General features: G+C 42.1%; 2 protein-coding genes, 2 long non-coding RNA genes and 1 pseudogene across 27 annotated transcripts; 2 read left to right on the top strand and 3 right to left on the bottom strand.

The window, feature by feature from the left end:
- Window positions 1-123,833: 123,833 nt before the first annotated feature.
- Window positions 123,834-180,480, bottom strand: RPRD1A (regulation of nuclear pre-mRNA domain containing 1A). 7 transcript variants are annotated; one of them, XM_061588653.1, is made up of 8 exons: window positions 180,074-180,157; window positions 178,383-178,484; window positions 165,375-165,504; window positions 163,836-163,942; window positions 163,048-163,142; window positions 161,218-161,344; window positions 160,946-161,121; window positions 123,834-128,471 (listed from the first exon to the last, which is right to left on the bottom strand). In XM_061588653.1, exons 2-8 carry the CDS (start codon window positions 178,441-178,443, stop codon window positions 128,322-128,324), a joined length of 846 nt encoding a protein of 281 aa, XP_061444637.1. In that variant the 5' UTR covers window positions 178,444-178,484; window positions 180,074-180,157; the 3' UTR covers window positions 123,834-128,321. The 7 variants fall into 7 exon arrangements, with proteins under 7 accessions (XP_061444637.1, XP_061444638.1, XP_061444636.1 ...); XM_061588654.1 differs by having other exon boundaries at window positions 178,383-178,481; XM_061588652.1 differs by lacking the exon at window positions 180,074-180,157 and adding an exon at window positions 179,693-180,030.
- A 22,038-nt stretch (window positions 180,481-202,518) lies between these two features.
- On the bottom strand, window positions 202,519-213,959 carry LOC133366027 (uncharacterized). The gene is made up of 3 exons (XR_009758342.1): window positions 213,859-213,959; window positions 203,175-203,301; window positions 202,519-202,940 (listed from the first exon to the last, which is right to left on the bottom strand). It is a non-coding gene; the product is annotated as an uncharacterized LOC133366027 (long non-coding RNA).
- Window positions 213,960-237,011: 23,052 nt separating this feature from the next.
- On the top strand, window positions 237,012-237,130 carry LOC133368097 (5S ribosomal RNA; annotated as a pseudogene).
- Window positions 237,131-239,880: 2,750 nt separating this feature from the next.
- Window positions 239,881-813,660, bottom strand: FHOD3 (formin homology 2 domain containing 3). 18 transcript variants are annotated; one of them, XM_061588106.1, is made up of 29 exons: window positions 812,856-813,660; window positions 754,087-754,193; window positions 743,024-743,088; window positions 550,951-551,018; window positions 525,783-525,888; window positions 480,627-480,721; window positions 463,568-463,679; window positions 443,804-443,898; window positions 423,960-424,103; window positions 418,534-418,766; window positions 409,632-409,730; window positions 406,117-406,476; window positions 395,761-395,838; window positions 390,720-390,845; window positions 371,853-371,987; window positions 369,145-369,195; window positions 361,968-362,179; window positions 353,846-354,142; window positions 343,664-344,556; window positions 315,028-315,186; window positions 312,694-312,876; window positions 308,278-308,397; window positions 301,890-302,051; window positions 283,089-283,279; window positions 279,969-280,161; window positions 263,410-263,433; window positions 259,696-259,867; window positions 251,355-251,516; window positions 239,881-245,489 (listed from the first exon to the last, which is right to left on the bottom strand). In XM_061588106.1, exons 1-29 carry the CDS (start codon window positions 813,024-813,026, stop codon window positions 245,407-245,409), a joined length of 4,896 nt encoding a protein of 1,631 aa, XP_061444090.1. In that variant the 5' UTR covers window positions 813,027-813,660; the 3' UTR covers window positions 239,881-245,406. The 18 variants fall into 18 exon arrangements, with proteins under 18 accessions (XP_061444090.1, XP_061444097.1, XP_061444091.1 ...); XM_061588113.1 differs by having other exon boundaries at window positions 353,987-354,142; XM_061588107.1 differs by having other exon boundaries at window positions 406,117-406,473.
- On the top strand, window positions 742,721-777,245 carry LOC133365822 (uncharacterized). The gene is made up of 3 exons (XR_009758323.1): window positions 742,721-742,836; window positions 757,742-757,818; window positions 777,161-777,245. It is a non-coding gene; the product is annotated as an uncharacterized LOC133365822 (long non-coding RNA).
- Window positions 813,661-1,153,433: the final 339,773 nt, after the last annotated feature.

The following is a 1,153,433-nucleotide window of genomic DNA, read 5'->3' as shown; positions in this document are numbered from 1 at the left end:
ATGGACTTTAGAAATAAAATCTATTGTTTGGAACTCAATGTTATCTCTGAAGAAATGAATGAAGATTCTAGAGATAAAGTTATCAATGGCATGGATAATCTTCTGGACTGGAATGATGTGATGGAGCCCAATATAGAGAAAATCTATGGAATTAACTGCAGCCATGTGACAATGGAAAAACTTTTAAGAGATGACCCAGTGTATTTTGAAAAAAAGAACAGAGATATGATTTTACAGCAGTATTTCAGCAACCTATTCAGAATGGATGGCAAGAAAATACTTGGGATAGAGGTAATTCCCATCAGACTCTTACTATATGACTATGGCTTTGACAGCAAGATTATTATGGAATACTGATAATGGAAGATTGGATATTGAAATTACTGGACTTAACAAGACTACTGAAGATGGAAGATGGAAAATGGAACTAATAGAGATAATAGAACAATGGCTACTGAAATTATTGAACCTAACAGATTCTGATGTGATGGATTAATTGAAATGTTTATTTTGACTATGGTTATGACAATAAGATTATCATAATTAGTAATGAGATGGATTAATCGATATGCTTATCTGGAAAAAAAAATTGATAGATATATTTCTTAAAGAATTGAAACCTCTCTTTGACTTTTTGTGGAAAGAATAAAGTAATGTTTATGAGATTTGATGATTAAGTAAGATAACTACTGGAGGAAAGTGATTTTATAATATGACTTAAGAGACAGGATTGTTATATATTATAGACTTATAACTGATTTGATCTTTGACAAATGGGAAGTCAATATTTTACTCTTTATTTTTTATTTTTGTTTTTTTTTTTCTTTTTTTTCTTTTTGTTTAACTATTTTTGATTTTGTTTTTTGTCTTTGAATGTTTTATGATTTTGTCTTGTATGTTTTATGAAAATCTGAATAAAAATTATTGAAAAAAAAAAAAAGAGAAAGTGGATAGAGAAAAGTTCTTCTCCCTCTCTCATAATACTAGAACTCGTGGACATTCCAAGAAGCTGAATGTTGGAAGATTCAGGACAGACAAAAGGAAGTACTTCTTTACTCAGCGCATAGTTAAACTATGGAATTTGCTCCCACAAGATGCAGTAATGGCCACCAGCTTGGATGGTTTTAAAAGAAGATTAGACAAATTCATGGAGGACAGGGCTATCAATGGCTACTAGCCATGATGGCTGTGCTCTGCCACCTTAGTCAGAGGCAGCATGCTTCTGAAAACCAGTTGCCGGAAGCCTCAGGAGGGGAGAGTGTTCTTGCACTCGGGTCCTGCTTGCGGGCTTCCCCCAGGCACCTGGTTGGCCACTGTGAGAACAGGATGCTGGACTAGATGGGCCACTGGCCTGATCCAGCAGGCTCTTCTTATGTTCTTATGTTCTTAAGGCTGGATGAGGGCAGAAAGGCTGCCTGGATGCTTATTAATTTTTGAACAGTAGGAGAGAGGCAGAGAGTGAATAGATGCAGCCAGCTGCCACCTCCATTTTATCATCCCAAAGTCCTATTATATGCACAGTATACCACAACCCTGTAGTGCAGGCTGACCGGCTACCCCCCTCCCATTTTATTGTTACCACAACTCCGTGTGATAAATCAATGAAATAAAATCTAAGACAGAAGTTGGAGAGGAATGTATATGAATATATGAATTAAGGGGAAACGTAACAAAAATTATACCTGCAAGTTTCCCCCCCCTCCTTCTCTGTGGTGCTGTGTGATTCTATCACCACCACTAGGCCAGCAGAGTAAGTCCCATTCCAGTCTGTGGAATTTACTTCAGAGTAGGCCTGCAGATAGGATTTCATCCAATCTGGCTTGACAGTCACCAAAGGAAAATGGACTGTGTTGGTGAAGGAAAACTCAAAGTTCAAATATCACAGCTTCAAATGCAGCTTGTTCACTCACATGCCTGGATATGAACCAGGATTAAGATTCAAGCTTGCACCAGATTATTCCCACCCTGAAATTTTGTGGCCCGCATGCATGGCAAGCATTGCCTATTGTCAAGGCAATCAGCCCGTGTCCAGCTTAGGCGACCCCTCTATGGTGCTGTGTGGGATGTACTGAACATAACAGAAGTTATGACCAAAAAAATCAAACCATCTTCTGCTTCAATCTTCACTGTCAGTCATAGACATGCCTGCCTGCCTGCCTGGATCATGTGACTTCACTTTTCTAAGCTGTCAGAGTTTGACAGCAACACTGGTGATTCATTGCTCGCTTGACTGCTTGGCAAATTCTTCAAAGGCGCTAAACTAGAAGGGCCACACTGCAGCAGGGAGGGACACTTAGTCACACACTCAAACAGTACACAGCATTCAATCACAAGGGGTGGGGGTGGGTAACGCTGTCAAACAATCTAATAGTTTTTCAGGGAAGTTTAAGGGGATAGACAGAGAAAGAGGTTGGATAATGTTCCTCTGGCAGCATTTTCCAATGCCATTAGAGTAGCCTAGGTAGGCACGCACCACCAGACACAGACTTCAGTCACTAATCCTACTTACCTGGGAGTAAGAAATTTACTTAAATTTAATGGAACTTACTTCAGAGTAGACATGACTTTGTTTGCAGATTAATACTGAGAAAGATGGATCTGAAACCTTTTTTGGGGGGAGATGGAGAATATGACAACATTTTCTTTGCTTTCTTCAACCTATCTTTAATGCTGGCTACCCAGATCTCACAGCAACCCTTTCCCTCCTGTTAATTTGACCAGCTTGACTTCCATACTAAAAGCAAGGGTTGTAAGGAAGGGGTACTCTCCCCAGCTGGCCAAAATTCAAACCACCTTCTGCTTCAGCCTTTACTGTCATTCACGGGTATGCCTGCCTGACTCGTGTGATAGTTTGACAGTTTTCTAAATTGAAAAAGTTTGACAGAAGCACTGGTGGTTCACAGCTCATTTGGCCACTTGCTGCATTCTCCAAAGGCACTACAACAGAAAGACCACACTGCAGCAAAGAGGGACACACGCACACAAACAGCACACAGCAGTCAGTCAAAAGGGGTGGGAGTTGTGCAGGCAAATAATCTGTAACATGGACCGTTTTGCAGGGAAATTTCAGGGATGTATGGAGAAAGAGGCTTGGGTGGCATTAGCTCCAGCAACTTTTGCGGATACCACAGAAGTAGCCTAGGCTAGCATGCACAACACACAAACAGTCTGTTTTCCTTTGGTGTCAAATTAGATTAGATGAAATCCACATGCCTACTCTGAAGTCAGTCCCACAGACTGGAATGGGACTTACTCCTATATCCTGCCGGGCAAGTGGTGATAGGATCACATAGAAGGGGGGAGGGGGAAAAGTTTGCAGCTGTAACATTTGTTACGTTTCCCCTTAATTCATGAATCCATATACATTCCTCTCCAACCTCTGTATTACCTTTTCTTTCATCGTTTAATAACGCACAGAGTTGGGATGTGTGTTTCAGCCATTGACTGTTTCACCTCCCCCGCACGTTGAGAGCTGGTCAGCCTACACTGCAGGCTCGTGGTGTACTGTGCATTAAATGAAATGCTGTGAAGATAAAATGGGGATGTGCTGGCACTGTCAGGCAACCAACTGCATCAAAGTGGAATGGGTATGGGACTTACTCCTACTGGGCAACTGGGGATAGTATCACACAGCTTCATAGAGAAGTGAGACAGTCTGAGAAGCTTGCAGCTGTAATTTTTGTCACTCTCTCTGCCTCTCTCTTACTGATGTTAACAATCGATCTGTAATCAATCAGCCCCCCTGCAGCAGCAGCCGCCACCCCCAGCCAGCTACGCAGCAAAGGCATTTTTGCTTACTTTTTTATTGTTATTACAGTCCATTTTCCTTTTGTGTTATGTCAGATTGGATGAAATCCTAGGAATGCCTACTCAGAAGTAAGTCTCACTGAGTACAGTGCACACTGACAAGGAAACATGCACAAGGAAACAACTGCACAAAGTCTTTCTAAGCACACTGGCAACCTTTTTTTTTGCAAAAGGGAAAATGCACTTTTGCAGTGCATGTCAACTACTGTAAATAGAAATCACACAAGCATCCCATGTAGAGCTTGAAAATGTAATAAAAATTATTTGAATACACACTTCTTACTAAAGAAAAAAGAAGTGATTGGTAGATATAATATAAAAATGAAATTAACAGATCAATTGCAACAATACTTTCTCCTTAAAAAATAAACCAAGGTACTCTCTCTCTCTCTCTCTCTCTCTCTCTCTCACACACACACACACACACACACACACACAGAGAGAGAGAGAGAGAGAGAGAATTTTTGGTTAGAATTTGTATTATTTTTATTTAGTATTCATGAAAATACAATATAATATAAAAATAATGAATGCATTTTATATATCAAAGCAATAAAATGTTAAATAAAATACCAATTACAAAGAAAAAAAATACTCTTTTTCATTTCTTTATACATCTTTACCAATCTTCACAAAACTCCCAGTAATGTGTAGAGATCTGGGTTCTCTTGTACCTTATTTGCTGAATACATTATAAATAGGCTCCATTTTTCAATAAAACTACTATCCATTTGTTGGCCCTCTTTGGTTACAATTTTTAAAATCAAAAACAAGATTGTTAATGTAAGGAATTTTTCAGGATACAACTGAAAAGAAAAAGGAACAGCACAAAAATTGTGTATACATACATGCAAATTTTTTATTAACAAAAAATTGACACACAGTATGTGATCATGATGGTCTCTATAAACTTAGTTAAATTCAGCAGTGGTTCAGTTTTCAAGTGTAAAAATCAAAAGTACTGCAAATAACTTCAAAAGAACAAGCATAGTTGAACTGGGGGTGATAGTTGACAATATTTGGTAACAGTAAGCCTAAGGCAAGAGACAAACTTAATGGGTAATTATCTGCCTAATTTAAATTTAAATAGGAAAACAAAGAGACCATCCTTAGAAAGAATGACAACAGCAGTAGAAATATCATTAACAACAACATCAATTTTCAAAAGGAAAAAAACCACACAGATCAGGAATAGCAAATAGCAAAAAAAAAAAAACAATTGGAAAAATAAAAATGGCTTACTGAAACCACCAGCAGTATGGCAAACTAAAAAAACAGACCAGGACCAAGAAGCAAACCCCATCCCTAAGCTGTTTGACAGGGAAATTATTCTTGATGTCTTCCTATTGCTCTTTGTTTTTTGTCGCAGGACTGGCAGGACCCACATGTCAGACTCCATTGCTTCCTATCCCTATCATCAGTTCTGTTATGCTGAAGTGGAACATTTTAATTGGTCCTTTTTCTGAGAACAAGGGAATCTAACCAAATACATCTGAAGAGTTTGTGGAGTTGCTACTATAATTAAGCACTCATCAAGAGCCAACAAATAAACTCTAAAAATAAACTGAATCCTTGAGTGCATCACTTTTTCTGTCAGAAAACAGTTTGAGGCTGTTTGAGAACCAGAAATGTTAGAATGTGAGGTGAAAGCTGCTCTTAAAATACTTGGAAGAAACAAATCACCAGGAACAGATGACATACCAATAGAGTTGCTACAAGCTACTGAGACTGAATCTGTCCAAATTTTGACAAAAAATTGTCAACAAATATGGAAAAATAAACAATGGCCCACAGACTGGAAGCGTTCAATATACACCCCAATTCCAAAGAAAGGGGATCCCAGGGAATGCAGTAATTATCGAACTATTGCCTTAATATCCCATGCAAGTAAAGTAATGCTCAAGATTCTACAACAAAAGGCTCCTACCATATATGGAGCAAGAAATGCCATATGTCCAAGCTGGATTTAGAAAGGGAAGAGGCACCAGAGATCATATCGCAAACATACATTGGATAATGGAACGGAGCAAGGAATTTCAGAAGAAAATCACCCTGTGCTTTACAGATTACAGCAAAGCCTTTGACTGTGTAGATCATGAAAAACTATGGAATGCTTTAAAAGAAATGGGGGTGCCACAGCATCTGATTGTCCTAAGGTGCAACCTCTGGACAAGAGGCTACTATAAGGACAGAATATGGAGAAACCGATTGGTTCCCCATCGGAAAGGGTGTGAGACGGGTGTATTTTATTTGTTTAATCTACATGCAGAACATATCATACGGAAAGCGGCATTGGACCAAGATGAAGAAGGTGTGAAAATTGGAGGGAGAAATATCAGTAATTTAAGATACGCAGACAATACCATGCTACTAGCAGAAACCAGTAATGATTTGAAATGAATGCTGATGAAAGTTAAACAGGAAAGCACAAAAGCAGGACTACAGCTGAACGTCAAGAAGATTAAAGTATTGACAACAAAAGATTTATGTAACTTTAAAGTTGACAATGAGGACATTGAACTTGTCAAGGATGATCAGTACCTCGGCACAGTCATTAACCAAACTGGAGACAAAAGTCAAGAAATCAGAAGAAGGCTAGGACTGGGGAGGGCAGCTGTGAGAGAACTAGGAAAGGTCCTCAAATGTAAAGATGTATCACTGAACGCTAAAGTTGGGATCATTCAGACCATGCAAACCATGCATACCATGGACTGCGAAAAGACAAATAATTGGGTGTTAGAACAAATTAAACCAGAACTATCACTAGAAGCTAAAATGTTGAAACTAAAGTTATCACACTTTGGACACATAATGAGAAGACATGATTCACTAGAAAAGACTGGGGAAAACAGAAGGGAGTAGAAAAAGAGGAAGGCCAAACAAGAGATGGATGGATTCCATAAAGGAAGCCACAGACCTGAACTTACAAGATCTGAACAGGGTGGTTCATGACAGATGCTCTTGGAGGTCACTGATTCATAGGGTCGCCATAAGTCGTAATCGACTTGAAGGCACATAACTTATAACAACAAAATATGCAAAAATGCACGATATGATGAGAAATGGCTTCCAAAAATGTGTACATTAGTCAATACTACGAACAAAAATGTGTTTATTAGGGCAAATTTGCAATAACATGCTTGGAAAATTTTCACGATGATATATATTTTTTAAAAAACATGCAAATTGCTACAGAAATGTTAATTTAAAATTGGAAAAAGATCTTCCCATCCCTACAAGGGATACATAAGCTGATGCAAATAAAAGTTGTAGAACAAATCGACTATTGCTACTTCTCCAGTTAATTCCAGTTGGGTATTGCAATTTTTGGTACATGCCAACCATGTATCAGTAAAGGGGGGGGAGGTTGCAGCATACAGCAAATCTCTGTGTAGACATGACTCTCTAGTCGATAGTCTTTATCATCTATATCACATCCAGAGACAGGTACCGTTTACCATAAACACCAGATTAAAGTTTAGAGATGAAATTTATCAGCACAGTGCCATTTTAGACAGGCAGGTCATTAATGTTTCTAAATTCTCCAAATGGTATAAGCTCTATAAATGTGACCATCATAGAGCTGCATACCTGACCCAGCCTTTAAATCTAAAACTTAGGCAAGAATTTACAGCGCTTCGTTTCCAAACTATGCCGAACGCTGTGCTGGATGGTCGTTACACACAGACCCCTTGGTCCCAGCGTCTTTGCATATGTGGTGTCTCAGAGGTTGAAGATCTGCCTCATTATCTACTGTTCTGCCCTTTATACTCCTGTCCCCGAGCTAAATACTTGAATTGTTTGTTGGCCCATTTGTGCCCGGACCAGATTCTCCAAACCATCTCTTATCTTATGTCTGATTTAGACATTTTCATAACATATAGGGTTGCCCTTTTTGCATTCATAGCACGAAAGCTACGTGCGAAATACATCTCCGATCATGCGATAAACTGTCAGGGGGATGCCCTATGGTAACAGTCTGTAAGTGTTAACAGGGTTTTAATCATTTAATAGTGGGCCTTTAGCTGGGAAGCACAATAGTCTGTTGTGACTTTCAGGTTTTAGTTGGTATGCATCCAACGAATGAATTTTAATTTAATTTTATCTGTAACTGGTGTACTGAAATGCTGCATGTGTTATCTGTTGTGCGATGGCCTATGGCTAAGCAATAAAGTTATACATACATACATGACTCTCTATAACCTTTCCTGGAAGCAGGTGGTTCTGAATCTCTGTTGCTTATTGAATGTACAGCAGGGACAGGGAATCCTGAGTTTCAAAAGCAGAAAAGCACTGTCTGAATGTAGTTTACTGCAGAAATTAATATCCAGGAGCGAACAGTATATAATCCAATGTGTGTTTACTGAGAAGTAAAAGCTCCACTTGCCCAGTAGGACTATTATGGACAGAACTGAAGCCTAAGGGGATATATCTCAAGACTGTAGCCAATGGGGGGGGGATGTGGAAAGTCCCAGGAATTCCTATTACTTCATGTCCAATCAGCTCACATCTTAGAAGAACTAGAATGAAACAAAAGCAGGGAAGAAAAGTATTTGCTGCTAGAAAGCAGAAAAAGACAATGAGCTTGCCTGTTTCTGTGCTGCTGCTGTTTTTGCTTCCCTCCCCTGGGTGCAGATGCTGCATGGCCCTCTCTCCTCTGAAGCAAGGGCCTCGCAAGCAGAGGGGGCAGTTGCGAGGGCGGCTGCTCTCTCCACCTCCCAGTCCTGTTCTTCCATGATGCTGCTGCACCGGCAGAGCTAAATGCTGCTTGCTCCCTCCCCCTCTTCCCCTCCCAACACTTGATGGGGTAGCTCTTGACAGTGGGAGAGAAGAAGCGGGCTTCCCCTTTAACCAGTTATGCTAGCATAGATCCATATCTTACCCCAACAATTTGCCCAGTAAAATATTTATCTGTTTTGTTATCATTATCGAGAGAAGCTATTGGCACTCCATATCCTCCAAACAATATTGTAACTTGATATCCTAGTTATTCTGATCAATTAATGCATTAACCAATCTGTCAACTGAACATTGTTTAATAAATTCAGAACCCCAAGCAAGTCAATACATGAAAATAGAAAACAGAAACCCCTTATATAGGAAAAAGTATAAATTACAGAACACAATAAGAAACAAAGAGTGTTGGTACCTGATCTATATATAACTTTTCAGCCTGATTTCCAATTTGGCTTGAGGTTCTCGATCATGGAGAAAGCTATAAACACAAAAGGAAGTGGCTGCCAGCTATCCTGGCATCTGATTGGAGCTGCTCAGCATTTTTAACTTTCAGTTTCTTCTCTGTTGAATTCCTCCACTTCTTTGGATGTCCTGCTGACAAGATGTGCCCCTCTGGCTGCAACACAAGACACGAGGGTTCAGAAAAGCTCCCATGTCCTGTGTTGTAGCCGGAGGTCTCACAAGAGTTCAGAGAGGTTGTCCATGAAGGTCTGCTAATCCTTTCTTGGGTAGTCAACTTCAGTGTTTGTCAATCTGCAAAGGGAGAGGAATGCAGACGTCAGTGGTTTGTGCCAACTGTACTGATAATACTCCATGCTGTGGCTTTTTGTTGACACCACTCTTGCAAAAAGAATCCAATCAGCTTCCAGTTTGTGCGGTTCCTATGATTACAAAGCTAGCATAGCATAGTGGCCAAGAGCATGAGGTTGTGCTATGATGCTATGGTTTGAATCTCTTCAGATGAGCCCCACTCCCCACTCTAGGATTGCAATATGGGGACAACAATACCAGCAGTCCTTATAAAACTTACTAAAATGCATGTGGCCTTGAACATTTGAAATGTACTTTAAGGATTGTAATAATATTCAAGTTGCCACATAATATTCAGTTGCGAAAAACACTTGTTCATGTAGATAGTCTACAGGTCTACTGATATGAGCAGGGTACTGGAACAACACATTCACATGAGATTGCCCCTTCTGTTCTGAGAAGTAGAATATCACAGCTTGCAATTTGCCAGTTCATGTAGGAGAAGCTGCAATCTGGCATGCATTCACTGTTCTGACATTACACTGATCATGCAAATACACCATTCATACAAGTGAATTCTGTGTAATATTGTCTGAGAAGTATAATTTGGATTTGCTTCTGTCTCTTAAAGCTGCTCCACCTTGGAGCTAAAACGAACACTGTTTTGTTTGTGGTGATACTCTCCACCTTGTTTGTAATTATCCAGATTTTAAGAAGTTTCAATTCAGACAGGCCTTTGCAGCATAAGAGTCACGAAACAACCTCCAAACAGGATAAGTGGTAGCAAGGGATGGATGCAAATTTTGGGAACATGTTGAATCCTTTCTATGGCCCATTCTATTGCAAAGGTTCTGGGCCAATAACATTTCTTTATCCCCCCTCTTCCCCACTTATTTTATGATGCTAGAGCCATTTATATATATAAATGTATATAAATTAAATAAATTTATGTATATAAATTAAATTAAATTAAATAAATAAAAATTTAGTTAACAGAAGGGGGACTGACACTCAAGAGAAAGGGGAGAGAGAGATTTGTCAAAGGCTTATGAATGAATGACTCAGCTGGGAATTGAACCAAATCAAGGTTTACAATCTTAATCTTATGTAGCCTATGTCATAGAATATAGATGATTCCCTGGCATTTCTGGATAATGCAGCATTGCTCAAGCAAACAAGCCATAGAATGCTGGCCTTGCCCCTGATTCCTGTAATGTGGTATATCTAATGTGAATGGCAGCTAGATACTTCTCTTTCAGCAAACTACTCAAGCCTTGAACTTCAAAGTGTATTCATAGTAACAGAAAAAGCTGAAAACATGGTTCAGTTCATGATTCAATTTTGAATCCATCCAAATATTCGCAGGAAATACCCCATCATTTCATCAATTCAGAAGGCAAACTAGTACGAACTCAACCATTCAGAGGTATTTGCAATTTCTTTGGATTCCATTTGTCTGCATTTCTTGCCTTTGTGGGCCTACAAGTCATTTCCAACAGAAGTGCTTTAGGATGCACTAAATGAAACTTGGGATGGCTTTAAAAGTAGATTAAACAAATTCATGGAGGAAAAGGCTACCAGCCATGATGGCTATGCTATGCCTCCATAGGCGGAGGCAGTATACTTCCAGTTGCTGAAAACTGCAGGAGGAGAGAGTGCTTTCACATTCAGATCCTGCTTGATGGTTTCCCATGGGCAACTGGCTGGCTCTTCTTATGTTCTTATGAAAAACCAATCCAGCGAGTACACTGCTGTACATTAAATAAAGACCACCAATCTGAAAGCCAGACAAGATAACTGCTCTTTCCCTGTCTCCCTTAAAACATGCCAATAGCAGGCATACTTCTGTTTGTCCCTGAAGTTTGACATATTATCTTAATGTGGTATCTTGGCTTGTTGATTTTTCTTCTCCAAATACACACAAAGAGCTGATAAACCAAGAGTACTTAATCACCATTTGGGTGAAGGTGACCTACTGAAATGTTTGTGCTGATAACTGGATATGTATGTTGAAAAGAATTCAACAAATTACATGTGCAATTTACTCAAACACATTAGGACAAAGGGCGGTATCATTCTTTTCAGTTGGTGGTTTTTGTTTCTTATCTACTTCAAATGACTTTCTTGGCTATTAGCTTTGTTCAGTTACAGTGCTATCTTGCATGGAATAAAGTCCACTACAAGCCCAGGGAGCTCATATTTGTAAATGGTTTTTTTTAAAAAAAATCTTGCAGATATTCTCCTCTGCTTAAGGCAATACCTTTTGCTAATGATGCGACCTGAACACTTGGAACAGTTGGGCTCAAAGGTTTTCAGGCCTCTGAGGCTTACACTCCCAGTCTTTTGAGGTGGAACCTGATTACTAAGGATAGGGCTTTTTGGATGAGGTGATGGAGCTTAGTGGCACTTAATGATTAAAAGAAAAAAAGATATGATGTAATTCCTTTTAACTGGACATCAGCACGGCGTTATTGCCTGCTCCCTAGCAGTTTTCAGAATAAATCCTCCCTCTTAAACAGAAAAAAGGAAAAGAAACGGAGACTGAAAGGGCATGTTGGTAAAGGAACTGAAATTTTAGAATGGGAAGAAAATTAGAGATGGGCACAATGGGAAGCAATGTGCTTCTTTGCTTCAGGCTGTTCACCCTGAGATTTTCTTCCTACCAGAAAGACCCTGAAATAGGTCAAACCCAGAGATCTGACAGCCCTGTAGGTTGATCTGCATAATAATTAACTGCAATCTAAGGATCCCAAAACCATTTCTCAAATCTTTCTATAGACATACTAATATAAATGATTCATCTGAAGAATAGCCCCTTCTCCCTGTAATTTTGTGATCTCAGCGGTCATAATAAAGCTGAGGAATATTGGTTTCATAATGATTTGTATAAAACCACAACAGCTGCTTCTGTCTTATGAATTCCCAGGTTGGATCTGTAGATGTGTTTAAGGAATAATCAATATACTAGAATCTTGCTTCCTTGAGTTATTTGGCTTCCCAAATCAAGTTGTCAATACAGCGCAATGGAGCAAAGTCATTCAAAGTTGAAAAATGAAAGTTTTATTTGTAAATGTCTGGAAAAAGACATGTCAAAATATCATTCAGAGTAATAGTTATGCTTAGTTTACTTAATACTGAGTGTCAAGGATTCTGAAGTTGAACTCAGGATCTCATTTCATGACTGAGGCTGGGACCCAGGGCCAAAGTGCATGTTGCATTAAACACTGTTGTAAAAAAAAAGTGTACTTAATACTGCCACCTTTATTTTGAAGGGCCCCAAACCAGCATCAGATTAATTGAGGGAAGCTGTATAGCTCAGATAATGTAAATAATTTTTACCCCGCTCGTCAGCCAAAAATGTTCCCAGAGCAGCTTACATACAATCATTTAAAAAAATCATTAAAAAATCATTTTTAAAAAAGAGAGAAGAAGCTTACTCACATGCAATAGAAAAAGGGGATGGGGAGAGCAAGGGAGAGCAAGGGAGAGAGCAGATTCACAGAGTAATCCAAACTCTAGGAATCTGCCACATTGTGTAGCTGTCAGCATCCACCTGGGAGAAAAACATTGCTCGGCAGGAGCTGAGAGGGGCTGTGGCTGGTGTCCAACCCAGCAGGGCCACAAACATATGTCCATGGTGTCCATAACAACAATGCCACCACTACCCAATCTTAACATGCCACCCACCTTGCAGTCAGGATGGGATTTGTTGGCTGGTGCTGCTCGAAAAGCATACCCTTGACCTAACTAGTGGTATCGGTTCAAGGGTTTTTTTTGTCCACTATCCACTGCTTTTACCAGTCTGGTTTTTTCTCCGAAAAATATCAATAAATGAAAGGAAAGCAGCCTTATCACATTCTTCTCCTCCTCTGCTGTGACTGAGGCTGGCCCATTTTCAGGTGAGCAAGCAGAGACCAGCTGTTTTCTTTTTGGAAAGGAAAGAAGGAAAGCAGCTTTCAGTGCCCCCCATTCCCCACATCTTCCTCAGCAATCCTAGAGTCCTTGATGTGGGTTAAACTCTCTAGGAGATTAGAAGGCAAGGCTAGAGGGTCTTGCACATGTTAAGGACTCTCTCTAGGGCTAGGCATGCCTTTTAATCTCTAATATAGGCTTCACTTACTTCCTCCCACTTGGATTATTCAAGTGGACCGGGGTGGCAGAGAGAGAAATAACCTTGTACTGCTGGGCTATGAGCAAAAGCAGTAAAAGAACAATATATTTCAGGGAAAATTGGAGGAGAAAAATCTGGTGATGGAGGAAAGTTGCTGAACTTCAGAGCAAACAGGATATCTCCACAAAGATGGAGAATATATGGACCAATTAAAAAAATCCATTGCTAAATCCGAATTCAGTGGAATTCTCACCCATCCCAATCTAGCAGCACATTCCACTCACATATTGATGGCTAATCGCACAGACAGAATGAATGCGTCCAAGTGCAACACCACAAACACAAGCATATGCATGATCCACCAGAACCCCAGGCACATGGAATTGCAGCCCTATTACACACCCCTGCACTTACTAGTGCCAAGGAACCGTGCCAACAGAAGACAGTAAGAAAGAAAGCTTAATTGCAAGCACAGCAGCAGGTGCACAGCCCACATAGGCACAGCAGCATACAGATGCATCAGACAGTTAAAACATCCCTCACGTAGTGAAACAGAGACACCCTCCATTTGTCAGGGATCACCATGATCTGTGGCAGGGACACCGCAGTCCCACCATGAGCATGGGCAGCCCCAGTATCTTGCCCCCGGGCAGTGATCACCCAGCAATTTGGATCAGCTTAAGGAGCAGGGATGGCAACTCTGACCATCAGTATCGCTGTGTTATGGTGAACGTTCCCGCTGTTCACAGGAGGTGATTGGCATGGCCCAGAGATAGCCATGAAGCCCCCACCGACTGCACAAGGTCACTATCGATTGGAGCTGCATCGCCACTTTCCAACACCACCTTACAGCATCACCAAGGTCAGGTTCAAGGCAGCAGCTGCCTCCTGCCACAAATGGCCAACCTCCACGTGACTGCCCTCCATCTGCACCCACAGAAGTGCCACAGCCTTCGGCAGCAGCTGCACAGGGCACATGATCTAGGGATGGATGGGGAGCTTCTCACCAACCTCCTGCTGTACTTCTTCCTCCATGCTGACCCGCATGACTTGCATCTCTCACTGATGGTCATGATCACCCAGCCCTGTACCCTCCTCACTGCTGCTGCTGTCACTGCCACTGCTGCTGCTTAAGAGGGTCCTACGTTGGCGACCCCTGCCTTTGACAGTCCTTTAGTACTTTTTCTGAATGGTGATGATAGGCTCTTACACACTCTAACTGCACATTTCTAAACCAGCACATTCCGCACACGTTCTGAATTAATTTACGGTAGTATTTAACCTGACAACTGTTCTAACGACATATTAGCACATTAACACCATCATAGGATTAGTCATTTGTCCTGCTCTTGTTCAGTCAATGTCCCTAATAATGGTTTTGAAATCAAAAATCTCATTAATCAATTTTCTTCTCTTTAATTACTTTACACAAATGAACATGGTGTCCTGAGCACAGAAGACAGAAGCATGGCAATATGAAGAAGGATGTCATTTTGTTTTCAGATGAAAAGCCTCTAACCCAATGTATTTGCTATGGTATAGATTTATGGTATAGAGTTTAGGACTTCTGCATTTATGGAGCTGACATATAAATAGCCATGCTGGTGTAATACTGCTGACTTTATGAATGCATATGATCGGTGAATTAGTTCACATGAATGTGAATGCTCTAGTCTAGGAGTTTTTTATAGAATATTGTTATATAAATATTGATAAATATATCACGCACATGACATTGCGTATTGGGAACAGATAAGCACCCAGATACAATGCTAATCTTTAAAGCAGCATTAATTTCTCAATAAGCATATACTTATACATTTAAAGCCATCAGAAAAATACAAATCTCAAACATCTGTCTCCTCCTTTGGTTACAATTCTAAACTATTTCTCTCTGTATCCAAGGTGGTAGATGTGTGATAGCTACCAGTCATTAGAGGCCATTAGGCAACCAGCTTCAGCTACCTCTACAAGCATGAACTGACCATCAATGATATTTGCTATCTGTTCACTTGCTGCAACAGCAGCCCTGTTAACATTGTTTATATAGCAGCCACCAACTCTGACCAAGTAGCAAAATTTTAGGTAATAGATGCTTATAACAACTATTTTCATTCTTAAAAAATTAAAGCAATAGGTTTCATTAAAGGATGCCATCCCTATGCAGTGCTACAGAAATGTATGAGTTGGCAAATATTCCACACATATCCCCAAAATTATTTGGGGACATTTGCCCCTACCATTTGCCCCTAACCTGTTGCAACAGGGCAAGGTAGAGGTAACTCTGTCAAAATTTCTCTTGCCCCCCTCTGCTCAGGGCTAGCACAGTAAAGTTCACCACCCTCCACTCCTCCTCCTCCCCCACTGCTCAGTGAGGTGGGGGGGCCTGAAGTAGAAAAACGGTTGTCTGCATCCATCTTGTGAGTTCATGGGAAAATGTGTATAGCTCAGTCTCTTGGCCAATATACTTGATCTTCGCTGGGAGTCATTCAATAGTAGGGTTGCCAGGTCAGAAGCATCCCAAACCCTGAGATTTTGGGGGCGGGTCCAAGTGACTTCATGGGGTGGGTCCAAGTGACATCACAGGGTGGGTCCAAGTGATGTCATTAAGTATGATACATTAAACATCAACCACAGTTGCGTGGTGCATACAATTCATACAAAAACATTTATCTGATTGGAAATTATGATAGAAATCTTAGCTAAAAGATGGAGCCTGGATAGAGAACATTTAATCTAGCCAATTTGCTTCTGGCAAAAAGGGTTCAAGTGCCCTCAGGCCAGGCCAGTCACCAGAAGGCCATTGTAGGAAGAAAGGAGCCTAGTGTTGTGGAGATGTTAGATGGGAGCATTCAGGAGTAAAGATGGATGCCCTTGAATGGCTGCAATTCTAAACCCACTTACTAAGGGACTAAGTCCCATAGAACTCAATAGGACTGACTTCTCAGTAAATATGGTTTGGATTGTGTTGTTGATAAAGCAAAGATATCCATATCCAAGTAGGGTTGGCAACCCTCTGCCTGGAATGCCCTGCCCCTACCTTTTAACATCCAAATTTCTTTACAGATTTGACCCTTCACTTGAGAAAGAGGTCTGAGTAATGAGTAAGAATCAAAGAATCATAATCATAGAATAGTAGAGTTGGATGGGGCCTATAAGGCCATCAAGTCCAACCCCCTGCTCAATGCAGGAATACAAATCAAAGCATTCCTGACAGATGGCTGTCCAGCTGCCTCTTGAATGCCTCCAGTGTCGGAGAGCCCACTACCTCTCTAGGTAATTGATTCCATTGTCGTATGGCTCTAACAGTTAGGAAGTTTTTCCTGATGTCCACTCGAAATCTGGTTTCCTGCAAATTGAGCCCATTATTAGGTGTCCTGCACTCTCGGACGGTCGAGAAGAGCTGCCGGCCCTCCTCTATGTGACAAACTTTCATGTACTTGAAGAGTGCTATCATATCTCCCCTCAGTCTTCTCTTCTCCTGGCTAAACATGCCAGTTCTTTCAGTCTCTCCTCATAAGGCTTTGTTTCCAGTCCTCTGATCATCCTTGTTGCCCTCCTCTGAACTTGTTCCAGTTTGTCTGCATCCTTCTTGAAGTGCGGAGACCAGAACTGGATGCAGTATTCAAGATGAGGCCTAACCAGCGCTGAATAGATGGGAACTAGTACTTAACGCAATTTGGAAACTATACTTCTGTTAATGCAGCCTAATATAGCACTTCCCTTTTTTGCAGCCACATCGCACTGTTGGCTCATATTCAGCTTGTGATCAACGACAATTCCAACATCCTTCTCACATGTATTGCTGAGCCAAGTATCCCCCATCTTATAACTGTGCATTTGGTTTCTTTTTCCTAAGTGTAGAACTTTGCATTTATCCCTGTTGAATTTCATTCTGTTGTTTTCTACAAGATGCTCTACCGTTTTCTGTCTTGCCTGTGGGCTGCTATAAACTCACTTTTATCAGGCAACCCAATTCCAGTGAATATAATTGACAGAGAGAAAGCACACATGATTTGGTCTGCCTTCATATGCAGCAGCTTGGGAACAACAATTGCAGCCACATTTCCAAATATGTGAATTCTCTTTTACCACTGTTGGGCAAGAAACAAACAACAAGGTGCATCATCAGTGGGTTTAAGAAGGTTGAGCGGAGCGCATGGAACCACTGTTGTTGCTTCTATGGATAAAAGGGAGTAAGGATAAAGGTAAATGAAATGCAAATAGCAAAACAAAAACAAAAGACAGTGACGATTTCTTAAATGCAATACCATACCAACCACAACAAGATTCCTACGAGTAAGGCAGAAAACTAACCATCTCACAACCAGTCAGGATTCCTAACCAAAAACCAAAAATATGAAAAATGAAAAAATATTTGTTTAAGCATGACTATCAAATATATTTATTATTTATACAACCTGTAAAGATCTTTATAGTGCAATCCTACGTTGATTTATTCAGAAGCAAGTCCCAATGTATTCAGTGGGGCTTACTCAAAGAGGGACAGAACTGCAACCTCAAGTGATAAGCAACTTCATTCACACAACCAAAATTCAGAATCATGCCACTTTAAATTGTTTTGCAACTGTTTATACTTGTTTTATGGTTATTGGATTTTAAAGGGATTTATTTTTTATTGTGAGCTGCCTTGGTTTCCAGACTGCAACCCTACCTCACAGGGTTGTTGGAAAAATTCCCATACACACACATACACTGGAGATATAAAAAGACATACACCCCATATAATAGTTTATTGCCAAACCAGTTGAGCATTGCAGAACATTAAAAAAAAATCAGTATTAGTTTCCTACATAATAAAAACTGATACAGTAGGGCCCCGCTTACTGGCGCTTCGCATTCCGGCGTTCCACTAATGCGGCAGCGGGAAATTCCCATTTTTAAAGCTGATTTTGTGGCATTTTGCGACATTTTGGTGTCATTTTTGCGTGACAGCCCCATTATAGTCTATGGGTTCTGCTTTACAGCGATTTCCGCTTTACGGCGGGGGCCTGGTCCCTAACCCGCCATATAAGTGGGGCCCTACTGTACCTAAGTAAGCTTTGCTTTAAAAATAGGATTGGAGGGGGAGAGAAAGATATACAACACAAGCACAATTCTTTCCTATGTTCACTCAAAAGTCCCATCAATTCACAGCACAATCCTAACGATGTCTTGTTGTTGTTATGTGCCTTCAAGTCAATTACGAATCAATCCATCTCTTGCTTGCCCTTCCTCTTTTTCTACTCCCTGCTGTTTTTCCCAGCATTATTGTCTTTTCTAGAGAATCATGTCTTCTCATTATGTGTCCAAAGTATGATAACGTCAGTTTCATCATTTTAGCTTCTAGTGACAGTTCTGGTTTAATTTGTTCTAACACCCAATTATTTGTCTTTTTCGCAGTCCATCGTATGCACAAAGCTCTCCTCCAGCACCACATTTCAAAGGAGTTGATTTTTCTCTTATCCGTCTTTTTCACTGTCCAACTTTCACATCCATACATAGAGATCGGGAATACTATGGTCTGAATGATCCTGACTTTGATATTCAGTGATACATCATTGCATTTGAGGACCTTTTCTAGTTCTCTCACAGCTGCCTTCCCCAGTCCTAGCCTTCTTCTGATTTCTTGACTATTGTCTCCATTTTGGTTAATGACTGTGCCAAGGTATTGATAATCCTTGATAAGTTCAATGTCCTCATTGTCAACTGTAAAGTTACATAAATCTTCTGTTGTCATTACTTTAGTCTTTTTGACGTTCAGCTGTAGTCCTGCTTTTGTGCTTTCCTCTTTAATTTTCATCAGCATTCATTTCAAATCATTACTGGTTTCTGGTAAGAGTATGGTATCATCTACATATCTTAAATTGATGTTTCTACCTCCAGTTTTCACACCTCCTTCATCTTGGTCCAATCCCTCTTTCCATATGATATGTTCTGCGTACAGATTTAACAAATAAGGTGATAAAATACACCCCTGACTCACACCTTTCCGATGGGGAACCAATCAGTTTCTCCATATTCTGTCCTTACAGTAGCCTCTTGTCCAGAGTATAGATTGCACATCGGGACAATCAGATGCTGTGGCACCCCCATTTCTTTTAAAACATTCCATAGTTTTTCATGATCTACACAGTCAAAGGCTTTGCTGTAATCTATAAAGCACAGGGTGATTTTCTTCTGAAATTCCTTGCTCCATTCCATTATCCAACGTATGTATGTGATATTGTCTCTGGTGCCTCTTCCCTTTCTAAATCCAGCTTGGACGTCTGGCATTTCTCGCTCCATATATGGTAAGAGCCTTTGTTGTAGAATCTTGAGCATTACTTTACTTGCATGGGATATTAAGGCAATAGTTCGATAATTACTGCATTCCCTGGGATCCCCTTTCTTTGGAAGTGGGATATATATTGAACTCTTCCAGTCTGTAGGCCATCGTTTAGTTTTCCATATTTCTTGATGGATTTTTGTCAAAATTTGGACAGATTCAGTCTCAGTACTTGTAGCAACTCTATTGGTATGCCATCTATTCCTGGTGATTTGTTTCTTCCAAGAATTTTAAGAGCAGCTTTCACCTCATATTCTAAAATGTCTGGTTCTTCATCATATGGTTCCTCCGTGAACGAATTTGTCATCCTTGCATCTCTTTTATAGAGTTCTTCAGTGTATTGTTTCCATCTTCCTTTTATTTCATCTCGGTCAGTCAGTGTGTTCCCCTGTTGATTATTCAACATCCCTACTCTTGATTTAAATTTCCCTTTCATTTCTCTAATCTTTTGGAATAGAGCTCTTGTTCTTCCCATTTTGTTGTCTTTTTCTATTTCTATACAATAACTATTGTAATAGTTTTCTTTGTCCCTACGTACTAGTCATTGTATAGTTGCATTTAGGGTTCTGACCGTGTTTCTATCTCCTTTTGCTTTTACTTTCCTTCTCTCTTTAACCATTTTAAGAGTTTCTTCAGTCAACCATTGAGGTCTTTCTCTCTTTTTAACAAGAGGTATTGTCTTTTTGCATTCTTCCCTGATAATGTCCCTGACTTCAGTGCATAGTTCTTCTGGTTCTCTGTCAACTAAAGCCTCAAACCTGTTCCTTATCTGATCTTTATATTCTTCTGGGATGTTATTTAAATTGTATTTTGGCATTATGAGTGCTTTGTTGTTCTCCTTTAACTTTACTCTGATTTTCGATACAATCAATTCATGATCTGTACTGCAGTCTGCTCCTGGTCTTGTTTTTGCAGAAAGTATGGAACTTCTCCATCTTCTGTTTCCAATTCTATAATCAATTTGATTCCTATATTGACCATCAGGTGATGACCACGTGTACAGTTGTCTTTTTGGTTGCTCAAAAAATGTGTTGGCAAGAAACAAATCATTGGCTTCACAGAATTCAATAAGTCTCCTGCTTCATTTCTGTCTCCTAAGCCCCATTTCCCCACAATTCCTAGTTCTTCTCTGTTCCCTACTTTTGCATTCCAGTCCCCCATGATTATCATCATATCTTGTTTTGGTGTGTGATCAATTTCCTCCTGTACTTCTGTGTAAAATCTCTCCAATTCTTCTTCTTCTGCGTTTGACGTTGGAGCGTAGACTTGGATGATCGTTATGTTAATAGGTTTCCCATTTAATCTCATTGATATCACTCGCTCAGACCTTGCGTTGTAGCTCCTAATTGCTGTTGCCACATCACTTCTCACTATTAAACAACCCCGTTTCTTCTTGATTTCTCATTTCCTGCATAAAATATTTTGTAGTTGCCTGATTGAAAATGTCCCATTCCTGTCCATTTTAATTCACTCACGCCAAGTATTGTAATGTTCATACGCTCCATTTCTTGCTTTATCATTTCTAACTTTCCCTGGTTCATGCTTCTCACATTCCATGTTCCTATTGTGTGCATTGTACAACTCCGGACTCTCCTTTTGCATCTGTGCGCATCAGCCTCTGGGCTTCCTTTCGGCTTTGACCCAGCTGCGTCATTAGTCACAGTGCTACTCGTACTTGTCCTTTGTTCTTCCCCAGTAGCTCGGTGAGTGCCTTCTGACCTGGGGGTCTCATCTTCCAGCACTATCTCGTGTTGCATTTTGGATACTCTGTTCATAGGGTTTTCATGGTAAGAGGTATTCAGAGGTGGTTTACCATTGGCTTCCTCTGAGTTTGGATGCATCTTAGTCTGGTGTCTCAGCTTTGACCATTCCGCCATGGTCTAGACTCCTGACGGCATTGCTCTCAGCTTCTTCAACACTCTCAAACCCCCTCACCACGTTAAGGTGTGCATCTACTCAAAAGGAAATCCTATTGAATTCTATGGGGTTTACTCTGGATATGTTTACTCTGGAAAAGCAAGCACTGAATTATTATTATTATTACTATTATTTATTGCATTTATATACAGGTCCATAGCTGAAGCTCTCTGGGCGGTTTACAGCAATTAAAAACATTAAAAACTAGTATACAAATTTATACCATTAAAACCCATAAAAACAGATAAGCAAGTTAAAAACACATGTTATTAAAATGCTGTTAAAATGTCTGATGGAAGAGGAAAGAGGATTAAAGCTTCAATCTGGGAAGTTTGCAAAACACTGCCCTCTTCAAACTTTAAACATATCTGACTCCTACACACAAGAGAGAAAAAGACTGAAAGCTTACTTATTCAATCTGTGAGATGTTCAGAAAAGCAGGGAAAAGCAAGTTTCTGAGCCTTGGGCCAGTCACTGCCTCTCAGCCTCAGAGGGAGGCAATGGTAAACCCCCTCTGAATACTGCTTACCATGAAAACACTATTCATAGGGTCTCCATAAGTCAGAATTGACTTGAAGGCAGACAATTCAATTTGATTCTACATTTTTGGCTCTATAATTCCTTGTCAATCACAACCCTGACTTCTTATTGACTAAAAACCTGAAAGGGCAGGGATTAGAGCAGAACTTAAAGCAACTAAGAAGTTTGGGGTGGGCTGACGTTTTAGTTTATATCTCTGGAACCAGACCTCCGAGAAACTTAATTTTTAAAAAAATGAAAGCTAAAAGTCCAGAGATTAAGGTGACTCACCTGGAGACCTGGAGGGGACCCCCAAAAACTGGAATCTCCGGCTGAAAAACTGAGATCTGTAACCCTAAGTCATGCCCATCGCACAAGAGCCAGGGAGGAGGTCCTGTTGTGAGTTCCTACTATGTCTGAAGCTTGACTGGAGAGTACTCGCTACAGGATCTTCTCTGTTGTGGCCCCTAGACTATGGAACACCCTCCCGTGAGGTAAGATCAGCCCCCTCTCTTCCTGTTTTTAGACAGCTGCTGAAGACCCATCTTTTTATGTCAGTATTTGGTTAATTTTCTACCCTTTATGCTTTGTATTTTAAAATTTATGTAATGCACCTTGGGATCCACATTCCAGGTGGGAGGCAGATAACAAAAATAAATTATTACTATTATTATCCCATGAAGTAACTGGTTTTGTAATGCTTGTTCAGTTATTTGTAATGGTCGTTGGATCAATAAATATATTTCACATTCACATTGTTCCTGCTCGGCTGCACCTTTGGCTGCTAGACTCTGTCCCACTCAGTCATGCAAAAGAATGCACCCCCCCATTTTCGTATGTGAAATGTTAGAAAGTATGTCTGTGTCTGACACGTTCTGGTGCAAGACATGGCTTAGAAACTTCTGGGAAGGCCTGGCTGGACCTATTCCAGATATCCAGTACTGGATATATTGCACTAAACAATCAAAACAGGTCTGTCGAAACTGCCCCATCTCTGAATAATCCAGTTAATTCCACATTTCAGCAGTAATTCTAATAAAAATGTTCCAGTGTCTTTAAACCAATAACTTCAAATCAGCTCACAGCAAATATTTACAGTGATTATTGTTTAAAAAACGTAATTAGCTCTGCTATGGAGGGAAGGAAGCACAGGGAAAAATGCAGCATAGTATGGTACTTTCTGTATCTAATGCCATGATTAAAACTTACTTTTAAATAGGAACCCTATATCTGATTTTGTTGAGAATAGATTTCAGGGATTTGTTATCAATTTTAAATTAATATTACCAGTTTCAGAATGTTCCTCCTCTAGACATTTGTGCCAGAATTGTTTATGCTGTTATTGTTCAATTTCATAAATGTGAATGACATGATCCAATCAAAGTTAACCAGGTCCTGCTTATTTCAATGAAACAATTAAGCAAGGTCTTATATCTTCTCCTTTGAAATGAGTAGAATAGAATTTAAATGTGCTTTGGTTTGGCAGGAACATGCCCCCAGACATTATTATAGGGGTGGGAGGTAGCACATTCAGACTCTTCATGCAAATTGTAATCCATATTTTTATTTGCCTTTGCATTGTTTTTCCAGATCAATTATAACAAAGACTGAATTTAATAAATTACTGTGAAAGATTTTGCAGGGGTGAGAATAGTTAAAAGTCCATGGTTCATTATAGTTCATACATCTCACAAAAAACAGCCAAGACTGACTAATAATCTTTTAAGGGTGGAGGGAAACCTCTAAAATATTAAGTTCAATTAATTTTTCAAAAACTGTCAGATGTCATTTGAGAAGTGTGTATATGTCTGTGTGTGCATGTGTGTGTACGTGCGTGATTCAAACTTGATCCTCCAGAGTCTGGCAGTTCAACCTGAATGTCAATAATAGATAATGTAACCTGTCAAATATGAAGGTTTTTTTATACCACAATCACATTTTATCATCACCATTTAAGCATTATCTTCCAAGAAATAACCACAGATGCTTTATTATCCTAAAGTAATTCTTAGGAGGGGAGCAGATTGCAAATGAAAATACTTTATTTCTTGTTTAAGACCCTACCGTTTCTAAAAATCCATCATCCTGTGTAGCTAAGTGTTGTTAAAAAAGTAAAATATGGAGACATGAGCACTGAGGTGGAAGTAATTTCAGTCTTCATAAACTGTACCTTACATTTTGTTCCTACTGTTTTCAACCAATGGATGGTGGACAGGGAAAGCTAAGCCAGATAAGATGTGTTTCTACATTAAAAAATCCCAATTGGGACAAGCATGGAGACAACAGATACTGGCGGATGAGACGTGGGAATAACAAACAACTCCCAACAAAGATAGATATTGTAAGAACATAAAACTGATGTCGAGGAGAGACAAGATGGGAGATATAGACTTAAAAATATCTCCAAACATTTGATATCATCTTTCTAAAAGAAACTTAGTTGTTAAATAGTCAGGATTCAAAATTTGGAAGCAGCCAACACAAAAGTTTAGTAGGTTTAGTTAGGCCCAAGGAGAACTGGCAATTTTGCTCTCACCTGGCCTTCATCGAATAGGCATAGAAGTGGATTGACTGTTGTCCATTCCCATTTAAGTACTGATTTTACAACATTGTATTGTAATTTTGGTCGCCTGGTCTGTGTTAAAACTTATTTCCTTCAGATACATTGGGTTCCTCTGAGGAAGCTCAATATAAACAGGACAATTTATTAATATACTATTAAAACTTCTGCATAGATATTAATTGCCACTACGAATATCTATGCAGAGATTGTGGTCCACATTTGTAAATTTTGTTTATGAGTGTTAACAGAAATTATGTTTAAAATGTTGATATTGTTACTGAATATTTTTATGTATTGATTATTTTTATGTGTTGATGTTATTGTTTACCTTGTATTTAGTGAGCTGCCTTGAGCACAATTACCTTTGTGAAGAGATGGCATTTATGGGGCTGCACACTGTTCAGGATTTAGGCTTTGGCCATTCCAGTCCAACGCCCGACTAATTAATATTATACAGCCAGCGTGGATTTTTCACATTCCTCAATGTTAAATTGAAAATATACCCCCATGCCATTCTGATGCTTCCCATAAGCTCATTTCAAAACAAAACTTTACAAATTTTGTAGTCCTGAACTCACAAATGCTTGCTTAACGACCCTTTAAATTTCCATGGCGATACACAAAACAGTCAGAGAGAACAGAGAGTGCAAAGTCTAAAAAGACAGGAAAAAACCCCAGAGCCCTTTTGGACTTTTTTTTTCAGAGCTCTCATAATCTGTTGAAATTCATTAAAAATAATCCATGTTCACAGAGTACCTGTAATCCTATTACAGTACTGACCTTGCCACATACGCTGACCTTCATCTTCTGCAGTTTAAAAGTTAAAAAACTGCCTGGCTGATTTTTAATTAATTTAAGAAATTTTGCATTGAACTGAATGATAGTGTCAGGCATGCTCAGTAAGAACCAACTGTCAGTGTTCTAAAAGCCAGACTCCCAGCTGCTGGGCTTGGCTATTCGGGGCCACACCCACACCAGACTTTGATTTCACTTGACACAATCATGGCTTCCCTCAAAGGATCCTGGGAAGTGTAGTTTGCAAAGGGTGCTGAGAGGAGACTCCTATTCCACTGAGAGAGCTCCAGTGGCCAGACTGGTTTAACAGTCAGCAGCTCTGATTGAAGGTCTGTGAGGGGAACAGGGAGTCTCCTAGCAACTCTCAGCACCCTTCACACAGCACAATGAGAGAAGCCATGACTGTCCAAAGGCCTGGTATGGATGTGGCTAGGGACAGCTTTAGTTTAAATTTGGGTGGCAGGCTACATGTGCCTGCTGTAGAATAAAAAGGTGGGGGAAATGCTGAAAAGCAATGATACTATTCACAATGTTTTCCTTTTGGAAAAGAAAGGGGATTCCCCTCTGTCCACCCACCCACTCACCCAATCTCCTCCCCCCTCCTCCTCCCCTCCCTGCCCCCCTGGGTCAGTGTTGGACTATGACCTGGGATACCAGGGTTTGAATCTCCACACAGCCATGAAGCTCACTGGGTGACCTTGGGCCAGTCATTACCTCTCAGCCTCAGAGGAAGGCAATGGTAAAACCACCTCTGAATAGCATTTCATATGGAAACCCTATTCATAGGGTTGCCATAAGTCAGGATCGACTTGAAGGCAGTCTATTTCCATTTTCAAACATGATTGCACAGAAATAAATCCCATTGAACTAAAAAATATGCAAATGATCAAACTCACCCTCCTTTCTCCTTCCTCCTATCCCCTCCCTCTTGTCCCTTCCCTCCCACTTCCTTTGCCCCTACCTCCCCATCCCCTTCCAATCCCCTTCTTCCCTCTCCTCCCCTCCTCTTCCTCCTCCCCATGGTCAGTTTTACCTATCTTAAGCATGATTGCATGGGAGTAATTAGCGTTGAACTCTATAAGCATGCAAATGATCAAACCTGCCCTCCCCTCCCCCTTCCTTTGCCCCCCTCCAATCTTCTCCTTCCCCCTCCCCTCCTCCTCCCCCATGGTCAGTTTTACCTATCCTAACCATGATTACATAGGAATAAATCCCATTGAACTCAATAAGCATGCAAATCATCAGACCTGCATTTCCCCTCCTTCCCCTCTCATCTCCCTTCTTTCTCCCCTCCCCTCTTCCTCCTTCCTCCTCCCCTGCCCACTCCAGCCCTCCCTCTCTCTCCCTGGTCAGTTTTACCTATCCTAAGCATGATTGCATGGGAGTAAATCCCACTGAACTCAATAAACATGCAAATAATCAAAACTGTCCTTCTCCTCCCCTCCCCCTGCTGCCTGCTTCCATCCCCCTCCTCCCCTCCCTCCTCCTCCTCCTCCCCTCCCCATCCCCCTGTGGTCAGTTTCGCCTATCCTAAGCATGATTGCAGGGGAGTAAATCCCACTGAACTCAATAAACATGCAAATGATCAATCCATTCTCAGCACACTTGCACAGGATCCCATTTCTTACTTCCCAGATTAAAAAGCAGATAAATTTACTAATAGGCAAAGAACCTTGCATTTTAAGAATGTACCTATAAGCCCATGGATATTTCTACCAAACCTTTAAAAGCAGGGAAATTGGGCAACTATAGTGGATGCACTGGGGAGCAGGAGACCTGACCTCCTCTCTGAGATATTGGACTGCCCTACAAATTTGTCAAAATGTAAACACAAATTGGGTTGGTCTTTCACAGTCAAATCCACTTGCTGTTTAGCTTGGAAGAATTTGGTAAGATGTGCCTCTGAGCATATAGTGAGTGGTGGCAACACCTGCAATCAGCCTATATTACAGAAACAAGCCATGTGCTGTGCTGATCTTGTTTTAGCAAGGAGGAAGCAACATTATTAAGACAGTTGATACAGTTCAGAGGATCACTATAAGTATGTCTGATTTACTTTGTAATTTTAGTGAAGTTTCCTATTTCTGTGAATATTTCTGTGAATATGTGAAATACAGCAACACTTTGCAAAATTTACACTAAAAAAACTGAAATGAGCTTATAGGACGCTTCAGAATGGGGGTATTTTCAATTTAACATTGTGGAATGCGAAAAATCCATGCTGGGTATAGTACACTCTTGTGGCTGTATAATTTGAGATTGTAAAAATTCCCCTACATCTAGCATTCAGTGGGCTCCTGCTGGGAGGAAGAGCGGGATATAAATCAAATAATACATAAATATATAGTTATAAAGGTATCAAACAGCACTTTACCCCAGCTTGCTCTGGATCTTCTGGATTTGACACTACACTACTGGGAAGTGATGATGGAAATATAAACCTTAAATCAAACTTCTATAAATTAGCTTGCAGATGGAACCCTACAAAGATAGTCAAATGTATAATAATAGCAGACAAGTGCTGGGCATGTGGTTTAGATGGTGCAATTTGAGTCATATACAATGGGAGTGTCTTAACGTGTGGAATTTCTAGGTTAAAAGAGTAAATGAAATCAAAATTATGACAGGATGTGATCTGCCTCTGGATTCTTTAACCATTCTCGTTGGATACATAACAGATATCATCCCTCCCAATGACAGAGAATTGGTTATACACCTAGTGTCCTCTGCTCGGGTGTCTATAAAAGGAAAAGGGCAATTCAGCCCTTTTAGGAATAGTTTGACTATAATATTCTTGTTATCTTTTAGCCACTCACCTTGTTTTTCTCTTTCACTTATCTTTCACTTATAAAGGTGAATCAACAGCTTTTATTTACTTACTTTATATGTAGTCTTCTATATAGTTTTGACTGAATGTATTTTGTTTTGGAAACCTTTTTGTATATTAAATCTCATAAAAGTAAATTGGAGTGTTGTTGTTTTTAAGCAGCCCCATTCATTGTGACCTTTCCTCATAGGGAAGTTGTCCCAGCCCCGTGATCACTTTGGCTGGCCGTTTCTGCAACTTTCCTACCTACACAATATCTTTTCTTAAGTGTGGTGCAGATAGTATTTTCAGGTGCAGCCACACCTTAGCCTTGCAGTATTGCATTACAATACTGGCAGTTTTATTTTCAATTCTTTCCCTAATGATCCCCAACATGGAATACGCCTTTTTTATAGCACTTGCACTTGGGTTGGTGTTTTCATTAAGCTGTCTACCACAACCTCAAGCAGGCCCAGCACCAGCAGGCAGCCATGTCAGGCATGAGACCAATGGCCCCTGGGGCTCAGAAGAGCCTCTGGGTCTCAGAAGGGCACCTGCTTAAAGCTATAGACTGGGGCTGAGAGGGTGGAGCGCCGCAATCCGTGCCAGCATTCGGTCATGGGGTATGAGTTGTAGCCTGATCTCTGCTGCCCCAGAGGGTAGGACTAGGTCTAATGGTTTTAAGTTGCAGGAGCGTAGATTCAGATTGGACATTAGAAGGAACTTCTTGACAGTAAGGGCGGTTCAGCAATGGAACCGACTGCCTAGGGAGGTGGTGGGATCCCCTTCGCTGGATGTCTTCAAGCAGAGGCTGGACAGCTATCTGCGGGAGATGCTCTAGCTGTGGATTTCCTGCTGTGAGCAGGGGGTTGGACTCGATGGCCTACAAGGTCCCTTCCAACTCTATGATTCTATGATTCTGATGCTGGTATGGATTGTGGGGCGGGAGGTTCACCTTCCCAGACAACATCCCCCATGCTGCCAGCTTGGGCTTAAATAGTCCTGGCTGCCCTGCATCGTGCATTGCCACATCACCATGTGCAAAGGCGTGCACATGCAGCGTGCTAGTGTGCTGATGTGATGGTACAGGAGGTGGAGTAGCCAGGCCTATTTGAGCCCACACTGGTTGGATTGGGGGGGGTGTTGGTGCCAGAGGGCCCCCTCATGCTTGGTGCCGGCCCTGACCCCAAGATCCCTTTCCTGGTCAGTCACTGTCAGCACTGACCCCAGCAGCATGTATGTGAAGTTGGGAGATTTTGTCCCAGTGTGCATCACTTTACACTTGCTTACATTCAGCCACATTTGCCATTTTAGACCCCATTTAGAGAGAATCTTTTAGGGTTCTTACCACGGACTCAGCTCATTTGAGCTGGGGATAGGAAGTGTGTTAATACCCCAAGAGTGTTGGATATTGGGCCAAGCAAATATTTATTATTTTAAGAACTTATACCCATTTTTATACCCAGAGAAACAAAAGCAGCTATCAAAACAAACAAGCCCAAGGCTGAAAATTAAAGAAATAAAAATAGGGAAAGCAGCAGCAAAAAGTACAGACAAAAATATCAGCAGATAATAAAAGCAGCCAAAAAGGCAAACTATGAAACAATCAAACCAGGAAACAGAATAGCATTGTTTCATGCGTTGAGGAATCTTCTAATCAGAATTGTGGCCCACATCTCCCTGAGCTGCTTAACTATGCCCACTACGCACTCACAGGTATGTCCACATTTTTATGTAGGAGAGAATGCAGGAGTGCAGCCTTAGCCCTGCTTCTGATGCTTTCTCATCCCCTTTGCATGCAGGGAAACTCTCTCTCTTCTCTTATCTCAAGATGATATCATATATGAAATGAACCAGGCGCTTTCTGCTGGTGCCTCATTGCACGGATCCCTCGTCTGCATGATTCTTCCCTTTCAGAAAGTGTGTGTGTGTGTGTGTGAGAGAGAGAGAGAGATGAGCAACATCTAGCTTGTATGAAAGGGAAGGGAGAGGCATGCTGAACCTCCACTAAGAAATTTCTCAGGAAAATGTCTGCAGTAGATTATCATTGCATGCCTTCATTTATTTTGCACATCTAATAATCTGTGTCCCATATCCTCACATTTAAATTACTTCTGATCTTTTACTGTTGTTGTTATATGCCGTATTTTAAATTTCCAGCACTGGAGGTAGATTTCTCCATTGTTATTTCTTTCCAGTACAAAAATGGTGAATATTGCAGCCAGAATTAAATGCAAGGGGGGGGGGGAAGAGAGAGAAATGCTTTCTCCAAACAACTGACAGAGATATGTGTAATAATAATATTATATTAATGTATAGTCCATTTGCAGTCTAATGTATGTGTGGGCCAGAATAGCTTTGCAATACATTTCTCCCTCTAGCTAAATTACTGTAACTTCAGACTGAATTAAAGATGGTGAGTGTCTCTACAAAACTGAAATGGACCCACTAACAAAACTTGGGAAATAAACACTCTTTCTGCTGCACAAAGAAAGGGGTTAGCATTTGTGAAATTGGTGCCAAGACCCATAACAATTTATGGGCAAGAAAAGCAAGACAAAGGGAAGACAAGTAATCAGTCATAAGTATTGGAGGCAATGAGTCATCACTAAAAGTCATTCAGGAGATGCTTGTTCCCATTCTCTCCATTATGGGGAGCTCCACGTCATGTGTCACAGACATTGCAACAGTTTTCCAATCATCCCACTGAGTGGTGGTCTCCAGGAACTCCTCTGATTCAATTTCTTCCTCCTCCCAAGGGATCTGAAGATTCAACAGATGCAGAACATGTACTTCTTTTTTCGAGGAGGCCTTGTATGACATTCCGTATATTTCTGTGATCAATGCAAACGGGAAGCTCCATTTATATTTTAGCCTGGCTTCTCTCATCAAATTGGTGGCAGGTTTAAATGCTTTCCCACATTTAAGTCCTGCAGAAACAGAATAGACTTTCCTTCATATCTACTTGACCCAGGGCCCTGAGCATTCTGACCAAAGACTCCTTCCCTGCATAGTTATTCAAAGCTATTATAATAACCAGCTGTGGTTCATTTTCCTGTGGGCGGGGTCCTAGACTGTTATGTGCCCCTCTTTGCACAAATTATCTCCACATCTGGAGTTAATTCTTCCCACCAGGAGATTAAGAAGTCACTAAGATCGGTTTTATCTGCCATTTCTTTCAAACTGCACACACAGATATTCCTTCGCTTCTCCTGATCATCAAGCAAGGTCTAGGGTCCCTGCAGCTGTTTTCTCTGTTTCCACCATTCTGACAGAGAGGTTGATAATCTTGTCTTCAAGAGCTTTGAAGCCTTCTTACCACTTCCTTACTAGATCTGCATGCAGACTTGTGACCTGCAATGCCACCACCTAGATGGGGTCTGTGACCAGAAAAGCCAAGTCTCCCTTAGCATTCTTCATGGGGTGAGCTGCCATCTATGATGACTGGGCCTCTGCCACACCTTTTTCTGTCCCATTGGTAACTGGCTTGAACAATCGAGTAAGGTCACATTCCCTGCCTACTTGCATGCCTGGGAACATAGCACACCTCCCTTTTAAAAACAGAGAAAACTATTATACCAAGGCTCAAATAAGTGCGAGAAACTATTTAAAATTGGGGGGAGCTTCAGATTTGCCCTGCTATTTCTTCAGTAATGTGCATATGCCCCCTTGACAGTCTTTCAAACAAACTGCAGTCTGTTTTGCCCAGTGTTCCCCTGGCACCTCTCTGAAAGCCTGCTTGCTACCCAAACACCCTTTGCGTTGATCACAGACTAGCAGTAGCCAGTTCTCTTACCACTGGCTGGCTGCAGAAATGTGGAAAGGAATGCATGCTCTGCCTCAGTGTGCTCCTGAGCAGAAAGCAATTCTAAAGCTTCCAGTCTTTCGCTATTTCATAGACATTGCCCACAAAGGCTTGCTGGCTTCTTTGTTAACTCTTTCCTCCCAGTCCCACAGGCATGCCAGGGATTTTTTTTCTGCAGCCCAAGCCTAAGACATATTTTGCTTACCCAAGTGGTGACAGATCAGACAGGTGAAGGTGTACTGGGCAGCTTACTTTGAAAGTTACCATTGGCTTGGAGAACCCTACCATCATGGCTTTAGCAACCCTAGCCTCTCACTGAGCATCAAAAGGGAAGCCAGCCAACATATTCCCATCGGATCATTCCATAAACCCAAATGTTTCCAGCAGTATTGCTGGCTTCAGTGCATCTCCATCTCTGATTTTTAAATCCAGCTGCACAAGATGTTGTTGAAATATGTGGTTCAACTCGAACTGGTGGGCTGGGACTCATGGGGTTAAAAAGGGTAGATAGAGAGGAGACCTCCTGATTGCTAGGCTACACCTATCCTTTGATCTCCTGCTGACTCTTCCTGTTAGACTGATATTCTCAGGATGTTGACCACATCTTCTAGCTTCTTTTCCGTTCTCTTGAGAGGGAGAGGAGACATCTTCTCTTTGTCTGTCTGTCTCCTCCCAGCATGAGGGCAAACACTAGGCTTAGTGTTTGCATCTCCAACTTAGCTAGTTAGCTAGATATAGAACTCTTACCTATCAAGTATGTACTTCCAGAATAAAGTAGTTTTTTTTCTTATTTTGAAGTTTAAAGTCTCAGTCTGACTAATTCCAGGGAAGATGTAATCTTTAGCAAAGATTCAAACACACAAAGCTCACTCAGATGCTCAAGTGCCTAATTTCGCTACTCTGCAACAGATGTTAGCTATGTTCCGCCCTTTTCTTCTCGAAAAAATTCTTCTCCAAAATTTGTGTTTTGATGCCGTTTCCCTCCAAGCCAGCTTCACTCCAACTTCAAAACTGTTTCATTGATCAACGTATTGCGACTCCGAGGTGTGTACAATGGGGACGCTTTTCTGTGGGTGGTCCTACATCTCTGACATTAGGGGGGGCATGCATTCCCACTTCCCTATTTGCAGATTGTTTTATTTCTACTCACCTCCACTACCTGCTTATTGCCCAGAAAAAAATGGCAGGGCAGCTGCTTAGCGATCCAGCTGCATTAAATTCTTAATATTGCAAGGTTGGATATAATGGGCTGCTCACTGTTAACAAACACAGAATTTGTTAGCTCCTGTGAAATCACCTGGTGACCCAATCTTGTACATATTTAACAAGATTTTTGGCTGGACACAAAAGGAAAAATAGTTTAGAAGAGAAGTATTCACAATAGGCTCCCTCAAATCTAAGTTGTGATGGGGGAGGGGAGCCAGATCAAGGAAATAAAAGTGGGGGGGGGAGAGTTTGGGTGTGCCAACTCATAGTGCAATTCTAATCATGTCTACTCAGAAGTAAATCCCACTCAGTTCAATGGGACTTCCTGCAAGGTAGGTGGGGTTAGTATAGGATTGGAGGCTCATTTGGAGGGAGAGGTAGGAAGAGGGAAAGACATGGAGGAGACGTAGTAAATAGAGAAAAGGGGGGACCCTAAGATCCAAAGTGGAGTTTGGGGGGTCATGTGGGCTGAGACAAATGAGATTGCCATCTTGAGGATAGGAAGGGAGAGAAGGGGAAATCTGAAGTCATGGTGCAATCTGTCTATTCTGAAATCAATTCCACTGTTCAATGGGATTTACTCCCGGGTAAGTAAGATTAGGAAACAATCTGAGAGAAAGGCACAGCACTTGAAGGGAGAGAAAGGACAGAGTGCATCTACTCCCAGTGCCTCCAACACCTGTATGATGACAACATCCTGGGCAGAGGCTGAGTGGGGAAATAAGCCAGGTAATGCACATTGGACAAAGACATCCCCACCCCCCTCTCCACCCACTGGTGAGTACACAGATTTATACGATACACATAAATCAATAAAGACGTGTTCAGTCATGTGCAGATTTGTTTGGAAACACAGTGAGATAAAACATTTTAAGCCAGTAGTGTGCACGTAGCCTCAGTAGATCACTTTGGAGCTACAAATGTGTGCTGCCTTCCCAAACATGGCTGCGCAAAAGAAGTATCTCCCTGCACAACATTCTGAATCATCTGATCTTTCCTGCAACCACCAGCCTCTCCTAGCACACCCAAACAGAACTGATGTCAGCACACACCACCACCCCAACATCCTTTCCCCTTTTGCTTATTGTGCAATCTGCATTCCCCATCCCGCCCCCAAGGTGGCTTCTGGCCCATTGCGTAATCTTATATGGCCCAAACATGACCTCCCACTGAGCAGCAGGAAGAAGGGGTGGGGCTCCAGGTAAGAAGTGGATAGGACCAGAGGTATTTCCCACTCTTTCTCTTCGAGTTCTCTTCTCCCTGCTGGGTAACCCTTCCTCAGCTGGTTAAAACTTCCCTCCCCTGTGTGTCCGATGATGACTGACCCCAATGGGAACCACTGAGAATGATGAAAATGGGGCTTGACTGCAGAAAAAATGTTAATTGTTAATCTTTATCTGGAGCCCCCCCTCCCCACTGCTGCTCTGCTGATCAGTGGGAGGGTATATTGTGGGACGTATAAGATTAGGCAATGGGATAGAAGTAGCCCGTGTGGGTGAGTGTGTGTGTGCAGATTGCACACTTCTGAACAAGAGATTTTTTTAAAAAGCATGTGTCTTGCAGCACTCCTTTCCCCAGCCTTGCTTTCCTAGGCCTGTTTTATTCCTCTTTTCCTAGGCTCCTCCCTGGGATCAAATGATGCTCAAATGATGGCAGCTAGAGGCCATTCTGGCCAACGTGATCCTCTGTGACAAGCAGACATTGTGAGAAGCTCTCATAATCTCGGCCACTGCCACTGTTGTACGGCTTTTGTTGGCAGGTCAAGACAAGACACGCCTTTTTGTCAAGGCATTTGGAGGGGTGGATGAGATGATATTTTAGTCAATTCTGCCCCTCTACTGTTTTGATATGCTGCTGCATTTATTTTTTGTAATATTGATTTTATTTTATATATTTAAATCTTTGTATGTAACCTGTCCTGGAATCCTCGAGTGAAAGGCTGGTAATAAGTACTGTAAATAAATAAAGTATTCCAAATGACTTTCTGTATATTATATGCTATGGAACTATTCATTTTACTGAAGCTTGTGCAAGAAAGCATGCCAATGGATTATGCCCTTGCTTTTCTATTGCTTATGTTGACTTTTACTTGGAACGTATATGACATCTCCTGGAAGACATAACATCCTTCTCTTTGTCCAGCTGACACTGTTCTCCCCAAGACGTCTTTGCAGGGCTGGTTTCTATGACTGTTTCTATGACTGTTTCTATGACCATCGGCCCTCAAGGAGGCGGTAATAAAGCCCATCTTAAAGAAGCCCTCCTTGGATCCCCAAGGTTTGAATAACTTCCGCCCAGTCTCCAATTCACCACTTTTGGGCAAGGTGATCGAACGCGTGGTGGCCAAACAGTTACAGACACACTTGGAGGAAGCGGATTATTTAGATCCATTCCAATCGGGCTTCAGGACTGGACATGGAACTGAGACAGCCTTGGTCGCCCTGGTGGATGATTTCAGGAGGGCGTTGGATAAGGGTGAATACTCATTCCTCGTCCTCCTGGATCTCTCTGCGGCTTTTGATACCGTCGACCACGGTATCCTTTTGGACCGCCTGGAGAGATTGGGAATTGGGGGCACTGTTTTACGGTGGTTCCGATCCTTTCTCTCTGACAGGCACCAACGAGTGGCATTGGGGGAGGAGGTTTCAGACCCTTGGCCTCTCGATTGTGGTGTGCCACAGGGCTCTATCCTCTCTCCCATGCTATTTAATATCTATGTAAAGCCGCTGGGGGCCATCATCAGGAGATTTGGGCTGCAGTGCCACCAATATGCGGATAACACTCAGCTCTATCTCTCATATAAGTCCTCACCGGAGTTGGCTGCGGAGACCATTTCCAAGTGCCTGGAGTCCGTAAGTGAATGGATGGGAGGCAACAGGCTGAAACTGAACCCCGACAAGACCGAGGTACTGCTTGTGGGAGACAAGAGAAGATTAGGAGATTTTGACCTGGTGCTGAATGGGGTTAGTTTGCCCCTGAAGGACCAGGTTCGCAGCCTCGGGGTCATTCCTGACTCCCAGCTGTCCATGGAGGCTCAGGTATCAGCAGTGAGCCGGGCAGCTTGGTATCAATTGGATCTGATACAGAGGCTGCGACCCTATCTTCCGGTTCATCTGTTCCCGCGGGTAGTGCATGCACTGGTCTCCTCTCGCTTAGTCTACTGTAATGCGCTCTACGTGGGGCTACCCTTGAAGACGGTCCGGAAATTACAGCTGGTACAGAATGCGGCGGCATGGTTGATTACGAACAGCCGCCGGCGGGATCACATCACCCCAGTACTTGAAGATCTACACTGGTTACCAGTTGTTTACCGAGCCCAATTCAAGGTGTTGGTATTAACCTTTAAAGCCCTACACGGTTTCGGTCCAGTGTATCTAAAGGAGCGCCTCCAGCATCACCAAGTATGCCGCCTGACAAGATCAGCCTCTCAAGACCTTCTCTCGGTCCCACCAGTTAAAACAGCTAGACTGGTGCGGACCAGAGAGAGGGCATTCTCGGTTGTGGCCCCCACCCTCTGGAACTCTCTGCCGTACTATCTACGCCATGTCCCTTCCTTGGTAGGTTTCCGCCAAGGACTAAAAACATGGCTATTTCAGCGGGCATATAGAATCCCTGGTTAATTTTAGTTTTATAGTGTACAGATGGGGGTAACTGAATATGTTATAATTGTATTTTTATGTATTTTATAAGTGTATTTTAAATTTAATTATGTACGCCGCCTAGAGTGGCTGTTCATTCAGCCAGATAGGCGGCCTAAAAATAAAATTTTATTATTATTATTATTATTATTATTATTATTATTATTATTATTATTATTATTATTATTATTATTATTATAAGGAACTCAACATTGCTTCCTTGCTAGAAACAGTATAAGTGGTCTATGAATGGTGTCTTGGGGCGTTCATTATTATTTTATGTACTTCTCTTACATCCTGAGCTTTCTTCAAAAGAGCACAGAGCAGTAAACAAGGAGTTAATCCACTTTACATTCACAACATTCTGACAGATTAATCATAGGGACTTGCTCAAGCCCACTCAGTGGATGAGTAGGAATTTGAACCTCTCCAGGTTCACACTTCCTCCATTCTGTTCTCTTACTTTTTGCTGTGCTTACAACAAAATCCTTCTCTCCTTTCAGTACTCATCTCAAGCAAAACAGTCACCTAAAGAAAGCCTAAAGCTGCAATGGTAAGCACAGGTGTTTCTGATCCTAATTTATGTATTCTCAGATGTACAGTTGCATAGGAAGCAGACCACAAAACTCAGTGGGACTAACTCAGTGGTAAACATGGGATTACCAATCCTATAGTTCTGATCAGCCGTTTGCCTGAACGTACGAGGGCTCAAAACACTATCCCTGGCACACAGGCTCATCTTCAGGCATTCAGCATTTATTTTTATTTATTTAATTTAATTTATATACCGCCCTAAGCCCAAGGGCTCTCTGGGCGGTGTACATAAAATAAAGCAATCAGGAATATATAAATACAATAAAACAATAGAATCAAACCAACAAAGGTAAACAAAAATAATCAAACAGTAGCAAAATACAACAATACATATAATAATACGCATTAAAATGCCTGGGAATATAAAAAGGTTTTCACCTGGCGCCGAAAAGATAGCAGCGTCGGCGCCAGGTGCACCTCATCGGGGAGACCATTCCATAGTTCGGGAGCCACAACCGAAAAGGCCCTATTTCTAGTCACCACCCTCCGAGCTTCTCGATGGGATGGTACTCGGAGGAGGGCCTTAGATGTTGAGCGCAGTGTATGGGTAGTTTCATATTGGGAGAGGCGCTCCACCAGGTATTGCGGTCCCATGCCGTGGGAAGCATGAAGGTCTGAAGCGGTTTTAAAGTACATTCTGTTGAACATGCTTAGAAATCCTGGTCAGACAGGGTTCCTAATTGGGGGAAGTTTCATGTGCTTGAAAGGGGCTTACTTTTGCTGCAAGTGTGAAAAGCAGCAGCGAGGAGGGAGGATTTGCACAGATGAAGTGGAGATAATAACCTTTAACCCTGCCTCCTCCTCCTTTTTTTTTTTTTTTTGGCAAGTGCCCCCAAGGTGCTTTCTCCCACTTCATCAGCAGACAACCCTGGCTAGGAGAAGTGGCTGGAAGGTAGGAATGAAAGGGTGACGCACTTCCTCCCTGCCACATTTCCCTTGCACATGCCTCATGATTTCCACTGCTTTACACATCAATAGGACACCATGGGTTTGAGAATGCAGCATTATTGTAATAGTTGCCAGTTGTAGCAACACCAGAAGTCCCTTTGTTCTATGTAGTGATGGAAAGATTTGTCCATTTCATTTCTCTCCATTTGCCATTTTTCCAGTCTTAAATCCAGTTTGCCACATTTCTGCAGCAATTCGCTATTTTTTTAAAAAAATAAAAATTCTCCAGCATTTTAGTGTGAATTTCTGCTAATGAACACTTTTTTGTAGGCAGTTTTGACCAATGTACTCATTTTTGCAAGCAATTTCTCCCAATATAATGCATTGTTGCATGTTATTGTCACTCATATATTCATTTTTATGCACACTTTCCTCTAATATATGCATTTTTGTAAACATTGCTTGGTGAACTTCATCGCTACATTCAAATGTGCAAATTTCAAAGGATGGCTGTGTTTTGGTTCTTACATTGTTTTGGAAAGTGCAAATGTTATAACTTTGGCTTGAAATGCGAAGTGAATTGAAATTCTCACCCATCCCTAGTTCTATGGGACATTGACTAGAATGTTTGTCCAGCCCAATCGTGAGCCACAATGAATCACATGGCTCAGGCAGCAGATCCAGAGGGTGGCAGATTGCATCCCATCTGCTGCTCATGGGAGTGCCTGCTGCCAATGCAACTATCTTGGTCATCCAGCTGGTTGCCTGCCTGTTGCAGTGACTGCTTTGCTGTGGATGCTTGAATTAGTTTAAACACAAATCCTGTAGACTGAGAAACACACACTAAATAGATTGTCCTGTGGATCCCAAGCCAGCGCAGCCCTGTTTTGTGGCTTTCCACAGGCTACCACCAGTGGGAATAGGGAGCTCTGCACTGGGGTGACATCAGCAGAAGCTGGCAAAGGTGTTGCGGGCTGGGCAGAGGAGGGAGACCTCTGACCCATTCACCCCCAGCCAGCATGGTCCATTGGGAGTCTGGATTGCATCCTAATCTTTTTGGACATAATAAAACAGTTAGCATGGCAAGTCCTGTCTTAAGCAATAAGGCAGCACCTGGCAATCCTTGAAGAAAATGAAGGAAACTCCTCAGCCCATCCTAATCTCAAGGTAGTTACTATGTGAGCATTCAAAAAACCTCAGTTCCCTTCAGTGTCTTAAATGTTTTTTTTATTCTTCTAAAACAAGCCATTACACAGGACAGTGTGAGGAAAGTGCTATTGAGAATGATCTTACCCTGATTAAACTGTAATGTGAGGCCATGGGGAACGATCTTAGTGAGAGAGCATCTGCTTTGCATGCAGAATGTCTCAGAATCGATCTCCGGCATCTCCAGGTAGAACTGGGAAAGATTCCCTGCCTGAACCCTGGAGAGCTGCTGGCAGTCAGTGTAGGCAATACTGAGTTAGTAGGACCAATGGTCTGTCTTGGTATAAAGCAACTTCCTATGTTCCCAAGTAACCACAAGTAGTGGCATGCTTTTTTTCAAAAACAAAACAAATGCTCTAATTCATTTCTCTTGAGAAACAATTGAAAATCCTTTTGTTCTGTTCTGTGTAGCTTGTGATTATAATAAAAGGGATTTCATTCTATTGCTTAGCAAACTAATAAAAATTGACAAACTCCTGGAACATTCTATATGGAGACAGAATCTTAAAGAGAGCTCTGAAAGTGACATGGTATGAAAGCTGCCCAATATGAAGCATAAAGCTATGGGAAGCTTTTTAATTGCATACCAAATGGAGACCCTTTGTCCATTCTAGAACCGATAACTTTGGGGAATAGTACAACACCTGACATTTCAAGGCATTTGGACAGAAAAATACACAAGTTATATGGATCAGAAGACAGGCTGGGTCTCCGGCATAGCTGTGCACAGCCCCCCCCAGTCCACCCGTGGCCCCAATCTGTGAGCCCTGGATTGGGCCAATCTGTCCTTTCCCAACCCAGGGGTCCTTCCCTGGATCCATCCCAAAACCAATTTGGGGGGTGGGGCAAAGGGTTTTTAAAACCCTGTTTTAACTTTAAATAAGGTTTGAAAATATGGTTGGGAGGGGGGAAGGATGAGACGCTGCAGGTGGGTGCAACTGGAACTGCAGGAGGAGTCAATCCTGTGGCATGCTGCTTCAGGGGGCAGGCAGAAGGGGAGACTTGGTGGGAAGAAGGAAAGGTCAGGATGGAAGGCACCTACCCACCCCTACCTTCTCCCGCTAAGATGCAGACAATGGGTAGATGCCTCCCTGTCCTCGTTTCTCCTTCTTCTTGCTACCACCTGCCTCTCCTTCCTGCCTTACGCCCTTCCCCCTGGCAACCCCAAATCACTCTGGGCCACCCAACCCGTAGCAACCTGGGACTGTCTCAACCTAACTCGACTATGGCCTGGATCCCTCCAAATAAGCCTGATTTGGGTCCGGCTTTAGGTCCCAGCCAAATCTGGTGCACACCTATAGTTGCCAGTGTAATCAATGTAGAAATAAAAACCAAAACCAAATTAGACAGTAAAAAAGGAAAAGAAGAATGAGACAGTAATGAATGGAAAACAAAATGGATGGGGCTAACATAAAGGAAACACATTTTTCAAGTGTACATCCTAACTACAAGTGGGACTAGCAACAAAATGTTGCGCTGTGTTCTCACCTTCTGTTCAGGGTTCCAGTCAGCCCCCATGCCTTTTTCCAGAATATTCCATTACATTATCTCTACTTTTCATAGAATCATAGAATAGTGGAGTTGGAAAGGGCCTATAAGGCCAGTCCCCTGCTCAACGCAGGAATCCAAGTTCAAGCATTCCCGACAGATGGCTGTCCAGCTGCCTCTTGAATGCCTCCAGTGTTGGAGAGCCCACCACCTCCCTAGGCAATTGGTTCCATTGTTTACCGCTCAAACAGTTAGGATGTTTTTCCTGATGTTCAGCCAACATTCTATAGCTACTGTGCACATTCAGTCTGCATTGGGCTGTTTTGGGGAAATCCCTCCCCCTGAGATATTTTTGAAAATATTTATTATATTTCTTCAAACCTCAGCGTTCCCTTGGGCCTGATGCTGCCTTCCTCGTGTGTCTCAGTGGGTCTGTTGATTCCAATCCTGTTGGCAGGGGAGGCTGGTGGTGTCCTGCCTGAACTCAAAGAACTCAGACTCAGATACAGCTGTCTTTTTTTCTTTTATTGTAGTAAGAGAAAGTTCCAGTCCAGTGCACTTCATGAATCTATCTACAGCTTACTCAGAACTCAGCATCTCTCTCGGTCTAACTAGGCATGACTTCGCTGCACTAAGACCTTGACTCAGCAACTACTCCCCCCCTCACTCAGCTTCAGTAAGGCGGGTCAGTCTCCCTGCTTGCATGTGCTGTCACTGTTGGGAGCACACACACCGGTGAAGACTCCGCCTCAACTGTGTCTGTTGAATATCCCACCACATTCATCTCCCGGTGCAAGGCGAAGGTGGAGCATCCATCACTGTCCCATCTTCGCCCCTCAGAGGGAGGAGGACTGCCTGTAGGCGACACAGGCACAGGGAGAGAGAAAGCATCAAGCTGGGAGACAACTGGCTGGTCAGGTTGACTCTTCACAGGGATATCTGCAGCTGCTGGGGTTGAACTGTCAAAGTCCAGAGCTGGGGCACCTTCTGAGTCCAACCCCCCTCTTGGCCCTTCACCAGCTCGACCATCCCACTCTAAGTCTTCCTTCTCTTCCACTTCATTCTCATCATTCCACCCTCCTCCAGCAGGGGTCAGGACAGGTGGCTCTGATGTCAGTATGGCAGTGAATCTGCTCCAGGTTTTAGTCTGAACTTTCAAAGAGCTGTCCAAGGTGTTGAACCTATTTTGGGAATAGACACGAAGCTCCCTGGGTGACCTTGGGCCAGTCACTGCCTCTCAGTCTCAGAGGAAGGCAATGGTAAACCACCTCTGAGTACCGCTTACCATGAAAACCCTATTCATAGGGTTGCCATAAGTCGGAATTGACTTGAAGGCAGTCCATTTCATTTTCAACTCCTATTTAGAATTTTTCAATTTCACAGTTTTAATTTTAGTTTTCTAATTATTGGATGTATGATGTAATGATATTCTTGCATATGTTTTGATTTGCTGCATTATGACCTGTGATTACAACATTACACTTACTTACACTGCCCCACTGACATTGGAGCCATCAGTCTCTGCTTCCTCTTGGCACACACACCTGAGTACACTCTTCAAGGGAATGACAGTATGGAAACAGATTAATGGAAAAGAAAAGACTCATATTTCAGCATATTGCAGTAATTTATCAGTTATACTGATGCTCCAAGGTGTCTCCCTGTCTCCCCAGCTGTTCCATCCTCCTCCTTCTCCACTGCACTCCTGACCACTCCATCCTTTCCCTATCACACTGCTATTTTTAAAAAAAGTGTGGTGCTGGAATCTACATAAGACAGATAGAGCTGGCTCCAGACATGACTGGACCTTTGGACACCAGCCTGCCCTGGGCCTATGGTGCCATAGTCCAACACCCCCCATACAGGCAGCACAGGACTAATAAGCCCACCCTCGCTCCCCACCTACCTCTCATGTCATGGAATGATGTGTGCACATAGCCTGCACTCTTGCCATCAACCAAGATGGTGACAGGGGCATCAGCCCTTTAGGGAACCCCCTCTGCCATTTTGGGTAATAGCAGGCATGTGCACAAAGCATGTATGGCATTCACACTGACAGTATAGGTAGGTGGGGTGGGCAGGCAGGCTTATTGAAGCCCACACTATCTGTATTGGGGGGGTACCTGGGAGCTCCCTGTCTGTGATCCTCAGCAGGGTCGGGTTGCAGGACTCGACCTTGCCATGGATCACGGAATGGGAGCGCCACCCTCATACCATAAGGAGGGGCCCTTCAGGTGCACCTCTGGGCTGCAGGGGCCCTCAGCCAGGGCCCAATCTGGCCACCCTCTGGCACCAGGCCTGAAGACAGAGGTATAGAATTGGAAGCCTCCCCAGGCACAGAGGTGACTAGCTATAGCACTGGGTTTATCTACACTGGTTCTTGCATCTTAATAGTACAATAATTACCAATCTGTGAGCCAGGACACACTAGTGTGTCACAGGACAGAAGACTGCCCATTGCATCTGTGCATGAGTCACTGCTGGCCTCTTTCCAATCAGGAAGCATACCCAAGCCAGCAAGTTATGTAGAACACAAAGAGTGGGCAATTCCAAGCTTTTCAGCTGTGAGAGTGCAGTTTGCCTTCAATTTTAATCCAGAAAAAGGTGTGCCTCAACTACCAACATTTCTACAGAGCTGCTGGAAGGGGCATCACAATCCATTTGGCCCTGTTAGAAACCAGAAATGTTACAAATGTCAACAAGACTTTTGACAGCACATATACATTGGCCAACCTCCATGTTTTCCTGCCTCTATTCTTCATTGTTGTTACTTTTTTCTTTATTTTATTTTGCTTAAGTAAAATCCATGTAAATGAATGTTCAGTCTGTCTCCACTCAAGGATACATAGTTTTATCAGAGGTTGCATGCTGTCAGATTTTGAAAGCGCCTATGGAAATAGATTTCCTTTTTGTAGGAGTCTATTTTTGTTGAAAAACTGCTGATACTTTGCTTCATACAAGGACATTTGTTTTGTCTACCTCTCATTCTGAAGGGGGAAAAAGCTTTTTGAAAAGTTAAAGAAACGCTATTCTGTGATTGGTGGGCCTTGGATGTTCCAGGGAATATAAAAGCAGAGTGTGCCAGATTGCTTCAAGAGTCCTGAAGTACAATGCTCATAAAGCATTTCACTTGAGGGCCAAGAAAAGTGAATCTTACAATTTGATTACTGCAAAGCATTTTATAGGAAAGTGAGAAATGACAATTCTGCTTATCCATAACAAAATGGTATGAAATTGTATACATTGTAGTGGTGCCTCCAGGAAAATAACCTGTAAAATTTCAGAAGAATGGGTGCTGGGGGGAGGGAGTTATGATAAATGAAAAAGCAGGTCAGGCTTATGTTCTGCTTAATTGGCACCAAAACCCACAGGAACACGTGCAAAGCTGATTTGACATGAATGGGGGGAAGGGGACACGTGGCACAAGAGCAGATGAACTTGAATGTCCACCATTTCCCAAGCAACCATCATAAGCAAATATAGCAAACAGGACAGAACTAACAAGAACAATGTAAAATATCCTTTTCACAAAACACTGTGACTAGAGAGCCCTGATAAATGGGAGGTATGGCGTTAGGAGGAGAACGTGCCAGGTAAGGGGAACTCGCCCCAGACAAGTTGTGTCTGTGCCTTGTTCCGGTTCTCCTCAAGGCCACAGAACTGCTGGTTCTTCTATCAGCCAGCCCTTAGATCTCCAGGTGCTGCTTTTGAACGCCAGGTCGGTATATAATAAAACCTCCCTTGTCTATGATTTAATTGTGGATGAGGGTGTCGACCTGGCATGTATAACCGAGACCTGGGTGGGTGAGCAGGGAGGAGTTGCCCTCTCTCAGCTTTGCCCACCTGGGTATTCGGTGCAGCACTATGGTAGATCTGAGGGCCGGGGAGGCGGGGTCGCTGTGGTCTATAGGAGTACTTTCTCGCTCACCAGGCATCCTGTCCAGATGGCGACTGGTCTAGAGTGCCTCCACCTTGTGCTGGGCCTAGGAGACAGACTGGGAATCCTGTTGGTGTACCGTCCACCTTGCTGCCCAACAGCTTCCCTAGCTGAGCTGACAGAGATGGTCTCGGGGGTGTTGTTGAGGTCCCCCAAACTTGTGGTGTTGGGGGACTTCAACGTTCATGTCGAGGCTATCTTATCTGGGGCGGCTCAGGACTTCATGGCCTCCATGACAACCATGGGGCTGTCTCAATTTGTTACTGGCCCAACGCATGTGTCGGGTCACACTCTTGATTTGATCTTCGCCACTGGTCATGGAGATGGTGATCTGGAGGTGGGGTGTTTTTCATCTACCCCATTGTCATGGACAGATCATTGCCTGCTGAGTTTTAGACTTACAACGACTCTTTCCCTCTGCAAGGGTGGAGGACCTATTAAGTTGGTCCGCTCCTGGAGACTCATGGATCCTACTGGTTTTCAGAGGGCTCTGGGAGTTTTTCCGGCTGATAGTACTGGCGCTCCTGTCGAGGCCTTGGTCGAACTGTGGAATACGGAGATGACCCGGGCTATTGACACGATCGCTCCCGCGCGCCCTCTTCGTTGCAGAGCTCATACAGCTCCGTGGTATACCCCGGAGCTGAGAGCGATGAAGCAAGAGAGAAGGAGGCTGGAGTGCAGATGGAGACGAACTCCAGACGGATGCAATTATGCTTTGGTAAGTGCCTCTACTAAGTTGTACATAAAAGCGGTAAGGGCGGTGAAGAAGTCTTACTTCGCTGCTTCTATTAGGACATCTCTTTGCTGCCCAGCAGAGCTTTTTAGGGTTGTAAGAGGACTCTTACATTCAGGTCCTCAAGATACCATTGAAACATCTGAAGCTCGCTGTAACGACATTGCAGGGCACTTCCAAAATAAAATCGCATGCATCCGTAGGGACCTAGACTCTGATGTTATGACAGTTGAATCCACTGAAGTGTCCAGAGCACGGCCTTGTCCTTCATTACTGGATGAGTTTCAGTTGGTGCAGCTTGAAGAAGTGGACAAGGTGCTTGGAATGGTGCGTGCGACCATGTCTGTGCTGGATCCTTGTCCATCTTGGCTAGTGAAGGCTAGTAGGACTGGTACCACCGGCTGGGCTAAGGAAGTGATAAATGCCTCCTTGAGTGAGGGAGTAGTCCCTAGTAGCCTCAAGGAGGCAGTAGTAAGACCTCTTTTAAAGAAACCTTCCTTAGACCCAGATGACCTGAACAACTATAGACCGGTGACGAATGTCCCCTTTTTGGGCAAGGTTCTAGAGCGGGTGGTTGCCGGTCAGCTCCAGGCGCTCTTGGATGAGACCGATTATCTGGATCCGTTTCAATCCGGTTTTAGGCCTGGTTTTGGCACTGAAACAGCCTTGGTCGCCCTGTACGATGACCTTTGTCGGGAGAGGGACAGAGGGAGTGTGACTCTGTTGATTCTCCTTGATCTCTCAGCGGCGTTTGATACCATCGACCATGGTATCCTTCTGGGGAGACTCGCGGAGTTGGGAGTTGGAGGCACTGCTTGGCAGTGGTTCTGCTCCTACTTGGCGGATCGTCACCAGAAGGTAGTACTTGGGGAACATTGCTCGACACCTTGGACTCTCCATTGTGGAGTCCCTCAGGGGTCAGTTTTGTCCCCCATGCTTTTTAACATCTACATGCAGCCTCTGGGTGCCGTCATCAGGAGTTTTGGAGTGCGTTGCCACCAGTACGCTGATGACACGCAGCTCTATTTCTCCTTTTCATCCTCTACAGGTGAGTCTGTGGATGTGCTGAACCACTGCCTGACCGCGATAATGGACTGGATGAGAGCTAATAAACTGAGACTCAATCCAGACAAGACCGAGACACTGTTGGTGAATGCCTTCCCTGTTCAGATGGTGGATGTTTACCCTGTTCTAGATGGGGTTACACTCCCCTTGAAGGAACAGGTTCGTAGTCTGGGGGTGCTTTTCGACTCTTCCTTGTCTCTTGAGGCGCAAGTGGCCTCGGTGGCAAGGAATGTGTTCTACCACCTTTGGTTGGTAGCCCAGCTATGCCCCTATCTGGACAGGGATGACCTCGCCTCAGTTGTTCATGCTCTGGTAACTTCTAGGTTGGATTACTGTAATGCGCTCTACGTTGGGCTGCCCCTGAAGACAGTTCGGAAACTTCAGCTAGTGCAAAATGCAGCAGCCAGACTGCTGACAAGGACCAGCCGGTCAGCACATATAACACCTGTTCTGGCCCATTTGCACTGGCTACCCATTTGTTTCCGAGCCAGATTCAAGATGCTGGTCATGACCTATAAAGCCTTACACGGCGTGGGACCGCAATATCTTGTGGAACGCCTCTCCCACTATGAACCTACCTGGTCACTTCGCTCAGCAGCTAAGGCCCTCCTCCGGGTACCAACACATCAGGAAGCCCGGAGGACACTTACACGATCTACGGCCTTTTCTGTAGTGGCCCCTGAATTGTGGAATAGCCTCCCCGAAGAAATACGCCTGGCGCCTACGCTGCTATCTTTTCGGCGCCAGGTTAAGACCTGGCTATGCTCCCAGGCATTTTAATGTGTTTACTTTTCTATTTCTGTGGTTTCTGTTTGTGTTTATTATTGTTCGGCTGTTTTTATTATGATATTTGTATTTTAATCTTTTTGTACACCGCCCAGAGAGCTATTCGCTATGGGCGGTTTAAAAATGGAACAAATAAAAATAAATAAATAAATAAAATAATTTCTTCTGATTATAAACTCCTCTTCCCCCATCTTCCCATCCTGGTATTTTGTGTATAAGGCAACCTTGGAGAGAAATGTTACAATTTTTTGCAGAAACACCACCGAATTTTTTTAAACAACTAAATCTTCAAAATGCCTCAAAGCGCTTTGAAAGTCGTTTCTTTGTTTTGCGGTGCTTCGGAGAAATCCCCCTTCAACTTGGCTAAGCTCCAAATCTGTCTGAAGAAGCCCTGCTTTGATTCTTGATTATAAACTTCTCCAAATCTTTTGCATAGAACTATTTTTCCCTGCTTGATGCATATAAGCTATAGAAATGAATTCAATTGGAATGATATTACCATTATACTTAATTTTTTAAATGGTATTTAAGGAATAATAAGATTTGCCAAGCAAGCAATTCCTAGGTAAATAATCTTACATCTCAGAATAATACAAAGCCACCCTTTGATTGGAAAAGTAGGAAGTTTCTTCTGCAGTATTTAATAAGCATATTGCATTTTCTTATTAAAGTTTCTTCTTGCTGCCTTTTTTCTGTGTTTAATAAAATATCGGTTTTGCCATTCCCAATCTTATTACAGATCATATTTTCAAATATTCACACCATGGGAGGTTTTCATGATTTTAACCATCTTTAATTGTTGAGTATTCATATATGTTGCCATGATTTATAAAAACCTTGTACTTGAAAACATGTTTCCTCTACTTCTTAAATCCTTTTTCTGTTTCTGTTTCAATCTCATTTAATACTGATTTCAAAGGGGAAGTATTTTGGTTTAGTAACTATTTATAATGATCCCATATCATTAGCCAGTTTGATACCAGAAAATAATTTTAAATTATTTATTTATTTATATTAAGAGATTTTTATTCTGCCTCCCAAAAACAGTATAGAGGCAATATAAAAGATCATAAATATAACACATTAATAAAACACACACAATGTAATAAAAATAAGCTGAAAATGAATAGGAATTAAATACAGTAGGGCTCCACCAGAGCTTGGAAGTAACTCATTATTTTTAACGAGTTACTTTTAATTCGTTCCAATTTAAATAACGAGTGGGTAATTCCATTAGATTTGGCAAGTAACGGAACGAATAGTAATTTCCCTACTTTTCAGCTTCAACTTTAACATTTCCACGTTAGGTTGGACGTTACTTGGGGGTGGGAACAAGGGGAAGTCAGCTCCTGGCTGTGATTGGTTAACACAAGACATGTGCCTCACACTGATTGGACCTCTGCGCAGACTGTCTCTTCCCTTGTGATCTGTGTTAGGAGGCACGAGGGAAGAGATGAATAGGCAGGGGGAGCCTGCTAGCGTCTGACTCTGAGAGGAAAAAATGGATGCTGGAGGAAAAAGCCAGGGCAAGGACAACAACGGAGGAGAAGGCTGCAGCAGAATGGTGAAGAGCTGTGGGGGTGAGTGATGATGATTTGTGTGTGTGTGTGCCCCGGTGTGTGTGTTTTCGGCTGGAGTCTCTGGTTTTTGGGGGGGGCTCCGGCTCTCTGGCTACCACCCCTTACTCTCTGGACTCTCCACTTCAATTTAAAAAAAAATAAGTTTCTAGGTGGTCTAATTCCCGAGATATACACCAAAACGTAACCCCCCGCACAACTTTTTTTTAAACAGATCATGCTCTAGCTACAACTCCCATCAGCCCAATCCAGCGGCCATGCTGGCTGGGGCTGATGGGAGCTGTAGTTTAAAGTAACTTTTCAAAGCTCTGGCTGCAACCCTGCCCTTTCATGATTGTGAGTAAAGTGCAGACTTGTGTTTGTGTTGTAAATCTCTCTCCCTCCAACCCTATTTTTAAAGAAATTAGGCAGGGTTTATCACAGTTTTTATTATGTAGGAAACTAATACTCATTTTTTTAAAAAATGAATGAAGTTTATTTATTTATTTTTATTATTTTATTTATATCCCACCCTTCCTCCCAGTAGGAGCCCAGGGCAGCAAACAAAAGCACTAAAAACACTTTAAAAATCATAAAAACAGACTTTAAAATATATTAAAACAAAACATCTTTAAAAACATTTTTAAAAGCTTTAAAAACATTTTTTTAAGAAAAAGTTTAAAAACATATTAAAAAGCAATTTCAACACAGACGCAGACTGGGATAAGCTCTCAACTTAAAGGACTTGTTAAAAGAACAAGTTCCTTATCACTTGAGGCTGCAGTTTTCCCTGGTTGAATAAGCCCCATTGAATACATTGGGACTTGCTTCCGAGTAAACAAACATAGGATTGCACTATAAATATCTTTACAGGTTATATAAATAAACATATTTGATAGTCATGCTTATATAAATATTTTCATAGAATCATAGAATAGTAGAGTTGGAAGGGGCCTATAAGGCCATCAACTCCAACCCCCTGCTCAATGCAGGAATCCAAATCAAAGCATTCCCGACAGATGGCTGGCTGTCCAGCTGCCTCTTGAATGCCTCCAGTGTCGGAGATCCCACTACCTCTCTAGTAATTAGTTCCATTGTTGTATGGCTCTAACAGTTAGGAAGCTTTTCCTGATGTCCAGTCGAAATCTGGCTTCTTGCAACTTGAGCCCATTATTCTGTGTCCTGCACTCTGGGATCATTGAGAAGAGATCCCAGCCCTCCTCTGTGTGGCAACCTTTCAAGTACTTGAAGAGTGCTATCATATCTCCCCTCAGTCTTCTCTTCTCCAGGTTAAATATGCCCAGTTCCTTCAGTCTCTCCTCATAGGGTGTTGTTTCCAGTCCCCTGATCATCATTGTTGCCCTCTTTTGAACCTGTTCCAGTTTGTCTGCATCCTTCTTGAAGTGCAGAGACCAGAACTGGACACAGCACTCAAGATGAGGCCTAACCAGTGCTGAATAGAGGGGAACTAATACTTCACATGATTTGGAAACTATACTTCTGTTAATGCAGCCTGATATAGCATTTGCCTTTTTTGCAGCCACATCACACTGTTGGCTCATATTCAGCTTGTGATCAACAACAATTCCAAGATCGTTCTTTCATGTCGTACTGCTGAGCCAAGTATCCCCCATCGTATAACTGTGCATTTGGTTTCTTTTTCCTAAGTGTAGAACTTTTACTTCCACCCAGTTTTGTCATGCTGTGTCCCTATAAGTATCCAATTGCATACTATGGTTGTACAATACTTCCTTTACATTTTAAGTATGCCTTGGGGTAGTCATGGTTCTCCATTGTTTTCATCCTGAGGGGCAGATAGGCTGAGAAATGGCGAGTAGCCCATGGTCACCCACTACACTTTATAGCTTATTTTCATTTTGAAAAATTAATTAAAACAATTTACATGCAGGCAAAATTTATTAAGCGGATTCACACAATATGTGTAAAGCACATCCAACTCGCATTTAAAGCGCATGACTTCCCCTAAAGAATTCTGGGAAGTGTCATTTCCCCCTCACAGTTATAGTTCTCACCACTCTTAACAAACTGCAGTTCCCATGATTCTGTGATGGGATTCATGTGCTTCAAATGGGTGTTGAATGTGCTTTAAAGGAATGGTGTGGATCTGCCCTAGGTATGATGTTCATTCAAGAGTGAATTGAAAAGAACAATTTTAAAAGATACTTCTTACTCTTACTCATTTTTCAGACCTCTTTCTGAAGTAAAGGGTCAAATCTGTAAAAACATTTGGAGCAGCCACATTAAAAGATAAGGGCAGGGTATTCCAGGCAGGGGGTTGCCAACCCTGCTTGGATATGGATGTCTTTGCAGAAGAACCCTAGTCAAGGTTTACCAACAGCACAGTCCAAACTATATCTACTTAGAAGTCAGTCCTGTTGAGTTCTATGGGGCTTAATCCCTTAGTAAGTGTGTTTAGAATTGCAGCCTTCAGGAGCCTCCATCTTTACTCCCCAAAGCTCCCATCTAACATCTCCACAACACTAGGCTCCTTTGTCTGTGCTGTGGCCTTCTGGTGACTGCCCTAGCCTGAAGGCACTTAACCCTTCTTGCTGAAAGCAAGTAGACTAGATAAAATGTTCCCTACCCAGGCTCATATATATAAATATAAACGGCATTTTGTCAAAAGTATTTTTGTCTACATTTTATACCTCATCCTTGGTTTTCCAAGCTTGGCATGGAATGCTTCTCATACAGAATTAATTTGAAATGCTGCATATTTATTATCATAATCATCATATTCAAAATAAAAAATATATGTACCGCCTTCAAGTTGATTCCAACTTATGGTGACCCTATGAATAGGGTTTTCATGAGGCTGAGAGGCAGTGACTGGCCCAAGGTCACTCAGTGAGCTTCATGGCTATGTGGGGATTTGAACCCTAGTCTCATTTTGTTCTCACAACAACCCTGTGAGATAGTAGGTTAGACTGGCCCAGGCAGGGTTATTTAGTGAGCAAAAATGATGCAAATAGGATCTCTTTTAATTGTGCTATCGACCTGCTTACTTCCACTCTGACTGGGGGATCTTGCAGCATGGGGAAGAGATGGGGGCCCATCACAGCTGAAGTTCACCCATATAGGAGCATTATCTCTTGTTTATTACAGAGACGCCTGTTGCAGGTTTTGCTGCTGAGAGCAGCAGTCAGTTAGTGCGGCCACTTGAGTCACAGCTTGTTGATCCTGAGGAGGCAAAACTAGAAAGTGAGGTTCAGAAAGGAGGCCCTGTGCACGAGGAGGAGGAGGGCATGAAGCAGTGCCAGTTGCCCACAGCCACATCTGCAGAACAGCAAGTACCATGGTTTGGCTTTGAGAAAGCTTGTACATTTGTGAGCCAGAGTGGGAAAAATGTTGTTGTACGATGCAATTACTGCCTTCCAAGGATCAAAAATCTGAGATCAGCTGTTTCCTCCTCATCCAATGTGAAGAAACATTTTGAGGTAAGCCTTTGTCATGCTGGTCCTCAAAGAGTGTCCATTGTCTATTTATGTTTAAATTGTGAAGTTCCTCTTCCATTTTTTCTTGGATTCATGCTTTGTTCTTCTTCCTCAGAGGGCACACCCTGAGAAGCTGAGAGCAATTGAAGAAGCAATAAAGGCAAGGAGATGTGGCCTTCCTGAACCAATGCATGACACCCCTCCTCCCAAAATGCTGAAGCAGCAGCAGACAACCCTTGAGAGGTGGGGATCTGGCAGGGATCTGCTTCTTCTGGCAGCCTGCGTACACCCTCGCTTCAAACTAGATTGGCTGGAATCGTGTCAGGCTGCCACCCATACCAACAAGTAAGAACATTAGGGAAGCCCTTTGGGTGGATTACTCCAAGGGAAATGTTGTCTCAAGGGAGGCATCAGAGGGCTTAAGGTGGTAGGCAGGGGCTGGGCCTTTTCTTCCTGGGGCTCCTCATCACAACCTTGGGTTGCTGCAGGTAATCCTTAAGGGTCTGCTGTGCTGCCCCATGAGTGTGGTGACTTGGTCACCTTCCTACCTTCCATGTCATCATCCACAGGCTCAGGCTGGACCCTGAACCAGGGGACATGACAAGCATCAGGAAATGAAGAGCAGATGATGGTTTCCTAACATATATGTGTTAACATATCCTCTCTCTTTCTTAGATACACAATGGAAGTCTTGTTGAAAGCTGAAATAAAGATGGGTGTACTTAATGAGGACAGTGATCAGTCTTCAGATAAAGACCAGGAAGGAGATGACTTAGAAGATGACTTCTTTAACTTTCTGCCCCAGGACAAGAAGTCAGCAGTGGACACTGCTGAGGAGGAACTGGTGAGGTACCTGAGGTCTCCCAGCAGGGAAGTGTCATCACTCCATGGCTTTCCACGTGTGCTGCGGTGTTTTTTGCAGCACAACACAGGCATGCCTTCAAGCGCCGCAGTAGAATGCCTGTTCAGTACTGGTGGCAACGTAATGACTGTAAAAAGACATTCCTTGTCTGACATGCTCTTTGAGCATCTTGTTCTTTTGAGACATAACAGAAACATATTATAAAAGCATTTCAAGTGTAAAATTTGATTTCAAGAGTTGGGGTATCTTCATTGCTTGGGGGGATGTGAGATTCTGTTATGCCATTATGTTAATCTTATGGATAATATTTTTTATTCTACTACCCCCTGTGTGTGTGTGTTTATTTTTAATATTGTTTTAGGCTTCTTAGATGTGCAGCAGCCAAGGCCAGCACCTTGTAGGAGTTTTTTAAAAAAAGTAACTGAAATGTAATTGTAGTGATTACTTTTGAGAAAAAGTAAAGTAATCAGTTGCTTTCAGAGCAATTGTAATTGTAACGGTAATTACTACTTTTTTGGGCCAAGTAATTGTAACTGTAATTTATTACTTTTTAAAAGTAATCTTCCAAGCTCTGGGCTCCGCTTATACGGTGGGTTAGGGACCAGATCCCCGCCGCAAAGCGGAAATCGCCGTAAAGCGGAACCCATTGACTATAATGGGTCACATTGCGCGAAAATGCCGCAAAATGCCGCAAGAGCGCAAAATCGGCTTTAAAATGGGGAATTTTCCCTAATTGAAAGCCACCGCATCAGCGGAACACCGGAAAGCGGGGCCCTACTGTAGATCAGATATTGGAACTAAGCACCAGAAAAGACCTGGGTACATAGATAACATTTCAGTGCTGGCAAGTGTCTCAGTTCAATGGGAAGGTAATTCCTCACGAGGAGCACCACAACAGAAAAGATTGGAGACAGCCAGAGAGCCTCCATTGGCTGCAGTACCACCAGTAGGGCCTCATCAGAAAGACAGAATGAGCTGTAGGGATGAAGGCACTCCTGTAGGTAACCTCCTTCCAAGCTGTTTAGTGCTTTTTAGGTCAAAACAAAACCTAGAACTGGCTTAGTAACTTAGTTCTAGGTTCACCCCTCCCCATAATATTTTATGAGACTCTAACAAGTCTCTCTCAAAATTAGAAATCCAAGAATTAGGGTGTGCTATCCACTCAGAAAGCCAATTACGTAATGAAGTTGATGACATAGTACAATATTATATTTCAGACTGATAAAGCTCCTCCATTTTTTCATTTTATAATATTATCACCTTGATTCTTGTTGTTTTTCCAAATAAATTTTAATATTAACTATCGCCGTTTACTAATTTGATGATTTGATCATGGTAGCTAATGAATGAGACATTTAATTTAGGTAATAAGGGCCTGGATTTGGTCAGAGCCTGGATGGGTAACAGCCTGGGAACCACATGGCAGCAGCTCGTTCAGTGGGTCAGGGCCACAGCAGGAATCTCCCAGCAGCATGTCCCACCTACCTTTCCCATCCCTGTGAATGCTGTGTGCACCGGTTGATGGCATGCATGCATGTGCAACACACACATCATTCACAGGGACGGGAGAGATAGGTGGAACGCATGGGCGGGCTTATTAGCCCCACACCACTGTATGGGAGGGGTTGGGCTACGGTGCCACGGGTGCGGGGCGGGCCTGGCACTGGCTCTGGTGGTGGATGGGTGGCTGCGGTCCCAGGTTGCCTGAGGGACCCACCAATGGTGAGCTTGCCAAGTTCCCACAGGTAGTCCCAGCACATGGGCTAGAACTCTGGGTATCAGCCAGCTGTCAGATTGCTTGATGACTGAATTCTTGCCTCATGCCATTCCAAACTTAGTGCATTATCAGCAATAAAGTTGTGGCTTTGTTAAACCCACAAAAGTCTCTTAGTTGTTCATTGCTCCTGTACCTGTGCCCTCGATGCACATGGGTACAAAAATTACAAATCAATTTTGTAATGTAATACAAAACATAATAGCCATTACATTTTTGCAAAACAACTTGTCCATCATCATCATCATCTTCTTCTTCAACATCACTCATTTGTTTAGATTCCTACAACAAAAATGTCTGAAGGCAACTTAACAATACCCAAACTACATTGCAGTACAAAATATATAGTTTTAAAAAAAACAGCACCCAAAATTATCATAGAGTTATTAGGATGGAGTTCTGAGAGCAACAGCAATTGCGTTTTCCAGGTGCCATCCTTTGTTCACAGTGTTCTAGAGGAGGGAGGCACGGAACCTCTTTGCAACATTCCTTCATGGGCAGTCTTCTGGGGGCCACATGTCAGATTCCAGGGGGTGCAGGCAGAGACAAAGTGCATAGAACAATGGATGCAACTCTTACCTGTGAATAGCGGGCTACATTCCAACAAAGCAAAAGTCACGTGTTTGTTTCTATCCATCTATCCATCCAGGCAAGCAAGAAGTATTATTGCAGTTTAAGAATACATTCCACAAGGCAATATCATTTGAGGAGAGCTTAGAACAGGGAAGGGTGCAGCCTGTAGAGAGGGTGTGTGTGGCCTCAGGACAAGCAGAGAGACCTGGATGGCACACTCACCCCAGACCCAAGTTTCCCCATCCCTGACGTACAGAATGATCTAGCTAACCATAAGCACTTTCCCCTGTGTCTTAAATGGGAGAGATTGAAGCAACTGTTTGTGTTGGGCTAGATTATACTCAGTTTTGACTGTGAAAGCAGGACTGGTTGGTTTGAACACAGTCACAAAAAATGGGAACGCTGAGCCTGTGAGTGGCCATTTTAACCTTCCTAACCTGTGTAACAGAGTTCTCAGAGCAGCCAACCTCAGGAAGATCAGTTCCACTGGATGAATGGCAGATGAGCTGGCATAACAAGAATTTCTTCAAAACTTTGACTGTGTCAGTCAAAGCCTAACAGGGATGATAGTTTCTCACTTCTGATTTTGTACTCTGAATTTTACAACATACTTTCTACAGCAATAGGGTAACTGTCAGTTTAGAGTGGGTGTAAACATATCAAGCTTTAACCTTAAATGTGTTAGTAGCAGCAGATTGTTAATTGCATCTAAATGGTGTACTAATGAAACTCCCACAATTCAAGAGAAGCTGGCGAAATTTGGAAAAGGTTTTGAAAACATTGGTCATGTTTCTTGTAAATTACTGTATCAGATATAATACAGAAATAAAGATAGGTGTTTTGCTGTGTATTGATGTTCTGGCGATTGTTTGAATTCTTATGAATTATAGATACTGGGCACATATGTTTGATACAATACATTAAAAAATTAAATACAAATACGGAGTGGGAACAGTTCATTAAGCAATTTTTCTGACATGCAGCCCACACAGACTGGCATGCAGAGCACTAGCGTATGATGAAGCAGGGAACTGCTTATGAGAAACTGGGCTCTTTCAGTAAAATGTCAGTCTTGAAGATGCATCTGCACTTTAAATAAATATTAACACAGCTACCTTTCTGTATCTAACCATAGCAGGGGTTTTTTTTTGTTTATTACAAAACATACATGGACAGAGCTCTTGAAATGTGAAGAGTTCATACATATTATGATCAGGTGGCAACCCATAGCTGTAACCTAAAATAAATTTGTCAGTCTTTAAGATACAACAGGATATTTCATTCTTTTTTTCCCCTGTAGCAGACCAAAAGCTACCCCCTGGTATGAATGTGCTCACTACTTGTATGCCCATACATTTAAGAGAACTATTTTCAGGAAAGGGAAACCTTATAATCATCATGTTCAAATCTTGCCCGTTCCACTAGGCAAGTTTTCACAGATAATTGTTTGGAACCGAATAGGTTAAAATTGTTATTAACTATCAGATGCAGAGCAGTCTCTTAAAAACAATCAAACGCTTCACTGCTATAAAGGGTACCAAAGATGCAGGGCAAAGCAGTTCTTACATCCCGAAAGATTTCAAGTATGAACAAGGACCCATATATTAATTGCATTAAGTAATAAATCTAAGTCTCTAAACAGGAAGCCTGGATCTAACGGAATATAATATGCAATGTTAATTTTTGTAATAAATCCTCAAACCTCACATTTCCTGCTCTTAGAATGGAAAACAAAGGAAAGGAAATAAAGACAAAGAAAGACAAAAATAGAAGGCAAAAAAAACTGGCAAAAAAACCCAGGGGGAAGTCCCAAAGAATAACATGCTTAATAATTTTATGTCAGGGGACAAGTTTGCTGAAATATTAAAGTAAAGTCAAGGATAATGCATAACTACAAAATTAAGCTATGCAAGCAGGGAATTTATAGCCTGGACTATGCAACCACCACTAAGCGCTATAACAGCTCTTACCAGTAATTTAATTTAGTGGTCTGCTTAACAAAGAAAGAAAATTCAAACAATGGTGTCCATGCATGCAGTGATTTAACTTATATTAATGAGGATTCAGTTAAGATGGAGCAAAATCTGTCCACACACTAAACATTGTTGATTCCATTGTCTAGGGCAAATTTTGCCCCCATTTCCAATGCATTTTAGATCACAGCCCCTTTACTTTGTCCTCTGAAACTTATTAGGGCTCATCATAGAGAGTCACACTGATTGCATCTTCCTAGTCCTGCCCTGAGTCAGAACTCTTTGGGCTCATCCAGACGACTGTAAAATGTGTGACATGATCGCTTTGTGTTTTCATTATTTTTCAGTCGTCCATATGACACCGCGCACTTTTGCACATTTTTGCGCGGTTAAATCCGCTCCTGCAATACCACAAATCATGCGTTTGCTTTTTTAAACTGGGAATCATCCGCTGTACCTTCAGGCACCCGGATGCAATACCACGGACTTTACAGCTGCGGGTGTTTGATGGGCGGTTCTTGGGCGGTTCCCCATATCCCTTCCCTCATTCTCAGCCAATCACGTATTTCCACTGTTGCGCATGTGCGCGAATGTCCGGGGAAAGCCCGGGGAAAAAGGAACCTATCAGAGCAATAGTGTGGTGTTGGGGGGCCCCCAGCAACTTCTACTGCACAGATGCAAAAAAGTGCATTTGCACAGAAGCAGCAACAGCGGTTAATTTTTAGCCAGTCTGCAAAGTGGGCAGCCACTCAGGGTGAGATCTGCAATTGTGGTTGTTTGTAAACTTTTTCAAGGGAGAAAATATTTATCTTTGCCTAACCTCCACCTCCCACCCCTCACCCCCGCATCAAATGCCCTTCTTGAACATATTGGCCTTTGCTTCCAGGCATCCAGAGTCAAGGGAGGGGGGGGGAGAAGAGAAATAGAGGCTTTCCTCTTGGATGACAGACACTCACCCACCCTTAGTCAATTTCCCTTTCCTGCCTGCAAGGCTACTCTCTTCCAGTCTTGTCAATTTCAACCACAGCCTGCAGATTCTCCGCAGCCCAGCTGAGCTGAAAAGCATACAATGGCTTTTGCAAAATATGCAAATACAAGCAAGAAACCCACAGGAATTATTGGCATGTAAGTGGTTTGCTAGAGCGTCTCAGCCACCCGCAACCATAGAGACTGGTGGTCTACCTTCCTAGACATGACACATCGTTACTTGCTGTTCTGGAGAAATAAGTGGAATTGCAATCACGTGTATCTCCAGAAACGTTAATATGCGCAAAGGTAGAAAAGCATACAGTCAGTTTTGCGAAATATTGCAAATACAAACAAACAAAAATACAGGAATTATAGGCATATAAGTGGTTTGCTTGTTTCTTTTATCAGAGGGAACACTGCAAAGCATGTGCTGGTCGCTTCAGCACAGATTGACACAGCAGCATGCGGGGCTGTTTGCCCACATTCCCTGCCCAAGCCAAGAGCGGCCACTAGGGTTGCCAGGTCTCCGGTTTTCTGCCGGAGTCTCCGGCAAAAATGGGCCGTCTCCGGCCTCCGGCCATATTTGGTGTGAAGAGGCTGATCTCCGGCTTTTGGACGTCCCCCTCAGGCATGCATGCGTGATTGACACGCATGGCTGCTGGGTGGGAGGAGCAGCCGCAATGGGCTTTTCTGGCTGCGGTTTGCATCACGGCCGATAGAGCAGTTTGGAATCTCATTTGGAAGCAGAAGGCTGCTGGGTGGCAGGAGCTGGAGCAGGTTGGACTGCATCTGATTGCAGAGAGAGAGAGAGAGAGAGAGAGGCCTGAGAGAGAGAGAGAGAGAGAGAGAGGCCTGAGAGGCCTGAGAGAGAGAGGCCTGAGAGAAGAGAGGCCTGAGAGAGAGAGAGAGAGAGGCCTGAGAGAAGAGAGGCCTGAGAGACAGAGAGAGAGAGAGAGAGAGAGAGAGGCCACAGAGAGAGAGAGAGAGAGGCCTGAGAGGCCAGAGAGAGAGAGAGGCGTGAGAGGACAGAGAGAGAGAGAGGCCTGAGAGAGAGAGAGAGAGAGAGAGAGAGAGGCCTGAGAGAGAGAGAGGCCTGAGAGATGGGGCTCAGCAGTCTCTGGCCATCACCACACCTTGGGGGAGGAAATTCCATCACACACACAAACACACACTCTCACACCCTGGGCCCCCCCTCTTCCTTTTCTGATTGTGGAAAGCTGGTGGTTCCATGTCTGCCACTGCTCCTTGGATTGTTGAAAACCAAATGTTTAAATAAGCAAAATGTATAGCAGGATGAGGTTGCCATGTGATTTTTCCAGCTGGGTTTGTGTGTGTATGGAACTTCAGCAGGTGAACAGGCCCGTCCCCTCATCTCTGTGACAATGAAAGTTCTACATCTTGAATTTCTGGCTGCCACCCAAAGAAAGCTGGCAGCCCCGGGAACAGGTGGGTGCAGAGTGGGTCTTAAAATAAAGAAAGAATCTTGCAGATGGAAGGCAGGGAAAACCAGGCCAGGTTCCCCAGGAACAATGTCTGTTTCCTAATCCCTGTCCCTGATAAATCACAGTTTCCATTTTAAGCATCACTTGTGTTGGAATTGTGGAAATGCAACTCGATTTGGGTGTTTCCACGTCTGGAGGGAGACAGAGAGGAGACCTCCAGGTTGCTAGGCTGTGCCTTTCCTTTGGTCATATGCTCATCTTCCTTCCTGAAAACTGATACCTCTTAGGAATGCTGACCACACCTTCCAACTCTCTCCTTCCTGCTTCTTCTCTGTCTCTTGAAGAGAAGAGATGTCTTTGCTTTGTCTCTCTCACCTGCAGCATGAGGGCAAAGGCCATGTCAGGTCCATGAACCTCCAATGCAGGTAGTTTACTAGAACTAGAATCCCTTTCCTATCTATTGTGTATTTCCTTCAATGAAGCAAGCTGTTCCTTATTTTACTGTCTGAATCCTCAGTTATTGCTGCAGCGTAAAAGTCTGCTACTTCATAGGGAAAGTCTCTCTCTCTCTCACACTCTCTCTCTCTCTCTCACACACACACACACACACACACACATCAGCGCTGGGTCTGCTCTTGATCCCAAACCTAACTCTGCTAACAAGTTTCTAGTCTTTTTTCAGCGTTGAGTTGCCTCCACTCAAGACTCTGGAAGTTAAACCTCTCAGTGTGCGTGCAAAGCCCCCCGCAGCAGAGTAGGAAGCCTCTTTTTGTCTGTCAAGAGCCATTGACCAGCAGCAGCCAAATCAACCTGAGACCCCAGCTGGCTTTGTCTGTGGGTCAGTGGCCTGAGGAGAAGATGCCTTGGGTCAGCTGCCAGCCTGCCCAATGTGCACTTTCAAAATTCTCAAGCAGAGACTGCCCAGTGCTGAACACCCTCCTGCCTGAGAAGAGCCTGTGGAGCAGGTGATATTGGGGGACCTGCAGGCCAGAGCCCGTCCCCCCCTTTTAAATCAAGGGAAGATGGCCGTAACTCAGTGGTAGAGAACATGGACAGTCGCTGCCAGTCGCTGTAGACAGTGCTGATGCTGAACCAGATGGACCAATGGCCTAACTCAGTATAAAACAGCTCCCTGTTTAAATCACCCTTCATTCAGAACCATAAGGACTAGAATCTTACTTTATTTTTAGGGAAACTGTTGCGCATGCAGAAGGGCCCAGGTTCAGTCCTCAGCGGCATCTCCAGGTAGGGCTGAGAGACACCCCTGCCTGAAGCCCTGAGAGCCGCTGCCAGTGCAGACAGCACTGGGCTAGAGAGCACCCATGGGTCTGCATCCAACATTCCTGGGTAAATGAAGCGGATCCTCGCATCTGGTCCAATCCTGCCTCAGGCCAGGGCTTGGAGTCTTAGTTTGCCTTGGCCACCCTGCTTCATCCGCCCGTGCTGGGAGCTGCACAGCAGGAGTTGGGCCCATCTGTTCTCCTGGTACCTTTCAGTAGTTTTCAGGTTCCCTTAAGGATATAAGAACATCTAGTTCCTCACCCCAACCGTAATAGGAAGCCTGCAAGCAGGACCCTTCAGGGAGGAAGGGCGGGATATCAGTTTAATAGATAAATAAAATAAATAAGTGCAACTGGCCTTCAGAGGCATATTGCCTCCAAATGTTAATGCAGCTTCAAATAGCATTTGCCTTTTTTGCAGCCACATCACACTGTTGGCTCATATTCAGTTTGTGATCAACAACAATCCCAAGATCCTTCTTGCATGTAGTATTGCTGAGCCAAGTATCCCCCATCTTAATAACTGCATTTGGTTTCTTTTTCCTAGGTGTAGAACTTTACACTTATCCCTGTTAAATTTCATTCTGCTGTTTTTAATTTTGTTTCTGTCTTCCAGGGAATTAGGTATTCCTCCCAATTTTGCATCATCTACAAGTTTGATAAGCATTCCCTGCCCCTCCTCATCCAAGTCATTAATAAAAATGTTGAAGAGCACTGGGTCCAAGACCAAGCCCTATAGTAGCCCGCTAGTTACCCCCCCCAGGTTGAGAAGAAACCATTGATTAGCACTCTGAATATGATTGTGTAGCCAACTGTGGATCCACCCAATAGCTGTTCCATCCAGTCCACATTCAGCTAGCTTGCTAATCAGAATATCATGTGGCATTTTGTCAAAAGCTTTGCTAAAGTTGAAATATATTGTGTCCACACCATTCCCACAGTCTATCAGGGAGGTTTGTTGTTGTTGTTATGTGCCTTCAAGTCGATTATAACTTATAGCGACCCTATGAATCAGTGACCTCCAAGAGCATCTGTCATGAACCACCCTGTTCACATCTTGTAAGTTCAGGTGTGTGGCTTCCTGTATGGAATCCATCCATCTCTTGTTTGGCCTTCCTCTTTTTCTACTCCCTTCTGTTTTCCCCAGTCTTTTCTAGTGAATCATGTCTTCTCATGATGTGTCCAAAGTGTGATAACTTTAGTTTCAACATTTTAGCTTCTAGTGATAGTTCTGGTTTAATTTGTTCTAACACCCAATTATTTGTCTGTTTTGCCTAGAATGCCCTCCCTTGTCCTTAACATGGCTGCAACCATATCTACTCAGAAGTAAGTCCTATTGAGTTCTATGGGGCTTAGTTCCTTAATAAGCATGTTTACAGTTGCTGCCTTCAGGGGCATCTATCTGTCTCTGCAACACTAAGCTCCTTTCTTCCAATAATGGCTGGCCTGAGGGCACGTAAACCCTTCTTGCCAGAAGCAAGTAAGCTAGATTAAATGTTCCCTAAAGGCGTTGAACTGTGACCTTGCAGACCAGGGTTCGAATCCCCACACAGCCATGAAGCTCCCTGGTTGACCTTGGGCCAGTCACTGCCTCTCAGACTCAGAGGAAGGCAATAGTAAACCACCTCTGTCTGAGTACTGCTTACCATGAAGACCCTATCTGAGATCAACTTGAAGGCAGTCCATTTCCATTTTGCATCACCCTAAGCTTGTGAGAAAGAATGACCTTGTCACTTCAGATGGACCTAGGAACACCCTATTTTAGGTAAGATTTCTATTTTAATCTCCAGAGAATTTTTTTTGAATGGTATGCTCCAAGCAACTGTGGTTGATACAATGTATCATGTTTAATGATATCACTAGGGCCCGCCCTGTGATGTCACTAGGGCCCGCCCCCTGACATCACTAGGGCCCGCCCCCTGACATCACTAGGGCCCGCCCCCATTTTCTCAGGTTTTGGGATGGTTCTGACCTGGCAACCCTAGTGGCCACCCATGGGGGGGGCTGTTTGCTTCCCTCAGGGGCAGTATTCCTGACGCCGAGCCACATAACGGTCCGGGGCTGAACTCTGCAGTGAATGAGCCCAAGGGTTACGGGGGGTTTCGCCCGGCAATTACATGCGCTGATCCCTTGCACTGCCCACAATCCCCCTGGATGGTCAGGGGCACCTGGAGACACCCCCCCAGCTGGTGCTGCTCCAGAGTGGTGAGTGACAAGGAACTCCATTACAGCCACTACTACCAAACCATCAGGAAATTCAAACTTTCGTGTTCGTACGTTCAAGCGCATGTGCCTTGTTGTGCTTTGTTGCAAAGGGGGAGAGGAGCATACATCATATTTTTGCGGACCAATTGGCTGATAGGGGGGAGTGTTACGGGCGGAGCTGGGAAAAAGCGAGAAGACGTACAGGGCCTCTCGCTGCGTGTGTGGGCGCAAAAAAGCGGGTTTTTTTTAATGGGAAAGAGCGAACAAACAGGCAAAGTGAGGACTGTCAGATGACGAACCGGATATGGAAAACGTGGATTATCCCGCTCTGTTTGGATGAGCCCAGAGTTGTGCTAGTGTATGAAAAAGCAATGGAACTCAGAAACTTGCTACTATATATTTAAACAAACTGTTCATCATTTTGATGAGTACCTAAGTGTACAGTGTATATCAAGGGAGAGCCTATAGATTAAGAGGGTCCAGGTGCACAAAGACTCATTCAACACTGATGTACCCTATCAGTGGAGACTGGTTCACCCCCTATCGAGGATAACGGACAGACTTTTCCTCCAGTGCAGTGTTACTCCCAAGTGCAATGCTGTTGTTGTTACCACCCCCATACGAGTGAATAGCAGCCATTCAGTTACATATGAGAAAGTTAAGGCACACACTTTGAAACATCATTGACGTGGAGGCTCATCCTGTCATCTGCCCTTAGAATTCAATGGCAGAGATTGAGAACTAAGTCAGCAAAGTTATCTGTCCAGCCATGTCTGTTGGACCAGACTATAGGGTTCTCCTGGCTTCCTGCTCTTCCCACCCTAGTGATCAATGGTGTCTTTTTCCATGGCCAATAGAACAGTTTTGCCTCAGCACACTATGGATTGGTGTTTTTTGTAAATGAACCTGTAATAAACAAAAGAGTTCTATTGAATTAAGTCAAACTAGTCCAGCATCCTGTTGCCACAGTGCCCAAAAAGTTGTATGTGAGAATCCCACAAGCAGGACATGACTGCAATAGCCCTCTGCTGCTGTTGCTCCCCAGTGACTGGTATTGAGAGGCATGATGCCTCTCATCCTGGAGGTACTTTCCTTTCCCTAGTCAGGGCAAATAAGATGCTGGCAATATCATCATCTATATATGACAACAACTGACCCTTCCTCCAGGCTTACATTCAATATATTCTTCAAGTGGGTTGGTTATGACAGGAGTGTTAGGCTGTGAACACACTAGTTGCTTACAGCAAAGTATTTCCATTAGTCACACCTGGAGGGGGAATTGGTTGATCTGCTGATCAGTTGCGAAATCTCTTCGAAGCTGAATTTTAAAAAATGTGCTCAAGCTGCCTTCACCAGGTGCGGGGTTTGACTAGTGTCATTTTCATTTTCAGAAGAGAGTGGTGGAGATGCACTGGAACCCACAGAACAGTTCATGTGTTTCTAGCCTTAGACTCTGTCCACCTCATCACTCATCACATCACTCAGATTGGAACCAGGTGATGATACTTACAGAGCTGAAAATGGTATGACAGAGACATTACCTGAAGTGTGCACACTCATTCCCTTATTGCCTCTGCTCTTTGGTTTTGAAGGGTTTTGTCACTAACCAATTAGAGTTCTTTGAGAATGTCAACAAGCATACAAATCGAGGTGATGCGGTGGACATAGTGTACTTGCACTTTCAAAAAGCTTTCAACAAGATATCTCATCAAAGACTCCTGAGTAAGCTTAGCAATCATGGAATAAGAAGAGGGGTCCTCTTGTGGATCAGGAACTGGATAGGAAACAGAAAGCAAAGAGTAGGGATAAATGGACAGTTCTCCCGATGGAGAGATGTAGAAAGTGGAGTCATCCAAGGATCAATATTAGGACCTGCGATTTTAAACTTGTTCATAAATGATCTAGAGTTAGGGGTGAGCAATAAGGTGGCCAAGTTTGCTGATGATACTAAATTGTTCAGGGTTGTTAAAACAAAAAGGGATTGTGAACAGCTCCAAAAGGACCTCTCCAAACTGAGTGAATGGGCAGTAAAAAGGAAAATTCAATTCAATGTAAGCAATTGTAAAGTTATGCATCATGGAGCAAAATAAATAAATTTCACATATATGCTCACGTGGTCTGAACTGGCAGTGACTCACCAGGAACAAGACCTTGGAGTTGTAGTGGAAAGCTCCATGAAGACGTCGACCCAGTGTGCGGCAGCTGTGGAAAAGGCAAATTCCATGCCAGGGACCATAAGGAAAGGGACTGAAAATAAAACTGCTGATATCATAATGCCATTGTATAAATCTATGGTGTGGCCACATTTGGAATACTATGTACAGTTCTGGTTGCCGCATCTCAAAAAGGATATTATAGAGTTGGAAAAGGTTCAGAAGAGGGCAACCAGACTGATCAAGGGGATGGAGCGACTCCCTTATGAGGAAAGGTTGCAGCATTTGGGGCTTTTTAGTTTACAGAAAAGACAAGTAACAGATGACACGACATAAGTGTATAAAATTATGCATGGCATGGAGAAAGTGGATAGAGGAAAGTTCTTCTCCCTCTGCCACAACACTAGAATTCATGGACATCCAATGAAGCTGAATGTTGGAAGATTCAGGACAGACAAAAGAAAACATTTCTTCACATAGTACATAGTTAAACTATAGAATTCATTCCCACAAGATGCAATGATGGCCACTAACTTGGAATGCTTTAAAAAGAGGATAAGAAAATTAGTGGAGGATAAGACTGGCTACTAGTTGGAGGCAGCATGCTTAAGAATGTCAATTGCTGGAAACTGCTTGTGGGCTTCCCATGGGCAACTGGTTGACCACTGTGAGAACAGGACGGGGGACCAGGTGGGCCATTGGCCTGATCAAGCAGGATCTTCTTATCGTTTTTCTGTTCTTATGTATGTGGGCCAGAGTGAGGCAGTTGCCTCAAGAGGCAGATGCTGAGGAGAGCAGTGGCAGCCCCCATCCCAGCCATTTCCCTATATTGGAGAGCAAGCTGTTTGTGCCACAGGTCTTTCATGCATCCCCCAAACAAGCCTGCTGTCCTCAGGACTGGAGGACACTACCCTCTGAGGTAAAATCCAACTGTCACATCAGTCAGTTTTTGTACATGGAATGTCCTTTGCCTCTGGCAGCAAAATGTCTTCGGCCAGCCTTTGGTTTTGTAGTGCCTAAAAACCTGCAAAACCTGTTTAGCCAGACCCTGTGGTAGGGCAAAGGAAATGTGTGTCTGTGAACTATCAGAAATGATTTCTTTATCATTCTCCCTTCACCTTGAAACCCTCTGCCTCCTTCTTCACTGAAATAGGTTCTCACCACTAGATTAGCTTCCAGTAAAGCCAAGTGCGATAAAAGCTTTAGCCACAAAACTAGTTTATTGTATACATCCCTGTTTTACACTACTGTTCTCAACTGCAATTTATTTATTAAGTGTTTATACACTTTTATCCCACTTTTATTCCAAGGATCTCAAGATGGTGTGCATGGTTCTCCACCCTCTTTGTTCTATTCTCACAACAACCCTGTGAGGTAGGTTAGGATGAAAGACTGTGACTGGCTCTAGATCATCCAGTAACCTTCATGGCTGCTGTCTTTTCTAAAGGGCTCCTTGCTAATGCATTGTTTTGCTTTTATTATAAATGCCATTAAAAGAAAGATACCAACACAGAAAACGTAGCACAAAAGTGAGTAGCGAAAATCCTAGTACCATTTTCAATAGCTCTCATAATTAGTGTTGAAAAATGCTAAATGCTTAACAGCAGGCAGCACTAAGGAGATGCTAATTAGCTACCAAGAAATGTGTAGAATAGCAGTTCTTATCTCCTTGGGATATCAAGCACTTAGCAGAATCTGCCCTACAGAAACATGTATTTGCAGAGTACAGGGATGGACAAGGTACAAGACAAGATAATATGGAACATGATGTACCATCTGGATAGACCAATGGTCTGACAGTATATCATGCTTTATATTATCTATGCTAGCCTTGTATGCTAGCCTTCTGCCTTGTCACTTTTAATAGGCGAGGCACAAAATCAGAATGATTGTTCTGAGCATGCATCCTGGTTAGAAGAAGACAAACTCAGAGCAGTGACTCATCAGGAAGAGAACAACTCAACTCCTCTGAGCACAGGTAATTTTGCTGTGTCGTTGCATCAGGAATGATTGAATGATACAATTATGCCTGATGCGGAACTGTGGCAAAATTGTGCCCCCGTCAATCATGTTGGTATTTGAACTTGAAATATAAAGTTGTATCATGAATACTTTCATTCCAGTATCTCAGTGTTCCACAGAGTTGTCACATTAAAAAGTAAGAAATGCCAAATGGATGAATTAAACCAAAGACCTCACTTTGCTTGGCAAATTACACATTTTTCCATTCTCCAGATGCAGAGGGCATTCCCTTCAAAATGTGGCAGATGCATTAGGAACAGTAATAAAAGTTTGCTTTCATTGTACATTAAACAAATTGGCCACGGTGTCGGAAGATACATTTTCAGACCTCTTTTCTGTGCTTCATTAGCACTGCCACTTTCTATTTTTTAGAGAAAGTTTGATGCCACAGTGACTGTCAATTGTTCATTTAGATTGTTCATTTTAAAAATATCTAAAGAGTTTTGATCCAAGAGAGTCAGTGACTAAGATGCATTCAATATTTATGCCCTTTGCCTCAGCTAAGGGCAGCAACTCAGTTACTATGCATGATTAGCCTAGGAATATCCTCACAGCTCATGCCACAAAAGAAGTAAGAGCTCTGGAAGTAAATTATGCACATGCAGTCAGAATTATCCCAACAATAGGCAGTCAGTGTGCTGTCAAAAGCATTCATTTGACACTCACAAAACAAGCCTTTCTGACTAATGCCATCTTCTTGACACTTCTGCTATATTAAAGGTCTATGGGTGCTCCCCTGCCCTTTACCTGGGGGCCGGTTTATCCCACCTACCCCATAGGAAGGAGGACAGGGAGTGGAGGTGTACCCAGCAGTTCAGGCAGGGGTCTTTTTATAAGGTGGTCCCATCTCACTTGCCTTCCTTTTCACCTCAGTGTGGTACCCATCAGCCAACCCACCCCTCAAAGAATACATGATTAGCCAGTAAGAGGCACAGTAGGAATTTTCTGAGTGCCTCTCAAGATTAGAGGAATACCTGTTTTTTCACATACACCATACTCTCTAATCTTTGATGTGGTGAGATTTTGGGCTGATTGGCATACTAACTAGCCCAATTCTAACTGGCAGGTAGTGTCACAGCATCTTCAGGTACCTGCTGTGGTGGTGGGCTGCTGCCTAATCTGCCCATTACTAGCTGGCTTGAGTGGTGGGAAGGGGAGCGACCTTTGGGCCCTGGAGATTTCATACTTCCAAACGTTGGACAGCAGTAGAGGCTTGGAGCAAGGAGGGCTCTTTCGGCTTGCCTTTTAGTGAGCAGGCAAAGAAGAACTACTCTCCTGATCTGGTGCTCAGAGCTGGGCTGTTGTCGTTCATTAGGGAGGCAGAAGAAATTGCACACTTCCATCTCCCCAGTTACGCATGCCTGCAGGGATTGAATTAGTCAATACTGCCTCATTGCAGATCCCCATATAATCAATAAAGTTGTGATTCTTAATCTGTATATGCTGTGTCACATCCTTCTACTAGGGACTAGCTTTAAGATCCAAGGATCACATGAAATTCAGTTGTTATCATGGAAAAAGACAAGGGCTTTCCCACACTTGTCCATTAAATGAATAAGGGACACTGAGTAAGACAGCCAAAAAGACAATATTGGATCAGCCGACCTCAAAACTTTGGGAGGTGTGTCTGTGTGAAGTTTGATGTTCTGACTAGCCTGAAAGTTCACATACAGCTATAGAAAGACTTAAGCTGAACTAGATTTAGCTAAAAGAGTTCTCTTAGCTACAACCAGTAAAGGAAGTGGAGGGTAGTGTAGTTTTGTGACTCTGGCAGCCCTAGCTAGCCAGGGAATAACTTTACTAGGGCACTTCATGAACAAAATGCAGACAACTCTGGCACAAAAATATTGTGTATGAGGGTTATTTGGGGTGTGTACAAAGATATTGTCATATCCAATAACATAGTAACTTTTAGAAAGAGATTCAGAGTCTGGCCAGTTCAGATGAACTTAGAAGCTACATGTAGTGGGGCAGCGTTATTGTGCCTACCTAATCTTCTGTCCAGGTACTCTCAGTGACCGCTAGCCACGATGGCTGTGTTCTGCCTCCATGGTCAGAAATAGTGCGCTTCTGAATACCAGTTGCTGGAAGCCATAGCAGGGGAGAGCCCTCTTGTGCTCTGGTCCTGCTTGCAATTTTCCCACAGGCATCTGGCTGGCCACTGTGAGAACAGAATGCTGCATTAGATGGTCCACTGGCTTGATTCAGCAGGCTTTTCTTATGTTCTTAGGTACACTGGATTGTCCACACATAAGGTTGTATTCAACTAAGTCCTTCTCGGAGTAGACCTATTGAAATTAATAAACCTAAGTTAGTCATGTCTTAACTTCACCACTGAGTAGGACTGGTACTGAATACCACCCATAGTCATCATGTTTACATAGGATCTGTGCACAAGATGTCTAGCGTACATAATCCCTATAAAATTATATATCTACACATGAATGCATGGCAAGCAACTTCTGGTCAAGTGGAGTGGGCATAATCCAGGCCATGATCATTTTCCAATTCAGTCAATGTTAACAATAAGATCTAATGCAAATACAACATGAAACCAATCAATACAGCATTTCATTTCTTCCTTCAACTTTTTTTTAATTCACTAATAGGCAAAAGTAATGCTGGGAAAAACAGAAGGGAGTAGAAAAAGAGGAAGACCAAACAAGAGACAGATTGATTCCATAAAGGAAGCCACAGACCTGAACTTACAAGATCTGAACAGGGTGGTTCACGACTGATGCTATTGGAGGTCACTGATTCATAGGGTCGCCATAAGTCATAATCAACTTGAAGGCACATAACAACAACAACAAATAGGAAAAAAAAAAACCAAAACCAATAAAAACATTATTAAAAAAAAAGAATGTACCTATAGCCCACAAATATTTCTATCAAACTTTAAAAAGCAGGGAAATTGGGCAGCTATAGTGAATGCACCAGGGGAGCAGGAGACCTGACCTCCTCTCTGAGATGTTGTACTGCCCTACAAATTTGTCAAAATGCAAACACCATCTGGGTTGGTCTTTCACAGTCCAATCCACTTCCTGTGTAGCTTGGAAGAATTTGGTAACAAGTGCCTCTGTGCAGCATATGGTGAGTGGTGGCAACACCTGCCATCTCCAAAGATGGAGAATAACATTTTTGTATGTTTGTTGGTGTTCTTCTTACTTTGCTTCTTTCCTATGTTACTACTGTTTCTATAGAGAATTTAACGTAGAAAATTATATTTCTCTCATTATTCATCCTAGAAATCTGTGTCAAATTAATCTTTATCAATTTCAAAGCCTTTTTATTGGTCAATGCCATATGATGGTGAAGATAGCCTTTTGTGTTTCAAACTGGAGGTTATGTTCTGTTTCTATTTTGGGTGCATTGACAGCTGAATCTGAAACGGCAGTCTGATGTAAAATCAGACTGATTACGTTACTGCTTAAGCAATGAATTTAGCTGTTGGAAAAAAATTAACTTGGCCTGCCCAAGATGCATATTTTCAGCCTGCTATGCTTAAACCACTCTACTTAAGAAAAGGTGGGCTTGGTCAATTAAAAGCACACATATAATTTTGCTAGATTTTGCTAATTTCACCTCCTGCTGTTTTATCTTGTGCAAACTGAGACAGTCCTCATGTCCACTGGAAACTATTCTGCAGAATAGTCAGTGCCATTATTCCACAATTGTTTTTGGAGTTTTTTTAGTGTTGCAAAGTGTTGATATACTTCACATATTCACAGAATCAGAAGCAAAAGAAAATGAATTGTATCAACTGTCTTAATATTGTTGCTTCCTCCCTGCTAAAACAAGATCAGCACAGCACATGTTTTGTTTGTGTTATTTGGGTTGATTGCAGATGTTGCCATGAACTCAATAAGCATGCAAATGATCAAACCTGCCATAAAAACAGAAGCAAAAGGGAACATAGGAAATGTCACTAAAATTGCTAAGTAAATCAAACATATTTAAAGTGAATATCTGAAATACATCACCTGTCTTTTGTTGCTCCCTCCCTGCTAAAACAAGATCAGCACAGCACGTGTCTTGTTTCTATTATTTGGGCTGGTTGCAGGTGTTGCCACCACTCACCATATGCTCAGAGGTACATGTTCCCAAATTCTTCCCAAGCTACACAGGAAGTGGATTGGACTGTGAAAAACCAACCTAAATTGTGTCTGCATTTTGACAAATTTGTAGGGCAGTACAATATCTCAGAGAGGAGGTCAGGTCTCCTGCTCCCCTGGTGCATTCACTAGAGCTGCCCAATTTCCCTGCTTTTTAAAGTTTCATAGAAATATCTGTTGGCTATAGCTACATTCTTAAACCGCAAGGGTTTTTTTGCCTATTAGTGAATTTCTCTGCTTTTTAATCCAGGAGGTAAGAAATGGGATCCTGTGCATGTTTGCTGTGAATGGATTGATCATTTGCATGCTTATTGAGTTCAGTGGGATTTACTCCCCTGCAATCATGCTTAGGATAGATGAAACTGACCACAGGGGAGGAGGAGGGGAGGAGGAGGAAGGGCAGAGTGGAGGAGGGGGATGGGGCAGGAGGGGAGGGGAGAAGGAGGGCAGGTTTGATCATTTGCATGCTTATTGAGTTCAGTGGGATTTATTCCCGTGCAATCATGCTTAGGATAGGTAAAACTGACCTTGGGGGAGAGGGAGGGCTGCAGTGGGCAGGAGAGGAGGAAGAAGGAAGAGGGGAGGGGAGGTAGAAGGGTGGGAGAAGGGAGAGGAGAAGTAGGGGAAAGGCAGGTCTAATCATTTGCATGCTTATTGAGTTCAATGGGATTTAATTCCATGCAATCATTATTAGGATAGGTAAAACTGACCATGGGGGAGAAGGAGGGAGAGGGGACAAGAAAGGGAAAGGGGGGGAGAAGGAAGCAGAAGGAGGAGATTGGAAGGGGAAGAGGGATGGGTGAATGAAGGGAGTAGGAAGGGGCAATAGGGAAGCGAGGGAGGGAGGAGGAGGGGAGGGCAAGTTTGATAATTTGCATGCCTATTTAGTTCAATGGGATTTACTCCAGTGCAATCATGCTTAAGATAGATAAAACTGATCATGGGGGGAGGGGAAGGAGGAGATGGAATAAGGTGATGGAAGGAGGGGAATGGAAGGGGATAGGGGAGGGGAGGAAGGAGCAAAGGAAGGAGGAGGGAAGGAGCATGGGGGAGGGGATAGAAGGGAGGAGGAGGGGAGGGCAGGTTTAATCATTTGCTTGCTTTTTGAGTTCAGTGGGATTTACTCCTGTGCAATCATGCTTAGGATAAGTGAAACTGACCTGGGGGAGGGGCAGGAACGGGAAGAGGAGGACGGGAAGGACTTTAGACAGCCATGGCTTCTCCCAAAGAATCCTGGGAAGTGTAGTTAGTGAAGGGTGCTGTGAGTTGCTAGGAGATGCTCTATTCCCCTCACAGAGCTACAATCAGAGCAGCTGACTCTTAAATCACTCTGGTCACTGGAACTCTGTCAGGGGAACAGGAGTCTCCTCTTAGCACCCTTCACAAACTACACTTCCCTGGATTCTCTGGGGGAAGCCACGACTGTCTCAAGTGAAATAAAGGTCTGGCCTGGTTGTGGACCCCTTATTAGCCAAGCCAAGCCAAGCAGCTGTGACTCTGGCTTTTAGAATGCTGACAGTTGGTTCTTACTGAGCATGCCCACGCTTATCATTTTCTTCAATGCTAAATTTCTTAAATTAATTAAAAATCAGCTACACATTTTTAACTTTTAAACTGCAGAAAATGAAGGTCAGAGTATGGGGCAAGGTCAGTATTAGGATTACAGGTACTCTGTGAACATGGCTGATTTTTAATGAACTTCAACAGGTTGTGAGAACTCTGACAGAAAGAAGTCCAAAAGGGCTCTGGTTTTTCTCTCTCTCTTTTTACACCTTGAACTCTTGATTCTCTCTGACTGTTTTGTGTATCGTCATGAAAATTGAGAGGGTTGTTAAGGAAGCGTTTCTGAGTTCAGGACTATAAGTTTTGTAAGGTTTTGTTTTGAAATGAGCTTATGGGAAGCATCAGAATGGCATGGGGGTATTTTCAATTTAACATTGCGGAATGTGAAAAATCCATGCTGGCTATAGTATACAGCCACTCTTGAGGCAGTATAATAAAAATATCCAACTTTAGCAAATCCAGTTAAGCAGGTTTTTAGTTTAATTATACTGAGATAAACAAAAGTTTGATCCTCTAAGCGTGACTAAGACAAAATATAACGAGTAGGAGGATGTAAGGAAAGAGGAAGAGGTAAGGTCTTTAGCATGACTTCAGGTCAATAAGGAGCATATGCACAATTTTGCTCTATATTCTCCTCAACAGAGTACACAGTCAACACATGGCTGATAATGCTAGAGTTTAACTAGAAGACACAAGCCCAAAGCTGGTAATGTGATCAGTTTCGACTGTACCAGAAACTTGTTTGGGGCTTGTTTCTCATTTGGAAAGAGTCTCCTCTTTCTTAAGACATGAGGTAAGAAACTTGCCATTTGTTGTTTCTAAGATACATTGATGTGTTCACAATTGCCCCATGGGCAGCAGGCAGTCTCCCGGCCTATAGCCTCTGCTTCTACGGGAGAGGCCGAGAGCAACTCAGACCAATCCCTTGTCAGATGGTGCAGCTGCTATCTGTACTGAGAAGCAGACTATGCCACTCTATCATCATCATCACAAAGTGCCAAAAAAAATTCTACGCACTGTAAAGGAAAAAAAATAAGGCAGCCCCTGCCTGCATGCTCACAATCTAATAGACACAATACAAAAGTAAAAAGGAATGGGGAAGGTTCCTCATGCAGTGAATTATGCTATCTCTCTCTTCCTGTAACAATGAAGGAGGTATAGATAGTGCTATACAACTCTTTTGTCTGAATCCCAAATTGGATCAGGCTGATTTGTAATTATTTGTGCTGAATCCAGATTGGGTCAAGGCAGCTACAAATAGCTACATAGTGGATCGGATGGAACCAAACTGATTTGTAACAATTTGGGCCAACCCAGAACTAAAAAAATAAAGCCAGACAGACTATCTCCAATGTGTTGTAATTATTACTTACAACACCTTATGAGGAGAATGTCAGGATGGGTAGAGGGGGAGAAGGAGAACAGGACTTTGCTCATTGAGAGTTTGTGTGTGAGAGAGAGAGAACCTTAAAAGCAGCTAGCATGAAGACCCCTGGAGTGTCCTATCTTAAATTTTGCAGAGTTATTTTCCTTTGTAGGGCCAACAATGTCTCCAAATGTCACGTATCTACGTGATAAAACATGAATGTTGTGGCCATTGTGGCTTCCCAATGCAAGTCAAAGGAATTTCCAAAGATTTGTTTTTTCTGGATCCAGATCTGGGGGTTGAGTTTTGCCAGATTGGTTCAGAACAGGGACAATCTGAATCACTGAATCAGACCACAAATAAGATTGGGGAAGGGTGTACAGCTGTCGGTACAGGGACCAGCTGGAAGCTCTCTTCAGAACTACTGAACTAGATCCATGAAAGCATGTGATTCTATTTACAATTCCATATTTTTTCTAGCAATTATATTTTTTAAAAAATTAGACAAAAAATTAATATGGATGTGTAGATTTAGTTGCACCTAAAACCAAGGTATCTTCTTTTAAAAAATAGCAAATCTGCATGTTCCTTTTAAATATGTACAGACAAGCATTTCACGACAGAATCTGTTTCACAACCACAAATAAACATGTGTTGATTAGGAAAACTATTGGAACTAAGGGCCATCATATTGGTTAACCTAAGGTACATTTAGAACGATTAAATTATGGAACTATGAGTTACACACAAATAATACAAACCTGATGGCTTTTACTAATGTGGGTTGGGAAGCAGCTGATTTGGAGCAGAGAAGTGAGAGTGGAAAGTGTCATCCCACCCCACCCCTTGGGCTCCAGGGGCATGTCTGCAAGGGTCAACACTTAAGAGGCGTTCATTCAGTTTGGATGATTCCTGAACTGAAGTGCACCAATCTGGAAAAAAATGGGGCTTGTCCAAAATGAAGCAGATGCTCTTCAGCCCAAACCAAATTGGGTTTTCTGAAGCTTCAGGACTGATTCAGGAAAAATGATACACTTTCCCCCAAGTCCTTCATATAAGAAAAATTCCAGGGAGGGGGGTAAGGGCAAAGAGGGTGGTGTAGTTTTGCAGCAAACAGCTCTAGCAGTCTAGGGAAATATTTTCACTAGCATTCCTTTTCTTACTCCAAATCACACTGCTTTAGGAGAAGGGATGCAGAAAGAACTTATCAGTTAACAGGGTGTCAGTTGAGCAGAAAACAAAAGCAAAGTCTTACACAGTATGTTTCTTTAATCCATTATAACTCCCTAGCCCCTGCATCCTTCTGAAATTTTGCTGACTACTTTTTGAGTATACTATGATGCATGCACCTCTATGGTGTATGCTGCTCTCACCCAAATCGTCCAAAAACCCCACAGGGTTTGAAGCAAATCCATTTCCCTCTCTGAAAAGATTAGTATCCCCTTGCACAAAATCCCCTGCACTAATCAGACTGAAATGTAGCAAGGGCAACATTGACTGCAATTCCATCCAATTCTGCAGTCCTCTTTTTTTAAAAAAAACAAAATGTAAATGCTGCTTGCAGAAAAAATCCCCCTACCTGTTTGTCTGAAATGTGGCAGGCCAAGGAGCTACTACCCCTTCAAATTTCATCCAGTTCAGTAAGCATAGGGATGGGGAACCTGTGGTTTGCCAGCTGTGGGTGGATTCCAACTTTCATCATCCCAGACAGCATGCCCAATCGTCAGGGTTGATGGGAATTGAAGCTGGAGGGACACATCCCTACTTTAGAAAATATATAAAGGAATAGCCATGTTTGTTGCCCCACTAGGGAGGCATATGAAGCACCAGCTTTCTGAAGCAAAGATCTGATTCAGTCGGAAATGGTAGTGGTTGAAGTTAAATCCGATTTCCAAAATACCCAAACAGGATACAAACCAAATCCTGTATTTGCAGTACACCTCTAGTAAACACATGTCTGAAACCCTGCAGAGAGAAAGCAGCTTCAGGAGATGTTGCAGCAAAAAAGCAACATAAAAGGAAATCGTTGTGTGCACCTCCCCCACCCACTGCTCTTCTCTAAATGCTTCCCCTCCCAACATGGATTTGTCCTAGTAAAAGTTGTCATTAGAGGGTTGTTTTACATATTTGCACATGGCATGTAATTTCACACATCTCAGTCTTGCTTGGAGCAATATTGCTGATCTTAATTATTATTTTTATTATCATATCCTTGTACATGGTGGCACTTTACAGAATCACATAAACAAAGAAAACCACTCTCTACACTAAGGAGTTTGCAACCTAAATTTCAACAAGGAAACATAGAGAGGGGAGAACAGGGGAAGTAAGAAACTATGATTTCATTACAATCCCATTGCAGTCTGATTCCACCATGGCATTGTTTTAAGACCTCACTATGAATGTGTCCTTGAGAGCATTTCTTTCATTCAGTTAAAGGTTTGACTCCTGCGCCTGGTGGAGAAGCAAAGGAAAACCGGGAAGGAAGCCACTGCTGGTTATTCACCTCCCAAGAGGCCTGACCCTCCTTTCCCACCTCCACGCCCAGACCACACGTACCTGGCGGTGAAGCCTGTGCCTGGATATGAACGGCTTCATCCTGCCTCCCCGTGAGTAACAGATATTCCTGCCCACCCTGCTTTTGCTCTGGAGGAGCCTTTATTTTCAAGAGTGGTTCTTGCATCCAAATGGCCTTACCAAAAACTCAAGCAAAGCTAAATTCTGGCACATTTAACAGTGGTTCAGGTGTGTTCAGTGGCACTTACTTTACATCATTCATCTTTGACAAGTTATGGAAAGAACAGGAACAACCGATGATGGCCAAAGTTTCACAGAGGCTTCTGAGCTTTCACAAGAATGTTCATGCACATTTACGTTCCACTCCCACCCCACCCCAGTGGTGCAGTCTGATTTGTCCCTGATTTTGAATGTTAATTGGTGCAGCCTCTTGGTATTGAATGATAAGCTTTGACTGTGGTTATTGTGCTGTCTGTTGAAGATGGATTATGGATTTTTTGCCCCACACAACTGTTGGTAACTTAACTGACTTATTTTCAAGGCACAGGAGAGAGAGAAAGAGAGAGGTGTCCAGAGATTGGACCAGCTGGGCTGTTTGTTGAAATTTGACTTGCCGAAATAACAACATGGATCATTTGTGTATTTATCTATTTAAGAGCAGGTGTGGTGAACTCCCAGTTTGGGACCATGATCAGGTTCCCCAAACAATTTTTGCCCTCCCCACCCAAGACCCAACCAATTTTGACAGCAGAAGCAAAAAGGAACAAAAATAAAGTAGGGCTAGGGCTAGGGTGGGTGGAGCCCTGATGGGGCTGCAAGTCACCTCCTCCCCAGTCATCGGATCAATTTGATGAGCTGGGGGGGGATTGCTAGGATGTCCTCATGCCATCCACTTTGCGGCATTTTTAAATTGACCTGTTGGTTAATGTTTTAATTATTGTTTTTGGTGTTAGATTAAATTGCTGAATGTGTTGATTGTATATTGTATATTGTATATTTTATTCTATGTAAGTCGCCTAGAGTGTCCGTTAAGTCGGACAGATAGGCGACTAACAAATAAAATTTTATTATTATTATTATTAAATATTAAAATGTGATAAAGTTTTCAAATACAGCATTCTGATCACATTGATGGAATTTTTCAGCTCCACTGCGCAATCAGGATTCTCAGTCACAGGAAGAAACCTGTGTGTGTATAGTAGGGTCCCCTATCAGGACATTATATGGGGGAAAATAGCTGTCCCCATGGACTCCCTGAGAGTGATGACATGCCATCATGTCTTCTCGCCCCCAGAAGAAATTGCAGCAAGATCGTCAACATCCTGTTGGCTAGCATCTGTAAAAGAAGACAGCAGCCCAAAGACCACCTCATAATGGAATCTGGTAGGAGTCTGAATTGCACATTAGTCCAGGAGATGTGGATCCGGTGAGCCCACTTTGGAATATGCAGACTTGCCAGAATCTTTTCTCATCCCCAGTAGGCACAGACGTGCTTTCCCACTCCATTCAATGTCAATCGCATGACGATGAATGCTCAGATAGGACTTGTAACTGCTTAAATCTAACAGATGATGGATGGATAGTATTACATTGTATAGATGTATACTATAGTCAACTGGCTTATTCTGGGTCAGACTGACAGTAATTCTTCAGAGTCCCAGAAAAGGGCCTTCTCGGCTCTCTTACTTGAGTTCCTTTAATGGAGATACCAGGGACTGAATATGGACTTTATGCATACAAACATCTCTGGTTGAAATCACTGAAATCCAGGAGCCCTTTTGGAAAGTTGGCCTAATAATAATGAGCAAGTGAAGCTGCCTTATACCAAGTCAGGCTACTGGAGCATCTTAGCCCAATATTATCTGACTGAGAGCACCTCTCAAGTGCCGTAGGCAGAGCAGGGTACTTTCTAAGATCCTTTTAAGAACATAAGTGGCATATCTAGTCCAGCATCCTGTTCACACAGTGGCCAAGCAGATGCCTGTGGGAAGCCTGCAAACAGGACCTTATTTTTATTTATTTATTTATTTATTTGACTTATTAGTTGCTTATCTGGCTGAATTGTCAGCCACTCTAAGCGACGTACAAAGCATAACATGCAAACATCAAAACATTAAGAGACTAACAATAAAAACTAACAATAACGGAAAAGCTAAAAAAACAGGAACAGCAAACCAAAAACATTCATCTTCCTGGTAAAGGACAGTCCCCAAACAAATGTCACTAAGAGCAGGGGTGGGGGGCAAAGCAGGTAGACAAGCATGCCCCTTGATGGTCCCAGCACAGTCTCATCCCTGCAGCAGCACCTCTCAGCCTGCAGCTCCTCCTGATAAGGCCCAGGCAGAGGGGTGGGGCAAGGCAGGTGGAAATGCTTGCCCCTTGATGGTCCCAGCACAGTCTCATCCCTGCAGCATCCCTTACCACATGAACACTCTCACCTCTTGCGGTTTCCTGCAACTAGTATTCAGAAGCATACTGCCTCTGACTATGGAGGCAGAGTGTAGCCACTGATAGCCCTTCTCCTGCATGAATTTCTCTAATCCTCTTTTAAAGCCATCCAAGTTGGGGGAGTAAATTCCATCATTTAACCTTTCCTCATAGGGAAGTCACTATATCCTCCTGATCATTTTGGTTGCCCTTTTCTAGTTCTACGATATCCTTTTTGAGGTGAGGCGACCTGTGTACATGTACATTTATATAACGGCATTATGATACAGGCAGTTTTATTTTCAATACCTTTCCTAACAATCCCTGGCATGAAATTTGCCTTTTTCGTAGCTGCCGCACATTGGGTCGACATCTTCATCATGCTGTCCACTATGACCACAAGGTCGTGTTCTTGGTCAGTCACCACCAGTTTAGCATATATGTGAAATTAAGATTTTTTTGCACCAATATGCATAACTTTACACTTGTTTACATTGAATTGCATTTGCCATTTTACAGCCCATTCACTCAGTTTGGAGAGGTCCTTTTGAAGTTTTTCACAATTCCTCTTTGTTTTAACAACGCTGAATAATTTAGTATTATCAACAAATCTGGCCACCTCACTTCTCACCCTTAACTCTAGATAATTTATGAACAAGTTAAAAAGTAGAGGTCAATACCGATCCTTGGAGGACTCCACTTTCTACATTCCTCCATTGTGAGAACTGTCCATTTAGTCCTACTCACTGCTTTCTGTTTCCTAGCCAGTTCCTGATCCACAAGAGGCCCTCTCCTCTTATTTCATGATTGCTACACTTAGTCAGGAATCTTTGGTGAGATACCTTGTTGAAAGAGCAAGAACTCTATGTCCACTGGATCATCTCTATCTATATGCTTGTTGTCCCTCTCAAAGAACTTTAATAGGCTAATGAGGCAGGACTTACCCTTGCAGAAGCATGCTGGTTCAGCTTCAGCAAGGCTTGTTCTTCTCAATTTCATTTTTCATCTCAAGATCTCCTTCAGCATTTTGATCAGGTGGATGGCAGAACACCCCAGTATTAAATTACTCTTGGGACCCAGTATCACCACCCACAACAATTCTGTTGAGGAGTCTGATTCTTTTGGGGCTTCTAGCTTGTGGGATTGAATGCACTCTTTCACATATAGAGTGACACCACCTCCAGTCCATCCTCCCCTGTCCTTCCAATATAGTTTATATCCAGGGATAACTGTGTCCCACTGGTTTTCTCCATTCCACCAGGTTTTAGTTATGCTCAGTATATGAGTGCTGTCCTCTAAGTCTAAGCACTCCAGTTCTCCCATCTTGGTTCGGAGACTTCCAGCATCAGCATTAGTGTATAAACACTTATATACAGTCTTTGGTAGTTTTGGTTTGGCTTGTGGTACTTTGGCCTCTCTGAGTTGCTATCCTATGCCCATGCAATCACAATGCAGAGTTCTAGGCCTACCTCATTTAAATGTTCATCATTTTTATGTCTTTACCTAAGGGGGGAGGTTTGTTTCAAACCAGACCCCCCCTCAGCTCCTATCAGCTTCTCCCCCCACCCAATCTCTGCCACCTTTGAGCACCAGCAGTCTGGTTCCATCCTGGTTCAAGTGGAACCCACCCCTTTTTACAGGCCTGGCTTGACCCAAAATGTTCCTCAGTGCCTAACAAATTCAGACCCCTCGTCCTGACACCATTGCTTCATCCATGCATTAAGACTATGAAGCTGTGCCTGTCTAGCTGGCCCTGCACATGGAACCAGTAGCATTTTAGAGAAAGCTACCTTGGAGACACTGGCTTTTAGCATCCTAGCTAGCAGCCTAAATTTTGCTTCCATGACCTCATGACTACATTTCCATATGTCTTTGGTGCCAACATGCACCACAACCACTGACTCCTCCCCAGCACTATCTACCAAGCTATCTGGATGACTCGCAACATCCACAACCTTCATGCCAGGCAGACAAATCACCTAGGGGTCTGCACGTCCACCACACACCCCACTATCTATGTTCCTATTTACTGAACTACCCACTACTAGAATCCCTCCATTCCCTGGGGAGGTATCCTCAGCATGAGGAATAGATATCAGGGACTGAAGCACTTTACATGTGCAACGCATGTGTAAGTTCTATGACAGAACTACTGATCTCCCCATATTGTTACTATGTACCTTAGAGTTATTCTGCTACTAATGCCTGTGCATCCTTTATAATTTTTGTTGTCTAGAAACAATTGCCAGTAGGAATTGGCCACAGCTTCCCTGCTAGAAAAAATAATGTAGTGTTGTACGTTCTTTTTTCAACCAGGAAGGCTGCAGCCAATTCCTACTGGCAATCAACTGGCAGGATAACTCTACCTATTAATCCTTTGGTGGCTATTGAATTCAGTGTTCCTGCTAGATCTCCAAGTATAAATTTGATTCCTACTTCTTCAGCTATCACTAATAGTCAAGCACTTAGAATAATGAACTAGAATTGGTCTCCTTCTTAGTTTCCATTTGCATAGAAGGTGGGAAACATCCTAAAAGAAGATTGCCTTTTTGTAAGCCCTGCCAACCTGCAAGCAACTGAACTTACATGGCTTTATTTAGACCATGTCACAACTCAGTGTTGTAGACGCTTAGATAGGAGGAGAGTCAAGAGCTGGGAATGAGAAACTGTGGGACAAACTACTAGTAAGGGTCAAACAGCAAGTCCAAACTGAAGGGCAAACTAGGTCCAGGAGGCAGGATTGAAAAGCAAGCCAGAAGTCAGGACTGATAAACAAGCACACAAAGCTCAGGAGGATCTAGGCAATACTTAACTGGAACAGGAAGCCTCTTATGCTCTAAGTTGTCCAAGAGTAAGGCTGGCATTAGAGGTGGGGGAGCTGGACAGTTGTCCAGGGTGCCAAACTGAGCCAGGCCTGTAGCCAGGGTGGGGCTGTGCTTTGCCCACATCCTTGGATTTTGGGGGGAAATTGTTTTCTTTTTGATTTGTGACTTGACAGACAATGGCAACCTCCATTTAAAGAATAGGACCAATTTCAGAATAGGCCCCCCTGAAAAATTCAGTGAATAAGGCAAGATGAGTGCACATCAAAAGCCTGTTCTGGAAGAGCCCCCCCCCCAAATCTGCTCACTCAAGACATTTCCTGAACGATTGTTGATTTTTTGTTATAAAAATCACCCTATTATTACTTAAGTGATCCTGAAAAAAACCCAGCCTGTATAGTAGCATGACCCTTGAAGAGTTAAACATGAGATCTTTGTGTTATGCACTAGAGTTAGACTCAACTCCTTGGCCTTTCCTTTGCTCTGCTTTTCATTTTAATTTTCAGTTGTGTTCTCTACTTAGTCAGCAGTAAAGAAGAATGTTTGTTTGCCTGCAGCAAGAAGTAAGAGTTTGTTTATTCTGCAGTTATTATAATGAGTAGAACAGGATTGGGTGCCTATTGCTAAAGGGTGAAATGAAGAGATGACTTAAAACTGATCAGAAAAAATAGTTATCCTTTACTGTTTTAAAGCACTCACTATATTCACAATTATAGTGGCTATTTTTTCTTCTTTTTCTTGATTATTTGAAGGCAAAAGATGAAAATAGCCCTAGAGGAATATTGCTGTGTACCTTACAGTTAGCAGCTGGCTGGCTGGACACCTAGGCTGTAACTCAGAGCTCATTTCTGATGTTCCCAATATGTGCAACTAGCATGAGGTCTTTTCAGGGTTTCTGGACAGAAAAAAATCAATCCAGAAAGCAGTAAAAAAAAACGAACTGCTTTCCATAGTTAGGTTCTAATTGCTTAGTTCATCTTTTGAATAGCAGCCAGTGAAAATGTTTTCCTTTGATTGTCCAACAGGAAGGAAAATCTAAACACTAAGAACAAGACTAGGACTCTCAAGGAGGAATTAAACACACCCGATGGTATTCTCCCTGTTTTTCCCTAAACTTGTAGAATGGACAAGTTTATTTTTCAGGTGGAACCTAAAACTGAGATCATAAAATCATAGAGGTGGAAGGGTCATATAAGGCCATCAAGTCCAAACCCTAATGCAGCATCAAAGCCAGGCTCAGGAGCTCTCTGTCTTTATCAAAGTAGTTCATGAAGAATCAGAACAGAAGGTGAAAGGGGACTGTAGCTATAGGCGGTCAAGCTTTTGAGTCTGGTATTGCTGGAGATCTCTAAACAAAAGGTGAGAGAATTCAACAGATTAAACTTCATTCATGTTAGTTTACACACTTCCTGGATGGAGGAGGAGTGATGGGGAAGGTCACTGCCTTTCCCTTCCCCTGGCCTAGCCCCCACATCCTCTCCATCAGTGAGGGGGGGATTTGTGGGTGCTATGCGTCTTTCTCTCCCATATGCCTCACCTAAAAATATATCTGCCCCACATAACAAGGAAGGCTGGCTACAGGACTGAGCTGAGTCCCTGAACCCTTTCCCCCCTGCAATATGGAGACAATGAACTGGTTTCGCTTTGGAATTTCTGTTAGCACGACTATTTTTAAAATGCTCCATACTAAATAAGAATCAAGTTTAAAAGAGAAAGAACTCTCATTTTTGCTGCTACCTTTGTAGGAGGGGGTTGTTGGGAGAAGGTGGAAACAGCAGTGTCCAATCCTGGCTGTATTAAAATCTTGGATTTCTCCATTTTCTCCCTGTGGCCACTAAAAAATAGTTTGAATCAGGAAATGAAGCATCCTGATAATGTTCTTATATATAAGGATGCCTCTTAAGAACATAAGAAGAGGCCAAAGGCCCATCTAGTCCAGTATCCTGTTCCCACAGTGGCCAACCAGATGCCCACGGGAAACCGCAACCAGAACGTGAGAACCACAGCAGTCTCCCCAACTACAATTCCCAGCAATTGGTATTCAGAGGCATATTTATTTATTATTTATTTATTTATTTATTATACTTGTATACCGCCCCATAGCCGAAGCTCTCTGGGCGGTTTACAGTAACTAAAAACAAATACAATTTAAAATACATCTTTTAAAAAACAATTTAAAACACAATTTTAAAATTCAAAACAATATAAAACACATGCTAAAATGCCTGGGAGAAGAGGAAAGTCTTGAACTGGCGCCGAAAAGACAACAGTGTTGGCGCCAGGCACACCTCATCAGAAAGATCATTCCATAATTTGGGGGCCACCACTGAGAAGGCCCTCTCCCTTGTTGCCATTCTCCGAGCTTCCCTCAGAGTAGGCACCCAGAGGAGGGCCTTTGATCTTGAGCGTGGTGTACGGGTGGGTTCGTATCGGGAGAGGCGTTCCATCAGGTATTGTGGTCCCAAGCCGTGTAAGGCTTTATAGGTCAAAACCAGCACCTTGAATTGAGCTCAGAAACATAAAGGGAGCCAGTGCAAGCGGGCCAGAATTGGTTTTATATTACATTCAGCGACCTTCCTCCAAGAGAAATGAGCAAAAGAGGACAGAGGAAGAAAGCAAAGAGAAATGCAGCAAAGGCCAACAGAAGAAGACACAAACGTAACTCCCCACATTCTGCTCTCCTCCTTACCCTCTTTGAGCTCCTTATCTTGCCTCTCATGCCAGCTGATGACGCCTCTTCACTGGCCACAGTCAGGCTGCCAACCATCCCTCGTCCCCAATTTTCTTTCCCACCTAACCCAGCATTCCATGACTGCTGAGCATGCTCAGTCCTCATTGGACTGAGGTTTCCCCAAGCATTTATGCATTTCTGCAAATCTTGGGGTTCCTCTTGTGTGCAGATGGTGCCATTTTGGCTACCCAAAGATTGACACTCACCTCTGAATTTCACAAATAGAGAAAGTGAAACAAGATATAAGCTTTAGATATTTCCCAAAGTACGTTGAACTGTTTTCTCATAATCAAGAAAGGGGGAGAAATTCAGCAGTTCATATTCTAATGCAAACCTACCTAATTTGCATTTTCTGAAACAAACTGCAGCTGTGTTTCGGAAGTTATGCTTCTCTGAATTTTGCAATGCAGTTCTCCAACCAAATAATGTGTACAAAAATGCATATATTGGGGAAGTGTGCATTAAAAGAATATATTAGTGACAACAGCATACAAAAGCTTTAAAAACACCTTACAATAATTTATGCATTAGGAGAAATTTGCACTAAAATTTTCAGAACAATTTTTGTTTAAAAAAAAGTTCACCAACTGATGTGGGAATGTGGACAACTGAACAGAAATGGTGAGACCCCAAAATTGACAAATTTGTCCATCCCTACTGAAAATACTATCAAGCGCTTCTGTGGGAATCCTGTTATCTCTCCTAGAATGGAGCTCTGCTTCTTAAGAACCAGCTGCAAATTCTCAGAGGAAAAGGAAGGGCATTCTGCATATGTTTAGAGGTAAATTTCTTAACTGCATATCACTGCAATACTCTGAAGATAGAACTTCGGCCTAGCAAAATGGGAGTCTGGGCTAGGAGTTGAGGAGTAAAATGTTGAGAAATGTAAAAAGAGAGAAGGTGGTAAAGAGCCTGTTGAAGAAGAGGAAGAAGTAAAAGTTGATGAAAGAAGAAGAGGCATAAAAGACAGGGATGCAGTTAGGATTAGAGACAAGGACAAGGCTAACGGCCTGACAACTTGGCACATACAACTGGAACCAGCTGCAAAGAACTAGACTGTGTTAAATGTGGCAGTAGCTGTTAACCAATAGAATGGGAAAGTTTTGTGCCATAGCCAAAAAGATTGGATTTGGAGAAGATTCAGTGAACCTGGATGCTGTCTAATACCCTTATTTCCTGAGGGGTGATCTTTTCTCCAAAAATCTTCACACCCTTTTTCGTTGCAGGCACCAGTAATACCACACTGCTAAGTTTTCATTAGCTTCAAGAGACTAGCAGGGACCCTTCATTCTTTAGTTCAGATTTAACTCACTCACAGAAAGCAAGCATTTTTACACTTGTATTTATCTGGCTAACTATTTTGTCCAGAAACTCCTCAAGAAGCTCTCGTCATTTTATTCACTGAAGAAATGCAGAACAATCCTATGGGATGGGCATATACAGCCTGAGATCCAATCCTTAGTATTTTGAAGAAAGGAATGGGTGTTCGGGTAGAAACATATTTCCTGACCCTCAGAAATACAGGCACTTTTAGTAAACAAATGCTCCATAGCTGCCTTCACAACTGCAAATTTATCTTTTCCTAGAACCCAGACTAATGTTACAGGCTTTATTTGATACAGTGATTAAAGCGTCCACAAGAGAATTATGATCTATAATATTGGGGAGGAATTTTTGATGCACTCAGGAAGGGTGACAAGACTGACAGTTCTGGAGATTGAAGATTAATAGGAACTCCAGCTGCTTTCTTCTTAATTCTTCATTTGCATTTTAAACACTAGATCCCACTTTTATTGTACTTGTTTCCCCTGAATAACTCTATTTTCTTTCCAGGTGGGCAGATGTCTAAAGCTAATTAGATGCTTGGAAGACTTGGACTTAGATCAGATTGGAACTGTGAGCCCTTGCCTGAATATGCATGTCAGAGAACAAAATTACCAAGGCAACAGGAATAGGAAAAATAGATTGAACTGCTCTGCTTATAAATCAATGTTCCAGAGTTTGCAGTTACGAAATGCACACCAAGTTCTCTTTTCACCCCATTCTCAGCAAGTTCACAAACCATCATGGCAACACACATATTCTAAGCAATACTTTGTGTAAAATTCTTTTTAAACCAAAACACTTAAAAAAGAACTTTAAAAAGAACTAGTTGAACAAATGCCACATCAAGGGCATCCTAACTATATGCATATCCTCAAATGTTGAGGTTCTGGCTCTGATAACCTGCCTTCCATTGGTACCAAACTGTCTTGCATTAGAGCTCAACATCCAAGACGATTGCAGCAGACAAGTTTCCTATGCAGTCTGAACCCAGGAAAATATGAACCCAGGAAATTACAATCTGAGAACAAGCCAGGATCTGAAGCCAGGTTTGATCCTGGCTTGTTCTGATTAACTATAGTTGTCAGATGTCAGGGGAACTGTGGTTTGTTTAAAATTAGAAGCTAACACTTCCAATCTCCTCCCCTGGAGTGCATGAGTCCAAACAGACAAACAAAGCAATACTTCAGCAAACTTCTTATGTGGGATCCATGGGGAATGGAAAGACAACAAAGCATCGGTGACAACTCCAAGTCTAGTAAGTGTCCTTAGGATTACAGCCACGACGGTGGCAAGTTAGGCCTGTGTGAGCACATCAGTGGAGCCAATCTGATGCTCCCATTGGTGTACCCATGCAGCCCCAACTTCACCATGACCTTAACCGCTCCCCTTCTTGGTAAGCAGCAGTGACACTGCTCCTGGGAGGCTATTGCTGTGGCTAAGCCACACTGGGAAACCTGCTTCTGGTCCCCATAGCACAGTTTGAGAATTCCTACTGCAGCCTCTACTATCATTTTCTCTTTAAGTATGCAAACTGGCTAAACATTAATAATGATGTAATCTTAGTTCTGTTACAGGTTTCCTGTCTGATCACTGTGACTAGATCTGTTTCTGTAGTTTTGTAATGCCTGATCAGGGTCTGGGTCATATGACAAATGAATGTTAATGTTTCATGGTGGCCAGCTGATATCAATTTACGGGAGCTAATTGAAAGAAAATGGGTTCTCCATACAGACACATCTCTGGAATGTGTGGCATAGGAAAGCCATCTGAGTTTAGGAAAGGTAACCTATCGCACCTACTCTAGCTAAAGGACAAGAGACAGAGAAGTGGTTTTGAGACAGAGGCAGAGAATAAGCTGAAGGCTGGATACATTGAGTGGTGCAGTTAGGTAATTTTAGAGTCTGGACTAAATAGTGTTATGAGCATGGGGGTTGGGATGGATGATTCCTGTGGGTCACCTTTCCAGCCTCCGATTTGGAATCCTGTGCCTTGGAATGAGGAACTCTCTGCTGGTCAAATGAATCTTTTGTTAACCAAATAGATTGGCCAGGTAAGATAATGGGCCAATCAGTTGCCTAGCAACAGAGAATGGGCCAGGAAGACCCCTTTTGTCATTTAAACTCTACAGGACAGCCTCCCCCCCCCACTCCTGGCAGCTAGCAGAAGTTGTGTGCTTGTAGTTTTTAGTGTGTGTCTAGAGAATTGCTGGGAACTGGAAGGCAGGGCAGAGAGAGACTAGCTCTCTGCGCCATGGTCTTTGGGATGCCTCCTGCAACCCTGATGGAAAAGCAGGATATTGGACTGCTGATGCATTGAACCCCCTCCATCCTTGAGCTCAGGTTGGAATGTGTGTAAATAAACAAACCATATTTCATAAAGATACCGGTCTCCGCTGACCTTCTTCCCCAAAGGAAACCAAACCCTGGATGGGCGCAGGGACCCCCAAAATCTCACCACTCGGAGATTGGGGGTGGTACGCAACGATAGTTTTATGGGGGCAGAGGGTCGTGTTAGGTGACAGTGAGTATTACTTCACTTACTTCAAAATACGGTAAGCCAGCACTGCTGTGTTTCATGTTCCTCTTGCTCATTCGGCTGAGTGGGACCTTAAACTTCCCCAAAGTCATGCCCTAGCAGCTACCCTAGATGCATCACTTGGTGGGGGGGGGGAGTACCTCGCTCTGGAGATATGATGTGAAGAAGCATATCTAATGCCCAGTAGGAGTGTTCATGCTACTTGCTTCCACATATGCTTTACTTGGAAATTTGCAAATATTACACTACCAAAATAACACCACCATATCCTCCAATTTTCTCACCTCCAAAAGCAACACAAAGGGAAGCGTGGAGCACCTGAATCTGAGCAAGAAGCTAACAACAAGTCTTAGAGGTCTTGGAATCATTTGCCATACTTTAATGGGAGTTTTTTTTCCTCTCAGCTGCCACCCTGTGTGGATAAAATTGTAGGAGGCGTCAGCTGTTGTAGTTTCTCAGGTATTGTACCACACTGAACAATAAACATAATAAACACATATTACAGAGCACTTACAAAGCAGAGCTTTTGCTTTGAAACTATTTTTGCAATCGGCTCAACTTAAGCTGTTTAATCGAGAGCTCTGTCACACGGCATAAGCAGGCTAACAGAATGCTTCCTGGGATGATAAAAATTGCTTTTGTGAGGAAACTATTTCAGCAGCATTGTTCTTTTATTGTAAGTAACTATATTTTATTCCAGGCATCTCATTTTCAAAAGGCATTAAAAATAATGTGTGTGGAAAAGATAGGCTTTGCCACTGCTTTCTGCAGGGAAATCTTGTTGGCAGCATTGAAGAAAAAATAATAATAATCCAACAGCAGAGTTTTCAATTATGAATTCAGAAAAGAATAATCATGAAAAACAAATTGAATAGGAGTTTGCCCTTCCCTCTCTCAGAGTTGTGCAACCTTCCTCCTCCTGCCAGATATGCAGCTGCTTTATTCTGCAGTAAAAAGACAAAACAGTAAGGAGAGTATGTATATATTGCAATGTTAGCCAGATGACGGCAATTTTCAACCTGCTGTTTTTTCTTCTGCAGTGATTTTCAAACTGTTCCAGAAAACCCTGCCTTGCTCACTGCTACTAATCTTTTCCTGCAATGTGCAGTTATAATACAGGGTGCTTCCACACTAAATGCTTACTCTGGCATTATCTTGGTTTATTAATTCACTTTTACAGGGCACATACATGATATTGTCATCAAATTGTTCTTCATCCGTGTTTTCCCCATGCTTCTTTTATCTTTTTTTAAACCACTGAAAATGGTGGAAGATTAAAAATAGCAGCACATTATCCGCAGATATAGAATTGCCTTAGCAAACTTCTTTTTTAAAGAGGTGTGGATTTTGATGTGTGCAGTGATATATTAAGCAGTCAAGCCTATCACTAAGCATCTACACTTCAGCACATCTTCACTATTACCATTTGGGTTACCATTTTATAAGAATGTTTTTCAATTGGTGTTACTACCTTTTCATCTATAGTTAAAAGTTAAAATGTGTGCGATAATGCTTAACACAGAATTTTAAAAGTTATTTAAAATACTGAAACTAGCTGTCTTCCTGCTTGGCACCACCTATAATTACTGACAAAATACTCCTAGTCTACCTGTTAAAAAATGTTATTGAAGCAATTGCACAACAGCATCTAAATAAAAAAGTGCTTTCACACCAATGTAAAAGTCAAGAATTGATCAAAAACGTGATTAACGATAATACATGTCTACTCAGTAGTAAGTCCCAGGGAAGTGTGTATAGAATTGCAGCCTAAATACGGTATGCTCACATGAATTGTCCCTTCCCCATCCACACAGCTGTTATGCCCTCTATTGGGGATGGAACATAATGGGATGTGTACACAGGCCCACGAAGTGTATCTTTCAGCAGGTAGCACCAGTCTAGAATAGGCTGGCCGTGTACCCTACTTTACAGAGGACAATTCTCTATTTGAAGGGCTATCAGGGGACAGTCCTTGATTTGGAGGAGTACTCTATTTGAAGGGCTTATCTAATCAAAATCTGGTTTAAAGATAAAGACGTTTGAGAAAGAGGAGTCGCAGCCATGAAACTGCGCTCCAGCTGTTAGCATCTGAATAGCAGACTGAACAGGCACACAGAGAATGACATCACCATCTTCTCTAGTATGGTGAGATGTATTATAAAGCCACGGGAATGGCTATATAATAGCCAGCATGGATTTTTTGCGTTCCGCCATTTTAAATTGAAAACACTGCCATGCCATTCTGCTACTTCCCATAAGCTCATTTCAAAATAAAATCTTATAAAACTTAGGCTGCTTTCACACTGCATTTTATTCTGTTATTCTGACCATTTCTTACCTGGTAATTTGCGCATTATATTTGATCTTTCACACGACGTACAAGCTAGCTCCAGAATTCTAGTGGAATGTAGTGGAAGATTAGCGCTAATTTCCATGATAAATGATACCAGAAATAATCCGTTGGCAAGGCTGGGAACCCGGAAGATTGCAGGAGTTCATTGCTAGCTGCAGCCGCTCATGTGACAGGCATCCCAGCATGCAGTGCATTCCCGCCCTTTAGTCATGCAGGTTTGGGGTTTTTTTTCCTGATGAACATTGTACCGGTATTCCTGCATCAGTGCAGATAGCAGCAGCATTTCCCACACATACCCCTGTCTTGATACAACTAAAACAATTTAAAAAGTCAGATCCTAAAGGGAGGAGGCTTTCATGGCAACGGGATGAGATCTTAGACCTCCTACACTGTGAGGAACAGTGTGCATGGGTGAGGGACGAAAACAAGCCGTGTGAGAGACCGTTGCGCAAAATGCCAGTATATCAGCTGAAAAAGCTGGTGTTCCTAAATGCAACAGGTACTGCAGTGTGAAAGGGATTTTAGGAATCAGGACCAAAGCACTACCTTTTTAATCTGTTAAACTAACGCAATCAGCCCCATGTGTGAAAGCACATGAAAACATTGGAGTCATTGATAGCACAGCTGTGGCCAGTAAAAATCAACTGTCAGTGTTCTAAAAGCTAGACTAACAGCTGTTTGGCTTGGCTAATCAGGGGGCCACACCCACTCCAGATATTTATTTCACTTTAAACAGTCATGGCTTCCCACAAAGGCCACATTCACACTGTACATTTATTCCACTATTATTCCACTTTAAACAGTCATGGTTTCCCCCAAAGAATCCTGGGAAGTGTAGTTTGTGAAGGGTGCTGAGAGTTGCTAGGAGACCCCTGTTCTCTTCACACAGCTACAATTCCCTAAGTTGTTTAACAGTCAGTCCTTTTTCCCAGAGAACTCTGGGAATTGCTGGCCTGTAAGGGGACTATGGCTTTCCTAACAACTCTCAGTATCCTTTACAAACTACACTTTCCAGAATTCTTTGGGGGAAACCATGACTGTTTAAAATGGAATAATAGTGGAATAAATGTACAGTGTGAATGTGGCCTCAGAATCCTGGGAAGTGTAGATCGTAAAGGGTGCTGAGAGGTGATTCCTATTACCCTGAGAGCTCCAGTGGCCAGAGTGATTTAACAGCCAGCCCGTTTCCAGAGAATTCTGGGAATTATAGCGCTGTGAGGGGAATAAGGTGTCTCCTATTCTCAGCACCCTTCACAAACTACATTTCCCAGGATTCTTTGGGGAAGCCATGACTGTTTAAAGTGGAATAAATGTGTCCAGGGACAGCTTTGGTTTAAATTTGGGTGGGAGACCACGTGTGTTTGCTGTAGAATAGAAAGGTGGGGGCAACCCCCAACAATAATAATACTGTTAACAGTGTTAACAGTGTTTTCATTTTGGAAAGGAAAGGAAAGGGGCTTTCCCTCTGCCGAGTGCCACCCACCCAATATCACTCCCTCCCCCTCTCCCCTCCACCTTCCATCCCCCTCCCTCTACCTGCCCCTCCCCCATGTCAGTAAATTCCATTGAACTCAATAAGCATGCAAATGATCAAACCTGCCCTCATAAAAACAGAAGCAAAAGGGAATATAGGAAATCTCACTAAAATCGCAAAGTAAATCAAACATATTTAGAGTGAATATCTGAAATACATCACCTGTCTAATATTGTTGATTCCTCCCTGCTAAAACAAGATCAGCACAGCACATTTCTTGTTTCTGTTATTTGGGCTGATTGCCACCACTCACCATATGCTCAGAGGCACATGTTACCAAATCCTTCCAAGCTACAAAAGAAGTGGATTGGACTGTGAAAGACCAACCCAAATTGTGTTTGCACTTTTACGAATTTGTAGGGGAGTACAATATCTCAGAGAGGAGGTCAGATCTCCTGCTCCCCTGGTGCATTCATTATAGCTGCCCAATTTCTCTGCTTTTTAAAGTTTGATGAAAATATCTGTTGGCTATAGGCATATTCTTAAATTGCAAGGGTTTGTTTTGCCTATTAGTGAATTTTCTGCTTTTTAATCTGATAGGTAAGAAGTGGGAACCTGTGCAAGTTTGCTGAGAATTGATTATTTGCATGCTTATTGAGTTCAATGGGATCTACTCCCCTGCAATCATGCTTAGGATAGGGCAGCGGTAGGGGAGGAGGATGGAGTGGAGTAAGGGCTGAGGGGAGGAGGAGGAGGGGAGCAGGCAGGAGGGGGAGGGGAGGAAGAGGGCAGGTTTGATCATTTACATGCTTATTGAGTTCAGTGGGATTTACTCCCATTCAATCATGCTTAGCATATGCAAAAGTGACGATGCGGGGGGAGGGGGGAGGGGGGAGGGGGGAGGGCTGGAGTGGGGAGGAGAGGAGGAAGAAGGAAGAGGGGAGGGGAGGAAGAAAGAAGAGGGGAGGGGAGGAAAATGGGAGGAGGAGGGGAGAGAAGACGGAGAGGAGGGGAAAGGCAGGTCTGATCATTTGCATGTTGCCCTGGGCTCCTGCTGAGAGGAAGGGCAGGAAATAAATAAATAAATAAATATTGAGCTCAATGGGATTTACTCCAATCATGGTTAGGATAGGTAAAAACTGGGGGGAGGGGAGGGGAGGAGGAGGAAAGGGGATTCCTGGATCATGAGCATGCCCATGTTGCATGGAACAAATCCATTTCTCTCTCTCTCTGTTCTGATTGAACTGGATGGGATTTAATTTTGAGTAGACATGAGTAGTATTGTACTATGAGCCAGCACACAGAATCTCTCCACCCCTTTTCTCCCTTCAGTGGGACTTATTTCAGAGTAGAAATGGTTAGGATTGGGATGTGAGCCCTCAAATGCTGTGCTTCCGGTTCCCAGTTTCCTTTTCTCCCTGCCTCCTCCTGCAATGCCTCCAGAATGACACTTCTCGCTCTTCTGAGCCCACAGGAGCCGCTTCAGACTCTTATCCTCCCCCCATCTCCGCTTTCTCTTTTTCTCTTCCTCTCTACTACTTCTCTCACCTCCTCCACACCTTTCCTCAAGCTGACGCTTCAGCTCTGAAGCTCCGTATGCTAGCCACTCCTGTGAACACACCTGCACACACGTGCCAATGATGGGAGCATGATAACAATATCATGGGTGGAACGGGGGTGGGTAATTAATGTCACTGGGGTAAGACGCTCTGCCTACTTGTGATATTCGCCCACCCACTAGTGAACACACAGAGTCACTATGATACTATACGAATCAAAAAGTAAAGATGTGTACAACTGTGTGCAGATTTGTTTCACAACGGAGCCAGACAAAACAGCCCCACTGCTTTTCAAGCCAGTAGTGTGCACATAGCCTAAGCTTGCTTGAAAGCCCTGCAATTTTTAAACACACGCACACAAACTTTCTGCTTTTCTAGATGGTATCTAGTGAAGGTTGATCCATGCATGCAGGAGAACAATGCACACAGCTGACCTGTTCCTACTCCCACAATTCATTTAAATCCCAGTTTTTAAAATAGATGTTTTGGGAAACAGTTAACAGATAACCACAATAAAACAATTAAAATCAATTGCATATCAAAGCACAGTAAAACACACCATCATTTAATCTTTTCAGATTGAAGTTTACTTTTGTTTAAAATTTGGATTGCCTTTACCACAGGTGACAGCAGTGGTGTAGTGCAGCAGGGGCAGGCAGAGACCAAACATCACCACTTATTTCACAGCAGGGATGGTGACAGCTTTTGGGGCACCGTTTCCAATCCTCAGCACGCTGAATAAATAAGCTTTTCTCAGAGATAAAACCCACCAAGTAAGCTACACAGAGGAGGAGGTAAATTACATTAGCATGCATGGCTAAGAATTAAACTGCCACCTTTATTTTGACAAAAATCCCAGATCCCCTTGTTATGACCAACCAGATAGTAAGCAACCTTTCAGGTCCACTAAAATTACAGTCAAGTGTTTTCATCAGGCTGGATGGTAAGCAAAAAAAAAAAAAAAGCTGGCTTGGAATTTAAACCATAATGCCGATATTGATCAAAAGTTCATTTTTGTTGTACACTTTCAGAAAAGACATGGGTGTGGGGACATGGTTGTGGAGTTGTCATAAAGAGCTATTATTATTAATTATCATCATCAAAATTTATATTCCACCTTTCCTTCGAAAAGGAGCCCAGGATGGCAAACAGCAAGTGATAAAACAATTAAAACATCTTTAAAACAATTCCATTACAGATGCAGACTGGGTAAGATCTCTGCTTAAAAGGCTTGAGGCTTGTTGGAAGAGGAAGTTCTTCAGCAGGCACTGGAAAGACAACAGAGACCGTGCCTGTCTAACATTTCACAGAATAGATTTCTAAAGGGTAGGTGACACAACACTAAAGGCCCAATTCCTGTATTGGGTGGAATGGACCTCTTGATAAGATGGTATCCACAGGAGGTCTTCAACCACAGAGCTCAGTGATTTACTGGGTATATAAGGGGTGAGGTAATCTTTCAGGTATCCTGGTCAGAAGCAACATAAGACTTTATATATCAAAACCAGCACCTTGAACTTCAGGATGTATTACTATACCGCTGTGTGACAGAATCCTCAAATTGCTTTCTCCAGCATTGGTCTCAGGAGCACTGTTTAAGAACAAACTGATTTAGTTTTTTTCCAGAGACCCTTGTCCTATATTTATTTATTTATTTATTTATTTATTTTATTAAATTTATTAGTCGCCCATCTGGCTGGTTATTCAGCCACTCTGAGCGACGTACAACATAAAAACATACAAATTACATTAGAGCATTAAAAAACTCAAACAATGATAATAAAACCTGTTTCATAATTCTTCTTGAAGTTTTTGTATGAAGTTATGTAAGTGACTTCCTTGGGAGTTTCAGTGTCTTTGGGATTTTCGGGGGGTTATATACTGTTTCTTGGGATTGTTCCACGCAGCAAGTTAATCAAGTGCAGCAATATGGAGTTGCATCTACCACATTGCTTTCTTCATGCTACTTCTGAGCACTGGCAAAGTTATTTGGATACAGAAAGACAGTGATCAAAGACCCATCAGTCCATGCGGTCAGTTATCCTGCCTCCTCCACTTAGTAACAGCCTTCCGCCGGCTCTCCACAGCAGCTGCATTACCGTCTCTTTAGGGAATAATTATTACTAGCCATTCCGCTCGCTCATTCATTCGCTTTTGTTGTGCCGGCCTGAGCACAGAGATAGGAAAATACGGTATCAAAGCCCGTTGTCCAGAGCTTCTTGGTTCCTTTCCCCCTTTCCCCTTGGGCGGAAGTGAGAGATGCCCAGAGAAAACAAGGGACAAAACCAAGGTTTAGCTACAATTGGGCTGTGGCGTGTCTACCCAGAAACAAAAGGGAGCAGCAGAAAATACTTTTTCACGAGCAAACAAACTGTGGAAAATGTGGAGATTTTCTTAATTAAAGTTTTTCTTTTTTTAAAAAAAAAGTTTTGTAAAAATGGCATGCCTGTATCAATTAGATTTCGTTCCTCAAGACGCTTCCATGCCAGCAGTGGAGCAATCACCCTGGGAGTGGGGTACCACTTTCATATCTCTGATATTAACTATCACAGCTAACAGTTTGCATCATACAGTCATCAGATATCTGTTCTATGCTCTGAATTTCTTTAATTGGTCATCTATCCTACAGAGCTGTAAAGAAAAAAACCCTGCATGAATTTAAATTATTTATTTATTTGTTAAATTTATAACCCACCCTTCCTCCCAGTAGGAGCCCAGGGCAGCAAACAAAATGCCAATACCTCTCATCTCTTGATCTCCTCATCAAGCAATTTAAATGACTACTCCCAGTCGATAAATCCCCACGACTGGTCTTTGGACTATCATTTACCAACTAACCCACTAAAGGAGGAAACGCACACCAAAAGCCTTGCTGAAGAACTGCAGGATGCAGGGTTTAACAATGACTTAACCCTGAGGGATGATGAGATCCCCTCTGAAATAGTAACTGTTGACGCCATTGACGAACCCCAGGAATACAAAAACCCCCTATCAGAGACTCAGCCCACAAACAAATCTTTAATTCATCAGAATGTCACAGGACTGAATCTGCCGTTGTTAGGCTGGGCTATGGCTGTTACAGACGAACTGAGACTGATGAAAACGTACATTACTGAAACAAATAATCTACTAACAACTCTAATCAAGCTTTTGAGGCAGCCTCAGACAGTGGATGTAAATCCCCCTGACTCTATTCCACATGCTTCAGCTACCCGAGAAGGCTCATTACGGAAGCCTGAACTGAAAGCTAACAACGTCAAGGCAATGCAATTGGATACCCGAAAAGTAAAAAAAAAACAAAGAAATCAAAGAATATAAAAAATTACAGATCTGCTGCCGCAAGGAAAATGAATTTTAAACCCCTATTCAAGCTACTAGATGCTCCAATAAAAATACAGCAAGCTCCCGTGCAAAATAACGAAATAAAAACGCCTCCAAGTGCCAGCCCTCAGCATCCGAACAAACCAAGCCTCTTGAACAGAGAACCCAAATCTAGTTGAGTCCTGTACAGAAACACCAAATAATAAACCCAGCGTCTCAGATGCCGACAAATCCTCGGGCTTATGCCATTTTCAGCCAAGACACTGTAACGCTTCAAATTGGAACCTTCAACTGTTAAGAGATAAATTAGCAGTAACTTTTTTATTCACGACATCGAGATACGGGCCCATCACTTCGTTAAGGCAATATTTTGAATCCAGCCTCAGATCTTATCTCCCCAGCATTTCAAACAGAACCTGCGTCAAACACATGACTCATTTTTATTCACACGCCTCTGAAAGGCGCATTATATTCACCTTCCAATCAACTGGCATCGCAGACCGGATATATAAAATCAGAGAGGACCTCTATACCCATGGCATCCGGATCCAACGATACTTTGTAAATAAGACCTCACCGTCCTCGCTTTTTAGCCACTCTCTCCAAACAAAAAATGAGAGATCTCGATCTCAAACTCTCCCTAGTAGGCAGGAAAACCATGAACACTTCAGCCCTTTTAGCGTTTCGTCTCAACGCCGACCTCAGTTTAATTGGCAAGAGGATCCCGCTCCTGAAGAGCTCCTACTCATGGAATCCTACTACCACCTTCCAAAATCAGAGCAGGAAGGAATTATCCAAAGATTGACTCACCTAATTCAAAATTTAACCAGAAGAAACCCTGAAATGAAAGGAGGCGATTTACCTCAAGGTCCTTCTCTAGATGCAGATAACCTTATTAAATCTCCCTATAGAATAGCAACGAACCAACCTTGCTCACAATTTTTGCTAACAAGCAACAATAATAAGCCCCCAAATAATATAAAAGGATGGGGGCCACCCAGATCTTATTACTATGACCCGATCCCAGGTGTAGCTAATCCAGCAACAAGCTCCACTTGGCTTGAGATGCGCCTATTGCACTCAGATGAATTGGGCTCTCCAACTGGTACTCGGGAGATCAAACCTAACTCCCCCCTTAAAACCACACGAGCCCCTAGAGTAATTTCTAACGTAAGTACACTCACTCCGGAAATAAACATTATCACCCCATATCCGTGACCACAGCTAAATGTAAAAATAAAAACAAACAGTCCATTTCCCAATTCTAACTGCCGAATGGGCTCTAATCCAACACATGTTTCGCCAAAGGACTCTCCTTCCCCTTTTTCTATAATATCATGGAACATAGCTGGCTGGAAAAACAGGACGCCAGACTTAGAGCTAATGCAGTTTTTACAAATATTTGACATTATCTATTTACAGGAAACATGGCTTACATCTGGGGAGAATATCGAACTTAAAGGCTATAAACCATGGTCGAAACCAGCCGCTAAAATAGCACATAAAGGTCGAGGAAGAGGCGGCTTGGCCTTTTTGGTTGCCTCGAACATCACCGCCCATATTATAGACCTTAAAGTAGAGACCCCCGATTCCGCTTTAACATTAGGCTTGAAGATACCCGGTTTCCCGCCTTTCATCTGCATAAATATATACATTCCACTGATAAACTCAACTTCATGTGAACCCCCCTGGCCATTACTGGAATCATTACTAGAAGTTCTCCAAAGTAAATTCCCATCCTATGAACTACTCCTAGGTGGTGATTTCAACGCTAGGATGGGACCATTCCACCCCCATAGCGATGCTATTTCTCATAAACCACTGACGGATATCCAATCTTCGACAGACCCGCCAGCGATCATACAATAAGCATGGTTTAGCCCTTCTCCAAACAATCCAAAAATTTGCACTGACCTGCCTGAACGGCTCCCCCTTGGACCTCTCCAAAGGGCCCTTTACTTATCTATCAGGGTCGGGGGCCAGCTCAGTAGACTATTTTCTAACCACCTTTTCCCTAATTAAAAGAATTAAAGAATTTAAAATCCTTGCGAGGCCAGAAAGCGACCACCTCCCTCTAAGGTTAATCCTCATACCCTCCATTGCCAACAGTACTTTTACCCCAGGGGTTTCAAAGAAAAATCTTCCACGCACCTTTAGACGTCTCAAATGGTCAACCAAGATAGGAACAAGAGCCCACTGCTTAATAACATCTAACCCATTTCCCCTTCTACGTCAACTAATTATAACAAAACCCCAGAATAATCTAAGGGAGTATGAATCTTTAATAGACCAGCTCAGCCCACGGATCACAGCCTTAATGGTGGCTTGGGTCCCAGCCCAATCCAGATCCTGGTTCGACAAAGAATGCAGACTCTCGAAGAAACAACTCACTAAGCAAATCAAAATATTTCGTTCTAATAATCACCCTGCTACTCTCCAAAACCTAATTGTACAAAGAAGATCCTATAAAACACTACTTAAAAACAAAAAACACTCCTATTACCAGGCAAACTGGAGGACCTTAGATAACGCAGCTCGAAAGGGAAACAAGGCAGTCTTCTGGCGATGTCTACAGGGGAAACTCGACCCAGAAAACAATACCCCGATGCCCCCTATAATTCAGGGGGCCTGGATAGCTCACTTCAGTTCAATCTTTGGCAGTTTCCATCCTACCAAAGCCGTAGACATCCCTGAAATATTGACTGACCTTCCGCTCTGGCCACCAGTTACCATCGAGGAAATTACAACGCTAATGTCCACCTTGAAAGCAGGGAAAGCCCCAGGGGAGGACATGCTACCACCTGATCTCTTCCTCCAAGATTCATCTTGGTGGGCCCCATTGTTTGCAGGTCTTTTCACTTACATAAATAAAACTGGCAATATTCCCCAGGGCTGGCTCACCAGTATCGTAGTCCCTATCTATAAAAAGGGCGACCCTACGAAACCAGCCAATTACCAGTCAATCAGCCTCCTGGATGTCTCATCCAAACTCTATGGCCATTTGCTATTAAATAAATTAAACGAGTGGGAATAATCTAACCTAATAATACACGAAGAGCAGGCAGGCTTCAGAGCCAATAGATGTACCATCGACCAGGCCTTTATTCTACACCATTTAATAAAAAAAACAAGAACCAAAGTGTGGCCATCTCTCTATATTGCATTTGTTGACTTTACTGTGGCCTTTGACACAGTCGATAGAGGGCTACTCTGGCAGAAATTGGCCCAAACAAACATTGACCTAAGGCTCCTCTGGTTGATTAGAGCCCTCCATCAATCTAATACGATCCAGGTTCGCCTGGACCAAAATGGCTCTCTATCACCTAAAATTCCTGTCCACAGAGGGGTGAAGCAAGGTTGTACACTTGCTCCCTTCTTGTTTAACTTTTTCATTAATGACTTGGTAACGGCACTATCATCGCCCACCTTCTTCCCCCCCTCCATAGGGACCAAAAAGATTTCAACCCTTCTTTACGCCGACGATGCGGCTCTTTGCTCCCTAACCAAAATCAGCCTTAAAAGAATGCTCTTAAAACTAGAGGAATATTGCCAATCCCAGAACCTAGCGATAAATCAATCTAAATCTAAAATCATGATATGCAGCAAATTTATGAACACCAAAAACAACTGGTCTTTAAACGGGGTCCCCATTGAACAAGTCTCTGACTTTAAATATCTCAGAATTCACCTGTCTAATAGGCTCTCTTGGGCTCCACAGCTAAAAGCAGCGACTTTAGCGGGTACCCAGATTCTGGGCCTAGCTAAAAGGGTTTTTTTCACCCATGGTGGCCAACTTATTCTCCCCATGCTCAAAATTCTCAAAACTAAAATACTCCCGAAGATCCTATATGGATCAGAGCTGTGGGGAACATCTGCTAGAACCACCTTAGAGCCAATTCAAAATCAATTCATGAAACATGTGCTAGGCCTTCCATCGGGGACTCCGACTCCCCACCTCAGAGCGGAGCTAGGCCTCCCCTCAATCGCAGCACGTATCGATCTAGCCCACATTCGCTACTGGCTTAGAATCCTCAAAATGGATGACTCTGCCTTGGTCAAACAGTGCTGGTATGAACAATTGCGATCTGGTGATTGGGCATCAGATTGCAGCACAATACTCTCTAAATATGAACTTTCCCAAGATAAACTGCTGGAATTAAACAAAGTTGTCCTCCGCAAATGGTTTTTTGACTGTGATGCTCACCAGGACCGGGCATCTATAATGACAGCTCCCTTTTCGCCCTGGTATCCCCATTTCAAACTCAACCACTCTCTGACAAACTACGTGAGCATGCTCGATAGAGCTAATATTAGAAGGGCTTTTACTGCCCTCCGTTTTCACGCCATGCCAACAGCTTACTTAGAAGGCCGTTATAGTGGCATACCACTCTATGCCTGCAAGGCCATAGAGGATTTAGCTCACTATTTACTTTATTGCCCACTCTATGAAAATCCTAGATGGAAGTTCTTATCGCCTTTTTTAGAGGTTTTAGTACCCTGTCCAGATAAGGAATTGGTCAGTATGCTTTTATGCGATAATTTTAACCAGAAATAGTGGGCTTATCTGCATGCCAATAAAAGCTTCAGTTGTTTAAATTTCTGCTTCTTTGGCTCCTGTTATAAAGAAAATGACACCATTAAATACACAGAGCTTGTGCTTCTGCATGTTTGACTGCTGCTACAGGAGCACAGGCAGGGGGAAATAGGCAACCCTTAAACATCCATGTGGAGCAGTTAGGGTTAATGCTGCCTGGCTCTTTAAGAGCATAGAAGCACAAGCAAGACAGTACAGACTCCCAATACTGTAAATTCTCACTGCCTCTGAGCTCTTAAAGAAACAGCACTTGGCAACCTTACACACCCAATGAGAAGAAATTTAAGCTAACTCAGTCCCAATGATCTTGCTATTTTGAAGCCATGGTCTTCACAGGCAGTGAGAGTGTATGCCTTGAGGATACTTCCTCCCACTATGCATTTTCCTCCAATTATCCTTTTACGTACTGGTTGGCTGAAGCTTATCCCCAAGTGTGCACACAGCAAAGCATCCTATCCCCATAAGAAATCCTCTACAGGTGAATTATGTGGTTTTTCTCCCTCTATAGTCGCCAAAAATATGAGCTGGGATGTCCCAGGATCAAATCTTGTTTCACACACAGCATCACTAGTGTTCTTGTTGTGTTGTTGGACTGCTTTCAAGTCAATCCCAACTTATGGCGACCCTACAAATAGGGTTTTCATGGTAAGCGGTTTTCAGAGGTGGCTTACCATTGCCTTCCTCTGAGGCTGAGGCAGTGACTGGCCCAAGGTCACCCAGTGAGCTTCATGGCTGTGTGGGGATTTGAACCCTGGGCTCCTAGGTCCTAGTCCAACACCTTAACCACTATGCCACACAGGCTCTCTAGTGTTCTTATACAACCCGTTATTCCTCAGTGCTCCTGCCATCTGCAATAACAATATTAATAATTGTCACCTATGCCAATAGGGTTGCTGTAAAAACATTTTTACATAATAATGTGCCATACATTATCTTGACTTTATTTTGCATGGCTGGTGAGAGTGGAAGGCCCAGTCTTCACAAATGTGCTCACCAGTGGGGAGTGCCATCCACCCTCTGGCAAGCAGGACACCTAGCACTGCACACATCCCTACCTCAGCTGTCTTGTTTCCACTCAGTTTGAGCTAGTAGGAAACAACAGAAGCCAATTCCAAGCAGCAAGAAAGACTCACACTGTTTCTTTCCTTCTCTATACCTGCATAAATGCCTCTCTCCAATGCCCTCTAAGCGTGCCAGAGGAGACCAGGAAGGGGATCACCAGTAACAGCTGACTAGTAAGTCAGGCCAACACTTGCGGACCCCTGTGGAAGATGCATTATCTGAAAGCTGAGAAGGAAACAATTTGCAGAAATTGCGGTTTTTCACCTAGGAAAGAGCCTTCCAAATATGGGTTTCTATGGGTTTGCCTATGGGAATGTCAATGCTTTCCCTCACAGTAAGGAAAACGATATGTATGTCAAGCAGTTAAAAAACTTTCAAACCCTTAACTATTACTATAGTTTTAGACCAAACTAGTTTCCATCCATCCAGGAAGTTCACAACATTTGAAGCAACCCTTTGTGCTTAAAGTTAATAATAGCCGGGGGGGGGAGGTGGGCCGTGGAGATTGATTGAGTGAGTGAGATGAATGCTTTATAGAGCTGCTACACATTGTATCTTTGGAGATTTTTCTCTGCTGACATCTACCTCTGTTTTCTTGTGGCTAAATGCCTATACCACAAGTTATCTACCTGAGTTCTTTGTGTTTGATTGTTTGGTCCATTGTGTTTTCCTTGCATTAATTGTACTTCTTGACATACTTTAATGAAACTCAATGAAAATAATGTTTATTCTAAAAGGATGAACAGTAGCTGCCAAATCACAGTCTTAAAAACTAAACTCTACCTTCCCTGTGTGTGCATTCAGTGTGTATATAGTTGTTGATTTATGTCTAAATGTGTATGTAATTTGACACACAGGAAGGGAGTGAGTGAGCTGCCAAACAAGATATAACATTATCTACTGCACTACTCAAGAAGATCAGCTGTGAGTCAGACTTTTGTAAGTCATTAAAATTTTCTTTTTGATACTTTCAAGATGACAGGGCTTAAATGTATGTGATTTTCTTAGAAGTTTGGGGAAGCATTTGGGGGCAGGGTTTACTTCAAATCTATTTCATTTCTGTTTACTATTGATAGCTGAACAAAAGGCCTTATAATAGAAGATAAAGAAATATAATTACGTGTACATTCTTCTATGAATTGTCTGAACAAGGTAGCTTGAGGGACCATAGATTTCAAGACTGATGACATTTTTAGTTTTCCCAAAGTGTTGATAGCCATTACATGACTTCAACATACAGGGCCAGCACCAGGCATGACTGGGCCTTTGGGCACCAGCCTGCCCTGGGCCTGCAGCTCATAGTCCAACACCCCCATACAGGCGGCATGGGGCTAATAAGCCCGCATGCATGCCCCATCTACCTCTCATGTTATGTGAATGACATGCATGCATAGCGTGCATGCCTGCCATCAATCAAGATGGCGGCGGGGGCCTCAGCCCCTTAGGGAAGTGCAGAGCACGGCATTCACACTGACAGGACAGGCAGGTGGGTTGTGCGGGTGGGCTTGTTGAAGCCCACACTATCTGTACTGGGAGCTCCTCTCCACAATCTAAGGGAGAGTTGGGTTGCAGGACTCAATGCTGCTGCGGATCACAGAACAGGAGCACCACCCTCTCACTCTAAGGAGGGGCTCCTCTGGGCTCCAGGAGCCCTTAGCCAGGGCCCAACTTGGCTGTCCTCTGGCACTGGCCCTGTCAACATATCCTTGTTAGTGTGGGACATGATACAAACAAACTAAAGCACTTTAAGAGCTACCATCCTCCACACGCTTCCCTGCGAGCACAGCTATAAAGACCAAGTAATTGCATACAAATATTAAGATATGACTCAATGAATCAGGAATGGGGAACCTGTGGCCCTCCGCAGATTGTGTTGGGACTACACACCCCTGACCATTGGCCTTACTGGCTTGGGTTGGATGGGCACTATAGTCCAACAACACCTGGAGGACCACAGGTTCTCCATTCTGTGGTAAATGCCCAGTCTTTCAAACTGAAATAAAGGAATGTTTGGTCTTACTCTCACTGCAATTGGGTCCCAAGGTACTGCACATGGATCTGAGTTATTTTCTTTCGTTAGTGACACACTTGGTAATAGCAGGGGGATGGAAGACATCTTCTGACTTCACCCTGGTCAACTGGTATCGAAAAATATGGTCCCTTGCTTTGTCGGAAAAATTAATGGGCTCGGTTTGCCAGGCCAGGGGTTCCCTAAAACTAGGCACGCTTGATGAAGTCTGGTTCCCTTTCTTCTCCTTCATTAATGAATCTGTTCTGGGCAGACGTCCTGCAGTAGCCCACAAGCAATTCTGGAGAGGCTTCCTTCATTAAATGTTATGTTGGTATTCTTTCTTTCTTTCTTTCTTTCTTTCTTTCTTTCTTTCATTATTATTATTGCTACTGTTGCCCTCTTCTCTCTTCCTCACGGTTGTACCTTGGACTTTGTAATAATGAGACCTCGCTCCTTTGTTATTGTTATAATAATAATAATAATAAAATTTTATTTATCAGACGCCCATCTGTCCGACTGAACGGACACTCTGGGCGACATACAATATAAAATACACTCAATATATACATAATCATCATCACAGTATTAATATCATAGCATCTCGTCTAACAGAACCATCCTACGCTAACATAGTATAAAACCTAACCCACCCCAGAGATCCCATAGGCCTGCCTGAAGAGCCAGGTCTTCAAGGCTCGGCGAAAAGTCAACCATTTAATTTAACCATACAGTGCTTTACCTGTGAAATTGTTCAGATATGTTCCTTGGGATAAAGGTCCATAATCTGTACTTTGTAGTCCGTATTCTGTTATTCTTATACAGTCTGGATACTTTTTCATATTCTTCATTAAAATGCCCCAGACATGGTATAACTGTCCTATGTTTACTGGTTGTCTTGGCTGGCTGTGGGGAACTGCCAACATCCCTTTCTTCTGCAGATATTTTCCTTGTTGTCATTTTTTCACTTGTCTCTCATGTTTGTATATTGCTCTTTTCATATTGTAAAACACTAATAAAATATATATATTTTAAAAAGAAATAAATGAAAGTTAAGCACTTGGGCTGCATTGCTATGAACTTCATTTCCCGATAATTCTCCACTTAGATTCATACCAACTGTCCCAAGCCCCCCTTTTTGTATTCTTCTGCATGCAAAGCAGATGCTCTACCAATGAATGATGCCCCTTCCCCTTTTGACGTTGAAATTGTTGTGATCCTTTCTCCAGTTTTTGTAAGTTGTTTTTAAAAGTATTAAGGGTGTATTTTAAATTGTTGGAACCCACCCTGGGACCTCAGGATGAAGGGTGGGTAATAAAACTACTACTACTACTACTACTACACCCCAGCTCTTCATTTTTTGTTGTTTAAGAAGTCTGTATTGCAGCCCTTTGGTTATCCTTGCTCCTTTCTGGCTTTTCTTTCTTCCTGGCACTTTTCTTCATTTGCAAGAACTTCTTCACATTGAAGGGTTAATAGGAATCTTCTATGATCTATGCTTCCAAAGCAGAAAAGTAGAATTCTCCCTACCTTCAGGAATACATTTATTCCAAAGTTTATAGCAGAAAGAAAGGAACTCTCTCAAAGTATAGTAATTGTAATCTATGGTGTCTTGTAAAAATCGGCAAGGGAAGACACTCAGCATCCTCAGTCTTTCAGAGAGGTCTACCAGCTAACATTAAACCATTCATAGCATTGGCAAATTTCTTAGTAAAGATCATGAATGAAAACCACCTGAACAGCTGACCACTCAGTCATAAGCAACACTTTCAGAACATTTCCTTCCTTGTCTCAGCTACCTATAGATCAGATATCACCTACCTTGCCAGTAAGCCCAGTTTAATCTCTTTTTGATCTCCTGTAAAAGCAAATAAATGGGTCTTCTCACCTCTGTCAGCTGAGCGCTCTTTGCTCTGTTCCATTCCCACCAATGCATTCTTGCATCTCTCAATCCTCCATGTCATTTGTGAAATATCCTACATAGGATACAAAATCTGGAGAGAAGACTCCTTTCTCTGTTGGTTATTTTCTTTTCTTGGTGGTCCAGCAAAGACAGATCCCCACTCCCTAAACTGAACAAGCTATCTTCACTACTCCTCTTTTTCATCCTGTGTTTTTTTTGTAAACATATAATCACTGCAAAATTCTTAAAATGTGTCTCATATGGTACAGTACATCTCTATTGCCCTCTACTGGCCATTAAGTACCTATGCAACATATGTTGATAGCAGCTACATACTGTACTAGTATTGCTATATTCTTGTGACCCTGGTTAAAATCAGTAATTATACATAGCAACCAAATGCTAACACAATTCATCCTGTCTTTTCTTTTTCCCACCCTGGATTATAAAACACTAGTTTATATTTACAGTTTATTGTCTAACCACAGTAAGCATACAATAATTAACCAAAGCAGATGGTAAAACAAGTCTGCTAATCTAATATGTTATTCCAGAAGAGACAGAATTTTTTTTTGCCTAGAAGCCATTTATATGATTTCTATTTGAGAATACCCAAAGCGATGTGCATCATTGAGCCAAATGAAAGCAATAATTTAAAACAGCTTAACCAAATCAGAAACAGCAACAATGAGCTTAAACTCCAAATAGGGAGAAGACAAAAAGAATGAAAAAGTTAGATCCTTCACCAGTAATTAACTATAATAACTTGGCGAAATAAGATTTTTCTAAACAGCAAGAAAACAGAGAAGAGACTAAGACAAGCAGGTTCCTTTTTGAAGATAATCCCAAAAGTTGTAATGCCACAACAGTAGCTATGTTGTGCTACCAGGTCACTCTGAGATGGTGTACTGATGCTTTTTTAGAGCCACCCCCCCTCCTGGGTCCTCTGTCTCAGGATTAATTCCTTTTCATGCTGATTAGCTCCAATTGTCTCTTCTTGTGAGAGGAAAGAGTCAGGAGGAGGCAAGGACAACACAGTGAGGGAGAGAGAAGGAAGACAGAGGAGAGAAAAGAGTGGACATCCAGGCTGTGGGGCTGCCCAGCTATTTACTTTCTTTAGGCAGAGGATCCCAAACTGTTGTCAATGCCTCCTTTGCCCCTCAGGTTTACTTTTTGTAAAAAAATTGTATTGGAGCTAGCTGGAGAGGGAGGCAGAGCATTACAGCCCCATTATTAGGGTTGCCAGGTTCAGGGCCTGAGACTGACCCTGTATCTTTAGGAGAAGAGAAAGTCAGCCAAGTGCAGGTGTTCTTGCAACACTATAATGGGAAAAACCACAAGGTGGAATTCTCCCTTCCCCCTCCAGAACTTTTAAAGATACAGAAGACCTCTTAGAGGTTGGGCCTGGCAACCAAGATGTCTTCTGTATCTTTCAAAGTTGTGCAGGGGAAGGGACAATTCCACCTTGTGGTTTTCCCCATTACAGGGTTGCAAGAACACTTGCACTTGGCTGACTTTCTTTTCTCCTAAAGATACAGGATCAGTCTCAGGTCATAAACCTGGCAACCCTAGGTGGACTTATGTTACCGTAGGTCTTTCTCCTGCTGATTTTAGGCTGGTAATGCAACATTCAGTGCAAGATCAGACACTGAAAGTGATTTAAGATTTACAGCAATTCTGTTCAGATAAGATTTAAATAGTTAAATATCAAGCACTGTATTTATTTGTTATGGTTATTTATTAATATTTCATAATAACTACAGCATTTTTTTCTTTTTGAGCAAAAAGGATTTGAAATCCCCATTCAGCCATGAAGCTCACTTGGTGCCCCTGGGTCAGTCATTATCTTTCAGCCTAATCTACCTCATAAACTTGTTGTGAAGATATAGAAGGAGGTATAAAAGAGGAGATAGTGCTTGTATCATAGGCATCAAATATTGCTTCTTTTAACCAAAGCGATGCCTCTTTATAAAGGAAATATTTCCCCCCCCTTACCCTTAGTACACTTCCAGGCTTCATCCAATCTGGCATGATTATTGTGTGTTTAGATGCATGCATAAATCCCAGTTGTATTCAAGTGTGTTTACTCCCAGGTTGATGCGCCCAAGGGGCCCTTCTCGCCATGAACTCTCCTCTGCCTCTTGCTCACAAGAAAACCTAAGCTATAATTCTGTACCCATTTACCTGGGAGTAGGCCCCATTAAACACAAAGAAACCTACTTCTGAGCAGGTCAGAGTTGTTAGAAGGCTCCTATTCTCCTGACAGAGCGCCAGTGGCCAGAGTGGTTTAACAGTCAGCCCCTCTTCTGCAGATTGTAGCTCTGGGCGGGAAATAGGGCATCACCTAGCAACTCTCAGCATCCTTCACAAACTACACTTTCCAAGATTCTTTGACAGAAACCATGACTGTCTAAAGTGAAATAAAGGCCTGGGGTGGATGTGGCCAGGGACAGCTTTGGTTTAAATTTGGGTGGGAGGCTACATGTGCCTGCTGTAGAATAAAAAGGTGGGGGAAACCCTGAAAAGCAATGATACTGTTCATAATGTTTTCCTTTTGGAAAGGAAAAGGGCATTCTCTCTGCTGAGTGCCCACCCACCCAATCTCCTCCCCTCCCCCTCCCTCCTCCCCCTCCCTCCCTATCCCTCCCTCAGATCATTTTCACCTATTCTAAGCATGATTGTACAGAAGTAAATCCCACTGAACTCAAAAAGTATGTAAATGATCAAACATGCTTTCCCCTCCTCCTCCTCCTCCTCCTCCCTATCCCCCCCTTTAGCCCCTTCCGTCCCCTTCCTTTACCCCCCCTCCCCCTCTCCTCCTTCCCTCTCTTGTCCCCTCCCCCTCCTCCATGGTCAGTTTTACCTATTCTAAGCATGATTGCATTGAGTAAATTCCATTGAATTCAATAAGCATGCAAATGATCAGGACTGCCTTTTCCTTCCCCCTTCTCCTCTCCTTCCCCCTCTTTGCAAAGTTTACACTAAAAAAACTCCAAAAACAATTGTGGAATAATGGCACTAAGTATTCTGCAGAATAGTCTTCAGTGAACATCAGGAGTGTCTCAGTTTGCACAAGATAAAACAGTGGAAGGTGAAATATTCTAGCAAATTTCTAGGTGCATTACTGTATATGCTTTTAATTAACCATGTCCACCCTTCCTTAAGTGGAATGATTTAAGCATAGCAGACTGAACACATGCATCCTGGGCAGGCCAAGTTTGTTTTTTTAACAGCTAGATTCATTGCTTAAGTTGCAACACATTGTAATCAGTCTGATTTTACATCAAACTGTAGTTTCAGATTCAACTGTTAATGTACCCGAAATAGAAATAGAGGATAACCTCCAGTTTGAAACACAACAGGCTGTCTTCAACATCATATGACACTGACCAATAAAAAGGCTTTGAAATTAATAAAAATAAATTTGACAGATTGCTATGATGCATGACAGAAATATAATTTTTTAGGTTAGATTTTCTGTAGAAACCGTAGTAACACAAGAAAGAAGCAAAGTAAGAACACCAACAAACATATAAAAAATGTAATTCTCCATCTTTGGAGATGCAGTCCTGATTGCAGGTGTTGCCTTCACTCACCGTATGCTCAGAGGCACATCTTACCAAATTCTTCTAAGCTACACAGGAAGTGGATTGGACTGTGAAAGACCAACCCAAATTGTGTTTGCATTTGACAAATTGGTAGGACAGTACAATATCTCAGAAAGGAGGTCAGGTCTCCTGCTCCCCTGCTGCATTCACTATAGCTGCCTAATTGCCCTGCTTTTTAACATAAGATAGAAATATCTGTTGGCTGTAGGTATGTTCTTAAACTGCAAGGGGTTTTTGTTTATCAGTGAATTCAAAGCTTTTGAAGGAGTACAAGAAATTGAGTGTTTTGGTAAGATTAAATATTAAGCAGCTGTCACATGCTTCCTCTGTCTCTCTAGAACCTTTTCTTAAAGAAGTGAAAGAAAGAGAGGTGATTTCAGAAAATAGTGCTGGTTGCTTTACTCTTATTGCCCTGAAGAATATTAATAAAAATCTTAAGCTCCAAGAAAAAATTATAGTTTTTAAAAAGTACACTTCTAGTTTCACTGCTAATTATAATACTACACAAAACAGAGAGAAAGAGAGATTGCAACTATCTTTATTATAGAGGGTGGAGGGCAGATACCCATGCCCAAGCTGGCTTTTTCAGGAAGGAGGTAAAGTACTGAGACAAACAATGGTAACAAGAGATGAAGTTTCAGGCCTTAGTGACAAATTAAAAACCAACAACTCACCAGGTCCAGAGAGTATCCACCCAGGACTTCTTAAAGAATTCAAATGTGAAACTGCTGATCTTTTAACAAAAAATCTGTAATTTGTCCCTAAGATCAGCCTCGGTGCCTGAGGACTGAAAAGTAACCAACCTAACACAAAGGGGAAGGCCCTTCCTCCTCCAAAAGATGTAAAGCAGCCTGCCTATTCACACAAGAAGACAAAACCTTTCCAGACTAGAGCTTCCTGCCCTGAAGGGGAGAACCAGGAAATGACAAGCAATTTAGTTTAAGGTCGGTTACAGGAAAATTGGTAGAAAGCATCATTAAAGATAAGACTTGCTAAACAAGTTCCAGCATGGTTTCTGTAAATGAACACCTTGTCTTATTAACCTTTTGGAGTTCTTTCAGAATGTCAATAAGCATGTGAATAGGGGAGATCCAGTAGACTTTGTGTAGCTGGACTTTTTGATATTCCTCATCAAAGATTCATAAACTTAGTCATGAGAGAAGACAAGTCCTGTTATGGATCAGTAACTGGTTAAAAGATAGGATGCAGAAAGTAGGAATACATGGACAGTTCTTACAGTGGGATCCCCTAACTACTGGCACAGGTGCTTTTTATCATGTTCATAAATGATCAGAAGCAGTACCGCCCCTAGGCACCGGGAAGCGGGGGAAGGGCTGCCTGTCCCCCAGCTTGCTAGCCCTCTGATCCCAAGCATGCTTACTCGGAAGCAAGCCCCGTTTCTGGCCAAGGAACTCGCTTCCCGGTAAGCATGCGGTGGGGCTCGCAGTCTGGCGGGTGGGGAGTACACACGGCGCACCGCCGTGCTGTCAAGGCCTGCGAGCCGACAGACTGGCCTCCTGGCACCTGTTTACTTAGAAGCAAGTACAACTTGAGCTCGAGGAGACACCCCCCGCCTAGTAAGCGGCTGAGAACCAGGAGGTGGCAGGGGCATGACTCCCAGGCACGCCGGTTTAGCCCCCAAGCAGTGGGATGGGACTTACTGACCTCCCCCCACATCTTGCATATAGCAAAGTCCCACCGAGCCCAAGGTGGGCTCTTTGAGGTCGTACTATTCCTTCCAGGTAGCTGGGAGTTGGGGGGGGTGCTTGGCAGAGGGAAACCCGAGGCTGTGTCCCGGGCTTACTCGGCTTGATTCTGTTCGGTCACTGAAGGCAGGGACAAGTCCCACGGAAAGGACAGACCCGCGAGGGACGGTCTGAAATCCAGGCTCAGTCACCTCCCCTCGGAGCTGGAGGCCACACGTTGCCCGCTCCAGACGGAGGATGGTGCCTACTTCTAGCCGGCACAACATGCTCCCCCCCCCATTCTGCCCAGATCCGGAGAGTGAAGAACTGCAGGTTGGCCCTGTCATCCAGACCCGACGGCTTGGCAGCTCGTTGATTGGAGCGGGCGGCGGCTGGAGAAGTCGAGGGACTCTTGGGGGGGGACGCTTGTCATAGGGATAATGGTAGTTTGGGTTTGATTTGTCCCAAGTCAAAAACGGTCTCAGCCTGCCAAATGGCCTCGCTTGACGAGAGGGGCGGGTTTGGCGCAGGGGTTCATTTCTATGGCTGGATCTCCCCAGATCATGCTATTAGTCCCGCTGGACGATGGTACATGACTTCCTGATCGTCTTCCATCTCCCCGTGGGTTTTTCTCCCCTCCCCTCAAACCAGCTAGTCAATGTCAATTAAATCTTTCCAGTAAATTGGGTGCCCCCCAAATTTATTCAACATCACACCACCACGTCGTTTCTTCACATCCCACATTGGAATAAGGGGGGGGGGGGGAGCTCTAGCAACCTTTTCCCTCCTTCGAGATTTCCGTTGATTCTATATGATCTTCAAACATTTTTAGACAGACAGAGATTTGTGCTCAGGGCGACAAACTATTCCACAAACATACTAGTTGTGAGCCCTTCGCATCGTTTAGGGAGGAGAGGCTCAAGTGAGAAGCTAAGGTTAAGGCCTCCGGATCCCCAGACCACTTAAGCCAGAATTCTATTAAAAATGTGTTTATATGATCTCCCTAAGAACATTTACTTGGAATTTGTATTATTTTAATTTTAATCCGAACGTAATTGCACGTCATTAAAGCAGCCAGACATTTACAGAAATGATTAAATTCTGTTATCCTCTATATTTAAAACAATGGTTCTGCACAAAGTGTTCCAATTGTTTACTTAGGAAGATAAAGATGGGAAAATATGCCTAGAAATAGACTGCCATATCTAGCAGATATCGACAAAGGGAAGACAGATGTCGAGAGACCAGTGGAGAAAAGAATATGGAACAGGTTGACTAGAGGCCTATTCCCTGAAGTGAAGGTAATCATATTTGTATTTAATAGGTTGTTAGCCTCATATGTAAATTAAATATTATAATTACATATATTCGTAAATAAAATCTCTCTCTCTCTCTCAATATATATATAATTTGCCCCGGGCCCCGCACATGCTAAAGGCGGGCCTGATCAGAAGCTATATGTGAGCGATGAGGTGGTCAAGTTTGCCAATGACACCACATTGTTTAGGGTGGCAAAAATAAAAAAGAGATTGAGAGGATGTTGCCAAAAGGATCTTGCCAAACTGGGTGAATGGACAGTAAAATGGCAAATATGGTTTAATATCAGGAAATATAAACTGATGCACATTGGAGTAAAAACTCCTAATTTCACATATATGCTAGTGGGATCTGAACTGGTAGTAAATGACAGGAAAAAGATCTTGGGGTCATGGGGATAGCTCAATGAAAATATTGACACAGTGTGCAGTAGTTGTAAAAAAGGTGACTTCCATATTAGGTATCATTAGGAAAGGGACTGGAAATAAAATTGCCAATATTATAATGCCGTTATATAAATCTATGGTGAAACTGCACTTGGAATACAGCAAGCAGTTCTGATCACTGCACCTCTAAAAGGATATTATAAAGCTGGAAAAAATGGAAATGGACTGCATTCAAGTCAATTCTGACTTATGGCGACCTATGAATGGGGTTTTCATGGTAAGTGGTATTCAAAAGTGGTTTACCATTGCCTTCCTCTGAGGCAGGAATCAGGATGCTGGACTAGATAGGCCTTCGGTCTGATCCAGCAGGGGTCTTCTGTTCTTAGCATTTTCTAGGAGGTAGGGATGCCCAGTGAAGAACAGAAGGTACAACACCAAACTCACAGCAAGCATTCTGAGACGTGTGAGAGATCAGTGGTAAAGGGCAATTTAAGGGGAAAGGAGGAGCAGAATTGAGTCTCACCCTGGAGAAATGTGAATATACTTTCTGCTTGCAGCAGTAATTTCATCTGGGAGAAGCAGCAGGGCCAAAATCTAGACCTTTCTCTCCACAGAGTAGCATTGCAGTGACTCAGCCAGAAGAGCAGACAGAAAGAACAAGTATATTTGGGCTCTTTAGGGTTGACCACATGATAAACCCCCATCTTCCTTCCCCACACCTCATACATATGATGGTCCCAGCCACATAATACAGTACCAAGGGGACCTCATGGGAATCTATAGTGAAATGGAAAAACATGGGGTTGGAATCCAAGAGATCCCAGGTTTGATCCCTAGTCTGCCAGGAAAGACAGTTGGGGAGATACAAACAGGCACCTGACTGTGTAATGGTTATTTGGAGTGAGTGACATACAGACCAACATTCTTACTCGTTTAACTATCTGATTTGTTCATGGCCCAGGATGCTTTTTATTTAGCCCAGCCCCCTTAATGCCATCTAGCTCCCATTCCCCCAATGTTCATCTTGTTATCAGTCTTCTCTCCCCTGTGTACTACGAACAGCCCATTTAAAAAAAATTATTTAAAATATTTCTAAATTTCCCCAGATGATCTAATTGAGCTTACAGATCTCAGGGAGTCCTTCATATAACTTGGTCCCGAGTTGTTCAGGACTTTATATGTTAGTAACAAGACCTTGAACATGGCCCAGTAGCTAACTGACAGCCAGTGAAGTTCCCTGTGACGTATGAGGCGAGAAGTGACTGAATGGGAGGTGATTCTGTTGTGGCAGTTAAAAGATAGAGAGACAGGTTTTACTGAACTATATCAGTCGTGGAAGGAATTCTGAAAACCTAACAGAAGAATGAGCAAAACCAGTAACAATAAAAAGGCTTGTGGCACCTTAAATAAAATCTAATTTTATTATGGCATATGTTTTTGTGGACTAGAGACCGCTTCATGAGAACAGTTGTCATCCTTTGCTCTTGCATGACCCCCTTGTGCCTAGCTCCCCATTAATATTCCCCTGATGTCTACATTTGGGGGAGACAATATAGTCACTTTAGCAGTACTCACCCATTCATTGTAGATTGCTGCATTGGAACATTCCCTGGTTTCTTCTGCTGTTTGTGTCCTGCTGCATGTGCAGTGTCCCGTCACTGAAGCCCCTGCTTGTGTGCCCATAGTCCTATGGATCTGTTTCCTTCCTTGGTCTTATGATGTACCATGATCGCAATCCTGCTTTCCATTGTAGGTGGGGTCAGGGGAAGGCACAGAGGGAGAAGTGGTGTTCAGTTGACCTTAACAGGGGTGTTTTAATCTATGCTGCTGCATAAGATTTGACTGACTAGGTGGGGCTAAGCTCTTAACAAGCACATGCTTCAGACTAATTTCTATACATCCCTACTACCTAATTTCCACATAATTCTGACATGTGGTGTGTAGCACCAGCAGTAGTTTCTCACTAGAGCAAGGCTATAAATATGTTGGCATAGTGGTGTGTTCACCAGGGGTTTAGGAGCAATGACACAATCTCTTCAGAATAAACTCAAAAGAGTATGAATATATACAGAAAGAAAGAGTGTCAATATATAGAAATTTGTTTTCTTTCAAATATTCAAGGTGCTTTTTATCTGGTTTGTTTCTGCACATAATGAGGCTTATAAATGTCACATCACATATCTATAATAATTGTTTGTCTTACATATAGTCTTTCATTGCAGAACTGCCACATCAGGAGCATTAACACTGGTCACATTCACACCACACATTTATTCCACTTTAAACAGTCATGGCTTCCCCCAGGGAATCCTGGGAAGTTAGGGTGCTGAGAGTTGATAGAAGATCTCCATTCTCCTCACAGAGTTATAATTCTGAGTGGCTTATCAATCAATTCCTCTTCCCAGAACTGGGAACTGCAGGTCTGTGAATAGGGGTCACCTAACAACTCTCAGCACCCTTCACAAACTACGCTTCCCAAATTCTTTGGGGGAAACCATGACTCCTTAAAATGGAATGATGGAATAAATGCACAGTGTGAACGTGGCCACTGTGTTCCTCCTTCGTGCCAAATTCCATTTCACCTGTTTGAAAAGGCTGCTTAGCCCTGAAAAAAATAAAAACAATCTAAGGGGACCTGAACAAACATCTTGTTTGGATTAACAGTCTTAAAATAAGGTACCATAAGTGTGTGATTAAGGACTGTATCAATAGTTTGTTCCAAAAATGTTATCTCACAAAGGGAAAGAACATCAATGGGTAAATATACTGTACATATATTGTGGTTCTGTGACAGACCAGTTCTTGAATTCTTCTCCACCACACGCACTGTATGATGGAATAGATCGGGGTGGGAAATCTTTTCCAGGTTGAGGGCTGAATTCCCTTTTGGGCAACCTCCTGAGGGCCACATGCCAATGGTGGGTGGGGCCAGGGGCAAAAGAGAGTGGAGCAATGAATGTAAATATTACTTCTGTACAATAGATTAGCTTCTACACATACTCACGCACCCTCTCTGCCCTCCATCCATAAAAGCACAAGGCATTATCAGAGTTCAAGGACACATTCCAGCTCGGCAAAAGCACTTGGGATATGAAACAGGGCCAGTGAGGGGTGTGACCTGGGGATAGGAGATGTAGCCTGGAGAGAGTTCCAAGGGCCAAACCAAGAGGCCTGGAGAGCCACATTTGGCCCCTGGGCCTGAGGTTCCCCATGCCTGGAACAGATGATGCAAACTAATTGCCCATATAATCATTCATTTGCAGATGGTCTGATCTACAATGGAGGCCATGCAGAAGAGGGGACTTGTGCTGCTTCTCTATTTCAGTGCCTCCCAACTAAATGTATGAAGCATGCCATTGCTTTAAAATGCAAACATTTCTAAGCAGATCTACCTTTCTTTGGTTTCATACTATTTTTTATTCTACCACTCTGAAAGAAGTTAACCCACTGTTTACTTTATCTAAAGAGCATAAGTAACCCAAATAGTCTTCTTCAAATTTGTTGATGGTCTGGGTTAAAAGTAACTCTCTCTGTGTGTAGGGGAGGATTGTAATTACACATATTTTAATGGAGAAGAAACTGTGTGTTTAAACTTTATTCTTTTCAATATGAAAACACGCTCTTAGAGGATGGATGTTACAAATTCAGTCAACAATGTCCAATAATGAATTATGCTTACATATAACAGCTGAATTTTTGCACACAAGTTAAAAGTGCTAATAGTTCTTAATATTCACATAAACACAGGTTCACTAGAACATTCATAATGAACAAAAGATGAAAACAGGCCAGGATCCAAAGAACTGTGAAACCAGTTCAATGAGCCGAAGAGGCCTTTAGACTTGTCTTTCTTAAAGAGTGTTCACTCCCCTCCCCCAGTGTATGGCAAACTGCTTTTGAAACCGAGGGAAGTTTTAGAATCAGATTTATTCTGATGTCAGAGGGACCAATTACTCAAAAGGAAAACATCAAACCCACTGCATGAGCTTAAATAGCTCTTTAAATTTCATCCAAGATCTAGACTTCCCCATTGTAATATAGCTAAGACTTAATGTGATTATTTAAACAATTCAGATAATTGATAACAGATTACTAAGCATTATTACACATATTTGGATTCACTCATAGAATGGTATAAATGGGTCAGTGTCATCAAATATATTTGCCAGCTGTAAGATGGTCTTCAGCATGTGTGTAATTTCTCTTCCACTGGGAACTGATGATTGAAAGATGAAAACTTTTAGTTATGATTTAAGCAGTCTTGCTACAAACATAAGAGTGAATTCAATTTGTAGGACTAACTCATTGTCCTCTTGAGGAATAAAGAGCCCTAAAGGCGACACACAAAATATTCCAGAATATGTTATGTGCATTGAATTAGAACAAGTACCAATTTTTTTAAAATATAAAGCTGAGTAAACAACATATGAGCATTCATACACTAAGACAGCCTTTCCCAACCTTTGGATCCCCAGATGTTGCTGGACTACAACTCCCATCAGCCTCAGCCAGCATGGCCAATGGTCAGGAATTATGGGAACTGTAGTGCAGCAACAACTGGGGACCCAAAGGTTGGGAAATGCTGCACTAAGATACATAAGCATTTTTGTGAGCTTATGTAGCCAAAACCATACCACTAATGCACAAGACAGAAATTCCAGCAGACTCACAAAATCCCAAGGAACACAAATATAATGAAACAAACTAAGGGCAGGAGAAAAAACCCCAAACAGCCTCACAATAACTCAATGACATGGAACTTTGAGACTTTGAACAGGGTGGGTGGGGGAAATAGAGAAGAAACACAGATATATGGTACTCTGTTGTCTGGATTGGCCACTTCCTGGATTTTTAAATGAGCCCAGAGATGGAAGAGAGTTCCACATAGACATCAATGGAAGTTAAAGAATTCAATGTAGATGGGACTGGGTACAAGTGGGTCCACCCCATCTCCCTCCAAAAAACTGTAATGGAGGGTGTGGGGAAAGGACTTACTATGCTAAGCACTGACTATCAAGGGGGGGGGAGAAAACTGTGTGGCGGGGGAACGAGGGATGCAGTGGAATGGCTGGAAGCCTGTACAGAAGTACTCAGCACGGTAACATTTTGTTCCAGTGTTCAATTTGTATTGATTTCCAAACAGGTGGAAAATTTTGTTTCCACTAATGTTTATTTATAAATGAGGTTTCTAAAAATGTGATGTGTGTGAAGTTATAATAAAATGAAAGTATTGACCAAGGTTTGTAAGTGGAAATGCTTATACCTGCAGTGTTAAATTTATTGGTGATTCTGTTCATTGTAAGTAGGTTAAGTTCAACACACTACTAAAGGTTTTGCAAAAATAAACTCATGGTCTGTTTCTAACTCTGCCTGCTGCACAGAAGTCATGGGTGTGTGATCACTGTAATGAGTTTTTGACCTTCAGGGAACAGGTTCATTCCACTGAGGCCAAGGTAGCTAACCTGGAGAACCTGAGTAAGTCAGAGCAGTTTGTGCATGAGGCCTTCAGGAATGTGATAGTGGTGCCCCATTCTCAAAGCAACAGCTTCTCTGCTGTTACGGAGAATGAGCTTTTGGTAGGAGAATGTCACTCTGAGGAACAGGGACGTGATCCTTTAGAAGGTACCCATTCCTTGAGGATGAACAAGTAACATATTGTGCTTAGGATACCCCTCCAGAGAGAAAGCAGAGGTTGTAATGGGCAATTTGATCATTAGGGATACAGAAAGCTAGGTTTGTGACATATGTACAGCCCACATTGTGGTTCACCTGCTTAGCGTGAAGGCTGCTCACCTAGATAGCCTAGTAGATACTTTCGGACAGAAGTCCATGGTCATGGTGCATGATGGACTGGAATCAAAGTTTAGGTTGCTAGGACTTGCTAGGAGGTTGAAAGCTAGGATTTGCAGAGTAGGTTTCCCTGAAATGCTACCTGTTCCACATGCAGAACCAGCTAGACAGGTAAAGCAGAGGAATCTCAATGCTTCAATGAGACAGCGATGTCAGAAAAAGGAGTCTGGATTTGTTAGGCAATGGAGAACATTCTGGGACACACTGGGCCTGTGCAGTGAACCAGAGTGGGACTAGACTGCTGGGACTTAACATAAAAAAGATGGCAGAGCATCTTTTAAACATGTTTCCTTGAGGGAAAGTTGATAGGAGCTGAAGAGTATCTGTTTTGGGATGACTCAGCTCTAAGGGATGAGGGTAAAAATGTTTATGATTGTTCAAATGGGGTAGGACAGAATTGGGCAATAAAAGTAATAGCAATACAAAGAGGTCAAAGTGCCATATGGAAAAAAATGTACATGTCAGGAACATTTAGAGAGACATCATGTATAGAAGTTTATAAGCTAATGATAGAAGTCTCTGAGCCAACTGAAATTGTTTGTTTTACAAGACAGCACAGATCTAAATAACAGAAATCTGGTGGAATGGAGAAAAGCAGTGGGACATGAATATTTTTATATAAAAACTCTATAGGATGGGCAAGGAAAAGCCTATTAGAAGTGGTGTTGCTCTGTATCCCCAAAATCCCCAAAAGGGCACAAAATCATTGTGGGTAGTGATACAACATCCCAAAAGTAATTTCGTATTGGATGCAATATTCTTCCCTGACTAACATGGCCAAGATGATCTTGAGATGGAGAATGAAATCAAGAAGGTATCAAAAGGAATAAGTGTTGTAGTAATGGGCAGCTTCAATGATCCTCACATTGACTGTGGAACTGACCAGAGGCATCAACCCTGGATTTAATCTGAAGTAGCACCAGGATCTGGTGTGAGATATTAAGTGTTGCTGAACTGACTAGGACTTGTGGTCACAATGTTATCACATCCACCATATATGTAAGAGGGCAACTGCCAGGGAAGTCCAACCTAGTCATATTTTACTTCAAAAGAGAAAACTTTTAAAAAATGAGGGGATTTGTAAAAAGGAGTTTGAAAGGGAAAGTTAAGAATGTCAATTCTCTCCCAAATGCTTTGGGGTTATTTAAAATAACATTTGCCTTATAGACAAATGAAAAATTAAAAAAAATATTCATTTTAAAAAATAAAAATGAGCAAATCACTGGATCTAGATAACATTCACCCTAAAATGTAAAACTTGTCCCTAAGATTGCTTTTCATACCTGAGGACTGGAAAGTGGCCAAAGTGGCACAAATTTTTGAAAAGGAATCTGGGAAAATCTAGGAAATGACAGGCCAGTTAGCTTAATGTCTGTTCCAGGAAAATTTTTGGAAAGCATTCTTAAAGACAGAATTACAAAATATAGAGAAAACATCTTGCTGAAGCAGAACCAGCATGTCTTCTGCAAAAGCAAGTCCTGTCACATTAACCTTTAGTGAGAGTGTCAACAAGCATATAGATAGAAGTTAACCAGTTGATATTCTGTACTTAAAACTTTCAAAGAGCTTTTGATAAGGTCCTTCACCCACAGAATCCTGAATAAGCTTAGCAATCATGGGTTAAGAAGACAAGTCCTCTAATGGATCAGTAATGAGTTGAAGAACAGGAAGCAGACAGTATAAATAAATAGACACTTCTCACAATGTAGGCATGTAAGTAGTGGGCTTCAGCTGGATCGATACTGGACTTTTTAACTTGTTCATAAATGATCTAGAGTCAGGTTTGCTGATAATACCAAATTGTCCAGGATGGTAAAAACAAAAAGGGATTGAGTGGAGCTCCAGTAGATCTCTCCAGACTGGGTGAATGGGCAGTAAAATGATAACAGCAGTTCAATGTAAGCAAGTGAAAATGATGCACGTTGGGGCAAAAAAAATCTTAACTTTACATATATGCTAATGGAGATCTGATCTGGTGGTATCTGACCAGGAAAGAGATCTTGGGGTCATAGTGGACAGCTCAATGAAAATGTTGATCCAGTGTGTGGCAGCTGTGAAAAAGGCAAATTCCATGTTTCATTAGGAAAGCAATTGAAAATAAAACTGCCACTATTATTAAGCCATTTTACAAATCTATGGTGCAACTACTGTTGGAATAGCATGCAGAGTTCTGGTCACTACACCTCAAAAACGATATTGTAGAGCTGTAAATGTGCAGAAAAGGGAAACCAAATTATGAAGGGCTGGAGCAACAAAACAATTTAACAACAATAACAACAAAAACATTTCAATTCAATTTTCTTACTTCTAACTGTAAAGTCATCACAATATAAAACAAGAGCCAATGAACATTGTAAACAAAATAACATGAGGAATAAAATAAATGCTACAACATTTGGGGCTTTTTAGTATAGAAAAAAAAACTGAGTAAGGGGGAGGGGAAATAACAGGGGTTTATAAATTTTGCTTGGTGTGGACAAAGTTGGTAAGAGTGAAGTTTTTCTACTTGAAAAACACTAGAACCTGAGATCTTTCAAGGAAGCTGAATGTTGGAACGTTCAGGACAAAAGGAAGTGCGTCTTCACACAACACATAGTTAAACCATGGACTTCACAACAAGATATGATGATGCTCACTAACTTGGGAGGCTTTCAAAGGGGATTAGACAAATGCATGGATAGGGCTCTTAATGGCTACTAGTCATGGCGGCTGTGTACTACCACCTCTAAATGCTAGCTGTTGGGGAACATGAGTGGGGAGAATGCTGTTGCCTTCATTTCTTACTTTGGGACTTTGCATAACCATTTGGTGACCACTGTGAGAACAGGATGCTGGACTAGATGGGCCTTTAAACTAACCCAACAGGGCTAATCGTATGTTCCTTTGCAACTCTAATGTAATAGTAACACTATTTTCCAGTGGAGTGATTGCTCATTGCATGGGCAGCTCCAGTGCACGCATGGAGTTCCCCTTCCCACAAGTGTTGTTTCACAGGTGCATTTTTAATGTGTTTCTTCTGCAGTCACAGTTCAAATTGAATTAAATGCATGTGTTTTAGAGTGCACTTGGAACTCTGAACAAGATTATTTCTAGATATAAATTCAACAGTTTTTATGGAGTAAAAAAAATGTTGAAACAATTGTTGATTTCACCTTAGTGTTGTTTCCTAATTGCATCCATCAATACAAACAATTATTCTCCCTTTCTCCTTTTTCTCTTTTTTGCTGAATAGCTTTTATGTGTGTATTGTTTTAGAGCAGGGCAATCAGATGTACTATATCTTTTCATTACTGTATACTTAAGACTGGATGATTGTTACAACAGATTAATACTTTTATGTTGCAATCCAAAGCATGCTGCATATGGAAGTAATTTATTTAAACATTCTGAATGTGGTAAAATTAGTAACTTTGTATGTCACTGAAACTCTGGTTTTACTTGGGGAATATTTACAGCTTCTGAGCCCTATTTTTCTCAAAATACGAATGGCTATGTTTAGAATATGAAATATAGTGATAATTTGGTTTCTACAGGCAATCTGAGAATGTTAGTTGAGTTGTAATGTAGAAAGAGATACAAGTTTTTCCTTGAAAAATTAATACTGGAGGAAAAACCTCAAATGAGCTACTTTAAATAGGTTAGCCATACACTAATCAAACTAAAATCCTGGGGAGTGGGGGAGAAGAGTGGGCATGGTCTACCAAAGTAAAAACTTCAAAATACCACTGAAATCAATGGGACTTAAAAATGGCTTGCCTTTGGCTGGACTGTATCTATTTTTTTAATTAGTGTCCACCTCCTCTTTACCTTGAGGAAGTATTTTCAACAAGTCGTATTTCAGTAAGGCATCAAATTTTTGAAACCTGGATCTCAAAGTTTGTTCTTGGCTTACCAATCCTGATCTGTTTAGAAGAAAGAAGTTATAAGCATTGATACGCATGTCATGGCAAACCAAGGTTAGTGTTTCATTGATCCTAAGAGTATGGACCAAAACAGAAATGATCACAGGGAGGTATGTGTGATGCCCCTGTTATATTTGCACAGTATTTATGGTAAGTGCGGGTTTTGTAGTGTAAATATGGTAAGTAGAGAGAGTTGGGAGAGGGGAGTATATGAGTTGGAATGTTGAAGAATTTGAGTTGTGATTGGCTGAGTGTCTGGGTGGTTGAAGGTATAAATGAGAGGATGACAGTTGGAGAGGGTTGGTTGGTTGTTGGTTCTGGGTTTTGAAGGGGTGGATTTGTGTTTAGGCAGGTAGTGAGGCAGGCTTTAGGACTAAGATATATAAAGAGAAAACTGTTATATGTAACCACACGCATGTTGACTGAATGTAAAGTAATCTTGTTTTTTCCTTGTGTTAATAAATAAATAGTTTTGTTTCAACAACACGCCTGATCCTTGGCTGGGATATTACAGACCAGAAGGGTGGGCAGAGCAAATACCAAAGCTGGGAACAGTATCAATGGTGGCAGCGGTGAAGGGATAGTGTAACAGCAGCAGGTATCCAAAGCAACCCAGGGCTGTAATCTTTAAAGGCAGAAAGATACAGGGGGGTTGTAGCCTGTAAGTGCACCCAGACACTAGGTAGTAATCTGAGGAGGAGACTAAGGCACAGTCTCGGGGCAGTATTGCCTTACAGAGTGTCAGGTGGTGCCACCTAGTAGTGGGATCATGACAGACCTGTGCTGGGGCCAGTGTGAGAGATCCATTACGAGACCAGACCCAGAGTAGGGGTCTGACAGTATGCTTTATGGATTTCCATGGTATGTGAATGCTGTCATAGGCTCCTAATAAAACAGATGCAAGTTGGAATGTAAACATTTTCCCCAAAGTTATCTACCAAGAGCAGACTATGAATCTATCTGTAGACCACCTTTTCAAACAGCTTATTTTCTACACGTTGGTAAAAGAAGGGTGCTTTTATTTGCCACAAAAATATTCACACATAGAAAAATTAATCATATAACCAAGTGTTTCAGCAATGCTCAGTGGCCTGGTTTGATGTAACACTACACCATGTATGTTAAATTAAGTGCACAAAACTTGGACTCATACTCACTCTCCTCCTATTTGATGCCATGCTCGAGATGGGAGGGGAGACTGGTAGGTTTTGCTACCATTTTCAACTAACTGCAGCTTCTTGTTATGTCCAAACAAAGAACTGTAGTTTACTGTTTAGTACGGTTTATTGAAACAAACAGGGAACATTACAAGTTGATTTACTACAGTTTCAATAACGGGGTTGTAACACTAATCTATGGCTCAACATTACATGCCAAAAACCTGATATATAAATAAAGCCAGGATATGCAAACCTATGTGGTATGAATTGAGTTTTCAAGTGTTCTTGGAAGAAAAGGAAATTATTTATATTCTGCTAAATCTGGATGTAATAACCACCCAATGTTTGGAATGGAATGAATTAGAAAAAGCAGAAATAAAATTATAGTTTAGACCTGTAGTATACCTGAACCACAAAACGATTTATCAATATGGAGAATTTTCAACTTTGAAATCCCCCTTTCCAGATGTTTTATTTGAAACATTGCCTGAGACTACTGAGCACCTTATATACTGTTGCATTCTTACATGTGTCTATCAGTATTTTAGGACTATGTTACTAAAATAAAATCAAAAACCTTCAAACTGTTAGGGACAAGCTGTTTAAAATACAAGTGAAAAGTATTTTTTTCTCATGGTTTGCATCTTCCATAAAATTAGAGCAAGACACAAAAGATTAAGCACTTTTATTTCTCACTTATTTCATTGGAAGAAGTGTAAGCATGTACTTCATTCAAAATTAATTGACCTTAGATGTTTCATGCTGAAACTGTGATGTACTAGAAGTGGATGCAACTGGGTTTTGCATTCAAGACTGACAATGAAATGGCTTATAACTAAAATTGCTATAATAAGGGAGATGTAGCAACAATAACAAACTGTGCCAGTATGTTTACATACTAACTCTATGAGGGTCTTGTCTGAGAAAGAGGAACTATATTTTCACATATTTAAGCAGCTATATTCAAAATAGTATGTTTGTTGTGAAACAATTTGTTTTGTCTGCCTATTACCATGCAACATTTTTCCAGCAGTGGAAATGTAATCCATGTCACTGGTCTATAGTTTAAGGGTGACAGTGAAGAGTTAAAAGTAGACCAGAGAGCAGGGCAGTGTCCCTTAAGCCCATTTCCTGACTTAAAATTCTAAGTCACAGAAAGGGGCGCTAACACCCACCAGTCACTTCAGTATCTGAAATTTTAACAGTCTATGAGTCCGAAGGGGTGGGCCGTTATTATCTGGGGTAAATTTTCAAAAATTTTCAGCCATGTTAGCGATTTGGTAATGAGTAGCTGTCACTGAAAAAAATACCTTAACATCATAACAACCAGTTTGGGGCTACAGGTATTACATGTTTTGCCCTATTTGGGTCCTGGGGGGCCACATTTACTGGAAAACATCCATAAAGTATTGAAAGTATAGATTTCAGTCTATAATTTTTGAGAGCATTACTGAAAAAGTGCACAATAGTAGATACCTTTTTCCTGCTGGGGGGGGGCATGTCTGAACCATTTTGTGGTCCTCCTTTTTTCTTTCTTTTTTTGATCTTTTAAGATGTGGCAGTCATTTTGTGTTATGCCATGCCCTGCATCAGCTATTTTGTGACTGGTACCCATGACAAATATAGCCCCAGATGGTAACCACCTGCCCATTTTTAGACTCCTGGCTCATAGACAATATGGGAAGTGGTCTGTGCAAGTAAATAGGTAAATATGCTGAGAGGCAGGGGGGACATCAGCATGTATTCATCTCTCCCATGGGTCGTCAAGTATAAATTTTCTCAGTGTTAATATTTTGAGCTGGGGAGTGAATTGTTAAGAATCTTCTAGCAACTAACATGGCAGCAATCCCCCTTGTTTACTTCACTGGGTGAGTTCCCCATTACAGAAAAGAGGATAGTTTAAAGCTCCACCTAATCAATATAGCACACACAGCAATATGTTCTTGTGCTTCAATCCTATGCACACTTAACTAGAAGTAAGCCCTACTGAATACAGTGGGGTTTACTTCTGAGCAGACATGTACAGGATTGAACTGTTAAGCTTTTCTTTTACTATTAAGCACAGTTAATTGAAAATAAATACAGATTCAGTCTGATATACCAGTTGCTTCCAGACTACCCCTACTGGCCTGTTTGTTTTCTAAGATGAGGTTTTTCGACTGAGACTGGTCTAGAAAAGTGTTATTGTGCAAATATATGGTCATTCAGTATTAAAAAATCAGCTTGCAAGAGAGGAGGAATGATTATTAGTAACATTCTATAACATTCAGTGTTCTAATTCACTTAAATAAGGTCATTTTTGGTCATTCAACATCTGCTTTTAATATGATTTGTATTCAAAGTTTTTTAAATGACATAATATTAAGACAATTGACTTTTTTGGAGAAGAAAACGATTACTGTCACATTTCAAACCAAGTTGCAGGAGTTATCTTTTGCAACCAAAAGATCAATTTCTGTATTTCTTCACTTGCTAAGCGCAGATTCTTATGCTAAGTTTAATTAACAGAACCATATCCAGTAAAGATCACGTAAGAAAAATAAAAATAGAAACAATTTTCTACTGGGTCTAATCAGAGTACAAAAGTTAATTGCAATAATCTCTCTTTTAAACATAATAACACAGATGCTGCCTCTTATAGTACCTGCTTCATCACTCTTTCAGTAAAATAGTAAACAAAGCAACATTTGACATTTCTTATAAATTAGAACACTTCAGTGCTACTCCCAACAAATATACAAAAATAATATCCATCAATCCGACCAATTCCTCTTTCCAGTGGAACATCTGAATGTCAATCATCATTATAGACATCTCCTGCAAACGGAAGATGCACCTGACTTCCTGTGACATTGGGGAGTCTTGAAAGGTCAGGAAGGGTCTGGATACGTGACTTGAGTTCTTTCCGTACCTGAGAGACTCTGGCTAACTTGCGCTTGTATTCCTGTAAGACATGAACAACTTTACAGAATCTCTTCCACACTCATTCCATTCACTACTAGTTCCTAGAGAGTTCTCAAAACATTGCCCCCCCTCAAGGCAGTGTGTTAAGACAAAAGTGGGAAGCTGGAGAATTATTACATGGCCTGTGTGCCGGCCCACAAAGCAAACTCTTTGGACTGCCTATCAAACCTTCCCCAGCTTCTCTTAGAAGTTTTAAGGTGCTCTCCTCCTCTCCTCAGGCAAGGCATTTTCCCTGTCTTTGCTTCATGGAGAGGAAACAACATTTTCAGGATAGGATGTTTTTTGATGCTATCTCTGTTATTTTTTAGGCTAGCCTTATCTTGTATGAAAAGTCAGAAATTACAAAGGTCATGGATACGATTGCTAATTTGTTTGCTGACCCTATTCCTATGTATTTAACATCAATTTGGCACACAGAAATTAAGCAGGTAAACTTTTCTTGCATGGACATCAAGTGAATATCACAATTCAAGATCTGATAAGAGATTCTCTTGGATAAACCTTTCTGGGGAGATAGCATTAGTAGGATAAAACAGACAAAAATAACTTCTTAATTTTAAGTATATGAGATTGAAAGAAACTATTAATGAATCTAAATACTGTATATCCCCACTGAAATCCATTCTGGAGGATGTGGATGAAGACCAGGGCTATAGATACATGAAGAAAGTTTATTTCATTTTCCTTCTCCTAATGATATGTATTGCATATCATATATTATTTATAGTCATACAGTCACTTACTAATATTAACACTACCCTAATGTTATGACTTTCTGAAGAAGGGTTTTGTATTATATGAGCAAATATGTGTATTTTATTTCGCTTCGTTGTTTTGCATATTGCAGTTCTGTGTTATAAATCAATCAATCAATCAATAAACAGCCTATTTCTGGTCTATGTCACTTTATTTATTTTATTTATTTTATTTTATTTAATTACATTTCTAGACCGCCCTATAGCAGAAAGCTCTCAGGGCGGTGTACAACAAATAAAATCACAATTAAAATATGAGCAAGTGTGAAAAATATAACATGATAAAAATCCGAAATAGAATTGCCATTGATGTGTATTTTCACATGTATTTTCACCCACAATTCCATTCTGGTTCTGTAAATTGGGGGGAGGGGGAACTCTCTTAGAAACTTATGTCTAAATGCATATTTTGATACATTTAAACTGCTGAGAACTGCATCACAACATTTAAGTTTGAAGTCTGGTGGCTACCTCTTTCTATAATATTTGTACTGGTCACTAGGGGGTGCAAGAGTCACACAGACAGACTTGAAAGCTGGCTCTTGCAGAAATCCTCCTCAGAGCCCAAATGGGGCACCTCGGAAGGAGAATAGGAGGCGCCACCATGACCTGCTGGGGGAATTCTCCCTGTTCTCCCACTTTCTCCTGGCACCAAGGAGGCTTCTTCTGGCAGGCGAAGGAAGGAAGGAAGGAAGGAAGGAAGGAAGGAAGGAAGGAAGGAAGGAAGGAAGGAAGGAAGGGCAGTGGGAGGAGAGATATCATTGTCCTTTAGGTGGGAAGCTTTGGATGGGAGACAGAGTAGTGTGGGGGTGGGGTGGAGATATTGACTCTTTTGTCATAGAAATTTTTTTGACATTGCAGTCATGGGAAAGGAAACTGAGGCATGGGAGAGAGATGTTGGGTTCTGGGGGAGGAAGCTGAGGCAGGGAGATGGGGTTTGGAGAGTGGAGTGAGCAGGGGAGCACCCCTTTGTAAAAAGGTAAAGGTGTCCCTGCACTTGTAGTGCAAGTCATTTCGGACTCAGAGTGATGTCTTGCGACGTTTACTAGGCAGACCGTATATATGGGGTGGGATTGCCAGTTCCTTCCCCGGCCTTTCTTTAACCCCCAGCGACCACAGATGGATGGAAGGCTGAGTGGACCTCGACCCCTTTTACCGGAGATTCGACTTCCTCCTTCCGTTGGAATCGAACTCTGGCCGTGAGCAGAGCTTCGGCTGTGTTACCACCGCTTACCACTCTGTGCCACGGAGGATCCTGCACCCCTTTGTACTAGCATATTAGTACAAGAAGTGTGGATCAGGTTACTTCATGTAGGAATTCACAAAGATGGAATTCCACAAGCATCTCCACTGAGAGTTCAAAGTTACTTTACAAGGAGCTATCAAAATGATTATGCCCATTTTAAAAGAGTGTAACTGATATATGCTAAACTGAAAATGGATTGGAAAAGCTCCTAAAATTATTTTCAGTGGAATCACATCCTGTATTTCCAACTTTCTGTTACACTTGTCTGACATGGATGGCTTGGCCAGATAGTTGGGGAAATGGAAAAAACTACTTTCAGATTTTGGAACTATAGATATTTCCTTCCTAACTGGGATCCAGGCAACTTAGTGGCTCATTGGCCACATCCAGCCTCCACCCTGATATTTTGTGCGCATACTGTACATGCACACATACTCCTCTTTCAACCCTTCCCAAGGCTGCAGAAATGACTACCTGAAACTCTGTCACTTTGCATTAAGCACCTACAAGGTCAGAAGCACTTTGTGCAAAAGGAGAACAATCATGCTAGCTTCTCCCTGCAGAAGCTAATTCTCTCTAGCAGCAGTGACATCATTAGTGTGTCTGTCTCCCAAACAACTTGACTGGGAGGATTTGACCTCACACTCAAGAATTGTGCCATTTACAATGTAAGTCAATGGAGCTTATTTCTGAACAGACATGTATAGTATTATACAGCAAGATACTAAACCCCACAAAATGCTTTTACAGATGGCCAGAAACTGTCCCATTTCAGAGGTCACTGATGCTGTGAAAATCAAAGTATATGCCAGAAAGCACTGCCATGATAACCTTCCCACAGTAGGAAAAAAGTTTACATTATGTCCATATTTGGAACTATTGTAAAACACATAAAAGCAATCGTAGTTCTGAAATTTCATTTTGGACCCAAAATAAAAAAAAATATAAAAATAAAATAGGGTAATATTAAATCAGTCAATATATGGTCATAATATGAAGTGGTATACATGAATTTCAGACAGACATGGTATGGGAAGGCTTGGGTTATACTTGCAACCAAAAACAGAAACTTCCAGCTTAACATAATGGCCCTAATATACTTTATGTCCCTGTATGGACAACAGTAGGCTCAACATCCACTTTTGCGGATGAGCATCTCTACACCAAATGTATAGCCAGATGACGGAAATCACAAGTTCTGGGAAAGAGGGTAACAGTCATTAGTTTCCTATTTTTGCACTTTGAAAGCTGAACTGTATACACAGACATTGAAATAACAAGCAATAGCTGTTGAACATGGGCTTTCTGTGCATTCTTCATAGCAGACACGTACGTGTCAGTTATCTTTGCTGGGTCGGGAGCAAAGATGTATTATTTAATTGGCTGACATCAGCCCTGCAGCTAGCCTTCCTTGTTAAGTGGACAGCCACATTTCTAGATAGGGTGTTTTTTTTGGAGGGGGATACATAGCACCAAGCAATTCCCCCCAAATGCACTACTGGAGAGGATGTGAGGGCCAGGCCAGGCCAGGGGAAGGCAGTGATCTTCCCTTCACTCCTCCTCCATGCAGACAGCATGTTAAGTTATATAACGGTCTATGCAAAGGTCAAGGTTATGGAAAATTTAGTATAAATACCTTGAATTAAATGACTGACATATTTTTTGTTTCATAAGAAAGAAGGATGTTAAGGATACAGTGAACAAAGGGATGCCAAAAGGCATTAACTCCTCGAGAGTCTCTCCTTCTAAGTCTTGTTCCTGACCTTTAGATTTTCCTTCCTGTTGGACAACCAAGGGAAACCCTTTTAACTGGTTGCAGTATAAAAGACTGGCTGAAAACTAATTGTGGAAAGCAATTGGAATTTTTTTAACTGGTTGCTACTTTGATTTTTTCTGCCCAGGAACCCTGAAAAGTCTCATGCTGAGCCGCACACCCTGGGAAAATTAGAAACCAGGCCCGACAGAGACTTCCGGGAAGGGTGATTCGCCTGTGCTGCCTCTGAGACAAGCTCTTGTCTCAGAAGAAGCTTTTTCAGCTTTAATCAGTCAGAATTTTTTTTTTTGACTGGTTAAGATTTTCTCCCGGTCATGGAGAAACGTGAGATTAACCACAAAGCCTGTTTTTGTTGGGAAGACTGGATTTCATTAATTTATGAGAGAAAGTTCAGCCAGCGAATGCTGGACGGACTTCCATCAAAGCTCTTGCTGATTAAGCGACATGTTTATCTTTTCTTCAAAGAAAAATGAACTAACAGGGAAGCATCCTTCTTTCCATTTTTTTTTTACTTGGTTTAAATTGTTGCACCAAAAAGAGATTTGTCAATGAATCAGCTATAAAGAACTGGGTGAGTTAAAAAATTTCTCTTTCACTCACGAAACTCAGGAGGAAAGAAATCGAAAAAAGCTTATCTTTGTTTTTATTGCAAAAAGCGGGCCTGGAAGTGCATTCTAAAGATATTAACGGAAGAGGGATTTTTATTTCGAGGAGGGAAAAAAATAAACAAATTTGATTTATGAACTTTGGAGTATTATGTCTGGAACTATTTTTTTTTTTTTGGTCTATTTTATTTTGACGAATCTGCTTACTCACGACGCCACTAACTGTTTGAAGCTGGGAACTAAACTTGTTTTGTTTTCCTGAATATATAAGAGATAAGACAGGCTGTATTGATGTCTGCAAGCCTGAAACATTAACCCAATTGTGGCTGAAATAATTTTTTGTTTTTGTGGTTTTAAGAATGACAACCAGGAAAGTGACTGAGACCATGGAAGAAATTATGTTTCAGAAAATAATGAGTGAGATTGAGATAATGAAACAAACCCTGAGACACGGCAGACAGGAGATGAAAATTGAACTTAGCAAAATGATGCAGGAGTTTAAAAAAATAGGGGATTCTGTGAAAGAGGATTTTGATGGGATTAGAGGTGAGAAAAGAAAAATTAAAGGGAAGATACAAGCCATGGAGACTGGAACAAATGAGGAATTGGAAAAAGATCTGGAGTTTACGGATGTTAGAAATAAAGTTTACTGTTTGGAATTCAACATTGTCTCTGAAGAAACTAATGAAGATATTAGTGATAAAGTTATCAACGTCTTGGATAATTTTCGACTGGAATGATGTGATGGAGCTTGACATAGAAAAAATCTATGGAATTAATTACAAATATGTGACAATGGAAAAACTCTTAAGAGATGAGCCAGTGCATTTTGTAAAAAAGAAGAGCAGAGAAGTGACTTTACAACAATATTTCAGCAACATATTTAGAATTGATGGCAAGGACATAATTGTGAAGGGGGAAATTCCCATCAGACTCTTGTTATATGACTATGGCTATGACAGCAAGATCATCATGAGATACTGATAATGGATGAGTGGATACTGAAACCACTGGATTTAACAGGACTATTGAAGATGGAAGATGGAATTAATATTGATAATGGAAGAATGGTTATGGAAATTATTGGACCTAATAGATTCGACGAGATGGATTAATCGATATGTTTATTTGGATTATGGCTATGACAACAAGATTATTATGGGATACTGATAATGGAAGAATGGCTACTGAAATTACTGGATTTAACAGGATTATTGAAGATGGAAGATGGAATTAATATAGATAATGGAGGAATGGCTATTGAAATTACTGGACCTAACAGATTTGAATCAGATGGATTAAGCTACATGTTTATTTGGAGAAAAATTGAAAGATATATCTCTCAAGGAATTGAAATCTCTTTTGGACTTTTTGTGGAAAGAATAAAGTAATGTTTATGAGATTTGATGATTAATTAAGATAACTACTGGAGGAAAGTGATTTTGTAATATAATTTTAGAGACAGGATAGTTATATATTGTAGACCTATGGTTGATCTGCGACAAATCGGAAGTCAACATTTTTTTTTGTATAATTGTTTTTGTTTTGTGTTGTTTTTTGTTTTTGAAAATTTGAATAAAAATTAATTAAAAAAAAAGAAAAGAAACCAGGCCCGACTTACAGCTGAAGTGGCCAGCCAGCCAGCCAGCTGAAGTATGCACAGCAGTATTTCTATTCTTCTAGGGCTATTTTCAGAGAGCCAGCGTGGTGTAGTGGTTAAGGTGTTGGACTACGACCTGGGAGACCAGGGTTCGAATCCCCACATAGCCATGAAGCTCACTGGATGACCTTGGGCCAATCACTGCCTCTCGGCCTCATGAAAACCCTATTCATAGGGTCGCCATAAGTCGGAATCGACTTGAGGGCAGTACATTTACATTTAGGGCTATTTTCATCCTTTGCCATCAAGTACACAAGAAAAGGAAGAAAAAATATCCATTATGATTGTGAGTATACTGAGTGTTTGAAGAGAATAAACAGTAACTTAGAATAGATATTTTTTTCAGATAAAATTATCTTGTTATCTCTTTATTTCAACCTACAGCAATAAGCACCCAATCCTAATCCATCATAATAATTGTAGAAACATCCTTCTATATTGCTGGATGGATGGAAAAACAGAACTAAAGTGAAAGTGAAAAGCAGAGCAAAGGAAAGTCCAAGGGGTGGAGTCTAACTCTAGCCCATAATACAAAGGTCTCATATTTAATTCTTCAAGGGTCATGCTACTACACAAGCTTTTTTTTTCCAGGATCACTTAACTAATTACAGGATGACTGTGATCATGAAAAATCCACCCTCAGTCTGGGAAGAATCTCAAGTGAGCAGACCTTTTGGGGCACTTCCAGATGAGACTTATTCACTTAATTTTTTAAAGGGTCCTATTCTTAAATGGCTCTGGTTCTTTAAAAGAAGTGGCATTCTTTACATGGAGGCTGTCATTGTCTGTCATGTCACAAATTAAAAAGACAAGAAATTGGAAGGGAGGATGATGCACCCATTTGACCTATCCTGGCTACAGGGCTGGTTCACATGATACAAAACATCATTTAGTACTACTACTGCTATTTGTTAGTACCACTTACAACTTAGAATCAAAGTTCCCAGTCAGGTCCCGAGAGGGCTCCTGCATGTTTAAGAATTGTTGTATTTTAGAGTCCTGGTTTGTTAGATTATTATTGCTTTTTGCATTGCTTGAACTGTATTTTAAAGGGCTTGGTGATGCAGGTCTGATTAATGGAATCTGTTTTACATCACGTTATATTTTTGGAATTGTGATTTTATAATACACTGCCTTGACAGCACTCTGTCCTAAGAGATAACCTAATCAATTTTAAAATTCCATCAGTTGCTTGTCTCTCCAAATACACCCTCCCTTCTGTGCAACTTTTAAAGAGGCAAGAGTTCTCTCAGGGCCTTGACCTGCCAAACACGTATCTTTTTCATGTTTCTATTTTAAAAGTTAGTGAAAGAATGGCCTGCTTTAGTAGAATGAGTCTTACAATTTTAAGTTCAAAAGCAGATTATTAACTATGTGGAATTCCAAATGAGCAATTTGGAATTTATGTTGTGATTTGGAACTACCTCATGCTGAAGCTTACTGAAGTGAAGCAGGTGCCTGAACAGGAGACCACTGAGATCCCCAGCTAAGCTGTTCCGACTTTCTTTTTTAAGTGAGAAGGATACAAATAAAAACAGTACTGATTTCATCTAGTATGAGAATATATCTATTCTGAAAATTGACATGAATATATAACACTGCCTTCTACTGAGTGAAACCATTGATCCAATGATGTCCATGTATGTTCTCGAGTTTCAAACAGACGACTTTCCCATCATGTTACACAAGACCCTTTTAACTGAAGATTAACAACTGAACCTGGGACCTTCCCTATGCAACGCATGTGCTCCACCACAGAGCTATGGCCTCTCCTCTAAATGTGACATTTTATACACATCTGTCTTTAAAAAACGAATTACTGAAATAAGTTTAGAATTATTTCAACATTATGTTGAGCAGTGTTATGGTTGTTCTGAATGAATTCTGGCCGATATTTACTAACTAGAGGAATGTAAAAGGAATCAGACTCCAGCTTAAAGCCTTATGCATTAGTCTCATATTAGATTTCAGTCTATAATCTATTTTATATCTGAACAATTTTGTATAACAATGAATAATCTCTCGAGTAAGTAGGCTGTACACTGCAGTTTAATCAGCTCTTCATACCTTTTTTATTTATACTAACTTTACAAGGATCTCACTATCTTTCTGCTTTGTTGGATGGTGTGTTAGTTGAGCATCTCCTTGGAAAATACTTGGCTTACAACTGGGCAACTATATAACTAGGCTTGCCAGAAGGTTGTTACTTGTGAGTGAAAAATTCTATTAACATATTCTCTCGCCCCATTTCTTTCTCTACCTCTTTGGCTGTGGGACCACATGGATATTTTACATGCTGCTTACAGCGTGTTATGCTTAGGAAACACGTACAATTGAACCTTTTTTTTGTTATACTGGCTTGCATTTCAACTATTAATTGCTCTCAAATATTTACTTTAAGTAGAAAAATTAAGAACAAACGATATAGTCAGCATGGATTTTTCGCATTCCGCAATGTTAAATTAAAAATAGCCCCCCATGCCATTCTGATGCTTCCCATAAGCTCATTTCAAAACAAAACCTTACAAAACATATAGTCCTGAACTCAGAAACGCTTGCTTAACAACCCTCTCAAGTTTCATGGCGACACACAAAACAGTCAGAGAGAATCGAGATGGTGTTGGTGAGCAAATCCTTTACAACAGCAGCTCAATGTTTCAGGACTAAAATTCTTGGAGTGGCAGTGCTACATTTTAAGGACAGATTATCTCCAGGTCTGTAAAGAACCTTGTTTTTTAAACAATGTTAATATTTTGTTGTTTGAATTTTTGTGCACTGTATTCTTTTCTGATGTGTATTTTGTATTTCTGTTTATTTTATTTTTTTGTGAGCCGCCTTGAGGGTCTTTCTGGCCAAAAGGTGGCATAGAAATAGAATAAATAAATAATAAATAAATCGAGAGTTCAAAGTGTAAAAAGAGAGAGAGAAAAACCAGACCCCTTTTGGACTTTTTTCTGTCACGGTTCTCATGAAATTAATTACAAATGAGCCATGTTCACAGAGTACCTTGTAATCCTATTACTGACCTTGCCCCATGCTCTGACCATCTTCTGCAGTTGAAAAGTTTAAAAAAATGCCCGGCTGATTTTTAATTGATTGAAGAAATTTAGTACTGAACTCGATAAACCTGGGAATGCTCAATAAGAACAAACTGTTAGTGTTCAAAAAGCCAGACTCCCAGCTGCTGGGCTTGGCTAATCAGGGGGCCACACCCACACCAGACCTTTATCCCACTTTAAACAGTCATGGCTTTCCCTAAAGAATCCTGGGAAGAGTAGTTTCCGAAGGGTGCTGAGAGGAGACTCCTGTTCCCCTGACAGAGCTCCAATGGCCAGAGTGGTTTAACAGTCAACCACTCTGACTGAAGCTCTGCGAGGGTAATAGGACATCTCCTAGCAACTCTCAGCACCCTTCACTAACTACACTTCCCAGGATTCTTTGGAAGGAGCCATGACTGTCCAAAGTGCAATGAAGGTCTGGTGTGTATGTGGCCAGGGACAGCTTTGGTTTAAATTTGGGTGGGAGGCTACATGTGCCTGCTGTAGAATAAAAAGCTGGGGGAAATGCTGAAAAAGAACGATACTGTTCATAATGTTTTTCTTTTGTAAAGGAAATGGGCTTCCCCTCTGCCCAGTGCCCACCCATCCAATCTCCTCCCCTCCCCCTCCCTTGCCTTCCTGCCCTTCTCCTCCCCTCCCTGCCCCTTCCCCAGGTCAATTTTACCTATACTAAGCATCACTGTACAGGCATAAATCCCATTGAACTCAAAAAGCAGGCAAATGATCAAATATGCCCTTCCCTCCTCCTCCTCCTCCTTTCCTCCCCTCCCTTCACCCATCCCTTCTGCCATCCCCTTCCAATCCCCTCCTTCCCCATCCTCTTCCTTCCTTCCCATGGGCAGTTATACCTATCCTAGAACTACAACCTGGGAGACCAGGGTTCAAATCCCCATATAGCCATGAAGCTCACTGGGTGAACTTGGGCCAATCACTGCCTCTCAGCCTCAGACGAAGGCAATGGTAAACCACTTCTGAATACTGCTTACCATGAAACCCCTACTCATAGGGTCGCCATAAGTCAGAATCAAAGGCAGTCCATTTTATTTTCAAGCATGATTGCCCAGGAGTAAATCCCACTGAACTCAATAAGCACTCAAATGATCAAACCTCCCCTCCCCTCCTCCCTCCCATCACCTCCCTTTTGCCCCTTCCCTCCCCCTTCCATTCCCCTCCCCCCTCCCCTTCCAAACCCCTCCTTCCCTCTCCCCCTCCTTCTGCTCCCCTCTCCCCCCTCCTCTTTGCCTCTACTCTCCCCTCCCTCCATGGTCAGTTTTACCTATTCTAGCAATGACTGCATGGGAGTAAATCCCACTGAACTCAATAAGCATGCAAATGATTGGACCTGCCTTTCCCCTCCTTCCCCTCTCCCTTCCTCCTCCTGTCTTCCTCCCCTCCCTTCTTCCTTCTTCCTCCTCCCCTGCCCACTCCAGCCCTCCCTCCCTCTTCTCCTCCTCCCCCTAGTCAGTTTTACATATGCTAAGCATGACTGCATGGGAGTAAATTCAATTGAACTCAATAAGCATGCAAATGATCAGACCTGCCTTTCCCCTCCTTCCCCTCTCCTCTCCCTTCCTCCTCCCTTCTTCCTTCTTCCCTGCGCACTCCAGGCCTCCTTCCCCATAGTCAGTTTTACCTATCCTAAGCATGATTGCACGGGAGTAAATCCCACTGAACTCAATAAGCATGCAAATGATCAAACCTGCCCTCCTCCTCTCCCTCCCGCCTGCTCCCATACCCCTCCTCCCCTCCCCATCCCCTCTGGTCACTTTCACCTATCCTAAGCATGATTGCAGTGGAATAAATCCCACTGAACTCAATAAGCATGCAAATGATCAATCCATTCTCAGCAGGCTTGCACAGGATCCCATTTCTTAGCTCCCGGATTAAAAAGCAGAGAAATTCACTAATAGGCAAAAAAAACTTGCTGTTTAAGTACGTACCCATAGCCAACAGATATTTCCATCAAACTTTAAAAAGCAGGGAAATTGGGCAGCTATAGTGAATGCACCAAGGGAGCAGGAGACCCGATCTCCTTTCTGAGATATTGTACCGCCCTACAAATTTGTCAAAATGCAAACACAATTTGGATTGGTCTTTCACAGTCCAATCCACTTCCTGTGTAGCTTGGAAGAATTTGGTAATGTGTGCCTCTGAGTATATGGTGAGTGATGGCAACACCTGCAATCAGCCCAAATAACAGAAACAAGACGTGCTGTGCTTATCTTCTTTTAGCAGGGAGGAAGCAACTATATTAAAGCAGTTGATATAGTTCAGATAGTCACTTTAAATATGTTTGATTTACTTTGTAATGTTAGTGACGTTTCCTACAGTAAATAATTTTCTTTTGCTTCTGTTTCTGGGAATATGCAAAGGACAGCAACACTTTGCTACACTAAAAAAAGCTCCAAAAACAATAATGGCACTGACTATTCTGCAGAATAGTTTCCAATGGACATGAGGAGTGTCTCAGTTTGCACAAGATGAAACAGTGGGAGGTGAAATATATTCTAGCAAAATTATAGGTGTGCTCTATGTTTTTAATTGACCATGCTCACCTTTTCTTAAGTGGAGTAGCTTAAGCATAGCAGGCTGAAAACATGCATCTTGGGCAGGCCAAATTTGTTTTTGCCAACAGCTAGAGTAATTGCTTAAGCAGTAACGTAATCAGTCTGATTTTACATCAGACTGCCATTTCAGATTCAACTGTTAATGCTCCCAGAATAGAAACAGAGCATAACCTCCAGTTTGAAACACAAAAGGCTGTCTTCACCATCATATGACATTAACCAATAAAAAGGCTTTGAAATTAATAAAAATAAATTTGACAACAGATTTCTAGGATAAAAATGAGAGAAATATAATTTTCTAGATTAGATTCTCTGTAGAAACAGTAGTAACACAGAAAAGAAGCAAAGTAAGAACTCCAACAACCATACAAAAAAGTAATTCTCCACCTCTGGAGATGACAGGTGGGGACAACCCCCCAAAATAATAATACTATTAACAGTGTTAACAGTGTTTTCCTTTTGGAAAGGGGCTTTCCCTCTGCCAAGTGCCACCCACCCAATATCTCTCCCTCCCTCCCCCTCTCCCTTCCCCCTTCCTTCCCCCTCCCATGTCAGTAAATTCCATTGAACTCAATAAGCATGCAAATGATCAAACCTGCCCTCATAAAAACAGAAGCAAAAGGGAACATAGGAAATGTCACTAAAATTGCCAAGTAAATCAAACATATTTAAACTGAATAGCATGTGTTTTAAATTGTTTTTATATTGTTTTAAATTTTAAAATTGTTTTTAAAATATGTGTTTTAAATTGTATATTTGTTTTAATGTTTTTGATTGCTGTAAACCGCCCAGAGAGCTTCGGCTATGGGGCGGTATACAAGTGCAATAAATAAATAAATACATCACCTGTCTTAATTTTGTTGCTTCCTCCCTGCTAAAACAAGATCAGCACAGCATAAGTCTTATTTCTGTTATTTGGGTTGATTGCATATGTTCAATCACCATATGTTCAGAGGCACATTACCAAATTCTTCCAAGCTACACAGGAAGTGGATTGGACTGTGAAAGACCAACCCAAATGGTGTTTGCATTTTGACCAATTTGTAGGAGAGTACAGTATCTCAGAGAGGAGGTCAGATCTCCTGCTCCCCTGGTGCATTCACTATAGCTGCCCAATTTCCCTGCTTTTTAAAGTTTGATAGAAATATCTATTGGCTATAGGTACATTCTTAAACTGCAAGGGTTTTTTTTGCCTATTACTGAATATCATTCTTCCGCTTATGACCCCCAATAACTGCTATGAATTGCTAACAGCATAATAGCATATGGGCAGGTGACCATGGATTTTATGAATAACCTGTACATTCTCAATATCCAAAGTAACAAAACAGAATAAAAAATACGTATAAAGCGAAGAAATACAATACAATAGTAACCCTAGCAGAATCTGTATTAGCAGCAAAGTGTTAAAAAATAAACCAGAGGAACAAGGAGTAAAGGGGGCCAAGTGGACATCCTGGGGGATAGTTCCAGAATCTTGTTGTGACAACAGAAACTGTTCAGTGCTCTGTACCCACCCAGGTAATCTCCAAGGGTGTGTGTGTGTGTGCGTGCGTGTATATATATATAGACCTAAAAGTGAGCAATTGTGTATGTGTGGAAGAGGTCCTTTACATATCCTGGTACCATGTCATTTAGAACATTAAAGGATAATATCAACACTTTGAATTGGTTCCAGGAGCAAACAGGAAGCCAGTAAAGTTGACAATATTTGTTTTAGTTGCACTGACAACAGGTTCCTGTTTAAACTTTCACAGCTACATATTCTTTCCAGCTGAAACTTCGGAACACTGTTCAAAGGCAGCCCACATAGTGGCCTGTTTCACACATAATGCTATACCATGATTAATTAAACTATGGCTTAGCGTTATGTGTGAAACAGCCCAGCAGCTTAACTATGATTCATTGACTATGGTTAAAGGTCCCTTTTCAATCAAGTTGGTAGTTGGTTTATAAAAGGTAAAGGTGTCCCCGCACTTGTAGTGCAAGTCGTTTCTGACTCTTAGGGTGACGTCTTGCAACGTTTACTAGGCAGACCGTATATATGGGGTGGGATTGCCAGTTCCTTCCCTGGCCTTTCTTTACCCCCCAGCATATGCCGGGTACTCAATAGTTGGTTTATAAAACTTAGTTAATATTAACCATAGCTTAGCATTATATGCAGACCCAGAGTCCTAAGGAACTGCCATCACTGAAAAGCTATAGAGCTGTAAGTGAAGACCAGTAAAAAATTCAAACTGCATGGACAACAGCAAGGAGAGCAACTATCATATAAGCTATGATTTAAGTCCTGCGTAGCCACCATGGTTCCCACTAAATGTTGCTAGACTCCATTTTCCATTATCCATGACCATTGGGCATGCTTGCTGGGGCTGATGGGAGTTGAACAACCCCTGGAGGACACCACACTGGCTACCCCTGGTGTTAGTGATCATCTGCCAGATGACTGAGCTTTAAGTATGGTTTGTCAACTATTATTAATTAATTAATTTTATATCTTGCCCCTCCTTCCACAAAGAGCCCAGGGCGACAAACAAGGGACAAAATACAAAGAAATCTTAAAACATCTTAAAAATAAAACATCTTAAAAAGATTTTTTTAAAAATATCTACAATTCCAACACAGATGAAGACTGTGGTAAGATCTCTACATAAATGGCTTGTTGAAAGAGGAAGGTATTCAGGAGGCACCAAAAAGGTAACAGAGATGGTGCCTGTCAAATATTTAAGAAGAATGAATTCCAAAGGGGCGGTGCCACAACTTCACTTCCTATGTTGTGTGGAACAGCCCTCCTGATAAGATGGTATCTGCAAGAGGCCCTCACCCACAGAGTGCAGTGATTGACTGGGCATATCAAGCGCTGACATCTTCCAAGTTAGCATTATGTACAAACAAGGCCAGCATGTGTTACAGTCATTCAACCTGGACACTACAAATGTTACAATCCTGGAAAAACCTGTTCCCTCCCCTTTGTCATCTTCTGAACCTTCAGATCTCTAGACAAAAGAATTGCTTGGCACAAATTCAAACCAACTGCTAACAATACAAGGAAGAAGAAGGCTGTTTGGCTAGTATATATTTGCAATCCTTTGTGTTTAGTAGTACATGACTGTGAGTTTCTTGGTGCACAATTCAAATTTGAAAACATGGGCTAGAGTTGCCAGCCAACCAGAAAAATCACAAAGCATGATCCATATGAGGAATGGGGACTCTCAGGTCCAGGGCCCAAATGCAGCCCCCCTGGCCTCTCTAATTGGCCCTCAGGACTCTCCTCAAGCCACATCTTTCACCATTTTCAGAAAATTGCAATGGGAGACTATACTTCAGCCCCACAGCAGTTATACTGTGGGGTATCATTAGGTTCCATTCTGTTCCCAATGTTATTTAATATCTGTATGAAGCCACAGGGAGTGCTCATTAGCAGATTTAGAGTGAGATGTCACCAGAATGCTGATGACACCAAGTTCTATTTCTCTTTTCATCTGTCATGAGACACTCTACAGGTTCTGGGCCAGTGCTGGACACAGTGGTGAATTGGATGAGGGTCTATAAGCTGAGACTGAATCCTGATAACATGGAGATACTGTAGACAGGCATTCCCAAGTCCAGAAAGTGGGCAGATTGCCTGTTCTGCACTGGATCACACTACCTCTAGTGGAGCCGGTGGAGCTCGGGGCTGCTCCTGGATCCCGCACTTCTGCCGGAGGCACACTTAGTTTTCATGCTGAGGAGAGCCTTCTGCCAACTTTGGTCAGTGCACAAACTATTACTGCTCTGGGACAGGGATAGTCTGGCCCCAGTGATCCATGCATTGGGTAACTTTTAGACTGGACTATTGCAACATGCCCTATATCTGATCTAGAAGATGCAGCTGATGCAGAATGTGTCAGCACAGCTGTTGTGTGGGACGGCATGTTGGGGACACATTGCACTACTATTGAAAGAACTGCATTGGCTGCCTATTTGCTACTAAGTCAGCTCCAAGGTGCTGGCATTGACATACAAAGCCCAAAACATCTTAGGACCCAGAAACTTAGCAGAGAACTTTCTCTCACATAGACCTGCCTGTACTTTTAAGATCTGTTGGGGATATCCATCTGGTGGTGCTGTACCAACCTGAAATTCAGAATGCAGTGACATGGGAGAGGGCACTCTCAGCACAAGCACCCTAATTATGGAATCTCCTTCTCTCCCATATAAGGCTGGTGCTTACTACTATGCTGTTTTGGGCCAGTTAAAGACCCACTTATTTATCCAGGCCTTTGGGTGATTTATTATCCAATATGCTGTGATGAAATTTTGCTGCTCTTATTTATTTTTTATTATGTTTGTTTTCTGCTTTATGATTAGAATCTGCTCTGGGATGCCTTTTTGGAAATGAAGAGCACGCTACATTTCAAAAACATTTTCTAGTAGGGCAGGGAAACCTATGGCAGTCCACATTGCTACGGACCAGGTCCCATCATCCCTGACCATTGGCCATGTGGGCTGGAACAAATGGGAGTTGAAAGCCAACAGCTGGAAACATTCCTGTTTTAGAGGCTAATTAGAACATTTAGAAGGCTTAAAGAAACACTAACACAACTAAATTATAGTGGCTCTCATCCAAGATTGTAATTACAGCAAATGAAGATAACCTCTCGCACTTTTAAAATCTTCAAGAAGCTCTGAGGCAGCGATAGACAAAATGGAACAGGATAATATATCAAATTATGCTGCATTAAAGAATCCAGCTTCTGAGCAAAACAGGTCATACTTTGTGTTCAAGCCAGCACTTTAATTTTTTTGTTGCAATGTTGTTTACTATTCTGGTTTGTTCTCGGAGGACCACTACTGATCACAGCAGCCTGAGAGGCTGCTTGAAAGGGTACTATATCTTGACTCAGCTAGGATTGAACAGACAGGATGAAAGAGTTTACTCATTCCTACATAGACCCACAGGGATAGACCTACAAGGGTGGGCATAAATGCATTTCTGACAACCACTGAAATCAGGAAGATGGCAAAGCCATCATCCTCGCCCAACAAAAATGCAGCTCTGGTTATGCTCTGATAAACTACCTCAAGGTATTGTGGCAGGAAGAGGCTCTGACTGGTTTACATGTGTGGGGTAAATTTTCTGGTACTGTTGTTAGCAAAAGGTCATGGCCTCACAAGCAAGGAGGGATGGCTTGGTAAAGAGAAGGCCAAAAGTTGAAGGTAGGAGGACATAAGCAGGAGTTTGTGCTACTGTACTGTTGTTGCTAAGACAACCCATGCAAGAAGGGCAGTAGCCCTCAGGGCAGGAAGCAAGAACAGTACTGACCAAAAATAAGAGCTGCCTACTGAGAACAGCCGCAACTTATTATTTTATTATTTTTTTAACATTTTATTAAATTTTTGGAACACAGCAAAAACAAAGATACGATTAACTTGCATTCATTATTAGTTTTTCTAGCAACTCATAATCCCTTCCCTGACAATGCTTCCTTTTCTTGTCACCTGACACATTTAGTACAGCACCAGAGTACAGAAGTGGATTTTTAATTCTATTTACTCTAAAAAGAGCCTTCAACATTCTATTTTTGTAGGGGTCTCAGAGCAGGTGAAAGTAGACCACAGACCCCCATTCATGTATCCCTGGAACACACAATGCCAAGTTTCACTCTGTAAGTACAATTTATTCAGAATGCAATGTATTTGCTTTGTGACAGAATTCAGAGCATTTTTTAAAGCAGGGATGGGGAACCTGTGTCCCTCCTTACGTTGTTGGACACCCAACTCCCATAATCTCAGTAAGCATGGTGAATGATCAGGGAATGATGAAAGCTATAGCCCAACATCTGGAAGGCCACAGGTTTCTCATCCTTGTTTTAAGGGCTAGGAGAGTAAATATCAGGGAAAGAAGGGTGACTTTAGTCAAGGACAAGGTTGCTAGCTGTCAGTCTAGAGATATCTGTCCCATTAAAATGTGTAAAACCCACTTTTCCATCATTGCACTTACATACTAGGAATTTATTATTATGGAGCTGCTAAAGCTACAGGGAGTACTACCAAGAAAACTGTTCATAATCTAACGAGACTTAGTAGAATGAGCTTGAAGAACAGGGTAATTATTTTAGTTGACAGTAGAGAATATCCTGGAATGCACAGAATGATCTACATACACATACCCTGGGAGGATACTATCCTTATTTGGTCCTCCACTCTAAACCAACTGGTCACACATCTTTCTCCCTAGGTAGGGGTGGGGAATCTTTGAACCTCAAGATGATGTTGGACTCCAACTCCTAAATTCCTGACCACTGGCTATGGGCATTGGAACATCTGGAAGGCCACAGCTTCTGCATCCCTGGCACATACAGCTAACCACAGACTGCTTTATGATTTTTTGCTTACAACTGAGAAAAACAGGAAGGCTTCCTGAAGGGTGCTAGACAAGTAAGCAAATTGTCTGATATAAAATGGATTCTGGCTCCCTGCTATGCTAGAGAAACATAACAGTAGCACTAATAATTTCTGTGGTCCTTTATAAATACTTGCATTCTTCATTTTCTTTGGGCCAGGGTGTATCCTAGCCTTTGGGGGGAAAAAGAAGAGATAAAGCATGGCTCGCTCACGCAGCCAGATATCCCATGTATAGCCATATAGGATGTAGCTGTAAAAAAAAGTTTTAGGCTGCATTAATAGAACCATAGGTTCCAGTTCATGAGAATAGTTCCACTTATTCTGCAGTAATCCAATCTCTTCTGAAGTACTGTGTCAAGTTCTGGGCACTGCAATCTAAGGAGGATACAGACAAATTGAATGGATTCAAAGGCAACGAAAGATGGTCAGACATGTATGAGGAAAGGTTAAAGGAAGTGGGCATGTTCAGCATAGAGAAGAGAGGACTGAGGGGGGATATAACAGAACCCTTCACATACATGCAGGCCTATCATACAAAAGAGGGCAAAGAGTTGTGCTATGCTGTCCCAAGGGACAGGACTAGCTCAACTGGGGATAAGAGTAGAAAAACATCTTAATAGTGAAGCAGTTTGACAATGGAAGACATAGGGATGTCATGGCTCTTCCTCAGTGGAGGTCTTCAAGCAGAAGCTGGACAGCCATGTTTGGGGGATGCTCTAGCTCTGGACCACTTGCATTGAGCAGGGGTTAGATTAGACAATCCACAATGATTAATTATTATTATTTATTGAATTTATTAGTCACCCATCTGGCTGGCTGTCCAGCCACTCTGGGCGACATACAAAATAGGCATACAATACCTAGACATTAAAAATCTAAAAACAATGAAGATAAAATCTAGCCAACCCCAAAAGCCTGCCTGAAGAGCCAGGTCTTCAAGGCCTGGCGGAAACTCATCATGGAAAGGGCATGGTGGAGATAATTTGGGAGGGAGTTCCTCAGGGTGGGGGCCACAACTGAAAAAGCCCTCTCTCTAGTCCTCACCAGTTTGGCTGTTTTGACTGATGGGATGGAGAGAAGGTCTTTTGAGGCTGATCTTGTTGGGCGGCATAGCTGATGTTGCTGGAGGCGCTCCTTTAGATAAACTGGGCCAAGACCGTATAGGGATTTAAAGGTCAAAAACCAACACCTTGAATTGGGCCCAGTAAGCAACTGGTAACCAGTGCAACTCTTTTAGCACTGGAGTGATATGATCTCACCGGCGGCTGCCTTTAATCAGGTGCGCCGCCGCGTTCTGTACCAGTTGCAGCTTCTGGACCGTTTTCAAGGGTAGCCCCACGTAGAGCGCGTTACAGTAGTCTAGGCAAGAAGAGACCAGGGCATGTACTACCAATGGGAGCAGATGATTGGGAAGGTAGGGGATAGAGTTGATACAGTGCTGCCCGGCTCACAGCCGAAACCTGAGCTTCCATGGACAGTTGGGAGTCAAAAATGACCCCCAGGCTACGGACCTGGTCTTTCAGGAGCAATTGTACCCCATTGAGCACCAGGTCAAAATCCCCTAACCTTCCCTTGTCTCCCACAAACAGTACCTCGGTTTTGTCAGGGTTCAGCTTCAGCTTATTCCTTCCCATCCAGCCACTCACCGATTCCAGGCACTTGGATAGGGTTTCTACAGCCAACCTCGGTGAAGATTTGAATGAGAGATAGAGCTGTGTGTCATCCGCATATTGGTGACACTGCAGCCCAAATCTCCTGATGATAGTACCCAGCGGCTTTATATAGATGTTGAACAGCATCGGGGAGAGGATGGAACCCTGTGGCACCCCACAAGTGAGAGGCCAAGGGTCCGAAACCTAATCCCCCAATGCTACTCTTTGGTGCCTATCAGAGAGGAAGGAATGGAACCACTGCAATACAGTGCCCCCTATGCCTAACCCCTCCAGGTGATCCAGAAGAATACTGTGGTCAATGGTATCAAAAGCCGCTGAGAGGTCTAGGAGGACGAGGAAGGTGCACTCACCCCTATCCAACACTCTCCTCATATCATCCACCAAGGCGACCAAGGCTGTTTCAGACCCATGTCCAGGCCTGAAACCCGACTGAAATGGATCCAGATAATCTGCTTCCTCCAATTGCGCTTGCAACTGCTTCGTCACCACCCGCTCAACCACCTTGCCCAAGAATGGTAAGTTTGAGATTGGGCGAAAGTTGTTCAAATCTTGGGGATCCAAGGAGGGCTTCTTTAGAATTGGTTTGATTACTGCCTCCTTGAGGGCTGATGGCATTATGCCCTCTTGTAAGGACGCATTTACCACTGCCTTGATCCCCTCGCCCAGTCTGTCATTGCAGTTCATAATGAGCCACGACGGGCAAGGGTCGAGTAAGCAAGTGGTTGGCCTTAAGGTTGAAAGCACCTTGTCCACTTCATCAGAAGGAAGAAGCTGGAACTGATCCCACACCACCGGAGAACCACTGGCCGACTTTGGCTCACTCACTGTATCCATAGCGTGCGGAATCGCACTCTTTAGACAATTGATTTTATCTGCAAAGTGCTTTGCAAACTCATCACAGGTCTTAGAATGTTCCGTAGGTTCCGAAGAGACTGGACCAACCAGGCTTTGGACCACTTGGAACAGCCTCCTGGGACAGCACTCTGCGGACGCAATAGAGGCAGCATTAATACCTCCTCCAATGCTCTACTTCTAGTTTCAATGAATCTGTTCTAACCTATATGCCACTAACTGCTTCAGAAAATATTGGGCTGGATCCAGATTTGGCCATACTTAGAATTAACCTACAGAAATCAATGGTATTTTCGTTATGCCAAACTTGTTCCACTGATTTCACTAAGTCTACTCCAAGTATGATTGTCAGGGTCTAACCCATTGCATTTTCTTGCACAAATCCAGATTCAAGGTTCTATCACACAGAGCAGATGAATAGGTTCAATTTTTGTCCCTACTATTTGAGATACAGTAATTTTGGAAAACTCCAAAGATGAAATGTTAAGAAGCTCTTGCACTACCTGGGAACATAATCCAAACCCTCTGCTTGTAAGTCCCTTTTCCACTATGCCATAATATCTGCTTGGTAATAAGAAGTGATAATTCAAGACTAGTCCTGCTCAGAGTTCATTTTCATTCATTCATTGGCGATCACTCGTGGCCGAGTAAGTTTGAAGTTAATGAACATGACTAACTTAGGTTCGTTAATTTCAGTGGGACTACTCCGATGAGGACATAGTTGAACACCACCCAAGGAAGCAACTTAATGAATTACTATGTGGCTCTCTGTACACACTCAGCAATGCAAGGGCCCTATCCAGAAGAGTTAGGGGCCCAAAACTTTCCAGAAGCAAGACTAGTAATTACTGGGCAAAACAGTGTTTCTCTACAACAGCTTTCTCTAGTTTGGTGTAATCCAAAACAGCAGGAAGGCAACTGCCATCAACTCCAGATGCATGGCCATAGTTGTAGTCCAAATCACCTGCAGGGCAGCAGCTTGGGGATGGCTGCTCTAAAAAATAGAATATTTGGTGGATATAGTCATAATTATAATTTAACACAATAATAAATGCTTAACCTTTCATTTCATATTTATAATACTGGCCCCACTGCAAAACAGAGTTTTAAGCATGATTCAAGCCAGTATTTCAATGGGTTTACTTAGTCCATCCATCTGCATGGTAGATTGTGAGTCATGTTTCCAACACTACACAGCTCTAATGTATTGTCATTTCCCATAGATTAACATGTAGTGGTAACAGAGAACAATCTACAACAACCAAGAATCTTTTGATGGTTGAAAGAAATGACATTGTACTTGGTGTAGTGGTTAGAGTGCTGGACCCAAAGTATGGGATCAATTGAGCAATTTTGGGCTAGTCACTCTCAGCCTAAACTACTGCATAAGGTTGTTGTGAGAATAAAGTAGGGGGCATTTCCGTGTTAAGATAGCTGTATACCTCATTTATAATTAGATGCTTCAGATATAGCCTTGCATAATGAAAACTATTTTGTGAAAACTCAAGACACAAGTGTATTATGCAGAATTTTATATTAACAAACAGTGAGAATCTACTGTAATATACCATGCCATATGTAACCAGGTACTAAAAATATCTATAATACCCAGTGTGATCAACTGCACTAAGATAAGCAGAATGCTGTGACCTGCACAAGTTAGGCAATTTCACATAATTTATATTGCACTTTTTTGTTCTGCATAATTTCCTCCAGTTCTGCAGATCATGCCATGAAATTAATAAACAACCCTCAGCTACCAGAAATCTTATCCAGCCATCTCTTCTCTTTTGCAATTTCAGCATGCATTGCCCATCCTTTAAAAAACATTTTCTACATGTTTACTCTGCTACCCATGCTGATCTTGGACTTTTATCAGAAGAGCATACTTAAATGAGAAGAATCTGCAAAGGGTCGCTGTGGTCTATTATTGGTCCACAGTACAACGAATTAAAATGTTTTGTGGAAAAAGTATAAAACTGTATGGCAGAATAGATTTAATTGCTCTAAAAATGATGGGATGTATTTAGCTTTCAGTACATTACACAAGAGTTTTAGTACTATCACATTAATACACACATTTTGGCAGCCTGTTTGCAAGTCCTATCAGATGGCCAGTTTGTGGTAGCTTCTACGTTTCTCTAAGATCGCAAGGTCCACTACAATGTCTGCTGGCCAGGGATCCAGATTCACTCAATCATGACAGTCCCCACCCGCTCTCTAGATCCTAGATCATCCCGGTCATGCTGACTGCAGAGGTACATCAAGCTGGTGAGGAAGACAGGAACTCATTGTTGTCATGCCCACCTTCAAAGACACTTGTAAAACCTCCAAGGCCCCCACCCTCTAAAGCCAGCAACTCCAAGAGGATGAGGAAGGGCAACAATCCCATCACACTCAGCTCTGGAGGTGTCAAGTTTACCTCCACAGACTGACATGACATCATAAAACTTGAATGGGCAAAGTTACCAAGACTAGCCAAAATCTGTGGGCCCCTGCATTTGGCATTATGGTAATTTTAATGTCAAGACAACTATTAGCCAGAGCACACTCTTTTCTGTTCCTTATTGGTCCATTTTCTATAAAAATATTCAGGGTTGTATGTAATGGGCTCATTGGTCCTCAGAGAAAGAAACGATTCTAGCAACATCCTATTATATGACACTCCCGTCATTATCTACATCACAAACTGTTTTAACAATCATTCCCTCTAACTAGAGAAGAGTGTTTACCTATCATTGTGTGTTCTATTTAGAAAGAAGAGAACACAGAAATATGTATCATAGGGTCAGAAATTGGGTATCAGCATGTTAACTTGCTGTATAAAGAGGTGCCAGCTAGAACTGACTACAGTAGGGCCCCGCTTTACAGTGCTTCGCTTTATGGCGCTTCACTAATGCGGCGGTCTCAATTAGATGCAATTAGACTAAAGCCCCACTCATACAGTGCTTGTTCCGCTTTTATGGCGGTTTTCGGGCGTCGCACACCATTCTATTCAATGAGTTCTGCTTTCCGGCGGTTTTCGCTTTTCAGTGGGGGTCTGGAACGTAACCCGTTGTATGAGTGGGGCCCTACTGTGCCAATCTGTACATGGCACTATACCCTGAGTTGCTTATACAGAAGAGTAAACCAGGCATGCAGCTTGCCACTCATCTATTACAGAGGACAAGAATTACAACTCCTGGTGAGCTCACAAATAGCAAACAAATGCAACACTATGGCAGTTCCACATCCAGGGCACACACACACTCCCCTCCATCTTGAAGAACTAGTAGCCCTTTCATACTGTACATGAAGCCATGTCATGTGTGCAACTGTCTCCATGCCACGAATCGCAACCAGAAGATGTAGCGATAACCACCAACTTTATAAGATTAGCCTTATTCTCCATGAATTTGTCTATCAATGGCTATCAGTCATGATGGCTATGTACTACGCATAGTATCAGAAATAATATGCCTCTGTATACATTGCTGGATATCATGAACAGGAGATGGCTACTGAGTTCTTATCCTGCCTATGGGATTTCCATAAGCATCTGGTTGGCCCTGTGAGAACAGAATGCTGGGCTAGATGAGCCTTTGGTCTGATCCAGCAAGGTGCTTATGTTCTAATGTTCATGGCAAGTTTTAGCATCTATAAAAAGGTAAAGGTGTCCCCGCACTTATAGTGCGAGTCGTTTCTGACTCTTAGGGTGACGTCTTGCGACGTTTACTAGGCAGACCGTATATATGGGGTGGGATTGCCAGTTCCTTCCCCAGCCTTTCTTTACCGCCCAGCGTATGCCGGGTACTCATTTTACCGACCACAGATGGATGGAAGGCTGAGTGGACCTCAACCCCTTTTACCGGAGATTCGACTTCCTCCTTCCGTTGGAATCAAACTCCGGCCGGACATAATACTCCACAAAAAGCATTCTCCATTCTGACTTAAGTATTATCAGCACTGTTACAGAGAGTGTTCCTAGTGGAGCACGACAGGGAGGGAAGTAGTGAAGGGGAAGTGTAGGTATCGATCTCTACCCTCTACTTCCCATAAACCCAGATCCTTCTACATCCAAGTGATGTAACAGAAATTTACAAGACCTAATCCACCTCAAACATAGTATACACAAAAATGCAACCTGACTTGCCATATGCTATAAAAATGAACAAATCCCTTCCTAGGGTTTGATTTGGTGTCTTAAGGGAACAATCTCATCAATGCCAGGTATGTAAAACTGAACCAAAAACCAAACCCTTTCTCCCCCCCCCAAAAAAGCCTAAATCATTATTTGGACCTATCTATTAAACCTGCTATAAAAATAACTTGCATTATTGGTTTGGGTTAAAGGGTTTTATTAAAAGTGTGGCAGTACACACAATGGCTTTAACCTGAAAGGTTTATTTTACTTCTATTCATATGTAATCTATTATTTTTTTTGTTTTTACATATTTTAAGTTTGATCCAACTTCTGTACTTGTTCCTTTCAACAGGATGAAAAGCAAAAGGCAGGCCTGCCATTTCAAGGGTTAAAGGTATAATTTACTGCAATTAAATAGAACAAATAAATGTTATACATTTAATATCAAATGTTATTTTTATTTCATACATGCTTCGTAGTATTTATGAGTTATGAACTGTTGTAAGTCACTATAACTGTTTCAACTTTATGTGGTTTTATTGTGTATAGATAATTGTTGTAAACTGCTTTGATATTTGTATGAAATCATGGTATGTAAGTATTTTAATAAATAAATAAATATTAGATTTCTTACCCACCCTCCAGCGTGAAGTCCTAGGGCAGGAAATTTACATTTTTACATTTACAACAATGTAAAAATACACTGGGTTGCACCCAATAAAATTTTATTCTGAGTAGACCCACTTAAATTAATGGACCTAATTTAGTCATGGCCATTAATTTAAATGGGTGTACTCTGAGTAGGTCTAACAACCCAATGTTAACATCAGTTTTAAAAATTTACAATCAGAACACAGCGGATGACTTAAAAAAGAAAAAGTCACTTGTTCCAACCTTCTAGTAGTTCACACTAACTTGTAGTATGAACCATATTTTTTCCTATATGAAATGGAACTGAACCATAAGGCGTAGTGAACCTGTGGTCAGCCTTTATGGGCCAGAATTCAAACAACAGGTCACAGATTAGGTGTGACTACATATAATCCCTGGAAGCCAAACAGTGACAGTTCCTACCACCCTACAAAGTGCAATAAATCCTTTGTTTGGGAGGAGCTGCAATCATCACTATATGAGCAAGCATGGAATGTTAACTAGTAAGAATCAACGAGTCTGAAGAGAGTAGTATCAAAAGATGTGTGTGAAGAAAGGCAGTTGAAGTCTGTCTAAATCACAGATTTGACAACAAGATGAACACAAAAAGAGGTGAATATTTACTTTTCTGAAACATTATACTTGGAGCTAACAAAAGTCAGATGAGTTTGCAAAGGGATTCATGATACAGAAATCCTACGAAGGGTTTTAAGCCTAAACATGCCCAAGGATACTGGATTAGAATGAAGGACTTTGGATAACAGTTTGACAATACACAGAATATTGAATATAATTAAGGCATTGTAATCGTGAGACAGGTTACTTTTAGCATCAATTTTTTAAAAAAGTTTCTTAGGTGGTACCCAAGTTAAGTTCTGGCTGAATGTTTGCAATCTAATGTCATTCTGCCTTTACAGAGTCAGGCAGTAACTTTAATTCCTAAAACAAAGGGAGATTAACTACCAAGTCCTATTCACCAATACTACTAAAAACTAAACTGCAACATACTTTCTATTCTTATTTACATAAGTTCATATTACATTAGGTTAATATGGACCAAGCAGGATTTGTATCGGGTGGAAAACTGAGTGACAAAGTTCAAAGGGTCAGAGACTCCTCAGCAATTAAAAGGAAAATAATTCTCCTCTTTATTGTTGAAAAGACATTTGATTGACTTGAATGGTAATATATTGCTTCGGAGATGGATTGTTTTGGAATAGGAGCCAACTTTTATGTAGTTTAACATTATAAATGCATACAACTTGCACTTTGATAAATACAAGCATTTTGGTAAATAGCTGTATCTATTTAGGCCACAATGCATGTTTAAAGGATGACACAGGCAGAGCTTTTTGTGTGCTGTGAATTCCACAACAGCAGAGAGAAAATGCAGGATGTAAGAGTAGGTGCACAATTCAGTTGAGAACATAAGCATTTTTAAAAATGTTCCCGTGCACCCTTACAACTGCACAGATATAGATGAAGGTACATGAACAACACCTACTGAGATCACAGGAAACAAATTGCTGAATGAAATGTTCCAGTGGTTTTTTAGGGGGTGGGGAATTCATTGCAGAACTGCAGAGGTGGGATAATGGAAATTAACTCAATTTATACAGTTTATACAAGTTACAATTTATACAATTTGCATTTTTGGGGGCATAGAATCTGGGATTGCTCAAGCAGAAAACTTTAATTTTTTAAGAGACAGCCCTAAGTAGAAAAATAAAAAAGGTGAGTGCAGTGCAAAATTAGTAATTTTTTTTAAAAAAGTATACAGTGACAACCTCAGGGAGTGAAAAATGTTGCCTTGCCTTAAATTCTAAAGATAGCTTCAGCACTGGAATCGGTTCCAAGCTTGAGAACAAATATATAAACACAGATCAAGACAAATGGGTACTCTTTATAAGAATAATCACTAGAAACAAACAATACTTAAAAGAAATGTGATCAGCAGCTTGCTAGTTTCAGCATTCGGACACTTAAGATTTAAGACTATATGACAAGGAACAGAATGGCAAAACAGAAAAAGCATGAGCAAGGAGTAAAACATAGAACTGAAGTTCTCACCAGCATTGCTAGCAATTTTTCTCCACAATACATCCAGATACTTAGAAGTCTCGCAAAAAGCACACACCACTCATGAAGTTCCCATGTCTGTGAAAGGGAGAATCAATGTCTCTTCATCCCTAGAGCTGAATGCCATTGTTCATTGCTGTGCTGCCAACTAGAGGATTATAGAGGGTGAAGATTGGCTACAAACTGCCACATTCAGAGCCATTTACCTATTCTTTGCCCAGCTAAACTCAATTACTTCCCCTGTATGAGGTTGTAACAAATAAGCACTGCTCCTTGCTTTGGCTAGCATTAAAACAACCTGTATGGCTAACTGTGCATGCCCAGTGGGGTTTTTGGCTCATTTCTTAAAACAGTAGGCTCCTATACCACATGGCAGATCACTATAAAAATAGTTTGATAAGACATGGGAAGAGACTAAAGTAACCCTCTAATCCCATTTTAAGTTTTTTTGTATCAAGATATGTTTTAAGTCACAACAATATGGAAAATAGAGGCTCTCACTAACCATTCTGTATCAGTCTACTAATTCTGTGGCCCATAAACTTCAGTAAGGCTTCTTTTTGCCAAAATTCATTGAAAGAACACATTTTAGGTTTTAAACTTTTTGTGTGTGTGTGCGGCCCGAGTCTCATTTATTTCAGTGATTCTACAGCCTCTGTCCCTAGAACATGCACTTACTGCAATTTTTCCATATCCCTACTCCACTTCCTATAGCCCATGACAAGATATTGGCAATAAGAATCCAAACTGGAGAGCCAAAAAAAGTAAGCATGCAAAAATGTTTATGAAGTTACATCATTTATCCTTGGCACAGAAGTTGGATTTTTATCAGCATGATCCAGCACTAATAGTCATGCACTCATACCATGACCAATGTATACTTATGTGTACCTATGTCTCTCTCTCACTCTGTACAGCCACTTCTCACAGGTCTCTTGCTCACCCCATGGAACTGACTGACGTGCAGCTATCTAGGACAGGTGGACTTAATTTTCAAATGGTTTCCACTGAGTTCTATAAAACAAAACAAAAAGGTGGCAAAACTTGATCCTTACCCCTGCCCCATTACTGAGATCACCAGACAGATTTAGTTTCCACCAATGAAAGTAATTCTGCTCCCACTCAGAGGGACCCCGTAAGGTCCCTCTGAATCCTTATCTATAGTTCCTGAAAGCAGCGCCTCCTGTGATATATAGGTCTCATCAGCAATCTGTAGTAGACCTAGCATTCTCACTGTGTCAGCGCCCCCTTTTCCTCCAGTGTAGCCATCAGAATGGAAAGCTTTGCTTGTTTTTAACCATAGTATTAGGGTCAAGCAGAACAGTTAGATCCCATTACAGCCATGGTGGTAGCAGCAAAACTTGGCCCACTACCCTGACATGTGTGGCCCAACCTCTAATGTGACCATACAAACGGCCCTACATACAGACAGAATTTTCCTCTCCACTCCATGGAAACCCTCTCATGTCCTGCTTGGTAGGCATGACATAATAGGCACTATAATCCTTTCTGTCAGGTTTAAGTGGTGTAAGAATTTGTTTGCTATTCACATGGAGTACGAACAATTTGACTCACTAATTTCAATGCTGTGTTTTGTCCACAATGAATTGCAACTCTGCAAATGATCCTAGCATCAGCTAGCTCACTCTTACCTCTCCAGGTACATGTACCACAATGCAGCAAAACTGGGAAACAGCAGTGTCAATTTGTGACATGCAACTGAGGGCTAGCATGGTGTAGTGGTTAATGTTGGACTAGGACCAGAGAGACTAAGATTTAAATCCCCACTGAGCCATGAAGCTCCCTGGGTGACCTTGGGCCAGACACTGTCTCTTGGCCTAAACTACCTCACAGGTTTATGAAGATAAAATGGGGAAGGGGCATGGAGAATTATGTATGCCACTTTGGGCTTCTTGGAGGAAATCTGGGATATAAATGTAATACATATAATTTGTATGACAATACCAGTGTGGTATAGTGGTTAGTGTGGACTGGGACCTGGGAGATCAGGGTTCAAATTTCCACTCGGCCATGAAGCTTACTGGGTGACCTTGGGCCAGTCACTGCCTCTCAGCCTCACCTAGCTCACAGAGCTGTGGTCAGGATAAAATCAGGAGGGGGAGAACCATGTTTGCATGCTGCCTTGAACTCTTTAGAGCAGTGGTTCCCAACCTGGGGGCCGCGAAGTAATCCAGAGGGGGCCATGAACAGTAAAGAAATGAATTATTTATTATTTTTTAAAGAAGTCTTCACTCCTTCTACACTGTCTGCTTTCCACTGCCGCTGCAGGTGACACCTCCCCCTTGCTCCAAATGAGAGGGGAGGCCTTTTGCTGAAGCGCCACAGCGTCTTTCAGGCGCACTAAGGGCAGGCATCTGCCTATAAAATACATGGCAGATGCCAAAGGAGGCTGAGGGTGGGGCTACCAGGAAGAAGAGGGGATTACTATCACTGATTCCTGTCTCCTTGAACTGCCACTACTGGCAACGCCCTTACTTAGAATGAGAGGAGAGAGCTTTTTGTGAAGCAAAAAGAAGCAAGCCTGCAAAGAAAGGCTGGGGGGAGGGGGTCACAAAAAATGTTCAGCTTATAAAGGGGGTCCCGTCCTCATAAAGGTTGGGAACCACTGCCTTAGAGCAAAAGTGAGATATAAATGCAATAAAGATAAGGGCAGCTGCTGCAAAAGGAAGGATACTTCTGTCTTATTTCTCCACACAATGCATACATCTGTTTATATCCCACCTTTCCTCCGTTATATAACTCAATGTGATGTGCATGCAGGTCCTTATGTGATCTGCCATTCAACCATTGACTAGACCCAGACCTACTAGCTTCAGCATGGTGGGTAATCAATTATGAATTCACTATCACAAGATGTCATGATTGGTTTAAAAAGAATTAGATAAATTCACAGAAGATAGCTTCATTAATGACTATTAAAAATGACAGCTAAATGGAACCACTTCGTTCAGATGCAGTGTACCTCTGAATATCAGGTGCTGGGGACAAACAAAGGAGGGATCAAGGTCCATGCCCTACTTGTGAGCTTTCCAAAAAGTAAATGTCTGCCCATTATTACCCGACTGCTGAACTAGATAAACTTATGCTTAGGGTTGTTCTTACGACTACAAATGAGCAGCTACCCCTAAAGTGACACAGTGGTTGTCAACAGAGATAAGTTCAGCACAAGGTGAACTTATCACCTCTACAGATCACATGAAATAGGTCTTGTTGCTTAGCAATAAGTGAACTCAATCATTCTTGCTAAAGGCTCTTGGTTCAAGATGCTTATTTTAATTCTAAACAGGTTAAACCTAAAAGGAATGCTTGAGGAGTAAGTTATTAAAACTCCACATTTCTAGAAAAGATAAACAGTGAATTAATGCTGAATTGGCAGCTATGTGGTTTGCTCTAGATATTCCATTTTGTTTAGCTGGTGTTTGCAACATATGGCTCATATGATCAAAATGTATCTGAAGCAGTTACAGGTATGTTCCTTCAAATTTCAAAAACATGAGACAAAGCAGGATTTTGATTCTGAATTTTATTTTTAGCAGGATGCATTACTAATGGAAGATGCCACCATTAGAAGATACGGTCCACGTTCCTCATCTGAAACAAAAGCTAGATATATGTTAAATAAATCCTACTACAAAATATAAGACAATACTTACCCACATGAAGGTTAGAGGAACCTTAATGAATAATGTTGGCTTTTGTCTACCATGTAAGAAATTAGTTCTGTTAAGTTTAAGGCACAATAAATTTTAGGAATTGTCATTATATACTTTGGATTTAATTTTAAGCTATTAAATCAAGTTAGAAGTTGTCAATTTAGAAGTGACTCTTATGAATAGCTTTTTGTTAAACTATCACTGTTATTTCTCTTAATTAAAAAAGAATATTTTTATAATGCTCTTTTAAACAAATTACTACCAAAACTTGCCCTCAGCATTTAATCACAGTGTGACATTTTGCCAGCAGGAAATATGCCACCACAATGAAGAATGATTCCCCCCACCCCTTCATTTTTTCAAGCTGGAAGACGTGAGGTTACAGACTGCACAGAAAAAAGGTTATAAACATGCCTTTTGTGTGCGTTTATGTTTGTTTTTAAAGCTTCTCCAATTTTCTAACTGAAAATCTGCAAAATGCAAGTGAAGGGTATTTTTACACAGAAGCATGCAGATAACCCAGCAATACAGCCTACCTTAAGTTAGGCAATATTCATAATCTCATACCATTACACTTTGCCACTCAAGAACACAGCTATCATCTAGGGCTGTCAGAATATTAACTAGAATAGTTATGTAATTCTGAGGAAAGGAAATTAAAATATTCCTCATTTTAGTAATCTGTTTCACTAGCTTATGAATATCATTTTAAGTCATATATGCATCCTGTAAGATTCACAAATGTGTATCCAGATTAATGGGTCTAGTCACCAAAAGCTTGCTTGTACTGACTCTAAGGACACTATGGGTTTGATCTAGACTAAGTGAGTTGAACTTAGATCCTATTGAAATAAATGGGACAAGTTAGTAATGACAAAAGTCTCACCGATTTCAGTGGGAACTACGTGCAACTAAGGTTGCAATTCTGGCCCACTTACCTGCAAGTAAGCCCAACTAGATTTAATAGGACTTACTTCTGAGTAGACATGGTTAGGATTACATGGTAAGGTATTCTGGGATCAAAGCCAGTAAGTGGGAAATGATGCACTAAATATATATGCCTAGAAGATGCCTGCTAGTTTCAAACTTATGTCCAAAGATTCATTTTTATAAAAAATAAACCTGTCCCCCAACCCAGACTGGTATATTATAATAGTATGCGCAAATACTTCACCATTAAACAGTGAATAAAATTTCAACTGAGGGAAACCTTCCTATTCACCTGCTGTAAAGAAAAAGATTGAGAAAGCAGATCTAGTATGTACCCCATAGAAAGAAAGTTTAAACATAGTCAAGCATTTTAATTAAGAAAAGCTAGAGAATAGGACTACCACAACAAAGTCACGCACTTCCAATGTTTGCTCTTTCTCTGAGAGGACTTCTTTTTGGCATCGCAGAAAGTCTGACAACATCCGAGTTAGCTGTTTTCTATCATCTATTTCAGCTGCCAACCTGCCATTGTAATCCGCCAGCAACATACATGCATCATCTACCATCGTGGAAAGCTGCTCTCCTGATTCTTTATCTGGAAAGGAAAAACAATATTCATAATTCAACAAATTATAAATAGTCTTGGCAAGCCCTAACTTTCTGTCACGAATTATGGCACAACTTCCCTTACCTGTTATTCTGTCAAGCAAGGACACATCTTGGACCTCTACAGGTAATGAGGCTATCCTCTGATGAACTGCTGCATCCCCAGAGGCTGCATTTTCCAATTCTTGTAATGCTCTTATGAGATCTGCAGTCTGGGGGGGGGGAGAGTATATTTTAAATACAATCAAGAATGCAAGAGTATTAGCGCACTAATTTTATTTTTTAAGACAATGGGGCCTGCATCAAAATGTTGCAGTATGGAGTGCTCTTGTTTCATGGTTTCAGCCAACAAGCCACTCCTCCTTCCTGGACACTCCATGCCATTCCTACATCACCAACAGGTTTTTCCCCCCGAGACAAAACATTCTATGGTTATTGAACATGCTTGTTTTTGGTGCCTTCCCCTTTAGGATTTCCCCCTAAAGTTTTTTTTATGTATTTCTGCAAATCGTTCAGTTCTCCTGAGCTGCTGATAACTCTCTCTTGAGTGGATGGTGTCCTTTTGCCTAATGGCACTCACATCCTGAACAATGGGAAAAAAGGAAATGATAACGATGAACCCTCCAGAACAAACCATTTCACTACAAAACACATTAAACAATTCCCTGTAACTATGTGCATTCTTGCTACTCTGAAAAGCCACTTTTCCTAGATCTACTCATCCACAGGAATCATAATTAATGAAGCACATGTTTAGACAAGAACCAGGATCCACAGATATTGACTTGAAAGTAAATCCCACTGGTTCACAATACATATCACCTCATCAGAATTTCAGCCCAAAGTAACTTACCACTTTTCATCATCTTCTCAGGTGATTTAAGCAACTGTATATTTTCAAAGTATGGATACCCACTAAACTGCTGCAAAGGCTTCATAGATTATTTCATATGCTTTTTGACTACAGAAACAAAGCATTTTTGCTATATACATTTATATGTTAAAAGCTGAAGTACTGATAAAGGCAGGCATTCATGCCAATTAGTATGGGTACAACAAAGTATTATGATCTAAATGTCTCCCCCATCCCCAAAGCCCAGACTCATTTGTAACAATGCACAAATTAGTCAGATGGGCAATATCAAAATAATAACAAAAGTTATTCAGTACCAGCCAGGATATTGAAGGAAAGCTTCATATTAAGGGAGCAAAGATTACTGGCCACTTCCATCCAGATTATAATGCACCCACGTGTGGCCATTTAAGACAGAGGTACATTTCTAAATCACCACTACCACCACAGCCAACTTTGACAGGTGGGCAGGATCAACCTGTGAATCATCTGATATCATGTCAGGTGACTGATACTTGACAAAATTTAAAGGATGCTGTAACCGCCAATCAGCAGTTACAGCAAGCCCATTTGAAGACCAACATTTTCCTCTCTGCAGAGGAACTGTTTGGATCCAAAGTGCTTCCTTGAAGAATTTGAAACCAAACCACTTCCCTCCAGTCCCCCATCTGCATAAGGGATTTCCCTATGAGGAACTCCCTAGTGTAGCTGATCCCAACAGGCACTCTGTCAGCACCGATCAGATGACTGCTGCTGACAGGGAGCCCTGTTTGCAAAGGAACTATCCCTTGAAGCTCCGTTCAAAGGAGCTCCCTTGAAAGTCTAAATTGTTCCTTTGCAGCTGCAGCTGTACCTGCCCCGCACTGATCTCATGGATGGGTGTGGTTTGTGGGAAACAGCCTTGAAGGCCAAACCTGGACTCGTGTCAGGCTAAATTAGGGCTGGGGTCCAAAGGTTTCCCACTCCTGCTTTAAGAAAAGAGAATCAAAAGTGTGCAGACAGTTGAACCAATACTAAGAAGCACCACTCAGCTAGGCTTGCACTTTTATAGACTATTACTACCTGTGGAGGATCACATGGAGAACTTTGTGTTGAGCAGTTATTGTCTTCAACATTTATCTGTTCATATGGGCGTTTTCTTGGGTTTTTATCACCATCTAGAAATTAGAGAGAATAAGTTTAGAGACCTAAAAATCAGATAGGAAGGCTGCAAAAAAGGCAAATGCTATATTCGGCTGCATTAACAGAAGTACAGTTTCCAAATCGTGTGAAGTATTAGTTCCCCTCTATTCAGCATTGGTTAGGCCTCATCTTGAATACTGCATCCTGTTCTGGTCTCTGCACTTCAAGAAGATTGCAGACAAACTGGAAAAGGTTCAGAGGAGGGCAACAAGGATGATCAGGGGCCTGGAAACAAAGCCCTATGAGGAGAGACTGAAAAAACTGGGCATGTTTAGCCTGGAGAAGAGAAGACTGAGGGGAGATATGATAGCACTCTTCAAGTACATGAAAGGTTGTCACACTGAGGAGGGCCGGGATGTCTTCTTGATCATCGCAGAGTGTAGGACATGGAATAATGGGCTCAAGTTGCAGGAAGCCAGATTTTGACTGGACATCAGGAAAAACTTCCTAACTGTTTGAGCCATACGACAATGGAACCAATTACCTAGAGAGGTAGTGGGCTCTCTGACACTGGAGGCATTCAAGAGGCAGCTGGACAGCCATCTGTCGGGAATGCTTTGATTTAGATTCCTGCATTGAGCAGGGGGTTGGACTTGATGGCCCCTTCCAACTCTACTATTCTATGAGAACCATAAAAACTGAAGTTGCATGAGCTGAAGTTTACTTACACAAAGCCTGTCTAAGCTGTTCCAATACATCATTTTCATAAACAGACCTTTCTTCCCAAATAGAGAGCACACGGCCAAGGTGCTTCTTACAACTTTCATCAGTTTCACTGCAGTGGGGAGAAAAAGCAAATACACCACTAATACAAATGGAGGTAAAGCAGATTTAACAGATGCTATAATTGAAACAGAACCCTGTATGAAATTTCAAGTCACCACACCCCAATAGATTGCTGCCTGAATGTTCAGCTAAGTAAAAAGTCTTCTTTTGCTTTAAAACACATTTCCCAGTTTCTTCCAATACAACAATCCTGCTTCAAATAGCTGACAACCTTTAGTATTAAAACCTATAGCACCTAACACCACTAGGGTTTTCTTTTTTGGGAGGGGCGTATTCTCATCAAAGTGTAAAGAAAAAAAATTATTCTCAAGATACTTTTTCTACTTAGCAACACTTCACAAGAAATTGAAAACTTCATACCTGCCTGAAATACAGAACTGAACAGTTTTCTGGATTACTTGCTACCAATGTACACATTTGTGGCCAAGATACTAGACCTATGTGAACAAAGTTTAAACTGAAAGGCCTGTATTAATGTGAGAGTATTCTCTTGATTTGCGTGGAAGCATTTATGCAATGGCTTTTCTACATGGTTAATTATAAACCTACAACCAGCCAATGCACTGTATGATATGCAATTCATACATGCTCAACTTACGCATACTTGATTCAGTTAATTTTGTTACAACTACTGATCAACACACACAAAAAGGCTCACCATAAAAACCCATTTGTATGTATTCAAATGGTTCACACCAGCAGGGACTCATTTGTGAGCCATGCCATCTAAATGCCCTTCTTCAATATTCTATTTAACTTACTGAGAGCAAACAGTATGACGTTGCTAGAAGCCTTTCCAAACTGAATTTTTTTCTACAAAAGCTTTTTGTTTTTGTGGATAATGTTCCACTTAGAAATACATTGTTTCATAAATGTAATTAGCAACACAATGAACAAACACAACACAAATCAGAATACTAGTCAAATCTAAAGTCAACTAATTTTTTTCAGGTGATGTTCCTGGGAAGCACATATGTTTAATTCACACTGATTTTCAGGTATGCTAAAAATTAGTAAATAGTTTTAAGTAGTTTCATTTTTCCCCTTGAAATCTAATAAAAGCTTAGTGTATGCTATCAAGATGTTATGCCTTAAAATATTTCCAAGTATTCCAAGAAAGTAATTTCTATGTTAAGCTGTCAATTTGTTTAAATATAACATTTAAACCACACTAAATACACTACACTGAATTTTTTCTTCTGAATCAAATATTTTAGTTCAATTACTTTTGGTTATTGGAACAATTGTCCAGGATCTTATACAAGACATAAAATTAAAATAATTATTTTTAGTTTTGTTTGCGAAACAAACAAGCTAGTATCACACCTCCATCAATTACAACAAATTTTCCAATCCAAAAACCGCAGTAAAATCCACTTAACATAATATTTCTTAATATACTGAGAAAAAGACTATTGTACCTGGAAACATGTTTAAAGGCCTCCACTATGACAGGTGCAAAATCTTTTGTAAATTCTGGTCCTTTTCTTTTGCTGTTCTGAATAACATCGTTGGCCAGATACAAAAATGTCAGCTTTCTGTTTGGTTTTGCTGAAAAAGAAGAAAAGTCTTATAAAAATCTGAAGCAATTGTCAATATTACATTAGTAATATTTTTCATTAGTAATATTTTTTCCAGTGTGTTATTTTTCCCTGGAAATTTTTCAGTTTCATAAGTTCATTAACAATGAATGGATGCCAACTGCAAATATACTATTACACAAGCTTGGCAATCTCAAATATTTTAGCTTTGTTTATGAAATTCAAGTAAAGTTAACATGCAAATTACCCTACGTTACATAGGATTTTTCCAATTCAAAATTTCCCAGAACACTGATCAGCTGAATTCATACCTGCCCGCCCTGCCCCCTCATACAAGACTGCAATTTCTACACATATACATTGTGAGATTTATAATTAAGTACAGATACCCCAATAAGGATTCCAAATCTAATGTTAGCTATAGGCGCTACAATGTGTGGCCTTTCTTCCATCACCAATAGATAATTTTTCCCCATCCTACTCCATGCTGTTACAAATAATCCGGCATGTAAAATTATGGCAAGCTTTCACACTCTAATTAACTGGAATCTTTTAAAAGCTTATCACTTCCAAATAAAAGGGCATTTATTTATTTTATTATATTTCTCTACCATCTTTCTGTTTCTTCTCTTTTTTTTAAGGGCACCCAATGTGGCTATGCTACTGTCAGGGGAAGGAGTTCCATAGCCTGAATGCTACTCCAGAGAATACCATCCCACATGCCATATCCAACCTCTGTTAGGAACATAATGTGCAGAAGGGCTAGCACCAATGAACTGGACAGGGTGAGCGCATTCTCCTGGTTATACTCTTGATGTTGGTTGGGCTGGACTTCTAAGCAGTGTTTAATACCATTAACTATTTTTTTTAGTTCCTAGTTACATATTACTTTCACCTAGTATACCAAGTTATACATACTATTTAGCAAAGAGCTATTTTAAAAACAATTATGAAATGGCAGATGTAAAAATAGGGACCAAAGTCATTCCATTCCTCATAAATATTTTCAAACAGCCCACATATCTTCAAAAATCACTCACTGAGCATCAAAAATCACTGAGCATCACTCAGGCTTTAGGAAAAGACCACAACTGAATCCTAAAGGCCTGCATTATGAAGGCCATGCACAGCTCCGTTGAAAGGGAGTTCTATAACCTGAGGGTCACCACCGAGAAGGCCCTGCCTCTTATACCTACAAAGCTTCCCTGATCTTACTGTAGGGCCACCAAAGCTCATCTTAACATAAGGGTCAATTCATATGGATGAAGGCAGTTCTTCAGATAACTTTTAGTCCCAAACAGTTTGGGGCTAGATTTACACCAGCACTTTTAAGTTGAGCCTGAAAATGCTCGAGCAGTCAGTGCAATTGCTGCAAAATTAAAGTTAGATGTTCCAATCCTCAACTTGATCCAGGTAGCCACATTTTGCACCAAATGAAGTATCTCAATAATCTTCAGAGGCAGTCCCATGGACAGAGTATTACAGCAGTCTAGTGTGGATATAACTTGTGCATGGCTGACCAGAACCAAATCTGACAGATCTAAGTAAAGTCAACTAGTTTATCAGACTAAACTGATAAAAGGTACTCCTAGCCCCCATGCCATCTGTGCCTCCACAGACAGTGCCAAGTGCAGGAGAACCCCCAACCTTCAAACTTGATTCTTCAGAAAGAGTACAACCCCATTCAAAACCAACTGCACACCTCCCCTCAGTTTAGTCGGCTCCCAGTAACTCCATTTTATCTCAATTATGTTTCAGCTTGTTCACCGTCATCCTGACTACTTGCAGAACCTGCTGAAGAGTTCCAAAGGTTCCTTGATTTTTTTAGATGGAAAGGGAAAGTTTAGCTACATGTCATCTGCATACTGGTGACAGCATGACCCAAACCATCAGACAACTTTCCCCAGCAGTTTCATATAGTTATCTAATGTTGTGCCTCCTAAGCCCAACCCAGCTAGGTGACCCACAAGAATACCATGGTTGATGGTACTGAAAGCTATCAAGACATCCAGAAGAAAAAACAGGGTTGCACTCCTTTCATCCATTGCCTAGCATAAGTTATTCATAGATGTTTCCATCCCGAAAGCAGGTCGGAATCCAGATTAAAGCAGATCCAGATTACTGGTTATCTCTTAAAAAAAAACACTGAAATTGAGAGGCCATCTCCAATAATTTACTCAGAAGATGGAATGCCAGAGACTGAACTATAATTAAAAAATTGGGTCTAAGCTCAATTCCTTTAGACAATAGCCTCATTATGGAGACTAGAGACCACAACCCTTCAAGGAGGCATTCACTACCTCTGAAGTCCTCGTTTTTAAATCTGGAAGTTTTAATGTTCACAATGGGCAGAGATCCAGAGAACAAACAGTAAGCCTCAAATCTCCAAGCAGCTTGTCCATATCCTCTGATTGTACAAGCTGTCAAGCATTACAACATCATCAGATGGTGTCTTGGTTACATCCATCTCTACTAAAAATACAATATCCACATTAGTGCAGATGCAAGCAAATTTATCTGCAAAATATAAAGCAAATTGTGAAGCAGATTTTCAAGGGTTCCTTCACTTCATTACCCAGATCTACATCAAGAGAGCTCCTAATCTAAATAATCTAAATAAATAATAGCTAGCAGTTAAAAACTGGGCAAATAGAAAAGTTGTAACCTGGTGCTGAAAAGAGAATAAAGCTTAAAGAAGTCTCCAGGGGAACAAAAGTGCTGAAGGCTGTGATTCAGTGTATGCTGACCTTTCGTTCTCTCTTTCTCTTAACAATCTTTTCAACGCAGAGAGCTTCAGGCCCAGGTACCAAATGTGGCCCTCCAGACACTTCTAGCCAGCTCTTGGGACTCTCACAAGGCCACACTCCCCCTCACTGGCTGTGCAAGCTGGACAAGAGCACTTGAAGAATATGTCCTTGAACTGTAATACCACTTCTGGTTTCCTTGGATGGAGGGTTGTGTGTAAGGATGTGGTTAACCACAAAGGAATATAGCCCTCAGATAAAAATAAATAAATAAATCCCTACCCTGCTTCTGAACAAACTCCTCCCTCTCAGTTAATCTTTCATCATCAGCTTTGCTTACTGAACAATCATTAGAGTACATCTGCAATGCCATCAGAGGGGTATGGACTTCAAATTCCTGGGTGTCTCAGGTTTTTGTTTTTTTACATAAACATTTCTACCTTCTGCTCCTAAAGCAGCCTTGTATTTAAGCACTAAAGTGAGTGGGCTGATAGAGGAGGGATGAGGCACCCTGTCTTGCTTTTGTGCCCAGCATCGCAACCAAGTGGACTATTGGGGGGGTAGAGGTAGATGCATCTTTTCATGCAGCTCTCTGTTTCTCCTGTACCAGCCCCAAACAAGCACGCCAAAAATATTTGCAGGCAAGCAAGCTTGAAACTGAGTATGAATTCAGTGTGTAGGAGGGGAAAGAGCACCCAAGACCACAGTACCCTGCCTATTTTAATTATTTATTTAGATTTATATTCCACCCTTCCTCTGAGTAGGAGCTCAGGGCAGCCTATGATTAGCAGAAGCAGAATGATAAAATCAGCAACTATATGCAAATTCATTTAATTTAAATATTTTATATAGCAGAATTCTGTTTCTCTTGGCATAAAGTTTTGATAACTCTTAATAATCCAAATTTCTACAACAAAGGCTCTTACCATATATGGAGCGAGAAATGCCAGATGTCCAAACTGGATTTAGAAAGGGAAGAGGTACCAGACATCATATCGCAAACATACGTTGGATAATGGAACGGACGAAGGAATTTCAGAAGGAAATCACCCTGTGCTTTATAGATTACTTTGACTGTGTAGATCATGAAAAACTATGGAATGCTTTAAAAGAAATGAGGGGTGTCACAGCATCTGATAGTCCTGATGCACAATATACTGTGGACAAGAGGCTACAGTAAGGACAGAATATGGAAAAACCAATTGGTTCCCAATCGGAAAGGGTGTGAGACAGGGGTGTATTTTATCACCCTATTTGTTTAATCTATATGCAGAACATATACGGAAAGTGGGATTGGACCAAGATGAAAGAGGTGTGAAAATTGGATGGAGGAATATCAATAATTTAAGATATGTAGATACCATACTACTAGAAGGAACAGGTAATATTTGAAACAAATGCTGATGAAAGTTAAAGAGGAAAGCACAAAAGCAGGACTGCAGCTGAACATCAAAAAGACTAAAGTAATGACAACCGAAGATTTATGTAACTTTAAAGTTGACAATGAGGACACTGAACTTGTTAAGGATTATTAATACCTTGGCACAGTCATTAACCAAAATGGAGACAATAGTCAAGAAATCAGAAGAAGGCTAGGACTAGGGAGGGCAGTTATGAGAGAACTAGAAAAGGTCCTCAAATGCAAAGATGTACCACTGAACACTAAAGTCATGATCATTCAGACCATGGCATTCCTGATCTCTATGTATGGATGTGAAAGCTGGACAGTGAAAATAGTGGGTAAGAGAAAAATCAACTCATTTGAAATGTGGTGTTGAAGGAGAGATTTGCACATACCATGGACTGCGAAAAAGACAAATATTTGGGTGTTAGAACAAATTAAACCAGAACTGTCACTTGAATCTAAAATGATGAAACTGAAGTTATCATACTTTCGACACATAATAAGACATGATTCCCTAGAAAAGACAATGCTGGGAAAAACAGAAGGGAGTAGAAAAAGAGGAAGACCAAACAAGAGATGGATTGACTCCAGGAAGCCACAGACCTGAAGTTACAAGATCTGAACAGGGTGGGTTATAACAGATGCTCTTGGAGGTTGCAGATTCATAGGGTCGCCATAAGCCGTAATTGACTTGAAGGCATATAACAGCAACAATAACAACCAAATGCAGAAGCCAGAAACTTGAAAGTAATAACTATTTATTAGATCAAGTATCTACCTCTTCATGGTAGTTGAAAAAAAAAATCTGAATATTTATCAACAATTTCTGGTAAAAAGTGGGGATCCAATGGTCATTGGTATACTCCCATTCCAGCCTAGTCATGATTTTAATTACCTAGACCATTTCCCCCCCACAGAAACAAAATTCTTTCTTTTCAGCTCTGGAACATGTCTTTGACTTGTGTGCTCCTCCTCCTCTCTCCTACTAGAAATCCCCTTCCCTCATCACCACTAACTATGCCTACCACTCAGTCTACACCAAGCTGAATGTTAGCCATAATTCCTCAGAGAGGGCCACCTACTTTGACCATTTAACTCCGGTTACGTTACCTATGCACTGAGACAATAAGCAAATACAAGAAAATGATGCAAAAGCCATAGTGTATCACCATCTAATTAGCTGTGTACCTTGAAAATTCTGCGAAGTTGATGCTTGAGGAACTAATACTACAAACAAGTACTTCAGTGCACAATTCATGATATACCTGCCACACAATGTAACATTATTTTCTGCCCTGTATTGCTCTAATCCGACATCATAGAACAGATTTGTTTTGACAGTTTAAGCCATCTTATTAGTCTTCACAAAAGAATATCAAATTGATTGTTCAGCTAATTATTATAGGTTTTCTGTCATAACAACACACTACCTTAATCACTCTAATTTCCTACTGAGTGGGGGTGGGACAACACTATCAGAACAACCAAATCTTAAATTATTTCTTCCGCATGTAGGAACTTATATGATCGTTACACAAAATTAGCATAATTTCCAAATGGGATGGGAATGTTATACATTTAATCAAATTAAATTCACAACTAACTTAAGTGTCACTGTTTTCAACGGGACTGCCCTAAGTATGACCTAAGAGTCTGGATCCAACCCATGTTGGAGTTACAGAAACAGAATTCTGATTCCTCAGACCAAACATCCCCCCCACCTATTTTTTAAAAATTAAAATATAACTATCATATAAAGATTTCTCTACATGGAGAGTCCAGCTAATTAATTAAAATTGTATGTAAGAAAAATCTCAAAGCAGATTTTAAAAATGCACAAACTATTAGTAAATGAAAATATTCTTATAGCAAATTCATTTTTAAAAATGAAATGTTCACTGAGAGCTAAAGACAAAGAGCCTTTCTATACTACAATTTGTATGGAGAGCACAGAGAGGCACAAATTCTTCCTTGATTAGGAACTGTACCTGGAAAATCCACTGAAACATCAATATATTTCTGCTTAATTACTATTTATGTTACTAATAGATAGCTGATGTCCTTCTGCCAAATACAAATTAGGAAACAAGGAAGAACTTCCTTTTGGACCTTCTGTTGAACTGTTCATGAACAATGAACAATGTAGTTAGGGGTGAGCAGTGAGGTAGCCAAGTTTGCTGAAAATACTAAATTGTTCAGGGTCATTTTTAAAAAAAGGGATTGTGAAGAGCTCCAAAAGGACCTCTCTAAAATGAGTGAATGGGTAGAAAAACAGCAAATATAATTCAGTGTAAGCAAGTGTAAACATATGCATATTGGAGCTCAAAATCTTAATTACACAAATACAGTAATAAAGAATCCTCCAGGGACAAAGCTCCAAGGCTTTTTAAAGGTGAAACTGACCAACTTTGCATTGCTATGGAGAGTTTCAAGCCTGTGCTTTTGCTTTAAGGTGAAACTGACCAGCATGTGTGTTTACTTTGCATTAAAAGCTGCCCCCACCACCTATGAGCGGGTGTAGGAACCTATCCCTATTGTTTTCATGTTATTCCTACCCTCTGGTACCAAGGTTTCCGTTAAAAAAGTAATGTCCAGGAATGCATCTACTTTGTTAACTGAGGTATTACTGTATGCTCATGTAGTCTGAACTGGTGGTGATGGACCATGTACGAGACCTTGAGGCTTTAGTGGATAGCTCGATGAAGATGTCAACCCAGTATGCAGCAACTGTGAAAACGGTGAATTCCATGCTAGGAATCATTAAGTAAGATAATGAAAATAAAACTGCTGATATCATCATACCATTGTATAAATGGTGCAGCTGCATTTGGAATAGTGTATAGTTCTGGTCACCTCACCTACAAAAGGATATTGTAGAGTTGGAAAGGGTTCAGAAAAGGGAAATCAAAATGATCAAGGGGAAGAAGTGCAAGGTTGCAGCACCCAGTGGGGCTTTTTAGTTTAGAGAAAAGGCAAGCAAGAGGTGACACAACAGAAGTGTATAAAATTATTCATGGCATGGAGAAAGTGGGTGCAGAAAAGCTTCCCCCCCCCACATAACACTAGAGTCATGGACATACAATGAAACTGTATGTTGGAAGATTCCAGACAGACAAAAGGAAGTACTTCTTCACACAGTGTGCAATTAAAACTATGGAATTCACTCCACAAGAGGCAGTGATGGCCACCAACTTGGATGGCTTTAAAAGATTAGACAAATTCACGGAGGAGAAGGTTATCGATGGCTACTAGCTATGATGGCTATGCTCTGCCTCCATAGTCAGAGACAGGATGCTTCTGAATACAATTGCTGGAAAAGGCAGGAGAGAGGTCTTGCACTCAGGTTCTGTTTGCAAGGCTTACCAGAGACATCTGATTGGCCACTATGTGAAAAGAATGCTGGACTAGACGAGCCAGTGGCCTGATCCAGCAGGCTCTTCTTATGCTGACAGACTGTGAAATGTTTCTTTATTCATCCACTCCAACTTGGAAGTTAACTTTTTACTGTGTGTGAAAACAGTCCTTTTTATACAGGCACATTAACCCAAACTGATGGATCTCAGGTGGCGGTAATAGGGCCTTTTAGGCCTTGCTTTGCCATAAAACTCAAGAAGAAGAAGAAGATGGATCTCTGCATGAAAACCTTGGGAGAGAAATGTTTAAGTTCTTGGAAACAGCGTAATTAGTATTATCCACATATTTTGATCATGTATTATAATTGTTTTTTTTAAAAATTATGCATAAGCAAAGAAAACCAAATACAAAAAAGAAGGGATATCAACCAAATATATATATATATATACAATTATATCCCATAGATGTATAATCAGAATCATGCATTCCCAATTTCCAAGGAGATAGGAGGCGGTTGCTGAAGAAGATTCACACTGGTAACATGTATAATAAAATTCCACCAAGTAGCATGAAAAACATCTGGAGTTTCAATTCCTTGTAGAGATCATGGGAATTATTAAATTTGTTTTCTAAAATGGCAATATTTCATATATTTCCATACCAAATTGCAATGTTGAAACTATGCAGTGTTCTCCATTTGGGGCAATAATATGTCTTATAGCAACCAGAAAAATGTTACAAGGTCCTTGGATTTAACTGGGGTTTTTTTCTGTTCAAATATAGACAATAAAAAGTTGTGGAGTACATTGCAAAGATCCCTAAATTATAAATTTCCTTACACAGCTCCTCCCAGAACTGCTTTACTTGAGGACAATCCCGCCAGAGGTGGTAGTAAGTGCGTCTACCACCACATCCACGCCAACATGTTGGTGCTATGTTAGCCATCATGTGATACTTGTATTGGAGTTCCATACTATCTATAGCTAATCTTTAATGTTTTTTCCCTTATGTAGGCTGATACTGACTTCACCGTTCTGGAACATGACAGATTTCTCCATGTCCTACCATGCTTTGTCAAATCAAAATGCTTGCTCCACAGATGTTGAAATGAACACTCTTAAAAATGTAAATATGCACACATTCCCTAAAAAGCAGAGCTCAGATATGAAGAAACTTTGCACAAGTAGTATCTGGTTTTTATAAGTGATGAAGCTGGGCATTAAAATTCATAGAGAAGTTTACCAACCTGGATCACATGCAACACAAAACCACACCATGGCTTAGCACAAATGAGCAAACATGTAGGTTCCCAGAGTGAAGACTGTGGCCACTGCGCTCCTCCCCAGCTCTACTGCTGCTGCTGTGCTACCTAGAACTAAGCCATGGATTTGCTTAGTGTTACATCTGAGTCCAAGTTCACTGATTGTCTTGCTTCAGACAACCTACAAGCTGTAACTAAGGTTTGCTCATGGTTTACTACTTGTGATTTGTCTGAGGGAGACAAACTGAGCCCAGGTTTGGACCTAACACTAAGCTGTGCATGGCTAAGCCCTGAGTACTGCAACAGCAGCAGGACCAAGGAGCACAATCGTTGATCCAGGAACCTTTATGTTTGGACTGTTATGATTTGGGTTAGCATTACATGCAAACTGGGTCATAGCCTGCTCAAAATGCAGAGGAAAAAAGACCAATACAAAGCAAGCAGTATTATAGCTGCTACATTATAGTAAAGCATGGAACTACAAGATGCTGAACATCTCAATTTGAAACTTTTATGAGATCAAAAGAAGATAGTAAGAAAAGGCTTTAATTATCTTACATTGACAGCTGAGTGTTTAAAACAGAAAATTATCAGACAAAAACTACTTCCAAAACCAGTAGTGGAATCCAAAACAAGAGGCGAAAGAACATTGCAAGAACAGCCTGTTGGATCAGGCCAATGGCACATGTAGCCCAGCATCCTGTTCTCACAGACACCTATGGGAAGCCCGCAAGCAGGATATGATCGCAATAACACCCCCCCTCTTTGCGCTTTCCATTTAGTTGCTGCCTCTGACAGCAGAGGCAAAGCACAAACATGATGGCTGGTATTATCCTCCATGTATTTGTCTAATCCTCTTTTAAAGTCATCTAAGTTGGGGGCCATCACTGCCTCCTGTGGGAGCAAATTCCATAGTTTAATTATGTGCTGTGTGAAGAAGCACTTTCTTTGGTCTGTCCTGAAACTTCCAACGTTCAGCTTCACTGGATGTTCTAGTACTGAGAAAGAGAGAAAGAAAGAAAAACTTTTCTGTATGTCCTTTCTCCATTCCATGCATACTTTTTTACACTTCTATCATGTCACCTCTTACCCACCTTTTCTCCAAAGCTGCAACTTTTCTTTATAGGGGAGTTGCTCCATCCCGTTGATCACTTTGGTTGCCCTTTTCTGAATCTTTTCCAACACTACAATATCTTTTGTGAGGTGATATGACCAGAAATGTACACAGTATTCCAAATGTGGTCGCACCAGATATTTGTATAATGGCAGTTTTATTTTCAGTTCCTTTCCTAATAATCCCTGCAACCATAGGTACTGAACAATAAGCACAAAAAAGGTCAAGGAAAGTACTGGGTGACATTCAGTGCTAGTCCTACTCAGAATACTCGTGAAGCTAACAGACATGACTAACTGGTTCATTCATTTCAATGAGTTTATTCTGAGTAGGATGTAGTTGAATACAACCCATCATTAATGTTATTCAACAGCTTTGTAAAAAACTGTAAACACTGAGCGAAAGAAAAAATGGCTGCAAACAATTATGAATTCAAATTTTAAATATACATGGACACCAATTATAACATTATCCAATGAACACAAATAAAAAAGGGAGGGGAGCTATCATGACTAAATAAATTGTCTTATTTTGCACTGAGGTATTTTTAAATGGAAATTTGAGCTACAGGAAGAAAGGCAGAAGCACAGTTCTATCTGTGAAAGATAAGGGCTGCATTCAGACATCATTGTTAGCTTTCCCCTAGGCTTGTACACTCCCCCCCCCCGGCATTGTCACAATGAGTTTGGAAGTTTTTTGCTTTGATTTTTTGTCCACTGCAGCTTGTTGTGTCATCTGAACCCAAAAAAACTGTGGTTAATCTTAATGATGGCTTTTTGAAGCAAAGAGCTTCAAACCATCATTTATGAAACTGCCCTGCTTCAACAAACCATTGTTAAGATTAAGCATGCTAAGTTGCGGACAACTGTAATCAGAAGCAAAAGCTTCTAAACTCCTCCTTTTGGCTGCACAGCTGGAGAACTGGGGATAGAAAAGGGATATGTACAAACCTTGCGGGAGACTAGGCTCATTTCTATCAGAATAAACCAGTTTACTGAGACATTAAAACACGGTCAACGTAAGGGGAATCTCTAAAGCAAACCTTTAAGAATACATTAGCGACAGAAAGCTTGTCAGACAGTAATCATGGGGATATATTTTGTCTTCAGAAATAAAGACATTAAGAAAAGGAGGACTGTTCTGCCCTGGTGAGAATCATGAACTACTGCAACCCACATTGAAAGTTCCACATCAGAAATAAATAGGTGATTGAGATTCAGGGCTAACTTGGAATAAACTAGACATTTTAAATTTGAACAATATTGGGTTAAGTCCAATCTAAGTTACGTGCACTTACTTCCAACTGAAATCAACAGTACTTAAGCGCAACTATGCTACGCTGGATCCAGATCGTCATCATTAGAATGCCAACGTTGGTGATTTAGACATTCTTGGCTCCCAATATTGAAAAACTTTCTGCACATCAGTTTTTGAAATTAATTAAAAATGATTGAAATTAAGTTGCCTTTCCCACAGGGCTGTGGAGTCGGAGTTGTGGAGTCAGAAGCAATTTTGGGTGGAGTCGGTAGAAATGTACCGACTCAGACTTCAAAATAAAAACTTTGTAGGAATTTAGGAAAGTTTTCTTGTTCAGAAATTTTAATCAAATAAATATATTTTATGTTCTGTCAATCTAGCCCGATGATTCATGTGGTGGTGATGAAATGCCTTGTGCTACCGTTTTACTACAGTAAATTTGTTATTACTAGTTAATATACAGTTGCCATTTATGAAGGAGTCAGACAGTAGAAAAATAGAGGAGTCGGAGTTGAAGGTTTGGCGTACCGACTCCACAGCCCTGCTTTCCCAAAGGCAATATACGAAGTAATAAATACAATTGTTCCAAGCAATCAAGTTAAAAAGGAGCAACTATATAAAATATGAGCAGAATACATGCACACAGGATGCCCAGAAATAAAAGTATCTTATTTCCAAATTGTACTTCCCATTGAAAAAAAACCAGTTGTGTCTACAGGAAACATTTTAAAATGCTAGCCACCTACTTTTGCTGTAACACGTACACATGTAGGACCCATCATTGCTACATCAAGATGGAAGTGACGCACAAATAGAAAAAAGGTACAACAACGAAACTACAACCAAAGAGGGAGAAGAACCAAAACCTGCAAATGGATGTTATTCCAAGAACATTTCTTCCTGTTTATCAGACTAGGAAGACATACTTATGAAAGCAAGGTCTGAAGCCACCCTTCCATCTATTTCTTTTTGGGGAAATATATAAAGCAGCTGTTGAGATAAATTAAGGTTCAGCAGACCAATTCTGACATTTCCAAATTATTTTTTAATATTGAGATTTGGCTACTAATTTTTTATGGGTTGTTTTAATTATATCACCACCATACTAGTACATTTGCTAGTTGTTTCCACTCACAATCTTAACAAAAACATTAACTCTAGTACACATCACAGCTGGTCGACACTTGAGCTATACTGGATGTTTTACCACTGGTTGGCTAGCATTAAATGTAATTCATCTACTGCCTGAAGATCCAGTTATACAGGAATACCCTGCTATACAGTAGGGCCCCACTTACCGGCGCTTTGCATTCCGGCGTTCCGCTAATGCGGCGGCTTTCAATTAGGGGAAATTCCCTGTTTTAAAGCAGTTTTTGCAGCATTTTCACACAATGCGCCCCATTATACTCAATGGGTTCCACTTTACGGCGGAAGTCCAGAACAGAACCTGCCGTATAAGCGGGGCCCGCCTGTATGGACCTTCACTTTACGGACACTCGTGAGTATGGACATATTTACAGTAGCACTATTCCCGTTTACGTACACTCGCTTCGTGGACACTTAACGGCATGACGCCACCGCCCGATCAGTTTCCAACCACAAACCTTTTCTTAAAATAAGGCCTACTGTGTTTTAGTTATAAATGCATTATTTACATCAGTTATGCCCGTATATGACGATTGCAGTGCAGTATATGCATCGATAAGTGAAAAAAGGTAGTGCTTCACTTTAAGTACATTTTCGGTTTACGTACTCGCTCTGGACCCATTGCGTACGTTAATGCGGGATATTCCTGTAGTTCTGATTCTGAGCATCTCAACGAACCAGAGTCAACAGTCGCCGCCCTGGGCTCCTACTGGGAGGAAGGGCGGGATATAAATCAAATAATTAACTAACAAACAAAAAGTCTCTCCAAGAATTCCTGGTACTTTGCAAAACAGGCAGCTATGGTTGTAATACATAATGGGGTGCACACCACCAAGAGGTGGCATACTATTCTGGCTAAGCGTGAGCAAGGAATTTCTACCTCAAACCTAATCTCATTTCACCCATAGTCACTGATCCACTAGCAAAACTGACAAGAGAAACCAAACTTTCCTCTCTCGCTTGGCGCTGGGGATCACCCCCACAGTTGCTCAGAGGGCCAAGCACAGTGTCAGAAAAATCCCCACCTATATCTCCAAGCTAGAGATCAAGGTTGGTGCTGGCTTTTTAGTCAGCCAAAGCATTCAGAACATTTTAGCTGCCCGCTATCTAAACAAGCTCCAGTCTCTCTCACTACCTCCAGAGGAGAATGTCAGGGCTGGCCATTTGGCAGGGAGGAGGCCTAGGTATTCAGAGCACCCCTAACACCCTGTGCCCAAATTAGTCCAGATCTCCCCAAATCTGGAATTGTAGATGAGAGCATGGGATGGTTTCTGATCTCCCACAGCGATGCACTGCAAAACCAGGGACTAAGGCTGCAATCCTATGTACACCTGTCTAGAATTGTCTTGGTTACCAAGACCAGTTAAAATTTGGGGACTCTGCAATACCTGTGTACCACCACAGTTGTATCACGTAATCAAAAATATGTAAAAACATTGATTTTTTGTATTCTAACTTGATGCACAGAAATTGAACTGAATTTTATCATGTTCCTCCTAATCCCCTCCCCATCATTATATGAAAATATTAGATTATTAAAGTGATATCAGAAAACTGTATCACCAGAACATGTCTCAACTGAGCCCAGAAATAATGACTTTTCCGTTTTACCCAGGGCTCACCAGCAAACTCTGCTCCAGCAAGAAGACACTCATGTTCCCCCATCATGTCCTGTTCCCACCTCCCTTTGACAGTTGTTAGGTATCACAGTTCCATATCCCCTTAACTTGTGGCGGATTATAAGGCTGTGACGCTATACAGTTACTTTAAAATAACTCGTATTGAAGTCGGCGGTGGTTACGTTGAGTAAACAGGAACAAGGTCTTAACATTAGCTTTAATTTAGGATTAAGGTGCACCCGGAGCCTCAATGTATTTGATCAGAAGCAAGTTCCAAAAGGTGTTCAACGTAGCTTACCCAGTGAAGTGACTGTTAAAAAACGATCCTGTCCTTACGCAGCCCTTCCCTAGCAGGCCTCCTCCGCGCCCTTCCTGCCCACCCCGCAGAAGGAAAGGTTACGGGATGCAGGCGCGCCGGGTAGCATGTCCACCATGCTCCCACAAGTATCTTCTCGGGCTCCTCTTGGTCGCGCGCCGCTTTGCCACACAGGCCGCGGCGGGCAGCCTACGAGGCAACCCACCCGCCGGACAAGCTGCGACAGCAGCGCTCGCCACGCTTCCTTCTCCCTCAGGCGAGAAAGCCAAGGCTACCCCGAGGGAGCGGGAGGGGAGCCGGCGGCGCTGCAGTAGCGCGATGTCGGCCGGCCAGCCCTCCTCTACCTGCCCACCCGCCCCTCACCTTTGCGCAGTTCGCGCTCCCAGACGGTGACGATGAGCGGCGAGTGCTTTCGGTGGTGGATAAGCCACAGGCTCAGGGTCTGGACGCTCTGCTGAGAATTACTCAGCTCCGACAGCTTCCGCTCGAGCGCCGACTCCGAGAACGCCGACATCGCCTTTCCGCTTTCTTCCCGGCTAGTTTGCCCACCTAACGAGGCTAAACCCGCTGCAAGGCCCCCCCCCACGCACGGAAACTCGCACCAAGCAAAATGGCGGCGGAGTAACCGCTACCTCCGCAACAACCGCAGGAGCACGCCCCTTTGCGTGACGTCACAAAGCGCGGACAGGACGGCTATTCTGAGGGGAGGGAGGTAAATCTCCTGCTCCGGAGCCCCCTGCCCTGGAGGAGGGGGCGTGGTCTGTTTCCTCAGCGGCGTGAGTCGATGCACCTGCAGGGGATGCAGATTTGAAATTAAAACTATGCATACAATTGTACCCCAAAAGAAGGGATTGTAAACATCAAAGTCATACTCAGAGTAGACCCATTAAAATAAATGGTCTTAAGTCCCTCCAGTTTAGAGGATCTACTCTAAGAACCCAAGAATTTTAAATCAATCCTTTGTTTAAATTTTCTTAATCCTTATGACAAAAATGAACAGGGAAAATTGCAAACAATAAAAAGTTGAACAAAAATCTGAAACAGTTAGAGATATGCCACCTGTTTGGAATGGTATAAAATTATTTCAAAGAAAATAAATTCCTAATAATGAAGGCAAGTCCTCATCTATGTGGTGTCTGTGGACTCAGTGCCTTCACTCATTGGGATACAAATATAAGTACTCACTAAAAGGCAAAAAAACCCCATGTGGTTTAAGTACGTACCTATAGCCAACAAATATTTCTATCAATCTTTAAAAAGCAGGGAAATTGGGCAGCTATAGTGAATACATCAGGGGAGCAGGAAACCTGACCTCCTCTCTGAGATATTGTACTGCCCTACAAACTGGTAAAAATGCAAAGACAAATTGGGTTGGTCTTTCACAGTCCAATCCACTTCCTGTATAGCCTCTGAGCATATGATGAGTGGTGGCAAATTTTGCAATGAACCCAAATAACAGAAACAAGGCATGTGCTGTGCTGACCTTGTTTTAGCAGGCAAGAAGCAACAATATTAAGACAGTTGATACAATTCAGGTAGTCACTTTAAATATGTTTGATTTACTTTGCAATTTTAGTGAGGTTTCATATAGTAAATCATTTTCAGAAGAGCAGAGGGGAGGAGAGGGATGGGGGTCAGGCAGGAGGGGGAAGAGGAGGGGGCAGGTCTGATCATTTACATGTTTATTGAGTTCATTGGGATTTACTCCTGTGCAATCATGTTTAGGATAGGTAAACCTAACCATGGGAGGGAGGGCTGGAGTGGACAGGGGAAGAGGGGAAGGGAGGAGGAAGGGAGAGGAGAGGGGAATGAAGGGAAAAACAGGTCTGATCATTTGCATGCTTATTGAGTTCAGTGGCATTTACTCTTGTGCAATTATGGTTAGGATAGGTAAAACTGACCATGGGGGAGGAGAGAGGAGAATTAAGGGAGGGGGAGGAGGGGAGGAGGAAAGAGAAGATTTGAAGGGGAGTGGGAGGGGCAAAGGAAGGGGGTTGGAAGGGGCAAAAGGGAAGTGATGTGAGGGAGGAGGATGGGAGGGCAGGTTTGATAATTTGCATGTTTATTGAGTTCAATGGGATTTACTCCAGTGCAATCATGCTTAGGATAGGTGAAACTGAACTGGGGGAGGGGCGGGGAGGGGAGGAAGAGGGCAGGGAGGAGGGGAGGAGGGAGGAGGGAGGAGGGAGGAGGGAGGAGGGGAGGGGGGAGGAGGGGAGGAGGAGGAGAGATTGGGTGGGTGGGCGCTGGGTAGAGGGGAAGCCCCTTTCTTTTCTAAATGGAAAACATTGTGAACAGTATTGTTTTTCAGCATTTCCCCCAGCTTTTTATTCTACACCACGCACATGTAGTCTCCCACCCAAATTTAAACCAAAGCTGTCACTGGCCACATCCATAGCAGACCTTAATTTCACTTTAGACAGTCATGGCTTCCCCCAAAGAATCCTGGGAAGTGTAGTTAGTAAAGGGTGCTGAGAGTTGCTAGGAGATGTCCTGTTCCCCTCCACAGCTTTAATCAGAGCAGCTAACTGCTGAACCACTCTGGCCATTGGAGCTCTGTCAGGGGAATAGGAGTCTCCTCTCAGCACCCTTCACAAACTACACTTCTCAGGATTCTTTGGGGAAAGCCATGAAGTGGAATAAAGGTCTGGTGTGGCTGTGACCCCGATTAGCCAAGCCAAGCAGCTGGGAGTGTGGCTTTTAGAACACTCACAGTTGGTTCTTACTGAGCCTGCCCGATGTTATAATAGAGTTCAATGTTAAATTTCTTAAATTATTTAAAAATCAGCCAGGCATTTTTTAAACTTTTAAACTGCAGAAGATGAAGTATGGGGCAAGATTAGTAAAAGGATTACAGGTACTCTGTGAACATGGCTCATTTGTAATTAATTTAATGATAACCGTGACAGAAAAAAGTCCAAAAGGGATCTGGTTTTTCTCTCTCTCTTTTTACAATTTGAACTCTCGATTCTCTCTGACTGTTTTGTGTATCGCCATGAAAACGTTAAGGTTTGTTAAGCAAGCATTTCTGAGTTCAGGACTATAAGTTTTGTAAGGTGTTGTTTTGAAATGAGTTTATGGGAAGGGAAGCATCAGAATAGCAGGCGGGATATTTTCAGTTTAACATTGAGGAATGTGAAAAATACACGCTGGGTACAGTATAGAGCCACCCTTGGGGCTGTATCATCAAGAAGGGGGAACAAAATTACAGTATAGCCGTACATGTCTACTTAAGTAAGCCTCGTTAAGTTCAATAGGACATTCCCAGGTAAGTGTGTACCTTACACTAATAGATTCTTGCCAGCTCAGTGTAGATGCAGATTACCATTCATTTGCCCTTGAGGTATAATAAAATTATCCTGACAAGAGATAATCCTGTTATCGATGGCCAAGTTATCCCCTAGTTCTATTGGTTAGGAGAGTTCACCTTGCAGGTGGTTTGATTGCAGGTGTGGTCTCTTTTTTTTAAAAAAAAGAGGAAGACAAAATTAATGGAGGATACCTTAACCATTTTTAGCCATGCTAGTTAAATAGACCCGAGCCTCTATGTTCAGAGCCAGTCTGTCTCTGATGACTAGATTACTGTAGACAAATATGGATGGAGTGTTGGTACAGATTAGTGGATTTTCCTCTTTCTCTTCCATTGTTTGGAATATTTTTGCTGCACCTTCTTCCATTCTGCCTGCTTTCCAGTTTGACTTTGAGAATTTCTAAAATAAATTTCAGAATTGGTGCATGGAGTTTGTATCTTTTCTCTTAGGAATTACAAACGCACGTCAGGTCATCTTGATTAACATCTTGCTATGTTCTACCTCCACTGCTAGAGGCAGTATGCCTTTGGAAACCAGTTGCTGTGAGAGAGTGCTAGTGCACTCAAGCCCTTCTTGCAGGCTTTCCATATACATCTTGTTGGCCACTGTGACAACAGAATGTTGGACTACATGAACCTTTGGTCTGGTACAGCAGACTCCTGTGAATGTTCTTAGCCATAGTATTTTACCATGTATTTTAAATTGACATGTGACTATATTGAAATCGATTTTAACTGGTTTTTTTATTGATTTTAGTGCTTTTATGTATTTTTAACTGTATTTCTATTGTGTTGTATTTGTAGTATTGTTGTTGTTGTTATGTGCCATTTGGAGTTGAAGGACAGGAAATGCACTGAAGCCTGTGGCTGAGGAAGTAGTTGGGCATCGCTGGCTTGCAGACCCCAGTTCATTTTCGGATGTAGCCCTCAGCGATGTGTCACTGGAGAACCTGCGTGTAGACTTGCCGGTAGGAAAAACAGAAAACAGCCCCGCCCCAGATACGGAGAAAAAGAATGTTGCAAGCAAATGATATCCTAACTTAATCTTAAACTACTTCCTAATCAAGATTGTTAAGCAAGAGTTGTGAACGAACACAATGGGAAAAAACTACAGTGCTAACTTAGTCCTAAGTATCTATTATGTACATATCCTTTATATTTAGATCAACTTAACTGAGAGCAGTGGTGTCCTGAGGATGAATTAGTGGCAATGCCCTGAAGACCAAACCGGGCATGCTGTGATGGACTGGCATACAGTAAGAGAACCAACGGTTCATTTTCCCTGGATACCAGTCCATCACGTGGGACATACCAAAGCCGTCCCAGCTGGGTGGGTTGGGGCGAGCCAACTAAGTCATGGCGACCTCTTGCTGCAGTACCCTTCTCCTGAAGGAAGCCTCAGCCGAGGCGTAGCTGTCTATTTTATAGTGTCTGATAAACATTGAGGGAGATGTCCAATTTGCTGCTCTGCAGATATCTCCCAGGGAGGCATTGGTTGCGAAGGCCACCGAGGTGGAGGCTGCTCTAGTGGAGTGAGCTGTTATGCCCTGTGGTGGTGTAAGGCCGCTGGTCTCATAGGCTGTTCAGATGCAAGTTCTTAGCCAACGTGCTAAGGTTGGAGTTGGGGGCCTTCTTACCCCGGGACTTGAGATGTATGGATATGAACATTGCTTCCGTGGTTCTCAAGTCTCTTGTTCTCTTTATGTACGTCCTGAGTGCCCTAGGAAGTGCAGCTCCTTCTCCCTCTGGTGTACTGGTCTAGGGCAGAAGGATGGTAAGACAAGTTCCTGCTCCCTATGGAAGTTTGTGTTGACCTTGGAGAAGAAGGAGGGGTCTGCCCGGAGGACTACTGAGTCCTCGTGAAAAATGCAGAGTTGATGTGCAATGGAAAGAGCTCCCAGCTCCAAAATACGCGTGGCCGAGGTGATGGTGACAAGGAACAGGACCTTGTAGGTCAAGAACTGAAGTGGAATGGTCTCTAATGGTTCAAAGGGCGGTCGCTGAAGGGCCTCTAGCACCTTCTCTAAGTCCCAAGATGGGAAACAGTGAATGATGGGTGGCTGTGAGGCTGCCACCCCCCTGAAGAAACGCTGGATCAGCTGGCTACTGCTGATTGGCTGACTTGAGGTGTTCGGGAGAAATGCTGAGATGGCTGATGCCTATCTCTGCATTGTAGCAACCTTCAGGCCTAGATGGAGGCCCCTGAGTAGGAACTCTAGGACCTGCAGAGCGCTGGCCTTAAACCAGGGGAATCCGGCCCACCAGCTGGCAAATTACTTCCAGGTAGATTGATAGACCCTTGTCGTGGAAGGTCTACAGGCAGACAGAATGACGTGAATGACTCCTGAGGAAAGGCCTGACTACCTCAGGGTTCTCTGCTCAAGTGCCGCACCATCAGGCTCAACCATTCCGGGTCTGGAAGTTGTTGGGCTAGCAGATCTGGTCTGTGGGGTAGTCTTCATGGATCCGACACTGACAGGGTGAGGAGCTCCAAGAACCACGGCCTCCATGGCCACCAGGGAGCGTTCAGTACCAGTTGGGCCCTCTCCTCCCTCACCTTCCGCAGGGTGCGTCCCAGAAGGGGCATTGGTGGGAAGGCATAAAGGAGACCTTTTGGCCAGTGTTGTGAGAGGGTGTCTACGGCTTCCGCTCCCGGTGACTAGTGTCTTGAGAAGAACTGAGGAAGCTGATGGTTCTGTTCTGTCGCGAAGAGGTCTACCTCTAGTCGGCTGTATCTCTGCTGTATCCTGGTGAAGATCTGTGGGTTTAAGGCCCATTCCCATGGGAGAACCTGCTGGTGATGAGCCAGTCTGCCGTGGTATTGGTCTCCCCGCTGAGGTGCTCTACTGTCAAAGATGAAAGGTTGCGGTCTGCCCATTTTTCCTTTGTTCCAGCGCCATTACCTGGGCTTCTGTGGGACCGTTCAGGCCTCCCCCCAGGCTATTTTCCCTTCTGCAGCCAAGTCACGCTTTTCCTCGGAGGGCGGCTGCGCAAACAGCCCCCCTCCCCCCGCATGGCTACTGCTATTTTTTCTCCTCCGTCAGCTGTTGGGCAGCTGGCTGCGCTCAGCTGTAGGGCAGCCGGCTGTGATCAGCTGTTGGGCGGTCGGCTGCCTTCGGCTGTAGGACTGCTGGCTGCAATCAGCTGTGGGGTGGTTGCCGGCGATCAGCTGTAGGGCGGTCTGGCTGCAGTCAGCTGGGGAGGCGGCAATACCATTTGGTGGAAAGATGGGATACAAACTTAACAAATAAATAAATGCATAAAAGTTGTGTGGGGGTGGTGCAAACTGTGGCAAACTGTTTGTCTACAAGATTTTCAACATTCTGGAATAAAACCTGGAAGATTGTCAGATCGCTGGAGCATTGGTGCCACTCTCCAAACAAGATCAGGTAATTTGAAACTTAAAAATCGAGGGGAAAATTTGTATAGGGAGAATGGCATAAGCACCTCTAACTTCTGATGTTGATCAGAGTCATCTGGCCAGCCAATGTTGGATTAGATGGCTCTTGCAAGCCAGTCTGTGTATTCTTAAAACAGCTGAAGTCCAGTCCTAGGGATGTTTATACAGAGGAAAGCCTTACTGTGTTCACTGGGACTTACTTCAAGGTAAGTGTGCATAACAATTCTCTGGCAGTGGAGGCTGTTCCACTAGGGCTACTGGGTCACCGTCTTCCCAATGAAAATGTAAAAGAAATCCAACCAAAATCTCAAAGCGCACAAAATTTAAAAGCCACACACTCTTTTCTGTGCCACAAACAATTTGCCCTTCTATTTGAAGTCAGAGAAGCTCTGCAAACATTTTTGTCAATCTACTGTTCTATGGCCAGTCAGCTCTCTGCACTACTCAGCCAATCCTAATCCAAAAGTATAGCTATGGGCATGGCAAAGAGATTGCTCCCAGACCTGCTGGCTTTTCAGCCCTCCTAGGAAGGCTCCCATTTAGGGTTGCCAGGTTCAGGGCCTGAGACTGATCCTGTATCTTTAGGAGTAGAGAAAGTCAGCCAAGCGCAGTTGTTTTTACAACACTGTAATGGGAAAAACCCAGAGCTTGGAAAAGTTACTTTTTTAAACTACAACTCCCATCAACCCCAGCCAGCGTGGCCACTGGATTGGGCTGATGGGAGTTGTAGTTCAAAAAAGTAACTCTTCCAAGCTCTGGAAAAACCACAAGGTGGAATTCTCCCTTTCCCCCGGCACAACTTTTAAAGATACAGAAGACCTCTTGGAGGCCGGGCCTGGCAACCAAGAGGTCTTCTGTATCTTTAAAAGTTGTGCAAAGGGAGAATTCCACCTTGTGGTTTTTCCCATTACAGTGTTGCAAGAGCACCTGCACTTGGCTGACTTTCTCTTCTCCTAAAGATACAGGATCAGTCTCAGGCCCTGAACCTGGCAACCCTACCTCCCACTCCATCTGTTGTTATACAGCCTACTCAGCACAGCCAGTATAGCAGATTAGGGAGGAGTCAGGATTGCTTCAAAAACAGCCTCATGTTGTAGTCTTAGCCTATATCAGAATCATACATTGGTTCTCAGCATGCTCAGAATTGTTTCCTTGAATGTCAGATCGCTTTATAGGTTAGGTTATAGAGAAGCAACAGTGAATGTCTCCTAATTTGAAGACCTTTTTGTTTGGTTTAGTATTTGTTTGTGACCTTGAGAAAGTGAGAAAGAGAGCGCACAAACAGGGAGTCTCTTTTTATAATAAATATCTTTTTTTACTTAATCATTTTGCATTTATTTTTGTGAATTGGGAAGAGAAATAGTGGATTATTTGTGTATGTGTTGCAATAAACTCTGTACAGTATTAACCATTTTCCTGCATTCTATCATTACAAGCTGCAGCAGCTGATGGGTGGAGCAGGGCAGGGCAGGCTGATCTGAGCCATATGCAATTCCAGAGTATTTCCAGAAAAGGTATGTGGATCTGTTTCCAACAAGTCTCTCTCCTAGGTTACTATCATGAATGAAGAGGAAAATGCAACATGCTATTATTAATTTTAGCTTGCCTTTTTGTGAGTTTTGTCAATGAATTTCTAAAATGAAAAATTTGGGACCTATGCCTGTATGGATGTGATTCCACTTCCCTCTCCAAACTTGGACAATATTATCCCTAATGTCAGACATTACAGAGCCTGATTATGATGTCTGTTTTTATGTACTCTGCACATGAGCAGACTCACAGTTTCAGGAGGGAGCCATGCGTTACAAATGTGTTCTGCTGTGCTTTGATGTGCCCCAGCTCAAATGAAACAATCACTGTTTGTCTGTTGGTTGGAGTACTTTGTTTCTTTTAATTGAGAGAAAAGTATGTTGGATAATGAAAACTTAAATGATTTTTTTGAGGGGTGGAAAACTGCATGCAACTGGAAGTAAGTGTTCCTCACATTTGAAAAGATTTTATATATTTGTTTAGTTTCAGGTGTAATCAATTCATGAATTTAAAAATGTATGTCATGTGTTATGGCTTAATTTCTAAATTAGAAGTATGCAGTCAATCTTGTCTGAAAATCATACTTGGCTCTCTCACATGGAACCTCTTCCCCTTTCTGTAGATTGGCAAAGAATAACTGGTTTTTCATTTTGTGAGCAGACAGTGGCACTTGTCACATGTGCAATGGCCCACTTTCCTAAATAAGTTCTGTACAAGTGCTATTGTGATGAAAACAGCAAGGTTAAAAGTTGCAGCCTACCAAGCTGCCATGGTTCTCTGGGCAATTCACAAAACAAAAAAATAACTGTAGGAGAAGAGAAAGTCAGCCAAGTGCAGATGTTCTTGCAACTCTGTAATAGGAAAAACCACTAGGTGGAATTCTCCCTTCCCCCTGCACAACTTTTAAAGATACAGAAGACCTCTTGGTTGCCAGGCCCGGCCTCCAAGAGGTCTTCTGTATCTTTAAAAGTTGGGGAGGGGGGAAGGAGAATTCTACCTTGTGTTTTTTCCTATTACAGTGTTGCAAGAACACCTGCACTCAGCTGACCTTCTCTTCTCCTAAAGATACAGGATCAGTCTCAGGCCATGGACCTGGCAACCCTACTACCACCTGATCGCAGGGAGGGAGTGCTCATCCTAAACCGGTGCCTAGAGGCTGTGAAGGGCTGGATGAGGGCTAACAAACTGAAACTTAATCCAAACAAGACGGAAGTACTGCTGGTCAAAGGAAAAACTGCACCAGGGACAGGGTTGCAACCTGTTCTGGATGGGGTTGCATTCCCCTTGAAGGTAGGGTTGCCATATTCCAGTTCCACAAATCCGGGCAGGTTAATTTGCGTATTATGCAAATTATTTGCATATTATGCAAATATTTGCATAATAATATTTGGATTGTCCAGTTGTTTTGTTTTTGTGCCTAGGAATTACCACCGAAAACTGGGGAAAGATGTGAGAAATCTTTTTTTTAAAAGCAACATTTTCAGCCTTAAATGCCTAGACTCTAGTTTCCAACACTATGGAGTATTTATTGATTGATTAAGAGAATTTATATCCTGCCCTTTTGCTGTTAAAAACAGAGCTCAGCACAGCTTACAAATACAATAAAAACAATAAAAATACACAATCAATATAAAAACATAATAAAAACACAAAATAGCAACAAACATAAAGTAAGTCAGGGCAGCAGCACGATTACATATACAATATATTTCAGAGATGTGGTGGGTGAGAAAAACAAGCCAAAATGTTAGGGAAAGGAGTCTTTCACACCACATGCTCAGTTCTAAATACTGTTGCAGCAAGTTTTACAAGTTCCTCCAGTATTCCACTGGTGCAGGCACTCAGACATTCAAAGTATCTGTATGTTTCTTAGGTTTTATAAAAGCAGAGCTTTGCTTAACTCAAAATTTCTCAACCATATCTACACAGGTTCCACCTCCATACTCAAAATGAAACTGGGCCTGGAAGTGTGCAACAACCCCACACATACCTTGCTAATTAGATTACCAATGCCAGGATGTCTGTCTTATCGACTACTCTCCTGCTCCCGTCCCCCCCCCCCACCGGGCATCATGAAAGACCCAGTCCTGGGCTCAGAAAGAAAATAAATATCTGGTCCTCTTCAAAGTACTCATAAGCCTCTTGTTTCAATTAAAATAATAATTATAAATACTTGCTCTTATCACTAATGGGAGTTAATTATCTTGCATATGCTGCTGTTGCTTCTATGGCTGTAACGGAGTGAGGTTAAAGATAAGTGAAATGCAAATAGGAAAAAACAACACAAAAGGCAGTAACACTTTCCTAAATGTAATACCATACCAACCACAACAAGATTCCTATGAGTAAGGCAAAAAACTAAGCATCTCACAACCAGTCAGGATTCCTAACTAAAAACCAAAAATATGATAAATGAAGAAATATGTATATAAGCATGACTATCAAATATATTTATTATTTACACAAACTGTAAAGATATTTATAGTGCAATCCTAAGTTTATTTATTCAGAAGCAAGTCCCAGCATATTCAGTGGGGCTTACTCAAACAGGGACAGAACTGCAACCTCAAGTGATAAGCAACTTCATTCACATAACCCAAAATTCTGAATCATGCCACTTTACGCTGTTTTGCAACTGTTTATACTTGTTTTATGGTTATTGGATTTTAAATGGCTTTATTTCTTGTTGTGAGCTGCCTTGGTTTCCAACCATACCTCACAGGGGTGTTGGAAAGACTCCATACACGCACACGCACACACTGCAGATGTATAAAATACATACAGCCCATATAATAGTTTATTGTCAAACCAGTTGGTCATTGCAGAAAAATCAGCATTAGTTTTAAAAAAATCAGTATTAGTTTCCTACAGAATAAAAAATGTAATACCTAAGTAAGCCCTGCCTACTTGCTTTAAAATAGGACTGGAGGCAGAAAGAGTTAGAACACAAACATAATTCTTTTTTACATTCACTCCAAAGTCCCATTGATTTTCAGCACATTCATAACCATGTCTACTCAAAGTAAGTCTATTGAATTAAATGGGATTTACTTGGGGCATATGGGATTAGCATTGCTTTTACAAAAAGCAAGTATTGGGAAGGTTTTCAAAACACTGCCCAAGCTCTGACTTCTGCACACAAGAGGAAAAAAACCTGAAATGTATATACTTACCCAATTTATGAGATTTTCAGATAAACAGGGGGTGAAACCACCATTTTGTTTTCTAGACACTGCCTGAGGTCAATGAAACTGAAACACAATCCCTGATTGGCTGCAATGCTGAACGGGCAGGGTTAAAGCTACAAAGTGCTATAGTACAGTACTGTTTAAAGAAAGATTTAACAGTCAAGGGGGGTGGCTGACGTTTTTATGTATATCTCGAGAACCGGACCACCTAGAAACTTTTTTTTAAAAAAAATTAAAGCTGAGAATCCGGGCCACGTAAGGGGCTAGCCGGGTGCCGGGTGGCATGCATAGAATCCGGGTAAAACCCGGCTATCCGGGCAATATGGCAACCCTACTTGAAGGAGCAGGTCCACAGTTTGGGAGTTCTTCTGGATCCTGCCCTGTTGCTTGAATATTGGGTGGCTGTGGTAGCCAGGAGTGCTTCTGGCCTACTCAAACTGGTCTACCAGCTGTATCCGTTCCTGGAGGCAGTTGACTTGGCCACAGTGACACATGCATTGGTGACATCGAGGGTTGATTATTGTAACGCACTCTATGTGGGGCTGCCTTTGAAAACAGTTCAGAAATTACAGTTGGTTCAAAATGCAGCAGCCAGAACGGCGCAGGGAGCATATCACCCCTGTGCTTTATCGACTCCACTGGCTCCCAATTTGCTTCCAAGCCCAATTCAAAGTGCTGGTACTGACCTTTAAAGACCTAAATGGCCTTGGACCAATGTACCTGAGGGACCGCTTACACCCATATGTACCTGCCGGGATTTAAGATCATCTGCCTCTGGTTTCCTCTGAGTGCATGGAGTGAAAGATGTTAGACTGACAGGCATGCAGGAGAGAGCTTTTTCAGCTGTGGCCCCCAAGCTCTGGAATACCCTACCCCAAAAAGTCCGCTCTGGTCCCTCCCTGATGGTTTTCCGGAGACTTCTGAAAACCATCTTGTTCCGGAGAGCCTTTGGGAGGGACTGAAGGTAGAGCCTGAGAATGATTTTATGCCTTCTGTGTTAAATTTTACACTTGTAGTCCCCTTTAGTACCACTCCCTGTATATGTGTGTGTGTGTGTCTATTGTATTTTATGTATTTTAATTTATTTTAATGTTTTGTGATTTTATTGTTTACAATTTTATTATGTACGTGTTTGATTTTATCCTGAGTGCCCTATTACAGGGTAGAAGGGTGGGACAGAAATGTTTTAAATAAATACATACATAAATATAACATATAAATTAAAACTCAGTTTAAAATAACAACAGTGGCACTCTAAGTTCCAGTGGGAAGGGGCTGTAGAGGCTACATCCATAACTGATGTTTTGTTTTAATATTTTTTCATGTCTGCCCTGAGCTTCTACTGGGAGGAAGGGGGGGTATAAATAAAATAAATAAATAAATAAATGATGTTTTAGAGTGTTTTGTTTGCTGCCCTCGGCTCTTACTGGGAGAAGGGGTGGATATAAATTTAATAAATAATAATAATTGGGAACGCCTACCCTCTGCAGTCAGGTGGATAAGGTTCATGGGGGGAGGGGGAAATGTCCAGGCAGTGTTCAACAGGCGGTAAGACAGTAGACATGTGATGGCTTTTTTCCTCCTCCTTTCCCTCCTGCTTGCCAGTTGAGATTGCTGTGCTTGGTACTGCAGCCTCGGTGTCTTCAGTTCCACTCATCATTTCAGCAGGTGATTTCAAGTTACAAGGCATTTTCATTTCAGCCACAAAATGTCTGTCGCCATTCATCTAAGAGCTTCAGTATAGGGTTTAGACAATCACTGATGCCTAAGATGCCTTGATACAGATCTTGGAATAACTGTACATTGCTCTGGTAGCACTCCAGATTGTGTGATATTGTGCTAGAGGAATTGCATATTGGGATTGGTAGTAAAAAAAGACATAAAGGTGCTGGGAGGAATAGAACAGGAAGGGGAGGAGTTTCACGGGAAGTGCTGGTGGTATGTTTGAAATAAAGAGGATTAAGTATTGGTCTCTGGCATCTCTCTTCAATTGCCTATGATACAGGAATACCCCCGCTATACGGACCTTCACATTACGGACACTCACAAGTATGGACATATTTACAGTAGCACCATTCCCCTGTTTACGTATGCTCGCTTCACAAGAACGGACACTTAATGGCATGACGCCACTGCCCGATCAGTTTCCAACTACAAACTTTTTCTTAAAATAAGGCCTACTGTGTTTATTTTAGTTATAAATATGTTATTTACATCAGTTATGCCTGTATATGACGATTGCAGTGCAGTATATGCATCGATAAGTGAAAAAAGGTAGTGCTTCACTTTAAGTACATTTTTGGTTTATGTACTCGCTCTGGACCCATTGCATGCGTTAATGCGGGGTATTCCTGTACAACAATTTGGCAACGAAGGTGGGATGGCGCTTTTGCCTTTGTCTCCTGTGATGTTCCTGATTTGTAATGTAAATATGGTAAGTGATGGTAAGACATATGGTAAGTGGAGTGAGTGAGGACGGGGAGTACATAGGCTGTAGAATGCTGGATGATTGGCTGAGCGTTTGGATAGCTGGGAGTATAATTAGAAGGATGACAGTTGGATGTGGTGGGTGTGATAGATGTTGGTTGGTGTTGTTGGTGTTTGGAGGTGGATGTTGGTGAAGAATATAAGGTGGCTGTTGAGAAAGTGAATTAGGAATTCTGAGGCAATATTTAGGAAGTAAAGTACATAAGAGAACCTATTTGAAACCATACACTTGTCAGCACAGTAAATAAGTAATCTTGTTATTTTTAGTGTTCAATAAATATTTCTTGGTTTACAAAAAGCCTGATTCTTCAGCTGGGATACACAATCCAGGGGGGATGGCAGAGTAACCAAGGCAGAACAGTAATTGTATCAAATGGTGGCAGCGGCAGAGGAAAAGATATTGTATCTAGTACCACAGAGAAACCCAGGGCTGTAAGCTTCAGTGCAAGAGGCTGCAGGGGGGGTTGGGAATTACCTATACCCATAGACACAAGGTATCGCGATAGCCTGGCAGAGACTAAGGCACAGTCTAAAGGTTATAAGGGATACAGAGTGTTGGGTAGTGAAGCCTAGCAGGGGGATCTTTTGAGATCTGTGCTCGTGCGGTGAAAGGTAAAAATAAACCTGACGTTCCTGACTAGGGGTGGCCAGAGGTAGGCTACACATCATAAGGTGGGCCTGACAGTGGTAAGACATCACTAGTGGTCACAGGCGGGGAAGGACGTCACATGTGGTGGCTGTAGCAGTGGGATATGAACAACAGAGAGTCCCTAAAAGTGGTGTGGCTGAAAGAAATAACAAACAAAGATTACTTGTGAGAGTGACTGGTAAAGAGTGTGTGGCAAAGAGTGAGTGAACTCCTAAAAACATGGCTGAATATATAAAAATGAAAAGAGAGGAGCTGGTGGAGAAGTGTATAAAGTTCAATTTACCTCACAAGGGTAAAGGGGTAGATGAATTGCGAGTAGCAGTAATAACATTCACATCAATCCAACACAAACAGCCTGTCAGGGAGGAATCCCCAGAACGGTACTCAAGCAATCCCGCTTATATAGAATAATTTAAGAGAGAAGTTAAGATGGGAACATGAGGGAAAAAATAAAGATAGAGAGATTGCAATGGAGAAATTGAGAATGGAGTTTGAGGAGAGGGAGAAGCAACGAGTATTGGATGCTGAGATACAAGTGGAAAAGTTAAAATTTGAAAGAGAGAAGTTTCATTCTGATGAAACAAGAAAAGACAGAAATGAAACAAAAATAAAGGTTACACCAAAAGATTTTGTGGTGTTTGAGCCAGGACAAGACCCACAAATTTACCTCAACACCTTCGAAAAAGCAGCTCAGATGTGGGAGCTACCGGAAGATAAATATATGCAATATTTATCGAATCTAATCACAGGGGAATTGGCAGAAGTATACCAATATTTCCCCTCAGACAGGCCAGTTACATATGCCGAATTTAAAGAGGCAGTATTTCAACGATTCAGAGTGGGACCTGATTACTTCAGAAAGTTATTTAGAAACTGCCAGATCCAGGCAGGGAGATCTTTTGTAGAATTGGGAGCAAAATTGGTGGACATATTTAGAAAGTGGATGGGGAGTGCAAAGGCTCAGTCAGTGGAAGAGGTGAAAAACCTCATGATACTGGACCAACTATACCATCAGTTACCACCAGACATAAGGCTCCTTGTTAAAGACCGTTCCCTTAAATCTGTTCAAGAGGCAGCAGAGTTGGCAGATCACTTTGCCTCAAATAGAACTGGCTGGGTGGGAAAATCTCAAGAGAGTTTAAACCCAGACCATATAATAATGGCAGAAAGGATGTGGTACCACAGTGATTGAGCCCTCCAATAAAATCTGAAGGGCACAGGACACCCCAGAGTGGGTCTGTGTACCCCAAAATGGAGGATAAATTGTGTTATAAATGTGGTAGGCCTGGACACCTGCGTTTTCAATGTGAAGTCGCCAACCCCATTGGTAATCCTGCTCAGGGAAGGGCAGTGAAAACAGAACCAAGGGAGTTTGAAACCAAGAAAGTTCAGTTCTGCCAGATAAACTGGACAAATGTACAGGACTTTGATTCGAGTCTGAGAGAAGAAGTGAGTGTGCAAGGGGCAAAATATTGGGCTTTGCTGGATACTGGTGCCGCTCAGACCTTACTGAGGCCAGATTTGGTAAAATCTGGGGAAATTTTACCTCAGGAAAAGGTGACAATCCAAGGAGTGAGGGGTGAACCAGAAAGCATTCCCATGGCCCTGATATAGTTAAAATGGAGAGGAAAGGAGGAGACCTGTAAAGTGGGTATTAATGCCCAGCAACAAGAACCAGTGATACTGGGAAGAGATGTTATGGGGGCACAAGGAAAAATATATGTTGTGACCTGAAACCAAATGAGCGAGGGAGCTGAAGCCATTTTAGCTGGCTCTGAGCAAAACAGGGTGGAATCTGTGGCTGAGCCTGAGGTCACCATAGCAACCCCTAGCAGGCCTGATGATAGAGAGACATTGTTTCAAATGGTCTCTACTGCTGAGGTACAACAGTTCAGAGAAGAGCTGGAGAAGGATGAAAGATTGAAACAAATGAAGGAACAAGTCCTTATACAAAGAATCCCCTTTACTGACAATCTGAGGGATCAAATAGTGTGTGAGAATGGGATACTGTACAGACTGTGGATGCCTGCTGACAGAGAGAATGGATGTGAACCAGTCAAACAGTTGTCAGTGCCAAGCAAATATAGATCTAGATTGCTGGATATGGCACATGACGTTCCTTGTTCAGGGCACCTTGGAATAAAAAAGATGAAGAAAAGGCTGACAACACATTGTTATTGGCCTAATATATCCAAGGATGTAAAACAATACTGTTCCTCCTGTCTTATCTGCCAGAAAGTGGGGAAAAGTGGGGTAAAATCAAAAGCACCCTTGAAGCCCCTTCCCATAATAGGACAGCCATTCTATCAAGTGGGCATAGCTTTGGTGGGTCCTTTCTCCAAACCTACGAGACATGGCAGAAAGTACATACTGGTAGTGGTTGATTATGCTACTAGATACCCAGATGCTGAAGCCCTAAGGTCAGTGGAAGCCCCTATTGTGGCAGAGGCTCTGCTAAAAATCTTCATGAGGTTAGTATTTCCTCATGAAGTATTAACTGATCAAGGCAGTGTCTTTATGGGTGAGGTGATGCAGTGTATGTGAAAGTGCTGTGGGTTAAAACACTTAAAAACTACCACATATCACCCAGCAACGAATCGGTTAACTGAGAGATTTAATTCTGTGTTGAAGGGCATGATCCGAAGTTATGTGCAGGATCACCCACAAGATTGGGATGAATGCTTGGGGTGTTACCTATTTGCATATAGGAAAGTCCCACAGGAATCAACTGGGTTCTCGCCTTTTGAGTTGATGTTTGCCAGGAAAGTGAGAGGACCGTTGGAGCTATTATGTAATTCATGGGAAGGTTTCCTAGAGGAATACAAAACATCAGTGGTGGATTACGTATTAGACTTTCGCAGTAAATTAGAAACAATGATGGAAACAGCACAAAAGAATCTAAGCCAAGCTCAGGAAAAACAGAGTTATTGGTACGATAGAACTGCGAGAGAACGTGTGTTTGAGGTGGGGGATATGGTCATGGCATTCATCCCCAGGAAGCATGATAAGTTGCAAGCCAGCTGGGAGGGACCCTATGTGATTAGGGAAAAACTTGACACCTTGACATATGCAATCACGGCTGACTACTTAAAAAAACATAAGGTGGTGCATGTGAATATGCTCAAACCATATCACATCAGGGATGTCAAAGTTTTACAGGTTACCTTGTTCCCTGAAGGAAGTGGTCCCGACTTACCAGACTTGGTACAGGAAAGCAAAGCTGAAGGAGGGGTAAATCAGTTGGAATGGTCGGAGGAAGTGGGGGAAGAAGTCAAGGAAGAAATTTTGAGAGTTTTAAAAAGATATGGGGATCTCTTCAGCAACAAACCTGGCAGAACCAGTGTAGCCAGACATACAATAGACACTGGAAATCATGCCCCCATCAGATCTGTTCCGTATCGTGTGAATGGGAAAGTATTGAATGAGATTAGAAAGGAAGTGGAAGACATGTTAGAACTAGGGGTGATCAGGGAGTCCATCAGTCCCTGGCCCTCAAGTATTGTCTTGGTTCCGAAAAAAGATGGGACAATCAGGTTCTGTATTGATTATCGATTGATCAACAGAATTACTGTCCCAGATGCGTATCCTATGCCTAGGGTAGATGCAATGCTAGAGATATTGGGAGCAGCAACCATTATCTCCACAATAAATCTGTGTAAAGAATTTTGGCAGATGGAATTAGAAGAGCAATCCAGAGCCAAAACTGTCTTCAGTACACCAGATGGGTTGTTTGAGTTCGTAACTCTACCCATGGGGCTCAGGAACTCACCAAGTTCTTTCCAAAGACTTATCAACACTGTGTTAAGAGGCATGTCAGATTTCGCGGTGGCTTACATAGATGACATAGCCATTTTCAGTAAGTCAGTGCCTGAACATGTACAACACCTGACAGCAGTGTTAGAGGCACTTAAAAAGGCAGGGCTAACCATAAAAGCCAAGAAATGCCAGTTCGGTTTGAATGAAGTGATTTATTTAGGACATAAGGTGGGGTGTGGAAAAATAACCCCCTTATGGAGCAAAGTTGAAGCAATACAATCTTGGCCCATTCCCTTAACTAAAAAGCAAGTAAGGGCATTTTTAGGTGTGGCTGGTTTCTATTGAAAATTTATAAAAGGTTTTTGGGAAATAGCAACCCCATTACATGATCTAACGAAGAAAAAGTGTGCTGAGCGTGTGTTGTGGACTGATGAATGTCAAAAGGCTTTTGACCTTTTAAAGCAAGCATTGTGCCAAGGGCCTGTATTAGTGGCATCAGATTTTGAACAACCTTTTATTGTGGCCATGGATGCATCGGACTTAGCGCTTGGAGTCGTCTTGATGCAGGAGAGGGAAGGCACCAGACATCCGGTGGCATATCTACATCGTAAGCTGACATCACGGGAGAACTATTCATTGGTACAGAAGGAATGCCTAGCGGTCGTGTGGGGACTGAGCAAGTTGCGCCCATACGTGTGGGGACAAAGATTCACAGTTGTAATGGATCTTTGCGCATTGCTGTGGTTAGAGACAATGAGGAACAATAACACCATGTTGCAGAGGTGGTCCTGGGCATTACAGGAATACCAGGTGGACTTTGTTTTTATAAAAGGCAAGAACAATGTATTGGCTGATGGACTTTCAAGGCAGGTGGCTGGGACAGCAGTCACATGACCCAGACGTGGGTATGAAAGGACACTTTACCCCTGAGGGACTCATTAATAATTAACATGGTGTATTAGTCCTGGATCAGCAAACATTGGTCACTTTTGAGATCAGGTCCTGGAAGTGATTTTTGGTTGTGTTAATTGTGCCCAGTCATTGTTTAATCTCTGCAGAAGAAGCTAGAGTTGCTCCAGGAGTTTTGCAGTCATGTTGGAGGAGGCCGCAGCCCTAGGAGTTTATTAACTACTTGTAGAGAGCTGAAGTCAGTTTCAGATGGACAGAAGCCACATTTTTTTCCTGTTGCCAATAATCAGCTCCCCACTTCATTCCCCCTCATCTCCCTTTTCTGACTTTTCTGTCAGTTTTGCTAAATCTGCTCTTCCATTGCAAACTTAGCTTCAAGATGAGGGAGCAAATGCTTTACACATCCATTTTGACTGATTGATTGGGTTTATTTATATGCCACCTTTCCACAGTGACCTATGCCCAAAGTGGCTTGCAACCAACACTCAAAATAAAAGCACTAGGATAGGGGAGATAAGTCAAGAATATAGCAATAAATTCAAATAAGACAAAAATAAACAATTTAGAAAACATAAAATGAATTCAATAATACAAAAGAAATAATCTAGACATAAGTACAAAGAAGAAAGCCAACTGAGCTACAGATTGCATCTTGTTGCACTCCAAGGAGCCTCAGCAGCTGGCTTATATCTACTTCAGAGAGAAGGGAGTCATCTCACCAGGCCAGATGACTTACAGCTGGCTCTCTCTTCTCTCCTCCACAGGAGACCAACAGCAGCAAAACGGAAATGCTTTCTAAGGCTTCAAGGACGACAGAGCCTGTGATAAACCTGGCCCACTTCTCAGACATCACTTCCTGGGGAAGAGGAGGAGGAGGCCATGTTGCAAGGCACTCTCACCCAACCACCCCCCCCTTATATTATTCTTGTCTAGCAAAGGAGAACTGAAGGGAACTCAAGTTTGGCCGAATCTGTCCCCGTAGTGCTCCCACACAGGCTAGTCGCAGCTTCAAGCCTCGCCGCGAGAGTTCTCTAAACATGTGGTTTCCCTCAGTGTGTAGCACTCTCCAGAAGGGCCACCAACAGGTTAAAGCAGGAACTTTTGGTGGCCAGACAAGTCAAGCCATGCTCCCTGAGAACCCTGGGAGGTCACATTTCTCAATCGCGGGGAACCTCCACGGATATACAAGACTCCCCACTGCAGAAGTTCACTGTAATCAGTGGCAGGCAGGAGTTGGGCTGGCAGGAGTTGTGAGTCCCCAGGAGTGGGGCTAAAACATATCCCCATAGCCCTGCTCTACCAGAGATCCCTCTTCCAGTTATAATGCCTGAAGAGGATTAACACAGGTGGGGAGGTTTGGGGGCATATGGGCCTGAATGAGAAGAATACTGAGTTACATCATAGTGTTCAGAAGGTTCCAAGGAAACCCACAACTGATGTTTTACATTTGGAATAAAGACAAAAATCTGGAACACTGTTTTAAGTGTAGTGTCATTGTAATTATGGACTGCAGAGGTCACTATTAGCATTATATAGAATTATAACTAATTTTAAAACAAAGTAAACTCATATGAGTATGCATGAAATGAAAAAAATAGTAATTTGTTCACAGGCTAGTTACTTCTTAGTGTTCCAGTCTTCTAGCTTGGAAGATATGGATGAGGTAATAATTTATCTGTGGAAACATCAGCAATTTTAGCAATATTTACTGTTTAAATAGCACTTTAGAGGATCTAAAAGGATCACTTCATACACATATCAGTAACAGCAGTCCTGTAAAAGATACAGCAGTATTAAAATCCTGCCTGTGGATCTGCATGTGCTTTCTATTTCAGCAGGCATTTAAGTACGTTTTTGATTTTTATGATTGATTTTAATTTTATCTACTGTGTTTTAGTAATCTTATTGTACACTGCTTAGTTTCTCAGGAAACTTGCACAGGATTCCATTTCTTACTTCCCAGATTAAAAAGCAGAGGAATTCACTAATAGACAAAAAAAACCCTTGCGGTTTAAGTATGTACCTATAGCCCACAGATATTTCTATCAAACTTAAAAAAAAGGGAAATTGGGTAGCTATAGTGAATGCACCAGAGCAAGAAACCTGATCTCTCTGAGATATTGTACTGCCCCACAAATTTGTAAAAGTGCAAACACAATTTGGGTTGGTCTTTCACAGTCCAATCCACTTCTTTTGTAGCTTGGAAGAATTTGGTAAGATGTGCCTCTGAGCATATGGTGAGTGGTGGCAATCAGCCAAAATTGTGCTGATCTTGTTTTAGCAGGGAGGAAGCAACTATATTGTGACAGTTGATACAATTCAGTTGATACAATTCATTTTCTTTTGCTTCTGTTTCTGTGAATATGCGAAGTATATCAACACTTTGCAACACTAAAAAACTCCAAAAACAATTGGGGAATGATGACATTGACCGTTCTGCAAAATAGTCTCCAGTGAACATGAAGAGCGTCTCAGTTTACACGAGATAAAACAGTGGGAAGTGAAATATATTCAAGCAAATTTCTAGGCATGCTCTATGTTTTTAATTGACCAAGCCCACCTTTCCTTAAGTGAAATTGTTTAAACATAGCAGGCTCAAAACATGCATCTTGGGCAGGCCAAGTTTGTTTTTTCCAACAGCTAGATTCATTGCTTTAGCAGTAACATATTGAAATCAGTCTGATTTTACATCAAACTGTAGTTTCAGATTCAACTGTTAATGCACCCAAAATAGAAATAGAACATAACCTCCAATTTGAAACACAAAAGGCTGTCTTCACCATCATATGACATTGACCAATAAAAAGGCTTTCGAATTAATAAAAATAAATTTGACACAGATTTCTAGAATGAATATTGAGAGAAATATAATTTTTAAGGTTAGATTCTCTGTAGAAACATTAGTAACACAGGAAAGAAGCAAAATAAGACCACCAACAAACATACAAAAATGTAATTCTCCATCTTTGGAAATGGCAGGTATTACTACCACTCACCATATGTTCAGAGGCACGTTAACAAATGCTTCCAAGCTACACAGCAAGTGGATTGTACTGTGAAAAACCAACCCAAATTGTGTTTGCATTTTTACAAATTTGTAGGGCAGTACAATATCACAGGCAGGAGGCCAGGTTTCTTGCTCCTCTGGTGCATTCACTATAGCTGCCCAATTTCTCTGCTTTTTAAAAGCTTGATAGAAATTTCTATTGGCTATAGGTACGTTCTTAAACTACAAGGGTTTTTTTTGCCTATTAGTGAATACAGTTAAGATTATGTTGTAAAAGTGCTTTAGGAAAGAACAGGCACCTTCACTGAGAGCACAACTCTCCTGTGTGTTAGAATTGCTCATGAATAAAACAAATTCATGAATAGTAATTTGTAAACCTTAGAACATTTATTCAGGAAATGCTCTTGGTATCTTACTTACTCGTGACTTTTGCCCTGTTAAGGATAAAAATCAAGTTACTGACAGTCAAAAGAGACTTCCCATCCTATATACTGCAAATAGCTCATGAAGGTCATTGGGGTATTTATTATGAATATGAAGTGGCGTCAGAAGAACCTGGCAAGATAATGAAGTATTGGTTGCCAGAAACTGCCCACAATGCTTGTTTAACAAATGATGGGCTCCAGAAGCCTTAGGCTGTTTCTATTCTCCTTGTCTCACAGGCATTCATTTCAGTGCCAGTACCTTTTCTTTTAACAAGAAACTTGGTTCATTCCAAATTAGCAGCATTTTATTTCCATTACCAAAGGACCTTGCTCTGAAAATAGCAGCTGCCATTTCTAAAACCCTGGAGCTTGCTAGGTACATTATAAACACATATACATTATGCAATTGTTCTCTATTAGATTGGCCTTTTACAATAGCACAATACTTAGATGCTGAGTGTGGTTAGGAAACATCTCCATCCTCACAGCTTAATTTTCTTCCATCATGATATAAAAGTAAAGTAGTATACCACCTGCAAGTTGGGTGGAATTGTTGTTGGTACACAGTTCTAAAAAAAAGAAAAAAGAGGGAGTTGGTCTTTTCCAATATTACTTGTGTCATGCAGAATTTCCATAAGTTGTAACTGTCACTGTGAGCACTGTTAACCGTATTTTCTGAGAAGTGGTTGCCACGTGTATGTCTTTTAGCCCCAGTAACACATTACATTTAGCTTAGTGAACATCAAAGTGGCAGGGAGAAAGTTTGGATACAAGATTTTAGGGGAGTGTGCCTCCCATTTTACCTCCTATTTGAAGACTGCTGCCAGGTTTTGGTCTTTAGGCTTTAAAACAGGATGCTCTGGAGTGGACTGTAAGTGATGGTCCTGCTTCACTTCTTGCTAGCATCTGTTATTATGGACTTGACTTTTTCTGGGACAAAGTAAACAAATTTGGGATGCAACTGAGGTATGGAACAAATTCTGTCCCAGACATAGGGGTCACTGGGATCTAGGGATGATATGCAAGGGAGAGTGTTGAGGGGTACATCCCTCTTCCAGATGAGCCATATTCTGTGGATGCCCAGCTTTCATTTAAAACACACACGCACACACAAACACAACTATTTATCTGTTATATAATGTAACATATGAGGCGAAATATGCAAGCACCATTCTGCTAATTTGTTTTGTGAGAAGCTCGCCTGCTCCCATCTTCATTGTTTGTAGTCAATGAAGTCATAGCAATGGCTGACATTTAGGAAACCAGATCTATTAAATTAGACGTAGAGAAACACATATTCATCGTAGATGGAATGCCTTGGCTTATTTTTAAGCCTTTTATGTTGGTCTTCCATGGTAAAGAAGCAGCGGAGGCTCGCCAACTAGAGCTACTGGGGCACAGCCCTCCCAATGAGAATGTCAAGCAATTTCTTAAACTTCCCCGTCTAAAAATCTCAAAGCTGCACATTCTTTCCTGTTCTGCACATATTTTATGATTTCTTGAATTTCCAGAGGCTTGTGAAGGCATTTCTGTCAATTTCCTGTTCTCTGACCAGTCAGCTTCACGTTCTCTGGCCAATCAGCTCTCTGCACTCTTCAGCCATTCCTAATCCAAAAGTGTAGCCATGGCAAAGAGAATCCTCCCAGGCCTGCCTGCTTGTCATCCCTACAAGAAGGCTCAAACTCCATCTGTTGTTAAAAGGTTTATCCAGTACAGTCAATATTAGGGAGGAGTCAGGCCTGCTTCAAGAACAGTCCTATGTGGTAGCCATAGCGTGGTTCTGATCATGCTCAGAGGTGTTTCCCTTTTTGAAGGCCAGCACTCTTCATAGGTAACTAAAGATGCAACAGGGAGTGTTTCATACTTTGAGGTTTTTTGTTTAGTTTATTTTTTGTTGTGTGGCCTTGAGAGAGAGAGTGCAAGTTGAAACAACCAAACAACAGGGAGTCTCTTTTGAGAACAAATAATCAATATTTAATTAAGCATTTTGCATTTATTTTTGTCAATTGGCAGGAGAAATAGTAGGTGGCTTGTGTATGTGTTGCAACAAACTCTGTATTAACTATTTCCCTGCATTCACTTATTAAAAGCTGGGTGGAATAGGGCAGGTTGATCTGAGTCACTTGCATTTCCAGAAAAGGTGTGTAAATATGCTTCCAACAAGTCCATCCCTTGGCTCAAGTACAGAATATCTTGAACGTAGAGGAATATGCATGGTGCTATTATTTCTTATTTGCTTCTTGTGAGTTTTGTTAGTGAATTTCTAAAATGAAACGAGTCGGCCCTATGCCTGTCTGAATATGACTCCACATCCTTCCCCAAACCTGGAAGATGTTCTCCCTAATTTCAGACATAACAGAGGCTGACTATGATTAGTCTGGTGTGATGTACTCTGCACATGAGCAGAGAAACATTCTGTTTCCTGACTCCTAACTGAGCAGAGCAGAGGGAGCTGTCTCAGTTGGTCCACAGATGAGGAGATATAAACAAGCCAGCTTTCAGAGAGCGAGTGAACAGAGCGAGCGAACAGGAAGAGCAAACAGGAGTTTGACAAAGGAGTTTGACAGGGGAGGTCAATGGGGAAGTCCCTAAAAATAAATTTCTAATTTTCCTTGTAAAGTGCATCGCATACCAGTGGGACTCACAAGTTTACCCTGAAGTAGGACAGGACAAAGCACAGGCCACTCCAAAACAACTAGTTAGAAAGAAACAAAAGGTAGAAGAGAGTATGAGCAGGAAGGATACTCCAGTGATTGTGACTTGCAAGGTGTGTGCCATGTTTGTTTTCTTGTCTGGGAACAACATGGTGTACACATGCAACAAGTGCAAACTTGTGGCACTGTTGGAAGAAAAAGTGAGAGGCCTGAAACAGTGGGTAGCCACACTGAGGACTATAAGAGAAGATGAAGAGTTCTTAGACAGAACACTGGAACAGCAGCAGCAAACAGAAGTGGAGGTGGAAAGAGCAACAGCATGTGGCAGCAGAAGAGGAGACTGCTTTGGAGAGGAACAATGAAGTGGAGGAAACCCCTTGGGAAAGGGTGACAGTTAGGAGCAGAAGAGCTAGAAGACACCCTTCACCAGTGGAACTATGAAACCACTTTCAACCACTCGAGGATGAGACTGGAGGACAGCCTGTGGTGGAAGAATTACAGGAGACCCCATGAGACAACAAGCAAGAGGCTGAAGCTCAATCAAGCAGGGGCAATGAAACCACAGCCCACAACAAGAAGAGTACTAGTAGCGGGTGACTCCCTACTGTGTGGGATCGAAACCCAAGTATGCTGAGAAGATCCATGGACTCGCCAGGTATGCTGTCTTCCAGGAGGACAGATTAGAGATGTGATGGAAGGGTTGCCATCACTCATCAAGCCCACCAACAGGTATTCCTTTCTCCTCATCCATGTGGGAACAAATGATACTGCCAAACGGAGCTATGAAGGAATTGCATCAGACTTTGAAGCTCTGGGAAGGAAACTCAAGGACTTTGGGGCCCAGATAGTTTTTCATCCATCCTTCCATTACTTAGAAGAGGAGTAGAAAGGGTAAGAAAAATACTCCGTGTGAATGAATGGCTACGAAGGTGTTGCCGCATGAGAGATTTGGATTCTGGGACCATGGGCTATGCTTCCTGGAAGATGGACTGCTGGCAAGTGATGGGTTGCATCTCACAAGGACTGGGAAGAATGTGTTTGGCCACAGCATGGAGAAGTTCATCAGGAGGGCTTTAAACTGAATCTTAAAGGGGAGGGAGATGTAAACTTGGTGGTAACGACTGATGAAGGCTTGTGCACAGTAACAGGAACAGAGAGATTGGCTCTAATGGGGCCCAGTAACAGTCCTCAGAAAAATGTAGTAAGGAAGCTAAGCCATAAATCACATGGTCTTCTATGTCTGTATACTAATGCACAGAGCATGGGAAACAAGCAGGACGAACTTGACTCTTAATACAGGAGGGCAATTATGACTTGATAGGTATAACAAACTTGGTGGGATGACTCCCATGACTGGAATACAGCAATTGAAGGATATAACTTGTTCAAAAAGAACAGAAGGAATAAAAAGGGAGGCAGAGTCGCGCTATATGTTAAAAATATATATCCCTGCACAGAAATACAGGAAGATGAGCTTGGTAGTTCCACCAAGAGTATCTGGATTAAAATTAATGGAGCAAGTAATAAAAGGAATGTGGTCCTTGGAGTCTACTACCGACCACCCAATCAAGGAGAAGACAAGAATGTAACTTTTGAAAAGCAAATTGCCAATGTTTTGAGGAGGCATGATGTAGTAGTAATGGGGGATTTCACACGGCCAATGTGGCTTCAGAAAAAGCTTAGAGATGACCTGAAAACAAAAAAGGACACATACAGGAAGTGGAAAGAAGGCCAGGCCACAAAGGAAGAGGCAGGTATTACAGAATTGCAGGGATAGTGTCAGGAAGGCTAAAGCTGAGACTGAGCTGAGGTTAGCGAGAGATGCTAAAAGCAACAAAAAAGCTTTCTTCAGGTATGTCCATAGAAAAAGACAGAGTAAAGAAATGGTGGCACAGCTACTCAATGAGGATGGCAAAATTATAACAGATGACAAAGAAAAGGCAGAAGTGCTCCATTCCTACTTTGGCTCAGTCTTCTCCGAAAAAGGGTTTATGACCCTCCCGGGAAACATGAAGTGGAAGGGGCAGGATTGGAGTTTGTGATTGATAGACAAATGGTCAAGGAATACCTAATCACTTTGAACGAGTTCAGATTGGCAGGGCCCGATAAACTGCATCCTAGAGTATTGAAGAAACTGGCTGAAGAACTCTCAGAACCGCTGTCTATTAACTTTGCAAAATCCTGGAGGACTGGTGAAGTGCCGGATGACTGGAGAGCTAATGTTGTCCCTATCTTCAAAAAGGGCAAAAAGGAGGAACCAGGGAACTACAGACTAGTCAGCCTAACACCAATCCCTGGAAAAACTCTGGAGCAGATTATGAAGCAGTCAGTCTGTAAGCATCTTGAAAACAATGCAGTGATTACTAGAAGCCAACATGGATTTATGAAGAACAAATCCTGACAAACTAATCTTATCTCATTTTTTGATCAGGTAACTTCCCTTGTAGACAGTGGGAATGCTGTGGACATAATATATCTCGACTTCAGCAAAGTTTTTGACAAAGTGCCCCATGATATTCTGATTAGCATCTAGCTAAATGTGGGTTGGATGGAACAACTATCAGGTGGATCCACAGGTGGATCCAGAATCATACTCAAAGAGTGCTTATCAATGGTTCCTTCTCAAACTGGGCGGAAGTAACAAGTGGGCTCGGTCCTAGGCCCAGTGCTCTTCAACATTTGTATTAATGACTTGGATGAGGAGGTGCAGAGCATGCTCATCAAATTTGCAGATGATACAAAATTGGGGAGCTAATACCGTGGAAGACAGAAACTAAATACAAAGGGATCTTGATAGGCTGGAGCATCGGGCTGAAAACAACAGCATGAAATTCAACAGGGATAAATGCAAAGTTCTACACTTAGGAAAAAGAAACCAAATGCACAGTTATAAGATGGGGGATACTTGGTTCAGCAATACAACATGTGAGAAGGATCTTGGAATTGTCCTTGATCACAAGCTAAGTATGAGCCAACAGCGCAGTGTGGCTGTAAAAAAGGCAAATGCTATATTAGGCTGCATTAACAGAAGTATAGTTTCCAAATCGTGTGAAGTATTAGTTCCCCTCTATTCAGCACTGGTTAGGCCTCATCTTGAACACTGCGTCCAGTTCTGGTCTCCGCACTTCAAGAAGGATGCAGACAAACTGAAACAGATTCAGAGGAGGGCAACAAGGATGATCAGGGGACTGGAAACAAAGCCCTATGAGGAGAGACTGAAAGAACTGGCATGTTTAGCCTGGAGAAGAGAAGACTGAGGGGAGATATGATAGCACTCTTCAAGTACATTAAAGTTTGTCACATAGAGGAGGGCCGGCAGCTCTTCTTGATCGTCCCAGAGTGCAGGACACAGAATAATGGGCTCAAGTTACAGGAAACCAGATTTCGACTGGACATCAGGAAAAACTTCCTAACCGTTAGAGCCATACGACAATGGAACCAATTACCTAGATTGGTCGTGGGCTCTCCGACACTGGAGGCCTTCAAGAGGCAGCTGGACAGCCATCTGTCGGGAATGCTTTGATTTGGATTCCTGCATTGAGCAGGGGGTTGGACTTGATGGCCTTATAGGCCCCTTCCAACTCTACTATTCCATGATTCTATGATTATGACTTCACTGTTTCAGAACGGAACCATACTTTGCAAATATGTTCTGCTATGTTTTGATATGCTCTGGCTCAAATGAAACAGTCATTGTTTGTATGTTGATTGGAACACTTTGTTTTTTTAATTAAGAGAAAAAGTATTTTAGACAACAAAAACCAAAAATTGATTGTTTGGGGGGGGGGTGGAAAACTGCATGCAATTGGAAGCAAGTGTTCCTCACATTTCAAACGTTTTTGTGTGTTTGTTAGTTTTAGGGGTAATCAATCCATGCATAAAAACACATGAGTTATGGTTTAATTTCTAAATAAGAAATGTGGAATCAATCTTGTCTGGAAATCACACTTGGCCCTCTTACATGGAAGCTCTTCCATTTTTCATAGATGTGTAGAGAATTGATATATTTTTAGTGAGGAGACAGTGGCACTTGTCACATGTGTAATGGCACACTTTCCTAAATTAGTTCTGTACAAGTCCTATTGTGATGAAAATAGCCAGGCTTAAAACTGAAGCCCTACGAAGTATACATGTTATAGCCACCACTGTAGAGAAGTGATTGCTGACCCACAGAAAACAATTCAGGCATCTAGGATTTTGGCGTAGTTGTGATTGGACAATAAGTAGTAGCAAAGAAGAGACTTCATGTTTTTTGTAATTCAGGCCTCATTTCATACAAAAAAAGCCCCCCCAGTTTGTAAACATCTTTAAAATTATCCTGCTGTTCTCATTATTATACTCGTATTGCTGGCTGTGGCAGAGAGTGCATGGATTACAAAAACACTGCAAAGGAACCTGGTGTTGTTAAACCCATTTTGGATGCCGGCAGCAGGGAAAATTATATACTAACCTTGTAGTGTAATCCGGTGGTGTGTATCCTGAAGTGGTTTCCTTTGCAGGGAATGCAGGGAGGGGGCATTGTGAAGTTGATTGTTGCAGTAGCATCACAATTAATTAAAGGATGGAAGGAGAGAAGGGAACCAGGGAAAAAACTGAGAGTTACGGTGACTGGTCTATCAATAGATAGAAAGGAGGCCTACCCATTGAAAAATAGCAGAGGAATAGACCGTAGTATATTTGTTTCTCAGAGGCCAGCCCTAATAAATACTGCGTTACCAGATGTACTAGAAGTGGTAGGTCAGTTCTGTGATGTTAGTTAAGTTTGTTTGTTTTGCCCTTTCTGGAAAAATTTTTGCCTATGCCCCTGGATCTAGGGTGGAGGAGACAGGTTCCAATGAAGGCCTGTTAGAGAGGCCATATGCCGTCCTCCCCATCCCCTGCCCCTGAGTATCACTCTCACTGATACTGGAATGATCAAGGATAGAAAGCAGAGTACTCAGATCCTCCTGCCACACCAATGGCTTGCTTTTCCACAGCTGCTGTCTTCATGTGCTTTTCTCTGCAGTTGCAGTATCAGAAACGACTCCAGCTAGGCATATACTTTGTTCTGCATACCTTATTCACACACCTCTTTTGCTTAAAAAGCAGTTGCCATATTTCTGCCTCCCTCTTTAAAGACTTGGAAGTAGAGTTATCATATGTAGATTGGCTGTTAGCTAATGCAGGAACTCATCTGTTGGAAACCCTCTGTGTATACAACTGACAAGCAATAAATGTGTGATTTGCTTGCATGGAAATATTCTCCCATATTATTGCAGGAATTTGGAGGATTGTGCCTATAAATCTAGAAAGTGTAATGTAAGAACCTTGCTTTTGTGCCATGGCATGATTTATTTGGAGACTATCACAAATGTACAATATATGGGTCCAACTGATAATCTAAAAAATATTATCTGTCTTGTCAAAATCATGCATGGGTTCCTGTAACGGGTGTATATCAACAGAAGCATGTGAATTATAGAGGTGGAAACTAGTCCATCACTTTAAAAACTGCAGTCAGAGATTTTGTGATTTGGTCTTGCAAAGTATAGCAGAGTGCTTGAATTTGTAACAGAAAGAATTTTATTCCAGGATTACAGCTTTGACTTTGAATACAACACACCAGCAGTTTTAGACAGACAGAAAAATAGTAAAGAAAAATATCTGAATGCCTGATGTAATGAAATGCAATATAAATTTAGATGCATACAACCATGGTTAACATCTGTAATTTTGTAAATGGAAAAAATTATTGAAATACAAATTTGTAATGTGACGTCTTAGAACTACATTTCCCAATAGGTGCTGCTGCAACCTGTACTTCTGACCCAGGGAGGGGGGGATTTAGGAACAGGGCAGACACAGACAGGAAAGAGACTGTAGCCGGAGAACAGATCTGTAGTGAAATACCAGTGGGGACTCAGTGGTGAAGGAGAAGTCATGCTAGCAGGTGGAACAAAGGGATTCTTGCTAGGCAAAATGACTGTCTGGGAAAGGCCATGAAAAGAAGGAAGGCATCACAAAGTGTTGAAGCTCTGCAGACTTACTGCAGAACAGTTAGACACAGAAGCCTGGCTGTTAACACTTTTGATCCAGTTCTTATGTGCTACCCCCTAGGTGGATGCAAGTTTCCTTGTTTACCTATCCCATAAAATTGACTTGTTGTTTGCTAGGTAAGTGTCAGTGTAACTGCTGGAACCACCAAGGTTAGTTTAAAGACTTACACTGAAGTGCCCTCAGTAGTTGCCTCTAGTCCTGATATACCTGCACACTGCTGATTTGTAAACTCGTCACAGGTGAAAATAAATTATTAAAATCACTTAGCTGAATTAAAAAAAACTTGACCAAATGAAGTTGCAAGAAAATACAAATTCTGATCAACAGAATTCAACAACATTATTATATTAGGTTTTGGTTTTTCCCCCCCTTCAAAGCTGGTTCTGTTAAGATGCTGATCAGTACATATTGAATAGAAATGTTTGCAACTGTCACAACTTTAGGGCTGGGAAAAGTCAAGAGTTCCAGAAAAACCAAGGATTGTTATGGTCAGTCACAAAATGTTGATTTGTAACTACAGCCCTGAAAAAGTGGGGTCATGGAATGTGACACTTGAGAGGAACTGATAAGAAAGAACATGCTACATTACTGGTATTTCACTGAAGCAGGAGGAGAATAGATACAGTTATTGTCATGCTTTAAAATGAAGATTTTGTTAATTGTCTAGTTTGGTAGTGAATATTTTGAAAGTGTTTTGCACTGGTCTTTGACGAGGGTTTTTAAAAGGAGGAAGAGATCGTAGAATAGCTGTTTTGAGATGTGGAAGGCAAGTTAGTTTCTGTTTCTCATGAAAGGACTCAATGATAGAACCACCCCTGAAAATGTTGTAACTCAAAATGTTGTGTTTTGTTCACATCTAAAGTCTCTTCCCTTTGGTGCGTTCCCTTCTTTGAGTTGTCAGGTATTAATAGTAATAATTGGAATTATTCTTAACTTCCAGGTTTTTGTCCATGATAAGTAGCAAACCTATTGACTGAGTTTGTTTATGGCCCGGTTTGCACGTTGTAGTTCAAATGCATGATTGTGTAGGCTCCCAGAAAGGAGACCCTAACTGCTTTGCCCCTCCCTGGTTGTTTGTTGCTGCATCATACTGAAGTAAGCCATGGCTTAGCATGTTGTTCAAACCCAGGTTTGTGGTTAACCTCTCCTAGACAGTGCTCAGTGTAGTGGAACAGCAAACTAGTCAGGGAGGAGATGCTCTATGTTGTATGCATTTGTGAGTCTGACCAAACTTCATCTTGTTCTGCCCATTTTCAAAGATATATGTTTGAGACAAAAAGAGCAGCTGGAGCCAGCAGGAATCAGGGTAAGTTGCTTTGGAAAAAATATTGGAAAATATTATTAATTTGTTAGTCATGCCTTCAAAATCAAAAGTGTTCTATATCATTAGGGATGTACTTTACGTGTTGGTGCCAGTTTGGGTGTTATTTTGCTAGACTGGCAAGCAGTTCCATTCCACATTCATTCTATTTCTGCTATTTTTTACCAGTTTGGGGTTTTCTCTCCCCCAAAATAACAATATTGTTATAGATTTTAAGACCCATGTTATAATTCTTTCTACTGATGGTCTCTTTGTTTTTGCATTTAAATGTAAATGAGGCAGGTAATTGTCCATCAAGTGTGCCTCTTGCTTCAGGCTTACTGTCTGTCTGAAGGCAGTCAACAAAATCCCTCCCCTCAATTAAACTATGCTTGTTTATTTGAATTTGTTTTGACTATGTGATGTAATTTTGAAAGCTGAAAACTGAACCACTGCTGATTTCAACCTCTTTCAACAACATTTAGCCTGTTTGAAGTTAACCAACCAAAAACTGATATTGCTGGATCCACCACAGTTATGATCACAGTTCCTTAAAAAAAAATCCTTAAAAAAAAAAGTTCCCCCATGTCTCTCTGGGTCATTTTTATCACAGCTGTGCTGACTGGCTTGACTGGTTTTAGCCTGCCTAAGGAAACTGAGGCAACAACACTTAGAACCTAAGCCATTTCATTATTTGGAGTTTCTCACTGTTTCTAAGTCAGGCTGTCTTGGATTGAGACACATGGCTCGTGTGTCATAACATAGCCACTCACACACACTGTCTTTTTAAAAGTGATTTTTCCTTGCTTTGCCATCTGTGGAAACTCCCACCAGTGAGTGATATAGACAAACTGCTCCATTTCATGTAAAAAAAATACAAACAATTCAAAGAATGACCTATAGTTTTCTACAGATGGTCTGGGTAGGGAGAAAAAGGTAATAATTGCCCACAATTAAAAAGCAACAAGCAGAAGGGCCTATTGATATCCAAACATTGAAGGAAACAAAAAGGACCATAGTGGAAGGAAGTTAGCTAGACTAGAGACTTTGAAAATGCATTTGGGGGTTTGTGTGACTTCATGGAATTGACAGTCCCTCTTTGGACAGCACACCTGGCCACATCAGCAAAGAAAAAAATGTTTTGTTAACACAAATAAGAAAAGGTATATCAGAGAGAGTTAAGAGATGATGTGATAGTCAGTTTTTCTCAGCTTGCTTTGGAAATGTCAACCTGAATGATGCTATGAATACATGACTTAAAGAAATAGAGACAAGTGGACTTGTGCTAATAATGTAAGCATTTTTTAAGCAGACCTATCTGGCAGACAGCGCTGACTGTAAAAGACTGCCGTGCTGTCCTTGTGAGTTAAAAAAAGAAATAAAGCTAAGACAATGAATGTTAATGGCTACCATCAATACCTTATTGACAGAAGTTAAAGGGAATATATATTTCAGTATTTTAGATCAATGTTGTCAATGATAACAATAAAGTAATACCTTAGTTAAGGAATCCTCCAGGATCAAAGCTTTTAAGGAAGCCTTTTTTAAGGTGAAGCTGACCAGCTTTGCTTTGCTATGGATAAACTTCCAAGCCTGTGCCTTTGCTTTAAGGTGAAACTGATAAGCCTGTGTCTTTGCTATGCTATGGATAAACTTTCACACCTGTGCTTTTTCGTTAATGTGAAACTGACCAACCTGTGTCTGCTTTGCATAAACTGATAAGCCTGTGCCTTTGCTTTGCTAGGGTGAAACTGACAAACCTGTGTGTTTGCTTTGCATTAAAGAGATCTCTTGCTTTCTTCCAGGGATGGGGAGGGAAGGATCCAATAAGACTCAGAGGAGGGGAGTGGGAGGGTGCTGGGTAGGCACCCTTTTAAGCCTCTGTTGAAGCCGCCCCCCACCATCTATCAGCTAGTGTAGGAACCTATCCTTAATATTTCCATGTTATTCCTACCTGTGGTACCAAAGTGTCTGTTAAAGAAGTAATGTCCATGAATGCATCTATTTTGTTAACTGAGGCTTTACTGTATCGTTATATATGATTTTTTTTAAAAAAAACTGGTGTTGGGGAAAGCTGCAGAAGGTTGCAGCGTACAACACTGGTCTGCAATTATAGCGAACGTGCAAACTATAAGGAAATCAGGTTCCAACATAGATTTTAGCTAAATTCTCTCCCATCCTTGTATATTACTACTATGTATCCCACTTTTCTGTGATACTCCAAGCAGCTGTGGGAGCTGTAGCCACTGGGCCTGCACATTGCCACTCTGCCAGAAGTAGATATGGCCAAGGTGGAGGAGAGAGGCATGTGTTGCTGACAAATAGATTGCATTGGGGAGGGAAAGGGTTATAGTTGTGAGAGGAAGAGAGAGAAAATAGTATGGCTGAGGCCTTTCCCTCCAGTCCTCCTGCAGAGAGCCCAACTTGAAGTATCATAATCATCACACTATGAGTAGCTCTCAGGGTTCCCAGTCTCAGTATGTCCAGCCAGGGGTCCTGTCATCCACACAGGGGCATAGAAGTAACACCTGAAGCAAAATGTTGTTGGATGGAGTGCTGCTGTTTCCCACTCCCACCCCTTCACTCCCCCCCCACTAAAGATTTGTTGTACTTATGCAAACATTGAGGTTCCCTGAACTCTCCCTCATGAAGAAACTGGATAGAGAAAAGCTTTCTCCTTTTCTCATAACAGTAGAACTTGTGGGACATCCAATAGAGTTGAATGTTGGAGGACAACAAGAACTTCTTACACAGTGCATCATTAAATTATGGAATTTGCTCCTATAGGAGGCAGTGATGGCCACCAATGTGGATGGCTTTAAAAGAAAATTAGACAAATTCATGGAGGATAAGGCTTTCAGTGGCTATGCTCTGCCTCCATGGTTGGAGGCAGTATGCTTCTGAATACAGTTGCTTGTAATTTCAGTAGGAGAGAGTGCACATGCTCAGGTCCTGCTTGTGGGCTTCGCATAGGCATCTGGTTGTCCACTGTGAAAATGGGATGCTGGACTAGATGGGCCACTGGTCCGATCCAGCAGGCTCTTCTTTCCCCCCCTTAAACCTGTTGATACATTCCTCTTGTGAGTAGATGGTGCTGTTTTGCCTGCATAAGAATCGGTCCTCAGAAAACTGACCAGCACGGAATGTCAGGAATTTGAGTGCAATCCAACTTGCGTTTATGCTGAGCTGAGGGGAGTTTAATGTGGAGGATCTCTAGCTGGGTCTCAGCTCAGCTGGGCTACATTAGTAAGTCCCTCAGCCCAGCTCAGCTAGCTCAGCCGAGACTGGCTTAAGTGAAGCCAATGTAAGTTCTGAAAAAGGGGTGTGTCAGGGGAGGGGCTGAGGGGAGGGGACTTAGGCCACATCTAACTTGTGTTTGGAGCGCTCCTGCAGGTTCCAATTCAGGCAAAAGATACACCAGGAAAAAGGTCGATCTAAGAAAATAAATACAATAGAAATCAATGGAGAGGGCTTATTCCTGGTAGGGGTATTTGGGAGAGCAGGCTTTTACTTTATGGTCCCTGTGCACAGCTCCTGGCTGAGTCAGCATTCAGCCAGCCCAGAGGGTCCTGAACGACAATTGGATGTGGTGGAACTTCACACCAGCTTCTCTTGCGCCAGCACCTCTTATGCCAGCTTCTCCTGAGTTGGACTGTTCTGCCCGTCTCTGCTAGGGATGGAATTTTGGTTCTGTCCATTTCTTTTTTCCAGTGTTAAATTCAGTTCTTCACATTTCTGTTACAATATGGCGGTTTTTAAAAAATCCTTATGAAAATTCTTCAGCATTTTAGTAAAAATTCCTCCTAATAAAAACATTTTTGTATCCAGTTTTGACTAATACAGACATATTTGCAAGCATTTTCTGATATACAGTAATTGATTTTTGTATGTTATTCTCACTAATATATTTATTTTTATGCACACTTTCCTCTTATACATGCATTTTTGTAAACATTGCTTGGTTGGAGAACTGCATCTCAAAATTCAGAAAAGTGTGACCTCCAAAGGATGGCTGTGTTTCAGGTCTCAGATTGTTTCAAAATGTGCAAATTTGATAGATTCATCTTTAAATCAAACTGGATTGAATGTCTCCCCATCCCAGGTCTGCAGCCTAACCATACTAGTCACCAGAAATTTCCACATATAATTCCGGTTATCCCCTTTAAAAACCTAAACAGCTTGGTACCAAAGTAGCTAAATACTTCTCATATTCATTTACCCATTGTCTGAGATATCCCTCAAGGCCCTTCTGTTGCCTTTTGAAGTATTGTTGCAAGAGGGCCTTTTCCTGAGTGGTATTAAGTATGTTGAATTCTCTGACCCAGAAGGTTGGCTGTTCCTTATCTTGTTGGTGGTCTGTAATAATTTGAAAACATTTCCTTTTTCCGTGAGCATTTCTCTTTCTACAGTTTAATTGTGTTCATTACTTCTGCCTCCCTTGGAATTTATCAACTTTTAAATGTTTTGCTGCTGCTTTTTGTATATTTATTGATACTTCTGTTTAGTAACTTATTGTTAAGATTCATGCTTGTTAGCTATTTTGGGCATCCCCATTTTGGAGGGGGAAAGGGGGATATAAATCCCCAAAACAATGAAAATGGTGGAGAAAATGACAGGTAGTCTTTGGACATATCTATCAGATTTTCTCATAAATCTAAGGCCACACATTGTCTAGTGAAGTTACCAGATAAAAAAATGAAAAAATAAAGGACACTCTGAAGACAAGTTGTCTAAAATGTGTATATCTGAGAAAAAAACAAAACCCCAGTAGCACCATGCTCCCAGGGCTGTGATATTGTAGAATGTAGAATAAGGACAACAAAAGTGGATTTTGCAAACTCTTCTGGTCACTAAGAAACTTTTTCTTCGAACCTGGAAGGATAAATACCCACTATCTATCACACAATGGTCTGAGGATTTCACTGCTCCGCCTACATTTGCACATATTTCATACAGACAACAACATTGTGTGGAGACCTACTTGGACATCTGGAGGGCTTATATTAACTTACATGTTTTACTTAAGATGGGTGTACTGATGGTTATTGTATCTGGTTTTTATTATCCATATATTTTCTTCTTATGTTAATGAACTTTTATTTTTAATTTTTATTGTTTTTTCTTTTGTTAAATTTGGAAATAAAAATTAATTAAAAGAAGAGAATGCTCATTAAAGTGGGAGCATTTGGTTTCTCTGTCTCCTTCATGTGTAAGAGGTGGCTTATTGGATTGCACCACAAATATGCTCAAAGTTCTTTCATGTTTCACAGGCAGTTATAATAGAGGGATGGAAAGCAGAGGAGCTAAAAAAAGACCTTAGTATTGTGAGCAGAGTATTCTTCGGGGGGGGGGCAGTTTGCCACCCTACCAGCAGAAAAGGTTCATGAAGGTCTTACCTGCTAAAGAGAAATTTGACAGAAGGTTGGCAATATTTGCATTGTATTAAATGGAAAAAATGCACACGACCCCCAGATTACCTGTCTGTACAGTGTGTCACTAGACTATTAATTTCTTGAAGTCTCTAGGCTCCAAGATCCATAGAATGCACATAAAGTACTATCAAAGAACAGTATGTTCTGTTTTGCTTTCCTCACTGGGCTACTCTTTTGTAAGTTTTTTCCTGTCTTATTGTTCTCACATGGAGATGTTGATCTTTTTCTGGGTGTTATAAGCCTTTCAGGCTTTATTTGTGAATGTTATTTTCCCAGGGATGTTTGCTCTAAAAACAGTGCTCCCAATCCAGAAAAATGCGTAAACCCCATCGATATCAATGCAATGATATCAGTGCAGTCCTACTACCCAACTGTACTGGCTAAGCTGGCTAGCACAGACCTCCCCCTTCACCCACTGAATGTGCAGGTGGGTGAAAGTGCAGCTGATCGGATCTCCACTGGTGGCAGTCAGCTGAAAGCCCCCAAACAGCGTATTTTGAAGAGGGGGAAGGAGCAAACTTGTCCAGGATCTATTGGGCAATGGGTGACAGCACTAGGACCCATGTGGAACTCACCACTGCCCCAGGCTGGGGTAACAATTTGTTCCCCCTCCCCCACTCCAGCTGTGTTATGCAGCAGAGCTGCAGTTGCTGTAGTGGTCCATCTAGGCCACAGCTGATGTTAAATTTGCTCCCTTTCCACCCCTTCCAAGTGTGGTTTGAGACACACATGCATACCCCACACCTAGCATATATGCATGTGAGACACACTCGTATGTGAGCACCAAACTGGGGGAGGTGTCTGATCCCACCAGTGCAAGAGAAAGAGGTGGGTCAGAGCAGGCATCAAAAATGGTTGGAAGTGGATTCTGATAAATAATCAGCAGCCTACTGCAGGATGCATTCAAGCAGCAGGTTGCATCCAATCTGCAGGCCATAGGTTTCCTAACCTAGGATTACTCAATGTTAATAACAGTGCCATATCTCAGGTATGAAAAAACTGGGAAATGCTGATATAGACCATTGAGGTGAGGAATTCAATCACCCTTGATTGCTAAATACAAAATGGAAGGTCAATTATGAAAAAGGTAGACTAGTAAAGAAAAAAAATATTTCACAGAAGGAAGCCTGGATCAATTCTTTCTCTCACATTTATTCTCCAAATCAGACCACCTGATGTTCTGACATCTGTGTTGGAAGAAGCAACCATTTCTCTTCCCGCTAAAAGTATATCAGTTTTTTACCATCTGCCAAGAAGCAGAGGTGAAGAAAGATAAGAAGGGGAGAAGAAGAGGCAGTTGAAGGGGATCAAGATATGATAAGGGAAGAACTTTAGGTTATCCTTGTTTTACGTGGATTTGGGAATCATAATGGATTTTGGCAAGAGCATGTGAATTGGTGGCTTTTAGTAACTGGCAAATTATACAGCCACAAGAGTGGCTGTGTAGTATAGCCACCATGGATATTTCACATTCCACCATGTTAAATTGAAAATAACCCCCATGCCATTCTGCTGCTTCCCATAAGCTCATTTCAAAGCAAAACCTTACAAAACTTATAGTCCTGAACTCAGAAACGCTTGCTTAACAATCTTCTAAGTTTTCATGGCAATACACAAAACACTCAGAGAGAATCAAGAGTTCAAAGTCTAAAACATGAGTAAAAAAATCCAGACTCGATTGGTTTTTTTTTCTCACAGTGGTCTCATAATTTCTTGAAATTAATTGAAAATCAGCTGTGTTCACAGAGTACCTGTAATCCTATTACTGATCTTGCCCCATACTCTGACCTTCATCTTTTGCAGTTTGAAAATTAAACAAAAATGCATGCGTGATTTTTAATTAATTTAAGAAAATTAATATTGGAGGCTATGATAGCATGGGCATGCTCAGTAAGAACCAACAGTCAGTGTTCTAAAAGCCAGACTAACAGCTGTTTGGCTTGCCTAATCAGGGGACCACACCCATGCCAGACATTTATTCCAGTTTGAACAGTCATCGTTTCTCCTAAAGAATCCTGGGAAGTGCAATTTGTGAAGGGTTTTGAGTTGCTAGGAAACTCCTATTCCCCTGACACAGCTCCAGTGGCCAGAGTAGTTTAACAGTCAGCCCCTCTTCCCAGAGAATTCTGGGGATTGTAGTTCTGTGCAGAGCTTTGAAAAGTTACTTTTTTGAACTACAACTCCCATCAGCCCAATCAGTGGCCATGCTCTGGTTCTGTGAGGGGAATAGGACATCTAACAACTTTCAGCTGTAAATGAGTAAATCCCGTTGAACTCAATAAGCATACAAATGGTCAATCTATTTTCAGCAAACTTGCACAGGATCCTGTTTCTTACTTCCCAGATTAAAAAGCAGATAAATTCACACATAGGCAAAAAAACCCTTGCGGTTTAAGAACATACATAAAGCCAACTGATATTTCTATCAAACTTTAAGGTATTGTACTGCCCTACAAATTTGCAAAAATGCAAACACAATTTGAGTTGGTCTTTCATAGTCCAATCCCCTTCCCATGTAGCTTGAAACAAATTGGTAAAATGTGCCTCTGAGCATATGGTGAGTGGTGGCAACACCTGCAATCGGCTGCATCTCCAAAGATGGAGAATTATATTTTTGTATGTTGTTTGTACTTCTTTCTTTGCTTTTTTCCTGTGTTACTGCTGTTTCTAGAGAATCTAACCTAGAAAAATTATACTTCTCTCATTATTTGTCCCCAAAATTTGTGTCAAATTTTATTTTTATTAATTTTGAAGCCTTTTTATTGGTCAATGCCATATGATGGTGAAAATAGACTTTTGTGTTTCAGACTGGAGGTTATGTTCTATTTCTATTTTGGATGTGTTAACAGTTGAATCTGAAACTGCAGCTTGATGTAAAATTAGACTGATTACAGTATGTTGCTACTTCAGGAATGACTCTAGCTGTTGGGAAAAACAAACTTGGCCTGCCCAAGATGCATGTGTTCAGCCTGCTATGCTTAAACTACTCTACTTAAAGAAGGGTAGTCATGGTCAATTAAAAACATAGAGCTCACCTAGAATTTTGCTAGAATATGTTCCGCCTCCCACTGTTTTATCTTGTGCAAACTGAGACATTCCTCATGTCCATTGGAGCCTATTCTGCAGAACAGTCAGTGCCACTATTCCACAATTGTTTTTGGAGCATTTTAGTGTAAATTATGCAAACTGTTGCTGTTCTTCACATATTCACAGAAACAGATGCAAAAGAAAAAATTTAACATAGGAAACTTCACTAAAATTGCAAAGTAAATCAAGCATATTTAAAGTGAATATCTGAACTACATCAATTGCCTTTAATTTTGTTGCTTCCTCTCTGCTAAAACAATTCAGCACAACACGGCACATGTCTTGTTTCTGTTATTTGGGCTGATTGCAGGTGTTGCAACCAAGAGGTCTTCTGTATCTTTAAAAGTTGTGCAGGGGGAAGGGAGAATTCCACCTTGTGTTTTTTCCCATTACAGTGTTGCAAGAACACCTGCACTTGGCTGACTTTCTCTTCTCCTAAAGATACAGGATCAGTCTCAGGCCCTGAACCTGGCAACCCTAGTGGTGAGGGCCACTAATTTAGGTAGTTTCTGCATTATGGTCCTCTGGTACAACTGAGTCATTGCTTTTCCACAATCAGCAGGAAGCAAAACTAAAATTAAAGATGCTGGCAAAACTCCCTGGGATTCAAGCATAGAAATAAGCGTCAAGCTCAACAAGTTCAACAAATAAACTCAACAAAGCTGAGCTATGCAGGGGCCTGAATTATTTTCTGGTGTGCTTGAAATTTGAACTGGAGAATTTCTGGGAGTATCATGTGGTGATGTCATGGACTCATGGTCACGTGTGGGTGTCCCGTCCAGAGCCGAAAGAATGAGGCCAGAGTGTGTGTGCAAGTAAATCTCGTTTTATTAGAGTAATGGATACATCAAAGGCATTGCGCTTCATAGGAAACCCTATGCTAACTCACTAGAGTCCCTAACTATACTCTAGACATGCTCTGCAGCGTGTGAAGGAAGTTGACTCAACGACCCCCCACTGGGAGCGGCAGGCTTATATAGGAAATGTTTTCGAACATAATCTCTGACTCCTTCATAATTCCTGTCTTTGCCCTGTCCATTTCTCGTGGCGACAGTAATGAGGAGACAGGGGACGCGCATCCAACAGCTCATCTGAAGACACCTGCTCCTGAGCAACGGGCTCGAGGTCAGGGGGCGGTGCCACACTGGAATCCTCCTGGGAACTGCTTGGTAAAGGAGGAGCTGGCACTGACTCTGAAGCTTCCCCCCACAAGTCCTCTGCATCAACTGGGGGTGGTGCGCTCGGCTCCTCGGAAAGGTCGTTATTTGTGGGAACTGGCTGGAGAGCAGGCTGCCCCCCTCCCGCACGATCCTGCTCAGACACAACAATCCCCAACTCTGCTTCTTCTGGCTGTGGAGGTGCCTGAAACTCATGCCTCCCCCTTTCCTGTCCCTTCTGAGTTGGCTGCAGCGCAACAGTGGGTTGGTTCAATCCATGCCTGACTGATGAGGGGGCATCAGGGGCAATAACATGCTGGTCTGGGGTTGGTGGGAATTGGCAATGTTTAGCTAGTAGGGTTGTTTCAGTCATGGCTTCTCCCAAAGAATCCTGGGAAATGTAGTTAGTGAAGGGTGCTGAGAGTTGCTAGGAGACACCCTGTTCCACTCACAGAGCTTCAATCAGAGTGGCTGTCTGTTAAGCTACTCTGGCCACTGGAGCTCTGTCAGTGGAATAGGAGTCTCTTCTCAGCACCCTTCACAAACTACACTTCCCAGGATTCTTTGGGGGAAGTATGCCTGTCTCAAGTGAAATAAAGGTCTGGTGTGTGTGTGGCCCCCTGATTAGCCAAGCCAAGCAGCTGTGAGTCTGGCTTTTAGAACATTGATGGTTGGTTCTTACTGAGCATGCCCAGCCTTATCATTGAGTTCAATGCTAATTTTCTTAATTTAATTAAAAATCAGCCATGCATTTTTTTAACGTTTAAACTGCAGAAGATGAAGGTCAGAGCATGGGGCAAGGTCAGTAATAGGATTACAGGACTCTGTGAACATGACTGATTTTTAATTAATTTCAGTAAATTATGAGAACTCTAACAGGTAAATGTCCAAAAGGGGTCTGGTTTCTCTCTCTCTCTCTTTACACTTTGAATTCTCAATTCTCTCTGACTGTTTTGTGTATTGCCATGAAAATTTACAGGGTTGTTAAGCAAGCGTTTCTGAGTTCAGGACTATATGTTTTGTAAGGTTTTGTTTTGAAATGAGCTTATGGGAAGCATCAGAGTGGCATTGGGGGATATTTTCAATTTAACATAGCGGAATGTAAAAAATCCATGCTGACCGTAGTATACAGCCACTCTTGTGGCTGTATAATAAAGGAATATAATGAGGAATTTTAGCAAGTGCAGCTTGTCATTGCAGGAGTAAGAAAAGCTGTGTCCCCCTCTCAGTTCTCTTCCTATTTAAGATACATTAAAAGGTTTTAAAAAAATGTTATTCTTCTAAATGGTAACCATTAAAAACAGACCGCTGTGTAAGAGAGCTATTTGATCCGCAACACATCGGTACCTTTGTCTTAACTGCTGTAATTTATCAGCCAGCAATGAAATAGCTAGTTGTTATGTGTTAGCTATCTTGTCCTGGAAAGAAGCCATCATCTTCTTGTCTAAACTTTTTTCTCACAACAGACCATGACAGCTACTGAAAGAAACTGAAAGAAAATGTCACCACACACAACTAATGTTCACACAGAACTTTTCCATGGGTTGCCCCATGTCCATCTCCAACTTCTCCTCTGCTTTCTTCTGGCAGTGTTTTCCCCATTATTTTTTCCACTGGATTCAGGCCCCTCTCTAACCCTCGCCACCTCCTCCCTCTGTCACACACAGCTTTCCCTCTTTTTCTTTTGTGTTTGAAGAAGATGCAGAAGCAAGAGTGGGCTGGAGCTGCCTTGGAAGAGGTGTCTCCATCTGCTTTCTCCAGAGCCATCTCAGCTTTGCATGGGGAGGGGCAGGAGGGATTTCCTCTCGGTTTTTTTTTCTGAAGAGGCAAGGGAAGGGTCAGTCTCCTCTCACCATAAAGCAAAGCAAACTGCTAGAGTAGTTCTGTCCTTGCTCCAGCAGCTCTCTTGGCTTCTGAGTTGGACAGGGAGAAAGCGTTAATGCATGTCCCTGACTACACAGTATATGCTAACATGCATCATCCCTGGAAATGCTTCCTAAGAGACATGGTGTGGGAATGTTGGAAAGGTGCTTTGTTCTTGCCAGGGCTCTTAAATAATAAAAGAGAGATGTGTGGCTGTATGCTCAAGGAATCTGGTTCAGAGTAAAGCATTTGCTACACCCAGAGTCCTTGTGCCTCGTGAGCACAATCCTAGTAGAACAAGACAAGTAGGCTAAACCACTTTGACTAGTCACATGCAGAGTAAATCTGGGGAGGATTCCAGGTTGCTCCACATTTTGGAGCAAACCCTCCCATTTCATCTCTGTCAGTCCCAGGCATGGTTCAGAATTTTGATCTGTGGATTAAGCCACATAATCAACATACTGAACCATACATGGGTTTGTGCTGTACTTAGGAGGTGGTGTGAGGACTGCCTCACCTCCTTAACATTAAACATTTTGAGCTGCTTAGAGCAGCTCTGTGGCCATGAGAGGAAAAATCCCTTTTAAAATACTTTGAGCAAGTGACTGTACATTCTTGGGAAATTGTGCTGAAAAAAGATGGCTGCCCTATGTACCTATGGGAGCATCCATCTTCCCCCCCCCGTCCAATATAGCCCTTTCCTCTTTTCAGTTGGCATTAATGGCTGAGAAGTATATGGTCAGCCAGCGTCCTAAATGCCCTGTGGCAATGAAGCTGCTCTAAGCAGCTGATAAATTTACAAAGTTAAAAGGAATAAATTTCCGTAACTTACAAAGTTAAAAGGAGACAGCCCACAGGCCATCTCATACATTCTTATTTTTTGTAAAAGTGGATGGATTTTTTAGGATCCCCCCCCCAAAAAAATCCTTCCATTAATGGGACAAAATGGAGGTGTGGGGGGGGATAAAATTAGCATGGGATGGAAATGTGGTGATCCATCCATCCCAAGTGCTATGGATATATTCAGAATGACAGCAAGGTGGAACACCTCAGTGACAAAATATACTTTTCTTCCTCTGCCTAGCAAGGCAATATAGTGGGCAAGGGGTTCACAGCTGTGTGAGGGTGGGAGCAGGAAGGAGGGGGCAGAGCTGATGAGGAGAGGTTCTGGGGCAGACAGGGAAGTACTATGGACTAGATCCAGCCCAAAAGCCAGCAGTCCCCCACCCCTATCTTAATGGGAAGCGGTGACATACTGCAAGTGAAAGTGAACTAACTGGCTGTCTCTGGATGAGTATTTTTCTGGAGCTCTTAAAAATGGAAATTGGCACTTAACGTGAATTTGCAGATTAGGTTGGAGGACATTCTGTAGGCAGGATGGTGCCTCCCTCTAGATGTGATAGGCAGAGTCTTTAGAGTCTTTCACCTCTTCCAGGGGGAGGAGTCGTCCCGCCCTCCAGATTGAACTCGCAGAGCAGAGAACAACTCCTCAACCCCAAACACTATATGCAGAGTGCACAAGAAAGGACAAAGCAAAAAGAAACAGAACAACGTAACAGGACAAAGACACAAATTAAACTTAATGTGCAGTATGTAAGATGCAGGCAGAAGCCCCTAATCCCCACATTCAAAGAATTCCAGAGGGTAACACATAGGAGACTGGGATGGGGAGAATGCCCTCCAACCTAACCTGCAAATGGAAATTCATGATAAGTGCCAATTTCCATTTTTCCTGGATTAGGTTGGAGGACATCCTGTAGACAGGATGTAGTAGAGCAGTGAGCCATACAGAGAGGATTTCCTCCGATCCCAACTATTAATGAACTACTCTCTGGAGAACTTTCCTGCCAAAAGCTGTGTCTGCTGATGAGAATTAATCTATCCTATAATGTTTGATGCATGTATGTGGAGATATCCAAGTAGACACCCTACAGATCTCCAAAATTGGGAAGCTCCTCTTGTAAGCAGCCGAAGTGGCTGCTCCTCTCAAGGAATGTGCTGTGACACCCCTGGGATGATCCTTGCCCAAGGCCCTATATGCTTGAATGATGGACTCTCTCAACCACTTAGAGATGGAAGACCTTGTGGCTTCTCAAAGGACCAGAAAAGGCCACAAACAAAGCTTCTGACTTTCTCAACTCCAGCTTCCTATCCAGATAAAAACGTACGGCCCATCTCACATCAAGTGAATGCCATCTGCGCTCCTGATGGCATGAAGGGTTAGGACAAAAAGGGATCACCTCCTGAGTCCTATAAAAAAATTGAGTTCAGTTTTGGAATAAAACCCAGATTAGGGTGCAGGACAACCTTATCCTGGTGGAAAATGCAGAGTTGGGGATCAACGGACAGAGCCGCCAGCTCAGAGACTCCATGTGGTGAAGTTATTGCCACTAGAAAAACTGTCTTAAATGTCAACAACTTAATGTCACAAACTGCTAGAGGTTTGAAGGGAGGGCCTGTTAAGGCGGACAAAACCCAATTTAAGTTCCAGGTTGGGAACCTGTGCACTACATGGGGAGCAATCATGTCACCCTTTAATGAATCTCTTATACAGGTGGTGGGAGGACAGAGACACCCCTTCCCTGCAAGAGAAAACACTACTGAGAGCAGCCACCTGTCTTTTTATTGTATTAACACTTAGACCCTTGTCAAACCTGGCCTGCAACTGAAGAAAATCCTTAACATCCTTCGAAAGAGGGTCTGCCCTCAACTAAGCACACCAGCTGAGAAAAGGCTTCCATGTGAAACTAAAAATTCTGTTGGTAGATGCTCTTCTAGATGCTAGAAGGATATCTAGGACAGAGCCTGTGAAGCCCAACTCCATCAGCCAGACCCTTTCAGACTCCAGGCTGTTAGATGGAAGAGATCTCACTGAGGATGAACCACTGTGCCCTGTATCAGAAGGTTGGGTAGGCATGGGAGATGCCAGGGCTCCTGAACTGAACCCAGTATGGAGCAATGAGGATGACTTTTGCATTGGTGTGTCAGCTCCACCTGATCACGCGCTGAAGAAGACTGAATGGGAAAAAGCATAAAGGAGCCCTCTGGGCCAGTCCATCTCGAGGGTATCGGTCCCGCTGGATAGAGGATGCGGGAGGCGAGAGAAGAACCTCTTCAACTGACAATTCAGCAGTGATGCAAACAGGTCCAACACTGGCATGCCCCATTTCACTGTGATCTGTTGAAATACCCAAGGGTTCAGTTGGCATTCTGCCTCCATGATGACAGTACGGCTGAGACAGTCTGCCATTACTTTGGAGACTCCCAGAAGATGTTCTGCTTTGATTGATGCTACGTTCTTCTCTGCCCACTTGAAAAGGTGTTGTGCTTTGGCACCCTTGGACCGAGTGCCACTCTGCTTGTTGATGTAAGATTTCACTGAGGATGTGGGCTCCCACGATTTCTGGACAGAAAGCAAGCAATGCCAGGTGGATGGCCTCCAAGACACTGATGTGCATCTTTGTTTCTCTCATGGACCACGTGCCTTGCTGTCTGGGTTTCCATGTGGGCTTCCCAACCTATGAGGCTGGCATCTGTTGTTATAACTTGGTGATGCGGTTGCTCCAGGTATGCCCCCGCAGAGAGGTATTACGGCACCATCAACCACCTGAGATCTTTCTTCAGAGAGGATGGGACCTCTAGCATCAACCATTTTTGCTGGGGTATGAGCATTTGATAAGGTAGTAGGAAATGTTGTAGGGTCCTTCAGTGAAACTGTGCCCACCTGATTAGGTCGTATGAGGACACCATCAGTCCTTCCATTTGTGTTAAGATTATCAAGTCCACCTGGTCTGACCTGAAAACCTGGGACACGTCATCTTCATGGATGCAACCCTGTCTGATGTGAGAAAGATCCAAAACCGGACCGTGTCCAGTAGAACTCCCTGGTGTGTCATCACCTGGGATGGATACAGCAAGCTCTTCTCTTGATTTATGACTAACCCTAGGTCCTGAAGACAATTCAGGGTGGCCCTTGTGTGTTCTGTGCAGTTGTACTCCAAGGGATCATGGACTAGAATGTTGTCAAGATAGGGATGGATTCAAATGCTTCTAGAGCGGAGATAAGCCACAACTGCTACCAGTACCCTGGTGAAAACCCTTGGTGCCAAGGAGAGACCAAAGGGCAATGCCAGTACTGGTAGTGTCTGCCGTTGTAACTGAATCAAAGAAATCTCCTGTGGCTCTGCTTGATGGGAATGTGGAGATATGCCTTGGAGAGATCTATCAATCCCCTTTCCTTAGTGCCTCAACAATGGAGCTTAACATCTCCATTTTGAAGAGTTTTCTCATGACCCATCTGTTGAGCCATTTGAGATCTAAGATGGCCTGAATATCACCATTCTTCTTGGGCACTAAGAAAAAAAATGGAATAGACCCCTGATCTCTGCATCAAGGCTGGAACTGGTTCTATGGCTCTTATCTCCAAGAGGTGTTGGATGGCCTGCAGAAAATCCTGGTGTTTCTCTGACCTCTGCAATTGGTGGGTTGGAACAAACAGATTGTGTGGGAGCCGTTTGAATTCCAAAGCATCTCCCTGTGACACTGTCTCCTAGACCCACCTGTCCGAGATGATACTTCCCCACCGATGTGGAAAGTGAAAAAGTCTGGCCCCCACTGGGATCTGCTCCCGTACCTGATGATAGTCACACCAGGTTTGGCTTCTTTCCACCCCTCTGGAACTTGCCTGAGAAGATGATTTGGGGGTTCCTGGAAGGCTGGCGAGCACCTTCCGTAGACTGTCCCCCCCATCGGGGCCTGTAGGATGAAAACCTGGGTCTGAAGAACTGCTTGGATGGACAAAAAAAAAGGTTTTGTTTCCCCTTCCTTTCCTCTTTTTTTGCCAATGGAAGTGCCTTCTTGTCCTTAGTTTCAATAAGATGAACTTCAAGGGACTCCCCAAAAAGCTTGCACCCTGAAAAGGGTAAACTCACTAGGTGGACCTGTGAGGATGCATCCACCTCCCACTGTCTTAACAAAATATTCCAGCATGCCACAGTGGTGGAAGCCATAGAATGCGCCCTATACTGAAAAGCATCAGCTGCCATGGCTGAGGCAAGAGCAATCTTCTTAAGGCCATCTTTGATTTCCTTGGAGAAATCACCTCTGGAACCCATTTCTTCTGTGCACATGAAGGCGGCCCATGAGGACACAGAGGCCATAGTAGCAGCCCTGGAAACCACTGCATCTGCCTCAAAGCTTCTTCAAAGGGCCCCCTCAACCCTTTTGTCACATGGATCCTTCAGTCCCCCCTCCCCTTCCAAGGGAATGATTGGAATGCCACGAGCAGGTCCATGACTGGGAAACACAACTGTTGCATGATCAGATCTGAGAGGGTATAATGTCTTTTAGTCAGCTTAGAAACCAGCATGGACTTACTGGGGTTGGCCCACTCAGCCTTCCAGGCGATGTCAAACTTTTGTGGGAAGGGAAGTCTGAGAGGGACTGATGCCACAGATGAAAAGCCTTCTTGGCCCCTGATACGCCAGACTGTGGGCTGGTGGTGATGGATGCCTCCTCTTCCTCAGTCAGCTGGAGAACCCAGTGTGTCTTGGCCATGAGTGGTTGAAAAAATTCAGATGAGAAGAGGCGGGGTTGAGATTGTACCACCTCCACTTCCTCATTTGAAAGCACACCTTCCTCATTGGTTGACTTGACTGGGTGAGAAACCATATTAAAGAGTTCCCCATTCAATAGAAACAAAAACCCTTTCCCCTGGGGTGTGAGAAGTATTGCTGACTGATACTGGGTTCTAATGACAGCCTTGATCTGGATGAGATGCCAGCATGACAGGTGATAAGAGACACCTGCAATGCCTCCTGTGGTGTTGGCTTTGGGCTATGTACAGCAACCAATGGAGAAGACACCAGAACTTCATCCATCCCTTGACTAGTGTGGGGCAGAGGTCCCATTCTAGCCTGCTTGGCTGTTAATTCCCCCCTAGAGGAGGGGGAAGACCGACTAGAAGATCTGGGATGAGGGAAACCTCCAGAACTGTCCATGCTACTGGATCTGTGTGTTTTCCCCTCCCCTGTCTCTTAGATCTATAACTTCCTTTGGAGTGATGTCCATGTTTCGACCTTTTCGTATGATGCCCCCCGGATGAACAGTATCCAACTTCCCCAGAAGGATTAAGGAATTATGTATCTCCTCTGAAATAAAGAATTTGATCCAGGAGAGCTGGGGGAAAAACCCACTCTGGGAAAAGAATGGACTGCTCACCCCCCCACACACACTGGTAACACTGGGAGAGGGCAACACGACCTGTCTCCGGCACCTGAGATTCTGCAGGGTTGTTTCATCTGAACCTGAGCCATCTCCCCCCCTGAGATGTAGAGATTGCTGAGGCAGCAGAAGATGCCATATTCAAACACTCTTCCCCCCCTCTCCTTTAACCTCTCCACACACAGAGGGGACGATCAGAAAAAAGGAGGGAAAAACTGCTATCAAAAAGTGTGCCCACTGTCAGCAGCTGAGGACACTGCAGTGCCTCTAGACCCCTGTCCTGCACTGAAAACACACCACCAGAGAGGGTGCTGAGGTAATTTTTTAGGCAATCCCACTCATAACTGTCGTGCCCGGGTTGGGACTCAAGAACAGAATCACTTGATGAAAGCAAATCAGTTTTTATTAGAGTAATTTCCAGACATAGGCTTCTCCGCCTCATGAACTCTTAACATGAACCAAAACCCGCGACATGGAAGAGAGTTGATAGAACAGAGTATCAAACATTCCCTGTCCCTTATCAAGGGGGCTTTCGGGCGTGAATTCTCTCGCTCCACCTCAAACTGCCCACATCTACGCCCCTTCCCTCCTCTTTTCTTTGGCGCCTCTTTAACTGTCTTCGGGTGCGGGGCGATGGGGGAGCAGCTACCTCCTCCCCTTCTGATTTGGAAAGGATGGTAGGGAGTGGGGGGGTTGGCCCAACACTTCAGGCGATTTCTCTCTACCCTTCTCTGCAGCCGAAAGGCCTTGGTCTCCCTCCTCCTCCCCCTCTGTCTGTAACTGCTTCACATTCCTAGGGGGGGAGTGCGTGAGAAATGAGTCTGTTGCCTGTTCAAGGTTTTCCCCCTCTATCTGGGAAGCCTCCTCCTCCCCTCCAGACGACTCAGCCCAACTGCCCCCCTCTCCTAGCTCATTCTCAGAAACATCAGAATCCCAACCATACATCCTGACAATAACAAAGGGTTGCAGGATCTCGTTACAGCGGAACCAATGGTTCAGAAGAAATGGCTTGCCCATGCATGCCACCACTTCAGACAGGCGGTCCCCCTCAGTGTAGATTGTGGGACCCGCCAAGCTCCTCCAAGGCATTTAAACTGGAGTGAGCAGGTGTCTAGGCCCAAGCTGTGCTTTGCACCAGAACAGAAAATGGCAGTCCCACTCGATAGTGATTGTGGGACCTGCCAAGCTCCACCGGATGCCTGGATATATGATATAGGGGCAATGGGATGCTTAGGACCATCCAGCACTAAACACCTGAACAAAATGGCAGTCCCACTTGAAGGTGATTGTGGGACCTGCCAAGACCCTGCTAGGTTTCTGTGAGACATAGAGAGGGGGAGAGCGCTGTTGCCTTCACTCACTATTAGCGGTCCTGCTGGATGTTAGTTCCCCACCGCTGCTATGTGGTTGCAGTAGCAAGGGAACCAGGCAAGGGAACCAGGCAAGGGAACCAGGGAAGGGAAACTTTTTTGGGGGGGGGGAATGGAGGAAAAACAAAGGAAAAAAGAGGTTACAATGAAGGGAACCCCCTCAACAGCAACAAACACTCAAATAAGGAAAAGAAGACAATAGAAATAATAATAATAATAATAATAATAATAATAATAATTATTATTATTATTTAGATTTATATCCCACCCTTTCTCCCAGTAGGAGCCCCGGAAATGGAAAAAACTGAACAAGAGATTAAGGCTTAGAAACTGGGAATTTTCTTCCGAAGAGAAAAGCCCCTACCACTGTCTAGCCGAGGCAGGGCAGGACTCCTCCCCCTGGAAGAGGCGGCGAAAGGCTCTAAAGACCCTGCCTATCACGTCCAGAGGAAGGTGGCATCTTGTCTACAGAATGTCCTCTAACCTAATCTGGCAAATATACTTTTTTAGGCTAAATCAGCTGAGAGTTTCTCAAGATCTTCTATACTAAAGGCACACATCAGCCTGTTTTAGAAAACATACATTTCTTGTACAGCTAGCTTTCATCCTACTCTCAGCAGAATTACCACCTGCACAATGAAATAATCTTTAAATACTAATGGCTGATCACTGTTCTTGGATTGTTTATTAATTTGGGTATGTTGTTTCTCATGAATTATTCTAAACACCCAAAAATTTATATTATAGATGAAGACACTCGTATTATCTAGAAATCACAGTGCAGCTGTCTTGCAAAAAAAATAAATAATACTAACTTTTTCTATGATGTTAGTAATTTTCTGCAATTTTATGTCAGGAAAAAGCAGTCAATATATAGGGTCTCTTTCTAACCATAATTTCCCTTTGCTACCCTATTGCCAAGATGACTGAAGTCCCTCTTTACAGATACGCAGGCAGGATCAACAAGGCCTAAGGGGACATGAGGGAGGCTTGATTTCTCCAAGAGCCAACTGGTTCATAATTTTGTTCAACAGCAATGTTTTGCTTTGATGTACTTTTGGGTGCTTTTTGTATGAAGTTTATTTGTTATCAAAACATTGCTTCATTTTAAGGAGGCCAATTTCAGATCTGAGGTGAGTTCATAGCATCAATTGAACGTTGTCTTCATGTGTGGAACCATAAGGGACACAGCATTGAGTTCACATCTTTCTTTCAGCTTGTGATCACCTGCTTTCAGCCCTATCTCTGCTAGGGCAGATTCCAGCATCCCAAACTTGTGAGCAGTTTGCAGACTTGGCAAGAAACAGAATAAATGTAGCAAAAGTAATGTTGGATGGACAGACAGCCTAGAGTCTGGACTTTAGAAATGACTTCTGAAATGACAGCAGAAACTCCTCTCCTTGTCCCTATGTTTAAAGCTCTGCTTAGCCTCACCTTTCACTTTTATCTTTCAAATCCTAATATATGTCTGCCTGTGACCTCCAACTGCAGCACTAAGCCATCCAATAGTCTCCTGCTCTGCTTATCTTTCGCTTGCTATCTCTTATGCTGGAACAACTCCTCTGAACACATATGTGGTGCCAGCTTTGTTTCTCCTTCAACTCAAAATAGCCCTTTTCCATGAAGCCTTTATCACCTTAGTCCACAACTATTTAGTATTCTTTTTATTTATTTGATCGATTTCCTGCCCTTTCTCCCAGTAGGAGCCCAAGGCTAAGCCCGAGTGCATGTGGCTGTGGCTGCTTCCATTAATTCCCTATTTACCTTCACATCTCCCTCTGTTGTCTTCCCCCATCTAAATTTAGTCTGTATGTTCATTGGGGTAGGTTCTTTCACAGTGTAGAATCTCTGCAGACAGATGGTAGCACCTTAACTTTTACAAGGCTGCTCGAGATGTTCATGCACATCATGTCCTTGCTTAGCATTTGATGACTTGAAGGAGAATTGTGTGAACTGCCTGTATTGGAAGTTGTTTGAAATGATCTGGGGTAATATGAAAATTCTATATCTAGTATGTGGTCTCTGGTTGCTCATTTCCACATGAAAGCCATCAAGCATGAAAGAATGAATGGGCTCTTTAATTTCCCACTACTACTGTTAAAATTGCTCTATGGCTTAGATTTGGAAGAGCTGTTTTTCAGTCTATTAGACTCTGTGAGGACATAGAGAATTGTAAAGGGAGATTCAGAAAGAAATCAAATAGCTTCTGCTGAGGGTATAAATACCCAAGGGATTTTGAGAGGCAAAAGGGACAGCAGGAGCGCTTGGGATGGTGGAGGTGAGCATTATGAAGAAATGCTTTTGAGAAGATGAGTTGTACTAAGAGCCTATACTGGGGTTCTGCTCTTGCCTAAATTCCCTAAACAGAAATCACATGTCAGTGGTCCTTGGAACACTCCAAAATGGTTTACCCTTAGATCAAGGATAAGGAACCTCTGGTCCTCCACATGTTGTTGGATTACAACTCCCATCATCCCTCACCATTGGTCAAGCTGGCAGCTGTATCTAGAGGGCCAGAGGGGCCCCATCTCTGTTTAGATATATCTCCATCCCTAGACAATGCTTCCTTCACATGTGTACAGTGAATTTAAAAAGTTAATGAGCAAAAGGGAAAATGCTAGAAAGGGAAGGAGAATCTGCATAATTTCAACTGCATTTTCAAGATACATAGTTACAAGAGGAGGGGCCATCTGCTCTTGTGCACAGCTGTTCAATCCATTGATCTGTAGACAGTTATTCTCTGGCTGGTGTCCATAGGCTTCCCTAAGACAAAAAAGAGCTCTGACTGGGTTTTCAAGTTAGTAAAATCTATGTATATGTTGTCAGTGCACATCTGGAATTTAGACCGGCTAATGGATCTGCTGTGAAAGAAGAGAAGGGAAAAGTGTCTAGCCAACCAACTCATATGTTAAAAAACATTACTACATTCTTGGCAGACAGCCTTTTATTCTCTTAACTTTGCACCAGTAATATTGGAATGCTCAAGCAGTCAGCTAGGAGCTTGGTGTATATCCCATTAGGCCTACTGGAATGCAGATTCCCTGCTGCCCCAAGGAATATTTAAATATTCAGCTACTGTTTTTGTTGGACAACAAATCATCTGGCAACTTATTGTATCTTCATCAGTCCAACCCACAGAGCAGGGCATACCCTTGATCTAGTTTTTGCTCCATGTAGGGAGGGTGGTGGTCTGGAAATTGACGGGATGGATATCACCCCATTGTCATGGTCAGACCACTTCCTGGTGAGGTTTAGTCTTGCAGCAACAATTCTCCCCTGTGGGGTGGGGGACCAGCTAGGACGGTCATTACCCAGAGACTGATGGAATCTGATAGAGGGCCCTCTCCAGTGCCATGGAGTCTGCTTTGCTCCTTGGTATATTGAGGAGCTGCAGTCGATGAAATGAACTGGGCGAGGGCTAGGGGGTAAGTGGTGGAGATTTTGCTCTACAGCTGACTGGGCACATATTCAGGTTCACAATCACAACTACCACATGGCGGTGGGGGCAGCAAAGAGATCCTACGTTACTGCCTTCATTGCATTCTTAAGAAGCCTCCCAGCTGAGTGGTTCCATGTGGTCTGGAGGTTGACCTCTGGAGCACATGGTGTCTAGCTGCAATGGCAGGCTAAACACTTTGAGGACAAAGTTATTTGGCTTCATGTGATTTAGATGCTGCTATTGTGGCAGTTCCAGCCAGGGTCTCCAATGTAACGTCAAACCTACTGTTGTGGTATTAATTCTAGTTAATGTGGCCTGATGATGTGGACAAGATGCTTGCAGTGATGCACCTGATCATCTGCTCATTAGATCCTTGTCCATCCTGGCTTATTAAAGCTAGCCAGAGTGGGGTGACTGAATGGGTCACAGGTGTAGTAAATGCATCTTTGCATGATGGTGTGATGCCCACAGCCCCTAAAGAGGTGGTGGTGTATCCACATCTTTAAAACCCCACACTTGACCCAATGGAGTGTAACAACTATAGACCAGTCACCAACACCCCTTTCTTGGCAAAGATGATGGAGAGGGTGATTGTAGAGCAATTGCATACATTCCTGGATGAGACTGATTATCTAGATCCATCACAAGCTGGATTCAGACCTGGTTTCAGAATGGAATCAGTCTCGGGTACCATGATGACCTTTATCATGAGAGACGGGGAGTGTGACCCTGTTGCTTCTACTTGATCTCTCAGCAGTGTTTGATACCATTGGCCATGGTATCCTCCTGGGCCAACTCAGTGGGATGGGTATCGGAGGGGCTGTATTAGGGTGGTTCTGCTCTTACCTTCAAGGCTGCAGCCACAGAATAACACTGGGCGAGTATTCCCTTGACCCCCTGGCACTTGTACTATGGGGTTCTGCAGGGTACTATTCTCTTCCCAGTGCTATTTAATGTCTATATGAAGCCATTGGGAGTGGTCATTAGGAGTTTTGGAGCAAGGTGTCAGCAGTATGCTGATGACACGCAGTGCTATTTCTCCATAACATCTGAATCAGCAGAAGATGTGAAAGCTCTGGATCAGTGTTTATGGGAAGACAGAGGCTCTTTGGGTAAGTGTCCAGGAGATAGGAAAGTTACCTGTTCTGGATGGGGTTGCAGATCCCTCTGAAGGACCAGGTCTGTGGCCTAGGGGTACTCCTGGCTTCATTTTGTCACTATAAGCTCAAATATCCTCTGTGGCTAGGAGTGCCTTTCATCAGCTGTGGCTGTTCCTGGACAGGGACAGCCTGACCTCTGTAGTAATGTGTTGGTAACTTCAAGGCTGGATTACTGCAATGTGCTGTATGTGGGGCTGCCCTTGGCCTTGGTTTGGAAACTCCAGCTGGTGCAAAATGTGGCAGCCAGATTGCGATGGGAGCACATGGCTGACAACATGTGATACCATTCTTAAAACATCCGCTACTGAACCAGATTCAAGGTCCTTGTATTAATTTACAAAGCCCTGAACAACTTAGGTCCAGGGCATCTTAGGGACCACCTGAACTCTTATATTTCAGCTCAATCACCGAGATAATCTGCAGGAGCGGCTCTGATCATCATTGAGCCTTCAGTGTCATCAGCCCAGTTCTCTGGAATGCTTTGCCAACAGAGGTTCAGCAGGAGCTTTGTTTTAACTTTGAAACACTTGCTGAAAACCTTTCTGTTCTGCTAGGTTTATGCAGGCAGGTTTATGACCTTTGTTTTGTTGTATTTTTAATATTTTTATTGTAATTTTTTTTACTTGTTGCAAACTGCTTTGATGTTTTTACCAAAATAGTGGTATACAAATATATTTATAAATAAGTAAAATAACATTCTTATTATATCGAAACACATTACCTTTGGTCCCTGGGCCAAATCTACTAACCTGAATCACTGTTGCCAATCCAGAGGCAAGGGTATATGGAGGGAATGGTGGTATGGCCCTAGTATTTGTTTTCAACCAACTCTGGAAAATAGTAATGCGTGCCTCATTTGAACCCCCTCACCCACTACTCAAAATAGCTCTCCAATAACACTAGGGGCTAACCAGGACACAATCTATGGCCATACTACCCTGAACACTCCCGAACTCATCTTATATTGTAAGCTAAACAGGGTCAGGCCTGGTTAGTACTTGGATGGGAGGCTGCCTGGGAATACTGGGTGCCGTAGGCTTAGAGGAAAGCAGACAATGGTAAACCACCTCTGAATACCTCTTACTATGAAAACCCTATGAATCACATGAGCAGTCACATCAAAACAGGAAATGGTTCCTGTTTCATACATTGTACAAGAAGAGAGAATCAGCAGAGGACAGGACATGCAAAAACATGTAAATGCCATATTAGAGACTGTGGAATAGCTGTGGGGAATTGGGAAACAAATGAAGGACAATTATCTAGTGGCTTTATTGCTATGCATATGCCCAGATTTACATGGTGCATTCATTAAAACCATTGAGACCAAGCCAGTGTCAGATCTATTGCTAGAATATGTTAAGGACAAACTAATGAATGAATATAATTTTAGAAAGGAAATATAAGGTGGTGAAGACATTGAAAAATCAGAGACAACTCTCAAGATAGATAAGGGGGACAAGGCAAAAGAAAGAAATCAGGATGTGTTTCTGCTGAACGAAGGCAGGAACCTGAAAAAAAACCCCTGTTTGATTTTAAAAGCTGAAGAACAGAAATACACAACAGACACACCAAAAGAAAATGTCAAGGCTGCAACAGGTAAGTCTGCAGATGTACTATGGGAGTTGCTTCAAAGCCATTCAGAGCAATACATCACATGGATGGTACATTGACTCAGGGGCAACAAGCAACATAACGAGCAACCAGTACTTCTTAACAGAAATTTAGTTAAGTGTAAAGGAGCTATTTTTAGCATAACAGTAACCAACATAATGCTCTCCAGATGTTTTGGACTATAACTCCCATATTCCCTGATCATTGGCCAATCTGACTGGTGCTGAACTTTGGGAGTTGTAGTCCAATGCACTTTGAGGACACCATGTTGGCTACCCCTGTTCTAGCAAATGGGGAAAGCACAATGGCAGAGGGAGTTGGCTTTCAGATTCTTAATATGCAGCATACTGGCAAAGGGAACATGCAAGATCCTCATGAAAGATGTGTTATATAACCCAAAGTGGAGGGAAGCCTTCTGTCAGTGAAACACCTTGCTGGCAATGGTCTCATGGCACATTTCAAGGAAATCAAACATAAAGGGGAGAGACTATAGCCAGAGAAATGTGAATGAATACTTGTACAAACTGAGCTAACAGAATGAAGAAGCTTGAACCATGCCTGTCATAATCAGAGATGGATGCATCATCCCAAATTCACTCTGTCCTGGTTCTGCATGAGCCCAAACCGAAATGTGCCCTCTCGTTTCCATATGAATTTTTTGGAGGGTGGGGTGGGGAGAGTTCTAAGAACTCTGTAACAGAAAAATGGGACAGAATGGACTTGTTGTTTTGAAAAAAGTAGTAGTTATGAGCTGGCTCTAGGACTATGTCTAATCTGCTTTTAAAAGGTAATTCCAGCTACTTGGAGAGCAGCTAGGTAGTGTACGGACATCCTGCTGTTGTGCACATTGAAAATAATAGGTGGTATTCAATGCTAGTAGAGTAGACCCATCAAAATTAATGGATATAGCTAACTTAGATTAATTAATTTCAATGTGTCTTCTCTGAGCAGATTTAGTTGAATCAACTACAAAAAGGTCAAAGACTCTGGCAATGTGCAGATCCAATGCAGATACTTAATCCAATCCATTCATTGGGCCAGACAGTGCAAATCAAGCAAGTCCACTTCAGAATTCTAATTTACTGGATACTATTTCCATTCTTAGCCACAGAATTTGACAAAGGACATGATGCCATGTGCCTATGAAGTACACGTGTAAAAACAACAACATAATCCCTACTACCCAATATCAGGCAAAAGCAAGACTATTCATTCTTTGGAAATTATCCACATTGACATTTGGGATCCATAAGCACAACAAGTACTTGGTCATCTTAATTGATGACTATTCCAGGTACACTTTCACATATGTCATGAATCAGAGAAACTACATGCACGAGAAATGAAAAGAGTTTGTGGCAGTGACCAGCAACAAGTTCCTACAGAAGCTGCAAATATTCTGCACAGAGAACTGAGGTCAGAAATGTACACGAATGGAAGCGGAAGTATATTTAAAGGAAGAGAGCAGTGGAAAGGAAAAACTGTACCCTAGTTGAGATGGCAAGATGCATGTTATTGGATACATACAATAGGGCCCCGCTTCTATGGTGCGTTCCATTCCGGACCCCCGCCGTAAAGCGGAAAGCGCTGTAAAGTGGAACCCCATTGATTTTAATGGGCCGCATTGCGTGAAAATGACGCAGAAACATCGCAAAAGGGGGAAAAAACCCTTTAAAATTGAAAATGAAAGGCACCGCATCAGCGGAACGCCTTAAAGCGGAACGCCATAATGCGGGGCCCTACTGTATTATCCCATGCATACTTGGACAAAGCAGTTATGAGAGCCACCTATTTAGGAGGAAGCAATTTATGACCAGCAAATCTCAACCCACGGATAAGTTTATTCTCCATCATCACCTCATTGGCTTTCCTTTCCTTTCAGTGGTTTATTTCCAGTCCATTGTCCCCATCTTGTTTGCTGCCAACATCTTCCATTCTAAACCATTTTCTGTTGCCAATGCCTGTTAGATCTTCTCCCACCATTTGTTGGCCTTCCCAATTATTCCATGGTGGTGATGACCCCCCTCCTACCGGTAATAGAGACCAAGAGCTCCTGTGTAACATTTGAACTGAATTGTGAAAAAAGGGACAGAGAAGTCAAAACAGTGAAGTAGCAGTCTGGATGAAGCCTGAATATTGGTATAAAGACACCACCCTTCCCATAAAAAGAAAAAAAATAGTGCATTAGAAAGCTTTATTGCAAGATGTGTTTACATAATGCAGTAGAAGTGAACATTAAAATTATATCACAGATTTCTGGGCACAGATCAATGGTCAATATTTCAAGCCTGCATGGCACAGGAAAAAATTAATCTGAAAGTAATTTGGGAGAAGAGACAGGTAATGAGTATTTTTAAAGGTAACTCTTATACTCATTGTAGTGCCAAAACTGCATGAAGATGGCTACAAATTATCAGTGTGCTTGGATGCAGGAAATTTTGAAAAAAGTAATTCAAGTTCGTCACTAAGTAAAACTATGAGGATGAAATGTTAAATTCAACATTTTACAAGACTTTGCCTATACCCAGGAAAACAACAAAACAAACATTGATGTGCATGTGTGTGTTTCCTGCAGGATATATATCTTACCATGCATAGCTTGTTCTTAAATTACAATTCACAGAATAACACTGCTGGAAAAAAGCTTATTTTACACTATACTACACACAGAACGAAGTCTAGTCACATTTACACATTTTTACAATAGTTGTCCTTTGTCTAGAAATTTGCCCTTTTGTATTTTGGAACTATTTCTTTTTAAATTCCCAGTTCACAGAAAAGACAGTAGAAGTCCAAAGACAGTCCTTGAAAAGAGAAATGTAGCCCAACATCACAAATGGGCTTCCTCATTCACAAAATTCATAATTTCACAGCTGTTAAAACTTAGTGATAGCCATAAGCCCTCCGTACCAATGCTTGAAGTAGCAAAGCCAAAGTATTTCAAAATTAAAGTATTTTCCCTTTGTATGTATGCAAGTTATAAAAACTTTAGGATGTTCCTCTGAATGAGTCACGCAAGTAAGTGAACTGCTATTTAACTAGATGTGAATCCCACCCAGTTTCACATTAATTAATTAATGTGAAAATTAATCTTAGTACATCCTGCGACAAAGAAATGCCTCATTTCAATCAGGAAAACACAAAGCTCTCCCTGCGTTAACTGAATCCGGAGGTTATTTATGTCAGAGTATAAATGCAATCTTTTGCTTCATATTCTGGATGGATCATGGTTCTCTTTAGGAACCCAAAACTATTTGAACAGTATAAAAGAGCAGGCATGGAATCCAGTGTAAGGTTCTCCTGCACAAGTGCCACTGAAATAGATGGAAAAGAGCACTCAGATGGATCTTCCACAAGAGAACTTCCTTGTGCCAAATTCAAATATCATTAATGTCACATGATTTTCCTGACTATTAGTAGCAACAATATGTATTACTAAGAAAGTTGGAACTGATCCATTTAGGCTTCCAACCTTACCACACTTACATGGGAGTAAGCCCACTGAACTCAATGGGGATTAAATTTGAGTAGACATATATAGGATTTGCCCTATGCATGTTTCTTATCATATCCTCATAACCAAGTACAGGAATGCATCAATTACATATTTAAAATGTCATCTGTATTCCTGGTTAATCATTGCCTAAGTATGGCTTTCTAGAAAACATTGGCTGTTGCCGTGAAAGAGAAAGTGAGTGAGGGGGGATGCAACATGGGTAACATCCCTTGCTATTAAACAGGCAACAAATATACAACCTAAAACAATCCATTGCAAGACCATATGCACTTCTGAATCAAATTTTTAATAAAGGGGGGTGTCAGATTTAAGAGTTCAACTGAAATTAGCAAGAGCGATTAACATTTTGGGATGATTGCCACCTTTAAAACCTTAACTCTACAGAATGCTGCATAATATAAAGACAGTGTATATCCTTCATCGTGCTGCCCAGATCGGTAGTATCCCAAATACCACATCTTAAGCATTTTGCTTTTAACCAGTTACCAACAGATATTCAGAGTAAGAGGGAAGGCTGAAACGTGTGTCTTCAAAAAAGAAAAAGTTTGATGGTGTTTGCTTATACCCAGTGCATATGTGAAGGTTTTAAAACAAGCGAGAGTGGAATGGAAATGTATTTACTGCTTCAAAAGAAAACTTCTTGGTTACTTTTGGTGCATGTTAAAAAAATGTTACACTATTCATGCTGAGGAATCCTTTACGTTGCCATTTTTAGTAGAACATTCCTTTTGAATTCAGAAAAGCTTTATTAAGGCTCATGAGAAATGACAGGTAAGGCTCAGTGGACACATGGATCCCCTTGTTATGCAACATCTGAGAACTGTTATGTGGATGTTTGAACCTATAAAGCAGTGGTGAGTGAAAGATGTATATTCTGCTGTGATATTACATTTTGAAGCATGTTGCGTAGAATTCCTTTGGGCATTTTTGCTACTGTGCTTGAAATGCACTGATGCCACGGACAATTATTGTTCAGTTTGGAGATGGAATTGACTTGTATGTTGCTCACTTTCAAAGCCTGGAAACAATCATATTTTTTGGCAGCACCTAATAAATGCTAGTATCTGTCTATGTCCTTATCAAAGAAACAGCACAACATCAGGCAGTTGTGTGAATAGTCACTTGGCAGCAATGTGCAAGCAACACAGGTGCAAGCAACATTGAAAACCTTAAAGGCAGCGGGGGGGGAAGGTATAGGGTCCCTTGGTGGTGTTTTCCTTTCTTGCATGCATACTAAATCATGAGTACATTTCATTAGGAACACATGTCAAGCCCAGACAACCAGAAGAGGACCTATGGGCAAAATTTATAATATATGGGGGATCATGGCCAGGATTCAATTAAACGAATTCTATGAGCTCCTGGATTGAGATATATGCATTGTTTCCTAAAAAACAGAATCCTCCCCACCATTGTGCTCAAAACTGAGAGGAATTTCAAAACTGATTGAGATTTAGGACGGGTGTTGGATAGTCATAGAAAATGGCAGACATCCAACTGGGCTAGTGCAATCCTTGTGCGTGAGCCCAAGCAGCTGTTTCAATCCCAACCCATATATGCAATCTAGAAAACATTTCCTATGGAACAATTCCATTGATATTATAAAAATATTCTGTGGAAATATTTGTTTTATTTGCCAAAAGAGCAGCTTGGCAACCCTTCTTGAAGGACTGATTGCCCATTTGTTTGTTGGCATTATCAAAAGTGTTCTTTGGAAATTGGGCTACAGTTTAAATGTTAGGCAGTTAAGAACACCATAGTTTATAGGAAGAGGGGTGGGAGACCAGGACAGCCCCCCCCCCCGGCTCTCTAGAAAAATGTTCTACTTGTATCATAGCCTAATTCTAATGTGTGTTTCTGCAATAACTAAGTGCTTATGTGGAGAGTGGCTTTTTACAGAAATGAAAATTTGTAAGCTGCACTGGAAATTTGATTGAAAGGCAGGTATAAATCTCAATAATAATAAAAATTACAAAATAGATGTTGCAAGCAGACAGACCAATGCAACAATTTAGCATTGTCCCCCCGCCCACCAAAAACACGCCAACATGCTGGTTAGTGTACAATGCTAGCATGCATTCTTCTTGCACATAAGATCTATAACAACTGTAACTGTTGTTTTTATGCCTTAGTATTTTAACCAGCTAAGAGTACCTATTGCATTTTGGGTCTTTTCCCAAACCATATCATTTTGGAAATTTGCAACATTTTCTTGCTCTAAGACAATCCTATCATGCAGGAGAGGTAGGAAATAAGTTTTGATAGCTAAGAGTTTAAACCCATCTCCCACAGATTAATCTCATCCTCTTGGAATAAATGAAAGATTGATTAAATAAATTCAGTTTTCTTCAGTTTACTGGCCAATGCCTTTCTCTCTAGTAAAAAATATACACTGATCGGGTTTATTAACAAATGACTTCCATATCATTGCAGAATCACTAAGTAAACAGTATGCCAAAAAGGAAAGAGGAAAGACACATTGTCCAGGAGCCCAACTGTAGCTGTCACAGACGTTTACAAGAGACAAACATCCCATTGGAGAGGCTAGGTTAAATCTAACAGCAACAGTGAATCATGGGTCAAAATCCAGCAACTGAGTGGGAGGAGCAATGTATAGATGGAATTTCTCACAATCTTTTCTTATACTGGTATGTTCAGTGTTTGGCTTTCTGCATAAAGGCTGTGACTGGAATTCTCCAGAATAATGTGCAATATTCTCATGGATAGAAAGTTCATTTGTTTTTAAGCCCAGTGCCTGACCAGTGTTGAGCTGGCATGGTAACAATGATTCAATCATTAAGCCTTCTTTAGTACCACTAGCTTAAAGGTATGTTTAAGTGTAAAAAGATCGCTTTCACAGCAGCCTTCAATAAAAGGGAAAGTAATATTGAATGTGTTTGATTCTTGAATATTTCCAAGATGGATATTTCTTATGAAAGGTAAAGAGCTGATTGATGCAAACCATGGAAATATATATATGTATAAAATCTCTCTCAAATACATTCTTTAAACTATAGTCCATTAACTTCAGAAAGGAAGTCTCTGGATGTTTAAATATCCCCATTATTTGGGAAATGGGGAACAGTTTGCATGTGCAACAAAAGAAACTGTCCTTATTCCCCGTTGTCTTATGTTCCCTTTTGTGTTTTCATGGTATGTGATAGTGATGAAAATGTAACTAGGAAAAAGTGTTAGCGGAACCCTTATAAAGTTTATCCAGTGGGCTTGACACAATTAAGCTTTATTACATCAGATTATGAAAGTAGCCTAATCGGCCCACATATATGCACAAAACTCCTACTTGACAGCAAATCCCCTTTTGTCTCTGGCTAGTTGCTGGCATACCGCTATAATTTATATATACAATCATCTCTACAGTTGAGTGACAAGAGGTACTCTGTGCTATTCCTGTGCATCTGTGCCATTATATAGAATGTGCATATACATGTTTGCGAGAGGTCCCAATATAAAAATAACCTAGTGGAATGAGTTCCTGTAAAAAGGATTTCCCTTCTTGCAGAACTGCATGAATGAAAGTTGAAGGCACCTGGATTCGGTAGGCATATATACATATGTGTGTGTGCATGTGTGGGTGCATGCACACACACATACATATGCATACTCAGTATATACACAAGTAGACATACATTTTTACATTCTTTGGTGGAAAGATAAAAATAATGGTACATTTCTATTTAACAATATTGTCTTTAGAAAGGTCATCGGAACTGTGACAGAATTAAGTTCACCTGTTTAAAGGACTGCCCTTGAACTGACAAAATATAGTACTTTACAATTATTACAAAAGGTCAAAAGGAAAATGAACATAAACATCTTTCACACAATACAAAACAACCTGCGGAAAACCTTTTTAAAAACCACATTAATGCAGCATGAACAAGCCAGAACAGCATTATGCAATTTCCAAATCACTCCCTCCCCTGCAGCCCTGACTTATTTTGTACTCATCAGTTACACATTTTTATTTTATTTTAGCCCTTTGCGTTGCCTACTTTTTTTCTTTTTTGCCTGCTTCGGTATTATGACAATGAATCTAAAAGATTATGGAGACAGCAGCAAATTTAACTGGCAGGAGAATGTTAAACTGAAAGACCGTTGGCAGCCTGTGTGTCTGTGCATGTATATGAAGATAGCTCTTCTTGTAGTTGATATGAATGCTGTTATCACACCTGCATCTCTGAAGTGCCCATCAGACCCAGTGCTTTGGCTTCTTCTGGTGTCAGTCCACTCTTAAGTGTCCTCCTTACTGAGCAGTCAGAAAACAGAACAGAAAGAAAAAACTATGACACTGCTAATAGACTAAATGCAGAAACATAACCACCCAAACAGCAGCTTCAAGTACGGAATCAAACTTCACCTTCCTGAAACATTTTACAGAAAAATATCCCAATGTGGAATCAAGTCATTGTACAGCAGATAGGACAATAACTTTCCAGAAGATCGTTTAGGCCCTCATCCTAAACATACTAATCTGAAAATAAGATGAATGGACTTATTTAAAAGAAAACATGCTTAGGCCTGAGGTTGTAGTTAACAATTCCTTTCCTCTTCCATGGATTTTGGATTTCTGTAGTGGGATCTTGAATGGAGGAAGGCTCAAAACTCAATCCACAATGCTTTCAGCAATCCACCATATGTGTATCTACGCAGGATGATGCTTTACAATGATATCTGGTATTGTTATGATATTCTTGAGAAATTCTAACTGCAGTATGCCAAAAATATATTCTTTATATGTTGTGAACAATACAAAATTGCATGATGCAATACAATATTGAATGCATACTCATTAAATGTTTCCACATTCTTAAGTACTTCAGTCTCATACTGCAGTGAGTGTGAGATTGAAGTGTTTAAGAATATAGAAACTCACTTGATATACTTATGATATACATATACACAACAAAATGTGCCCATGGAATAATGAATCCGCCAAATCCCCATGTGAGCCAAAATATTCAAAAGGAAATCCATTCCATGGTTTTCAAGGATAGGATGTATAGGGATTTCTTAAGACAGGTTTGTACCAGCAGTAACAGAAGGCTATTACAGTCTCCATTTGTTAGCAATGTGAGATGGATAAAAATGTATATATTTGTGAATAGTGCTCTTGCAGAAAGCCTAAGAGTAATATGCTATGTTGCTTAACGGTAGCTACCCTAGTAATACAGTAAAGCACAGCATTTCAGGTATATATAGTACATTTCTTTAGTTCCACATAACTTCCATTCCTGAGCAACTTCTCTAAGACACATGAGGAATGGATCCACTTTGAAGCTGACTTGGGTTCAATTTAATTTCATGTTAAGACTTTGAACATCAAGCTTGTGGGAAAGCTGAGATTATTAGGACAGTGGAAAGCAATATCTGCTGAAACATTAACTGAATCTTTATTTCCTGTTGATGTTTTCCACTGAACACATGAGAATCAGCACCATGGAATAATATATAATACTTTTATTACTATCCCTTTTTACTCCTGCAAGCAATTCTCCAGGAGCAAAAGGCCTGGCAATGATGAAAAAAAGTAGGGTCTTAATATGGGGGAGGGGATAAGAATGGAGAGTAGCTCACAGAGGAAATATTTAATTTAGGGCAAGCTGCAGGAGTAAGCACATGTGCAAATTATAAATTAGTAATGCCGAAATCACCACAAACGATTGGAACATATGGAGAACTCATACACAGGAATGGGGGAAGGGCTGCTGAGAATTGCAGTGGAAAGGAAAGACCAGCCAGTGTCAGCTCATTTGCACTGCTGGAACGCCTGCCCACTCCATCCAAATGTCTGTTCTGTGTTACCTTTTCAAGGAAATTGCCACATGAGGGATTCCCTCCTTCAACACTTTGGGGAAAGTGAAGGCGCTCTTAAGCACATGCTAGCTAATGGGAACCAAGTGCTGCTTGATGCAAAATGTTTTTAATCTGCAACAGCATTAACAAACTTGACTGTCAACTCATTGCACTTTGTGATTATTTATTCACTGTTGCTGTTTCTCTTTTGGGCTAACTTCACAAAAATGCTAAAAGAATGAAGAGAGCATTAGAAAACGGATTTTATTATTTATTTGGGGTTTTGTTCCACCCAATCTCAATGGCTCAAAGAAGGCCTTCTAAAAATGTGTCTTTACAACAATCAAGACAAAACCTGAAGGACTAATTGTATGCTTATTAATCATTTATGTAGCTATTAACATAAGTTTTACAGCTGTGGAACTGAGAATGGTTTTGGATGTTGAGTGGTGCCCACTAACTAACTTCTGCATTTATCCCATGGTGCTTCTTGATAATTCAGAAAGAGGAACTTGCACAAGGAAAATGTGTAGGCTGTGAATGCAAATGCAGCCAGAGCATGTTCCCATTTGAACTTCTGAAGTGCTGCCAAACCCAGGAATGACTGCATCTTTGGCAGGCAGGACTTTTTCTGAGGGCCAAACAACGCATGATGATAAACACTTCACATGTGTTTTTAAATTTTCTTACAATTATAATCACACCTTTCTACCAACATGGATCCTAAGGTGGTGTACATGTAAGTATGCTTCTGAGCAGATGCCCTATCAACTTTTGAGTATGGGTTCTGGTAGGTTTTGTTGGTGGGCTCCTGTTGTTGCTTATATCATGTGTTTAGGAGGAGTTTTGGGAAGGAGGGACAAAAGTGATGCCACCCCAATTTTAGTGATCACAGGTAGAGGGAGGTATAGCCATGGGGAGGTGATGAGCTACCATGGAAGACGATGACAAGGCTGTCTATGCCTTGTTCCTCACTCCCGCTCCTCCCATGGACGGGTTCCTGGTTGCTCATCTGCTGTGCCCACTGGCCTGTGTGTGTTGTTGTTTAACACCAGATCAGTACATAATAAGACCACTTTTCTTCTTCTTCGTCTTAATTACATTTGTATACCGCCCCATAGCCAAAGCTCTCTGGGCGGTTTATAACAATTAAAAACATTAAAAACAAATATACAAATATTTGATCATGGATGAGGGTGCTGATTTGGGAAGTATCACTGAGACCTGGGTGGGTGAGCTGGGAGGAGTTGATCTGACCCAGCTTTGCCCACCTGGATACTTGGTGCAACATGAGCACAGGATGCAGTGATGTGTGTGTGTGTGTGTGAATGGGTTGCTGTGGTCCACAGAATTTTCATCTCTGTCACCAGGAAACCACTCATCTTGGAGCTGGGTGTGAGGGTCTGCACCTGGTATCGGGCCAAGGAGACAGTAAACTAGAGTTGCTAATGGTGTACCATCCACCCTGCTGCCCGGCAGCTTCTCTCACTGAGCTGGCTAAAGCTGTGGTACTGGAGGAGTCTAGAATGATAGTCCAGGGTGATTTCAATGTCAAAGCTGAGGCTGACTCTAGTGTTCCGGCTCGGGACTTCATGGCCTCCATGACAACATTGGGGCTGTCTCAAGTTGTCACTGGTCCAACACATAGGGCAGGGAGCATCCTCAACTTGGTTTTGCTCCAGATAGAGGAAGGGGTGGTCTGGAGATGGGTGTGTGTGGATCTTACTCCACTGTCATGGTCAGACCACTTCCTGGTGAAGTTTAGATTTATGGCTCCAATCCTCCCCTGCAGGGGTGGTCGACAGATTAAGATGGTCCACCCCTGGAGACTACTGGAATCCACTTTATTCCTGAAAGCCTTGTCAGAGTTTCCAATTTATAGAGCAGGTGACCCTGTTGAAGCCCTTCTCACACTGTGGAACAATAAGATGCATCGGGCTCTTAACATGGTTGCCCCTGAGCACCCTCTCCAGCATTGTGGAGCCCGGTTTGCACCTTGGTACACCAGTGAACTAAGGGAAATGAAACAGCTAGAGTGCAAGTGGCAAAAGACATGCTGGGAGGATGATCAGTCATGAGTAAAACATCATAATCGTGCCTACTGTGTAGCAGTGATGGCGGTGAAGAAGGCCCACTTTTCTACCTGCATCACATCCTCAAGTAGCCATCCAGTGGAGCTTTTTTTGTGTTGTCAAGGGTCTGTCAACATCAGCTTCAGGAAATGGAAGCCCACTGTGAATTTTTTGCAAGGCACTTTGAGGGCAAAGTTGCTGGCCTTCATAGCAATCTTGATGCCTCATCCACATCTAGTTTCAACACAACGTCTGGGAGAAGAACAGGGGGAGTGCAACCCTGTTATTCTTACTTGATCCCTCAGCTGCTTTTGATACCATTGACCATGGTATCCTTCTGAGCTGACTTGATGAGATAGGTATTGGTGGAACTGTTTTAGAGTGGTTCTGATTCTATCTGCAGGGTTGTTTTCAGAGAATAGCATTGGGTGACTGACATTCAGCCTCTTGACAATCATGCTGTGGCATGCCACAGCATACCATCTTGTCCCCAACGCTGTTTAACTTCTATATGAAGCCCTTGGGAGTGGTCATCAAGAGGTTTGGGATGAGGTGTCTGCAATACACTAATGATACCCAGCTCTGAACTGAGACAGGCAGTGCAAGCCCTAGACCAGTGCCTGGACTCAATGGCGGGATGGATGAGGGCCAATAAACTGAGTCTGAAATGGAGGTGCTGTAGGTTGGTGGTTCATGAGTTTGAGTAAGGTCAATTGCCTGCTTTGGATGGGGTCATGCTCCCTCTGAAAGAGCAGGTTCATAGTCTGGGGGTGCTCCTGGATCCACCTTTGTCGCTAGAAGCCCAGGTGACCTCAGTGGTTAGGAGTGCCTTTTACCAGCTTTGGCTGGACCAGGACAGCCCAACTACTATTGTCCATGCACTGGTAACCTCCAGGCTGCACTACTATAATGTGCTCTATGTGGGGCTGCCCTTGAGATTGGTCTGGAAGTTGCAGCTGATGCACAATGTGGTGGAGTAACTGCTCACTGGGGCAGGATGTCGCCAACATGTTACCTCATTGGTGAAAGAATTGCACTGGCTGCCCATTAGCTACCAGGCCAAGTTGAAGGTTCTGGTTTGGTGTACAAAGCCCTATGCAGTTTGAGACCAGGATACCTGAAAAACTGTCTTGCCCCTTAAATACCCAGTTGATCACTGCACTCTGCAGGTGAGGGCCTCCTGCAGATACCATGTTATAAGGAAGTCCGTTCTGCAGAACATAGGAAGCGGTCCCTTAGTGTTGTGGCACCAACACTCTGGAATTCCCTCCCTTTAAATATTTGACAGGCATCATCTCTGTTACCGTTTCTGCTCCTACTCAAGGCCTTCCTATTTCAACAAGCCTTTTAAGTAGGGACCTTATTCCAGTCTGCATCTGTACTGGAATTGCTTTTTTAAATACATTTTTAAAGCTGTTTTTTTTAAAAGAGTGTTTTTAGGATGTTTTGTTCCGATGTTTAAAGATGTTTTGTTCTGATGTTTAAAGATGTTTTGTTTTAATGTTTTAGCTACTTTTGTTTTTAACATGTTTTAGTGTGCTTTTAAGTATTTTTGTTTGCTGCCCACGGCTCCTTCTGGGAGGAAGAGCGGTATATAAATTAATTAAATAAATAAATATTGAAGTAGTGGGGGAGGGCACAGGGCAAGTCTTATGCTAGTTAGGTCTAGTTCAAAATTAAGAATCCTGTTCTGTGGAGTTGCCATTGTCAGGGTTCGTCTACCCTAGAACTAAACTAACCAAATGCAAAGAGTTTTCTGGCTGGACAGAAGACAGCAGAGTGTAGACAAGGAATGTTTGTATTCTTCATAAGAATGCTAATATGAGGAGAGTTCTTTAGCTGTCATAGAATTCTATCTGAAGAAAAGGTCTCAGCTTGACTTTGCATACAGGCAAACCTATGATGATTTTAAAAAATCATTCATGCAACTATCATATAAATGCAGTGCTCAAATTATGGGAGAAGAGGTAGAAGGAACCTTAATGAAATCCACAAGTATTCCCCATGCCTTGCTACAGTTTTAGACAAACTATGCCCCCTGCCTGTAGCATTCTAAAAATAGCAGCTAAGGGGGCTGCCACAAAACAAATGAGGTTGTATCACTTCTGCCCTCTTGTACTTTGAATGTTGCATTCATGACTTTTCCTAACAGATCTTTTCTACAGCAGATATGCACATCCACGTGCACAAGTACTGAACAAAAAAGGGCAAACAATTCTCCATAATGATTCATCGGTTATACTTACATGACTTCCTGTTTGCTCTTGATCGCTTCCTTTCTCTAGGCACTGCTCGCTGACTTGGCACTTGCGTGGCAGATTTGACAATGCGATCCATTATCTCATCTGCTGCGTCATCTGTAGCATTAGGCGAATCATCATTGCCAGCGTTCCATGAACCAACACGGCCTGGAAAATGGAAAACACAATACTCCATGACTTTATACTCCACATTGTACTATTATACAATGGTTTTCAACAAGTAAGGACATAAGCTAATATTTTAGAATATCAACAAGTGGGAGCCACCAGGGTACAGGTTCTGTTTAATTAATCTCTGGCCTATTAAGTGCCTTGAGGAAGTTTGTGGAGCACCAGAAAAGTGCCCAGAACTATCTCAAATGGGAATCATACCTCACCAGCGTGGTTCTATTCCACATAACAATCTGCAAACTAGAAAACTTGGTTCTGGGTTTGCCAAGAGCACCATTACAAAAAAGATTTATTGACAGGAGAGAGATGTATGCCCTCTCGCTTGTGTAATTAAACTAAAGTAAATTGCAACCACATGTACTATATTAAAAATTGGAAGAGAATCAGTGCTGGAAAATTATAGGACTGAAAATGTGAACTCAGAAGCCATGGATATGATTCTTCCAGATATATCCATGCATGTAATATGTTTCACTGCTGCACACACAAACTTCATGTTCTCCATTACTCCGACAACTGAATAGGACGTAACTGAATGAATAATGATGAGCTTTCAACAAGTCAGAGCTCACTGAGCACAGGGCGCTAAATCTGTGAGATTATTTAATGTGTTTTAATTTTTTTTGTCTGTTGCTGTTTTAAATTTGTTTTAAAATGTTTTAATTACTTGTTTTTAACTGTTATATTGATAATCTTAATGTCTTCTATACTGCTTAGGGGTTTTTGCAATCAAGCACTATATAAATTTTAATAAATAAAATAAATGTTGTGACATGCCACAGCTACACAAAGCAGCCACTTGTTCTACAATTCTTTCTCTCTCTCAATAGTCTACACCTTATAGTAACTCCAGGGCAAGCCATACTTGGGCCTACAGTGACTCTGTGAGCATGCTGGCTCCCTGCAAGGAGCTCAAACCTTCTTTGCTCCTCCCTGGGCCTTTCAGGTCAACACAGGACAGCAGCTAAGCCAAGGTGTGGCTAAATATGTTGTCCAAGCCCAGGATCATGGCTATGGTCTCTTCTTAGCCGTGACCAGTAACCATAGGACAAACCTTGGCTATAGATCATGGTTAATTAGGAGATACAGTAACCACAATCCCAGGACTGGATGACACAATAAACCAAATTTTGCTTAGCTGCTCCACTGACCTAATGAGCCCATGGAGGAACAAAGCAGCTGCAGTCTCCTCCTTGATAGCCAGCGCTTTTGCACTAAGTCATAGTTTGGCTTAGTGTGATGTGTAAACATGGCCAATGGCTCATGCAAGCAACTACTCAACTGTGAAAGTCTCTTAATAAATGTCCATCTGGCTTGCCCTATTTTTGCCATGCCTTAAGCCAACAAAAACTGATCATAAGCATTATTATAACCAAGGATACAGTGGATCAAATGTTGGACAAGAGTATTGTTTTCTTTGTATCTGCTCTATTTGGTATGCTTCAGAAACTGAGGCTCTTAAAATGGCTGAAGTAGGCTAAATTGAACTTCTGTTTCTGTGCCTGACTTGATGGAGTTCAAGTGAGGACATTGGTTGTGGCTGCCCTAGACAGAAGTGCATGCTGTGTTGGATACTGGCTTGGGGCAGGCCTTGAAGGATTGCAGTGTGCCAAACCTACCCTCTTAGCATCATCAAGCGGAACTCATCTACCTGCCCTCCTTATAAACTCTGTGTGGATTTAGCTGGTAATCTGGGGGGGGGAGTAGGATTTCTTTGCCTGTCAAACAGATTGGGTCATGTAGGCAGGTTTCTGTCACCTGCTCCATACTGTATCAATGGGTGTTGATAGCAGTTAGTGCCTGGGAAATGCCAGAGTAAATAAGTTCATCATAGCAGGTAGAGATGTGCTGGGAAAAGAAATAACCACATTTAGTTGGTGAGTATTTAGAGGAACCTTTAAGCCTGTTGGAGGGTTCCCAAGACTTGCCACCCATGGGGCATGGTAGGAATCCCATTTTGGGGCTAGCCAGAGTCACCCATTAAGAGTTGAGAGGGCATGGGAGCAGAGGATGACACAGGAAGGCCTTGCTCAAAACCTGAAGGGGTGAGAAGGATCAGACAAACTACAGCTGAGTAGTGCCCAACACAGTTTTAGTGTTTGCTGCAGATTTTATTTATAGAAGTTTTAATAAAGTTGTGGCCTTAGTTTATGCAGTGTGGTGTATCTTGAACTGTTAGACTGGTCCAATCGCAAATCCCAGAGAATCACAAGAAAAGGTCCCTTCAGAGTCAATGCTGTGAGTGCATTACCAAAAAATATAACTTAAATAGAAAGGCTTGTTTGGAAACAACTATGTTCAAAATTTCAATATAATAAGGATGACAAAAGTTCCATATAGTGAGGAAACCTTCCACATTATTAGCTGATGGTGATCAATAACTTTTTGAATTAATCTTTGTTCATTGATCTGAATTTTAAACCACACTGCAGTGTGCAATAAGTGCATTATTTGGCAGTTAACATTTGAAACAGAAATTAATATGTATGCCAACAAGAAAGACTGTTGACAGTCCTCTTGTAAATTGGCTTCAGGTTTTAAAAAGCAGCAACTGATGTTAAGAATTTCCTCATGGCTTCAAAATTCTTGTAATATTTCACTTAAATTACAAGCAGGTACTCATCTTTGCTGGTTGGCTTCCCTGCTTCGGTGTAAAAGGCCTAGATCAGGCTTGTCCAACCTGTGGCCCGCGGGCCGCATGCGGCCCAGGACAGCTGTGAATGCGGCCCAACACAAAATCGTAAACTTACTTAAAACATTATGAGATTTTTTTGCGATTTTTTTTTGTAACTCGATTGTGCGGTTCTCGAGCGCGAACTTTGTAGACGGCAACGGAATAGAATGGAATAATCAGAGTATGTTACGTCCACAAATATCGGAGTATTATCCATAATTCGCATTATAATTGCAATCAGTTCGGGCAGAAGAAACGAAAAACTGTTAAAATTAACTAATAAAATAAAGAGCAAGAGGACTCTGTTGCAATGTCGCGTAAAATGAATTGTGAAAAAGAATTCAAGTGTGTATTCTGTACTAGGCATAGCGTCACCGCGCGCTGTACGCTCTCGCTATTTGTACGCATGCGTGGCTTCAGTTTTACGGCGGTGTGCGGCTTCCAGTGTGTTATCTTCCAAGCACAGACAGTCGAATTGACACCATCAGACATTACGTGTGCTTGTGGCGACTTGGCGAGTAAAACGCAGCAATTATCGATAATATTTCAACCTACCTTTGTAAACGATAGGTGTTTATTGTTATTTAGAAGACATGTAAGTATTCTTATTTGATTATTGAACCTTGCTTTCTATTTTCCTGTCTATTAATTTTCATAATAAAACTAAATATAGTTGCTTATCTATTATTATTTTTTTAATTCCAGCATGGCTTCCACAGCGTCTCAAAAGAAAACAGAACCCAAAAAAAGAAAAATTACGGATGAAGGAAGATTGTTCAACGAAAAGTGGACAGATGACTACTTTTTTGTCGAGGCAAATAGTAAGTATCATTGCATAGTACATCAAGAAAATTTATGCCCAAAAGCTATAAAAATGGTTGTCATGCAAATTGTCATCAAGGCTGTGAATTTCATAAGGGCCAAGGGATTGAATCATCGCCAATTCCAGGAATTCCTTAAAAGTATGGATGCTGACTATGGCAACATTATTTACTTTTCGGAAGTAAGATGGCTAAGTTGAGGCAAAATGTTGAAAAGATTTTATGATTTGCGACATGAAATCAAGTCGTTTATGGTATCAAAAACAAAATTTGTGCCAGAACTTGACGATGAAAACTGGCTTACAGATTTAGCATTTTTAGTCGATTTGACCGCTCATTTAAATGAGTTAAACATGCGTCTTCAAGGTGAAAACCAACTTATCAATACAATGTTTCAAACCATAACAGCGTTCCAAATGAAATTGAAATTATGGCAAGCTCAAATTAAGGCAAACAATTATATGCATTTCGACACGTTGGCTAAACACGGTCCTGTGAACAGCGAAAAATATGCAGCCTTGCTTTTCGATTTGATACAGGAATTTGAAAACAGGTTTCAAGATTTCTGGAAAAATAATCAATATTTTGGTATATTTGTGACTCCATCTTCAGTCGACATAAATATATTACCTGCCAATGGAATGCATAGAGCTGCAATCTGACATTCAACTTAAAGAAAATTTTCATCATGTCTCTTTACTAGACTTTTATAAGACCTATCTTCCCAGAGACAAATATCCCTCGCTTCACAATCACGCCTTATTCATGTCATCGCTTTTTGGCAGCACCTACATTTGTGAGCAACTATTTTCAAGGATGAAGCACACGAAGAGTAAAATTAGAACCAAAATATCTGATGAGCACCATGAGAACTCACTGAGAATTGCAACTACTTCCATCGAACCAGATATTGATGCATTAGTTTCTCAAAAACAATGTCAAATATCCCACTAGTTTTTTTTTTTTTTCAATAATTTTTATTCAGATTTTCATAAAACATACAAGACAAAATCATAAAACATTCAAAGACAAAAAACAAAATCAGAAATAGTTAAAAAAAAAAAAAAAAAAAAAAACAAAAATAAAAAATAAAGAGTAAAATATTGACTTCCCATTTGTCAAAGATCAAATCAGTTATAAGTCTATAATATATAACAATCCTGTCTCTTAAGTCATATTATAAAATCACTTTCCTCCAGTAGTTATCTTACTTAATCATCAAATCTCATAAACATTACTTTATTCTTTCCACAAAAAGTCAAAGAGAGGTTTCAATTCTTTAAGAAATATATCTATCAATTTTTTTTTCCAGATCAGCATATCGATTAATCCATCTCATTACTAATTATGATAATCTTATTGTCATAACCATAGTCAAAATAAACATTTCAATTAATCCATCACATCAGAATCTGTTAGGTTCAGTAATTTCAGTAGCCATTGTTCTATTATCCCTATTAGTTCCATTTTCCATCTTCCATCTTCAGTAGTCTTGTTAAGTCCAGTAATTTCAGTATCCAATCTTCCATTATCAGTATTCCATAATAATCTTGCTGTCAAAGCCATAGTCATATAGTAAGAGTCTGATGGGAATTACCTCTATCCCAAATATTTTCTTGCCATCCATTCTGAATAGGTTGCTGAAATACTGCTGTAAAATCATATCTCTGTTCTTTTTTTCAAAATACACTGGGTCATCTCTTGAAAGTTTTTCCATTGTCACATGGCTGCAGTTAATTCCATAGATTTTCTCTATATTGGGCTCCATCACATCATTCCAGTCCAGAAGATTATCCATGCCATTGATAACTTTATCTCTAGAATCTTCATTAATTTCTTCAGAGATAACATTGAGTTCCAAACAATAGATTTTATTTCTAAAGTCCATAGACTCCAAATCTTGTTCCTGTTCCACGTTTGTTCCAATCTCCGGGATCTCCTCTCTCACAGGGACCCCTGTTCCAGTCTCCAGGGTCTCCTCTCTCACAGGGACCCCTGTTCCAGTCTCCAGGGTCTCCTCTCTCACAAGGACCCCTATGTCTTTAATCTCCTGTGTCTCCAAACAATAGATTTTGTTTCTAAAGTCCATAGACTCCAAATCTTTTTCCTGTTCCACGTTTGTTCCAATCTCCGGGGTCTCCTCTCTCACAGGGACCCCTTCCAGGGTCACCTCTCTCACAGGGACCCCTATATCTTTAATCTCCTGCTTCATTTTACTCAATTCAATTTTCAGCTCCTTACAACCCTGTCGCAGGTTTTGTTTCGTTATCTCAATCTCATCCATTATTTTCTGAAACATAGTTATTTCCAGATTCTCAGCCACTTTCTTAATTGCCATTTTAAAAGAAAAATATAGGAAAACCACTTCTTATTTCAGCAACAATTGGGTTAATACTCCAAACTTGGTGACATCACAGTATAAACAGAGCAGACAGCCTTATCTCTCCATGCTTAAGTAAACAAAATGCAGTTCCCAGGATCGAAACAATTAATGGCGGTCGTCAGGAAACAGATTCGTCAAAATAAAATAGACCAAAAAGAGAGTAGTCTCAGACAATATAATATTCTTCAAAATAAAAATCTGGAATAGAAATCCCTCTTCTGTGTATATCTTTAGAATGCAAATCCAGGACAGCTTTTTGCAACAAAAACAGAGATAAGCTATTAATTAGTGAGTAGCAGAGAGAAGTTATGGCTCCCCAGTGAGATGTCAAAAACCGATCAATCTGGCAAATCTCTTTTAAACAGCAACAATTTAAGTCAAGTAAAAGAAAAATATAGAAAGAAGGGTGATTGCCTGTTAGTGCGTTCTCTCTTAGAAGATAAGATGAACGTTCGCTTTATCAGATAGAGCTTGTTGTTGAAAATCCGTCCCACCTTCGTCGGCTGGACCTCGTCCCATAAATTAATGAGATCTGGTCGTCCCAACAAAAATAGGCTTTGAGGTTAATCTCTTCGTTTCTCCCTACCCGGGAGAAGTTTAATCAGTCAAAAAAAAAAAAATCTGACTGATATATCTGAATAAGCTTCTTTTGAGGCAGGAGCCCGTCTCAAAAGCAGGCACAGGCTATGTCACCCTTCCCGGAAGTCTCCAAATATCCCACTAGTTTTATGTTGCCCTCTTTTTTTTTACTTTTATAATAAAAAAATATTAAAATAATAATAATGAAGTTTTATTACTTTGATATGTACATTTTCTATATCAGTGATCGCAAACTTGTGTCCTGCTTGATGATTTTAAAAGACCCCCCGAACGGGGCGGCACATAATTAGGATTATTATGCAAGGACTTTTTTTGCTTATCTGTGGTGGCGGTTATCACAAAAATTATGCACGGACCTTTTTTTTTGCTCATCAGCTATTGTTAGTGTATTTTATGTGTGGCCCAAGACAATTCTTCTTCTTCCAATGTGGCCCAGGGAAGCCAAAAGATTGGACACCCCTGGCCTAGATGCTTCAATTTCCCCGATGGTGAAATGCTTTAATGCTATTACAGAAAGTGATACAGATGTTTGGGTTTAATGAAAAAAACACTATTTAGCAGATCTTTTCATTTTTGTAAGTATATTATCAATCATTCTGGACTGAGTTTAGTCATACCACACCAAACCAAACTGGAAATGGACAACTGAATAGAAATTTATGGCTTCTTTTTCCAGGTTTGCTTCAGATTTCCTGGGGGACCTCAGGCATAACAGAACTAAAACTAATGAGACAAGATCCTTCGTTGGATTTGTTTGATAGCAGCCTGAGGGGAGGAACATGTTTCCAAACTGTAGCCCATGTGTGTGTATGGAGTTAATCCTTCCCTCCATGATACTTTCTCAATGGAAATTGCCCCACGAAGATGCTAGCTGTTTGTTAGTTTATGTAGGGCATGCTACTTATAGGTCATCTTTTATTCCAATGGATCCCAGGGCAGTCAGAAAAAACAAAATATTTGTGTCAAGAACCCCACCTTGAACAGTGGTTAGGACTGTGCCAAAAAGGGGGAGGAGACAATCAGATTGAGAGGGCTAGTGACACAAGCATTAGAGAGATTAGACTTAGGCCCCAACATGAAGCCTGTGCTTCACACTCAGGAGTCACCTCAGCTGGAGATCCCCAAACCAGGAACTCCTAGGAACAGCATTCCCTGAAGAAATAACTACCTCCATAACAGGGACCTCATGCGCCCCACCACAGCATTTGATTAGACATGCCTCCTTGCTTATCGGTCTTCCTGTGAGCTCCAGACCACTCTCTGGATTGGCTTCCTCCAAATTTCTTTCTGGATTGAGCCTCATGGGGTAAAACAGATGATTTTTTGCCCCATAAGACAAATAGCAGTGTTTTTTTTAAAGTGATAGTAGTAGGGAAGGAAGGAAATGACACGCGGGAAAGGGTTATGGAAGCATAGTCCTGATCCAAGAAGGCTGCTATTATATTTTTTAGAAACAGCAGGAGATCTGATCATAGATCTTCCACTATCATAACTTCACTGACTCATATCTACTTTTCTAAAAGGAGGGGTAACAATGGCTTTCTATATATTTCTCAATATATTGTCCACAGCATAGCCTATGAATCTCAAGTAGGGTCTTCAAAAGTAATTTGTGTGCAGTATTAAAAAAAAAGAACCTTATACCCCCAGGATCCCAAATAAAACCAAAGCATTCACCTCGACTGGCCCTACTTCGAGTGCGCACTCCTAATACTGTGGTGTTCTCCCCACTTGGAGAGGAAGTCTTCAAGACAGCCTTCATGTTCTCATGTTCCACTGCATCTTCAGCATACTGCAGCCCCTGCGGTTGGTTGTGAGGTGTAGGAGAGTTGCTGCAGAATTTCCCAGACTGTAGAAAAAAAATTTGTTTTAGTTTTAATTTGTAAACTGTTGGTGATCAAGTTCTATATCGTGACATTCCTAGAGATAAGAAACCAGGTCTTTGCAGACCTTCTCTTACTAACACTGTAATTCTAGCAAACTACTAGAATATACTAGAAGACTACTAGAAAGACTACTAGAAATAGTCTTCCATCATCCACCACTAATATTTTCAATTAATATTTTATCAGCAACAAATTGAAGAGTTAGCAATTATTTTTTTAAAAAATCAACACAACACTGCATGGCAAGTAGTTAAGTCAGCAGATATACCAGAAATGGTAGACCTCTGAACAGACACTAGTTATATTTGTTTGTCTGTTTATTTGGAATATTTACATTCTCCCCTGCCCTGGAAAAAGTCCTGTGGACACCCATGCTACCTTTCCTTGTGTGTGCTTTGAGTGCCTGCTCCGAGTGCCTTTACTTTCTGGCATTTGGTGGGAGTTTGCAGAATTCCCTCCTCAAGGAGGCCCACCTGGTGCTGATTGTATACTTTGGACTGCCAAGGGAAGACCTAGCTTTTTCAGAAGGCTTTGGGGAATGACTGACGCTGTTCCTGAGTGTAGAATATTTGTTTCTGTGTGTTGGGTATTGTCCCCTTTTGCTGCTATATTATTTTTTTAGTCTGTATTTTTTAATGCTGTTTTGTTTTTAATTGCAATTTATGATTTTATAATTTGTTTTAAGCTTATCTGTACGTCATTTTAATTATAAAGAAAGGCAGGATACAAATGTTTAAAACAATTTTTCAAAATCTCAGTTAGTCCTAAAGAAGAACTTTCTACCTTTAAGAACTGGTGCCTGAGCACACTTGTTTTTCCTTTTCCCTACCCTTTTTTTCCCTTTTGTGTCATGTCTTTGGATTGTAAGCTTGAGAGCAGGGACTGACTTGGGCTTTTTTATTGATCCATAAGCTGCTCGTGAAAGCTTTGAGGCTAAAGAGAGGCTAATAAATGCTTTAAACAAACAAACAAACAAATAAATCATTTGTAAATATGGCCTGGCTTTTAGTATTAGCAGTCATTTTTGGAAGGAATTTTAATAAAATATTTACATTAACACATGCTTTACTTTATGCCTGGAAAGCTAGCCAGTTATTCAACAGCATATACAAGATACAATGATGAAAAAAAAAATGAAATGAGAGGCAATGAAATTACAGCTAATTCTGTATCACAGAGGGCATATTGTAATTAAACAGGGTTGTGGAACAGGTTCTTCATTTAATGAAGGCTTTGTTTTGGGGAAATATTGCTACTAAGAATAATATGTTCTGATGCCATGCCTTATTGTGATTAGGATAATTTCGAACTTCAGCAAATCTGCATGCCAGTTGTACTGAAGATGAGAAGTATGAGCTGGTGAGACTTTGCAAAGTTAGTGACGGAAGGTATGGATGCCTCTTTTACCAGGTGTCACTAGGAAGGCTCAGTAGGTATGAGTAAAGAAACAACCTTTTGTAAATTATCCATGGAAAGAGCGCTCAAGGATGCATATAACTACTCATGTTCAGAAGAGCCCACACAACTTTTTTTATGCCTTCTAACCAGAAGGACGCAAGCCTGGAGCAGTATTCATGCAGAACTGACATAGGCAGATTCCTGGAAAGGCAGATAGTTAAATGATCCAGTCACACATTATGCAGAGATGTGGCAGAATAATCCATTCCCAGCAGAGTCTCTACGAAGATGACAAGGCCAGATCAGTAAACTATGCAGCAATCTCCAATGTGGGAGGGCACATCAGGCTCACAGAAACCATTAATTATTTAATTTATTCATTTATTCTTGGGTACTATTAATGCTCATGGAATACAATTTTGGAATTCCTGGTTTAGAGGAGCCATGATCCTTGCACTGCATTACCCTGTCACTAGTGTTTATAATTAGACTGTAAGAAGTTGCATTTTATCGGCACATTTCTTACTGGCCATATTTCCTTTACCATGAAAATGTTATGAATAGGGTAAGAGGTTGCTGATCTGCTGTGGGATTGTCACAAATAAAGATCTCCTACCTGCGCACCAGCCCTTCCCTAGAATGTGGGAGGCCAAATTTCCCAGGAGCAAGAAAATGACATTAATCTTGAGTGGGCTGGCTCTACAACACAGCCTTACTTTGCAAAATAAGAATGGGGTGGTTCTCTTTATTTTTAACCTTTACATATTCTTGTATAAATAAAGCAGGATGGATCAGAAAGGTCAAAAGTAAGTAAGGATGGAGTAATTGATAGTAGTCCATACAAATATAATTAAATCATTTCCCTTATCTTAGTCCCAAACATAATATTAAAACAGAAAATCAAGAGCACAACACAGAAGAAAGGTGGTCTTTTTTTTCAATCTCAGTCTCTATTGTATTCTGGGGAGGTGGCGCTGGGGTTGGCACTTCTGGCTGCCTGCTACCTGGTCTGCTTTATGTGCTTTTGCCCAGCTGAAGGCCACAAGAGCCTGGCCTACTGTCCTGGACTGGCAACTATGAATTTTATTCTAAGCACAGATGCTGGGGAACTTAGAACTTCTACAGGCGGGCCCTGCTTTACGGCGCTTTGCTTTTCGGCGTTCCGCTAATGTGGCATTGCGCAAATGCAGAAAGTCCCCGCTTTAAGGTGCTTGTTCTGCTTTTACGGCAGTTTTTCTCATCGCGTGCCATTTTCGCACAATGCGCACCATTATTATCTATGGGTTCCACTTTTCGGCAGTTTCCGCTTTTCGGTGGCAGTCCGGAACGGAACCTGCCATATAAGCGGGGCCCACCTGTATTTTGTAACTCAATGGGCTAGAGGAAGTTGGGAGGAGACTATTTTAACAATGTTACAAATTCTAATTGATAACTTTGTCAATGCGGTTATTTGTTTATATCGTGATTAAACAAAAAATTAGTTACGCAGTTTATATCACATTGCTATAAGTTTATTTTCTTCAAATTTCATACTACCATTAAACTTTGTATACCAATAAACCAATTTATTCAGTTCAGTTATCATCCTGAGTCTGTGGTTTTCACTGTTTATTTTTTAATCCCTGTTCACTGTTTATTTTTTACTCCCTGTTCTACTGAGTGGCTGCCGAGCAAATTCAAACCCTGATGGACCAATTAGTCTTAGCGCATTAGCCAGGACTTGACATGGTATACACTAGCCTCAACTGGAACCTTGAATAAACAAATCCCAGTGGGCCTTGGCATGCCTACACTGAAATGGGGTCTGTTTACCACTACCTCCATCTTTGGGTGGATGTCTGAGGAGCCCCTGGCCTTTGGGACCCTGGATTTCAGCCCTCATAGCTGCACTACTACCATGCTGTTATTGCCATCATGCTGAAAGAAAAAGTGCCCACTATAAACCAAACACATTGCAGTCTAAACATCTTATGGTAAAGATACTATAGAGAGTAAGAGGGTTAAGGTAGATTTTCAAAAGGCGTGATAATAAAAATTGACTCTTATTAGCAGATCTCACAGCACACAGAATGCCCAAAGAGGGCATGCTTTTTTCACAGAATCATACCTCAGGGTCATCTTCTTCATCAGTCTACCAGAGGAGATAAAGGACAGGGTAGAAAAGGACAGAAAGAGCATTTAGGAAATACAGTACCGTCAAAACATGAGCAATCATGGGGTTGCTTAAGCACTGAAATGATAAAAGGCAAACTGAGAACCATATCCTGTCCTGATCAGCCTTTCTTTAGATAAAATAGTGTTGGGTTTTTTTCCTGCCTATATTGTATCACCATAAACACTAAGTCCTCAATCCTGTGCCCCCCCAAAGTCTAGGGTTTCTTAGAGCCTAAAATGCTTTAGTGTGATCAGCATGTGATCTTTTACATGGAAAAAAAGTAGGCTATTGCCCCCACTATAATTCCACCAGTAGTAGTCATGTCAGAATTTGGCAGTTAGAGGTTGACCTGGAGGTTCAGTGGATAAAGCTCTGTGTGCATGGTTGCAACGTAACTCCTGGCTTGCTGGCTTTTCTCCAGGGACCTCTCAGTTCCTCCTGAAGCCTACTGTATTTCTTTTTAATTAGGCTATTTTTTAAAAAAATTCCCACTGTGATATCAGCTGTCACCATTTAGAGATGTAGGGCAGGTAGAGACGAGAAGGTCATCAAGGCACCACTATCTATTCACAACAGCCCTTTACCCCCTGCCTCTCGGGCAAATTAGTCTATATAATCCAATATTGCACCAGCAGAAAGTAGAAGCAATCAAGTTATATCACATGTAATTTCAAGAAGCTCCCAATGGCTCAAGAAAATAAGCCGTTCTACAAGAGAAATCAAAAGCTACCAAGCCAATCTAGCTTGTGGGAAATTTCTTCTTGTCTTCATGTACAGTTATCATGTGACTCAAACATTCAATCACTTAGGAAGTAAAATTATCCCATATAATACCAGTATATAACTTCTGTTTTTTACATGAAGAACTGCCTGTTTAAAAATATTAGTTGCGTTTTACATGAAGAACTGCCTGTTTAATATGATCCCATATGAAAATTACTCCCACATAACAATTTACCATTTTAGAGAGGTCTTTAGCCTAGCCTTCTATTTGAAATAATATGAGTTCCAAATAGCACAGTGGCTGGGAGTCCAGAGTCTGTGAGTTCAAATCCCTGCTTGTGTCTCCTGGGTGTCAAGGGCCAGCTAAAGATCTCCCCCACAGTGAGTGGCTCAGGGGTTACGTGCCCTGCCACCTGTGCATCAGTGGGCAAGCTGCATAGTCCCAAGGAGCCCAGTTGCCCCCCAGCTGGCAGTTGCGGACAAGGAAGGGGCTGGCTTGTGCAGCTGTGGCAAGCTGAGAGGCCCTAGCTAGCTGGGGAGGACTATACTCAGAGGGAGGCAATGGTAAACTCCCTCTGAATACCGCTTACCATGAAAACCCTATTCATAGGGTCGCCATAAGTCGGGATCGACTTGAAGGCAGTCCATATGATCACTGAAGTGGGAGAAATAACTGGAATCTAAGCAAAATGTATCTACTGGGAACCAATTCTTGTTAAAGCTGCCACAACTAAAGCTTCTGGAAATGCTGTGTGTCATGCATGTAGTACTCAGAATATCTTTCATCATGCAGACTGTGTGGAAAGTAAACATGCTGCTAGTGAAAAGTGTGGTGAGGGCACACAAAAACTCTGCAAGAGTAAAAGATCCTCATGTTACAGTTGCTGCGTAGAGCTGCTGTGATGGCAATGCACTTTCCTATGAGGGAATCAGCATGACAATCAGCCCCAAGTTGTTTTTATGTACACAGCTTAGAAATGCAAATAATTAAGCGGTATATACAGCAAATGTTTTAAATAAATAAATATCCCCTAAGGGATGTTCTGGATGCACATCCCTGTTCACAACATAACTATGGAAATCTGTGATGGCTGAGGAAGGGGGGAAACCTGAGGATTTTAGGTCAAAGCCTTTCTTGATTCAATGGGCCACAACTGAGACATTAAGGTGAGGATTAAATATGAGGCACAATAGAGAGAGATGGCCCTTTTCTTTATATTTTGATCCAAAGCAAAGCCTGCAAAATACTTAATGTCCAACTTTTACATTATGTTACTATTGCCTTATCCATCTTCCCCTCTTCCAAATAAACAATCATCTAGGTGATATACAATGGGATTATTTCAGCTACTTATTATTTTGGATATTTTAGCTGCTTTCTTAAAAAAATATTGTTACAGTTTGAATTCCTAACTGGCAGGAATCAGGGGTCAAGAAATTTACTTACTGAATTATTAAAAATCAAGTAAAGATCCTTCATCAAACCAAAAAAGGGAAGGTCTGAAGGATATAGAACTTTTATTATTTACATATTTTCAAATTAGAGACTTCCTAAACAACTGGAGAAGCCATAAAGGATTGAGGCAGTTAAATAACTTTGAAAAATTAATATGGTACATATTAATATAATATAAATTATATTATATAATATAATTTAATATAAAATACATTAAAAAGGTGTCTCAAATTTACCAGAGTATTGTTCATTTGGGTGATAACAGCACAGTGGATTATGTTACAAAATGGAAGAGATGATTGGGGTATTGGTTCCAAGTAACATCTGGAAATATAGTTGGTGAAATATTAATAAATATACCACATTGTTACACTTGATAGATAATTCAGTAAAATTATGGACAATGTGGTACTTAACTCCACATAGGCTATCTAGAATCTATAACGCTGCTAATGATAATTAATGGAAATGTGGAGTGGTAAGAGGAGGCTGGTGGAATTGCCTTAAAGTGAAAAAAATACTGGCAAGAAATTGTACCTAAGAAGCATCCTGAAAAATCTGGTTCAGATTAATAAAAAAGTTTCTTTTTACTTCCTTATTTGGAGAATGCAGTTCCAAAGATAGACAAACTGTTATTTCATACGATATTAGCAGCAAGGATTTTATATAAAAAGCGGGGGGGGGGGAGAGAGGGTAGGACAACTTTGCTTAAGGGAATTGTGGGAACTGGCAACTTTGAGCAAGATCACCTGAATCATTTTGATTCAACAAGGGGAAACTAAACAAACAGATTTTAAAAAGATTGCACAATGTTGAAATAACTTTGGAATAGTAAGCTGAAGGGGATTATAATGATACTATATCCCCTATGAGAAGACATGTTTATGGCCCTCCTCAAATTCTCAAACTTTCCAACTTTCACGTTTAAAATAATAAATTATGTTACAAATGACACACAGACTATTAAAAGATTATATTATTACTCCAATATAGTAGTCCCACCTACTATAAATATACTAATAACTATGAAATTTATATTTGGCTCTTCTTATTAGCATTTAATTTTATATACTGTTTAATTGCCTGTTACTATTTTTAAGAATGTCAGTTATTTTAATTAATTTATAATTATAATTATTTATATAATTTATAATTATAATTATTTTAAGAAGAATTACTATTATTAAGAAGAAATGGGGTTGCTTTAATAGTGAGAAGTGATGCAGCAAAAGCAATTAGCTACAACGCAAGGTCTGAGCAAGTGATATCAATGAGATTAAATGGGAAACCTGTTAACATAACCATCATCCAAGTCTATACTCCAACGGCAAACGCAGAAGAAGAGTAATGGAGAGATTTTATGCAGAAGTACAGGAAGAAATTGATCACACAGCAAAACAAGATGTACTGATAATCATAGAGGATTGGAATGCAAAAGTAGGGAACAGAGAAGAATTAGGAATTGTGGGGAAATGGGGCCTAGGAGACAGAAATGAAGCAGGAGAAAGACTTATTGAAATCTGTGAAGCCAATAATTTGTTTCTTGCGAACACATTTTTTGAGTAACTGAAAAGACAATTGTACACGTGGACAGAACTGAACTTACAAGATCTGAACAGGGTGGTTCAGGACAGATGCTCTTGGAGGTCACTGATTCATAGGGTCGCCATAAGTCATAATTGACTTGAAGGCACATAACAACAACAACAAAGAGGGAGAAGTTCCATACTTTCTGGGGAGGAAAGACCAGGAGCAGACTGCAGTACAGATAATGAACTGGTCATATAGAAAATCAGAGTAAAGCTAAAGAAGACCAACAAAGCAATCATAATTCCAAAATACAATTTAAATAACATCCCATAAGCATATAAAGATCAAATAAGGAACAGGTTTGAGTCTTTAAACCTAATTGACAGAGAACCAGAAGAACTATGGAGTGAAGTCAGAGACGTTATCAGGGAAGAATGCAAAAAGACAATACCTCTAGTTAAAAAGAAAGTCCTCAATGGATGACTGAAGAAATTCTTAAAATGGTTAAAGAGAGAAGAAAAGCAAAAGCAAAAGGAGACAGAAACACGGTCAGAACCCTAAATATAACAATACAGCTACAAGTACGTAGGGACAAAGAGAACTATTACAATGGTTATTGTCTAGAAATAGAAGAGGACAACAAAAAGGGAAGAACAAGAGTCCTATTCCAAAAGATTAGAGAAATGAAAGGGAAATTTAAACCAAGAGCAGGGATGTTGAAGAATCAACAGGGGAACACACTGACTGACCGAGATGAAATAAAAGGAAGATGGAAGTAACGCACTGAAGAACTCTATAAAAGAGATGTCAGGATGACAGATTCATTCAAGGAGGAACCGTATGATGAACTAGAAATTTTAGAATGTGAGGTGAAAGCTGCTCTTAAAATACCTGGAAGAAACAAATCACAAGGAATAGATGGCATACCAATAGAGTTGCTACAAGCTACTGAGACTGAATCTGTCCAGATTTTGACAAAAAATTGTCAAGAAATATGGAAAACTAAACAATGGCCCACAGACTGGAAGCATTCAATATATATCCTAGTTCCAAAGAAAGGGGATCCCAGGGAATGCAGTAATTATCGAACTATTGCCTTAATACCCCATGCAAGTAAAGTAATGCTCAAGATTCTACAACAAAGGCTCTTACCATATATGGAGCAAGAAATGCCAGACGTCCAAGCTGGATTTAGAAAAGGAAGAGGCACCAGAGATCATATAGCAAACATACGTTGGATAATGGAACAGACGAAGGAATTTCAGAAGAAAGTCACCCTGTGCTTTATAGATTACAGCAAAGCCTTTGACTGTGTAGATCATGAAAAACTATGGAATGCTTTAAAAGAAATGGGGGTGCCACAGCATCTGATTGTCCTGATGCGCAACCTATACTCTGGACAAGAGGCTACTGTAAGGACAGAATATGGAGAAACCGACTGGTTCCCAATCGGAAAGCGGGATTGGACCAAGATGACACAGATGTGAAAATTGGAGGGAGAAACATCAATAATTTAAGATATGCAGACGATACCATACCACTAGCAGAAACCAGTAATGATTTGAAATGAATGCTGATGAAAGTTAAAGAGGAAAGCACAAAAGCAGGACTGCAGCTGAACCTCAAGAAGACTAAATTAATGTCAACAGAAGATTTAAGTAACTTTAAAGTTGACAATGAGGACATTGAACTTGCCAAGGATTATCAATACCTTGGCACAGTCATTAACCAAAATGGAGACAATAGTCAAAAAATCAGAAGAAGGACAGGACTGGGGAGGGCCGCTATGAGAGAACTAGAAAAGGTCCTCAAATGCAAAGATGTATCACTGAACACCAAAGTAAGGATCATTCAGACCATGGTATTCCTGATCTCTATGTATGGATGTGAAAGTTGGACAGTGGAAAAGGCTGATAAGAGAAAAATCAACTTGTTTGAAATGTGGTGTTGGAGGAGAGCTTTGAGCAGACCATGGACTGCGAAAAAGACAAATAATTGGGTGTTAGAACAAATTAAACCAGAACTGTCACTAGAAGCTAAAATGATGAAACTGAGGTTATCCTACTTTGGACACATCATGAGAAGACATGATTCACTAGAAAAGACAATAATGCTGGGAAAAACAGCAGGGAGTAGAAAATGAGGAAGGCCCAGCAAGAGATGGATTGATTCCATAAAGGAAGCCACAGACCTGAACTTACAAGATCTGAACAGGGTGGTTCATGACAGATGCTCTTGGCGGTCGCTGATTCATAGGATTGCCATAAGTCGTAATCGACTTGAAGGCACATAACAACAACAACAACAACAACATTCTGTCTTAATTTTGTCTATATATTCTTTATAGCGTATTGTTCTCATGTTTACTTGTATTTTACTTGTATTTTAATCTGTTTTTACCTTTTTGTACACTGCCCTGAGAGCTTGTTGCTATAGGGCGGTTTAAAAATGTAATAAAATAAATAAATAAAAATAAATAAATAAATTTACTACCTGGCAATATTAATTGCCAAATTGCTAATTGTCAACTGTTTAATTAGCTATTGGCTTGTTAATATCATGTTTCTTTACTAATGACATTCATATTTTTAATTTGCATAAATACACATTTAAATAAAAAGAATGTATCTGGGACTTGCAACAAAATATTGCAGTGTATCCTCACAGCCTCCTGTAGAATAGCATAAGCTCTGAGTGGCTCAAGTACAGTATTCCAAGGCTCTTGGTGGCCTCTAAGCATGCTCGGTTCTCAAAGTGGTTGCCTTCCTTTGATTTGTTTTATTTTGTGTACTTCTGCAAACATCAAGCCCCCATCCCCCACACAGCATGCAAATGCCTCCTTGTCTCTTGTGACCTTGCTCCAATCTTCTTGGCACAGGGGTACTGAATTCACTATTAGATGGAGTGACAGTGATATATATTGATTTAAAATCTTCCTATTCTGCAAAGATGATGAGCCCAATCCAGCAAATATCTGTTTTAACCACATCCAAGTGAAATGATAAATGTTGGAGAATTCCGGACAAACAAAAGAAAGCACTTCACACAGCACATAGTTAAACTATGGAATTCAATTCCACAAGAGGCAGTAATGGCCACTACCTTGGATGGCTTTAAACGAGGATTATATAAATTCATGGAAGATAAGGCTATCAGTGGCTGCTAGCTGTGATGGCTGTACTTCACGATCAGAGGCAGTAATAATAATAATAATAATAAAATTTTATTTCTAGGCCTCCTATCTGGCCGAATTAACGGCCACTCTAGGTGGCGTACATAGACTAAAATATAACATAGAGTATATTCAGTATGCTTCTGAATACCAGGTGCTGGAAACTGCAGGAGGGGAGAGTGCTGTTGCACTCAGGTCCTGCTTGTGGGCTTCCCATAGGCATCTGGTGGGCAACTGTGAGAACATGATGGGCCACTGGCCTGATCCAGCAGGCTCTTCTTCTGTTCTTATGTTAGCACAGCAGGACAGGGGTGTTAGTGGTAGGCCCGCCTGGGGCACTGGAGACATGACACTTGACAGAGGACATTGGCCCTGCACCTTATAGTTCTTTAAACTTTACTGTAACAGCAAAATGTTCCAAGTTTGATTGAAGCAGTGGCATGGAGCAAAGATGTGCAAAAACATTTTCCCTTGGGCTGTTTCTCTAATCAAAATAATCTAAGCTGTCTTTCCCCCAGAAGCTGGAAGTTGTCTTGATTGGGAAATTAGACGAAAGGGAATGTTTTAAAGTCCCCTTGAAGTAGATGTTTGCTAAAATAAAATTCAGATCCCCCCCACCAATACCTGAAGTACTGTAAAAAAAAAAGAGAGAGAGGAAGAAAAGATAGGAAACATTTCATGTGTCTCACATCAGATCTAGTTTGGCCATCAGTTATTTCTAACTTTGGCTGAATTGAGCCCAATTATTAACAAAGTCTTGTTCAGATATTTCATCTGAATTAATCCATTTTTGTTCCAGAAACATTCACCATGAAAAATGAAAGACTCATTTGTTTTGTCTTTCATAATGCTTGCAGCATACTTGATGTAAAAAAGATTAGCTGTAGGGGAGATGAATGACAGCATGCTAGCATTGCTTTTTAAGGGTATGTTTTGTTCCATGAGGGAGCTGTTTGTTTTGCTTTGGGCCTAGCGACACTGAAAGACAGCCAGCCCTTCTCCAATGAAACCTCGGTAGGTATGCTCAATTTCCTCATTCTCATTATGGCAAGCCCTTTCATTGCCAGTAAAAATATATCCTTTCACAAAATAACAATATATATTTAACTGCCTGACGTTCCTGACAGAAAACTGAAAGGTAAATCGGGGCAGGTAAAATATTTTTGTTTCTACTAATTTATACATTATATCAACTAATTAAAAAACCATATGGATTTGCACTGTTGTCAGATATTTGTCTGTTTCAACAGTTATTTGCTATTTATTGAGTAAACTCTGGCAAAATGAATCAACGAAAAAAGATCTACAGTCAAGTCTTGGCTTCTAGCAGATTGCATTTAGAATGCATGAAAATGATAATGATAATAACAACAATAACAATAAATGAAGATGATGATTTATCAGAGGGTTCAATGCACTTCACGTATGTTATCTTTTTATTTTTGAAATAAAAAATGTAAATATCAAAGCAAGTAACTCAGTGTTTTTGGGATGGAGTGGGACACAAGTAAATCCTTTCAAGTAAAAGGGTCTGTTTGATAAAAATATGGATTATATTATTATTTAGTTTATTTAAAGCATTCTTATCCCACTCTTCAGCAAAACAAAATACTCCCAGAATGGCTTTCAAAGATCAGTAACAAGTTTCATTATTAGTGAGTTGAGTGGTTTCAGAATGCAATCAGTTTTATTTTTCACTAGAGAAAAGATTTTTTTCTTTATCTATGGCAACCTCAATGTGGTCTAGTGGAAAAATGTTGGACACAAAGAAGAAGAAAGCAGTACTCCTTTGCCATAGATATTAAGACAAAGAAAAAATATGTTAAGAAAGAGGAAGCCAGATTTTGATATAATTTCAGGGAAAAGGTTCCTGTCTTTCAAGATGGTAATGGAAATAATCTTCTAATGACATGCTGGATATATATTATGACAGAGATATAGAAATGTGGCAGTAGATAAAGACAAATGTTTGATTTCTGGAGTCAACCATCAATTTTTAAAGGCAAAAATTCTACTCTGGCCTCCACATTCTTTTCCTCAGGAGGTGGAGGAACTGCCAGATTGGAATAGCCAGCCTCTATTTATATCTATTGACGTGATTCAAACACATGTGAATAGAAATAGGTGTATTGCACTGTATCCCATTGAGATTCTGGACCCTTCTGGAGAGGCTTAGGCTATCGATTATTATCAGAGCTTGGAAAAGTTACTTTTTTGAACTACAACTCCCATCAGCCCAATCCAGTGGCCATGCTGGCTGGGGCTGATGGGAGCTGTAGTTCAAAAATGTAACTTTTCCAAGCTGTGATTATTATACAGCCATGAGAGTGAGTGTATACTATAGTCAGTGTGGATTTTTCACATTCTGCAATGTTAAATTGAAAATACCCCCCATGCCATTCTGAGGCTTCCCATAAGCTCATTTCAAAACAAAACCTTACAAAACTTATAGTCCTGAACTCAGAAACGCTTGCTTAACAACCCTCTCAAGTTTCATGGTGATACACAAAACAGTCAGAGAGAACAGAGAGTTCAAAGTCTAAAAAGAGAGGGGGGGAAACTCAGAGCCCTTTTGGACTTTTTTCTCTGAGAGTTCTCATAATCTGTTGAAATTCATTAAAAATCAGTCATATTCACAGAGTACCTGTAATCCTAATATTGACCTTGCCCCATACTCTGACCTTCATCTTCTGCAGTTTAATAGTTTAAAAAATGCCTGTCTGATTTTTAATTAATTTAATAAATTTTGCATTGAATTGAATGGTAGTGTCGAGCATGCTCAGTAAGAACCGACTGTCAGTGTTCTAAAAGCCTCACAGCTGCTGGACTGGCCTAATCAGGGGGCCACACCCACACCAGACATTGATTTCACATGAGACAGTCATGGCTTCCCCTAAAGAATCCTGGGAAGTGTAGTTTGTGAAGGGTGCTGAGAGGAGACTTATTCCACTGAGAGAACTCCAGTGGCCAGACTGATTTAACAGTCAGTCACTCTGATTGAAGGTCTGTGAGGGAAACAAGGTGTCTCCTCGCAACTCTCAGCACCCTTCACTAACTACATTTCCCAGGATTCTTTGAGAGAAGCCATGACTGTCCAAAGTGAATTAAAGGCCCGGTGTGTATGTGGCCAGGGACAGCTTTGGCTTAAATTTGGGTGGGAGGCTACATGTGCCTGCTGTAGAATAAAAAGGTGGGGGAAACCCTGAAAAGCAATGATACTGTTCACAATGTTTTCCTTTTGGAAAGGAAAGGGGCTTCCCCACTGCCCAGTGCCCACCCATCAAATCTCCTCCCCTCCCCCTCCCCTCCCTGCCCCTCCCCCAGGTCAGTGTTGGATTACGACCTGGGAGACCAGGGTTCAAATCCCCACACAGCCATGAAGCTGACTGGGTGACCTTGGGCCAGTCACTGCCTCTCAGCCTCAGGGGAAAGCAATGGTAAAACCACCTCTGAATACTGTTTACCATGAAAACCCTATTCATAGGGTCACCATAAGTCGGGATTGACTTGAAGGCAGTTCATTTCCATTTTCAAATGTGATTGCACAGAAATAAATCCCACTGAACACAAAAAGTATGCAAATGATCAAACCCACCCTCCGTTCTCCTTCTTATCCCCTCCCTCCCCCTTCCTTTGCCCTCCCTCCCTATCCCCATCCCTTTCCAATCCCCTTCTTCCCCTTCCCCCTCCCCCTGGTCAGTTTTACCTGTCTTAAGCATGATTGCACGGGAGTAAATACCATTGAACTCTATAAGCATGCAAATGATCAAACCTGCCCTCCCCTCTCCTTTCCTCTGCCCCCTCCAATCCACTCCTACCCCTTTTCCCATGGTCAGTTTTACCTATCCTAACCATGACTGCATAGGAGTAAATCAGTACTCAGTAAGCATGCAAATAATCAGACCTGCATTTCCACTCCTTCCCCTTTACTCTCCCTTCCTCCTCCCCTCCCCTCTTCCTTCTTCCTCCTCCCCTGCGCACTCCAGCCCTCCCTCCCTCCCTCCTCCCCCATCAATTTTACCTATCCTAAGCATGATTGCATGGAAGTAAATCCCACTGAACTCAATAAACATGCAAATGATCAAACCAGTCCTTCTCCTCCCCTCCCCTCCTGCTTGCTCCCCTCCCCCTCCTCCCCTCTGCCCTTCCTCGCCTCCCTCCTCCTCCTCCCCATCCCCTGTGGTCAGTTTCACCTATCCTAAGCCTGATTGCCGGGGAGTAAATCACACTGAACTCAATTAGCATGCAAATTATCCATCCATTCTCAGCAACCTTGCACAGGATCCCATTTCTTACCTCCCGGATTAAAAAGCAGAGAAATTCACTAATAGGCAAAAAACCTTGTAGTTTAGGAACTTATCTATAGCCCACAGATATATGCTCAGTGGCACATGTTATCAAATTCTTCCAAGCTACACAGGAAGTGGATTGGACTGTGAAAGACCAATCCAAATTGTGTTTGCATTTTGACAAATTGGTAGGGCAGTATCTCAGAGAGGAGGTCAGGTCTCCTGCTCCCCTGGTGCATTCATTATAGCTATCCAATTTCCCTGCTTTTTAAAGTTTGATAGAAATATCTGTGGGCTATAGGTACGTTCTTAAACTGCAAGGTTTTTTGCTTATTAGTGCATAATCTGTTTGCCTATCTGGCTCAGACTTGAGATATTTTGTTAAAAGTTTAAACAGGAATTTGGATATAATTGTGTGTTTTTAAAAATCTCACCACGTTGCCAATGGTGTCCTAGAGATAAGTAGTTGTTTTTCCACTTGGGAGAACAACTTTACAGGTAATTTGTCTATTAGAATACAGTCAGCTTGGTCATTTTATTGAGGCTAAAAGACTGTCTCTTTGAATTAAAATAAATATTTTTTCTGGGACTCTCTTCCATTAGCCAATAATATTTAAAGCTGTAACAGTGATTAATGAAGTTAGCAAGTTGCTTCACAAATTTTTTCCTTTCATGCCTGATTTCATGTGTTTTCCCTCAATAAACATGTCATTGTTTAAGGAAGCAATCCTAAGCTCCCTGGGAGAGCAGCTGAGGGCCTGTTGGATACCGTGAACCAATATCCTTTCTGGCTGGAGGCCTCCCTGATGCAGTGACGGAAAGAGGCACTGTGGACAGCAAATAAGTTGAAAGACATACAGTAAAATGGGCAGAACTTTGTTGGATTTCCAATCAATTAGAATTGGAGGGTCAATTAAAATGGAGAACAATAAAACTGTTGGAAGAGAGATGGCATTGCTATCTAGCTCCTTGTTTCACGTAGGGGGATTGCCTGGCTTTCCATGCAGTGGTACCCCATGGGCATTCTTGAGCATACTTGCGTGCCCTGCCTAGGGAGAAGTCCAGAGCAGGATCATTTGGTTTAGATTAAGGCCAGCTCCACCTGTCATTTCCCCAAAGACTGTGAGGTGGTGTTAAACCAAGTCCCCATGCCCTGACCTGGTAGGCCCCTGTCTCTGTCAATCATGACCAAGGCATCCTCCTTTCCCCCTGATGGTTGTGATCTCCCTGCTCTCAACCTTTTTACCCACCCCTTAAGCTGAGACAAAAAGATCAGGTATGCATGGGTGATAAAATTCCTTTTCAAACACACACACAACACCCTAAAAAACTCCAAGGAAGGCAAAAAGCATGCCATCCTGCAGTCAATCAGAAATGGTATGAAATTCCTTCATGGCCCTTAAACGATTGACTAGATGAAACCTGGGATAACCCTGCAAGCAAAGGTGGGTAAATCGTACCGACCCTTTCTGGCTGGACTGAGGCTGGACCATGTCTGTGGGGCCTTTTCTATGGCCCTGCAAATCCTGTCATCAAATCGTATGACATTTGGAAATTCTGGATTTCACAAGATTTGAGCTGCTGAGATCTTGCAATGCTGCATGGCCTCCCTGGCCACTGCAAGCTCTCACCAGCCACAATGGGTGGAGGTTGAGGTGGGAGCGGTGCCATGTGGCAGCTGTTCCTCTTTGCCCCTGCGAATTCCCCCTCTCACACAGGTGATGACACAGATCGCAGGACCCCTGCCACTGCTGTACCACCAACAGTGCTCTGCAGGTGGTGGGCAAAAAATCAGGGCATTCCAGGAGTGTGTTGGAGGAGGCCTTGGATTGGGCAGATCCAAGACACACACCTAGAAAGGCTTAAAAAGTATGCCAGCATGGGAGTTGGTGTACGCCTTAGTGTCAATGGGAACAAAACATTTTAAAAGGGTGAGGAGAGAGAAAAAAATCCACCCTGCCTTCCACCCTGGCCACTGCGAGCAAGGAGGACTCAGGAAGTGGTGGTTTTTCTGTCATGGAATCTTACCCACCACCTCATAACTGTTCTGCCTGTTTTCTTACTTTGCCCTGGAGACTCATCAATATTGCCTGTGCCGCTAATATGTCTCCTATGTAAGGACATTCCACTGATTTCAGTTCAAACAATAAAGTGTGAAGTAGTGGCGGGGATATGCAGCTTGTGTCCAGGACATTCTAGTTTAAATCTACACTCAAGTTATGAACCTCAGTGAGTGGCTTTGTGCAAATCACTCCCTCGGGGTGCTTGCAGACTCTTGCTATTTTCAAGTGGGATTCACTCGCATCCCGGCAAATTCAGGTTGCACAATTATTGTTGATTTGCTCTGGGAGAAGTTGCCTTTTTGGCTGAACAGCAGAGTTAAAATGCTTTAAATAGCCAGCCACACTGAGCTTCTTATAAAAAGGATGAGATGCAAAGTCAAAGAATAAATGTTTGGATTGACTTGATTATTTTCTCAAATGTCTGATAGATACCCATGTTATTATTCTAGAGTCAAATTTGCTCTGCATAATTAGATTATAATTGTATTACTGTACTACTTTAACTACACATTTAATATACATATGTGTTTAATATGCGGGACCACAATACCTAGCGGAACGCCTCTCTTGATATGAACCTACCCATTCACTACGGTCAACATCAAAGGCCCTCCTCCGAGCTCCAACTCACAGAGAGGCTCGGAGGGTTGTAATGAGATCTAGGGCCTTTTCAGTGGTGGCCCCCGAACTATGGAATAGTCTTTCCGACGAGGTGCGCCTGGCGCCTACACTTCTATCTTTTCGGCGCCAGGTTAAAACCTTTTTATTCTCCCAGGCATTTTAACATATTTTACTGTTGTTAATATATACCAGGCTGTTAAATGCTTAAAATGTATGTTTTTAGTGTTTTTAGTGTCATTTTATTGTATTTTTGTATTGTATTTACTTTATGCTGTACACCGCCCTGAGAGCCTCTGGCTTTGGGCGGTATAAAAATCAAATAAAATAAATATATAAATAAATAAATAATATACATTTTGACTATTACTACAAAAAGGCAGTATAAGATATATACATATATGTATGTGTATAGACACACACACACACATAAACGTATTTAAAGAAACAGAAGATAAACAAGCATACCACATGGATGCAGGAGAAGGTTCTTACTACAATCAATGCTAGATTGTCCACCCACTGCTCTGCACTTCATTATGGGCAATGGTGTTTTGCCAAATGTATACAGTATGATGAAAAATACAGAAAGTCCAGTTTCTTAATGGGATACTGGTTTTAAAAGAAAACAATTCTTGTGTAATAACAATACCGTTTGAAAGTTATTCAGTATGAGTCAAATTTCCAGAGTCTGAGAGATGATTGCCAGGAAAGATGTACAAATGATAGTGAGACTGTGATTTAAACCCATGCCCAATTGGATCCACTATACTACTATGGATTATTTTATTTTTTACTTGGCTTGCCTGTAATTTTGGCCATGCCACTAATCAGTCCATATAACTGCCCATGCCAAAGCTCAGGCAGAGGTAGCTCCATATGTAACAAAGCATTCACATCTAATGGAGACTGCAGAGTTGGCTTTTGAAGACAGCTGGAAACTTTTATTAAGTACTGGCACTTCTTTAAACTTTTTTTGGACTGAGCAAAACCATATCAACTTAAAAGAAGATTTAAAAGACCTAGGGGATTTTTAAAGGTCACTTGACAGAGAACAGTAATCTTATTTTTTATAAAAGCAGGCTATGCACCAAGCAATTCTTATTAGGTAACATCAATACCCGTCTCAAATTAATAATTTGAATTAGAACTTCCATAAAATAGAATTTTAATTTCAATCTCATCCTCTAAGACTAGACACACAGACCTATTTTTAGTCAATTAAAAAACTGAAAATTGGAATTGTATTGTTTATAAGTGAAACAAGAGGTCAGCTATTTAAAATATATCTCCCACACTGCTGTCTTACATTAAATTCCCATTCAGAGTTTGGAAACAGGACTTGCATACTGTTGGGTGCAAACAACTTCTAAAAGTTCCTTCTGCTACTTAACATGTAGTTAGTGCCAACAGGGTACGGAGCACTGCTAGTCTTACTCAGACTAAACCCATTGAAATTAATAGACATGACAAACTTGGGTTAATTACTTTCAATAGGTCTACTCTGAGTAGGATTTAGCTGCATACAATCCAGATTCTTTGAATTTGTTTTAAAAAATGGTTAAATAATATTTGTGGTTATCTGTAAATAATCAGTAGTCATCAGAAACCACTCTCTAATACGTTATCATGTACCAGCACAGATGTTAGTAGTGTCAAGCTCAATGAAGTGCAACTCTGGCTGGGTTAGGTGGTTTGAGAATAGCACTAAAAGAGAAATAAAATTTTTTAAAATTTAAAAATTTGAATTGAAAATTGAAAAATTTTAATTATGTTTTATTGTGTATTGTATTTACATCCACTTGTATTTTAACCTGTTTTATTATGCTGTACACCGCCCTGGGAGCTTATTGCTATAGGGCGGTCTAAAAATGTAATAAAATAAATAAATAAATAAATACATGCTCAATATAAAAGATAAAATTATTGTTATCTGCCACAACAATCCAGTCCATGTGCTTGTGGAGACTTCTGTCTCTGTGCACGTGAATGCCTTCATATTCCTGATAATTATGGTTAAAAAATTGGGAGTGGCTGCAGGTTTATGCACTCCTCCCCAGCACTGTACCTTCCTCTCCTGCCCCAATTCCCTTCCCTTGCTAGATTTTACTATGGCTGTGTTGTTACATCATCAGCAACAATAACTGTGGTTAATGCTAAGCAGGGTTAGCAATTCTTAATTGGGATTTTAAAAAATGGGTAGCTGGCTAGCATTAACGGTATTTAATGCGGGTGGTATCATTATAAACACAACCATGGTTAAGACCAGTGAGGAAAGGAATATATAAGGGAGAGGTGAGTCAAGGGCTGCTGGGAAGAAAGCACATGATCCCATGGTTCATTCCTGATCTTGCTGGATGTTGGAATCCAGCTGTATGATCTACATACACAAAACTCTGACATATGCTTGGGTACTGATTGAGAAAGTGGATCTACTGTATATATGCTCATGGTACCCTGATTCCAGAATAGTTGTACAAAGGCTAAAAGAGCTAAAAGGTTCTACTGCTTGGGGATGCAACACATCCTTCTATTTTCACTGAAGAGTTCCTTTAAAAAAATAAGAAGATAGCAGTTGGAATAGTGGATCTATAATATGTCATTTGCTGACAACTAAACATTATATATTTTTGCTCAATGAGATTTACTTTGCCACTTACATCTGTGATCATCTTCCCTCTGGTTTTGTTTCTTTCCCTGTGGTTGGCTCGTTTCTGCTTCTGTTGCAAAACTCGCTCCCTGGTGGTGCGATACTCCAGAGCAAATTCACTAATAATCTTGCAGAACTTATTGATGTTGACTTCACGGATTGCATAAGGAGGATAGCCCATAAATAACAAGAAGGAGTGGAACCTAGAAAAACAGAATTGAGTTATCTGTAGTTTTCCTCCAATAAGTTACAGAAAGTGCTTCAACCCCTCTAGAAATGTTGCAGCAGTGGTATTTTAGGAAATATGTCATGATGTTGGTAAATGGCTTTATAGACTTTAGGGAAAATTGCAAACCTTAAGCTTGACAGAGTTTTTTTAGCAGGACAGAGTTGGTCAGAGAAGCATAAAGTGAATGATCTGTTTTTAAAGTATGTTCCGTATGTGTTTCTGCTTTTTCAAAATTAACTTTGGCATTGTTTCTGAGACTTCCTCCCTTCCTCCCACAGAGCCAACTTATAGCAAGTGCCCTGTGGGAAGGAACATCTGATGCTAGATCCTGCTCCAGTGGGCCTGGGAGAGGGATGGGGGAGAAAATCAATTCAGTTTGCATTTAAAGCCAAATTTATCAAATGTGCACTTTTCTGAAACAATGTAGGAACCAAAACAAATCCTTCCTTTGAAATTCACACGTACAGAAGTTTGTGATGCAGTTCTCCAACCAGGCAATATTTACAAAAATACATATATTAGGGGAAAGTGTGCATAAAAATGAATATATTAATGAAAATAACAGAATGCATTATATTAGGACAAATTGCTTGCAAAAATGTGTACCTTCGTCAAAGCTGCATACAAAATGGGTTTATTAGGAGACATTTGCACTAAAATACTGAAGAATTTTCATGAGGATTTTTTTAATAAAAAAAATCACAGATTGTTGTAGAAATATGGAGAACGGAATTTAAGACTGGAAAAGTGTGAAACGGGGAGAACCAGGCGTGACTGATCCTTCCACCCCTAGCATGGTCATTTTGTTGTTTGATCACTGTTCCAGTGGGGCTTGGAGCAGCAGTTACACACTAAGAGATGAGGACTCTAGTTGAAAAGGGATATACAAATCTACTAAACAAACACCAAAGAGGCTGTTAGAACAACTTGCTTGGACAAGTCTAGACAACGGAAGATGAACATTTACAGGCTAACCACAGGTATGAAAACTCTTTCTTCGGCAGAAACACAGGAACATGAGAAGCTGCCTTGTACTGAGTCAGATCACTGGTCCATCTAGCTCAGTACTGTCTACACTCACTGGCAGTGGCTCTCCAGGTTAACATGGGACCTTCTGCATACAAAGACTGAGCTATAGTCTCTCCCCACAGATGAAATATGATTATGGCTGCACCAGACATGAACATGGCTTTGCTCTTGTCATACATGTCAACTGAGCTTTGGTAGGAAACATTCCCAGCAGTTTGTCCCCTTAATTAAGTAGAGTGATGTGATCAGGTAAAAGTCTGAATCTGAATGCTAGCAAATAGTTCGAAATCCAGATCCATAATTTGGTACTTGATCTAAATAAATAAAGAAAACACCAGTACATTAAAAAAAAACCACCCTGAAAATAGATTAAGGCTTCAATCTTAACCCCCTGGAGTTGGCACAGTGAAATGGGGGTAGGAATGGGGGAAACCTGCACCCTGGCATGTTCTGCCTTTGCCAGCATGATGCGGCAGAGGGCTCTGGATGAGGTGGATAACTAGCCAATCCACACCTTCCCAGGCCTCACAGGACTGCTCTGTAAAACTGGGTGGCTGCATAACAAATGACATTCCTTAATCTTTCTCAGAAAACAGTAGCAACATTATATCCAAAAATCATTCATAGGATTGCACTACAAGGCAAAAATCTTAAAGAAAGAAAGGATATATTTTGTTCTGATATATGTTAGACTATTTCCTTAACTATGAACACTGCCAAAGTGAATTGGATTTCAACATGTTCATATACGGCCGTGCAATTGAGAATCTTCATGTTGACTGTGAAAGAATCAGTACAAATTGCACAGACAGGCAAAGTCCAAATTATTTTACTGTCTGAGGCAAAGGAAATCATTTTACCTTCTGAAGGCTACAGGCTATTTTGTGGGGCACAGAGCAGGCTGTGTGGCACCCACAGATTCAATGACAGGGGGCTCAGGAGGCATGGTCAGAGAGGCTGTTGCCACCACGGTACTGCAGCATCCACCATCTGAGGGGGCCACATCACTCTGCCTAATATCGGGTTTGGTCCTGAGCACAGACATCTTCACATCCAAAATCAGGGTTTGTACGTGAGCTGAGGCCTCATGAAGAAAATTTGTTTGAAGTATGTGCAGATGCACAAAAATAAGTTTCATTAGTTTACTTCCTTGTCCGCTCCTAAGTGTAAAGCTGTAATTCATGTGCCATAATGGATTGCTGAAAAGGGGAGAATGATGAAAAAAGGTGGCATACTAGACTGTAATGAAAAGACTGAAGTTTACATTCCAATGAAATCAACAGTTGCAGAAAACCATTTAGGAAAAAACAGTGATGCCATGAGTTTCCTAATATCTGGTCCAGAAACGCAAATCTCCATGAATCTCCATGCTCACCTCAAATATGAGGAAAGCATTATGACCTGATCGTTCTTCTCTAGATCTCTGACACCTGGTTTGCAGCCAGAGGAACATGCCAGGTGCCATGGCTTGCTACTTCTGCCATGGGAGGAGAGAAGTAGCAAGGAAGTTAAGTGGGCAGGTGGCAGGTGGTAGGAAGGGAGCAAGGCTCATTGAGGGTGGGGAAGAACTAGATTCTGTTGTGCTCCAAAAGTTGTCATTAGGGATGCAACAGAAACTTCTTAGGCACACAAGAGGGATAAATCAAGCTATCTTCTGATTTTTAGATGAAATACTTCCCCCCCCAAGCCCAATTATGAGCCTATTTGTGCAATGGACTTCATCTCAGTTTTCCTAAAAACTTGTTCAAAAATTAATTTGCACGAATGATCATACTACTCAACAAATTTCCAGCCCACCCAGACAGCTTGATACATCATTTTTTAGGAGACATTTTAATGGTGTATTAGCCATATGACGCCATGGTGCTTTACCTGTTAATTATTCTTCTATAGACAATTTTTAAAATTATTATTCTTTCTGCACAGTCTTTAAGGAACTCAGACATTTTTTGCTTTAGAGTTGGTTTCATTTCATGCTTTGCTATGGCCTTCAGGTGATCCCATGATGCTTTGCACCGTTTCTCCATTTGACATAAGTTGTCCCGAAGTTGTTCAAAGTCAACCTGAAAAAAATGAAAAAAAGTATTAGTATATAGCTGGTATATATGATGATTGGTATATATACAGTAATACATTATTAGTGTGTGATTTAACTAAGGAAGTATTTTGTTTTCCATCACATTCAAGTTCTACACCTTTACTATCTGACCCCAAACCCAAAGCAGTCCACTAACCATATATGAGAGTTCACCAGAGCTCAATAAACATTCTGTTTTGCTGCTTGCTTGTGGTTGAAACCTATGTACGAATATCAGTCAGTAGACAAGAAGCTACTACTGAACACTTTAGAGTTTAGTAACAGCCCAGACATTCTTACTGTCAGAATCAGCCTCCTTGGCTGGACATTTCAGGCCCTGTTTGTTCCAGTGCCTCAGTCCCATTTGTTGCTTGCGACTAGCTGAAAGTCTGACTGGCTGCCAAGCAAGTCACCAGAGAAACCCAGGCAGGTTTTGCATCAGAGGACTAAGCTGCGAGGGCAGTATGGCTGCTGGGTTTTGTGCCTCTCTCTTTTTTTGGTCTAGCTCCTCCTGTTGAAACCACCTTATTTGCTTCCCTATCTTTCCTCACCTAGAGAACTGGATATATTTTCAGTTTTCCATCAGACTGTTTGCCTGAAGATACCAGTCCCTCCTCCAATATCTGGGATCCCAACATAAATATCCTTCTGGCTCATTTGGACTGTGTTCTTGAGACTAGCTTGGGCTGATAGCTGTAGAGCCAAGTTGTCAGTCTCTCTAGTATATGGCTGCCAATATAATAGTCTGTTCAATTACCCCCTTTCCCTACCCACTTTCCTGGCCTGCTGACAGTGGTGGCAAGGAAAGGTCTTGATAGAGCTCTGAGATGCTGCCATTACCCCCTCACTGGTGCTTAAAGGTGCAGCAAGCAGTATCCCAAATACAAGAAGCCCTGGAATATGTAGATTCGAGAGTGCCTGATCTCTATAGTAATAGCCTTAGGAAAATTAGATTTCCCAGGATCCCTGCAGTCCAGAATGCTGTTCTTGCAGTGTTCCAGGCACCAGGGAGATGAAAGGGAGTGAAACTGCTTAGATTACAATTTGAGCTGAAAAAGTTTTGGGTGAGATGATGCTCAGTTCACAGTGCAGACAAGTTAGTATTGTGAGTTAGGTGATTTTGAACTTCAGTGCCACCACTAACCAAAATTTAATTATTTTTCTTAAGTTTTATTTACTGAAGTTAATCCTTATAGCTCTTTTTGAATAAGTAGAATTACATCTGTGTAAAAAAAATATCTCTTGAACTTTAAAAGTCTTGTATCAACACAGTGCAACTGCTACAAGTAAAGCTTAATGTAGAGGAAGCCAATAAATTCCTTAATAAAGTAAACGAGATGTTGGCTCTCATGTTCATTAACCATAAAAGGTGCTTAAATGGCAGAGCTCTACAGTTTAGTTTATGTTGCTAAACACAGGGAGTTCTTGGTGATTTAACTACACAGAAGTACACATTAGGTGAAACAGCAGATATGCTCAGGTTGCGACCGTACACTTTAATTTTGTCATTGTACTAACTAGATTACCGAATACAGGCCATCTTTACTAAATAACTTGGGCAAAATATGGGCAAATCCCTTTTTAGAAAATGATAGGAATAATAGCACTAATAAAACACTATTACTTACAGGTGTTAAAGCTATAATTCTGTGAAATGAGGCGGATAAATGCAGCACCCTCATATCAGGGGCACTGGTTCTGATTTCGACAAGGTGGGGGATTTAATTTGTGGAGGACAAGAATCAGGAAGGTCTAAACTCCTTCTCTTTAATATATTCAAGATGATTCTGAAACAGTTCAGTATTTTAAGAACTTTTTTGAGGTTTTATTTTTACTATTTCGCCACAGTATTAGTACAGGAAAAGGAAACCATGCAGAGAACTGGTTGCATGTTGTTGTTGTTATGTGACTCCAAGTCGCCTATGAGTTATGGAGACTCTGTGAATCAGTGACCTCCAAGAGCATCTGTCATGAACCACCCTGTTCAGATCTTGTAAGTTCAGGTCTGTGGCTTCCTTTATGGAATCAATTCATCTCTTGTTTAGCCTTCCTCTTTTTCTACTCCCTTCTGTTTTTCCCAGCATTATGGTGTTTTCTAATGAATCATGTCTTCTCATGATGTGTCCAAAGTATGATAAACTGTTTCATCATTTTAGCTTCTAGTGATAGTTCTGCTTTAATTTCTTCTAACACCCAATTATTTGTCTTTTTTGGGGTCCATGGTATCCACAAAGCTCTCCTCCAACACCACATTTCAAATTAGTTGATTTTTCTCTTATCCACTTTTTTCACTGTCCAACATTCACATCCATACATAGAGATCAGGAATACCACGGTCTGAATGATCCTGACTTTAGTGTTCAGTCATACATCTTGGCATTTGAGGACCTTTTCTAGTTCTCTCACAGCTGCCCTCCCCTGTCCTAGCCTTCTTCTGATTTCTTGACTATTGTCTCCATTTTGGTTAATGACTGTGCCAAGGTATTGATAATCCTTGACAAGTTCAATGTCCTCATTGTCAACTGTAAAGTTACATAAATCTGTTGACATTACTTTAGTCTTCTTGATGTTCAGCTATAGTCCTGCTTTTGTGCTTTCCTCTTTAACTTTCATCAGCATTTGTTTCAAATCATTACTGGTTTCTGCTAAGAGTATGGTATTGTCTACATATCTTAAATTATTGATGTTTCTCCCTCCAATTTTCACATCTCCTTCATCTTAGTCCAATCCTGCTTTCCGTATGATATGTTCTGTGTATAGATTAAAGAAATGGGGTGATAAAATACAGCCCTGCCTCACACCCTTTCTGATTGGGAACCAATCGGTTTCTCCATATTCTGTCCTTACAGTAGCCTCTTGTCCAGAGTACAGGTTGCGCATCAGGACAATCAGATGCTGTGGCACCCCCATTTCTTTTAAAGCATTCCATAGTTTTTCATGATCTACACAGTCAAAGGCTTTGCTGTAATCTATAAAGCACAGGGTGATTTTCTTTGGAAATTCCTTCGTCCCATTATCCAATGTATGTTGGCGATATGATCTCTGGTGCCTCTTCCCTTTCTAAATCCAGCTTGGATGTCTGGCATTTCTTGTTCCATATATGGTAAGAGCCTTTGTTGTAGAATCTTGAGCATTACTTTACTTGCATGGGATATTAAGGCAATAGTTCGATGATTACTGCATTCCCTGGGATCCCCTTTCTTTGGAATTGGGATGCATATGGAAAGCTTCCTGTCTGTGGGCCATTGTTTTGTGTTCCATATTTCTTGACAGATTTTTGTCAAAATCTGGACAGATTCAGTCTCAGTAGCTTGTAGCAACTCTATTGGTATGCCGTCTATTCCTGGTGATTTGTTTCTTCCAAGAATTTTAAGAGCAGCTTTGACCTCGCATTCTAAAATTTCTGGTTCTTCATCATACATTCCTCTGTGAATGAATCTGTCATCCTGGCATCTCTTTTATAGAATTCTTCAGTGTATTGCTTCCATCTTCCTTTCATTTCATCTCGGTCAGTCAGTGTGTTCCCCTGTTGATTCTTCAACATCCCTACTCTTGGTTTAAATTTCCCTTTCATTTCTCTAATCTTTTGGAACAGGGCTCTTGTTCTACCCTTTTTGTTGTCCTCTTTTATTCCTATACAGTAACTGTACAGTTGCACTCCCCCTGAAGGAGCAGGTTCGTAGCTTGGGGGTTCTCCTAGAACCATCTCTGTCACTTGAGGCTCAGGTAGCCTTGGTGGCATGGAGTGCCTTCTACCAACTTCGGTTGGTGGCCCAACTACGTCCCTATCTGGACAGGGATAACCTGGCTTCAGTTGTCCATGCTCTGGTAACCTCCAAATTAGATTACTGCAATGCACTCTATGTGGGGCTGCCTTTGAAGACAGTTCGGAAACTGCAGCTTGTGCAAAATGCAGCAGCCAGATTGGTAACAGGGACCAGATGGTCCGAACATATAAAACCAATTCTGGCCCGCTTGCACTGGCTGCCTGTATGTTTCCGAGCTTGATTCAAGGTGCTGGTTTTGACCTATAAAGCCTTACATGGCTTGGGACCACAATACCTGATGGAACACCTCTCCCGATACGAACCCATGCGTACACTACGTTCAAGATCCAAGGCCCTCCTCCGGGTGCCTACTCCGAGGGAAGCTCGGTGGCAACAAGGGAGAGGGCCTTCTCAGTGGTGGCCCCCAAATTATGGAATGAACATGTTGACGAGGTGCGCCTGGTGCCAACACTGTTATCTTTTCGGCACCAGGTCAAGACTTTCCTCTTCTCCCAGGCATTTTAGCATGTGTTTTAAATTGTTTTAAATTTTAAAATTGTGTTTTAAATTGTTTTTAAAATATGCGTTTTAAATTGTATATTTGTTTTTGGTTGCTGTAAACCGCCCAGAGAGCTTCGGCTATGGGGCGGTATACAAGTGCAACAAATAAATAAATATTGTAATAGTTCTCTTTGTCCCTACATACTAGTCGCTGTATTGTTGCATTTAGGGTTCTGACCGTGTTTCTATCTCCTTTTGCTTTTGCTTTCCTTCTCTCTTTACCCATTTTAAGAGTTTCTTCAGTCATCCTTTGAGGTCTTTCTCTCTTTTTAACTAGAGGTATTGTCTTTTTGCATTCTTCCCTGATAACGTCTCTGACTTCATTCCATAGTTCTTTTGGTTCTCTGTCAACTAAGTTTAAAGCCTCAAACCTGTTCCTTCTTTGATCTTTATTTGCTTCTGGGATGTTATTTAAATTGTATTTTGGCATTATAATTGCTTTGTTGTTCTTCTTTAGCTTTACTCTGATTTTTGATATTACCAGTTCATGATCTGTACCACAGTCTGCTCCTGGTCTTGTTTTTGGAGAAAGTATGGTACTTCTCCATCTTCTGTTTCCAATTATATAATCAATTTGATTCCTATATTGACCATTTGGTGATGTCCATGTGTACAGTCGTCTTTTTGGTTGCTCAAAAAATGTGTTCGCAAGAAAGAAATTATTGGCTTCACAGAATTCATTAAGTCTTTCTCCTGCTTCATTTCTGTCTCCTAGGCCCCATTTCCCCACAATTCCTAGTTCTTCTCTGTTCCCTACTTTTGCATTCCAATCCCCCATGGTTATCAGATCTTCTTTGGTGTGTAATCAATTTCTTCCTGTCCTGTACTTCTGCGTAAAATCTCTCCAATTCCTCTTCTTCTGTGTTTGCCGTTGGACTTGGATGATGGTTATGTTGATACGTTTCCCGTTTAATCTCATTGATATCACTTGCTCAGACCTTGCGTTGTAGCTCCTAATTGCTCTTGCTATATCACTTCTCACTATTAAAGCTACCCTGTTTCTTCTTAATTTCTCATTTCCTGCATATAATATTTTGTAGTTGCCTGATTGAAAATATCCCATTCCCGTCCATCTTAGTTTGCTCACACCAAGTATTGTAATGTTGATGCATTCCATTTCTTGCTTGACAATTTCTAACTTTCCCTGGTTCATGCTTCTCACATTCTATGTTCCTATTGTGTGCATTGTACAACTCCGGACTCTCCTTTTGCATCTGTGCGCATCAGCCTCTGGGCTTCCTTTCGGCTTTGACCCAGCTGCGTCGTTAGTCACAGCGCTATTGGTACTTGTCCTTTGTTCTTCCCCAGTAGCTTGGTGAGTGCCTTCTGACTTGGGGATCTCATCTTCCAGCACTATCTCGTGTTGCATTTTGGATACTCTGTTCATAGGGTTTTCGTGGTAAGAGATATTCAGAGGTGGTTTACCATCGCCTTCCTCTGAGTTTAGATGCATCTTAGTCTGGTGTCTCAGCTTTGACCATTCTGCCTTGGGTGCCCCTGCTAGGAGTCTAGCTTCTTGGTCTAGACTCCTGACAGCATTGCTCTTAGTTTCTTCAACACTCTCAAACCCCCTCACCACGTTAAGGTGTGTATCCTAGAGGGAGACTGGTTGCATAGGGGTTAATAAGTAATTTTTTTAATCCTGTGTTAGCGTTAACTAAGGGCAGAGGTAGATAACAGACTGCAACAGTGTAGAGGAGGTTCAGCATTCATGGTCCACGATGCTGAAGGATCCTTTGTTAGGAATTAAGAAAAAATAAATTTTATATGAGAGGAACAGATGGAAATAGGAAGTTCATTTTTATTAAAGGCAGGTTAATGACAGCCAGCATGGTGTAGTGGTTAAGGTGTTGGACTACGACCTGGGAGACTAGGGTTTGAATCCCCACACAGCCATGAAGCTCACTGTGCCAGTCACTGCCTCTCAGCCTCAAGAAAACCCTATTCATAGGGTCGCCGTATGTCGGAATCGACTTGAAGGCAATACATTACATTAATGACTGTCTGTGTACATAGCCCTAATATATAGGGCTATTGCCCTGGACTCCTGCTGGGAGGAAGGGTGGGATATAAATCAAATAAATAAATACCCAAAGGACTTTATTCTCTTTTTGTATGTAACCTATGATGTCTTATGGTAAACATATTTTCATATGTGGGTGTGGAGGAACTGGATAGGGGTTAATGATGTGCTATATCCTTAAACAGATAAATCAATTGATCTTTCTGAATTGGAATCAAATATATAGAATAAAATATAGGATTAGTTGGTATTTGGAAACATTTTCATCAGGGTGGGAAAGTCTAGATCCTGGATTCAAAGTTTCTCTCATAAAGCAGTGCATTTTGTGTAACAATCTGCATGTGCCTGCCAGTCTAATAGATAGTGATCCCTTCAGCTTTGACAGCCAAACACCTTTTGGAGAGTGAAGGTAAGTAGGCTTAGACTTACATTTGGCATTTATACATGACATTTATACATGAAGGGAATTGAAGCAAAATCTTTTGGAGATTGATCCTGAAAGCATTCTCTTGTGCAAAAAAATCTTATTGGGTAAACAGTGTGTTTAAATTTAGAATGAAAATGCAGAAGAGTAAAAATAAAGATGACAGATAGAAAATCTCTGTTGCAATCACTTATTGTTGATTAATTAATTTCATTATTTAGCAAGAATAGTTTACATAGAGTTGCCCTGGCAACAGCAGTGTCACTGACGCTTACCAGGGTGGAGCAGTGGTGAGACTGGGGCTACAGGGGTGTACTGTTGGAAGCACCTACACAACCCAGACCTCACCACTGCCTCATTCTGGTAAGTGGCAGTGAGTGGCTGCTGAGTGGTGGCTCTGTGACCCTGCCCCATCCACTCCTTATATTTAGGCTGGTCAGACTGGATAAATATATTACAAGCTATGGAAACATAACAAGGACTAGCTATAAATCACAATAATTATGGAGGTAATTTGCTTCACTTTTTTTCTGTTCTTGCAACTTCAAAAATTTGCTCAAGCTACTCCCATATCATGTGATAAAGAAAGTAACTACTTCATTGGTTTCGTGTGTTTCCTTAAATGCATATCATTCATTTCCCCAATTATGGCTTCCCAAAAGCACAATGAGTAATATGAGGCATTTGATTTTTTTTTTAAAAAAAGCCTGTTGTACTTGCCAGTCTGGTGATGGGATTTTTCCTACCTTACTTTAAAGTACAATTCATTCCTTGGCTTAAATAGGAATAGTAAATAATGTGAAAAAATGAAGTCCTTTCAAAATCCTGGCTCATTTAGAAAATGAGGGCATATTCGCTCAATTGTACATGTGCTTAAGTGCAACATCTGGGTCAAACCATTAGCATAGATTTTTTCAAGCAGCACCTAATTGTGAAGCCTGTGCTTTCTGCTGTGACTCAGAACCAAACTGGATGCTAGGGAGACATATCAACAATCTCTTGAATTTTCAAAAAACTGACAAACAGCCTTGTATGATGCAATCAGGAGTGGAAAAAAGTGGCAGTAAGGGTTAGTGGGTGAATCATTCGGCTTTCATGCCATTTTTCTGCTCAGAATCACATATCCCATCCCAAGATGCTTTTCTTCTTGGGAAAAAAAGCAGCTTTGGCGAGCTTCAGTGAACAAATGATGGGAGGCAAGATGGCATAACAGTCCATCCCACCACTCTTCACTCAACCACATGAGTTACTTTTGAATAACATTTTTTTTAAAAAAAATCCACCCATTTGGAAGACAGTTGATATGTCTCCTGCTTAATAGTTAGTTTTACTATCAGATGTGGGTTTTCATTATGCACAAACATATTTCAGATTATGCACTAAAGAAATCCATTTCCCAGATCAGAATGAAACAGGCACACAATGCTCATTAATGTGTTTATTTTGCACAGAGTAGTTTAATGATATTATTTTAAAGACTGAGCACATTTTGCCAAGAATTAGGAGAATATATAACAAGTTGGCAAGGACCAGGATGTTAAAAAAAAAAGGAGTTGGAAACACCAAAAGGATACTCAAAGAATTGATTTAGTAACGTAATATGCCTAACATGTTTTGGTGTATTGTCTTTTTCAGGGGCAGGGATGTCAGTCAGGATGTATACAGTGAGAACAGGAAACAGGGATCAGAGTCTTAGGAAAGACTAAGCAACTGGAAGCTCTCTCTAAGACTTTCTTTGGCTTGGATGCAACACTGTTGTGTCGACAAGATATGTCTATATTTATAATATAATGTGAATCGAGTTTAAAGTAATTCATGTATACATTTTTAAACAGTTTTTTGTGGATTTTAGCTGTGTTTTATTGATAATTTTATGATGTTCACTAAAATGCTCAAGGTAGGACCTACAATTTAGCATGCAACTACAGCATCCCTAAGAGGTGGATATCCAGTCTCTGCTTAAACACCTCCTGCGAAGGAAAACCCACCTCTCTTGAGGCAGTCTGTTTCACTGTCAAATGGCTATTAGGGTTAGGAAGTTCTCCTAACATATTTAGCTAAAATTGGCTTCCTTGCAGTTTCCACCCATTAGCTCTAGTCCTGCCCTCTGGAACAGCAGTATAGGCTACATTCAAGGTGCTGCTTTTGGTGTATAAAGCCCTATACAGCTTGGGACCACGATACCTAAAATATCATCTCACCTCTTATAAACCCAATTGATTACTGTGTTTTGCAGGTGAAGGCCCATCTCATCAGGAAATCTGTTCCGCACAACATAGGAAGCAGACCTTTAGCGTTGTGGCACCTACCCTTTGGAATTCCCTCCCCTCAAATATTAAACAAGTGCTGTCTCTGTTGTCTACTAAAGACATCCCTCTTTCAACAAGCTTTTTAAGTAGATTATCACAGTCTGTATGGGTATCATAATTGTTTTTAAGATGGTTTTAATTTTTTTTTAAAAAAATATATTATTTCAGTGTTTTATCACTTGTTGTTTGCTGCCCTGGGCTCCTTTTGGATATAAATTTAACCCTCCTCCTCCTCCTCCTTAATATGAGCTCTAATCTGTGTCCAGTCAGATGTATCCTGAGACTTCAACTACCATCACTCTAGTCATTGTCCTTGTTGCTTCATCACCCTGAGGTCTCTGGAAAACAAGAAAACTCATTTGACTCCAACGGCAGGGAGTGGATATTTGGCAGCAATTGTGTCACTTGCTGCTAAATCCACAGGGTTCCATCTCGTCTCCTATGCTATTTAACATCTATATGAAGCCACTGGGAGCTGTCATCAGGAAATTTGGAGTGAGGCGCTATCAATATGCAGATGACACCCCATTCTACCTCTCTATTCCATCTGAATTAGGAGAGGCAGTTGAGGTATTGAAGCGGTGCTTGGAAGCAGTAATGGACTGCATGTGGGCCAATAAATTGAGGCTGAATCCTGAAAAGACAGAGGTGTTACGTGTCCTGAGTTCTCATGTCCAGGAGGTGGGAAGACAGCCTCTTCTGGATAGGGTTGCTCTTGCCTTGAAGGAGCAGGTCTGCAGCCTGGAGATACTCCTTGATCCAACACTGTCAACTGGCCTCAGTGGCTAGCAGTGCCTTTACAGCTGGTTTGTCAGCTTCGGCCCCTTTTGGACAGAGAAGACTTGGCTACAGTGCTCCATGCTCTGGTAACTTCCAGACTGGATTATTGCAATGCACTGTACGTGGGGCTGCCCTTGAAGATGACTTGGAAACTTCAACTGGTCCAAAATGCAGCAGCCAGATTACTAGCTGGGGTGCCCTTTAGAACTCACATAACTCCTGTTTTAAAACAGCTTCACTGGTTGTCAGTTTGTTTCCGGGCCCAGTTCAAGGTGCTCATGTTAGTGTTTAAAGCCCGAAATGACTTAGGTCCCAAATATCTGAAAGGCCACCTTCTTCCCTACGGACCCTCTTAGCTGTTGAGATCAGCAGAGGGGGCCCTTTTGGTAATTCTGCCACCCTCAGAAGTTTGGGGTGGGTGGGGGAGGCATTGTCTGTGGCAGCCCCTAAGATGTTGAACTCCTTCCCCACTGAAGTGTGTCTGGCAGCTTTCAGCAAATGCTAAAGACGCACCTCTTTACCCTGGCCTTCGACACCTAAGATGCTTAGGACCCGCCCTATTTTCTGTGATGTTGTTTAGGTTGTTTTTAACTGTTTTAATTATGTGTTTAAAACTGTTGTAACCTCCCCTGGGACTTTTGGGTGAAGGGCAGTTAATTAACAACAACATCAATCATAATCTTAATCATAATTGTCCAGCTCAAAGCCCAAACTAGAGCTTTGATAGAATCAACACCTGGGGTGGCAGTTAGGAAGCCACTTGTATCTATTTGGCTCCAAGATTGGACTTTGGCCCCCAGTCCCTGCAAGTAGCAACTCCTTTGCACCTAAACCTAAATCAGATACAGTAGGGCCCCACTCATATGGCGGGTTACGTTCCGGACCCCCGCTGTAAAGCAGAACCCATTGAATAGAATGGCACACGATGCCCGAAAACCACCATAAAAGTGGAACAAACACCGTATGAATGGGGCTTTAGTCTAATTGAGACCGCTGTATTAGCGAATTGCTGTAAAGCGAAGCGTTGTAAAGCGGTGCCCTACTGTAGTGATCTGTCCATAAGAATGAGTCCAAAAACTGTCTCTCCATACCAAATAACCATCATCCTGTCCAGAACAAAAGACCAACTCCAGAATGTTTCTTGGTATAGGAGTGGGGCCAGATATCATTTGGGATATTTCCACAGTTGTTATGGAGCCCATGATGTTCTGATCCCCTCTGGTGGCTTCTGTGTGAATGTTAAAGTCACCCAGCACCATCAGACTGGGAAACTCTGAAACTACACCTGGGACCAACCTGGCTAGCTCAGACAGGAAGGCGCTTCAGCAATGGGGTGGTGGATACACCAGAAAAAAAATCCTATTTTGTCCTGGCCACCTCCCCTCAAAGGTAAACACTCAAAACTAGTAGACTGCTGAACAATGCACTTGTTCAGGGGGATGAAATTGCTACAGACTACAGCAACTCTGCCTCCCCCCGTCTTATGTTTAGTCCACCTCCTGGTGTTGTATAAGAAATCTTGGTGGACTAATTTACCCCACCTCCTTCGTTTAACCAGGTCTCCGTGGTACATGCTAGATCAGCTCCCTCAACCAGGATTAAGTCCCAGATGTCATGCTTTCCCCATTCACCAACCTGGCATCCAACAGCACCACCTTCACATGGGCGTGTCTGCTCCTCCTCCTGTAATAGGCAGTCTGCCTGCTGCTGCTCTTCTTCCCTCTATCCTTACCCATGTAATAGCTCCGCTCTATCTCCAAAGACCTCCCTCTCTCCAAAACACATCATAAAAACAATCCATTGACAAATCTCTTCCGCCATTACCATCTACCACCACAAAAAGACAGAGAAGTCAGAAGATCCCCCTCCCCCCAATAAACCCAAATAAGCTAACCAGTTGCCTCTCAAACCTCTCTCCACTTAGCCACTATTTAGCCTCCTCTCCGCTCACTGACTTCTCTCTCACTGAAACCAAAGGAGAAAAGGTCAGAAAACACTACAGCTAATAACCACTGGCCCTGCTTACAGTACCACTTTCACTGGACTTTCAGCAGAAAGAGAGAAAAAGTTGACATTCTATCCTTAAAACAAACTTTACCCTGAAAGACCCCTCTCTCACTGGAGAGGACTACCATCACTCTCTAGACAGCTAAAAGAGGTGGCATCAAAGTGTAAACTCTGGGTTAACTCTTTGGTGGTGACATACTGCCAGTATGATTCTCCAGAAATAGTTCCAAACAACTTATAGTGGTTTCTAGCCCCACCTGTGAGGGGTTTTGAATATCTTGGGTGGCTCTTTCTTTGGCTTCTTGAAGGTCTATTACTCTCCCATAGACCTCAGTGTGGTATCAAAACCTGGAGAGGCCAGAGATAGTGACTGGTGCCTAGCCAGAGGTGGTCCTCCTGCTGTTGCCTGCTCTTCAAATACTTTATCAAATACATTATTGGAGAGGCTTACAATAAAAACTTTTAAACACCATCAAATAGTTAATACATTAAAATAAGTTAAAAAGAGCAAACCTACAAAAACAATATACAAATAATCTGGTAATCAATGCAAACAAAAGTTTAAAAGCCTGGAAAAATGAAAAGGTCTGAGCTTGGCATCAGTAAGACATCAGAAAGGGTGTCAGGCAATCCTCTCTAGGAAGAGCATTCCAAAGCCAAGGCAACACCACTGAGAAGGCCATTTCCCACCTGCCACATGTCTGATGGTGGTGAAACCTGGAGAAAGGCCCGGAAATTAAATAAGAATCAGTGCAATTGGCAAAGCAATTGTGTCATATCTCATAATATCTAGTCCCAGTTAGCTGTCTAGCAGCAGTATTCTGAGCTAAATGAAGTTTCCATGAGGTCTTCAGTTCAGGCCGACATATAATGCGTTACAGTAATATAACTTATAAGTTATGGGAGAGTGGATCACTAACAGTAGGCTATTTTTGTCCAGATAGAGACACAGTTGGTGAACCATTGATAAGCTGGTAAAAGGCTCTCTGTGCCATAAAGGAAACTTGTGCCTCTGGTGAAAGAGGGGGTTCAAGGAACTCCTCCAGACTGTGACTCTCTTTCTTCAGAGGGAGTGCAACCCTATAAAAAACAAGATGTATACCATTCACTAAGTTAGAACCACCACCAATCAACCGCATCTCTTATCTGGATTCAGCCTCAGTTTATTGTAAAGAGCCAGAAAGGCAAGGGTTGAGTTTACATGTCATAGGCCATTTTCTTCCAAGCACCTTGACAACATCCTCAGGTCTCAGCAACTGAAATATCTTCCTTGACCAAATATCATATCGAGTTTTGGACATCCTCATTGTCTGCCTCCAATTGTAGTATCCAACATTTATTTATTATTATTTATTTCAACAATTCATATACTGCTTTACACCATAGTGTCTAAGCAGTGTACAAACAAGTTTAAAAAGATAAAAAAGTTAAACCAGTTAAAACTAACCATAAAATCAGAAAACTTACTTAAAATACCTGCTGAAATTAAAAAAGCCTTCACTAGTCACTTGAAATTCAACAGTCTGATCTCAGCTGTGAGTTCCACTGAACTGGGCCCACAATTCTGAATGCCCAGCTCTTGATGGATATGAGCCATGTGACTCCTCTGAAGACTTCGGTGATTGGATAGGGATATAAGGGATCAGATAGTCTTTGAGGTATCCTGGACTCAAGTTGTTAAGGGCCTTGCCAATTAACACAAGAAACCCGAATTTGGTCCAGTAGCGTATGGGCAGCCAGCACAAGCTTTTAAACACCCAAGTTATGTGCTGGTGGTAGCCTATCCCCACCAACAGTCCAGCCACAGCAATTTGTAACAACTGTAGCTCCACATAGATTGCATTGCAATAGAGTGTTGAGGTTATCAATGCATGAATTACTGTGGCCAGACTATCCCTGTCCAAGAATGGCCATAGTTGCAATACCAGCTGTAGCTAGTAAAAGGCACTCTGAGCCACTTAAGCTATCTGACTTTCCAGTGACAAAGATGGATCCTGGACTATCCCCAGACTACAAACCTGTTCTTTTGGAGTGAGTGCAGCCCCATCCAGAACAGACAACTGGCCAATTTTCTGGATGTGGGGACCACTCACCTGCAAAGCTTCTATCTTTCCAGGGTTCAAACTCAGCTTCCTGGCTCTCATCCAGTCCACCATTGTGCCTAGACAACAGTCAGGATCATACACAACCTCTCCTGACTAAGATGTTAGAGAGAAATGGAGATGTCATTATCAGTTGAGACTCTGTCCCCAGATTCCTAAAGACCACTCCCAATGGCTTCATGTAGATGCTGAACAGCACTGGGGTCAAGACTGTGCCCTGTGGCGCACCACAGAGCAAATCATGGAGCCGAAACACAGTATTTGGGCATGGCCCTATAGGTCAGAGGAGAACCACTCTAACACAGTGCTCCCAATACCCATCCCATACAGCTGGTCCAAGAGGTTACCATGGTCAATGGGATCAAAGGCCACTGAGAGATCAAGAAGTATAGTCACACTCCCATCATATCTGCAGTAGGAGAGAGGAAAGTCCTTTGCAATATGTTACAGTGTGTCTTCGAAAGTTTTCTCATATTCCCAGACTGGCCGTAATACAGCAAGTCATAAACCACCTAAAAAAGCTCAGGTCGCACTATGAGGACAAAATGGTGGCAGAGAAGAATTGCTACTTCACTACCATCATTGTCTCAGAGTAGGCTAAATAATGAACTCTTTCTGGTGTTTGATCAGACTTGCAGTGAATTTTCTGCCAATTGGGATCTAGCTGTTTTTCTTTCTATTTTGTTGCTCCCAGTTCTTCAGTATACCAAGAACATGGCTGCAGGAAGTAGAGGGTACTTTAAAGCACTGATGTCAACCACTTAAGAGTTATCTCCATATTCCACAGAGCAACCAAAGCATCAACAGGAGCCCTAGCCATGCCAAGTGTAAATTCCCAAATGGCCCTCTGGAATCCTTCAATTTACAACAGAGAAGGACCACCTTAAATGACCCATAACTCCTTCAGAAAGGGATAGCCACTGCCAACTTAAACCTTAACAGGATATGAGCCAATCACAACAAAGTTGGAGAAAAGTCCCCCATTACCAATTCACTGTCCTCCTGCCCATCGGAGAAAACCAGCTCCAGAGCGTATCAATGCAATACTACTAATTACATATTGAGACAGCCCCATGGTTCTCGTGATGACCATGAAGTCCTGAGCCATTTCAGTCATGGTAGCCTTGGATGCCTAGGAGTCCTCAGCATCAAACTGGAGATCACAACTGTCAGCTCAGCCATGAAGACTGATAGGTAGCTGGGTGTGTGATACACTAGCAGTATCTGTAATCTTTCCCAATAGTCCAGCATCAGGTACAAGCACTCAAAACCAGCAGTGAGCTGGAAAGAAGCCTAGAGAGGGAAATGAAATCCCTAAAGAAAACAGCAGCCCTGTCTCCGCAGCCCTCAACTCTATGCTGGTGCTGAACGAAGTATCCATGTAGGCACAATTATGTTGCCAAGCACATTCGCCAGCATGCTGGCTCAACAATTTTTGCCTGCGAAAGTGACCAGCACAGGACTGGTTTTCAAGCAGAAATTAACAGTAGAAATAATACATACATCATGAGACCACTCAACTTCCTCCCCTTTTCCAATATACCTCAAAAGGAGAACCCAACAATATTGAACTAAAAATATTTCCCAAAGGGCTAACACTCAAAGGGAACTGCTCTTTGGTGTCACCTCCTTTGGGTCTGACCCCTGTCAGTGGTGCTCCACTGCAGCAGTACACTTCCAATATTCTTCCCCAGAAGCATATTGCCCTGTTTCCTATTGTAGCAGATACAGCCATTCCATGGGTGTGAAAGTTTCTTAGCCTAGCTGTGCCCTTGTAGGTCCTGGCTCATTTCTTGATGCAGAGAAACCTGGAGATCAGGAGGGAGTGATGGTACAATAAAAGTAATTCTCCAGGCTCCTCTTGTCCCAGCTACATGCATTGGGCCTCCCCCAGAAGAACTCAGCCCTATAATTCAACATAGGGAACCTCCTATGTAAGTCAAAGGACTAAAGTTTGAAAACTGAAAACATGCATGCACACACGCACGCACGCATGCACACCCTTTGGCTTCCAGAATGATGGAAGGTTGAGGGCATATAGGTAAGAAAATATTGCCTCTTGAGAAGGAACTTCAGGGTACACACTGAACACCAAAGACAGAAACTCTAGTCTTTGCTGCTATCTTTTGGGTTTTATTGGATTGGGGGAGGGATACACTACTTCCTAATTCAGACACTTCAATTCCGTAAGTGCACAACTGAAATCATTCTGAAGACCACTTTTATCTGTGGCTCTAAATATATTTCTTAAGCTTGCTATTGTAAAATGAAAAAATCAATCAAAATTTTGCCAGCTCACCTTCTTGGTTTTATTTTTTAAAGTCTATTCAAACAATATGTCTTGTTATCAATTTAGAAAATGGACATTTGCTTAGTTCCATAGAGAAGTGTGATTTTGATGTCACAAGTTTGCTTCTGAATGCTTTGCTGATGTACTACCTTGTGGTTTGGGAATTCTTCCACCCTCCCTCCAAATGATATACTTAATTTTTATTCTCACTGATGTTCACATGGGAAAATAAATATATAGGTGAAACATTTAAGTCTCTGTTTAACTTCTTTAGAATTTCTGTAAAAGATATACGTATCACGTTGAAGCCAAATTGTAATGTAACTCAGTGAAAATGTTCATGGCTTATTTATGCCAATTTTCCTTAAATATGTTTTCTCAAACTTTTGGAATCTGTACCATTTAGCAGCCTGGATAGCTTCCAGCATCAGAATCTTTGATTTGTGACAGCTATGAGAAGTGAGAATAGAGCTTGCTATAGAAAGCCTTTTCTGATTCTAACTGTGCAGAAAAATTCCAAAGGAAAAGACCTCAGGCATCATAGGAATGAATAGAGTTATACTAAATAAGGTTAGACAGCATGCAAGCATATAATTGGACTAGGATAGAATTATAAGAGGAAATATTTCTCAGAGGAACTTCTAAAGTTTTAAGGACCCAAGCTCAGGCATACTAAACTATCTTACCTCTCAACACAACGACAATTTTTCCTCCCTGCATTGCTGCAGTACAAAAGGTACAGCTTAGCAATTATCTGCTTTTAGCCACTGCAGTGTAGCCACAGTTAACTTCACATTCTAGTTTGTCTCAAGAGTTAAATCATCCAAGAACATGCCACATCTACATTGTCTCACCCATCCCATCTTGACATCTGGGCCACTGAACTCTTAACTACAACATCCATGGCTGACAAAAGCTTCTGCCACCACCTGCCAGAACTTAAGTCTGCCCGAATGACAGGAAAAAGTGACAGTGGATTTTTCCTCTGATTTATTACGTCATTCAGTTGCTTAGCAGTACCACATGACATTGGGACACAATCACAATAATGGCAAGATATGTTGACAGTTGCTACACAACCAAGAGGCCATAAACATCCCACATCTTGATAGGTGGATGGGTTGGATTCCTTCTCTCTAACACCAACCCCATGCAAACATTCAAAAGAAGCAAATCATATCCAGAGTTTTTTTATGCAAAGTAAAGCAAAAATCTACAAAAAACAAAAAAGTAGATATGTTGGAATCACTTGTGAGAAAGAGACAAAATTCAAGAAGATATGGGCCCTGTTGAGAAGCTGAAGGATATCTGTAGAGTATTCTAGACCAAAGAGATTCTTAGGAACATGCCAACCTGGATCTACTCTCCCCTCTGGTGATACAGACAGGATTCAGACATAGCTGACAAAGACATAAGAAAAAGAATTGGATCAAGATAATGATTTACAAAATAGCCAATTACTGAATGGCTGCCTGTTCATGGTTTGAGATATTTGTGAAATAAATACACAAATAGACTAAAATGGATTTTAAAACGACCACAGTTGTAAAGTGTGAGAAAACATCCCTTTGAAAGATTTATTTGTATGCACTGATTATTTTTAAAACTCATATGGTTATATAGTTTTATGCTCTGTTCTTTGATTTTGCATTGTTTCTCTTCTCTGGTTGTGCTGCTAGTGACGAAGAGATGCTTGTACTATCCCAATGCCTAATTTTCCCTCTCCTTTTGTAAGGAAAATCTACCTCTATACAGTATTGCAATATTGGTGGAAAGCAGATGCTGCAGGACAGACTTTGTTAGTTTGCTTATCTCACATTTTATCTCACAGCCAAAGCACTTCACCATTTCCTAGAACCTCGGCCCCTTTGTCTTGTCTTGCTTCCCAGTGACTTGAGAGGGCAGATGGGTGACAGAAGCTTTGCTTTGTACACACACAGAGGAGCCAGGTACAAACTGATTTCAATTGTTTGCTGGGGTTGCATAGTTCTAATAAATATTAGTTCTATTAATTGCTTTATAATTATTTTAAAGCTCTATAGAAACAGTGCATTCACTACAGAATAGGCTCCCTGTTAACTTTGATGAGAAAACCATTTGACAGAAAAATGAAGAAAAATGCTAGAGAAAGTTCCTATACCCTAAAAATTCCAAGTGAATGACATAAAACAAAGCCATATTTCTAAGCACATGGTTTATAAGGAAGAATGGAGAAAAGTGGTATGAAAGCAAAACTTGAATATTACACTTAAAACATTTTTGTTCCATACGGACACTGATAAAGATCCGTTCCGTCATAGCAAAAGGAGATTTCCTTGCACACAAAGACATACCTTGGCTGACCTAGTGATGGCCCCAATCTCAGAATAAAGGTCTGTGCTGTCTGGGAACTTTTCCACCACTATCGTGCAGATGTGATGCAGAAGAGACTGCTTATGCACTGTGTCCTTGACTTCTGGGACTTTCTCGAGGTAGCTCAGTTCAAAGGCTTTGGCCTATGTAGAAGAGAGAACAGGAACAAAAATAACATGAAGGATACACTTCTATGTGCCAAGCTCCTTCCCCCCCCCAATTATAACATAACATGTCTGAGGGAAGAGATTGCTCTCAGGAGGCTCTTGGTTAAAATGAAGGAGGAGAGAAAAGAAAAAGAGCACCAGCTATCTGAACATGTTACTAAAGCAACTGCAAAATCAGGAAATTTATATATGCTTATAGTTAACATGTTTAATATAAGAGTAAATCATCTGAAGCCGTCAGTGTTAATTGAGCGAGAAATGTTCAAACATTGCTTCTAAGTGTGGTTAAAACACAATTCAAAAGAGAAAATGGATATTTCAGCCTGACTTACAGAGCAATCCAACTCAGAGGAGGCCGGTGGAAGTGGAGACAATCACCACATCCAAAATGTATCTTTCCTTCCACCACCCCTTTTCCCAGCTTAGCTGCTGCTGCGACAGAGGACTGAGCTGAATGGGCTCAGGATGCGGTGCAAGTCCCTCTCCCCTCCGTTCTGCCCCAACATGCCCATGGAACACCCCCTTTTCAGGCCTTCCACTGGCTCCACTTGTGTTGGTCTTGGCTAAGCCAGCTGTGTCCCGGCTGCGCCTGGGTGGCAGCAAAGTTCTCCAGTGGCACTGTGGCAGCGCCGGGGGGACTGCCGGTGGAGCCTGGCAGCGCTGAAACCTTTCCTTCACCACCACAGCTCCACCACATCCAGGTGCCCCTCAGCCTGGCATAAGCAGCAGCTGGACTGCGCCCTTACACATGTATCACAACAAATAAAACCCACTTGAACACTCTGTGTGTACTTCTATATCATAATTTTAGATTCTTTTTCTGATCTTCAAAGGAGAGTGCCCACACTTATTTAGCCAAAACAGCAGCACTCACACACAAGGGAAATACCAGCAGATCTGGGATAACCCCAAGATTTACAGTGATATAAAAACTCTTTAGGGGGAAATGGGGGAGACACCTCCCTTCCTACAAAAAATCCCCTAATGAGGACTCAGTGACCACGAAATGCTGGCTGATGAGAGCAAAACAATATTGGGAAAAGGAATAACGGAATGGAGAACAAAAGAAGAGACAAATGGACACCAATGCGTTCACCCCACCCCAAAATAACCCAAACAGACCGATGAGGACTGAGCATACTCAGTGCGCATGAATTACCAACTGTTGCAGTGGATGGGGTGGGGAAAAAACAGGTTTGGGGAATGGAAAGGAAGGCCTGGAGCCCTGAATAGAAGCATAGCACTACACATTACTATATTTTGTTGCACTTTATTGGCCCATTTGCCTTCAAAGTTTTATTTTTTTTTCAATTAATTTTTATTCAAATTTTCAAAACCAAAACAATACAAAAAGAAAAAACACAAATTAATAACTAATACAATAAAAAAAAACCTATTGACTTCTGATTTGTCATAGTTCAGCTATAAGTCTATAATATATAACAAGCCTGTCTCTTAATAGATTATAAAATCACCTTCCTCCAGCGGTTATCTTAGTTGGTATCAAATCTCATTAACATCATATCATTTTATTCTTCCACGAAAAGTCAAAGAGAAGTTTCCAATCCTTGAGATATATGTCCATCAATGTTTTTTCTAGATAGACATGTCAATTAATCCAACTCATCAAGTCTACTAAATCCAGTAATTTCAAATCGCTCTTCTTCCATTATCCGTGTTGGTTCCATCTTCCATCTTCCATCTTCACGAACCAAATAATCTTGCTGTCATAGTCACATAGTAAGAGTCTGATAGGAATTTCCTTTATCACAGATATTTCCTTGCCATCAATTCCGAACGTATCACTGAAGTATTGTTGCAAAGCTGCATCTCTGTTCCTCTTTTTTACAGAATACACTAGCACATCTCTTGAAGGTTTTTCCATTGACAAAAAACAGGGATTAATTCTGTAAACTTTCTCCATTTCAAGTTCCATCAAATCCTTCCAGTCCAAGAATTTTTTTGAACCGATAATATCTTTATCTCCAATCTCTTCATCAATTCCTTCAGGGACAGCGCTGAGTTCCAAACCATAATATTTGTCTCCAGGATCCATCACAGCCAGGAAATCCAAATCTTTTTCCAAGTCCATATTTAATCCAATCTCCATAGTTTGAACCTTGCCTTTAATTTTTCTTTCATCCTTTTTTGGTTTTCCAGATCTATCTTTATTCTCCTTTCTCATAGAATCCTGAATTTCTTTCAGCTCCTGTCTCATTTCGCCAAATTCAATTTTCAACGCTTGTCTGTTATTTCTCAGTTCTTTTGTTAGCTTAATCCCATTCATTATTTTCTGAAACATATCTAAAGATAAAGTCCCTTCTTGTACATCCATGGTCTCAACCATCTTCTTAATTGTCATTCTTAAAACCAAAGGAACAAAACTCCTTCAATTTTCAATGTCCCAAGCAAAGAACAGTTTATTTCTTTATCCAGTTACAAAGGAGTTAATCTTTCAAACCAACTGACGTCACACTCTAGACAGCAAGTGCAAAAACAGCTTTAGTTCACAGCATCCAAATAACTAGTAGCAGAAAGAATGAGCAGATTCATCAAAAAAAAAAAAAAGTAGACCGGAAAAAGTCTTATAAATAAAAAAAAATTTTTTCTCTTCCAATTAGAAACCCCTCATCCATTTGTAATCTTTACAATGCTGATTTCCATGCCAGCTTTTTGCAATAAAAAAAAAAAGATAGGCTATTTTTATTTTCTTCCCCTTAGTTCCGTGAATAAAAGAGAAGGTTATGACTCACCCAGGGTTTCTTAATTGCTGGTTCTTTGACAAATCTCTTTAGCTGTATAGATAACAAAATAATGAGCATAGACAGGAGAATGCTTGCCTGTTAATCCGTTTTTCTTTGAAGAAAAAAAAACGGCTCACTTAATCAGCTGAGCTAGCTAGAAATCCTAGCTCCGTCCGAGCTGCTGGAAGACCTTCTTTCGCAGACCATTCTAATGAATTCCAGTCTCCAACAAACACAACAAAGCTGTGTGGGAAATCTCTACGTTTCTTCCTTATCCGGAAGAAATTATCCCCAGTCAAAAAGCCCTCCTGACTGGTTTTAAAACTGAAAAAGTTTCATCCAAGACGGGAGCCCGTCCCAGAGGCAGCACAGGCGGAGCGATCCTCCTGGGAAGTCTTGCCTTCAAAGTTTTAGATGGCAGATTTGCTACAGTTCCCCTTAAAGGTTGATGGTGTCCATGCAATCACTCAGAGGTCAAAACAGTCTCTAGTGTGTTCTTTTACTTTAGTTTTTATCAGAGAGCTAGAGAACCCTGTTATATCCTCTTTTGAGATGGTTTCCTGATCAACCTTTAAAGACCCTCCTCTCTTGAAGGCACCAATACATTTATTACTGAACAGGTGGCAAAATATCTGAATGCCTGCTATGATTGTTATTTCATAGCTTGTCATTTTTAAATAATTGGTTCTATTGTGGCTGTGATTTCGTATTTTATACTTTCTATTTTGTCAGCTTGCTGGTTGGTCGGAGAGGCAGCAAGCCCCTTCTTCATTTTTGACCAAAACAATTGCAGAGCCTAGAGCTGTGCCAGGGCCTCCAATTCCGTTCAGGCCATGATTCAGACTGAATTGATCTGGACCTTATCTGACCCAATTTGGAAATGAGATTCAGAAATCCGATTCTTTGGTATGTCCATTCACTTGCATTGGTAAACCAAACCAGCCACAGCTTTTTTTTGCTTTTTTGCTTTTCCACACAGATGCATGAAATTTGGAGAAATAGTAGCCCCACAAGAGGGGATTAAACTAACCAAATTGCAGACAGCTAGGTCAGGGTTTTTTACGCTACCTTCCTTTAAAGTTTGCTTTTTTAAAATAAACAAAATGGCCATAAGGTTCTTGGTTTTTTCTGTAAGCGCATGCAATTTAGAGACAGAGATTATCCCTACCAAATTGCAGACAAGTAGGTCCAGGGTTTGTTGAGATACCCACACAATTATTAATTTTTATTTTTTTTAAAGACTGTATAGTCACTTGAATACTCAATCCTGCCAATTCTCATGCTCCTATTTGGCCTTAAAAAACAATTTGATTGAATGGTTAAACTCCATTTCCCAGGTAGTTTAGTCAAAGAAAGACAGGCACCCTAGTCAGGTGGGATGGGCACTAACAGCATCTCCATGTGCAGAGTTGAATTACTACCCTGAAAGGCAGTGAGGTGGGCAGTAGCAAGCAACTGAGATCTAGGAAGTCTTGCCACAGTAGTCCCCTTAGCGGTCGGGACACCGTGCTTTCTCCTGAGTTCACAGTAGGAGCTGCATTGAAAGGCAGTGAGGTAGGTAGGCAGAGGGTGGCAGCTAAACAGCCACAGAAGCAACAGTGTGAAGGTGCCTCCCTCCCTCTTGCTTAAGGTGGTGTTACACACCAGTGTATAATAACACACCACAGGAGTCATTAGCCTCTTGAAGCCTGCATTCTGCACAGAGCTGAATGGCTGGCTGTCCAATGCCACCATCTTACCAACACATTTGGTGATTTGATATAGTGTTGGAAACCTCCAACTCGTGGCCCTATATCTCCCCCACCCTATCTCTTCCATTGTTGCCTGCTTAAGTCTTCCGGGGGGGGGGAGACAACTAGCAGGGGACTTGATCCTCGCTCCAAGATGATGGGCCGCCTTCTTGCCCTTGCTGCCTGACTGCTGGGACTTGGTTCCTGTGCCCCGAGCATGACAGACTGGTGCTGCCTCTTTAAGTGCAGCAGCATGCAGCTGGTGTTATGATGCACTGCAGTCTGGGGGGGGTCACCACCACAAGAGCAGTGGGGGCGTCAGAGGAGATGATCTCCTGATGGCACTGGTAGAGAGAATGCTAGTGCTAAGCTTAATAGACACTATATGTGTGCTTGTGCACTGACTGTGTACAATGTACTGGACTGTGTAACAATGTACTCACAAGACTTAGTGGCGCACACAAACACACACACAACAAAGCGCTAATAAAGGCAGATACAGAAAACAGAATGCAGCTGTAAATAAAATAGATAACCTAAAAAACTAGGTACAAAATTGGTGGTTGGGAGGGGGAATAAGAGAAGTGTGACACTGTTTAAAACTAAGACACAAACAACAAACTTTTTTTTCTAGTATGGGACTGGGATTGATTGGGAAAAGATGGTAAACACACAGGTATTTATATGAGAAAAGCTGGGCAGGGTACTGAAGGATAAGACAAGCTGAACATAAATACCACCAGACTCCACCAAATCCTTTTTAATGTTCAATGTACTAACAAAAGAGTGAAACCAGTGGAAGAGAGCTGTGACTTTTAAGACTTCATCATTTCTCCCCCAAGCACGGTGACTGAAGAGTGTTGGATGAGATTCTAGCCCTGGCTTGGAACCTAGAGCTGTCAATTAGCAAAGTCCACAGAGTACCATCACAAAAAAAGCACTGGTTGCAATTAATCATTGAAACACTTTGAAGGTAAGCTGTCTGGTTTTTCTACAGAGGGCTTTGAGCTCTAGATTGCTCTTGGTCACTCCGGATGGACCTGACTTGGTTCTGGGTGATCAGGACTGCCCTTGATACCTCTTGAGATTAAGGCTGGTTTGAAATTCTCTTCTAGATTTCCCAAAGATATTTTCCCACAGCAAAAATGGGAGCTGATTTTCTTTTGCTTTCTTGGAGTTGGGGATTTCCCTGAAATTTTCAGGAGAGGGCTGAAACTTACCATACTGGGACTTGCCAGGAGGTTCAGCATGTGGGAAGTTGTGGAGAGAGCCTTGTGCTGCTCTGTGGCAGCCACACTTCTGAAAAGCCTTGAGAGTGACATGCTGCAATGTGATATCAGTCCCAAGGCATTCCAGGAAGTACAGCTGGTGGGAAGCTGCTGAGAGTCTGTGCTGCTGTGAATGGTACATGACTTAAAAAATTAAAAAGCAAGAAAAATGGGAAAACCCTTGGCCATTTTTTCAGGTTAAGTAAAGTAAGCTATACTCCCCCCTTTTAAAAGAAATGTCTTTCCCCTTTCCATGTTCTTTTGAGAGGGTTTCATTTTGTCCTCATCCTCTCAACCAATTGTCAAAAAAGAATTTTTCAGCATTGATCTATGCAAGATAGGGAGAAGAACAGCAAACAGAGGGCTGTCTCCTTCTCTTTGAGTTTTGTCTCTCCGTGATTTATTCACGTTGTCATAGCCACTGTAATAATATTCAGGCAATAGTGGAGGTAAAGCTTACATTGGTTCCATTGAGAAAATTTCCAATGGCTAGTAGCGTAGAAAGGATAAATCCCAATGTTTTGTTGTTCTCCAGCTGGTCCATTCCTTCCTTCAAATCCAAAAGTGGTTCTGCAACCTCCTGACAGTAACAGAAAAAGAAAATAATGCCGTGTGGAGTGTTCTGCATCAATTAAATGTTTTTAATTACCACAAAGATTCCCAAACTGCTCCATCAAATGTGAAATCGCTGGTACTGGCTGTCTTTCCTTTCTCAGCTACTGAATGTTCCAAACATTACACCCACTTCCAATCCTAGTAGTAAAACTAAAATCTTTTTAAACTCCAAGACAACTGTGTTCAAATTACTTTTTAATTTGAGCAAGATGCATGATCCTAAGCAAGACGAAGGCTGCTATAGGGTATAATTCTGTATGTGAGCCTTGGCCTGATTTCTCCCATTGTTCTGCACAAAGTAGTATCTTACTACTACTTTGACATTTTCAAACAGTACAGTGCGGATCTACACTATGGACTTTACTAGAGTTCCGCAAATTTATCCCAGCTGAAATCAAGTGCATCAAATTCTTCAACTCTGTCACATACGAATAATTCTGCTGGTAATTTTTTTCCTCTTTGGCATTTGAGAAAGAGGAATAGAGATCTCCAATAATGAATAGTAGAACAGTTGCTTCTGATTTATCAAGCATCAACTGCATCTACTGGATGCTGCTTTTGGTCAGTATGGTCTCTCAACTTCCCCCTCTCCCCGAACCACGAGCAGCATTATCCACTTCGATCCCACCACTAGCCAGATATCAGGTGAAGGAAAAGGGGAATCTGCAATGAGTTCAGCCTCAATGGCCAAGCAAAGAGAAACAGCAGCAAACTTAGGGTAGGCCTGGTGACACACATACAAATCTCTGGGTCACGGCCAGAATTATGGAGAAGGCTCCCCCACCAACAAATAATAATAATAATAATAATAATAATAAATTTAATTTTTGTGTCGCCTATCTGGCCGAAGCCACTCTAGGCGACGTACATATTAAAATTCAATAAAATACAATTTAATTACAGAATAAAATACAATGCAGTCAACACTAATGCAGGCGTAAAACTATGTAGGGCAATCAGAAACAATAAACAATCACAGAAAAATTAGCCCACCCCGGAGATCCCAAAGGCCTGTCCAAAGAGCCAAGTTTTTAAGGCTCGGCAAAATGTATCCAGGGAAGGGGCATGGTGAAGATCAAACGGGAGGGAGTTCCAGAGAGTGGGGGCCGCCACTGAAAATGCCCTCTCTCTAGTCCCCACCAACCTAGCTGTTTTCGTTGGTGGGACTGAGAGAAGGCCCTGCGTGGCTGATCTAGTCGGGCGGCTTAATTTGTGGTACTGGAGGTGCTCCTTCAGGTAAACTGGGCCGAGACCATATAGGGATTTAAAGGTTAACACCAACACCTTGAATTGGGCCCGGAAAACAACTGGAAGCCAATGTAGATGAAATAACACTGGTGTGATGTGATCGCGGTGGCGGCTGTTTGTAAGCAACCGAGCCGCCGCATTCTGCACCAGTTGTAGTTTCCGGACCGTTTTCAAGGGTAACCCCACATAGAGCGCATTGCAGTAGTCTAATCGAGAGGTGACCAGGGCATGTACTACCAGTGGGAGCTGATGAATAGGGAGGTAGGGTTGCAGCCTCCGTATGAGGTGTAGTTGATATCAAGCTGCCCGGCTCACTGCCGAAATCTGCGCCTCCATGGACAGCTTGGAATCAAGAACAACCCCGAGGCTGCGGACCTGATCCTTCAGGGGTAAACTCACCCCATTAAGCCTCAGGTCAACAACACCCAACCTTCCCCTGTCACCCACAAGCAGCACCTCAGTCTTATCAGGATTAAGCTTCAGCCTGTTCCTTCCCATCCACCCACTCACGGATTCCAGGCACTTCCAGAACAGCTTTTTCTGCAAGCAGTTGAGGTGCTCAATGTGCAGAAACTTTTCCAGAGTGCAACTCTCTTTTGCTGGATCTCAGTGGGAAACTCAAGCCATAGATGAATGCCACAGAAGCCAAGGGCTACTTGAGAAGTTAGGTTTATACTAGTGTCTACACACTTGGGCTCAAATTACAAATTATGTGGAGTTTCACTATTCTTTCCTTTGGAGTTTTCTAGGAGGAAGAGCAGCCTGGACAGGTTGTTAGTAGGAGTGAAGAAAGCATGTGTGCTTTTCCCTCCAGTCCTTTTTCAGATTAACATTGCCCTCCATAAGCTACTGTTTTAAGCAGCTAGACTCGTTGTGCACCCTTTCTCCACCCCAGCTCACAGCCTGCCCAGGCTTCAAAAGGCAGAGGAAAGAGTAATGGACCTCTGCGTAACACATAGCTTGAGTTTTTATGGGAACTCTCATTTAATCAGTCTGCAGTTGTTGTTTATAAAAAAAGAAGAAAAAGAAGAAATCTCATGTTAATGATAATAAAATGTGACTGATTCCAGTATCTTAAGTTGGAAACTTTTAATGGACCTTTGCATTTGAAAAGAGGTTGGAAATCTTGAAAACCCAGGGCTGTATCCAGTGCTAGTCCTACTCAGAATAAACACACTGATATTAATGAACATGACTAACTTAGGTCCATTAAATTCAATGGGTCTACTCTGAGTAGGACTAGCACGGGCTACCACCCATACATTTTACTGTTTTATCTGAGTAAGTGAATTCTGATATACAGAGATCAAAAAAGCAGGAAAAAAAGAAATGGAAGAGAAGAGAGAATGATATACAGGAATTGTAAGGAATGGATTTAATTAGGTGGCTTTCTGTGTGGCCAAGTGTTGCTTTGTTTTCTCCAAAATCAATACTGATAATTGATATACAATCTAAGGAGCTAAAAAAGGAAAGCAAATTGGTTCTCAATAATTGGCAATATAATCAGGGCCTTGCAGGTGTTTTGGAACAGCTTGGGAAGGTTGGGGGGAGGGGTGTCCTGTTATAGGCATGACCTCTCCACTCTCCCAAAATATCATATTTATTTAGTTATTATTTATTTAAAATATTTTACCCCACTTTTCAGTGCTGACAAAGCTCTCAGAACAATTTACATAAAAATACAATCAATACACATATCATCAACCAGTAAAATAATAAAAGCAAAACAAATAATCACAGCACTAAAACTAGTATCTAAAATTCTTGGGTAAAATTAAAAGAATCACCTGGTGAAGGAAAGTAAATGAACTTGAAACCAGACAGACTTCCAAAGTCAAAGGCATCAGAACCAAGGGTGCTATTTATCCAGTTACCACCCACCTCACCTCTGATGGTAAGAGGACACAAAGGGCCACAGAGAAAGATCATAATACTTAGGCAGGCAGGCTCATGTGGGAAAAGGCAGCCCTTAAGACACCTGGGTCCCAAGTTGATTAGGACTTTAAAGGTTAAAAGCAGCACTTTGAAATTTGCTTAGAATCTGACTGGAAGCCCATATTGTTGTTTTAAGACTGGCAAGGTATAGTTTGTACTTTCAGTCTTACTTAACAGTCTAACAGTGCAATCCTACACATGTCTACTCAACTCATAAGTAAGTCCTATTGAGTTCAGTTGGGCTTATTTCAAAGTAAGGAGGAACTGGATCCATCCAGAGGGTCACATCCTTACCTCCTCCATCACCTGTGGACCAGCTGGTGGGTTGGGCTATCCACCTATTAATCACCTGACATCATTATGTCAGATGAAAACTTTAAAGAAGCTCACTCTTATAGCATCAATCAGATGATAGCCTCTGACAACAAGCTCCTTTGAAGGCACAATGTAACCACCAATCAGCTGATGGGCAGCTTTTCTGATGATGCAAGAGACAGGATGGAGTCCAAGATATCTTGTCATAATAATATAATAATTTGAGGTGTTAAGAGAATATGTTGTAATTGTTACACAACAGCAGCTACCACTCATATTTATTACACTTGTTCTTCCATACCATTGAGGGATTCCTGTGAGTTTTGTCTGTTGTTTCTCCATATTTAGTTGGCTATTTATGTTGGTAGAGCATAGATAGATAGATTTTAGATATTTAGATATTTAGATAGATAGATAGATAGATAGATATAAATGTAGATTATTTGTTATACCCAAGACATTTATTTTCCTTCCTTTCTGCCAAATTGCTGTGTTTTGAGAAATATTTAGGTTAGAAATTACTTCCTGCTGTAGTTCTTATCTCATTGAAACTCCCCTATGTTTCAAACAGGGTAGGCTAGCCGGGGAGAGAAACATAAACTTAATTTTTTAAAAAAAACTATTGGATACTTTATTATGTATTATACAAAAAATGTGCTCATGAAAGACTTAGTGGAGAGATATTTGCCATAACAGAGATAAAATAAGCAGACTGAATTAAACATTAGAAACTACTTCAGTTTATTTAACAACCAGGAATTACCTTTTCGACAAGCTCATAATCCATTTTGAATGCCCAGAGCTGAAGTCTAGGAGACAGTTCAGTGATGGAAGAAAGTGTCAGAAGGAATTGCTCAGCACTGCCCAGAGGGGTATCAGGATTGGCTAGCTGCGCCTCCTGAATTTTCTGCTTCTCTTCTTCTGTGGGAATCATTGTGAGAATTTTCTAGAAAGACAGAGAACATACACAAGACTAAAAACCAAAGACAGCTAATTTAATCTAATCTAATTTATACCCATAATAGTTGAAATTAGTTTTTATACATTTTTAGAAAAGGTTTTTGAGAAATAATAAGGATTATCTGCATTAAAATCTTCAGACTAATTTTATTTTTCATCTATTATTTTCAAAGCATCTGACCATTAAAATACATTTTCTCATCAGTCTTGGCTACAATCAGCACAATCCAGCAATGGTGTTGTGCTACAGGAAGGAGGTCTGTGCCTGTATGCCCATGGCAGGTTGAGATTCTATCTGCATGTACAGGTGCGCTGTGCAGGTCCTGGGGCCTGGAAGCCCCAGGCAGCTTCAGGAACCAAACATGGGCAGCCCCAGGAGGACAAAAAGCAGAAGGGCTTGAATACATCCCACTTCCTTGCCCCTGCTCCAAACATGTGATCAGGATTGCTTCTGACCATTTAGTTGAAGCTGTATACATACAGTTCCATGTTGTAATAGCAGGTAGGCTCACTCAGCTAAAGTGGCCAATAGCCCATTGCCCCATGCTTTTGTTAGATAGGACAACTGTGTGTTGGAGATGTGCTTAATTTATGGAACTACATAATGTAGTTGTGAACAGTCATTTCTGGGAATGTTATGTTTCTCTTTCCAATATTACCTACTTATTATAAGTAGGGCTCCACAAATAATTTGCAGATGGGATGAACTGGTGAATGAGAAAGGGTTGGCATATAACTCATTTCATAGAATAGTAGAATTTCTTGGTTACCTTCTTCTTACAACTATTTTTTCTACTCCCATTATCCTTTAGGTGGTGAAGAACAATCCCACTTCACCACTGAAAAAATCCTTGTGCTGGAGAGGTGAGATTTGGGACCCATCTTCCCACCTTAACCTTCTCTCCCTTTGCTATTCTTTCAGTAACCAAGGGCAAGTCCCCCTCATTGGTGCAAGGATCCTGTGAGGGGGGGGACTGAACTTGGACAGTTGTCCTTCCAACAGGCCTGCTAATGGAAGCCTATTTAGTTGCTTCCAAAGGACTCAGAGCCATAAAGAAATGAGAACACTTCTATGGTGAAAGCCCTATTCTGTATTGTATTTCTTGGTTATACTAGAATGTAACACTAGAACAAGAAAAAACATAAAACCCAGAAACTAGCTTGCATATATGTTAGCATGGGAAAGGGGAAATTTAGTATATATAACTGCAAAAAATGCAAGCTTCTTCTAGCCGTTGTGCTCCATATCTTCAACTTTTGGTCCTAGTGGTCTACAATCTTTAAAAGGGTGAGAAACTCCTGAAATATAACCTACAGCCTGATTTCATCCAGTCCCATGGGTTCCTTCCTACCTATCAGATGTTTAGTGGGGAGCAGGTAAGAAGAAAAATGGCTTTGATATTGTGCAACATATGAAATTGCAGCTCCTTCCTCTGCAAGATCAAAGCAAAGGTGAACATGTCTCAGCAGAGGGGAAGACCTGTATGTTGCAATTACATGCATGCAAATTTCAGGCTGTAATTGCATTTTGGAATTTGAGACTTTGAATAGCTAGCTATAAGACAGGAATTGCAGTTTAGCTGTACGCTGATGTTATTTGCATTCTTCTCCTGGGATTATTGACGGCTGGTTTTTTTTTTGTTATTTTCAGAGTTAGGATAGATAAAGGGTATTATGATATCAAATTCTGAGAAAAATCTGTGAAGGATATGCAAGGTGAAACTTGATTAGAGTTACTAAGCATTAAATATATGCTTCTCTTACAATGGGAAATAGCTTTGTTTGTATGTGATTGTGTGTGTTAAAGGTGTGTGAATCTGGCCCTGCAAATATTTTTCATCTGCCCTGCCCACTACTGAAATGAATCCTCTAATAGCCTTCTACTGGGGCAATGCAGGCCTCAAACCAAAAAAGCACCAGATCATTGCTTTTAGACTGGTGAGTCAGAAACCCTATGAGGGGTATACCCTGATCTAAAGTAAGTTGCACTAGTGGCATCCCCACCATTTTTCAGATTTGGGTTTGCTTTAAATCTTCTTAAAACGTTTCTATGTACACATATTCCCAACCCCTCATACCTAGAAAGAATGATATGCTCTTAATTTAAACTTCAGCACTCTGCACTTCCCCCCAGTACCTCTATCCCTTCCTTGTTTAAGGCATATTCATCAAAGTTCAAAATTGCAATCTTGATTGTCCTTGGAGGGGGTAATACTGTCAGCCCAATATTAATAGCATTGCTTCGCTTGGAATCCAACACAATGATTTCTTGCCTCTTGCCATCTGCAGCAGTTTTCTGAGGAAAAAAGGGAGTTTTTTAATGTATTTTTAAACAAAAATTATATACAGCTTGCCCAGCAGAAAACAGTATTTATTTATTTATTTATTACATTTATACCCTACCTTTCTTTTCATAATAGAAACCTAGGGCAGCTTACATATGGTTCCCTGGCAGTCTCCTATCCAGGCACTAACCAGACCTGACCCTGCTTAGCTTCAGCAGGATGCTGGCCCCCTGTGCCTTCACACCATAGCCTTGGACCTAACAGTTCAAAACATCTAACAGTTACTTTCTTTAAGGACACATACTGACATGATTCTACAATGCAGTGCATGTTGATATCAATCTACAATTATTCTGACATCCCCCTCCCCAGCATAGTGTCATGGCCCCGTCAGAGGACTCCTCTGATGAGGACGACTCGGGAGTGACAGCAGCAGACCCAGGAGCAGCAGACCCAGAAGGAGACACGGAGGAGCCTCCTGAGAATCCAGCTCCTTCTCCCCCTCAGCTGCAGAGCACCCCAGATACAGCAGAGGCCCTGCAGCCAGACACAGCCAGTGAACAGGATACGCCCCCCTCACCTGCAGAACGTAGACAGCAGAAGGTCAGGCAGAAGAGAGGCCGGCCTGTCCCCTTAAGGCCCAAACGCTGAGGGCTCACACCTGCTGTCAAACCTGCTCCTTATAAGGCACCCCTTGGCGTCAGCTAGTTGCTGACTGCAACGTCAGGCGTGGCTTCGTGTATTCCTGGTTTCTTTGCAACGTCTCTTGGACTGACCCCTTGGCAATTGATCCCGGACCTCTACTGACCTCACTTCTGGACTTCTGACTCGGCAAGTAAGCTTCGGACAGGCCTGGCCCTTATCAGTTTCCCTCCTCATAGGCCTGGCAGATTTACAACCAGACTGCCGGTTAAGGACTTTCTTTCCCTGCCAACGACCCAGGCATTTCCAGCCCCCACCGGCACTGCTGACTCAGTGCGGAGCTGACACATAGATAGAGTTTATGTTCGGGGCTGTCAATGTGCCCACAAAATTTGGTCCATATGTCCAATACCAGAGGCAGGTATTAGAAGTTGCTATAGTGGAGAGATGGGAATCTGGCTACATAGCTAAACATTTCTATACCTGGGCCATACTTCCAGTTTCAACCCTCTCCTGAAAAAATACTGGTGAATGGTTAATGGTTGTGAACCTTTAAGGGCACTACTACTGAAATTCCAGATTCTCACTGCTTAGACTGTGCTTGCTCAGAATGTGTTGGGCTGCAAACCTACTAGCTGCTGTCCAGTGTCAGACATCTCTGATTTTCTCCTTCTCACCCAGCAATGTTCATTAGGTGAAATGTGAATTACTGTGTTAGGCTGTAGGCCAGCCTTTGCCAATCTGGAGCTCTTCATATGTTTTGCACTAAAACTCCTATCATCCCCATTCAGCATAGCCATTATAGCCACTGACTCTTCCATTACTGTTTTTCAAGCCTCATAAGTCTCACTTCCACTGCAAGCTCCCTTGGTTTTACTCTGTTGCAATACTAATGGGAAAAAATTGAGAGCCAGCGCGGGGAAGCAATTATTATAGTTGAATGTTGTGGAAATCACAGTTAAGGCTCAGGAGCAGGAACAAGACTTGTTGCAGCTGTATCTAAGAACACATGCTGTAAGAACCAAACCTCAAGACTCCCTTTTCTGATCTTAACTGCAGCCTTCATCCCAGTTTCTGCACATATGTCTCTGTCAAGCACCTGCTCAAATTTACTGAACTGAGGAACAGTCACTTACATGACATGGTAGCATTTCATCAGTGCAGTCACATACACGGGACCTGCAGAATATTTTGGAAATTTCTAGGGCTCAGAAGAGTTTGAAGCCTGTGCTACTGAGTGGGGTAAACTATGTCACTGCAAGCCTCAAGGGTAGGTCAGGTACCCTTGTTGTACTTGAAAACTACAACAAACACAAGACAAAAACAAGGCTTGGTATGAGGAAGGAGCGAGGGCTGTGTGACTGCAAAAATGACCACTCAAAGAAATACAGTTACAAGTCAGCAGTCTTTATTCCTCTTTGAAGTCTCTGTGTAGTCACAAATATGGGAGATTAGCAAGATGGCCAACTCAAATGTGGGGTGCAAGCAGGTCATCCAGTGGTCCTAGGGTAGCCATAATATCCATGAGACTTTAATTTCTTGAGCCATTTATGTCTCGGGCATAAAACAGTACAGGTTTCATAGGAGGAGATCATGCTGCTGTCATACAAATCAGGCAATGTGTTGTTGTTGTTATGTGCCTTCAAGCCAATTCTTATGGCGACCCTATGAATCGGTGACCTCTAAGAGCATCTGTCATGAACCACCCTGTTCAGATCTTATAAGTTCAGGACTGTGGCTTCCTTTATGGAATCCATCCATCTCTTATTTGATCTTCCTCTTTTTCTACTCCCTTCTGTTTTCCCCAGCATTATTGTCTTTTCTAGTGAATTGTGTCTTCTCATTATGTATCCAAAGTATGATAACCTCAGTTTCATCATTTTAGCTTCTAGTGAAAGTTCTTGATGTCAGGAGGGCGGCTCTGCAGAATTGCCCTACCCCTTTGACCAGAATCTAACTAACATGGCCACCCAACACCAGTAAAATGGCTTGAGCAAGATTTAAAAAACCAGTGTGTGTGCGTGTATGCTGATAACAAAATCTACAACGGGTGGATGTAGAGATATACAAAACTGAGGTTCTGAACAACCATGCAGAAAAGATGGAAGGTAGATTGCCGAGAATATGTCCCCTCTGTAGAGTACCTTCAGTGATTCAAGAAGAGGTCACAGAATTTATGATAAAAATTTAGGTGTATAGTAGTGAAGGATTAAGGCTGAGTAAGTGAGGCATTAAATGGCTATGAACTAATCCCCCATCTCTGTAGGGTAGACATGGGCCACTAAGAAACTTGCTAAGGGCCTTAGTGGACCACTTAATGACTTTTCTGCCTGTTGTACAATCGTAAAGTGCTGTGAGTGACGCAATATGATTTTTAATTGCATTTCATTGCTTCTTTTCTTTCTTATATTGTATTTTATTGTATTATGATTTGAATTCCGCAGACATGCCATGTATCACCTGAATGAAGTCTGTGGGGCATAGTTTAAGAATCCCTGCTGTAGGGGCGGTAGGGGGAATTGGAAGGTGTAGAGGTAACTTCTGTTACCTTGATTAAAAGAACACATGTTCCACTGGATACAAGTCCCAAATTTTCCTTCAGGAAAACCAGAGGAAGTTGATGCCATGAGAGCTGAGTAACCTACTGTTCGAAATCCCTACCAGAGGAAGATTGGTGAAAACCAAGGTGATTGAAGCTGCAGCTATATGCCTTACTGCTTCTGGTTCCATTCCACTTTGTGGCTCTGAAAGACACACAACATGGATAGACACCAGTAAGAGAGTTAGGTAGATACACCAATCCAAGGGAGTGTGCAAGTGCACCCAATCTGTAATAACCAATACAGGATTGGCTGGCATAGTGAGGTGGTGCCATGGAGTTTCCCTCCCAACACTAGCATTGCTGTTGCTTACTGGGAAGGTGCTGGGGCAGGGCAAGAGTGAGGTTGGGGTTGTAAGACAATGGTGGAACCAATCCAGCACTCCTGCTTGTGCATCCTCATAGTCCTGACCTTGCAACAACAACACTGAAGTGGCATGCAGACTGCCCAGACCCCACTCCAGAATCAAACATGGAAGAGCACAGATTAGCGTAGGGGGAAATCACAGCAGTACTGGAATAATCTTGATCCAAATGAGAGCATAGAAAGAGATTATGCGGTAATGAATTACCAAGATGAAAAAAAACCCACTAGGTTTTGAGAAATGGTTGCTTTAGCGACTTTAGTGAGCAAGAGTAGTCATTGCTTCAGTATAGTGTGCATCTTCCAAAAGTAGAACTTCATCAAGCATTGTTGCACAAAAGGGAAAGATTGATTTAGAGTACCAATTCACACTGCCTTTCCTTGTAAATTAAGTTCATCTCTTTGTAGGAATCATGGCATTTATACTGAAAGGGATGCACAATTATCTGGCTATGAATCTGGCTATGAATGACCACACTCTTGGCTCAAGTTGACTCACTTTCAGAAGGTTTATGCATGAGGCATATTCAGATGTTCATCTGAACAACAAGCACTCAAAGTGTGGACAGGGGTGTACACATAGGATAACTCATCATCAAGGAGGGGTGATGGCCCAAACAAGAGGAGGTTGGTAGTTTCTGGTTCCCAAGGCAGGCAGGTCAATGCCAAAGCTAGGCAAAGTCAGCAAGTTGGAGAGAGATCAAGGTTCAGGGCCACAGTTAGTGCTCCTACAGCCAAATCCAAACATCCAGCTTGTCTCAGCAAGGTACTGGAGCAACTGGTTGAGTTTTATAGCAGGCCTAGATACTTATTGACTAAAATTAAAAAGGTGGCAGAGCAGCTTTTAAACTGACTGAGGGGGGAAACCCGACAGGAGCTGAGGAAGGTCCGGTTCGGAATAAACCTCCCCCCTGGGATAAAAACCAAAGAAATGATGAAATTTTAAAAGGGGTAGGCCTAGAAGTAGGCATTGTGAGAGCAGGGGCACAGGATATAAATTCAGAAGGGCAAAATTACCACAGGCCAAACCACAAGAGAGACACTGCTTACAAGTGCCTGTACACTAATGCTAGGAGCCTCCGAACCAAGATGGGAGAACTGGAGTGCTTGGTCTTAGAGGAGAGCATTGATATAGTGAGCATAATGGAGACCTGGTGGAATGGAGAAAACCAGTGGGATACGGTTATCCCTGGATATAAACTTTATCGGAAGGACAGGGAAGGACGTATTGGTGGCGGAGTCGCTCTATACGTGAAAGAAGGCATTGAATCCAGCAAGCTGGAAACCCCAAAAGAGGCGGACTCCTCCACAGAATCGTTGTGGGTGGTTATACCATGCCCCAGGAGGGATTTAATACTGGGAACTATCGTCCCCCTGATCAAAATGTTCAGGGAGACCTTGAGATGAGATATGAAATTGAGGAAGCATCCAAACTAGGAAATGTGGTAGTAATGGGTGACTTCAACTACCCGGACATAGACTGGCCGCATATGTGTTCCAGTCATGACGAAGAAGCAAAGTTTCTACATATTCTAAATGACTATTCCCTAGACCAGTTGGTCATGGAACCGACCAGAGGGACGGCAACCCTGGACTTAATCCTCAGTGGGGACCGGGACCTGGTGCGAGATGTGTTGTTGAACCGATTGGGAGCAGTGACCATAGTGCTATTAAATTAAACATACATGTAAATGGCCAATTGCCAAGAAAATCCAACATGGTCACATTTGACTTCAAAAGAGGAAACTTCACAAAAATGAGGGGATTGGTAAAAAGAAAGCTGAAAAACAAAGTCCAGAGGGTCACATCACTCAAAAATGCTTGGAAGTTGTTTAAAACCACTATATTAGAAGCTCAACTGGAGTGCATACCGCAGATCAGAAAAGGTACCACCAGGGCCAAGAAGATGCCAGCATGGTTAACGAGCAAAGTCAAGGAAGCTCTTAGAGGCAAAAAGTCTTCCTTCAGAAAATGGAAGTCTTGTCCGAATGAAGAAAATAAAAAAGAACACAAACTCTGGCAAAAGAAATGCAAGAAGACAATAAGGGATGCTAAAAAAGAAATTGAGGAAGCACATTGCTAAGAACATAAAAACCAACAACAACAAAATTTATAAATACATTCAAAGCAGGAGACCATCTAGGGAGGCGATTGGACCCTTGGATAATAAGGGAGTCAAAGGTGTACTAAAGAACGATAAGGAGATTGCAGAGAAGCTAAATGAATTCTTTGCATCTGTCTTCACAGTGGAAGATATGAACCTGAACTAACATTTGCAGGAAGAGATTCTGAGGAACTGAGACAAATAGTGGTAACGAGAGAGGAAGTTCTAGGCTTAATGGACAATATAAAAACTGACAAATCACCGGGCCCGGATGGCATCCACCCGAGAGTTCTCAAAGAACTCAAAGGTGAAATTGCTGATCTGCTAACTAAAATATGTAACTTGTCCCTCGGGTCCTCCTCCGTGCCTGAGGACTGGAAAGTGGCAAATGTAACGCCAATCTTCAAAAAGGGATCCAGAGGGGATCCTGGAAATTACAGGTCAGTTAGCTTAACTTCTGTCCCTGGAAAACTGATAGAAAGTATTATTAAAGCTAGATTAACTAAGCACACAGAACAACAAGCCTTGCTGAAGCAGAGCCAGCATGGCTTCTGCAAGGGTAAGTCCTGTCTCAGTAACCTATTAGAATTCTTTGAGAGTGTCAACAAGCATATAGAGGTGATCCAGTGGACATAGTGTACTTAGATTTTCAAAAAGCGTTCGACAAGGTACCTCACCAAAAACGTCTGAGGAAGCTTAGCAGTCATGGAATAACAGGAGAGGTCCTCTTGTGGATAAGGAATTGGTTAAGAAGCAGAAAGCAGAGAGTAGGAATAAACGGACAGTTCTCCCAATGGAGAGCTGTAGAAAGTGGAGTCCCTCAAGGATCAGTATTGGGACCTGTACTTTTCAACTTGTTCATTAACGACCTAGAATTAGGAGTGAGCAGTGAAGTGGCCAAGTTTGCTGACGACACTAAATTGTTCAGGGTTGTTAAAACAAAAAGGGATTGCGCTCCAAAAAGACCTCTCCAAACTGAGTGAACGGGCGGAAAAATGGCAAATGCAATTCAGTATAAACAAGTGTAAAATTATGCATATTGGAGCAAAAAATCTGAATTTCACATATACGCTCATGGGGTCTGAACTGGCGGTGACCAACCAGGAGAGAGACCTCAGGGTTGCAGTGGACAGCACAATGAAAATGTCGACCCAGTGTGCGGCAGCTGTGAAAAAGGCAAATTCCATGCTAGCAATAATTAGGAAAGCTATTGAAAATAAAACAGCCGATATCATAATGCTGTTGTATAAATCTATGGTGCAGCCGCATTTGGAATACTGTGTACAGTTCTGGTCGCCTCATCTCAAAAAGGATATTCTAGAGTTGGAAAAGGTTCAGAAGAGGGCAACCAGAATGATCAAGGGGATGGAGCGACTCCCTTACGAGGAGAGGTTGGAGCATTTGGGGCTTTTTAGTTTAGAGAAAAGGCGGGTCAGAGGAGACATGATAGAAGTGTATAAAATTATGCATGGCATTGAGAAAGTGGACAGAGAAAAGTTTTTCTCCCTCTCTCATAATACTAGAACTTGTGGACATTCAAAGAAGCTGAATGTTGGAAGATTCAGGACAGACAAAAGGAAGTACTTCTTTACTCAGCGCATAGTTAAACTATGGAATTTGCTCCCACAAGATGCAGTAATGGCCACCAGCTTGGATGGCTTTAAAAGAAGATTGGACAAATTCATGGAGGACAGGGCTATCAATGGCTACTAGCCGTGATGGCTGTGCTCTGCCAGCCTAGTCACAGGCAGCATGCTCTGAAAACCAGTTGCCGGAAGCCTCAGGAGGGGAGAGTGTTCTTGCACTCGGGTCCTGCTTGCGGGCTTCCCCCAGGCACCTGGTTGGCCACTGTGAGAACAGGATGCTGGACTAGATGGGCCACTGGCCTGATCCAGCAGGCTCTTCTTATGTTCTTATGTAAAGACTTCACCCTCTGAGTGCTGCCTCTTGACCACTTAAAGGGTCACTGCCTACTTCTTGCTTTGTTAAAGTCATATGTTAGCTACTTCACATCTTACAGAGCATTTTATGGTTTTACACTGTCTCTCCCCCCCCACCAATAGTAAACACATACTGTTTGAGAGGCATGGCTGAGTCTCTAAACATGTAGCAGTAAGCTGCAGCCACTTGGTGAGTGCTGCCTCATTGGTAGTTAGAGGGCCACTGCCTATTTCTTGCTTCTTTGAAGTAAAGAAGGGGTTTCCAGCTGTGGGAATCTCTCCTTAGGCTCTCTTAATCCCATGAGAAATATGTGCACCAGTCATCAGGGACATTTTGCCAGAGTCTGTAAATCTGCAATTCACAGAGTGTCAGACGATTCCACAGACGAGGTTCATGGTACAGAGGACCTTCTGCCATAACTTTCAGTATTAGAACTGTTCCTCCCCATTGCCTAATGCAAATTAACGGCCATGAGCTAAAAATGCTAGAAGGTTCTGGCTCACCATACACCATTATTATTAGCTGTGCTCTGTAATATTTGCTTTTCCATCTATGCATCCTCCAGACATATATCTGGAAGAGATGGTGGGTCTCCCATCATTATCAAAGGCTACTTTAATGCACATCTTGAATACAAAGATCTCAGTGCTCATGGGAGCCCAAAAGGGTGTCTCTGTACTAGGATGGAATTAAAAGAAATCTTCAAATGGTTCTGGATCCCAACAGTACAGAACCAGTCTACAAACTGTAGAGACAACCTACATGGGAATTTATCTTGCATTTCCAGGAATCTTCACAAAACATTTCAGGGATTGTCATAAAGCTCAAATATAAGATTTAGCTGAAAGAAAATTCTCTGCCAGTACAACATAAATTAAGGAATGTTATTGCTCAGAAGCCACTCAAGGAAGAGATTCCCTAACTATGCAAAGCTGCCATCATTGAACCTGTTGATGCCTCACAATGAGTCTCTCTCATTCATAGCCTGAAAAGTTAATAAAAGCATTCGTAGTGTTATGAGCATGGGGGTTGGAATGGATGATTCCTGTGGGTCCTCTTTCCAGCATCTGATTTGGAATCCTGTGCCTTGGAATGAGGAACTGGCTCTGCTAGTCAGATGAATTTCTTTTGTTAAACAAATAGAGTGGCCAGGTAGTTAATGGACCTATTAGGTGCTCAGCAACTGATGAATGAGCCAGGAAGATCCTTGTGTCATTGAAACTCTTGAGGAGAGCCCCCCCCCTCCTGGAGACTAGGAGAGGTTTGTGTTTTTAGTTGCGTCCAGAGAAAGGCTGGTGACTGGAGGCAGGCAGAGAGACTGGCTCTCTGCACCATGGCATTTGGGGTGCCTCCTGTAATACAGATGGAAAAGCTGGACACTGGACTACTGATGCCTTGAACCCCCTCCATCTTAAGCTCAGGTTGGAATGTGTGTAAATAAATAAACCATATTTCATAAAGACACCGCAGTCTCTGCTGACCTTCTTTCCAAAGGAAACCAAACCCTGGAGGAGCGCAGGGACCCCGGAAATCTCACTGCTTGGAGATTGGGGAGGCGTGCAACAATATGTATGTTGACCACAGAGACCTCAATTCAAACATTGTTGTGAACTGTCATCCTCTGTCCAATACCAACTTACTTACTAGATGAAACAAGCCTATTTACAACTCTTGATTTACCTTCAGCTTATTGCCAAATTCCTTTAGAAGAAGAATCTCACAAGAACAGTGCTTTTATCACTTCAGAAGGCTTATTTAAATTTAAACACATGCCACCCAGTACCTATGTTCCTCCAAATAATGCATGCAATATTCAGAGAAAGTAGGTGAGTTACATACTTTCAAAATGACATCCTGTTGTATGATAAAGCTGAGTCTGAACATTATGCTATTCTGAAAAATATCCTAGGAAAACACCAGCAACATGGACTATTATCAAGGAGAAAAGACTGATTCAGTGGTGTATTTAGGGCATGTTATCTTCCAGAGAAGGATACTGCTTGAATATAACTCAGGAAAGGCCTTTTGTTAAACACCAGAACTGGACAACAATTTTTTCCTCCTTGGTCTTTTTGACTTTGCAAATCAAACAACTGTCACTACAGTTGCATGCAAGTATAGGTCTCACACTATCCTAACTCAGTTAAAAATGGGCAAGGGACCACTAGTGCATTAGCTTCTCAAGTTCTTACTGACTCAAAAAATCTTACTTAGTTATCAAAAAAGCAGTTGTGCCATGATTCTGGGCTGTGAGATGTTTCAGGGCATACTTATGGAGTAGAAAATTTATTCTAAGATTTGAAATAAACCTCTGTCAGCCCTCTTTACCACAAAGTTTCTGGTCAAGCCACCTCAAGAATTGCTAAATGGGTTGTGAAACTATAAACAAACAAACTAACAAACTTCCTGGATCCAGGAATGCAACTTGCTTACCTATACTTGTTGCTGCACACGTTAAAACAAGCATTCATGGGATCATTTCAGTTTCAAAATGGGCAGCATCCATAAGAAAAAACCAAGTAATGAATGAGCTAAAGGGATAGCCTTGCAAGAGCAACAAAAGATATCTGAAACAAGTGCTGCAAGATTTGTCCATACTATGTGAGGAATTATAATCTTATTATTCCCATCTTCTTGTACCATATAACTTGTGGGAATGTTTAATTCACTCACTTGTCCCATGAAGATCACCTGGAAATAAGTCTAACGAAACAGTGAATGAGACAAGACCTTTGATATCTAGGGATGGGCAAACAAGTTGAGGAGGTACCTAGAAATTGTGTTTCCTGGCCGAAGAGGCAAATCACAGAAGACCTACTATATCCCTTTAACATGAGATGACTATCCAACCCACCAAGTTAGCCCTTGATATAATTTGAGGAACAGCCAGCAGGACAAAGATTTGCCACTGTAATGATGGGACTAGAAATGTGAAGGCCTCGGGAAAAAATGAACACTTTTTTTCCTGAAAAACTGGAAGTATTTCTCCCCCCCCCCAATTTTTTCCCCACAGTTTTCTTCTGGACTTTTATATATCTAGATGGGACTATCATTCAAAATGGCCTGAAGTTATGTTTGCTGCAAAAATCACCAGAAAAATGGGATTAAGTTAATATTTTCTATTTTTGCTAGGAAGGAGTTCTCTAAAGAGGTGATAGAGTTCAGTTAACCTCTACAGAAATTCAGAAGTACAACCACAGTAATGACAAGCAACACAAAAAATCTGTGTACCATCAGAGCTAATGGTTTTGTTGAGAGAATTAACAGATTCAGATTAGGGAAAAGAAGTCTGTAGTTTGCCAGTAAACAAAGAGCACAATGGGAAGACTCTTTAGGAGAGGCACTGCTCAACAACAGGATTATCACACTTTGAACTGTCATGAGGAAGCAAAGCCAATGCAAGACTAATAATCTGCCTAGGACTCACTCTGACATACAAACCTCCTGGCAGGGTGCTTCAAGAAAGTGTGTTGCATGAAAGACAAGCAAGAGAAAGATAAATGAAATGTAGACCAAAAAAGGGAGCTAAAAATCATAAATTTGAGATTTGAGTCTTTGTTTGAGTAAGAGTAAGTAAAGAGCCAGAAAAGGAATTCCAGGTTTCACACCCTTCACAAATTGTAGACATCCATGGGGAATCTGCTATCCTCAAAGATGGAAGAAAATGGAACATCTCAAGACTTGCCAAAGTCCAGCAAGCAGCAAATGAACAGAAGAGACATTTGGTCTTACCGTGAAACAGTCTTCTCTGTGCATGTCAAAGATGATCTCAGGTGGGTAACTAGCTCCCCCTAGTGTTTGAAGGCAGAAACAGCACTGTTTGATTTTGCAGGGACTTCCTGCTCTCCCTGGCTACTTGCTACTTGTTCTTTGATAACAAGCCAACTAGATGATTAAATGACATAACAGCAACAACAAAGATCTGAAGAAAACAAACAGCATTCACATATTCTCTGCTAAAGGGAAACAGTAAATGCAATAATGGTAGCCCAGCACCCCCTAGGGAGTGGCCCTGAGATAATCTTTGACATGCACAGAGAAGACCATTTCATGGTAAGACCAAATGTCTCTTCTGTGCATGGAAATATGTTCTCAGGTGGGACATACCAAAGCTGACCCATGTAGGTGGGAAATTAGCTGGCTGTAGTACCTTAGGGTTCTGAGAGAATGTGCTGTAGCACTGTCCTCCTAAAGGCAGCCTCAGCAGACATGTAAGTATTTGTTGCTTGATAAACGTGTTAGGACTGGCCCATCCACTCGGCAGATATTCTGAAGAGAAGCATTGCAAGAAAAGGCTGCTGATGTGGCTGCTGCCCTGGTGGAATGGGCCACTATCTTGGTCGGGCGAATCAACTTCAGGGAAGTGTATACCAAGGTGATACATGCTTTAATCCACCTGGTTAGCGTTGAGGTGGAAACCTTCTTCTCTAAAGCAGCTAGGTGAAAGGACACAAACAGGCTATCTGTTGGGAGAAAAGGTTTTGTTTTAGAAATATACTCTTTTAGGGGCCTTCATATATCCAGTGAGTGCCATGCCTTCTCTGTGCAATGAACTGGGGAAGGACAGAAGGAAGGTAGCACACATTCCTGCTGACAGTGAAAGATAGACATCACTTTAGGACAAAACTAAGGGACAGTGCGGAGAATGACCCTATCCTTATGAAAAATACAGTAACGTTTATCAACAGACAGAACATTCAACTCAGATACTCTTCGAGCAGAGGTAATGGCCATGAGGAACACAACTTGAAAGGACAGAAGATGAAGAGAAACTTTACTGAGTGGCTCAAAGGGAGGTTTGTGGGGGGCAGTTAACACTTTGTGCAGGTCCCAAGTTGGATAACGGTGCTCGGTTATTGATACCCACCTTCCTTGGAAGTAACTTCTTCTGTGACCAAACAGAGAAAGACTTCCATGTACCCTCGTATATCCGAATGGTGGATGGATGTTGAGATGCCATCATGGTCTCCATCACTGGAGGCGGAATGCCCCTCAACAAATGTTGCCTCTCAGCTTCCAAACATGAAGAGCCAGACACCCCGGATCTGGGTGGTGGAGTTGCCCTTTTGACCACAGGTCTTTTCTGAGGGGGATTTCCCAAGGAGGATCGACCAATAAATCAAGGAGTTTCGGGAACCAGGGTCTCCTTGGCCAAACTGGGGCTACCAGTAGAACTGTTGCCCTCTATCTCGGATCTTCTGAATCACCCTGGGAATGGTTGGAAGTGGAGGAAAGGCATACAACTGACCCAGAGGCCATGGAGATGTTACAGCATCTATTCCTTCTACCGTTGGAGTTGCATATCTGGTGAAGAATCCTTTCACCTGACAATTGAGGTGAGTGGCAAACAGATCCACTTTGACTCTCCCAAAGCGAATCAAAATCTCCTGAAAGGCTATCAGATGAAGCTTTCATTCTCCTTGATGGACTTGCTCCTGACTTAACCAGCCCGCTTGCCCATTGTCTTCCCCTCTCAGGTATTCTGCCAGGAATGAGTGCAGATGGATCTCTGCCCACTGGAACAGATGCGAGGCTTCCCTTTGGAGATGAACTGAGTGCATGCCTCCCTGATGGTTCACATGTGCTTGGCAGTCACTTCTATTCTGACGAGCACTGCCCCCAACCTTCTTGATTCCATGAAATGCCTGAGTGCCAGGCGAATCACTTGGAGCTCCAGAAGACTGATGGAAAATAAAGATTCCTGTGCCGGCCAACTCCCCTGAACCATCTGATCGTCGCATATGGCTCCCCAGCCTGTAAGGCTGCCATCTGAAGTGATGAGTGTTTATGGCAGGTCTCAGAAAGGGACACCCTTTTGCAGATTGGGCTTGTGTACCCACCATAGGAGGGACTGGCAGACTGCTGCTGGTAACATAACCGCTATTGTCGCCTGGCCGCTGTGTTGCTCTGAAATGGAAGCAGCACCCACTGAAAGGGTCAAGAGTGGTGACATGCCCAGGGAGTAGTTTGGATTGTTGAGACTATCAACCCCAGAGCTGCTGCCAGTTGCATGAGATCCACTGAACAGGAAGCGAGAATGGATACTATTGCTGAGTGTACCTTGTTTATTCTGTCCAGTGCCAATGCTATAATTACCTGCTCCTACTGTGGCCCCCAGATGAACAATGCAATGAGATGGCAACAACTGACTCTTGGCGCGGTTGATTAGAAATCTGTGATCTTTCAGACAGGCTAGGGTGACATGCAGATTGTCCCATGTCTTCTGTAGCGATGGGGACCAAATTAAAAAGTCATCCAGGTAGGGAAATACATGAACCCCCTGCAAAGACCACAATTCTTCTGAATACCCTGAGGGCAGACGACAGCCCAACGGGCATGGCCCTGTACTGGTCTTCCCCCACCACGAACCTGAGGTAGCATCTGGGAGGCTGAAATATGGGTACATGTAGATAAGTCTCCTTTAAATTGATTGAAGTTAGGAAGTCCTCCCATCTCAGGTCCTCCTTGATCGCCATCAAGGTGTCCATGCAAAACTTGCGGTAAAAAACATACTTGTTAATACTCTTCAGGTCGAGTACTGCTCTGTACGAACTGTCTTTCTTCACAACTATAAAGAAGAGTGAGCAGTTTCCCAAAAATCTCTCACCTGGAGGAACTAGTTTTATAGCTGTTGTTTTTGGTTATTATATTTGTTATGTCACTGTTTTATTATTTTTTGTTATTAGGAAATTGTTTTTGCAACTGTTTTTGACATGTATTTTTGTTCACCTTGTTGTAAGCCGCCTTGAGAACAATTTTATGTGGAAAGGCGGCATACAAATAAAATGATGATGATGATGATAGCCACAATTCACAACATGTGTGAAATTGCTTGTTGAATCCCCACCCTTTTGTCTGGAGATGCTGATATGGGGGATGGTATGAACCTCAGTGGGGGGGATGTGAATTCCAGACGAAGTCCATGCTGCAGGGTCTGAAGTACCCATGGATCCAATGGTATTTCCCTCCATCAATGAGCAAACTGCTGGAGGTGACCTCCCAACGGAGTGGCACTGGCATCAGAACTGGTGTTCATTTCCTTGCGACTGGGCCCCAAACCTAGACTTATTAGAGAAGTGCCGTTGGCCCTTGACCTGGTTGACCTATTCCAGAAAGGGCAGTTGGACTAGCCATCCTTTGATCTCCCAGAATGTCTGGATTCTCAAAAGGACTGGGTCGTTTGGTAAGGGTGAAAGGATCTCTGAAAGGATCTTCTATCCTCTCTTCCTGGAAGAAGGCATTGACTTCTTTTCTTCTGACTCCAGGACTCCTATCAGAGCAGCATCTCCGAACTTGCCCCCTACATGGAGTTCAGAGGCCAAATTAGAGCGAGCCATAGGGTCAGCCTCCCAGTGATGCAACCAAAGGGTCCTTCTAGTAAAACCTCCAGCTGCCAAAGACCTTGCAGAAAATTGAATAGCATCCATGGATGCATCTGCCATGAAGGTTACTGCCAGGGACACTTTCAGGAGAGACTTTTGGACTCTAGCTGGGTCTGCTGTGGGCCATCTAAGAAGTCTTCCAACCAGAGAAGGGAAGCCCATGCGAACACAGAAGATGCTGCCGCCATCCAGATTGATAATGCACTAGCCTCATGGACTCTTCTGAGGCCCTGATCCATCTTGCATTCAATAGGGTCCTTTAGATGAGCATCTGAGTCCTTTGGGTTCAAGGATGGATTTAGTAAATTCACTATAGGGGCGTCCACTAGAGGAACTTTCAGCTGATCCATGATATGTTGCTCCAGCATGTAATATTTGTTAGCTGTGGGTCCCGACTTCTTGACTTGCAAGGAAACATCAAACTCAGGTTTGATCACCTTAGGCAGCAATGATGGAAGTTTAAGTACCCTTGATTTGGGGTTTGGGTCCAGACACGCAGCAGACACTCCAGAGGCTGAGGGGGCTGGAGAATCTTCTGAAGAATTCAAACTCAGTGCTTCCATCGCCTTGCACAAAAGGGGAAGAAAGTTAGCCCCTTGAAAGATTTGGTTGGTAGAGATCTCTTTGGATTCTGAGTCTTCACTCCACTCCTCTTCGTCCAGAACAATTAACTCATTGTCTGGATCTACAACCTGGTCTTCCAACGAATAAATGTGTCTACCCTGAGCAGTGGAGCGGGGGTCCAGTGATGTGTGGTTAGGTGAGGCCCATGTGCTTGATGATGAGTGAGATAGAGTGGAATGCTGCATCTGTTGTGCCCTTAGTGGGGCTTGGGTAGATGTTCCTGCTGCACCAGTGTCCTCTTGAATGTGAGATATGGGTGCAGCCGGCACTCCAATCTGGACTACTTGTTGAATACCCATCTGCCGCTGTTGTGTGGGAGGTGAAGAAGAGGAAGACAGGTCTCTGGCTAGGTCTACCAAGATAACTTCCTTAAGTTGTTCCTTCAATTAAGCATCTGTGCTGAAAACTGTAATTGCAGTGGCTGAGCATAACAACAAGAGGGCTGGTTTTGAGCAACCCCCCCTCAGAGGCAGCCTACGCTGAATATGCCACCCCTGTCTCCTGAAGGGATGGATGAGACATGGGGGATTCTTGAAATCCTGAGAAAGCCTCAGGGGAAGATCTTGTAGAAAAAATGGAATTTAAGAACACAGCAGGTTGTCCCCCTTCCTCCTTAGACAGGGGTTCCTGGTCCCTTTGGGATCTAGGTACGGTGTTGTGAGAGTCTTTTAATACAGTCCCACCCTCATTGACATCTTCCTCCAAACTGCTGCGTTCTCGTCTATTTCTTCCTGAGGTGAAATCCCCTGAAGCGACCCTGCCCACTAATAAATATGCCTCAGCAACCTCCTTCCTGCAGGTGGAGGGGTGAGCTATCACTGCCTCTGTTGCTGAATTAAACCTCATAGCGGCAGCTGCCGTTTGGCAGAATGGAGCAGGCAACAATGGCGGCAATGGCTCTGATGCTTGATTGGGCCTTGGTGAAGGCAGCTTAGACTTTTGGGCAGGAACCACTGATTTACTGGTTGCCTTTTCCACTGGAAACAACTGATGCTGGGGGCTTAAGGGGGTGGGTGGCAAAACATGGTGGCTGGCAGGTAGGTGGCAGATGGTACGGGTGGCAGCAGGCTTGGGGGGAGCCCCTAGGAGTGGCCTGCCCTTAGATGAGGCTGCTGTGCCTGGTGATACTGCGACACTGAGGCTGCTAACACAGAGGCTGCAGAGGCTTAAATTGAGGCCGCTGTGCCTGATGAGGCAGAGAAGCTCAGGATGCTGTCACTGTGGCTGGTGAAGCAATGGGAGGGCACAAAGGTGACTAAATGTAGCCACCCTTCACAAGCAGCCTGCTGGAGGAGATGGAAAAACAGATTTAAAAAAAAAAAAATCCAACACAACAGGGAAGGAAAACACCAATACCCAGACAGGGAAAGAAACCAACACACTAGGAAATGACAACACTGCAAGAAAGGACTACAGGCCTGAACCAAAGCTGAGCAGAGAGCAGAATCAACCGTCTTTGGTGAAGGCAGAAAGAGAACTGTAAGGGAAGGGAAAATGGGAAGTCCCTGTAAAACCGAACAGCACTCTTTCTGCCTTCAACAGCTAGGCGGAACTAGTTACCCATCTGAGATCATCTTTCCATGCACAGAAGAATGCTAGCCTCTCTTTTGGATGAGAAAGTCCTAACGATGCTGCTGATGATGAAGGACAACACAGGATACCAGAATCTATGGCACCTGCCAATCCTTCAGATGCCTGTCTGAGTATGAGAAGAAGTGTAAGACAGAAGAGCAGCCTAAGAGACTTGAGACTTTTGTAACTAACTTTTGATCCCAGTTTATTCACCTTCTGGTGTGGTTCAAAAGAAGAGGGGTGTATTGTATTCTATAACTACAGTCCCTTCCCAGCTTGTTTCTTTTCAGAAATTTGGTCCTAGAAGACTTCAGTAGAAAGGAAGAAAGATTGGAGAGAAGGGGGCAAGGGACGAGGAGAAAAATGCAGGAAAGATGGAAAGGAGTTAGAAAAAACAGGAAACAAAAATGACTAAATAAATATATTATTTGCATCAAAGTCTTAGCTGCTGAATTCTCTCTACAAAAGCAATATATGCTGCTTTTAGACTAATTCACACAAAAGCAGTACATATTGTTCTCAGCTTGGATAGTAAGCCTGATCTAAAGCTATTAAATTCAGCAGGACACTTGTCACTATGTTAATTGGAATTAGATCAGGAACCTAGAGAGTATAGCCCAGAAGCCAAAGGGTTTTTTTTTTTTGTGGCCCGGGGGGGGGAGAGATGGAAGGTTAAAAACCACAGAACTGACATGATTCATGAAACAGGAAAGGATGTGGCCAAATAAAGGGAAAATATGATGACTTGCAGAAAAACAAAATCATAACTCTTCAAACAATCTCAAGTCACCAAATCAGTCTCTCTGGTTTTACTTAGATTGTGTAAACAATACTGATCCTTCTGTTAGCAAGTTCTCTGTTTGATGCCATTTAACGCTCCAGCATTAGATTACTGAATGATACAGTGGATAGCAGAAGGATCATCTATAATAGCTCTTTCCAAGTTGCAGAAGGAAAGAAATCTGCTTAAGGCACAATCCAACTCATATTTACACCAGGCTGAGGGGAGTTGGATGCGGTGGCTCTCCAGCTGAGCTGACTGGGTCCTGGCTCAGCTGGGTTATGCCATCATAAGTCCCTCAGCTCGGCTCAGCCGGAATCTAGCTGGCTCTGCCAAGACCGGTGTAAGTGGAGCCAGTGGAAGGCAGCGTAAAGCTCAAAAAAGGGATGTCAGGGGTGTGCCTGAGGTGAGGGGACCTAGGCCACTTCCAACTCATGTTCAATGCACTCCTGCAGGTCCCAATCTAGGCAAAGGTTATGCCAGGAAAAAGGTTGGTCTAAGAAAACAATTGCAACAGAAGTCAATAAAGAGGGCTTACTCCCCAGTAGGGGTATTTGGGAGAACAGACTTTTACTTTCTGTCCCTGTGCACAGCTCCTGGCTGAGCCGGCATTCAGTCAACCCAGAGGAGCCTGAATGGCAACTGAATGTGGCAGAACTTTTTGCTGATCTCTCTTGCTTCGGCACAACTTGCACCCTTTTGAGTCGGATTGCTGTTAGGCAGCTTTCCAGACAAAAACACATTTTTGTCTCTTTTAGCAATTCTATTACGGGAACCCAACATTCCTGATGATTTAGAAAGCAAATAAAGTATCCATTATTTTAATAATAAGTTATGGGAAATATTGCAGGTTAATAAGGTTAGCTCAATTTGTCAAAAAATTGGCACTACAAAGTATGTAAGACACTCTGGATCCAAACAGGAAATATGTTAAAATTCTGCTTTCAGATCATGAAATAGATCCTAGACAGCACTTTGAAATTCATTGCTCTTATCCATACTTTGGACATATTTATAATAATGGAAGAAGTTACAAAATTAAGAGTTCTATCCACTGGTCCTAAAACATAATGGAGAAACTGAGGACTGAAATAAAAACCAACTTGCTACATATTGACTACTGATGTCATGTTTTCAGTATGAATGTGTACGCTCTTTCCTATGCCCTTTCACATTTACGTTTAAGCTTTACTATATTGCTGCAATATTCATCAAGTGCACAGGTCCTCATCGAACAAACATGGAGCTGAGTAGAAAATATCTTCTTAACAGCAATGGGGAAGACCTATGTGATAAGCTTCACTCATGTGGTTTATTCTGTGTAATTGTTTACTGCTTATAAGCCTATTTTGGCATTAAGTGGTATATAAATTTATGTCATAATCATCAACCTTTTTTTAACTTAATAGTTTCACACAGTACTTCACAAATATAAAAGTTAACAATACCATCTATAAGAAACCACTAAAACAAAATGAAAACAATAAAAACCAAAACATTTAACAAAAGCAACCATCAATTAAACACACAATCATACATTTCTTTACGTTCTCTCTCTCTCTCTCTCTCTCTCACACACACACACACACACACACACACACACAGAGAGAGAGAGAGAGAGAGAGAGAGAGAGACAATAAACTGATTGATTGATTGATTGATGGATTGATTAATAACAAACAAACAAATACAGACTGGAGCACAAGTAACTCAGGTTTTGTCCAGATACAAAGTAATACAAAACACACTTCTTCTGTTTATTCTGTTCAGTAAATCATTACTTAAAACATGGTATCAGTAGCATCTCATCATACTAATATTTAGCACAAAATGAAAAACTGGCAGCAAGCAGTACAAAGTCATTAACAATCTTAACTTGTAAAGTCTGTACTACAGTAGCCTATACTACAATTAACGTAGGAGGATCACAGATTTTATGACCGGGCTCACACATAACACTATGCCAAACCATGGCTTAGCATGAACAAGCAAATGTGCAGATTCCTGGAGCAAAGATTCTGACCACAATGCTCCTCCTATGGACTCGCTGTTGCCATGCTAAGCTACAGATTGGTTTTACATTATGTCCAAAGCCAGGTTGACAGTTTGTCTTGCTTGAGACAGATCACGAGCTGTAACCAAGGTTTACAGCTCACTGTTTGTCTGCAGGAGACAATCATGAGCCCAGGTTCGGATGCAACACTAAGACAAACCATGGTACAATTTTAGGAAGTGTGGTGGCATCAGGACCAGGGAAAGAGCACTGTGGTTAGGAACTTTGCTCTGGGAACGTGGATGCTTGCTTGTTTGCGCTAAGCCATGGTTTGACTTACTGTTACATGTTAATTGGGTTTATAGCTGGAGAACCCATAGTTGCTTTTTAAGCCCTAGTTTACATAATCTAATTTTGTATACTTTTCTGTTCTGCCACATGCTCCATCTGCCCACTGGAACTGATTTTCTTGACAGTGGTCACTCTCAGGTCTATTATGGCGTTTCTAGGAAGACTGAAGTGGTCACTCCCAGATTTTATTGTATTTTTGGGTTTTATGTCAGATTTATGACTTTCCATACATTTGATTAAGGAGACAGTCATGTGTGGTAAATATAGATACAGAATGGATATTTTTAAGCAAGATATCATGTACACAACATTTGTTGTAATGCAGCTGTTAAGAGTCCCAGATGTAGTCTATGGTTTTATTTGGTTCCCGAACTACAGAAGATGTAGTACAGTACAATTGTCACCTAGGTATGTTACATGGCTTTATATATCTTGATATGGTTGCGTTATGGTGTGCTTTTTGTTAGTGCATAGTTGGCTTAAGTGTGAGGCCTATATAGCATAGGCAAACCACCCACTGCTTCTTGGAGAGATGGGTCTTTCCCAAGAATCGGTTCTAGTTCCTTATGATATTCTCCAGAATTTTAAACTGAGAGTAGCATAAATATTATTATCTTGTGCTCACTGTTTCTGTTTAATATCCCCTGGTACACCAGCTGCTGCTTATAATGCTGCTAGTTAACTACTGCATGTCCTACAGTAACCCAAATTTACAATGAATTCTGATGTATTATTTCAAGTGATATTGTTTAAACTTCTGATTAACTTGTCTGAGTTCCCCTAGATAGTTAATTAGTTTATTATGCTGACCAAAGATTACAGCATTTAAACACGCACACACATACCATACAGAATATACCAATTACACTAATATCCATACCATCTCCTTAACTATGGCTTATTCACCTGAAGGAAGCAACTATGATAGTTTATATCCCCATTGCAAAGGCCTCTATTAACAGTTCTCAATTCATTGTTAATTTAAATTTATTTTAGTTAGTTCAATGTAGAACCTCTCTCATGGCACTGGCTCTGCAATTTATTCTCCTTCATTATGCAGACAGACTCCAATTTCAGGCTTTTCCTCTTTCACAAAATAGTACATTTTTAGTGCTCTCACTGCAGAAAACCTAAGCATATGCTTAACCCATCCACAGTGAAATGAGTAGAAGGAAACATGTTTACTGTGCCTGGATCAGGACAGTTAGTTGCTGGCTAAGAAAAATACCTTTACAAAATTTGAAATAGTCAAATTGTTGTTGTTGTTATATGCTTTCAAGTTCATTATGACTTATGGCAACCCTATGAATCAGCAACCTCCAATAGCATCTGTTATAAACCACCAGATCTTGTAAGTTCAGGTCTGTGGCTTCCTTTATGGAATCAATCCATCTCTTGTTTGGCCTTCCTCTTCTTCTACCCCGTTTTGTTTTCCCCAGCGTTATTGTCTTTTCTAGTGAACCATGTCTTCTCATTATGTGTCCAAAGTATGATAACCTCAGTTTCATTGTTTTAGCTTCTAATGATAGTTCTGCTTTAATTTGTTCTAACACCCAATTATCTGTCTGTTTCGCAGTCCATGGTATGCGCAAAGCTCTCCTCCAACACCACATTTCAAATGAGTTGATTTTTCTCTTATCCACTTTTTTCACTGTCCAACATTCACATCCATACATAGAGATCGGGAATACCATGGTCTGAATGATCCTGACTTTAGTGTTCAGTGATACATCTTTGCATTTGAGGACCTTTTCTAGCTCTCTCACAGCTGCCCTCCCCAGTCCTAGCCTTCTTCTGATTTCTTGACTATTGTCTCCATTTTGGTTAATGACTGTGCCAAGTTATTGATAATCCTTGACAAGTTCAATGTCTTCGTTGCCAACTTTAAAGTTACATAAATCTTCTGTTGTCATTACTTTAGTCTTCTTGACATTCAGCTCTAGTTCTGCTTTTGTGCTTTCCTCTTTAACTTTCATCACCATTCATTTCAAATCATTACTGGTTTCTGCTAGTAGTATGGCATCATATGCATATATTAAATTATTGATATTTCTCCCTCCAATTTTCACACCTCCTTCATCTTGGTCCAATCCCGCTTTCCGTATGATATGTTCTGTGTACAGATTAAACAAATAGGGTGATAAAATACAACCCTGTCTCACACCCTTTCCGATGGGGAACCAATCAGTTTCTCCATATTCTGTCCTTACAGTAGCCTCTTGTCCAGAGTATAGGCTGCGCATCAGGACAATCCGATGCTGTGGCACCCCCATTTCTTTTAAAGCATTCCATAGCTTTTCATGATCTACACAGTCAAAGGCATCACTGTAATCTATAAAGCACAGGGTGATTTTCTTCGGAAATTCCTTCATCCGTTCCATTATCCAACGTATGTTTGCGATATGATCTCTGGTGCCTCTTCCCTTTCTAAATCCAGCTTGGACATCTGGCATTTCTCGCTTCATATATGGTATGAGCCTTTGTTGTAGAATCATGAGCATTACTTTATTTGCATGGGATATTAAGGCAACAGATAATTACTGCATTCCCTGGGATCCCCTTTCTTTGGAATTGGGATGTATATTGAATGCTTCCAGTCTGTGGGCCACTGTTTAGTTTTCCATATTTCTTGACAAAGTTTTGTCAAAATTTGGACAGATTCAGTCTCAGTAGCTTGTAGCAACTCCATTGGTATGCCATCTGTTCCTGGTGATTTATTTCTTCCAAGAATTTTAAGAGCAGTTTTCACCTCACATTCTAAAATTTCTAGTTCTTCATCATACGGTTCCTCCTTGAATGAATCTGTCATCCTGGCATCTCTTTTATAGAGTTCTTCAGCGTATTGCTTCCATCTTCCTTTTATTTCATCTTGATCAGTCAGTGTGTTCCCCTGTTTATTTATTTATTTATTGCACTTGTATACCGCCCCATAGTCGAAGCTCTCTGGGCGGTTTACAGCAATCAAAAACATTACAATTTAAAAGCATATTTTAAAAACAATTTGAAAAACAACTTTAAAATTCAAAACAATATAAAAACAATTTAAAAACACACGCTAAAATGCCTGGGAGAAGAGGAAAGTCTTGACCTGGTGCCGAAAAGATAACAGTGTTGGCGCCAGGCGCACTTCGTCAGGGAAATCATTCCATAATTTGGGGGCCACCACTGAGAAGGCCCTCTCCCTTGTTGCCACCCTCCGAGCTTCCCTTGGAGTAGGCACCCGGAGGAAGACCTTTAATCTTGAAAGTAGTGTACGGGTGGGTTCATATCGGGAGAGGTGTTCCATCAGGTATTGTGGTGCCAAGCCGTGTAAGGCTTTATAGGTCAAAACCAGCACCTTGAATCAAGCTTGGAAACATGCAGGCAGCCAATGCAAGCGGACTGGAATCGGTTTTATATGTTCAGACCGTCTGGTCCCTGTTACCAATCTGGCCACTGCATTTTGCACAAGCTGCAGTTTCCGAACCATCTTCAAAGGCAACCCCATGTAGAGTGCGTTGCAGTAATCTAACTTGGAGGTTACCAGAGCATGGACAACTGAAGCCAGGTTTTCCCTGTCCAGATAGGGATGTAGTTGGGCCACCAACCGAAGTTGGCAGAAGGCACTCCATGCCACCGAGGCTACCTGAGCCTCAAGTGACAAAGATGGTTCTAGGAGAACCCCCAAGCTACATACCTGCTCCTTCAGGGGGAGTGCAACCCCATCCAAGACAGGTTGGACCACCCACTAACAGCATCTCAGTTTTGTCTGGATTGAGCCTCAGTTTATTAGCCCTCATCCAATCCATTGTCGCAGCCAGGCACCGGTTCAGGACATTGACAGCCTCACCTGAAGAAGATGAAAAGGAGAAATAGAGCTGCGTGTCATCAGCATACTGATGGCAACGCACTCCAAAGCTCCGGATGACTGCACCCAACGGTTTCATGTAGATGTTGAACAGCATGGGGACAGAACTGACCCCTGCAGAACCCCATACTGGAGAGTCCAGGGTGCCGAGTAATGTTCCCCAAGCACCACCTTCTGGAGGCGACCTGCCAAGTAGGAGTGGAACCACCACAATGCAGTACCTCCCACTCCCAACTCAGCTAGTCTCCCCAGAAGGATACCATGGTTGATGGTATCGAAAGCCACTGAAAGATCAAGGAGAGTCAACAGAGTCACACTCCCCCTGTCTTTCTCCCGACAAAGGTCATCATACAGGGTGACCAAGGCTGTTTCCATGCCAAAACCAGGCCTGAAACCCGACTGAAATGGATCCAGATAATCAGTCTCATCCAAGAGTGTCTGGAGCTGGCCTGCAACCACTCGTTCCAGGACCTTGCCCTGTTGATTCTTCAACATCCCTATTCTTGGTTTAAATTTCCCTTTCATTTCTCTAATCTCTTGGAATAGGGCTCATGTTCTTCCCTTTTTGTTGTCCTCTTCTATTTCTATACAATAACTATTGTAATAGTTCTCTTTGTCCCTACGTACTAGTCACTGTATTGTTGCGTTTAGAGTTCTAACCATGTTTCTATCTCCTTTTGCTTTTGCTTTCCTTCTCTCTTTTAACCATTTTAAGAGTTTTGTCAGTCATCTATTGAGGTCTTTCTCTCTTTTTAACAAGAGGTATTGTCTCTTTGCATTCTTCCCTGATAATGTATCTGACTTCAATCCATAGTTCTTCTGGTTCTCTGTCAACAAAGTTGAAAGCCTAAAATCTGTTCTTCATTTGATCTTTATATTCTTCTGGGATGTTACTTATATTATATTTTGGCATTATGATTGCTTTGTTCTTCTTCTTTAGCTTTACTCTGATTTTTGATATTACCAGTTCATTATCTGTACCGCAGTCTACTCCTGGTCTTGTTTTTGCAGAAAGTATGGAACTTCTCCATCTTCTGCTACCAATTATATAATCAATTTGATTCCTATATTGACCATTTGGTGATATCTATGTGTACAGTTGTCTTTTCGGTTGCTCAAAAAGTCAAATTGTTACAATGCAAAATTCATGCAACACATAGGAAACCTTTTTACAAATGTGAACATATAAATGAGCTCTCACCATACTTATTAGGGTGCTTGCTGGTTTCACAGTGAGCACTCCAGAGTTGCAACCAATTTTACATGTATGTTTTGTGTTTGGGGCATTGGCTGGCATATAGAAGCCTTTATCTCTGCAATGTCACAGATTCCTTGCTTATTGACATGAGCAGCACAATCCTATGCATGTCTACTCAGAAGCAAACCTCACTGAGTTCAATGGGGCATACTCCCAAATAAGCATACAAAGAAGTGTGGCTGACATCTCACAATATTATCTTTATAAACTTGCTTTAAGGAGAAAGTCTTAATGATATTTTTATTTATGTATTTATGTATTTAATTTATATCCTGCCATTCCTCCCAGCAGGAGCCTAATATTTCATTTCCAGGCAGAGTTTTGTTAAATAATCAGGAAAATAAAATGAAATTAAGCAATGCAATTCTATCTTTCAGCATGGAAACAAATTAAAACTGCACAAACAAAGGTATAGTGACACCTAAAGTTATTATTTACTTCTTGATATACAATGCTTTATGAAGAGTAGCAATTTACTTTGTAGAATAAAAAGATGAAGGAGTTCTTAACGTCAGGAATGTAATTGTTATAATTACTGACATTTTTAATTTTGACCCATGATTGTCACAGGTCATTAAAAAAGCTAAAACTGAAGGAGTTTGATATATTTATTCACGAGCTACAAGGCACGGGGCATTTTCTGATAAGGTTATCAGAATTAAGTCCAAAGTCCAATCATACTTACTCTGCAAAATCAAAGCCAGCTTTGGACAATCAAGGCACTTCTATGGTCTCAAAGAAACTAAAGGAGCAAGAGAAACCGGCATAAATTTCCACCGTATCCAGTTGCCATTCGGGAGCCTCTGGGTTGGCTGAATGCTGGCTCAGCTGGGAGCTGTGCGCAGGGACCAGAAAGTAAAAGCCTGTTCTCCGAAATACTCCTACTGGGGAGTAAGCCTTCTCCATTGACCTCTATTGCAATTATTTTCTTAGACTGACATTTTTCCTGGCATAACTTTTGCCTGGATTGGGACCTGCAGGGATGCTCTGAGCATGAGTTGGATGTGGCCTAAGTCCCCTCCCCTCAGCCCTTCCCTTAACATGCCCCCAACACACCCCTTTTATGGGCCTCACACTGCTTTACACTGGCTCCACTTGTGCCAGTCTCAGCTGAGATGGCTGGGAACTGGCTGGGTCCTGGCTGAGCTAGACTGAGGGACTTACACCGGCTGAGCCAGGACCCAGGCAGTTCAGCTGGAGATCCACCACATCCAACTCCCCTCAGCGTGGCATAAATGCAAGTTGGATTATATCCCAAATCCACAGTATGTGTAGATATGAAAATCAGTAGTTTTGACAATTATCTCCTCCCCCAATCAGGTAATATTTAGGGGCAGGGAGAAAGGCAGCCCCCTGCCTCATGATAAAAATGGAAATGGACTGCCTTCAAGTCAATCCCGACTTATGGTGACCCTAAGAATAGGATTTTCATGGTAAGCGGTATTCAGAGGGGGTTTACCATTGCCTTCCTCTGAGACTGAGAGGCAGTGACTGTAAGCTCAAGTCTTTAATACCTCTTTAGCTATTGGCTGGAAGAGCTCTGGCTTAAGTATGTTGAACTGAAACCTCTTTAAGCCATTTACTCGGGTGCTGAGATGTTTTGGAATGTTTACAAACATCCCAACTTCTCAGAAGCTAAAACCTGCAGCACACTAGGCCTAGAGAAACAAAGAATGGAGATAGCTCTATAACAATGTTTACCAATAATCAGAGTGAGTTTGTATATGGAACGTATCAGATGGAATGGTATGTGTCTATGTGTCTGTCTGTCTGTCTATGGAGTGTTTGAGTACATTAATGAGACTGAACTCATCAATCATAGGTCCAGTTTACATTTCACATTAAAACATATTTAAAGACAAATTATGGTTTAATGGGAATGAGGGGTATGCTGGTGTACACTGCTCAAAAGTTCTAGTTCAGCTGCTGCCACACTGCCAGGAAGCAACCAAGAGTCTGGCAGAACCAAGATTCTGACATCTGAATCTTGTGGTTTGTTTCCCCAAAACAAACTACAAGCTGTAAATCAAGAACAAACCTTGGTTGATACTCATAATTTGGTTCGAGAGAAACAAACCATGAGCCTAGGTTCAGCTATCATAGCAAACAAGATTGTGTCTTGTTCCTGGTGGCACAACAGGAGAACAAAGGCACATAAGAAGAGCCTGCTGGATCAGGCCAGTGGCCCATCTTGTCCAGCATCCTGTTCTCACCAACCAGTTGCCCATGGGAAGTGGAGGAGTGGAATGAGATGTTTTCAGCTGCATGTACCACCACGCTACTCATTCACATTAAACCACAGTTTGCTTTAACAATGGTTTAATGTGACAACCAGGCCACAATGTGAATGGATAGTGTATAGGAATGGGGAATGGACATAAGGGGTATTACAATCACAAATGCATCTGTGATTTTGGGGGGTTATTCCCTGCACAAGAATTATGTTAACAAGACATTAGAATCTCACCCGCTTCTACTACATATTTAAAACAAAACAAAAGTATGTGGTTAATTTTCATACATGCAGCAGGATACACAATAAGGTCCTCTAGCATAAATGTTGTTCTTAAATAATAAAGGCATTAAAATTAGTTGCCCACACAACAAGGCCTCAAAAACTAAAATCCAGATTCTGGCCTTTTTTTCAGTACAAGAGACTCTTTCCTCAATTTAGCAATCTATACAAGCTTGAAACTGTTTGTCCCAAAGATCTATGGGAAAAGACAAAGAAAGTACAGAAAGGTGCGTGCAAAATGTTGACTTCCTCCAAGTTTAAATTAAAATCAGAAAACTGCTGTTGACTACTTGTACAGGTATTGCACAGAATATTAGACTTAATTTAAGCATTTAAATGTGTGTGTATGTGTTTCTTAATATCTAGTTTGGTCCACTAGCTGTAAAAAAATTGTCTTAACTATATTTGGAAATATAGTTTTTGTAACAATTCTTGGAATTATTTTATCATGAAGGGCTGCTTAATTTGGTTTAGACACATAAAATATCAAAATTAATGCAAATCAAGAGAAATACCTTTGTGACAGGAAGCTCCTTGGATTTAGACTCAAAGAGATGCTCTAGCTTGGAAGTGTCCACCTTAATAGGCTCCAGTTTTGACCACAGAAATCCTTTGCAGTGTTTGTTGTTCTTACACTGCCACTCAAACGGCCTCACCTCATTCCAAAACAGACGGATAGTTTTCTTCTTTTTTATAAAGGCTGGCTGACCTCTGGGAAGTGGGGGTGATCCTAAACACTGAGGAGTGCCAAATAGGGAAGGGGGTGCCAATAAATTATCAGAGGGTGGGGGTGGAGGGGGACATCCATAAAACAAGGGAGGGGGTGGAGGAGGCAAACCTAAAAAGGAAGGTGGGGGTGGAGGAGGGGGAGCTAAGGAGTCACCAGGACCCATTTCCATGTCCAGTATGTCAACATCATCCTCATCCCTTAAGTCTGTAAAATCCATGTCTTTGATTTTAAGTTCCCTTGGATTGGCCATGAGCTGATCCCAAATATAGTCAGATTCCTTCTTGGCGTGCACTGGTATTTTTTCAGAGACCTTTTCACTAAAATCACTTTCAGGAAAGTTTGAGGTCTTGCCCAGCTCACCATTGTTAAATCTTTCCGCAAAGGCTTTCACACTGCCTTGGTTGTCCAAATTCCCAATCTCCACTTTTTTAACACTTTCATCCTTGGCCTGTTTGGTAGCCTTCAGGACTGAGATCCTGCTGGCCAGGCTTGTGATAGTGTCTTCACTTGCCTCCACCACCTCCTTTTCCTCCTCCTTCTCCTCCAGCTCTTTATCTTCTTCATCCTTGGGCTTCTTGTTATGGGCATACAACATGTCCAGCATGAACCTTTTGTTGTTGAGAATGTTGTTGCACTGGTCATTCACACCAACATCTTGAACTGTCTGTAACCATGGACCTGAAACCACACATTGAATGGAACTGGGTCAGCATGTTGAACATTTATACATATAATATGTGTAATTATGTTTGTAACTAGGAATGAATGTGGTTCTGTGCGAGAGTTACAAGTAAAGCAGCATACTCCTACATAACTGGGGATTTGACAGATGTTTCAGGTAATAGTTTGTCTATGGAATTAATAAGATCAAATTATATATTTGGCATTGCTTTCTGTTTTCATTCACAAAAATATATATTTAAATTTCAGTAATTTTGAAGTATACATTCTTTTCCACAGATGTTTAATGGTCAGCTCATCATTCTAAAGGCACTGCTATGCTAACTGTTCTAGATAGTAGAAGCCAGCTAAATAGGAGGCGACATGCATGTGGAAATCTCTGCCAATAGAGATTCAGCAGGCATATTCTGTTTTGTCTTTTAAATGCCTTCTGAAAATCTTTCTCTGTCGCCAGCCTTATGCCTGACTAATTATCTTTCTGCAATAGTTAGTTGATTTCTGATTTTAATTTTTTACATGGTTTTATTGTACATGTGTGTTTGTGTGTGTTGTAAACTGCTTTGATTTTTAAATAAATAGTGGTATACAAATATTATTACATATAAATAAATAAATAAAGAGTGTGCTTATGCTGAATTCCTGTAAAATCTACCCAGTTCAGAAGATTCAGATGTCAAATGAATAGGACAGGGGAGGGGAAAATGTACTAACCAGCATGCATTTGTATGCTTGACAAAATATTCCTTTGTGCAGAACATGCCATATGAATGAGAGAGATGCAAGCTCCCTAGTCTAGCACCAGCGATATCCACTGATACAGCTCTTCAAGTAGTCTCCCACATTCCCACAAACCAGTGATCAACACCTGGCACAGAATTAGGAACATAGGAAACTTCCTTATACCAAGTCAGATAATTGGTCCATCTAGCTCAGTTCTGACTTCAGCAACTTTCCAGGGTTTCGAATAGGGGTCATTCCCAGCCATACTTGGAGATGCAGGGGACTGAACCTGGAGCCTTCTGCCTGCAAAGCATGTGCTCTACCACTTACTTATGGCTCTCTCCCATCTCAGAATGTTTGTATATTTACATATACGGTGGGAAGGGGAGTTCCTCCATAGTTCTTATTCAATCATCAATAGCAGCAGTCAAGAAACGCTGATCTCAATTATGAGAAGAAACAATGTTAATCTCAAGTGCTTATTCTTTGTAGAATGTTTTAAGACTTAGGTTTTTAAATATATATATAATGTAGAACCCTGGAACCTTCAAAAATTTACCTTTGAGGAGTTTTGCACAGAACTGTGTGTATTGTTCAGGACATTTACAAAGAAAGATGAAATTTAAGGTGCAGTTAAAAACTCACTGAAAAATGGAGGTGCTTTTTGACAATAATAAAAGTGAAGCAAAACTAAAAAGAGACTGCTCCAGCATTACAAACCACAAAAGGACTCTTGGAAAACAGACAAGCTTGCTACGAGAGCTCATAATTAATGACCCAGCTAGTTCTGAATGAAGCCAAAGAGAGTTTGCCTATCACTAATTGGAAGGGGCTGTGCAATAGCTAACAATTGTAACAAGGGTCACAGCAGCTCACTGCTCAGAAGTTTCCTCTCTCCTTATACATGGATTTTTCTCAGGTTTCAAACGAATCAGCATTTCAGAGAGAGATGTTTTTAAAAAGATTGAGGAAAGCAGGTTATTAGAAATGAGTTAAAATCTCTTGCATTAAGAAAAAAATGCTCTGATGAGAAACAGAAACAGAAGAAATTAAGCAAACAAACACCTTAGAGAATTACTTCCTAAATCAATTTTTAAATCAATTTTGGAGAATTACTTCCCAAATCAAATATTTACATCACTCACATATTTAAATACTAAATTTGATGTCATTTCCAGTGTGTTTTGTAAGTAATAGGTACACTTGCGTGACAATTGAAAACAGGTTGGCATCTTACATTCAACCATTTTGCATGGTGATGATGCTATTGAAATAACAAAGAAATACATTTAAAGTCTTATTTTCTCAGCTGGATTGACAATTTTAGGCTACAGTCCTAACACCACCACCCCTTAATGATGACGATAAGGGGAAGGGTTATGATGCAGGAAAGAGGAGCACTGTTGAGAAGCGGGGGGCCCTCCATGGTGACAAAGGCCCGACCTCCACTCAAGTGGATGATTTGCTACCACTGGCAGTCCTCCCACAGGCGGTAGCCAGCATAAAGTCTTGAAAAGGGCCTGGGGTGCCAGAGGCTTTGGATCTGTGGGAGCCAAAGCCTCACAGATCCCTACCAAGAGTAGGGTTGCCAGGTCTCCGGTTTTCTGCCGGAGTCTCCAGCAAAAGTGGGCCGTCTCCGGCCTCCAGCCATATTTGGTGTGAAGAGGCTGATCTCCGGCTTTTGGACGTCCCCCTCAGGCACGCATGCGTGATTGACACACATGGCTGCTGGGTGGGAGGAGCGGCCGCGATGGGCGTTTCTGGCTGCGGTTTGCATCGCGGCCGATAGAGCAGTTTGGAATCTCGTTTGGAAGCAGAAGGCTGCGGGTGGCAGGAGCTGGAGCAGGTTGGACTGTGGCTGATTGCAGAGAGAGAGAGAGAGAGAGAGAGAGAGAGAGAGAGAGAGAGGCCTGAGAGAGAGAGAGGCCTGAGAGAGAGAGAGAGAGAGAGAGGCCTGAGAGAGAGAGGCCTGAGAGAGAGAGAGGGGGGGGGCTGAGAGAGAGAGGCCTGAGAGAGAGGCCAGAGAGAGAGAGAGAGGCCAGAGAGAGAGAGAGAAGCCTGAGAGAGAGAGAGAGGCCTGAGAGAGAGAGAGAGAGAGAGAGAGAGAGAGGCCTGAGAGATGGGGCTCAGCAGTCTCTGGCCATCACCACACCTTGGGGGAGGAAATTCCATCACACACACAAACACACACTCTCACACCCTGGGCCCCCCCTCTTCCTTTTCTGATTGTGGAAAGCTGGTGGTTCCATGTCTGCCACTGCTCCTTGGATTGTTGAAAACCAAATGTTTAAATAAGCAAAATGTATAGCAGGATGAGGTTGCCATGTGATTTTTCCAGCTGGGTTTGTGTGTGTATGGAACTTCAGCAGGTGAACAGGCCCGTCCCCTCATCTCTGTGACAATGAAAGTTCTACGTCTTGAATTTCTGGCTGCCACCCAAAGAAAGCTGGCAGCCCCGGGAACAGGTGGGTGCAGAGTGGGTCTTAAAATAAAGAAAGAATCTTGCAGATGGAAGGCAGGGAAAACCAGGCCAGGTTCCCCAGGAACAATGTCTGTTTCCTAATCCCTGCCCCTGATAAATCACAGTTTCCATTTTAAGCATCACTTGTGTTGGAATTGTGGAAATGCAACTCGATTTGGGTGTTTCCACGTCTGGAGGGAGACAGAGAGGAGACCTCCAGGTTGCTAGGCTGTGCCTTTCCTTTGGTCATATGCTCATCTTCCTTCCTGAAAACTGATACCTCTTAGGAATGCTGACCACACCTTCCAACTCTCTCCTTCCTGCTTCTTCTCTGTCTCTTGAAGAGAAGAGATGTCTTTGCTTTGTCTCTCTCACCTGCAGCATGAGGGCAAAGGCCATGTCAGGTCCATGAACCTCCAATGCAGGTAGTTTACTAGAACTAGAATCCCTTTCCTATCTATTGTGTATTTCCTTCAATGAAGCAAGCTGTTCCTTATTTTACTAAGTCTGAATCCTCAGTTATTGCTGCAGCGTAAAAGTCTGCTACTTCACAGGGAAAGTCTCTCTCTCTCTCTCTCTCTCTCACACACACACACACATCAGCGCTGGGTCTGCTCTTGATCCCAAACCTAACTCTGCTAACAAGTTTCTAGTCTTTTTTCAGCATTGAGTTGCCTCCACTCAAGACTCTGGAAGTTAAACCTCTCAGTGTGCGTGCAAAGCCCCCCGCAGCAGAGTAGGAAGCCTCTTTTTGTCTGTCAAGAGCCATTGACCACCAGCAGCCAAATCAACCTGAGGCCCCAGCTGGCTTTGTCTGTGGGTCAGTGGTCTGAGGAGATGCCTTGGGTCAGCTGCCAGCTTGCCCAATGTGCACTTTCAAAATTCTCCTCAAGCAGAGACTGCCCAGTGCTGAACACCCTCCCGCCTGAGAAGAGCCTGTGGAGCAGGTGATATTGGGGGACCTGCAGGCCAGAGCCCGTCCCCCCCTTTTAAATCAAGGGAAGATGGCCGTAACTCAGTGGTAGAGAACATGGACAGTCGCTGCCAGTTGCTGTAGACAGTGCTGATGCTGAACCAGATGGACCAATGGCCTAACTCAGTATAAAGCAGCTCCCTGTTTAAATCACCCTTCATTCAGAACCATAAGGACTAGAATCTTAATTTATGTTTAGGGAAACTGTTGCGCATGCAGAAGGGCCCAGGTTCAGTCCTCAGCGGCATCTCCAGGTAGGGCTGAGAGACACCCCTGCCTGAAGCCCTGAGAGCCGCTGCCAGTGCAGACAGCACTGGGCTCTAGAGCTCCCATGGGTCTGCATCCAACATTCCTGGGTAAATGAAGCGGATCCTCGCATCTGGTCCAATCCTGCCTCAGGCCAGGGCTCGGAGTCTTAGTTTGCCTTGGCCACCCTGCTTCATCCGCCCGTGCTGGGAGCTGCACAGCAGGAGTTGGGCCCATCTGTTCTCCTGGTACCTTTCAGTAGTTTTCAGGTTCCCTTAAGGACATAAGAACATCTAGTTCCTCACCCCAACCGTAATAGGAAGCCTGCAAGCAGGACCCTTCAGGGAGGAAGGGCGGGATATCAGTTTAATAGATAAATAAAATAAATAAGCGCAACTGGCCTTCAGAGGCATATTGCCTCCAAATGTTAATGCAGCTTCAAATAGCATTTGCCTTTTTTGCAGCCACATCACACTGTTGGCTCATATTCAGTTTGTGATCAACAACAATCCCAAGATCCTTCTTGCATGTAGTATTGCTGAGCCAAGTATCCCCCATCTTAATAACTGCATTTGGTTTCTTTTTCCTAGGTGTAGAACTTTACACTTATCCCTGTTAAATTTCATTCTGCTGTTTTTAGCCCAATGCTCCAGCCTATTAAGATCCCTTTGAATTTTGTTTCTGTCTTCCAGGGAATTAGGTATTCCTCCAAATTTTGCATCATCTACAAGTCTGATAAGCATTCCCTGCCCCTCCTCATCCAAGTCATTAATAAAAATGTTGAAGAGCACTGGGTCCAAGACAAAGCCCTATAGTAGCCCGCTAGTTACCCCCCCCAGGTTGAGAAGAAACTATTGATTAGCACTCTGAATATGATTGTGTAGCCAACTGTGGATCCACCCAATAGCTGTTCCATCCAGTCCACATTCAGCTAGCTTGCTAATCAGAATATCATGTGGCATTTTGTCAAAAGCTTTGCTAAAGTTGAAATATATTGTGTCCACAGCATTCCCACAGTCTATCAGGGAGGTTTGTTGTTGTTGTTATGTGCCTTCAAGTCGATTATAACTTATAGCGACCCTATGAATCAGTGACCTCCAAGAGCATCTGTCATGAACCACCCTGTTCACATCTTGTAAGTTCAGGTGTGTGGCTTCCTGTATGGAATCAATCCATCTCTTGTTTGGCCTTCCTCTTTTTCTATTCCCTTCTGTTTTTCGCAGCATTATTGTCTTTTCTAGTGAATCATGTCTTCTCATGATGTGTCCAAAGTATGATAACCTCAGTTTCATCATTTTAGCTTCTAGTGATAGTTCTGGTTTAATTTGTTCTGACACCCAATTATTTGTCTGTTTTGCCTAGAATGCCCTCCCTTGTCCTTAACATGGCTGCAACCATATCTACTCAGAAGTAAGTCCTATTGAGTTCTATGGGGCTTAGTTCCTTAATAAGCATGCTTACAGTTGCTGCCTTCAGGGGCATCTATCTGTGCTCCCATCTAACATCTCTGCAACACTAAGCTCCTTTCTTCCAATAATGGGCTGGCCTGAGGGCACGTAAACCCTTCTTCCCAGAAGAAAGTAAGCTAGAGTAAATGTTCCCTAAAGGCGTTGAACTGTGACCTGGCAGACCAGGGTTTGAATCCCCACACAGCCATGAAGCTCCCTGGTTGACCTTGGGCCAGTCACTGCCTCTCAGACTCAGAGGAAGGCAATAGTAAACCACCTCTGTCTGAGTACTGCTTACCATGAAGACCCTATCTGGGATCAACTTGAAGGCAGTCCATTTCCATTTTGCATCACCCTAAGCTTGTGAGAAAGAATGACCTTGTCACTTCAGATGGACCTAGGAACACCCTATTTTAGGTAAGATTTCTATTTTAATCTCCAGAGAATTTTTTTTGAATGGTATGCTCCAAGCAACTGTGGTTGATACAATGTATCATGTTTAATGATATCACTAGGGCCCGCCCCCTGATGTCACTAGGGCCCGCCCCTGATGTCACTAGGGCCCACCCCTGATGTCACTAGGGCCCGCCCCCTGACATCACTAGGGCCCGCCCCCTGACGTCACTAGGGCCCGCCCCCATTTTCTCAGGTTTTTGGATGGTTCCGACCTGGCAACCCTAACCAAGAGGCCTGAGCTTGGTGCCTGAAACTGCAGCAGCCCTGCTACCAAAAAATGCTTCGACCTGCCCTGGCTAGCAAAAATTGCCAGGGCTTTGCATGCAGTGGTGCACCCACTGATCCACACCTGTCCAGCCATTCATTCAGATTTCTCTACAATGGAAACTAGATGCACCATGAAGTCCATAAGTAGGTTTTGAGGCCAATAATGATTTTCTGTTGTTTGTCTCCTTCAGCATATTCAAGGAGATGGCCTCTGAACCTGGAGAAGAAAAGGTATCTGTCAATTTATTGTTATATGGCATCTCCAGGTTCAGAGGCAGCTGACCTCTGATTATGCTGAAGTTGGGGAGACTAACAACAGAAAAAGGCTTTTGGCCTCAAAACCTGCTTTGTCTAATCACCTTTTAAAAGGTGTCTAAATTAGTGGCCAATTCCAAATGATGTGCAGTGTGAAAGAAATATTTTCTCTACTGCTGCCCTTGAATTTCTTCAGAGGATTCTGAGTTCTGAAAAAAAAACCCAATAGTTATGAAACCATAAACCTTTGCACAAAGCAGTGCTTGGAAAAATACTTAAAGTTCAACTTGTAATCTCATATACCCTCAGATTTGCACCATGCCATTCTTTGTATGTTTATTTAGAATTAACTCTATGTTCAGTGTGGAGGGCTTGCTCATTAGTAACTGTGTTTGGCATGTTGAGTGATTGAATTTGAATAGCTTGACTTCAAAAGCTCTGGCTGCAGGACCTCATAGGCGCCCCACCAGCCCCCACTGCCAGGTCTGGTTGTAGCCGGCCATGCACTTCCTCCCATTGCTTGATCTTTCCCTTGAGAAAGATCAGGTGGCCAGGAAGGGGAGGGGAGGGGAGCATTGGACTTCACCCATCTCCCTCTTTTCAGACCACTGACAATCACAAATGGTTTGGGGGAACATTTTCTAACCCAAGCTAAATTTCAATGTATCTCAGAGTAGTGAAAGGTCCCAAAACAAAGCCATGTGTGTTATGTCAGAACACTCAAGTTTGGTTCCCTGGATCAGTTCTAGTTTGAAAAAGCCATGGGAGTTTTTTTTATCCCCATATATTACTATTGGCTAGGTCAAAAAAGCACCCCACTGACAAAAGAATTACAATTCTTGGGGGCTTTTTTGTCCCAGGCAATGTTTGTTTTTCAAAATGAAAATTCCATTCAGGCGCATAAACTTGATTCAAACTTGATTTGACCTGCCACAAAGCAGGTATCATTGACCTATTTGACAAAGCACGTAGGGTTCATAGTCAAGTGGCAGAAACCATTCATACAGCTCAAAAGATTCAGCCTTGGGAACTGTTTTTGCTCCCACCATTCCTGGTCTAGCAAGATGTGGAAATCTGCTTCTAAACACTCATCAACCGTGCAATTCTCTACTAAACCATCTTGTTCCCTGTCATATGTTCAATCCCTTCAGAAGTATTGAAAAATGGATCTTTAAAATAAATAAGGATAGAGCATCTTTTGTATGTGTCAAATAAAACACTAGTTCTTAAATAAGAAGAAAAAATAGTTCTTAAAAAAGTGCAGTAAGTTAATCATAGTCCAGGGCTTCAGTAGGGTCGATTTGGAATCTGTTATTTTCACTTCCTAGCATTGCTTCTAGAGAAACATTTTCTTTCCTATATACCTATTGGGTTGCTGAAAACATTGAATTAAAACTGTGTGCCAAGGCTACCCAAATTCTTCACTTAGAAAAGTGGAAATCTGCACCTAATTCTTACAGCCCCACGAAAGTGAATGTGTAAATCTCCATTATAGGTGAAAAAAGACAGCAGAGAAAATCAAAACAGGCACTATTTGTAAGCATTCCTGCCTATCTCCTAGCAAGGTTAATGAGAAGCAAAGCTATGTGACATTGTGATTTCAGTATAAACCTACTAAGAGTGATCATTAGGGATATATAGTGAATATCTATGATTTTTGTTTCCAGGAATAAAAGCAGCATCATATGAATAAAAGGCCCCAAATATAGCAATAAGTTGTCATTATTGTGGAATTGTCATATTTAAAAAGGGAAAAGGGGGGAGTTTGTTCTTCAATATGTTTTGTATTAAGTAAGTTAATAACATGGAATCAGGAAGGATATACAATAGCAAGTTAGACAGCAACTGAGTGGGGAACCATGATGAGCCCTATCCCAGCACCATACGCAAAAACACAGCAGTCTCTGCGCTTTTCAGTCAGAAGCCACATGCAATTAAGCCAGGTGCCTGTGATTTTAAGTGTGGTACAATGCATTAAGCTGCTAGGATTTGAATTAGCACGTTAACTAATAATTGAGAAAATCCTACCCTTTTGAAAATTGCATAACTGCTGTTTGTGAGCAATTGCCCCAGAGCTTGCAGTATCACTTTTCAGCAAAGTAGAACTAACAGGGGAGGTTTTGCATAGTTTTCAACCCTCTCCTGAATGCGAATTTGAAAAGAGCTTTGAAATATGAATGCTGCCGGTGGCTGTAACAAGACTCTGACTAGCAAGGAACCTTTAAGAATACTATCCCCATGGGAATAACACCTTTTAATTTTAATTAAAGGCCTGATTCTTCGGTGAGTCTGCACAGAAAACCTTCTATGCCCAGAATATCTATGAACTGAGGCTTAATGAAGGACATACCTGTAACAAAACAGGATCAATAGTTTTCTTACAATAAACGTTAAAATGAAACTGCTATTTTAAAATTACAAAAAAGGTCAACTCTTATGGAAAAAAAGACTTCACTTTACCAGTTTCATTGTCACTGGTTAACTTTTCCTCCCTCTCCTCCCTCTCTAAAGTGCTGCTGGCTGAGGATATGCTGGATGCAGAACAATTGTCTTTTTCATTCACTTCTTCATTCTGCCTCTCTTTTTCACTTAGTATTGCACCTTCTTCTGTCTCTTGCTCTGGACCTTGCTCCACTTCGCTCTCTGGCTCCTCCTCTACTTCTTGGGGTGCTTCTGTCCCCTGTTCGGACTCTGCCTTGTCTTCCTGCTCTGCTTTTGTTTCTGCCTCTGGCTCAGGTTCTGGTTCACAGGCACTCACTGGTGAAAAGAATAATGGAAAAAGATTCACTTAAAACAGTGTTTTGTGCTTCACACAGTCAAGTGAGTTCCATCAGCCTTCATTTCTCCAAGTGGACAAAAAGAGAAAGGTGTACTGGTATCAGTAGCTGTCTTTAAGGAACAGTTGAGTATGGCGTTCGTAGTGCGGGACGGATGCATAAGCATTTGAAGATGGTTCTGCTCAGGAGGCACACTTTGGAAATCTGCCATTTCTTGCTTGAATCAAGTTTGATCAAATGCTAAGGCATGTGTGTATGTATATGATTTCAACAATATAGGTACAAAATATTTAATAATCTCATCCAAACTGGGTGCTGAAAGGTTAACAGTGACTCTAAACAAGTGATGGTCATTTAAAAAAAGGAGGGGAGAAGCAAAAGAAAAAAGGACAAGATAACGTTGGGTTGCTATATGCTTTGCTGTTGAAAACAATTTTCATGTGACATGGAATGTTTACACATAAAAAGGTATACGTGTGTTAGCAAATGGCATAGCTTGGAAAGGGCAGTGTCATGCACTTAGTTGACAGAAAGCATATGTTTTCTCATGCCAATTTATTTCAGAATACACTCGCTTGGCATCTGGCACACATTTGTCTCTGAACTGGCTGGCACTTAATGTTGATGGTGCAGTTGATTTCTTCCTTCTCATTTTATCACTGACACAGTGAAATTCAGTTATTCACCTTCATCATCATTTTTAGATAAACCAGCAGATTTTCACATGCAAAGATTTTATATTGTAATGTGAAGAAACTAGACGGCATCCATAGGTACTCAGTCAAGCAGCCCATAGTTCTCTAAACCCAGAATGACCATGCAGAAGTGACAAAAATGTGAGTACGCATGTTAATTTTGTGTAGTTGTGAAATCACCTATTTCACTGAACTATGATGCACTTGTAGCTTTTTCTTTGTGACCAGCCTGGCAATTCTACTATTGCAAAGTATGCAGTATTGGAATGGAGACTGCAGTGATCTATAGACGTGATGATTATTCTTTTCTGATGAAAATTCGGATGAGTCAGAAAGTAAGAGAAAAGGAAAAGGGGTCCATCCAAAACAAATTAACTTGAAAGTGGAAAAATTGGGAGCATCTGAGAAATTACAAAGCTCAAAAATGAGTTACTACAGGACTATTTTAAGCCATTTGTAGACCTTTGGGGCATACAAACCATCTGAAAGTTCTCATGCACAAATGCCACTGAGACCTAAGCAACAGCGCAAGCACTGTTTCAATGTGAGTTGCTCAGGAAAACATCCTAGTTGATTATGTCCTTACTTTCTAAAGGCAGGTCAGAACATAACGTTATCTTAGGGAAGGGCCACAGCTAAGCAGTAGAGCATCTGCTTTGCACACAGAAGGTCCCTGGTTCAATCCCAGGCTCCAGGTAGGGCTGTGTCTCCTGCCTGAAACTCTGGAGAAGCTGCTGCCAGGCAGTGTAGACAATACTGAGCTGGATGGACCAATGGTTTGACTCAGTATATAGCATGTCCCTATGTTCCTATCTTCAGATTTATCAGTGACAGACTTTGACAAATAGATGATTAACACCATTATTTGGTTAACAATGAAGTATATTTTGTGGCAATGTAAAGAACAACACCAATTTGAAATACAGCTGAATCTTCTGGGATGATCTATGAACCTAGAACTTTTAAATTGTAGACAGAAACACAGAGGATAGTTCTCAGAGGGTACTGGACACGAGAGCTACATCAGTGAAGGGGGACATATGGTTCTTCAGATGCTGTTTGACTATAACTTGCATAATTTCCAAGTACTGGCCATGCTGGCTGGGCTGATGGGAGTTGGAATCCAACAATATCTGGAGGGTCACATGTTCCCCATTCCACCTGTACACCACACCTCTGATTACTAGTAATGGTGGCAAATTCTCATTTGGGGGAAATCAAATTATACATTCACAATTAAAAACGTCTGACCCCATTTCAGACTGAATCTAATTTGAATCAGACCAGAATTGGGTCTGGGCCTGACTTGAAATATTGTGAGACCCTTTGAACTAGGCGCATTTCCTGACAGTCACAATGGGATTTGTGTTTTCTCTACCTCCAGAACTGAATCAAAAGGCAGAGAAATCTAGAACTCTATCCTTCCCCAGGAGGAATGGTACTCCTCAACATGCTGAGCAGTGTACCATCTTGTTAAAGAGAAGCCAGTAAGGCCTTTCTTGTCAATAGTGAGCTTTCTCCACCACGCACAATCCTCGGAGTGTATGTGTGTGTGTGTTTCAAGCTTCCTTTAAGAACAGTGGCTCCCAAACTTTCCCCATTGACGATCTGAAAATTGCTGATGGTCTTAACAGACCACTTAATTATTTTTCTGCTTTTTGTAGCAATTACAATGCACCGTGTTAGATACTGTATTATTTTAATTGTAATTTTATTCATTCTTTTATCTCTTACATTGTATTTTATTGTATTACAATTTGCATTCCATATAATTCAAATTGTAAGAAAAGAAGCAAAAAAATACAATTAAAAATCAATATTAATCTTTAACGTGGCCTGTCACAGAACACCTGAATGAAGCTCACGGACCACTGCTTGTCCATGGACCGCAGTTTGGGAATTCCTGTTTTAGAAAACTCAGGAAACACACACACACTTTGTTTAGTGTGCTCAAGAAAAGCTAGGAAAAATGTTTTTCAAGGTAAGCTGGGTTTTCACCCGTCTAGGGCTGGGTCAAACTTCTGAAAGTTCAATTTTTTTACATATATATCTTTTGTTGTTGTTGGGAGGAGGCAAAGAACGTCTCCTCTTCTCCATTTTCAGGGGTGTGACGTTTGTCACTTTCAGCTCTGATAATCTGGCAGCCACTATTTTGTTTTTCTCCATAATGCCCAGTTCCAAGGCCTACTAGGGAAACAAGGATGGGGAAAATAAAATAGCACCGGCCAGCAAATTTGAGTTGGCTGGAGTTCTGGTGAGTTTCACATGCACACCAATCACATGTGCCAGTCCCCAAATCCTCCCTTTGCAACTTCATAACATGTGAATAGAGCATGGATTTTTTGGGGGGCTATGGCCCAATCTACCACTGATTATCAGGAGCTAGGGACGAACAGTAGTGGAAGGCTATCCCCTTAATTACCACTAAAAGCAACTGAAAGCTGGGCTCCATAAACCTTTGTCTGACCCATCCTTTGCTAAGGTGATGCCATCCAGACATTTTGGACTACAACTCTCATAAACTTCAGCCATCATGGATGGCACTTGCTTGAGCACCAGAATAGTGAAGGCTGGTGTGACCAACTCAGCTAACATTTCCTTTTATTTGCACACAGAGTTTTCTGTGATTTTAAATTGACTGGGACCATTTCTATTCTGCTTGACACTTTTCAATAAAGAAACTTATGGTGCCCAATTTAGTCCTGATTCTTCTGAAAAATCTGTATTTGCTAACAAATTATCATAATATCAGGCAACTGTATTCAAAAAGTTGATGCATGGCTGTTGCTAGGTATCCTTCATCTACACTAGTCAAACATTCTAGGAACTTTTATCCCACACAGTTTATTTCCTTTATTTACTTCCTTAATTTACCAAGTGCTCAGTCTACGATTTAGACTACTCACTAGTTAACCTGCCTGATTTCCACAATAAGTCACTTCTAGCACAATACAAATCCAAGATCCACCAAGACAAGTGAGTTGTACAGATCTAGGGCTGTCCTGGCTGAGCCAGAGCTCAGCCAGGACTGAAGCACTGGAACATAAGTCAGTAGAACTTACACTGATGTAAGTTCCAAAAAAAGTGGAGTTCTGAGGGCAGGGCAAGGAGAGACATAACCAATTCCATGCCTCTTTCATCTCGGTCAGGTGATCTGACAACCCAGTGGAACTTATGCTGGCAAAAAGAGTGGTGTAAGTCAAAGTCTGAAAGGCTTATTTTTCCTCTCCAGGCTCAGACCAGTTCAGCTGGCAGTAGCTCCATTTCTGAACACTGTTTGGAATAGGGGTACCTTATGCTGGCTTAATTTAAACCAGCATACCTGTACTTAAGATTGCTCTGTTAGGCTGCAATTCTATACTCACTGACAAAGGATTAGGTCCCAATGAACTTAATGGGACTTACACCTGAATATACATTGAGTATACTATGACATACATAGGGCTGCATTTACAGCTTTGATTCTGTATTGAACCTTTTTCTATAAATTCAAGGTGGAAAGTAGGAATGGGATCTGTTGGCCGGTGCCTGTTCGAAAGCATTCCATCAACCTAACAGGCTGGCATCGATTGGAGTTCGTTCTGTATGAGCTAGCTGCTGCTTTTATTGATCTATGGAGGTTTTTTTGCTCAGAAAAATATCAATATTAATATCAATATTTTAAAGGAAATACTGATATTTTCAAAGAAATATCGGTATTTTTAAAGGAAATACAAATATTTCCTTCAAAATATAGATGTTTAAAAAAATCAATATTAATACTGATATTTTTTGTGAGCAAAAAAAACCTAGCTTGGTAAAAGCAGCAGCTAGCAGATACAGAACAAACTCAAATTGATATTTTGAAGGAAATATCAATATTTTAAAAGAAATATCATAAAAATTGTTCTTACAATCAATGTTTTAGAGGCAGATTTTTTTAAAATAAAAGTCCGTTTTCAAAAATTGCTGCAGAAATTTGCTATATTAAAATCTGATCCTCAGCGATTGAGAATAAGCAAATTAATGAAAAATTCGGTACCAAATCCAAATTGGGTGGAATTCTAGCACATCCCTAGTGGAGAGAGTGTCTTGCAGAAAGCCAAATATGAAAAATAAAAATGGAATCGCTTTGTACATGTCAAACACAAATTATGCAGTTGAGTTTCCCACATTTGGGGAAATCACAGAGGTCAGCACTCCTGGAGCACAATGGATGAGCCTCACCCTGGGAAAACCAGGGTGTGCACGGCAACAGAAGACATAATTTTTCAATTTCTATGGGAAAACCTTTATTTTCTAATTTGGCTTTGTTTATTCCTTCTCACGTAACAAGCCATCCCATCATTCTTGGAATGATGATGGAACTTTCTCAAAATAATGATTCCATATTATTTGCAAGGTTTTAAAAATTGGGTTTCTTTTTATGGAATAAACAATCTGGCAACTGAATAGTCTCCAACTTTCTCAAAATGTTATTGTGAAAGAAAATCTGAAAAACAATGTTTTAGAACTACAAATAATTCAAATGCCATGGAAAAGTGTGTTGGAAATACTTAATGTGCACTAAGTGAAGTTGAGCAAGTATTCTGGTATTTCAGAAATAGATTGTGTCTTGTGGATAAAGACCAGATTTGAGAAAGACTGCTCCTAGTTTCTAGATGTGCTGCAGCCTTTCAAAATAATAACAACAATGTAACTGCATTGCTCCAATATTCTTATGGGACTTTTAATCTTTTCTGAATCTAAATTATTTTCATTCATTCAAGAGGATTATTTTGTCTTGGAAATTCAAAACAACAGAGATCAATGGTATTTAGTTTCTGGTACTTATGCTTAGGATAGCAATTTCAGAGCGTGAACCATCCTCATGTGGATGCAGCACTTGGAAAAGAGGGAAACCTGGATGAGGATATGGGAGGCACGCAGGGGCCTTCTCAGGGAAAGTGGAGATCTTTGTGGGATCTTTGCGGGAATAGATGTTTCCCTTAATAGATCTTTGTGGGCATAGATGTTTCCCTTAATGTTTAAAGCATTTGCTGTCTTTATCTTGTTCACCTTCAGGGTGTATATAAGTACAATCTACTTGAAAAGTTCCACAAAGTTGCACACTTGCTGATTTTTGTCGGGTGTTCCTCTGGCAAAGCCTGAAACACCTGCTATCTGCTGAAAGGGACTCCACACCTAAACTGCTGAGAGTTAGTTTGTGCACCTGTTATAAATCTATTCCCCATACATACCAAAGTGCTCCATTTTATAATGTAATGTTTGGAATACATCCCAGAGACATATGCTAAAATAATCATCATAAAAGAGATAGTTGCTCTCCATGCAGAGATTTGAAAAATACTATTGGTAGGGAAAACTGAGGGGTTTTAATGCGTGACACTGGGTTTGAATAACTGCCATTCTGAATAAAAGTGATTTCACAGATACACAGTCATTGTAGGGACTTTAATACTGAGAAAAAATAGTAATGCAGAAGAGAAACTATGCAAACTAATATTAAGTTTGACAGCAGCATAACCAAAGTCAGCGTACATTATCCATTTTTCCTTCAAATGATAGTTGTTTTAACAGCATGCTTCAAGCAATAACAGCCAATAAAGCCAAGGAATTCAAGTCATAGAGGCATCATCAAGTCAAAGTACATGAAGGGCTGTCATATAGATCTTGGAGCAAATTTGTTTTCAATTGTTCCAGAGGGAAGGGACCTTAACCAAGGGTTCACATTACAAGAAAAACAACTTAGATTAAACACTAGGAAGAACTTCCTCATGGTGCAAGCTGTTTGACAGTGGAACAGTCTGCCTTGAAAGGCAGTGGACTCTCCTTTGTCAGAGGTTTTCAAGTAGTGGCTGGAAAGCTACATGCAGTAGTGGATTTCCTGAATCAGCAGGGTTGGACTAGATGACCTTTGATGTACCAACTCTATGATACTATAATAGTGAGAACTGACTCTGAGCTTTTACCAGCCCCAGATATATTTATTCACCATAATGTGTAAAGTATTTTGACAGTTTTATCCCAGTGGAGAAGTTAACAGTCGTACCTTCAAGAACAAAAATCACATACATAAACAATATATTTCTGTATGCACCTGCAGATTTCCAAAGAAACTACTGCTTTCAGATTTCCAAAGAAACTACAAAAATGCTGATCATCTGCACAACTCATCACTGAAATAAATGGGATTTAACAATGATAAACTTGGGCTAGATCATGCTTCTTATTTCATCTTAATTTCTTAGCCATGTACTTTATTTGAACTATTATAAGCCTGTTAAGGGTTTTGCTACACATCTAAGATTGTTTGCATATCCCTCACCCCCAGCCCAACAAAAAGCAACTTTTCAGCTCTGTTTTCCCATTGCCTCTGCCACTCATTTTGGTACCTAACCATCACACCTCTTTCAGGATTCCTTAGGCAAAAAAAAAGAACAATACAAACAATACAGTTACATTTTGTTTTATCCCATCTTTACATTTAAAAAATTAGCAAGTTGGCTAACAATAATTTAAATCTAAATAAAATACAAATTTCAGACAGATTAAAATTAGCATATGTGAACAGGAGTTTATTACTTTCCTGCCCCCTGTTCCCCACAGCAAAAAACCATTTTGAAATTCCCAAGACTTTCAAAAGCAGCTTGTCAACTAGTACGCATAGCTCTGGGGGTAGAGGGGACAGACTTTTAAAAGACCTCTAAGGTACACACAGGGCCTAGCATAAGCATAGCTATTTCAGGGTACAATCCAGCTAAAAGTAAACATTTTAAGGCCCTCATGCTTAAGCCTCCCACCAAAACCAATTGTACTAAACATGTTTAATTTTAGCTGGAACACATGCACTTAGTGTTTTGGCTTTGGAAGCACAGCTATGCAAGGATCATAACACCAAATGCAATGTGCTATGTGTTATAACTGACTATGTGAAGGCAGGTGAACATACCAAATTTTGTCATTCATTCATAAGATACTAGTGCTACAAATAAGAGAAAGAATTGACAAGAGATATCACACTTTTATAAAGTATGACACCCTGGCATCTATACTGTTGTGTCTGCTTAAATATGCAAAGAGCAATTAAGAGCTGTTCACTTCCCCTTCAGAGTTCATTGGCAAACTTACCTTCTGGGGTCTGAGCTGTCCTGCAAGGTGTCACAGGGGTCTTTGGTTCCTCCGGAGAATCTGTTGAAGTTGGGCTGGCACACGTGGGAATGGGAGAGGCTGGGACTGAAGAACCCAAATTCAAGGACAAGTCACTCCTGCCCCTACATAAGCTCCGACTTCTCAGCTCCTTCTCGTACTCTTCAGCTGCCAATTTCTCTAAGTATTTGTATCTGGAAGTTAAATTCCAAAGGGATTCCGTAAAGAAGGAGAAAACTAGAGCTGATGCTTGTTTATAGCTGAAGCACCTGCAGGGAAAGATCTGACTTTCTGACACATGAGGTACACAGCAAAACTGACAGCTGGATTAATCTTCAGGGTGGGGAAATGCACCAGAGCAAAATAAAAAACAAAAACAGACCCAGAGAAGTTTATAGTGCTGATGTCAAACAAAAAGATAGTATTAAGCAGACCTCAGATACTGCACTTTGAAGAAAATGTCTTCATTTGCCAGTTCTTCCTTTCTCCCCTTTTCCCTCATAAAAATGCCTCTCAGATCCCCAAATGATGGAAGACCTAGTCCCAGTCTTACTGAAGAGAAAGGGGAAAATTTTTTAGTGTCTCACAGGAAAACAGATCTTGCAGAAAATAATACCACTTATAAATGTTTGGACTAAAAACTGTCTGAATCTCTGAACGTGCTTCTATTTGCTCTAAGAGTAGTGCACTGGAATTCACTTTGTTCTCTCCAGTGTCTACTATGGAAACTTTTTTTTTTAATTCTAAAAGATTTCTCGGCTGGACTCAAGACATTCAATAGCTTGGATATGACATCACATATAGTTTATTCATCAAAGTCAGTTGAAAAGAACAAAGATACATCTGTTTTGCATTTAAGGCAGGCAAGACTTGCTAACTGTTTATTAAGACCAGCTACCAATCGTATTCTCCATACAATTTTTTATACGTTCAGACCAAAATAACTTTGAAATATGTGTGTCTTCCAGATGTCTGCTAATTTTATCCACCATGATTTGCTAATGGAATACATTTATGAATACAGATGTAAAAGTAGGCTCCCAGCTCTGTTTGACTTACTCAGAAGTGAGCTGCTCAAAAAGGTGAATCAAGACTGACTTTCTGCATCCCTGACTCTGTTTGGGTTCCAGTGTCCAACTGCACTAAGCATTTCATAACAGTACGAAATAGGGCAAGACAGAGATCTCCCTCCTATGTAATACTTTAAAGCTTCCCAAAATTCTGATGACAGAGACACGTCTTTCTTCTGCATAAAAATTGGAAGCACACTTCATGTTTAAACCTGAAAAGGTGTAAGGTGTGAAAGAGTAAAAAATGCATGATTCAGAGAAGCTCACCTCCTGTGTTTCTCTGTTTGAAACAAGGTAAACAGTGATAAGAGACTCACACAGAAATGCAATGAGAAGCCTCATCTGAGTGTGGGTAATTCTGCTGTATCTTGTATTAAGAGTGACTGCATAATCCAATCACACCTAATGCAGAGATATAGTAGATTGCCTGGCCTCAGTAGAAGCTGACTGGAAGGCAAGACAAGTAAATCATGCAGATACACAACATGCAGTCTCCTCTGTGGGTTGGGTACTTTTAGGAGTCTATATAATTAAGGAACTATGGCACTGGTGAATATTAAATTCAGTAAGGGTAAAGCTGTCTGCTGTCCATGGAAAACAATAGTGCCTATTGTAGATAATAAATACACAGGCACACATGTAGTTTCAAGTGCACAACCATTACAGATTCAAAGGTGTCTTTCATAAATACTATGCCACATGCAGTCTTACATGGTTTCATTAGGATACACAAACCCATTTTCAGTAATTCCTTTGAGCTATTTTTCAATGCTGAGAAATTAGGGTTCTGTGTGAAATAGAGTATCGATAGAATTTGAATGTGATTGTAAAGGATGACTATAAAACAGGAAATGTTTACAATATTTATACATAGACAGTTCAATAGAATGTGATACTCAGGGGAACTACACTGTTACTTAAACAAGGTATTATTTTCCAAATGAATAGATGGATTCATAAGTGACAGAGGCAACAAGGGTTTATAGCCTATTTGGATTGAAACAGGTAGACCAACTACGCTGTCTATAGCATAGAACAGGTGTTCCCAAACTGTGGTCCGTGGACCACCAGTGATCCACCAGCTTCATTCAGGTGGTCCATGGTGTGGCTGCATTAAATGTTCATATTGATTTTTAATTGACTTTTAATTGCCTACACCCCAAGGTATGGGGAGGCAGGTTGCATATGCATGAATAGGAACTTTAGCATATTTGCCAAAAAAGTTGACCACCATTTCTCCAACTAACAATTCATCGAAACATGGTAAAGGAAAAGAAGCTGCAATGAAATCTTCTTCAGTTTACCACGACTATAATCTGGAATGATCCCCCCAAAATTTGATGTTGGTTTTGATGCTATGTTATATTAATACCCCTGATACAAATTTGATGCTGTTATTTAATACCCCTGTTTTTGTGCTCCATATCTCTTTACATTTTAGCTTCTATGGCTTGGTGATGCAAGGTTACTTTTATCAGGGAAAGAGGCAGCCATTATATTCAGCAGAATGCAAATTTATATTTTAGATTTTATTTATTTATTTATTATTTGATTTATATCCCATCCTTCTTCCCAGCAGGAGCCCAGGGTGGACTTAAGATAAAAAGAAACCAGCTGTACTGGATTGTGCAACCTACAAGGGTAGGTTTCTACATTATCTGGGTGCTGTGATTCATATAGATAGCAGCACAATGAGATATGAATCCAGTAGTAACACAAAATTGAATCTGGAACAGCTTGGTGCCCTAATCATATCTGGTCAGTGACTCAAGTGCATATTGGGTTGGTCAGCGGATTTAATGCTGATATAGACAATATCGACATAACCAACCACCACTGAACTGCTACCCCTACGGCCTTACATTGAATCTCCCAATGTAATTTTCTTCTTCTAAAAGCAGCTGTACCTCCCTGCCTAATGTGGATTAGTGACCTACTGGGGCACCGACCATTGATGCTGCACTTTGGGGGAGTCTTAAGCCTTGCATCCGCAGCCTTCTCCTTTTTCCTAGATCAAGCGACTGAGGAAGGAAGACCTCAGCAGCAAAAGAAAAATGGAAACTGGGTGGGTGGGTGGGGGGAAGAAAATTGCTGCTAAAGCGATGGTTGGCAAAACAACAACAAAAGTAAGCAGAAGGGGACACAGCCATGAAGAAGACAGATGGCAGAGGTGGAGGCCACATAGCATGACTGACTCCAGGCCTAGGGGGAAGCTGGATCTTGGGCCCACGGCACAGGAGAAAAGGGATGGGGTCCCTCCCTCCAGCACTGCAGCCCTGTCCTCCTTCAGAAGAAAATTGTTCAGGGAATATTATCTCCCACATAACATGGGATTTCGTCCTGACTGCAGAGACTAAGGACACAATCCAACTTGCATTTACGCGGGGCTGAGGGGAGTTGGATGAGGGGGAACCTTGGGTCAGCCAGGCTATTCCAGCGCAAGTCCCTCAGCCTGGCTCAGCTGGAGGGCAGCCGGGCCAGCCCACCTGAGCTGGGACCTAGCCAGTGCAGCTGAGACTGGCACAAGTGGGGCCGGTGGAAGCCAGAAGACTTATTTATTTATTTATTGCATTTGTATACCGCCCCATAGCTGAAGCTCTCTGGGCAGTTTACAACAATTAAAACATTAAAAACAAATATACAAACTTAAAAACACATTTTTAAAAAGCAATTTAAAAACACATGCTAAAATGCCTGGGAGAAGAGGAAAGTCTTGACCTGGTGCCGAAAAGATAACAGTGTTGGTGCCAGGCACACCTCGTCAGTGAGATCATTCCATAATTTGAGGGCCACCACTGAGAAGGCCCTCTCTCTTGTTGCTATCCTACTAGCTTTCCTCGGAGTAGGCACCTGGAGGATGACCTTTGATGTTGAGCGTAGTGTACGGGTGGGTTCGTGTCGGGAGAGGCGTTCCATCAGGTATTGTGGTCCCAAGCAGTGTAAGGCTTTCAAGGTTAAAACCAGCACCTTGAATCGAGCTTGGAAACATACAGGCAGCCAATTCAAGTGGGCCAGAATCGGTTTTATATATTTGAACAGTCTGGTCCCTGTTAGCAATCTGGCAGCTGCATTTTGCACAAGCTGCAGTTTCTGAACAGTCTTCAAAGGCAGCCCCATGTAGGGTGCATTGCAGTAATCTAACTTGGATGTTACCAGAGCATGGACAACTGAAGCCAGGTTTTCCCTGTCCAGATACGGGCATAGCTGAGCCACCAACCGAAGTGGGTAGAAGGCTACCTGAGCCTCAAGTGACAGAGATGGTTCTAGGAGAACCCCCAAGCTATGAACCTGCTCCTTCAGGGGGAGTGCAACCCCATCCAGGACAGGTTGGACATCCACCATCCGGTCAGAAGCACCACCCACTAACAGCATCTCAGTCTGGATTGAGCCTCAGTTTATTAGCCCCCTGTCCATGGGTCACCCCTGCCTGAGATGCCAGTGAGGATGTGCCATAGTGTCTCTGGGACAGGCATGGTGGGGGTTTCCTCCCTGGTTGCTTTCTGTGCTGGGGCTGTGACAATGTGTCTGCGCTTGATGTCTTTCAATAAATATTCTTTCTGCATCTTCCCGTGTGTGGTACGTGCTCTTTGGGGTGGCGGGTGGCTGCGTGTGTGGTGGGGGCGCTGAGGCGGTGCACACTGTGGGTGTGATGGGGTTGTGTGTGTGGTGGTGGCCTCCATGCGTGTGTTTTTAATTGGTCGTGCTGCCTTTGCATGTGCCACTGGCAGAGAGGGCAATGAGCGTCATCTCTACATGTGTTTGTTTACCCTGTCACACTTATTGCACTGTCTGTTTGTGCATGTGTGTGATTGGCACGGCGGACAGTGATCGTGCATGCTGTGTATGTGTGTGTGGGGCTGCCACTGTGCTCTGCTGCCAGGCTGGCTGCTGCAATGGCTGCCACGCCGTTGCCCTGACCCCATGGTGTGTGTATTCCACTGCTGCTGAGTGGGGCACTTCCCAGGGGCTGTGGGTGGGGTTTCTGGCTGTTTCTGGCAGGCACAGGCAGGCTGCCTGGGGTGCATCCGCTGTGTTTCCCCAGAGGTGGCTGCTGCTGCTGTCATGGCAACAGGCGCTCCTTTGGGAGCCTGTTGTTTCCCTGCCATTCTGGCCACAAACTCCAGTGTTTCTGTGTGCTGAGGATGAGTGGACTTGCATTCTTGTGGTATTTGGGAGTGCAGGCTTGTGTTTTCTGGTCCATGCATTCAGCTCTGCTGGGTGAGCCTGTGTTCAGCCAGGCCAGAGGCTCCCAAACGGCAACTGGATGCAGCGGACCTTTCCACCAGTTCCTCTTGTGTCAGCTCCACTTCTGCTGCCTTCGCCTGAGTTGGGTTGCTCTGTTAAGGCTGCAGTCCAATACATATCTGTTCAGAAGTAATCTCCACTGGCTTCAATGGGACTTACTCCCAGGTAAATGTGTATTGGATTGCAGCCAAAAATGCCTGCCTTTTCATGAATAAAGCAAGTGGGATCTGCAACAAAATGTTCCAATGCACCTCAAAAGGAGTGATATTTTTTAGTATTCGTTCCCTTCCCCCCAGTGTTCCATTTTTCTTTTCCAACAGTCACTTTATATTTCAGATCTACTCAAGCATGTTCAGACCTAACTGAGCTGTCTTTCTCTTTGTTTCTTGGCGGGCTGCAGTCTTAGGTATATTTTAAAACATTTTTTGTAGTTCTGGAAACCTTGAAGATCTCCCAAGTATGGTGACACCTTTCAGTTATTTCTCAGTAGCCGTTCCAAACCTACCACCTGAGTTTAATATTAGAAGGAGTGATGTTTGGACATTTGCATGTGCTGAAGAAAGTATACAAAGAGCAACATAATGTGTTGCAATGTGTACAATACGATCAATACATTCTGCCAATTTAAAGAGACATCAATGTTAGCCTGTTCTTCTGCAAATACTACTTTGATCATTGCAGGTAACATTTTGCTATTGTATTATTAAGGCCATGTGCCATTTATGTATGTGAATACCCTCTATATTGCTGTGGAAGCTGTCCACATGAGACTCGCAGGTTCTCCACTCTCAAACTAGAGTGTCTCCCGTCCCCTGCCTTTCCAGCCATACAAGAGCCACTTGAAGGTCTGGTTGACGTTCTAAATTAACCCCAATCTCCAAAGTCAGCAGGCCTCCCATGGCACTGCTTTTGCAGAATTCAGTCACACCAGATTAATACATAGTTTTATAAAGGATCCTACATTATATTTTAACAATTACTGCCACGCGTCATGGATGCACTCTCATTTTTTGTTTGTTTTAAACTGTAAGTATCTCATTTAAAAAATGGTAAAATGGTACTCAAAAACCCGATTTCAGAACCCAACTGAATTAAGATACATTAAACACTGTATGTGAATAATAACATGACTGGCATCTAATTTCTCTTGTGGAAGCTTCCTTCAGTGTTTAATACAATGTTAATGTGCAACTTGTAGCAGAAGAAATACTTGGCTTCAGAGTGTGGTTTGTAGGGAGAGAAAGAAATCAGACACAAGGCTAAGCCAGCTGCTCTGTCGTTTATTTCCCCACTGGAAGAATGAAGGGGTGAAATACTACATGCAGCTGCTGTACATAGTAATTTGTTTAGCCATAGTTAGTGGCTTAGCATCTGAACATGACCACTTCTGCTTCTGTATAGGAGAAACTGAAGGATAAAATAGAATATTCGAGAAAACCAAATAAAATAGAATTCTTTTAGAACAGGGTGGTGGGGAACCTCTAGCCCAAGGGCCACATTTGGCCCAGCACTGGTCTCAATTTGGCCCGTGAGGCTGTTTCTCCCAAACCACGCCCACCCGCCTCTCACCTTACATCATGTGAACTAGCTAGAAATCCTGGCTTAGTTTCAGAACCTGATCTATATATAAAATCAATGCAAGCAATCGTTTGTTGCTTGCCAATCATTCAGTAATGAACATTATCTTTTATCTCTTACTGTACTTGCTAGAATAAAATGGCATGTGCACTTCTCAATTAAGCCATTCTTTGCAAACCTAATTAGAAGCTGGTTTACAAAATCTGGCGTCTCTTAATAATGACATAAGAAATGTAAAATAGCCAAAAGTAGTGATAAGTACAAACCTCTCTTCTCTTGCTTGTCTTTGCTCCTCTCTTTTGTCTAGATAATTACGACTATAAAACAGAGGTGTATAAAGTTATAGAGAAAAATAAAAATCAGGAAAGAAGAACAAAGTAAGTGGCAAAAGAAATGAAAATCAAAAGAGCTCAAATTAAACTACATTTCTTGATTAAAGACATCTATGATGACATGTGTAATTTTTAAAAGTCAGACATTATCAAACACACTGCATTGGAACTATGTAGATAAATGATCAGTGTTTTTAATAGGAGAATGTCATTAGGTCCCATTGTGTTAAAATCTCATTGAAATAAAAGGGAGACTTGAGCATCTGTCCTAATCCTTTATCGTATTCAATTGGTAGAAATTAAATCCTCTTCAATTTACTTTCATAGAAACAAAAATCCCTGTCATCTTTCCCATTGTGATTGCTGCTGCCTCTGAGGTTGCTTCACCTTTGTGTAAAGACACAAAAGACTGTCGTAACAGTTGAGTGAAATTTAGGTCTGCTAAAGAAGATGGGGAGCAATGAAGGGCAAGCAAGAAAGTATTTAGGTGTGATGGGATTTCACAACGTGCATCTGATCCCCACTGTTAAAGGATTTGGGGAGAAGCCATATTTGGTGGTAGAGTACAAGCTTTGGTTGTAAAATGACCCATGTCCAATCCCTAACACTTCCAGTGAAAGGAACTCAGGTAGGTCTGCCTGACCTGAGACACCAGAGAACTGCCCTTACTCAAAGCAAGCAGTATTGAGACAGATTGACAAATAGTCTGACTCAGTATAAGATACCTATTTCTGTTAATGACTTTTGCACACATGCACGGACACATGTGCGCAGACACACAAAGAAGTCCCCCCCCCAAAATTAAAATCCAGAATTAGCTAATGAAGGTGAATTAACAGAACTACTGGGGTTAAACTAGATGGGACTTTAAGCACGATTTTGAATTATGTGCTTGCAACTGGCTGCTCTTTCTTTCTTCTCAAAAGAAAGGAGGGTAGGCAGGCAGGAACACTGACCACGGCATGGAGAAGTAGGCTTTACCCACCTCCCCCACCACTTCCTATGAACCTCAATTTAAAAAATCAGCAGGTTTGTGGGAGGCAATTTTCAGCAATAAAACAAGATGTGGGAAAAGGCTAAATCCCACTCTGTCAACATTCCAGACCAGATGCTTTGTAAAGGGGTATAGTCAGTCACAAGCGTACAGTTCAAGCAGAAACTTAAAGCTGCATCACAGCTAGGGTTGCCAAGTTCAGGGCCTTAGACTGATCTTGTATCTTTAGGAGAAGAGAAAGTCTGCCAAGTGCAGGTGTTCTTGCAACACTGTAATAGGAAAAACCACAAGGTGGAATTCTCCCTTCCCCCTGCACAACTTTTAAAGATACAGAAGACCTCCTGGAGGCGGGGCCTGGCAACCAAGAGGTCTGCTGTATCTTTAAAAGCTGTTCAGGGGAAGGGAGAATTCCACCTTGTGGTTTTTCCTATTACAATGTTGCAAGAACACCTGCACTTGGCTGACTTTCTCTTCTCCTAAAGATACAGGATCAGTCTCAGGCCCTGAGTCTGGCAACCCTAATCACAGCTCTATGCAGAGTGTGTCTTGTGAATGGTACCAATATTTGTTCAGGTGTATACAAATGGCAGCCATTAACACTCAGGCACTTATTTCATGATGCCACACAAAAGCCAGTCAGAGAATCTTTCAGACGATCACATGAATTGCACTGTGGGAGGCAGTCATGTGAATCCACACTTAGATAGGTGCCTGTCAAAGGCCTAGTTTTCACTGACATAGTAATGTAGTGCCTGGGTGATACCACGTCAGACTCCTCCATACTGAAAATATTCATTTTACACAGTTTTACTACCTTAATGAAAATTAGGCCAAAAGCACATCTTCAGCAAGGAAGTTATGTCACAATTACTTTTGTCTACTTCTTATGTCACCAAATTATTCGTCATTCATAAGTTTTTCACCTTTTTTATTTCATTACACAACTAGCAGATTATTTTCTCTTTTGGAAATGATTAGGGCCATAATCCTGCACAATGTTAGGCAAATGTAAGAGGAGATCTCATAATGACAAGATAGTGAAGTATGTCTTGCCAATTAAACAACTTTAATCTTTTTACAGTGAATATTCTGCTACACAAATCTCTTTATTGAAATAAAGCACCAGGACATAATGGAAACTGATGTTTCTGGAACTTCTACTAGCTCTTTATCTATAATGGTATTTTGTATTTTATTTCAAAGGCTTTTGATTTACAGGATTTTTAAAATAAGCATTTATAAGTATATGGTCATGAACTTTTGAAGTAATTAACATGGTTCATAGACCTAAGATAACCGAGAGTGGATTGAAATGGTAAAGACAAGGTGCTACATCTTAATCAATTCCAGATGCTCTGACCAGGGTGCAATGGTTTAACTGTATCAATGCTATAAAGAGCAGCATTTTATGAAATTTCGTATTGTGTACTGTATGGTTTGTGAGGATGGAAACTGGGAAATACTCAAACTGATGGGTGATTTATCAGATGCCACAATTCCTGGTTTCCCTTGAAGTGTAAATGCAGGACAACATGGAAATGTACTAATCTAGAAAGACAGCTGGAAGATTACAAATACTAAATACAGCAAACTATTTTTCATCTAAGTTATATTAAAGCAACAAACATGAAATAACTTTTCCTCTTACTTGAATTTGTTTCTCTCTTCACGCTCTATCCTTTGCAGCCTCTCCTCTCTCTCCTGACGTCGCCTCTCTCTTTCAGCTGCCAGAGACTCTTGGTGCTGTCGATAGGACGATGTAAGGAGACCACCCAAGGACTGCCTGCAGATCAAAGAAGAAATCATGTCACTCAGTATTTTTCAATAAAGCAACTGTTCACCTGTCCTTTTCTTATTCTAATAAAATGTGTTAATTTAATTATACACACTGTATCTCAACCTCTCAGCAGCCAATCTTTTCCAGCTTTTGACTGATAGCCATCCTAGTTTATGTTAAAAGGTGAACAAACGTTTTCCATATACTGTTATGGGACCTCAATTTTAAGTAGCAAAACGGTATTATGTTAATAGCATAGAATTACCAGACATTTTATTAATTTGATCAAGAATTAACTTCCCAAATCCTTTAGTATTCCTCCTCTCCAAATGTATGCTCCAGGATTACTAAATCTCAAAAAAAATCATTAACTACTCTGTACAGGTGGAAGAGCCTGGACTTAGTTAGGGGAAATTTATTTGACAGAAATTATCATTTGTTTGGTGAATGGGACTTGTAAAAGCACCCTCATGGGCATAATATGAAAACTTTGCAATCTTAATTTTAATTCATTTGCAAGCAGCAATAACATTATTTCAAATCTGACAGGAAAGATCCTTGATAATTTCTATCATGAACTGAGTATCCATATGGTGAATACACCTCAGCTATCCACTCTTAACATATGTCTGGCCTCTGGTTACTTGAAACAAAGAACTGATAATATTATCCCCTCCCCATAGCGTAACGCCATGAGGGACAGAATTATAGACTTGTGGTCTCAGAGGTCATCTAGTTCAACCCTCTGCCAATGCATGAAATTCAATACTGCAGCATCCCTGATATGGGCTATCTAGGATAGTTATAAGACACATTTTCTAAATTTCCAAATTGTTATTTCAGTTTTTATCCACTAGGAGCTGGATTGGATGATACCTCTCCCTTGATCTGGCCTATTACAGTGAATGCTCATTTGCCCTTCCTGCATCACCTCTGCTGTCCTTTCATATCTATATTTTATTTATTTATTTATTATTAGATGTATATACTGCCATTTCTCCCAGAAGGAGGCCAGGGTGGCAAACAAGCAATGAAACAATAAAAACATCTATAAAACATCTTAAAAACATCTTGAAACACATTTTTCCTTTTAAAACTATCTTTAAAAGCATAATTCCAATGCAGATGCAGTTTAGGATGAGGTCTCTATGTAACAGGTTTGCTGAAAGAGGAAGGTCTTCAATAGGCACCGAAAAGACAACAGTGACGGCACCCGTCTAATATTTGAGGGGGAGTGATTTCCAAAGGCTGCTTCCTATGTTGTGCAGAATAAATCTCCTGATGGAACGGCATCTGTAGATTGACTGGGTATATAAGGGGTAAGATGATTTCTTTGAGAGGCTTTTAAAGATTTTTAAAAGCTTTTTAAAAAAGATGTTTTCAAAGATGTTTTGTTTTAATATATTTTAAAGCCTGTTTTTATGATATTTTAGAGTGTTCTTACTGTTTTGTTTACTGCCCTGGGCTCCTGCTGGGATGAAGGACGGGATATAATTTAAATAAGTAAGTAAGTAAGTAAGTATCCTGGTCCTAAGCTGTACCTTGAACTTAGCCTGGTAGCTAGTGAGCAACCAGTGCAATTCTTTCAGAAGCAGGTAACTTGCTGGCAATGTCTTGCCCCAGTGAGAAGTCACACTGTCACATTGTGTACCAACTGCAGCTTCTGGACTAACCTCAAGGGAAGCTCCATATAGAGAGCATTACAGTAATCCAGCCTGAAGGGTATCAATGCATGGATAACAGAAGTCAGGCTATCCCAGGCCAGAAACAGCCACAGCTGGTAAAAGACACTCCTATCCATTGAGATCACCTGGGACCCTAGCAACAAAGATGGATCCAGCAGCATCCCCAGACTACGAACCTGCCCTTTCAGAGGGAGTACAACCCCATCCAAAGCAGGCAATTGACCAAATATCCAGGCTTGGGAAGCACCTACCTATAGCACCTCCATCTTAGTAGTATTCAGACTCAGTTTATTGGCCCTCTTCCAGCCTACCACCAAGTCCAGGTGCTGGTCCAGGGCTTGCATGGCCTCTCCCAATTCAGAGATGGATCATCTGAATGTGGCCTATGCATGCAAAATCCAATGCATGTAGCCAAAATAACATATTCCAGTGGGTCCCAAATTGTGGTCTGTGGACTACCAGTGGTCTGCAAGGTTCATGCTGGTCATCCACGGTGCGTCTGTGAAGCAGTGGCTGCTCCTTCATCATTCTAAGGCTTTACACTGTATGCTGTATTCCAACCTCCCTCCCTCGGGGCAAGCAGAGCTATCCACATGCCCCCTTGTCTCAGTCTTCATTTTGGGACATGGAAGATTACTGGCTATGAAATGTCCCCTCCCTCAGGAGGTGAAGTGGCAACAACCTGTTTTACCCAGCCCTCCAACTCGAGCAGGTAATCTGTCTCTCCCTCCTCATAATTGGCGCCCATTCTGGTGGCCCTTCCTGCCCTTCCTCTTGGTGTGTCTGTGTGTACCTCAGGGGTATAGTTGTCCAAGGGCTTGGGGGGGTGTCTTAGACCCTTTGCTTTTTTAGTAGCAGGGTACTAGCAGGGTCCCTATATCTCCAGCATGCTATGAACCAATCAGTAAGAAAGAGGAGTGTGTTAGCCATTGAGAAGAGTCTTCTAACATGCTTCTTTATTTTTTCCTGATTGGAGCCAATCAGAGTGAAAGGGGTTGAGTCAACCACCGAGAAAGTAGATAACACTCTCCACTTTCCTGCTTATTGTCTTTTGTTGTGGGAAAGGGCATTCACAAGGATCTCATTCTCAACCCCGCAACAAAAAAAGGGGGTGAGGGCAGGGCTGTGACTAACATGAAGTGAGTCATCTGTGGGGGTAGCCCCAAAGTACACACAGCCCAAAAGTAAACACAGTTGGAAGCCTTTTTCTTGCATTGAAGTGTCTGCATTGCAACTGCTGACTGCCACACTTCATTCCAACAGAAAGGCTACTGCCTCGGAGTGCCGCGGCTATTACTTTGGTACTCCTAGACATCAGAAGGAGAGGCATTGTCTGGCAACAGCTGAGATGGCCCTGTGTGGACTCAGTCATAGGAGTACCACTGCAATCCTTCTTGCCACTGCCATCCTTACTGGCTAGCTTCACTGCTTCACAGCCTCAGTGAACAAAGCAAACCGTTATTTGTCAAAACTTGATGCTATTTCTTTTTTATTTAATAGACTGCTATACCACTTTTTAGGACAATCACCTCACAAACCAATGTGCAATTCATAAAATAAATCAAAACAGTTAATACAACAATAAAATCCCATTACAATTAAACAATAAAACTGATTATAGTTGGGACATTATACCATGTTTGCAGGCAAAGCAGTACCCTGCTAGAATGACAAGAGACAAAACATACTTGTTAAAATCTCTAGCAAGACAAAAAAGGAAGTTATTGTTATGGCTGAACTGAAACTACTTACTGCCTTCCATGAACGTTTTCTGAAGTGCTGAAAAATACATCCCTGTTTCAATTATCTTTTGGCTCTCATGAATATGTTTGCTTATTCATTTAAATTGGTCTCACTTTTGGTAACGTCATGACATAGCTAAATCTGATTGGCTATGTAGCATCATGATATCCTTTCAGTAACTGATCCCTAACTGGGTGGGATCGTCCAATGTGAAAGCTGAAATGAGCAATGTGGGGGAGGGGGAGGTACTGCAAGATAGAGAAAAAATTATGCAGTCTACATCTTCTTTGGGGGAGAAATTTCCACTACAACAAAATTGCTAGTTTCAACCCGAATATCCAAAATAGAGACTATTTCATTCAGCCCTAGCTGATCACCTTATAAACTGTGCGGCTCTTTTTCTAGAGTTAACAGGGAAATAAAAGGGTCACTGCTAGCCTTGTGATTTGAACTTTGATACAGCCATCTGTTAAAATGTAATCAAAGGACCAAATGTAACTATACATTCTCACATCGAGGGTGGTCTCTCTTTCCTTAAGGATGTTAACCTAGCAGCAATAATTCCAGGAAAAGAAATCAAGACAGCCCACTGCAGAAGGGCTTATCAAATTCTTGCTTTGGAGTCTGAAGATTGCTGCTACTGTAATTAGTGGATGAATTTTATAGATAATTATAAGTGAAAACAGATGCAGTTTGTCCTGGTCTATTTCATCAAGGCATTAACAATATCCCAAATTTTGAAAAGAGGATTAAGAGGGGAAAAGAATGACTTGTAGCCCCTTTCCTTAAAAAAAAAAGCTAAGTGGATTCATTGCCGCTACTTTAAAACACCTATTTTTGCATACAGATCTGTATACAAATTTGTATACAAATACTATGCAAGAGATGACAGTATTTGCTCTACTAGCACCAGATCAATCTAAGTATAATTTCAATAATTTCTATGAATTGAATTTGAAACTGTTATATCCCATGTGGATAAACATTTCAAAAGCGGCTACAAAACTTGATATCCTGCAAACCTTGTTTCTGGCACAAACTACAAATGCAGTATCATGGTTGTATTGTCAAATTAGGCGTGAGCTAAAAAAGTTGAGAAATGTTCATCAGACAAGAAAAGCAACCGTCAAGAATCACTGACTTTTCAAGGGGGCATTCTAGAAGGGGGCAGAAACATTTGCTTAGAATCAAAGTAAGTGAGGAAAGAGGGAACTGCTCTTGCAGCAACACTCTTCCCCACTTCTCATTTTATAAATGCTTTCCCAGCTTAAAGAAAGGGATCTCTTCTACTCTCTTGGCAAACTGCTTCTGAATGACAGGGGGAGTGGGAAAGGATCATGCTGGAGACAGCTTCTTTTAAATTGGCAAAGCCCTTGCCAATACCCAGTTTAAAGGATGCAACTGACATAGGAACATAGGAAGCTGTCTTATATCAAATCAGATTATTGGTCCACCAAGTTCATTACTGTTGACACCAACTGGAAGCAGCTCTCCAGGGTTTCAGATAGACGACTCAACTGAGCTACAACTCTTCCTCAAAGAAGATCCCTCCCATTCTTTTATAAAAAGCAACATTTTGCTGGATCAAAGGAGAGGCAATGCACTTCTGATTGGTTGGATCACCCTTATGATCAGTCCAGAAAGCACAATCCCCATTCTCACACAGCTATGTTTGTTCTCAGTGATGTCATCACACTCACTACATGGTTCCTTGGCTTGGATTACCCCAGGAAGGAAATGATAAGGGGAAAAGGAAAGATAAGAGGTAAAAATGATGCTGAAGCAGCAGCAGATGAGGAAAACACTGGCTACAAAAAGCACAGAAAATAAGTAAAATCAAGTGGTTTTCAGGAACCATTTCATTTTTCTCAAAAGAACAATGGCACTTCCAATGTTTTGTAACACTTGGGACAATATTCAACCCCACTCTATGATGGCAGTGGTCAAACTTGGTGTCTGTAAATAAATGGCTGGTCACAACAAAATAAATGTGGGCACAACTTACCATGGCAGACATCTCAGCAAAAACGAGTGGGGCTGTGCCATTAATTGGGCCCGAATGTGCAAGACTGAGGGACATGTTTTTGTAAAATATAGATAAAAATCTTCCAAGATGCAGAAGATGCTGGGGGGAAAATGGAAATGAAGTAGCCTAGCTACCATTTGCCATGCTCAGGAAACTTCTAGATTAGAACAGTGCATTGTACATGGAGTTGCCTTTGAAGCAGTAGCTATCAGTGGGGCAGCATTGTGTACTTGGCTATCAGGCACCAATGGTCACTTACTGAGAGGGAGAGGGAGGGAGAAGGATGAGGTGAGGGGAAAATTGCAGGCACAGCAGCAGAGCCAATCTAATGCTCCTGTGATAATGCTTGTATTGCGCCTTGCTCCCCATGCTCCCCTCCCCCCTTGGTAAGTGGCAGCTACACTCGGCATCTGAAAACTAGGTATGCAACACAACCCATCTTCACTGCCCCATCGATCACTGTTGCTTTGAAGATGACCAGGAAAATGCAATTAGTCCAAAGCACAGCTGCTAATTTGCAAACTGGGATCAGCTGATGGGAATACATTTTTGCAGTTCTTAAATAGCTACACTGGCTACCGGTAAATTTCCTAGCCAATTCAAAGTCCTGGTATTTAACCAAAGCCAGCTTGGGCCCTCGGTTCCTGAGGAGCAACTTCTCCTCCATGAAGTTGCTGACACTAAGGCCCTACCTGTATCAGCAGTTCAAAGCAGTATTGTATCACCTTCCAGATGTTGCTGACCTGTAACTCCCATCAGCCCTCATAAGCATGGCCAATGGCAGGGATGATGAGAGTCGTAGATCAGCAACACTGGAGGACCAAATGTTCCCCTCACCTGCTGTACTGAAAGGGATTTGGTGAACTGAATTGAAAGGAATTGGTAAAACCTGTTGAGGCCCTGCTAGAACTACGCTGCTATGAAATTTGGAAATTATGATATTCATCAAACCTAGAATTGTTCATGCTCAATTAAAGATGGAAGTGTTTTAGTAAAAGATGTGTATTTGTCTGTTATCACACCTGCAAGACTCTTGTTAATCTCAGGATGGAACTACACATCACAGATGGCCTGGTGTTATCACTGAAAACAGTATCCCTAAATTGATTTGCTCCTCTGTCCCCAGAATGTGTAGCTTTCCTGTCGCTATTCTACACCACTGGCTACCACTGCTGAGGGGGAGAAACTCATAGTCTCAGATCATGTTACTGGGGAGAGGAGAAGAAATTGACACAGAGATACTATTTTGGTGTCATTCTGGTGTTGTCCATACTGTGTAGTTCCATCCTCAAATTTCCATCTCTAGATGATGAAGAGTTGGCCTTTAAGTTAAAGAAGGAAGTCATATGATGCTCCAGTTCCAAGACAGAGGCAGAAACAGGGAGGAGATCTGGATACTCTTGGTGCAGTGTTCCACTATTGAAACAGATGTTAATGCTACATGGGGAGTAGAAAGTAGATTAGTTGGCAGAGGGGAGAAGAAGAAAAAAGAACAGCAAAAATACTTTTATCCTGACAGTGTAGGAAGCCAGTTATGGGTAGGTAAGCTTGCTTCCTTTTCTTTTTCCTTAAAAGAGTTAAACGTATAAGGTGAAGCTGTAAATATGCCAATATCTCTTCTCAATCAGCACCACAGAGTGCATTGCAGTTAGCACTTGTCCAGAAGGTTTCCCCATGGCTAACAGACACTTTATAAACAAAAAGATTAGAAGGAGCGGGGATGGGGGTTGCAGAAAAATGAGACCCTCCTTGTAGAACAACAGCTGGAACAAGCTGTTACTGAATTCACACACATGCACACATACACACCATCCAGATAAGTATTTTCCCCTACTATAGTAATAAACACATCTTTTTCTTTCTTAAACAGGAGAATTAAATCTGGTACAGCTGCAGTGAAAGTTGTTGGAGTAAATCATTGTTTTCAAAACACTTCACTGACCCTTTACAACCAAGACCCAGCTACAGTATATACGTGTGTGGATAGATAGATAGATAGATAGATAGATAGATAGATAGATAGATAGAGATTATACAGCCACTCTACTATAGCCAGCGTGGATTTTTCACATTCTGCAATGTTACACTGAAAATACCCCCATGCCATTCTGATGCTTCCCATAAGCTCATTTCAAAACAAAACCTTACAAAACCTATACTCCTGAACTCAGAAACTCTTGCTTAACAACCCTCTCAATTTTCATGGTGATAAACAAAACAGTCAGAAAGAATTGAGAGTTCAAAGTGTAAAAAGAGAGAGAGAAAAAAACCAGACCCCTTTGGGACTTTTTTCTCTCCGAGTTCTCATAATCTGTTGAAATTCATTAAAAATCAGCCATGTTCACAGAGTACCTGTAATCCTGTTACTGACCTTGCCCCATACTCTGACCTTCATCTTCTACAGTTTAAAAGTTTTTTAATTAATTTAATTTTTTTTGCACTGAACTGAATGATGTCAGGCATGCTCAGTAAGAACCAACTGTCAGTGTTCTAAAAGCCAGACTCACAGCTGCTTGGCCACATCCACAACAGACTTTGATTTCACTTAAGACAGTCATGGCTTTCCCCAAAGAATCCTGGGAAGTGTAGTTTGTGAAGTGTGCTGAGAGGAGATTCGTATTCCCATGAGAGAGCTCAGTGGTCAGACTGGTTTAACAGTCACCTGCTCTGATTGAAGCTCTGTGAGGGAAACAGGGCATCTCCTAGAAACTCTCAGCACCCTCCACTAACTACACTTCCCAGGATACTTTGAGAGGAGCCATGACTGTCCAAAGTGAAATAAAGGTCGGTGTGGATGTGGCCAGGGACAGCTTTGGTTTAAATTTGGGTGGGAGGCTACATGTGCCTACTGTAGAATAAAAAGGTGGGGGAAACCCTGAAAAGCAATGATCCTGTTCACAAAGTTTTCATTTTGGAAAGTAATTGGGCTTTCCCTCTGCCCAGTGGCCACCCATCGAATCTCCTCCCCTCTCCCTCCTCCTCCCCTCCCTGCTCCTCCCCTGGGTCAGTGCTGAACTACGACCTGGGAGACCAGGGTTTGAATCCCCACACAGCATGAAGCTCACTGGGTGACCTTGGGACAGTCACTGCCTCTCAGCCTCAAAGGAAGGCAATGGCAAAACCACCTTTGAATACTGCTTACCATGAAAACCATAGGGGTCGTCATAAATCGGGATCGACTTGAAGGCAGTCCATTGCCATTTTCAAACATGATTGCACAGAAATAAATCCCACTGAACACAAAGAGTATGCAACTGATCAAACCCACCCTCCCTTCTCCTCCCTCCTATCCCTTCCCTCCCCTCTCCCTCCAATCCCCTCCTTCCCTCTCTCCTCCCCCTCCCCCTGGTCAGTTTTACCTATCTTAAGCATGATTGCACAGGAGTAAATACCAATGAACTCAATAAGCATGCAAATGATCAACCCTGCCCTCCCCTGCCCCTTTGCCCCTCCAATCCCCTCCTTGCCCCTCCCCTCCCTTTCTCCTTCCCTCTCCTCTACCCTCCCTCTGTCCTCCCCCATGATCAGTTTTACCTATTCTAACCATGATTACATAGGAGTATAAGAACATAAGAACATAAGAAGAGCCTGCTGGATCAGGCCAGTGGCCCATCTAGTCCAGCATCCTGTTCTCACAGTGGCCAACCAGGTGCCTGGGGGAAGCCCGCAAGCAGGACCCGAGTGCAAGAACACTCTCCCCTCCTGAGGCTTCCGGCAACTGGTTTTCAGAAGCACGCTGCCTCTGACTAGGGTGGCAGAGCACAGCCATCATGGCTAGTAGCCATTGATAGCCCTGTCCTCCATGAATTTGTCTAATCTTCTTTTAAAGCCGTCCAAGCTGGTGGCCATTACTGCATCTTGTGGGAGCAAGTTCCATAGTTTAACTATGCGCTGAGTAAAGAAGTACTTCCTTTTGTCTGTCCTGAATCTTCCAACATTCAGCTTCTTTGAATGTCCACGAGTTCTAGTATTATGAGAGAGGGAGAAGAACTTTTCTCTATCCACTTTCTCAATGCCATGCATAATTTTATACACTTCTATCATGTCTCCTCTGACCCGCCTTTTCTCTAAACTAAAGAGCCCCAAATGCTGCAACCTTTCCTCGTAAGGGAGTCGCTCCATCCCCTTGATCATTCTGGTTGCCCTCTTCTGAACCTTTTCCAACTCTATAATATCCTTTTTGAGATGAGGCGACCAGAACTGTACACAGTATTCCAAATGCGGCTGCACCATAGATTTATACAACGGCATTATGATATTGGCTGTTTTATTTTCAATACCTTTCCTAATTATCGCTAGCATGGAATTTGCCTTTTTCACAGCTGCAGCACACTGGGTCGACATTTTCATCGTGCTGTCCACTACAACCCCGAGGTCTCTCTCCTGGTCGGTCACCACCAGTTCAGACCCCATGAGCGTATATGTGAAATTCAGATTTTTTGCTCCAATATGCATAATTTTACACTTGTTTATATTGAATTGCATTTGCCATTTTTCTGCCCATTCACTCAGTTTGGAGGGGTCTTTTTGGAGCTCTTCGCAATCCCTTTTTGTTTTAACAACCCTGAACAATTTAGTGTCATCAGCAAACTTGGCCACTTCACTGCTCACTCCTAATTCTAGGTCATTAATGAACAAGTTGAAAAGTACAGGTCCCAATACCGATCCTTGAGGGACTCCACTTTCTACAGCCCTCCATTGGGAGAACTGTCCGTTTATTCCTACTCTCTGCTTTCTGCTTCTTAACCAATTTCTTATCCACAAGAGGACCTCTCCTCTTATTCCATGACTGCTAAGCTTCCTCAGAAGCCTTTGGTGAGGTACCTTGTCAAACGCTTTTTGAAAGTCTAAGTACACTATGTCCACTGGATCACCTCTATCTATATGCTTGTTGACACTCTCAAAGAATTCTAATAGGTTACTGAGACAGGACTTTCCCTTGCAGAAGCCAGGCTGGCTCTGCTTCAGCAAGGCTTGTTCTTCTATGTGCTTAGTTAATCTAGCTTTAATAATACTTTCTACCAGTTTTCCAGGGACAGAAGTTAAGCTAACTGGCCTGTAATTTCCGGGATCCCCTCTGGATCCCTTTTTGAAGATTGGCGTTACATTTGCCACTTTCCAGTCCTCAGGCACGGACTAGGACCCGAGGGACAAGTTACATATTTTAGTTAGCAGATCAGCAATTTCACCTTTGAGTTCTTTGAGAACTCTCGGGTGGATGCCATCCGGGCCCGGTGATTTGTCAGTTTTTATATTGTCCATTAAGCTTAGAACTTCCTCTTTCGTTACCACTATTTGTCTCAGTTCCTCAGAATCCCTTCCTGCAAATGTTAGTTCAGGTTCAGGGATCTGCCCTATATCTTCCACTGTGAAGACAGATGCAAAGAATTCATTTAGCTTCTCTGCAATCTTCTTATTGTTCTTTAGTACACCTTTGACTCCCTTATCATCCAAGGGTCCAATTGTCTCCCTAGATGGTCTCCTGCTTTGAATGTATTTATAGAATTTTTTGTTGTTGGTTTTTATGTTCTTAGCAATGTGCTCCTCAAATTCTTTTTTAGCATCCCTTATTGTCTTCTTGCATTTCTTTTGCCAGAGTTTGTGTTCTTTTTTATTTTCTTCATTTGGACAAGACTTCCATTTTTTGAAGGAAGACTTTTTGCCTCTAAGAGCTTCCTTGACTTTGCTCGTTAACCATGCTGGCATCTTCTTGGCCCTGGCGGTACCTTTTCTGATCTGCGGTATGCACTCCAGTTGAGCTTCTAATATAGTGTTTTTAAACAACTTCCAAGCATTTTCGAGTGATGTGACCCTCTGGACTTTGTTTTTCAGCTTTCTTTTTACCAATCCCCTCATTTTTGTGAAGTTTCCTCTTTTGAAGTCAAATGTGACCGTGTTGGATTTTCTTGGCAATTGGCCATTTACATGTATGTTTAATTTAATAGCACTGTGGTCACTGCTCCCAATCGGTTCAACAACACTTACATCTTGCACCAGGTCCCGGTCCCCACTGAGGATTAAGTCCAGGGTTGCCGTCCCTCTGGTCGGTTCCATGACCAACTGGTCTAGGGAATAGTCATTTAGAATATCTAGAAACTTTGCTTCTTTGTCATGACTGGAACACATATGCAGCCAGTCTATGTCCGGGTAGTTGAAGTCACCCATTACTACCACATTTCCTAGTTTGGATGCTTCCTCAATTTCATATCTCATCTCAAGGTCTCCCTGAGCATTTTGATCAGGGGGACGATAGATCGTTCCCAGTATTAAGTCCCTCCTGGGGCATGGTATCACCATCCACAACGATTCTGTGGAGGAGTCTGCCTCTTTTGGGGTTTCGAGCTTGCTGGATTCAATGCCTTCTTTCACGTATAGAGCGACTCCGCCACCAATACGTCCTTCCCTGTCCTTCCGATATAGTTTATATCCAGGGATAACCGTATCCCACTGGTTTTCTCCATTCCACCAGGTCTCCGTTATGCTCACTATATCAATGCTGTCCTCTAAGACCAAGCACTCCAGATCTCCCATCTTGGTTCGCAGGCTCCTAGCATTAGCGTACAGGCACTTGTAAGCAGTTTCTCTCTTCAAGTGTCTTTGGAGTTCCATTGAACTCAGTAAGCATGCAAATGATCAGACCTGCTATTCCCCTGCTTCACCTCTCCCCTTTCTTCCTCCCTTCTTCCTCCCCTCCCTTCTTCCCCCTCCCCTGCCCACTCCAGCCCTCCCTCCCAGTCAGTTTTACCTATCCTAAGCTCGATTGCACGGGAGTAAATCCCACTGAACTCAATAAACATGCAAATGATCAAACCTCTCTTTCTCCTCTTCTACCCCTCCTGCCTGCCCCTCCTCCCCTCCGCCCTTCCTCCCATCCCTCCCCCTCCCCATCCCCTGTGGCCAGTTTCACCTATTCTAAGCATGATTGCACAGGAGTAAATCCCACTGAACTCAATAAGCATGCAAATGATCAATCCATTCTCAGCAAACTTGCACAGAATCCCATTTCTTACCTCCTGGATTAAAAAGCAGAGAAATTCACTCATAGGCAAAAAACCTTGCAGTTTCGGAACGTACCTACAGCCCACAGATATTTCTATCCAACTTTAAAAAGCACGGAAATTGGGCAGCTCTAGTGAATGCAGCAGGGGAGCAGGAGACCTGACCTCTTCTCTGAGATATTGTACTGCCCTACAAACTGGTAAAAATGGTAAAAACACCATTTGGGTTGGTCTTTCACAGTCCAATCCACTTCCTGTGTAACTTGGAAGAATTTGGTAACATGTGCCTCTGAGCATATGGTGAGTGGTGGCAACACCTGCAATCAGCTCAAATAACAGAAACAAGACATGTGCTGACCTTGTTTTAGCAGGGAGGAAGCAACATTATTAAGACAGTTGCCATAGTTCAGATAGTCACTTTAGATATGTCTGATTTACTTTGCAATTTTAGTGAAGTTTCCTATAGCAAATCATTTTCTTTTGCTTCTATTTCTGTGAATATGTGAAGTACAATAACACTTTAGCAGCTGGTATAACACAGTGGGGAGGAGAGCCTGGCTGGGAGTCCAGAGACTGTGAGTTCAAATCCCAGCACATGTCTCCTGGGTGTAAAGGGCCAGCTAAAGATCACCCCCACAGTGAGTGGCTCAGGGGTTACATGCGCTGCCACCTGTGCAGTCGTGGGCAAGCTGCATAGTCCCAAGGAGCCCAGTTGCCCCCCAGCTGGCAGTTGTGGACAAGCAAGGGGCTGGCTTGTGCAGCTGTGGCAAACTGAGCAGGTCCCAGCTAGCTGGGGAGGACTAGCCTCAGAGGGAGGCAATGGTAAACTCCCTCTGAATACCACTTACCATGAAAACTCTATTTCCATTTTTCCAGCAACACTTTGCAAAATTTACACTAAAAAAACTCCAAAAATGATTGTGGATTAATGGCACTGACTGTTCTGCAGAATAGTCTCCAGTGGACACCAGGAGTGTCTCAGTTTGCACAAGATAAAACAGTGGGAGGTGAAATATATTCTAGCAAAATTCTAGGCGCGCTCTACGTTTTTAATTGACTGTGCCCACCTTGCCTTAAATGAAGTGGTTTAAATATAGCAAACTGAAAACAAGCATCTTGGGCAGGCCAAGTTTGTTTTTTCCAACAGCTAGAGTCATTCCTAAAGTAGCAACATATTGTAATCAGTCTGATATTTTCAGATAAATGTAAATGTACTGCCTTCAAGTTGATTCCGACTTATGGCGACCCTATAAATAGGGTTTTCATGAGGGTGATAGGGTTTTCATGAGGGTGAGAGGCAGTGACTGGCCCAAGGTCATCCAGTGAGCTTCATGGCTATGTAGGGATTTGAACTCTGGTCTCCCAGGTTATAGAACATAACCTCCAATTTGAAACACGGCTGTCTTCACCATCACGATACTGATCAATAAAAAGGCTTTGAAATTAATAAAAATAAATTTGACACAGGTTTCTAGGATGAATAATGAGAAAAATAAAATATTAGATTCTCTGTAGAAACAATAGTAACACAGGAATGAAGCAAAGTAAGAAGAACACCAACAAATATACAAATATGTAATTCTCCTTCTTTGGAGGTGGCAGGTATTGCCACCACTCACCATATGCTCAGAGGCACATGTTACCAAATTGTTCCAAGCTACACAGGAAGTGGATTGGACTGTGAAAGACCAACCTAAATTGTGTTTGTATTTTGACAAATTGATAGGGCAGTACAATAGAGCGGAGGTCAGGTCTCCTGCTCCTTTGGTGCATTCACTATAGCTGCCCAATTTCCCTGCTTTTAAAAGTTTGATAGAAATATCTGTTGGCTATAGGTATGTTCTTAAACCGCAATGTTTTTTGCCTATTAGTGAATATAAGTATAGACATAGATACATAGATTTATACTTTGCTCCTTCAACGTATTCCCAGAGTAGTTTACAAAGAATTGAAATTACAGTAACAACAAAAATATTAAAACACAATTTAAAAACAGAAGTACAAACGTAGTTGGTAAACATAAAACAAATACATGCAGCATAAAAGTAGTTGGCAGTGATAAAATAGGTCAGATTAAAAAGCTGAGGAGAAAAAAGTTCTTTGCCTGGCACCTAAATAGCTTCAATGCAGGCACCAGGCAAGCCTCCTTAGGGAGAACATTCCATAGGTGAGGGGCACCACCTAAAAGGCCCTTTCCTTGGTAACAAACACCCCACCTCAGTTGGTAGGGGCACCAGAAGGATCACTGATGAAAATCATAGGCACATGTGGAGACAAGCAGTCCTTCAGGTGCTCAGGTCCCAAGCTGTGAAGGGCTTTAAAGGTCAACAACAGCACTTTAAACCAAGCCCAGAAATGAACTGGGAGCCATGCAGTTGGCAAAGTGCACGCATAATATGATCATAACACCCAGTTTCAGAAGTTTCTTCTCTCAAATATAATACCTTTGAGTATTGCACAACTAATTCCTGTTCCTCTCCAATGATGGGTTTAATTAATTTTGCTACAAAGTGTAATTCTTCATTCAAAGAAATGCTACAACTCAGAGCTATTAAAGGGTTGGCATCAGCTTCTAACCAACCTTATGACAGTTTAGTTGATATGGGATTCATCTGTGAATGTGTCAACGGTTGGAGATCTGGAGGCAAACAAGCACTGTAGAGGAGACTGGGCACACACAGGCATGAGCTGTCTAAGGGACAAATCTGATATGAAGTGGAAGTCCTGAGATCATTTCTCCCAATTGCTTCATCTTTTGGGATCTCCGGGGTGGGCTAATTTTTCTGTGATTGTTTTTTGTTTTTGTGATAATTGTTTATTGATTGCCCTACATAGTTTTACAGCTGCATTAGTGTTGACTGCATTGTATTTTATTCTGTATTTTTATTGTATTTTATTGAATTTTAATATGTACGTCGCCTAGAGTGGCTTTGGCCAGATAGGCGACACAAAAATTAAATTTATTATTATTATTATTATTATTATTATTATTATTATTATTATTATTATTATTATTATTATTATTATTATTATCATTATCATCATCATCATCATCATCTTAGACTAAGAGCAGCTACTCAGGGCCTGAAATGGATTACACTGGATTTGGGGGGGAGGAGTGGGGGGGGAGGATTAACCCTTTCCTTCATACTATTTCCCAGATGGGGCACAGACTGTACTTCTTGCATTGTATGACCATTTGGCCAATTTTCTTATGTTTATTATTTTATTTTGCCATTGTGCAAGCATGCACTAATGTTCCAGTTGGGAGTTTATTTATAAATTTGTTTATACATTTTTAATAATCTTCTTGCAGAAAAGCTCACAACCATGCCCCTTGCCTCTAGCCCATGCACCCATTGCTTTACCTGTAATAGCAACAAAAGTGTAAAAGATGAAATCTCAAGTGTGCAACACATTTTGAAATATCCTATTTCCGGGGCAATTAAAAGAAAAACCGCCACTATGTTGTCTGGTGTGCATGTAACCAAATGAATTTGTGTGTGTGTGTGTGTGTTTTAGATGCATGTGAAGAAGTGCATTTCAAAATGGGTTGAGCCCCCAAACACGTTTTTGTGTGCACATCTGAGATTTCATCTCTCCCCCTTTCCCCCACTATAGTTTTCACAGAGCTGGACTCATGGCAGCCTCTAGCAAGGTAGGCCCCAGGTCTGACATTCTGTAAACAGAGCCTCTTGTTCTATGGTGCCCAACACATTAACCCTGTAGTGTACATGATGAATGCCAGTAAACCTGCTCACCAGCTGCTGCAAGGTGGACCACAGTTAAGGACAGGTTCAGTTCCTAGCTATTGACATGAGATGGAGGCTTAAGGTCACCTTCCATTATGGCAGCAATAGCCAGAGCTGATAACTCCTTTCCTTATCACCCAGTGCCAATATCCACCAAATGAAGAGGTGGGGGGAGAAACAGGTTAATAAGGATTAATAAGGATTGCTACCCAGGAACAGTCTACTACAGGACAGACCTTGAACAGAAAATGACAGACCACCACTTGTTTTCAGTTACAGCTCACAGTTAAAACCACTCAAACATATTATCTGTGATCTACAGCCCACCCTAAATAACAACACTTCAGTTTCACAGGCCTTGGTTGGTAGGCCTATACTTGCCTACAAACAGTCTCACAGCTTAAAACAGTTACTCACCAGCAACAACAGGTCACACAATAGAGACAAAGACACAGGGACCAGACCCTGTAGATCAAGGTTCACCAACCTTTTTGGAGAAGGGACACATTTCATATTTTTGAGAAAGTGCTGAGGGCACCAGTCACAAAATGGTTGTCATGGCACAACACAAAATTAGAGAGAGTATAGTCATTGCTGCTACTTCCACCACCTTCCCCTGGACAAGGTCATGTTTGCCATGGGAAATCAGCTATGTCCTACTGATCCTGATTGTGGAGATACAGCTGTTAACAGTACAAGAATCCTGTTTTCCCTAATGCCAATCCTAAATCTAAGCCTAAACTACCATCCTATATGCACTTACCTGGAAGTAAACCCCATTAAACACAAAGAGACTTACTTCTGAAGTAGACATGGATATCACTGTACTGTAAGTAAACTATACAGTGAATTCTTAATGAGTGCCTGAGCATCAGCTCCTGCATGGCAGAAGTCAAACCTAGGCATCTTTGCAAAGTTTTCACATTTCGCATTTGCCTTTTGGGAAGGGGGATTCTTTAACATCCTCCTACAGCACTGTCTCAGAATTCAGAATATACCGACTAGTCCAACAAGGTTGGCAACTTCTGTTCTAGGGAGTACCTGATGGCAGATGAACCCACCACAGGAAAGATGCATCCTGGTTGTAGGAAACAAGGAACAGCAAACTACGGGGATTTCAAGGACTTCTAGAAAACTCTAAAGGAGAAGGGAAAACAGGAGCTCTTCAGGACCCTGGTGTCCAAACAACTTACTTATGAATCACAGCTCTGATTTCATTCATTGGCTAAAAACAGTGACAGGTGGGAGCAGCAAGGCTGACTCATTTCACACAAATGTTTAGGTTACCTGCACATTTTGCTTCATAACTTTCTTTCTAAGAGGGCTAAAGAGTTACTTTTAAAAAAAAGAAACCTCAGATTCTGGGTCCCCTTCCTGAGGACACCAGTGAAAGCCTTCATGGGCACCATGGCACCTATGGGCTCTGGGCTGGTGACACCCACTGTGGACCTAGATGCTAACTCTGTCCCCATGTCTACTTTAACAGCACTATTACAGGATCTAATAATGCCATCACTAATATCAGGGGTTCATTCACCTGCTCATTTTCTAATGTGCTCATCTGACAACAATGCACCTCCTTACTCTACATAAAACCACCATACCAGTCTCCACACAAAAGAACAAATAGACACAAATCTGACATCAGAAATGGCAATTCAAAAAATCAGTGGAGGAACATTTCATCCTCCTAGGACATGTTTTATGTGTCCTTAAATGACCATACCGGCACAAGGAAACTTCCAAGGGAGACTGCAATGTGAAACCACCAAATTACAATATATCAAGAGGTAAAATGCTATCACTTGTAGACTGAATTGGCACAATGGATTTTTCTCCTACTACATGTGTTAAATGGATTACCAATGCCAGGATGTCTATTTATACAATACAATACCTGCAACTCAGGATAATCCTTTACGCACCTGATGAAGTATTCCATGAAAGCTTATGCCATAATAAATGCTTAATCTTTAGGGTACCACAAGACTCTTTTGTTGTTTCTGCTACAAGATAGCAGAATATACAGCTATCCCTCTGTAGGATGAAGTTATTGAGAAAGAGAAGACTGGAATGGAGGAAACATGAAGAGAAAGTGGGGAGAAATGACCAATGAGACCATTGACTGGAAAGAAAAGTAAGGACAATAATGAAGTAAGGAAAGCATTAAGACAGGGAGAATATAAGGCAGCAAGGTTCAGTGACAGTAGTGCAACTGATCTAAGCTCCCTCACTAGTGTTGGAATGATAATAAAAGCAGAAGTTTAATGGTGGTAGCCCATGGCTCTGAACAATAAAGCCTTCATTCAATAAAAGCAGAAGGAGCAACATATGAAATTTATGCAGTGGTGGTCTGGGGTGAGCAAAGATGGGAATTGCTGAGCAACTCTCTGCCTAACAGGAAAGCCAACAATGAATTTATTGTAACTTAGTAAACCACACTGAAATCAAATTTGGTGGAGGGTAGTATATCAATATTTGCAATTAAATTAACGAATTAATCCATTTTTAGTCTATGCTGTTTTCTTACAAACCTCTCCATTGTGGCCTCCTGAGGTGGCGATAGGGATGAAGCGTAACGAGAGTTTGGTGTTGTAGGTGTACTTAGTCCAGAATGAGGTAACATGGAAGAACAGGAGTTGTCGCTGGAGCCACTGTGTCTGAAGTTGCAAGAGGTTGTAGGGATTGGAGATAATCAGAAGAGAAAAGAAGCATTTCATAAACATGTTAGCAACATGTTGTTTTCATTAATACAAATGGCCATAATCTAAAAATGTACCAATGTCTGGGTTAATAGTGTACTAGAAGTCTGTGGACAAAAAAGTGGCTCATCAATTCAGATGAATTTGTAAAATTCAGCCCTATCCCTGTTTGCTCTTTGCTGCCCAGTCACAAACTCACAACTATCAAAATTCCCATTAACTCTTTACTCTACTTAGTAAATCTATTCATCTTTGGCTCCCTGGCTGACCACTGCCAATCCTCCAAATCTTTTTCCTGCTCAGGTCTTTTTTGCTAATATTGCACAGCCCCTCATATCCTTAGGCCCTATTTATGTTTTTTGCCCTAGGCCTATTTTCTCTCCCCTGCTCCCCATTATCTCCACTATCCAGTGTTTCCTCAGGTTCCAGTTTTTCAGGCTACGCTTTACTTTGTCCCATTGCTTTTGCCATCCTGTCTTTTGACCAGCCTTCATAGCACTCTTCTCTACCTCTTCCTTTGGCACAACCCCCCTCCTGAAATTTATTTATTTATTTATTTATTTTATTTCATTTATAAACCGCCCATAGCGAGTAGCTCTCTGGGCGGTGAACAAAACAAGATTAAAATACAGTGTTACAATAAAATTAATAACAAACAGCAGCAAATTAAACGAAAAACATTAAATATAAAACATTGAACATTAAAATGCCTGGGAGTATAGCCAGGTCTTAACCTGGCGCCTAAAAGAAAGCACCGTAGGCGCCAGGCGTGTCTCCTCAGGTAGGCTGTTCCATTATGACCTTTCTTCAGAGCCCACTCTCAGATTGGCCTCTTCCTGTACCAGTATCTTTTCTCCTCTGCCCTTTTCCTCGTTACTCCTCCTCCTCCTCACCTCCTAACACATTCTTTTTTCTCAGTGCATTGCTACTCTGCAACTTCCTTCAGTCTCCATGTCCCTGGGCTTCTTTGCCATTTTGCCTCAAAGAAGCTAAGCACTGAGGACCCCTTGCCACTTCTCTCCTTGTCCTTGTGGGAAATTTCAGACCCAGACAAACTGACAGCTTTCTCTTTCTTCAGAGAAGTTAAACTCTATCATTCCCGGAGCAGCAGATCACCACCAGATCAGCCAATCAGTATCCAGGGCTTCATTGTCACAAGTAAAATAAAAAGTAGGTAATTGTTATGGGTAACCTAGTAGAAAATTAAAGAGAGCAACAACAAGCAGCTGGTATATCTAACTTGCTGCTTAGTTGTGCAGATTTGCAGATGGGTTGTAAGTTTATCATAATCAAAAACAAAACAAAACTAGTAATGGTGCAAGTTTAAATAGAATTTCTGCAGTCTCCCACATAATCTTACATAAACTATGTTTGAACTGGTTAGGCCTCATCTTGAATACTGCATCCAGTTCTGGTCTCCGCACTTCAAGAAGGATGCAGACAAACTGGAACAGGTTCAGAGGAGGGCAACAAGGATGATCAGGGGACTAGAAACAAAGCCCTATGAGCAGAGACTGAAAGAACTGGGCATGTATAGCCTGGAGAAGAGAAGACTGAGGGGAGATATTATAGCACTCTTCAAGTACTTGAAAGGTTGCTACACAGAGGAGGGCCAGGATCTCTTCTCGATTGTCCCAGAGTGCAGGACACAGAATAATGGGCTCAAGTTGCAGGCAGCCAGATTTCGACTGGACATCAGGAAAAGCTTCCTAACGGTTAGAGCCATACCACAATGGAACCAATTACTAGAGAGGTAGTGGGGTCTCCGACACTGGAGGCATTCAAGAGGCAGCTGGACAGCCATCTGTCGGGAATGCTTTGATTTGGATTCCTGCATTGCGCAGGGGGTTGGACTTGATGGCCTTATAGGCCCCTTCCAACTCTACTATTCTATGAAATTAGGAGTGAAGAATTGCTTTCCAAGGGCTTTGGATGGTCATTTCTCCACAGCCATTTCTATCAAAAAAATGCTGTCTCACTGAGTTGAAAATGTTATGTTCAACATGTTGCCATTTTATATTTATATATTTAATAGATAGCCCATTCTATCCCTGCATATGTGTGTGGACTGGGAGGTGTCAAAGCAGATTGCCATAGTTTTTAGATACACTTGCATATATCTATGTCCAGTAGGCTCGCCAACTAAGTAATGAAAGAATTTGAGAGGATAAAAGAGGCCAAATATTTTATTTCTTTTTAATGCAGGGGGAAATTAAAAGTGACTTGCAGCTTAATCTTATGCATGTTTACTCAGAAGCAAGTCCTACTTTGTTCAATGGGGCTTACATCCAGGTCAGTTTGCACTGGGCTGTAATCTAACCACACAATCCTCTGCATCTTTCCTTGGAAGTTCCATTGTGTTCATTGGATTTATTTCATAGGTAAGTGTGTTTAGGATTTTACTTTAGGAAATCTTTGATACTGGTCCAGAGAACAGAAATTTCTTGTTCAGTAGCTACTTTTGCCTGACAGCATTTGGCACTGGGCCAACTGCTACTACGTGGAGTAACTGAACATTATATTTTTATTCCATTTCCTAATATTTCACATCCCCTTCATAGTTTTAAAACCTCTCTTTGTTTTTCAGAAGTAGTAATCAAATTATTACCCCTGGAAAATTGGTAATCAAATTAGTCCAGCACATCAATCTGCTTGTTGACCAAACCTCGCGGTTAAAGCTCGCTCCTTACTTACCATAAGCTGTGTAGATTTGTTCCTGAATTAGATCCAAGAATGCTCTTCTGGATGTGTCTTCTGCACAATGAAGGACTATTTTACACTGGTTTGCACAACATGGTAAGCCAAACTATGGCTTACCTGGACCACAATAATGTGCAAACATTCTGAAAGGAGTGCAGAGCCTTTTTGCTCCTGTAACAGACTGAACTAAGTCAAGGTTTGGCTTAGCATGTTGTCCAAACCCAGGCTCGTGGTTAAACATTCTGCTTACTAAGCACAACCTGTAGTCAAGGTTTGTAAAAAAGACTGGAGAGCTGCAAAACAGCTGTAAACTCCTCTGTGGGAGCCCATACATTTGTGCGGTCCCAGTAAGCCATAGTTTAGTTTACCATGGTGTGCAAATCAGCCCACTATGTTCTAGAGTGTTGCATGGGAAAGTGAATCCAAAATATGTGCCTGAGCATGACAGTTACTATAAAACCTACTTATTTATAGTGTGTTTATGATCTTGCACAAATGTTTGCAGAACAGCACTAGTAGCTAGTTTCCTGTCCCTTGTATAATGTTAATTTACAAAGCAATATTATGAGAAAATAATCTGATTATTTTTTTTTAAAGACACAAGAACAAACAAAAGCTTTGGCCAAACTACTAAACACGGGCAATGTAGTAAGAGAGCTCCATTAGGAGGGAATGCCACAAATTTGCCTCCTTTTAAAAAAAAAAAAAACACTTTAGGGCTTTCATATGATGCTCAAATAATGCATGCATGCCCATGGAGTCTACCTCCATCTCCCAAAGCTCAGGCATATTTCTCCATCTCTGCCTCCCCCTTTCAAACATAACTCTTCTTTCAACCGAGGTTGGGGACTGGGATGACGTCCCCATCACACTATGCGTCTAACCATCCTTTGGTTCCTAAATCCATGGCTCTGACCTGTTGGCATCAGCCTCATTGCACCCAGATGTTGTCACCTCTGGCCACAGGTAAGCCACTCTTTGGTGGAAGGGTCTGCTGTGCTTGTTGTTGGCACCTCCCATAGCCTCAATAATATCCAATTCCTGGTGTTGCTATTGTCTCTAGGATGGAAAACTGCAATCACTAATTTCTCATGCAGTGACTGAATGACTTGATGGCTACATTCTTTGAAGTCCTGTTTAAGTGAACTTTGATTTTTTCTTTTTCTTTTTTTCTATTTGATGAGGTCCAACTGAACCCTTCTGCCTCTTCCTCACAATAAAGGCAAGGTTGCAATCCTAACATACCTCACAGGGTTTTGTAAGATTAAAATGGGGTGGAGACCATGCATGCTACCAAGGTGGGATATAAATACAATCAGATTATATATTTTAAACATTTAATCCTTAAATTTTGTTCAAATACTCTCTAAAGCAGCTTACAACATTTTAACAATCCTATGCATGCCTACTTTGAAACAAGTTTTCTTTGCAAAGTTTTCTTGCTTTGTATTTGACATTTGGGGATGGGGGATCCTTTACCATCTAACCACACTTACTGTGTGATGCTTTTTCAGAAAATAACTTGTAGGGTGTACCTGATCGCAGATGAATCCACCACAGGAAAAATACATCCTGGCTGCTAGGAAGGGCAAAGGGAGATGAGGGGAAATAGTAGATCTTTAAACTACACAGATTCCTAGGATTAGAAAATGAGACTGAAACTGCACTTAAAGAGAGAAAATACAGCTCTTTAGGAACCCAGGAGTTCCTGTCAGCTTGTGTCCAAACATCTCACTTGTCAGTCACAGCTCTGACTTCACTTGCTGGCTAAAAACACAGAAAAGTGGGAGCAACCAAGCTGGGTCATCTCACAGAAATTACTTTGTCTGCATATTTTGCTTCATATCTTCTCTCCCAGGAGGCCCAGTGACTTTTTTTTTAATGAAAGCTCTGAGGCCCTTGCTAACTTTGGGCCCAGTATATCAGTACCCCCCTCTCGGTAGCCATAAATCCAGTGCTTCAGGTAATGGGGGAACAATGTATGTTGTTAACTATTTGATCTTGTCTGATATTAATGGTTTTTTGGACCAGCAAAACTTTAGGAACACAGAATTATGTGACAGGAAAGTAACTGAAGATCTAAGAAACCAAAATGCTAGAGATTAGGGAAGGAAAAAAGCAAAGTAAGATGTTAAATTCAGCAGTATTCCATAACAAGGAAAGAATCACCCACCTAGAAGAAGAGAAAGAGTGGAAATTAGAAGGATCGAAGGATTCAGAAAATTTGTTCACATGCAGGTATTCAGAAGGACTGCAGGAGAAAGGAAAAACAATTACTACAGATGTGTATGATATGAATAAAAGTACACACTAAAAAGCTATGGAATATGTATGGAAGATGTGCAGTTTGCATACTCATACTTGGTTTAACCATAGTTAACATTGTTACGGCTTATGAAAAAATGTGGTACAAAAAATGTAATGCATAGTTCAGAAATCAGGATTGTTGTCAGGAGGAGGTATGGCAGGAATGATTGCAGAAATGAGAAATAAACTATGAGCAATTGCACTGAGAGGCTCTTGGGACTGAAATGGAAATGGCCTGCCCAAGTCAATTCCGACTTATGGCAACTCTATGAATGAGACATTTGGTCTTACCGTGAAATCGGTCTTCTCTGTGCATGTCAAAGATGATATCAGGTGGGTAATTAGCTCCACCTAGTGGTTGAAGGCAAAAGAGTACTGCTGACGTTTTATTGTAGATCCCTTCCTGGTCTGCGCCTGCTCCGTGCTCAGTTTTCAATGACAAGCCCATACGAACAAGACCAATAAACACCACAAAGAAAACAAGACAACAGTACTCATACACTCTCTGCTCAAGGTCCAATAGTGCTTGTAAAGGCAGCCCAGCCCTCATAGGGAGTGGCCCTGATATCATCTTTGACATGCACAGAGAAGACCGATTTCACAGTAAGACCAAATGTCTCTTCTCCTGTGCATGGAAAGATGATATCAGGTGGGACATACCAAAGCTGACCCATGTAGGGTGGGAATACTGCTGGGCTGTGGCTACTATTGATCTGTGAGGACGTGCTGTAGCACCCTCCTCCCGAAGGCTGCCTCAGCTGAAGCATAGGAGTCTATTTTATAATGTTTAATGAAAGTATTGGGAGTGGACCAAGTGGCTGCCCTACAAATCTCCACTAGAGGGGCATTATGGGAAAAGGCCGCTGATGTGGCCACTGCCCTGGTCGAGTGAGCTACTATTCCAGTAGGACGGGCTAATCTTAGAGAGGCATATGCCAATGATATGCACGCCTTGATCCACCTGGCTAGCGTAGACGTGGTCACCTTATTCCCCAGGGATGTTGGGTGAAAGGAGACAAACAAATTATCTGTTTTCCGAATTGGCTTTGTCTTGGAAATATAAACTTTAAGGGCTCGTCTCACGTTAAGAGAGTGCCAGGCTTTCTCTAAAGGGTGGACAGGATTCGGACAGAAGGATGGCAATACCAGCTCTTGCTGGCAATGGAAGGTAGACAACACTTTGGGACGAAAGGAAGGGACAGTACGTAGGACTACTCTATCCTTATGAAATACACAAAAATTCTTATGGACAGACAAGGCATTCAATTCAGACACTCTACGGGCCGAAGTAATGGCCACCAGAAACAAGACCTTAAAGGACAGAAGACGGAGGGAAACTTGACTCAGAGGTTCAAACGGAGGTCTTTGAAGGGCTGTCAAAACTTTATGTAGGTCCCAAGTTGGGTAGCGATACACCGTAGGTGGTGCTGTTATCGTTGCTACCCTGAGGAAACATTTGATGAAAGGGTGAGACCCGATTGGATTATCCAGGGATCTGGAGAGAATTGCCGATAAGGATGAAACTTGGTGCCTCAGGGTGTTAGGTCTGAGACCCAAAGATAAGCCGTCTTGCAGAAAAGACAGGATCTCATTGACCCCTGCTTTCCGAGGAAGAATTCCTTTCTTCCGTGACCAGGATGAGAAGGTCTTCCATGTGCTTTCATAAATTCTGAGTGTGGATGGGCGTCTAGAAGCCATCATGGTTTCCAATACTTGGGGAGAGATGCCTTTTTTCAAGAGTCTCTTCAATTCAAGTTCCATACATGAAGCGCCAACCACTCTGGGTCCGGGCGGCGGAGCTGTCCCTGAGATAGCAGGTCCCTTCTTGCTGGAATTTTCCATGGTGGTTCCACCGACAGGTCGAGGAGGTCTGGAAACCAAGGTCTCCTTGGCCACCATGGAGCCACCAACAGAACTGCTGACCTCTCAGCACGAAGTTTTTTGATCACCCTGGGGATAACTGGAATTGGAGGAAAGGCATATAGCCTGCCCGGAGGCCACCGGGAAGTTAACGCATCTATCCCCTCCGCGCCTGGTGTCGCATACCGGGAGAAGAACCTCTTCACTTGCTGATTGTGACTGGTGGCAAACAGGTCTACCTGAATGTGGCCAAAACGTTCCACTATCTGATGAAAGGCCTCTGGGTGAAGTCTCCATTCTCCTTGAATCAGCTTCTCCCGACTGAGCCAGTCGGCTTGGCTGTTGTCCTCCCCCTTGAGATACTCTGCCGCTATTGAGTCGACATTGTTCTCTGTCCACTGGAAGAGGAGAAAGGCTTCCTTCTGAAGAAGGAGGGAGCGTGTGCCCCCCGACGGTTTAAATAAGATTTGGCCGTTGTCTGTTCTGATAAGCACCGCCCCTAACTGTCTGGTGCTCGCAAAGTGTCTGAGGGCCAGACGAACTGTACGTAGTTCGAGCAGGTTGATCGGCAGTGTGGATTCCTGAGACGACCACGTGCCTTGAATCATCTGCCCATCACATAAGGCTCCCCATCCTGATAGGCTGGCATCCGATGTTATCAGGGTGTGCAGTGGATCCTGGAAAGGAACTCCTTGCTCCAGGTTGGGCTCGAGGGTCCACCAGAACAGTGACTGCCGAACCTCTGGCAACAGAGTTACCCTGCGGTGGTGTCTGGACGCTATGTCATTTTGGAAGGGCAGGAGAGCCCACTGAAGTGTGCGGGAATGATGACGTGCCCATGGCGTCATTTGGAACGTAGATACCATCAAACCCAGAAGTGCTGCCAAGTCCATCAGGTCCGTTGAGGGGGAGGATAGGACATCCAACGCTACTTTGCGAATATTGCTGATCCTTTCTTGGGACAACGTGATGAGGCCGTGTTGTGAGTCTATAGTCGCTCCCAAATGTGTAATGCGTCTGGACGGAAAGAGATGGCTCTTGGCCTCGTTGATCAGGAAGCCATGGTCTTTTAGACAGGTCAGGGTGACATGGAGGTCCTCCCATGCCTTGTGCAATGATGGTGAGTGGATCAGAAAATCGTCCAGATAAGGAAAGATATGAATCCCCAGAGTCCTGAGGTGTGCCACCAGGGCAACCACGATCTTCGTGAATGCCCTGGGAGCAGACGACAGGCCAAAGGGCACAGCCCTGAATTGATAATGGTCTTGTCCCACCGCGAAGCGAAGGTACCTTCTGTGAGGGGGAAAGATTGGTATGTGAAGGTAGGCCTCCTTCAGGTCGATAGAAGAGAGGAAGTCCCCTAGCCTCAGCGCTTCTTTGATCGAAAGTAAGGTGTCCATACGAAATTTGCGGTATTTTATGAAGGAATTTAGACCCTTGAGGTCTAGCACCGGCCTGGACGAACCATCTTTTTTCTTGACGGTGAAAAACAGAGAGTAATTTCCCAGGAATCTCTCTCCTGGTGGGACCTTCTCGATGGCTGCCATGCGTAGGAGATGGGAAACTGACTGTAAAACTTTGCCCCTCTTGTGTGGATTTGCTGATAGAGGGGATGGAATGAATCTCGCCGGGGGGTGGAAGAAAATTCCAGGCGAAGGCCGTATCGAAGGGTGCATAGGACCCACTGATTGGAGGATAAGTCCTTCCATCTGTGAGCAAAATGTTGGAGACGGCTTCCCACCGGCGAGGTGTAGGCATCAGAACTGACCCGTTTCCACGTGACTGGGATGCAAAGCCCCATCGACCCGGAAGGTGCTGCTGGGACTTAAGCTGACTGTGCTGTCTGTTCCAGAAGGGACGGCTGGAGCAGGTGTCCTTCTGTCTTCCAGCGGGACGTGAGCCCCGAAAGGACTGCGCCAAATGATAAGGATGGAATGAGCGACGAAAGGTTCTTCCGTCATCCCTTTTTCTGGTGGATGGCATGGACTTTTTCTTTTCCTTAGTTTCCAAGACATTAGCGAGGGCAGTGTCCCCAAATAATTTGCCTCCTACGTAGGGTTCTGAGGCAAGATTCGAACGAGCTGCCGGGTCTGCCTTCCAATGTCGAAGCCAAAGGGTTCTTCGCGTGAAGATCCCTGCCATCAGTGACCTTGCTGCAAACTGCATGGCATCCATAGATGCATCTGCCATGAAGGTAACTGCTCGAGAGACCTTCAGCAGAGATTTGCGCACCCAGGCTGCATCTTGCTGTGGGCCATCCAGCAGATCTTCCAACCAAAGAAGGGAGGCTTGAGCAAACACCGAGGAGACTGCTGCTGCCCTGATTGATAGCGCACTAGCCTCGTGCACCCTTCTAAGCCCCTGGTCCATCTTGCGCTCAGTGGTATCCTTAAGGTGCGCATCTGAGTCTTTCGGATTCAATGATGGGTTTAGCAGATTGACTATAGGCGCGTCTATGAGTGGGACCTTCAGCTGATCCATGATTGGTTGTTCCAGCGTATAATATTTATTGGCTAAGGAAACCGATTTTTTGAATTGCAAAGGAATGTCGAATTCTGATTTGAGCACCTTCAGGAGAAGAGAAGGAAGCTTCAACACTCTAGACCTAGGTTTTGGATCTGGACATACCGCTGAGATTCTCGAGGAGGATGGAGTAGGAGAATCCTCTGCAGAGGTGAGGGTAAGGGCTTCCATCGCCTTGCATAGCAGAGGAAGGTAATGAGGCTCTTGAAATATCCTAGTAGATAAAATCTCCTCAGATTCTGACTCCCCACTCCATTCCTCTTCATCCAAGACAATCAAGTTGTGTTCTGTGTCTATAAGCTCCTGCTCTGGGGGCTGAAGGTGCCTGCCTTGAGATGCCGCATAGGGATCTGGAGATGTGCGGCTGGGGGAAGGGCGTGGATTTGCCCTCAAGTGATCTGCAGGTGGGTTCCGTGAGGGCTGTGGGCCCGATGTAGCTTGAGAAGACAAATCTCTAGCCAGATCCATTAAGAGGGCATCCCTAAGCTGCTCCTTCAGTTGTTGAATTGAATGTGCTGATAGGTGTAACTGTAAAGGGCGAGCCTGAGTGTGGGATGAGTGGAGCCTGTGCCCTTCAGCATCTTGGATCTGTTGGACAGGGATTGGCTCCTCCAAAAACCCTGTAAAGGCCTCAGGAGAGGATGTGGTAGAAAAAATAGCGCCCAAGGAAGGGTGAGACTGGCTGCCTTCCTCATCAGACAGGGGTTCCAGGTCCCTCTGATCCCTTGTATGGTGGACAGGACCCTGATTGTCTCTACAGGTTCCCTTATATGGGATAGGCAACTTGCCTTCCGTAGCCACCCTGCCTGCCGGAACCTGAGCCTCAGCCACCTCGTGCCTGTCGGTAGAGGGGCGGGCCACCGCCATATCTGCATGATCCCCTGAAGACTGCGACTGCCCTGAACCCAGGGTGGGAAGGGGCTCTGATGCTGCACCTATTGCAGGCATGCGGGGGAGCGGTTTCAACCCCTTCGAGAGGTGTTTCGTTTTGTGTGTGGCTTTCCCCATCGCGGGCACACACTGTGGGACTTATAGGGTTAATAAAGGAAAGACTCTCGCTGGCGGTGAGTAACCACGCTGTCTCGGTAAAGGGCTGGGCAAGCAGAAAAAACCAGCAGTGGCTGTAGTCGTCCTCCCTACTGCGATTGTGTGTCTGCCCCCCCCACTGCTATAGGGGGGGAAACGAAAGCTGCTCACAAAAGGAGCGCGAAAAAACTAGGTGCCGGCTTGGACGCTGAGCCCCAGGGAAGCCGTCTCCAAACTAAAGCTGCCGATGCTGTTGCTAGCTCTCCAAGGAGAAACGGCAGCAAACTTGGCTGGAGAGGGAGCCTGAAGAGGCCGAAGGCCCCAGGAGCTGCGGGGAGGGGCTAGTCGCTCCTCGCCACGGAGAAAGGCTTCGAGGGAAAGACACAAGGAACTGTTTTTTTTTTTTTAACTGTTTTTTTTAGAAGGGAGAGGAATAAAAACACACGGAGGGAAAGAACAACAGTAAAATGACACATGAAACCTAAACAAACAATACAAGCCTGAACCAACGGAGACAGAGAGGATCCAACCACTTTCATGTGAAGGCAAAAGAGAAAACTGAGCACGGAGCAGGCGCAGACCAGGAAGGGATCTACAATAAAATGTCAGCAGTACTCTTTTGCCTTCAACCACTAGGTGGGAGCTAATTACCCACCTGATATCATCTTTCCATGCACAGGAGAAAGGGTTTTCATGGTTAGCGGTATTCAGAGGTGGTTTTACCATTGCCTTCCTCTGAGGCTGAGAGGCAGTGACTGGCCCAAGGTCACCCAGTGAGATTCATGGCTGTGTGGGGAGTCAAACTCTGGTCTCCCAGGTCACAGTCCAACACCTTAACCACTACACCACCCTGGGACTACCAACACATAAAAAACTAACATAAAAAGAGACGACTAAGCTAAAGTCTCCACCAATTCAAATGAATCTCCAAAGCTCCTTTTGATCACCTCATAGAAACAAATAGGCTGGTGCCTACAGGGGCAAGAAAAAGCACCTGGGGTGAAAGCAGAGGGGCTAAAAGCTTCCTCGTAGATGACCTCCATCCTTTACCCTCTGATTTCACCCTCACAGGAGTTTTTCCCCCCTCCATAGAAATAAATGGCTTGATGAGTTACTATGAGGTAGAAAAAAGCCCTCTGGGGATCAAATGGGACAGTTTGGGTTGAAAGCCAGCCACTGGTGGATGGCCCGTGGAGATGCATTCCTATGGAGATGGGAAAAAACACTTCTGGTATGAGACTGTAGGCTGGGGGTTGAAGGCTATTCCCCTGTGGGTCATCCTCTGTGGGGTGGCTTTCAGTCCCTACCCTTTAATTTCACCCCTAAAGCTTCTTTTTCCTTCTTCCATTAGTTCCAATGGGAGAAGAAAAAAAGAATTGTTGCTGGCCAACGAGGAGGGAAGAGCTGGCCTCCCCGACCAACATGAATACAATCAGTTGACGGAGAAGGGATGATGTTACCACTTCTTTGCCACGACTGGGATGTTACAGGCAGAATTGGGCAGCACTCTGATTTGACTGAAGGTTAACTAGAATAAGATGGGGTTGGCTAATTTTCCTTTCCTGTATTTCCAGAACAGGGCCAGATCCGGATGGAAAGCAACAGACCCTTTGCTTCCTTTGAAAACAGTGCTGCCTTAGAGGGGAGTGGGACTTTGCCTTAGTTTTAATGCATAGTTAATACTTTTTTCTTGTAGGTTAATCCTCACCTCTAAATCTTTTTTCCTTAACCTCTTGAGTCACAATGTTGGCAACAGTAAGTGCAGAGGTTGGCAACCTTTTCAGTGGGTAGGAGGACAATTCCATAATGATGTGAGCAGGTGGCACACAGATACTAACCCAACTTGTGAAAAGTCTACAGAAAATGTGCTTTCCATATCACTGGGCTACATGAATTGATTCCTTCATGATGTCAGCACAGTGATTGTGTGGTCAGAGCTACTTTGAAGTGTTGCCTCCCACTGAAAGAAACAGACAAGTAGTATGGCTTTTGCTGGGCTATAACCTTCAGACTGCAGCTGAGGAATTGTATGTTTGTATGCTGGCTCATATTAAATAAGGTTTCCTGCATACTCAAAACTAGTATATGAGGGAGAAGGCTAGGAGAAATCCTTCTCCCTGACATAGGGCCCCTCCAGACTGGTGTTTTATTCAGAGTTTGGAAATGTTACTTTTTTGAACTACAACTCCCATCAGCCCCAGCCAGCATGGCCACTGGATTGTGCTGATGGGAGTTGTAGTTCAAAAAAAGTAACTTTTCCAAGCTCTGGTTTTATTGGGGGTGTATTCTGCAACATGTTCTTGATATAATAGTGCATTAGTGATGGATTTATTCTGCTTTATTAGTGGTTCTGCATTTTCCCCCCAATGCTACCAACACGGCTGTCTGCACACACTATAGTTCAACACAAGTGGAACAATCTCCTCCCCCCTCCAAACATTTGTGGTATGAAAAGTTACAGGATTTCAACAGGAAGTTAACAGGATATGCACTGATTGGAAATGAAACAGTATGACTGCACCAAAACATTTGCACAAGCAGTACAGTATTGAAAGTGGGATCATGTATGACCACCTCAGTAGCACCATGATAATCATAAATCATTATAAATGTGCAAGAAAAAGGATGTCTGGAGGGGCCTATACTCGTTGTATACAAAAGAGCATTCAAACATGTAATCTCCTACCTACATTCTGAAAGCTGTATTACTATCATCCACTGTCTGAAAGGTATAGCCCAGTAAAAGCTGCATTATGTGAGAATGGCATCATTAGCTGTCTTCAAACGTAACATCTGTGTATGTGCTGAAACGCATGGGTCTGTTTCCTGACTTCACTTCCCAATGGTATGAAGGAGGTGCCTAAGCATGTACAGGCTCTTCAGACCTCTGAACACATAGCGACCAGGTAATCAACAAATAAATAGAGGAGGGTGTGGCAACATTAGGATGGGCCAGTAAAAATGACCCTCCCCTCATTCATTGAACCCAAGGAGGGTAATCTCTGAAGATGGCTGTTGTGATAAGGGAAATGGCCAGGGCTTTCTGTCTAAAACTGCTTGAGTCTGGCAGCCACTATTAGCAACGTTAACAGAGCCTCTGAATTAGGAGGAGGCCAGGTGAAGAGAAAAAGGCCCATCCTCCTGAACTGTAGCCCAAGTTTGAAAATTAAGCAATTTCTTAAATCCAAACAAAGCTCATTCTAAACTCAATTATGAAATTGATCAGAAAGGTTAGTTGTAGTGAACCTGCAGTTAAAAATATAGTAAGATCTCACTGTAATTGAAATTACATCAACTGATCTCAAATTCTTTGTTTTTAATTCCCTTCCCTCTTTTTCTGTCTCATTAGATATGTGAATCTGTAGGACAGGACTGAGTTAGGATTTTATTTTTTGATAGTGCCTGCATTTTGAGGTTTATTATTATTAATAACCAATTGTAACAGGTGTACATCCACTAAATTTAGTAAAAATTTTTTTTTTAAAAAAAGGCAAACCTGGCACTTTATTTTTCCTTTCAAAGGAAACATTTTATTTAGGAACGTCAACAAGAATTGTAAATAATGTACTTGTAATAAATATTTTTTACCTGCTCACAGTGCTAGTTTTTATAATAATTATTTAGGCATGCTACACATTTGGGCCATGCTGGCAGCCTTGTCTATATCAAGAAGGAAAAAAAGAGAATGTTCCTATTATTATCTTTACGCCATTGTTCTTATACGAGACTAGAAGCACACTCCTATACATGTCGACTGAGAAGGAAGTCCTACTGTGTTCAATTGGGCTTACACCCAGAGAATTGTGCACAGAATTGTGGCCTAAAACAAGCATTATAAACATAACCCAGGGTTTCCCAAAGTGGTTGATTATCAACCCTCTGGGGTTGATGGGTCTGTGCAGGGGGTGAATAAAGGCCTAGAAGTCGAAAAGGGCCTAGCTGTAAGACAAAAGTTTATGAGGTATAGTGTAAAAAAGTTAATTAGAAACTGTGAGCCTCAGAAATAAAGGGCATGGGCAGGTACAGAGTGCACCTCCCTTGCCAATGAGGAACCTTTGTATTTCATAAGATGATTCCACAATACAACAGTATTCTCAGACCATGCTGCTTTACTGTTTTACTTCCTTATTTTTTACATTTTATGATTCTTAGTAATGATGATTCATGATGAATAAATGTTGATTTTATATTGATATTTCTTGACCTTATTTCATTTACATTCCTAAGGAGATGGTAGGGTCAATGACAACTTTATGTTCATCAAGAAGTTATAGTTACTCAGAACTTTGGGAATGTTGATGTAAGCCATAAGCAGCTGGTCAAATCCAATGCATGGGGGAGGACTAGTGTTAGTCCAGCCCATCCTCACCTATCCCTGTCCAATGAACTTGTGCTGCATCCATCTTGGCTATTTGTGATTTGGAATTCAAATTTTCACAGGTGCTGCCAGTCATAGAGCTGAACGTGAACACCACAATACTGAAGTGTGAAGACAAAGCCTACATGTATTAAGTTGAATATGCATAGGATCCTATGCAAAATGTGAACTTTGAGAGAGGGTAGGTTCACTCTGGGGGTATACTTGACTAGTGTGATTCCACCCCCCACCCCCCAATTGAGTAGAGGACATAAAATGTCTGCTTGGGCTATACTTTGGGGTAAAATGGACAAAATAATGACATGAGAAATCCAAGGAAGGAACTTTCCTTCCCAAATGATGTGCTTGCATGATAACTAAAAAAAAAAAAGTTTCTGAAGCACAGCAATCTAGTTATTTTATAGATTATTCCATGAAACCCTTGAGAAATACTACCTGTGTTCCCTAATCCCTTCTGCTTCCTTTTCTTTAGTTGCTGGAGGCTCTTCAAGATCATAGGAAAAGAGGTGAAAGGGGCTATGCGGTACATAAGGTAATTTATCAACAGTTGGAGATGCCTTTGGAGTAATAGATGATGAATTCTGGGAAGACTTGATAGATACAGATGAGGGTGTTGTATGGAGAGAATAATGGTGTGAAGGAAAAGAATCAGGCACAGGGGATGATGAGCTCTTGGATGAATTCTCTCCCCTAAAGCACACGGGAGGCCTCTCATCTTGAGAAAATACACCTGAGGTGGCTGAAGTCTCAGAATTCTGTGAACCGTGTTCAACCTCCTGTACTTCTGGAAGCCTTCTGGGAAAGGAAGCGAGGAAAGACAGGATAGGACAGGGAAGAAAATGACATCAATGTAAACATTTCAATAGATAGGTTAATGATGAAAACCAAGAGAAATATTATGTAAGAATTTTATATACATTATATACACTTATAAACATCCCTGAAAGGGTAAGGAAAGAGGAAAAGACACTTGGGGGATCTCTTCCCAATGTTTCTGAAGGTCTTTCCTTCCTCTGAAAAACTGCTGAGAATAACTCCCAGATCAAATAAAGAATGGGGATTTCAGGATGATAGTTCCTTCAGTATGGGCATCCCTAAGGTTCCAGATGCCTATTAAGGGGCCTGATGAAATGATGTCTTTCATATTTTGCTGTAATTATGTTACATTTTCATAAGGTAATTTGGAGTGGAGACTAATGAATAATAACAAGATTTGTTCAACAAATCAGAAAATAGTTTATGGTTTATTTCAATCAGTTCATTTTAAATGGTACAGAATAACAGTGTTAAATATTTTATCTATTTATGAAAGAGTGCCTATTCTCTTGACATATTTATTTGAGGTAATATGCCTGCGGCCAACTCTTTTATTTAATGCGGGGGGGGGGGAGCCACTAAAACTAGAGCCAGGATGTGTGCATATCTAGAGTGTATGAAAGGTTACACAAACATGTCTTTTCTTTTACTAATATAAATAGGACATTTCAGGTGAAGTTTCGGAGATATTTTTCCTACAAAATATTAAAAATAGAATTAACGTTGGGTTATCTGAATCAAGATTAGTCAAGGAAAACTAAAAGTCAAGGAAAATGAAAAAAAGTAAATTAGTGTACCAAATGAAAGCTTTGAAAGCGTGCAGATCCTTGAATCCTTGGTATGCTCTTGTTCGGGATTCCAGCTAACCAGTAATACCCCCCATCCAGGATGCTCCCATTTTATTTCTCTCTCCTCTGGGTTTTTCATTCTGCCCCATCCCACCCTCAACAGTGAGTCAATGCTCACTCAGCACGATCATGGTCTGTTTTTGTCTTCCTCCCCAGTTTTTTCTCTACTTTTTTTTTATACTTCTGCCAACTTGGGGTTACCCTGAGTTGATATCTCTTCTCTTGTGTGGAATCTCTCTCTCTCTCATACACACACGTTCATTCACATACGCATACACATGCATTTGTACTCTCTCTCTCTCTTGTCCACAACAAAATGTGCACTGTATCCCTAGCATATTACTTGCACCTGTGGCTCAGGAGGTTGAGAAACAGAATCTTTTGTATTAGAGAGTGCTCTAACTTGCATCTTACTTCATGTGAAGTTTTTTAAAATGTTTTCAAACACTTAAAAGTGTATCCATTCTGCATGTAAATAAACTGTGCATGAGACTTCTGCATGTAATTGAGGATGTCTAAAAGGGGAAATTAAAGGGATTGACCTTTGCAGGGATGGGGGACTTTTGACTGGGCATCCAAACCAGCCTCTGCCTCACCTCTAAACTGCAATATTAACAAGGCTGCTGTAAGCTACTTTCCCCAGCACAGCCCTCCAACCTGTAATAAGGGTATAACACTGAACTGCAGGGTTGTTGTACACTACTCTCAGCCTAATCTGCAATGATGTGATAAAAAGAATAGATGACACTGCAGGGTGTCAGGAACTGCTGGATTTGTATACAGCTGCCCTGTGGTGAATTCCTGAACTGCAGCTGGCAGCCATTTCACTGAAGAATCTTCTGACACCAGACTGACTCACCACCCACCCAGGCTAGCCATTGGCTCTTTCTGGCCAAGGAGGAGAATAAAAGGCTTCTGGTTTCAGCTGAACCTCGTTTGAGCAACAAAGTCTGCCTGAGCTCTGAGGTGTTTCTGCATCCTTGGTTATTCTTCAGTTCTGATTTGTGGCATGTTCCTTGATCCTACCTCCTGGTTTCTTCCCTAGACCTGACTTGCTCATTGATCCTGACTGCTGGCTAGTCCCATAGCCCCTGATTCACCCCAGACTGCAGATTGCAGCCCAGCCCTGATGCAGGGTTCTTGCACTCTCACAGCTTCAGTCCAACCCCAATCTCCAAGAGGGATCCCAATACTGCTGAACGATACAACAGGGTTATTATAAACCACTCAAGATCCTCATCTGCAGTATTTCCTGTGAACTACACTGCTGGAGTGTTATAAGCCACTCTCTCCTAGCCACACTCCTTCCAACTTTCAATATAGACAATGGGTGGTATTCAACTAAGTCCTACTCAGAGTAAACCCACTGAGAAGACTGAATCTAGATCAGTCATGTCTATTAACATCAATGGGTCTACTCTGAGTACAACTAACATTGAATACCACCCAATGACCTTAATTTGCTTTGGAATTTGGATTAGCAGAACTATTTTTTAAATCTTTCACACTGAATAAGAATTGAGTTATAACAAGCAGCAACTCTTCTTTGCTGCCATCTTTTGAGGTATTTTGTTTTTTGGGGGTGGACACACTGGTGCCCAATCCCAACTATTTAAAATCCTGCATTTCTCCATCAATTTCTATGGACAACTTTCACTACTGTTTCCAGGGACACTAGCGTCAATCAGGAAATGACCTATCCAGGAAATGAGATTGCCCTCTCTACTCTTTTTATATCTATTTGTCTCTTCTTCTCTCTTCCTTTTCCAGTCAGTTCATTTCATTCTTCCCAATTGGTTTTCTGTTTCCTGCTCAGTCTTCATTAGGTTGTTTTTAAGGGGTTCTCCCCACTTAGGGTTTCCCTCCTAATTCTTCTTATTTATTTATTTCTGCAAAGCTGGGGATTTCCTCCAGTATGTGGTGTGAGTTTGCCTACGTAAGCATCAACACACTTTCCTGTAGACTGGAAATAGAATATAAAATGTTGATGTCGTTTTAGACGGGCTCCTACTGGGAGGAAGGGCAGGATATAAATCTAGTAAATAAATAAATAAATTCTGTGTAATCTAAATAAAACTTTTAAAGTGTATGGTATGTCCACAGCCTAATTTTTAAAAATAATTAATAAACTGTTTAAGAATGTTTAAGAATAAATAATATTATGCTATTGGGTCAAATATATTTTTAACAAGGAAAGAACATAGATTCTAAAGGATTATTAGCTAATAAAGTTAGTGAAATGTTCAGGTTAGCCACTCTTTGTTAGGAAGGGTATAATCCTAGTACCTGGCTTTGACCTGCCTAGTAGCCTCTTCCTCCCCCTCATCCTCTGAATTAGGCTCTGTGACCGGTTGTTCCTCTTCCTCCTCTTCATATTCCTCCTCTCTAGGACCAAGTCAATGGAAAGAGGCATGCAGATACAGAAACACAGAATACAAAAGAGAGAAATGAGATGGACAGATATAAAAAGAACAAAATAAAATTAAGAGTGGGAGAAGGAAAGATAAATGAGTTAAAGCACCAATGCATTGACTATGTTTACAAATAAATTCAAATTAGCATGCTGCCTTTAAATGCAATCATTAATAGCATCCATATCTTCTAGGACACAGTTCAGAACAGCAACATTTTTTTCCAGGTCAAACAATATATTCTGCCAATGCATTTTTGTGCTTGATTAAATAAAAAATATTCTCTAAAGGTGTCTTGTTGCTCTTGTGCTAAACCTTTATGATGCTTTTTCTTATTTAAGGAAGTGGTGGTGCCGTGTTGCAGTAGGTGTCTCATGGCAGCACTGAATGATGCATTCTCCCTCACCTTGCTACACCATGTAACATAGGAGGATGGGACATCTCTTCCTTTAAAAGTTTTTTTTTATTTATTTTGACAATTTATATACCAGTTAATTACTAGTATCTAAGTGATGTACAAAAATCTCAACACAATGAAAATAAAAATAAGTTAAAATTATAAAATTAAAATTCAGCTAACATGCATACCGGAATAAAAACACAAAAGTATTCAGTAGCCAACAGAGGTTCAACGGGGGGGGGGGGGGCTTGTCTGATCTCAGCTGGAAGGGAGTTCCATAAAATCAGGGCCACAAAACTGAAGGCACGACTTCTAATGGATACAAGCCATCCATGCAAGCTATGGGGGATCACTAACAGTGACTCTCCCAAAGTGATTGGGCAGGGTTATAAGAGATCAGGTGGTTCCTCAGCTATCCTGGATCAAGTTATTAAGGGTCTTGTAAATTAATGCAGGAACTTTGAATCTGGCCCAGTAGCATGTGGGCAGCCAGTGCAAACTTTTGAGCACTAGAGTTACGTGCTGGCAATAGTCTGTCCACACCAAAAGCCTAGTAGCAGGATTTTGCACCAGCTGGAGCCTCTGGGCCAGGCTCAAGTGTAGCCCCACACAGAGCACATTGCAGTAAAGAGGTTTTGAGGTTCCCAATGAACGAATCACCATGGCCAGACTATCCCTGTCCAAGGAGAGACATTTGGTCTTACTGTGAAATGGTTTTCTCTGTGCATGTCAAAAGATGACTTCAGGTGGGTAGCTAGCTCCACCTAGTGGTTGAAGGCAGAAGAGCACTGTTGAACTTTGCATGAACCTCCTGCTCTGTGTAGCTCCTTGTTCCAGTTTTTAATGACAAGCCAACGCACAAGGATAGCCACAATAGGGACTAAAACAATAAGACTACAGATAACACCACTCATACACTCTCTGCTATAGGCCTATTCCAAAGTTCTGATGGCAGCCCAGCCCTCCTAGGGAGTGGCCCTGAGGACCCCTTCGCAGGCGGCTTTGCACTGTGTCAAAGTCACAAGAAGTAAACAGCAAAACACCCCCCCTTTTTTAAACAAGTAATGAAAAAAGGACAAGAGAAAAATACCTGATAAGGGGAAAACATGAATGACTCAGAACAAACACAGAAAAAACAGAAAGAATAAGTACAGGCATACCCTGCTTAACGTCGCTTCACTTAACGTCGCCTCGCTATAATGTACATGCTCCATATGCCGGTATTTCTCCAGAAACGCAGCGCAGCAGCAGAGGCTTTAGAGTGCGGGGGTGGAAATAGACATGATTGCGCCACTGCGAATCAACTGGGAGGCGCAATCGCGATCAGCTGAGAGGTGCAGCAGAGCAGCAGCAGAGGCTTTAGAGCGCGGGGGTGGAAATAGATGCGATCGCGCCACTGCGAATCAGCTGGGAGGCGCAATTGCAATCAGCTGGGAGGTGCAGCAGTGCAGCAGCAGAGGCTTTAGAGCGCGGGGGTGGAAATAGATGCGATCGCGCCACTGCGAATCAGCTGGGAGGCACAGCAGCAGAGGCTTTAGCACGGGGCTTTGAGGCTCCGCATGAAGGAGAGGTAAAAAAAGTTTTAAAAGGTAGTGCTTCACTTTAAGGACATTTTTGGTTTACGTACTCACTCTGGTCCCACTGAGTACGTTAATGTGAGGTATTACTGTATACTGGCCTGAACCACAGAGCAGGGAGGGATCAACCGTTCTTTGGTGAAGGCAGAAGAGAAACTGGAACAAGGAGCTATGCAGAACAGGAAGTTCATCCAAAGTTCTACCTCTTCTGCCTTCAACCGCTAGGTGGAGCTAGCTACTCATCTGAGGTCATCTTTTACATGCACAGGAGAAACCCCACAGTTGGCATACCAGGCATAGCTGAGACTACCTGAACCTCCAGTGACAGAGGGATCCAGGAGCACCCCAAACTTTGAACCTGTTATTTCAGAAGGAGTGCAACCCCATTCAGAACAGGCAACTGGCCAATGTTCTGGTTGTGCAGAAGAAGAATGTTCAGAAGATGAAACAGGTTGCTTTACCTCAGTATGAGAAGGCACACCTGCTAAAATTTTTCATTTTGTAATTGTTTTGCATCTAAGCACACTGTGAGAAATAGTGCATTGCTGAAATCCAGAAATGATAGTATGTGTTTCCTATGTGTATAATTGCCGTCTATGTGAGAACAAGTGTATTTGATAACAAAACACATTTTACTAAAAAAGTATCTAAACCTAGTCTATTAAAATGTATGGCTCTGCTCCTACACATGGTTTCAAAGTGTTTTCCACAGCTACTGACCACAGTGAGAGGAAAGAATCACATTCACTTCAAAAGGATATTGTGGAAAAGGTCAGAAAAGAGAAACCAAAATGATTCAGTGACTATTATGGAACCGGGAGTACCCTCAAACTGTTCCAGGGAAGCGCAAACTCATCCAGAACAGGCCATCTTCCCACCTCCCAGACATGGAATACATAAAACCTCTACCTTTTCATCTTCGGCAGGAATCAGCTTCAGTTTACTGGTCCACATCCAGTCAATCACTACCTCCAAGCATTAATCTAGCACCTCAACTCAATTCAGATGGAACAAAGAGAAAGAGCTGGGCGTCATCCGGATATTGGCGACACCTCACTTTACATCTCCTGATGACAACTCCCAAAAACTTTAGCTAGATGTTGAATAGCATGGAGGCCAAGATGGAAGCCTGTACGACAGCTTTCATGGTGACAAATAGTGCCCCCTCAACTACTTTCTGGCAATGGCCCTGGAGGTAGGAGCAGAACCACTGAACTACAATGCCCCAACCCTCATCTCCCTGACCGGCTCCAGAAGGCATCAAAAGCCGCTGAAAGGTCAAAAAGCAGCAGTGGCATGCTCCCATCTCTCTCTCAACAAATGTAATCAACCAGGGCAACTCAGGATGTTTACTTGGAACTCTCTGAAGGCCACATCCCTTCTTCCTAGGGCACACACTATAGTAGCCCTGCATTGAACCCCAAGCATTTTTGCCTGGCGGGAATCTGTCCTTGAACTCTGATAATGCGTCTTACTTGTCTAAATTAAGGATAGAGAACAGTGTGTGAATGTGTTCAGAAACTAGCCTTCTGTACAAAGGTAACATTTATATTTGTTGATTCACCCACTTTTGCCTCCGGTCTTGGCCACCACTGGCATGTGCCTCTCAGAAGGCTGTCCAGAAGGAAATACAACCATCAAGCAGAAAAAAGTTCCCCATCTCTGATTTAGACTGTAAGTGCTTAACTTTGTCTGGACTTGAGACATTAATAATGTACTAAGTTGGCATTTATGTGTCTTCTCTTAATCCTCCTATGCTTTGGGGATACAAAATATGTAAACCATTTCCGTCTACAAAAAAGGCATACATTGTTTTGTGGTGTTTCCACATCACTATATTTTTAAAAAACTTTATTTTAATTGGAGGGTTTCATTAAACTGGGTTTGGGGTCAGTTAGACCCAATTAAAATGAAAGGAAAAATGCAACACTACCATCCGGTTCAAATCTAATGATCTTGGAACTAGGAACAACTGTGCCCATGTACGCTACCTCCTCACATCACTTCAGCTTCACCAAAGCATTCCTGGTTTCTTAAAACACATTTACCCTTGACATCCAGGAAACTGTGGTTTAAGAGTTCTTTGTGAACCAGAATCCGGTAATAGTTCACTGAATATCCGGTAATAGTTCAGAGAGCTTTGGCTATGGGGTGGTATACAAATACAATAAATAAATAAATAAACAAACAAACAAACAAACTGACAGAGCAATCCAAATAGTGGGAAACCAGTGGAGGGGGGGAGCTGGTGGAAAGCTCTGCAACATCCACTTTCCACTCTGGAGCCACTGACCTAGCTGAATGCCAGCTCTGTTGGGAGCTGCATGCACAAGAGGTAAGGGAAAAGCCGGCTCCCACAAATCAGTCTCCCAGGGAATTCAGGGCTCCCCATAAATGGCCATTACAAATTTTTTACTGTGCCAGCCTTTTGGCCAGCAAAGTTTCTGTGTGGATTGGGACCCGGGGGAGGGCTCCGAATGTGACTGCACTCTCAGATTGTTACATCTGAACTGGGCCGACATCCAAGTTTCTGTGGGTTCAAAATGGCCCCAACACTGACAGCTACTTTATGTCGATATAGCAAGTAAGATAAGGAAATTTAGTATTTACTTTATGCAAAGATCCAAAAAAAATTGAGTTAAAGGAAGAACTGCATGAGAAAGGTATCAGCAGTTTGCAAGAACCCATATGAATTAACACCAAATTTTGTTACATTCCTGTGTATTATCCTTTACGATAAACAGTAATCCCTAGTGTAATTTCAGAGTGTGCATTTTTAATGGTAAATAGGTAAAAATTTGCAAAGATGTATCATTGAACACTAAACTCAGGATCATCCAGATCATGGTATTCCTGATCTCTATGCATGGATGTGAATGTTGGACAGTGGAAAAAGTGGATAAGAGAAAAATCAACTCATTTGAAATGTGGTGTTGGAGGAGAGCTTTGTGCATACCATGGACTGCGAAAAAGACAAATAATTGGGTGTTAGAACAAATTAAACCAGAACTATCATTAGAAGCTAAAACTGAGGTTATCATACTTTGGACACATCATGAGAAAACATGATTCACTAGAAAAGACAATAATGCTGGGAAAAACAGTAGAAAAAGAGGAAGGCCAAACAAGAGATGGATTGATTACCTAAAGGAAGCCACAGACCTGAACTTATAAGATCTGAACAGGGTGGTTCATGACAGATGCTGTTGGAGGTCACCGATTCATAGGGTCGCCATAAGTCATAATTAACTTGAAGGCACATAACAAACAACAACAACAACAATGCTCAGTGGGGATCTAATCGACGTACATATCTGATTAGCAAAGTGCTTTTAAAAATATACAAGAATTAGGACCACTAATATATATTTTTTGTAATGTTAATAATTTTATAAATTCCATCAAATATTTTATCCCAGCTTTAAATGTTCTCATCCAATCTCCCTTTATATGAATGGTGATATTTTCACCAACTTCCAGGACAGCTTGGACCTGGATCCTAAATCTAGATTTAAATCTAAATCTAAATCTAAATCTAAATTTAAATCTAAATCTAAATCTAAATCTAAATTTAAAGCTAAATCTAGCTACAGAAATGAAAATTAGAATAAATTACTACTTTGGAAAGGTCAGTTTAAACAACGAAGGTTAATAATCTTGCAACCTCCACAGTTCAGGTTATTTAATTACTGTATTGAAACATTTGTTCAATATGTCTTAGAGTCCCTGGATACAATCCTAATTCAACTGAAGTAAAATGTGCCTACACCTGCCTATTTGTTGCCAGCTTTATTTTTTTTTTAAAATTACATATTTATGAGAGTTGATTGTTAGCCCCTTTTTGTTTTACTTGTCCCTATTTTTCCACTTTTTAATTTCAGATCTGTTTCTCCTTTGCACTTCACTTGGAAAAACAGTCTTCTTCAACTCCTTGCAAGTGAATAAACATAAAGTTTCCATCAAAAAGTAAGGTTTTATATGTCATGGTAGGTATCATTTTTATTTCCTTCCAAGGTTGCCTGCTTCTATCATGAATTTATTACTGAAATTCCTCTTTCCGAGTTTAAATACTACAGCTCATAGTTTATTGCTTAAGCCTGAAAAAGCAGACAATTTGATCACATGCTCATCAAAAGCTTTGAACACAATCTGCCTTCTCCCTTGGGCACAGAGCCTGTGTACATATGTCTCTGCACGCATGGAGGAAATTCCTCATAGGGTTTCTATGAATTCTCAACTACTTCTTAGGGGCATGGAATGGAGCAGGCTTCTGGATAGAATCATGTGATATATTGGATGACTTCTTGTCCAGCTGCCTTGAGGATATTTGATTGAGAGTGAGGTTATATATGTTTTTTAAAATATGACAGATAAATGGATGTCATTGTAATAGCAGTGAACTCAGTGCAGGGACGCCAGGAAGAAAGAGGGAAGAGACCTCAACAAAAGCTTAGCTAGGAGTGCAGAATGCTGGAGCCTCAGGCTTGACACTTAGGGGAAAGAGACTAAAGAGATTAAGTTTGAGTAATCAGGAAGATTTACAGGGATATCTGACAAATAAGATAGTGGTAGAGTGATTCGCTCAAAGCTAGACATTGAGCTTTATAATTGACCTAGGATTTGAACGCAAGCCTGGATGGCCCAAGTCCGATACTGCAGTCATTATACTGTACTGAAGTTAATTTATGTATACTTAATAATGTAATTTAAAATGCTGGCATGCCATTCTCATTCACAATCACCAGACTTCGATTCTGTCACAGTGAGAGCTAGGTGCTAGTGGTCTCAATGTATAGAGACATGTAAGTGATTCCTGTATCGGCTATACCTCATTAAGACACAGTATCTGAATTCACCTTCAGAAAGGCCAAGCCATATCTTCCATCTCAATGAAATGAACCACTCTCAAAAAAAGTATCACACCATCTACATTCCTGGTCCTAGACATAGCACTTAGAGCCATGTTGGAGGTGCTCTCCATGCACAGCAACTGCAGTCTACATCTGTACTCACATGGATGATGCTTTAAGCTCATCCTCAAAAACACTGCTATTCATCATCAGCATGTAAGATTGGGGGTAGGGCCCTCTCAGATTCACTCTCTCTAAAGAATCAGCCAATAAAGGCTGATAGAAAGAAATATGAATAAAAAAACAAAACAAAACACCATAATATGATGATCAGTGCACTAAACACATTACTGTAACAGACAGGTATAAAATCCTTTAATATTTATATGTATATTCAGGTACCTTTTAAAATATTATCTACAACTTTAGACAAAGAAATCATAACAGAAACAGGAATTTGAAGTTCAATGTGAATATTCCTCATATATGGAAACAAATCTTCCAGAATGGAATTTAACGATTCCCGACTCACACTTTATATGTTTTTGGCATATACCTAAGATTTTTTTGAAGTGTACACTTACAATGAGTAAATGAGAAAACCATATGTTTGGAAATGTGTATCAAACCAAAACACTCATCAGACAATAGGATGTGGCTGCAGCTTCCTATCAAATCTGGGTAAAAGATCATGAGTAAGATTTTGGCCCAAACTTGGGCAAATTCTGAAATATGGTTTTGTTATTGATTATCCAGCTCGAGGCACCACTTCCTTTTAAAGAGTGCCAGGGTGCAACAAAATCTTACAATTAACTTGTTGTTGTGTCTTTTTTTGGGGGGGAGGACAAATGGCAGTAGTTCACAGGGAGGGGCTTAACCCTTTCCTTTCCACTTGGTCCTAACACCTCTCCACTCTTGCTATTAGCCATGGGAAGGAAGCTTCCATTATCACCAATGGGACCTTTCTTCTCAAAGCTACCAACAGCTATTGGGGCAATTTTCATTGGGACTGCAGCAGGGGAGAAAAAAGTTAAAGCCCTCTCCAAATAGGCACAACAAAAATCATCCCCTTTGAACCTGGAATTAATTGTAAACAACAACAGCAAAAGCAGCAGGAAGTGACACATTTAGTATCATATGTAGTTTAGCCCTCACTTGTATTACTCCAAGGTAGAAATGTTATGCTACCATTTTCAGTTTAAATAAAAGCATCTGTATTCCTCAGATAGTCTCTGAACCTAAAAAAAAGACTTTGCAGTTTCTAGCATTCTGCAAAGAAAAAAAAGATCTTAGACGAATACACTGTATGGATTCAAAAACTCATGCCGAACACCGAAGGGATGTACAAGATTTTGTGCAGTTTTTCACATACTCACTGGAAGAGTCAGGGATGATTTGATATCTATACAAACAATGATTCTGATATGCCAACAGAGCATAAATGAAAAGATTATGAAGAAAACTAGTGTGTGGCAGAGATAGCTGTTTTACTTAAAACCTAAGCAGGCGTTTAAAGACCAACACCTCAAATTAATTTCTAGCTTTATTAATATAAAACTGGCTAATTTGTTTATTATGCTATTTTCCACCTGCTAGAGACAGAGGCACACCTAGGAAACAGCTGGATCTTATATTTGCAAAAACAGATGGTGGTGGGCAGATCTTTTCTTTTCAGCAGCCCTAGGTGCAACCAGAAACCCACAAAGTATATAGCAGAGCCTCATTTGAATGTCTGCTGCACGGATCCTCCCCCATTACATCTTGAAACTGAAATTAAATGGAGATTCCATCCATGGCTTAAACATTAGCCAATGTGGGTGTATTATCTAACAGGATTTCTTTTAGGGGGAGAGGAGTCTTGTATGGTCTCAGTCAACTATGGGTCAATAATAAAATGGAAAGGTATCAAGCAATGACAAACAAGAAACATTTCCCATTTCTAGCACTCACTTCTCACTGAGATCTTCAGTGCCCTGCCCATGGCTATACATGGGGCTTGCTTGAGTGCAGGGGCTGGGAGGTGCTGATAAACTGGTCTTCTCAGTCTGGACAGAATGCCTCCGGCTCCTCCTACGTTCCAGTCCCCTTCGTTCATTACAGCCAAAACTAGCCCTTCTTCGGTCTTTGCGGCCACTAGGAGGAGGTTCACCATTTTCATCTCCATCCTCATGTCTCAGTGTCATCTGAAATATTTAAAGGGAATGCTGTGGTTAACTGTTAACACATTAGCTAATGCTGTCTAGTTCCTATACTGATTCATATTTGTGGCTTGTCTCAATTACTGAGCTATCTGGTCCTGCAAACCACTTCAGTGCAATTCGTTTGTTCCTGTTGTCTAACTGCAGCCCATTTGACTGGATTACATGGGATAAGTAAAAAAATTCATGATGTTTCTTCCATTTGTTCACTTATGTCCAATCCAAAACATTTGCTTTCTCCTCTGTTCCCATCCCTATTAGACAATGGAGAGAAGATACTGGAATATCTAGTTACATGGTAAAGAGATAGGAGGGAGGGTAGGGTGAGCAGGAGGATTTACATTAACCAATGGAGATTTTACCACCAAAGATATGGGAGGGAGACCCCTGCTGGTCACATCTTCTATTATCTTTCCCCCATCCCGACAATATTACTTGCTATACCAGAGACCTTCTTTTCCTAGTCCTAGTAGCTCCACCTCTCTGATGGGCTGAATTACTTCTGGCAGGATGGGTGGGTGCTCAAAGACTATAATTTCCCCAGGGAAGTGGAGCACGCAGCTCTGTTGGGCCTTTCACAGAGCTTTTTCCAGTCATGAAGGCTTACAAAAGCAAGCTCTCCAGCATTTCATAGAGTAAAATTAAGCTACTTTAGGAAGGCAGAGACTCTAGCTTAAGAACATAAGAACATAAGAAGAGCCTGCTGGATCAGGCCAGTGGCCCATCTAGTCCAGCATCCTGTTCTCACAGTGGCCAACCAGGTGCCTGGGGGAAGCCCGCAAGCAGGACCCGAGTGCAAGAACACTCTCCCCTCCTGAGGCTTCCGGCAACTGGTTTTCAGAAGCATGCTGCCTCTGACTAGGGTGGCAGAGCACAGCCATCATGGCTAGTAGCCATTGATAGCCCTGTCCTCCATGAATTTGTCTAATCTTCTTTTAAAGCCATCCAAGCTGGTGGCCATTACTGCATCTTGTGGGAGCAAATTCCATAGTTTAACTATGCGCTGAGTAAAGAAGTACTTCCTTTTGTCTGTCCTGAATCTTCCAACATTCAGCTTCTTTGAATGTCCACGAGTTCTAGTATTATGAGAGAGAAGAACCTTTCTCTATCCACCCTCTCAATGCCATGCATAATTTTATACACTTCTATCATGTCTCCTCTGACCCGCCTTTTCTCTAAACTAAAAAGCCCCAAATGCTGCAACCTTTCCTCGTAAGGGAGTCGCTCCATCCCCTTGATCAGTCTGGTTGCCCTCTTCTGAACCTTTTCCAACTCTATAATATCCTTTTTGAGATGAGGCGACCAGAACTGCACACAGTATTCCAAACGCGGCCGCACCATAGATTTATACAACGGCATTATGATATCGGCTGTTTTATTTTCAATACCTTTCCTAATTATCGCTAGCATGGAATTTGCCTTTTTCACAGCTGCCGCACACTGGGTCGACATTTTCATCGTGCTGTCCACTACAACCCCGAGGTCTCTCTCCTGGTCGGTCACTGCCAGTTCAGACCGCATGAGCGTATATGTGAAATTAAGTTTTTTTGCTCCAATATGCATAATTTTACACTTGTTTATATTGAATTGCATTTGCCATTTTTCCGCCCATTCACTCAGTTTGGAGAGGTCTTTTTGGAGCTCTTCGCAATCCCTTTTTGTTTTAACAACCCTGAACAATTTAGTGTCGTCAGCAAACTTGGCCACTTCACTGCTCACTCCTAATTCTAGGTCATTAATGAACAAGTTGAAAAGTACAGGTCCCAATACCGATCCCTGAGGGACTCCACTTTCTACAGCCCTCCATTGGGAGAACTGTCCGTTTATTCCTACTCTCTGCTTTCTGCTTCTTAACCAATTCCTTATCCACAAGAGGACCTCTCCTCTTATTCCATGACTGCTAAGCTTCCTCAGAAGCCTTTGGTGAGGTACCTTGTCAAACGCTTTTTGAAAGTCTAAGTATACTATGTCCACTGGATCACCTCTATCTATATGCTTGTTGACACTCTCAAAGAATTCTAATAGGTTACTGAGACAGGACTTTCCCTTGCAGAAGCCATGCTGGCTCTGCTTCAGCAAGGCTTGTTCTTCTATGTGCTTAGTTAATCTAGCTTTAATAATACTTTCTACCAGTTTTCCAGGGACAGAAGTTAAGCTAACTGGCCTGTAATTTCCGGGATCCCCTCTGGATCCCTTCTTGAAGATTGGCGTTACATTTGCCACTTTCCAGTCCTCAGGCACGGAGGAGGACCCGAGGGACAAGTTACATATTTTAGTTAGCAGATCAGCAATTTCACCTTTGAGTTCTTTGAGAACTCTCGGGTGGATGCCATCCGGGCCCGGTGATTTGTCAGTTTTTATATTGTCCATTAAGCTTAGAACTTCCTCTCTCGTTACCACTATTTGTCTCAGTTCCTCAGAATCCCTTCCTGCAAATGTTAGTTCAGGTTCAGGGATCTGCCCTATATCTTCCACTGTGAAGACAGATGCAAAGAATTCATTTAGCTTCTCTGCAATCTCCTTATCGTTCTTTAGTACACCTTTGACTCCCTTATCATCCAAGGGTCCAATTGTCTCCCTAGATGGTCTCCTGCTTTGAATGTATTTATAGAATTTTTTGTTGTTGGTTTTTATGTTCTTAGCAATGTGCTCCTCAAATTCTTTTTTAGCATCCCTTATTGTCTTCTTGCATTTCTTTTGCCAGAGTTTGTGTTCTTTTTTATTTTCTTCATTCGGACAAGACTTCCATTTTCTGAAGGAAGACTTTTTGCCTCTAAGAGCTTCCTTGACTTTGCTCGTTAACCATGCTGGCATCTTCTTGGCCCTGGCGGTACCTTTTCTGATCTGCGGTATATGCACTTCAGTTGAGCTTCTAATATAGTGTTTTTAAACAACTTCCAAGCATTTTCGAGTGATGTGACCCTCTGGACTTTGTTTTTCAGCTTTCTTTTTACCAATCCCCTCATTTTTGTGAAGTTTCCTCTTTTGAAGTCAAATGTGACCGTGTTGGATTTTCTTGGCAATTGGCCAGTTACATGTATGTTTAATTTAATAGCACTGTGGTCACTGCTCCCAATCGGTTCAACAACACTTACATCTCGCACCAGGTCCCGGTCCCCACTGAGGATTAAGTCCAGGGTTGCCGTCCCTCTGGTCGGTTCCATGACCAACTGATCTAGGGAATCGTCATTTAGAATATCTAGAAACTTTGCTTCTTTGTCATGACTGGAACACATATGCGGCCAGTCTATGTCCGGGTAGTTGAAGTCACCCATTACTACCACATTTCCTAGTTTGGATGCTTCCTCAATTTCATATCTCATCTCAAGGTCTCCCTGAGCATTTTGATCAGGGGGACGATAGATCGTTCCCAGTATTAAGTCCCTCCTGGGGCACGGTATCACCACCCACAACGATTCTGTGGAGGAGTCCGCCTCTTTTGGGGTTTCGAGCTTGCTGGATTCAATGCCTTCTTTCACGTATAGAGCGACTCTGCCACCAATACGTCCTTCCCTGTCCTTCCGATATAGTTTATATCCAGGGATAACCGTATCCCACTGTTTTTCTCCATTCCATCAGGTCTCGGTTATGCTCACTATATCAATGCTCTTCTCTAAGACCAAGCACTCCAGTTCTCCCATCTTGGTTCGGAGGCTCCTAGCATTAGCGTACAGGCACTTGTAAGCAGTGTCTCTCTTCAAGTGTCTTTGGCACTTGTGGTTAGGCCTGTGGTAATTTTGCTCTTCTGAATTTATATCCTGTGCCCCTTCTCTCACAATGCCTACTTCTAGGCCTACCCCTTTTAAAATTTCATCATTTCTTTGGTTTTTATCCCAGGGGGGAGGTTTATTCCGAACCGGACCTTCCTCAGCTCCTGTTGGGTTTCCCCCCTCAGTCAGTTTCAAAGCTGCTCTGCTACCTTTTTAATTTTAAGTGCCAGCAGTCTGGTTCCATTCTGGTTCAAGTGGAGCCCGTCCCTTTTGTACAGGCCCGGCTTGTCCCAAAATGTTCCCCAGTGCCTAACAAATCTGAACCCTTAAAGTTTAAAGCTTAAAGTTTTCCAGAGCAGGGTTTATTACTAGAGTAAGAAAGTGAAGTAATTTCAAATGCATTAACAGAGAAATGTTCTTCTTTCTTTCTTTCTTTTAAGTTTAAAGCTTAAAGTTTTCCAGAGCAGGGTTTATTACTAAAGTAAGAAAGTGAAGTAATTTCAAATGCATTAACAGAGAAATGTTCTTCTTTCTTTCTTTCTTTCTTTAATTCCATTTCTATACCGCCCACAGCAAGCTCTCTGGGCAGTGCACATCAAGTAAAAACACAGCAAATACAATTTAAAAAAACGATCTGGTCATCAAATTACAATTTAACTGTCTGTTAGAACATTAAGTACAAAAAACTAAAATATTAAAAAATGTTAAAAAAATGTTAAAATGCCTGGGCAAAGAGGAAGGTTTTCACCTGGCGCCGAAAGGATAGTAGTGTAGGCGCCAGGCGAACCTCGTCAGGAAGGGTGTTCCAAAGTTCGGGGGCCACCACCGAGAAGGCCCTCTTTCTTGTAATCGCCTTCCGGGCGTCTCTATGAGTATATGACTATATGACATTCAGTTTGCAAAGTCTGAAAAGGGTTTTCAGTATTGAGAAACTCGTATTGTATTTCCCAAATCAATCCACCATTGATTACTTTACATGAAAATGGTAAATGCAGCTTCTTCTATACTCAGTTACTTTCTAAGCACAAGAACTGAACCAATCTAAACTCATAAAAGAGGACTCCCTGGGCCGTATGGAGAATAACTATATACAGAGCACTTCTAAGCTGAACCTTTGTTGAATGCTCCATCCTTTTTCATGTCGAAGAAACTTTTATTCACTTTAGATGTGAAAGTATGTTAAAACAGTTCAATTGCAGACAAGAGTGTATCTAAAGGGACCATAAACATACTCATTTTCTTTTTCTTTACCCTGGATTATTTTTCATCATGCCTAGGTCTGAGGTGCATTTTACTGTTAACAACCCTACACCACCACATGCCTGAATGTGTGTAACATAACAAGATGTTTAAGTTTTCAAATAAAAACAAATAGGTAAATATTGTCCTGGGCAAAAGTACTCCTATAACCTCAACTTTGAAGTACACCCAAACTGTGAGGTGCATGGAACAGGGCATGTCCTGTTACCTCATAAATGTTGAATTGCTCTATTAAGTCCAAATCTGCTCCTTTCTTGTTCAAGTGTCTTCGAGAAATAGTTTCGATCCCCAGCTCTTCCAGACAGTCAACAACATCATAGAAGGAATCCTGCTCTGGCAAGCCAGACAGTGTCTGAAAGTCAAAAGGCAAAGTATTTCAATCTCTTTGCTTTGAAACAATTTAAGCTTATGTTGACAGACATTTGTCGGTAGTGATCTGTGTGACCAGAAAGAAAAAAAGAAAGAAGATTCAATAATTAATTGACTGACTGATTGATTTATATCCCACCCTTCCTCCCAGCAGGAGCCCAGGGCAGCAAACAAAAGCACTAAAAACACTTTAAAACATCATAAAAACAGACTTTAAAATACATTAAAACAAAACATCTTTAAAATCATATTTTTTAAAAAGCTTTCAAGACATCTTTTTTAAAAATGGTTAAAAACATATGTTTTTTTTTAAAAAAAAGGTTTAAAAATTCCTATATTCACTAATAGGCAAAAAACCTTACGGTTTAAGAATGTACCTATAGCCCACAGATATTTTTATCAAAATTTAAAAAGCAGGGAAATTGGGCAGCTGTAGTGAATGCACCAGGGCAGCAGGAGACCTGACCTCTTCTGAGATATTGTACTGCCCTACAAATTTGCAAACACAATTTGGGTTGGTCTTTCACAGTTCAATCCACCTCCTGTGTATCTTGGAAGAATTTGGTAACATACTTATGAGAAGCATCAGAATGGCATATGGAGGGTATTTTCAATTTAACATTGTGGAATAAGAAAAATCCATGCTGACTATAGTATACAGCCACTCTCGGGGCTATATAATATGCCAAGAGCCCAGGTGCTTTAAATAAGAAAAGCAGCTTGAAGAAGTGTGGCTGACCACCAGTCCCCTTGACCATCTTGGCTTCTTAAAGGTAGCCATAGGGCAGTGGTTCCTAAACTTTTTTTCCCATGGACCGCATGAAAATTGCCAAGGGTCTTGACAGACCACAATGATTTTTCTACCTGTTGTAGCAATTGTAATGCTAATTGTAATGCTAATTGTAATGCTGTATGACTTTTAATTGTATTTTTATTCCTTTTATTTCTTCCATTGTATTTTATAGTATTACAATGTGCATTCCATAGAATTCAAATTGTAATACAATAAAGTTCAATATAAGAAATAAAAGAAGCAATAAAATAATATTAAAAGTCATACAGTCATTAACACAGTGCATTACAATCAACTAGGTATATAAGGGTATCCTGGTCCCAAGCTGTGTGTACTGTACTGCCTTCAAGTTGATTCCATGGAGACCCTATGAATAGGGTTTTCATGAGGCTGAGAGGCAGCGACTGTCCCAACGTCACCCAGTGAGCTTCAAGGCTGGGTGGGAATTCGAACCCTGGTCTCCCAGGTCGTAGTCCAACACCTTAACCACTACGCCACACTGGCTCTCAAATAAGGCTTTGTACAACAAGACTAGAACCTTGAGTCATTTCATGGGCAGCCAGTGCAATTCTTTCAGCAGCAGGGTGACAAGTTGGAGATACCTTGCCCCAGTGAGCAGTCTCGCCGCCACATTTTGCACCAGCTGCAGCTTCCGGACCAACCTCAAGGGTAGCCCCACATAGAGCACAATATGCACCCTGGAGGTTACCAGTGCGTGGACAACAGTGATCAGGCTCTTCTGGGCCGGAAACAGATCCAGGAGCACCCCCAGACTATGGACCTGCTCTTTCAGAGGGAGTACAACCCCATCCAAAGCAGGCAACTGACCAATTATCTGAACTCGGGAACCACCAACCCATAGAACCTCCATCTTGCTAGGATTCAGACTCAGTTTATTGGCCCTCATCCATCCCACCACCGAGTCCAGAGAGCGGTCCAGGGCCTGCACGGCCTCTCCCAATTCAGATGTTACAGAGAAATAGAGCTGGGTATCCTCAGTGTACTGCTGACACCTCACCACAAATCTCCTGATGACCGCTCCCAAGGGCTTCATATAGATGTTAAAGAGCAAGGGGGACAAGATGGTACCCAGGGGCACTCCACAGCACAACTGCAATGAAAACGACCTTGGAGATAGGATTGGAACCACTGTAAAACAGTGCCTCCAATACCTATCTCACCATTTGGCCCAGAAGGATACCATGGTCAATGGTATCAAAAGCCGCTGACAGATCAAGTAAGAGTAACAGGGTTGCACTCCCCCTGTCCTTCTCCCAATAAAGGTCATCCATCAGGGCGACCAAGGTCGATCAGTCCAATAACCAGGCCTGAACCCAGACTGGAATCCACGAGTACTTGCAATTGCTGTGCCACAAACCTCTCAATCACCTTCCCAACAGGTATTTGTGACCTGTTGGTAATTGTCGCAGACCAATGGGTCCAGGGTGGGCTTTTTTGGGAGCGGTCGGATCACTGCCTCTTTCAGGGTGGCTGGAACCGCTGCCTCCCACAATGTTGAGTTGACCACACCCTGGATCCACTCGGTCAAACCCCCTCGGCAAGCTTAAATAAGCCAAGAAGGGCAAAAGTCAAGAGGACACGTTGCAGGCTGCATCATCTCAAGCACCTTGTCTACATCATCAGGCCACATCAACTGAAACTGTTCTCAAGACATTGCAGCAGATGTTGCACTGGACACCTCATTGGGGACTACAGTAAATGTGCATGGGGCATCAAGTCTACTACAGAGGCAAGCAATTTTACCCTCAAAGTGCTTTGCAAACAATTCACAGTGGACCACCAAAGGGTCTAAAACTCAGTTTCCTGGAGTTGATGTCAACAGACCCCTGACAATATGGAAAAGCTCCACTGGATGGCTACTTGAGGATGCGTTGGAGGCAGAGAAGTGGGCCTTCTTCACTGCCCTCACCGCCACACAGTAGGCACGGTTATGATGTTTTATTCGTGCCCAATCAGCCTCACAGCACGTCTTTCGCTATTTGCGTTCTAGCCATCTTTCAGCCTGTTTCATTGCCCTTAACTCACTGGTGTTCAAGGTGCAAACCGGGCTCCACAATGCTGGAGAGGGAGCTCAGGGGCGACCGTGTCAAGAGCCTGATGTGTCTTGCTGTTCCATGGCATGGCAAGGGCTTCAACAGGGTCACATGCTCTATCTACTGGGAACTCCCACAGGGCATTCAGGAATCCAGTGAATTCCATTAGTCTCCACAGGCAGACAATCTGTCCACCACCCCTGCAGGGAAGGATTGGAGCCATAAGTCTAAACTTCACCGGGAAGTGGTCTGACCATGACAATGGGGTGACATCTACCTCCCCCATCTCCAGACCACCCCTTCCATCATCTGGAGCAAAAACCAAGTCGAGAGTGTGCCCTGCCCAACCTGAGATAGCTCCATGATCGTCATGGAGGCCATGAAATCCCAAGCCGGAACACTAGAGGTAGCCTCAGTGTGGACATTGAAATCACCCAGGACTATCGTTCTGGGCTCCTCCAATACCACAGCTGAGATGACCTCCACCAGCTTGGTAAGAGAAGCTGCCAGGCAGCAGGGTGAACGGTACACCAGCAGCAACCCTAGTTTACTGTCTCTTTGGCCCAACACCAGGTGCAGGCCCTCACACCCAGCTCCAAGACAGAGTGGTTTCCTGGTGACAGAGATGGAACTTCTGTAGACCATAGCAACTCCTCCCCCCGTCCCTGCAGCCTGTGCTGGTGTTGCACCGAGTATCCAGGTGGGCAAAGCTGGGTCAGATCAACTACTCCCAGATCACCCACCCCAGCCTCGGTAATGCACACCAAATTGGCACCTTCATCCACGATCAAATCATGGATGAGTGTGGTCTTATTGTGTACTGATCTGGCGTTAAACAACCACACATGCAGGTCAGTGGGCACAGCAGATGAACAACGAGAAACCCATCCGTGAGAGGAGTGGCTGCAAGGAACAAGTCATAGATAGCATCGCCTTTGTCTTCTATGGTAATTCACCACCTCCTCATGGCTATACTTCCCTCTACCTGTGATCACCGAAATTGAGGTGGCATCACCCATGTCCCTCCTTAGTAAGACTCCTCCTACACACTTGATATGGGCCCAACAAGAGCCCACCAACAAAACCTACCTGAGCCAATTATCCCTGTAGGCCTCTGCGAGAATTAGAAACAGTCAAACCCACTCAATATTTTTCACACAGTGCACTGTCAGACCACCACCTGGCCGAACACCTCTCTCACACTGGCCCCAGCACAGATCTGTCTCGATCCCACCACTTGGCACCACTACCTGACACACTGTAACACAATGCCGCCCTGAGATTTTGCCTTAGTCTCCTCCTTTAGGAGACTGCTATTAAGTGTCTAGGTACACTTTCAGGCCACAACCCCTCTGTAACCTTCTGTCTTTAAAGTCTACAGCCCTGGGCTGCCTTGGATACCTGCTGCTGTTACACTAATCACTGACTGCTGCCACCATAGGTACTGTTTCCTCTCTGATATTTGCTCTGCCCACCCTTCTCCACTGTATGTATCCAGCCAAGGATCAGGCGTGTTGTTAAACCAAAGAGATTTATTGAATAACCCACGGAATAAACGAGATTACTTTAAATTCAGTTGTCATGCGTGTGGTTACCTATAAACGTTCTTCAACTTCTTAGTTACTTTTACTTCATATACTTAAGCCCTAAAACCTGCCTCACTACCCACCTAAAAACACATCCACCCTCTTCAACTGTCTCTCTTCTGTCTCTCAACTGTCTCACCACTGTCCCCAACCCACTCTACTTACCATATTTAACCTACAAAACCAACACTTACCATAAATATTGTACAAACATTATAGGGACATCGCAGGCACATCTACTACCCCTCTGTCTCACACCCAGGAAGGGCCAGCCTTCTGCTAGTTACAGACTCTCACTCTGAAAGCATCTGGCAACCTTCTCCTATCATTCAGTTCACTGCACAGACTCTCACCCTGTGCAGGAACTACACATGAGCCATACACCCTCTCCATTACCCAATGTCCTCCAGAGATACAATACAGTGTGGCAGAGAAGTTAAAATTGTCACAGGCTACAAAGACATGATCCAAGCAAAAGCACAGATTCTTAAGTACCATTGATTTCTTGGGAGAAAATTAAAATGTACAGTTCTCTTACTGAAATCTATCATGCTTAAATTGTTTAACGTTGACTGCATCATTCTTCAAATAATACTAATTTGTATAAAAAGAAAATATCAGGTGCCACTAAAGCTTCAGTCCTACAGACACTTGGTGTGTAGGACTGAAGATGTGAAGGCTTTCTTTTCTGTTTTTTCCCCAGGGGTTTTTTTTTTTGAGGGGGGGGGCTTCACACCTCTAGTACTGATCTTTCTTATGGGTAAGATTGGGCTCTAATGTTGCAATTCTAGACATATTTAGTAAGGTCCGCTAAATTTGATGGAACTTCCTTCCAGGACTGTGGAGTCGGTACGCCAGACCTTCAACTACAACTCCTCTATTTTTCTACTGTCTGACTCCAACTCCGACTCCTTCATAAATGAGAAATGTATATTAACTAGTAATAACAAATTTACTGTAGTAAAATGGTAGCACAAGGCATTTCATCACCACCACATGAATCCAAAGCTTGGAAAAGTTACTTTTTAAAACTACAACTCCCATCAGCCCCAGGGATTGGGCTCGTGGGAGTTGTAGCTCAAAAAAGTAACTTTTCCAAGCTCTGGATTCACGTGGTGGTGATGAAATGCCTTGTGCTACCATTTTACTACAATAAATTTGTTATTACTAGTTAATATACATTTCCCATTTATGAAGGAGTCGGAGTCGGTACATTTCTACCGACTCCAACTCCACCCAAAATTGCTCCCGACTCTGACTCCACGACTCCGACTCCACAGCCCTGCTTCCTTTCATGTATGCACACTAAGGATTGACTTGCAGAATTTTCTTCCTTAGGTTTATGAGGATTCAAAAATATGTGCTTGAGTTTCTTCATGGCAAAACTGAAAGAGCTGAGAATGAAAGGATATAAAGTACAAAAACAAAAGCAAAGAGGAAAACAGGTTATTTGATAAAGACAAAACTTTCTTCCTGTTGAGTGTGCTGCCTCTATAATTTTGGGGAGAATAATATTGCATTCAGTTGATTGAGGTTTAGCCACAAAAAATTGGCTCTGCCAGATCTATACTGTAATCAAGTTGTTAAGCAGATTTTTTTTTGTCACATAAAACTTTTCAAAAGTAACATTACAAAGTCCCTTAATTTTTCCATGAGGATGAGTAGTACATTGTACTAAGAGTCACTCTGACCTCTAGGTGGTAGGGAGGAGTGCCAGAAAGTGTTGCCTCAAGTTATAAACTGGGAGAAAAGCCCTGGGGTTGATTAGTCAGTCTTGGGTTCCCAGTAGAAATTATTGTGGTGTGCAGAATTGTATTTCATCAAAACTGTAATTGGTACAGAAGAAACCCAATGGAGCTGGTTTCTCAGTAGAGCTGATGGAGCTGATGGAGTAGCCTTGCTTCACATTGCACCCTTTGCTGCAAATAGATAGACTGGTTGCTGCTAGATGATGCTCAGGGGGTAGAGGCACCGGTATGCCAGCCGGACAAAATGAATCGGGAAGTCTGTTGTCTCCCTGGGGCATGCATCCGGGACGTCACTGACAACATGCCGAGGCTCATTGGGAAACAAGATAGGTACCCCTTTCTCCTCATCCATGTGGGCACGAACGACATGGCCAGAAACACCTTGGAAAAGATCACCTCGGACTATGAGGCTCTGGGTAGGAAGGTCAAGGATTTGGGGGCACAGGTGGTCTTCTCGTCAATTCTTCCCGTGAAGGATAGAGGACTACAAAGGGAAAGGAAGATACTGCAGGTCAATGACTGGTTACGCAGATGGTGTCGACGGGAGAGGTTTGGATTCTGGGACCATGGTCTAAGCTTCTTGGAGGGGGGACTGTTGGCAAGAGATGGGCTGCACCTCATGAGGACTGGGAAGAATCTCTTTGGCAGAAGTATGGCAAAACTCATCAAGAGGGCTTTAAACTAAAGCCTCTGGGGGATGCAGATGATAGCTTAACTACCGATCCAAAGACAGCGGGTTGTAAACGCAAGGATTTGAAGGGTACAGGAGACACTGGGAGAGAGAAAGGGATGCACGGCAAAGCTCACGGTATATTAACGGAGGAATCCAATCGGGACAAAAGAGACTTCTGGTGTCTATATACCAACGCACGGAGCTTGGGAAACAAGCAAGGGGAGCGTGAAGTCTTAGTGCACCAAGGCACATATGACATCATAGGGATAACAGAAACTTGGTGGGATGACTCCCATGATTGGAATATAGTCATTCAAGGATATAAACTCTACAGAAAGAATAGAAGCAACAGAAAAGGAGGGGGAGTAGTGTTATATGTCAAAGACAAATACACCTCTATGGAAATCCAAGAGAACGAACAAAGGGGTCCAGTAGAGACCATTTGGGTAAAGATAAAAGGAGAAACAAATAAAACCGACATGGTACTAGGTGTCTACTACAGACCCCCTGGCCAGGAAGAGGTGGTAGACGAGGCCTTTCTCAAACAAATCTCCGAAATCTCAAGGAGGCAAGAAGTAGTAGTGATGGGGGACTTCAACTACCCGGATATCTGCTGGGAGACAAACTCTGCGAAGCACAAAGCCTCCAACAAATTCCTGATGGGCCTTGCTGATAATTTCCTCTTTCAAAAAGTAGAAGAAGGAACAAGGGGATCGGCAATCCTGGACCTGATCTTAACTAACACGGACGAATTGGTCACGGGAATTAAAGTGGTCGGTACCTTGGGGGAAAGTGACCACGTAATGCTGGAATTCGGGATTCTGGGGAAAGCCAAAGAAGAAGATAGTCAAACATGGACCTTGGATTTCAGGAAAGCCGATTTTAGCAAGCTCAGGGAAATGATGGGTAGGATCCCGTGGCTAGATAGACTAAAGAAAAAAGGAGCCCAAGAAGCGTGGGAGTTCATGAAGAACGTATTACAAAAAGTGCAATCACAAACAATTCCAAAGAGGAAGAAAAATGGAAGACATTGGAAAAAGCCAATGTGGCTACACGGAAGACTGGTGGAGGAAGTAAAAGTAAAAAAAGAGCATGTATAAAGAATGGAAGGAAGGACGCATCACCAAGGAAGAGTACCGACGAGCGGTTCGGGCTTGCAGGAATAGCGTAAGGAAAGCTAAAACCCAGAATGAGCTGAGGCTGGCGAAGGAAGCGAGGAACAACAAAAAGGGGTTTTTCAGATATGTTCGAAGCAAGAAAAAGACCAAGGAAACACTGGGACTGCTGCTCAATGAGGATGGCAAAATGTTGACAGATAACGAGGAAAAAGCAGAACTGCTCAACGCCTATTTTGCCTCCGTTTTCTCCCAAAAAGGGAACAGTGTGCAACCTTGCATTGGTAGCAATCTCAGTAAGGGGTCGGGACTGCAGTTTGAGATTGATAAGGAGAGAGTCAGGAAATACCTAGTTAACCTAAATGAGTTCAAATCTCCAGGGCCTGATGAACTGCATCCCAGAGTATTGAAGGAACTTGCAGATGTACTCTCAGAACCTCTTGCCATCATCTTTGAGAAATCATGGAGAACGGGAGAGGTGCTGGAGGACTGGAGATGGGCAAACGTCGTCCTGATCTTTAAAAAGGATAAAAAAGAAGATCCGGGAAATTACAGGCCGGTCAGTCTGACTTCAATACTGGGAAAGATATTAGAACGGATAATAAAAGAGTCCATTGGCAAATATCTAGATGACAATGCTGTGATTAGTAGGAGCCAGCATGGGTTTGTCAAGAAAAAATCCTGTCAAACTAATCTCATCTCCTTTTTTGATCGGGTCACTAGCTTAGTAGATGGTGGAAATGCTGTAGATGTCATCTATCTAGATTTCAGCAAGGCGTTTGACAAAGTCCCCCACGACCTTTTGATTAGCAAACTCATCAAATGCGGACTACATGGAAATACTGTCAGGTGGATTCACAACTGGTTGGAAAACCGTACTCAAAGAGTGGTCGTCGGTGGCTCTGCTTCAGACTGGAAGGAGGTCTCGAGTAGAGTGCCACAGGGTTCTGTCCTGGGGCCGATACTCTTCAACATTTTTATCAATGACTTAGATGATGGAGTGAAGGGAAGCCTTATGAAGTTTGCGGATGATACGAAACTGGGAGGGATAGCTAACACAATGGAAGACAGGAATAAAATCCAAAAGGACCTGGATAGATTAGAAAATTGGGCTGAAATTAATAAAATGACATTCAATAAAGACAAATGCAGGATTCTGCATTTAGGCCACAAAAACAAAATGCATGGGTACAGGATGGGAAATACCCGGCTTAACAGTAGTGCGTGTGAGAAGGACCTTGGAATTGTAGTGGATCGCAAGTTGAACATGACCCAGCAGTGTGATGCTGCGGCAAAAAAGGCAAACGTGGTTTTGGGCTGCATAAACAGAGCTATAGTTTCCAGGTCGAGGGAAGTAATAGTCCCACTATATTCTGCATTAGTCAGGCCTCATCTGGAATACTGCGTTCAGTTCTGGGCGCCTCATTTTAAGAAAGATATAGACAAGTTAGAGCGGGTTCAGAAGAGGGCGACGAGGATGATAGCCGGTATGGAGAACAAGTCTTATGAGGAAAGGTTGAAGGAACTTGGCATGTTCAGTCTGGTGAAGAGAAGGCTGAGGGGTGACATGATTGCACTCTTTAAGTACCTGAAGGGCTGTCACATAGAGGAGGGTACAGATTTGTTCTCTGCTGCCCCAGAGGGTGGGACTAGGTCTAATGGTTTTAAGTTGCAGGAGCATAGATTCAGATTGGACATTAGAAGGAACTTCTTGACAGTAAGGGCGGTTCGGCAATGGAACCGACTGCCTAGGGAGGTGGTGGGATCCCTTTCTCTGGATGTCTTCAAGCAGAGGCTGGACAGCTATCTGCGGGAGATGCTCTAGCTGTGGATTTCCTGCTGTGAGCAGGGGGTTGGACTCGATGGCCTACAAGGCCCCTTCCAACTCTATGATTCTATGACAGTTGAAGGAGGGAGAAGCTCAATAGAGCTGGTTTCTCAGAGCCAATGAAGTAGTCCTGCAGTCCCATTTCTCCCTCTGTTAGTCCTGAGACTAAGGCCCTATCTGCACATTTAAAGCAGTATCACACCACTGTAAATAGCCAGTTTCTCCCAAAGAATGCTGGGAACTGTAGTTTGTTAAGATTGCTGAGAATTGTTAGGAGAACCCTGTGAGGGGAACATGAGTCTCTTCACAACTCTCAGCACCCTTGAAAAACTACAGTTCCCAGGATTCTTTGGGCAAAGCCATGACTATTTAAAGTGGCATGATACTGCTTTAATTGTACAGTGCAGATGAGCCTAAGAAAAATGCCATCTCAGGGGGTCTGACAGAAGTAATTACCTAGCTACCTGTCAAGAGGCAACTTATGCCCTAATTGTAAAGTGAGGCATACAGCTCCCAGCTCGGCCCCTTCTTTCTAGTGCATACTGAAAGTTATCTTTTGGGCAGGAGATTTTGTGATTTCAGTCTTCTGCTGGGTCAGGAATGGCTATACTGGGAAAAAGTGGCATGCCTTTTCAGTTTACTGAAAGAACAGCAAATGTACAGCGTGTGCTTCCATTATGAGATTTCTAGTACTACTGCTAAATAATATTGTGGAACACATAAAAATATGACCCCTGCAGGCTCAGACCAAAGGCCCATCTATATTAGCTTTTTATTCTCACAGTGAGCAAACAGATGCTAGTACTCTCCTGCTCATCACCTCCACCATCTGATACTCAGATTCACTGCATCTGATACTGGAAGTAAAATAGCCGTCATGACTAGTAGCCACTGTTAGCCTTACGACCCGTGAATCTGTCTGTTTAAAGAGAAGAAAATGTAACTGCATGAAAGGCTGCAAAACAGGTGATTATATTAGAGATGTGAGACCAAACAAGCTGCATTCCAACATCCACTGAATAGGAATGTACACGCACACACCTATACTACTAATCTTTACAAAATGTATAATGGCAGCCATTGTTGCCTATCCATAAATATGAAAAGGATTTTTATATAGTACTGGTGATTACAATGGTTTAAAAGAGAAAATATTATTTTCCAGCTACGGAAATTTAAAGCCAAATTTCCTCTCATTTTTGACTCAAAGTCACACTTTTTGGAGTTACTAGGATTGTACTCATAGTTCACTTCAATGAAGGAACGATTGACGAATTTCATCTCTGCAAATTCTACTATGAAGTGAGCAGATCTGCAGCTCTTAGACTAAGGTGTGCATCAGAACACAGCTATCCACTAGATTTTTGCCCTTCTCCAAAAGTTACAGTGCAGTCTTCAGCAGTTTCAATATATGCAGTTAGGTATTTATTTTAAGGAAAAAGTACATATTTAAATATGTAAGGTAAAATACACATTAAAATACATATTTTCAGAGGATATGGGTAAAAATACATGAACATGATATGACCTGGAAATAGATTTGTCCATCCCTAATTCAACGTAGTCACAGATATACCCACAGCTAAAGACAACTGCATGGAGGAAATTCAGCAGAGCTGCTGCTGCATATTAACTGGCTCTCAGTGTAGCACTGAAGATACAACACGTAACTTGGAATCCATAGCTGCCTAGCTAGTCTGCATGAAGAAATCAGTATCAGGAAGACACCATGACTGTCATGGTGATGAAGCTGTGGATTCAGAGCGGGAAAGGGAATTGCCTTTAAAGTCAGTCACAGAGGTATCTAGTACACCAGAAGCACTTGTGTGAGGAACCCATTGTGTCAATCTCCAGCCTGAGGAAGTTGCGTTGCCCTCCTCTGACACTGAAGATTGCAAATGCCCAGTAATCCTAGCAGAGCCACAATTTCCTCTGCTCCATCAGAGTTTACTGCTAAAGCAGGCAGGTCTACTTTAGATGAAGAGGCTCCTCTCACTGAACGCGGAGTTAGCTACTGACAGCTCCCATTTAAGGCTCAATCTGAGGATGACCCATACAGAAAAGAACATCTGAACGTATGGAATCTCCAGCCAAAGGCCTGCATGGAGCTGTCCAGGGTACCACTGAATCCTTGTCTTGTCTTGGTAGTGCTGAGACCATTGCTCAAAACAGAACAGGTACAAACATTTTACACAACATTTTGAGGTACTTTTTGCTGGCCTAACCTGTCTTGGTTCTTCATATAGTCCTATGTCTCTATCCAACTTTATCCTGATCATCCATGCTAAACGGTAGCTAAAGTACATTCATAGCTCTTTCAAGTACATAACAATGTCTCAAATGAGGTCACAGTGGACAGTATGAGGTCATCAGCCATCTTTCTATGAAGTCACAGATATGACCATGGGAGGTGACTCTACTGAATTTCTATGGCTCTCCTGACACCATCACAGCAAATAAAGCCAAAGCCTTAAACAGAAAATTTCAGCAACGCTGGCCTACTATGCAAAGCCATCACTACATTTTTCTCCCTAAATGTATCCTATGTTTCCCATGGGGAAAAAGGAAAGTCTAATATTTTTTTTTAAAAAAATAAGTATTATCTTATTTCATATAATTAAATGTTAAGGGCTGTTTCCTAAGTACTTTCTCATGTTTTCTCTCAAACATAAACATATATATTTAAGTTTGCCTTTTGCAGTGGAAGAACTATTTAACATTGCCTAACACTGAGAGAGGTAAACAGGAAAGCAAACATTATGGTATTTGTCTTCACTTCTTTTAAAAAAGGAACATTATTAGCAGTTTGGTCTATGACCGTAAATAAACATCAATCAATCAATCATTATTAGCAACACTCCAATCTGTTAAGTCCATTATAGCTTGGAATTTTGTTTTTAAACAGAAAATTCATATCTTTCAGAAAAAATGGTTTTAATCATTCATTTCCACTACCTTTATCCCCATTATGCTTATTCATACAATCATTCCCTGACTCGTATATCACATTAACCTATCTGATTTGTGCAACATGGCTGTACATCCTACTGTGTTTGCATTAAAAATGGTAACTCTATATAGTCCAAATGCTGAGCAAGGATGTTCATGCAACTTTCCTTCGTATAAATTAGCAAAAGGAGGCCAAGGGGGCAAATAAGGCCAGCCTCTTGAGAGCTACCAGCAGGCTCCCTCGAAGGCAACTATAGGGAGTGGTGACTATGGTGGTTATGACAATGCAATTTTTAAGTAGTCTACTTGACAGAATCTCATTTATCTTGTTCCATATTCTTTCTAAAGTGATCTACCTATAAAACTAGTTGTTTTTCTGCCCAGCTGTCAGATGTTGGAATAGGAGCTTATTCTGGATTTAAGGTATGGCCAGAAATAAGATCAATGTCAGAGGCCTTGCTCTCCTTGCCATCTCAGGAAGTTTGATGAGGGAGCACAAGAGACAGGACCTTCTCTATGGCAAAGATGCAACTCTGGAATGCTCTCCCAATAAAATTAATCCAGCTCCTTCTTTGGGTATTTTTTGCCAGAAATTGAAGACAGTTTTATTTCAATGGGCTTTTAATTATATGAACTAGTTTAAGGTGTTGCTAGCTTTAATGTTTTGTTGGTGGTTGTTATGTGCCTTCAAGTCACCTATGACTTATGGAGACCCTATGAATCAGTGACCTCCAAGAGCATCTGTCATGAACCACCCTGTTCAGATCTTGTAAGCTCAGGTCTGTGGCTTCCTTTATGGAATCAATCCATCACTTGTTTGGCCTTCCTCTTTTTCTACTCCCTTCTGTTTTTCCCAGCATTATTGTCTTTCCTAGTGAATCATGTCTTCTCATTATGTGTCCAAAGTATGATAACCTCAGTTTCATTGTTTTAGCTTCTAATGATACTTCTGGTTTAATTTCTTCTAACACCCAATTATTTGTCTTTTTTGCAGACCATGGTATGCACAGAGTTCTCCTCCAACACCATATTTCAAATGAGTTGATTTTTCTCTTATCCGCTTTTTTCACTGTCCAACTTTCACATCCATACATAGAGATTGGGAATACCATGGTCTGAATGATCCTGACTTTAGTGTTCAGTGATACAACTTTGCATTTGAGGACCTTTTCTAGTTCTCTCATAGCTGCCCTCCCCAGTCCTAGTCTCTTCTGATTTCTTGACTATTGTCTCCATTTTGGTTAATGACTGTGCTGAGGTATTGATAATCCTTGACAAGTTCAGTGTCCTCGTTGTCAATTTTAAAGTTACATAAATCTTCTGTTGTCATTACTTTAGTCTTCTTGACTTTCAGCTATAGTCCTGCTTTTGTGCTTTCCTCTTTAACTTTCATCAGCATTCGTTTCAGATATTACTGGTGTCTGCTAGTAGTATGGTATCGTCTGCATATCTTAAATTATTGATATTTCCTTCATTTTGGTCTAATCCCACTTTCCATATGATTTTTCTACAAGAAAAAAAGAGACCACTACCCAGAGCACTCACCAGTGGTCTTATGGTTTTTTCAATACTTGAGAATTGATCACTAGTGCTCAGACACACATCCTTTTTCTTTCTTTCTTTCTTTCTTTCTTTCTTTCTTTCTTTCTTTCTTTCTTTCTTTCTTTCATATTGTTTGATAGACCTTTTGTTATTAGAGATTGAGCTACCCCAGGAAACTTAAGGCCTTAATTGGGATGGCCTCCTTAAATGTGTTATATACTTGTCCCAACATTGCCATTAGTCTCTCCTCTCAGGTGCAGAATGCTCTCCTAGTTCCTACAGCTATGTCCTGCCATACTATCCAGCCAGGTGACTATGTTTTCGTGAAGGGCCAAGCAGAGACCCTTGCCAAGGTCAAGATGACAACTTATACAGCTATCTGAGTGGAGGAAAGAGTTGTATGGCTCTATGCAAGTCATGCTCACAGACCAGTTGACCTGAGTAACAAAGAGATCACCACCACCCCAAGCCCAAGAAGGATGGTGGCTGCCCAGAAAAGACAGAAGAGATCGCAGAATGGCCGAGAAAAGAATTCTACTCCACAGAGGAAAGCATTGATCCAGGCTTGATTGCCCAGGTAAGGGCCACAGGAGAAATCCTGGATCTCTTCGAGACCTACCTAGAAGATCCCATAGAGGACGACTCTGACCCTGACGAGTTGGAATCAAGTCTGGCCAACCCTGCTGTGGATGCTCAGTTGCAAGACGTGATTGATAGTGGGTATCAGAGCATAGATGCCAGCGATCTGCAGAGCTCTGATTCTCTAAACCCACCTCCTCATCCTTATAACTTGAGACCAAGGAAACTGATACGCCTGACCTGGGCAGAAGGATGATCAAATCCTGGATCTCTTCGAGACCTACCTAGAAGATTCCATAGAGGACGACTCTGACCCTGACGAGTTGGAATCAAGTCTGGCCAACCCTGCTGTGGATGCTCAGTTGCAAGACGTGATTGATAGTGGGTATCAGAGCATAGATGCCAGCGATCTGCAGAGCTCTGATTCTCTAAACCCACCTCCTCATCCTTATAACTTGAGACCAAGGAAACTGATACGCCTGACCTGGGCAGAAGGATGATCAAAGGGGGGTGGAGAGCGAATCTACTAACATCTTTCTAGTTTGAGGCTGTCCAATAATTTCTACAATTGTGCAGTCTGCAGTTAAGAAGGTGGGAGAAGTATAGACATCGAATCTGAAGAATTGCCTGGAGAGGCAAGCCAAATAACCTCTATATACTGGACACTATAATTACTTTGATATAATCCTTATAGCCTCTTGTGTTTTAGTATGAGTACTGGGAAGTCTGTGAGAGTTTGGTTGGTAATAACAATTGCATTAAGCATCATCTTTCCACTGGAGGAGACTAATATTAATACCTTTCTGGCCTTTATGGATCAAATCAGGTTAGATTGGAACCTGTCTGAGTGTTGGTTGTGTAGTCATATCCCAATACACTCAGCAAGAGGTGTTCCCATGAAACTTTCCTTTGCTTCTGGTACCATTGATTCCCAGATACCAGTGATTCAACACGAGACAGAGAACCTACATCAACAAGACTCTTGGTCTTTTGAAGGATGGTTCAGTAACATTTTTGGTGGGCTTGGTGGATCCATTCTATGGGCACTTCTTCATGTCCTGCTAATCTTATGTGCTGTATATATTGTTTTTCAAATCAGAGTGTGCTCTATTGAGAGCACTGGTACAAACTTAGGAAATGGTGGTATAAACAGTAGCATACAGCGCACAGTGAAACTGGACCATGGGGAGGACATAGAAAAATTAATATCTGAGGAATATTCCAGGGCAAAGGCCTTGAAGAAAGAATGGATAAGACTAAGTAAAATAGAAGTAGAGTAAAAATTGTGTGAAGCTATTCTAGCTTCAAAGGGGGGGAATAATGGGGAATTTTATATATCCACATATATAAACATAGGTATTAGACAATATGTTTTAAAATCAAAAGGAATCAAGCAAAAATCCAGAGGCCCTAAAATCAGGCTTGTGGATAAAGAAGCAGGCAGCGGTCACAGGGACCTTCTGTTTCTTTGCCAAGACCCGGCTGATGCGTGACTGACAGAATATTAATTACTCTATTGTTTGGAATCAAGCAGCGTTTAAATTGTGAGAAAAGCTGTGACTGATGTAATAAGTAGGAAGTGCCAATATTTGATTCTTGGGTAAAGTTATAATGCCACCTAGGGGAAAAATCTGTAATATTATTAAATGTTTAATGAAGAGTAATAGCGAGATTTTATAATAATTTTAAAACATACTCAGTATTTACAACTTTATAAGTGTGTTTTCATTTAGAAAAAAGATGGTGGTTTCATTAAGAAAAAGGGGTGGCCTGCCTCCTGTATTTCTGAGGCTGAAAGATACTAGTTAGCCAGAGTCACCCAGTTTTCCTTTGTCTGTGTGGTTTCACAATGTAGCTCAGGAGTTTAAACAAAATCCTCTTTCATGAGTTGTGTATTTTATAAGTAAGGAAATGGGATTTCTGAGAAAGTATAAGAAAAGACCCCTATAGCTATTAAAAACCTGTGATGCTCATGAGATTTCAGTTACCCTGAGTTGAGGTAAAACCCAAGCAGGTGTACCTGGTCAGCCTGACCCATCAGAAACAATGCAACAATGGAATGTACTAAGTATGCTTGAAAGCATATTCACAATAGTAACAGTTCCAACTAGAACCAAAATTCATTAGTCTTGAAAAGACAGTAGGACAATGGAGACATTAATGATATGGACAGAATCTTTGAATCACCACCGGAGTTAGCTAATACTTTCTGATTGGTTTGAAACGATTGTAGAGAGGAGGAACTGTGATGTTGGGTGGGCAGGAACCCATGAGATTGGTGAAATCATTGTCACATGCTGTAACTGTACTCTATAAAAGAGCTTGCACGCAGTGCCTCAGTGCAGTCTCTCCTGGATGTTTCTGGAAGGCTGACCCTGCATATGCTTGTAAGAATAAAGGCCTACCTTTTTGCTCCAAGCCTGCGTCTTCCACTTTATTCAAGGATCCCCAGCAAGAGATCCCAAGGAGAATTCTCCAACAATGTTCTGCATATAGATTAAATAAATAGGGTGATAAAATACACCCGTCTCACACCTTTCCAATGGGGAACCAATCGATTTCTCCATATTCTGTTCTTACAGTATAGGTTGTGCATCAGGACAATCAGATGCTGTGGCACCCCCACTGCTTTTAAAGCATTCCATAGTTTTACATGATCTACACAGTCAAAGGCTTTGCTGTAATCTGTAAAGCACAGGGTGATTTCCTTCTGAAATTCCTTGGTCCGTTCCATTATCCAACGTATGTTTGCAATATGATCTCTGGTACCTCTTCCCTTTCTAAATCCAGCTTGGACATCTGGCACCACTCGCTCCATATATGGTAAGAACCTTTGTTGTAGAATCTTGAGCATTACTTTACTTGCATGGGATATTAAGGCAATAGTTCAATAATTACTGCATTCCCTGGGATCCCCTTTCTTTGGAATTGGGATGTATATGGATTGCTTCCAGTCTGTGGGCCATTGTTTAGTTTTCCATTTGGACAGATTCAGTCTCAGTAGCTTGTAGCAACTCCATTGGTATGCCATCTGCTCTTGGTGAGTTGTTTCTTCCAAGCATTTTAAGAGCAGCTTTCACCTCACATTCTAAAATTTCTGGTTCTTCATCATATGGTTCCTCTGTGAATGAATCTGTCATCCTGTCATCTCTTTTATAGAGTTCTTCAGTGTATTGCTTCCATCTTCCTTTTATTCCATCTCGGTCAGTCAGTGTGTTCCCTTGTTGATTATTCAACATCCCTACTCTTGGTTTAAATTTCCCTTTCATTTCTCTAATCCTTTGGAGTAGGGCTCTTGTTCTTCCCTTTTCGTTGTCCTCTTCTATTTCTATACTGTAACTATTGTAATAGTTCTTTGTCCCTACGTACTAGTAGCTGTATTGTTACATTTAGGGTTCTGATCGTGTTTCTATCTCCTTTTGCTTTTGCTTTCCTTCTCTCTTTAACCATTTTAAGAGTTTCTTCAGTCATCCATTGAGGTCTTTCTCTCTTTTTAACTAGAGGTATTATCTTTTTGCATTCTTCCCTGATGATGTCCCTGACTTCATTCCATAGTTCTTCTGGTTCTCTGTCAAGTACTTTTAAAGCCTCAAATCTGTTCCTTATTTGATCTTTATATTCTTCTGGGATGTTATTTAAATTGTATTTTGGCATTATGAGTGCTTTGTTGTTCTTCTTTAGCTTTACTCTGATTTTCGATACGATCAGTTCATGACCTGTACCGCAGTCTGCTCCTGGTCTTGTTTTTGCAGAAAGTATGGAACTTCACCATCTTCTGCTACCAATTATATAATCAATTTGATTCCTATATTGACCATTTGGTGATGCCGACGTGTACAGTCGTCTTTTTGGTTGCTCAAAAAATGTGTTTGCAAGAAATAAATTATTGGCTTCACAGAATTCAATTAAGTTTGTTTCCTGCTTCATTTCTATCTACTAAGCCCTGTTTCTCCACAATTCCTAGTTCTTCTCTTTTCCCTACTTTTGCATTCCAGTCCCCCATAATTATCAGTACATCTTGTTTTGCTGTGTGATCAATTTCTTCCTTTACTTCTGCATAAAATCTCTCCAATTCCTCTTCTTCTGCATTTGCCATTGGAGCTTTAATGTTAACAGTATGTTTTACACTTGCTGCTACTAGGATGGTGTTTTGCTTTGTGCTGGTTATATTTTGTTATTGCTCTTAGAAATTGATTGTACTTGCATTTTGACTGAGTCGCCAATATGGCATCTATGGATGCAATGGTGCCAATGAGGTTCTCCACTGGTGCTACAAAGCCTCTGAGCTCCCCTCATTCACTGCCCGTCATGAAGTTGTGAGGATAGTTACCCCTTTGTCCCTGGAGAAGTGCACAGAACCTAAGAGTGATGTTCTTCCTCACTTCGTCTATTAGCTGTATGTGCTTTTCAAGGTTCAGATTAATTCTACTGAATCTGACATCCCAGATTGCTTGGAAAAGCAAAGTGTGCCCTTGCTGTTTCTGAGGGAGTGTGTTCATCTGGGGAAGAAGTGACCAGATGGGGTGGTGTCCACAACACTCGCTCAAAAATCCGAGTGTGTCCTTGGGGCCAAAAAAAAGCTGGTGGCCCCTGGATTACATTTAGTGATGATGAAGAGTGCAGGGGTACATGGACCATGGAATATGGGTCTATTACACTGCTCTGTGGAGGCACTGAGGACTTCTGTTGCATAAATGGCTTTTAAATCGGAATGTTAAAAGGAGCTTTATAAAACTGTTTTCAGATGTTATTGTCAGCTGCCATAGGGAATTTTGTGCTATACTTCTGAATATATACATCCCCAGTAAAGACAAACCTTGTTCACTAAAGTCATGGCATAAACTAGAAGTTCTGTGTCAACTCCATCCTTTTCCTCCAGGATCTCCATGACATTGGACCATGGCTTGAGGCCTAAAACGGAAACAAAAACTATTAGGCAAGTGGATCAAACTGGATCACACAAATGGAATCCAACAATGCATAGTTAGAAGCAAAATAAGTACAGATGTGAAAAACAACTTTGTAGAACAGACAAATAATGCATGAACTTTTGACACAGTCCTCATGGTTAGGCAGCTATCAAGACCCCTGCTCTGCGAAGGGGCCCACCACTGAGAGTCCCCTGGCCTCTGTTGCTCCTTCTCACCATTGTTCCTTGCTTGCTTACGCACCTGCCTTCTCCTTATGGTTCAAAGGGAAAAAAGTGAACAGTGACAGGATGAGGAGAGGAAGCAGCCAGTTTACTTGCCTATGCTTCTCCTCTAGCAGCAGTGGTGACAGGAGCCAAGTTGGATCCAATCCACACTGCCACTCGGGGGAAGAGGTGGGTAGTGAGGAGAAGGAGGAACAACAGCAGCTGCATGGTCATTTATTTGCTGTTTAACTGATGAGCAAGCAGGTGGCAAAGAGGGTGGTCTGGAGGAGATGGGCCCATTGAGGGAGAGAGGCACACCAAGCATATCTTACCCAAAAGACCTCTATTTACTTCTAACAAACTTACATAACATCGGTGCCTTAGATCTGAATTCAGATCTATATTATACCTGCTATGGGTATCCCAGCAAGATAGCATCCCATCACGGTAGCAAGGTCTACCTGTCCCTATGCCATCTTATGGAGAGTTTTTCAATGTCTACCGCCACCATCACTATAACGATGCAGGGTGAGATAATGCCCAACTTGATGATGCAACATGTGGTAAATTCTTCTAGATGCTACAGAGCTAATTGGGAGATGTCACATGGGGATGTTGTTTTCACCAACACCATATGGCAACTGAAACTCAGCTCTCATTCATCAGATTCTTTTGATCACATTCCAGTAAAAAGGAAGATAGGTTTCTATCCCATCCCTATTTTGGGGCACACCTGTTTGGTTCTCTGCAAACATTACTGTGCTTTAATACAGAATGTGAGAAATACTTTGCAATCAAACTTTTTGTAGCTCTCCTCCTTTCTATGTATTCTGTACACACATTTAAAATACATGTTGAATAAGTTCACAGGACTTAAAGAAGATATATGATAGGTAGAAATGAAATCCTCACTGCAAAAATGCTTTCCTGTGCTCTTCTAATGAAGATTGGAAACAAAAAGGAGATATATATGATTCTGGCCTATAATGCCATTTGTGAGGGAACTGCATGCCAGTAACACGACAAATTAATTACTTTAATCCATGTCGTATGATAGAAGTATGCTTTAGCTAACAGATAGACAACTTGACTTCCAACAAAGTGTTTCCTTCATCTCAAGCATTCTAGAATATTTACCTGTGGCCTATAAAAGCACACTTCCATATGTGGGTCTGCATGGCAATCAGAAAGGAGTGTCAACCATAATGTATGAAATATACACATAAAATAATTTGTCCATGTGACTGCGAAAAAGACAAATAATTGGGTGCTAGAACAAATTAAACCAGAACTATCACTAGAAGCTAAAATGATGAAACTGAGGTTATCCTACTTTGGACACATCATGAGAAGACATGATTCACTAGAAAAGACAATAATGCTGGGAAAAACAGAAGGGAGTAGAAAAAGAGGAAGGCCAAACAAGAGATGGATTGATTCCATCAAGGAAGCCACAGACCTGAGCTTACAAGATCTGAACAGGGTGGCTCATGACAGATGCTCTTGGAGGTTGCTGATTCATAGGGTCGCCATAAGTCGTGGTCGACTTGGAGGCACATAACAACAAAAAATTCACTAGGAGCACATACAGCAGCAAACAAAAGTAAAATACAAAGTAACTTACATAAAAAGGACATATGAGTAGAATTTATTTATTTTTCCCAGGGCCTTCATAGGTATAGATAAACATATTTAAGTATATAATCATGCTTTTTAAAGTATAAATTTGTTTTGTTATTCATTGTGGATCTCATACTGCATTTTTGCACACTACTGGTACAAAGGACATTGAGCTTAAAAATCTGCTGGTGATTGTAGCTATTGTAATGCATAATGTTAGAAAACTAAAGATTCTTGAGCTGAACCCAGTTTTCTATTTGACAAGCATGTATGTAGTATGTCATTTTGTACATCATTGTGTTTTTAACTTCCTAAAAAAGTGTTTAGCACTAAAATGTGCATATTAAGTGCAATGATATCATCACACCATACAGGTGCATGTGCCCCCTTAGTGCATGTATGCTGAGGTCTACTAGGTTGAACAAATTTTGAGAACTATAAGAATCTCCTGAATCCAGACAGATTTTGGAAAATTTGAAGATAAAACCAGAGCTTCCAGAATATTATACTAAAACGCTGTAAGACTTCACAACTGAAGTACAACAGCAAATCAGAAAATCAGTTTATTCCACACCCAGAAAAACTGCACAACACTGCATGCTGTAAACTACTACATCTGTGCTAGTACATGCCAAACATTTCTTATTTGATCCTTAGCAAGGAATCAGGTATATTACAAGTTTGTTTATATTTTAATCTGTGAAATATTGGAGAGCACATTACAAAAAGCTCAAGCTGGCATAACGCGGTTCCCTCCCTCCTCATTTTATCTTCACAGCAACCTTGTGAGGTAGGGTTAAACTAAGAGATGGTGACTGACCAAAGGTTATCCAGCAAGCTTCTTGCCTGAATAAGAATTTGAATGCGAGTCTCCCAGGACCCAGCACAACATTTTAACCACTACATCACACTAGATCATGAAATAAAAACTGAACACATTTCTATTTTCAGAACATTTAAGAAGGGGCCCGGGTTGGGGGTAAAAACAAGAAGACAGATATCTGAAATGCTTTAAATCTTCCTGAGGACTTGTACAGTCCCTTCCATAGGCAGCCTTTGCCAGCCAACTACTACTACTACTACTACTACTACTACTACTACTACTACTGCTTCTACTACTACTACTACTACTACTACTACTGCTTCTACTACTACTACTACTACTACTTCTACTTAATTAATTAGTTAATTACCCGCCCTTCACCAGCAAGTCCGAGGGCAGATTACAATTTAAATTCAATATTAAAAACAGTTAAAACAAATTACAGTCACTGGAATAGGGTGGGTCCTCAAAACACATACCTCAGGTGTCAAGGTAACAGGGTGTATCTTCAACATATGGCAGAAACTATATAATGAAAGTGCCAGATGCACCTCTGTGGGAAAGGAATTCCACAACCTAGGAGCCACCACAGAAAATACCCTCTCCTGGGACACCACCCCTCAAATCTCTAAGTGCAGGGGAACTACCAAGAAGGCCCCTTTTGCTAATCTTAACACCGGAGAGGGAAGACGAGCCCTCAGATATTTGGAGCCTAAGACATTTAGGGTTTTAAACACTAATGTGAACACCTTGAACTGGGACCGGAAATGAACTGGCAATGAGTGCAGCTGTTCTAAAACAAGGCAACCCGTCAGTAATCTGGCTGCTACATTTTGGACCAGAGCATGGGGTACCATGACCAAGTTATCTCTGTCCCCAAAGGGGCCATAGTTACTGAACCAACCAGAGCTGGAAACAGGCACTCCTAGCCACTGAGTTAATCTGAGCCTCAAGTTACAATGTTGGATCCAGAAGTACCCTCAAGCTACTAACTTGCCCCTTCCAGGGGTGTACAACTGATCTAGAACAGGCCGTCACCCCACCTTCTGGACTTGAAAACCTTTAGTCTGTGACCCATATCCAGCCCATCACTGTTTCCAAGTACCAGTCTAGCACTTCAGCTGCCTCTCTTGATTCAGATGGAACTGGGTTCCATCTGAAATAGGAGAGGTGGCTGAGATATTATGACTTACTACAGTACAGGCATACCCCGCTTAACGTCGCTTCACTTAATGTCGCCTCGCTATAACGTACATGCTTCATACATACCCCGCTTAACGTACGTGTGCTTCGCAATTATGGACACTTAATGGCATGACGCCACTGCCATCTAGTGGCGACTGCAGTACAGTACATGCATAGATAATTGCTTCACTTTAAGTACATTTTCACTTTACATACACGCTCCGGTCCCATTGCATACATTAAAGCGAGGTATGCCTGTATCCATGTGTTTGTAGATGGGGGCATGAAGGATTGTCTACTTCAGTTTGTCCTCCTTCTAGCCCTTGAAAAGAAGCAGTGCAGAAATTATCTGAAGAAATATAAAATTATTTTCCCCACCCTTGCACAAGCTATTTAGCTGAGCAAGAATGCCAAATCACCATTACATTTTTACAGGCAATCCTTTTCCCCCAATCAGCCCATTGGTGGGATATACCAACTTCGTAATTCTGAAGGTGTGCCCAGATTGATGGGAACAGGAGGAGAGCCTTCAGAAGGAGGAAATACATAGTACCATGCAGTGTTTTTTTTAATATGGTACTCATATCTTGATAAATAGTAAAATGCCTCTCCTACCCCTCACCTCTTCCTGCACTCCTCCCCCTTGTCTATTAAATTTATGATGAACTTTAATAAGAAAAATATAAAAGACATAATTAAAATCAAAATGTTTAACATTTTTAAATGCAATTTATTAATTTAGTGTTTTAAACTGCTTAGAAATGGTAATGAAGCAGTATATATAAATATATAAATGCCATCAATAAATAAATATTGTTTAAATGCAAACAAACCAAAATTACAGTGATACAGTGTAATGGGCACTGGGAGGAGCTGCATGGCATGGCACAAAATGGCGGTTACGGGACATGGCTTAACACAAAATTAGATGCTTCCCTCCTCTCCCAAACAGACTCATGCTTTCCATGGGAAGTAAGGATGGGTGAGACTTCTGCTGAATTAGGATTTAACAGAGGATTTTTCAATGGTCCATATATGCATAATCTTTGTGGACTGATCTGGTTTGCTCCAAATTTCAGCGGCTTTCCCCTGACACTGGATTCCCCCCCCCCGGTGAATATATCTGTTTCACTCACAATCTCAGCACAGCATACAGTTTCTCTATCTCTCTATCCCCAGATAATCCAGCAAGCTCCAAGAGGGGGAGGAAGCAAGCCAAACCTAATAGAGCCCAGAGAGTCCTTAACACATGGATGTATAGCACAGTGGGGAGGAGAGCCTGGCTGGGAGTCCAGAGTCTGTGAGTTCAAATCCCTGCTCGTGTCTCCTGGGTGTCAAGGGCCAGCTAAAGATCTCCCCCACAGTGAGTGGCCCAGGGGTTACATGCCCTGCCACCTGTGCAGCCGTGGGCAAGCTGCATAGTCCCAAGGAACCCAGGTGCCCCTCAGCTGGCAGTTGCAGACAAGGAAGGAGTTGGCTTGTGCAGCTGTGGCAATCTGAGAGGCCCTAGCCAGCTGGGGAGGACTAGCCTCAGAGGGAGGCAATGGTAAACCCTCTCTGAATACTGCTTACCATGAAAACCCTATTCATAGGGTCGCCATAAGTCGGGATCTACTTGAAGGCAGTCCATTTCCTTCTAATTTTCTGTAGCGCTTGCCGAGGAGAAGCTCCAAGCAGGGCAGAAGAAGGAAGCAAGCTAAGACTAATGGAGCCTAGAGAGTCCTTAATGTGGGCGAGACTCTTTACTCGGCATGGCTTCTAATCTCTGTGGTGTCAGCCCATTAAATGAAAGCCCCTGCAGAGTCTCACCCACATTAAAGGTTGGAGGCACTGAAAGCTTTTTTCTTCCTTTCCTTCACAAAAGAAAAACAGCTGGACCAGCCTCAGTCACAGATAGCGGAGGAGGAGGCAAAAGTAAGGGATGGCAAGTGGGGGTGGGGAAACCGCATTCCTTTCCTTTTATCAATGTCCTTTAATCAATCTTAATATCAATATTTCGGGGGGGGGGAGTTAGAAAAATCAAATCAGCAAAACAAGCAGAGAGCGGACAAAGAGTGAGCATGAGTCAACACCAGTCTGTCAGATTGGTAGACTGTTTTTAAAGCAGCACCGGCCAACAGATACCATCCCTAGTGAGAAGTCAGCTATGTCCTGCTGATCCTGACTGTGGAAGTCACACTACTGATCCCCCCCACACACATAATGATGCTACTGTCTAGCAAGCAACAAGGGGCAGTCCCCAGTTCTAGGAAAAATACACACATGTACACTGAACACATGCATTTACTCACCATACACATACACATATAGATCACAGACTCACATGAATCTCTCTCTCTCTCTCTCTCTCTCTCTCTCTCTCTCACACACACACACACACACACACACACACACACACACAACATTCAATTTCTGTCTCTTACATGCATATACATGAAGACGCTATATTGAGTGAATCTCCCCCCCCCCAAAACCATCACTGGAAAGCAAGTGCCCACCACATGCAACTGGCAGCCAACTAACATTCAAACACAGGGGCAATCTCCACCAGTCCTTCCTCCCCTTGCTGACAGGCAAGCCCCTCCACAGGGTGAAGCAAGTACCCACCACCAGCTGCATGTGGCCTGCTTTTTTCTCCTCCTCAACAATCAGGTCAAGAACACACATAAAGATATACCTCTTCCTGTCTCTATCTCACAGAAACACACACAGACAATGCATAAATCTCTCCATCTCTCACTCTTGTGCTCACAAATATAGACACCATATTGAACTAAAAAACCTACCACTCCTGCCTGACAGTAACAAGCGCCCACCACCAGCTCCATGTGGGGAGTGTACTGCCGATCCTCTCCTCCTCTCCCCCAGCTCAAAGCCCAAGAAGAGTGCTTTACATCTACCACACCAAATAAACAGTGGAGCAAATGGGGCAATCTCCACTGATCCTTCCTCCTCCACTCTCAACAATCAGGACAGTCAAGTGAACACACAGATCACACATACAGAAATATTTTCCTCACTCTTTTTCTCTCACACGCACACATACATCCTTCCATTTATCTTTTGTGTGCATGCATACACAGACACCATATTGAGTGAACCCCCACTTCCCTGAAAAAGGTGCTGGTACTCTATACCCGGGCATACCATCAAAAAAAAAAGCCCTGGTACTGTGAAGGTAGCTTCTCTTTGCAGTATGAAAGACTGAAAAACCAAATCTGAATCATCAATTCAGCCTCTTCCAGTACACACCATGCTCTGTGGGCTGTGCTTGCTGCCTCCTAGCTGCCTGGCCTGCCAATGCCACCAAGTGGAGAAGGCAGCATGGGTGGTGGCAGCTTATGCAAGCTCAACTAATTTGCTATATGCAGCAGCATGCATCGGCATGCACGCATTGCTGTTTCTGCTGCTACTTTCCCCTCAGCTCCGCCTCCTCACATACCTTGCTGGCAGATGCATCAGTGATTTGGTGGAGTGGTACCTGTAAAGCACTTTTTTGGGACTTTGAGCTGGAGTAGGGGAGGGGAGGCTCAGCAGTATGCTCTCCCCAGGGGCTGGTGGTGCAGGCTACATAAAATGAGTTGGTGGGTTTTTTTGTGTGCACTGGATCATGAATTAGAGGCATTTAAGGGTGGGTTTGTTCTCTATGAGAGTCAGTGTGCATAGTGATTACAGTGTTGGACTATGACCTGGGAGACCAGGGTTCGAATCCCCACACAGCCACGAAGCTCACTGGGTGACCTTGGGCCAGTCACTGCCTCTCAGACTCAGAGGAAGGCAATAGTAAACCCTCTTTGAATACCGCTTACCATGTAAAACCTATTCGTAGGGTCACCATACGTCGGAATCGACTTGAAGGCAGTCCATTTCCATTTTGTTCTCTATGGGGAGTTAATTGTGCCATGTTTATGGGTTCATACACGGATATTCATTTCTTAATGACTCCAGCATCAACTATTTATTTATTTATTAATTTATTTATTATTTCAATTTATATACCGCCCTTAGTGAAATAGCTCTCAGGGCGGTGAACAAACAAAATAAAATACAATATATCATAATAAAAATACAAAACATATACAAACAAACAACGAAAAGCACAGCAAAAACAAAATAAATACTACAAAAATTAAAATACAGATTAAAAGATTAAAAAAGTTAAGAAGATTAAAATGCCTGGGAGCATAAAAAGGTCTTTACCTGGCGCCGAAAAGATGGAAGTGTAGGCGCCAGGCGTACCTCTTCGGGGAGGCTGTTCCACAACTAATTACTACCATGCGTGAATGAGACACCAGATTTAACACAACAAACCTTTAACATCATATCAAACACCGCTGTGAACTGAGTTCATAAATTTATGCGTCATCAAGCATTGACTAACAAAATAATGCCAAATCAACTAATGCATATAAATATGTGAACCATTACATCAGCTATATAACAAGGCCACCTGGTTTACATTTCAAGATCAGCTCTTTAAACCACTTTAAAAGTTGTTGCTGGGATTTATCCATTTGTAGATATATATGTTGGAAATGTTATTAAGTCACAAAACGCCTCTATCTTAGGACCTTGTACCTTCTCTGCTGATTATTCTTGCAAGCTAACCAGAGCCAATTTTTTAAAAAGGGAAAGCTTTCTCCTTTGTGTTTCTAAACTTTGGGTGTGATAGCCTACATTGTGCCCTAGAGCCTTCTTATTTCCTGAAGTTCTAGACTGTGAGTCTAGAAAACTTTTCCGTAAATAAGAGTGATAGTATCTAAAACAAAAGCATCAGGTCTGTTGATGCGAAAAGTGCAGTAATGAATTAAAGATGAAGAAATGTACTGCTTCCCTCTACTGGATGGACTGCTGCCCTCTACCACAAACCATATTGCACACCACATACTGCTCCATCAATTGCCTTAGCATATTTGCATTCTTAATCTTAGCAGGCTGGTATATGCTATACAGGTATATGGCAGAGAAAATTAATGTCATTAACACTTATTATTTGATACTAATCATTTTTATTATTCATAGCCTGTTATATATATATAAAAAATCCCCCTCCCCACACATACAATTTTGGGAAACCACCCATCCCCAGTGAAATCATGTGTGTTTAGATAATTCAGTGCCTTTGGGGGAGAGCAAATTCTAAGAATTTTCAGGGAAGTGTTCTTACCTATAAATATGAGGTGTAGGAAGGATTTTTTTCCAACCAAAAAATGTATTGATGCAGCCCAGCCATGTTCATGGACCAGGAGCATTCTTGCAGGAGGAGAGGGTAGCCATCTTTTCCAAGATTGCCACTGGGAACAACTACACCATGATGCTACATCATTCCTGTCCCAGGAATGTGGCTAGGATGCTCGAGCAGCTGAACTTGAAGTAACAGCCAGGATTTTTATTTTTAGGGAAAGAAAGAGAGAAAGAGAGAAAGAGAGAAAGAAAGAAAGAAAGAAAGAAAGAAAGAAAGAAAGAAAGAAAGAAGAAAGAAAGAAAGAAAGAAAGAAAGAAAGAAAGAAAGAAAGAAAACATCACCAGTTTGTACTGAAAGGTAAGACTTCCTCCCTCCAAAAGCTTTTGGGAATGGCTTACCAGCAAGCAATATGGAGGCATAACTGTGCAGCTCTCCTTATCCTGGAATAGGCAGCAATGCAGGTGACAGATACCTTCATGCAATATCGAGGGGGGGAAATCACACTAATGGTTTTTCAGGGTGTTTTTCTACCCCAGTGAAATTTCCAATGTATGGTGGGTTGACAACTTGCCCCCAGATAAAATGTTTGCCTGTGGTGTTAGATGAAGTTTGCTTGACACTACCCAAATATCTAGACCCTGAAAGCACTAGAGGGAGAATTTTTCAGTGCAGTAAATGTTTGCGCCTCCCCCTGCATATTGAATAAACATTACAATTTCTGTTCCTTTAATAAGCTATGATTTTTTATTTTCAATCACAAACAACAACTATCTTTAAAGTGAAAATGTTATGAAAATATTGTAAACTTTCTAGAATTTTTTTTACAACAACTGAAAACTAATGTTCATGGGTTTGTGGGGTGTTTTTCAACCCCATTAAGACACCTGCAAGAAAACTGTCTAGTTAGAGAAATGTCCCCAAACAACATTATATAGTTTGTGCCAACCTATTGACCCCCCCCCACACACACAATTTCCAACATGCTGTGGACCCCACAACAGAACTCCCCACATCTGTTGAACCATCTGCTGGTTTTCTTAGCCTTCCCCTATTCCAAAGCAATAGGCAAAAGACAGCATCCATTTGTTCTAGAAGAGTAAGATCTTTCTGAAGCAAATGTTGAGCCTACTTAGTGCTGGTGAAGATGTTGTCCCCAACCACATTCCTACCACTGTTGTACCTTGGTTCTACCAGCTTAGTAACAACATTGTAACCAAGCTGGGTTTCCTGTGTCCCTCCAGGCTGCTTGCCAAGGTAGATGTCACCCCTCAAAGGGAATCTCCTAGGCATTTCAAAGTACACCCATCCAACCCAGGAGGGATGTGAGAAATCAAGTTTGGATGGATGCAGGTTAGTTACTTCCCATCCCAGCTTCTCCCGGAAAATGGGGTTGGAGGGTATTTATAATTCCCATCATTTCTAAAATAAAACTTACTTTGCTTGTAAAAGCCATGTTTCTTTCCTTCTGCAACAATGGGACGTTGTGATTCCAAGTTTGTTTACTGCTTTGTCATGTGACTGCAAGCTTGCTTGCTTGGGAGAGGAAATTTGACTCTAGTGCTTTTTGTTGACCTGTTCCTGACCATTTTTGTATGAAAAAACCATGGGGTGTTTTATTACCCCATTCCACTAACATTGGCTGGGACATTTTATACTCCAGGTGGGGCTTTTTTTGTTTCCAGAAGGAAAATGGTAAGTGGTAACCGGCTCAAATTTGGGAGCATCGTACGGGTGACAATTTGTGACAACATCCTAGAAAGATTACCCTGGAGGTCTACTTAAATTGAACAATGAAATTGCGCGATGAAAACAGCTTCCAAGGTAGGTTTTCCCCCACAAAACTGGATGATTACAGTGCAAATTTTGCCACAAAAGTATCTTGAATCTGAGAGGAATGGAATCAAGAACAATGTGGAATTCAACAAAATTCCCAAAATGAGCCATGAGTCTAATCTCTGACTGAGTGATTCTGAGGTTGAAAGCAACACTGACATGGTGTGAGGCAAAGGGAAGGCCCTTAAGGGAGGGAAGCTGTCAAATGTAATGGAGGCAAACACTGAAACTGATTAGGGCATTGACAATCTAAGAAATGTGTTCTGCATACTGAGTGGCTGCCTTAGAGACTGAAGTCTAGGTAATTTCATTGCAATTATCTGGCATAGCTAGAACTGCCAATGAAGCACTAAATTTGAGCTTGGTGCAACAGCTTTAAATTGCAGAACTTACAATGGCAACTACAGAACTTGAGCATCAGCTGGCAGAGCAGAAGAACAGGAGCTGATGGAAAATATTTGCGTGAGGGGGTCCTGGAGTGTGGAGGGTCCTGGAGTGTGGGAGGGTCCTGGAGTGTGGAGGGTCCTGGAGTGTGGGAGGGTCCTGGAGTGTGGGAGGGTCCTGGAGTGTGAGGAAGGGGCAGATATGTCTGTATTTCTAGCTGACTGGATAAATATCCTGCAGATTGGGACCACCATTTCAATGGAAGACTTTGAGTGGATGAACAGAATACTGGGCCTGCAACCAGTCAGAGGAATTCCCCAGACATGATATAATCTGTTTTGAGTGGCATAGAATTAAGAGCAAGGTACTCAAATATTTACATAATTTCCAAGAGCTGTGCTATAGGTGGTGCAAGGGGATGAAGAGCTGAGCACTGTAATGTTGAAAATACAGTATTCATTAGTACTCACTGGAAAGTTGTTTCTGAGGGGGCACTAGGCCAGCACCAAGTGGGTTGTCAATCTCCTCCAATTGCTTGACAGGGAGGGGAAAAAACCTCATCACTCCAAGCCCATGTCAGGAGTATTAGTTCTTTTTCCTACCTAGGCTTGAACAGGACCTACTCACTAGAGCTCTTCTGGCACTGGGAAGCTGGTTTGAAATATTAAATCTAAATTGTGTGTTTTTAATGGTGGGAGTATTTGTGAGTGTAGGGGAATGTGTGTGCGTTGGGCTAACACTGTTCACGATCATTCTGTATAAAGAAAACTTTTCCTGAACCTGCTTCTTTCAGCTTCGCTCCCCATGTTGCCAATGTATGTCTGACCCTGTTGCATGTCTGATCCCCTGCTCCAAAGCTATCATTTTTATCTTCCCCTAGCTAATTCAACAACTGATTTATCTACGTAATTATTCCTCTCTGAGGATTACAATTATTTCACTCACCTTGATCATTTTAAGAAACAGATTACTGTTAAGAAACTTATTGATTCTGACCTGTGATTTCCCTTACAATCAATTCTTTCATTGTTTAAACTGCACTCATTTCATTGCTCAAATCTCCTTTGGGGTTAGTACCTTCAGTCCCTTAGTCCAATAGTGCCCAAAGCAGAAAATAAATCCAAAGCCAGGTCCTCAGCAGATGCCAAGAGTGCTCCCAGAGCAGGTAGGGAAGCCCAGCTTGTAGTGTCAAAAGCAATGGCATGAAAAGTAGCACCCACCATTTTGAAGGTGTTAGTAGCATGCCAGTGGTGCAGCAAGGCCTGAACATTTCCATGGTAGCAGAAACAATGGTGGATCCTCAAGAAATGCAAAGCTTAAATGGCCTTGTGGTAGTGATGGTGGGGTGGGCAATAAAAAGGGGCAAGCCAGAGGAGGATCCGTTGGGGGGGGGGAGAAAACAAAAACTGCAGCAGATTTCAGACGGATCTGGCTGCAACAAGTAAACAAGGCTGCACAGCAGCAACTACATTTATTGATAGGATGCTCAGCCTCTGCAACCCTAAGTGGTCAACAGGAGTTACTACATCAGCCTCAATTTGTGAACCAAAGATTACCAAATCTATCAAATTCAAACTTGCTCTCTACTGCCACATCTGGCACAAACATGCTGTAACAAGAAAATTCTTCTGTTGTAGCCTTAATTAGACAATTAAAGGAGGCCTTAATGATTGAGATTGCAACTGACATGAAAATGAATAGCAGACCAATACATAATACACCTACTGAACCTCAGATAATAATAAATAATACTCATCAAGATCATTGTCAAGCATAAAGGGAAACTTTTGGCAGCAAGCACAATGACCAAGCTGAAGAGCTCCTGAAGCAAATGTGACTCCAAGCCACCAGAAGTGGTTGATAATGGCACTGGGCACCTGAAGGAGGAGTCACAAGGGAAAAGGAAGGAAAGGATGAAAAGTCTATGTCGATAGCACCCTCAAAACAAGCACCACCTTGCTTGCCTTTCTCCCTTCCCACTATTCTCCACCCACTCCACACTTCTAAATTTAGATGGTAAGATCCTCATCTTGATCATGTTATTCTGTAAAATGCTATATGTGCTGTTGACCTACTACTACTACTACACATGTTTTGAAGTAGCTGGTTAGCACGGGAAATTCTTCAGTGCTCAGGAACTACAAAATAATTACAACAGGTAATTGAGGGAGAAGTAATTGCTCTTGTTATAAAGACAATATTGTACATGTTATAGGATGAACCTTTACTTGGCTCTTAGCATATTCCTCCAAAATTGTAGGGCAAATTTGTAAATGTCAGCAGAGGCTTCCATTGCATTTAGATGTACTTTTGTAGCACAGAAGCTGTACTAAGAATTATTAGGGGTGCACCCACTGTGACCAATCATGTGTACTGCATGTGTCGAAAGATTGTCACTCATTGACCAAAATGTAAATAAAAGCAACAGGTGCCTACAAAAACTCCTGTACTTAATTAACCAGCTCCAAGAATGATCACAGAATTCCTACATACAACAGTTAAGGCACATTCTGAGCAGGAAATTAATATTCAAGAACCCTTTCAAATGAATGGGAGCTCTTGTGCAACTCCTATTCATTTCAATGGGCTCATGCTGGAAAACTGGTTCTGCCCACTGGTAGTGACACCATCCAATAAAATTATTACAAGCAAGCAATTAATGGTAACTAACTGTAATTATATATAAAAGACAACCATCACAGCTACCTCTCTCTCTCTGTCAATCACTGTGCTCTGCAGGTGAGGGGCTCCTGCAGATACCATCTTATCAGGAGGTCCGTTCCGCACAACATAGGAAATGGACCTTTAGTGTGGTGGCACCTACCCTGTGAAATTCCCGCCCCTTAAATATTAGGCAGGTGCCATCTCTGTTATCTTTTCGGCGCCTTTTGAAGATGTTCTTCTTTCAACAAGCCTTTTAAGTTGAGACCTATCCTAGTCTGCGTCTGTGTTGGAATTGCTTTTTAATATGTTTTTTTTAAAAAAACAATGTTTTTAAACCCTTTTTAAAAGATGTTTTAAAAGCTTTTTTTAAAAAGTATTTTTAAAGTTGTTTTGTTTTGGTGTATTTTAGGGTCTCTTTTTATGATGTTTTGATGTGTTTTTAGTGCTTCTGTATGCTGCCCTGTGCTTCTGTATGCTGCCCTGGGCTCCTGCTGGGAGAAAGGGCGGGATATAAATCAAATAATAAATAAATAAATAATAATAATAGTGGAAGACCTGGCTGAAAAAAAAGTTTTTCACATGATGCCAAAGATACCATGTTCAATGCCATGTGAGCCTCCCTGAAGACATGAATGGAAGAATGAAATTCCCACTGTCCCTACCTGCTATCTAGTGAAACCACAGCCAAGGGAATGGACTTAGCAGAATCAGCAAGGAAAGAAAACCCTTTTGAGCTTGACCCTTTTGAACTTGACTCTAATCTGGCACTGTGAAGAGACATGAGAGATGCAGAATAAGTAGAAGGCCCACCCAGGCTGTTGGTAAAATGCCACCACTCTTACAGGTTTTTTTTTGTTTTCCCAGCACAGGCTGAGTGTGACCTACTCTAGGGACAACACCAGGTGGATGTTTTGAGTGGTGCAGTACACCTGTCAAACCATAACACAGGTATCTTAAGGTGAGCTCAAGGAGGAAAGAAACCTCTCATAGAGCAGAACAGTAAAACCTCACTTGATCTTGATTTTCAGTATGAATACAGACCATGAAAGTGGGGCCTCACACTATGAAGCAGAATTGACCAAGTGCTGGATTGTTCACCCACTAATAGGGAATGTGAGCTGGGTTTAGACTGTCATGAGAAATGTTGATTTTACCTTACTTATGATGTGTTCCAGAGATAGTAATTCTGCTCAATATGAGAAAAAGCATAGGCTCAGACATTTGATGTATGTGCTTGGCCAACTGGGCAAAGCTATCATTTGTGGGATTATGACTGAATGCCTTTATGTCAAACAGCCATCTGTCTCAAGAACAGAGGGGTTGCCTCTCACTCATAGTGCACTGCATGTTTGTGGGGAACCCAGTGCTCATTGTAGATTTTCCTATTCTAGGTCAGGGTTTTGTATGTAGTACAGAAGCTACGTTGATATGATCTATTGAAATATATCTGTCAATACAAGCTTTTGTCTGACAACCACCACAGGCATGCGACAGAGGAGCGTGGGATGCCGTGTGAGACCTCTGTATGTGCCCCCCTGGGCAGGTGTACATGCATGGGGTATCTGGTCCATAGCAGGCAGGTCTCTTCCTACTTTGTGGTTAGTCCAGGACTCCAAGCAGCAGAAAGGAGGACAGACATGCAGCCAAGGAGTCATGAGCCCCACAGACAGGGCACGGAATGGCGAGAACAAAGAGGAGGAGTCAGACTTTGAATGGGAAGAAAGCACCAGTGAAGTGTCTACAACCGAGCTGGAGTCTGAGAGCTCCTGTGCTGTAGCCAGTGACAGCTCAACCCCTATAGATCCCACTACCACCGAGGAAGCCCAACTCAGTCAGGAAGATAACTCTCTGGCTACCATTCACCCCTTTCTTTTGCCTGCTCCACCATCACCACCAAGCAGCCCCCCCTCCTGTTGGGGAGGACCTTGATGAGGAGGTCCAGCCGCCCTTGCCTCGGATGCAGAGGATGTAGTGCCGGTAATCTTAACAAGCCCTAACTGTCCCTCTGAGAAGTGCTCACTTGAGAGCATGCTCTCCACAGTGACACTCAGTCCACACAAGAAAGGTCCCCATCCATCCTTACATAAGGTTGGAAAGCAGGTGACATCTTAGTGTAGTGAAGTCATGCCTTGTTAGTTCTAGTAATGATACTGAATTCTGTGTAACCAGTAAGCTGATTCATGAAGCACTCTGAACTGAAATTTTCCATTAAATCTACGAAGAAAAACACATCTCTGCATTTGTGTCTGACTTCAGTGGGTTCGGGCAGGACAACAGGAGTCCCATGAGGTAACAAGTACTTGATGTGAGAAACAAGGGAGAGCTAGGCCCAGCAGGGAAAATAACCAGCCACACGTTGTCTGCCAGAGCTGGTGTATCTGGACCCCATGGGAGAGGGAAAGGAGAAGGCAAAGTGGAGTGACAGTAGACCTGGCCTTACAGCATCTAGTAACCAGGCTATCAGTAGATAAACCGAGGCTCCAAGAATCCCCAGTGTTTTTCAGTGGAGGAGGGGAGGGAGTCAGATACCAGGGCTACCAAAGCAGGCAGACGTAGCCCCCACAGGGCAAATAATCATCCAAACACCAAGGTAAGTAGACCGGGCCTCCAAGAATGTACTGTGTTTTTCAATGGATACACCAGGCCTTTCTGTGATGGACACCAGATCTACTATTCCAACATTTCTCAGTAGAAAGATCTGGCCTCTGAGACTCCCAAGTGTTTCTGATGCCAGGTCTACCACACCTGTTTATCAATGGGTAGACGTGGCCTCCAGATTTTTTAAAAAAACCTGAATTCTCCCTCAGGCTGCTATTGCTTCCCCAATCCTAGACCAAATTCCCAAAGCTTAATTCTCACCCCTCCAGGCACCCTGCTTCCCAGGCCTAGACCAGCAAACCAATCCTTTGAATCACTTGGCTGAAGAGGGCTTACAAACATAGGAATATAGGAAGCTGTGTTATACAGGCTCAGATTACTGGTCCATCTAGCTCAGTACTGTCTACACTGACTGGCAGCAGCTCTTCAGGATTTCAGGCAGGGAGTCTCTCCCACCCTTACCTGGAGATAACAGGGATCCAACCTGGGATCTTCTGAGCGCAAAGAAGATGTTCTAGCACTAAGTAACAGCTCTTTCGCATGGCAGAAGCTGCCACCTGTGGTAGCTACTGTAAAGCCTCAAAACAGCCAAGGGCAGCCAAGGATCCACTGGATTAATGATTAGCAGCCACATTTACCCAGAAGTAATTCTATCACTTTCATATGGGACTTGATCACAAGTAAGCGTACACAGGATTGCAACCAGCAATCTGGCAAAAGCTGGGTGCCTAAATTTTAATTACAGGTGCAGGAAATGGGAAAGAATGCACAAAAACAGTTGTCCCAATTTGCCACTCTATTTGTAGGGTTGCAAATTTGGAGCAGCTGTTTCAGAGTTGTCAATTTGATCCCTAAGGCCATTTTGGGAAGAGGGGGCTCACAATGTTGAGGATTGCTACTTTTCTCCCCTTTTTAACTTTTGGGTGGAAGGAAGGGGACTTAAAATGGCAGCAGAACATATTCCTAGTGTCTCTGGGAAAGAAGGATGGCAGCAGAAGTCAGAAATCCACTGCCGGCAGCTTTTAATGTTACAAAAAAGTAGGGGAGAGTATGAAACCTTATTGGTGCCATGGTAAACCCACTTCACAGCACTGAAATGCCATGTATCATGTCATACTACCCCTTTCTCTCTGTTTGAGGATTGACTGAAATCCTATTGCAAAATCTGGCAAACCCCAAAATGGAGAAAAACCCTACCAAAATTTAAGGACAAGAGATAACGTCCCCTGTGGATTAAGTTTTGTTTTCTAAGGGCTGAATCATTTTCTACATATATAGTGCCTTGCAAAAGTAATCAGACCCCTGACTAATGCTCTCATATTACTGTATTATAAATGGTACATTGTAATTTTGTTCCATGTGGTATTTTATTTTGAAACACTGAAACTCAAAATCAATTATTGTAAGGTGACATTGGTTTTATGTTGGAAAATGTTTGTAAGAAACATGAACTGAAACATTTTGCTTGCACAAGTATTCAACCTCCACACATTAGTAGAGCCACTTTTCGCTGCAATAACAGCTTTAAGTCTTTTCGGGTAGGTATGTACCATCTTTGCACACAGTGTCGGAGGGATTTTGGCCCATTCTTCTTGGCAGATTCGCTCCAGGTTGGTTGGACATCACTTGTGGATTGCAATTTTCAAAGAGCGTCACAGATTCTCTATGGGACTGAGATCAGGACTTTGACTGGGCCACTGTAGGACATTCACCTTTTTATCTTTTCAGCCACTCCAGTGTTGCTTTGGCCTTGTGCTTGGGATCATTTTCCTGCTGAAAAGTAAATTTCCTCCCAAGCTTCAGTTTTTTAGTGGACTGAAGCAGGTTCTCTTGCAGGGTTTCCCTGTATTTTGCTCCATCCATTCTTCCTTCAGTTTTAACAAGATGCCCAGTCCCTGCTGATGAGAAGCACCCCCACAGCATGATGCTGCCACCGCCAGTAGGGATGATATGCCCATTGCATGGGCAATGTTAGGTTTGCACTACCCAGAGAGCTTTGAGTTTTGGGCAAAAAGCTGTATCTTGGTCTCATTTGCCTACAAAACCTTTTGCCGCATCACAGCTTGGGGCACTCTCATGCTTTCTGGCAAACTCCAGACATGCTTTCAGATGGTACTTTTTGAGTCATGGCTTCTTTCTTGCAACCCTCTCATACAGGCCAGTGTTATGCAGAGCTCTTGATATGGTTGACTGGTGCACCATTACTCCACTCCTAGCCACTGAACTCTGTAGCTCCTTCAAGGTGATTGTTGGCCTCTCTGTGGCTTCTCTCATAAGTCTCCTTGTCGGAGAGCTGAAGTTTGAGGGATAGCCTTTTCTTGGCAGTGCCTGGGTGGTGTGATGCAGCTTCTACTTCCTGATGATTGATCCAACTGTGCTCACTGGGCTATCCAAACACTTGGATATTATTTTGTACCCTTTTCCTAATCTATGCATTTGTATTACATTATCTCTCACTTCTGTAGAATGCTCTTTGGTCTTCATTTCCCTTCAGATCCACAGTCTGACCAATGATCCTTCAACAGTGGGGTTTTTATCCTGTCAATGTGACAGCAACTTTAATGGTTCATAGGTGGAGGCCAATGGTAAGGTAATTGTGTTCTCGATAGGGCAATTTCTTTCATCTGTGTAAACTGGGAGCTTCCACATCACAGAATACTTATACAAGCAACATGTTTCAGTTTTTTATGTTTCTTACAAACATTTCCCAACATAAAACAAATGTCACCTTACAATAATTGATTCTGAGTTTCAGTGTTTCAAAATTAAATATCATACAGAACGAAATTGCAATGTTCCATTTGTAATTCAGTAATATGAGAGCATTGGTCAGGGGTCTGATTACTTTTGCAAGGCACTGCACTGGGGCTTTCCCCTGAGAAATACAAGAGAGTGGGGAAACCCATCTTTTCCCAGTCACTATTTGCCATGCATTCTGAAAGCAAATTTCCTGTTTATACACAGGGACACTGTCCGTAACATACAAGTGTTGTTTTCAACTTGGAAATCTGTTCCTTTAAAAAAAAAAATAGTGTATGAATAGAGAGAAAGATTTGGTTTTGTAGGGTAGGTCTGTGCTAGCAAAACAACAATCCATGATACATTTTCCTTTGAAGCATAACTACAAGCAGATACCATAATACTAGCTACTCACCTCTCTTTTCATCTACTATGGACACTGCTTGGATTAGAAGTGGTGCATTAGATTCAGTATACTCCACAAAAACAAGGAGTAACTTCAGTGCTGTCTTTACAACCAGGCGAAACTGCAAGAGGAAAAAGGAGAGCTTGTCACTCATCAGGCTGAGGTATTTACAAACATGCTGCTTTCTTACTGAAATACAGGTTGACCCTATGAGAGTTAATGGGCAGAGCCAATGTTACTATCCTTGATCAATCCAAAATGTGCTAAAAATGGGAGGCCAATCAGGGTTTTAAAGGATCACAAGTAGGGCAGGATCTGTGAACATATGAGCATAGACCTTTCCAATCCCGCTGCTTGAGAGCCTTTAACTGGAGGTACCACTGATCAATGGACCCCTTCCAAAAAATAAACGAATGGACCTTTCTTACACTAGTCCAGTTCAGATGATTGTTCCAGGCTTCTTAAAACATTGTTTATAAAGCTGTGAATTTTTGTTGGGGTCAAACACACCTTCCCTATTCCTTTCCCATCGCATAGCAGCTTCAACACAAAGATCCTGGTTTGTGTTACGACAGAGTTCCCAGTTATGTCCAAACCAAGGAACTCTGGCTTAATGTTGACTAACAAACCAGGAAAATGACCCAGTATCCCGACTCATTTTTGTGGGTTGTTAACCAACATTATGTCAGTGTTCCCCAATCTGGATGTAAAAAAGAACTCTTGCTTAGTACTAGCAAGGATCTTTGCAGAGAGATGATGCATGATGAAAGAAGGGGAATGGCAAAAGGAAAAATGTGTAGCTCTGGTTCTCATCCATGACTTTATTATTATTTATTATCATTATTCACAAACAATTGTTCCAACTGGGCCACTGAGCCAGGGGAGTGGTCTATCTAACTCAGTATATCCATTCAGTTTGGCAGCAGCTCTCCATCATCATAGACAAAGGTCTTTCTCAGGCTACTTATGATTTTAAATGGAGATATCAGGGACTGAACATGGACTTTCTGTATGCAAACCAAGCATTCTGCCACAGAGTTGCAAATCCTCCCTTAAGCTGATCTCTTAGGTTTGCTGTATCCCTGCAACAGGAGGCCAGAACGAAGCTCTAGAGTAACTATGATAAAATATATTTGGGAACCACTCTCTCTCTCTCTTTCACACATACAGTACACACATGCATACACCCTAGTGAACACACACACACACATTCTTTAGCTTTAAACTATCAATGCAGTCAACTAACTAGCAAATAGAACATTGAACAAAATAATAATTGTTTTAAATGCTGGAGTTCAGTCTTTCGCATTCTTGGCATCTCTAAGATGCTTTCCCTTATTTTTCATCTCAGCTGCTCTCTTTCACTGCTTGTCCTCCTCCACCACCAACTGTCCTGGTTGGCTTTCCCTGGCTTTGGGCTACATTTATTCATTTGACAGCTGTGTCTTTATATATAATATTTTTGTAAGCATCACACTACATGCTTCTACGCAGGTGCAGGTGCAAGTCTGCGCAGAAACGTTCATGCGCAGCATTACACTGTGAGGCGGGGCATTGGTGGCAATGATGGCACTCACTTGCTCAAGGTGCCCAGCGGTGATGGCAGCACATGAGTCACCTGGCAGTGGCAGTGCACAAGTCTCCTAGTGGCGGCAGTTGTCCAACAAATGAACAAGTAAGTGGGGTGGAGGCAAACAAGGCACCTTGTGGCAGCTATGCCTGGCTCTCGGTAGGTCAGTCAGATGAGGGAAGGGAGGGGGACCCAGTGGGGAGGGAGACCCGTGGGGAGGGAGGGCTGGCTGGTGACCTATGTGGGTGGAGGGGGAGCCCTGGTGACAGTAGGTGGGGTTGGCAAGCAAAGAGAGCAGGGGTGAAGCCCCTATTTCTATATAAATTTATTTTTCAATTGTATATGTGCAAAGCTAGCAATTATGTGTGATGAAGTATGCAATGCAACAAACCACAGAGTTAGCATAGTTCTTCAGCTTCCTAAGCAGGTTTACGAAATACAAAAAAAGTATCAAAATATGTAATTTGTGCATTTTGCCCTCAAAGAAATGGATGCTAAAATGTGCAGACCAAAAGTAGGTATAAGACAACAATTTAGGACTGAGATCTGGAAGGACAGAGCTTGAATCAAAACAACTTTAATCAAAAAGCCACTGTGAAACATGGACCAGGATATTCTTACTAAGAGGGTGCATTGGCTCTGTGTACTTTCCAAATTACAAAGCCAGTAGAGGTGATTTGGGTGAGTCTTTAATTTGCCTGAGTCAGACCGAGGTGCTAACAAGACATCCCAAATCAGATCAGGAACTCCCTAAACTCAGGTTCCCCTGTGGACTCAGGTTCTCCCCCCACTGCATTTTTAAAGTAACAATTGCTTTAAAAAATAAAAGGAAACCAAGCTGACTAGGGAAACACCTGAGGTCAAGTGGGCAGGAGTTGGGAAAGTGGGAGAATCTTTTGTTTTGACTGGAGGGTCTAGGGATGTTGAAGTAAATATTAAAAACTGGTTTTTCATGTGGATCTATGTCCCTCCTATCATCACCCCTTCCCCTAATTCCTGAGATCTGTCCCAGGGAGATGAGGCTTCATTCCCCAAAAACTGTGGTAGGGGACAGAAGCCCACCTCCTACCAGTGACTCTATGCTAACAGGATCCTTGCTGTGTGTGTGTGTGTGTGTGTGTGTGTGCACGCGCATGCACAACATTTTCTTCAGTCCAGTGTTTCCTGGTGATCCTTGCTCTTTTTTCTAACCCACTTCCTATCATTCTATTGTACACACCCTAAAATGGTAGAGTCTTCCCTTGCAGGAGAACCACTGCAGCAATGATTCTGAAATTTGGCAGGCTTCACCTCATCAGAAGGCATGATCATATCTGCAGTTTGCATTCAAGTCTGGCAAAAATAAGATACTTTCTCTCTTTTTCAAAAATTCTAACTTTAAAGGTGCTCTGCACACAAAATCCTGGATGTATCTGGCTACAATTTGGCAGGCTTAATCCACTCTAGAGAAGTTCCTATGCCTGCAAATTTCATCCACTTCTGTTAAATGGAAACACAGATTCATTTTTGACAGATCTAATTTGGGTCCAGAATAATTAGTCAAATTGGAAAGACACAGAGTGGCTAAAAACAGTTTGGGCTGCTTCTAAAAGCTACAGATACAAGTTGAATCTTGTGGCTGGGGCACACCCCTAGTGCTTATCCTTTTTTTCAAAATATACAAGAATAATATCTAGACCTTGGATCATTTCATTGTGGGTGAAATCAGATTTATGCAGAATTAATTTAATACATATATAGACACATTAACACAGGAATAAACCTTTAAAAAAACTAACAGGATGGTGTGTATTCTTTTAAGAGGGCTTTGAAAATAATTCTGCTGAGCTGGATGGTGATGGGTGTGTGTGAGCACACATGTGCATGTGGGGAGACAGGAGGTAGGGGAGGCTCCCATCATGCTCTTAATATTTCAAACATATGGATTTACATGATGATAACAAGAAGGATATAATGTAAATTTCAGGGACAGTCTCCAAATATGTAAACAAGTTTCCTGTCTAGCTCACAAAAGGAAGGCCAAACCACAGAGTGGCCGAAATGCGTTCAACTTTTGTCATAATAAATATATTTTTTCAAGCATTTTGGGTTCCCCCCCTTTTTTCTTTCTTTTTGCTTTTGGATGCTTGCCACCTTTTCTGTTAATAGTCTGAGGTGAGCCAGCCATCAGGAGCTGTGGGGCCAGGCAGTAGTCAAGACTGAGAGAGTAAGTTCGAACTACATGACAAACCAGGAGGCAGGGTTGAGAAGTAGTTAGGACCAAAGAGCAAGTCAGACCTAAAGGACAAAATCAGGCAGCATGGTCAAGAAGACAGACAGAGGTCATGGCCAAAGAGAGAATCAGAAACAGAGGACAAATCTGGAGGCAGAACTGAGAGTGAAATGAAAAAACAGAGCAAAAGTATAAATAGAAGAACACACTGGAACTCAGGAAGACTTTGTTGTTCAAGAATGGCTCTTTTGGAACTGGAAGTCATCCTACTCTCCTTTCTGTACACGAGGGCTCAGTGGCTGGAGGGATTGAGTCAGTCTAGGGCCTAAAGGCACTTAGAGATATTTTACAATCAAGCAGTGTACTGTTGTTGTTGTTGTTATGTGCCTTCAAGTCGATTATGACTTATGGTGCCCCTATGAATCAGTGACCTCCAGTAGCATCTGTCATGAACCACCCTGTTCAGATCTTGTAAGTTCAGGTCTGTGGCTTCCTTTATGGAATCAATCCATCTCTTGTTTGGCCTTCCTCTTTTTCTACTGTTTTTCCCAACATTATTGTCTTTTCTAGTGAATCAGGTCTTCTCATGATGTGTCCAAAGTAGGATAATCTCAGTTTCATCATTTTAGCTTCTAGTGACGGTTCTGGTTTAATTTGTTCTAACACCCAATTATTTGTCTTTTTCGCAGTCCATGGTATCCGCAGTGTATAAATTTTGTTAAATAAAAATAATGTGATAAGCTGTTTCCTGCAGTTCAAAGGTTCCTCACATGGTGGCGCTCCACACAGTTCCTGCTCCAGCAGGTCCTGACATGTAATGTATTTGGTCCATTCCAATTCTATGTCTGTCACACACTTCCCAAATTGAGGGTTGGTGTGGTGTGGGAGTTAATTCTGGGGTAATCTAGAAAGTAACAGAGACCACATAGTGGTTTTAACTTATTATTTCAATTAATTGTTTATTTTTTCAAATAAACAAGAACCTGTGGCCCTCCAGATGTTGTTGGTCTTCAACTTCCATGAGCCTGGGTCAGGATGGCCAATTGTCAGGGATGATGAAGTTCCCCATCCGCTTTATAATTTTTGATATGTTATGTAACCTGGCCTAGGGAACATTTGGTGAAGAGCAGGCTATAAGTATATATAAATAAAGAATTAAATAAACACTGCAGTCCTCTGATCTGCCATAATTCCAATACAGCTTTCTACAGGAACAGAACTTGTTACCTTCAAAGGCATTGGAGACTATGTACTGTTTTGCATTCAGTTTCTAGCTGATCCATTCACCCTCTATATTTTACTGAATGGATTTGTTTTGCATTCATAGCTTGGTTTGGTTTCTCACACTTACAGTAAGCTCTGTTGGTGCCTATTTGATTACGACAAAAATGAAGTGGTGGGGGTTCTTGCCGCTCACACACTGATTCCTACTTAGCTGTTCCCCTGTTTGATATCTCTATAAAGTACTTTATTGTTGCAACTGATATTTTAGCAAAAGCAGGGACTTGGATGTAGACTAAGAGCAGTAACTTGGAGTCTAGCAATAACTGGGAGGACCACAACTTCCTCATCCCTGATCTGCCTGATAACAGGTGGCAGTCTTCTAAGCTAAGGTTCCACATATTTCTTATGGCTCCATGAGACAACAGGAACTGACCATTTCCTCCTAAATGTCGACTGGGGAAAAATTAGTATTGTTCCAAGTATTTCCTATATGTATGAAAATTACATTTGACACACAAATACACGCTTATTACACTTGAACCCTACACAAGAAAAGAGTAATATATGCACATTTATCAAGTTAAAAATAGTGTGTACAGAGACCATCAAGTCTTAAATAAAGCAATTATGAATATGTAATGTTAGTTTCCTGTGAGTGTGGTCAGTTAAAAAATGTGCTGGAATGCAGCATGCATCTTTGTGTTGTATTACTCCCAAATTCATCCCGTTGTTTTTTATTTGTTCTGCTAGGTGGCGCTATGGGATGGTTTTTTAACATCCCAGGATTTCTTTCCTCATGTACTACTATTGCTGCTTCACACATGCTCTCTTGGAAGTATCCCAGTTCCTCGGTGAGAGTAAGCACATTCAAGACTGCTGTGGCCTGATCTGTCCTTGTTGTGCTCTTGCTATTTTGACACATCATGAGTAGCACATACAGAAAATAAAGAGATGCTAAAAGTGGATCTCTGAGAGATGATCTCTGACTTTCTTAGGCATCGATTCTTGTATCACAGGGGTTTTTTTTTGTAAGCCACACTGATAATATATTTGACTGATGGGGTATAAATCATCATAATAAATAAATAAATAATAAACAGCAATCCTTTCCAGCATCTTTTTGTTCATTACACGACACATGTTTGAGCGTACATGAAAAATTCTTAAAGGACTGCTTTTAGCTATATTCAAGACTAATTGTTTTAAACAGCCGTGTATTTTAAGAGTGTTTCTGTTTATTTTCTTATGTCTCCTTATAAAGTTATAACTCATAACTATAGCAATAGTCATAATTTAGTTCATCAAAGGGATTTGTGCTTTCGGCACAGAGACAGCATGGGCTGTAAGATGCACTGTGAAAGGGAGGGGAGACTTGCAACTAACTAACCCAGTCCCTCCAAAACAGATGACACCAAGAGGATATGTTTATTCACTGACTGCTCCACTAAATGGTCTTTGACCTCAGGAACCTACTTACTAGCCCAGCCAACACTTTGTAGAAGGTAGTGTGGAGGGCATACAGTGAATAACAAGACCTCAGGCAAACTTAAACTCAAACAAATTTAGCTTTTATTAAAGGTTTTTGTGAGGCAGCAATTTAAAACAGTTATTGTGAAGGTATTTCTGTAAAAAAAAAAGTTAAGACTTGAAAAGTTTAACATAAAAACAAAATGAAAATACTGAGCAACACAGCCAGCTCAACATAGTCTGTTTCCCTAGTCAAGCTGACATTTAATAGTAAAGCAGTTCCAGCCCGCTTCTGTTCAGGAGAGTGGATCCACTGTAACTCTCTGGTTTCTTTCTTTTGATTTCAGTCCTTTCTGATTGATTGATTGATTGATTGATTGATATCCCACCCTTCCTCCCAGCAGAAGCCCAGGATGGCAAACAAAAGCACTAAAAACACTTTAAAACACCATAAAAACAGAACTTAAAATACATTAAAACAAAACATCTTTAGAAACATTTTTTAAAAGCTTCCAAGACATCATTTTTTAAAAAAAGGTTAAAAACATTTTTTTTTTTAAAGGATTAAAAACATATTAAGAAGCAATTCCAACACAGACACAGAGTGGAACAAGGACTCAACTTAAAAGGCTTGTTGAAAAAGGAAGGTCTTCAACAGGCACCGGAAAGATAACAGAGATGGTGCCTGCCTAATATTGAAGAGGAGGGAATTCCACAGGGTAGGTGCCGCCACACTAAAGGTCCATTTCCTATCTTGTGCAGAACGGACTTCCTGATAAGATGGTATCCGGAGGAGGCCCTCACCTGCAGAGCACAGTGATCGACTGGGTATATAAGGGATAAGATGGTCTTTCAAGTATCCAAGACACCAAGACTAGAACCTTGAACTTGGCCCAGTAGCAGATGGGCAGCCAGTGCAGGTCTTTCAGCAGCAGGGTGACATGTTGGCGATACCCTGCCCAGTGAGCAGTCTCACCACCACATTTTTCACTAGCTGTAGCTTCCGGAACAACCTCAAAGGTAGCCCCACATACAGCGCTTTACAGTAATCGAGCCTAGAGGTTACCAGTGCATGGACAACAGTGGTCAGGCTATCCCAGGCCAGAAACGGCCGCAGCTGTCTTACCAGCCAAAGCTGGTAAAAGGCACTCCTAGCCGGTGGTCACCTGGGCCTCTAGCGGCAAAGATGGATCCAGGAGCACCCGCAGACTACAGACCTGCTCTTTCAGAGGCAGTACAACCCCATCCAAAGCAGGTAACTGACCAGTTATCCAAACTTGGGAACCACCAACCCACAGCACCTCCGTCTTGCTAGGATTCAGACTCAGTTTATTGGCCCTCATCCAGCCCACCACAGAGTCCAGACAGCAGTCCAGGGCTTGCACGGCCTCTCCTGATTCAGATGTTATAGAGAAATAGAGCTGGGTATCGTCAGTGTACTGCTGACATCTCACCCCAAATCTCCTGATGACCACTCCCAAGGGCTTTATATAGACGTTAAACAGTATAGGGGACAAGATGGTACCCTCGGGCACCCCACAGCACAACTGCCAGGGGGCAGAAAGACAATCACCCAATGCTATTCTCTGAAAACAACCTTGGAGATAGGATCAGAACCACTGTAAAAAGTGCCTCCAATACCCATCTCACCAAGTTGTCCCAGAAGGATACCATGGTCAATGATATCAAAAGCCTTTGAGAGATCAAGTAAGAGTAACAGGGTCACACTCCCCCTGTCCTTCTCCTGATAAAGGTCATCCATCAGGGTGACCAAGGCCGATTCAGTCCCATAACCAGGCCTGAACCCAGACTGGAATGGGTCAGGATAATCTGTTTCATCCAAGAATACCTGCAATTGCTGCTCAACAACCCTCTCAATCACCTTCCCTAAAAAGAGGGTATTTGTGACCAGTCAGTAATTGTCACAGACCAATGGGTTCAGGGTGGGCTTTTTCAGGATCACAGCCTCTTTCAGGGCGGCTGGAAACACTCCCTCCTGCAATGATGCATTGACCATACCCTGGATCCACTCGCTCAAACCTCCTCGGCAAACTTTAATAAGCCAAGAAGGGCAATGGTCGACAGGACACGTTGCTGGCTGCATCGTCACAAGCACCTGGTCTATGTCATCAGACCACATCAACTGAGACTGTTCCCAAAAAGGTGCAGCAGACATTGCACTCAGTGGGGACTACATTAGATGTGGATGGGGCATCAAGACTGCTACGGAGATGAGCAACTTTACCCTAAAAGTGCCTTGCAAACAATTCACAGTGGGCCTCCAAAGGGTCTAAAAGTCCTTTTCCTGGAGTTGATGTCAACAGACCCCTGTTGTTGTTATGTCCCTTCAAGTAGATTACGACTTATGGCGACCCTATGAATCAGTGACCTCCAGTAGCATCTGTCATGAGCCACCCTGTTCAGATCTTGTAAGTTCAGGTCTGTGGCTTCCTTTATGGAATCAACCCATCTCTTGTTTGGCCTTCCTCTTTTTCTACTCCCTTCTGTTTTTCCCAGCATTATTGTCTTTTCTAGTGAATCATGTCTTCTCATGATGTGTCCAAAGTACGATAACCTCAGTTCCATTATATTAGCTTCTAGTGACACTTCTGCTTTAATTTGTTCAATACGGAATATGATGTTTTACTTGTGCCCAATCAGCCTCGCCACTTGTGCTCTAGCCGTCTTTCAGCCTGTTTCATTGCCCTTAACTCACTGGTGTACCAAGGTGTAAACCGGGCTCCACAATGCCGGAGAGGGCACTCGGGGGCAACCGTGTCAAGAGCCCAACGCGCCTCGCTGTTCCACAGCATGATAAAGGCTTCAACAGGGTCACCTGCTCTATCAATTGGGAACTCCCCCAGGGCATTCAGGAATCGAGTGGATTCCATTTGTCTCCAGGGGAAGACCATCTTAATCTGCCCACCACCCCTGCAGGGAAGGATTGGAGCCATAAGTCTAAACTCCACCAGGAAGTGGTCTGACCATGACAATGGGGTGACATCCAACCCCCCATCTCCAGAACACACTTTCCTCCTTCTGGAGCAAAAACCAAGTCAAGGGTGTGCCCTGCCCTATGTGTTGGGCCGGTGACAACTTGAGACAGCCACATGGTTGTCATGGAGGCCATGAAGTCCTGAGCTGGAACAATAGAGGCAGCCTCAGCGTGGACACTGAAATCACCCAGAACTATCGTTCTGCGCTCCTCCAACATCACAGCCAATATGGCGTCTACCAGCTCAGTCAGAGAAGCAGGGTGGACGGTACACCAGCAGCTAGTTTACTGTCTCCTTGGTCCAACACCAGGTGCAGGCCCTTACAGCCAGCTCCAAGACAGAGTGGTTTCCAGGTGACAGAGATGGAAGGTCTGTAGACCACAGCAACTTCTCCCTCTGTCCCTGCAGCCTGTGCTGGTGTTGCACCGAGTATCCAGGTGGGCAAAGCTGGGTCAGATCAACTACTCCCAGCTCACGCACCCCGGTCTTGGTAAGGCACACCAAATCGGCACCTTCACCCACGATCAAATCACTGATGATTGTGGTCTTATTGTGTACTGATCTGCTGTTAAACAACAATACACACAAGCCAGTGGGCACAGCAGATGAGTAATGAGGACAGGAGTAGCAGCAAGGAACAAGGCATAGAAAGCCTTGCCCTCGTCTTGTATGGTAATTCACCATCTCCCCATGGCTATACTTCCCTCTACCTGTGATCACCGAAATTGGGGTGGCATCACCCATGTCCCTCCTTACTAAGACTCCTCCTAAACCCCTGGTATGGACCCAACAAGAGCCCACCAATAAAACCTACCTGAGCCGATTATCCCAGTAGGCCTCTGCGTGAATTAGGAACAGTCAGACCCACTCAATATTTTTCACACAAGGCACATCTACTCCCCCTCTGTCTCACACCCAGGGAGGGCCAGCCTTCTGCCAGTTACATACTCTCACTCTGAAGGCATCTGGTGACTTTCTCCTATTATTCAGTTCACTGCCACGCTCTCACCCTGCGCAGGAACTACACATGAGCCACACACCCTCTCCATTACCCAATCTCCTCCAGATTGACTAGAAAAACAAAAGAAAGAAATAGAAGAGGGTAGCGCCCTCACCCTTGGGACTCCGTAAGGGACTCCCCAAAGGGCAACCCTGTTGCCCCTTTGGTGGCAATCCCATCAGTGGCAGACCCGCTACCTAAGGGCAGCTGGGCTTTTATGCTTCCTGACCCAACCAGGAGCTGATGCAAGAGGCTGTGCAATTAACTGCAGCCTCTCTCTGGAGCCAGGGTCAGGCAGGGGGTCCCAGTCCTTCTTCTTCCAACAGTGTTCTAACGCTAACTTCCTCTATTTTGCAGCTTAACTGATATACATTATTTCCCCTCCTCAGTAGCGGCCAGTGGGGTGGTATTGCTCACCTGGTTTCCCAATGTAGAGGTCGCTGCCAGTAACTGAGAGAGGAGGGGGATGGGCGAGGTGGCAGGGATGTTGCTGTGGTGCTAGGGCAGTATTGTGAGTATTTGATTGGCTCCACTGCTGCACTCACACCACAGTGACCTCCGTGCCACCTTGCCCCAGTCCTTCCTGGTTACCAGCAGCAACCTCTACATTGGGAACTCATGCAAACCATGCTGTTCCATCCTGCTCTACCAATTGGCTGCTACTGCTTCCTAACCTCTTGGCCAATCAGAGGGCAGTAGAGTTTTGTTTGCAATATTTCTTTCCCATAATTTCATAGAATCATAGAATTGGAAAGGGCCTATAAGGCCATCGAGTCCAATCCTCTGCTCAATAAAGGAATCCAAAATAAAGCATATCCAACAGGGACCTGTTCAGCTCCCTCTTGAATGCCTCCAGTGTTGGAGAGCCCACCACATCCCTAGGTCATTGGTTCCATTGTTATCACTCTAACAGTTAGGAAGTTTTTCCTGATGTTCAGCCAAAATCTAGCTTACTGTTATTTGAGCCCACTGTTCCTTGTCCTGCACTCTAGGACGAACAAGAAGCGATCCTGGCCCTCCTCTGTGTGACAGCCTTTCACATACTTGAATAATGTCATCATATCTCCCCTCAGTCTTCTCTTCTCAAGGTTAAACATGCCCAGTTCTTTCAGTCTCCTCCTCATGATTCCAGTCCCCTAATCATTCTTGATGCCCTCCTCTGAACCTGTTCCAGTTTGTCTGCATGTGTCTTAAAGTGAGGTGTTCAGAACTGGGCATAGAACTCAAGATGAGCCTATCAAGTGCCGAATAGATGGGTACCAATACTTCACACAATTTGGAAACTATACTTCTGTTAATGCAGCCTAAAATAGCATTTGCTTTTTTTGTTGCCACATCACATAGTTTGCTCATACTCAGCTTGTGATCAACAATAATTCCAAGATGCTTCTTGCATGCGGTATTGCTGAGCCAAGTATCCCCCATCTTATAATTATATGCTTGGTTTCTTTGTCCTAGGTGTAGAACTTTGCACTTATCCCTGTTAAATTTCATTATGTTCCAGCCTATCAAGCCTATCAATGCTCCAGCCTATCAAGATCCCTTTGAATGTTGTTTCTGTCCTCCAGGGTATTAGCTATCATTCACAATTTTGTTTCATCTGCAAATTTCCCTGCATCTCTTCATCCAATCATTAATAAAAATGTTGAAGAGCACTGGGTCCAGAAGTGAGCCCTGCCGTGCCCTGCTCATTACTCCCCCCCCAATTTGAGAAGGAACCATTGATAAGCACTCTTTCAGTACGATTCTGTAGCCAACTGTGGATCTATCTGATAATTGTTCCATCCAGCCCACACTTAGGAAGCTTGCCAATCAGAATACCATGGGGTACTTTGTCGAAAGCTTTGCTGAAGTTGAGATATATTATGTCCACAGTATTTCCACAGTCTATCAGGGGGGTTACCCAATAAAAAAAGAAGATAAGATTAGCCTGGTAGGATTTATTCTTGACAAAACCATGTTGACTTCTAGTTAGGGATGTGCTTGAATTTTGCAAAATTTGAATTTGACTCTGGATGTCATATTTATTTGCTTTTTTTGTCCTCGTGGGTTTTTTTCAAGTGGTTTTCCACGACTGAAGTGGATGTTTTTGAAAAATCACCTAAAATATCTATATTAATATCAATATTTTCATCAAAATATCAATATTAGTACTGATATTCCCTCAAAATATAATATTTATATTCTGTGGGAAATTGTGTTTTTTTAAAGATCTATGAAAATATATTGATATTAATATTGACCACCCTTTAGGATACACACCTTAACGTGGTGAGGAGGTTTGAGAGTGTTGAAGAAGCTGAGAGCAATGCCGTCAGGAGTCTAGACCAAGAGGCTAGACTCCTAGCAGGGGCACCCATGGTGGAATGGTCAAAGCTGAAACACCTGACTAAGATGCATCCAGAGGAAGGCAATGGTAAACCACCTCTGAATACCTCTTACCACGAAAACCCTATGAACAGAGTATCCAAAATGCAACACGAGATAGTGCTGGAAGATGAGATCCCCAGGTCAAAAGGCACTCAGCGAGCTACTGGGGAAGAACAGAGGACAAGTACGAGTAGCGCTGTGACTAATGACGCAGCTGGGTCAAAGCCGAAAGGAAGCCCAGAGGCTGATGCGCACAGATGCGAAAGGAGAGTCCGGAGTTGTACGACGCACACTATAGGACCATGGAATGTGAGAAGCATGAACCAGAGAAAGTTAGAAATGATAAAGCAAGAAATGGAGCGTATGAACATTACAATACTTGGCGTGAGTGAATTAAAATGGACGGGAATGGGACATTTTCAATCAGGCAACTACAAATATGCAGGAAATGAGAAATCAAGAAGAAACAGGGCTGCTTTAATAGTGAGAAGTGATGTAGCAAAAGCAATTAGGAGCTACAATGCAAGGTCTGAATGAGTGATATCAATGAGATTAAATAGGAAACCTATTAACATAACCATCATCCAAGTCTACGCTCCAACGTCAAACGCAGAAGAAGAAGAATTGGAGAGGTTTTATGCAGAAGTACAGGAGGAAATTGATCACACACCAAAACAAGATATGCTGGTAATCATGGGGGATTGGAATGCAAAAGGAGGGAACAGAGAAAAACTAGGATTGTGGGGAAATGCGGCTTAGGAGACAGAAATGAAGCAGGAGAAAGATTTATTGAATTCTGTGAAGCCAATGATTTGTTTCTTGCCAACACATTTTTTGAGCAACCAAAAAGATGACTGTATATGTGGACATCACCAGACGGTCAATATAGGAATCAATTGATTATATAATTGGAAACAGAAGATTGAGAAGTTCTATACTTTCTACAAAAAACAAGACCAGGAGCAGACTGCAGTACAGATCATGAACTGCTCGTATCGAAAATCAGAGTAAATCTAAAGAAGAACAACAAAGCAATCATAATGCCAAAATACAATTTAAATAACATCCCAGAAGAATATAAAGATAAATAAGGAACAGATTTGAGGCTTTAAACTTAGTTGACAGAGAACCAGAAGAACTATGGAATGAAGTCAGAGACGTTATCAGGGAAGAATGCAAAAAGACAGAAAGACCTCAATGGATGACTGAAGAATCTCTTAAAACAGTTAAAGAAAGAAGGAAAGCAAAATCAAAAGGAGATAGAAACATGGTCAGAACCCTAAATGTAACTAAACAACGACTTGTACGTAGGGACAAAGAAAACTATTACATAAATTGTATAGAAATAGAAAAGGACAACAAAATGGGAAGAACAAGAGCCCTATTCCAAAAGATTAGAGAAATGAAAGGGAAATTTAAACCACGAGTAGGGATGCTGAATAATCAACAGGGTAACACACTGACTGACCGAGATGAAATAAAAGGAAGATGGAAGCAATGTTGGAATATATGAGGTTCAACTCCAACTTGGTGGGTAGCTAGAGAGAGCTAGACCTCTTGCTGGTTAAGGCTATACCTATCCCTTTGATCCTGCCGTCTCTTCCCTTCCTGCTAGGCTGATAAGCAAAGGAATGTTGAATACCAGTTCCTTCCCGCCTCTCTCAGTTTTCTCTTTCTCTCCAGAGGGGAGCAGACATCTTCTCTTTGTCTCTCCTCTCAACCAGGATGAGGGGGAGTACTGGGAGCAGTGCTCGCTGCTCCAGCATAGCCAGTTACATATAGAACTCTTTCGTATCATGCATGTACTTCCAGAATAAAGTAGTTGTTTCTTATCTTAAAGCTTAAAGTTTCTGTCTGACTAATTTGCAGGGAAGATAGAATCTTAGCAAAGATTCATACACACACACTAAGCTCGCTCAATACTCTCCGTTCTGCAGCGCTACATAACTTTGCTAAGCCTCTCAATAGAGAGAAATTCCGACAAGCAATACACCGAAGAACTCTATAAAATAGATGACAGGATGACAGATTCATTCACGGAGGAACCGTATGATGAAGAACCAGAAATTTTAGAATGCGAGGTGAAAGCTGCTCTTAAAATACTTGGAAGAAACAAATCACCAGGAACAGATGGCATACCAACAGAGTTGCTACAAGTACTGAGACTGAATCTGTCCAGATTTTGACAAAAATCCATTAAGAAATATGGAAAACTAAACAATGGCCCACAGACTGGAAGCGTTCAATATATATCCCAGTTCCAAAGAAAAGGGATCCCAGAGAATGCAGTAATTATCAAAATATTGCCTTAATATCCCATGCAAGTAAAGTAATGCTCAAGATTCTACAACAAAGGCTCTTACTATATATGGAGCGAGAAATGCCAGACATCCAAAATGGATTTAGAAAAGGAAGAGGCACCAGAGATCATATCGCAAACATACATTGGATAATGGAACGGACAAAGGAATTTCAGAAGAAAATCACCCTGTGCTTTATGAAAATGAAATGAACTACCTTCAAATTGATCCCGACTTATGGCAACCCTATGAATAGTGCTTTATAGACTACAGTAAAGCCTTTGACTGTGTAGATCATGAAAAACTATGGAATGCTTTAAAAGAAATGGGGGGTGCCATAGCATTGGATTGTCCTGATGCGCAACCTATACTCTGGACAAGAGGCTACTGTAAGGACAGAACATGGAGAAACCGATTGGTTCCCTGTCAGAAAGGGTGTGAGACAGGGGTGTATTTTATCACCCTATTTGTTTAATCTGTACACAGAACATATCATACGGAAAGCGGGATTGGACCAAGATGAAGGAGGTGTGAAAATTGGAGGGACAACATTAATAATTTAAGATATGCAGACGATACCATATTCTTTCCCTTTTTCCTTATTGGAATTGTTTGCCATTGTGCCTTTAGAATTTCCTTGTTTAGAAACTCTCGCCCATCTTGGATTCCTTTTCTCATTTGGGTCGCTTGCCATGGGGCCTTACTTATCATTGTTCTGAGTTTATTAAAATTGGCTTTCCTGAAATCCAGGGTAAGCATATGGCTATTTGCAACTTTTGCTTCCTTTAAAATCAAGAACCCAAGTATAACATGGTCACTTTCCCCAGAGTTTCCATCATTGCCACTTCATCCACCAAGTCATCTCTATTGGTTAGAATCAAGTCAAGGATAGCTGATCCTCTAGTTCCTTCCTCCACTTCATGTAGGAGAAAGATATCTCCAACACATCAGGAATTTCTTGAAGGGACTGTGCTTGGCAGAATTTGTCTCCCAACAGATATCAGGGTAATTGAAGTCCCCCATTACTACTACACAGAGCTTGGAAAAGTTACTTTTTTTGAACTACAACTCCCATCAGCCCAATTCAGTGGCCATGCTGGCTGGGGCTGATGGGAGTTGTAGTTCAAAAAAAGGAACTTTTCCAAGCTCTGCTACTACATCATGCCTCCTCAAAACACTGGCAATTTGTTTTTCAAAAGTTTCATCCTCTTCTTCTTGACTGGGTGGTTGGTAGTAGACTCCAATCACCATGTTCCTTTTATTCCTTGCCCTATTTATTTTAATTCAGATACTCTCAGTTTCTCACTCTCCCCTCACCCTCCTTTCACTTTTAGGTTTCATTTTAGCAACAAAATAAGTTTGATAACAGATAAATATGTCAAAATAAACAGAGCCTGGCACCAAACAGACATCAAATTGAGTGCCAGGCAATGTCCCTGGGGAGAGCATTCCATAAACAGGTTATTACAATTCTCTCCTCAGTTGCAACTTGCCTCGCTTCAGTCAGTGGAAATGGGAGAGAAAGGGGCAGCAGCCTCCAAGAATTAACTAAGTGTAAGTTCATGCAGAAGTAGGAAATCTTTCAAGTACCCAGGGGTCAAGTTATGTAAAGCATCAAAGATAAGCACCACCACATCATTTTTAAACAACGTAACTCCACATATACTGTCCCATGGATTATTTTCACTGGCTGAGAAAAGAGGAAGCAGTATTCTCTTTTGCATGTGTACTTCTCTGCTTGCAGATAGTATCAATCTAATGGAATTTCTTAGAGTCACCAACATGTCCTCTATATTTTTTGTATATGTGTCTGTATACACACAACTATATCTATATATGTATACACATACACACCCACAAAACTACACATTTTAAAAACAATTATGGTTAAATCTTCATTAAGTGTTCAGTAGTTGGAACTCTTCTTACCTTTGACCCAATGAGAGCGTACAGCCACTGGATTGTTTCATTATGATTTATTACTCCATTCATCCCATCTACATATAGCATAATTTGTCCCAGCGCTAAGGAAACAAAGAAGATAAGAAGATAATGAGAAAAGGCACAATACCTCTTTCTGCTTTTAAATTACAGCAGGTGGCAATTCTGAATAAACTCAAGTAACTCTTCTGGAAGGAGTACCATTTTATGCAAATTCAATCTAAATATAATCCCAGTGCATGTGTTGAACGGGGTCTGTATGTGGATGGATGTGTGTAAATGAGGTTTGTGAATGTATGGATGTGTATGTGAATGAATGTGTGTGTGTGAAAGAGACAGAAAAGGGGTATCCCCACTCACTTTTTACTTCCCCATTCACCATTGGTATATGTCCCCAAGCACTTTCCCCTGAGGGATTTATTTATTTATTTAAAATATTGCTGAGCTGCCATTTATCTAATAGATTCCAGGGTAGTGTACAACCAATATAACCCTTGACTTTAAAAAGCACAGCACATATTAGGTAGGTAAAATTACTCAGAACACTTTTATTTTCAGTGCAAGATTGATAGAATCCTGTATTTGAACAAGCCTGATCTATGTTCCAGTTAAGAATTTCTATATGGAAGCCATTGGATGAGTGCTATTACCATCACATATGTTGTGATTCAAAGAGAACTGTATACCAGCTGAGGTACTAACCACCACTATTTATATGTATTTTAAGTGCTGTGTGAAGAACTACTTTCTTTTGCCGTCCTGAACCGTTCAGCCATCAGCTTCGCTGGACGTCCCTGAGTTCTAATTTTATGACAGAGAGAGAAATTCTCCCTATCCACTTTCTCCACAACATGCATAATTCTGTACACCTCTACCATGTCACCTCTTGCCTTTTCTCTAAACTTAAACCCTCCAAATGTTGTAACTTTTCCTCATAGGGAATTGTTCCATTCCCTTGATGGCTTTGATTCCCCTTTTCAGAACCTTTTCAAAGCTCTACAATGTCCTTTTTGAGGTGAGGTGACCAGAACTTGATCCCTCAGAGATCAAGTCTGGAGTTTGGGGGTCATTCTTGACTCCCAGCTATCTATGGAGGCACAGGTAGCGGCCATCAGTCAGGCGGCGTTTTATCAACTACATCTCGTCTGAGGATATGCCCTTACCTCCCGAGCCATTTGCTTCCCAAAGTAGTACATGCTCTGGTCTTATGCCGGCTGGATTATTGTAATGCCCTATATGTTGGTCTTCCCTGGACTACGGTTCGTAAGCTGCAACTAGTGCAGAATGCGGCAGCTTGCCTGATTATGGGCAGTCGCCGCCGTGACCATATCACCCCAGTCCTTAAGGAATTGCACTGGCTACCTGTGGTTGCGTGGGCCAAATTTAAGATCCTGGCTTTAACTTATAAGGCTCTTTATGAGGCCGGCCCACTCTATTTAAAGAGTCGCCTTCACTAGCTCCAGGGGAGCCGGCTTACAAGATCGTCCTTGAATGGCTCATTTCTTATACCTCCAGTAAAAGAAGTGAGGTTGGTGAGGACAAGGTCTAGAGCCTTTTCTATCGTGCTCCTACGCTTTGGAATTTGTTGCCAACTGACCTCCGTCAGGCCCCCTCCCTGTTACGCTTTCGGTGGACTTTGAAGACCTGGCTCTTTACCCAGCTGTGGGAAGGGGATTAGGCTGGCAGATTGCAGTTCTTGGGGGGTTTAAATTCAAATTTAGGCTGGCTGATTGCAGATCTTGAGGGGCTTAAATGTTTAAGCTTTTAATTTTTAATCTCTAATTTTTAGGAGTTTAAGTCTATATGGAATGTACTTGTGCTTGGTTGTAAGTCGCCCAGAGTGGCAGATTAACCTCTGCCAGATGGGCATCTAACAAATCTCATAAATAAATAAATAAATAAATAAACTGTACACTGTATACCAAGTGCAACTGCACCACAAATTTGTATAACAGCATTATGATACTGGCAGTTTTATTTTCAATATCTTTCTTAATCATCCTAGCATGGAATTAGCCTTTTTCACAGCTGCAGAACACTGGGTTAGTCACTGACAGTTCAGGCAGCATGTGTATTTGTCCCAGTGTGCATCACTTTACACTTGCTTATATTGAATTACATTTGCCAATTTACTGCCCATTCACCCAGTTTGAAGAGATCCTTTTGGAGCTCTTCACAATCTCTTTCCATTTATTATGATTACTATTTTCATCTGTTAGCCGCCTCATACCCAATGGTCTCAACGCAACTTACAACACATTTAATAACATACAATATAAAAGTTTTTAAAAGGAATCATTAAGACAGCTCACACCAAAGGCCAAAGGTCTGAATGAAAAGGAAGGCCTTTGCCTGGTGCCTAACAGTGGATAAAGAAGGTGCCAGGGATGCCTCCCTGGGGAGAGCATTGCATAGCTTGGGAGGGCATACCATTGAAACGGCCCATTCTCATGTTGCCACCCCGAGGCTCCCATGGAGGGGGCACACAAAGAAGGGCTTCTGATGACGAACACAGGGTCTGGGACGGTTTAGACGGGGAGAGGTGGTCCTTGAAATATTGAGGTCCTGAGTCACATAAGGCTTTACGGGTGAAACCAGCACTTTGACTTGGGCCTGGAAACTAATTGGTAGCCAGTACAGCCGTGGCAGAATTGATGTTATATGTATGGACTGACTTGCCCTGGTCAGCAATCTGTCTGCCAAATTCTGCACTAGCTGCAGTTTCCAGACCATCTTAAAAGGCAGCCCTACAAATAGTGCATTGCAGTAGTCTAGCCTAGATCTTACCAGAGCATAGACAACAGAAGTTAGGCTATCCCTGTCCAGAAAGAGGTGCAGCTGGGCCACCAGTTGAAGCTGATGGAAGGCACTCAGCGTCACCAAGGCCACTTCAAGCAACAGTAATGGATCCAGGAGTACCGCCAAGCTACATATTTGCTCCTTCAGAGTGAGTGTCATTCCATCCAGAGCAGGCCACAGCCCATCTATCTGGTCTAGAAAACCACCCACTAACAGAGCCTTAGCCTTGTCTGGATTAAGATTCAGTTTAATGGCTCTCATCCAGTCAATTACCAAGGCAAGACACCAATTTAGCACATCCACTGCCACACCTCTAGATGTAAGGGAGTAGAGCTATGCGTCTTCAGAATATTGCTGACAAAGTACTCCAAAACTCTGGATAACCCTACTTAGCAGTTTCATGTAGATATTAAATAGCATGGGGGATAGAATCAAACCTTGCAGAACCCCACATTGATGCTTCCATTGGGCTGAACAGCATTCCCAGGCACCACCCTCTGAAAACGATCATCCAAGTAGGACTGGAACCACTGCAAAGCAGTGCCACTCACCCCCAACTTGGACAGCCACTCCAGAAGAATTCCATGGTTGATGGCATCAAAAGCCACTGAATCAAGGAGAATTAACAGTAACACACACACCCTGTCCCTCTTCAGACCAAGGCAGTTTCTGTCACAAAACTGGTCTAAATCCTGATTGAAATGGATCCAGAAAATCATTTTCATCCAAGAGAACCTGGATCTGGTCCTCACTGGTTTTAACATGCATGAAGGTAGAATCGGTGACAACAAAGCAATATGGCGATTTAGAAATGGCAGTCATTTCACACATGCACACGCACACACATATATTCTGCCCTCATTTGAGATCCCCTGCGACCATCTGCAGCAACACTTGACCATTTATTACACCTTCACATTATAATGTACTTTGCCACTTTTATGTGTGGTTCACACATCCAGCTCAAGCCAGAACTGCTATAACTCTCTCTTAAAAGGTTACATCAAATATAGCATGAGATTTACTAGCAGACAGACTTTGGCAAAATCTGCTTTATGAATCAGGATCCCAATGCAGACCAGAATTGTGTGCTTATAGATCTCCTGCTTGGATGCCTGTCTCCAATAAATGGGCTTTGCTTATACATTGTAATTGAGAGCACTCATGAAATTTTTATTTATTTATTTATTATTTAATTTATATCCCGCCCTTCCTCCCAGCAGGAGCCCAGGGCGGCAAACAGAAACGCTAAATGTCCATTAATGCTGCATACAGACTGGAAGTGCATCCAGATTGTGATGCAGGTGATCCCTACTGGACAGTGTGGATGCATGTAAGATTTACCTTCCAATCTGGTTTATCTGATGAGTATGGAAATAGACATTCTTATCTAGTAATGGGAGCCAGTGGGTGGCTTGCTTATGACTATCTCTTAACTGTGACCTAAATGTCAGTGAACAATGAAAAGAACTTTAATGCACATGACTATTAAAATTACATCAAAGGGGACCAGAGCTGTAGCTTTTATTATTAGATAATTCAGAACTGCTGTCCAGCTGTAATTAGAGAATGCCTAAATGAATATTATTTTTGTGTCTCTTTAGTACAAAGAAAATTGCCCTTTGATCAGAATCAGATAAGGTCACCAAGCTGCTTCCTTGTAGTGAAACTTCTTGAATCAGGAGGAAAGGATTTAATTTGCATCTGAACAAAATGTGAAACAAATTTTATGCCCCACACATTTTTTTTTCAAATTAATAATGAACTTAAAGACTGCTAGAAGTCAGCCTTTAAAGCAACACATACACATTACAACAACAAAGATTGACTAAGTATTTAGGTAAATTCTGGACTGCATCGGTCCCCAGCTTTCAGGTTGTTGCTCAGCATAGTCAAAAAAAACAGGCCCTTTAATAAGCCCCATGCAAAGAAACCACAATAACGTTAAAAAGAGATTCCTGACTATTTTCATCTGCTACTGAAGGATCTTATCAGAAGCTTCTTCCAAGACTATGGAATTTGATTATATCTGCTACAGCTTCAGGTTAGCATTGTGAATTTTGATGGAAAATTGTGAACACATAAAATAAATGCTATCAGACAGTCTGTTGCTGTTTAAACAACTGGCAAATGAAAAGCAATGTTTTAAAAAATGAAAACAAATGTGCTACAGGATGTCATCAAGCTGTTGTTCAGACAGTGACCTAGACTACATCCGTAAGTTGCATCTACAAGCTTTATCTATCAAATGTTAGCATTAGCAGTTGCTGACAGTCCTTAGAACACAGGCATCGAGATTCATTTGTTAAGAAGGAACTTATTTCCTGGCTGCTCTTAGGCTGTAAATATCATAACACAAAGCCAGCTGGAGGTAGGGAACCTCTAGAGTAGGAATGAGGGACCTTTGGCCCTCCAGATGTTATTGGAATCCATCAGCCCTACCATGGCCAACAGTTAGGGATTATGGGAGTTTCCCAACCCTGCTCTAGAATATCCTTAGGGAACTGTACTTCACAGCTAGCTGGTTTTTTAAAATTGTAATTGTAGTAAATTACTATTCTAAAATATCATCAGTCAAAATCAGCTCTACTGCATTGGCAATTAGGGCCCAAGAGGAAGCTGCAGAAATCAACAACTTTCATTCCAAATGGCATGTTTATCCAGGACTCTTTACAGAGTAAATATTGCTTGCTTTATTTGTAAAAAAAAAGAGTCCTCACATAAGAATTTAACAGATTACTAAAAGTTAAAGGAAGACTTGGAGGTTTTTTTAAAAAATAATCAAAATAAGCATTATATAATGTTATTAACAACAAATCACAGTTCTTCAATATGTTTTACTGTTTTATTATTGTTTTAAGTCGCTTTGGGTTACGTTTCTGAGGAAAGCAACTAAATAAAGCAATAAAGTAATAAAATAACAAACATTAAACTTTTTTTAAAAAACCTCCAAAAAAGAAAGGTTCTCAGCTGTCTCTGAAAGGAAAGCTGAGAGGAGATTGAACAAATTCCAAAGCAATGGCTCTTCCACAGTGAAGGCCTTGCTCCTTGTAGAGGCTATCCTGTATTCAGATTCAGATGGAATCTGAAGCATGACCTTCTCAGAAGATATAACATGCTGAGGGGAGGCTGGCTCACACAGGAGGAGAAATTCTCTGAGAACCGTGCCATTTAAGCTTTCAAGATTATTTTTCTTTTCTTTTTTAATTAAGATATCACATATAGTATACATATCATAATATACCTGATACATAATTCAGCTTAACAAAATGCATAAATGAGCATGCATACACCCTAATGAAAAGAGAGTGAGGTTATTTCTGTACTTCCCCCCAAATAGTAATAGAATATGCAATCATGTATAATATTGTGTAAGAAGAATACTGCAGGACAATTTTTATTAATTTTATGTATCCTAGCTGGTGTAATATACCTACTCATCATCTATAACAGTTTTCTCCAATTTCCATATTTAGGGAAAACCTGTGCGCTATTTTTCAAAGATGTTCCCTTATATCTATTAAGTTGTTCTCCCCGATACTTTTGAGCCCATTTAAGGATATGGGCTTTTACTTGCTCAGGCTCTGTATCATAACTGACCAGCAGTTGATAAATTTTTGCTTAAGTATATCTTTTATTTTTCTTTATTAACTTTTCAAATTCTGCTAACTCTTGTATTTGTTCATATTATCTAAGATGTTCCTGCAAACAAGGTAGCATTTCAAAATATTCAAACCATTGTAGATTCCTCCCATGTAGAATAAGAAACCATGAACCCCTGATATACCAGATCTTGCATTCTAAATTTTCATATCCTCCCATACTTGAAATCTTATATATAGGTGTTGTCTTTAATTTTATCCAAGACTGAGAACAGAGGTGAAGAACTGGGATTTAATCATCATTTAATCATCCCAAACTTTCAGCGGATTTGAAAACAAGTTATCTCCGATTGTTGTTTATCCTTGCAATTAAGGTAAAGGTGTCCCCACACTTATAGTGCGAGTCGTTTGCAGTCGAGGGGCAAAATAAAACACAGAGACGTCAGCTTGGGTTGAACAAGAGCCACTTTATTAAATTACATTAAACATAAACCCAATTTAAAGTGACCTGCAGAAGGAAAACCTAGGTGCGGGAACTGTCTCTAAGCAAGTATCTTGCCATACAGCTCTTGGGCGACCAGCCCCTGCCGGAGGAAGGGCAAGCCCATGTGCTTACCTTTACTCAGGCCACACCTTGTAGGTGAGTAGGGGGGCCTTCCTACGTCATCCCCACCCGGGGCTGGATAACCCCTGGGTAGATGAGATAAGTTGGCCCCAGAGGCAGCCCATATCCTGCCCTCAAGCCAGAAAGCTCTGACAGACAGGCCTCCGAAACCGCCAATCACCTCCAAAGGTGCCTAAGGGGGCCACCTAGCTGTCCTTACCTATTTCCCTTCCCGCACCTTCCCGCACTAGTGCTAAAATGATCTGCCCGGTAGGGCATTAACCTCCAATGCAAATTAGCCAAATTAGCCAAAACCACCTATTGATCACAACGCCCCCTAACCCGATCCCCTCCCACTCCCATAGTGTGGAGCAGGCAAAAAACCTGCCCGCCAACAAGGGTGGGCAGGATAAAAATTCCTACTTGGCCCCGAAGCGACCCCTAGGCACACCATGAAAGAGGGAGGGCGGGGTGGCATCGCGCGAGCAAAGAGGAAGTAGGAAGGAGTGGCTGGGCTTAAATAGGCCATTAAACCCCGCCCCTTCATGCTGCACGTCGTGCGCACGTAATAGATGCGACGCGTGACTTTGCCCCAACGGAAGATGGAGGCAGCAGCTTCACCTCCGGCTGCAACTAGGCCCCACTCATCAGCTATGCGGTGAGTGAGGCCTCATTTCCAACTCTTAGGGTGACGTCTTGCGACGTTTACTAGGCAGTCCATATATATGGGGTGGAATTGCCAGTTCCTTCCCTGGTCTTTCTTTACCCCCCAGCATATGCTGGGTACTCATTTTACCGACCACGGATGGATGGAAGGCTGAGTGGACCTCGACCCCTTTTACCGGAGATTTGACTTCCTCCTTCCGTTGGAATTGAACTCCGGCCGTGAGCAGAGCTTCGGCTGTGTTACCGCCGCTTACCACTCTGCGCCACGGAGGGTCTTGCAATTACCACATAATATTTTATATAAAGGTGTTCTCTACATATTTTGTTCAAGTTTTGCTATGTTAGGGTTAAGTAATGCAGTCTATAACAGTAATGGGAGGTGAAGGTATGTGGGTGGGATGCCATTATTCTCCTGGCTTCCAACTACAGTGGGTCACTGACTGAGAGGGGGGAAGCATGGAGAGCTCAGTGCAGGGTGGGGCAGCAGAACCAATCCAAAGCTCCTGCCACTGCATGCCACATTGCACTATGTCACACTAAGCACATCATGATTGTCCAAGATATACCATCCTGATGGACCAAGGCCAACAATATTACTCCTTAGGTCACAATAGTACAATCCAGTGATATAATGTTGGTCTGTTGTGTGCTTTCAGCTTCACCTCTCATCTTATTTTGTTTAGCAGCTATTTGTGAATGATTCACCAAAAATGACATATCAGATATTGGCAAACCAAGAGAACAGGAACCAACTGTGTTTCACATTTTTTGTTTTTGTCTAGGGCTGGCCCAAAGTATTATTCATGAGAAACTTCATCCTAGGATGGGGGAATGTGGTCATACAAAACCTCCCCACAACCCAAGATATATTTAACATTTGTTTTTTCTGTGGGTGTTTGCAGCTATGATGCTTGGTGCCATTTTGTACTTCCCATGCTGTGCAGCACTAGAAAACAAGAAGAGTCACTTGGTTGGCCTGTCAACTGATTATGACTTCTGCTTCAGAGCTTTATCACAGTACCTGAAGAAACAGAAGTGTCCCCGCATTGCCTAAGCAACCAGCTGATCCTCTCTGTCTTCTAGCTGCAATTAGAGTTAGGACAAGGATTGCCTGAATTTATTGTTTGACATACATTCTGGGACATTTTGGTGAAATAAAATTTGCATTCACAAAAAAACATGGTCAGCCTCATTGGTGGCCAGCCCCAGGTCAATAGAGGTTAAAATAGAACTCAAAGTAGCACCTAACACCACAGGTTAGATGGTAATTTGTATCAGCTTGCCAAGCATATGACATGACATCAGGTACAAATGTGATCTGTTTGGGCTCCTAGTTTTCTACATGCATTCTAGAAACTGTACTTTTCTCCTGTATCCCAAAAAATTGTGGGACCCCCCACACACATAAAAATGGTAGGTCTCAAGGAACCAGAGAGGAAAAAAAGATGGTACCAGGTACTACATCAGTGCTGGGGAACAAGCGGCAGAGCCTATCGGAATAGAAAAGAGAGGCAGTCTCACTAGTTTCAGCAGATACTTTTATCGATTTTCAAATATTTGCTGAAAACGTTTCTTTGCTGCCAGGCTTATGCAGGCAATTAAGAAAAACATTTTCCATAATAGCTGGGTGGTGATCTGTTTTAATATTTTGTGGTGATTTTTATTGTATCATTGTTGTAAACCACTTTGTTATTTTTTTAATAAAATTATGGTATACGAATATTTTTATAAATAAATAATAAAATAAGGATTGTGGAAAGATTATTGGCCAAGATAAAGCCGTGGCAGGGGATGGGGGCTATTGCTGGAGAAGGTGTGTTGCCTATAAACTGGCTTGCATCAAAAAAGACTGTGCTGCTCATATAAAGGAATCTGGTTTCTGTGACTTCCCACCATATCATTCTTCAGAGTCCTCCAACCCTCAGGAGTAGTTTTTGAAAGGTGGAAGGGGCTGCAGCAGGAGGAGGATTAGGGAAAACCTGGCTGTGCAAGCAGAACTCTGCCCACAGTTCGCTGGGCCTCAATAATTATATTGTGGCATTAAGACTTTTGTGTGCATCTCTTTGCGAACCCTAGCAATTCCTTTTCTATAATAAGGAGCCCTGGTTATCCATGTTGAATTGCTCTAGGAAATCACCTGGAGCTGGATAAAAAAAAGCATGGTAAATCTAAAGCTGGTTACCAGTCAATGTCTACAACCTGGAAGATCTGGCCCAAACAGGAGAGACAGCTGGTGTGGTATAATGGAAAGAATATTGGATTTGACTTAAGAAATCCCTGAATGAAGAAGTCAGTATTGAGATCAGCCCCTGAAGAAGAAGGAAAAACTTTTTGAAATGTGTCAGGCTGAAAAAAAACAGTTGTTTTATCTCATTTTTGTGGTGATCAACTTGCTTTTTTTGTTTCCTTTGGACTAGAAAGACCAGGATCCAAATCCCTACTCAGCCTTGAGAATCACTGGGTAGACAGTCATCCAAGCCAACCCACCTCAAGAGATTTTGGTGAGAGTAAACTGGGATAATCCAATCCGTGTTTCCCTGAGCAACGTGGAAGAAGGTTGAGATATATTTTATTTATTTATTTATTGAATTTATTCGTAGCCCATCTGGCTGGCTGTCCAGCCACTCTGGGCGACGTACAACATAGGCATACAATATGTAGGCATTAAAAATCTAAAAACAATGAAGATAAAATCTAACAAATCTAGAAAATAAATTCCCTTTTCTTGGTGAGTAACAGAGCTATAGGAGGCAGTAGTGCTCAGCCTAGAGGGGGGAAAAAAGCACAGCCTGGTGTCATAAATCTTCTGTGAACTAAACCCCTTCTTAAGATAAACAAAACATAATCCTGACTTTGAGGGAATGGAGAGAGGAACGTGATGTGCCAAATCTTGAAAGAGGAAGAAAGTTATTTTCTGAACTCCACCCCACATTTGAGCTGCTTTTGAGCCCATTTAGGCTGTGCAAAGAAAGGAGCTGCAGGTGTGAGCTTTCTTTTATCAATCACTATTAATTATGTACAGCACACCAGCTTGGAATGCCAATATCTGTTCAAAATAGCTCATGTGCTAAGTCCTTTCTCTTTAATCTTTAAGATGGTACTCAAGTTGAAAAATGTTTCTCTTCTCCCAGGCATTTGCTTCTTAACTTTGGAAGGCTTTTGGAGGGCTTCTGTTGTATAGCCTTCCTAAGAAGTGTTGCTCCACTGCCTTATGTACTGTTTTTGTTTTTAACTTTTTATAATTTGTTTTAATTTTTATTTTTATTAACTGTAAGTCGCTTTGAGTGTGCATATGTGTGTAGAAAAGCGACGAACAAATTTAATAAATAAATATACAAGGAAAATAAAAAGATTTTAGAAAGTCTACTGCTCAAAATATTGACAAGCAATATTTTGTAACACAAACAATTATGGTGCAACTCTACTTGGAATGTCATGTCCATTTCAGTTCACTGCATCTCAAAATAGACACTGTAGTGCAGAAAAAAGTGCAGAAAAGGGCTATCAGCAACTCCCCTATGAAGAAAGGTTACAATGTTTGGGGCTTTTAGCTTACTTTAGAAAGAAAAGGAACATGACAAAGGCTTAAAAATTATAACCCTCTGGTGTGAAACAAGTAAGAGTTTTTCTCCCTCTTTCCTAATATTAGAAGCCAGGGTCATCCAGTTTAGATGGCTATAAAAGGGGATTACATAAAATTATGTAGGTTAAGGGCTATCAATGGTTATTTGTCATTAGGACTATATACTGCTTCCAGGATCAGAGGCAGCATGCTGGGGAACAACAGCAGGTGATGGCTATGACTTCACATCCTGCTAGGCTAGCCTTAGGGATCTGGTTGGCCGCTGTGGGAAACTGAATGCTGGATTAGATAACTAGATAACTAAATGAGAGGTAGCTAATATTTCTGAAGACAGAAACAATGAGACTGAAGATGGTCTTTTTTTTTTTTTTTTTTCAATAATTTTTATTCAGATTTTCATAAAACATACAAGACAAAATCATAAAACATTCAAAGACAAAAAACAAAATCAAAAATAGTTAAACAAAAAGAAAAAAAGAAAAGAAAAAAAAACAAAAATAAAAAATAAAGAGTAAAATATTGACTTCCCATTTGTCAAAGATCAAATCAGTTATAAGTCTATAATATATAACAATCCTGTCTCTTAAGTCATATTATAAAATCACTTTCCTCCAGTAGTTATCTTACTTAATCATCAAATCTCATAAACATTACTTTATTCTTTCCACAAAAAGTCAAAGAGAGGTTTCAATTCTTTAAGAAATATATCTATCAATTTTTTTTTCCAGATAAGCATATCGATTAATCCATCTCATTACTAATTATGATAATCTTATTGTCATAACCATAGTCAAAATAAACATTTCAATTAATCCATCACATCAGAATCTGTTAGGTTCAATAATTTCAGTAGCCATTGTTCTATTATCTCTATTAGTTCCATTTTCCATCTTCCATCTTCAGTAGTCTTGTTAAGTCCAGTAATTTCAATATCCAATCTTCCATTATCAGTATTCCATAATAATCTTGCTGTCAAAGCCATAGTCATATAGTAAGAATCTGATGGGGATTACCTCTATCCCAAATATTTTCTTGCCATCCATTCTGAATAGGTTGCTGAAATACTGCTGTAAAATCATATCTCTGTTCTTTTTTTCAAAATACACTGGGTCATCTCTTAAAAGTTTTTCCATTGTCACATGGCTGCAGTTAATTCCATAGATTTTCTCTATATTGGGCTCCATCACATCATTCCAGTCCAGAAGATTATCCATGCCATTGATAACTTTATCTCTAGAATCTTCATTCATTTCTTCAGAGATAACATTGAGTTCCAAACAATAGATTTTATTTCTAAAGTCCATAGACTCCAAATCTTGTTCCTGTTCCACGTTGGTTCCAATCTCCGGGATCTCCTCTCTCACAGGGACCCCTATTCCAGTCTCCAGGGTCACCTCTCTCACAGGGACCCCTGTTCCAATCTCCGGGGTCTCCTCTCTCACAGGGACCCCTTCCAGGGTCACCTCTCTCACAGGGACCCTTATATCTTTAATCTCCTGCTTCATTTTACTCAATTCAATTTTCATTATCTCAATCTCATCCATTATTTTCTGAAACATAGTTATTTCCAGATTTTCAGCCACTTTCTTAATTGCCATTTTAAAAGAAAAATATAGGAAAACCACTTCTTATTTCAGCAACAATTGGGTTAATACTCCAAACTTGGTGACATCACAGTATAAACAGAGCAGACAGCCTTATCTCTCCAATAGTTAAGTAAACAAAATGCAGTTCCCAGGATCGAAACAATTAATGGCAATCGTCAAGAAACAGATTCGTCAAAATAAAATAGACCAAAAAGAGAGTAGTCTCAAAACAGTATAATATTTTTCAAAATAAAAATCTGGAATAGAAATCCCTCTTCTGTGTATATCTTTAGAATGCAAATCCAGGACAGCTTTTTGCAACAAAAACAGAGATAAGCTATTAATTAGTGCGTAGCAGAGAGAAGTTATGGCTCCCCAGTGAGATGTCAAAAACTGATCAATCTGGCAAATCTCTTTTAAACAGCAACAATTTAAGTCAAGTAAAAGAAAAATATAGAAAGAAGGGTGCTTGCCTGTTAGTGCGTTCTCTCTTAGAAGATAAGGTGAACGTTCGCTTTATCAGATAGAGCTTGCTGTTAAAAATCCGTCCCACCTTCGTCGGCTGGACCTCGTCCCATAAATTAATGAGATCTGGTCGTCCCAACAAAAATAGGCTTTGAGGTTAATCTCTTCGTTTCTCCCTACCCGGGAGAAGTTTAATCAGTCAAAAAAAAAAAGAAAAAACTGACTGATATATCTGAATAAGCTTCTTTTGAGGCAGGAGCCCGTCTCAAAAGCAGGCACAGGCTAAGTCACCCTTCCCGGAAGTCGAGACTGAAGATGGTCTTGACAGGATACAGAACTGATCCAAACCAGTCAGGCTATTGTATTCTAAGCCATATTAACAGATGCCCTGGGGAGATTTGTTCTAGAAAGGTGTCATATAAATATTTAAATACATTTTAAAATATAACACCTTCAAAGGTCTATAAAATAACACTTGGAGCAGGCAGACTCAAAAGTTGTTGTTACTGGTCCAACACATAGGGCAGGGCACACCCTCGACTTGGTTTTTGCTCCAGATGGAGGAAGGGGTGGTCTGGAGATAAGGGAGTGGATGTCACCCCATTGTCATGGTCAGATCACTTCCTGGTGAAGTTTAGACTTACGGCTCTGATCCTTTCCTGTAGGGATGGTGGGCAGATTAAGATGGTCCACCCGCAGAGAATAATGGAATCCACTGGATTCCTGAATGCCCTGGGGGAGTTCCCAGTAGATAAAGCAGGTGACCCTGTTGAAGCCCTTGTCACGCTGTGGAACAGCAAGGCGCATAGGGCTCTTGACACGGTTGCCCCTGAGCGCCCTCTCCGGCATTGTGGAGCCCAGTTTGCACCTTGGTACACCAGTGAGCTAAGGGCAATGAAACAGGCTGGACGACGGCTACAGTGCAAGTGGTGAAACACACACTGTGAGGCTGATCGGGCACGAGTAAAACATCGTAACTGCTTACTGTGAGGGCGGCAAAGGCGGCCCACTTCTCTGCCTCCATGGCATCCTCAAATAGCCCTCCAGTGGAGCTTTTCCATATTGTCAGGGGTCTGTTGACATCAGCTCCAGGAAATGGAGTTTTAGGCCCTTTGGAGGCCCATTGTGAATTGTTTGCAAGGCACTTTGAGGGTAAAGTTGCTCATCTCCGTAGCAATCTTGATGCCCCATCCACATCTACTGTAGTCCCCAGCAAGGTGTCCAGTGCAACATCTGCTGCAAAGTCTTGGGATCAGTTTCAGTTGATGCAGCCTAATGATGCGGACAAGGTGCTTGTGACAATGTGACCAGCAATGTGTCCTCTCAACCCTTCCTTCTTGGCTTCTTAAATCTTGCCAAAGGGGTATGAGTGAGTGGATCTAGGGTGTGGTCAATGAGTCTTTGTGGGAGGGAGTGATCCCAGCTGTCTGAAAGAGGTGGTGATCCGGCCGCTCCTGAAAAAGCCCACCATGGACCCATTGGTTTCTGACAACTACCACCCAGTCACAAATACCCTCTTTTAGGGAAGGTGATTGAGAGGGTTGTGGCGCAGCAATTGCAAGTATTCTTGGATGAAACAGATAATCCTGACCCATTCCAGTCTGGGTTTAGGCCTGGTTATGGGACTGAATCGGCCCTGGTCACCCTGATGGATGACCTTCAGCAGGAGGACAGGGTGTGTGTGACCCTGTTATTCTTACTTTATCTCTCTGCACTTCTGATACCATTCACCACGGTATCCTTCTGAGCTGACTAGGTGAGATGAGTATTGTAGGGATACAGTGGGCTGCAGGGTACTGTGTCCCCAATGCTGTTTAACATCTATATGAAGCCCTTGGGAGAGGCTATCAGGAAATTTGGGGCAAGGTATGAGCAGTATGCTGATGATACCCAGCTCTATTTCTCTGTAACATCTGAATTGTGAGAGACCATGCAAGCCATGGACAGGTTCCTGGACTTGGTGGTGAGCTGGATGAAGGACAACAAAACTGACTCTGAATCCTAGCAAGATGGAGGTGCAGTGGGTTGGTGGTTCCTGAATTTGGATAATTGTTCAGTTGCCCACTTTGGATGGGATCATACTCCCTCTGAAAGGAATGGGGTTCTTAGAGGTCCAGGTAACCTCAGTGGCTAGGAGTGCCTTTTACCAGCTGTGGGTGGTAAGACAACTGCAGCTGCTTCTGGACTGCGATAGCCTGATCACTGTTGTGCATACATGGGTAACCTCCAGGCTGGATTACTGTAATGCACTCTATATGGAGCTGCCCTTGAGGTTGGTCCAGAAACTCCAGCTTGTGCAACTAATCACTGGAGCAGGATACTGCGAAAATGACACCCTGCTGCTGAAAGAAGCTTCCATCTTCCTCTCTTTCTGTTGGATCCCAAGGAGATGGGTGATGTCTCCCAGTTGCTTCACTTCTACTCAGTTCAAGTGATGCACATTTTCCATACAGGCAGTTTCATCTTCATAACTCCACAGTAAATCATAAACATAAATCGTGTATGTTTCTGTATTGTATGTAGAGACAGGGATTAGCTTGACCTTGCTTGAAACCTCTGATGAGCATCTGATTCAGTTTCTCATTCCATACTCTTGCTGCTTGTTTTAATCCATATATACTTTTCTGACATTTGCACACAAGTGGTTTGTCTTCTGATTTGTCAAATCCAGGAGGTTGTTCCATTAAGATTTCTTCCTTAATTTCTCTGTGTAGGAAAGTAGTCTTTACATCTAAGTGTTCAACATGCATCTTTCTTGACACAACCATATTTAAAAGTGTCTTTCTTGTGGTATATTTTACTACAGGGACAAGTGTCTCATTGATATTTATTTTATTTATTATTTATTTTATTTATTTGATTTATATCCCACCCTTCCTCCCAGCAGGAGCAGATATCCTTACCATTTCTGGGAACTGCCCTTGGCTACTACGTTGGCTTTATGTCTCTGGATTTCTTCTTCTGAGAAAGATTTTGCTTTGTTTTGAAAAATTATTTACCTCCTTCTGGACTTTTGTTTGCTTGAAGTTCTGTGAGTTTCCAAGTCTGATTTTTGTGTAAAGCCTCTAGATCCTCTTGTCCAACCTTTCTCCACTCATCGGCTTCTGTTGTGGACACTCTTTCAATTTTGTCCCATGTTCAAGGTTCTTATAGTACTGCTGGCTTTGCAAGGTAGGACAATCATGTAGCTTGTATGACTTTAAGTCGGGATGAGTATTTAAGTTCAGGAGCCCCATCTGCTTGTATGGCAACTTCTGGCTCAGGCTTTCCTACATCCCTTTCTGCCCTTGCATAGTCCTGCATCTCTCCACTTTTGGTTGGTGATGGAGATGGGTAACCCTCAGCTTTGCATACTGGTTGGTTTGTTATTTCTCCTTCTTGGCTGTAGATTACCTCGGTTTGTATTGGTTCTCTCACATTCATCAAACTACACAACACTGCTCATTGTGATTTTTCTTATTCTTGGATCTAGTATCTGTATTCTTCCTGAAGCACAGCTGAACATTATTCCTTCTGCAGCTCTATTGTTGTCTTGACCTCTTCTCCTTTTGTCTACATACATAGGCCTTGGATGCAAACACTCTGATGCGCTGCATACTTCGCATTCATCCATGCCATAGTTCAAACAGCATCTTGCCAGTCAACTTGGTTGGCAGTCAGTTATGCACATAATAGCCTCTCCCCAGTTTTGGTTGAGTAGTTCAGAATAAAACAACATGCATTTCACCATCTCCATCAGAGATCTATTTCCTTTTGTCTTCCCTTGACTGTGTAATTTGATGTAATAGATGCTCTTTGTAAGTTACATGTCTATCCATTTCTTTCTTAAAGTCTGCTAGGACCATTTTAAAATATGGGTTTTGCCTTTGCATCAACATCAGAAATAAAAGATAATTCCTGTGGTAGAGATGCCAGAAAAATTCATCTTTTCCATACACTGTAAGGGGCAATCTCCCTCCTTTAATTGAGCAGAAAACAGCTCTTTATAAATCTGGATCTGATTTTGCATTCCAGATTTTCCATATAGAGTTTTCAAGGCTAACAACATCTCTCTAGAAGTCCTTTCATTCTTCACATGTATAAACTGCAAGTCAGCCAGATATCAAATTAATAGACATTTTGCCTTACATTCCTTTGACTCTCATCCTCCGGTGTTCTCAACTCCTTGTGTGGATCTTTCTGTCTCCACGACTTTCAGGAGTAGAATCATAGAATCATAGAGTTGGAAGGGGCCTTGTAGGCCATTGAGTCCAACCCCCTGCTCACAGCAGGAAATCCACAGCTAGAGCATCTCCCGCAGATAGCTGTCCAGCCTCTGCTTGAAGACATCCAGCGAAGGGGATCCCACCACCTCCCTAGGCAGTCGGTTCCATTGCCGAACCGCTCTTACTGTCAAGAAGTTCCTTCTAATGTCCAATCTGAATCTATGCTCCTGCAACTTAAAACCATTAGGCCTAGTCCTACCCTCTGGGGCAGCAGAGAACAAATCTGTACCCTCCTCTATGTGACAGCCCTTCAGGTACTTAAAGAGTGCAATCATGTCACCCCTCAGCCTTCTCTTCACCAGACTGAACATGCCAAGTTCCGTCAACCTTTCCTCATAAGACTTGTTCTCCATACCGGCTATCATCCTCGCCGCCCTCTTCTGGACCCGCTCTAACTTGTCTATATCTTTCTTAAAATGAGGCGCCCAGAACTGAACGCAGTATTCCAGATGAGGCCTGACCAATGCAGAATATAGTGGGACTATTACTTCCCTCGACCTGGAAACTATAGCTCTGTTTATGCAGCCCAAAACCGTATTTGCCTTTTTTGCCGCAGCATCACACTGCTGGGTCATGTTCAACTTGCGATCCACTACAATTCCAAGGTCCTTCTCACACGCACTACTGCTAAGCCGGGTATTTCCATCCTGTACCTGTGCATTTTGTTTTTGTGGCCTAAATGCAGAATCCTGCATTTGTCTTTATTGAATGTCATTTTATTAATTTCAGCCCAATTTTCTAGTCTATCCAGGTCCCTTTGGATTTTATTCCTGTCTTCCATTGTGTTAGCTATCCCTCCCAGTTTCGTATCATCCGCAAACTTCATAAGGCTTCCCTCCACCCCATCGTCTAAGTCATCGATAAACATGTTGAAGAGTATCGGCCCCAGGACAGAACCCTGTGGCACTCTACTCGAGATCTCCTTCCAGTCCGAAGCAGAGCCACCGACGACCACTCTTTGAGTACGGTTTTCCAACCAGTTGTGAATCCACCTGACAGTATTTCCATGTAGTCCGCATTTGACTAGTTTGCTAATCAAAAGGTCGTAGGGGACTTTGTCAAATGCTTTGCTGAAATCTAGATAGATGACATCTACAGCATTTCCACCATCTACTAAGCTAGTGACCCGATCAAAAAAAGAGATGAGATTAGTTTGACAGGATTTTTTCTTGACTAACCTATGCTGGCTCCTTCTAATCACAGCATTGTCATCTAGATATTTGCCAATGGACTCTTTTATTATCCGTTCTAATATCTTTCCCAGTATTGAAGTCAGACTGGCCGGACTGTAATTCCCCGGATCTTCTTTTTTACCCTTTTTAAAGAGCAGGACGACGTTTGCCCGTCTCCAATCCTCCGGCACCTCTCCTGTTCTCCATGATTTCTCAAAGATGATGGCAAGAGGTTCCGAGAGTACATCCGCTAGTTCCGTCAATACTCTGGGATGCAGTTCATCAGGCCCTGGAGATTTGAACTCATTTAGGTTAACTAGGTATTTCCTGACTCCTTATCAATCTCGAACTGCAGTCCCGACCCCTTACTGAGATTGCTACCGATGCAAGGTTGCACACTGTTCCCTTTTTAGGAGAAAACGGAGGCAAAATAGGTGTTGAGCAGTTCTGCCTTTTCCTCGTTATCTGTCAACATTTTGCCATCCTCATTGAGCAGCAGTCCCACCGTTTCCTTGGTCTTTCTCTTGCTTCGAACATATCTGAAAAACCCCTCTTTGTTGTTCTTCGCTTCCCTCGCCAGCCTCAGCTCATTCTGGGTTTTAGCTTTCCTTACGCTATTCCTGCAAGCCCGAGCTGCTTGTCGGTACTCTTCCTTGGTGATGCGTCCTTCCTTCCATTCTTTATACATGCTCTTTTTTACTTTTACCTCCTCCACCAGTCTTCCGTGTAGCCACATTGGCTTTTTCCAATGTCTTCCATTTTTCTTCCTCTTTGGAATTGTTTGTGATTGCACTTTTTGTAATACGTTCTTCATGAACTCCCACGCTTCTTGGGCTCCTTTTTTCTTTAGTCTATCTAGCCACGGGATCCTACCCATCATTTCCCTGAGCTTGCTAAAATCGGCTTTCCTGAAATCCAAGGTCCATGTTTGACTATATTCTTCTTTGGCTTTCCCCAGAATCACGAATTCCAGCATTACGTGGTCACTTTCCCCCAAGGTACCGACCACTTTAATTCCCGTGACCAATTTGTCTGTGTTAGTTAAGATCAGGTCCAGAATTGCCGATCCCCTTGTTCCTTCTACTTTTTGAAAGAGGAAATTATCAGCAAGGCCCATCAGGAATTTGTTGGAGGCTTTGTGCTTCACAGAGTTTGTCTCCCAGCAGATATCCGGGTAGTTGAAGTCCCCCATCACTACTACTTCTTGCCTCCTTGAGATTTCGGAGATTTGTTTGAGAAAGGCCTCGTCTACCACCTCTTCCTGGCCAGGGGGTCTGTAGTAGACACCTACTACCATGTCGGTTTTATTTGTTTCTCCATTTATTTTTACCCAAATGGTCTCTACCATTCAGCTGGGTTTCAACTCTGCACAGCCATGTCTGGAAATTTTCTAGTTGAAGTTTCGGGAGCAAAGCTCACCTGCTAATGTTTACCTGACACTTGGCCATTATTCTTCCATTCAAACTTTCTGCACTGTTAGTGAGCTGGGCCCATAGCCTGTTGGATATTGCAGCAGAGTGCAGAAATAACTAGTCTGTTGAGACTGGTCGTTGAAAGAATAAAGAAACTTAAACTTTATTACTATAAAGAAATAAATGATATATTCAGTTGCAGCCATTGTGGAGCCATGAGGCTTGCACTCACAGGCACTATGTCTAACTAACTCTGAGAACAAAGAAAAGAACAAAGAAAAAGGAAGGAGTGGGAAGTAAACCCTGTGTAAACAAACAAACAAACAAACAAGCAGCCCCTTTTAAAAGAGGAATCAGCAGAGGAAGAATAGATTGCCTTTCTGTCTATCACCCCTCACTCCCCGGTTCATATTGTTTGTAACATGTGTTGGTGCTTTATTCACAACAAAGGCATCATAGATGGAGACTATGTTTCTGTTGTGCTGCATACACTGGCCAAACTCTCAGAGAGTGGCTCTGCAGAGACTAGCATTTACTTCCTTGTCAACTGGTACCACAGCACAATAATAAAAAAAATCTAGACTTCTGAATCCTTGTGAGCCTTAAGGACTGATCTGAATGAGGATCCAGTACACTGGACAGGAAATGAACAAGCTTCGTGTTGTAGCATTTCACCAGTCTCCTAATTTGCACAGACTGTTGGTGAGAGCTGTGCTTAAGCCACCTATCACCAATCCAGGGTCTCATCCTTGTCACTCCAAACGCTGCATCACCTGTGTGTACCTCAGGGAGACAGCCACTTTTACAAGCACTAGGACAGGCAGGACATATTACATCAAACAGAACATCACCTGCAGGTCCTGCAATATAGTTTACATCATCGAGTGCAAAAGACCAGGATGTCATATCTAATACGTAGGAAAGACTACAACTGACCTACGCACACGCTTCAGGAACCACAAGTCGGTGATCTTGACAACAAAAGTGGAGCAACCAGTTGCACAGCATTTTAACATCGAGGGTCACAGCCTGTTGGACTTTTCCATTACAGCGATAGAGATGCCAGCAGATCCAACAGCATTGACCAAAAGGGAGAACTTGTGGATATACTCTCTGGACACATTGGCACCACATGGCCTGAACCTGGAGGACAGTACCACCACTACTTAGCTTCTGCAAAGGAAGCCCCTCTGAGCAGTCCATCCTCCAAGCTCCATAACTGCCACCTTGGTAACAGCATTTGTATGTCAGCAGCTGATGAAGGCGGAAGCTGAAACGTTTTGGTAGAAACAATAAATTTTGTTTTGTTTTGTTTTGTTAATCACAGTTATATTTATATATATATATATATATATATATATATATGACTTGATTGTAAGAAAGACTCTAAGCAGTTTACAAGAAATATAAAATGATCAATAACAATGGTTAAAAACAAGCAATAAATATTTAAAAGACAATTAAGTATTTTAAAGTTCACTGAACTAGTTCAAAAATGTCTGAACTACACATGAAAGCAGTGTCCATAATTGCCAGTTGAACTAAAGTTTATTTTCATTAAGTTCATTTTGAAATAGAACTCTGAACAATTTCTAGTTTATCTTTATGTTCATTCCTCCCCCACCCGAGCCGGAGGTCTGAACTCGAAGTTTTCATTTTTCAAAAAGTAAGTCAATTGGACATTTATGAGGAAAGTTAGAAAGCAAACCGTGGAAGCAACGTTCTAACGCTTAAGACTCTTAGTCACTTAATCACTTTTGCTAAGCAATCAGAAGGAAGGAATGTGAGGCTTTTCTTGTATCTTCCCTGCTGAAGAGGTCCTCTCTCTTCCAACAGGAGCTGCTTGCAATGAGAGATACAGGAACAAAGTGAATGATGTTTTGTGCCTTTAAAGTTTCAATAAATAAAGTTTCAATTAACTGCTGTGTGGCTGACACAAATTACATAGGGTAAGGTTTTTCTAGTATGGATATACCCATTATGGGGAAAGCTTCACCTGTTGACATTCTGTCTGTCAGACATTTATTATTTGTGTGTGGCCCCTGATTTACTTTTGGACCCTGTACTTCAGTTCAGCAGCTTGTAACATTCTGAATACTGAAAAAAACCAGTTTGTTTTGTACAAGGATGGACTTTAATTAGGATTAGAATAGAATAGTAGAGTTGGAATTGAGTGGGGATGAGCAAGGTGCCAGGGATGTTGCTGTGATGCTAGCACAATGTTTGATTGGCTCCACTGATGCACCCATATCTCAGCGACCTTCATGCCACCTTACCCCTGTCCTTCCTGGATACCAGCAACAACCTCTACACTGGGTAGTCAGGGGTGTCGTGCTGCTCCACCACACTGGCTGCTACTGCTTCCTAATCTCTTGGCCAATCCGAAGGCAGTATAGTTTTGTTTGCATTTTCCCCCCATATTTTTATAGAATCATGGAATAGTAGAGTTGGAAGGCCATCAAGTCCAACTCCCTGCTCAATGCAGGAATCCAAATTAAAGCATATAGGTGTCTGTCCAGCTGTCTCTTGAACGCCTCCAGCACTGGAGAGCCCACCACCTCCCTAGCTCATTGGTTCCATTGTTGTTCCACTCTAACAGTTAGGAAGTTTTTCCTGATGTTCAGCTTCCTGCAACTTGAGCCCATTATTCCATGCCCTGCACTCTGGGATGATTGAAAAGTGATCCTGGTTCTCCTCTGTGTGACAGCCGTTCAAGTACTTGAAGAGTGCTGCCGTCAGTCTTCTCAAGGTTAAACATGCCCAGTTCTTTCAGTCTCTTCTCATAGGACTTTGTTTCCAGTCCTCTGATCATCCTCATTGCCCTCCTCTGAACCTGTTACAATTTGTCTGCATCCTTTTTAAAGTGCAGTATCCAGAACTGGATGCAGTACTCAAGATGAGGACTAATCAGTGCTGAATAGAGGGGAACTGGTATTTCATATGATATAGAAACTAGTACTTCATGAGATTTGAAAGCTAATTTCTGTTAATCCAGCCTAAAATAGCATTTGCCTTTTTTGCGGCTGCATCACCCTGTTGGCTCATATTCAGTTTGTGCTCAACAATTCCAAGATCTTTCTTGCATGTAAGTATTGCTGAGCCAAGTATTCCCCATCTTATACTTTTGCATTTGGTTTCTTTTTCCTAGGTATAGAATTCTACACTTATCTCTGTTAAATTTCATTCAGTTGTTTTCAGCCAAATGCTCCAGCCTATCAAGATCACTTTGAATTTTGTTTCTGTCTTCCAGGGAATTAGCTATCCTGATTTTGTATCATCTGCAAATTTGAATTTGTCCTGCAAATTTGTCCCTGCACTTCCTCATCCAACTCATTAATAAAAACATTGAACAGCACTGGGCCTAGGACTGAGCCCTGAGGTACCCCACTTGTTACCTCTTCCCAATTTGAGAAGGAACCATTAATTAGCACTCGTTGAATATGATTATGTAGCCAGCTGTGGATCCACTTGATAGTTGTTCCACCCAGCCCACGTTTAGCTACCCTGCCAATCAGAATGAGGTACACTGTCAAAATCTTTGCTCAAGTCGAGATACATTATGTCCACAGCATTCCCACAGTCTACCCAGGAGGTTACCCAATCAAAACATGAGATTAGATTAGTCTGGCAGGATTTATTATTGACAAATCCATGTTGGCTTCTAGTAATCACTGCATTGTTTTCAAGGTGCTTACACACTGACCACTTTATAATCTGCTCCAGAATTTTCCCAGAGGTTTGATGTCAGGCCGACAGCTCTGTAGTTACCAGGTTCCCCCTTTTTGCCCTTTTTGAAGATAGGGACAATATTAGCTCTCCTCCAGTCATCCAGCACCTCACTCATTCTCTTTTTTTTTTACAATAATTTTTATTCAAATTTTCATAAAACATACAAAACAAAATCATAAAATATTCAAAGACAAAAAACAAAACAAAACAAAAATGATTAAACAAAAAAATAAAATGTTGACTTCCCATTTGTCACAGATCAGTTATAGGTCTACAATATATAATAATCCTGTCTCTTAAATTATATTATAAAATCACTTTCCTCCAGTAGTTATCTTAATTAATCATCAAATCTCATAAACATTACTTTATTCTTTCCACAAAAAGTCAAAGACAGGTTTCAATTCTTTAAGAAATATATCTATCAATTTTTCTCCAAATAAACATGTCGATTAATCCATCTCGTTAATAATAATAATAATCTTATTGTCATAACCATAGTCCAAATAAACATATCGATTAATCCATCTCATCAAAATCTGTTAGGTCCAATAATTTCAATAGCCATTATTCCATTATCCATATTAATTCCATCTTCCATCTTCAATAGTCCTGTTAAGTCCAGTAATTTCAGTGTCCAATCTTCCATTATCAGTATTCCATAATAATCTTGCTGTCATAGCCATAGTCATATAATAAGAGTCTGATGGGAATTTCCTCTATCCCAAATATTTTCTTACCATCAATTCTGAATAAGTTGCTGAAATACTGTTGTAAAGTCATATCTGTGTTCTTCTTTTTTACAAAATGCACTGGCTCATCTCTTGAGTGTTTTTCCATTGTCACATGGCTGCAGTTAATTCCATAGATTTTCTCTATATCAAGCTCCATCACGTCATTCCAGTCCAGAAGATTATCCAAGCCATTGATAACTTTATCTCTAATATCTTCATTAATTTCTTCAGAGATAACGTTAAATTCCAAACAGTAGATTTTATTTCTAATATCCATAAACTCCAGATCTTTTTCCAATTCCACATTTGTTCCAATCTCCAGGGCTTGTATCTTCCCTTTATTTTTTCTTTTCTCATCTCTGATCTCATTCTCCTCTCTCACAGGATCCCCTATTTCTTTAAGCTCCTGCGTCATTTTGCTCAGTTCCATTTTCAGCTCCTTACTGCCCTGTCGCAGGGTTTGTTTCGTTATCTCAATCTCATCCATTATTTTCTGAAACATAATTACTTCCAGATTCTCAGCCACTTTCTTGATTGCCATTTTTAAAACCACGAAAACAAAACAAAACAAAAATAAAGAAGAACCACTTCTTATTTCAGCAACAATTGGGTTAATATTCCAGGCTTGATGACATCACAGTATAAACAGAGCAGCCTGCCTTATCTCTCTATGTTCAAGAACACAAAACAAATTTAGTTCCCAGCATCAAAACAGTTAGTGGCGTCGTGAACAAGCAGATTCGTCAAAATAAAATAGACCAAAAAGAGAATAGTCCCAGACAATATAATGTTCCTCGGAATAGAAATCCCTCTTCTGTTTATATCTTTAGAATGCACTTCCAGGACAGCTTTTTGCAATAGAAACAGAGATAAGCTGTTAATTTCGTGAATAACAGAGAAGAGTTATAGCTCACCCAGAAGTTCTTTAAAGCTGATTCATTTGACAAATCTCTTTTTGCTGCAACAATTTAAACCAAGTAAAAATAATAATAGAAAGAAGGGTGCTTGCCTGTTAGTCCGTTTTCTCTTTGAAGAAAAGATAAACGTATCGCATTAATCAGATAGAGCTTGTTCGGAAGTCCGTCCGGCATTGCTGGCTGGACCTTTTCTCATAAATTAATGAAATCCAGTCCTCCCAACAAAAACAGGCTTTTGAGGTTGATCTCTACGTTTCTCCCTGCCCGGGAGAAATTTCATCAGTCAAAAAAAAAAATGTTCTGACTGATTTATATCTGAATAAGCTTCTTTTGAGGCGGGAGCCCGTCTCAAAAGCAGGCACAAGCGAAGTCACCCTTCCCGGAAGTCCCAGCACCTCACTCATTCTCAATGATTTTGCAAAAATAATAGATAGTGGTTCCAAGAGTTCTTCAGCGAGTTCCTTCATACTCTAGGATGCAGGTTCATGAGGTCCTGCAGATTTGAACTCGTTCAAACTGATTAGGTATTTCTTGACCATTTGTCTATCAATCTCAAGCTGCAATCCTGCCCCTTCAACTTCACGTTTCCCAGTAGGGCCATAGACCCTGTTTTGGGTGAAGACTGAGCCAAAGCAGGAATTGAGGTCTTCTGCCTTTTCTTTGTCATCTGATAACATTTTGCTATCCTGATTGAGTAGCTGTACCGTCATTTCTTTTTTGGACAGGATGAACTTGAACTGGAACTAGTTTGTTTAAAAAATACAATTTTCAAGCACTGGATATATTTGTGATTCTTGCTGACATACAGCTGAAAGCAAACTGTTTGTTTTTAAACAGCATATATAGCTCTGCTCTGATGAAAACAGGTATTTTCTTACTGTGAATTTTTAAAGTATGCCCTCTGGAAGACTTGGGCTAATAACAGTGACAGACTTTGTTGTTAAATCCATAATAGGCAGATACAGATATGCAAAACAACCAAGACCAGTGCAAAAAGCAGAGGAGTGTGTGTGGAGGGGTGGATGGTCTATACACAGATGGAAGTTAAATAGCAGATAATATACTCAAAGACGTCCAGAGGACTTTACAGTTAGGCAACAGTTAATAATATCTCAAAAGCTTGAACAAGCAAAGGGGTTAGACAGAGGAGGGGGGAGCACATGCAAAATCCCCAACATTTCTGAGTGCATCTGCTGTTCTTGAGATCTTTGCATGAATAGTGCAAGGTGTGAAAAAATAAGTGAAGATTGTGTTAACCTTGAAATGTATTATAAATTGTATTGTTTTTATTGTTTATTGTTTTATTGATGTATTACTGTTGTTTTATTGATATATTATTGATGTTTTATTGGTGTATCTTTATTTTGATTCTCTTTTCGTAAGCCGCCTTGAGGGCCTTTTGGCTGGAAGGCGGGGTAGAAATATTAAAATCAAATCAAATCAATTCAATTGAACACACTTAGAAACTCAAAATCGAAAACCCTGATAAACCAAAGAGACGATAAAGAGAAGAAGGAAAAATGAAGCATGCAAATAACCACTTAGTGGGTTGGGTTTTTTACAGTCAAGCAGTAAACAACAACAACAAAACAAGCATAGCTGGCACCTCATAGAAGATACTCCTATGGAAATTTTTCAAGAATGCTAGAAGAAATCAAACAATTTTTATTAGGATTGGATTGTTTGAGTATTACAGTTGAGGGATGGAATGCCATAGTAAAGGACTGAACCTGAGGAAGTAGATAGTTGCCCTCTGGGCTGTGACAATGTCCATATCACTGTGAACAAGATGTGTGCTGGCTGTCATGGCATCAGAAGGTTGAAGATTTTGTGTACCCATCTCCATGGGGAAAACAATGCAAAAGTATACAAACAACTTCCATTATCACATGCTGCAGTTAGGCAAATAATAGTAATGAAATGGCTTGGCCACAGTACACGGGAAAGGGTTTAGCAGTTGTACTTTAGCACCCAGGGCTCCTTCTGACAGGAAGGGTAGAATATAAACTTAATTAATTAAGTAATTAATTAGTAAGTAGCACATATGAAAAGGATCTCAGGATTGCAGTTGATCATGTCTGAATATGAATCAGCAATGTGATGCAGCTGCAAAAAAAAGGCTGATGTGATTATTGGCTGTATTAATAGAATTACAGTTTCTAAGTCACAAAAACTAATGGTTCCACCTTAGGAACTAATAGGTCCCGCACCCAAACCTTGAAACAATACTCCAAACCACATCTGGAGTATTGTGTCCAGGTCTGGGTGCCACACAATAAGAGGGATGTAGAAAAAGTGGAACAGCTTCTGAGGAGGGCAACAAAGATAGTCAGGGATACGGAAAACTAGTCCTTGAGGAAATGCTGAAGGAACCAAACATCTTACCAAGGAAAAGAGAACATTGAGGAGGACATAATAGCATTCTTCACATGCATGAAGGGCTGTCACATAAAAGAGGGCAGATGTTCTGTTGCATCAGAAAGCAAGATGGGCATTGAGTTACAGGAGGGTAGATTTCCACTGAACATTAGGAGAAACTTATTAACAGTAAAACCAACAGAACCAATTATCTGGGGTGGAGGGTGGTATCTCTCTTGGGGGGAGTAATCAGAGGCTGGCCAGCCATCGACTAGACATCAGGAAAAACTTCCTAACTGTTAGAGCCATACGACAATGGAATCAATTAGCTAGAGAGGTAGTGGGCTCTCCAACACTGGAGGCCTTCAACAGGCAGCTGGACAGCCATCTGTCGGGAATGCTTTGATTGAGCATTGGACTTGATGGCCTTATAGACCCCTTCCAACTCTTACCATTCTATGGTTCTATGATCTGTTGGGGGTGCTCTAGCTCTGGGTTACCTGAGTTAGGTAGGAAATTGGACTAGATGGCTGATAAGGTCCCTTCCAACTCTAGGATTCTGTACTTAATCTCATTAAACATCCTACAAAATAAAAACAGAAACTAGCTGAGTTAATCTTTTGTTAATAAGCTATTGCTTATAGCTTTTTGATATTTAATAATATAAAAACATTTTTCCACTGCTTCTGAGCTAGACAGTTGTGTATAGCTGAAATGCCATTGAACTTGTTCATTTACTTGGATGTCCAATATACTAGAAAACAAACTTCCTGGAACAGAGGGAAGGGCATGGCCCTTGGAAATGTTCCACCATTGTCAGCTTGCTAACATTTCGATCTTCAGACTTTCACTTTAGCACCATTTCAGGAAATGAGACCTTCCTGTATAAAGCCTCTCCTGAAGAGCTGATTTGTCCTTATTTGCCAGACACAGAATTCCCAAGTAGATGCATATAATTTGGGTGTATTAATGTTTGTATTTCAATGTGCTAGTTGCTCAAAATGTTATTTTCCTCTGACGTGTTTTCACATTTTTTTTGTTCTTAAGCTGTTTTGATGATAATAATGATTAATATTTATTAGTCCTGCAAAGCAACCCATGTGTTTGTCACCTTGAGCTCCTTCAGGAGGAAGAACGAGATATATATTCAATAAGTAAAATACTTTTGAATTCACAGCGTGGAGCAGCACCATTTTTGCTCTCTTGAATTTTTCCAAATGAACAGAGGACTTTGGGATTAAGCCGTCCCCCAAATCTCAAACAGTATATTTTTCATTGCTCTTCTAGTTCGCTGCTCATGTTTCCTCTTCTCCTGCTCTCCCAAGTGCCCCTTTTCAAACCAAGCTTTCTTCTGATCCCATCAACCAGGGATCACTTTCGGAATACAATTGTGTCACAAAATCATGTCAGGTTTAGCTATGTGACTATGCCACTGAATGTAAACATATATTTGTTTTCAGTTTAAAATAGTGTGACGTGAAGGAATTTCTGTATTGTCTTAGCAAGAGAGATGCTCATTGTCTTAGTATATTGGTAATTTGATTGCAGTGCAGCAGGGCAAGAGAGGAAGCATCACACATGCACATCTGAATGCAAATGCCATCTATCTATAGTTCATTACTTTCAATACAATGCACATCCAATTGTGAACCATCCTCCATATTCTGATGCACCCAATCACGTGCAACTGCATGCAGCTACATCTGGCCTGGGGTCAACTCAAAATGGGACACACCTTTCTGAGTTCCACCTAATGCAAACCTTATCAGCATCCTTAACAAACACATCAAGTCTATGGTACTGTGTATTCTTTTAAAATAGATGTTTGAAATTGCTTCGAATGTTAAAAAAAACGGGGCCTTTAGATCATACTGATTTTATATTTGTCACAATTAAGCCCTTCTTTACCACTGACATGAAGAAACTCAGAATGTTAAACAAGCTTCAATTATAGTCTCGAGAATAGTGAAGTATCATCCTGTGTTAATCTAGCATCTGTTTTATATTGCTGCTTTTAGGCTGCAATCCGAAACACATTTATTTATATATCTCCTGCCCTTCCTCCCAGTAAGAGCCCAGGGCAGCAATTTGCTAGTAAATAAGCACCACTGAATATAGTGGGGCTCATTTCTGAGTAAACATGCATAGGATCATGCTGTTAACTGCCTATTTGCATTGTATTTTATGTTTTTAACTTGTACATGAACTATTTGCCATTCCTGGATACATTGCAGGCTTACCTTTTATTACCTGGGTAAGTTCTCTTTTTCCTTTCCCCATTCCCTTACTGAAACCCTTGTATAACAATGAATTCTTCATGGTTCCCTACTACGGTAACTCCCGAGTGCCGCAACCATTGCTGTGGAGCACGTAGGTTACCTTGGTATTCCAGTGATCAGCATGCGATGAAACAAGAGGGTCAGCTGCTGGAGCGCAGGTGGTGCAAATCTTGGTCTGAACCTGATTGAACATCAGTAAGACTGCATTATCATGCCTATCAAGTGACAGTGGTGGCGGTGAAGAAAGCCTATTTCTCCACCACCATTGTGTCCACAAGTAGCTGGCTGGCAGAGCTTTTCCAAGTGGTGAATGGGCTTTTGTCATCTGGCCCAGAGAGTGTTGCTCTGACACCCTTGGAGGCCTGCTGTAACAACTTTGGGAGGCACTTTAGGGACAAAATCAGATTCAGACAGAGTTGGATGTCACTGTTAGAACAAGTCCAACGGAGGCATTCACAGCATTGTCTGTTCCACCTGTACTGGATCAGCTTCAATTATTGTGGCCTCAGGATGTGGATAAGCTGCTTGAAGAAGTGGGGCCCACCACCTGCCCCCTTGACCCTTGCCCATCCTGGCTGAGAACTAGCTGTAGGGGACTGACTGGGTGGGTCCAGGGAGCAATGAATGCCTTGCTGGAGGAGGGGGAGGTAACATCTGCCTTGAAGGAGGCAGTGGCGCATCTCTTCCTTAAGAAGACCTCCCAGAACGGTTAAACAACTATCGCCTAGTGGCAAATATCCCCCTTTGGGGCAAGGTGCTTGAGAAGGTGATGGGGTCCAGCTTCAAGCATGCTTGGAGAAAGCTGATTACTTGGATCCGTTCCAGCCTGGCTTCAGGCCTGGCCATGGCACTGAAACTACCTTGGTCGCCCTGGTTGATGACATTTGTTGGAAGGGAGATAGGGGAAATGTGACCCTGATTGTTCTCCTTGATCTCTTAGCAGCTTTGATACTGTTGACCATGGTATCCTTCTGAAATGTCTCAAGGAGAAGGGGGTTAGGGACACTGTGCTTTGGTGATTTTGCTCATATCTCCAGAGCTGCTTCTAAAAAGTAGTAGAGTCTACTGTTCAGCATCATGGGAATTATCCTGTGGCATTTCGCAAGGTTTCATCTTGTCCCCCATGCTGTTTAACATCTATGTGAAGCCACTGGGAGCTGTCATCAGGAAATCTGGATCGAGGTGCCCTCAATATGCAGATGACACCCAGCTCCACCTCTCTATTCCATCTGAATCAGGAAAGGCAGTTGAGGTACTGAAGTGGTGCTTGGAAGCAGTAATGGACTGCATATGGGCCAATAAATTGAGGCTGAATCCTGAAAAGAGAGAGGTGTTATATGTCCAGAGTTCTCATGTCCAGGAGGTAGGAAGACAGCCTGTTCTGGATGGGGAAGCTCTTTCCTTTAAAGAGTAAGTCTGCAGCCCGGGGGTACTCCTTGATACAACACTGTCATTGGTGATTCAGGTGGCCTCAGTGACTAGGAGTGCCTGTTTCCAGCTCCAGCTGGTTCACCAGCTTCAGCCCCTTTTGGAGAGAGAAAATTTGGTCACAGTGCTCTATGCTCTGGTAACTTCCAGATTGGATTACTGCAATGCACTCTACATGGGGCTACCCTTGAAGATGACTTGGAAACTTCAACTGGTCCAAAATGCAGCAGCCAGATTACTAGCTGGGGTGCCCTTTAGAACTCACATAACTCCTGTTTTAAAACAGCTTCACTGGTTGTCAGTTTGTTTCCGGGCCCAGTTCAAGGTGCTCATGTTAGTGTTTAAAGCCCTAAACAATGTAGGTCCAAAATATCTGAATGACCATCTCCTTCCCTCTCAGGTGTTGAGATCAGCAGAGGGAGGCCTTTTGGTATTTCTGCCACCCTCAGAAGTTAGGGGGGAGTCGCCTGGAAGGCGGGATTCTCTGTGGCAGCCCCTAAGCTGTGGAAGTCCCTCCCCACCAGGGTGCATCTGGCAACTTCATTGTACAACTTTCAGAAAATGTTGAAGACACACCTTTACCCTGGCATTCGACATCTGGGATGTATATTTTTAGGACCCACCCTATTTTCTGTGATGTGGTTTACGTTGTTTTTAACTGTTTTTAATTATGCTTTCTAAATTATTGTTACCTGCCCTGGGACCTCAAAATGCTACTGACCATTGGCCATGTTGGATGGAGCTAATGGGAGTTGGTGTCCAACAACATCTTGAGGGCCACAGGTTAGCTACCCCTGCTCTAGAGAACCAGAATTGCTATATAAGGAACCATGACAGAGACGGAGGCAGCATATTATGAAAAACACACTGATTTAGTTGGGTCAGTATATTAGGTCAATAGGATTCAACTACCATTCAACTGGTAAAACTTGACTAGAGACCCTCTGCAGAGATATCCATATCCAAGCAGGGTTGGAAACCCCCTGCCTGGAATGCCCTGCCTCTGCTTTTTAACATGGCTGCTCCAAACTTCTTTACAGACTTGAACCTTCAGAAAGAGGTTTGAGAAGTGAATAAGAGTTAAGAAGATTCTCTACCCTTTCCTGCTTATCCTCTGGGTTACTATAAACTCACTTTGACAGCCAACCCAATTCCACTGAGTAATAACTGACAGAGAGAAAACACACATGGTTTGATCTATCATCACAGACAGTAGCTTGGGAACAACAGCAACTGAAGCCACACTTCCCAGTATGTGAATTTTCTTTTACCACTATTAGGCAAAAAAAAAAAAAATTGTCATGCAAACAACAAGTGCATTATCAGTGGGTTTAAGGAGGCTGAGCACATGGAAACACTGTTGTTGCTTCTATGGATGTCATGGAGTAAGGTCAGGGGTAAATGAAATGCAAATAGAAAAAGAAAGAACAAAAGACAGTGATGGTTTCCTAAATGCAATACCATACAAACCACAACAAGATTCTTATGAATAAGGCAGAAAACTCAGCATCCCAAAACTAGTCAGGATTCCTAACCAAAAACCAAAACTAAAAAAATCCTGGCAGCCAGTCTGCCAAGGTCACAGAAATCCCCATGCAGCACAACCTGACCCGGAGGCTTCAGTTAGTGCAGAATGCTATGGCACGACTGCTGACAAGATCTGTACAGGTTGCCGATTTGCTACCAGGCCAAGTTCAAGGTGTGCTTTCCACGTTATGGGTGCCACATCATACTTGTTCTGCTCTTGTAAGAAATCAGTCCTTTAGTGTGGCAGCACCTATGCTTTCGGAACTCCCTGCCTATTGACATTAGGCAGACACCTTCATTGTATTATTTTTGGCACCTGCTAAAAACATTTTTGTTTAGGCAAGCCTACCCAGGCAGGTAGAAGCTAAGTTTTTTTATGTGTTTTTAACTCATTGTTGGTTTTATTATTTTGAATGTTTTTTTAAATACCTATCTAACTATTTTTGCCAATAATGTTATTGTTTAATTCCTTCTGTAAACCATGCTGAGGTTTTTTTTATAATAAACTGGGATATAGATGTAAATAAAATAAAGAAATACATTTTAGAATCACTGTGGCCCTTGGGTCTCTTTCCAATATTAGGAACAAAGGAATCTACCTTACAGTGACTCATTGGTACCATCTAGCTCAGTACTGATGACATAGACTAGCACTGGCTCTCCAGGATACGAGGAATAATCTTTTCCAGATATTGAATTTTAGTACCTTTGCAAAGCATGTGCCCTACCACTGAGCTACAGCCCTTCCCATTTAAAAAAGTATCTTTTAATATTGTTCTTTTCAATTCACTAATGCAGTGGTTCCCAGCCTGCGATCCATGACCACCAGAGGAGCCAGGAAGTCATCCTGGGGGAGCCGCAAAGAGCCAAGAGAGGAATTATTTATTAATTTATTTTTCTTTAAAGTATTCAGGATGGCTGAAAGAAACTGAGCCAAGTGCAAGCAACTTCCATTCCCAACTCCTTGCCCTGCCCCTCAAGGAGACCAGCTGCTGAATGCTCTTCCTGAGCTCTCTTAACCCCTTATGGAGAAGGGTAGCCTCAGCCTTTGCTACCAGTGGCGGCAGCAGTAATAGCTGAAGGAGAGCGCCGACATGACATCAAGTATGTACTGAGTGGGAGGTGCGTGTATGTGTAGCGGAGGGGGGTCCTCTGATCTTCTCACAACCTCTTCCCATAACCCACCAGACTTCTGCAATGTGAATGACACAGAAAGAGACACACAGCAGTGGCAGCACAAGTACAGGGCGAAAGGGACAAATGAGCAAAGCAGAAGACATGTCAAGCAAATCCTCATCGCAACTGTCTTCCATCTGGAAACCTATGTCTTCACAGTGGGAAGCTGTGTGGATCTAGGATTGGCCGCCACAGTCCCTTATGGACCCACCGTTAAAGACCTTATCTTGGAAGACAATCTTAATCGGTCACGAGTGATTGCCAATAATGATGAATGACTGGGTAACAGGTAGCAGTATCTCTGGTCACTGCATTGGTAGCACTCAGGAGTGTGTACTGCCTTCAAGTCGATTCCGACTTATGGCGACCCTATGAATAGGGTTTTCATGAGGCCGAGAGGCAGTGAATGGCCCAAGTGTCACCCAGTGCGCTTCATGGCTGTGTGGGGATTTGAACCGTGGTTTCCCAGGTCATAGTCCAACACCTTAACCACTACACCACACTTAGGCTTAAGAAATCTTTTTAGATAAAACTGCTGTGGTGGCACAGGTATAAAGGTGCTGGAATGTATCACCCAGAGTTCCTGATTCAACAGATGTGGTATAGGAGTGGATTTACTTTAATCTTGCATGAACTACTATCTTTCTTATGAGGAGTCCTCTGGTTAACCATTGTACATCTAATTTACAAAAGCCAAATTAGTTAAGCTTTAACTGTTATGAGATCATGGGTATGCACTGTTAAGAACATAGAAAGTGTTTTGCTGGATCAATATCTACCTACTCCAACATTCTTTGTGAGAATGCCAACTGGTGATCCAATGGTGGACTGGTGGTGAAGACCTTTTCATTTTCTCAGGCTTTTCTATTTTAAAAATATATTTTAGGGTTTTTTTTAGACCTTGGACATTGTTTGTGTTATATTTTTCTATTTTGTGATTTTATCACCCCACCCCACCCCACCACTCTGTCCAGAGAATGGGAGGTATAAAAATACCTTGTGCTAACCCATGCCCTACATAAGCAGTGTTGGGAAAGCTCCTGAAACTCATATTGGATTAACTTGGAAATTGTTCCAGTTCTTAAGTGGAAGGGAGGGGATCAGGAAAAATTGGGTAATTTTTCAAAGCCAATTCAAATGTTCAGAAAAATTAATCACAACCCATAATAGCATCTCCTCTCCTTCTAGAAATGGGGAGAGAAGAGTAAAGAGGTTGCAAGGGAAAATTAGGAGGGTGAGGATGAGGAGCCTAGCTCTTAGTGTTCTCCTCTGGCTCACCTCAAAATCCTGGCAAAAGGAGAATTTCAGAAATTGTTAAAGCTCATCTTAGTTTTAACATTGGATTTAGTGTGCCACTGAAATTCATTCCTGAGCTTGGCTCACATGAATTTCACTGACATCACTAAACAGGGTTCATTCAAAGCAAACTGTACACTCTGCACAATGATAGCTGAATCTCCCAAGCCAAATCTTACAAACTCCTTCTATTGCTTATTCTTGTAACCTCAGCCCTCTTCCAACTACTGAAGTACCATCTGTAACTCTGCACACACAGTGACAAATATAAACCAGATGGCATTCTACTGAACATCCACAGCCTTGAATTGTTTCAGGAATCTGATTTCCCAGAATGAACAAGCAGAAACAGCTGTTCTAAAACTGGTGTTCAGGTGACATCACATGCCTTGTGTTTTAAAAATAGCTGTCACAGTCTATGCACACATGGAGAACTTATAGCTTATCTATTTTGCTATTGAAATGAGCAGATGGTGGAGAATGTACATAAAATTCTCTCAGTACATTGCGGAACCTTTTTGAAAGCAAGGGCTATTTTGTTAAGAGGTGACAGGTTAAACTCATTACCATATGAGAAATGCTTGCAAGTGCTATTAAAGGTAACTTAGACCATTATTCAGCAGCCACTTGTTCTATGAACTCTGAGAACTTTTGGACATGTCTTTCTCAGGATGGGTTTTAAAAGCAACACAACATGCCACATAGTGCTAGTGGTTTGCTGCTCAGAGAAATAAGAAGTCCCACTGAATGTTCCTCAAGTAGCTCTCTGGATTATATCTTATATATTTAAAAACATTAACTATTTATATACATCCATACATCCATCTAATTTACAAACATCATAGAAGCCTGCAGTGTACCTTTTTGCTAGTAAATTCATTAAGGTCCAGTGCATGGAGCCCTCCCCACAGTTCCATATGTTAAACAACTGTAGCCTCTCCTGGACAGGGATAGCATGGCCATGAAGATCCATGCTCTGGAAACATCTCACTGAGACTACACTGAGACTGCCCTTGAAGATGTTTTGGAAGCTGCAATTAGTTCAAACTATAGAAAGATTTTGACTGGGAATATATCCTGACAGTTTTGCCACTGGTTACCAGTTCATTTCTGAGCCTAAATCCAGATACTGTTTTTCACTCTTTACACCCTTCACTGCTTGAGACCCATGTACTTTAAGGACTGCCTTCTCCCATATAACCTGACCCCGCACAAAGATCTTCCCCGAAGGCCTTATTGTGCCACTGACTCCACCAGAGATTAAATGGGTAGCAACAAAGTAGAGGGCTATTACATCTGTTGTATCCTCCCCGCTGGGAACTCACTTTAATTCCAACGAACGGAGATCCCAGGGAATGCATTAATTATCGAACGATTGCCTTAATATCCCATGCAAAGAAAGAAATGCTAAAGATTCTGCAACAAAGGCTCTTACCATATATGGAGCAAGAAATGCCAGATGTCCAAGCTGGATTTAGAAAAGGAAGAGATACCGGAGATCATATCACAAACATACGTTGGATAATGGAACAGACGAAGGAATTTCAGAAGAAAATCACCCTGTGCTTTATAGATTACAGTGATGCCTTTGACTGTGTAGATCATGAAAAACTATGGAATGCTTTAGGGGGTGCCACAACATCTGACTGTCCTGATGTGCAACCTATACTCTGGACAAGAGGCTACTGTAAGGACAGAATATGGAGAAACCAATTGGTTCCCAATTGGAAAAGGTGTGAGACAGAGGTGTATTTTATTATCCTGTCTGTTTAATCTATATGCAGAACATATCATACGGAAAGCGGGATTGGACTAAGATGAAGGAGGTGTGAAAACTGGAGGGAGAAATATCAATAATTTAAGATATGCAGACGATACCATACTCTTAGCAGAAACCAGTAATGATTTGAAACAAATGCTGATGAAAGTTAAAGAGGAAAGCTAAACAAATGGTAACAGAAGATTTATGTAACTTTAAAGTTCACAATGAGGACATTGAACTTGTCAAGCATTATCAATACCTTGGCACAGTTATTAACCAAAATGGAGACAAGAAATTAGAAGAAGGCTAGGATTGGGGAGGGCAGCTGTGAGAGAACTAGAAAAGGTCCTCAAATGCAAAGATGTATCACTGAACACCAAAGTCAGGATCGTTCAGGCCATGATATTCCCAGTCTCTATGTATGGATGTGAAAGTTGGACAGTGAAGAAAGCGGATAAGGGACAAATCAATTCATTTGAAATGTGGTGTCGGAGGAGAGCTTTGTGGATACCATGGACTGCGAAGAAGACAAATAATTGGGTGTTAGAACAAATTAAACCAGAACTATCACTAGAAACTAAAATGATGAAACTGAGGTTATCATACTTTGGACACATCATGAGAAGACATGACTCACTAGAAAAGACAATAATGCTGGGAAAAACAGAGGGAGCAGAAAAAGAGGAAGACCAAACAAGAGATGGATTGATTCCATAAAGGAAGCCACAGATCTGAATTTACAAGATCTGGTGGTTTATAACAGATGCTATTGAAGGTCGCTGATTCATAGGGTCGCCATAAGTCATAATCGCTTTCAAGGCACATAACAACAAAACTTTAAAATATATATTTAAAAACACTGGGATCAAGTTTTTATTTTGCTGTTTTGTGTTAATCTTTGTCTCAAATTCTCTCATGCCATCCCATTCCCTCCTACACAAATGATAAAAGGGCACAGCAATCGCTTAGGATGCTAGCTAGGGAACAAACAGAGGGAAGGAGGCTGACATTTTCCTGTTCTCTTCAGGCTTTCTCCATAGTTCCTTGCAAAGCCACAGGAAATCCATCCCTCTCATCCTGATATCCATGTGTGGCTTATTCTCTCTATCCTTCTTATAGTACTGCAGGACAGCGACCGTACTGCCAAAGCACTAGGCCACCAGTTCCTACCTTATGAAGTTTTTTTGCATGTGGAAGTGTATCATATTGCCAAGTCAACCAGGTAAGCGAAGGGTGGCTACCCTTAGCTTGTGGCCGTCCACATGGTGATGAACTACAATTCCCATCATCCCACTGGCCAAACTGGCGGAGGCTGATAGGAGATGTAGTTCAGCAACATAGGGAGGGCCCTAGGTTAGCCACTCATGAAGTAAGCATTCCTTCCTGTGCAGGGAGCTCTGGCTTTTCTCTTCCAACACCTCAGCATATGTTCCCCATTTGTTTCTCTCTCTCTTTCTTGCACAGACCCTTCTATGCACATGCATGTGCTTCTTGCCTGTATCTCTTTCATGTTGCCCCACATGTATGCTTATGCCACCTTTTTCTGATCTTCTCTTGTTAACGCATGCACTATTCATGGCAAGGCTTCACTGTCTAAAGCACAACAACAGTAGTTAGAGGATGCTCGTTTGCTGTGTATGGCATTCAATGCTAGCTCTACTCAGAGTAGACCCATTGAAACTAATAGACATAAGTACCATATGTTCATTCATTTGTCTACTCTGAGTAGGACTTAGTTGAATATAATCCTATGTTTTTATATTCATTTTGTGTGTGTCTGGGGGTGGGGGGAGTGCAGAGAGTCAAATTACAAATTAACTGGAGATAAATATATAATAGTAGCAAAATAGTTGACATGACAAGACTATGTTCAGGGAAGAAGGATCCAGTAGTAGTAAGGGAGGGGGCGGGGAGGAATATTCCCCAAACAGATACAGATAGCATATGGCGGGAGAAAGTCAGAAAAAGGCAACATGAGAAAGATAAACTAAAGGACAAAAATAGATATAATTGGCTTCCTAGGACAAGCTCGAGTTTGTAAAGGATTGAAATGTTTGTCAGACATGTTGAACTGTTTTAAGAAGGGCATATAACACAAACAAAGCAAGTGCTTCATGAGGTTATCTTTCACCCAACACCAGCTATGTTTTAGAATATGCAGCATTAAGAAGTGGAGAAGTAGAAGAAATGACAACAATTGTTTGGAATAAAAAAGAATTCAGAGGAAAAGATCAAAGAAGTATTTGATCTTGATACCCTTATGGGGGAGGGGTACATAAGTTTTAAAATATTATTTGGAATTATAAACAAAAGCTTTTAAGTCAGTGGGTAGGGCAATGATCACTCTTAGCTCTGATACAGCCCCTGAGATGCTTAATAAATATTTTTATCATTAAAAATCAATTATTCTATTTAGCCAATAACAAAGCTATGCTATTGTTTAAGGATATCTTCAATTATGTTTTTTCTTGCTTCCACAACCATCTCTTCTCTGAAAACACTTATTATTGCAAACTCATGCTTAATCTATTCTGAAATGCTCCCTCATAAAGTTGTAAGAAGGAGATACAATAGTCTCACACTATAGCAGTGTAACATTTCCATCAAAATTGTCCTTGATTTATCTATATTTTACATAAAAGCAGACTTTTATCTTTTTCTTTTAGCTAATTAAAGAAGCATAGTCACTCTTGGCAGTAAGCTCTGCCTTTAAAGTCAGAGTTTACATCAGATACTTTCAAGAAAAACAAGATAAAGTTACTCTGAACAGTTAAAAGAACGTATCCAGATGAAACTGTTTTGAGTTCCAGTAACAGAGCAAATGTGGAAGTTAAAGGGCTTGACACTATTAGCAACTGAGGAATATGGATCATTTTGATTACTGATCTTTGGAGTAGATGACATTCTTCAGTTCTATAAAATAATAATAAAAACAACATCAAATCAACACCGCATGTATTCAGGATATCTGATTTTGTTCAGAAGCATCCATACAAAATGTCTCACCGATGAAAAATGCCTCACCAAGCATGTATTCTTGCCTACTACAATAACAGATGACCTGAAAGTAAAGGGTGCAATGAGTCCCGTGGAATGGTCTTGGGCAATTAGGATGATGGGACTTGGGGGAGGGCCCTAGTGTCTCCACGGCCCTCACCTTGGACATGTAGGCGACTGGGTCGGTAGGCTCACAGGGTTCCCACTGTCCCACTGAGGAGCAGCACTCCTGTGTGCACACGCTCCTGAACGTGACAGCTTTCTCATGCAAGTAGAAGGAGCCCACCCACACTTACTAAAGGGTTGTAAGGGGGCTTGTCGAATTGCTGCGACATTTTAGCACTGCGTAGTCGTGCCTAGTTATGCCCTGCAGAGATGGGATTTGCTCCTTGGTTCCAGTCCGTGTTTCGGTTTCCGCATCGGGGTTGTGGTGCCGATCAGCAACATTTCTCTCTCACACACGATTTTTTTCCTTCCTATTTCCCAGCAGCTTGCAATAGCTAAAGAAATTGCTAATGCTGTTGACAACCAATGGTCTCTTGGGTTTTCTATTTAAATTTAAATTAGGCAGATCATCACCTGTCAATTCTGCTTCTTGCCTCAGGTTACTGCAGTGCTGACCAAAGATGTTGATGGAGATTGTTATCACTTCATTGAGACAGAACTTCAAAGGAACACACATTGCAGCACTTCAGAGCAAAGCTGTTTACTTTAATAATGTCAAATAGCCATGGATTTGTTTTTTTAAAAAGCTGGTGTTGCTGACAGTGGCAAGCATTAGGCAAACCTGATCCAAAGACATACAGGACTTACGGATTCTGACAGAATTTGATAACAAGTCCAAAAATTCCAAAATTCGCCCCCATCTCTAATGCGCTGTAGAGAAGCTGAGTCCTGTGTAAACTGTAAGCTGATTCATGAAGCCTCTGAACTGAAATTTTCCATTAAACCTATTAAAGAAAAGCATACTTTTGTGTCTGCATCTGACTTCAGCGGGTTTGGGCAGGAGAATGGGATAAGAATGGAACAGGAGTCCAGCTAGATCAGATCAAAGATCCAGCAAAGCTGCTGTCTTGTTTCCAGCAGTGTCCCCCCCCACACACACACAATGCATCTAGGAAGTATACAAGAAGGGCATGAAGGCAACAGCTCTCCCTCATTGTATGACCCCAGCATCCAGCACTAAGAGGTACAAGTAGGACACCAGAACAAAACGTTGCCATGCCTGAAAGCTATGTCCCTCCAACCTGAAATTTTGCTAGCTTTATTCCAAATGTATTGAGACCTATGTGAGTCACATCCAGCCTAGAGGGAAGGACACTTGCACATTCCCCACTTTGCAGGCCATGTGCTGCTTCTTTTCTTTATCCAGAGTTCTTCCTCCCCCAACCAGTCTGTCTTGGGATTATTTCCTCCCTGGCCTCCCAATCACTCCAGTCCTGCCTATGAATCTTCCACCCTTCTCTTCGCCTTTCCCAAATCTTCAGAAGTCATTCTTCTTTCTCTTGTTCCCCACCTTCTGGGTCCCAGGCACCCTCTTGGCATTCTTTCTGTTTGGCCCGGTTCTCCAGCTTCCTTGTGGCCTTCTTCACTCTGCCCGTGCTTCTGCTTCAACTGACTGGGATCCCTTAAGCCCTAGCCTCTCAGCAGCTGCCGCTCTCCAATGTTTTGCTTCTGGCATGTGCAAAGGTGCAAAACCCAACATGAGTGCAGTTAGAAAGTACAGCAAATCATCTTTCCACTCAGGCAAATGAGGAGGGGGAGGATTGCTGACTGTGTGGCTAACATGTACATAGTAAAATAACACTCTCTTCCTGCTCCTTCCCCCTATCTGAACACATGTATGTGCAGTTTATTTTTACAATTTGTGCGCGAGCACTCTCTCTCTCTCTCCTGCAAATCTCAGATTCCCTTGTCTGGTGATGCCTTCCTTTTATGTGTAGCTAGTTCAGTTTTGACTACGAAGCTTGCAAATATGTGCCTTGTCAGGGAAATATTAAAGTTGTAAATCTGTCATTTTACCAAAAAACTAAAGTTTGTCACAGGTCGTGAACTGATGAAGGATGCCAGGTATTCAAACTCTGTGTCTTCACATAACTCTAACCAAAGGAGGAAACTGCACAGAAAACGAACCATGCCAGGAAGGAAGCCTTCTAATGACAATGTGGCAAAGCAAGTCTGATATGCTGAGGCTTATAAAAGCTTGTAGCTGAGGCTTGTTTTGTTTGAAGCCTGAAGAATTAGGAGACTCAGCTCTTGATGCTCCTCATACTGTACCAGCTGCCTTCACCTCTGCTTTGCTTCACCATTGTCTCATTCCCAATTTCACAGAAGTAATTTAAATCCATTGGGAAAAAAAGGCCTTCACTTAACCCATTCTGCCCTGTTGTTAAAAGGTTGCTTTGCTGGTGTGGCTGATTTCTCTGCAGTTCCCTCCTTTTGCTGGAGGTGAGTGTGATATACAGGATGAATCCCCAACTGATATCCTTCAAGTCACTAGTCCAAGACCGAAAGAAAGTCACTCTAGGCCTATGGACATATTTAGCAAATTGAGGGAACCGCACACACTCTTCTGCCCTGTTTTGCTTTAACGTCTATACGGAACCTGGATCCCTATGCACATATTCCTCATACTTCTTTTTCAACTATTTATATACCATTTTATTAACATTGACATGCATAGTTTTTACTCCCTGGCTTTAAAAGGTGAGAATTGCAAGCTATTGGACATACATGCATAGCATAGCTTCTTGGGTCCTAATAATATATAATTTTTAAAAGCACTGGGTGATATCCAACTAAGTCATACTCAGAATAAAATTACTGTTATGTAATTTAATGTTACTTCTCCATAAGTACCTTATATTTTTGAATAGGCATGGTTGTATGCGTCAAAACCATTTCTCATCTCATTGCTTATTGTATAGCTCAAATGGGAAAAAATAGAGTTTCCTGGAAGTGGGAAACATTGGGCAATCGCTTAAAGCAATAACCAAATCTTAAATCATCCTAGATATTTATTAGAGTTTTAGCTACATGTACACACGTGTTCATGTGTGGTGGTGTACTTGGGAAAATGTGAAAGAGAATATTTTCTTATTTATCAGGCTACTGATATGTAGTTTGGAATTTGGCCAACATCTTTACTGAATCCATGTTAAGCACTATAAAACATTTCCCGTTGCCTGTAGACTAAGAAAGATTTCAATCTGAACTATATAAACAAAACCTTTTGTTGACTGGACAATAATCTAAAAATAACAGCAGAACAGATTTATACTGTACCTTCCTAGCACACTGAGTAAAAAGCTAACTCCTGCACATTCATAGCCCGTATTCAACATTTAGGCTTGATACCAACGCAACATATACAACTGGAAAAGAAAGACACACTTAGCATATTGAGTATACTGCACATACACTTCTGATTCCCCCACTACATGTTCTATTTTAATGTAGACACAGAACACACATCTCCACATGCATTTGCCTGACACATACAGTATTTGTCCCCTTGTTTTGATAGATAAGACTGCAAACTACTGGGCATGCACACATAGTAATGTTCACACATACACCCCATTTAACCACCACAATAAATTCATGGAGGCAGGCTTATGGTCTTGAGCCTACCATGCGTTCAATATACAGAGCTTGCTGGACTCATGCAAAGGCCCTTTAAAAGATGTATTAATAGCAATCCATCCATCTACCTGGCTTCAGCAGAAGGACAGCAGAGACAGCATAACCACGCCATTAGCTTGGCTGAGACCAAATGCAATTTTGCCATTCTCCTCCCCAAATTATCTCCTATTAGCAGCCATTTATCGGGGGGGGATGAGGTGTGGTGTGGCAAGCAGCAAGGCTCCCTGAATTAGCTGGAATTAACTGCCAGTTGGCTCCTCTTCTCCCTGAACTGTCTCTTCAAAGGCCATTCTCACCAGTCATTATTTAACTGGAAAGTTCCGATACCTAGATTTGTTTTTTTCTTCCTCCCCCATAACTTTTCCCTTTTGTGTCTTTTAGACTGTAAGCTTGAGGGCAAAGCCTGTGTAATTTTTAAAAATCATTTTATAGCACCTAGAAAAATGTAGGCAAAATAATAAATAAACATGCAGGTTGTTATTGGTATTCTTTATTTATGTCTAAAATTAATAAGTGCTGTCAATAATTAAAAATAACACAGGTGATGGCCACAGACTTATAGTCTAAAGGTAAAGAGGTGACACATTAGAAAGGAAGAAGAAGGAAAGGGAAAGAAAGTCCATCAGGAGGGGAAGGGGTTGTTTGAAAGCAACCTTGTAAATAAACCTACAAAATGTACTAGCCTGCAAAAATATCTGTTAGCCTACTAGGAACAGGCAGGGGAGGGAACGACAGCTCCATTCCTCTTGCAACAGTGCACTACATTTCAGTGATGGGTGGCTTTCCTCCTCAGGTATACCACTTGGTTTCTATGCTGGTTGCATAGGAGGGAGGGAGCGCTCTGTCTGCCACCACAAGCCTTCTCCATTGCAATTCTCTGTGGCCTGTGGTTACCAGAATATTGCTTAAATACAAGGCTGCTTGAAAGTAATAATAAAAGAAGAGAGCTGAATATCAGGTGGCATTAAATCCAGTGGTAGCAAGATGCAAGAGAAAAGGACATGTAGTAAGATTTATTTTCTTTCTTTCCAGAAAACTGTGAAATCCATGGTTTGCAAATAAGGAACATGGTTAAATGTAATGAGATGCAGTAGAAGAAGCTGTACTGAAGCAAATATAGCTTGTGAATTAAGCTTCTGTACCTCTTAAGATGTAATTCTGGTAGTTCTGATCCGCCTCAGCTCCCACTTTTATTAAACAAGTCAGACCCTCTGCCACAACAAATTCATGAACCAAATCCTTGTCATCCTATCAGGGAAAAAGGAGAAAGAGAGAAATGAGATGCTATTTAACATTTTTAAAATACAAAAAGACTATGCAAGCAAGGCTCACAAATTTATCATTACTCTAGTGATTTTTCTATTGAGATAGATGAGAGATGACATAATGTAACAGACAAATCAGTGGTTCATCTCTCATTTGACAGATCAGATCAAATGCAAAAGTTCCAAAATGGGTTGAAGATCCTCCATACCTCAGGCATCGATACCCCTTTATGTATTCCCATTAACTCTATGAAAGTAGGAGTAACAGGGAGGACCTGATTCATATTTGGAGGGCTGTGACAAATTTGCACTATTCTAGAGTGTGTCTTGCCCCACAATTTTCAAAATTCCTCGCCTGAGAATTCTGTTTAGCGTCCTCTCTTGCAGTCATGAAATGGACTAAGTGGGGGCCTTCGGAGCATCTAAGGAAGTTTTGTAAGGTTTGGACAAATGCATTATGAAAGAAGGCAGTATTTCAGATAACATGGTCCCAAGCCATTTAGGGGTTTAAAGGTTAAAACCAGCAATTAAATTGGGACCAGAATATTATAATAATTAATAATAAAAATGATTATCATTTATTACAAAATTAGATATTTTACATTTGTAGTAGTAGTAGTAGTAGTAGTAGTAGTAGTAGTAGTAGTAGTAGTAGTAGTAGTAGAGTAGGGCCCCACTCATACAGCAGGTTAGGTTCCAGACTCCCGCCGGAAACCAAAAACCGCCAAAAAGCGGATCAGCTGTAGCGCGGGGGTCTGGAACCTAACCCGCTGATCTCACCAGAGGAGGAGAAGATCAGATCTTCCCCTCCTCGGGCGCGATCAGCTCGAGCAAGCGTCTGACAGCCCCAGAGGAGGAGAAGATCAGCTGCAGCATGCTACAGCTGATCTCCCCCTCCTCTGGTGTGATCAGCTGGAGTGTGGGAGTCTGACCACCCCCAAGGAGGACATCAGCTGTAGCACGCTACAGCTGATCTTCCCCTCCTCTGGTGCGATCAGCTCCAGTGGGGGAGTCTGATCATTCCAGAAGAGGAGAAGATCAGCTGTAGCACACTACAGCTGGTCTTCCCCTCTTCCAGCACGATCAGCTGGAGTGCGGGGAGCTCCAGCCCCCCCTCCAGCTGATCACTCCGCTGGCGCCGTATTAGCGGAATGCCAAAAAGCGGGGTGCCAAGAAGCGGAGCCCTAACTGTAGTCTTCCCCACTATGGTTGCCAGGTCTCCAGTTTTCACCTGGCGGCTCTGATTTTGGGGGGTCCTCTCTGGATCTCTGGGTAAATCACCCTAATCTCTGGACTCTTCATTTTCATGAAAAAAAAACCTAAGTTCCTAGGTGGTCTGATTCAAAAGATATACACCAAAATATCAGTGCCCCCCCCACGCAATTTCTGTTAGAAGATGGCTGCTCTAATCCCTGCTTTTCCAGGTTTTTAGCCAATAAGTGAAGTCAGGTTTGTGATTGACGAGAAATTTCCTGATCTCCAGGCAAGAGCTAGAACCCGTTGCAAATCCTGAAAACAGTTTCCTTTTCCTGCTTGTCTGCAAATCAGAAGTTGAGTGAGTGTGTAACTATTAGCAGCATAACTTTGAACGCATCTGGCATGTGCTCCATATCATGAAATGTCATTTCAATGTGATCACAAGTCATCAGGATGCTTTCACTCTTATCAATGATAACACCACCTCCCTCCAAATGGTTCCTGAAATTTGTCCCTTCTTCCTTTTATTCATTTTAGTAGTTTGGTGAATAGGTATTCTCTTTTCTTTGCTTTTGAAGGAGTCACACGTCTCACCGTCAGAATCGTCCTAGAAGAGGTGAAGTATATGTGAATCCTCCAAATGTCTCTTAAGAAATCACTTGCCACCTCAGAGGAACTGCAGCCCACAGGCCACCCCCAACAGAGTTTCTTGCCAATTCTACACTGTCCATCCCTCCCACCGCTCTCAAGCAAGATTCCAATAACAACAACAACAACAACAGCAATAATAATAATACAGTGAGGAAAGGTTCTTACTACATTATTAAAATTGGAATGTCAATTGGGGACTACTTAGAATCATTTTCTAGACCATCAGTTAGCCACCTCTGTTTCAGAGAAACAAGTGGGAGAACAATTATCCATACTGGTTCTTATTATTGTCAAAATATTTGTCAAATAGTTTTGTATTAATAGCAAGAGATGTTTCCAGTGAGGTGTAACCAGCTGTTTAACAAGGCCCATACTGGACCACTACTCCTCTTTCCTTCTGTCTTTCTTTTTTTCTTATGTGACTTTATTTGGAAGATCTGGGAACATGAGCTTACCGTTTCACTTACTTCCAGACAAAAATTATCTGCACATCAAACTCAGCACAGGACAGAAACATTAAATTGGTTTAAGGAGGATTAAGAGACCGAGCATTAGGATTCTTTTTTCCAGGGATATAAAGTAGCTTAAGGTGACAGCAGACAATTGGTAAGGAAAGAGGAAAATATAGGCCAAAAGGCACAGGGAATCTTAAAGACTTTGACATATACTGCTCATTAAAACAACAATCATCTTTTAGAGGACAATCTGCTGAATAATTTGATTTGTTAACACCCATTTTTTAAAAAAACAGTATAACACATTTTTTTTTAAAGAAAACCTGCACTTTTCTGATAAAGCTGCTGGTCTAATGCACATATCTCATTAGATTTAAGACAACTAACAATTCTTAAAAGCAGAAAATGTAGATTAAAACAATGAAAGAAAATAATAATAATAATAATAAAATTTAATTTTTGTGTTGCCTATCTGGCCGAAGCCACTCTAGGCGACGTACAAACTAAAATTCAGTAAAATACAATACAATACAATACAAATACAATACAAGAAAAAGCCAACAACACATTAATAAAAACAGCAAAAGCTTAGCAAAGCAAACCAGAATGTGCAGCGCAATAAAGAGGCCCCAAAACATCTGCAGGCATTGTTAGATGCCTAAAACTTAAAAAGAAAGGAGCAAGGCAAACCTTCCTGAGGAGGGAGTTCCATAGTTCTGGTGCCTGGTTCAATCCCTGGCATCTCCGCTAAATGTTCTTAGGCTCTAACTCAGTTTATCACATTTGGGTGGTGATGCCTTGGCACATGTGGGGGTCTTCCCTTTGGGAGATGTGGTGGGGTCGGAGCCTAACTATGAGAGGCCGTGGTTGGTCCATCCTTCTCCTCAAAAGCAAACAGTGAAAGTCAAAGCAACAGCTGAGCTACTGGCTGCTTCTTGCCACACCAAGAAAAGTGAAACCTCTGCTACTGCCTTTAGTCCACTACTATCTTCTGTTCACTGCTGCTCTCTATCCCTCCCACACTCCTTCCCCAGCAAGCATGGACTCCAAGTTAGGAGGAGAGCTAAGTGCTGCCACTGCCAACTGCACCCTGTTGCATCACACTGAACCATGCACCAAAATCATGCTCAACTGTCCATGGGAAGGGAAGGGAAGGATTGTTTCCATTTCTATTCTAAGTAGGTTGTATGGGAGAAGAAATGACTGTCCCTTTGGAGGGGTAGCCATTTCTTCTTCTATCTGGAAAGGATTGGTTCCTGCCCCAGGAGGTGTAGAAATAGCAGGAAGCAGCTGACCATGGCAGTGCTTACCTGCTGATTTGATATCCAGGTTTTCTGGAGGGCAGCCAGTGGTGGACAGTAGCAGACTGGGATGAGGGTGGCAATCAACAGCAGGCCCCACTGGCCTTTTAGGCCAGGGACAAATGTACCCTCTTTATCTGTATTGTTAGTGGCTCTGAGTTTAACTTTGTAATGTAGAAATGTTTCATTGTTTCTTCCACAGAGCTGACAGTTCTAGTAAATCCTTCATTTAAAACACTATTAGTAAAGTATAATAATTCACCTCATTAATTCATACAATAAGAAGTTATACACTTGATGACCAATCTCAGCTTCTCAAAAGGATTAAGCAACATGATGACACATAAATGTTGTGTCATATAACTAGTGGAGGAAATGCAACGAGGAGGAAAGGATGGTTTTAATGCGTGAGACATGAACCAATTATTAGATTTTAATCCAAGACCCCTGCTAAACACATTTTGGCTAGTACAGAATCCTGTATATGAATGGAATTTTGTCGGATAGATAGATAGATAGATAGATAGATAGATAGATAGATTTTCAAAATGCTAGTTTATGATATAAAAGCTGTGGTGAGGAAGACAATGTTTCATCTTCTTTGTGACAAAATCCAAGCTACTTACTGATTTAGTAGAAAAGGCTGCAGTCATCAAGACAGAGGGTATTCTCTCATTCTCACAGCTAACTACAGAATGCTCTGCAACCTACAAATGAAGCCCCTAAATCAAGTGTCATCTACTTCAGTCCCTGAGGAGTCATCCATCATTCTTTTAATGAACCAGTGTGTTCTGTGTGCCACACCTCCTTCCTTAGTTCAATGAAGCAAATGGGGGAAACTCCTTCTCCTCTCCTAAGGATGATTGATGACTCTTTAGGAGTGAAGTGTGTGGCATTTTATTTCTCTCACTGATAAGATTCTATGACTCAGAACACCTTCAAGTTAATCTTTTCAACAGACTGAAAAAGTTGCAATAAAAGCTTTGAAAAGCACAGTTGCTAGCAATGATTAATGGATTCATAACATAATGCTCTCTGTGTATGTGCGTGCATGCACACACACATGCACACACATATACAGGGAGGCTGAGATTTCATAACCAATTTTGCTCACGATCTGTTACCTAATATTTGCACTGCATCACACCTCTGCTTCCAACTATATATATATATATATGAACGTAATTGTGATTAACAAAACAGAGGTTTTTATTATATTAACAAAATGTTTCAGCTTCCGCCTTCATCAGCTGCCAACATACAAATGCTGTTACCAAGGTGGCAGTTATAGAGCTTTGAGGATGGAATGCTCAGAGGGGCTTCATTTGCAGAAGCTAAGTGGTGGTGGTACTGTCCTCCAGGTTCAGGCCATGTGGTGCCAATGTGTCCAGAGAGTATGTCCAAAAGTTCTCCCTTTTGAATTTTTTAGGAGTGAAGTTTTTCAGAAGTTCTCCTGAATTTTTTTCAGACCAGGTACTGCATTCCCTCATGGGCAACCTTCTGGGAAGGAGGAGTCAGATACCAGGAAGGGGCAGAACAGATGCGATTCTGACCTTTGAACAGTAGGCTACATTTAGTCAGTGATTTTGATAAACACACACATCACCCTACCCCAAGAAGTCCGCTCTGCTCCCTCCCTGATGGTCTTCCGGAGACTGCTGAAAATGATCTTGTTCAGGAGAGCCTTTGGGAGAGACTGAAGGTAGAGCCTGACACTGATTTTATGTCTTCTGTTAAGTTTTATCCTTGTAGTCCCCTTTAGTACCTCTCTCTCTCTCTCTCTCTCTCTCTCTCTCTCTCCCTGTGTGTGTGTGAATGAGAACGTAATTGTGATTAACCAGAGGTTTTTATTGTATTAACAAAATGTTTCAGCTTCCGCCTTCATCAGCTGCCAACATACAAATGCTGTTACCAAGGTGGCAGTTATAGAGCTTTGAGGATGGAATGCTCAGAGGGGCTTCATTTGCAGAAGGTAAGTAGTGGTGGTACTGTCCTCCAGGTCCAGGCCATGTGGTGCCAATGTGTCCAGAGAGTATATCCACAAGTTCTCCCTTTTGGTCAATGCTGCTGGATCTGCTGGCATCTCTATCGCTGTTATGGAAAAGTCCAACAGGCTGTGACTCTCGATGTTAAAATACTTTGGAACTGGTTGCTCCACTTTTTTTGTCAAGATCGCCGACTTGTGGTTTCTGAAGCGTGTGCGTAGGTCAGTTGTGGACTTTCCTAGTATTGGATATGACATCCTGGTCTTTTGCACTCGATGATGTAAACTATATTGCAGGATCTGCAGGTGATGTTCTGTTTGATGTAATATGTCCTGCCTGTCCTAGTGCTTGTAAAAGTGGCTGTCTCCCAGAGGTACACACAGGTGATACAGCGTTTGGAGTGACAAGGATGAGACCCTGGATTGGTGATAGGTGGCTTAAGCACAGCTCTCACCAACAGTCTGCGCAAATTAGGAGGTTGGTGAAATGCTATAACAGGAGGCCTGCTGATGGCTCTGGTAAGATGTTCAGAGTTTGCCAGCAATGGGTAGCTCTCCTTGATTGCTCGGTGATAGTTAGGAGATGCTGGATGGAAATCTACCACAAATGGAATCCATTGCTCTCTGCTCTTTGACACCTCAGTATGATGGAGGAGGTTTTCTCTGGACAGAATGGAGGCTTGGTGGATGTTGCAATTGATAATACGTGGAGAATATCCTCTTCGAAGAAGGTGTTCTTTAAGTTCACTGATCCTTCTCTGGTATTTCTCTTCAGTGTGGCAAATAAGTTTGATTCTCAGAGCTAAGCTATACACAATGTTCTCCTTTATATGCCTAGGATGGCAGGATTTCCAGTTTAAATAGGTGTGGGCATCAGTGGGTTTGCTGTAGAGATCAGTGGCTATTTTGTTGTTTTCAATGGTAAGAAGGACATCCAGAAAAGGGATGTGCGGATATAAATCATTTAGATCATTACACACAACGGTACTTGGTGTCTTCTGCATTGTTATTTATTAACTAAGCCAAGTTTCTAAAACTTCTGTCCCATGCCAGCAATCTATAGGATTTCTTTATCATTTTGCTACTTGTCCCGGACTGCAAAAATGGGAGGAAGGATGTCAAGCCACTATAAATGGCTGGTGAGCTGCATTCAACCTGGTGGGTCACAACTTGCACAGGTCTAAATTAAACCAACTGTAGAAGTGGATGTGCATCTTTTAAAATCCTCTTGTGACAGAAATATATTACAAATATTTATGCATCTATAGGAGTTTTTAATTTGGGGTAGTGGCAGTCATTTATTGTACTATTCTACTCTATACGCTTTGTTTATTTCCAAAGTGCTCTCCCCTGCCACCTTAACATTTTGGAAAGGTCTGTTCCTCCAGCTTTGTACAGAACATGATTATAACTGATCCTGGTACTTGCACTATAACTTTACTACTTTCACTTCATTGAAGCTTTTGTTTTTAAAACTAAGAAATATTACCATCACCTTGAACCAGCATTAGTGAAGTACATACAGAATCAGCTTTCTGTATGTTCATCCCTACTGATGCCATAATAGCAGATTATGTGCACACCCTAAAACAGATATGTATCAGCTTTATTAGTACTGATCACCTATTTGGAGAAGGTTGGTAGGAATCCAGCTGCCCACCTTCATCTGCATACATGTATCTGGATCAGGGTCTACACCTTGCTGTTGTTGATTTCCCTTGTATATATTTTTTATATTTTAAAATTTTCAATACAATATATCATAAAACTCTATCTCATCATTACAGTATCAGTTATAAATACAATTTTGAAATCTGATAAATAATAACTTCATTAATACATAAATACAATCTAATATATAATAAACATATATATCATATCACCAATCACATAATCAATAAATCATTAACTGGAGTTCAATAATTTTACATTCCCAAGAGAAAACAACAATAATCCTCCCCCCTCATTTATTCTTGCTCTACCTTTAACTATTTATTTTCCCCCAGTAAAAATAATGATTTGCTGAGTCTTGCACCTTGTTATTCATATACGGTATGTTTTAATACAAGATAGAAAGAATCAGTATGTAGGCAGTATTCAGACTGGACCAGCAATTATTTGGTAAAATCTAGGAGATGAGAAAGATCGGATAAGACAAGAGAAGTAGCCAGATTTCAACTGAACATGTAGAAAAACCGCCTAACTGTTAGAGTGGTACGATAATGGAACCAATTACCTAGGGAGGTGGTGGGCTCTCACTTGTGGCTACCAGCAGATGGGAACATCAGGTTTATTCTTACCTTTCAATGCACTAGCACAGATCTCAAAAGATCCCCCTGCTAGGCCTTACTACACAACACTCTGTATCTCTTATAACATTTAGACTGTGCCTTAGTCTCTGCCAGGCTATCTTGATACCTTGTGTCTATGGGTATAGGTAATTCCCAAACCCCTCCGCAGCCTCTTGCACTGAAGCTTACAGCCCTGGGTTTCTCTGTCGTACTGGACACAATATATTTTCCTCCGCCACTGCCACCATTCAATACAATTACTGTTCAGTCTTGGTTACTCTGCCATCCCCCCTGGATTGTGTATCCCAGCTGAAGAATCAGGCTTTTTGTAAACCAAGAAATATTTATTGAACACTAAAAATAACAAGATTACTTAATTACTTTGTTGACAAGCTTCTGGTTACATGTATGTTCTGTTATGTACTTGACTTCTTACTAATTGCCTCAGAACTCCGACTCACTCTCAACAACAACAACCTCCAAACACCACCAAAACCTCTCTTTCACCTCTCTAAACCTCCAACATCCACCACCCTGATTCAACTGTCATTCTTCCATTTATACTCCCAGCCATTCAAACGCTCAGCCAATCATCCAGCATTCTACTGCTCATATACTCCCCCTCCTCTTTCACTCCACTTACCATATGTCTTCTATATAACCAGCACTTACCATATTTACAATATAAGCAGGAACATCACACACTGCTACTACAAAATTTCACAGCCACCCCCACACTGCATTTCCATAAAAGCAACAACAACCCTAAAGCACCAGATTAACCACACTGGACTACAATTCAAGGTGGTAATATGCTACCTCCCCCCTCCCTTCAACAAAATGGGTATAGCAACATTGGGCTACTTTGCAGGGTTGGTGAAACCCACACTCTCTCAGTCAGAGTCCTGTTCCCTGCAATATGGGTATTATAATGGACCTTATGTGCACTAGCATTACTAGAGTAATTTTTAAAATATTTACAACTCAAAAGAAAATCACTTTTTTTTGTATGAAATAAGACCTGAGTTTGAAATATTGTGAATTCCTGTCTTTGCTGGGGAGGCTGTCCTTTGCACCGCGGCTCCTGAGTTTTGTGAATGATGTCTAGTTTATTTTAGCTCCTAAAAAGTAAGTCCTACCTTATTATCTAGAAACATCCTGGCAAAAGGTTGTGACGGAAGAGCATGGAGCTGGCTAAACCATTTGGTGGTTCTTGAGCCCCATATTGTACAAAATGTTCATGGATGAAATCTACTGAGAGTGAACATGGGCACTGGCAAACTGAGGTTCACTTGGAGCTCTTGCAAAATGGGTACCTTTTTTAAAAACAACCCACAGAGGTGGGAAAGAAAAACCAGGGGAGAAGAAGTTTTCACTGAAAATAATAAAAAAGCAAAAAAAGAAAACACACAAACTATTTGGCATCTTCTTAAAAGTGCAGTTTTGGGAGGGAGGACTTTTCTTAAAACGAAAGGAAGAGTGCATATAGTGCTAGGGCAATTTTCTGTTTTCCACCCGACCATCATGGCTGGTAAGTGCAAAAGTGGACACGGTGCAGAAGGAGTTTTGTCTTGTTTACCCTTCCAAACAAAATGGAGACTTTTTTAAGTCAACGTGCTGTGGAAACACTCAAAATGGCAACAATTGTTTACAATATCTTCTAACATTCTGTTAGGCAAGCCTGTATCTATGTAATTTTATGAAAGCCAGCTTGAATGGCACATAAAACTAAAACTAATGGATTGTCATTTAATGTTGACAAACAAGTATCACTGTCTCTAAGGCTTGTTCATATGATGCAATTCAGTTTTCTGGCATACAGTGTATGGCTCACTGAAATAAAACAACTTAATCATAATTGTCTTCAAATACATCACTGGAACTGACTGGAAAACTTTCCTCAGATTGATGATAATAATTATATAGAAGTAGGTACACAGAAACCATAGTTAAAACTGGATTACAAAGAGACAGGGAGGGAAATCATGTCATGTCAGAAGATAGGACAATGACAATTTGTCATCCATCTGTGAACTATTTGCGTATCACACCCCTTAGCATCACTAAGCATTAGTAATTCTTCTACTTTTGCTAGTGGCACTCAATACTGCCTGCTTCTTTGGAATGTGTAATTACAGGTGGAGGGCACAACTTTTGAATGTGCCTCTATGTCAAAGAACAATCCCTCAAAACACCACTCCAGCAAACAGACAACTAACAGATTAAGAAGAAAGGCTCTGCATCAGGTTTTTGCCTACCCTGATGGTTTTCTATCTGCAAGTATTTTTGTTTGTTTGTAAGATGCGCATTCAATAATGTGATTTCCCCCTTCATGTTATGAGGTGCTACAATCCATTTTACCACCTCAGCATTACATTGCTTCATGCTGCCCTAGATGTAGAAAAGGACCCAGGCTTTTGCTTGTTTTGTTTTTGGAGGGAGGTGTGGAATTTCAATAAATAAATAAATAAATAGTACAGTGGAAAAGTTACGAGGTTCAAAAGGCCCTCTCTTGGGCATATATAAAATTAAACTGAATACTTTAAATATTTCATAGTAACTATAGCAAATATATCTCATAGGTTTGTCACCTTTATTTGTAGCAATGTAATTTGTGCTTTGTTATGCATACAGGCCTATTTCATTGCTTATATAACAGTCACTCTGTGTGCTGAATCACCGATCTGGTCAGAGAGAAGAGTGTTCCTCATGGAATAAAGGAAAATTTGAATTTACCATAAATTTCTGTTCTCAGGGCTTCCAGGGTAGGGCTATCTTCTGGGAAGTAACTCTTTTTGGTTGACAATGCAGGGGCGCTAGGAAGAATGACACCAAGAGGAAAGGAATTCCCTTAGCCAACAGTGGTTGGCAGGGCTGCTTAGCTGACCTCCTGTCACCTGCCACTGCTTCTTTCCTGGTTAACTGTTGTCATCAAGAGATAATCTAAGAACCAGGTTGTCTGACCATCAAAAATTCATAAGGAATAATCTAAGTAAACCCCATTATCATGATGTTCAAGATAGCCTCTAGATTGACTGCAGCCTTTTGAAGAAGGGCTTCTCCTCATTCCTGCACCTTGGAATATTCCATGCTTCCTTTCTCTCTCAAGCTTTCACACAGATACTCATGTTGCTTTGCAGCAGCATCTTTACATTCTAGCTTCCCACTCTAACTAAATTAGCTCTATGCAAGTTGTATCTATTGTCCTGCCCTTGCCATATTTGGAATTAGGATGCTCCTTTTCCTACCATCTCCTGAAATTAATCACAGGGTTGACGGTCCAAGTTGCATGCTGCCTATAACAGCCTGCGCATTAATTTATCTTTCTCTATTTTGTTTTTTTTTACAATAATTTTTATTCAAATTTTCATAAAACATAGAAAACAAAATCATAAAACATTCAAAGACAAAAAACAAAACAAAACAAAACAAAAATGATTAAACAATAAAATAAAATAAAATAAAATGTTGACTTCCCATTTGTCACATATCAAATCAGTTATAGGTCTACAATATATAACAATCCTGTCTCTTAAATCATATTATAAAATCACTTTCCTCCAGTAGTTATCTTAATTAATCATCAAATCTCATAAACATTACTTTATTCTTTCCACAAAAAGTCAAAGAGGGGTTTCAATTCTTTAAGAAATATATCTATCAATTTTTCTCCAAATAAACATGTCAATTAATCCATCTCGTTAATAATTATAATAATCTTATTGTCATAACCATAGTCCAAATAAACATTTCGATTAATCCATCTCATCAGAATCTGTTAGGTCCAATAATTTCAATAGCCACTATTCCATTATCCCTATTAGTTCCATCTTCCATCTTCAATAGTCCTGTTAAGTCCAGTAATTTCAGTGTCCAATCTTCCATTATCAGTATTCCATAATAATCTTGCTGTTGTAGCCATAGTCATATAATAAGAGTCTGATGGGAATTTCCTCTATCCCAAATATTTTCTTGCCATCCATTCTGAATAAGTTGCTGAAATACTGTTGTAAAGTCATATCTGTGTTCTTCTTTTTTACAAAATGCACTGGCTCATCTCTTAAGAGTTTTTCCATTGTCACATGGCTGCAGTTAATTCCATAGATTTTCTCTATATCAAGCTCCATCACATCATTCCAGTCCAGAAGATTATCCAAGCCATTGATAACTTTATCTCTAATATCTTCATTAATTTCTTCAGAGATAACGTTAAATTCCAAACAGTAGATTTTATTTCTAAAATCCATAAACTCCAGATCTTTTTCCAATTCCACATTTGTTCCAATCTCCAGGGCTTGTATCTTCCCTTTATTTTTTCTTTTCTCATCTCTGATCTCATTCTCCTCTCTCACAGGGTCCCCTATTTCTTTAAGCTCCTGCGTCATTTTGCTCAGTTCAATTTTCAGCTCCTTACTACCCTGTCGCAGGGTTTGTTTCGTTATCTCAATCTCATCCATTATTTTCTGAAACATAATTACTTCCAGATTCTCAGCCACTTTCTTGATTGCCATTTTTAAAACCACGAAAACAAAGCAAAACAAAAATAAAGAAGAACCACTTCTTATTTCAGCAACAATTGGGTTAATATTCCAGGCTTGATGACATCACAGTATAAACAGAGCAACCTGCCTTATCTCTCTTGTGCAAGAATGCAAAACAAATTTAGTTCCCAGCATCAAAACAGTTAGTGGCGTCGTGAAGAAGCAGATTCGTCAAAATAAAATAGACCAAAAAAAGAATAGTCCCAGACAATATAATATTCCTCGGAATAGAAATCAGGAATAGAAATCCCTCTTCTGTTTATTATCTTTAGAATGCACTTCCAGGACAGCTTTTTGCGACAGAAACAGAGATAAGCTGTTAATTTCGTGAATAACAGAGAAGAGCTATATCTCACCCAGAAGTTGTCCAAAGCCGATCAATCTGACAAATCTCCTTTTGCTGCAACAATTTAAACCAAGTAAAAAAAATAATAGAAAGGGTGCTTGCCTGTTAGTCCGTTCTCTCTTTGAAGAAAAGATAAACGTATCGCTTAAGCAGATAGAGCTTGTTAGAAAGTCCGTCCGGCATTGTTGGCTGGACCTTATCTCATAAATTAATGAAATCCAGTCCTCCCAACAAAAACAGGCTTTGAGGTTGATCTCTACGTTTCTCCCTGCCCGGGAGAAATTTCATCAGTCAAAAAAAAAAATGTTCTGACTGATTTATATCTGAATAAGCTTCTTTTGAGGCGGGAGCCCGTCCCAAAAGCAGGCACAAGTGAAGTCACCCTTCCCGGAAGTGTTATCTTTCTCTATTTTGTAATGAATATTCTTGGATTCTAAACTTTGATTTTTTTCGTCTGATTACTAATCCCCCCTTATATATCAACTTGCCCCACGGTGGACTGTGACTCTGATTTCAAGATCTGAACATACATTTGGTGGTTGCACACATGAATACATAGACATTTGTTGTAGGCAAGGTCACGTGGTTACAGAGTTTGAGGCCCTTTCTGCCCAAGCCATTTCATCCAAAGGAAAGACTAGCATAAGTTAGGTCAATGTAAAAACCCAAAGAGAAGGAGGAGCCCTTTCACATGAAGGAAAACACTTCCACATGGAGAAAAGAAAATTTATTTAAGCATATGCTTCCAACATGTGCCTCAACTCCCACTCAGTGATGCTATTGATTGTCTCACTGAAAGAGATGGTGCACGTTACTTAGAGGAGGTGGGAGCCTGGGAGCCATCACCCCTCCTCATTTTGTCCTTATCTCAAAGGCCAGGCCTTGGTGCTTCCATCTGCCCCACTGCAATCCTGTCCTCATAAGGTATTGGGGGGTTCTTACTTAGATCAAGAGGGTTGCAGAGCTGCCATTTTGTTCATATCTGAACTGGTGGGTCTCACTGCAGTCATTTGTATCTTGTCAGACTCCAATCCTGCGCCTCATTAGGAGAAGAAAAGGTGCTGCTTTTTCAGAAGAGCAGGAAAGCAGAGCTGCCATTCCTCTCCATGTAGGATTGCTGTGGAGTTCCAGAAATGTCTTCTAGTGTCCATCAAGGAGAGACATTACCACCTTATGAAGTAAACAGGCTGGATATTCTGGGTGGTCGAAGCCTGTAACTGCAGTAAACTCCCAGCAGCCATCTTAAGCAGAACCAAAAGCGGTTTCTTATTCTTCCCGTATCCTTTAGAAGGCAGATACTCTTCTAAATATGAACCTTCTACTCACTAACAGTAACGTTTGTAGAGTCTTCATTACACTTAATAGGCCTCTGTATGGCTGTCTGGCTCTTTCCATACTCTGACTCTGCTCCTGGCAGGTAGGAGGAGGAGCTGCTGGCCCAGGAGAGGAAAGACTGAGAGCAGCCATCCTTCTTTCAGATACCTGCTCTGCCTCTCTGAAGCACTGAGGAGGAAAAGTAGGTCTACACACTAGTAATAGTGTTGAAGTTAAAAAGGAAAGGGTGGCGGAATTACCAAGAGGGCCCCATCTGCTGATCTTAACACTCAAGTGGATCTGTAGGGACGGAGGAGTCTCAGATACTTGAGGTCTAAGTCATATGGGACTTTAAACAGCAGCGTGAGCATCGTGCATAGGGTCTGGAAACAAACTGGCAAGCAATGCTTTAGAACAGGAGTTATACGAGTCCTAAAGGCAACGCCAATCACTAATGTGGCTGCTACATTTTGGACCACTTAGAGTTTCCAAGTCATCTTCAAGGGAAGTCCCATGGAAACACATTGCAATAATCCAATTTGGAAGTTACCAGAGCATGGAGTACTGTGGCCAAGTCATCTCTGTCCAGAAGGGTCTGGAGCTGGTGAACAAGCTGGAGCTGTAAATAGGCACTTCTAACCATCGAGGCCACCTGGGGCTCAAGTGACGATGGTGGATCCAGGAGAACGCTCTATGAACCTGCTCCTTCCAGGGGAGTGTAACCCCATCCAGGAGATTAGTTTCCCACCTCCTGGATTCAAGAACTTGGAATACTTTACACTTCTATCTTTTCAGGATTCCTCAATTTGCTGGCCCACATCCAGCCCATCACTTCCAAATACCTGCCTAGCACCTCAGCTGCGTCTCCTGATTCATATGGAATAAAGAGACAGAGATGGGTGCCATCCACATAGAGATGACACTTCATTCCAAAACACCGGAAGACACCTTCCAGCAGGTTCATATAGATGTTAAATAGCATGGAGCACAAGACGGAGCCCTGCAGGACAACACTGGAAAGATCCCAGGATGTTGAACAATGCCTCCCCATAACTACTTTCTGGAAATGGCACTGAAGGTAGGAGCAGAAACACTGAATACAATGTCCCAAACCCCCACCTCCCTGAGCCTTAGTCAGTGATATAAAAAACCACTGTGAAGGAGAATGAGCAGACTCACACTTCCACAACCTCTCTCCTAGCAAATGTCATCAGCCAGGATGACCAAGGAGGTTTCAGTGCCATGACTGGGCCTGAAGCCAGAATGAAATGGATCCAGATATTCAGACTCCTCCAAGCATGCCTGAAGCTAGACCACCACCACCCTCTCACACACCTAGCCACAAAAGGGGATATTTGCCAATGGGAAATGGTTGTTTAACACTTCTGGATCCAGGGAGGTCTTCTTAAGGAGGGGATGAATCCATCTCTGTCAAGATGGATAGTATTGATCACTCCTTGTATCAATCCAATCAATCCCCTCATTCAGTTCCCTATGGTAAGAGTTCCCAAATTGAATGAAGCTCATGGACCACTGGTAGTGGACCAGTGGTTCATGAGCTTCATTCAGGTGGTCCGCAGCATGTCCACATTAAATAATAAACTTCACTTTTAATTGCATTTTATTGCTTCTTCTATTTCTGACCTTTATCTCCTACAGTTTAAAAGTTAAAAAAGAAATGCCTGGCTGATTCTTAATTAATTTAAGAAATTTTGCATTGAACTCAATGATAATGTCGGGCATGCTCAGTAACAACCAACTGTCAGTTTTCTAAAAGCCAGACTCACAGCTGCTGGGCTTGCCTAAAAAGGGGGCCATACCCACATCAGACTTTGATTTCACTTTACACAGACATGGTTCCCCCAAAGAATTATGGGGAGTGTACTTTGTGAAGGGTGCTGAGAGGAGACTCCTATTCCCCTGACAGAGCTCCAGTGGCCAGAGTGGTTTAATAGTAAGCCAATCTGATTGAAGCTCTGTGAGGGGAAAAGGGCCTGTCCTAGCAATTCTCAGCACCCTTCACTAACTACACTTCCCAGGATTCTTTGGGAGAAGCTATGGCTGTGTAAAGTGAAATAAAGGCCTGCTCTGGATGTGGCCAGGGACAGCTTTGGTTTAAATTTGGGAGGGAGGCTACATGTACCAGCTGTAGAATAAAAAGGTAGGGAAAACCCTGAAAAAGAATGATACTGTTCATAATGTTTTCCTTTTGGAAAGGAAAGGCGTTTCCCCTCTGCCCAGTGCCCAATCACTCAATTTATTTATTTATTTATTTATTAACTTTATTTATACCCTGCCGTTTTTCCAAATTGGAACTCACGCGGCTTCCAGATAAAAAACAGATACAATTAAAACCTACCAAAGTTAAAAGCATATAATACATAAGTAAATAAATATAGACAGATATAATTAAAAAATGAACTAATTTAAAATAGCAATAAACTGTTTCTGATATTAAAAACTATACTCATAAAATCAGAATAATTAAAAAATAAACAAGCAAGAGCAACATGACCTCCTTTTGGGCCTATCCTTAGCCGCCTTCGGAATCAAAGGCTTGCTGAAATAAGAAAGTTTTTACCTGTCGACAAAAGGACTGCAGGGAAGAGGCCATTCTTATCTCCTTAGGGAGGGAATTCCAAAGCCTAGGGGCAGCCACCGAGAAGGCCCTATCTCGTGTCCTCACCAGTTGTACTTGTGTGGATGAAGGTATTGAAAGAAGGGCCTCTCCTGAAGATCTCAGGGCCCGGGCAGGCACATAGAGGGTGATGCGGTCTGACAAATAGCCTGGACCCAAGCCTCAATCTCCTCCCTCCCCCTCCCTCTCGTTCCTGCCCTACTCCTCCCTCGCCCCTTCCGAGGTCAGGTTCAGGTGGATGATTTGAGGAGGGCGTTGGACAGAGGTGAACACACATTCCTCGTCCTCCTAGACCTCTCAGCGGCTTTTGATACCGTTGACCACGGTATCCTCCTGGATCGCCTGAGGGGAATGGGAATAGGAGGCACTGTTTTACAGTGGTTCCATTCCTATCTCTCTGATAGGCACCAGCGGGTGGCATTGGGAGATGAAGCTTCAGACCCTTGGCCTCTCAATTGTGGTGTGCCACAGGGTTCTATCCTCTCTCCCATGCTATTCAACATCTATATAAAGCCGCTGGAGGGCATCATCAGGAGATTTGGGCTGCAGTGCCACCAATATGTGGATGACATTCAGCTCTATCTCTCATTTAAGCCCTCACCAGAGATGGCTGTGGTTACCATTTCCAAGTGCCTGGAGGCCATAAGTGAATGGATGGGAGGAAACAGGCTGAAGCTGAACCCCGACAAGACCGAGGTACTGCTTGTGGGAGATAGGAGGAAGTTGGGTGATTTTGACCTGGTGTTGAATGGGGTAAGAATGCCCCTGAAGGACCAGGTTCGCAGCCTCGGTGTTGTTCTTGATTCCCAGCTGTCCATGGAGGCTCAGGTTGTGGCGGTGAGCCGGGCAGCTTGGTATCAATTACATTTGATACAAAGGCTGCGACCCTACCTCCCTGTCCATCTGCTCCCACGGGTGGTACATGCCCTGGTCTCCTCTCGCTTAGACTATTGTAATGCGCTCTACGTGGGGCTACCCTTGAAGATGGTCCGGAAATTACAGCTGGTACAGAACGCGGCGGCACGTCTGATCAAGAACAGCCGCCGCCGAGACCATATCACTCCAGTACTTAAAGATCTGCACTGGCTACCAGTTGTTTACCGGGCCCAATTCAAGGTGTTGGTTTTAACCTTTAAAGCCCTACACGGTTTTGGTCCAGTTTATCTAAAGGAACGCCTTCAGCATCACCAGATAGGCCGCCAAATGAGATCAGCCTCCCAAGACCTTCTCTCGGTCCCACCAGTCAAAACAGCTAAGCTGGTGCGGACCAGAGAGAGGGCATTTTCAATTGTGGCCCCCGCCCTCTGGAACTCTCTGCCTTATGATCTCCGCCATGCCCCCTCCCTGACAGGCTTCCGCCGAGAACTGAAAACATGGTTTTTTAGGCAGGCATTCGAGACCTCTGTCTAATTTAGTTTAAATTTTTGTATGATGGGGGTAGGTTTGGATTGAGTATACTTATTGTTGTTTTGTATTATATGTTATATTTTACTCTATGTTATATTTTAGTCTATGTACGCCGCCTAGAGTGGCCGTTAATTCGGCCAGATAGGCAGCCTAGAAATAAAATTTTATTATTATTATTATTATTATTATTATCCTAAGCATGATTGCATAGGAGTAAATCCCACTGAACTCAAAAAGCATGCAAATGATTAAACCTGCCCTCCTCCCCCTATCCCCTCCCTCCTGCCCCATCCCTCCCCCTCCCTTCACCCCTCCCTTCCCCTCCCCCATCCATTTCCAATACCATTCCTCCTCCTCTCCCTCTCCTCTGCTCTTCCCTCCCCCTTCTCCTCCCCCATTGTCAGTTTTATCTATCCTAAGACTATGACCTGGGAGAACAGGGTTCAAATCCCCACACAGCCATGAAGCTCACTGGGTGACCTTGGGCCAGTCATGGCCTTTCAGCCTCAGAGGAAGGCAATGGTAAACCACCTCTGAATACCGCTTACCATGAAAAACCTATTCATAGGTTCGCCATAAGGCGGGGACTTGAAGGCAGTCCATTTCATTTTCATGCATGATTGCACAGGAATAAATCCCATTGAATTCAATAATCATGCAAATGATCAAACCTGCCCTCCCCTCCTCCTCCCTCCCATCACCTCCCTTTGCCTCTTCCCTTCCAATCCCCTCCTTCCCTCTCCCAATTCTTTGGCTCCCCTCCCCCCTTCTTCCTTCCCTCTAACCTCCCCTCCCCCCATGGTCAGTTTTACCTATCCTAGCCATGATTGTATAGGAGTAAATCCCATTGAACTCAATAATCATGCAAATGATCAGACCTGCCTTTCCTGTCCTTCCCTCCTCCTCTCCCTTCCTCCATCCGTCCCTTTTCTTTCTTCCTCCTCCCCTGCTCACTCCAGGCTTCCCTCCCCATGGTCAGTTTTACATATCCTAAGCATGATTGCATGGGAGTAAATCCCACTGAACTCAATAAACATGCAAATGCTCAAACCTGCCCTCCTCCTCTCCCTCCTGCCTGCTCCCATCTCCCTCCCCTACCCCTGTCGTCAGCAGGGCCGATTCTAAAGGGCGGCCAGGTGGCGCACTGGCCAAGAGAGCCCCTGGAGCTACAGGGCCCCTCCGCTCACCGGACAGGAGCTTCCGAGCCACCCGCCATCCCCCCAGTTCACCTACCTTTCTCTCCGCTGTTTTTTGAAGTTTGCCATCAATCAACATGGCGGCCGAGGTTTCCCTAAGGGGCTGAAGCCTCTGCCGCCATCTTGGTTGATGGCACGCATGTGTGCTACACGCGCGCATTGCTGCCATCAACCAAGATGGCGGCAGAGGCTTCAGCCCCTTAGGGAAACCTCGGCTGCTATCTTGATTGATGACAAACCTGTGCGCGCAGTGCACGCAGCCACAAAGAACAGCGAAGAGAAAGGTAGGTGAAGCGGGGGATGGCACTCAGCTCGGAAGCTCCTGTCCGGCGACCCATGGCTGCGGAGGGGCCAAGGGCAGGCTGTTGTCCAAAAGCCCCGGCATGCCCAGGGCCGGCCCTGGTCATCAGTTTCATCTACACTAAGCATGATTTTAGAGAAGTAAATCCCACTGAACTCAGTAAGCATCCAAATGATCAATCTATTCTCAGCAAACTAGCACAGAATCCCATTTCTTACCTCCCTGATTAAAAAGCATCTCTCATAGGCAAAAAACCTTGCGGTTTCAGAACATACCTATAGCCAACAGATATTTCTATCAAACTTTAAAAAGCAGGGAAATTGGGCAGCTATAGTGAATGCACCAGGGGAGCAGGAGACCTGACCTCTTTGAGATATTGTACTGCCCTACAAATTTGTCAAAATGCAAATGTAATTTGGTTTGGTCTTTCACAATCCAATCACTTCCTGTGGAGCTTGGAAGAATTTGGTAAGATGTGCCTCTGAGCATATAGGGAGTGGTGGCAACACCTGCAATTAGCCCAAATAACAGAAACAAGATATGTGCTGTGCTGATCTTGTTTTAGCAGGGAGGAAGCAACAATATTAAAACAGTTGATACAGTTCAGATAGTAACTCCTGAAGTGGCAGTTCTACATTTGAAGGACAGATTATCTACAGGACTGTATAGAACCTTGTTTTCTTAACAATGTTAATATTTTGTTATTTAAATTTTTGTGCACTGTATTTTTTGCTGATGTGTACTTTGTATTTGTGTTTATTTTTTTGTGAGCCGCCTTGAGGGCCTTTTGGCCAAAAGGAGGCATAGAAATAGAATAAATAATAAATAAACAAACTTTAAATATGTTTGATTTACTTTGCAATTCCAGTGAAGTTTCCTACAGTAAATCATAGAATCATAGAATTGGAAGGGGCCTATAAGGCCATCAAGTCCAATCCCCTGCGCAATGCAGGAATCCAAATCAAAGCATTCCCGACAGATGGCTGTCCAGCTGCCTCTTGAATGCCTCCAGTGTCGAAGAGCCCACTACCTCTCTAGGTAATTGATTCCATTGTCGTATGGCTCTAACAGTTAGGAAGTTTTTCCTGATGTCGAGTCAAAATCTGGCTTCCTGCAACTTGAGCCCATTATTCCGTGTTCTGCACTCTGGGACGATCAAGAAGAGATCCCGGCCCTCCTCTGTGTGGCAACCTTTCATGTACTTGAAGAGTGCTATCATATCTCCCTTCAGCTCTTCTCCAGGCTAAACATGCCCAGTTCTTTCAGTCTCTCCTCATAGGACTTTGTTTCCAGTCCCCTGATCATCCTTGTGGCTCTCCTCTGAATCTGTTCCAGTTTGTCTGCATCCTTCTTGAAGTGCAGACACCAGAACTGGATGCAGTTTCAAGATGAGGCCTAACCAGCACTGAATAGAGGGGAACTAATACTTCATGTGATTTGGAAACTATACTTCTGTTAATGCAGCCTAATATAGCATTTGACTTTTTTGCAGCCGCATCACACTGTTGGCTCATATTCAGCTTGTGTTCAAAGACAATTCCAAGATCCTTCTCACATGTTGAATGGCTGAGCCAAGTATCTCCCATCTTATAAATGTGCATTTGGTTTCTTTTTCCTAAGTGTAGAACTTTGCATTTATCCCTGTTGAATTGCATTCTGCTGTTTTCAGCCCAATGCTCCAGCCTATCAAGGTCCCTTTGAATTTTGTTTCTGTCTTCCATGATATTAGCTATGCCCCCCAATTTTGTATCATCTGCAAATTTGATAAGCATGCTCTGTACCTCCTCATCCAAGTCGTTAATAAAAATGTTGAAGAGCAATGGGCCCAGGACCAAACCCTGTGGTACCCCACTTGTTACTTCTGCCCAGTTTGAGAAGGAACCATGGATAAGCACTCTGAGTATGATTCTGGAGCCAACTGTGGATCCACCTGATAGTTGTTCCATCCAGTCCACATTTAGCTAGCTTGCTAATCAGAATATCATGGGGCACTTTGTCAAAAGCTTTGCTGAAGTAGAGGTATATTATGTCCACAGCATTCCCACAGTCTACAAGGGAGGTTATCCGATCAAAACATGAGATAACATTAGTTTGGCAGAATTTGTTCTTCATAACTCCATGTTGGCTCCTAGTAATCACTGCATTGTTTTCAAGGCTTACAGATTTACTGTTTTATAATCTGCTCCATAGTTTTTCCAGGGATTGATGTTAGGCTGACTGGTCTGTAGTTCCCCGGTTCCTCCTTTTTGCATTTTTTGAAGATAGGGACAACATTAGCTCTCCTCCAGTCATCTGGCACTTCACCAGTCCTCCATGATTTCGCAAAGATAATAGACAGCGGTTCTGAGAGTTCTTCAGCCAGTTCCTTCAATACTCTAGGATGCAGTTCATTGGGCCCTGCCAATTTGAACTCATTCTCTTTTGTTTCTGTTTAGGTGAATATGTGAAGTACAGCAACAATTTGCAATACTAAAAAAAAGCTCCCAAAAAAATTGTGGAATAATGACACTGACTGTTCTGCTGAATAGTTTCCAATGGACATGAGGAGTTTCTCAGTTTGCACATGATAAAACAGTGGGAGGTGAAATATATTCTAGCAAAATTCTAGGTGTGCTCTATGTTTTTAATTGACCGTGCCCACCTTTCCTTAAGTGGAGTAGTTTAAGCATAGTAGGCTAAAAACATGTAACTTGGGCAGGCCAAATTATTTTTTTCCAACTGCTTGAGTCATTCTTGAAGTAGCAACATATTGTAATCCATCTGATTTTACATCAAGCCGCAGTTTCAGATTCAACTGTTAATGCGCCCAAAATAGAAATAGAGCATAACCTCCAGTTTGAAACTCAAAAGGCTGTCTTCACCATCATATGATACTGACCAATAAAAAGACTTTGAAATTAATAAAAATAAATTTGACACAGATTTCTAAGATGAATAATGAGAGAAATAAAATTTTCTAGGTTAGATTCTCTGTAGAAATAGTAGTAACACAGAAAAGAAGCAAAGTAAGAAGAAGAAGAAGAAGAACAACAACAACAACAACAACAATAATAATAAACTTTATTTCTACCCCGCCCTTTTTCCAATAGGACTCAGAGTGGCTTACAACTAAAAACAACACCATTAAAACATACAGAGTATATTATTAAAAAAGAATTAAACTATGAGAAAAATTAAAACCATAAAATATAGGTTAAAAACAGCGGACAATTTAAAATAATAAAATCATATAATGTAATCACCAAACCTATGACACTTCATCCTGGTCGTTCTCTATCCCAAATGCCCGTTGAAATAAAACAGTCTTTACTTGTCACCGGAAAGATGGCAAGGAGGGAGCTGATCGCACCTCACTCGGAAGGGAGTTCCACAGCCTAGGGGCGGCCACCGAAAAATGTAATTCTCCATCTTTGGAGATGGCAGGTGTTGCCACCAGGGCTGTGGAGTCGGAGTCGTGGAGTCGGAAGCAATTTTGGGTGGAGTCGGAGTCGGTAGAAATGTACCGACTCCGACTTGAAAATAAATTTTGATTGACAAATTTTTTAAAATATAAATTCAAAATGTCAAAGAAGCTTCCCATGAAGTCAGCTGTAGTTGAGCATTTCACCATAACTCAAGATGGAAAACATTTTGTGTGTCAGTGTATGACACAGGACCCAGATGAAGACAAATGCTGTGTTGCCAAGATCAGCGCATATTCAGGCAGTGATAAAAATGCTCCTATGAGAGCTTCCAATTTAAAAAGACATCTACAGCCCTTTCCAGGGCTTTGGAGTTGGAAGCAATTTTGGGTGGAGTCGGACAGTAGAAAAATAGAGGAGTCGGAGTCGAAGGTTTGGCGTACCGACTCCACAGCTCTGGTTGCCACCACTCACCATATGTTCAGAGGCACGTGTTACCAAATTCTTCCAAGCTACACAGGAAGTAGATTGGACTGTGAAAGGCCAACCCAAATTGTGTTTGCACTTTTACAAATTTGTAGGGCAGTACAATATCTTAGAGAGGTCAGGTCTCCTGCTCGCCTGGTGCATTCATTATAGCTGCCCAATTCCCCTGCTTTTTAAAGTTTGAGAAAAATATCTGTTGGCTATAGGTGCGTTCTTAAACTGCAAGGTTTTTTGTTTTTTGTTTTGCCTATGAGTGAATTTATCTGCTTTTTAATCCTGGAGATAAGAAATGGGATCCTGTGCAAGTTTGCTGAAAATAGATTGAACATTTGTATGCTTATTGAGTTCAATGGGATTTACTCCCCTGTAATTATGCTTAGGGTAAGTGAAACTGACCACAGGGGAGAAGGGGAAGAAAAGGAGGGCTGGAGTGGGGAGTGGAGGAGAAGAAGGGGAGAGAGGGGGAGGGGAAGGAAGGGAGGGCAGTGAATATGGGATCTAATTACAGCAGGATGCTATTTTACAGCTGCTGAAGTGTTGAAAAGTGATGAACCAAGGGTGGAAGTCCAACCAAACAGTGATTGAGAAGAGTGACAGCCATCGCTTGACTACACCACAACATTTAGCAGCACAGGTTGCCACATTCTTCTGCTGCCGGCCCAAAGAAAGCGAGGTGAGGGAAGATGTGCAGCAGCTTTCACCAGCACTTTTGGCTTCAGTGTCAGCTATTTTCTAATCTGCACGGGAAAGGAAAAAGCCAAATGCAGGAAAGCTACACCATGAGAGTAAGGACAACTTTCCTCAGGAAATGCTCCTTTCTTCTTGGGAGAACTCTTAGGGTCACAGTAGAACCAAAGCATGGCATGTGGCCCTGTCTAAACCCAATAAGCTGCTGAAGTCAAATCTAAATGGTGTCACAGCAGCTCAAATATGAGCCATGTCAGTAACCTGCTGCCTAGTAACTAAGCAGGGCTGGCCTGGGGTTAAGGGGAAACCCATCCCTTTGATATCATTCTTGCTAGAGGCCCAGACTACCAACTGAGAGGAGGTACTTCCCAGAAATTAAGAACGTCCCATCCCAGAACCAATGGAGAGCTACACATGGTATAAAGCAGCGGCAGCAGCTGACACCTGTATACTTTCCCTTAAGCTACACTGTTTCTCCTACCCCTGCTAATATTGTTTTTGGCTAGAGCTTGCCTAGGATGCAATAAACTTCTGGAAATGACGGAATATTTCCACATATCTGCATATGTATTAAGAAAAATCAGCAAGAGATGCCTCTTATGTTCATAAAGTATGGGTTTCTAGACTAAAACACTTTTACTCTTCCTTTGACTATTCTTACGATGCTGCCTTAAGCACAGTCCTTGGAGCTGTGAGCAAAATGTCATGGAGGTGGAAAATATGTAAATATTGAAGTAAAATAAATAAATAGAGGTTGTTTCACTTACAATAGTCAAAGATATTTTGGTGAAAACAGTGACAAGAAATACAGGTCAAATAGAAAATAACTTCAGAGGAATGCTCACTTACTTGAAATATTTGTTTCAAGGAGAAGAGGGCCCGCCTCAGCTCCCGTCCATTTGAATTGTAGAGTTTTTCTAAAAGACAAAATAAAAAAATAGTGTTAGATTGTAGCATTCAGTTCTCAAGTCTGTCCTCTAGGGGGCTACATGGAATTATTTATTTATTTGTGCATTACCCTTCCTCAGAAAGAGCCTGGGAAGATCAAACATCAAAACATCAAACATATTAACAAGATACAATAAAGCAGCACTAAGAACACATATACACTAAAAAAATGTAGCAGATCAATTTAAACAGAAATATATGCATTGCTAATGAGGAATACACCTCTTATTTATCAAACTGCAAAAGCCTGGGCAAATTATGTTTCCAATTGGGGTCTGAAACCCAACAATGCAGAAGACAGTTGCACCTCGAAGAGGAGATCATTTCAGCAGGGCTGTGGAGTTGGAGTAGGAGTCTTGGAGTCGGAATCAATTTTGGGTGGAGTCAGAGTCGGTAGAAATGTACCGACTCCAACTTCAAAATAAAAACTTTCATAGGAATTTAGGAAAGTTTTCTTGTTCAGAAATTTTAATCAAATAAATATATTTTATGTTCTATCAATCTAGCCTGATGATTCACTTGGTGGTGATGAAATGTAAATGTAAATGTAAATTTAATTTTTAGGTCGCCTATCTGGCTGAAGCCACTCTAGGCGACGTACATATTAAATTACAATAAAATACAATAAATACAATAAAATACAATATAATCAGCAGTAACAAAAATAACAACATGTGCAGTACACAACAACGGGCATTCAGTATGTAATTAGCCCATCCCGGCGGTCCCAAAGGCTGTCCAAACAGCCACGTTTTTAAGGCTCGGCGGAAGGTATCCAGGGAAGGGGCATGCCGAAGATCGAACAGGAGGGAATTCCAGAGAGTGGGGGCCGCCACCGAAAAAGCCCTCTCTCTAGTCCCCACCAACCTAGCTGCTTTTGTTGGTGGGACTGAGAGAAGGCCCTGCGTGGCTGATCTTGTCGGGCGGCATAATTGGTGATGCTGGAGGTGCTCCTTCAGATAAACTGGGCCAAAACCGTATAGGGATTTAAAGGTTAACACCAACACCTTGAATTGGGCCCGGAAAACTACTGGAAGCCAGTGTAGATTGAATAATACTGGCGTAATATGATCACGGCAATGACTGTTTGTAAGTAAACGAGCCGCTGCATTCTGTACAAGTTGAAGTTTCCGGACCGTTTTCAAGGGTAACCCCACGTAGAGCGCATTGCAGTAGTCTAATCGAGAGGTGACCAGGGCATGTACTACCAGTGGGAGCTGATGAACAGGGAGGTAGGGTTGCAGCCTACGTATGAGGTGTAATTGGTACCAGGCTGCCCGGCTCACTGCCGAAATCTGAGCCTCCATGGACAGCTGGGAATCAAGAACCCCAAGGCTGAGGACCTGGTCCTTCAGGGGTAATTGTACCCCATTAAACCTCAGGTCAACAGGACCCAACCTTCCTCTGTCTCCCACAAGCAGCACCTCGGTCTTGTCAGGATTTAGCTTCAGCCTGTTCCTTCCCATCCATCCACTCACCGATTCCAGGCACTTGGACATGGTCTCCACAGCCAACTCTGGTGAGGACTTAAATGAGAGATAGAGCTGAGTGTCATCTGCATATTGGTGACACCGCAGCCCAAATCTCCTGATGATGGATCCCAGCGGCTTCATATAGATGTTGAATAGCATAGGAGAGAGGATAGAACCCTGTGGCACCCCACAAGTGAGAGGCCAAGGGTCTGAAACCTCATCTCCCAATGCTACCTGTTGTGTTACCGTTTTACTACAATAAATTTGTTATTCCTAGTTAATATAATTTGCCATTTATGAAGGAGTTGGAGTCGGAGTCAGACAGCAGAAAAATAGAGGAGTCGGAGTTGAAGGTCTGGTGTACCGACTCCACAGCCCTGCATTTCAGAGTTGGGTCCCTACCATGGAGGCCCTTCTACACATGACCTCACCCTAAATCCTGTAGGGACTGAGCAGAGTCACACACATCCCAAGTCAATCTTAAAGATCTACTGGCTGGTATTGACAGAGGAACTCCTGCAAACATTTGAGCCCCAAACTATATACAGATTTGTAAACCATCACTATCACGTTGAAGCAAGCCCAGCAGCATGATGGAATCATGTAGCACCTATCCTAAAAGCTGGGAAGCCAGTGCAGAGCTTTTAGGATAGGTGCTACATGATTCCACCCCACTGCCCCAATAAATATCATAGAAGCTACATCCTATATTAGCTGCAGCTTCCAGACCATTTTTAGGCAAAGTCCCATGCACATTACATTGCAATAATCCAAATGTGAGCTCAGTAGAGCATAGGTTACTTATAGCAGGCTATCCCAATCCAGGAATTGCTGTAGCTGATAAATCATCTGGAAATAGGCATTCCTTGCCCCTAACAGCATTTGGGCCTCCAACAACTGTGAAACAAGGAGTACTCAAACACTAAGTACCTGATCCATTGGGGAAGAGTGCTACCCCATCTAAAACAGGCTGTGTACCCAATTCAAGGACCAAAGAAATACCTATCCACAGTATCTTTGTCTTTTCAAGATTCAGTCACAGTTTACTAGCTCTCATTCACTGCCACTGCCTTCCAACATCTCTACCATCTTTCCTGATTCAGAAGGAAAGGAGATATAGAGCTGAGTGCCATCAGTACACTAAACAAACTTTGCTCCAAATCCCTGGATAATCCCTGGATGACTCCTTCCAACAGTCTCATCTAGATATTATATAGCATGGGAGACAAAATGAAACCCTGTGGAACCTCACAGCACAATTGCCATGAGGCTGAACAGGAGTCTTCCAAAGCTACTTTCTGGTAACAATCCTGAGATAGGAGGGGAACCATTAAAATACAGTGCTCCCAATCCCCAGAGTCAGTCCAGGAGAATTCCATGGGCCACATTATTGAAAGCTGCTGAGAGGTCAAGAAGAAGCAATAGGGTAGCATTCCACTGTCCCTCTCTCAATAAAGAGCAACCAAGGCAGTTTCCATGCTGAAACTAGGCCAGAGTGGAGTGAAATGGATCCACATACTCAACTTCATCTACATACATCTACAGTTGCCCAGCCACCACCCTCTCAAGCACCTAAACCAAAAAAGGAACATTTACAATTGGGCAATAAGTATCTAATACCTCTGGGTCCAGAGATGAATTCTTATATTATTACAATATTAGAAGGAGAAAGACCCAGTTATTTTTTTGCAGCAGCAAATTCTCCAGATTAATAGGAAATAGCAGGTATGTTAAAAAGTAATGCCATAATAAAGAACCTCATCAGAACAAGAATGGGAATGATGACTCAATGTCTCACTAGTGATTTGAAAAACTTATTCAGGGGGATCCTTTCAAGGACTGAATTGGAGCTGAAGGTGCCATTCCAACAGAACAATGATTCTCAGTAACACCAGTTCAAAGTGATTAATCCTGCAAATATAAGGTTCAATTATTAAGCATTTCTTTCATTTACTCACATTACAGCTGTTGAGTATTCGATACATTAATTTTAAATAAAGATGTATAATGAACAAAGGTACTCTTTTGTGGGCTCTAAACAAAGGTGATAGCTTCTCTCAATATGTGAGATAATTTACAATTTCGTAAACAACAGCTATCACTGTGAGGATGTATTTTCTCTCTCATCAAATTTGGAAAGATGGACTATTCCCTTTTACGACATCTAATGTATCATCACATAATTAAAGACGTTCCAGGTCCAACACTACTGTGGAACATCTAGGTTTTAAAGCAGGGATGAGGAACCTGTGGCCCTTCAGATGCTGTTGAACTCTAACTCCCACCAGCCCCAGCCAGCATGGCCAATGGTCAGTGATGATGGGGGTTGTAGTCCAGCAACATCTGGAAGGCCACGGTTCCCCATCTGTTTTAAAAACATATTGCTCAGGATCCATTTACGTAAGGGTGCTGTAAATGTTTCCCAAAAACAGCAGCATTCACGTGTCCACGATAAGCTTCTTTTGAAACTGATGACAATTTCAAAAGCAGTTTGTAATTTGATATGGCAATTTGCTGCTTGAAGGGAAAATGTCAGCATCTCAGTGGGTGATACAACCTCCTAGATGAACTGAAAATTGCACTTTGGATCCCAGCCACTGACACTAATTTGAACAGGACATAGCTCCAGTTCTTTACAGTTCTTCCTGTCAAAGGAAGAGCCACATACCTTCACTCTGACTTGCAAATAATCTACTAGATTTGGGTACAAATTGCTATACGTAGCCAGTTTAAAGTTTCTTTTTGTTTGGCACTGAGATGGGAAGAAGGAGCTGGAGCATCTATATACTCTGCAAATTGGCGAATCAGGCATCCTAGTTCCTGGTGTTTTTGCTTGCTGTCATCACCACCAAATAACTGGGAAGGGGAAAATAACATTCAGTTAAAGCTTTAGTTGATTAACTAATACTTTAATTCATTATCTTTTTTATTTTACATCCATATCTAGCCTTCAATGAGCTGAAGACACCATGCATGGTTCTCCGAACCTCCACATGTTATCTGCACAGCAGCCCTGTGAGGTTGGTAAGACTGAGAGACAATGGCCTCATTCATATCTAACAGAAAGTCAAAATGGCTTACCATGAACGTGCAAGAATGCTGGTGGCCAGAAAAAAATAGTGTTTTCTTCCGCTCCCAGTCCTGCTGCAGGCACACTACCCAGAGCTAAACCATGGTTTGGCTAGCGTTACACATGAACCCAGGATCATAGTTTGTCTTCCCCAAACAAACCACAATCAGTAAACCAAGAACAAATTTTGGTTACAGCTTGTGGTTTGTTTGAAGCCAATGACTGACTGGCTCAATGCTGCCCAATGAGTTTGATGCCTGAGTAGGGATCTGAATCTAGGTATCCCTGATCATAGTCCAACACTCTACCCATTATACTTACAAAGCATAGGTACACTGGGTGGCTAAAATGTTGCTGGATTAGTCACCGTAAGTGTCCCATAATTCCTTTCCCCACTTATGAATACTAAATCTATTTTACTATATATGTGACTTCAACAAAGAGCACATTGGTGCTTTGGAAAGGCTTGTCACAAAGAAAAATTGGTAGGAGTACAATTCTCAGTGCTAATAGGGTTAAACAAACAAACAGTGACAGAGCTGAAGGCAACAGTGAAGGATGCAATCCAGTAGGAAGATCTCCTCAACAGACCCCAGTGAAGTTTCTTCACTTCTCCGAGAGCCCTGTTGGAGGTCTTCCCACTGTTTGTTCCCCATATGTTCTGCATAAAGAGAAAATACATGTATTGGAAGCAAATGTGCTTGGTTCTTTTCTATGAAAGAAGTAAAACATAATGGACATTTGTTGGAATCCTAATAGCTTCAGCCAATATTAAACAGACACCTCAGCAGTTGTTTGTAAACCTCCAAAGCAATTTTCTGTCCTTGGCACTGAAGAGAGAATGTATGGCCCATTTATCTCTCTTGCAATTCTCACAACTTATTCTTCCTTATGGAGCTGACAAATTCCCAGCATAAAACATTGCAAAAAGGAATTTCTCTTGTAATCAGGGACCCAAACACACACTTTAATTATCCTAGCCCAAGAATCAATTCACTGGTGTGTACAAGTACATTATGTTTCTTGGCTGAATAAACTAAAGTCTTGTGAGGAAAGCTGAAAGAATAGTCATTTTTGCTGGATTTTATTTTTAAATTTTATTGTCTTCATGTGCTAAATAGGAACAAAATTATTCCTTGGAAAGATACCACCATCTGGCCTTTGTTAGAACTAAATTCCCTTCATTCTCATACAACTGCATACAGCGTGTCTCCAAATAAGGGGCTATCAGCATGTACATGTTTGAAGAGATGTGGAACTGGATTTTAATTTATTACATTTCTATGCCACCATCATGCCATGTAGGCACGGAACAGACCCGGACCAGCTTAGCTCCAGCAAGACTGCTACATCTGCCTGCAGGCCAAGTATATTTTAGCAAAGCATGTGTCAGTCATTACAATCCCATAACCCTTTATACATAAGGGTGAACTAGAGAATTATGACCAATTGCATTCTATTTCCCTGACCCAACAGAAAATCCATTTACTTCTGAATGAAGAGAGCAATTAAATTTAAGACCAGGCAAACACCATGCCACAGAACCTCAGGACTCACTCAATGTTCTCAGGTAAGAATTCTGCCAAAATTAAATGGGGCATAGAGAAGATCCAGAAAAAAATGATATCTTCATTAACCTCCTATAATTCCCATTTCCACAGCAGTAGCAAAATTATACCCTCAGAGCAATAGTTTAGGAATGTTTTCTCAGGATTAAATGACATTAGTTCACTGGGACCTTCTTCCTAGAAGGTGTGGCAGGATATCTGTCCCCCCCCTTTAAGAAAAAAAAGTTACTCTGGCAGTTATGCTGCTTCACAGCAATGAAAAATAAGACAATAACTGTGTCTCCATCATTGGAAGGCTAGTAGAGACAGGCAGGGCACTCCTGTTCTAGCTGTAGGTACCACAAGGGGCCAGTTAGAGAGAGTCTGTGATGTTACAGAGGGGTTTCTTGCTATTCTGTGGATCCCAGGAAGCAAGATCTGAGCCATCCAAAGGATTCCTGGCCACCAGAGGCCCAGCTGCTCCTTTTTCCATGGTGAAATGGGAGAGGACCAAAATTGTCGGTGTGCATACCAAGCCAGAATTTGCCAGCCAAAACCACTCCAATTGTGCCTTCCCTCAGCAGCATCAATTCACAACTTCTGAGAGAATTAAGTTCTTGCTGCTGCTGCTGCTGCTGATTCCCTCTTTGCTCCTGCAGAGCCTTTTCCAAAACTGACTCCTTCTTAGAGCCAGAATGATTCCTCCCCCCCTCTCTACAACTCCTAGCTTTGCTTATTGGCAAAGCTAAGCTAGAATATGGCTATGAAACTATGGAGTTAACTTTGCTCAATTACTCTGATGACCTCCTTGTTCCTCAATCATGCCATGCTTTAATAGTCTTTAAATGTCAAGGTCCTTTATGGTGTGTCCTCCTCTCCTCACAGGAAGAGGCATATTACACTCTGTAATGTACATTACATTACTAGATTCAACAGTGCTGATTCCAGTGGTGGTAAGTACATGTGTGTAGGCAACACTGAGTGATGACTGATGCAGGGGAGAGGGAAACTGTTGATACTGGAGGGCACTGCTTGGGAATGGCAGAGGTAGAGGGTAGATGGAGACTGTATGGCACAGGCATTGTGCAAAGAGAATGGGTAGCAGTGCCCACTGGGGTGCAGGCCAATTACTCCAAGGGAAGCTCGGAGGGTGGCAACAAGGGAGAGGGCCTTCTCAGTGGTGGCCCCCAAATTATGGGATGATCTCCCTGATGAGGTGCACCTGGCGCCAACACTGTTATCTTTTCGGTGCCAGGTCAAGACTTTTCTCTTCGCCCAGGCATTTTAGCTAGTGTTTTAAATTGTTTTTATATTGTTTTAAATTTTAAAATTGTGTTTTAAATTGTTTTTAAAATATGTGTTTTAAATTGTATATTTGTTTTAATGTTTTTGATTGCTGTAAACCGCCCAGAGAGCTTCGGCTATGGGGCGGTATACAAGTGCAATAAATAAATAAATAAACTGAGTCCTTTTAGCCATTCTCCACAGCCAGCACCTGTACAGTGCAACCCAGCCCACTGCCTGTCTCTGCTAAGGCCAAGTTTCCTCTGAGCAAGTGATTGTATTTGGCTACTTGCACTACTTCATAAAACCTAAAACTGATCTCAGTTAAATAACTTAGTTAACATATTCTTTTGCTCCGGCAAAAGTGAACATTTAGATAAATTATTGAGGAAAATAATACACACTGAATATTCTGTGGCTTGTACAGAATATTAAAAAGATAAAATAATTTTCATGGAACTGTATTATTATGGCTTTAGCAACACATTCAGCAATGCATTTATTTTGACTGGGACCTGCTTTTCTAGTGCAGGCCTACAGAAGTTGTGACTTGTCAAGCCAAACACATCCCTGTATGTTAGCTCACCAAGGAGTCATATACTGTTTCATTTGCTGTTTGGTCTGGGCCAGCAAAAAGTTGTCATGTATGTGGCCAGTCATACCGCATGATTATTGGCTTGCGTTCAGCTTCGTGGGTCACAACTTACGTAGGCCCCTTCAAGCAGGGAGGATTAGATATCAGGACAACTTCAAATGGTACATCAGCATCTTTTACTACTTAGCCTCCCCGTCTCAGTTGTTGCCCTGCTTCTGACATGTCCAAACAGCAATTTGTGCCAGAAAGATCTGCAAACTGGATGCGCTTCTGAGATTTGTGAATCTTTCTCTGCAAGTTCTCTCTAAACTGGTACATTGCATTAGCAATACAACAGCTGGAAGTGCAAGGAAGTTGTGGATTTGAGAAGCTGCAGGTGCTATATCCTTAGTCACTACCAGTCTGTTTCATTGTTGAACCCATCCTGCACTACGTATCATTAACTAAAGTCAACTGCTTGGTGCAGAGGAGAAAGAATAAGCAACAGAGTAAAGTCTGGAAGGTTTTCAGGAAGCATATAAAATTAATTATTGCAGCATGCCATTCTTTCATTGAACGACAGACAAATTAAACTGGTGTCCTGCAAGAGGAAGAAAAAAAATTCCTTGGGGTGATGCCAAAACAAGGCTTTCGTCTGAGCTTTGTTTTTGTCTACAAAAGCCAATAATAAATCTATTGGCAAGACAATGCACTTTCCTTTTTACTCCCAGACCCAGCAAAATATATCATTTTGTGAGGGGATCAGGCACAGGCACAGTGCCCATTAGTACATTAATGCTATTCCTTTGCATGTCTGCTGAGGTTATGTGGCTTGGTCCACTACAAATTCATAGGGTTTGATCTAATCTAACTGTTCCTTTGTGCATGTGTATATACTGAATATTCATTTGTATAATATCCAAAGCAGAGAAATGTCAGGGTCATGTTTTCTCACTGACTACTCCAGGGGAGAAGTGATTTAGCAAAGAAGAAGTAGTTTCTGACTTTAAATTGTGGTTTGATTAAAGCAAAATATTGAGAGCTACATACAGTCAGAAGAATCAAGTCATAAAGCTTTCATTGAACTTTACCTCTTTAAGCTGCAAGTAGGTGATCACATGTTAAACGTTCTTTCTCTCTCAGATAGACAGATGCATGCACAATGAAAACTAACATCTAAAGGAGCAAACTAAGACAACAATTTAAAAAGGGGGATATCCAGCTTGACAACTCTCTAACAATTTTTCACCTGCTATGACCAACTGATACAATTTCTCCTGGGAAGCAGACTTCTTTGTAAGTACTAGGGCTCTTTTCTCTTGGGTCCCTAGCACTTGGGAAGCTATTGTAGAAGCATTCAAAGTGTCAGGGAGGAAGACCTCTGGGGTAAGACTTCCCTGCTGCCCTGTGTGTGCTCCAATACATTCTAAGGAGACCAGTGCTATATCTATGCCACAAAATCTCATACAAACCATTTGGATCTAAAACATGTCACCAGTACATATTTCTTCCTGTCATTCTTCTCCTAGGTTTCAATAACTTATTGCTAGAAATGAAGTAATTTCTTTTGTTCAGACTGTCTGGGCTCCTAGAGACCTGAAATATGATAACAGGAATTGGCTGTGAAGTGAGCCATGAAGCTAGTTCCCAGGATTTGCACACAGGCACTTACGCAAAAGGGCTTTTTCCATGAATCATTTTTTTTTCATTATTTGTTCACAAAGAGTGCTGACAGCATATAATTATCCTTATTGGAAAATGCTGCAGCAGATCACTTATTCAATTGATCAGCCATTATCCAGCATGTGATGCAAGCTCTCTTCAGATATCTGACAATGCACCATTATGTTGTGGAAAACGAATGGCAGAAACACTCTCTGACAACCAGTCAACTGTCAGTTAATACTCAGTCCATCTTCAGAGCCTGTTGCTGGAAAATAAACGTATTTTGTATGCTTATTTTGGTAGGGCTGCCATGGAATTCTGTGTAAGGCAGTTTTCCAGTTACTATTTGGGATACTGATAGATTGGATCAGTGACCAGGAATAGTTAGCTCAATAGGCTATGTCCCAATCACAGGCTATGAGGTTCTAGTTCAAGCCCCAGGATCACAAATAAGAGGCCCCTACAAGAGGCAGGTCCACAATATTTTCCGTGCCTCAAAGGATTTGTCCATACAATTTTTTTTTAACCTACCTGTTTCAGGGGATGGATACAGATAAATGGAATCCTGTGGGGTCAGGCAATATAATCTAGCTGGATCCTAAAGCACACAGTAGAGAGGAGCAGAGCAATTTGACAAGGCTCCCATAAAGCCAAGCTGAAAACAGTCTGTTCCTTCTGGACCCTCACCCTGAGTTGATAATCCTCGCCCTGCAGACCCTGAACCTGAGATCAGGTACTCCTAGTACTGGAGCAAGTCAGGATATCCGGCACAGTGCTGGAAGAGCAGGTGGATGGTGATGGTGAGAGATTTACTATTATTTATTTATAATAATAAATGAGAGGGTTGGCACTCCTGTCGAAACCGTGGTTGAACTGTGGAACACAGAAATGACCCAGGCGGTTGACATGATTGCTCCTGAGCGCCCTCTCCGGTGTAGAGCTTGTACGGCTCCATGGTATACCCCAGAGCTGAGAGCGATGAAACAATATAGGAGACGGCTTGAGTGCAGATGGAGACGAACTCCTAGTGGATGCAATTATACACTGGTAAGTGCCTATGGTAAACTGTATTTAGAGGCAGTTAGGGCAGCAAAAAAACAATATTTTGCTGCCACTATCAAATCATCAATCTGCCGCCCAGCGGAGCTCTTCAGAATTGTCCGGGGGCTATTACACTCTGGCCCCAGGGACATGATAGAACCATCTGAGGCCCACTGTAATGAATTTGCTAGGCACTTCCAGGATAAAATCTTTAGCATCCGCCAGGACTTAGACTCCAGTGTTATAGCAGGTGAATCAAGCGGGGTATCCAGAGAACAGCCTTGTCCCGATTTCTTGGATGAGTTTCAGTTGGTGCAGCTTGAGGATGTTGACAAGGTGCTTGGACAGGCTCGTGCAACCACTTCTGTGCTGGATCCTTGCCCTTCTTGGCTAATAAAAGCTAGCAGGGATGGAACAGCCGGCTGGGCCAGGGAAGTGATTAATGCCTCTCTGTGAGAGGGGGTGATCCCTGGCTGCCTGAAAGAGGCGGTAGTGAGACCACTCCTGAAGAGGCCTTCCCTGGACCCAGAAAATCTTAATAACTATAGGATGGTAGCAAATGTTCCATTCCTGGGCAAGGTCCTGGAACGAGTGGTTGCAGGCCAGCTCCAGACACTCTTGGATGAGACCAATTATCTGGATCCATTTCAGTCGGGTTTCAGGCCTGGTTTTGGCACGGAAACAGCCTTGGTTGCCCTGTATGATGACCTTGTCGGGAGAGAGACAGGGGGAGTGTGACTCTGTTGATTCTCCTTGATCTCTCAGCGACTTTCAATACCATCGACCATGGTATCCTTCTGGGGAGACTGGCTGAGTTGGGAGTGGGAGGGACTGCATTGCGGTGGTTCCGCTCCTACTTGGCGGGTCGCCTCCAGAAGGTGGTGCTTGGGGAACATTACTCGGCACCCTGGACTCTCCAGTATGGGGTTCCGCAGGGGTCAGTTCTGTCCCCATGCTGTTCAACATCTACATGAAACCATTGGGTGCGGTCATCCGGAGCTTTGGAGTGCATTGCCATCAGTATGCTGATAACACGCAGCTCTATTTCTCCTTTTCATCTTCTTCAGGTGGGGCTGTCAATGCGCTGAACCGGTGCCTGGCTGTGACAATGGACTGGATGAGGGCTAATAAACTGAGGCTCAATCCAGACAAGACTGAGATGCTGCTAGTGGGTAGTTCTTCTGACCAGATGGTGGATGTCCAACCTGTCCTGGATGGGGTTGCACTCCCCCTGAAGGAGCAGGTTCGTAGCTTGGGGGTTCTCCTAGAACCATCTCTGTCACTTGAGGCTCAGGTAGCCTCGGTGGCACGGAGTGCCTTCTACCAACTTCAGTTGGTGGCCCAACTACGTCCCTATCTGGACAGGGATAACCTGGCTTCAGTTGTCCATGTTCTGGTAGCCTCCAAATTAGATTACTGCAATGCACTCTACGTGGGGCTGACTTTGAAGACGGTTTGGAAACTGCAACTTGTGCAAAATGCAGCGGCCAGATTGGTAACAGGGACCCGACGGTCCGAACATATAAAACCAATTCTGGCCCACTTGCATTGGCTGCCTGTATGTTTCCGAGCTCAATTCAAGGTGCTGGTTTTGACCTATAAAGCCTTACACGGCTTGGGACCACAATACCTGATGGAACGCCTCTCCCAATACGAACCCACCCGTACACTATGTTCAAGATCCAAGGCCCTCCTCCGGGTGCCTAATCCAAGGGAAGCTCGGAGGGTGGCAACAAGTGAGAGGGCCTTCTCAGTGGTGGCCCCCAAATTATGGAATGATCATCCTGACCTGTCGCCAACACTGTTATCTTTTCAGCGCCAGGTGAAGACTTTCCTCTTCTCCCAGGCATTTTAGCATGTGTTTTAAATTTTTAAATTGTGTTTTAAATTGTTTTTAAAATATGTGTTTTAAGTTGTATATTTGTTTTAATGTTTTTGGTTGCTGTAAACCACCCAGAGAGCTTTGGCTATGGGGCAGTATACACATGCAATAAATAAATAAATAAATAAATAAATAAATAGATTTACTATGCAGAGGAAGAGGCTCCTACAGCAGGTCAATTCATAGCCCTGATTATCTAATCTAACTCGCCTCTCTGAACTCCCCTAAGTACGTACCCTCTTGCTTTTCTAATTTTTTTGCTATCATACACAGATGGTTGTACTGACCCTATGTAATTTTATATTGTTAAGTCATGTGTTAATTTATTTGAGATATATAATAAAATAATTAAAAAATGGAACCAGTGTCAAAAAGAGCTTGTCATAAGGTACATAATGGATATCTAGACTTATTGCAAAAGTTGTGACATTTCTAAAACTGTCAGTCTTATGAGCAACTGCTGGGGTATTTAGGAGATGGCTTCAGGAATAAACACTTATTTTGTCATTTGCAAAAACAGTGAAAAAGTTAACATACAACCCTGTATTTAAGGGTTAAACTACACATTAAGCAAAATATCTATGATTAGTTGCTCTCCCCCCACCCACCCCCAGACTTAAAAGCAGTTGCAAGGGACAATGAAGTGCTAGAATTGGATTGAAGCAATAGTTTTGGGGGAGGTTTTTTTAACCCTAGTTCCTGGACAAATAGAAGCTTTAGGCATAGAATTTAAATTCTATTTAAACAATGGAAGGAGAGCCATTTTGATCAGGGCCTTGTCATGGTTGTTTTTAACTTAATAAAAATGGGAGGAAAATAAAAGAAAATCCCTAAATGGGTTCTTTTCATCACTGGTTTTGACTTCTGTGCTGTGATTCTCTGATGATTACTCAGAACATATACAATTCTAGCGTGGGCTAGACCTTGCGATATGATTTCAAATTGCATTTTGCAAATCTTTTTTTTTTTTTTCAATAATTTTTATTCAGATTTTCATAAAACATACAAGACAAAATCATAAAACATTCAAAGACAAAAAACAAAATCAAAAATAGTTAAACAAAAAGAAAAAAAGAAAAGAAGAAAAAAAAAAAAACAAAAATAAAAAATAAAGAGTAAAATATTGACTTCCCATTTGTCAAAGATCAAATCAGTTATAAGTCTATAATATATAGCAATCCTGTCTCTTAAGTCATATTATAAAATCACTTTCCTCCAGTAGTTATCTTACTTAATCATCAAATCTCATAAACATTACTTTATTCTTTCCGCAAAAAGTCAAAGAGAGGTTTCAATTCTTTAAGAAATATATCTATCAATTTTTTTTTTCCAGATAAGCATATCGATTAATCCATCTCATTACTAATTATGATAATCTTATTGTCATAACCATAGTCAAAATAAACATTTCAATTAATCCATCACATCAGAATCTGTTAGGTTCAGTAATTTCAGTAGCCATTGTTCTATTATCTCTATTAGTTCCATTTTCCATCTTCCATCTTCAGTAGTCTTGTTAAGTCCAGTAATTTCAATATCCAATCTTCCATTATCAGTATTCCATAATAATCTTGCTGTCAAAGCCATAGTCATATAATAAGAGTCTGATGGGAATTACCTCTATCCCAAATATTTTCTTGCCATCCATTCTGAATAAGTTGCTGAAATACTGCTGTAAAATCATATCTCTGTTCTTTTTTTCAAAATACACTGGGTCATCTCTTAAAAGTTTTTCCATTGTCACATGGCTGCAGTTAATTCCATAGATTTTCTCTATATTGGGCTCCATCACATCATTCCAGTCCAGAAGATAATCCATGCCATTGATAACTTTATCTCTAGAATCTTCATTAATTTCTTCAGAGATAACATTGAGTTCCAAACAATAGATTTTATTTCTAAAGTCCATAGACTCCAAATCTTGTTCCTGTTCCACGTTTTTTCCAATCTCCAGGATCTCCTCTCTCACAGGGACCCCTATTCCAGTCTCCAGGGTCTCCTCTCTCACAGGGACCCCTATTCCAATCTCCGGGGTCTCCTCTCTCACAGGGACCCCTTCCAGGGTCACCTCTCTCACAGGGACCCTTATATCTTTAATCTCCTGCTTCATTTTACTCAATTCAATTTTCGTTATCTCAATCTCATTCATTATTCTCTGAAACATAGTTATTTCCAGATTCTCAGCCACTTTCTTAATTGCCATTTTAAAAGAAAAATATAGGAAAACCACTTCTTATTTCAGCAACAATTGGGTTAATACTCCAAACTTGGTGACATCACAGTATAAACAGAGCAGACAGCCTTATCTCTCCAATAGTTAAGTAAACAAAATGCAGTTCCCAGGATCGAAGCAATTAATGGCAATCGTCAAGAAACAGATTCGTCAAAATAAAATAGACCAAAAAGAGAGTAGTCTCAAAACAGTATAATATTTTTCAAAATAAAAATCTGGAATAGAAATCCCTCTTCTGTGTGTATCTTTAGAATGCAAATCCAGGACAGCTTTTTGCAACAAAAACAGAGATAAGCTATTAATTAGTGCGTAGCAGAGAGAAGTTACGGCTCCCCAGTGAGATGTCAAAAACCGATCAATCTGGCAAATCTCTTTTAAACAGCAACAATTTAAGTCAAGTAAAAGAAAAATATAGAAAGAAGGGTGCTTGCCTGTTAGTGCGTTCTCTCTTAGAAGATAAGATGAACGTTCGCTTTAACAGATAGAGCTTGCTGTTGAAAATCCGTCCCACCTTCGTCGGCTGGACCTCGTCCCATAAATTAATGAGATCTGGTCGTCCCAACAAAAATAGGCTTTGAGGTTAATCTCTTCGTTTCTCCCTACCCGGGAGAAGTTTAATCAGTCAAAAAAAAAAAGAAAAAACTGACTGATATATCTGAATAAGCTTCTTTTGAGGCAGGAGCCCGTCTCAAAAGCAGGCACAGGCTAAGTCACCCTTCCCGGAAGTCGCATTTTGCAAATCTTTATCATTGTCATTGTAAAGTAATAATTATTTCTCCCATTTTAGAGATGACAGGCATCATTGCCATGCAAAGTGAAATGCTTCCTTGATGTCCATATATATGGACAGTGCGGGAAGACCTTTGGCTCAATCAGGCTCCCGTCTCACACAGAGGAGCTCTAGTCTACACATCTACATCAGTATGTGCGTAGAGATCTTTCCCAGATTGACCAAATCCAGAGGCAACAGGGAAGCATTATCATATCAGTGGAACATAGGAAGCTACCTTGTACTGAGTCAGACCAGTGGTCCATCTTGCCCCCCAACAAAGAGCTCATTCCGCTCACCTAGTATATTTCGCCCACCCAGAAATATAATTTGCCCTTTCTGTCCCCCCCCCATTTTTTCTGGTGCCACCACTGGTCTACACCCTACAGGTGGAGTGGGGGTAGAATACTGTGTGTTTAGTACTCAACTGATTGCCAAGGGTACAAGACTTAGGGGGGAAAGCAAGAGAAGCTATATATTACCAATTGGGGCTGACCCATGACAGAGCTTCTCAGTGGTGGCTCCCCATTTGTGGAATGCCCTTCCTGATGAGGTGCATCTATCTCTGTCATTATTAACATTCAGAAATTTAAAAACTTACCTATTCACCTAGGCATTTGAGGACTGAAAGATACTATTCCCAGCAACTTTGAAATTATTAGCTGTGAGAGCATGTGACTGTAAATGTGTTTAGTTCTTAATGTTCTTAATTGCTTTTAAAAGTTTAAAATATGTTTTTATTTTATCTTTATTATTATTTTGTTGTTTGCCACCCTGAGCTCCTCTGTGAGGAAGGGTGGGATAGAAATTTAAAAAACAATAACAACAGTGAATCTGTAGTAAAATGGTACCATTCACACACAAGAAAGCAGCAAGCTTTGGGAAACACCAAAGTCTACAGAAGTAGACTTAGGAAAAAACCCCAAAAGAGGGGACCCAAAAATGAGGACTGACCATGCTCAATAGGCATGGGATGATGACTTACTGATGAGAAGGAAAGGAAAATCAGGGGAACAGGAAAATGCAGTGGAGTACCATTAAAGAGGGCATCGCTGGTTGGCACCCTGAACAGGAGAACTCCCCACAGCAACATTTTGTTGCAGGACCCGCTTGTTCCCCTTTAAACTTGAAACATAGGTTTTCACAGTAACTGAGGAGCAGATATACCACTAGAGCAGAAGCAACAGTCTGCCACATTTTTATTATTATTATTATTATTATTATTTGCCTATACCCAGTGGTCTCTAGGCAACTTACAACACTATGTATGTATGTATATATATATATATATATATATATATATATATATATATATATATATATATATATATATGTATATATATATATATGTATATGTATATATGTATATATATATGTATATGTGTGTATATATATATATATATACACATACATACACACACAAACACACACACTTTAAAATAGATTTAAATATATACTATAAAACAAATTTAAAAACATACAATATAAGAACTTAAAACCCAAACCAAATAGGACTGAGACAGCACATATCAAGGGCCAAAAGCCAGAGTGAGAAAGAAGGTCTTTGCCTGATGCCTAAAGATTGTTAAAGAAGCCACCAGGCATGTCTTCCTGGGGACAGTATTCCACAGCTTGGGGGGCACCGCTGAAAAGACCAGTTCCAGATCAGTTCATACAAGGAGAGGCGGTCTTTGAAATATTAAGGTCCTCAGCTGCATAAGCCTTTACCAGTACTTTGAATTGAGCCTGGAAACTAATTGGTAGTCAGTGCAGCCATACCAGAATTGGTATTATATGTGTGGACTGGCCTACCCCAGTCAGAATCTGGCTGCCTGCTCTAGTTGGAGTTTCTGAACTGTCTTCAAAGGCAGCCCCAAGTATAACACATTGCAGTAGTGTAGCAGGCTATCCCTGTCCAGATATGTGTGCAGCTGGGCCACCAGTCATAGAATCATAGAGTTGGAAGAGGCCTTGTAGGCCATCGAGTTCAACTCCCTGCTCACAGCAGGAAATCTACAGCTAGAGCATCTCCCGCAGATAGCTGTCCAGCCTCTGCTTGAAGACATCCAGCGAAGGGGATCCCACCACCTCCCTAGGCAGTCGGTTCCATTGCCGAACCGCCCTTACTGTCAAGAAGTTCCTTCTAATATCCAATCTGAATCTATGCTCCTGCAACTTAAAACCATTAGACCTAGTCCTACCCTCTGGGGCAGCAGAGAACAAATCTGTACCCTCCTCTATGTGACAGCCCTTCAGGTACTTAAAGAGTGCAATCATGTCACCCCTCAGCCTTCTCTTCACCAGACTGAACATGCCAAGTTCCTTCAACCTTTCTTCATAAGACTTGTTCTCCATACCGGCTATCATCCTCGTCGCCCTCTTCTGAACCCGCTCTAACTTGTCTATATCTTTCTTAAAATGAGGCGCCCAGAACTGAACGCAGTATTCCAGATGAGGCCTGACTAATGCAGAATATAGTGGGACTATTACTTCCCTCGACCTGGAAACTATAGCTCTGTTTATGCAGCCCAAAACCGCGTTTGCCTTTTTTGCCGCAGCATCACACTGCTGGGTCATGTTCAACTTGCGATCCACTACAATTCCAAGGTCCTTCTCACACGCACTACTGCTAAGCTGGGTATTTCCCATCCTGTACCCGTGCATTTTGTTTTTGTGGCCTAAATGCAGAATCTTGCATTTGTCTTTATTGAATGTCATTTTATTAATTTCAGCCCAATTTTCTAGTCTATCCAGGTCCCTTTGGATTTTATTCCTGTCTTCCATTGTGTTAGCTATCCCTCCCAGTTTCGTATCATCCGCAAACTTCATAAGGCTTCCCTCCACCCTGTCATCTAAGTAATTGATAAAAATGTTGAAGAGTATCGGCCCCGGGACAGAACCCTGTGGCACTCCACTCGAAACCTCCTTCCAGTCCGAAGCAGAGCCACCGACGACCACTCTTTGAGTACGGTTTTCCAACCAGTTGTGAATCCACCTGACAGTATTTCCATGTAGTCCGTGTGATGTTCCTATATTAATGTATATATGGTAAGTGTTGGTTGTTTAGAAGAAACATGGTAAGTGGAGTGAAAGAGGGGGAGTGAATGGGCAGTAGAATGCGAGATGATTGGCTGAGTGTTTAAAATGGCTGAGTGTATAAAAGGAAGAGTGAGAGTGGAATCTGGGGGGGGAGAAGAGAACTGAGTGGGTTGCTTGGTGGGGTTTAGAGAGTTGTTTACCAGGAGGGAGGTGGACGGATTAGTATTGAGTAAAACCATATGCTTATGTGCCTTAAGAAGAAATCTTGTTAATCTTGTTAGCTTTGTTATCTGTAATAAATACTTAATTTGGTTTACCAAAGGCCTGATCCTTGGCTGGGGTTTCACAGACCAGAAGGGAGGGTAAGGTAATGACCAAGGCTGAAGGGGAACTGTAACAAATGGTGGCAGCGGTGAAGAGAATAACAATACCAGTATTCAGAGTCTCTGGGAATACTAGTATTGGGACGTTACTGGTGGTTGCCTAGCAGGGGGATCTGTTGAGATCTGTGCTAGAGCGGGGAGAGAAACCATAAGAGAGAGCGGTCCGGACTGGTGGAGTCCCTGGTGCTGCCTAGTGACAGGCAGTAGCCACGCGCAGGTAGGAACCTGACAGGGAGAGCCAGGGAAGGACGCATCACATGTGGTGTCAGTAGTGGTGGGATACGAACAACAGAGAATCCAGATACGAACCAAAGAGAGTCCCAAAGACACGTGGTGACAAAGGAGACTACGTCACAGGTGTTGGCTGTGGCAGTGAGATAAGAATACTAGACAATCCCTAATAGTTGTGTGGCAAACAGAAATAACAAAACAAGATTACTTGTGAGAGTGACTGGCAAAGAGTGTGTGGCAGAGTGAGTGAACTCAAACACCATGGCTGAATACATAAAAATGGAAAGAGAGGAGCTGGTGGAGAAGTGCATAACATTCAATTTACCTCACGAGAGTAAAGGGGTAGATGAATTGAGGGTAGCACTTATAGGATTTGCAACTGCCCAGCAAAAACAACCTGTCAGAGAAGAGACCCCAGAAGGATATTTCAGCAATCCCGCTTATATAGAGTACTTGAGAGAGAAGTTAAGATGGGAGGCTGAGGAAGAAGACAAGCAGAGGGAGTTGGAAGCTGAGAGATTGAGGATGGAAGCTGAGAAGTTGAAGATGGAAACTGAGAGAATGAGAATGGGGTTTGAGGAGAGGGAGAAGCAACGAGCAGTGGATGCCGAATTACAAGTAGAAAAGTTAAAATTTGAAAGAGAGAAGTTTCATTCTGATGAAACAAGAAAGGACAGAGATGGAGCAAAAATAAAAATTACTCCAAAGGACTTTGCTGTCTATGAGCCAGGTCAAGATCCTCAAATTTACCTCAGCACCTTTGAAAAAGCAGCTCAGTTGTGGGGGCTACCTGAAGATAAATACATGTAGTATTTATCAAACCTGATTAAAGGGGAATTGGCTGAGGTATACCAATATTTCCCCTCAGACAGGCCCGTCACCTATGCTGAATTCAAAGAAGCAGTGTTTAAAAGATTCAGACTGGGGCCTGATTATTTTAGAAAGCTTTTCAGAAACTGCCAGATACAGACAGGGAGGTCTTTCGTGGAGCTGGGGGCAAAACTGATGGACATATTTGGGAAATGGCTGACAAGTGCAAAAGCTCAGTCTGTGGAGGAGGTGAAAAACCTCATGATATTGGATCAATTATACCATCAGTTACCACCAGAAATAAGGCTCCTGGTCAAAGACCGTTCCCCTACATCGTTGCAGGAGGCCGCAGAGATGGCGGATCACTTCGCCTCCAACAGAACTGGCTGGGTGGGGAAAACATCAAGAGATTTTAAACCCAGACCATATAACGCTGGCAGAAGGGATGTGGTACCACAGAGAGTGAGTCCTCCATTAAAATCTGAAGGGCACAGGACACCCCAGAGTGGATCTGTGTACCCTAAAAGTGAGGAGAAATTATGCTACAAATGTGGTAAACCGGGGCACCTACATTTTCAATGTGAGGTTGCCAACCCCATTAGTAATCCTGCTCAGACAAGGGCAGTGAAAACAGAGCCCAAGGCTTTAGAAACAGCGAAAAAGGTTCAGTTCTGCCAGATAAACTGAAGTAACAGACCTTGATTCAAGTCTGAGAGAGGAAGTGAGTGTACAAGGGGCAAATTATTGGGCATTGCTTGATACTGGTGCCGCTCAGACATTACTGAGGCCAGATTTAATAAAATCTGAGGTAATATTACCTCAGGAAACTGTGACTATCCAAGGAGTGAGGGGTCAACCAGAAAGTTTGCCTGTGGCCCTGGTGGAAATGACTTGGAGAGGCCGAGAGGGCCGATATAAAGTAGGCATTAATGCCCAGCAACAAGAACCAGTAATACTGGGAAGGGATGTAATGGGCGCCCAAAGAAAGATATATGTAGTGACCAGACAGCAAATTGGCAGAGAAAAAGAAGCCATATTAAGGGGGGCTGAAACAAACAGGGTAGAATCTGTTAACCAGCCTCAGGTCACCATAGCAACCACTAGCAGGCCTGCTGAAGGAGACAAACTGTATCAAGTGGTCTCTGATAATGATGAGGCAGATCAATTCAGGGAAGAGCTGCAAAAAGATATAAGTTTGAAGCAGGTAAAGGAACAAGCTCTGACCCAACAGATTCCTTTCACTGACAAACTGAGGAATCAAGTTGTGTGTGAGAATGGGATTTTATATAGATTGTGGATGCCTGCTGAGAGAAAGGATGAATGTGAACCAGTGAAGCAATTAATAGTACCTAGCAAATACAGAACCAGATTGCTAGAGGTAGCCCACGATGTCCCATGTGCAGGACATCTGGGAATAAAAAAGACCAAGAGGAGATTGGCTGCACACTATTATTGGCCAAACATCTCCAAAGATGTAAAACAACATTGTCTATCTTGTGGAATATGCCAAAAGGTGGGAAAAAGTGGAGTAAAGACTAAGGCACCCTTAAAGCCCCTTCCTATAATTGGACAACCCTTTTATAGAGTGGGAATAGATTTGGTGGGCCCTTTTTCCAAACGCACAAGGCATGGCAAGAAATATCTATTGGTGGTGGTGGATTTTGCCACCAGGTACCCAGACGCAGAAGCACTAAGATCCGTGGAAGCCCCTGTACTGGCAGAGGCTTTATTAAAAATCTTTATGAGGCTGGGTTTCCCTCATGAAGTGCTGACGGATCAAGGCAGTGTATTCATGGGAGAAGTGATGCAATGTATGTGGAAATGTTGTGGTCTAAAACATCTAAAGACCACTACTTACCATCCCGCCACTAATGGGTTAACAGAGAGATTCAATGGGGTTTTGAAGGGCATGATCAGAAGCTATGTTCAAGATCACCCACAAGACTGGGATGAACGGTTGGGATGCTTCTTATTTGCATACAGAGAAGTCCCTCAGGAGTCAACAGGCTTCTCACCCTTTGAACTCATGTTCACTAGAAAAGTGAGGGGACCTTTGGAACTATTAAAAAATTCATGGGAAGGAACCCTGGGAGAGTACAAAACATCTGTAGTAGATTTTGTATTGGAATTCCGCAATAAATTAACATCAATGATGGAGGTGGTGGAAAAGAATTTGAGTCAAGCTCAGGAGAAGCAACGTTACTGGTATGACAGAACAGCCAGGGAACGTGTGTATGATGTGGGAGATATGGTTATGGCGTTCATACCCAGGAAACATGACAAATTACAGGCTAACTGGGAAGGACCATATACCATCAGAGAAAGGCTTGACACAGTGACGTATGTAATTACCACAGACCAATTAAACAAAAGCAAAGTGGTTCATGTAAATATGTTGAAGCCTTACCATACCAGGGATGCACAGGTGTTGCAAGTTACCTTATTCCCTGAGGGAAGTGGGCCTGAACTTCCAGCTTTGGTACAGGAAAGCAAAGACAAAGGAGGGGTAGATCAAGTGGAATGGTCAGAGGAGGAGAAGGAGGAAGTAAAAGAAGAGATTTTGAGAGTTTTGAAAACCTATAGGAATCTCTTTAGCAACAAACCTGGCCGAACCAGTATAGTTATACATTCCATTGATACTGGAGAGCATGCCCCAGTCAGATCTGTACCGTGCTGTGTGAATGGGAAATTTGTGAGTGAAGTAATCTATTTAGGACATAAGGTGGGGAGTGGGAAAATCACCCCCTTATGGAGCAAGGTGGAGGTAATACAAGCGTGGCCGATCCCCTTAACCAAAAAACAAGTAAGGGCATTTCTGGGTGTGGCTGGATTTTATAGGAAGTTTGTGAGAAATTTTGGGGAAATAGCAACCCCCTTGCATGAGTTAACAAAGAAGAAGTGTTCTGAGCGTGTGGTATGGACGAATGAATGTCAGAAGGCTTTTGATCTACTGAAGCAAGCCTTGTGCCAAGGACCCATATTAATAGCACCAGACTATGAGAAACCATTCATCGTGGCTACAGATGCGTCGGACCTGGCGCTGGGAGTCATCTAGCTACAGGAGAAAGAAGGCACCAGACATCCAGTGGCGTACCTGAGTTGCAAGCTGATGCCGAGGGAGAAAAACTATTCATCGGTCCAGAAGGAGTGCCTAGCGGTCGTGTGGGGACTGAACAAGTTGCGCCCATACGTGTGGGGACGAAGATTCACAGTGATTACGGATCATCGGGCCTTGTTATGGTTGCAGACTATGAAAAACCATAACACTATGCTGCAGAGGTGGTCCTGGGCCCTACAGGACTATCAAGTGGACTTCCAGTTCATAAAAGGCAAGGACAATGTACTGGCCGATGGACTTTCCAGGCAAGTGGCTGGGACTGCAGTGACGTGACCAGACAGAGGAACAAAGAAAGACATTTTCCCCATAGAGACTTTTATTTGTTAACGCGACGTATAAATCCTGGAACAGGAATAATACTCTGCTGTTGTTTAAGGGGGGGGAAATGTGATGTTCCTATATTAATGTATATATGGTAAGTGTTGGTTGTTTAGAAGATACATGGTAAGTGGAGTGAAAGAGGGGGAGTGAATGGGCAGTAGAATGCGAGATGATTGGCTGAGTGTTTAAAATGGCTGAGTGTATAAAAGGAAGAGAGACAGTGGAATCTGGGGGGGGGGAGAAGAGAACTGAGTGGGTTGCTTGGTGGGGTTTAGAGAGTTGTTTACCAGGAGGGAGGTGGAGTTCGGATTAGTATTGAGTAAAACCATATGCTTATGTGCCTTAAGAAGAAATCTTTTTAATCTTGTTAGCTTTGTTATCTGTAATAAATACTTAATTTGGTTTACCAACGGCCTGATCCTTGGCTGGGGTTTCACAGACCAGAAGGGAGGGTAAGGTAATGACCAAGGCTGAAGGGGAACTGTAACAAATGGTGGCAGCGGTGAAGAGAATAACAATACCAGTATTCAGAGTCTCTGGGAATACTAGTATTGGGACGTTACTGGTGGTTGCCTAGCAGGGGGATCTGTTGAGATCTGTGCTAGAGTGGGGAGAGAAACCATAAGAGAGAGCAGTCCGGACTGGTGGAGTCCCTGGTGGTGCCTAGTGACAGGCAGTAGCCACGCGCAGGTAGGAACCTGACAGGGAGAGCCAGGGAAGGACGCATCACAGTCCGCATTTGACCAGTTTGCTAATCAAAAGATCGTGGGGGACTTTGTCAAACGCTTTGCTGAAATCTAGATAGATGACATCTACAGCATTTCCACCATCTACTAAGCTAGTGACCCGATCAAAAAAAGAGATGAGGTTAGTTTGACAGGATTTTTTCTTGACTAACCCATGCTGGCTCCTTCTAATCACAGCATTGTCATCTAGATAGTTGCCAATAGACTCTTTTATTATCTGTTCTAATATCTTTCCCGGTATTGAAGTCAGACTGACCGGCCTGTAATTCCCTGAATCTTCTTTTTTACCCTTTTTAAAGAGCGGGACGACGTTTGCCCATCTCCAATCCTCCAGCACCTCTCCCGTTCTCCAGGATTTCTCAAAGATGATGGCAAGAGGTTCCGAGAGTACATCAGCAAGTTTCTTCAATACTCTGGGATGCCGTTCATCAGGCCCTGGAGATTTGAACTCCGCCGAGTCTTGAAAACCTGGCTATTTAGGCAGGCCTACAGGACTCTTGGGGCGGACTAGTTTTCTTTTGTTATAAGATGTGGGTGGTTTTAGATTAATTAGGAATTCCGGTTTTGGTTTATATTGTATATGTTGTATATCATTTTATTATGTACGTCGCCTAGAGTGGCCGTTAACTCGGCCAGATAGGCGACTCAGAAATAAAATTTATTATTATTATTATTATTTAGGTTAACTAGGTATTTCCTGACTATCTCCTTATCAATCTTGAACTGCAATCCCGACCCTGTACTGAGATTGCTACCGATGCAAGGTTGCACACTGTTCCATTTTTGGGAGAAAACGGAGGCAAAACAGGCGTTGAGCAGTTCTGCCTTTTCCTTGTTATCTGTCAACATTTTGCCATCCTCACTGAGCAGCAGTGCCACCATTTCCTTGGTCTTTCTCTTGCTTCGAACATATCTGAAAAACCCCTTTTTGTTGTTCCTCGCTTCCCTCGCCAGCCTCAGCTCATTCTGGGTTTTAGCTTTCCTTACGCTATTCCTGCAAGCCCAAGCCGCTCGTCGGTACTCTTCCTTGGTGATGCGTCCTTCCTTCCATTCTTTATACATGCTCTTTTTTACTTTTACCTCCTCCACCAGTCTTCCGTGTAGCCACATTGGCTTTTTCCGATGTCTTCCGTTTTTCTTCCTCTTTGGAATTGTTTGCAATTGAGCTTTTTGTAATACCTTCTTCATGAACTCCCACGCTTCTTGGGCTCCTTTTTTCTTTAGTCTATCTAGCCACGGAATCCTACCCATCATTTCCCTGAGCTTGCTAAAATCGGCTTTCCTGAAATCCAAGGTCCATGTTTGACTATATTCTTCTTTGGCTTTCCCCAGAATCACAAATTCCAGCATTATGTGGTCACTTTCCCCCAAGGTACCGACTGCTTTAATTCCCGTGACCAATTCGTCCGTGTTAGTTAAGATCAGGTCCAGGATTGCCGATCCCCTTGTTCCTTCTTCTACTTTTTGAAAGAGGAAATTATCAGCAAGGCCCATCAGGAATTTGTTGGAGGCTTTGTGCTTCGCAGAGTTTGTCTCCCAGCAGATATCCGGGTAGTTGAAGTCCCCCACCACTACTACTTCTTGCCTCCTTGAGATTTCAGAGATTTGTTTGAGAAAGGCCTCATCTACCACCTCTTCTTGGCCAGGGGGTCTGTAGTAGACACCTACTACCATGTCGGTTTTATTTGTTTCTCCATTTATTTTTACCCAAATGGTCTCTACCGGACCCCTTTGTTTGCTCTGTTGGATTTCCATAGAGGTGTATTTGTCTTTGACGTATAACGCTACTCCCCCTCCTTTTCTGTTGCTTCTATTCTTTCTGTAGAGTTTATATCCTTGAATGGCTATATTCCAATCATGGGAGTCATCCCACTAAGTCTCTGTTATCCCTATAAAGTCATATTTGCCTTGATGCACTAAGACTTCAAGCTCCTCTTGCTTGTTTCCCAAGCTCCACGTGTTGGTATATAGACACCAGAAGTCTCTTTTATCCTGATTGGATTCCTCCATTAATATACCATGAGCTTTGCCGTGCATCCCTTTCTCTCTCCCAGTATCTCTTGTACCCTTCAAATCCTTGCGTTTACAACCCGCTGTCTTTGGATCGTTATTTAAGCTATCGAAGTCGAAGCTGGTGGAATACACTTCGTGCCACCGAGGCCACCTGAGCCTCAAGTAACAGAAATGGATCCATGAGTACCTCTAGGCTACGTACCTGCTCTTTCAGAGGGAGCGTAACCCCATCCAGAACAGGCCACAACCTATCCATCAGTCTAGAGAACCACCCACTAACAGTGCCTCAGTCCTGTCTGGATTAATCTTCAGTTTATTGGCTCTCATCCATTACCAATGCAAGACACCAATTTAGCACATCCACTGCAGATGTAAAGAGCTGTGTCATCAGCATATTGCTGAGAATGTATTACAAAATACCAGATGACCCAAGCAGCAGTTTCATTTAAATATTAAATAGCATGGGGGTAGTATCAAACGCTGCAGGACCCCATATTGAAAGCTCTACTGGGCCGAACAGCATTCCCCAGGCACCACCCTCTGAGAACAACCATCCAACTAGGTCTAGAACCACCCCCAACTTGGAAAGCCATTCCAGGAGAATAGCATGGTTGACGGTATTGAAAGCCACTGAGAGATCAAGGACAATTAACAGGGACACATTCCCTGTGTGTCTCTCCTGACATAGGTCATCATACAGGGTGACCGAGGCAGTTTATATGCCAAAGCTGGGCTTAAACCCCAATTGAAATGGATCCAGAAAACATATCTTCCTCTGCTGTTCTCTAACTGTGTAGAACTTTGCTACATTCTAATTGAACAAATAAGAGAAACTACACTTCTTGGCATGAGCAAATAACAAGGTAAGGCCACTCTGCTGCTGTTGCTGCAGCAACTTGTGTGGTACTTACCAGGAACAGACAAAAAGCACCTGGTGTAAAATACACAAATTCATGTGACTGGATTTGCAGCATTAGCACACAATTTGTACAATATGTAAATTAGGCCACTCAGATTGGGAGAATTCAAATTATGGCAACTCTTTAGATAGATATTGTATCAGAAACATCAAACATTACGGCTATAGACACCTAAAGTTTATGCAGGTCAATCAGATTAACCACATTTGGTTAAATGACAGTTGAAGCAATTCACTATGTGTAGCATTAAATTTCACAACTGTAAGGAAAACATTGCATAGGATCAGGATATATTAGTAATGAGATTGTTTTTCCACTCTGTGCAAGCTGTAGTAAACAACAAAGCAATTAAAAGGCACATTCATAGCATTATTTCAGCTTCTTCTTTTTAGCTTTATAACTGTATTCCATAAAGGGAACTGCTTACATCCCAAGACTTCAAGAAATAAATAAAAAGAGATGCAATTTTATCTGTAAATAGGTAATGAAACTGTTGATAATGCAATTGTATTTTCATTAATCTCATAATATTTAAAAATGAAAAATATAATGACATTGTAATAATGTTTTGCCTTTTCCATCAGAATATTACTGTTTTACAGAATTATTATTATTATTATTATTATTATTATTATATCCCACCTTTCCTCCAAGAAGCTCACGGTGGCTTACAAGCATTGTTCTCCCCATCCCAATTTAATCCTCACAATAACCATGTGAGGTAGGTTAGGCTGAGAGACAGTGAGTGGCCCAAGGTGTCATCACTTTCCCCAAAGAATTCTGCTAGCCAGTTTGGTGAGGTACTGAAGTCTTCTCAGTGGAGGAATTCTCCTCTGCCAGAGGCCTCCCTTCATAGAACAATTCCCAGAATTCCTTGGGAAGAAGGATCAAACCAACATTTGTGTCTGCACAATTTCTTTTTAGAGCCTTTTTCAAGCAACAATATTCTGCCAGATGGCAGTATACCCAGAAAACATTTGTCAATTATTCAGATGCATTTGGACTATACGCCATCTTCACACAAAAATAATCCAATGGAAAAAGCACTTGGAAATTAATAAAATACAAACGTAGTGAAGGACATCAGAGCATTTTTAAATACATATTCATTTGTGGCTTGAAGACCAAGATATAATGCAAAGATGGTGGGGAAAAAAACGAAAGCTTTAACATCCACCACAACAGCACAAACCTGTTTTTTGCTCATTCTACAGTTCGAGTAAGAGAATTCTGCAGCAGTCTCAGTAATTAGTGAAAACCAAGACTTAGGTAGCATTAGCAGCGTACTTTTAATTTCCATTTGAACACCATAAATCATTTGGGAGTGTTGGAGAAATCGCTTTTTCCTAAAAAGCACTCTAAATTTGAGGTCAAAGAGAAAGCCAGTGATCTAAGTCTGATAAACGACACACGTTGAAATGTAACAGTACACATACAGAAGGTAACTTTGTCTAGGATTTCCATTTTTTAAAATGTCAGCATGTTGTCTTCAAAATATAACTAGAAACTGTGATTCTTAAGAGTTGATTATGCTTTGAATCTCCAAGATGTAAAAGTTACATATGAATTGATTGTTTAATCAGCAAATGTAAACTAAATCCTCAACTACTTCATGTCTTTTCCACCACCGCTGCCCCAGTGTTTATGGTTTGTGTATTTTTCCATAACTCTCATTTTCCTTCTTCAACTTCTCAGCCCATGGCCTTCCACCCACCTCAGATCTTTAGCTTCTTTCCCACAGTTCCTCCAACCCCTAGGCCTGGGGTAACCAACATGGTGCACTCCAGATGTTGCTGGCACTCCAGCTCCCATCATTGCTGACTATGGGCCTTGCTGGCTGAGGCAGATGACAGCTGGAGTCCAATAACAACTGGAAGACACTATGGTAATTACCCCGGCCCTAGGCCATTTTGAATATTCTCCTCCTTCTACAACTTCCTCCAAGGAATGTTCCACCCTGTCAATGGCTATTAACCATGATGCCTTAATATTGCTTCCTGTATCAGAAGAAGTATGCCTCTGAATACCAGTTTCTGGAGAATACAAGCAACAGAGGGCTATTGTTTTCATGTCCTGGTTGTGGGTCTGCCTTAGGTATTTTGTTGGCCATTATGAGAACAGAATGCTGGACTAAATGGGCCTTTGATCCAGCAGTGTTCTTTTTTATGAAGCACCGCCTGGCATCCCTTAGACCACCAGCAGGGTTCAAGGGTGGTTTCTCCCTCAGGCTTCACACAGCTTTTATTGACTTTAAATCTGCGTTTGAGTCTGACACATTTTATTTACTCTCCGACAGGAACCAGTAGGTGACAGCTAATGTGGCAAGATTTTGTGCTCCGGCTGTTACCTGCAGGAAAGTGAAGACGGCAAATAACAATAACAGTTAATATTGGGTGGGCCACTGATGTCTTAACTCAACATCATTAGTACCATATTATCTCAGGCTGCTGCCGCTTGTTTCCTTCTCTGTATAATACCAATACGTTTTATTGTTTTACTGTTTTAACATTTTATAGTGCTGGTCATCGACCGTAATAAATGACTGATTGATGGTTTCTCCCTCATAATTACAAAGTCTTTAGTCCTCTGAGCATCTTACAAGTAACAATGAACAACCTGCATAAGTCTTATATATTCTCCAGATTTTTTTTTAACAAAAGCCATTTAGTTTACAGCTGGAAAGCACTAAGGGATACCTTTCACAACTAGGGGAAAGTCACTGAATATACATTATTTTAAAACTAGGCTTTGGATTGAAGCACCCCTTCGTGTGAGAGTCTGGGTTATTATCCTATATTCAAAAAAGGGTTTTATCATGCTATTAGTATCCTCCACTGTCTGGAAGTCATTGCTTCAAGATCAGGTGCATTCCACATTTGTTATAAATGTCATACATGAAGCTCTTAAGTTTGTTGCAGAGGCCAGATTGGCTGGGGCTGAGATTTAGTTCTCTCCCCATTTTTCTCCATGGAATCCCATTGAGTTTTTCTCTGTTCTTCTCTTCCAAAGAAAGATTCCAAAATATTCCAGTTGAAACTGACATACATTACATCAACTTGCTTCTGAAATAGTTCATTGTTCTGTTCTGCTAATCTTAACAAATCCTGCATAGGTGGATAGAGTTGAAGGGCTGCACACTCTGTCCTCTACCACTGGCCAGGAAGCCAAAGGAGGCTGCACTTCCTGCCTCCCAGGAAGAATATCACCACTAAAGGTCTACCAACCTGGTCCCATCCATTGGCCAAAGAAGCAGCAGCTGCAGGGAGCTTGCCCCTCCCCCCGCTGCCGCCACTCCCTGCCACAAAGCTCTAACTCCAACTGCCAATTGCCCTGGGACTGACTGCAGGAGCAAGAGGGAAAGACACTCTGGGCCCCATCCAAAGGAGTAAGTGCCACCAACTGCTATTCAGGCAAGAACACATGATCAGCCTGCCCTAAACTGGATATGTTTACAGCTCATCACTTTGTTCTGGCCTTGAAAAGTGTTCAAACTGCTTTACACACATTTTCTGTAGGACATTTTTGATGCTAGAGCTTAATTTTCAATGGAGTTTCTCAGTTATCGAAGAGGGCAAAGGAACTAGTAACAGAATTCCTCAGGCAGGTTCTGCACATACCTAAACCAAATAACACAGAAGGGTGAACAGGAAAGAATATCCTGTTCCTCATCCCTTAGCAGCTCATTAGGAAGCCTTCCTTGTTAGGTGGGGCAGCCACATTTCTAGGTGGGGCATGGGGGGGAAGGAGAGGAACATAGTGCCAGCCAATCCTCCCCCCACCCCTGGTGGAGATGACGTGAGGGTTGGGCCAAGGGAAGGGAAAGGCAGCAACCTTCCCCCTCGCTCCTCCATCCAGAGTGTGTTAACTTACATGAATGAGGTTTAATTGGCTGCACTGTCTCACCATTTTTTGAGAGATCCCCAAGGATACCAGACTCAAAAGGTTGACTTTGCCTAAAGCAACAGTCCTCTTTTACCTGTGGTTTGTCCTTGTGTTCTGATTCTTCATGAACTGAACTACCTTAGTAATGACAGTGAGCTTCTGAGCTTGGCTTTGATGCTGCATTAGGTATCTCAGTTTTAGATTCCACATGAAAAGCAAACTTGTCCATACTACAATTTTAGGGAAGGGCACTTCTTAAGGAGTGGTCTTACATCTGCCTCCTTCAAGCACGCAGGGACCACTCCCTCTCCCAAGGAGGCAGTAATAACCTAACCCAGCTGGCTGTCCCCTCTTTGCTAGTTTTTATCAGCCATGAGGGGCAAGGATCAAGAATACAAGTTGTCGCACAGATAGAACTAAGCTCCTTGTCCATATCCTCAAGCCCTACTAAGCACCCAATATTCATTATAATAACTGCAGAATAAACAAACTCTTACTTCTGACTGTAGGCAAACAAACATGATTCTTTTTTTGCTGGCTGGGTAGAAAAAACCCTGAAACTGAAAAGCAGAGCAAAAGAAAGTCCAAGTGGTGGAGTCTAACTGTAGCCCATAATATAAAGTTCTAATATTTAACTCTTCAAGGCTGTTTTTTCAGGATCACTTAATTATGACTGTGATAATGGAAAAAACATCAGAAAATTTTTTGAGTGGACAGACTTTTGGGGGCTCTTCCAGATGAGACTTTTGTTATACACCCTCCCTGCCTTATTCACTGATTTTTTCAGAGAGTCCGGTTCTTAAATTGCTCCTGTTCTTAAAATAAGCTATCATTCTTTAAATGGAGGTTGTAATTGTCTGTCATATCACAAATTAAAAATAAGACAATTTCCCTAAAAAATGGGGGGAAGCATAGCTCATGGGGAGTGTCCTCATTTGCCCCCCCCAGGCTACAGACTTGTCCCTAAGCCATAATTAAGAGATCTCCAAGGATTACGTTTGAAGTGACTGTAAGGGTTAATTAGCCTGAAAGCTCATGCACTAGGTTCAGTCTTCATTTACAATGTAAAAAATAAATAAATCATTCAACCTGTCCTTTTTATTTAATGTTTTGACTGGTAATCAGCAATACCAGGGTGTTTTGGACCAGCTGACTTACAGCACAGAACCAAAAAGGCAAGTGTTGTATTATTCCCTACAGGAAATCAGCCTCTCATATTTAGTCCAACCAAACAGCTGCTAATGGAACAAAAATAACCTTGCACTTCACACAGAGTATGAAACAGAAGCAGCATTATCATATTACATCGCTTTCTCAATGTCATAGGCTTTTTTTAAAAAAAACACATTAACAGAAAATGCTGCCCTATCACCTTTAATAAATTGTATAATTCAGTCACACTACTTAATTATTGCTCAGAATTCAGAATGTAAATAGGATGCCAACTTTAAAAGGTGCCTTCAACTACTAAAAGGAATTCAAACATCACAGAAGGTACAAACTGAAATATCAATAAATGAAAATCAAGAGTTTAGAGTCCACAATTGTAGTCCATCGCTATATACTCCTTCTGGAATTCCACTCCTCCTTCCCAAGGCCCACTGATTCTTTCCCTGCCCCCAGACTTACTTTGCTAGGCCTACAGCTTCTCTGTGACCATATCTTTCGACATTCCTAGACTTGAGACTTCCTCTACCATCCTTTTTTAAATGCCGCCTTCCTAAACAAAACAGAGGCAATAAACAGTAGAGCAGTGGATAGAGTGTCAGACTTTAATGAGAGAGATCTGATTCAAATCCCTGCTCAGCCATCAAGAGAACTATGGTGGTTTACCATTTCTCAGTCCACCCTACCCCATGGGGCTTTTGGGAGGACAAAGGGAGGGGGACCAACCATATTTGTCACCTTGAGCTCTTGGAGAGATGGTAGGATGCATGTCAAAATAAATATCCCTTTTCCCCTCTGACTTCCTTTACCTACCTTTTCTTTTGTCTCCTATTTTTCAGTCATGGCCTATTCTGCTCTTTTCCTTCAGCAAACCCAACTCCAGACTCTCTGCCTTAACTCTGAGTAGCTCCTCTTTACTCAGTCTGTCTGTGACATCATCACTGCTCAACCTCTGTGATGTCAAGACTGTGCAGTCATTTGCCTTCAAATGATTGATCATTATAAAAAAAAATCTCATAGCATATATTATTATATAATCTGAGTGACTTTTGTGTTTGCATTGTTCTGCAATCTGGCTATCTCAAGATACACACAGACTGTGAAATTATTTTATTATGATTTTTATACCCCATATTCACATTTTAACCACCATCCCCAACCCCCACAGTCTTCTGCATGCTAGCATATTTCTGATGGAAAGTTGAATGTGTAACAGTATGAAAACTATGCAGAGTTTACATCCAATGTTTCCATCAGAACTGGGAGATTATAAATAATAATGGTCTTGTCATCTTTGTATCCTATTATACAAATGTTGAAGAGCAATGGTCTCTAACAGAAGTACAAAGATAGAATGGGTTCCTCAGAGTAGATCCACTGAAGTTAATGGACATGACTAACTTAGGTTCAGTAATTTCAGTGGCTCTACTCTGAGTAGGACTTAGTTAAATGCCATCCATTTCAATGATATGGATAAACTGAGGCTAATTGTAAAACACACACTTACTGCAGTCCTGTCACTGCATTTTTTAAATTTTATTTGCCAATAGGTTCTGCCACAGATGTATGATAACAGAATCTGAAGATAACAAGGTCCTAAAATGTTTCTTTAAGGCATCAGCCACTTTACCTCAAAGGCTTGACCAATGGTCAAAACCTCTAAATATGAAGAAAGTTCCAAATCTCCAGCAACTAACATGCTCATATAGATTTCTATAGCTTATAGTACCATCAAGCTAATGTTTTGTAATGGTGACAATATTCATAGAAAAGGATTACTTTATACATGCCCTAAGATCATCCCTCAGTATATTTTTTAGTAAATGGATTGAAAACTTTAACCTTTACAAAATCATAAACATGATCCACCCCAAATTAAGCCCTTTGAAATCTGATTTCAATTGCGACAGTTAATGTAAATACTAGTGCAATTCTGTACATGTCTACTCAAAACCAAGCCCCACTCTTCAATAGAACTAACTCCCAAGTAAATGGGCACAGAACTGCCTAAGGCAATACCCACTTACCTGGCTGTAAGTCCTTTTGAAATAATTGTGACTTCTAAGCCGACAGAATTGTATTGCTAATCCCTGACAATGAAATCAACAAGACTTTAAAATAATTATTTTGGGGGGATCTCATGACCCATCCCCCTTTAGGATGCACACCTTAATGTGGTGAGGGGGTTTGAGAGTGTTGAAGAAGCTGAGAGCAATGCCGTCAGGAGTCTAGACCAAGGGGACCTAGCAGGGGCACCCATGGCGGAATGGTCAAAGCTGAGACACCAGACTAAGATGCATCCAAACTCAGAGGAAGGCAATGGTAAACCACCTCTGAATACCTCTTACCACAAAAACCCTATGAACAGAGTATCCAAAATGCAACATGAGATAGTGCTGGAAGATGAGATCCCCAGGTCAGAAGGCACTCACCGAGCTACTGGGGAAGAACAAAGGACAAGTAAAAGTAGTACAGTGACTAAAGACGCAGCTGGGTCAAAGCCGAAAGGAAGCCCAAAGGCTGAAGCGCACAGATGCAAAAGGAGAGTCTGCAGTTGTACGACGCACACAATAGGAACATGGAATGTGAGAAGCATGAACTAGGGAAAGTTAGAAATTGTCAAGCAAGAAATGGAGCATATCAACATTACAATACTTGGCATGAGTGAATTAAAATGGACTGGAATGGGACATTTTCAATCAGGCAACTACAAAATATTTTATGCAGGAAATGAGAAATCAAGAAGAAACGGGGTTGCTTTAATACAGACATACCCCGCTTTAATGTTTGCAATGGGACCGGAGAGTATACTTTAAGCGAAAATAAACTTTCAGTGAAGCAATTGTCTTCACTTGTACTGCACTCAATCACCACTAGATGGCAGCGGTGTCATGCCAATAAAGTGTATGTTATTGCGAAGCACACGAACATTAAGCAGGGTATGGGGAAGTATGGAGCATGTACGTTATAGTGAGGCGACATTAAGTGAAGCAACATTAAGTGGGGTATGCCTGTAGTGAGAAGTGATGTAGCAAAAGCAATTAGGAGCTACAGCACAAGGTCTGAACGAGTGATATCAATGAGATTAAACGGGAAACCTATTAACATAACAACCATCCAAGTCTACGCTCCAACGTCAAACGCAGAAGAAGAAGAATTGGAGTCATTTTATGCAGAAGTACAGGAAGAAATTGATCACACACCAAAACAAGACATGATGATAATCATGGGGGACTGGAATGCAAAAGTAGGGAACAGAGAAGAACTAGGAATTGTGGGGAAATGGGGCTTAGGTGACAGAAATGAAGCAGGAGAAAGAGTTATTGAATTCTGTGAAGCCAATTATTTGTTTCTTGCCAACACATTTTTTGAGCAACCAAAAAGATGACTGTACACATGGACATCACCAGATGGTCAATATAATCAAATTGATTATATAATTGGAAACAAAAGATGAAGAAGTTCCATACTTTCTGCAAAAACAAGACCAGGAGCAGACTGCGGTATAGATCATGAACTGATCATATCGAAAATCAGAGTAAAGCTAAAGAAGAACAACAAAGCACTCATAATGCCAAAATACAATTTAAACAACATCCCAGCAGCATATAAAGATCAAATAAGGAACAGGTTTGAGGCTTTAAACTTAGTTGATAGAGAACCAGAAGAACTATGGACTGAAGTCAGGGACATTACCAGGGAAGAATGCAAAAAGACAATACCTCTTGTTAAAAAGAGAGAAAGACCTCAATGGATGAATGAAGAAACTCTTAAAATGGTTAAAGAGATAAGGAAAGCAAAAGCAAAAGGAGACAGAAACACGGTCAGAACCGTAAATGCAACAATACAACGACTAGTACATAGGGACAAAGAAAACTATTACAATAGTTATTGTATAGAAATAGAAAAGGACAACAAAATGGGAAGAACAAGAGCCCTATTCCAAAAGATTAGAGAAATGAAAGGGAAATTTAAGCTAAGAGTAGGGATGCTGAATAATCAACAGGGGAACACACTGACTGACCGAGATGAAATAAAAGGAAGATGGAAGCAATACACTGAAGAACTCTATAAAAGAGATGACAGGATGACAGACTCATTCACGGAGGAACCATATGATGAAGAACCAGAAATTTTAGAATATGAGGTCAAAGCTGCTCTTAAAATTCTTGGAAGAAACAAATCACCAGGAATAGATGGCATACCAACAGAGTTGCTACAAGCTACTGTGACTGAATCTGTCTAAATTTTGACAAAAATTTGTCAAGAAATATGGAAAAATGAACAATGCCCCACAGACTGGAAGCGTTCAATATATATCCCAATTCCAAAGAAAGAGGATCCCAGAGAATGCAGTAATTATTATCGAACTATTGCCTTAATATCCCATGCAAGTAAAGTAATGCTCAAGATTCTACAACAAAGGCTCTTACCATATATGGAGCGAGAAATGCCAGACGTCCAAGCTGGATTTAGAAAGGGAAGAGGCACCAGAGATCATATTGCAAACATACATTGGAAAATGGAACATCCTGTGCTTTATAGACTACAGCAAAGCCTTTGACTGTGTAGATCATGAAAAACTATGGAATGCTTTAAAAGAAATGGGGGTGCCACAGCATCTGATTGTCCTGATGTGCAACCTATACTCTGCACAAGAGGCTACTGTAAGGACAGAATATGGAGAAACCGATTGGTTCCCCATCGGAAAGGGTGTGAGACAGAGTTGTATTAAATCACCCTATTTGTTTAATCAGTACGCAGAACATATCATACGGAAAGCGGGATTGGACCAAGATGAAGGGGGTGTGAAAACTGGAGAGAGAAACATCAATAATTTAAGATATGCAGACGATGCCATACTCTTAGCAGAAACCAGTAATGATGTGAAACAAATGCTGATGAAAGTTAAAGAAGAAAGCACAAAAGCAGGAATACAGCTGAACGTCAAGAAGACTAAAGTAATGACAACATTTAAGTAACTTTAAAGTTGACAATGAGGACATTGAACTTGTCAAGGATTATCAATACCTCGGCACAGTCATTAACTGAAACAGAGACAATAGTGAAGAAATCAGAAGAAGGCTAGGACTGGGTAGGGCAGCTGTGAGAGAACTAGAAAAGGTCCTCAAATGCAAAGATGTATCACTGAACACCAAAGTCAGGATCATTCAGACCATGGTATTCCCGATCTCTATGCATGGATGTGAAAGTTGGACAGTGAAAAAGGCAGATAAGAGAAGAATCAACTCATTTGAAATGTGGTGTTGGAGGAGAGCTTTGAGCAGACCATGGACTGCGAAAAAGACAAATAATTGGGTGTTAGAACAAATTAAACCAGAACTGTCACTAGAAGCTAAAATGATGAAACTGAGGTTATCCTACTTTGGACACATCATGAGAAGACATGATTCACTAGAAAAGACAATAATGCTGGGAAAAACAGCAGGGAGTAGAAAAAGAGGAAGGCCAAACAAGAGATGGATTGATTCCATAAAGGAAGCCACAGACCTGAACTTACAAGATCTGAACAGGGTGGTACATGACAGATGATCTTGGCGGTCGCTGATTCATAGGGTCGCCATAAGTCGTAATCAACTTGAAGGCACATAACAACAACAACAACAACAACATGACCCATGTTTTGAAATATATCTCAAGTTGGGAACTGAAGCAGATTCAAAAATTAAAACTGTTAGCATTGGGTCTGATATGCAGCATAATAATTCATTATCCAATTGAGAAATATTGTTAGTATGGATACATACAAATTAAGAGTTATATACTTACAATAGCAATTTCAGTTTGTCATGAGTATAAGTACAAGTGTCAAGTTTTGAAAAAGGGGCATACTCATTTTGGAAGCTATTTTTGCAAATTCTCTATATCGTTCAAAATATTTTGAGATCTGTTCTGGGACACTTTCAGGGAGAGAAACCTTCTAAAATACAACAGGATGATTGGCAGCTAACAAACTGCAAGTGCATATGGAAATTAAACTGCCCATAAACATTAGTGGAGAGAAACCAATCCCAGTCTGAACGTCTGATCTGTTTCTCTAGTTCTCGATTACATACTATTTTTGTCCTCTCTGCAGTTCACAGAACAAAGCATCACGCACTCGTTCAGCAACATTCCATAAAAGGAAGGCTGGGAAACCCTGGTGTTGTGATCTCTCTGCTCTTTAGCTTCTTGTTTTAGCAGCAAATGATTAAGTGTGTAAGGCTGGAAGCAAGCTTCATTGAACTTACTGGGGCATACTTATGAGTAAGCAAAGCATTGGATTGCACAAAGAGAGTATAAAATGTACATTAATTGGAAAAAATATATAATCTATCAGCAAAACAGCAAACAATTTCAATACTTTAAAATCTGCAACATTTGCCAAGCACTGTTAGTCCACAAAAATTGGCAAATATCAATTCCCAAAACTGACAATATAAAAGTGATCAATATTTATACATATATAAGCTGTGTTCTACATGTTCCATCTAGCTCTGTTTTCATCTACATTAATTAGCTGCAGCTCTTCAGGGTTTTACACAGATGTCTAGTCTGGCCCTATATGAGATGTTGGACATTGAACCTAGGTTCTTTCGCATACACTTTTTAATAAAGACTGGTTGTATTTCTAATTAAAAGTTAAAGGTTTAATTTCTGATGGAGCAAGATCTTTTGTTAAGGTTCATTGTGTATAACTAATTGAACTTATGCATTCAGAAATAAGTACCACTGAGTTCCGTGTAGCTTACTCCCAGGTCAGTATTGATAAGATTTCAGTCTTGCCACAAAGAAGTTTAGTTTTCAGGTGCCACAGGATTTCTTCTTGAAAAACTGATAATTCTTCCTTCAGTATTATAGTAAAGTTTCTTAGACAGAAAATTAAAACAGGTATCTTACCAGCCAAAATCTGTTTTCCCATTTTGGAGGTTTGTACCAGAAAACCACCATGTAAATGTTGATTACATATAAAACATATATTTGTGTATGAAAGGAAAAATTAATAGGCTTAACAATTTGAGAGGGGGCTAGAAGTGGCCAAAGCTATGGAATACATCAAAAGTTAAGTAAAAAAGAAATTTCATGAGTTCCTCAACCTACATAAAGTCATATAACTTCATTCATTTCATCAGACAATGGCCACATTCACATATAAGCACAAGAAGCTTGGCTTACTTGCAAGCTGCATGATAGTGCTCACAGACCAATTGATTCCACTTTACTCCTCACATAACCCAACCAGGTAAACAACCAGGAAGGGAGTAGCTTAGTACATGGGTTCTCAAACTGTGGTCCACAGACAGCTGTGGTCCCCAGCTTCATTCAGGTGGTCTATGCAATGTCTGGATTTGTGGATGAAGATCCACATCCATTTCACTGAATATTCATATTGATTTTTTATTGCATTTTATTGCTTCTTTTATATCTTATGTTGCATTTTATTATATTACAATTTGAATTAAAATAAATTCTACAGAATTCAAATTTTAATATACTATAATACAGTATATAAAAAATAAAATCCAACAAATACAATTAAAGAGCATACAGTATCTAGCACCAAGACCCTGAGCAATTTTCGTGGCTCATGGGGAAAGAAGTTTGGGAACCACTGGTTCAGGATTACATCCAAACCTGGATTGTGTTTTGTTTCAACTTTACAAGGCAAGCCTCATATGCCAGGACATGCTTTTATAGGCACATTTCTTTCATCACAGTTTATACAACATGCAATTGCACTTCTCCGACTTGCAAAGGCATCCACATTTACTTCAATGTGCAAGCATAATTTTGTCCTCTCCACTGAAATGACTAGAGAGCTCCAGATTGGAGTACACTATACCATTGTCATGGTGATGCTGCCAAAAACAGGCTTCCGGTGACAAATATTGAAGCCTGAAACATTTAGAAGCATTTGCAGCGTGAATCTCTGCACTGCTGCCTGAAAACCAGGAATGAGGCAGATAGATTCACAATTTGATGGCTACATTCCACATACTTCTAAATACTATGGACTAAGCAGGGATCATTCACCATAGGAAAACTGTTTTTGGTAGAAACCTCTTAGTGCCAGTAACATGTTGTCTTTTCCTCCATGTATGCATAAGAGTGTATGGCAGTAATTTTATTTATTTAAATTCAGAACCATCGCCACCACTGTTTTTCAAAGCTCATAGTGGTGAAGGACTACGAATTTGTAATATGAAAACTACATTGCCAACACAATTTTCTCTCCTTCTAAACCCAACGTTCCTGTAAATCTATCCATAACCTAAAAAAAGGTCACCACTAGCAAACATTCCTCAGCTGTTCAACTATAGCAATTCCTTGCACAGACAAGTATGTGACTTTTAATATACATCAACAAGAATACTGTATTTCCCTTTCTACAGCCTACTATGGCCTACTGGAGAAAAGTACATAGGATGCATATTTAGAACGGCAGAGAAGTATGTGTTTGTGTTTTAACTAGGCTTGAGCTGAAGTAAACAGTCTACAGTTTTCATTATATTTTTTTGGAGGGGGGATGAAATGCCCCCCCAAAGAGGGGGATAAGAATAATCTTTAGGAGGCTGGATGAATTTAATGTGGGGGCATGAGGAGTGGTTTAACATTATTGGCAAGGCAAATTGGTTGCTACGTTTTTCCAGAAAAGAATTTCTGCTGCCACTTCAAGTGGTGGCAAAGCTGCCATGTGTGGCCAGCAATTTTTCTTCCTAATTACCCAGTGAACTGCTTAATGGGAAAACCTTAGGAAGGATGCCAATGGCCTGCTTATGGCAAACGCATCACCACTTGAAGCGGCAGCAAACCTTCTGTGGAGAGGAGAGAATAGAAACCCTTTGCTGCCTCCATCAAGAATTTGCTGACATTATCAGAATTTGCCCACTGAAAATCCATCCCTCACTTTCTTGGTGGGCAAATGACACTGTGAAAATGAGACCAGGGTGTGAAGGAGAAAGGATATTTGACCCCAAGCTAGTTTTAACATATTAATTAGGAATGTCAACATTTAATGGTAAGAAATGATTAATGAAGTCAATTTAATTTATCTGAAGCAAGTGATTACCATAGGTGTCATGCCTAGCCTTCAAAGGAAGAACCAAACACTATGCAAGTTGAAGACCTTAAGGGGAATCAGTGCTGAGAATTCCGTTGAGGGGTCCTTTAGTGTGAGATCTGCTGAAGAACTCTTGGAGCTGTCAAAAGAGGGCGTGGAGTCACTCTTCTTGAGAATGCTAGCACCAAAAGGTGAGCCGGGCCCAGGCCAAAGAGCAACAGTATAGCACATGTCTATGGATTCAGAGTCATCATGTGGTCCATGAGTAAGCAATCCCTGGAACTCCTTTACTATCAGCTTTACTAGCATATGATCAGCATGAACTAGGAGGCCACAGTATATAAGGTCTCCCTCTTGAGCCTTCCAGTTGCTAGAAACAAAACAGTTCTTTGACTCCTTGTTCCTGATTCTAGTTTCCCCTCCTTGCTGAACTCCTTGTGATACTGACCACAGACTGCTTCTTGGCCTCACCTGTGGATCATTTTTGGACCTAGACTGATTTCTTGTGCTTGACCTTGGTTGTTTGGACTGTACTGCACCAGCAAACGTACCTGTGAGTACTTTGGTGAGAGGCTTATGTCTACTGGGATTGGGACCCACTGGAGCACACAATAAATGACATTTTGTCAACCCTTACTAAGGATGCAATCAATAAGAAAGTTCTGTGCAGGTGCCATAAAACTATTGCTGTTGAAGAGGCAAGGGACAACATATCCAAATTTGAAAGCAGCAGGTTAAAATTTTTGAGCGAAAACACAGTCTATATTATTTATTATTTATCTGGTATATTTGTATGCCGCTTTTCATCACCAGGTGACCTCAAAGCGGCTTCCATAGCAAGAACAATATAATAAAAACAATTCAGAACATAATAATAAAAAATTATATTGGAATATATGTTGCAAGGTACCTGAAGGTTGTAATAGATGGCAACATGTCTGGAGCTTGAGATCTGCTTATTCTGTGGGTACAGTCCAAAGGGAATTTCTCTTATGTCATCCCCTGTGTAATGAATGGAAGATTAGGTAGATTGTAATGCTCCATGGGATCCTATAAGGAGCCGGAGCAAGTAGTAACAGGGAGCTAAGCAAGGGCTTGCCACATCTTCTTTATTGATAAGGTATTTCATTACTGTACTGTTTGCACTCCTAGAGTCGACTGTAGAGGTTTTAAAATTTCAAGCATGCCAATTAAATGTGCATTTAAGTAATGTGTTCATTCCTTTTCAACAAGGCATAACAGAAACCCAGGATTGTAAATTAATGACATTGCAAATATAGGGTCATCAGCAAACAGGCTTCATTCAATAGTTTCCAAATATGTTACATGAAGTTCTCTTCTAAGTATCAAACGTTAATCTACAGTTTCTGGGTTTTTAATTATTTTCTGATTTGGTAACAAGAGCTGATATGTGTCTTATGTGATGTTTACAGTTTTATCAGAAATTAGATTATTACTTTTAAAGAGTCAAGATATAAAAACAATGTTCCTTATAAAGACATGCTCAGTGACTTTAAATGTATGCTGTGATTGTTGTGAGGCAAACACTGATCTCATGCAAGGTGAGGTCTCATACAAGGCTCAGGTCTGACAGATGCAAGAAATCTGCTATTACCAGGGGTAGAGAACCTTTTTCAACCACAGGGCTGCATTCCATTCTAGGCAACCTTCTAGGGGCCATATACCAGTGGTGGGTGGGGTCAGAGGCAAAAGTGGGTGGAGCAACAAATGTAAACTTTATTTTTGTACAGCAGCTAGCTTCTACACATGCTCACATTTCCCCATCTTCCATCTAGGCAAGCAAAAGGCATTATCAGAGTTCAATGACACATTTCAGCTCGCAAAAACACTCAATGAAGTTATGCAGCAGGGCTGGTGAAGAGTAGAGTCCTGAGAGCCAGACAGAGAGGTCTGGAGGGCCATATTTGGTCTCTGGACCTGAAGCCCAGCATCTAACAGATGTGCTCCAGTCTCTACTTAAATGCCTCCTGCAAAAGACAAAAGGGCAGTGTGACTCTGTTGATTTCCCTTGATCTCTCCACAGCTTTCAATACCATTGATCATGGTATGCTTCTGGAGCAACTGTCTGAGCTGGGTATTGGGGGCACCTCATTCCAGTGGTTCCGCTCCTATTTAGATGGCCAGCTCCAGAAGGTAGTTCTGGGCAAGCATTTCTCAGCTCCATGGGTTCTTCGGTATGGGGTCCCACTGAGGTTGTTTCTGTGCCCTATGTTGTTTAACATCTACATGACACCACTGAGTGAGGTCATACAGTCATACAGTATGCTGATGACACACAGTTGTATTTTTCTTTTTCACCTTCTGCGGGAGAGGCAGTGGATGCACGGAATCAACACTTGGTTGCAACAATGGACTGGATGAGGGTCAATAAACTGAAAATTAATCCAGACAAGATTGGGATGTTATTGGAGGGTTGTTCTTCTGAATGACTGAATAGTCTGTGGTGTGCTTGAGATGGGATCACATTCCTCCAAAGGAACAAGTTCATAGCTTGGGGGTTCTCCTAGATCTACTGCTATTACTTGAGGAAGCTGGAGGAAGGCATGCCATGCCATCAAGGCCACTTGATTAAACTACAGCCCTAACTGGAGAGGGAAAATTACTTAGCTGCAGTAATCTATGCTCTAGTAACCTCAAGCCAGGACTATTACAATGCATTTCACACGGGGATGCTCTTGAAAATAATTTGGAAGCATCAAGTAGTGCTAAATGCAGCTGTCCGACTATTGATAAATTTGAGGCAAACAGATCATATAACACGCATTCTGTTCCAGTTACACCACCTGCCTGTACACTGCCAAGCCCAAATCAAAGTGGGTTTGACCTTCAAAGGGTGATAACAAGGGGGAGGTTTTTTTCAGTTGTGGCTTCCCTTCTGTGGGATGCTCTCCCCAAAGAAGTCTGCCTGATGCCTTCACTGACATATATTTGGCATCAGGTAAAGACCTTTTTCCCCTGGGCTTTGATAGGCTGAGTTGAGTCTACTTTATTGTTAGTGTGCTGCCCAAGCTTCCTTTTGCTTTTTTTTTGGGGGGGGGGCTGTTTTTTGTTTTTTATAAATTGTATGAAATGTTAATGTTTTATATGATTTTTCCTATGGTACAGTGTATTTATGTATATGTTTTTAAATGAAAGCTGCTTAGAGACCTTTTAGGTAATAAGTGACTAATACATTTAATTAGTAGCAGCAGCAGGAGTAGTAATAACAACAATAAAAATAGTAATAAAGAGCAATAGGAACAGCTAGTAACAATAGTAGTGAGGAGATGGACTCACTGAGAGAGCGGGGATCATGGATGGTGTCTTGCCAAGGGCCTTTCAAAACCTGGAGACAGCCCTAGACAGGGTGGTCTGTAGCATGCTGCCACAACAATATTATATTTGTCTTTCTGTCCTTCTGTCTCCACCCAGATGCTTTTAACAGGGTTTTCACTCTCAGGTTCATGAATTTCTGTGCAGGTATAAACATTCTTTACATTTAATGCTACTCCCCCTTCCTCTATTCCTTTTGAATAAATTATATCCTTTAAATGCTACATTCCAATCATGAGTCTTATCTCACCAAGTCTCACTTCTTCCTCATTCGAACACCTTGTCTGCTCTACACTGCATCAGAAGTGCCGGTGGGGGGCTGGAAATTCCTGGGTGGTTGGCAGGGAAGCAAAGTCCTTAGCCGGCAGTCTGGTCATAAATCTGCCAGGTCTAGGAGGAGGGGAGCTGATAAGGGCCAGGCTTGTCCGAAGCGTACTTGCCGAGTCAGGAGTCCAGAAGTGAGGTCAGTAGAGGTCCGGGATCAAGTGCCAAGGGGTCAGTCCGAAAGAGGGTGCCAGGAAACTAGGAACACACAAGCCACGCCTGACGTTGCAGTCAGCAACAAGCTGCAGCCAAGGTGTGCCTTATAAAGAGCAAGGTTGACAGCAGGTGTGAGTCCTCAGCGTTTGGGCCTTAAGGAGACAGGCCTGCCTCTCTTCTGCCTGACCTTCTGCTGTCTACGTTCTGCAGGTGAGGGGGGAGTATCCTGTTCACTGTCTGTGTCTGGCTGCAGGGCCTCTGCTGTCCCTGGGGTGCTCTGCAGCTGAGGGGGAGAAGGAGCTGGATTCTCAGGAGGCTCCTCCGTGTCTCCTTCTGAGTCTGCTGCTCCTGGGTCTGCTGCTGTTACTCCCGAGTCGTCCTCATCTGAGGAGTCCTCTGACGGGGCCATGACACACCTGCAGTCTGGAAGCTGAGTTGGTCTGTCTTGCCCCCCCCCCAGCAAATATTTTATTCATGTGAGAGCTGCTTGGACCAGAGTCCTGAGCCTCTGACATGAGCGAAAGAGCTCTCGTCCTGTGGTGCACAGCCTGTGACAAGAGAATGGGGAAGGTGATGCTGTGGTAGCAAGATCTGCACTGTCAATTCAAACTTATCTTGATTGTGCATCTATGGAGCAGACCACTGTGCTAAGGATAGGAGTGGTTTGGGGGTCATGGTCACCGTCCTGTGTGTGGACAAATTCTATAAGACAAGGAAGGAGAAATGTGATTTAGGTACTCAGTTGTTCTTTTTGTATGGACTCCAGCATTCTGTGTACTGTATTTTTGCAGGGGTTATCGTGGATGTTTTTAATTATTAATTTGTTGTAATTTATAGAGTGATTTTTGTTTTGTTGTTTGCTGTTATTTTGTTATCCTGTAATACTATATGTGAAATGGATTCTTGAATGTTGTTAATTAAATTGTTATAGGATGGCAATGTTGTATAACTTGTCATTTCTATGGTTTGAAAACTACCTTGAGTACAGTAATGTAGAAGGTAGTGTACAAATTTTTTTTAAAAAAGTTCTGGAATCAACTATATAAATGATACTTTCTATAGGTTATGATTTGTCATTGAATTTCAGAATAAACTTATTAGGTGATTTCATAGGAGTTGCTGATTTATAATTTTGTTTTTACCCTTAAATGGAAAAAAATGTTTATTCAAATTGTGTGTAATAGGACTTACTCCCAGAAGTGTGCATAAGATTTTAATCCTTGTAGTTTAGAATAGTTAAAAAAATATGGATTGTTATATAATGATTTCTTTTATTTTTAATATGGGGTCCCATTATACGATTTTGGACAGTGCACAATGATTTATTAGAATTAGACATATTTTGTTATGATTTCCTGGGTTTGAAACAGATGATTGTGTGTGTGTATTTTAAGCCCTATTTTTTGTTTTGTATCTGTGAATAAGTTTGTAATAAATATTTAACTTGTCCATGTTCAGAATCTGCAACCATCACTGATGCAAATGAAATCTTGGGAGGTAAACAGCATTCACTGAAACGGTCAGGAATACACAGGAAAATATTAAAATTACAAGGATATTTTCGTAAGATGGTCTTTGTTTTTAATCTTTTATTTTAAATTATATTTCTGTTGAAGAACACAATGGCCCCATATTCAGCATCCACTTGAAAAGACCTTCAGTTATGATCTCAGTACATCTCATTGAATATCTTCCTAATGAATTGTCAATTAACTAGAACAAATGAAGCTTTCCTGTCCACTTGTCAGCTAGGAGTCAATCAGGTTCAACAGAAAAGGTCTGACTTCTTTGCAGTCTATAATTCCATTTTGTCCAGTTTTGGAATTAATATTGACTAAACCCTAATGATGACTTCTAAATGAATGTTGGCCAAACTGTAAAATTCTTCCCCACACCACCCTTTTTTAAAAAAAAGAAAATAAAAAGAGAGGAAGATTTCATTGCTTCTGGATAAAAAACAAAGACAAGAAAACAAATAACAAGCCCTAATTATCAGGTTTTAAACTCGAATGAGTTCTAAGCCAAATCACATGTTCTTTAAGAAATATTTAAGTAAGTACATTGCAATTTATTTACCTATTTAAACCTTTAAATCCCATACTTTTTTGGTGAAAATACACTACTCAAGCAGGTTATGAGATACAACATTACAATATCATAAAAACAATATAAAACAATTGCTAAAAAAGAGAGAACAGATAAAAAGGATTAAAAATTGCCTGCCTACAAAAATTGTATGTATGGAGGGGTTGTGTGCACTTTTTCAGAAGTATCCCCAATTTTAAGAAAATGAAAAATCTTACAATTTTGGGTCCAATACTTTTGAAAATTACAGTATGAAGTTCGGCTAAAACCCATTAAAAGAAACCCTACTCACAGCATCTACCCACAACGATCCTTGAAAAAATATGCCTTCCTACTTCAAGTATTACATTCATCTGAATGATAGGTATATTACTAGTATTTACAGCAGTGACAATCTCTCTGGCTATGCTGCTTGGAATATGAATGCTTCCCCAGGAATTACTCATCTTTCCATCAACCCAAGACTGATGAGGTTGACAGATGCACCTTCTAGTCCAAAAGGAGAGAATGTCCATGCAGAAATGGCCAGGAACCAGCTCAGGTAGTGGCACCTCAGTGGTCACGGTTGATCTCGGCAGTGTGGCTTTCCAACCAATGTGGTCAAGAAGATGTGCTGCCTGGTTACTTAATTCATGTACAATCACAATGTTCATGCTAAGCCTGAATACAGAATATCTAGTTACAATCTATGCAAAAAGTTAATATTTAGGGAGTGGTTGCACAGAAGCATTTTAAAAATTACATTTTAAAGCTATATAATACATTAAAAGAACAATAATATTTTTAAAAAAGTAGGCTGCATGGGGTAGTCCCATTTAAACCCAATGGAACATATTTCTGTAAATGTGAAAATTTCCAATCTGAAAATAAAATGCTCTTGAAAATGAAATGGACTGCCTTCAAGTCGATTTTGACTTATGGCGACCCTATGAATAGGGTTTTCATGGTAAGCAGTATTCAGATGTGGTTTTACCATTGCCTTCCTCTGAGGCTGAGAGGCAGTGACTGGCCCAAGGTCACCCAGTCAGCTTCATGGCTATGTGGGGATTCGAATCCTGGTCTCCCAGGCCGTAGTCCAACACTCTAACCACTGCACCACCCTGGCTCTTGAACTTAGCTATATATCCTTCCTTTCTTTCTGAAGAAGCTGCCTAAACCAAAACGGAACAACTTCTGAGCCAGCAGCTCTCTAGGCTTTGCAGCACTAAATAGAGAGATGGAGGCCCCTGTGCAACTCTCCATTTAGAACTGTAATGGCTGAGATGCTGCTAGTTTGGAATCCTCTTGTACAATCTTTTTTTTGCATGAGAGTGCTATTTCCCCAGGGAAGTTGCTTGGGGTATTTTGTTGTCAAAGCCAAAAGCAGCATGTAAAGAACTGCCCGCTCCTTCATCCTCCCTGCCATAAATAGAGACATACCCTAGAAGTCCTTGTCACATCACAGAGGCCCCAAGGGCATGTCTCCATTTAGCACTGGCATGGTGGGGGAACTTCCAGCTCAGAAGAAGCATGTCTGACTTTCTCACATGCCACATCTGAGCTGTCAGCACCTCAGTCTTCCCTGAAGAAAAGGTGCTCAGGCACCTGATGTTGGTGGGCTCAATTCTGCCCATGGACCACCACTTGACCATTCCTCATATATTGTACTACCACTCTTTATTATAGCTGCAGAACATAGATATGGATATAGATAACAGATCTAGATCTTACTTGTCTTTGTGCAGGAAAAAAAAATCATGTGCGTATTTAAAGACTAGCTCTCACTGAAGTGGTAAAACTGTGTCTGAGCTGTACATCCCAGCTGGAAATCCACATGACTGAATGTCCTTCCATGTTAAAATAAATAAATAAATCCCTGCACGCAGGAAATTAGTTGTCAGAAATAACTCTTTTTCTGACATGTTGGTTTTCCATGTGCAATGAGTTTTCTTGTAAGCAGCAGCATTCCACCAAGAGAGTTTCGAGCGGCAATCTGGAGTTCTACAGTCCAAAAACAGATTTACCATCTCTATGAGAACCAAGATTGAGGACTGAAAGAGTAGACAGTGGATCACAAACTCTCTTTTCAGAAGAAACGTGTTCAGTGGTAATGAGTACTTTTCTACTGAACAGAACATTTAATTAAGATTGTCCTTAAGAGCCTTCTTGAATCAAGGCCCGCATGGATCACAGTAAGAATTATGTATAAAGCCCTTCAGGCAACAAACAACTGTTCCAAATGCTAATTGGAGGGACAAATATTAGGTCATACAGAGCCTGGCATGCCATTCAGTGCTATGGAACCGATAAACAAAATGTTCAGTATTGATATGTTTGGCCCTTTGGTTGTTTTCCATTTTCCAAAATAACCATGATCAATTCCTCACTCGAGGGCACAGCATTTTTTTACAAGATGTCCTTGCACCGTAGGCATAATTATACCAATATTAAAAATAACACCCTTGTATTTAAAGGTAAGACTACGTCACTGGAGAGGTTTTAGAATGTCATCCCCTTTAAAGGATAATGAATATTCCAACCACTTTCATGGGGAAGAAATGGTTCTCAAAAAAGCATAATAGACTAAACTATTTGGATGGATTAAAATGATCCCAATTAATCAGGCATCAGACTTTTATAGTTATTTCTTTTAAATTAAAGTACTTACACATTGATGAGCGCCAGCTGTCTTTTTAGAAAACACATTCCTTCTTCCGTTTCACATAGAATATGGGGTTTGCTATTTATTTATTATTGCACTTATATCCCACCTTTCCTTCAAGGAGCTCAAGCTGGCATATATGTTTCTGCCCCCCCCCCACTTTATCTTCACCACAACCCAGTGAGGCAGGTTAGGCTGAGAGGCAGTGACTGGCCCAAAATCACCCAGTGAGTTTCATGACAACATGCATACATAATCTAAAAAATATGTTTTCCCCCTTCAAAACCTTTATTAAAAATATGGACATTGATGCAGATTTAAACAACTTATCAACTTATTAAATCTCATAGTTAATTGATCAACAAAAAATATTTAGTTGAATGACAGCCCTAACCCAAGGATGAGGAACCTGTAGCTGTCCAGTTACTGTTGGGCTCCCGTCAGTTGTAGCCAGCACAGCCCATGGTCAGGAATTATGAGAGGTATAGTTTGACAACATCTGAGGAGCCACATGTTTTACTAATATATCTGATTATTAAAAATCCAGTTACTTTCATAGAAATATGCACTTAGCAACCATCACTAGAAGAAAGGCTTGTGGCTGATGGACTATGTTTTCTAGGTAAATTTAAGCTAAGCCATTTATCTCTCAATTTGGCATTTCCTGGAAGGTAGAGAAATGGCTTGAGGATGGATCAGAACACACTTTTCACTGGCTATACAACACTGGCTGCACAACCCTAATTCCATCTGTGCCTGGACTCCTGTGAATGATGAGAAGACAGTTCTGGATACACTGGATTCCTGTGTCAGATACAAAGCCCAGAGTTTATTTTACCTATTTAAAATATTTATATACTGCCTGTTATAGCACAGTAGGGAGGAGAGCCGGGCTGGGAGTCCAGAGTCTGTGAATTCAAATCCCCGCTCGTGTCTCCTGGGTGTCAAGGGCCAGCTAAAGATCACCCCCACAGTGAGTGGCTCAGGGGTTACGTGCCCTGCCACCTGTGCAGCAGTGGGCAAGCTGCATAGTCCCAAGGAGCCCAGTTGCTCCCCAGCTGGCAGTTGCAGACAAGGAAGGGGCTGGCTTGTGCAGCTGTGGCAAGCTGAGCAGGCCCTAGCCAGCTGGGGAGGACTAGCCTCAGAGGGAGGCAATGGTAAACCCCCTCTGAATACCGCTTACCATGAACACCCTATTCGTAGGGTAGCCTTAAGTCGGGATAGACTTGAAGGCAGATCATTTTCCATTCCCATGTTATGTTGCCATTTCCAAGAGGTATAAAAACAGAAATGCAGAATGCAAGATATAAAAAAAATCAATAATACAATCTAAAAATACCCAATATAAGTAGTCAAAAATGAAGATTCTGTCATGTCTCGGATCTTCTGCCAAATATTTTCATTTAAAGGCGGAAAAAGAGGATGTTCTGGCTAGGCTCAGCATCCACTCCTCCTCACCTAAAGGATTCTAATTTTGTCCTGGCTCTTTCTTCCTGCTACTCTATAATCCTTTATCTAGAATCAAAGATTGACGGAATCTACTAGCTTGATGGTTTCACGCACCTGAAACCTCATTAAGCAATCCCTCTCCCTCTCCCTCTCCCTCTCTCTCTCTCTCTCTCTCACACACACACAGAGAGAGAGAGAGAGAGAGAGAGATTTGTTCAAAATGATTCAAATTAATCATTGTTAGAACTTTGGAAAATAAAGGAGTTGTTGTTTAGATGATCAATGTGATATAATATGTAATTTGCCAAAAGTCCACTGCCTATTCTCAGTACGAATCCAGGTAAAGTTATCTATGGACTAGGCCTAGTTGTGTATGCTCTTCTGTACAAAAAATTCCATACACATAGAAAAACTAGTATGTCAGGGAGAAGGATTTGAGCCTGACATTCTACTCTTCTCTGTATTGGTTGTGTTTATTCATTTTGGATCGTCATTCCATTACACAAACTCACACCTGCAGTCTGAAGTACTACACACCAGACACAATCTTACCTCTCAGTGAGAATTAGGTTTCTAATGCTCCTCTGGATGCCTCAAACAATAAAAACTCCAACATCTATTGAAACATGTTTAATTCACACAAAGGAAAGCAAAGGACAAAAATCATTTATAAAGAACAGCTGATATATGCCTACTACCAACATTTCACACATAAAAATAGGGACTATTTTTGTGTACAGTAGGGCCCCGCTCATACAGCGGGTTACGTTCCGGACCCCCGCTGTAAAGCGAAAACCGCTGTAAAGCGGATCCCATTGACTTACATTGACCAAAATGGCGCCCGGCAGCAAAAAACCGCCATAAAAGCAGAACAAGCGCTGTAAAGCGGGGCCTTTCTACAATTCACAACCGCTGTATTAGCGGAAAGCTGTAAAGCGAAGTGCTGTAAAGTGGGGCCCTACTGTACTTGTAATAAGCAAGGATGGGTCTCACATTATGCACTAACATTTCTTCTTTTAAAAGACATCTCCAAATGCAAAAAAGAGACAGTGATTTGCTTAGGACAGGAACCAGACAGAGAGAACTGTCCCTGGTAAATAGGAAAAACTGGGATGAATACAAAGTTAGTAATAACGAGGGGGTGCCTCCCTACTCTCCAATCCCCCTCTCCCTGCCTCAGTTTCTCTCCCCCAGAGTTTCTTTCTTTAAGACAATGACATCTCCATTCTGGGCTCCTACTGGGAGGAAGGGTGGGATATTAATTAAATCTTCCCTCTCCATGGCTCAGTTTCCCACCCAAGACCACAATGTATTATTTCTTCTTCAGCTTCCAAACCTACAAAATAGCTTCCTTCCCCCAGACAGACCTCTCTCCCACCCACAACCTCCTACCAAGAAGACAATATCTCTCCTCCCCTCCCCTTCCCAATTTTTGCTCTCTCTTTCACCTGCCAGAAAAAGCCTCCCTCGGTAGGGAGAAAAAGCTTCCCCTTGATAGGTCATAATGATACCTTCCCATCCTGTCCTTCTCCTTCCAAGCGGATGCATTTGGGCTCTAGGATGGATTCCTGCTAGGGCCAGCTTCCAAGTCTTGGCTCTTTCCATGTGCCTCTTGCACCCCTAACGGCTCAGACTGTTGCTACAGCATGATGACAAACCAATACAAATATAAAGAGAAATTTCAGACCTGGTGTGAAGGAACATGACCTTGCTATCCTCAACTGCTTATGTATATTATGGGATGCTTGGTATAATATGGTAATGCATGTATGTACTTGTCTGTCTGTTTAGGATGTTATAGGGTTAATTTGCCAAACTTACCTTGCCTGGGGGCATAACTATTAAGGCAATATGTTTCCCATTGCATATATATGGAAAGTCACATTCCAGTCTGGACCATTCATGATTTCCTGTGACCTACTGGGGTGGGGCATATGACTGATAGAGCATTTATCAAGGACTCCATTCTCTTGTGATAAGGTGCCTCGGAGATAGGCAGAAGTTTGCTGAACCTAGGGGGAAGGCTATAAGGAACAAAGGGCTACTCGTCTGCAAGGAATCCTATTCTGAGCCTGCGGAGTCTAGGGAATATTCACATAAGGGCAAGTGGATTGCGTTCATCCAGTTCCAATTTGTTTTTTTGCTCCAAAAGGATATTCTGGGTTTCCTATAATTTTTTCTGTGTCACACGTGGGGGCATTTTTGGGCACTGCATTTCTTTCTCCATAACTTGTCCTGTCTTGGTAAACTCTTCATTTGTTCATAAACCTGGCGTGGTCTTTCATGCTTGAAGCCATTATACCGCACTACCTCAAGAGGTTTCAGAGAGACTCCATGGAAATTCTGAGGCTATTGATAACGGGCTACTGTCTTGAACTATTTAATTCCTTATCTGGTGGCAGTGAGAACCTCAAACAAGGAAAGGCCAGTTCTACCTTCCCCAGGTGGCCAGGGACCCCGAGTGTCTGGGTGTGGCCGTCACATCTGGTAACCCAGAATCCAGTGACATGCTGAAATCTCATTTAGAAACTGCAAGGGAAGAACAAGGCAACAGACATGTACCCTGCCATTATGATTTTTAAAAATTTTAACAGCAGTTTGGTGAATATAAAAGGAGATGTTCTAAATCAGGGGGACAGCAACATTTTTGTTAGTCAGCAGATTTGGAATTGTGAGAAAGCATCATGGCTGCCAGTCATAAAATGGCTGCCATGAGGGCCTGTAGGACACGCCGAGTCAGTACAAATTGGAGCTAAGCACGAAGAGGAAAGGTTTCTCGTGTACCGTAGTTTTCTTGAGAGGTTATTTATTGAGATCTTTTGCAATACTGATGGGCGTCTTGATGTCTGTGGGCACTGTGCTGATGACCCCTGTATACTCGATGGCCTACAAGGCCCCTTCCAACGCTATGATTCTATGAGATTAATATCATATCTGGGTTCCATATCTTGGAGGGAATGAAGGGGATTTTCCATAACAGATGTTTTCAGTGCTTTATGTAACAAGTTTATTAGTAGCAATGAATTCATGCCAATTCAAAATACAATATCCTGTTTTGCAGTATCCTACTTTGCACATCATAGCAAGCCAGAGTATGCCTTACGATGATGACACAAACAGGTCACTCTCACTTTGCTTCTCCCCAGGCTTTTTATCTCAGCATGACATGTAAGCTATGCCAAGGTTTGACTTAGTGTGTTACCTGAACCCAGAATCAGGTTTAAAGTCTCTCCTCCTTAACCATGATCTGTAGCCAAGGTTTGTATTGCGATTAAAGGTTGTGGTTAAAGAGGAGAGACCCTAACTATAGGGTCTGTAGTTCAATGATAAGGAACTTCACTCACCCAATCCAAAATTCAGAATCGTGCAACTTTAAGCTGTTTTGCAACTTTTATATTTGTTTTACGGTTACTGGATTTTAAATGGCTTTATTTCTTGTTGTGAACTGCCTTGGTTTCCAACTCTACCTCACAGGTTTATTGGAAATATTCCATATACACACACAATGGAGATGTAAAAATACATACACCTCATATAATAGTTTATTGTCAAAACCAGTTGGCCACTGCAGAACTTTTTTTTTTAAAGTATTAGTTTCCTGTGAAATAAAAGCAGTGACACCTAAGTAAGCCCTGCCTGCTTTTTTAAAAAAAGGATTGGAGGGAGAAAGATTTACAACACAATCCTTTTCTATGTTCACTCAGAAGTCCGACTGATCTCAGCACAATCCTAACCATGTCTACTCAAAGTAAGTCCTACTGAATTCAGTGGGGTTAACTCCCAGGTATGTGGAATTAGCATTGCAGCTTTACTTCCAGAAAAATTTCATATTGGAAAGATTTTCAAAACAGGTTATGAATAAGACAAATAAGCTGCCCTCTTGCACAGTCCTGTAAAATTTAAACTTTGTTTGACTCCTTAATTAGAAAAGTGTAACCCTGCAGCATGAACACTTTCTAAAACATCTGTTCAAAATTTATTTGAAAAATAAAAAGTATAATATACCTCTTTCTGCAAGTAATTAAAAAACCTTGCATGTACACTTTTATGCCTACCAAGATCCTCCTGTGATCTTCTGTTGTGGTGTAATCCTGTGCATGTTTACTCAGAAGCAAGTCCCAATCCTGTACAGAGAAAGAACTCCTTATGCAGCTGAAAGCTATATATTTACTGAATTCCTGCTGTGAGACAAGCAGGAAAAGAAAACAGTTCTCAGAACCTGAAATGTGGTTTTGCTCTTGCTATTGTGAATCACGACCCTGACTTCACTTATTGGCTAAAAACCTGAAAGGGCAGGGATTAGAGCAGAAACTAGAGCAACTTACAGAAGCTGTGGGGAGGTGACATTTTGGTTTATATCTTTTGAACCCGACCACCTAGAAACTTTTTTAAATGAAAGCTAAGAGTCTGGAGATTAAAGTGACTCACATGGAGACCCAGAGAGGACCCCCCAAAACCAGAGTCTCTGGCCGAAAACCGGACACCTGGCAACCCTGCATGTGAACCTAACATTCTTAATTTTTTTTAATCCTGTTATATTAGGAAGTATATATGCAATACCTTATGTTGGTAAATAGTGTTCCATCCAATCCCATTTTAACTCAAGAAATAGAAAACAGTATGAGTGCTGCAAAAAGACATTAGGAGAGATGGCAGCGGTTGCACACAGTTTGGTAAATGGTTAGCATATCTGTATGGGAGGTACAAAATAATGTGCAACTGTGTTGACCTCACAATGGTTTAAGGCAAGGTTCCATTTTGTCACAAAGGAGAAGCTAGTTTGTTCAGGAATACATAACACACATACACAGCTGCTTTTGATAATATTTTGCAGCTTCAAGCCTGTATACCAGTAATTCCTACAAGATTTAGGGCCTTCTAACTCATAGCATACTTAGAGGTATACAGATATGCAAGGCAGCATAAGTGAATTTAATATTACACTGGAACCAGCCAAGACAAAATCATGTAGTATGAGTTGTCTTGGTGCATTTGTGCCTTGTGCTGCTGATGTTCTTCCTCCCCAACTGGTATAATTATAAATATATATTCATATTGTTCACACTGCCAAATATTTTATAAACAAAATGTACCCTGCATGCTTACATGCTTTTAACCATACATTTCACATTTTAGCAGCTACCATAGACAGCTTGTCAGCTATGACTAAATCATAATTCACTTGTGTGTAGGGGAAAGGAAATAATTCAACCTTATCACATTAGTCAGTACAGGTTCTTTTTATATATATATTTCTGCCTGGATATCTGGAGCTATAGCAACAATTATTAAGGAGTTCTCACAAATGTACATACATATAAGGCAAAACAGCACAAAGGCATCTGGATTGGGTCTCATTAATAAGCTTTGATACATCAGTTTTTGTATCTCTGGAAGATTGAGGAGTAAACTGTATGTCTAGATGCAAGGACTTGAGATGCTACTCCATAATAAAGCATATGACTCATCCAAATCGGTAAAAAGATTTGGGGAACCTTGGCTTTTAAAGATGTTCAAAAGGCAATGAGATGAATAATAAAAACTCAATTTTCCATCCATGTATATGCCATGTCTGATAGGAAACACTATATAGTAGGGCCCCACTCATATGGAGGGTTACGTTCCGGACCCCCGCTGAAAAGCAAAAACCACTGAAAAGCGGAACTCATTGAATAGAATGGCGTGCGACGCCTGAAAACCGCCATAAAAGCGGAACAAGCGCTGTATGAGTGGGGCTTTAGTCTAATTGCGTTTAATTGAGACCGCTGCATTAGCGAAGTGCCATAAAGCGAAGCGCTGTAAAGAGGGGCCCTACTGTACTCCACTGAGACTTTAATGAAAGTACAGAAACTATGGGGTAAAAGGAAATAAAGGAGTGCAGTCAAAACATCCCCACCAAAGGCATTATAATAATTAGAGATATCCACCAGAGGTTATCAACATAAATGACTAATTTTCTGAACAAAGTTAACATATGGTACTGTAGACTGCTATCCAACTCATAGGCCAATTTGAAACTCCCTCTCTCCTTACTTTCTGTCTAGCATAGCTGCTCTCAAACTGTGTTCCAGTGGGCCTTACAGTGCCTTGGATGTTTATCAGGGATCCCTTGCTGAGGAAGATTAGTAATGGTGGACAAGCTTCCCTGGAAGCTACCTTCCCCACCACTGCCAATCTTATTTACCTCAGAGGAGTGTTGGGTATTTCCTAGGTCAGCAGTTCCCAACCTTTATGATTACGGGACCCCCTTTGTAAGCTGAAAAAATATCATCACCCCCCACCCCCGCTAATTGTAATTTTAGTCTCTGTTAATTGAAAAAATGGTGTGTGGCAAAATCACATCTCCAAATAAACCTTTCCATAAAAAGCTCCCTGAATTTTCTTTTCTTAATGCAAAGGTCCAATCCAATTGGTATCCCCCTCCCCGCCCACAGTCTGAAGATGTACAGTCCTGTCTCCCAACACCAGTGAGTGACAGTGTTGGACTAAGATCCAAGTTCAAATCCCCACCCAGCCATGAAGCCCACTGGGTGACCTTGGACCAGACACAGTCTCTCAGCCTGACCTATCTCACAGGGTTGGTGTAAGGATAAAATGGAAAGGCGGGGGGAACCATGTGTACCATTTTGAGCAACTTGGAGTAAAGGTGGGATATAAATGCAATAATAATTAAACAAACAAATACATTTCAGCTGCAGTATGTGGACTCCAGCCTCAGCCAACTTGCTGATCTTATAATAATAATAATAAAATAACAATAATAATAATTAAAAAAAAGAAAAAAGCAGCAGCAATGTGATAGTGGTGGGGATGCTAGATTGTGAAGACAAAAGGGTGCATAGACTGAGGAGGAGGGTCAGTGCTTTCACCTCTGAACTTGACTATCTCCCATTTTTATGACTTCCTAGCATTTTTTATTTCCAGTTTTGCCTTTTCCTCTGTCATCCTACATTCGCTGAGCCTCCTTCTTTAGTCTTTCTTATGTTTTCTACTATGATTTTGTTCTTATGTTCAGTTCTGAAGTGGTAGAAATGGAGTGAAATCCTTCAAATGGTGTGTGGCAAAATCACATCTCCAAATGTCCCTTTCCATTAAAAGCTCCCTGCAGACAGAAACCCAGAATCATGAATTGCATTAGAAACTCCCTGATGGGCTATTCTTCTATTTGCAGGGAGGTGTTGGTTTCTCTTTTTAATGCAAGGGTCCAAACAAATTTGTATCCCCCTTCCCCCCCTCACACACACAGTTTGAAGATGTACAGTCCCATCTCCCAACACCAGTGGGTAACAGTGTTGAGCTGCTGAAAGTTTTAAAAATAAATCAAGCAGCAGCAATGTGGTGGCGATGGGGATGCTAGATTATGCACTGCAGACAACAGAGTGGATGGATTAAGCTGGGCGGTTAGTGTTTTTAGGCCTTGGAATGATAATCAGAAATGATGACTTGGTTAGCATGCATTTAGGGAATGAGAGTGAAGCAGAAGACAGATCAGTGCACGCACACACTTTACAAACATACCTGCCCCTCCTGCAAGCATCTGCAGGCGTGCATGCATTTGGGCATGTGGGAGGGGGAAAGCCCTCAACTGCCACAGCATCTTTGAGAGAAATTTGGGGTACAGTGTAGGTGGAAGAAAGGGAGAACACTGGCACACACACTCAGAGATGGGGGCGAGCAAGTCCTGGGCTTTCTTACTACTCCTTGGCTCCGTCTGGGCCGAAGGCAAGATTTGGGCAGCCTTGCAAATAAGAATAATTTTTAAAAGGAGGTGGCAGCGAAGCATGAGCCAAGAAAGGCAGGCAGGCTGGCTGCCAGGAAGGAAGGGGGAAAGCAGCTTTTCCTTGCAGCCTTGCTTCTTCTTGCTTCACGAAAAGCCCTCTCCTCTTGTTCTGAGCAAGGGTGTCAGCAGCAGCAGATGGGAGTCAACAATAGTAATTCCCTCTTCTTCCTGGTAGCTCCATCCTCAGTCTGTGTTTTATAGGCAGACGCCTGCCCTCAGCATGCCTGAAAGATGCGCTGCTGTTTCAGCAAAAGTCCTCCCTTTTGTTTGGAGCAAGGGGAGGTGTTGTCTGCAGCGACAGTGGGGAGCAGACAGCATTCAGGGAGTGAAGGTTTTTCTTAATAAATAAATAAATAATTCTTTCCTTTACTATTTGTGGGCCCCCTGGATTACTTTGCGGACCCCTTGGGGGTCACAGCCCCAGGTTGGGAACCACTGTTTTAGCTCATATAATTGCTATTCCATACTCAGTATACTAAGCATATCAAATGTGTCTATGTGTGCAACCTATGCACCCCTCCTGTGGGTTTGGGACCTGCACTGCTTTGATGTGTTATCCAGGCTATGCAAAACAGTTTGCCAAGATCTTAAAAACTGCCATCTTACACCCATTTACCTAAAGGTAAGCTAACTGAACACAATGGGCCCTACTTCTGAGCAAGCATGAACAGGATGCCACTGCACAAATGCTGGCTTCCCTTTGAAAAATAAGATGGAACTGAACCTAACATAATCTTTATAATGGCAGTAAGTTTATTCCAACATACAGCAAAATTTTGTACTAGGACCGTATTTCTATAAGTATCAAGAATGTTCAAGCGTATGTCTCTCTGATTTTCTAAAAGAGTTGCTGCTAGAATTAGTAAAGTCTGTGTTGAATATGCATTTGAATGCTATATCAAGAAGATGAATTGTTCCTTGAAAAATAAGAAAGCAACAAAACAGCATGCAAGGTCAAAAAAAGATATGCAGCCATTCATTTTTGGTTAGTAGTGAAGGCAATTCAATCTGAATTTAAGTTGCAAACAAGTCATATAAGGAAGCATAAGAGAACTTCCATGTACAGCTGTTAAATTTATTTTATCTTAAATTGCTTTACCTCTCCCTTTTTCTAGAATGTCACAGTCCCATGTTTTACAGCTTCAAAAATCTATTATACTGAAATTTTGAGTCTAGAACATGACTTTCGAGTGACTTGGAATCAACTCAACAAGCTTAACTTTCAAACTTTCTGTATTTTGGGAACCCTTTCTATATCAACAGGTCAGTTAAGGAGCCCCTGTACACTCAAGAAGATCAATCATAATACACAAACTATCTCGTCAGAGAAGCTCATTCACCATGATTTATCCTCTACTGAAGAAACCCAAGAGTTGCTAACATTGTCTTTCGGACTATAAAATGATACTCTATCATAGGCCATGTAAGCAAGTTCTGATGAAAGTTGTCCAAATCATTTGAAGGGCACCATGTTGGCTACCTCTGTCCTGATCCATTTGCCATAGAACACCAGTGATCATGGAATACAGTTTGGAAAACACTGGCATAAATAATTTCATTTTTGTTTTTGTTACTAATAAGAGGGGAATCACCTGTGAATTTTGTTATAGTAAGGGTGGGGAACCTACAGCCCATAGCCCAAATATGGTCCATAATAGGTTCAAATTTGGCCCACAGCACCATTTTCTACAAACCATGAACATCTGCCCCGCACCTGAGGTCATATGTGACATCAGGTGTGGGGCAGACAGACTTTAACGTGTGCTCCCAATTGTGCATTGGTAAGGGAAAGCAGTCTTCTGCTTTCAGCTGATGACCAGAAGAGCCAAAGCCTACTCCACAGGCTCTGCATGGTGCTTTGAACTCCCATCTTTGGGACTTTAAGGTGCCTAATCACCTGATGTCATTCTGATGACAGGTGATCGACAAGTGGGTTACCCTACCCATTTGTCAAATTTGGCCAACAAGACTAGATCCTCTGGCCCACAGAGCTGAAATGGTTCCCCATCCCTTTGTTATAAGAAAGTTATTGATACTTTTTAATAAGCCTGATTTTACTTTTTATTGTTTTCTTATTTCACCCCATCAAATCCAAAGACTAGAGTAGGCAAATTGACTAAAAATACATCTGCTTTTAAAGACTGATTCAAGAAAATATTGTGACTAATACTGGATTTTTTCCCCACACATTAAAAGAGCATTAATCAATTTCACTGCAAGAGAGGTGGAAGGTTTTGTTATTAGCACATTGGGCATGATCAAATGCACTGCGGTTTGTAGTCCAAGGCTCTGGTATCAAGATCCAGTAAGCCTTTTGTTCTTCATCTGTTAGGTGAACAACCTCCCCAATTGCAAAGGACTAATTCTGACCACACAAGGAATCAGAGAGCTATGGAATTTTGTAGCAAGGAGAAGCTACTGTTTTGGTTTGGCTGGTTCATCAGCTATAAATGTTTCTGAACAGGGAAGTCTTGCCAGTTGTCCATGCTGTGGTGATCTCCCAAATGCATTGCATGTGGAGGTGCCCTTGAAGGCAACTTGGATGCTTCAATTAACGCAGAATGTGTCTACTAAAATAGTAACTGATACAGGTATATCGGATCATAAAACACTAATTCTGAAAGATCTACACTTTCTGCCTATCCACTACTGAGCCCAATTCAAAGTACTGGTGCTTAACTTTAAAACCCTAAGTGGGTTGGGACCAAATACCTGAAGAAGTGCTTCTCCCTATACTAGTCTGCCCATGTCTTGAGATCTTCTTAGAAGGGTCTTTGTCATTTGTAGTGAGGTGAAGTTTGTTATGTGGCAATGAGGGATAGAGCCTTCTTTGGTGGTGCCCTGTGTGTGGAATGCCTCATCCCAGGAATGCTAGGGATATGTGGCAAAAACGTTCAAAACATTTTGGCACCAGGCCAAAATTCATTTATTTGTCCAGGTATTTCAAAGATGCAAGGTTTGCATCTAGTCTGCACTATCTATTTTAACTCCCTCCAGTGTTTTTACTTATGATTATGCTGTTTTATCTTTAATTGTATTATACTGGATTTGTTTTATTTTCTTCACCTTTATATACCACTTTTGTATCTTTGTAGTTGAACAGTGATCTAGTAGCATTTTTAATAAATACTAAAGAAAGATATATAGAGATAATATGGCCACCAGGTGTTTATTCACCACTTCAAGAAAGTCTTAATTGAAGGTTCTGCGGCTTACTGTCATTTCTAGGCTATTAATTCTAATTATCAGCACCCTCATTACTGTAATTGATGTTAATATTTTATTGATATGTTTATATGGATATGCTTTATTAATACATGTTAGTATTTATTGTTGTTTTGGTTATAAGCTGCTTTTGTACTGTCTCGAGTGAAAGGTGGTACAGAAATAGTTTTATAAATAAATAAAGACAGACAGACAGACCTGCTTTGCCACTTTGTTATTATTGCAACCTAAGTTGCAACCTTCTCCCCTGCCGGGACTGACTACCAGAATGATGATCTCTACATTAAGAGTGGTATTCTGTGCTCATACTACTCAGAGTAGACCCATTTACACTAATGGACAAGGCAAACTTTGCTTCATTAATTTCAGTGGGTCACTCTGAGTAGAACTTAGTTAAATACAACCCCAAAAGTTTAACAGCATAAATCCTAATCATGTTTACTCAGACGTCTGTTCAGTGGGGCTTACTTTCAGGTGATCACGTTTAAGCCTGCAGGCTAAATCTTGGAGTTGGTTTGGAGAAACTTCTAAAAATCTCAAGTGAACTTTTAACTGCAGTAAAAAAGTAAAAAAATAAAAAACTGGAAGGACAACAACCAGAATGATTAGAAAATACAAAAACTATAAATAATAAAGAAACTTTAAAAACAAGTGTGAATTAATAATTCTAGAAAGGTAATAAAGAACTCCATTCAGAATGGGGAAAGACTGCATCAGACTACACATTATTATTTTTCTTCAGGAGCAGTTACATCTCTCAAAAAGGTCACTGTTTGGTTACACTGAATGACTACTGTTATAAGCAATTAAATGCATACATTCCTTTGTTTATAAAAGTTAGATACTGGATTTGTGCTGAGAACATTGTTGAAGTTATTGTGAGGTACATAAATATAACCATACAGGTAATGATTTTAAAATACCCTGCTTTTAAAAATAATATTCATTATATCCAAGAGCTTGCTGGGAATCTTGACCCACCTGTTGCTACTATAATAAGCACCAAGGGGCACTCCATGAAATAAACAAGCAAAATCAATGTTAGCAAACAACATATTCCATTGAAGTCGCTGTTATTTGAAGCTGATAAGACTAAGAATATAAATGGTTACTACTTTGTACCATCTGTTCATCTACCTACACAAACCATTAATGGCTGCATTTCTTTCATTACAGACACTGATACATTCAGCAGAGGGGCAGAAATTGTCAATGAAGGATTCAAATATTGTCATCTCACAGTTGCTATCCTAATGCACTACTATTTTATCTGATTTTTATTTTATCTGATTTTTATTTTACTGTATTGTATTTTATTCCTTGCTGTGAACCACCCAGAGAGCCATTGGCTAAGGGCGGTATAGAAATGGAATGAAATAAATAAATAAAATAAATATTGCCTACACAGACGAGGATGGTTTTCTCTGCCACATCCCCTTACCTATTTTCTCAGATCATTAATGGGTCACATTTATTTTGAGAGGACTCTGCAATACACCATAAAATGACCCTGGCTCTGGTTCACATGAGTTTTCATCCTAATAAGACAATTGAATCAAGAATGTTGTTGACTCGTGTCAACCCACTGATTGTGTAGATCAGAGATGGCCAACCATTTTGGTAAGTATGCCACAAGTCTAAAGTATGGGATGGTCCCACTGTAAGTGATCACTGCAGTACTTATCCAGCCCCTCTGAACTTTGGTTCTGATCTAGTCCAAGCTTGCCCAAATCATGACAAAACAAGCCAAATATAGCACACCAGCCATGTACAGTGGCCCATACAAGCTTGACAGAAATCCCACTTTTGCTGCCTCTCTGAGACCATCTCCTTGGGGAATCACAAACTGTGTAGGCCTGCATTAGTCTGAAAATGGAAATGGACTGCCTTCAAGTCGATCCCAACTTATGGCGACTCTGTGAATAGGGTTTTCATGGTAAGCGGTATTCAGAGGTGGTTTACCATTGCATTCCCCTGAGGCTGAGAGGCAGTGACTGTCCCAAGGTCACCCAGTGAGCTTCATGGCTGTGTGGGGATTCAAACCCTGGTCTCCCAGGTCGTACTCCAACACCTTAACCACTACACCACACTAGCTGTCTGCATTAGTCTATTGAGGTGTAAATCTGTGTCTGATCTGTAGCACTTCAAATGGTAGGTGGGGGCCCACATGATTAAATGCCTTTTCATACAAAAAGTTTTCTCCACACAAAAAGCTGGTTTGTCAGAAAGAAGGGGTCTAGTGTAGTACTCTTGTTGACATGCTAATTCTCTGTGTGGGAGGATTTTTTTATTTTTATTTTTAAACAATATTTTATTTATTTATTCATTTCTTAGATATATATCCCGCCCTTCCTCCCAGTAGGAGCCCAGAGCAGAATAGAGGAACATTTCATCATGTGAGCCCCTACCTGCTGTCTGAAGAGGTACAACACAGGCACAAGTTTAGCTCTGTGAGAACTAGGCGTGAGAGAGAGAGGCACCAGCAGCAGCACAGCACTTGAGAGAGAAGCAGGAGAATTCACCTGACCATTGCAAAAGCCGGGACACAGAGGTTCCTGTGCCTGTCAAGGAGTGGTACAAATTTCCGTCACATGCTATTCACACGACAAGATAGCTACAAGATACCCACTCCATCAATTTCAAATCACCCATGAAAGGAAAATTTTAAACAAGAACAGGAACAACAGGAATACAAGAGCTTAAAAGTAGCTAAGTGGATTGAAAAAATAAAACAGCATTAATAGCACAATCCATGGAACTCTGCTGCAGTACCTGAGAATAGTTTTTAATAATAAATCTATTTGAAATATTAGGGAAAGAATCCTAAACCTTTTAACCTAAGAATAACCTTCACTTACTTCCAAGTAAACGTGCATAAAACTGGGCTGTAAATCAATGTGTACTCAATAACATGTTACGTTAAGGTATAAATAAATGAATATACAAAAGGAATCCACAGACTTTTTATTACTTTCTGCCTCTTTTGGCTGCGTATTCAGCCTGCAGCCATATGCAACAAAGACATTTTTTTTGTATTTTAAGAGAGTAATCTGTTACAAGAAAAATAAATTTAGCCAAGTACTTAAATTCTGAAAGATAACACCAACCCTGAAAATGCTTTACTAAAAATCTCCTCCCCCCCTTGCAGTTGCAAAAAGCTTTTGAGAAATTACAAGTAGTCCATTTTCCAATTTTTGGAATTCTAACCTTTATGAGAGCCAGTGTGGTGTAGTGGTTAGAGTGGTGGACTATGACCTGGGAGACCAGGGTTCGAATTTCCACACAGCCATGAAGCTCACTGGGTGACCTTGGGTCAGTCACTGCCTCTCAGCCTCAGAGGGAGGCAACGGTAAACCACCTCTGAATACCGCTTACCATGAAAACCCTATTCATAGGGTCGCCATAAGTTGGGATCGACTTGAAAGGCAGTCCATTTCCATTCCAACCTTTATATATTTCTTAATGGTTTCCTTCAAATAGCATGGAGTGTTAGTTACTTAGACTGCAATCCTATACACACTTACTTGGGAGTACTTACTCCTAGTATAAAGCTACCAGAAGAGAAAACTTGAAAACAGCCACCTCAAGGATCAGGTGACAGTCATGCAAAAGATAGACAGAGGCAAAACTAAAATGTGCCACTATTTGTAAAGTTTCTTGGTCTGATGAAGCCATCAACAACTTCACAGAAGATACTTGGCTCCCTGAAAGAAATCTTTTTTACTTTACAGAATAAAATTCTATTACGTCAGTCATGTATCATCAAAGGTCAAGCTCAGCTAAAAATAATCAATGAATAAAGGATTTATTTTGAGGCCCTTGAGTCCCTTATAAGTGCACCAACAGCTACCAAAGATGTTACCACCAATGAAATTTAAGCATCAGTCTTAAAAGCAGTTATTCTTTTACTCAGCTGGGGGGTAGGATAAGTGCTGTGCCAAAAAAAATATCCTTCCTTTGATAAAACAATTCTCCACCAGTTGATGAGAAAAGACATTCAACAAAATAAAAAAAATTAAGAACAGCTCACATGCTGATCCAGAGTGAGCCGGTCCCCACATATTCAGAGAGACCCATAAATGGAGGGAGACAAAACCATTTATGTAGCAAGAGAATCAGAAATATAGAGACCCACAGAGACAAAGGCTTTCAAAGGCAGGGAGAGATCCACAGAAAGAGATATACAAAGCAAAGGGAGAACCAGAAATGCTGAGAAACCCAAACAAATAAACACACAAAGACAAAGAGAACAGATTCAGAAAGATGCCTTGCACCCACACAAGCTGCTATGGTTCAGTCTACATAGTCTGGCAATGGCCATTTTTCTTTTGGAAGGCTAAACTATAGATTAGAATTAAACTTTCAGTAAATTGTGTCACATTTCCTCTTCATCTCAAAAACCCTCCTGTGCAGGCACTATAGTACTTGTCAGTGAAGATATTTGGGGATGAGCAATGGGAAGAAACACAGTCAAAAAGACAAAATTTCCCCTCAATAAAATAATCTTTACTATTACTAGATTTTTCTGAAATTTGGCCAGATTATGCCTGTTATATTAGGTAGATTCTCTATGCCAGATTTCAAATGGATTAGAATAATAATCTTGATGCTATGATGTATAGAATATTAGATACTGGTAGAACACTGAAAATTCTAGATACCTTAACTATACAGATATTCTTGTAACTGTAGAATAATCCTAAATACTTCATTAGACAATTGCATTTTTTAAATTTCTACAGTTGAAAGTTTGATTCAACTAGATTTGATTCAACTTTTTATAAAAATGAAAGATTTCCTTTCTCCATCCTTAACAAAACAATCCTTATTTGTTAGGAAGTCTCAAAAATGTTTTGTAGCAGGAAATAATCCTGTAAATTATCCTAATAAAAATGTATATATAAGAATGAAAGGAAGCAATTGTGAGGCATCTAAATTATACTGTGGACATACCACAGGGAAGGAAATTGTTCTTTTGCTACATAATGGACTACGGAAACCACCATGAGGATGACAGCTCAATTCTGATTACTCTGCTCATTATTCTGCATATGGTCTGACCAGTCTAAAATGCTGGTGCAATTTTCTTTACATTATTTTGAGCATTTTAAAAATAATGACACACTGGGCCAACCCAAGACATTCCAGCACCCAAGGCAGACCAGTAAATGCCACCACTGCCTCTCCAGCCACTCTCCCGCATCTCCTCTGTACTTGTTTGCGTTCTCCTTCCTCTTTTTGCTGCTGAAGTGCACAGGGACAAGCTCTCGGGCAACCATCTCACCTCATAATGCCTCGTTCTGAGAAAGGTCCCTAGTTTGTAACGTAGAATCCTTCATCAGAGCAAGGCATTGAGATGACAGGACAAAATAATCCCGGAGATCCCTAGCAGCAACACCAGCTGTTTTGCTGCTGTGGCAAATATAATGTATACCGTTTAACATTAAGCTAAATTTTAAACAGTATTTTTGCCCCTGCAGCAAAGCAGCAGCCAGTGGCAGACACACCCAGCCTTTTCTTTCTTGGATGGGGATGGGGCAGGTGACCAATGGCAGGGGTGGCAGGCAGGCCTGTGGGTGACAGATAGGCAGGAGGGAGATCTGCTACCCCTTCAAATCTGCTGCTTGAGCCAAGAGGCTCACCTTGGCTCATGGAAAGCCCATCTCTGATTGATATATGTTGGACAAGGCTGTAAGTGTACGCCAGTAGATGTCATTGTACCTGCCCACTCTATCACAAGGCTCACCTGTACTGCATCTGTGCCCTGCAGATGTCCTCATGTTTAGTGTAACATTTGCATAGGTCCTATATGCATAAAGTCCAACGTGTTTTGACGCAAACCTTATAATCCTAAAAAACTCATCATCTGGGCCCATGTATATTGGACTTCATGCATATAGCCCCTACATCATCATCATCAGAAGGATGATGATTTATTAGTTGCTTGTTACCCAAAGGTCTCCAAGTGACTTATAACATTTTAAAAAGAAAAAAAATCTTACTATAAAAACAAAACAATTAAACAGCACCCCCCCCCAAGAACGTACAATGTATGGGTATATGTGGCGCCCTTCCCTGGCTCTCCCTGTCAGGTTCCTACCTGCTTGTGGTTACTGCCTGTCTCTAGGCACCACCAGGGACTCCACCAGTCCGGACTGTCCTTTTTTATGGTTTCTCTCCCCGCTCTAGCACAGATCTCAACAGATCCCCCTGCTAGGCAGCACCACCAGTCACGTCCTATAACCTGTAGTCCCAGAGACTCTGCCTGAGTCTCTCTATCTGGTTACCTCTGTGACTGAGTGCTAAAGCTGTCCCAATCCCTTTGATTTACTCAGACTGCATATAATTTTGGTTTTCTCTGAATACTTGTGGTATTAATTCTTCCCTCCCACCTCTGCCACCACGTGTGACGCCCTTCCCTGGCTCTCCCTGTCAGGTTCCTACCTGCACGTGGCTACTGCCTGTCACTAGGCACCACCAGGGACTCCACCAGTCCACACTGTCCTTTTTTATTTGTTTCTCTCCCCGCTCTAGCACAGATCTCAACAGATCCCCCTGCTAGGCAACCACCAGTCACGTCCTAATACTAGTATTCCCAGAGACTCTGAATACTGGTATTGTTATTCTCTTCACCGCTGCCACCATTTGTTACAGTTCCCCTTCAGCCTTGGTCATTACCTTACCCTCCCTTCTGGTCTGTGAAACCCCAGCCAAGGATCAGGCCTTTGGTAAACCAAATTAAGTATTTATTACAGATAACAAAGCCAACAAGATTAACAAGATTACTTCATAAGGCACATAAGCATATGGTTTTATCTAATACTAATCCGAACTCCACCCCCTCCTTCTTTCATGCTCTCCTGACAAACAACTCTCTCAAACCCACCAAAACAACCCACTCACTTTCATTACCTCTACAAACAACTCCCAGCAAACCCCCACACGTCCACCCAGATTTACCTGTCATACTTCCTTTTATACTGTCAGCCATTTTAAACATTCAGCCAATCATCCAGCATTCTACTGCCCATTCACTCCCCCTTCCTTTTTCATTCTACTTACCATGTATCTCCTATACAACCAGCACTTACCCTATTTACACTAATAGAGGATCATCACATTTCCCCCCCCTTAAAACAACGGCAGAGTATTATTCCTGTTCCAGGATTTATACGCCGCATTAACAAATAAACAAGTCTCTATGGGGAAAATGTCTTTTTTGTTCCTCCGTCTGGTCACGTCACTGCAGTCCCAGCCACTTGCCTGGAAAGTCCATCGGCCAGTACATTGTCCTTGCCTTTCATGAACTGGAAGTCCACTTGATAGTCCTGTAGGGCCCAGGACCACTTCTGCAGCATAGTATTATGGTTTTTCATAGTCTGTAACCATAACAAGGCCCGATGATCCGTGGTTACCGTGAATCTTCGTCCCCACACGTATGGGCGCAACTTGTTCAGTCCCCACACGACCGCTAGACACTCCTTCTGGACCGACAAATAGTTTTTCTCCCTCGGCGTCAGCTTGCGACTCAGGTACGCCACTGGATGTCTGGTGCCTTCTCTCTCCTGCAGCAAGACGACTCCCAGCGCGAGGTCCGACGCATCTGTAGCCACTATGAATGGTTGCTCATAGTCTGGTGCTATTAATATGGGTCCTTTGCACAAGGCTTGCTTCAGCAGATCAAAAGCCTTCTGACATTCATCCGTCCATACCACACGCTCAGAACACTTTTTCTTTGTCAATTCATGCAATGGGGTTGCGATTTCCCCAAAATTTTCCACAAACTTCCTATAAAAACCAGCCACACCTAGAAATGCCCTAACTTGCTTTTTGGTTAAGGGGATAGGCCACGCTTGTATTGCCTCCACCTTGCTCCATAAGGGGGTGATTTTCCCACTCCCCACCTTATGTCCTAAATAGACCACCTCCTTCAACCCAAACTGGCATTTCTTAGCTTTTATTGTGAGGCCTGCTTTTCTTAATGCCTCTAATACTGTGGTCAGGTGTTGGAAATGCTCAGGCACCGACTTGCTAAAAATGGCCACGTCGTCGATATAGGTCACTGCAAAATCTGACATGCCTCGCAACACAGTATTGATTAGCCTCTGAAACGAACTTGGTGAGTTCCTTAGTCCCATGGGTAAGGTCACAAACTCATATAACCCATCTGGTGTACTGAAGGCAGTTTTGGCTCTGGATTGCTCGTCTAGTTCCATTTGCCAAAATCCTTTACAGAGGTCTAGTGTAGAGATAATGGTTGCTGCCCCCAACAACTCTAACATTGCGTCCACCCTAGGCATAGGATACGCATCTGGGACAGTAATTTTATTGATTAGCCGATAATCAATGCAAAATCTTGTCGTTCCATCTTTTTTCGGAACCAGGACAATACTTGAGGCCCAGGGACTGATAGATTCCCTGATCACTCCTAGTTCCAGCATATCTTCGACCTCCTTTTTAATCTCACTCAAAACTTTCCCATTCACACGGTACAGAACAGATCTGATTGGGGCATGATCTCCAGTATTAATGGAATGTTTGGCTATACTGGTTCGGCCAGGTTTGTTGCTAAAGAGATTCCTATAGGTTTTCAAAACTCTCAGAATCTCTTCTTTTACTTCCTCCTTCACCTCCTTTGACCATTCCACTTGATCTACCCCTCCTTTGTCTTTGCTTTCCTGTACCAAATCCGGAAGTTCAGGCCCACTTCCCTCAGGGAATAAGGTAACTTGCAACACCTTTGCATCCCTGGTATGGTAAGGCTTCAACATATTTACATGAACCACTTTGCTTTTGTTTAATTGGTCTGTGGTGATTACATACGTCACTGTGTCAAGCCTTTCTCTGATGGTATATGGTCCTTCCCAGTTAGCCTGTAATTTGTCATGTTTCCTGGGTATGAATGCCATAACCATATCTCCCACATCATACACACGTTCCCTGGCTGTTCTGTCATACCAGTAACTTTGCTTCTCCTGTGCTTGACTCAAATTCTCTTTCACTACTTCCATCATTTGTTTCACTGGTTCACATTCACCCTTTCTTTCAGCAGGCATCCACAGTCTATATAAAATCCCATTCTCACACACAACTTGATTCCTCAGTTTGTCAGTGAAAGGAATCTGTTGGGTCAGGGCTTGTTCCTTTATCTGCTTCAAACTTATATCTTTATGCAGCTCTTCCCTGAACTGCTCTGCTTCTTTATCATCAGAGACCACTTGATACAGTTTGTCTCCTTCAGCAGGCCTGCTAGTGGTTGTTATGGTGACCTGAGGCTGGCAAACAGATTCCACCCTGTTTCCTTCAGCCCCCCTTAACATGGCTTCTTTTTCTCTGCCAAGTTGCTGTCTGGTCACCACATATATTTTCCCTTGGGCTTCCATAACATCTCTTCCCAGTATTACTGGTTCTTGTTGCTGGGCATTAATGCCTACTTTATATCGGCCCTCTCGGCCTCTCCACGCCATTTTCACCAGGGCCACAGGCAAGCTTTCTGGTTGACCCCTCACTCCTTGGATAGTCACCGTTTCCTGAGGTAATATTTCTTCTGATTTTATTAAATCTGGCCTCAGTAACGTCTGAGCGGCACCAGTGTCAAGCAATGCCCAATAATTTGCCCCCTTGTACACACACTTCCTCTCTTAGACTCGAATCCAAGTCTGTTACTTTTGTCCAGTTTATCTGGCAGAACTGAACCTTTTTCGCTGTTTCTAAAGCCTTGGGCTCTGTTTTCACTGCCCTTGTCTGAGCAGGATTATTAATGGGGTTGGCAACCTCACATTGAAAACGTAGGTGGCCTGGCTTCCCACATCGGTAACAGATTTTCTCCTCTGTTTTAGGGAACACAGACCCAAACTGAGGTGTCTTGTGCCCTTCTGATTTTATTTGAGGGTTTACTCTCTGTGGTACCACATCTTTTCTGCCATTGTTATTTGGTCTAGCTTTAAAATCTCTTTGTGGTTTTGCCATCCACCCAGATCTGTTTGAGGCAAAATGATCGGCTAGCTCCGCTGCTTCTGTTACAGTTTTAGGGGAACGATCTTTCACCAGCAACCTAATTTCGGGCGGCAATTGATGGTACAACTGATCCAATATCATGAGGTTTTTCACCTCCTCCACAGACTGAGCTTTTGCACTTGTCAGCCATTTCCCAAATATGTCCATCAGTTTTGCGCCCAGCTCCACGAAAGACCTCCCTGTCTGTATCTGGCAGTTTCTGAAAAGCTTTCTAAAATAATCAGGCCCCAGTCTGAATCTTTTAAACACTGCTTCTTTGAATTCAGCATATGCTACTGGCCTGTCTGAGGGGAAGTACTGATATACCTCTGCCAATTCCCCTTTAATCAGGTTTGATAAATACTGCATGTATTTATCTTCAGGTAGCCCCCACAACTGAGCTGCCTTTTCAAAGGTGCTGAGATAAATTTGAGGATCTTGACCAGGCTCATAGACAGCAAAGTCCTTTGGAGTAATTTTTATTTTTGCTCCATCTCTGTCCTTTCTTGTTTCATCAGAATGAAACTTCTCTCTTTCAAATTTTAACTGTTCTACTTGTAATTCGGCATCCACTGCTCGTTGCTTCTCCCTCTCCTCAAACCCCATTCTCATTCTCTCAGTTTCCATCTTCAACTTCTCAGTTTCTATCTTCAACTTCTCAGTTTCCAACTCCCTCTGCTTGTCTTTTTCCTCAGCCTCCCATCTTAACTTCTCTCTCAAGTACTCTATATAAGCGGGATTGCTGAAATATCCTTCTGGGGTCTCTTCTCTGACAGGTTGTTTTTGCTGGGCAGTAGCAAATCCTGTAAGTGCTACCCTCAATTCATCTACCCCTTTACCCTCGTGAGGTAAATTGAATGTTATGCACTTCTCCACCAGCTCCTCTCTCTTCATTTTTATGTATTCAGCCATGGTGTTTGAGTTCACTCGCTCTTTGCCACACACTCTTTGCCAGTCACTCTCACAAGTAATCTTGTTTTGTTATTTCTGTTTGCCACACCACTGTTAGGGATTATCCAGTATTCGTATCTCACTGCTACAGCCAACACTTGTGTTTGGGACTGTCTTTGGTTCGTATCCCACCGCTACTGCCACCACATGTGGCGCCCTTCCCTGGCTCTCCCTGTCAGGTTCCTACCTGCTCGTGGTTACTGCCTGTCTCTAGGCACCACCAGGGACTCCACCAGTCCGGACTGTCCTTTTTTATGGTTTCTCTCCCCGCTCTAGCACAGATCTCAACAGATCCCCCTGCTAGGCAGCACCACCAGTCACGTCCTATAACCAGTAGTCCCAGAGACTCTGCCTGAGTCTCTCTATCTGGTTACCTCTGTGACTGAGTGCTAAAGCTGTCCCAATCCCTTTGATTTACTCAGACTGCTTATAATTCTGGTTTTCTCTGAATACTTGTGGTATTAATTCTTCCCTTCACCCGCTGCCACCATTTGCTACTGTTTCCCTTCAGCCTTGGTTATTTACCTCACCCTCCCTTCTGGTCTGTGAAACCCAAGCCAAGGATCAGGCCTTTGGTAAACCAAATTAAGTATTTAATAAATAACAGAGATAACAAGGATAACAAGATAACAAGATTACTTCATAAGGCACATAAGCATATGGTTTTATCTAATACTAATCCGAACTCCACCCCCTCCTTCTTTCATGCTCTCCTGACAAACAACTCTCTCAAACCCACCAAAACAACCCACTCACTTTCATTACCTCTACAAACAACTTCCAGCAAACCCCCACACGTCCACCCAGATTTACCTGTCATACTTCCTTTTATACTGTCAGCCATTTTAAACATTCAGCCAATCATCCAGCATTCTCCTGCCCATTCACTCCCCCTCCCTCTTTCATTCTGCTTACCATGTATCTCCTATACAAACAGCACTTACCCTATTTACACTAATAGAGGATCATCACAGTATACACTATTAGTTTTGATGCAAACTGCCTTGAGCATAATATGGCAAGGTGGTGTATAAATAAAATTGGCAATGACATCTAGATATACTTAGTCACTGGATGGGGATGATTGTGCTCCTGCAGCGTATGGGCATTCTACACACAGAGAGCTTTGTGAAAGTTGATAAATAAGTTTTTTAGTGTCTCTGATTAATAGCATTATTGAATATGTTCCCTACCAACTGTCACATTTGGGGGGCTGGTATGGGGTGACTCTACAGGAAATATTTTTTCTCTAATAGAATGGAGAAGCAAGGAAGCCCAGGTCAGGGAGCATATAATCATCAGCTCCTGAAAGGACTGTCAAAGCACCTGACAAAAATTTGAGGCAGCCCCTCCCCCACCTTCCCTGAGGCTGCTGAAGAAAGACTTCTGTGTCCTGAGAGAAGGCAGAAGAAAGGAAGACTAACTAGGCCAGGGAGCACATAGTATCAGCTTGTTGCTCTGTATTTTGTACCAGTTATTTCTTTTAGGATTGTAAACTGCCTTGGGGGTCTTGGTAGAAAGATGATAGATACATGCATGGTAGATACATAAATAAATGTGGTGGGTTTGTTTTGTTTTTTAAATATTTTGTTCCTTCTTAAGTAAACATGTGGCAAAACTTTATTGAATGATTTCTCTCATGAACCTGCACATTTTAACAATGCCTTTGAGCAATACATATTATTTAATTCAAAGTATTAAGGATTGACCAAGTTGTGATTCAGAGAACACACAGCACCCCAAATCTATTTATTTCATATATTTATATACCAATACCAGAACAATCTCTAAATAGTTTACAAAAAGATAACAAATACAATATATGTACATAAAGCAAAAAAAATAAATGGATTGGATGGAGGTAAGGACCGCAACCTTGAAATTCAGACTTCAGGAAATCCTGGCATACAAAAACACTTTAGAATCCAACAACACGTCTCCTGAACAAAACAGATGAAATATGTTCAAACTTTCTTTAAATGTAACACCCTCATATCAGTCCCTTCACTTTAAATATAGTCATTTGAGTAAACTGAAACCCTGTTAGAATTTAGGTCTTTTAAAGATAATATTTGATATGCTGCTACATTCAAGCAAGTATATTTAATGTATTTTTACAATGCTTATAATGCAGTCTGGCTTATAACTATTATCACTAAACATGAGGATTGTGAAGCTCACAGTGTGATTTTGCAAAGCTGCCATATCCAGTTGTCCTTCCCTCTTGCCGCATATTGGCCCTACAGGGGGAGCAGCAGGAGCCCTCAGACCATTCAGTAGAAGAAAAGGGAGGGTTGAAATCTCAAGGGTACACACAAATAAAGATTTTATTGGCCCAATGCATTTTGAAATTTGCTTCTTCAGACCCACACCTACCCAGTTTCCCTGTTATATGTGCCTTCCCTCCTTTTCTATCTATACAAAACTTTGTGGCTACAGTACAAATATCTAGGAGTGGTGAATTCAAAATAGAAACAACTGTGTGTGTTCACAAGATTTATTTCATTTTCACTAAAACTGAGGACATTTACTAGGATTGCTACAACAAATAAATAAATAAGCAAATGGTCTCCAGTGCACACAGGAAAACATTCCAAAAGGCTGTGCCCCAACAGGGCAACAAACTTGCTTTGAAAATGGAAATCGCTATAATGAGGCATGTAACAAGGGTTTAAAATCATAGATGACAATTATTAAGATGTGCAATGTTAAAAGCATTACTAAAAGGTAAGAAGAATTAAGTGAATGATTAATGAAAAATCAAGACAAGAATTCACTGGATGAATTTTCCTAGCATATAGCTTCACAAAATCTTCAGAGTGGCTTACAACAGTCTAAAAACCATAGTAAAATTTGTCACAATGAACAACACTTTAAAGAGGAGACATTTTGTAATTAGTTCCCAACCTTTGGACTAAGCTTACTATAGTCAAGAATTCACTAACACAAACACACCCAAAGGAGAAGCCTATATAATAGCAAGCAGAAATATTCTGAACTCTTCAAAAGCTGATATAAAACTCAAGAGCCAAACAGACTATCACACCCCATCCCTTTCATTGTAAAACATTGGTCGCTGTAAAAGGAATTTTGTTGGGTTTGTGTTGGACCAAGGAATCAGGAAAATGGAGCCTCTTAAGGAGGATTAAAATTTGCGGCTTCTTGTATCAGAGGTCTGCCTTGGCTCTCTTAAAATGCCACACATTTAGTCAGATATGCTGACTCAGAGAATATAGTTCAAAGACCTCAAAGTGAAGCATCTTCTATACTTTAAAGTGCTTCAACTTATATAAAGTATTGGATTTTAAACATTTTAAAGGATTATGTTTAAAAGATTTTAACTCTCTGACTGACCAATTAGGAACTCAGAAAAGATTGGCTCATGTTTGTGGTTTTCCACAATGTTACTGCAGGGATGATCCTTCTGCTTAATTTGATATGTGCAGGATGTTCCTCTCCCCATCTCTGGACTTCACAATTTTTAACATATTGTGAGTGGAGATGCAGTGACCCTGACAACTGGTGGATAGATGGCTTTTGCCAACCAAGTGTCCTCCAAGTGTATTTTGGACTACAACTTCCATGGCTGAGGTTGATGAGAACTGTAGTCTAAAACTACTAAAAGGCACCAGGTTGGCAATTACTGGAATATAGATTTGAAAATGATATGTGATGAGGTAGCAATGCCTAAAGCAGGGATTCCTTTGTACCTTTGCACCTGCATCTTTATCATTGCACACCTGATATCTCCACCGGTGGCGGAAATCCCGCTCCGAAGATGTCCGGACACAGGTTAGAGCAGCAGTAGCTGCCTACCAAGTGGCAATAAAGGTAGGAAAGAAGGCTTTCTTTGCTGCCTCTATTGCGTCTGCGGAGTGCTGTCCCAGGAGGCTGTTCCAGGTGGTCCGAAGCCTGGTCGGTCCAGTTGCTCAGGAACCCTTGGAACAGTCAAAGGCCTCCTGTGACTTATTAGCAAAACACTTCGCCGATAAAATCGAACACTTACGGAGCTCGATCCCGTGCGCCGTGGACACAGTGGATGAACCAGAGTTGGCCAGTTGCATGCCGGTAAATTGGGATCGGTTTCGGCTTCTCCCTTCTGAGGAAGTGGACAAGGTGCTTTCATCTGTGAAGCCAACCACTTGTCTTACTGATCCTTGCCCTTCGTGGCTCCTTGTGAGCTGCAGAGAGAAATTGGGCAAGGGGATCAAAGCGGTGGTAAACACATCCTTGAAAGAGGGTGTGATGCCATCAGCCTTCAAGGAGGCAATTGTAAAGCCCATCTTAAAGAAGCCCTCCTTGGATCCCCAAGTATTCGATAACTTCCGCCCAATTTCGAATCTGCCATTTCTGGGCAAGGTCATTGAGCGAGTGGTGGCCAACCAGTTGTCAGCACACTTGGATGAAACGGATTATTTGGATCCATACCAATCGGGTTTCAGGACTGGTCACGGAACTGAAACAGCCTTGGTCGCTCTGGTAGATGATTTGAGGAGGGCATTAGATAGGGGAGAATCCACCTTTCTTGTCCTCCTCCATCTCTCAGCGGCTTTTGATACTGTCGACCACAGTATCCTTCTGCTTCGCCTGGAGGGATTGGGAATCGGAGGCACTGTATTACAGTGGTTCCATTCCTTTCTCTCCGATAGGTACCAACAGGTAGCGTTGGGGGAGGAGGTATCAGACCCTTGGCCTCTCAATTGTGGTGTGCCACAGGGCTCTATCCTCTCTCCCATGCTATTTAACATCTATATGAAGCCGCTGGGGGCAATCATCAGGAGATTTGGGCTGCAGTGTCATCAATATGCGGATGACACTCAGCTCTATCTCTCATTTAAATCTTCACCAGAGTTGGCTGTGGAGACCTTGTCCAACTGCCTGGAATCCGTGAGTGGATGGATGGGAAGGAACAAGCTGAAGTTGAACCCTGATAAGACCGAGGTACTACTTGTGGGGGACAAGAGAAGGTTGGGCAACATTGACCTGAAGTTCAACGGGGTGAGTTTACCCCTAAAGGACCAGGTCCGCAGCCTTGGGGTTGTGCTTGATTCCAGGCTGTCCATGGAGGCTCAGATTTCGGCAGTGAGCCGGGCAGCCTGGTACCAACTACACCTCATACGAAGGCTGCAACCCTACCTTCCTGTTCACCAGCTCCCACTAGTGGTACACGCCCTGGTCACCTCTCGTTTGGACTACTGTAATGTGATCTACGTGGGGTTACCCTTGAAAACTGTCCGGAAATTACAACTGATACAAAATGCGGCGGCTCGACTACTTACGAATAGTCGCCGCCAAGATCACATCACACCAGTGTTGTTCGACCTACACTGGCTACCAGTTGTTTTCCGAGCCCAATTCAAGGTGTTGGTATTGACCTTTAAATCCCTACACGGTTCCGGCCCAGTTTATCTCACGGAGCGCCTTCAACGCCACCAATTATGCCGCCCGACAAGATCGGCCACACAGGCCTCAATCCCGCCAACAAAAACAGCCAGATTGGCGGGTACAAGAGAGAGGGCATTCTCAGTGGCGGCCCCCCACTCTTTGGAACTCCCTCCCACAAGATCTCCGGCACGCCTCTTCTTTAAATGTGTTTCGGAAAGCCTTAAAGACCTGGCTCTTTCAGCAGGCCTTCGGGGTATCCAGGGAGGGTTAATTGTTATAACTGAAATGCCTCCTGCCCAGTTTTAATATTGTTGCTGCAGATATGTTGTTTTTATATTGTATTACTGTATTTTATCATTTGTATTTTAACAATTTTGTAAGTCGCCTAGAGTGGCCATTGGCCAGATAGGCGACGAAGAAATTAAATTTATTATTATTATTATTATTATTATTATATAATGTCACATGTAGGGAAGGTGGGCATGGTTTGGAGGAAAACGGGATTGCAGGCCAAATTAGGACTCTTGCCAGGCCTAACTAGGCCAGTGGCCCCACCACTGATCTAATGAAATATCAGAAACAAGGTGGGGAGGAGGGTGACTAAGATTCCCAATGAACAGAGTTGGTGCCTCAATGTTCTAGCCAGCTGCTTACTCCTCTTCAGGACGGGCAGAAACTACTGATTTCTTATTACCATTCTTTCACCATAATTAAAAATTAAGCACAACTTATAAAGCCATCTAACAAAAGTGCTACTTATGTTATTCCTTATTTCTTGCATCAGTGATCTGTAAGTGTTATTATACAGTTCCTTTAAGGAAGGTTTTCACTATGAATTTGTATACTGTAAAGCAATATGATCAAATATGCATGAGGGTTGGGGAAAATAAAAACATGAGTACCTTTTGAGTCTACCTAGCAAATTATGCCCATCATGCTTAAAAGATTTATGTAACTGTAATCAGTTAAATTTCTCTTTCTAGGTAATATGCAGAAAGACCGTTAGCCAAAAAGCCAGGCTGAATTCCTAACATATCATACAACAATGTTTTAATGTGATGTATGAGCTGGGCCACTAAAAGGTATGCTTTCCAAGCGAACTACTATCATCTTCTAATTATAAACCACAATGGGAACACTACAGTGTCAAATGTGGCAAGTATAAGTACAGTAAAAACAACAAATAAATAGAAATCTTAGGTAGAAGGACAGTCTGATGAAACATACCTCATCTTTCTGCCTCTACAGAAAATGTATTTGCCTTAACATAAACCCTGAGCCTAAACAGTATATGGCACACTAAACAGGACCTACACTTAGAAACTAAAGGAATATATTTCCCTTAACCGCAGCCACTTTTGCTGTTCTCAGAGGCTGGAGGGTAATACGTAGGTAAGATGTTTGATAAAGAGCTTGGTATAGATTATTAGATAGTGTCTGGTGGGCAAGGCAATTGCTTTGCACAGCTCACCTTGAGAAATGCAGCTCATTCCCAAAGTATGTCAAAACCATCCTTAATGAGTCCGTACTTTCCCTCAAAATAGCTCCTTCACACAGAAGGCCTGGCCTGCCATCAGTCCAACAAGATCTCCCAACTGCATCTTTGTCTAAAATTCAACTGCTATCCTTGGAATAGAATCTATGATGTATTTTGAACCTATGACAACAAGGCTACAAGGTTCCAAACAATGGGGTTTAGCATCTCTCTCATACACATTGATTCGGTATGTATGTGCATGCGTGTGTGCACAACAAACATGCCTACCTGTTAACACCACTTATTTGAAAGGGCATTGTAAAATAAAATCTTTGTTTTAAAAGCTGCTTACATTCAATTTTTGTTTGTGTCAAATGGGTAGAGTATCTTCATTTATTCTCACACAAATCTAGTGCCTTGCACGAAGCCAAGAGATGCAGATGCACACGGTTCTGTGGGGTTTTCTCTTTTTATTAAGGTTATAGTTATGTCAAAACCTTTCCGACTCATTTACCTAACTAGGAACTAATTCCCTGTGTAACACTGACTAAGCATGTCTTCGCAGCCACAGATGTTGATGCAGCAACTTCCCCCTCCTCAGCGCCCACAAGTAGGTTTCTCTTTCACGTGTAAATGACGGCTTCTCCTTAACCCCGACCGTTGCTCTTCGCGCCTCTGAAGCCGCTGGGAACGGGCCGAAGGGGGCTGGACCTCAGCTTCCATCTCCAAATGATGGGGGCTGACAGTCTGTTCATGCATGGGAAGCGGCTGGGCACCCAGCTGGGGATCAGCAAGTTTGCAAGGCTCTGCTTCAGGCGTGGGTGAGTGGGGAGTGTCCAAAGCAGCAGCCTCTGACAGCCCAGGCTACACTTCCATGGGGGGGGCAGGTGAGTGGGTGCACTGCGAACCCTCCTCCCTCAAGTCATCTCCCCAGTCCTCAAAGTCAGAGTCCCCCTCCTCAACCCCCCCCCCAGTCCTGGGTCATAATATATAGAAAGTTTTTTGGGCCACAGTTCTTTTTCATATTTATTTAAATGCCATAATTAGAATATATCACCCACTTGCATGCAAAGGTCTTATACATCAAAGAAAATATACAGAATATTACAGATATCATTTCTGCATATTTATTCCAGTTTCCCATAAGCCTTGTCCCGTTCTTGACAACTAATACTCATATAACTAATAACAACCAATTAATATTCCTGTGTGAGTTTCTCCATTTTATCCCTCTGTCAAATTTTAATGAGCCATTCTTTGCTCCAGCAACATACAATTTCCACTGCTGAGAAAACACTATATTAACAGCTTCTAAAAGATGTGTTAAAGATATCCATCCTTTCCTTATGTCCTGATTAAGAACCAACAACATTACTTTTGAATATCTTCCAAACTTTAAGCTATAACCTTAACTATACTCCTATCTGATACTCAGCCGTATGGAACTTAATCTGAGCAGACATGCATAGAATTGCACCAAAAGCAGGTACAAGATACAAGACCAATGCAGCAGGGATGCCAGAACTGTGGATTACCCTCCAAGGAGAGATCTGTCAAGCGCCCTCTCTTTCTACACACCTCGTGAAAGCATTTTTATTTCATAAGTTTCATAAAAGTCTTCTGCTTTTTTACATGTTGGTTTGTTTTTGCTCCTGCTACTTTATCGATTTATTGGTTTGTGTTTGGGGTTTGTTTTTATTTTTGTATTTTCTTGTTTCAAAATAACTGAGTCACAGTTTATTAGCTGATTAATTGATTTGGGTGCATTCAATACAGAAAAGCGGATATAAATTAATAAATCTACCACTTCATATAATTGTTATATTTTTTTCCTAGTATTTTACTTCCTTAATAGGCACAGGAAATCTGCACCTAACAGTGCAAATTTCCAAATCTACATACATTAACCTTGTAAATTCTATTCAACCTCTGTGCCATCCAATACCATTTGACATGGACCAGACAAAATTATTCTTACACTGATCATTCTTCATATTCAAATGATACAAAAATTTATTCAGCCATTTGAAAAACAGGTTTGTGATGTAATCATCTTTTGGTTGGCCTATACCATTTTTTCTCTATTTTTGTCAACACTCTCAGGCCAATTTTCTATTGAAACATGGCAACTTATTTCACAGTCATCATACCAAACCATGAATAATGCTCAGCACAGTTGGAACCAAACTGATGGTTTGAGCTTCCAAATGTACAGGCAAACCATGGTTTAGAATGGCTTATCTCCTTCCACCTTCTGTCTTCTGTGTAGGTGTAGTGGCTCCCAGCAGCAGAGCAACTGCTGCTTGTCAATTCAGACATATCAGGGACAGCCAACATGATGTCTTCCAGATGTTGTTTGAACCCAGTTCCCATCAGTCCCAAGCTGTCATGGCCAATGGTCAGAGATGATGATCATTGAAGTCCAACAACATCTGCAGCACACCGTACTGGATACCCCTGCATCAGACATAGAGCAGGGTTTTCACACCGACTTCAAACCACATTCAAATGTTTGCATGATGCCCAACTGCAAACATGGTTGTCAATTCAGACACTATACTAAACCATGTTTAAGTTTCTTTAGCCATGGTTTGGCATGAGGGCTAAATAGAATCCCTGTGTAGTTTGTAAACATTTAAAGAATAGAGGTCTCCGTCTGATTAGTCATTTCCAAATAAACGTCAAAAAAGTAGTAGGGGTGGCTGGCTGTGTGATCACATGATCAGCTCTAGAAATAATGCAATGGGGATGCAGCACTGTGATTAATATTTACATTACAAGTATATGCAAAACAAAACACAAGACCATAATCTATTTCTTACGACATGCAGCTGTATCAGATTCCCTTATACAGCACCTGATAGTTTATTTTACTTTATTGTTTTATACTTTCTTTTTACAGACCACAGATTATGATAAAAACAAATACAATCAGTGGAGGCTCTTCCATTAGGGCTACTGAGGCAGAGTTCTCTGAATAAGAATGTCAAGTAATTTTTAAAAAAAGTATCCCCAACATCTCAAAGCTACACATTCTTTCCTATCCCACACATATTTTCTACTTTATGAAATCACAGAGGCTTGTGGATACATTTCTGCCAATCTCCTGTTCTCTGACCAATCAGATCTCTGTGCCACTCAGCCACTCCTAATCCAAAAATATAGCTTTCACAAAGATGTCCCTCCCATGTGTCTCTGGGCAGACATACCATATGACCAGAGCTTGGGAAAGTTACTTTTTTGAACTACAACTCCCATAAGCCCCAGCCAGCGTGACCACTGGATTGGGCTGATGGGAGTTGTAGTTCAAAAAAGTAACTTTTCCAAGCTCTGCATATGACTGACATTTGATCACTAGGATAGCAGGCTTATCAGACCCTGCTGTGAAAGGTCCACTCCCTCTATTGTTATTAAGTGTTGTGAGCCAAGTGGGAGGGGATAGATGAGGGTGACACAGAGAATGAGGACTTGGACTGGGAACCTGGGGAGGGGGCAGATAGTGGCATGGACTCACAGGGCACCCCAGCCCATGTCCTGGGACAGCTCAGCCCCTTTAGCTCCTGACCCCCCTGTTGAAATGCCACTGTTGCCAGAGATTCAACCTTGCACATCAGACATTTCCCAGCTGAGCACTGATCAGCTTCCCCTGCCCCAACTGTCAGCTAGCAGCCTCCCTCTGGTGGAGACAGAACCCAAGATCAAACCACCTTCGCCCCATGCTCGGAGGAGTTTGAAACGGGAAGTTCAACAGACTGAGCTGAAGAGGGCACTACCCACATGGCTTGATCCTTGCCTCTCTTACCACTCCAACACACCCGCATCTCCCCTGGCATCGGAACCTCAACACCCCTGGGGGTGGAGCCCATACAGATTGGAGTGAGTGCGGCCACGCCTGACGGAAGTGGAGAAACAGAAGCGTTGGAAAGAGGAACTGTGTCTATATTGTAGGAAGGCAGGGCACCTGGCTAAGACATGCCCCTCTAAGTCTGAAAAGGCCCCAGTGCAGGAAAACTCCAAATCCCAGCTCTTGTAGAGGTCCATGAGCTGGGATCAACCGTAAGTCAGAGACCTTAAGTTAACCCTCTCCCACTGAAGACTGCTCTAAAGTTAGAGCTTGCCCACAGGGCAAGACATTCAGATATTTACTATGGTAGACTCAGGTGCATCCAACCACAGTGAAGTTCAGAGTGCAGATACTGAGACACGTAGAAAGGATATTGTTCTATCTAGCTGATTTGCCTTGATTCCCTGTGGTTCTGGGAATGACCTGGCTGGCCCAGCATGATCCTGCCATCTCTTGGGGAAAGGCTATGGTGACCTTCTAATCAAATTACTGTGATTGGCATTGCCAGCCTCCAGAGACGGCCATCCCAGCAACACTGGCTGCCATGTCCCCACCTGAGGAGACCCATCTGCCCAAATACAAAGACTTTCAGGATATTTTTGATAAAAAGGAAGCCAACCAACTGCCCCCCCATCGTCCTTACGACTGTGCTATAGACTTGATCCCAGGGGCTACCATCCCCTTGGGGCGCATTTATTCCTTGTCACAGCCTGAGCTGGTGGTGTTAAGAGAGTTCCTGGGCACCAATTTGCAAAGAGGGTTCATGAGACCGTCCAAGTCACCCGCTGGGGCCCTTTGTGATGTTCCTATATTAATGTATATATGGTAAGTGTTGGTTGTTTAGAAGATACGTGGTAAGTGGAGTGAAAGAGGGGGGGAGTAAATGGGCAGTAGAATGCTAGATGATTGGCTGAGTGTTTAAAATGGCTGAACGTATAAAAGGAAGAGTGAGAGTGGAATCTGGGGGGGAGAAGAGAAAGAGTGGGTTGCTTGGTGGGGTTTGAGAGAGTTGTTTGCCAGGAGAGAGTGGAGAAGGAGGGGGGTGGAGTTCGGATTAGTATTGAGTAAAACCATATGCTTATGTGCCTTAAGAAGAAATCTTGTTAATCTTGTTAGCTTTGTTATCTTTAATAAATACTTAATTTGGTTTACCAAAGGCCTGATCCTTGGCTGGGGTTTCACAGACCAGAAGGGAGGGTAAGGTAATGGCCAAGGCTGAAGGGGAACTATAACAAATGGTGGCAGCGGTGAAGAGAATAACAATACCAGTATTCAGAGTCTCTGGGAATATTAGTATTAGGACGTGACTGGTGGTTGCCTAGCAGGGGGATCTGTTGAGATCTGTGCTAGAGCGGGGAGAGAAAAAATAAAATAAAGGACAGTCCGGGCTGGTGGAGTCCCTGGTGGTGCCTAGTGACAGGCAGTAGTCACGCGCAGGTAGGAACCTGACAGGGAGAGCCAGGGAAGGGCGTCACACCCCTCTGCTATTTATCAAGAAGAAAAGCGGGCATCTGCACCCTTGTCATGATGACAAGATCACCATCCACAGTTATCCCTTCTCTGTCATTACTGCAATGTTGGAGCATCTGCATACAGCCAAGATCTATACCAAACCAAACCTACGCGAAGCTTACAACCTTCTCAGAATCAAGTAGGAAGATGAGTGGGAAACTGGTTTCAAGACCCAGTATGGCCACTTTGAGTACCTGGTCATGCCGTTCAGTCTATCAAACACTCCAGCTCTCTTCCAAGATTTCATGAATGACATCTTCCAGGACTACCTGGACCGCTTTATGATAGCTTATTCGGATGACATCCTTGTATACTCTGACTCCCCAGAGCAGCATGAGTCACATGTGCGGGTGATGCTACAGAGACTGAGAGAGCATCATCACCTGTACGCCAAACTGAAGAAGTGTAGCTTCTACTTGACCACCCTGGACTTTCTTGGTTACCGTGTCACCCCCACAGGAGTCGAAATGAATCCAGGGAAGATGCACTGCATGCTGTCCTGCCACCCCCAAAACCAAGAAAGACCAGCCGCAGTTTCTGGGGTTTCCCAACTATTCTCAACGTTTCATTGCAGCCTTCTCTAACTTGACAGCCCTGCTCACTGACTGCCTAAATGGGCCAGGCCCCTTCTGATGGACCAAATGGCTCAACAAGCATGCACAGATTTAAAGCTGCTGTTTTCCTCACAGCCAATACTCCAGCATGCAGACTCCCAATGCCCTTTTGTGGTGGAGACTGACGCATCGGATGTAGCCATCGGAGAGGTGTTATTCCAACCAGACCAACAGGGGGGGTGTTATGACCCTACGCTTACTTCTCTCAAACGCTGACTAGCGCAGAAAGAAACTACACTGTCTGGGAGAAGGAATTACTTGCCATCCGTGATGTGTTCGAGACCTGGTGACACCTCCTGCAGGGAGCTCGGCACAAATTGGAGGTCCGCACTGACCATCGGAACTTAGAGCCTCCAGATGGCCCACAAGGTGAACCAGCGACAGGTGTGGTGGGCCCAGTTCTTCACTAGGTTCCACTTCTGCATTAACTACATTTCACAGGTGTGGAACCACCAGGCTCATGCCTTATCCTGCAAGCCAGAGAATAAAGAAGATCAACCTACAACCTCACTATGTTTCATTATACCACTGGAGAAAATGCTGGTGGCCATTTGTCCAGATCCATGCTTCAAGGAATTACACTGTGCTCAAGAGCAAGACCTTTTCGCTCAGGAGAGGGTGCAAGAACTGGAGCAGCCCTCCCAAGACAGCAAGACAGGATTCTCGGGGGGGGGGATGCTCTATCACTATGAAGCCCTTGATGTGCCTCCAGGAGAGATTTGAGCCACCTGGATTGCTGGAGCCGCTCCCCACGCCTGAAGGACCGTGGTGAATGGTGACTCTGGGATTCATCACAGACCTGCCCGCTTCTCAGGGGAAAACGTCAGTTTTGGTCGTCATGGATCCCTTTAGTAAAATGGCTCATTTCATTCCCTGCTCCAGACTGCCGACGACAAGGGAGATGGCCCAGTTGTGTGTTCAACATGTTTTCCAGTTGCACCAACTCCCCACCAGTTTGGTCTCGGATTGGGGGACCCAGTTCACAGCACAGTTCTGGCACACCTTGTGGCAGCCGTTACAGAGCAAGCTGAGGATGTAATCCGTGCACCACCCCCAGATGGATGGGCAAATGGAAAAAGTGAACGCAGCTCTGTAGCAGTACCTCCACTGTTAGGTGAACCACCAGCAAGACAACTGGGTGTCCTTGCTGCCCTTAGCTGAATCTGCTTACAGCAATTCAGTACACACATCCACTTGGCAGACACCATTCTTTGCCAATTTCGGCTACCACCTGCGCAACTTCGCCACCCCCAACTCTAATCTGGCTGTCCCAGCAGAAGCGGAATTTTTGCAGGAGTTCCAAGCCAAGCAGCAGCTGCTACAAGAACAATTAGCCAGGGCTAAAGCCAATTACAAAAAAGTAGCAGATCAGCATCACCAGTCGGGCCCTGAAATACAAGCAGGCGACAAAGTGTGGCTCTCCATTTGTTACTTGCCGATGCGGGTTCCCTGCCACAAGTTAGAGGTGCGGAGGCTGGGACCCTTTGAAGCAGAAGCCCAAATCAACCTAGTCACCTTCCACTTATGCTTTCCCACCTCCTTAAAAATCCACCCAGTATTTCACCATTCCCTGCTCATCCCAGGGAAGCTGCCAGACCCCCACCGAGCACCGAGAGGAATATGAAGTGGACTCACACTGGTGTCGAGGAAAGCTGCAGTATCTGATTCATTGGAGGGGATTCGGCCCGGGGGAAAGATCCTGGGAAGCGGCGACTCACATCCACATGCCTGATTTGGTGAAAGAGTTCCACGACAAGCCCAAGCCCCCAGGGTGAGTGTGGGGAATCAGGATGGGGAGGGGGATGATGTCGTGAGCCAAGCAGGGAGGGGGAGAATAGACAAGGGCAACAAGGAGGATAAGAACTTGGACTGGAAACCTGAGGAGGGAGCAGATAGCAGCATGGACTCACTGGGTGCCCCAGCCCCTGTCTTGCACAGCTCACCCCTCAGCTCCTGACCCCCTGTGGAAGTGCCACTGCCGCTGCTGCCAGAGATTCAATCTTGTATGTCAGATGTTTCCCAGCCGAGCACTGCCCAGCTTCCCCCGCCCAAACTGTAAGCTAGCAGCCCCCCTCTGTCGGAGACGGAAGCTGAGATCAAACTACTTTTGCCCCATGCACGGAGGCATTTGAGGTGGAAAGTTTAACAGACTGAGCTGAGGAGGAGCCTGCATGTGTGCGTGGGATCCAAGCCTACTTAAGGGAGGGGGAAACCCAGTTGCTGAGTTGATGTCTTAGAGTCGTGAGGTCATGCTTAGAGTTAGAGCAGTGCAAAGTTCCTAGAAAGAGTAGTTAGGTTAATGAGGAGAACTGCTTTGGATGTATCTATTACTTTCATAAAAAGAGAAAAAGCCACAGCTGAGTCTGAGCCTGGTTTCCTTGACTTCAGGCAGGACATTAGGGCTATGCAGCAACCACACTGCATCAGATTTGGAAGAACTGTTGGTAAACAACCCTGCCCCATTTGGTAGCTTATGAGAGTTATACATTGTTTTGAGCATGCTCAGAGCTGTTTCCTTGAATGCTTCATAGCTTTTAGCATGTTCTGGTAACCAGAGAAGCAACAGGGAATATTTCCTACTATGCAGAGCTTTTTTTGGTTTTTGTTTAGTATTTGTTTTGTGACCTTTCTAGAGAGCAAGCAAGCAAGCAACAGTGGACGTACAGTAGTCTAGGTCTTTCTATAATACAGGAACACCCCACTATACGGACCTTCACTTTACGGACACTTGCGAGTACGGACATATTTACAGTAGCACCATTCCCATTTACATACACTCACTTCACAAAAACGGACACTTAACGGCATGACGCCACCGCCCGATCAGTTTCCAACTACATACTTCTTAAAATAAGGCCTACTGTGTTTATTTTAGTTATAAATGTGTTATTTATATCAGTTATACCCGTATATGACGATTGCAGTACAGTATATACAGTATATACAGTGTATAGGGGAGAGTGTTCTTGCACTCTGGTCCTGCTTGCGGGCTTCCCCCAGGCACCTGGTTGGCCACTGTGAGAACAGGATGCTGGACTAGATGGGCCACTGGCCTGATCCAGCAGGCTCTTCTTATGTTCTTATGTTCTTATATGCATCGATAAGCGAAAAAAGGTAGTGCTTCACTTTCAGTACATTTTCGGTTTACGTACTCGCTTTGAACCCATTGCGTACGTTAATGCGGGGTATTCCTGTAATGTGTTTTTTTAACTTATTTTGCGTTTATTTTTGTGAACTGGGAGGAGAAATGGTAGATGGCTTCTGTTTAAACAAATTCTATATTAACCATTTCCCTACACTAAAAGCTGCAGCAGCTGCTGGGTGAAGCAGGGCAGGTTGATCTGAGCCATTTGCAATTCCAGACTATTTTCCAGAGTATTCCTAGTAAAGGTGTGTGGTTCTGCTTGCATAAAGCCCCTTCCCTAGTTTAAGTTCAAAATATGTTGATTGCAGAATAGAGGAAAATGCTGCTGCTATTGCTTCTTGCTTGAAGTTTTATGAGCTTGTCTGTTAATTTCTAAAATGAAATGTTTGGGCTCTACACCTGTCTGGATATCACACGGACGGACACCACAACCTTCCCCAAACCTGGATATATTCTCCCTAATCTCAGACATAAGAGACTGATCATGATAGTGTAGCATTATGTACTCTGCACATGAACAGAGATTATTACTTCACATTTTCAGGACTGAGCCATGAAACAATGAAACAATCTTTCTGTATTGGAATAATTGGTTTTAAGTTAAAGAACGTGTTCTGCATAATGAAAAATTAAACTGATTTTTTTGGGGGGGCAGGACAACTGCACACAACTGGAAGCATGTATTCCTCACACCTTTTTTTAAAAAAATGTGTGTATGTCCACGTTTTTGGCAATAAATGTATAGGTGTAATCAGTACAAGTTCAAAACTTTATGTCATGTAGTATAACTTAATTTCTAAATAAGAGGTGCTGAGTCAATGTTGTCTGAAAATCATACTTGCACTCTCTTACATTGATGCTCTTCCTCTGTCCATAGATGTGCAGAGAAAAATTGATGGTTTTTAGTGAGGAGACAGTAGCACTTTGCACATGTGTAATGGCACACTTTCCTAAATAACTATTGCAGAAGTCCTACTGTATTAAAAATATCAAGGTTAACACTGAAGCCCTACCAAGTCAAAATGTTACCAGCCGCCACTGTGTACAATTACATGAAAAGGCCATGGCAAATTGCTGAGTCTGACAATGTGGTTTTCTTGCACTATGCTGAAGATCAATCAACATTTTTGCTGCTGCTCAGCAGCCAGCAAATTGTCTGTAGAATAGATTGACTTTTTGACTGCAACTCAAGTCTATTATGCCATTCATACAGAAAGAAATTAAGTGGTGATGCCCACTCAGCACAGGAGTAGGATCATATAAATCTTGATTACACACTAAACGAAGCTGTTCACCTGTTCCCAAGACTTTCCCTGTTTAGCAGAGCACTAAAAGCAGGGGAGAAAAAGCCTATAATACAATGCAAACACACAGTGCTAATCTCAGCCTACATCTTCCCCATTTGTCATTCTCAATGAATCCAAAACGGGAAGTTGCTAATTTATCTTACCACAAAGTTCTAATGGAAAACATTATATTTAATAGTTCAGAAGTTTTAAAAGAATACATTTTTATGCATTTGTTACTTTCAGCAGAGTAAAAACTGAAACAGATTTTCTTGTTTGCATATCCCTTGATTGAAGTCAGGTAAGTAGACCATTTAAATACTTAACTTACTGAGAAATTGTTTTTGTGAACCTTCATAATTCTACAAATAAATAAATAAATAAATCTATCGGGACAGTTATCCTTGCCTCTATTTCTCCTAGCTTTAAAGACCTACTTCCTCACCATGTGGCATTGCACCTAGCACCACCGCTAGGCATACTCAGGAAGTTGTTGGGGCCCAAGCAACCTGGGAGAGCACACCCTTAATGCCAGTCATGAGCCCCAATTGTTAGTCATCTTTTTCCCCAACACAAAACTTACAACAGCAATCTCTCTCTCCCTCCCCCCAAATGCTAAGGAAAGATTTAACATCTAGGTCATTGGGAATAAATACAATATGGAAGCTGGAAGCCACTCTGCATCTGGACACCTGGAAAAGGGGCTATTGTTCTTTTTTTAAAAAGGGGGGGCAGCAAGTATAGAGATGGGAGAGGAGCTCAGAGGTTCACACTTTGCTGAAAGCTTCTTCAACCCTGGTGCTGTACTTGCAGTGTTCTGCCTTGTGGTTTTGGGTCAACCTCAGTTCCTCTCTATCAAAATGGCATCAGATGACTGACACCATTCAAAGAAGGATGCTGTTAACTGCTGATCAGAAGTTAACAGCAGCCTACTTTGAAGCCAGGCTTTCATTGCCAATTAGTTGATTGGCATTGGGAGTATGCTTTCAAAGAGGCTTGATGTCTTTGAAGGGATCCCCTTTGAAGTCTCTGCAGAGGGAAAAATGCTCCTAAAAATGGTGCATTTCCCCCTCACTAGAGAGAGCTGTTTCAATTCAAAGAACTTCGTCCAGCACTTTGAAATCAAAATGCTTCCTCTGGAGAGAGGGAAACCTGCTCCATTTAAAAATAGCATTTTTTTTCTCCCCAGTTTGGATTCAAAACACTGGAGGAAAGTTTCAAATCCAAATGACTCTCTGCAGAGAGGAAACTTTTCTTTTTTCTTTCAATTCCCTGACTTAGAACTTCCTCAGGCAGCAAATCAAGGCTGCTCTTTGAAGCCCTGACAATCAGCTGACTCTCAGCTATGCAGGGCTCCCTTCAATCAGTCAGTGCTTGAAGACACGACTCCGCCTGCCTCACACCTGACATCATCTATATGTCACACATGACATATATGACATCGGGGGTACGGCAAGTGAGCATGGCTTGGGAAAAAATCAGAGCTTGGAAAAGTTACTTTTTTGAACTACAACTCCCATCAGCCCAATCCAGTGGCCAAGCTGGCTGGGGCTGATGGGAGTTGTAGTTCAAAAAAGTAACTTTTCCAAGCTCTGGAAAAAATAGCCTGGTGGGCTTAATTAAGCCCATGAGCCAGAGGTTCCCACCCCTGCCCAATGGGAACAATGCTAAATCATGATGTAGTATTATTACAAGGGTCTAAAGGAGAAATCATCTTTGTTTCTATATACAATGTCCCAATAATGATGACATTCCCATTAGTTTAGAAATAGATATGGGCACTGCTGAGGTGCCTGGGCTGCCCCGCTGTGGCTTGAAGCACTGGGAAGGGTTTCGGGGGTTATTTTCTAAATAAGAGAAAAGCAACCTACTCTTTGTCACCTCGTCTGAAGAGAAATTCTCCCTAATTCTCCCCCGACATCTGCTGAGGACTGTTTTCATACAATCTCAAGTAAACTGGGATCCTTTTGGAGCTGAACTCCAAAGACCTACCCCAAGGCTGGAAATCTACCCCTGCAGGTCTACTAAATTCTTTTTTATATCCTGCTCCTTTATGAAGGTCCAGGCACGTAACATTTTAGACATGCACATATTTAGACACACACATATTAATTTAAACAAAAGGACACAAATGGTAAAAGTTTCAGGGCAATTCATCTTAAGACACATTTCGTGTATATCCAAAAATGTGCAGATTCATTGTCAACTATCAGTCTGTCGCCCAAATTCTGTTGTCAAGGCATTGAGATTATTGCAGAAGAGAAATTAGTAAATATGGATGGGTGGAGATTGGTGATGAATGAGGAAAAATGCATTAGAAAAGGAATGGGGGAGGAGAAGGGGCAGGGGGAATTTAAAGGTATTAAGTCAAACTAAAACACCTTGTAAATTCTCAAGTCATTCCTCCTTTTCCCCTCCCCTTTCTAAGAAAGGAAGAGGATTAGGGAAAAAGCAGAGGTCATTGCTTCACAAACTGTTAGGAGGAAGGTGCAGTGCTAGTTTGTATGTCCAATGTCTCCGGGGTTTCATTAGGGTTGCTAACTGACCAGGCTGACTGGCTTCTCCCCCACCCAGTCGGTGGATGAAATTGGGGGGGGTCAGTCTTGTCACTCAGGATAACACTGCATGTGTCTGATAAAGTGGGCTGTAATCCATGGAAGCTTCTGCCATAGTAAATGTGTTGTCTTATATTAAAGGTGCCATAAGACTTTTGTATTTTTGTTGCAACGGAAGAACATGGCTAATTTTCTGGATATCTTTTTGAAGAATAATTCATGTATATATCCTGTTCTTACATCAACTTCTCAGTTGTCTCCCATCCGCAGGCTAATCAATTGCATTCCTGCTTAGCTTCAGCAAGATGAAGAGCCAACTAGGAGAGTTACCCAGATTTAAAATTATCCTGAAGTTTGCCCTCCCACAAGCATGAATGCAAAGCTGACCTCACTGCTGCCTTTATCATGCCAGGGCTGAGATGTAGGTGGCCATGTGTTTTATTTACCCCAGATGGTCCTTGATTTGAAGAACTATCTGGATCCAAGCCTGATTCGGGGTTTTGCTCTGCCATGAGGCAAATTGAGCCTCTAGGATTGGAAGGGCAACAGAATGAGCATCCATCACCCTACCCACCATCTTTCTGCACAGCTGGCATCCTGCTTTCTAGTTGAAGAATGGCACCAGCTGAATCATTGGGATGAGGCTGGGAGAAAGAAGAAGAGGTCAGAAGGAAGGGAAGGAGCAAGGGAACTAGCAATCAAGGTTGAAGCTGATGTTGCACCATAAAGGAGGAACCAGCAGCACTGTGCCTCCCCCTCAACTTTAATGCAGTCCAAGGAGAAACACAAGCACACATTAGCATATTTTGAACACATCTACTCTAATTTATAACCAGAAAATTAGATGATTAAATATAGAAGCCATCCAACTTCAAAATCAGTCTCAATGAACAATGATGCATGTTCTGATAAACCATGGGCTGCCAGCAGTAGCAGCAAAAACCAAACCAGTCGTGTGTTCAGTTTCCTCCTTCCTGACATATAAGCAGGGCTGTGGAGTCGGTACGCCGAACCTTCAACTCCGACTCCTCTATTTTTCTACTGTCCGACTCCGACTCCTTCATAAATGGCAAATGTATATTAACTAGTAATAACAAATTTACTGTAGTAAAATGGTAGCACAACGCATTTCATCACCACCACATGAATCATCAGGCTAGACTGACAGAACATAAAATATATTTATTTGATTAAAATTTCTGAACAAGAAAACTTTCCTAAATTCCTATGAAAGTTTTTACTTTGAAGCCGGAGTCGATACATTTCTACCGACTCTGACTCCACCCAAAATTGCTTCCGACTCCACGACTCTGACTCCAACTCCACAGCCCTGCATATAAGTCCTGGTTCACAAGTCCAACAAGTGTTTGGCTTGTTGTGATGTTTGAACCCGGGCTTGTAGTTTGTTTCTCTCACATAAACCACAAGCAGTAAGCCAAAAACAAACCTTGGTTACCAGTCATGGTTGGTCTGAAGAGACACAAACCACTAGCCTAGGTTCAGTTGTCATGACAAACCAGGCTCTGGTACGTTTCCTGGCAGTACAGCAGAAGTGGAGGAGGAGGAGGAACTTTCAGCAGCATGCACCAGCACACTGTGAGTTCACATTAAACTCTAGTTTGTTTTTAATTACGGTTTAATGTCACATGGGAACTGGCATCTTGCTATGCATTTATCTGCCCTGGTCAGAGACAGCCATTCAGGCAGACAAGGAGAGGGGAAAACACAATGTAGTATCAGAACATGAGATACATTTTACTATATATTTTGTAGGGGATGCACTTAATTTGGGGCTGTCTGGTAGTTAACATAACACTGTGATTCTAGGGATATTGTGGGCTACTGCCTTCCAGAAGGAAGTTATCTGCCCATTTTCTGTCCACATTATGGGAATTTGTCACTCTGTGTCTCCCATTCCATTCAGAATACGACGTGTCACTGCTGGTTAACTATCAGGACTTTTTATTTTGTTTTGTTTTGCAAAAGAAGCCCCATCTCTCCGTGATGGTAAATTATGGAACTCCTAGAAATGACACACATAATTAAGGAGGATAAAGACAAGTATACAGTGCAGTTGTTTGTCTGCAGCTTTCTCTGGAGCATGTGGTACACCAAAAGAACCAAGTTACTCATTTCAAGGCACAGGGACTTTGAAAAAGCAAACAGAATGAATCCTTTGACAAATACCAAACAGGAACAATGTTTTGATAGTCACCAGATTGCTTATTGCAATACATACTTCCTGAAATTGACACTGCAAATTGGAGACATGGTTAAAAAACTCATAAATTATGGGAGTACTGGCGAAAGCCTAAAATCAGGGTGAAAAAGCACTCCTTCAAAAAAGAAAAAGGGGTGTTACCTTATTTCTGTGTCTCTTTTTTTCTTACAGGGCAATTGCTGGATTTTATATTTTCAAAAATAGGAAAGAAGACATTATGTGTTTCTACATCCCAACATTTGTACCATTTTTGCATAGATGACTGAAGCAAAATCCTCATCTCAGAGAAGTGGTCAAAGCTACCTCATCAGTTAAAAATGATTAAAGGTATCCTGGCCGGTGCTGCTACCTGAAAATGCAGGAGAACCCAAGTCCTTTGGAGGAGTGTAGTCCCATTCAGGACATATAATTCTCCAGCATTATCAACATCACGCCCTTGCCCAGCCTATAACTGCATTCAGGCCTTCATTCAGTGACTGAAACATTAGTCCTAGATTTGATTATCGTGGCCTCTGCTAATCACAGTTGATTAGGTGAGCTTTAGTTGATTTTGTTCAGGGATGCTGACGAGGTGGTTGGAGAGGTCCAGGTTATACCCAACTCTTCCTCTTGGCTTTTATAGCAAGCTGAGAGAACCTGGCCAGCCTAGTCAGCATAGGAATTAATATACAGTATCTTTGAAGAAAGGCAATGTTCCCGCCATTTTAATGGGAGAAAATGGTGCGCCCCCTATTTAAGAAACCATCATAGTACTGTTCTTACTTTGGGAACTGCAGGCTAGTTTCCAGTTTGCCATGCTTGTCCTTGTCTGCCTGTCCAAAACCTGATCACTGGCTTGTCTTCAACCACATCTGCCTCTAGCTGTGCCAGACTTAGGCCCCCAGCTGCAGCCTGTCTTAAACCTTAGACAAGGCATGGAAGTTTGTAAGTCTTTGTATTTTTTAACTCTTTTGTAATCCATTTTTGAAAACACTTATGTGGTACATAAATATAATTGATAAAGACCTAGATATTCATTTATTTAGGTATTTGTATACCGCTTTTCATCAAGAAAAGCCCACAAAATCATTTCCAAAGAGCCAATAACAATACAATAGAAGCAACGCAATTGAGCAATTAAAATAAAGTCATTAACAAGAATGAAATATTCTAAAATATCAAATACATAATAAAAATTACAACATCGGACAGAAAGTATCAAATCTTTATTGTTATGGTCAGATAGCAAGTAAAATCTAAAGGTCCATAGATCACAACAGCTAATCAGATCAATAGGCCTGGGAGAAAAAAATGTATTGTTGTGATGATGGAAGCTCACAAATGAAGTAGCTGTCTGGGTTACTAGAGAAAGTGTTTCATAACCTGGGTGACACTTGCTGGGGGACAGCAAGCAGGGCCTCTTCCACCAGTCTCAATGCCAGGGCAGGTTGGTATAGGCAGAGGTGCTCCCTCAAATACCTACGTCCCAAGTCACTCAGGACTTTGTACATCAACGTGAGCCTTAAATTGTGCCCATTAACATACAGGCAGCCAATGCAGATTCCTGCAAAACAAGTGTTATGTGACTGCACAATGAAGTGACAGTCAGCACTTTAGTATCAGCATTCTGTAATAGCTGAACCATCTTCAAGGGCAACCCTATGTAGAGCACATTACAGAAGGTGAATTGTGGTACATAAATATCATTAATAAAACATGCAAAAACTATGGTCAATCTATCCTGGTTCAAAACACAAAAATGTGTTCGTAGCCACAGAAGCTACTTGGGCCTCCAATGTTCAAAAAGAATCAGATTATGAAACTGCTCCTTCAGGGGCAGATAACAGCAGCCTGACCACACCACACTGGACAATATTTTCCAGCAGTTGCACATAGATGTTAAAAAGCACCACTGACAAGACGGAACCATGGATTATCTCACAATATAAAACTTTTACGTACAGCAGTCTGTGAGACATCCTCTCTTGCGCTGGCCCCGGCACGGATCTCTCACGATCCCACCACTAGGTGTCACTACCTGACACACTGAAAAGCAATGCTGCCCTGAGACTTTGCCTTAGTCTCCTCCTTTAACAGATTGCTATTAAGTGACTAGGTATACTTTCAGGCCACAACCCCCCCTGTATCTTTCTGTCTTTAAAGACTACAGGCCTGGGTTGCCTTTGGATATCTGCTGCTGATACACTAACCATTCACCGCTGCCACCATAGATACTGGTTCCAGCTTTGGTTTTTGCTCTGCCCGCCCTTCTCCTCTGTATGAACCTAGCCAAGGAGCAGGCTTGTTGTTAAACCAAACAGATTTATTAAATAACAGTGGCAATAAACAAGATTACTTTGAATTCAGTTGTCATGTGTGGTTACATATAAATGAATTTCAACACATTACAGTTTCTCTTACTTCATATAATTTAGTCCTAAACCTGCCTCATTACCCGTCTAAATACACATCCACCCCTCACCCTCTTCAACCCAAAACCAGAACCGAACCCGACCAACTGTCATTCTCCCATATATATATTCAACCACCCAGACGCTCACCCAATCACAACACAGCATTCCTTAATATTCCATCACATGTGCTCCCCCTCCCGACACACTCTACTTACCATATTTAACCTACAAAACCGGCACTTACCATAAATACTATACAAACACTACAGGGGCATCACACAGTCATCTTGCATATACCTAACAGGCACTGCTCATCTGATCTGACTCAAGTAGTCCAAAAGGATTTGGTGGTCTATGGTATTAAAAACAACAACACTACAGAGAGATTCAGAAAAATGAGCAGTTACACACCCTCTGTCCAGTAATAAACTAAGGATGTCAGCTAGGGCATTCAGTGTTGTTTCTTTCCTGAATCCTTCCCTGATCCTTAAGTGATATGGGTGCAGAGAACCTGTCTCATCCATGAATTCCTGTATCTCATACCACATCTCTGCCTGTTCATTTACACTTACCCAAAAAGGCAGGTTGGAAACACACTTGTAATAATTAAGATCTGCGAGATCCAAGGATGTGGGGATATTTTTAAGGGGAGAAGGGAATGTCAATAGGATGAATTACAGCCTTCTTTAAACATCAGAAAGTACTCCCTCCTTTAAAGAACTTTTCCTCCTCTAAAGATTGTTTACCATGCATGTTAACAGTGCCTTTAATACAAACTGAACAGATTGTTCTAGCCTTAACAGATAAGGATTGACGAGGAAAGTAGTAAGCCTTAAAAATCTTGTCCACTTCCTTAGGCAACAAATATTGCAACTCAACTCAATAAGATTCCTTGGAATATAATTGGGTATTTCTCTATTAGACAATGTCAGACAAGTTGCCTCTGAATACAACTGGTCTGCCAGTACCAATCTTCCCTTGCAATGAGCAGCCACACGGAAGTGTTGGATATATTGTAAGGTGTGCATTTTCAATGTACACAGAGCACTGACAAGACCTAACAGGCTAGGAAAATGCTCTCCCCCAAGTGACTGTGCACCCCCTCGCCTAGAACATGCCCCATAGTCTTCTACAACACAGAGGGGTTCCGCAGGTGGCTTAGAGGAGTTCCTTGCAGGCAACTCAATGTAGAAATGATTCCCTTAAGACAAAATTTTTGAAAATCATTATACTAGAGTAGCACTGCTGGACATTTGAAACTGCTTATTTCTGGACATTAAAATGATGTGAAGCCTAATTAGCTCAGGCATTTTGGTACTGCCCTCGTGTTAAATGTAAGCATGATGTGCAATATGAGTCCATCAAGAGTTAGGAGCTGGTGGGAATATATCTACTTTTAACTAACTTCCTGGTCATAGGTGTCGCAGATTCTAATGAGACTTATGGTGTTGTGGCAAATGGAAAAGAGTCAACTCCTCTCTCGCTATGAACCTACCCGTTCACTTCGTTCAGAATCTAAGGCCCTCCTCCGGGTACCAGCTCATCGGGAAGCCCGGAGGGTGGTTACTAGATCTAGGGCCTTTTCTGTGGTGGCCCCTGAGTTGTGGAACAGCCTCCCCGAAGAGGTACACCTGGTGCCTACACTTCTATCTTTCCGGCGCCAGATAAAGACCTTTTTATGCTCCCAGGCATTTTAATCTTTTAATTTTCTTAATCTTTCTACTTTTAACATGTATCCTTCTTAATTTGTGTTGTATTTCGTTTTTGTTGTGCTTTCTGTTGTTTGTACATGTTTTTGTGATTTTTTACTATGATATATTGTATTTTATCTTGTTTGTTCACCGCCCTGAGAGCTATTCTGCTAAGGGCGGTATATAAATTGAAATAATAAATAAATAAATAAACTGGTGTAAAGAGTTACTTTCTATAGTAGACTATAGTAAGGGATGCATTTGCAGCTACAGTAGGGCCCCGCTTTACAGGGTTCCGCTTTAACGCGTTCCACTGATACGGCGGCTTTCATTTTCCATTTTAAAGGTTTTTTTCCCCCTTTGCGACATTTTGCGCCGTTTCCACATCATTTTCACACGACACAGCCCATTAAAGTCAATGGGGTTCTGCTTTACAGCGTTTTCCGCTTTACGGCAGGGGTCCGGAACGGAACCCACTGTATAAGCAGGGCCCTACTGTATCTCCTCAAAGAGGGCCTCATTTACTCCCACATTAATGTCAACAGTAAAATACTTTATGTCATCTGAAATGTGCTCTTGTTTGGGGCCAACTTTTCTTCCACCACTCATTTCAATCAGGCCCTCGCCCACTTTACTTGTCAGGGATCGCTGACAAGTAAGCGATCCCTGTCTTAAAAATCACACTGAGAGGGCTGGAAGCTTTGTTTTGTTTTGCTGCATTCTTTTTTTGTTGAGAAGATAATGGCATATTCCACACCCTCTTGTATACATCAGGTTGACAAAGAATACTTAAAAAGGGAAAGGAAACTTAGCAGGCCACATCCCTTCATCTGAACTATCTTAATGTTTTAGGAACAATATATGATTGATGAGGAGGGTGCTAATTAATAGCCTATTCTTAAAAGGGAAAAGGCTTGCAAAATGCTTCAATCTAAACCATAGCTCATCTTGTCGTATTTCCGCACCTACAAAGGCCTTACAGCTTTCTCTTTCACTAAAAAAAGTGAAATGTTAATCACCTTGAATGCTTGCTAAAGGAAACTGTCAGGAATGCAAGTTTTGGGGAATTGAAAGCATCCCTTCACACAGTCTGTGGTAGACCAGGTTTTTCAGAATTAAAATGAAGTGCTTTCCCACCACAAGCTCCAAGTTTTGACAATCTATGGGTTGGAATGTTCTCCCATTCCCAGGACACACTGAAACTGAACTCAAGTGGCCATCCTGGAGCAGAGGAACTTCAAAGGGAGATTGTAATATGAAACCAGTGAATTAGAATAGAATAGATTTAATTCTTTAACTTCTCAACTGAACCAAGACAAAGGATTTTAAGTTTGGGGAAGGGCCATAGCTCAGTGGTACTGCATCTGCTTTGCATGCAGATGGCCCCAGGTTCAATCCCCAACCTTTCCAGGTGGGGTGGGAGACACCATGTCTGAAATGTTAAGAGCTACTGTGAGTTGGTATATTCAGTTCTGAGCTAGACAGACCAATGTCTGACTCGGTATAAGGCAGCTTCTGATGTTCCTTATGTTAATGCACTATATGGTTAAATGGCCTACCAATCCCAGGTTGTCTGTGATCAGGAACTGTTTTGTGAATTTCCACTGTGAATTAGGTACGTATCATTTTCTGTACTTTTCAGTATATTATTTCCCTCCAATATATGTGTATGGGTGTATAAAAGAAACTCAGGATAACAATTCATACATCTGATGTAAGTAGTCCACTAAAACTTATGACATAATAAATTGCTTAGTCTTTAAGGTGCCACAGCAACTGGCTGTTTTTGCTTCAACAGACTTAACACAGCTACTCCTCTGGAAAAAATATATTAAGGGCCATTTTAAAAAGAGAATGGAAATAAAACCTCCCAAGGCTGATCCAGCTGGCCCAATGTCCACTGAACTGAAAATTACAGATCAAGCTAAAACAACTTGGGCAAAAATAGAGCAATCAGGGTCCTTGTTTTTTTGTTTTTGTTTTTTAAATTGAGAATCATGGCAACCACACTGCCCAGAAAGCCAATAATTTCAAGAGGCTCCCATATAAGCTGTAATTACTGCATCGCAAAACATGTTTCTTTTAAAGATACATAGGTTTTCTACAGAGCATACGTTATTATTATTGCAGAACAAAAATGGGAGAAAAGGAATTACCAGAGAAAAGAAGATAAAGTACAATGTGGAAAAAGAAATCATGGTTTGCAGAATGAAAAATACATCCTGCAAGAAAGCCTCATGATAGTAGTCTTGAGTGTTTGCCTCTTGAATCTGTTGAGAGACAGATTCAACATTCAAAAGTACAATATATGCATTGCATAGCTTAAAATGAAATGGCATATACAAAGTCAGGTAACATTAGCATTCAGAAAACAAGAAAAATGTTATCATTCCTAATGATGACAGATCTTTATGAATATACATGTCAAGATTCCAAGTACATGATTATAATACCAAGTCAAACTATAATAAAATATAACCTGGATAACAAATGTATATAGATGCACAGATGGATTTTAGGCAATAGCATTTAACTTTAGAGGCCTAACATTAAGCTATGTGGTTCCAACCAGAATAGATAAACCTGTAAACACAGCATCAAGTGGATCCAGCAGAGGGTTACATTGCTTTGGGTCAGCAACAAATGAGCAATGGATTCTTAGCCCTAGACATTATTGCTCAGGATGGGAGCCTTTCCCCAGCAACTGGTTTTCAAGAACATACTGCCTCTGATCCTAGAATCAATATATAGCAACCTGACTAGTAACCATTGATAGCCTTATGATCTGTGAATTTATCTAATTCCCTTTTAAAGCCATCCAATTTGGCAGTCATCACTATATCTTGTGGTAGTGAATTCCATAGATTAACTATGCACTTTCTGCCCTGAATCTCCCACCACTCAGCTTCAATTGATGACCCTGGGTTCTAGTATTAGGACAGAGGAAGAAAAGCATGTCCCTATCCCATTTCTTCATACCATACACCATTTTATTGACCTCTACCAGGGCTAGCACCAGGCATGAGTGGGCCCTTGGGCACCAGACTTCAGCAGCCCTTGGCACAGGATCGTGATGCTCCCAGAGAACACACCCCATGCAGCTGTGCAGGCTTAAATAGGCATAACTCATGTGTCACATTAGCATGTAAGCGTGCTGCAGTACATGCATTCCATCGCCCACGATGGCAGCAGGGGCATCAACCCTAAGGTTGAATATCTTGGATGATGGCAGGGGTACGCACACAGTGCGCTAGCACAGGAACACAGGACATGGGGCAGCTGGGCCCATTTAAGCCCACACCAGCTGTACTGGGGAGTGTTGGCTGGGAGGGTGGAGCTCCTGATCCACAATCCATGCTGCTGTCGGGTCACAGAGCGTGATTTGCAGCCGGAGGTTATCCCTTATTCCAGGCCGCAAATCAAGCCCTGCGAGCCAATGCTGGCATGGAATGTGAAGCAGCAGCTCCATCCTCCCAGCCCCAGCCTTTACATTTAGGAAGGGCCCTTCTGAGCCACAGGGACCCTCAGGGCCATAGCTGACCTGGCCACCCGCTGACGCCTCTATCATGTCCTCCCCCTTATTCACTTTCCCCCCTAAACTAAAAACTCAAAGGCGAGTTATCCCAGGTCCCTGATCATTTTGGTTGCCCTTTTCGTCACCTTTTTGAGCCCTTTAATATCTTTTTGGAGATGCAGTGACCAGAACTGTACACGGTATTCTAAGTGTAACTGTGCCAAAAATTTGTTCAAAGGTTTTATGATAGTGGCAGTCTTTATTTTTGCTTCCTTTCTTAACAATCTCCAACAAAGAATTTTCCACTTTCACAGCAGCTACACTGCTGAGTTGATGCTTTTACCATCTTATCCACCACAACCCCAAGAACCCTTTCTTGGTTAGTCACTGCCGGCTCAGACCCCATCAGCATACATGTGAAGTTAGGATTTATTTATTTATTTTTGCCCCAATATTCCTCATTTAATCAAATATTTATTAAAGTCACAGGCCAGCATGATACAAATAAAGCCAAATTTAAAACATTAAATCAAAGTTTTCCAATCTGATTGTCATTCCTTTCCTTTTCACTTGCTTACATTAAGCTACATCCTCCATTTTAATTCCCATTCTCCCAGTTTGGAGAGATCTTTTTGTAAGCTCGTTGATACTGTGTTTTGTTTTAACCATCCTAAATGATTTAGTGTCATCAACAAACTTGGGCACCTCCCTAACCCTAACTCCAGATAATTTATGAACAAGTTAAAAAGTACTGGTCCCAATACAGTGGGAGATTCCACTGTTTACAACTCTCAATTGGTAAAAACTATCCATTTATTCCTACCTACTGCTCTCTGTACTTTAACAAATTACTCATCCATATTAGGGCCTTTCCTCTTATCCCGTGACTGCTAGGGAACATATACCCCCCCAGACACGCACACACACACAAAATATTCCAGATCCCCATTGCCTCGGCTATGTTAGTCTCATTAGACTTCCTGGACCTTGGAGAGCCAGCTCACTCACCTCTGCTTCTTCTCAGGTCCTCATCTGGACTAGATTAGGCAGTTTGGTCTATGACCATAAATAAAAATCAATCAATCAATCAATCAATCACTAGGCTAGGCTGCTGCACAGTCTAGGCCCAAAAGCCTAGGCACACCCACCAACTGCACTAATAACACCTACTACCTATAGAGGCTGGCTGAGCACTACAGGGGTGCATAACAATATTGTCCATTCCGCCTTTCCTTCCTCCAATTGCAAACCCTTAGGTTTGCCAACTCTTTTCCCCATCCATTAAGATTTGTCACTTCATTCACACCTTTAACAGTTATATTTGCTGTGTTCTTATTCCCTCAGTAACCTTGCCCTGCTTCTCTCTTTGGATGCCTAAACTTTATTTCTAAAAGCTCAACTGAAGTTTTAAGTTACTGCAATGCTAGAAATTTGGGGACTGAAGGAAAATTTCATTTAGGTGGCAATGCCCTCATTCCCCCCTCCCAACTGCTATACCCCTGGGTAAGCTGCAACTTCTGGACCAACCTGAAGGGTAGCCCCACATAGAGCACATTACAGTAATCCAGCCTAGAGGTTACCAGTGCGTGGACAACAGTGGTCAGACTATCCCAGTCCAGAAACAGCTGCAGCTGTCTTACTAGCCAAAGCTGATAAAAGGCACTCCTAGCCATTGAGGTTTCTAGTGACAAAGATGGATCCAGGAGCACTCCCAGACTACGAACCTGCTCTTTCAGAGGGACGATGACCCCATCCAAAGCAGGCAACTGACCAAATATCCAAATGCGGGAACCACCAACCCACAGTGCCTCTGTCTTCCTAGGATTCAGACTCAGTTCATTGGCCCTTATCCAGCCCACCAATGAGTCCAGGCAGTGGTCAAGGGCTTGCACGGCCTTTCCCAATTCAGATGCTACAGAGAAATAGAGCTGGGTATCGTCAGCATACTGCTGACACTTCACCCCAAATCTCCTGATGACCACTCCCAAGGGCTTCATATAGATGTTAAACAGTATGGGGGACAAGATGGTACCCTGCAGCATCCCACAGCACAACTGCCAGGGAGGCAAAAGACAGTCACCAAATGTTATACTCTGAGAGCGACCTTGGAGATAGGATCAGAACAACTGTAAAACAGAGCCTCCAATATCCATCTCACCAAGTCGGCCCAGAAGGATACCATGGTGAATGGTATCAAAAGCCACTGTGAGACCAAATAAGAATAACAGGGTTCCACTCCCCCTTCTCCTGATAAAGGTCATCCATCAGGGTGACCAAACCAAGCCTGAACCCACACTGGGATGGGTCAAGATAATCTGTTTCATCCAAGAGCACTTGCAATTGCTACACCACAACCCTCTCAATCACCTTCCCTAAAAAGGGGGTATTTGCGAACAGTTGGTAGTTGTCACAAACCAATGGGTCCAGGGTGGGCTTTTTCAGGAATGGTCGGTGGCGACTCCACTGGTGGGAGACCCGCCGCCCAAGGGCAGCTGGGCTTTTATGCCTCCTGACCCAGCCAGCCGCTGATGCAAGAGGCTGCAAGATTGACTGCAGCCTCTCTCTAGAGCCAGGGTCAGGTAGGGGGTCCCAGTCCTTGCAGCAGTTACCAGGGACTTCAGCTGTCTTTAGGGACAGCAACCCAAAGGAGCGAGCATAAAGCACCTAGATGCTCAAATACTCACTCCCAGGGCAGGTCTTCTTCAATCCTCTAGTGCTGCAGCTGTTCCCAAGGACCCCAAGGGCAGCTGGGCTTTTATGCCTCCTGACCCAGCCAGCGGCTGATGCAAGAGGGTGCAAGATTGACTGCAGCCTTTCTCTGGAGCCAGGGTCAGGCAGGAACATATAGTTCTTATGTGACATGCTGTCAAGCATTTCCTTATGAAACATTATGTTTATAGGAATTAATTTAATTTTTAAAGTGAAACTTCTCTTAATTGCTTTCCTGGCATGGCAAAGGAAACCAAGGTAATTTGTTCCAGGAAGTAGCTGCCTCAGGAGAACTGAACTCACAGTTCACAAGCTTACTAAAACATTGTACCTGGTCAAGGAAGACTCTCTACTCATGAACACTTTGTATGCTGGAGGACTCACCTTTGGAGCACCTACAGCTGTGTGAAGATTCATTCTCAACTTTGACACATGTGTTGACACCATACAGATGTTCAGTGCTTCATCAGAGAAAAGCAAACTTAGCAATCTTGGCTTTCGAAAATAACATATTTGAAGGAATTTCAGGGGAACAGTTCCTCTGCAAGTTTGCAGAGACATCAAAGGGCATTACATTTTATTAACAGGTAGGATGATTTGCATAATATACATTTACTTTCCAGTCACTGTTGTTAAGTTCATACAACTATTTTTCATGTGAAATATATTGTATTTTAAATTGATTTGCTTTTTTGTGTGGCATAGTGGTTAGTGTGGTGGATTACAACCTGGGACACTAGGGTTTGAATCCCCACACAACCATGAAGCTCACTGGGTGACCTTGGGCCAGTCACTGCCTCTCAGCCTCAGAGGGAGGCAATGGTAAACCACCTCTGAATACCGCTTACCATGAAAACCCTATTCATAGGGTCACCATAAGTCGGGATCGACTTGAAGGCAAGCATGATTGATTGCTTTTTTGAAAACTTCCTAAGTCATAGTTCCCAATTAAAATGCATAAATTGGGGTTTATTTTTGACATTACCTATGAAAACCTTTCCCCCCAGAAATCTCTTTTATAGCAACTGATGCCTCAATCCTTCTGCCCCGCCTTCTGTCTCTGCCCACCCAATGAAAATTGTATTGCTACACTCCTGGACTTACCCTATAGAAGCCATGTAAGTATTCTTCAGCAAGTCCTGTCCTTCTATATGCTTGAATAATTTTAACTTTAATAATGCTTCCAACCAATTTCCTCACAACAGAATTAAGTTAACCAGTCTGTAATTTCCTGGACTCCCTGCTTCCCCGGCATCCCTTTTTAAAAACTGATGTTACTCTAGCCACTTTCCAATCCTTTGGTATAGTGGCTGATCTTAGGAACGTAACATATTTTTGTTAGCAATTTCACATTTGAATTCTGGGCCAGTCATGTCAGGATCTGGTGATTTGTTTGTTTTAAATTTTGTCAATAAGACCTAGAATTATATCTCGTCACTGGAATTTACCTCAGTTCTTCAGACTTCCTTCCTGAAAATGTCAATTTAGCACAAGTATCTGCTCTACCTCTTCCACAGTGAAGACAAACTTAAAGGATTAATTCAGCTTCTCTGCAATCCCCTTTTCCTCCTTTAGTACACATTGAATTCCCTTGTCATCCAACGGCCCAATAATTTACAACAACATTTTAATGTTGTCCAATCCAGAGGTATTATTGGACCATTTATTGCACATTGAGAGTTGGCCTGAAGTTAAGAGAGTAAAACAATCTTACAATGTTATCTGCTGCTTTTATCCTCACATTGCAGATTAGGGATCTGAAAGAGTCGTATACAACAACCCTACAGTGTAGTTCATTCTTATACCTCTATTGCAGGTTGGAGGGCTGTGCTGAAAGAGAGAAACTTACAGCACCCCTGCAATGAAGTCCACCATTAATACTGCAGATCAGAAGTGAGGCTTAGGCCGATTTGAATTCCCAGTCAAAAATCTCCTATAAATTATAGCACAGATCAATCTACTTGAACTGCCCCCTCCAACTTCTTCCTCCTCGTGCAAATCAAGCACTCAACTGCATGCAGAAGTACTTCATTGACTTGCATGTAGAAATGTTCAAAAACATCACCTGAAATATAATACTTGTCAGTAGAATCCTGTCACATATTTTACTACCATTCATTCATTCATTCATTAGATTTATATTCTGTCCTTTCTCCCAGTAGGAGCCCATCATCAAGTGTAAAAGGGGGGGGGGAATAGTGATAGGCAAGCTCTCCCTCACTCATCTCATAATTATCTCTCTTTTATAGAGAACTCCCGCTCCGCAAGGTACTTACCGTCGCGGTGTGAGATTTGCGGCCCGGGGTTGAAGCCCTAGCCGCCATGGTATGGAAGGGCAGGCGCGCCAGGAATGACATGACATCATCAAGGCACGCCACGGATGACGGGCAACCGAGCATATTTAAGCTCGCGACGGCCCCTCAGCCACCTCTTCCCTTCTTTGGCAGCCTGAGCCTCGTTGGAGAGAGCGTCAGGCTGCAGATCGACGGACGCCATTTTAAGATGGCGCGATTGCGGCGTGGTGGGCGCCATTTTCATTTTTATACAGGCTGAGGCGGCTACCTGGTTTTTCTTATGAGGCCCGCTCCTTGACGTGGCCCAGTTCGGGCCGTCAGCCGGGCAGAGGCTGCTGCCTCGGGCCTTCCTCATATGAGGACCGCCTGCTCCGTTGGAGGCCCATCTATCGGCCTTCAGGGCCCGCCGGCTTCGTCGACGGCTCATCTATCGGGCCTTTTCCACCGTCCCCATACTCAGTGGGGGGGGCTTTATTAGCCGTTTCTCCCCATCAGGGAGCACTTTACAGGGCCCGGCCCGAGTAGGCCTTTTTTCTAGGCCTCCCAGTCAATTTCTCCCCCCCCCCTCAAAGGGATTGGTGACATTGCGTGGCTGTTTCGGTTTTAAGCAGAGCAATTTTATAACAATGCCACCCAAACAGGGACAAGGGGGGCCGAAGGGAAAGGGCAGGGCCCCTAGAAGGGATGTTGCCCCCCCCAGGGCTGACAGTGTGGGGGATGGAGAGCCACCTTGGGCTGCCATCCTGGCACGCGTGGAGGCATTGGAAGGGGACCCCTCACGGCGTCTTGCCACAACTCATATTCCCCCTGCAAAGCGGGCTGGGGGGGAGGTCCACAGCGGGCTGGGGGGGAGGTCCACAGAGGTACGACATGGATCTTAATGCCCATGCCGCCGCGGCTCCTTCTTCTCATCAAACCACTACCATTCGGGTGGCTACTGCTGGGGCTCACAACCCCTATGCCAAACAGTTTACGAACAGACGGCAGCAGAATGTGACCCCCGCTGTTGACGTTCACACACCCCTGGTATCGTCCTCGCCGCGAGCCACTGCTAGTCAGGCTAACCCCATTACCAAGCGGGTTAGGGGGAAGGGTCAACAGCAGCTGAGCTCAGGAGTCAGTGACCATTCGGCTTCTGCAGAGGATGCCACTAACCAGGCTTTGAATTTGATTCTAGCTCGTTTGGATGCCCTCGAGGTGGGGCCCAGACAGCTGGCTGGGGTGGCGAATAATACTAACCAAGCTGGGGCTGCGGCTCAGCAGTCGTCGCGGGATGCTGGATCTGGGGACAGTTCGGGTGAGTGCGCCACGACTAGCTCACAAGGACCAGGTCCCTCGTGGGGTTGGCCTACATGGGGCTACCCATATTGGGGGCCAGGGCAAGCTTGGCCCTTCTCAGCACCAGTTGGGGGTGTAGATGAGAGCCAACAACCCACCCCTATGCAGGCTTGTGACCAGGTGTGGGGATCCTCACCGATTGAAACGGCAACAGAGAAATCAAATCTTTCGCATCCCACGCCTCCGCCTGGTGTCAACCCAATGGCGACTTCAACCGACCCCCTGGGGCAGATTAGTGAAGGAGCCCTTCCTTTTGGAGAGACTTCTGCCCCCTTAGGGTTTCACTTACTGCCAGCAACCAGGGAAAAGATATGGACAGGCGACTACATCGATCTGTTTTCCCTGCTGTACAGGGAGCCTATGAAGAAGGAAAAGGAGAAAGGGGAAGAGGAAGGGGACAAGCCTAAAAAAGGCGCAGGGTAGAGCGTAACTGGGCCAACTGGCTTCCTGCTTTCTTAACTTATCTGGGAGTAGTCTTACAAAAACAGCCACAGAAGTGCTCTGTCATGATTAAATATCTTGACATCATTTATAGAGCGTACACAGAGTTCCAGGGTATGGCCTGGCTTTCGTATGATGAAGCTTTTCGTATGAGGGCTGCATATGACACTTCCCTCCCCTGGGACAAGAAGGAGGCTGACCTGTGGCTTCAGTTCATGTCTCATGCGAGGCCATCACCCGGTGACAGATTAGATAGCGGCCACCTTTTGACCAGACAATCACCATTCCCCCCTGCCCGCGGGACCGCGGGCCAGGGGGTTCAATCCCGCCTACTCTGCTGGGAGTTCAGCTCCCGTGGTTCCTGCAGTCGCAGCTCATGCCGTTTTAGACACGAATGTTCTATGTGTGGCGGACAGCATGCCTGCACGGCCTGCCCCAGGAGACGTTTCTTTAGGGGTGGGAATAGAGATCCCCCCGGCCCCAGGAGACAAGGGCATCAAGGGGCAACTCAAGGAAAAGGGCCCCAGCCCAGTTAAGTTAGCAGAGTTACGGCGCTTGTTAATGTTTTACCCCTCGGTTAAAGATGTTCAGTTTCTCTTAGAGGGTTTTACTTCAGGGTTTCGGATCCCTTACACTGGACCTAGGCGCGCATTCCGGTCCAGGAATCTTAAGTCTGTCTTGGGCATGGAACAAGTAGTCCAAGAAAAGATAGATAAGGAAAGGAAGGCGGGCAGGGTTTTAGGCCCCTTCCTTTTACCACCCACTGCCTCCCTCTGGGCATCGTTCCAAAGAAAACGCCTGGTGAGTTCCGTCTAATCCATCATCTCTCCTATCCCCACGGCCAGTCAGTAAATGATTTTATCCCGCACCACCTCTGTTCGGTGCGATACACCCCATTTGACTGTGCGGTTACCATGGTCAGGGACTGTGGCATCGGGGCCTTGATGGGAAAGTGTGATATAAAATCAGCTTTCCGCCTCCTCCCTGTCCATCCTGAGGATTTTGAATTGTTAGGTTTTGCTTTTGCAAACTAATTTTATGTGGACCGAGCATTGCCCATGGGCTGTTCGATTTCTTGCTCAGTATTTGAGTGTTTCAGTTCTTTCCTGGAATGGGCGGTCAAGAGGCGGTCTGGTTCTGAATCAGTGATTCATTATTTAGATGACTTTCTGTTTGCTGGTCGTGCATACACTGGTGATTGTAAGGATCTTATGGATCATTTCGCTGGGTTATCTGAGGACTTAGGAGTCCCATTGGCGGAAGAGAAAACGGAGGGCCCATCCCCTATTATTACTTTTTTAGGCATTGAAATAGATACCTTAGCCCAATGCTGCAGGCTCCCACTAGAGAAGTTAGACTTACTAAAAAGAAAGGTGGCACAAGTTATTGCCTGCAAAAAGGCAACTCTACTTTCTCTTCAGGAGCTTGCCGGTTCATTGAACTTCGCTTGCAGAGTAGTAGCGCCTGGTCGCGCCTTCCTTCGAAGGGTATATGAGGCCATGTCAGGGCTTTCTCACCCCCGCCACCAAGTTAGGGTCTCAGCAGCCTTAAAAGCAGACCTTACAGTCTGGTCTACGTTTTTGCATGAGTTTAATGGGGTTTCTTTTTGGAGACAGGACCGCCTCCTGGAGGCCGAATTACAGGTACATTTGGATGCCTCTGGGTCTTTTGGATTTGGGGTTATTTTCAATGAACTATGGTGCCATGGTAGCTGGCCACAGACCTGGGTACAAGAGGGTTTGGTTAGGGATTTGACCCTCCTGGAATTCTTCCCAATAGTGGCGGCAGTGTATCTTTGGCCAGATAGGTTTTGGGATACCACAGTCCATTTTTGGTGCGATAACTTGGCCACGGTACACGTTATCAATTCACTGTCATCAAGGAATCCTAGGGTCATGCACCTAGTACGCGCTTTTGTTTTACACTGTCTCCGATTTAATATATTGTTCCTGGCATGCCACGTCCCCGGTATTGATAATAGTATTGCTGATGCTCTGTCACGGAACCAAATGGAGAGATTTCGACAGCTGGCACCGTGGGCCAGGGCTCAGCCAGACGTGGTACCACCGGAACTATGGGAGATTGGCGTCTTGAATCTGAACAGGCAATAAGCCTATCCATTGTACCCAGCACTATGGCCAGCTACCAAAGATCAGGTAGGGAACTATTAGTTTTCCAGGCTGAAAGGGGATATGCACAGCGATGGCCTGTCCCTGTGGAACACCTCATTGAGTTTTGTGTGGAAGGCAAGAGGAAGGGCCTTGCAGTCAAGACTATTAGAGGTAAGCTTTCCGGCCTTTCCTTTTTAGCCAAGTCCCAGGGATTTCAGGATTTCTCGAATGACTTCCACATACGTAGGATGTTGGAAGGTTGGACCCGGGGGCTCATAGTGGCTCTAGATGCCCGTTCACCCATTCACCCGGAAGTTCTTCAAGGACTTCGGCTACAGTGGGAGGTGCTATGCGCTTCCACTTATGAAGCACGGTTATTTCACGCTGCCACACTCACACTTTTCTTTGGAGCATTCCGGATCAGCGAGGTAGTGGCCGGGTCCAAGGCTGATTCTTCCTTCAGGGCTCTGTTGATATCTGACCTCAGTTGGCGTAATGAGCAGGCCCTAATATGACTACGATGGTCAAAAACTGACCAGCATAGAAAGGGACGGGTGGTTTTGCTTTCTCCAACACTGGATCGTGGCATTTGTCCAGTGGCTGCCTTACAGAATTTTGTGGCCATGAGGGGCCAACACCATGGATATCTGTTCGTTCATCAGAATGGTACACCCCTCTCTAAATTCCAATTCTGGACACTAACCAGGAGGGCCCTTGCTATTTTAGGGTTTGACCCTCGGTTATTTGGGACTCACTCCTTCCGTATTGGTGCGGCTTCCACAGCCGCATGCCTGGGCTTTTCACAAGAGCAACTGCAGGCACTGGGGAGGTGGCGTTCCAATTCTTATAGATCTTATGTTAGGCCATTCCAAGGGATTCGACACACCCAGCCTTGAAAATTTGTTGTTGTTTACATGTTCTGCTGTTTGTTTTGGCAGGCCACTGGAGGGGAGACGGAAGAGCATGCATCCTTCTTTGTGGCCATAGTATGGTCTTTTGGGCAGGCCGCCGGGCAGCGAACTCACGTGTTGGCACACAGCTGGGGCTGAGCCAGTGGGCCACAGTGCAGTGGCTGGGCCACCGAGGGATGCGATGGGACGGGCTCCTCCCTACGCTTTTCCGTTCTGCAGTGGTTCATGAGGTACCACACTTTTTGGTCATTCACCTGGGCGGCAATGACCTGGGGATGCTGAGAGGCAGGGCTCTTATTGAGCAGGCGTGCGCTGACTTCCGGGCCATCGAAGGACGCTGGCCGGGAGTGCGTTTGGTGTGGTCTGATATTTTACCCCATAGGCAGTGGAATTGCATAGGTGACCCTAGGGGCATAAATAGGACCCGCAAGAAAGTCAATAGGCAACTCAGACTGGCTCTTTTGGGCTCTGGTGGGTCAGTCATACACCATCCAGAGATAAGACACACTAGGTTGGAACTGTATAGGTCAGATGGAGTCCATATGACAGATATGGGTAATGACATCCTTTTGGAGGACCTGCAGGGGGGTTTATGTGAGCTGCTCAGATGTGGGATAAGTCGGGACTAAACTGAGGTTTGTCCCCTCTTTGGTGGCAGGGAAGTGCAGGAAAGGTTAATGGTGAAGGGCAGCTAGGTGACACCTTTAGGCACCTTTGAAGGTGATCGGCGGTCCCGGAGACCAGCAGCTCTGGGTTTTTACGGCCTGAGGGCAGGATACGGGTCGCCTTTGGGGCCAACATGTCTCATCCACTCGGAGTTTCAGGGCACCGGGGGCAGGCGGTGATGCAGGTTGGCCTTCCTACACACCCTATGGGTGTGGTCAGGGCAAGTGGTTGGCAGATTGGCAGCCCCTTGCCTGGCAGGGGTTGAATCGCCCCAATAGCTGCAAGCAGGCTTTGCCTGACTCACCAGTTGAATCCCGCACTTATGTTCCCCTCTGCAGGTTCATTATACAATGTGAATTTGGTTAATAAAGTGGCCCGTTATTTAACCCAAATATATATTGTGTCTGTGTCTTATTTCACCCCTGGGCCGCAATACTTGGGGGAGGGAATCTCAGGATTTACAAAGAACTCTTAAGAAAGATCAGAATGCTAGTCGACCTGTGGGAGCACCACAGCAGCCATTCCTGGACCTCCTTCTCCAAAGAAATTTACCCTACTCTGAAATTTTTTGTAGGGAAAGCAGTTGCAGTTGTAGGGAAATTACCCCCAGTTACACAGGCAGCACTACTGAGAGCAGAGACAAGTCTATCCTCTATTAAACCAAAAGTCCGATTCGGTATTGGTGTAGACTAAATGAAATGGCTGGTTTAAGACTTCCTAAGAAATGTTGGCATGAACAAATGAGATCAGGAGATTTGGCACAGATCTGTCAGGAAATAATAATATTCAGTATCCAAAGAGTACAAAGTTGTCCTTTGCCTCCACCCTGGACCCTGTGACAAAATTGTTACCCTATCATGTATCTCAATGTACTTGTGGTCAATACAGGATTTAGTAGCTTACTTAACTTTCAAATGAGTATGAGTGTATACCTTGACAAGTTGCATTATGTGCAACAGCAGCAAAGAAAATCTGATCAAGTATTATGAATAAAGTAATCTTTACTTAAGAGTAATCTTGGAAGCTACTATCAAGGATTTGTTTTAGCTATGTCTTCTACGTTAAGAAACTGAGAAGCTCAACTCATCATCTCTGAATTTTAAACTTATTAAATATGTATTTTATTCTTGTGACGTGGGGTGAAGGGCAGGAATAGGGAAAGGGAATGATTGTAGGTCCTCAGATTCACATCTTCAAGCCAGGGTGCTTCTTAAGCATGCTCACAAGTACACATCGCCATTGGGATGCATGGAAATTCTTTCCAATATTTCTCAGTCTGATTCACTGAACAGAGCGTGCTACAACAACTCCTGTGCATCCCCATGCCAATGGATGGGTTGAGGACTTAAGGATGAGGCTGACAAGGCTTCAGCTTTTGCCTACCAGCCCTCTCAGCTCTGGTACCCCTATTTTGTAAGGATAAGTCTGGCGACAAGCCCATTATGACCTGGGCCAGGACTTCAATGGAGTCAGCTCATAGTGTGCTTGTGGGGGCCGGACCACTGAGTATATGAAACATTTCATTCCATACTTCAGATAAATTGCTTTTCTAAAAAATCAAGCACTGATTGTAAGGAAATGAAAAACTACCTAGCAGGGCTCCAAGGCAGATGTGCCATAGAAGAGGATTCATTCACTTCACTTGCTTCATGTCATATTATGAATCCCACATCCTTTAACACGAAAAAAACGTAAGTGTAGCCTATTCACCTATTATCCAGTCTGCCAAATGCTGAAGGGTATGCAGAACCCACTGTTGTTGCTGCATTGCAGACTCTCTCATTTTATAACTATCAATTAAAATATTTCCGCTACCTCTATTATATCCAACAGACCTCTGTTTGGAAAGAAAACAAGAAGTCACCAGGCTCATTGATCATCTTTCCCAGAAAGGAGGGCAGGATATTGATTTTTTAAAACTCAGAAAATCTGGACATCTAATACTGAGAGCTACATGACTTTTGTGGGATGCAGAAAGAGGAAATGTATTTTGCAGAACGATGGGCACACTGCACTGCATGTTTTAGCACAATTTTCTTGTCCCTGATCTTGTTTTAAAAGAAATTAACACTGTATTTTTTGTAGCTTAGTCCTGCTACCTCTTTGAACTTAATGAATCCCTGATGTAAGTAAAACTAGGGGTGAGAGCTGGCTTTTCATGTGAAATGCATAAGAACTTAGCTGGCAAATGGCCAGGCAGATTTCAACAGCAACCTAGCAAGCAAAGTTGGAAAGAAGAATTATATAGTCTTGAAAAGTATATTTTGCAAACTATTCACGGTTCAGATTATAAAACCAACCAAAGTAAGTAGGTATGCTGTTAAACAACAACAACAACAAAAACCAGGAACTTATATTGGCAGTTTCTGTTATCTCTCTATCAAGGGAACAGCTTAAAAGTTTACCTTTTTCAGATTTAGATGATATTGTGTTCATATACACACACACTTAAAAATTAAAATATTAATTTTGGTTATATGAAGACCTATAAATTCACTCTATAGAGGCAATATATGCAGATATATTTTCTATGATTCATCACACTGCATAAATCCCATGAATCAACAAGATAGTTTCCTATTCTGTACTCACTACCCTGATAACTGAAAATTTGTATTGACCTCTTCTCCCTGAGCTCAGCTTCCTGTGAACTAGGTGTCAGCTATTTATGGTTATCATTGAAGTATTGTCACTGACATACAGAAGGTTACAGAGAGTTGGGGCAGAATGAATTTCCCCCCACCCCTTCTGCTAGCTATTTTCATAGAAATTCAGAGAAGTGTGAAATCTGAAAGATAATTACATTCCAATCATCAGTTCTCATCAACACCTAAGAGAAATTAAATTCCTCAATCATTCCTGCTTGAGACTGCTTTCATCATGGTCCAGACAGACTGTTGGCTTCCACATTCATTTCTTGCACAGATGTCCTAGCTATTTACTTGGACACATGTCATTCTGCCCCCCTCTGTCGTGGGCCTCTATCCTGTGAATACTTATAGCCAAAATTACAGACACCCCATACAATCTTGACAGGCTGCTATTCAAGCTTTGCAAAGTCTTCTTAGACTATAAAGGGTAAAGTTTTCTTAAGCCAGTAAGCCAAAAGGATGTGGGGAAGCAAAGGATGCAAAAAATGTGACCCTTCAGTTGTAGGGTGGGAAAATAAAACTTTCACCTAATTTTAAAAATCTCCTCTGAGATGTTCCAATATTTGTTTACAGCATTTGTAATCTTGTACATATTTGTACTGTTTGTACCATTTTTGTTCTATGTCACAGAAAGAGGAATAAAACATATATTATAAATGCAAGAAAAACCTGCCTTCTAACCAGAACAGCATTTTTAAAGGACCGTGTGCTGTTTAATCGGTTCAACCAGAGATGATTGTTGAGAAATTTGGTTAGGACTCCACTCAGCAAAACAAAACATTTGCTTCAATAGACTTCATTTTTCCCTACATGTTGCTATTAGTGATATCTCCAAATAGTAGTGCATGGATGGGGAACTTGTGGTCCTCCAGATGTTGCTGGATTCCAACTCCCATATTCCCCACTACTGGTCATCCTGGCTGGAGTTGATGGGAGTTGGAATCCAACAACATCTGGGGGTTTACAATCCTGATGCGTAGTCAAGAGTTTAAACCTATTTCCTGACGGTAAGTTCTGGATGAATCCCTTGAAGTGCTTAAAATGTTATCCTCAATAACAACTTTAAAATTCAGTGTATGACTAGCTACTGAAATTTATAACTCAACATTAACACCACAGTTCCAGAGCTGACTCAAAGTTGAGGATCAAAATGAGCTCAAACCACCCAATTACCGACCACCCAATCAAGGACAAGACGAGGATGAAACTTTTTCAAAGCAAATTGCCAATGTTTCAAGGAGGCATAATGTAGTAGTAATGGGGGACTTCAATTACCCCAATATCTGTTGGGAGACAAATTCTGCCAAACACAGCCCCTCCAAGAAATTCCTGACTTGTGTTGGGGATAACTTTCTCCTACAGAAAGTGCAGGAAGCAACAAGATGATCAGGTATCCTTGACTTGATTCTAACCAACAGAGATGACTTGGTGAATGAAGTGGCAATTAATGGGAGCTCTGGGGAAAAGTGACCACGCTATACTAGCGTTCTTGATTTTAAAGGAAGCAAAAGCTGAGAATAGCCATATGTGTAACCTTTAATTCAAGAAAGCTAATTTTAATAAACTCAGAACAATGGTAAGTAAGGTGCCATGGCAAATGACTCTAATGAGAAAAGGAATCCAAGATAGATGGGATGGGAGTTTCTTAAAAAGGAAATTCTAAAGGCACAATGGCAAACAATTCCGTCAAGGATAAAAGAGGGAAAACAGCAAAAGAAGCCAATGTGGTTTCACAGAAAGCTTAGAGAAGAACTGAAAAAGGACACATACAGGAAGTGGAAGGAAGGCCAGGCCACAAAGGAAGAATACAGACAGGGAGCACGGAATTGAAGGGATGATGTCAGGAAGGCTAAAGCTGGGAATAAGCTGAGGTTAGTGAGAGATGTCAAAAGCAACAAAAAAGCTTTCTTCAGGTACATCCATAGTAAAAAAAACAGAGAAAAGAAAGGTTGGTACAACTACTCAATGAGGATGGCAAAATGATAACGGATGACAAAGAAAAGGCAGAAGTGCTCAATTCCTACTTTGGCTCAGTCTTCTCCCTAAAGAGGTTTATGACCCTCCTGGGAAATGTGAAGGGGCAGGATTGCAGCTTGAGATTGATAGGCAAATGGTCAAGGAATACCTAATCACTTTGAACGAGTTCCAGTCTCCAGGGCCCGATGAACTGCATCCTAGAGTATTGAAGGAACTGGCTGAAGAACTCTCGGCTGTCTATTATCTTTGAGAAATCATGGAGGATGGGTGAAGTGTCAGATGACTGGAGGAGGGCTAATGTTGTCCCTATCTTCAGAAAGGGCCAAAAGGAAGAACTTGGGAACTACAGACTAGTCAGCCTGACATCAATCCCTGGGAAAATTCTGGAGCAGATAATAAAGCAGTCAATCTGCAGACACCTTGAAAACAATGCAGTGAAAGCCAACATGCATTTATCAAAAACAAATCCTGCCAAGCTAAATTTTATCTCATTTTTTGATTGGGTAACCTCCCTCACAGACTGTGGGAACGCTGTGGACAGGGCTGTGGAGTCGGTATGTCAAACCTTCAACTCCGACTCCTCTATTTTTCTACTGTCCGACTTTGACTCCTTCATAAATGGCAAATGTATATTAATTTTTCTACTGTCTGACTCCGACTCTGACTCCTTCATAAATGGCAAATGTATATTAATATTAATATTAAAATATTAATTTTATTTTGAAGTTGGAGTCAGTACATTTCTACCGACTCCGACTCCACCCAAAATTGCTTCCGACTCTGACTCCACGACTCCGACTCCATGACTCCGACTCCACAGCCCTGGCTGTGGACATGATATATCTCGACTTCAGCAAAGCGTTTGACAAAGTGCCCCATGATATTCTGATTAGCAAGTTAGCTGAATGGGGGCTAGATGGATTCACAGTTGGCTACACAATTGTACTCAAAGAGTGTTTATTAATGGTTCCTTTTCAAACTCGGAACGTAATGAGCGGGGTACCACAGGGCTCAGTCCTGGGCCCAGTGCTTTTCAACATTTTTATTAATAACTTGGATGAGGGGGTGTAGGGAATGCTTATTAAAATTGGCAGATGATACAAAATTGGGATGGATAGCTAATACCTTGGAAGGCAGAAACAAAATTCAAAGGGATCTTGATAGGCTGGAGCATTGGGCTGAAAACAACAGAATGAAATTTAATAGGGATAAATGCAAAGTTCTACACCTAGGCAAAAGAAACTAAATTCACTGTTATAAGATGGGACGTACTTGGCTCAGCAATACTACATGCAAGAAGGATCTTGGGGTTGTTGTTGATCACAAGCTGAATATGAGTCAACAGTGTGATGTGGCTGCAAAAAAGGCAAATGTATTTTAGGCTGAATTAGAAGAATAGTTTCCAAATCACGCGAAGTACTGGTTTCCCTCTATTCGGCACTGGTTAGGCCTCATCTTGAGTACTGTGCCCAGTTCTGGACAGCACACTTTAAGAAGGATGCAGACAAACTGGAAAAGGTTCAGAGGAGGGCAACAAGGATGATCACAGGACTGGAAACAAAGCACTATGGGGAGAGACTGAAAGAACTGGATATGTTTAGCCTTCAGAAGACAAGACTGAGGGGAGATATGATAGCACTCTTCAAGTACTTGAAAGGTTGCCACGTAGAGGAGGGCCGGGATCTCTTCTCGATCGTCCCAGAGTGCAGAATACGGAATAATGCACTCACGTTACAGGAAGCTAGATTTCAACTGAACATCAGGAAAACCTTCCAAACTGTTAGAGTGATACAACAGTGGAACCAATTACCTAGGGAGGTGGTAGGCTCTCCAACAGGCAGCTGGACGGCCACCTGTCGGGTATGCTTTAATTTGGATTCCTGCTTTCAGCAGGGGATTGGATTTGATGGCCTTATAGGCCCCCTCCAACTCTGTGATTCCATTATTCAAAATCTTCACATCTAAAAATGTTATATGGTTGACTAACAACTGATAGATATCAAACAGATCACAACAAATATAGACTACAGTAACCAAACTATATGAATATGGTAAAAACACACTATAAAATCAGTAGCTATCATTAAAAACAAGCAAATCTAACCTAACAACATGCAGCAAAGATCTTAACTCAGTCTAAAAGTCTTGCCGGAAAATGTGGGATCTTCTGAAGGCTTTAAGAGAAGCCTGGCAAGCCTAACATACCAAGATATTATATATAAGCGCTGGTTCACACCTGCATCCATATCACTTGGTTTCTCAAAGCTTGATTAATCACAACCTCTACACAGGCAGCAGGATGTGACAGAATCCTGCGGGGGTATAATGGACTGCACTACTTCAGAAAGCAAGCCTGGGCTGACTGTTTTTCAGGCTTCCCTCATGATAAAAAAATGTGAGTATTGGGTTTTTTTTAAAGCTACCATTGAAGGAACAAAAGCTTTACCCCAGCCTGCTCTCTGTTGTGTTAGTTTTCTACTTGCAGGGATTTTTTTTGGGGGGGGGGAATAACAAGAGAACACAGCAGCTTGAATATGGCCTGGTTCACCATAGTTAAATTAAAAAGTATAGCTTATCCCGTTTGCAACCATTTTGTTTGAAGAGAAATAAACCATGATTACTGGTTTGCACGTAATGCTACGCCAGTGCTCTGGGTTGTTTCACCCTGGTCAACAACTTGAGCAGTGTGCAGCAGCACATTGATCATTCTTGGTAAGGCATAGTTTGTTTCTAACTATGGCTTACAGTGATATGCAGACTGGCCCTATATGAATTAATTCCACTGAAAACCATTGCACTTGAAACAATATGAAAGTTGTACCTGTGGTGTTATTCTTAAAATGGCCTATTCACACATGCAACTCATCACCTGATGCTGCTGTCAGCAACTGATAAACATGTGTGAACCAGCCCTCAGAATAACCCCTATGCTGGCTGGGGTTGATGGTTGCTCTAGTCTAAAACATCTGGAGGGCACCAGGTTAAAGAAGTCTGCTTTATGTAAGAAGGAAGGGAAAAAAACTAGGACAATTAAAGATTGGTTTTCCACATCTATAGAGAGATGGGTGGGCAAGGAGAGAATCTATGCTATGTGGCAGCATAAATTCCCCAAAGTAACTTTACGACTGAAATTTCTGTGCATTTTTTGGGCATGGCATTGGCCATCTTCAACTGGCAGAATGAAGGGAAATCTGCTACACACACACAAGTGTGGGTCAAAGTTATTAATTTCCCTCAAACACAGACACAAAGCTACAAACACCAGAAAAAAATCTGCTGGAGTCCCTGGTTAAGATTCAGATCACCTCCCAGGGGGTTTACATATCACTTCACCAATTCAGACACAGGTGGCGATATAAGAAAAACAGGGAGCGTGGACCATTTGCTCTTGGTTTTAAGAGAATATGGTTGCACAAGATATTAGTTTACGCAAACAGAAAATGAAGAAAAGTAACCAGGAAAATATTAATTACATACAAGTGTTGAATTATACCTAATATGTTAGATTTAATCAAACAGATTATAGACCAGGGTACAGACAAAAGCAGACAAGGTTTGGATCACTAATAGCCTCTGTGATCTAAATTCTGAACTGTCAAGTCCAGAACAATCCAGTCAAGTGGATTCAGGAGATTTCAGATTGAGGCCCATCTACAACATACATTAAAATAAAGTAGGAATGAAGTGGCAGAGTCCAGAAAGTGGTAGAACAAACTATACCAATTCAGAAAGGGGAGGGAGAGAAGGGATCAGAGATGACACATCTTTGAATGTAAAACAAAAGTTTCCCAATAAATTATACAATTTAACAGAAAATATCAACTATAAGACATCACACAGTTAACCAAACACCTGCATCAAATTTAAGTCCCTACAGACAGGAAGCAGACATAAATGCAACAGCAATTTCAAAGAGGACAGAAAAAATTATACTTGAAAATTAAGAACTGCTGGTACAACCAGCATGATAGTTACATATGGAAAATGACCTTTTCTTTAGTAAACATGCGTCCATTTAAGCAAAAAGGAAGGAGTTAAGTAGGTCAGGAAAATAAAAATATTTATTTGAACCTAAAAAAGGGAAATGGGATCTGTGTGTATGTGTGTGTGTTTGTCCATACACACATGCATATGTGTAAATAACAGTAACATCTCTGGCCTAAACAAATAAGCCTCCATTCAGAAGAGGCCCAAAGCCAAGAAAAACAGCTGCTATTTAAGGCTATTGTAGCCAGGAAGAAAAACATATGATCCACTTACTGTCCTTATGGACCAACTGCCCACACTATTTATATATCAAACAGCCATGGTTTCAACCTAGAACCAAAAACAGCAGTGTCCAACAGTTTTTTCATACTTGCCAAAACTGTGGTGAATGTGTTAACGATTTTGTACATGATGAAAAAATAACTGTTTCTGAGGGTAAAAAAATACAAAATAATGTTTTGAATTATTTACTGATAGAATGAGTGAGAAATCTGGCATATACTTTCATTGAGTGGTGCAGGAAAATCAGGCATAAAATCAGTTAAACTATATCCCAACTCCACCTCCATGTTTTTGTTCAATATCTGCAACCTATAGTTTGATTTCACCATTTTTACCACAGAAAAAGTTGATTCGCAGAGCCAAACTGAATCAAAAACTGAAAACAGTTTTGGAATAACTGTATTTAGAAACGTGAACTCATTTCAGTTTAAAATATGAGTCCACATCGTAACAATTGAATCATCTGTCAGATGTTGAGTGCTTTGAAGTAAAATTACATCCATCTCGAAAAGGTGCCTCTCCAAACAAAGAAGCTTCACAAGCTCTTCAGATAGTTGAGAGTTGTGCAGTACACTTCAAAGTGCATTTTGCAGTGCGTAGGACCCAAAGATGAATCTGTGATTGTTAAGGATGGAGGTGGACACTTTTTTTGAACTGGTACATGTATAAAAGAATTATATTAAAAGTTTTATTTAACTGGGGGCTTTGCCTCTGCATGTTTCACATGCCAACCCCACACACATACACACACACACACACACACATGCACAAGGACTCCCCACACACACACACAGGGACTCCCAAACACAAAGACATACACACACACAGGCATTCCCAAACACACACACACACAAGCAGGGGCTCCCAAACACACACACATATGCATGCACACACACAGGGACTCCCTCCATCCAGGGACTCCCAAACACCCCCCCAGGGACTCCCATCCACCCCCTGGGACTCTCAAACACACACAGTCTCCCAAACAGGTTGCCCTCAAAAAAACGAGTCACCAAGTATCCTCCTCTTTCCCACCTTCCAGCCAACAGGTTGCCAAGTTTCCTCCTCTCCTCCCCTTTAGACCTTCTTCTGCAAGGAAGAGGGTGGCGGCCGGCTGAGGTGAGCAACACAGCAACAGTGGGGAATAGCCAGGGCACTCCCTCAAACATCCTGCTCTCCTGCAGCTTCGCTCCTCCTTGCCTTCTGCCGCTAAGGCTGTTGGGGGGGGGGAAGCAAAAGCACAGCAGAACAGTTGATGAGGAGCTACCCCTGGCTGTCCTGACTGTTCCTAGTCCGGGCCACCTCACTCTGTCACCTGGCTTGCTTGGCTGCCTGGCTGGCCACCATCCTCATTTGCTTGGCTGCTTTCCCACCTGCAATCCTTCCTTGCCTAGCCACTCGCCTAGTCTTCCTTTGTCTCATGCCCTTGCCACACATGCCCAGTGCCTCCCCCATGAAATGCTGCCATCATGCTGTGTGACAGCTTACAGAAATTATGACGTACTTGCATTCCTGGACAGTACTTCTTTAACAGAAACGTTGGTACCAGAGATAGGAGAATAGGGTTAGGGACCGCAAAAAATAAGAGCAGTTCAACATATTTCAGCAAACGTGTTATTCAAAACTAACAATATGCATGTCTGAAATTTAACAACCAAGTCAGGTAAGCCTTGCATACAGACCACTTGAAGGCTTCTTCCAAAACACATCCAGGAATGCCTGCCTCACCTTTTTTCTTTTATCATGTAGTATCTTGCTATAGCAATCTAAAGCTTTGAGCACAATTCTCTCCTCACACTCGAGCAAACCGGCAAGGGGCAGCCGCCGCCACCATCACTCTGTGCTTGGTCCCTCTCTTTCTCTGTGCCATCCTCCCCTACACTCAAGCAGACGTGTCTGCAGTAAACAGTGTTTCCAGGGTACATGAAGCACTGTTTACTGCAGAGGCACCTGCGTCATTTGGCAAGGAGCGCCATTCCAGCCATGCATGAGAGAGCTGCCTGCAGCAACCGCAGTCCAATAGACAAGGAGCCACATTCTTCACCCTGCACCCAAAACCTACTTTGTTAAAAGGAGCTTCTTTCTTGGAGGATTTGTTAACTGATGGGTTATTGTGTTTTATGTATAGAGAAAAAATAGGTAGTAGAAGTAAAACACCAGTTCACCACAGGTCAGCATCCATTTTGCCACATGTGGCAAATGATGACCATGCTGTACACCAGGGACCTAGGATGAGCACAGAGCATGCTACCAGATAAAGCCCTTGGGTTGTTTTGTTTTGTTTTATTTTATACATTTCTATGCTGCTTTTCATCAATTCAGATCCCATGACAATGTACAATATCTGTATAATATAATACAATAAAACAAAAATAACTGTATCACCAAAAGAGACACCAAGGCAACATTTAATTTTTAAATGTTTGAGAAAATAAAAATATTTTAGCCTGACATTTAACCCAGGGGTTGGAAACTTTACCTGACTGGAAAGCTGTCAGGGTTGCACAGACCCCTCAGTGGGCAAGGCCAGATAACACACACTCCTGAAAACAGACACACTACCCCTTCCACTCAGTTCTCCTTCTCAGCTGATCCATGCACATCAGCTAAGGTGCAGGGAGGGGGCATTTTCATTCCCATCCTAGCGCAGTGTGGATGAAAACTGCCCGCTATTCATCAGCTGATCCGCTCCAATCAACCATGAAAAGGCTATTTTCTTCCCAATTATGTTGCAAGCAACAGAGACATTTACATTTCTCCATCCAGTGTGTCATGATGGGCCCTCCGCACTCCTCAGCTAAGCTGTACTGATCAGCTAAAGAGGGGAAGAATGCAATTTTCGTGCCTATCCCATTGTGTGTTAGGACCAGTGAGGTGATGAATCAAGGCCTGGGGAAAGAGTGTGCCAAGAGACGGACTGAGAGGCCTGGCAGGACAGAGGTTCTCTACTCCTGGTCTAAACACTTGTGAAGTAGGCACCACACTTAGCACCTGGGAGGGCATTCCAGACATGCTGTGCAACAGTTCCAATATGGAAGCCACTTGAAGAAGAATCTTAATACACGTATAGAAAGAGGTGCTCTTTCAGACAGTTGTTGCTAAGCCATTTAGAATTTGAAAGATAAGTACACTATACTGAAATAAGTCTATAAGCAAAAGGAAAACCAATGCAGTTCTTTTAAAATTGGAGTGATACGCACAAATTTGGCTGTACTAGTTAAAATTCTGGCAGATGAATTCTGCAGTAATCAAAAATTCCAAGCTGTCTTCAAGGGCAGACCAACATATAATACATTACAGTAATCCAGTTGTGGGTTTACCCAAGCATATATCACCATGTCCAAGCAATTACTGTCCAGGAATGGCTGCAGCTGATGAACATCTGAAGCTGGTAAGAGGTACTCTGTGTCATCAAAGCCACCTTCACCATCAATGCCAAAGGTGGATCAAATAGCACCCCAAGCTGTGAAAGTGCTCCTTCAGGGAGAGTACAACCCAATCTAGAACAGGTTGAAGCCAACTCCCTGAATACAAGATCCATCTATCCACCATATCTCCATCTTGTCAGATTCAGTTCATTGGCCCTCATCCAACCAAGCACTGGTTCAGCACCTGCACAGCCTCATCTGTCTCAGATCGCAACACAGCACTGATGATACTCACTCTAAATCCCTTAATGATTTCACACAGGAGCTTCAAATAAATATTACAAAGCATACATTACAAATATGAAATCTTGCAGACCTCATTAACACAAGAGCAGTGAAGTTGAGTAAAGCGTTCCAAAGCCACCCTCTTGTAATGGCCCTGCAGGTAAGAGTGGAACTATCAATGTTCCATGTTCCTCACCCCCAGCCCACTGAACCAATCCACCAAGGGAGCAAGACTGATGGTGCCCCATTCCATTGGAGCTTGAGGCTCACAAGGGAAGCAGGCAGTGTCACCAGCAGACAGCAACAAGAAGCAAGACCTTGGACAGCTCTAAGGGGCTCTGCTGGCTGAAGCATTCTTCTCTTAAGCAGCTAAAGATGTCGTTTCTGCAGGGAGCTAGAGCCAGCTGAGATAGGCTGACAAGACCTGGAGTGGGGTAAATGTAAGACATGCTTTTTAAACAAAGGATGGCGATGAAATCACTTTATTTAGAGCAAACTCTAATACACATAAGGAATGAGGAAAGCCAACCAGAAATCCATCTTTTCAACTGCCTCAGAATATAGTCCCCACAGCTCCTGAGCTTTTTGTAAAACAGGGGTAGTCAACATGGTGCCCTCCAGATGCTGTAGACTATAGCTCCCATCATCCCTGACTACTGGTCATGCTGGCTTGGACTAATGGGAGTTGGAGTCCTAAATATCTGGAGGAAACCACACTTGTAAAACCTGGACTGCTTCAGGCTCTGGTGAACTAGAATACATAAAACACGGACTGGATTCCCTTAACATTACAGCAAGCTCTCCCTTCCTGGACCACTTCCTAGCACCCTGCATTTAAAATGTGCCACAGTACTATGGATTCTTACTAGGCCAGCCTTTCCCAACTAGTGGGCCACCAGATGTTGTTGGACCACAACTCCCATCAGCCTCAGCCAGCATTGCCAATGGTCAGGAAAGATGGAAACTGTGGTCCAACAACATCTGGTGGCCCACTAGTTGGGAAAGGCTGTACTAGGCCATGCCCTCCTCCCAAGCTACACTCTTTATACCCCTTACTGGTCCTGCTCATTGCCCTCCTCAAGTGCTTTGCCTGGCCGGACAGTACACGTGAACAACTGTGATAATGCTTCTTGCCTTTGTAGATGGAGGATGGAGAGATGTGTGTGGTGTGTGTGTAGAAACATTTGACTTTTGTGTGACTGGAATGTGGCCTACTGCATAAACAAAAGAGTTACATCTGTTGCTCTAACACTTTTGCTTCTGGCCAAACCCCCCCCCCCCGCTTTTGCCTCTGACCTCATCCACCACTGGAACACAAACACTGGAGGATTCCCCAAAGAGAATGTGACCCTTGGACTGAAAAAGGCAGCCCCTAGGCCAGCAAATTGTGAATATAGCATTGTGACCTAAATTGCAAAAAGAAAAGAAAGCAAACCTTATAGGCATTTGCTGTATAGCATTTTCACGAGTAGTTACCAACACTATGATTTAACCGTCACCTGAGCCAGTACAATATGAACACTTGGCACCCATAAGGGCTGCTTATGCCAGTTTGCCCAGATCCTATCCATAATTAACTTCAAAAAAGCATGCATGCAATTTGTCTCCAGAAGCCTTGGTGAAGAATTTATAAGAAGGAAAAAAAATCTGCTGTAGAATTCTAAAAGCTACACATGTAGGTCACAAAAATGAAGGTGACTTACTCTTGAAGGCACCCCCATCCCTGACAGCCATAAAACTATGAGCTATGATGTTTGGAAATGCTTCAGTCATGATTTTGCAAACTTCTCATCAGTAATTTTGAAGCAAAAGGTTAAGTCTGTTATGCATCAATCAATTTATCTGAGAAGCCAAAAATGAGAACACAAATCACAGGGACCCAATCCCAACTAAAGGAAATAAATTTTGTATTCTGATTGGTTTTCCTGCTGATTCCTAGCTGAAGTGACAGGAAGCAAAGAGACAGACTTTGAAATTCAACACAGAATATTCCTAATGATTAGCAAAATATGAACAGCTAGGTAAACTGCTAAATTTTTGCAATATTGTGGCATCCTGAGAGACTGCAGGAGGATTTAAAAATATATTTTTATTGATTTTGAAAAAATAAGTAATTAGCATATTTATCAATAACATTGTACATGGATAAAACAACAAACTGAGTCTTCATCTTTCATAATTAGATGTTAAATATCATAATTACATGTTAAAGACTGGTGGAGGCTGGTCCATTAGAGCTACCAGGGCTCAGCCTTACCAACTGAAACACCCAGCAATTTTTTAAAAAGGCTTTCCCAAAAATCTGAGAGCTATACTCTTTCCTGTCCCACACATTATCCCACAGTCTATCCCAATGTAGAGAGTGTCCTGGATCCTCTTCTGTCAATCTCCAGTTCTCTGGCCAATCAACTCTCTGCAACACTCAGCCAATCTTGATCCAAAAGAATTGCTATGGCCAGGAGACCCCACCTATCTGACTCCAGGCCAAAAAAACATTGATTGTATTTATCTTATTAGTGCTACTTGTAATTTGCTCCAGTTGTGCAGTTTTCACCGTCCCTTCAGTTGTCACTATGTTGTCATACATAAGGGAGCAGCTTCCAGAAGATTATGAGGGGAGAAAGACTCTGGCTTTGTCATTGGGGGGGTCTTCTTTTTTTTTTGGATGGGGGGGTAAAGAAATTGCTAGCTACTAATATAATTAGCTTTGTGGTTACCTTTGGATATGAAATTATTGGATATTTTTACTATTGGTGAGTTTTATGCTCATTTACATTTTGATGTATACTAAATTAAGAGGCGGGTTAGTGTATTGTACTGGTTATTATGTATTGTTACTATACTACTGTATTTAGACTGCCTGTTTATGTGAACTGCTTTGAGCACAGATGTATTTGTGGAAAATGAGGTATATAAATAAATTGACTATGACTATCCCTCCTGTTGTCAGTATCTAAGCTTAACTGGGCTACTTTCTGTATAGACTCTGAAGCTATTTGAGCATGCTCAGAGCTGTTGCCTTCAGTGCCACACCTCAAAGCAGGTTCTTTGTAGGCAGGCAGGAGAAGGGAGTGGTTGTTAGTTTGAGCAGCTTGAGGGTTTTTTAAATTAATATTATTTTTAGCATTTGCTAGTAGAGAAAGAGCAACAGTGGACAGTGTGAGTCCCTTTATATAATAAACATTTGACTTTTTTTTTTACTTTTAAAACTATTTGTATTGTGGGGAGGAATGTGCTGGAAGATATTGGAGAACTGGAAGGAAAAACAGTGGACTGTAGTCTGTGCCCCTACACTTGATGGACTGTTGGAAGGGGGGGTATCTGGGGAAGGTGAGTTATTTTCCAATTCCCCCACATTCCCACCCTTCATTTGCTTGGTAGTTGTCCTCCTCTTCTGCAAGTGTGTTTCCTCCCAAAAGCTTTTGGACAGTTGGGAACAGCAGGTTGCAGTAAGTCTCTACCCTCCTAATATCCCACCCACTTTTCCATTCTAAATACCCACAAGATGCTTTTCCTTGCTATTTTACCTATGCAAGTAAAATAGTAAAATGTTTTTTTTTATTGTTTTAAAAATAAAGGCAATTCACTCTACTTTCCAGTCACCCATCCCCAGTGGCTGTGGGCCTAAGATAGTTCTTAGGATTCAATCCCCTGTGCACACTAACTTGGGAGTAAAATCAATTAAACACAAGTGGGATTTATATATTTAAAACATGCAATAATCAGGCCAGATTAAGATTGGCTGAAGCCTTGGAGCTGCACTAATTTGCAGTGGGGTGGGCAGAAAAGATGCTTCACTCTGGTAAAAGGAACCAAGGTTGATGCCCATGATAGAAGCACTAAGTTTCCTTTTGCATTTTATTCCTCCTTCAATATTTCCATAACAGCCATGTCAAGTAGGTTAGGCAGAGAATTGCTAATTGGCCCAAAGGCCAATGTGACATCCAGTGTAGAACAGTGGTTGGAGTATAAGACTAGGACCTGGGAGATAAGGGTTCAAATCCCCACTCAGCCATGAAGCTCATTAGGTGACCTTGGACCAGTCTCAGGCTCTCAGCCTAACCTACCTCACAGAGTTGTTGTCAGGTTATAATGGGGAGAGGGGAGAACCATATACACTACCTTGAGTTCTTTGGGGAAAAGGTGGAAATTAAATGTAATAAATAACTACATAAGGCAAGAAGTGAGCAAAAACAGTGAGTTAATTGCGTTTAAAATGTGAAACTGCATATGCTCAGAGTGTTTTCTTTCTGGTTATCAAGTTTGACAAAATGTTTTTGTTCGTGTTTTGCTGACATTATGACACTGCACATGTTCAGAGTATTTTTCTAGTCTACAAAAGCTTATGACATAATAAAATTGTTAGTCTTGAAGATACCACAAGACTTATTTTGTGGTACCTTATTTCATGTTCCTTTCTAGGAACCTATTTTGGAAACTGCACCCAGGGCCCCCAACCACACTAATCCTGCCTTGATGGTTGCATAAACTTCATGGATTATCGAGAATGGGGCATCGGATGAAGTGGACGCTCACCCAAGAAAGCTTATGCCACAATACATTTCTAGGCTTTCAGGTGGTAGTACTGTGTGGTGTAGTGGTTAAGGTGTTGGACTACGACCTGGGAGACCAGGATTCGAATCCCCACACAGCCATGAAGCTCACTGGGTGACCTTGGGCCAGTCACTGCCTCTCAGCCTCAGAGGAAGGAATGGTAAACTCTCCTCTGAATACCACTTACCATGAAAACCCTATTCATAGGGTCGCCATAAGTCAGAATCAACTTGAAGGCAGTCCATTTCCATTTTTACTGTTCTATTTTCCATTATATTTTAGGAAGCTGCAGGGGATACTTTAGATCAGAATGCAGTGTGCAGAGCCTATATGTAGTATGGGAGCATGGACTACCCCCTCCCCGCAAGCCTTTCCCAGCAGACCACCACACATTGGATTTGCTGAGGATCTACATGTAAAGTCAAATATTTGTGTTCCAGATTCTTTTTTTTTTTAGGTTAGGTTTGTTCATGATTCTAACCCTGCACCACCACCCCCAATTCAAAATCAGGGACAGGCAGGCTGGAGATGAATTTTGTGTGTGTGTGAGTATTCCTTATTTATCACTATTACATTTACATCCACTCCACCTTTCCTCCAAGGAACTCATGGGGGCATTCAGTGGTCTCCTTTTCTCCTTATTCTCACAAGAAGTCTGTGATGTAGGTTAGGCCAAGAGAGAATGACTGGCCCAGGGTCAAACAGTGAGTTTCCTGGCTGAGTGGTGATTTTACCTGTCGTCTCCCAGGTGTTTGTCCACTTAATTTCCCTGCATTCTGGAAAAAAGATGTGGAAATGAACAAACTCTGGAAAGGAGAAAATAATACCTTATCATATATCTGGAAATGTATGGGGTCCCTTGTTCACAGTCTTGGTGGTACCCTTAAGACTAACCAATCCACACTGCAATCCTGAAATCACAATGTAATTCAGCAGGAGCTTACCTCGAAGTAATGCGCAGTTATTCTGGCATAAATCCACACAAGAAACTGTGACAGCAGGGACCCTTTCTGAACCAACATTTAAGTGCTAACTATTAACAAAACTGCCATGTTTAAGTATTCACTGTCCAAAGGAAGAGGATAGGGAAAGAACCAGAACAGGTAAAGGACACACAACCTTAATAATAATAATAGTAATAAACATTTATTTATGAGTCGCCTATCTGGCCGAATTAACAGTCACTCTAGGCGACGTACATTTACATAGTAAAATACAATAAGAACTAATGAAAACCAAAACAGTAATTAATGTACCAATATTAAAAGCAACCTACCCCAGAGATCCCATAGGCCTGCCTGAACAGCCAGGTCTTCAAGGCCTGGCGGAAACCTATCAGGGAAGGGGCATGGCGAAGATCAAAAGGAAGGGAATTCCAGAGGGTAGGGACCACAATCGAAAAAGCCCTCTCTCTGGTCCGTACCAGCCTCGCTATCTTAACTGGTGGGACCGAGAGAAGGTCTTGTGTGGCTGATCTCGTCAGGCAGCATAACTGGTGATGCTGGAGGCGCTCCTTCAGATAAACTGGGCCAAAACCGTATAGGGATTTGAAGGTCAGCACCAACACCTTGAATTGGGCCCGGTAAGCAACTGGTAGCCAGTGTAGATCTACTAACACTGGAGTGATATGATCACGGCGATGGCTGTTCTTAATCAAACGTGCTGCCGCATTTTGTATCAGTTGTAATTTCCGGACCCTTTTCAGGGGTAACCCCATGTAGAGCGCATTACAGTAGTCTAAGCGGGAGAAGACCAGGGCATGTATCACCCGTGGGAGCAGATGGGCAGGAAGGTAGGGTTGCAGTCTCCTTATCAGATGTAATTGATACCAAGCTGCCCGGCTCACTGCCGAGACCTCAGCCTCTATGGACAGCTGGGAGTCAAGAATGACCCCAAGGCTGCGGACCTGATATTTTAGGGGCAATTTTACCCCATTGAACACCAGGTCTATATCCCCCAACCTGCCCCTGTCTCCCACGAGCAACACTTCGGTCTTGTCGGGATTTAGTTTCAGCCTATTCCTTCCCATCCATTCACTTACGGATTCCAGGCACTTGGAAATGGTGTCCACAGCCAACTCTGGTGAGGACTTAAATGAGAGATAGAGCTGAGTGTCATCCGCATATTGGTGGCACCGCAGCCCAAATCTCCTGATGATGGCCCCCAGCAGCTTTACATAGATGTTGAATAGCATGGGGGAGAGGATAGAGCCCTGTGGCACTCCACAATTGAGAGGCCAAGGGTCTGAAACCTCATCCCCCAATGCTACCCGTTGGTGCCTGTCTGAGAGATAGGAACGGAGCCACCGTAAAACAGTGCCTCCTATTCCTAATCCCTCCAGGCGATCTAAAAGGATACTGTGGTCAACGGTATCGAAAGCCGCTGAGAGATCCAGGAGGATGAGGAAGGTGAATTCTCCCCTATCCAACGCCCTCCTCATATCATCCACCAGGGCGACCAAGGCTGTTTCCATTCCATGTCCAGTCCTGAAACCCGATTGGAATGGATCTAAATAATCTGCTTCATCCAAGTGTGTCTGTAACTGTTTAGCCACCACTCGCTCAATCACCTTGCCCAGAAATGGTAAATTAGAGACTGGGCGAAAGTTATTCAACACTTGGGGATCCAAGGAGGACTTTTTCAGGATGGGCTTTATGACTGCCTCCTTGAAGGCTAATGGCATTGCACCCTCTTCCAAGGATGCATTTACTATTGCCTTGATCCCTTCGCTCAGTCTCTCTTTGCAGCTCATAATGAGCCACGAGGGGCAAGGATCTAACAGACAGGTGGTTGGCTTCACAGTAGAGAGCACCTTGTCCACTTCGTCAGAGGGAAGAGGCTGAAACCGATCCCACCGTACCGGAATGCAACTGGCCGGCTCTGGCTCACTTCCTGTATCCACGGCGCACGGAATCATGCTCTTCAGGCGCTCGATTCTATCAGCAAAGTGTTTAGCAAATGTGTCACAGGAGGCTTTAGAATGCTCCATGGGTTCCTGAACAACTGGACCGACCAGATTTCGGACCACTTGGAACAACCTCCTGGGACAGCACTCTGCAGACGCAATAGAGGCAGCAAAGAATTCCTTCTTTGCTGCCCTTGTTGCCACCTGGTAGGCAGCTATTGCTGCTCTAACCAGTGTCCGATCGTCTTCGGAGCAAGATTTCCGCCACCGGTGCTCTAGTCGTCTCACCTCCTGTCTCAGACCCCGGAGCCGTGGTGTATACCAGGGTGCTATCTGAGCTCTATTCAGGGGGAGAGGACGTTTCGGAGCCACCTGGTCTACTGCCCTAGTGATCTCCTTATTCCACTCCATCACCAGGGTTTCGACCGGGCGGCCTTCAGCCGGCTCCAAATCTCCCAGCGCATTCAGGAATCCTTTAGGATCCATCAGGCGTCTGGCGCGGACCATCTGAATAGGTCCTTGTCCCCTGCGGAGGGTGTGTGGCATTGAGAGGTCCATATTCACCAGGTAGTGATCTGACCATGACACAGGGTTAGAAGAAACAGCCCCCATTTTCAGAGCACTTCCCTCCCCTCCCGAGACAAACACAAGGTCAAGAGCATGACCGGCTACATGGGTGGGCCCCATATTACTAAGGTGCAGTTCCCAGGAAGTCATGGTTTCCATGAAATCCCGAGGGGCTCCAGTGAGGACGGTCTCGGCGCGCACGCTGAAGTCCCCCAAAACCAATAGGTTGGGGAAGAGCATTCGTACACCCGAGACCACCTCGAGCACCTCGGTCAGGGAGTCTGCTGTGCTGCGGGGTGGGCGGTACACAAGTAGAATCCCTAAACTGCCCTTTGGGCCCAACCTCCAGTACATGCAGTCAACAAACTTGGTCTCATGGAGGGGGGCCTGGCAAAGACCAAGGACCCTCGATAGATGACTGCCACTCCCCCTCCCCGCCTACCAGCCCTCGTCTGCTGAGCGTATTGCAAACCGGCTGGACACATGGCCTCAAGCGTAGGAGCTGAGGCCTCATCCAGCCAGGTCTCCGTAATACACACCATGTCTGCGTTCTCATCCAGGATCATATCTTGGATGAGCATTGTTTTCTGTACCACAGACCTGGCATTACACAACAGCAGTCAAAGGTCGGATGGAGTCCTGCGTCCCCCAGTTGTCTTCTGGTGATGGACAGGCCCGGAACAGGGGATAGATATTATGCATCTATCCCTTGTTCCCCTAAACTGGCGTGGCCTGCCACCCGCACCTTTCCAGGAACTGCCGCCTAGCCTTTTAATATCATGGCTCCCCACCCCCTCACGGTACCCCCCTCCGGTCTGCACATGCCCCCCTTATTATCCTCCAATCAGGCAGGCCCCCCTACCCTGAAACTGCTATCCTCTAGGTAGAAGGTGTTTTATTCAAAGAGACCCACTAAAACCAGGGGTCCCGAGTCTGTCTTCTCGGACCGCAGACAGCCCGCTTAGGGGCACAGGGCAACCTTTCTCCCAGCAGAAGGCAACTGTGAGAGCAGGGACCCCTGCTGAACCAAAGAAAGAAGATATGTTTCAGTTTGGTTACGTGCTAACTATTTGTAAAACAGCAATGCTTAAGGGTCTGCAGTATTTTTGCAAGGGAGGATGGGGAGGAAACCAATGCCCACAATACTCCTAAGCAGGATTTTCTATTCAAGAGTCTCCATCACACCCACAGGAGAGACTCATTAAGTTTAAATTGTGACTATTTTAACTCGAAAGTGTGGCACTTCCCATAGGGTCAAAGACAGATCCTCTCCCCTGTAATAAGAGCAATGACAATGAAGTAACTGAATCCCATTTCTGTCAAGGAAGGTGGTTTCAAATCCCATTTGGTATAAGATTTCTAACAATGGGTTCTTCTTTCATCATGATCAACTGCATTCTTTAACTTTTCCAACCATGGGCTTGCTTGGCATGGAGAGGGGATTGAGGGAAAAGAAAATCCTCTCTTCTTCCTGTTCTTGGTTCTTTCAAAATGTATTGACAGAGTGAACACTGTCAGTTTTTTCCAGTGATTTCAGGGAGCTTCAGTTTTCAAATAGGCTCAAGCAAGCCTTGCTCAGTTTGTATTCATTAGGGACTCTTAGAGCCTGTCTTTGCCTCTTTTTTAAAGATATAGATAAATAGAACTAAAATTGAGTCTCCCCTTTCAAATCTCTTTGAAATTCAACAGCAGAATGATTCTGCAGGGAGAAAAGGGGGCATTTTTTGGCTCTAGCTCCAATGGCACTCGTGTGCAGAACAGCCAATTCAACTGTCATGTCAACAGTTTCCAAAGATAATAACATTTCTTGAGGGCCATGCTTGGCACAGCTGAGACTACAAGTCACACTGCTAAAAGTAAATGCAGGCTGTAGAAACTCTTGGAGCAAATCCCTCTACAATTCCACAGGGGTCAGCATGACTGGACAGTTGCCAATGGCCCAAGTCCACCAGAGGGCCCATAGCCTCCCCTTTCCTTGAGACAAGTGATTGCAGCAGAAACAAAAGAGCATGGCTAGCTAGCAGGCAAGTGACAGTACATCAGGGCCTCAATCAGGGCCGGCGTAACACCGTAAGCAAGGTAAGCACGGCAGGAGGGCGCAATGCTTGAGGGGTGCCAGAGGCATCCCTAAACCCGGGAACAAAAATTAAAACACCTGGAAAAAAGCTCTTCTCACGCACCCTCCCTTGTTTCTGCCTCTCCGCTCGCAGTCGCTCCAGCTCTGGCGCTGCCGCCGCCAGTTCCCTCCAGCAGCTCCTGACAGCAGCTTTGCCTCCTCCAGGGTCTGCCGAAGCAGATGGGGAGCGGAACGCCGGAGGCACGTCATCCCAGCCCTAGGAGCGCGTCCCCTCAGTGGCCGTCTGCAGCCTTGGGGCATGCGGGTCTCTGTCTTTCTTACTCGGCAGAGGCTCCTTGCCGGCTGGTTTGTGCTTTGCGGATAGGCAGGAGCAGAGGCGACATCAAGAGAGAAAGGATGGGGAAGGTTAGGGGCGGAGGGACCTGTACCTTGGAGATGGGGGGCACGTGGCTCTCTGAACCTGTGCCTCTGGGCATGTGCAGAGACAGTCAGTCGAGCTGCCAGGTTTTGACGAAGCATTTGGGTTCCAGCTCTCTTCTGAGGGCCAAACTAGATGGGACCGGGGTGATCGATCGCTTTGTCTCTGGTTCAAAGCAGCTGTTTGAGCCTGGGTTGGGATTTAGATCAGGGTCGCAGCACTGGGGAAGGATCTGCCAACCCTTTCTCTCTCCGTTGTGGGATGGCATTTGGAATGCTGTGTACGGTTCTGGTAGCCTCACATCAAAAAGGATATTATTGAGTTGGAAAAGGTTCAGATAAGGGCAACCAAAACGATCAAGGGGATGTAGGGACTCCCCTATGAGGAAAGCTTGCAGCATTGGAGGCTTTTTAGTTCAAAGAAAAGGTCAGTAAGAGGTGACATGATAGACGTGTATAAAATTATGCATGGCATAGTGAAGGGGAAGTTTTTCTGCCTCTTTGATAAAACTAGAACTTGTGGACATCCAAAGAAGCTGAACGTTGGAAGATTCAGGACCAGTAGTGTAGTAGCATATTCAGAAGTGTGGGGTCTCTTCATGTCAGTCACAACCACGCCCCTCCCCCCTTTTTTGTGTTGGAAGTGGGGCAAGAGCAACTCCTGTTTTGTTCTTTTCTTTGTGCTCCATAAGGAAGATAGGGCTAGGGTCCTCCAGATGGACAGGCTTGTTTACCTTTTACCTGTGATGCTCTGACTGACTTCCTTCTGTTCCTAGACTGTGATGCCTTTAGAGAAGCTTACCTGCCCCTCCTCCTTCCGCCCTTTCCATTCCTTTGTCCTCTGACTGTCCGGGAGAGAGGAGACATCCCTTTGTCTCACCTCTCTCCAAGCATGGGGCTAACTCCTACACCTGGTCGTTATGTCTCCAACTTAGCTAGTTAGTTAGAACTAGGTATGCCTTTTCTATCTACTATGTATTTCTATAAATAAAGTAGATTTCCTTATTTTACTAAGTCTCCAGTCTCCAGCTGATGCAGGGTAAAAGCCTGCTTTCTTAGGTGAACACACGCACACACTGGCACACTCGCATTTCAACATCTGCTGTTACTCTGTTTCCTGTGGTGCTGCTTTTAAACGAAATTAAGCAACACAACTACACACAGCGCAACATTTTGCTGCTGGGTTGAGAATGACATCCTTGTTAACAACTTCTCCCACAACAGAAGTCCCTAGGAGCCAATAAGCAAGAAAGAGAAGAGTGTTAGCTACTGAGAACAGTGTTCTCAGTGGCTGATTTACCTCCTTTCACTCTAATTGGCTACAATCAGCAGTAAAGGGCAAGGAAGCATGTTAGAAGACTCTTCTCACTGGCTAACACATTCCCCTTTCATGATGATTGGCTCGTAGGATGCTGGAGACACAGGGACTCTGCTGGGAGCTTGCTCCCCAAAAAGTAAGGGGTCTAAGACTCCCTGAGACCCTGGACAACTACACTCCTGTTTAGGACAGAAAAAAGAAAGTATTTCTACACACAGAGCATAGTTAAACTATGGCATTTGCTCCCTCAAGAGGCAGTGATGGCTACCAACTTGGATGGCTTTAAAAGAGGATTAGACAAATACATGGAGGATAAGGCTACTAGCCATGGTGGCTATGTTCTGCCTCCATGGCCAGAGGCAGTATGCTTCTGAATAGAGTTGCTGGAAATAGCAGGAGGGGAGAGTGCTGTTGAACTCGGGTCCTGCTTGTGGGCTTCCTATGGGTATCTGGTTGGCCACTGTGAGAAGAGGATAGTGGACTAGATGGGCCATTGGCCTGATTCAACAGGGCTCGGTTCTTATGTTCTCTCTAGATGTGGCTTTGCTGACTTAAATTGCTCCCACCCACCTGAAGCTACTACAAGCAGCAGAAGGTGGATGGTGGTGGTAGACAAGTACCTATAGTTTATTTGCCTCCCCGCCACCATTAATAGGTTTAACAGAAAACCTATCAACACAACCATCATCCAAGTCTATGATCCAACAGCACAACACAGAAGAAGAGGAATTGGAGAGATTTTACACAGAAGTACAGGAAGAAATTGATCACACACCAAAGAAGATCTGATAACCATGGGGGACTGGAATGGAAAAGTAGGGAGCAGACAAGAACTAGAAATTGTGGGAAAATGGGGCTTAGGAGATAGAAATGAGGCAGGAGAAACACTTATTGAGTTCTGTGAAACCAATAATTTGTTTCTTGCAAGCACCTTTTTGATCAACCAAAAAGACAACCGTACATGTGGACATCACCAAATGGTCAATATAGGAATCAAATTGATTATATAATTGGGAGCAGAAGATGGAGAAGTTCCAAACTTTCTGCAAAAACAAGACCAGGAGCAGACTGCGGTACAGATCATGAACTGGTCATATCAAGCATCAGAGTAAAGCTAAAGAAGACCAACAAAGCAATCATAATGCCAAAATACAATTTAAATAACATCCCAGAAGAATATAACAATCAAATAAAGAACAGATTTGAGGCTTTAAACTTAGTCAGGGACATTATCAGGGAAGAATGCAAAAAGACAATACCTCTAGTTAAAAAGAGAGAAAGACCTCAATGGATGACTGACAAAACTCTTAAAATGGATAAAGAGAGAAGGAAAGCAAAAGCAAAAGGAGATAGAAATAAGGTCAGAACCCTAAATGCAACAAAACAGTGACTAGTACATAGGGACAAAGAGAACTATTGCAATAGTTACTGTATAGAAATATAAGAGGACAACAAAAAGGGAAGAACAAGAGCCCTATTTCAAAAGATTAGAGAAATGAAAGGGAAATATAAACCGAGAGTAGGGATGTTGAACAATCAACAGGGGAACACACTGACTGACCGAGATAAAATAAAAGATGGAAGCAATACACTGAAGAACTCTATAAAAGAGATGCCAAGATGACAGATTCATTCATGGAAGAACCGTATGATGAAGAACCAGAAATTTTAGAATGTGAGTTGAAAGCTGCTCTTAAAATACTTGGAAGAAACAAATAACCAGGAATAGATGGCATGCCCATAGAGTTGCTACAAGTTACTGAGACTGAATCTGTCCAAACTTTGACAAAAAGTTGTCAACAAATATAGAAAACTAAACAGTGGCCCACAGTCTGGAAGCATTCCATATACATCCCAATTCCAAAGAAAGGGCATCCCAGGGTATGCAGTAATTATTGAAGTATTGCCTTAACATCCCATGCAAGTAAAGTAATGCTTCAGATTCTACAACAAACGCTCTTACCATATATGGAGCGATAAATGCCAGATGTCCAAGCTGGATTCAGAAAGGGAAGAGGTACCAGAGATCATATTGCATACATTGGATAATGGAATGGACCAAAGAATTTCAGAAGAAAGTCACCCTGTGCCTTATAGATTACAGCAAAGCCTTTGACTGTATAGCTCACAAAAAACTATGGAATGCTTTAAAAGAAATGGGGGTGCCACAGCATCTGTTTGTCCTGATGCGCAACCTATACTCTGGACAAGAGGCTACTGTAAGGACAGAATATGGAGAAACCCATTGGTTCTCAATAGGAAAGGGTGTGAAAATGATGTGTGTTCCCAATTAAACATTAGTGAACGAATTCATAAGTTCGCCAATGAATGAAAATTCATAAGTTCGCAAACATGAAAGCATGTACGGCTAAATTCGTGTAACTATGTATCTTTTTGCTAAATAAAGGAAATACAAAAAGGTCGTTTTCTTTTTACTTTATTTTACTATTCACACAAAACATTTTCCTACTCCATAATGATTTTCTTAGCTGTCCTTATTTGCCTTGTTACATTTTTTATAACATTTGAAGTGAAAAATGAACAAAAAAAAATTATAAAAGGTAAGGGCGCCGATTTATAATTTGCATGGGGGTGCCCAACACGCCAGCACCAGCCCTGGCCTCAGTGGTACTGAGGGAAGTAAAATAGGGGGTCCCAGAAACATTTGCTGGTTAGACTGTATTTCTTGCTGTTGCTGCTGCACCTGCCTCAAGGTAAAGTAAGGTAAGAGGAGCTGGGGGGGGCTTTATTGCTGATACCATCCAGCAGGAAGGTTTGCTGTTGCCATCAGTGAGGAGGAAGCTTTGCTGCCATCTAACAGGGCTTTCCAAAGACCCCATGGGGGGGCATAGTCAAGCGCTCTACCATACCTGGTGCCCACCGTTTAAATGATTTTACATGCAAAGCTCGACACTTCAGCGAAATCGCAATTTAGGATTATCACTAGCTCCAAATGTTTCAGGTAAAATGGCTATGATATCAAAATACAATACTATAGACAGAAATGTTGTGACAAGGAGCCTAATGGTTCATGGAATTCTTCATAACAGCTAGGTAGCCTGGTATGGTTACAGTTATGTAACTGTATTAAATATTAATAAAATAAAATAAAATTTTAAACAATTGATCTAGTACATCTTTGCACCCGTTGGTCGGAGCACTGGAAGATGGCAGTAAGTTTACTTCTTAGTGACCAGTTGAATAGAATACTGCCTCCATGTTTTTTCATAGTAAAAAGGCTAGAGACATGTTTCAATCTACCTTAATTGTGCCAAAATAATATTTTTTTAAAATAAGATTACAATATGTTTTAAATAGTATCATGTTTCTTTGGATGTGTGACCCAGGGCAGGCCTTAGGGTTGGGTGAGACCTCAGGGTACAGAGCTGAAGGGGGCACCCAGCTGAGCTGAAGGGAGTGCCAAGCTGAGCTCTACGGCTATGTCTTTTGAATGTATTGTCTGCAGTGAGCTAGTGTGGCAAAAAGCAAGTGTCCATAACCTTTTTTTCAAAGTTCTCCAGGTTATTTGGGTACTAACCACAAAAATGACCTTCCTTCAATTAGCTTTGAAGTATGTTTCTTTTTAAATTTCCACTTTGATGTCATTTGCACTAGGTAAAAATCAGTAGAACACAGCTTTACTTTGAGGTAACATTACTGAGCACTTAGCACAGGGCTGGTTCCAAAGGGCGGCCAGGTTGGGCACTGGCCCGGGGGCGCTGCATGCCATCAACCAAGATGGCGGCAAAGGCTTCAGTCCCTTACGGAAACCTCGGCCGCCATCTTTATTGATGGCAACCCTGCGCGAACAGCAGAGAAAGGTAGGTGAAGCGCTGGGGATGGCGGGGGATGGCGGGGGATGGTGGGCGGTTCAGAAGCTCGTCTTGCGATCCGTGGGATCGCGGAAGGGAAGCAGAGGGGCCCAGGTCAGGCTAATGCCCAAGGACCCCCGCATTCCTGGAGCCAGCCCTGACTTAGCACTTCAAATACTATAAACACTATAAGCACTATATAAATAATAATAAAGCCATAAACTGTAAAAGGTCAGCTAGATACCTTTTTATTATAACTTTTCTTTATTATTTTTAAAGATAAAAATAATGAATATTCTAAAATAAAGAATGCTTGCCAAAAGATAGGATCTGCTACAAAACAAAAAATATTCACAGTAAAATGTATCCTTGGGAGGCTGGAAGTAAGGTACCTGCTTATTAGCTAGGCCAGCAGCCAAACTGTAAGGGAGTTTAAACTAATCGTGGTAAAGCAGCATAATTTATGTCTGGGCAGTAACAGAGATAAGATTGTTCAGGCAGGTTTATGATTGGCCATGCCAAGTAGCCCAGGTTACAGAGTCTGTTTTAAGAAGAGAAGGGACAGGGAAGGCTTTAAGGGGGGATTCTGTGGCACAGCAGGCAGCCTATCTCTGTCACAGAAAGAACTCCAGGCACATCTATCATTCTGCTTGAATCCAGGGAAAGGAGAAGATGCAGGCAAGCATTCTCACATGGAGTCCACACTTGCAGTAATTCTTGCATCTGGCCCCCAGGTCCTTGTAGAGGGCAGCAGCAGGGCCGCCAACATCACACCTGCACCAGGCTCTTGCAAAGCTGACCATGGGGGCAGGCTCCAAAGGCACTCCTAGCCTAGGGCATTATTTATCCTAGGGTCGGCACTGGTGTGTGCCCGGTTTGAAAGGTTAAAAACTACAATGGTTCTGAAGCAAGGAATTGTTGGGGGATCATCTTGTCTGAAATGGGCCTCTGCGAGGCCATGTAATTGCAGTTCTCACAGCTGAAGCTAGTTAATTAGGCTAGAAGCAAGAACACCTGCTTATCAGGTGAGACTAGTACTTCAAGGCCAATTGGCCTTGGAAGGTTGGTGAGTGTGTGACCGTTAGGTACAAAAGCTCCAGAAGGTTTCATCATCAGAAAGCCCCCTGATTGGTTAATTAATTCCTGGCTATGGCTGGGCATTTTCCTGTAAGAATAGGATTCAGATCTTAGCCTTTGTTCCCCAATGTTCCTTATGGTTCTCCAGTGGTTTCTGGTGCTACCTGGTTGGGGTTCCATCTTCTACCAGCTATCAAAGCTTTGCATCTCTGGAGAGATGTGGAACCATGAGGTGGTTTGCTGTTTACCTCTATCGTAGCTATAGATTAGGCTAGACAGTTTTGTTATTTTTGTTCGTGACTGTAACTCTCTCTGTATTTACCTGGCCTTCAGGGGTGTGGGTTTTAAGGAATCATTTTACTGTCATATCTTTGTGCATTTATATTTTTATTCTAATAAAGCTACTTCTTATTTACCAGTGTGTGTTCATTGCAGGAGAAATTTGGCTCTGTCCAGCACTTTGGCCATTTAGGTACAGACTACTGGATATTTGGGTATTTTGCCTAAAGGCTCCAGGACAAGCTGTGTACCTTTGGCGCTTGTCTTTGGCATCCTTGGCAGGTCTTTTTCTGGAACTTTGGGCTTCCCCTTGGCCCAGAGTGGGTGACCAGGATTAAGGGGTGGTGCCAGTCTACCCACCTTGTAGGATTGTTGCTGGTTTACTGAGCCCTGGTAATGGAGGCACAGGTTGTGCCTGGCCAGGATCAATTGCCCTGGGTTTGGGAATTGAGTCCTGGGACTGAACTGGCAGCAGTTCATAACAAGTACAGCCAGTATGTGGTTGGAATAGCACTGGGAAGAGCTGGACTTCTATCTGGGGATGGTTCTATCATGGTTATTTATGAAAACAAATGGGTGATCTTCAGCCAGTTACTAACTCCTACATCAGACGTAGGAACACAGGAAGCTGCTTTATACTGAGTCAAACCACTGGACTATCTAGCTCAGTACTGTCAACACTGACTGGCAGAGACTCTCCAGGTTTTCAAGCAGGAGTCTCTCCCAGCCCTTCCTGGAGATGCCAGGGATTGAACTGGGACTTTCTGCATGCCAGACAGATGTTATACCACTGAGCTATGGCCCTTTCTACCACACAGATTGTTTGTGAGAATAAAATGGCAATAGCTACGTATGGTGCCTTAGGTTGTTTCAGTGGCAGGTGAAAATGCATCTTTAAGGCTGGGCTTTTGTGAAGGAAAAAGGTGTATTGGACATTTGAAATTCTGTTGTTGCTGCTGCTGCTGCTGCTGCTGCTACATTTATTTGTAAGCAAAGCATGCATTTTGTTTTTTACACTGTTTTAACATTTGGCTTAATTTTGGTTTAGACTGCATATATTTCTGCCCTGGAAACTTTGGATAATGGGTGGATTAGAAATACTTTTAATAATAATTAAATAAATGTTTCTTAAACGGAGGGTGTGAAAGCATGAGATATTTTTTTTTAAAAAAAGAAAAAAGCTGTATGCAAGATATCAGGGCCAAGTTCCAAAAAATGGGGAAAGGCTGCCACAAAGGGAGTGCAACCCTCAGGCTGAAAATCGTTCTCTGCCTCTGATTTAAATGCAAATAGACTCCTCCCCACTCCCCAAGGAAAGATTATATCTGACAACATCAGTTTCCCAAAGTGTTCAAAAATGTGTTTATGAAGGGCTTAAAGATGCACTATTTTGCATTCCATCAAAGGTCTTGTGTAGCATAACTGTTAGATAATTGTAAAGTGGTCTCCATCCCCAGCTGAGTCTTTCTATGAGTGTGTTTTTTGAAGAAGAAGAAGAAAAAGAAGATAGCCAAATCAGTCTTTAAAACAGCTGTTCATTCTGAGGTGAGCAGAAATGTCTCCCATGCAATTGGGCAGGGAAACTTCAAAAATTCAGTTCTATAGTCTTCTAGACCACAAATAACCATACACTGTTCACGGACAAAGGGTAGTAAAGCATTTTGGAGGCTAGTAGGTTTTGTGAATTTGGTTAAGGTGTTGGACTACGACCTGGGAGACCAGGGTTCGAATCCCCACATAGCCATGAAGCTCACTGGGTGACCTTGGGCCAGTCACTGCCTCTCAGCCTCATGAAAATCCTATTCATAGGGTCGCCATAAGTCGGAATTGAAGGCAGTACATTACACACATTTATGCCACTTGAGTATCGAACTGTAACACTGGATCCAGAAACATCCCCAGTCTGCAGGGCCAAGTCTTCAGTGTAATCTCATCTAATACAGGTTGAAAACCTATTACCCACACAGACAGGTTTCTAGCCAACACCTCTTGTCTAGTTACAGTTTCTTTGCTCTCATTCGGCCCAACATGAACTTCAAATACAAGCTCAGGATGTCCATAGTCTCCTTAAGCATACTGGTGATATTATGCCCAAAATCTATTCATAACCTCTTGCAGTGGTTTTCTGTAGATTCTAAATAGCATGGGAGACAGAATGGAAACCTGTGGTTCCTCACAGACCACAGCAAATAACACCCCTCTCCCAGCACCACCCTTTGCTTCTACAGGCGGGTCCCACTTTACAGAGCTTTGCTTTTCGGCATCCCACTAATGCAGCGCTGAGCAAATGCGGGAAGTCCCCGCTTTAAGGTGCTTGTTCCGCTTTTACAGCGGTTTTTCTCGTCGCGCACCATTTTCGTGTTATTTTCACACAACGTGCACCATTATTGTCTATGGGTTCTGCTTTTCGGCGGCAGTCCAGAATGGAACCTGCCATATAAGCAGGACCCGCCTGTACTATTTACCTTTCACACTGTTCTATTCTGTTTGGAAATACATATCAAATACCTCTAATTTTGCCTGCAGTAAAACAATGCATCTCAGAAGCATCAAACTCTTCAGAATAGACACTGAATAGATGTTAATAGTGACTTCCGTTTTTAAGATGAAGAGATATGCTACAGACAGTGTTTTGTCCCTGTTCAAACTAAATTATCGGAAAGAAATGCTTCATTTCATGTTCAGAAATAAATGTATCAGAAAGAAAGCTTAATGTAACATCTCTCTATAGCCTAAACAGGGCTTTTATTGGTTTCTGTCTATAATTGATGGACATCTGAAGGTCAAAGCAAAAATTTAACCCTAATAATTTTCTTTGATTGCAAAATACAGCAACTGCAAACTTTAGAAAATAAATCTTTTATCATATACATAGTGGAATATCTACATCATAGTGCTAGAAATTTAGCGTCAAAGAGTAAGAAGTACTTGGGCACAGCACAGTCCCTATCTTCAAAAAAGGCAAAAAGGAAGAACCAGGGAACTACAGACCAGTCAGCCTTACATCAATCCCTGGAAAAACTATGGAGCAGATTATAAAACAGTCAATCTGTAAGCACCTTGAAAACAATGCAGTGATTACTAGGATTTATGAAGAACAAATCCTGCCAAACTAATCTTATCTCATTTTTTGATCGGATAACCTTCCTTGTAGACTGTGGGAATGCTGTGGATATAATATACCTTGACTTCAGCAAACCTTTTTACAAAGTGCCCCATGATATTCTGATTAGCAAGCTAGCTAAATGTGGGCTGGATAGAACAACTATCAGGTGGATCCACGGCTCCAGAATCGTACTCAAAGAGTGCTTATCAATGGTTCCTTCTCAAACTGGGCAGAAGTAACGAGTGGGGTAACACAGGGCTCGGTCCTGGGCCCATTGCTCTTTAATATTTTTATTAACGACTTGGATGAGGAGGTACAGAGCATGCTTATCAAATTTGCAGATGATACAAAATTGGGGGGCATAGCTAATACCATGGAAGACAGAAACAAAATTCAAAGGGACCTTGATAGGCTGGAGCATTGGGCTGAAAACAACAGAATGAAATTCAACAGAGATAAATGCAAAGTTCTACACTTAGGAAAAAGAAACCAAATGCACAGTTATAAGATGGGGGATAGTTGGCTCAGCAATACGACATGTGAGAAGGATCTTGGAATTGTTGTTGATCACAAGCTGAATATGAGCCAACAGTGTGATGCGGCTGCAAAAAAGGCAAATGCTATATTAGGCTGCATTAACAGAAGTATAGTTTCCAAATCGCATGAAGTATTAGTTCCCCTTTATTCAGCACTGGTTAGGCCTCATCTTAAGTACTGTGTCCAGTTCTGGTCGCACTTCAAGAAGGATGCAGACAAACTGGAACAGGTTCAGAGGAGGGCAACAAGGATGATCAGGGGATTGGAAACAAAGCCCTATGAGGAGAGACTGAAAGAACTGGGCATGTTTAGCCTGCAGAAGAGAAGACTGAGGGGAGGTATGATAGCACTCTTCAAGTACATGAAAGGTTGTCACATAGAGGAGGGCCATCTCTTCTCGATCGTCCCAGAGTGCAGGACACGGAATAATGGGCTCAAGTTGCAGGAAGCCAGATTTCGACTGGACATCGGGAAAAACTTCCTGTTAGAGCCATACGACAATGGAATCAATTACCTAGAGAGGTAGTGGGCTCTCCGATACTGGAGATATTCAAAAGGCAGTTGGACAACCATCTGTCAGGAATGCTTTGATCTGGATTCCTGCATTGCGCAGGGGGTTGGACTTGATGGCCTTATAGGCTCCTTCCAACTCTACTATTCTATGATTCTAAAAGATCCTTCTGTAATCCTAACCAAGTTTATTCAGATTAAATACATATTTGCACAAACAGAAACAATTACATGATATACCAAACTAGGTACTTTGGCTCAATTCAGACATCATACTAAACCAGAGTTAAGGGAGGTTTGTCTGAACAGATCGCCATACTTATTTATTTATTCATTCTTTTTATTTAGAAAGATTTATAGATTGCTTAATTATAAAACCTTCTCAGCTGTGTACACAATAATATTATGAACACACCATAGCTAAAACGAACAAAATTTGAAAAACAAGTACACGTAATAGAACACAGATAAGATCAGTAAACCTTTTAAAACAACCACAGAAAGGTAAATTATATGTCTGGGAAGGCATGTTGAAATAATAAAAAATCAGGAGGTGTCTAAATAGTATATGTGGCTACCTGATGTCCATGTCCATCACTCTCTCTCTCTCCATAAAATGCTGAACCAGGGGAGTGAACTTTGTTACCCGCTGCTCATTGCAGCAATAGTTCCAGAGCATGATACATAAAAAGATTAAAATACAACACTTGTATAAAACAAACACTAATCCATTTTACAACAACAATTGCAGCCACACTTCCAGTATGTGAATTCTCTTTTACCATGACTGACCAAGAAACAAACCATCATGCAACCAACAAGGTGCATCATCAGTGGGTCTAAGGGAGTTGAGCTAAGCACATGGAATCACTGTTATTACTTCTATGGATGTAAGGGAGTTATGTTAAAGGTAAATGAAATGCAAATAGAAAAAGAAAAACACTGATGATTTCCTAAATGCAATAATATACCCACCACAACAAGATTCCTATGAGTAAGGCAGAAAGCATCCCACAACCAGTCAGGTTTCCTAACCCAAAACCAAAACCAAAAAATTTCTGGCAGCCAGTCAGCCAAGGTCACAGAAATCCCAGTGCAGCACAACCTGACCTGGGGGCTGCAGTTAGTGCAGAACGCTGTGGCACTATTGCTAACACGAGTGAGACCCTATCAGCACATCATACCTCTGCTCTGAAATCTATACAGGTTGCCAATTTCCAACCAGGCCAAGTTCAAGTTGTGCTTTCCATGTTATGGGTGCCACATTGTTCTGCTCTTGTAAGAAATCAGTCCTTTAGTGTGGCAGAACCTATGCTTTGGAACTCCCTGCCTATTGACATTAGGCAGACGCCTTCATTGGACTCTTTTCAGAACCTGCTAAAAACATTTTTGTTTAGGCAAGCCTACCAAGGTATGTAGAAGCCAATGTGTTTATCTGTTTTTAACTCACTGTTGGTTTTATCATTTTGAATGTTTTTGAATACCTGTCTTTAAAAGTTTCACCAATTTGGGTTTTTTTAATTCCTTTGGTAAACTGCTTTGAGGTTTTTTACAATAAAACAGTATATACATATAAAAAATGTATAAATTTTGGAGTCACTGTGGCCCTTGGGTCTCTTTCCACTCTTTCCACAAAGGAATCTGCCTTATACCGACTCAGGCCATTTGGTACCACATAGCCCAGTACTGATGACATGGACTAGCATTGGCTCCCCAGGATTCCAGGCAACAGTCTTTTCCAGAAATCGAATTTTGGACCTTTGCATGCAAAGCATATGCCCTACCAATGAGCTACAACACTTCCCCTGTTCACAAAAGTGTCTTTTAAAATTGTTTTTGATTCACTAACGAATACCTAGCATACCTAGGGCAGATCCACACCATTCATTTAAAGCACATTCAACACACATTTGAAGCACATGAATCCCACCACAGAACCATGGGAACTATAGTTTGTTAAGGGTGGTGGGAACTATAACTGTGATGGGGAAACTGTACTTCCCAGGATTCTTTAGGGGAAGACATGCACTTTGAATGTGAGTTGGATGCGCTTTAAATGAATTATGTGGATCTACTTCATAAATTTTGCCTGTATGTGAATAGTTTTAATTAAAAAAATTTAATGGAAATGAACTATAAAGTTTACTGGGTGACCATGGACTACTCACCATCTCTCAGCCTAATCTGCCCCTCACAGTGAAAAAAACAGAGGGCAACCTTGATCACCCCAAGGAAGACGGGCACACTTAAAATGTAAAGGAAATAATCATGTACAACCATAGTGTGAAATCAGATACTTATCAGGACATAGTACGAAGAAATATTTATAAAAGCATGAGTGTCAAAGATGTTTATTATTTACACAACCTATAAAGATATTTATAGCGCAATCCTATGTTTATTTACTCAGAAGCCCCAATGTATTCAATGAGGCTTACTCACACAGGGAAGAGTGCACAGAACTGAAACCTCAAGTGATAAGGAACTTCATTCACCCAACCCAAAATTCAGAAGCATGCCACTTTAAGCTGTTTTGCAACTGTTTATACTTGTTCTTATTGTTATTGGATTTTAAAGGATTTATTTCTTATTGTGAGCTGCCTTGGTTTCCATCGGCAACCCTACCTCACAGGGTTGTTGGGAAAATTTCATATATACACACACTGCAGATGTAAAAATACATACATCCCATATAATCGTTTATTGTCAAAACTGGTTGGTCACTGCAGAACATTTTTTCCAAAAAAATAAAATCGGAATTAGTTTCCTACATAATAAAAGCAGTGATACTTAAGTAAGCCCTGCCTAATTGCTTTAAAAATAGAATTGCAGGGGGAGAGAAAGATTTACAACACAAACACAATTCTTTGCTGTGTTCATTCAGAAGTCCCATTAATTTACAACACAATCTTAACCGTGTCTACTCAAAAGTAAGTCCTGTTAAATTCAATGGGTTTTACTCCCGGTATGTGGGATTAGCATTGCAGCTTCACTCCCAGAAAAGGGAGTATAGGGTTAAAGTTTCATATTGGGAAGGTTTTCAGAACACTGCCCTCTTCAACAGCCCAGGAAAATTTAAACTTGTTTGACTCCTGCACACGAGAGAGAAAAAGACTGGAAGCTATATACTTACTAAATTTATGAGATTTTCAGATAAGCAGTAAAAAAAAAGTTTTCTGAGCTTGCAATGGGGTCTAGCTACTGCCTGGAGGTCAACAAATCACTTATTGGCTACAAACCTGAAAAGGTGGGATTAGAGCAGCCAGCTTCGATTAACAGAAGTTGCGGGGTGGTTTTTTTACAATTTGGTGTATATCTTGTGAACCAGACCACCTAGAAAATTAATTTTTTACAAAAAATGAAAGCTGAGTCCGGAGGTTAAGGTGAATCACCCAGAGAGGACCAAAAAAATCCAGAGTCTCTGGGAGAAAACCACAGACCTGGCAACTGAAGCTAAGCAGGGTCAGGTCTGGTCAGTGCCTGGATGAGAGACTGCCTGGGAACTATATGTAAGCCACCTTATTTATTTATTTATTAAACTTGTATACCGCCCCATAGCCAAAGCTCTCTGGGCAGTTTACAATAACTAAAAACAAATACAATTTAAAATACATCTTTTAAAAAACAATTTAAAACACAATTTACAAATTTAAAACAATATAGAACACATGCTAAAATGCCTAGGAGAAGAGGAAAGTTTTGACCTGGCGCGGAAAAGATAACAGTGTTGGCGCCAGGTGCACCTTGGGTTTCTGTCATGAAAAGAAAGGAGGGGTATAAATGTAATAAACAAACAAACAAACAAACTCTACTTAGAAGTTCAAATCATGGTTTGGGTTCTGCACTATGGTTAGAGCAAATCATGGATTGGCATGATATCTGAATTGAGTCTATGTGTGGTTTGAATGGGAAAGCAATGCTTAAACTAAGGTTGATGCATAAAACGCAAGCCTTATACAGTACATTTAATTCTACCACATGTCACTATAATTATTAGGAAGTCTTATCTGTGCTGTTTCCCCATGTTTTACTTTGTCAACCAATGATGTAGAGAAGGGCAAAGAAAATGCACAGATATGCTGATGATAACATTGAACTATATTTTATGAATGAACCTTGGTAAATGAGAATTTGGTTTAGCATTAACCACAGTTAAGGTCAATGTGAATGTTAGAAACAGAGGAAGCTGCCTTAGAAAGAGTCAGACCATTGGTCCATCTAGCCCAATACTGTCTACACTGACTGGCAGGGGTCATTCCCAGCCCTACGTGGAGATACTGGGGATTGAGCATAGGGCCTTCTGCATGCAAAGCAGATGTAATACCGCTAAGCTATGGCCCTTCCCTTAACCACAGTCATGATGTGAGGGTAGAATTCACGACTGTGCAGGACGGAGGTAGAAAGAGGGGAAACATATTCCCAAGGATGCCTCGTGATTTCTAACTACAGTTAAGTTGACTATTTCTTTAAAAATAAAAATAAAAAACTGCAAATACAACAGAAAAATATATAAAAACATTGCCACCTGACACTAACAATAAGAATATTCCATCAATCTTAACTTAAACATATAAATTAATTAATAAACAGTCCATATGTCCAAACAGGTATCTAAACAAGATTGTAATGCGTTCTAACACAGAAAAGGCAGTGAGATCTTCAGACCATGGATGGTGGGTGTTTATCCTTCCAATCTTGCAAGATAAGTCTCTTTGCAGCCATAAGGCCTAGCAAGATGCACTTTTGTTGTCTGTTAGTCCCAATAGGAATATAATTTAAGACTGCACAAACATCTGCACATATCAAGGATTTCTCCAAAACAAACTTAATACAAATAATAATTTTTGACCAGAAAGCAAACACCATAGGACATGCTCACATCATATGCCTCTAAGAGGCCTTTTTAGCATTATGTTACCAACATCTATCTGAATTAACCAATTCCTTCCTATACAGCTGCTGTCGAATCCAATATATCCAGATCATTATTTTTTGGTGAATCAATCTCAATTTTAAATCTAAAGATATTTAAGCATTATAGTAGCTCTTTACCTGTATCATAATATTTGTTTGTAAAATGCTATAACATGTATTTCATTATTAAACTGAATTTGGAGCCCCAGAAAACATCATGTTCCTTTACATTTCTCATTCAAACACTAATGCGGCAATGAGCACTCTTATCTATGTCAGTTAGATGCCTTAGTCTAGATGCAAGGTAAAGCAGGCTTTCCAAAGTTAAAACTATGCAAGGTAAAGCTATGCAAATTTTGTAATATGTCATTTTCAAGATTATTTATACATTAAATATATAAGGAACCCCAGGTGACAAGGTGTAAGCAATTCATTGTTTAACTTTCTTTTAGTATAAAAATCCTAACAACACACAGATTACTGAAATATTAACACACTCAGCACTGACATTTGCTTAAGAGAGAAAGTGATTTACATCTGACAGATTTTTGTGCAAACATTTAATTTTAACTATTCTGGTGTGAATGTTTACCTTTATCATATAAATAAAAAGACTCTCCCTTACACACCTATTTTAGTGCAATTCTGCCTGGTTTATTATCTTTTCATTTTGTGTACAGTTAGCGCTTCATTTATGTCACTCAGCTTCTTAACAAAGGCAGCTACACAAAGCCACCCTGAGCTTTTGCTGTTTTCCCACAACCCCCTTTGACAGGAATGGCAAAGGCCTTTTACACTAGAGCTTCTGAACTGAGCCCTTGTTTTACATGTAAATGACATCAAAGATCTTTCAGTCCACCTCAAGGAGGGAGAATAAAGAGCCTGGTTCACTGAGCTGGTACGGGAATTCTCACGGGGGGGGGGGAATTCTCTACTCTCTTTAGGATGTTGAGAATCCCAACCACATAAAGTGGTCCTGGGGATTATTACAAAGACTTTTCAGGAAAATGTAATGGCAGTGGGAGGGAGGGCGGAGGGAGAGGAAAATTTGGCATTTTCTTTTTTCAACTGAAATGAATAAGAACTTCCTGTTTTCTTCACAGCATTCCAAAAACATCAGGGATAGTCTAAAACTCTATTAGAATGCACTGCTGTAACCATGATAAAACAACAACTAGGAAATGGTGTGTCTTATGCATGACACAAACAGAAAGGGATAATGTCTGAATTATGACAGGTAGAATATTTGTTGTAGACTGGTGAGTGGGAAATAAAGTAATACTTATTTTGACCTTATATGTTGAATGTCTCTTCATCAATTGCAGTTTTCTCATCAATTTTCATCACTAAGGCTGCAATTCTATGTATGTTACCTGAGAATAAGCCGTACTAAAGATCGTACTAAAGATTGCTTCAGAGTAAAGATGCCTAAACTTGCACAGTAATGCTTTCAAAAACAACACCCATTTAGCATCATTACTATTAATAGTTCTTAAGAGATTTCTCATATCCATATACACTGAGCCCAATACTACTGTATGCTTACATAGCTGACAGGCTGCCTCCATAGAGAAGTTAAAAAAGAACTAGTCAGCTGTTCAGTGGGGACGGAGCAAACTAAATTCAGCCTCCTCCCAAAAATATTATTGGTATTATTGCTGATTTTGTAACAGATTTCATGGACTCAACTCAGCACTTTGATTCAGGAAAAGAACCCTATATATATTGCAGATCATACTCTGTGCACCTACAGTTCCTCATCCAGTGAGCACATGGAAGCCTGTATGTGTTTCGTCCCTAGCTGGTTTGGAACTTGTAAGAAGGAACATCTTAAACTTGGTTAAGATGCTCAGTCCTGCCATCACAGCTCATCTAACAATATTAGGGCTTTCCGCAAGCTGCAACGGTCCCATGCAATGTACTCCATTAGATTTACAAGTTCCTATTTTTTTCATATGAAAAACAAAAGCGAAAAAGTCAGCAACACAGAAAGACTTCTTAATTTGGCCAGTTCTCACTGAGGTGTTACAAACCTGTATGTGCTACATCTCTTCAGACACTAAGTGGGGGCTCAGATGGTTGATTGTTCCCTCATATTTATTTATTTATTTAAATTCCTGCACATCAAACTAGCAAGTCACGGAGAAGGCTACGCTAGAATCCGTTTAGCTTTATACATACAGGTTTTCTTATGTGAGGGGGCTATTCCATCTGCTTTAAAGTGGCAGCAGTATTCCTCTACTGAAGAAGCCTCCCACCTTTTGAAAAATCGTTTTTATCCAGCATCAAATATTCCATTTGGGGGCAAGATTTCTGAATACGTTGTGGTGTCCCAAGAATTTCTAGATGAAATTGTGTATCTTGATGCACTTCAGTCCAACTCCCACACTGGTTTTGGGATGGAACCCTAGTTCAGCCTTCCTCAACTTGGTGCTTTGTGTTCAAAACATGTGGCTAGGCTGTCTGGCTTGGAGATACTGCATTGAAGTGGTTCAGCTCCTACTCAGTTGATTCCAGAAGATGGTGCTGAGGGATGACAGCTCTGCCCCATGGCAATTATGATATGGAGTTCCACAGGGCTCTATTTTATCTCGCATGCTTTTTAACTCTACAAGAATCCACTGAAAGAGGGTTTTTTTTAATATAATATTTTCATATAACAGTGGTCAACAATGAAAGAGGGTTCTTGTGAAGAATTTTGGCGTCACCATATTCAATATTTTAATATTTCAAATTATTGAATTATTTTATATATTAATACCAATATTTCAAAACATTAAACTATTAATAATAAGGAGATATAACAAAATATTTGATAGGGAACATAGGAAGCTGCCTTATATCAAATCAGACCATTAGACTATTCACTAATTGGCAAAAAAACTCCACTGTTTAAGAACATACCTATAGCCAACAGATATTTCTATCAAACTTTAAAAAGCAGAGAAATTGGGTAGCTATAGTGAATGCACCAGGGGAGCAGGAGCCCTGACCTCCTCTCTGAGATATTGCACTGCCCTACAAATTTGTAATAATGCAAACACAATTTGGGTTGGTCTTTCACAGTCCAATCCACTTCCTGTGTAGCTTGGAAGAATTTGTTAACATGTGCCTCTGAGGGGATTGGAAGGGAATGGGGGAGGGGATTGGAAGGGAATGGGGGAGGGGATTGGAAGGGAATGGGGGAGGGGATTGGAAGGGAATGGGGGAGGGGATTGGAAGGGAATGGGGGAGGGGATTGGAAGGGAATGGGGGAGGGGATTGGAAGGGAATGGGGGAGGGGATTGGAAGGGGATGGGGGAGGGGATTGGAAGGGGATGGGGGAGGCGGAGGGGTGAAGGAAGGGAGAAGGAAGGGGCAAGAGGGAGGGAATAGGAGGGAGGAGGACGAGGAGGGGAGGGCAGGTTTGATCATTTGCATGCGTTTTTAGTTTAGCGGGATTTAGTCCTGTGCAATCATGCTTAGGATAGGTAAAACTGACCAGGAGGAGGGGAGGAGGAAGGCAAAAAGAGGGAGGGGAGGAGATTGGACAGAAGGGAAGCCCCTTTGCTTTCCAAAAGGAAAACATTGTGAACAGTATCATTCTTTTTCGGGTTTCCCTCACCTTTTTATTCTACAGCAGGCACATGTAGCCTCCCACCCAAATTTAAACCAAAGATGTCACTGGCCACATCCAGTGAGAGTTGCTAGGAGATGCCCTGTTCCACTCACAAAGCTTCAATCAGAGCGGCTGACTCTGGCCACTGGAGCTCCGTCAGGGGAATAGGAGTCTCCTCTCAGCACCCTTCACAAACTACACTTCCTAGGATTCTCTGGGGGAAGCCATGACTGTCTCAAGTGAAATCAAGGTCTGGTGTGGGTGTGCCCCCTGATTAGGAAAGCCAAGCAGCTGCGAGTCTGGCTTTTAAAACACTCACGGTTCTTACTGGGCATGCCTGACATTATCATTGAGTTTAAGCCAAAATTTCTTAAATTAATTAAAAATCAGCTAGGCATTTTTTAAACTTTTAAACTGCAGAAGATGAAGGTCAGGGTATGGGGCAAGGTCAGTAATAGGATTACAGGTACTCTGTAAACATGGCTGATTTTTAATTAATTTCAACAGATTATGAGAATTCTGACAGAAAAAAGTACAGAAGGGGTATTTTTTCTCTGTCTTTTTACACTTTGAACCCTCGATTCTCTCTGACTGTTTTGTGCATCACCATGAAAATTTAGAGGGGAGTTTCTGAGCAGGACTATAAGCTTTGTAAAGTTTTATTTTGAAATGAGCTTATGGCATGGGGTATTTTCAGTTTAACATTACAGCACTCTCATGGCTGTATAATCTAGCATAGTATTGTCTACCATATATTGACAGACTGGGGCCCGCCACTTCCACCCCCCCCAGTCCTAGGGACTGAAACTGGGGTCTTCTGCATGCAAAACATGTGCTCTACCACTGAGCTGTGGCCCCCATGGTCATGGAGCAATAAAGGGAATGTGTCCATTTCCACAGATGAGGAAGGTTAGTGTTTAGATGACAGCTGTTGCTTCAGCAATGAAGTAGCTCAGATTCGGAGCTCATATGTGAGCTGGAGGTTCTACCCCTTCTTGGCTTTCAATCAGACTGTGATCTGAACAGGTTTTTCAGAGTGCTTCCCCCTTCGCTCTAGTTGCCTCAAATGCAGCTAGACTGGCACTTGGGTGGTGGGTCTGAAGCTTCCATTTACCTCACTGTCTTCTCTGCTCCTACAGCCCTGGGGGAGATGCGAAGTGTCTGAGAGCAAGCCAGGAACCCATTGGCAGTATGGAGCTTTGCTGAAGAGTCCTGATCCCCTTATTCCTCATCTGAGGAGACCTCAGATTAGAAGTCTGGGCAGGGGTGAATCCTGACAATTGATGGGAACCTTAGAAATCCATATATACAGAGATATAAGAACATTAAAATCCTGATGTCCAAACAGGCTCTAGATTTCAGATCTATGGACCACTAACCATGAGGACCAATGCTGGTGCTGACAAGAAAACTCTATGCAAAAGAGGAAGATCCATGTTAACAGGACACTGAATATAACACATACCATTTAAGTATGCCTAACGTTATCTGGATTACGTCCATAGGTATAAATTCACTTTTTCAGGATATCGAAATATTTTTGGACAACGAAGAACAGTTGCTACAGACTGATCATTCCCACATGCTCCCCTCAATTGCCAGCTATGCAACATATCCCAATTTCAAAGGTTAATTTTTCTGTCTGTCCAATTCCCATGGACAAAAATGAACAGTGAACTATTTCACATAACATAATACATTTCTCAACCCTACCTATATACGCTTCAACTTGTTTGCTTTCTATCTCATAATTTGTTTTCATAGGAAGCGAAGGTCATCAGTGATGTCTCCATTGCCCTTCAGTTAAAACACAGTGACATACCTAGCTGAGTAACGACAAAGCATGAAATCAAATAGACAGCTGTAAGTTACAGCCTTCTGTGCAGACATCTTGAACTGTCAAGTTCTTCTTTAGAACCTGGGCTTAGACACAGACAAGAAGCATGAACAAAGTAATTTAAAGGTCAATTGCACAAGGACACAACACAACCTACTGTGAAATCAAAAATGAAAACTGATTCCCTTTTCTTTTGTGCAAAAGACCAATGGGACTATTTCATGCAAAACATATTACCTTTTGGTGCTGATATTGTTCCCATCCCTTGCCTAAATCTACATATGGAAAGGACAGCTTCAGATGCAAAAATTGAAATCCATCCCCTTTGAGTCTTTGTTCCAATTTGCTTTTGTGCAAACTGAGTTATTTTGGACTTGGATAAACTACCTCAGAGTGAAACTATGTATCAAGCAAGTTTGCTAGCTTCTTCAATGTGTGCTAAAGTGTAGTAACACTCACAGCTGTGGTTCGCTTTGTCTTATTCTGTGGTTATTGTTGTTCCACCCCTGATTACTAATTTGTTCTGCTGCCAGGGGGTGAAGATCTATCCATTTGTGCACTGCAGTGTACTGTTACTTTTTCCGTGTTCTTTGCTTGGGGAAACAAGGATAGTAGGGATGTTCATTTGGTTAAGGCAAATCCTCAGTCCTGAGTTGAATTGGGCAGATTTGGAGAGATTCAGGAATTTTCCAAGGCAAGGTGGATGTCCTCTGAAGCATATCAAATGAACTTGGCTGCTAGGGGTGAGGGGGGGAATTTGATTCAGTTCTCATTTAAAGCCAAAGCTATCGAATTCACACTTTCCCATACAATATAAGAAGCTAAGCACAGCCATCCTAAAAAATCCTCACTTATCTGAATTTTGCAATGTAGTTCTAAAATGTTTACAAAAATGCATATATTAGAGGAAAGTGTGCATAAAAATAATATATTAGTGAACACAACAGACAAAATGCATTATATGAGAAATTGCTCAAAAATGCATTTTGCTCCATCACTTTCCTTCTAGGAGGGCTAGAGGCTTACTCTTTTTAAAAAAAAGAAAGCTCAGATTCTAAGCTAGCTGCTGGGGGCACCACTGTAGGCTTTCATGGGCACCATGCCACCTGCGGGCAATGGGTTGGCAATCTCTGTGCAGGGGATAAGAGAGTGAACATGATGGTGCCAGGTAGGCAATCCTATGTGTCAGGGCAATGCTTCTTGTTGTCACTATGTACAGACAAATACAATGCGCAAATACTTTCACCCCTTTTTGCAACTTCTTGCCAGCTGGCAGCAGCTTAGCAAAAGGCTCCCCACCCCCTATTTTGGCTGACCCTAGTTCTAACTCTTGGACTGTACAGTATTTGCTTCTCCAGTGACAAGTTCTTGCACAGAGAAAATTAGAATAGTAGGGAGATTATGCTGAAATCCTGATTTTTACAAATAGGGAGGGATTATTTGGGAAGCATTCAAACAAGCACTTTCTCACTTGCAGATCTGAAATGACAATGCTGTGATTGGTAGGAGCCAGCATGGGTTTGTCAAGAAAAAATCCTGTCAAACTAACCTCATCTCTTTTTTTGATCGGGTCACTAGCTTAGTAGATGGTGGAAATGCTGTAGATGTCATCTATCTAGATTTCAGCAAAGCGTTTGACAAAGTCCCTCACGACCTTTTGATTAGCAAACTGGTCAAATGCAGACTACATGGAAATACTGTCAGGTGGATTCACAACTGGTTGGAAAACCGTACTCAGAGTGGTCGTCGGTGGCTCTGCTTCGGACTGGAAGGAGGTTTCGAGTGGAGTGCCACAGGGTTCTGTCCTGGGGCCGATACTCTTCAACATTTTTTTCAATGACTTAGATGATAGGGTGGAGGGAAGCCTTATGAAGTTTGCGGATGATACGAAACTGGGAGGGATAGCTAACACAATGGAAGACAGGAATAAAATCCAAAGGGACCTGGATAGATTAGAAAATTGCACTGAAATTAATAAAATGACATTCAATAAAGACAAATGCAAGATTCTGCATTTAGGCCACAAAAACAAAATGCACGAGTACAGGATGGGAAATACCCAGCTTAGCAGTAGTGCGTGTGAGAAGGACCTTGGAATTGTAGTGGATCGCAAGTTGAACATGACCCAGCAGTGTGATGCTGCGGCAAAAAAGGCAAACGGGGTTTTGGGATGCATAAACAGAGCTATAGTTTCCAGGTCGAGGGAGGTAATAGTCCCACTATATTCTGCATTAGTCAGGCCTCATCTGGAATACTGCGTTCAGTTCTGGGCGCCTCATTTTAAGAAAGATATAGACAAGTTAGAGCGGGTTCAGAAGAGGGCGACGAGGATGATAGCCGGTATGGAGAACAAGTCTTATGAGGAAAGGTTGAAGGAACTTGGCATGCTCAGTCTGGTGAAGAGAAGGCTGAGGGGTGACATGATTGCACTCTTTAAGTACCTGAAGGGCTGTCACATAGAGGAGGGTACAGATTTGTTCTCTGCTGCCCCAGAGGGTAGGACTAGGTCTAATGGTTTTAAGTTGCAGGAGCGTAGATTCAGATTGGATATTAGAAGGAACTTCTTGACAGTAAGGGCGGTTCGGCAATGGAACCGACTGCCTAGGAGGTGGTGGGATCCCCTTCACTGGATGTCTTCAAGCAGAGGCTGGACAGCTATCTGCGGGAGATGCTCTAGCTGTGGATTTCCTGCTGTGAGCAGGGGGTTGGACTCGATGGCCTACAAGGCCCCTTCCAGCTCTATGATTCTATGATTCTATGAAATGGTGTAGTTCAGATGGTCTGAAATGGCACAGTTCACACATTCTGAACGTGTAGTTTGGCTCTTATAATTTAACTTTTCATCTTGAACCCCTACCTCTGATTTTTTTTCAAGTCTTTGTGCTATCCTGTTACAAACATACATTTTTAAACTTGTGTTACACTATTTCTCTGTGTTTACAATGCTGTGAAAAAGGAATTGGAATATATTTTACTAAGAACCACATTTCTAGTCCCTAACATAAGCTTACAGATATTAGAGGAATCAAATGGGCTTTAAATCAAGTACATTTGGTGTCTTGCATTAGATGCTAAATGACAACATTAGTCTAATTTGTGGCCTACTTCTTTTATGCAGTTAGACACAGCTGCAATTAATTCCACCCCGAGAAAGACGGTTTTAACTGGTTGATTTTAACTATTCATGGTACTAATATGCACCATTTAAGGAATTAGCTTGTTGTTTCATTAACTTCAGACATGCAGCAAAAGCATTTTACTTAAAACATTAAAATCAGCACAACCTTTTTGTATGCATGGTTGGCTGCACTCTTCACACTGTGCCATTAATCTACATGGGTCCATACAGTGATGTAATTCTATTATTTTGAAAAGCACATTTGTATATAATATGTGAAGGAACCGCTAGGCTAAGCTGGCCTCATTTGTATATAATATATTTATATAGCACTTTACGATGTCCTGGAAGCAAAATTTAGGTTGCTAGGTAGGATGCTAGGTAGGATGCTGAAAGCCAGGACCTCCAAGGTGGCTTTCTCTGAAATGCTACCAGTTCCACGCGCAGGACCAGCCAGACAGGCCCAGCTTCGCAGTCTCAATGCGTGGATGAGACAATGGTGTCGGGTGGAAGGGTTTGGATTTGTTAGGCACTGGGGAACATTTTGGGACAAGCCGAGCCTGTACAAAAGGGACGGGCTGCACTTGAACCAGAATGGAACCAGACTGCTGGCACTTAAAATTAAAAAGGTGGCAGAGCAGCTTTTAAACTGACTGAGGGGGGAAACCTGACAGGAGCTGAGAAAGGTCCGGTTCGGAATAAACCTCCCCCCTGGGATAAAAACCAAAGAAATGATGAAATTTTAAAAGGGGTAGGCCTAGAAGTAGGCATTGTGAGAGCAGGGGCACAGGATATAAATTCAGAACAGCAAAATTACCACAGGCCTAACCACAAGTGCCAAAGACATTTGAAGAGAGACACTGCTTACAAGTGCCTGTACGCTAATGCTAGGAGCCTGCGAACCAAGATGGGAGAACTGGAGTGCTTGGTCTTAGAGGAGAGCATTGATATAGTGAGCATAACGGAGACCTGGTGGAATGGAGAAAACCAGTGGGATACGGTTATCCCTGGATATAAACTATATCGGAAGGACAGGGAAGGACGTATTGGTGGCGGAGTCGCTCTATATGTGAAAGAAGGCATTGAATCCAGCAAGCTCGAAACCCCAAAAGAGGCAGACTCCTCCACAGAATCGTTGTAGGTGGTGATACCATGCCCCAGGAGGGACTTAATACTGGGAACGATCTATCGTCCCCCTGATCAAAATGCTCAGGGAGACCTTGAGATGAGATATGAAATTGAGGAAGCATCCAAACTAGGAAATGTGGTAGTAATGGGTGACTTCAACTACCCGGACATAGACTGGCTGCATATGTGTTCCAGTCATGACAAAGAAGCAAAGTTTCTAGATATTCTAAATGACTATTCCCTAGACCAGTTGGTCATGGAACCAACCAGAGGGACGGCAACCCTGGACTTAATCCTCAGTGGGGACCGGGACCTGGTGCGAGATGTAAGTGTTGTTGAACCGATTGGGAGCAGTGACCACAGTGCTATTAAATTAAACATACATGTAACTGGCCAATTGCCAAGAAAATCCAACACAGTCACATTTGACTTCAAAAGAGGAAACTTCACAAAAATGAGGGGATTGGTAAAAAGAAAGCTGAAAAACAAAGTCCAGAGGGTCACATCACTCGAAAATGCTTGGAAGTTGTTTAAAAACACTATATTAGAAGCTCAACTGGAGTGCATACCGCAGATCAGAAAAGGTACCGCCAGGGCCAAGAAGATGCCAGCATGGTTAACCAGCAAAGTCAAGGAAGCTCTCAGAGGCAAAAAGTCTTCCTTCAAAAAATGGAAGTCTTGTCCGAATGAAGAAAATAAAAAAGAACACAAACTCTGGCAAAAGAAATGCAAGAAGACAATAAGGGATGCTAAAAAAGAATTTGAGGAGCACATTGCTAAGAACATAAAAACCAACAACAAAAAATTCTATAAATACATTCAAAGCAGGAGACCATCTAGGGAGACAATTGGACCCTTGGATGATAAGGGAGTCAAAGGTGTACTAAAAAACGATAAGGAGATTGCAGAGAAGCTAAATGAATTCTTTGCATCTGTCTTCACAGTGGAAGATATAGGGCAGATCCCTGAACCTGAACTAACATTTGCAGGAAGGGATTCTGAGGAACTGAGACAAATAGTGGTAACGAGAGAGGAAGTTCTAGGCTTAATGGACAATATAAAAACTGACAAATCACCGGGCCCGGATGGCATCCACCCGAGAGTTCTCAAAGAACTCAAAGGTGAAATTGCTGATCTGCTAACTAAAATATGTAACTTGTCCCTCAGGTCCTCCTCCGTACCTGAGGACTGGAAAGTGGCAAATGTAACGCCAATCTTCAAAAAGGGATCCAGAGGGGATCCCGGAAATTACAGGCCAGTTAGCTTAACTTCTGTCCCTGGAAAACTGGTAGAAAGTATGATTAAAGCTAGATTAACTAAGCACATAGAAGAACAAGCCTTGCTGAAGCAGAGCCAGCATGGCTTCTGCAAAGGAAAGTCCTGTCTCAGTAACCTATTAGAATTCTTTGAGAGTGTCAACAAGCATATAGATAGAGGTGATCCAGTGGACATAGTGTACTTAGACTTTCAAAAAGCGTTTGACAAGGTACCTCACCAAAGGCTTCTGAGGAAGCTTAGCAGTCATGGAATAAGAGGAGAGGTCCTCTTGTGGATAAGAAATTGGTTAAGAAGCAGAAAGCAGAGAGTAGGAATAAACGGACAGTTCTCCCAGTGGAGGGCTGTAGAAAGTGGAGTCCCTCAAGGATCGGTATTGGGACCTGTACTTTTCAACTTGTTCATTAATGACCTAGAATTAGGAGTGAGCAGTGAAGTGGCCAAGTTTGCTGATGACACTAAATTGTTCAGGGTTGTTAAAACAAAAAGGGATTGCGAAGAGCTCCAAAAAGACCTCTCCAAACTGAGTGAATGGGCGGAAAAATGGCATATGCAATTCAATATAAACAAGTGTAAAATTATGCATATTGGAGCAAAAAATCTGAATTTCACATATACGCTCATGGGGTCTGAACTGGCGGTGACCGACCAGGAGAGAGACCTCAGGGTTGTAGTGGACAGCACGATGAAAATGTCAACCCAGTGTGCTGCAGCTGTGAAAAAGGCAAATTCCATGCTAGCGATAATTAGGAAAGGTATTGAAAATAAAACAGCCGATATCATAATGCCGTTGTATAAATCTATGGTGCGGCCGCATTTGGAATACTGTGTACAGTTCTGGTCGCCTCATCTCAAAAAGGATATTATAGAGTTGGAAAAGGTTCAGAAGAGGGCAACCAGAATGATCAAGGGGATGGAGCAACTCCCTTACGAGGAAAGGTTGCAGCATTTGGGGTTTTTTAGTTTAGAGAAAAGGCGGGTCAGAGGAGACATGATAGAAGTGTATAAAATTATGCATGGCATTGAGAAAGTGGATAGAGAAAAGTTCTTCTCCCTCTCTCATAATACTAGAACTCGTGGACATTCAAAGAAGCTGAATGTTGGAAGATTCAGGACAGACAAAAGGAAGTACTTCTTTACTCAGCGCATAGTTAAACTATGGAATTTGCTCCCACAAGATGCAGTAATGGCCACCAGCTTGGACGGCTTTAAAAGAAGATTAGACAAATTCATGGAGGACAGGGCTATCAATGGCTACTAGCCGTGATGGCTGTGCTCTGCCACCCTAGTCAGAGGCAGCATGCTTCTGAAAACCAGTTGCCGGAAGCCTCAGGAGGGGAGAGTGTTCTTGCACTCGGGTCCTGCTTGCGGGCTTCCCCCAGGCACCTGGTTGACCACTGTGAGAACAGGATGCTGGACTAGATGGGCCACTGGCCTGATCCAGCAGGCTCTTCTTATGTTCTTATGATGTTGATAATTTTTTTCAAATAAATTATCGCAGCAAAGTTAGTATTTTTTTTCTTCCATAAGACATTGTGCATGTATGGATTAATGAAATGTTGCAAAATATTTTTTCCACATGTATTAAAAATAAAAGGTCTGATATGTGTAACATCACATTATGACACATTTTCAAAGAGTAATAAAAGTATGTTAGTAGAAGCTGAATCAGTATGGGATAGTAGTTAGAGTGGGACTAGAACTGGGAAGATCCAGATTCAAATCCCAACTTTACCATAAAGCTCACTAGGTGACCTCAGGTCACCTTGCAACCTAACCTACCTCACAGGCTGTTTTGGAGGAGGTGGAGGGAAAGAGAACCACGTATATCACCTTGAACTCATTGGAGGAAAAGCAGATATAAACAGAAGACTGCAAGTCTAACCACATTTTCCTAAGAATAGGCAAAACTAAATACAATAGGACTTAGTTCTAAATGTGCACAGGATTGCCCTGTAAAAGCGATAAAGAGCAAATATGGAATTTTCCTGTTCTCTGACAAAACAGGAAAAGTCAAATCCTTTACAAAAATTTATAAACATAATGGCACAGAGACAGAAATTTTAAATATAAATTCAGAACTTTGTCATGCTCCCAAAGTCCAGAAACAGGATTCCTTGGAGGCAGAGTCCTCTGGCAACTGCAGCCCTGAGGAAGGGATGGATATGCACCTCTGGTCCTTCCCATGTGGATCCACAGGCACTAGAGACCACCTCCATCCCCCAATTTCAAGGAGACACCTCTGCTACTAGACTTTGATGTCTGGTCCACAGACTCCTTGGGAGATTAAGAAAGATCCCGACAGCCAGAAACCCCATCACCTCAAAGAAGCTAATGGGTACAGAAGAAGGCACCAAACCTTCAAAGCAAGGGCAGAATGTAGCAGAGTGGTGGAGGAGGGGGAGGTCTGGAGGCCTGGGGGTGGTGGTGGGTGGTTTATAAACCCGTGGGAGGCAGCGGGAAGGTTTGGAGACCATTGGAAAGGGAGGGGAGGCTTGGAGACCTGTAGATAGGGGTTGATTTGGAGACCCTTGGAGGAAGAGGAGGAAGGCTTGGAGACCCATAGATGGGATAGTTTTGGAAACCGTTGGAGGGGGTGGGGGGAGGTTTGGAGGTCTGCGGGACAGCCAATGTGCGTGCACAGGGGGATTTGGCAACCCATGTGTGGTGGGGTTAGGGGACAGCTAGGGGCACCTAGAAGAGGCAGTGGATGGAGTGGTAGGGGGTGGCATAGCAGAAGGGGTGGGGAGGTTTTGGGGTGCTATAGGGTGGGGTGTTGGTGGGGTTGGTGAATTAAGCAAGTAGAAGAGGCAGCCCCTAGTCTCCTAAACAGCTTTAAGCCCATCCAAACTGTTAGCCTAAGAGTAGCCTAACAAAAGGTTGTATATATCTGAAACTATGCAGGCTATTTTTGATCTAGCATCAAGTGCCAGTGATTCAAAAGGCATCAAAGGCCAACATACTTGTTCCTGAATTCCCATTTTGACAAGAAGCAATGTATTTGGTGCAAGTAAAACCATCCTATATTCAGGCCCTCCTGTGAATTTGTTCTTTGGTGAGAGAGTTTGAAAGATGGTAAATAACTGTATAAAGACCCATAGCCTTTTAAATAACCCCTCCTCAGGGAACATGGGATGATAACTGGCAGGAGTTAATGGTAAAGTGCAGGGGGCAAGTTTCTATTGCCATTTTCTCCAAACAGCCGCTGTGCACTCATTGAAAGGGTTAGTTAGGGGTGGCATGGAGCCAGTCCTCGCTTCAATCTTGACCCATTGCTTTTTGTATCCTGGACTTGCTGGAATGAGCATCATTTAACCTCCCCACAAACAAATCAGAACAACGGATCAATAAACACACTGTCTGGAAGCCACCTGAGATGCTGGAGACCTGGCATCTCAAGTACTGTGTGCAGGGTTGTCAGGGGCTAAGATGAAACTGTCACCATGTAATGGTATGTTTTTTTTATTTATTATTTGATTTATTATTTGATTTATATTCCACCCTTCCTCCCAGCAGGAGCCCATTAGGTTTTCACAACCTAATCAATTTGCATTAAAAATAAGAATATGTGTTTAGGAAATCTAAGCTTCTCTGTCTCTCTCTCCCACTTCCCAGCTGAGAACTTCAATAAGATACAATTAGCTTTTACAAGCCAAATCCTACGAATGCTAAATGTTTAAAATATGCCCAGAGGAGAGTAACAGAGAATGAGTTGCAAAGATTTGCCAAAAAAAAACACAACCCACCAATGTTCATATGTTCTAATCAAGAGTGGAAATGCTTTCCATGACCTCTGTAGAAAACAGAACTTACTGTGGTTTCGCTTATTTTGTTATAAGTCTGGACTGCTGTGGCTAGCAACAATGCACAAAACAATTCAAGTGCTGCCAGTCAGAGCCCGCACATATAGCGGCTGCATGTCTGTGACCCCTACTGTCACTGCAATGAAAATAGGTGCAGCCAAAAGTTCGAGTAAAAATGCTTTAATGATACCATAACCTAGCATTATTTAAGGTATGAAACTCAAAATTATCTTGATGTCAGATGAGCTTTTAGCAATTACTGTCACTTTCCTTTTCTTTTAAAGATGCAATTTGAGATTTGAAGCCATTTCAAAACTTCATTTTTCAGAACTCTGCTATCTATTCAAAGAACATTACAATGCCCTAATTATTTTTTTTCAGTGATTCCAGATAAACTGGTTAACACTGCACAAGTCTAACTTGCACCAAGAAAATTGCTAAGAGGTAATATAATAATCTCCTGGTTTGACTGATTGACACATAAAATTGCGGAAATATGTACTATATAGTTCTCTCTTTCAACAGCTGTAATATATGTTTTGGCCTGCCAATTTTGTCATTCAACTACATAACTGCTAAAAATAAATTCTAGAATTGCAACAGTGCTTACTGTGGATTGCTTTGCCTCTTACTTTTTAAAGACTGAAAAGTACTTCTATAAGGCACACCCATGTTGGTAAACATATACTCCTGTAATATTAAAATACAGACATTCACCCTTTAAAGACTTCCGGATAGTGAGGCAGTGGGTAGATTCGGTCAACAAAGGTTTTTGCAACAGAACTATGCATCCCCCAAAAAGAGCAGCATGAGGAGTATGTGACAATTCCCAGCCCATGGCCCAAACAATGGTCAAGCAGAGAACAGCACTCACTTGTGAAAACTAGGGCCTCCCCACATACAGGTGTGTGCAACCAAGGCAGCAGGGTTTATGGAGAATTTGGGGAGGTTCAGATATGTATGAATTGGCCAGGAAAACGCCCCTGTAAAAATCACAAAAATTCTGAAGTGGGTCTGAAGCTTCAATTTAGCCCATTTCTCTTTAGATCACTTTGGATAAGACCCATTTCACTTCAGATGATCTGGGTTCAGGCTTCGTCCAAAGTGAATGTAAAGGTAATATCATCTGCATATAAATTAATTTTGTTTACATGTTTGCCTATTTTATGAGATATTTTAATTATCATCTATGTCAGCTGTTAAAGTTTCTAATACCATTATGGCCCTATCTTGTACCTTTTGTTAAGAAAAAAACAAATGAGCTGTTGTATTTCTAATCTGACTATTTTTATGTTCTAAGCCAGTGGGCTGGATCCTGAGCTCTCCCAACATTCTGGGGGCCGTTTGGACAGGTGGAAGGGGCCACTGACCTGTTATATCATTTGTGGTCACCATGATGCCAAGCGGCCCATTTTTCCAATGCAGCCTGGCTTGAACTGAAGCCGCACTGGAAAGGAAAAAGGTTTCTTGACAGGCATGGGTAGGATTTAAACTGCACCTGAAAGGTTAGTGGACCTTGAAGTCACCACCAATCAGCTGATCAACAGTGGCTTCAAGCTATGCTTTCATCAGGGATTAGCTGCCACTCCAGAGTTCCTGATGGGGAACTCCACAGTGTAGTTGATCCTAGCAGGGCTTGAATTTAAATTTAAAAGCCTAAGGAATAATTGTGAGCATACTTTAAGGCTCCCAATTGTTCCTTTGCAGCTGCATCTTTACTGCTTCCACCATACAATGACTGCCTATTCATGAGGACTCATAGGACAGGAATTAGGTACCACATGTACCTAGCCAAAAGATTTTGGACAGATGACAGACAGAGATGGCAACAGGGATGCGGTGATGGGGGAGGGGCACAAATGGTGAAATTATCCCCCCAAATGAAATTTGGCTTCAGTCCCCAAATTTCTAGCATTGCAGTGACTTAAAACTTCACTTGATGTTTAGAAATACAGTTTAGACATCTAAAGAAAGGAGCAGGGCAAAGCTACCAAGGGAATGCAAACACAGCAAATATAAGTGTTAAAGGCGTGAATGAAGTGAACACAAATCTTGATGGATGGGGGAGGGAGTTGGCAAGCCTAAGGATTTGCAATTGGAGGAAGGAAAGATGGGTAGGGCAGTATTTGTTATGCACTGCAGAGTCTCCCTCTCCTCTGTAGTGCTCAGCCAGCCTCTATAGGTAGTGGGTGTTATTAGTGCAGCTGGTGGATGTGCCTAGGCTTTTGGGCCTAGACTGTGCAGCAGCCTAGCTTACTAAAAGGCAAGACCCAAGAAGCCGCAGAGAGGTGAATGAGCTGGCTCTCCAAGGCCCAGAAAGTCTAATGAGACCTTACTAACTTAGCCCGGGCAATGGGGAACTGGAATATTGTGTGCGTGTATGTCTGGGTGGGCATTTCTTCCCTAGTTTCTTTTTAAAAAAGTTGAAAAATATATCCTTTCAATCCTTTCAAGTTGGTTCCATTTCAAAATGATTTTGAAGAGTATAATGTGGCTAGAGCCTTAGTTGCAACAGTTTTAGACCTCCACCCAACTGTGCAAATGATCATTATAAATAATTCACCTTATTTAACTTTTCTCATACAAACTTATGTACTACCAAAATAGGGTGTGTGAGATTTGCTGGTAGAGCCATCAGAAGCAGTGTTAGCTAGTTGGCCCAGGGCCTTTCCGTAGAAGAGATTGTGTGCTTGTACAGTTAATCCTAGTACCTGTGGTTCCGAGACATGTAAAGTTCCTATGTGACATGCTGTCAAGCATTTCCTTATGAAACATTATGTTTATAGGAATTAATTTTATTTTTAAAGTGAAACCTCTTAATTGCTTTCCTGACATGGCAAAGGAGACCAGGGTAGTTAATTCCGGGAAGCAGCTGACAACTGAACTCACAGTTCACAAGATTACTAAAACATTGTACCTGGACAAGGAAGCCTTTCCATGCAAGTACACTTTGTATGCTACAGGACTCACCTTTGGTGCATCTACAGCTGTGTGTGAAAATTCATTCTCAACTTTGACACATGTGCTGACATCATACAGGTGTTCAATGCTTCATCAGAGAAAAGTAACCATAGCAATCTTGGCTTTTAAAAGTAACATATTCGAAGCAATTTCAAGTGAACAGTTCCTCTGCAAGTTTGCAGAAAAATCACAGCGCATTAGACTTTATTAACAGTTCAGATCATTATGGCAGGATGACTTGCACAATATACATTTACTTCCCAGTCACTCCGTTCATTCAGCCAGATAGGCGGCCTAAAAATAAAATTTTATTTATTTATATCTTGTTAAGTTACACAACTATTTTGCCTGTGGAAAATACTGACTTTTATATTGATTTGCTTTTTTGAAATTTCACAAGTTATTAATTAAAATACATAAATTGAGGTTTATTTTTGTCATTACCTATGAAATTTCCCCCCCAGAAACCTCTTTCATAGCACCCTATACCCTAACCCTTTTGCCTCCCCAATTTTTGTCTCTGCCCACCCAATGAAAATTGTCTTGCTACACTCCTGGATGGCGAGCTTGTCATTGACTGGATGCATGAAGCACCAGCACCCATTGCAGTTTTAAATATGTTGTCATGCAAGTGAGTGCATTCCTGTCAACTGCCAAACTGCTCATGCCTATCCAATAGGCAAGCACTGGTATGTGCAAACTAGTCATGTAGCAATCAGAAAAATACAGATATAGACTTTGTAGTTGATCTTGAGGACTCAGAAGATAATCGCAATGGAAACTAACATGAAAATTTAATTGAACAAAGATTAAATGTTAGCAGTTGTGAAATTATAACACTGTAACATTTGCAAATAAAAACATATGTATATTGTACAGATACTGAACTCACAAAACTACTGATGTTTCTTTGCAGTAACACTAAGTTACCTGCTATCCATACACTGGGTAAAATAACATGAAACATGGATACACCCAGATGTGTCTAACTATGGTATATCAAAATTAATTTATTCATGCTATGGCTTATTGGAAAGGTAAAAGAGTACCCTACAATTGTCTAATACACTTTAGGTGCATATGTGGATCAGGTAAAGTGTTGTATGCGGTAAACTGTATAAAAATGAGGAAAAACTAACTTTTTTCTTGATATATGGCTTGTCCCACAACAACAGTAATGGATAAGGTCATTATTATATTTAGTTATTTGTAAGATGATGCATTAGCTTTCCAACAGAGTTTTAAAATTTTAAATTGGACACTTCATTCACACATTAGAGCTTAAATTAGAAAAGTTAGAAAAAGATTGCTTCGGCCACCTTGATGACATCATAAAAAGCTTAGGCAATCAGTCAGAATGGGCTACCACATGAAAATACAATCCAGAGACATACACCTTTCAAAAAATCATAATGAAATTTTGCCACCTTACACAATACTGATTACTGCATTCCTATTGGTTCTGCTAGACCTCTCAGTACCATCACCTACCATGGTACTCTTCTAGATCACAGGGATGGGGCTTAGGGACACCAATCTGAAGTGATTCTAATCCTTCCCAGAGGGTTGGTTTCAGAAGGGAATGCTGGGGACTGCTGCTTAACACAATGATCATTCACTTGGGATGTCCCAAGGGTTCCCTTCTGTCCCCATGCCGTTTTAACATCTACATCAAACCAAACCCCTAAAGGAGAAATGTCTGGGAACTGGAGTTTGATGTCATCAAATGAATATATATATATATATATATCTCAGTCCAGTAACAGCAGTGGAGTTCTGTGGAACACAACATTAACAAATCAGATGTGACCTAAGCAACTGAAGCATAATTTAGACCAGTGGTTCCCAACCTTTATGAGTATGGGGCCCATTTTGTAAGCTCAAAAAATTCCATTGTAATTTGTAATTTTAGTCTCTTTAATTGAAAAAAATGGTGTGTGACAAAATCACATCTCCAAATATCCCTTTCCAAAAAAGCTCCCTGCAGACAGGGAGATGTTGCTTTCTTTTCTTAATGCAAAAGTCCAATCAAATTGGGATTCCCCTCTCCCCCCACAGTCTGAAGATGTACAGTCCTGTCTCCCAACATCAGTGGGTTACAGTGCTGGGCTACAATCTAGGATTAAATCCCCACCCAGTCATGAAGCCCACTGGGTGACCTTGGACCAAACACAGTCTCTCAGCCTGACCTATCTCACAGGGTTGGTGTAAGGATAAAATGGAGAGGGGGAGGGGACCATGTGCACCACCTTGAGCAACTTGGAGGAAAGGTGGGATATAAATGCAATAATAAATAAATATATTTCAGCTGCAGTATGTGGACCCCAGCCGTAGCCAACTTTCTGAGCTTTTTTTAAAATCATCATCATCATCAAGAAGCAGCAATGTGGTAGTGGTGGGGATGCTAGACTGTGAAGACTGTGGAATTCCCTCCTTTTGAATATTAGGCAGGCATCTCTGCTATCTTTTTGGCGCCTTTTGAAGACTTTCCTCTTTCAACAAGCCTTTTAAGTTGAGACCTATCCCAGTCTGCATCTGTGTTAGAATTGCTTTTAATATGTTTTCTTTAGTGATATGTTTTTAACCCTTTTTTGTTTGTTTTTAAAGCTTTTTAAAAATGTTTTTAACGTTGTTTTGTTTTAATGTATTTTAAGGTATTTTTATGATGTTTTAAAGTGCTTTTAGCATTTCTGTCTGCCGCCCCGGGCTCCTGCTGGGAGGAAGAGCAGGATATAAATCAAATAATAAATAAAAATAAATAAGACAAAAGGGTGGATAGGTTGAGGAGGGAGGTTAGTGCTTTTGAGCCTTGGGATGATAATCAGAACTGATATCTTGGTTAACATGCACTTGGGGAATGAGAGTGAAGCAGAAGACAGATCAGAGCACACACATACACAAACATACCTGCCCCAAGCATCTGTAGGCTTGCATGCATTTGGGCACGTGGGAGGGGGGAAACCCTAAATTCCTGCAACATCTTAGACAAAGGGGTTGGGGGGTGGAATGTAGGTGGAAGAAAGGGGGGACACTGGGACACACACTTAGCCTCAGAGATGGGGGGCAAGCCAGTCCTGAGCTTCCTCACTGCTCCTTGGCTCCGTCTGAGCCAAAGGCAAGATTTGGGTGGCCTCACAAATAAGAATAATTGTTAAAAGGAGGTGGTAGTGAAGCAGGAACCAAGAAAGGCAGGCAGACTGGCTGCCAGGAAGAAAGGGGGAAAGCAGCCTTTCCTTGCAGCCTTGCTTCTTTTTGCTTCACGAAAAGCCATCTCCTCTCGTTCTGAGCAAGGGTGCCGTCAGTAGCTGCAGTGCGAGGAGATGGGAATCGGTGTTAGTAATCCCCTCTTCCTGGTAGCTCCACCGTCAGCCTCCTTTGGCATCTGCCATGTGTGATACAAGCAGATGCCTGCCCTTGGTGTGTCTGAAAGATATTCTGGCGCTTCTGCAAAATCCTCCCCTCTTGTTTGGAGCAATGGGGAGGTGTAATCTGCAGTGGCAGTGAGGAGCAGACAATGTACAAGTAGTGAAGACTTTTTTTAAAAAAAAAATAAATACTTCATTTCTTTACTGTTCGTGGCCCCCTCTGGATTACTTCGCGGCCCCCCTGAGGGTCACGGCCCCCAGGTTGGGAACCACTGATGTAGACAAAAGAAGTGTTCTTGGGCACTAGTACTATGATCTGGCAAGTAAGATACAGGCTCTTTTGGATGAGATTGGGCAGGTTTGCTGTTTGAGTGCTCCTAAATCTGGTTTTGTTCCTGGATTCTCAGGTGGTGGCTATGGCCATGAGTGCCTTTGCCTGGTTTAGGAGATTCCATGAGTGAAGGGTATGTTGGCCTCAAATTAGAGAAGTCTTCTAGGAATAATATTTAAAGCTATGCACTTAGCCTATAAACAGAAGTGTATTCAGCATACAAACCCTGTATATAAGCAGAGAACACTTCATTTGCAAACAGACATTAGGATGGCATAAAATAATCCCTGTAACATACATGGAAAGATGTTTTGTCATATGAATGCCTATACAACATCTGCCCTGCTTTGAGGGGCTTCCTGTGAGATCTTCACCTTGGTATAATTGCTACTGTTATACTCTGCATGCCTTTAGCACTTCCAGGGACATACTGATTGCAAAGCAAACAGGAGAAGACGGCTGCTCACTAAGCTTCTGCAGCTATTTCTGGGTCTCCCTAGTGTGAAGTGGAAACTTACAACACTGAACAACTGTTCCCTGTCTCTTTTCTGTCTCTAACACATTAGGTGCAATAAAAAAGGGGGGGAGCACCACACAGCCACATGCTAAGTAGTATTCCCTTCACTGCTGTTTTATTAGTTGCCTTTCCAGTGACCACTGAAGGCAGCATTCAAAAATGTTGCAGAACAACTTTCAATTCACACTTCCATCCATTTATTTCTCTCTGCCCTGGGGCAATTCAGTTATGTCACCTGCAGCTTGAATAAAGATTACAGGGTAGTGGTAGTGGTTGTTTTAATCACACTACATACAATGTCGAGATGTTTGTGTGACAGGCTGTGGCAGGGTCTGAGCCCAGCACAGGAAGGCAACCGTGAAATGGAACAGAGGCACAATATGTGGTTGCAGGCAGACCAGGGCCAGTTTCACATGGGAGCCAAAATCCATATTGAATTTGAAGCTTTTCCCTTCGTGATAGAGTTCCATGGTTCACACATGTCCGTCCTCCCTACCTTCCAATTTTCTGTTTTGCTGGTTTGCATTCACACACGTTTGAGTTTATTACTATCGCTGTTTCCTTGTGGCCCCGGCCCCAAATTTAAATGTTAACTCCCTCTGGAACATCCCCTTTGCTAAACCAGAAGGGAAGGGGTTTTCTGTCAATTTCACGCTAAGTGGGAGACAATGGGGGTGCAACTGACACCAAATAACTTTTTTTCGTCAGTTTCATTTCCTCTAGACAAAGCCCTTTTTTGTGAAGGAACGAAGTGTTTATAGTGTGCAGTGTGTATATTTAAAGAAATATTTTTTTTAGATGTTTTGTCTTTAAGAAGCTTGTTTTTGAGATGTTTTAGATGTTTTGTCCCTTGTTTGCCGCCCTGGGCTCATTTGGAAGGAAGGGTGGGATAGAAATTTAATAAATAATAAGAGCCAGGAGGCACAATAAATACATCTTTAACAACATCTTAAAAGCAATTCCAAAACAGATGCAGACTGGGATCAGTTCTCTACTTAAGCAGTTTCTTCTGAAACTGTTGCTTGTGTCAATAGCTGAAACCATCATTCATTTCAATTTTCTCATATGTTTTTTTAAAATCCTAAATAGTAGAACTTTTAGTATCACAGGACATACCCAGTTAATACTTTCTGGGACTGGGTATGACACATGATTATAATGCAGTTCACTTGCATGTTTTTCTGTATATTAAGTATTGTAAATGAAATTAGCATCAAGTCTTAAAGAAGGAGTGTGACTCCATCTGAACCTGTTCAAAACTGAAAATACACACCACTTTAAATGTACTGGGCTTTTATTAGTTTGCTAAAACTCTATACTGAGCTCCAGTATTCAGACTTCCTTTGCCAGAACTGCTAGACAAATCAAGCAAAAAGGGTAGGCTCCTCTTGGAGAAAATGTACGAACTGGCTTCAAATAGGGTTGCTATCAAGAGATTCCATTCCTGGCTCTGAAAGAAGGCAAAATATTTTGCCTGGCGTGCACAATGGCATCCCCCAAATGCATTTTTGGATTTTTTTTAAAAAAAGTGTATTTGGAACAATAAAACAATTTATTTTATGTTTCTTTTTGTTGCATTTTTTTTAAGAGATAGATAGCTAGACAGACTTAAAAATACCTCACCAAAGACTTCTGAGGAAGCTTAGCAGTCATGGAATTTATTTATTTATTTAAGCTTATATACCGCCCGACTAGCAACAGCTCTCTGGGCGGTGAACATTAAAAATACAATAAAAATAACACAAAACTGTACACAAAACTGTACAGTCTAAAATCAAAATATAATAATTTACAATTAACAGGAATTAAAATGCCTCAGAGAAGAGAAAGGTTTTAACCTGGCGCCGAAAAGATGATAGTGTCGGCGCCAGGCGCACCTCCTCGGGGAGACCATTCCATAGTTCGGGGGCCACCACTGAGAAGGCCCTAGATCTTGTCACCACTCTCCGGGCTTCCCTATGAGTCGGAACCCGGAGGAGGGCCTTCGTAGTAGACCGTAGTGTACGGGCCGGTTCATATCGGGAGAGGTGTTCCGACAGATATCGTGGTCCCACGCCGTATAAGGCTTTATAGGTAAGTACCAACACTTTGAATCTGGCCCGGAAGCATATTGGAAGCCAGCGCAAATGGGCTAGCACAGGTGTTATATGCTCAGACCACTTAGTTCTTGTTAGCAGTCTGGCCGCCGCATTTTGCACTAGCTGTAGCTTCCGAATCGTCTTCAAAGGTAGCCCTACGTAAAGCGCATTGCAGTAGTCCAGACGCGAGGTTACCATAGCATGTACCACTGATGAGAGGTCCTCCTTACTCAGATAGGGACATAGCTGGGCTACCAACCAAAGTTGGTAGAACGCATTCCGGGCCACTGAGGCTACATGAGCCTCAAGTGTGAGGGAAGAGTCTAAGATGACTCCTAGACTACGCACCTGTTCCTTTAGGGGGAGTGTAACCCCATCCAGGACAGGGTATATATCCACCATCCGATCAGAGAAACCATCCACCAACAGCATCTCAGTCTTGTCAGGATTGAGTCTCAGTTTGTTAGTTCTCATCCAGTCCATTGTCGCAGCCAGGCAATGGTTCAGCACGTCGACTGCCTCACCTGAAGAAGATGTAAAGGAGAAGTAGAGCTGCGTGTCATCAGCATAATAAGAGGAGAGGTCCTCTTGTGGATAAGGAATTGGTTAAGAAGCAGAAAGCAGAGAGTAGGAATAAACGGACAGTTCTCCCAATGGAGGGCTGTAGAAAGTGGAGTCCCTCAAGGATCGGTATTGGGACCTGTACTTTTCAACTTGTTCATTAATGACCTAGAATTAGGAGTGAGCAGTGAAGTGGCCAGATTTGCTGACGACACTAAATTGTTCAGGGTTGTTAAAACAAAAAGGGATTGTGAAGAGCTCCAAAAAGATATCTCCAAACTGAGTGAATGGGCGGAAAAATGGCAAATGCAATTCAATATAAACAAGTGTAAAATTATGCATATTGGAGCAAAATATCTTAATTTCACATATACGCTCATGGGGTCTGAACTGGCGGTGACCGACCAGGAGAGAGACCTCGGGGTTGTAGTGGACAGCACGATGAAAATGTCGACCCAGTGTGCTGCAGCTGTGAAAAAGGCAAATTCCATGCTAGCGATAATTAGGAAAGGTATTGAAAATAAAACAGCCGATATCATAATGCCGTTGTATAAATCTATGGTGCGGCTGCATTTGGAATACTGTGTACAGTTCTGGTCGCCTCATCTCAAAAAGGATATTATAGAGTTGGAAAAGGTTCAGAAGAGGGCAACCAGAATGATCAAGGGGATGGAGCGACTCCCTTACGAGGAAAGGTTGCAGCATTTGGGGCTTTTTAGTTTGGAGAAAAGGTGGGTCAGAGGAGACATGATAGAAGTGTATAAAATTATGCATGGCATTGAGAAAGTGGATAGAGAAAAGTTCTTCTCCCTCTCTCATAATACTAGAACTCATGGACATTCAAAGAAGCTGAATGTTGGAAGATTCAGGACAGACAAAAGGAAGTACTTCTTTACTCAGCGCATAGTTAAACTATGGAATTTGCTCCCACAAGATGCAGTAATGGCCACCAGCTTGGACGGCTTTAAAAGAAGATTAGACAAATTCATGGAGGACAGGGCTATCAATGGCTACTAGCCGTGATGGCTGTGCTCTGCCACCCTAGTCAGAGGCAGCATGCTTCTGAAAACCAGTTGCCGGAAGCCTCAGGAGGGGAGAGTGTTCTTGCACTCGGGTCCTGCTTGCGGGCTTCCCCCAGGCACCTGGTTGGCCACTGTGAGAACAGGATGCTGGACTAGATGGGCCACTGGTCTGATCCAGCAGGCTCTTCTTATGTTCTTATGTTCTTAATGCAAGTCCCTTTATTTCAATGGGTCCACTCAGAGTATGACTTAGCTGGGTATCACCCTATATTTTAAGTGTAAGTGGTGATGTATTAGATTATGTATATATAATCACCACTTCATCGCCTAAAATATAACAAATTATTACATAGACAAAATAATGTTTTTTAAAAAATAACAATTTGCACGTCCCTAATATATAGAGACATTCTCGCATTGTCCAATTTTACCTAATTTTTTTTGTTTACTCCAGAGATTGGAAGACTGTAAATTTTCAATAGTCTCTCTTGCTTTGTTTTGTATCCCCTCCCACATTTTTGTTCAGTAACACAAGGATATTCATGGATATGGGAGTAGCAGCAGACACCTATGCATGTCCCACTGGGGCACTGCAAACTCTTGTGCACACCTAATCAGTTCTCTGGCTTCTTGCCCATATAAAGTTTCCATATCTTTTTATAGGAGACCTACGAGCAGTTGCACAGAGCAATATTTCCTCTGCCATGTTAAGGGATTGCCCTTATGGAATCCAGTGCCAAAGTGCAGGGTGGCTAACCTGTGGACCTTCAGTGTTGCCACACTACAATTCCCATCAACCTCAACCATTCACCATCCTGACTGAGGCTTTGACGGAACAGCATCTGGAGGTCTGCAGGTTAGCCACCCCTGCCCAAGAGGCTTGCCAGGCTGCACCACTTTTCTTAATTATGCCAGAGGTGGCCTTTATTTGAAAGCCATTGTGCAAACTTTGATGGGATAGTTATTGATGGTAATGTAGAAATGATGTACCAAAAGGGTTTGGGCCCAATTTAACCTAATGAATATTAATGACTGACTTGAGAAAGAACACCTGGTACTCATTTGCATATTTATGGTCCGCTTAAAACGTAAGCCAGAATGAAGGGGGGGATATCCCTGAACAAATGCCATATAAGCAGAAAAGTTAATCATTAGCTTATTTTCTGTTGTTTTTTTGTGATCACAGCTAAAACACCTATTAAGTATGTTTGCAAACTATGTAACTGGTTTTTGAAGAGAAAGCTTAACTTTTTTGAGTATTTCTGCATTTTTCTCAGAAGAGATGACAAAGGATAAACCAAAACTAACCTTTCAAATTAGATCCAACAGTATACAAAACAGAAAAATGTTTTAATTAATCTGATTGGTAGTTTAAGAGAGCCCTAAATCTCAAGAACTAAGGAGAGGGAGGGATGGGTAGGTGAGGAGAGAGAGAAAGATATTTGCTTCAGCATGACCTTACATCAAGTCAATACTATCAGTCTGGGCCTTAGAAAACTTCTTGATTTGACTGGGCATGGGGGGAGGTCACCCTTAGCTACACAGCCCTGGGCATCACTTTACTTCAATCCATTCTGCACATCATAGGAAACAGACCTTTAGTGTAGTGACGCCTACCCTCTGGAATTCCCTCTCCTTAAACATTAGGCAGACGCCATCTCTGTTCTCTTTTTGGCGCCTACTGAAGACCTTCACCTTTCAACAAGCCTTTTAAGTAGAGACCTTATCCCAGTCTGTGTTTGTGTTGGAATTGCTTTTTAATATATTTTTCAACATTTTTTAAATTTCTTTATAAAGCTTTTAAAAAATGTTTTTAAAGATGTTTTGTTTTAATATGTTTTTAATGGTTGTTTTGTTTTAATATATTTTAAAGCCTGTTTTTATGATGTTTTTAAGTGTTTTTAGTGCTTTTGTTTGCCAGCCTGGGCTCCTGCTGGGAGGAAGGGCGGGATATAAATCTAATAAATAAATAAGTCCCAAGCTGCTCTAAGCCGAAGAAGCTGAGTATCATCTGAGTAAGTTAACAAGCAACTGTCATAGCTTTTCCATACTTGATTTGTTGATTACAGAAGGCTCACAGAAGCTGTGCATGTGATTGCTTCTAACTACCAACCAGCCTTCCCCCAACCCCAGCTAATATGGAGGGCATGAGTTTGACAAAGGCTGAACTACCGATACGTTGGAGGGGGCTTTATTTTTATTTCTCACTGAGTACTTACCGCTGCACATATCAAGAAAGGGGTGGGGACTAAAAAAACAATTGGAGATTCTATGCACACTTACCTAGAAGTAGAGATGGATGAACTTTCAAAAACTCCCTTCACTGGAAACTGCCTAAATTATTCTAGAAAAAGTAGGACTCAGGTAATTTATCCAATCCAAGGTCTTACAAGTCTCAGGAGCCTTTTTCCACATGTAAATCCACATTTAAAAATAGCTTCTCAGTGTGAATCAGGTAATGGCCAATCCAAAACAGTGAGATGGTTTTCTCTGGAAACAATTCACTCCATACTTTTTATATCTATGTTTCTTTTCCTCTGTTTCTCTTCTTCCTTATTCCCCACCCACTGACAAACTCCAGGGCCAAGGCAGCCCATGTCTTCCCAACAGCTATGAGCAGGCAATGGGCTAGCAGTGGTACTTCCTGAGGGCATAGACCATCTGTAGTTGCCTGATGGTGCTGATCCCTGACGCTGGCTCCGATAGTGTCCAAATCCCCTGAAACTAATGGGGCTGAATCAAATAAAAATAAAATGTTTTAGTCTCATTGCCTTCAATGAAACTCAAACATGCCTAACTTTCCCTGAATTGGCCTGTTATATGTATGGTAGACTCCCTGCTAATAAATTTTTTTGATTCAGCTGGAACTTTTTCTCAACACTTTTAATACAATTGAAGTGTTTGGACACCACATATTTGGTCATTCTTCTGGGGCAATTAATTGAGAACAACACATTTCACGGGCAGGTTTTATATTCTCTCTGTATCTACATGCTGGTTTTAAACTGCTTTGTGAAGTTCTCTCTTTACAAAGATTTCTAGCCAGGAGCAGCACATTTAACAAAAGGATGAGGAGGATGGAGGGGACCCGATAAAATTTCAAGTATGGGGCTATCACCTCTGGTTCTATAATGTTTTGTACTTCTGCTTAACGGAGGCAACAAAGCTGTTAAATGCTGTCCTGTCAAGAGGACTCTGCTTAATCTAGAAAGGCAGGCTTGCTACATATACAGAGAGTATACTAATGGGAATCCTTGACATCACCGTTTTAAGCGGATAGGAAATGCATACACACACAAACATTCAAGCATTTTATTGTTGCCCCCACAGCTTTGTTAATATTGTCTTCCCCGCCCCGGCTCTGTTTTTTTGGCACCTGTTTGATCCAGGAACCTTTGAATCCTTTCATATGCCAATCTAAGTAACCTTAATATTAATAACTTGACACCACCTCCAAAATATTATCTTATGTTTTGCAATGTTTCATGCTGTACTCCATCCGACAAGGAGCTGAATCACCAGTTTTGACATGCTTCTGTTTAATTTAAAATTGCTAACATACACAGTATTGTTTTTGTCCGCTTTCCTTCTCATGCTTGTTTCACATGCTGGTTTTTTTAAAAAATTAGGTTCATTTAAACCATATTTGGAGTTTGGAAGTGCCTGGGCCCACAGGTGTGTCACTGTGCTCTCCCAACAACCTTGCCATTTCAATCTCTTTCATTTCCAAGGAGATAAGACATGCTCAGTCTCACTCTGATTTGCTCTCTTCCCATCAGCCTGTGAACTTGAAACCACTTCCAGCAAATTCTCCAGGAACCTTTTTCTTTACTTTATCTGAATTAGTTGCAGGTTTTGGTAAGTATCTAATGCTCTCCGTATGTTTTTCCTTTCAAGCTCAAAGTGAACTGTTTCAAGTATTTCTCACACACACACACACACACACACACACACACACACACACACACACACACACACACACACACACACACACACACACACACTATAATGCTTCTCAAAACACCCAAATAAATGCCTTTCTCGAGTCTCTTAGGTTTGCAAATTGTATTTGTAAGCACCTCAGTTTGGATGTGAATACTATTGGTTTTATTGGTTTCCCCATTTTATAGTTTGAAAATAGTATCATCTGAATTTCACAGGAGACATTTCCTTAAGACACCATAATAAAGTTTCTGATTAGCAGCAAGGGATTATTTCATATAATCAGAAATAATTACTATTTGCCCAATGAATTATCATTATTCATAGAACACCTGCAAAGCTGGCTCCAGATCTAAAGGGAGGACTAGGCATGGAGCCCTCCCATCCCCCACCCTCCGCATGTAAGAGGGGATGGAGAGCCGCAGCACAATTGAAAGACACCTGCACTGAGTGAGTCATCTCTTTATCCCTCACCCCAATGTAGCAATGATACAGTAGAGGCCAGTAGTGTACTGGCAAATTCAGAAGTGCAGGGTCCCTGCATGATAGCCACACCATGCCCCCATCACAGTCACACCCCTTTTTCTACTATCCCTTGTCTCCCTTGCTCTCTCTGAATTGTCTCACGAGTCCACACTCCACTGCAACAGACATCCATAGGAGCCAATCAGCATGAAAGGGGAGCAGAGCTTGGAAAAGTTACTTTTTTGAACTACAACTCCCATCAGCCCAATCCAGTGGCCATGCTGACTGCAGCTGATGGGAGTTGTAGTTCAAAAAAATAACTTTTCCAAGCTCTGAAGGGGAGGAATGTATTAGCTACCGAGAGGAGTCTTCTAAGTGGGTGATTCACCTCCTTTCACTCTGATTTACACCAATCAGCACAAACCGACAAGGACTCTTCTCAGTGGCTAATGATTTCTGTTTTCATGCTGATTGGCTCATACAAGGGTACTTGGCTGGGACCCTGCTCCCAAAACAGTAACTGGTCTACAACCCCCCACGACCCTGGACGACTACACCCCTGCTAGAGGCCCTGGGAAGATGAAAAAAAGCAGGCCTCCCAATGCTACATCAGGGGCACAGAGAAAGGAATGAAAATTGGCTGACTCACTCACTTGCTTCCTCAGCACAACTGCCAGCACCTCTCAGCTGAATTGAGAGGTAGTTGGGGGCTACACCGAGCAAGTGAGCCATCTTTTTATCCTCACCACTGCCTCCAAAGTTAAGGGCATTGGGAAAGGAATACAAACAAGGCTCACTCACTCAGTGCAGCCACCCTGTGCCTCTCAGTTGAGAGGTGCACCAGGTGACTGCACTAAAGAACATGTTCAGTGCATCTGCCTGGCATGCAGATGGCAAAGCTAAAAAGTCTTGCATGGATGGATAGTGTTCATCTGTGGCATTGGGCGAAGTTAAATGGGCAGCTTGCTCATCCAAATTCACACAGTTTCAAAGTGATGATCAACTTGTGTGATGGAAAGATCAGAAGAGAGCCCCTCCCAACATCAGATGTTGCATTGTGTGATAAAGGGGGAAGTACAAACTTGCGCTTCCTACATGTGATTAATGTCATGTCAATAATGATGATGATGATGATTTCTGACCCCCCAACTTGTCTCTACCTATAGTTTCCCAAGATTCACACATAAATGTATTGATAGCAGTGTACCCTTTTTGAATTTGTTAAAAGTTATTTTTGACGTTTTGAACACTGTTGAATTAACCTTTAAAAGGAGGGTGGAGAATTAGGAGCACAAAAATCATCATCAATCTTAGTAATGGTAAAGAATCAAGTAGGCTACATAAATGAGCTCAAAAGCAGAATATGGGCCAGGGTTTGAAAAATGGGGTGGTCATTCATATCTGGGATGAATGAACAAAATGATCTTTTTTTTGTAGCCTATGACCCTAGTGAAATTATACACATTAACTATCCTTCACCAGAAAAATAACCCTAATTATGTAAAAAAAAAGCTAAAATACATAATATTTTATATATCTTGTCCTTGAAGCAGATAATGCTGATAATTATTTTATGAACCTACCCGTTCACTTCGTTCAGTATCTAAGGCCCTCCTCCGGGTACCAACCCATCAGGATGCCCGGAGGATTGTTATTAGATCCAGGGCCTTTTCTGTGGTGGCCCCTGAACTATGGAACAGCTTACCTGAGGAGATACGCCTGGCGCCTATGGTACTTTCTTTTAGGCGCCAGGTTAAGACCTGGTTATACTCCCAAGCATTTTAACGTTCATGTTTTATATTCAATGTTTTTTACTCTACCTTGTTGTGACCTTGTATGTTTTATTGTAACTTTGTATTTTAACTCTGCTGTTCACCGCCCAGAGAGCTATTCGCTATGGGCGGTCTATAAATAAAATTAAATAAATAAATAAATAAATAAATGATTAGTTAAAACATTTGACAAAGCAGCTTTGCTGCTTTTGTGAATTTGTGGATGAAGATATGGTAGCAACATACAAGCAAATTAAAAAGCATTTTCATGAAATAAGTTCTTTCATCTCTCTCTTAAGTTGTTTGTCATTTTGTTGTTCATATTGGAGTATTACATATTTTTAGCTGTTTGGGTTTTTTACACAACTAAGATGTTTTTCCAGTGAAAGCTACTCATTACTGGTTACCATCACAACTAATCATTTTGCTACTGTCATACAAATAGTGCTTACTTTCATCTCTCAAGATGCTACCAATCACCTCATTTTTAAGACCCACATAACTGGATCTGTGGTGACAGATAAAGGAAAGCATGTTACCTCAATATAGATATGATCAAGCACTGACCAGTGTCAAATAGCAGGCTAAATAAGGACATTTTTGGTGCATAATATGCACAAAACAGACCACTCCTCAGCCAGCATGAACAACATTTTTTTCCTTAAATTTATATCCCACCTTTCTTCTGTTATAAAACCCAAGGCAGTGTGCACATAGTTCCCAAATGGTCTCCCATCCAGACACTGAACCAGACCTGCTTAGCTCAGCAAGGTGGTAGCCTTGTGTATCCATAAATAACATCTAAAAAAAAAAAAAAAACTCTTACATTTTTTTCAGTGATGCTCCTAAAATTTATTTTAGTACATTATGGTTTTCCACCCAATTTGGGCCTACTTGGGCCCAAATTGGGCAAAAGGTATGAGACCTATAGCCCTAAACAATATATTCTGTGGCTTTTCTTTTCATTACACCACTGAAGTTCATTTTTGTGAAAGCTACTTATTACCAATGACCAACGTGGCTGATAATTTTACTAGTGTCATAAACTATCAAAGAAAGACTATCTCATTTATTCAGCCCAAGAGATTAACAACCATCCCTTCTGATCCATAGACTGTATAGGTGCAGAATGATGTGGGGCTGGAGTGAGAGATCACTGAAGGCTTGAAAAGCAAGGGCACATAATTTGTTGTGGATAGGGGAATGGACAGGAAACAAATGTTGGGACCTGAGGAGGGGTGTCACATAGTCTGAATTATGAGAGAAACTGATATCTCTGACAGCAGAGTTCTGGAGAGAGGTGAAGAGATATCATTCCTGACTGGCAAAATAAACTAGCCTTTCTTCCTTCAAACCGGCTTTAATTTAATTCATATTTATACACATGATATCACTGTTACTTTCTCTAAAAGCAAAATCACATACATTCCATAATAACCTATATTGTTATTCATTCAACTAGCATATGCAAGTGGGTGGAAGAATCTGTTTCACCACCATAAAACCTTGAGAGAGTGCCCTATAGGAGCCATGTCAGGAATTCTGTTATCTAAGTCTTTTACGTAAAACTACAGTTCTTAGAAATGTTCTTTGTGCAAAGACTTGTTTTATACATGCAAAGTTTCCTGTGCTTGTATTATAGCCAACAACCAGAAATGTGGAAAGCAGTCTGTGGCCTAAAGGTATGATGTGATGTCCCACACTAACATTACAACTCAAGATGCTGCAATTAGCTGATGAGAAAACTATATCATTTCTATTCAAAGATGTATCCTGTTGAATAGCCAACATGTCTGAGAATACAGATCATATTTATGAGGGGGGGCAGGAGAAGAGCAGCAACAGGATATGCAAGAATTTGCACATATGTGGATAATGTGCATATAATGTACAACAATGACTTGAATATACATTGCATTGTTTTGAGAGATTCCTGTTTCTTTTCATGGGCAGCATGATGCACAATTAAATCAAATGCTGAAAAAATACAAAAGTGACATTCAACAGTGATTTATGTTCACATATCATCATCAGGTTTTGCTGACAAGCATCCTGAACACGCAACGCCAGTTTAAGGAAATCAGAAATATTCCAGACATACAGGGACAAGCTTAACGCAACCCTAATCTTACCGCATCTCCATGCATGGTTGGTGAACAGGCTGAAGTCCATGTCAGCTATGCAAAGTAGTGGGGGTTGGCTGCTCTGTGACTCCTGAATGAACAACACTTTACACACAAACAAACAAATCCTGTATGAGGAAGCGCCCTAACCCAGAGAACCAAAGTGAATTTATCTTTAATGGCTGCTGTGGAATTCAAAACAAATGGTTAATAATGATGTCAAACAAAATGACCCCCCCCCGAACCACTGTCACCTGTAAGTGCTAGCACGCGTCTAGATAGACTCCATTTACACTTCAGGCTACAAACACTTGAATCATTGCTACAGAAATAACACACACTATTAATGTGTTGAGATAAACATCTACTATGAGAGACAGGAAATGGAGGAACTGTGGGGAAACTGAGGTCATCTACAACATTTTGGGTAAGACACATCTGCTAGTAAAATTAACACACACAAAAAAAGCTATTTAACATATTATTTTGAATCCTGATTCAAAAATTCTGTTGGTCATTCTAAAATCTGCTATACTTTCAGGAAAAAAACCTACTAACCATGCTTATTATGAATCAGCATTTACGCATTCTCACTATATCCACATCCTTCTGTTTCAGTCATATTGAGCCAAATCATGTGTGTTCTGGCAACATTTAACTATTTAGCACCAAACCATCTTCATTGTTAAAACCCAAATATGCACATATATTGTTCATTAATAGGCAAAAAACCTTGTGGTTTAAGAATGTACCTATAGCCCACAGATATTTCTATCAAATTTTAAAAAGCAAGGAAATTGGGCAGCTATAGTTAATGCACCAGGGGAACAGGAGACCTGAACTCGTCTCTGAGCTATTGGACTTCCCTACAAATTTGTCAAAATGCAAACACAATTTGGGTTGGTCTTTCACAGTCCAATCCGCTTCCTGTGTAGCTTGGAAGAATTTGATAACATGTACCTCTGAGCATATGGTGAGTGGTGGCAACACCTGCCATCTCCAAAGACAGAGAATTACATTTTTGTATGTTTCTTGGTGTTCTTATTACTTTGCTTCTTTCTTGTGTTACTACTGTTTCTACACAGAATCAAACCTAGAAAAATATATTTCTCTCATTCAACCTAGAAATCTGTGTCAAATTTATTTTTATTAATTTCAAAGCCTTTTTACTGGTCTATGTCATATTATGATTCATTGGGTGAAGACAGCCTTTTGTGTTTCAAACTGGAGTTCTATTTCTATTTTGGGTGCATTAACTGTTGAATCTGCAGTTTGATGTAAAATCAAACTGATTACAATACGTTACTACTTAATCAATGAATCAAGCTGTTGGAAAAAACAAACTTGGCCTGCCCAAACAAGTATGTTTTCAGCCTGCTATGTTTAAACAACTCCACTTAAGGAAAGGTGAGCATGGTCAATTAAAAACATAGAGCGCACCTAGAATATTGCTGGAATATATTTCACCTCCCACTGTTTTATCTTGTGCAAACTAAGACACTCCTCATGTCCACTGGAGACTATTCTGCAGAATAGTCAATACCATTATTCCACAGTTGTTTTTGGAGGTATTTTTAGGATAAATTATGCACAGAAACAGAACCAAAAGAAAATGATTTACTATAGGAAACGTCACTAACATTGCAAAGTAAATCAAGCATATTTAAAGTGACTATCTGAACTACATTAACTGGCTTAATAATGTTGCTTCCTCCCTGCTAAAAGAAGATAAGCACAGCACGTCTTGTTTCTGTTATTTGGGCTGATTACAGGTGTTGCCACCACTCACCATATGCTCAGAGGCACATGTTACCAAATTCTTTCAAGCTACACAGGAAGTGGATTAGACTGTGAAAGACCAACCCAAATTCTGCTTGCATTTTGACAAATGTGTAGGGCAGTACAATATCTCAGACAGGAGGTCAGGTCTCCTGCTGCCCTGGTGCATTCACTATAGCTGCCCAATTTCCCTGCTTTTTAAAGTTTGACAGAAATATATTTTGGTTACAGGTACATTCTTAAACCGCAAGGTTTTTTGCCTATTAGTGAATTTCCCTGCTTTTTAATCTGGGAGGTAAGAAATGGGATCCTGTGCAAGCTTGCTGAGAATGATCACTTGCATGCTTATTGAGTTGCAGTACTCCCCTGCAATCATGCCTAGGATAAACTGACCACAGGGGGACGGGGAGGGGAGGATGAAGGGCAGGGGTAGGGGAGGAAGGGCAGAGAGGAAAATGGGGATGGGAGAAGGCAGGAGGGGGAGGAAGAGGGCAAGTTTGATCATTTGCATGTGTATTGATTTCAGTGGGATGTACTCCCCTGCAATCCTACTTAGGATAGGTAACACTGACCATGGGGGAGGAGTTGGGAGAGGGGAGGGGAGAGGGAAGGGAAGGGAAGGGAGAGGGGAGGGGAGCAGGAGGAGGAGGAGGGGGAAGGAGGGGTTGGAAGGGGAGGGGGAGAGGCAAAGGAAGCAGGAGGGAAGGAGAAAAGGGGGGGTGATGGGAGAGAGGAGGAGTGGAGGGCAGGTTTGATCATTTGCATGCTTATTGAATTTAATGGGATTTACTCCTGTACAACCACGCTTGATAGGTAAAACTGACCATGGGCGAGGGGGAAGAGAATGGGAGGAGGAGGAGCGGGAAGAAGGAAATTGGAAGGGGGAGAGGGGGGCAAAGGAAGGGGGAGGGGAGGGGCAAGAGGGAGAGGATAGGAGAGAGGGGAAGGCAGGTTTGATTTGCATGCTTTTTGAGTTCAGGGGGATTTACTCTTGTGCAATCATGCTTAGGATAGGTGAAACTGACCAGGGGGAGGGGAGGGGAAGAGAGGAGATTGGGTGGGTGGGCACTGGGCAGAAGGGAAGCCCCTTTCCTTTCCAAAAGGAAAACATTGTGAACAGCGTTTCCCCCACCTTTTTGTTCTACAGCAGGCACATGTAGTCTCCCACCCAAACTGAAACCAAACCTGTCCCTGGCCACATCTACACCAGACCTTTATTTCACTTTAGACAGTCATGGCTTCTCCCAAAGAATCCTGGGAAGTGTGTTTAGTGAAGGGTGCTGAGAGTTGCTCCCCTCACACAACTTCAATCAGAGCAGCTGACTGTTAAACCACTCTGGCCACTGGAGCTCTGTCACAGTAATAGGAGTCTCCTCTCAACACCCTTCACAAATTACACTTCCCAGGATTGTTTGGAGGAAGCCATGTCTGTCTAAAGCGAAATAAAGGTCTTGTGTGGGTGTGGCTACTAGTCAAGCCAAGCAGCTGTGAGCCTGGCTTTCAGAACACTGACAGTTGGTTCTTACTGAGCATGCACAGGCTTATCATTGATTCCAATGCTAAATTTCTTAAATTAATTAAAAATCAGCCAAGCATTTTTTTAAAACTTTTCAACTACAGAAGGTGAAGGTCAGAGTATGGGGCAAGGCTAGTAATAGGATTACAGGTACTCTGTGAACATGGCTGATTTTTAATGAATTTCAACAAATTATGAGAACTCTGACAGAAAAAAGTCCAAAAGGGCTCTCGGGTTTTTTTCTCTCTTTTTAGACTTCGAACTCTCAATTCTCTCTGACTGTTTTGTGTATCACCATGAAAATTTAGGCGGTTGTGAAGCAAGAGTTTGTGAGTTCAGGACTATAAGTTTTGTAAGGTTTTGTTTTGAAATGAGCTTATGGGAAGGATCAGAATGGCATGGGGGATATTTTCAATTTAACATTGCAGAATGCAAAAAATCCATGCTGGCTATAGCATACAGCATTAAATCCACAAAACTGATGGCCACAAATGAAACATGCCTACACATGAAAATCCAGGTAGGAACATATAATTACTCCTATTGAATGAACTGATGCATAGCTGGAAATTGGAACACACCGAAGTTCACATTTCAAAGTTAAGAAACAGTACCAAGGAAAAAGATCCAATTCAGCCAAACAAAAATGCCTCCTTTTCTCAAATTCTTTAATTAATCATTAACCATGATTAATGAAGAGAAAAATAATCAACTCTTTTATATAGCCTTGTTGTTTTCTTAACCACCCAATGGAAGAAAATTACCATTTTACAGATATGGAACTATGAAGTGTCCTATGGAGTTCTAAAGACTATCTAGTTTATTGAAGCATGAACCTTTGTAGACAATGGGAATCTGCTTTACTAGATAATGAAGAGAGGCAGAGGTGCAGGTGTAACTGAGAGGGTAGCAGAAAGATAGGCAAAACAAGCTGTCATCTTTCTTCCACACACTTTCTGACTTACTACCCATAGGCAACTTTCAAATAATAGCCCCCTCTGTTCACTGAGTGTGGTTGACAGGTAGATAAATCAGCCTCCATCCAAGTCTATGCCAACAAATGTGAAGGTAGAATGAAGTGGAAGCTACATGCTAGCAATGATAAAGTGTTTGTTTCATTTTCCAAGCTTGTGTCTTCAGATTCCTGTGGGTTCTGGTGTCAGATTGAGATTGCACCCTCCAAGTTATGTTTAGATTAGTCTTAAAAGGACTCTGCTTTTTGCTATAACATACTAAATCTTTATGGGAATAATATAGTGGGTTACTTTTGCACATAGTAATCCCAGATTCAGTCCCTGACATCTGCAGTTCAAAGGGCCTCAGGTAGAAGGGATGCAAAAGGCTACAAGTCACAGTAAACATTACTTTTCTAGATTACTCAATGACCTGACAATATATAAGACAGTCTTAATTTCCCTTTTGATGAATTTCAGAATGTAGGAACATAAGAAGAGACACTGCCTTTTGTGTTCATCCAATCAGGGATTTGAAAACAGGTTAAATCCAATTGACTAAATGACACCACCTCTCCTGGTTCTTTTCACCTGCTACCAGTAACGCCTCATTACAAAGACACCCAGGGCAGCAACTCAAACTGCACTGAAACACAGGCATTTGTTTGTGCTGAGTTGGCAGGATTTGATATGCATGAGCTGCTTTCTACACACTGATTTCATTTGGCTTCCCTTTTGACAGCAATATTCTATTCTATTTCCAGTCACTGACACAGCAGTAATGACAGTTTGCCTGGCCAAGAGTTGCACGACTTAAAGCAATAAATATTATCTGCTCTTAAAAATACAGTAGCTTGCTGCCAGCCAGCAATTCCACAGTTCCCCATCTCAAACCAGCATGTCTAATCCAATGAGGCAGATACAAATACTCTAGTTAGATGAGTTGAACAAAAACGTGTTGCGAATGTTCTTGCAACTGTCTTTAACATCTACAAATAGCAAAAGTATTCACCTCTAGCAAAAAAACCCCAATATTCACTGTACTTCCTTATTCATGAGCTAATAACTGAGCAAACCTGAAACATAATCAAGCAGCACAAAATTATTTTTCTCAAATATACAAAATACCAGTTCCATCACCTTAAGGATTTAATGCCTTGGAGGGTTTCTATACAGTGTACTGTTCATGATATTCACAAAATGTGGTGATGACCATCAATCAGCTCAGATGGCTTTTAAAAAGGACTAAACACATTATTTGGAGCATATATATTGTAGTCATTTGTTTGCTTGGACACTGCTGGGGCAGGGCAGAATTATTTTTATTTAACAAGATTTATATACCGTTTAATTAAAAAAACACTCTAGGTGGTTTACATAAAGTATTCATAAGAAACCACCAATAAAACCAAAATTTAAAAACAAGTAGACATAATAAAATTATCAAAATACAGATAAATGTTGGGCTACAAGGATCTTGGTTTGATCCAGCAAGGTAATTTAGGGCTCTGATCCACAGCTCTATGCACACATAGCTTCCTTTTCTCTTCCATAAGAAGAGAAACTTCAGGGCATGCAGGAAGCAAGGGCACATGTGCAATTCAAAGCTCACTTCCTGTAGAATGAACGGGAAGTGCATGGAAGGCCAGGCCCTGAATCCAAGCTCTGATGTTTTATCTCTCATCTTAAAACTATTCCTTAGAATTACAGGAACTAAAGCTACATTGTATGTGTTCATTAAACAGGTAAGACTTATTATCTTGTTATGTAATGTGTTTGGGCACTATATAGACCCTTTTGATGGCAGACAAAATATTTGCAGTAGTTTCAAAATGACAAAAAGTAATGTATGTGCCACAGGTTCTTGCTTTTGGAATGTTTCCATTGCATTTTACTTCTTTACCATATCAAAATACTTGGAAGCTCACTTACCAATGCAGGCATGGACTCTGACTGAAAGCTGGGTCCTCAAAATTATACTGTGCTTCTTGCCCCTGCTGGGGGGGGAAAGGGGGGAAATTAATGAGCATAGGAAAAGCTAATTACAGCAAAATCTTGGGGATTCATCTGAAGTGCAGTAGTACCCTGTACATTCTCAACAATGACAGAAAAGGATGCATGAAGCTGCAATAAGTGCATTTCCTTATTAAACCAGATTTTAAAATATATATTTATATTACATTTTTAAGTAAATGGTTTTAATAGTTCAATTGATTTACACCAGAAAACAGGTTCATTTGGTTTGCTTATTTTTTGCCAAAAAGCACAAAGGATAAAAACTTTTACATATTCATCAATACATGAATGAACAAACACAACTAAGAATGATGAATCCCCCTGGGCTCATTTTGTACAGGGTTCATTTAATGGAGCCATTTCCCTCAAAGTCAGAAAACTGCTCAGAGCCTTTCACACACGTAATGATGTCACTGGCAGCACAACTGGGTCCAATCCCCTTAACTAGCAACAGGTGCTGCGGCTCTTCTGGCAGAGGAAGGGAGCTGTGTCTGTCAGGCTTTTTCAAACACCCTGGGAAAATTTATTTTACCAAGGCTCCATGGTCACTGCTGTAACAGTATTCAAGGTCCAGGGAAAAGGCAAGGTCAGAGAGAGGCAGACCCACCTCCCTCTCTGCCTGCTGCTCCTGCTTAGAGTTGCAGACTACACCATCAGAACAGCAGACAAATAAGTGGGTGGTGGATGGGTGCAGCTCTTCTCTGGCTCCAATAAGAACACATAAGGTTGAAGTGCTCGCCTCATTTTTAAGGCAAACAGTGCAAGTTGCCATAGTTCACATTCCAAGCCAAGGACTCATGAAGCTTGGCAACATGTCTAAATACAACAGTTAAACAACACACCGTAATGTTTGCCCTTGTTTTCTGAGCTCCTATTACAATAATCGAGAGCCAGTGTGGCATAGTGGTTAGAGTGTTGGACTACTACATGGGAGACCAGGATTCGAATCCCCACAAAGCCCTGAAGCTTACTGGGTGACCTTGGGCCAGTCACTGCCTCTCAGCCTCAGAGGGAGGCAATGGTAAAACCACCTCTGAATACCGCTTACCATGAAAACCCTATTCATAGGGTCGCCATAAGTCAGGATCAACTTGACAGCAGTCCATTACCATTTTTCATTACAATAATCATGAACCCTGCACTACTGGGTTTCCACGGGGTGACTTCCAAGCATGTTCAAGTGAATGTACTCAGAAGCCCTATTAAGACTTTCCTACTTAATGTGGGAAGGTAGGAGGTGGAGCGGGCAGACCCAGTGAGCGCAGGGACATTAGGAGTGAGGGCAACATGCATGGCCCTGGCACTTTCTTCACGTGTTATTTCCATACATTTTGGAAAAATGTCTGATTGGGGCTAGAGACAAATCCTAACGCAGGCAATCTACTTACCATGATTATGCCAATGGGAGGAAGTCAGTGGCATCCTGCCAGTGCCAGCCTTACTCCAAGCTGTCCACACATTGGGGAAAGGTCTGTAGAGGGGAATGTGCTCTAGACATGTAGGCCCCTCCTGGATCTTAGATCCCTGCGTGATCAGAGTTCTAAATCACTGGAGGAGGGAAGAGACCTTATGCATTTAAGTTTCTTCAGACTTTTCCCCAAATGCATGAGCAGCAGGTAGCAGGGCTGGCAGGGGACACAATGTCAGGGCAGGAGTGGATATGGCCTCACTGTCTTCCTCTACATGACCATAATCATGTGGAGAAAAACAACCAATCAGAGCTACTGAGAGAGAATGAGAATGCAATATTATTATCCCTGTGTGATTATATAACAAATACTTCATATTGTAAACAGAGTCACTACAGATGTAACAATAATAAACAAAGGAGAGTCTCAGCACATATTTCTCTAGCAGGCTATGTCCAGCTTCTTTTAGCATTTGGAATATGAATGACTGATGTACTAATCTGTAAAACAAATGTTTAGTTAGTTGATTGTTTTGACCTCCGCTCATGCTTACTGTGAGCTGTCCATCTTTTACTGTCTGTAAGGAACGTACCTTACCAGTTCTCAAACAGTCTTCTGTACACACTTAATTTCAAAACTATTTTTCAACCATTTAACTTTGTGGATTCAGTTCACCGAGAAGTTGCCTATTCTTGTGTAATTCATATTCCTTCAACTGGATTTGAACATCAAAAGAAAACTTCCTGCTGGAATGTGCCCTACATATAAAATAGGCAAAACCCCTTTAGTCTAAGAGGATGGTTATTTTCATAACATTTAAAAGTGTTACAGGGCTCAATATATGATGTCACAATTCCAATTTGTTCTTATGTCACAGTAAAACACCACTGAATTAACAGCTACCTCTATCACCCATCCCTTGCTGCAAGAGAGCAGAGCGATATAATAGCACAATATACTCTTAAGATAAGTAGCAAACTGCCCATCTAGATGCTCAGAGGCCCCACAAAATTTAATGGCGCTTACTTCCAGGTAAGGCTAAATAGGATATCAGACTTAGGGTGGAATCATATCCATGAGTTACATTACATCGTAAGGCTGGTCAGGAGGTATAAGATGTAGCTATGCAGGCAGGATTACACATGCCAGGCGAACACCACTGGTGGAGATACTCTGCTGGCAAAGGTATGTTTCCACATCAAGGAATGACTTTACCACAGCTCTACTTTGAAGTTGTTTTAGTGCTTTCACACATACAATGTAAAAATATTTTTAAATTTTTAAAAAAACAGTGACCACAAATGAAATATCCCTGCACATAAAAATCCAGGTAAAAACATGGAAATTAATTACCAAGAATGATTAGCACTGGGTTATATACAGCTCAGCTTTAATGGAATAAGATACCATAAAAATAACTGTTTATAAAAGCTTTATTTGAGATATGCATTTAACGTGAATTGTAGGACTGTGTTCCAAATCCATTTCTAATTACTTACAGAAATATTTGTAGATCTCTTTCCCATTTTTTTTGGTAATAGTTTGAGCCTAAATTTAATTCTGATAATATTATTTATTTATTACATTTATACCCCACCTTTCTTTTTATGATAGAAACCCAAGGTGGCTTACATATCCCAAGCAGTCTCCCATCCAGGCACTGATCCGACCTGACCAGGGTGCTAGCCTCATGTGCCTTCAGACCATAGCCTTTTAAAGGAAGAAAAACTCCCTGAATTTGGGAAAATAGCATATTTTGGAGAAAATATTAGCCTAGCCATGTCCCTGGTGTACTAGTTTTCAGTGTATGAAAGGGGTTTACTTGGATGGGTATTTAGATGGAGATTACCAACAGTACAGTGTTGCAATAGATTACATTGGCCTGGCTTGCATGAGCATGCAAACATGCAAGATCCTGGAGAAGACGGGAGCTTGCAGCCGCTTTGTTCCTCTCTCATCTTTTTACTATTGCCCTGTGCTAAGCTAAGTCAAGGTTTGCCTTAGCCTGTCGACCAATCCGGTACTCATGGTTAATCTCTCACTAACTACAAGCTGTAGACAAGAACAAACCTTGATTTTAAAAAATCTGATTTAAATTTTAAAAAATTATTATTATTAACCATTCATTTGTATTCACCCTCAGTGAAAGCACAAAATATTCTCAGTACAAACCCAAGTAACCAACGGCAAAAATTTAGCTAACTCTACAAATTTCTAACTTCTGGAAAGGATTGTTACTGCCAGGATAACTGATCATGAGAAGAATTCTTCCCACTCCACACATGGACAGCTGGGTGCAGATGCTCCTGACATGCCAGAAGCACAGCATTGCTCTGGACTACTGCACAGCATCCCAAAGCCTTCCTCTGCTCAAGCAATGTCCCAGGCCTCACACATGTACGGTATAGCTGCCAAGAGTAACTCTAGCTCCTCCAGAATAAATGCTGTACACATGGGGATTTGTGGCATTTGCTGCTTCAAGGAGGAGGCACAGGGGAAGGAGCAGGAATAGGCTATACTAGACTGGTTGTACCTCCCCATCCCCTCTTCTTATCCTCCAACTCAGTGATGGTGGGCTACATATGGGTGGCCATCACCATCCACCACTATTGAAAAGTGGAAAGGAAGGGCAGGAGGTCGGGAGTAGGGAAAAGGAAGTTGCACCACCCCCCTTGCCCCACTGTGTACAGAAAACAGGGTTATATTCCATGAAAACAAGGGGCACTGCAGTTATCTGACAGCTTCAATTTCCAACACAGACATTATAATTTGGCTGGTGTCAACGATTATCCTAAATGTACTTTCTGTACATTTAGGAGCAGGAATAGGCTATACTAGACTGGTTGTACCTCCCCATCCCCTCTTCTTATCCTCCAACTCAGTGATGGTGGGCTACATATGGGTGGCCATCACCATCCACCACTATTGAAAAGTGGAAAGGAAGGGCAGGAGGTCGGGAGTAGGGAAAAGGAAGTTGCACCACCCCCCTTGCCCCACTGTGTACAGAAAACAGGGTTATATTCCATGAAAACAAGGGGCACTGCAGTTATCTGACAGCTTCAATTTCCAACACAGACATTATAATTTGGCTGGTGTCAACGATTATCCTAAATGTACTTTCTGTCCAATTCTGTCCAAATTATCAGCAGTTTGATATGCAAATTAGTTGGGGCATGGTTAAAAATGGGATGTGTATCAGGTGGAGCCAGCAAAAAGGTAATCAGGCTTTGTTACCCCATGCTGCCCCCAACCCCCCTCCCCTGGCGAGCCCAAAAGTTCTCCTTTTGGTTTAGTCTTAGTTCAAGATATTTTTTTCGTAGCTTGTAGGGAGTTACAACCTTTCTACCAAGTTCTGAAGAATATTTTCAAGCAAGCCAAAAGAAAGTATGTGTAAGTTCTAGCAATGAAGAGGATAGCTGGAACAGAAAGAAAAAAATAAAGAAAAGGAAAGAAGGAAGCGGAGTGGGGAGAGTTCAGGGTTTGTTTCCTTCTCTGTACGAATTCTCTCATTTCTGCAATACATGGATACTCTTTCCTTCACGGCAACAAGAGAGATACAGAGAATGAAATAAAGCTTTTCTACAATATTACATTACTGTAATTTCCAAGAAATGTCCAGCAGAAGTTTTATTTGGTATAAATTGAGTGCTTCCCAGGAAGTCACACAGATTACCCAAGACTGTTCACTTCCCAGTATTGATTTGATTGTTTGTATTTTATTATGAAACACATTGGGACCCATTTGGTGGAAGGACAGTACGCAAATATTTTAAAATACATAAATAAAATGCATACTATTGAAAGCAAAGGACAGCATCCATTTATGGATGGGGAAAATGGGCCTTAGATCTGATTTATGTCTGCAATTTCTAAAAGTGAGGATAGGTAAGGCACACTATATGACTCTTCGTGGATACCAAAGCCTATAGAAAAGTAGAAACATCAGTGGAAATAAATGTTTCCACACATTCCTAATGAAAACAAGGCCTGAATTCAATCTGTGAAGCTACTTATAGTCCCACAGTTACATAAGGAAGGCCTGTGAATGCAATGTGACACCATTCTAGTATGCTGGGATTTCTTATCCCTGAAGACAAGAGTTAGTGATACTGGCATAGCTAACCATATAAATAAGTCTGGAATCTTTCTCCAACACAGACCTGCTTCATACATCACACTAAGCCAAACCAAGACTTAGCACACAGACGTGGGCTCCCTGAAAGATTACAACAGCTTTGCTCCTCCCTAGCCATTTTGCTGTTGTGCTAAGCTGAGCTATGCTCTGGCTTAGTGTGTTGTCCAAACCCAGATTTGTGCTTTACCTTTCTCCAGGCTAATCACAAGCAGTAGCCAAGGTTTGTCTTGTGGTTTGCATGTTCAGAAGACATACTGAACCAAACCATGGCTTAGTTCAGTTCAGCGTAGCAGCGAAACAACTGAGGATGAACAAACTAGATGCAATCTCCTCTCCCAAAGCTCACACACTCATGCATTCACGCTAAACCATGGTTTGGATTAGCACTGGGATGGGGAATATTTTTCAGCCTTAGGACCACATTCTCTTCCGGGCAACCTTCCAGAGGCTACATGCAAGTGGTGAGCAGGGCCAGAGTTAAAAGTGGGCAGTAAAATTTACTTTCATACAATATGCTAATTTACACACACACACCCCTCTACTCTCTAGCAAATCAACCAATCGGCATTATTAAAGGATTCCATCCAGGGGAAAAAATACTCAAGGAGAATATGAGGCAAGGTGAGTGAGAGGAGTGGCCTGAGAGGAGAGGGTATAGCTGGGGAGGGGGTATTGTGTGGGGAGAGTCCTGGTACCATATAGAGAGGCCTGGAGGGCCCCTGGGCCTGATGCTCTCCACTCCTGGCTTAGATTGATAAGCGAACCAGGCCACTGTGGTAACTCTGGACCATATAAAAAGCAATCTGATACTACTCACATGCCTTTAAAGATAATTACCATAGCTATTGTTGAAGTCATCTTTGATTTATATGAATAAATTCAATTTGACATCTTTCCCAACAATATTATGTTAGACCAAGAAGAACAAACATGTGCATATTGTTTTCATGCTACAATTTTGCTGTGTCAAACGAAATATTGTGAATGCACAACAGAAAGCACTTGGAGGATGCTAACTGCAGCCTAGTCTCCAGAATTAAAATTTAACCAAAGAATACACTCTTACAAAAGGGCACCTTTACAGAATACATCTCTGGTATTCACACTACAAAAATGTGACATAACTGTAGAGCTCCGTGCCAAAACATCTTGCCAGTTCCAACATTTTGTTTTGCTTTAACCTACAAAGCTGCATCTTGCTAGGGCAGTCTATACTCCCTAAGAATGTCTGAGTATAAATGATATCTTGCAATCATTCCCAGAACACTGAACTGTTCAACCAGTACGCAACAGCAAACACATCTGCAAGGTATTTTTTAAAGAAAATTATGAAGCAACATATACCTGTGATATTTTCACATTAATGAGATTTCCTTTTAAAAGCCCCAAACTCTTTTTCACCTACTAAACGACATGCCCACCACTCCCCTGATCGTGTGATGCTTCAAAGCAGGGTTGACTAGATGAATTAGTGAGCAAACGAAAGCTATCTCTGTTATGACCCATGAATATTATTTGTTCCAGCATTAAATAAGTTCAAAGACTACTAATTAAATTGAAATATACTGTGATTAGCAAAAGCTAATTATACTAATTACATTAACAAAATACCCATTAGTTATCCATTATTACAGCTATACAGAACTGAACTAGATTTTACACATGAAGTTTTGCTAGACATCTCCTCCTCCTGCCCCCCTTATAACAAGCATGGCATGCTGTCCTCATGCTTGGGGGTTTCCCTGATTTCTCTCTGCTTCATTTAGTTATAATTTGCCAGGCTGGGACAACTCAGAGCATAATGATGTCACATCCCACATTTTATATTACTAGACAAAAGAGGGACAGAACGAAATGTGAAGTTGTCTTCAGCAGCACTACACATCCTCAACAGCATCAAGTTCCAGCCTTGTTTTAACTGAAAAATGTATCTCCATTTTAAAACAATACTTTTTGAGAATCTTTGTAATAAAAACTAAAATGCTTTTCAAAAAGTGCTATCAATATCCTAAAGGGGAAAAACACACAAAGAGGTATATCTATATTACAAATATTTAATAGTTTATACTAGAGTACCTGTTTTTATTTATTTATATACTGCCCTCCATCAGGGTGGTTATGATTGCCCCATCCCAACCCTGATAGTTGCCAGTGGTGTCCCACACTCCAGCAATAACCAGACGCTTGAGCTGAAGGCTACACTGCTACCAACTAAGTGCTATGAGCTCAGAGCAAACCAGGTTCTTGGCTCTGAGTCTGATGCTGGTGAACCTGACAGGCAGGAGCCCCTTGAACCAGCTCCCACCACACCAGTGCCTGTAAAACTGGAGCCAGAAATCTCACACAGTTGTCCTCCTCTGGGTCTGAGGAACTAAGTGTCTCCCAGGGTATCTCACCAGTCCAATGGCACAGGGAGCGTACCAAGCAAAATGCTATGGAACACAGGAGATGGTTCCATGTTCAGGCCAGAAGGCTGCCCCTTTAAGAGACTCTAGTTCTCCAAAAGCGGATGGAGCATAGAAGAGTGAACTGGAGGCAGAGGCTCAAAAGAGCTCATTTCACTTCCAATCTTTATTGGAGCAAGTTGCTCAACAGGAGCAACTGTGCTGTGACAACCAACATGTCTTGTTCTCTTGGCTCCTCCACAAGACCAGACTAGAGGTTGCTATTTTTTCCTTACAGAACTACAGTATCTAGAATTCTCTAGGTCTAGGGAGAGGGAATTACTATTAAACCACTTCAAGTCTTTAATGTAGATGCCCCCCTCAAAAAACACAAGACAGTTTTGGAACACTGATCATTATTCATGCCAAGCACAGATAATTATGATAGGAAACAGCTTAGAAAGCAGGTTTAGATTCTATTCTTACCAACTGGCACAGCACTCAGCTGGGAGGTGTGAAACCTGCTAGATGAAATTTCAAGCTGGCACTGGCGAACAAGTATTGAACTTGCTGCCCAGTAGTGTTAAGCCGAAAGGAGAGAAGATGCGGTTTTGCAAAAAGCTTAATCAAAAGGGATCACTGTGAAAGGGCTAAGATTCTATATGCTCCTTAGAGTGATCCCTGATAAGCCAGAAGAATTACCTTAACTCTAATTTTCCCTTAGCACACATGGCTTCATGGTGCTGTGATGTTTTCATGTCCAGTATGTGATCCCTGACTGGCTGAGTTACTCAAAGAGGAATGGAACAGATGCAGAAACCAAAGCAGCAACAGGAGGGACAAAAAAGCGAAGAATAAAAGGCAGAATTATGGGTCCTCACTTCATCAGTATATAAAAATTGAACTTGAAAAACATTCAGCATAGCATTACAGGTTCCCACCAACTTCTTCAAGGAAACTCATCGCTAGGAAATTTGTAAGCATGGCACTGGAGTGACTGGCTTGGAGCCAAATTGTCCCCCCTCCCCCTGGGTAAAACTAGATATCCAAGTTGAAAGTCTGGAGCAAGGCAACCAAATAAAACCTAGCGCTCTTTGACAGCTTTTTGAATCTGGTGCAAATATAGCAAAAACACTGAAAATCCAAATTGGAAATGAAAGCATTAGGCCCAGTAATCTCTGTAGCCCTCTTCAATCTGCCTCCTGCTCAAAGTTTATTTGTTATGAACCTCATTCCTATACCAGTTTCTAGTAGTAATACTGTTACTGAGCAACATGAATAATACTGGTATTCTGGCTTTAAAAAAAAAAACTACAAGCAGTTACCTGTTGATAATCTAAAACAAATGTATCCCATGGTTGTAAAACAACCCTGCTTTAAGAATTAAGACAACACAGAAAAGCCTGAGTGCATCTTACCCCATCTTTCCATAACCTCAAGGTACCAATAGTAAAATTACAATAAAAAGGGCAAATGCCAACATGGACAACAAACTCATATAAAATAAAGAGTAGTAAAGCATAATTAAGAATATGTAATTTACCAGCTCAGACAACTGCAAGCAGTCCAGAAAATAGCCAGCTACTGAAACATAAAGTTTCACCATTAAAAAAAAAAGGGAAGCATTTTGCTCTTAGGAAGGCAAGTTATCAGCACTCACTTCTCTACCAGGGAAGACTCCCCTCACAAATATACTAGGAATTGCCTTCTCCAGACAATGGGTGTGTCATTCTTCACAATTTCTATGGCCTGCCCTGCTTCCCCAATGTCAGTCATGGCTGTGCCTTCAATCATTGGCTAAAAACACTGAAAAGTAGGAATGGGCTCAGTTCTCACACACACAAAAGACAGAACTGAACCTCCAAATTTTGCCTCATATCCTTGGTTCTACAAGCACTAGAGTCCTGCTTTTTGTAAAAAAAAAAAGGGGGGGAAACTGAGAATCCAGGCCAAATAGTACTGAAAATGGGTTTTAGGTGGCATGGAATCTGATAACATCCTATTTATCAGCCAAAATGGTAACCCTAGAGAGCCAGTGTGGTGTAGTGGTTAAGGTGTTGGAGTATGACCTGGGAGACCAGGGTTCGAATCCCCACACAGCCATGAAGCTCACTGGGTGACCTTGGGACAGTCACTGCCTCTCAGCCTCAGAGGGAGGCAATGGTAAACCACCTCTGAATACCACTTACCATGAAAACCCTATTCAAAGGGTCGCCATAGGTGGGGATCGAGTTGAAGGCAGTATATTTACATTTTTATGGTAACCCTACTCTGGAGTTGGGGGCCTTCGGACTTCTCTTTCATGCCTATTCCCTTTAATAACATAATAAATAAGAATAAAAAATGGAAATAAAATGAATAAATAAAAATGGAAACAGTTGTCATATTATCACATGGAGAACTCAGGTCAGTGGTGTTGATTCACTTTGTTCTTCACAGGGCTCAAGAAACTTTTGCAATATCATTTGAAGTTTCATTTCTTTTTGTAGTTTAATGTAGATCTTTCCATGGACAGCTAAAGTAGAAGATCTTTTATCTAATTATCTTTGCTTACCGTTATTCCCTGCCAAGTTCCAAGGATATAACCCAGCAGTATATGTACATCTCTCTTATGTGAGGATTGTAGATTCAGTATGACGTCTTCTTTCCAAAAGGGGGCACCCACAGAACAGCTGCAAAACAGACTGGTGAAGTCTGCTTGTGATTGTCTACTCTGCCAACCTCTGTCACTTTGGAAGTGGACCAGTATCTACTATGGCCTACAGAGGGGTGTATGTTTTGTGGTGGGTTTTGCTGTTGTTGTTTGGCTGCATTAATCATAATCTAACGTCTAAGTCAGAGAATTTTAAAAATTGCTGGACCTTTTTCCAGTGGGAAGACTTCTGTGTGATACAGAATTGAAAATCAAGCTAATCCAACTGGCTTTTTAAAATATAAATAATGTTTAGCTTTCCTACTTTCAAAGCACTGTATACTGCTAAATCTCCACAGTTTCCAGTTTCTCCAGTAAACGTCACCTTGTCCATGGACATATATAAATAAACAACTTACCCAGAATCCTCCTGGAAACCTTCCAACTCATCCTTCTGCTCTGCTAAAGTAGACTCTAAATCCAAGTAGGAACCATTGTGAGACAGTTGTAATGTACAGTCATCAAGCTGAAAGAGAAAGAAACCCAAAATGTCATGGTTCCCTATTTCAATTCAAGACCTCCAACCTCCAGATCACCTTAATGAAACAGTGAAAAACAAGGAAGAATCAGCTTGCTACAATTTTTGCTCCATGTCAAGCATTAATTAGCTTAATACCAATACTTGAACTTCCCCTACAGATGTTGGGCTAAATGCCACCGACTCTTCAAAGCAAAGGATAACAAGATGACTTTAAACTTTAAACAGTAGGATCAGACATTATTGTTCCAAGTACATGAGTGCTTGGTATAATTCAGAGGTTATCATCTTAGGGTGGTTTCCTGAAATAAACCCTTCTTTTCACAAAAACAAGGAATTTTGATGTATTTCAGTATCTTGCGCCTTCTTGTTCACTTTTGATCACTCACATATTTCTCTGTGGAACTGGAAATTTTATTCAGCAGAAAGAACAACCCCCGCTCATTAATGGATGAGAGATAGGCAAGTCATGAACCCATAATCTTCCCACAGGCTGTTGATTCCGTTCCTCTGCAGACATAACACTTAATCGTAGTTTGTTTTCCTTAACAACAGTTAATCATTAATTCGTGATTAAGTATTCAGACATAAGGATTGGGCTCCAAACCAGTATATGAAATCATAGCCTGAAGTAGGATCACAAGCTATGGTACATGTTAACTATAATTAAGTGTTACATCTGCACCAAGCAAAACATGATTAAAGCAATCTCTCTACATGCACAGTGACAAGCAGATTCCATTGGCATCTCCCTATACATGCTTTCTGGGACAGAGCTTAGTTCAACAAGTTAAATCACAGTTTCAAAGTAAATCTGAGATCTTAATTAGGATTATAACAACAAAACCATGGTTACTATTTATCACAGTTAAACTTTAGACAGTATGTGCACCAGCCCTCTCTATCTCAATTCACTTTACATACAGTAGTATATTGTGCTTGTTTGATATTTTCAAATAAGTAGTTAAGGTAAGTCTTCCTCTACAAAAGGAACCTCATGAATGTGTGAATGCCTAAGCAAGTCAGAGTTCCAAGATTTCTAGCCTAGCATAAAGGATTGTGTAAATATACTAAGTGAGTTGAGGAGAGGCCTAGTGGCCGAAGCTCTGCTCACGGCCGGAATTCGATTCCAACGGAAGGAGGAAGTCGAATCTCCGGTAAAAGGGGTCGAGGTCCACTCAGCTTTCCATCCATCCGTGGTCGGTAAAATGAGTACCCGGCATATGCTGGGGGGTAAAGAAAGGCCAGAGACGGAACTGGCAATCCCACCCCATAGATACGGTCTGTCTAGTAAACGTTGCAAGACGTCACCCTAAGAGTCGGAAACAACTCACACTATAAGTGCGGGGACACCTTTACCTTTATCAGAAATTAAAATTCTATTCCCATATTCTCAGCAAAAGAATGACAACACTGCATGTAAGAATGTGTGTGTGAGAGAGTGTGTGCTAACATGTATACATATATTTGTGCATACATACACACAATTACAACTTTTCCAATAAATTACTGTCACTGATTCTGATGACATCATAGAAAATTGTCAATCCTCTTCTTATAGACAATTGCATGAAAGTCACACACGGAATCAGAAAACCAAATGATCCATTAAATACTCAGTACACAGTAAGTACATGAATTCTGTACCCATCTCTCCATAATTACAGGAATTAAATTTTTGAGGGAGCATAAGATTTGTAGTTTATGCACATTTTTCTTTAGCATCAGCACAGCTTCTGACTAAATCAGTTTTGTGGGTTTTTGAAACAATACATATTAACCAGAGACAAAAATGAGATGTGTGGACACAGCATGAACAGTGATCCCTCTCTGATACCGCTTTCAATTCTTGGGGGTACAGGGATCATTACCACCCACTTATTTCAGTTGCTTCCCCTTATTTCAGACCAGCACTTGGGGGTAGAGTTGCTTGATGCAGCTTGAACCACATATAAATATCCAGGTTTTGTTGTTTTTGTTGCAATACACTAAGTCTTGTGGCACCTTAAAGTCTAACATATTTATGGCATAGGCTTTTGTGAACCATAATCCACTTCATCGGATGTGTGAAGGACAATCCTACATTGGCAAGCATAGTTGGGGCGGGAGAATGCAGGGAAGTGATGTCAGGGAGAAATAACATGTCAATTCTATTCGCATTTCCGTCTGACTCACTTCCCTACATCCCCCTTCTATCATGTATATATATATTCTTATAAATTGCCAATTTAGGATTGTCCTTCACACATCTGATGAAGTGGACTGCAGTCTTAAAAATTCTATGCCATCATAAATTTGTTAAGGTTTCAAGGTGCCACAAGTCTCTTTGCTGGTTTTGAACCATATAATTCAGGTTTGTGTGGTTTTTTGAACCAAGACCAAATGCCAGCTATTTTTAAGCTTCCCTACCCCTAAAAGGATGCTCTTCTTACTAGAAATGCTGTCAGACCAAGAACCAATGAATGGTTTCTAAACAAAATTATGAGATATTCCACATCTAATAATCAGGCAAATAGCTTTATAATACCTCACTGGGTCTGTCCACAAATTCAGTTGAGTAATTAGGGGAAAAGAACTTTGCTTTCTAAAATGGCTCTACTCTTCAAAGGAACTACTCTTCAAAGGATCCTGTGTGCCATAGTAAACAAAACAAATTCTCCAGACTTCATGTGAATTGAATTGAATTAGTTTAAAGTTGAATGAAATTATTTCTCACATTATTAAGTAAGCATTCCAGTTTAAAAGGACCGGATCTGACAGAGTGATGAGAACATAGAGAAACTTTTTTTGGTAATTTAAATACTCTTTGTAATATGGATCTTTTCAAATAACAGAACCAGAAGCTCTGAAATGGTATATCTGATCTCTAATGGAACCTTAAATTGAGGCTTGAGGAGCTTATCGGTCTTATCTATCCCAAATGTGGGCACTTCACACATTGAATAATTAGGTATATACCTAAAATTTAACATGTGCATATAGCAAACACATATTACACAAAAAGAGTCTTGAGGCACCTCAAAGACTAACAAATTTATTATAGTGTAAGCATTCATCTGTGACCACTGGCCATGCTGGCTGAGGCTCATGTAGTCCAAAACATCTGGAAGGCACCAGAACTGTTTGCATAACTGGCAGTCTGCAAGAGTTACATTAAAGCTTAAATGCATGGAAAGTGAGCTCAGTGACAATTCACAACAACAGTAATTGATGATAATGCAAACTCCTGGCAAACATTGCCAAGTTAATAAACCTCTCTGGTGGTATAGGAAACCATTATTGTGATTCAACCCAGAGGTGATACAATTGTACGTTTTTAAACTAACGATGATGATAATAATTGTAATGAGAACCACAATTATGTACATGTATCAAACAGAAACACCAGAAAACAAATGAAACTCTGAATCAAAGAAATCATCCAATAACTACAATGACATACATACATACATACATACAGAAAAAGAAAGAAAGAAAGAAAGAAAGAAAGAAAGAAAGAAAGAAAACTTTTAATATAGCATTTTCTCTTGTTACAGATCTAATATACAGGAAGATAATCACAGTTATATTAATCAGACAGAGGGACTTAAGGCATCATAAACAATTTCAATTGGTAAGTCCCAAGACACTTGGAACACTGAGTATTTTTCCAAATTGTTGCATACTGGGTTGGGTGTCCTTATTAGCATCAAAAACAAAATTGCTTCATACTGCAGAAAAGGCATATCATTTTTATCCTCTGTTGATGATGTGGATGTGTACGCTTCAGCACAATGGCAATTTCCCAAAGTTTACTATAGCAGAGATTTACAGTAAAAGCCCTATTGTGCTTCCACCATTGTTATCACAAAGTCTGGCAGTGACTAACATGAATGTAACCAAACCCTTAAAGTACTACATTCCCCGCCTCTAAGACAAACAGCAAAAGTAGCATTAGCTATGGTGTTCTAACAATTGTTTGGCCAGTTATAGTAGATCTCTGAGTATCTCATTCCAGAACCTCACAGTTGTAATTCTGCAATTTCATACTGGAGTCTCCCTTTGAAGTTGTTTCTCAGCTCCTTGAAATTTTATAATCGGGACCCACAGGCAGGAGGCTCTTAAGAAATTCCATTAGGACTTACATAACTTTTACGTCATCTAAATACCTGATGGGCTGTCACATAAAGAGGGCAAAGATTTATTTTCTGCTGCCCCAGAGGGCAGGCCTTGATCTAATGGGCTTCAATTAGAGGAGGATAGATTTCAGTTGAACACTAAAATAATCTTGATGGTTACAGATTACCTAGAGTGGCGATGGGTTTTCTCTCATTGAAGGTCTTTAAGTAGAGGCTGGACAACCATCTGTTGGAGATGCCTGAATTTTGAATTTCCTACTACAGCGTAGGATCAATTCTGTGAACAACCTGAACCATTTGAGATATATGCACCGGCTATATATCAGAGACCTACTAACAGCTATACATGTGTATGTGCTTCTGTCACCCACCTAGAATACACCCCAAGTCCTACTACACAAATGCATATGTTCAAGCAAATTGGACAGAGACTCACAACAACTAGAGATGGAACAAAGGTTCATCTGAGCTGGGCTCATTGTGAACCCATGGAGCCTGGACAAACTGAGCCCAAATGGCACACAATCCAGCCAGCTCCTGAGCTGTCAAAGTCCAAACACTTTGAGGAGCTCCCAAGCCATCTGTTGCTGACCGCTCCCAAAGTAAAGGAATCTTAAGCAAGTCTGAATTTCATATGTAGTCACAGGAGGCAACAGAATGAGCCATGGGACCACACATTCAAGTTCCACTTCCAATATTCCCATACCCACCCAGCTAAATGGGCTTACAAGCCTTCCCACAATCAGGAACCCTGACTGTACAACAATCCTGATTGCAGGGAAGATTGTAAGCACATTCAACCAAACTCACTTACAACCCCCTTCAGATGTTCCTGCTCAATGCAGAAAGATCAGGATAGAATGGGTGGGGATGGCATGTGCATGGGCATTAGGGGTGTATGTGGTTCTGTACCCTTTACATCATTTGGGGTTTATGATTAGCAGCTGAATGTATGAACTCTCATACCTGAAAATCATTGTGTTTGACATGATGTGAAATTTCTTTTTGTCCTCTTATATCAAAAATAGTCCATTTACACATGCAAGTCACCCCTTGATTGTCAAGTCATAAACATCCATGAACTTCTAGGAGGTGGCAAAAGGTATGCCATCCAGGGTTTGAGGGGCTACATCAGGGTTGATCTGATTTAAATTTATTTAAATCATGATGTGAATCACTTCTCTGAAAGATTCAATTTTAATGATTTAAATCACAGTTTAAATCAATAGTAAGGAAGATTCTGTTTAATCATCATGAAATATTATGTACATTATTGTTTAATATAACCTTAATACATATTCAGAGATGTAGGTTTCATTAGAAGGCAGGTAAACACACTAAGCAATTATTCTTAATTGTTTTCAGATTAATTTTCATCAAAAAATGATAATTTGGTTGTTTTAGTACTAAACCAGAATGAACTGGTGAAGTCATTCAGGTGATGAACCAGCTCCAACTATTCAATCAAGATGTTCAGATGACTGCAGGAGGGCAAATGTTGTCCCTGTTTTCAAAAAGGGTTAAAAGAGGAACCTGGGAATTACAGACTAGTCAATCTGACAACAATCCCTGGGAAAACTCTGGAGCAGATTATAAAGCAGTCCATCTGTAAGCACCTTGAAAACAATGTAGTGATTACTAGAAGCCAACGTGGATTTATCAAGAACAAATCCTGACAGACTAATCTTATCTCATTTTTTGATTGGGTCAACTCCTTGATACTGTGGGAATGCTGTGGACATAATATATATCGACTTCAGCAAAGTTTTTCACAAAGTGCCTCATGATATTCTGATTAGCAAACTAGCTAAATGTGGGTTGGATGGAACAACTATCAGGTGGATGGCCACAAAACTGTAGTCCCAGAGTGTTTATCAGTGGTTCCTTCTCAAACTGGGGGGAGTTTTCTCAAGCATCACTGAACTTGCAGGACAGAGGAAAGACTGCACCTGTTGAATTTCTGCCTTTTGGCACCTTGTTATCTTTTCATTTCCTTTTTCCTGGCAGGCCTGCTATTCTTTTGTGTAACAGGCTGAAACTCAACACATACAACTTCCAGGTTGCCCCCAGCACAATCAGCTTATGCTTGCTGTTGAAAGTGAGCAGCAGCTAGCCATTTTTCCCACTGCAGCAGGCAAGATAGCAGTAGCAGCCTGAGTTAAATTTAAAAGCAAAGTGAGAGAGCAACTGATACTGCCTGCCACCCAGAGTGTGAATATAGTAAACAAAACTAGAAAAATCTTTTCCCCCAATATGGGTTGTCTTATTTTTCTGCTTCTCTCCCCTCCCCCTTTTCTTACTAGAAATTTGCCAGATCATTAAATACCATTCTGAAATACCATGACATCACAAGGGTCCACCCCTGAAATCTCAGGGTTTGGGATGCTTCTGACCTGGCAACCCTAACTGGTAGAGAGTTATAAGTGAATTATTTGCTCACTATTATTTGTACATGATTTATTTATTTATTATTATTTTATTTATACCCCGCCCATGCTTCCAGCAGGAGCCCAGGGCAGCATGATGGTTTTCCTCTTTTCAGTTCACTAATAAATGCATGACAATAGATCCACACCATGCATTTAAAGTACATTCAACACATATTTGAAGCACGTGAATCCCATCACAGAATCCTGGGAACTGTAGTATGTTAAGGGTGGTGAAAACTGTAACTGTGAGGGGGAAACTACACTTCTCAGGATTCTTTGGGGGGAGTCATGCAGTTTAAATGCGAGTTGGGTGTGTTTTAAATGTGGATCTGCATTACTTCATAAACGTTGCCTATGTATAAATCATTTTAACTAATTTTTAAATGGAAATCAGCTACAAAATTTATTAGGTGACCATGGGCTACGCACCATCTCTCAGCCTAATGTGCCCCTCAAGGTAAAAACAATAGAGGGGGACCATGATCACCCCAAGCAAGAAGGGCACTTAAAATGCAGAGGAAATAATAATGTACAACCCTAGTGTGAAATTAGACACATATCAAGATATGAAGAAATATTTAAATCAGCATGAATGTCAAAGATATTTTACTATTTACACAGCGTTATATTTATAGTGACATCCCATGCACGTTTACTCAAAAACAAGTCTGGAGGAGGAGAGATGTACAACACAATCCTTTGCTATGTTCACTTAAAAGGCCCGTTGATTTACAGCACAATCCTAACCATGTCTACTCAAAAGTAAGTCCTACTGCATTCAATGGGGTTTACTCCCAGGTATGTGGGATGAGCATTGCAGCTTTACTCTCAGAAAAGTGAGTATAGGATTAAAGCTTCATATTGGCAAGGTTTTCAAAGAAGGCTGTAAGACAAACTGCCCTCTTCAACAGCTTAGGAAAATTTAAACTTGTTTGACTCCTTATAATTAGAAAAGAATAACACTTTGTAATGACATCATAAGCTGCAGCATGTACACTTTTTACATTTCTGTTCAAAAATTATTTGACCAATAAAACGTCTAATATGTGATTTTTTTTACCGTAATTATAAAAAACCTGCATGTACACTTTTATAATCATAACTGAAACTGTTTACTGTGCATGCTGTGATCTTCTGTTCTAGTGAAATGCTATGCATGTTTACTCAGAAGCAAGTCCCAATGTATTCAGATCTCCTGCACAGAGAAAGTACTCTTTGAGCTGCTAAAAGCTATAAATGTACTGAATTCCTGATGTGCAGATAAGCAGGAAAACAAAACTGTTCTCAGAACATGCAATGGGTTTTAGCTATTGCCTGAAGGTCAACAAATCCCTTGTCAATCACAACCCTGACTTTGGTTATTAACTAAATTGGGCTGGGATTAGAATAGCCAGTAATAACAGAAGTTGCGGGAGGGTTGTCATTTTCGTATATATCTCTTGAACCAGACCACCTAGAAACTTAATTTTTAAAAAAATGAAAGCTAAGAGTCCGGAGATTGGGGTGATTCATCCAGAGACCCAGAGAGGACCCCCAAAACTGGAGTCTCCAGGCAAAAAATGGAGATCTGGTAAACTACCAGTCACCCATGGCTCAGAAGGGAAGGGAAGACAGATAAATGCACTTTCTTTTTGAAAAGAAAAAAAATGTTCTTTATTTTAAAAATGCAGCCTTAGAAGGTTTGCACTGGATATTGTCATCTATTTAATAAAATTTATATACGCTTGAATGTAAAGACCTCTAAGCCAGTGGTTCTCAACCTTTTTTGCTCCATTCCCCCCTTTCACCACTGTTCAGAACATAATTCCCTCCTTCCCAAGATAGTCTCTCATAGCGTGTTGACGTTTCGTGAGTGACGGTGGTGTTTCTCGTGAGAGAAAAATTTCTTAGTTTATATTATAACAGAATTTCTTGGAGCACTTTCTGGTCTTTAAATAATAATTTAATTTTGCAAATGAAAATAATGGTGCATGTTCAAGAATCGATTTTAATCTGTGACATTCAATAAACTTTATTGAATGTCGCAGATTAAATTAAAAACAAACTACAATTTTACAGATTGTACATAATCTACAGGACATCACACTTTGCTGAATAGTGGTCCCAATTCCCCCCTGGAACCCTAAAATTCCCCTCCGGGGGGGAATTCCCCCCTTGTTGAGAACCCATGCTCTAAGTGGTTCTGCTTATAATAACAAACTGCCATTGGTGGGTGGGAAAGTGATTGTGACTACAATCCTATTACATATATCTGGGAGTAAGTCCTACAATTCAACTTCTGAGTAGACATATAGGACTGCACTGTAAGTTACATACTGTAAAGCACAACATGACAACCTTGTCCTGTTGTCCTCTGTTAATACTGTAGGTTAGAATTGGAACAGAGGCTTAAATCACCACTAGTTCTGAAGTTCCTTCTGTAGATCCATTTACAAAGATCCTGACATCATTGCCATCCAGTCTGGAACCATTAGTAAGCTACTGCCTCTAATATATCCTGCAATTATTCGAAAAAACATAGTAAGAGTATGTAAAATACTTTCAGATATAATTGTCAATGGAAGACTTGACTATCCAGGAAAAAGTCACATAGGACTTAAGAAATAAAAAAAACCCAAAGAAGTCAATGAAAGGAAGTCAAAAGCTAGGATTACATTTTTCCATGGAGACCAGATTACTCACCCCCTCACCCACCTCCCTTACCTCCCATTCAAGTCTGAGCCTCATTGTAATGAGCTCACCTACCACCAGCCTTCCCGGCAGCCACCCCATCCTATCTGGCAGTAGCAAGGGGGAGAAATTATTATAAGACCTCCGTTAGGTTCAGAATGCTGCCACAAATCATGGGAATCTTTGTTTTTTATGGTTCTTAATGTCCCTACTAAAACAACCATATATTACGAGGTAACTGTGATGCAATACCCAGGGCCTAAGTAAAGGTGGAGGGGCGGACGGGTACAACTCTATTCAGCTACTGGAATCCAAGAAATGGGGGCACACAAGCCCATCTCCAAGTGGAAAAACAAATCAGGCTAATATTGTATGTTTGATGAAAATGCTTCTGAGTAACAGGTATGCAGCTACTCCATCCAGCATATAGTTTACTGTATTTAAGCCCCATGGATTTCTGTGCATGTTAAGCCTATGCAATGGCATGCTGGACTGAAATCCAAAATCACAAGTCTCAGAAAACACAAGATTTGCCTTTAAATCAGGGGTGCAGAAACTTTCACCCTTGAACCATTGTTGGAGTAGCTGAGTGGGGCTGATGGGAGTTAAGACAACTTCCGAAGGGCCACAGCTACCACACCTTTGTGTTAAATCACATGCAATAGGAAGGGCAGAAGCAATAATAAGGGAAATGGTGAGGGAATTTCCCATTCATCATTCTGTTCTCTCACCTTTAACAGTAGATTTTGGAGGGCTTATTCATTGTTTTACATTTGTTTTAACTGTAAAACTAGCAAGCTTCTGGCAAGGACTTGTAACCTGGCTATAATCGCTACAGAAATAATGGAAATTTCTCAGCTGGTCAGTTATAAAAAGAAAGAAAATCTACGACCCATTTCCCCCTCAGAAAAAGTAGCCCTTACTGCTAAACAACAGAAAATGTTGGAGTTTCCTTCAATTCTGCAGCTCTTTTTAAAGGGGGGGGGGCAGACAAAAGCAGAAGCTGGCTTCTAACCAGTTACCTAAAGAGAATTAAATCTTGTATGCCCCTTTTGGTAATGACAACAGACATTCCACATTGACTTTGAATAAAACTAGCTTGTTAGCCTGAACTTTGTTTTGCTGTCCTTAGCTTTAGATTGACCCAAAGCAGCCAGCCACTTGAGAAAGGAAAGGAGGAGGGGGTCATTTGCCTCAAACACATGGTAGCCACATGTATTTAAGTACCCTGAGGCCTTCAAGCATCTCCCCTCCACCCACCTATTCACTCCCCACCCCCCACTCAAAAAGCCAAACTGGCAAATAAATCAACAGAAGGGAACACACTTGTTGCCATGCCAACAGAAACTTCAGGGAACCCATTTTGTTTGTCCTAAGAATTCTTTTGAAGGTCCAGAGCCTGTCTCTAAAGCAGTCTCTTCTCGCCCTGCTTTAAATCCCATGTGGAAATGGTACAGAATGGCTTGGCAAGAAAAAAGGTTTTATTTGCCAACATTTAAAAAAAAAAAAAAACACAACACCAGACCAGCTTTTCCGGTCTCCTTCTTCTGCCTTTTTCTCCTGTGCTCAGTAGGGGGAAAAAACACTTCACTGTATTTTACATGACAGCAATATTTTCCTGGCAACCAGCTCATCGTGCATTTTTAAGACATTAATATTATATTGTTCAAGAAATGATAAAAGCAACCAGTGAGAAAAAATGTGTCAAGGGGGTCATCCTATTTATAAAGTACAGGTAAATTCAAGTTCCAAATATGAAGTTCAGTTAATCCCTGATGTCTCAGTCAGTAGCCATATAATTACCAGATTCCTCATAGATTTTAAACAGCAGACTTGTTTTATACAGTCTTCATCTAATTGCTTTCAACTGCCCACTTTCAGGGAACCTTATCCTCATTGATTTGGCTGCTGAAGAACTCCTGACCATTTTCCATGGAACTGTGTGTGCTGCAGAGGATTCCAGGGCATATAGGGGGCACTGTCAGTCTATATGGGGGCATTGATCATGTCAGTTGGGTCTCACCAGCACTACTGGGATCAATGACTATCTTTCTGGGAACTTTGCCCATCATTACTGATCTTCTAATTGAGGAACCTCTGAAATCTCAATCGGGCTGCCAAAACATAATTTGAATGAAGCAATGTAAATTACATAAATCTGTTCATACATTCCCAATTAGCTTTAGCAGGTTACAGTTTTGGTTGTTGATTTGCTTAATCAATCCTTTTTTAATCCCATATGACACTGAAATGTATAGTGTTGGAGGAGAGGAGTACAGTAAAGGGAGAACTTTTTAATGTTTCCAAACACCAAAACACATCTGCCTTATATTTAGTCCTTGGATTTTAGCAAAGATTACTGCTTCCATTTTTATTTATATAAATGTGTGTGTGTGCGCGTATATATATTCTCCTCACTGTAGTTTTACAATTTAAAATCCATTTAAAGAATGCCTTTTCTTGGCAAAAGACTTGACTACATTCTATTGAGCTAAAGCATGTGCCTATGAATTCGTTTTTTTTTTACTTCTGTGGGTAGAACAGCCATTTGTATGCTAATAGGCTTAGCTCCCTCTCCTCAACTCATTTAATGCTCCATGAGATGCACATGTAGTATCACTATAATTTCCATGTCAACAGACAGCAAACACACAAACATAGGTTTTAGAACCCTGGCCCGCAAGACCTAAAGTCACATACACGAAATGAAGCACAATTAATGTTTGCCATCTTATATATAAATACTCAGTCGATGGACCCAAGCCTGAAGAATGGTTTCTTAGCATGAGTGTTATAATCCTGGCAACATTTATGTGTCTGGCATGATCCCCAGTACCTGAGTCATGTGAATGTGAGACAAGATGTTATAAAAGGGGCTGAGAACATTTTATTCATTCATATTTTATATCCATTCTGAAAGTTAATTCCAGGATAGCTAACACAAGCACTATAAAATAAAATTAGCTTCACCTGGCCAATGAAGGGATCTTGTCACCTATCTTTCTCCAGCTCCCAGCTGCACGGTACTTGGCTGATGGATGCTGCAAGTCAGCAAGGAGCCTAATTAATTAAGACAGATTAAGATGGTCCGCTCCCAGAGATTAATGGAATCCACTGGATTCCTGAATGCCCTGGGAGAGTTCCCAGTAGATAGAGCAGGTGACCCTGTTGAAGCCCTTTGGAAAGAGACACAGTGGGCTTAACTCGGTTGCCCCTGAGCGCCCTCTCCAGCATTGGGGAACCCAGTTGGCACCTTGTGATCTATGGGCAATGAAACAGGCTGGAAGATGGCTAAAGTCAAGTGGAAAAAGACATACTGTGAGGAACATCCGGCAGAAGTAAAACATCATAACCATACCTAATGTTTGGCAATGGGAGCAACAAAGGAAACCCACTTCTCTGCCTCCACCACATCCTCAAGTAGCTGTCCATTAGAGCTTTTCCATATTGCCAGGGATCTGTTTACATCAACTCCAGGAAATGGAGTTTTAGATCCTTCGGAGGCCCAATGTGAATTGTTTGCAAGGCACTTTGATGGTAAAGTTGCTTGTCTCCGTAGCAATCCTGATGCCCCATCCACATCTACTGTAATCTACTATGAGGTGTCCAGCGCAACATCTACTGCAACTTCTTGGGATCAGTTTCAGTTGATGCAGCCTGATGACACCGACAAGGTCCTTGCGTTGATGTGGCCAGCAACGTGTCCCTGGACCCTTGCCCTTCTTGGCTTATTAAAGCTTGCCGAGGGGGTTTGAGGACCCACTAGTTTGTGACAACTACCACCTGGTCGCAAATACCCCCTTTTTAGGGAAGGTGATCGAAAGGGTTGTGGCACAGCAACTGCAGGTACTCTTGGATGAAACAGATTATCTTGACCCATTCCAATCTGGGTTCAGGCCTGGTTATGGGACTACATCAGGCTTGGTTGCCCTGATAGGTTACATTTATCAGGAGAAGGACAGGGGGAGTATGTCCCTGTTATTCTTACTTGGTCTCTCAGTGGCTTTTGATGCCATTGCCCATGGTATCTTTTTGGGTCGACTTGGTGAGATGAGTATTGGAGGCACTGTTTTACAGTGGTTCTGATCCTATCTCCAGGGTTATTTTCAGAGAACAGTATTAGGTGATTGTCTTTCGGCCCCCTGTTGTACTTTAGGGTACCACAGGGTACGAACTTGTGCCCAATGCTGTTTAACATCTATGGGAGTGATCATCAGGAGATTTGGGATGAGGTGTCAGCAGTACATTGATGATACCCAGCTCTATTTCTCTGTAACATCTGAATTGGGAGAAACTGCGGAAGCCCTGGACTGGTGCCTGGACTCTGTGGTGGGCTGGATGGAGGCCAATAAACTGAGTCTGACTCCTAGCAAGATGGAGGCACTGTGGGTTGGTGGTTCCCAAGTTTGGATAACTGGTCAGTTGCCTCCTATGGATGGGGTTGTACTCCCTCTGTAAGAACAGGTTTGCAATCTGGGGTGCTTCTAGATCCATCCTTGTAAAAGCCCAGGTGACCTCAGTGGCTAGGAATGTCTCTTACCAGCTTTGGCTGGTAAGACAACTTTCTGGACCAGGATAGGCTGGCCACTGTTGTCCATGCATTGGTAACCTCCCAGCTGGATTACTGTAATGCGCTCTATGTAGGGCTGCCCATTAAGTTGGTTCGGGAGCTGCAGCTGGTGCAAAATACGGTGACACGACTGCTCACTGGGGCAGGGCACCATTAACATGTCACCCCACTGCTGAAAGAATTGCAGTGTCTGCCCATTAGCTACAAAGCAAGCTTCAAAGTTCTGGTTTTGGTGTACAAAGCCCTATACAGATTGGGACTAGGATACCTGAAAGATTGTCTTATCCCTTAAATACCCAGTGGATCACTATGCTCTGCTGGTGAGGGCCTCCTGCATATACCATCTTATCAGGAGGCCCATTCTGCACAACATAGGAAGCAGACCTTTAGCATAATGGCACCTACCCTTTGGAATTCCCTCCCCTTAAACAGGTACCATCTCTGTTGTCTTTTTGGCACCTACTGAAGACCCTCCTCTTTCAACAAGCCTTTTAAGTAGAGACCTTATCCCGGTCTGTGTAGGAATTGCTTTTTAAGATGTTTTTAAAGCTTTTTAAAAAAGAGTTTTAAAGATGTTTTGCTTTATTATGTTTTTAAACATGTTTTGTTTTAATATATTTTAAAGTCTGTTTTTAAGATGTTTTAGAGTGGTTTTGTTTGCCACCCTGGGCTCCTGAGAGGAAGGGCGGGATATAAATTTAATAAATAATAATTATCAGTGAAAAAAAGTGGATAAGAGAAAAATAAACATTTGAAATGTGGTATTGGAGGAGAGCTTTGCGCATACCATGGACCGTGAAAAAGAAAAATTGGGTGTTAGAACAAATTAAACCAGAACTATCACTAGACACTAAATTGATGAAACTGAGGTTATCATACTTTGGACACATAATGAAAAGACACGATTCTCTAGGAAAGACGATAATGCTGGGAAAAACAAAAGGGAGTAGAAAAAGAAGAAGGCCAAACAAGAGTTGGATTGATTCCATAAAAGAAGCCACAGATCTGAACTTACAAGATCTGAACGGGGTGGTTTATAACAGATGCTTTTGGAAGTCGCTGATTCATAGGGTCGCCATACGTCAAAATCGACTTGAAGACACATAACAACAAGAATAATGATCAACACCAGGTTAAGGCATGGGCTGTATGGGCTGCAGTCCAGGACCCATAGTCTCAAGAAGCCCATCAGCATCCTAGAGTCACCTTCAAAATGTCACACATGCATCAAGTACTTTGTTTCTGCCATGTCACATACACCTTCTCTACAAATTGCAAATTCTCAGTAATTTTCCAAATTGTTGCTGATAAAAACCACCTTATAGCACAGTGGGGAGGAGAGCCTGGCTGGGAGTCCAGAGTCTGTGAGTTCAAATCCCCGCTCGTGTCTCCTGGGTGTCAAGGGCCAGCTAAAGATCACCCCCACAGTGAGTGGCTCAGGGGCTACATGCCCTGCCACCTGTGCAGCAGTGGGCAAGCTGCATAGTCCCAAGGAGCCCAGTTGCCCCCCAGCTGGCATTTGCAGACAAGAAAGGGGCTGGCTTGTGAATACTGCTTACCATGAAAACCCTGTTCATAGGTCGGGATTGACTTGAAGGCAGTCCATTTCCATTTTCAGATCAACACAGTTGAATAGTAGATTGAAAGTACTGATGCTAATGTCTTTTGAAAGAGTTTTGAAAATGAATGTACCATTTGATTATGTAGTAAGCCATATTAATGTGTTAACCACATGCAGGACAATCATGTCGTCAAGTAGCAGAGCAGCTGCGCTGTTGGCTGCCCCTAACCACACATGCCCAAGCTAGCCCCATCCCCTAAGCAGGAAGACTTGTGAGGAAAAGATCTAACCTAGGCACACAATATGACAGCAACAAGTAGCACAAACCCTCTCTATTTCAGCACATGAGAGCTCTACAGGCATGTGACACATGACTAGGTTCAGAATGTTTTGCTTCCAGGAAAGCTTAGAAGTTGATATTCTACTAAGGTATTTACTAATTTTTCCTATATAACATACTTTTCTTTGTGTGTGCGCGCACATGTCTGTCTGGGGTGCAATACAGGCCTTAATCTGAGCCTATTAATTATATCAGTCAGGCAGACAGAATGGACCTCAACATTTCTTCTGCTCTTTTTCTGGGCTGGGTATGTGTGTGACTTTTCCAACTGAGTGGACGTGAATGACAAACTATTCTCAAATCTGTGGACAAACAGCTTAATGCATATCACTGGGTTTATCCCTCATTTTTACCCAGGTCATTCATACAGGCTCCCACTCCAGATGTCAAAAGGGATGCTTCCCATTCCTACACTCAGGAATTTGTCCACCACAGCTCTGAGCTGACTGGGAAGAATAAAAAGGCTTCCTCACAATTTTTAAACTGCATCTGCTCAGCCTAGCCTTGAAGAAAGGGCCTTGCCAAGCAGTGGGAACGTTTGTTAAACCTCTAGTTATTTGCACTGTTCACAACAGCACCTCTTAAACGTCTCCCACAGTTGCAGAGAAAGGCTTGAAAGCAAGGCTTCATCAACTCCAAGCTCCAAATTTAGAGCACTTTACATCTGTTTTTACAGCAGTGCTAAAATTCTGAGGCAACAACATTCCCTAATTAATCTCCTATATTAAATATCTATCAAAGAAAAATAACTGGCATGTCACAAAAAGCTAATTCAAAAGCAAATACACTCACATACAGAGCACCAGCTTACATAAAATTTAAGTACACATCAGTGGCTCACTACCAAAATTTATATGTGGAAGGGTTATTTGTATATGAGTAGTTATCAAATTAATGCCTACATGTTATGACTTTTATGGCTGGTTTCCAGCCTTAAAGTGCTTTACAGATTAAGGGCCCATTCATATAAATACTTAATCACAAATACTATCAAAACACAATAGTATTTTAGGCTCCAAATCCTTGTAAGAATAATCTCTTCACAAACAGAACTGTTCAATGGAACTACTCCCTGCCTATGAAGATAAAAATGCATAGTGTTTTCACTAGTTAGGCATCTCTCTCTCTCTCTCTCTCTCTCTCTCTCTCTCTCTCTCTCTCTGAATGTTAGAATTTCATACACATTTTCTAAGGATAGAAGAAAGGTAATATATAATACTACAAAATTTCTGCCTTTGATGCTGAATGTCTCTACTTTGCATGAGGGAAGCCAAATGCAGAAGACAAGCTATGTAACTGGGACATGTTCCCCCAAACAGGATCAAGAGGCAATATCTGGATACCACTAGAACTGTGATTCTCCATCAAAGGGCCAGGGCCCACCAGTGGACCTCAGTGCCACAGCCTGCCCAGTGCCTCCTCACTTACCTGCCTTGTCCCCTAGGCATGTCACAGCCTTTTGGGTGGACTAATGCTAGCACTAGCAACTCCGTGCATTCTGAGAAAGGTAGACAGCAGAGAGAAAAGTACATGGGGGGTGGGTGAGGGAAGGGAAGTCTCCTTTCTTTGAGAGGAAAGGGGCCAGAGGAGGTGTTGAAGGAAATTAGAAAGTGAGATAAAAGGTATAATTTATTTATAATATATAAATAAATCAGGAAAAGAACGGAAGTGGTAAGAGATGAAAGCTGCTATAGGAGGAAAAACTGAACATAAAATGACCAGGGAGGGTAAATAAGGAACAAGTTGAATATGAAAGAATGAGAGAAGAAATTACAGGAGCTGGGTATAAAGTTACTTTTGAGAGGCATGTAGGAACGGGAAGAGAAAAATATAAAAGATAAAGCCTTCTCCAGTTAAAGAGTCTTTGGATCAGCAAATTCTGCCTAAAATGGGGAGGATGAATCACAATGCTTCCAGAGCAAATATCTGTACTTAGTTTGTGGAAAGCTGAACTATGGAGCTCCTTACCACAAGGAAAATGCTGTGGCAAAGACTTTAGCAATTTCCAAAGATGGATTAAACATCAGTAGAAAATGCCAGTAATTGCCAGCTGATTATGCCAAACTATGCCTCCATCAGCCACCATGTTGTGATGAGCTCTACCCCTACACCACCATTTCATGACTGGTGGACCTCAGTGATTTTCCACTATCTAAAATGGGCCCTTGGAATGGTAGAAAGTAGGAGAATCTCTGCACTAGAACAATACCAATGTTACATTCAGGAGTTATTTCTGAAAGCCAGGATGGCATAGTGCAGAAGTAGGAGACCTTGAGATTTTTGGATTTCTTTCTTTCTTTTTTTAAGTAAGGCCCAAGATCTACCAACCAGAGCCAGGTGCAAAAGACATACAATTACAATTTGAAACCTAGTAATTTATTTTCAGTACCAGAACTGAACTAAGTTCATAGTCCTTTAAGTAAAAGTCTAAGTCTGATTAGCTCTCTTAACTTCAGCAGCCTAATTTAGGTGGGAAAAGTAATTTTGTTGTTGCTATTGTTAAACAATTGGTAGTCAGAACCCCTTGCTGTTCTATTAAAAATCACCCAGAGATCTCCCGCAAGACCACAAATTACCCTCTGCCCACCCCGGTGTTGCAAACAGAGGATTAGGCTCAGATTCAAATCCTCACTGAACTATAAAGCTCACTAGGGAAGCAATCCAAACCCAAGATCTGCTGGGATGATGGTGGTTTGGAAAAGGGAGATCTCCGGTTGAGCAGGCTGAGCCTGGGCTTAGGCAGGGCTACACTGGCTGAAGTCCCTCATGCTAGCACAGCTGGAGATGCACTGTTATAAGTCCTCCATCCTGGTTCAACTGTGATTCAGCCAGCTCAGGCAAAACCAGCTTAGAGTTCCACCGATTTAAAAATTGATGTTTAACGCCCTCACATTAGAATCAGTGCAACTCACAGATTTGTCCCAGGTCTACTTCTAATGCACTATCAACAAATACTAATTCAAGTGTCGTGGAAATTAAGTTAACATTGATTTTCAGAATCCACTGAAATCAGATATTCAAAATTAATCTGGGTGACATGGAGGGAGGAAATTGGGATCTTTCAACACAGCTATGGCATTCAAGATTATAAAAAGCAGAATGTCCCTCAATGCACATCCAATCCTGCTTCTCCAATTGCCTTGCTCACATTTTCACTTGGTTTATTCCTTGTTATGTCAAGCTCAACATGTTCAGTCTTTCTTCCCAAGCCCTACTCTCCTTGTATGCTCTCCTCACCCATCAATAATCTCAGGATTTACTGTATTAAACAGTCACACAGTCTTGGCCTTATCTTTGATTCTTCTCTTCCTCTCGTTCCTCATATTCAACAATACAGTCCTATCTCTGTTCTGGCTTTCTGTTTCGCCATATATCTAGCACAGTCTTCTTGTCCTTACTTTTAAAGTACTCCATGGCCTTCTCTCTCTACTCCTAGATCCCAAAATATCCCTGTTTGTGACCTTTGATCTTCCAGCTTCATCACTCCCAGCCATCCAAGGATCTCCTAACTGGTCTTTGTACCGTAATAAACTCAATCAATCAATCCAAGGATCTCCTGCTCCCTCAAAATACACCATTTCTCCCTTGTTGTCCCATATACCTGGATCTGCCTCCCAGAACAGATGTGTGTTGTTGCTTCTCTTACTTCTTTCAAATTCCTCCTGAGAATCCACTTTTTCAATGAAGCCTATGACAAACAAACAAAAAACCCTGGTTCCCAAGCTCTACTGTAAGGGTAACTGAAATAACTGCACATTCTCCCCTTATTTACTCTTACCTCCATTTCATTCCTCTTTTATTCCTCCATACTGAATTATAGATTTAAAGCTTTTCATTGCAGTGACTTTCTCTTACACTTCATAAAGCACCATGCAGACTGATGGTGCTACATTAACAAATAAACAAACAAACAAATTGAATCGCATAGGCATGATATTAGTAGATCTGTCAGTTTTGCTTTTCCCTCTCAATCATATGAACACATGAATTTGCCTTGTACCAAGCCAGACCATTGATCCAACTAGCCAGTAGTGACAACTCAGATTGGCAGCAGCTCTCCAACATCTTTAATTTTTTTAATTTTTTTTTCGTTTAACTTGTTGCTGATTTTATTGTAATTTTATTGTAATATTGTATTTTAATCTTGTTTTGTTCACCGCCCAGAGAGCTATTCGCTATGGGCGGTTTAAAAATGAAATAAATAAAATAAATAAATAAATAAATCTTTCCCAAATCCTGCTACTTAAGATCCTTTTTAGAGGAGATGCTCGACACTGAACCCAAGTCCTTGACATGTACTTAAGCCAGTGTTTCATAACCAAACTATGGCCCCACTCTGACTTCATTTCTATTTTTCCTTAGATACTGTAATGAACAATAAAATGCACCCACATTAAACATAAAATCTGTTACTTATTTTCTTATGTTTTGCAGTTACATCAGCTAAACAATAAATAATTTTTAGAATTTAGGACAGAATTGGTATGTGAAATATTTTAGACAATTGTTGTTTCCTCTATGTGCTGCAAAGATAGCACTTTGGGCTGCCTGATGGGATTTCTGTTTAAGCTGATGTATGGAGTCAGTTTAATAAATGTCAGCGTTCACCCCATGTGTGTGTGTGTGCGTGTGCGTGTGTGTGTTGTGTGTGTGTGTGTGTGTGTGTGTGTGTGTGTGTGTGTGTGTGTGTGTGTGTGTGTGTGAGAGAGAGAGAGAGAGAGAGAGAGAGAGAGAGAGATTTAGCACCTCATCTTGATGTTAATCAGGCTAAGCCTGGAGAACATAATGCACAAGTAGGAATCACCTTGGTCACAAGGTGACTCTTGTAAACAAACTGCTAAAGAAAAGGGCAAATATCATGATGTCTTTATGGTCCAGATACACTTTCAAGGTATTCTAAAGGCTCTCTATGTATTCCGGACTCCTCCTCTTCTTCAAATCCTAATTACAGAATTCAAACTAGACATCAAAGATTGTTTCTAGCAAAGGCCTGTGGCTTAAGCTACAATAAATAAATATGAAACAAAAGCAATTGGGTTGCATTCAGTTAAGTCACACACAGAGTAGACCCAATGAATCAATGGGCATTACTAACTTGTTCACTGGTTTTAATTGGTCTACTCTGAGTGTGGCTTAGTTAGCTACAACCTATTGTTTTTGCCACAAGTTTATAACTATAGGGGAACTGGAACAAAATTTTCATAAAGTAACTTCAAGGAAACATTCAAATTCAACGAAATTTTGTTCCTCATTTCAGTGTAACCCTGAACTCCAAAAGGAAGAGCAAACAAGAAACTCTTAACAATGTTGCATCTGAGTAAATTCCATAATTTGGGGGAGGGGAAGGAAGGCGCAGGGACCACTGAGAATGCTTCTCTTTGGTCCCTGTGTATACATCATATTCAGAATGAATTGTGCAGAGATTATAATTAGGGATAAGCAGAAGCTCCCAGTTCTGTTTTGGTAAAGAGCAGAATAAATTCAATCCATTTCCCCAAAACTGTGGAGTGGATTTCAGGATCTGGAACTGCATCCATAATTCACTCGACAATCACTCCTCTGCCTGCTCATGAGCCTTTCCGATGATGCAGGGGTGAGTCTACAACAGCCAGGGGACTATGCTAGATCATCACCATCCCAGCATCTAAAAGACTCTGAGGCAGACATGAAGGTGATCTCTTAACTTTTATTTATCAGATGAGGTGAAGATTACAGAACACTCCCTTTGCCAGCTTGTCTCTCATACTGTCAGATGGAATGTTGGGATCTGTGCAAAATGGAAAATGCACCCAAGGCAGATAGTTTTGGGGTTTTTTTTAAAGGTAGGAGGATGTATTCTGGACAACACAAACAATGAGATCTCACATCTCTGAGGATCTTGTTTACATTGTGTTATCAGTCAATGGTTTATTTGATATCCTTGCACGCTACTGTAGAATTTTTTCTACATGCATATGGTTTATCATTTATCATGATAATTTTCAGCTACTTTGCATCAATCATGGTAACATTACTATCTTATTCTTACATACAACTGTCCTTTATCATATGTATCTCTTTATATTTCAGTGTGATGTATATATTTTAATACTCGGAGTCTTGGAGCATTATTTTTCTCATATTGTGTATTAAATGTTGCATTATATACAGCAGTTTATTTTGTACTGTAGCTATCTATATAATAGGCATGCCCAAGAGCATCCCACTGTTTCTGTTACTATTACAACTGTTGCCCTTGTTACCTGCAGAGCACACAAACACATACACTTACTATCTGTTACTGGTGAAATGGACAGCAATTTGCCCTCACTTTTGCAGCCACCTGGGAGAAGCATGGAGAAACTGATAAAATAAGTTTCAGCAGCCTTCTGCAGACTCAGTGAACAGTGAAAACTCTAGTCTATTTTAACAATGCTTTAGTGGCAGACAGGGGTGTGGAATGCACATATTAGATTTCCATCACAGCACATCATTAGAAAAATCAACCCCATGTGAGCAAAGACATGCTGCTTGTGTTCATTATCGTTAGCATGCATAGGGCATTTTCCAAGCCAAAAAGTTCTGAATGCAACAGAGTTTTGTATCATCTTAAAGACTAACAAATGTATTATATCCTCACAAATCCTCAGTTAAAAATGTGGATGTATGTATGGGGAGGAATTGCAAGCAGTGAGAAGAGACCCCAAGAGCCTCTCATTGGCAACAACTGACACACAGAGCATATTTTCCCATCAGGGATCACAATTAGACTTGACTGAAATTGTCACAGAGGAAAAAAGCAATCTCTAAACCATCTTTGGCTGAAGCCATTTAGAACTTTATAGGTTATGACAGCAAGTCTAAACATCAGAGCACAGGTGTAATGTGCTCCCAGAAGCCCAAATAATTTTCAAGATCAGTTCCATGTACAGCACATTGCTAATCTGGAGGTAAAAGAAACATGAGTGAGTGTTGCTAGGCCCTCAGACCTGTTATTACACACATAAGCTATCATTGAAACCATTTCTCAGAACTTGGAAGATCTTGCTGGAATAAGCTTGTAACATTTTAACTACCACTTTTGCTATCGGTCTTAGAATTATTTTGAAAATAGGTTAGGAACAACAACAAGGAATGCTGTTCATGTGGGGAACAAAAGGGGGTTGGGTTTTTTACACTTTTTATTAGCAATTTTTAAGGACTGACTTCTTCGTTGAAATTGTGTATTTTGTTTAAGTTTTTGTAAACTTCTTTGTTAAAATTTTATACTTTTATTTATTTCTTGTAGGCAAAAACAAGCTTAAAAAGTGGATCTGGAGCAGACATCCTGATTCTCTTGGTGTCCTGCCCAGAGCCCAAGACACAAGACGGAGGCAAGGCTTAGTTCAATTCACATTTTATTGGGGTGATGGTTACATCCAAAGCAGTGCATTTCATAAACCTGTCTACTCTGGCTCACTACTTTCCCTAGCTAAGCTACCTAAACAGTCTCTGCAGCTTGTAGAAAGAGTTGAATCAGCACTAGAACCTGGGCGGGCACCTGCTTAAGTAGGGAAGGTCTTTCCCCATAAACAACGGCTCCTCTGAAGTTCCACCTTCTCAAGGTCCCTTTCCTCGCACCGTCTCACGTGGGGGGGTGAGCCTCCAATGGTCCATCTAACAGCAGGGCTTCGCTAGGTGATGGCTCGGCTTCAGGGAGCGGGCAGCTGGTTGGTGGGGAAGCGTTTGAAGTGCCAGGCGGGGATTCCTGTGGGGGTGTGGTTGGTGCATGCAAGGGGTCGCTTCCCAATGGCTCAGGCGGGGGGCTCACAGGTGGAGCAGGAATTGCCTCGATGGGGGGGCTGGCCGATGGAGTCTGCGGGCTGAGTGCGCTCCCCCTTTCTTCAATGCTCCCAGGGACCTCGTCCTCATCTGACTCCTCTCCCTGAGCTAACTCCTCTTGCGCCTGGGGCGCAACACTTAATTAAGTTTGTAAAACAGACCAAACTGATCTATATCATCTATCTTACAGTCCCCCACTTTCTGAGCACTGAGAAAGGGTTTAGTGTTTATCTAGATTCGGTTTCCTTTGGAGACAAGTCACTGGAAGCTTAAGGCACTTTGTACTGTTTAAATTTATTTATAACTATTCAGATTGAATACAGACAAAGGTACAGTGTAAACATCCAGTCACTGAGATCCACTGCCCCACATCAGACCTCCAGACCTCCAGACCTCCAGACCTCCAGACCTCCAGACAGACAGACAGACAGACAGACAGACAGAATGAATCTTAGAATCATACAATAGTAGAGTTGGAAGGGGCCCATAAGTCCAAACCTGCTCAATGCAGGAATCCAAATTGCTGTCCAAGTTGCTGTCCAACTGCCTCTTGAAAGCCTGCAGTACTGGAGATCCCACCACCTACCAGGTAATTGGTTCCATTGTCGTACTGCTCTAATAGTTAGGAAGTTTTCCTGATGTTCAGTCAAAATCTGACTTCCTGTGACTTAAGACCATTATTCCATGTCCTGCAGTCTGGAATGATTGAGAAGAGAACCTGGGCCTGCTTTAGGTGACAACCTTTCAAGTACTTGAAAAGTGCTATCATATCTCCCCTCAGTTTTCTCTTCTCAAGGCTAAACATGCCCAATTCTTTCAGTCTCTCTCTTATTTCCAGTACCTTGACCAGCCTTATTGCTCTCCTCTGAATCTGTTCCAGTTTGTCTGCATCCTTCTTAAAGTGTGGTGTCCAGAACTGGATGCAGTACTCAAGATGAGGCCTAACCAGTGCCGAATAGAGGAAACTAGTACTTCATGTGATTTGGAAACTATGTTCCTCTTAATGCAGCCTAAAATGGCATACTGCCTTTTTTGTAGCCACATCACACTGTCGGCTCATATCCAGCTTATGATCAACAATTCTAAGATCCTTCTTGCATGTAGTATTGCTGAGCCAAGTATCTTACGACTGTGCAGTTGGTTTCTTTTTCCTAGGTGTAGAATTTTGCACTTATCCCTGTTAAATTTCATTCTGTTGTTTTCAGTCCAGTGCTTCAGCCTATCAAGATCATTTTAAATTTTGTTTCTGTCCTCCTCCAGGTTATTAGCTATCCCTCCCAATTTTGTATCATCTGCAAATTTGATAAGCATTCTCAGAACCCCCTTATCAAAGTTTTTAATAAAAATGTTGAAGAGCACTGGGCCAAGAACCAAGTCCTGTGGTACCCCACCCCTGTTTGAGAAGGAACCATGGAGAAATACTCTTTGAATACGATTCTGTAGCCAACTGTGGATCCACCTGATAGTTGTTCCATCCAGCCCACATTTAGCTAGCTTGCTAATCAGAATATCATGGGGCACTTTGTCAAAAGCTTTGCTGGAGTTGAGATATAATGTCCACAGCATTCCCACAGTCTATGAAGGAGCCTACCCAATCAAAAAGTGAGATAAGATTAGTCTGCCTGGATGTGTTCTTGATAAATCCATGTTGGCTTCCAGTAATCACTGCGTTGTTTTCAAGGTGCCTGCAGATTGACTGCTTTATAACCTCCTCCAGAGTTTTCCCAGGGATTGATGTCAGGCTGACTGGCCTGTAGCAGAGCTTGGAAAAGTTACTTTTTTTAAACTACAACTCCTATCAGCCCCAGCCAGCATGGCCACTGGATCGGGCTGATGGGAGTTGTAGTTCAAAAAAGTAACTTTTCCAAGCTCTGGTCTGTAGTGCCCCGGTTCTTCCCTTTTGGCCTTTTTGAAGATAGGGACAACATTAACCCTATTTTATTTATTTTATTTATTTAATTTAATTTATATACCGCCCTAAGCCCGAAGGCTCTCTGGGCGGTGTACATAAAAGATAAAACAAGCACAGTGTAAAAATACAATAAATACAATAAATCAAAAACCAAAAACAAACAAAAAAGAACCAAACAACATCCAAAATGCAAAACAATAGTGAAATACAGTTAAAATACACTTTAAAATGCCTGGGAGTATAAAAAGGTTTTCACCTGGCGCCAAAAAGATAGTAACGTCGGCGCCAGGCGCACCTCATCACAAACACTGTTCCACAGTTCGGGGGGCACCACTGAAAAGGCCCTGGTTCTGGTCACCACCCTCCGAGCTTCTCGATGGGATGGCACTCGGAGGAGGGCCTTAGATGTTGAGCACAGTGTACGGGTAGGTTCATATTGGGAGAGGCGTTCCCAGTCATCCGGCACTTTTCGCAAAGAAAACAGACAGCAGTTCAAGAGTTCTTCAGCCAGTTCCTTCAATAGTCTAGGAAGTAATTCATCGGGCCCTGCAGATTTGAACTTGTTCATAGTGATTAGGTATTCCTTGACCATTTGTCTATCAATCTCAACCTGCAATCCTGTCCCTTCAACTTCACATTTGCCAGGAGGGTCACAGACCCGCTTTTGGGAGAACACTGAGTCAAAGTAGGAATTGAGAACTTCTGCCTTTTTCTTTGTCAACATTTTGCCATCCTCATTGAGTAGCTGTCCCACCATTTCTTTTCTCTGTCTTTTACTATGGATGTACCTGAAGAAAGCTTTTTTTTATTGCTTTCGGCACCTCTCCCTAACCTCAGCTCATTCTCAGCTTTAGCCTTCCTGACACCATCCCTGCAATTCGTGCTACCTGCCTATACTCTTACTCTTCCTTTGTGGCCTGGCCTTCCTTCTACTTCCTGTATGTGTCCATTTTTTATTTTCAGGTAATCTCTAAGCTTTTTGTGAAGGCTTCTGCTGTCTTCCACCTTTTTTTCTTTGTGGAATTGTTTGCCATTGTGTCTTTAGAATTTATTCTTCTTCTTTTTTAGAAACTTCCACGTATCTTGGACTCCTTTTCTCCTTAGATTGCTTGCCGTGGAACCTTACTTACCATTGTTCTGAGTTTATTAAAATCGGCTTTTCTGAGTACACATATGACTACTCTCACCTTTAGTTTCCTTTAAAATAAAGAACTAAAGTATTATGTGGTCACTTTCCCCAGAGTTCCCATAACTGCCACTTCATTCATCAAGTCATCTCTATTAGTTAGAATCAAGTCAAGGACAGTTGATCCTCTATAGTTGCTTCCTCCACTCTCTGTAGGAGAAAGATATCTCCAACACAAGTCAGGAATTTCTTGGAGGGGCAGTGTTTGGCAGAATTTGTTTCCCAACAGATACCGGGGTAATTGAAGTCCCCCCCCCATGACTACATCATGCCTCCTTGAAACATTGGCAATTTGCTTTTCAAAAGTTTCATCCTTGTCTTCTCCTTGACTGGGTCATCGGTAGTAGACTCCAACCACCATGTTCCTCTTATTCCTTGCCCCATTAAGTTTAGTCCAGATACTCTCAATGGAGTTACCAAGCTCATCCTCCTGTATTTCTGCTGCTGCTAGCCCCAAACCTCTGCTCTGTTTCTTCCTATGCATCCCACTTAAAAACTGCATCCTGTCCTTTGTACCCTTTCGCAGACCCCTAGATTACATAACCCTTTTCTATGGGGCGGAAAAAGGTCTGCTTCTGCCCCCTTTAAAAGACTTAAGATCCAGTTATCAAGAGACATCACCAACTAATTAGCTCCCCTGCGACACATTACTTGAACATCCTGGGCAGTTAAGATTTCCCTGTCAAGCCTTAAAACAACCCATAGTGAAAATTATTGGCCTAATTCACATAACATGCTAAACCATGGTTTATATGCCATCGTTTAGTTATCCATAGTTAAAAATCATAATCCAAACCTGGCCCATTGCTTAGCTATGGTTTATTAATGTCAATGGGAACGTGTTAACCAACGTTAGTAGTTGTTTATAAACCTTAGTTTGTGTTAACCACAGCAAATCATTATGTCTAAACCCAGATATCTTAATTATGGTTAATGGGCAGCAGCCACCAAAAAGCCACAGAGCTACCAGCATAGAGGATAAGTCCAGGGGTGGGTGCCTGTACTGCTATATCTTCCCTCAGTTGTATGGGGCAAAAGGGGGAAAAGGAAAGGGAAAAACCCTGCATTTTTTGGGGGGGGGGAAGTGTCAAAAAGAAATGAGGAAAGGAAAACTTCCACCTTCCATATGCATTGTTAAGCTTACTGCTACTGAAGCTAAAGGATGCACTGAGGGGGTTAGTCCTGTTTGTGTTTGTGACTGGGAGAAGGGAAGAGTGAGGGTGATGGAAAAAATCAAGAATGCTGCAAGAGAAGCTGCAACTTGCCTGGCACATGTCTCTGTCCAAGGGGCCAATAGCAATTAGAGTGCCCACTGAGTGCTGCAAGAGTTCCCACGATTACTGCAGAGCTTTCCCCACCCAATTATTTTATTTATTGTTTTATTGTTTTATTTATATCTCACCCTTCCTCCTAGTAGGAGTCCAGGGCGGCAAACAAAAGCACTAAAAACACTTTAAAACATCATAAAAACATACTGTGAAATATATTAAAACAAAACATCTTTAAAATAAAAACTTTTTTTAAAAAAGCTTTTAAAAAAGCTTTTAAAAAACCACTAAAAACATATTTTTTAAAAAAAAGAAGATACAAAAACATATTAAGAAGCAATTCCAACATAGAGAGACTTGGATTAGGTCTCTACTTAAAAGGCTTGTTGAAAGAGGAAGGTCTTCAGTAGGCGCCGAAAAGATAACAGAGATGGCGCCTGTCTAACATTTAAGGGGAGGGAATTCCAAAGGGTAGGTGCCGCCACACTAAAGGTCCATTTCCTATGTTGTGCAGATTGGACTTCCTGATAAGATGGTATCTGCAGGAGGCCTTCACCTGCAGAGTGCAGTGAACAACTGGGCATGTAAGGGATAAGATGGTCTTTCAGGTGTCTGGTCCCAAGCTGTATAGGGCTTTGTACACCAACACTAGAACCTAGAACTTGGCCCGGTGGCAAATGGGCAGCCACTGCAATTCTTTCAGCAGCAGAGTGACATGTTGACGATACCCTGCCCCAGTGAGCAGTCTCGCCACAGCATTTTGCACCAGCTGCAGCTTCCGACCAATCTCAAGGGCAGCCCCACATAGACCACATTACAGTAATCCAGCCTGGAGATTATCAGTGTGTGGACAACAGTGGTCAGGCTATCCAAGTCCAGAAACAGTTGCAGCTGTCTTACCAGCCAAAGCTGATAAAAGGCACTCCTAGCCATGGAGGTCACATGGGCCTCTAGCAACAAAGATGGATCCAGGAGCACCCCCAGACTACAGACCTGCTCTTTCAGAGGGAGTACAACCCCATCCAAAGCAGGCAACTGACCAATTATCTGAACTTGGGAACCACCAATCCACAGTGTCTCTGCCTTGCTAGGATTCATAGTCAATTTACTGGCCCTCATCCAGACCACCACCGAGCCCAGGCAGCGGTCCAAAGGCTTGCACAGCCTCTTCCAATTCAGATGTTATGGAGAAATAGAGCTGGGTATCGTCATACTGATGACACCTCACCCCAAATCTTCTGATGACCACTCCCAAAGGCTTCATATAGATGTTAAACAGCATGAGGAACAAGATGGTACCCTGCGACACCCCACAGCACAACTGCTAGAGGGCCAAAAGACAATCACCCAATGTTATTCTCTGAAAACGACCTTGGAGATAGGGTCAGAACCACAGTAAAACAGTGCCTCCAATACGGATCACATCAAGTTGACCCAGAAGAATACCATGGTTAATGGTATCAAAAACAACTGAGAGATCAAGTAAGAGTAACAGGGTCACACTCCCAATGTCCTTCTCCCGATAAGCACTAAGGAAGGTGAGAGAAACCCAGCAGAACATACACCTTGCTGCTGTGGCCTCCTGCAAAACTCCATCTGCAGGCTTTCTCGGGTGTCAACTGCTACTCCCTGCAAGGCCTGGGTGCCAGATGAAGTCAGTTGGGGCTAACAAGGGAGAAGACAACTGTCAGAGGTTGGGGAAGAGAGCTCCCCTTCGTAAGAGCCACCTCTAGCCAAGGCTTCCCTCCCCCCAGTGTCAGGCTTCTTTTAACATGTGCTGGGGTAGGAAGTAGTCAGGGGCCTGCCATTGAACTAATACTGGGCAGGGGACGTAATAGCAGTGGGAGGCAGATTGGCCATTACAGGGGAAGGGATATAAGTCATCTTCGTGCTTCCATCCCTTCTGGTCCCCCTTCCAACCCACATGATACCGGTAGCTATGCTGGGAACTCCCTGGATCTTACTGTTCTGCTGATAAATGCAAGGTCAGTGACTAATAAAACCACTTTAATTCAGGACTTAATCCTGGATGAATGCGCTGACCTTGCCTGTATTACCGAAACCTGGCTAAATGACCAAGGCGGAGTAGGTCTCTCCCAGTTCTGCCCACCAGGTTTTGTGGCACTCCAGCAGCCTAGATCCAGGGGACAGGGAGGTGGTCGCAAGTGTCTGTAGGGAATCTATCTCCCCTGTCAGATACCCTGTCCCTAACACCTCCAGCATTGAGTGTGTGTGCCTGGCGTTGGGTCAGGGAGACAGAGTGGGGATTCTGCTGGTGTACTGTCCACCCCGCTGCCCAACAGTCTCCCTCCCTGAGCTGGTGGAGCTGGTCTCGGCATTGGTGTTGCAGTTCCCCAGACTGATGGTCCTGGGTGACTTCAACATACATGCTGAGGTTAGACTCGCAGGTCCAGCTCTGGACTTCATGGCTGCCATGAGCTGTCTCTAACCATGGAGCTGTCTCTAATATCATCTGGACCAACGCATGTGGCAGGACACACACTTGATTTTCTGTTCGGGACAGGAAGAAGGTGATCTGAGGGTGGAGGGGTTCTTAGTGACTCTGTTGTCATGGACAGATCACCACCTGACAAGGTTTAGACTTTGTGCCCCCGGTAACCTTCACAGGGGTGAACGGCCAATTAAGATGGTCCGTCCCTGGAGACTCATGGATCCAGATGGTTTCCTGAATGCTCTGGGGGATTTTCCCAGCATGGCTGGCAATACTAACGAAGCCCTGGTCAATCTCTGGAATACAGAGGTGACCCGGGCGGTGGACACTATTGCTCCAAAGTGCCCTCTTCCACCAGGGAAGGCCCATAATACTCCTTGGTTTACTCAAACCTTGGGCCTGATGAGATGGCAGGGATGACGGCTAGAGTGACGATGGAGAAAACTCAGTCCGCTTCCGATCGAACACAGGCTAGAGCTCAATTTCTAGCCTATCATGTGGCAGTGATGGCAGCGAAGAAAGTGCACTTGTCTACCACCATTGCATCTCCTCAGTGTCACTGAGTTGGGAGTTGGGGTTACTGCTTGGCAGTGGCTCCGCTCCTACTTGGTGGGTCGTCACCAGAAGGTAGTGCTTGGGGAACATTGCTCGATACCCTGGACTCTCCATTGTGGAGTCCCGCAGGGATCGGTACTGTCCCCCATGCTTTTTAACATCTACATGAAGCCGCTGGGTGCGGTCATCAGGAGTTTTGGGGTGCGTTGTCATCAGTACGCTGATGACACGCAGCTCTATTTCTCCTTTTCATCCTCTTCAGGTGAGGCTGTTAACGTACTAAACCGTTGCCTGGCTGCGATAATGGACTGGATGGGAGCTAACAGACTGAAGCTCAATCCAGACAAGACTGAGACGCTGTTGGTGAGTGCCTTCTCTGCTCAGATGGTGGATGTTCATCCTGTTCTTGATGGGGTTACACTCCCCTTGAAGGAACAGGTTCGTAGCTTGGGAGTTATTTTCGATCCTTCCTTGTCTCTTGAGGCCCAGGTGGCCTCGGTGGCACGGAATGCTTTTTACCATCTTCGATTGGTAGCCCAGCTACGTCCCTATCTGGACAGTGACGACCTCGCTTCAGTTGTTCATGCTCTGGTAACTTCTAGATTGGACTACTGCAACGCACTCTACGTCAGGCTGCCCTTGAAGACTGTTCGGAAACTACAGCTAGTCCAAAATGCAGTGGCCAGATTGTTGACGCGGACCAGAAGGTCCGCTCATATAACACCTGTTCTGGCCCGTCTGCACTGGCTTCCTATTTGTTTCCGGGCTAGATTCAGAGTGCTGGTTTTGACCTATAAAGCCCTACACAGCATGGGACCGCAATACCTGGTGGAACGCCTCTCCCAATATGAACCTACCCATACATTGCGCTCAACATCTAAGGCCCTCCTCTGAGTACCATCCCATCGAGAAGCTCGGAGGGTGATGACTAGAACCAGGGCCTTTTCAGTGGTGGCCCCCGAACTGTGGAACAGTCTCCCCAATGAGGTGCGCCTGGCACCGACGCTACTATCTTTTTGGCGCCAGGTGAAAACCTTTATATATTCCCAGGCATTTTAAAGTGTATTTTAACAGCATTTCTGTATTTTGGACGCTGTTTGGTTCTTTATTGTTTGTTTGTTTTGTTTCTTGATTTATTGTATTTATTGTATTTATATATTATGCTTGTTTTTATCTTTTTGTACACCGCCCAGAGAGCCTTCGGGCTTAGGGCGGTATATAAATTAAACTAAATAAATAAATAAATAAAAATCTGTCGATGCTTTTCCAGGTGGTCCGGGGTCTTTTGGGCTGTGGCCCTACATTAGACCCTGAGCCCTCAGTCGTTCACTGTGACATGTTTGCGAAGCACTTCGCAGATAAAATTTCTCGCATTCGGACTGACTTGGACTACTCTTTAACTACAGTTGTGGCAGATGTCATCAAAGCTTCCTCTGGTCATATGTCTATGGATACTTTTCAGCTTGTAAATCCTGAGGATGTGGACAGGATTCTGGGAGGATCGAGGGCCACTACTTGTTCCCTTGACCCTTCCCCATCCTGGTTAATCAAATCTGCCAGAGGGGGAGTGGCTGACTGGTTGGCATATTTAATTAACACCTTCCTAAGGGAAGGTTCTATGCCAACATTGTTGAAGGAGGCTGTGATAAGACCTTTGTTAAAAAAGCCTTCATTAGACCCTGCGGATCTTAACAACTTCCGCCAAGTCTCTAATCTCCCCTTTCTGGGCAAGATGATTGAAAGGGTAGTGGCTGCTCAGCTCCAAGTTTTCCTGGATTAATTGGATTATCTAGACCCTTTTCAATCAGGCTTCAGGCATGGTCATGGGAGAGAGACTGCCTTGGTCGCACTGCTTGATTACCTATGCGGGGCATCAGACAGGGGGAGTGCATCCCTGTTGGTACTCCTGGACCTCTCGGCAGCCTTCGATACGATCGACCATGGTATGGGCCATCTAGCTCAGATGGGATTGGGAAGCACTGTTTTACGGTGGCTCCGGTCCTACCTCACGGACAGGACCCAGAAAGTGGTGCTGGGAGACTACTGCTCGACCCCCCGACCGTTGGCCTGTGGGGTACCACAAGGTTCCATTTTGTCTCCCATGCTCTTTAACATTTATATGAAACCGCTTGGAGAGGTCATCAGGAGATTTGGAGTACAATGTCATCAATATGCTGATGACACTCAGCTCTATCTCTCCCTACCACCTGATTGCAGGGAGGGAGTGCTCATCCTAAACCGGTGCCTGGAGGCTGTGAAGGGCTGGATGTGGGTTAACAAACTGAAACTTAATTCAGACAAGACAGAAGTACTGCTGGTCAAGGGAAAAATTGCACCAGGGACGGGGTTGCAACCTGTTCTGGATGGGGTTGCACTCCCCTTGAAGGAGCAGGTCTGCAGTTTGGGAGTCCTCCTGGATCCTGCCCTGCTGCTTGAACATCGAGTGGCTGCTGTAGCCAGGAGTGCTTTTGGCCAACTCAAACTGTTCTACCAGCTGCGTCCGTTCCTGGAGGCAGTTGACTTGGCCACAGTGACACATGCATTGGTGACATCGAGGCTTGATTACTGTAATGCACTCTATGTGGGGCTGCCTTTGAAAACGGTTCTGAAATTGCAGTTGGTCCAAAATGCAGCAGCCAGAATGTTAACTGGAGCACGGCGCAGGGAGCATATCACCCCTGTGCTTTATCGACTCCACTGGCTCCCAATTTGCTTCCGGGCCCAATTCAAAGTGCTGGTTCTGAGCTTTAAAGACCTAAACGGCCTTGGACCAATGTACCTGAGGGGCCGCTTACACCCATATGTACCTGCCGGGATTTAAGATCATCTGCCTCTGGTTTCCTCTGAGTGCCTGGAGTTAAAGACGTTAGACTGACAGGCACGCGGGAGAGAGCCTTTTCAGCTGTGGCCCCCAAGCTTTGGAACACCCTACCCCATGAAGTCCGCTCTGCTCCCTCCCTGATGGTTTTCCAGAGACTTCTGAAAACGATCTTGTTCCGGACAGCATTTGGGAGGGACTGAAGGTAGAGCCTGACACTGATTTTATGATTTTATGCCTTCTACGTTAAAACTTTAACCCTTGTAGTCCCCTTTAGTACCACTCCCTATGTATGTGTATATATGTGTGTGTGTGTATATATGTTGTATTTTATGCATTTTAATTGTATTTTACATATTTTAATTTATTTTAATGTTTTGTGATTTTATTGTTTACAATTTTATTATGTGTGTGTTTGATTTTATTTTTGTAAGCCGCCCTGAGTGCCCTATTACAGGGTAGAAGGGCAGGATAGAAATATTTAAAATAAATAAATAACTTAAATAAAGGTCATCCATCAGGGCGACCAAGGCCGATTCAGTCCCATAACCAGGCCTGAATCCAGACTGGCATAAGTCAAGATAATCCATTTCATCCAAAAGTACTTGCAATTGCTGTGCCACAACCCTCTCAATCACCTTCCCTAAGAAGGGGGTATTTGTGACCGGTTGGTAGTTGTCACAAACCAATGGGTCTAGGGTGGGCTTTTTCAGGAGCAGTTTGAATCATCGCCTCTTTCAGGGCAGCTGGAACCACTCTCTCCTGCAATGATGCGTTGACCACACCCTAGATCCACTTGGTCAAACCCCCTCGGCAAGCTTTAATAAGCCAAGAAGGGCTAAGGTCTAGAGAACACATTGTTGGCCGCATCATAGCAAGCACCTGGTTTACGTCCTCAGGCTGCATCCACTGAAACCATTACCAAGAAGTTGCAGCAGACGTTGCACTGGACACCTCACTGGAGACTACAGCAGATGTGGATGGGGCATCAAGATTGCTATGGAGGTATGCAACTTTACCCTCAACGTGCCTTGCAAACAATTCACAGTGGGCCTCTGAAGGGTGAAAACTCCATTTCCTGGAGTTGATGTCAACAGACCCCTGACAATATGGAAAAGCTCCACTGGACAGCTACTTGAGGATGCAATGGTGGCACAGAAGTGGGACTCCTTCGCCACCCTCACCGCTGCACAGTAGGCACGGTTATGAAGTTTTACTCATGACCAATCAGCCTCACAGCACGTCTTTCGGCACTTGCATTCTAGCTGTCATCCAGCTTGTTTCATTGCCTTTAGCTCACTGGTGTACCAAGGTGCAAACTGGGCTCCACAATGCTGGAGAGGGTGCTCGGGGGCAACCGTGTCAAGAGCCCGATGCGCCTCGCTGTTCCACAGCGTGACAAGGGCTTCAACAGGGCCACCTGCTCTATCTACTGGGAACTCCCCCAGGGCATTCAGGAATCCAGTGGATTCCATTAGTCTCCGGGGGTGGACCATCTTAATCTGCCCACCATCCGTGCAGGGGAGGATCGGCACCATTAAGTCTAAACTTCACCAGGAAGTGGTCTGACCATGACAATGGGGCAACATCCACACACCCCTATCTCCAGACCGCCCCTTCATCCGGAGCAAAAACCAAGTTGAAGATGTGCCCTGCCTTATGCGTCGGGCTGGTAACAACTTGAGATAGTTCCATGGACGTCATGGAGGCCATGAAGTCCAAAGTCGGAACACTAGAGACAGCCTCAGCATAGACATTGAAATCACTCGGGACTGTTGTTCTGGGCTCTTCCAATACCACAGCCAAGATGGCCTCCACCAGCTCAATCAGATAAGCTGCTGGGCAGCAGGGTGGAAGATATACCAGTAGCAACCCTAGTTTACTGTCTCCTTGGCCTGACACCAGATTCAGGCCCTCACAGCTAGCTCCAAGACAGAGTGGTTTCCTGGTGACAGAGATGGAAGTTCTATAGACCATAGACTGCAGACCACAGCCCAATGCATCCATCTGTCCAAACAGTCAATAGCAAGTGGGCTAGTAATGCAACTGACGTAGTAAGGCACTACCCAGAAAAGGGCTCTGCAAAAGCCTTTAGGATAGTAGTCGGAGCTACAGAGAAAGATCAACTCAGATAAGCCCAGCTGTGACAGAACAAGCCATGGTTAATCTACGAGATACCTCATCTTTAACCAATGTTATCTATGGATAACATTAACAACAGTTAACATTAACACTTGCTTAGCATGTTGTGCAAGTAAGGCCAGTATTGTGGGAGTATGAACATTACATACATATGCATATATGCCACACACACACCACTAACAGTTAATACATTTATTACACTAAGATAGAGAGGTTTCCATCAGTTTCAACTAAGTTTAAAATTAAAAAACCTTTGTAAGTTACCTCTTTAATACAGCAATTTTTCAGGCCTAGAAAGAAAATGTGAATACTCTGAAATCATCTTTCAATAATGTCAATATTTCCCATCCACTCACAGAATATTATGTGCTGAACAATTCTCACTGAGGAGACTGCAATGATCTATAGAAAACTCTAGGATTATTATTGCTCCTTTTGAGATATAGGATAGTCAAAAGCAAATAAAATATTATGAGCACCATGCTCCAAGGTAGGCTGGGACAGACAGCACCAAAGAAGCAGCTATCACATGTACAGGCATACCAGCAAACCACCAAATAGCTTGGGAATTTATAGTAGTGGCCCAAAGAAGGTGTCTAAAAGTCTGTTTTTTATGGCCAAAGCTGGATACAACCCAACTCCACTGCTTCATATATGTCTGTGATGGATCTGAGGGAGGAACTTTTCCTACTGGTAGAACCCCTCCCCTTTTAACAAAGGTTTTCCAGAAACAATCCTGATAGGCTGCTGGAGTAGTTTCTAAGCTCTTCTGACAAAGACCCCTCCTCTAAAGCCAGAACACCCAAAAGCAGCCCAAACAAGAGACTAGTATAATCCTTCCAAAAGATTTCCAGGCTCTGATCTCAGTGCATCTGTAGAAAAGGGAACCCCATAATTTTGGACTCTTTGAGGTCAGTGTTTGGACAACCTCTTGGTAAAATGATAAATCTTACAAAAGATTTCTCTCTCTTCTCAAATATCAGCCTTTTTTATTGGCGTTGTTGCATTTGGATAAATCTTTAAATAGCTTCCAGGAGGCTTTTCTACATTGGGGACCAGAACAGTTTTCGCTTTAGTACTGCTTATGAAGGAGTAGTGTGTAATCCATGTGGGTAGAGGTTTTATGATGCTATGAATCTGTCTAAATCTCCTCAGCTAGAGTCATATTGTACTTGACTTGGAGCATCACTGGATTTATAACTTCTGGTAGCTTCTGGAAAGCATTTAGAAGTTTTACAGGTCCAGTATCAACTCACTTTCAGAGAAGTCATTCATGTAATAGAGCATGTAAGCTGTCAGTGCTACCCTCCGTTTTTGCATTCTTCATAACTGTGTCCTCAAAGTAAACTGAATTATGCCATCTATAATTTTTAAAGTTATATTTGGATACCACCAACACATTAAAAGTTATGCAGATAAACAAAGAGTCAGAGGCCAAGCAGACTAAGCCATTGTTAGTCCTACTCAGAGGAGATGTATTGTAAAGAATGGAAATGACTAAGTTAGGTCCATTAATTTTAATGGGCCTACTCTGAATATAATTTAGTTGGATACAACATAGGGTTAACAAAATTGTACTTAAAATTGTTTTACAGTAGGTATTGTTTTGTTGATTCTTCAGATAACAATTTTCTTATTTTGCCATTTTGAAATTTTAATGACATTATTTTTAAAAAATAATATTCCAAGAACACAGGACCACCAAATGTGGACATAACTACCCCCCACTAATTCTTATTTTACATGCTGCACCCACATCAGTTCCCTATGATATAAAGGTATTTTTCTTTAGATGTGGCTAAGCAAAAGTGAAAAACATGTTCTTTGTTCTCTTTAGGAAGCCCTATTCCTTCATTTGGTTGCAAGAGTTCAAACAATTCTGAAGGGAAACAACCCTCTCTTCTTTCCTTATTTGAAAAAGCAAGCAGACTGACTAGTGGAGTGCCCTCAAAATAAAATAAAAGAAACAGATTGAAATTCTACTCAGGTTTCTTCCTGTTTTACGAGGAGAACCTATTGCTACAGTGACTACATGCATCAAGAAAGGCTTTTAATGAGTGGCCATGGAAACAAACGTACAGGACGCCTCTTAGGCCCAACTCAACACTTGTTTGTTTGTTTTGAAATGTTAATTTAAGTAAAATACAGGTCAAAATTTGTGAAGGCAGGACATGTAATCCATGGCCATTTTTCATAACAATCTGTGGCGACGGAAACATCGTAAAATGTTTCTGCTTTGGTTTTACAGTTATTTGCTTGCTTTAAGCAAACAAAATTTGTGGACTGTTCATAGTTACCAACTAAGAAAGATCCAGAACCTAGTTACACACAGGCACCAACATTTCATAACTGAAAATTTGTACTAGCATGCTCTTACTAGCATGTACTAGCATCCTCCTCCTCCTCCCCTTCCCCCTCAACACCCATTAAACATTGTACACCTTCCAATATTTCACAGATGAGCAAAGATACAACACCTCTAAAATCAGAAATTACTGCTTGAGCCCACCTCTTCCCCACCATTACTGATGAAGGCTACTCTATGAAAAATTATACATTGTTTTCATTTACTCTGAAATAGCCTGTGCTACACTGCATTCTGAAAATCCCACAGACCTCCAATGAGGCAAAAGAGGCAAGAACAAGAAAATCAGGCCTGTTCATAGTAAATAAGGATAGTTAGGATACATAACACTGCTGACTACTCTTTGCTGCCTGCTGTATACCCTGCAATAGCCTACCCTGCACTGGCTTCTATAGCAAAATGTGTTAGTACATTTATCCTGTTTCCTTTTTTTCAAAATTTAAGGATATTCCATAGAATTACTAGCTTCAGTGGATTCGGTTGTTGTGTTTATTATAGAATAAATGTACACATATTCACTTGAGTCTCTGCACAGGTAGTTATGGAGTGGTAAATGGAAGAGAAATACCATTAACACATTGGAATGATTCAGATGTAACACCAAACTTTGCTAAGTCACCGTTTAAAGTCAAAGCCATGATTACTGTTGCATACATATGGGCAGCCCATGTTTTGTCCACCAATCTAATCTTCAAACAGCAGCCTCTGGTTTGGTAGCTCAGATAAAACATCAAATCACAGTTTGCCCAAACTGGTTTACAAACCAGCTTCAAATCATTTTTGCAGATCCTGATTTGGTGGCTACTCAAAAAATATAGATTTCAATAGCATTGCAAACCATAGTTTGGTTTTGGACATTCATGGCTAAGTGTTACATCTGACCAATTCTTTTTTGTATTCATGCTCATGCATTTGCATGCATGTGCAGCAAATCAAGGTGCATCTCTCGCCCATCATGCAGTTCATCTTTTCTAAAAATCTGAGGGAAAATCCTCAAGCACTCCCATGTATATGTCCACAGATTAAAATATGTATTAACACGGTATCTCCAACATCTCCCCAAACGTCAAAACAGGGATAGTAACTTATCAGGGGCAAGTACCAGAAAATAAGGTGGTCACCATACATCTGATAACTATTGGATCACAAAATTTAAAAAGGGTAAAACAAAAACTGTAATCTTCTACTGATGAATTTAGAACATTCAGTGGAAAATGAAGCTTTAGTGAAACAAGCGTACTCAGTGAAAGTTCTTCATCCATGAGGTCAATTGAAGTTTCTGAAACATCTTTAAAGGCAGCCCACACTGTTCTTATCCGGATGTTGCAACCAAAGACATTTTGCATGATTAAAGCATAGCAAAAATGGTTTTTTAAAACAAACCTTTTGTGCAGTATTGGACATCAATACATCAAAAGGCATTATAAGTACACTTTAGATCACAATACAGAAGATTATTATCCAAGAAACATAACACCTCAGAAATCTCATTTGTTCATGCATATGGATAATTTTACCAAAAAAAAACCCAAAGTAGCAAACTTGTATTATATATTGCCTGTTTTGTTATAAAAATGGCAAGAAGCTAAAGTTGCCAACCTATGTTTGAACATATGCTTTTAACAGCAGGCTGAAATGTGTAATGTGGTTCCTTGCATTAGAATCAGAGTTTGGAAAAGTTACTTTTTTTGAACTACATCTCCCATCAGCCCAATCCAGTGGCCATGCTGGCTGGGGCTGATGGGAGTTGCAGTTTAAATAAGTAACTTTTCCAAGCTCTGGTTAGAATTGCTCAGAAAGTCATCGATCAGGGTGGGGAACTTTTTTCAACCCAAAGACCACATTCCCTTCTAGGTAAACTTCCAAAAGCCACATGTCAGTAGAGTGGGGGCCAGAAGCGAAAGTGAGCAGAGAAATAAATGTAAATTTTATCTTTGTATACTAGTCTAGTTTGTACACACACTTGCAAACCCCTCTATACTCCATCCAGGCAAGCAAGAGGCATTGTCAGAGTTCAAGGACACAGTCCAAACAGGCAAAAACACTCAAGGAGAGTGCAAAGCAGGACCAGTGAGGCCTGGGGAGAGCTGAGAGCCAGACAGAGAGGCTGTGAAGGCCACATTTGGTCCCTGGGCCTCAGAGTCCCCACACCTAGCACAGATAGACAAAGAGAGAAAGAGAATTGGATTTAAAATAGTCACAGACCAGTAAAAGTTGAACATACAGGATAATTAACAAAATAAGAGAACAGGAGACCCAACTGAAAATTTGCCACCTGCTTCCTATTGAAGATAGAAGTTAAAGGCACAGGAGTCAGGCCAGACAAAGGTAGCAATCCAACAAAAGTGCAGCATAAGATAAGGTGACCAGATGCAGAGCATGTCATGGTTTCTGTGCCTTCAAGCAGCTGTATGGAAGAAAGAATTCTAGCAAGTACAGCTTATCTCATCTCCTTTGTGAAAAGTTACATACGTCTGCATTAGGGTTGCCAGGTTCAGGCCTGAGACTGATCCTGTATCTTAGGAGAAGAGAAAGCCAGCCAAATGCAGGTGTCCTTGCAACCCTGTAATGGGAAAAACCACAAGGTGGAATTCTCCCTTCCCCCTGCACAACTTTTAAAGATACAGAAGACCTCTTGGAGGCCGGGCCTGGCAACCAAGAGGTCTGCTGTATCTTTAAAAGTTGTGCAGGGGAAGGGAGAATTTCACCTTGTGGATTTCCCCATTACAGTATTGCAAGAAAACCTGCACTTGGCTGTATTTTCTCTTCTCTTAAAGATACAGAATCATTCTCAGGCCCTGAGCCTGGCAACCCTAGTCTGCATAAGGGATGGGCATTAGTTTATCTGCTACTAATGTTCTCACAAACAAGAGGAAGCAGTATCCAGGCTGTACCACTTCAGGCTGCAGGTAGGACCTGCATGGAAAACTAGCACATCAGAGAGAACACTAGCCTAGAGCTCTTCACCTTGACATGCTCATTTTCTATGTGCAGGGATTAGTAGTAGTAGTCCAGATAAATATTCCATCATGCAAGTCTCCATCTGCAATCTGAACTGACATAGCCCAAACACAGGTTTACCAACTCATCTGGTGTTTATGAGAATCAGGCTCAAGACTTTACTAGAATTCTTTGTTGGGTTAATAAACATTCTGTGTCTGGGGATTTCAACATCCCCAGTGTTTCTCCAAAAGAACAGAAAACAAAAACAATACAAGGAGAACTAAGCAATTAGTTTCAGTGGTGTTTGCAGGAGGAAAAACCCTATACACATCTTACTTAAACCACTTCAAAGAAACTGGAGCTGCCAACAAGAACCCACTTCCTTTAGTGGCTATAGACTAACGAGGACAGTCCCAGCAAAATCAGTTAAAGGTCACATCTTTGAACAAATGTTCTGGCTCTAGAACAAGGCCTTGAAGGTTCAATGTATACTTGGCCAGCACAACTTCTGACCCACCAAACTGAACACAGCCCACCAGTCATGGACCGTGGCCTATCAAATGCCTCACGAACCCCATTTTTGCAGTCCCATGCACATAGGCTGGTTTTCCAGTACTTATACTGAAGTATAACCAAAACCCACCTTCTGCCCAATTCTATGTGATTTACTTCCCAGAAAGAGTGTGTGCGTGGGGCTGGGTGGGAATGAATAAAAGCTGCTGGATGCACAAATCCATGCATAAGCTAGCTGCAGGGGTTGAAGAATGGGAATACAAATCCGAAGCACGCACGCACGCGCACCACTGAAAGCAAAGAACAGCATTTGCAGTTAGACACACATTCTGATGGACATCAGATTTATACCTATTATAAAGCACATCTAATTTACAGTTCCTAAAGGCGAGGATGTCAGGCACATTGTGAAATTCAATGGATACACAAGACTATGGGGCAGGGGAAAAAAACAGAAAACTCCTGGCAATAAAATAGAGAGTTCTACACATCAATAGCCCTAGTGGGCCACTATTATTTTACTTGTGACTTGAGTTTAGTTTGTTGAATTACAAGTTGCATAGGACTGATGCACACTATGTTCAATCTATTTTCATAGCCATATTATTTTATTTCCACAAGATATACTTGCTCACCACCTTGTGTTTTCCCTCAGTACCTTCAGCTCTTTAGATAAAAAGACAGATAATAAATGTAATAAAATAAACGTGTTCTCCACAGCGGCCTATAAATCTAACCAAGTAAATCACAGTAATATTTAGATGAAACACTTGCAAATATAAATGGAAATTGTCTTGTTGAAACTTGCCTCTCCTAAAAGGAATTCAAACTGTCATATTTTCATTATAACATCCTAACTCCTCTGCCACTGAATTTCATTAATAATGCATCCACTAAACACTTCCTTTTCTCCATACTCATATAAACATTTTTTCACTCCGGCCTCTATGTGTCTGTGCACAGATGTGCACAAGCATAAGCATATGTATGCCAGAGTTTGGAAAAGTTACTTTTTTGAACTACAACTCCCATCAGCCCCAGCCAGCATGGTGCTGGCTGGGGCTGATGGGAGTTGTAGTTCAAAAAAGTAACTTTTCCAAGCACTGATATGCATGCAGATGTGAGCACACTACCCCCCCATCTCCTCAAATGATAGTTGCCATTTTGTTTACTGCTCCTGGTCCTAGGTGCACATGTTAAACTTAAGGTGAAGTTTTTCCTGGCATGGAGAGTAAACGCATGAGAAAAACCTTCACCGGCTTAATTTCTGCATGATACATGGCTCTTTGTTGAAACAGATCCAACAAATTCCTATAGGAAATGCAACAACTTTCCTAATTTAAAAAATGAGAAGGCAGAGTACTTTTGATACTTCCTCACTGCCTAACATAATAGGGTTGCCAGGCTCAGGGCCTGAGAATGATTCTGTATCTTTAAGAGTAGAGAAAATTCAGCCAAGTGCAGGTTTTCTTGCAATACGGTAATGGGAAAATCCACAAGGTGGAATTGTCCCTTCCCCTGCACAACTTTTAAAGATACAGCAGACCTCTTGGTTGCCAGGCCCGGCCTCCAAGAGGTCTTCTGTATCTTTAAAAGTTGTGCAGGGGGAAGGGAGAATTCCACCTTGTGGTTTTTCCCATTACCGTATTGCAAGAAAACCTGCACTTGGCTGACTGAATTTTCTCTTCTCTTAAAGATACAAAATCATTCTCAGGCCCTGAGCCTGGCAACCCTATAACATGAGCACCTGATGTCCATACTCATAGATTGGAAAGAACAAGCTCAGGCTTGTTCTACTGTTATCCCACCATGCTGCACTAGCACCATTATCTGGAACAAAATGGAGGTTCACTGCCCTATGACAGTATGTTAATACTAATTCAGGTGGCATTACAAGAGAATTAGATAAATTCATGAGGGACAATGCTCTCAATACCTACTAGTCAAACTCCAGCATTAAGAGAGGCATATCTCTGAATACCAGTTGCTGGGGAACAACAGTGGGGGAGCATTATAATGCTCATGTCTTTCCACCTGGAATCAGGTTGGCCACCATGGGAAACAGGATGCTAGACTAGATAGGTCTTTGATCTGATCCAGCAGGGCTCTTTTTATCTATATAAATCCTGTCTATTGTTGCAATTCAGAGAAAGTTAGAGATGCTCAAGTCTCTTTGAAATGATTGCTTTTATGATTTATTATTTATAACCGTGGCTGAAGTTAAATGGAAATTAAGCTCTTCACTGTGTACTTAATTTCTCAAGGTTTCAATAGACATAATGTGCATCTTTCTCTGATCTTTGCCTGATGAAAAAGAAGATTAAAGATGCTATTCCATCAATGCTCTCAGAGATACAGAGTTTAAGGGCAGTGCATACTTCATATTACTTATTTTCAATATGAACCAACAGTCAGCCTCTAATAATTCAAAAAAAGATCAAGTTAGCTGAAGCAGAGAGCAAGTGGTAACATATACTAGATCTGAGTAAAAGGCTATTTTTACCCCATGATTCCATCAGCATTCTTACAATGGCTGGGATTACAGCTACCAGGCAGCAGGGTTACTGAATATAGGCCAATGCAATTACATGTTGTAACACATTCAAGAAATGTTGCAATTTGCACTGTAAGAAAAATAAAACTTAGTGCAATTCATCAGAGAAAACAGCAGTACATTATAATTATTTCATTTCAACAACCCATTAGTATGTAAATGATCACAATCTGCTCCCACTGTCCTTTGCTTCTGCTATCTCCAGGCTCTGGGGCAACCTGTAAAGGTTTTCAAATAACTCTCTCATAGTTTGTGACGTTCACAACCTAAAGTAAGACCAAGAGGTGAGGAAAGTCAAAGACTTGCAGTTTTTGCAGTCCCCCTGTATCCAGGGAATTGCCTCTCACCCTTTGTTCCATGAATGAACAATCTTTCAGGGCAGAAGGGCAACACTCTTCTAGTGGATTCTGCTCAAGTAGTTTGATAAATAGGGGCTCCCTTCTCTTCTGTCAGGGTTTATTTATTTATTTATTACATTTATATACTGCCCGATAGCCGAAGCTCTCTGGGCTGTTTACAGCAATTAAAAACAATAAAAACAAATATACAAATTTTAAAACAATTTAAAAACACAATTTAAAAAAAATTAAAAACAATTTAAAAACACATGCTAAAATGCGTGGGAGAAGAGGAAAGTCTTGACCTGGTGCCGAAAAGATAACAGTTTTGGTACCAGGTGCACCTCATTAAATAGATCATTCCATAATTTGGGGGCCACCACTAAGAAAGCCCTCTCCCTTGTTGCCAGACTCCCAGCTGCCCTCGGAGTACGCATCTGGAGGAGGGCCTTGGATGTTGAGCATAGTGTATGGGTGGGTTCGTGTTGGGAGAGGTGTTCCATCAGGTATTGTGGTCCTAAGCCGTGCAAGGCTTTATAGGTTAAAACCAGCACCTTGAATCCAGCTCAGAAACATACAGGTAGCCAATGCAAGCGGGCCAGAATCAGTTTTATATGTTCGAACCGTCTGGTCCCTGTTACCAATCTGGCCGCTGCATTTTGCACAAGCTGCAGTTTCCGAACCATCTTCAAAGGCAGCTCCATGTAGAGCACATTGCAGTAATCTAACTTGGAGGTTACCAGAGCATGGACAACTGAACCTAGGTTTTCCCTGTCCAGATAGGGGCATAGTTGGGCCACCAACTGAAATTGGTAGAAGGCACTCCATGCCACCAAGGCTACCTGAGCCTCAAGTGACAGAGATGGTTCTAGGAGAACCCGCAAGCTATGAACCTGCTCCTTCAGGAGGAGTGCAACCCCATCCAGGACAGATTGGACATTCACCATCCCGTCAGAAGAACCACCCACTAGCAGCATCTCAGTCTTGTCTGGATTGAGCCTCAGTTTATTAGCCCTCATCCAGTCCATTGTCACAACCAGGCACCAGTTCAGTACAATGACAGCCTCACCTGAAGAAGATGAAAAGGAGAAACAGAGCTGTGTGTCATCAGCATACTGATGGGAATGTACTCCAAAACTCCGGATGACCGCACCCAACAGTTTCATGTAGATGTTGAACAGCATGGGGGACAGAACTGACCCCTGCGGAACCCCATACTGGAGAATCCAGGGTGCCGAGCAATGTTCCCCAAGCACCACCTTCTGAAGTCGACCCGCCAAGTAGGAATGGAACCACCACCATGCAGTCCCTCCCACTCCCAACTCAGCCAGTCTTTACAGAAGGATACCATGGTTGATGGTATCGAAAGCCGCTGAGAGATCAAGGAGAATCAACAGAGTCACACTCCCCCTGTCTCTCTCCCGACAAGGTCATCATACAGGGCAACCAAGGCTGTTTCCGTGCCAAAACCAGGCCTGAAACCCGACTGAAATGGATCCAGATAATCGGTCCCATCCAAAAGTGTCTGGAGCTGGCCTGCCACCACTCGTTCAAGGACCTTGCCCAGGAATGGAACATTTGCTACCATCCTATAGTTATTAAGATTTTCTGGGTCCAGGGAGGGTCTCTTCAGGAGTGGTCTCACTACCACCTCTTTCAGGCAGGGTTCAGATTACCTAGCATATTAAATGAGATATGGAAGACCTATGATTGGATCTGTCAACATTTCTATTCAAATCTTCAAATCAAATCCTTTATTTGCATTAGCTACGAGCCATTGCAACTGAAATGTATACAATAAAAGCAATAGAAAGCAAATATATAGCTTAATCAGATTTCCTGCTAGGATTCTAACATTTCTATAAAATACCAATCAGTAAAATTGATAGATCCACAATCCAACATAAGAGAGATGGATAAGTAGAACTAACTAATAAAAAAGGAGTTGTAACAGATTAAAACTCAAGGTACCATTGACCTTATTCTAATGGCACCTGCTAAAAATTTTGCAGACATTTCTGTCACCCTCTGTTCTTGGTCTGCAAGAAGAAACACCACGTAGAAGTTGGTTGGATGCCCTGGAAAGGGTGACAACAGTGGGACAATTAGCTCATTCCTCAAATCTCTATAGAAAGAGCAGAATAGCAGTACATGGGCTACTGTTTCAGCGCTGTCGTCTCCGCACGGGCATAGACAGTTTTGCAATGGAATTCTTTTAAAACGCCCTTCTACTACAGCTGATGGTAGTATGTTCAGTCTTGCTTTAGTAAAAACTCTTCTGTATTTAGAGATTGTTAAATTTTGTAAATAAGGGGCGGGGGTGTTAAGATAGCTGAGTGGGAAGCTGTTATACCATGGGCAAATTTTTCTTTCTTTCTTACATTTCTATTTTTTCTTTCCCGTCCCATAAAACATCAATTCACAGGATAGGTCAAAACAGCCATGGGTCCCCAAAACTGGTTTGGGTCCATAATAGTGGTTGGGGTATTTCCCCCCTCCCGCATCAGATTCCTGACCTTAAATGCCCCCAAGTGGCTATTTGTTCACTGCGGACAACATACAACAAAAATACCGAAGCTGAGCTGAGATCAGCTATGTCAAACAATTACTCTGAAATAGTGAAAATAAAGTCAGTTGGCCTGTTCTAGAGTGAAGATGTTGTAGCCAACATGACTGAATTTAATTTGGGAACGCTGGACGCAAGTCAGGCTTCAATACTATGCAGACTTACTTGAGAGCAAGCCCCACTGGCCTCAGTAGGATTCATTTCTGAGTAATCAGTTCCACTGATTTCAGTCAGAGAGATTGGAGCAGCATGCAATTACTTTTGTTGACATCACTTTGAATCTGAACCTACCTGTATTTGGGGGGGACTTTACCCCATTAATTTCAATAGGGATTACTTCTAAGTAAAGCACTGTTCATGGGTACTAAATGCATGAAAGGGCTCCCTAGAATCAGCCCAGATAGCCCCACGTATTAGGCACCAACTTTCTTGCCCCAGGCAATACGTCATGCCCCCACTGAAGAATTCTTTTCGGAGGATGACTTGGAGCTCAAGCCAAACATCAAGAGAAACAGCCTGCATTAAGAAACCTTGAGGCAGTTCAGGGGGATCCAGGGCCCTCTGGGGAGACAAAAGCTCATCCTTCCCCTCAAGACACAGTCACCTTTCTCTTTCTCGGAAGCAGACACCAAGTGACTATCTAGTCTTTGGGAACATGGGTGTTTAAAGGTACAGGCTTGGTCAGCGAACAGACACAAAAATGCCCACCTGAGGAATAAGGTCTCTGACTGAGTGAAGGGATACTTGTGAATAAATCACTCCTCATGAATAGACCAATTCCTAAGGTAATATTGATGGCCTACAACTGTGCTCTGGGTTGGTCTTTGAAGGCTCAAGCTTAAAAGCCTTCAGTTATAGGCACGGAGACTACACAGACTTGGAACAATGTCTATGCATCCGCTCCCAGGCTATTATTTTTTCTGATCCCCACACCCTTGGTCTGCCTTCAGACAGACTGTGTTCCTGGTACTGACTCTTGCTTATTCTTAGCTGCTTTGTCTTTGCTGGAAAACACACTGAAGCAGGACAACACACTGCTGGATTTGGTCAAAAAGGAGCCTATGTTCATCACCCCCCTTCAGACTGATGTGACTCCATATTGGCTATAAGAGAGAACACAGGGACATTTGTGTGTTGGTATCTAATGTGAGACTAGTTAGGACCTGAACAACTGCACAGGATTTATATGCACAGAACTGTAGCCTTAAAGGTGCTTAACCTTGACTGGATTGTACCTATTTTTCAGATAAGGTATTTAACCTTAAAGATGTGGTCTAGTTAATTGCTTTTCAGTCCAGTCCACAATTAAACATGTTGATGATCTAAATTAGACACATGCATACCTATCTAAATTAAAAACATTTCAGAAGTATGATCAGAGGATAATATTACCTGTTTAGTCACCCATTCTTTGCTATTCTTATCCTATTAACACTGTCATATGTAAACTTATGAGCAATGGGTAACTAAAGTAGTATTTTTTTCTGTGCACACCCCTAGTTGTTATAAGAATAAAACTAAAGCAAAGCCATGCACAAATCTACACTTACAACACTATCACCTTGTTTATCCATGCCGTCTTTTTAAAAAAGAAAGGCAAGATGTATGCTTTGGAGCAGCCTTTCCCAACTAGTGGGCCACCAGATGTTGTTGGACCACAACTCCCATCTTTCCTGACCATTGGCAATGCTGGCTGAGGCTGATGGGAGTTGTGGTCCAACAACATCTGGTGGCCCACTAGTTGGAAAAGGCTGCTTTAGAGGATGTAATCCTACAACTAAAATAAAACCTATTCCCTCCCTAAAGGCATTCAACTCCACTCCCAACTGCATTATTAATATGCTGTAACTATATGGAGTTAATATGACTAAATGCTATCCAGGTGTCAAGAGAAGAAGTGCTGATGGTGCAAAGTGGGGGTGGGAGAGAGAATCTTTCCCTTGGGCCAGCATTAAACAAATCTAAGCATGGGGTTATAGATTCTTACCATTTAATTGCCAAACAAAGGGTAGATCTCGGACCTAGTCCAGAACCTCCTTGTGATTTCCAAACTGCAGAGGTATGTTAACCTGCCTGGCTGAATTCCAAGATGCATAATTACATCCTGCCAGCCTAATTCCCTCCTGGAGTTTAATGCATGGCAAATACAGCGTTATGTTTCTGCAGAGCTATATAGTGTTCCTGTGCACGTTTAAACAAATGTCACATTCCATTACAGAGGCACATGCTTTTCAGTGCCTTTATAAAAGGGAGCGTAAAATTCAAACATTACTGAGTGTATCAGGATAACCCATTACAACATTTTCTTGGCCAGACAGTTCAGTAAAGGCACATATAGCCAGGACTCTTCACTCTCCTCTTTTCAAAGGGGAGGGGAACACGCATAAAATATGTCATGTTTTTAAAAGGTCTTTTTACTTCATGCCTCCACACAAGCTTCTCTTATCTTACCTGACACTTTGCCCCATTTTAAAACCTTGTGTAACAATTTTTCTAAATACCATGCCCTCTCCCCAGATGATGAGTGACATAATTTATTGACAGTCTCAGATAGATATGTGCTAGCTGTTTCTGCCAGAGCGCCATTACAAATGGCAGTGTGGGGAGAGAAATAAAAAGATCCTCAGAGAGTCTAAAAGACTAAACGTCAGATGTATTCAGCACTAAACAGTCTTGCTGTATATTCTACACAATGATATGGTAAGTCAGATTTATTCTTTATACTACAAAGAAATGTTGTATAGCAGTAACAGTCCTTCCAAGAAAGTTGGAAAATATAAAGTGCCAAACGTTTAACAAATATACAATTCCCATCCATCTTTCTCTGTACACAGCAAGAGCTTCCTTGCATTTAGGTTCCAACTGAAAAAATATATACACTTTAAAGACATCAAGAATATATTAAACTAAAAAAGCAATTTGTTTTTAATCTGATGAAGTTACTCTTGTATAACTCATATTTCTTTTTTATTTCATATTTTATATTTATAATACCCCCTAAGGAAACTAAATTATAGCAATGCTATCAGTGCAGGTCAGTCAGGTCTGTCACCCTTTTACCTTCTTTCCTTAAGTAAAAGGATTTGTGCCTCTAGAGCATTTAAGCCTGTGTCATTGTTTTAAACAATAGTTACTCCATGTATATAACCAATGAGTTGGCAATAAATGAAGGTGCTCCTGAGAAACAATTGCATGTGGTCTGAAACACCCACTTCCAAAGGGTATCTCTGAGTTCCTTTGGCATACTGGGGGGGGGGGACAGAAACAAACACATTTTACGATAAAATTGCTTAAAGGGTCCCCGAGTCCAATATCCTCTACGTAGCTCAGATTTGTAATCCACAATGCCAATTGCAACCATCCAGGGCCTGCATGAAAAGGTGGGTTGTCAATTACCAGACAGGGCACAATATAAGACTGGCAGGCTGCATTCATCTTGACTGATCACAAGCTCGGCAGGCCTGCTCTCAAAACTTTTCTTGGTTATGTATCAACAGCAGCGTTAAAATGTGTCAGAGGAAAAAAAATCTCCTGGACCATACCACTGTAGTTTGCAGATGGGTGGCACATATTCAAATCTCCACTACATGGCCCCTGCCCCACGAGAGAGTATTCTGGGCAAAGAGCAGGCAATAAATACTAATAATAATAAAAGTAATATTCAATTAAGAAGCAAAGGGGACTGCTGGAAATCAGAGTAGAGATGGATGAGCCTGTCCTTGCTCACCTCAGATTAACACCAAAATGAATCAAATTAATAAATAACTATGTTAATTTTCCAAGCCAAGCCAAGACTCAGACAATAAGCTCCATGACAGCCTTTGCCTCTTCTGACCTCCCTTTACTGCAGTGGGTACAGCAACTGGCACATGGAGAAACAGAATATGAGCATACTGCCCTCCTCCCCTCCTGCTCACCAGCATGCTACTAATAAGGGGAGAGGGAACAGACTCTCCTCTCCCTCTCCCCATGCATCACTGCTGCTTCCATTGCCACCCAGTAAGGAAAGGCTTTAACACATTCTTGTATCAAACTCTCCCAGTAGCCTTAGACAGCCAGATATACCACACAAGGAAGCGAGTGGCCTGGCAGAGGAGGGACAGATCTGCTGGTTCCTCTTCCATCAGGCTGCTTCTTTCAGTGCTGGCTACAAAGGAAGGGAAGACTGTCTCTCAGTTCTGTTCCTACTCTTGCATACTCATACAGGAAATGAAAACAATTCCATAAAAATGTAACAGCAGAAGTTAAAAATTAAACATGCACACTAAAACTCCTACTGGATGGAAAGGTGAGATATGAAGTTAGTTAAATAAATAAATAAAATACAGTTCCCATCATCCCTGACCATTGCCACTGCTGGCTGGGGCTGGTGTGAGTTGGAGTCTGACAATATTTGGAGGTCTACAGGTTTCCCATCCCTTCAACCAGAAAGAGCCTAACTAAAACAAAGAATCCTTTGCAGCATATATATTAATGCTGTAACAAGTGTTTTCAGGCAGTGGTAGAACACCAGTCATATTGGCATTATCTCTGAATTAGACTAATACATGGAGTTCAGACAAGCCTTGCATTTTATTTAGGTGATCAACACAATTCTAAAGTGTGGATATATAGGAAGTTGGGCAAGTCACTCTGAAAGGGTGAGATAAGTGCACTAATTATCTTATATTTTCTAATTGGAGGTAGAAGGTTTTCTAGACTAAAAGCAAAGGAGAGAGCCTGCAGGCTAAGCTTGATTTCCTCCTTTTTTTACCTGCAACATATTGCAAATACTGCCTGTTCTAATGTCAGCCTAAAGTGTGAAAGATTAAATGCAATAAATAAGTAAAAAAGAGCAAATGAAGCAGGATTGTATAACCTTTTTTTTTCCTTTGAAGAGGTTTTACATAGCAGTTTAAAGGAATACAGGAAACATTTCAAGATGGTGACTGTTCCCTGTAAGTTCATTTAGCTTGCCATTAGAACTACAAAGGTTGTGTTATAGCAGGAGAGCTTTTTTAAGCAAACAGTGCTCAATGTGTCTTACTGCCTGATCCTATGCAAGCTTATCCAGAAGAAATCCCCACTACATTCACTCCCATGTAAGTGTCCATAAGAACGCAATCTTTTGATTATTATTTTTGCAAGTTTAACAAAAAGAAAACATCACCTCAGTTTAATAACACAATGACTATGAATACATCCACCTAACTTTAAACATATGTTGATATATGCCATCCAAATGTCCTGACAGATATCCAAATGAAATTGATGTTTATGATAAACACACACAAATGAAGGAAGGGCAGTAAGATAATCTGACCACTGCATAATAGAAGTGGGTGTTTTTCCTTCCAGGCTCATGTAAGTCTCTTGGGAATCATAAAGGCTCACAAAATCCATTTTGTTGTCCTGCCACCTGTCCTCTTACCATAGGAATATAATTTAAAAGTACATGGCCATATTTGAATATCAAGCATTCATTTCTCTGATACAAAATTAATGCAGACAATAACTTTAGTCCAAAATGAAAATATCACTGGACATGTCCACAAGAAAGTAGTCTTAATAGAAGAGTGGAAAGTTAGGATTGGGACTACAACAAATCCTCCCCTCTTTTTTAACAGAGACCTTTACTTAAAACAAAAAAGAGAGAGGTTTGTCCATTTGGAGAGCCCTTAATCAAGGATCTTACATGAGAGAAATCTGGTTTCATCATGGATACTGAATAAGAAACGCCACAGTGTAGCATCTAGCCTGACAAAGTGCATCCAAAAAGTACATCCAGGACTTGCATCTCAAATAAGTTGTTAGGTCTTTCGAGTGCCTCATAACTCTTCCTTCCAGAAAAACTTTCCATTTTTTGAGGGCAATGTCAAAGCTAGCACCAGGTGTATAATTTATTAGCAAAAAGTATGCTGCCTAACACATTTCAACAACAAGCATCTTCCTTGAGGGCAACAGTTACAAGTTCTCTTTTTTCACAAATAAGTGCTGTATCAAAACTCCAGGTTCATACAGGATGCTTCTCAGGATAGTGCACTTTTCTATTATTAAATTCTCCATCAGCTATCAGTGTGAGGCATGGCAGTGGTTGTGGTGTTAGGGGAATTGAAGACCTATTTCATCTTGGCCAGTGCTCACACATGCAGACTGAGTTTGGTGCATCTTCACCCATTTGCCATGTTATCTCCATCCACCACTCACTGTTCAGTACGTGAACACCGAGAAGAGGAATTGCAACTTCTAGACTCTACACAGTATATGTACGCAAGCTTTAAGGCTGTGATGCTCTCCCTTATCTGAAAATGCCATTGACCTCCACAGTGCACTTATCAGAAGGCACAAGCCTAGGATCAGCACTATGAAAAACATACCACAAGACCTTGCAATGAATGTTGTGTGTGTTGGTACACATAAAATAAGAGATCTGATCAGTAAGTGAGCAACTACTAAATTCAAGTTGCTGGTTTTGACCTTTAAACTCCTAAACAGCCAATAACTGATTTTCCCCATATGAGCCTACCCAAGAACTCTAACAGCAGGGGATACGATGGACAGCCTCTGATGCTGAGCAGAGGTATGGTGGGCAGGTACACAGGAGATACCATTTTTATTGTGATGACCAGGGCTGTGGAGTTGGTATGCCAAACCTTCGACTCCGACTCCTCTATTTTTCTACTGTCCGACTCTGACTCCGACTCCACCCAAAATTGCTTCCAACTCCACAGCCCTGGAAAGGGCTGTAAATGTCTTTTTAAATTGGAAGCTCTCATAGGAGCATTTTTATCACGGCCTAAATATGCACTGATCTTGGCATCACAGCATTTGTCTTCATCTGGGTCCTGTGTCATACACTGACACACAAAATGTTTTCCATCTTGAGTTATGGTGAATTGCTCAACTACAGCTGACTTCATGGGAAGCTTCTTTGACATTTTGAATTTATATTTTAAAAAATTTGTCAATCAAAATTTATTTTGAAGCCGGAGTTGGAGTCGGTACATTTCTACCGACTCTGACTCCACCCAAAATTGCTTCCGACTCTGACTCCGACTCCACGACTCCAACTTTACAGCTGGTGATGACCAAGATATGGAACAGCCTCCCAAGAGAGGCATGACTGGTCCTTTCACCGACTGCTCTTAGACAATCAGCAAAGACCCTTTTATTTCTATGGGGTCGTTTAGATCCATTCTATTGACCAATATTCAAATCACTGCTGTTGTTGTCCATTTCTGAGATGATGACGACTCCTTGCTTCAATGACTGCACCCTTATTCCCTCGTTGCCATTTATGCTGGAATCTCCCTCCCACTGCTATCCTGCATGCTGTAGCTCTTGAAAGAGTATCAACTGTTCCAAGGACAGTAGACTTAACTGCTATTTTTAACAAAGCCTTGCCACAACTGTCAGCGCATAAGACCCACACAACAGTGACAGCTTAAACACACCTTTATTTGCTTGTACATACTCCCTGCCCTTCACCATCCTTCTTGAATTATACATATCTTTCCACAATTACATGACAGTCAAAACAGGCTGCTAGTAGGAGCAAGCGTATCAGATTGGCTCTATGGTGGGTCTGTTTTAAAAGCTCCAAAAGCTCTAGTCATTATAGCAAACATGAGGGAGGAATATCTGCCTTGTAAAGCTATTGGGGAAGTAGAAAGTATTATCTCCAGGAGTAAGGAAAACAGTGCAAATTAATTATTAATGGAGAAACCAGATACATTAATTTGCATAGATGCAAAATGCAGTGTCCCAAACAGATCCTTCTTGAGATCCAGCGGCACCCATTCCACACAGACCCTGCTTCTCTTAAGGGATTACTTATTAAAAAAGGAACTCCTTAAAATGCATTAGCATGGAACAAATAGCCCAGCTTAATTGAGGAGGAAGAAAAAGCACTAGGAATATTCTTGTGTTTTAACTCCAGGCAAAAGTAACTTGAGCACAAGTTTTTTAGAAGTTTGACCAACGATGGATGCCTCTTGTGTTTTGCTTTTGAAAATCTCCATAGTCCCATTGCTTGCTACAAACATCCACAAACACATTTTTGGCAATGGCTACAAATGCCCAGTAACAGCAACTATAGAAGCCACCTGCAAGGATCTCAAGTTGAACTTGAGTGTCACCCTAATTGACCACTAGGGTTGCTGCCCACCCAACCCCATGTTACTATGGCATCAACACACAGTTGCACTATTTTTACACTAAAATATAAGCAAAAGCCTCTCCCTGAACCCTCAAGTACAGTCCTTCCCCACTGGACAGAAGACGTACACTTACTACTTACTGTTACACTTACTGTATATCCTGCCTTTCATTCAAGGAGCTCAGGCACCATACATAGTTCTCCCCCTCCCCATTTTATCATCACAACAACCTCTGAGGTAGGAGACAGTGACTGGCCCAAGGCCACCCAGCGAACTTCAGGGCTGAGTGGGGATTTGAACCCTGGTCTCTCAAGTCCTAGTCCAACACTCTAACCACACCACCACACTGGCTTCTACCTCCAAAGTGCCGGAACTATTCTTCACAAACATCTTACAGGCTCTTTCCTCACTACCTGGAAAGTGTGAAATTTAATGTTACAGATTCATTCATGCCATAAGCTAAAGAAAGAAAATGGTCTACATCAACCTAACTACTAAGGCTAGATTTAACTCCCTCCACTCTGCATTACTGATTGGGAGATATCAAGGTTTACCCTATGAACAACGTGTCTGCCCTTGTGGGGAAGGTAGTATTGAAACACTCTATCATGTTATGTTTAACTGTCCTATATATGAGGCTGTACGTTGTAAATTTCTATCTGGTGAAATGGGAAATATTACACGGTTAGCCCCCGATAATAAGCTAAGTTATTTAATCACAGGAACTAAGAAAGAAACTACAATGAAGGTTGCGAATTTTATATATGCTGCACAACTGTTAAGATCGGAAATTTCACTTACCCAATGAATGTATTTTATGGATGTAAATATTGAACTGAAATGTATGGTCCTTTGTTTTATATCTTTGTTTTTTTATTATTTTACTGTTACACGCTTGTAACAGGACGGGTCCTTGACCGCAAAATAAATAAACTAAACTAAAACTAAACTAACTACTAAGCAGAACTTGGAAAAATTACTTTTTTGAAATACAACTCCCATCAGCCCAATCCAGTGGCCATGCTGGCTGGGGCTGATGGAAGTTGTAGTTCAAAAAAGTAACTTTTCCAAGCTCTGCTACTAAGGCTTGTATCCTACATATACTTACCCGAGTTCAGTGGGACTTTTGAGTAGACATGCACAGGAACAGACTGCCCCACTCCTAAATCCTCAGCATGGGTTTCCCAATCAGCATTATGTCAACATCAAGAAAGATGTATGTCAGTCTAGTTAGGAACGTAGGAAGCTGCCTCATACGGAATCAGACCATTGGTCCATCTAGCTCAGTACTGTCTATGCTGACCAGCAGTAGCTCTCCAGGGTTTCAGATGGGAGCCTCTCCCAGCCCCACCTGGAGATGCCGGAGATTGAACCTGGGACCTTCTGCATGCAAGGCAGGGCTCTACCACTGCGCTACAGCCCTTCCCCATACTGTTAGAGATGCAGCAATTCCCAGCAATTATTTTGTACAAATATGTTACCTGACAGAGGAAAACAGGTACATGAACTTTTTGCAAAGTGCACAAGGTAATATAATCAAAGGAGGGCAATATCAAATGTGGCACGATGATTACATAGCAAATCACAGTATAAAACAAAAACAAGAGCAACAGCAGTAACAGCAATAGACCGTGAGATGTTCTCAGGTATACAACGGTCCTATAGGTAAATGCAAGAATAAGTACTCTGTTATATAAAATGCAACATTTAACGGGCTCCAAAGCAACACAATACGTGCTCCAAAGCACAGAACATTAAAATGTATGTATCACACTGAGATTCAATGAAGAACACTGTATAAAGAACAAGACTTTACTGTGAATGTATATAATGCAAACTGGCTGAAAACTGCCAGGATAAAAGGACCCATGTATGTAGAAAAAGTTTAGTAGCAGTGTACAAAAACATAAAAATAGCCCAATGAGCATCAAGACCTTGGATAAAAATAGTCCAAAGAGCATCAAGATTGATCCAATTTGGATCAATCGCATCAAAAGTAGTGACTTATTCTTTTTTATATAACTTATTCTATGATGATCTGTTATGTTGCTGCTGCTGCTGTTTATTGTTTGTAAGTTGCTTTGAGATAAATTGAACAGAAAGCAGTATAGAAAAACAAACAACAAATATCTCAGTGACATATATGTTTTAATATCCATTGCCTTGAATCATACTTTTCTACTATTGAGAATTAAAAATTACATTATATATAGCAGTACACTTGTATTATCTGTATAATAGTTGTATGACTGAAGATCTCATTGTCTGTTGCTAAGAGCAGGCAATCTGTGGGCTGATCACCATGTATGACAATTGTACAGAAGTATATTCAGTAGAACAAGGCACGATATATCATAAGAACATAAAAAGAACCCTTGCTGGATCAAGCCACAGGCCCATCTACTCCAGCAATCTGTCCTCACAGTGGGCAACCAGATGACTATGGGAAGCCCACAGGCAGCATAAGGACAATGATTTTCACTGCATGTCCCACCTAAGAATTTTCTGGAATATCTTCCTTGCAACCCACAATGCACCCTACATTTTGCATTTCTGGATGTAACAACTTCCATTGTTTTTATTGCTTGTCACTTTTCTTCCACAGGAGGTTCAGAAATTTCAAAGATATAGTGCCAGAATACAGGATCCAGTTCTCAAGTCATGCTACACTAAACCAAAATAGATAACAGCTGGCAGGCGGTTATCCCCAATATATTTGGTATAAATTTGACACATCATAAAAACGTAAGAACAGCCCAAAAGTGCATGCAGTCCTTTTCTCACAGTGGTCAACCACATGCCTTTGGGAAGCTTACGAGCAGAACATGAAGTTAATACCACTTCCCTGCTGTTATTTGTCCACCTGCCTGTTATCCCTGAGGTATACTGTCACTGAAGCTGGAGGATCAATATTGCCATTATGACTGATACCCCCTGATAGACAAAAGCTCTATGATTTTTTCTAACCCCCTTTTACACCCATGTAAACTACCGGCCATTACCACATCTTGTGCCAATGAATTCCATATGCTATTTGTGCACTGTGTAAAGTACTTGCCTGTCCCACATCCACTGCTACTCAATTACTCTTACTTCTAGTGTTTGGGGAGAGGGCGAAAAAGTTATCCCCACTCACACCATGCATAATGTGATAAACCCCACTCATGTCCCCCAGCACAGTTATAGATCATAAGCTCCTTGGGGCCAGGAAATTGAAACTTTTATTTACATTACTCTGCAAAGCTCCATGCACACCAATGGCGCTATATAAATAATAATCTGTCCGCATAAATGAGGGGGGGGAGCACAGTTTCAAGGGGTGTATGTTTCTAGCCCAATCCCCATCCAAAGAAGCCCCCCGCCCCCAAACTACCGGCATTGTTCCCAGGAACCCCTCCTTCCTCCCCAGTACCTTCTGCGGGGCTTTGAGCAGGCGGTGCACCCCAGCCAGCTGAGTGGCCAGGGGGATGTCCTCCCTGAAGGTGTAGAAGGGCGGCCGGGTGGGCTCGGGGAAATTGGTGCTGTTGAAAGGGTCGGTGTCATCTAGGAACTGCACCCTGCAGACCAGCGTTGCGGTGGCCATGGTGCATCCATGCAAAAAAGAAGAAAAACCGACACATACACCCAGGAGCGGCAGGATTCGCGGGGAAGGAACACCGGCGTCTTCCTTCACCAAGCAAACAAAAAAGATCCCCTCCCCCACCTCCCAAGGGGAAAAAAGTTATTTCCAGCGGCTGGGTCAGAGGAGGGCGTCGGGAAGGAAAGTCTATCCCTTGTTCCCCCGCTCAGGAGATCTCGCGTCCGTCGCGTGGAAGGAGAGGGTCAAACTCGCACTACCAAGGCGCCCTTGCGGAGCGAAATGGGCTCCTAAGCGAAAAAGCAGATCCAGCTGAACTCGGGCGCCGGCGAGCTACAGAAGAGCGAAGAGAAGCGCCGGACGCTGTAAAAGATCACCCTGGGCACGGCGGCGGGTGATCGGCTCCGAGGAGAAAGAGATGATGATCGCCCGCGCGCTTCGTCCCAGCAGACAAAGTCACCGCGCAGAGGACAAGGCGGCTGCCGAACCTGTCCGCAGGAACGCCGCGGAGAGCGCTGGTGCTTGGGGTCGCGGCGGCGGCGGCGGCGGCGGCTCCATTCTCAGCCACCCGCTCGCCGCTCCAAAGCGGGACGCAAAAGAAAAGGAGAGAAGAAGCAGCTGCTGCTGGGAAACCTTCTCACACAATCCATCGCCCCCCCCCCGCGCGCGCGCGTGCAAAATGCAGCTGCAGGTGGCGCCCTCCAGTGGACACAACCTGGGAGATGAATCAAAACACCCACTTCTTCGTTATCATCACCATGTGCCTGTAAGACACAGCACACATCAATCCTAGCCAGAAACCGAGTGGTGTGCAAGGAAAGAATTAATAGAACATGGGTCGCCAACCTCTTTGGACCTCTGGGCACATCTGCAAACCGGAGAAGCAAAGCAGGGAATGCAGGCATATCAACCACACACATAACTGGGCTTGAAAAAAGTGTTTTAAGTTCTGGTTCCCAAAGGCTAATTGAGGGGGACGGAGGGATCTTCCTGGTACATGCAACCAGGGAGACAAAGTTAACCTTCCATCTCCAGGAGCAATCTCCAGGCCTGCAGAGCCTCTTCATCCGCTGAAGAGCCACACTGCTTCGCCCTCACCAGGACTTGATGAAAAGAGAAAGATCAAGGTGTCCTTTGCATGTCTCATAGACACTTAACTACCTCCCAGTGGTTTCATGGAGGTGCTAAACAGCGTGGGAGACAGTATTGAACCCTAAGGAATCCGCAGAATAATTTCCACAGGGAGAAACAGGGCTGTATTTTATTATCCCAGTCCTGAAAAAGTTCCTTATCAGTATTTCTATACCACATATTTGTTGTCAGTATCTCAACATAAAGTTTCTCTTGTAAGAGGGTTTCTACTGATACTGACTCTGACATTTGATCTCAACCCACAAAAGCAACCAAGAGGTTAGATGGTGAATAAAGCACATATTGGGAGTCAGCAATATCATCGTAAGAGTGAGGGGGAGACACTTGACATCTGTCAGCTGCAGATATGCCAGGAGGAAGCATATTATCTAGACCTATTTAAGTCTGGTTTGAGGCCCAGATTTAGCACTGGAGCACCCTTAGTAACCCTCACTGATGACCTTTATTGGGAAAGAGACAGGAGACCCTTTTGTTCTTGATATTTCAGCGGCTTTCGACACTACTGACCATGGTGTCCTTCAGGAAGGACTCTGGAGTTTGGAAGTTTAAGGCACTGTATTACAGCGGTTCTGCTCCTAGTTGCAGGCTCATCACTAGTAAGTGGTGCTAAAGGACTGCTGCTCAGCCCCATATGTTTGGGGCTGTGATCCATTCTGTCTCATGCTGTTCAGCATCTATATGAAACTGTTGGGAGCTGTCATACAGAAATCTGCAGCACAGTCATCAGCATGTCTCTCCATTCGATCTAAAACAGAAGAGGCTGTGAAGATGTTGGATTGGTATCTGGAAGAAGTGATGGGCTCGATGGGAGCCAATAAACAGAGCCTGAATCCTGATAAGATGCTATAGGTGGGCAGTTTCAGGGTCCAGGAATTCGATCAACAACCTTTTCTGGGAGAGGTTGCACTGCCCCTGAAGTAGCAGGTTCATTGTCTAAGAGTACCCTTGGATTCCACCAGGAGTCCCTAGAGTCCGAAGTGGCTTCTATGGCTAGGAATGCTTATGTCCAGTTTAGGCTGGTTTGCCAGTTACAGCTTTTCCTCAACTGGGATAGTCTGGCTTCAGTTGTTCATGCTCTAGTGAACTCCCATCTGAACTACTGTAATCTGATCTATGTGGGGCTGCCCTTGAAGACAACCCAGAAGCTGTAGGTAGTGCAGAATGTGAATGCTAGGTCAGAAACCAATGCGGCCATGTGTTGACCATCCTGAAAATGTTGCAGTGGCTACTAGTGAGCTACTGGCATAATACAAAGTGTTAGCATACAAAACTTTAAACCGCTTACGACCCAATTACCCAAATGAGTGCCATCCCAATATTAACTACCTCAGGCTGTACAATCAGCAGAAAAGGCTCTGTTGATGATACCACTTCTAAGTGCTGCTCATCTGGTGTTGACCCACAACGGAGCCTTCTCAGAAGCAATTCTCAGTTTGTAAAATGTCTTGCCTGATCTCACTTATTATTAACATTTAGGCAGAATTTTAAAAGATTCTTATAGTATTTACCTGGGCATTTGGTGGCTGAAAGATACTGTATCTGACAACCTGGAAATTATCAGCTGTGAGGATATTTGATTGCTTTTTATTGTTTTCAGACAATTGTTTTAATTGTTTCTTTACAATTTGTATTGTTTTGTTGTTTACCACTTTGGGAGGTGAGCAGGATGGAAGTTTAATAAATAAATAAATCATATTTTATATATGAATACCATATATATGCATGATTTTTAAATGCCAGACATATGTTTCCCAAATATAAGTTGGGGAACTGAGAAATTTAGGGCAGGCCTGGACATTATCATACCTGTGCCCTGCCTGTTTTTGATCTCTCACTCGTCTGCTTTTTTACTTCCACTGTAATGCCTAGGCAGCATAGCGCTGGCTTCCACAACAAACTGTTACCATTAGTGGAAGCTGGTCCATTAGGGTGAGTGGAGCATGCACCACCATGTTCAGTCTGCCCTCAGCTAGCCCCCACCTGCCTGCCTTCTTACGTATAACCAGCCCAGAAGGTGGCCCTGGCTGTCAACTTTAACATCCTTAGCTGCAGTTTTATTTTTATAGAACTCCGGAGGGAGGACGGAGGGGACAAAACTAGAATTAGTTAGCTCCAATTGTCATTGGCTCTGGCTCCACCTACTATTTGCCTCCCTGCCGTCCGCCCTACCAATCAAAATGGGCATCAGCCACCACCTGGTTCTTCTATTTCCTTTTCTAAGACTCAAACTAGATAACATGCTTATTGCAGGCTTCCCATAGGCATCTGATTGGCCACTGTGAGAACAGGAGGCAGGACTAGATGGGCCTGTGGTCTGATCCATCAAGGCTCTTCTTATGGTTTAACTATGTTAGCAGTCGTACCATGTTTTGCCACATCCAAGCCCTACCTTTCTAAAACTGTGTAAGGTGCAATTTAAATATTTACTTAAATCATAAACCATAAGAAGTTCATGACCACAAAATGTATGCGTCAGACTGCATTCCTATATGCACTTACTTGAGAGTAAGTTCCATTAAACTCAGTATGACTTACCTTTGAGTAGATATGCACATGCATGGACTGTTAATGTGTTCCATGAGCAATACTCATGCCTCATTCATTTTATTCGTGGTTATGATAAAAGAACATGGGGGCAGAAGGAAGGAAACAACAAATATTATGAAAATTACTGATAAGAATTCCTTTTAAAGCTAATAAAATCTTCTTAACATCATTCTATGTGCTTCAAAAATGCATTACATGAAATATAGCCATTTTCATTGTTGAAGGAACCCCAATGTTAAAATAACAATATATTTGCCCTTAATTTCCTCTATTTTTATTAAAAATAAAATGTATGGTGGGAGGTTATTAAAAGTATATTGGCTGAGCCAAGGGCCACCCAGGTTCCAACAAATATGCATGAAAGCAAGCAGGGTTCATTTTAACACTATTAGATATATGACTGATTAGATTATCTCTTCAGAATATTAGGACTTTTTTTCAGGATATCCTGTCCACTCACATTTAAAATGTGTGAGCAGCCTGGTAGAAATTAAATAATTTACATAGGAGGTCTGAGAACTTTGATTGTATTGATACAAAAGGAATTCTGCAAACTTTACTGCTTGTTCTATCTTCCAACTTGAGACCAGTTGGAGTTGTGGGAGACAGAAACAACTTTGCATTTTATATTCTTTGCCATTTGTTTTCTTTATGCCTATGCTGGAGGAGAGATTGTGTGGATATTTCACAGAGGTAGTCTTCAGCTGTATGGCAGGTATGCAGAAGGACTGCGACCAAGGCCACACAACTGTACTTACCCTCACATACAGCAAAGAACACTAGTACAGGCATCCTCAGTTTGTGCGTTGACACTGCTTAATTAATATAGAATGCCAGTTGAATTCCACTGCATTTTTGGTAAAGAAGTCAGATTAATTCCAAGTCAGGCTCTAGATATGCTTGATTTGCTGTTTGCTGGTCAGAATGCTGGTGATCTTGGGATGGGGAGTTACCAGTAACTCACCTGTCATTGACAGATTTTATCTGATGGGGTTTATGCTTACTGGGACGCCTAACATCTGCAGGGGTGGAAACCCAATTGGAATGGTCTGCCCTAGCAGAATGACAGATCTAGATGGAGACCTGAGACTGCTCTGGAAGATTTACTTATTGCCATGACTGGTGGTTCTGCCAAAGCCCTAGTTGATCTCTGGAATTTATTTATTTATTATTATTTTATTTATTAAATTTATTAGTTGCCCATCTGGCTGGCTGTCCAGCCACTCTGGGTGACGTACAATATAAAAACATACAAATACATTAAAACATTAAAAATCTCAACAATAATAATAAAACCTAACCCACCCCAAAAGCCTGCCTGAAGAGCCAGGTCTTCAAGGCCCGGGGGAAGCTCATCATAGGGGGGCATGGCGGAGATCATTTGGGAGGGAATTCCAGAAAGTAGGGGCCACAATTGAAAAAGCCCTCTCCCTAGTTCTCACCAGTCTAGCTGTTTTAACTGGTGGGATAGAGAGAAGGCCTTTTGAGGCTGATTTTGTTGAGCGGCATCCCTGATGATGTTGGAGGCGCTCCTTCAGGTAGACTGGGCCGAAACCTTATAGGGTTTTAAAGGTCAGAACCAACACCTTGAATTGGGCCCCGAAAACAACTGGTAACCAGTGCAACTCCTTCAGCACTGGAATGATGTGATCTCGCTGGCAGCTGCCTTTAATCAGGTGAGCCGCTGCATTCTGTACCAGTTGCAGCTTCTGGACCGTTTTCAAGAGTAACCCCACGTAGACCGCATTACAGTAGTCTAGGCGAGAGGAGACCAGGGCATGTACCACAGGTGGGAGTAGATGGTTGGGAAGGTAGGGGCGCAGCCTTCGTATCAGATGGAGTTGGTACAGCGCCACCCAGCTCACAGCCGAGACCTGAGCCTCCATGGACAGCTGGGAGTTGAGAATGACCCCCAGGCTGCGGACCTGGTCTTTCAGGGGCAATTGTACCCCATTGAGCACTAGTTCAACATCCCCCAACCTTCCCTTGTCTCCCACAAACAGTACCTCGGTTTTGTCAGGGTTCAGCTTCAGCTTATTCCTTCCCATCCAGCCACTCACCGACTCCAGGCACTTGGATAGGGTTTCTACAGCCAACCTCGGTTAAGATTTGAATGAGAGATAGAGCTGCATGTCATCAGCATACTGGTGACACTGCAGCCCAAATCCTCTGATGATAGCCCCCAGTGGCTTTATATAGATGTTGAACAGCATTGGTGAGAGGATGGAGCCCTGTGGCACCCCACAAGTGAGAGGCCAAGGATCCGAAACCTCATCCCCCAATGCCACTCTCTGGTACCTACCAGAGAGGAAGGAACGGAACCACTGCAATACAGTGCCCCCTATGCCTAACCTCTTCAGGCGGTCCAGAAGGATACCGTGGTCAATGGTATCAAAAGCCGCTGAGAGATCCAGGAGGACAAGGAAGGTGCATTCACCCCTATCCAACGCCCTCCTCATATCATCCACCAAGGCGACCAAGGCAGTTTCAGTCCCATGTCCAGGCCTGAAGCCTGATTGAAATGAATCTGGGCAGTTGACACATTCACTTCCAAATGCCCTCTCCTCCTCATTTATTTTATTGTATTTAAGAATTGCTTCTCATAAAAAATCCCAAAGCAATAACAATAACACATAACCATTAAAAACACATATAAATACAATTTAAATAGATACAGATTGGGATTAAAAAAAACTCCACTTAAAAGGCCTGTTGGAAGGTCGTCAATAAACACTTAAAAGCCAATAAAGATGGCACCTGTATGATACAGAATGGGAGGGGGTTCCAAAGGGTAGGTGCCACCACACCAAAGGTCCGATTCCTGAATCATACAAAACAGACCTCCTGATTAGGTGGTATCTGCAGGAGGCCCTCTCCTGCACAGCACAGTGATTGACTGGGTATATAAGGGGTAAGATGACCTTTTAGGTAGCTTGGTCCCAAGCTGTATAGGACTTTGTACACCACTACCAGTACATTGAACTTAGCCCAGTAGCTAACTGGAAGCCAGTGCAAGTCTTTCAGCAGAAGCATAACACAGTGGTGTTAGTCTATCCAGTAAGCAAGCTTAACCACTGCCTTATGCACTAGCGGCAGCTTCTGGACCAAACTCAGAGACAGTCCCATATACATTGCAATAATTCAGTCTGGAGGTTACCAGCACATGGACAACAGTGGTCAGAGACAGACTATTCCACTCCAGAAATGGATATAGTTGTCTTAACAGCCAAATCTGCTAAAAACACACTTCTAGACACTGAGGTCACCTGGACCTCTAGTGATAGATCCAGAAGCACTCCCTGACTACAAATCTGGTTATTCAGGGGAATACAACCCCATCCAAAACAGGAAACTGACCAATTATCCTGACCCAGGAACCATTCACTCTCCATCTTGCCAGGATTCAGATTCACATTTGTTGGCCCTCATCCAGCCCACCACCAATCCAGGCACCGATCTAGGGTTTGCATGGCCTGTCCTGATTCAGATATTACAGAGCTGAGTATCATTAGCTACTGATGACACCTCACCCAAAATCTCCCACTCATGAGTGGGACACTCCCACTCATATAGATGTTAAACAGCATTAGGGAAAAGTTGGAGCTCTGCAGCACCCAACAGCACAAATGCCAGAGGTTAAAAAATAATCATCCAACGTTACTTCCTCAAACTGACCCTGGAGACAGTGCTCCCAATACCTATTTCACCAAGAGCAAGAGCAAGAGCTCCTTAGTTTTCTGAGAAGCTGGGAGTGATTAAGCAACTGGGAAAACTTCTAGAGCAATGCTGGAAGAAGATTTGCAATGAATCCAAGTAAGCATGGGCTAGAGCTTGTTTTGAAGACTCCTCCATGGTGATGACGGCAGCGAGAAATCTTGCTTCACCATCACCATTGCATCAGTTTAGTGCTGCAGGTCATCAGAGCTCTCTTCAGTTGGTTTGGGGTCAAGTACATTTAAATTCCTTTGATGGAGAGGATGAACCCTCAGACATCTGCTGTGACCAACTGACAGCCTGAGGATCGGGACAAGTCGCTTTGAGGTTTGCAACCAACCATGTGCCCACTCAACTCTTGTCCAGCTTGACTGCTGAAAGCCACCAGGAGAGACCAATTTTATTAGGTGGCAGGAGTTGCTTAACACCTTTCCTATAGTGATGCCTCTACCTTCAAGGAAGCAACAGTGAGAGCTCAGCTGGGGAAAAAACTCATTCAGCCCTGTTCTTTTCGGTAGTTATTGGCTGGTCTCTAATTTGCTATTTTTCAGCAAGGTGTGTGAGTGGATGGTGGTAACTGAATTCCAGACTTTCATGGTTGAAACTGATTATTTAGACCCTTGGAATCTGGATTCTGGCCCAGTTTTAGAATTGAAATTGTCAGCTTGGTAGATGACCTTTGTTGGCAACTGAACAATGAGAGTGTGTCCCTGTTCGGTCTATTGGACTTCTCAACAGCTCTTGATGTTATTGACCATGATATTCTTCTAGGGCACCTGTCTGGGATGAGAACTGGGGATACTTATTTTTTTATTTAAAACATTTTTATTTTATTTTTATTAATTTCATTAAAAATTAGAGGGTAGTTTACAACACATACATACTAGAGGTGTGCATTGATTCTGTGTACTTCCTGAATGAGACAAATACCTAAGGATGCTTGAAGTGGATCAGGGATTCTCTAAAGTCTTTTGTGGACTTGAGTGTCCAAAGCAATGCTGTATTTTCAAAGCAGCCGCTCTAATATTATTTTTTAAAAATGAAACCCAGGTGATAGGGACACACCCTGTGCTTGAGTGGGGAAGGAGATAAGAGAGGTATGAGGATCTTTCATGTTGATGGACTGCTTTAGATTGTAATCACAGTGAATTATTTTCCTAAGGCACTCCAACCACAGTGAGTTTGGGGAGGGATGTTGAAACAGTATTTGTTTTTCACATGGATCTATGCTAGGGTGTTTGTGGTTTTTCTACCCCTATGACAGTCAACTGAGAGAGCTCACTATCCCATAAAGAAGAGGCTGTATTTCCAAAAATCTGTGTGTTGGGGAAAAAGCCAAAATCCCTTGGATTAGTAGGGTCCTTGCTGGGGGGCTCACCCAATATATTCTGACAATCTATGTCCTTTTCTCTGTGCCCACCCCCTATGATTCTTATGGTACCCATTCTCAAATGGGAAAACCTGCCCTGCATATGGTTACCATCATTTTGTCATTTCAAAAAGAGTACATTTGGCTTCGATAGGTGCACCATCTCAAAAAGAGTGCATGTACTCTTAAAAGAGTACGGATGGCAACACTAGCCCTGAAGCTAACACTCTGAAATTTGGTACTCCACTCCAAAAGGGTGACCAGGTCTGCAAATTGTAACCAAGCGCAGCAGAAATCAAAAGCCATTTTCTTTTCTTTTGAAAAGAACAGATTTAAAGGCACCCTTCACAAACAAAATACGGGTATATCAGCCTACAATTTGGCAGGCTTAATCTGCTCTGGAGAGGCTCCAGTATCTACAAATTTCATCCATTTCTGTGAAAAGGAAAAAAAGTTGTAGCCAATTTTAAATTCCCCATGATAGTGAATGGGAGAATAAAGGGCTTCATTTTTAACAGATCTTGGATCCTGAATAATTAGCAAATTTCAATGATGCAGAACAGGTCTAAAATAGATTGGGCTGCTTCCCAGAGCTTCAGATACAAATACTGTTGGCGTGTGTGCATTGTTGCGTGAAACAGCATACATTACGTTGGAGTTAAGTTGAGCAAGAAACTTCTTCAGAGCATTTAAATCATGTAAGAGTCTTTATTAAGACATTAAGGCTTTTCAGCAGTTTCCCCCCCCCCCTAGCTCTACAGCACATTTCTCTTCAAAAGCAAAAGTAAGACAGCCTCTCAGGTCAGAGGCATGATGCAGAAGAACCACAACTCACAGACTCTGTTAGAACTTTCCTAGTCTATATCTTGATGGTTACCATAACAATGGCCTTCACTGTCCGTTCCCAGACCGGGCAAAGACATAACTCCTCTTAACTTTCAAAACTTTCAGACTTGATGGAAAACTACTAGGCCTCATGCCAACAAGCCCCCCTTTTTCTCATCATGTCTGTCAATTACAAAGAAATCTCAACAATACATCTCCACAATACATAGTCATACAGTAATACATTTCAACAATACCTCTTGCAATACATTTCAGTACATTGCATCATACATTTTCAGTTCAGTACAGTTCAAAATTATATCTCAGTACAGTTCAAAACTTTATTCACTCAAACTTTGGTTCATTCCAAGCCTTGTTACCAGTTTGCCAAATTTCTCCTCACACAAAGGCTTGGTCATTATGTCAGCCACCATGTTGTTAGTGTCACAAAATGTTAGGTTAACAAACCCCTGCTGCACACAATCCCTTACGTGAAAGTATCTGACACTAATATGTTTTGTTCTCTTGGTATGAGCTTCTGATGTGGCTATCTTAATGCAGGTCTGATTGTCTTCATATACAGTAATCGGAAATTGCATATCAATGCCTATCTCCTACATGAGCATTGCGAACCATTGTAGCTCATTACAGGCCTGTGATAGGGCCACATACTCGGCTTCTGCACTTGATGTTGCAACCACATTTTGTTTCTTGCTGCTCCAGTCAATGCATGACCCGTGCCACATCACAACTATGCCAGAGGTTGACTTACGACTGCTCAGCTCCCCTGCATGATCTGCATCCACAAAACATTCAAGACCTCCTGTCTTTGCTCCTGACAAAACCAGACTCTTTGTCTTCGTGCCTTTCAGATAATGCACTATCCTTTTAATCCCTTGCCAGTCAGCCTCTGAAGGATGCTCTACCTTCCGGCTTAAAATACTGACTGCATTACATATGTCTGGGTGAGACACCTTCACCAAATATTGCAATTTCCCTATTATGCGCCTGTACTTCTCAGGATCTGTACAAGGCGTCTCCTGCACATTCTGTTGGAAAGCCACAACCATTGGAGTCTTCACAACATTGCATTCTGTCATGTTGCATTCTTCTATGATCTGATTTATTTTACTTTCCTGACTCAATGTTATGCTTCCGTCTTCTGCACACACAATATCCGTGCCTAAGTAGTGTGTGACAGGCCCCAAATTCTTTGTGTCCACCTGCCTGCCCAGTTGCTCATTAAATTCTTGTTCCTCTTGCTGCTCATGATAAAAATACATGATGTCATCAACGTAAACTGCACAGAATGTGGTTTTCATCCCCTGTCTCTTTATATACACACATGGATCTGCCTTGCATCTTTGGAATCCCATTCCATGCAACACTCTGTCCAATTTCTCATTCCAGCAGCATGCACTTTGCCGCAGTTCATATATTGATTTATGCAGTTTACACACGAACCCTTCCTTTGACACAGAACCCGGAGGCAGTTCCATATATATCTCCTCTCTTAAATCACCATGTAGGAATGCCATCCCTATATCGTAGTGATTTACACTCATGTTCTGCATCGCTGCCAGCTTCAGCAGCACACGAATGGACTCATGTTTCACAACCGGGGCGAAAACAGCATCATAATCTGTCCCATGCTGCTGGGTGAATCCCTTGGCAACCAAACGTGCCCTGTACCTCTGTACTTCCCCGGAACTTGCTTTCTTCTTCTTAAACACCCATCTGCAACCTATGGCCTTTTTACCCATGGGTAACTTTACTAATGTCCACGTGCCATTCTTTTGCATGGCTTGTAATTCTTCCTGCATGGCCTGCTGCCATTTGTGCTGCTCTGCCTCAGGCATCAGCCTGATTGCTTGAAATGATGCTGGCTCTTCTAGTTCTCTGTGAACTTCCTCCATCTGGGCAGTGAATACCGACGGCATACCTTTTACGGCTGTCTGTTTACAGCCCTGACCGTCATTCCCTTTCCGCCCCATTGAACTCAAGGCATCAGCACACTTCACACCCATTGACATTTTAAACTGTGAATCATTCAGGCTTCCCTGCATGCACACTTGATCTCCCCTCACTACAAAACATTGGTCTTTGTGAAACAAAATTGAATAATTACAACTCACCAGTTTGCTCACTGACAAAATATTATGAGCCAATTCCGGAACAAACAAACAATCTGACATTATTCCAAGCTTGTCAAATCTCACCAGACCTTTAGCTTTTACGGATTTCCGTGATCCATCAGCAAGTAAAACAAAGTCCTGCTCATCTGTAGATGTGTAAAACAGACTCCTGTCTTTGATTAATATATGGCTTGCTCCACTGTCAAGAATAAAGTTAATTTGTTCCAAGTCTTTAGACTTCTGTTTACAAACAAAGTTCACACTTCCCTGCTTCAAGCCTCCATCCCTGGAGTTTCGCTTGATTGCACAGTTTTTACGGAGATGCCCACGAGCCCCACAGGCAAAACAAGACTTCAGCCGCTGCTGCTCCCGCTTGTTTTCCTGTCTGCTTTCGACAGCCTGCTCCGGTTCGGCATTTTTCTCCTCCTTGCTTCTGACAGCTTCCATCAGCTCAGCTCTCTGCGCCTTCTGCCTCCGCTGCCATTCCTGGGACAAATCCTGCAATGCGTCCCACATCTGTTTAGCCGACAGCTCATCTCTCACACACATCAGTTGAGAATCCAACAGAGCCAAGATTATAAACGCCTGCGCCCTCTGGTCTCGACGCTTCCAGGCCGCGGTCGGTACCGCCAGGGGTTTTTCTTTAATCACTTCCCATAAATCCTCTTTTATCAGCAAAGCCCTCATCCTCGGCTTCCAGCTGCCATAATTCTTTTCATTAAGCCGTTCCATCGGCAAGCCTCCCCCAGACAGGTTTACAGCCATGTTGCTCACCTCCGTCTGGTACAATCAATCAAGCTGCCCTCTCTGGAACTCCGTCTGCCGTTCAGACCAGCAACTTACTCCCGTGTAATGCGCTGTGGATCTGGGCCCATAACCCCTGTTGGCGTGTGTGCGTTGTTGCGTGAAACAGCGTACATTACGTTGGAGTTAAGTTGAGCAAGAAACTTCTTCAGAGCATTTAAATCATGTAAGAGTCTTTATTAAGACATTAAGGCTTTTCAGCAGTTTCCCCCCCCCCCCAGCTCTACAGCACATTTCTCTTCAAAAGCAAAAGTAAGACAGCCTCTCAGGTCAGAGGCATGATGCAGAAGAACCACAACTCACAGACTCTGTTAGAACTTTCCCAGTCTATATCTTGATGGTTACCATAACAACGGCCTTCACTGTCCGTTCCCAGACCAGGCAAAGTCATAACTCCTCTTAACTTTCAAAACTTTCAGACTTGATGGAAAACTACTAGGCCTCATGCCAACAAATACAAGTCAAATCTTGCAGCCAGTGCACACCCCTAATAACTAGGCAAATGCCCTATAAGGTAAGGTTACAATGTTTGGGGCTATTTAGAAAAAAAGGCGGGGATATAAGAGAGGTGTAACCCTGTGTATGAGAGAGGTGTATAAAAGTGTGCATGATGTAGAGAAAGTGGATGACAAACCATTTTTCTCCCATAATAGTAGAACCTGGGGCTATCTAATGAAACTGAATGGTGGGAGATTTATGAGACACAAAAGGAAGTACTTTTTCATGGTGTTTGCTCCCACAAGATATAGTAATGGCCACCAACTTGGATGGATTTAAAAGTGGATTAGACAAATTCCTGGCAGATGAAGCTATCATAATGAATGTATACTACCTCCAGTATGAGAGGTAGTATGTCTCTCTGAATACCAGTTGCTGGGAAGATGAACAGGAAAGGGCTATTGTGCTCATGGCCTGGTTGTGTGTGTGGGCAGGATGCTAGACTAGATTGACCTTTGGTCTTTGTGACGCCCTTCCCTGGCTCTCCCTGTCAGGTTCCTACCTGCGCGTGGCTACTGCCTGTCACTAGGCACCACCAGGGACTCCACCAGTCCGGACTGTCCTTTTTTATTGTTTCTCTCCCCGCTCTAGCACAGATCTCAACAGATCCCCCTGCTAGGCAACCACCAGTCACGTCCTAATACTAGTATTCCCAGAGACTCTGAATACTGGTATTGTTATTCTCTTCACCGCTGCCACCATTTGTTACAGTTTCCCTTCAGCCTTGGTCATTACCTTACCCTCCCTTCTGGTCTGTGAAACCCCAGCCAAGGATCAGGCCTTTGGTAAACCAAATTAAGTATTTATTAAAGATAACAAAGCTAACAAGATTAACAAGATTTCTTCTTAAGGCACATAAGCATATGGTTTTACTCAATACTAATCTGAACTCCACCCCCCTCCTTCTCCACTCTCTCCTGGCAAACAACTCTCTAAACCCCACCAAGCAACCCACTCAGTTCACATCATCCACCACCACCTCCCAGATTCCACTGTCTCTCTTCCTTTTATACGTTCAGCAATTTTAAACACTCAGCCAATCATCTAGCATTCTACTGCCCATTCACTCCCCCTCCTCTTTCACTCCACTTACCATGTATCTTCTAAACAACCAACACTTACCATATATACATTAATATAGGAACATCACATTTCCCCCCCCCTTAAAACAACGGCAGAGTATTATTCCTGTTCCAGGATTTATACGTTGCGTTAACAAATAAAAGTCTCTATGGGGAAAATGTCTTTCTTTGTTCCTCCGTCTGGTCACGTCACTGCAGTCCCAGCCACTTGCCTGGAAAGTCCATCGGCCAGTACATTGTCCTTGCCTTTTATGAACTGGAAGTCCACTTGATAGTCCTGTAGGGCCCAGGACCACCTCTGCAGCATAGTGTTATGGTTTTTCATAGTCTGCAACTATAACAAGGCCCGATGATCCGTAGTCACTGTGAATCTTCGTCCCCACATGTATGGGCGCAACTTGTTCAGTCACCACACGACCGCTAGGCACTCCTTCTGGACCGACGAATAGTTTTTCTCCCTCGGCGTCAGCTTGCGACTCAGGTACGCCACTGGATGTCTGGTGCCTTCTCTCTCCTGCAGCAAGACGACTCCCAGCGCCAGGTCCGACGCATCTGTAGCCACGATGAATGGTTTCTCATAGTCTGGTGCTATTAATATGGGTCCTTGGCACAAGGCTTGCTTCAGTAGATCAAAAGCCTTCTGACATTCATCCGTCCATACCACATGCTCAGAACACTTCTTCTTTGTTAATTCATGCAAGGGGGTTGCTATTTCCCCAAAAGTTCTCACGAACTTCCTATAAAATCCAGCCACACCCAGAAATGCCCTTACTTGTTTTTTGGTTAAGGGGATCGGCCACGCTTGTATTGCCTCCACCTTGCTCCATAAGGGGGTGATTTTCCCACTCCCCACCTTATGTCCTAAATAGATTACTTCCTTTAGTCCAAACTGGCATTTCTTAGCTTTTATTGTGAGGCCTGCTTTTCTTAAGGCCTCCAATACTGTTGTCAGGTGTTGGACATGCTCAGGCACCGACTTGCTAAAAATGGCCACGTCATCGATATAGGCCACTGCAAAATCTGACATGCCTCGCAACACAGTATTGATTAGCCTCTGAAATGAACTTGGTGAGTTCCTTAGTCCCATGGGTAAGGTCACAAACTCATATAACCCATCTGGTGTACTGAAGGCAGTTTTGGTTCTGGATTGCTCGTCTAGTTCCATTTGCCAAAATCCTTTACAGAGATCTAGTGTAGAGATAATGGTTGCTGCCCCCAATAACTCTAACATTGCGTCTACCCTAGGCATAGGATACGCATCTGGGACAGTAATTTTATTGATTAGCCGATAATCAATGCAAAACCTTGTCGTTCCATCTTTTTTGGAACCAGGACAATACTTGAGGCCCAGGGACTGATGGATTCCCTGATCACTCCTAATTCCAGCATATCTTCCACCTCCTTTTTGATCTCATTCAAAACTTTCCCATTCACACGGTACGGAACAGATCTGATTGGGGCATGATCTCCAGTATCAATGGAATGTATAACTATACTGGTTCGGCCAGGTTTGTTGCTAAAGAGATTCCTATAGGTTTTCAAAACTCTCAGAATCTCTTCTTTTACTTCCTCCTTCACCTCCTCTGACCATTCCACTTGATCTACCCCTCCTTTGTCTTTGCTTTCCTGTAGCAGATCTGGAAGTTCAGGCCCACTTCCCTCAGGGAATAAGGTAACTTGCAACACCTTTGCATCCCTGGTATGGTAAGGCTTCAACATATTTACATGAACCACTTTGCTTTTGTTTAATTGTTCTGTGGTGATTACATATGTCACTGTGTCAAGCCTTTCTCTGATGGTATATGGTCCTTCCCAGTTAGCCTGTAATTTGTCATGTTTCCTGGGTATGAACGCCATAACCATATCTCCCACATCATACACACGTTCCCTGGCTGTTCTGTCATACCAGTAACGTTGCTTCTCCTGTGCTTGACTCAAATTCTTTTCCACCACCTCCATCATTGATGTTAATTTATTGCGGAATTCCAATACAAAATCTACTACAGATGTTTTGTACTCTCCCAGGGTTCCTTCCCATGAATTTTTTAATAGTTCCAAAGGTCCCCTCACTTTTCTAGTGAACATGAGTTCAAAGGGTGAGAAGCCTGTTGACTCCTGAGGGACTTCTCTGTATGCAAATAAGAAGCATCCCAACCGTTCATCCCAGTCTTGTGGGTGATCTTGAACATAGCTTCTGATCATGCCCTTCAAAACCCCATTGAATCTCTCTGTTAACCCATTAGTGGCGGGATGGTAAGTAGTGGTCTTTAGATGTTTTAGACCACAACATTTCCACATACATTGCATCACTTCTCCCATGAATACACTGCCTTGATCCGTCAGCACTTCATGAGGGAAACCCAGCCTCATAAAGATTTTTAATAAAGCCTCTGCCAGTACAGGGGCTTCCACGGATCTTAGTGCTTCTGCGTCTGGGTACCTGGTGGCAAAATCCACCACCACCAATAGATATTTCTTGCCATGCCTTGTGGGTTTGGAGAAAGGGCCCACCAAATCTATTCCCACTCTATAAAAGGGTTGTCCAGTTATAGGAAGGGGCTTTAAGGGTGCCTTAGTCTTTACTCCACTTTTTCCCACCTTTTGGCATATTCCACAAGATAGACAATGTTGTTTTACATCTTTGGAGATATTTGGCCAATAATAGTGTGCTGCCAATCTCCTCTTGGTCTTTTTTATTCCCAGATGTCCTGCACATGGAACATCGTGGGCTACCTCTAGCAATCTGGTTCTGTATTTGCTAGGTACTATCAATTGCTTCACTGGTTCACATTCATCCTTTCTCTCAGCGGGCATCCACAGTCTATATAAAATCCCATTCTCACACACAACTTGATTCCTCAGTTTGTCAGTGAAAGGAATCTGTTGGGTCAGGGTTTGCTCTTTTATTTGATCCAAACTGGTATCCTTATTCAGTTCTTCTCTGAAGGGCTCTGTCTCTTCTCCAGAGACCAGGTGATACAATTTGTCTCCTTCAGCAGGCCTGCTAGTGGTTGCTATGGTGACCTGAGGCTGGTTAACAGATTCCACCCTGTTTGTTTCAGCCCCCCTTAATATGGCTTCTTTTTCTCTGCCAATTTGCTGTCTGGTCACTACATATATCTTTCCTTGGGCTCCCATTACATCTCTTCCCAGTATTACTGGTTCTTGTTGCTGGGCATTAATGCCTACTTTATATCGGCCCTCTCGGCCTCTCCAAGTCATTTCCACCAGGGCCACAGGCAAAGTTTCTGGTTGACCCCTCACTCCTTGGATAGTCACAGTTTCCTGAGGTAATATTACCTCAGATTTTATTAAATCTGGCCTCAGTAATGTCTGAGCGGCACCAGTATCAAGCAATGCCCAATAATTTGCCCCTTGTACACTCACTTCCTCTCTCAGACTTGAATCAAGGTCTGTTACTTCTGTCCAGTTTATCTGGCAGAACTGAACCTTTTTCGCTGTTTCTAAAGCCTTGGGCTCTGTTTTCACTGCCCTTGTCTAAGCAGGATTACTAATGGGGTTGGCAACCTCACATTGAAAACGTAGGTGCCCCGGTCTACCACATTTGTAGCATAATTTCTCCTCACTTTTAGGGTACACAGATCCACTCTGGGGTGTCCTGTGCCCTTCAGATTTTACTGGAGGACTCACTCGCTGTGGTACCACATCCCTTCTGCCAGCATTATATGGTCTGGGTTTAAAATCTCTTGATGTTTTCCCCACCCAGCCAGTTCTGTTGGAGGCAAAGTGATCCGGCATCTCTGCGGCCTCCTGCACCGATGTAGGGGAACGGTCTTTGACCAGGAGCCTTATTTCTGGTGGTAACTGATGGTATAATTGATCCAATATCATGAGGTTTTTCACCTCCTCCACAGACTGAGCTTTTGCACTTGTCAGCCATTTCCCAAATATGTCCATCAGTTTTGCCCCCAGCTCCACGAAAGACCTCCCTGTCTGTATCTGGCAGTTTCTGAAAAGCTTTCTAAAATAATCAGGCCCCAGTCTGAAACTTTTAAACACTGCTTCTTTGAATTCAGCATAGGTGACGGGCCTGTCTGAGGGGAAATATTGGTATACCTCAGCCAATTCCCCTTTAATCAGGTTTGATAAATACTGCATGTATTTATCTTCAGGTAGCCCCCACAACTGAGCTGCCTTTTCAAAGGTGTTGAGATAAATTTGAGGATCTTGACCAGGCTCATAGACAGCAAAGTCCTTTGGAGTAATTTTTATTTTTGCTCCATCTCTGTCCTTTCTTGTTTCATCAGAATGAAACTTCTCTCTTTCAAATTTTAACTTTTCTACTTGTAATTCGGCATCCAATGCTCGTTGCTTCTCCCTCTCCTCAAACCCCATTCTCATTCTCTCAGTTTCCATCTTCAACTTCTCAGTTTCCAACTCCCTCTGCTTGTCTTTTTCCTCAGCCTCCCATCTTAACTTCTCTCTCAAGTACTCTATATAAGCGGGATTGCTGAAATATCCTTCTGGGGTCTCTTCTCTGACAGGTTGTTTTTGCTGGGCAGTAGCAAATCCTATAAGTGCTACCCTCAATTCATCTACCCCTTTACCCTCGTGAGGTAAATTGAATGTTATGCACTTCTCCACCAGCTCCTCTCTTTTCATTTTTATGTATTCAGCCATGGTGTTTGAGTTCACTCACTCTTTGCCACACACTCTTTGCCAGTCACTCTCACAAGAAATCTTGTTTTGTTATTTCTGTTTGCCACACCACTGTTCTGGATTCTCTAGTATTCGTATCTGGATTCTCTGTTGTTCGTATCCCACCGCTGTGCCCACCACCTCTGATGTAGTCTCATTTGTTCGTATCCCACCGCTACTGCCACCACATGTGGCGCCCTTCCCTGGCTCTCCCTGTCAGGTTCCTACCTGCGCGTGGCTACTGCCTGTCACTAGGCACCACCAGGGACTCCACCAGTCTGGACTGTCCTTTTTTATTGTTTCTCTCCCCGCTCTAGCACAGATCTCAACAGATCCCCCTGCTAGGCAACCACCAGTCACGTCCTAATACTAGTATTCCCAGAGACTCTGAATACTGGTATTGTTATTCTCTTCACCGCTGCCACCATTTGTTACAGTTTCCCTTCAGCCTTGGTCATTACCTTACCCTCCCTTCTGGTCTGTAAAACCCCAGCCAAGGATCAGGCCTTTGGTAAACCAAATTAAGTATTTATTAAAGATAACAAAGCTAACAAGATTAACGGGATTTCTTCTTAAGGCACATAAGCATATGGTTTTACTCAATACTAATCCGAACTCCACCCCCCTCCTTCTCCACTCTCTCCTGGCAAACAACTCTCTAAACCCCACCAAGCAACCCACTCAGTTCACATCATCCACCACCACCACCTCCCAGATTCCACTGTCTCTCTTCCTTTTATACGTTCAGCCATATTAAACACTCAGCCAATCATCTCGCATTCTACTGCCCATTCACTCCCCCTCCTCTTTCACTCCACTTACCATGTATCTTCTAAACAACCAACACTTACCATATATACATTAATATAGGAACATCACAGTCTTCTCCAACAGGGCTCTTATTTTTTAAAACTGGACCAGGCAGCTTCACTCTCCTGGGAAAAGCCTCCTACATTCCAAAGCAAGCTCATAGTGACCCCTTTTGGGAACATGTGAAGAGCAGCATTTCCATGCTGCCCAATTTAATATCTGTTGTGGTAGAGAGAAATTCCAGAACTCAGGAAAAGGTAGACTCAGAATTGGACCCTCTGGAGTCCCATGGGCAAAGAATAGTAATGGAAATTATCCTGGGCTAAACAGGCGTGGCACCTGTGCAAAAGGCTCTGGAAATCCTGCAAGCGCAGTACAACAATGGAACCAATTACCTAGAGTGGTGGTGGGCTCTCCAGCACTGGAGGCATTCAAGAGACAGCTGGACAGCCATTTATCAGGTATGTTACATTGGATTCCTGCACTGAGCAGGGGGTTGGACTCAATAGCCACATTGGCCCCTTCCAACTCTACTATTTTTTTATTCTAAGAGCATTGATGTTCCTCTCTCCATGTTCATGAATTCTCTGATGACTTATGTTCACCAAGATTTTCCCCTCTGCTTTGAGTGATAGGAATTTGTTTGGTTTGCCAGTTAACAAAACAGTGGGAAAGGACGTGACAAATTACTATCTCCTTCCTTCAAAAGGGATGCTGCTGCTTTCCCCTGAAGCCTTTGCGAGTCAAAGAGTCAGAGTTCCAGACATACCTTCAAATTTATCCAGTTAGTCAGATTTTCTGCACCCTCCCAACAGTTCCCCTGAGCCTGCCTCTCAGCATCTCCTCATCTGATGCTTTGGCTCCACTCCTCTCCTTCCAAATGTTACTTAGCTTGAGGGAAAACACAGGGGGTTCCTGAGAGTTTGGGGCCAGTTTAATCAAAACTGCCAGTCCTTACAAAAAAAGTTTACAAAACACTTCCTAGAAGATGAGAAACTGAGTTAGCAGTGTGTTTTCAGGCTGAGCCACCTCAAATTCCAGGACTGTGATGAATTTGCTGTCATGAGCATCATGTGGAGAGTGATTCAGCTTCTATTTTGATGGCTATTTTGTACCAGTGCACTAGAAAATCTCTCTAGGGAAAAATTGTCCTCACACCCCAGGCTCACCAGCCAAAATGGCAAGTCCGTTTTCAGTCCCGCACCCACATGTGGATGCCTGTTATTACCCAGTAGTTAATTCCACCATGTACTGAGCACATTCTCTGGCTGTATTTCACTTGAGGTTTTTTTTCTTTCAGTGTATATCTACATTTTAGTTTCTTAGGAATATTTTTTATTAAAGGCAGTGCAAAATGAGTACTTATTTAAAACTACCAAGTGCAAATTAATTCTGTGCCAAGATTCCATCCTCCACACACACACATACACTGTGCCTCCTTGTTCACAGACTGTACTTTTCTGTCTGGATGACAAAATGGGAGAAAGGCATAAACAGAGCAATGATATGGAGTGAAATCACCAAGAGATATTATGAAGTCCCCATACACATACATCACCTGACATCACCTGACATTCCTTCAAGGCCTTTCCTTTCACTCCAGTTCAGCAATCCCTCACTACTGGATGCTTGGCCTGCCCTTCCACTCTCAATCAATACTACCACCTTGTACACATTCCTATGGCTTTTAGGAGCAACCTGAATGGGAAAGAATTCCTCCATGCCGCCGCCCCATCTTCTACCAATCACACATGGGAGCCCAAAAGCTGTATCTAAAGCAATAAAATAAAATACAAAAGGAAATTAAAACAAACACCAGGTATTAAAAGACAGCAGCATCTATAATTTTTATTTATTTATTTATTTATTAGACTTTTATACCGCCCGACTAGCAATAGCTCTCTGGGCGGTGAACACAAGAAATACAATAAAATCACACAATATAATACAACAGAACATATAAAAATAGAACAATCTAAAATCAGTTACAGTACATTTAAAATTAAGTTAACTTAAATTAAAATGCCTCGGAAAAGAGGAAGGTTTTAACTTGGCGCCGAAAGGATAACAATGTCGGCGCCAAGTGCACCTCCTCAGGGAGACTATTCCACAGTTCGGGGGCCACCACTGAGAAGGCCCTAGATCTTGTCACCACCCTCCGGGCCTCCCTATGAGTCAGAACCCGGAGGAGGGCTATAAGGTTTGATGGGACCAGACAACAACAAACAAAGACTTGCCTAAAAAGGCGGTTTTCACAGTCTTTCTGGTGGTTCCGATTTGATTTGTAAGGTTGGCAATAATACTATTTTTAGGAAATAGAATGGCTGGCTGACAGTGGACAGTTTGGGATCTAATATGGGATCAATTCCAGCACCATCCCACACCACCAAATGAAGTTCTGAAGCAGAGCCTGGGCTGAGTCAAGGGTTGGCATTATCAGGCATCTGCCAAAGCCCATCCCTCAGAAGGGGGCCACTCACAACCCCTGCAAACCCCATTTTTGTCTCTTTTCTTTGTTTTTGCTGCTGCTTTGCCTGTGCTGCCTAAGTGAGCAAGAAATTAGAGGAGTGAGAAGAAACAACTGCTGTTGCTCATCTCTCCTTTGGGTCAGCAAGGCCCAAAGGGAGAGGAAAGGGAGTGAAGCAGTGGTGAAAGCAGCAAGGCACTGGGCCTACTGGGGATATCCTGTGACCTGTCCAAAGGCCCCCTAAAACCTGGAGCTGGTCCGGTTCTGAAGACACCATAAAGAAAACAGCAAAAGCATTTAAAAGGGTCCCAATACTAATCTATAATTCATTGATTCATTACTATACCACTCAAAGCAGGAATAGGCTCCTAAGCAGTTTACAAAATATAAAACCCAAAATAAATAAAACCATCATCAAGAAATCAAAGGAATGCCTGTCTTCAAAGGCTAGCAGAATGCCAACACACAGGGCCTCTTGTATTCCAATGGCAGGGGGGAGGGCATTCTGCAGCATTGGTGCCCTCAGCAAAAAAGCCCACCTCCAAGTTACTGCAAGCTGATAATCATCAGGTTGTGGCAAGGCTAATCAAGTCCCATCTATTCCCCTTTTTTGTGGGTGTCAGAGATGGTGCCAGAGATGGTTGGGGAGGGGAAACCCCCTCTAAGATTATGAAATAACATGAATAGCGATAGGATGTGAATATAGAAAACAGGAAACACTACTCACCTCTTTAACAATTCTCACTTTCCCCATCTCTCACTAGCTTTCTAACTCTAATTCTGCAATGTTCTTACTCTGACATTCACTCCCTCTCTCCACCCTTATTCCCTTCAAAGAACTACTCTCCCCAAAGGTCTCTAGCAGGCTAACTAGCAGAGATTATGTCACAATGGAAGACATATCATTGTTACTTTAGCAACCTTGCTCAACAAATGCCATTGTTTCTCTTAATAGCAGGTTGGGTTTTTTTTTAAATAGTTTTTAACCTATTAAGCCAGGTATCACCACCTTCAACTAAGCAAGGAAGCGCCTCAGGTATCTTCCTTATGAGGGAGGCAGCCCATGTTCTCCAGGTGGCCAAGGAAACACCATGGGTGCCTTTCATGCAATGGGGGAGGAACTTGGCCCCTTGGAGGTGAGACATGCTTTTCCAAGCAGCCCAACATCCCCCTGCCTCCCCCCTCTCAACCTTGGTGTTAAGGAGGTTGTGGGTGTCAAGGAATCCTTAATAGCCTTATTTGATCCAGCATTACCTACTATTGTGACTACTGATGCCTCTCATTATGGGCTTGGGGCTGTTCTAACTCAAGTTCATGGAGACAAACAAGAAAGGACAGCTGCATTTGCATCCAGGACATTACAAGGGGCAGAAAGGTCATACTCTACAGTTGAGAAAGAGGCACTTGCATGTGTCTGGGCCACAGAGAAATGGCGCACATATCTGTGGGGTCGCACATTCACATTACGCACTGACCACAGCCCTTTGACAACCTTGCTGACATCTAAAGGTTTAGGGAGAGCTGGAATGAGAATTGCTAGGTGGTCAGCTAAGCTGTTGGCTTTCACATACAGGATGGAGTACAGGCCTTGGACTGAGAATGTAACAGCAGACTGTTTATCCCGCCTACCTCTGCCGTCCACAGACAGTGAGCATGAAGATGATGCAGAAGTGGTTGCTCTCATTGCACCTGCCCTGACAGCCATTTCCAAAGAGCAGTTTACAGCTGCTTGTTTGGCCTGTCCAATACACGGCAAGTTACAGGATTTCCTTGAAGGGAAATGGCCACGCCACATGTGTACTGAGGATCAGACTCTGTTGCTTTCTTTAAAATATGCAATGAGCTGCCTCTACATGATGGTCTTGTAATCCGTGGTACTCATTGTCTCATTGCCCCATCAGAGTTACAAGCGAAATTGATACATTTGGCCCATGAGACACACCAAGGGATTGTACGAACGAAGCAACAATTGCGTGATTTATATTGGTGGCCTGGTATGGATAAGCAGGTTGAAGATACTATTAAATCTTGTGTGACTTGCCAGCATCATGACAAGACTGCAATCACACATGTGCCACCATTGCAGCCTGTCCCACTTCCTGATTCAGCTTGGGAGAAATTGGCCATTGATATTGTGGGCCCATTTGAGAGGGCACCTGCTGATTGTCGTTATGCCATTACCCTTATAGACTATTTTAGTAAGTGGCCTGAAGTGGCTTTTACTTCCCACGCTACTTCTGCTGCTGTTATCACATTCCTTTCTGCAGTTTTCAGTAGAGAAGGAGATCCAATGGAACTGATTTCTGACAATGGCACCCAGTTTACCTCAGTAGAATTTGAAACTTTCCTGTCAGAAAGAAATATTCGCCACAGGCGCTCATCAATTTACTATCCACATGCAAATGGTGAGATAGAACGTTTTAATAGGAGTTTGAAACAAAGTCTACAAATGGCTGAACTAGAAGGTGAAGCATGGAAACCCTTTGTCACAGATTTCTTATAAGTTTATAGATCTACCTGGCATGCCACAACACAAAAGTCCCCAGCTGAATTGTTACATGGATGGGAGATGTGCACAAAGCAGAATGTTGGTGGACTACTCATGCCTAAGTCAGATGCTTCCTTACAGCCTGGCATGAAACAAATAGTACAACAAAAACAACAAAAATATAAGAGGTATGCAGATTGCCAAAATGGAGCTAAGGAACCAGGGATACGATGTGGTTCATTTGTACGGGTCAGGAAACAAGGCATCCTGTTGAAAGGGGAACCACGATTTACGCTCCCCTTCAAGGTACTTGCCAGAGTAGCGAAATACACCTATAAACTGTCAGATGGCAGCATATGGAATGCCCGCCATCTGGCCCCTATTCAGCATGACCAACTTCATATGTCCATATCGGGCAGGCTACGCATGTGGCCCCTGATTGTGGTGATCCAGCGAGTAATATTACTGATAACCTAGTTCATACTGATTACTCTAATGGATTGCCTCATACACAAAATTGCCAACCAGAACTTCCGCTTGATCAACAGTTGCCACGCAGCAGGCGACTACCTGTGTGGGCTAAAGACTATGTTATGTAATTTCTAAAGCAAAGAAGGTTACTAGGTTGCTTATTGTTACATATATGTTTGGTAGGGTAAAAGGAAGTAGTTTTCTTAGATAAAGGGGATATGTGATATCGTGCTAAGGGAATTGCATATTGGGATTGGTAGTAAAATAAGGCTGGGAGATATAGAACAGGAAGGGGAGGAGTTTGAACGGGTGGAGCAGAATGTGGCTGGACTGAAGAAGAAGAAGACTGATGTCTGGTGTCTCTCAAGTTGTCTACAATAGAACAGCTAGCTATAGCTTTGCACATCAGCCATGGCCAGAAACCTCTAGAAAGTTCCATCCCAGGAGTCTTCTGACTGGCCCTAAGGCTTCCAATTGGTTGCTGTGCTTTTTTCCATAAAAAGTTAGCCCTTTTAGTCCCATCTTGTCTCACACTCTCTTTGATGTTACATCTTGAAGGAGGAGTTTTGCTGTTACTGGTGGAGCTCATTTTCCTCAGCCATGTAAATTATAGCTACACTTAAGAGTTTTTTTTATCTTGTCCTTATAACACTCAGCCTTAGTATTTTGCCTTTGTAATTCTCTGGGCTCTCTTAAAATTGTTATTTTTACTTTTTGCTACTTTATATTTATTGCTGGGTGTGTTCTCGCTCAGACGAGTCTTGGTTCTAGTCCAGCACCTAGATTGCTTTGTGTGACTTGGTACTGAACGTTTTTTGTTTGGCTTGAGGCTCCGGGGTAGAATGTGTGACTTTAACTCTTACCCCTGGAATCCCAGGCAATTCCTTTATATTTTTTGGGGGTGCAGATTTTTCCCCTTTGACCCAGGCTTGTGGGAAGAGAAGGGGTGTTGGCAGAGAAGGGGTGTTGTAGGAAGAGAAGGGGTGTTATTTTCTAGGGTTGGGTTGGGGTGTTTTCCAGCCCTAATGAAGTTGGCAACTGCAGCGTGCCTAAAAGAAGTTGTGATTTGTGATGGTGTCATATCTTGCAGGGATGGTTTTAGCTCTGTTCCAACCCTGCTAAGTTAGCAACAGCAGGGTGTTTTACATGACCTGTGGTTTCAGGGGTCTGGGACCCAGGGTTCTTGATAATGGGGGTTGCCACACCAAAGCTGAGATTATCCTTGTTGACCTCCAAAGCTTGAACGTTAGGAGGGAGACTGGTTGCCCGTCGTGCTTGCCAGAGTAGGGTGCTATTTGACTTGTGGTAAGGATGGAGAGCATAAATGTCCTGGTGTTTCATATTAATTCGGGACAGATGTTTACATGTATCTACTGTGTATTTTGGTACTGCACACAGGGATTCAATGCAATCTAAAAGCAGGCATAGGGCTACTTTTCAGTGTTGTGTTATCATTGTGTGTATTTTTTAGAACTTCCTATAATTATGGACTAGAGCAAGACTCCACCTTTTAGACTCATCTCCCAGTTTTTTTCATTTTCTGCCCAATGTTTTCAAGCAATAAAGAGTTAGGGTTTTTTAGTCTGTAATAAAGTAAGTTTGGGGGTTGTTTATACAATAAAAAGTGTTCCTTTCAAAAGATAAGTGAATACTTTTTTGAAAAAAAAACTTATAAAAACTTCAGATATTTAAGTCTTGTAAATATATGTATATATCTAAGCAACATATACAAATCTGAAGTCTTAAATCAAAACTGAAAAAGCAGGGAAGATGAGCTGTACCTTCAAAGAGGCATTGTGAAGCTCTATAGAATGAGGAAATACTTTTCCTGCTCTGTACCTGTCAGGGCAGACTGCAAAACCTTCAAATACTAGGGGCTGCTCCCCTGCTTGCTTTGCTTGCTTGCCCTCCATGCCACCTAAATCCCTGCCCAGACCGCACCCCCTCCCCTTAGAGCTCACCCAAACCTCTTCTGCCCTCAGAGTTCACTAAAAGCCTTTTACAATCCCCCTACATCTCCTCTCCTGCTGCCAGAGGTCCAAAGAAATGCCAACAACTCCTATTTCTCATTCCCATTGCCAAACCTCTCACTGTCCCCAGAACATACCAGATTCCCCCTCTGCTTAGACCTGGCCAAGCCTCCTTTCTTCCCACCCCTCTACAGGTTGCTAAGCCTCTTTCCCCCCTTTTAGACCTTCTCCCACAATGAGGAGGGAAGCAGAGGAGGGAGGTAGCTAGTCAAGGTGAGCCATATAGGAATAGTTGGGACAGGCTGGGACAGCTCCTCAGCAACCAACATGCTCTTCTGCCACCCATCACTTCCCTTCTCCTTGCCTTCCACAACTGAGGCTGAAACAGCATGAGTGAGGTGGGTGGCAGCCGCCGCAGAGCAGTTGCTGAGGAGCTGCCCTGGCCTATCACGACTGTTGTCCTGGACTGCTGGCCACCCTCCAATATTGCTGTGATAGTCCAGCAGCATTTAGAAGGCTGCTGTTACATGGCGATTGGCAGTACCATCTGTTGGTAGATGGCGCTGCAAACTACAGTGCGATGACAGTCTTAGAACAATATTACATGTAAGAAATGAAATACAAGGTTTCTGTATTTGATTTAGTGGTCCAATGGATTAGAGAAAAGTTAATTGCACAATATGGCATCCAGCATGCTGGCAGTAGTGGCTTTAAGGGTTGGGAAACTGTGCAGCTGCCTAGGGCCCTATATTTTAGTGGTCCACAAAATCCTGTGCAGAATTCTGCCTGACTCCTTTATAGGTAGTATGTCTTAGTCTGCCTTGTCTTTAGCTCAACAGCATTGCAAGCAAGTCCTTCCATGCAAAAAAACCCCCAAACAGACCCCCCACACACAGACACTTAAGCCTGGCCCATCCACACCAGTGGTACACTGGTTCCTTGACCAGGAGCTGCCCTTATGCCTTTTTTTCTGCACATGTCCAGTTCCCCAGTTCGCTCAGGAGTCAGGCCATCAGGTGAGGCAGCAGCCATTTTCTATTAATATGAGGGGAATGAAGAAGAGATTTACAATTTCACCAGTATTATTTCACAATGAAATCTCAGCAGAGTGGAGAAAATATTGTTCATTTTTTCCCTACTGGCTCTGACTAGAAGCTGAAGAAGGGGAGGTGGCACTGGCACTTGTCCAACTCAATTGTCGGACAAATGCACAGGTTTGGCAGCCCTTCAATATTCAAGATATTGCCCCAATTTATGTATAGCACATATTTATTTATTGCATTTATACCCTGCCTTTCTTTCATCATAGAAACCCATGGTGGCATCTGTATGGTTTCCAGATGGTCTCCCACTTAGGCACTGACCACACCCAGACCTGCTTAGGTTCAGGAAGGTGGTGGCTTCATGTACCTTCAGACCATAGCCTGGGACTTCACATTATTGTCACTGTACCTATAACTGTTGCATCTAATAGGTCGTTGATTTTATGTCACAAGAATGCTACTAGGATTAGCAGTGAACATAAAACTGCAAGAGGTTTGACTAAGGGCTTAAAGAAGGCTTGAAAACATTTGTTTCATTAAATTGGATACTAGAGAATTGACTCTTTATGATTAATCACTATACTATTATTTATCATTATTGCCAATTCACCATATGTTCCTCTTATCATGATGTCATACAATATGCTTATTAAAGGTTTTTTTTTGTTTTTGTAAGAACATCACATATGGAGGCAATGACTTGTTTCTGTTTATGACTTGTATTTATGGTGTAGTGTTGATATAATGTATTAAGTAATATTTTCCACTCCAGCTATAATAAACATTGACCACAATGAATGCATTATGATACACTTATCCATACTTTTATTCCAGCTTTGTGTATAGAATTGAATGCATTTTTAGGCCTGACTTGCTTTCATACCTGAGGCCCCAGATGACTCTTGTGCAGGGCTCCAAAACCTTAGGGCCACCACTGGTGCTGGGTGCCACATGCTGAAATGTACTTCAACTTGTTTGCATTTTTGTGATGACCGATGGTTTAATTTGACTGACTGACATGAATAAAGTGAGGAAGCTTCACCAACTGGTAAGGCCTACAACCTTGACCATACCTTAAAATGCATGGCAGGAAGAAAACATTCCATCTTTTCATGTAGACAAACAAGCAAATATGTGGTAGAAACCACTTGGCAGAGATGTGAAGACCTGGATTAAAAAAAAAACAGATTTTTTTTTTCTGTTTTGTTCCCCCAGGCCTTCACATCTCTACCACTCAGTAAATTGATCGCCTTTATTAGGCTGTTGTTACCCTCAGTTTTGGGCTTTTATGACTACCATCTTTTGTAAAGAAATAATGTCTAATTAAGCCAGAAGCTGCCTAGCCAGAGTCAGTGTCAGCACTTGCATCCTCTGGCTGGTGGTGGCTATTCTTTTTTTTCTTTAAAGAAAGATGAAGAGTTATGGATACTTTTATTATAACAATCTTTCTGGTTATAACATGTATGATAGGGCAATACATTTATTGACACAACATGCTACAAAAGAGTATGCAAGCTTTCAAGTTCTCCTGAACTCTTCATCAGTCTAGGCAGTAAATAAAGCAAGAAAAGTGGAGGCACAATGAGGAAAAATCCTTTGATGCTGATAAAGCCATGAGGTCTGCAACTGGTCACCCTTTCTCCAAGCAACACTCTCTCTCCCCTCACAACAATCCTATGAGGCAGGTTGGGCTGAAAGACAATAATGGGCTCATTATCACTCACTATGTGTACACATTGCCATTTACTCTGTCTCCAGTGCATTCCCACCCTTGCTTTTTTAATCCATGCACACGTGATGCTACCTATGCCCCACCCGTAGCACCTAGTTTCTTTTGAAATACTGCATTTGGATGCATTTTCCCCAAGCCAGCTTCATTCTGACTTGAGAACTCAAAGTGCCATGAATCCTAGATGTGCACAATTGAAACATCCTGGTAAGGGAGGTCCGATACACTTCTCTATCCTGGCCTTTGACACCTGAGAGAGAGATTTTTTTGGACCCTACACCCTCCTTCCTCTCTGCCCAAGAGCACATCAATTGCACCAGCTGCCACATGCCACGAAAGAATGGTTGCTGGCATTTAAAAAGTGATGTGGGGGAAAGCTGTGTGTATGTATGTGTATGTTCAAAGAAGAGGCTAGAAATGCTAATAAGTTTAAGATTCTATTCTTAGACTTTCCCTCTCTTGGAAGTAAATCCTATTGTATCTGGAAGATGGGTATGATTGCAGATGCAGATGACCACTGTATGAAGATGATTTCCAGGGGAGCAGAATTGGAGGGATGAATGTTTCACCAAAAGGAGTTGGGGATGGGTGGAGGGGCAGGGAAACCAACTAGGCAATTTGCATCAGTAAAGACATCCCTTCCCCCTGGTGTGGAGAAAGGGCAGGGCGGCATGGAAACACACAAAAGCATAGTGATGCGTACAACATTGTGCACATTTAAATTGAAACACTAAAAAACACAACTCCATTTCATTTTAAGCTGGTAATGTGTATATAGCCCAAATGAACTTCCTGTCCAGGTGGGGATTTAAACATGGGTCTTACACACCAACCACCACACTACCTTGGGTCTCATTACCATGCCTCAAAGTTCTTTTCCAGGCTGAGAAAGGGTGACTTAAATGCTTGCCTCTAACAGCAAAGTGGACATCTGCCATGCAGATCTGCACAGTGACTAACTGAGGGGCAGGCCAGAGTAGCACATGATCTCTATCAACAGTAGAGAGACCCCTCCTTCAGAAAAATGGGAAAGGGGATTGCTCCCCCTCCTTATTAAAGGAATCACTAGCAGAAGGGGACTTTGAGGACATCTGTGCTTCAAGTCCAATTATTTCTGCCAACACCCCTACTGCCAAAGAAAGTTTTTCCCTGTCACCATTATATTTTTATCCTGCCCTTCAAGGAGATCAGGGCAGCAGAGATTATCTTACTGTTAGAATAAGCAAACTTGCATGTTCCCCTTAAGGGAGATTTGGGAAATATCCCATGTACCTGTTTACCAGTGATGTAACTTCCTAAAGGGTGGGGTTACCTGGCTTTCTCTTCTTCCTCCTTTGTCTGGGATTTTGCATCTTCTCCATTAAGCTTGAGGAAAGAGAAGCATCCACATGGCTTCTCTTCCAAGATGACTATTATCATGGACTGAGACTTCTATTTTTCCATCTAAGCTAGAGCCTATGTTTCCTGAACATATGAAAGGTTGTGAGTAAACATTCTTTATCTTTTACTTAAGAAGATTGTGTCGGTAATTATTTGTGTCTGAGGGAAAGGGTGGACCGGTTGATTCTCATCCCACTGCTTGCGTTTATATCTCTGCTAAGAAATAGGACTATGAAAACTGTTCCTATTTCACATATTTTTTAAATACCAAACACTTACTCCACCCGCCCATTTCATCCTAACAACATCCCTATGAGGTAGATTAGCCTGAGAGAGAAACTGACCCAAGATCACCCAGTGAGCTCCATGTATGAGTAGAAACGGGAACCTCAGTCTCCCCAGCCCAGCACTCTGTCCATCACACTGTATCCTCTTTTATCCCACAGTTCAGCAACTAGGGGAGCAGAAACTGCCATTTTTCAGGGGCCAGGATGGGCCCTGGGCTTACTAGTTTTTGACCTTAACTCTGTGAGCTCTCTGTGAGCTACAGCACATTGGAAGCAACAGCTGGTGAGTATTCAGTCAGGATGTTGACGGGCCTGGCAATGGCTTACGTGCAATGGGGTACTGTTTCTATTCTTCAGGCCTGCCACCATGTCTACAGATGACATGAGCAATGGGTGAATATGCACCAGAAATGGAAAGTATGCAAGAATCAGGGTTGTGCTGAATCTTCTTTATTTTGGACATTTGAAGGAGATGGAAAGCAAAGCAAAGTTGCTTCCAAAAAAGACAAGGGAAGAAGAATTCAGGGTTTTTTTTTTTAAAAAAGGAAAGACAATTTTGATGGAGGGGGCAGGGGTTGTGCTTACCTTAAGAACTCTATAACGTGGCCTAAATCTTTCTTTTAAAAAAAATTTCTTTAACTATTTTAGAAAAATAGATAGCATTTACAGATAAGATCCCATCTTGGCAGACAATAACCCATCTTTGCAGGGATTTCTCAGGAAGCCCTGCAGAATGGGATCTCGTGTGGTAAGAGCCCCAAACTATTAAGTGAGTGCACAGGACATTAAAAAAAACAAATTAATTAAAAAGAGCCTTCAGCCACCTTGCACAGTTCTCACGCTCCCTGCCTCTTTCACAGGAAGTAAGGATCTTCAGACTGCATCTACACCCTAATTTTAAGCAATGTATTTTCAAGATGCTTTCTGACTACTCAATTATTTGCTGAATATTCCACAGATATTTGATATTTTTATATTTCAAGATTTTATGTTTCATGTGCATTTGTTATTTAGCATGCAATATTTAATATATGACCTGTTTGATAGTTGACATGGTACTTAGTCTAGAGTTGAAAATTGATACTTTCAGCCCTTTCTCAATGGCATGCAATGAGCTTGATAGTGTAACAGTGATAGCTTATGAGATTTCAGTTGCCATGCCTACCAAAACAATTGAGAAATGGTAATTAATTGGGCAGAGCAATCCCATACTCACATTATGACTGGGTCAGGGAGATGCTGCAACTGCTACCTTGGTGGCACAGCCACTAATGCATGATCAGCCCAGGAGGGAAAGGAAAAACACACAAGTAGAAAATAAAATTTTGCCACGCTATCTAATCAATCATCTCAAAACTTTTCCAAAGCACAGTGGTAGCTCAACCTCTTTATGGAGCAGAAGTTGGGAAAATGCCCAGGTTGTAAAACTGGAATCTTTGCAAAAACATTTTCTAAAGAAAGCTTTTCATTCAGGCTCTCCAGCCTCTTTGATTTGGGCAGAAATTGAGTCCCCTTCAATTAGAACTAGGGTTGCCAGGTTCAGGGCCTGAGACTGATCCTGTATCTTTAGGAGAAGAGAAAGTCAGCCACGTGCAGGTGTTCTTACAACACTGTAATGAGAAAAACCACAAGGTGGAATTCTCCCTTCCCCTTGCACAACTTTTAAAGATACAGAAGACCTCTTGGAGGCTGGGCCTGGCAACCAAGAGGTCTTCTGTATCTTTAAAAGTTGTGCAGGGGGAAGGGAGAATTCCACCTTGTGGTTTTTCTCAGTACAGTGTTGCAAGAACACCTGCACTTGGCTGACTTTCTCTTCTCCTAAAGATACAAGATCAGTCTCAGGCCATGAACCTGGCAACCCTAATTAGAACCCAGGAACATAATGCTATAACTATTTGAGGAAATGGAAAGATATCCCAGCTGGCCACATATTACAACTGTGTTATGGTATGTTACAAAAGATTGGGTCACCAGATACCTTAAATTACTCTGGTTCTATTCTATTACAACAGGCCTTCAGATTCCTTGACAAGCTGGTATTATATTTTGAGAACAGATATTTAATCAAAACATTCTATTTCATAGTAAAATTATTTTAACGTTTTCCAGCTGGTATAGGAAATATACAAACAATCATAACAGAACTGGGGTGGCTATTTAGGGCCAAACAGGGTCCGCAGAAGGTTTTCTATAGTTCCCTGAAAAGTGGCAACTGCTTTTTAAAAAAAATCTTTACCACAGTGTTCCTTATGTTCTCTTGGTGCTCTGTAGTCAGCTTCAACTAATTCAGTGCTATTCCTGGAGGGAAGCCCTGTCCCCCCTCCAAAACTGGGCTGCTTTACAATTAGCAGGAGAGGAGTGAGTGGGACTAGCGCTACCAGCACCACCTCTTCTCACTCAGGTGCTGTGGCATTGCTAGAAGGCCCAGGGGTGCCGGGTCAGATGCATCCCAAACCCTGAGATTTCGGGGACAGGCCCTAGTGATATCATAGGGTCAGGCCTGAGTGATGTCATGGGGCAACCCTAGTGATGTCATTGGACAGTTGTAGTGATGTCATTAAGCATGATACATTAAGCATCAACCACAGATGCTTGGAGCATACAATTCAAACAACAACATTTCTCTGATTGAAAATTAAGATAGAAATCTTAACTAAAAGATGGTGGGGAACATTTAATCTAGCCTACTTGCTTTCGGCAAGAATGGTTTAAGTGCACTCAGGCCAGGCCAGTCACCAGAAGACCATTGTAGGAAGAAAGGAGCCTTGCGGAGATGTTAGATGGGAGCACTCGGGAGTAAAGATGGATGCCCCTGAAGGCTGCAATTCTAAACACTTACTAAGGGACTAAGCCCCATACAACTCAACAGGACTTACTTCTGAGTAGATATAGTTTGGATTGTGCTGTTGGTAAAGCTTGCCTAGGGATCCTCTGCAAAGATATCCATATCCAAGCAGAGTTGGTAACCCCCTGCCTGCAATGCCCTACCCGTACCTTTCAACATGGCTGCTCCAAACTTCTTTACAGATTTGACCCTTCACTTCCAAAAGAGGTCTGAGAAATGAATAAGAGTAAGAAGATTCTCTACCCTTTTCTGTCTACCTTGTGGGCTGCTCTTAACTCACTGTGACAGCCAACCCAATTCCAGTGAGTAATAATTGACAGAGAGAAAACACACATGGTTTGGTCTACCTTCACAGGCAGCAGCTCAGGAACAATTGCAGCCACACTTCCAAATATGTGAATTCTCTTTTACCACTATTGGGCAAGAAACAAGATGCCATGCAACCAACAAGGTGCATCATCAGTGGGTTTAAGGGGGCTGAGCTGAGTGCATGGAACCACTGCTGTTGCTTCTATGGATGTAAGGGAGTGAGGTTAAAGATAAATGAAATGCTGATAGAAAAGAAAAACAATAGACAGCAATGATTTCCTAAATGCAATATCATACCAAGCACAACAAGATTCCTATGAGTAAGGCAAAAAACTCAGCATCCCAAAACCAGTCAGGATTCATAACCAAAAACCAAAACTAAAAAAAAATCCTGGCAGCCAGTCAACCAAGGTCACAGAAATACCCATGCAGCACAACCTGCCCCAGGGGCTGCGGATAACTCAGAATGCTGTAGCATGATTGCTGACATGAATGAGAACCTATCAGCACATAATATCTCTGCTTTGAAGTCTGCACTGGTTGCCAATTTTCTACCAAGCCAAGTTCAAGGTGTGCTTTCCATGTTACAGGTGCCACATCGTACTTGTTATGTTTTTGTAAGAAATCAGTCCTTTAATGTGGCAGCACCTATGCTTTGGAACTCCCTGCCTATTGACATTAGGCAGACGCCTTCATTGTACTCTTTTCAGCACCTGCTAAAATAATTTTTGTTTAGGCAAGCTCATCCAGGCATGTAGAAGCTATTATGTTTTTTATTTTTAACTCATTCTTGGTTTTATTATTTTGAATGTTTTTAAATACCTGTCTTTCACTGTTTTTGCCAATAATTTTATTGTTTTAATTCCTTCTGTAAACTGCTTTGAGATTTTTTACAATAAAGTTGTATATAAATGTTGTAAATAAAAATAAATAAATTTTGGAGTCACTGTGGCCCTTGGGTCTTTTCCCACTTTTAGAAACAAAGGAATCTGCCTTATACTGACTCAGGCAATTTGTTTCCATCTAGCTCAATACTGATGACATGGACTATCATTGGCTCTCCAGGATTCAAGGCAATAGTATTTTCCAGATTTTGGACCTTTGCACGCAAAGCATATGCCCTACCAATGAACTACAACCCTTCCCTGTTTAAAAAAGTATCTTTTAACATTGTTGTTTTCAATTCACAAATGAATTTACATCATGCCTAGGGCAGATCCACACCTTTCAATTAAAGCACATTCAACACACATTTGAAGCACATAAATCCCACCACAGAATTGTGGGAACCACAGTTTGTTAAGGGTGATGGGAACTAACTGTGAAGGGAAAACTACACTTCCCAGAATCCTTTGGAAATTCTTTGGGTTTTAAATGTGAATTGGATGTACTTTAAATGTATTATGTAGATATGCATTACTTCATAAACCTTGCTTGCATATAAATCATTTAAATTATTTTTTTAAATGGAAATCAGCGATAAAGTTTACTGGGTGACCATGGGCTACTCACCATCTCCCAGCCTAATTTGCCCCTCAGGATGAAAACAACCAAAGGGAACCATGACAACTCCAAGGAAGTAGGGCACACTTAAAATGTAGAGGAAATAATAATCTATTAACCAGAGTGTGAAATCAAATACGTATTGGGACACAATATGAAGAAATACATAATAATGACTGTCAAAGATGTTTATTATTTACACAACCTGTAAAGATATTTATAGTGCAATCCTATGTTTGTTTTCTCAGAAGCAAGTCCCAGTGTATTTAATGGGGCTTACTCAAACTGGGAAGCGTGCAGAGAACTGCAACCTCAAGTGATAAGGAACTTCATTCACCCAACCCAAAATTCAGAATCATGCACATGTTACCAAATTCTTCCAAGCTACACAGGAAGTGGATTGGACTGTGAAAGACCAACCCAAATGGTGTTTGCATTTTGACAAATTTGTAGGGCAGTCCAATATCTCAGAGAGGAGGTCAGGTCTCCTGCTCCCCTGGTGCATTCACTATAGCTGCCCAATTTCCCTGCTTTTTAAAATTTGATAAAAAAAATATGTGGGCTACAGGTACATTCTTAAACCACAAGGTTTTTTTTGCCTATTAGTGAATTAAAGTTATAAACAGCTGCAGCACAGAGCACCTCATGTAACTAGCTACTCTTTCTAGGAACTCAGCATCTTTCTAGCACTAGCTAAGCATGACTTCACAACTCCCAGATGTTGACTCAGCAACTGTCTCCCCCTCCCACAACCAATTAAGTAGGCTGGGAGCACGCGCAGACAAAGACTCCACCTTAGCTGGGTCTGTTGAATCTCCCGCTTTGAATGTCTTCGAACACGGGGCAAAGGTGGAGTTTCAGTCAGTGTTTTGGCTTCCCCCTGCAATGGAGGGGGGCTGCTAAGTGTCAGTTCAGTTGGGAGAGTGCAATGGTGCAACCAGCTGGGAAGCTTCTGATTGGTCATGGTGCACCCCATGGAGGAGTCCGGAGTTGCGGGAACTGAGCTGTCTAGGGTGGGTGTCGGGGCTCTCTCTAAGTCTACTCCATAGCTTGGCCCCTTCCCAAGTGGTTCATCCCAGTCCAGATCCTCATCCTCTGTCATGCCTCCATCCATCCACTCCCTCCCGGCAGGGCTCACAATAATCCTCTCCATTAGTGAGTAGACAGGGGATTGGCTGACACTATGCGCTTCCCCCCCAAATGCCCCACCTAAAAATATGGTAGCCTCAGCTAACAAGGAAGGTTAGCTACAGGGCTGGCTCTTACTCATCAGTATTGAGGGGTGATTATGGTGCAGCAGCTGCTAAGTTAGGCAGTTAAGAGTTAAGCATACTTTTCCGTATTCTGAGCACCCCATTCCTAATAGCAGTAAATTGTCACATAAATGGGACTTGTTTCCAAGTAGTGTTTTTAAGATGAGGGTTTGCACAAGAGGGTCTTCTCAGAGGTGGCCCCCAAATTATAGAATGATCTTTTTGACGAGGTGTGCCTGGCATCCACACTTATTTTTTCGGCGCCAGGTCAAGACTTTCCTCTTCTCCCAGGCATTTTAGCATGTGTTTTTAAATTGTTTTTTAAAAATTTAAAATTGCGTTTTTAAATTGTTTTTTGTGTTTTAAAATTTGTATATTTGTTTTTAATGTTTTTTATTGCTGTAAACCGCCCAGAGAGCTTTGGCTATAGGGCAGTATATAAATAAATAAATAAATAAACTTCCATATGCTATTGAAGAGGAGGGGGAGGGGGATAAGATTTTTGACAGGACTGATTTCTGATGTTCTGCTACTCCTCCCCCCCGTCTTTCAGAACCTGAATGTGTCAGGAGCCTTATATATGTTGCTTATTTTCTAGTTAGCCCCCCTTATTTTCTAGTTAGCCCCCCTTTTGCAGTCAGTAGGATAACCCTGATGTAAATTCTTTCAAAGTGTAGCCTGGGTCTTTTTCTTTTCATGCAGGAACAGTCCATTTCAGCGTTCAGCAAATTCCAATTAAATTAATGTTAAAGATTAATTCACCCAATTTTCTTTTCTTGTTCCACATCCATTCCAGATGTAGATGAAATGATAAGTTCCCTCCATAAAATCCTTATGTTTTTAAAATTGCATAGCAATTGGCTTTAAAAGCCATTTCATCTTCAAAGTTTTCAGTGCCATCAGTCATGGCATCCGATTTTGACCCTACCTGGCAGGTAGATTTCAAAGGGAGGTGCTGGGATACTTCTCCACTCCATGGCAGTTATTGTTTGGGGATGTCACAGAGTTCTTGTCTCCTGTGTTATTCAGCATCTACACCATGAAGGGGGGATCTGTTGTAGTCCAACTGCATGGAGGGCAACAGGTTCCTCATCCCTGTTCAGCATGAAACCACTGGGAGAAATTGCATAGAGATTTAAGGTGAGGTGTGAGAGGTATATTCCATTTCTCATTTTCATCTAATTCAGGTATGGCAGTGCATATCCTAGATGAGTGCCTGGAGACAGTAATGGACTAGATAGCAGCTAATAAGCTGAAACACCAGACAAGATGAAGATGCTGATAACTGATGGTTCATCTGGCCATGGAGGTGGTATTTGGCCTGCTCTTGATGGGGTCGCACACCCCTTAAGGATCAGGTTCACAGCTTAGGGGTGCTATTAGATCCAGCTCTGTGCATCGAAGCTTAATGAAATGGATAGCCAGAAAAAAAAACACCTTTCACAAACTGCTGGTATGCCACGTTTGTCCTGGGAAGACATTGGAGACCTGGCAACTGTACCTTCTGTGCACAAATGTTTTTTTTTTGTAATTACCAGCTCCCTGCTGTTCTGCAGTATGCACAATGTGGCAGGCAGCAAGATAGGCTCCTAGTCAGATAGCACTGTTGTGTTGTGACCCCAACTAATGCTGGTCCCAATAGCCAATCAGAGTACTCAGTTGCAGTTGGTGGGTGAGGTCTCGGGTGCAGACCAGAGGGAAGACTTCCTTCCTCTGACCCCCACTAGGAATGGAAAGATCTGTCTGTTTCGGTTCTCTCAGTTTCTCATTTTTCCAATTTTAAATTCAGTTCTCTACATTTCTATAGCGATCTGCAATTTTTTAAAAAATCCTCATGAAAATTCTCCACCATTTTGGTGCGAATTTCTGCAAATAAACACATTTTTGTAGGCAGTTTTGCAAAAGGCACACATTTTGCAAGCCATTTCTCATCATTTCATGCCTTTGTGCATGTTATTTTCACTCATGTATTCATTTTTATGCACACTTTCCCCTAATATATGCATTTTTGTAAATGTTGTTTAGTTGGCGAACTGCATGCCAAAATTCTAATAAATGCAAATTTCAAAGGATGGTTGTGTTTTGGTTCTCATATTGTTTTGGAAATTACGAATTTAATAAATTCTGCTTGAAATGCAAACCCATCCCTAGTCCCTGCCAAGGCTTTTTAAGGCAGCTTGGGTTACAGCTTCTAAATCACCATTGTTCACTTCTCTACCCTCCTTCTGTTTAACATGTTCTTGCTGTGAAGAAATGTTAGTCGTTGTTGATGAGGCTAGCAAAGGATTTTACTCACAGCCATAACTGGCTTTCAGTGGTGAGATGTTCACCTTCCTCACAGAAAAAAAAAGTGCATGCTGTGTTATATGTTGAATTTGTTACAACTTTTGTCAGGGGAGGGCATTGGCCAGGATCCAGTTAGCAAAGGGATTCCCAGGTATAAGGGGACTTGGGGGGGTAGCTTCTTAACGCATCGACCATAGCTTAGAGGGCTGGGCAGGTTGCCTCATGTCCAGGTTTCTGGTGGGAACCACAAGGAATGGCCTGCACCTTAGTGGGTCGAGAAAGTCCGCTAAACACCTCATGTTGCCTAGCAGGTGGACTGGGCCTGGCATCAGCCAGTAGATTGGTGGGGCTGCCCAATAGGTGGATTCTTGTCCTATGTCATGCCAAACCTGGAGACACTCTAGCCAATGAAGCTGTAGCCATGATTAACCCACCCACTGGTCTTATGGCATTTCATTGCTCCTGCATCTCCTGCCCAGCTGTGCCTGCTGTACAACTTGCATGTCTTTATTTAGAAGGGGTGGAAGTTTGGGATCTTTGCTCCTGAGATTTGACTCCAAGGAATCTGAGAAAAAGTTCTAACTCCAAAAACTTGAGATCAGGTCCTGAAACCTAGCAACTTCTGAAAAAATGGAATATCAGAGAAACTGTGCTAGTGCCTAGCCTTTCTCTTCATACTGTAGCTTGGTATGCACAAGGCTTTTCCTCCCTCTCACCAGGAAGCAAGCTGCATCTGAAGTGGTGCACTGGAATTAAGCCCCTTTGTTACAGGCTTTTCCTAGAATAAAGATAAAATGGTAGAAAAAGCTTTTGTATTTCCTGCTTGTTAGGCTGCCAGAGTTTAAAGGTACAGGAGCAGGGCCAGGAAAAAAGTTGGCAAATCTACATCAAAGGTTGTACAACTTAATGTTGCCACAGGGCAACCACAGTGCTTAATACACCAACTGGGGAGATGTACAGATTTAAAGATCTACGAAGGTTGGAACTCTCTGGCCTTAGACAGTGCTTGGAATAAGCTAGTTCAGTTTAATGAAGCTCACGGACTTAGTTCAAAAATCTCTGCGCTGTACCTGAAAGTAGTTCCCATAATTGCCAAGTGAATCTGAATTAAATCCATTTTGGGATAGAACTTTGAACGATTTCTAGTTAATCTTCAAGTTCATTCTCTTACATGTGTTTTTAAATCCTTAGTTGGGTCTTTAAGCTTAAAGGTCATAATTGGTGGTAAAAATAAATAATTCACATACCACTGTGTGTGTCTTTTGATGTTTTCTTTCTCTTCTTAAGTATATTTTATAGTTCAGCACAGTAGCTTGTAACATTCTGGATAATGGATTTTTTTGCCAAGGATCATTCAGATGAACTTGAACTGTGAACTAAATGTGAACCAAACTGGTTCATTTTGTAAAGGGACAAATGCGAACTTGAATTAGTTCTTTTTTGGACATGTTGAACTTGAACGAGTTCCTTTTTAAAATGAACTTTCCAAGTTCTAGCCTTAGGCCAGAAACAGTTTTGTAGGTCAGATTATTGCAGACCAGTATCAATTGATTCAATGGGACTTGCTTCCCAATAGGTTTAAAACTATAGCTATAGAGAAGGATTCCTAAAATATTGTTTCAGAATAATAAATATCACTATTTCAGGAGGAAAGAGGCCCATTGTTTAGTTTGCATACAATCTCTTTTTTAAAAATCCTTCATATTTTTATTTTTAAACTTGTGCTGCTTTGTGGGGACTGTGATCTGTGAGCAGAAGTTTTACGTAAATTAATGCCATTGAATCCTTTATTAGGCAAACAGTGCCATCTTCTGTACAAACTCCATGGCTGGGACTGAGAAGCACCACTGAAAAAAATAAGACTGCACTGCAGCAACAGATTTCTGCTGAAATCTGTGAGGCACAACTAGCATTTTAGTTTTCTATATTGGTTGGTGCATTAGAAATCAGAGAAGAATTATTTTATAATATCAAAAATTTTGATATTCTATGAGGGAAATGATCAAGGTTCTTTCATGATACTGTTATATAAATCCTGACAACTTTTAGATGAGAGCCACATTACAGAAACAGAAGGATCTCTGGGACAAGTTGAATGTTAGGCAATATAAAAAGTGGCTGCACATAGAAAAGTGGTACAGTATGCCAGAAAGAGGGCAGAGCTAGACCTTCCCTGAACTCTGAAGTGGTATAGTCTAACAGGAAAGGAAAAAGAGAGAGGAGGAAACTCCAGGTATTTGAGAAAATGGTTTAACATAGGTCTGTTGTGTGTGGGAACAGACCTTCTTTGAGGGCTTGCTTAATTAGCAGTCAACATGGAGTGCATGAACCAGTCTAGTAACTGGATTCTTCATATTAATTCAGTTTATCAATATTCCTCCAAATGTTATTTTGTATAAATCTTTGCCCATAACAGAATCCACTAACATTCTTCTGATTAACACTCTAAAGAAAGTGTCAGCTGACAAGAAATTTGGAAGAGTTGAAGCAAGATGGCTGCTATTGTGCACTCATTAGAATGCCTGAAAGAACTCCTCCATCACCTGATGGGAGGCTACATCATTCTCTCCAGAGAAGGACTTGGAGAAGGGTCTTCTCTATAGTGATGCCTCAGTGGTGTAACTTTCTCCTCTTGGAGACATGGATGGTTATACAGTGATGGGACTCTACTCTAACATTTGTTTTCCCCCCCTCTCTCTATATATATTTGTTTTTTCTAGATTTTGCAGACAAGATTGATTTGAGATTTCAGCCTATTTTGTGATATTTTGTGATGTTATTTATTGATACTGTTGTAGTTTTTTATTATTACTATGTTCTGAGTTGTTTTTATTGTATTGTTTTGTTCTTGCTATGGAAGCCACTTTGAGGTCACCTGGTGATGAAAAGCGGCATACAAATATACTAAATAAATAAATAAGAGTTGTTTTGTCCCATTTAGAAGACAGCCATTTGCATTTGGGAATCTCTCTTCAAATCCCAAACAATGGATATTCTAGACAAAAAGAAAGTTGGTTAATTAATTTGAATCTGCATTCTCTAGGGCCTGTTATTGAAAAGAGCAACGTTAGAAAATGATATATACCAGCTAAGCTGTTCTTAATTTCTACAATTATACTTAGGATTCCTTCGTATTCAGAAACATCAGGCGTCTTAACATTATTGTATGATGACAGTAATTACCTGCTGTACTGAAAAGCTAAGGCTGTGACATGGAAACGTGCAGAGTAACTTTATGCTCAAAAGAGGCAACCAATGTAGAAGCCTTCTCTGTTCTCCCATCATTAAGGTTCAGTGAGCAGTTATAAGGCAGCTTTAAAAGCCCTTGACGGATTTTCAGTTTATTTACTACTGATCTGACTACGAGTGGCTGCCATCTGGAGTTATCAGGCTGGAAGTATGTTATTCACCTAGAGGAGATTAATGAAGTTACATAGCCTCCACAGGCATTCCAAGAAATGTGTCAGGGCTAGGAATCTGTAGAGAGCAGCACACTTCTTTTTTCAGTACACAAAAAAGGGGGAACATAAAAGCTGCAGAAAAAGGGGGGATCCCCTGCTAACCCTGTAAAGTTAACTAAAGTAAAAAAGATGGTCATTCTCTGAAATTTTCTAGAAACTTCACCCACCCCTTGAAAACAGTATAGACCCCTAGTTTTGTGAGGGACGAATGGTCCAGCAAAATGGTGGCAGGATTTTGGTCCATCGTTAGCTCAGTCAGAGGTTTATAACAGTAAAAATTAGACCTAAAGAAGGTGAGAAACCTGAGTAAAGTAAATCGGGGGGAGCAACGTTGCATGAGTAGTCATATATATCAGGATACATGAGGGGGGAGGGCGTGGTTGAGATTGTAAGAGCTTAAAGGGTCTGCACCATTTGCAGAAAGAGAAGAGCAAAATTATTATTCAAGAATAATCTGAAAAATTCACAGTATATGTTTTCTGATAGAATTTAACAATAAAAACAAAATGTAAAATGGCTAAAGGTGATCTGAACCCTGTTAGGTCTTCAGTGATTATTTCCCAAAATGTAATTACTCTAGGAAAGTTTCACCTGAGGTGAGTACAAAATAATGTTTTACAGTATAACAAAACCTGCAATGTCTGTCATAAATATTGAAATTTTTAAATATAGTTTCCATGGTATTATGTACACTGGATAATCTTATATTGTATTATGTTTGTGGCAAAGAAGCCTCACCACAAACTGCACATGTGTAGGTAGGAAGAAGACCTTCCTGCAGCCCACTAGTTCCTGAAGTCCATTAGCTTTGCAGAAAGCTGCGGAGATGGTTGTCTGTGAGGGTGCACATGGGGTGGTGGTCCGTGGTAGAGAATGCAAAAAGCCACAGGTTCATTGGGCTTGAAAATAATCTTGTCTGCAACCCTGGAGGACCACTGCCCATTAGTGCAGACTAGGAATGAGCAATGTGCTGCTCTATAGATGGCCCCAACCAGCACGGCCAATGGCCATGGACGATGGGAGTTATATTCCCACAACATACAGAAGGCATTGTGTCCATTATTTTTGGGTAGACAATACTGAAGCTAAATGGACCAGTGGTCTGACTCAGCATAACCTGTGTATGTCCACATGCATGCTTGAGAGCAAGATTTTAACATTTCCTTTTGAGATTCATTTGCTGTTTTCCCACTAACCTCAGCACAGCTGCTGTCTCTCCCTGGCTGACAGATGATAGCCCTGTTCTTCTTTACATGGAGAGGAGGGGGGATTGGGATTGTGCTGCTGGCCCTGCCCCCACTCTGCCTCCAGTATCCATTGTATGAAAGGATGAATGCATGATGACCTATGAATGTAGGCCTCTAGGTTCATGGGTAAAAACTGCATGATTGGTAAACTCCATTTCCCCAGGATACTTACCAAATGATTCCTCTTTCTACATGTAGGCCCTGTGAGCACGTGCTTGAACAGTGTGTGACGATCAAGCACATTGAGGACTCATAATGTACTATCATGGTTGTATGACCCTTCTTCCAAGTATCCAGTGAACATCTAATTAGGGCTAAAGAACCTCTATCCTCTTTCAGCCTTTGAGAGAGGATGGAACAAGACAACCAAGTTTTCTCCACTCTTGCCCTTTCTAATATGCATACCTGTTCTGGTAAGAACTCAGCTGCCATTGTAAGCTCTTCAAAAAGAAGAGGGGGGAGGGGGGTTAAGTTGGAATTAATCTCTCTTCTGCTGCCTGCTGTGGGCCAGATAAACTGTCAGAGTAATCAGAACCCCCCTCCCCTACCCAAAGAGAATGAATTTGAAGTATCTTTCAAGTAGAACTCATAAGCTGCATATTTGACTGTAGGGCACTAGTGGTTTGTAACAGTTTTCTGTACCATTTAGGCAGATTATTTAATTAGTTAGTTTAAAAGCATATAAAAATTGTTTAATATTTAAAAAATCTCTAAGCAGCGTACAACATAAAAACAATAAACTGTATAATTAAAACAAAAATACGACATAAAAACAGTAGTATAAAAACATATAAAAGCAAATAATAAGAAGTTCCTGCCTGATGGGTCAGGGAAAGCCTGGGTAGTAAGATATGTCTTTATTCATTAATAGGCAAAAAACCTTGCGGTGTAAGAATGGGACCTCCTCTCTTGAGGTATTGTACTGCCCGTACTGCCCACATTACCAAATTCTTCCAAGCTACACAGGAAGTGGATTGGACTGTGAAAGACCAACCCAAATGGTGTTTGCATTTTGACAAATGTGTAGCGCTGTACAGTATCTCAGAGAGGAGGTCAGGTCTCCTGCTCCCCTGATGCATTCACTATAGCTGCCCAATTTCCCTGCTTTTTAAAGTTGGATAGAAATATCTGTTGGCTATAGGTACATTCTTAAACTGCAAGGTTTTTTGCCTATTAGTGAATTTCCCTGCTTTTTAATCCGGGAGGTAAGAAAAGGGGTCCTGTGCAAGTTTGATGAGAATGGATTGATCATTTGCATGCTTATTCAGTGGGATTTACTCCCCTTAATCATGCTTAGGATAGGTGAAACTGACCACAGGGGTTGGGGAGGGGAGTAGGCAGTAGGGGAGTAGGCAGGAGGGGGAGGAGGAGGGCAGGTTTGATCATTTGCCTGTTTATTGAGTTCAGTGGGATTTACTCCCATGCAATCATGCTTAGGATAGGTAAAACTGACCATGGGGAGGGAAGCTTGGAGTGGGCAGGGGAGGAGGAAGAAGTAAGAGGGGAGGAGTGGAAGAAGGGAGGAGGAAGGGAGAGGAGAGGGAAAGGAGGGGAAAGGCAGGTCTGATCATTTGCATGCTTATTGAGTTCAGGGGGATTTACTCCTGTGCAATCATGGCTAGGATAGGTAAAACTGACCATGGGGGAGGGGGAGGGGACAGTAGGGGGAAGGAAGAAGGGGGAGTGGGGAGCAGAAGGAGGGGAAGGGGAAGGAGGAGAATGGAAGGGGAGGGGTGAAGGAAGGGGCAAAAGGGAGGTGATGGGAGGGACGGAGGAGGAGGGGAGGGCAGGTTTGATCATTTGCATGCTTTTTGAGTTCAGGGGGATTTACTCCTGTGCAATAATGCATAGGATAGTTGAAACTGACCTAGGGGAGGGGTGGAGGGGAGGAAGGGGAGGGGAGGAGATTGGGTGGGTGGGCACTGGGCGGAGGGGAAGCCCCTTTTCTCTCCAAAAGGAAAACACTGTGAACAGTATCATTCTTTTTTAGGGTGTCCCCCACCTTTTTATTCTACAGCAGGCACATGTAGCCTCCCACCCAAATTTAAACCAAAGCTCTCCCTGGCCACATCTGCAACAGACCTTTATTTCACTTTAGACAGTCATGGCTTCTCCCAAAGAATTCTGGGAAGTGTAGTTAATGAAGGGTGTTGAGAGTTGCTAGGAGATGTCCTGTTCCCCTCACAGAGCTTCAGTTAGAGCAGCTGACTGTTAAACCACTTTGGCCACTGGAGCTCTGTCTGGGGAATAGGAGTCTCTTCTCCGCACCCTTCCCAAACTACACTTCCCAGGATAATTTGGGAGAAGCCATGACTGTCTCAAGTGAAATCAAAGTCTGATGTGGGTGTGGCCCCCTCATTAGGCAAGCCAAGCAGCTGTGAGTCTGGCTTTTAGAACAGTGACAGTTGAGCATGCCCAACATTATCATTGAGTTTAAGCCAAAATTTCTTAAATTAATTAAAAATCAGCCAGGCATTTATTTTAACTTTTAAACTGCAGAAGATGAAGATCAGAATATGGGGCAAGGTCAGTAATAGGATTACAGGTACTCTGCGAACATGCTGATTTTTAATGAATTTCAACAAATTATGAGAACTCTGACAGAGAAAACTCCAAAAGGGGTCTGGTTTTTTTCCCCTCTCTTTTTAGACTTCAAATTCTCAATTCTCTCTGACTGTTTTGTGTATCATCATGAAAATTTAAAGGGTTGTGAAGCAAGCATTTCTGAGTTCTGGACTATAAGTTTTGTAAGGTTTTGTTTTGAAATGAGCTTATAGAAAGGATCAGAATGGCATATGGGGGTATTTTCATTTTAACATTGCAGAATGCAAAAAATCCATGTTGACTATAATATACAGACACTCTTGTGGCAGTATAACAAGACTTTAGAATCTCCTTGCATGTAGAAGTTTGATGATTCTCAGACATGCTTTAGTATTGTTGAATAGTTTCCTATACTATCATTTGTGTGAATCAAGCTGTTATCATTTATAAAGTTAGGATAAAATATTTACTACATTTTTCTTCCTGTAGATCCCAATCTTTTACTATGATTGCGTATTTGACATTTTCGTAAGGGACAATGATATTAACATTCTCCAAAGGCAAATCTATAGCCATCAAAGGCCTCAACCTTATCCATGTCACCAGGAAGCAAGCCTTGCTGAACAAAGCAGACATGCACATGGACAAGTTGCATGGCTTCTTTCTTTAAGTCTTGCAAAGTTTTGAGCTCTCAAATCTTTCCACTTGTCTTTCTCTCAGTGCTGTTTATTACACTATTCTAATTTCCCATTCTTGTGCTTTAAGTTTTATTTCTTTAGAGCTTTCATCCTAACAGGGATGCAAAGAAGGGAAAGAGAATTTGGAGAGAGTTGCCTTCTGCATTCGGTAGATAAGGAAACCACAGAGCTTATGTAAGTGGCCCTGGCATGACTGCTCTTACTCTGCCATTTCTTCTAATGGTTACCTGCTAAATCTAAGCTGCAAAATGCCATGAGGTGACATTTTTATTCTCAGAGGATACTCTCCTGCAGGGTTACATACAAAATATCTAAGGAATATTGCCCTATAGATAGCATCCGTATGTAGATAAATAATAATTAATTGGCACCTATCTGTCTGTTTGTATTCTGGTATCCTTCTCCTAGGAAGCTCAGAGATGCATACCTCAGCTTATTCAGACCTACATAGCTGGTGACTTGTAACTAGGGATGGGATCCGTGGGTTGGGGCCAGTTCAAAACCATTCCATCAATCTAACAGGCCAGTATCGATTCAAGTTTGTTCTTGGTCCACTAAACCCTGCTTTTTCCCCCTCACAGAAAATATTGATATTAATATCATAAATACAGAAATATTGACAAATGAAAGGTAATATTGATAAATGAAAGCAAATATGGATAAAATTATCATTCTCGATATTTTAGAGGCAGAGTTTTTTAAAAAAAACATTTCAAAAATAGCTGAGGAAAATCTCTATATAAAAATCTGATCTACAACAGAGAATAAGCAAATTAATGGAAAATTTGGTACCAAATCAGAACTGGGCAGAGTTCTAGTACATCCCTACTTGTGACATAACTGTGGTCTATCAGATGGTTTCTGCTCCTCCTGTTTGTGCAACTCCAAGCAGGCAGCAAAACCAGATCTGTCAACCTCCTTGTGGGTTGCCATACATCAAGAATTGAGAACTTTGGGCCCAGGGACCAAATGCAGTCCACCAGGCTTCTTTATCTGGCCCTTGAAACTCTTCCTAGGCCATGCCCCCTCTCCTCAGGCCACACCCCTCACTGGCTCTCCTTTGCTTCCCAAATGTTTTTGCCTGGCTGGAATGTGTCCTTGAACCCTGGGCTCCTACTGGGAGGAAGGGTGGGATATAAATCTGATAAACAACAACAACAACAATAACAACAACAACAATTCTTCTTGCTTGCCTAGATAGAGGAAAGAAAGAGGTGTGTGAGTGTGTGTCATTCATTCATTGGCGATCACTCATGGCCGAGTAAGATTGTCTTCCAAGATAAGGTCTTTGCTTGGAAGATGCCTGTGCGTAAATTTGTTTTATGTGTGGAGATCGGTGCACAATGATCAACACACAATCTTGACACAAAAGGGCTTTGATCCAATGGCATGGATACCACGACGATTGGAAGTCTTTTATCAGCTGCGGCCTTCATCCGACTTCACAGCCGTTGTTACACATTGTTATCCTCCGCCTGTTCTGCTGTTGGGCACTTTCTTGGATTGTTCTTTGTCTGGTTCCTCTCCCTTGACCTTACCACCATGGGTGACCCTGCTGGGAGTACATGACTCCCAACGGCATCGCTCACAGGATTCATTGGAACACGCAAGCCCACTCACCACTACAAGGTAATGATCCAGCGAGGGGGTGAGTGTGTGTAGAAACTAGCCAACTGTGCAGAGGTAAAATTGGCATTTGTTGCTTCGCCTACTTTTGCCTCTGGCCTCGCCCAGCAGAAGGATGGAAGGATGCCCGGATGTTCAGAAGGAAATATGGTCCTTGAGTTGAAAAAGGTTCCCACCCCTGATATACATGGCTGGTGGTGTTTTGCTTGAGAGTCACCCCCAGGGCTGGTGATCTGGACTGGAGACAAATAGACCATGAGCAGGGTAGCCCAGCCTATGCCTGAGTACTAGATTGCCTCAATTAAGGAGGTCAGACAATATCAACAAGCAGAAGCCTATTGGTCCCTTGTCTGATCCTTGCTGAATTGATACTTGCAAAACCAGCCTCTACCCATCTTCAGAGAGCAGGGTGGCAAGATAAGGTGCCACAGGGATGCATTCTCATGTCTGGCCCCTTACAGTCACAAACTGCTGAAGCCTCACAATAGTCCTATTTTATCCTAACAATCCTGTGAGTGGGATAGGCTGAGAGATAGTGAGTTGCACAGTGCTTCCCACATCTTTATGACTGAAGAAAGGTTCCCTCAATTCAGGTCCAGCACTCTAGCAGAGCACCACACTGGCTCTTTCAACAATAATCAGTTTCTATGCCTTGTTTAGGTATCATACTTTTTTCCCCAGCTTGTCCATGATTGGCCCAGGCTTTAAATAATTGTGGGTCAACCAAGCTGAATCCAGCCAACCAGCCATGGAAAGTGGTCTACTCGGGGCTCAGTAAACCTAGTATTGGGTTTAAATATGCTCCTCCAGTTTTGTGGCCCCATTTACTGGGGGGCATTTTAGCAAATGATAGGAGTTGCAGACTCATTTTGAAGGTGGGAGGCCAGCAGAGGCGTCACTAGGCGGGTGCGGGAGGTGCGGACCGCAACCGGGTGACACCATGAGAGGGGTGATACCCAGAGCCGCCGTGGGGGCTCCCATCTGGCTGGCGCAGAACCCAGGAGTGTGCAAAACCCATGCAAAGGTGCCCGGAGCCCAGACCGGAGAGGAAGCGAGAGGCATGTGAAGGGGAAGTGGTCCCAGGAGGAGGAGGAGATCTGTCGGGAGGAGGCTCTGCCCCCGGCAGACAGCTGCCTGCCGGCTCCCTTGGCGCCCTGACGTGGCGGGCCAAAGGCAGGCTCTGGGCGAGTGGGCGGGTGAGCCCCTCCCTGCGGTGGGCTGGGGCTGGGCGGGGCTCAGGGGAACATCCTTGCTGGCCTGCTGCCAGCTCAGAGCCGCCGATTGGGGCATCCCGGCAGCCAGTCGGTGTGGCCGTCAGGCCCCGCACTGGGTGACACCAACCCTAGTGACGCCACTGGAGGCCAGCACTCATTGGTAGCATCTCTGGCCCACATTGGGCAGGTGGGTGACTTTTTTGTGTGTCTAGAATGCCCTGCAACAATGCTACAAAATGATACCAGTGGGACATTCCATCCCCCCATGTCCTTTGGAATGACACAGCAGCATCAATGTTTTAACCCCCCCATTTGCCCCAAAGTTCTTATCTGAGCACTTTTAGCTGCAGAAATAGTGGGAATGGGGTTGTCTGCCACTTCACATCCCAGTGGGCTTTTGCTGGTGGGTCAGGAGTTTGGCAGGACTTATTAGACTGAGAAAATGTTTATGATATTCTTTACTGCATAATTTCTACCATGTGGGGTCACTCTAATGCTATTTTGCACACTTGGGTGGAAGGACAATTATGGTCTGCTTGTCAGAGAGTACAGCAGGCTATGCCTCCTGCGTTCAGAAGGGATGCTTTGAAGCAGCTACATTATGTTGTGCCAGTGAATGAAATATATTTTCATTTGCAATCTGGTTCTTAGCCCTCAATTAAACTGTAGATGGTGCTGCTGCTTCAGGAAAACCTCACTTGTAGTTTGTCCCTGGGAAATCCATTAAGTGAAGTGAAATGAAGAAAATCCTCTTGCTTGTATGGAGCAGAAGCCGGAGGTCAAGGCTGTTACAAGCTTTTTACTTGAGGTTAATTTTCTTCTTCTTATCATCCCATGAACTTGTCTGCAACATTTATGGTTTTGCATTTGAAGCTGACCTTTGTTGTCTTCATTTAATGTACAATACATTAGAAACTGAGCAGTAAACAAGGAAAAATCTATTTATAAATAACTCTGCAATAGCTGCATAGGGACAGGTCCTATCCTGAAAATGTTCAAAAATTTTTTTGTTTTAAAATATTGGCTTTGATTCACAGCTGACTTGTAAATTCTAATATTGCATTGTGCTAAAAATGTTTCTCATTATATTTCCAAGTAACCTCCAAAATTGGGTTGATCCATCAGAGTGGTTTGTACAAAATAACCTTTGTATTTGTGGAAAGGAGCCAGGTGTTGCCAAATTCTCCCTTCATTCCCTCTCACTATATGTGGTCCTTGGTAGAAACATAATTGACTTCAGTAAAATTAGCACTGTACCTTTTCTGCAGAGATCAAGTATTTTTTTGTGAAAATTATTGTGTTTTGAAGTTGCTGATGATTATCATAGAAAACATTGAAGCATAATCAGTGATGCTATTGCATGAAGCATTATCAGTGATGCTATTGCATGAAGCATGATCAGTGATGCTATTGCACATTTCAGCAGCGGGGGAAAGGGAAGGGGAAAGAGATTCCTTAGCCAGTAGCTGAGGTGAGATTTGATGCAAGAACTTTCTGCCTTATGTTACATTTGCGTCTGAATCCTTATACATGTCCCCTCCACATGAGAACCTCGACACACCCTTAAGAGAGTGGCAAAACCTTTTGCAGGAGTAAAAACCCCCCACTTTGTTCTAAATGTGTGTAAATCTTAACCCTAATACCCCCAAAAAAGAACACACATAAAGATATGTTTACAAGAAAAGGAAAAATCTAGTATCAGGTCTACAGATTATATGTGAGCAGTTCATAACTAGTACATTCATACACTTGGTCTAACAGAGAATAAAGATGTCTCTGACCTAGCCAGAAACCGGAGGAGAGAGCATAAAACTTGTTATAAACTGATGCTAAAAGAAGCAAAAAGAGAGGCAAATGATATACCTCATCCAGAAGATAGTCAAGACTCAAAGTCCAGATAAAATTTTATATGGCTGGGAAGAGCTAATTGCTCTCCTTTGTATATTGCCAGCTGTCAGGTACAGAGATCTCACCCTTTCCTTGGTCTGATGCCCAGCAACGCTTGTTAATGATCCTGAGGAGTGATGTGGAGTGTCAGGAAGATCACTGGAGCCATGAATGCTGATTTAACCCGTGAAAACACTCACCTTAAATATGATATGGGCTGTCATAGATTTGCATGTAAACTGGGTGGGAGAGTGTGTACATGATGGAAGGGACATGAAATGGTTCCTCTGAAGTATAGTTTTTGGAGTCTGTTTTTTCCAAATGGATTTTGAGATAGCCTTACTGTTTCTGGTGAGCTACATGGTGTAAATTCCTCTTTCTGGGGAAAACAAATTTTATCTATTGAATCCCCAAGTGTCATAACTGTGGTGGGCGCCATTGTTCAGTCAAAGGGAATATCCTCTAGCAAATTTCAAATTTAGAGTTCTTCCTTATTGCCTCATAGCTTATCAATACATGCCTTCTAGGGTTAGGAAGCTTGTTCTGGTCTCCCTCAGTCACAAACAAGCTGGAGCTCTCTAAGGGGCCGATTGCCAAAATGCACCGCAAGCAAGTCAGGTTGCCCTGATCCACTGAGATGAGCCAAAGACAAAGTCAGGTGAAACCTCCTTCCTTACACTTACAACTGATGTTCTTTGCTGCTACACAACATTGATTCCCAACTTAAAATCATGGACAACAAGGCAGGCCTTAAACAACCATTAGACTATTCTAAAATGAGCTAAAGAAGCAGAGTTAGATAATGTTCCACAGATCATGCTGGATTGACTTGAAAATAGCTCCATCGCACAACTGCCTTATTTAGAGCCAAACTGAATTCATCCTCAGCCCCTCAACACCCCTTCCTTTTAAACAACACTTAACTGGCTAAGGCAGCAGCTGTGTCACTGCTATGACCATGGAGAGAAGAAAGGAGCTTTGCCCCGGGTGCCCCTTGGAAATGTAATTTTCCTAATGGCTACTAAAGGTTCCTATGGGTGCTGTGTAGACAGTGGGACACCAACAGCAAGCATCCTCTGCCTGGAGCAAACCTTAATCTGGAATCAGCCTTACTTGTCAGACTCAAAGTACAGCAGCTGTGGAAATTGGCTTCTCACTGCCAGACAGTGATCTGCTGGTACTGATAGGGGAAAGTCTCTACCCTTGGTAGTATAAATTGGCAGCTGCAGCCAGAGAAGTGGTGCTTTCAGCATGAGGTGTAGGTAGACAGCAAAGGATGATGACATAGGGTATCCTTGCCATCATCCTTGGAGTCAAATGTGAAGGCTATGTTAGATAACTCTTCTGGTTTCCTTTTTCTCTGTTTTTGCTAGGGATGGGGAAGAATATCTGCTGAATTGGACTTAGTACTGGATTTTGACTGAATCCAACAGTCTGCTCTTTTTGGAGGGGCATTGATTTCTTGCAGCTGGCTGTAGCTGTAATCGGCACGGCTTCTTTTTTAAAAAACTTTCCTCTGGTTTTATGCAATTATATCTCTAATTACAATAGTTACTATCCATTCACTTCCGTGGATTTACATAAGCATTTATGTTAAGAATTAACGTAATTTTTTTGCCGCCAAAAAAACAAATCAGCGGATCCAATTGGCAAGTGCAAAATCAAGCATGAACAAAAAAAGGCGGATTTGGGATAGAATGACGGACTATTGGAATACAAGTGGATTGGAACTAGACAGCGAACGCCGTCCCTAGTTTTTGCATAGGTTTTTTTTTTGTTACGGCTGAAGTCTTATTTTAAAAATAGATTCATATAGCTTCTTTATCAATCTCATACCCATTTCGATTTGAAACACAGGAGAGAATGCTGTCACAAGTCAGAAAATCAAGAAGCCAGGGCAAGGACTTTTCCTATTGTCAGCACACCGCTATGCTTCTCTCTGTCTTACAAGCACTAGAGCAGTGGTTCCCAACCTTTATGAGCACGCGACCCCCTTTATAAGCTGAAATATTTTTATGACCCCCTCCCCCCAGGGAGGCAGGCTGGCTGCCAGAAAGGAAGGGGGAAAGCAGCCTTCCTTTGCAGCCTTGCTTCTTTTTGCTTCACAAAAAGCCCTCTCCTCTCATTCTAAGAGAGGGCGTTGCCAGTAGCGGCAGTGCAAAGAGACGGGAATCAGTGATAGTAATCCCCTCTTCTTCCTGGTAGCTCCACCTTCAGTCTCCTTTGGCATCTGCCATGTATTTTATAGGCAGATGCCTGCCCTTAGTGCGCCTGAAAGACGCTCTGGCGCTTCAGCAAAAGGCCTCCCCTCTCATTTGGAGCAAGGGGGAGGTGTCATCTGCAGCGGCAGTGGAAAGCAGACAGTGTAGAAGGAGTGAAGACTTCTTTAAAAAATAATAATAAATACTTCATTTCTTTACTGTTCATGGCCCCCTCTGGATTACTTCGCGGCCCCCCTGGGGGTCCCGGCCCCCAGGTTGGGAACCCCTGCACTAGAGCCAGCACTACCAGCACTGCAACAGCAACAGATGTTGCACTGAGAAAAAAGATAGCCAATGACTAATGCAGCTTCAGGAGGATTATCCCATCCTGTGAGGAATATTTGGCTGCTTTACAGCCATGTTTTTGGAGGGGGGCTATTTCTTTGAGGCATGATGTAGGTGGTGGGTTGCCACAAAAGGCAGAACCAAAGGGAGTTTCCCTTTTGGATGCTCCTTTATGTTGAGATGGGTTAGCCCAGAGATCCCTGATAAGAAGGGTGGTTTCCTGGAAGGGGAGTTGGGAACTTAGTCCACTGAACAAACAAGAGTAGCTATCAACAATATGGCTACATTACAGTGTGATGTGTTAGTGGACTGCAAGTGGGGGCTGAGTGAGACAGTACCTCTGGAAGCTACCTGCTCACTATTTCATTCTGAAACTCCCTATCATTGTCAGATTTGGCTGTGAGAATATCCTGGGGAGGTTTTTAAACTGTGTAATTTATATCAGCTGAGAGGTCAGTGTTGACTGAGACCTGACCTGCTATATGTTTTGATAAGGAGAAAGTATGCTACTGTATCTTTGGTTTTCCATCTAGCTAACTAGTTTCTCTTTGTTCTGGTGGCCACTCACCAGGTCTCAAAGTTCAGTTCTCCACATTCCTACATACGTTTGAGGGTGTCTTTTTTAAAGTGTCCATGAAATTCATACGCATTTTTATTCACATTTCTCCTCTATCTATCTATCATCTATCTATCTATCTATCTATCTATCTATCTATCTATCTATCTATCTATCTATCTATCTATCTATCTATCTATCTATCTATCTATCTATCTTCTATCTTCTATCTTCTATCTTCTATCTTCTATCTTCTATCTTCTATCTTCTATCTTCTATCTTCTATCTTCTATCTTCTATCTTCTATCTTCTATCTTCTATCTTCTATCTTCTATCTTCTATCTTCTATCTTCTATCTTCTATCTTCTATCTTCTATCTTCTATCTTCTATCTTCTATCTTCTATCTTCTATCTTCTATCTTCTATCTTCTATCTTCTATCTTCTATCTTCTATCTTCTATCTTCTATCTTCTATCTTCTATCTTCTATCTTCTATCTTCTATCTTCTATCTTCTATCTTCTATCTTCTATCTTCTATCTTCTATCTTCTATCTTCTATCTTCTATCTTCTATCTTCTATCTTCTATCTTCTATCATCTATCATCTATCATCTATCTAATCTAATGTACACACTTGTCCTAATACAACATTTTTGCAAGCAATTTCCCTAATGTAATGCAGTCCTGCACATTATTTTCACTAATATATACACATTTTGGGTGCACTTTCCCCTGAAGTATGCATTTTTATATGTATATTTTGCTTGGAGAATTGCACCGCAAAATTGTGACTATCAAATAATGGATACATTTTGTTTTACATCGTGTATCAGGAAGAGCAAATTTAGTAGGGATTTACTTGTAGATATAATCTTGACATAAATGTGATTCTGAATTCTGGGTATCTTATGACATCAGTATAATGAAATTATACAGCCATGAGAACAGCTATATACTGTAGCCAGCATGGATTTTTCACATTCTGCAGTGTTAAATTGAAAATACCTCCCATGCCATTCTGCTGATTCCCATAAGCTCATTTCAAAACAAAACAAAACAAAATGTATAGTTATGAACTCAGAAACACTTGCTTAAGAACCCTCTAAGTTTTCACGGCAATACACAAAACACTCAGAAGAAGCAAAAGTTCAAAGTGTAAAACAAGAAAAAAAATCCAGACCCCTGTTGAACTTTTTTCTATTAGTGGTCTTATAATTTGTTGAAATTCATTAAAGATCAGCCGTGTTCACAGAGTACCTGTAATCCTATTACTGACCTTGCCACATATTCTGACCTTCGTCTTCTGCAGTTTAAAAGTTAAAAAACATATACCTGGTTGATTTTTAATTAATTTAAGAAATTTAACATTGAAGTCTATTATGTCAGGCATGCTCAATAAGAACCAACTGTCAGTGTTCTAAAAGCCAGACTCACAGCTGTTTGGTTTGGTTAATTAGGGGGCCACACCCTGTCCAGACAGTTATTCCAATTTAGACAATCCTGGCTTCCCCCAAAGAATCCTGGGCAGTGTAGTTTGTGAAGGGTGATGAGAATTGCTAGGAGAGGCTCTATTGTCCTCCAGTTTGGTCTTGGATCGCGGTTCTGGTGCACCTTGTGGCAGCTGTTACAGAGCGAGCTGAGAATGTCACCCGTGCACCACCCCCAGACAGATGAGCAAATGGAGAAAGTGAATGCAGCCCTGGAGCAGTACCTCTGTTGTTATGTGAACAACCAGCAAGACAACTGGGTCTCCTTGCTGCTCCTAACTGAATTTGCTTACAACTATTTGGTACATGCATGCATTCTTTGCCAATTTTGGATACCACCCGTGCACCTTTGCCACCCCAGCCTAATCCGGCTGTCCCAGCAGCAGTGGAGTTTGTTCAGGAGTTGAAGCCATGCAGCAGCTGCTACAAGAACAATTAGCCAAGGCTAAAGCTGACTACAAAAGAGCAGCAGGTCAGCATCACTAGCCAGGCCATGAAATACAAGTAGACAAAAAAGTGTGGCTCTCCACTTGTGATTTGCCAACCCAGGTTCTCTGCCACATGTTAGAGGCGCAGACTCTGGGACCCTTCGAAGTAGAAGCACAAATCAACTCGGCCGCCCTCTGCTTACGCTTACCCACCTTCTTAAAGATCCACCAATCACTGCTCATCCCAGAGATGCCGCCAGACCCCCACCAAGCACCAAAGCTTTATCCCCACCAGTCATGGTTGATGGTCAAGAGGAGTATGAAGTGGAGCAGATCCTCAACTCCCCCCAGCATCGAGGAAAGCTCCAGTATCTGATTCATTGGAGGGAGTTCGGTCTGGAGGAAAGATCCTGGGAAGCGGCGACAGACATCCACGGGCCTGATTTGGTGAGAGTGTTCCATGAAGCTTATCTAGGCAAGCCCAAGACCCCGGGGTGGGGTGGAGAATTTGCATGGGGATGATGATGTCGTGAGCCAAGCAGGGAGGGGGCAGATAGACAAGGTCAAAACAGAGGATGAGGACTTGGACTGGGAACCTGGGGAGGCGGCCGACAGTGGGATGGACTCACAGGGTGACCCAGCCCCAAGACAGCTCAGGCCCCTCAGCTCCTTGAACCCTCTGTGGAAGTGCCCTTGGCATGTCTGACATTCTCAAACTGGACATGCCACCCCCTCCAGAGATTCAACCTTGCATGTCGGACATTTCCCAGCTGAGCACTGCTCAGCTTCCTCTGCTGGAACTGACAGCTAGCAGCCCCCCTCTGTCGGGTGGGAAAGCTGAGATCAAACCACCCTCACCCCACACCTGGAGGCATTTGAGGCGGGAAGTTGAACAGACTGAGCCAAGGAGGAGTCTTTGTTTGCACACGAGATCCAAGCCTATTTAAGGGGACTTGGGGGGAACCCTGTTGCTGAGTCAACGTCTTAGAGACATGAGGTCATGTTTAGTCAGAGTTAGGGCAGTGCAAAGTTCCTAGAAAGAGTAGTTAGGTTAATGAGGCAACCTGTTTTGGATGTATCTATTACTTTAATAAAAAGAGAAAAAGCCACAGCCGAGTCTCAGCCTGGTTTATTTGACTTCGGGCAGGACACTCACTGGCCAAAAATCTTTGCTTTACATTTCCCATATTAATAGAGGGTGGGACTTCTCTTACTGTTATTTTACTTTGCTTTGTTTTGTTTTTGCCCACCTACTTCCCTTTTTGACTCTCCCACCACTGGAATCTGACCAAAAGCTTGGCCACATGTGAATCCGTCTGTTGGGCCAAAAGAGGTTCCCTACTCCTGCTTTACATTTCTATTAATTTAGTAGGAGCTCCTGCCCCCACTCGTTTCACTTGCCAAGCCTGCCTACCATCACCAACACTCCCTTCTCCCCTGCATGGGTGACACTTACAAAAGTATATATATAGGCACTGCCATTTCTGTTTTCAGAACCAAAATAGCAAGTGACCGTCATAACACCCCTCATCAAATGTTACAGTTAGAAGTTAGACAAACATGTGAGGAGGAGGCCAAGGGGACAAGCATGCTAGTTCTGCTCCCACCTCTGCTATTCTTTTCATCATCCAACTCTTGGAGGGTGAACTTCTGAAGTGAAGAATTCTCTGTACTTGTGGAAGTTCCTCATGCATTTTAAAGGTAAAGGTAAAGGTGTCCCTGCACTTATAGTGCGAGTCATTTCCGACTCTTAGGGTGACTTCTTGCGACGTTTACCAGGCAGACCGTATATATGGGGTGGGATTGCCAGTTCCTTCACCGGCCTTTCTTTACCCCCCTGAGAGCTATTTTTGCTAAGGGCGGTATATAAATCGACATAATAAATAAATAAATAAAAATATGCCGGGTACTCATTTTACCGACCATGGATGGATGGAAGGCTGAGTGGACCTTGACCCCTTTTACCAGAGATTCGACTTCCTCCTTCCGTTGGAATCGAACTCCGGCCGTGAGCAGAGCTTTGGCTGCGTTGCCACCGCTTACCACTCTGCGCCACGGAGGATCTTACCCATGCATTTTAAAACCCTGGAAAATCAGAAATCAATGTTTAAAACATTGTCTGATGTTTATGAGTATTGTGATTATTTCAGTGTGCTCTTATCAATTTTATGTGTTGTTTTTTAGATTAGTGAAAGACTGGTATTGAAAATACACTGGAAATTAAAGATATTCTTATCTATACATCTGGTACTATTGGTGTAATATGTACAATTCCAAAGCATCAACAATCATATTTACACAGTAGTACATGATTTGTATTGTCCACTTGTGCACATTTTTAGCATCATTCAGAGACTGTGAATGCTGGCTGGGCAGAGTACAAAATCCACTGGTTCATGCTGTCAGTTTGTGCCATTCTCCACACCCATGTGTACCCTTACTGGAGTTTATGCAGATTCTAAATTGAACCACAACTTATACACATGGGCAGAAGTAAAATGAAGGACGAGAAGGTGGCCATATTGTCATTACCTACCCCTAAAGCAAGACAGGCTTGGAACAGATTAGTTTTTCCTAGTTTCTTCCTTGCTTGAGGAATGCAAGTGTAATGGATGAATAGTTTTAACTGTCCTCAGCAGTGCTTTTTACTATTGATTCCTCATATATCAATTCTATAGTGTCTCAAGACAGCAGTCTTTCTCCTGGTATTTCAGGCAAGATAATGAAATGCAAATGTGTGTATAAAATCTACTTAACTTTAATTAACATTTTACTAACACAAATGATTCAGGGTGATTCTTATCTTCTTATTCAAAAAGGGCTATGCAAGATTGTATTGCACCATATTCCTACAGGAGGATGTGAAGAAAAAGGCAAGTGTAAGAGGCAACAAAGGGAAGGGAGCAAATGTGAGCTAGTGAATTTAAGCTGATTTACAGCTACCGTTCCCTGCAGCCTTAACAAACTATGGTTCCCAAGATTCTTTGGGGAAAAGAGTGTGTTTTCAATGTATGGTGTGTAGATGGAGGATAATGTAGCTGTTGTTGCTTAGTGATACTCCTCATGGCCAGGATTTTCTCAGCTCACATATAAATCCCTTCCTGCCTTTCCATATCTCTCATATGCCCTGTTGCAGGACGTCAGACTAGATTGCTGTTTCACAGACATGCTTGAGGGGAGGCAGCAATAGACTTGGGAAAAATGATTGAAACAGCCAAATGAGATGCCTCCTGACTCCTGAGGCAGAACTGATGACAGGAAGACAGAGGATGCTTCCAAATGGCTTGTCTCTTGAGCATCCATCTTGATTTGTTTGCAGGGAAGTTAGATGATGTTACATCAAAGCAAGTGTTATCCAATGCTTTCCAGTACATTTTCCCATTACTTTCCTTATCACAAAAAAGACATATTTTAGGGAAGTGGGTTTGTTGGGCAAGACCTCTCAATCAGCTAGAACTGCACAACCTGAATTTACTGGTATGTAATTGAATCCCATCTGAAAGCACTCAGAGAGGGGTATTTAACTATGGAGTTGTTGCCACGTTGATCTAAATGTGGGTCAAGGTCAAAAACACCACAAAGTAAGACGGGCTACATTAGGAGAGCCAGCCCTACCATGGAAAAACATCTCAGGTGACAGATTTTGGGTTTCATGGTGGATATATCCCTGTAGCCTCAGGATTTTGGGATCTTGTTTTATAGGAATTGGGGGGGAATTATCAATTAATCAATTTTCTCTGTTTTGGTGGCAGCACTTTTGAATATATTTTCTGTCTGTTTACATAATTTGCTTTATAAAAAGCTAATTATTTCCTTGGTCAGCAAAGCAAATTAAGTATTTGTACAGCACTGAACAACTAAAAGGTTTATTGTATTGGATTGTTGATTGTATTTTAGTATTATTTTGTTATTCATTGTATTTTTATGCTATTTTATGTTCACCGCCCAGAGAGCTATTGCTAGTCGGGCGGTATATAAATTTAATAAATAAATAAATAAATAAATAAAGGTGTCTAACCATATTTATGAGAGTGGGATTGTATGTGATTGTGGAAAATCTCAACAATCAAATCTGGCTTTCTAAGGGATTGGTTAAATCCAAAGATTTACAAATCAAATTATATATATTATAAAAGACAGCCTGCTAAGGTAATAGAGAGGGAGTGCAGTATAACTACATACTAAGGATCCAATTTTTCACAGCAAGATACCAGTTTGTGAGAGAATTGGATGTGTGTCATGGGGTGGGGTGTCATTTGGCTTTTCCACCTCAGGTGCTAAAATGTCTTGGGATGCCTCCACATGTGAGATAGGCAACAGCCAGATTCCATATCTCCCAACAGTTGTAGGAATGGAAAATATTATAGGAAATATGGGGCTCTGAAGTACATCATAACAGAATCCAAAATGGAAATTGTGCTGCTTCCCACCAGCACAGAGACCCACCAGCCATCAACACACAACCATTGCAGGTTGAAGAGCCTGTTGCTTTTTTGAACTGCTCACATTTACTTAAAGAGTGGCCAAGGAAATGTATGACAAATTTCAATCTTTTTGTAATGGAGAGTGCTGCTTTGTAGCCTGTGATGAACAAGGACCATAATCTTAGGGAAGCTGTACCTCAGTGATATCAGTCACTGCCCCCACCTCAGATTCTGTTTTGAAGTAAAAATAGGGAAATGAGACTCCTCAGCTCACTCATCACCACCAGCTGGATGTAACCCTGTGGCTCCCATACAAAAGCAATCCAAGCCAAAGATCCACTGGGATAAGTGAGTTAGGATCAGATGAAACTCTGGCTCAGCTGGTGGGTTCCTGGCTCACCGGGCTATGCCGGTGTAACTCTCTCAGCTGGAGACACATCGGCTTAATTTGTTCATCTCAGGTCAGCCAGGGTTCAGGCAGCTGAGCCAAGACTGGTGTAACTAATGCTGGCATAAGCCTGAATAATGGGAGTTCTGTGGAGTGGCAGGGTGGGACCAAGTGGGAGGGGACTTATACTGGATCCTTACTCTGTTCAGCTTAGTCACATGTGCTGAGAACCTGGATGAACTTACACGAGCATGTTCACTATTTTACAGGATTGTTTTCCCTTTGCTTGTGCTGGCTCAGCCAGCAGTAGCCTCGCTCCTGACCTGCATGGGGTTTGGTTTGGCGTGTTTAACATGAGTACTGGCACCTCATTTTTCCCCAGAAAAGGCATATGTTCCAAATGGATGCATTTGAGTCTGAGCAGTGTCTGATCCAACACTAAACCTACTATAAGAAGACAAATCAACAGAAGGAACTTATGGTGATGTATGTAAGATCAAGGTAATGGGCAGTGCCACCCAGCCTATACACAGGCCCTGTTCATGTAATAATATTCTTCAAAACAAAAGTCCAGTAAATCAAAATCCTTTGAGTGGAGTGGAAGGAAGCAGAAGGCTGATTTAATATCAGACTTTCTCCTGGAGTGCACTACATCTGCAGCACTGTACCATATGTACCACACTGTCAAATGGAGTGTAGCACACTGAACATAGATATTCTGGAATTGAGTTATTAACTGGCTTTCCTCTTATGTAAGATAAATGGTGAACTAGCCTAAATTCACCTTATGATTTCTTAAAAAACACCCCCAATATGAAGACCTGGAAAGCAGGCACAGATGGGGTTGGAAAAGGTCTTCAAACCTTCTATTCTTGCCCCTTTTATTGATTTTTAGCCTAACTAGCCCTTCCATTCCAAAGACAAAGAGTTGTTGATATAAATGCTTGCCTAGTGCCTTGAAAGGGGATCTTAAATCCCAAAGCCAGCTCACAAATATTCTATTTGGGTTTCTTTCAGATAGTTATCAGGGACAATTTCACATGTTCATGATCATTGACCCATTCTTTCTGTCCCAGTTATGTGCAGATATTTTTAAAGTAAATTCTAAAAAAAAATCTCTACACATTTACTGAAATTATATATTTTTAAAAAATCACAGTGCTTATGAGATGGTCCATAAGCTTTCTTTCTGTTAAACATTTTAAAGCTGCTTGGAGCATCTAAGTAGTCTGGTGCTATATATAGATAAAATTTGTTTTAAAGTGTTCCAGGAAGCATACATACATCATAATACCAACCAATGGTTTAGTGTAACATAAATGAACCTTGGGCTTACACACTCCTCCCTCCTCCTCCCTTCGTGCCCTCTCTGACTTACATAAGAAGAGCCTGCTGGATCAGGCCAGTGGCCCATCTACTCCAGCATCCTGTTCTCACAGTGGCCAACCAGGTGCCTGGGGGACTTCTTTCAGCCACACTAGCTAGAGGGAATCAGAACATGTAAATAAGCCTTTGCATGGTTTGGCATTGCATCTGAACCAAGCCAGTGAACTCTGTAAAACAAACCCCATAACCCAGGAATACGCTTTCAACATCAACATTCAGAAAACATGAAATGTTGTTATATGCCTTCAAGTTGATTACAACTTATGGCAACCCTATGAATCTTTTTTGGATATATTCACATAAAATATAGGCATATCTTAATCATACCTTAATAGACCAGTTGGGCTGAAGCCACCAAATACGTCGGAATAGTCCCTTGGTGGGTTTTTTTGGGGGGGGGTAGCCTGGGGTGTGACCAGCAAAGCATACATTCACTGTCCTAGTTCCAGTAGTTTGTACTCTTCCTTTATTTAGAAGCAGTTGGATGTACAGTAAGTCTACACAGACAAGGGAAGTGCTGATTCCTATCAATCTCATTTGAAACCAGTTCATTCCAGGCCAAATCCTACACGCTTACCTTCCACTGCACCACACTGGCTCTGTGTAGTCTGTGCAAAAGTATAAATGATCTACTTGAAGTGCAAGGATGCAAGTAATGTGTTGTATTGTTATGAACAGGGGGGGTTGGAATGGATGATTTCTATGGGTCACCTTTCAAGCCCGATTTGGAATCCTGTACCTTGGAATGAGGAACTGGCTCTGCTGGCCGATGAGTCCTTTGTTTTGATAATAAGAGTGGCCAGGTAGTTAATAGGCCTATTTAGTTGCCCGGCAACTGGTGAAATGGGCCAGGAAGATCCTTTTGTTATTGAAACTCTTCAGGAGAGTATTTCTCTCCCCCCCCCCCCGGAGCCTAGGAGATAAGTGTGCTTGTAGTTTTGAGTGTGTGTTAGAGAATGGCTGGGGCTGCAGGCACAGAGAGAGGCTATCCCTCTGTTTCATGGCTATAGGATGCCCCTGCACCCAGATGGAAAAGCTGAATATTGGACTGCTGATGCATTGAACCCCTCCATCCTTGAGCTCAGGTTGGAATGTGTGTAAATAAATAAACCATATTTCATAAAGACTCCGCTGACCTTCTTCCCAAAGGAAACCAAACCCTGGATGGGTGCAGGGACCCCGGAAATCTCACCTCTCAGAGATTGGGGGAGGCGCGCAACAGTATATTCATCACAATTACACTGATGGTCATCTCCTATGTTTGTTTCAAAAGTGTATAGAAGACTTACAGACTGAGGTGTTGATTTGATTGTATCCTTTCCCCTTGATGGAGAAAAGTTTATAGCCTATTTATTGTTTGTGGCATGGCAGTTAAGAAATGATGGAGATTGGAAATTGTAACAAATATGCCGTTTGTGGAGTTACAAATGGGAATCATTTAAAGCTCTGAACATCTCCCCCCTTTATTCTAAAGGTCAACCTATTTTTGCAGAAACATTAAGCCAGATGTAGAAGCACTGCAAAACAAAGGCTACGTTGGGGATATGATGGTATAGCCTCCATATATATGTGGTCAGTATTAATTGTCAGCGCACATAAATTCCATATCTTGAAAACAAGCTTGTCTGTGCAGAGTATTGCCCTTGTGATGCAGGGATCTCTACAGTAATGTATTCAGGGATTAAAAGAAATATTGAGAGATGACAGCTGAGGTCAGGGAGGCTGTCCTTTAATTTCTTCCCTTAGGATGACAGCTGCTATAAAACTGAAAGTGAAGGTCCAGCCATCCTGGCCCAGGTCACTACTGTCATGTGTAGCAGGTCACCTCTGTTGAAATCTGCTGCTGGGGCCCAGAAGTGAAAGTTGAGTCAGAACAAAACATCTCCGGGTCACAGCCTTACTGTCGATCTATATGTTTTGGTCCTCAGTGGCCAAGTATGTCAACTGTTTTGCTAAAGCAAAGGCACAAATGCCAGCATGTGAATTTAAACAGGGCTGCAACTTTTATTTATGGTCAGGTATTCAGTATAATATAAGGTATAGTATAAGGATCACCATTCTCTTATTCCAGTGCTATCAGATATTGGCGTGCTATGTGAGCCAATTAATGTTGTAGAAAATGAAGAGCCAGACTTAGGCTCTCCTTCCCAGCATGAAACTCCCCAAGGAGTCCAAGGCAGTGGTCTTCAAACTATTAGCCCTCAAGGCACTCTTTTCACATCATTTTATCTCCCTTGTATGCCTGCAATGGAGCCCAAATGCTTTACAAAGATTCCTGGGCCAGTTTTTAGGACAGGGGTGGTCTGATGTCACTTTTGAGTAGTCTACTTTTTTTTATTTTGCTAGAATATCTGTGGTTTACTGATATCTTTCAAATGCAAAAGCAGTAATGTATACTCAGGATCTCTTATGAGTAAAGCCATAGCTAATCTGTATCAAGTGACCCTGGGAATGCACTATTGCTTAAGCACATAAAAAATGAATTGCTGGATTAGTCCTTGCGTAGCATTTATTGGAAAAGTTCCAGCAACTGCCAGTTGTCAAAAACATGCCAGTGCTCCATGTTCTTCCCACGTTTGTTCTAGGGTGAACTCTTGATTTCTGCTGAGCATAGGCCATGCCTTTTGTGAACGGAGAATGTGACCTATGACATGCCACCAATCCCCTGTGGCTGCACACTTCAGGAGACAGCTGTCTGGCACTGCCTGCAAATAAACTGCAGAGCCTAGCAATCCATTTCAGCCTGTGTAGTCAATTCAAAATGCCCATACATATAGATCTATGTAGCCTAGGGCCTGTTGCCATAAAGAGAGAAAGAGAAAGTTTATTTATGCTAAGTTCCTGGCATTCCTCCTTTGCAGCTTCTATCACATAAACCAGCTCAACTGCCTTTGTGAACAGTGTAGGGACAGCTAGTACCTTTTTTGGATAGGTACACTGTATAAATGAGCAACAAATAGTCCTCTCATGGCATCATTTACTATTTACCCAAATTAACAGTACACTGATACCTTTCTGAATGTAGCCACAAAATATACAAATGATTCTCCACTTCCTTGTTGTTGCTGATAGAACCTGTAATGTTCTGCATTCACAGATGGAGTGGGAGAAAAATGATCGCACGTAGCAGCAGTAATGACTGCATGTGTAGTACTCCAGGAAATACTGCAGACAGTAGTTGTATAGCATTCTACACTTCTTGGATCCCACTGCAGTCAGCAAGGTGGGCGTGTTGTTCCTTGAACAAGGCTAGGAACCGTTGTAAGCTAGTAATAGATGTTTTGTTCAATTTTAATACTTCAGTGATTAACTTTCCAGCTTTCGCTGTTCCACTCCCCATAGCAGGCCACACCCCTTCACTTTCTTTCCTCCAGCCCAACTCTTAGAGGCACTGTGCTTTCACAGTGGGAACTTATGCATTATGAATGGGGGGAATTACAAGGCTAAACAACACATTGCTTAAAATGTTCAAGATATCCTACCTCCATTTCATGGTCTTCGTCAAAGTTGTAGTTGTGACCACAAAAAGTTGCCATTTTTGGTTTGGGGTTTATGAGTTTATTCTGTCACTTGAGTTTCCCAGCCAAGTCCCTGTAGTTATGGCAAATTACAGGTTGTAGTCTGAACAGATTCGGATAAAGGAAAAATGGCTGCTATCTAGTTGTAACTGCTACTTGTGTGGTAGGTGCATGTTGCACCCCCTTTAGCAATGGGAATAACACAGCCAGACACAGGTTTATGGGTGATGTAGGGCCACAACTTTATTGATTAGAGCAAGTAAAGTGGGGTTGGCATGGCAGTAGGTCAAGGATCTGCTTCATTCCGGCAGCCCATGCTGGAGAAATGCTAAATCAACCAACAAGCAATTAGGAACTACCCTTGGGAGTTGGCCTGCTTTAGACCCAAGAGGGGTGTGAACCCAAGGCACCTGTTGTCCTGCTGACCAACCAATGGGAGGGGTTGTGAGCTGGATGAGGCAGCGCCCCTCCCAAGCTAGGGGCATGGCCATTGTGTACCCCACTGGACTCCTTATGGGAGTCCCCCTTATGATTGATCCTGCCCAATGCCATTTCTGCCTAAAGCTGTGACAGAGGTGAATGAATGCCTAACAATTGCACAGTGAACCACTGAGGGATAGGCAAAAAAACCTGCTCAACCATGGGGCCAGATTCAGTGAGAGGAAAAATTCCTATCCGGCCCTGTCAACCAGCAACCCAGTTAAACACAGCACAGTGATGCCCTAAGACCGAGGGAGGGTGGGTAGGAAAGCCAGCACACGAAGAAAGAGGCAGTTCCTCAGGAGACTGGGGCCTTTAAAGGCCTAGGTCTGGCTCCACCCCTTGGCTGCTCTTGTGAGAGTACCCAGGATTGTGGGTGATCTCGCGAGAGCTGGACCATGGATGGGAAGATTCTAAATCCTCCCTGCCATCACTGCCTGGGGCGCGCTCCACCCCACAATTAGCACCCCATGCAGAGGCTCCAGGCTTGGCTTATCTGGAAGGGGTGGTAGCAGGTCGGCAGCATGGTTGGGGCTATATAGGTACAGTGGTGGGGCCACTGGTGCACCTGCATGGGCCTGACCTTGCCACGACCCTGGCCCTCCCCAGCCATGTCTAAGTAACCAGTCGCAAAGCTGATGTTGGAAGCATAGTTCCACACCACCACATGAATTGCTGCTGCTGCTCTCTGCTAAAAGAGTTGGCTTCACTTTTGTAGCCACTTTTTGAGTTTCACTGTCCTACCTCCTGCAACACAGAAGTTTTTTTTCAATGTACCTTATCCTACATTGGATCTCTTTCATATTAACTTTTGTGGGGTGAATAAGAGGAGCCTGGTTTCCCGGTGTAACTTATGTAATCTTCTAAGAAGAGATTTCCAAAAAACTCACAGGAACCCAACAACCAAAGTAAGCTTTTTTTAAAAAAAATTGAACTGAAATCCAGATAAACAGGACATTTGTATGTATGTATGTGTGAATTTTAATAAAATAAAATAAACTGCAAAGTAGGGTAAAGACTTAAGGGACAGTACACTAGGTGCCCTATTTTTTAGTATTTTTGTACTGATTGAATGTGTTATAATTTGATTTTGATTATTTTATAGATAATTGCTAGTATCATCATGAGTTGTTTCTGTATGGGAATTTAACAGTTACTTGCTGTTCCTCACTTTGTCTTTTAGGGATATTTCAATAGACTATAAATAAAATAAATAAGTAAAGAAATGAAGGAAGGAATTTTGTGTTCTGATATTGCCCCCAGAGCTGCAGGTTGGCTGACAGGATCAGAGCTTGGAAGTAACTCGTTATTTTTAACGAGTTACTTGTAATTCGTTACAATTTTAAATAACGAGTGGGTAATTCCATTACATTTGGCAAGTAACGGAACGACTAGTAATTTCCCTACTTTTCAGCTGCAACTTTAACATTTCCACGTTAGGTTGGACGTTACTTGGGGGCGGGAACAAGGGGAAGTCAGCTCCTGGCTGTGATTGGTTAACACAAGACATGTGCCTCACACTGATTGGACCTCTGCACAGACTGTCTCTTCCCTCGTGATCTGTGTTAGGAGGCACGAGGGAAGAGGTGAATAGGCAGGGCCTGCTAGCGTCTGAGAGGAAAAAATGGACGCCGGAGGAAAAAGCCAGGGCAAGGACAACGGAGGAGAAGGCAGCAGCAGAATGGCGAAGAGCTGTGGAGGTGAGTGACAATGATTTGTGTGTGTGTGTGTGTGTGCCCCCCCACAGCCCCTTCCGCCCCCCTGCGGCATTTCCCCCCCCACCCCCCTGCGGCCCCTTCCGCCCCCCCCACTGCCTCTCCTTGCCTCATTGCCGCCCCCTCCATCAATCACAAGGCACTTCTGAAACTTTGGCCTACTCAGAGCTTGGAAAAGTTACTTATTTGAACTACAACTCCCATCAGCCCTAGGCAACATGGCCACTGGATTAGGCTGATGGGAGCTGTAGTTCAAAAAAGTAACTTTTCCAAGCTCTGGCCTACTTCTCTTCCTTCCCCCCCCTTTTGAACTCTCCCCCTTGTTCCTATACATGCCTGTGTGCTGTATTTATCCAGACAGAGCACTCCTGCCTTTTAAAATGCCGGCTAGCTTTTTATTGTATATTTATTTGAACTCCATCTTTCTTTTTATTTGTATTTTTGTCCTGTTTAATCACAAGACTGAATTGTATGTGGGACAAAAACTGTCTCAGTAATAATAATAATAATAATAATAATAATAATAATAAATCATTAGGCGTATAATAAATGGCTTAAGGCTGATTTTTTTGTTCTTGGCAGAGATGAGGTGAGAAGTAGGGTCCTTGCAGCTCCTCCTCTCAGTCCCCCAGCTCTCAAACTCATGTTCTGTGAGAAAGAGAGAGATTCCCAGTCCCAGAGAGAGATAGACTGTTGACAATCTCTGCTAATATCTATACAAATGTACATAACATGCATCACCTGAACTCACATGATCTAGAGTTACCTTAGATCTTGCAAGATTTGCAAATGAGAAGCAATAGGGTTTTATATTAGTTCTGATTGTCTATTGGGCTATCATAGGTTATATGTTTTTTTCATTTTCTATGGCAAAAACTCCAACTTCAGTGGAATTTATGTGATGTGTTCTAATCATTTGAATTTGGCTAATGAATGCTTTATTCTTTCATCAGAACTTTAGCAGTAGTACTAAAATATTAATAAAAAAGAAAAGGGAAAGAAAAAATACTTTACATACATCATTCAGCTGTATTGCTAATTATAGATATAGATATAAAAGATAAACGGCATTTTGTCAAAAGTATTTTTGTCTACATTTTATACCTCATCCTTGGTTTTCCAAGCTTGGCATGGAATGCTTCTCATACAGAATTAATTTGAAATGCTGCATATTTATTATCATAATCATCATATTCAAAATAAAAAATATATGTACCGCCTTCAAGTTGATTCCAACTTATGGTGACCCTATGAATAGGGTTTTCATGAGGCTGAGAGGCAGTGACTGGCCCAAGGTCACCCAGTGAGCTTCATGGCTATGTGGGGATTTGAACCCTAGTCTCATTTTGTTCTCACAACAACCCTGTGAGATAGTAGGTTAGACTGGCCCAGGCAGGGTTATTCAGTGAGCAAAAATGATGCCAATAGGATCTCTTTTAATTGTGCAATCGACCTGCTTACTTCCACTCTGACTGGGGGATCTTGCAGCATGGGGAAGAGATGGGGGCACATCACAGCTGAAGTTCACCCATATAGGAGCATTATCTCTTGTTTATTACAGAGACGCCTGTTGCAGGTTTTGCTGCTGAGAGCAGCAGTCAATTAGTGCGGCCACTTGAGTCACAGCTTGTTGATCCTGAGGAGGCAAAACTAGAAAGTGAGGTTCAGAAAGGAGGCCCTGTGCACGAGGAGGAGGAAGGCATGAAGCAGTGCCAGTTGCCCACAGCCACATCTGCAGAACAGCAAGTACCATGGTTTGGCTTTGAGAAAGCTTGTACATTTGTGAGCCAGAGTGGGAAAAATGTTGTTGTACGATGCAATTACTGCCTTCCAAGGATCAAAAATCTGAGATCAGCTGTTTCCTCCTCATCCAATGTGAAGAAATATTTTGAGGTAAGCCTTTGTCATGCTGGTCCTCAAAGAGTGTCCATTGTCTATTTATGTTTAAATTGTGAAGTTCCTCTTCCATTTTTTCTTGGATTCATGCTTTGTTCTTCTTCCTCAGAGGGCACTCCCTGAGAAGCTGAGAGCAATTGAAGAAGCAATAAAGGCAAGGAGATGTGGCCTTCCTGAACCAAGGCATGACACCCCTCCTCCCAAAATGCTGAAGCAGCAGCAGACAACCCTTGAGAGGTGGGGATCTGGCAGGGAGCCTGTCACCCAGAGCAATCTCGACAGGAAAATCATTGATTTCATTGTAGAGGAGACATTACCACTTCAGACTGTGGACAAACCATCATTCATTAATCTGGTTTGCATTGGACTCCCCAAAGATCTCACCATCATATGTGCCAAGACTCTGAGAGACAGAATTGAGAAGAGAGCATGCCACATGAGAGAAACTCTTGCAAACCGAATGAGTGCTGTGGCATATATAGCAACCACTGCAGATTGTTGGACCAATGGCAAGAAGAGTTACTTTGGGGTAACAGCCCACTGGATCAACCCAACTACCCTGAAACGTGAGGTCGGGGCCTTGGCTTGTAAACGTCTGAAGGGGCGCCATACATACAATGTCCTTTCAAAAGCACTGCATGATGTACATGTGCAGTACAGGATCCACAACAAAGTTATGTGCACTACTACAGACAATGGCTCCAACTTTGTGAAAGCGTTCAGAGTTTTCATGGCCAAAGAACTAGTGGAAGCTGCAGGCACCAGTGACGATGATGGTGATAACTAGAAGGAGGAGGAGGCTGAGGTGGAGTTTGTGCCTATCTGTGAGATCCTGGACACAGGACCTGAGGCAGAGGAAGAAGCTGCAGACTCAGGAGAGGATTTTGTTTTACCACCACACCAGAGATGTGCTAGCCACACCCTCAACCTTGTGGCAACACAAGACATAGAGGCCATGCTTTCTGACTCCTCCAAAAGTAGTCTTCTTGGTCCTTTCAAGAAACAGTTTCGTTCCTTGATGGGAAAGTGCAGCAAGTTGTGGTCCAAGCAGAACCAGTCATCACAGATTGCTGAGTATATCCATGCGCAATGTGGTGTGTATCTGAAGGTACCGAATAAGACCAGGTGGAATTCCACCTTAGATGCGTTGAAGCAACTACATGAGCTCCTGTCAACTGTGTCACTAAAAATGCACACCATAATGGACCGCTGCTCCTTGTCCAGGATCACAGCTGCTGAGATTGAAGTGGTACAGGAATACACAGAGATTATGGAGCCACTAGCCCAGTCCCTAGATATCCTGCAACGGGAGAACGGCATGTTCATGGGGTATTTGCTACTAACGCTCTGCAATCTGGACCGCAAGTTAGAAGGACTGGAAAACAAACCTGAGAGGTGCACATACTGGTTTTAGCTGCTGAGAGGTGTGCGCGAAGCGCTAAGAAAGCGGTTTGCAGCTATCTGGGAGGACAAGAGGCTTCTTCTGGCAGCCTGCCTACACCCTCGCTTCAAACTAGATTGGCTGGAATCGTGTCAGGCCGCCACCCATACCAACAAGTAAGAACATTAGGGAAGCCCTTTGGGTGGATTACTCCAAGGGAAATGTTGTCTCAAGGGAGGCATCAGAGGGCTTAAGGTGGTAGGCAGGGGCTGGGCCTTTTCTTCCTGGGGCTCCTCATCACAACCTTGGGTTGCTGCAGGTAATCCTTAAGGGTCTGCTGTGCTGCCCCATGAGTGTGGTGACTTGGTCACCTTCCTACCTTCCATGTCATCATCCACAGGCTCAGGCTGGACCCTGAACCAGGGGACATGACAAGCATCAGGAAATGAAGAGCAGATGATGGTTTCCTAACATATATGTGTTAACATATCCTCTCTCTTTCTTAGATACACAATGGAAGCCTTGTTGAAAGCTGAAATAAAGATGGGTGTACTTAATGAGGACAGTGATCAGTCTTCAGATAAAGACCAGGAAGGAGATGACTTAGCAGATGACTTCTTTAACTTTCTGCCCCAGGGCAAGAAGTCAGCAGTGGACACTGCTGAGGAGGAACTGGTGAGGTACCTGAGGTCTCCCAGCAGGGAAGTGTCATCACTCCATGGCTTTCCACGTGTGCTGCGGTGTTTTTTGCAGCACAACACAGGCATGCCTTCAAGCGCCGCAGTAGAACGCCTGTTCAGTACTGGTGGCAACGTAATGACTGTAAAAAGACATTCCTTGTCTGACATGCTCTTTGAGCATCTTGTTCTTTTGAGACATAACAGAAACATATTATAAAAGCATTTCAAGTGTAAAATTTGATTTCAAGAGTTGGGGTATCTTCATTGCTTGGGGGGATGTGAGATTCTGTTATGCCATTATGTTAATCTTATGGATAAAATTTTTTATTCTACTACCCCCTGTGTGTGTGTGTTTATTTTTAATATTGTTTTAGGCTTCTTAGATGTGCAGCAGCCAAGGCCAGCACCTTGTAGGAGTTTTTTTTTAAAAGTGACTGAAATGTAATTGTAGTGATTACTTCTGAGAAAAAGTAAAGTAATCAGTTACTTTCAGAGCAATTGTAATTGTAACGGTAATTACTACTTTTTTGGGCCAAGTAATTGTAACTGTAATTTATTACTTTTTAAAAGTAATCTTCCAAGCTCTGGACAGGATCTATGCAAGATGATCTGCAAGATTCAGACTTCCACATACAACAGCAGATGGCAAAATAATAAGTAGCACGGGAAGACAGACTCTAGGGAATTGCAAGTTCAATACTAGTTTCAATTAAATACTTGATATTAGTGGCCCTTTTCTGTAAAAGTGACAGAAAACTCCACATATCTTTTTCTTTTCTGTTGCTGAAGATGATTTGTTTTTTTTTAAAAAAACATCACTTTTTAACCTCCTACACTAAAGAAGCTCTACCTTGACAGTGTTTGGTTAGATCCTTACACAAACACACACACACACACAAACACACACAAATCATGGTCAAGAACTGCACTACCAAATTTGGACAAATGCAAATTGTGAATGTTTACACTTTCTGTATTGTTTCAGAAAGTGAGAATTAGGTAGGTTCATCTTTAAATGTGAACTGAATCAAATTTCTACCCATTTCTACACTCTCCTCTTTTCTGTAATCCCCAAATCTGGCAAAGACCCCACACTCTGTTCATTTGAGGTATCATCTAATCTCACGAATCAACATTGATGGCAGTTCTAGTGGACAGATAAACACTCTAATCCACCCAAACTACATCTGCCTAGTGCCCAGCCTGGTCAACTGCTGGCGTCAGGCCTGATGGCAGTTTATTGTTGTAAGCTTTATCTATGCTTGTATGGCTCATCAGCAAAAGTAGTCTGCAGTGCTTGGTTCAGGATTTGCAGGAAACCTAGAAGAGGCAGATAATTGTGTCTTTCTGCCTCTGACCTTTGGAGATTCTTTGCAAAATGAGAATGGTGATACTAATGTGGTAGTGGGATCCCAGCAAACATTTGAATTTGCCATTCTCTGGAGCCATCCTCTGACAGTCTGTGACTATAAAGCTTGTTACAGCCTTAACAATTGGCAAGCATTTTTCAGGATGACAGTTATACTAGATATTTTCCCACTTGTAACCAAGTGGTTTGCTACCAAAGCACCATCAGTGCCCATTTTTTATTTCATAGAGCCTGAAAGTCAAATGTAGGAGAAAATCAAAGCTGCAACCCCACAGGCAGCGAAGAACCAAAACATAGCTGTTTGCACATTCAGTAGTCTCCATGGGGTATCTTACCAGATGTCTGATTTTTTCCCCTTTCCAATACAATGAACTTGTGTTATGGATCTATGATATTGAACAATGCCTGTGGCAGTTGTAGATCTTCTGCTGCAGGCTTGCACATTAAGTTTTATGTATTGTTAGAAGAGAAACGAAGTCATTACATCCCAGCGCTTTCCAGTGAATCGGGCATCTACTATTCTGGAAAGACGAAGGGAAACTTTGGAAACAAAGGACAACCTCCAAAACCTAAGAGTTGTAGTAAAAAAAATCTCATGGGAATATCCAGTGTGGTTTAAGCATGGGTGTATCCTAGGACTGGCATATTTGTGGGGTGTCTCATACATTTTGTTGAACAAACAAAGAGCCATAGTTAGTCCTGGTTCCCTGCTGAATATACCTCTGCTATGCTCACAAAAAACACCTAATTAATCAAATATCGGGTCAAATGGACACCAATTTAATCATAGTTGGAAAAGTGTCCCCTGTGATGTTCCATACTGTTAGGTTAATATTTTTTGCTTGTGTAATATGTTTGGAGTGCCAGTGTGGTGTGGTGGTTAAGGTGTTGGACTATGACCTGGGAGACCAGGGTTCGAATCCCCACACAGCCATGAAGTGCACTGGGTGACCCTGGGCCAGTCACTGCCTCTCAGCCTCATGAAAACCCTATTCATAGGGTTGCTATAAGTCGTAATCGACTTGAAGGCAGTACATTTACATTTTTAATATGTTTATGGTAAGTGGTTGATATTTAGAGTATTTAAGGTAAGTGGTGAGTGTCGGGAGAGGGAATGAGTGAGCAGAATGTTGGAGTGTGCTGAATAGTGATTGGCTGAGTGACAGAGAATGAGAAGTTTATATCTGAGTGTGCAGCAGTTTTGTTAGTTTATTTATTATTTATTTATATATTATTTGATTTATATCCCGACATTCCTCCCAGCAGGAGCCCAGGGCGGCAAACAAAAGCACTAAAAACACCATAAAAACAGACTTTAAAATACATTAAAACAAAACAACTTTAAAAACATTTTTAAAAAGCTTTGAAGACATCTTAAAAAAAAGGTTAAAAAACATATTAAAAAGCAATTCCAACACAGCCGCAGACTGGGACAAGGTCTCAACTTAAAAGGCTTGTTGAAAGAGGAAGGTCTTCAATAGGTGCCAAAAAGATAACAGAGATGCCTGTCTAATATTTAAGGGTAGGGAGTTCCACAGGGTAGGTGCTGCCACACTAAAGGCCCATTTCCTATGTTATGCAGAACAGACCTCCTGATAAGATATCTGCAGGAGGCCCTCACCAGCAGAGTGCAGTGATCGACTGGGTATATAAAGGATAAGAAGGTCTTTCAGGTATCCTGGTCCCAAGCTGTATAGGGCTTTGTACACCAAAACTAGAACCTTGAACTTGGCTTGGTAGCAAATGGGCAGCCAGTGCAATTCTTTCAGCAGCGGAGTGATATGTTGGTGATACCCTGCCCCAGTGAGCAGCCTTTCAACCGCAGTTTGCACCAGCTGCAGCTTCCAGACCAACCTCAAGGGCAGGATGAGTGCATTACAGTAATCCAGCCTGGACGTTACCAGAGGGTGGACAACAGTAGTCAGGCTATCCCAGTCCAGAAATGGCTGCAGGTGTCTTACCAGCCAAAGCTGGTAAAAGGCACTCCTAGCCACTGAGGTCCCCTGGGCCTCTAGTGATGAAGATGGATTCAGGAGCACCCCCAGACTATGGACCTGTTCTTTCAGACGGAGTATGACCCCATCCAAAGCAGGAAACTGACCAATTATCTGAACTCGGGAACCACCAACCCACAGCCTACATCTTGTAGGATTCAGAGTCAGTTTATTGGCCTTCATCCAGCCCACCCCCGCGTCCAGGCAGCAGTCCAGGGCTTGCATGGCCTCTCCCGATTCAGATGTTACAGTGAAATAGAGCTAGGTATCATCAGCATACTGCTGACACCTCTCCCCAAATCTCCTGATGACCACTCCCAAGGGTTTCATATAGATGTTAAACAGCATGGGGGAAAAGATGGTATCCTGTGGCACCCCACAGCACAACTGCCAGGGGACTGAAAGACAATCACCCAATGCTGGAGATAGGATTGGAACCACTGTAAAACAGTGCCTCCGATACTCATCTCACCAAGTCAGCCCAGAAGAATACCATGGTCAATGGTATCAAAAGCCGCTGAGAGATCAAGTAAGAGTAATAGGGTCACACTCCCCCTGTCCTTCTCCCGATAAAGGTAGTCCATCAGGGCAACCAAGACTGATTCAGTCCCATAACCAGGCCTGAACCCAGACTGGAATGGGCCAAGATAATTTGTTTCATCCAAGAGTACTAGCAATTGCTGTGCCACAACCCTCTCAATCACCTTCCCTGAAAAAGGGGTATTTGTGACCCGTTGGTAATTATTGCAGGCCAGTGGGTCCAGGGTGGGCTTTTTCAGGAACAGTCAGGTCACCGCCTCCTTCAGGGCAGCTGGAACCACTCCCTCCCACAATGATGTGTTGACCACGCCCTGAATCCATTCGGTAAACCCCCCTCGGCAAGCCTTAATAAGCCAAGAAGGGAAAGGGTCAAGAGGACATGTTGCTGGCTGCATCATCGCAAGCACTTTGTCTACGTCATCAGGCTGCATCAACTGAAACCATTTCCAAGAAGTTGCAGCAGACGTTGCACTGGACACCTCATTGGGGACTACAGTAGATGTGGATGGGGCATCAAGACTGCTATGGAGGCAAGCAACTTTACCCTCAAAGTGCCTTGCAAACAATTCACAGTGGGCCTCTGAAGGGTCTAAAACTCCATTTTCTGGAGTTGATGTCAACTGACAATACCTAAAAGCTCCACTGAACGGCTACTTGAGGATGCGATGGAGGCAGAGAAGTGGGCCTTCTTCGCTGCCCTCACCGCCACACAGTAGGCACGGTTAAATGTTACTCGTGCCCGATCAGCCTCACAGCACATCTTTAGCCACTTGTACTCTAGGCATCATCCAGCCTGTTTCATTGCTCTTAGCTCACTGGTGTACCAAGGAGCAAACCAGGCTCCACAATGCCAGAGAGGGCACTTGTCAACTGTGTCAAGAGCCTAATGCACCTCGCTGTTCCACAATGTGACAAAGGCTTCAACAGGGTCATATGCTCTATCTACTGGGAACTTCCCAAAGGCATTCAGGAATCCAGTGGATTCCATTAGCCTCGGGGGGGGCATCTTAATCTGTCCACCACCCCTGCAGGGAAGGATCAGAGCTACAAGTCTAAACTTCACCAGGAAGTGGTCTGACCATGACAATGGGGTGACATCCCCCCCATCTCCAGACCACCCCTTCCTCCATCTGGAGCAAAAACCACATTGAGGAATAGGATAATTTTGTGGGAGAGGCTTTGGTTTTTAGTGTTAGAGTGTGTAGGGTCAGTGTTGTTTATTATTTTTGGATTCGTTGGTGAGAGTGTGCAGCTAGTGAAGCAATGTTAGAGGGCTAGGCCAAATAGGGATTTAAACATTTAAAGAACATACTGTAACTTAAGTTTAATATTTTGAGACAATTTATGAAACCACATGCATATGAACAACTAGTGAGCTTGCTTCTTTTCAAATACATCTGTTATAAAATAATTGAGTAGTGTGAGACAAAGGACTACAGCAGGAAAAGCTGGTGGGAAGCTTTACGCCAGAGTGGGAGGAACAGAAGTAGCAGGAGTTGGTAAGGAAGGCCGGGGGGGGGTGCAGGAAACCTCCACTGGTGGACTTCAGGGAGTTGGTAACGGGTTCCATAAGGCAAGGAACCTATGCTAAAGGAAGGCTGTGGGAGTGTAACAAGCAACTGAGGAAATGAAACATACAAACAGATGGGGTCAATGATGATAAGAGGATCCAGGCTTGTGAGAGTAATGTGAAAGTAAAAGACACCCTGGGGTTCTAATGATCCTTGGGACTGACAGAGAGAGAGAGGACATGAGTGACAAGGGCTAATTTTTTTCTTTGCAGCAGTTCGTAGTATAGTTCCCTCTGGGGAGCTGACTATGGTGGTGGCTAGACATGTTATGGAATAGAGAGATTGTTGTTATGGTTTGATTACCTGATTTTGTGCGCCACATGTAATTATTTTGTTTTCATATGTTGTATTGTGTATTCTACTGTTATTTGTAAGTTCTTTTGAAATGCTTCTTTAAAGCAACTAATAAGCTTAATAAATAATGATTCCAATTTAATGTAACAATTATGAAATGGCATTGATTCTTGTTTATAGCATACAGATATACAGGATGGTATCCTGGGACTGCAATGGCACCTGATATATATTCCAGGCCTAACATTTTACTCAAACACTTTTTCTTTCAGATCAAAATCTTCAGAAGGTGTGGAAAAAAATAGTGAATGGTTAACATTTCTTCTAACTGCTGAATCAACAAAGTAGCATCATTTAGATCAGAGCTGAGGAACCTTTTTCCTCAAGAGCCATGTTTTCTGATAGGAAAGTGGTTGGGGGCTTCATACTGGCAATGAGTGTAGCCAAAGGTCATAGTGGGTGTGGATAAACCATATAAATGCACACATACCACATTCCCATAACCCTTCCATATGGTGTGCTGAAAAAGGGTCTATCGTTCTCAGCACACAGCATGGAACACAACAAGTGGTCATGGAGGAAGAGAGCAATCTCTTCTCATGTGGCCAACTCACTTGGTTTCAGTTTTGCATGCTGAAAAGGGAGCTCCCTTTCTCAAAGTAAAACATGGAGTAAGAAGTGATATCTTACTCCATGGGCACAGCCTTGTAGCCAGTCTTCCTTGTTAGGTGAGACAGCTATGTTTCTAGGTGTGGCAATTTTTTTGGGGGGGGGGAGACACGTAGTACTGGCCAACACCCCCCCACCAGTAGTGAGGATGTGAGGACCAGAACAGGGGAAAGGAAAGCCAGTGACCTCCCCCTCACTACTCCTCCATCCAGAGAGTGTATTAATTAACATAACGGGCTACGTAATTATCAACAGAAAATTTAGTATGAACACTAGGGATTAAATGACTGGGATGTTTTTGTTTCATAAGAAAAAAGGATGTTAAATATACAGTGAATAACGGGATACCAAAAGGTGATAACTCCTCCTTGAGAGTCCCTTCTTCTAGTCTTGTTCCTGACCTTTAGATTTTCCTTCCTGTTGGACAATGAAGGGAAAACTTTTTAACTGATTGCTATATAAAGGACTAACTGATGGTAAACTAACTGTGAAAAGCAGTTGGATTTTTTAAAACTGGTTGCTGGGTTGATTTTTCTGTCTAGAAACCCTGAAAAGGTCTCATGCTGAGCTGCACACACAGGAAAACCAGAAATTAGGCCTGCAACAGCCTAAGTGGCTAGCCAGCCAGCTAACAGTCATGTGCACTGCCATGTTTCTATTCCTCTAGGGCTGTTTTCAACTTTTCCTTCCAAGTACTCAAGAAAAAGAAGGGAAAAAAGTTGCTATGACTGGGAATATAGTGAGTGCTTTAAAATAGTAAAGAGTAACTTAGGGTAGTTTTTTTAGATCACTTTATCTCTTAATTTCACCCTCTAGCAATAAGCACCCAATCCTGCTCTACTCATCATCATAATATTCTACTCAGCAGAATAAACCAACTCTTACTTCACGCAAACATGCATCTTAATTGCTGACTGGCAGAGAACACAACTGAAACTGAAAAGCAGAGCACAGAAATCTGTGGGTGCTGTGGAGATGGGGTGGAGTCTAATTCTTGCCCATAATACAAAGTTCTAACATTTGACTCTTCGAGGATCGTGTTATTCAATTCAGGCTCCCCCCCTCCCGATCACTTAAGTGCTGGTGCTGCCCTGGGCTCCTGCTGGAAAGAAGAGCGGGGTATAAATAAAATATTAAATAAATAAATAATAAATAAGTAATTATCGGGTGATTATGATAATGAAAATTCCACTCTCAGTCAGGGAGATTCTTGAGTGAGCAGTTTTTTGACGATTCTTCCAGTTAAGGCTTTTGTTGTGCACTTGCCCTGCCTTATTCGCTGCATTTTTCAGAGGGTCATATTCATAAATTGCTCCTGTTCTTAAGACAATCTGTCATTCTTTAAATAGAAACTGTCATGTGTCATATCACAAATTAAAAAGACAATTTTCACACACACAAAAATCCTAGGGTGGGGTGGTGGTGGTGGAAGTGGGTGAAGCACAGCTGGGGAGGCATGCAATATACCCATTTGCCCTAACCTGGCTAGGAAGCTGCATGGACAGCTATAGTGGGATTTAGCTATGTGCCCTCTTTCCCACAGCTATGCTGTTTCCCTCTGATCAGTGCTGGGGACTGAGATGTTGACGTGTGTGCATTGTTGCGTGAAACAGCATACATTACGTTGGAGTTAAGTTGAGCAAGAAACTTCTTCAGAGCAATAGAGCATGTTAAGAGTCTTTTATTAAGACATTATGGCTTAAGGCTTAAGAGTAAATACATGTAGAGTTTCTTCAGTCATCCCCCCCCTCTGGTACATCTCTCTCCAAAGGTAAACACAAAAGACAACCTCTCAGTTCAGAGGCAATATTCAGAAGACACAACTTACAGACTCTGTTAGAACTTTCCCAGTCTATCAGATGGTTACCATAGCAACGGCCTTGGCAGTCCGTTTCCAGACTGGGCTAAGACATAACTCCCCCCTAGTTACAGTTTTGCAGACTTGATGGAAAACTACTAGGCCTCATGCCAACAAGCCCCCCCTTTTCCCATCATGTCTGTCAATTACAAAAAAATCTCAACAATACATCTCCACAATACATAGTCATACAGTAATACATTTCTACAATACCTCTTGCAATACATTTCAGTACATTGCATCATACATTTTCAGTTCAGTACAGTTCAAAATTACATCTCAGTACAGTTCAAAACTTTATTCACTCACACTTTGGTTGAACACATGTCAAATAAAGTGTCTCAGGATCCATTTCTACAACTTTATTCATTCCAGGACTTGTTATTAATCCCACGGTAAATATTTCAGGCGGTTTGCCTAAATTTGCTCTTGTAGAGCGTCTTAAAGGAACCAGAGCTTCGGCTCTCTCTGCCCCCCCATTTGTGCTTGTACTTGTGCTTGTGCTTGGCACCGCGTGCCCAGGATCTTCCATTTCCTCAGCTTTTCGTTTCTTTGATCTGCGTTTCCCACAAATGAGCTCATTTAATGCATCTCTCAGAGGAATTTGTGTACCTTCCACTTTAATGTCAAGGTTTGGCTTAAATGTCTGTGCTTGTGTTCGTGTTTGTGTGTCATCTGTTCCTGTAAGAATAACTGTCTGCCTTTGATCCCAAGGCTTTTCTGAGACTTTAATGCTTCTGCTCAGAATTAACTGCTGTGTTTCTGGACACCAAACTCTGAAATATGCATTCTGAAATCCCAAAACAAAACCTTGCTGTGCTCTGGGCGCAAGCTTGCCCCTCCCTTTTCCCTGTGGAATGTGGATCCAGCACCTTGCCCCGAATTTTTGAATGTGTTCTATTTTAGGCTTTCTGCCAGTAAGTTTCTCATAAGGAGACATTCCAAGTGCACTGTGTAACACCCTGTTGTGAATATAATTCGCATAAAGAATTGCTTCTGCCCAGAAAGAATTCCCTAAACTGCAATCCATCAGCATGGCTCTCATTGCTTCCCCAAGCACCCTATTTTTTCTCTCAGCAGTTCCATTGGAAAATGGGCTAAATGGAGCAGTGAAATTCTGGTTTATTCCCTTACTCTCCAGAAAGTCACTCAATGCCTTATTCGTGAATTCCCCACCTTGGTCCGAGCGTATAGTCCCCACCGTGACACTGTGTTGAGTTTCGATTCTCTTAATGAACAGTTTCAGCTTTTGCTCGGCTTCACTTTTATGCTTTAACAGAAAAACATGACAAAATCTTGAAAAATCATCTACCAGTACCATGAAGAATTTCGCACCTCCTCGTGAAGCATTTATTGGCCCTGATAAATCAACATGAACTAGCTGGTAGGGAGCTGTTGTGGTTCTCTCAGCCTCCCGGTTTATTGGTGCAATAGTCATTTTAGCTTTATTACATGCATCACAATCCATTAACTGTCCACAATCCTTTAAACACATGTTTTCACTGTGCAAAGGGGTTTTCTTTATCGTGTCAAGGTTTGCATGCCCCAGTCTGTGATGCCATTCATGGACGCAGCCCTGATGTACCTGTGCCTCAGCATTTAACACAGCACACCCTGCTTGACTGCTCTTTATTACAAACTGTGAATCATTCAGGCTTCCCTGCATGCACACTTGATCTCCCCTCATTACAAAACATTGGTCTTTGTGAAACAAAATTGAATAATTACAACTCACCAGTTTTCTAACTGACAATATGTTATGATCCAATTCCGGAACAAACAATCTGACATTATCCCAAGTTTATCAAATCTCACCAGTCCACGGGCTTCCACCTGTTTATGTGATCCATCAGCAAGTTGCACAAAATCCTGCTCTTTTTCTGAAGTGTAAAACAAACTTCTGTCTTTAATTAATATATGGCTTGCCCCGCTGTCAAGCAGCCAGTCAATAGGTTGTAAATCTTGAGACTTCTGTTTACAAACAAAGTTCACACTGCCTTGCTTCAAGCCTCCGTCCCTGGAGTTGCACTTGACTGGACATTCCCGCTGTAGATGCCTTCGATCTCCGCAAACAAAACAAGCCTTCAGCCTCTGTTGCTGCTCCTGTTTATAATCCTTCGGCATGGCATTTTTCACCTCTTGCCTCCTGACAGCTTCCATCGACTCGGCTCTTTTCGCCTCCTGTCTCCGCTACCATTCCTGGGACAAATCCTGCAACGCGTCCCACATCTATTTTGCCGACAGCTCATCTCTCACACACATCAGTTGAGAATCCGATAGAGCCAAGATTATAAACGCCTGTGCCCTCTGGTCTCGACGCTTCCAGGCCGTGGTCAATACCGCCAGGGGTGGTTCATCTATAATGTCCCATAAATCCTCTGTTATCAGCAAAGCCCGCATCCTCGGCTTCCAGCTGCCATAATTCTTTTCATTAAGCCGTTCCATCGGCAAGCCTCCCCCAGACAGGTTTACAGCCATGTTGCTCACCTCTGTCTGGTTCAATCAATCAAGCTGCCCTCTCTGGAACTCTGTCTGCCGTTCAGACCAGCAACTTACTCCCGTGTAATACGCTGTGGATCTGGGCCCATAACCCTGTTGACGTGTGCGTTGTTGCGTGAAACAGCATACATTACATTGGAGTTAAGTTGAGCAAGAAACTTCTTCAGAGCATTAGAACATGTTAAGAGTCTTTTATTAAGACATTATGGCTTAAGGCTTAAGAGTAAATACATGTAGAGTTTCTTCAGTCATCCCCCCCTCTGGTACATCTCTCTCCAAAGGTAAACACAAAAGACAACCTCTCAGTTCAGAGGCAATATTCAGAAGACACAACTTACAGACTCTGTTAGAACTTTCTCAGTCTATCAGATGGTTACCATAGCAATGGCCTTGGCAGTCCGTTCCCAGACTGGGCTAAGACATAACTCCCCCCTAGTTACAGTTTTGCAAACTTGATAGAAAACTACTAGGCCTCATGCCAACATGAGATCCTTGGAACATAAGGGTTAATCACTTCTTCCTGTGATCTCTTCCTCCCTCCCCTCCCCTGCTGCATCAGCTAAGCAGCAGGGGATATGGGGCCTGGAGGAGAGGCTGGTGGGCTGGATAGGAAGGCTTTTGGGGCTACATGCAGGAGGCTCCATGAATACAGGAAGCTCCCTGCTTCATATGTCACCCTCCAACTTGTGGAGAGTAGTGATGGGGGTTGAGCTAATGTGTTAATCCCCCCTCCCCTGTGTTTACATAACCCTTAATGCGAATGCCTGAAGATGGCTTTTGCTATTAATCCTTCCATGATATGGTTCTTCCAGTAATTTCACATAAATTCGTAGTTATAATAAAATCTGCAAATCTGAAAAGTATATTGGCAGTTTTCTTGGTTTCTTGGAAGACGAGCTAATGCAAATCTACCAGGTGAATGGCAAGAAATACTACCATGGCCCTTAAAACTATTTTTAGTAAACCTTTGCCTGTATTGCTTATGTGTCCTTTTCATTAAAAAAAAACAAATCCTGGAGAAAACAGTAGACAATATTGCCGTTTACTCAGTGGTCTCTGGATTCAAACTGTTTTCCACAAAGATCTTGTAAGTTGCTTGGCTCCCATACTACAGCCTATAGGAAAGGCTTATTCTATTCCTGGTTAGAGACATCTGCTCACAGTTCCTGCTGGGAATTCTAAGATTTAGGCAGCCATCTGCTTCTTACTATAGCTATAGCAGCTTAACAACAAAGGGAATTTTTCCCTCAACCAACAGCTAAGGTATTTTGCCTAATGAAAAAGACATTGCTTTGAGCACATCCTTTGTTCACTGAGATTGTCACTATATTTTTAAAAAATTCATTTAAATACTTTTGAAGTGCTTTTAAGATTATATTGACTTACCCCCACAACTATATATTTTTGAAAGACAAATTGTTGAACTGTCTCATTGGTGGAATTCTCTTAATGAAACCAAGTATAAATAAACTAGCTGGTTTTCTTGTTAAGCTTCTTGCTGAATTTGGGTACCTTGCAAAAACTAATATTGCCCTTGTGTGGAATTCCCCTGTAAGACCTCTTTGAGACAGCTGAGAGTAATGGCCATCTGAAGGTCAGCTGAAAGGATGTAGCTCATTAAAAAGAGGTGGGAAGCATAGTGAAATGTCTAGGCCTAGGTATGCTTGTTTTACTTTATACTTAGAATAAAGTTTTTTAATTACCCACTTCTTGCCTTGCCTCTTGGACACAACATATTTGGTGACGTAAGATGGCTCTTGTATCACTGAATCCACCTTTCGTTCAAAGTCCAGGTGAGCCTCCAATTGGATTCCCTGTTTGGATCAGGATATTTGAAAACTATCTGCTTGCAGCTAATGACATAGAAATCTCTGAAGCAAGGAAATGTGCATTGCTTATCCACTGCTGAAGGACAACGTATATTTTATACAGTCCCTATTGATGATAAATATGAGACAGCATGCATACCTTTAAAGAACCTTTTTGTGCCAAAAGTGAATGTAATAGCTAATTGCTACAAGTTCTGTCAATGTGAACAGAAGCCAGGGGAGTCTACAGTACAATATACTGCTACTCTAAGAGATTTAATGAGCTCCTGTAATTTTGGAGATATGGCAGATGAGATGATTAGAGACCAGTTGGTTGAAAAGGCCACTATGCCTCATATATGAGAATGCTTACTCCTAGAGACTGATTTTACATTGGAGAAAGCTATGATTATCACGACCCAAATGGAGACTGCTTTGGCAGAAGCCAAAATAATGATCTCAAATAAAGGGGGCATGGTGCAAGCAGTAGACTCCCAGCATAGAAGTTCTTTTACAGGACAGACAGAAGACCCAAGGAGAGAGCTAGCCAGAAACAGCTGATGGATGAAAGTCAAAGTGCAATAAAGTCTTTTCATTGTGGGTCTTCACAACATCTTGCAAGTCATACAGGATGTCCTGCTAGGATGAGTCACTGTAATTACTGCAAAAAGATGGGACACTTCCATGTAGATATAACCAACAAGTACATGCGGTTACAGTGCCAGGTGTTACTGTTTTGACTGTGGACAGAATTAGACCCACACATATTGCTGAAAAAATTATGTGTACTGTTAATATTTCTGTTATACCTGCAGGGGTGTCAAAGAACATTGAATTAATGCTGGATACTGGTTCAGCAGTTTCTATATTACCTAAAACAGTTTATTTGAATTACTTTGGGAATGTGCCACTTACAAAATGAAAATTTCAGTTGGTGTGTTATTTGAAGAACCAAATTCCTATATGTTGATGTCTGCCTGTAAAAGTGACTTTTGGGCCATGTTGTGCATCTGTAGAGTTTAATACTGTGCATAAGGGCACTCCTGTTCTTGACAGGGATGTCTTTGTTGCATTGAATCTTAGAACAGTTGATGGACAAGTTGTTCCTCCTCATTTAAGTGTTACTGCAGTACAAACACACATTCCCACGCAATTGGAAGACCAAGGTGAAGGCAGACTTGGTTGTGCATATGGATTTATTCATAAAGTTAAAATGAAATGGAATATGATACCTGTACGTCAAAAGTCTACCATCTGCAGTGAAAGACACAGTATCAGAAGAGATTAAGAATTTAGTACAAAAGGTTATTATTGAGAAGGTTGATTCCTTGGAATGGGTTTCACCTATGGTAGTGGTAAGGAAGAAAAATTGTGGTATCCGCCTTTGTGTGGATTTGAGGAAGCAAAATAAAGCCATTGTGATTGATAGCTACCCTCTTCCACATATAGAAGTCTTTGTAGAACTTCGAGGAGCAAAGATGTTTTCTACTGTTGACTTGCGGAGTGCATATCATCATGTCATGCTTCATAGAGATAGTAGAGATCTTACAGCATTTATTACACATGATGGATTATTTTGTTTTAAATGTGTCCCCTATGGATTCCATCAGCACCTAATGCCTTTCAAAAAATGATATCATCAATTCTTAGGAAAGAGAAGGAAGTTCAGTGTTATTTGGATGATATTATTGTGTATGGTAATACTCCTGAACAGCATGAAAGTAATTTGCAATCTGTATTAGATTGTATTAGTGCAGCAGGCTTGAAGCTTAATTTGGATAAATGGAAGCTTAGACAAACTGAACTTTCTTTTCTGGAGCATATAATTTCATCACAGGGGTTGAAGCCTGACCGAAATCACGTGTTAGCAATCCTAGAGGCACCTGTTCCTACAGATATGCAAACTTTGCATTCCTTCTTGGGTTTTACTTCATGGTATGCCAAATTTATTCCAAATTATGCATCTGTTGTAGAGCCTCTTCAAGAATTGTTACATAAGAACTTCAAGTTTGATTTGGACAGCAGCTGCAGAAGTCAATTTTAAGAAAATGAAGGGCCTGATTGCTAATAGTCCTGCACTTGCATTATTTAATCCTGAATTACCTGTAATTGTGACAACAGATGCTCCTGATTATGGATTGGGAGCTGTACTTACCCAACTTCATGCGGATAATACTCAAAGGGCTGTGGTATTTGCATCAAGAACACTTACTGAGGCTGAGAGGAATTATTTAACTATTGAAAAAGAAGTACTTGCTTGTGTTTTGGTTTTAGAAAGTGGAGGACATATTTATGGGGCCATGTATTTAAATTACATACTGATCGCAGGCCTTTAACATAATTATTAACTACAAAAGGAGTGGGACAAGTAGGAAACCATAATGCCAGATGGTCAGGAAAATTACTTTCCTTTACATATGAAATGGAATATAGACCCAGGCCCCAAAATCTGACAGCTGATTGTCTATCTTGGTTGCCTTTTCCAATGGGATTTCAGATGGTGGTAGGTAATGAAGAAGTAGGTGCATTTATTGCTACTACTCTTACTGCATTTGCACAAGAGCAGATTTTAGCTGCATGTCTGGCAAGCTCAATCCAACAAAAGTTAGAGGAATTCTTGACAGGCAGATGGCCAAATAATAAAAAAAATCTTGACCCTGCTTTGCTGCCTTATTTTAAAATATGTGATGAACTCTCCTAACAAGGGGGTTACTTATTACAGGGAACACACCAGCTACTTGTACAAAAGGAATTACAGTCTACGTTCATACGTCTGGCACATACCCATCAGGGATTGTTAGAACTAAACAGAGACGGAGAGGTTTGTATTGGTGACCAAGGGTGGACTCCCAAACTGAGGCAGCTATAAACTAATCCATTAACTCAGTAACTCAAGCATCACCACAGAGTGAACCAGAAAGACGTCCTGTCCGAGTGAGATGGCCACCTGCTTGGACTTATATTATGGGGATATGAGAGTATGTGGGTTTCTTATGAGAAGGAGAAATGTGGATTTCCCCTTTAAGACCTCTTTGAGACAGCTGAGAGTAATGGCCATCTGAAGGTCAGCTGAAAGGATGTAGCTCATTAAAAAGAGATGGGAAGCATAATGAATTATGTCTAGGACTAAGTATACTCGTTATGCTTGTGTTGCTTTGTACTTAGAATAAAGGTTTTTTATTATCTACTGCTTTCCTGGCCTCTTGGACACAACACCTTAACAGAGCTGGAAATGTGTTTCTATGTCAACCTATAGTTGATGGGAAACCTCAATCAATTATAATTTGATAAAATGTAGGTCGCAGAAGTAAAAGTCTGATTTTTGAATGCTGGGCACCAAATGTCAGTTTCAGGTCTCGCATGTAAAGGTCAAAAGAAAGTCACACTATTGAATTTTGAGCTGTGATTGAGGAATCTGCTAAATAATAATAAAAAAATGTATATACTTAAGCCAGGATCCAAAGAGCCACTTTAGACCTTTCTAAGATTTTTGTGTGCACCTAGTGGGATTGTAGACTTAGAACAGAAGAACCCTCCCATGCCAAACTATTCCGGTAGCTGCAAGTTCCGGTAAGACGCTTATTCTTACCCTCCAACTAATTACTCTTTAAAAACCTTATTTCGCCTTGATAAAATGGATTATAATAAGATATAATACTTGTTACTGGAAACTGAGCATTCGTTATCCTGAAGTTTTGTTGGAAGTTACTTATCAGCTATCTTAAAGATAACAAACGGACTTCCTTTACAAACCTCAAACTGAAGCAGAGAGTACAATTAGGAAGCTGGGTAAAATGGCAATTAAAGTGAACTAACATGAAGGTTGTTAACAGTGTGTTGGAATTTATGTCAATCTGAACTTCGGAAACTAATCTTTGCTACCGCCGTATTTGGTAGCGTAGGGGCTTCCTTTTTTTTTTTAAATCTATTCTGTGACTTTTGGTCTGCTAATTTGCCTTTGGTGATTGAGTTTTATTTAAAGCTCCTCGCAAAACACGCTCTATGATATTTACTAGGAAAAAATGTCAGGAGCTGGGCATTTACCCAAGAGAAGAGAAAGCCATATCCCCGTCTGCTCAAGCTAAGATAACACAGTTCTTCTCTCCGAAATTGGATACTTCTTATCACTATTCAGTGCTGGGGTCTCCGTGTGTTTCTAAAACTAACTCACATACGCCAAGCCAATATGATTGGTCGTTAGATCGTCAACTTCAAATTAACCCACTTAAAGAGGACTTACAAGCTAGAAGTCTAGCTGAAGAACTACAGGATGCAGGCTTTAATGGCCACTTAACTTCCCCGGATGATGAAATTCCTTCAGAATTTATGACGATAGATTCTATAACCACATCCTTAGACTCAAGGTGCCCAGATTTGGAAAATCGGTGTGCAAACGACTCTAAAATTCATTTGAATTCTGATAGTCTCAACTGGCCAACTTTGGGATGGGGCATGGCAGTAACAAAAGAACTGGGCTTAATAAAGGCATATATCGCTGAGACAAATAGCTTGTTAACAACGCTGACCAGTTCTATTGGACCATTGCTTACAGAGAAAGTTAACCTTACAGAGAAAGCTAACCTTACAGACAACTCTGCCAGGACCCTTGATTCCCGACTCTCTCAGCCTCAGGCACCCAAATCGAAATATAAGGCCCAAAAGACATTAAGCTCGACTTCTCGGAAAGGGGAAAAAAATTGAAAAAATCAAAGAATATTAAAAATAGCAAATCTGTTTGTTATATATTATAGACCTATAACTGATCTGCAACAAATCGGAAGTCAACATTTTATTTTATTGTATTAGTTATTAATTTGTTTTTGTTTTGTTTTGTTTTGTTTTTTGAAACTTTGAATAAAAAAATTAATGAAAAAAAATAGCAAATCTGTTCCAATGGGGAAAATGAACTTCAAACCATTGTTCAGATTGCTGGAGGCTCCATCTAAAACTCTCCATGCTTCTCAATTCGCAGCTAAAAAAAGAAAATCCTCCAGAGCTATTTCTTTAACTCCAAGTTCATCCGATTCCCCTACCGAACCTGAGAAAACCTCTATTGGGATGGCTGAAGAGACACCGCGTAAGGACCATTCTATCCGAGACTCTTATAAATCTGACTATGCACCTTTTACCTCTCCTAGCCATGGTCACGTTACGAAATGGAATTTACAGTTATCGAGAGATAAACTTGCGGTTATATTCTTAGCTAAGTCATTAGAATCTCGGCAAACTTCTTCAATAAGACAGTTTTTCTACACTTGCCTTGAGCCTTTGCTGCCGAATAACCAACACAGGAACTATATAAAGCATGTGACTTATTTTCAAATGATGGCATTAGACGAGTCATTCTTACAACACAATCTCCATATACTGCTGACCGGATACATAGGATTAAAGAAACTTTACTTACTCAAGGTATCATTGTGAAACGCTACTTTGTCAACAAGGCTCCTCCCCAACCGTTACTTAATTTCGCTCCCATACATAGGGGGTCAAAAAGAAATCAGACACAGGCTCCTTCTATTAAGAAACTCAGGACCAGCCATCCTTCCTGGCCTTGCAATTCTCTCAGCAACACCCAACAGCAAAGGCCACATCAGGGTACAGTCTATCTAAGGGAGCTGATTTTTCCCCAGAAGAGCTACTCCTTCTGAAATCTTATGACTGTCTTCCGAAGATAGAACAGGAAGAAATCATTAATAGACTAACCCAACTGATTTGTAGATTATCAAAGGGAAATTTAAATGTAATGAGAGCTAATTATAAACCAGATAAAGACAATCTGTTCGATTTATCTCAAATAAAATCGCATAATTGCTCTCCCTCACAATTGGTGCCATCTAATAAAAACAACAGTTTCTCTTCATCTGATAAGGAAATGAGACCTTCCAGTTTACTTTATCAGGAATGGGTTCGGAGCCCCTTGAGGAAGTCGAATAACCCTTCTTGGCTTGAGATGCGCCTTCTACAACCCCAGGAACAGGCTCCTATTGAAAGACTGCCAAAGTGTATTTCTGACTTCCCAAAGACGATTCAAGCCCCCAGAATTATTTCAAATGTCAGTACACTTTGTCCTGAAATAAATATTATTACTCCATGCCCATGACAACTGTCAGCAACATCAGTAAACTTACATGCCCCACCGATCATTTCACGATGCCGGAAAGGAACCAATATACCAAGAGGCATGGCAACGGGAGCCGTTTTATCCATATTATCGTGGAATATCGCTGGTTGGAAGAGCAAGATGGCGGACTTGACATTCATGCAATTTTTACAGCTACTTGATATTATCCTCCTCCAGGAAACATGGCTCATTTCTGGCGAGTCACTCGTGATTGAAGGTTATAAAGCCTGGTTAAAACCCGCTACTAAAATGGCCTCTAGAGGTCGAGGACGAGGGGGTTTGGCTATTCTGGTTGCCACTCATCTAAATTGCCAAGTGCTTGAGCTCAACTTTCAAGTTCCAAACGTCTCCTTAGCTGTGGGTTTGTTGATCTCTGGACTTCCGCCCGTTATGTGTGTTAATATTTATATTCCCCCGGGTAATTCCAATTCTAGCCACCAAGAATCTCCCTGGTTGGCACTAGATACATTTCTAGAAGCCCTACAGGTGAGGTTTCCATCTTACGAACTCCTCCTAGGAGGAGATTTTAATGCTAGGATGGGTTCCAACTATCCTAAAGGTGATGATGCCTTTGGTGAGCTTCTCGAGGGCCTTCCCTTTTTAAACAGATCAGCCAAGGAGAAGGCAGTCAATAAGTATGGCTTGGCGCTTTTCCATTTAATCCAAAAGTTTCAACTGTTCTGTTTAAATGGCTCTCCCTTAGATCTCTCCAAAGGCTCTTTTACATGTTTGCTTGCTTGTTTGTTTGTTTTTTGATTCTGTTATATCTATTATATTTATATATTGTGCTTGTTTTATTTCTGATGTACACCGCCCAGAGAGCCTTTTAGGCTTAGGGCGGTATATAAATAAAATAAAATAAATAAATAAATAAAATATCATGCAAGGTCGGGGGCAAGTCTAGTTGACTACTTTTTAGGCTCCTCTTTGCTGATAAATAAAACAAAGGAACTTAATGTACTAAATAGACCTGAAAGTGATCACCTCCCCCTAAAGTTATCTGTAATGATCTCCACAACCAATAGATCTGACATAACAAAGGCCCCCTTTATTGGTCCTTTGTACGGACGTAAACGTTTGAAATGGTCTAAGGAAATTGGGTTCAAGGTTCAGGGTTTATTGTCATCAAACTCCTTCTCTCAGTTACGCCATGTGGCCATATCTGATCCATTAAATAGCTTAAAGGCATATGATTCTATATTAACTGAACTTTCCCCATGGATGTCAGATCTTACGATAGCATCAGTTCCTCTCTATCCAAAGACCTGGTTTGACAAAGAATGCAGGACAGCTAAGAAACATCTGATTAAGCATATCAAATTATTCCGAGCTTATAATCATCCAGACATTTTCCAGCAGTTATTAACAAAGAGAAGGGATTATAAATCTTTATTAAAAATTAAGAAACAAGCTTCTATCAGGCAAATTGGAGGGCGTTGGAAAAAGCATCCCGAAAGGGGAATGAGACTGAATTTTGGAGACTTTTGCAGGGCAATCTGTATCCTGCGAATTATATAAACATCCCTTCTATTATGAAAGAAGAGTGGGAGTCCCATTTTAGTTTGATTTTCGGTTCTCCACTTCCTCCAAAATCAGTAGTCATCACAAAGGAGTTGGTCGACTTGCCGTCCTGGCCTCCGGTTACATCTGAAGATATAGGTATGCTGCTGGCCTCACTGAGAGCAGGGAAAGGCCCAGGAGAGGACATGCTACCCCCTGATCTCTATTTACAAAATTCATTGTGGTGGGAACCCCTCCTTGCTTCCCTTTTTACTTATATAAATAATACAGACCGGATTCCACAGGGTTGGTTAACTAGCATAGTGGCCCCTATTTTTAAAAAAGGTGATCCTTCAAACCCTGCAAATTATCGCCCTATAAGCCTCTTGAACGTGTCATCAAAGCTGTACAGCCGCTTACTTTTAAATAAATTAAAGGATTGGGATGAGTCTAATACAATAATACACGAGCAACAAGCCGGTTTTAGACCCAGAAAATGTACATCTGATCAAGTATTTACTATCCAACATCTGATAGGGAAAACTAGATCTAAAGCCCATTCATCCCTTTATTTGGCCTTTGTCGACTTCTCAGCGGCCTTTGATACAGTCGACAGAGAGCTCCTCTGGCAAAAATTGGCTCAATCAAATATAGACCAAAGATTGCTTTGGTTGATCAGAGCCTTATACCAATCTAATGTCATCCAAGTCCGCACTGGGAATAAAGGTATTCTATCTTCAAAAATCCCAGTCCACAGAGGAGTTAAACAAGGGTGTTTATTGGCTCCCTTCCTTTTTAATTTTTTTATAAATGATATTGTAGAGGCTTTATCATCCCCTTCCTTTCCCCCCCCTTCAATTGGCACAGAAAAGATCTCCATTCTCTTATATGCAGATGATGTGGTCTTATGCTCCCAAACAAAAATAGGTCTTAAACGAATGTTACTGAAATTGGAGGATTATTGCCATTCCCAGAAACTCAAAATCAATCAATCCAAATCTAAAATTATGATCTGTGGCAAATCCATGAAAGCAAAGAACAACTGGGTATGAAACGGGGTCCCTATTGAACAAGTGTCGACTTTCAAATATCTTGGCATTTTGCTGTCGAACAATCGTTCGTGGACCCCACAGTTAAAATCAGTAACCTCAATAGGCGCTCATGCCTTAGGCCTAGCCAAAAGATTTTTCTTTGCTAGAGGGGGACAACTTGTCCCCCCGATGATAAAAATTCTAAAAGCCAAAATACTATCTAAGATTCTATATGGTGCAGAATTATGGGGTTCCTCTGCTAGAACTAATTTGGAAACCATACAGAATGATTTTATGAGATTAGTGTTGGGTCTTCCTCATGGGACCCCGTCAGCCCATCTTAGAGCTGAGCTTGGATTACCATCAGTAATGGCTCGTATCGAGATGGCATACTTACGGTTTTGGCTTAGGATTTTTAATATGAACGATTCATCCTTGGTCAAGAAATGCTGGAAGGAACAAATGTCGCAGGGAGGATGGGCCAAGGAATGTCAGTCATTGCTTTCCAAATATGATCTTCCCCTAGACAATTTTTTGAAATTAAGTAAATCTGCTCTCCGGAAGTGGATTTACGAACATGACGCAGCTCAAGACCGGGCGTCTATAGTGATGGCCCCGTTTTCCAACCGGTATCCAAATTTCAAACTGGATCACTCGTTAGCAAATTATCTAGAAGTACTTGACAGAGCCCCTATTCGAAGAGCTTTTACGGCTCTACGTTTTCAAGTTATGCCCACGGCCTACCTTGAAGGCCGATTTCGGGGCTTACCGGTGGCTCAACGTCAGTGTATTTATGGTTGTAAGGCAATCGAGGAGATTGCCCATTACTTACTCCATTGCCCACTTTACGATGATCCTAGGCGAAAATTTCTATCTTTATGTTTAGATTATTTAGCCCCTTGTACAGATAAGGAAAAGGTCAATGCACTTTTATTTGACAATTTTATATCAGTAACCCTTGCAGTCGCTAATTTTGCTGTGGCCGCACAAAAAATGAGAGACTCTTTTGTCAAAGGATCCTTCGTGTTGAAACAGTCTCCCTATGTTTTAAATGGTTTAGAAATGTAAACTCAATAAAGGTACTGAGGAATACATGTATGTATATTTGCACATGGCTTTTAGCTAAGTTTGCAATAAAGTTTTATTATTATTAATAAAAAAATGTATATACTTAAGCCAGGATCCAAAGAGCCACTTTAGACCTTTCTAAGATTTTTGTGTGCACCTAGTGGGATTGTAGACTTAGAACAGAAGAACAGAAGAGTTAAAGATGGCGGCGGACTAAGAGGACGTGCTGTTTGGAGCTCCGCCGCACACTCCTTTACTATCTTAAAAAAACATCTCTGTGCTTGCGTGGTGACTGTGGGTGAGCATCCATCCCCCGTCTCCCTACTGATGTTATCTGTGGGGGCCCTCCAGTCCTTGCCTTCTCCCAACGGTTGGTCGTGGGTGCTCCTCGTGTCATCGGCGTTCCTGCCGTGGCTACCAGTGGCCTTTTGCACTGGCTCTCTGTGAGGCGGGGCGGGACGGCATTCCCTCCTCGGGCGACGAGAGGCGGCGGCCTGGGTCGCTGTTTGTTGGGTCTTTGGGCGGCCGTTGTGACCGGCGTTCCTGCCGTGGCCGTTCACTGCCTCCTGCGGGGGCTTCCTCCTCTGCTGGCTGTTTCCTGTGAAGCGGGGCGGGGCGGTGTTTCCTCCTCAAGCGGAGAGGCGACAGACGTGGGCCGCTGTTTGCTTGGCCTGCATTCGGCTGGAGAGACGGAGCGACGGAGCGGTGGATCCGATCCTGGGGAGGGGAGAGGCTACTCCTACAGTGCGGCTTGCCCTCAGTTGATGACTCTGAACGTGCAAGTTCTAGGGGGTAGAAGGACGTGGAGACATTGGTGGCATAGCACGGGATGCTCTCGCCTTGCCGCGGTGGTAGGGTGCAGCGCACCCTTTCGGCCCAAGACATCGGCGGCGCCTCCCCCACCCCGCAGCACTGACGGGGGGAGTGAAACGCCCTCTGGCTCATGACATTGGCGGAGTGGAGACATATTTCAACGTCTGCTGCTATTGTTTAATTATGATTGTGTTTAGTGTGAATGAGTTTGAGTCTTTATATGAGTTGTATTAGTTTGAATTTTAGTGTGGTTAATTTATGGAGTGTGTTTAGTGTGAATGAGATTGAGTGAGTATATGAGTATATGTGTGTGAATTTATGTGTATTTTATCATGTGTCTGGGAGAGAGGACCTTGCTCCGACTGGGGGGACTTTCGGGGGCCCCAATCAACGTAGTGACGGGTAATGGGAGGTATGGTGTTGTGAGAAGAACATGCCAGATAAGGGGAACTCGTCCCAGACAAGTTGTGTCTGTACCTTGTTCCGGTCCTTCTCACATCCGCAGGACTGCTGGTTGTCCTATCAGCCAGCTTTCAGATCTCCAAGTGCTGCTTCTAAATGCTAGGTTGGTACACAACAAGATCTCTCTCATCCATGACTTAATTGTCGATGAGGGTGTCGACCTGGCGTGCATAACCGAGACCTGGGTGGGTGATCAGGGAGGACTTGCTCTCTCCCAGCTTTGCCCACCTGGGTATATGGTTCAGCACTGTGGTAGATCCGAGGGCCGGGGAGGTGGGGTGGCTGTGGCCTATAGGAGTTCTCTCTCACTCATCAAGCACCCTGTCCAGGTGACGACTGGCTTGGAATGCCTCCACCTTGTGTTGGGTCAAAGAGACAGACTTGGAATTCTGTTGGTGTACCGTTCACCCTGCTGCCCAACAGCTTCCCTAACTGAGCTGTCAGAGATAGTCTCGGAGGTACTGTTGAGGTCCCCCAGACTATTAGTACTGGGAGACTTCAACATCCATGCCGAGGCTGCCTTATCTGGGGCGGCTCAGGCCTTCATGGCCTCCATGGCAACCATGGGGCTGTCTCAATTTGCTACTGGCCCAACGCATGTGTCGGGCACACTCTTGATTTGATCTTTGCCACTGGACATGGAGATGGTGATCTGGAGGTGGGGAGTTTCTTCTCGACCCCATTGTCATGGACAGATCACCGCTTGCTGAAGTTTAGGCTTACAGCCGCCCTTTCCCTCTGCAAGGGTGGAGGACCTATTAAGTGGGTCTGACCTTGGAGACTAATGGATCCTTTGGGTTTCCAAAGGGCTCTGGGGGATTTTCCGGCTGATAAGACAGGCGCTTCTGTCGAAGCCCTGGTCGAACTGTGGAATACGGAAATGACCCGGGCCGTGGACACGATCGCTCCTGCACGCCCTATCCCATGCAGAGCTCATGCAGCCCCGTGGTATACCCTGGAGCTGAGAGCGATGAAGCAAGAGAGCAGAAGGCTTGAGTGCAGATGGAGGCGTACTCCTGATGGATGCAATTACGCCTTGGTGAGTGCCTCCACCAAACTGTATACAGAAGCGGTGAGGGCAGCGAAAAAGCAATATTTCGCTGCCACTATTAAATCATCTCTTAACCGCCCAACGGAGCTCTTTAAAATTGTCCGAGGGCTTTTACATTCTAGCCCTCAGGAAATTATAGAACCTTCAGATACCCGCTGTAATGAGTTCGCTGGGCACTTCCAAGATAAAATCTCACGCATCCGCCGGGACTTAGACTCCAGTATTACGGCAGTTGAACCTAATGAGGTATCCGGAGCACGGTCTTGTCCTTATTTGTTGGATGAGTTTCAGTTGGTACAGCTTGAGGACGTTGACAAGGTGTTTGGACTGGTCCGTGCAACCACCTCTGTACTGGATCCTTGCCCCTCTTGGCTAGTGAAAGCTGGCAGGGCTGGAACAGCTGGCTGGCCCAGGAAAGTGATAAATGCCTCCTTGGGAGGTGGAGTGGTCCCTAGTTGCTTAAAAGAGGCAGTAGTGAGACCACTCCTGAAGAAACCTTCCCTGGACCCAGATAATTTGAACAACTATAGACCGGTAGCGAATGTTCCATTCCTGGGCAAGGTCTTAGAACGGGTGGTCGCCAGCCAGCTCCAGGTGCTCTTGGATGAAACCGATTATCTAGATCCGTTTCAATCCAGTTTTAGGCCCGGTTTTGGCACTGAAACAGCCTTGGTCGCCCTGTATGATGACCTATGTCGGGAGAGGGACAGAGGGAGTGTTACTCTGTTGATTCTCGTTGATCTCTCAGCGGCTTTTGATACCATCGACCATGGTATCCTTCTGGGGAGACTCATGGAGTTGGGAGTTGGAGGTACTGCTTGGCAGTGGTTCCGCTCCTACTTGGTGGATCGTCTCCAGAAGGTAGGGCTTGGGGAACATTGTTTGACACCCTGGACTCTCCATTGTGGAGTCCCGCAGGGATCGGTCCTGTCCCCTATGCTTTTTAACATCTACATGAAGCCGCTGGGTGCGGTCATCAGGAGCTTTGGAGTGCGTTGTCATCAGTATGCTGATGACACGCAACTCTACTTCTCCTTTTCATCTTCCTCAGGTGAGGCTGTTAATGTGCTGAACCGCTGCCTGGCCGCGGTAATGGACTGAGACGCTGTTAGTGAGTGCCTTCTCTGACCAGATGGTGGATGTTCAACCTGTTCTAGATGGGGTTACACTCCCCCTGAAGGAACAGGTTCGTAGCTTGGGGGTTCTTTTCGATCCATTCCTGTCTCTCGAGGCGCAGGTGGCCTCGGTGGCACGGAATGCGTTCTACCACCTTCGGTTGGTAGCCCAGCTACGTCCCTATCTTGAAAGCGACGACCTCGCTTCAGTTGTGCATGCTCTGGTAACCTCTAGATTGGATTACTGCAATGCACTCTACGTGGGGCTGCCTTTGAAGACAGTTTGGAAACTACAGCTAGTGCAAAACACAGCTGCTAGACTGCTGACGAGGACTAGGTGGTCTGCACATATAACACCTGTTCTGGCTCGTTTGCACTGGCTACCTATTTGTTTCCGGGCCAAATTCAAAGTGCTAGTTTTGACTTATAAAGCCTTACACGGCGTGGGACCACAATACCTAGCGGAACGCCTCTCCCGATATGAACCTACCCGTTCACTGCATTCAACATCTAAGGCCCTCCTCCGAGCTCCGACTCACAGAGAAGCTCGCAGGGTAGTAACAAGATCTAGGGCCTTTTCAATGGTTGCCCCCGAATTATGGAACAGTCTCCCTAATGAGGTGTGCCTGGCGCCTACACTTTTATCTTTTCGGCACCAGGTTAAAACCTTTTTATTCTCCCAGGCATTTTAATCGATTTGTGCTTTTAATGTATAACTGGCTGTTTACTTGTTTAATAATGTATATTTTACTGTTTTTGTAATTTTATTGTATTTTATCCATGTTGTGCATTGCCCTGAGAGCCCCCGGGCTGTGGGCGGTATATAAATAGAATAAAATAAAATAAATAAATAAACCCTCCCATGCCAAACTATTCACAAACTAGTTTTCAAAAGACCTCAACTTCAGAAACTGCCATGAAGCATAGGGTTATCTGGTATTCATGTGCCTGGGCAGATAGGTTTCTTGCTGTTGGAGAGACCAGAGACAGGCTGGGCCAGGGCTGGAGATGAGGATCATCTAGTACAGCCTTTCCCAAGCAGTGTGCCTCCAGATGTTGTTGGACCACAACTCCCATCAGCCTCAGCCAGCATTGCCAATGGTCAGGAAGATGGGAGTTGTGGTCCAACAACATCTGGAGGCACACTGCTTGGGAAAGGCTGATCTAGTAGATCAGACTAGTAATCTGATGTGTAGAGAGAGAATTGGAAGACCAGCAACGAATTGACCGCAGACAAAGAGAGGGAAACCCTCGCAGTACAGAGCCAGCAACCAGCCAAAAATAAAAGTTCCATGCAATAAACAATTACCACTTTTAGTTTTGGCTGGTTGCTGGCTTGGCACTTCGAGGTACTCCCTCTCTTTGTCTGCGGTACATTTGGGGTGCTTCTCTCTTCGTTCTCCAGCAACAAATTGACAAAACTGAGGAAATGAGCAGGCCCAAGAGTCCTCATACGTGCTGTTAGCACAGAATTAGTCCTCTCATATTGCCTGATTGTTCCCAAGATGCCAGGAGGATTATTGGCTATTTTGAGAGCCTCGTAGCTAGAAGTGTCTGCAGTCAAAGATGGCTATTCCACACTAGGACTACTGGGGCACAGCCCTCCCAATGAGAATGTCAAGCATTTTTAAAAAATTCCCACCCCCAAAAAGCCACACACTCTTTTCTGTGCCCCCCATTTTAAATCTCCATGAACTTACAGAGACTTGTGGAGGCATTTCTGTCAGTCTCCTGCTGCCTGGCCAGTCAGCTTTCTGCATCACTCGGCCAATCCTAAACCAAGTATTGCTAAGGAAAAGAGGTCCCATGTGTCTTTAGGAGGACTGGCAGCATTTTATCTCTGGGCCACATTCACACCATACATTTAAAACACTATTATTTCATTTTAAACAGTTGTGGGTTCCCCCAAATAATCCTGGGAAGTGTAGTTTGTAAGGGTCCTGAGAATTGTTAGGAGACCCCTCTTCCCCTCACAGAGCTACAGTTTGCAGAGTGGTTTATCCCTCTTCCCAAGGAACTCTGAGAATTATAGCTCTGTGAGGGGAATAGGACTCTCCTAACCACAAAGCACAATTAACAAACTACAGTTCCCAGGATTCTTTAAGAGAAACAATGACTGTTTAAAGTGGAATAATAGACCATCTACCTGTATGAGTCCTGCAAGACCTGCTCCCTGCATTGCTGGCTAATCTTCACCTGGCTTGGAAGGATGGTGTCCTGTCTCTTTCCAGCTACAAAAGCAGCAACTGCTGAAGGGGCCAGAGACCACCTATATACGTGAACGTGCTGCTCAGGATGTCTATAGGCTACTGGGGTTGGAAGTTTTTTTAAGAGTTGTTTTTGGGGTCAAGATTTAATTTTGCAGATTCATTTTTGCTGTTATTGGGGCTATTGCTTTGTATTTTTGTTGCTAGACATTGTGAAGTATGTGGGGATTGCTTAATTGTATATTTATTGATGTCATTAGTTTGTTTATTACTATTGTTTGGTTACTTATGTTGTTTTATTTTTGTAACTGCTAAAATTATGTTGCTTTTGATGTGAGCTGTCTTGAGCATAGCTACTATGGAAAGGTGGCATACAAATTAATGATGGTGATGATGAAATGTCTGGTGTGAATGTAGCCCTGGCTGAGGAACATTCCCTTTCTCCTGTTGATATGAGGTCCTTATAGCCCTACCAGAATCATACATTGTTCCAAGCATGCTCAGAGCTATTTCCTTGAAGGGCAGATATCCTTCTAGCATGTTCAGGTAACAAGAGAAGCAACAGGGAGTGTTTACTACTCTCAGGAGCTTTTGTTTTGTTTTGTATTTATTTTGTGGTCTTGTTAGAGAGGAAGAGAGAATGCAAGCAAGCAAAAGTAGACACTGTGAGTCTTTCTATAATATATATTAATTAAAAAAACGGTTTGTATTCATTTTTGTGAATTGGATTGAAAGGAGAAATGGTGGGTGGCTTCTGTATGTGTCATATATAATAATTTTGTCATACGTAGTGGCTCTATGATAATTTTAGTTTCATTTTATTTTTTTTCTCTGACAGGAACGTGCAAATCTGTAACTTGCCTGATATTACCAATCAGGTATCCCTGTAGTTGGAATTGATGGCTGTTTCTTTTGTCTCTCTCTGATTACTATATTTCTTTACGTTTAAGAGCAGTTATGTATAGGTTCTTCTATTCTGGTGTGCTCTTCTTGTTTATTCCTGTTTCTCAAATGATTACCTAAGCTCTCCAAAGTGAAACTAAATTGGGAGCCACCGCCCCCACGGTATTTTGCCCAAGGTCCACAGCAATGTATGGACATCACTAAGGATGGGATCAGTTGGCCAGTGCTGGTTCAAAAGCAGTCTGTTGCCTTAACAGGCCATTATCTATTCATGTTCATTCTCTGCCTGCTAGCCACTGCTTTCATTGATACCCTTTTCCCCTTGCAAAAAATACTGATATTAATATTAAATTTTTAAAAAGAAATATCACTATTTTGAAAAGAAATAACAGTAAATGAAAGGAAACAGCAATACAATTATTGTTCTTAATATTTATATTTCAGAGGCAGATTTTTTTTAAAAAAATCCATTTTTGAAAATAGCCACAGAAAATCCCTACATTAAAATATGGTCCACAACAATAGACAATAAGCTAATTAATGGAAAATTCGGTATCAAATCTGAATTGGGTGGAATTCTAGCACATCCGTAGCAATTGCTGACCCTCTTGACAGGGACTCCTCTGTTTCAGAAATGTGTGGTCCAAAGCTCATCTGAATGCATGGAACTAGTTGTACGGTTCTATGAATCCAGAGCAGAGCAACTGCACAGAGATCTCTGGAAATGGGGAGAATTCACATTGGCTGATGATTTTCCACACAGGGTACAGCATACCTGCCCCTGCTGCCCTACATAGACTGGGCCTGCTTCAACTTCTAATTCACCACCTACCAGTAGCAGACAATAAATATACACATATTCATTGGCACTGCTCAATGGTGGCAGCCTAAGAGCAGAAGAAGAATCCTGCTGGATGAGAAAAAAGATCCATCTAGTACACCATACTCTTTCAGCCAGCTAGATGCCTCCAGGAAGTTCACAAGAAAATGGTACAGATTGTTCCCCTTCAAAAACTAGGATTTGTACATGTATGATGATGGTGATAATCTAATTATACAAAAACAAGAGGACAGTAATACCTCCGTTAACAAAGTAGATGCGTTCCTGGACATTACTACTGTAACAGAAACTTTCCTACCAGAAGTAGGAATAACACGGAAAGAATAGGGATGGGTTCCTACACCTGCTCATAGGTGGTGGGGGCAGCTTCAACAGGGGCTTTAAAGCATGCCTACCCAGCACCGACTCACTCCCCCTCCTTCCTTTCCTCTGAATAGTATTGGATCCTTCCCTCCCCAGCACTGGGAAAAAGCAAGAGATCTCTTTAATGCAAAGCAAACACACAGGCTTGTCAGTTTCACCCTAGCAAAGCAAAGGCACAGGCTTATCCCTTTATTGATAGCAAAGCAAGGATACAGGCTGGTCAGTTTCTCCTTAAAGCAAAGGCACAGGCTTGAAAGTGTATCCATAGCAAAGCAAAGTGAGTCAGTTTCACCTTTAGAAAAGTCTTCCTTAAAAGGAGCTTAGTTCCTGGAGGATTTGTTAACTGAGGTATTACCGTACAGTAACACATCTAGCCATGAGTCCTGCAAGAGCTAATTTCCTACTTACTGCCTGTCTCATTTCCACCTGGATTGGGAACCAAGTTAACTTGTGTGGAGCCCTCTGGTGCCATAGCTGGAATGCTGAGGTCTGAAGGCATTTCAGAAACAGCAGGCTACTTGGGAGTACTGATGTTTGGTGGTGTATCCTCCTGCTCTTCCTCAACCTGAAAAGACCTAGAGTTCAGTCTATGACTTGACCCTGCCATAGGCAGTAGATTCAGGACTGACAATAAGAAAGTATTTCTTTACTCAAAATATAATTAACTTGGGGAATTCTGTGCCACAAGATGTGGTCACGGCCAATGACTTAAATGGCTTTAAAGGGGAATTGGACAAATTCCGGGAAAATCCTTCTATTAACAACTATTGGCCATTGTAACTACTAAATGGAAACTCTATGTTCAGAGACAGTATACTGCACAGGAAGTTATTGTGAGACAACTAGGGAGGACTTCTGCCTTCATTTACTGCTTCATGTGGGCTTTTTGGAAGCATCCGGCTAGTTCCCAAAATGCTAGATGCCATGCATCTTTGGTCTGACCCATCGGCGGTTTTCTTATGAGGCAATAGACTGACCTGTTCCATTTTATTGTTCAGACTGCCGAAGGAGGAGGATACAATTTTTGAAAGCTCCCCTGTGGAAAACAACTACTAGCAAATCAGGATGAAAACTTCTAACAGCCCCCCCCCCCAGTTTTTTATTTGCATGCAGTTCTTGTTTTAACATAAGGGAGCATTCAGTGTATTCTCACAGCGGCTTACAATGAAATGATCTGCTGCCTCAGGAGGACTCTACTATATTATTCAGCCCTCATTTTGCTGCATGTCTGGATCCAGCCTTTTTTGTTTCTGAACCTTTACAATAATGGTGAGCTGCAGGAGCTTTCTTCTAGTGCCAAGGTCATGACCTTCCTGAAAGCACATTCCCAGTGCAAGATTCTTTGGCTGGAGGCATTGAACCCTTAGGATATTTTTTACATTCAGGAGAACTGCAATGCATCAAGACTTTCCAGGCTCACTGTCATATACCCTACTGGTCCTCTTAACAAGATGTGCTTTGGCTATTTTTGTGATCCCCCCCACACACACTGTGGGACACATTCACTTAACTACCAAGGGTGAACTGTTGGAATTACATTTCTGAAAAAAAATTAAAAGAAAAGACTGACTGTGAATGTAACCCAAGGACGATAAACTACTTCTGGTCAATGTCATAAGGTTTTAATACTTCTGTTTACATATGGTGCTTTGAACTCCATTTCCCCTTGGGCAGTGTTTTTGCCCGGTGTCATTTTGCTCTGGGATATTTTTATTTTAAAGACTGTTGCTCACAAAATAGTATGTATAGCTGCTTTTTTCTCCTCTTAATCGTATTTTCCAGAACCAGTAAAACAAGGAAAAAATAATGGTTTCCTGGGTTCCTCCTTCTGATTATTCTCCACAGGTGATTGATTGGTACATGAATCTGGACACTGGTGGCTGCAAGATCACCAAACTACAGAAAATTATGAAGAGATGAAGACACCTGCATTGCAGAATGGATTGAAGCCCACTGCCCCTAGCTAGATTGGGGCAAAAATGCAAGGGAGAATTAATGGACATAGTTCCTTACTTTTGAGAAGCAGAGGAGGAAGAGATCACAGATGAGAATGAGATCACATACAGACAACAGGCTCCACCCTGCCCCCTATCTTGCCCCCTACCCTGCCCTTTAATCTGTAGTGAGATTGGGGGGGGGCTTGGAGGTGTTACAGGATTGAAGAGTGATAACTGTTAATTGGCCATAAGATTTCCAGTTTGTTTATTTTATTTTTTATTTTGGATTATTTTATTTATGTTTCAATATATCTTCTTTATAGAGTGATGAGGGCTACAGATTATGTAATCAGTAGTTAAACCTGGAGAATCTATCATTATTACACTTTCTTTTCATAGAGCGCATTTAAATCTTCAGATTATTAGATTCTGTACAAACTGGTTTAAAGGTTTGTGAAGCTTCTATTTGGAACAATGAAAAAATTATGCCTGGTTTTGAGGATAATTGAAAACACTGTTGCCTCTGAATGCCAGCCCATACTTTTTTTTACATTTAATCTAGATTACTGTGGAAAATTCAATAAGTAAAAATAACCCAATAAGTAACCCAAAAATGCAATAAGTAAAAAATAGGTCTTGTGCAAAATGTCTTTATCACTCTTTCACTCTTTTGCAAGGCCTCAGTATTAATCTTGGGGCTGGCACAGTGAATTTCCCTTCTGAGAAGTCCAGACTTACTATGAGGCAGGTGTCCTCACAGAGTCTATTGTTCTTCTTTAGGGCCAGGGAGTAGGGAGGTACATTCCAGATGGCTGCTTATCAGCTGTGGTCAGGCTCTGTGGTCTTGATGCACACTCTAGGCACTACTACCATCCTGGGACCTGCAGGTGGGAGGCTATGGCCAGGGATGGACAGTGCTATGCTGTGGATAGGGCATGATGGGCAGGATGCTGTGGGAATCCTTGGAACTGTCTGCTGGGCCCCAAGGCACCTTTCAGTCATGTTCTGGATGCCTTGGAGGACACTGAGGAGGGTCCTTCAGAGCTCAGGATCCATCCAGAGAAGTGCAAGTGGCATGAGCCAAACAGGTGTCCTGAAGTAAAGGCCATTCTGTACCAGTTTGTGGTTGGTTGAACCTGAGATGGTCCTTTGTAGCCATGGGGTTTCCTCATCAAGGAATATCAGAAGTAATGGTGCACATACTCTGTTGAGAAGCTCAATGCCCTGGGCCTATACTGTTGCATGGCAGATTCCACCCACAAAGCAATGGAATGAAACCTATGATGCCATTCAGAAGTGTGCCCAGGAGCTAATTGCTCTGGTGTGTCCTTTGTGGAAACTCTAGATAGATCCCTGGAATTTGATGAGAAGGCACTCACCTTGACTACGCTCTGTGAGATGGCATGTGGCAGTGGTATAGGTATACTCTCAGATTTGCTTCTTAGATGGGGCAAAGGGCCTGGGTGGTGGGGGACTGGGGCTTTCCTTCCCTCCCGCCCTCTCTTTGTGCAGATCTGCTCCTGCTCGCTTCCACTAAGGATGTAGATGAAAGCCAGGGGAGCACTGATAACCCAGCTGTGGCTATGATTCCAGAGGTTGCCATGGAGGAAGGAGATGAGAGTGCTGTGCCAGCAGCGGAGCCTGTGGCTGAGAGTGTGGAAGTAGTCTGTCTGGGCCATTTGCCCATCTCCTCTCTGTTGTTCTCATGGACCTCAGATGGATGTAGGTTTCCCACAATGCTTCAATGGCTCCTCCCTCTGTTCTACAGGGGGGGAATCATATGGGAGTGTCTGACAAGTTTTCCAGGTATAGGGATCTTTCTTCTGACTTGGTGGTGCTACTCTTCCCCTCTCTTCCTTTTGCAGGAATTTTCCTCCTCAGTGGTCTGGTGGCTCTTGAGAATGTGGTGACTGGCCTCTCTCTGGTTTTCTTGGGTGCCTCCCCTAGTAGGGTTTGCCTTCCCTATATCCTGTGCTGATCTTGCCCCAAGCTCCAGATGACCTTGTCCTAGCCAATATGCCCCTTGATGTTGTTGCTGGAGCTGGAACTTTGGGAGCCTGGGGTAGTTGTGGAGGCATCCTCTACCATCATAGCAGTGGAAGGGTGGTTCAGAGTTAGGACAAGGAGATGGCAGTGCCATATTCAATGCTGAGGGTGTTCCTGTAGATAGCAGTGAGCCCTGTAGATAGCAGGATGTTGGGGTGCTGGGCAGGTGGGGTTGGCTGGATGTCACCTTTGAAGGAGATTGTGGAGCCAGTTGCAGGGTGTGGGGTTCAGGAGAGGGAGGAGTATTTTGTGAGTGGGGGCCACTATCCCCATGTATGTGATCCACATAGCCACTGCTGAGAACCATGATGGCTCTGGGTGCATATGGAGTGTGGGTGGGTGAAGGTGGCTTGGTTGTAGCAGGAGGTAGCTACTGCCTCAAACCTGGCCCTAATGATGTTCTGGGGGAGTGTTGGGGATATGGTGGTGCAGCTCCAAGCAGTGAATGCCTTCATACAGGTGCAACATGACAATCAGATCCTGTGAGCGGTGGAGACCATTCATCATGATCTGATGGAATTTCCACCCCTCCTCCATGAACTGAACTGGATGGCTGGAGAAGCTGGCTGACACTGGACCTGGTCAAGGTAATGGAGTGGGGTGAGGTGCCTTCACTGAGGAGGAGCTCACTGGCCACAGTGCTTCGTGGCATCACTGCACCTGAGGGGTACTCTGGTGAGCACTATCTATGCCAGCTCCTCTGGTCTGGTCTGTTTCCTGCTGTGTATGTACTGGTAGTTCCCACGCCTTGCCCTGTCTATCAGGGCACTTAGTGGGGTCCCCAGTAAGGTGTGTGAGGGGTGGGTGGGGTGCTGTCATTGTTCTGAGCTCCTGTCCCTCTTTGTGTTGTGAACTCATTTCCATGTTTGTGTCCTGGAAAAAATAGAAGGCAAAAGCCAAGATGCTAGAAAAATAGGAATTTATTGTGTGTTCAAACCCGACGCGTTTCAGCCTTTAGGTTTTCAGGCCTTCATCAGGGGATTGCAGACTATCGAGACGTTCAAATGAGCCTTTAGGTGTTTATATTGTTGTAAGTGGTCTGCTCATTTGAACTTCTCAATAGCCTGCAATCCCCTGATGAAGGGCTGAAAACCTACAGGCTGAAACGCGTCGGGTTTGAACACACAATAAATTCCTATTTTTCTAGCATCTTGGCTTTTGCCCTCTATTTTTTCCTGGTTTGGATGCTAGCCACTTTCTGTTGTTGCATGTTTGTGTCCTGCCTGAACCGATTGAAGTAGAATGCAAACACAAAGGGATGTTTTTCTTTAATAGCTTTAAGGCAAAGTTTCAGTTCAGAGCACTTTGTGAATCAACTTACAGGTTAACACAGGATTTAGCATCTTTACTACGAATAGCTTGGCATGACTACACTGCACAAAGATGTCACAGCAATTAGACATGCCTCCTTACCAGCCTTAAGTAAAGATGGGTGGGCTCCCTTCTTGTGTGAGAAATGTGTCGCAGTTGAGAGCATGCACACACACACAAGCGCTCCTCCTCAGAGGGACAGTGGGAATCCTTTGAGCCTGCCAGTGCCACAGCCTCTGTGTTCAAGATGAGGGCAGTTGGACCACTTCAGCAAGGTCCCCCTCCTCAGCAGCGATGGTGGGGTGAGTGAAGAAGGGGGTGAAGGGAAGGTGCAGAGACAACTTCCTGATCGGGCAGCACCTCATCAGTGGTAATTGGATCTGTGGGGTGGAGCTGTCACTGTCAGCGGGAGCCTTCAGGCTCAACCGTGTCTGAATGTATGTCACTAGAGCCTTCCCCCCAGTCCAAGTCTGTCTCCTTCTCATTGCCTTATTGCTCCAGGCCTTTCCATGGGACTCATGACATTTTGCAATAAAGGTCTTTCTTTCATTGACCTGCATGTATTGTGGTAGTTCTCTGACATGGCTGGTGGATGGATGCAGGAGGAGGATGGGGCTGTGATCACAATGCAGTTGGTGTATTGCTGCAGCCACATACCTTGGTCACCCTGGGGCATGTGAGCTGTTTGTGTGTATGTCTGATTTAATGTGTGTGTGTGTGCCTGTACGCTAATGCTAGGAGCCTCCGAACCAAGATGGGAGAACTGGAGTGCTTGGTCTTAGAGGAGAGCATTGATATAGTGAGCATAACGGAGACCTGGTGGAATGGAGAAAACCAGTGGGATACGGTTATCCCTGGATATAAACTATATCAGAAGGACAGAGAAGGACGTATTGGTGGCGGAGTCGCTCTATACGTGAAAGAAGGCATTGAATCCAGCAAGCTCAAAACCCCAAAAGAGGCAGACTCCTCCACAGAATCGTTGTGGGTGGTGATACCATGCCCCAGGAGGGACTTAATACTGGGAACGATCTATCGTCCCCCTGATCAAAATGCTCAGGGAGACCTTGAGATGAGATATGAAATTGAGGAAGCATCCAAACTAGGAAATGTGGTAGTAATGGGTGACTTCAACTACCCGGACATAGACTGGCCGCATATGTGTTCCAGTCATGACAAAGAAGCAAAGTTTCTAGGTATTCTAAATGACTATTCCCTACATCAGTTGGTCATGGAACCGACCAGAGGGACGGCAACCCTGGACTTAATCCTCAGTGGAGACCGGGACCTGGTGCAAGATGTAAGTGTTGTTGAACCGATTGGGAGCAGTGACCACAGTGAACATAAGAACATAAGAAGAGCCTGCTGGATCAGGCCAGTGGCCCATCTAGTCCAGCATCCTGTTCTCACAGTGGCCAACCAGGTGCCTGGGGGAAGCCCGCAAGCAGGACCCGAGTGCAAGAACACTCTCCCCTCCTGAGGCTTCCGGCAACTGGTTTTCAGAAGCATGCTGCCTCTGACTAGGGTGGCACAGCACAGCCATCACGGCTAGTAGCCATTGATAGCCCTGTCCTCCATGAATTTGTCTAATCTTCTTTTAAAGCCGTCCAAGCTGGTGGCCATTACTGCATCTTGTGGGAGCAAATTCCATAGTTTAACTATGTGCTGAGTAAAGAAGTACTTCCTTCTGTCTGTCCTGAATCTTCCAACATTCAGCTTCTTGGAATGTCCACGAGTTCTAGTATTATGAGAGAGGAAGAAGAACTTTTCTCTATCCACTTTCTCAATGCCATGCATCATTTTATACACTTCTATCATGTCTCCTCTGACCCGCCTTTTCTCTAAACTAAAAAGCCCCAAATGCTGTAACCTTTCCTCGTAAGGGAGTCGCTCCATCCCCTTGATCATTCTGGTTGCCCTCTTCTGAACCTTTTCCAACTCTATAATATCCTTTTTGAGATGAGGCGACCAGAACTGTACACAGTATTCCAAATGTGGCCGCACCATAGATTTATACAACGGCATTATGATATCGGCTGTTTTATTTTCAATACCTTTCCTAATTATTGCTAGCATGGAATTTGCCTTTTTCACAGCTGCCGCACACTGGGTTGACATTTTCATCGTGCTGTCCACTACAACCCCGAGGTCTCTCACCTGGTCGGTCACCGCCAGTTCAGACCCCATATGTGAAATTAAGATTTTTTGCTCCAATATGCATAATTTTACACTTGTTTATATTGAATTGCATTTGCCATTTTTCCGCCCATTCACTCAGTTTGGAGAGATCTTTTTGGAGCTCTTCACAATCCCTTTTTGTTTTAACAACCCTGAACAATTTAGTGTCGTCAGCAAACTTGGCCACTTCACTGCTCACTCCTAATTCTAGGTCATTAATGAACAAGTTGAAAAGTACAGGTCCCAATACCGATCCTTGAGGGACTCCACTTTCTACAGCCCTCCATTGGGAGAACTGTCCGTTTATTCCTACTCTCTGCTTTCTGCTTCTTAACCAATTCCTTATCCACAAGAGGATCTCTCCTCTTATTCCATGACTGCTAAGCTTCCTCAGAAGCCTTTGGTGAGGTACCTTGTCAAATGCTTTTTGAAAGTCTAAGTACACTATGTCCACTGGATCACCTCTATCTATATGCTTGTTGACACTCTCAAAGAATTCTAATAGGTTACTGAGACAGGACTTTCCCTTGCAGAAGCCATGCTGGCTCTGCTTCAGCAAGGCTTGTTCTTCTATGTGCTTAGTTAATCTAGCTTTAATCATACTTTCTACCAGTTTTCCAGGGACAGAAGTTAAGCTAACTGGCCTGTAATTTCCGGGATCCCCTCTGGATCCCTTTTTGAAGATTGGCGTTACATTTGCCACTTTCCAGTCCTCAGGCACGGAGGAGGACCCGAGGGACAAGTTACATATTTTAGTTAGCAGATCAGCAATTTCACCTTTGAATTCTTTGAGAACTCTCGGGTGGATGCCATCCGGGCCCGGTGATTTGTCAGTTTTTATATTGTCCATTAAGCTTAGAACTTCCTCTCTCGTGGCGGATCTATTGTCACTTCCAAAGCCCTGCTAGCTTGTACCAGCCGGGCAAAAGGTGTACGTGTGGAGGGAATTGCCTCTTTTTATTGTTCCACAGTTCTTTCCTTTTTAAATCCCCCCTCATTTATTTCTATAGGGAGGGAATTAGCTACACCACTTCCAGGTTAGCAAATAAAGGGACAAATAAGTCATTCTGACAAACAAAAGGGACTCAAATCCAGTAGATTTAACTATTTTAAACTAGCCAATAAATTTTCTTTTTTTTCATGTTTACATTCAGATAATCCTGCCTTTTTCTTTAAATATTTTGCAGCACCATCCTAACCTCAGATCCGCTGGATGGAGGGTGCGGTGGTAGGAAGGAGTGGAGGTGCCTCTCTACTGGCACAGAGAAGAACTTTGCTGATAGGAGCACATCCCTTGCAGAGGCCCCTCCTACGCCTGCAGATAGTTCTATGTGCATAGTGCTACCTTTGGTGGTCTTTCCATCGGCTGTAGTTGTCATTAGGTCCTGAAATGTCCTGGGCAGGTCAGAAGTGCGGCAGAGGCAATTAAATCAGATGGCCATTGGTATAGGAAACAGCAGTTGCCTGGACAAATATATGCCAATTTATTTAAGTCACAACAGCAAATAAAAATGTTTTCAGGCAATATGTTTATCCTATAACAGAAAGCAAACCTTTATAAAATCTGAATACTTTTAGCAAAAGGCATTTAAGACCTATCCCAGTTTGCGTCTGTGTTGGAATTGCTTTTAATGTTTTTTTAAAAAATGTTTTTTTCTAAACAATATGTTTTTAACCCTTTTTATTTAAGATGTTTTTAAAGCTTTTTTAAAGTTGTTTTGTTTTAGTGTATTTTAAGGTCTGTTTTTATGATGTTTTAAAGTGTTTTTACTGCTTTTGTTTGCCGCCCTGGGCTCCTGCTGGGAGGAAGGGAGGGATATAAATTAAATAAATAAATAAATAAAATTTAACAACTTCAATTCACTTATCGCAATTACTATATTTTAAAAGAACGTGCTATTAAATTAAACATACATGTAAATGGCCAATTGCCAAGAAAATCCAACACGGTCACATTTGACTTCAAAAGAGGAAACTTCACAAAAATGAGGGGATTGGTAAAAAGAAAGCTGAAAAACAAAGTCCAGAGGGTCACATCACTCGAAAATGCTTGGAAGTTGTTTAAAAACACTATATTAGAAGCTCAACTGGAGTGCATACCGCAGATCAGAAAAGGTACCGCCAGGGCCAAGAAGATGCCAGCATGGTTAACGAGCAAAGTCAAGGAAGCTCTTAGAGGCAAAAAGTCTTCCTTCAGAAAATGGAAGTCTTGTCCGAATGAAGAAAATAAAAAAGAACACAAATTCTGGCAAAAGAAGTGCAAGAAGACAATAAGGAATGCTAAAAAAGAATTTGAGGAGCACATTGCTAAGAACATAAAAACCGACAACAAAAAATTCTATAAATACATTCAAAGCAGGAGACCATCTAGGGAGGCGATTGGACCCTTGGATGATAAGGGAGTCAAAGGTGTACTAAAAAACGATAAGGAGATTGCAGAGAAGCTAAATGAATTCTTTGCATCTGTCTTCACAGTGGAAGATATAGGGCAGATCCCTGAACCTGAACTAACATTTGCAGGAAGGGATTCTGAGGAACTGAGACAAATAGTGGTAATGAGAGAGGAAGTTCTAGGCTTAATGGACAATATAAAAACTGACGAATCACCGGGCCCGGATGGCATCCACCCGAGAGTTCTCAAAGAACTCAAAGGTGAAATTGCTGATCTGCTAACTAAAATATGTAACTTGTCCCTTGGGTCCTCCTCCGTGCCTGAGGACTGGAAAGTGGCAAATGTAACGCCAATCTTCAAAAAGGGATCCAGAGGGGATCCCGGAAATTACAGGCCAGTTAGCTTAACTTCTGTCCCTGGGAAACTGGTAGAAAGTATGATTAAAGCTAGATTAACTAAGCACATAGAAGAACAAGCCTTGCTGAAGCAGAGCCAGCATGGTTTCTGCAAGGGAAAGTCCTGTCTCAGTAACCTATTAGAATTCTTTGAGAGTGTCAAGAAACATATAGATAGAGGTGATCCAGTGGACATAGTGTACTTAGACTTTCAAAAAGCGTTTGACAAGGTACCTCACCAAAGACTTCTGAGGAAGCTTAGCAGTCATGGAATAAGAGGAGAGGTCCTCTTGTGGATAAGGAATTGGTTAAGAAGCAGAAAGCAGAGAGTAGGAATAAACGGACAGTTCTCCCAATGGAGGGCTGTAGAAAGTGGAGTCCCTCAAGGATCGGTATTGGGACCTGTACTTTTCAACTTGTTCATTAATGACCTAGAATTAGGAGTGAGCAGTGAAGTGGCCAAGTTTGCTGACGACACTAAATTGTTCAGGGTTGTTAAAACAAAAAGGGATTGTGAAGAGCTCCAAAAAGATCTCTCCAAACTGAGTGAATGGGCGGAAAAATGGCAAATGCAATTCAATATAAACAAGTGTAAAATTATGCATATTGGAGCAAAAAATCTTAATTTCACATATACGCTCATGGGGTCTGAACTGGCGGTGACCGACCAGGTGAGAGACCTCGGGGTTGTAGTGGACAGCACGATGAAAATGTCGACCCAGTGTGCGGCAGCTGTGAAAAAGGCAAATTCCATGCTAGCGATAATTAGGAAAGGTATTGAAAATAAAACAGCCGATATCATAATGCCGTTGTATAAATCTATGGTGCGGCCGCATTTGGAATACTGTGTACAGTTCTGGTCGCCTCATCTCAAAAAGGATATTCTAGAGTTGGAAAAGGTTCAGAAGGGGGCAACCAGAATGATCAAGGGGATGGAGCGACTCCCTTACGAGGAAAGGTTGCAGCATTTGGGGCGTTTTAGTTTAGAGAAAAGGCGGGTCAGAGGAGACATGATAGAAGTGTATAAAATCATGCATGGCATTGAGAAAGTGGATATAGAAAAGTTCTTCTCCCTCTCTCATAATACTAGAACTCGTGGACATTCCAAGAAGCTGAATGTTGGAAGATTCAGGACAGACAAAAGGAAGTACTTCTTTACTCAGCGCATAGTTAAACTATGGAATTTGCTCCCACAAGATGCAGTAATGGCCACCAGCTTGGACGGCTTTAAAAGAAGATTAGACAAATTCACGGAGGACAGGGCTATCAATGGCTACTAGCCATGATGGCTGTGCTGTGCCACCCTAGTCAGAGGCAGCATGCTTCTGAAAACCAGTTGCCGGAAGCCTCAGGAGGGGAGAGTGTTCTTGCACTCGGGTCCTGCTTGCGGGCTTCCCCCAGGCACCTGGTTGGCCACTGTGAGAACAGGATGCTGGACTAGATGGGCCACTGGCCTGATCCAGCAGGCTCTTCTTATGTTCTTATGTTCTTATGCCTTCTGAGAGCTATATGCAGATTGAATGTGGGGTTATGGATGTCACAGACATATCTTTGATAGACTCATGATGTTTTCCCCAACATTCTCCCTGGAAAACAGCCCAGCAGATGGCAAACGCTGCCACCTAGCATCAGCAGGCAGGCATCATTTGTTTTTTTTGAGGAAATAGCAAGCCTCGCGAGATCCCAGACCATTCCTGGCTCCTGTGTCTAGGTGGACCGTTCTTTCATTTGCTTCTAAGGTAGCTTCATTTTTCAGTCTTCTAAACCTTCTTTTTCAGTCCTCTAAACCTTGTTTTTTATACTGCTGTGTCGTTTTGTTGGCCTTTGTCACTGACTCCCTATTCTACTGTCAGTGTGTTCTTTCCTTTTGGTGTTCTGGTCCTTCCCGCCTTTTCCCCTGCCCTTTTTTTCACGTTCCCTCAGGGTAATGGTGTGTCTTTCTTACTAACTACCCTGCGTTTGTGACCTGCTTTGCCTTTGTCTGAGTTTCACACTATCGACTTTCTCTCTCCTCCATTGTTTACTTTTCTCCCAAAGCTGCCCGCGTTTTACTGTCTTGAGCAACAGCGCAGTGCTGCCATTTTGTTAACCACATTTACTCTTTTGAGTGGTAGCGTGGTGGCACCATTTTGTTAGCCGCATCTCACGGGGGAGGGGATTGTGCTTTAAAGTGCACAGCTTTTTTACTCTTCCCTTCTGTCTTCTGATTACTCACTGCCTCATTGGATCCTATCTTCCAATGTCTCCCTCATGTGACCTTTTCTTAGAATTGTAAAAAAAAATCTTGCTTTTCTCCCTTCTTAATATTCTTCCTGGATCTGCTGCAGGATAAGTCCACTGTGGGGCTGAATTAGTGTCCCTATTTTAGCTCACACAGACAGCACAAAGAGATTCAGTAGTGCCTTGCAATTGATATTTGAAATACACTTCCTCCATGCCCCCCACCCATGTGTGTGTGTTGAGCACCAAGTTTTTGGAACATGCTTCCTCCACACACCCCATCTGTGCACGTGAGTTGAGCAGTGCTTTCATGGCAGCTGTATCCCTTGCTGATGATGCCCAGGACCAGATGATTGGCACAGCCCTAACAAATGATGCCTGTCATGAACCTGTAATGATCACGAGTTATTAAAAATTTAATAGCAATACTTTGGCTCCAGTAAGGGACTCTGGGAGACGGTTACAGTTGGAAAAGACAAGCCTTTGCAAATTTGCAAATCTGAGTTTCACTTCCCAGCTGAAGATGGTTAGAGAAGCCTTAACAAGCTGCACCTGTTTATCTTTGCTGATTAGCAAGTGCCTGGTACCCAAGGTCATCCTTGGCCTGTACAGTTGGAAAACACAGTTGGGAGGGGGGCCTGAAGGCGCGAAAATGTGAGAAACATCGAGAAGAAAGTTACATCAGCCAATTCCTGATTGGTCAATTAATTTTGGACCATTAGGATCCTTTTCCCTTAAGTATAGGGCTAGAGACCCATAGCCTTTGTTCTCTGTTCTCTGCCTATGCTGACTGGCACCAGAGTTCCAAACCTTTCTGCCTTATGGTTCCAGGGGTTGCTTATGGGAAGGCAACCTATGTCTGGTTCCATTGCTTTATGTTGAACATCCATCTCTCTTAGGAGAGGTGCCACGCAACCAACTACCTCGGGTGTAAGTAGTTAGGTGAGTTAGTTTGTTATTTTCTTGTTGTGTGTATGAATTCTCTTGTAAGAACCTAAACCCCTGTTGGGTGAATGGTCTTAAAGGATTACTTGCTGCTATATTTTATGTGCACTTGTATATCTTAATAAAGCTACTTCTATTTAACCTGGTGTGTTCAGTTGAGAGAAGGGGTGGTTCTGGATTCAGTACTTGACCAATCTCAGTCACTAACTACCAAAGAAGGTTAAGAAGTTAAAGGCTTGGATTTTAAGTGTTAAACCAGAGGTGCCTGGCAAGGAGTGTAATTGTGACTCTTGCCTTTTAGGACCTTGGTTTTATATATCTTCTGGGCTCAGGGATCCCCTGGCTCTGAGTGGACCAGTATACAGGGGTGGTGGCAGCCTACCTTCTACCTTGCAGGGTTGTTGTGAGCGTACACAGCCTGGGCAAGGGTGAAGTAATAGCTTTTTGGTTCCAGTCTCATTTCCCTAAGGGTGGGGGTCTGAGTCTGATGCATGAACCCAGTACCTTGAGGGTCTGGGGGTCATGCCAATGCCAATGCCACAGTGCCTTCTGGTTCAGTGTCATCTGCTTCCTCCCTGGGACACACCCCTAAAGTGCCTGCCTCAATACCTGTGCTACAGCATAAAAAAGCCTCTCATGCTCGTACTGAGAGTGCACATCATAAGTCAAACAGCAATTCTCATGAGACAAAGCCAAAATCTGATGATACCAAAGCTGCTAGAAGAGCTCTATACATTGGCATGCCAGAGCATTCTACCAAGGGCCTATCTGATCAAGATGAAGGAGGTGTGAAAATTGGAGGGAGAAATATCAATAACTTAAGACATGCAAATGATACCATACTACTAGCTGAAACCAGTAATGATTTGAAATGAATGCTGATGAAAGTTAAAGAGGAAAGCACAAAAGCAGGACTACAGCTGAACGTCAAAAAGACTAAACTAATGACAACAGAAGATTTATGTAACTTTACAGTTGACAATGAGGACATTAGACTTGTCAAGAATTATCAATACCTCGGCACAGTCATTAACCAAAATGGAGACAACAGTCAAGAAATCAGAAAAAGGCTCGGACTGGGGAGGGCAGCTGTGAGAGAACTAGAAAAGGTTCTCAAATGCAAAAATGTATTACTGAACACCAAAGTCAGGATCATTCATACCATGGTATTCCCGATCTCTATGTATGGGTGTGAAAGTTGGACAGTGAAAAAAGCGGACAAGAGAAAAATCAACTCATTTGAAACGTGGTGTTTAATACCTAAAGAGGGTTAAGATTTAACTAAAACAAAAAATTATCGGCCAATATCTTTATTGAATAATGACTATAAAATTTTTACAATGATTTTGGCAGAAAGAATGAAAATAATATTGCAACAATTTATCCAGGAAGATCAATCGGGGTTTTTACCTAAAAGACAATTACGTGACAACGTCAGGAATGTCTTGAATGTGTTGGAATATTTAGAACAACGAAATGATAAACAAGCAGCTTTGATTTTCTTAGATGCTGAGAAAGCATTTGATAATTTGAATTGGAAATTTATGTTTCAGGTTTTGGAGCAAATGGATTTTGGAGACAATTTTATAAAATGGATTAGATCGATTTATACATCTCAGAAGGCTCAGATAATTGTTAATGGAGATTTATCGGATTCATGTGAAATACAAAAGGGTACAAGACAGGGATGTCCATTATCTCCTCTTCTATTTATTCTGGTCTTAGAAGTGCTGCTTAGAGACATAAGGCAAGATAAAAGGATTTCGGGATTAAAGATAAAAAAAGAATATAAACTGAGAGCATTTGCTGATGATTTGATAATTGTATTAGAAAACCCTTTGGAAGGAATTAATGTATTGATGGACAAATTAAAAGAATTTGGACCGTTAGCAGGATTTAAGATCAACAATCAAAAAACAAAGATGTTGGTGAAAAAATTAACTTTAAGGGAACAGAAAGAGTTAATGGACAAGACAGATTTTACAATAGAGAAAAAGTTGAAATATTTAGGTATCATTATGACAAATAAAAATTCAAAGTTGTTTCATAATAATTATGAAAAATTATGGACAGAGATTAAGAAAGATCTGCTAAAATGGGATAAACTACAATTGTCATTAATGGGTAGAATATCTGTGATAAAAATGAATGTATTACCAAGAATGATGTTTTTGTTTCAAACAATACCTGTAATATCCTCTGATTTACCTTTTAAACAATGGCAAAAAGATATTTCTAAATTTGTATGGCAAGGAAAAAAACCAAGAGTTAAATTTAAATTACTACAAGATGCCAAAGAAAGAGGAGGACTGGGATTACCAAATCTGAGACTTTATTTTGCTGCCTGCTGTCTAGTCTGGATAAAGGAATGGATCTTATTGAGGAATAAAAGACTATTGGATTTGGAGGGCCATAACCTGAAGTAGGGATGGCATGGACATCTATGGTATGACAAAGTAAAAGTAAATGTAGACTTTAATAATCATTTTATAAGACGTCCTCTGTTGAAAATATGGAATAGATATAAACCAAGGTTCTATTCGAAAATACCATTATGTGTCTCAAGTCAAGAAGCGTTTTACCGAAGAGAAATGGCTGGAAAAGAGAAATGGTTAACTTACCAAGAACTATTAGAAAATGTGCATGGAGAATATATAATGAAAGAGAGAGAACAACTGATAAAGGAAGGATATAGTTCTCAATGGTTTGCCTATTTACAATTGTTAGAAAGATATAAAATGGACAAGAAAATGTATGGGTTTGAAATAAGTAAATCTGATTTTGAAATGGGTTTGTGTACAAATGCTGAAAATACAATTGCGAAAATGTATAAACTCTTGCTGAAAATGGATATGGAAGAAGAACAAGTAAAAGAGTGTATGGTAAAGTGGGCAAAAATTTTTGGTTATAACATACAAATGGATCAATGGGAAAATATGTGGAAAAAAGGCTTGAGATTTACATTATGCTATAATCTTAAAGAAAATTTCTATAAAATGATGTATCGTTGGTACATGACTCCAGAAAAGTTGTCAAAAATGTATAGTAATGTTTCTAATGTTTGTTGGAAATGTAAACAACAAGAAGGATCATTTTATCATATGTGGTGGCTTTGTAAAAAGGCAAAATCATTTTGGGCACAGATAGGTAGGATGATGCAAAAAATTCTAAAGATAAATATTCAGTCAAAACCAGATTTTTTTTATTGGATTTTATGGATAAACAAATAGAAAAGAAATATGGAAGAATAATATTATATATGATTACGGCAGCAAGATTATTATATGCACAAAAGTGGAAAATGGAATCAACACCAACAACGGAAGACTGGCTATTGAAATTAATGGACTTAGTAGAGATGGATAAATTGACATGTTTACTTAGAGAAAAATCGACAGACACATTTCTTAAGGAATGGAAGCCTCTCTTAGACTTTTTGTTGAAAGATCAAAATAAAATGATGATATTGGGATTTGACGATTAACTAAGATAGCCTATGGAGAAAAGTGATCCTGTATGTATATATTAAGGGACAGGTTTGATATATATTATATACTTATAGCTGATCTGCGACAAATCGGAAGTCAACTATTTTATTTTTTTTCTTTTGTTGTATTGTTATGTTTTTGTTGTTTGACTTTGTTTTGTTTGTTTTTTGAAAAATTTGAATAAAAATTATTAAAAAAAAAAAGAAACGTGGTGTTGGGGAAGAGCTTTGAGGATACCATGGACCATGAAAAAGAAATAATTGGATGTTAGAACAATTTTAACCAGACCCATAACTAGAAGCTAAAACGATGAAAATAGGAAAAACAGATGAGAGTAGAAAAAGAGGAAGACCAAACAAGAGATGGATTGATTCCATAACGGAAGCCACAGACCTGAACTTAAAAGATCTGAACAGGGTGGTTTATAACAAATGCTATTGGAGGTGACTGATTCATAGGGTCGCCATAAGTTGTCACCAACTTGAAGGCACATAACACACATACCACCTCCACCCAGTCCTCAAATATTGCATTTAACTCCTGAGGCCCTAGTCCAGCTCAAAGATGCCCTTTTGTGGGCCCTTTCGGCTGAATTACTTCAGTGACCTATTCAGGCCCACTTCCAATGCAGACACAGGGTTTTACAACTGACTCTTGCCCACAGCCCTATTCCATTGTTCTCGAGGCTACATATCCTGCAACAGACCATCACCCTGCGATCTAATGATTGTTCAGCGTGCACATACGGCCAGGGGCCATTCCTCGGAAGAGAAAGATTAGGGGGATTCTGACCCTTTCATCATTACACCTCAGGGGCAACTCGCTAACCAGTCTAAAAGTCCATCAGAGTTGGCTAAGGATCCTCTTGATCCAATGCTTGACCCTGAAAATGATGAGGGTGAGTGGAGTGATGGGGCCACAGTGGAAGAATTGTCTTCCCATATACTTTTTCAGCCTAATTAGTATGTACCTCTACTTTGCAAAACTCTAGAGGCCTTGAACTTGAATGATGCTTCTGGGGATCCAGCAGCAGCTCCTGTACCTTCTAAAAGTGCCTCTGTTTTCAAGGAACCCAAATCTTTGGCTCATTATATACCGGTTGCCTGACCCTTCAAGAAGCTGACCAGCATGGAATGGGATGCTCCTTTATAGTCTAAGCACATTCCTGCTATGACTAACAAATTTTACAACCTTGAACCTTCCTTCATGAATGTCCTTAAAGTTCTGGGAATGGATCAGTCTATCTCAACCCTATTGTCTTGGTCACTTCTTCCCAAAGAAGGGGATGTGAAGTTCAAAGATGCTTCTGAACTGGCAGTCACCTGGACTTTGCATTGTGTAAATCTCATGAGACAACTGCTCTTGTTCTCAGGGCGGCTTGCATAGCTTCAGCTTTTTCTAGAGTGGCAGTGGTTTGGCTGAATGAGCTTCTGGATGACCCGCATCAGAATCCAGAGCACATCTGTGAGACTCTGCTGAAACTCCACTGGTCTGCAGCTTTTGTATCTGAAGCCAGACTGGACACAGTTCAGTTTGCTGAACGCTCCTTGGCAACAGGAATGGTTGCACACAGAACCCTCTGGCTCTGTCACTGGGATGCTGATACAATGGCAAGAGTGAATCTTTCTACTGCCCCCTATGTGGGTTAGAAGCTCTTTGGGATGGCGCCTTGATGGAGGTCCTAGTTGATCCCAAAGAAAAAAAGGAAACCCGTGTTACTAACTACTCATTGTGAAGGTAGATGACCCTTCAAGAGATATGTCCACTATTTGGTGCCTCCTTCTTTTCAATCAGCCTTTTGCTCCTTGTGAGGGGGCAGGGGCCAAGAGATGGGCTGCAATTTTCACTCCAACTGCTCCTATTGGAACAAGCCATGATTTCAAGGCAGACAACAAGCTCACGCAGGTGGAAGATTTCCCAGTGCCTCTTCTTCATCCAGAGGAGGTCGACAGCAGCATCAGCAACAGTAATGGCACTCTACTTCCACCAGTTGGGAGCTGCCTTCAACAGTTCTCTGTAGTGTGGAGGCAACATGTCGCAGACCAGTGGGTGCAGGACTCCATAGAGTGGGGTTACCAGATCGAGTTGCTGTCTCTTCCTCCCACCAGATTTGTTCTTTTCCCAACCTCCAACTCAATTGACAAGAAACAGATAGTGCAAGAAGCCATAGATCATCTTCTCCACATCTGCACCATCAAGGAAGTACAACACAAAGAATGCTTCTCGTGAGTTTACTCCTTTTTCTTATGGTACCTAAATGAGAAATCGTGGAGAGCCATATTGGATCTTAAATTTCTGAATCAATATGTCAAGTATTGGACATTCCGGATGGAATCCCTATCATCCACCAAAGATGCTCTGCAGTCTCAAGATTTCCTTGCCTCTATAGACCTAAAAGAGGAGTATCTCCACATCCTGATCCACCCTACTTACGTTTCTGAGTATTTATGTTTCGCCTATGTTTCAAGTCCTTCATTTCTATACAAGGTTCCTCACGGACCAGGCAGAAAGGACAGATGCTCTGTTAATGCATTGGCCTCAGGGGCTGCTTTATGCTTTTGCATCAGTGCCCCACATTGCACATTCCCTTCAGAAGCTGAGGGTGGAGTTGATCCTCATTATTATTATTATTATTATTATTATTATCTAAAATTTATTCGACGCCTATCTGACAGGACAACCTGTCACTCTAGGCGACATACAAAGGAATAGAACAAAACAACATATCAAAATATAAATCAACAGGTACATAATAAAAATACTAATCACAGTAAAAACCCCAATATCAGACCACCCCCTTAGCTACCTAACTATAGCACGTTTCATTCATCTGACTGTACAAAGAGCCATGTCTTCAGCTGCCTCCGAAAACACAGAAGTGAAGGGGCTAGGCGAGTATCAACCGGTAAAGTGTTCCACAGCGTGGGAGCCACAATGGAGAAGGCTTTAGACCTAGTACCACTTAATCTGGCCACTCTGATAGATGGAACCACGAAAAGTCTAGCGGCTGAGGATCTTGTCCGCCCATCTGCTCCAAAAAGAGAGAGTTTGTTCTTCAGATAGATCGGACCAGCATCAAAAAAGGACTTATAAGTTAAAGCTAGTAATTTAAACTTCACCCACAGCACTATCGGGAGCCAATGAAGTTCCCGAAGGATTGGGGTGATGTGTTCTCTCCTATGGCAGCCCTTAATGAGTCGAGCCGCTGCATTCTGGACGAGTTGAAGCTTACGCAAAGTTCCCAAAGGGAGACCAGCATATAGAGCATTACAATAGTCCAGACGGGAAAGAACCAAGGCACTAACTACAGTTGGTAAAAGATGCTTTGGGAGATAGGGGCAGATTTTGCGAATGAGGGACAGGTGGTAGAGTGCAGTCCGACAAACTGCCGCTATCTGAGCCTCCATTCTGACCTTGCCACTCATGGCTTTCAGAGCTCCTCTGCCTCTTGATGGCTATTCCATGGAGGCTGCCCCTGCGGTAGGATCTTCTCTCACAGGGACCATTTTTTCATCCAGAACCTGTGTGGTTGAAACTGATAGTGTGGCGCTTGAGTGGCATTTCTTGAGACATTTGGGCTCTCTTCAGATGTAAATGACACATTTCTTGCAGCACAGCAACCTTCTATGAGAAGGCTGTGCCAGTCAACATGGAAAGCCATTGCACTGTGGTGTTCATGGAAGGACTCCCAGGCAAAGATTCCTCATGTTCTGGATTTTTTGCAAGATGGCCTCTGTCTACATCTTAAAGCGAGTAACTTATGACGACATGTCTCAGCCATTTCTTCAGTCTTGTCCCTTTGTTCTTTGGTAACAGTGGGCTCTCATCCACTTGTCAAAGGTTTTCTTCATGGGGCAGCTGCCTCATGTCCACCAATTGTCCATTGTTTTCATACAAGGGACCTCCACAAAGTCCTGCAGGCACTACAGCATCCGCCGTTCGAGCCCTTAAGTGCAATATTCCCATGTATGCTCTTGTTAAATGTTCTCTGCTTTGTGGTGATCATCTCTGCATGGAGAATTTCTTAATTAAATGCCCTTTCTGTGGCCAAACATCTGTGTTTTCCGTGTTGACAGAGTGATTCTTCATACAGACCCAGCTTTTATTCCTAAGATGTATTCAGTGTATCATTGACAACAAGAACTGATTCTGCTTACCTTCTGTTCCAACCCGATTCATCCACAAAAAAAGTCATGGCACTCATTGGACATTTGGTGAGCATTGAAGGTCTATGTTCAACGAACAAAAGGTTTTTGGCAGACTGAATAACTCTTTGTATCTTTTCATCCAACGACTATGGGTAAACAAGTGTCCTCTGCCACATTCGCTGGTTGGCTTAAGGCTTGCATTAGTTTGGCTTATGAATCATTGCACCTACCTGTTCCTTCACATATTATGCCCCATTCCAATACAGTGGTGGTGACTTTTGCTGCCTTTGCTGTCAATGCTTCCTGATTGTCCGCAAATACCTTTATCTCCCACCACAAGATAGATAATTATGCCTCTGTGAAAGCCATTTTTGGCAGATGTGTGTTGTTTACTCCTGAAAAATATGTTGCTTGCATTTTTTATCTCTGTTTTCTTGTTCAGTCTTGGACAACTTCCCACCCTAACCTTTGGATGCTTTAGTACATTCCATCTGATTGGCTGTTCTCCAGGGAGAAGGGGCTGTTGACCTTACCTGAACATAGTTTTTCCTAGTAAACAGACCTTTAGGACCCTCCCAGTTGGTGGAAGTATGTAATTGCAGGGTGGCTGTCCAAGGTTGTTAACCTATTGTTTTTGCTCGAGGCTGTTATTAGTCTATTGCTCTTGCTCACATTAATATTCTCTAAGCTGACAGAGAAAGTTCTCTTTTCCCTGTGAAGCTTTTCATGGAATAAATGTTGAATTTTTCTGTTTTTGAGTTATTTATTTATTTTAGAGGAAGTAGTATTCCTTATTGTATGGTTGTTCTGCATTGCCTTTTGTGCCTCTTTCTCTTCTAAGTGTGTGTTGTGTTCTCACCATCAGGTTATCCTTCCAGCCAATCATCAGGGAGTGGTCTGGGATCTTGTGAGGCTTCCTACTTCCTCAAAAAACAAATGATTCCTGCCTGCTGATGCTAGGTGGCAGCATTTCCCATCTGATGGCCTGTTCTACAGGAGAAACTATGTTTAGGTAAGACCAATGGCCCTTTGCCCCTCTTAGCTGCCACTGAGCTGGGTTTAGATGCAGTTAATTTTGCACTGGTGAATCTATGGCGGGTGCAATCCCTGGTGGAATCCCATACTTTAGAATGCTTTGTTAGAAATGGCTTAAATCTTCATGATACTAATAAAACAGAGAGCTCCCTAAAGTATGCACAACAAAAATATTTGAAAAACAATAGAGCTGGTGATACTCATTCGATTACCAAAGTTCATAGAATCATAGAATAGTAGAGTTGGAAGGGGCCTATAAGGCCATCAACTCCAACCCCCTGCTCAATGCAGGAATCCAAATCAAAGCATTCCCAACAGATGGCTGTCCAGCTGCCTCTTGAATACCTCCAGTGTCGGAGAGCCCATTACCTCTCTAGGTAATTGGTTCCATTGTCGTATGGCTCTAACAGTTAGGAAGTTTTTCCTGATGTCCAGCCGAAATCTGGCTTCCTGCAACTTGAGCCCATTATTCCATGTCTTGCACTCTGGGATGATCAAGAGGAGATCCCGGTCCTCCTCTATGTGACAAACTTTCATGTACTTGAAGAGTGCTATCATATCTCCCCTCAGTCTTCTCTTCTCCTGGCTAAACATGCCCAGTTCTTTCAGTCTCTCCTCATAAGGCTTTGTTTCCAGTCCCCTGATCATCCTTGTTGCCCTCCTCTGAACCTGTTCCAGTTTGTCTGCATCCTTCTTGAAGTGCGGAGACCAGAACTGGACACAGTACTCAAGATGAGGCCTAACCAGTGCTGAATAAAGGGGAACTAGTACTTCACACAATTTGGAAACTATACATTTGCCTTTTTTTGCAGCCACATCACACTGTTGGCTCATATTCAGCTTGTGATCAACAACAATTCCAAGATCCTTCTCACATGTCGTATTGCTGAGCCAACTATCCCCCATCTTATAACTGTGCATTTGGTTTCTTTTTCCTAAGTGTAGAACTTTGCATTTATCCCTGTTGAATTTCATTCTGTTGTTTTCAGCCCAATGCTCCAGCCTATCAAGGTCCCTTTGAATTTTCTTTCTGTCTTCCATGGTATTAGCTGTGCTTCCCAAATTTGTTCTGCAAATTCTGCAAATTTGATAAGCATGCTCTGTACCTCCTCATCCAAGTCGTTAATAAAAATGTTGAAGAGCACTGGGCCCAGGACCGAGCCCTGTGGTACCCCACTCATTACTTCCCCCCAATTTGAGAAGGAACCATTGATAAGCACTCTTTGAGTACAATTCTGGAGCCAACTGTGGATCCACCTGATAGTTGTTCTATCCAGCCCACATTTAGCTAGCTTGCTAATCAGAATATCATGGGGCACTGTCAAAAGGTTTGCTGAGGTTGAGATATATTATGTCCATAGCATTCCCACAGTCTACAAGGGAGGTTATCCGATCAAAAAATGAGATAACATTAGTTTGTCAGGATTTGTTCTTCATAAATCCATGTTGGCTCCTAGTAATCACTGCATTGCTTTCAAGATGCTTACAGATTGACTGCTTTATAATCTGCTCCAGAGTTTTTCCAGGGATTGATGTTAGGCTGATTGGTCTGTAGTTCCCTGGTTCCTCCTCCTTGCCCTTTTTGAAGATAGGGACAACATTAGCTCTCCTCCAGTCCTCCGACACTTCACCAGTCCTCCATGATTTTGCATATAGACATATAGATAATAGACAGCGGTTCTGAGAGTTCTTCAGCCAGTTCCTTCAATACTCTAGGATGCAGTTTATCGGGCCCTGGAGATTTGAACTCGTTCAAAGTGATTAGGTATTCCTTGACCATTTGTCTGTCAGTCTCAAGCTCCAATCCTGCCCCTTCTACTTCATGTTAACATAAAGTTAATATTACCAATTTATTCCATATAATTACAAATGATTATATGGAATAATGATGAAATATTAGTATTTTATTGATTTATAAGAAATTACATTCTTCAGATTATCTTGATGGTGAGAAAATGGAAGATATGCCTATTTTCTCTGATGATGATGATGATAAATGATGATGATAGATCACTATTATTAAATGCTCCAGTAAGGACTCTGTACTAGGTTATAGAAACAGTGACTCTAAATAAATTTTCAGGAGTAGATGGTTTCTCTGCTGAGTTTCATAAGAAGAGCATAGCTTATCAGACTAAAGGCTATCTAGTTTTGTTCTCACAGTGGCTTATGGGAAGCCCATAAGCTGGACGTGAGCACAATATCACTCTCCCATCTGTTATCCCAGAAACTGGTATTCAAAGACATATTACCTCTGATACTGGATGTAATGGAGCCTAATACAGCCATCAGGCATTTTGCCCACTCTACTGAAAAATCTGTTTGCTGAATGTATAATATCATCAACAATACCAGTTGTGGAATGGGGGAAATAGTCCATTACTTCATTAAAAAAGGGAAAGAAGTCTCAGTGGTTTCTTTGCATTGGCCAATATCTTTATTAAGTCAATAATATAAAAGCTTAGCTTTTTATATGCAAAAAAATCATTTTGAACAGATAGGATTTATTACTGAGATAACACTTGAAAAGCAATTAATGTGATGAATGCTTGCCAGTTTAGTCAAAAGGAATCTGTATTTGCCTTTCTTGATGCAGAAAAGGCTCATGATAGGGTTGAAGGTGACTTTATAGTACATTAGAGAAATCTGGAGTAAGTTTCTTATTTTAAAATTATGCTATGGCACTGCTTGATAAATCATGAGCCTTTTATCAGTGAATATCAAAATTCAACTTTTTGAGATACAGTGAGGAACAAGGCAAGGCTGTCCACTTCCTTTTTATTTTTATTTTAATATAGAACTGTTGGCAATTCATATTAGATATTTTTATTAAATTTCAGGTATGGAGATTGCTGAACATCGGTGTAGAATTAGTTTGCCAATGATACTTTGCTTACCTTGTCTCAGGGACAGGGAACTACTTCAGCCAAAGGGCTAGATTTGAACTTTCCTACCTTCTAAGGGCTGCATTCCAGTGGTGGCAGAACCAAAGTGGGTGGGACAACAAGAAAAACTCAAAAGAGAAACAAAGAAGGGGAAAATAAATGAGAAATGCATGCCCTTCTAGCTCTCTCCGCATTGTTACAGGCACAGGGTATTCTTTCTCTGTCCACATGCACATATATGCAGTCACACACAGGCAAAACTCCCTCTCATGCACACACATATGCAGACACACACATATGCAGCTGTACACAAGCATGCACACACATTCACACATTCAGCATTTCCAGTCCTCGCCACTCGAATGCTGGCATGGAGGTGGCTGGAAAGATCCGTTTGCCTGATCTTTAGACAGGATCTCTAAAGAGCAGGCAGAGGGATTTTATCTCAGAAATTTAGTACTAAGCACCACAGTGCTAAAATCTGATATTAGAATAATATAAGCCTTCCAGCACTAGAAAGTAGGTGGAGAGAAATGCTGCCTTTTAAAGAACAGGCAGAACACTAATCTCTGATCTTAGCACTGTGGTGCTTAGCACTAAGACTGGAGATAAGCCCTTAGAGAGCAAGCAGAGGAGTCTCTTATCTCTTAATTTTTGCCAGCTGAGTAGATGCGCCAAGTTAAATCATTAATCAAGGTATGGTGACTAATGGTAAAAGCCATAAAATGTCAAGAAACATTCTTGTCCTCCCTGACATACTATAAAAAGGAGAAGTTGGGGGGGAGGGGGGTTGAGCCAACAACAACATGTAATTGAAGGGAAAAGATACAACACAAAGCATTGTTTCAGCACAGGATATACAGCAGGAACTGGTAGAAAACTCTCTCTTGGTTATAAGTCAGTGGTGAGCCAAGAAAGTAACTTGTTATAGGAACAGGCATTGAGGGAAGAGGGAAGGGAAAAGGCAATGGTACAGCACTCCAGGGAGATCAATGATGAAAGGAGTCCCACCCCTCCTATACAAGTAAAATATATAAGAACAATGTTGCTCATTGGAGATGCTCAACAGCATGGTGCTGATTTTCTCCAGATGTTGTGGAAATGTTCAACAATGCTAAAATATAAAGAGATTACTGATTCTTGAACTTATGACCATTTTACTTAGGTATGTGTATGCTAAAAGTCAATTTCAAGAGCTGATGTGTAATATGTTGGAGGCTTCAAAATCAGTCTGAAAGATGCAAGGGGAAGTCTAACAGCCTCTCAAGTGTGTTAGCTGCATCTGTCAGTCTCACACAGGATCACTTGTGTGCATCAGTAGAAAAGCAATTCCATGAGGGAAAGTTTTTTAAATCCCTCACATCTCCCAAATCCCTTACATCTCTCCCTTTTAGCAGCAAAGGTTTCAGTTTATTTTCAGATGGATCTGGAACAAAGCAGAAACCAGTGGGCTATGGATCTGTCCCAGAAATGCTTCATTTCCCACAGATTATGGTGGAGGTGTATTTCTCCCCATCCCTAGATGTCTCATCTCTCTCTTGCTTCAAATCTCTCCTGAAACTCAAGTTTCCCATGAATCCTTCAAGAATTCCTCAGGTTAAATTGGCAATTATCCAAGTTTTTTGGGGGAAATTGGAAAAACGTATCATTTTTCCAACTTAATCTGAGGGTTTGAAAACATGTTCCCCATCCTCAACAGCTTGCCCATCCCTAAAATCTTTCCTCTCCAGCCCCCCCCAACACACTTCCCTGTTCCCTTCCTGACAAGTGAAGGTGAGAGCAGCACTGGTGATACTCTGGGGCTTCCCGCTCCCTCTTTATGACCCTGGGAGAAAGGTAAGATATACACTGATTGATTAAATGAATAAATGAATAAATAGTAATGCTGGGTGGCAGTGTGCTGCGGATATCATGGGAGATGTAGTTCTCCTGAAGGTTGCTTGATCCCTGACAACATGGTGTGAGTTGGGAACTGTTTCCACCTTGAGCCTTCTCACAGGTATCTGATTGGCCACTGTGAGAACAGGATGTTGGACTAGATGGGCCTTTAGTCTGATTCAGCATCAGTCTTATATCTTACGTAGCAACGGACCTTTAGTGTGGCGGCACCTACCCTGTGGAATTCCCTCCCTTTGAATATTAGGCCGGCGGCATCTCTGCTATCTTTTCAGCGCCTTTTGAAGACTTTCCTCTTTCAACAAGCCTTTTAAGTTGAGACCTATCCCAGTCTGCATCTGTGTCAGAATTGTTTAATATGTTTTTTAATAATGTTTTTAACCCTTTTTTAAGGTTGTTTTTAAAAATGTTTTTAATGCTGTTTTGTTTTAATGTATTCTAAGTTCTGTTTTTATGATGTTTTAAAGTGTTTCAGTGCTTTATTTGCCGCCCTGGGCTCCTGCTGGGCAGAAGAGCGGGATACAAATTAAATAAATAAATAAATAATGTAGCACCCTTCCAAATGTCTCATAGATTGCTACTCATTTACTTTATTCCATAGGACAAAATAGGAACAACAGAGAAGCAAGCCCATTCCTACTGGCATTGCTTTACCTTTAATTGCATTTCTTGGCAACACTAGAGTGTAATAGTATGCTGTTTGATTGGGAGTAAAAAGAAATGTTCTAATGGAGACCAGCACCACTCAGGGAAGCTAACATTGAACAGAACCGCAGCAGTCGATTCAGCTGGATGCAGTTCTGTGACACTTCTCAGTGCTTGCAGAGTTCAACAGGGCATTCATTTTAGGTCTCAAACTTTTCAAAGTTAATGGCTTTGGACCGGAATGATTAACACCAACCTTGGCAAGTGGCAAGGGTAAAATTATATAACATGTTTGGCAGCTCAAAGTTTGTCAAGTCCTCATTAGTTGAAATACCAGGGTGTAAGTCAACCAAGGACACCTTGATTAGTCTTTAATGTCCTTCTATTATCTGCTTTTGCAGATGATAGATATTTATTAAACTTAAGTATCTAATGAAGATTTATTCCTTCTGCCAAGCCAAACTCTCTGTGCGCTCCTATAGTTCTGATTATTTTGCAAATTTTGAAAAAATGGTAATAGGTAATAGGACTTAATAAGGAAGTATGTATTTGCTGAGATATGGACTCTACAGGTTTTGAAAGTAGAAGAGTCTATTACATAATTTTGCACTAGTTATACAATTAAATGATAAAACCCTAATTAGTATGACATTTATGAACTGCTGGACTCTTAGACTTGTATATGCGCTTATCCCAGTAGCTTCAAACATTTTAACTTTAGTGAACCCATTTCACAAGGAAATGTGAGACTGAGATTATGTAGAGGCTGCTAGAATCATATGCCATTTCCCAGTGGGAGGGATGCCTGTAGGAGGCAGTGGAGTGCAGCTTCCTTATGTTCTTCTGCCACGCATTTCTCCCATCTGGAAACAGGAGATTGGCTCAACCTGTGCAGTTGGCAGTGGGCACTCTCTGGGCCATAGGCCTTGGCAAATGCTTAGACATGCTGACTACTGGTGCTGAGCCTGAATTATACAGAACCGTGTATGAAGTACACACAATTCTCAGTTTATATTAGCCCTATAAGGAAGCAGTGAATTTACATAAGACGGTGCCCCACCACCCATTTCTTTTCAACACCAAGCCATTTTGTTAGTTCCAGAACTGGTTTGCCAACTTATTTACGCGGATGGCAGAAATGAAACAGAGCTTTTCCTGGTGTGGGATGTAGGAGGGAATTTCTGCAGGAAACTGTAAGTGTTATTAAAGAATGAATGACCCCAACCAAAACAAGAGTTTTGTGGCACCTTAAAGGCCAGTCCACTAGGGCTACTAGGGCACAGTCCCCCATGGAGAAAGTCAAGCAATTTTTAATCCCGCATCTCAAAGCCTCACACACTTTCCCACATGTATTTATACTTCCATTTGAACTCTCCAATATTTTTTGTCAATCTATTGTTCTCTGGCCAATTAGGTCTCTGCACCATAGAATCATAGAATAGTAGTGTTGGAAGGGGCCTATAAGGCCATCAACTCCAACCCCCTGCTCAGTGCAGAAATCCAAACCAAAGCATCCCCAACAGATGGCTGTCCAGCTGCCTCTAGAATGCCTCCAGTGTCGGAGTGCCCACTACCTCTCTTCAGAGCTTGGAAAAGTTACTTTTTTGAACTACAACTCCCATCAGCCCAATCCAATGGCCATGCTGGCTGGGGCTGATGGGAGTTGTAGTTCAAAAAAGTAACTTTTCCAAGCTCTGCTCTAGGTAATTGGTTCCATTGTCGTACGGCTCTAACAGTTAGGAAGTTTTTCCTGATATCTATATCCACTATATCAATTCTTGTCCAAAAGTATAGCTATGGCAAAGAGTTCCCTCTCATGTGTCCCTGGGCAGAAAAATCATGTGAAATTTGAGTATTAGTAGGACTGCCAACTTTTCAGCCCCAGTTGTACAGGTTTTCTCTCTCTCCTGTTGTTTTGAGGGCAATTGCAGCCTTTGTATATGTTAAAGAAAATCAGTCTGATCCAATTATAGTCAAGTAGGTAGGAAGCTTTATTAAAACAACAGCTATTGGGGAAGTCACTGTAGCAAGTTCCGCCCTTACAGAGTTTTCATGTCTCTTATATAGGTTCTTTACATAGTCTTGATTATGCATGTGTACAAAGCTTTATGGTCAGGCAATCTGTTCATTCATTTTCTCCACAGTCAGCACTTTTCCACTTGCTTAACTCTGAGGCAAAAGCAGGATGTAGCTCAGCCTTGAGGTCAGGCTACATTCCTGAGTTACTATGGTAACTCTCTCCCTCCCAAGCCATTTCCTCCTGCAAGGCACACATTCTTTGCCCAAGAAGATTTGTCTTCTTCAATAGGATGATGTATGGCTACTTGAAGAGCAGTCCTGCCTACATTCTGAGCATGCTTAGAACTGTTTCCCTGAAGGCCACACTTTTGAAAACATGTTCTTTGTAGCTATCCAGGAGAAGGGTGTTGTAGCTAGTTTGAGCAGTAATTTTTTGATTAATATTTGTTAAAAGAGACAATGTTGAACACAGTATGAGTCTTCTTCTATAATAAATATCTATTTTTTACTTAATCATTTGCAATTTTGTGTGCATGGAGGAGGAGGATTGGGAGGAAAAATGGTGGTTGGCTTCTTTCTGTGTTGCAACTTTTACACTTGTGTGTTATTGGGATTGTGGGCTTTTTTTCTTTAGATACATAAATGAATATGTGACTTCACATTGGAGAGAAGTATGGATGATTTGCATTCCTATTTTTATTTAGGTTTAAAAAATGCCTGTGTTTGGTTGGTTGGCTACTGTGAGAACAGGGTGCTGAATTAGAAGGGTGTTTGTCCTGATCCAGCATGCTATTGTTAGGTCCAAACCCAACACGCAAGTCGCCCTGTCAACCCCAACTCGCTTATTACACCCGGGAAGAGTGCGGAGTTGAGTGCAAATGAACCCACTATCAGAGATCAAGTAACACGAGACAAAAACCTTTGCAAAGGGGACCCAATACTTACAAGCCGAAGCAGGCCAGCATGGGAACCTCGTTTATTGGTGTCATAGGGTTTATATAGGCTCACCCCGAAGTTTACAGTATCGGGCATACGTCACAAAATACAAAAGAAGCAGTTGCTAGACACTATAGCTTTGGGGCAGACAAAAGGAGGTAAAGGGGTGTAGGGGGAAGGATGAAAGTGGAAACACTAAGATTATCTCTTAGATTCCATGTCTGCATACTTCGCATGTCCTAGAGATAAGCACTATGCAACTACAGAAGAAGGGAAGAGTAAAGGGGTGGCCGGCTGCAACCGGGCGCCCCATGGGTAGGAGACAGACATGAAAATTACTACGCTTGCATATCAAAGGGTTTCACAAGTCAAGATCTGAGGGGCAGCGGAACAGCTTATAACATTTCTATGCAAGGCACCTTTATAGCAATAAACAAGGTCATAGGCATGGATGTGATACAAGAGATACATAGTAGGGAAGTTTCCAGCTTAAACCGGCTTTTATTATGCGAGCCACTGGAATGTAGGTAAGGGTCAGGTCACCAGGAAATAAACCGACGTTTTATATCAAAAGTCAAATAAAGGCCACTTTGGTTCTATTTCCCATAAAGCCCAAGCTGGTTTAGATAGGACAAGTGAACTATAGTTTTACAAGCACTGGGGATTTCAATTTAACCCCAACAGTCCCCCCTTTCAGCCCTGAGAGACTAGCTAGTCTCTCAGGTAGCTGTATTACCTTGCTTGGGTTGCCAAATCGGTCTCAAAGCCATTTCCATGTAAGTTGGTTGCGGTTTTCGGAAAAATGACAGTGTGAGCTTGTTTATACAGACTGAGGCCAATTGCATCAAATTTGGAATAGCAGATTGAGGCTTTCGGGAAAATGAAGAAATCAGCCTATGCAGGCAGGCGGAAGCAAGCTGGATTAAATCTGGGATGCATTGTATACAGCAACAAACAGCTATTAATAATACTATAACTATTACAACATAAAACACAATCTTGCGTCAGTCTGCTCAACTCCCTTTTCAGTACATCGACCAAGGAACTGTCAAGTATGACTGGACCTTTTGATACTACTAGAATGGCCCGTTTGCTTGGTTTTGGTCCCTAAAACTAAACTCAGAGACCTATAGACATTAACTGAATAACATTAGAAATACATTGCAAGTAACAACATCCAGTAATAATAATAATAAATAAAAAAAACTATTACTATAATCACATAAAACAATATCTTCTGCCAGCTAGACCAAAATTCACAGAGCCACCAAGGGCCAGCGGGCATTTGGCGACCCGTTAAGCCCAATAGGAAAAGAACAAGTCAGTGACCAAAGGAAAATCAAATGCAACAAATGCTACCATCTCAACAGTAATATTACCTTACCCACTGTTTTATGTCCCATTCTTCAAAGTCCAATTGCCATTTTCAAGTGGGTATATCACATGTATTGGTCACACAGACCTTACCTCTTACTAAACCGCTTATCACCCAGCCCTCCTCTACCTCCTTTAAGCTGTAGCAGGAAGCAAAGGAGACTGTACTCCTTAAATAACAAAGGGGACTCCCACTTATCCATGTGGTGAAGTGTGTGTTCCTTGTTTTGGTTGTCCCTGTCTCCTGTAAAGTCCAGGCCAGTGGGGGGGTCTCAATATAAGAAGACCCCCTATGTCTGTATATATTTTCCGATATGTGTGCTTCTAGTCAAGAAAAAAGGAAAACTAATGCTATTTCTAACGAGCAATGGGATTCCCTGTGGATGGGGGTGTATCCGCCAAGGATTAAGGTAACATTTATGCGACAGCGTTTAACTCTGCCCTTGTTTTTCTATGCACAAAACCTCTGGAATGCATTACCAGCCGTGGGGGTATGTGTGAGTTGGGGTGGAAGTTATAGCTCTTGGATTTTGCACCTCCTAGATTCCACTTGAACCAAAACGGGGTTAGCCAAGCCGTACCACTCCCTCCTTTTATGTGAAAGGCAGATGTACACAGATGACCTTTCACATATTAGCAAGCACCGTTCTGCCCCCTGGCTCCAATACTGACTTCCAGGGTGTGACTGTGCCATATGAGATGGATACACATTACAAGGGCTAATTAGACAAAGATCAGAATTCAAATCACCACAATGGGGTGCATTATAAGGGTTAAACCTTCTTTGGCATCCTTATCCCAGCCAAACAGGGAATTCCAAATACATCCATGTTACTATATCTGTGAGTGCTTATCTATAATGTAAATGACTGTATGGCAATCATGTGCTATCTAGAGTGTACTTGCTCCCCCATTTGTTTAACTGCTTCTAATTGTTTCTGTACATAGGATGAGAAAGTAGTGTCTGAAGATCAGCTAGGTCATAACCTAATGTGATGGGTTTGAGGTGTTGAAACAAATCTGGATTAACTAATATTCTCTGGATGATCCATACAGGGACTTTAAATGGAAAATCACATCCTACCATTTCCTTAATACCACAAAGGCATCTATTGAAATGTTAGCATAGGTTGTGTATAGTACTTATCAATAACATCATAATCACAAAATGTTCTAAGGCACATGCACCCATGTCCAGAATATACAACAGTTGAACTTAATTCATTTCTTAGCATGAAAAAGCCATAAGATACATTAATCATTTTGAGAGAAAAGCAATCTTGATGGAATTCCAAACTATCATCTTCCTAGATTCTTATGGTGTTGACATCCATTCACATTAATTGTTACCTATTCCTAGCCATTGTAATGACAGAGTGAGAAAATAAACAAATGGGTCAAAACCTCACATTGATGAACCTCACATCTGAAGTAGACAAATTCAGTAAACCCCTATTACAGAATCGCTCAGAAGGATTTGAAAAGTAAAAACATCTAAAGAACAAAACAGCCATAACATATAAATTATGAAGGGAAAACAATAACAACAACACATTCTTAAAGGACAATGCATAAACAGTTACATTCAATATAACAATGGAAATATTACAAAGAAAACAAGTAAATAAAACAAATAAACACACTGTGGGATGGCTTGCACAAAGTTCATCCTGTTCCTGTTCATGTTCAGTTACAGCTTCCACTGAACATGTGTGTCTTTTGCTGATGCTAGGCAGAGAAACTGGAATAATGAAAGAATCTTCATTTCCCCCCCCCTTCCCCCGAGTGACTGTATGAAAAGATTGCAAACTTGCACAAGGTGCCTGTTTCAGGTTGCTGGCCAATATAGGCCCGAAAATAGTTCTGTGGTTAGGTAGAATGAAGCAGGCCTCTATGCTGTTATTGCAGCAATACAGGAAAATAGCATGCCAGTTGCATATCGTGTTCTGGTCCTGGAGCACTTCAAAGATCGAGTCCAAAATGTCTCAAAATAAAAATCTTCTGTGATACACACGCAAAAGGAAAATGTTCCTTGGGGAGAAAACACTTCAGTACAGGAAAGAAAATATAAAAATAAAACATCCATGGCCACAGATGAGACTTCTGATCAAAGTGGACAAAACCAAAATATTGTTTTTGCAACAGACAGACAAAACACACAACAGTACAACATATTCTAAACTCCTGAGTTTCCCCATCCTCTGGCTATGTAGAGCCTTGCTCATGAAAAGTAGCCACGGAAAGCAGAGAAAAAGGATTTATACCTCTTGCTATGAATGCAAAACAAAGAGATGTTAGTGGCACAAATAGATTAAGTTCTGTTCCAAATCAGCAGGGTGTTCCAATGGTGCTCATCCTGTATGTAGAGCAGTTGCTCTAAGTGCCTGTCAAGGAATAAATGCACTAACATGCGTTATAATTGTGAACATCATTTTAAAAGAAAAAAGTTCATTAGTAATAGTGTGATTTATATGCACAAGGTATGACAATGAGGAAAGCATTTTCCTGTTGAAAGTCCTGGTCCATCTTCAGTCAAAGAGCAACTGGGGATGAGTTTCTGTTTTAGAAGCAAAGTAATATTAATTCCCAATGTGAATTCTAATATGAGGTAGACAATTACTGTGATTTTGGTCCCCTTTTGATAATGAATTTACCTAGTCACAAGAGGGCATCACATTAGGTTTAAACAGCAAGGTGGCCTCAGTTTTGCCTATCTAGGAAATGGGCAAATCATACATTTCACAGACAAATTTAAAACAATTACCTGGGATCGAGTACCTCAAGAAGAGGTGTTATTTTCCTTATGGAAGAAAGAAAAACAGGTACAGGTTCTAATCCACAATCTAGCAACAATGATGAAGAAGAGAGAAAAAAAACCCCACATACAACATTTTGTTATTTCCTGTCATTTTTCCCTTTTCCTGTCATTTTTCCCTTTTCTTATTACCATCAATAAATATTTCTCAAACTATCCTTCCTCTACCATCAAAATAACTTCTTTCCTAGAATCCTTCATTTTACTTACAACCTTTCTAATTCATGGGTATCTTTTCCCTGTCAAAGTGTATGGGGGGAGGAAAACATTTCTACCCACAAGGCACTACATACAAATTTAGTTGGCACTTACAATTGCCTCCCTTTATATACAGGTAAATGGGTAGAGTAGTTTCAAAAGTAATTTTGTTATTTTTGCCCCTTTGGCCACTGACAGAAAAACTAACTGTGCCAGGCTTTTATCTACAAGCAACAGCCAAAGGTTCAGGTCTAATCTAAACAAAAGGAACTCTAGTATCTTCTCCTGATTTCAAGATGTATGCTTAATACGTTTGTGCTAGATCTAGAGAACAAGGGGGGGGGAAAACCAATCTCTTTCCCTTTTCTGTAATTCTGGCTCAACATGCAGTAACAAAACAAACAAACAAACAAAAAACAGAACCACATCAAAAGAAACGTAACATTTACAAGATAAGAAATAACTGACAAATAATGAAAAGCAAAACTTATTCTAGACAAATATCCCCCCCTCTGTGAACATCTGCTATTGGGATTAATGTCAAACGGCAAGGGCTGAAATAAGAAATTATATTTAATAAGTTACAATCACATAACAGACAGCACAATAATTAGGAAAACACAGCCAATCCGTCTTTATATAAAACATAGTAAACCATAGGGATCACGTTAGACTTAAAGCATAAAACTGCTGCAGAGAAAACAATCATCCCACTGTTTAAACAGGCTGGAGAAAACAATTTTAAGAAACTTGAAAAGGAAGGGAGCTCCAAAGAAATAAAACGTTCCTCAATGGCAAGGACTGAGATAAGGAGGATATAAAACATTACATCAGGAAGGAAGATGCACACAAGTAATTTGTAGCAAGCAAGACAGACAAACACAAAAAAACTTTAATAATCTAAATTCATATCAAATAAGGAGGAAGGGAAGGAGTTAACCCAGTACAGGAACAAAAGAAAAAGAAACCCTGACATTCTAAAAGGAATCGCTTAGTTCAAATCCTATACTTTCTATAAAAAAAATGCTAAGAACTACTAAGAGAACAGGTGGGCAGCGCAGCTGATCCAAGCAGTTAAAAGAGGAAAAGGTAAAATCAGCATGATTTATGAATGACAGTAATGGAAGGAAAGTTCCCTTGAAAACAAACGCACAGAAAAACTTTCATACATAAACTCAAAAAAAAAAGCTATACGCATACAACCTCTCACTTGGGTACCCAACTCATACACATTTCTTTTATGCAAATCCTTCCTACTACCATTCTTACGTTCTTACTTCCCGGGAAAACACAAGCCTTACACACCTAGGAGTCTGACCCGTCCCTGGGCGTCCAGGTACGGCTGGTCTCGCACAATCAATGGCGTTTTCTTAGTCAATAACCATTTCTCTTTTTCTCCTTTTTTGCAAGCGCGTGACCGTTCCCCCCTGAGGGCCCCTCTCCTGGATCCTTCTCTTCTGTCTCAGCACTTGAATCGGAAGAGACTTGTTTCCGCGCCCGCCGAGGAGCCCCGCCTTCGGGGCTGGAAGGCGGCGCTGGCGCGGAAAGCATAATAGAACGACTTAAAATCATTCTTCTATCTGAGTCATCCTCAGAAAAATAACTTGGAGGGGGGCCTCACCGGTCAAAGATCTGTCTTTCAGCATTGTAAAAACCCTGCAATCTCTGCACTCCCATCTGCCATAGGAGCCAGAAATGCAATTAATCTGAATGTTTTACCTCAATCCGCTCCCCTACTCCTCTTAAAGGAACGGGTTTAAAGGAGCAACTCTTTGGCTACCGTTCACCCGGTGCCAATACTGCAGTTACCCGCGGTCTCACTACCACACAGAGCTCAATCATCTTTCTCTTTTTCAGGCCTCTCTTACGCACAGGCAAGTCCTCCTCTTGCCACAGCATACACATTATTCCCAAAGGGCTGTCCTTTACCGGCACACTCCCTTTATTTCCCATGACGTCTAATAGCGGGTTTTCCTCAACTGTGCTTTATCCCCAAAGTGTCAAAGTCACCCGCTTTTATTGATAACCGAGAAAATTCTCTTATGGCGCCTGTTATCAAATTAAGGGGTGCAATGGCAAAAAGGGGGTCCGCACAAGGGATCCCGGATGAGCCCCCAATTGTTAGGTCCAAACCCAACAAGCAAGTCGCCCTGTCAACCCCAACTCGCTTATTACACCCGGGAAGAGTGCAGAGTTGAGTGCAAATGAACCCACTATCAGAGATCAAGTAACACGAGACAAAAACCTTTGCAAAGGGGACCCAATACTTACAAGCCGAAGCAGGCCAGCATGGGAACCTCGTTTATTGGTGTCATAGGGTTTATATAGGCTCACCCCGAAGTTTACAGTATCGGGCATACATCACAAAATACAAAAGAAGCAGTTGCTAGACACTATAGCTTTGGGGCAGACAAAAGGAGGTAAAGGGGTGTAGGGGGAAGGACGAAAGTGGAAACACTAAGATTATCTCTTAGATTCCATGTCTGCATACTTCGCATGTCCTAGAGATAAGCACTATGCAACTACAGAAGAAGGGAAGAGTAAAGGGGTGGCCGGCTGCAACCGGGCGCCCCATGGGTAGGAGACAGATATGAAAATTACTACGCTTGCATATCAAAGGGTTTCACAAGTCAAGATCTGAGGGGCAGCGGAACAGCTTATAACATTTCTATGCAAGGCACCTTTATAGCAATAAACAAGGTCATAGGCATGGATGTGATACAAGAGATACATAGTAGGGAAGTTTCCAGCTTAAACTGGCTTTTATTATGCGAGCCACTGGAATGTAGGTAAGGGTCAGGTCACCAGGAAATAAACCGACATTTTATATCAAAAGTCAAATAAAGGCCACTTTGGTTCTATTTCCCATAAAGCCCAAGCTGGTTTAGATAGGACAAGTGAACTATAGTTTTACAAGCACTGGGGATTTCAATTTAACCCCAACACTGTTCTACTGTGGTGATTATAGATGTACTGTTTATACAAATGATACCTGTTGTGGAATCACCTTATTATATACAGAGGTTCCTCATTAGTGAGGCAGGTGCACTCTGTGCATGCTCATGCCATTTATTTCTGAGGCTCATAGTTCCTAAACATGCCTCCCATGCTTAAGTCTGTGTGAGGAGGCTGTGGTTTGTGACGAGGAGTGATAATATTGAAGTCCGTCAGGCTGCATTGCCTGTTAATTGGGTAGAATATTGCCTGCACATTTTCCTTCTCAGTAAGCCAATTGGCAAGAGCCTCTTTGTTTTTATGCTTTAAGAAACAAGCACACCAGAGGATCTTGAGACTTAACTTTAAAATCCTCCTCTCTGTCACTGGCTCATTGTGTAGTGTTGAATATATTACTCTTGTATCCTTTCAATCAAAGGGGTAGCCAACTAGCCATGGCTTACAGCAAAACTGCACCTTAGAGCAGTGGTTCTCAAACTTTTTTGGTTTGCGGCGCACTGTAAAACATATAAAAATTTTCTGGCACACTTCGTGTACAAAATTTAAAAAATATTAATATATTTTAAACTATGAATAAAAATAACTGTAGAAAACTATTACTTACCCTATACAAATGGTTTCTTCTCATTTTTAAAATATACTTTCATAATATTTGAGGCACACCTAGCCACCTCTTAGGGCGCACCAGTGTGCCTGGGCGCACCGTTTGAGAATCACTGCCTTAGAGGCTAGCAGATGTATTATTCCATAAACTTTAATGGATTACCAAGAATGATGCATCTGATGAAGGGGACTTTTGCCTCCAAAACTTATGTCAACATGCCGTAATAAAATTGTTAGTCTTTAAGATGCTAGTGCTGTGGATTTTGTTGTTTTGCTAAAATTGCATTATGATCTACTTTACATGGTGATTGGGAGGATTAAAAGACTATAAAACACTTTGCAAACTTAAAATGCTAATACAAAAAGTAGGATTGTGCAGAGGATGGTTCAGATGAGAACTCAGTGCGCAGAGCCTATGTGTAGTACAGGAGCATGGATTGTACCCTGCCTGCATACTCCACCCAAGCAAGCCTGTCCCAGCAGACAGCTGTACATTGGACATACCAAGAACCTACATGTAAAGTCCAGTGTTTGTCTGAATATCCTGGTTGTTCCCCAGATTTTTTCTTTGATTTTTGTTAGTCTTTTTTAAAAATAATTCCAAACCTCTCCCCCCCCAGTTAAAAATTGGGGCTGCAAACCTGTACATACTTATCTGGGAGCAATCCCCATGGATTTCAGTGAGGATTACTTCTGAGCAATGTATAGTTATTGTGGCATGAATCCACATTATAAATTGTGACAGCAGACCCCTTCTGAACCAAGGTAAGACACTTAGGTGCTAAGTCTTAATAAAAATCAAATGTTTAAATACCCATTGTTTCTTTGCAAAGGAGGAGGGCAGGGAGAACCAGAGTTGATGGAGGCACACAACTTTTTCCCCCAGCAGAGAAGCAATTGTGACAGCAGGGACTCCTTCTGAAGCAAAGTAAGACACTTTTTAGTTTAGTTAGGTGCTAATTATTCGTAAAACAGGAATGCTTAAGTATCATTGCAGGGGAGGAGGATGGGGAGAAAAACCAGAACAATTTGGCCATTCCCCATGACTGCTCATTGGTCACCCCTCATGATCTCCTGGCAGTCCTGCCAGCTCCACTGGGCACAAGCCATCATTGTTAAAGACTACAATTTTTTATAGCACAAGCTTTAATGAATAAGAACATAAGAAGAGCCTTTCTGGATCAGACTAAAAGCCCATCTAGTCCTACATTCTGTTCTCACAGCAGCCAAACAGATATATATGAAAAACTCACAACCAGGATGTTGCATCTCCCCTGCCAACACACTGTCTGGAGCAGGTAGAGAAATTTTTTACCGTGCACACTAAGTAAAGCTATTCCTAGGGACCTTGTTTATCCCCCTCAGGTCTTACAGTACAACATCTCTTATATGTGTTTGGTATTTTAAAAATATGTGTGAAATAGGAATAGTTTCGTGGTCCTATTTCTTAGCAGAGATATAAATGCAAGCAACGGGATGAGAATCAACCGGTCCACCCTTTCCCTCAGACACAAATAATTACAGACACAATCTTCTTAAGTAAAAGATAAAGAATGTTTACTCACAACCTTTCATATGTTCAGGAAACATAGGCTCTAGCTTAGATGGAAAAATAGAAGTCTCAGTCCATGGTAATGTTCATCTTGGAAGAGAAGCCATCTGGATGCTTCTCTCTCCTCAAGCTTAATGGAGAATATGCAAAAATTACCAGACAAAGGAGGAGGAAGAGAAAACCAGGTAACCCCACCCTTTAGGAAGTTACATCACTGGTAAACAGGTACATGGGATATTTCCCAAATATCCCTTAAGGGGAACATGCAAGTTTGCTTTTTCTAACAATATGTTGCACTTGGTAAATTCTCTTCAGAGAATAACACTATAAACCTATCTAATGTTAGAAGTGTGAGAGCAGCAACTCCCATTTGGTCCTCTTTGCATGGGGAGAGAGAGAGATAGTCCTCCTAGCTGGCTAGACTGCCACTGATATATCTCAGGGAGTTGTTCTTCTTTCTGCACACCTTCCCATTGCCTCTTCTTTGCACACCACAGGAGGGGAAGGAACCATGTTCCGTTTGTCTCCTCTCCTCTAGCATGAGGGGCAGTGTGTAAGCGTAGTCACTGCAACCTCCAACTTAGTTAGCTGGATAGAAGTATCATCTTTTCTTATTTTGAAACCAAGTCTAAGTCTGAGTGATTTAAAGCATGGTAATAGCTCACTTTCTCTCAGGTAAAATCACACCCATGCAGCACAGAGCACTGAGCAAGCTACACTAAACTGAACTCTGCTAATTTACTAAATATCTAATTGGTCTACCAGCCATTAGAATCACCACCCAATACTACCCTTCTAACAGGGTTGTCAGGTCTCCAGTTTTCTCCTGGAGACTCTGACTTTTTGGGGTCCTCTCTGGGTGAGTCACCTCAATCTCTGTACTCTCAGCTTTGATTAAAAAAAGGTTCTAGGTGGTCTGGTTCAAGAGATATACACCAAAATGTCAGCCGCACCACCCCACCTATTAAAAGAGCTCATAGCTGGCTACTCTAATCCTGCCCTTTCAGGTTTGTAGCCAATAAGTGAAGTCAGGGTTGAGATTGACAAGGAATTTGTTGCCCTCCAGGCAATAGCTAGAACCCACTGCAAAGCCAGAAAATGGTTGTCTTCTCCTGGTTTACAACTTTCAACAATAGCAAAAGTCCCTTTCTCTGTGTGTTCAGGTCATGAGATGTAGAACAAAAATAATCACAGCAGGATCTTCATAGGCAACTGTTTACAGTAAACAATTTCTGGTACGATTATAATAAAAGTGTACATGCAGGGTTTTTGAAATTACTTGCAAAAATAGCATATTGTATATCTTACCTTTCAAATAATTTTTGAACAGAAATTTTAAAAAAGTGTATATACAACTTGTTTACATGTTATTTATTTATTATTTGATTTATATCCCACCCTTCCTCCCACCAGGAGCCCAGTTTTCCTGGGCTGTTGAAGAGGGCAGTTTTCTAATTCATATTTTTGGTTTTGAAAACCTTCCCAATATGAACCTTTAATCCTATACTTGCTTTTAATCCTATACTCACTAATCCCACATACCGGGAGTAAACCCCATTGAATTCCATAAAACTTACTTTTGAGTAGACCTAGTTAGGCTTGTGCTTTAAATCAATGGGACTTTTGAGTGAACATAGCAAAGGATTGTGTTGTAAATCTTTCTCTGCCCCTCCAATCCTATTTTTTAAAGCAATTAGGCAGGGTTTACCTAGGTGTCACTGCTTTTATTTTGTAGGAAACTAACACTGATTTTATTTTTTATAAATATGTTCTGAAACGATCAGCTGGTTTTGACAACAAACTATTATATGTGGTGTACGTATTTTTACATCTCCAGTGTATGTGTATATGGAATCTTTCCAACAACCCTGTGAGGTAGGGTTGGAAACCGAGGCAGCTCAAAACAAGAAATTAATCCATTTAAAATCCAATGACCATAAAACAAGTATGAAACTGTTGCAAAATAGCTTAAAGTGGCATGATTCTAAATTTTGAGTTGGGTGAGTGAACTTCCATATCATTTGAGGTTGCAGGCCTGTGCACGTGTCCCTGTTTGAGTAAGCCCCATTGAATACATTGGGACTTGCTTCTGAGTAAACATGTATAGGAATGCACTATAAATATCTTTACAGGTTGTGTAAATAATAAACATCTTTGATAGTGATGCTTATATAAATATTTCTTCATATTATGTCCCAATAAGTATCTGATTTCACACTATGGTTGCACATTATTATTTTTCCTACATTTTAAGTGTGACCTTCCTTGGGGTGGTCATGGTCCCCCTCTGTTGTTTTCACTCTGAGGGGCAGATTAGGCTGAGAGGTGGTGAGTTAGCCCATGGTTACCCAGTAAACTTTGTAGCTGATTTCCATTTTAAATAATTAATTAACACGATTTACATGCAGGCAAAGGTTATTAAGGAGATCCACACAATACATTTAAAGCACATCCAACTCGTATTTAAAGTGCATGAATTCCTCCAAAGCATCCTGAGAAGTGTAGTTTCCCCCTCACAGTTATAGGTCCAGTGATTCTGTGGTGGGATTCATGTGCTTCAAATGTGTGTTGAATGTGCTTTAAATGAATGGTGTGGATCTGCCCTAGGTGTGCTGTGCATTCATTAGTGAATTGAAAAGAACAATTTTAAATAGGAGAAAGACTATAGCTTAGTGGAATGGCACATGCTTTGCATGCAAAGGTCCAAAATCCAATCTCTGGAAAAGACTATTGCATGGAAGCCTAGAAAGCCAATGCTAATCCATGTCATCAGTACTGAGCTAGATGGTACCAAATGACTTGTCTCACTATAAGGCAGATTCCTTTGTTCCTAAAAGAGGAAAGAGACCCAAGGGCCATAGTGACTCCAAAATGTATATATATATTCACTAACAGGCAAAAAACCTTGCGGTTTAAGTACGTACCTATAGCCCACAGATATTTCTATCAAACTTTAAAAAGCAGACCTCCTCTCTGAGATACTGTAATGCCCTACAAATTTGTCAAAATGCAAACACAATTTGGGTTGGTCTTTTACAGTCCAATCCACTTGCTGCGTAGCTTGGAAGAATTTGGTAACATGTGCCTCTGAGCATATGGTTGTTGTTGTTGTTATGTGCCTTCAAGTCAATTATGACTTATGGAGACCCTATGAATCAGTGACCTCCAAGAGCATCTGTCATGAACCGCCCTGTTCAGATCTTGTAAATTCAGGTCTGTGGCTTCCTTTATGGAATCAATCCATCTCTTGTTTGGCCTTCCTCTTTTTCTACTCCCTTCTGTTTTTTTCCAGCATTATTGTCTTTTCTAGTGAATCATGTCTTCTCATTATGTGCCCAAAGTATGATAACGTCAGTTTCAGCATTTTAGCTTCTAGTGACAGTTCTGGTTTAATTTGTTCTGACACCCAATTATTTGTCTTTTTTTTGCAGCCCATGGTATGCACAAAGCTCTCCTCCAACACCACATTTCAAATGAGTTGATTTTTCTCTTATCAACTTTTTTCACTGTCCAACTTTCACATCCATACATAGATATCAGGAATACCATGGTCTGAATGATCCTGACTTTAGTGTTCAGTGATACATGTTTGCATTTGATGAAGTGGGATAGGAAATCATTATTACAATTCTCACTAGGGGTGATAAAGTTGAACTTCTTGATAGGTTGTAATTCAGTTATTTCCTGCTGCAGTCTCCCTTTTGAAGCTACCTTTTCCCAAGAATAGGAAAGAATGCCAACTTTCAAGTGGGCAATAAAGTGTCCTGGGAGGTTAAACTGTTCTCCCACTAGTTTCTGAATATTACCATTTCTGAGATCAGATATGTGTCCATTTATTCTTTTCCTAGAGATTGGCCTGTTTAGAATGCAGCAATACTTTGCTGGCGGATGACTGTATATATTATGTTGGAAGGTGATCAGATGAATGAACCTATGATGATGTGGCTGATATTCCTAGGTCCTGTTATCCCCATATTTTCTCAGCAGACATGGGGACACAGTTGACATCTAGGTTTGTTGCAGGCTCTGGTCTCTGTGTTCCTGTTGAGTAGCCAGTTATTGCCAGTCAGAACCTATTTTAGATTTGGGGGTTGTCTTTAAGAAAGGATAGTTCTTCCACCTAAGGCCTGTGAGAAGAAAGTATTATTGTTCACAATGGATTGTAGATCAGCGGTTCCCAAACTTTTTTCCTCCATGGACCACTTGAAAATTGCTGATTGTCTTGGTAGACCACTTAATTATTTTTCTGGTTATTGTAGCAATGTAGCAATTGTAATTTTCTTCTGTTGTATTTTATTGTAGTATAATTTGCATTCCATCGAATTCAGATTGTAATACTATAAAATTCAACAAATGAAGCAATGAAAATACAGTTAAAATCAATATGAATATTTAATATGGATGTGCTGCAGATCAACTGAATGAAGCTTGAGGATCACTGGTAGTCCATGGACCACAGTTTGGGAACCCCTGCCATAGGTCACTGATGACATAGTGGAGTGGTTTCAGTTGATATCTGTAAGTGACAAATGGTTTCTGTCACTCTGTTGTGGGTCTGCCTTACAGTGGATTTTCCTAGGTACCCGTCTGGTCTTGTTGATCAGCTTTCTACACGTGCCAAAAATATATGTATAAAAATAGCCCTCCATCTGTGATCAGATGCTCAGTGCCATACTTGCACCATGGACATTACATTATGAGGTTTGGAAGCTATGATAATTGCACTTATTTTATGAAAGATCATTAAAAAGTCTCTCTGAAGCTTATCCCAAAGATTTCTGTACAAACCTTTTCTCCTAAGCAGCTAAGGCTGTGATCCTATGACCCCTGGGAAGGTGTCCCAGGGGCTATAGGAAATATTGGGGGTCTCTCTAAAATGCTGAAGACAAGCTCTGAAATCAGAGAGAGAGATCCATTGTTGGACCTCCCCTTCCTGCTGCTGCTACTAAAACCTGGCTCTGGCTCGACCGATGCCAGAATTCTGCTGTTGGCAGAGCTAAAAAGGAGGTGTGTTGGATATAGGTTAGGAGCCATGATGGGGAAAAACTAGGAAATGGCTTATATCCAAACCTTTCTCAGCTACCTGACATGCTCCCAAACTGGGCAGAGATTTCATGTAGCTCAGGAATGTCTCCTTATTTCTCTCCTGGTTGGAATTAAGCAGATTATTTGCTCATTCCATCTTGCAGCCTGTCACTTGCCCCACAGTGTGGCGCCTCCTCTTCCTGTTTCTTTTCCTCCTCTGCATTCTGGCCCTGCTGAGCAGGCTGTTGCCGTGACCTCTGCTGTATTATTTGGCCCTGGGAGATCCCTCCTCTTCTGCCTCCTCCTTCTCTGTGGTGGCACAGGGGTGGGCACAGAGATGATCAGTGGTGAATCCACAGCGGCTGTGGATTCCATTCCAGATCTCTCTCTTTATGGTTGAATACTTGCTTGTCTGATTATACTCCATAATTATATATCTTCCTTTATATATACAAGATAAGACAGTTTTGAAAGCAACAAACAGAACTTCACTCAAGCTTGCTCTGGATCCCTATAAGGATTCCGTTAATCACCTAATATATATATATAAACGTAATTGTGATTAACCAAACAGAGGTTTTTATTATATTAACAAAACTTTTCAGCTTCCACCTTCATCAGCTGCCAACATATAAATGCTGTTACCAAGATGGCACTTATAGAGCTTTGAGGATGGAATGCTCAGAGGAGCTTCATTCACAGAAGCTAAGTGGTGGTGGTACTGTCCTCCAGGTTCAGGCCATGTGGTGCCAATGTGTCCAGGGAGTAAATCTAAAAGTTCTCCCTTTTGGTCAATGCTGCTGGATCTGCTGGCATCTCCATTGCTGTAATGGAAAAGTCCAACAGGCTGTGACCCTCGATGTTAAAATGCTTTGCAACTGGTTGCTCCTCTTTTTTTGTCAAAATTGCCGACTTGTGGTTCCTGAAGCGCGTGCGTAGGTCAGTTGTGGTCTTTCCTATGTATTGGATATGACATCCTGGTCTTTTGCACTCGATGATGTAAACTATATTGCAGGACCTGCAGGTGATGTTCTGTTTGATGTAATATGTCCTGCCTGTCCTAGTGCTTGTAAAAGTGGCTGTCTCCCTGAGGTACACACAGGTGATACAGCGTTTGGAGTGACAAGGATGAGACCCTGGATTGGTGATAGGTGGCTTAAGCACAGCTCTCACCAACAGTCTGCGCAAATTAGGAGGTTGGCGAAATGCTATAACAGGAGGCCTGTTATATCTCCTTTATATATACAGTACAATATTGCTATAATGCAGCTAACTGTACCACTGATTCAAATATATTATGGATATGATGATGTCCCTGAGTATTATACTGTATACAGTGCCATGGATTTCATTGTGACACAACCCCCCTATAATATGGGTGCATCTTTTGTCGTTCAACCCCAACATTATAATGAGGTTCTTCTCTATCTATATAAATAAAGATGAAAAAATTGTTTTGACAAAAAATTAAGGTTTGCTCCATAAAGGTGTCCAGATGACACAAATACTCCCCAAGCTCAGCAAAAATCAATATGGGTCTTTTTCTAACTGTGGATGTACATGATCTTTCACAAAAGGATATTGGCAGGAGTCCTGGAAGAAATTGTATTTGTAGTTTGTGCTGTATTTGAAGGACATAATCCACACATTGGCAGTACTAGAGGCTGTGCACCTGCTAGCTCTCCTTGCCGCTCCCCCCCCACATTAACCTCCTAGAACTTCTCCTTCCCATCCCATGCAACTACTAAACTCCCTTTTCAAGTTCCCAAGCCAATAAATCCATTTCTCTTTTCTATTTACAGCCCCAATTTGCACTCCTGTTTTCATCTTCAGCCACCTCCTCCTTTTGTGCAACTCCCCTCAACTCCCCCTTGCACACAGACCACCCCCACGGTAACCACCTGCATCTTCCTTCTCCCACACATTGTAACTAATAAGCACCCTTTTCACCTTCTGCCCAATTATGAGGCCTCCATCCCCTTCTATTCTACAGCCACTTTTGTACCCCACTTTCATCTTTACTTCTATCCCCATGCCTTGTACTCCTTCCCATCCTATTCTGCAGTCCCTTTGTACCTTTGCTTTCATCTTCACCCACATTCCCATGCCTCCTACAATGTTTCTTGCAACTTCCATTGCACATCCATTTTCCCCTTTCCCCTTTTCCTCTCTCCTTCCTTTTCTCAACTCCTTCTTGCCCATAGACCACCCCATGCCTTCTCCAACTGTGCAGCCCCCTTTGCGCGCACTCACCCACATACACTGTGATGATATATGTCACTGCATCTTTAAGTTGAATAGAATCTTAAGAGCAAGCCTGTCAATCAGAGAACGTCAGTTCAGTTGAACATATATGGGTGTTTGCTTATTAATAAAATATCTGCTCTGAAATACTACATTGAGTTTGGAACTCCGACGTGACAACGCATGGTACCAGGAGTGAAAAACATTGTGTGAAAGTACTATGGAATATTTGAGGGCTCTGCATCCTTTTTCACTCTTACATAAGGCAGCTGATGAAAACGTGAATATGGTGGGAAAGGAGGGACACTAAAAGGAAAACAGTGGCTGTTCTAAACAGTGGCAGACGTATGAGTAAAGCAGGGATTGAGGGATGTTGAGAGGAAAATGGTGGTTTTAAACAACAGCAGAAGTTGGAATAGAGCAAGCAGGGGAAGGCATTGAGAGGGAAAAAGTAATGGTTTAAAACATGGTTTGAGTGATGCAAGAAGGGTTTGGAAAGGCTCTGTTGTTAGTTTCTCCAATGTCCCTCTTTTCCCGATCTATTCAGACCTCATTGATTTAAACCACCCATTGTTTTAAACCACCACCTTCCCCTGGTCAGTGTCCCTTCCTTCTCACTCTCATGGCATGGCTACTGCTGTTGTGCAACCTGCTTTTTCTTTGCTCCCCCACCCCACCCTGACTTTGTGCAAATTCATCATTGTGATGAGGCACTCCAAATCTTCCAATGGGGGTCTGCATGATGATACACTTACATTGTTACGATATGTAAGAAATTTTAATACCTCTCCCTTCGAATTATGGGAAACTGAGAGAAATCTGTCCTCTGTTGGGTCCTTGCCCTGACATTCAGTTGGCAAAGTTTAAGTGGCAAGTCTATATGGAGATGTCACCTGTTTCTAATTCTAAACATTTTAAGATTGGAATTCAGGCACCATACAATCTATCTGAGACCAGCGTTGTGACACTTCTAGTGGACCAGTGCTTTTGGCCTGTGTATTTGACGAGAAAATATTTAATGAAATAACTTGCTCAAACAAGCAGTTTCTGGACTCCAAGTTAAAGTCTCTCTGATTTATTTATCACCCCAGTTTATTTATTTATTTCATTAAACTTATAGACCGCCCCATAGCCGAAGCTCTCTGGGCGGTTTACAAGAACAAGAACAACATCAGAAATACAATACACATGTGACAATATAAAACATTAAAAATTTAAAATGTTAAAAATTAAAACAGTTCCAACACATACTAACTTAATTAAAATGCCTGGGTGAATAGGAAAGTTTTAACCTGGCGCCGAAAAGATAGTAATGTTGGCGCCAGGCGTATCTCCTCAGGGAGGTTGTTCCACAGTTCGGGGGCCACCACTGAAAAAGTCCTTTTTTGTGTTGCCGCCCTCCGGGTTTCTCTATAAGTAGGCACTCGGAGGAGGGTCTTCGTTGTTGAGCGTAGTGTACAGGCAGGTTCATATCGGGGGAGGCGTTCCAACAGGTATTGTGGTCCTGTGCCGTGTAGGGCTTTGTAGGTTAAGACCAGCACTTTGAACCGGGCCCGGAAACAAATAGGCAGCCAGTGCAGGCGGGCCAGAATTGGTGTTATATGGTCGGACCGTTTGGTCCCCGTTAACAGTCTGGCCACTGCATTCTGCACAAGCTGCAGTTTCCGAACCGTCTTCAAAGGCAGCCCCACGTAGAGCGCATTGCAGTAATCTAGTTTTGAGGTTACCAGTGCATGAACTACTGTTCTCTGAGCTGTGTGCAGATAATTTAAAACAAGTTTTAAATGACAAAAAAGCAAACATGAAATACCATTACAATACCACAATCTAATTAATGAACAATTAAGTGGACTATCTTCAAGTCGATCCCACTTATGGTGACCCTATGAAAGTGGTATTCAGAGGGGGGTTACCATTGCCTCCCTCTAAGGCTAGTCCTTCCAAGCTGGCTAGGGCCTGCTCAGCTTGCCACAGCTGCACAAGCCAGCCCCTTCCTTGTCTGCAACTGCCAGCTGGGGGGCAACTGGCTTCTTGGGATTATGCAGCTTGCCCATGGCTGCACAGGTGGCAGGGCACGTAACCCCTGAGCCACTCACTGTGGGGGTGATCTTTAGCTGGCCCTTGACCTCCAGAAGACATGAGCGGGGATTTGAACTCACAGACTCTGGACTCCCAGCCAGGCTCTCCTCCTCACTGTGCTATACCAGCTGTTTCATGGACAATACAGAGAATAAAATATGTTAGCAGCCACAGTCTATTTATGTAGTCAGATCAAAAGGTACAACCATCTCAGAAAAGCTAACACCCCACCTACAATAAATCAGACCAAAAAAGATTAATAACAGCCTTATATGTTGTTAAATAAGAATGAGAGGATGCTAATAAGACTAGTCTCTGGCTAGTGTTGAAAAGACAATAATATAGGAGCTAGGCAAGGTTCTGTAGGAAAAGCATTCCACAATGCGGGGGCACCAGTATATCTTCCACATATCCATCATCTACATTTGAGATTAAGGGACATGATCTCTGTTGATTATATTAAAATGAGGAAAGAGGTATTTAAAAGCTGAGTCCCCAGGAGGTTCTGGACCTTATCGGTGAAAACAGTATCAGAAGCCAGTAGAGATGAGAAAGAATCAGTGATATATGTTCATACATCTGGTCCAGTTAAAACTCATACTGCAATATTTTGCACCAGTGGAAGTTTCTATATTATCTTCAAACTTGATTTGGTTCTGTTGTCTATTGATTGAATAGATATGTGTAGATTTTCTCCAAATTTAGCAGCTTTTGTAATAAACATCTTAGTATTCTTTATTCAATTAAAAGATGGTGGACAATGGATGGCCACCCCATTGAGCAGTTCAGGTCTTTCAAATATAATGGGATCTATTTTAATAAAATACTCCATTGGAAAACCAAACCTGAAGCTGTTAAACATATTGTTTCAAGAACTATCCCACAGATGTTGAAGTTCCTCCACCCCATTGGGGGGGTGACATCATCGGGTGAAGATAGAGGCTTAATTCCAGAGCTTTGCACCCCACGACACTAATTATACTCAAACCAGCCAACAAAAATCCTTAAACTCAGATTTTGTTCTCAGTGTTGACTAGAGCAGGCAGCAGAGAGTTCAAAACCACTGAGAATGAAATTTCTGTTTGTATTTTGAACCCAGGGAGTCGGAGACAAACTCAGACATGTCAGGAGAAGAAGAGGGCCACACTATGGTGGCAACAATAGCAAAGCTGTCAAAAAAAGATGAAGCGATCACAGGCTTTTTACTAATAGAAATGTCAGCCCAGCTAGTCAAACATCATCACGACTTGACAGCAGGCTAGACAGCAATGATGTGACCACTAGAAAATCAGATAGAGTGTGCAGAAAGCCAGTTAACTGATGTATCCTGGAGAGCAAGTGAAGCTATGGATCTGAGTGTGAAACAGGCAAGAAACTTACAGACTACACGCGAAACATTTAGCTATGGCTAGAGAAGGTGGACAATAATTCTTGACATTTGAATATTTAACTGAGGGGGAGAGGGGAGAACTTGGAAGGAGATGATTTGTCAACTTTTATGACTTCTTGATTTCAAACAAAATTGTCTGAGCTGCAACTCAAGGAATTGAATTTTGATAAGGCCTTTTGGAGCAGTCCTGAACACGATTACAGGATATTGTAATAACATCTTTGTGCCTTTCCGTGAAGGAAGCTATTTTTAAATGCCTACACAATACTGAAAAACTGAAGTGGGAAGGTAGCCAGTAATGATTGTTCAGGATTTGTGTCAAGCAACCTTGGGGCATAGATGGACCTTCAAACCTTACACTGAAAAACTTCAAAAGGCAGGGGTATGATGTCATTGGGGCTACTCCTTTCAACTTATGATAATGGTGGCGAGGTATATAGGGTAACAAATATAAGGAAGCCCACAATATCCTCTACCTGCTCTACTTACCCCCCGGATGATGATGGCAGAGTACCCTAATCTGAAATTGACAGCTCCGATGAACATATTGACATGACATAGCAGGAGAAACGTAACCACTAAAAGCTTGAAAGAAGCAGAGATTTCAGATGGCAGAGACCTTATTTCCTTTGGGAGACAGCAGAAGTCAACTGAATGGCAGTGCTGATTTCATCAGGAGCACCTCAAAGCAATAATAATAATAATAATAATATAATAAAATTTTATTTATGAGTCGCCTATCTGGCCGAATTAACGGCCACTCTAGGCGACGTACATTTACATGATAAAATACAATAAGAACTAATGAAAACCAAAACAGTAATTAATGTACCAATATTAAAAGCAACCTACCCCAGAGATCCCATAGGCCTGCCTGAACAGCCAGGTCTTCAAGGCCTGGCGGAAACTTATCAGGGAAGGGGCATGGCGAAGATCAAAAGGAAGTGGGGGCCACAATCGAAAAAGCCCTCTCTCTGGTCCGTACCAGCCTCGCTATCTTAACTGGTGGGACCGAGAGAAGGTCTTGTGTGGCTGGTGTCGTCAGGTGGCATAATTGGTGATGATGGAGGCGTTCCTTCAGATAAACTGGACCGAAACCGTATAGGGCTTTGAAGGTCAACACCAACACCTTGAATTGGGCCCGGTAAACAACTGGTAGCCAGTGTAGATCTACTAACACTGGAGTGATATGATCACGGCCATGGCTGTTCTTAATCAATAATTTCTACTATGCTTACTGCAGCTTCTTGTAGTTCTATTATGACTCTCAGGTTTTTCTTGATGGGTGGTTGGCTGTATAACATCTTACTCCACCCTCTTAGTGTGGTGGAGGCAGGGGGCAGATAAATATCTCTGTATATCTCAAGTATACTTGAGTCAATGACACCCCCATACTTATGTTCTGCACTCTTCAAGTACTTGAAAGGTTATCACACAAAGGAGGACCAGGATCTCTTCTCAATCATCCTAGAGTGCAGGACATGGAATAATGGGCTCAGGTTACAGGAAGCTACATTTTGGCTGAACATTAGGAAAACCTCCTAACTGTTAGAGTCATATGACAATGAAATCAATTACCTAGGAAGGTGGTGGGCTCTCCAACACTGGAGGCATTCAAGAGGCAGCTGGGCAGCCACCTGTTGGGTATGCTTTATCTTGGATTCCTGGATTGAGTGTGGGGATGGACTCAATGTCCTTATAGGCCCCCTTCCAACTCGACTGTTCTATAATTCTATGAACGTAAGAGTTGTAAACCCCAGCTTATAGAACCTGGCCATTTCTCCCAAAACATGTGGCCCCTACTTCTGAGATCAACAACCCATTTTTTCAGAGGGCCATGGGGATATGGAGGTGGTGGTTCAAACTTTGTTCCCATTAGGAAATCATCCATCTTCTGAACTGGGAGGGATGGGAGCAGCAGGATTTTATAGGCTAAGGGACTTTTGTAGCAATGGCATCCCAAAACAAACGGAGCAAATAGAGGTCAAAATTCCTAGACACAGCTGGTTATGCTGGAATTTAATCAGCTGATGCACTTCCTGTTTAATCCCATCACGGCAACTCTAGGACCCTTACAGCTTTTGAAGGGCTAGTTCTGAATGGCCAAGAAGATTCTAAAGGTTTGGTTTCCAGGATTTACAAAACATTAGTAGACATGGACTTTGGAAATCTCTTGGGGGCTAAGCTACCATGGGAATATGACCTAGGAACTGAATTATCAGATAAGCAATGGCTCTCTGAAAAACCTTGAAATCACTTTCTGCCTGAATGTGGGAGGACTCGACTGAAATTCTTAAACAGTGGTATTTCACTCTAGTGAAATTGTCCTGAATATCAGGATCACTAAGTCCTGACTGTTGGGGGGGGATATGGAGAAACCAGGACTATCATCTATATGTGGTGGTCCTGTAATATCATACAAAGGTTTTGGTCACAAGTTTATAAGAAAATGGAAGCAATGCATGGGAGAGAAATTGTTATGTTATCCTTACTGGCTCTGCTGTGGTTTATGGAAAACTCTAACATTTATGTTGTAAGGAGTTGTTAATCATCTTTATGGTGAGCAATAGCTAGGTGTTGATGTTCTGAGGAAGGACTCTCCCTTGATTCCTGGTCCAACCATGTATGGACAATTGCACTAGTGGAAAAACTGACATGCCAAATATCAGCTGCTAAAAGGAAAATGGACCCACTATCATTCTATGCTAGATGGCAGTTCTGTATGTGCACCAGAGGGGACAAGTGAGGAGATCAACAGAAACTCATAGTGGACTGTGGAGAGACTTGCTGGAATGAGAACACAATGACCATGGAACTGATTACACTTTAATGATCTTTATTGCTTTGAGTAGTGTGGATTGTGATCCCAAGACGAGGAGGCTGATGTTGAGTGTTATACATGTTTAGTGTTATAAATAAAACAAATACATTTTTAAAAGGCAGACAATTGATGGAATCTGCCCTAAAAATATTGTGTTCTTCTCAATGGTTTGCCACTATATAAAAAAATCACCACATTTCAAAGTTTTTATGGGATATAATTCTTCCATAATTGAGAAAAGCCTTCACAGTACTTCGGTTCCAGACATGAACCAACATATTTATTTATTTATTTATTTGATTCAACTGTTATACCGCCCATAGCAAGCTCTCTGGGTGCTGTACATAAAAAATAAAACACTTACAAACAATTTAAAAGCAGCTAAGAAACCAACTAATCATCCAATTATAAAAGGTGTGTCGTATGACTGTCTGTTAAAACATTAGATACAAATACAAACTATTAACAGATATAAAAATATTAAATATTATAATATTAAAATATTAAAATGCCTGGACAAAGAGAAAGGTTTTCACCTGGCGCCGAAAGGATAGTAATGTAGGCGCCAGGCGAACCTCATCAGGAAGGGTGTTCCATAATTCGGGGGACACCACCGAGAAGGCCCTCTTTCTTGTAGTCGCCTTCCGGGCGTCTCTCTGAGTAGGCACCCGGAGGAGGGCCTTCGATGTTGAGCGCAGTGTACGGGTAGGTTCATATTGGGAGAGACGTTTCATCAGGTATTGCGGGCCTGTGCCGTGCAAGGCTTTATAGGTTAAAACCAGCACCTTGAATCAGGCCCGGAAACATATAGGCAGCCAGTGCAAGTGGGCCAGGATCGGTGTTATATGTTCTGACCTCTTGGTCCCAGTTATTAATCTGGCCGCTGCATTCTGCATGAGCTGCAATTTCCGAACCGTCTTCAAGGGCAGCCCCACGTATAGTGCATTGCAGTAGTCCAATTTCGAGGTTACCAGAGCATGAACAACTGAAGCAAAATGTTCCCTGTCCAGATATGGGCATAGCTGGGCCACCAGTCTGAGTTGGTAAAAAGCACTCCATGCCACTGAGGCCACCTGCGCCTCAAGTGACAAGGATGGGTTCAAAAGGACTCCCAAGCTACGCACCTGCTCCTTCAGGGGGAGTGTAACCTCATCCAGAACAGGTCTAACATCCATCGTCTGGTCAGGGGATCCATTCACTAACAGCATCTCAGTCTTGTCTGGATATTCCAGTATAGGGTAGATTATGTATCTGTAAGGTGGTTGCATAGATGACTTAGCCCATTATTTATTGCTTGTCCATTATATGACTATCCTAGAATGAATTTCTATCCTACCAACTACTCAAGGTATTGGGTAGTCAGTTAGGATGCAGTGGCACATGTGATTTGCAGCAGCAGCTGGGAAAATCTGAGCAAATATTTTTAACAAAGGATCAGTGGTTTGCAAAAGTGATTGACTACTTTGAGTAGACAATGGAAGTTTTTATTAAGAAATTATTTTAACCACCCATGGGACATGATAAAGAGTGGGAGGATAATAATTATAATAAAATAATAATTTTAGCTATACCTCTTATGTCAAATGAGAATTTGACATAAAGTTCAGTTCATTTTTTTCCCTTTGCTTCCGACACTTTGACTTGTTTTGTGTTGTTTGTAATGGCATATGGCTACAACCAATAGATATTTATTAAAACTGGAAGCCTATGCCCAGCTGTCAGGATTGGAACTCCAGCCTAAATCAAAAATATTTCTTATCCACACACCCCCGGGACCACAGTGCATACCACACAAAGCTTCTGTAGGCAATATGAGGCTCCATATGACTCCCATCATGCTACCAATGCTGAAATATTGTTGCGCGCCTCCCTCAATCTCCGAGCGGTGAGATTTCGGAGGTCCCTGCGCTCCTCCAAGGTTTGGTTTCCTTTGGGAAGAAGGTCAGTGGAGACTGTGGTGTCTTTATGAAATATGGTTTATCTATTTACAAACATTCCAACCTGAGCTCAAGGATGGAGGGGGTTCAATGCATAAGCAGTCTAATATCCAGCTTTTCCATCTGGGTTGCAGGAGGCACCCCAAAGGCCATGGTGCAGAGAGCCAGTCTCTCTCTGCCTGCCTTCCAGTTCCCAGCAATTGTCTAGACACAACTCTAGACACAACTCAAACTACAAACCTCTGCTGGGCTCCAGGGGGGACGACAAAAGGGTCTCCCTGGCTCATTCACTGTTGCTAGACAACTGATCGGCCCATTATCTTACCTGGCCAATCTATTTAGTTAACAAAGGAGATTCATCTGGCTAGCAGAGCCAGCTCCCCGGTCATAGGATTCCAAATCAGAGGCTGGAAAGGGGACCTACACGAATCATCTTTCCCAACCCCCATGCTCATAACAATATTATTGTTCAAATGTAATCAGAATTGCAGACAGTATTTTGATACATGTGTATCTGCATTAAAAAGTGGATAGCTGGTCTGTGTCTGTTAAAATAGATCTGCCAATGCAATCTACTTTGTAAAGCCACTTGTTCCCTCGTGCCGCCTAGCTCCCAGTTGTGGAACCAGATTATGCAACAAGAACCGCTCATGCCAAATGGTCAACTAAAATAGAGATGGACATAAAAGGAACACTACACTCAGCTAGATGTCTTTGCCAGAGCGAGACTATCCTGACAGTGGCTCCCGGGGAAACTCTACTCACGACGTACCAATATCTGATTGCGGATCTCCAAAAATGTTTAATCCCCAAGCTTGCGACAAGGCCACGTACCCTTCTATACAACTCCAAACCATGGTACGACAATGAATGTCTCGACCTGAAAAAACTCCTGATCGCGAAATACAGAGCTTATAGAGACAAGGACCTCCCCGCACTGCCTACCAAATGCTTAGCATTGAAGAAGAGATACAAACTACTGTTCAAGGTAAAAAGAAAAAAGATTGGCTCAGACCCAGCACTGGAAATCTCTAATCCAGACCTCAAGGGCCAAAGACATGGCCACCTTCTAGGGTTGCCAGGTCTCCGGTTTTCTGCCGGAGTCTCCAGCAAAAGGGGGCCATCTCCGGCCTCCGGCAATATTTTGTTTAAACTGGAGGATCTCCGGCTTTTCATTGGCCCCCTCAGCCACCCATGCGTGATTGACACACGCATACTGTTGGGCTGTAGCTGGCTGCCTTCCCGCTCTTTCTCAGTCAGGCAGCAGGGACTGCAGTGCAGACAGACAGGAGGACTTGAGCAGCTGCCGCCCCTGCAGGGACCCCCCCAGCAGTAAAAAGTAAAATTGCTCACTCTCCCTGCCCCCACCCCCATTCCCTACCCCCGCCTGCCCTCCTAAATGGTTTAAAAGTAAGATCGCTCACTCTCCCTGCCCCCACCCCCATTCTCTCCCCCTACCTGCCCTCCTAAATGGTTTAAAAGTAAGAGATCAGATCGCTCACTCTCCTTGCCCCCACCCCCATTCTCTCCCCCCACCTGCCCTCCTAAATGGTTTAAAAGTAAGAGATCAGATCGCTCACTCTCCCTGCCCCCACCCCCATTCTCTCCCCCCGCCTGCCATCCTAAATGGTTTAAAAGTAAGATTGCTCACTCTCCCTGCCCCCACCCCCATTCTCTCCCCCCGCCTGCCCTCCTAAATGGTTTAAAAGAGATCAGATTGCTCACTCTCCCTGCCCCCACCCCCATTCTCTCCCCCCGCCTGCCATCCTAAATAGTTTAAAAGTAAGAGATCAGATTGCTCACTCTCCCTGCCCCCACCCCCATTCTCTCCCCCCCGCCTGCCATCCTAAATGGTTTAAAAGTAAGAGATCAGATCGCTCACTCTCCCTGCCCCCACCCCCATTCTCTCCCTCCGCCTGCCATCCTAAATGGTTTAAAAGTAAGAGATCAGATCGCTCACTCTCCCTGCCCCCACCCCCATTCTCTCCCCCCGCCTGCCCTCCTAAATGGTTTAAAAGTAAGAGATCAGATCGCTCACTCTCCCTGCCCCCACCCCCATTCTCTCCCCCCGCCTGCCCTCCTAAATGGTTTAAAAGTAAGAGATCAGATCGCTCACTCTCCCTGCCCCCACCCCCATTCTCTCCCCCCGCCTGCCATCCTAAATGGTTTACAAGTAAAATAGCTCACTTTTACATGTTTAACGTTTTGCTTTTTTTAAAAAAAGAAATGAAATCCTGCCTAGCGTAAACGAAGTTATTTATTTTAAAAACAATATCAAACGTTATTTTATTTTGGCGATTTTTCCCGTCAGTGAGAGGGCACTTCCGGTGCTCTTCCGGATCACGCAACGCCTCAGCTGAGGCTTCCCAGCAGGCGGGTAGGAGACTCAGCGCGCTCTTTCCTCCCTACCTGGGAGAAATGGGAACGGGGGCGATTTGGGGGAGCAGTGAGTAACCTAGCAAGAAAAGCCGGCGGAAGAAAATAATCATTACACGTTCCTCTTTTGCGTAGATGGAGCGTGTACTAATTGACAGGTTGCCTGCCCGTTTATTATTATTGAGACGGGAGTTAGACCAAAGCCACACACCTTTTCCTCAGTCCAAACCAGTGGTACTGGTTTTTTTAAAAAGGCAAGCACTAAAGAAAATGCATGTACCAAAATATAGAAAATAGAGTGGGAAGGAACAAGACCTTTTAAAAAGGGGGATTGACTGGAGAGACTATGGAGGTTAGAGGAAATGAAAGGCAGGTGGAGGATCTGTAGGGTAGAACCAGGACAATAAATAGCCACTGTACTTGTATCAGCTAGAAAGTATTTGGACAGTAACCAGGATGATTTTTGTTCAAAGCTTCACACTGCTATAAAAGTTTCTTAGTGATCTTGTGCCAGTCACTGTCTCTCTCTCAATTTAATGCACTGATGTTTAGTCGAAATCTGGCTTCCAGCATTATTGAGCCCATTATACCATGTCCTGCACTCTGAGACGATCAAGAAGAGATCCCGGCCCTACTCTGTGTGACAACCTTTCATGTATTTGAAGAGTGCTATCATATCTCCCCTTAGTCTGCTCTTCTCCAGGCTAAACATGCCCAGTTCTTTCAGTCTCTCCTCATAGGACTTTGTTTCCTGTCTCCTGATTATCCTCGTTACCCTCCTCTGAACCGATTCTAGTTTGCTGTATCTTTCTTAAAGTGTGGTGTCAAGAACTGGACGCAGTACTCAAGATGAAGCCTAACCAGTGCTGAATAAAGGAGAACTAGTGCTTCACTCACTTTGTTAATGCAGCCTAAAATAGCATTTGCTTTTTTTGCAGCCACATCACACTGTTGGCTCATATTCAGTTTGTGATCAACAACAATCCCAAGATCCTGTAGTATTGCTGAGCCAAGTATCCCCCATCTTAATAACTGCATTTGGTTTCTTTTTCCTAGGTGTAGAACTTTGCACTTATCCCTGTTAAATTTCATTCTGCTGTTTTTAGCCCAATGCTCCAGCCTATTAAGATCCCTTTGAATTTTGTTTCTGTCTTCCAGGGAATTAGGTATTCCTCCCAATTTGGCATCATCTACACGTTTGATAAGCATTCCCTGCCCCTCCTCATCCAAGTCATTAATAAAAATGTTGAAGAGCACTGGGTCCAAGACCAAGCCCTATAGTAGCCAGCTAGTTACCCCCCCCCCCCAGGTTGAGAAGACATTGATTAGCACTCTGAATATGATTGTGTAGCCAACTGTGGATCCACCCAATAGCTGTTCCATCCAGTCCACATTCAGCTAGCTTGCTAATCAGAATATCATGTGGCATTTTGTCAAAAGCTTTGCTAAAGTTGAAATATATTGTGTCCACAGCATTCCCACAGTCTATCAGGGAGGTTTGTTGTTGTTGTTATGTGCCTTCAAGTCGATTATAACTTATGGTGACCCTATGAATCAGTGACCTCCAAGAGCATCTGTCATGAACCACCCTGTCCAGATCCTGTAAGTTCAGGTCTGTGGCTTCCTTTATGGAATCAATCCATCTCTTGTTTGGCCTTCCTCTTTTTCTACTCCCTTCTGTTTTTCCAAGCATTATTATCTTTTCTAATGACTCATGTCTTCTCATTATGTGTCCAAAGTATGATAACCTCAGTTTCATCATTTTAGCTTCTAGTGATAGTTCTGGTTTAATTTGTTCTGACACCCAATTATTTGTCTGTTTTGCCTAGAAGGCCCTCCCTTGTCCTTAACATGGCTGCAAATGGAATCTACATTCAGAGGCTGTATACTTCTGGTTGGCACATCCTGATTTGCTTATGGGCATTTGAAGTAATTTGTTTGGCTGCTGTTGAAGACAGAGTAGTTATGTTCAGATGTAATGCTAAACCATGGTGGCATATTGTGTGAATGAACATCTATAGGTCACATACTCTCTTGTCCCATGCAATCAGAAGCAAGGGACACATTTGGGAGCTATTTGGGAGCTATTTGTTGTTGTTATGTGTCTCCAAGTTGACTACGACTTATGGCGACCCTACGAATCAGTGACCTCCAAGAGCATCTGTCATGAACCACCCTGTTCAGATCTTGTAAGTTCAGGTCTGTGGCTTCCTTTATGGAATCAATCCATCTCTTGTTTGGCCTTCCTCTTTTCCTACTTCCTTCTGTTTTTCCCAGCATTATTATATTTTCTAGTGAATCCTGTCTTCTCATTATGTGTCCAAAGTATGATAACCTCAGTTTCATCATTTTAGCTTCTAGTGATAGTTCTGGTTTAATTTGTTCTGACACCCAATTATTTGTCTGTTTTGCAGACCATGGTATCCGCAAAGCTCTCCTCCAACACCACATTTCAAATGAGTTGATTTTTCTCAGGGGGGGGAGGGCAGAGAGGTGCCGGGGCTGAAGCGGCCCTGAGATCACCAAGGTTGCCTGGCCCAGAAGGCGCTGGCATCAAGGCTGGGTGGGGCGGCTTCGGGGGGAAACGGAGGCAGGCGCTCTGCACAGTGCACATGCTTATTGCTTAGGAGGAGGCGCTCTCTTCCTTTATTTTTATTTTTGTTCTTTTTCTGGTCCTCCCCTCTCTCCTGCTGCCTGTCGGTCCTATATAAGGCCTCGTAAAGTAGAAAGGCAATTGCTGCCTACACTCACCCTGCTTGTATGGCCATAAATATTAGGGGACACCCACTGCAGTAGCCAGCCAACACATAAAGTTGCAGTGCCTTATGGATAACATTGTGGCTGATCCCCAGTCAAGTCTTAGCAACAGCACAATGCTGACAGGCAGTTGCCAACTGTTTGCCTAGAATGCCGTCCCTTGTCCTTAACATTGCTGCAACCATATCTACTCAGAAGTAAGTCCTATTGAGTTCTATGGGGCTTAGTTCCTTAATAAGCATGTTTACAGTTGTTGCCTTCAGGGGCATCCATCTGTGCTCCCATCTAACATCTCTGCAACACTGAGCTTTTTTCTTCCAATAATGGCCTGGCCTGAGGGCACGTAAACCCTTCTTGCCAGAAGCAAGTAAGCTAGAGTAAATGTTCCCTAAAGGCGTTGAACTGTGACCTGGCAGACCAGGGTTGGAATCCCCACACAGCCATGAAGCTCACTGGGTGACCTTGGGCCAGTCACTGCCTCTCAGACTCAGAGGAAGGCAATAGTAAACCACCTCTGTCTGAATACTGCTTACCATGAAGACCCTATCTGGGATCAACTTGAAGGCAGTCCATTTCCATTTTGCATCACCCTAAGCTTGTGAGAAAGAATGACTTTGTCACTTCAGATGGACCTAGGAACACCCTATTTTAGGTAAGATTTCTATTTTAATCTCCAGAGAATTTTTTTTGAATGGTATGCTCCAAGCAACTGTGGTTGATACAATGTATCATGTTTAATGATGTCACTAGGGCCCGCCCTGTGATGTCACTAGGGCCCGCCCCGTGACGTCACTAGGGCCTGCCCATGACATCACTAGGGCCCGCCCCCATTTTCTCAGGTTTTTGAATGGTTCCGACCTGGCAACCCTACCACCTTCTGGTGGCTTGTGGCCAGGGGCTGGCCCAAATCGCCCTCTAACCTGGACTACCATATCTCTGTGCAATCTTGGGAAACGTACTTTTATAATACTTACTCAAGGGGTCAGAACCGAACCCAACATGTAGCGAACTCGCTAAACGACTTCCCTGACTGGCCTCCGGTTTCAGTCAAGGAAGTCTCTTCACTAATCATAAAGCTGAAACCAGGCAAGTCACCAGAGCCCGATAATATCCCCCCTGAAATATTTAAATCTAACATCGAGTGGTGGGCTCCAGTCCTGGCAGCCCTTTTCATGAGTATTGACTGCACTGCCTGTATTCCTGAAGACGGATTTAGCCACTATTATCCCAATCCACAAAAAAGGCACCCAATCCGATCCAGCTAACTATAGACCAATCAGCTTACTAAACATTGTTAGTAAATTATACGCCACTCATTTATTTGAAAAATTACATAGCTGGCTGGATCAGGAAAACATTCTGGCGGAGGAACAAGCTGGATTCAGAGTGGAGCGCTCCACCATGGACCATGTATTGGTTCTCCAACATCTGGTGGGAAAATACTCATACAGCCACATTATATAGTATACTATAGCCAGCATGGATTTTTCGCATTCCACAATATTAAATTGAAAATATTCCCCATCCTATTCTGCTGCTTACCATATGTGCATTTCAAAACAAAACCTTACAAAACTTATAGTCATGAAATCAGAAACACTTGCTTAACAACCCTCTATGTTTCATGGCGATACACACAACAGTCAGAGAGGATCGAGAGTTCAAAATGTAAAACAAGAGAAAAAAATCCAGACCCCTGTTGGACTTTTTTCTGTCAGTGGTCTCATAATTGGTTGAAATTAATTAAAAATCAGCCATGTTCACAGAATGTCTGTAATCCTATTACTGACCTTGTCCCATATTCTGACCTTCATATTCAGCAGTTTAAAAGTTAAAAAAAGTCTGGCTGATTTTTAATTAATTTAAGAAATTTAACATTGAAGTCTATTTTAACATTAGGAAAGCTGTTTGGCTTGGCTAATCAGTGGGCCACACCCATGACAGACCTTTATTCCACTTTAGACAGTTTTGGCTTCTCTCAAAGAATCCTGGGAAGTGTAGTTTGTGAAGGGTGCTGAGAGTTGCTAGGAGACTCCTGTTCCTCTGACAGAGCTCCAGTGGCCAGAGTGGTTTAACAGTCAGCCCCTCTTCTGGGGATTGTAGCTCTGTGAGGGGAATAGGGTCTCTCCTAGCAACTCTCAGCACCCTTCACAAACAACATTTCCCAGGATTCTTTGGGGGAAGCCATGATGGTCTAAAGTGAAATAAAGGTCTGGTGTGTATGTGGCCAGTGACAGCTTTGGTTTGAGATGATGAGAATTTTATTACAGTCAAAAGACCAGCATAAATAAATAGACAGACATACAGTTATAATAGTTTAAGAGGATACAGATGTTAAGTAATTAGCTCTTAACATTAATTTGAATTACATTAAAATATTCAATCATTCGTTAAAAATTTTTAACCTTAAAACTTGGACCTAATACATAACTATTTATATTCCAATTCATCTAAAATGTACCAAATACATCAATTTTCTAGAAGTATATTATTAACCAATACTGGTGATCATTTTTCTAATTGATAATGCTGTTATTGTATATTTTGCTATTAACGATGTGATCCTCTGAGAATCGTCATTCAATAGGTAATCCAGCCAAGCCGTTTCAGGTTTAGAAAGAATAGATTTTAAAGCTTTGGTTTAAATATGGGTGCGAGCCTACATGCCCCTGCTGTAGAATAAAACGGTGGGGGATACCCTTCAAAACAATGGTATTGTTCATAATGTTTTTCTTTTGAAAAGGAAAGGGGCTTGCCTCTGCCCAGTGCCCACACACCCAATCTCCTCCCCGTCCCTTCTCCTCCCTTTCCCCTCCCCCTTCTTCCCCTCCCTCAAGTCAGTTTCACCTATCCTAAGCATCATTGTACAGAAGTAAATCCCATTTAACTCAAAAAGCATGCAAATGATCAAACCTCCCCTCCTCTTCTCCTGTCCCTTCCATTTTGCCCCTTCCCTCCCTTTCCTTTGTCCCTCTCTCCCCCTCCCTCTCCCTTCTTCCTTCCCTCTCCTGTCCCCTTCCCATCCTCCATGGTCAGCTTTACCTATTCTAAGCATGATTACACAGGAGTAAATCCCATTGAACTCAATAAGCATGCAAATGATCAGACCTGACTTTGCCCCTCCCCCTCTCTCCTTCCCCTCCTTCCCCTCTCCTCTCCCTTCCTCCTCCCTTCTTCCTTCTTCCTCCTCCCCTGCCCACTCCAGCCCTCCCTTCCTCCTCCCCCCCATGGTCAGTTTTATCTATCCTAAGCATGATTGCACAGGAGTAAATCCCACTGAACTCAATAAACATGCAAATGATCAAACCTGCCCTCCTCCTTCCCTCCCCCTTCCACCTGCTCCCATCTCCCTTCTCCCTTGTGCCCTCCCTTCTTCCCTCCCCCTCCTCCCCTCTCTATTCCCCTGTGGTCAGTTTCACCTATCCTAACCATGACTGCAGGGGAGTAAATCCCATTGAACTCAATAAGAATGCAAATGATCAATCCATTCTCAGCAAACTTGCATAGGATCCCATTTCTTACCTCCCAGATTAAAAAGCAGAGAAATTCACTTATAAGCAAAAAACCCCTTGTGGTTCAAGAATGCACCGATAACCAAAAGATATTTCTGTCAAACTTTAAAAAACAGGGAAATTGGGCAGCTATAGTGAATGTTGGATGTTGTTTGGTTTGTTATTGTTTGTTTGTTTTGTTTTTTGATTTATTGTATTTATATATTGTGCTTGTTTTTATCTTTTTGTACACCGCCCAGAGAGCCTTCGGGCTTAGGGCGGTATATAAATTAAACTAAATAAATAAATAAATAAATAAAAATGCACCAAGGGAGCAGGAGACCTGACTTCCTCTCTGAGATACTGTACTGCCCTACAAATTTGTCAAAATGCAAACACCATTTTTGGATTGGTCTTTCACAGTCCAATCCACTTCCTGCATAGGTTGGAAGAATTTGGTAACATGTGCCTCTGAGCATATGGTGAGTGGTAGCAACACCTGCAATCAGCCCAAATAACAGAAACAAGACATGTGATGTGCTGATCTTATTTTAGTAGGAAGGAAGCAACAATATTAAGACAGTTGATATCATTCAGATAGTCACTTTAAATATGTTTGATTTACTTTGCAATTTTAGTGAAGTTTCCTATAGGAAATCATTTGCTTCTGCTACTGTGAATATGTTAAGTACAGCAACACATTGCAATATTTACACTAAAAACCTCCAAAAACAATTGTGGAATAATGGCAATGACTATTCTGCAGAATAGTCTCCAGTGGACATGAGGGATGTCTCAGTTTCCACAAGATAAAACAGTGGGAGGTGAAATATATCCTAGCAAATTTCTAGGTGTGCTCTGTGTTTTCAACTGACAATGCCTACCTTTCCTCAAATGGAGTGGTTTAAGCATAGCAGACTGAAAACATGTATCTTGGACAGGCCAAGTTTGTTTTTTCCAACAGCTACAGTCATGGTTTAAGTAGCAACATATGGGAATCAGTCTGATTTTATAACAGAATGCAGTTTCAGATTCAACAGTTAATGCACCCAAAATAGAAACAGAGCATAACCTCCAGTTTTAAACACAAAAGGCTGTCTTCACCATCATATGACATTGACCAATAAAAAGGCTTTGAAATTAATAAAAATAAATTTGACACAGATTTCTAGGATGAATAATGAAAGAAATCTAATTTTCCAGGTTAGATTCTCTGTAGAAACATTAGTAACACAGGAAAGAAGCAAAATAAGAACACCAACAAACATACAAAAATATAATTCTCCATCTTTCGAGATGGCAGGTGTTGCCACCACTTACCAAATGCTCAGAGGCACGTTACCAAATTTTTCCAAAATACACAGGAAATGGATTGGACTGTGAAAGACCAACCCAAATGGTGTTTGCATTTTGGGAAATTTGTAGGGCAGTACAATATTTCAGAGAGGAGGTCAGGTCTCCTGCTCCCCTGGTATATTCACTATAGCTGCCCAATTTCCCTGCTTTTTAAAGTTTGACAGAAATATCTGTTGGCTATAGGTACATTCTTAAACTGCAAGGTTTTCCCCCCCGTTAGTGAATCTTCTCCAGACTAACCATAGGGCGCTCTTTCAGCAAAATCTGAGTACTTGGTTTCCAGACTAATCATTATCCTGGTTGCCCTCATCTGGATATACTCTAATTTGTCAATTTCCTTTTTAAAATATGGTGCCCAGAACCGGAGTCTGTATTCCAGAGATGGCCTGACCAGCACAGAACAGAGTAGAATTATCATTTCTCATGATCTTTACAGTAGTACACTTCTGTTTATATAGCCTAAGACTGCATTAGTTTTTTGAGCAACTGCATTGCACTGCTGACTCATGTTCAGCTTGTGATTCACTAAGACATCTGGATCTTTTTCACATGTACTGCTACCAAGCCAGCTCTCCCCTACTCTATGTATCTAATTTTTTTTAAAAAACTCAAATACAGGACTTTACATTTCTCTATGTTGAATGTCATCATGTTAGTTTTGGCCCAGCCTTTCAGCCTTTCAAAGATCATTTTGAACATTGTTTCTTTTGTCTATGATGTTAGCTACCTCTCCCAGCTTTGTGTCATTTACAGTAAGCTTCCCTTCTACTCCTTTCTATAAGTCATTTTATAAAAAAAGGTTGAACAGCAGAGGGTCTAGGACAGAGCCTTGTGGCACTCCACTCAAGACCTCCCTCCAGGTTGACACAGAGGTATTAAAGAGCACTTGTTGTGCACGGTGCTGAACCAGCTGTTGATCCACCTAATAGTATTGTTGTCAACCCCACATTTTGGCATCTCATAAAAAAATGCTATTATAGAAGATTTTCTCAAATGCCTTTCTGAAATCAAAGTAACAAGAAGCTTAATCTATATTCAGGAGATGCATGAAACATTGACCTTTGAGGCTAAATACTTCTCTTCTTCAAAAATTATGGTGGAGGATTTTGTATCATTGCTTTTGCTTCCTAAACTAGACGGTAGTTTTTGCAAACTGTTCACTTTACCCCAATTAAACATGATGAGAGAAATCTGGTGCTGCTTCTGTTGGTTGCAAAGAATCTTAAGAACTGTTCCAACTGCTAAGGAACAAAATAACAGATTTTGTATGGGGGTGGACATTAGTGATAAGCACACATCAGCAAAACTGTAATTCAGTGTCTTAAAAATAACTTGGGCCTTACAGTTCTTTTTAAGGCTGTGATCAGAAGCTTAGCTGCATGTAGTTAAATGCCTTCATATGCTTTAACAAGATCATATTAGTAAGCATTTTTATTATTTTTTTACTCAGAATATTTTATCTCACTTTTAGACCTCCACTGGCCCCCATAGTGGATTACAAAACAGAAGCAATCAAAACAGATTTTAAAAAAGCTCTCTGAAATAAAAGAGTTTACCTGATGTCCAAAAACTAACAGAGCAGGCAAGATGAGCCCCTCTAGGAAGCATGGTCAACAACTATTCTGGTTTCACTAAGAAGCCCCTATCCTGTGTCACCATATCCTGCATAACTAGTGAAGGGCAAATGCATATGGCTACTGTAGATATATATTCATGTAGAAGAAGATAGTCCATGAGCACCCATGTTATAGACATGTTTAAGGTGTCAAATAAGGTGTTTATTTATTGTGATATTTTGTATTTCTGTACTTTTAATCTTTTGTACACCGCCCAGAGAGCTATTCGCTATGGGCGGTTTAAAAATGAAATAAAATAAATAAATAATAAATAAATCAAAACTAGAACCTTAATTTGGGAGCAGAAACCTAATGGGAGCCATGGCATTTTCACAGTAAGAGTTATATTCTCTATGCCACTTGCATCTGTTAACAGCCTGGCAGGTGCATTCTGGGCTGGTTACAAATTCTGGGCACTTTCAGGACCAGTCCCAGGTAGAGTGTAATCAAGTCTAGAGATCACCAAAGCATATGTAACTGTGGTCACATTCTCCTCCTCCAGGAAAGGATGCAGCTAATGAAATAACCTCACTTGGTAAAAAATGGTGTTAGTATCATTCCCATCTGGAGAAGCAGGAACAAGGACAGGTCCAGGAGTATACCCAAGCTGTGGACTTGAGTCTTAGGGAGGGTGCCATTCCATGGAAGACAGATTGTATACCGCTCCTGGATCAGATATATGTGGGCACCACTTCTGGATCAGATACATCTGGGATGGCTAACCTGTTTTGGTTCAAGGACTGCATTATCTCATTGCAAGCTTTCCAGGGGCCTGCATGCCAAAAGTAGGTAGAGCCAAAGTTTTTTGATATGAACAACTAAATTAATTAAATGAATTGAAAATGACTTCCAAATAAATAAATTAAAAAATGCACTGAATTTCTTTTTTTGGTGGTTGTTTTCAAAGGTCACCCCCCCCCCCGAATGAACCAGCATGAAAGGATATAACTGCTTCACCTTGCTACTATGGCAGTTGTTCCCTCCTCCACATCACCCCTCCCCAATACAGTAGCATAGTAGAGGAAAATCAGATCTCTTGCTTGGTGCCCTCCATCCTCCTCCTCCTCTCGGGATTGGAGACCTAACTCTCAGCCAATCTAATCCTGAGACTGAAGCAGAACTGGCTTCCCTCTTCCACACCCTGGCTGACTGAGAAGGATGACCAAGAAATGTTGTGCAAGAGCAGGGGGCAACAGTGATGAGGTGTGAGGAAAGGGTGGAAAGAGAGAGGAGGACAAGGATGAACTGCTCTTCCCGCTTTTTTGCTCAGGGCCACTGCCACAGCTGGCAAATTGGGTCAAGGGGCAAAAAGAAAAAGAAAGAAAAATGGGTTGGTGGGACACATCAGGCCTTCAGGCTGGCAGTTCATCAACCCTCAGATATATCACCAACCCACAGAAGCTCCATGTGCAGTTAAGCTACAGTTGATCTGCTCCATTACTAACCTTGCCACTGGCTTGGTATTTGCAATGCCTCTCTGCGATTAGATGGAAATGAGGTGCAGAGCCGCCATATGCATATAGATATCATATGCATATAGATGACACTGCAGCCAAGCTATCTTGAACGGCTCAACAGCAGTTTCATGGAGATGTTAAACAGCACAGGAGACAAGTTAAAATTTGCAGCTCCCCCTTCTAAAAACCATGGGCTGGAGCAGAGCTCTCCAAATGCCAATGTCTGAGACCTTTCCTCTAGAAAGAACCAGACCCAATGCAAAATGATACCTCCCAATCTCATCCCTGCAAAGCGTCTCAGAATAATACTATGGTCAATGGTATCAAAACCTGCTGAGAGGCCCAGGAGAACAAACTGAGACACAGTCACCCTTCCATCTCTTGACATAGGTTGTCTAGCAGGATTACCAAGGCTAGGTGTGAAATCAATTGAAAGGATAGCAATAATCTAAATATCACATGGATAGTGATGGCTTTGCCTGAATAAGAACAGAAAAGAAATATTGAGTCTTATTATGATTTATTAAATTATAAGTGCCTAAAATTGCCTTAGCACATGTGGGAGTTTGGCTTGATTTGCACACTTGAATAGCATTGGACTTAGACCAGGTAAGCCTCTCAGCCTAACCTATTTCACAAAGGTGTTGTAAGGACAAAATTAGATAACTGCATGAGTTATAGCCAGAGCTTCCTAGAGGTAGGCTGGGGCACACACATAAGAAATGATCAAGCCAAAGTTAGGCATTTTTAAGTTTCACTGATTTCAGTTAAAAAAATTAACCATGCACTTAAATCTTAAATCCTGTGCTTTTATCTTAACTTCACACAATGGGGTTCACTTCTGCGTAAACATTCACTGGAGCAGGTTGCATAGTGCTTAACTGTAGCCAGTTCATGCTTTAGACACCTAACAATAAATAACAAAGCAGTTATATTTTGCAGCTCCTAAGTTTCAATTTCAGCATTATTAACTACATATCTGCAAAATCCTCAGGAAATTCATTTGAAAATAAATAATATATAGCTCTTTGATTGCCCTCTTTTACCTACATCAGAAGCTATTCACAGACTGAAATCCTTTCCTCTATCTTTCTAACACTTTTGAAAAAGATCATCATTTTTCTGCTTGATGAGCATAGTTTTGGAATTTCCTCCTCTGCTGCCTAGTAGAAGGATTTATGCTTGATGACAGAGGCAATTAGTAAGGCATGGCAACACACCTTTACTTAAATCCAGTACTTTTTTCATGGAAATAAAAGAAATATTAGGAGTCAATGATGTGAACACTTCGTATGAATCAGCTTAGATATGAAGGATGGAATTTCTAACTCAGCAGTTTGAGATGCTGCAAAAGTTCTACTGTACTAGGGACTGTGCCATGGATGTCCCTGAGCTTAAAAATAAGATAATGGCAAACATTTACTGGGTGTTGGGCACACTGATATTTTTGCTACCCACATTGGTTTCCAAATAGATGCCATTGTAACTTGCATGTCTCCCAAATGTAATTAATTAACCTACCAATTAAGATTCCTCTACAACTTGATGGTGAAGTTGCCATATAATAAAAATTCCCACATACACCAGTCTGCAACTTCTGTCTGACTCACAATTTGCTTCCTGCTTAGTGTACCAATCCTGTCCTCTAGGGCAGACTTCAGTCTTGCAGGATCTACTTTGGGGTTTTTTATTAGAGCTCCAAGGTTCACCAACTGGTACAAAAGACATAACAATTGAAATTAAAGAATGTAAGCTGAACTCAGGAATTTGTTTTGCGTACCAGAACTGAACTGAGCTCACATTCCTCAAAATTCCATTCCTGATTACCTCTCCCACCAGCTTTCTTCATTTCAGCAGTATAATTTAGGGAGGGGCAATTCATTATTGACATTGTTAAAGGATTGGGAGTCAGAAACCTTTCCTAGTCAGATCAACCAGGGATCTACTAGTAGATCCCAATCTGCCTTTTGTCTCCCCCCCCGACTCTAGGGAGCATGCCAGGCTGGCACCAGACTGCAGTGGGCCCTCAAAGGTGGCAGTGTAGCAGTACTGCTGTTGCCACTGCCTTAAATAGGCCCAGCTGTGTTAGTGCACTGTGCACACATACCTGCCATCACCCAAGATGGTGGGGGGGCATGTTGATGCCCCCATCACCATCTTGGGTGATGGGAAGCATGCATGTACAGCATGTGGATGTCATGACACTGCAAAGTGGGAAGTGACATGGCCAGTGGGTAGATGTTGCCTGGGAGGGTGGCTCCTACTCTGTAATCTGCACCCAGCCTCAGGGGCTCTTGGCCAGTGCCCAACTTGGCCAGCCACTGGTGCCGGGCCTGGAGCATGCAAACAGCAAAAGATCTGAACTATCAAAAGGCACAGGAGGTGATGCAACATTGTGCACAAATGATGTAGCGCTGCAATAACACAAACCAAATCAGGGCTGGGTCCTATCCAAGTCAAACCACAGAAAAAGTATAATGGCTTTTTTCCTGGTACAGGCTGGACTCTGTGTCCATTTCTACCTGGCTTGTCCTTCCAGTTAGAGGATGGTCTAGGCAGCAGAAGGTGGATGAATGCCTTCTCCCCCAAGTATGACCTCTATCTCATGGTAGTTTCCACTGGTTGGTGAATATATATGAGTTTCTGTGCTCAATTCATAGTGCAGGGTTTAAACTTTGCAGCCCTACAGGCTTAGGCCCACCCTGATATTTGTTGGACTGGCTTCTCCTTCATCAGTCCACCCATCCATTGAAAACATAATCTGAAGCCTTTTCTCCAAATACCCCTGCTGTCTGAAGTATGCCAGGTGCAGACTGGAGACTTCTTTTTGTGGTGGCTTCTCATGTTTGAAATGCTCTCCCCAAGGAGGTCCGCCTACAGACCTCATTACTATAATTTAGGCACCAGCCAAAAATAGCTTCTGTTTCCCCAGGGTTTTAAGAACTGCTAATGTCAGCATCCTTTTACTTACAGCAGTTTGATTTTACCATCTATTTAAATAGTCTATTGTTGTTTTACTTTTTAAAAATTTACTCTATTAGTTTTTGTGCATCATCTTCACTGCCAATATTATTTTAAACTGTACTTTTTGTTTCTTGCTCCTCGGTTACCCATACTAGGGACATAAACCTTCTGTTGAAGGTGTGGGATATAAATTGTTTAAATAAACACATGTGTGAATATTGAGCAAATTCCCATAATTGATCATGTTTTGCAAGAGCACTGAAGTCCACACCCAGCAACTGGAAATCTTTTTTAGCTCCCCTTCCAGGCTTTTTATGATTTTATCAGGCATTGCCCACATACTTTCAAGCACATCTGCCGCCATAAAATGTGGAAAGCCGTTTTAAAAAATGAAACCTCAGATTCTCAGGAAGCTGAATTATGTTACCACTAGGACATTATGTTTTCTGCCCTGCACTCCCTTGAAATTATGGCACACACAGAACCCTACAATACATAGTGACCTGGATTTGTAATTGTCCATATACTTTGAATGTATCCCTCCTAGACCAAGGGCCAAAGTAGGCAGGTGGGATAATTGCATGCATGGTTAACATGCGTTTCTCCATTTACATATAAAGTGGGGGTGGGTAGGGATGGGTTCTGCCAACTGGTGCCGCTTTGAAAGCATTCTGACAACGTAACAGGCAGTATTGATTCGAGTTCATTCTTATTCTTTGTGCACTGTCAGCTGCTTTTACTGGTCCGATTTCCCCCCTCTCCTAAAATATTGATATTAATAATTGATATTGTCTTTTAAAATATTAATATTTTGAAAGGAAATATTGATAAATGAAATAAAATATCAATATTTTGAAAGAAAGAAAATATTAATAATTTGAAAGAAAATATTGATAAAGGGAAGTAGTTCTGCTGCTGCTTCCTTCCGGTGTGACCAAGGCTGGTCAATTCTCATGTTAGCAAGCAAACGGAGACTGGCTGTTTTACTTTTGGAAAGAAAAAGAGGAAAGCAGCTTTTAGTGCCCATGCCCCTCACCTTCTCCTAGAGTCAACTTGGGTGAGACTCTGCTTTTTTCCTCCTGCTTGGAGTTTGGATTATTCGAAGGTGGTGCTGGCAGAGAGAGTGAGAGTGAGAGTGTTGGACTGCTGTGCTGTGTGCAAAACCAGTAAAAAGAACAATATATTCGAGGGAATATCTGAGGGGAAAAGAACAGTGTTGGGGGAAAACCACTGAAGTTCGGAGCAAACAGAATTGCTCCACAGAGAGGGAGAATATGAGGACCATTGAAGAATTCTGTGCTAAATCCGAATTCAGCTGAATTCTTGCCCATCCTTAGTGAAGGGGGGTTATTCCTTATACAAAATGGAGCACACAGGGGAGGGGAGGAGAGTGAAGTGCACCCCTCCTTCACTTTACCTCACTTTGCTTCATAATTCCAGGCAGAAATAAATTGCCTGAAGCTTCAGAATTCAGTAAGGTAAGGGAGGGAAAGGGTTGGTATCATTTCTCTTCCTCCTGTGCTCCATTTTGTGGCAAGTGAGGGAGGGCGGCAAAGACAACCTCCAAGCCTGCTCCACTTAGACTATCTCCCCACTCCTAACTTTACATTTATTTGTTTTATTACAGCCTTTCCCAACCTTTGGGTCTCCAGATGTTATTGTACTACAGTTCTCATCATTCCTGACTGCTGGCCATGCTGTCTGGGGCTGATGCGAGTTGTAGTCCAACAACATCTCAGGACCCAAAGGTTGAGAAAGGCTGTTTTAGTATTCACAATTGTAAACTGCCTTGTGTGCTTTGTAAACCCAGTAAGTATGTAAATAAATAATAAACATATGTGTAACATACACACATTCCCCCTGCATATCTAGTTTGGCCCAGAATTGTACTATATTCCTAAACATTTTGGAGTTGATATAAAGGCATGTTGAGGATGCAGAGCAATGACTCTTATCCAGGGCACATTAACTGCAGGTGCACTTTCTTATTGCAGCAATTTCATTCTAATCATTTTCTAATGCACTTTAGAACTCCTTAATACAATAACAGGAATCAATAATACTTCCCATTCTGCTGGTCTTAGAATGGATTTGACCAAAGTGGTTAACAGCAGATACTTAGGTGTTGCTAAGTAACCTGGACCCAGAATCTCTTTGCGCATACACTGTTGGGATGAGAAATTAATTTGAAAACAGAAAAAAGGACCTCATTTCCTCAAATTACATAAAACCAGGCACTTTGAGTTTCTTGGATCATGAGGTGTTAGAAGTATTTAAACATATGAAGAACAGACTCCTGATGAACTGCGTTTTTCGTCAGCAAAGTGTTCAGAAAGTACAGTACCATACAGCTTTGGTTTCAGGTTAGATAGCAACCGTGATCTAAATTAATGTTTCAAGGAAATAGTGGTTGACTTGTTTTCATTTGAAGCTCTCCCTCCCTCCCTCACCTCTCTCTCCCTGTCACTGTTATTCTTCATATCATTTGAACTAATGTGTGGAATCAATAACTCATTGCTCTTATGTTCTCTGCTCACTCACCCTTCGGTTGCTGGGAAATCAGTAGCACAGGTAGGAATGCAAAAGATGAATGAACATTATGATGGCTGCCATCTCCAGATGTCAAGCTAGTGGAGAGGTTTCTGATGATAAAAAGAACAGCCACCACCAAGAGAGAGGTGGAACTGATTGTTTACTACATATTATAACAGTGGGTTGCCAAGCACAGCAAATGTTTTACCGTTAACAGCATCTTCCACTTCCCAGAAGATTATGACACGTGAACTGGAGAGACAAAAATAAACCTCTGGCAACCTGGAAGTTAAGGCAGAGTATAGTAATCTTTTTATATGTACCTTTTTGCATACAGAAACACTAGCTGAACCTGCTTATGCTTTTCATGATAACTTTTCCCATACTGGCAAAAGAAGTTGGGGCTTCCACCTCTGATGATGTAACTGAGAAATATCAAGGGAAGCTCAGGTTTTTGAGAAGATGAGCAAAATCCCTCAGGGTTTTTTTCAAGATCTAGTGGTCTGCTTCTCTCTCTCTCTCTGCCTATGGTTGCCAGGTCTCTTGAGCTCAGACTTCGGGGCAAATATGTGGGTTCTGTTTTTCTCTTTGCCACCCCCTTTCCTCTACCCTTCTCTTTCTCCCTGCCCAGTGGGCTGCTGGAGGAGGAAAGATCAGATGAAGAACAGTTGAAATGCATTTGATAAATGCTCAGTATGCCAGGATTTAAATTAGGGGTGAAGGATTGAATTTGGCTGGAGGGGCTGCCCACCTGTCAATCGCCTGATGTCAAATGTCGTAGGTGATTGAAACTAATTCTTCCCCTCAGGAAAGGTGGTTTGACCCACCTACCACCTACCTCGGCATGCTTTATTAAGCCCAGAGGGGCAAGTGTTGAGGCCAAGACAGCATGTTATTGGGTGCATTGTTGCAAGCACCTTGTCCACGTCATCAGGTTGCATTGACTGTAATTGATCCCATGATGTCACAGCACAGCAGACACTGTGCTGGAGACCCCACTAGAGACTACAATAAACATGGCACCATGATTGCTATGGAGCCAAGTAACTTTATCCTCAAAGTGCCTTGTATAAAACTCCATTGCCTGAAGTAGATGTTAACAGACTATATATATATTGGAGTCAGAGAAGAGTAGCATAATTAAATAGTATACCATTCAAACACATTTTTAGCCCATCCTTCAATACTACTATCAGAAAAATAACAAACCAGCAAATAAAACCAACAGAAAAATGAAATCAGAAAATCACAGTTGCAGCATCAAACCTGGATTTAAAAGGACTCGGAAAATAAAAAAAAAGTTCTATCCCTGGTTATGAAAATGTATAAGAGGCAGCAACAGATAGCCTCTTTGGTAAGAGTATTTTACAGGTGGGTTGATCGGCCCCCCATTACCACCCACCTCACCTCCAAAAAAGTAGGGGCACCCCAAGGAAGTCCTTTAGAGAGATGGCCTTAGTTAGAGGCAGTTTTATGCTCTGGTTTTTAAAAGGTCAGTATCCTAACTACTGCTTAAAACTTCTCTTTCTCCAGTCATATAATATTCACCACCTTGTAATGAACAAAGAATTTCCAGTTCAGTTATCTTAAAGAAACTGCTCAGCTGATTTTTTCTTCCACCACTGCAGCTCAGCAGCCCCAGTGATCCTGTCTTGTGTTGTTTTCAGACAGATAATATTTAGGGAGCAGTTAATAGATGACAGATTGTTCATGTGCAGTAAAGCTGGCAGAGCAGAAAGAAGCCCAAATAGTCTTACATATTTAATTTAGGAGCCATTTCAGTGTGAATGTGTTATTGACTGAAGCAGCTCCAGCAGAACACACATTATTCTGTTGGAACATATAAAATTTTTAACATTTTCCCTTTTCCCTGTCAGTGAGATATAAATAATCACTTTAAAGAGAGGCTTTTGAAACATATAGCAGGAGGACACGGGTATGATCTCAGTCTCTATGTTTCTGCAAAGGTATGTGAAGTTAGTCATGTCCTTAATTTTAACAGGTCTGCTCTGAGTATGATTAACATTAATACAACCCTAAGGCTATAATCCTAAAGTCTGAAGTGGGTGGGGAAAATTGAAGGCACAAGAACGGCCTCATCCTGCCTGGCTCATGCCTTGCAGGTGAAAACGAGCTTTGACCAATGTTCTTACACTCCTTTTCCCTGTTCTGGACTTTTTATGTTTTTGAACAGATGGCTCTCATTGTTCCCAATGAGAGGGAAAATACCAGCTCTAGGGCAGGCATGCATTTCCTCTGTTTTGGGGGATTGGGAAAGCTATGGACCAAACTGCCCCTGCTGTGCCCTATTACACCTCCTTCTGAGGCTAAGTGCACAGAGGTTTGGGTGGTGGTGGGGAGGGACCCTAGAAGGCCAGGGTCTCCATCTCCAAACCTGTTTCAACTTTCAGAGAGGAAGATACAGACCATCCTATGGCTTCTGAGATTCTCTCCCAGGGACAATAGGATTTTAGAGTAAACTACAGATCATGCAGGCTTCCCAATCATGGAGAGAGCCTATGTGTATTCAGCAGCTCCCCCATTACAGACATTCTTCCCAACTCATGGATGGCAGCAGATACAATGGCTAGCAGGGAACATAAGGGACACCACTCCTCACCTTTAAGAAATTTCATTGTGTGGAGGTTTGCTGAAAAGAGTTACAATAGGGGTGACTAACCTGTGGTCTTCCAGATATTTTTGGACTCCAGCTCCCATCATTTGCAGCCAGCAGGGTCATTGATGGGAGCTGTAGCCCAGCAACATCCAGAGCAGCCTTTCCCAACCTTTGGGTTCCCAGAAGTTGCTGGACTACAATTCCCATAATTCCTGACCATTGGCCATGCTGGCTGGGGCTGATAGAAGTTGTAGTCCAACAAGATCTGGGGACCCAAAGGTTGGGAAAAGCCAATCTAGAGGACCACAGGTTAGCAAGCTTTGAGCTGCAGAGTGAGAGGAATATCCCACACTGCCATAGCAAATGTCAGTGTCACCTAGTAGCTGAATCACAGAATAATATTCCTGTACAGATGCTACAGAGTTCATTACTTCAGTAGTTGTGAGGAAGAAGAAATGGCAGAAGGTGGTGCTTGTCTCAGCATAGTGTTACAGAGGTTAGAAAAGTCAAAGGCAAGAATTCCTTCTTCAAAACATCAGTTAAAAACACCTATCCTTAATTGCACCTATTCATTGTGATTGGCTGGATATCACTCACGAACTCCTTCGCACAATGAGAACACACGCCTTCACACAGCTGCCAAATATGTGGCTCTACAAGTTATAACAGCAGGGAACTAACCAGTGCAACCCCACCTATTGAGGAGGTTGATACAAAGCCCCTTCCTCCCACATCTATCTATAATATTTTTTAATTGTATCTTGGCAAAAGACCACAGGGTGGTTTACAACATAGAGAACAACAATCATTATACATCAATACATACCATATTCATACAGTGCAAATAAGAAGAAGAAAAAGAAGAAAAACAAGCATATAGATAGAGGTGATCCAGTGGACATAGTGTACTTAGACTTTCAAAAAGCGTTTGACAAGGTACCTCACCAAAGGCTTCTGAGGAAGCTTAGCAGTCATGGAATAAGAGGAGAGGTCCTCTTGTGGATAAGGAATTGGGTAAGAAGCAGAAAGCAGAGAGTAGGAATAAACGGACAGTTCTCCCAATGGAGGGCTGTAGAAAGTGGAGTCCCTCAAGGATCGGTATTGGGACCTGTACTTTTCAACTTGTTCATTAATGACCTAGAATTAGGAGTGAGCAGTGAAGTGGCCAAGTTTGCTGACGACACTAAATTGTTCAGGGTTGTTAAAACAGAAAGGGATTGCGAAGAGCTCCAAAAAGACCTCTCCAAACTGAGTGAATGGGCGGAAAAATGGCAAATGCAATTCAATATAAACAAGTGTAAAATTATGCATATTGGAGCAAAAAATTTGAATTACACATATACGCTCATGGGGTCTGAACTGGCGGTGACCGACCAGGAGAGAGACCTCGGGGTTGTAGTGGACAGCACGATGAAAATGTCGACCCAGTGTGCGGCAGCTGTGAAAAAGGCAAATTCCATGCTAGCAATAATTAGGAAAGGTATTGAAAATAAAACAGCCGATATCATAATGCCGTTGTATAAATCTATGGTGCGGCCGCATTTGGAATACTGTGTACAGTTCTGGTCGCCTCATCTCAAAAAGGATATTTTAGAGTTGGAAAAGGTTCAGAAGAGGGCAACCAGAATGATCAAGGGGATGGAGCGACTCCCTTACGAGGAAAGGTTGCAGCATTTGGGGCTTTTTAGTTTAGAGAAAAGGCGGGTCAGAGGAGACATGATAGAAGTGTATAAAATTATGCATGGCATTGAGAAAGTGGATAGAGAAAAGTTCTTCTCCCTCTCTCATAATACTAGAACTCGTGGACATTCAAAGAAGCTGAATGTTGGAAGATTCAGGACAGACAAAAGGAAGTACTTCTTTACTCAGCGCATAGTTAAACTATGGAATTTGTTCCCACAAGACGCAGTAATGGCCACCAGCTTGGATGGCTTTAAAAGAAGATTAGACAAATTCATGGAGGACAGGGCTATCAATGGCTACTAGCCGTGATGGCTGTGCTGTGCCACCCTAGTCAGAGGCAGCATGCTTCTGAAAACCAGTTGCCGGAAGCCTCAGGAGGGGAGAGTGTTCTTGCACTCGGGTCCTGCTTGCGGGCTTCCCCCAGGCACCTGGTTGGCCACTGTGAGAACAGGATGCTGGACTAGATGGGCCACTGGCCTGATCCAGCAGGCTCTTCTTATGTTCTTATGTTCTTAAAAAGAATAAAGTTGCATAAATATATCTATATATAATAATAATATATATAAGCAATACATAGATAATACATAGTAGTACATCACCCTTAATGAATGCATACTAAACTGCAATGTCAAATTATACCCAATGTCATCCTAGCAATAAACTCCACAACTCAAACCATGTAAAATACAGAGCCTCATAATGTAAGTTATTACCTATTTATCCCGGGTGCAACTATAAAACATAATACATATCTAACAGCAACAACCTCCTGAAAAATAAGGGAAGGGAAAATCAACAGCTGCATATCTAAAGTGCAGAAATAGTGTACAAGTGCACATGCTTCTTTCTGTACAAAACTAGTTCTTAATTTCACGCTGCACAGAAAGTGACATACTCTCCCAGCTGTCACCTGGGAGCTTTCCTTTCTTGTTGCAGTATTTCACCCTCAGAGATTTCTACTTCCCTGATTCTAATGCAGGGGCCTTCCAACATTCCATTATCTAGGCTCCTACTGGGAGGAAGGGTGGGATATAAATTTAGTAAATAAATAAATAAATCTATTTGCCACTTTAATGGGGGTGCAATCTTTGTCCCTAATGACCCTCAGAAGGGGAGACATCTCAAGGTGACCCCCACTAGTATCAGTCCATCATTGGGCAGCCTGCTCCCTGCAGCATTCCTGGCTTCTCTCCCCCCATCTCAAAACACACCCTCAGGGTGGGAGAGTCCAGTTTGCCTGCCTCTGCATAGCAGCAGCCAATTAACACTGTCCCATGCACCAAATTGCTGTTATCTTACTGTAAAACGTTACAGGGTACCCTTAGCTATAAAGGGCAGGGTATAAGATGCTGGAAGTTCACCTCGCCTTTCTTTTCTTGATAACCTGGCAGCTGGCATCTCCATGGTTGCTGTCAAGATTAGAAATGGAAGGGTCTGTCAATTTTGGTTCTCCAGCTTTCCCATTTTTCCAATCTTAAATTAAGTTCTGCAGCAATTTGAAATTAAAAAAAAAAAACTCCTCTGAAAATTCTTCAACATTTTCATGCAAGTTTCTCCAAATAAGCACATTTTATTTATTTATTTATTTGAAGAGAGCCAGTGTGGTGTAGTGGTTAAGGTGCAGGACTACGACCTGGGAGACCAGGGTTCGAATCCCCACACAGCCATGAAGCTCACTGGGTGACCTTCCAGTCACTGCCTCTCAGCCTCAGAGGAAGGCAATGGTAACCCCCCTCTGAATATTGCTTACCATGAAAACCATATTCGTAGGGCTGCCATAAGTCAAAATAGACTTGAAGGCAGTACATTTACATTTTACATTTTTTATTTATTATTTAATTTATATCCCACCCTTCCTCCCAGCAGGAGCCCAAGGCGGCAAACAAAAACAGTAAAAACACTTTAAAACATCATAAAAACAGACCTTAAAATACATTAAAACAAAACAACTAAAAACATTCTTTAAAAAAGCTTTAAAAACATCTTAAATAAAAAGGGTTAAAAACATACTGTTTTGAAAAAAATGTTTTTTAAAAAGCCTATTAAAAGCAATTCCAACACATTTTTATATGTGGTCTGACTGATGAGCATATTTTGCAAGCAAGTTTTGCTAATACAATGCAGCTTTGTGTGTTATTTTCTCTTTTTTTCATTTTTATGCACACTTTTCCCTAATATATGCATTTTTGTAAACAATGTTTTGGTTGGAGAACGGCATTGCAAAATTCCGATAAGTGCGAATTTCAATGGATGGGTGTATTTCAGTTCTTTTTTTTTTCAATTAATTTTTATTCAAATTTTCAAAACCAAAACAATACAAAAAGAAAAAACACAAATCAATAACTAACACAACAAGAAAAGAAAAAATATATAAAAATATTGACTTCCGATTTGTCATAGTTCAGCTATAAATCTATAATATATAACAAGCCTGTCTCTTAATAGATTATAAAATCACCTTCCTCCAGCGGTTATCTTAATTGGTTTCAAATCTCATTAACATCATATCAATTTAATCTTCCACAAAAAGTCAAAGAGAAGTTTCCAATCCTTGAGATATATGTCCATCAATTTTTTTTTCTAGATAAACATGTCAATTAATCCAACTCGTCAAGTCTACTAAGTCCAGTAATTTCAAATAGCTCTTCTTCCATTATCCATATTGGTTCCAACTTCCATCTTTACGCACCCAATAATCTTGCTGTCATAGTCATATAATAAGAGTCTAATAGGAATTTCCTTTATCACAGATATTTTCTTGCCATCAATTCCGAACGTATCACTGAAGTATTGTTGCAAAGCCGCATCTCTGTTCCTCTTTTTTACATGATACACTAGCACATCTCTTAAAGATTTTTCCATTGACACAAAACAGGTATTAAATCTGTTAACTTTCTCCATTTCAAGTTCCATCAAATCCTTCCAATCCAGGAATTGTTTTGAACCAATAATATCTTTATCTCCAATCTCTTCAATTTCTTCAGGGACAGTGCTGAGTTCCAAACCGTAATATTTATCTCCAGGATCCATCACAGCCAGGAAATCCAAATCTTTTTCCATGTCCATATTTAATCCAATCTCCATAGTTTGAACCTTTCCTTTAATTTCTCTTTCATCCTTTTTTGGTTTTCCAGATCTATCTTTATTCTCCTTTCTCATAGAATCCTGAATTTCTTTCAGCTCCTGTCTCATTTCGTCAAATTCAATTCTCAACGCTTGACTATTATTTCTCAGTTCTTGTTTTATTGACTTAATCCCATTCATTATTTTCTGAAACATGTCTAAAGATAAAGTCCCTTCTTGTACATCCATGATCTTCTTAATTGTCATTCTTAAAGCCAAAGGAACAAAACTCCTTCAATTTTCAATGTTCCAAGCAAAGAGCAGTTTATTTCTTTATCCAGTTACAAAGGAGTTAATCTTTCAAACCAACTGACGTCACACTCTAGACAGCCCTTATCTCTTATATGCCCAGAAGTGCAAAAACAGCTTTAGTTCACAGCGTCCAAATAACTAGTAGCAGAAGGAATGAGCAGATTCGTCAAAAAAAAAGTAGATCAGGAAAAATAGTCCCAGACATATATTACACAAAAGTCTTATAAATCAAAAAGATTTTTCCTTTCTCTTCCAATCAGAAACCCCTCATCCATTGTAATCTTTATAATGCTATTTTCCATGTCAGCTTTTTGCAATAAAAAAAAAGATAGGCTATTTTTATTTTCTTCCCCCTTAGTTCCGTGAGTAAAAGAGAAGGAAAGTTTTGACTCAACCAGGTTTTCTTAATTGCTGTTCCTTTGACAAATCTCTTTAGCTGTATAGATAAGAAAGTAATAAAGCGTAGACAGGAGAATGCTTGCCTGTTAGTCCGTCTTTCTTTAAAGAAAAAAAAACGGGTCACTTATTCAGCTGAGCTTAGCTAGAAATCCTCACTCTGTCCGAGCTGCTGGAAGACCTTCTTTCACAGACAATTCTGACGAATTCCAGTCTCCAACAATCACAACAAAGCTGTGTGGAAAATCTCACTTTTCTTCCTTATCCGGAAGAAATTATCCCCAGTCAAAAAAGACCCTTCTGACTGGATTTAAAACTGAAAAAGTTTCATCCAAGACGGGAGCCCGTCTCAGAGCTGCACAGGCGGAGAGATCCTCCTGGGAAGTCGGGTGTATTTCAGTTCTCATATTGTTTTGGCAAGTGTGAATCTGATAGATTAGGCTTTAACAGTGAACTGAATCGAATTTCTCCCCATCCCTAGTCCAGTTGTTTCTTCATCACTGCCCACAACACGCCTGGCTTCATCTCTCCCTGTCCTGAAACACATCCTCAGAGTGGGTGGAATCCAGCAGGCCCACCTCTGCACACTGACAGTTAACTAACACTGTCCCATATATAGTGCAAAGAAAAAGTCTTACACAGTAGCTACAGCTATGAAGGGCAGGAAGAGAAATGTTTGAAGTTCACCTCTCTTTTCTTTTCTTAATAACCCAGCTACTGGCACTCCATCATTACTGCAAGACGGACAGCTAATATAGATTTATTTAAGACTGCTAGGCCAAACTAGGTGTCTGGTGGCAGACAGAAGTTTGGGAATTCTCATTGTTGCTGACCAGCTGCAAAAGTGATAGGAGGAGCATGCCATTTGAAGCAGGTGGGAGGCAATGCTTAAAAGTAGTTCTAGAGGGTGTCACAGTGGAAAACAACTAGTGGAGGAAGGGTTAAATATTACTCTCCTCAGCTCTACTTTTTACCTCCAAATTGCATTCTCCTCTCATTGTATTAGGCGATGACTGGGATTCTCAGATTCATTGGCTAGCAAATGTCTATTTCAGCTCTCAGGATTCATACATGGTGGTTAGCACCTCCACTTGGGCCGTGGGTTTTGTTTGTAATTGGTCTCCACCAGACCCTCTGAAGCATGTGTTAGAGCCTTACTTGAGACTTGGAAATGGATAAGGAGAGCAAGAATAACTGCGGGTGCCAAAGCTTGATACTTGATTGGTTGCTGGCCAGCTCCAGGCGCTATTGGATGAAACCGATTATCTAGATCCATTTCAGTCGGGCTTTAGGCCTGGTTTTGGCACTGAGACGGCCTTGGTCGCCCTGTATGATGACCTATGTCGGGACAGGGACAGAGGGAGTGTAACTCTGTTGATTCTCCTTGATCTCTCAGCGGCTTTTGATACCATCGACCATGGTATCCTTCTGGGGAGGTTCGTGGAGTTGGGAGTTGGAGGTACTGCTTAGCTGTGGTTCCGCTCCTACTTGGTGGGTCGGCTCCAGAAGGTAGTGCTTGGGGAACATTGCTCGACTCCATGGGCTCTCCAACGTGGAGTTCCGCAGGGGTCGGTTCTGTCTCCCATGCTTTTTAACATCTACATGAAGCCGTTGGGTGCGGTCATCAGGAGTTTTGGAGTGCGTTGTCATCAGTATGCTGATGACACGCAGCTCTACTTCTCATTTTCATCTTCTTCAGGTGAGGCTGTTGATGTGCTGAACCATTGCCTGGCCGCGACAATGGACTGCATGAGAGCTAACAAACTGAGGCTCAATCCTGACAAGACTGAAATGCTGCTGGTGGATAGCTTCTCTGATCAGATGGTAGATACATACCCTATCCTGGACGGGGTTATACTCCCCCTAAAGTACTGGGTTCGGAGCTTGGGAGTCGTCTTAGACTCTTCCCTTTCACTTGAGGCTCAAGTAGCTGTGAATTAGGGAGCAGCTTGGCAAGCAATATATTTTCCCCAAGAAGTGCATATCACAATCTCCACTTCCCCAAGCACAACAACATTTATTTATTTAGAGCATTTATAATCTATCCCAGGGCAGAAAATATACACATTAAACCCAAAATTAACATTATAAAACCAAAACAAAATACTGCCACAGCAACAGTATAATTCACTATAAAATCATAGAACAGTAAACCCAGGGCAGCAGAAAAACAACACATATACTCAGTATCCAATGCACTTCACTCCTTTACAAAGGCCTGGGCAAAGAGGTGCATCTTTACGTGCTGATGAAAAATGCACTGCGTTGAGGAAAGATGCACCTCAGAGGGAAAGTAATTCCATAGGCATGGAGCTACTATAGAAAAAGTCCTTCCAAAGTCCCCCATGCCACACCCCTCATTGGGTGCCAGGATCACCAAATGACTCTCCCTTGCAGATCTTAGAGTATGGGCAAGTTGATATAGAAAGAGGCATTCTTTAAAATATTTGGGGCCCAAGCCACTTAGGGCTTTAAATTTCATCATAAGCACCTAAATGGGGCCTGGAAGACAATCGGTAATTGATCAAAATAGGTGTTAGATACAAACAACCCACTAACACCCTGGCTGCCACATTTGGCATCAGCACTGCAATAGTCCAATTACCAGAGTAGGGTAACTGTAGCCAGGCTGTCTCTGTACAGGAAAGGGGATGGGATAGGCACTCCTACCCACTGAAGTCACCTAGGAAGCCCTTTATTGAAATGTTGTTGTTTTTAGAGTACTGAACATTTATAGTGTCGAATGGTTTCTTTACAAATGTTCAGTTAAAAGTGGTGGAAGTAAGAAGAAACATATAATCCTAACTATGTCTAGAAAGTCCTCCAGAATTCAATGAGGCCAATCCCAGGCAAGTGGGGTTAGGATTGCATCCTTAAATACTAGCCCTATTTAAAGCTGCAGTCCTAACCCCAATTACCTGAGACTCACTCCACAGTGATCAGTGGGACTTCATTCTGAGTAGGCATTATTAGGATTGTGCTGTAGTGCCCTTTCAAAGCAACAGCTCTTCCTTGCAATCCCTCAAGGTTGCTTCTTGGCAGTCAGCTGGTGTGAGATCTAGTCTAGTGAGCTTTGTGTCTGTTTAGGCATCAAAGCCTTCTTGAAGTACAGAAGGGGAGAAGTTCATGAAACACAAGGCCATACGACTGGAGGGCAGTTGGAAGCTTCTTGACTGGCTAGTCCTCGGCTTGTATAAATACTAGACATCTAGCTTTCTGCCCTCGTATGCTCAACAAAGCAGTACCACACTCTGCTGTCTCCCAGCTGAAAAAAAACTGAGCTCAAAGACTCTCATCCACATCTGGCTTCAGATCAGCTGCCCATAGAGTAGCCTGGCTCTCACAGTCTATTACTTTTTCTTCAGCCAAATTCAAAACTGGAAAACTGTTTTTGTCAGGTCTTCTTGTCAGACAGAGGGCTCATCAACACAGTGGTTTCGTGTGTGTTTGGTGCTACTCACATCCCCTTTTAATTTGCATGGTTCACATGTCTTTACTGGCAAACAGAAGCTATGACGCAGCTTTCCCCCTGTAAATCCATACTAACTTAATCCTCTCATAATATGAAAAGGAAGTCTTCACTCTGTATCTCTAGTGCTTGCAGACGCTGTGCTCTGATGCTTCCTTCTCCACACCCACTCCCTTCTCCTCCCTTCTTTCATTTCATTTCCTGTGGGCTGAAGAGCAACTTCTGGCTGCTCTCTCCTGTTCTGCAAGCCTTTTTCACGTTGCTGCAAATGGTGCCTCATTTTTCTTTCCCCCCTAATTTGTGTGCAAAAGCATAACACTGCTCAAATAAAGATTTGTATTTCAGCTGTATTGTACCAGTGAAAATACAAATAATCGCACTTCTGGGTTGTTGTTTTTTAAAAAAATGAAACTGGTAGAACAAACAGAGCATGCTCAGTTGCCAGGTAACCACAGGGAGTGGAAATTAGAGGGCATGGTCATTAGGAAAATATGATTGAGCCTTCCCCTCAGTGTGAATAGAAAACACCATGTTTTCAGCTGGCATTGAGCCCTTACTGTGGACGGGGCAAATAGAACACGGAGGTAAAAGCAGCTTCTCTAGTACGAAGTAATGTTCCCATGTGGATAAGCCCACAATGGTTTTAAGCCCCTGCTTGGTAGGTTAAGTATGAACAGGGTTTGGTCCAGAACATGAACAGTTCTCTGGTGTCCAAATATTTTCTTATCTGAATTTCCTGCCAGATTCTGGAATTCCAAATTTCCTGGTTCATTAATTTCCACAGGTGTTTTGTCCCAGCTTTAATTTCTTTCCTCTCTTCCTCACCAACATGCAGGAATGCATTTTTGTATTGGTAAAACACTGCACAAAAAGAATTATTAGAAAATAAGGGAGAATGTACATGTGTTCTGGGAGTGAGTTCCAGGCACAAGTAAGTAGCAGCAAGGCAGCACCATTATTATAATCATTGAATGAAGTGAGACCTTTGATTTAACTCATTATTTGTCATTCCATTTATAACACAATAATTCTGTTGAACACTGAAATATTGGAGATAAATTTGGTCCCTACCTTGACGCCTGAACCAGTTTTCAATAGCAGAGGAAAATATAAAGCATAACACAATGTAATGTCTTCCCTGAAAATAGAGATATCAGAATAGAAGTTGGTGTACATGCTCAAGACAACATTTTGTCTTCTTGCCACCACTTAGTTGCCTCTGTCCACTCCTCCCCTCTCCCCATCAGCATCTCAGCTCCTACTTCTGGGTCAGGGTTGGCCTACACACTCCCATGTAATTTCTGAATACTTGCAGCCAAGCTGGCTGATATAATCACTGGTGAAGGTGCGTGGGTGGGACTGAGTGGCAGCAGAGCTACATTGTTGATGTATACCCAGCAAAGCCCCTGAAGGGCCTCTGACTCTAATTGGACTGTACTCATTAAATGTACAGTAGTTGAAGCATTCTATCTCCTACTACAGACACTGAACAATAGTAAAAAAAAAAAGTGTTTAAATAAATAACCAGAACTTTAAAACACCAAAATGCCAACTTTTGACATAATGCTTTCTACGTACAAGATTTTGAAGAAGGCTCACAAGAGTTTTCTGTGGGTTGCATATGTACAGAGAGGCTCATCATCTGATGTTCTTGCTAACAGTACATCTTATAAGATGAACCAAGCTAAGAATTGGGCTTCAGGGATTCACTACAAGCAAGCAGCCTGGGCTTTGTATCTTGGTCTGTATTTTCTCCACATGTACACAGCCAGGAGAAACTACTCAAAGAATCATATGGATTCAGTACATTATTTATTTTGTTGTTATGTGCCTTCAAGTTGATCGCGACTTATGGCGACCCTATGAATCAGCAACCTCCAAGAGCATCTGCCATGAACCACCCTGTTCAGATCTTGTAAGTTCAGGTATGTGGCTTCCTTTATGGAATCAATCCATCTCTTGTTTGGTCTTCCTCTTTTTCTACTCCCTTCTGTTTTCCCCAGCATTATTGTCTTTTCTAGTGAATCATGTCTTCTCATTACATGTCCAAAGTATGATAACCTCAGTTTTATCATTTATTTGAATGAAATCTATATAAAATGCCATTTCTGTCTCAACACACACTCAGGAGAAGACTTTGCAACAGGATGGAAACAAAGAAGATTGGTTGAGAACTTTTAACCCACCTAGTATTTTTTGTTTATCAGTGGAGGGAGTTAACTGATAATTAACCCATATAAATGCAGTTATGCAGTGTTAAGCTAGATTTATTTAAATGGATTGCAGAAATAAAACGATCAAAATAGCTGGCAAAGTCTTCTACAACTTTTCTCCACTACCCAAACACTACATGACTCTCAAAATATGTCCAAGGTATCATATGGAAGATTGCAAAGGTTGTTGGGTTTTTGGTTTGACTCCTATAATTATTAACTTAGCCAAGGAAGATCTCTCAGTCTCTACCAGTTCCATGAGACTCCATGAGCGTAAATGTGAAAGGAAGATTTTTTTGCTCCAATATGTGTAAGTCTGCACTTGTTTACATTGAATTGCACTTGCCATTCTATCGCCCATTCACTCAGTTTGGAGAGATCCTTTTGGAGCCCTTCACAATCCCTTTTTCTTTTAATGAGCCTGAACATTTTAGTATCATCTGCAGATTTGGCCACCTCACTGCTCTTCCCTGACTCTAGATCATTTATAAACAAGTTACAAAGCACAGGTCCCAATATTGATCCTTGGGTGACTCCACTTTCTACACACCTCCTTTGGGAGAACTGTTACTGTGTAGCTTTTCAACTGTAGTTGCTCCAGTTGTTCTGCTACCCTATACATTACCCATTTCATAAAGACTACTGAATGCTGGAGGCTCCTGTGCATCCCAATGAAAGCAAACAAGGAGACAAAAGCTCTCAGCAAATTTAGGTATCTAATTATAGACATAGGGATTAAAGTTTGAGAGGTCCAGTATTTTAAGCCTCACTGCTTAAAACACTGAATAAAAGAAGAGGATGAACTTCTCTAGATTTTTTTAAGTGGAGAAAAGCATAGAAACAGTTCTGTTAAAATATTTTCAAGAAATATACTTGCTGCAAAAGGTTGCTTTTACATCTTGCAGAATTATAGGGTTGTTATACTCCAGCTAGGCAAGAGGCTCTGGTATAATTGGTAGTGTGGCTTCCCCCTGCTGGACAACAGATTTGCTCATGTGGCCCATCAAACTATCTCTGTAGGCTCTGTCAAAACAGACAGAGGAGCAGAGAGAGAAACACTGCAGCAGATCCAGGGTGGTGAGCCAACATAATTTGTTCTTTAGTTCAATGTGTGATTTGCAAAGTCCTTCTCTTCTATTGCATTGCTATTGTTATATTGATTTCCATTTATTGATGTTAATTATTTATATGACATAAAGATGATCCTATGCTAGGTTGACCCTGTTATCATTGTTATATGTGAAACAAACATTGTTGGGGGCATGAGGAGGGAGGGATGAACATGGAAAAAATGTAAAAAGAATTGTTGCATAGAAGCAACAAAAAGAAATGTGAAAATCTCATATAGACCATTAATAAAATATCTGTCTTTCCCCCTCGCTGTGTCTGATAGCAAGTAAGCTTGTGTGCATACGTGTGTGTGGTTCTAACATGGTTCAGGTGATTTTCACATTGGGGTTAGTTAATCTGGGTTAAAAGCACACAGATCTTTCCAGTAAGAAAGAACAAACTGGAAAGAACAAACCTAACTGAAGATTTGTACAGTTACAAATCAGACACCGTTGACCAGGGCACAGCATAGTTCTTGTTCCATGAAGCATCGCATAGTTCTTGTTTCACCCAGTAAGCTTCATGACTAAGGCTGCAATCCAATATATCTCTACTCAGAAGTAAGCTCCATTGGGTTCAATGGGACTTGGTTCCAGGTGAATGTGTATTGGATTGCAGCTGGGCAGAGGCTCCAACTCATGGGAAGCTGATGGAAGGGATGCCGGCAGAGGAGGACCCGGTGGCAAGCTCCATAGTATCCAATTGACGTTTGGGAGGTACGAGCAGGCTCAGCCATCAAAGCTGCATGCAGGGACCGGAAAGCACAAGCCTCCACCTCCAAATTCCCCTGCGGGTGAGTAAGAGCACAAAATAGCCTGCTCGTCCACAGCATACAGACACCAGCGTCTGTGGTCAGAATGGCAGGGAAGAAACTGGCTTCTGGTGGAGCGCCCTTAGTCATGGCAGCAGCAGCAGCCACTCCTGGGGAAACACAGGGGATGCACCCCAGGCAGCCTGCCAATGCCCACCAGAAACAGCCAGAATCCCCACATGCAGCCCCTATGAAGTGTCCCGGGATTGGCAGCAGTGGAATGCATACACACACATACACTCTCTCCATGGAGGCGGGGCAACTGTGCGGCAGGCTCAAAGCAGCCAGCCGGGCAGCAGAGCACAGGGATGTCCTCCCACAGCATGCATGCCCACTGCCCTCTCCACCAATCACATGCACAGGCAGCATGACACAGTGCGACTGGGTAAGCAAACACATGTGGAGGCCACCACCATGCACACACCTCCATTGCACCTGCAGCGCGCACCAACTCAGCAACTCCACCACACACACAGCCACCTGCCACCCCAAAGAGCATGCACCACACATGGGAAGATGCAGAAAGAAAGTCTATTGGAAGCCACCAAGTACAGAGACATTACCATAGCCCCAGCACAGAAAGCAACCTGGAAGGAATCCCCCCGCCATGCCCACCCCAAACACACCATAGCACATTCTCACCCTGCACCACCACCGCCCCCTCCTCCCCTCCTCCTCATTCCCCTTGGCAGGGGCAGCATGACCCTGTCCACCACTGCCCCCATAGCCATACTCCATGCACCTACACCCCACATCCACAGACATGGCCAGCCCCATCACTCTGCGCAACCTCCAACAAGGCACGGTGGAGAGGGATCATTGCAGACACCTCTGGTGGCACCACCCACTATATTCTTCTGCTGCCTGCTCTGGTGGAAGGCCTCTGCTTGGCCCTGGGCAGCTGCCCACAGAGGCCTGCACACCCCACATGGATGCCATTACTGCCCGCAAGTGCATGGCCATCTCCCCAATGCCCTCAATGATGGCGTGTATCACAACTGTCATGGCAGTGTCAGTGTCCTCCCAGAAGTGCCCAGCCTCCCAATGGTCATTCTCCATACAAGCCCACAGCATGGCCATCCTGTGCACAATCACTCCCCATCATCCAGGTCAGTGTCCTCCATGGGCACCTGTTCCCCATCTGGCTCATCATCACCCCACTCATTAGGCATCCTCTCCTTGTTCCCTCCCTCCTCCACCACATCCTCCCCCCATCCCTTGTCTCTCAGGCAGGGGGTGTAGTGTGGCTCTGGGTCCCTGTTGGTTGGGCCAGGCTGATCATCCCTCCCATCAAAATCAGGGGATAGGACCAAGGGGCTGGGTCAGATGGGGTGGGTGGCACTCCAGGCTGCAGCTGGAGGGAAGCGAGGGGGTGTGGCTGGGCAGGGGCTGCTGGAGGAAGCAGCACCAGTTCCAGCAGCTCCTCTATGAGCTGGGTAGGCTGGTGCCACCCAGAGGAACTTGCTAGAGGAGAGGCCAGCAGATACGAAGCCACCGCATGGTATTTAGGAAGCACTCGCAAGGGTGTCACAGATGGGCCAGGTGCGTCCCTTGGATTGGGGGCTGCGGGAGCAACATTAGTGTCTGCAGCAGTGACTCTTTTGGCAGCTGCCCCATCAGAATTGCCACCTCCAGGGAGCTGTGGAGCACCAGAGATCCTGCAGGGGGGAGAGGCGGAACAGCCATCACAGCACTGGTTTGTATGAGCTCTCTGGCTTGCAGCAGGACTCTGCTGTGGTGTGCGCACTGTGGGTGCATCAACCACCGGTAGATGGTACAGGACAGGAGGGATTTTTCCTCTGCATACCAGTTGGGCTCACATCGCCTGCACTTCTCTGAGGGGGTGCTGTAGCCAGATGACTCTTCCCCAGCATCAGCCATAGCTGTCTGGAGTCAATGTGGCTGCCAGCCAGGCAATGACAACCCACAGCAGACTGCCTGCTACCAGTAGTCCCACAACCCCTCCCCACAGGCACTCCAGGCCTACATGTCTATCCTCCATCCCATGCCTCCCACATGCAGGGCCACAGAGGGAAGCAGAGGCCTCTGCACTCCTAAGGCCATGGAGCCTGGGCAAAGCTGATAAGGTTGTGCGAGGAATGCGACTCCCTGCCTGTTCACAGGCCGCGACTCTGATGGATCCCATCAGGAAATGTGCCCTTCTCCCTGATAGTACATCTGCACTGGCAGCCAAGCCACCTCATGGAGGGGGGCCGGGGCTGTGCTGGGTGCCAACTGCCCCTTGCTTGGGTGAGAGGCACCAGGCTGGCCCAGGAGGCAGGGATGTCATGAGGGAGGGCTCCCAACGACGCTGAGTCACCTGGGCTTGTGCCAGCTGAGTAACTCTCCAGTCTATCCACAGTGTCAGCTGAAAGGCCCGCCCCAGTCTTCCCTCGCCTGTACCTGGTGCCTCTGCCTCCACTGATGCACCTGTTTAACCTCTAGCTTACCATCCTCCTGGCATATGTCCTGGACCAGCAGATGTGTCGGAGAGTGCAGAGGCTTCACAGCATCCCCACACGCCTATGGGCCCTGGCCCTGACAGACCTACAATGCTGCCAGTTCTTCCGTCTGGACAGGGAGGCCATCGAGGAGCTATGCGTGAAGCTGGCTCCCCACTTGGAAACCCACCACCATACCTGCAGCAACATCCCTGTGCTGCAGAAGGTGCTTCTAGGGCTGTGCTACCTGGCCATGGGGGATGTCAGCTGGGACACCCATCCCATCTCCCAGTCCTCCATCGGCAGGTGCCTGTCAGACTTCCTGGAAGGTGTGGTCACCCATGTGCAGGAATTCATACACTTCCTGCAGATGGAGGAGTGTGCTTGGCTGAGGGTTGTGCTTTTCACCTTGGCAGGCTTCCCTGCCATCCTCGGGCCCCCTGATGGCACCTTCATCCCAATATTGGCGCCCGCCCAGAATCCTCGCATTTACCGGACCCACCACCAGTATGCCATCACCATGATGCCAGTGTGTGATGCCTTCTGCATCTTCACCTATGTAAATGCCACAATGCCCCCCTAGAACAGCCCTCTGAAACTGTCCTCCATCAACACCCACTGAACCACTCTCATTGGATAGATGCTGAAAGTGATTCCTTAGTTCCAATAGTTCTGGGTCCCTTCTGATTCTCCTGCTCCTGACAGTCATCATCTTCAATGCATTTTCCTCCCTGTTACATTTCTCTCCTTCTTCACTGACAGCCTGTTCCTGCTCTTGTCTTTGCTGTAGTGGACCTGCTGGCCATAGTGATGTTTGTTGATGGCTGTGCTGACCTCAGCTATGATTGGCTAGTAGAGGAGATAAAGACTCCAGAGAGTCTCTGAATAATAAGAAAATTATGACTATGATTGTGGGGGACACAGGATTGCAGGACTACAGCTTTGGATTTGGGGATGCATAAAAAATGCCGGCTCTCCACCATCACACCATAGTGACCAGACTCCCATGGTAGTGCCTCTCTGTGTCCTGTCCAAGAAGTTCTCATCTTCCCTAATGAGATGACATGTGGAAACTTGGTCCTCCTGTCATTTTGTCATCTGACAAAGCAATCACACGCTGCAGGTGTAGTCTATGGTGCTTGGGGATGGGGGGAAAGAGACATAGTATACAAATAGCAGGTCACCATCACTGTTCATCTTGTTTACATCCTGCCTCAACTGAAGAAGTAACATTTACTTATTCTGCCTTTCACTTATGTTTTGAAAGTTGGCTGTGTTCCTGTGACATACTTTTTTAGTGCACAACTGTTTTTTTCCCCTGAACTACTAAAATAAATTAAAATATTAAAATATGCACCTTCAGTGCATGCCAGCAAGGCATTTTATTTTTCCCCACCTCTTTTTCCATTTTGTATTTAAGTAGAAACATTTCTCCCCTCAGCAGGAAACTAATTCTTGATGTAGACATTTTTGTGAGTTTATTGATTGTTAATTGGGTCCAAGTAATGGTAGTTATGAGTTAAAGACCCAGAAAATTATAATCTAGCAGGGAAATCTTTATTTGGTTTATAAAAGGTTAATACAGCTAAACTGGATTATGTCAATGTGTTACATATGTCTTCAAATCTATTATTTTTATTCTGATCCATGGTATTGTGAGCCAGCCCATTTTCTTAAGCAAATTGATGATATTGTCCTCTCTCTATTTCACTATTGCCTAGTTGTTTACAGGAGAATATAGGTGCTTGGTTAGTGGGACAATTGACTATCATTTGTCTCAAACGACTTAGAAACATGCAAGGAAGGTCAAATACCTCCAAAGTGGTGGGGGCAGAACCAGTTTTGCATCGTCTGAGTGTGGTAGAATAGATGAGAAGGCTGCTCCCCGAGATCACTGCCTTCATCTCAACCCTCTGGCAGTTACATATTATGTCAATTCTTGATGGTACTGGATAGTAAGCCAGGTAGACACAACAGCAGGAAATGGGCTGAGGCTAAACTGACTGCCCTCAATCACAGCGCTTACACACTCCCATGTGCACCCTGAGGCTTTCCCGATTCCCTTTTCCAACTGCAGCAATGTTTGCTACTCAGAAGCTGCTCCAGAAAGTCTTTCGAGGAAGTGAAGGGAACTGAAATATAGACACCAAAATGTGACACTCTGTTTCATAAAGCATCTTTCACCACACAAAATTCAAGGGCAGTACTTGGATAGTTACAGAATCTGCTCTAGCAATGACTCATTTGACATCAGGCTTATCTTAGAGCAATGTTTGTGCTCCTAGGAGCTAGGTCCTAGGCCTTGCTCCTAGGTCCTGCCGATGCTGCCACTGGTATTACCACAGACGGCTAGAAGGGAGGTATCTGTGAGTGCCTTTAGCAGTCTGTTCTGATAGCTGCTGCCAGAGTCACCTAGAGGTGTCTGAACATGTGAGTCAAACCTATGAGATTTCATGAGACCAAACACTAAGAACAATTCCCTGTGTGAAAAAAGTAATGAGAAGCTCAAATCAAAGCTGTAGTGAAAAATAGAACTCCAAAGTAGAAAACAGCATCAAAAAGCAGTTATTCATTGCAAACAAACACGGTTGAAAATCCAGAGATTCTAATCTTATGACATTCAGCTGTATTTCCTGAGGGGCTGCCTAGAGTTCCTAGTTAACAGAAGCAGTATAAAAGATCAGGACTTGCTATGAAAAGTTGAGTTTTTGTTGAAACATGACATTGTTTTGTAGAAACTCACCCAACTGCAAATCCTTAAGGCAAAACAATTTCCATAAATGTTGCTAGCAGGAAGTCAGCTGTGCAGTGCTCTCAGTATTTAACACATATTAAGTAAGAGCGGAAAAAGAATATGGTAGACAGTTTTTGGCCACTTGGGAAAGTTGTTACTGAATGAATGAATCTGTTGACAAAGTTGCAATACTTAGGCTGAAATCCTAAACAGACTTAGTAGGGAGTAAGCTCCATTGTACACAAAGGGACCTATTCCTATTGTTACTGCAGAAATGTAACTGCAGTTACAAGGAGCTGAATAATTGTGTGCATATATTGATTTGAACTAACCAGGCAGTTCTTTAGCTTCAGGCTTCTCTTTAGGAATGAATGTGGAAGAACATCACTCTTTTTTAAAGAACACCACAGAGACGTGTTGTTCACTGTTTCTTCACGAATGGGATATAAATACAGGAATTATGGATTGCTTTGCTCTTTTGCAGCTGTCACCTCAAATTCAATTTTTAGGGTGGTTCTGAAGTTGTTCTTTCATCGTGAGTTTTGGAGCAAGGTGACAGCAATAAGCTGATGATGATACGCAGCTCTATTTCTCCATAACATCAGAATTAGGAGAGGTTGTGAATGCTCTGGATCGGTGTCCGAATGCTGTAGTGGACTGGATGAGGGCCAGTAAACTGTGCTTGTTGTAAACCAGCCAGATGGGCTACTAATAAATTTAATAAATAAATAAATAAATAAATAAATTGAATCCTGGGAAGATGGAGGCTCTTTGGGTAGGTGGTTCCCATGTCTGGGAGATAGGCATGTTACCTGTTCTGGAAGGGGTTGCGCTCCCTCTGAAGGACCAGTTCTGTAGCCTTGGGGTACTCCTGGATTCATCTTTGTCACTAAAGGCCCAAGTATCCTTTTTTTTTTTTTTTTCAATAATTTTTATTCAGATTTTCATAAAACATACAAGACAAAATCATAAAACATTCAAAGACAAAAAACAAAATCAAAAATAGTTAAACAAAAAGAAAAAAAAAAAAACAAAAATAAAAAATAAAGAGTAAAATATTGACTTCCCATTTGTCAAAGATCAAATCAGTTATAAGTCTATAATATATAACAATCCTGTCTCTTAAGTCATATTATAAAATCACTTTCCTCCAGTAGTTATCTTACTTAATCATCAAATCTCATAAACATTACTTTATTCTTTCCACAAAAAGTCAAAGAGAGGTTTCAATTCTTTAAGAAATATATCTATCAATTTTTTTTTCCAGATCAGCATATCGATTAATCCATCTCATTACTAATTATGATAATCTTATTGTCATAACCATAGTCAAAATAAACATTTCAATTAATCCATCACATCAGAATCTGTTAGGTTCAGTAATTTCAGTAGCCATTGTTCTATTATCCCTATTAGTTCCATTTTCCATCTTCCATCTTCAGTAGTCTTGTTAAGTCCAGTAATTTCAGTATCCAATCTTCCATTATCAGTATTCCATAATAATCTTGCTGTCAAAGCCATAGTCATATAGTAAGAGTCTGATGGGAATTACCTCTATCCCAAATATTTTCTTGCCATCCATTCTGAATAGGTTGCTGAAATACTGCTGTAAAATCATATCTCTGTTCTTTTTTTCAAAATACACTGGGTCATCTCTTGAAAGTTTTTCCATTGTCACATGGCTGCAGTTAATTCCATAGATTTTCTCTATATTGGGCTCCATCACATCATTCCAGTCCAGAAGATTATCCATGCCATTGATAACTTTATCTCTAGAATCTTCATTAATTTCTTCAGAGATAACATTGAGTTCCAAACAATAGATTTTATTTCTAAAGTCCATAGACTCCAAATCTTGTTCCTGTTCCACGTTTGTTCCAATCTCCGGGATCTCCTCTCTCACAGGGACCCCTGTTCCAGTCTCCAGGGTCTCCTCTCTCACAGGGACCCCTGTTCCAGTCTCCAGGGTCTCCTCTCTCACAAGGACCCCTATGTCTTTAATCTCCTGTGTCTCCAAACAATAGATTTTGTTTCTAAAGTCCATAGACTCCAAATCTTTTTCCTGTTCCACGTTTGTTCCAATCTCCGGGGTCTCCTCTCTCACAGGGACCCCTTCCAGGGTCACCTCTCTCACAGGGACCCCTATATCTTTAATCTCCTGCTTCATTTTACTCAATTCAATTTTCAGCTCCTTACAACCCTGTCGCAGGTTTTGTTTCGTTATCTCAATCTCATCCATTATTTTCTGAAACATAGTTATTTCCAGCTTCTCAGCCACTTTCTTAATTGCCATTTTAAAAGAAAAATATAGGAAAACCACTTCTTATTTCAGCAACAATTGGGTTAATACTCCAAACTTGGTGACATCACAGTATAAACAGAGCAGACAGCCTTATCTCTCCATGCTTAAGTAAACAAAATGCAGTTCCCAGGATCGAAACAATTAATGGCGGTCGTCAGGAAACAGATTCGTCAAAATAAAATAGACCAAAAAGAGAGTAGTCTCAGACAATATAATATTCTTCAAAATAAAAATCTGGAATAGAAATCCCTCTTCTGTGTATATCTTTAGAATGCAAATCCAGGACAGCTTTTTGCAACAAAAACAGAGATAAGCTATTAATTAGTGAGTAGCAGAGAGAAGTTATGGCTCCCCAGTGAGATGTCAAAAACCGATCAATCTGGCAAATCTCTTTTAAACAGCAACAATTTAAGTCAAGTAAAAGAAAAATATAGAAAGAAGGGTGCTTGCCTGTTAGTGCGTTCTCTCTTAGAAGATAAGATGAACGTTCGCTTTATCAGATAGAGCTTGTTGTTGAAAATCCGTCCCACCTTCGTCGGCTGGACCTCGTCCCATAAATTAATGAGATCTGGTCGTCCCAACAAAAATAGGCTTTGAGGTTAATCTCTTCGTTTCTCCCTACCCGGGAGAAGTTTAATCAGTCAAAAAAAAAAAAAATCTGACTGATATATCTGAATAAGCTTCTTTTGAGGCAGGAGCCCGTCTCAAAAGCAGGCACAGGCTAAGTCACCCTTCCCGGAAGTCAAGGCCCAAGTATCCTCTGTGACTATGAGTGCCTTTTACCAGCTTTGTCTGTCATCTATGGCCATTCCTGGACAGGGATAGCCTGACCTCTGCGTCCATGTGTTGGTAACCTTGAGGCTGGATTACTGCAACACGCTCCATGTGGGGCTGCCCTTGGCCCTGGTTTGAAGCTCCAACTGATGCAAAATGCAGTGGCCAGATTGCTGATGGGAACATATGGCTGACAACATGTGACACCACTTTAACAACATCTGCACTGGCTGCCCATCTGCTACTGAGCCAAGTTCAAGGTGTTTATATTTACAACACCCTAAACAACTTAGATGCAGGGTATCTTAGGGATTGTCTGAACCCTTATATCCCAGCTTGATCACTGAGATGTTCTGCAGGAGCGGCTTTGGTTGTCCCCTGAGTTGGCAAGGCTCATTTAACATCAACACAAAATTGAGCCTTCAGTGTCATCAGCCCAGTTCTCTGGAATGTTCTGCCAACAGAGATTCAGGAGACACCTTCTGTTTTAACTTTTAAGCACCTGCTGTAAACCTTTCTGTTCCACCAGGCTTATGCAGGCAATTATGTTTTTTTCACAACAATTGACCTTTGTTTTTATTGTATTTTTAAAAATTCTATGGTTGTTTTAAACATGTTGTAAACTGCTTTGATGTTTTTAATGAAATAGTAATAACAGTAATAATATGAATCGATAAGATGTTATTCTTACTTATTCCTGAACCTGAAGTAAAAAAGGCATGTTTGGGGAATTGGAAAAGAAACCTGCTGCTAGTTACATAAAATATATTCTCCCATCTACTGATACTTCTGCTAAATTTTAACTGGGACAAAAGATCTGCCTTGGATAAGTAGTAAGCTATACAGTTCTCTGTATCCACAACTATGGGTAAATTACATCAAATGTCTTTCATCTACCAAAGTAAAGAAGTAAGTGATGAATATTTCCTTATACTGAAGAACTGCATCATGGCACCCATGGGCATAAATTCACAGAAATGTAGTACTGAGGTTAATTGTTCTTAGAATTAGCTCACAGAGTTGTCTATTAAAATATGTTGTGCTAAACTGTACATTCTAAACATGTATTTAAATAATCAGTTATTAATATGTATCACTGTTGCTTGTGATGAAGGACAAAACTAATATAGGAGTATATATCAAGAGTCAGAAAAATCGACAGACCAGAAGTATTCTCTATTAATTGTACTGGCTGAGGAAAAAATATATAGAATTCCACACTGTTGCAGCCTGATGGAATTTTCCCTCATCCACAGCTATCTGAGCATCCAAAACAAAAAACAAGCCCTTCACCTTTGTGAGATATATTCTTTGTCTGTTGAAGAAACCGAGTCCTGTCCTTGACTAAGGAGAGGCTGAATTTGCTCCTTGTAGAGATCTGCAGCAGGTTCCACTTATCTCACCTTGTTTTCTGAAAACTGTAAAATGTGTATGTAGTAACCTTTCACATATATGGTAAAGTAAAAGGATGCATAAAAAATAGCCCTGGAGTGTTTATCCTGATAATCCTAGAATAAGAAGGAAGTTAACTGTGTCCCAGATAACATCTAGTTGTGTCCATATGGAACCAGGATCATTCAAGTAGCATCTCCTGCCCTCATCCTTGTTCTTCCCTAGAGGAATACCAGGCAGCAGCTCCCACCACCATCCCCTGAGGCATGGGAGAGGGGCTGAGCAGTCTTCCCTTCATGGCTGCTGGATGTTTCCAGACAACAGCTCCCATTAGGAACCTCTAAGGCAAGGAAGTGGTCCAAGGCAGCTGGAAATCATTCAGATCATGATGGAAGAAGTCTTGCCTTGCTGGTAGGCTTATGGAGGTTGGGGAAGGCAGGTACAGCAGGTGTGATCCTCCTCCTATTCCTCCTCCATACAATCATTTGATGTGGAATTCAAATGTCTTATCTATAGACGCAGGCATTGGTAAGTTGGTGGTGTAGAGATCAATTTACATCAAGATCAGAAGTATGAAAAAGAAAGGAGAATCGTATAGAAGACATCTTTTATCTCTCTTCCAGCTCTTTGTAATTTTTGATGAAAGTTCCTCTCAGGTTTTTTTTAAAACAATTTTTGGTTCCTGTTTTGTTTTTATGAAAACATTGGATTCTGTAATGAAGCACAGCAGGTGGAAAGATATTGTGTGGATTTCAAAAGTGAATGCATTAAACCAGGCTGAAAGCCTTGATATTGTGGAGAACACCAATAGTTTTTCAAAACAAAGCTAGTGCCAAATTATTCCAGACCTGATCAGATACATTTCCTATGATAAGATATTCTGTCACCAAGAGCACACCTACAGTATATGCAGCAAGGACAAATAACACCTGTAAAAGCAAAGCATCAGCCCAATTTAGCAAACCAAACCCTGAACTTTGAAATGAAAATAAGAGCGACAAAGAAGTTAGTCTTGTGTCTGTCTTCTTTTTTCAACAGTAATGCTTTATGGCAGAATGTCTCATTTCAGCATTGCTGAGTTAACTGCTATTTACTACATTTTGCAGCATAGTAAACACCACTTTCAAATTCAGACAGGATTTTATAGTTACTACTTCATCATCATATCATGGATACCAAAGAGACAAAGATTACTGAGTTTTGTTTGATAATGCATCCAGGTTTTGCCCTGGATGCTTCTAGACAAAAAATGTTCCTGGTTAATTACAGGAATATGTTAGGGTGTTCTGCTGTGTTCACAACAGTTAGGACTAAGCTTGCCACCTCTTACATATTCTTAAACATGTAATAATAATACTTACCATTTATATAGCACTTTGGAATGTTCAAGGTGCTATGCATACATTATCTTGCAACACAAGAACCACATAAGGCAGGGGAGGGTAAAGTGGGGGCATTTTGGGTAAAGTGGGGCATAACCCTTCCAAGATTCTGAACCCCTCAAAACCTCCAAAGCCACCAGCCAGTCTTTCTTCTTTCGCCCATGGTCATATCAATACATTTCCACTGATTGCGAGGCTTCTTAATGGTTCTACCCGTCTCCTCTTGCCTTAGCCACCAGTCATTATCACTACCAGCAGGTTCCCACCCGTCTCCTGGGAGAGCAACAATTAAAAAAACCAAGCAACTCGCTCACATAGAAAAGACTTTAGGTAGGGTGGGGGGAAAAGAACAGGCTGTCCATTTGTCGCCTCCCCATTCTTTTTTCTTAGTAGCTAATGGACACAAGCCTGATATCAGGACAACAAAAAATAATGGAGGGTAGAGCAGGCCTACAGCCATCCCCCCCCCATTAATCAGAACCATGCATTCTTCCTGTGGGTAGAGATGTGAAGGCCTGAAAAAAAAATGGAAAAATTCAGAAAAAAAACTGGCTTTTTTCTGTTTTCCCTTGAAGCCTTTTCCCCCCCCAAAATTGGAAAAATTGAGAAAAATGAAGAAAAAAATGTACTATGGAATTTTTTATTTTAGCATGATGAATGTTTCATTGAATCCTGGTCCCCCCTTTTCCTCAGTTCTTTTTATGGGAATGAGTGCTTTATGTCTGCTTGACACTGTGGAGGACTAGCGGAGACATAAATAATTTTCTTTGTTATTAATGTTGATGGTTTCTTCTGTTTTTTTTAATTATTTTTTGCCTCTGGCAAAATGAAAGAGGTTCCTTACAGTTCAGGAGCTTGTAGCTCCATTTGTTACAAAAAGAAAAGTAAAAATTTTAAAAAGTAAATTCAATTTCTAATAATTGAATTATTACAAATAATACCTTCTCTGTAATATGTACCACTGCAGGTATTCTGCCATAAGGGTCAATTGTTTTGTGGTAGTGCTTTGAAGAGTTTCATTAAAAGGGCTTTGGGGTCATTTAGGTACTAATTAAAGTAACACGGGGTGGGAGGGATGAAACAAGTAACATCCAAGGTTTTGGAGGTCTAAATCACCTGAGCATTGTGATGACTCTGATTTACTATCACAGTAGGTACTTTATGTTGAAATATCCATTAAACCCTCTTGGAATGCAACTTCCCTGAATAGTTGTACCCTATTATACAATTTCTATTATATTAAATTTGGGCCATGGTCAAATGCATCACAAACTATATGGCTAACAGCACAGTCTTATGCATGTCTATGCAGTAGTAATTCCTATTGAGTTTACTCCCAAGTAAACATGTATAAGATTGCAGCCCTAATTGGGGTCTATTTGACCTCAGTATCACATTTTATCATAGAAGGATTAGCCTGGTAAAGTGATTAACTTCTATGAAATAATACTTTAAAAAGTGTTATGTGATCCGAAAGTGTCCAGTCTTTAAGAGTCTTTTGAAAAGCACATGCATTTTGGAGCTCTGTAGGTGGAGCTCCAAACTCAATTTCCTTTTGTACTATGTTACAGAGGCTTGTAGGAAAGGATTGTGTCTAAATACAATATCTGAATCTTAAAACTTCCAAAGAAGAAGCTGCTTAAAATTTTTATAACAGAATGCTTTCCATAGGAAAAATAATGAGAACTGATAGCATTTTTATAGTTACAAAACCATGATGTTTATTTCCCTCAGCTCCTCAATCTTATCAGAAGAAGCAATTTCTTCCTTTTCAAGTCTGTTATTTAGCCTTATAAAATTTTTAAATCTAGCTTAAAAGCAGATACAAAAGATATCTCCTTTTTAATGGTTGATATATTATGAACGCTTAGCTTCTCAAACATAAGGCTGCTCCATGTTTCTTAATAAAAGGAATGTGCAGGAACTGCCTTAGTGTGTTTGACTCATGTTTTGATGGTTTGTAGAAAAACCTTTTTGGCACATGGAGTAACTGAATTCTAACTCTGAGAAACACACACAGACCTGTCTTCTGTGTTTTCATTCTGTAGTGACAACAGATTTCTCCATTAATAATGCTAGAAATTGGGTTCATCTTGTTAACAGATCCTACACAATTCTTCGTTCATGTGTTAAGGGGTATTCACACATTACACTCAACATGCATACAATCTGTACACACGTGTGGTTATTATTCATCCGTCATGGTGCTAGCACTGGCCCTACCGTAGGGAAGACTAAAGTAGCTACTTCAAGCAGCAGATGCTGAGGGGTAGGAAACAGTGTTGTGGTATTACAGGATGGAGCTCTGTGTGCCATGTGGCCTGCCCTGAGCTCCCTAAACTAGTCTGCTGCCCTCTGGTATGGTGGAGGATGCTGTCTAATTAGTATTGCAACTGCCAGTCTAGTTGAATTCTGTGTGTGGAATGAGGGAGAGGTGCCATCTTGTCCTTTGCTTTAGGCAGCAAAATGTCTTGCATCAGCCCTGAGTTGAATGTACATTTGTTTGTATTGGGTTTCTGTATGATACTCCATTTTTCTTTTGGCCATTGAACGGCATCCCTTCATCCTTACACCGCTGCAGCTGCTGTATTCAAGCCTCTTGAGTAACAAAAACAGTAGAAATAAGCAGTTGGGAGGGACATTGCTGGAGTACATGGGTCATTTTATAATCAACAAATTGCTGTAATAATACTGCTACTGCTTATTTACACAGAAATGTCCTAGCTTGTTCAGTGGGGCAAGGGTTACATGCAATTGTGTTCTCCAGAAATGCTACTAGTTCTATACATGTCTAGTCAGTTGTATATGGTGTTTTTTTAAAATCTGCCCTCCAAAGACATTACTATGAAACTCTGAAAACTGACTAAAAATGTTAATGTAAAAATGTTTGCTGACAAGGATTTCTTTAACCAGGGCTGGGGAAGAGGGGCTGTAGGCCTTGGCCTTTGTTATTCCTTGGCTGCAGAGCCGCTGGTGGATGAATGCTGTATGAGGGAAGAAGCCTGCTGTTCTTTCCTCCACTGCCTTCTTTGGATGATGCTGTTTGGTCTGTTTCCCTCCCTGGGGTCTCCTCAGTCTTTTCTCTCAGAATTTCTATTCTCCCTTTGAACTGCCTCACAAGAAACTCTTCCTCAGAATCTCCGATGGCAGCTTCTAGGGCCCAAAAGGGTCACAGTCCAACCAACCTGCATTTTTCATGATGATGATAGTAATATGTTAGCCTCTCCACCATGTTTATTCATTAGGGCTATTATATTCAGTTTGCTGAACCAGATTGTCAATATGGATGGGGGGTGGATTTGGTGACTGGGCCTCCTAAAATGGGCACATGTAATTTTGGGGTGATGACAGATGAACTGGAATGTAGTTAGGGGAAGCTGCACATTGCACTCTAGTTATATAGTGGCCATCAATGGTGACATCAGTTTTCTGTGGCCCCTTTCTCAACTGTGTGTTGGAGGGAGCCAGTTATGCATGAACTCTGCTAATGGGCATAGTCATGGCCCTAGTCAATTTATTTATATACCACATTCTCCAGATACATTTGTGCTCAAAACAGTTTCCAGAACATCAACAATAAAAGAACAACAGTACAATGACCATGATGAAAATATCACTACAACCAAACCTAACACTAAGGGCTCGTCCAAACTGACCCGGATAATCCACGTTTTCCATATTTGCTTTGTCATCGGACAGTTCCCACTTTGCCTGAAATTCGCTCTTTTCCGATCTGAAAAATACGATTTTTTTGCACACGTAGCGGGAAGACCCTTACATTCTTTTTGCTTTTTCCCAGCTCCACCTGTAACACCACCCTCTATCAGCCAATTGGTCCGCAAAATATGACGTATGCTCCTCTCCCCTTTGCACCGAAGCACAATAATGCACATGCTGTTGAACGTAAGAGCGCGAAAGTTTGAATTTCCTGTTGGTTTGCTAGTAGTGGCTGTAATGGAGTTCACCGAATTTTTGGCTCTTGTACAGCTCCACTTACAGCTATTAAATTTCTGCCTTGTGCAGTTGAGGGCAACCAGAGTCCAACGGGCACCTGGACAGGGTCATGTGCCACCCTGGAGCCCAGGAACAGCGGGGGTGGTGGTGGAGGAGGCTACTTCACAGCAGCAGCACCAGCAAAGCTTCGGGATAGGAAGCTCCACGATGTAGTGAGCTCAGCGTGGTGGGAGGTGGCGGCGGCTGCAGTGGCTACATTTCCCTCCCTTCTGGCAACATTGTTAACAAGCGAGGGCTTGGGGGAGGGGGATCTCCATCTTCCCCCCTCACACCTCCTCCCACCCAGCCCCCAGCAGCCTTTCCTAGCTAAGGAACCCCACACGGCTGCTGGATCCCTCAATTCTTGGGGGCTGCTGGTGGTGGTGCTGAGTCCAGGGCCTCCCCTCCCACCTTTTGTGCATGCATGCACGCACACACACGCGAGCGCGCACTCTCTCTCTCTCTCTCTCTCTCTCTCTCTCTCTCTCTCTCTCTCTCTCTCTCTCTCTCTCTCCAGAAACAATTTGTAATAGGAATGCATGCGGGGGAATGAGGTTAGAGCTGCTAAACATCCTTTCCTCTTTCTCCGCTTTGAACTGTTCCCTCTGATAAAAGAGAACTGCAAACCACTTATCTGACAATAATTGCCGTATTGTTGTTTGCTTGCATTTACGATATTTCACTAAACCAAATGTATGTATTTTTGCCTTTTTGCATATTAAACTTTCTGGAGATACACATGGCTGGCAATTCCACTTATTTCTCCAGAACTACAAGTAAGGAGGTGTCATGTCTAGGAACCTAGACCACTAGTCAGTATGGTTGTGGGTGGCAGGGACGCTCTAGCAAACCACTTATATGATATTACTTCCAGTACAGTATTGTTGTTTGCTTGTATTTGTGATATATTGCTAAACCGAATGTATGTGGTTTTGCCTTTTTGCATATCAAATTTTCTGGGGGTAAACACGCCTGGCAATTCCACTTATTTCTCATGGAACTGCAAGCAAGTGACGATATGTCATGTCTAGGAAGGTAGACCACCAGTCTCTATGATTGTGGGTGGCCGAGATGCTCTAGCAAAAACCATGTGGTTTGTGAATAAGACGGCCAGCATTTCTCCCTCCCTGTGAGAGAGGAAAACAGTCCCAAAATTGTTTCTGATCCAGCTGCACCAGCAACAACAATAGTTCCTGGCTTCTTCACCCCTCAAGAGGTGTAAATGTTGAGCTTTTCTAGAGTGCAGCGCTCGGCGGCGGCTCCCAGCTCCTCCCCATTCTCTCTGTCGCTCTGCCTGCGTCTTGCTTTCTGTGTAGGCGGCGGTGTCAGCGTCAGGAAAGAGCCACCGAGAGAGGCTTCCCAACAGCTTCCCAACCACTTCAGACAAAACTTGATGCTCTGTTGCCTTCACCCCCTCTCCTTCTCCCTTTGTGGCCCTTTGCAAAGCACCAGACTCTCGCTTTTCTCCACTGTGTGTGCCTGTGCGTGTCTGTCTGTCTCCGAGCGAGGAGGAAAGAGCAAAGTGAGCTCCCTGCACCAACCAGCCACACTTGAGTGAGACCAGCCAGGAAAAGGGGGGCTTTACAAACAACCACAACTGCAGATCTCACCCGGAGCGGCCACCCAGTTCACAGGCTGGCTACTAATTAAACAGCTGTTGCTGCTTCTGTGCAAATCCACATTTTTGCATCTGTGCAGTAGAAGTTGCAGAGCTCCCCCCCCAACACCACACCATTGCTCTGATTGGTTCAGTTTCCCTGGGGTTTCCCCGGACATTTGCGCACATGCGCAAAAGTGGAAATACATGATTGGCTGGGAATGAGGGAAGGGGTATGGGGAAATACCCATGGACTGCCCACAGCTCTAAAGTCTGCAGTATTGCATCCGAGAGCCTTAAGGTACAGCGGATGATTCTCGATTTAAAAAAGCATATCGAATTTTTCACGGTACTGCAAAAGTGGATTTAACCGCGTGAAAATGCGCAAAAACAGACGACGTCATTTGGACCACCGAAAATTAATGAATACACAAAGTGATCATATCACACATTATACGGTCGTCTGGATGAGCCCTAACATCCACAAATCATTTTAAATAGATAAAAATTAGGTAAGCATAAAACTTACCAATGGGTTAATTAGCAGTACCCCAAAGTAGCCCCAGAGCTGATGGCATTAGTACCTACCACCCCCTCCCCAGTTTTATACCTAGACTCAAAAGGCCAGAAAGCTCCCTCAGTTCTTCCGGCAGCTGCTCCCTTATGAAGGCTCACAGGGCAGGAGGGTGGGTCAAGGCAGGTAGAAGCAACCTTCTCTTTCCCTCTCCCAGCCCTCATTCTCTTCCTCTAGAAAGAAGCTCTATGCAGAGCTCTGCAGCAATTTTCAGTTTTTTAAAAAATCCTCATGAAAATTCTTCAGCATTTTAGTGCTAATTTAATTCAGCATTTTAGTGCTAATTTAATAACCATATTGTTGAAGGCAGTTCTGACTAATGTACACATTTTTGCAAGCAATTTTGCCTAATATAATGCATTTTGTATGCTATGTTCACTAATATATTCCTGTTTATGCGCATTATCCCTTAATATATGCATTTTTGTAAAAAAACTATTTGGCTAGAGATCTGCATTGAAAAATTCAGATAAATGCCAATTTTGAAGGATGGCTGTGTTTGGTTCTCATATTGTTCCAGAAAGTGCAAATTTGATAGATTCAGCTTTTAAATGTGAACTGATCAAATTTCTCCTGCATCCCTAGCAGAGTGGCATTATGATGCTCTGCCTAGAACATCTTTCTGGGGCAGGAAAATGGTGGCTCCTGGTCAAAGGCCACAGCCATATCCACCAGCAGAACTCTTGCTGGCTGGTTTGCTAAACATGTACCTTCTTCAAAAGAAGGAGAAAAATAAACCCACCATCATAATCAACTTGCCTGATGGTCTTCTCATTTGAGAGAAGTTTTCTCACTTGAACAGAGAAGTTGTTTACAACTGGCAATGGATTGGCTAATATTGATTGCTAAAAGCTCAGAAGCTGTTTGTCAGGTGCAGACTTCCAATTAGGCCTTGTTCATGGGCTTCAGCTGAGCTTGGTAAGTCAATCAGTAATACTAGAGGGAGCTATATTCTCCATAGCTTAAAAGCATTAAGCATGACTTTTGCTAATGCCATTACTTGTAAAATACAGTAATTTGGTTCCTATTTTTCCTTTATATACATACATCAACATTAGAAAGGTCCAGACAAAATCATTTCAAGGAATTCTCACAATAATTATATGCCTTTTCCCAAGAAACAAAGGCTGGTTCATACATATATACACATTATTTCATTTCTCTAAACCTGGAGCCAAAATGGATATGGTACAGCACAGGTAACCTTCTTACCCATGGCAACATTCTGAATGCATCCCATCTTGCTTAAATACACGTACAGTCTGTGTTGGTCAATCCATATGTAGAATTGATATACTAGCATTTTGTGGACAGGGCATATGCACCACTGTCATGTTCGCACAATATATTATATTGTGAAATTGCTTTAAGTTGCTTCTTAGGAAATGATTCACAAATAAAATATGAACAGGCCAGAGCACAGGCACATGCACTTAACATGAAGGGGTCATATGGTAAAATGCAGGTACATGTTTTACCTGTGGTCTTCATTATGTGTATTTGAGCCCTCAGTTATACTTGATGACCGTTATCTGAACTGACTCATAAGAGCCTGCTGGATTAGGTCAATGGCCCATCTAGTCTAGTATCCTCTTCTCACAGTGGCCATCTAGATGCCTATGGAAAGTATGAAAGAAGGACCCCACTTGTGATTCCCAGCAACTGGCATTCAGAGGTATACAGCCTCTGACGGTGGAGGTAAAACATGGGCATCATGGCTAGTAGTCACTGGTAGTCTTACCCTCTATGAATTTGTCTAATCCTCTTTCAAAGCTATCCAGGTTGGTGGCTATTACTACTTTTTGTGGGAAGGAATTCCATAATTTAACTATTACTGTGTGAAAAAGTATTTGCTTTTTTCTGTCCTGTTATCTCCCAACATTCAGTTTCATTGGATGTCCACAAGTTCTAATATTATGAGAGAGGGAGAAACAACTTTTATCTATCCGCTTTCCCAATACATGCATGATTTTATACACCTCTATCCTGTCTCATTCACTTTTTAAAAAGCTCCAAATGCTATAATTTTTCTTCATAGGGACATTGCATCACCTTATAGGGACATTGGTTGTCCTTTTCTGAACCCTTTCCAGCTCTACAGTATCCTTTTAAAGGTGAAGTGACCAGAACTGTACACTGTATTCTTGGTCATACCATAGATTTGTATTATGACATGATGATATCGAAAGTTTTATTTTCAGTTCCTTTCCTAATGATCCCTAGAACTCACTGTGTGAGAAATGACAGGAAAGTTCTAAATGGCCCATTCACATATAGGAGTCATCACTGCATGCTGCAGTACTTTATGAACATGCATGGAAGAGGCACATCACAGCTGAGGAAAAGGGGTACGGTTGCATAATACTGAACCATCACACTACTGATCTGATCAGCAGTGGTAATGCTTTAAAGGTGTTGTTTTTTTGCAACAGGGCTGTTATGAGGATGGAGTGTAAGGTGCGCTTTTGGATGGTCTTCTTAGGTGGGGTTCTCCTGCTGTTATGAATATATTACAAGAGCATTTCATTAACTAATGTAAATTGAGGCCAGCAGATAGAAATTTAAATTTTCTTGCCTCGGCTGTCTCTAAGCCTTATTTGTGCTTGACAGCCTTTCCTAGGCAGGATGACTATGCTAGGAGTGAAGATGCTTTAGGGATATTATTATTATTATTATTATTATTATTTATTTATTTATTTATTTATTTATATTCAGCCCTTCCTCCCAGTAGGAGCTCAGGGTGGATACTCAAATTGAGCGTGGGACTGAGATCCTCAGTAACATTTCAAGATCATATCTCATCAACACATTCCTTTAGTGTCCTACGATACACTTAATGTAGTCCTGAATTGTAAAAAGGAGCCATCTAGAAAAGAACATGAAGGCAAGAACAACCACCACTTTCTGCTCACATACAGAGAGAACATGATTTAGTTGCAGCTCTGCCACCAGGGCGTGTGGCTACAACTGCATCCCAAGAGTTCTGGAGCCAGCGACAGACAGGCCTGAGAGGCTCTGAAAGCTCGCCTTAGTCTAACTCCATTATTTGATTCCATTTGTTCTGTTGCTTAGAGACACTCTAAATCAGAGCTTGGAAAAGTTACTTTTTTGAACTACAACTCCCATCAGCCCAATCCAGTGGCCATGCTGGCTGGGGCTGATGGGAGTTGTAGTTCAAAAAAGTAACTTCCAAGCTCTGCTCTAAATTGTATACCTACTGTACCTGAGTTGTTTCTTTGCTGCCTCTCCTCTTCCTCACCCCCTGTTAAATAAATCCTAACTCTTGTCCCCCCCCATCACTATTCTCTTAAGTTGCCCACTGGTTGTTTTCCCTAATTCCTTTTTGGAAGCTGAAGGCACCGCACACTATTTTAGTGCCATGGTATTGCCTGTCATTCATCCCACTACAGTTCAAACCCATAGTTTCCTCCACAAAAAAGGGTTACTTGTAGGAAAAGTGAGGTTACATGTACACATCCGTTTTAAATCTAGATTAATAAGAAATGTCCTTAATCAGCTATCCCAGTTTATTTAGCTTCCTCCCATTTTTCTTGCTCACTTTACTTTTTTTCTTTTTGCAATTGTGCTTTCCTTATCTTGTTTTGAAGGAACTCCCACCCAACTTGAAGTTCCTCAAGCAACTCTAACAATGGGATCCCACTCAGTATTTAATTAAGCTTGCTGAAATCAGCTTTCTAAAGTCCAGGTTCATGTCTGAATATGCTCAGCTTTCCCTTTCCACAGTATCATGAATTCCAAGGGTATATGGTAACTTGCACCAAAAAATTATAATTACTTTCACTATATCAGCAAATTCCTTCTTACTGGAGATGATCAGGTACTGTTACTTCCTCATGCCTCCATTTATGAAGCAGGTGCAAGAAGCATCCGTCCCTTCAGCAACAAGAATAAAACAGCCAACTGTCAAGAACTCACAAGTTCCCACCGGGGTCAACTCCAAAGCCCAGGGCAACTGATACCAGTCAGGTACAACCCATGCCTCCCTTACTGGATTCCAAGAGACCAGAGCCAAGAATGCACTCCTTGTCCTGGAGCCTTAAGGCAAAATATCCAGCTATACAGAAGTCCATGGCTAATTGGCCAAGGTGCTGGATTCAGAGCCAATTTCCCCCTGAAATGAACACACACTGGTGAATAAGAGGCAGGTTTATTAAAATAAAAGTGCAAAAATGTAGCAGCAAAAATAATTCCTTAAACCAAACACCCCCAAAGGTTAGGTAAAATACAAAAGGCAGAGTGTTCAAGTCACAGATAAAAATAACAAAACTGTCTAGCATAACCTATACTCACACAATATAGGTAAATCAGCAGAGTAACTTCATGGTTCCACATCTCCCCAGAGATATATAGCTTGGATAGCAGATGGAAGATAGAACCCCAACATCAGGTAGCACCAAGAAACATTGGGGAACAAAGATCTAAAGTCTTGGTTCTGTTTTTATGGGGGAAAGTCCAGCAACAGCCAGGAATTAATTAGCCGATCAGAGGGCCTTCTTATGATGAAATCTTCTGGAGCTTTCATGCCGAATGGTCACATGGTTCTCCAGCCTTCCCAGGCCTGTGGCCTTGAGGTACCAGTCTCAGACTGATAAGCAGGTGTTCTTGCTTACTGCAGAAGAGAAGTGGCTGAGACATTGCCCTTGTTTGCTACTGTAAACTCACTCACCATCAGGGCGCTGAAGAATGCTAAGGCAAATGTGGCCCTGAATAGCATGGCCTCATAAGTGGACCAGAAAACTGAATTTGAGTGATGGGGCACTGGGTGTCCTTTCTAGGTGCGTCCCGCCTCTTCCATTCCTCAATAGCCCTATATGCTCTAAAGGAGTTGCAGGGGTTGGGGTATCCATGGGCCTTGGGAAAAATGAGATAGTGGGTAAATAGAATGCCATAGTCTTGGGGGTTCATCCCTGGTCCCTGGACAAGTAAGTTAGAACTAATGCCTCAGAAGCTGACCAAAGGTTCCATGATCCTTGTGCTTTGGCAAAGCCAACAAACACCTCCCCGGCTGCCATGTAATATTAGAAAGTGGAAGATGCAATAGAATCTGATACTCCAGTGTTTCCCAAACTTTCAACATGCGCGTACCCCTTTTGAGACATTGATTTTACCGGCGTACCCAACTTTCACAAAAATAATTGGGAGAGGGGTAAGGTATTATAACACATTCGTAATTCCTATAATTTTATATGAAATGTTTCTAAAAAAATAAATACAAAGTAAGTAATAAACATTTTAATAGTAGAAATAATATTTATATAACAAAAATATATATTCAAAAATATAGAAAAACATTCGGCCGCGTACCCCTTGAAACGCTTTCGCGTACCACCAAGGGTATGCGTACCACACTTTGGGAAACACTGTGATACTCCCTCGATGATGCTTTTGTCCCAATCTCCCACAGGACTTCTGGGAATGCCTCTGGTTTGGCATCAGCCAAGGGTGCGAGTGCCCGAAAACTGCTTTCCTGAAAGCGAGACAAGGTGTCTGTGATGTTTTCCACTCCAGGAACGTGGGGTGCTGAAAAAGAGATGTTAGCATTTAGGCACAACAAGATGAATTCCGGGGGCCAAAACCTGCTCAAAGCAAGATGACTGATTAAGAACCTGAGACACCAGATTGAACCTGCAAGTCAGTTTCTGCATCCAGGTAGTCTTGAGGCTTTGTTAAATTGTTTGAGGAAACAAACCTAGACTAGCAGGTCTTGCTTCATGGATTTTGTGATGTGGATGGGTGTGGCGAGGAGAGAGAACCACAGCCATGACATGGGCAAACCTTGTGCAAAACTCCCCGCTGGGCTTGACCACCCTGTAGACGAGGTTTAAGTGCCTGAGCAGGATTTGCAGCTCCCTAAGTGTGCACTTTGGCCTATAGGAGACTCTGCAGGTTAGCCAACTTGTCAGAAGGAATGTTGGGGGAAGCTGCTGTGCAATTATATCTTAATATGTTTGTGGGGCCCTCAGTTTTATCTGGGGCCAACGGGATCCTAAAATGGTTAGCCAGCCTCTGGAATGTTGATTGCAACTCCTGGTACTGGCTGGTGCCCAGGGAGCCTGAGAACAGGAAATCATCCAGATAATGAGTTACCTGGCAACTCCTACATTCGTGGCACGTAGCCCACTCCAAGAAGGTGCAAACATTTCAAATGCTTCACAGGCATTGGATCCTGCCCTTGTCTGCATACCAACTACCCCCAAATTTAAAACCCATGGGGTTGTAATCCTGTGGGTGAAGTGGAAAAAGCCAGAAGGCTGACTGAATATTGCACTTTGCCCTGAGTGCTCCAGGCCCACATTCCCTTAAAATCTCGATTTCAAAGGAAGCACAGTGTACTCGACATAATTCTGGTGCGATCGAGTCATTAACTAAAGAGCTCCTTGGGAATGACAAATTGTGTAAGAGCTTGACTCCTGGTGTCTTCTTGGGCGCTATGCCCAGAGAGAACACCTGGAGGTCTGACAGAGGGGGTGACAAGAATGGCCCAGCTATTCTCCCCAGTGTGCATTCTTTTGCAGTTTTATTGACAGCTATCTTGGGGAATTCGGCTACAGCTTTTTGGTTGGGGCACTTCAAGCTCTGAGGCAACCAGTTGCTGAGATGTGGAAGCCCACCATGAAACCTTGCCAAATGTACTGAGCTGTTCTGCGGGCAGGGTAGATGTCAAGGAAGGGGCAGAGGGCCCAAGGACAAACGGGTGGGGGTCAATGCCAGGTACCCAAACTTCACCCGGAAACCCTAATTACTTGGCAGGGGGGGCAATGGAGGTGGGGTTTTCTCTTTTGTTGCCTGCAGAGCACTAACAAAAGCTCTGAAAAGAGCCCTGACTGGATTTGAGGTGGAGGCATGTGACTCTGGAGTGTGGGTCTGAACAGGATTCCCAGTCATGGATATAATTGCACCTCGTTTGAGTATACCTGCCTTGACTGAACTCCCAACAAATCTTTCCACCCCAATCCTGTCAAGGAGGTCTAGTATTCCTCCTGCCCTCACCTGGCTTAGGTCTGCCTCCACTAATGTCTCCAATCCAGAGCTTGTTGCCAATTAGGTCCCATCACATGCTTTTGTTACTGGCTGCCCTGTGGCAAAATTCCTCATCATATCAAACGGCAGCCTCCTCCCCTGCCAGGCTGTGTACCCTGCATACGAAGCTCATACGACTTGAAGAGGTACTCAGGATAGGCTGCCTGTGCCACTCACATGAAGACCAAATGACCTCAGGCCTAATTGTCAAAAATCTTTGATATGTTTCCTATGTCCTCTCTTGGGCTTAAAGCCAGACCAGTTCTCCTTCCCTTCTGATCTTAGAAGGGAGAAGATACCTATGTAGTGACCATTTGAAAACTTTTTCTTGAGTCCTGCAGGACAGGTACTGGCCTGGGTGGGGTCATTGCTGTCTTTGATGTGAGGACCCTGGACCCTCTGTGCCTCAAACTTCTGCTGCTCTCTTCTGCTGCACCAGGCTCACCCTGGAAGCCCAGGAATGGAATCCTTTGACCTCCAGTATGTTAACCCTTTGTGGGGGAAATCCTCATCTGAGGAAGATGACTTACCTGATGATCCCTTGCTGTCTGAGTCAGTCCTGTCTCTGTGACTTCATCTGCAGCAGTGGTGACTGGAATGTGATGCAATCTGTGCCTTCCCAACTTCTTTCCAGATGATGGTCCCATCGCATCCAGGGTGCTGGCAGCTACAACTGGTTGTCAACCGCCCCTGCATCTCCTCAGGGGGCACTTCTCTTCCTGCAGTGGAAGGCTGGAGTTGTTGAACCCGGGTGTGCAGCTACCCAATGATATCCCTGATCTCCTTCAACACATACATGGACAGCAGAGGGGCAATGATGGCAGAGGTGGGGGCCAGTGAGCAGAGCTTGGAAAAGTTACTTTTTTGAACTACAGCTCCCATCAGCCCAATCCTGTGGCCATGTGGGCTGGGGCTGATGGGAGTTGTAGTTCAAAAAAGTAACTTTTCCAAGCTCTGCCGGTGAGCATTGCCCTGCTCTCTCTCTAAAATCTTAATCACATGAAGAAAATAATTCCTGAATAGGTTTTCAGAATGTAATATATGCTAAAAATGATACTGTTTCACTTTCCAAATTATTATTTTGGAAAAAGGATCATGTTATAAGCCAGCGTTTTTGAACACATTCATAGCACCATAGTAAATGCAGCCTGCTCTGAACTGTTTTGGTATGTATGCCTTGCTTAATGTCTCTTCAGGCAGTTCTAAGCCGCTAACAGATGGTGAGCCTGACACCCAGTGATGTAAGGGAGGATGAAGGCAGGAACTGAGGGGGGATGCAAATTGTCAGCTCTGAAGGCAAGCAACATGTTTGCAGCTCTAAATTAACTGTCTCATTATTAGGGGTTCCTGATGAATGTTTTTAAAACTCATTCCCTTGGGGATTAATTCATCTGTGCACATTATCTGATCTGCTTGCAAGTCCCCCCCATAGGCAAGTAGAAAAAAGAAAGCAAGATTTATTTAGGTATGATGAAAGTTACAAAGTAATGAGCCATACTGTATAGGACACAAAAATGTTTGCATTTTCTGTGTTCCTAAGGGATGGTTAGGACTGTAACACCTGGGGTGCCTGCCTAAATAAGTCCACCTGCAGAAGTGCTGGAAAAATCTAGTCCCTCACATAAACTGGCAGTACAGTTATTTAATTAGGAGGATATCTCATTGCCTTTTCCTTTTTTAAAAAAACCCCCTGCTTCTAGCAGCTTTTTGTTAGTTCCATTTCATTTGAATATTGTGTACCTTATTAGTAATGCATTCTGTTTGTAACTTGTAATATTTCTACAATAAACTGTATGGAGTGCTAGAAGAAGTGGTACATAATTGATTTAAATAAATGAATGCATTGGGCTTGCCAAAAAGAACACCCCACTGTCCTGTAAGATGATCTGGAGAGCATGGGGATAAAGGGCAGGCTTCAAAGTGCACAGCTTCTTGAAGACTCTGAATGCCCCTCTGTGGAGTTACACTTCTGATTATGGATGAGAGGTTCATACATGCACAGTAGTAGCTTGCATGGCACAAATCTCGCATTGCTCCCAAGGTCATTCTGTGGTAGGGATGGGAATAATCTCATCCATTTACTCAAGGTTGCAGCCTATTTAGAGATTTTTGTCCTCTGATATGCTCAGGAGCATTTCTCGTCTCATCACTAGCACATGCAAGCAGTGCACTACTTTATAGGGTTGGCACATCTCAGTGTTTGACCTGAAGTTTCTGTTTTTTAGTATTCTTTTCGGTTCTGCAGAGGAGTAAAATCTCAGTGTGAGGGGCCAGAACCAAGGGAGCCAGCTATTTACTGCTTGACCTGAGAGTAGGGATGGGTGGATCTGTCAGTTTGGGTTCTCTCTGTTTCTCACTTTTCCAACCTTAAATTCAGTTCTCCACATTTTTGCAGCAATTTGCATTTTAAAAAAAAATCCTCATGAAAATTCTCCAGCATAAAATGCAAATTTCTCCTAATAAACATACTTTTGTGGGCAGTTTTGATTAATGTACACATTTCTGCAAGCAATTTCTCATCATATAATGCATTTTATATGTTTTTCCACTCATATATTACTTTTTTATGCACACTTTCCCCTAACATGCATTTTGTGAACATAGTTTGTATGGCGAACTGCATTGTCAAATTCAAATAAGTGCAAATTTTGAAGGATGGCTGAGTTTCGGTCCTCATATTGTTTTGGAAAGTGCGAATGTGATGGATTTGGTTTGAAATGTGAAGTGAACCGAATTACTCGCCCATTCCTACTTGAGAGCATTTATTTAATCTCTCTCATGATGTCCATCAAGCTCCACACTGAGCCACCAGATCAACCATGTGCCATCCTCTGGACTCATCAGGCACCATGAGCCTGTGCCCTTTTCACCATCTCCTGATCTGCCAAGCACAACCCCTTACATCTCAGAGGTCCCTGCCTGCATTTCCACGTTCTGAGCCTCTGCCACAAGGAGCTTATTTATAATTAATTTAATCTCCACATTGATTGCCACTGAAGTAGTAATTCAGTAATGGAATTAATTACAAATTAGGGTAGGTTCCTTCACCCATTCCTGGCATCTTATAGCCTGTATTAGGAACCATGTTTTTTTCTGTTGACTTTGCACAATAAATAAATAAATAAAATGTGGCATGAAACCTTGGGCAGGGGGTGGGGAGGAGAGAAATATCACACCTGGTTAATTTAACTACTGGAGTTGTAAACACTGTTTTTCTTTAATAGCAGCCTTTCCAAGGCTGAACATTGTGCTCACTGAAGTGATGGGCATCTAACAGAATCTTTAGAATTTTTATAGAAAATTTCCCTTCTCAAGCTCTTTGCAGCAAATGTCTAGTTAATCCTTACAGCCCATCTGTGCCAAAGCAAAGTATCAATACCTTAAAACTACAGGTAGGAACACAGTGAACTGGGAGACATAATCAGAAATTACTTGTTTTCAGAAACTGGTTAATTCTCTAAACTGTGCAATTATGTCTCATGTAAATAATGGGATGTATAACAAAGCTATGAATATAAAAAAGCTTGGGGCAATGTTGCAAGAATGCAAATTCATTGTTTCAGTGTTTCCAAAAAAGGAGTAGTCTCAACTGACTGCAATAATGTATCCCTGTTATCAAGGGTAGGCCAGATAACCATTCCCCACCCACCCACTAGCACGATGATATTTTTGCACACCTTCCATAGAACTAGGGAAGGTTCACACATTCATTTACATGACTTGATTTCTCTTGAAAATGAAGTGTGTGACTTTCATATTTGAGGCCATCAACTTTCTATAAGTCTGGAACACTCTGTTGGGGTGTTTTGGTGGGATTTAAAATACATTTTTCTTTTTAATTTACAAACATATGCACTTTTATGTACCTAGGAAGCTTCCCAAATATGGATAAACCACTCTCTTATTGTTTGAGTTGTCCCTTTTTTCTTTCCAAAGTGATAGCTTATTACCTGAGCTCAGAATTATAGGGAATGTTTGCTATTTCTTCCTTTTGAAAGCTCAGAATGGCTCACATGGGTCTCCCAGTGGTCTCCCATCCAGCAGTGATTAGATCTCCACTTGTTTAGTATCACTATTATTCTGTGACTAAGTGTGTTCTACAGTGTAGTGAGCCAGGATGCTCACACTTCTATTCTTGCCTCTGCCCTGAACTCCTTTGATTTGGCATCTGTGAATACTGGGCACAGCTATGGATCCAGTTTTAAATATGGTTTAATATTATTTTATAATGTTGAAGGAAGCAATGAGCTTGGCGCCTACAGCATTCAGTCCTCCTCTCTTACCACATTGCTTCCTTCATCTGCCAATGTGGACTTACAATATAGTTCCATTTAAAATTAAGTGAACCAACATTTTTCCAACATTTTTTAAATGTTCTTTTGCAAGCTTCTCCTTTTCTGGAGAATATTTGGTAAAACGCCTCCCCCTATTTTGCTACCCACAAATATCACGGAGACATTTGTGAGGCTATTTTTGCTCTCCACTACTTCACCCTTAGTCTGCAATCCTAACTGGTCCATGACTAGGGGCTTCCAGATTTCACAGCTGACTTCACTCCCTGTCCCACATGGATGGTGCAGACCAGCTTTTGAATGCCTGTGTGGCTTGCCCATTCCCAGGCAGGGGGAAGATTTGACTCCTGCTCACCCATTCATGTAACCTGCCGAGCTGAAGGTGGCTTGCTTTTTCCCTTTCCCCCCTCAGTGTGTGTGTGTGTGCAAGTGATGGGCTCAGTTTCCACCGTAATTGCAGGGACAAGGATTTTTCCTATGAATATCTTAGGAAAGTGACTGACTTGATGATGGGCAATTATCTGCCTAATTTTTATTTGAAAAGGAATGTAAACAGGCAATCATCACAGACTCCAGAATAAAGATCGATCCCAGTGGAGACTCATGAATAAATAGTGATTATAATATCAATAATTCTCTGCAAAGCAAAAAAAAAAAAAAAGGAGCAGATTGGAAAAAGGACAAGATAATGAAGGAAAAAGGAATCGGATTATTAATGACCACCAGGGGGCTACACTTAAACATGAAACATAAAAAAGGAGAGGATTCCAACCCTATTACATACTAAACAAAGTGATTTTTTTTCTGAACTGTGTTTGGTAGTCATTTTAATTCCTCTTATCTTTAATTTGAGCTTTCTGGATTATGTGAAAACACTTTTACAACTTTGAGACATACCCAATCAGCCAGTCCTAACTGTGCACTGCGTTTATAAGAAGTTTAACCTTCTGGACCTCTGAGCAATGTATAGAAAAAAGTGAATAAATCCTAGAACAAATAAAATAACAAAATAATAATAATTTTTAATGAACAAGTCTATTCTGACTGGCCACTCACCTGGATAAAAAACCAATTTGGAAACACAAAGTAGCAGTCCAGGGAACTCTAAAGAAAAGTACAGATTGATTGCAATACATTCTGATACCTGAAGGAGTATTAACTACACCCACATAGAGACCAATAACAAATACACCCCACTAAGCATCAAAATTATTGATCCACTTACAATTCTAACAACATCTCTATGTATGAAGAGACAGGAGTCCTGAATGATTATTTAGCAAATGAACCAACATTTATCAGGCTCCAATGGTATAGATTTTCATTGACTTCTGGCTGCCCTCCTATACACACTTCCCTAGGAGAAAACTCCATTGAATTCAACAGGGTTTGCTTCCAAGTAGACAATGTGGGATTGCAGTATAAAGGTATAATCACACCAGCTTATGGAAAGCAATAACAATGTGCTTAAGTAGCTTCCCTCCAAGTCCTCATTTTAAGATTATTTGAAATAAAAAATAGCTTCTGAAACTCAAATTTCAAGTTCTTGGCATATTTAAACTGCTGAAAACAAAGAAAAATTAGTGGGCACCTAGTTTAATCTGTCAGGTTAATGCCAAAAACATCTTTGTTTATCCATTTATTCTCTGTTATGAGATAATAATGAACTATTGTGTTCACTGTTTGTCTTGGTAATAGTTCAATAATGTTTAGCAAATGTGAAAATAACTGAGGCACTATGGAGTATACTTCATGTCCTTAGTTTGAGAGAGATACAAGAGTCTTAGTTTGGCCAATGTGTGGTGAATTTCAGATTTCTAGCTCATGGGGAAAACCATAACAATTGTAATACCTCCAGTGTGAGTCAGCCAGTCATCCCCAAGCATCATTATCTGCAAGTAAATCAACTTGGGTTGTACAAGCATAGATCTAGTTTCTGACTGCTACTGGGAATACTCACCATTAAGGGGCATTTATCCCTCCCATCAGTCTGCTCTGCCACGCTCAGTCCCAGCATCATGGAGAAGAAGGAGGCAGGAGAGAAGGGACCCTTTCCAGGTGGAAGGATAGAGTGGTTGCTGTAGCAAAAGCTTACTGGAGCAGGGCCAGACCACAGAGTAGGAACAGGAAAAGGATGTGCCACACCATGGGGCAAATGGTAGGCTGCAACCTAGGGTGAGCAAAAAATCCAATAGTGTTTGATTTGGCTTTAGAAATATGCCAATCCATTTTAATACAGTACTCATTTTGATGCAACTAAGGAAGGTCTGCCCAAAATGTGCAGCAATATTTGCACAAAGTTCTATATGGCTAAGGCAAAACAACACTAGTGAGAGCAGGCAACCCTTCTTTGTGGCTCTATCTAGACATTAAAGGAGAATCCCAAGCATTTGTATGGGCCATGGCTTTTGAGACAGAATAAAGTTGACAGACAACCTCTACAAATTTTAATGCAATTGTTTAAGAAAGTTGGACCACTCTAGCCGATCAAAGGCTTTAAAAAAGGCTTTAAAGTCAAGAGGGTGATGGGTCTTCCTGTAGTGTTACCATAATTAATGATATTTAGGGCCCATCTATAACAGAGCCAAGCAAGGGAGCCCCAAGGGCAATCAGTAGGAAAACTGTTGACATGAAGGAGGTGCCCCTGGGTAACTGGGTAATAATAGGCTGGCAATGAACAAAATAGCTGGGAGCTTACTTGAGGGAGAAGCAGGCTCAATTAAGTGGGGGGAAAGAATCAGACCTAGAGGAAAAAGCAAGAAATACTAATAATACTGGACAATAAGAGTTCAACTTAATGAAATGACGGGTACTCTAAAACTGTGAAGGAAAGATGATGAAATTTTGAATGAGCAATAAAAGATCAGGAGAAAAAAACCATTAGAAATATATAAAAAGCAACAAAGACACAAATGCAGCAGCACAGGGAGGAACTCTTAAGAGAGGTTTGCAGAAACCTAAGGAAATATAAGAGAAACCAAGTGGACGAAAAACACACTAGTTATAGTTTGTTGGAAAACAGAAAGGGTTAGAATAAACAGGAACAAATAAATCACATGGAAGACCATGCAGCTAACGTGAAGGAGAGGGAAAATGAAATGACTCTATAATGAGCTTTTCAAAAAGTGTGCAAACCAAGAACCAAACTAACCCAATCCAGAAAAAAAAACAGCAGAATAAAAACAAATGAATTTAAGTATTGACTTTTAATTGCTTGTTAGGAAACAGAAGACAATTAGGAAGGATACCAGTCTCCCTCACCCAAATTGCTGACTGGAGTGTACCAGGAAAATAGTTCATTGTGATTAAAATCTAGACCTGTCCATCAAAATGAAAGATTCCTTCCACCTCTCCATCCCCTCCTCACTTGAGCTAAGGGCATTTCCTTAGTCAATTTGGTTTCACGTATTTTTTTTTTTAAATGCAGCAGTTGCTATTTTAAAAGGAAGATGCAGTGTCTTTGGGGGCACTAGAATCCACAGAGCAACTTGGGGCTTGAGGGAGCCCCAAACCTGACTCAAGAGGCTGTATTAATGGTGCAAACCAATCTGAACATATGAGAAAACCCCATCTGAATCACCTCTATTTGCCTTGTAATTTGAGCTGTACACAGAGACAATGCATACCACTACGAACCATAGCCATCATTGTGTGTTGTATGACAGCTTGGAATATCAGGCTAAATCTTTTCTTTAAAGTAATGAAGGATGTTCTGTCTATTTTCTTCAAGAGAAGATTAGGATTCAAGTACTAAACTGGAATATGGAACTGCAGATTCCTGGATACTAGCGATATTCTGAGCTGAGCTTACTGGCAAAAGAGAGCAGTTAGTTATACATTTGTTCTTTTCTTGTTTTTTCCCCCTATGCTTATTTCTGAAAATTAGATTAATTTTTTAAAAATAAAACTTGGACACTTTTGAGAATCTATTTCTCTCTTGCTCCTTCTCTATTGAAAATGGAAATGGACTGCCTTCAACTCGATTCTGACTTATGGCGACCCTATGAATAGGGCTTTCATGGTAAGCAGTATTCAGAGATGGTTTACCATTGCCTTCCCCCGAGGCTGAGAGGCAGTGACTGTCCCAAGGTCACCCAGTGAGCTTCATGGCTATGTGGGAATTCAAGCCCTGGTCTCCCAGGTTGTAGTCCGACACTCTAACCACTATGCCACAAATGGTGCCTAAAGTGAAATTCCAAATGAATGTGGAGGTAGCTGCTTGGGCAAGCATTTTGCAGGAAGCTAAATGAAATTCTGGGAAATTTCTTGGAGGGGGTTTAAGTGGGCAGGATTTACACATCCTCCGTTTATAAATATTTAAATGAATAAATATGAACTAAATGAGAAAGGTCTGGGTCACATTTGATTCTACTGAAAGAAGACAGATGGCATCTTAAATTCAGGGAATCTGACACAGCAATGCCACATTTTATGCTTCCAAATTCCTCCCTTTTGAAAGGTATAAATGAAAACGATTATTCTTACTTTATCTGTTTGTGGCAAAAACAATGCATTCTTGCAAATATTATTCTAGGGCACCCATTGATAGCAGTCAGCTTTAACAAATGAATACCTCTTAACTGATACATATTGTTGCTTTGTATCCTTAGCTGAGAGGCAATTTAACTCCCTATATAACGCCTAAATAACATGACAGGTCTTCTGACATTCCATTACATAATCCTAAGAAGCAACAATTATATCTTGTAAAATGACAATGACAGGTAGGTAGATGGAGACTAGAGATGAGGAACTATATTGCTTGTCTGGCTGCCTGATACATTTTGAATAATAAAAAATGGTGACATAGAGATGACTTCTTATTTCATCACTCATGATCTCAGTTTTCATTTCTCATGGTCCAGGTTTTATAAACAAAACAAAATAAAATGACGGCCACTAGACAAGCGATATAGAAAAGAGAGAGAAGATGTAGCCTGAGCGATTAAAAACAAGAGAGTCTTTTAGCACCTTAAAACTAACACATTTATTATGGCATAAATGACATTCCAGGCACAGCTGTGTGCCCAGGACTGGGTTGTGCGGTCTCATGACTGGCCCCTCATGAAGGAGGGGGAGGAGTCCCACCAGATGCCATGAGTACCCTAGCTCTCACAGATCTGTGGGGTCCCACAGATGGGCAGTGCCACAGCTTATAAAAGGCCTGGTACAATGCCATTTCAGCCACTTGCTCCCTTCACTCAGAATGGCTCACATCGAGACCAGTTTGTCACAGGACAGAGAGGTTGGTGCCAGCATCAAAAGGTGTGGAAAGTTGTTGGTGGGCATGAAGCAGAGGACTGGTTCAAGTGGCAGGGAAAGGGGGGCATGTGGAGATGGAGGCAGGGGAGGGTGAGAAGAGAATCAAGGACAAGATGCGGGGGTGGCAGGCAACTACTGCCAACCCCCCTCCCCCTACCTCTATAGTGAGTCAGTGGCTGCAGCTGCATAAAGGTACATGGGCCACAGTTTTCAGGCCTTGGCTCTCATGCCATGGCAGGGCAACCTGATGGTGCTTTGTGTGGTCCTGGCCAGCAGGCCATAGCATCCAAATCACATGAAGAGGTGCCTTGTAGCAAGCAGAGCCTTTTCTCCACTTGACCTTGGGTCATTGATGACCAGGAGGATATTTGGGCCTACCAGGGAGGCAACATTGCTCACTCTGCTCCCCCTTCTTACATTAGGCCCCACCTGGGTGGTGACTAATGCAACCATTGGACATTTGGCTAATCAATTATTGGATCCTTTCCACCGCTGGAGGTCTGTATGCCTGACACTTAGCCTGCTGGCCCCAACAAAGAGACACAGGGGGAGAGGAGTTATGGCCCCACCAATAGGACGTGGAGGGCAACTGACAGAAGTGCAGGCCTGAATGAGCCCCCCCCCCCATAAGAGCAGCCTGGAGAAAGTTTGTAATATTATTTTAACTATTGTGAGGCACCTGCAACAAGTAGTATATTATGGTCTATAATGGATGGACATAGATTAATGGTAGAACATCTACTTTGCATGCAGTGGGCCCCAGATTCAATTGCTAGCATCTCCATGTAGGACTGGGGGGGGGAGTCCTTTTCAGAAACCCCTTTTCCAGTACCAATTTGTGGCAGAGAATGAAGGCGAGTTCTAAGAGGAGGAGGAAGACGAGGAGGACGAAGAAGTGGATGATGAGTGGCTGGAGGTGAGGGAGAGGAAGCCCACCGCTGCCCCGCCTCCCTTCCCAGTGCCTGCCTCTGCCCCACCTCTGGTGGACTTGGCGAGCAGACCCCCAGGCCCCCACCTGCCTTTCAGCTGGCCTGGAGTAGCCACCCTACCGTCTCTTCCTCTTCCACTCCATCCCCCTCTCCTTTCGCTCTGTCCGGCTTCAAGGTCTCCCCGTCTGAGGAGTCATCCCCGCGCAGCACCCCCACACCGAGAGGAGCCCTGCGCCTCCGCTGTCCCTCCCCACAGCTCCCCTCTGCTGCCCAAGAGAGAGGAGCCCGGGCAGTCGGCCATTCAATGTTATTTGACGCCGCTGCCTGAGATTGGCCCCCGGGAAGAACGAGGGTGGCGGCTGATGGAGACTGGTGGAGGCTAAGTTGAAGCTGCTTTAATTCTTTTTCTACTTTTGCAGAACTGACTGGATGTGTAATGTGGCCTTCTACTATATGTTATATCATATTTATAGTGTGGTATTAATTCTTGTAATGTTGTAATATTTGCTATTTTTTATTATTATGGTTGTATTATTTTGTTTGAAATTGTTTTGCAATTGTTTGCTCTTGTTGTAAGTTATTTAAATTATTGTTTTTTTCTTGTTGTAAGTCTCTTTGAGTTCTACTGTTGAAAAAAAGCGACTAACAAATGCCAGTAATAAATAAATAATAAATAAAAATTATATTTTCAGGCATACTGGACAATATAGGGCTAAAAGAGCCATTGGGTCTGGTGCTATATAAGGCAGGTTCTCTCCCAAGCTCCTAAGTGCCTGAGCATAGCAAATTCTTTTATGGATCTACCTACTCGCCATTGGTTCACCAACACCAAAACTACAGTTCTCTTTAGTTCTTGTTAGTGGATTATGGCTCTAAAGAAGAGAGTGGGTGCTGTGCAAAACCCCTCCTTCCCCCCTTGTAAGAAGGGGGTTAGAGGGAGGAGAGTTCAGCCTGCTGTGCCTGCCCCACTTAACCCCATGGGTGGAGAAAAGTTTGAGGGCACCCTGCACAGTATTTCACAGTTCCTCACCCAGCTGAATGAAAGGGAGGGTCAACTGTGTGCTGGGGGCTCCCAGCCACTGTTGCAGGGTCTCAGCAAACTGCTAATGAGAGGACAGCGACAAGGTTTGCCACCAGGAAGTCTTGATACCACTGATTCAGTCACCATGGAAAAGGCATCAACCAGTGGCAAGGATCAGGTATTCCAGTCAGCAAGCTGCACAATACACCACCATGGGAGGGTCCACAGGAGAAGAGATGAATCAAGACAGTGTGGGGACATCAGCTGAGTCTTCCTCTTTTGATGATGAGTCAGCCAGCACTCAGGTCCTCATACTGGAGGGCATTTGCATTGGTACCAGGCATGTACCAGCGGACCTGGAGGAGGAATCAGGCCTTACGAATGCCACTCCTGGGGAAGTATGGGGGAACAGGCCAGAGCCCACCGAGCTAATTGCTTGAGAGTCTACTTTTGCTGATGCCGAAGACCCCCCTGGCATCCATCAGTCCTGAAAGATTTGGGAATGGATTTTGGATGGGCATTACTTGGATATTTTCACATTGTTAAAACCAGAGCCTGCTGAAGGCAGGGGTGAGTCCAAGAGGGAATCAAAAGGGAAGAGCAGGCAAGTCAAGCCTGTTGAGAGATGTTTTGATAATTAGCTGCAAAGGTACACTGTCTTCATGGGGGTGGTGCAAGTAGCCTATCCCAATCGGGGATGGCACCTGTCCAATCACGTGGTATGGTACTCAGGACCTGGACATTGGCAAGTGATGAAGCAGCCATATCTTATGATGAGGTCTACCACTGGAAGGCCTCTTATTGCAGTAAGACCTGCTGGAACCTAATAGGAAATAAGCTTTGTCTTAAGCTTGTCCACCCAAATCCCTCCGATAAGGGAGAAGTTTCATGAGGGCAGAGGACTATCAGACACCAATTTTCCAGGAGGGTATGCTGGGAATACAACCAAGGCAGGTGTAATTGGGCTAAATGCAACTTTGCTCATGATTGCAACACTTGCTTTGGTCCATACCCCAAGGTCCCTTGCTCTGGAGGGTGTCCCAGTTCTAATTCCTTACATGGCTACTTCCAGAACATAAACCAGGCCTGGAGGATGGAGGCTACCTCCACCTCTGCTGCTGCAACAGCCAAGAAAACCCAATTACACTGCCATGGGTGTTGTCATGGGCCCCAAGGAGAATCTCTGGCAACATGAGGAGAATGGAGAAGGGGTTACCAACATTAGGGAGGTCATTGCCAGCACTGATGAAGGAAATGAGGGGGTTATAGAGGATATGTCTCCAGAAGCCTCAAAGCCTGAGGAAGGCTCAGACAGCCTTTCCTTGTCTTAGCCAGCTGGCGAGGACTCTCTGCAGGCACCAAGGCCAAGCTTAATGGCAGAAGAGATAAGTGCTATGGAAATCATTGGAACTTCTCATGCAGGGGAAAATGAAAGCAACTCAGCAGAGTCAGAAACTGGCATAAAGGTCATGGAGGATAGAGAAGAGATGGTTACAAGTGGGCCAATTTCATCCACCATCCCCGTTGTAGACCCTGCCTTGCAGCTCATGCTGAAAAGAGACTGATTTCATAGGGTTAATTGTCCTCCTTATTTCTGTATATAAGAAGTAGCACTGTTTGTATTTGCTGTTGTAACAAGTTGTCTGTTGTTGCTTCTAATGTCTAGTATGCCTGTTCTTGTTTGAATCCCGGTTTAGGCCTAACATGAGATGCTAGATTCCTGTTCTGATTTCTGGAATAAAGCTTTATGCAGAAAAACCCAGTCTCTAAGACCTGAGTCTGTTTCTCTGGTTGGGAGCCAGGACAAGTGTGGGACCCTTGTCCCTGGCAATCACACCCATCCTCCCAACTACCCTCTCCTTAAAAGCTACCCAAATAAATCAGCAGTGGCTTATTTATGGGAAGGTTTCACCCAAGGTTTCAGTATCTCTGCCAAATGACAGTGCAGGACCTCAGAAGCATCCAATCAGAAATCACTAGTAGTCATGCCCAAGGTGGCCACAGCAAAAATAGCCAAGGATTGTGCCTTGGGCAGAATAGCTGGACTGTTCCATTGCCCCCCGTTCCAGACTTGCCATCTCCCCTGTAGGCATAGTTCCTAAAAAAGCACCGGGGTGTACAGACTCATTCATAACCTCTCCTATTCCTGAAGTTCATCTGTCAACGATTCCATTCCCCCTGAACTTTGCTCTGTCAAATATGCTTCATTTGACAGGGCTGTGGAAATAGTGAGAGTGTGTGGAGCAGATGCCCTGATGGCAAAATGTGACATATAGTCAGCCTTTCACCTTCTCGCAGTGCACCTTTGTAATTTCAACCTTCTGGGCTTTAAATTTGCTGACCAAGACAAGGCCATGCCAATGTGTTGCTCTATTTCAGCATCCTGTTGTTACAGTGGCCAACCAGTTGCCCATGGGAACAACCTGAGTGCAAAGAGCACTCTCTCCTCTTGGGGTTTCTAGCCAATGAAAGGGAAAACATTACTCATTGTCTGGATAACTTTCCAGAAGCTGTTACTAGCCTTCCAAGCCCTGGCTGATCACTTGTGCATTCCCTTGGCCCTCCAAAAAACGGAAGGGCCAAGTAGCAACATTATTTACTTGGGTATCCAGCTGGATTCCATGAGTGCCTCTTTCCGTTAGCTGAATGACAAACTTTTGGCCTTCAAAGAATTAATAAACAACATGCCTAGGCAAGCAAAAGTGTAAGATTAAAGACATGCAGATCCTTCTTGCACATCTCAATTTTGCTTGCAGGGTAGTAAGGCTGGGCACATCATTTTGTGCAAGGATGCCCTGTGCAATGTCCAGAGCTTCATCATCTCATCACCTCATCCAGCTAATAAAGACCATAAAACAGGACAGTGGTTTGGCTAACCTTTCTTGCCTCATACAAATGGTCTTTCACTTTGGCAACATAAGCTTGATCTACTACCAAGCTCTAAGTGCAGTCAGATGCATCTGGAAGCTTGGATTTTGGGGTATATTTTAAGGGTTGGTGGTGCGCCAAGTGATGGTCAACAGCATGGGCAGAAAAGGGATCACTAGGGATCTAATGTTCCTGCAATTTTTTCTGATCCTGGCAGCACTGTACATTTGGCAGGAATTTACGAACAGAAGTGTGTTTCTGATGTGACAGTCAGGCCATTGTAAGGATGATCAACAAGCAGTCTTTGGGCTCTGAGCAGGTCGTGGTGCTGATAAGAGAATTTGTACTGGTATGCCTAAGGTCTAACTTCTCATTTTCAGAGTGTCATGTTCCAGGGCAGACAACAACATTGCTGATGCACTGTCTCACTTTCAGGAGGAGAGATTCTGCATCTTGGCACCACGGGCAGTCAGTGACCCTGAACCATTCTTTCAGGCCCTGTGGGATCTTGGGACAAAAACATCTTGCAGTTAAATACAATTGCACCATCTACTTTCCAGTCATATACAACTGCAGGTGAGGCATTTTTGGAGTTTTCTAGGGCCCAGGGTTTCCCTAGAGATTGGCCAGGATTGGAGGCTTTAGTCCTTCATTACTTAGCCCACATGGGAATATGAGGAATGGCTCCCAACATGCTGCATATATATATTTGGCAGCCATTTTTTTTAAAGTAAGGTGTAAAGTTTCCCAGACCCATGCAACTCATTCCAGGCGCACCAGGCACTGGAAGGTTGAAGACATCAGATGGGACTGCACCAAGATGCATAGAGGCCCATCACATACTCCCACCTCCAGTCAACATTGGCTGCAGAAACAGTTCAGTATGCTGGCCCAACCCTGAAACCTGCCTCTTCAAGGTGGCTTTTTCATTAGCATTTATGGTGCCTTCAGGGTTGGAGAATATATGTCTGATTTGAAACAAGCAAATCAGACAGGGCCCTGTGCCTGTGAGACATTTCTATTAGATTTGGAGTGATTATGATAATGCAACATCACTCAAAAACAGATCAGAGGGCAAAGGAGACAACCCTGTCACTTTAGGCATCACTGGCTGGTGGCCCCTGCTCCATGCGACATGTGCATGATTATATGGAGATATGCCCTCTTGTGAGGGTCAATTCCTGATACAGGAATTCCTGTACAAGGATTCCTCAGCACTCACAAGACAACAATTTGCAGATATCATGAGGGCTTGCTTAACTTGGTTGGGTGACCCCGAGTGAATGTGGCACTTACTTGTTTAGAACAGGGGCAGCAAGATCAGCAGCGGGGTGGGGCCTATATGTGCCATTGGGCGCTGGTGATCTGAGGTTTTCAAAGGGTACATTCACCCTAGTGGATTCAGTGCATGCTCAATAATTGCATTTTAGCCTCCAGATCTTAAGAACAAAGTGGATTTTTGGGCATAGCATCATGTGCTGGGCATATTGTGCAAGGAACACTCTATGGAGCATGTATTCATCAGTTCATGTGAGTTGGATGGCCAGATGGGGAATGAGATGGCATGAGCTGACCCACTGCTGTAATTAAGCAAGCAGAACACTATGGTCTTCCCAACCTATTGATAGCGCACTTGAGTGAGAGCAATTTGTGCTACAGGACAGGCCTCAACTTAGAGCTGGCTACTAAGGCTGACCTGGTCCACCTTGAGGGAGTACTCCCAGGCATGGCCATCGGATGATCTGGATGGCTCCAGAGCCAACACTGGTGTGATTCAAGAAACTCTGCCAGAGTCAGTAGCTCCTATTGGTGGGTCAGCAAAGCACTAGCATGGTTTGTAAAGGACAGAGGGGGACATCATCCATCCATAAGACATGACCGAATGGACCTGTTCTGCTCAGATGGTGTACACCTATCAAAGAGCGGAGCAGACACTTGGATTGAAGATCTATGTGTCCCCTTGCTCAATTGGTTTCTATAGTGGGGGGAGTTGGCAGTGAATGTATTGGGCAGGATAAATTAACATAAGGGGTCCAGGGATGGGACTCAGAGCATGATTTGAGCTTGTGGGAGGGGACAGATCTGAAGCCACAGAGCTCCACTTGCCAGCAGAATTCCATATGACTGGCATGCACCACACCAGCTCTATTTTATGCTGGCCAACTACCAAGGGTGCATCCTTAGTAGTCATTCAGAGGCAGCTGTGAAGCAACTGGCAGGTTGTTTGATGGGATGTCAAACCTGCCTCAAATGCCATGCTGCCAACCCCATTTACCTGCTGTAATAAGTAAATTGTGGCTTCTTTCAAGCAGGGATGGAATTATCTATTTATTTGTGTTCTCTCAGTTTCTCATTTTTCCAGTCTTAAATTCAGTTCTCCACAGTTCTGAATTAATTTGCGGCTTTCCCCCCAAACAGCATTTTCTGTTTTAAAAATGCTTCAGTATTTGAGTGTGAATTTCTCCTAATAAATAATTTTGTGTGTGCAGTTTTTCTACTAATGTACACATTTTTACAAGTAATTTATCTGAATACAATGCATTTTGTATGTTATTTTCACCAATAGATTCATTTTGTGCACACTTTCCCCTCTTATATGCATTTTTGAAAACATCGCTTAGTTGGAGAACTGCATTGCAAAATTCGGGTAAGTGCAAATTTCGGAGGGTGGCTGCGTTTCGGTTCTTGTATTGTTTCAGAAAATGTGAATTTTATAAAATCAGCTTTAAATGCAAACTGAATCGAATTTCTGACCCATCCCTAGTTTCAACTCACACCTGGTTTTGGTCTGTAGTTCCTGTGCCTTACCCAGAGGGGCAGCATAATAACTGTGAAAGACCAACCCAAATTGTGTTTGCACTTTTACAAATTTGTAGGGCAGTACAATATCTCAGGGAGGAGGTCAGGTGTCCTGCTCCCCTGGTGCATTCACTATAGCTGCCCAATTTCCCTGCTTTGAAAAGTTTGATAGAAATATCTGTTTGCTCTAGATATGTTCTTATACTGCAAGGTTGGTTTTTTTGCCTATTAGTGAATTTCTTTGCTTTTTAATCCGGGAGGTAAGAAATGGACCTGGCAACCCTACTTTTTTCCAGTCTTAAATTCAGTTCATCTTATTTCCACACAGGCCTGTAGTTGGGGGTTGGTGGGTGGGAGCACAGTCCCCCCTAGAGCTGTGCTTCCCCCCACATGATTTTTTTGGGGGAAATTGTCTTTTTAATTTGTGACATGACAAAAATTGACAACCTCCATTTAAAGAATGATAGCTTGTTTTAAGAACAGGAACAATTTAAGAACAGGGCCCTCTGAAAAATTAAACGAGTAAAGCAGGGTCACAACAAAAGCCTCATCTGGAAGAGCCCCCCAAAGTCTGCTCACTCAGGGCTTTTCCTGACTGAGGGTGGATTTTTCATGATCACTGTCACCCTATAATTACTTAAGCGATCCTGAAAAAGACAGCCAGCATAGTAACATGACCTTTGAAGAGTTAAATATTAGAACTTTGTGCAAGAGTTAGACTAGGGTGAAATAAAGAGATAACTTGAAGTGATCTGAAAAAATGGCTACCCTTTACTTTTTTAAAACACTCAATGTACTCACAATCATAGTGGCTATTTTTTCCCTTCTTTTTCTTGATTATTTGATGGCAAAGGATGAAAATAGCCCTAGAGGAATAGAAATATTGCTCTGTACCCTACAGTTAGCTAATTGGCTGCCTGGACTCCTAAACTGCAGCTCAGGCCTAATTTCTGATCTCCTCAATGTGTGCAGCTCTGCATGAGGGCTTTTTGGGATTTCTGGACAGAAAAATCAACCAGCAACCAGTAAAAAAATTGCTTTCCACAATGTGTTTACAATTGCATCTCTATGAGATGCCAGTGCTTCCTGCCTGGCCCAGAGCATCTGCTGGGCGCAGGGCATGGGTAAGGGCATCTACACATATCCAAAATAGAAAAAAGCATGCAGAAAAAAGTAACTGGGGTGCCCATCTGTGCCAGGAGAAATCATACACCCCAGGAAAGGGTGCTCTATGAGATGCAGGTGCTTCCACCTGGCCCAAAGCATCTGCTGGGTGCAGGGCACGGATGAGGGCATCTACGTACAACCAAAATGGACAAAAAGATGCAGGAAAAAAAGTAACTGGGGGTACCCACTCCAAAATCTGCACTGGTCCAGGACAATTCATACACCCCAGGAAGGGGGAGGGTGTCCTCTACAAGATGCCAGTACTTCCCACCTGGCCCATAGTTTCTGCTCTGTACAGGGTCCTCATAAGGGCATCTATGCAGAACAAAATAATGAAGAGCAAGTAGAGAAAAATATGTAATTTGGGGTGACCACTCCAAAATCTGCACTGGGCCATGCCATATGTGCATGTATGTATAACAAGCAATGTACAACATGTATAAGGAACAGAGCTTGGAAAAGTTACTTTTTTGAACTACAACTCCCATCAGCCCCAGCCAGCATGGCCACTGGATTGGTCTGATGGGAGTTGTAGTTCAAAAAAGTAACTTTTCCAAGCTCTGAAGGAACTATGGGTTCCCACCCCAAAACATGCTTTGGGAACTACAGGTCATACATCCATGCCTGCGGGAGAGAGTTTCCACCCAGTTCAGAGCTTCTTTTCTATGTATGATACAGACAAGGGCATATATTTATTTGAAAAATAGCAAATATGTAGAGCAAAGAAAATAAGAAACTGGGGTGCCTATCCTAAAAGATGATTTGGGGCACCACAAATAATACTTCCATGCATCTGGGAGAGTGTGTTCTATGAGATGCCATCCGTGCATACTTTAGGGCGTCATCCTTGAAATTACATCTTCAAGAAATCACTGTTTGTTGACCCTGCCACGGGTCCTTCCCTTACCAACATCAATGGCTTTTAATAATAATAATTGAGCTATAACAAGGTAAGTAACAGGGAAGACTGATACAAAAATTAAACATTAAAAATTCCCCATAGATCATAAGCACTGGCCGTAAGCACTGGAGTTTCATAGGGGACATCCTATCATTTTCTGGGGTGTTTTGTTTTGGCCCAGAGAAGATTTTGTGCTGAACACCCACAGATATTTACTTTTTTTCTCCGCTTTTTGACTCTTTTGGTTGTGCATAGATGCCCTTATACGTGCCCTGCACCCAACAAAACCTCTGGGCCAGGTGGGAAGCAGTGGCATCTTGTAGAAGACATCCTCCCCTTTCCTGGGGTGTATGATTTGTCCTGGCGCACAGCACATTTTGGGGGTAGGGACCTTCAGTTACTTCTTTTGTCTACACATTTTTGCTTGTTTGGGTTGATTGTAGATGTCCTTATCCATGCTCTGCACCAAGCAGAAGCTCTAGGCCAGCTGGGAAACAGTGGAATCTCATAGAGGATACCCTTCCCTTTCCTCGGGTGTATGATTTGTCCTGGCCCAGAGCAGATTTTGTGGTGGGCACCTCCAGTTTAGAGTTACCAGGTCTCCGGTTTTTGGCCGGAGTCTCCAGTTTTTGGGGGGCCCATCTGGCTTGCCGGCTAGCACCCCTTAATTTCCAGACTCTCAGCTTCAATAAAAAAAAATTAAGTTTTGGAATATTAACCCAATTGTTGCTGAAATAAGAAGTGGTTCTTCTTTATTTTTGTTTTGTTTTGTTTTCGTGGTTTTAAAAATGGCAATCAAGAAAGTGGCTGAGAATCTGGAAGTAATTATGTTTCAGAAAATAATGGATGAGATTGAGATAACGAAACAAACCCTGTGACAGGGCAGTAAGGAGCTGAAAATTGAACTGAGCAAAATGACGCAGGAGCTTAAAGAAATAGGGGATCCTGTGAGAGAGGAGAATGAGATCAGAGATGAGAAAAGAAAAAATAAAGGGAAGATACAAGCCCTGGAGATTGGAACAAATGTGGAATTGGAAAAAGATCTGGAGTTTATGGATATTAGAAATAAAATCTACTGTTTGGAATTTAACGTTATCTCTGAAGAAATTAATGAAGATATTAGAGATAAAGTTATCAATGGCTTGGATAATTTTCTGGACTGGAATGACGTGATGGAGCTTGATATAGAGAAAATCTATGGAATTAATTGCAGCCATGTGACAATGCAAAAACTCTCAAGAGATGAGCCAGTGCATTTTGTAAAAAAGAAGAACAGAGATATGACTTTACAACAATATTTCAGTAACTTATTCAGAATCGATGGCAAGAAAATATTTGGGATAGAGGAAATTCCCATCAGACTCTTATTATATGACTATGGCTATGACAGCAAGATTATTATGGAATACTGATAATGGAAGATTGGACACTGAAATTACTGGACTTAACAGGACTATTGAAGATGGAAGATGGAATTAATATGGATAATGGAATAATGGCTATTGAAATTATTGGACCTAACAGATTTTGATGAGATGGATTAATCAATATGTTTATTTGGACTATGGTTATGACAATAAGATTATTATTATTATTAACGAGATGGATTAATCGACATGTTTATTTGGAGAAAAATTGATAGATATATTTCTTAAAGAATTGAAACCTCTCTTTGACTTTTTGTGGAAAGAATAAAGTAATGTTTATGAGATTTGATGATTAATTAAGATAACTACTGGAGGAAAGTGATTTTATAATATAATTTAAGAGACAGGATTGTTATATATTGTAGACCTATAACTGATCTGCGACAAATGGGAAGTCAACATTTTATTTTTTTGTTTAATCATTTTTGTTTTGTTTTGTTTTTTGTCTTTGAATGTTTTATGATTTTGTTTTGTTTGTTTTATGAAAATTTGAATAAAAATTATTGTAAAAAAAAAATTAAGTTTCTAGGTGGTCTGGTTCCTGAGATATACACCAAAACATCAGCCGCCCCCGTGACTGTTTAATCTATTTAACTGATACGATGCTGAAGTTGGTTCCTAGTCCCCAGTTCCTTATTTGCCCTTGAGGGGCGAAATAAAACACATACACATAAGCTTGGGTTGAATAAGGGCCACTTTATTAAATTACAGCAGACAAACCCAATTTTAAAGTGACCTGCAGAGGGAAATCTAGGTGCGGGACTAACTATGAGCAAGTAGCTTGCCATACAGCTCTTGGGCGACCAGCCCCTGCCAGGGCAAGGGCAAGCCCATCCGCTTACCCCTTACCCCAGCCACACCTTGTAGGTGAGTAGGGGGGCCTTCCTATGTCATCCCCACCCGGGGTTGAATAACCCTTGGGTGGATGAGATAAGTTGGCCCCAGAGGCAGCCCATATCCTGTCTTCGAGCCTCAAAGCTGTGAAAGACAGGCCTCCGGAACCGCCAATCACCTCCAAAGGTGCCTAAGGGGGCCACCTAGCTGTCCTTAACTATTTTCCTTCCCGCACCTTCCCGCCACAAAAGGGGGACAAATCTCTATTTAGTCCCCCTTTACCCCACTGCCGAGAAGCACCTCGCGCAGACCCCCCTGCAGGTCCCCAAGAAATATATCATTACCTGTGTCAGACAGGTGAATGCCGTCTGCCCTATAAAGTTCAACCTGCCAGTGCCGAATGCGTGAGTGTGGGATGGTTAACCCACCATGCGGAACAAGGGCCAAGCGAATCCGTCGGTTGACCATCTTCCACGCTCTATCTATAGCTCGGGGATCCCAAACCCCCCGCCACTCCCTCCGTGGGAGTATGTCTGACCAAATCAGACGAACGCCAGGCCACCTTTGCTTGATGAGCTGCATGTCACTACATGCTTGAGTGAGGAGGGCCTTGCCCTGTATCAAACCAAGGTCATTTCCACCGAGATGGATGACCAATACATGCGGAGTAATCCGCGTCGCCTGTTACTGGAATAGTGCGGGTAGGAGCCCCTCCCAACGCATTCCTCGTCGGCCAAGCCACTGTATCGCTGCCCATCTGCTGAGGCCCAACTGGGAGCCGGCGCTCGAGTTCGCTGCCCTTCGAGCTGCCCAAAACACCATGCTGTGGCCACAAATAAGGATGCGTGTCTGCTCCGTCCCCGACCAGCAACCTGTCAAAGATGCAAATAGTAAGCTTCCGCAATTCCTGTCTTCAGAAGGGGCGAATATAGCCCTTAAAAGCATCAGAAGACCAACGCCCCACCGCTTGTACCTGTGCCTGGGAAAATCCCACACCTGCTGCTGTAGAAGCAGCTCCAATTCGAAATGAGTGGGTTCCAAACTGTGCAGGGTTGTGCCCAATCCCTTGCAAGGCACGTTTAATCAAGGCCCAAAATTGGTAAATGGATAGGGGCTCCTGGTTGGCATGGATAAACAAATATCCTTCGTTTGACCCCCTAACATCCAAAAATATCTGCAAAGACCGTACAGGGCAAAGTGTAAGCGCTGAAGACAGGGCCAAATACACACGTCGTCCCTTACACTTCTGGTCAGTTTTAGACCTTCGCAATACTATGCAGGCACCCCCTCCATCTATGGAGACGTCTGAAAACTGGAGAGCACGCCCAGACCGGTCTCGCTTTGAGCAGGCTGCTACTTCTCCAATCCTGAAAGCCCCAAAAAACAATGTAAGTGCTACTGCCTGAAATAACTTGGCTTCATAGGTGGAGGAGCAAAGTGCTGCCAATTGTTCGACCATTCCCAGTAACATGTCCAGAGAAATGGGACAACAGGAATCCGGTGGGATCGGTTTTTCCCTGGCCCACCCTGTCAGCATGCGGCGGACCCTGAAGTCTCTTGCATTATCACGAAGGCCCCTTGCTTTGGCTAAAAAGGAAAGCCCCGCCAGCTTACCTTGCAGGGCACTGATGGATAGGCCGCGTCTCCTGCCCTCCACCAGGAATTCCATAATGTGACTTACCGGAATAGGCCACTCAGGAGTATATCCCTTGGCGGCCCAGAATTCGTGCATTGCCCTACCTGCCCTTCGATAACTGGCGAGCATGCTGGGGGCGATGGAAAGGCCTATGGCTCTCTCCGACTCCTCTCTCCAATCTCCCATATCGCAGAGGGAACGGCCTCCGGCTGAGCTCTGGCCCACGGCGCCAGCTGACGGAAGCGATCCATCTGGTTCCGTGACAGAGCATCAGCAACACCATTATCAATGCCCGGAACATGCCGTGCTCGGAACAAAACGTTAAAACGCAGGCATTGGAGAACGAAGGAACGGATGAGACCCATAACCCTAGCGTTCCTGGATGTAAGGGAATTGATGACCTGGACTGTAGCCATGTTATCGCACCAAAAATGAACCGTGGAGTTTTTCAACTCCGCGGCCCACAGATATACTGCAACCACTATTGGAAAAAATTCCAGAAAGGTCAGATCTTTGTCTAGACCGTGGAGCGTCCATGTCTGTGGCCATTGTCCCTTACACCAGGAAGACCCGAAGACTACACCAAAACCATAGCCCCCAGACGCGTCAGATTGTACTTGTAATTCTGCTTCTAAAAGTCGGCCCTGCCTCCAAAAGGACACTCCATTGAAATCCTGTAAGAAGGAGGACCACACCGCAAAGTCAGCACGTAATGCTGCTGTCACCCGAAATCGATGGTGGGGTTGATGCAGCCCCGCCATGGCATCATAGACTCGACGGAGGAAGGCTCTGCCAGGTGCTATAACCCGGCAAGCAAAATTTAGGTGCCCTGCCAACTCTTGAAGAGTGGAAAGATGAACTTTTTGGGCCCCCGTGACTTCCTTAATCCTCCTATGTAGCGTAAGAAGTTTGTCATAGGGCAGCCTGCAGCATTGTTGGTCAGAGTCAATTTCAATGCCCAAAAAAGTCAAGACTGTGGCGGGACCCTCAGTCTTCTCTGTGGCCAAAGGGACCCCGAGTTCCGTTGTTAAGTCATGGAACTGTGTCATTAGGTGTTGGCATACACCAGAGCCAGCACTGCCCGCAAACAAAAAATCGTCGAGATAATGCACCACTGAAGCAAGCCCCGTCCTTCTTCTAACTGCCCATTCCAAAAAAGTACTAAAACGTTCAAATAGGGCGCAGGAGATTGAGCATCCCATTGGCAATGCCCTATCAGTGTAAAAATAGTTGGCAAAAGAAAAACCCAGCAGTTCAAAATCATCTGGGTGGACAGGTAGAAGGCGGAAGGCGGATTTGATGTCGCACTTGCCCATGGAGGCACCTCGGCCACAAGCGCGCACCATGCGCATTGCAGCATCAAAAGAAGTGTAATGGACAGTGCATAGACTGTCAGGAATGAAGTCATTGACTGACTGTCCACGTGGATATGACAAGTGGTGTATTAATCTAAACTCACCCAATGCTTTTTTGGGCACAATACCCAAGGGGGACACCCTGAGAGTAGGAAGGGGGGGTGATGTAAATGGGCCAAGCACCCGCCCTGCCTGCACTTCCTTATCAATTTTCGCTTGCACAAGCGCCTCCATGCCTGTGATGGATCTTAAATTGGGTGACATGAAGGCAACTCGTGGACCGTCATAAGGAATGCGGAAGCCTGACCAAAACCCTTGTAATAAAATATGTGCATCCTCAACTGCCGGGTAACCAGCTAGTAAGGTTCGTAGAACGTGCCATTTAATTGGGGAGGGGCCCTTTTCCTTGAGTAACTCCAGGTGGGGGGTGCTTTCTGCCCCCTGGCTGGTCTTTAGTACCTCCCATGTAGAATTGCTGTCTGGGGCAAGCACTGGAAGGATGTGTGGCTCCGCAGTTGGCACATTCAAGTCGGAAATGACATGGGTTGCATGCGCACACCCCTCGGGCATTAAAGTCCCAGCACAACTGCCGTGGTTGAACCCCCTGCCCCGCATTAACGCGGGGAAGGGTAGTGGCCGACTGCCGGCTGAGAAGATGCCCGCTATCGCACCTGTCCCCATTCATGGCCCTTGCTGCAGACATAAACTGCAGCCATAGTTTGGGTTCTTTTTTGTCCCACGGTAGAGACCCATCGCATGCCACACGCATACGAAAGGCCTCATCGTAAGACAGCCAAGCGGGGCCAGAAAACTCTATATACACCCTGTATATAATGTCTAAATACTTCAGGAGAGAGAGCCCTCTCTGGAGCTGCCTCTCCATCACTACCCCAGCGTAAATCAGGTACGCCGGCAACCAATTAGTCCAGGTACGGTCAACCTTACGCCATCTGGGCTGTTCCACATCACTCTCCCCATCCTTATCTTTATCCTTCTTGGGGTGTTCTCTATATAACAGGGTAAAGACATCCACATACTCCCCCCGCCAAATTTTTTCTTTCGTCGCGGGGAGTAAGTGGAATCCTAGGGTGACGGATGCATACCCAAAGGGGATGGCGTTCGCTGCTATTGATCCAAAAGGGTCAGCCACCACCTTAGATGCCCCCGCTGGTTGTTCAGCGGGAGTATGGGTTGCATCGAGCTCAGCAGGTGGCGCCACTGATAACGCCACCTGACCAGAGCCCGTATGCTGCCATATTTGAGTGCACGCAGCCTGGTGTGGGAGCTGCAACGTTCCAGAATTCATCATCTGGGAGGGAGTAAATGTCGTCCCAGACCCAGACTCACCTGTGCTCACAAGAGGTCCAGCCACACTCGATCCAATAGTAGCCACCTCGTCTCTGGTTCCCGGTGCCGTTACTGTTGCCACAGGAGGCACCTGCCTTACATTCCCTGTCTGTTCAGAGACAGGGCAAGACTCCAAGGCGTCTAACCGGGCTAAAATTAAGGCAAGGACATCAACGTTAGCTTCCTGCCGCTGTCCCACGGCTGTATTAGCCCGTGCAATGGTCTTAGCCCGTTTTGGCCACCCCACAACCCCCTTGGACGTACCAGGAGTGGCTGCCATATCTGCTGCAAGCAAAGGTAACCCGGGACTGGGAGCAGGTGATACTCGACCCCGATTTTCTAACGCCTCTAGGCGCACCAAAATAGCAGCCCAAGGCGGTGCTTCCTCCTCATCGGAAGAGCCAGGCATCGGGGGGGTGTTTCTGGGTGGGCCGGGATGCCTTCCCTTTCCCTTTCACCCCACCTTTACCTTTTTTGGGCATCGTATTATTATCAATAGTAATAGTAGTAGGAGTAACAATAACAATAGCAACCACCCACAATATAAACCACTAATAAACTAGAACAATACAAAGGGTTAACCCAATAACAATAGCAACCACCCACAATATAAGCCACTAATAAACTAGAACAATATAAAGGGTTAACCCAATCTTATATGAAAAAGGGGAGGAGAAATGTGTGTGTCTTGCTTAACTATCTGCTGAGAAGCCAATATAGGCAAGCCTCGCAGCTCAGCCACCAGCAGGGGCTGAAAAATACAAGAAAGTGAGTGCTTGGTGAACTAGCTATTGCCGGGGGGGGGGCGGGGGGGACCGCAGCGCCCTGCAGAGCAGGCCTTGATATCGCACCCGGCCACACAGCCGCAATCACCACCCCCTCCAGGGTAAATCAGGCCAAAATAGGCCGAAGAAAAGGCCTGAGCCGCTCTAAAGAGCGCCGAAAAGGCCGCAAATCGGCACAGCAAAATGGCGCCGATCAGTGCAACTCGCGGCAAAACAAAATGGCCACCACGATCGTCCAGCGACGTCCTCTTGTCCCTCGTCGCGATCCGAAGAGAAAGGTAGGAGGAGCGGCTGGGCTTAAATAGGCCCAGCGGCTTCGCCCCTCCCTTGCAGCCGAGCCGCGCTCGTGTCATAGGCGCGATGCGCGACTACCCCCCCTTTCAAAATGGAGGCGGCTGCTTCGCCCCCACTGGCAACTATGCTCCGCTCGTCAGCTGTGCGACGAGCGGAGCGTCATTTGCTTGAAAGTTCAAAACACTAAAAAAGAAGAGTTGACAACTACAGCAACTTCAAACCAAACTTAACATGTCTCTGAACCCCACAATATATGTTGGGGTACCCTGTATGATATATCACTGTGATCGGAGGACTCTCCCCGTCAAGAATAACAATACATTTATGCAATCAAAATCATCAGGCTAACCATTAGTTTAAAGATTAAATATTGACTTCTATAAAAAAAAAATCATCAGGCTTCTGATATTATCATAAATACATAATGATGTCATAAAATCATAAAAAATAAGTAACTGGGGGTGCCCACCCCAGACTCTGCTCTGGACCAGGACAAATCATACCCCAGGAAAGGGGAGGGTGTCCTCTGCGAGGTGCCACTGTGTCCCGCCTGGTCCAGAGCTTCTGCTGGGTGCAGGGCACGGAGGAGGGCATCTATGCAAAATCAAAGCAGACCAAAACATACAGGAAAAAATAAGGAACTGGGGGTGCCCACCCCAAAATCTGCTTTGGGACAGGACAAATCATATACCCCAGGAAAGGGGAGGGTGTCCTCTATGAGATGCCACTGCGTCCCGCCTGGCCCAGAGCTTCTGCTGGGCACAGGGCACAGAAGAGGGCATCTATACAAAATCAAAGCAGAAAAAGACATACAGGAAAAATAAGTAATTGGGCGTGCCCACCCCAAATTCTGCTTTGGGCCAGGACAAATCATACACCTCATGAAAGAGGAAATTGGCTCCTCAGAGAGGATATCTGTTTCTACAGTTATCCCAACAACTATCCCAAGACCAGTCATCTCAAATGTCAGTAGTCTAAGTCCATCGATGGAGGTAATTATACCCTTAGAGGATGAGTCAGATAATCCAAGGAAGGGCATACAAAAAAATTGTAGGTTATTAGGACATCAGCTAACTTGATTCAACAAGGTTTAGACTATAAGGAATCTGTAAATATTGGACAGCCATCCTCCCTTATGAAGGATTTGACTATCTCTCAGAACTCTATCCAGAGAAAGACACAAACTAACTCAGGATGACAAAAATGCATCCAACCAAATACGTTATCTCTTCCATGGAATATTGGTGGATGGTTAAATGAAGCTCAAGACTCCCATTTTTGGATTTATCTTAATAATCAGATCACCTTTGCTGATTTAGTTTTTCAGTACCAGGCTTCTTTTAACATGCATTGGGGCCAGAGTAGTCGGGAGTCTGGCACTGAGGTAATTCTGGGTAGGGGGCGTTACAGTCGTGGGAGGTTGATTAGCCATCACAAGGGAAGGGATATAAGACATCTTCGTGCTTGCTTCCCTCCCGATCCCCTCCCATCCCACGGGATACTGGCAGTCATGCAGGGAACTCCCTGGATTTTACTGTTCTGCTGATGAATGCAAGGTCAGTGGCTAATAAAACCACTTTAATCCAGGGTTTAATCCTGGATGAGTGTGCTGACATTGTGTGTATTACTGAAACCTGGCTAAATGACCAGGGCGGAGTGGGACTTTCCCAGCTCTGCCCCCCAGGTTTTGTGTCATTCCAGCAGCCCAGGTACAGGGGACGGGGAGGTGGGGTTGCAATTGTCTGTAGGGAATCTATCTCCCCTGTCAAGTTCCCTGTCCCTAACTTCTCTGGCTTTGAGTGTTTGTGCCTAGCATTAGCTCAAGGTAACAGAGTTGGGACTCTGTTGGTGTATCGTCCACCCTGCTGCCCAACAGTCTCCCTCCCTGAGCTGGTTGAGCTGGTCTCGGCGCTGGTGTTGCAGTTTCCCAGGCTGATAGTCCTGGGTGATTTCAACATACATGCTGAGGTTAATCTCATAGGTCCAGCTCAGGACTTCTTGGCTGCCATGACAACCATGGGGCTGTCCTTGATATCCTCTGGACCAACTCATGTGGCAGGACACACGCTCGACCTTGTATTCTGTTTGGGACAGGAAGCTGGTGATCTGAGGGTGGAGGGGTTCTCAGTGACTCCATTGTCATGGTCAGATCACCACCTGATTAGGTTTAGGATTAGACTTTGTGCCCCTGATAACCCCCAAAGGAGTGATGGGCCAATTAAGATGGTCCACCCCCGGAGACTTATGGATCCTGATGGTTTCCTGAGCGCTGTAAGGGATGTTCCTAGCATGGCTAGCACTACTGCCAAAGCCCTTGTCAACCTCTGGAATACAGAGGTGACCCGGGCGGTGGACACTATTACTCCAAAGCGTCCTCTCCCACCAGGGAAGGCCCGTAATACACCTTGGTTTACTCAAATCTTAGGCCTGATGAAACGGCAGGGACGATGGCTAGAACGACGATGGAGAAAAACTCAATCTATTTATTTTTATTTATTTATTGCACTTTTAAATCTATCTCTGACTGAACACTGGTTAGAGCTCATTTTCGAGCCTACCATTTTGTGGTGATGGCAGCAAAATAAGCTTACTTCTCTGTCACCATTGCGTCTGCCCAGTGCCGTCCGAAGATGCTTTTTCGGGTGGTCCGGGGTCTCTTGGGATCTGGCCCGACAGCAGACTCTGAACCATCAGCTGCCTGCTGTGAAATGTTTGCGAGGCACTTCACAGATAAAATTGCTCGTATTCGGATTGACCTGGACTCCTCATTAATTACAGTTGTGCCAGATGTCCCTGTGGCTTACGCTGGTCATTTTTCCATGGATACTTTTCAGCTTGTAAAGCCTGAGGATGTGGACAGGATTCTTGGAGAAATGAGGGCCACTACATGCTCGCTAGATCCTTGCCCATCCTGGCTAATTATATCTGCTAGATTGGGAGTAGCTGGTTGGTTGACATATCTGATTAACACCTCCCTAAGAGAAGGCTCTATGCCAACATTGCTGAAGGAGGCTGTGATTAGACCTCTGCTAAAAAAGCCTTTATTAGATCCTGCGGATCTTAAAACCTCCGCCAAGTCTCTAATCTCCCCTTTCTGGGCAAGGTGATTAAGAGGGTGGCGGCGGCTCAACTCCAAAGTTTTTCTGGATGAATCGGACTATCTAGACCCTTTTCAATCAGGCTTCAGGCCTGGTCATGGGACAGAGACTGCCTTGGCCGCCCTGCTTGATGACCTATGCTGGGCATCGGACAGGGAGAGTGCATCCCTTTTAGTGCTGCTGGACCTCTGGGCGGCCTTTGATACCATTGATCATGGTATCCTTCTGAGCTGTCTTGCTGGGATGGGTCTTGGAGGCACTGTTTTACAGTGGCTCCGTTCCTACCTCATGGACAGGACCCAGAAGGTGGTGCTGGGAGACTACTGCTCAACCCCCTGGCCATTGGCCTATGGTGTACCTCAGGGTTCCATTTTGTCTCCCATGCTCTTTAACATTTATATGAAACCACTGGGAAAAGTCATCCGGAGATTTGGAGTGCAATGTCATCAATATGCTGATGACACTCAACTCTATCTCTCCCTTCCATCTGATGGCAAGATGGGACTGTTTGTCCTGAACAGGTGCCTGGAGGCTGTGAAGGGCTGGATGTGGACAAACAAACTGAAACTTAATCCAGACAAGACGGAAGTGTTGCTGGCCAAGGGAAAAACTGCCCTAGGGATAGGGTTGCAACCTGTTCTAGATGGGGTTGCACTCTCCTTGAAAGAGCAGGTACACAGTCTGGGAGTTCTTCTGGATCCTGCCCTGCTGCTTGAATATCAGGTGGCTGAAGTAGCCAGGGGTGCTTTTGGTCATCTCAAAATGGTCTACCAGCTGCATCCGTTCCTGGAAGCATCTGACTTGGCCACGGTGACACATGCATTGGTGACATCGAGGCTTGATTACTGTAACACACTCTATGTGGGGCTGCCTTTGAAAACGATTTGGAAACTACAGTTGGTCCAAAATGCAGCAGCCAGAATGCTAACTGGAGCATGGCACAGGGAGCATATCACCCCTGTGCTTTATTGACTCCACTGGCTCCCAATTTGTTTCCAAGCCCAATTCAAAGTGCTGGTTTTGACCTTTAAAGCCCTAAATGGCCTTGGACCAGTTTACTTAAGGGACCGCTTACGTCCATATGTTCCTAGCCTGCATCTAAGATCATCTACCTCTGGTCCTCTCTGCGTGCCTGCAATGAAAGAAGTTAGACTGACAGACATTCTGGAAAGAGCCTTTTCAATTGTGGCTCCCAGACTTTGGAATTCCCTGCCCCGAGAAGCCTGTTTTGCTCCCTCCCTGATGGCCTTCCAGAAACTTGTCAAAACTATTTTGTTCCGGAGAGCCTTTGGTTGGGACTGACGGGTCAGCCTGATACCGTTTTAAGCTTTTTCTCCTTCATTTTTAAATCTTAAGTTCTTTTAGTCTCACTTTTTTATACGTGCATGCACATATATACATGCATGTTTGTATGCGTATGCATGATTGCATTTTATGTATGTATGTGTATAATGCATTTTATGTATTTTAATAGTATTTTATGCATTTTAATCTACTGTAATGTTTTGTGTTTTTATTATATATTTTATTATGTATGTATGCGTTTTTATTGTAGCCGCCCTGAGTGCCCTATTGTAGGGTAGAAGGGCGGGATAGAAATATTTTAAATAAAATAAATAAATAAAATAAATAAGAGTATAGTAATCAGGTGATATGCAATGTATGTATCTATGTATGTATGTGGGAGCTAGGCAATCTGGGAGAAAAAAAATCAGAATAGGCTAATGGGAGAAGGTGAGGTAATATTTTTCTTGACACCTGTATGCTAAAATGACAGTGTTGTATGTCAAAGCTGACTTTACAAGTCTGCTGATGCAACTGAAGAGCAGTTTAGAAAGATTAGAACTCTGAAACAGTTTAATAAGGTAATGAGAAAGTTTCATACAGTTTCACATTGGGATCTGATCACAAGAGCAAACCAAGTGGCAAAGTAACTTATTTGTATGATTAAAAGTCCACTGAAGAATTTATAGGCTAGATTTTGATTGGGGTCAGGATGGTATTAACCTGAAATCGTTTATGGAAGGCCTCTTAAAAGATATATTAGCAGCTTAAATGGTGTTCAAAATTCAGAGGATCTCTATTAAAATGCAAATCAGAGGACCCTTAAAAGCAAGCATGATCTGCCTTCAAAGCCCTCAGCATCCAATTTTAGTTACTGAACATGCAACACAGTGGTGGACAAGACAAATTATTATAGATATTTATTAACTTTGCCTTCCCACTCTTACCCAAAGGCACTTAGGTAACATACACAGGATTATTCCATTGTATTCTCACAACATCCCTGTGAGGTAGGTCAGGCTGAGAGATAGTAATTAGTCCAAGGTGAATCAGCTTTGTGATTAAGAGAGGTTGTGACTATCTCAGTCAAAATCCTACACCAATGATCTATTATAATTTTAACATGTTATAGTATTTTTATATTTTATGTCTGGGGTATTCTAGTGAGTCCAGAACAACCATAGAACTGAACAATTTTATTAGATTGATTATCTGAAGTAGATTAATTAACTGAAAAATCAATTTTCAAGCATAAATGTACCAATATAAACCATAACATAAGGCTGCCATTTAGGGTTGCCACATCAGAAGTATCCCAAGCCCTGAGATTTCAGGGGCGGGCCTGAGTGATGTCATTAAGCATGATACATTAAGCATCAACCACAGTTGCTTGGCGCATACAGTTCAAACAAAAACATTTCTCTGGTTGGAAATTGAGATAGAAATCTTAGCTAAAAGATGGAGCCTGGGTAGGGAACATTTAATCTAGCCAATTTGCTTCTGGCTAAAAGGGTTTAAGTGCCCTCAGGCCAGGCCAGTCACCAGAAGGCTATTGTAGGAAGAAAGGAGCCTAGTGTTGTAGAGATGTTAGATGGGAGCACTCAGGAGTAAAGATGGATGCCCCTGAAGGCTGCAATTCTAAACATGCTTACCAAGCCCCATAGAATTCAACAGCACTTACTTCTGAGTAGATATGGTTTCGATTGTGCTGTTGTAAAGCTTGACTAGGGATCCTCTGCAGAGATGTCCATATCCAAGCAGGGTTAGCAACCTCCTGTCTGGAATGCCCTGCCCATTCCTTTTACCATGGTTGCTCCAAAGATTTACAGATTTGACTCTTCATTTCAGGAAGAGGTCTGAGAAATGAGTAAGAGTAAGCTCTACCCTTTCCTGCCTATCCTGTGGGCTGCTAAAAACTCACTTTGACAGTCAACACAATTCCAGTAAATAATAATTGACAGAGAGATAAAACACATGGTTTGGTCTGTGTTGGGAACAATCGCAATTGCAGCCACACTTCCCTCTATTTGAATTCTCTTTTACCACTATTGGGCAAGAAACAAACCATCATGCAACCAACAAGGTGCACCATCAGTGGGTTTAAGGGGATTGAGCTGAGCACATGGAACCACTATTGTTGCTTCTATGGATGTAAAGGAATGAGGTCAAAGGTAAATGAAATGCAAATAGAAAAAGAAAACAAAAGACAGCGATGATTTCCTAAATGCGATACCATACCAACCACAAGAAGATTCCTATGAGTAAGGCAGAAAACTCAGCATCCCACAACCAGTCAGGGTTCCTAACCCTAACCCTAAACTAAACTAATCCTGGCAGCCAGTCAGCCAAGGTCACAGAAATCCCCATGCAGCACCACCTGACCCGAGGGCTGCAGTTAACACAGAATGTTGTGGCATGATTGCTGACATGAGTTGAGACCCTATCAGCACATAATAGCTCTGCTCTGAAATCTGCACTGGCTGCTGATCTGCTACCAGGCCAAGTTCAAGGTGTGCTTTCCATGTTACAGGTTCCACATCGTACTTGTTCTGTTCTTGTAAGAAATCAGCTCTTAGTGTGGCAGCATCTACACTCTGGAACTCCTTGCCTATTGACATTAGGCAGACGCCTTCATTGGACTCTTTTCAGCACCTGCTAAAATCACTTCTGTTTAGGCAAGCTCATCCAGGCATGTAGAAGCTATTATGTTTTTTATCTGTTTTTAATCATTGTTGGTTTTATTATTTTGAATGTTTTTAAATACCTGTTTTTCACTGTTTTTGCCAATACTTTTATTGTTTTAATTCCTTCTATAATCTGTGTTGAGGGTTTTTTTTTTTACAATAAAGCAGCATATAAATGTTGTAAATAAAATACATAAATAAATTTTGGAGTCACTGTGGCCCTTGGGTCTCTTTCCACTTTTAGGAACAAAGGAATCTGCCTTATACCGACTCAGGCCATTTGATACCATCTAGCTTAGTACTGATGACATGGACTAGCATCGGCTCTCCAGGACTCCAGGCAATAGTCTTTTCCAGAGATTGAATTTTAGAGTTCTGCATGCAGAGCATATGCCCTACCAATGAGCTACAACCCTTCCCATTTAAAAACATATTTTTTAAAATTGTTCTTTTCAATTCACTAATGAATGCACAGCATACCTAGGGCAGATCCACACCATTCATTTAAAGCACATTGAACACACATTTGAAGCAAATAAATAACATCACAGGATCATGGGAACTATAGTTTGTGGTGAGCACTATAACTGTGTGGGGGAAACTACCCTTCCCAGGATTCTTTGGGGGAAGGCATGTACTTTAAGTGCTAGTTGGATATGCTTTAAATGTATTTTGTGGATCTACTTCATAAACTTTGCCTGCATGTAAATCGTTTTAATTAATTTTTTTAAATGGAAATGAGCTATAATGTTTACTGGGTGACCATGGACTACTCATCATTTCTCAGCCTAATCTGCCCCTCAGGATGAAAACAACAGAGGGGAACCATGACTACCCCAAGGAAGAAAGGCATACTTAAAATGCAAAGGAAATAATCATGTACAACCATAGTGTGAAATCAGATACTTATCAGGACATAGTATGAAGAAATATTTATATAAGCGCTACTGTCAAAGATGTTTATTATTTACACAACCTGTAAAGATATTTATAGTGCAAGCCTATGTTTGTTTACTCAGAAGCAAGTCCCAATGTATTCAATGGGGCTTACTCAAACAGGGAAGTATGCACAGAACTGCAACCTCAAATGATAAGGAAATTCATTCACCCAACCCAAAATTCAGATTGCGGCCTATTGCCAAAATAAAACACAAACACCATTCATTGGGTTAAATCATGGGCCGCTTTATTAAACGGAATCAATTAGAATAATGAACCTGCAGAGGGGAAATCAAGTGCGGGAGCATTCTGATGATCCAGGCAAAGCCTGCTTGCAGCCATAGGGTGACCAAACCTTGCCTGAGCCCAGGGCTGCCCTGTGCCAGACCCCAGCTCAGGCCACACCCTGAAGATGTGTAGGGGGTCCAACCCGCATCACCGCCCCCCGGAGCCCTGAAACTCCGAGCGGATGAGGCACGTTGGCCCCAAAGGCGGCCCGTGTTCTGCCCCCCGGGCCGTATAGCCCTGAGCTGCAGGCCCCCGGACCGCCAATCGCCCCCAAAGGTGCCTAAAGGTGTCACCTAGCTGCCCTTTCCCTTTAAACCTTTTCCCGCACTTCTTTGCCACAAGTGACTGTTGACATATTGAAGCTAAAAACAGACCAATCAGCCTATTAACCTCAAAGGCACCCGTGCTAACCCTTGACCCGTGCCCCCAACCACAGTGTGGAGTAGGCAAAAGAAACCTGCCAGCAAAGCGAGGCAGGCAGGCCAAAAATTCCTAGTCGGCCCCGTAGCGACCAAATGAATCACACTGCAGCAGAGGGAGGGTCAGGCGGGCGCCGCCAAAATTCAAAGGAGGGCGGGAGGCTGGTGGAGTGGCCTTAAATGGCCTTCAGCCACCCCGCCTCCTTTCTGTGTGTCACGCCGGCACGCCGGCGTGTCGCGTACAAACATACACCCCCTGATGGCGGCCTGTGCTTCGGCTGTGGCCGCAAGCTCGCCCCTCTGCCCGGCAGGTACCGGGCACGGAATGGGAATCATGCCACTTTTAGCTGTTTTGCAACTGTTTATACTTGTTTTTATGGTTACTGGATATTAAAGGGAGATATTTCTTATTGTGAGCTTCCTTGGTTTCCAGTCAGCAACCCCACCTCACAGGGTTGTTGGAAAGACTCCACACACACACACACACACACACACACACACACACACACACACACACACACACACACACACGCACACACGAGATGTAAAAATACATACACCCCATATAATAGTTTGTTGTCAAAATCAGTTGGTCATTGCAGAGCATGTTTTTTAAAATATAAAATCAGTACTAGTTCACATTTTTTTCCCTCTGGTAAGCTCCCACACAGCTTGGTGCAGTGTGAGATTGGTTCAACAATGTTGGAAAGGGCTGATTTTGTGTGTTCTTTCCCTTGAGGTGCATATTGCATAGGAAAGACCCAGGTGATCAGACCTGCCCATAGAGTTGCATCATACCCAGCCATTTGTGTATGCAACACGAAAAGTGGCTCCCTCTTAGCTGGGACCTGCAGCTGAGGGGAACCATAGTCACAACTATGTCCTACTTGGCGGATCGTCACCAGAAGGTAGTACTTGGGGAACATTGCTCGACACCTTGGACTCTCCATTGTGGAGTCCCTCAGGGGTCGGTTTTGTCCCCCATGCTTTTTAACATCTACATGCAGCCTCTGGGTGCCGTCATCAGGAGTTTTGGAGTGCGTTGCCACCAGTACGCTGATGACACGCGGCTCTATTTCTCCTTTTCATCCTCTACAGGTGAGTCTGTGGATGTGCTGAACCACTACCTGACCGCAATAATGGACTGGATGAGAGCTAATAAACTGAGACTCAATCCAGACAAGACCGAGACACTGTTGGTGAATGCCTTCCCTGTTCAGATGGTGGATGTTTACCCTGTTCTAGATGGGGTTACACTCCCCTTGAAGGAACAGGTTCGTAGTCTGGGGGTGCTTTTCGTTCCTTCCTTGTCTCTTGAGGCGCAAGTGGCCTCGGTGGCAAGGAATGCGTTCTACCACCTTCGGTTGGTAGCCCAGCTACGCCCCTATCTTGACAGGGATGACCTCGCCTCAGTTGTTCATGCTCTGGTAACTTCTAGGTTGGATTACTGTAATGCGCTCTACGTTGGGCTGCCCCTGAAGACAGTTCGGAAACTTCAGCTAGTGCAAAATGCAGCAGCCAGACTGCTGACAAGGACCAGCCGGTCAGCACATATAACACCTGTTCTGGCCCATTTGCACTGGCTACCCATCTGTTTCCGAGCCAGATTCAAGGTGCTGGTCATGACCTATAAAGCCTTACACGGCGTGGGACCACAATATCTTGTGGAACGCCTCTCCCACTATGAACCTACCCGGTCACTTCGCTCAGCAGCTAAGGCCCTCCTCCGGGTACCAACACGTCAGGAAGCCCGGAGGACACTTACACGATCTACGGCCTTTTCTGTAGTGGCCCCCAAACTGTGGAACAGCCTCCCCGAAGAAATACGCCTGGCGCCTACGCTGCTATCTTTTCGGCGCCAGGTTAAGACCTGGCTATGCTCCCAGGCATTTTAATGTGTTTACTTTTCTATTTCTGTGGTTTCTGTTTGTGTTTATTATTGTTCGGCTGTTTTTATTATGATATTTGTATTTTAATCTTTTTGTACACCGCCCAGAGAGCTATTCGCTATGGGCGGTTTAAAAATGGAACAAATAAATAAATAAATAAATAAACTAGGCCAAAAGTGAAATGGCATTCCCAAATAATCAGCTCATTCACTGGTAGCAAATTGGGGGAGGGGGAGCATTCTGGGACCCACAATTTGGCTCTGTCCCTTTTTTTCAGTCCCGACATGCTAGCGTCACTCCCAGATGCATTCTGAGAAAGAAGCGTGGAAGCAGTGGTCAAGGCCCCACTTCTCTGTACTGCCAAAGTTGCTGGCAGACTCAATAGCTTTTAAAGTGTTTTTGAAAAGGAAGGAATGTAGAATCCCTACCACCACCGTAGCACGCTCTCTCCCTTCCCCCAAACATCCCAAATTGCTTGACACAGTCCACCTACAATCGCCTGACAAATACAATTTAATATGTGTTCCCTTAATTCCTAGCTCCACACATTTCAACATGCCTTCATTGATTAAGATGGGAAAGGTGCAGATTTTCTAATTAGAGAAGAGGAGGCGTGATCTGCCAGCTCTACATATGGCCTGTTTGGACTATGCTGCTTGCCTCTGACCACCGTGAGCTATGACAATGGGGCAGACTCATAAGCAAATGTAGCTGTCCCATAATAGTTTTGTCTCAAGTGTTTCCTTCTCAGGGTTCATCTATTGCCATCTGAAGTGCATCATAATGGGATTGTAGTGACTTGGAAGTCTATGATGGGGCCCAGGCTGAGCCCCTAAGCCCCCCAATTGCCTAGTCCTAGTATTTGTTGTTCTTTCTACTGCAAGTAATGTATTAAATATTTTGTTGTTCATACAAATGCAAAACTCCCTGTTCTATAACAATGTTTCTAAAAAAATGTTTAAGAAGGAAATGCTATCAGCTTAGAATTGATGTAGGAATATGTCACTCGCTGCTTATTCTGCCATTACACTGCTTCCATATTTCATTCATTGCCTTATGATCAGTGTTTATGATCTTAATCATAAAGTTAAGCAACCATTTTCATTAACACCTTTCTTTCGGTGTTTCATGCTGAGCCCTAATCTAATCTACTTCTATCAATATTTCTCTTATTCTTACTGATTTAATTTTATGAATAATTATGAACAAAATCTCAACCAAATGGGAAACACAGAAGTCCTTTCCCCTTACCCATTGTAGGAGCAACATTCACAAATATTGTTTGACTACCATCTTCTCGTTGTTTAAATTCTGAATGTTCCAGTCTAATGTCTGAGAAAAAAGCTGACAGAATTTAGTAACTTACACAAAACAATGAAAACCAAAGCAGAAGATTAGTAGCCAAGTAAGTACTTCATGCAGTCAATAAGTATGGCTGAGAATGCACTGTAAATCACTAGAGAAAAGGGTCTGGTGGGTGATGCACATCAGAGGTTTGATATATGCACCTCTGAGCAAGCCGATGCAATGAGAGGTGCTGCATAAACATCCATAAATCTTCTTAGGAAACATACTGATGTTGAGGAATCAGTAACAAGTGTTGAAGAAACCTAGTCAAAAATCTCAGCTGAGCAAAAATCTATCTGTTCTTATTCATGGAATCAGAAATCAGTACGATACTTTCTGTATATTCACGCTGAGTTCATGATTATTATTATGAAACACTTGTCATTACCAACATGCAGTACCCTCACTGCATTCTGGGACACCATTTCAAATGGAGACCAACTAACACAATAAACATGCTTTAAAGAGAGTAGATCACCATTCAGCTAAGTTTTAGGTCATTTGCCTTTTAACTGACTGATTAAATTTAAACTTAAATATGCCCATTACCACAACTTAAATATGTGGGGTTTTTTGAGATACAAATGGAAGTATGATATAACTTATAATTTAATAAATAAAAACTGATAGGAGGGAAAGCAATTTTTAGTATAATATTTTATTAGCATTTAAACTTATACAGTTAATCACGTAAATAAAATTTAAGTTCCAGAATTAAAATACAAGGTTTGAAATGAAACATTCAGATTGAAATATGCATTTCAATATAACACAAATGGTTCTAGTTTTCAAAGTAGCTCTGCATTGTATCCCTGTTTTCTCTTCCCTCTCAAATTCTAATTAATAACACAACATTATGCATGTTTACTTGGAAGCAAATCCCACTGTTTGCAATGGAATTAACTTCCAGGTAAGTGTGCCTGAGACTGTAGGCTCAATGAGCAAGTTTTCTCATATTTTTTGTCTTCCAGTTTCTTTTTATCTGATCCTCAATTAAAGGGCCATATGGGACTTTCCATTCATGTGCTAATTCAATTCTAGCTGTTACAATTAGGTTAATGACTAACCCTTGACAGTATTTTTCTACCGCCACTCTTTTATAACAAAGCAAGACAGTGATTAAGAGTAAATTGCATGATGACATATCTCAGACTAGTTCAAGCACTTCTTTCTTACACTGCAGTTGGACAGGCCATTTGTTTTCCACTTCCACTTAGGCCTGCATCTGCATTATACCTTTGTAGCAGAATTATAACACTTTAAATAGTCATGGCTTCCCCCAAAGAATCTTTGGAACTGAAGTTTTTTAAGAGTGCTAAGAGTTGTTAGGAGACCCTTATTTCCCTCACAGAGCTACAATTTTCAGAGTTCCCTGGGAAGAGGGATTAAACTATTTTGAAAACTGTTTTAACTGGCATTATACTGTGTAATGAAACCACTTATTGGGAACTGTTATTAAACGTGTTATATGTTTGAAGGAGTTAATGGAATGCCTGGAAATGTGAGTGATGTAAGACTGCCAGGTGGGAGGGGGTTGTATGAGTGAGAGTTCTAAGGGAGGTTTGGAAAAAAAGACAGCTGGTTTTGACAGTTAGGAATTTGTTGTTGGGTTTTGGAGTAGAAGGAAGGAGGTTGTGTTGTGGGAGTGAGCTGGGTGGAAAAGGGTGGATTACATACATAATGACAACAGAAGATTTATGTAACTTTAAAGTTGACAATGAGGTCATTGAGTTTGTCAAGGATTATCAATACCTCGGCACAGTCATTAACCAAAATGGAGACAATAGTCAAGAAATCAGAAGAAGGCTAGGACTGGGGAGGGCAGCTATGAGAGAACTAGAAAAGGTCCTCAAATGCAACACTAAAGTCAGGATCATTCAGACCATGGTATTCCCGATCTCTATGTATGGATGTGAAAGTTGGACAGTGAAAAAAGTGGATAAGAGAAAAATCAACTCATTGGAAATGTGGTTTTGGAGGAGAGCTTTGCGCATACCATGGACTGAGAAAAAGACAAATAATTGGGTGTTAGAACAAATTAAACCAGAACTGTCACTAGATGCTAAAATGATGAAACTGAGATTATCATACCTTGGCCGAACAAGAGATGGATTGATTCCATAAAGGAAGCCACAGACCTGAACTTACAAGATCTGAAGGGGGTGGTTCATGACAGATGCTGTTGGAGGTCACTGATTCATAGGGTTTTGGAGAGTCGTGACTTGAAGGCACATAACAATAAACTATACCTATATAAACCTTATATCAATGATTTTTTTCTGAACTATACCTTATATTATCTTTAGTTTTGGCATTTTAGAGTCCCTGTCATTCATTTCAGCTTGCTAGGGACACCAGCAGGACGTTCTTTGCAACCTTCCAATGGTTCAGAGACAGTTAATATTTCTCTTCTGTTAGTCTTTAGTAAATATTCCATGGTCCCCACAATCTCTTTTAATTACCTGAGATCTCTTCCTTATGCTTTATTTACAAGCACCCACAATCTCTGATCTCCCCTCTAAATATTTAAACTAAAATCTTATCTCACCCAACTACTTTACCATTTAAACTTAACTATCTAGATCACACTTAAACTTCTAATATATCTCAAGCTCTTCACCCTTCTGGAAACCCCTCTTGAATATAATATATAAAAACTTAGAAACTTTTATTATTCAATTTGTACACCATTCATACCAATAGATGGGAGTAAAGCTCACGTTCACTTAAGAATCCATTTACCACACATTTCATACCACACACCAACAATCAGTGTTATCTCTAGGGTTGCCAGGTTCAATCCCTGAGACTGATCCTGTATCTTTAGGAGAAAAGAAAGTCAGCCAAGTGCAGGTGTTCTGGCAACCCTGTAATAGAAAAACCACAAGGTGGAATTCTCCCTTCCCCCTGCACAACTTTTAAAGATACAGAAGACCTCTTGGTTGCCAGGCCCAGCCTCCAAGAGGTCTTTTGTATCTTTAAAAGTTGTAGAGGGGGGAGGGAGAATTCCACCTTGTGGTTTTTCCCATTACAAGGTTGCTAGAACACCTGCACTTGGCTGACTTTCTTTTCTCCTAAAGTTACAGGATCATTCTCAGGGATTGAACCTGGCAACCCTAGTTATCTCCTTGTTTTGTGGTTGTACCATACTGTCTTAGTTTTCAGTTCTTGTGGGGAGCACAGGATTCCATGTGGTTTTGTGACCATTTCCCCCAACAACGGCATTCTCTTTCAAATCTTACTAAGGGGGTGCGTTTTACTAACTCTATCATGTCAAACCAGAGTTCCCCAAAGACCCTTGTCATGGACCCCTAAAGTTTCCAATCTTCTAGACTCCAACACACATTAACATGTTGAAACCATACTACAGTAGGAAGGCTCCTGCTTACCATCTCACAATATTACCCAGAGGAGATTATAGACCTGTACAAGATCTTTTGCAAGGAAGCAAATAGGGGGGAAACCTAGATCAAATTAAATGGTCCCAAGATACTCCTAAGGAAACCCAAGATGCTATCACAGAAAACCTGCAAACATTTACTACCCTTTCCTATTCAAAGCCTGGTAGAACTAAACTTATAAGTCATGTCATTAACACAGGGAATCATCCTCCCATAAAATTGGCTGCGTACAGAGTGAATGGGAAGGTGCTTGCAGATATAAGGAAAATGCTTGGAAATGCTTGAATTGGGTGTTATTTGGGAGTCTACAGCCCATGGGCCTCACCAATAGTTTTAGTTAATAAACCTGATGGAACCATCAGATTCTGTGTGGACTATCAGAGGCTGAACAAAATCACAGTCATGGATGCCTGTTCTATGCCATTAATGGATACCCTATTAGATTTATTGAGTTCAGCCACAGTAATATTTACCATTAATTTATGTAAGGGATTCTGGCAAATGAAACAAGAGGAAAAATCCAGAGAAAAAAACAGCCTTTATAATACCGGATGGGCTTTATGAGTTCACAGTGCTCCCTTTTGGCTTATCAAATAGTTCTGCATCCTTTCAAAGGCTGGTTAATGAAGTGCTCTGTGGCATGTCAGATTTCATCTTGGCTTACATAGATGATATAGTCATTTATAGTGCAACCTTGGAGGAGCATCTGGAACACCTGAAAAGTGTGCTGACTGTCATTAGGAAGGTAGGATTAACACTAAAATCCTCTAAATGTCAGCTCGGGAAAAGAGAGAAAGTTTATTTAGGATACAGGGTGGGAAGTGGTTCTTTATCCCCACCAGAGGACAAGCTAGATGCTATAAGAAGTTTGCCTACACCTGCAACCAAGAAGCAAGTTAGAGCTTTTCTTGGGCTGGCCAGTTGCTATTGCGCCCCTGGTTCATACCCAGGTTTGGATAGATTGCAGCCCTATTGCATGAATTCACTAAAAAATTTGGTCCAGAGAGAGTAAAATGGTCAGAAGCTTGTCATCTTGCTTTTACACAGCTAAAGCAAGCCCTGTATCAAGCTTCCATTGTCATGGCTCTTGATTTTGGGAAACCATTTATTTTAGCCACTCATTCCTCTGAAATAGGAATTGGAGCTGTGGTGCTTCCAGAGAAAGAGAATGTAAAACACTCAATAGTCTATTTCAGTAGAAAACTACTGAAAAGAGAGGGAAACTACTCTTCTATTCCAAAGGAGTGCTTAGCCATCATCTGGGCACTTGGGGTCAGAGGTTCATCATCCAGACCGATCATCATGCTCTGAGATGGCTTCAAACCATAAAGAACCAGAACCAGCTGCTCCAGTGGTGGTCCTGGAAGCTGCAGGAACATCACACAGACATCCAGCATGTGCCTGGCAAGGAGAATGTCATCACTGATGGGCTGTCCAGGAGAGAGTTTGCGACTGATTCTTCAATCAAGTGAGACACTTGAAGCAACACTGGCCTAAGGTACTGGTTTGGTTTGGGGTGGGTTTGGTTTCCGAGGAAGGAAGATCATCTTGTCTCAAGGACTTTGGCATCAAGGACATATTTGTGAAAGACTGAGCTGACTGAAAGATAGAACTCTTCTGAAAGTCCTCTAGATCTGTCTTTCCCAACCAGTGTGCCTCCAGATGTTGTTGGACCACAACTCCCATCAGCCTCAGCCAGCATTGCCAATGGCTGAGGCTGATGGGAGTTGTGGTCTAACAACATCTGGAGGCACACCAGTTGGGAAACGCTGCTCTAGATAGACCTTGGTGGGATCAAGCTCCATCCTTCGGATTTATTTGAAAGGAGGGGGAGTTATAATGAAATCACTTGTTGGGAATTTTTATTAAATGTGTTATGGGTTTGAAGGAGTTAATGGTATGCCTGGAAGTATGAATGATGTAAGACTGCCAGGTGGGAGGGTGTGTGTGAGTGAGAGTTCTAAGGTAGGCTTGAAAAAAAAAGCAGCTGGTTTTGACAGGAGTTTGTTGAAAGGAGGAAGGTTGTGTAGTGGGAGTGAGCTGGGTAGAAAAGGGTGGATTACATATTAGTTAGAGGGGTAGGACAGGTAGGGAAGATAGTGACACATCAATATACTGTTTAACATTTTGTATTTTAATAAAGTTATTTGGTTCATTTAAAATTCTGCATGACTGCGTGGTTACATGTGCTACCATATCTGGGTCCTATTCAGTTCCTGTGCCTACAACCTATTGTGCTAACAGGCCACTGTGATGTTCCTGTAGGTTAAGCATCTGTAAATATGGTAAGTGCGGGTCTATTAGGTGATGTATGGTAATTGACTGAGAGAGAAAGGGGGAGTACATGGATGATGACTGGCTGAGTGGCTGGCTGCCTGAAGGTATAAATGGAGGTTTGTGAGTGATGAGGGGGAGAGAAGTTGTTGAGTTGGTTGGAGGGAGGTCGTTTGGTGAGGGTTGGTTGGCAGAGTTCTGAGGGAAGTTTGGATTGTATTTGGCTGATATTTAAAGAGTATATATATGAACAGAAACATAAAGAGTGATCATATATGAAACCATATGCTTGTGAAACATTCCTAAAGTAATCTTGTTATTTCCTGTTGTTAGTAAATAAATACTTATTTGGTTTACCAAAGGCCTGATCCTTGGCTGGCGGAATATACAAACCAGAAGGGAGGGCAAGGTAATTACCAAGGCTGAACAGAAACTGTATCTAATGGTGGCAGCGGTGAAGGGAGATATTGTAACAAGTCAAGTATCCAGAGCAACCCAGAGACTGTATGCTTTAAATATAAAGATACAAGGGGTTAGGGAACAGCATAAGCACACAGTCACAAAGTAACAAGCTCTAGAGAGACTTAGGCAAAGTCTCTGGGAGTATTGGTTACAGGAAGTGACTTGTGGTGCTGCCTAGCAGTGGGATCTAGTGAGATCTGTGCTAGAGCGGAGTGAGAAACCATATAAAGGATGGTCCTGACTGGTGGTGTCCCTGGTGGTGCCTAGTGAAAGGCAGTAGCCACAAGCACGTGGGAACCTGACAGGGAGAACCAGGGAAGGACGTTACAGCCACACCAATGGTCACCTTTTGGGTGGGGCAAAAGGTGGAAGGGCTGAAGCTTGTGGTGCAGAGAGCACATCTGAGCCAGGCTGAGGCAAGAGTCCTGCTGGGTGGGGGTGTCAGGAGGGATAATAATCCCTGGTTTGTGACATACTGCTTTAAATGTACAGGGCAGATGGGGGCTTAAAGTAACATACCAGCAACAAATTGGCCCCTTTCTCCCTTAAATCTCAAACTCGTTGATTAAAAATTAACCCTTTCTGATTAATTTTGTCGACTAATGGGTAATTGACATTTTCAACCCTAATTTGTAAATATCATCTTGTGACATTACTTTATTTTAAATACAGGTGTTTTCTTTGCTCTTGATCATTCATTTTGGATGGGAAGAAACAGGCTAAAGCTGAATCCTGATAAAACGGATGCACTGCTCGTGGGAGACAAAGGAGGGTTGGGAAATATTGACCTGGTGTTTAATGGGGTAAAACTGCCCCTGAAGGACCAGGTCCGCAGCCTCGGGGTGATCCTTGATTCCAGGCTGACCATGGAGGCTCAGGTTTCATCGGTATGCCGGGCAGCTTGGGGTCAATTGCGTCTCATCCGAAGGCTGCAACCCTACCTTCCTGTCCACCAGCTCCCACTCGTAGTACATGCTCTGGTCACCTCTCGTTTAGACTACTGCAATGCGCTCTACGTGGGGTTACCCTTGAAAACAGTCCGGAAATTACAACTGGTACAAAACACGGCGGCTCGTTTACTTATGAATAGCCGCCATTATGATCATATTACCCCAGTGTTATACAATCTTCACTGGCTTCCAGTTGTTTTCCGGGCTCAATTCAAGGTGTTGGTACTAACCTTTAAATCCCTATCCGGTTTCGGCCCAGTATACCTGAAGGAGCGCCTCCAACGTCATAAAGTGTGCCGCCCTACAAGATCTGCCACTCAGGGCCTTCTCTCGGTTCCGCCGACTAAAGTGGCTAGGTTGGTGAGGACTCGAGAGAGGGCTTTTTCTGTAGCAGCCCCCACGATTTGGAACTCCCTCCCAATGGATCTTCGACATGCCCCTTCCCTAGATATATTTCGCCGGGGCCTGAAAACTTGGCTTTTCCATCAGGCCTTTACGACCTTTGAGACTTCCAAGGTGAACTAGTTCTAGAACTGTAATATGAACAATCTACTAAATACTGTAATTTTTGCATTGTACTGTACTGGCTATATTGTTTATTGTATTTTATCATGTTTTATTGTACGCCGCCTAGAGTGGCCACTGGCTAGATAGGCGGCCTATAAATTAAAGTTTATTATTATTATTATTATTATTATTATTATTATTATTAACCCACCCTTCAGCCAGAGGTCCCGGGGCGGTTACAACCATTTTAAAATATGGCATAAAAAACAATTACAAACAACCTAAAATCACAAAATAGGGTGGGTCCTGAAAATAGATGTCTCAGGTGTCATAGGCCAAGGTAAAGAGGTGCATCTTCAACATTTGCCTAAAACTGTACAGTGAAGTTGTCAGATGCACCTCAGTGGGGAGGGAATTCCATAAGTCAGTGGCCACCTCTCCTGGGCCACCTCCCCAAGCTTCTGAGGGTAGTGGATCTACCAAATGGGGCCCATATATCAATGAGCATATTTAGTGTCAGTTTCACCACTCTCTCTATATCTAATATTTGAACCTCCCATGCTTGCTTGGCACAACCTGCAAAAAAAATTGACATAATTAGGAACTGCAGTATCTAGGGCTGCAAGCTTAAATCAGTTAGACGGCATTCTATTATTTTCATGCAGGGTAGGGTGTTGAAAATGAGAAGCTGCTGAGCATGAGGTGATGGTACTCAAATACTTAACAATTTAAAGAGTTCACACCTTTGACTGAGTGCCATCAACTAATGAGAGATCAAGTTATGTATGCATGTGTGAATCAGATGACAATTAGGTGATCTACTGAAATTATTTCAGAAGAGATGGACCTTACCCAATGTTAAGAGAGGGACTGAAGATTAGTGGAAGAGTATTTGTTTTGTATATAGAAGATCCCAGGTTCATTTCCCAGCCTCTCTAGCCAGAGGATCTCAGGTGCAGGGCTGAGAGACACCCATGGCTGAGATCTTAGAGAGCACTTGCTCTCTAAGCAGAGATGATATGAGATAGACCAATAGTCTAACTCTGACTCACCATATAGCAACCTCGTATGTTCATCACCTTGAGATCTATAATTCTGTGGCAACAAAAATCCAGATCTTTGCACTATTTGCCATAACCAATTACTTTTTTTGCACAACACAAAAGCAAACAATCCGAGAATTTATGGTAGCTAGCTACAAATAAGGGGTGTGTCAGTAACACTTTATTTTATTTCATTGTTCTTTCTTCACCTGACATGTTACAAAAGTGTGTCAATGCTACAGATGTTACAGATGTAAGTCAAGGTTTTCCTGAGAATATTTTGTTATGTTATTTTGTTGTTTAAAATATGATTAATTCACCAATATGTAGCTTGTAAATTCTCAGCAGTTGCCATGCTTAGGTGTAGGTGGGGTGTAGGTGTGGCATTACAAATGTCATGATGGGATATCACCAGAAAAGATGTAAACATTGCAGTGAATCAATGGGATGTGCAGCCCAATACTATGCATGTTTATTTAGAAACAAGTCCCACTATGTTCTACAGGAGTTACGCCCAGGCAGTGTGCATAGAAATGCAGCCTTAGTTGTACATAGCTTTCTCTCAACAATGCTTTATAGGATTTCAAGAAGAGGGTGAAAAGACTTTGACTGGGTGTGGCTTAGGACAGGGAAAGGGAACCTGTGGCTCTCCAGATGGTGCTGGAGTACAACTCCTTCTCACCCACATTTATTTATTTAAGTATTGGCTACTGTAAATTGTATTGTTTTATTGATGTATTTTGAAGTATTTGATGTATTGATGTATTTTTATATTTGTAAGCCACCTTGAGGGCCTTTTGGCCGAAAGGTGGGGTAGAAATAAACAATAACAATAATAATAACTCCTGACTATGCTGGTTAGAATGGTGTTGATGGACTCTGACTTGCATCATCTGTAAGGCCACAGCTTCCCCAACCCTGGTTTAAAATGAACATGTGTCGCATTACTTCAGGAAGTAGCTTGTGCTTCTCTTATCATGCTCATGAAAATGATCTTTGTAGCTTTCAATTATAAATTAATGAAATTACATCAGTTCAGTAGCCAAAATGGCCAGCAGCCATGGCATGGCAATGAAGGGTGGAATATAAATAAAATAATAAATAAATAAATAAATAAATAAAATAGAAGGAGCTGAGGCCTTCCCGATTTTACATTTTGGTCCAGAAGGCAGTGGTGGAGTTGAGGGGTGTTGCAAATAGTATTGACAGGTACACAGTTGCTGGGTGCTGATGTCCAACAGCCTGTATCTACACCAGGGCAACCACCCTTCCACCTTGCAACAATGTACCTTCAGGTGCTGAAAGTTAAAACAGGAGGGATCCTTCCCCTCGTCACCATGCTATGGCCACTGCTGTTCTGTCTAGTGAATTGTCTCACCAGTTTAAACTGTGCATAATATTTTATACAATACTGTGTCTAATATATATGCTTGAGGGACACTGACTGACTGACTTGCTCACTCAGCCCCGAATGGTGGGAGGCTACATATTAGCATATCTCACAGCTAGGATTGCCAGTTGTCTGCTTTTCGCCTGGAGACTCTGGTTTTTGGGGATCCTCTCCGGGTCACCAGGTGGGTCACCTTAATCTCTGGACTCTTAACTTTCATTTTTTAAAAAAATTAAATTTTCCTGGGCTGTTGAAGAGGGTAGTGTTCTGAAAACCTTCCTAATATGAAGCTTTAACCCTATACTTGCTTTTTTGGTAATAAATTACCCCAATGAGTAAACCCCATTGAATTCAATATGACTTACTTTTGAGTACTCATGGTTAGGATCGTGCTGTACATTAATGGGACTTTTGAGTGAACATAGCAAAGGCTTGTGTTGTAAATCTTTCTCTTCTCCTCCAATCCTTTTTTTAAAGCAATTAGGCAGGGTTTACATAGGCATCACTGATTTTATTATGTAGGAAGCTAACACTGATTTGATTTTTTTAAAAAACATGTTCTGCAATGACCAACTGGTTTTGGCAATAAACTATTTACATTTAAAGCACATCCAACTCACATTTAAAGTGCATGACTTCCCCTAAAGCATCCTGGGAAGTGTAGTTTCCCCCTCACAGTTATCGTTCCCACCACCCTTAACAAACTACAGTTCCCATGATTCTATGGTGGGATTCATGTGCTTCAAATGTGTGTTGAATGTGCTTTAAATGAATGGTGTGGATCTGCCCTAAGTATGCTGTGCATTCATTAGTGAATTGAAAACAACAATTTAGAAGATACTTTTTTAAAACAAGGGAAGGGTTATAGCTCAATGGTAGGGCATATCCTTTGCATGCAAAGGTCCAAAATTCAATTTCTGGAAAAGACTATTGGCTGGAATCCTGGAGAGCCAATGCTAATTCGTGTCATCAGTACTGAGCTAAACGGTATCAAATGGCCTGATTCAGTATAAGACAGATTCCTTTTTCCTAAAAGTGGAAAGAGACCCAAGGGCCACAGTGACTCCAAAATTTATTTATTTTATTTACATTTATATACCGCTTTATTGTAAAAAACCTCAAAGTGGTTTACAGAAGGAATGAAAACAATGAAATTATTGGCAAAAACATTTAAAGACAGGTATTTAAATAATACATTCAAAATAAATAAAACCAACCATGAGTTGAAAAGAGATTAAAAACATAATAACTTCTACAGTACATGCCTGGGTAGGCTTGCCTAAACAAAAATGTTTTTAGCAGGTGCCAAAATGGGTACAATGAAGGTGCCTGCCTAATGTCAATAAGCAGGGAGTTCCAAAGCATAGGTACTGCCACACTAAAGGATCGATTTCTTAGAAGAGCAGAACAAGTACTATGTGGAATCCGTAACATGGAAAGTACACCTTGAACATGACTGGGTAGCAAATCGGCAACCAGGGTAGATTTCAGAGCAGAGGTATTATGTGTAGATAGAGTCTCACTCATATCAGCAATCATGCTGCAGCATTCTGTGTTAACTGCACCCCCTGGGTCAGGTTGTGCTGCATGGAGATTTCTATGACCTTGGCTGACTGGCTACCAGGATTTTTTTAGTTTTGGGTTTTGGCTAGGAATCCTGACCGATTGTGGGATGCTGAGTTTTCCACCTTACTCTTAGGAATCTTGTTGTGGTTGGTATGGTATTGCATTTAGGAAATCATCACTGTGTTTTCTTTTTCTTTTTCTATTTGCATTTCATTTACCTTTAACTCCACTCCTTTACATCCATAGAAGTAACAATAGTGGTTCCATGCACTCAGCTCAATCCCCTTAAACCCACTGATGGTGCACCTTGTTGGTTGCATGATGGTTTGTTTCTCGCCCAATAGTGGTAAAAGAGAATTCACATACTGGGAAATGTGGCTTCAGTTGCTGTTGTTCCCAAGCTGCTGCCTGTGAAGGTAGACCAAGCCATGTGTTTTTTCTCTCTGCCAATTATTACTCACTGGGATTGTGTTGACTGTCAAACTGAGTTTATAGCAGCCCACAGAATAGGCAGGAGAGAGTAAAGAATCTTCTTAGCTCTTCCTCATTTCTCAAACCTCTCTCTGCAGTGAAGGGTTAAGTCTGTAAAGAAGTTTGGAGCAGCCAAGTTAAAAGTCAGGCAGGGCATTCCAGGCAGGGGGCTGCCAACCCTGCTTCATATTGATATCATTGCAGAGGATCCCAAGTCAAACTATACCAACAGCATAATCCTAACAATATCTACTCTGAAGTAAATCCTGTTGAGTTCTATGGGGCTTAATCCCTTAGTAAGTGTGAAAAGCAGCCAACAGGGCATCCATTTTTACTCCATCTAACATCTCCACCACACTAGGCTTTCTTCTTGTAATGGCCTTCTAGTGACTGGCCTGGCCTGAGGGCAGTCAAACCCTTCTAGCCAGAAGGTTCTATCAAGTGGGCTAGATTAAATGTTGCTTATCCAGGTGAGAAGTAATGATCCCATTACTTCAGCTAGACCTGGAAACACCCTCATTTAGCTAAGATTTCTATCTTAATTTCCAATCTGAGACTTTGTTTGAGTGGTATGCTCCAAGAGACTGTGGTTGATGCATAATGTATCATGCTTAATGACATCACTTGGCCCCTGGCCCTATGACATCACTAGGACACCCCCATGGCATCACTAGGACCTGCCCCTATGACATCACTAGGGCCCGCCCCTGAAATCTCAGAGTTTGGGATGCTTTTGACCTGGCAACCTTACTCACAGACTACTTTTTGCAAACATAAAAATGGGGGAGTAGGATAAATATACACAAACTTGAACTCCTGGGAGGAAAAATAAGCTACAGGTATGTAATGTTATTCACAGATAATGTAAAGAAAAATAAACATGTGCAAAGGCAGAAAGGCACCACCCCCATGCAGAATTTTGTAGTCTTTACATTTACAGCAAAATGAAAAAAAAGTTTGCCAACCCTTATAAATAATACACAAAAATACTCTTAAGTATGGGCAGTTTCACAATGTTGGTATCTGAACTACCAACTCTCAGCCTAGCCTACCTGACAAAGCTGTTGTGAAGATAAAAAAGGGGTGGGGAAGTCACTGTATATGATGGGGAATTTTATATATACATACATGTATGGCTAATGGGGAACTCAATATACACAGCGGCGTCACTAGCGGGAGTGCGGGGGGGTGCAGACCTCCGGTGTGCGCCCTCCCAGGTGCATGGACGGGGGTGGCTGGCCTTGTGTGTGTGCATGCGCGCACTCACCACGTGCTCCAGGCTGACGGTAGAAGGCCCGTCCTGGCTTCACCGCCAGAGAGCGGGTGCCTGCTTTCAGTCTCGCCTGCCCGCCTCCGAGGAGGAGTTGGCTGTGCCGACCCGGAGCGCTTCTCAGCTCCTTTGCCAGGCAATGGCACGGGGCGGGGCGGCTCTGGGTGTCATCCCCCTCATGGTGTCACCCGGGTGCAGTCCGCACCCTCCGGACCCCGGGAGTGACACCCCTGAATATACACAATCAATAAACAAAAACATTCTTTTATAGAGCTATAAAGCTATAAAGGTTCATAACATTTTAATAGTTTAGTGGGAAGCCAGATCTTTTTCTTCTTACAGCTGTCTCCTTTACTATACTGGTTTGTTTGGCACTATTTGTACTCAAAATAATACAGAACACTGTGCAGAATATCTCAGTATCCCTGAGATGTAGAAAGAAAGAATTGCAGTAATAAAATGCGTAACTAAATTGCTTGCTCACTAGCTGGAATGCTTAGCTCACTGTGAAAATGTACTTTCATGTGAAGTACTGAACATTGCCAAATTCATTAGAACACCAAATTCACTAGAACATGATGCAGAGAAGTACAGTACCTATGCAATGCCTATGCAAAATGCCTGTGTAATACTATCATGTCTATGTCATTCTGATGTGTTAAATCCTGATTGGTAGATGCTAAAGTCTTTGTCCTGAAATGTATAAAAAACCCAGGTAAACAGTGCCAAGTTGCAGTTCTCCACTCACTAGGAGGGAGACTGACCAAGTATACACTTGTCATCCAATAAAGGTCTACCTTTTTGCTGCAAGCCTGTGTCTTCAAAATTTTTATTCAAGGATCCCCAGCAAAAGAACCCACAGGAGAAATACAAAATTCTCCAACATATACACCTTTGAGCTCCTGGGAGGAACATCAGGATACAAATATACCACAAGCAACAAATATGTGCAGTTTCAAAACTCTCAGCAAAACACACACAAAAAACATTTACCAATCTTGATAAAGAAAAAAGTATCCTTGTGTTAAATTAGATCTATCTGAATTTTAACTTGCCATAGCTGCAAGGTGATTGATGATTTTATGGTTGTATTTGCTGATTCATTTTGTATTTTTATATATTAATAGGTAACAGCCTAGCAACTACAAGCAGACCAGTAGTGGCTATGTGGGGGACATGGAAAATGGTGATATCGCAATGCCCCCTTTTTCTCAGTAGGAAGTAAGCCTTATTTATCTCAAGGGAGTTACTTCTGAGTAAAACATACCAAAGCCAGCCAATTGTGTTACATTATATACTATATTTTATACTATAAAGGCAAAACACTTGGGAAGTGAATAAAGTAACATGGACACTGAGGAAAATGTTTTAGTGACTATACCCCAGTACACAGGCTGACAAACTACCCTCTTCCCTCCTGCGTCAGGCTATCATCAACAATGAACATCTCCTGTTTTTTTTCTGCTGCTTTGAGAGGCCTCCCTGTTGGTGGCCCTGGGTCACAGGCTCTTCATACCCACCACGCCTACAACGGCTGCCAAAGATACTGCAGCTACAGGGGCTGTTGTTAGTAATGCCCACTCCAGAATATCTAGCCAGATCACCACATCCTGCAATAGACAAAGCAAATTATCCTGCCCAAAGGGGTTTGGATCACCTGACCCTTTGTCTGCCACTGTCAGGACTGGTTGCTCCATGGCTAGCACTGGTAGCAGCTATATCGTCAGCTGACCTTCTTGCTCTTAGACCCAAAGGCCCCCCAAGCTGGCTCTAGCACCATGCCTGGTACCCCCTACTCATCCTACTGAAGTTCCCTGAGAAAGATCACAACACAGCCAGTCAAGGCAGGAAGACAACATGCTATACATCCACCATATGCAGCCCAACACAAGTCTCCTCCACCACCCCAGCCACCCAGCACTGTTGCACCCCCCCCAACATACCCAATGACCCAGATTGCCACAAAGTCTGATGTGACCTGCCTAGGCCAAATGCTAAACTACCCTGAAACTACCAGATGGGGCCAGTTTAAATACTCAACTAATCCTCAAGTATCGCCTTTCCAGCAAATAAGTGTGGAACTCCTATTGGTCATGTTTTCCTCCGCAGTGTTGCAAATCACATCCATCTGGCAACAAATGCTAAGATGAAGGGCTCTTCCTGTTTGAAGAAGTCTGCTGAAATTAATAGCAAGAACAAAGTAATTGTCATATTTTGCTCATGCATGTAACTAGGATTGCTTCTAAATGTTCCCCATATGAACTTGTCCTGAATTTGGAAGTTCTGAATTCCCTAGATTTATTTCAGAATTCGAACCAGTGATTTAGAAACCTTTCACTGTTCTAGGTTTTCTTTCCAAATTTTATGCATCCTCAGTTTGCCACAGGTTCGGTTCCTTCATTTTCTTTCTTTCCTACAAACACAGTGTCAATGTTCATGAGCGTTGAGAAAACACTGCAAAAAAAGGAAAGGAAAAGGCAATATTGATGTGATTACAGTTGTACATATGATTGTGTTATCAAACTTCTTTTTCTGTTGTGTTTTATTGATGGATATAAAATGAAATTGCCTTAACCAAAAACACAACGTGTAGAAGTTAAGGAAACAATTCCAAATTACAAAACAGCATTTTATATATTTTATTTTTATTTATTTTATTTATTAAATTTATATACCGCCCGACTAGCGATAGCTCTCTGGGCGGTGAACATCAAAAATACAATAAAATTACACAATCTAATAGAACAAGCATATAAAAACTGTACAATATATATATAAATGAACAAAATATACAAACTGAAATAGAATGCCAAGCAATGTTCCGCAAATAGTAAGTAACAAGGAAACAAAGTTTCCCTGACCTTTTTCCCCATGAAAATTGCTGATGGTCTTACCAGACCATTTAATGATTCTCTGCCTATTGTAGCAATTGTAATGCACAGTGCTAGATGCTGTATGATTGCTTATTATATTTTTACGGCTTCTTCTATTTCTTAAAGTGTTTTTATCGTATTAAAATGTGCATTCCACAGAATTCAAATTGTAATACAATAAAGTGCAATAGAAGGACTAAAAGAAGCAATAACAATACAATTAAAAATAAATATGAATATTTAATATGGACATGCTGCAGACCGTTGGTAGTCCACGGGCCACAGTTTGGGAACCCTTGGCCTAATACAATACCAATATAAAATAGTATTTAAAATCTAAACATGTGTTGGGTCATAAGACGTCCTCAGTTGCCATCGTCTAGAAGTCTCTTCTGAATGAGTTGAATAATATTTTACTAGGGTATATAGATTTGTGGGACTAACTGTTCCTGATACATCTGTAAGATGAGTTATGATAAATGTGCACAGTCTAATTCTGTAAAAGAAAACTTTTTTACAAAGTTTTTTTTAAAGGAGTTGCCTGTATACGCCATTCTGTGAATCAGTCATTTACAGTGCAGCAACTCTGAGGCTGAAGCCCTGTGTGCACAGAAAACTAGTAGCTCAGGGAACAGGATTCAGCCTACTATTCTTCAAATGCTATTTTTCTACAGTTTCCCCCCTTGAAAATGCACTCAAATATGTAAACCTTATACCTCTCCCCACCACCCACCAGTGTCTGCAGTGTACACTAACACAGCCCAACAAACCCTTTATCTTCGGAATATGCTGATTTTTGCGATGCTTTGATAATTTATTTATTTATTTATTTATTTATTAAATTTATATACCGCCCGACTAGCAATAGCTCTCTGGGCGGTGAACATAAAATAGCATAAAAATACAATGAATAACAAAATAATACTAAAATACAATCAACAATCCAATACAATAAACATTTTTAAAAGTAAATCAGTGTAACTTAAAATGCTTCAGAGAATAGGAAGGTTTTGACCTGGCGCCGGAAGGAGAGCAGAGTCGGCGCCAGGCGTACTTCCTCGGGGAGACTGTTCCATAGTTCGGGGGCCACCACTGAGAAGGCCCTAGATCTTGTCATCACCCTCCGGGCCTCCCTGTGAGTTGGAACCCGGAGGAGGGCCTTCGTAGCAGAACGTAGTGCACGGGCCGGTTCATATCGGAAGAGGCGTTCCGCAAGGTATCGTGGTCCTGCACTGTATAAGGCTTTATAGGTTAATACCAACACTTTGAATCTAGCCCAGAAACATATTGGCAACCAGTGCAAGCTGGCCAGAACAGGTGTTATATGCTCGGACCGCTTGGTCCTTGTCAGCAATCTGGCCACCGCATTTTGCACTAGTTGTAGCTTCCGAACTGTCTTCAAAGGTAGCCCTACGTAAAGCACATTACAGTAATCCAAACGTGAGGTTACCAGAGCATGTACCACTGATGTAAGGTCCTCTTTACTCAAATAGGGACGTATCTGGGCTACCAACCGAAGTTGTTAAAACGCATTCCTAACCACCGAGGCTACTTGAGCCTCAAGTGAGAGGGAAGAGTCTAAAAAGACTCCCAGACTACGAACCCGGTCCTTTAGGGGGAGTGTAACCCTGTCCAGGACAGGGTATATATCCACCATCCGATCAGAGAACCCGTCCACCAACAGCATCTCAGTCTTGTCTGGATTGAGCTTCAGTTTGTTAACTCTCATCCAGTCCATTGTCGTGGCCAGGCAACGGTTCAGCAAATCGACAGCCTCACCTGAAGAAGATGAAAAGGAGAAGTAGAGCTGCGTGTCATCAGCATACTGATGACAACGCACTCCAAAACTCCTGATGACCTCTCCCAACGGCTTCATGTAGATATTAAAAAGCAGGGGGGACAAAACTGACCCCTGCGGGACCCCATATTGGAGAGCCCGCGGTGTCGAGCAATGTTCCCCAAGCACTACCTTCTGGAGACGACCCGCCAAGTAGGAGCGGAACCACTGCCAAGCAGTACCTCCAACTCCCAACTCCGCGAGCCTCTCCAGAAGGATACCATGGTCGATGGTATCAAAAGCCGCTGAGAGATCAAGGAGAATCAACAGAGTTACACTCCCTCTGTCTCTTTCCCGACATAGGTCATCGTACAGGGCGACCAAGGCTGTCTCAGCGCCAAAACTGGGCCTAAAACCCGATTGAAATGGATCTAGATAATCAGTTTCATCCAATAGCGCCTGGAGCTGGCCAGCAACCACCCATTCCAAGACCTTGCCCAGGAATGGAACATTCGCCACTGGCCTGAGGCTGTTAAAATTGTCTGGGTCCAAGGAAGGCTTTTTCAGGAGTGGTCTCACCACTGCCTCTTTCAGACAGCCCGGGACCACTCCCTCTCGTAAAGAGGCATTTATCACTTCCTTGGCCCAGCTACCTGTTCCATTCCTACTAGTTTTTATCAGCCAGGAGGGGCAAGGATAATGATTGAGGCTTTGATTATTTTTCCCTTCAAAATATTCAGTGCTCAGAAGGGACTGGATTCTGAATTCCTTCTTGAGGCTCAAGAAGAATTATAGAACTTTTAAAAGTCAAACAGCTTTTATTGCATTTACAAGCTTCTGAAGACTCAGAGTTGATTTCAATGTTAGGAGAAAGCATTTTCATTTACAAATGGTGTAAAGCCTTGCTCTGAAATCCAAATAAGTGGTAGCTGCTTGATTCCATGTGGTAATTTTGCAAAGCAAAATTGATTTACAATTTAAAATTACATTAGCGTGCGGGGGTGCTAATATTAAAACTGCATTCATGCACACTTTGACAGTATTTGATTTATGAATTTCTTAATTTTTCTAAAGAAGGTCAGAGTCAAAGACTCTTCAATTGAGCCAGAACTCTGAAATACAATTTAATAACATGGCTTGGTGTACTTCATTGCTTTACTGAAAGTACACAGAGACATATATTTGGGGGTGGGCGTAGGGCAAGGAAGAAGGGACATAGCTAGTGCAACCTATCTCCTTTCAGTCAGGTGCACCAATCACGTTTCCTGCAGCATAAACACAAAGCACTAGAAATTGCATTTAAGAACGCAAGAAGAGCCTCCTAGATCAGGCCAATGGCCCATCTAGTTCAGCATCCTGTTCTCACAGTGGTCAACCAGATGCCAATGGGAAGTCCACAAGCAGGACCCGAGTGCAAAAGCACTTTCCCCTCCTACACTTTCCAGCAACTGGTATCTGACTATGGAGGCAGAGCATAGCCATCATGGCTAGCTACCACCGATTGCCTTATCCTCCATTTATTTATCTAATCCTCTTTTAAAGCCATCCAAGTTGGTGGTCATCACTGCCTTCTGTGGGAGCTAATTTTATAGTTTAACTATGGAAGAAACAATTGAAGAAGAAAGATGGTTAATATAATGGTTGGAACTGGACTAAGTTATGCTAAGTTGTCCTATTTATTTCAATGGTAGTAAAGCATTACTAGCTTATCCAACCTCATGTATGTTGGAAACTCATCAGGGGTTTGCATAGGACAACAGTGTGGCTGAACTGTGTCTTATGGTTTACGTATCCCCCCCCAATCATTGTCTCCTGAACTCTCTCGTATTTCTGTTCTACTTCCACATGAGTCATGTTGCAGCTGATCCTAGGACTACAAACTCATATTTTTTGTTTGTTGACCTTTCTTGTGTGCCTTGAATAGCCTTTCCTGACATGAAAAAAGTGTTGAGAATATTAATCAATGCACAAGCATGAATATAAGATAAATAAACCGTGTATACTTGCAATGTTGATGGGATGTTAGGTACGAGGGAGGAATTTGGTCTGCTTTTTGTAGTGGACCGATCCGATTCAATATCCTTCAAGATGTTTGCAGATCAGAGCCCAATATTTGATTACACATTTCTCTGGATGTTGCAGTGCAGTTTCAGTGGAAAAAAATTGCACATGAAAATATATATTTTACATTAAGTGTGTACCAAATGTGTATTTTGAGGGGAAATGCATTGATAAATGTCTTTGATGGAAAGAGTGCATACAAAATGTGTTTTCTTGCATTCTATGGGAAAGAACAGATCTGTGTGCCAGTGAAAGTAGCACAGAATGGACTTAGGCTGGTCCATCCACTCCTAGAAGTCATCAACCAAACCTGCCCCCTGCTCTTAATATTCCTATTTCTCAAGCTTTATTCCCACCCATCTATCCATAGTCACATAGTTTAGCCTGTTTCGACCCATTTGCTTTCTTCTGGACAACTCCATACAACACCATCCTCTGACTACCATGCCTGCTTACGGTTCCCAGGCCGTCTGAGATGTAAAAAGTGGAACACGGAAGATATGAGGTAGTTCCTAGCCAATTGGGATGGGTGGAGGGAAGCTGGTGGCTAGGGTTGGATCTAGGGATGGGGGAGACATTTGATTCAGTTCGCATTTAAAGTTGAATCTATCAAATTCACACTTTCTAAAACAACCTGAGAACTCAGACATAGTTGTCCTTTCAAATGTGCATTTATCCAAATTTTGTGATGCAGTTCTCCAATCAAACATTTATAAAAATGAACATATTAGGGAAATATATGCATAAAATGAATATAGTAAAAATAACATACAAAAATGCATTGTATTAGGAACGTTGCTTACAAAATGTGTACATTAGTTAAAACTGCATACAAAATGTGTTTGTTGGGGGAAATTCACACTAAAATGCTGAAGATTTTGCATGTTTTTTTAAAAAAAAAATGCAAATTGCTCGAGAAATGTGGAGAATTTATTTTAAGTTTGGAAAAATGAGAAACTGAGAGAACTGAAATGAACAGATCCTACAGTCCCTAGTTGGAATCTTAAGGTTCCTGCTGTGGACAGAGGATGGCGCCTGGCTGTGTCTGGGGGCTCAGTGTGGATCATGGTGAGATATGATGATAATAGGGGAGAGTGAACAGCAAAACTTCTCAAGATGAAGAGAAAATGGTCTGCAATTGCTATACAATATGTATTATAGATACTAATTCCAATCTTCAGGGGAAACAGCACCCGCCCACCGACCCACCCCCACACATATGAGGAAAGAATCAGCAGGCTTGTAGGAACTGTAAGAAGGGGACGGTTTCCTAATGCAGCCCAGTTAGGACTGAGCATGCTCAGTGGCCACAGAATGCTGACAAGTTGTTGAGAGAGAAAAACTACAAAACCAAGAGGAGAGGGAATGGGGTGGAGTACGCTGGAAAAGGAAGAGGACAGAAGAGACCCAAAGATATACAAAGGGCTCAGACAGAACCAGGTTGTTTCCTGGATCATACTGAGAAACTGAGAGAAATCCACAGAAGTCAATGGAGAAATCCAATATTTTCATGTTGCTTGGATTGGACACCAGTATATGCATCTACTCCTCCCCACCCCATCCCCCAAACCCCAAAGGCAGCAGAAAAGAGACAATTCCCTGCTTTCTAACTCAGTCCTTATTTAATGTTAACCTTTTTTAAAAAATAGAACCCTGCTAATTAAAATTCCAAGGCAAATACAGTTCATTGTACCCACAGTGCAGGTTGTAAGAAGCGGAGGCAGGAAGAGAATGGCTTATGACAACCCTGCAGTGTAGATCACACTGACACTACAGGCCAGGCTCTGAATCACTTGGATGAAGCTGAACCCTGACAAAACTGAGGTACTGTTTGTGGGAGACAAGGGAAGGTTGCGGGATGTTGACCTGGTGCTCAGTGGGGTACAATTGCCCTTGAAAGACCAGGTCCGCAGCCTGGGGGTCGTTCTCGACTCCCAGCTGTCCATGGAGGCTCAGGTATCGGCTGTGAGCTGGGCGGCACTGTATCAACTCCATCTGATACGGAGGCTGTGCCCCTACCTTCCCAACCATCTGCTCCCACCTGTAGTACATGCCCTGGTCTCCTCTCGCCTAGACTACTGTAATGCGCTCTACATGGGGTTACCCTTGAAAATGGTCCGGAAGCTGCAACTGGTACAGAATGCGGCGGCTCGCCTGATTAAAGGCAGCTGCCGGCAAGATCTCCAAGTGCTGAAGGAGTTGCACTGGTTACCGGTTGTTTCTGGGCCCAATTCAAGGTGTTGGTTCCGACCTTTAAAACCCTATACGGTTTCAGCCCAGTCTATCTGAAGGAGCGCCTCCAGCATCATCAGGGATGCCGCTCAACAAGATCAGCCTCAAAAGGCCTTCTCTCTGTCCCACCAGTTAAAACAGCTAGACTGGTGAGGACTAGGGAAAGGGCTTTTGCAATTGTGGCCCCCACTTTGTGGAATTCCTTCCTGAATGATCTTTGCCATGCCCCCTCTATAATGAGTTTCTGCCGGGCCTTGAAGACCTGGCTCTTCAGGCAGGCTTTTGGGGTGGGTTAGGTTTTATTATTATTGTTGCGATTTAAAATGTTTTAATGTATTTGTATGTTTTTATTTTGTATGTCACCCAGAGTGGCTGGACAGCCAGCCAAATGGGCGACTAATAAATAAATAAATAAATAAATAAAGTTACAATAACCCTGCAATATTGTCCTGCAGTATTAGGACTCCTGTTGCAGGTTTGGGGCTGGCTTGAAGTAGAGAGAGTAATAGCTTACAACAAGTTTGCAATGCTATTCATTGTTTTTCTCCCCACATTGTAGTTTGGCTGAGATATAACATACTGTAATATGCCCTTATACAGTTAAAGCAGGTTGGAGGGCTGTGCTGAAAGAGTAGGTTACAACAGTCCTGCAATGTAGTCTGCTGTTGATCTTGCAGGTCAGACATGGGGCATGGCTGGTTTGCATTCCCAGTCAAAAGTACCTCTCAAGTTGCAGCAAAAGTGAATTTACTTAAGTTGCCCTCTCAGACCGTCTCCCACACTGAATGGCTTCATTGACTAAATTGCTTCATTGTCTTGCATGCAGATAGGTTGCACTTTTAAATGTTCAAAAACTTTTTCAAAAATGCACACTAAGTAATAAGATCCATTAGAAAAGGAATCCCTGCCTTTGATACTAATTTTTTTTCAACCCCACCTCCACCTCAACCACAGGCTCAAGTAACACATACAGACCGGATATACACTGCAACATCTTGTTGCAGGACTCTATTTATTATACTCTATTGTAAGTATGCTGTGAAGCTTCTGACAATGATTGATTGAGCTGGTGCAATTGCCACGAACATTTTAACTGATTAGGCAACAAACTACTTGGCATCAAGATGTTTAAAATCCAGTATCTGTGTGAGAGAATACTTGTCACTTTGTCTGATATTAAAAACGCGCACAGGCCCTGTGGAGGGGAAAAATGTATGAGGAAGGCTTAAGACTGGAAGGCAGGCAGATGGAAAAGGAGGATGCCTAAGGAAAAGGTTGGGGGATTGTGAAGTATAGACTTCTATTGTGTGTGGCTTCTGCTGTCACTGATTTGGCAAACCTAAGGAGACAATATGGGCAAGAAGAACTGGGATGGCCTGGGGATCTGACTTTTATTGACTAGAACTAAAGGGTTAGTTTGCCCTGCATGTTGTGGGTAGATGTGTGTCCAGATGATTAGATCACTCTTTAATACAGGATTATTATTGGTTCTATACATAAAGGTTTAATATGAAAACGACATAGCTTCCAAATGGTAGTTTATAACTATAAACCAGCTTGAAAGTGCCTCATCATAGAATTTCCCCTCTTGAGAGTCATTTGTATACACTTCTGGATTTTATTCAGATACAAAATTTGCATTTAGATTGGACTCTTTGGAAAAAATAGCTCAGGAATCTTATGATTTCTTTTTATCTTAATGCAGCAACAATTGCAATGATTGCCTGTGGCTGGAAACCATTTAGCATATCAAGTTGTGATTCAGTTTTTCCCACTCACCCAGGATAGGTCAGTTGGCATCAAAAATTATTTTCCACCAGCCGTCACTCAAGTCACATATCAGGCTGAAAAAGGTCAAGAATATCATGTTTTGTGTTCTTGAGAGGGTGAATGGTGTTACCTTCTTGTGCTCACAAAGTATATTAAATAGTCCAGCACTGTAGCATATGCCTACCATTTCAGGGTATATCTCTGGAGTGGGCAATCTTACCTTAGGCAGTCCTCAGTCCAGTTTTCAAAAGCCTTCTGTAAGTGATCAGTTCAGACCTCTAGCAAGAGTGATCTTTTCCTCTCTGGGCAGTTTGCTGGGTTGGTAGGAAGGGGGGTAGGAAGAGACAGAGAGAAAAGGCATGGCAGAAAGAGAGAGAAAATAGGTGGCTCCATCCACCTTTGGCCCGGTCCATGCTTACTACTGGCTTTGAACTGCCCTCAGTTAGCATGCAGCTAGGAATGGAGGAGGAATCCACCGAACTCAGATTCCAACGCAGAATCACCTGCCTGGATATGGGTGGATCTGGACTGGATCAGTGGCCAACTTCAGAATCCACAGTTCAGTGGATTCCATTATGCCCACGGCTTGAGCAGATAGCGTGAAGGACTCCCTGCTGACATACATTTCCAGTGCACATGAAGCAAGTGCTCCTGGGAGTGATGGGGCTTGATAATGTCCCATCATTCCCAGGAGAAATTGTACTGAAAAAACATGGCTGTCCTCCAGTGTTTACATGTGGGCAGCTGTGTTTTTCCACACAATTCCGTACGAGTGACAAAATGTCAAGTCCCATTGCTCCCAGGTAGGGATGTTGGAGAATTATGCTGTAAATGGACATGGAAGTGGAGATTGCCACAGTTCACATGTTTTGTCTATGGCCAGGCATAGAAATCAGTCAACCTATTGGTGTTCACTTACAATGTTTATCCTGGTCGCCCAGTTGTCTCAGGTAACAACACAGCTACTGAAAGGATTTCTCTGTACGTTAACTTAAATTTACAAAACATGGTGCAAAACCTCCCATCATATATCAAAGACACCAATGACTTCTTACTTAAAACCGAGTCTTTAAATAAGCAGTATCGATTCCACGACAATACTATACTAGCTACTTTAGATGTCACATCTCTTTACACCAATATACCACATAATAATGGGATTCAGGCTTTAAATGTTCTTTAACGCCAGAGATACGAACAATCCTCCAACAGAGACTATCACAACTTTAGCTACACTAGTTCAGACTTGCAACAACTTTACTTTCAATGGAAAACACTCCCTGCAACTACAAGGCACAGCTATGGGGACTCACATGCCTCCGTCATATACGGATCTATTTATGGGTAAATTGGAACAAGAGATCCTCAAAAAGGCTATTAACAAACCACTTATATGGTGGTGATACATTGATGACATCTTTATGGTCTGGACAAATGGTAAAGACAGTTTAGAACAATTTAAAAATTATGTCAACTCCATCCATCTCTTAAGTTTACATTTAATAGTACAAATGATAATCCACACATCCCTTTTCTTGATGTCCTTCTCACCATTGAAAATAACAAAATAGCTACTGATCTCTACAGCAAACCCAGTGATGCCCATGCCTATCTTAACTGGAAATCCTGCGATCCAAAGCATATAAAGAAAAACATTGTGTATAGCTTAGCTCTGAGAATCAAACATATTTGCAACAATGCATCCTGTTGTAGCATTTCGCCAGCCTCCTAATTTACACAGACTGTTAGTGAGAGCTGTACTGATACCACCTATCACCAATTCAGGGTCTTATCCTTGTCACTTCAAATGCTGAATCACCTGTGTGTATCTAAGGGAGACAGCTACTTTCCAAAGCACTAGCACAGGCAGAAAGACACCCAAGGAGCACAGTGAGACTGAAATTTATTTATGTATTTTATTTACAACATTTATAGAAGGAATGAAAACAATAAAATTATTGGCAAAAGCAGTTAAAGGCAGGTATTTAAAAACATTCAAAATTATAAAACCAACGAGGTAAAAACAGATAAAAAGCATAATATCTTCTACTTGCCTGGGTAGGCTTGCCTAAACAAAAATGTTTCTAGCAGGTGCTGAAAAGACTACAATGAAGGCATCTGCCTAATGTCAATAGGCAGGGAGTTCCAAAGCGTAGGTGCTGCCACACTAAAGGACTGATTTCTTACAAAAGCAGAACAAGTACTGTACTATGTGGCACCCATAACATGGAAAGCACACCTTGAACTTGGCCTGGTAGCAAACCAAAAACCAGTGCAGATTTCAGAGCAGAGGTATTATGTGCTGACACAGTCTCACTCATGTCACCAATTGTGCCACAACATTCTGCATTAACAGCAGCCCCCGGGTCAGGCTATGCTGTATGGGTATTTCTGTGACCTTAGCAGCATTTGGGGCTTTTTAGTTTAGAGAAAAGGTGGGTCAGAGGAGACATGATAGAAGTGTATAAAATTATGCATGGCATTGAGAAAGTGGATAGAGAAAAGTTCTTCTCCCTCTCTCATAATACTAGAACTCGTGGACATTCAAAGAAGCTGAATGTTGGAAGATTCAGGACAGACAAAAGGAAGTACTTCTTTATTCAGCGCATAGTTAAACTATGGAATTTGCTCCCACAAGATGCAGTAATGGCCACCAGCTTGGATGGCTTTAAAAGAAGATGAGACAAATTCATGGAGGACAGGGCTATCAATGGCTACTAGTCATGATGGCTGTGCTCTGCCACCCTAGTCAGAGGCAGCATGCTTCTGAAAACCAGTTGCCGGAAGCCTCAGGAGGGGAGAGTGTTCTTGCACTCGGGTCCTGCTTGCGGGCTTCCCCCAGGCACCTGGTTGGCCACTGTGAGAACAGGATGCTGGACTAGATGGGCCACTGGCCCGATCCAGCAGGCTCTTCTTATGTTCTTATGTTCTTATGGCTGCCAGGATTTTTTTAATTTTAGTTTTTGGTTAGGAATCCTGACTGTGGGATGCTGGTTTTTTTGCCTTATAGGAATTTTGTTGTGCTTGGTATAGTATTGCACTTAGAAAATCATCACTGTGTTTTCTTTTTCTGTTTGCATTTCAGTTACCTTTATCCTCACTCCCTTACATCCATAGAAGCACCAATGGGGGTTCCATGTGCTCAGCTCAACTCCTTTAAACCCACTGATGATGCACCTTGTTGGTTGCATGACAGTTTGTTTCTTGCCCAATAGTGGTAAAAGAGTATTCACATACTGGGAAGTGTGGCTGCAATTGCTGTTGTTCCCAAGCTGCTGCCTTGAAGGCAGACCAAACCATGTGTGTTTTCTCTCTGTCAATTATTATTCACTAGAATTGGGTTGGCTGTCAAAATGAGCTTATAGCAGCCTAAAGGGTAGACAGAAAAGGGTAGCCAATGTTCTTACTGTTACTCATTCCTCCGACCTCTTTCTGAAGTGAAGGGTCAAATCTGTAAAGAAATTTGCAGCAGCCATGTTAAAAGGTAAGGGCAGGTCATTCCAGGCAGGGGGTTGCCAATCCTGCTTTGATATGGATATCTTTGCTTAGGATACCCACTCAAGTTTTACCAACACCACAATCCAAACCATATCTACTCAGAAGTCATATTAAGTTCTATGGGGCTTAGTCCTTAGTAAGTGTGTTTAGAATTGGAGCCTTCAGGGCATCCATCATTACTCCTGAGTGCTCCCATCTAACATCTCTACAACACTAGGCTCCTTTCTTCCTACAATGGCCTTTTGGTGACTGGCCTGGCCTGGCCTGGCCTGGGGGCACTGAAAACCTTCTGCTAGAAGCAAGTTGGCTAGATAACCTAGGCTCCATCTTTTAGCTAAGACTTCTATCTTAATTTCCAGTCAGAGAAATGTTTTTGTTTGAATTGTATGCTCCAGGCAACTGTGGTTGATGCTTAATGTATCATGCTTAATGACATCACTCGGGCCTGCCCCTGATATCTCACTGTTTGGGATGCTTCTGACCTGGCAACCCTAGTTGGGAGATACATTGCCTCATTTCCTCTCTTCCTTTTGATCATAGGTAATAATGACTATTCTTTTCTGAACTACCTTTTTTATAATTGAGCCTAATTTTATCACCTAATTCTGTCTTTTTCATATATATAATTATATACATTTTTATTTGCCTCTTTTTTTATTTGAATATGATATTCATTGATTTTGAGGGACCCAGGGCTGAAAAAGCATCTTTAATTACATATGTCATCATTTTCCAGATTTCTGATCACTACGATACATTTGTTTTCTGAATTAAAATTGGAGGCATACATCATTCTTACACATAATAAATTTTAGTATGTGTGTAAAAAAGAATTACCTGAACTCACAGTAGCTCACCTCCTGTATTTCTGTGGGAGTAATTGTTTTGGATGTGATTGAAAAGAGGAAACCCAAAGCAATAACTCATGCAGATATACAATAACCAACCCCCTCTGGGTGCTGGGGATTCCACTGTGGTATTTATATTGGCTGGAAATTAATATGTCATTTATATTTGATACAGAGGTGTGGCAGAATAACCCACTCCTAACACAGACCAGATGGAAGGAAATGAGATCAGAGCAATCAGTCAAACAGCAGCTTGTCACTTGGGCTTTCTTAGTGGTGGCACACATCTTTTGGAACACCCTCCCCTAGGATGTGGCAATGGTAACCAACGGTACATATGTCTATCCAAGCTTTCCTGGTCTCTGGTTCTTAAACCTTAATTCTTCAACTTTTTTCTTTTTGTACACTGCTCACTTTTATCTATGGTGTACAGGTTTATTCTGGTTTTATTTAAGGTTTTAAATGTTTTATTTAATTGTTGTATTTTGTATGAATTTACATTGATTTTTAAATTATATTTTATGTAATTTGCTTAGAGATTTCTTTTTATATTAAACAGCATATAGATTGCATAAATAAAACCACACAGAGAGACAAAATGGAGCCTCCTCTATCTGAGCATTTCATTATTTAATAAACAAATTTCTTGCAGCTCTTCAGTCATAGTAAATAGCCACAATAAAGGAGTAAAGCAAAGTCTGCTTTCCTGAATAAACTCCCTCCTTCTGTTGATGACTGTTGTAGGGGCCTAACCATTGCAACACCAAATTAAATTTGATGACAAGTAATTTTTTTTAAAAAAAGCCAAGCTTGCAATGCTGAAATTGGGGGTGGGGGGCTTTGAACAGATGCCATGAGCTGAGGGTGACAATGTACATCAATAATTCAGCTCACTGAAAGTATCTGAAGCCTCCCAACAGGGTAGCATTTATCAGAAGTAGCAGCCATGGATTCTGAAAGCTATAAAGCTGTCAAGAAAATTTTAATTTAAACCACTGCAGGTTCCCATTGGGTAGAAATTCAACATCTCATCTACCTGACTGCTTGGAAAGAATTCATATCTTGGTGGTGTGTGTTAGACTTCACAAAAGGCTCATTCTTCAGATGAGCCAAAAATGCTGCAAATAGTGTTTTTTTAAAGAGTTTTGTTACAGCATCAGTTAGGGGTGTGTAATATGGTTGAATTCATAATTTCATTTGGTTTTGTTATTAACAATCTAATTCAGTGTTATGCTTTTGTTATTCATTTCATTTAAATTATAGTCATTACTGCCCCATTCATTTTCATTGTCCTTCTCCTCTCTCCCCCCCACAATCTCCCTATCAGTGCAGTTGATTTTTCTAGAATGCCCCAGACACTGCATAATCACTGGACATTTTTTTTGGGGGGGGGATGGTGGTCTCCACTGGTGGTTGCTATTTTTTCCTGGAATGTCCTGGGAAAATGAAATGGTGGCCTCCAGCTGCAAAAATCAGTTGCTGTTACCAGAGAAATATAAGCCTCCTACTCCTGAATGAGTGACGAATGGGATAGGAAGCCAATTCATACTAGGTATTAGCTGGCACAGCTTGGATCAAAGCTGCCACAAAATAGTGGTGGCGGGTGGTGAGCTTTCAGGGGTGAGGGAAATAGTTAAAACATTTTGGGGTGTGTGAAGAAATAAAACCATTCAGCTATTTTGTGTTTTATAATTTGCTGTAAAATGGCTGCTTTCTGGTTAGAGACAGCTCTTACCAGGAGGATTGGAAGACCACAGGAGGCATAACACGTGAGTTCAGGAAAGTGAATTCTAAGAAAATGGAAAGACTGTATATGCTAGGTTTAGATAGATGTGTTTTTCTGTTATTTTCATATCTTAATTGCTCTTCTGATTATTTATATACTTATTACATTTGTCTCCCATCCTTCCTCCCAAAGAAGTCCAGGGTAGCAAATAATAAAACAAACAATAGTCTGTCTTGAATTTCACCCCTAATTACCTTACCACACTGTTCGGTACAGTGAGTTGGCTGGGCTAGTAAATAAATTAACAAACGTTATAAGGCTGTTTCAGCAGAGGCATCCAGGAATTAAAAGATTTCCACTTGCTGTCAGTTGGCTTGCAACCATGGTTATATTGACCACATATAAGACAAAAGGAGACATCAGACAATTGCATAGGTAATTGGGTGTCATTAGTATTAGTCTTATTAGAATTTAAAATTATATCCTCCTATGAAGTCCACGGCAGCAAACTCACAAATGAAAACAACAACAATTAAAACATCTTAAAAATCATTCCAGTACAAATGCAGGCTGGGAAAGATCTCTATTTAAAAGGCTTTTTGGAAGAGGAAGGTCTTCAGTAGGCACTGAAAAGACAACAGAGACAACACCTATCTAATATTTAAGGGGAAGGAAATCCAAAGGGCAGTGATTTATTGGGTATATAAGGGGTGAGACGATCTTTCAGGTATTACATTTATATATTGAAATGAACTAATAATTTAAAGAATAGGGACTTTTAAAAACTACAGTATATCTTATTTACATTAAGTCTATATGAAACAAGGGGTTACTACTTGTTACATGGACATAAGCTGCCATTTGTATTTTGTCCTGTGTATGTGCATTGCTTCATGGTTTTTTTTGTTTCACCTTTGTTTCTTTATTACTATTATTATGTTAGCAGGCTTGCTTGCCTGCACTCCTTTCTCACAGTACAGATTACAGCCCATGCTATCACCTTGCCAGGTTTTTGTGTGTTTTGTAAGGAGTCCAAGTGTTGAAAGTGTTCTCTTGCTGAGAGAAGACAGCTTTTCTTTTGCCCCAGAGGTGTCTTGCAATGGTGCTACATAAAGAACAAGGCAACAAATTAGCTCAGCCCTAATTCATAACCATTTGTAATATATGGCATTCATTATGATAAGGACACTCCTTGTAGTATTAGGTGGCCTTATAACATTTCAGCTGACAGTGACAAAAAGGAAGTATGTAACAGGCAAGCAGTCCTGTAGATGAGCTAGATCTGGCAAATCAGAGCTGGCAAGGCTGAGATGTTTGGGATTATGGTATATCAAACCAACCTTTTTTCCCCCTTGCCTGCTTTGCTTAACAGCCAGAAGCTTAACAGAAGCTTTGAAATAATAGCTGAAGTTAAAGAAGAAAAGAAAGTTTTTAAAAAGAAAAGAAAAAAAGAATTGCCCTCAGCCAGATAAACCATCTTGGTCAACCAGAACAGGTGCAGACAAAGATCATAAACTTTATAGTTTGTAAGCCAAGCTGCTCATACCCAGAGCTGTAGCTCTTGAGCAAGATAACAGCTGTTGGGCAAACCGTTGGTAGCCCTGATCACAGACGATGCACTATAATGACCTGTCAGTGTTATTGCCATGACCCATGAACACAAATGAATTGACAGAAGGACAGTACCAGGCATGTAGCCTGCAGTTTGATTTGCCTGTTATTTTATTTAAATCACTAGATTTAAACTAATAAAAAACACAGCAAAGAAGCTATATGCCCTGGCCACATGAGGCATTTTGACCAACCAGAGCTGGCAGGGCCAAGAGGATGAGATTTGGGATTATATGACTATATCTGCCAGCATAAAGCTTTTGGTGATACCTACTCCCCTGCCTAACCACCCTCCCACGATACGATTGATGGCCTCAAGGATGGGGGTAGCCATATGTCTCTGATCAAAAATCTGGGCGTGGAGAAGGGTCCACCCATATGTTGCCACCTTTCTATAGATCTGCTAGTGCCAACTCTCTGTTGTAGCACCTCCTCTGTCTGCCACCAGTGACCAGCCAGCAAACGGTCGGCATGCATTTATTCCATTTGTACATAAATACAGACGTAATTGTGATTAACAAAACAGAGGTTTTTATTGTAATACCAAAATGTTTTGGCTTCCGCCTTCATCAGCTGCTAACATACAGGGGCAGTTATAGAGCTTTGAGGATGGAATGCTCAGAGAGGCTTCATTTGCAGAACCTAAGTAATGTTTGTACAAAATAATACAATATATATAACAAGCAATGTAACTGACAAACTACAATATAATGCAATGCAATATTAAACAAAACTATAGTACAATGCATTACAACAATAAAATAGCAAAAAACCATAGCAGCACATTTTGAAACATCTTTAGAGTCAGGGATCACTTTCCTGTTCAACCTTCCTCTTGCCAAGGCACATCGTGATTCAATAAATACTACACATCACACCCACATTCTACCCTACAGCTACACAAATCATACAATGCCTACTTCTACACTTTCAGTATCACTCACCCACACACATCCACCAATTCACACAAAGTTGCAAACACAACATCCATCCAATCACTCCAATATCTCCCATTCAATCACCCACCACTATCACCAGTTATGCCTTCCACTCAACAAAAATATGCTGCAGAAACATCAAGAAGACATTGAAGAACTTTATCAACAAATACAAATTGCCATCAGGTACACAGATGTACTGTTTCCGAGAGCAACCTCCCTCTCTCCACCGAGGTTGCTGTCTCCCCACCCAAGGCTCCCATCCAAGGATGGGTGGAACTGTACACACCCCTCCCTGGTACTTCTTCCTCTCACCAAGGAGTGCCCTCAGACAATTCAGCCCACACAAGAGGCACTCCCAAACAATGTAAATGAGTGAACCCTCATCACAATTACAATCCCCTTTGCCTCAGCAGTGCTGGTTTTGTAGTTCTCTGGCGATCAGCACCAGCTGTCTCTATTCACTTCCTCCATCATTCTGCCCCCACAAGATGACATTCATGGCTGACTGGCAGGGCTCTCAGGGAGTGAGGAGGACAGGTGTTCTTGTCTGTCTTCCCCATCCCTTGCTCCTTCCCACCCGGTCTAGGAGTTTTAAAGTGAACATCTCTCTGCTGTTTACTCTGGAAGCTCAAGGTGTCTGTGGTAACGTACACAGAATGCCCCTCTGCTCTGACAATCTGTGCCTCCCTTTATCTACCTTGTTGCCTGATACAGAGATGCCACCATATTATCACTAAATGTGCTGCATATTAGGGGAAAGGTCAGCTGCCTCAAGTGCCTTAATGCACCCACCCAGTTCGAAGGGAAGACTTTGAGAGCAATCATTTCACCGCTGTATCCAGTGCTCTTGCATGCCACTCTCTACTGCCTTTCTCCATGGCACCGGCATTTCCTTTCTCCCATCTCTGCTTTTGAGGCCTAGTGCTATAGTAGCTGAGAAACAGACTCCCTTCATCTTCCTTGCTTCTAGTATGACTCTTGCTCTTTGGTTTGCCTTGCTTCCCTGAGTAGGCTCAGAGGGAAAGCCACTAGATCTCACTTTGCCTGTTTCCCCTGGCAGCAATGGAGATGCATGTTGTGTCTCATCTTGGGGCATGAGAGGGGCTGGGTGGGCCTGCAAGACTGTCACTAACTTCTGTATCTCTGTCACTTCCTCTGCTTCTGTCACATCCTCCATGACCAGACATTTCTTTGTCACACATCATAATTAGTATCACCAACGGCTTATGGGCAGATTCACAGTCAAACAGGCACTGTATTCTCACTTTGCTTAAAGTGTATATGTGTGTGTGTGTGTGTTTGTGAGAGAGATGCTGACAAATATAACTAGCAAGGGTGGGTGGGGGTCAGATGAGGAGAAAATGGTCTTAAAATGATATGGCCAATACATGCAAGCCTTCCAAAACAAATGTATTCACTTGGACTAATTTGAAAGAATAACCAAAGGTTCTTATTGGAGGGATTTAACACCAAGTGCTATTGCTAAACATAACCCCCTGGACAAACACACTGTACTGGAATTAAAATGCCAGACAAAAATGTTACGGATGATTTGGATCTGGTTTTACACAGAAAGAAAATTTCAAATATTCTCTTTCCAGAGTGAAGCAACACACTAGCTGTGTCTGCCTCCCTTTGCCACTGTAGGTGGAGGTTATTGTGCAGAAAGAATCATATTCCTGGATGAATTAGTTAGAATGTGTCTGAGTCGAAGATTGGAGCGTTAGAGTGCCTGTTCCCCTTCATGTGATCAATAGCAATAGCAGATGGCATGGCTGGACAGAAGAGCTTATCTCACAGGTGAGTTGCTGCTGCCTACTTGGAAGGGAAGGGGCAAGGTGACAGGGAGGTCAGTGTGGTGCAAATGTACTGGCAGGAGTGCCAGATTGGCTCTGCCAGTGCATTTATAGCATGCTGACCTTCCTATCACCTCCCTCTCTCCTTCCTGGCAAGCATCAGCAACTCAGCTGTCAGGAAAGTCAGGTAAGCAGCCCCCACCCCCCCAGTTCTGTGCATTTCCTTAAGTGTAGGTAGAGTGTGTTGAAAGAAAGCCAGCTATGCTTGATGAAACAGAGGTGCTGTGAATAGGGAGATCCTTAGCCTGGAAGATGGCTGACAGCTAATGTTGGATGGGGTAGCACTCCTCCTTGAAAGACCACTGGAGAGTGTTCCTGGATTTGGCTCTGTAACCAGGAGTGTTCTTAATAGTTTTGGCTGGAACACCAAATGCATGCCTATCTGGTGAAGATGAGCGGGGTTGCCACAGTGATCCATGGTCTGTTCACATCTAGATTAGACAACTGTAATGCTCTCTACATGGGGCTACCTTTAAACATTGTTTGGAAACTTTAGTTGGTCCAGAATACAGCTGTCAGAGACCTGTTGGGATGATGTGGTTAGTATTTGTAATACCCTTTCTATATCATTTGCATTAGTTACTGGTCCACTTCTGGGCAGCGGAAGCTGGTGTCTCCGATGTCAGTGGGACAATGAATCCACTCCAAGTTTTCAAGGAATAGGTTTCAGCATCTTGGTCAGCTCCTTGAAATTTTGAACTAAAACCCGGAGTGGATTCAATGCCCCATTGATATCAGAGCCATTAGTCTCCACTGTTCTCGGCCCAATTTAAAGTGCTGATTTTTGAACTTTTAAAGCCCTAAATAGTTTGAGCCCAAGCTGTTTACTCAAGTACCTGCACCATACCATCCTGTCTGCAGTTTAATATCTACTTCAGAGACTCTTCTGGTATTCTACGTTGGTGGCTATGAGTGAGATGTCCTTCTGCGTGGTAGCCCCACAACTATTAAATTCCCTTCCTTTGAACCTGCATCAAATTTCTACATAGCAGGGTTTGCAGAAGGCCCTAAACACCTATGTTTTTCAATTGACCTTCCAGGTGTGATGCCTATAGGTGAATGATGGTCTTGGCTGAATTGTTTTTTTCTGGCTCTATTTTAAAAAAAGTGGAGTGTTGCTGAGTTGTAACTTTGAGTTTTAAAATTTTATATTACTGTACTTTTTATCTTTTGTTGTTTTTGATTGTAAGCCACTTTGGATGGGCATTTGCCCAGAAAAACCACTGCTATTAATAATAATAATAATAGTAATAGTAATAATTAAGAACATGACCAGATCATGCTTCCTTGAAGCGGTTGGTTTAGTTTATTATTTAACAAGAGCCATTTTTTCCCCTTTATCCAACAGCACACAACAGTAAATAAGCCATAATGTACTTGATTTTAACAGGTAAAGCAAGCAGCAAAATTTATGCCCCTGAAAGGTTCCCCTTACAACCAGTACTGAAAAAATCGATAATGTTACATTGCGTTGGAAAACAACTGCATGAATTTTGGCATTCCTTTGGCTGGTAACGATATTTCTTCTGACATATTTCTGTAAAAATGCTAGAGTGTCTTGCTTAATTAGGTTTTTATTGCATTGATCTTGGAACATAAAATAATCTGAGATTTATTTATGCAAGAAGTCACCATTTCAAGAACTCAATTATCTTTCTGATTGTGTGTGTGTGTGTGTGTGTATATATATATAAACGTAATTGTAATTAACCAAACAGAGGTTTTTATTATATTAACAAAACGTTTCAGCTTCCGCCTTCATCAGCTGCTGACATACAAATGCTGTTACCAAGATGGCAGTTATAGAGCTTTGAGGATGGACTGCTCAGAGGGGCTTCATTTGCAGAAGGTAAGTAGTGGTGGTACTGTCCTCCAGGTTCAGGCCATGTGGTGCCAATGTGTCCAGAGAGTATATCCAAAAGTTCTCCCTTTTGGTCAATGCTGCTGGATCTGCTGGCATCTCTATCGCTGTTATGGAAAAGTCCAACAGGCTGTGACCCTCGATGTTACAATGCTTTGCAACTGGTTGCTCCACTTTTTTTGTCAAAATTGCCAACTTGTGGTTCCTGAAGCGCATGCGTAGGTCAGTTGTGGTCTTTCCTACATATTGGATATGACATCCTGGTCTTTTGCACTCGATGATGTAAACTATATTGCAGGACCTGCAGGTGATGTTCTGTTTGATGTAATATGTCCTGCCTGTCCTAGTGCTTGTAAAAGTGGCTGTCTCCTTGAGGTACACACAGGTGATACAGCATTTGGAGTGACAAGGATGAGACCCTGGATTGGTGATAGGTGGCTTAAGCACAGCTCTCACCAACAGTCTGCACAAATTAGGAGGTTGGCAAAATGCTACAACAGGAGGCCTGCTGATGGCTCTAGCAAGATGTTCAGAGTTTGCCAGCAATGGGTAGCTCTCCCTGATTGCTTGGTGATAGTTAGGAGATGCTGGATGGAAATCTACCACAAATGGAATCCGTTGCTCTCTGCTCTTTGACACCTCAGTATGATGGAGGAGGTTTTCTCTGGACAGAATGGAGGCTCGGTGGATGTTGCAATTGATAATATGTGGATAATATGTTTAAAGACTCTTCGAAGAAGGTGTTCTTTAAGTTCACTGATCCTTCTCTGGTGTTTATCTTCAGTGTTGCAAATAAGTTTGATTCTCAGAGCTAAGCTATACACAATGTTCTTCTTTATATGCCTAGGATGGCAGGATTTCCAGTTTAAATAGGTGTGGGCATCAGTGGGTTTGCTGTAGAGATCAGTGGCTATTTTGTTGTTTTCAATGATAAGAAGGACATCCAAAAAAGGGATGTGCAGATTGTCATTTGTACTATTAAATGTGAACTTAATAGAGGGATGGATAGAGTTGATGTAATTTTTAAATTGTTCCAAACTCTCTTTATCATTCGTCCAGACCATAAAGATGTTGTCAATGTATCGCCGCCATATAAGTGGTTTGTTGAGTGCCTTTTTGAGGATCTCCTGTTCCAGTTTACCCATAAAGAGATTCGCATATGATGGAGCCATGCGAGTCCCCATAGCTGTGCCTTGTAGTTGCAGGTAGTGTTCTCCATTGAATGTAAAGTTGTTACAAGTCAGGACTAGCATAGCTAAAGTTGTGAGAACCTCTGTTGGAGGATTGTTCATATCTCTGGTGTTAAGGAACTCATTTAAAGCCTGAATCCCATCATTATGGTATATTGGTGTAAAGAGATGTGACATCTAAAGTAGCTAGTATAGTATTGTTGTGGAATTGATACTGCTTGTTTAAAGGCTCAATTTTAAGCAAGAAGTCCTTGGAGTTCATATATATAAAGTATGGAATATATCATGTGTATTCAGTTCTTTTATGCATTAGACTGAAAAATAGAATCTTAACATCCACATGGCTCTATTCTTGTCCAGCTATTAGCATACACTTGCAGAAAGAGGCTTTCATGTGCATTTCCCTAGTTGTATGAGGAGTCATATGCATAGAAGATTGATTGTATGCATTATTCCTGCACCCATTAAATAGGAGTCAGCTGCGTGCATGCAGCCCTGCTTTGATCATCGGTAGATCTGCAGAGTTGATGAATGTGAAGATTATATCTTTGGTTCATGTGAACTGTCCTCAAGTCCTGCTGTTGTTTTCTTTTGGAGGAGAGCATTGCATTTTAGCATTGCCATTCCTTAGCAGGTTCTTGCATGGTCTGGGTTCCCCTCCCTATCAGGATACTGAAATCACAGGGGCCTCTGGGATGTTCTGTCATTTCCCAATGGGAGGATACTTGGAGAAAGAAGTGGAACATGAGGGAGGTGCTACTCTCAGAACTTGCTCTTCTAAATGCTGTGATCACAAAGTCCCAGTGTTTGTTTGTTTATTTATTTTAACAAAATTTATATGCCACTTGATTGTAAAAAACCCTCTGTGGTTAACAAAACACATTAAAATTAGCAATAAAATAGATAAATTAATTAGTAATTAAAGTAATTAAAACAGTTTAAAAACAATTAAAATAGCAACAGACTAAAATATTAAAATACATCATTGGCAGAGGGCTGGTCTAGGTGACTTTTCAGCTCATTTCCAACTCTAGTATTTAATAAAGATGTTTGCTGTAGGGATGGAAAGATCTGGCAGTTTTGGTTCTCTTGGTCTCTCATTTTCCCAATCTTAAATTTAGTCCTCCACATTTCTGCAGCACTTTGCAATTTTTTTAAAATAAATCCTCATGAAAATTCTCCAGCAAATTTATTCTAATAACACATTTTTGTAGGCAGTTTTGACTAATGTACACATTTCTCATCATATAATGGATTTTTGCATGTTTTGTTTTACTCTTTTTCATTTTTATACATTTTCTGTAGTATATCCATTTTTGTAAACACTGTTTAGTTGGCGAGCTACATTGCAAAATTCAAATAAGTGTGAATTTTGAAGGATGGCTGTGTTTTGGTTCTCATATTGTTTCGGAAAGTGCAGATTTGATAGATTCAGCTTGAAATGTGAACTGAATCAAAATTGTTGCCCATTCCCAGCTTGCAGTGCTTCTCAGAAAGGGTGGGGGTTGGGGGGACTTCACATAGTGGCATTTTAAAATGGCAACAGAAAAGGGCATGGTCATTTCTTTGCATCTGTTTTCCATACATTATTTAATTTCTGCCTGGCAAATCAGCAGCAGGCTGCTTGTTCAGTTTCAGCTTTAAAGGAATCGAGCCTGTTCCTCCATTATTCTTTGTTATAAAATGGCTGTGGGGTTTCTGGGATAGGCACATTGTGCTGCCCCGTTGGGCAAGGCTATAAGTCAACAGACTATAAGCCAGGTGTGGGTTGAAGCAGGCCATAACGGTATTACAGTAGATATTTGGGGTTGGCATGGGAGTGGAGGCAGAATCGACGTCCCCTCAAACAATATGCCTGTTGCTTGATAACCACCTCAGAACGATTACTGAGGAGCACCTGGGAACTGGCCAGCATAAAATGCCCCAAGTGGTGTATGCCAGGCATCTGGGGTCCTGCTGGCAACCAGAGCTATGTAGCTTCAGATCCAGTCCCCCAAGCTTAGGCCATACTCTGAGATCGATCCAGGTATCCCTTATGTTAATTATCCTGCCCATATGTGATTTTGGCCATTAGAAAAGTTGTGACAAAGTATAGATAGCGTCTAACAATTCTTGCTATTCACCGAAAGACAAAAAAGTATTTGGCAGGGGAAAAAACCTTTCTGGCCTTGTCAATGAATGACGGCTTAATGCCTCAGTGGGAGCTCCTATCCTAAGGGTGAGTGGGTTGGCTGAAGTCAGCGAGGGATGGGATCCAAAAGAGTTTGAGATGGTGCCGCACTAGGCTTTTAAAAGCCAAAAGTGCTGCCCACCTGCAAGATTCTTCAGGACTTCACAAGAGCTATGGTGCTCACATGAGATCTGCCAGGGTTCCCCCATCCCTTGCCCAGGTCAGTTGAGCCACCCCACAACTGGGTCCTGATGTGCAACTGCACCTCAAACATTGCTTCTTTTTTTACGCTGTTGTAAACAGGTTGAAAGTTCACAGGGGATAAGAAGTTCAGTGGGTAGATAAGGGACAAATACAAATTAGAGAAATGAGTAATGCATACAAGCAGAGACTTAAAGAGAGGTAGAGAGAAAAAGCTGAAACACTGTAAAAGGAACAGAACTACAAAATGGCTGGAAATTGGTAAGTATTGGCTCGAATCCAGAAACAGTCTTGTCTAGATTGTTGGATGCATTTTCATGAACTGTTTTCACTTTGCCATCAAAGGGAACGTTTCCTCCCCCAAAAATTTACCCCACAGAAACCTTCAGTTGGTTTGGGAATAAATGTGTGTGACACCTTATGCCCATCTGCCTTACCACTGGAGATGGATGTAAGTTTTCAAGAATATCCTTTCTCACTAATTTGTTTATGGATATTTCTTTAGCATGTCATGGCAATTAATAAAATCAGTTAACCCACTTGAATTTACATTGCTGTCTGTTACTTTTGAATGGAGAATATGATGAACGGTTGCCAGTAATGACATATCTGCAGAGCAGAAGTATATGGAACTGCTGAATGTAAATCAAGTATCTACTTTTGAAAATAAATCTCCCAAATATACATTGACAGTGTACAGAAAAAAATCCAAATATCCACAATAGTACAGCAGACTTCTCATATCCTACTTATGATTTAATAGTCATGTACTCCTTGATCACTGTGTTTTCATACTCATTATATGCTACGGTTTTTCAATCTTCTTCAAGACTTCCAGAAAAGTGTTGGCCAGGAACTGGGTTTAAATTCCTGGAGTCTCCAGCAGAAGTGAGAGAAACCTGCCTGTGACCCAGGATTATGAGTACTGAGCAAATGGTTCCTCTGTGTATTCAGTAGCTCCTGATATCCCGCTGTGATCCCCATGTGCAAACTTTGCCAGTGAGGCTCCATCCAAAAAGAAGTCAGAACACAAACTCAGGAGGATTCATCAAAAGGTCGTAACAATTATTCATGAAGTGCAAATGCTGTTTGCTTCAGCTGCAAAAACCATCAAATGGCCTGACCTTACACAGTCTAAAATGGCTATGTTTATTTTGCTGACTCCAGAGGTTCCTTGGCAAATGTTAACTGTAGAAAACAAATATATTAAGATGGATGAAGCACAATGAAATGTTTGCTTGGTGATCCCACATGTGTGCTCATTACAAAAAGTACAGTGGTCTGACATGGCTTGTGGGTTGTTGCAAGAGAACCTTCTCCAGCAGGCAAAGTTAGGAAATCCTCCTTAACCCTTCATTGGGCAGCTTCTGATATTCTTTCTTTCTTTCTTTGCATTTATATACTGCTTAATATTTTAAAAATCTCTAAGCAGTGTACAGTATAAAAAGCAAACAATATATCATTATAAAACAAAATTACAACCTAAAACAAGCAACCTAAAAGCATATAAAAGTGAATAAAACAAAATCCCTCTACTGTCCTTTCATTGGCTGAGTGGGAGCTGGCATTATTAAGATGGCGGCTTAGGTAGAGGAGCCTGCGTTTGAAGCTCCTGCCGTTTATCTTTTTTAACACCTTCTAACAGCTTTAACACCTCTAATACCTTAATACCATCCACGCGTATGTGGGAGTAAGTGAATGGGTAAATGTTTTGGTGCTACCCTCTTCTCCCTGCCTATGATAATTTCATTGCATTATTCACCAGTCAGGCCTACTGTATCACATTTCACAAATCAAGCTGAGCAAATATAGACAGGAGAAACATCCATAGTGTAATAAAGGCACACGTTTCCCCAGACAAGTTAAATCAAATGCACACGACTACACTATGCTAAAGTGGTTAACATTTAAGAAGATGTGAATAAATATGCACATCATAAGTTTCTCCTCTTCTTCATAACAGAGATACAGTTCAGTGTTCCTGAGCATTTATTAGTAACAGGGATGACAGAGAAATTCAATTCACATTTAAAGCCGAATGTATCAAAATTACACTTTCTGAAACAACTTGAGAACAAAAACACTGCCATCCATCTAAATTCACAAGCCTCTGAATTTTGCAATGCAGTTCTCCAACTAAGCAGTGTTTGCAAAAATGCACCTATTAGGGGAAAATATGCATTCAAATGAATAAAAATGTAAATGTACTGCCTTCAAGTTGATTCCGACTTATGGAAACCCTATGAATAGAGTTTTCATGAAGCTGAGAGGCAGTGACTGGCCCAAGGTCACCCAGTCAGCTTCATGACTATGTGGGGATTCAAACATAGTTCAACACCTTAACCACCACACCACGCTGGCTCATGAAAATAACACACAAAAATGCATTATGTTAGGAGAAATTGCTTGCAAAAATGTGTACAGTAGTCCAAACTACATGCAAAAATGTGTTTAGTAGGAGAAATGCTCAATAAAATCTTGAAGAATTGTCATTTCCCCCCCCAAAAAATCACAAATTGCTGCAGAAATGTGAAGAACTGAATTTAAGATTAGAAAAATGAGAAACAGAGAACCAACATTAGCAGATCCTTTTGTTGGGTGAGATTTAATATCAATCTCACTGCACCCCCTTCCCCAGGTAAGGCACGGAACTGGATTGAACCCTGAATCAAATTAGGAAGGAAAACACATTCACACACAAGTGATCTTTGGCCAAAGTTTCCGTCCGCATAAAGCAGCTCCCAGTCCAACCGGGCAACAGCAATGGTCCAACACACAAGTTTATTTAGGAAACATCAACATTTTATAGATCATCAGGGCATGGCAAACAGTAAACAGATCAAAGACAGAGTCATCAAACAAAGCTGTAAACAGACGTATTGCCACCACACAAGGAAGACTCGTGACACAAGATTGGAATAATGTTATATTTATTAAATATAACATACTAAATCCAAAGCAAGACAGCCAATCATTCAAATATAATAACTTCGGGCAGGTGACGCTAAACCTAACTACGTGGGACTCCACTCCCACCTTCTAAAGACATCAATTCTCAAAATTACCTAACTCCAGAGTCAAGGATGTGGGTGGACTCCTCCCTCCTTGCTCATGGAGCCAGGTGCATGGTTCCAACCTCCACACCATGGCCCCGCCGTACAGGCATTCACCATGATGCACAAGCCAGTCCCACAAGGACACTACCCAGATCCCCACCAGACGTGAAGCCCTGGTGGTTCCCTGGGGAGTTCCCCTTTTTCAGGATGCCTTAACCGCCTAAATATAATCCCCATATACCTCACCTGCCCGAATTCTATGCCAGCCTAAGCAGACGCAACCCAACCCAACCGAAAAGCCAATTGAATTAAACCCAAGCAGCATGGAGTAGGCAAAACCAAAGGGATTCTGAAATCAGGATCCCCCCCCCAAAATTCCTACTCGGCCCCATTTTGGCGACCAGCAAAGCCCAAGCTGACAAGGGAGGGAGGGTGGGTGCCACGAGGCGAAAAAGGCAAGAGCGGGAAAGAAGGAGCAGCCTTTTATACGCTGCTCCAACACACTTCCCAATTGGATGAACGATCTCACGTGGCTCCTAACATAATTATCACAGGCATTCACGAGTCTTCTCTATGATGATGGCGGTGGCAAATACGCCCCCAATAGGAATGACAATAAAAGAACAAAAGGTGCGTTTTCACTCTTCCTGTCTTCCTGTTCTTAAAGTTATCACACCTTTCAAACAGACACTTTGTGACCCGTGGATTGGAGAAGAACAAAACTTGTTTTGTTCTTCTCAGGGTTAAATGTGTTTTGAAATGCGTATCTGCAGGGAACACATTCTTTGCCTTTGTCCTAGAGGCAGCAAGGCAACTTTAATGGATTTTGGATGCCAGTACTTTACTCAAAAGTTAACATAAGAATTTGCACAACTAAATGGGTTAGGGAGAGATACATTTTTATAACAAACATAAACATCAGAAGAGGGAGAATTCAGATCCAGTGGGGCTGCTTCTGAGGCACTCATATTTTCCATGCCAACACTTTCATCTCTTAGTAAGCATTTTTTTCTTCCTTTCCCCTTATTCTTTTGTTTTGTCTAGTTCAAAAACGAAGTGGCAGCTCTCAGTTTATGAATGTTGCCTTTAATTAATGATCAGATGGTGCAGGCTCACTGCAATCACAATCAATATTCCCCTCTACCAAATTCCATGAAAATGCTCAGACTTAAGAGGAAGGCTGTGTTGGGGTGGGTGGTGGGAACCTCTCAGATGACTACTTGGAGTACACTTTGAGCCAACAGCAGACGTGGCTCCACTCCCAACAGAGCTATCATATATGTGTTACTAGAGGACAGTATTAGAGCTTTCCCCATAATATCTCTCTATCCATCCATCCATTTTTCCTGCTGCTTTTAAAAAAGGAAAGTGCAATGAAGTGTATTTTGGACAACAGATGCTTCTGTGGTTTGTTTTAGACTAAGAGGCCAGCTGTTCCTTATGCTCCTAAACCACTGCCAGATTTGCCTTTATGGATCTTATTATTGTATATTTTATCCAGTAGTAATATCATCCAAGGGGGTAATTATTCCCACTGTGGTTTTCCCCACTTTAATAGACACTTCCCTTTATGCCAGAGGTCATTGTTGTTGCTATTACCTGCAGTGACAGAAGATCTGGAGCAATAATCCATATGGCATTCCAAAAAGCAAAGCTAAAAGTGTAAACACTGAACTAATAAAAATAGGAAATAAATGTATCTTGAGCAATCACTCCATGTGCACTAGTGCTCAAGAAAAGAGACAACAAAATGTGGCTTTTTTAGGATGGTTCCTCTTTCCCTTGGGAAAGGGGATATATGTTTCAGTCCTGAAAAGACAGAATCTCCTATATTCAAAATAATACTAAAGATGCTTCCTGGAATCTAGATAGCAGTAGTGATCTTTGGCAAATATCATCGATTAAAAACAACTCAGGAGTCTTGGAGCAGCTGAAAAACTAGCAAATTTATTGTGGCTTTCAGGAGCTAGAGCCCACTTTGTCAGTTGCTTGACATCCTGCATCTTATTACTATGGCTACTTACTGTGTTGGGAGAAATAAAATTAAAGGCTCCTGCAAACACAATGTACCCATCCACAGAGGAATCTGCCTACTGTGTCTATTTAATGATATAATGTTCTGGCCTAGTTGCTTTCTATGTAGCCTCTGCTGGGGGCAGGCAATTATTTTGCCTTTCATCACGTGTAACTTCAGTCACTCCTGATGCAATGAGTTGGCAGAATTCTCTTTTTCCCTCAGAAGAAGCTGACATTTACATCTTTGCATGATTCACTGCTCAGATCTTGCCATTTTCCAGTGAGGAGGCACACCCAGAGGAGGCACAGTCAAGCAAAAAACAGGATGTGGGTGTCCTCCAATGGTGTGTAATTCTTATTTTTACACATACATTAGTGTAGTGGATAGAAGGTTGAACTAGGACCTGAGAAAACTGGGATCAAATCCCCATTCAGTGATGAAGCTTACTGGGTAACCTTGGACCACTCACTATAGGGGCTTCAGATGACCTCATCAATGTATTCAAAAGGCGGTATCCATGTGGGCAATCAGCAGGGGTGTGAGACTAGCCTATGCATCTATGGAACCCTCCTGATGCATTATTTGATGAGCGATATCTTCCTCCCTTGTTTTTCAGCCTAACCTTATCATGAGGATAAAATAGGGGACATGTGTGATACACTGAGTAAGTACGGGATAAAAATTACTTCTACACATGCTAAAAATAGATCTTTTCAGGTGTTTGCACAAAAATCTTTACATTTAATGTGTCTTTGCATTTAACATAGAACGTTTAAAAAAGTGCAAACAGCATATGCTGGGGTGATAGTGGTGGTAGTAGTTATTGGGATCACAGGAGGCAGGATTCCTCCTGTTGCAGTCCTGGGGGAAATCACTCATTTGAAGCTATTTGCTCCTAATGCAAATAGCAGCTTCAGAGGAGGAGTATTCTTGAAGACCTCAGCAGAGGAGGAAAGGCTTAAATTCTCTCTCCCTATGCACTCTCTCCATCATAATTATTATGATAATACAACTCACATTCATTCCAATGGGATTTGTGCAGGAGAACTTCCTAGTGGATTGTGCCTTGAATTTTTCATACTGAGCCCGTTGAAGCTCTACCTCTACTAAGCTGTACCTTTCTTCAGTGTGAAGAAAATAATGATTTGCCTGCTATTGCCTCAGCTTTTCTTGCTCTGCAAAGGCAAACAAGACTTGTCAGGCAATCCATCACCATTTTTCACTTGTCCACAGCTCAGTGACTGGCTTTCCTATTGCTCATTCTTCAGGTCAATAAACATGTCCTTTTCTGCACAATAAGCCAATAAATTGCAAGAGGGTGGAAGTCATATTTGGAGTGCCGTAAACAATATGTCCAGTTGCCATGGGTGCACATTCCCATTGTGTCTGGTAAACCCAAACTAGTAGTACTATCCCAGATGTGCACAAAAGTCGTTTAGCAATATGAGTTTTTCTGCCGGGCTGGACCACTAAGTTTATATCAACAAGCTCAATGCTAACTGTTCTCTCGCCACTTATGCTGACTGACACCGACTGAATCTCTGCTCACTTCAGTGGAGCAACTAGGGGTCTGGCCGATTTACTGTTGTTTTTCATGGGTTTAAACCAGATCTTAAATGAATTTGCTCGTAAAAAATGTCCTCCAAATTCTCTTTTGCATATGTTGATGACATATTCTCCATATGCTGGATGCTCAGATGTTCTCCAAAATATCATCCCTATATTCCACAGTAATATTTGATTTTAATATTTGGTTTCTGACATTGATGTTTATTAATATTTTGCAGTACTTAATCGTTGACATGCAGTTGTATATGACCTTACAATCGTGATAGCTCATATGCAATGGTATTATATCTGAGCTGAAATGTCACAGAATACATTTGTATGTGCACATATCTGTGATTTTGCTTGTAACCACCCCTCTAGAAAAGGCCACTTTGCATATTTGCTCTTGTTTTTATGACCCCCCTCCATGCCTGGAATGACACTAGATTGGGGTATTGTGGAGGATGCAAAATGGTGGTGTTCTGAGCCCGTGGTTCTGAAACACACTTTGTCAGACAGTCAACTCAATCTTTCTCTAGGAACTATTTTGTTAAACCAAATAAACAAATGGTATACAGAATCTCCAAGAAAGCTTACAGTTTCTGGGGATAGTGAACTGAGGATGGTGATGATGGTGGAGAAGTTTAATGGTAGATGATTCTGTTGTTGATTGTAGGATTATTGAGAAGGTAGGTTCAATGGGGAAATAGTTCTTTGAGAAAGATGGGGTTTCAGAGAGAGATAGCTTTGAAAATTGCTTGGTAGGGAGACAGTTCTGGTGGAGAGACTTCTTCTGAGAGAGAGAGACAGGTAAAAAATGAATGTTGTCCTCTGGAGCTGGCCTGCTGCTAGCTTTGTCAATGGTTGAAACAAACTGAGTCAAGCTTTGGAGGGAAAAACTAACTGCAGGAGACTAGTAGGCCTGACCAATAATAAAAAGAGGTGATATCATCTGACAGGAAGTTACTTTATAGCTAAGGGAGCATAGAGCCAGGTGCCTAGAGTACCGTAACTCTAGCCTAATAAATACATTGCTTAACACAACAACTACAGGGAATCTCCCTATATACAATTCTAAACCCTACAGGGGCAGCACACTCCCTGTCTGGAATTCTATGGATTCCACCCCCTGTATACGATGATGATGGAAATCATAATATGCAGCTTTAGGGTTGCCAGGTCAGAAGCATCCCAAACCCTGAGATTTCAGGGGTGGGACCTAGTGATGTAATAGGGGTGACCCCAAGTGATATTACAGGTGCAGGCCCGACTGATGTAATTAAGCATGATACATTAAGCATCAAACACAGTTGCTTGGAGCATATTAATGACATATTAATTTCCACCCAATATAAATACCACAATGGAATCACCAGCACCCAGAGGGGGTTGGTTATTCTATATCTGTATGAGTTACTGCTTTGGGTTTCCTCTTTTCCATAACATCAAAAACAATGACTCCCACAGAAATACAGCAAGTGAGCTACTGCGAGGACAGGTAATTCTTTTTTACACACACACCAAAGTTAAATTTTATTATGTGTAACAGTGATGCATACCTCCAACTTTAATTCAGAAAACAAATGTATTGTAGTGATTGGAAATCTGGAAAATGATTATATTGAGTTAAAGATACTTTTTTCAGCCCTGGGCCCCTCAAATAAGTGTATATCATATTCAAATAAAAAAAACAGGCAAATAAAAATGTATATAGTTATATATATGAAAAAGACAGAAGTAGGTGATCAGATTGGGCACAATTATAAAAACAGTAGTCAAGAAAATAATAGTCACTACCTATGATCAAAAGGAAGAGAGGAAATGAGGCAATGTATCTCCCAACTAGGGTTGCCAGGTCAGAAGCATCCCAAACCGTGAGATTTCAGGGGTAGGCCCGAGTGATGTCTTTAAGCATGATACATTAAGCATCAACCACAGTTGCTTGGAGCATACAATTCAAATGAAAACATTTCTCTGGTTGGAAATTGAGATAGAAATCTTAGCTAAAAGATTGACCCCGGGTAGGGAACATTTAATCTAGCCAATTTGCTTCTAGCAAGAAGGGTTTAAGTGCCCTCAGGCCAGGCCAGTCACCAGAAGGCCACTGCGGGAAGAAAAGAATCTAGTGTTGTGGAGATGTTAGATGGGAACACTCAGGAGTAAAGATGGATGCCCTGAAGGCTGCAATTCTAAACACACTTACTAAGGGACGACCCATAGAACTCAATAGAACTTACTTCTGAGTAGTTATAATTTGGATTGTGGTGTTGCTAAAAATTGACTAGGTATCCTAAGCAAAGATATCCATTTCAAAGCAGGGTTGGCAACCCCCTGCCTGGAATGCCTTGCCCCTACCTTTTAACATGGCTGCTCCAAATTTCTTTACCGATTTGACCCTTCATTTCAGAAAGAGGTCAGAAAAATGAGTAACACTAAGAAGATTCACTACTCTTTTCCATCTACACTATGGGCTGCTACAACCTCACTTAGACATTCAACTCAATTCCAGTGAATAATAACTGACAGAGAGAAAACACACATGGTTTGGTCTGCCTTCAAGGCAGCAGCTTGGGAACAACAGCAATTGCAGCCACACTTCCCAGTATGTGAATTCTCTTTTACCACTATTGGGCAAGAAACAAACCATCATGCATCATCAGTGGGTTTAAAGGTGTTAAGCTGAGTGCATGGAACCACTGTTGTTGCTTCTATGGATGTAAGGGTTAAAGGTAAATGTGATGCAAATAGAAAAAGAAAAGACAGTGATGATTTCCTAAATGTAATACCATACCAACCACAAGATTCCTATGAGTAAGGCAAAAAACTCAGCATCCCACAGGATTCCTAACCAAAAAGTAAAATTTAAAAAATCCTAGCAGCCAGTCAGCCAAGGTCACAGAAATCCCCATGCAGCATAACCTGACCCAGGGGCTGCAGTTAATGCAGAATTCTGTGGCACGATTGGTGACATGAGTGAGACCGTGTCAGCACATAATACCTCTGCTCTGAAATTTGCACTAGTTGCTGATTTGCTACAAGGCCACGTTCAAGGTGTGCTTTCCATGTTACGGGTGCCACAAAGTACTTGTTCTGCTCTTGTAAGAAATCAGCCCTTTAGTGTGGCAGCACCTACGCTTTGGAACTCCCTGCCTATTGACATTAGGCAGACGCCTTCATTGGACTCTTTTCAGCACCTACTTAAAAACTTTGTTTATGGATGCCTACGCAGGCATGTAGAAGCTATTGTGTTCTTCATCTGTTTTTAACTCGTTAGTTTTATTATTATTTTTATTTATTTATGTATTTATTTATTACATTTATATACTGCCCCATAGCCGAAGCTCTCTGAGCGGTTTACAACAATGTTCTTAAATACCTGTCTTTAACTGTTTTTGCCAATAATTTTATTGTTTTTATTCCTTCTGTAAACCACGTTGAGGCTCCACTGTGCCCCCTGGGTCTCTTTCCACTTTTAGGAAAAAGGAATCTGTCTTATACCGACTCAGGCCATTTGATACCATCTTGCTCAGTACTGATGACATGGACTAGCATTGGCCCTCTAGGATTCCAGGCAATAGTCTTTTCCAGAAATTGAATTTTGGACCTTTGCATGCAAAGGATATGCCCTACTACTGAGCTATAACCCTTCCCCTGGTTAAAAAAAAGTATCTTTTAAAATGGTTCTTTTCAATCACTAATGAATGCATAGCATACTTAGGGCAGATCCACACCATTCATTTAAAGCACATTGAACACACATTTGAAGCACATGAATCCAACCACAGAATCATGGGAACTGTAGTTTGTTAAGAGTGGTGGGAACGATAACTGTGAGGGGGAAACTACACTTTCCAGGATTCTTTGGGGGAGTAATGGGCTTTAAATGTGAGTTGGATGTGCTTTAAACATATTGTGTGGATCTACTTAATAAACTTTGCCTGCATGTAAATTGTTTTAATTAATTTTTGAAAATGGAAATGAGCTATAAAGTTTACCGAGTGACCATGGGCTACTCACTATCTCTCAGCCTAATCTGCCCCTCAGTATGAAAACAACAGAGGGGAACCATGACCACCCCAAGGAAGGGCACACTTAAAAGGTAGAGGAAATAATAATGTACAGCCATAGTGTGCTATTAGATACTTATAGGGACACATTGTGAAGAAATATTTATATAAGCATGACTATCAAATATGTTTATCATATACACAACCTGTAAAGATATTTATACTGCAATCCTATGTTTGTTTACTCAGAAGCAAGTCCCAATGTATACAGTGAGGCTTACTCAAACAGGGAAGTGTCAGGATCCCACTTGCTGCCACCTCCTGTCAGGTCCCTCCAATCAGGATCCTGGTTTTTATTTGTTCTCTCACCAGCTCTAGCACAGATCTCGCAAGATCCCTCTGCTAGGCAGCACCACCAGCCACTCCCTATTTCACAATATTGCTTTGAGACTTTGCCTTAGTCTCCTTCTGACTTAAAGTTACTTTGTGTCTGGGTGCACTTGCAGGCCACAACCCCCCTGTATCTTTGTGCCAATAAAGCATACACCCCTGGGTTGCTCTGGATACTTGATGATACACTATCTCTTCACCACTGCCACCATTGATACTGTTTCTTCACCTTGGTAATTACCCTGCCCACCCTTCTGGTCTGTGAAAGCCCCAGCCAAGGATCAGGCTTTTGGTAAACCAAGAAAATATTTATTAATAAACACCAGGAAATAACAAGATTACTTTAGGTATATTTAACAAACGTATGGTTTCATATAGTTTCACTCTTTATGTTTCCAGTCATATATAATCTGCCTTAATACCAGCCAAATATAATCCAACCCACAACTAACTCCAACCCACAACAACTGACCAACCGACTCAACCAACAGAACCCTTTCTCAACTGTCATCCTCTCATTTATACCTTCAGCCACTCAAATGCTCAGCCAATCACAATAGAGCATTCTCCAGCATTCTAGCCCATATACTCCCCCCTCTCACTCACTCTACTTACCACATTTACCCTACAAAACCTGCACTTACCATATTTACAGTAATATCTACATACAGGGACATCACAGGAAGCATGCACAGAACTGCAACCTCAAATGATAAGGAAGTTCCTTCACCTAACACAAAATTCAGAATCATGCCACAAGCCGTTTTGCAACTGTTTATACTTACTGTTATGGTTATTGGATTTTAAAGGGATTTATTTCTTATTGTGAGCTGCCGTGGTTTCCAGTCACCAACCCTACCTCACAGGGTTGTTGGAAAGACTCCATATACAACCACACACTGGAGATATAAAAATACATAGACCCCATATAATAGTTTATTGTCAAAACCAATTTGTCATTGCAGAACATGTTATTTAAAAAAAAATTAAATCAGTGTAGTTTCCTACACAATAAAAGCAGTGATACCTATGTAAACCTTGCCTAATTGCTTTAAAAATAACATTGGAGGGGGAGAGAAAGATTTACAACACAAACACAATCCTTTGCTATGTTCACTCAAAAGTCCCATTAATTTACAGCACAATCCTAACCATGTGTACTCAAAAGTAAGTCCTATCGAATTCAATGGGGTTCACCTGGGCATGTGGGATAAGCATTGAAGCTTTACTCCCAGAAAAGGGAGTATAGGGTTAAAGCTTCATATTGGGAAGGCTTTCAAAACACTGTCCTCTTCAACAGCCCAGGAAAATTTAAAGTTGTTTGACTCCTGCACACAAGAGAGTAAAAAGCTTTTGATGCTGTTGAAGCTATATATTTACTCAATTTATGAGATTTTCAGATAAGCAGGAAAACAACAGTTTTCCTGCCTTGCAATGGGGTCTAGCTACTGCCTGGAGGTCAATCACCACCTGGATTCTGCAGGTGAAAACCAGAGACCTGGCAAGCCTATGCAGCTTCAACAATAAGTAGTTCTGTCACTGGACACTATTCAGTATGCACTGGACACCGCCTTCTCTGCTTGGAGCAACTCTTCTGACATTCTTGGCTTGGAGCACTGGTGCCAACACTGGCAGCTGATGGGTGAGTTCTCAGTGTGTTGATGGAAGGAATATGCATAGTAAATAAGGCATCCTACTCCTTGGGAAATGCTGTCCATTTGGAGTAGTGTTCAAAGTGCTCTGTTCCCAGTGGATTCTCTGGTAAGACTTCTTTCCAGGCTGATGGCTTCTGGATGGATTTCTGCATCCTGGTCTGCAGTGAGGAACTTATAGCACTTCATTTCCTCTGGAAATGTAGCTTCTGGGTTCAAGAGGAATTCTGAGCCTTTTAGCTATATTGACTCTTGCAGCTGTGCTGCTCGGATGGATCATGTGGTATGATTTGCTGGGTTCCAGCCACTGGGGATATAGTGCCACTGTTCAGGCTGTGTGGATTTTCTGATACGCTCCACCCTGTTGCTTACGTATACATAGAACCTTCTGCTCTGGTTGTGTATGTAGCCCAGAACTCCCTTGCTGTCCGTTTAGAAATGTACAGCATCAAGTTCTAAGTCCAATTCTTTTCCGGCTAATTCTGCAATCTCCACAGCCAGCACTGCCCCACACAGATCAAGTCTTGGGATGGTGTGTTCTGGCTGTGGCACTAGTTCGGCCTTGCCAAGGATGAAACCTACATGGTGGCAATTCTCCCTGTCAGTGACTTTCAAGTATTCCACAGCTGCTATCGCCTTTGCATCAGAAAAGGCGTGGATCTCTCTTCACATGATAGTGAAGGGTGAGGCTGGAATGTAAGTGCATGATATCTAGACTGTTTGCAGAGTACTGAGGGAATTACTCCATGACTCCCACTCATGCCTTTGGTTAGGAGGAAGTGGATCATCCCAGGCTTCTGCAGAGGGCTTTCTCAAAAGGTGCTTTCCCTGGACGGTCACAGGAGCTGTCAAACAGGGAGTCAAACAGGCTGTTCGCTGTTGATAGGCTATCACACCTGGTGAACTGTTTCTCTTGAGGTGACACCTGAAATGTAAAGGTGCCACCTTTGAGGTCCCAACTCAGCCCAAGGCTGCATTGCATTGGTGGGGTGTCAGAAACCAAGTCTAAACCTCTCAGGCCTTTAGAATGATCTTCAGGAACAAATACATTCATCACCTGAGGGCTGTTACAGTGTATTTTGTGGAGCTTCAACTTGGCAGCAGCTAGCATCTGCTGTGTTCTCTTCAGCAGGTCAATAGCTGCTTCTGGGGTAGGCAAGGACTTCAGGCCATTATCCACATAACAGTCTTTCTCTACGAACTGCCTGGCATCATGGCCATGTTTCTGTTCACCTAGTTTCACAATACAGTGCAGTCCATAGTTGGCTAAATGTTATATTGCATTTTTCAAAGAAAGAACTCCATATTGCCATCTGCTCAGGAATGTTATTGCATCTGCTGCAGAATGCATATGCATTGTAGAAGACTGGTGCATATTCTGTTAACATGGGGCAAACGTTGGCCTTACCACTGATTATGAACTCAAAATGTGTCCTAGAACATACCCTATATTCTATTTGCAGCTGCAGAGGATGTTCAGTAGTGGTGGCCAGGCTGCCTTTCAACTTTTTGTCTCATTAAGGAACTACTGTGCTTAAGAGGAATCCAAAGACTTGACTGGAAAATCAGGGCTATATCTTAATTTATAGTATTTGGTAGGACTGGGCACAGGGAAAAAATTGCCTTGGAACCCACCTCAGCAGCTCAAAGAGGAGACCATCTTATATCAGAGACTTGAGGCTTTATTGTGCTTTGGCTTGGATTTAAGTCTGAGCCTCACCTGAGCTTGGGTTCTCAATTTATAGTGGGAAAATCAAGAAACACTTGTTAACATGGATGAAATGTTCAGGCATAGTAGTTCCCTCTAAAGCGGAGGAAGCTTGCCAAATTTTGTCTGAAATTTACTTTTAAAGTTTGAGGATTTTTTTTAAAGGGAGGCACCCTACATTCCTTTTTTCTTTTCAGTAGAAATGGACAGAATTTGTGGGCGTAGAACATTGCCCCTTCTGAGGAGATGGAAGCCAGATAAGTGTGTGTGTGGCATTATGCAAGGGGAATCTTTAAGTTCTGAGGGTTTTTATTTCTGTTTTAAAAAGGGATGCCCTTCTCCCATGTGGTTCTGTGAGCCTTTTGCTGTCTGTGTGACTGTGTTACATATACACTGTGCGTACAGTAGTGCTTGCTACAAACTATAAAACCTTACCTCCTCCAAGCAGGGACGGGGTTCGCTGCATGGTGCTGATCCACATGCAGTTCTATAGTCTGTCATTTCTTTACCGGTCCATCCTTTTTTTGTTTCCGCTTTCTCTGGCACTTGCTGATTTGCTCTGCTTCTTGCGTTTTTCAGCAATTCGATCAGCAGGGGGTTTTTTTGGAGGGTTGCGAAAATTACATAATTATTTTCGGAGATATTTATGTAAATGACAGCATTCCACGTAGCTTTCTGGTGGCGGAGAAAAACATTCTGTAATTTTCAGGTTGCTGACATGAATGAATGATCACAGCATTTCACGTGGCTTTTTGGCGGCTGGAAAAACATTGCACAATTTTTAGGTAGCTGCCGTGAATTAATTGATGATAGCCTGCTACGTGGTGCTTTTTTCCCTATTTTTACATATCAGTGAGGCAGATAATCGCATTTGAGTCTGTATTGCCTGAGGCTTATTCTCTTTTGGATAGGGTTGGTGTCAGTTTGGAAGCACTGATGTCTCACAGAGGAGAGGACAGTACACCCACCCCTTTCCTGGGGTGAATGATTGATTGCTATTGCACCAAACTGTGGTTGGTGGGCAGCACAGTGTGTATGTGTGTTGGTCACAATAATCTATTTTTTACAAAAGAAAGGGGGGGTCCTGAAGAACCCTTTGGGAGAAGAGATAATAGCAATAATGCAATAATAATGATTTTTTTCGTAATATATAATGGACAAATGGAAATCGTGTGATTGACACAACATCTTAATTATGAAAAAAATACCTAAAATAGGGGAAGGATTTTTTAAAAAAAATCTTGCCGATTGCAGTCATGGCCGCAAAATCCATGCCGATTACAGCCATGATCTGCCGCAAGAGATCGGTGCCACTCCAAAGAAACAGCAAGCTAGCAAATTCAGTCAGGATCCGGTACCAGGTTCAATTTTTTTGGAACATTCTCCCCCATCCCTACTTCCAAGCACCCCTCCCTCCCCACTTTTTTCAGATATGAAAGGGGGTTTGAGTTGTTCTTGCTCTTCACTTCAGACCTGAGAAGTCCAGCTTATCGCTGTGGCTTTGCTTTTGGGGCAGTGGATGAGCAGAGAAGCAGAGGAGAGAGCAAAGGCAGCCGAAATGGCAAAATCAGTTCTCCCGGCTCTCCTGCTGTGCTATTTGGCTGCCTGATGGAGCTCATAGCCTCCTATAAGCTGCTGGCACATTCTGCACACCCCTTTAACAGGAAGGTGGTGCCCTGGAGGGATGGGGGAGGAATTTGTTGACATTTGAATGAGAAATGAATTTACATTTCTTGAACAAAACAAAAACTGAAGCATAGCTATCCTCTGAAATATGCATTTCTCCAAATGTTACAGTTTAGTTCTCCATCCAATGTGTACAAAAATGCATTTATTAGGGAAACGTGTGCATGAAAATGCATATATTAGTGAAAATAATATACAGAAATGTATTAATGTAGGGGAAATTGTTTGCAAAAATGTGTATACTTGTCAAAACCTCATACAAATTGTTTATTAGGAGAAATTCATACTAAGATGAATTTCTCCCAGGCATTTTAGCATGTGTTTTTAAATTGTTTTTAAATTTTTTAAATTGTGTTTTTAAATTGTTTTTTGTGTTTTAAAATTTGAATATTTGTTTTTAATGTTTTGAATTGCTGTAAACCACCCAGAGAGCTTTGGCTATGGGGCGGTATATAAATGTAATAAATAAATAAATAAATAAATAAATAAATAAGATGGTGATGAATTTTTATGTGGATTTTAAAAACATATTCCCAAACTGATGGGGAAATGTGGAGAACTGAATTTAAGACTGGGGAAATTAGAAACTCAGAGAATCCAAAACAACAGATGTGTCCATCCCTGGTGTCCTGCCTTCTGTCAGCCAGGGAGAAAATGCTACAGGAGTTTCATTCAGGTTGTGGGGACTTGGTGGGAGTCTACATACCTCATCAGGGAGTTTCTTGTCAGCCTCCCACTAAACAGGCAGCAGTGGAACACCATGCTATTGTGTCTCTAATTAGATATATTCTATACTCCTAGTTAATAAGCAAACCTTAAGTTACTTATTGGGATGTGTGAAAAAAACCTAAGAGTTCCCCCACTTACTCAGAGTTCAAGGATTGCAAATGGCTTTTTTTAAAAATTCAAGAGCCATGAGAAACAGTCTCCTTTTAAAAACTACTTTACTTTAACATTAGAATTGCAGGACTGAATCATTTTTGAATGGTTTTTCCCCAAAACAATTTTCTGACAAAGAAAGACACACAGAAAACAAACAAAATCAAAGGTAGCACCCTTGGTCCACAAGGGTGGTGAGGAACACCAACATCCAAAGTTGGGAAATAGTTTTTTCTAGACCAACCAATATGTCACAAAAGAGTGACAAGCATTTGACTTCTCCAGAACTCTTCAGCAGGCTGGATGTTACCCAAAATAATACATAGGGAGGGGAGGGGGAGGGGAGGGGGAGGGGGAGGGGGAGGACACAAGGAAAAACAAAAAAGTATAAAATTTAGGCTGTCTCAATTCCAAGTCAGAGATTGCTCAGTAAGTCCCTCCAAGGTGCTACAGGTAATCAGGTTACGCACTTAGATTCTGGGATGAAGAAACAGTGGCTGCTTCTCATCTCTGACACATGTAAAGGCTGGCTCATAACCTACAGCTGTCCCAAACCTTAACCAAAATATACACCTTCCTGGGTAAGTGGAGAGCACAAGTAAACAGAGATATGTCAGTCTTAATTTAGCAAAGACAGGGATTAATTTTGGATGGTGTTGTACTAGATAAAAAGAGTCAATTGAATCCAAATTGTAGAGTATTGCCTAGTGGCTGGAGGGAATATAACTCTCAAAATAGAAAGGACATCTTCAGGTGGTGGGAAAACAGAAAAGTGAACTTAGAAAGCTTGATCAGAGGAGCTTGCCTTGATGCTTATCAATGTTGTTCTGAAAGAGCCAGAAGATTCTGTCCTGTGAATGAAAGAACTGTCCTGCTGTATGAATTCCCCCTACATTTATATGATTTTTCTTGATGGGTTTGCAAGAAAAAACTAACTTAAAAAGAATTACTGATCAGTATCCTTTAACCACCCACTGTTTGAAATCTCACAAGGCCCAAATCATGATCCACAAATATTTATTTCCTCCCTTCTCTGGACAATATGTTTCCACAAACAAGACTCTTCAACTTAGATCATAGTGGACTTTTCTTCCTTTTATTCCCTTCGAACAAGTTCCATGCTTAACTACTCTAAACTCTATTTACTTCCAAAAACATTTCCCCTCATGTTAATTCACTTAGCATCTTAAGCAATAAAGAAGTTTATTTTTCTGTCTAGCTCTTCCACTGATTTACTACTTATCAGACCCATTGCTATTTCTTTTGAGTGTAGGGGGACAGAGTTCCAATCTTGTTTGTCACTGACTTAACAGAAGATAGGTAGCTAAAAAAAATAGGGTGAAAAAAGGCAGAGACAAAAGGTCATGACATCAAAATGAGGTGAATTAAAAATCTACTGAATGAAGCTGAATCTGACTCATATTTTCTCTTAATATTCATGACAACTGTCTCCCAGTTGGTGACGGTTCTCAAGCCATTCTTGGAAGCCCTGAGCACAGCTTTTGTTTCTGCTTTTGCAATGATAATTAGTATTTGACCACTGCCAGTATACAGGGCTGCATATTTATTTGTTGAGATCACTTCTATATCGCTAAGTATTTCTGAAGAAATCTTTAAGCAGGTTATAACATACCTTAAAACATCATAAATACAGCATTAAAAATCAGAACAGAATATTACAATAAATAAAATTCAAAAATGCTATAAAGATATCACATTTCTGCCAAAAGCAGAAATAAATGATTAAGAGATGCCAATAAGTCTAAGGCATACAAATTTCAAACTTTGAATTAAATATTTCATGTTCAAATGTATTTAATTTTGCTTCGAAATGTCTTATTTGATAATTTGAATGGCAACAATGGAAAATCACCATACTCCAACCAACAGACTTCAAAAGCAGGCACTGGTGTGAAATTGCTAAACTAGAATGTATTAGCTAATTACATTCTATGCAATAAGGAATTAAGTGAGCTTTCTCACTACAGAAAGCATTTCCCTCTTTTTAAATATTAGCATAGTAAGAAAATATCATCACCATTAATTGATATTGTGGATGAGTCACTCTATACATATCTGCACAGAAATGTGATAAAGTGCAACTACTTGCATTTCATGGTTTTTCGGCCCCACCTTATACAAATGTTTTTATTTGTACTTAGATTTCCCTCAGGGCCACCCAATGAAATTCATCACCAGTAGGGTCCTGATGGCATCTTTTAAACTAACAATTTTATTGTGGCATAGGCTTTCATCCCTGAGGGGAAATACTCTCCATCAACTCTCTCCACACCATTCACAATTTTATAGATCGCAGTCATATACCCCCTTCAGTAAACAGATACTTGATGGGAGTTTTGTCATTGTCGTCAATGGAATGTGTGTTGCATCCAAAATCGAATGACTATTATATTGCATTTTTACCCCAGTTACTAAAATAGAATCATTTGGTCAGTGCTAAATGTGAGATATGGCATTATACTAGCAAATAATTTTGGCTAATTAGCTAGCCTCATAATTCCTGGTGGCTTAATATCATGTAAGCATTGTTCCACTGGACTGTGACTGAACATTGGCAAGACCTGACTGAGCTGATTAGTACAGGGAGGAATTATTGGACTTTTAATTAAGTTTCGGAAAATATGTTTCAGTAATTTGAAGTCGCCAAGGGCTAGTAGAATAGCTTTTTACATGATTTGGCCTGCAATGCTTTCTTCATCAATGTTTTCTATAGCAGTGATAAGAGTAGACCCACTAACATTTTGCCATTATGCAACTTACATTGTTTAGAATATCATGCTTTACAAAATATACAAGCCAAGTATATTCTGCTTTCTCGAAATGTGACATAGCCCTTTCTGTGGTGGTTCACACGTGATGTAAGTCACTTTATATCTCTGCACCTGGCTACTGTACACTCAATCAAAGGAAACTGGATATTTCAACTGACATCATTGCAGTTGGGATGGTATGAAAGTTCTGTCTGTGATGTGATATCAGTGATGGCCCATTCATAAACGCAAATAATCATTTAAGCTTCATCACCCCCTCCGCTTGTGGAAAATAATGCTCAGAACATCATTTTCAGCCAGTGGGGTAGCTGGCAGCAGAAAAGAGGCATCAGTTGGGTCCTTTGGGGATTCCTGTTGAACACTAAATGTCATGCCCGCCCGACCCTCAGGGTCCCGGGAACATGCATCAGGCTCAGACCCCCACCCTTAGGGAAATGAGACTGGAACCGAAAAGCTCTTACTTCACCCTTGCCAAGGCTGTGTACGCTCACAACAACCCTGCAAGGTAGAAGGTAGGCTGCCACCACCCCTGTAAACTGGTCCACTCAGAGCCAGGGGATCTCTGAGCCCAGAAGGTATATAAAACCAAGGTCCTAAAAGGCAAGAGTCACAGTTACACTCCTTGCCAGGCACCTCTGGTTTAACACTTAAAATCCAAGCTTTTAACTTCTTAACCCTCTTTGGTAGTGAGTGACTGAGGTTGGGTCAAAACACTGAATTTAGAACCACCCCTTCTCTCAAATGAACACACCAGGTTAAATAGAAGTAGCTTTATTAAAATATATAAGTGCACATATCATATAGCAGCAAGTAATCCTTTAAGACCATTCACCCAACAGGGGTTTAGGTTCTTACAAGAGAATTCATACACACAACAAGAAAATAATAAACTAGCTCACCTAACTACTTACATACGAGGTAGTTGGTTGCGTGGCACCTCTCCTAAGAGAGATGGATGTTCAACATAAAGCAATGGAACCAGACATAGGTTGCCTTCCCATAAGCAACCCCAGGAACCATAAGGCAGAAAAGGTTTGGAACTCTGGTGCCAGTCAGCATAGGCAGAGAACAGAGAACAAAAGCTGTGGGTCCCTAGCCCTATACTTAAGGGAAAAAGATCCTAACGGTCCAAGATTAATTGACCAATCAGGAATTGACTGATGTAACTTTCTTCTCGATGTTTCTCACATTTTCGCGCCTTCAGGCCCCCCTCCCAACGGTGTTTTCCAACTGCATAGGCCAAGGATGACCTTGGGTGCCAGGCACTGGCTAATCAACAAAGATAAACAGGTGCAGCTCGTTAAGGCTTCTTCTAACCGTCTTCAGCTGGGAAAATGAAACTTAACTTTGCAAATTGGCAAGGCCTGTCCTTTCTGACTATAACCATCTCCCAGAGTCCCTTACTGGAACCAAAGTGTTGTCATCAGATTTCTAATAACTCATGACCATTACAGGTTCATGACACGCCCCTTTTTGGGAAGATGATGTCAGAACTCTGAATAGTTCTGCGTCATCGCCACAGCAACCAGGAATAAGGGAACAATCAGAAAAAAAAGAAATTCCATCAACATTACAATACAGCATATAAAAAAAAGAAAAGAAAAAACAATTTAATACATTTTAAGCAAGTGAGCTACTTCTTGTCTTATGCCTTCTAATTAAGTTCAAAGTTACAAAATAACAACAATAAAGGAGAAAAAAAAAAGAAATAAGGGACCCCTAAAACACCCAAAAAAAAAAGAAAACTTTATTATCAAAAAAATAATAATAATAAAAAAAAAATAGAATAAAAAATGGGGTGATCCAAAACTGGTCCAAGTTCAAAAAAAAAAAGGTCATAAGCCGTAAAATCTTTAAAAAGTCCATAAAACATGTTAAAAGCGTAAAAGAGTAAAACAAGGTCTAAAAACGGTCCAGAGGTCATCAGAGCCGGGAAATCAGTCCGTGGAATGAGCATGAATCAAATGTCAGTCAACTGGAACAGGTAACCGAGATAAAGCATCTTCAGCAACCTCCACAGCAGGAGTGCAAGTCAAAACCAGGTATTTCCTAGAAATCGGGGACACTTGTAAGGGTGCCTTGGGGTGATCACGTGCATCCCCAAGCCGTTGACAAATATCACAGGACTTTACATATTCTTTAACAGTCTTAGCCACTAAGGGCCAATAAAATTGTTGGGTAACAAAAAACAAAGTCCGTTCCACACCTAGGTGCCCCGCAGTCACAGCATCATGGGCCAGCTGCAATACATCCCGGCGAAAAGATTTTGGCACGACTAATTGTCTGACTGGTTGCCAGTCCGTGAAATTCCCCCCAGGAACATGTTCTCGATAAAGCAAGCCTTTGTCCCAATAAAATCTCACTTTCACAGTCTCTGATAAGGCAGGAGGGCTTCTCCCGGCTTCTTCCCTGCAGTTTTGCAAACTCTCATCCTTCAATAAAGCTGCCCTAAAGGCTTGAGAGCTGGCTGCCGGTAATTTACATTCCTCTGTCTCCCCCACACTGGGTTGCAAGGAGTTTTTTTCCTGTTGTTCGGGCAGGCTCTCAGCTCTCCCCTCTGCAAAGTCACACACTTTAGCACAAGCCATAATTAAATGTTCATTAAGAGAATCAGATTTCTCCGCTTGTAACAAAACGGCCGAATTGGCTTCCTTTTTGCTTTTACAACTGTGGAGGCTTCCCTTCTTTATTAGAGCTGTCTTAGTTCTTTGAGAGCCAACAGGCGGCACTTTGCATTCCATCAGCCCCCCTCTCTGGGCTGCAAAGGCAAACTTTTTTTCCTGTGGTTCAGACAAGTGCACGGCCCGTTCCTTTGAAGCCTTGGCTTCTCTCCCACTACATTTCAAGGTGTCTAACAAAACTTGAGACTTAGCAAGGGCATCCCTCTCCGCCCTACGTTCAGTCTCTCTATGGTGCAGGAAGAGCAGGTCTGTTCCTATCAAAACGTCCCACAAACTATTGGTTGAATGAACTAGAACTCTATGGCGCCCAGTCCAATTCTTGTATGAAAGCACTAGCTCGGCCACACGAGCTTGCACGGCCCTGGGTCCATACGCCGTGACAGTCACTTGTAAGTCAGGGACATATTGCTCTGGCTTCACCAAGTGTTCAGCAACACTGGAGAGCTCTGCGCCCGAATCTACCCGTCCCATGACCTGAATACAGTTAACATATATGGGTTCCGAAAACTGCGTTTGAACCCATTCCCTGCATTCCGATGAAAGAGGTTCTGGACAGTCCCTCTCTTGCAGCAAACCATCCTTTTCTTCTCCCTCTTGGCCCCCGGATATATTTTGTACAACACTCACCGACAGGGCTTTAACAACTGGTCCACGAGGGGTCTCAGGACGGTCTTGTGAATTTGGGGCAGAAAATACAAAATCCGATTCTGCTCCTTCATTCTCCTCGGCTGACGACCATGAAGAAAGTTCAGGAGGTTCCGCTCCAGGGGACGTTAAGTCTCTCACACGTGCAACTGGAGCAACCTTTGGGTTCTTCCTTCCAGCAGGATTGGGCTTAGACAAGATTTTAGAACAGGAATTAGCCTTATGACCAATTTGCCCACATTTAAAGCAGATTATTTCTCCACGGGGCTTCTCTTGCAATGCAGCCTCGGGCCGGGCGGAAGGCACTTTGAAGTAGCCAGCAGGCCCCCCTTTCTCTTCCTTCGCCGGTTGCCCTGGTTTCTGCATACCTGCGGTCTCTCGCCTCAGCGGTTTCACAGGAACGTACTCCGGTCTCCGAAACAAAGTATACTTTTCTTCAGCTCTGTTTTTAAACATACGATCGGCTAGCATGCCTGCTTCAGTCAGAGAACGGGGCTGCTGGTCTCTGACCAGAGCCATCAAATCTCGAGGGAGGCGTCTGTAAAACAGTTCTTTTGCAAACAGATCTAAAACCTCCTCTCGGGTTACAGCCTCGGCTGTGTCAGCCCAACGTTCCACATTTCTGCCCATCCGTGCAGCAAAGGCTGAGAAGCTTTCCCGAGACTTCTTCTGGTCTGTTTCCAAATGCCGAAAACAATCCTCTGAAGTTAGCGCAAAATGAGACTTGGCTAAAGCATAAAAGTAGTCAAAATCATCTACATACTCCAGTGGCAAAGAGTTCAACAGTTCTCTCAACTCGCCTTCAGCATTAATGCGTAAAGCACTCATCCAGTACTTTTTAGGCACACCTTGATCTCTACAAGAGTGAGCAAAAACTTGGAAGAAAGTAAAAATATCATCTGTCTCACGAAAGGTCGGAAAGGATTTTTTATGGAGGTCTGGTCTTCCTCCTCGCGGTTGTTGCATCTCACGAGCAAAGCTTTCCCTACTCCGGCGATCTTCCTCCATAGCCTTGAACTGCAGGGACAACAGCTTCATTTGCTTAGCCAGGTAGCGCTGCATGCTCCTAGGCAGCTCTTCCTCATCCAAATCTGATTCCTCCTCCTCTTCGCTATCCTCAGTTTGCTTAGACACAAACTCCTGGTCATCCACAGAAGGCTGAGGCATAAACGACAGAGCAGCAGCGCCTTCTTCCAGCTGAACAAGCTGACTAGGCAACGCAGTGTCTGCCAGGAGCACATCCTCGGCTCCATTCTTTTGAGATCTGGTTTTTATCTTTTGCGACATTCTGCACTAACCTTACTACCCAAAGTAACAAACAATTGTGTCAGAAGTCTCTTTAAAATTTACAACTTGCTGCAATGCACTTATCTCACACAGCGTGTTCACTTAAGAGCAGGAATGGCTTCGATCCCACCGCTGCCACCATGTCATGCCCGCCCGACCCTCAGGGTCCCGGGAACATGCATCAGGCTCAGACCCCCACCCTTAGGGAAATGAGACTGGAACCGAAAAGCTCTTACTTCACCCTTGCCAAGGCTGTGTACGCTCACAACAACCCTGCAAGGTAGAAGGTAGGCTGCCACCACCCCTGTAAACTGGTCCACTCAGAGCCAGGGGATCTCTGAGCCCAGAAGGTATATAAAACCAAGGTCCTAAAAGGCAAGAGTCACAGTTACACTCCTTGCCAGGCACCTCTGGTTTAACACTTAAAATCCAAGCTTTTAACTTCTTAACCCTCTTTGGTAGTGAGTGACTGAGGTTGGGTCAAAACACTGAATTTAGAACCACCCCTTCTCTCAAATGAACACACCAGGTTAAATAGAAGTAGCTTTATTAAAATATATAAGTGCACATATCATATAGCAGCAAGTAATCCTTTAAGACCATTCACCCAACAGGGGTTTAGGTTCTTACAAGAGAATTCATACACACAACAAGAAAATAATAAACTAGCTCACCTAACTACTTACATACGAGGTAGTTGGTTGCGTGGCACCTCTCCTAAGAGAGATGGATGTTCAACATAAAGCAATGGAACCAGACATAGGTTGCCTTCCCATAAGCAACCCCAGGAACCATAAGGCAGAAAAGGTTTGGAACTCTGGTGCCAGTCAGCATAGGCAGAGAACAGAGAACAAAAGCTGTGGGTCCCTAGCCCTATACTTAAGGGAAAAAGATCCTAACGGTCCAAGATTAATTGACCAATCAGGAATTGACTGATGTAACTTTCTTCTCGATGTTTCTCACATTTTCGCGCCTTCAGGCCCCCCTCCCAACGGTGTTTTCCAACTGCATAGGCCAAGGATGACCTTGGGTGCCAGGCACTGGCTAATCAACAAAGATAAACAGGTGCAGCTCGTTAAGGCTTCTTCTAACCGTCTTCAGCTGGGAAAATGAAACTTAACTTTGCAAATTGGCAAGGCCTGTCCTTTCTGACTATAACCATCTCCCAGAGTCCCTTACTGGAACCAAAGTGTTGTCATCAGATTTCTAATAACTCATGACCATTACAGGTTCATGACACTAAACAAACACACCTTGAGGATTTTCAGATACTAGGCTGCTTGCCCATTCCTACAGAAGAAATGGCCTGCGAAATATGACATTTAATAATTTAAAATTTGTACTGCCTGGTATCATTGTTTGGGTTGTGTTACGACATGTGCTCTTGGGAACCTGAGTGTGTGAATTTGCCACCCTCATGTCCCATGAAACACACCTCCTTGAGAGGAGGGGATCTTTTGCTAGGGATAAAACAAGCACTTTGCCCTGAAATGTGCCTAAATGGTGTATCTATTTATCCCAAGCAATGCATGTCCAAACCAAAATAAAGCAAAGCTTTCCTTTATTGAGAGAAAGAGTAGAAAAGCATTACATAATTACTTGGGTGCATGGCAGCCTTAATCATTAATATCCTAACCCATTCATAACTTTAAAGTTAAGAAATCAAAGGACCCTATTACTATAAGAGGTGAAAGGTAGGAGAGTTTACCTATCCTATGCCTGGAGTGGGCGGTTGAATACAGCTGAAGCTATGTGGAAGAGCTCTGATCCAAAACCAGGAAGCAATTTCTTGGTCTCAAGGTTTTTCACCAAGACCCAGAGTTTCTCCGGTTCTGTCCCTGCAGCCCTTGATGCGTTCCTTGAGAGCGTCGTACATGTGTGTGGGAGCTCAGATGTTCCTCAGCCCCCCTTCCTCTTTCTTCCTCTCTTTTTTTTTTCTACCTTCAAGCCTCAATGATTTTCTCCTTTGTGAATTGTTTTTTTTTTCTTCAAGGTTTGTGGGTGCATTATTCTCCCCACAGCTACAGAAGCATAGGTTGGTTTTCCTTCCTAGTTATGGGAGGTAGATTAATATGTTAGTTGGGGCCAGTGCTGTGGAAGTTTGGATATTGTTGGGTTTGGTTTTTATTTTTTAGTGAATTCTGACATTCTGCAGGTGCTGGCAGAAACAAATCACCAGGAACAGATGGCTACAAGCTACTGAGACTGAATCTGTCCAAATTTTGACAAACATATGTCAAGAAATATGGAAAACTAAACAATGACCCACAGACTGGAAGCGTTCAATATACATCCCAATTCCAAAGAAATGGGATCCCAGAGAATGCAGTAATTATCGAACTATTGCCTATGGGATTGGGGAGGATTAATTTTATAAGGTTTTAAATAGAAATTGGTTTTAAATTGATTATGATTGTGTTTACTTGTATTTTATTTTGTATTACGTACTGCTCTCTATTATTGTAAGTCGCCTAGGGTGTCCACTAACCTGGACAGATAGGCGACCAACAAATAAAATTTATTATTATTATTATTAATATCTCATGCAAGTAAAGTAATGCTCAAGATTCTACAAAAAAGGCTCTTATCGTATATGGAGAGAAAAATGCCAGGTGTCCATGCTGGATTTAGAAAGGGAAGAGGCACCAGAGATCATATCGTAAACATACGTTGGATAATGGAACGGACCAAGGAATTTCAGAAGAAAATCACCCTGTGCTTTATAGATTACAGCAAAGCCTTTGACTGTGTAGATCATGAAAAACTATGGAATGCTTTAAAAGAAATGGGGGTGCCACAGCATCTGATTGTCCTAAGGTGCAACCTATAATCTGCACACGAGGCTACTGTAAGGACAGAATACGGAGAAACCGATTGGTTCCCAATAGAAAAGGGTGTGAGGGGTGTAATTTATCACCCTATTTGTTTAATCTGTATGCAGAACATATCATACGGAAAGCAGGATTGGACCAAGATGAAGGAGGTGTGAAAATTGGAGCAATAAATATCAATAATTTAAGATATGCAGATGATACCATACTACTAGCAGAAACCAGTAATAATTTGAAATGAATGCTGATGAAAGTTAAAGAGGAAAGCACAAAAGCAGGACTACAGCTGAATGTCAAGAAGACTAAAGTAATGACTACAGAAGATTTTTGTAACTTTAAAGTTGACAATGAGGACATTGAACTTGTCAAGGATTATCAATACCTTGGCACAGTCATTAACCAAAATGGAGACAATAGTCAAGAAATCAGAAGGCGGCTAGTACTGGGGAGGGCAGCTATGAGAGAACTAGAAAAGGTCCTCAAATGCAAAGATGTATCACTGGACACTAAAGTCAGGATCATTCAGACCATGGTATTCCTGATCTCTATGTATGGATGTGAAAGTTGGATGGTGAAAAAAGCGGATAAGAGAAAAATCAACTCATTTGAAATGTGGTGTTGGAGGAGAGCTTTGCAGACACCATGGACTGCGAAAAAGACAGCTAATTGGGTGTTAGAACAAATTAAACCAGAACTGTCACTAGAAGCTAAAATAATGAAACTAATGTTATCCTACTTTGGACACATCATGAGAAGCCATGATTCTCTAGAAAAGACAATAATGCTGGGAAAACCAGAAGGGAGTAGAAAAAGAGGAAGGCCAAACAAGAGATGGATTGATTCCATAAAGGAAGCCACAGACCTGAGCTTACAAGCTCTGAACAGGGCGGTTCATGACAGATGCTCTTGGAGGTCACTGATTCATAGGGTCGCCATAAGTCGTAATCGACTTGGAGGCACATAACAACAACAACACCTGGCAGAGGGGGAATCCCTAGAAGGGCTCTTAGTTGCAGCCCTGCCATTGTTTCCTGGGCCCAGAAAATAATGAGCTGCTCTACAACAAGAAGAAAAATGGACATTAGTATGATTACCAATGATGGAGTGATTCAGGAAAAAACAAATGCTGTGGGCCGGATTGTGCTTTACCAGCTATTCAACTCTTGACTGGGAGAGTGGCTTTAGCCTGCTGAACAAATTAGGTATCCTTTCTGCCTCATCTTCACCTTTTATTTGGTAGTATCAGGGAGTAGCTCTGTAGGCAGCAATTTTCTTATGTTCATAGTAGTCAGTTCTGGATATATTCTACTTATTTTTGGATCCAAAATTCTTCCTTTGCTATTAAATCTTTCATACATCATGTGTTTCTAGGCACTTTATGTGTCTTCTTGGAAAACAGAGTCAATGGGGAAAAATGGCTGTTGGTTTCTCTCCCACTTATTTGATGCCTTTGGATTTAGAGACAGCTAAATGAAATATATGGATCTACAGCAGCTACATCCATCAGCCTGTGGGCCACATACTCCATTGTCACAGGATCTGACTTGCTCTGCCTTTGATAACAGTATACGTTTTAATCAGTTACTAAATGCAGAGCTATTATATTGACCATTTGAATGTTTTACTTTCAAGCATTTTGATGGCAGATTTGCTAGATCTCCTTTTAAAAATAACCCCCTCCCCTTAAACTGTACTAAGATGGAAACAGTTGCCCATGTATTCTGTTAGTGTAGTTATTAGGAAACTAGAAATAAAAAGACCTGTCCTCTTATGAGGCTGTTTCTAAGCTAGTCTTTAGAGCCTCTCTTGAATATTTTCCTTGACCAATAACATCATCGCTGAACAGGTGGCAAAAATGTAAAACATTGTTATATCTCTCAGACATGTGATGAATATCAGTTTATAATCAATTTTACTGAGGCTGCAATTTTGTATTTTGTGTTAATAGCAGCTGACCTTAATTAACCCACTATGATACTTTGTATATTACTACTTCTACTAGTAACAGTAGTAAAGTTCATCATACATTTGTGACCTCAGTTTACCCTCTGTATGTGTCTTTATTCTGGGGCATAGGGACAAATATTTGAAAGACCTCCTCATTTCCTACATACCCTCTCAGGTGTTAAGATTAGCAGAGGGGGCCTTCTTGGTAGTTTTCACCACCCTCTCTAGTTCAGGGGGTTGTGTCCTGGAGAGGGCATTTTCTGTGGCAGCCCCTAAATTGTGGAATTCCCTCCTCACTGAGGTGCATCTGGCACATCCACTGTACAGCTTTCATCGTGTGCTGAAGATGCACCTTTTCACTCTGGCCTTTGACACCTGAGATACATTTTTCAGGACTCACCCTATTCCAGCCTTTCCCAACTAGTGGGCCACCAGATGTTGTTGGACCACAATTCCCATCTTTCCTGACCATTGGCAATGCTGGCTGAGGCTGTTGGGAGTTGTGGTCCAGCAACATCTGGTGGCCCATTAGTTGGGAAAGGCTGTTCTAGGAGAACCCCCAAGCTACAAACCTGCTCCTTCAGGGGGAGTGCAGGTATATCAGGACTAGAGGCAACTACTGAGGGCACTTCAGTGTAAGTCTTTAAACTAACCTTGGTGGTTCCAGCAGTTACACTGACACTTAACTAGCAAACAAGTCAATTTTATGGGATAGGTAAACAAGGAAACTTGCATCCACCTAGAGCAGCCTTTCCCAACCAGTGTGCCTCCAGATGTTGTTGGACCACAATTCCCATCTTTCCTGACCATTGGCAATGCTGGCTGAGGCTGATGGGAGTTGTGGTCCAACAACCTCTAGTGGCTTACTAGTTGGGAAAGGCTGCCCTATTCTATTGACTGTAATTTGTTTTAACTCATTTTAATACTATATTTTTAAAATGTAACCTGCCCTGGAACCTCCTGGTGAAGCACGGGTAAGAATTAATAATAATAATAAGAAAATATCTTGAAGAAATGTCCATGGCAACTGTATGATCACAAATCAATGTCAAACCATACTCATTAGTATTCCAAGCACTTGGAATTCAATAAAGTGATCTAGGAAAAAGAAATAATTCTCAAAACTTATTTAAAAGTCAGGCTGCAAATAAAAATATCTCTCAGCTGCTTCTCCCCATCTCCCCAACAGCTGAACAAAGGCAATGGGATGTTGGATGTAGTGCAACTGTGAAGCAAGAAGAGTTGGGGACTTGCTTATAAGCACAGGGGATGTGTTGTGTAGCTCTAGATTCCCAAGATATGCCCACATTCCATAGTACTTGAATGCCCACAAACGAAGAGAATAAAGACGGACAACAAGCGAGTCGTGTAAAGTATGGATCTTTACTGATCCCTTAGGCAAAGTAAATCACTGATACAGTTCTAGTCCACTTGCTAACACCCCCCACACCTTGTGGTTTCTTTCCCAAGGCTTTATACACAGGGTTTGCTCTGTGCCAGCTGCAGCCTCTCCTTTGAGCTGTCCTTGAGCTGCTGCACACATTAACCCTTTACAGTCTTTCTGGAAACTTTCTCAACACTACTTTCACAGAAGCCTACAGTCCCCAACTTTCCATAAAGACAGTTATACATACATTTTACAATTAATGCATTTAGTTTGGTTTCATACAGGTGAAATACACAGTTCCTTCTGTAAGGTACTGCTCATCCTCATCCTTTTCTGGTGTCCCTTCGACTCCCTTTCTGGTTTGAGCTTGTAGCGCATTAATACGAAACCTTTCTGGTGGTTTCCCCAAGTTTGCCCTTTCAGATCTCCTAAGTGTTATTTCAGGTTGTGTATCTGGTGTGCTACTCACGTTAAGGCTTGCAAGGGTTTGTTCTTCTTCCTCTTGCTTTATTCCTGTCTCTATTTCCTTTTCGGTATTTGCGCTATAAGAGTGTCCTAGATCAACATACACAGTCTCATCCCATTCTTGTTCCTGAGCTTTGACACTTCTACTAAGCACAACCCTTCTTTGCTTTGGTACCCAGACCCGATAATATGCATTCTGGAACCTTAGCATATATCCTTTCTCTGCTCTTTGGGCTAGTTTCCCATTTCTTTTACCTTTGGGAATAAGCACCCAACACTTGGCTCCAAACCTCACAATATGTTTTCTTCCATGAAGCCATTCATATGGTGACATGTTTATTATTCTGTGAAATATCCTATTTTGTATGTGATTTGCGTATAACACACACTCTCTCCAAAATGCGTTTTCTAGGTCAGAGTCTCTCAACATGGCTCTCATGGCATCCTGCAGAGTCCTATTTTTTCTCTCTGCTATTCTGTTTTGAAACGGAGAAAATGGGGCCGTCAACGCATGTTCTATCCCTTTCTGTAACAGATACTGCTCGAATGATTTGCTGGTGAATTCCCCACCTTGGTCTGATCGGATTTGATGGATGTATGTGCCATGTTGCACCTCAATTTTCTTTATAAACTGTTTAAATTTCCCTTCTGCTTCATCTTTAGAGGTCAACAAATATAGAGTACAAAACCTGGTGTAATCATCTACTATTACTAGATAATATTTGGCTCCACCCTGTGACCTTTGAAATGGTCCAGCTAGGTCAACATGTATGGTTTGATATGGTCCCGTTGTGTCACTCTTAGCCTCTCTATGTATAGGAGCTACTGTGGCCTTAGTTTGATTGCATATTTCACAATCTACATGCTTGTTGCACTCCTTGAACTTTATATCCTCACTATTCTCTGGTGTCTTTCCGATTATGCCGAAATAAGCATGGCCTAGTTTTCTATGCCACAGGTGAATGCACTTATCATGAGGCTTCTCATTTGCAATCATTGTTATACGTTCTGTCGGGCTCTGTGTTACATAAAACAGTGAATTCTTTAGCTTTCCTTGTAAACAAACTCTGTCTCCTTTTCTTATCTTACACATGCCGTGACCAAACATTACTTCATAACCCATGGGATTCAATTTCGTGACAGATAAGATATTACTTTCCAATCCTGGTACATATAATACATTAGTCATTACAGTATTAAGTACATTCAATCTTACAGTTCCCCTTCCCAATACCTGTCTGTGCGTACCATCAGCAAGTACCACATCCTCTTTCATGGGAATCATAGTTTTGAACAATGTTTCATCTGTAATCATACTGTGAGTAGCCCCTGAGTCAACTATCCACTCAATAATGTCTCTGTTGCTGCAGCTTTTAGATTTACTTTTGTCGGCACTTACAAGCTGCACTTGTGATACCTTCTTTCCTCGTCCTTTTTGTCTCGATTCACAGTCCGTTTGTAGATGTGTGTGTGAACCACAGATATAACAGGCCTTAATTCCGAAAATCCTCATACTTGTATCAGTTCTTTCAGTTCTTCTTTCTTTCCTTTCTCGTGTTTCGCCTTCTCTCTCTCTTTCCTCTGCTTCCTTTCACCTTTCCCATTCCTGAATCAGCTTTCCTGACACATATTGGACAGTCAGCCCTTCGTCTGGCAAGGCTTCCAATGAACATACCACAGGGTCCCAGGAAGTGTTTAATGAAGAGAGAATGATATACACTTGTTGCAATTGTGTGTGAACCACATTCCTTTCTTGCAATTCAGCAAACAGTTTCTTTATTTCTAGTAAATGCATGGACATTTTTACTTCATCAGTCAGCTTCATTTGATAGAGTTTTCATGCTAAATGAATTTTACTGCTGGCTGTCTTCCTTATGTGCACCTCATTAAGAGCAGTCCATATAAGCCTTGCTGTCGGCTTATCTTGGATATGCAGCAACTGGGAATCATCTACTGCCAATATGAGAAACGACCTTGCTCTTTCATCCAGTTGAATCCACTGCTCCGGTGGTGGGATGGATGGGGGTTCATGTGCCACTACTTGCCATATATCCTCCTTTGTCAAAAATGCTTGCATCCTCAAACACCAACTCGAGTAGTTTGTTTCTGTCAACCGTTCAAGAGGCATTCCAGCCGAAAGCGAAACTGCCATCCTGGCACGCTTTACTACAGATTTCTTATGCCTGTCAGCTTTCGTATTTCCGCACTCACTGTTCTTTCTTGTTCACTGGCACTCTTGTAAACTGGGTAATCCGGGTCTCTGGTCTGGGCCCATAACCCTTGTTGTGTAGCTCTAGATTCCCAAGATATGTCCACGTTCCATAGTACTTGAATGCCCACGAACGAAGAGAATAAAGACGGACAACAAGCGAGTCATGTAAAGTATGGATCTTTACTGATCCCTTAGGCAAAGTAAATCACTGATACAGTTCTAGTCCACTTACTAACACCCCCACACCTTGTGGTTTCTTTCCCAAGGCTTTATACACAGGGTTTGCTCTGTGCCAGCTGCAGCCTCTCCTTTGAGCTGTCCTTGAGCTGCTGCACACGTTAACCCTTTACAGTCTTTCTGGAAACTTTCTCAACACTACTTTTACAGAAGCCTACAGGATGTACAATAGGGCCCCACTCATACAGCGGGTTACTTTCTGGACCCCCGCTGTAAAGTGAAAACCGCTGTAAAGTGGAACTCATTGAATAGAATGGTGCGCAATGCCCCAAAACCAGTGTAAATGCGGAACAAGCTCCGTATGTGTGGGGCTTTAGTCTCATTGCATCTAATTGAGACCGCTGTATTAGCGAATCGCTGTAAAGCGAAGTGCCATAAAGCAGGGCCCTACTATATGCAGAGAAAATCATTTTGTAGTCTGCCCATCTTGTCCATTAGTGTACCGGCTTGAAGTATTTATCTGCCACTGGATTGCTTTCTCATCTGAAGGTTGTCATGTTTCTTCTCCTGATTCCATGCCCTTTATGCCTGATTAATGTGACTAACACACTTCTTCTGTATGTTATCAACTCACCTCAGAGGTTTGTGTGATGCATCCTTCCCTGGCTCTCCCTGTCAGGTTCCTACCTGCTCGTGGTTACTGCCTGTCTCTAGGCACCACCAGGGACTCCACCAGTCCGGACCGCTCTCTCTTATGGTTTCTCTCCCCGCTCTAGCACAGATCTCAACAGATCCCCCTGCTAGGCAACCACCAGTAACATCCCAATACTAGTATTCCCAGAGACTCTGAATACTGGTATTGTTATTCTCTTCACCGCTGCCACCATTTGTTACAGTTCCCCTTCAGCCTTGGTCATTACCTTACCCTCCCTTCTGGTCTGTGAAACTCCAGCCAAGGATCAGGCCTTTGGTAAACCAAATTAAGTATTTATTAAAGATGACAAAGCTAACAAGATTAACAAGATTTCTTCTTAAGGCACATAAGCATATGGTTTTACCCAATACTAATCTGAACTCCACCCCTCTCCTTCTTCACTCTCTCCTGGCAAACAACTCTCTCAAACCCCACCAAGCAATCCACTCTTTCTCTTCTCTCCCCCTATTCCACTCTCACTCTTCATTTTATACATTCAGCCATTTTAAACACTCAGCCAATCATCTCGCATTCTACTGCCCATTCACTCCCCCTCTTTCACTCCACTTACCATGTATCTTCTAAAACAACAACACTTACCATATATACATTAATATAGGAACATCACAGTTTGCCCTGAGATCTCTCCATCTTAATCATGGGAATTCCTGCCAGCCAGTCACTGGCATAACACACCCTGGCATAGCAACTGAGGAATAATCACCATTCTTCTTACTAGTTAACTACCATGCAAAATGACTGGCTCTGACAACAGCAGTTGAATGGTTGCCACATTATACAGTTCAACAATACAATTCAACAGTTGCCAAACTGGGTGCTGGAGAAGCATAATAGTTTGCCTGAAGAGGCACTGAATAAGTCCTCATGTTGGATTCAGCCACTCACCTGTGTCCAGGGAGGCCCCATGCAGCACGGATTCCCCCTCTTCCTGCCAATGTGTGGATAATGACCTTAAAGTGTAAGGACAGACCAGAATTCCTTGACATAGCCCATGATAACAGACAGTGGATTCCAAGAAAGTACAGGCAAGGGAAGGCAAGTTACTGGGAAGTAATATTGACAGGGTTGCCCTGCAGTTGCAAGGAGGACTATTACCCATAGTTCTGGGAGCTGACTGAGAAAATATATCTTTGGTGAAGCAGGCCTCCAATTTTATTCAAAAAAAGTGGGCCCAGTTCCTAAAAGTTTTGATGAACACTGGTCTCTCTAGAAGGGTTTATTAAGAAGACTCTGTGCGATCATTAGCTCACATGGGCCTTGCTATGCTCTGTGGGACAATTTAAGGTCAGACAATTTTGAAGTGTGACAACAGACACATATTTAAGGACATGAACACTTGAACCATTGCTGCTCTTGGTAGCCATAACTGTATTGCCACAAAAGGCAATAAACTATTTGAAGTAGTGGCTCCCTGACAGATCTGGCTTCCCTTGCCCTTTGCTTCATGATGGGCAAGGTGAGTGGTGAAGGAAGCCTTCAGGAACCACCACTTCAAGCACTAGCTGGAAGGGGCAGAGCATTGCTAGTGTCTGAGATCTGGACTCATTGAACATGCGCTCCCCTCTGAAGCCCACCTTCTTAAGCTGGAGCATGAAGAGGCATTTCTCAAAGAACTGCACTTTTGTGGTCCCATTTTGATCACCACAGAAGAGGGGAGGGCTCTCAGAGCAGAGGCTGCTGAGCTGGTCTGAAAGGATTTGCAGGCTGCATCCATCCTGCAGGCTGCTAGTTCTCCACCTCTGCTTTCCCCTTTCTGGGAGCATCAATTCTCTTCTGGTGTAAAGCATGTGGCCCATCCCTGTTGGTTGTGTATATGCAGAAGGATATATTCCTCAAATCTGTATTTGTTTATTTTCTTACTACCAAATAAATGGATATAAACACATAAATGTGTGTTTATCACAAGTTTATTTCAACCAATGCTGCCATGGTGGACACTGAAGACAGAACTTTGAAATAGACCTTGTTGCCATCAAATCAATATGAAGATTATGTATTCTTATCCAAAGAGACAAGTATTGGGTGTGAGCCAAAACTACTTACTGCAAATTACGTGCAACCCTTTTTTCAGCAGAGATGAACTCCCGCCTCTCCTTTCAACAAATTTTAAACTCTCCATGCAAAACTATATGCTTGAGTGTGTTTTCTTATTCATTTCCTGAACTCGCATCATATGCTCTTATAATTGCCCTCACTTGCCCTTAGTGACATCAATACATATCCAAATCTGTCTGCCTGCATTTAGTTTCCTGCCTGCATAGTCATCTCAGTCACTATATGATCCCTGATGCGGAACTCATTTATGTGACTACTTCACTGTGAAATATTGGTGCCAAACAGGATTTGGAACAGTAAGTATTTAAAAAGTGAAAGAAACCTCCAATCCAAAACAGCTAGTTTAGATTAGGGATGGGTGAAAAATTTGATTCAGTCCACATGTAGAGCCAAATTTATCAAATCTGCAGTTTCCAAAACAATACGAGAACTGAAGAACAGCCATCTTTCAAAATTAGCACTTATCCACATTTTGCGATGCAGTTCTCCAACCAGGCAATGTTTACAAAAATGCATATAAGAGGGGAAAGTGTGCACAAAATGAATCTATTGGTGAAAATATGTTCAAAAGTGTACTGTATTAGGATAAATTGCTTGCAAAAATGTGTGCATTAGTCCAAACTGCATACACAAATGTATGCATGAGGTGAAATTCGCACTAAAATGCTGAAGACTTTTCATGAGGATTTCTTTTAAAAAATGCAAATTGCTGCAGAGAAGTGGAGAACTGAATTTATGATTAGAAAAATAAGAAACTGAGAGACCCGAAATTGATAGAACATTCCATCCCTAGTTTAGACCACAAAAATCAAAAGTGGAAAAATATTTCATGCCCAACTGAATGTACATTAATGCTTGCCCTATCAACCGACATGCAACCAACATCACTTAAAATCAAATTAGGGCCATGTTACATTAAATACAATTTTTAAAAAAGTATGCTTAAACTGGAAACATTTTTTTTTTGAAATAAAAGCAAAGATTGTACCCCTGGTCTGCTACTGCAAACAGTACCTTGAGGGGCAAGTATCAGTCAGTGGGTGATTTTCAGCTGGAACCCAGGATAAGGCTCCATCTGAATCAGGAGTGCAACCTAAACTGGGGCTCACATGGCTGTTTTCATTAAAATATGTGTTCAGTTCAAGCCCACTTTTTAAAAAGTGGGTTTAAAGTCACATGTAGCTTGAGCCTTAGAGATCAAGACTAAGGAGTGTGTTTTTCCATAGGACAAACTGAAAGGGGGAAAATGTATGATACAGAGTGTCTTGTTTCTGTCAAAAGAAAACAAAAACTTACAAATGACAAGGCTGGTAGGCTACAGAAGGCAATTTAATTGCTTTTTCCAAGCAAACACAATAGAGGGGGGGGAATCCGGAAATGCCTGGAGGGGTGTGGGGAGAATGAGGGCAAAAACTTGAATGTAATTAAAGTTTTTACATAAGAAACTCATTATGCTTCCCTCATTCTGTTCTTAAGTGATTTTTCCTCATGCATTCTTTTATTTTCAGTGAAAAATCTTTGCTTTTTTTCCTTCAGAAAATGAAGAACAATTGTCAGCTGTGAATACTCAATGAAGACAATTTTGGACATTTTATATAACCATGTTAACAACAGAACTGAAGTCATTTCATGCTCTAGTCAGAGAGCCATTCTGTTTTCTTAAGGATAAAACTTATTTGCATGTAGGAAACAGAGAAGTCTGTTTATTTGGCAGAGTGGGGGAGGAGTGCAATCCCACCATGGGGGGACCTAGGGAGTTGCCTTATGCCAAGTCAGACCCAGTGGTGGTTGGCGCCCATTGGGACTGGTGGGGTAGAAGGCAGGGAGCCCAATAGTCAGTGAAGCCAGAGCCAACAACAGTCAGAGATAGAGGCAATGAAAAGGTAGAGCCAGCTAATGTTAGGTTTATCCCCATCCTCCTCCTTGCTGAGTTCCACAAGAGTAACACTGAGACTAAAGAGGAGGAGGAGGAAACTGACAGGCAAGTTGGGGGCTGGCTGAAGGTAAATGAAGGTTAGCGGGGCAGTGCCCCATTTAATGGACCAGCCTCCACTGGTCAGACCATTAGTCTATTTGGGTCAGTACTGTCTACACTGAATTGGACTGGTTCTCCAGGGTTTCAGACAGGAATCTTCCCAGCCACACCAGGAGATGCTAGGGACTGAACATGGTCTTACTGCATGCAAAGCAGATGCTCTATCACTGAGCTACAGTCTTTTCCCTGAGGCCACAGATGGCCCACTGACAGACTATGAACCAAATGCTAACTCTGAAATGGTTTTATTGGGAAGCCCTACCAAATTTTGATCAACATGTGGTAAAAAGTTTGCCTACCGTTTATCTTGTAGGGACAAGAAAGATATTCCCACATTCTAAGAAACAGGTGTTTTATGTTAGCTCTCTTTCTTGGATTGTTTATTAAACAGGTATGTAACTTGTAAATATTAATGCTGCATATTTGCCTCGGGCAAGATATGAGTTTAAGGTGAGGATCCCTGCCTTGGACATGACATATTTACAGACCACCTGAGAATCTGAGGTGAGTATGAGGGCTGGCTCTGAGATTGTTGAACCAGAGCCTTGGGAGGGCTTCTAAGGTGTTTCTAAAAACATTTTTGCCAATTCAATATTTTTTGTAAATACCCCCCGCCCCCCAAAAAAAATGGAACTTGCCAGGTGGAAGGGTGGGGAAAGACAAAGAGTGTTAGATCTGGTGGGGCTGCTAGGAGGTCACTGGTGTGTGGCCAATGAGAGGTTATGCCGGTGTGCCAAGTTGTTCTGGTCTTCTCTCCATTTTCCTCCCTTCCAAAGATACTGTGGGCACTTAAGCACTGCAGTTTTACAAGCAGTTGGCACCTAACAAAACTGAAAACCGCATGCTCACTCTGTTTGCCAACTGAGCATGCTCGCTGTGAACTCAACAGCTTTCCCCCAACACTGGGATCCATTGGGTGAGAATTCCACCTAAGTACCCCTCACTGGTTGCCCCTTTGTGATGGTGAGGTGAGTTATCTTTCTCCCCCTTGAAATGTAAAGCTGAAAGACCACTATGTGCCTTTCAGAGCTCAAAGTGGCACCTGATGCAGCTGAAAAGAAAGACTGGAGTGACAGAGGAATCAAACAGGAGAGAGGGGGAGAGACAGAGAGAGAGAGAGACAAAGCAAGAGTGCTAAACCTGCACCCACAGCCCTGTGAGTGCATTGGAGGCATTCCTGCCATGGTTCTGGAATCCCCTGCTGCTGCCACTGAGCTGCTGTCACTTGTCCTGAAGTGTAGCGTGTCATGCAAGGACGTTTCCTCTTACACCTCCTCTGTGATCTAGCCTGGTTCAGAGCAGGCTGCGACAATTGTTCTTTCCTTCCACCTTTCTGGTCTTATGACATTGGGGTAGTGAATCCGTTTTGGGTTTTAGTCTGAACTTCCAAGGAGCTGTCCAAGGTGCTCAGTTCAGAACCTTGTACAAATCATTGGAAGTTTGGACTAAAACCTGGAGCAGATTCACTGTCCCACTGACACTGGAGCCACCCAGTCTCCACTGGTTAAAGGAAGAAAATGGAGGGGCCCCTCTGCTGAACTCAGATCCCAGTCTGGCTAATACAGGGAGGTGTTCCCTCAGATATCTGGGTCTGTGTTGTGCAGGGCTTTATACACTAACATCAAAGCCTTTTTATTTTCTTTAACAAAATTCATTTACCGCTTGATTGTAAAAAACCTCTATGTGGTTTACAAAAAAACATTAAAAATGATCAATGAAACAATTAAAAACAAGTAATTAAAAACAATTTTAAAACAAATCCTTAATTAATTAAAATCTTAAATCCAGCCTAATAACTTATAGGAAGTCAGATCTTATAAAACAGTGTTATACGGCATTGCTTGAAAGCACCAGCTAGCAGCTGGGTAGCAGCATTCTGAACAAGCTGATGCTTCTGGGCAGTCTTCAAGGTTAGCCCTGCATGGAACACATTATAGTAACCAAGATGGGAGATCCTTAGGGCATGCAAAACTGTTGGCAGGCTATCTCTCCAGGAATGGCTGCAGTAGTTGAACCAGTCAAAGCTGGAAATAGGCACTCCTCACCAGAGAAACAACTTAAGTTTCTAGTGACAGAGATGGGTCCAGGAGCACCCTGAGTCTATATACCTCCTCCTTCAGGGGAAGTTGACCTTGTCCAGAACACGCCGAACACCCAACTCCCAAACATGAAAAGTACCTACCAACAATGCCTCCATGTCAGGATTAAGTTCAGGGTGGGTTTTTTTTTTTTTTTTTTTTGCCAAACACTGCTTCAACACGGTTACATCTGGTTCAGCTAGTATGGAAGTACAGATTTATTTATTTTGGGGGAAAATGAAATAAAACTAGAAATGGATATTTTGCTCATACGGAATTCAAGCAGCAACCACTCTGGTGCAGATTTTTAATATCTGGGAAGTAACGCGTTATTACTTTAAATGCCAGTTATGTGTCAACATAGAAATAGCATTAATATATAAATAATATACTGATGGCAGCAGAGGCAGCCCTCTCTCAAGGCCTCAGATCAAGAGAAAAGGGGGTGTAAGGCTCCTTCCAAAATCAACTTCTCTATTGATCGTTGGGGAGCTGGCTCCTTTTCAGCTTTATTTGAGTGCCCCACTGCTGATCTTATCCCTCTGGAGTTTGAGGAGCTTCAGTGGGGGGGATCCCAATGGGGGGGATCCAATGGGGGGATCCCACCCTCAGCCAGCTTGACATTGTGGGGCTGACAGGTGAGTTTGTGGTGGTGCTTTGTTGCCTGCCTCCCTGCCTTCTGTCACAGCCTCTTACAGATCAGAGTTGAAAACCTGTTCCTCTTTCCCTCCACTGCTCAGTTCTTCAGGCCTCGTCTCCTTCTCAAATCTCCCTACAAAAATCATGGGAAATCACCAGACATCCCAGAGAGGACAAAAAGGCACAAATTACCTCTCTACATTGACATATCTATAGCTGGGAGGATTAATAGAGTACAGGTCTCTCATAAAACACTGCATGATGCCCAGGTCATACAACACAAATATAGCAGTACATCCTCTACATTTTTGAGGGGGGTCCAGTATCCATGTTGACTTTTAAAATCAATGTGTACAGTCATTCACACAAACATATACAATAAATGTACAGTATAATATGTGAACAGTTACCAATCAAAACCAAGGACAATCCTGACATGATGAAGTTGCTCTTACAAGTTATAGATTTTTCATACTCTTGTTGGAGACTTTGATGAGTACAGACTTAAATGAGTAGAATAGATTCAATAGAGGGCCTAGATTAGCCTTCATTACGTGTGTCATAAAGTAGCCTTCTGGCATTTGAGCCTTGGAATTCACAAGAGACTGTGGATCCTTGGGCCTTCAGTATGCTGACTGATCAGGTGTGCTTGTGTGTGTGTGTGTGTGGGGGGGCAGACTGCCAGTCAAGTTCTCTGGGCTACTGATTTGAGGAGTCTCTTCCAGGAATGGCAGATCTGTTAATTTTGGTTCTCTCACTTTCTCCTTTTTCTAATCATAAATTCAGTTCCACACATTTCTGTGGCAGTTTGTGAACTGTCCTTTTAAAAAATCCTCATCTTTTTCAGCATTGTAGCTGAAACATGCAAAATTTTCCTAATAAACACATTTCTGTGTGCAGTCTTGATCAATGTACATATTTTTGCAAACAATTTTTCTTAATGTAAAACATTTTGCTTGTTTATTTTCACTAATATATTTTCCTCACTATATGCATGTTTGCAAACATTGCTGGAGAACTGCATTGCAAACTTTAGAGAAGGATGGCTGCGTTTTGGTTCTTCTACTGTTTCACAAAGTGCAAATTTCATATATTCACCTTTAAATGCGAACTGAATGGAATCCCCCTCATCCCTCATCCCCAACATTGGTTTTTCTTTTTTTTTAAATAGTCCTTACTCATTCGATAGGGCTTAAAATAAACTCGGGACACATAGCATCACTAGATCTGCATTGTTATGGTCCTTTCAGTCAGTGCTTTGGAGTGGACATTCTGTTAGACATAGATTCTCCAGGATTTTAATATTCCACCTTTGGCTGGATTTTTTTGGGGGGGCGCATTCCCATTAACGTTATAAGAAGTTCAGAATGCCAAAGACATAAAAATGGCATTTGCTGTAACGTGGAGATGATAGAGCCTCATTTACTTAATTAACTTGGGCACTTGTTACTTCGAAAACCCCCCAAAATACTTTAGGCATTCACTCCCATGACAGATAAAAGTGACAGATTTATTCAAGGAAGAGTCCAGGCCTGCATTAATGAGGATATTATTGCTTGATAACATACAGCCATTAAAGTGTCTGGGTGCTAATTGCCTTTGTCATTAGGAAACCATGCTCCACAGACACAAAGTTTAAACATGGAGCTTTTGGCAAAAATCAACTGTCTCCTCTGCTTTAGAAAGTATTCACTAATAGGCAAAAAAACCTTGTGGTTTAAGAACGTACCTATAGCCAACAGATATTTCTATCAAACTTTAAAAAACAGGGAAATTGGGCAGTTATGTGCCTATAGAGGCACATTACCAAATTCTTCCAAGCTACACAGGAAGTGGATTGGACTCTGAAAGACCAACCCAAATTGTGTTTGCATTTTTACTAATTTGTACAGTAGTACAATATTTCAGAGAGGAGGTCAGGTCTCCTGCTCCCCTGGTGCATTCACTAGAGCTGCCCAATTTCCCTGCTTTTAAAAGTTCGATAGAAATATCTGTTGGCTATAGGTACATTCTTGAACTACAAGTGTTTTTTTTTTGCCTATTAGTGAATTTCTCTGCTTTTTAATCCAGAAGGTAAGAAATGGGATCCTGTGCAAGTTTGCTGAGAATGGACTGATCATTTACACGTTTATTGAGTTCAATGGGATTTACTCCTGTGCAATCATGTTGAGGATAGGTGAAACTGACCACGAGAGGGGGGGAGGAGGAAGGGCAGGGGTAGGGGAGGAGGAGGGAGAGGAGGGGAGCAGGTGGGAGGGGGAGGGCAGGTTTGATCATTTGCATGTTTATTGGGTTCAGTGAGATTTACTTCCATGCAATCATGTTTAGGATAGGTGAAACTGATCATGAGGGAGGAGGAGAACAGGGATGGAAGGATGGAGTGGGAAGTGGAGGAAGAAGGGAGGAGGAGGGAACAGGAGAGGAGAAGAAGGGGAGGGGAAAGGGGGAGGGGAAAGGCAGGTCTGATCATTTGATTGCTTACTGAGTTCAATGGGATTTCCTCCCTATTCTGCTCACAGAGATACAATCCCCAGAAGAGGAGCTGACTGTTTAACTACTCTGGCCACTAGAGCTCTGTCAGGGGAAGAGGAGTTTCCTAACAACTCTCAGCATCCTTCGCAAACTACAATTCCCAGATTCTTTGGGGGAAGCCATGACTGTTTAAAGTGGAATAAATGCCTGGGGTGGGTGTGGCCCTCTAATGAACCAAGCCAAATAGCTGTGAGTCTGGCTTTTTGGACACTGACAGTTGGTTCTTACTGAGCATGCCTGTGCTTATCATTGATTCCAATGCTATATTTCTTAAATTAATTAAAAGTCAGTCAGGGATTGTTTTAACTTTTAAACTGCAGATGATGGATTACTAGGATTACAGGCACTCTGTGAACATAGCTGATTTTTAATTAATTTCAACATATAAGACCACTGACAGGGCTCTGGATTTTGTTTTCTCTTGTTTTACACTTTGAAGTCTCAATTCTCTCTGAGTGTTTTGTGTATTGCCATGAAAACTTAGGGAGTTGTTAAGCAAGTGTTTCTGTGTTCAGAACTGTAAGTTTTGTAAGGTTTTGTTTTGTAATGAGCTTATGGGAAGCAGTAGAATGGCACAGGGGCTTTCGATTTAACATTGCAGAATGAGAAAAAAATCCATGCTGGCTATAGTATACAGCCACTCCGGGTTACAAAAATAAAATCACAAGTACATAATAAAATTGTAAACAATAAAATCACAAAAACATTAAAATAAATTAAAATACATAAAATACAATTAAAATGCATAAAATACAATATCCACACGTACATATATATAGGGAGTGGTACTAAAGGGGACTAAAAGGGTAAAATTTAACGTAGAAGGCATAAAATCATAAAATCAGTGTCAAGCTCTACCTTCAGTCCCTCCCAAAGGCTCTCCAGAACAAGCTCATTTTCAGAAGTCTCCGGAAAACCATTACAAAGGGAGCAGAGCTGACTTCTTGGGGTAGGGTGTTCCAGAGCTTGGGGGCCACAGCTGAAAATGC

The sequence above is a fragment of the Rhineura floridana genome, chromosome 11, assembly GCF_030035675.1.
Source record: "Rhineura floridana isolate rRhiFlo1 chromosome 11, rRhiFlo1.hap2, whole genome shotgun sequence".
Classification (NCBI taxonomy): domain Eukaryota; kingdom Metazoa; phylum Chordata; class Lepidosauria; order Squamata; family Rhineuridae; genus Rhineura; species Rhineura floridana.
This window is presented reverse-complemented; position numbering and strand designations above follow the sequence as displayed.

Bases quoted from the DNA above. Each gene is read 5' to 3' on its own strand.
- FHOD3 (XM_061588106.1), bottom strand. From the start codon at position 813,026: ATGGCCACCGCAACGCTGGTCTGCAGGGTGCAGTTCCTAGATGACACC. The intron at 280,162-283,088 runs GTAAAGCACCAT...CTGTTTTTCTAG, and splicing joins TATAGAAGAATAATTAACAG to GTTCCACTCCTTCTTGTTAT. The intron at 263,434-279,968 runs GTAAGTGGCAAA...CTCCTCTGGTAG, and splicing joins GAGGGAAGATGATCACAGAT to ACTGATGAAGAAGATGACCC.
- RPRD1A (XM_061588651.1), bottom strand. From the start codon at position 180,224: ATGTCGGCGTTCTCGGAGTCGGCGCTCGAGCGGAAGCTGTCGGAGCTG. The intron at 163,143-163,835 runs GTAAGTAAACTT...TCTAATTTCTAG, and splicing joins ACAGCTTAGACAGGCTTTGT to ATGGTGATAAAAACCCAAGA. The intron at 128,472-160,945 runs GTGCGTGACTTT...CATGTCTTACAG, and splicing joins AGAAAGAGCAAACATTGGAA to GAATACAAGCGCAAGTTAGC.